This window comes from Ceratotherium simum, chromosome 8 (genome assembly GCF_057802395.1).
Source record: "Ceratotherium simum simum isolate JZ-2026a chromosome 8, ASM5780239v1, whole genome shotgun sequence".
NCBI classification, from domain to species: domain Eukaryota; kingdom Metazoa; phylum Chordata; class Mammalia; order Perissodactyla; family Rhinocerotidae; genus Ceratotherium; species Ceratotherium simum.
Window position 1 is genome coordinate 63,193,979 of NC_141907.1, and position 1,153,433 is coordinate 64,347,411.

Sequence of the window (1,153,433 nt, forward strand, 5' to 3'; positions counted from 1 at the left end):
TAAAATCATTTTTCAACTGAATGTCCCTAACCATAGTTTTCAGAATTCCTAATTATTTCACTATGTGCCCTTTCCCTCTCCCCTTCCAAGATCCTAAGATTTAAGATATCTTTACTCTAAAACACTTCTGCATTTTCTCCTGTCATAAATAGAATTCTGACAGTTTGGAATGTGAATTCTTGGAGGATGGAGAGCCTATCCATCTAAATATCCTCCAAAACACCCTGTTCATAGCAGATACTTGAATATTTGCTGAATGAATTTACTCTAGGTCTTGGCAAGTCCACCTGTTGAGATTGGTCAATACTGGGAACTCAGCAGATCTGTTTGATGGCTGTTTATCAGTCAGGATGAGCTAGATTATACCTTAATAACAAACTTTCATTGTATTAAGACACTGAGATTTGGCGGTTGCTTCTCACTCACATTACATGTCCTTTGTAAGACAGCAGGGGATCTCTGTTCATCAACGTTCCTCAAGGATCTAAGATGAGAGGTATGATCTCAAAACATGCTTCCATAATCACCAAGGCAAGAAAAAGGAATATGGCAAAATGCACACTGGCTCCTAAAGCCCTACTCAGAAGTGACACATGTCCCTCTGCTCAGATTTCTTCAGCCAAAGCAAGTCTCATAACTATGACTAACTTCCAAATCTATTCTAAACAAAGTATTGTTTAAACAGTAATGTAGTTTTTACCAGATGAAAAAATATAGCATGAATTTGTAATTTTTTGCCTGAATTATCTTGGCTCCCTACTTCCCTATACAAGAGATGTACTGACCTAAAAGCAGACACTTATACTGCAAACATAAGGAGTAAAAAACCAAGACAAAGGTATGCAGTTGCAAAATGGCCATTTATTGCCTACAGGGGAAGGAAAGGGAGGGAGAGAAGGGGAAGTACACAGGTGCAAGGAAACAAGCATATATTTAGCCCTATACATCATGTGTGAGCAGTACCCAATCTCCAAAATGGAAAAAGTATTTTGTCATCTGACATAGTAGTTAAGGTTCTTAAGCACCTCCCTTCTGAGCTGCCACAAGATTTAAAAGGCAGGACTGCTTTGTTTAGTCAATGTTCACATTAATGAAAAAATACTACCACCCAACTGTGTCCTTTTGCACGCACATTTTGTACAGTGTCTATAGTGAAAAACATCTCAGCTGAGCAGTTTGGTCAAGGTTCAGACCTCATCAACTGTTTAACTGTAATAAATAGAAAAATAAAGCAGCTGGTGATTTTGTCAGAGAGAATGTGTTCAGTAAGAGTAGAACCACTTTCTCCAGGGATGACAGAGTGTTAAATGATTAGAACACCACAGAACCAGTCTATTAAACATTAAACACTAGGTAAGCTATAATTACATGGCACTTCATTAAACCTTCTAATATTAAAAAAAAAAAGAAAATCTTAGATTTTAAACTGATTATTAGAACACAATAACAAATTGATTTAGAGCTTGGCTTTTTCTTAGGACAAAAGCAAAGTAAATATACAATCTAAAACAGTAGAATTTGTTTTGGAATAGTATCAATAGAAACTACCAAGTATTCAGGGAAAAAATTACCAAAACATCTTGCTCAGATTTAAACTCATGTGCTTTGCTTTCCAACCATTAAATTAGTTACAAAAACACTTCATAGGCCACAGAATAACTCAAATGTATGCAAAACAATGAATGATTAATTTAACGCCAACTAATGAAAATAAATGAACCCTCTCCTATTCAAATGGTTAAACTGAGTGGAAGAGTAGATCGTCTCACGGACAATTAGTTGGCACTTGTTTTATGGTTGAAAGAAATCACAACAGAAGATATAAATTAATCCATGGTGAATCTGACCAACACCCTGGCCCTTTCAGAGAGAAAAAGTACATTCACACTCTCTTAAAAAAAAAAAAAAAACTCCCTCCATACCACCTGACTCCAGAGACAACAAAAACCAAAGCTGAAATGTTCATCCTCCTTGAAATATTCCAAGTACTCCAACGAATTCTATTCCTGTTTCTCCTAGACGAAAGAATTGCTTGCATTTGGACAACTGTATGAATGCCCATAGTGCACTTCTCAGTGCTGCTGGTGTTTAAGAAATTTGCCACTCACAACACTGAACAATTCCAGATCCAGTGTGCAGTAACACAGCCATCCAAACTCCTCCCCCTCAAAAGTTGGCAGAGCACCGCTCAGGAATTTCACAGGTAAGGAAATATATTTTTAGCAAGTTAAGCACAGAGAAAGGACAGTACAGTTTCTGAATAAATACACACCCAGACTACTGCATCACTTACTGCATCAAGATTGAAACAAGTAGCAGGAAACTAAGCCTGTTCATAAGAAGCAAAGCAATTGTTTGACATATCAATGCTAAGCCAATTGTGTTAAGATAACCAATTAAACAAATGTGGTACATATAACCATTGAAAGCTTGAAAGAAAATACAGTCATATCTCAGTAATTAGAAATAAACACAAAACTGAAATGAGCAAGAAAGGACCACTTCTGAGAGGGCTACTTTGACTCTTATGCTTTCGAGTTAAAAGTGACAGACATACAAACAGAAAAGTTATCTAAATTCAGGGAGATTGTTATAACAAAAATAACTACTAATAGGCGCCAAACTATGCCTTCTGAAAGTTTCTGAAAGCTGAATGTACCCCATGCTACTGTGCCAAGAGTCATATCACTTGGCATTTGTATACCCTTTTCATAACGTGATTTCTGACGACACAACTTCTAATTTCAGTACGATGCTACTGAGTTTATGCTATGTGCCATAAAAAGTTAACATTTAATAGGCAGAAATGTCCTCATTTCATAGGCTTTGAAAGTGAAAGCTATTTTACTTAAAAACATTCCATTAGTTAGATGTCATAATGTTTATTGACTAAAACCTCAACATGCTTGTTTTCGTTTGGTTCCAAGAATAACCCAAGTCTAACCAAACTAACTTATGCCAAAAGAAATAACTAACTAGGTTAATAAAGCTTGCTTTTCCTGGTATCTCTATATTTCTTGCTGTAGGACTTGTGATTTAACAGAGAAACTTACATAAAGAAGGTATTTGGTTAAAACAAGAAACATGCATGCTCTCCCTTATCACCTTCCTGAAAACTGTTTTTTTTTTCCTTTCTTTCTGAGGATCCTGTTCAGATCACCCTGAAGTATTGATATAAAGGCTTTCTTTTTTCTTTTTACTCTTAAGCTTTAGGGTGACACTTACACAATAAAGATTTGCTTGTAATTCTGTAAAATGAGAGATGCTTGTGGCATCTTGTTCTTAAACAGATTACAACTTTGGTAAATATGCCAGGTTAAAGATGTACTAATTTAGTTATGTTTGAACTCAAATTTGGTGATCAAGATGCTGTTAGAAAATTAAAATCACCCAAAGCCACCACAAGTATAAAAGTTCTCATCTGTCTACAAATTCAAAACCATAGCTGAAGTTCCTGGCTTAGAAAAATATTCTAATTTCCCTAATTTGTCTACCTATAATTCACCGAGTTCTACAAACATGATACAATTCAGAAGAAAAAACTTAAACAAATCTACATATTAGAAAGGTGACTTTTTTTTTTTTTAAAGGTGAGGGCAGGTGGGAGAGAAAGAGAATACCTTACAAATGTGAGAATTCACATTTCTGTCAAAATATAAGTATATATGAGTGCTATTTTGAAAACATGCCAAAAAAGTCTTTGCTTGCTATAAAACCATTAGTAAGCCAAATGTGTCAGAAACTGATGATGTTTTCAGTGACCGAAGCTACTGATCAGTCAGTACATTTTGCAGAGCTATTAAAATCCCTCAGAAACTCAGAATATAAGACCTTAGAAACAAATAAGTTAAGTGTGCTTTCTCAACTCCTTGCTATTTGATTTGAAACTAGAGATGGCATTAGTGACTTTTAGAAACTCCTGGAAAAGCAAATACAAACTTAATTTTTCACCCATTTAACAATATATGCTTAGGAGATACAATTTTAAAATGGAACACAATATGTTTACCCATGTTCCAGTTTTAATGTGCCACATCCTCAATTCTAATATAACCCACCATAGAATCAAGTGATATGAGCCTTAGATATCTTTCAACTTTCTCCCTTGCTACTCTGTGATTTAATACAGAACTTTAAAACACCAAGGAATAAGGACAAATAAGAAATGAAGCTTTATATTTCTGCAAACTACAACACTAAAACACAGTGGCTTCTTTAATACATTCACACAGGATGCTTATTAGTAAAATTAAATATTTGCCTATGAATATCAGCAAAGTAATGTGAAAAGAAAGAGCTTGAAACAAGGCAAATGGGAGGGAGGAAAAGCTGGTCTCAGAACCCATTGTGCCATACCTGACTTTAACATGTGATATTCAAACGAACGTTCACACGCCTTACATCAAAGAAATGAAACAAAAATATTCAGCTACGTTGTACAAAATTTTTTTTTTTTTACATAAAACATCATAAATCTTGAACAGATTTACTATATCTGAATTCTAAAAAGTTGCCTATAGAATGGTGCTGGGATTCTGTTCTCTGCTTGCTTTTAGGCAGTGCTGTTGCTTAAAAGTTGACACCAGGCACAATATTTTAAAACAAAGTCAACAAGCAAGGAGCAGTAAGTGGATTTGAGCCTTTCCCAGATGTCAGTCCTGAGGATGCTGCAATATTCCCCATCAAAATGTGTAAAGCTATGAGGCGGATACTGATGCCTGAGAGAGTGGGTGACTTGACATGCACTTGTATGACTCTTGTAATAGCAAACAGTGCAGTTTTCTCTTCCTCAAACAACACTGTTTTAATAAATTTAAAGAACACTCCAGTTCTTAGACAAATATCAGAAATCATATTTAACAGTTAAAAAAAAACCATATTATCACAATCTAAAAATGCCCAAATTTTCTTTTATCTTCAGATAAAATATGCAGCAGCCCCTTGGCATAAAGCTTATTTAACTTATTCTGAGAACTAGAAAGTATATGAGCATAAATATTTTACTTTCATTGAACATACACCATATGTCATTCACCTCTTCCTTTTGGCTTCTCACTGCCAAACTTCAAAATGACATGCGTTTTAACAAGACAATACTGAGGAGAGCAGCATTTCTGATCATCTGAATTGGCAGCTCAAAACAGATACTACTCCTTTTACAAAGGGAACAAAGGGTGAAGGATGTGTGAAATTTGGGCAGTGGGCTAAAGGGAAACCGTGCACATGAAATTTGGGTTACCATGCCCCAAGTGTGTGTGCCACCCAAAACATAACACAATTACCTACTTCAACAGCGCTAATACCAACATTTACTAAAACCACATTAAAAATACACAGGATAATGAATGGTCTGAAAGAGTGCATTTGGAAGCAGAGAGAACCCAATTACACACCTTCCTGCAACAGAGTGCCTCGATCATACACAAAATAAACTTAAGCTGTTTACAATGTTTCCCAATTTTTTTTTTATTTTTTTCCCTCTACATTTAACTATTAAAAAAGTTTTTTATTAATAAATGGGCTTCTCTGTGGTTCATATACAATCATAAGTGAACTTTAAATTCCATTTTATACAAACATCTCAAAAAATATTGGGAGTGAAGTATGGTAGGAAATATTGCTCACATTGCTAATTAACATGCGTATATGAAAGGAGGAAAATGTTTTGTTAGTGCATATACCTCCAGAGCAGAAAACCCACCCAAAACAAAAGATTTAAAATAAAACATACAGTAGCTGATTACAAAAAAAGGTAATGTCCACAAAATTAAGTTTTTCATGCTATTCTACTTTCCAGTACTATGCTTCAGGTAATCAGTTTGCATGGCTAGATGTTGAATGCTTGAGGTATATAAGAAGGGATACCTGCACATTGAGGAAAATCTGTCATCTTAAGGGTTGTCTCTTTGTTTATTCTGATACTTTTAACATTTTTAAAATAATATTTTATTTACATTAAACTTCACTCAACTACAATGACATTCCAATTATAATAGATGACAAACAACGCCTCTATCACTAGGCACTTTTAAAAGGGAGTTTAGGCTTTATAGAATCCTTCTGATGCAATCTCATATATGATATTACATCATCCCACCACTCTTGTCCCACTAAAATTACCCTTCAGGGGAAATATTATCTTATATAGCCTGATTAATTTACTATGGGAGAAATTAGTATAAAATGACCAAAGAAAACGCATCATTTAAGACTAATAAAACAGCCTAAGATGTCAGGTTTGAAAGAAGAGACGAATTGTATATGTTTAAAACTAATTAAATAATTTAAATTTGACCTGTACTTTATATATTAGTGAGACACAAATATAGGCTATTTTCTTTTAAAATTTCATTCACATAATGGAAAATTTGTTTATTAAAAATATCACATTTTGAGACTAGAAACAGTAAAGTGCATGAAAAGTTTAAAATATAAATTTCAGAAAACTCTTATAGCAGCAAAAAAGCAGAATAAAGAAAAACTTAAAAACACAGACACAACCTTTTCCTGTTCCTGTGCCATAATTAACATCAAGTAGCCAACCAATTTTTCCCCTAGAAAACGATACTACGTTCACTGCCTCTTGAGTCACAGATTTTCAACTGGCCCCTCCTGGGCAAAAAAAGGATTCCAACATATCTAAAGAGCATCAACAGTTGGGAATAAACCAGTAGCTTCTTAATTCAACCCTGACAGACAACGGAAACAAAGATTAAAAGCATATAATGGCCATTTGGCAACTAGAGCCAGGAAAAATGATCCAAGGTTTTCAACTACTCCCTGTTCTCTCTCCTCCAAATTCTTTCCATTGTCACCTCCAAAAGCCAAAACCAACAGCCACTTGACCTACTTTGGGAAACACGAAATATTTGTATAGCCTTCTCCTTCTAAAATTTTGATCAGGGCCTTTTCATTCAGTAGTTATTTTTTAACATTTGACTATAAGAGCAAAAATTATACAGATCATATAATATTTGTTTTTCCAGCACAATCGGGCAGAATAGTGTAGATGCGAATAAAGAAAAATACTGGACACTAATTTGTGGGCATCCTAAATATACAAAATTCTATTTTCAAGATGTGTGGTAGTTGAAATTACCCACTATTTCCCTATACATAAACTGGAGAGACAGGCTTAGAATTTATACTTCTAATAAGGTTATAACTAATGGGGGAACAAAATACAGAGTGATTCCTCAAAAACAACAACCAGCATTTGCCCAACAAACTGTCATGTACTGTTAAATGCTTGATTTTGAAAGCATATTGTGCAACCATCTTTAATTTCTTAATTTTTCTTATTACGGCTAAAGGCTATATCATAGTTTATGTACAGATCTGGCAAATTTAAGTGCTTTATTAATGTGCAAGTGACTTGGGGAGCCAAAAATCAGTTTGTTATAATGGAAAACAGAAATTCAAGAAAGTTTCCCCTGCAAGGCATGCCATCATTCACTTTAAAATCTTATAGTTTTTAAAAATTGCCTTTTACAAAAACGGTTGGCTCATTTGAAACCATTCAAAAGAAAGCATTTGTTTTGGAAAAACAAATACACTGTTGTTGGGCCTCGAAACGTTGATTTATGAATTATGAATGCTGACTCCTATGAAGTCCAATTTAAAAACACATTAAACTAAAAATCTGGAAAGAGAATAATACTTTGGTTCCAGCCCTAGTGCCAAATGATACCAATATGCACAAAAATGTACAGAATTTCATAGCAAACACATAATGAAAGAAACCTGAAGAAGCAGCTTAAGAATGGCCATACTTCACTCCTACATACTTTGATTTACAACTGTACAGGTCCATAGCAACAGATCCCCGTCTTTGCGGGGCAGTACTCCACTACCTCCGATTAGGCAAGTGAACACCATTAACAAGAGGCAGGAGTGGAGGGTGGAGTTCAAGTTGTGTTAACAGTGAGAAGTGGTCTGAAGGGATGTGAGGGTGTGGACACCCAGTGATGTTGTTCTCAACCAGCCATTGAGGATCTAAAGGCCCCAGGACACCAAGCACGTTCATATGAGTCTTGGAATAGAAAATGTAGTCAATCACGCCCTGGAAAGAGATTGGGGGTTGGGGAAAAAAGAAAAATATATGCTTAGAAAATAGAAAAACTCAAGATATATAAAGAACAATCCGTAATTCATTAAAGCCAAATAACTGAGGAACCTGTACTTCTGGTACCTGTTGTGTTGACAGTGGGTCAAATAAGGTTCAAGTCTTCAATGGGTATTACAGGAAATAAAGGCGGCTCAATAGGGAAACACAGTACTGGATTGGAATCATAAAGCCTTGCATTTGTGCATAAGTGGTAAGCAAACCAAATTATGCCTAGGCATCTTTAGAATTGGTTTGCTTGTGTTAGTGAAATCTAATATATCAGTATATACATTATGGAAACTGCACTAACTCTATCACTTACAATAAGCAGAAAATAAGGATATTTATATAAATACATAACAGTTAATAAAAAAGTATGACAAATTAATTCTTTTAATGGTAATTGGCATTATTTTCAATTATTTGCCCATTAAGCTATCCAAACACATCTGAACAAAGCCATGGTAAAGCATGTTTTCAGTTTTGCTAATTCTAGTTCAGCTTTCCCAGATTTGCTACATACAGTAATCCCCTCTTATCCACGGTTTTACTTTGCTTGGTTACAGCTATCTATGGTCAACTGTGCCCACAAATGTTAAATGGAAAATTCCAGACATAAACAATTTATAAGTTTTAAATTGCATGCTGTTCTGAGTAGCATGCTGAAATCTCACACCATGCTGCTCCAACCCACCTGGGAGGTGAATCATCCCTCTGTCCAGTGGATCCACACTTTATATGCTACCCGCCCGTTGGTCACTTAGCTGTCTCGCTTATCAGATCGACTGTCATAGTATCAGGTTTGGTATAGGGTTGGGTACTATCCGTGGTTTCAGGCATCCACTGGGGGTCTTAGAACATATGCCCCGCAAATAAGGGGAGATTACTGTACATACAAAATACTACAAAATATAGTTAATTGTTCCAATCTATTCTTTAATTTGGAATATTCATTTTCACAAACCCTGGTATACTGTAAATTCTGGATTCCTTGCTGTATAATGATACCTTAGCAAAAAACGTTGGGGAAGGACCCATATATGTATCACTTGTATCTCTCAGAACCTGATGAATCAGTAAGTTTCAAAACTAGTGTGCTTTTGTTGCCCCAGGCTGTGCATGCAAGAGAGTAAAGTCAAATTTCTTCCTATTCACATCAAGAGAGCCTGAGCCCAAGTATGGAGAGGTATTTTTAGACCTGGAAGTATCTGTTTACAAATACTATACATAATGAGTTCCAGTTACTATTTTAAATGGTATTACAGAGAAATGGGCTACTTTAAAAAAAAAATTTTAATGACAAAAAGGCCTTATTCAACATTAGATACCTTTACTTTACCACAAATTAAGGTAGCTACTTAAATTCAGGGGAGGACTTTCTGCCATTAATACTCCAAGTCCAAACAGTCAAGAAATGATATTAGTACAAGGTATTATCCCTTCATTTTGGCTAATGCCTAGTTTTTAGGAAAAAGGTTAACAAGGGTCAGAGTAGTTTACTTTCCTTTGTGAGATCACCTTTTGTTTCAACTATAAAGTAAACAAAATACAAATGAAATATTCTCAATTACTTAGGTTCAATAAAACCTCCTATATCTTATCACTTCGTTAGAATGTCATTATGCATATCAGCTGCTAGAGTTATAGAATCTTTGCACACATAGGCCCCAAGAAAGATGTTAAACACTCCAGAAAGCAACACGTATTTAACTGAAAGCATCACTTGTAACTATTTTCTTGGTTCCAAACACCCAGAGTAAAAAACTTATCAAAAACCTTAGCAAGGTCCTGTCTGTGAGCTCACCCAAATATGTGTACATATGTATGTATATTTGTACATTGTATCATATACACAAAGGAGGTTACAGGCTAATGATTCTTAACCTTTTTTGATTCAAACTGTTTCTTTTTAAAAAGACTACAATGTTGGAAATAGTTTTTATATTAGTAAAGACTACAGTCTATATGTCTATAGAACTGTATTTGAGAAAAAAGTGAAAATAGTTTGAGCTAGCATTACGCTAAGCTTTGTTTTCTATATGTGAGAAAACTATATAATATAAATTTCATAATGTAGAACAGAAAGATTTACTACTTGACATAATAGGAAAACTGTCCCTCCTCTTTTCATTAAATGGTTCAAGCACATCCTTAGATTGAGGAGGTGGGGGGAAGCAGAAGCAGGAGAAAGTGTTTGAATTAAGCTGTTTCTTCAACTTATCTGGTGATATGGACTGAATGTATATCCCCAAAATTCATATGTTGAAATCCTAACCCCTAATGCAATGGTATCAGGAATTGGGGCCTTTGGGAGGTGATTGGCTCATGAAGGTGAAGCCCTCATGAATGGGATCAGCACTCTTGAAAAAGAGACCCCAGAAAGCAAACTTGCCTTCTCTGCCATGTGAGGATACAAAGAGAAACCAGCTGTCTGCAACCTGGAGGAGGGCTCTCATCAGAACCCGACCATGCTGGCACCCTGATCTTGGACTTCCAGCCTCCCGAACTGTGAGAAACAAATTTCTGTCGTTTATAAGCCACACAATCTATGGCATTCTGTTATAGCAGCCTGCACTCACTAAGACACCTGGTCTGCAAGTAATTCTCCTAATTGCTTATCCTTCAGTTCCCTCCAAATCAATATCGATTAAATGAATCTGAGTTCTAAATACCACTTTTCTACATTTCTAAGTTATTCAAGGACCAAGAAAGTAAACAAATGCTAAGGCAAGTAAACAAAATTTAACCACCACCATTGATGCAATGGCAGGATATTGTATTTAGATCTGTATTTAATGCTGGTCACACGACATTTTAATATTTGATGTTACCTATCCTTTATTATCGATTGCCTTCAATATTAGTAAAGCACTAATTACATAAAATGCTTTTAGGTTTTATGGGCTGTGCTGGTAGAGATGTTGTGCTACACCGATGTAGTCACATACAGAGATGTGACTGTATATCACTATAGTCACAAAGATAGGATTTAACCTCTAGTAAACCGTGTATCATTAAATCTAGAGATTTTCCTTTAAGCTTACACAAGAGCAGTGGTGTGCTCCAGTCAGCTAGTACCAGCTTTCTTAGCACTTCATCCCAACTATGTGTTCAATGGTATTATGTTGAGAGCTTGAAATCAGTAGGAGTGCTTATTCTACAGAAATCAGCAAAAACTACAAAGTAGAGCTTCTTTTTCCCAAAAAGGTGGTTACTAAATATTTATCAGCACATCACTGCATACAAGTGACATGAACGAAATCAACTATCACTATAGAGTTATTTACTCTAACAGCAAACATACTAAAATTAGATTCAACTTCTTCTAAGCAAATTTTTTTCCAGTTCATGATTACAAAAAGCTAATAACATCAGCACCCAAATTTCCTTTCTTCTTCCTACTATTTGTTTCTTGGAAGAGGCTAACGAGCACTGAAAATGGAAAAACGTTATTGGAGATATGGAAAGGCCCATTTCATAAATTTCCTTTGGTATTTTATTAAATTCCCTCTAGGCTTCTTCCACCAAATGACTAACACCTGCATTTTTTCAGGATAGTATAAGATTTTAGTATAGATGCCTGAAATGCCAAAAAGTCAAAGAAAGGTACAACAGAAGAGCTACAGGTAGATAGAGTGATCAGAAAACTGGCAAAGGGAAAGTAATTACCTACAGAAAACTGCTAGAATCAATCTTTCTAGAGAACAACTGGTCTTGTACAACGGGCCCTCTAAATTTTTTTTTCTTATTTTGCAAAAATATCTTTCTTTTCCTTTTATTAAGCTGGAGTGTTCCACTGCTTGGGAATATATTAGTACGACTACATGGATGTAAAACAGAGCCTAAGTACAACCCTCTCTAACCCCTTCTCCCAAAGAAACCTGGAAAATTCAAAGATAAATAAGGATCAATGCAAAGTACTAAGAAAATTTTCAGAGAATACTATATAAATTCATTCAAGGTGAGTTTAGCTATATCAGGTTCTTATTATTTAAATACTTACTGAAAGTTAGGGATGGTATGAACAGGTGAGGATTAACTATATTAATAAATATAAAGTGCTTTAAACAATGCCTGGCACATAGTAAGCATTTTAAAGTTTTTGCTAACATCAACACTAATTTGAAATTTGAACAAATGAGGGTTCAAAAAGAATTCTCAAGTCAACAATAACCACCACAAAACCTAACAAAACTCCCTACATTTAGGTGCATACGTAGTCATTTTGAGAATCTAAAAATTCCTGGAGATTATACATTTAAGCATAAATAATTTATACCTTGTTTGTATTTGAAATAATTTCTATACCAGCCCAGAGGCTGTCACTCACTTTGAAATCAAAGGTGTAATTGGTGTAAGGCATCAAGTTATTTTCATAGGCGCTCTTCAGTTGGAAGCCATGTGTGATTCTCCCTTCTGAGCTTCCATTCTTTCCATTGCAGCTGAAGTTCATAAGACACTCATTGTACCTTAGTTCCTTGAAGTCTTTATGGTTGTCAGCTACTCCTCCATTGCTCAAATATTCCACAACACCTAGTAGAATAAAAAAGGAAGAAACACTACTATTTAGCATTTAGACCTTACATAGGACTTCATGGCCAAAATCCATTCCCAGGTAGATGCACCATGTCCAGAGTGGTTTTATTAGGTTGAGCCATATGAAACTGTCTTTTTGTTGTTGTTAAAAAAAAAAAAATCAAATATTAGCAATTGCATACAGTTCGATCAAACGAAAGGCTATTTGCCTATTTCACAGCCAAGTATCAGGATCATCCAGAAATATTCTGTTTTCTTAATGGTTCTCCAGGCTAAAGAAGATTCATTCCCAGGGCCTAGGGTAGTATTCACCAGGAAGATATTGAGCCTAAAAGTTTTTAGAATATTATCCCAAACCACTAATCTCTTTAGTATTTCACCATTTGATGCAGTCAATCAACAACTTTGGGATTAGGTAAAATATAGCATACATAACAAAAAGTAAATCACTTACAACAGAAATAGACTTTGCATCTTCAACACTTCAATGTCTAGCTTCAGCTAGGCAACATCATTCTTTATTTTGAGCTAGAGTGAGTTTTTTCGTATGCTAGAAGTATACCACTTAGTCAGAAATATTAGATGTGTCTAAAAAGCTGAAGAGAGTAGAAGCATTCAAAAAAGTACACTGCTTCCCTTGAATAGGTAAACATGAAAAGAATATCACAACCATTCTTATGATGATGATGATTAGTGAACAACGTTGGTCATCTCTTTCTATTTGTGATAAGGAATGACGACGGCAACATATAATGAGTGTGATGAGTACAACATCAGTATTGTGAATATGAAAAGGAGCTATCATTTATTTAGCATTTACTACATGCCAGGCACTGTTCTAAGTGCTTTACACACTTAAACCTCACAAACAACTCTATGAGGTGGATAAAATGATTATCCCCTAATTAAAAATCAGAAACCTAGTCATACATTGCATAGCTTATAAGTGGTAGAACTGAGATCCCACCCTGACAGTCTGGCTCCAGATTCAGCTCACTATGCTATGCTGCCAAATGACAGCTCACTGGCTTAAATCAAATGAGATAGGGGGAAACTTGTCCTTGAGAGCAATTCAACTGAAAAAAAAAAAGGATTAAGAAAGGAGGACATGGTTAAGGTGCCAATGGGGCTACGGGCTGAAGACAAATGTTTGTGAAAGGATGATTTCAGCATTTTATTTGCTAAGGAGAAAAAGTAAAGATGTTTTCTAGTTTTGTGACTTTTATGAATATTCCAAATGTTGGCATTTGAGTTATTTTATATTTATTGTTGAGTGATTAAACAATTTACAACAGCTTATTGAAAATACACAAAATTTAGACTATGTTTTGGTAATAACAAAAGAGTAATACTTTATGTTTTACATTTGAAATTTAATATCTCAAATGCAGAACTGAGTTTTTACAAAGATCTAAAATAATATAAGTCAGGACATAAAGTAGTTTAGTGGAACTCAAGAAGTAATGTGAAATCCTAAGATAATTTTGATCACTCTTCTGCACCTGATATCAGCATTCAAATATCATTTAATGAATTCACTTAAAAGTTGCCAACGTTATTAAACCAGATAGCTACCTGTGCTGAATATTTTCTGGTTCCTTCTTCAGATCACCCTTCTAAAATGCGCTTTGTGCCTCAGGAGGCTGACCTTCACTTGCATCAGCTGCAAACCCCTCCTCTTCTAAGCTTCTAGTTGGATTTGGCAAATAGGCAGCACTGGCAGATCAGAGGGCAGGAGGCGAGTGAGGTAGGGATATATATTCCCCTAGCTCCTTTTTTGTTGGTTTGCCTGGGATTGATTGCACCACTAATTCAAAGGCCTCACTCCTATTACATGGCCCTCTCCTTATAACTACTTTTTCCAAGTTCTGATAACAGGTTCCACCACTTTTCTCTTGAGGTATAGGGGTGGTAAAGGGTCCCTAACTCCTCTAGTGGCAGAGTACTGCATCATTCATTGTTTTGTGTCCCTTAACCCTGCACGCACGTTTGGAAATAGCTTCTTTACTAAACTCGCAATTACCCTATGTCCCATCCCTAGGATTCTTACTGATACACTCTGTAATTTAGAAGAGAAATTCTCTACTCAAAAGTTAGGAGTTAGCTAGCCTTTCAACTAGAAGTAAAAGCAAAATTGAAAGCAATGAGGAAATGATGTCATAAATACCTGAATCTGGCAATGAGTTAAGATCTGCACATAGCACCAGCGGGATGGAATTAGGATCTGCGGTTGGGCTGCCAGGCCTACTAGAGGCTTTCTCCAGAATGTTTTTAACCTCTGACACAAACATCATGGTCTGGATGAGTTTCACATCAGAATACTCTGGGTCCCAATGCATGTGGGCATTTGCCACTATAAGCAGCTGTTTGTCTGCAGCATGAATAGGCTTCATACCTAAATTTAAACATTAGAAAGAGGAGGATACAGTTATGCTTTATGTATCAAAAAAAGCAGTAACTTAAGGTTTTCTCCCAAAAACCCATAGCCGCTTCTCTACTCTTTTCCATTAATTTATATCTTCCCATTTATCTCTTAGTAGTTCTTAGAAGCTAAGGTGCTGAGATTCTGGTAATCCAAAAATGGGAAATACTCCTCTAGATTGGGGTTGACAAACTGCAGCCATGAGCTAAATCTGGCCCACCACCTGTTTTTGTACAGCCTGTATGAGCTACGGCTGGTTTTACGTTTTTGAAGATTTCTACATAAAATTTTTTCAAGGCTGGGACAGAGACCATATGTGGCCCACAGGGCCTAAAATATTAACCACCTGGCCCTTTAGAGAAAAAGTTTGCTGACTCCTACTCTATATGCCCAAGTTAAGAATTATACCATGATATAATCAACATTTGATTATAGTACCTTGATTTGCTGAGTTCTTAGTGTAAACAAGCACTTTAAATATTTCTGTCATTTAAATACCACAAAAACCCAGTGAGGCAGGTTCTCAGTTATTTGAGTTACCTAAACCTTAATTTAAGTTCTTCCCATTGCCCAGTACTCTTTCAACCTTACAACTCCTAAGCACATCAGTGATAGGTCAGTAATAAAAGGCAGTAATATTATATTAACTCATACAAAATAGAATGAGATAGTGAATTTCCTATCAAAATAAATTCATACCATATACCCAAATAAAGTAATTTTAAAAATGATAATTAGGGAGTAGTGTGCTTTCAAAGTCTGGACACTTGGTTTTAGACCTGGCTTTATTACTAATTATTTTGTGTGGTCTTGAGTCAGTCACTTAACTTTTTTGGTGCTCAGGTTCATTTGGACAATGAGATAGTCAACTAGAAAATCTCTAAGGTTCTTTTTACCCCTAAAATTATGTTTTTTAAATTCTGTCAAAATAAATATTAACACAGTACATTCAAAATGGCAGACAGTATAATACATTAAAAATTGTTAAACTTAGTTAACATGTACTGACAGAGAAAGATGTCCATAAAATATTCAAGGCACAAAGCTCAAAATGCACAGAAGGATGCCATTTAAATAAAACTATATACATATATTCTATAAGTTAATAATGTGTAAAGAAATGAACAAGAGCTACTCCTAGAGTATGAGTGAGATGGGGGGCCTCTCACTTGTTACTTTACATATTTTGTACTGTTGGAATATTGATGAACATACAAAATTAATTTTTCTATTGACATTTCTATAGAAATGTCTTAAATTTTTCTACTGAAAATATAAACTCTGCAGAAAAATACCTAATTTTCTAAGTCTACTATTTTGGTAAAGTTAAGTCTCCTTCTGTCTTACCAAGCTATAATTATCTTCGATGTTGAGTAAACAAGTAACTGAAGTATCTGTTATACGTGACAGAAACAGTCATTTTTAAAGTAATTTAATTATAAAATAAAAAATTGCAGCCAAAATTCTCTAAGCTCTCTTCTTTTCCTAAAAGTTTTATAGTGTCACTTATGGCTGTAGATTAAATGTTCACCGTATTAAATACTAAAAATTTGTCCCTTCAAAGTGGCCATAGGCACCTTCTATAATATTATAGTATTATAGTATAGAAGTACAAGACAGACATATTTCCGAATCTGAGAGTGTCTACTGTATAATTTATAATTACTTTTCTGCAAATTAAAAGAAGAGTAAAACTAACAGAAATTCAATTTTCACATTATCAGAAAAAAAGGTACCAAACTTTTGAGGAGAAAGACTGGAAAGAACATAAAAATAGGTAAAACTGAAGAGGCTAAAAAAGAAGAAAGAATTTAAAATCTCATATCAAAGACTGATTGCCTTAATGATGGATAAAATGAAGAACAATGAGAAAAGGAGGTCTGACAGATAAGCATGGTCTGAATAATTCAAATCAATTCTCAAGGCAAAATCTTTTTTTCTTCTAGTAAGCACAGAAAAAAAATTTAAAAATAAAAGCCCTGATGCGGTTCCTTGCTCTTGCCTAAAACAGAGTTAAGTGAACAATCAAATGCTCAAAGGCAGCAGCTGAAAGGGGGGAAAAAGGTCTGGATATGCAAAGTACATAATGAGTTTCTGACTTTGAAGGAAGCTATAAATAATCTAAAATGCAAAAGAAAAGTACCAGGTAGACAAAAGATCTGCTCTTATCCTGACAATGACTGAGATATAACAAAGAAATTAGAGAAAACGTGCCAAGTACTAAACCTTAAAGACAAAAGATCTCACACTCAAGAAGCTAAAAAATACGGCTAAAAAGAGAACCAACTCATCATAATTGCCAAATTCAGCCTAACTACCACATTTCCTACTTCAAATAACCTTTTGGAATTAATGGCATATTAAAGATTCTCCTTTTTACAGATTAACTGGTAACATTCCAAAAAAACATGATGCGTTACACAATTAGTGCTATTTTCATGCCCATCTCTCTTAACTTTCCTCAAAGACAAGAAAATAACCATGCAATAAATATTCTGCACTTGTTTGACACAGGAAAACTTTGGATGGTGTTTATTTTTAGTAAGAATATTTTAAACTGCACTCACCTGCTCCAAATAGTTCTTTGTGGACCTCTAATACCACAGCAACGCCAATATTATCTTTTGTCATCACTCTGTTCAGCATAGCTTCGGATCCATCTGAATTAGCCATTGCCACTTGGTTAAATTCCACTGTATGCTTCTGCACCAATGTAAATCTAAAAGGTACAATGCAGTATTATTATGATATCGGGTACTTGGACTATCATGCTAAAAAGACATTAAATGGGGGCCGCCAGCCCGGTGGCAGAGCAGTTAAGTGTGCGTGCTCTGCCTGGGTGGCTCGGGGTTCGAAACTTCAGATTGCAGGCGCACAACAACGCACTGCTTGTCGAGCCACGCTGCAGCGGCGTTCCATATACAGTAGAGGAAGATGGGCAAGGATGTTAGCCCAGGGCCAGTCTTCCACAGCACAAAGAGGAGGAGTGGCATTGGATGTTAGCTCAAGGCTAATCTTCCTCACAAAACAAACAAAAAAAGACATTAAATGAAGGGAGTATAGGATGCAGACACTATTCACTGTCTCCCTAGTCATGTTTTAGCTGCAAGGGGCCATACGATACAGTTCTCGCCAATAAGACGTAAGAAGTCTGATTACTGTAAAAACTTTCTTGGAAGCACCACCTAGCAAAGATGGTGTATATATCCCTTTGCCCTTTTACATGTTTGTCCATGTGGTAAGAAGCAGGAGGGTAAAAGCCAACCGACTATGGATGGGGAAGAAGCCAAATCCAGTTCTGGTCTGCCAATTCTGGACTTGTGTGAAAAAATTACCCTTCTCCCGTTTTTTTAAGCTACTGTTGGGATTTTCTGGTATTTAATGTTGAACACAATCTTAACTGAGACAGCAAGTTAATGAGAAAGAATAGAATAAAATCTACCTACCCTGTTTGCAATTTTATTCTTACTGTATCAAGAGATTTGTTAGGAAAATTCAGGGACATACCCTTATCTCAGCTAAGGAGAAGCCAATTTTTCCATTTGGCTTTTACTAGAAAGCTGGAATTGGGTATATGCAAGTGTTAAGAGGAACAGACTCTGTAAGATGAAGAATGGCTTTCTCTATGATTATACCTTCTGCACTAATAGTATTTTCTTTCCTAAGTGCCAAATTAAGTATAGTAGAGCAGTAGGATTTAACAGAATTGAGTCTAGTACTAACATTTAATAGCAGTATGACCTTGGTCAAGCCATTTAACCTCTTTCAGCCTAGTTTTCTTAAGTTTGTGAAATATTTATAAACAACCAAAACTTACTAAATATACTGTCTACTTTTCATTAGGTGTTAAGTGGAAAGAAGATACCTTTGTTCTTATAACAGGCCCCCACCCCATCTTCTTCCTAGCTTTGAAACAGAAGCATGCACACACACATCCCTTCAAAAACACTGACTAAAATCTTACTGTGCCATAGGACACTGTGCTAGATGAAACAATACTCCTCTCCCTGCTCCAATTCTGAATGTCTCAGATACACTGAGAAAAATATAAGGTCGAGTCACATGTCTATTTCAAACCAGAGTGATTAAAGACAGTATAATTTCCACCGTCTACTCTAAAGAGGACAGAAACTGAAACATGAAGGATGAGGAGTTACCAAGGTGAAGAACGGGATGAAGAGTATTCCCACTTCTAATAGAGGAAGAAGTGAAAGGTTCTGAGCTAGCAAAGAGCTTTGTACATTTACAGGGTAAAAAAGAATGGAAGGGTATGAAACGATGTTGGAGATGAGAGTAAGAGGAATGACTGAAGGTTCCAAGTAAGGACATGATATTACTTGATTTATATTTTTTAAGATCACTCCAGCTGCTTTGTAAAGAATGGATTATAGGACCCAAAGTGGGAATTGTGAGACCAATTAGAAAGTTTCTGAGGTTGTTTGGATGTCAGATGACAGTGGCTTACACTAAGGCAAGAGAAATAAAGAGAAGTAGGCAGACTCAAAATATGTTCTATAGATATAATTGACCATCCTAAATAGCAGACCTTTTCAAACATATTTAAGCAGTGGAATACTTTTTTCAAACAACTTCTGGTAAGATTCCCCTATATAAAACAGATAAAAGCAGTATTATGTTTGAATAAATCAATCAGTGAAAACAATGAATCTGTTTTGGTGATGATAAAAATTTGAAATCAGAGGGTATAAATAATAATTATAGTCTTATATCAGTCTCAGTATCCAATTTATTTCTGAATTTTGTTTTGTTTACACAGTATCAATAAAAATCCTGATTCACATAGACACACAAATACAAGTGGTAAATAACTGGCCTTGAACTCAGAAAAAGCAAGCAAGTAGGCAAAAACTCAATTTAGATGTCTGCACCAAAACAAGTTAACTAAGCAGTACATCAGGAAAATGTTATTGATTTCCAGTGTTAAAATTTGGTATTTGAAACACTTTAGTGAACATTTTTAAATTATAGTTCAATTATCTATAGGAACCTAGAATTACGTGGGAAAGTCTGAAAATCCTACTTTATAGTAATATTTTTAGTATTGGAATATTTTACTTTTACCAAAGTCAGGCCATTAATCGGGGAGGGGTCTAATTATTAGAAATGTCTTTCTTAACTAAAATTTGTTTCCCTTTATCTTTCTTCCATTAAACCTAGATCTAGATCTTTTCTTTAAAGGAATACATAATAAATCTAATTTCTCTTCCACTTGACACCACTTTAAATATCCCCCCAAGTCTTTTCTAGAAAAAAAAATGATCAATTCCTTACACGATAAATGGTGTAAGACAGTTGTTCACTTGAATAACTCAAGTTTACCCAAAGGTACAGTGCCTAGAATTGGGCATAAGTGAACTACTGCCTTCTTCATTTTGGACTGTACTTTTGTTAATAAAGACTAAAATTGCACTTTGGGTACAGCCACATTAATTATAAGCCAAATAAGAACTAATATATCTCTAAAACTTTTTGGGTCTTCTTCACTCTTCAGCCAGGTTCCTTCAGTCCTGCATTTATAGATGCTTAAAAACAAACACGTAAAAAAAATAATTAAGTTACATATATTTATTGTAGAGATTTGGGAATGAGGAAAAAATATAAAGAAAATTTAAAGTCACCTGCAACCCAACATTCATGTTAACAAGTTAATATATTTCCCCAGACTTTTCTCCATGCATATGCACACAAATATTTTTTATACAATTAGGATAATACTCTTTAAGTATATATTTTGGCTTATTAATAAACATTCTATCAGGGATATTTCCCTATGAAATTAAATATTCCTCAAAATCCATTTTTATGATGGCATTATAGTCCGCTATACAGATTCGCCATAATTTATTTAACTCTTCTGTGTTGGACATTTAAGTCACTTCTGATTTGAGCTATTATTACTAATGCCATTACGAACATTTTTGCAATAAATATTTTTCTGTACTCTCAAACGATTTTATCCCTCCCTCTTTTTCTTCCTTTAATAATCTAAGAACAGCAGACTTTATCTACTTCTGCTGAGTATCATTTCATGAGATTCTGCTCAGTAGTTCATCCATTCAGATATTAAGGGCACTTTGAAATTTCGTTCTCTTTTTCCAAAAGATTAAATATCATTGCCAGCTTTTTTTTTTTTTTTTGGTGAGGAAGATCGGCCCCTGAGCTAACATCCATTGCCAACCTTCCTCTTTTTGCTGAGGAAGATTAATCTGTGCCCATCTTCCTCTATTTTGTATGTGTGACGCCACCACAGCATGGTCTGATGAGCGGTGCATAGGTCCACACCTGGGATCCAAACCTGCGAACCCTGGACTGCCAAAGCGACGTGTGCAAACTCAACCACTGTGCCACTGGGCTGGCCCCCCCCCACCAGCTTTTTGGTTTTTACAAATCTTATGTGTATACATCTATCTTCTCTGAAGTAATCAAAATTCTCAGTAGAACAGGACAAATAAAAGAATAAAAGCTACCCATTATTGAAGATCTAGTCTGTATCAAGATCTGTGATAGGTACTTCACACATATTAGTCCTAAAATTTGCAAAAACTTTGCAAAGGGGTGGACGTGAAGATATACTGTCCAGATTCCTCATCAATCCTTCAGGAATTGCTCCAGTTACAGAGAGCTGCCTTACCCAAGGTCAAGTTCTTCTGAAAGTGGCCCACCTCCAATTACAGATCAAAAGCAAAAGATAAAGGTCTGGGGATTTTGGTCCTTCCCATGTTAACTCTGACATGCCATTTTAGCTCCACAGCTACAGGTGGGGTCAGTTGAGGCTGTCAGGCCTGCAACACAGCTCTACTCTCTCTGCCCAATTCTGCTTCTTCCCCCTTCCATTCTACAGGTATTGACCCCTAATAAACTCCTGAACATCAAACTAACTCAGTCTTCTCTCTGGAGAACTCAAATTGCAACAGGTAGCATTACTATTCCCATTTCAAAGATGAGAAAAACTGAGGCTTGGAAAGTCTTTTTGAAAAATGAGATAGTTGGTTCATTCATCTCCAATATCCTATAACTTCTCCTATTCTCCAATATTCATAATAGATTACCTTTGTCAGTACCCTAATCATACTTTTGCAAGATCTTTTGGTACCATGGGATATAATTATCTTGATTTGGAAACCTAACTAGTTAAGGCAGTTTAGTGACTCTCTTGGCTTACCAATCTCATCTTGGTTTGCCAATCTCCTCTTCACCTGCTCTTCCTTAGTCTTTCCACTGTGAAAATAATTCTCCTCAATAGAGATCATGAAAGCAAAATAGAAGTTGTATAGCTCTGTTTTTAACTCGATTATCAATTAGTGATTACACAATCCGCAATGAGTATATCCCTTCTTTACAGTGCAAACTATTATTTAAAATGTCCTCCCTGTTGCCTTAGCATTTTCACCAAACCTTTGCTTTTTCTTAATTTTATTGGCAAAGATCACAGGTTCATAAATTCCTTTTTAAAATATATGCTTGGTTATTGACTTTTCTTCATTAAAAAAAATACATCCTTTTAAAATGAATCCTAACAATAAACAAACACATAGGGACAGAGATTGGATTGGTGGTTACCAGAGGGGAAGGGGGGAGGGAGGAGGGTGAAAGGGATAATTGGGTACATGTGTGTGGTGATGGGTTGTAATTAGTATTTTGGTGGTGAACATGATGTAATCTATGCAGAAATAGAAGTACAATGATGTACACCTGAAATTTTTACAATGTTATAAACCAATGTTACTGCAATAAACAAAAAATTAAAAAAAAAAAAAAAAATCACCGCTAAAAAAAAAAATAAATAAAAAAAATAAAATGAATCCTGAACAATTATTCTGCTTAACTCCAACTACCCCTCCAACTTTCTTCCTCATTGGTATAATTTAGAAATGTATTGTCCTACCTTTGACTTTTAGAACTTCCCAATATTCTCAAGGTAGCCACTGTTTAAGGTCTTTGGGTTCAAAAGTTCAGAAAAATAAAGCCAGTTTTCCTAAACAGAGTACGTATGTCATTATATCTAACACTTCCTTCCTTGGTGTTTAGAAATACTAAAGGGGACCAAGTCACACTCTCGAGTTTTATCATTTCAGTTTCACCAAAAGCTGAAGAACCAAAGAGACAGTTAAGAACTAAGGAACCAAAGAAAGTTCCCTCTTTCCAACGAGAAGTAAATAAGAGCATAAAGATGATTCCTGAACCTTGAGAACTTTTCAGGTACTCTGCTTTCAGAAAATGAGATTCCCAGCAGCAGTGCAGATAGTTGTAATCTCCTACAACTTATCTTGTTTGTGTTTATTTTATACTATAATTCATTTATAATAGAGCAAGAAATAATTATCTATATTCTATCCATACTAACTTAACAATACTATTTCTTACTTTCCCCTCCCACACACAACCAAATGCACTCCACTCTGCTTCTACTTTCTGTCTCAAAGATTTCCAGACAGGTGATATTTTGACATACAGAAGTTTTCCTCCATTCCTTCCATTAGATGTTTCTTCTGAATAAGACATACTGGTTTATAGTTACTTTCCACTCATTAAACCAAGTCATCAAGCCTTGATAATATGTAAAATCTTAAACTTGACTCTCTATTTCAATTTATTTTATTATTCCTACTCTGTAGCTAGTACACAGATACCATACGAATTATTCCTAATGCTATTTTCTTTTACTTAGTCTAAGAATTCTTCTGTATATTCACCTTTTTAGAAATCTTATTTCACAAAAGGTCAAATGGGTACGAGAGAGATCATATAAAATGAAGATTGCTATGACCAAAAAACAAACAAAAAAGACTGCACCCTTCTTACATGATCTGAGAAAGATTAGTAGGTTGAATGTTTCAAAAACAGGAAGAACATATCTAAAACAGCCTTTCAAATAGAACAAAGAACTCAATTTCTTACTAACTTGTGATCTAGAAGTAATTTTATGGGCTCTGATGTGATTAACTTAATGCTAGAGAGAGGACAGTGAATACCAACTATGAACAAGCAAAACAATCTAAAAGACTTACGGAATATTCCCTTCCCAAATTCATTTATGAGCCAAAAGGAACAATGTAGTACATAGTCAAGAAGAGAATATAACTACACAAAAGTTAACTATGACCCTTTCTGGATCACACCCAGCACTCTTAAACCTAAACCAAATGCAAGTTTTTATTGTATATTCAGTATAAGACGCTATGAAATGTGTTCTTGGTTCCCTTTTAGTAATCATGGGAGTGCCAGAAAATAATTTACTGGAAAAGTAAGCTTAGAGACTGGGATAAATAGAGAAGAAAAGTGGATATACACCATCCTACCTATATTTGTACAACTCTTTTAACCACTGAAAGCACTTTCACATCCTTGATAATCTTAGCCCCATAAGAAACCTCTGAAGTTAGGTGGAACAGTTATTATTATCCATATTGGAAAGGTAAGGAAACTGTGGTATGAAGCAATAAGTTTATGTTAACTTAATGGGAAAGTTAACATTAGAAACCAGAGATCATAATCGGTTTTTAAAAACTCACGTAGACAGGGCCGGCCCCGTGGCTTAGCGGTTAAGTGCGTGCGCTCCGCTGCCGGCGGCCCGGGTTCGGATCCCGGGTGCGCACCGAGGCACCACTCCTCCAGCCATGCTGAGGCCGCGTCCCACATACAACAACTAGAAGGATGTGCAGCTATGACAGACAACTATGTACTGGGGCTTTGGGGGAAAAATAAATAAATAAAATCTTTAAAAAAAAAAAAAAAAAACTCACGTAGACAAATTCTAAATGCAATCACCACCTATGATGGAAGAAATTAATAACTGAGAAACCAGTGAGATAGGATTATCCTAATAGTCATTTTGGAATGATACTATACTCTCTAAATGCCCTCTTTTCAAGCACAAAACTACCTGTCATAATATAGGAAGAAAAAGCAAGGACGTGGCCTTACCTGGTACCTCTGAGACTGGAAGCAGGTTAGAAAGCAGAGGCAATATGAGAAGGACTAAGCACCACGGCAACCTAGTTCCAAATCACACTGGAAGAGACTGCCTTTTCACAGTGTAACGGTCACACTGTTCTAAAACTGCTATTCTCATCTTTCCCTTTCTCATTGATTTGAAACAGAGCATCATCAGATCATAACTGCTAACCTCAGGAACAGCAAGTAAGTCTAGTATCTAGGTCTGGTTTCATCTCCATTTTGGATTTCTGTATATCTGGCTCCAAGACCCCACTTCTCCTGCTAAGTCCATAGGACAAAACATGACAAAAGAAATTTAAATTTCTGTGTCCAAAAAACTTATCTATAATAACAGTCTCTCCATACACACATACATACAAAATACATACATACATGTATATATGTATTTTTATAAAATACTTCGGTCTAAAGACAATACTTATTGAGATAAAGGAAAAAGCAAAAGCTGGATTTCTGGGAGCCGGCCCAGTGGCTTAGTGGTTAGGTGCGTGCGCTCTGCTTCTGCGGCCCAAGGGTTCGCAGGTGCGGATCCTGGGTGTGCACCGATGCACCGCTTGTCAAGCCATGCTGTGGCGGTGTCCCATATAAAGTAGAGAAAGATGGGCACGGATGTTAGCCCAGAGCCAATCTTCCTTGGCAAAAAGAGGAGGGTTGGCATCGGATGTTAGCTCAGGACTGATCTTCCTCACAAAAAAAAAAAAAGGTGATTTCTGGCATTTCATCCATCAAAATTTCTATTTTCTGGTATCTCTACACATCTAACTACCCGAAAAATGATATTCATAATAATGACCAAAAGGTGCTACCAAATCTTTAAGGGCCTTCTGAATGACCAAAGATTAAATTAAACTAGAATGAATGTGATGCAAGGAATATTTTATTGTATTCTAATTCTCTGAATCTTGGTAATCTGTGTCCTAGCCTTTACTAAGCAACATCCTATCCTTTCATCATGATGGATAAGAGATTTTTATTATAGTATTTTGCTAAAAATAGTAATTATTATGATTTCCACTTATTGTTACCTACTCTGTACCACTGTTTTCTACAAAGGGAAAAAACTGTCATCAATGAACATTAGGAATTATCAGATACTCTGGTTTTAGTGAGAATGAGTACAGAGAGTTGAAGTACTCTTCTACAGCAACCTTTTGACTTTGTCAGTTTTGTAAATCATATAAAGAAATTATCTTACAATGTAATACACAAATATATACAAATGAGGAAATAAGCCCAGAAAGGGTAAGTGACTCGTTCAAAATTATACAGCTATATAAGTAAGAGAACCATCTGGCTTCAAAACTGTCTTTTCTTTGCATTGTATTTATTATCTCTCCAATCTGAAGAAAGAATAGAATAAAGGCAAGGTAGTATACTGTGTGTTAAATTCCAAATAGTTTGGCATTGGATAGTTAGCTAATATGACATCAACAAGTACTTGGTACTGTTCAGAAGAGGCAGAATGTAATAATGTATCACACTCAAACTCAATCTTCATCCATTGCTGTATCAACATTACTATTTAGACAAAAAGAGTTGAGTAAGGGAAGAAATATAAATGACGCATCTAAGGATTTCCTATATATTCATTTCTTAACTAAATTCACAACATTTTTAATAATTTAAGCATCGACTTCCAAATACTCAGTTGTTTAAAGTTTCCTAGACAACACTTATAATTGTTAGTTCAAAATCTTAACCACCTCTAGTAAATTATCAAGGCATTTTAGATTTTCCTCTCAAAACTGTGAAGGGAATGATAAAAATTGTATTATCTTCCTTCAGAAAGAAACAACGGGGGCTGGCCCCGTGGCTTAGCGGTTAAGTGCACGCGCTCCGCTGCTGGCGGCCCAGGTTCGGATCCCGGGCGCGCACCGACGCACCACTTCTCCGGCCATGCTGAGGCCGCGTCCCACATACAGCAACTAGAAGGATGTGCAGCTATGACATACGACTATCTACTGGGGCTTTGGGGGAAAAAATAAATAAATAAATAAAATTAAAAAAAAAAAAGAAACAACGGGAAACAAAAAGAGCTTACTTAATGTTAGATGTCTCCATGTTATCGGTACTTTTCGTAAGTTATGGAGTTTCAAGGAAATTTGTATATGAATATAGGTAACATATATCAAATTCAAGGCAATTTTTCAGAATGAGGTAACCTTATGAGGCACAAGTAATATCGAAAGCTCAAACAAGAAGCCTTAAGATTCAGTTTAGTTCAGGTTAAAAGCACTGACTATAAAAGCCAGACTACTCTCTGTGCCTTGGTTTCTTCATCTATAAAAATGAGGAAATAGCTCTATTCCTACCTCTGAGGGTTGCTTTACAAATTAACTAAGATAATCCATATAAATAAAAGGCCTGACACGTAAACACTATGGAAGTAACAGGTATTGTTATTCTAAAATGCATTAAAAAAATCACCAACCCACTAGAAGAATTTAGTATATTCTGACCTCAAATACTACAGAACTGTGTACTAGTTATTAACCAAAATGAGAATATCTCTATTAAAAATTCAAAGACAGGAAAGTAGTACAATAAATGAGAACAAGTAAGCCAAATATCTTTCAAATATACTTATTCACATTTACTTAAAATAACATGCCATGCTGGTAATATGTCTGTATCAATAAAAATATTTAACTGGCTTTGTTATAATAGGTATTAAACAGGGAAATATTGGAAAATAGTCACAAGCATATACATGCTTATTCTATAAGTAGATGATTCCCTATCTAATGTATCAAACCCAAATTATTAACCATGGGATTCAATCTCTATCATACTTCACACATTCCAGTCTTCTTTTGGAGGTTCCCTCAAATTTTCCACTCTAAAACTTTATGAGGCAAAAATATGCTTCTCTCTTTTCCTCAAGACAATAACCAAAAGAATTTGCCTCTAACCATCTAGTCATTCAGCCAGCACTCAAGAGATAGCCTTCTGAGCATGCTATGGCTCCGCATCCTCAAGTAGGAAATGCAGTTCCCAAATCCAATGCATACAACATAAACCCAGGAAGAGAGAAACACTAAAATTACAAAGGACTACAGATACAGAGAAATATGACAATAATAAAAATATTTCCAGGACACTTTATGGTTTACCAAGTACCTACCCATTCATTACCTCATTTAATTCTTGTTAACTATCTTTGAGGTAAGTAGGCTGAACAGATACCGTTTTCCATTTTAAACTCAAGAATATTAAAGCACAGAGGCCTCTACAAGATCCTTTATATGTTTTAATAAGTAGATTCATAATATTCTCATCTTTGATAATACTTTAATCAACTACATTAATAGCCCTGAAAAAACACAGGTCATGTTTTCTGGATGTTTGATAATGACTGCTTTCCATCGTCCTGTCTCAATCAATCCTTTACCTCCCCACCTCCATAAACTCTGTGCCTCTCTTTTGTCCCCCCTTATCTATCTATGCATATCTCTATCTTACATATACCATATTACACTGTGATTTTCTTATATGCTTACCTTTTCCTACTAGACAGAGGAATTAGGAACTATGTCTTGTCTACCTTTGTGTCCACCGTGACTTAGCATAGCACTTGTCACAAAGCAAAAGCTCAGTAAACATTTAGTGAATAAATGATTAAATAAATGTATGAAATACTAATTGAAAAAAATGAAAAAGTTGATAAAGTGAATGATTCTGAAAAAGGCCAACTACCAGAAAAAAAAAAAAAAAAAATCACAGAAAGAAACTCAGATCACTTATTTCTAATCTTAAAAGGTACTACTTTCTCTTTCTACACCAAAACTAACACTTTAATTCATGAAAATACATTAGGGGGCCGCCCGGTGGCACAAGCAGTTAAATGCACGTGCTCCGCTGCAGCAGCCTGGGGTTCACCGGTTCAGATCCCGGGCGCGCACCGACGCACCACTTGTCAAGCCATGCTGTGGCAGCGTCCCATATAAAGTGGAGGAAGATGGGCATGGATGTTATCCCAGGGCCAGTCTTCCTCAGCAAAAAGAAAAAGAAAAAAGAGGAGGATTGGCAGATGTTAGCACAGGGCTGATCTTCCTCAGAAGAAAAAAAAAAAAGAAAATACATTTGATTACAACACTATATTCAAGTATACACCTCTTAAAATTTTCAATGTAATTTGGCAATAAAAGCATAAAAAATATTCTTATTTTCAATACACAGTCTAAAAAATAAAACATTACCAACAGTTTTAATTATATTTATACCACTTGATTTATACTTTTTGTTTATTTTATAGGGTCAAACCAAAGACAATTTGAAATATTTGATAATTAAAGAAGTAGGTTTACACTATTATACTTTGTTTCCTTAACTCACTTTTCTGTTTTGAAGAATATTGCACAACCGTCCACATGCTTTCTCTCCTGCTCAGACATGATTTTGGCACGTGACTTTGGAGAAAAAAATCCATCATATCCACGCTCCTTCAATGCTGGCAGAAAGAGAGTGAAGTATTGCTCTGTTTCCACTTCCTGAGATGAAAGAAAAGTTAGCATTGACATACAAAGGGAAACTCTGATTAAGATATAAAAATATTAAGCATTATAATTAAGATGTGACTAAGTTAAAATAATTCACACAGCAAATATTATCTATGTTACCTTACTGCTAGCAGCCACCATTTGACAATGGCAGCTTTCTAAACATGAAAGAACCAGAAATGTCACATGATTTTCTCATGCTCTCACAGCTAGTTGGCCCAAGTCTCTTGACTCCCAAATTAGAGTTTATTCCACTATACTTCACTTCCTCAAGACTGGTAATTAAACAAAGAAAGTGGGTCATACTATAAATTAAGTGGTAGGAAATAGTAAATTTTATATATGAAGAGGTAATTTTCAAAATTATTTATTTTTCTCAAGTGTGGTGGAAAGGAATGATACCCAAGAGTGAGCAGCTTAAGATCTATCAACAAAAAATTCTACTTTAAGGAATTTTTAGGTACCTGAATACCCATGATCCAATGGTCTCTGTTAATTTCGAAATTAAGTTAGACTATTTTATTCTTTGACCCGTTAAATACTTTTAACAAATCTTTCCAAATGAAATAACCAAGCGTGAATGATTTATGTATGTTAATGCTCATAACAATATGATTTTATAACAGAAAAAACTCATAAACAGCCTAAATGTCCAACAGTAGGGAAAATGCTAAATCATTTAATATATATATATACACATAATTAATTAGCTTTGAAGAATTTTATTAATATGGAAAGTACATTAAGTGTAATAAACAAGAAACAAAATATGTCAATAGTGTGATCTCAATTTTATTTCGAAAACATATCTGTAAATAAATAGGTGAGTAAAAAAAAATGTGTACAAGAAATACTTCAGAAGTTTTAACACAGCAACTCTCTTTGGGATATGAGATTACATGTTTTCCTCCAATATTCTGTATATTTTTTCAAAATTTTCACTTCTCTAGAATGAACACTTTAGAATATAGTATTACTTTTATAAGAAAATATATTTGTTAATTATGATGTTTTTATCCTTCAAATTATATTTTACTTAGAAGACTGGGAGGCTGTTATTACTATAAATACAAAATCAAAAGAAAGACGATTAAGTAACTACAACAAGCCTAATTTTGTTTGCCTCCTCCTCCTCCGAATTGTGTCAGTTCTCAGTGTTTAGAAGAAAATCTAATTTTTGAAGATTTTTACTTATTATTATTTCCCAGGAAGTCATATGAAACATGGACAACATAAAAAAATTTCATACAAGTTACTCTAGTATGAAAAAAATTATTTAAAAAGTAATAACTTTCTTCTTAGGCTATGCTGAAAAGAAGATGTGAAATTATAACATTTAAATTTTAAAATATGTTTATAGGCATTTAATACACTTTGAAAAGTTGCTAAGGAAAAACCTACTAAAAACTTCCTATAAACCTTCTCGGCTATTCATTAGCTGAGTGCTAAAAAGAAGTGATTAAACACATATTTCAATGGAAAGGTGCTTCTTCGGTTAAATTCATTAAAATAAAGTGTTGTAAAACAGAGGAGTCTAAATTTCAGAAATGACTTTTAAAATAAGGCAAAAATACATGAATGATAGTAAAATACTTTTAAATGTTTATCATTAAGGAACAACAGTGGGCAAGCAATTTTTTTAACAGATTCCATTATAAGTTAAATTTATATTCCTGAAAGACCCAATCTTCTGTAGTTTTCTCTTTCAGCAATACCAATGATTTGTTCATGAGATGAACTGTTAACATGAATAATGGGTGAGACTATTTTCACTTAAGAAAATAGTAGATGAGAAGTGGATGGCTGAACTTAGCAAAATAGTTTCACTGTGGAAATGTCTTATGGGCTTATTAAAATTGTCCGTTTTTTTTTTGTGAGGAAGATCAGCCCTGAGCTAACATCTGTGGCCAATCCTCCTCTTTTTTGCCGAGCAAGACTGGCTCTGAGCTAACATTCGTGCCCATCTTCCTCCATTTTATATGGGACACCGCCACAGCATGGCTTGACAGGCGGTGCGCGTCGGTGCGCACCCAGGATCCGAACCTCTGAACCCCGGGCCACCAAAGCAGAGCGTGTGCACTTAACCGCTATGCCACCGGTTTGGGGCCGGCCCCAAAACTGTCCTTTTGTTAAAAAGAGAGAAAATAATTCCTTTTGAGTTTTGCTTTGAACACAAGATCTCTCCCAAAAGTAAGATCTCCTACTATTATGTGTAAGTTCACCTTTAAGTTAAAGACAATTTAATTTCTGTAGCGTTACCTGAAGACTAATGATATCTGCGTCACAGTTAACAATTTCTTCCATAATTCCCTTTTTCCTGTATTCCCAGTTTAATGCCCAGGATGGGCAATAGCCATATAGCTGCCGGGTGGCATATTTATCACATAACACATTGTAACACATAACCGTGAATGATGCTAAGAAGTGGGAGAAAAAAACAACAGACAAAAGGGAGAAAATTAGGCAACTTTTTCTAAAGTAGTATCATGTATATATCTGCACAAGCACACATGGCACACAAATATACCCTAAATATCATCATTGTGAAATGCCTCGGGCAAGATTCTGTTAAACTACATCTACTAAACCTTCACTGGAGACCATCACACCAAAGTTCTTTTACTAGATTTAGACTAACAGTTCATATTTAAGATTTTCAGGCAATTTACTTTGATAAATAAAAATTCAAGTTTTAAATCAGAATGCTAATTTTTTACACATAATTTCTTGAGCAAAGCCTCTCTGTATAAAGGGAACAAAAGTAAATTTTAGTTTCATTTTCATTAAAAGGCTCCAATTTCATTAATTTTTATTAACAAAATATCCATACTTAATACTTTTTTGGACCTCGTACTGTTCTCACTGCTCTGAGCCAGAAGAATATGGACTAACAACCTGCTTAAGAAAGATGAAGTATCTGAGTAGTTTAAAATTTTTCAGAAGAAAATTCATTATTACTCATTTTTCTTAAATCACCCAATATCCTGTGTGAAGATGTCACTTGGAAGGCTCTATTACAAGGATTAATTTTACAACCAAGAGTTGCATCATTGTGAAAGATACAAGATTCTTGTACATAAGCCACAGTGTAATTTTTTTTTTAAAAGTCTTTCCATCAGTATTTTTAAACTCATCTACTGAGGGGAGATAAAAATGAAGGCCTGTTAATTATATCACAAAGCCCAAATGATATTTCAAGTTATTTCTGGAAAAAGTCAAGGAAGAATAAGAAAAACTATTTACCTGATGGCAGAATTTGGTCTCGTTCTTTTAATGTAATCCATGGCCTCGGAGGAAGCTGCTCTGGATGAACTGGAAAAAAAAAATTTTTTTTAAACATAAATTAATTTCATGTGCTTCTAAAATCAGTATCATTTACTTCATAATGTTAAACCAACTTTTGTTTTCTCTTCAGCTATAATGGCCCACAAACTGACTTAAAAATCTAATATTGAAATATAATGAAAATTTATAAGACAAAGGAAGTTTAAGAAGAGCTATGCAGAAAACACGTAACCAATATATGAAAAGAATATTAGAAAATTCATTAATGGCATTTCCATTTACATAGTTTTTATGAAAGTACCTCTTTAAAACCTTAAGTAAGATCTCATGTCTTAATTACACATGTAAATTGGGTTGACTCAGCCTTGTTCCCTGCTAGGAAATCAAAGCTATGTGAAGTTCCAACATACTGATGAACTAAAACACTCAAATATCTTTAAAACAGAAAAAACACATATGAATGTATAATAAAAATTAATGAATTTTCTAATGGGGCTTTCATTTCCTAATTTTAATCTTTCTCCCTTTTATAATGCCCATGCAAAGCAAGAGATTAGAACTACATTGTACAGGAAAAAGGAAGGCACTGGTTAAACATTAATTGCTCAGATATAATTATCAATACCATGGAACTAAATGCTACCCAAGTATCCAATGAAAGAAAATTCACTAAGTTAAGATTTAACTACCCCTTTTTCTTCTTCTCTTTAAAAGCATTTGCAATTACAGGACAATTTGATTCAAGTTTGCAGATTTGCTCAGCATAGTGGCTGAGAAATACATTGGTTTAAAACAGAAACACTCCATCGTCATCCAGCCACAGAAATTTTAACCAAAGTATCCAAGATCTTAAAAACTGTCACTTTACTCCCTGGCATTCCAGAAGTCTACCTAAAGGATGCCTGGTTTTAGCTTCCATGTTTTTCACAAAGTGGAATGAACATTATTTTGCATATTCCATATGTAGCCAGGACAGAAATGAAGGTTATCATAAGATGACAAACAAATCATCCAGCTGCTTCAACATACTGAATCCTGAAATATAATCATACTTTCTAGGAGTGCCATGCCTGAATCATGGCAACTATCTCAAAAACAGAAAGCTCAATATACAAATACAATGAAGAGTAAACAAGGAACTTTCTAGCTGTAGGGATCCTTTTTAGCATATGGTTAAAAATTCAGAAATCAAGAAAATTCTCAAAATAAAACAAGTATGGTGATGTCAACATTTTGGTGCTTGCCAAATATTAACTAATATATTTTAACTAATAAATAACAATATATCAGGTATAAGTAAAATGCATAGTATGCACCAACAATACCCAAAGAGCCAACAACATAGGAAACACACTCTTTCTCACCAGTAACCAGGAAAAATAAAAAGCTGAGATAGTATGTTTTTATCCAGGTTGACAAAAAAATTCTGTTGACAAAAAAAATTTAAGTTTACTAATATCCAGGGTCAGTAAAGAAACAGATACTTGCATGTACAGCTGGTGGGAATATAAATTGGTACAGCTCTCTGGGAGGACAAATTGGATCATATTTTAAATTTTAAAACATCCATGTCCCTGTGACCCAGCAACCGTATTTCCTGGAATCAGCCCTATCTGCTTAAAGCAGCATTCAAATAGATATTCATTACACCATTGTTCATAATAGCAAAAACAATGGTAAATGGCTAATATCCATTTTACAGAAGTCTATGCTACAGTTTAAAAGAAAAAGGATAGATTACATGGGTGCTAAATTGGAAAGAAAAACAAGAAATACTGAACAAAAGTAGAAAAATATGTAATGATAAAATATGACATTTTATTAGAAAAAATTTTAAAAACACACATGAAAAGAAATACCATAAAATTTCTGCTGGTATTATTTTTGTATGTAAATGTCTAAAAATATCTACAAGGATACACACTCAACTTACAGGTGCGTATACTTACATGTAAGGGACTGAAATTAAAGGAAGTGGTCAAAGAAAATTCTAGTCTTAGGAATTTTAACATTTTTTACAAGAATAATATATATTCATGTGTAACATACACTTAAAATCAATTGCTTTAAAGATGAAACTGCAATGCCAATGATACAACAAAGGACAAAAATAGAGAGTTATATGGGCTACCATCAAATAAAATAAAACAACACATGTATGGATGGCTAATCTTTTGCAAAGGAGTCAAGAACATACAATGGAGAAAGGAAAGTCTCGTCAATAAGTGGTGCTGGGAAAACTGGATAGCCACATGCAAAAGAATGAAAGTAGACCATTATCTTACACTATACACAAAAATTAACTCAAAATGGATTAAAGACTTGAATGTAACATCTGAAACCATAAAACTCTTAGAAGAAAATATAGGCAGTACACTCTTGGACAGTCTTAGCGGTATCTTTTCAAATACCATGTCTACTCAGGCAAGGGAAACAAAAAAATAATAAACAAATAGGACTACATCAGACTAAAAAGCTTCTGCACAGCAAAGGAAAGGATCGACACAACGATGACAACACACCAACTGGGAGAAAATATTTGTAAATCATATAGATGACAAGGGGTTAATTTCAAAAATATATAAAGAACTCATACAACTCAACAACAAAAAAATGAACAAGCAGATCAAAAAATAGGCAGAGGATCTGAAGAGACATTTTTCCAAAGAAGATATACAGATGGCCAACAGGCACATGAAAAGATGTTCAACATCGCTAATTATTAGGGAAATGCAAATCAAAACTACAATGAGGTTTCACCTCACACCCATCGCAACAGCTATAATTAGACAAGAAATAACAAGTCTTGGAGAAAATGTGGAGGAAAAGGAACGCTCATACACTGCTGGTGGGAAGGCAAACTGGTGCAGCCACTATGGAAAACAGTATGGAGATTTCCCCAACAATTAAAAACAGAAATACCATATGATCCTGCTATTCCACTACTGGATATTTATCCAAAGAACATGAAATCAACAATTCAAAAAGATTTATGCATCCCTATGTCCATCACAGCATTATTCACAATAGCCGACACGTGGAAGCAACCTAAGTGTCCATCAATGCCATGAATGGGTAAAAAAAATGTGGTATGTATACACAATGGAATACTACTCAGCCATAAAAGAAAAGACAAAATCGTGCCATTTACGGCAACATGGATGGATCCTGAGGGTATTATGCTAAGCGAAATAAGTCAGACAGAGAAAGACAAATATCGTATGATTTAATGCATATGTGGAAGATAAACAAACACATAAATAAGGAGAACAGATTAATGGTTACCAGAGGAGAAAGGGGTGGGAGGGCAAAAGGGACAAAGGGGCACGCACATACTATGGTGACGGATAAAAACTAGACTATTGGTGGTAGTCTATACAGAAACTGAAATATAACAATGTACACCTTAAATTTACACAATGTTATAAGCCAATATGACCTCATTAAAATTTTTAAAAAGTTAAAAAAAATACTGTTTAATAGATAAATATGTATGGTCCTAGACACAGTACTAGAATTTGAATCAAAACCAAAGATAAATCTCTCCCCTTTATGAATAGAAAAGAAGAAACAGCAGTTAACATCTTAATAATCTCACAGCATCATACCCAAAATGTAATAAAACAATAATTCTCCCATTTTTATCTCCCATACATGCCACACTAGGTGCTTGACAGCCCTGCAACCAGCCCTGGAGCCACTAGGAATAGACAGGGGAAAAAAATAGAAACCAAGAAAAGCCTGATTTCTCTGGCCAATGGAGTGGAAAAGGAGGCGGCCCAGTGGGGACTAGGTGGGAAACTCACACTCAGCAGCAGCGATGAATCAATGTTGCTGATGGCAACCTCTTCAGCAGAGCCCGAGAGCCAACGCATCCCACACCTCACAGTGGCCAGCAGCACTGAGCCTGGACTGCCCACAGCGGAGGTATCAGGTAAGCCTTGGAAGGGCTGACAGAACCCAACATGCTAAACCTAAACTAGGCAATTGCCTGCTAAAACTAAGATTTAAAAAGAATAAAAAATCTCCTAATATAATATTCAAAATATCCAGGGTACAAGTGAAAATTACTGGTCATACCAAAGACCATGAAAATCACAACTTAAGTGAGAAAAGACTATCAAGAGACATCAGCATAGAGATGATTCAGATGTTGAAATTATCTGACAGAGATCTTTAGAGCAGTCATCATAAAGCTGCTCTAAAAGCATAAAGTAATTTGTAATCATAAAGTAATTACAAATCCTCTTGAAACAAATGAAAAAATAGAAAACTCATGCAAAAAAAGGTTATATTTTTAAAAAAGGACCAAACAGAAATTACCAAAAAATACAATAGCCAAAATAACAAAGCTTACTGGAAGGGCACAATAATAGAGTAAAGATAACAAAAGATAAAATGAGTGACTATGAGAACAAATCAACAGAATTCATTCAATACAAACAATAAAAAGAAAATAAACTGAAAAAAAATGAACAAAGCTTGAGAGACCTGTGGGACTATATAATAAAAACTCTAAGACTCATACAATCAGAGTCAAGAAGGAAAAGAGAAAGAACGTGGGTGTAAAAAGTATTGTAACAGATAATGACTAAAAATTCCCAAATTTAGTAAATGACATAAACCAACAAATTCAAGAAGGTGAGTAAACTTCAAGTAGAATAAGCCCAAAGAAATACACACCAAGACACATCATAATTAAACTGCTGAAAACTAAGGACAAAGAATCTCAAAATCATCTGGGAGAAGTGACCCATTACCCATATGGGAACAAAGGGTTTCTTTTCTGAAACCATGACAGCCAGAGGAAGTAGCACAACATTTTTTAAGTGCTGAAATAAAAGAACTGCTAATTGCAAATTCTGTATCCAGCAAAACTATCCATCAGAAATCAAGGGAAATGAAAACGTTATTAAAGGAAAACTAAAAGACTTTGTTGCTAGCAGACCCGCCCTTAAAGAAGGGCTAAAGGAAGCTCTCTAAACAGAAAGGAAATGATAACAGAAGAACTGGAACAAAAAGGAAAGAACAAGGAATGAGTAAAATTAGCAGTAAATAATAGATTATCTTTCCCCAATGAGCTGCTTAAATCATATCTGATGGCTGAAGCAAAAATTTTAACAAGATCTGTGTGGTCCTCAATGGAAGTAGAGGAAATACTATAGAATTATATTTTAAAAGTAGAGAGGGTGAAGGGACATAAATGGAAGTAGGCATCAATAATTCACTTGAAGTGACAAAACAACCACTAAGAAATCTATAGAAGGTAATATACTCAAAAACAGCATAAATAAAACAAGATGGAATCTTAAAAAATGTTTAAGTAACCCCCAGGTAACCAAGAAAATAAAGGAGAAACAGAGAAAACAAACAGAAAACAGGTAATAAAATGGCAGACTTAAGTTCTATATATCAATAATTACTTTAAATGTATAGTCTAAATACACAAAACAGTGGAATCTTGGTAGAGTAGATAAAAAACATGATACATGACTCAACTGTATGCTGTCTACAAGAAACTCACTTCAAATACAACATAGTAAAGCTGAAAGTAAGAGAATGAAAAAAGATATACGATGCTAACATTAAACCAAAAAAGCAGAGTGGTTATATTAATATCAGATAAAGCAGACTTAACAGCAAAGAAAATACTAGAAACAAAGTCATTACATGATGATAAAAGGATCAATCAAACCAAGAAGATGTAGCAATCCTAAGTATGTATACACCAAACAACACAGCCTCAAAATACATGAAGCAAAAACTAACAGAGCTGAAAAGAGAAATAGACAAATCCACAATTATGGTTGGGGATTTCAACCCTAAAATGTCAGCATTTGATAGGACTACTAGATAGAAAATTACAAATGACAGAGAAGAACTGAACACCACCAACAACAAAAATGATCTAATTTACATTTATAGAACACTCCACCCAACAACTATGGCATATACACTTTTTCAAGCACCCATGGAACACTCACCAAGACAGACAATAAAACAAACAAATTTGAAGAAACTGAAATAATACAGAATAGGTTTTCTAACTGGTCCCAGACTGGAATCAAACAAGAATAACAGAAATACAATAGGAAATTAAACAACACATTTCTAAATAATCCATGAGTCAAAGAGGAAGTCTGAAAGGAAATTTTAAAAAATACATTAAACAATGAAAATACAACACACCAAAATTTGAGGGATGCTGCTCAAGTAGTTCTGAAAGGGAGATTTATAATGCTACATGCTTACATCAAAAAAGAGGAAAGATCTCAAATCAACAACCTCAGTTTTTACTTCAAACAAGAAAAAGAACAAAATAAAACCAAAGCAAGCAGACAGAAGGAAATACTAAGATATAGAGAAACAGAAAAGTTAAACATAAAAGAACACAAAAAGATACACAGTGCAAATTCTAACCAGAAGAGAACTCGTATAGCTATAATTTTTCATGTAACTATATTAATATCAAAGTAATAAGAACATAACGATAAAAGCTTCAAATAACCAGAATGATGGAACCCATGAAAACAGACACTCAAAATCTACAATTAAAAGGCTATAAGAGCAGCCGGCCCCGTGGCATAGCGGTTAAGTGCACGCGCTCCTCTGCTGGCGGCCTGGGTTCGGATCCTGGGCGCACACTGATGCACCGCTTGTCAGGCCATGCTGTGGTGGCATCCCACATAAAGTGAAGGAAGATGGGCACAGATGTTAGCCCAGGGCCAGTCTTCCTCAGCAAAATAAGAGGAGGATTGGTGTGGATATTAGCTCAGGGCTGATCTTCCTCACAAAAAAAAAAAAGAAAGAAAGAAAAAGGCTACAAGAGCTACAAGAAGAAATAAACATCTACAATCAAAGTGGGAGATTTTAACATAGCTCTATCAGTAATGAATAAAAACAAAGTAATCACTAAGCATATACAACACATTCAAATAACTAATGAACTTTAACATATATAGACTGCAGCACCAAGTAACTACAGAATGCACATTCTTTTTAAACGCATACTTAACATTTACGAAAATTAACCTTGTACTAGGTAATAAATAACACATTTTAAAAATTTAAATCAATCAGAGTACATTCCCTGGCCACAATGGAATTCAAAAGCTAGGAATCAATGACAAAGAAAACTACAACTCCCCTAGAAATAAAGAAAAAAACTTCTAAATGACTCATTAGTCAAAGAAGAAATGATAAGGGCTATTAGAAAATACGCTGACCTGAAGATAATGGAAAATAATACAAATTAAAACTTGTGGGATGCAGCTAAAACCCATGTTTAGAGAGAGATTTATAAATGAAGGCTTTGGAAAAAAAAAAGAAAGTCTAAGACTTAATGATTTAAATGTTAAGAAGGTAGAAAAAGAACACAAATGAAATCCGAAGAAATAAAGATAAATTACTGATATCAAAAATATATCTATATATATAATAGGGGACAACAAAGCTAAAAATTGGCTCTTTTCTTCAAAGAAAATACTGATAAATCTGTGGGCAAGACTATGCATGAAGTAAATAGAGGCAAAATAAATAACTAATATCTGGAATGGAAAAGAGACATTATTATACATCAAATGGACATTAAAACATCATAAAAAGATATTCTGAATAACTTCGTGTCAAAAAACTTGAAGATTTAGATAAAAGGGGCAAAATACCAAAGAACACAACTTTCAGAAATTGATAAAAAGAGAAATGGAAAATCAGAACAGTACTATAGTCATTAAAGAAATTAAATCAATAATTGAAAACTTCCTAAAAAGAAACCCCAGGTTCAGATGTATTCTACCAAACATTAAGAAAGAAGGGATACCAAGCTTAAATAAACTCTTAAATGATATAAAATGAAAAACTACTTCCCAATAAATTTTATGAGGCCAGTTTAACCTTTATATCAAAACTTGACAGGGATATTAAGGAAAGGTAAAATTACTGGCCAATCTCACTCAAACTCACATGCAAAAAAATCCTGAGTAAAATATTAACAAACTGGATACAAGGATATATAAAAAGGATAATAATATATTACAACCTACTTGGGTTTATTCCAGTAATACAAAGGTGGTATAATATGAAAAACAACTGGTACATTTACCAAATTAACAGAATAAAGGACAAAATTATATATTCATCTCAATAGAGGAAAGACATTTGATAAAATTCAACATTTATTCATATTAAAAAATAAAAACTCTCCTAGCAAACTAAGAATAGAAGAAAATTTCCTTAATCTGATAAAAGTTATCTATACAAAAACTACACAGAACATCATACTTAATCATAAATTATTAAAAGCTAATAAATTATGAAATTCGACAAAGATGTCCATTATCACCATTTTTAGTTAGCATTTTACTGGCTGTCTTAGCAACTGCAATAAGGCAAGAAAAAGCAATAAAAGATACAAAAATTAGAGAGTAATAAAAGTGTTATTATTTGCAGATGATATGAACATATAAATTGAAATAAAAAATGCATTAGGATTAAAAAGAGTTTAGCAAAGTGCTGAATATGTATTTACCAAAGGCATTTAGCAAGTATTTAGCAAGGTGGCTGAATATCAATAAATATACAAAACTCAACTGTATTTCATAAATCAGCAATAATCATTAACATTTCAAAAAGACTCTAAGAGCATCAAGAAAAATCAATACCTAGAACAAATGTTAATAAAAAAAGACATGTAAGACCACTACAGAAACCTAAAACTCAACATTGAGATAAATTAGAGAAGGCACAATAAATTAAAGAATATTATACATTGTTAGATTAGAAGACCCAGTGTTCATCAGTTTTTCCCAAAGCAATCTACAGATTCAATATATTCCCTACATTTTGGGTAAGGGAGAAATTTGAAAAGCTGATTCTAACAATTTTAATGAAAACACAAGGTAAAAGAAGTATGGGGGCCAAAACTAGCCAAGACTTTCGAATCAAATCAAGGAAGGAGACATACTCTACTGAATCTTAAGACCTTTTATAAAGCTACCATAATTAAAGACTGCTATATTGCTATAAAGACTAGTGGAAGAGACTAGACAATACAGAATCCAGAAACAGACCCATATATACATTAATGATTTATGACAAAGATGGTACTAAAAATCAGTAATGAAAGGACAGTCTTTTCAATAAATGGCTCAGGATCAATTTAATACACACATGAAAAGTTATGAAAATTGACTCCTCTGTTACACAAACTTCAATTCCAGGAAGATTATAGCTCTTAATGTTACAAGTAAAAAATGGACTTTTTAGATAATAACATAGGAGAATACATTCATGAGCTTGAGGTAGAGGGAAATTCTGAAATGACACAAAAGCAGTTCCATGATAGAAAAGAACAATAAATTCAATTATATTAAAATTTTTCTGTTCATCAAAAAACAAATTGAGAGAGTGAAAAAGCAAACAGCATGGGAGAAGGTATTGGCAACATATATACCAACAAATGGCTTATATCTAAAACATATGAAGAACTCCTTAAAAATTACACAGATATACACACCACACACACATGACATACGTCTGGGTCAACTGACTACATCTATACAGACAAGAGAGATATTTAATTTTAAAGCAAGAAGGAAATAGTATACACACATTACATATACAGCTTAAACTGCCACATATTCTTAATTTGTTACTAAAAGAACCTCTCTAATAAGTTTCTCTCTCTCCTATCAATCAATTTTAGTCTTTTTTAGATAAAAATTTTTTAGATAATATTACTTTGGTTTTACCTTATTGTAAATCTTACTATTTTTTTTAAATTTTGTATGTAGGTGTCTTCTATGATGGAGAGAATTAAAGAGTATATAACCAAAATATTATGATGATGGCTTCTATGCTGGAATCTAGACTTCTCTAGCTCTGTTTCAGGGTTCTGTATATTAGAAAGACATTCTTCTAAGAAAAATATCTGAATGTAGTAGCATCTCCACACTTGAACCCTTATTTTGAGTGCTTAAGCAAAAAAAAATGTTTTAAGTCAAATACTTAATAGCTTTCTTATATAAAAAAATTTTCATTTGGAATACAACTATTTTAGTCAGATAAATCCGGTGTTCTTAATTAAAATGTGTACAATGTGTGGGTTCCACATAATCTGCATCAAATTCAAACAATTGCTAACTATGTATCTTTGTGATTAAGAGTAAGAAAATCTTGGGTTCACAGCTCTGGCATTAATCAGCTGTGTAACTTGGGTAAATTACTTTATTCTCTGAATCTCAGAATTTGCATTTATACAATGCCAGTAAAAATTCCTACCTCGTAGGTTCTTAGAAAGATTAAACAAGATAATGTAACTACAGCTCCTAATGTATTGCTTGGTAAATAAAAAGCACTCAGTATATGAAAAGAACAATGTCCCACTACCATGAGATATACTAATGGCAGAAATCCAAACTTATAAGCAGTTATAAAAAATAAGTCAGATCCTCTTAAGCAACATGTGACATATGAGCTAGCAGTAATATCTGTAGAGTTCACTACTTTGTCAATAATAGTTACCTGCAAGATTGTCAAGCATGAAGTTCAGTAGCTTTCGGGTTCCATCTGGGTCCTGGTATAAATTGAGAATATCCTGTGATAAAGGATTGCCTAAAACAGAAGATAAAAATAAAATCTGTAAGACTTAGAACTGCAAGACCAGACAAATGTACACAATAAAAAATACTAATTTTCTAAATTGAATTTACTGTATTTAATCTGTTATATAAGTTTAAAGAAATTACATAAATTTAAAGAAATACTCTCTTTGTTAAGATAGTCATAAGAAAAACTTTAAAAGAGTTATACTGTATACCTATAATTTACGTTTGTCAAAATCACATATATGCATCAACATACATAAATTAATCCTGGTCGCTTCTAAAGTAATACCACAACTCAGCACCTTGAAGTAACCCTTATAGGTTCTATATTTATCTTTGAAGACAATATTCTAATTGAGGGACAAAAAGCCTTGTATGAGAAAGAATGAGTGATAGCATAAAAAAGAGGGAGGGTCTTCCTAATTAGAATACTTATATTACATAAGGAGGGAAGGAGGATATTTCAAATGAAAAGAAAATCTATTACACGAAGATGAGTTAGTGCAATGTGAGAGGAAAATACGAATTTTTTTATGATAGTGATCAGGGATATCTGAGAACTAGGAGTACAGATTTATTAACTATCAAAAAATAAGCTATTGTTAACAGTCTATATATTCCCTTAAGAAATAAAGACGACAAGCACGCAACAAGTCTAGCAAATATAGATTTAAAAAAACAAAAACCATGGAACTTCCAGAAATGAAGGTTCTAACTATTAAACAGACAAAAATCTTCAATGTAACGCACACCCACCAGAATGGCTAAAATTAAAAACTATTGAGCAACAAAGTGTTAGAAAAAATGTAGAGTACTGGGAACTCTCATAAATTGTTGGTGGAAGTATAGAAGGGTATAACTATGGTGAAAATCTGGTTGGCAGTTTCCAATTGACTTGATAGTAGGAAAAGGAAACTTCCTGGGGTGACAGAAGTGCTCAATATCTTGAACCAGGCAGTGGTTACATATGCATACTTTTGTCAAAATTAGTCAAGCTGCATACTTCAGTATTTGAGTATCTTAGTGTATGTAACTGTAACTCAATAAAGTACTAGGAAAAAAAACCATGATGAATGAGTTAGGCAGTAGATTAGAACAGTTGAAAATGAAGTTAGTGAACAGAAAAAATAAATTAAAAGAGATTACCCAAAATGCATCACTGAGTGTTAAAAAGATGTAAAACATGAGACAGTAAAAGATAACGGAGTTAAAATAAGAAATCTTAATATACATTAAATCAGAGCTCTAGAAAGAGAGCATAAGACTTCCATTTCTAGTCCAACATGTAAAGAGCTTGGAAGTTGTCACTCTTGCCCTAACAACTGAGGTCATAGGGCAAACTGATGCCCTGAACACAAACAGGCAGACACAGAGAATTACAGCCTACTGTGAAGAGAAGCCCAGATGCAGAAGCCCAGAACTGGAACTATTATCGGTTAGAACACTTTGAATCATAATTGACAAATTGCTGGAGGCTCAGAGGTTAGCTTGAGAGTTAAAAACTTGAGGGGACTCAGTCTTCGGAGCCGCCACACTTTCCTGGAGGTAAAAGTCAGGACTGGAGAAAAATCCCCTCATGTTTCCGGCAGGGGAGGAGAAAAGTAACGTCCTCCTTAACAAGTCCTGCCCACAAGGGAAACTATTTTACCAGAATAAAAGCAAGTAGGGTTTTACCAAAGCCTCACCAAGCTAGGGTAAGAGAAATAACCCCATACTCTAGCCCCCTCTAGCCTGAGGGGGGGGAAGGCAATACCAAACTCAGGCTCATTAAAAGACTGAGACCTAATCATTGAACTACAGGACTCTTCCTCTCCTTCCACACCTTACCACCACATCAGTAGAGCTCCTGTACAACAAGAGAGGACTGCAGCTAAAAGAACTGCAGGAAAACCCAAATATAACAGAGGAGATAAAAACAAGGACACTAGAGGAGATTTTAGATTCTGACACACAGCTATAGCAAATAATAAACAAAGACTAACTCCTAGCCAGAAAGAGAGATTACAGAGAGAAGTGAGAAAAGGCAATAATATTTGAAAAGAAAAAGGCTGCAAACTCTCAAAAGCTAATTTCTAAAAAAATAAACTGACACAAGAAGCACAATGTATACAAAGAAGTTTATGAAAGGATTTCATTTTACATTGTACTGAAAACTAGAGAATGCCAATAGCAAACAGAAGATTTTAAAACCAGACAGGGAAAAAGGACCAATTACTTCAAAAGAAAAAAACATGAGAATGGCAACAAAATTCATTAGCAACAATGGAAGCTACAATACAGTGGAATAATAGCTCCAAAAATTGCAAGAAGGTATGTAAGCCTTCAACACTCCTCCACTAGTTATTGACAGAGAAAGTAAAGAGAAAATTAATAAAGATGGAGAAGACCAGAAGGACACTGTCAACTAACTTGACCTAACTGATATTTATACAATATTCTACTCAAAAACAGGAAAATATACATTCTTTTCAAGTGCACATGAACACTGACCAAGAAGGACCATATTTCGGGCCAGAAACAAACTATAACATATTTAAAAGAAATGAAATCATACAAAGCATACTATCTGACCATAACAAAATACAACTAGAAATCAATAAGAGACAGACATCTGGAAAAGTCCCAAGTACTTTAAAATTAAATGTCACACTTCTAAATAATCCATGGGTCACAGACGAAGTCACAGGGAATTTTAAAATGTTTTAATTGAATTAAAATGAAAACACATCATCAAAATTTGTAGGATGCAGCCAATCAGTGTTTAGAGGGAAATTTACAGTGTTAAATGCTTATATTAGAAAAGAAAGATCTAAAATCTATGATCTAACTTCCATTTTTAAGAATCTAAAAAAAAAAGAGCAAATGAACCCCAAAGAAACCAGAAGGAAGGAATTAATAAGCATAAGAGCAGAAATTAATAAAATTTAAAACAGAAACACAACAGATTACTACTGAACCTAAAAGATGGTACTTCGAAAAAGAGGAAATAAAATTGATAAACCTATCTTTGACAAGGACAAAAAGACACAACTTATAAATATCAAGAATGAAAAAGGGAACAGCCCTTGAGACATTAGAAGGATAGGGAATATTAAGAAAATTTCAGGGGCTGCCCCAGTGGCGCAAGCGGCTAAGTGTGTGCACTCCGCTGCGGCGGCCCAGGGTTTGCTGGTTCGGCTCCCAGGCGTGCGCACTGATGCACCACTTGTCAAGCCATGTTATGGCAGCATCCCATATAAAGTGGAGGAAGACGGGCATGGATGTTAGCCCAGGGCCAGTCTTCCTCAGCAAAAAAAGAGGAGGATTGGCAGATGTTAGCTCAGGGCCAATCTTCCTCAAAAAAAAAAAAAAGAAAGAAAGAAAATTTTATGTCCATAAATTCAACAACTTAGAAGAATTCCTTAAAAGACAGAAACTACCACAGCTCACTCAAAAGAAAGAAAACTCAGCCAAAATGGCACAGTAAGGACCTCCAAAAATTTGCCCCTCCATAAAAACAGTAACAACAACAACAAAAAAAACCTAGTAAAAATTGTCAGAATGAACTATTTCAGACCTCTGAAAATTAACCAAATGATTACAGCAACTCAGGAGCGTTTATTCAAGTAAAAAGGCAGCATATGTGTAATGAAAGCAATTTATGGAGTTTTAGCTTTTCCTGGTTCCTCACTGCCAGGGCTGGAGCAACCAAAACTGAGCTAGAGATCTTTCAAAGCCTCATTCTCAAAGACAGGTCATTGTCTGACCTTTGTGGTGGTTCCTTCACTCTTGCATAGCGCTAAAAGACTTCTACCTGGAGGACAAGGGAGTGGGTTAGGGGCAAGTCTGAGGAAATCATCACCGGCAAATGTTTTAACTTCATGGCTGCCTGAGGTCACGGAAACAGTTGAAGCAAACGGTAGACCAACCCAAAAGGTTAAAAGGAAAAGCTTGGGAATAAGATGTCAATAGGGGCTTTGAAAAGCTCTGATGTATTACTAGGAATCTAGAAGGTTATACGTACGTGGAGGGCTAAGCACAAACTTAGGAAAGACCTAAAACCAGACTAAACTCTCACCTCTGTCTGACCTTGAGGCTTTGCACAAGTAGGAAGTGAAGGCTAAGACAGAATTATAAACTTCCTGGCTGAGTAATACAGATGAGCCCCAAAACACACACAGAGCCACTTGGCCAAGAGTGGGAGATTTATTGGTTCCAGGCATTTAAGGAAATCTCTGTTCAAGCATTAGCAGACCACTAAACTGAACGGAGACTTCAATGGCCATACATGACGAAGAATATGAACTTTACAGAATTAGTTCTGAAAAGTCACTAAAGCAACAAACAATAAATACAACAACAAATACAACAAACAACCTTGGGAAGGGTAGAGATTCTGATTTCAGAGTTGCCCCATTATTTAAAATGTCCAGTTCTTAACAAAAAAATTATGAAGCATGCAAAGAAACAAGACAGTATATGTCCCATACACGGGGAAAACAAAGCAATCAATAGAAACCCAAGGACAATAAAAACTGTACCTGAGGCATGACCAGAAAAGACTTTAAAAATCCACTATTTTAATATGTTCAAAGAGATAGAGAACACCACATCTAAAGAATTAAAAGTATGAGAATGATGTCTCACCAAAAAGAAAATCTTGAAAAAGAAATCAAAATTATAAAAAGGAACCAAATAGAAATTATAAAGTTGAAAAGCAGAATGAAAAAAATCACCAGAAGGGCTCAAGAGCAGTATTAGACAGGTAGAAGAAAGGAACTGTGAATTTGAAGATAGATCAGTTGAGGTTATATAGCCTGAGGAAGATAAAGAAAAAAGAATGAAGAAAAATTAACAAAGCTCAGAGATCTATCAGACAACATCAAGTGCATGAAGACTTGCATAATGGGAGTCCCAGAGGAGAAGAGAAAAGAACAGGAAAAAAATATTTGAAGAAATAATGGCCAAAAGCATCCCCAATTTGATGAAGACCATTAATATACACAAACAAGAAGCTCAGTGAACTCCAAGAAGGATAAAATGAAAGCGATCTGCACCCAGAAAAATTATAACAAAACTGTGGAAAGACAAAGAGAAAATGTTGAAAGTAACAGCAGAGTAGTGACTCATCATGTACTGATTCTCAATAAAATTAACAGCTGATTTCTCATCAGAAACCATGGAGGCCAAAACGCAGTAGAATGACATATTCAAAGTACTGGAAGAGAAAGTGAACTAAGAATTCTATATCTAGCAGAACTATCCTTCAAAATTAAGGAGAAATTAAGACATTCCTAAATAAAACAAAACTGAGTGAGTTTGTTGCTAAGAGACCAGCCCTGGAGGAAATACTCAAGGGATTCCTTCAGGCTGAAATGAAAGAGTAGTGGAGAGTGACTTGAATCCACATGAAAAACTAAAGAGTACTAGTAAAGATAACTATATAAGGTACATATAAAAGACAGTATAAATGTAATTTTTGTTTTTAACTCTTTTTTCCTCCTATCTGAGACAACTGCATACAGCAATAATTATAAATCTGTGTTAATGGGGACACAATGTATAAAGATGATATTCGTAACAATAACAGCATAAAAGATAAGTGAATTGGAGCTATAGGTGCAAAGTTTTCTTATATTATTGAAATTGATATTAATCCAAATTACACTTCTATAAACTAAGATGCTAATTGTAATCCCCAGGATAGCCAACTAAGAAAATAATTCAAAATAATATAGCAAAAGAAACAAGGTAATTAAATTGGTACACTGGAAAATATCCATTTAACACAAAAAAAGTCATTAATTGAGGAACAGAGGAACAAAAAGGACATAAGACATACAAAAAAATAGCAAAACGGCAGACATAAATCCTACCTTATCAGCAGATACATTAAATCTAAGTGGATTAAACTCTGGTTAAAAAGCAACAATTAGCAGAATGAATAAAACATGACAATTATATGCTGTCCACAAGAGACACACTATAGATTCAAAGACACAAATAGGTTGAAAGTAAAAGAAGAGAAAAAGGTATGCCACGCAAACAGTAACCAAAAGAGAATAGCTATTCTAAGAAAAAAAGTCCTGTACCAATGAAACTGAATTAGTAGTTAAAAACCTTTCAACAAAGAAAATTCCAGGCCCATTGGTACTATTGGAAAAGTCTAACAATCATTTAAGAAAACAATAATACAAATGTTATGCAAACTCTTTCAGGAAAAAAAAAGCGTTAGTAACACTTTCCAATTCATTTTATGAGGTCAGCAGTATTCTGATATCAAACCAAAGACATTGTAAGAAAAACACTACAGAACAATATGTCTTATGATCATAAATGTATAAATCCTCAACAAAATACTAGCAAATCAAATCCAACAATGTATTAAAGAGAATATATAATGACCAAGTGGTATTTAAAATGGGAATAAAAGGCTGGTTCAACATTTGAAAATCCATCAATGTAATACAGCATATAAAGAGACAAAAGAAGAAAAGTTATATTATCATCTGAACAGTTGCAGAGAAAGTATTTGACCAAACTCAACTTGCATCAATGACAAAAATCCTCAGTAAATGTGAAATAAAAGGAAATTTATTTAACCTGAAAAGGCATCTACCAAGAAACTTGCAGCTGATATAATTAATAGTGAAAGACTGAGTGCTTTTCCCCTAAAATCAAGAACAAGGCAAGGATGGACACTGTCATCACTTCTATTGTCCTAGCCAGTGTGATAAGGCAACAAATTAAAAGAACACATATTGGAAAGGAGGAAACGAAACAGTCTTTATTCACAGATTAAAAGTTTGTAAAAATCTCCTAGAAGTAATAAGTTTACAAATATGGCAAAAGATAATGCCAAAATATTTAAAAATCAATTGCATTTTAAATCTATACAATATCAATGAATAATTGGAAATTTAAAAAGCAGCATCATTTACAATAGCATCAAAAATATCAAATAAATATAAATCTAGCAAAATATATGCAAGATCTGCATGCTGAAAACTACAAAACATTAAAGAAATAAAAGTAAAGAAGAGCTGCATAAATGGGGAGAGAGACTGTACGCATAGATTGGAAGACGCAATATTAAGTCACAAGATTAAGATACTGAATATCCCCAAACTGACGCACATATTCAACACAATCCCAATAAAAATTCCAGCGGTATATTTCGCAGAAATCATAAGCTGGTTCTAAAATTTATATGGAAATGCAAAGCATCTAGAGATGTCAAAGCAACTGTGAAAAATAACCACAAAGTTGGAGAACTCATACTACATAATCTTAAGGCTTATCATAAAGCTACAGTAATCAAACATTTTGGTATCGGTATTGATCAGTGGGACGGAATAGAATATCTAGCAGTAGACCCACATATATTTCAGTCAATTGAATTTTGACAAAGTTGCAATCCATGTAGAAAGTATAATCTTTGCAACAAATAGTGCTGGACTGGATGTACATATGCAAAAGAACAGACCTTTCACCATATACAAAAATTAACTCAAAATACACCATAGATCTAAATGTAAAACTTAACTTCAAAATTTCTAGAAGGAAATTTTCATGTACGTGGGCAAGGCAAAGATTTCTTAGGTGTTATTACATCAAAGACATAATCCATAGAAGAAAACAAATGATAAACTGGACTTCATCAAAATGGAAAATTGCTCTTTGAAAGGCCCTGTAAACAAGATAGACATACAAGCCACAGAGTGGGAGAAAATAGGTGCTAAATACTTATCTAAAAAGGACTTGAATCCAGAATATATAATAAACTCTCAAATCTCAGTAATTAGAAAGATGCAACTCAATAACAAAACTAGACAAAAGATGGCAAATAAACACATGAAAATATACACTGTATCATTATTCATTAGAGAAATGATAATTAAAACCACAAGATACTACTACATCCTATTAGAATGGCAAAAGTAAAAAATATTGATAACACCAAGTGCTGACAAAGATGCATAGCAACTAAAACTCTCTCATATTTTTGGTGGGAATGCAAAATGATACAGCCACTACAGAAAACAGTCTGGCAGTTCCTTATGAAGTTTACTGTACACCTATCATACAACCTGGCAATCCCACGACTAGGTATTTGCCCAAGGAAAATAGAAACTTACTTCATGCAGAAACCTATATTCAAATGTTTATAGTGCCTACATTTCTAATCACCCATAACTGGAAACAACCCAAATGTCCTTCAACTTGTGAACAAATAAAAATCTGTGGTATATTCTCAGCAACAGAAATAAATTACTGATATACACAACCACACGGATCAACCTCAAATGCATTATGCTAAACGAAAGAATCCAGACTCAAAAGGCTACATACTGTATGTTTCCATACACGACATTCTGGAAAAGTAGCCGCCAAGGGCTAAGAGTTGGAGAAGGTGTTGACTTCAACAGACACAAATGAATTTTGAGTGGTGATAGAACAGTTCTATTTCTCAATTGTAGTGGTTGTTATGCAACTGCATATGTCTATTAACATTCACCAAGGGGGTGAATTTCACTATATATAAACTATAGCTTAGTAAAAAAGTTGCTAAAAATGTAATTTTTTCAAAAGTATATTCAAGGTACAATCTTAAGAGTAACCACTAAGAGTCCAGAAAAAGAATGTACAAATTCCAAACCAAGAGAAACAAACAAGGGGAAAATAACCCGTTTTTAGAAAGGCAAAAAAGAAGAGAAAAATCACACAAAAAGTGGAATGAAAAGATAGGATGGCAATAACACAAAAATATCAAAAATTAAAAAATAGGTAAGGCAAGCGAACTCATGCATTAAAAACAAAATAAAGTCTGACTGGATTAAAAACAAAGTCCAGCTAGGGGCCGGCCCCATGGCGTAGTGGTTAAGTGCACGCAATCCGCTGCTGGCGGCCCGCATTCAGATCCCAGGCGCGCACCGATGCACTGCTTGTCAGGCCATGCTGTGGCAGCGTCCCACATAAAGTGGAGGAAGATGGGCATGTATGTTAGCTTAGGGCCAGTCTTCCTCAGCAAAAAGAGGAGGATTGGCATGGATGTTAGCTCAGGGCTGATCTTCCTCACAAAAAAAAAAAAAAAATTATAAGTCCAGCTATATACTATTTGTAAGAGATACACCTAAGCATAAGTACACAGAAAGGTTTAAAGTAAACGGACAAAAAAAGATACATTAGACAAACATTAACCAAAAGAAAACTTGCATAGCTATAATATTAGACTACAAAGACTATGAGACAAAAACCCTAAGAAGGGAGAAAGAGGCTCACAACCTAATATCAGGTTCAACAAAGGTATAGCAATATACACAATACACAGCAATATATAGGTATAGTTCGTATATCTCATAAAATAACCTGAAAGCATATAAATCAAAAGCTGACTGAACTACATGGGGAATGAGTAAATACACCATTTTAATGGAAATTTTAGCATAAATATCTTAATTATCAAAAAAGCAAACAGTCAAAAAATTCTAAAGATACAGAAAATCTGAGCAATATAACTAACAAACTTGATCTAATGGACAAATATATAGACCTGAGCCCAGCAATTAGAGAAACAATATTCTTTTCAGATACAGTAAAACATGTACAAAAACTGATCATGTACGGGGCCATAAAGCAAGAATCAACAAATGTCAAAGAACTGGTTCATACAGACTACCTTAACTTCCTAAACTGCAATGGAGTTTAAAGTTAACAATAAGAAAGCTAAATTTAAAATCACACATGCATGGAAATTTTAAATAACTGAAGAGTCAAAGAAGACATGATAAGCTGTATTAAAAATACTCAGTGTTTTCCATAGTGGCTGTACCAATTTACATTCCCACCAGCAGTGTACAAGGGTTCCCTTTTCTGCACATGCTCTCTAACACTCATTATTTCTTGTCTTTTTAACAACAGCCATTCTGATAGGCATGAGGTGATATATCATCACAGTTTTGATTTGCATTTCCCTAATAATTAGGGATGTTGAACTGGTACAAGACCATGGAAAATAGTATGGAGATTGCTCAAAAAATTAAAAGTAGAACTACCATATGATCCAGCTATTCCACTGCTGGGTATTTATCCAAAGAACAGAAAAACACTAATTTGAAAAGATATATGCATCCCGATGTTCACTGCAGCATTATTCATAATAGCTAAGACTTAGAAGCAACCTAAGTGCCCATCAATGGATGAATGGATAAAGAAGATGTAGTGTACACACACACACATGCATGCACGCATGCACGCACACACACTGGAATACTATCCAGCCATAAAAAGATGAAATCTTGCCATTTGCGACAACACAGATGGACCTTGAGAGCAAAATAAGCCAGATGAAGAAAGACAATTACCATGATTTCACTCATATATGAAAGATAAACACACAGATACAGAGAAGAGACTGGTGGTTACCAGAGGGGGAGGAGGGGGGAGGGTGAAAGGGGTAAGTAAAGGGGCACACGTGTATGGTGACAGATGGCAACTAGACTTTTGGTGATGAACACGATGTAGTCTACAAAGAATTTGAAATATAATGATGTATACCTGAAATTTATATAACGTTATAAATCAATGTTACCTCAATAAAAAACATAAAAATAGATGAAAATATATCAAGAGAATATTATGAACTTCTTATGAAAATAAATTTGAAAAGTTAAAAAGCTGACAAATTCCAATAGTTCAGATATGGTCCAACAAAAGTGACTCATTAACAATTAGAAAATCTCAATAGTTCTAAAAACTGGGGCCGGCCCCATGGCTTGGCGGTTAAGTGCGCGCACTGTGCTGCCGGCGGCCCGGGTTCGGATCCTGGGTGCGCACCGATGCACCGCTCCTCTGGCCATGCTGAGGCCGCGTCCCACATACGGCAACTAGAAGGATGTGCAGCTATGACAGACAACTATCTGCTGGGGCTTTGGGGGAAAAATAAATAAATAAAATCTTTAAAAAATAATAATAATAATAAATAAATAAATAAAAACTACAAATATATTGAGGTGGTAGTTAAATATCTTCCACAAAAAAAAAAAAAAACACCAGGCAATGATAGTTTTATAGAATTGTTCCAACAAAATTTCAAGGAACAGATTAGTTCAATCTTACACAACTCTTTCAGAGAACCGAGTAAGAACAACAAAAACAGAAGTCTATCTTACTCATGAATGTATGTGAAAAATTCCTAAAAAATTTTGTTAGGTGAGGCAGTCCACCAGGGACCCTGTGCTTCCCTCCTCATTCTTGGTGTGACAGATTCTGAGGCTTATCTGTCTCCTGATACAGAGGAGTGTCTATAGCTAGTTATATAGGCAACAGGTCAGGGCAACCATGGCAATACTTCCAAGTAACTCATGTCCCCTTGGGGAAGCAAGACTCACTTTTTGCTGTTTGCTACAATATTTGCTGCTTGCTTGAAAAGTGCTGGACGCTTGGATCTGGATTACTCAATTGCAATGCAAACTCTGTGTACATAGAGTTTGTCTGGGCCCATGTTGTTGCTTGAGTGATAATGTTTTTTGTCTCTGACCCAGGAATCTCATGTCTTCTGCCACTATCCATGAAACAATAGTTGGTTAACTTATTAGCTTGTAAGTAGAGTAAAATCTCTGAGCCTTCACAGTTCTTGATAAATATTAAAATAAATCCAGCAGTATGCAAAAGCACCAAGTTGGCTTTATCTCAGGAATGTAAGTGTGGTTTAAATTGGGAAAAATGTATACATGTAATTTACCACCTCAATCTAGGAAATGAGAAAAATAATATAATCATCTCAATGATGCAGAAAAGCACTTAATAAAATTCAGCACTTGAATAAGGATTAGCAAAGTAAGAATAGAAGGAAACTTCTAAAAACTGAAAATTTTTTCACTAAAAACATAGAGCAAGTATCATTCTTAAGGAAAAAATATTAGAAGTATTTCCTTTAAAATTGGAAATAGAAGTATACCCACAGTATTAATGCTTCTATTCAACATTGTACTAAATATCCTAGTCAGTATATTAAAAGAAATTAAATATACAGGAATTTGAAAGGAAGAAACAAAACTGTCATTATAATTATCTGCATACAAAACCCAAAAGAATTTGCAGACAAATTTTTAGAAAGAATGAGAATTTAGCCAAGAAGGCTGATCTAAGATCAACTTTTAAAAAAATTTTATTTCTATACTCCACCAGCAAATAGGCAGAAAAAGCAACTTTAAAAATAAAAAAGACAAGGTTTACAATAGGAACAAAAAACATATAAGGTACCTAGAAACAAATGCAACAAAAGATGTGCTTGACCAGTGTGCAGAAAGTTATAAAATTTTATGCAAAGACAAATAAGAGCCAAATAGGGCCGGCCCCGTGGCATAGCGGTTAAGTGCACGCGCTCCGCTGCTGGTGGCCCGGGGTTCAGATCCCGGGTGCATACCAAGACACCGCTTGTCAGGCCATGCTGTGGCGGCGTCCCATACAAAGTGGAGTAATATGGGCACAGATGTGAGCCCAGGGCCAGTCTTCCTCAGCAAAAAAAGAGGAGGATTGGCATGGATGTTAGCTCAGGGCTGATCTACTGCACAAAAAAAAAGAACTAAAATTGAGAAAGCATACAAATTCATAGACAGGAAGACTCAATATAAATTAAGATGTCTATTCTTCCTAAATTAATCTAGAAATTCAATGCAATTTCCAAGTCCCAACAGCACTTTTTAGGAAACTTAACAAGCTGTTTCTGAGTATGAGGAAGATCCAAGACACCCAAACTGCCAAGATACTGTGAAAGAAAAACGTTAAGGGGACTTGCCAAACCAGATATCAAGTCTTAATATAAAGCCATAATAACAAAATTATGATAATGTAGTAATTAGTACAAGATTAGACAAACTGACTACTGGATATACAGAATGGAGATCCCAAAAACAGACTGAGACATAGCTGATATATGAGAGAGGTGACTTTGCTTACCAGTGGGAAAAGAGAAAACTATTCAATGAATGGTGTTGAGACAACTGGTTATTCACAGGGAAAAACAAGATTAGATCCCTCCCAAAATTAGACCCCTCATACCACATTAAAAAATCAATTCCAAATGAATGAAAGAACTGTGAAGAGCAAAACTTTACAACTTTTAGGAGATAATATAGGAAAACGTATTTCTGACCGGAGCAGGGTATGGTTTCTTAAACTAGACATAACATGCACTAATCAGAAAAGAAAACAATAAAAATATCAAATCTATTCATTAAAAGATATCAAAAAAGAAAAGCCACAGAGTGAAATAAGGTATTTACAATAAAAAATAGACAAAAGTTAAGAATTCCTACAAATCAATAAGAAACAACTGAGTGAAAATGAGCAAAAGACATCAATAACAATTTCCCAGAAGACACACAGCCAATAAATATATGAAAAGATGCTCAATCTCACTAGCAATTAGGAAAATGCAGATTAAGAGTACAACTAAAAGCTAATTCATACTCAATAATGAGCAAAATTTTAAAAATATGACAATACTAAGTGTTGGGAAGAAGACAAAAATAGAAACTGTATTATTTTGAGGAGTCTATTTCAGTACAACTACTTTGTAAAACATTATGGCATTACCTAATAAAGCTAAGGATATACAGGCCTCTACAACCCAACAATTCCACTCCTAGGGACTCTAATCAAGAGATATGTACAAAAATGTTCATAGCTGCATTAATTATAGTAGCCAAAAAAAGGAGAAACAATCTAAATATCTATAGCAGAATGAATCAATTACAGTATATTCATAGATCAGAATACAACACAGCAACAAAACTACAATTACATGCATGCATGAACATGGCTGAATCGTAAAAACATAAAGTTGGAAAAAAGCAAGTCAGAAAATTACATTCAGTAGGATTCCATCTATATAGAAGTTAAAACACTCATAACAGATACATACATAAGCCCAGTATCTGGTACATAACAGGTGCTCATCGCTACCTGTTGAATGACTGAAAGAAAAGTAAAGAATATCTAACACAAAATTCAGGACAGTGATAACCTCTGGGAAAAGGGATGAAGAGGTAATCATGAAAAGGCACACAGGAAACTTACAAGGTGAGCTACAGGGGATCTACACCAACAAGGTGTGATTGTGCCTATTTCCCAATAATCTCACCAACAGTTATTTTATCAAATTTTTGGAATTCTTCCAATCTGGTAGGTGAAAATTGAGTATAGTTTCAATTTGCATTGTTATTATTCTGCATAAAGTTGATCAACTTACTATAACTTTAGAGCCATCTGAATATCCTCTTATATAAACTATTAATATGCTCTCTACTAGAGTACTGTTTTCCTTATTGGTTTCCAGAAGCTCATTACATAACACAGAAATAAGTACTCTGCCTCCTACATGAATGACAATTAGATTTTCGAAGTGTATTTTTTAAAAAGGTACTGAGAAGGTTGGGTAATGGATGCATAGTTATTCATTTTATTTTCTTTAAAATGTATGTTGTTATTCTTACATACTATATTTCATGAACAAAAAATTCTACAAGTAAAAGAATCTTCTACTGTCATGGTCCATTTTATTTTAAGGGAGATAAGTAATTCTTGGAAGAAAGCTAGAAATGTTCACAATTATTGAAGTTCTAAATTTTTTATGACTTGAGACCATCAGTGTTTAATGCCTGAGGACAACTCTTTGGCCCATATGTCAGAGAAGGTATTGCCTTACACCTTAGGACATGAATTCTATATCATTTAAAAGTAACTGTATGAGAATTGCTTTTACTAATGCCCTTTCTTTCATAAAATTAATACACTTTGGATTTTTCTATTAAGTGACTTAAGAAAACATTTCCAACTTACTGGACTGGCCATGTCTATAGTTTTTAAATTGGCCTTCTTATTCTAACTCCTCAAATACCCTACGCTTCATACATACCCCTCAATCTCAAAATAGAATTTCTAAAAGTTAGCTTGCTGGGCCAGAATGATCAAAATTATTATCAAAATTTCAGTATCTGTGTTTCAGAGGAAGACAAGGAAATATAAAAGAGGCACTCCTTTTCTCAATTTCAAGACAAAATGGATTCTCAGAAGCAGTCCATTCTCATTGTTTCTTTTAAACACATCACAGTGCTATTTTAAACGCTCCATTCCACTCCCTCCCCTTTCTTTGGACATGAAGTATCACTATGTGGCTATTAAAACTGATTAAAAATTATTTCATGTTTTGCCTTCCTAAGAATATAAAGCTACCATTCATTAGGGGCGTTTTATTCCTTCAATCGCTTCATAAAACCAATCCTGTTTTTACCATCTTAAACTTTTGAAAGAAGGTAAAAAGGGCTCTAGTTTTCTTTCATTTCTGAAAGGTCCTTTCTCTTCTGTACTGGATCATCTGAAGAGAAAGTGGCACTGCCAGAAAAACAGATCTTCACAAAAGAGAAAAGGACTGCATATAGGTATTTACCATAGAACAAACTGAAGTTTAATGAAAAGGAATTTACCCATAGGCAAGAACAAAACATTACAGTTGGCAAGGCAGAGCTGGTGTCTAATATGAAAGAGCAGAGGTCTAAGAAGAGATTTTAACAAATGTGACTCAGTAGACAAAAGGACACTAGGATCGAACGCCAGGCAAAGACAGTTGTTTGGAAGACTAACATTTTTAACTAGTAAAATAGAATGAAGGACTGAGGAGGATAACAGATATTCAGAATGATTCCTTCAATTGATACTCAGTATAAGTTTTCTGGGAACATGTCTCTATATGAGATATCATGGAATAGAGTTATGACAAACAGTAAGATATATAATATTTGCTTTTTCCCAAATGTTATGTGGTACACAGGGCAAGTCAACTGGGTTCAATAATAAATTATTCATTTGTCATTGATGCACTTTCCATCAATATTAGGAGGAGAAAAACAGCTGTTCTGATTGATGTTAAAAGTAAGAAAAATAGTATTCTTAGAGACAAAAAATATTTTATTATAATCAGTATGAAATTGTGAATTTCATATTTCATGAATCTAAAATTATAAAAAATGACAACCATTCTACATTTTTTTTAATAAAAAGGAACAGACCTACACCCACTCCAACTCGAGCTACATGGCTGTTTCAACTATATTTATAAGAATAACATTTAGCATATAGAGAATAAGATGAAATGTCCCAACAGTTAAATTTTAAATGCCTTAGGTTAACCCTCAAGAAAATACTTTAGATATAAGTATCCCCTGTTCACTTCATACATGATTAAAAAATATCAATAAAATCTTGCAGAGAACCTAAAAACACAAGACTTAGATCATTCATATAATTATCCAATTTACAAAGGGTTAATTGCATAAGGAAGCCTAATACCACATTTCTGTCATTTCAACCAATGTCAGCATTCTTTACATTCTTATTCAGGCTTCATTCTTAACGTTCCATGAAATGATATAAGCAAATGCAAACAGAACATGTTCACAAAGACTCAGTCTTTGAAGAAGGAAAATAAGATATATGAAAGTGTGTATTTTATAAGGCTTTGATTAATGTTCATTCTTTATGAACACAGAGTAAAATGTTTAACCAATACAGTAGATTTGTATTTAGTCCTCTGAATTCAAAATAAACCCTTCTTCCTATGCCGTAAGAGGAAATTATACAAATTTCAGTATTTATATGAATTGAGTACGACTTTCATCTCAAACTGACTAAGATGAGATTGTCAGAGGAGCCTGCATTTTGGATTAATACATTTTATTTAGAATACAGGCATACCTGGTTTTATCACACTTCGCAGATATTGTGGTTTTTTACAAGACCCTCCACCAGCAAAAAGATTACAACTTGCTGAAGACTCAGAGGATGGTTAGCATTTTTTTAGCAATGAAGTATTTTTAAATTAAGGTATGTACACTGTTTTTTAGACATAATGCTATTGTACACTTATTAAACTACAGTATGGTGTAAACATAACTTTTACGTGCACTGGGAAACCAAAATATTCATATGACTCACTTTATTGTGATATTCGCTTTATTGCAGTGGTCTGGAACTGAACTTGCAATATCTCCAATATGCCCATAATTATACTTATTTGGTATAGTTCATTTTTACTGTTATAATGTTTTCCCTCTTATAATCATATAATATGTCAATGCTATTTTATCTACTCTATCAAAATCTGACATGGGACGTTCTGGCTAAAGTTAAGGTTTATTCTATTAAATCACTCATAAAAAAAAAAAAAGGACAATGGGAAAAAACTACAGTGTTAATTTAAAATACCTCCTCTAAGGAATTTCAGAGTTTTATAGAAAATTAAGGTAAAATATAAAAAACAAAACACAAAAATCTCTTCATACAAGTTTGTTAAAATGATGGCAGCAGGCCGGCCCCACGGCTTAGCGGTTAAGTGCGCGCGCTGTGCTACGGGCAGCCCGGGTTCAGATCCCGGGCACGCACCAACACACTGCTTCTCTGGCCATGCTGAGGCTGCATCCCACATACAGCAACTAGAAGGATGTGCAACTATGACATACAACTATCTACTGGGGCTTTGGAGGAAAAAAAGGAGGAGGATTGGCAATAGATGTTAGCTCAGCGTCGGTCTTCCTCAGCAAAAAAAAAAAAAAAGAGGAGGATTAGCATGGATGTTAGCTCAGGGCTGATCTTGCTCACAAAAAAAAAAAAAAAAAAATGATGGTAGCATGTTGAAATCCTGAAGTTCGATTTGATACTGAAGAATCACATTTCTTTCGAGAGAAAACACAGTCACATTCTCAAAATTATACTAAAACCAGACCTATAATTGCAACCAAAATGGCCTTTAAAAGGCTCAAAACACTTCAATACTGAGTGTTAATGCTATCATTTTTTAAAAATCACTCACCTTTCAAACCTAGAGTTTGTAGCTGGAAGAGCCGACCAAGTTCATAAGGCAAAACCCGTAACAGATTGTTATTTAAAAGCAATTCCCTGTTAAAAAAAAATTTGTTTTAGTTTAATGTAGCAAACTTTATTAATATTTACAATTGTTCTCTTGACATTCCCTCTAACATATCATGAGTGATGTTTACATTCAAGGCACATTTCTATACACTCATCCAAAAATGTTGTGAAATATTGAAGTACTACAAAATATGTGATTGCCACAATTGTTAACAGTGTTGCTATGATTTACTCATCCTGTAGCACAGATTATTAAAGCTGTAGGAATTGCATATCATTCTCAGGCTAAACTCACCCCGTTTTCTCTCTCACTAAAAATGCCTATCAGATGCAAATCAGAGTGACAGATATTCTTAATATCCAAAGATAACAGATACTCTTGAACCTAGTCTAATTCATAGAAAAAATTAAATTTTTTAAAAAAATTTCAGGATTTAACTATAATAGCCAATTGCCTGTATCAATTTTTATAACTGATCACACCTATAATCTCATCAAGATACCATATGATGAACAACCACTAACAGAGAACATAAACATTAAAAATTAAGCATAGGATAGTATAGATAATACAACAGCATAGATACAATCTGAGTTTATGACAATGAAATTTGGACAGACTATAGAAAAAATAAACAGCCCTCTTATTAGACAACTAAAATGTACTTTTAAAAAAAAGGAAACCAACAGAAACACAGTAAGGGGATGGTGAGGAACAAGATTCTAAAACAATATAAATGTTTAATTTTAAACATATGATAGCAATTTTTTTAAATTACTACTCAGCAGATCAACAACATAGAATAGCAATCCTTGTTTCTACCGGAAAAATTTATACGAGGTCTTAAGATTCCACGAAATCTTCTCCTATGAAGAAATCCTTAAAGAATCCTGAGGGACTAGAAATAAATCCATTTATTATCAGGTTTTAAGGTTTCCTTAAGGAGTTGTAATATATAAGGATACCTTGCCTTATAAAATACAGATATGCCCCTAAAAGTTTTACTTATAAGCAAATCATATTTTCCCAATTATTTCTGATTAGTCTTATCATACACTTGAGCCTAAAGCGAAACTTAGTATTTTAGTCCCACCCCACCTCAAGTCTGTCAAAAGAAATTGGTAATACAAGCACACTTCTAGCCAGAAATCTCCAGATTTAAAGGATGGAAAAGAAATGTTCAATGGAGGCCAACTCAAGCACTGCGCCTAGACAGGTTATATCATTTAATCTTCAAACACATATGGAAATCCTACTGTAAGATGAGTAACATCTCATAATTTTCTTACTTAGTAAATTTATAATTTTATACAGTAAGTCATATCTATAATATTTCCTCACCTGAGAGACACCATGTTTCCTAGTTCTGCTGGTAAACTTCTGAGTTTATTGGATGACAGATCCAGGTAAACCAGATTATGAAGCTTGGCAATATCAGGTGGAATGCGACTAAGGTAATTGTCATTTAGGTGCAGCGCTGTCAAGTGTGTCAATGACCAAAGTGATGTACTTAAGCTCCGCACTCTACCTAAAAGGCAAAATACCGAAGCATTAAACTCTAAGCTCAAGACAAAAGCTGAACTACAAGGACTAAAAAGTGGTAGAAGAGCCTACAAATATATGCAGATATTGTATCTTTGACTTTTTAATTTTGTATTTAACGCCATTTGATTGCTCCCAAATACATCTGGACGTTCTTTAACTTCATGCCACTTTTGCCTGACAATCTTTCTTTCTCACAGACCTTCCATGTATTAAATGAGATGTGGCATAATGAGGAGACTTTTGGAGTCAGGGTGATCATACAGTCTCAAGGACAAAGCGCAGGGCTGAATTGAGCTTTTGCGGGACAACAGTCCTGAATTTTTTTTTAAGTCATAGTCCTAATAAAAGTATTTCTCACATACTCCATGAAAATTAATAGTGCAAGGTTTATCCATATCTAGGGCCTGGATTAGTCCACAAACTTTTAAAAAGACAAGAGGAATTACTATGATTTAGAACCAACCTTAGATTAGCCACCAGGAAAACCATTTTACCCCCAACCAACCATTTCCCTGGCTTTCTGATGTTACAATTATAGATTAACAATTGTGGTTTAAGATTTTTGCATTAAGTGCATACTCAAGGAAACAGTCACACATTAAAGCTTTATCAACCACTCAGCATCTGACAGCTATGGTGGAACATGTACTAGAAAAAGTCAGAAGACCCGGTTCAGAGTCCTAACTTTTACCATTTATTAGCTATATAAGCCTGGGCAAATCACCCAGCCTCAGCTTCTATAAAATGTGATATTATCTTAATAATCAATTTATATGAAGACCATTTTATAAACTTTACAAAAGTAAAATGGTATTTTTATTATATATCACTTTCCAAACAAAAGATTTTGATTAAAAGAGCAGTGGAAGGTAGAGAGGGCACAAAATCTCAAAGGGGAAATGTTACTTTTCATATAGCTATTAAGCAGCAAACTCAAACTTAGATCTTCTGTCCAGGGTTCTTTCCACCACAGTGTTCTTTCATGCTGTCTGTAATCAGTCTTAAAGTGCCCACTAGGATTTTTGCATTTTACCAGGAAACAAAGTTTTCAAGTAAAGAGAGGCTCTGGTAAAAGAGAAACTTATTTCAGTTTTACCCAGGGTTTAACTGAGTGGTTCTCAACTAGGGGCAATTTTGCTCACCAAGGGACTCGGGCAACCTGGAGCCATTTTTGGTTGTCAAAACCAGAAGAGTGCTACTAGCATCTAGCGGGTAGAGGCCAGGGATGCTGCTAAACATCCTATAGTGCACACAACAGCCCCCAAGCACACAGAATTGTCTGGCCCTAAGTGTCAGCAGTACCAAGTTGAGAAACCCCGAGTTAACCGAATAGGATTTGCTCATATTCATTCTTTTAATTACCAATCACCTATCCACCCAGTTACCTTTTAGCTAAACGTATAGGTAATTCTTGCTATTGACACTATAATGTGGGTTTAACTCTTCCAAATGAAAGCCTATGGGGGAAAAAACTACGTTCTATATATAATCTGTATTGTATCAATTCATAAAAGAAAAACATACTTGTATTCTATTTTAAATAAACTTTTAACTTTGTAATAATTTTAGACTTACAGAAAAGTTACCAAGATAATACGAGTTCCTGTATACCCCTCATCCAGTTTCCCCTAATATTAGCAACTTATATTATCACGGCACATTTGTCAAAACTAGGAAACCAACACTGGTACATTACTATTAACTAATTTACAGACTTTATTTGGATTTCACCAGTTTTTACACCTTTTTGTTGGAAGATTCAATTCAAGATACCATTTTGCATTTAGTCATCATTGTCTCCTTAGTCTCCTCTGGTCTGTGACACTTTCTCAGTCTTTCCTTGTTTTTCATGACCTTGACAATTTTGAGGATTACTAGTTAGGTATTTTGTAGAACGTCCTTCAGTTTGAGTTTGTCTGATGTTTTTCTCACTATTAGACTGGAGTTATGAGTTTTTAGGAATCATCTTCTATTTTAACAAATCCTAAACATGTAAGATCATGTAACAGTTATTACTTATTTGTGGAATAAACAAATAGCTTCTAGGTTTCCCACTCTGCCAACAACGGGATGATAGGAGGGTGGCAAATAATTCAATGTGCAAAAATGATTACTCTGCAATAGTCAAAACAAAATCTATTATATCAAAGAACGTGGTTTTACTTAGAAACTGAACTCCCAACATCCTCAATTCCAGATGCCAACTCTGGCTTGAGGTAACAATCTCAAAAGAAATGATAGAAATAAAGATATTTAATCACAGGTAAAACAGAAAAATTAAATACTAGTACCTCAGCATCTTATATTTCCTCAATTAGTTCATCTAAGTAAAAAAGTACAACAAAGAAATAACTATAACAATACTCAACGCTTGTTCATTATTGCTACTATATCCTAAATTAAATGTTTCAGATTCCACTCACCCGAGATTTCTAATTCGGCCCAGTGAGATTTTTTCCCATTGGCTACCTCCTCTGCTGACATGATGGTATAAATTCTGCGAGGATCTGGAGGATCATATTTTTCCTTTGGCATCCCTATTAGTCTGTAGAAAAAAAAAATGATGATGAACAATTATTACAGTCTCATAGAAAAAGAATGGGAGTAAATTTTCTTTTTCTCTCCCCTTGCCAGGCTACTAAGTAATTTTATGTTACAAATTCTCACTAGAAGGAAAACACATCTGCAGTACACTAGGCTCTTGCAGGAACTCAGCAACAGATGCCTAAGGGAAAATGCAAACAAGCAATGACACTGGACTTCACAGTGAACATATGGTTGCTTCTCGAACATCCAATTCTACCCCTTCCCCTTCATTGAGCTGCCTTGCTTTCCAAGATAGATTGACCCTACACCAGTTTTCTGAAAGGACTCTGACTAGTCTAAGAGAATTAAGGTAATTCTATCGTCCTTGCCTCAGTGATATTCAGGTATCCCATATCTAAGACAATCAGCACATGACATTCCCCTTGTCACAAAGATTAGTTCAGAAGTATCTAATAATCACGAGGCTTAAGACTCATTCTGCGTTTATGGGAGGAGCAGGCTTCTCTCTCCCGCCGGTCATAAATGAAGAAGAATATAGCCTAGATTGTTGTTGGCAGCCATCCAACAACTATAAGGCGAGCCATCCATAGAAGTCAGAGTCTAGAAAATAGAGAAACAAAGCCAGAGTCACCAAACCATGCTTGTAGCACTCCCAAAGACTGGGCTTTTGGGATACAGAAGCCAATATATTTCGCTTTTTTCTTCAACTAGTCTGAGTTGTGTTTTCTGTTACTTGCAATCCAAAGCATTCTAATTAGGATGATGATATATCTTGGTTTGCATGGGCCCATCTTGGTTCATATCTGTTGTTCTTAGCTAATTATTAATATCATTCCTTTTCACTCTCAAAAGTGTCTAATTTGGATGATGAGTTATATGGTCATCCTAATTGAAACTAATATTATACAGTCTTCTTCATGTAACTGCCAAAATAATCACTGAACAATCATCAGTGATGACCAACTAGACATAAAACTCCTCAAGTGTACAATGTATGAAGCAGATGACAAATGGCCTTAAGAGTAACCATTCAAGAAGTCCAGTATAAGAATTACTGTTTGGTAACTGGTAGAAAATAAAATCCAGTTCAGACCTAACAAGAACAGCAAATGACAAAGTCCTAAACCTAATTAAACTCCTGCATGTGATCAGTAAATTGCCTTGTAGTATTTATAGTTGATTCTTTGCTCATATTTTTACATATAAACATATATATACATACACACACACACCCCACCCCACCCCAAAACCAAGTGTCTAAATCTGGGAGTGTTTCTAATTAGAGTTCAGAACTTACAACTCAATGGAAGAATTACTTTCAGGTGGTCTGAAATTTGTTACATATAGACAATAAAGAAAAATTAGAGGTATTCGATCATGTATCAAGAAATCAAAGCTAGTTTATAAGAGGACAATCAAAAATTCCCATACCATAATTTGCCCTCATATTTCTGAAGATAAAATAGTCATTCCTTCCCCCTTACTAAATGGGGTAAAGAGAAAGTTTTCCAGATTCGTTCATCTGCTACCAGTAATTAGCTTCCAAGTTTCCAGGTTAAGCCCTTCTGCTTTCACCTTATCATAGAATGTGGGGGATACCAAACCATATTTTATTTCCCATAAATGTTCCAGATCTCCACACAGCACAAACAATATGATCATTTTCCACAGGGGAAAAACTTGATTTCTACCACATTCAGCCTACGTAAAATACTTCTGAAAATAAAATGCTAAGCCAATAAAATGCTTAGCTTTCTGAATTTCTACTGTGCATCATAAGGCACATGTGTCTCTATGGGTACTTCTGCATACTAACATAAGATTCTACAAAAACACAAAATTAAGTAAAGGCAAATCAAACAGATCCAGATTCCAAGACATGCTACAAATCTATTATACACAATGAGGATGGGTAAAAAAAACAAAGACTATGAAATTTGCAAAAACATGTTTCATTAATTGTAGACTATTTTTATAAAACAGAGCATAGGATTAGAGGTTAACTTAATTTTGCAGTTTTAATCATGGCTCTCACTCGCTGCTATGTTAAGAAATAACTCGACTGTGAGTTATTTCTGTGTGGAGGCATATCCTTTTTATATCTCTATACAGTTCCTACACATAGTAGGCACTTAACACGTATCTGAGGAATGATCATATGCTTTATAATCCTAAAATCTACCACTGCCCTCCCATCCTTCCCATCACATAGCCAATTAATAGTCAACGTTTTCTAAAAATTAATCTCAAGAAATAGTAATTAATCCATACGTTCAATTTCCTAAATATTTTAAAAATCTAGACAGATTAATAATTGCCATCTCTTCTGGCCCTCTAGTTCTAATCTTAAAATAGCTACTACACAAAATTATACTTCTTTTTTTGTTAATTTTTCACAAGTTTCCATCTTTGTAAGTCCATTAAAATTTACGAAATCTCTTCCTGCAAAACAGATCCATAAAATGTTTACCAATGTCTATAATATGTAAAAACCAAAGTATTTTTTTTTTTTTGGTAAGGAAGATTGGTCCTGAGCTAACATCTATTGCCAATCTTCCTCTTTTTGCTTGAGGAAGATTGTCCCTGAGCTAACATCTGTGCCCATCTTCTTCTGTTTTGTATGTGGGACGCTGCCACAGCATGGCATGACGAGCACCATGTAGGTCTGCATCCGGGGTTCTGAACCTGTGAACCCCAGACCACCAAAGCAGAGTGTGCGAACTTCACTACACCACTGGGGCCGGCCCCGAAACCAAAGTATTATTAATACTGTCATATTAGGGGTCAGAGGTCTCTTTTAGATTTGATTAGGAAGCCAATAAAAATACAAGTGACTTAATTTTTCAAAATCAATCTAGATTTGGATAATCTGACTGAAACTAACACATTTTTCATTTGAGTTAACTAAGTAATTTAGCAGAGTCTACAGTTCTGGTGATCACCACTGTCCCAAACATCAAATTTTCAAATGTGCTACTAAAAACATAGAGAACTCAAATTTAGTAAATTGGTATTATTGAATCTTCCTATTCAGCTTTATTCTCCCTCTCAGTTCCTCGGCATCAGCTTTCCCTTGGAGACATACCAGAAACACCTATTTAAAATACAAAATAACAATTCAAATGTAATTTAAATTTCTAAATGTGACACTGATAACGTGGTTTCTAATAGACTCACATATAAGTCATTCCAATGCTTAAATACTGAACAACGGACACTTTTTATCCAAGAAATAGAAATGTTTTACTTTGGAAAGCCTAACAGCTAATTCTTTTTCCTGTCTTCTTTTTCATATTGATGAAAGAGGTGGGTTTTTGAATTGGTTTTTCCAAGAGTTTCTAATTTCTACAACATCTTACATCAATTCCCAAAGGATCCTCCCTTTACAGCAACCTAATTTATACTGGGGATCCTGATCACAAGGTAACAAAGTAAACTTCAGTAACAAAGTAAACAAAAAGGCCCTTCACAACACAACCTCTTTAACTTCCCAGTCTTCAATTCCATTTAGACACTATGAAAAATACCCCACATAGTTCCCCAAATACTAGCTACATAAGCTTCTTTGAACCTGCCATCACTCTCCATTCCTTGGACCAAACCATATCACCTATGCAGCCCTCTCAGACTCGAATGCAAAATTTCAGAGAGTAACCATCAGTCCTGGACAAAACATCTGATTACCTCCTACTTCTTAGTTCCTACATAAACTATCCTGAAAGTAAAGAAGTTTTACTCTCCATCACTGAAGGCTGATTAATCACTACCACGTAGTGAAGATTTTCATTAGTTTATTTCTCAGACAGTTTCAGGTAAACTTGTAAAATACTGACTTCATGGAAAATATATTCCAATTTTTTTTTTAATTTTAAAAAATTTACAAGCAATATCATACCTAACACTAGGGCTACTTTGCCCTAGAAAAATTTATATTGGAGTTTCCAAAATTGTAAATAAAATACAAGACACCTACATAACATGCTGTTTCAATGAACAGCATATTACAAAATATGTACGAAATACACCCAAATATACTATTGCTAAGGAATCCCAAATCTCAGGTTTCCTGGGGCTAGGAAAATAATGTAGCATAACTTCCCCCCACACACATACTAAAAGAAAAAAAAAATCTCAGCCAAATCAGAGCAAACTGTTAAAGGCTAGAACTAAACTTCTGTTAATATTGGTCATCTGGAACAGCTTTAAAAAAACAGCAGGCTCCACAGTGCACATAAAGATGTAAGTCCTTATGGTGTTCAACAACAGCTTCCCTCTCGCCTCCCTGTCTAAGGTCATTTTTATCTCAGTCTATAGTTCAGCACGATCATTATTTCATTTAGAATTCAGACTAAGCAAGAGAGAATGCTACAACCACCAAAGAGTGCTTCGTAATGAATCAGAGACTTCTAACTCAATGAATCCAACACTAAAATACAAATCATTAGACATGCACTTATTTCCATAGAAATATTAAGTGATCCTCTCGACAATAGTTTGGAAAGCAATCTTAGGCAGAGATGCAGACGCTGGCAGAGTTCCCAAAGGTGGAAGAAGACAAAACTAAGCTTACATTAGTATTTCTTTTTTTAATTTTTTTTTATTTATTTTTTTTCCCCCAAAGCCCCAGTAGATAGCTGCATGTCATAGCTGCACATTCTTCCAGTTGCTGTACGTGGGACATGGCCTCAGCATGGCCAGAGAAGCAGTGCGTCGGTGCGCACCCGGGATCTGAACCCGGGCCGCCAGCATCGGAGCGTGCGCACCTAACAGCTAAGCCACGGGGCCGGCCCCTACATTAGTATTTCTGCTTACATTTTAGAGCAAGATGTTAATTATTTATTATATTTTACACATTCTCAGATAAATCTCTCTTAAACTGGCATTTATTCCCAAAAGTTATGGAACACATTATATATTATTTATTGTGTATACCCACCTTGACTAACATCCAGCCTTCCCATCTGGTCTTAACCATTAAGACCATTTTCCTTTCTGATAAAATGTCTAAGTTTACCTTCTTTAAAAAAGCAAAATAACCCTTGAGCTGCAGCATTTCTGAAGTTTCTATTTCTTCAGCACTATGTATTCTTAACTATACACAACTGTTAATCATTACAACTGTAATATAGAATTTATACCTTCCCTGAATGGGCTCACCAGCTGATACTAAAAAACAGCACCTTGCAAATCACACTGCTTATAGTAGGATTATATTGATAAAAATAATGATTGATGACAATCACAAGAGCTTAGAAGACACCCTGAGACAAATGATATCATTTCAAATGATAATTATCATGAGCATTCTCACTCCACTTCTATACCAAGGGCCTCTGGATGGCATTTGTCTTCAATGACATATTCAACTAAAGTCCACAGATGATGATAATGCAAACATTCAAAATGAATCTCATTCAAAGTTTTCATGATATCTCCCGCTCTGTCACCTTCTAAACAAACAAAACAGAACCTATGTTTTATGACGGTAAAGTCATGCATCATTATGAAAAAAATAACCTTCAGACTTTTGGAATTTCCTGTTTTGACCAGTTTAAGATTTATTCAACAAATATTTCTTGCAGGCCTACTATTATTTGTTGCAGGCCTACTATTATTATGTATTATACCAAGCACCAGAACTTCAGTAGTGATGAACAACATCCTCACCCTCATGTAGCTTTACACCATTTTCATGGCACTACTTGAAAAATAAAGTTATAGAATATTTTACTTTCAAATAATTCTATAAAGAATTTGGCATTTCTCCTTGTTACTGTTTTTCCCCCCTCATCAGGTGGTTGCATTGCTCCCTATTGTCACTATTCAGAAATGAGTACAACAACTAAAGGAAATGAGTACAACTACTAAAGGAAAAGTTAAATAGCAGCCGCAATAACACAAAACCTAAGTAAATACTGAAATGAAAAATGGAGACCTAGGATTATAAAGCTACCAATCACTTCAAAATTCCAAAATAAAGCTACTATTAGAAGGGCCGGCCCCCGCTGCTTAGCGGTTAAGTGCGCGCGCTCTGCTGCCAGCGGCCCGGGTTCAGATCCCGGGCGCGTACCGACGCACTGCTTCTCCGGCCATGCTGAAGCCGCGTCCCACATACAGAAACTAGAAGGATGTGCAACTCTGACATACAACTATCTACTGGGGCTTGGGGTGGGGGGGATTTAAAAAAATTAAAAAAAAAAAACAAAATAAAATGAAACTTATCTAATAGTAGCTTTATTTCACTAGCAATCAATTTGGACAAGAAAGCTTAGGGTTCTTCTTCTATCATTCCAAATTAGGTCTTAGTCTCTATCTAACAACCACTATGTTTTAAAATGCCTCCTACATGTAATGCCTTCCACTTATCTAAAGATATTGAATACAACCTAATTATCCTACAGAAAATGGGAGGTAATTAGACTAGATTAAAATTTTCAACATCAATTTTTCCTGGACTATGATTTCCTCTCCCTACCCCTATCTTTCCACTGTTTTGGTGTAGCCCATGTTTTATATTTCCTCTGAGATATACATTGTCACCTCTTCAAATTGATGTCAAATTCCTATTCATCCTTCTTGGCTTAAGTCATCTTTCATCTCCTCTTCAGAATATTTTCCATATGAAACTCAACAAGCTAATTCTAAAATTTTTAAGGAAGGATCTAGAATAGCCAAACACTTTTGAAAAAGAAATAGAAACTAGGATGCACCTACTACTGAAGTCAAGGCTTACTATGAAGCTACGGTAATCCAGACAGTTTGGTACTGATAAAAGGACAGACATATATAGTTCAAAGGAATAGAACTGGGAAACTAGAAATAGACCCATACATATACGGTCAATAGATTTTCCACAAAGCTAATTCAACAGAGAAAGGATAGACACTTCAACAAATGGTGCTGGAACAACTGGACATTCATAAGCAAAAATAAATAAATAAGCATTCATCCATACCTTGCACAATTAAAAAAAAAAACTTAGAAGGATCATAAACTTAAATATAAAACCAAAAACTATAAAGAGGCCGGCCCAGTGGCACAGTGGTTAAGTTTGCGCACTCCACTTCAGTGGCCCAGGGCTTGTGGGTTCAGATCCCAGGCGCAGACCTAGACACCGCTCATCAAGCTATGCTGTGGCGGCATCCCACATACAAACAGAAGAAGACTGGCACAGATGTTAGCTCAGCAACAATCATGCTCAAGCAAAAAGTGGAAGGTTGGCAACAGATGCTAGCTCAGGGCCAATCTTCCTCACCAAAAAAAGAACCATCTATAAAACTTATAGAAGAAAACGTAAGAGAAAAATCTTGTGACCTTGGATTAGGCAAACATTTCTGAGACAAAACACAAAAAACACGATCCATAAAAGAAAAATATTGATAAAACGGATTTCATGAAAATTTAAAACTTCTGCTCTTTGAAAGATGAATAAAAAGACATGCTTAGAATTGAGAATAAATATTTTCAAAACACATATCTGAAAAAGCACTTCAGAATATATAAAGAACTCTCAAAACAAGATCATAAGAAAAATAGCCTAATAAAAAAAATTAGCAAAAGATTTCAACAGATACTTCAGCAAAGAAGATACACAGATAGAAACTAAGCACATGAAAAGATGCCCAAGAAATAGGTATTAGGGAAATGGAACCATAATGAAATATCACTACAGACCTATTAGAATGATGAAATTAAAAACTTAGCATATGTAGGGCTGAGAAGGATGCGGCATACACACACCACCCCCCACATCGTGTGCGTATGTTTATATGCATATATAACACACACACACCCCCTCATATTCTGCTGGTAGGAAAGCAAAATGGTACCACCACTTTGGAAAACAGCTTGGTAGTTTCTCATAAAGTTAAACATACACTTATACAACCCAGCAATCCCATCCTTAGGAATTTACCGAAGCAAAATAAAAACTTATGTTCACACAAAAACCTATACATAAATGTTTGCAGCAACTTTATTCATCATCACCCCAAACTGGAAATAATCCAATGTCTTCAACTGATGATTACATAAACTGTGGTACAGCCATACATTAAAATACTACTCAGCAATAAAAAGGATTGAACTACTGATACATACAACATAGATAAATGTCAAATTCATTATGGTAAATTAAAGACGCCATACTCAAAAGACTAGATACAATGTACCTCAATATAATAAAGAATATATATGACAAGCCCATAGTGAACATCATACTCAATGGTGAAAAGCTGAAAGCTTTTCCACTATAATAGAAACAAGACAAGGATGCCCACTCTTACCACTTTATTTAACAAAGTACTGAAAGTCCTAGCCAGACCAATTAGGCAAGAAAAATAAAAGGTATCCAAATCATAAAGAAGTAAAACTGTCTCTGTTTGCAAGTGACATAATATTATATATAGAAAACCCTAAAGACTCTACCAAAAATTGTTAGAATAAACAAATTTAGTAAAGTTGCAGGATACAAAATAAATATACAAAAATCTGTTGCGATTCTATACATTAATAATGAACTATGAGAAACAGAAGTTAAGAAAACAATCCCACTTACAACTGCATCAAAAAGAATAAAATACCTAGGAATTTAACCAAAGAGGTGAAAGACCTGTACACTGTAAACTGTAAGACACTGATGAAAGAAATTGAAGAAGACACAAATAAATGTAAAGTCATTCCATGCTCACAGATTGGAAAAATTGATATTGTTAAAATGTCCATACTACCCAAAGCAATCTACAGATTCAATGCAATCCTTATCAAAATTCCAATGGCATTTTTCACAGAAATAAAATAAACAATCCTAAAATTTGTATGGAACCACAAAAGACCCTGAATAATGAAAGCAATCTTGAGAAAGAAGTACAAAGCTTGAGGCATCACACTTCCTGATTTTAAATTATATTACAAAGCTATAGCAATCAAAACAGCATGGTATTGGCACAAAAACAGACATAAATCAGTGGAACAGAACAGAGAGCCCAGAAATAAACCCATGCATAAATGATCGTTTAATTTATGACAAAGGGGCCAAGAATATACAATAAGAATAGTCTCTTCAATAACTGGTGTTGGGAAAACTGGACAGCCACATGCAAAAGAATGAAACTGGACCCTATATTACACCATACACAAAAATCAACTCAAAATGGATTAAAGACTGGAATGTAATACCTGAAATCATAAAACTCTCGGAAGAAAACATCAGGGTAAGCTCCTTGGCACTGGTCTCAGCAATGATTTTTTTGGATTTGACACCAAAAGCAACAGCAACAAAAGCAAAAATAAACAAGTGGGATTATATCAAACTAAAAAGCTTCTGCACAGCAAAGGAAATCATCGATGAAATGAAAAGGCAACCTAAAGAATGGGAGAAAATATTTGCAAGCCATATATCTGAAAATATATAAAGAACTCATACGACTCAACAGAAAAACCAAACAATCCAATTAAAACATGGGCAAAGGATCTGAATACACATTTTTCCAAAGACATATAGATGGCCCACAGGCACAGGAAAAGATGTTCAACATCACTAATCAGGGAAATGCAAATCAAAACCACAATGAAAAATCACCTCACACCTGTCAAAATGGCTGCTATCAAAAAGACAAGAGATAACAAGTGTTGGCAAGGATGTGGAGAAAAGGGAACCCTTATGCACCGTTGGTGAGAGTGTAAATTGATGCAGCCACTATAGAAAATAGTATGGAGGTTCCTCAAAAAATTAAGAATAGAACTACCATATGATTCAGCAATTCCACTTCTGGGTATTTATCTTAACAAAACAAAATCACTATCTCAAAAAGATATCTGCACCCCCATGTTCACTGCAGCAATATTTACAATAGCCAAGACATGGAAACAATCTGTGTCTATCAAGAGACGAATGAATAAAGAAAATGTGGTATACACACACACACACACAGGAATATTATTCAGCCACAAAAAAAGAAGGCAATTCTGTCATTTACAACATCATAGACGAACCTTAAAGACATTGTGCTAAGTGAAATAAGTCAGACAGAGAAAGACAAATATTGTATGATCCTACTTATATGTAGAATCTAAAAAAACTCAAACTCATAGATACAGAGAACAGACTGGTGGTTGTCTGAAGCAGTGGGTGGGGAGTGGGCGAAATGGGTGAAAGGGGTCAAAAGGTACAAACTTCCAGTGATAAGATAAATAAGCCCTGGGGATGTAATGTACAACATGGTGACTACAGTTAACAATACTGTACTGTATATTTGAAAGTTACTAAGAGACTAGCCTAAAAGTTCTCATTACAAGAAAAAAAATTTGTAACTATGTGAGGTGATGGATGTTAACTAGACTCACTGTGGTAATCATTTCACAATATATACACATATCAAATCATTCATTATGCTGTACACCTAAAACTAATACAATGTTATATGTCACATATCTCATTTTTTTAAAAAAGGCTATATACCGTATGAATCCATATACTGAAATTCCAGAATAATCAAAACTATGGGGACAGAAAACTGGTTACGTAGTTGCCAGTGGCTAGGGGTAGAGGGAAGGATAAACTATAAAGGGGCTGAAGGAAATTTTTTGTGATGATGTGAACTAGACATACTGGTTAATCTATAATTATTCACAATGTTATCATCAGAAATACACTGAGGAAATAAAATAATTTAAGCCTTCCTATTTCTTGGTAAAGCAGAACAATTTGGGGAAAAATTACTTTACCATCCAAAAAACCACTTGAGAGTAAAAAGGAAAATAAACAGAATGTATGATTTCCCTATTTCTATCTTCACCTCAGGCGTTTTTAAATATGTTAGCCTAAAAACAGTATCAATTGACTTGAGGAAGTAAAATCACAAAAGTTAAATCCATAGCATTTTGCAGACTCTTAGTAACTTAACGTCAAAAAGTCACAACAAGTCAACTTTATTATTGACTAATACATGCTATGTGACCCAGGCCATTTGAAAAGTAAAAAAATTCCCCTCTCTCCTTCCCCACCCCCACCCCCCCAATACACACAAGAGAGAAGAAGTACAAACAGTTCAGGGTTGCTATAAAATATCACCATGGGCATGGAGAGATGGTGGTGGTGTGTGTACAGGTGGGTGGAGGAAAAATCACAAAAAGTTCAATAATCTGTTTATGCTTTCCAGACTCTTTCCTATAAATCATTTTTCTAATATGAAAAACTGCCAGCCATAAGAGAGTCTAAAAACAAACATGATACTATCAATCCTAGTTGCCTCCTTCCTTCAATCCGTTTTACTTTCTTCTGCTCAACAGCACTTCTAGTCACACTTCCAAGCGACTATTCTCTGATTCAGCTGTCACTTCTTAAAGAAGTTATAAATGCCTTAAAAACCCTGTACTTGGTATGAAATATAGAAATATTCTCGTCACTGCCCATCATAAAAGCAGACTCGACAGCAAAGCATTTGACTGTCATCACATTTAACCCAAGTTTTTCAGCATGCACAATTATAAGCACAAGGCTAGTAACAGATTCAGTTAGCATAAGACCCAAGTCTAAAATGGGTACTCATACTCTTCTTTGAAATTGAAAGAATCAACTTAAAGCAGACTATCACTAAATTTGGGATTCTTTAGGGTCAGTCTACCTTTCAGTTCTAAAATAAATCCTTTCAGATTTTGAAAATAAACACATAAGGTAGAAATCTAGATTTATATTACTCCATCTAAAAGAATAATTTTATACCCCAGAAGAAATACAACAAAATCCCATGTATATGCCCCCAAGAGTTAATTAAATATTCCCACTCAGTGACACTTGGCTGAGTACTTGGTTGAGTACAGTGATACTTATATTTATTAGGCTATCCCAGCAAATTTTTATTCAAAAGCTTCAGAATTAAAATGTATTTAATGAAAAATACTATAATTTAATATATACATAAATAGCTGCATTAAAAACACCATAAAATTTCTAAATTAATACTTAATGAAAGATACTGTAATTTAATTGTATGCATAGGTATGTCAAATACAGCAAGAAAAGAAGCCACAGCAATCCAGCTCCATAATACAAAGGCAGACAAATGAATTGCCTCAGGGAAAAAATTTTTCTAAAATTCAGTTTCCTCATGATTCTCTTTGAAGAGGGAAATTAGAGTACAAGAAACATACCAAATAATATATCCCCATGTTCTCAGGAGACAATTGTGAAGTGAATAAATGAAAAAGAACTCTCCAATGATGGTTAGGAAGTGATGCCAGTCATTCCAAAATGGTGACAAAAACATGTATCATAGTAACTAAATGGCCATATAGTCTACACAGTCTTATTAGTGAAATTAACTTTAACCAACTTTTATTACTGTTTATTATCCTTACTCTAAAGACAAAAACTAGCCTCCAATAAAACTAGTAACTCTTTTACATTGACAACAGCCTACTATTTTTCCTTTGATAACTCCCTTAATATTCTATGATTTACTTAAACACATGGGATTCAAATAACGAGTTTTTCAAAGCTGCAGAAAATATTAAATACTATAGAAATTGGTATACCCAAAATTCTATCATTTAGTCCTCTCTAATACCCAACATTTGTGCCATCTACAGTTCTGCAATTTGTTGTTACTGCCATCGAGTCAATTCTGACTCCTAGCAACTCTGTTTAGAGTAGAGTGGAACCCCGCCCAGTCTTTTTGCACCATCCTCTCACCTTCGGGCGCTCTATCAGACAATGCTCCACTGCCATTCATAGGGTTTTCACGGCCAATTTTTTCGGAAGTGGGTGGCCATGTCCTTCCTCCTGGTCTGTTTAGTCCGAAAGCTTCGTTGAAACCTGTGCACCATGGGTGACCCTGCTGGTATTTGAAATTCTGGTGGCACAGCTTTCAGCATCACTGCAACACTAAGCTGCCACAGTGTGACAACTGACCGACAGGTGGTGTGGTTCCCTGACGGAAACAAACCTGGATCGCCTCAGTGAGAGCTCTGAATCTTAACCACTAGACCACCCCGGCTGCAATAAATAATCCCAAAGAAAAACATTAAATTATGATCAGTACAGAGTGGATATTTATTTTTTCGTGGCCTAACCTGAAAGTTGGTAATCTACATTTAGCACAAAGCATCTCTCTAAAAATCAGACCAGTCCATTCTGCAATTGTGGACAGGCGCTAATTCAATTTTTAAAAATTGCTGAACATTTAAGTATGTGGGAAAGCATTCAACATGTATTGCTAACTGAAAACGAAAACTGATTACATCCAGTATAATCGCATTTTTGTAACAAAACAATGTGTGTATACAAAATGTATACTAATGTGTACAAAAAAGGTCTGAAAGAATAAGAGGATTACAGGTAATTTTTATTTTTCTTGTTTAGCTATATTCTCTAACTTTTCTACATTAATAATATATTGTTCTTATAATATGAAGAAAGGACTTTTTTATTAGTAGTAAGTTTTATTTTTTTAGAGCAGTTTTAGGTTCAAAGCAAAATTGAGCAGAAAGCACCGAGTTCCCACATACTTCCTGTCCCTACCCAGTACAACCTCCCTACTATCAACATCCAGCACCAGAGTGGTACATTTGTTACAATCAATGAACCTACACTGACACATCATCACCTAAAGTTCACCGTTTACAACAGGGTTCACTCTTGCTGTTTTAAAATTCTATGAATTTTGACAAACCTATAATGACAAGTATCTAATTGCAGCATCGTACAGAATAGTTTCATTGCCCTAAAAATCCCCTGTGCTCTGCCTATTCATCCCTCCCTCCCCTCTAAACCCTGGCAACCTCTAATCTTTTTACTGTCTCCATAGTTTTGTCTTTTTCCAGCATGTCATATAGTTGGAATCAAACAGCTTATAACCTTTTCAGATTGGCTTCTTTCACTTAGTAATAAGCATTTAAGGTTCCTCCATGTCTTTTCATGGCTTGATAACTCATTTCTTTTTAGTGCTGAATGATATTTCATTGCCTAGATGTGCCACAGTTTATTTATCTATTCACCTACTGAAAGACATCTTGGTTGCTTCCAAGTTTTGGTAATTATGAATAAAGTTGCTATAAACATCCGTGTGCAAGTATTTGTGTGGACATAAGTTTCCAATTCATTTCAGAAAATACCACGGAGCATGACTGCTGGCTGGATCATACGGTAAGAGTATGTTTAGTTTTACAAGAAACTGCCAAATAGTCTTCCAAAGTGGCTGTACCATTTTGCATTCCCACCAGCAATGAAAGAGGTCCTGTTGCTCCATCCACTTTCTTGCCAGCATTTGGTGTTGTCAATGTTTTACATTTTTGGCTAATCACTGTGTAGTATTTTGTTATTAGTTTACAGAGAGCTTTTTAAGTTAAAAGGCATTTGATATATATTTGAAGATATATGTAAAACTTTCACATTTTTAAAAATAATCTTTGTCATAATTATTGATTCATAATAATCTAGCATGTTATCAATACTGAGAAAGTTATATATTACCTACAGGCATCTGCAAAATATCAAGATAAATAACAATCTTGGACTGTAAAAAATACAAAGATTAATAAAACAAGAAATAAAATTCTGCCAAGAAAGGTAATTTAAGAAAACTTAGGTTCACAAAATTAATGAGTTATGTAAAGAGATCATTGTCCATTTAAACATCCATATTTTCTTTGATCAAAGGCAGTATGTTTAACCATTTTGTGATATGTTTAGTGATTATAAGCCTAACATCACAGAAGTACACTACTGGCATATAATTTCTCTAAAGTTTATTCATCTGTTGCATCCATAATATTTTTCTAAAGTTTCTTCCATATTCTGATTGACAAAATTAACCTGATTTTGCTTGGGTATTATTTAACCTATGAATGTAGGATATTTTTCTCTTATAAATCATTCATATACACATAAGACAATATTTAAAGAATCATTTGGTATTATGAAAAATACCAAAATATTCTGATAAGGTAAACCAAGTCTAAAAGAAACAATAGATGTTTTTAATTTATAGATTCAAAACCATATTTTTCCCACAAAATATACATACACACATATACATCTGAAGTATAAAGATTATATTCAAAAGCATGTTTTAAAAACTTACTACCAATAATACTTACACTGTATTTCTTCTTCAGTTGTTCAATAATTTTAATTCAAATAAAATACCCTCAGTTACTCTTTCTTTTTTTTTGAGGAGCCTAAAGGTCACTTACGAATGCCCAAGGACAACAGACTACCTCCAAGCAATAATTTCCTTTCTTGGGGTAAGAACTCTTTGTTTTCCCAACCACCTCTGAGCATAACATAAGAAGTGAAATCATCACTAGTATGTGTGATTCCCTGTCTCTTCTTTTTGAAACCAAAGTGCAACTACATACAAAAAAGTTTAGGCCTGGGTATTGTTATTCATTGAGAACTTCCCTAAATGCCTAAATCCATGGCATCTATAAGGGCAAGAAAGGATTTCTTTAAGCCATCAGTTTGAGCAGTCACCAAAAAAAAGAGATGCCCTACTGACCAATCCCAGCAGCAGCAATTAAATCAAGTAGCTACACTAAAGTGAAAATATGCGAGTAAAACTAATGGCAGTCAAAAAAATAAGTATTGATTAACAAAACTGTCATGGGTCTCTCCAAGAAATATACAAAAATAACAAATCACAGTCTCGTATCACAGCACACAATGAAGGCCCCTCTAAAAAAGTGGTTCTAAACCAGGTGTGATTTTGCCCATCAGGAGACATTTAGCAATGTCTGGGGACATTTTTGATTGTCACAACTTACGGAAATACTAATGGCATCTAGTAAGTACAGGTCATGGATGCTGCTAACCATCCTACAATGTTCTGGACAGGCCCTCACAATAAGAAATATCTGGCTCAAAATGTCAATAGTGCCAAGGTTGAGAATCCCCTCACAAAAATCACCTCTAAGCATGAGTCCACAGTATAGTGTATGTTAAATAAGTGTTTAGAAAATCAAGTACTACTGCAAAAAAATCATGATATGATTTATATGATAGAGAGAAAGGGAAAAGTCAAAGGTTATGAGTTCTACTTATTCATAAGTTCTTGACCAAAGAAGACATCCTAGCCAATTAAAATTGTCTCTAGGTGCTAAGAGAAGCAGACAGTTATTCCACCAGAGGCTGAGCAGGTCAGCAATTTCCAAGTGGAGACAAATGACAGGTTATAACTACCATCCAATGAGCACTAACCATGTGAAAACACTATCCATAGTGTTTTACACGTATTGATTCACCTAGTAATCATAACCAGTCTAAGTTGTACATGTTTTAATTATCTCTATTTTAGAGACGCACAGGGAACTTGCCTCTGGTTACACAGCTAGCGGGTGGCAGAGCTGTGATTTAACCCAAGCAGTCTGGTTCTACAGTCCCAGTCTTATCCGGTAATACACCCAACTGCTTCATATGCTGGACCTAGTAAAGTCTGAGGACAGAGCAAGAGAACAGAGAGAAACTTCACAGGAACTCTGGGCCTTTTCCTGAGTACTAAGCAGCAGCCATCAACTGCCAGGCATTGGACAGGGGAGCCAAAAAAGACAGCTAATAAAACTAACTATAGAAACTGCTCAACTTCAGAAGACAGATAAGCTCTCTGCGGGAGAAGTGTGTGTGGGGTGTAGGTGTGCGAGATTTGTTATGAATTTCAGCTAAAGTGTGTGTACCACAAAATTAACAAATAATAACAAAATATACAATACTCATTATTGTAAATTCCAAACAACCAGTTGACTCTCACAGAATGTTTTAGTTGATTTGTTGCCAACTTACAGTTGCAACTGACAAATAAGTACAATTCCAACATGAATGATGGTTGATAATTCCATTTACATTAAAAAGATAAAAGTGAAGCAACAAAGACTTACTTCAGAACTCTACTTGTTTGTCAATGACATGAGCAATTTCTTTGCTGATAAGGGTTGTCTTATACTGAAAGAATGTTTCCTTAATTTTTTGTGCTGTTCCCAACAGACTTAGAATATACTACAGTTTAATATGGATTATTAATATTTCCTCTATCACTTTCTTAATACTATACAATCAACAAATTAAGCTCTATTTGTAGCATCTGCCTATTTCTGTAGTACAAATAGTCCCACATGCAGTTGTGGTACAAATTCTCCCATATGAATGGACATTTCAAGCTATCAACAGGATGCACAATAACACAGCATTATATTGTATTTCACATGTAAATAACCTCAAGAGCATAGATAATAGTAAAATAATTAGGAAGTGATAAGTTTTGAGTATTTATTATCTTTGTTTCTAATATGATTTAATTTTATATTATATAATTTTTAATGAGCTGTATTTAATAACTAGAGTTTGCAAAATTCCTGAAAAATTAATAACTGCCTCTCTCAAACCAGCACAAGCCAACTCTAGCATACCACTGTAAGTATATGAAATCTTGCCTTCCCTTCTCCTTTAAATCCTCAGTTCCCTGAAAAATTCAAATCAAACATTGACTTGCTTTGTGCTGTACCTTGCAAAACTTATTTACTTTTCCCACTCTACCTCCAAATAGGCTCGTTCATTAAGTAATAAAACACACAAGTTGTCCTTTATTTGTAAGAATGTACATATCCTATAATATGAAAAGAAGAGAATTAAAATTTTAGAAATAGAAGGAAACAAAGATCATACGCGGGCCAATAGTTCTCAACCCTGCTTTGCCTTTAAGGAAGAAACAATACAAATTCTACACAAACTCTTCCATGAAGTTGAGGTGAACGTTACCCTAATACCAACACCAGACAGAGCACATAAAATGTTTTTAAAAATTTTGGCAAATTGAACCCAGTAATACATAAAATGGATGATACATCATGCCAAGTGGTGATTATCCCAGGAACACCAGGTTGTTTAACATTCAAAAAAATCAATATAATCCCTGTGATCCACCTATATCCAGACTAAAAACATATATATGATCATGTCAATAGATGCATAAAATGCATTTGAAAAAATCCAACAGCCACCCCTATTCAAAAAGCAAAACTATCGGGGCCCACCCAGTGGCATAGTGGTTAAGTTCGCACACTCCGCTTCAGCAGCCCCGGCTTCACTGATTCGGATCTGGGATGCGGACCTATGCACCGCTTATCATGCCATGCTGTGGTAGGCGTCCCACATATAAAGTAGAGGAAGATGGGCACGGATGTTAGCTGAGGGCCAATCATCCTCAGCAAAAAAGAGGAGGATTGGCAACAGAGGTTAGCTCAGAGCTAATCTTCCTCACCAAAAAAGAAAAAAAAAAAGACAAACTCTCATTTTAAAAATAAAAGGGAATGTACTCAGCCTGATAAATGGCATCTATGAAAAACCTATAGCTAATACCATACTTAACAGTGAAATTCTGAATGCTTTCCTGCTAAGATCAGGAACAAGGCAAGGATGTCTGCTTTTACATCTCTTCAACTTTGTACTGAAGGTTCTAGCCCATGCAATCTCACAAGAAAAAGATACAAAAGGCATTAAGACTGAAAGGAAGAATTAAATCCATCTTTATACTCAGACAACATGATTGTGTATATGTAGAAAATTCTACAGAATTGACAAAAAAGCTACTAGAACCAATGAATAAGGTTGCAGAATACAAGATAAATATACCCAAAAAAATCTACTGTATTTCTATATACAAGTAACAAAATATACAAGTATCAAAAATTATACAATACTTAGGGATTAATATGAAAATAGATGTGCAAGACCCATACATTGAAAACTGTAACATATTGCTAAGAAAAATTAAAGAGCTAAATAAATGGAGACATACATCATGTTCATAGAACAGAAGACTCAATATTGTTAAAATTTTAATTGTCCCCAAATTGATCTATAGATTTAATGCAATCCCAATCCAATCCCAGCCAGTAGTTTTGATAGAAATTTGACAAGCTTATTCTAAAATTTATATGGAAATACAAAGGACCTGGAACAGCCAAAACAACTTCTAAAAAGAAAAATAAAATTAGAAGATTTACGATACCTAATTTCAAAAGTTATTATAAAGCTATAGTAATCATGGTAATGAAGTATTGGCATAAACAAATAGACCAAGAGAACAGAATAGAGTCTACAAGTAAATTCACACATATATGGTCAATTAATCTCAACAAGGGTGCCAAGGCAATTCAGTAGGGAAAGGATAGTCTTTAACAACTGCTGGAGCAATTAGATTGCTATATTCAAACAAATGAACTTCATCCTTTACCTTGCACCATATACAAAAATTAACTCAAAATCAGTAACATTAATTTACAGGTATTATTAATTGACTTAGTAATCACAACTACTCTAAACTGTAAGAGTTTTCATTATTTTAGAGAGGCACAGGAAACTGTAAATGTAGAAGCTAAAATTATAAAACATCTAGAAGAAAATCTTAGTGATCATGAGTTTGGCAAAGATTTCTTAAATAACGGAAAAAAAACATGATCCATAAAACAAAAAATTGATAAGTTGAACTTCATCAAAATCAAGAACTTTTGTTCTCTGAAAGACATTGTTAAGAAAACAAAAAAACAATCCACAGACTGGGAGAAAATACTTGCAAATCATATATATAATACAGAATGTGTATCCAGCATAAACAAAGAACTCTCAAAACTCAGTAAGAAAATGTTAATGGACAAAACATTTTTTAACGTATACTTCATGAAAGAAGATATATGGATGGCAAATAAGCACATTATAAGATGGTAATGTCATTAGTGATCAGGAAAATGAAAATTAAACCACAATGAGATACCACTACACACCTACTAGAATGGCTAAAATTAAAAAGACTGACCAGGTGAGAATGTGGAACAACTGGAACTCTCAGACACTGCAGATAAAAATTAAAAACAGAACAACTTTGGAAAACAGTCTTGTAGTTTCTTAAGAAGTTAAAATATACCTATCATATGACTCAGCCATCCACTCCCAGATATTTTCCCATGAAAAACAAAAAACATATGTCCACTCAAAGACTCAACTGATCCCAAATTTCTTACTTTCATCTGTAATAGCCAAAAACTGGAAACAACCCAAATGTCTATCAACAGGCTAATAGATAAATAAAACGTGGTAAGTACAAACAACAAAATATTACTCAGCAATAAAAAGGAATGACCTGATTAAGACGTTAAACCATAAAACTCCTAGAAGACAATATACACAGTACACTCTTTGACATCCATCTTAGAAGGATCTTTTCAAATATCATGTCCACTCAGGCAAGGGAAACAAAAGAAAAAATAAACAAATGGAACTTCATCAGACTAAAGAGCTTCTGCAAGGCAAAGGAAATCAGGAACAAAACAAAAAGACAATCTGCCAACTGGGAGAAAATATTTGCAGATCATATACCTGACAAGGTTAATCTCCAAAATATATAAAGAACTCATACAACTCAACAACAAAAAAATGAACCACCTAATCAAAAAACGGGCAGAGGATATAAACAGACATTTTTCCAAAGAAGATATACAGATAGCCAACAGGCACATGAAAAGATGTTCAACATCACTAATCATTAGAGAAATGCAAATCAAAACTACAATGAGATTTCACCTTACACCCGTTAGAATGGCTATAATTACCAAGACACAAAACAACAAATGTTGGAGAGGATGTGGAGAAAACACAATCCTCATACACTGCTGGTGGGAATGAAAAATGGTGCAGCCACTATGGAAAACAGTATGGAGATTTCTCAAAAAATTAAGAATAGAAATACCATACAACCCGGCTATCCCACTACTGGGTATTTATACAAAGAACTTGAAATCAACAATTCAAAGAGACTTATATACCCCTATGTTCATTGAAGCATTATTCACAATAGCCAAGACATGCAAGTGCCCATCGACTGATGAATGGATAAAGAAGATGTGGTATATGTACAATGGAATACTACTCAGCCATAAAAAAAAAAAAGACAAAATCATCCCATTTGCAACAACACGGATGGACCTTGAGGGTATTATGTTAAGCAAAATAAGCCAGACAGAGAAAGACAAACACCATATGATTTCACTCATATGTGGAAGATAACCACATGAACAAAGAGAACAGATTAGTGGTCACCACAGAAGAAGGGGCTTGGGGGGTGGGTATAAGGGGTAAAGGGGCACATATATATGGTGACTGACAAATAATATTGTACAACTGAAATTTCACAATGTTATAAACTATTATGACCTCAATAAAAAAAAATGAATGACCTACTGATACACAGGACAACATGGATAAATTTGAAAATAATTTTGCTGAATGAAAGAAAACAATTTTGATAATTTCAGCAAATTGATTCGTAGGCAAATTGATTTTCAAAAAATTGACCTAGAAGTAGAGGAGTTGAGGAGTAGGAGGTCCATGTAAGTCTTGATTTTAAAATAGCCCAGCACAAAGTCCTATGTATTAATCAGTTGGTAATTCAATTCTCATTTTTCTTCATATATACAGCCCCTTGAGAAACTCCAAGGAGACAAGTACAAGATGATTGTATGTCTAGAGACCCAGGAATACCCAAATCCTACTACTATCAGACCCCTAACACCCTGAATCCAAGAAACCTGAATGGACTACAGAAACAGTTCATTTTTCTGACAAAGGAACAATATAACATTACAGTGCAGCTTACTCTTAAACAAACTTAGAAATAACACAAGGAAAACCATGTTCTCATTTCTCTAATGAATTCTCAAATTAGCAGTTCCTTTCTTTCATTTCCTACTTTAGTCACTAATACGGACACTGACAAAATAAATAAGAAAATCATTTGGGATTTTTTTATTTGTACTCTTGTCCTCCTAATTCTCTGTCAGCCTAACTCCAATAGAGCTCACATCCCTTTTTAGAAGGACAGTTGTAACATATCCAGGTAAGCAAGAAAAAAGCCACAGAATGAGCACAAGGTTTCCACCCGTCTTATGTAGTCAAGATGCAATTACGTAGAAAAGAAGAAAAGACAGATCTATCCAATACATCTGGCATGTGTTCAAGGATAAACTTGCAAAGTTATTTGTCTATTCTCCAGCATTCTCCTTTAACATACTGATGATCAAAGGTCTGACTACTGCAAACTCTCATTTGAATGCCTCTGTTTTCCACTGTAGTTAACCTACTAAAGTTAAGTGGGAGGGGAAAAAATAAAAGCAAGAGTAGTCTATTCACAAGATGTCTACAATTTAAAATCACAAAGTTTACTGCAAGTATTCTCCTAAAACTGCTAATCAATAACAAGTACTGCCCAAAGAAAAGTATTCTCCTAGATCAATTGGCTGTGCAATCTGAGGGTTGAGTAAACAAAAATCCACAGCACAGTCTGTTTCTTCAAACTTACCAGAAATGAAAACATCTTTGCTGCTATAAACAAAGTCAAGAGTAAATATGTTCAGACCCAAACTGAGACAAGTTGCAAGAGCAGCTGTAATAGGATCACAGATCACCTAGATAAGCCACATTGTTAAAAAGCAAGCATATCAAGAGTATGAGAGTTCTTATCATTCAAAGTAACAAATTCACTAGAAAAACTGGACTCAGTCTAACATGTTTAAATGTGAAAAAACTGAAGTAACATTCTAACACTTTACACAAAACAAAATACTTCGTTTTTTTCCTTCTCCTAGCTTCCAATTTCAGGCTCTGCCTCTCAAGTGATATATAAAATCAAAGAACTGAGTAATATTTCACAAATATAATGCCTTAAGTTTGTTTACTTATGCAAAAAATCATCTATGTATAAACTAAGAATGTTGTACTGCATCAAGAAAATATAAATACTAATTCAATAAATCATTAGGTTTCTGTTACTAGAAAACTAAACTTGATCATGTCAAAAAGGAAGGATTTAACTAATGAATCCTTTTTGGAATGAATAGCTTTTCTAATTATTTCAGCTTTTCTATTTTTTTAAAATAATTTAATTACATCTTGAATACAAAGTTGACTAATATGAAAGTCTGAGAGTAACCACAATAGCTGTCTCATACTTTTGACCAAATAATACACTGCTTCAGCATTAGATATACACAGTGAAATATACATAAAAAGGTGTTAAAACTAGTTTTACTTATCTGAGAACCAGTGTTTAGAATTTGGAAAAGCCATATCTAAATCTACAAGTCTCCATTAAAAACAGTGGAGTGAAACAGAAAAACCTTAATAACCAAACTCTGTATGGGATAAAACTTGATAATGCACAAAGAAAAGCTCCATCCAGGAAGGGTTCCAAGGTGCCAGCATATTAATTACGAAAGAATTTAAAATGCAAGGCCAATGCTGACTCACATTGATCCAAAACAGATAGCACTAAACAACAGAGCTAATCCTTAACTTTTTGGCATGAATAAATGCCTAACGAGAGTACCCACTCTACTCATACAAATGACTGCCAAGAAGGTGGTGCTTTGTACTGAGCGGAAAAGGTTTGAAGGGAAGGGGTGTCAGCTTTAAAACAGTTCCTAAAATAGTTGCTTAAAAGGATAAAGAATAAGAGAACTTACAAAGGCTTTGAGTCAAGCTTGGTTCCAGGAAAAGGATACTTTGGCCCTAAGTGAAAGCAAAAACCAGCCATTGTAAAATACAGATACTCAGATTTTGTCAGCAGAAGGAAGAGTATTGTTCATCATTTCCCACAAAGGTAGCCGAGCCTTAAACTTGGATTCCTATTTTTTCCTGGCAGGTAGATATTCTGCAAAAGCAACAAAGCAAACTAAATATAAAACTCTTCTGAATTTCAATCTTGCCGTCAAAATGCCAACTTCACAAACTTATCAAAGGTCACAGAGGAACAAATTTCCTGTTTTGTTACTTAAACTCATTACCTTCCTCCTGAGCTAACCAATACAGAATTTCCTTCTTCTTGTTTTGAGGCTGACAAAAAGAGGACGGTATACTTACAACATACTAGGTAAAACAAGCAGTTACCTAGAGTCAAGGAATAGAATCTGATATCATTTTCCAAAACCTAGTTGCACATAATCCATATCTATTATTTCTCCATTTGAGGAAGAGCTAAATATACATTTTTTATTAACAATTTTTTAAAACTTTATTTTGAGGTTGTTTTACAAAAAGAGGGAAAAAAATGAATGCTTTATAAACATTTATCAAAAATCCATTATTTTTAATAATTAGAACTGTGTTCCTTACCCTAAAAACCTTATAGTCTAGGAAAGATGAGAAAAACGTAAACAATGATTACTATGTTCTAAACATTTACATATTTTCCATTTCCTTCTAAAATACATTTAAAGTTGCTTTTCACAAAGGATATATAACGCTGCTTACAAATAATCATATTTTAATGAAGAAATGTGTGTAAATCCCATAAAAGAGCTACTAAGAACAAAATTCGACTGGAGTAGTTCTTGACCAGGTTGACGACTGTGAAATGTGCTACAAGTACTATAATTCGTAACTAATAACAGTAAAAGTGACCTAAATTTGTATACAACTCATACACACAATATAAATATATTATATATTTATTAGTATTGCTATCCCTATCCTCTTACTGACATTCTAACAATGAGAGAAAAAGGAATAGAGTTACAACTATTTCTCAAAGATATTATAAATAATGATGGATACATGTTGCATATGCACATATCACCTTCCTATAGGTTGTATGGCTTTATTTAGTGCTCATCCTATTAAAATATAGCAGTCTCTCATCACTCTAATGAAAAATGTTCTCATTAAACATAAATGACTTTCAAATTACTAAATTGATTTTCAATCCCCTTTTCAGTTAGTACTCATCCTATATGGCTTCTCTGGTTTTGAAAACTGAGGACCACCCTCTATTTCTTGAAACTTGCCCCTCCCTTATCTTCTGAATCAGATTTTAAATTGGCTGAAGGAAGACAGAGTTTATGAGTGGAAGAGAGAAGAAAACATGCACTGAATGCTCAGTCTATGTCCAGATACTGTGCTAGACAATTTGCGTGCATTATCACATTTAATTTCACTAAAATTAAAACTACATATTATTAATTACCATTTTACTAATGAGAAGCTGAAGTACAGAGAAGCTGTGAAACATCCAACACTTCACAGCTAATAAGTGACTGGACTGGAATTTGAACACAGGCAAGTCCAAATACAAAATCCAAGCTTCTTCTACTAAACAATGACAAGTTTAATTTTAGACATTTCTAGAAGAAAATGTAGAATAATAATCTCACAATCTTGGAGTGCAGAAAACTTTTCTAAGCAAGGTAAAAGATTATAAAGAAAAAGAATGAGGGCCAGCCCCGTGGCTTAGCGGTTAGGTGCAGGCGCTCCGCTACTGGCGGCCCGGGTTCGGATCCCGGGCGCGCACCGACGCACCGCTTCTCCGGCCATGCTGAGGCTTCGTCCCACATACAGCAACTAGAAGGATGTGCAGCTATGACATACAACTATCTACTGGGGCTTTGGGGGAAAATTAAATAAATTAAAAAAAAAAATTTTTAAAAAAATAAATAAAAAAAAAAAAAAAGAAAAAGAATGACAGATTGAACAATATAAAAAAAATTTTAATGTCCATAAGGCAAAGAGCAAAGTCATAAAATCAAAAGACAAAGAGGAAATTGGAGCAAAAAGTCTCTGTAATATTTATAATGGACAATGAGGTAATGTTTCTAAAATATAAACAGCTCTTACAAATCAATAAGAAAGAAATGTAAACACCTCAATAGAAAAATTTTGGGTAAAAGTCATAATCAGGCAAATCACAAAACACATGCAGTGGACAAAAAAAGTGTGAAAAAATATAACCCCACTATTAATCAAATAACTGCAAATTTTTAAAAACATGTGACTATTATCAGAATGGCATAGATTAATAATGTGAATAAGAGTTTGGAGAAATAACCATCCATTACGCAACTGGTAGGAATATAATTTTATACATTTCTAAAGGGCAACCTGACAAAATGTATCAAAATTTTTAAATGTGCCGTCATTTTAATCCAGCAAGTCCACTTCTAGAAATTTATTCTTTAAAAAAGTGTGCAAAAGTGTATATACAAGTCTTTTTACTATATTAGTGTTGATAATTGCCAAAAATCAGGAAATCAACTGCAAATCAATAGGGGACTGAATTACAGTATATCAACAAAACGGATTACAATTCAGCCATTAAAAGGCATGACATTTGGAAATGTAAAGTGATGTAGCTGCTGTGGAAAAGTTTGTCAATTTCTCAAAATTTAAACACAGAATTGCCATATGATCCCGTAATTCCACTCCTAGCTATCTACCCAAGAGAAGTGAAAACATATGTCCACACAAAAACCTGTACATGAATGTTCACAGCAGATTTATAAAAGACAAAAAGTAGAAACAACCCAAATGTCCATCAGCTGACAAATGAACAAAATATTACATATCCATACAATGGCATATTATTCAGCCATAAAAAGGAATGAAGTATTGTTACACACTACAACATGTAATAATCTTGAAAACATATGCTAAGTGAAAGAAGTAGGACACAAAAGGTATGATTCCATTTACATTAAATGCCTAGAATAGGCAAATCCATAGAGACAGAAAGTAGATAGGTGGCTGCCAGGAGATGGAGAAATGGGCAAATTGGAACTGCTAATAGGTATGAGGTTTCTTTTGAGGGTGACAGAAATGTTCTGGAATTAGATAGTAGTGGTAGTTCACAACACAGTGAAAATACTAAAACCACTGAACTGTACACTTTAAAATGGTGAATTTTGTGTTATGTAATATACATCTCAATTTTTTAAAATGCTATAAAATTTTTAAAAGCATGAGGCATATTTATTAACGAAAAATGGCCATAATATGTTGTTAAATGAAAAACGAAGTTTAAAAAACAGTATCTACAGTATGATTCTATTTATGTATGTTTTTGTGGTTATATAAGTACACATTGCCCAGAAACAAATAATGGTGCTATATATATTACACTACTAACAGTCTTGATCTCCATGAGTTAACATAACCAGAAAATTATGCTCTTCAGGATCATTTTATTTATTTATTTATTTTTACAAAGAGCACATATTTCCAGAAGCAGACATGAAAAAATACTGCCATCTGCAAAGAAAAGTATAGTACTATGACAAAAATACACAGAATAAATTGCAACAAGGAGATAACACAAGCAGAGTGTTAACCTGGGGTCCATAAACCTAAGGGAATCTGTAAATTTGTATAGGAAAAACATTATCACTATTTTCATTAACCTCTAATTAAAATTTAGTACTTCTTTCAATTACACCTAAACAACCTACCATAATAATATTAGCAGTACTTGTGATCTGTCCCTAACACAAGTTATATTTTCATATATTATAGTTGTTATAGCTATCTCAAAATATCATCTATGGGCCGGCCCCGTGGCTTAGCAGTTAAGTGTGCGCGCTCTGCTGCTGGCGGCCCGGGTTCGGATCCTGGGCGCGCACCGACGCACCACTTCTCCAGCCATGCTGAGGCCGCGTCCCACGTACAGCAACTAGAACGATGTGCGGCTATGACATACAACTATCTACTGGGGCTTTGGGGGAAAAAAAATCAATAAATAAATAAAAATTATAAAAAAATAAAATAAAATAAAAAATATCATCTATATATATCACCACTTGGAAATCATGGTAGTTAGACTCACTGCTTGATCTTCTTATTTAAATGCATTGACAGAGAAGCATATATATTAATATATCACAAATTTGCTTCTAAATATTTTAAAATTTAAATTTTTAAATATTTTAGTATTTCAATATTACAGGTTCTTTTTTAATCTTATTTTCCTTCATTCACTTAAAATCATTATTCTAAAAAGGCTTCACAGCCTTCTCCAGACTGCCAAAGGGTCTATACCACCAAACATCCACCCACATCCAAACATAGAACTCATTCAATCAGGAGGATACTCTAATTACTCAGGCATAAAGTAAACAGGGCCTAAATTCAGACACAAATAGAAATCATTTCAATTTTAATCAATTTGTCTAATACAAAATTTTCTTCCCCAAATTGTCTCCTCCTTCTAATTTCTCAGTCATCTCTGACTTCTTTCTTCATATTCACCAGTGTCACTTATGAGCTTCCTTTCCTATCCTAATTGACATGGATCTATTTCTTGACTTATCGCTTCATATTTTAATTTTATCTCTTTAAAAAAGAGCCTCCCTCTTCCCATTCTAATCTCAACTGATTCTGCATACCTCAACCAGATTAACCTTCTTAAATAATTATTTTCAAACTATCAACCTGCTCAAAATCAATGATTCTAATGTCTTTAATGGTAATATTGATAATTATGAGATTCTAGAGCCATATTTGCAATAACTATTAATCAAAACTATTATATAGCTATGTCCTATAAAATATCATCTAAATCAATATTACAACATAAAATTCAGGTATTAATAAGAGAACTTCAATTTATAGATGTAAAAGCCACTTGCTGCTCTAGAGTTGAACCTAGAATAAAATTAGAATTCCTTACTCAGGCATTCAAACCCCTCCATAATAATCAATCTCCAATTTGCCTTACCAGCCTCCTTGTTCCCACTGAAGCTCTGGAAGTTAACCAGAAATAACTCAATTTCCCTCCCATCCTCGAATGTGGACTCATGCTTTTTTGTGTGTGTGACGAAGATCAGCCCTGAGCTAACATCCACGCCAATCCTCCTCTTTTTGCTGAGGAAGACCAGCTCTGAGCTAACATCTATTGCCAATCCTCCTCCCTTTTTTTCCCCAAAGCCCCAATAGACAGTTGCATGTCATAGTTGCACATCCTTCTAGTTGCTGTATGTGGGATGCCACCTCAGCATGGCCAGAGAAGCGGTGCGTCCGTGCACGCCCGGATCCAAACTCGGGCCGCCAACAGTGGAGCGCATGCACTTAACCACTAAGCCATGGGGCCGGCCCCGACTCATGCCTTTCTACTACCACATAAATGTAGTAGAATTTATGTTATGTAAATTATGTATGTAATTTCTAGCATTTCTAATGCCATTTGATCATTCATTCATATAATAAACAGTTACTAAGCCCCTAATATACACCAAACTCTTAGTACACAGTAGAGGTTAAGCCGCTGCTATGTATCAAACACTTGAACTACAAAGGTAAGGTATCTCTGCCCTTAAAAACTCATAGTCTAATGGAAAAGCAGAGACATAAACCAGGTAAACACAAGACAATGTGGTAAATACTATGCAAGACGAATGCATAGGATGCTAGGGGAGCACAGAGAAAGAGCATAAAGCAAAGACTGGAAGTGTCAGGCAAGGTTTCCCAGAGTAGGGAGCACCCAAGGTGAATTATTAAAGAAGTAAGTAAGGTCATAAAGTATAAGGTATTGTAGTAGGCACATAGAAAGCATAAACTAGGCTATATAAAGTCACTCAGTATGGCTAGGCTGCAGAATATCTTCGAGAGAGGAGTCATAAATGATAAAACTGGAGAGGTACACAAGGCCAAGATCATGACAGGCTTACACATAATGCAATGAAATCTCCATTTTATTCTAAAAGCAATAAGCAGCAGCAGGATATCCTGGAAAGTACACAGGTTTAGGAATTCCAATGACCTAAATCCAAATTCGAGCTCTGTCATTTACTTGCTATGTGACTTTCATCAAATCTCCCTCTCTAAGCTTCAGTTTCCTCAACTATAAAAAGGGATTAATAATATCAATTTTGCCAGGATTCTAACAAGAAGTTAATTCACATAAATCTTCCAGCACAGGAGTCAGCAAACTACAGCTTGGTCTGCCAGTAATGAATGGTTTTCCATTTTTAAAGGACTGTCAAAAGACCAAAAAAATTACAACAACAAAAAAGAAGAGTATAGGACAAAGACCTTATGCCACCCACAAAGCCAAAATATTTACTATATATACCCCTTTACATAAAAAACTTGCCAACTCCTGCCCTTAGCACATAGTAGGCAACCAAAAAGTAGGAACTATTCTTATTATTGAAGGATTTAAGCAGGGAATTTAAGTAACATGGAATGAAGTTTACAAGGATCTCTCTGGTAACAATACATACAAAAGAACAGAAGTTACAGGAGCAATAACGCTTGTTGGGAGACAAGCAAGGAGAATGTTGCAGTAATCCATTAACTTTTCCTTTCCTTCCTTCTCCTGAAGATAAAGGTGAGATCAACTTCTACCTCCTCTCTTTATCCCCGTAGGTCACACAACCATATGTACTCTGTACATTATAGCACTTAATGTTATTTTTCACTTAGCATATTCTGCCTTCGTTTCCTATTTATCCAGGCTTAAATTCTCTATAAGTAGTATAAGAGTAAGTATTTTGGTCAATCAGATCCTGTTTTAAATACTGGTTTTACCAACATTTAAGACTTGTTATTTAACCGTATGTCTCCTAATAATGAGAAACAGTAATAGCTAACATATACTGAATTTTTTAGTTTAGTTTTGTTTTTTTACTACAAATGTACCACATACTGTTCTCAGCACTTTATAGGTATTACTTCATTTAATCCCCAAAACAACCCTCTAAGATAAGGATGTTTATTATCTCTCTATTACAGATGAGGAAACCGAAGCATGGAGAAGTTAAATGAGTTTTCCAAGAGCTAGAAAGTGAACGATCCAAGGCTCACATTCTTAACCAACGACAGAATGAGAATATACTGCCTAATTCACAAGATTTTCATGAGACTAGTTTTGATTACATATTTAAAGGGAAGGAGATGACTTTTCACAGTTCTTAGTACTCAGTAGTCCAATAAATATTAGTTCTACTTCCTGGTAGAAAAGACTATACTCTAAACTTTTTATTCCTCAGACCCTGAATACAACAGCATATAGCGAGTAGAAGCTTAATAAATATTTATTAATGGATTAGATACACTTTTAGTGATTAAAATTCTTGTACTGTTTAAAGGTTATCTTTCTGTACATAATTCACAATGTATTACTTCATAAATTTATATGTAGATGTTACAAAAGATGGCACTAAATATGAACCTATAGCAGAACATACCTTGTTGGATTTTTGGTTTGGTTTTGTTTTAAATATAAACATTATGATCAGATACCAATGGATATATATGTAAAGATCCAAACAAAATCTTTGTATAGAGAGACACTAAGGTTGGTATATCCTAAATTTAGTTCTATTCTCTTAGCAGTATTGTAACTGGTATTATATAACTCTGATCTATGTTACTCATTTAGGGAATCTATTTAAGTAATTTGGGAAGAGAAAAATAAAAAGATTCTAAACTATAAAGTTACAGAGAGAGAGGTGCTCTCCGCAGATGACTATAAGGAAGACAAAGTGTTATAACTTCTATTTCGTCTCTCCAATTTGTGTCACCAATTTCTATTGTTAATAAATGAAAACAATATGAAAGCCCAAAATTACCAGGCGTCTCTTCAGTATGAATGATGAGTCTCTCATACAGCAAAGTGAACTACTTGTTTCTTCAAAAGATTAGAAATAAATTTTATCTGTAATGTTTTAAAGTGGATTAAAAAATTAATGAAAAGTAATAATCCTGCTACAAAAGAACAATACAAAACAAAAATTCTATTACCACTTTCCAATTCTGCCTTGTGAACAGGAAGATTCTTAGCTAAACCCAAAGTTATTTAACTTCTGAGACTTATAACATGAAGGAAAGAAAGAAAATTTTTAAGAATATTTATCTAGGGGCCGGCCCCATGGCATAGTGGCTAAGTGCGCCTGCTCCGCTGCTGGCGGCCAGGGTTCAGATCCCGGGCACACACTGATGCACCACTTGTCAGGCCATGCTGTGGCGGCGTCCCACATAAAGTGGAGGAAGATGGGCACGGATGTTAGCTCAGGGCCAGTCTTCCTCAGCAAAAAGAGGAGGATTGGCATGGATGTTAGCTCAGGGCTGATCTTCCTCACAAAAAAAAAAAAAAGAAGAAAGAAATATTGTCTAACCAGAATGTAGCTCCATGGAAACACAAAGTTTCAAAAATTAAACACAGGGCAATCACCACATCAAGTGAAATATAACCTTACCTTGTAGAGCAAAATTTCCTAAGAAAGCTATTAAAATTTTTAGAAAACTATAAAAAAAAACTTACAAAAACAAAACCAGTGATGCTCAAACGTTTTGAGAAAAAAGTCAGGTGACAGCCAGTTCAAAGTAAACATGGTAAGATGTGGTACACACACACACATACAGACACACAATGGAATACTACTCAGCCATAAAAAAAAAAAAGACGAAATCATGCCATTTGCGACAAGGTGGATGGACTTTGAGGGTATTATGCTAAGCAAAATAAGTCAGAGAAAGACAAATACCATATGAAATATAGACAAGGAAAACAGATTGGTGGTTACCAGAGAGGAAAGAGGTAGGGGGAGGACGAAAAGGGTAAAGGGGCACATATGTATGGTGACAGATGGAAAGTAGACTTTTGGTGGTGAACATGCAGTATATACAGAAGCTGAAATATAATGATGTACACCAAAAATTTACAGTTATATACCAATGTGACCTCAATAAAAAAAACAACAGCAAAAAGATTGTTTGGTTTGGAAAGTAAAACAGAACAGATTAAGTAAATTTAGGACTTCATTAAAAAATTAAATAGTAACTAATTAGAAACAACTAGCAACAATAATAACTAAAATTCAAAATATGCAGATTTTTGGCAAATTAAAATAGTTGAAATACAGAAACCCAAAGCTATTATTATAGTAAAATTAAGAGAATTTTTTCATTCATAATCCTTGTTAACTTGATAATTAAACTATCTCATTATGGTTTTAATTTGCATCTCTGATCACTACTTGATCAGGTTTTTCACATTTATTTTTTCAGGCTATGTCCTCTTTTGGGAACTGTCTGTATCCTTTGTCCATATATCTATAGAAGTCTTAGTATTATTTTTCTAATCAATTTACCATCTCTGTTGCAAAGACGTATTTCATCGTCTAGCACTACCTAGCACATTTATAAGTGTTCAATAAATATTGATTTCATTGAAAAAGTTTTTAAAAATTTTAAAAAGTAAACACGGAATTCTTCATTAACCATATCCTTAATGTCACACAGTTTTGTTTCTTTCTTTTTAATTCTATGGTTATCACTTCATTTATGATTTAGTATTCTCTCTGCTTCCTGTGTCCCCCTCCCACATAGCTACCAAATTAATCAGAAAAAAACTCTCCACATTGTTTTTATTGCATGTTTTTCAAAAGAAACAATATTCTCCACTGCTCAAGAAATCTGAGTTATTTAGAAAAATCTTCAGTAAACGATTAAGGGCCCTCCAAAATATGTATATGAATTGATGGGAAAACAATTAGAGAATGTTAAAGGAGAAGGCAGCAGCCCTGATGGTCTAGTGGATTTGGGGCTCTTACTGCTGCGGCCCAGGCTCGTTTCCTGGTCAGGGAACCACACCACCCATCTGTCGGTTGCCTTACTGGGGCAGTGCATGCTACTGTGATGCTGAAAGCTACACCACTGCTATTTCAAATACCAGCAAGGTCACCCATGGTGGACAGGTTTCAGAAGAACTTCCATACTAGTCAGACTAGGAAGAAGGATCTGACTACCCACTTCTGAAAAAAGTGGCCATGAAAACCCTATGGATACCAGTGGAGCATTGTCTGATACAGCGCCCGAAGGAGAGAGGATGGTGCGACAAGACGAGGTAGGGTTCTGTTCTACTGTACAGAGGGTTGCTAGGAGTAGGAATCAACCTTAGGGCTCTAACAATAACAAAAAAAAAAAGTAGGGAGGGGAGAGGAGGAAAGAAGGGAGAGGGGAAAAGAGGAGAAAAAAGCTACCCCTCTTTCCCAAACAAGTTAAGCATTATTATCTGCCACTCATTACTGGACACAGCATCTTCACCTTTCTAATGTATATTTCATACTTCCCTCAAACCTCAACCTTTATACCCCTTCATGATAAAAACAATCAACAAACTAGGAATAGAAGGGAACTTCCTCATCCTGATAAAGGCTATCGATGAAAACCCCACAGTTAATATCATACTTAATAGAGAAAGACTGAACACTTCCCCCCCCCCAAGATCAGGAACAAGACAAGGACATCTGCTCTTGACACTTCTTTTCAACAATGTACTGAAGGTTTTAGCCAGGGCAATTAGGCAAGAAAATGAAATAAAATGCATCCAGATTGGAAAAGAAGTAAAACTACATCTATTTACAGGTGACATGATCCTTGTTATACAGAAAATCCTACAGAATCCACTAAAAAACTGTCAGAACTAATAAACAAGTTCAGCAAATTTGCAGGATACAAGATCAATACAAAAAAATCAATTGTATTTTTATACACTTGGAATGAACAACCCAAAAATGAAATTAAGAAAATAATTCCATTTACAATAGTATCTAAAAGAATAAAATATTTAGGAACAAATGCAACAAGTGTAAAATTTATACTCTGAAAACCTCAAAACACTGTTGAAAGAAATCAAAGATCTAAATAAGTGGAAAGATCCCATGTTCATGAATAGGAAAACTTAATATTACTAAGACAGCAATGCTCCCCAAATTGATCTACAGATTTAACACAATTCCTATCAAAATCCAAGCTGGCTTCACTGCAGAAATTGACGAGCTGATCCTAAAATTCATATGGAAATACAATAGACCCCAAATAGCGGAAACAATCTTGAAAAAGAAGAACAAAGTTGGAAGACTCACACTTCTCAATTACCAAGCTACAGTAGTCAAGACAATACTGGTGTAAGAAAAATTATACAGAACAGAATAAAATTGAAAGTCCAGAAATAAACCCTCACATTTAAGGTTAAGTGATTTTCTCAAGAGAGACAAGACAATTCAAGGCGGAAGGAATAGTCTTTTCAACAAATGGTACTGAGACAACCATATATCCACATGCAAAGGAATAAAGTTAGACTCCCTACATCAGGCTGTATATGGAAATTAACTCAAAATGGATCAAAGATCTAAAGGTAAGAGCTAAAACTAAAAACCTCTTAGGACAAAACAGAAGGCTAAATCTTTGTGAACTTAGATTAGTAAATGGTGTCTTAGATATGACACCAAAAGCATAAGCAACAAAAGAAAAAATAAACTAGATTTCATCAAAATTAAAAACTTTTGTTCCTCAAAGGACACCATCAGGAAAGTGAAAAGACAACTCACTGAATGGGGGAAAATATTTGCAAATCGTATATGTGATACAGCACATATCTAAAATATACAAAAGACTCTTACAACTCAATAATAAAAAGATAAATAACAACTGAAAACTGAGCAAAGGATCTGAATACACATTTGTCAAAAAAAGATATATGAATGGCCAATAAGCAAATGAAAAGACACTCAACATCATTAGGGAAATGCAAATCAAAACCACAATGACACTACTTAACACTCACTAGGAGAGCTATGATCAAAAAGACTGATAATAATGATGTTGGCAAGAATGTGGAAAAACTGGTGCCCTCATACACTGCTGGTGGGGATGTGAAATGGTGAGGTTGTTCAGAAAAAACAGTCTGAAAGTTCCTCAAAAGTTTAAACATAAAGGCACTACATGATTCAGCAATTCCACTCCTAGGTACATACCCTAGAGAACTGAAAACTATGTACACAAAAACTTATATGCGAATGTTCAAGGCAGAATTATTTATAATAGCCAAAAAGTACAAACAACCCAAATGTCCATCAGATGACAGATAAACAAAATATGGTATATCCATATAATGGCATATTATGCAGCCATAAAAAGAACAAAGTACTATTACACAATATAACATGGATGAACCTTAAAACAAGGTAAACGAAAGATGCCCATGATAAAAGACCACATATTATATCAAGATTCCATTAGTGGGGCCAGCCCAGTGGTATAGCGGTTAAGTACTCGTGCTCCACTTCGGCAGACCAGGGTTCACAGGTTCAGATCCCGGGTGCCCACCAATGCACAACTTGTCAAGCCATGCTGTGGCGGTGTCCCATATAAAGTAGAGGAAGATGGGCAGGGCCATTAGCTCAGGGCCAATCTTTCTCAGCAAAAAGAGGAGGATTGGCAACAGATGTTAGCTCAGGGCTAATCTTCCTCACACACAAAAAGAAAAAAAAAGATTCCATTCGTATAAAATGTCCGGAATAGGCAAATATATACTCAGAAAGTAGATCAGTGATTGTCCAGAACTAAGGGTATGGGAGAATGAGGGGTAACTCATAGAATATACGATTTGTATTTCGGGTGATTAAAACGTCATAAACTTGTGGTGACAGCTGCACGACTCTGAATATACTAAACACTACTGAGTTATATATTTTAAATGGGCTACTTCTATGGTAAGTGAATTAATTATATCTCAAAAAAGCTGTTACAAAAAAACAAAAAACCCTCTCAACTCTTTCTTTAAGTAGTCCCTACCCCCCCACCATTCCATTTAATGTCACTCCCTCTCAGAATGTCTGTAAACAGTTTATACTGTAGTGACTTGCCCTTGTTCATTTATTGTTTTGAAATAACTAAATTATATGTTTTATCTCCCTCACTCACAAGCTACAAGCTTTGCAAGGTTTTCTTCTACTTCTTTCATACTTCTCTTTAGAACCGAGTATAATAGTGGGTACAGAATGGGCCCTCAAATAAGGTTTTCAATTTTCAAAATGCAAAATATTAGAAATATTTACCATGGAGAAGTTAACCAAATTACTCAAAAATCTTCCTTTGGGGGAATACAGATATATATAACTCCCCAGATCCCTAGCCAAACTCTTCAGAATAAAATAAGTAAATGTAAACATAGAACTGAGGTTTCACATTACAATAATCCTAGGCAACGAAAGAATAAGTTGTGATTCAGTTAAAATTAAAATTGTCCCAAGATAAAATTCCTTTAATGTGTTAGAGGTTCAGTGTTAGAGCAGTTAGTCAAAGAAAGTTGTAGTATTTTCATCATGAAACATGAGCACAAGTTAATAATTAAGCCTTTGTTGTTTACTTGATGATTTTATTGTTCTTTCTGGGTTAAGGCTCACATATATTAATTACAATGACTTTAGAATTACAAAAACAGCAATAGCAAACAATAAAACATAGTAAGGTCAATTTCTTTAAAGTATAAAGTAATAATAATAATAATGCTCTATCTCAACAACAGAAAAAGAAAATTCAAAAAATGTGTTTCCCATGAAACTATACTCCAGAAACTGAAATGCAAAGTCAACTGATTTCAAAGCACAAAGAGAAATAACTCAAACAGCCAGAACCCAGTAAACCACAACGACAATTAGTAACTGGATAGTAAAGGAGAGATCTTCTAAAGGTTATAAAATCCAATTGTAATGTTCTCTGTAAAACTTGTATCTTTAAATAGCTGAAGTTCACTTGTCATTCAAACCCCTCAGAGAAGAGAGCTCCTTCTTGCCTCCTCCTCCTCCTTCTCCTCCCCCTCCCCCTCTTCTGGCTCTTACTCCTTCCCTTCTCTTCCTCCCCCATCCCCAATTTTACTCTTTGAAGATGGAAAGCAATTTTTAACTATTATAATTCACTTTTTAGACATAATTTCTTAAATATATGCTACCATCTAAAATAACATCATGAAATGTCCCAAGCTGTCCACCATCCAGGGACTACATTCCCATCCCCCTCGCATTCAAATAAAGCTCTGTGACAAATTCTCACCATAAAATGTGGGCAGATGTTTGTCACTTTAAGTCTGGCAGTTCTTAAGAAATGGTCTGTGAGTAATAGGCAGGGCTCCAAGACCCTAAGGAATGGTGGAGCCATAAGATGTAAGAAGTCTGGGTCCCTCAATTACCACATGGAGGAAAGCCACAAGCCTGCTAACCAGGAGCACCTGCACTAGACTGTTATGCGAGCAAAATATAAACTTACATATGTTAAGCCACTAAAATTTTGGAGTGTATTTATTACCCTAATTAGCATTACTCAAAGTAATACATACACAAAGTCTTAAGTATTTCAATTCCCCCTAACTAAAGACATGTATAAGAAATATTTTGGAAAGATTGTTTAAAAGCCCATTTAAGTAACACAATTTTAAAACCTAAACAATTTGCCACCTTGATTTTGTTATAACATAATTCCTTTAAACAATGATAGCATGAGCAGTGCCAATGTTAATAATAAATTTCACAGTCCAATAATCCACATATTAATATATTAGTTCAGTATCATCTATTTTCATGATTCTTACAGAAAAATGTTTTCCTCAATTCTCCCAAATTAAAAAAAAGTTATGAAGTGTTTTAAAATACTATAATTCATAATGTCTAATGAAAATTACCAAATACCTAGTTAAGGGCAAAATTCATTTCTATTTTACTGTTTTAAAGTATTAAGAATTATCATTTATAATTTTTAAGGTACAAATTTTTCCTTTAAATATAACCATATGGCAGATAATTCTGTTCACTGTAAATGCACATACCCATAACACACATGCTTTAATAAAACCATTACATTTTTCATTCTAATAAAGTTGTCCCTACTACCCTTGACAAAAATCCTTCACAAATGTGTTGAAATTTTAGTGCTTTACTAGGTTTTCTTTTAACATTGCTGATATAAATAATAATGATATAGGGCCTAACTGGGAAACCTGGCATTAGTAAACAGAGACATTATAAAGTGAAACCAATCAAACTCCTCCCACATACTCTTCACCCTGCCTTCACCAAAAAAAAAGTCCTTTATTTAACCTCTCTGTTGCCTTTACCTTAAATTCCATACCATTATTTTTTCCACCACAATACAGTTAAAATTAAATGAGCAGCACATTTACAGCTCTAAATAGAATAATAAAAACAGAAAATTATCAAAAGTTGATAAAGGATTTTTGCTTCCATCAGGAAAATATTCCAAGAGGTTTTGTTTACCAGAATCAGCCAACATGAATTACATAAATAATAAAAGAATTACGTAGCAATTTTTGTAGCACTTATACTTTCTGAATCTATACAGATAAAGTAAACTCTAGTTCTCTGAGTTCTTTTTTAATGCTTGATTGCACTGGAACATATATGTGATACATATAGCTTAAAATTTTTTTCCCAGGCTACACAGCAAGAACTCATAAAGAGTAACGAAACTGAGAGATGGCCTATTCGAAAACATGAAAAAAAAATTAAGTATGACTATATAGTCTCTATAAACTAATACAACAGGCTATTTTAATGAGTCTTATTTCTGAAAAAAGACTTCTAAAATACATCAGAAGTTGTTTATTTATACCTTATGTACATCAAAGGACTGTGAAATGTTCTATTGTCTTGATTTTTGACTTAGTTACATAATATTTCAATAATTAAATGAGTATTTATACTTGTTTTTCAATGCCCGCAGTCAAGGCTGCAGGAGAAGGAACTAATGCTTAACTAAGCATCTACTATGCGCCAAACATTTGTTTTCTCCTTCTATCCTCAGACAACCTTACTACAAATGTATTATCTCTGTTACAGAGAAGAAAACAGAGGCTTATAAATATTAGATACCTTGCCTCAGGTCAAAAAGCTAAGAAAAATGGCACAGCGAGAGTTCTGAGGTCTGTAAAACAAGTCCTTTCTCCACTAAACGACATGTGTTGTTTTTCCAGTAGTGGTCACAGAAAACAGTTCTCCACCCATCCTATTCTTCCCCCTACTTCCCGGTGAACAGCATGGAACATTTCTTTGTGAGACCAGGTTCAGAAAAAAGCAATCTCTGGCCACCGTGACAGAGCATGGCCTCCAAAGATAGAACCTATATCTTGACTTGATCCACAGGGTTTTCTAGATGGGCTAACTAGATGCGAATGGAAGAGGGAAGAGTAGATCAAGTAAATGAGCACAGAATTATCCAAATACCATTTCTATTGGGTTCTGAAGTGCACTGTATACCTAATACCTACTGGCCGATTTATCTTTACAGTTGCGTTTTACTTAGACTACTCTCAAAATAGCTCTCCAGGAGCACACACTGAGTAGACAATAGAAGCTGCTTGATCTAGGTTTTGGAGACTGTGAGGGAAAACGTGTTTGTTTGTGTTATGCATGACTATCTTGACTGGCAATTAAGATAACTAACTACAAGCAATAAGCTAGTGTCTCCCAAAATGTAGTACTGTGCTTCCAATGTGGACAAACGGCTCAGCCCAACTCCTGAACACAATCCATCTCAAGAGCCTAGGCTAACTAGTCGGCCGAGTTCAGGATGACAGCTCCAGCAACTTCCTCTTCCTCACCGACCCCCTCAGCTCGGCGCGTACACGCCTTTCCCCCTAGGAGGCAGGATAAAACAATTTCGAATGCCCCAAATGGATCCAATCCCACCAACACCACAGGACACGGAAGCCAGCTTCCATTTCTTCCCCGGCCTCTCCAAGAAAATCTTTTATCTTTAAAAAAAAAAAAAAAAAAAAAAAAAGGCGTACATCTTACCAAGGAGAAAGTACGTGCAACGAAAAATGAAAATATGGATGTAGTCCCTCCACACAGCCGTCAGGGAAGTATTTAAGGAAGGGATCCCGCCAGCGCGTATCCCCGAGATTTACTGCTTTGATTCACTTTCCCTCGGGTTCCACCGCCGGCCGGGGAGAGCTCGCAGTTCGAACGCCGAGCTACGCCTTCGCCTCTCCTCAGGCGAGCCGGCGGCCGGGGCGACGGCAATCGGCGCGTCCCGCCTCCGACCCTCACCTGCCCGGGCCCGCGGCGGCGCCCTGGGCCCGCGCGGCCCGGGAGGCGGCCCGGGAGGCGGGCGGGCGCCGAGGCGGTTAGGCCGCGCTGCAGGCCGGCGCGCTTCCTGCCGCGGCTCCGGGAACGGCAGCCCCGCGGAACGGCGGCGCGGCCCGACCGCAGCGCGCGTGCCGCACACACACTCGCCCTCCCGGCCCGGCCCCGAGCAGCTCTCACCTGCGAGGCTCCGGAGCCTCGGCTACAGAGCGGGAGGGACACGCCGCTCGGGGGTCCCGGACACACGGAACCCGCCCCCAGAGTCCCGGGCCCTGGGCGCGGACACCCCCACCACACACACACACCCCGGAACCTTCGCCGCGTCCGACCGCGGCGCGGGTCAGCCCCACACCCGACACACACCCACTCGCCGTGGGTCCTCAGGCCGCCTCTCCGCCCGCCAAAGTCCCAACTCGCGCACCCACACGAACATTTGTCCCTCTCCCACCTCATCTCCCCGGGGACGCGCTCCTCTTCCCCACACTCTCGATCCTACTCGCAGGCACACACACACTCTACCTCATTCTCTTCCTCCGGCCCAGAAGGAGCGACAGCAGCCATTTCCCCGCGGCAGGGGAAACACACACACAAACACGCGCGCGCGCGCACCAGGCCCCCACAGATGCTTCCCCTCCCGAGCGGCCGCCGCAGACGCAAACACAAACACCCACGGGCGGCCCGCGCTCCCGCCCGCCCCGAAGGGAAGCCGCCGCCACAGGCAAGGCCCGGACCCCGGCTCTCCGGCGGGCGGGCGCGTACGGCGCCCGGGCCTGGGTCGCGGAGGGCCTGCGCCCCCTCCTCACCTGCATTCAGCGCGCCGGGGTCCGGGCGGCGGCGGCGGCGGCGGCGGCGGCGGGGCGGCTGGTGCTGGTGTTGCGGCGGCGGGGGAGGCGGCGGCGGCGGTGGCGGCGGGGCTGAGGGCAGCAAAGACATGCAGGCAGCCCGCCGGGGGGAGAGGCACCGGCCGGAGGGGACGCGGGGCGGGCGGGCCGGGCCGGGCCGCCTGAGGAACGGCAGAGGCGGTGGCGAGGAGGGAGGCTGAAGGGAGCGAGAAGGAGACGGATGGGGGGCGGGGAGGGGACGAGGGCCGCGCCGCCGGGCTTCGGGGACGGTGACCCTGGGCGCGCAGGAGAGGCCCCGCGGCCGCCGACGCGAAGGCCCCCGCCGGAGGAAGCTTCGCCCCCGCAGCCGCCGGAGCCGCGGCTATTACTCCGAGAGCCGCGCAGAGCCTGGCCTTGGCCTTGGCCTCCTGGCGCCTGGGCTGCCGCCGCTGTGGGGGTTACTGCTGCGCCTGCTGCTGCCGCGGCCGAGGCTGCTGCACAGAGACGCCAGCTTTCGGTGCCTTTGCTCTCGCTCACACACGTTCACACCCCCGAGGGCTGGGGGAGAGGCGTCCGCGCGATATCGGTATTGAGATTAATAACAAGGTGCAGAGAGTGCGAGGAGGAGGGTTGATTGACGTGGAGGGGCTGGCGGGAGTCACTCACTCCCCTGCGCGGAGGGGTGGGGTGAGGGCAAGGAGGCGGAGCTCCAGCGCCGCGCTTTGGCCCCGCCCCCTGGCGCCGCGTTTGGTCGTGGTGCGCGTGCGCGCGCGGCTGCCAGGGGGTCTTGCCTGTTTTCTCCTTTACCCTTGCTGTTTTCTTACTCTCTTTTCGTGGCTTGAGTGACGAGCAGAGCTGGGAAGGCTGGTAGGGTATCAGAAATCCACATCCACTAAGCCATGGTGGGGGAAGGGGAGAGAGAGGCGAAGCCGCCTCACCCGGTGTTCGTGCCTGTACTCGGTGCTGTTTACTGCTCGCTCGCCCGAGGCGGCGTGACGGCGAAGCCGAGCGCCGGTCTGGGTAGCTAACGAGACGCCAGGTGAGGTGAAGTAACCGAAGGAAATGTTTCCGGACCTCTTCGGTGGGTTTTTTTTTAACGTGTGCCACCTGTGTAAGTTGTATCGCGAAAGTAAATAAAAGAACCCGTGACGCCATGCGATAACCCGGTCCTGTTTATTTTCTAATTCTCCTTTCTCGCGATAGAATTACGTTTGTTTGCAACCGCCAGCTACAGAGTGAAAACATCAAAATGTAAACTGGAAATATTAATATTTACTTGGTGAATGTGGCCTTGACATTTTAAGTTTCTGGGGTTTAATTTTGTTTTTGTGAGTCAGTTTCAGCAGTCCCAAAACAAATCATACCAGCTCTAGAGGCAGAATACTGCTGTTGCAGTTGTGCACAATCTCTTTCTCAATGCATGCTCCGGGCTTGTGTACTTACCAGTATTGGTCAAGGGTTTATTAGTAGTGTTCAGTAGTTTTTTCCCACAGGGATAGTTTTTAGCACACTAAGCACGTTGTGTTGGTTGCAATTAATCTTAGACCCTATTGTCGGATGTAAAAGACCTTCCTCTCCTGGGGAAAAAGGTGCGGTAAAAATGCAAATCATCATTTAGCCAGAGCTGATCAGCTATTAAAAGACCCCACGATTGCAGAAGAACAACTGCACCACTTTTCGTCTTTGTTACCAGGAAGTGTGAGTGAGTGACTGAAGAAGCCTTTCAGGACATTCGTGGCTACTTTGTTTTCCACCTGTGTTAAGTTTCTATCTCCCTCCCTAGCAACCAGCTAGGTTTCCGTTTCCCACCCCCATACCAGCTTTTGTAATAGGTGTCCAAATGGTCTTCATCCTGGAAGAAGTCCCACTGATTCCCAACTATCTTGAGCCTAGGATGACATATAATGAATAATTATCTTTGGCTTTGTACAAAGCCAAACAAGTCACTTCAGGAGCCCAGAATAGTAAGCCTGCCTCAGTGGCATCTTGCCACAGCGTTTTTCCTTGGCACACAAACATCTTCCCCAAGGAGAAATGCTACCAAATGTGAAGAAAAGAGGGAAATAGGCACCTGAAAAATATAAATCAGATGATGGGAAATCCTCACAGATTTAAGCTTCTTCAAACACCTGTAGATATATAGATTCCTAGCTATTCATTCATATACAATAAAAAAACGTCTGTGGAGGGTGTTTTATGTTCCAGACATTGTATGTAGCGTCAGAGATAGATAAGCATATGTAGTCTCGATTTTTAAGTAGCTCACAGTCGTGGTAGGAGAAGCAGACACATAAACAGGAAATTCTCACAGAAGAAACCAGAAATGAAAGTATGAAAGGTGACACAAAATTAATAGTCACCACAGTGCCCAGGAGGATAAGGCTGATGGCACTGGCATTTTCACTTGAGCTATATGATACCTGCCACTCTCACAGGCTTACTAGCGGTAGTGACTGGGGTAAGGAAAGAGGGGAGCCTTTGTGGATGTTCAAGAAGCATTAATAATGGTGGGGTTTGCTGGTCCTGAAACTCAGATTTATATAGGAAATGTTCATCGTTGGCCTTTAAATTTTAAATACTAAACGCGTCACAATCCATGGAATAATTGTAATTGTGTCATTCAGAGTTAAGAATAGTGAATTTAAAAAAAAGAGTGGATTTTATTATAAAATATCAATTGAATGAAGGTTAAGTTGAAATAATCTCTACTCTAGGGATGTTCTCTTGATACCATAGCAAATAAATTGACTCACTAGAAACAAAAGGAAAGCAATACTTTTATATATTACCCAGTATAACTGTATCATCCAAAAAATAGATTGTTGTTTTTCTCATTTGCAGTGAGATCGAAATTAGAGAAATAATAATTTTCATATAGTTGGCACTGTACAAATGCTGAGAAATTAAATCTTCACTGATATAAAAAATATCCCTCATAAGACTCCAATTCAAAAAACATTCCAACAACAAAAGAGTAGCACTTAAGCCATTTTTAAAAAGCAGTTTTATAGTACATCAAAGTTTGCAACAGAATAGTAACCTACTTTTGATGTCTCATTTCATGGGAATTTTTCATGTTTGACAGATACTGCAATTTTTTAATTAAGATTAAAAATAAGAACATAGTAAGAAAATATCACTTTTAAGAAGTGATTTATCCAAGTGAAAGCTTTTGGCTTAAGTAAGCCTTTTTGACCAAGTTGGTGTAACAGTAACACTATGTAGGTACAATTTGTTCTGAAACAACACTTAATGTTTATTTGTATTATTGTATTATTACGGAATTGTTTCATTTCTTCTCAATAAAAAAAAAGTACTTGATGTTCTAGCGACTACCTGTGTCTTTTCCAAATTAGTAATTAATATTTGATGTGAGTAAATCTGATCTCTCCATGTTTTTTCTGTTGGTAGCACAGGTAGCTGAACCTCTTAGATCCCTTATAACTATGTTTCTTTGTCTGTTTTCTGAAATTCTGTTGAGCAGCTTGCTCAGAAGGCAAAGATTTAAAATTTTTTATTTAAGAACATTATTACTATTTGATAAAGAACCAATTAAATTTCATTTTACTGATTTCAATACATACCTTTATACTAACTACATAACTTTTCAAGAAAACGGTCACATTTCAATTATTCAGTAAGGTATAATTAGTAAGATAATTAAATGTAATCTACCTGATATTCATTAGTACAACTTTTAAAGAAGTATTAATCAAGGTGATCTTGAATTTTTACTTCCCAGACCTACTGACAGGGCTTGCAAACTATATTCCAGTGATATATTCTACCTTTTACTGAACTACTCTCCATCTTCTCATCTTTTACTCATCTTGTTACTCTTCCTCTCTCTCTCTCTATCCTCATAACTTTATTTCTAATGTTTTTTGAGGTACCATCTACCATGGGTATATTCATCGAAGAAAGGTGGCATTACTCATTGCCTCTACCCCTCTTTGGGTCCATCAACTCTCTCTTTCCATCAAACTCCCCTTTGTTCCTTTCTCTAGAATGACTGTTGATGACGCCAAGGACCCATCCCAGTATCTTAGCCAAAGATGAATATTTTCCATGATTATTAATAGTGTGCCATATATATATTAGTCCTAGGTAAAATGAAAAGTAGGCAGAGTTCATCTTGGTACCCTCCTGCCTCCTCTTTCTACACTCCCTGTCTCAAGTCCCTTGATCCCTGAATATTCAAAATCTCCACCCCAATCCCATCAACATCAGCACCACTCTTTCTAGTACTTCCCTATTGCAGAAATTTTGTACTAGGTAAGCACCACCACCATCAATAAATATCTAGTGCTTAAGTTTTTCAAGGACTTGGAGGCATGCTATGCAATTAGCATGCTATCCAATCAATAAAATCAATTATTTTAATGCTCTACTCCGTGGATCCTCATGAGGTCTTCAAAGGTATGCTTCAGAAGCCATCTAGGGTACACAGAGGGGACCAGATAGGTGGGACCTCAACTAGAAAGCCTCTGTTTTATCTGTTTTACATATTGACCATTTAATTGTCTGCCTGCTAACTTTCCTTTTTCTACAAACAATGCTCCTTTCCTTTGGGGAAAATATTCTTTCCAATACTGAAAACAGGTGATTCTAATGGCAGCTGCAGCTCAAGAGAGTCCCCCAACTTCTTGGCTAAAGGGTGGGCATATGCCTCAAGCCAAAGCAAGCAGAGTTCGTCCTGAGAATGTTTCAGGTGGGACTAAGGGAAGAAGGGCTATTTCACTGTACTAGTAGTCTAAGACAAGAAGGAAGGAAGGAAGAAGGAAGTCTTGAGAGTGGCCAGTGGCCACATACTGCCTTGAATAGAATGAAGTCATCACACAGAGATGAGAAGCGTAAAGAGCAAGTCCTGTTGGTGCACCAGTCTCAGGTTCCAGTCATCCATGGGGTCCAGCTCCACCTTTTCACATAGTTTAGTTAAATTAACTAAGAAATTCTCTTCTACACCTAAACTAACTTGAGTTAGACCTTTGCAACCAAAACATCCTGACTAATCCGTTGTATTTCCACGTGAAAATTCTTTCAAAGAAGGCTAACTGGTGCTAAATAAGTTTGAAAATCACTGAACTAAACTACAATAAGACATTATTATTGGTGGAATCATAGTCTACCAAATGTTGTAGGTCACTTGGTCTTACTTCCTCATTTTCCACATGAGGAACCTAAAGCAAAGTGACTTGCTGAATATCACCCAGGCAGTCAATGGCAAAGTCAGTGTTAGAAACTGATCTTTAGATACCTAGTTCAGTTGTTCTCTTCATTACACTACTGTGTTGTCTGTTTAATTCCTCCCAACGGTACTTTTAAGAGGCAATTACTTAGAGATACGACCTTAACCGAAAAGAATAAATCACAACAATGGCAATTGCAGACACTGCTTAGTGGGAAGATATTTGGCAGCATGGAGGCCATAACAGACCCCTTTTCCTCTTTGAGACTTGCACTTGTTTTTCATATTGGACCCAAGCACACTCTTTGAGTCTTAGGTGGTCAGATCTACAAGTTTTAACTACCATCTTTATGCTTATAACTCCCAAATCTACATCTCCAATCCAGAGTTCTCGCCACATATGCAGATCTACATTATCAGTTTCCTCCTGGGTATCTCCACCTGGACAGTCTGCACATATTTTGAGATTAGTATGTCTAAAGCTGAACTCATTGTCTTTCTTCCAAAATCCATTCCTGGCCTTGTATGACCCTCTCTCATTAAAAGTGGTACCACCTAATGGTCATGTTATCATATGAATGGTCACCCAATGCAGAATCCTAGGAATTATCCTTAACTTTTCTCTCCCATCCTCACCATGATCTACCAATTTGACCTACTAAATATTTTCATTACTCTATTCCCTCCATCCCAATGCCCTTCTAATGTCTTAAGTCAGCCTGTTACCTCTTGCCTGAGCTTTACATTTTGTCTATTAATGAATCACTACTAAATATAATCCCAACATCCTCCTAAAACATTCTATTCATATTACTCTGCTATTTAAACTCTTTCAATGACTTCTCATAATTTATAAACTAAAACCTAACTTCCCAAGCATAATGTCCCTTAATGATCTGCCTCTCTCTTACCACCACCACCTGCAGCCACTCTAACCATCAGCCTCTCTTTCTCACCCCTGCCTTTAGTGAACTACTTGTCATTTCTGAAACAGGACGTACTCTCTTAGATATCTTTGCACATGCTATTTCATCAGCATGGTATGCTCTTTCTCATTTTGTCCTCCTCTTGAAATCATCCTTCAATATTTAGCCCAAGCACTACTTCCTTTGTGAAGCCTTCTCTAAAAGCCCTAGTGTATTTCCTGTTCCCACCTCTGTTACAATAAGTGTGGTTAGATTAACTAGTAAATTCTCTTCTACATCTAAACTAACTTGAGTTAGACCTCCACAACCAAGACATCTGGACTAATACTTTGTATTTCTGCATGAAGGTTCTTTCAAAAAAGGCTAACAGCTGCTAAAATAAGTTTGGAAATCACTGAACTAAACTACAAGAAGACATTATTATTGGTTGAATCATACTCCTTAAAAAGAGGTATCCCATTTGTGGACATGAACTAGAAAAGGTTCCCCCTCTGGGTGAATGCAGTCTATCAAAATACAGCCCCCACTTACCTCTTGGCCGGATGTTTTTGTGCAATATGCAAAATGAACAACCCTATCACAGTATGCTAGAATTATCTATGTAAGTACACATCTGTCTTTCACATCCTAGATTGTGAGCTCTGTCTTTAACCCTAGAACGGCACAGTGTCTGACACATAATGCTCAAGAAACATTTGTTTATTTAATTAATTAATGTTAGTACTTCTCAAATCATACCATGTGGTCTTAATTTACCAGCAATTAGCTGCTAGTAAAAGAAATCAGAAATAACAGTAACAAACAAAATAAATTTTATTTTTCTCTCACATAAAAGAAGTCTGGAAGTAGTAGGTTCAGGGCTGATATGGCATATCCATGGTCAGCAGGAAACTAGCTCCTTCTCTCTTTGGTTTTGCTGTTTTTAAAACATGGATTCCTTTCCTGTTCGGAGTCCAGTATGGCTGGCAGGGCCACCTCATATGGTTGTGCAGTTTGTTTACTACAAAGGCACCTGACCAAAAAGCAAGTGAGGTTATGTACTGTGAGGAATTGCATCTACTCAGAAGAGGAACTTTTTCTAATTTATCTGCAAGGATAAGTGCTTCTTTCTGTTCTGTTCAAAGTCACCAAAGAGATTATCAGAGATATTATGGCCATTGGGATTGCAGCTATCCCATCCATTTTCCTGGCAGGACAAAAATTACTTCCACCCCTAAGCCCTGTCCTAGAAGGCCCACCCTAAAAATATTTGCTTAGATTTCATTGACCAAAACTTAATGACAGGACATAACCAGCTGAAAGGAAAGCTGGAAAACAGTGTTTCAGTTAAACACACTGCCACCAGAAATAAACTACTGGGCAGCCTCAGTATAGGTGCAGCATACATACAATCCATCACTTCAACATTGGATGTTGATGAGTCCAAAGAAATAGAGTTAAAGCATTGTATTGAGTTCCATAACTAAAACTTTTAACTATAGCAAAACTAACTTACAACTATGTTTATCTAAATTAAAGCAAAACACTTTCAATAAAACTTTCATGGTCTATTTTTAGAAACCAATAATTTCTCTCTCTCCCTTTGTTTTTGGTATCCCAAACACCATCCACATTTAAATTCTGAGTTGTCGAGTAGAAGGAATCCCTTATTCTTTATAAATTAAAAAACCTCTTCTTAAGAAGAGGGTGTTTCTCCTAACTCAGATCCATTGAAACTTCAGGACTCTGTGTTTTACATTCATACCTATATTTCTTTTTTTTTTTTTATAATTTTATTTATTTATTTTTCCCCCCAAAGCCCCAGTAGATAGTTGTATGTCATAGCTGCACATCCTTCTAGTTGCTGGACATGGGACCCGGCCTCAGCATGGCCGGAGAAGCGGTGCATGGATGCCCGCCGGGGATCCCAACCGGGCTGCCAGCAGCAGAAATCGCGCACTTAACTGCTAAGCCACGGGGCCGCTCGATACCTATATTTCCAAGCCAATGGTATTTAGTAAAGGCTCCTCACTGCCTTTTTTTCAAGTATCTTTTTTTTTTTCTTTCTTTTTTTTTTTTGTGAGGAAGATCAGCCCTGAGCTAACATCCACGCTAATCCTCCTCTTTTTTTGCTGAGGAAGATCGGCTCTGAGCTAACATCTATTGCCAATCCTCCTCCTTTTTTTTTTCCCCCAAAGCCCCAGTGGATAGCTGTATGTCACAGTTGCACATCCTTCCAGCCACTGCACGTGGGACACGGCCCCAGCACTGCCAGAGAAGCGGCGCATGGGCGCGCCCCCGGGATCCGAACCCCGGGCTGCCAGTAGCCGAGCGCGCGCACTCAACCGCTAAGCCACAGGGCCTGCCCTCGAGTATCTTTATAACCTGAACTCAAACACCTTTTCAAACTTAGCACATTTCTCCTTTACTCACTCAAGGTTCTATCCAAACTTGTTTCCTACATATGCCCTAACTTACTCACTCTGTACTTCTGTTCTTGACTGTCACGTCTCAACTTTCTATTTCCACACAATCAAAACAAGCACGTTTTTCAAGCACTAGCTCCAATGCTGCTTCTTTCATAAAGCCTTATTCGATGCCCCCCAACCAGATATTTCTTCCTCCCCCTCTGAACACCCACAGCACTTTGAGAGAAGGGACTCGGACGTGTAAACTTGGTTTAGTATAAAGCCTATGGTTTTTGGAGTAAGACAGATCTTGGTACAAATTCTGGCTCTGCCACTCACTGGGATCCCAGGCAAATTGTTTAACTTCATCTGAAACATAGATATAATATGGGCTTGCAGGGTTGGCATGAAAACAAACAAAATAGTAAATGTTAAGCCTCACAATAGTAGACACTCAATGTTTCCTGACTAAATTAATAAAGATAGTGTATAGGCTGATGCTGAGTTATATTAATATTGGGAATTTTTCAAAGATGCCTTCAAGGACCAGCTACTGTGCTTGCTTCTGTAAGATTTTATCAGAAGTAAAAATCATAAAAACAAAACACACTGACATAATTAAAAGACAGAATCCCAAGTAGAAAATACTTAAAGCATGTGTTTAATTCAAGAAATCTCTTCACAAGTAATCTTTAGGTAAGCATAGCCTGAAAAAATTGTGGAAATACACAGATCTGTTTGCACTGGATTGGGAGGCGAGAGTGATGTATTCTACTTCCAATTCTGTCATTAAATAATTTTGCTACCTTTGGTAATTTACCAGGATTTTCATTTCAGAGCTTTCTTGTCTATCAAAAACAGAGGAATAAAAACAGGATATTACATAGCCTAAACAACATGAAGGTGAAGATAACCAAGTGAAAATATTATGAGAAATAATAAATAACAAAAATTCTATATATTATCATAAGTCTTGTAATTATGTTATTACAAAAGACAACTAAGTGGTTAAAAGAAGCATGTCTCTTTGGCTCTCTTCCTGTAAAGTTTTCTTCACTATCAGCTATAATGCCTTGTTTTCTGATAGCACACCCTAATCAGTTCCCCAGAACCAACCTATCCACCTACCTTTCTTTTTTCTTCCTTTCTTCCTTTAATAGTGCAGGATTTACAATTGATCAAATAAATTAATATTTTTACCTGACCAACTCATTTGGTGGATAGAAGAGGATTATATGCTAATGCACGCGTTGGCCCACATAACTGTTTTACAAAAAATACCAAATGTCACTGTGTTCTCATGCTAAAAGCATTGAGGAAGAATATGCTTCTCTGTTTTTCTTGTTCTTGTTTTTCAGGACAACCTGCAATTCTGTGTAGCAAGCATGAGCTATAGATTGAAATCATAGAAAGATTATATGACATCAACTCAGGCCTCACAGTGATATGTGAATATGTTAATAAAGTTATAATCAGTTATCAAAGGAATGATTTTTCAGATGAGAAATTTCCATGAAATTCCAAATTTCCAAAAGAATGTAGATGTTCAACCTTTGGATTTATTTTTGTTTTTATTTTTATTATATGCTTTTTAGTTAAAATATCAGCACATTCAATAGAGAAGTAGAAAGAGTGCATAAAGAAACAAAGAGGTGGAAAGATATTGTTCATTTTATCAAGATTTTACTACCTGGCATGTTATTCGGAGAGCATGCATAATACCATAATTTTCCTAAAATATCGTGAGGAATGGATAGTTTGTGTGCTCTAAATTTTCTGTTTGAGCATTTTCATATTTCTTTCAGATGCCAGGTACATTTTTCTTGGATTTTTCCTGTCAACAAAGGACATTTAGTATAGCCTCAAAAAACATGTCCTATACTGTGCTGAAGAGATTGTTGAACTAGCTACACCATTGGGCTGAGGCCAAAGTGAGGGATTCCTTCCCACAGAAATGAAGATGGCTGGTTGTCTGACTTACCCCATCGCACGGGAGAAACTGGATCAGCAAGAGAGAGAACAGTGGACAGGCAGCTACAGGTGGAACAGAGAGAAGATGGCAGGCCTCGTGGTGGGAGGTGCCAAGGAAGCTCTGCCCAAATGTCCAGCTAACTTATTGGAGCTAGAAACACAGCCAACTCCATCTGATGTGAAAAAGAAAGTGCATAGTTGCACTTTCGACTCAGCGACCCTACCCATAAGTAAACTGTGCTCTAGTGAACATCAAGCTCTGACCCATCTGGTTTGCCACTCCTCCTTCCTTGGGGTTCTAGTGAGTAAGGGGCGCAACAGAAAGAGGGTCCATCCAACATTTCCTAGAATGGAGAGAGGACCTGAAGTCTTCTTCTCTGTGAGTCTTTAGGAGACAAGGAGAAGAGTTTACTCTTAGCAACTTTGTGAAAGACTCCCAGAAATATTTGACTGATAAGAGGAATAGGGGGATAAGAGTGGGGTGGAGCGGAAGCATTTTGCAGGAGACTGGAGGTCCCCCATTCACTCGTAGAATCAAGATGCAGAAAAACCTGACTTTTGTCATATTCCCTTCCTGATATACAGCCTGGTAAGTCATGGAGAAACTGTCATTTCCTTGAGGGCCATATATTTTTGTTGTTGTTGTTGTTAATAGCCCTTTATTAATGAATTTGCATTGTAGAAAATACAGATAAGCAAAAATAAAAATATTACATTTTCACTACATTTAACACCTTAGTGGGTGTATATCTTTCCAATTCTCTCTATTTTTTTAAAACTAAATGAACTCATACCATATATGCTGTTTTGTAACCTGCTTTTATCAGCTGATGATGTCCACCTATCTATTTTAGTAATTGTTTGTTTTATTTTATTTTTTGTTTTTTTTGGTGAGGAAGATCAGACCTGAGCTAACATCCAATGCCAATCCTCCTTTTTTTTTTTTGCTGAGGAAGACTGGCCCTAGGCTAACATCCATGCCCATCTTCCTCTACTTTATATGGGACGCCACCACAGCATGACTTGACAAGCAGTGTGTCGGTGCATGCCGGGGATCCGAACCTGCAAACTCTCGGGCTGCCGAAGTGGAGCACGTGCACTTAACCCTTGCGCCATCAGGCCGGCCCAGTAATTGTTTGTTGTATCTAATACACAGAATATAATTTTTAAAATTCCTTAATGACAAAAATATCCTTTAGAGCTGGTTTGTCCAAGCCAGTCTCCAATCCAGGACCATACATTGCTTCCAGTTAATATGGCTAAGTCTCTCTTCATCTAACACTATCCCTCTTTTATGACCCTGACTTGTTCAAGGAACCAGGACAATTGATCTGGAGAACGTCACACTTTCTGGTTTGTCTGATTGCTTCCTTGTGTTGTCTTTTGGTTTGTGCCACCATCTCCTGTGTTTTCTGTAAACTGGATATTTATATCTAAAGGTTTAATGGATTCAAATTAAACATTTTTGGCTAGAATACATCATAGGTACATTCTGTACATCATGTTACCTCCTGTCAGAAGACACATAATATCTGGTTGACTCACAATAAATGATACTGAATTTGGACCCTGGATTAGAGTGATTACAGGCCGCCCCCCACCCCAAATCTAGCTCAATGGCTTGTGCATGTGGAGACTTAATAACTGGTAAAATACAGATTTCACTATTGTTTTTTCCCTTAAATTAGTTAAGCCTTAATTTGGTTTTAGAATCCATTATCTGACTGTTTGGTTTTTTGGTTTTGTTCTTTCTTTTTGATTATAAACTTACCTTCATGCTTAAGTTTTACTTGATATATTATTGTAATTAGTTTTCATGCACCATCTTGTGCAGGAAACTGTGGCCCAGAAGTGCACTATATGGCAGGGCAAATAAACTAGATGCTAAAATTTCACAATAGATATTCCACTCATTAAATAATTTACATTTTGAAATTTGAGACTTTTATAATCTAGAATAACTCTTTAAATGTCAAATATTAGGTTTTTGTTTTTGTTTTTCTAACTAATACCAACTGCTGATACACCTACACAAAACAAACTCAATGAACTTCCACCAGCTGACCTTCAAAGTAATCATTAGTTAAAGGAATTATGCTGTTTGCTGCAGCAAGGATAATCTTGTTGTTTGTGTATATTTCCAGAATTATATTCCACTTTTTTATTTAGCTTATCTATATGGGTGGCCCAATCCCCCAAATAACTAGGAAAACACAATATTTCAAATCATCTAATTTCTTCCTGTTTATTTTCCACATATATTATATTCTTTCTATATCTACAGTGTGCTCTGTATCTACACTGTGCTGTTTTTCTATAAACAACTTTCAGATTTAACTACTTTAACTGAATAGACCAAACCAGTTTTTTTGACAGAATTTATGAAACAGAGCAATCTTTTGATGTGAAGAGAGCCTCTATTTCACTCTAGCTCTAAAATGACTCATGCTCATCGCACATTTTAATTTGTGTTCTTTTGTTAACCATTTCAGTTCCTCCTTTCTGTCGATCTGAACTTACAAGTTAGGATTCCAACATATGATGTGATTTAAGAGAATCACTACACAAAACTGTTTCCTCCATCACTTGTTATAATGCCTGAAAATTAACCATAGGGATTCAGTCCTTTGAAAATAAAAACTTTTCTAAAATACCATATTAAAATGCACATCATCTTAAATTAGCGTGTCCCAACACCTGCTGTGCATACTGTTACTTCCATGAGATTCTCAGGGTATAGGGAGAGGGGACATTCTGTGGTCAAATATATACAGGAAAGGCTACACACTGCACTTATCTCGAAAATTCACAATACTCTTAAGTTTAACAAGAAAACTGAAAACTCTTACCTAAAGAAACATGTTTAACTTCAACCTAGTATTTTCTCAAATATATTGACCACAGAACTCTATTTACTTAATATCCATAAATGTCCTATTGTATCAGTGTTCTATGGAGCATACTTGGGGAAACACTACCTAAACCTGTAATCAGCAAAGTCATGCTTTAGAATCATAGAACCAGAAAGCTGGAAATCTCGTGTTATTGATAATGTATCTTAAGACTCAGGTTTTTCAGATAAAGAAATACACTCATAAAAGTTAAATAACTTGGCGTAAATAATAAAGCCAAGATTAGAACCCATATTTAATTTCCCATCTGATTCCTGGGAACTCAAACCATACACTTCTATAATTCTCCATTTGAAACGAACCACACAAATTATTTGATCAAAATGCTACAGAACTATAAAGCACATAAAAAGAGGCCTCTTCAGTTGGGGTATTGGCTGTCTTATTTCTGTGATCCCATAACATATGACGGGGGAAGGAATGTGAGTTCTTGTGGTGTTCGTTTGTTTATAAAAATGGGATTAACTCAATAGGTAATGTTTTGAAATTTACTTTTTAAATAACTTCTTTTTTTTTGCTGAGGAAGATTTGCCCTGAGCTAACATCCATGCCAATTTTCCTCTAGTTTTTTCTTTTTCTAGTATATGGGCTGCCAGCACAGCAAGGCTGCCAACAGGGTGGTATAGGTCCACGCCCAGGAACCGAACCTGGGCCACCAAATCAGAGCTTGCTGAACTTAACCACTAGGCCACTGGGGCTGGCTCTTGAAATTTACTTTTTTATTTGGCCTTATATTGTTAATGTATTTTTTGCCATTAAATATAATCCTAGAGCACAGTTCACAACCCTATCAGACCCAACACTCCCTTTTAATGACAAATATTTTGTAATGACTTCTTTATTATCCTGAGATGAAATATACAATTTTACAATATTATGTTGTATACAATATTATATTGTATGATAATATATTATATGCACATAAACAATTTACCAAAAGGTAATAGCTATAATATATAGGATAATTAAAAGCAAAGCAATTTATAATGAAATGCTAAGGTATGACTTCATTAGAAGGCAGAGGGAAGAAGTTAGATGCCTATATGTAGCTTTAATGTGAATGCCATGGCTACAAAAGCAAACTGATACACATATGTGTCGATTTGTCATAGGAGTGACACTGTCACAAGTGAAACGATTTTTCTGAAATGGTAAACTATTCTGATAACATTCCAAGTACAACAAAGTACATTCTTTCCTCTATTTATGCCATAGCTGCATGCCCAGAAAATTCATATTAAAACCATGAAAAAGAAACCCTTTTACGTTTTAAGTAAACTGGAGTTGAGTTTTTGGTTCAGATCATTATACACAGGTTTTTTACCAACATGAATGTCTAGGGAGATATGTGAAAATCATGTAGGATGCATGGGCATGCATCCTTTTACGTGCAGGATTTTCCTGAGAATTCTAGAACATCTAGCATTCCCAGCCTCTGTCCACTAATCCCAAGTATTACTTCTCGCTCCCACCCGCATGATTGTGATGTCCAACAAACTCTCAAAATGCCCCCACCCATGAGTGGGAACACACTAGTTAAGAACCGCTGTTGTAGAATATATTTTAATTCCATTGAATTAATGTCACTAAGAGATTACCAACTATTCACTAAATTCAAGGACACAATCTCCTTAAATCACTGAATAATCATAATAGGAACCACTTACCAAGAGCTCACAATGTCCCAGACATTTTTTTGTGTGTGTGAGGAAGATCAGTCCTGAGCTAGCATCCATGCCAATCCTCCTCTTTTTGCCGAGGAAGACCGGCCCCGAGCTAACATCTATTGCCAATCCTCCTTTTTTTTTTTTTTTCTTTTTTTTGCATTTTCTCCCCAAAGCCCCAGTAGATAGTTGTACGTCATAGATGCACATCCCTCTAGTTGCTGTATGTGGGACGCGGCTTCAGCATGGCCCAACAAGCTGTGCGTTGGTGCGCGCTCAGGATCCGAACCCCGGCCGCCAATAGCAGAGTGCGCGCACTTAACCGCTAAGCCACGGGCGGGCACCCTGTCCCAGACATTTTATTTGCATTTCCTTATTTAACCTTTACAATCACCATAAAAGGTAAGTAGTAGTGTTATTTCCCTCCCATTTTACATATGAGAAACCTGAGACTCAAAGATGTCGAACAACTCTCTTCAAGAGAGTCAGGATCCAAATCCAGGTCTTTGTGACGTTGAGGTCCATGTGCTTAGCTACAACAATATATTGCCAGATGTAGTTTTTATTATTCTCAGAGCAGCCATTCTCTTTCTGTTCAGTACTTTTCTTACCTTCTGAAGCAGCTTCCCTTCATAATTGCCTTTCCTTTTTGATCTTTCTGAAACAATTCTTTTCTGGAAACACGAGGCTGTTCCCTCCCCCCCCCCACCCCCAGCCTTTTAAAGTGGAGATCTGTGTTAGATTTGGATCTGCTACAATTGGTTCTAATTAATGTCCCTACCCTCAGGCTGTCTCTGAATGAATGACTCAATATTACTGAGCAAATTCAATTTTTAAAGGAGCTTGAGAATTTTTAACCTGAACCAACATGTCCAGGGAGTACACTAGTACATGTTCATTGCCTCTTTCTCCTCACTGGTCATTCACTTTTTAAACGACCGGCCGGTTGCTTTCCCTCCCACTATTGTCATCTGAAAATATTATTTCAGTAGTTATGAATGACCTCCTCATTAGCGGAGTGTTTCTTTCCCTCCTTTAGTAGAGTGGAAGTAATTTGAGGACAGAGAATGTATGCCGCTTTGTTTCCTCTATGATATATTGCAATGCTTGTACATAGTAAATTCACAGTAAATATCTGTTGAGTGACTACATGAAGCCAAGTTCAATCTAATTTAGCACAATAATTATAAGCTAAACATGAACAGACTTCTTCACTGGGATCCTTTGTATTTTGTTTTCCACACCTATAAAATGAGCTGAATTCACAGGGTTGTTGTGAAGACACAATGAGATACTTGTGAGTGTTGCTAGGAGGAGAATAGCACATAGGAGACATTTGAAAAGAGGAGCTTCTCTTCCCTCTCCATTCCCTCCCCACACCGCCTCCCCTTCACAGAGTGCTTTGAGGCCAAGTATTGAGGGTTCAAATTTTGAACCTGTGTATGTACAGGGTTTTTTTCTTTTTATATGACATGCCTATGGAATTTGGTGAGATATCTGGGCAAAATCAACAAACTTTTAGTTTTATATTATTCTTATTATTTTAATAGGTACAGAGCCCATTTCCCTAATTAGGAATGAAAAAGGAAACCAGAGTGTAGTAGCCTCATGGTTCAGACTAACTTCTTCACCTATACTGTGACTATATGTGTGTATTTCTTGAGAGAATGTTCATCTCATTGTGTTGTGATGCATTCTGAAGAGCTAGGTCTTTCTTGTTGATAATTGCTGAGGAAAGAGGCTAGTCCTCAGACAGGAAAGTCTTACTGGGTGGGTAGGCCCAAAATTGATATGAAGTGAGATTTGATGTCCAAAGGTCAAGGAGTCAGAATGTTTGGAAGTGTACTCTTGAGTAATTACTATTAAAGATGGCTCCCATGATCTAACATATGGTAGCAAATGGGGGGGCCAAGAAGGAAGGACACAGATAAGATTTGTTTGGGTTTTTATTTTGGTGAGGAAGACTGGCCCCGAGCTAACATCTGTTGCCAATCTTTCCTCTTTTTGCTGAGAAAGATTGGCCCTGAGCTAACATCTGTGCCCATCTTTCTCTATTTTGTATGTAGGACACTGCCACAGTGTGGTATGTTGAGCGGTGCTCGGTCTGAGTCCGGGATTCGAACCTGCAAACCCCAGGCCGCCGAAGCAGAGCACTCGAACTTAACCACTATGCCACTGGGCCGGCCCCTATTTGGGTTTTTTTAATTGTCTTTTTTTCCCCTCCAGGGTAGCACATGAGCTCTGGAGGAAAGATATAACTTTCACCCAGATTATCCAAATTCTTGCTACTAATTAGGTTGATTTACCTTTTTTTAATTCCCCCAATATTTAATAAACTATTTTAGCTGCATTACAGGAAACCAGGAGAGGGTCATTTGTCCATGTTTGGGCCAAAGTACCAAAAGGGGGATCTGCACTCCTACCCCCCACCCCCAGTACGGTTGTCTCAATGGCAAACAGTTTAAAGACTCCAATGGCAAGGGAAAACCAGAGGAAACAGGTGGGCCATGTGGTCCAACTGTCTCCTGACCATCTGTAAATTCTTCTAATGCTAAACTTGGAAGATCTGGGTTATATTTTTGTAAAGAAAAAGAGAATCCTAACACATATGATTCACTGCTCTATCCTCAGAGCCTTCCTAGCACATGGTGCTCACTAAGAATTTGTAGAATGAATAAATAAGCCAGTATATACTTACTGAGCTTTGTCTTGCTTTGTTCCTCTCACTGAGTTTCACAGCCAACATCTAAGTTACAGTAGAAGCAACTTTTATTCAGTTTCAACTCAGTACCCATTGAGTATCTTCTATGAACAAGGAACTGAGCTAGTTGCTCTGGGAGACGCAGGTATGAATAAGATATGGCATCTTGCTTTCAGGAGCTAAAAATCTAGTGGCAGAGATAGACAGACAAAAATAACTCTTTAATGTGTAACCTCAGGGAGTCTGAAGTTCCCTACCTCATTACCTGTCTCTCTTTTTATAATCGTTTTTCAATTTCTCTCTCAAGAACACTTGTGCTTTTGTACTTCATCTTCCTGGCCCGATTGGCTCCTTTGCCACCATTCTTATGTTCTTTCATATCAACAGTTCTTATTGTTCTAATAGGTCTTTCCTCTCTCTTTCAAGTAAGCTTTGAGTACATCCTTCTTCACTGGAGAAAAGTCTTCCTTGGAGGCTTTTCCTTGATTATTTTTCAAGTTTTTTTTCTTTTCATTTTTTTCTTTAAGTTTTTCTGTACTTCAATTTGGCCATTCTTTTTTTTTTTTTTTTTTTCAGTTAATTCTTACTTTATTTGGTTTACAAATATTTAAGTTTCCTTCATAAGTATGTATTTGGTCTCCCAAATTAAATTGTTGTAGTTGGCCATTCTTAACTTTTGGTACTATATTTTCCCCAGAAGATATTTAGTAAATATTTTATTAGTGAAGTGAAAAATCTGTGCCTAATGTGCTTCTTTCTTTTTTTTCCCTGTAACACATAATATATTATAGACGCTGGTTAAAATTCTTAATGGTGGATACATGCACACTGTGTTATAAACAATATTGCCTCATTAAAATCAGATGAGATGTTAAGTATAGTTATCTGAAATCTGAGTTGTATAGCAAAGGACCAATAAAATGAATTAAGGCAAACAAGTATAATGCCATTCTAAACCTCTCCAGTTTTGGTGAAAGAAAGAAAATAAATATTACCTTGCATTCTTTAACAAATATTTTATTACCATATTTCAGATTTTGTATAGCATGTTACAATTTACAAAACTTTTTGATGTACAGTCAGCTCATTTGATCTTTACAACAACGTTGTTTTGAAGAAATCAGAGATATCATAACTGTCATTTTTAGCAGATAAGAAAACTCAGAGATGCCAAATGACATCTCCATATTCACAAGATCTGTTTGTATGTGGCAGATCCAGGTCTCAAATTCAGGAATTCTTACCTTTAAGACATGATCTTTCTGCCTCTAATAATAATAATGCTATATGTTATTTCATCAGGCCCTTTATATTTACATTTAAATGTGGTTTTATATATTCAGGTTTCATCCTGAAATTCTGAGCCACAACTTCTATTGTAGAAATATTTTTCATTAAACTCTTGTATAGAAAATTAGTATAGATTATTTATATGGTTATCCAGTAGGACTAAACTTTTCACCATATAGAATCTAGACCTTAGCAACTACTAATGCAGATTGTGCTGCTTGAAGTATAGGAGTTGGAGAAACCCAGGAGATGGGCTCCATACACCAAAAAATTGTATTGGATCCAAAGACAGCTCTCTAATGAGGTCTATTTCAAAGACTGCATTAAAGTGAGAACACTCACACAAATGTCTATATCAGTGAATTAACACCAATTATCAAAATATTGGCGAGTTAAGGGGTATTATATTATTAAAGGAATATAACAACAATCTGACTCTTCATTCAAATGAAATTTTGTGGAATAAAAGATTTGTCTCAGTGAAACAACACGGGGCAGCCTGACAATTTCTTGAAGTCAAGACAAACAAATAGAAATCATCAGAGAGTTTTCTTTTCTTTCTTTCTTTTTTTTTTTTGTGAGGAAGATCAGCCCTCAGCTCACATCCACGCCAATCCTCCTCTTTTTGCTGAGGAAGACTGGCCCTGGGCTAACATCTGTGCTTATCTTCCTCCACTTTTATATGGGACACTGCCACAGCATGGCCTGACAAGCAGTGCAGCGGTTCATGCCCCGGATCCGAACCCGGGCTTCCAGCAGCAGAGCATGTGTACTTAACTGCTACGCCACGGGGCCAGCCCCAGAGAATTTTCTATTAGAAAGATTAGATGGAAATGACAAACTAACAATGAAGTAAAAATGAAAAACTTTATAATGTATTTCCTCCAGAAGTCGTCACTAGTCTCACATATGTCTAACTCACGTAGACTGTCTCATGAGTCTCATAAGTGCGTAAGTCTCATGCACTTAGCTGCCTGCCATGCTGAAAGGCAAACTGGAAATCCGTCAACTGGAAACACGTTAAAAAAAATCCTTTCTTTCCCATGCCTTTCACAAAAGACCAGACCCCAACTAACAAAAATATTTCTTTCCAAAATTTTATTTTTTTTAACAAGTTTTTGTTTGTTTTGTCTTCTCTTTGAGGAAGATTGGCCCTGCACTAACATCTATTGTCAATCTTCCTCTTTTTTTTCCCTCCCCAAAGCCCCAGTAGATAGTTGTGTATCATAGTCATAGAGTTGTAGGTCTTCTATGTGGGACGCTGCCTCAGCATGGCTTGATGAGAAGTGAGTAGGTCCACACCCAGGATCCGAACCAGTGAACCCTGGGCCACCAATCAGAGCGTGCAAACTTAACTGCTATGCCATGAGGCCAGCCCCCCAAAATTTTATTTTAAGATAGTTGTATAACAGCCTAATTTGCATCCAGATGTTTGTGAATTGGATGTTTGTCACTTAGGGAGTATGACAGTGTCAAAATCAGGTAAGAAAATTCAGTAAGGTCATTTAAGATGTGGATTAAAATCTCTATCAGCTCTTATTTCTTTCATATTTTTATTCCTAAGATTATATATTTGTAGACTAAGATGTGGCATAAAGCAAAGAGAGCATTAGAATAGAAATATGACAGCATCAATTTATTTTATTTTATTTATTTATTTTTTGTGAGGAAGATCAGCCCTGAGCTAACATCTGCCAATCCTCCTCCTTTTGCTGAGGAAGACTGGCCCTGGGCTAACATCCGTGCCCATCTTCCTCCACTTTATATGGGACGCTGCCACAGCATGGCTCAACAAGTGGTGCATTGGTGCCCGCCTGGGATCTGAACTGGTGAACCCTGGGCCGCTGCAGTGGAGCTGGCGCACTTAACCACTTGCACCACCAGGCTGGCCCCGATAGCACCAATTTAATCCTTCATATAATTTAAAAGAGAACCTGATCCAGGTTGCTAAATAGATGCAACAGGCTCTTCACGTACTCTTAGAATTTAGCGTTGGGTTTTGTTCCGGCTGTTGGAAAGTCTTTTGATCCAAAACATCTTATAAGCAGTTTACATGGGGCATACAGAGTGTTTTACTCAGAAAGGAGACTAAATTGCTAGTCTTGCCTTTGATGTTGCTCATACGTTGCTATATTTTTCTGCTCTCAGAAGCAATTTCTAGGAAGTCATAAAGGATTGTTAAACACATAATCATGCTATATTTTTGTTTATTTATCTTAAAATATTGACTTTTTCCCCAAACTTTGTTTTATTTTCTTGGGGAGGTTACACTTCCTGGAAGCTTCTTTCTCCACTGTAGTACCCTAACCTGGATGCAGACTCAGGTCTTGAGTTGACCCTGCTTAACCAGCCAGCTGTGTAATTTTGGCAAAATCTCTTCACCTTTTAGATGTCAATTTTCTTATCTATAAAATGAAAAATTTGGCCTTGATGTCCTCTCAAGGTATTCCTTCTTAAATATTCATTGACATAAAACAGGTGTTCAAAAATACTCATTAAAGGAAAAAACATTAGCCTGTTTTTCACATGTATGTTTGGTCAGAATTATAAGGGTCTCTTAGACATCAATGGAATGAGAGGACTGGCTGGGAAAGGGGACATATTAAAGGCTTCTTTGCTGGAAATATCCAACATATAGTGTCATGAAGTTCAAGTCTAGGAATCATTAACAGAATGAGGTGATAACCAGATTTTGATGCTGTAATTGTTTTAAAGTTTTCAACTCTTACTTTATGGACATCAATAGGACTAGGAAGGGGATGAAGAGATATGTTCTCTGTACCCTGCGACTCACACACTAGTGTGGCAAAGAAGCACAACAGATCACTGATCAACTGGGAGAGGCATGCAACATTGGCAATTCACTGTTGGCAATCTTTGGGTAACAAGATTCTCTTGGGTTCTCATCAATTATAGAAGAGGTTTGACTGCCAAGTTTCCCAGTACTTTGGAAATTTCTACTTTCTCGGGTCACCTGTTATAATTCTGTGCATTAAAAAAAAGTCTGGATGAATAAACATGTTAACAGTGGTTACTCCTGGGGAATGGGATTACTGGGGAGAGACTTCCGTTTTTACTTTACACTCTTTGGAATTATTTGTATTACTTTTGTCATAAAAAATTTTTTAATGTGATATATTAACAATCCAAAACTGAAAATAGGCTTGTCATCCAGACCTTTCAGGCAATAGGTGTGATTCTCAGGCTGAAAAGAAAGAATTATTCTCAACTTTCTAAGGTAGATTTTATTAATATGGTTTAAGTTTGTAGGCATTTGAAAGAACACTATTTTCATTTGCTTCTCTCCCTTCACAAGTATTTGATTATTTTATTGTATTCAGAGATTTTTTTGTGTGCCTAATTTTCCAACGGATAGACTGTATTCTGGGTACATAGTAGATGATCAATAAATGTTTGTTGAAAGACTACATTAAATAAACGTTTAGCTTATTCTATTTTGAAATCAGAATAACTTTTCTAATAGAAGGATACCAGTTTGGGCTCTGAAACAGTTCTTTTTTCTTACTAACCAAAAAGATTTTATAGTATCTCTAAAAGTTATCTTAAAAAATTCTCTACTTATTCTCAGGGAATAGTCTACATAATCAAAAATCTGATTTAACAAATAAGCTGTATATACTTCAATTTCTAAAGGAATTATTAAATAAAGCATTTTATATTGGCAAAGCTTTTTCATATTATTTAATAAGCTATTCCTCACAACTATTCCTCTGGTGATATTACCTGAGTTCAAAGGGAGTGATTAAAGGAATGAATGGATGGATGAATAAATGCTTTGCTTAAGATCCCAAAGGCAAGGAATGGCAAAGACAGGTTAGTGTTCACAGACCCTGTCTCCCCTGACTACTGTTTGGCCCCCTGAGCACTGCTGTCTCCCCAGAACAAAGAGGTAGCACTGCAATGCCTTTTTTCCATGGCAGTAAATAAGTGGGTCATCTGTTGTAGTAAATGCTTGGCAGGGAAAGATGAAAGACTAAGCCAGATAAGAAATGCCTGCTTACTGCAGGTACAGTTTAGCATCTTGGTTTATAATTTATCTATAGTAAATGTTATGATCACCATTAGCAATTCTTCACAGTCTTTACCTGTACAAACTCACATTTCTTCTCCAGCGCCAAAATATAATTTCCCTCTGTTCTATACCTGGCAAGAGAGAGACAGAGAGAGAGAGAGAAAGAGGGAGAGAATATGAACAAAGTTTAAATGGATCTGAATTATGAGATTTCTTTGCTATATTTTATTGAATTTCACATTTAAAAATTGATGGAATGGTTCTTACTGAAAGAAATATTGGTATTGATAAATATACTTTGAAGGAAGGAAGAGAAAATTAAGTTTTTGGCAGTAGGTCAGCTATTACTAAATCTATTTCTCTTTCTTTTCCTTTCCTTTGAATGGATAGCTGAGCATTGTTTCACAGAGAGCGTTGTTTCCTACTTGATCAAGTGTTTTAAAACCTTTTGATATTTTTGACAAGCTCCCCAAAATTCATATCCTAAATAAAGTCTTTCTTTTGAATTTTTCTTTGAGAATTTTCAAAGGGCCCTGGGACTTCTCAAAGAAATTCTCTCTTCGTATAAAGAGGGAGACACTAAATTAATTAGGTTTGTTTGGTAAGCTAAATTGCATGGGAAGCATTGTCAAGTAAATGATAAACTTTCTTAGGTTATATTGCATAGGTAAATATTATTCACTATTTTAACCCTGCTACCTTGCTTCCAACATTACAACAAGACAAGACCATGTCTGCATTCTATTTAATTTGGTTTACAGATGGGTCTTACTTAAATAAGCAAGACATTATCAATCTGGATATGCTGTCCAGCCTCGAGAATGCCTGCTACTTTCTATTAACTCTGCTAACCCAGTAAAAGATTTCCTTCTACAGGCTCAAGAAATCACCATGGAAGAAGAGAAACAAATAATGTCAGTCAAAAGGGGAAATTTTTGACACCCCTCTCACAGATGTGGTTCAGGCCCAATAAGCAACCCATAGTACCTATTGGAGCACAATTGCCACTGCTCCAGGATATACACCAATTAACCCATTGGACAACTGAAAAGGTAATTTTGTGGGGAAAGCAATACTTTTGAAAACTTTATCCCACAGCAGCCCATATAGCCTACGCTCATTGTGTTATATGCCCAAAATATAATCTAGGGAAACTATTTCATGAGTCACAAGGCCACTTTTCCCTTCGTAAGGTACCCTTTGAGGTATGGCAATTGGACTTTGTCCAAATGTCACCATCTTAAGGATATAAATATATCTTGTGATGATCTGTGTGTTCTCACATTGGGTTGAGGGTTTTCCTTGCAGAAGAGCGATGGCTTTAGACAAATTATTATTGGAGAGAATAATTCCTGTTTGGGGAAGTTCCTACTGAGTTACATAGTGACCAAGGAACTCATTTCACTGGACAAATAATTAAATCTATTTGTAATATTTGGCCAATGATGCAACATTTCCACTGCGCTTACCATCCCCCGTCCTCAGGATTGGTGGAAAGAACAAATGGCACAATAAAAACTCAATTGGCAAAGCTTTCAGAAGCATTTAATCTCTCATGGCCAAAAGCTCTTCCGCTAGTGCTCCTCAAACTTAGATCTACACCCTTTGGTAAACATCAGCTGTCTCCTTTCAAGATAGTAACTGGACTTAGAGGAAGAAATGTATGAACCAACTTTGCCTAAAGGAAGTATCTTAATTATCGTCAAGGTCTTACTGTGGCACTTCAAAAAGAAAAAAAAGAGAGGTTGGGAGCTGATTCTTTTCAGAGAGAGCTCCCAGACCTTAAGGATCATGGACCTGGAGATTTTATTTATCAAAAGAGGCATCAAATAAAAGACTCTTTGCAGCCCTGTTGGAAAGGACCATACCAGATACTTTTAACCAGTTCATGCGCTGCAGAATCAAAAGGCATAGACTCATGGATTCACATTTCTCGTTTTAAAAAGAGGCTTTTCTACCTGAGTGGGTTTCAGTTCCTATTTCTGATGCCCGACGTCAACTGACCAATGCAAATATCTCCAAACCTGGATGAGAAGAAGACGGCATCTGTTGTAGACAGCTGTCCCAAGACTCCGGACTGGGCCTGTATTCCCAACCTTAAATCTCCTCATTTAAACCTTTGTTATGCTTAAACTGTATACCTATTTTATAATTGTTCCATTTAAGGTTTTCAGAATACTCTCAAACTTAAAGAAAGTAATTGATTTGGAACAGACTGGTGGAAGGCCAGGCATTTATCGGGTAGCTCCTAACGGAACTCAGTGGTTATGTGGAACAAATCTCTGGCCTTGGCTACTGCCTGGATGGCTAAAACACTACACCCCGAGCTTCCCTTGGATGCAGGGAAGGATTCACTGAGCTAACATCTGTTGCCAATCTCTCTCTCTTTAAGGCCAGATGGGCTCATTCAGAGTTCCACGGGTATGACCACCGAGCAGCTAGCTATATTTGTTCCTTCTTTGGGCCTAGAGGGGTGTCATATCGCATACAGAAGCCCTTAACAGTTGTCAAGCAGGAATAGTCTTTTTAAATACTAAAATGTCTTTAATGAGGAAGGCTGTCCTTCAAAATAGAATGGCCTTAGATATTCTTACAGCATCCCAAGGTGGTACATATATAGCATTCAAACTGAACGATGTGTTTTTATACCTGATGAGTTTTCCAGTGCATCATCTCTGAAAGCCTTGAGTGATCCTACCTGGTCTTTTTTTTTTTTTTTTTTTAATTTTATTTATTTATTTATTTTTCCCCCAAAGCCCCTATTTATTTTTTCCCCAAAGCCCCAGTAGATAGTTGTATGTCATAGTTGCACATCCTTCTAGTTGCTGTATGTGGGATGCAGCCTCAGCATGGCCGGAGAAGCGGTGCCTCGGTGCGCGCCCGGGATCTGAACCTGGGCCGCCAGCAGCGGAGCACGCGCACTTAACTGCTAAGCCACAGGGCCAGCCCATACCTGGTCTTGATTTGTTTAGTCGGCTCCCTTCCAGTATTGGCTTCCATTTGCGGCCCAATTGAAATTCCTATTTCTATTACTCCTTGGAATTCTTGTATTAGTCATAATATTCACACTAATTACTGTTTTCTTTACTCATTGTTGTAAGACTAGCATGCTAGCTAGAGTAACGATTGCTCAGTGATGTGAGATGGTTGATCGATCTTACAACCCAGGATGAATCTCCTTGTCTTATTAAGGCTATGCCTAAGAATTCATTTTTAAGCTAATCTTTTCAAGTATTGGATTACTTGTTCTATAATTGTTATAAACAATGTAACTATAGGAAGTCATGTAAAAGCACATGTGCAATGTTTGTGTGATAATCTAAAAATAATTGACAAATTACATAACATATGAAACATTTCCCTTGTTAATATATACCTCTATGCTTGTCCACTATATCCGACTATTTCCCCCCAATGTGGATAACTGGGCAAATTGATGAAACAAAAGCCTAGCACCGAGGGACATGATGGACCCAGGGCAGGCAGCAACCACCCTGGCACAGAGGGACAATATTTTGATCAGCAATGCCTTCTATTGAAAGATTATTGATCAAAAGGGGGAAATGACAAGAAATTCTCACCTATTGAGGTATACCTCAATACCAAATAGGTAACTATTTGGGTTCAAAACTGATTCAGCTTGAACTAAAAAGCCTGACTTACAGCCTATCAAACATACATTGTACATCTGCTTAACCATTAAAGAATACACTTTTTTTTTTTACTTTTTAATTTTTTTGTATGTGAGGAAGATCAGCCCTGACCTAACATCTGCCAATCCTCCTCTTTTTGCTGAGGAAGACTGGCCCCAGGCTAACATCCGTGCCCATCTTCCTCCACTTTATATGGGACCCCACCACAGCATGGCTTGACAAGCGGTGCGTCAGTGCGCGCCCGGGACCAGGATCCAGTGCCCATCTTCCTCTACTTTATATGGGACCCCACCACAGCATGGCTTGACAAGCGGTGCGTCGGTGCGCGCCCAGGACCAGGATCCGAACCAGCGAACCCAGGGCCGCCGCAGCAGAGCGCGTGCACTTAACCGCTTGCGCCACGGGGCTGGCCCCAAGAATATGCTCTCTTAAAATAAGAATACATACTTCCTCTTCTATGCCCTATTGGTAACGCCCGGATTAGTCCCTTCCCTGACATCATGGTCATGTTGACCTGATAATTTGCAGCTGAATACCTCTTTGAAATTTTGATGAAAATGTATCCTGGGTGTGTTTAATGTATGTAGTTTGTTCTAAAAAGATATGACTGCACTGAAAACCATGCTGCTCCGGAATGCTTTCTAAGGCCTTCTCGGGTTATACTCCTCACTCTAGCTCAAGTAAACTCACTTTATTTCTCTTATCTATAGAATGGTTATTGGTTATTTTGTGTTGACACCTTATTACATTTCTATTGAGTCGTTTCCCATAGTTTTTTGGAATTAAGCTAGTTGCTGTGGGGGGAAACTTGTTTGTCTGCAGAAATGAGTTTTTCCTCCACTTTATTTAGTGTTCACATGAATTTTTATTCAATTTCTTTGGCTTTGGATATTTACTTCATCTTTTGTGTTCCGAACAGCATTTTTCCTTCCACCTATTGTTCATGTGAATTAGGCATTCACAGTCACATTTACAAACTGTTCTGGAAATTAAAAGTTTCCTTTGTGGCATGTAACTCCTAGAACACAATCCACCCTTAGTGGGTGCCCGTTATGCCTGGTACCTCTCCCAGTCTAAGCACCAGTACAGGTGCTTGGCTGACACCAATGTTGAAGGGCAGCTTTTGACTAATAGGCAGAAAATCCCTCTTGTTTCATAGTTCTATTTAGAACATGAATGTTCTTTAAAGGATTTCTGTTTTGTTTTGTTTTTTTCCATTTCAAACTCTTGTTCTTAGTTTTATCTGCCTCTTTGAAGTATTGACCAGCGTCATGTCTCAGTATAATCACTGATAAATGTACGTTATTATTGTGCTGGCTTTAATTCTCTACTAAAATTTAAATATATTTCAGGTATTATTTTTTTTTTTTAAAGATTTTATTTATTCATTTTTTCCCCCCAAAGCCCCAGTAGACAGTTGTATGTCATAGGTTCACATCCTTCTAGTTGCTGTACGTGGGACTCGGCCTCGCGTTGGACGGAGAAGTGGTGCCTTGGGGCGCGCCCGGGACCCGAACCCGGGCCGCCAGCATCAGAGCGCGCGCACTTAACCGCTAAGCCACGGAGCCGGCCCTCAGGTATTATTAATATCCATTTACAATGTTCTTTTGATTCTTAATATGGAACAAATCCTGCTGGATAACATTACACAAAACAGCAATTTGATTTACTGACAGTAAACCTAAGTAATTTCTACCCCTTGGATTTTGCATTTTTTTTAAATGTCAAAATCTCCCATGTAGTTAGTTACAACCAGAAATGACGCAAAAATTGAAATGCTTTTATTTAAATATTGTTACAGCATTAAAAAATTTTGCCTGACTTTCTAATATAAAATGTCTAATGGAATGGGCTGGCCCCGTGGCTTAGCGGTTAAGTGCGTGCGCTCCGCTGCTGGTGACCCGGGTTCGGATCCCGGGCGCACACTGACGCACTGCTTCTCTGGCCATGCTGAGGCCGCGTCCCACATACAGCAACTAGAAGGATGTGCAGCTATGACATGCAACTATGTACTGGGGCTTTGGGGGGGAAAATAAATAAATAAATAAAACTAAAAAAAAAAAAAAAAATGTTTAATGGAAGTCCCTCTGTACTGAAGATGCAACCCACTTCCAGACTTTTATTTAGGAAAAGATCACTTAGAAATAATTGCTTTTATTACTGTTGCATTTTCTCATTTTTTAAAGAATGCAGCAGGTATCACTAACTTTTATGGGTGTCAAAGGAGCTTTGTGATGAAATTATTACTGTTTCTCCCTTGTCTTTATCAAAACCCTTCAATCTCCAAGGAATGCAGTGATAAATCAAGCTCCTTAGGTTAGCAAGCAAGGGCTGCTTTTTCTGCCAGTCTCCCACAATTCTTTCCCAGTTCGCAAACATCCTAAACCATTTGCTTTCCCAGAACCCCCTCTGACAGTCCCTGCTTTTGGAAATGCCAAACCCCACCCACAATCCCCTTGCCCCTGGCCTTATTACAAAATCCTTCCATTACAAACTCAGCTGTGAAGGCCTCATTGTGAATACCAACATCCTTCTGAGTTAGTTTGTGATTCCTCTAAGTAGCAGTGATTTTCTAAGTGTGGTCCCCTACAGGCAGCATCAGCATCACCTCATCACCTGGGAATTTGTTAGAAATAGAAATTCTCTGGTCACACCCTAGACCTAGTGAATTAGAAATCTGGGAGTAATGTCTACTGTGGGTTTTAACAGGCCCTTTTCTGGTGATTCTCACCCACAGCCCCAAGGGCAGAAATCAACTAATAGCCATCTCACTATCTTCAGACTCTCACTGGTTTTCATAGTAGGTGCTCAATAAAGCTGTTATATAAAATCAATCCTTCTAAACAAACAAAAACAGTCAGCTAAAATCACTTAATTAAAATAAATTAATCTGAAGTCAATTTTCCCAAAGCTTATTTACCTAATGATCAGAGTTATTTTTGTGTGTGAGGAAGATTAGCCCTGGGCTAACGTGTGTTGCCAATCCTCCTCTTTTTGCTGAGGAAGACTGGCCTTGGGCTAACATCCATGCCCATCCTCTTCTACTTTATATGAGACACCGCCACAGCTCGGCTTGACAAGCAGCACGGCTGTCCACACTCAGGATCCGAACCTGCGAACCCCGGGCCTCTGAAGCAGAGCGTGCAAACTTAACCGCTACACCACCAGGCCGGGCCCAATGATCAGGCTTGTTAATGATCAATTCACCTAAGATTCAGCCTCCTTTGAGTGTTTTTTACATCCTTACCAGTTTCCATAGCTACACATTCTTCAAGCCACTAATGAAATCTCTACTCATTTGAAAATCTGAGATTTCCCCCACCTGGGCAATGTCGTTGTCTCTTATTTGTTCCCAAGGTGAGTTAGCTGCAGGTTTCTCTCCTAACATGAATTTCTTGTGAGAAGAACTCTTTTTTTTCTTTTTCTGTCTTATACAATGCCTTGTGTATAGCAGACATTTGAGAAATGCTTGTTGATTTCCATGAAAGTGTAGTACAATAGTTGAGAGTATAGACTGGAGCCAAACCTTGTGTTCAAACGCCACCTCTTTACTTGCTAGCTGTACGATTTTGGGCAAGTTTTTTAAAAATGACTCTATGCCTCAATCTCCTTATCTATAAAATGGGCATAATATAATAGTACTCACCTCATAGAGTTGTCATAGAATAAAATGAGTTTATGTGTATGGAGTGCCTAGAATAGTGCCAGGCATGTAGTAAGCATTATCTAAGGATTAGTTATTATTATTTCTTTAGTTTTCAAATCCTATTTCTGCCTTTATTCATCTATCTGTTTATGTTTCTTCATTCCTTTTTCAATGTTCCTTGTTCTTACTTGATTCCCTCTGTCTCATTTGGATTTAATAGAATAATTTTATCACAAAAAATAAAATATTATCACTTTTTAAAAGTTACGATGCATGCTACAAATAGTTCATGTTCTCTGACCTAGTAATTGTCCTTCTAGAACACCAGCTTATTATTATTATTTTTGTTTTTGCTGAGGAAGATTCACCCTGAGCTAACATCTGTTGCCAATCTTCCTCTTTTTGCTTGAGGAAGATCTGCCCTGAGCTAACATCCGTGTCAATCTTCCTCTACTTTGTATGTGAGTCACTGCCACAAGCGGTGTAAGTCTGTGCCCAGGAACTGGACCCGGGCCCCTGAAGTGGAGCATGCCGAACTTGACCACTAGGCCACGGGGCTGGCCCCCATCTTATTTTTTTAATGGTCAAAAACTTAACCAAAATTTATGGACAAAAATCTTCATTTTAGCATTATTAACAATAGTTGAGTTCTATACATATTTTGGATACATCTTTTATCAAATATGTGGCTTGCAAATATTTTCTCTCAGTGTGTCGCTTGTCTTCTCATTCTGTTAACATGTCTTTCACAGAATAAAACTTTTTAATTTTAATAAAGTCCAATTTATCAATTTTTTTCTTTCATAGATTGTGCCTTTGGTGTTATATCTAACATCTCATGGCCAAACCTAAGGTCACCTAGATTTTCTCCTATGTTTTCTTCTAGAAGTCTTATAGTTTTGTGTTGTACATTTAGGTCTATGATCCATTTTGAGGTAATTTGCGTCGTGTAAGGTATGTGTCGCGATTCATTTTTTCTGCATATAGATGTTCAATTTTCCCAGCACCATTTGCTTAAAAGACTATTCCGGGGTTTTTTTTCCTGCTCATTTTTAAATTTGCATTTATTTACTTTTAAATTTTTATCTATCTATTTATTTTTATTGAGGACATTATATTAATTTCAGGTGTACATCATTATATTTCAACTTCCGAAAAATATGGAACACTTCACAAATTTGCATGTCATCCTTTCACAGGGGCCATGCTGATCTTCTCTGTATTATTCCAATTATTGTATATGTGCTGCCAAAGTGAGCACTATTCTGTTGTTTTTATTTATTTTTTATTTATTTTTATTTTTTTTGTGAGGAAGATCAGCCCTGAGCTAACATCCATGCCAATCCTCCTCTTTTTGCTGAGGAAGACATGCCCCGAGCTAACATCCATTGCCAATCCTCCTCCTTTTTTCCCTTTTTCTCCCCAAACCCCCAGTAGATAGTTGTATGTCATAGTTGCACATCCTTCTAGTTACTGTATGTGGGACGCAGCCTCAGCACGGCCAGACAAGCGGTGCCTTGCTGCGCAGCCAGGATCCAAACCCAGGCCGCCAGTAGCGGAGTGTGCACACTTAATGGACAAGCCACGGGGCTGGCCCCTATTCCGTTGTTTTTAATGTCAAATTCTATCCTTTCTCTTATGAGAAAACACAATCTCTTTATAGTGTGATTCAATGTTTTACTTCTTTTGACGGAAGAAAACTTTTCTTTTTTTTTTAATTTTATTTATTTATTTATTTTTTTTCCCCAAAGCCCCAGTAGATAGTTGTATGTTATAGCTGCACATCCTTCTAGTTGCTGTGTGTGGGACGCGGACTCAGCATGGCCAGAGAAGCAGTGTGTGGGTACGTACCCGGGATCCGAACCCAGGCCGCCAGCAGCGGAGCACGCATACCTAACCACTAAGCCAACAGGCCGGCCCAGAAAACTTCTTTTCTAACTCGATTGGAATTAGTGGTTGGTTAGTTAATCATATAAAATAATAACCTCATACTTAAAACATTTTTTTCACTTAAAATCTATAAAACTCATTGATTTGCTAAAATCTTCTTTGAATATGGATCTGCTGATTGTTGTTCTGAATTGTCTTTTTTTTTTTTTAATAAAACACACACATAATGCATTGCCCATGATTATGCAGTGTTTTCAGCTACAACTGAGACTTCTTAGCTTTAAAACTGGGCTCCACCATGTAATTATTTAGAGTATCTTAACCTCTCTGAGCTTTAATTTTCTCATCTGTAAAATGAGAGTAATAATAGTACCTATATCATAAAAGAATAAAATGAGTTAATATATGTTAATCACTTGGAACATTTGTCCGGCACAGAGTAAGGGTGATATAGGGATTCGCATTAAAGTGGAACAAGCATGTGTGAAGCACTCTGAAGGAAGAATCCTTTTAAATTTTTATTCTTGGGCCAGCCCTGTGGCTTAGTGGTTAAGTGAGCACACTCCACTACTGGCGGCCCGGGTTTCGGATCCTGGGCGCGCACGGACACACCGCTTCTCCCGCCATGCTGCGGCTGCGTACCACGTACAGCAACTAGAAGGATGTGCAACTATGACATACAACTATCTACTGTGCCTTTGGAGGAAAAAAAGGAGGAGGATTGGCAATAGATGTTAGCTCAGAGCCGGTCTTCCTCAGCAAAAAGAGGAGGATTAGCATGGATGTTAGCTCAGGGCTGATCTTCCTCACAAAAATAAATAAATAAATAAATAAATAAATAAATAAATAAATAAATAAATAAATAAATAAAGCTATCTAAATTTTTATTCTTTTTTCTATATTTTTACAGTTGCCTTGTTACCCCAAATTTGGCAACAATGGTTTCTAACAGCTTGCCTTTATCAAGTCTTTCCAAAGCTCTTAGATTAATTTTCGTATTAAAAAAAAAACACTTTTTTCTTTCTTGTACACATAGTTCATCAACAAATATAAACAGATTTGGGAAAATAAACTCTTGAGTATAAAACTCTACTAGTGGAAGAATTGGTGGGGATTACTAGCCAAGTTTGCAAGGTACTGTCGGAATCAGTCAATATTTTTACCAAAACACTGGAAAGGTTCAGTTAATTTGATTAATTGATTACATTAAAGTTGGTTAATAGAGTGTGTACTACAAATGCAACAAAATCATGTTTCTTTTTTTTTGTGTGTGAGGAAGATTAGCCCTGAGCTAATATCCGTTGCCAATCCTCCTCTTCTTGCTGAGGAATATTGGCCCTGGGCTAACATCCATGCCCATCTTCCTCTACTTTATATGTGGGACGCCTGCCACAAGCTTGATAAGCAGTGCATAGGTTCGTGCCTAGGATCCGAACCTGTGAACCCTGGGCTGCTGAAGCTGAGCACGCAAACTTAACCACTATGCCACTGGACCATCTTCCCTTATCACTATTTTTAAGCCAACAGTGACTAGACTGTGGCAAATTTTAAATTGGCACTGAGATGCTCCAATACACAAACCAGTATAAAAAGTTTTAGCACTTTCAAAATCAGTATAAAGTTTCTCTCAGCAATGAAGATTCCATTTAGTGCATTATGACCTCAGTATAATAACACTTTAATAAATTAAGTAGGGCCAGCCCCATGGCCTAGTGGTTAACTTCGGTGTGCTCCACTTTGGCTGCCCGGGTTCTGTTCCTGGGCACAGACCTATGCCACTTGTCTGTTAGTGGCCATGCTGTGGTGGCAGCTCACATACAAAATAGAGGCAGACTGGCAGCGGATGTTAGCTCAGGGTGAATCTTCCTCAGCAAATTAATTAATAAATTAATTAAATAAAGTGTTCCATTTATTTTCATATGTAATGCAGGAGGTCAAGTTTAAAAAATCGGTTGGAATGGTAGTAGATGGGCTTCAAATAAGAATTCTGGACTGAGGATAAAAAAAAGTCTCAGCTAGCACTATACTACATTCTGCAGCATATAAAACTAATTCAAACTGGACAAAACACACTACAGAATTCAAACAAAAAATTTTCAATAATTCATTCATTTAAAAAGCATAATTGAGCTGAGATAAAGTTACCGAAAGCTAGTCTACCTAAACCAGTTTGACTAAGAGTTTCTAATGTGTTCAAAAGTATATAAAATAAAAATACAAATAGACAATCAGGATGCAAAACATCCACCCACTTACAAAAAGTAGCAAATTGTATAAATAATTATTAAACATACAAGGTTGAGATGGAAAGACCCTTAATAAATTGCTTAAAATATGAAAGGCACATGGACCTTATCTAAGATTTTAGTCAGACCCTTACAAGTGGTAGTTTCAAAGCTTTGGCCTGGTGTTTTTCCTAATGAAACAACCATTAAGAGGTTTATTTTTCAGCACTAGGCCTATTTCTCACTCTGACAGACTCCAGAGGACATAATTTGAAGAGGAGTGGGAGTAGAGGTTGCAAACTCAAGCATCTGCTGGGTCTTGGCAGACACTGTGAATGAGTGAAATGCCTAGAAAGGTGATACAGTGATGATGATTGTGGTGTAGAAGAGTTGATGCCCTATCTAAAAAGGGCAATGTCTATGCAGCTCCAATGGGTCAAGGCCATGTAGAAATATGGGCCCAGTATGGCTTGGTCCGCTGATTATTTTCAAAAGAAGATAGAAAGCCAGATTTTTAGCTTAATTAGTTGTCAATTCAATTAAAAAAATATTTGTGAGCAATACTGTATTAAAGCATACTGTCTCTGAGAATTCATATTTCTCCTTAGGAGATGTGTGTCTGTGTTTGAGTGTGTGCATGCATACATCTGTGTGTGTATGTATGATCTAATAATTATCTGCTAGATAATTGAAAGAATAAAGAGGCATTTTTGCAACTCACACTTGAGAGAAAAGTTAAAGAAGATCGGACTGTAGTGCATATGTCCTTGGGGACTGTTCTACAGTCCTCGGAGAGTACTAATGGACATAAAGAACTGTCCTGTTGGAATCTCTTATTCTTGACTAAACGACTCCAAATATTGGACGTGTATTGTTAGAAGGATTGTAAATCATGGAGTAAGGCCATCCCTTTTACCTATGGAAGGGCTTTCAGCAAAGATGAATGTGTAGCATTGCACAGTGGAAGTACAATGAAGGTGGTGATCGTACAGTAAGACACAGACCTCAGGACAGAGTTAAGAACTAAAGTCAGCCATAAGAGGACCTGCTGTGAATGGTTTGACGTCTTGCCTTTGTTTCCTTTTCTACTACGGAAATTGTTATTATTAGCATAGTGTTAAAATTTTTTCAATAACATATATAATTCTCTTTGTTTATCCCATCCCTTCAGTTAAAGTCTGATCTAGCAATATATTGACTAGGTGTTTGTATTAGTCAAAGGCTTGGCAGGAAATAAATGGTAAATTCAGAGTTTAACTGAAGAGGGTTTAACAAGGGGGACTATTTACAGAGGTGTGAGCAGGGTTAAGGGCACCAACAAAGGATGTTGATATAAATACGGACTAGCAAGGCTGGCAGCTACCACCGCATCTAGGTCTGAAGGAGTAAGGGGACACGTAGTGTTATGAGAACTGGGTGAGAGCCGGAGCTACGGAAGAAGGGCTACCTGGAAGAAGCAGGGGCCATGGAGGAATGCAGCCACCTCAGGACCACAGCCAGACAGGAGGGAGCAGGGTGACACCCTGGCCTCTTTCTTCCTGCACTCTATCTCTTGCTGGCCCTTCCCACCACCAAACCCAGTGAGAAGCCAGAGGGGAAGGGAGCCCCAGTGGTTCAGTTCAAAAGGGTCAGTCTCCAAGGGTACACAAAGCAAGGTGGACAAGGGTGCAGAATGGACATGGTCGGGGGAAAATGAAGTATAACCAGTACAGTATTCTTTTAAAATAAGAAATTACAAGTAATTTACCAGATTATAGCACGGAAAAAAAATCTGCTGGGAAAAAATGACTAAAGATAATGAAGCACTTCTGTAGCAGGTGGATTACGGCAACTGTCTGATGAGGCCAGACAGTTTTGTAAAAATAGTTTCCTTCTAATCTACTCAATTATTTGAAAGAGGTAACATAAACAACAAACGAGGGTTAGCCAGTGAATATAATTTATTCAGATTCTGCAATGAATTGTGATAATGCCTTCTTGTACCTATGAAACATACATAATTCTCATGGAATAAGGAATACGGTAAATAGTCAGAGGTAACTTGATAAGATTTAGCAAATTAGACAAGGATTTCATATTAATTCAACTAATAGTAAGTTAAGATACAGGGTATAGTATGTCATATTTTAATTCGTAATCTGGAATTAGATATTTTATAAAAAGGTGCAAGGAAAAAAAAATCTGCCGATCTTGGCCAAAAGAAATTAAACATTAAATAAGAGCTAACAAACTTCATAATCAGGCAACATTATTGTAAAAACCATAATCATACTTGCTTGTCTTACTCTCAGATGGCTCTCTGCATGCAGCTGGTGTTTTCCAGACCAGGATGAACCAGAGTCTCAGTATTTCTTTCCCTTTATAATTACTGGCTCTACACATCACCCTAAACTGCCCTGGTTCTCTGGATGGATGTAAAGGTTCTACTAAGAGAGTGTCTCGTTGACTGCTCCAAACACATTTGCTACTGCATGGCATCAGGCCCTTTTTTCCTCTTCTGCTGCTTTTGGTTACATTCTGCCTGTAAGAAAGATGCCAAAGCCATTGACACCATCACTGTCCCAAGTGTGTCACAAGGCTGCAGCACGCTGCGTTTGAGAACTTCTCTCATGTCCTCTTTGTTACCTGGTTCCCATAAACAAGAAGTCCTGTGCTCACAGGTCCCTCAGAGGTTTCAGTAAAATGACTCTTCTAAATATTTTTCTTTTGCCTCCCTCCCCAGGTTCTAACACTCATCCTTGGAAGGCACTGGTGGAAGCAGAACCCTGAGGAACACTCTCAGAATTGCCTTCTCTGTCACTCTGGTCCTGTGCCCTTCAAACGCTCTCACCTTCCTTAGGATGAACCTCTCCTCAGAGCCATGCAAAGACACCCTGCAGGTCCTCTTTACGTCCACCATGTATCTGAATCTAAGGGTGAACTCAGCTCGGGTTTAATGGAGCCCTCCTGTTACACAGCTGCTACTTCCTGAATCCGTTCTGTGAGCTGTATAAATGGTAAGCTGTGGCAACACTGCAAACATCACAACCCTCACTGTCAACCATGGAAGGAGTCAGGCCTCTTCCCATAGCGGAGCCTTGAGAACTAGGGCGTCTTACTCTCCCTAAACTTCTATAGCCCTCCTTCTAGACAGGGGTAAGGAGAGCAATGCATTCTGGTGTTTTCTTGAAGAATTACATGTTTTATACTGTCAAAACAAATTTCTAGGCCCAAGATGGAGCAGCTCCTGCCCGGGGTGCCAGGTCAGCACACCAAAACTTAGATTTAACTTTCCTGTCCTTGTAAATGCTCCACTTGATCAGAAACTGACCAGAAAGGCAATATATTCAGTCAGCCAACCCCCAAACGCTAAGCCAACTCTGGGCCTTCTCACCCCAAACAAGGGGTGATGTGGCCCAGCCAATCAGATATTTTCTATTTTTCCCTTCCTTGTTCTTTATTCTTTATCCTATAAAAGCTTCCTGGCTTCTGCCCCATTTTGCAGTTCTCCAAAGGAGACTGTTTGCTTCATGAAGTGGCAAATAAAATTTTTGTTTGTATCACCTAAACTGTCTTCTTTAATCATTTTTAACAATACTATTTATGGTGGTACAAACTAAGGAAAGATAAGCAATTACCACTACATATTTTAGAACCTAGATTATTACAGTTGAAAGGAAATTTTAGTTACTAACTTTTCTATCCTTATTTCTATGCCCAGCCATTATTATTTTCCATTGACCTTTGGAGAAATCTATTAATTTTTCTAAATACAATCTATTTTTCCTGATGGCTCAGGATGCTAGTTACTCTCTATCCTTGGGCTCCTGCGTATGACTTTGACTTTTTTTTTCTTGGGTTAGAGCTCTGTCATCTCTCCCAGAGGAAAGCATCTTTTATTTATCCATTAAAAATTAACCCTTAACAATTATCCATAGTTGTTTATCATAAATTAACAAGATGTCACTGAATCTGAGGAAGTGTAATGGAGAATCATGTGCCACAAAAATGTTGCCATCCCTATTTTCAGATGGAAAAACTGAGGCACTGAGTGGGGACATAACTTAGCTGGAGTTGGCTATGCCAGGAAAGCCTGACCTGAACGTTTGGCTTCTTGATTATCAAAGGCCCCTCCACCCTGAGTCTCTTTTCTCTCCATCTCTCCCCCCATTCCCTCCAACACTACCACTATTCTACCTCTACTACTTGATAACTTTGGGAAGAAGAAAAATGCTAACCCAGTAGCAACGATAAAAAATTGTTTAATGGAATAAAATCATTTAGACAAAGATGAGATGCTACTACACGTGGATGAATATTGGAGTATTTGGACTCAATATTTTTCAGATAAAAATGACTAAGAAATAATTTCCAAGATTCCCTGAAAATCTTGGGCTCATTTCCTGAAGCAGTAAAAAGGAGACATCCAGAGATAGAGAAAGAACTTACTCACCCCAAGGCTGGAGCTTGGTGAGGAACTTAGCCTCAGTTTGACCTAATCTAAAAGAAAGACAGGACCTAAAAGAAGTCCAACAAAATGTCAAGTTCTCTTCTAAGTCTACAAAACACAAAGCCACACAGTACAAAAGGGAGGAAGACAGTCACATCCACACAGTACAAAAGGGAGGAAGACAGTCACAACCTTTCAATTTCAATTACTTACAGTATCCTCTTATGAGTTGTGCGCCCTCTTCTACAAAAATAAAACATCTTCCTGAGAAGTGCTTTGTTGGTATTGTTAATTTTCTCAGATCTAGACAACTTTTTAAAAATGCATCTCCATATTTTAGATAAATATTTCAAACAAGTTTTACTTCTGCATGCATTAGAGATAAAAAATTAACTCTAATAAGTGTTTTGTTGGTGCTTGTAATTTACATGCTTGCCTTTGAAGACCAAAAAATAATGTATATGTGCTTACATGTTATTTACTTTCTCCCACACACTCTGATATTATCTGGCCATTTTCTAATTTAAAACATCAGCATCAAAAATACTGAGTCATGGGTGTATGTACGTATGAACACCAGAGTTTCAGGGTGGCAGTGAAGCAGGAGGGGGGGTGTAGGGGTCAGATGCACTGGCTGTGATGTTAGGTTCTAACATTAGTTGCATGGCCTTGGGCAAGTTACTAACTTTTTGGATCTTCAGTTTCTTCATCTATAAAATGGGAATTAAGCAAGATACTATATGTACAGTGCTTAGCACAGTGTCCAGCATGAAATAGCTGTACGATACAGGTATAACAGTGGTTAAGAACATAAGTTTCTGGAGCCAGGCATCCTGCATTAAAATCCCAACTCAACTATGTTTTTTTTGTGTGTGTGTGAGGAAGATCGGCCCTGAGCTAACATCTGCCAACCCTCCTCTTTTTGCTGAGGAAGATTGGCTCTGGGCTAACATCTATGCCCATCTTCCTCCACTTTATATGGGACATGGCCACAGCATGACCTGACAAGTGGTGCGTCAGTGCGCGCCTGGGATCCGAACCGGCGACCCCCAGGCTGCCGCAGCGGAGCACGCGCACTAAACCGCCTGTGCTACCGGGCAGGCCCCTCAACTATGTTTTAATTGGGCAAGTTACTTAACTTCTCAGTGCCTCTGGTCCTTCACCTGTAAAACGAGAATAATTATAGTGCCTATCTTACAGGATCGTTGTGAAGATTTAAACAGTTAAAACATGTAAACCCCTTAGAAAAGTGCCTGACACACAGTAAGTATTCAATAAGCATTAGCTATTACTATTAATCTAAAATTGTGCTGTCCAATAGGGTAGCCACATGTGGCTATTGAGCATTCAAAATGCAGTGAGTCCTAATTGTGATGTGTAATGTAAATTATCTCAATAATTTTTTATATTACATGTTGAACTGATAATATTATGGATACATTGAGTTAATTAAAATTAATTTTACTTGTTTCTTTTTACTGTTTTAATGCAGCTGCTAGAAAACTTAAAAGTACATCTGTCACTCGCATTATATTTGTATTGGACAGAGTTATTCTAGAATACAGAAATCTTAAAGCAAGAAGTTCATCAAGAAGAACTTTACCTTTCAGTTTAGTTCAAAATCCAGGATACTTGTGGTATACTTTTTGTCAAAAAGAAAGAAGCATTGAGGAAAAGCAAGGGAATCACAAAGTACTAAGTGAAGCCATTAGAACTGCCAAAGAGGGGCCGGCCCTGTGGAGTAGCGGTTAAGTGCACGTGCTCTGCTGCTGGCAGCCTGGGTTCGGAGCCTGGGTTCGGATCCTGGGCGCGCACCTACACGCCCCTTGTCAGGCCATGCTGTGGCGGCCTCCCACATAAAGTGGAGGAAGATTGGCACACATGTTAGCTCAGGGCCAGGCTTCCTCAGCAAAAAAAGAGGAGGATTGGCAGATGTTAGCTCAGGGCTGATCTTCTGCACACACACACACAAAAAAAACTGCCAAAGAAGTTGCTGCAATTTTTGGTTGCATTAATTTTTCCAGGAAAAATTAACTATTCTTTTCTCCTCTAGAGTGTTTTGTTCAGTTTTGGGATCACATTCTAAGAGAGACAGGCAATCTAGAGCATATCCTTGGTAAGGCTCCTAGAAGATGAGAGGCTCCCATCACCACGCCACGGAAGGAAGGAACTGAGGGTGGGGAAGGACATGGACACACTCAGCCAAGTGAGGAGAAGACTTAAGAGGCATGATAGCTGTTGGCAGGACCAGGAAGTTTGCCATGTGGAAATGGAATTGGCCCAAAGGATTTAATTAGGTCTAAGTTACAGGGAAGGTGATTTCAACTTTAATATAGGGAATAACTAACAATTAGAGTTGTCCAAAAATGCAATGAACTACCTTATAGAATATTCAAGACTTTGTCACCAGAAATTTAAGCGAGAATTATAGAGAGGGTTTATACATCAGGTAGCTAGAAGACCTTCAAAAGCCTCTCAAACTCTGAGATTCCATGATTAAGGCTTTGCTACTAATTCAGGAAGAGAGCTGGCCAGTTCATGCATTACGACTAGAATAACTAGAGACCCATGGTCTTAATTAGATATTTGTTTGTTTGTTTAAAAGATATAGAAATTCACTGGTGCTAGCTCAAGAAAACAGGGGTTATTGCAGGGATATATATGGTAGATAGGCATCTCCCAAGAACTCAGGGAGAGGGACAGTGATACAGCAGACTTCACGGAAACTAACAGGAACTGAGGCAGCATTTGCTATCTTCCTCTCAGGGGCCAGTTGATCTCTTTTTCATGATATCTCTGCTTTTCTCGGTATCCTTGCTCCATTCTATTCTTGAAACTGACTAGCTTCATGTAACTACTCATGCATCATTTCTGTTTGCTAATAATTTTAGCTTGCCTTTCGAGGCTTTGCCAGCCTTGAGTCTACTTCACGACCTTACAGCTTGAGTTCTCCCACCTAAATATTTCAGTCTTTTGTTTTCCCAAGCCTAGCCTCATGAGAGGAACCACTGGCCTAGCTTTTCTTTTCAAGCCAGATCACTGGCTACAGTCTGGATGGACCTTTCTTGAGTCAGATGGCTTCCACTGACCCAAATAGCTGGGGCTGGGGAATTTTACTTATATGGGAGGGGGAAGTTTCCACCAGAAGCAGATGTGAGTGGGGCAGGAAGTTACTGATGTTTGTAGTATCTCCACTGAAAGATGAAGGTCACGGAGCTTAAACCCAGAAATTTTGGGATCCACTTAAGTTTATTCTCTGTATTAGGAAGAGAGAGCCTATTCAAAAGGTTCTGGTTTGGGACTAATGACAGAAATGTGAATTTTGCTCTAGGATGTGTTCTAGGACCCTGCTACTCAAAGTGTGGTCCATGGACCAGCACCATCATCAACATCACTTAGGAGCCTGTTAGAAATCAGAATCTCAGGCTCCAGCCCAGGCCTACTAAAGTAGAATCTACATTTTTCATAAGATTCCCAGGTAATCTGTATTCACATTCAAGTTTGAGAAGTGTGGCTCTAGGATGAATTGGTTTGGTTTAGGCCTTCTAAAAGTTACCAAAGGCTTTTATTAGGAAACTTCCAGTAGTGTGCTGTAGCCATACTAGAACCAGTTGCTAAGTTGTTAGAAATTTTGTAAGTTGGTTGATGTAACGTTTGGTAGCTTAAAATCAGCTGTTGTGAGAATATTTACACCATGGAGATGGGTGAACGCTACAAATCCGTTTCTTTTGTACTGGTGAGCCAGTTAAACATTTACCGCATTCACTGGACAGTTCTAAATCTCCTAACTCAATCTGGAATTAAGATAGTCTCCTAGGGGTTTTTGGACAGAGAAGCTCCCATATATGGGAGGGCAAGACAAAATGAGTTCCAATTCCTCACTAAACTTTCAACCTTATGACTGAGAAATCATTATTATAGATAGTCATTTCTTTATGAAAAAATAATCAGTTTGAAGTAAGCACAAGGAGGGAAGGGAATCAGGAGTTGGTAATACCTAAAATCCAGCTAGGAAATCGTCCCACCTGACAGCTGGACAGTTTTGGAGCTAAAATCCGGATGTGGAATAGCAGTTTCTGTTTAGAGGAAAAGATAAGAGTGGGTCAATTCTGGTCCTAGAGACATAACACATGGGGAAATTCATACTTTTATTGCCTATATTATATTGAGCATAAACTCGTTAAATAAGACATCTCCTCCCCAAGTTAATGGTAGTTATGGATGCAAATATTTCACGGTACTACATAGGGAGTGGTTTTTAAAGGGTGGTCTCTGGACGAAGCACATCAGCATCACCTGAGAGCCTATTATAAATGCAAACTCACGGGCCTGCCCCAGGCCTATTGGATCAGAAACTCTGGGGGGTGGAGCCCAGAGAGCTGAGTTTTAACAAGCCTCTGGGTGATTCTGATGCACACTACTGAAATAGAAAATGTCATGCAGTTCCTTATTTTTGTTCAATAAGAGAATCCATTTTCCACTTGAACCCCAAATGCGAAGTGACTCTTCTTGCAAAGGAGTTTCTAGCTCAACTGGAAGATGGTTGAGGAAGGCAGAGAACACAGATCAAGAGAACTACAGGGCTAAACAAACATTTAAAAGCTTTTCTCAGGGAAATTAGCCAAGCAGACAGGCAGCTGGCATGTTGCCAAGACTCCTGGAGAGTATAAACCTTCCTAGAAATCAACTGGGGAAAGTTGAATTTATTTAATTATTTTTAAAGATTTTATTTATTTATTTATATTCCCCCCCAAACCCCCGGTAGATAGTTGTATGTCATAGCTGCACATCCTTCTAGTTGCTGTATGTGGGACACGGCCTCAGCATGGCCGGAGAAGCCGTGAGTCGGTGCGCGCCTGGGATCTGAACCCGGGCCGCCAGTAGCGGAGCACGCGCACTTAACCGCTAAGCCACGGGGCCGGCCCAGGAAAGTTGAATTTAAAGTGAACTTTGAGGGCCGGCCCCGTGGCTTGGTGGTTAAGTGTGCGCGCTGCGATGCTGGTGGCCCGGGTTCGGATCCCGGGTGCGCATCGAGGCACCACTTCTCCGTTCATCCTGAGGCCGAGTCCCGCATACAGCAACTAGAAGGATGTGCAGCTACGACATACAACTATCCACTGGGGCTTTGGGGGGAAAAAATAAAATAAATAAAGTGAACTTTGAGAAAGTGCATAAACACAGCCTAAAGACTTTCTGCAAATACTAATAAAAGTTCTGATATAAAGAAAGCAACGTCCTAGCACACATAGGGACGAGAACAGCAAGTATCATATTAAGAAATAAGCAGATACTGGAAGAAGGGGTACTAGAACAGCTTATTCGTGTTGCCTCTCTGGTTAAGAGCTCTCACTGGTTCCACACTAATGATGACATTGAACATTTAATGAGTGTTTATTCTGTGCCAGGTACTGTAGTAAGTACCTCAGTAAATTATCTCATTATTAGCCCCTTTTCACAGATGGGGAAACTGAGGCCTAGAGAAGTATAGTAACCTGCCCCCGGGTCACACAGGTAGTTAACAATGATACTGGGATTCAAACCCAGGAAGCTTGGCTCCAAAGCACCGCTGCTTCACCAAAATACTCTGCTGCCTCTCTTTAGTGAGAACCTCATCATGTATTAAATATTTAGAGGCTTGGAGTTCCCATTTCAGTGCGGATTTTTGTAGTTTTTATAAGTCTCAAGCTAAAGAACCTCTTTCTTTTTTTTTTTTTTTTGAGGACGATTGGCCCTGCATTAACATCTGTTGCCAATCTTCCTCTTTCTTTTTTCTCCCCAAAGCCCCAGTAGATAGCTGTATATCATAGTTATAGAGTTGTAGCTCTTCGATGTGGGACACCACCTCAGCATGGCTTGATGAGCAGTGAGTAGGTCCGCACCCAGGATCCGAACTGTGAACCCAGGGCCACCAAAGTGGAGCGCGAGAACTTAACTGCTACGCCACCGGGCCGGCCCCAAATACCTCTTTCTGTATTGTTACATACAGATAACTGGACTCTGGATCCAGCCTGACTAATGCCATCAAGTTCTGATGCTCAAAGTGGGCACTCAGGTAAGCTGCACCTCTACAGACACTACTTTAATAAGGCTACTACTACAAGCAAACTACATGTCACTCTGAGTCCCAACAGCGAATGTGTAAATTCTGTTGTTCTAATAGGAGACATAAAGAAGTGTACAGTTGGTGGCCAAATGACCCCAGCTGTGGAAAGGGAGGGATGTAGAGTCTAAGGACCAGCACCTTTAACCTAGGTGTTTGTTTTTGTCTGAAATGGATCTGGTGAACCTATTCCAATTCTGGCATTTACCCTCAAATGAAATTCATTTTTAAGTATCACAGTGCAACAGCTGTGTTGGTTTTATTCACATCAAGCACACCGCTTGACACACGGCAGGCACTCACATATTTGTGAAAAGAAGGGAGAAAGGGAAAGAAGGAAGGAGAAAGGGAAGAAAGTTATAGTGGTAGATTCAAGTTCTTTGAATTGTTTTGAATTAACAGCCATAAATGAATGTGGAACCTTTGAAGTAACTGCTTAGGTTTTAACACAACAGGACAATACATTAGAAATCTTATTCTTCATGTAGATGAGTACGATACATAAATATGAAGTAAAGCATTTGTGAAATTCCTACTTTGATCTAGTCCAACTTCCTATGGGCAGCTTCATGGAAGCAAGTTAATTTTGCAGGCTTGCTATTCTAATTAAGTCACTAATTCATGCATGCATCTATTCATTTATTCAACAAACTGAGTGCCTCCTATGTGCCAGGTATTGTAGTATGTGCTGAGGTTACAAAAATGAATAAGACATGGTTTCTGCCCACAAACAGCTCAGACAGCTGCGACCTAACAGAAAAGATACTGATTCTTTTTTTTTTCAGCCAGAATAACCTATGCGTAGGTCTCAGATCTGCCATTTTAAAACTAGAAGTGTTATATAAATTTGTCAAATATTATTCAGTTGATCCTAATGGCACAGCTTGCCAGCAGGGGTAACATGTAGAGCTGATTAAGGAGATTAACTTAAAACCACGCTGCTCCTGTGCTGAGTTAAAAGGAAAGTCTGTGAGTGAGCGGGACACCCACCTTGCGGCGCAGTGGAAAGCCTGGAGAATTAAGTCTCTACAGGGCTGGAAATGCGGCGGTGGAAGCTGGTGACATTCTTCGGATTTTCTGTTTTTCATGCTTTCCTGGTTACTCTCAGAATCTATTAAAATGAGTTCTATGTGCATTTGCAGAATCAAAAAAAAAAAAAAAACAGAGCACCGCCACCACGACCGTATTTCCAGGAAGGGCAGATTTCTCTGAAGATTGTAGAGCTGTTGTACCGGAACCACGAAACACAGGGTCCTAGGCAGCACGGCAGACTGACGGTAACACCGCCATGGGGCACCGGCGCCGTACGCCCTCTCCAGTCGGCGTATTTTGGTTCCCGCCCCTTTCCTTTTGCTACTTCTAAACCCTTCCCCCTCCGCTCATTCCGGAAAGGAACCCTTCTAAAATTTCTTCCAAGTTGAAGCGTAGGAGCAATTTCGTCAACACAATCCAGAATGGTCAACATGGCGGCGGCCGTAAGATGCCTCGGTAGAGGTAAAGCGAGGGGGTGTCCGGGCTTGCGGGGAAAATAGCTGTAGCGCGGTGTCTCTTGTTGCAGCTGAGTGTAAGCTGGGCTGTCCTAGGCATGGATCTGCACGGGGGCTCGAAAAACCTCCTGCTCTTTCTGGGCTCCAGGTTCTCCAGAGGGTCATTACTGCTTGAAAGAGACCTTAGTAGAGGTTTCACGCCTTTTAGAGCGTCCACCCTAGGGGTGAGGTGGGAGTGGGAAGGGAGTGTACATTGACACCTCTCCAGCACCCGTAGGGTCAGAGGCAAGGACACGTTCTATCTCCAGTACTGGGGGTGTGGACTGCAGAGGAAAGACGTTTGATACCTGAAGTAAGTTCTGGTATGGAAAAGGTGGTATATTTTAGTGGCTTACGTTTGTGAACTTTAATAGTTTACAAAATGCTTGTTGGTGCTTTCAGAGTACATCGTGGTAGGCGATTCCAATTCTTAAATTTCCAAACGTTGTCTAATTTGGATCAACATTGATCATTTGGAGGCTAATTCTGTAGTACTTCTTGGTAGCAACTCTTTTCAGCAGTTAATAAGGTCCAGTTTGTTGGCTAGGATGACAGCCCTTTTTTGGTACAAAGCTTATTTATTTTTGTTTTGTTTTGTGTTTTTGAAGCACAATGATATGTATTAATAATCAAGGTAGATCTTTAGGTGGAGGCAGCAGCCTAATCAAGATAGATCTTTACGTGGAGGCAGCAGCCAGCATCTCCCCCATGTTACAGGGGAAGAAACTGATCCTGTTAAGTATGTGGCCAAGTTCATATATAACTAGTAAGTGGCAGAGAAAGAACTGAAGCTTCACTCCTAGGCCAGTGGTTTTTTTGCTTTTTTTTTTAAAATGCATCGTAGTTTTTCTCTTTGAGCTTCTCACAGGAAAGCTCAGTGTCAAGATCAGCATTCTCTATTTGGGATAGTTGTTGCTTAAAAGATAGGGATGGCAAGAGATCACGACAGACTCTGCTGACTACTAAGTGAGTAAACCAAAAAGTATATCTTTACTGAAAAGAGATTGATGGCATTTTCTTTATGTATGATAGAAATAATGTTATATTAGACAAACCAAAGAAACCAAAAAGAGAACCAAAGGTTATCATTCTCTCCTTGCCACATTTTCTTCTCTTGGCTTCCAGGATACCTCACTCTCTTAATTTTCTTTTTATCTCACCTGTGACTCCTCACATTACTTTGCTGGTTCCTTTTCTTCTCTCCAGTTTCTTACCTTGGAAAGTCTCAGGAGCCAGGATTCCATCCTTGATCCTCTAAATTCTAAATTTTTGTATCTAAATTTACTCCTTTGGTGAACTCATCCAAGTCTTGTGGCTTTGACTATTGTCTGTATCTTAATGGCACTCAAATTTATGTCTACAATTGGACTTCTCTTCTGAATTTTAGATTCTTAAACTCATCTACCATTTCTAGGTCTGCACTTTATCTTCTTTTTTTTGCTGAGGAAGATTCACCCTGAGCTAGCATGCATGCCAGTCTTCCTCTATTTTTTAGTATGTGGGCCACCAGCACAACATGACCTCCAACAGAGCAGTGTAGGTCCGCACCTGGGAACTGAACCCCGGGCTGCTGAAGTGGAGCGTGCAGAACTTAACAACTAGGCCACCCAGGCTGGCCCTCCACTTGTATATCTTGTCAGCACCTAACACTTTTCTAAATCGAACTCATTATTATAGCCTGCCACCTTCCCCTTCTCATTTCATGGTAACTCCATCATTTTAGTTGTCTAGGCCAAAAACTCAGAATATCCTCAACTACCCCTCTTTTTCTCACACTTCACAGTTGGCATATCCTGTTAGCTTTACCCTCAAAATAAATCCAGAATCTTACTTCTTTTCGTTACTCCACTGCAACTACCTTTCAAGCCACTACCACCCCTCACCTGGATTTCTCTACAATCGACCCTCAACAGGTAGTGAAATTGGTCCTTTAAGAACTTAAATCATGTTACTCCTATGCTCACAACTCTGCGGTCTCCGCATTTTTCTAAATCCAAAGTCTTTAGAAAGAATGGCCTACAGCTGTGCTGTCCATTTTGTTATCCACTGTTGAGCACTTCAGATGTGGCTAATCTGAATTGAATGTGTCAAAGACGTAGATTTTGATAACTTAGTATCAAAAAATGTAAAATATCTCAATAAATTTTTTATATTGATAACATGTTGAAATGATAATATTTGAGGTTATTAGCTGTAATAAAATATGTTAATTTTTGTTATTAATTAATTTCACTTTTTTTTTTTTACCTTTTTTATTGTGGCTATTAGAAAATTCAAAATTATACATGTGGCTTACCTTATACTTCTATTGGACGGCACTGGCCTGGGGTCTTCCATATCACCTGGTGCCTGCCTTCTCCCAGCCCCATGCACCCAGCTTACCTCTTTGACCTCTTCTCTAGCTACCCTCTTGTTCACTCACTGTGCTATAGCCACAATGGCTTCCTTGTTCCTTAACACCAAGAACATTTCTGCCTTGGGAGAACTTTTTCTCCCAAGTGGAGTGGGCCTGGAACACTTTTTCTAGATATTTGCAGGATGAGCTTTCTCATTTCTTTTAAATCTTTGCTTAAACATCACTTTTTTAATGAGGCCTGCCTTAAGCATCTTACTTAAAATTGCAACCCACTTTTCCCTTGACTCTCAATCCCTTTTATCCAGTGGGTCCCCCTACCACTACCATTTTACGTTTCTTACTATTGTCTCCCCCTAACTAGGATGTAAGCTCCATGGTGACAGGGATTTCTGTCTGTTTTGTTCACTAAATGCTTAAAATAGTGCTAGCACATGTTTCGTTGGCATATTTATTGTTGAATAAATGAATGAATGAATAAATGGCTCTTCAACAAAATGCCACCCCTTTTCCATGTGTTATAATGAGTAATATTTAAAGTGATTTGAATCCAGTTTTTGCTCTCATTTGTTCAGATTTCTTTGCTTCATTCAACAGATGTTTATTATGTCTTCATTTGCCAAACACTGTGCTATGTGTTGGGGACAGAATAGTGAATAAGCTACACACATTCCCTGCCTAGGGTGCTTATCATCTACTCAGGAGCAGTCATTAATTGGATAATTATTTCTTTAATTACAATTGTCCTAAATGCTGTAAGAGTGTATATGACAGACCTAATCTATTCTGAGTCTTCAGTGAAGGCTTTTCTGAAGAAGTAGTTTCTGTAGAGTCCCTGAAGGATCATTGGATAACTATGAGTTAGCTATTGGGAAGGGGGAGTGGAAAGTGGTAGGCGAGAATGTCACAGATGGAGGGAAGATTATGTTTGAAAATCCTAAGATGGTAAAAAACTGTGTGTTCAGATAACTGAAAGGAGGCCAGAGTATTTGAAGCATGGCAAGTGTGAGAGAGAGTGGTGTTAGATGAAGCTCACTAGATGGGTTAGAAGTAGAGCGTGGAGAACCTTCTTAAGAATTTGCTGTATTCAAAGAGCAAGGGGAAGCCATCCAGATATTTTAAGGATATGATAAGATTTCCAGTTTTAAATCATCCCTCTATTAGTAGGTAGAAAAGAAATGGAGAGGGCCAAGAGTAGATGAGACAATAGTTTGGAGTCTGTTGCAGTAATCCATTTGGTAGATGATGAACTATGGTGGTTATAGTGGGAAGGCAAAGACTAGAGGGATAAGATCTAGGGAGAGTGAGGATTATAGAGTCAGTTGAGAAGTCCTGGGGAACTCTAACCTTTCAGGATCAGATATAAGAGAATAAGCTAGCAAAGGAGATGAGTAATTTCCATCTCATTGTCAAGGGGTGGGGGTGGGGGTGACTTTTGAGAATGAATGCACATTTGGGTAGGTTCATAAGTAGTTGAGGCAATTCTGAGGGCTTGTATTTTCTCTGAAGTAGCAAGTGAGGTTATCTGCCAAGAGTGAGGGGAGAAGAAATACATTAAAGGAATGTAATAAAATAATACAGATAGACAGGTTGACTACAGGGGGATTGAAAATACAGATATCATGGTCTAACAGTGCTGTTTAAATAGTGATATTTTTGTAATTTGGTTTTTCTTAGTCTGTAGCAATTTGATAGATTTTCTGTGAAAATTTTATTTCTGGTTGTCATGACTGGGAATTCTAAATAGTAGTGGTTGGTTGTTTTATAGCAGCTTCCAATTGATGTATTCAAGAGAATTATTACTTTGAGGATTTTGCCAACGTTGTTGGGTTCTTGTTTAGTACAATTAGAATTATTGTTTGGAAGTGTTCGCCTAACATTGAATAGATAATTGTTGTTCCTTCGTTTACCATATGTGATTTTTCAAGATAACTGGCTTCTTTAAAAATGTGGAGGATCTTTTCTTAGACTGTTGCATACCAGCATAGCCCACTCAATTTGAGATTCTGTATCTTGTTCGTCTATTTCCCTTTTTCTTCCTAGCATTAAAGCCTGTTTTGGCTTTTGTACCACAAAGAATTCCCAACAATAACGAGGTCTCCTACGCTGCCCCAAATGTCATTCCTATTTGTTCGTAGAATTCACAGTTTTGGTGGTTATCTTTTACTTCAACTTTCTCTTGGAAGATTAGAAATGAAATTGAGTTGTTAGGCATGTGGCTTTGATGACATTTGAGCTGATGGTAAGGAGTAGGCCATGGGAGGATATGGAGATGGTGCATCCCAGTCAAACGTAGTAACATTAAATGCAAAGGCCCTGAGGTAGGAATTAACTTGAGGGATTCAACGATCAGAAAGAAGGATCACGGTGAGTAGGTAGGAGAGTGGTATTGAGTGATAGGCAAGGGCCAGCTCGCATAGGGCCTTGTAGACCACAGTAAGGACTTTGTAGCTATTCTGCATGCACAGTGCTGTCTATGCACTTGGAATGAATTCACTTGGTGTATAGACAAGTCTTAAAAGTTCCATACTATTGGTTGTTGCACGATTTTACATAATAAATGGATTTTAAGATATCAGATTTTAATAGTCATTTTACATGAAAGTCTAGTTGTAGAGTACTAATATAAAAAATTGAATTTAAGCCAATTAAACAGAAAAGAAAATTTAGATGGCCAGACATATGAAAACATACTCAGCCTAACTCATAAGAAAAATGCAAATTAAGACAACTCTATATAACATCTTTCATCTACTAGCTTTGCGAAGACCAGAATGTTTGGTAACATACTATGTTGGCATGAGTGTGTGGAAACAAGCAACCTTTTAATTGCTGGGGGAAATGTATATGGCACTGTTATTATAGAGAGAAGTATTTATCAAAATTACAAATGTTCATATCCTTTGACCCAGAACATTCCTATCTTGAAATTTATTCTATAAATATACTTGTAGGTGTGCAAAATGATGTTTGTGCAAGATTTTTCACTGCAGCACTGTTTATAATAGCAAAATATTATAAAAGACCTAATGCTTGGTCACTGATTAAGTAAATTATGGTACAACCACACAGTGAAGTACTTTACAGACCTAAAAAAAAGTCTTTATGAACTGATATGAAATGATTGCTGTAATATATACATATACATACACTTTTATGAAAGGCATACATGCAATTATATATATATATATACACACACATCTCGTATAAATATGTGTGTGTAAATCTATTTATATGTGTGAAAATGGGCTCTAATACCTTTAAGTGAAAAAGCAAGGTGTAGAACAGTGAGTAAAATGTGCTACCATTTTATAAAAGATGAGGGAAATAGTATTTCTAGAAAGATGCACAAAAAATTGCTAACATGGGAGGGAAACTGAGGGTTAGGGATGGGAGGAAGACTTTACTTTTGTATGTTCTTCTGTAATCCTTAAATAAAAACATTTTCCTAGTATTTCTGCATGCAAAAGAATATTTATAATGTATATAAAGAATAACTTAAAATTCTGAATACTCACTATTAAGCTTAAAATAATAGAACATTATCAATACCTTCAAAGGCTCCAATGCCTTTTTCTTATTTCATCTGTTTCTTTCCCAGAGGTAAGCACTTTTCCTGAATTTCTGTTTTATCACTCCTTTGTTTTCTGTATAGTTTTAACACACACACACAAATGCACATATATATCCCTAAATATAATATTGATTAGTTATGGATGTTTTTGAACTTTAAAATAATACCAGATAATTCTTCTGCCACTTACTTTTTTGTTCAAAATTATGTTTGTGAGATTCATCTGTGTAGCACATAGTTTATTCATTTTTATAGTCCTATAACTTTCCACTATAGGAATATACCACAATTTATCTATTCTACTTTAGATAAATGTTTGGATTCTTTTCTGCAGTTTTGCCATTGCAATGTTATCATTCTTGTGCGTATCTCTTAGTACACATGTTGCAGGAGTTCCTCTAGGGTACATGCCTAGAAGTAGAATTGCTGCATCATTGAGATGTGCATGCCTAGCTTCATTGGGTGATGCCATATTGTTTTCCGAAGTGGTATTCCAAGTCATACTCTTACTGCTATGTGTAAAATTTAGCAACTCCAGACTTTTTAAAAAAGTTTTGCCAATCTGACGTGTATAATCTGTAGCCAATCTGGTGCTACTTAAATTATCTCATTTACAAACTGTTACCTATCCACAATAAGATCAGAGCACTGCGTTCTTCATTGAGAAAGTCTTGTGAAAAAAATATTGTCAGTTGCACTAAATATACTTAGTGATGTGGTTGATTTACATGCTGGTATAATTTTAATTTGGTTGCAGGCCTGTTGCAGGCCTGTAACAGACAGGCCCACTGACTACCCTTTAAGTAGCACTGTAGAATGATATTTTATTGTGGTTTAAATTAATATTTACCTGATTACTAATGAGATTGTACATTTTTCCATATACTTATGCACCATTTGTTTCCTTTTCAGTTTGAAACCTGTTCATCTCTTTTGTTCATTTTTTAATTGGGTTGATCTTACATATTCTGGATATTAATCCTTTGTCCATTATATATGTTGCTATTATATTCTTCCAGTTTTTGGCTTGTTTTCACTTTCTTTATCTTTTTTTTTTTTTTTTTTGTGAGGAAGATCAGCCCTGAGCTAACATCTGTTGCTAGTCCTCCTCTTTTTTTTTTTTTTTTTTTTGCTGAGGAGGATTGGCCCTGAGCTAACATCCGTGCCTGTCTTCCTCTACTTTATATGGGACACCGCCACAGTGTGGCTTGACAAGCGGTGCGTCGATGCGCTCCTGGGATCCGAACCTGCGAACCCCGGGCCACTGAAGCACAGCGTGCGCACTTAACCGCTTGTGCCACTGGGCCGGCCCCTAAAGTATCTTTTGATAAAGAGATATTCTTAACACTAATGTAGTCACTTTTTTGTTAGTGCTTTTGGGTTTTGTTTGTGAAATTGTTCCTTCCTCAAAGGTCATTAAGATACTTTCTTATATTCTGAAATACTTTTAAGTTTTGCCTTTCACATTATAAGTGTTTAGTCCATCTAGATTTGATTTGTGTGTGTGTGTGTGTGTGGTATGAGATAGGGATCTAAATACACTCTTCCCTATGGATAATCACTTGTCTTAGCACCACTTATTGAATTCTTTGCACAGTAATTTGCAATAGCATCTCTGTCATATTTCACATATCCATATGTGTATGGATATGTTGCTAGGCTGTTTATTGTTTTATTAGTCTGTCTTTCTGTACTTGTGCCAGAACCAAAGTGTCTTAATTACCATAGCTTTATAACCAATCTTGGTCTCTGGTAAGGCAATTCCCTCCACTTTATTCTTATTCTTCAGAAGTAGGGCATCTACTTCGGGCAACTCCGTGAATGTCTTATCTATAAAAAAAAAGAATAAAATTTAAATTATTAAAAAAGTTCAGGATACATATGCATATTCCATAATAATAGAGCTAACATACTCTGTTGAGCCTGAACTAGGTTAAGTTAAAAATAAATGAAGACAAAATTGTTCAATTAGATGTGTTTACTTGGCTTGAGTTTCAAGAAATGCAGTTTTTGTTATTACACTTTTTGAAGAATGGTTAAAAATCACAAAATATTGAATATTTTTATTTTGGAAAACATTAAGAATGTAAAGGTTATGAATGTAATGGTTAATATTTTATATATTTTTTCTTTCTAGTCTTGATACATCAGCAAAGGCATAGTCTTTCCAAGATACCTTATCAGACACCTCTTTATCCTTGTTCTATATATGTTCAGATCCCCGACAGACATTTTGCTGCTGCTACAAAGTAAGTATTTTTTTAAGTTATTTCATTTGCTGTCATTTAAATTTTTGATTAAAAAAGATTATGCTTGGTTCTATAAAGATATACAGGGACATATAGTTACAAAAGTTTATCATCTCTGCTTCTTTGACCTTATAGTCCTGGAGGAAAGATATGACTTATTATAATATTACTTAACATTTATTGAACACTGATATTCAGTAACTAATTTAATCCCTACAGCAATGTTATATGGAAGCTTTTTATTTGTTTATTTATTTTGCTGAGGAAGACTCACCCTGAGCTAACATCTGTGCCAATCTTGCTCTACTTTCTATGTGTTCGCCACCGCAGCATGGCTGACGAGTGGTGTAGGTCCGTGCCTGGGATCCGAAGCTGCGAACCCGGGCCGCCAAAGCGGAGCGCACTGAACCTTTAACCACTTGGCCAAGGGACTGGCCCCTGGAATCTATTTTTATTATGCTCTTTTTTTGAGAGGAAAAGTAAGGCACTGATAGATTACGTAACTTGCCCAAGGTCACAGAGCTAGTAAGTGTTGGAGCTAGGATTTTGTGACATAAGAAATATATTGTACAATGTTATAAACCAATGTTACTGCAATAAACAAAAAATTAAAAAAAAAAAAAAAAAAAAGAAATATATTGGTCTCTGCCGCCAGTTCCTGACACAGAGCTCCTAAAACCTTTGTAATCTCCGAGTGATAGAAGTGTCTTTTGTTCTAATGAGGCAACTCTTGGTGGGCTCCTAGATGGGAGCTGGTCACCAGAGAGACCAAGCCGTGATTAGAAGCTTAGAACTTTCAGCGTCACCTTCCATCCTCCAGGGAGGAATGGGAGAGGAGCTCGAGATTGGCTTCATAATTGATCATGTTAGGAGAGCTTCTGGATTGGTGAACACATCCACCTGCTGGAAGGGTGGCACACCCAAACCCAATGGGGCAGAAGCTCCTGTGCTCCAGACCCTTCTGGACCTTACCGTATGTACCTATTCATCTGGCTGTTCATCTGTATCCCTTATCATGTCCTTTATTATATAATAAACCAGTAAATGTTAAGTAAATGTTTCTCTGAGTTCTGTGAACCATTCTAGCAAATTATGGAGCCTGAGGAGGGGGTTGTCGGACCTCCTGATTTATAGCCTGTTGGCCAGAAGTACCCAGAGGCACGGACTTGGAATTGGCATCTGAAGTGGGGGCAGTCTTGTGGGAATGAGCACTTAACTTGTGGGATCTGATGCTAAATTCAGGTAGATAGTGTCAGAATTGTAAGATACCCAGCTGGTGTCAGATAATTGGTCGTAGTGGAGAAAAAACCCACGCATTTAGCGTCAGAATTGTGAGTAGAGGAAAATACTTTCCTATTTAATTGTATGCCCTGTTCTACATCTTGCTTGCTTTTAGCCTAATAATATATCTTGGAAATTGTTTTAGATAGAGCTGTCTAGTCTTTCTTTAATTGAGATATAATTGACATATAACATTATGTTAGTTTCATTTGTACAACATAATGATTCAATATTTGTATGTATTGGGAAATGCTCACCACAGACAGTAAGTCTAGTTAACATCTATCACCATACAGAGTTACAATTTTTTTTCTTATGGTGAGAACTTTTAAGATTTATTCTCTTAGCAACTTTCAGATACGCAGTACGTATTAACTATATTCACCATGCTGTACATTACATCCCCATCCCCATAACTTATTTATTTTATAATTGGAAGTTTGTACCTTTTGACTACCTTTACCCATTTCACCTACTCCCTACCCCTGCCTCTGGCAGCCACCAATCTGTTCTCTGCATATTGTGAGTTCAGTTTTTTTTTTTTTAGATTCCACATGCAAGTGAGATCATATGGTATTTGTCTTTCTCTGTCTGACTTATTTCACTTACCATAATGCCCTCAAGGTCCAGCCATGTTTCACAAATGGCAATATTTCATTTTTTATGGCTGAATAATATTCCATTGTATATTTATACACCACATGTTCTTTATCCATTCATTGATCGATGGAGGTTTAGGTTGCTTCCATGTCTTGGCTATTATAAATAATTCTGTAGTGAACATGGGTATAATATTTCCTTGTGTGAATATACCATAATTTATTTAATCATTCCCCTATTGAGGCATATTTATCGTTCCAATCTTCTGCTATTACAAATGATCCTTCAGTGAATAATCATGTACATACATCTTGTCAAGTAATATGAATGTGTTTGTAATATAAACTCAGAGAAATAGAATTATTGAGTCAAAAAATACGTGCATTTATAATTTTGATAGGTAAAACCAAATTGCCTTCATAGAGATCTTGCCAATATATGTCCTTACAGCAAGTATTATTAGAATGCCTATTTTTTTTTTTTTTCTCCTTTTCTCCCCAAAGCCCCAGTAGATAGTTGTATGGCGTAGTCTCACATCCTGCTAGTTGCTGTACGTGGGATGTCGCCACAGCATGGCCGGACAAGCAGTGCGTCGGTGCACGCCCGGGATCCAAACTTGGGCCGCCAGTAGCAGAGTGTGCGCACTTAACTGCTAAGCCACGGGGCCAGCCCCCAGAATGCCTATTTTTCCATATACAGTGTAGTCAAAATTTTTGAACTTTCCCTTTTTGGTAGGTAATAAATTATATCATCATGGTTTTAATTTCTATTTCTTTTATTATTATTATTGAGTATATTATTATTATTATATATTATTATTATATGAGTATATTATTTGTATATTTTTCTATATGTTTAAGAGCCATATATGTTTTCTATACTGTGAATTTTCTGTTTGTGTCCTGTTCCCCTTTTTTGTTGTTGCTTAGTAGGAGTTCTTTATATATTATAATTTAGCACATATCTGCACTGTAACTTTACTTTAATATGTTTTAACTGTTATGATAGAGGAATGGACCAAGTGCTATGGGATCACAGATGAAAGGCCAGTTAATTCTATCTGGAGGAGAGTGTGGCAAGACTTATTTGAGCTGGGTCCTGAAAGATAGATAAAATTTTGCAGGGGAATTGAGAGAAAGGTATTTCAGTGGTGCAGAGGCATGAAAGTGAATGATATGGATGTAACACAGTCTGATATGGCTTGAATATAGGATGAAGAGGGAGGTGGCAGAAATGTAACTAGAAAGGAGGCTTCCTTTGAGTGTGACTAGTACCTGGATTCTTTTTTGTTGTTGAGAAGTTGGAGGAGTATTGGTTGTACCAGTTTACATCCCCACCCAGCAGAGAGTGCGAGTGCCCACATTTCTAACAACTCTGGAGATATCAATCTTTATTTGTGTTTTTTCATTGTATTTCTAATTTACATCTTTTGCCCATTTTTCTATTGGACTGTTTGTGTTTTTCTTTTTGCTTTGTGAAAGTCTTTATTAGAGATATTAATTATTTTGAGAATATTTTATCTTTAAATGTTGTTTTCTTCTATCCTATAGAAATTTTTCATTTTATCTCTTCCCCATAGTCTATTCCAGTACAACTTTAAAAGCGATTTTCACTCACCTAAAAAGCATAGCATAAGAAATATATATACTTCAAAAAACCCATGGAAAATTATTAGCAGATGATTTTTTTCATGCCTGACAATGAGAGTTATTCAGTAGCTTGATGACAATCATAGTATTCATAATTTTAGTTGTGCTTTTAATTTTTTAATGTACTCACTTTGTTGCTGTTGTTAGTGCTGTCGAGTGGATTCTGACTCCTAGCGACCCTGTGTATAGCAGTGGAACCCTGCCTGGTCTTTTTGCGCCGTGGTCTCACCTTCCAGCGCTATATCAGACAGTGCTCTGCTGCTATTCATAGGGTTTTCATGGCCAGTCTTTTCAGAAGTGGGTGGTCAGGTCCTTCTTCCTAGTCTGTCTAGTCTGGAAGCTCCACTGAAACCTGCCTACCATGGGTGACCCTGCTGGTATTTGAAATACTGGTGGCATAGCTTTCAGCATCACAGCAACACGCAGCCACCACAGTGTGACAACCAACAGATGGGTGGTGGGGTTCCCTGACCGGGAAACGACCCTGGACTGCAGTGGTGGTGAGAGCACCGACTCTTAACCACTAGACCACCAGGGCTGGCTATACTGAGTTTATAATATACTAAAACATAGTTTTTTCATGACCAATTTTTTCTTAATCAGGATCTGAGACATGATAGAGGGGCTTGTGCTTGTTTCTTTCTTATTTTGAGTCTCCTCACTCCTCCATGTATGTTCCTATACCCGTGGTTTGCCAATGACAGATCCTGATAAAAAAGGCCACTAGGTCACCTCTGACTCTGGTTCTGTTTCTCTCTTGACAATAGGTTCTTTTCTTGCTTCTTCTCTATCTCACAATTTTTTATTGATTGCTGGACGTCTTGTGTAAAGCATCTGAGACTGAAGTACGTAGTATTTATGCCTGGAAATGCTCATGCCTCTTTTGTCACAACGTTGAGTCAATTCAGTCAGAAGTTAAGCTAGGTTTTGGTTTCGTTGTTGCTATGGTTACCACCTGCTTCAAATTTCTGTACTTTTACCTTGTGCTTAGGGTGGGGACTGGGTTGCTGGAAGGTTTTTCTCTGTGTTCCTGTTCCGTGCTCACTTTTCTGCCTTCCCTGTGCAGCTGTGCCTCAGGGGAGGGTGGGGAGGGTCTCTCTCCATACTCTTGCTCCTCCACTAGTAGAAGACTGCTGTTGCTTGTTAGTTTGGTGATGGGTGCAGGAGGGATTCTCTGTTTTCCAAATCCAGCCTTCTTCTTAAGTAGGCCCAGTGTGGCTGGACCTTGGGGATGAGGTTTTCTCAGTATTTTTGTCCCTTCTCCTTGGTATGTATCTATTGCAGGTTTTCACCAAGAGTGTCTGGGCCCTTCCCCAGTTTTATTGGTAGAGGGTACTGCACTCAGAACTATTACCTGCCCTACCCCTAAGGGTAGAAGTTTTAGTGTTTTTTTCCTTCTTTCTTTTCTCTACACACAATGAGTGTTTACCTGTGCCCTGGAGTGTTTCAGGGTTACATGCCTTTCTGGCAGCAGTGGCTAAATCTCCTCCATGCCTACACCTTGGAGGGAGGCTTTCTAGTCTCCTGGCCTGCTCCAGTCTTTCCCGGGGGCATCTAGTGGAAGTCTGTGGAAAGGGTCTACGAATTGAGTGTGAACTCGCCTTGTGTCTGGATCTCCCAGGGGGTTATACTGTCATGCTAGCCCTAAAATTTTAGCTGATTTTTTTCCTTATCTGCTTGCCTTCTCATATTCTGCTACAAGTGAGACCATCCTGGTGCTCTGCATGTGGAATGGGGGTGGGGAGTGTGGACTGACTCTCCTTAGATTTCAGGCTACTTGGTTGCCCTGAGATCTCAGCTCTGTGATGCTTCAAGAAAAGTTGTGATTTTATCTGACTCTTTCTCATTGTTAATGCTCTTTACAGCTTTTATTTTTTTATTTTCATTTATTTGTATTATTGTTGACTGTTTTATTCTATCAGCTTTTACACTGTAAGTGTAAGCAGAACTGCATTTAGTTTAATGAATAAACCAGCATCATAGATGTTAGTGAATTTATTTATGTGATTACACTGAGAAATAAGAATTCCAGATATTTGCATTTCCTTAATAGTTAGATGCCTAGGCATTTTCTCTTTAGTTGGTTTATTTCAGTTTAGTTTGGCGGTACCCGTGTGTTGTGTTGTTGTGTCTGCCTCCCCATACCCCCATGTTTCTCTCTTGACAGTAGGTTCTTTTCTTGCTTCTTCTGTGTCTCAGAATTTTTTATTGATTGGGTTCAGTGTAAAGGGTTCTCCAGCCTTGAAAAGACTAGGATCTCTGGGGTCACAGATCTTCAGAGGTCTTGAAGTGAACTTTTTTATAGCATTGATTTTTTTCTTATCTTGTTTTATTTGAGTATGATCCAAGTGTAATTATTTTTCCTTTCATGCTTCTGGAGTTAGAAGACAGATGAGGCAGGGAGAAAGTTATTACCTGAGTACAATCTCTTATTACTCATTTAATCTATGGTTTAGTTACCCAGGTAACTGCAGTTAAATTCTGTTCTCTTAGATTCAGACTGCCAGATGTTTCTCCCTCACCTTCCCAAAAATCTTTCTAGTATGATTTATTTTATTCCCTGAGAATTACAGTATTTAAGCTCTCCTGATAGGGCCTTACATAATTGCATGAACAACAAAGTTCTTCTGGGTGTGATTCTTCTGAGTCAAGATAGACATTTTTTGGAGGTTCATGGAAAACAGGCAGGGTCTATAAAATTAGTTATTATTGACAGATTTTCTTCTGTTTTGTTTTTTTTATTTTTGAAGAAAATGTTTTCCTTAGAGTCCTATTTGATCTGAGTTACGATGTTATACTTTTTTTTTTAACTAAAGCACTGTTCCATCTTTAACTTAAAAATATTTTCACTGAACCACCTCAAATATTTTGTAAAACAAGGTCCAAAGAATGAAGTAAATTGCTGTATACCCAACTCAGTCTCTTTATTGGGTTTTGCAAATATTTATTAATTTAATAATCATATTTCAGCCCCTGGGAATTTTATATTAATTGAAAATTAATTGGACAGGTTCAGCCATGATTAAAAATTTAGTGGAGAAATCAGCATTGTGTAAAGTAAGTCTGTAGGTTCTAGCTAGGACACTTATTCATTTTATTTTAGGTAGAGAGTTTATTACTAAAACAGGCTCTCTAGGCTCCTTCCTTGTTGGCCTCACTTGCTCTTTTATTAAACATAAAATAAAAATGTGGTTTCTCCAGTTTGGAAGGTTTCAGGATTTTGAAGAGTACTTCCAAGGTAGCTGTTGAGGCGTGTTGCATCCATCCACTTGGGTACCTGCTTAGACTTGTCATCAGTCCAGAAGGACACCTGTGTCCCATTAAAAATGAGCATTGTCATTATCTGCTGTTCTGTTGAATTGCTCATTAGGTGGGAGGATATGGTTATTAGTTGTGATAATAAGGATTCATGGAGTGCTAAAAGTGAGAATGGAATTATGCATTGGCTTGGTTTTTGAGATTCTTTTTTTAAAGTTATTTTACTGTCATTCATTTCTTTCACATGAATTTTCCAAGACCTCATGGTAGTTTTCTATTGCTGTCATAACAAATTACCACAGACTTCATGGCTTAAGACAACACAAGTTTATTATTTTGTAGTTCTATAGGTCAGAAGTCTGACATGGATCTCACTGGGCTAAAATCAAGGTGTCAGCAGGGCTTTGTTGCTGTCTAGAGGCTCTAGTGGAGAATCTGTTTCCTCCCCATTCCCAGCTTCGAGAGGCCACCCACATTCCTTGGCTCATATTTCCCCCTTCCTCCATCATCAAAGCCAGGAACAGCAGATTGACTATCTGTCATGCTCAGATTTCTCCTGTCTCTTCCCATCTCTGTCAGATTAAAGGTGGGAAAGGGGAAAGTTTCTCTGCTTTCAAGGACTCGTGTGATTAGATTGGGCCCACCTGGATAATCCAGGCTAATCTCCCCATTTTAAAGTCTTTAACCTTAAACACATCTGCAAAGTCCTTTTTGCTATGTAGATATGGATGTCTTTGGGAAGCCATTATTCTGCCTACCACAGAACCTAAATTTCTTTCTAGAATATTATTTCACTAATTTAAAGCTTTTATGGTTAAAAGATTATAGGTGTGATTTGAATTGATGCTGAGAAAATGTATCACCTCTAATTCTGTCGTCTTAGTTTCAAACTCGTACCTGCAATTACCTGTTGAGTATTTTTTCTTATTTTGTAAGCACCTTGTTAGCTTTTACTATGTAACAAACCACTCCACAATTATTTATCATTGCTAACACATCTGTGGGTCAGCTGATCTAAGCTAGTTTTGGATGGATGTCTCTGATGACCTTGGCTGGGCTTGCTGCGCATCTCTTGAGTCTGCACGTCAGCTGAGAATTGTCTAATCTAGCCTGGGGCTCTGTGGAGGCAGCTCTCTTTCACATGTCTTTCATCCTCCCACCTTTGGGCTAGCCCAGGCATGTTCTTATGAAAATGGCAGAAATACAAACATACAAGTGGAAACATATTAAGCCTCTTATGGCCTAAGCTTTTGGTCACTTTTGCTTTGTTCTATTGGCCAGACTAGTCACATGGCCAAATCAAGGTGCTCGGAAATATACTCCATCCTTTTAAGTGGGAAGAACTGCAAAGTCACTTAGTGAAGGGACTTAAATGGAGAGAGGAGTTAAAGAATTGGGGCAATGATGCAGCTAACCCCACACTCAAACTCTATCTTCCCCCGCAAACTGAACTCACCTCTGTGACTATCTCCCTCCCAAGAAATCTGTTTTCTTTCTTTATTTCTGATCTTAATTAATGATACTACTCTATGTTTAGTCACCCAAGCCAGAAACTTAAGTATTCTGGAGTCTTCTCTTTTGCTGTTCCCTGTCTTTAGTATTTACCTTGTAAATACCTTTCTAATCTCTCGTCTTCTCCAGCCTGTTACCATCACTGCTCTGGTTCAGGCTGTCATACCTCCTTGATAAGGAAGGGAGGGAATAGTCTCTTATCTCCAATCCAGCTTCCTGGCTATGATAGCCATCTCTTATATTGCAGCTAGAATACTCTATTGAAATACAGATGTCACTCTCATTCAGTGACTTCTTATTGCCTCTAGAGGAGGCCCTCTGTGATCTAGATTCCCCAATCTCACCTTCTGCTGTTTCCCGCCTTTTACTTTACCGTTTAGTTCAGGAGTCAGCAAAATATGGCCAGTGGGGCAAAAAAGTCTTATCTGCTACCAATTTTTTGTGGGGTTCATAAGCTGAGAATGGTTTTGACATTTTTGAATGATTGGAAAAAGAAAAAAAAAACAGTATTTTGTGACACATGAAAATTAGGAAACTTAAACCAGTGTTCATAAATAAAGTTTTGTTGGAACACAGCTACACTCATTTTTGTATTGTCTATGGCTGCTTTTACATTACAATGGCAGAGTCGAGTGATTGAGACAAGAGACCATAAAATATTTGCTGCCTGGTCCCTTATAGAAAAAGTTTGCCAACCCTTGCTGTAGTCAGAACTTATAATAGCTCCCCTGTGTACCATTCTATTTGATGCCTCAGTACTTTCGTTATGTTGTTTCTTTGCCTGGCTAACTATTTCTTTAAATAATAGCCTTATTGAGATATAATTTACATACTATACAATTCACCCATTTAAAGTGTACATTTCAGTGGTTTTTAGTATATTCACAGAGTTGTGCAACCATCACCACAGTCAGTTTTAGAACATTTTCATTATCTTCCCCCCAAACCCCATGCCAGTTAGTAATCACTCCCCATTTCCCTAACCACCCCCCAGCCCTAGACAACCATTAAATCTACTTTGTCTCTATAGATTTGCCCATTCTTGATATTTCATATAAATGGAACCATACAATATGTAGTCTTTTGTGATTGGCTTCTTTCACTTAGCATAATGTTTTTGAGGTTCATACATGTTATAGCATGTATCAGTGCTTCATTCCTTTTCATTGCTGATTAATATTCCATTGTATGGATATACCACATTGTACGTATTCATTTGTCAGTTGATGAACATTTAGGTTGTTTTTACTTTTTGGCTACTATGAGTAAAGCTGCTATGAACATTTGTGTACAACTTTTTGTGTGGTCATATGTTTTCATTTTTCTTTGTTGTATTCCTGGGCTAATTCTCTATCCTACAAGAATTAACTTTGGGGTCATCTCTTCCAGAACTCTTCCCTAACCTTAAATGTCTTTTCCCTACAGCTGCAATAACACTCTCATAGTACTTACCACGTTATATTGAAATTATCTGTTTGTGTGTCTGTCTCTTCTACTCCTCTAAGTTTCTGGAGAGCAGCATCAATGCCTTATCCAACTTTGTATCAACTGCAGACAGTGCAAAAGTTCACTTAATATTTGTTGAACTAGAAAAACTGTAAAGCAGTCTATGCTTTTGAATTAAAATAAACTTTATTTTTTATTATTTTTTCTGTCTTATATATATTGGCTTTTTTTTAAGTCTGTTGGAATACATATTGAGATAACTGATCTTGAATTTATGTTTTTTTAAGGCCTGCAAAGAAAACAAAAAAAGGTGCCAAAGAAAAAGCATCAGAAGAGAAAAAAGATGAGATAGAAAAAATAAAGTCATACCCCTTTATGGAAGGTGAACCTGAGGATGATGTCTACTTAAAACGCTTATATCCAAGGCAGATATACGAGGTGGAAAAAGCTATTCACTTACTTAAGAAATTTCAAATTCTGGACTTTACTAATCCGAAGCAAGGTGTTTATCTTGATTTGACATTGGATATGGCACTGGGGAAGAAGGTATGTACACTCAATTAAAATAAGTTTATTTGTGAACATTGGCTATATGAATTGCTGTTTCTTAATTTTTAAAATTCTTGTCTCCTATAATAATTTGTAGAAAATCTTATACTCTTTCTGTACTTTAGGATGAAAAATATCTTTTTTTGGTTTTTAATTTTCCAAATATAAAATATAATGTTTGTTGACATAAAATAACCAATAACCATTCTATAGATAAGAGAGATAAGGTGAGTTTTACTTGAGCCAGGGTGAGGATTATAACCTGGGAAGACAGTTTCCACAAAGGAAGAAAGCATTCCAGAGAAGCATGGTTTTCAGCACAGTCTTATACCTTTTTAGAACAAAGAACATACATTAAACATGCCCCAGATATGTATTTCAAAGAGGAATTCAGTTGCAAATTGGCAGTTCAACGTGATCCTGATGTCCAGAAAGGGACTAATATGAGCCTTACTGATAGGCATTACTGATATTGACATAGGAGGGGAAGTAGGCATTCTTATCTTGAGAGTGCATTGTTTACTTTAATGGTTAAAGCAGGTGTACAGTGTGTGTTTGTACAATAAATCAGGCTTCTTTAGTTCAAGCTGAATCCATTTTGAACCAGAATAGCTACCCCATCCATATACCCCAATATGTGAAAATCTCTTGTCATGTTGAACATACTCTGTAGAGTTGATGAATATATATCTCCTATTCACATGAAAATCACTGGTATAAATTTCAACAAAAGTAGTGTTAAAATTAGCTGAGGTATTACTGTAACTTTGAAAAATGACTTAAGCTGCCTGGGTGTCATGTTCCTTCTCTGTAAATGAGGGTTTGGGATCAGCTCAGTGGCCTTCAGATGGGTTCCTTAGAGTCTTGGGTTGAGACTAAATTTTCATAGGTGGGGCCAAGCCCCTCACTCTGGCTTGGACCAGAGCCTTTCTGCTCTATCTGTTTAAATGTTGCAGTTCCTCGGAAGACTTTTGTTTATAAAACTCTGAAAGTAGGAAAAACACTAGATTAGAATTGAGGTCCATTACAGCTCTAAATTTTGTAGGCATCTCATTTAAGAAATCTAATTTTCTTGGAAATGATATTTTAATTTTTATTCTGAGGATGTCTTTTTTTAGTCAAACTAGAAACATAAGTGTTTGAATACAATTTAACAACGTCAGCAACGACAACAATAATTGAGCACGTAGGAGGAGGCAGTGCAGTGTAGTGCTTAAGAGCATGGGCTCTGGAGTCAGATTACCACGCAGGCTAGAATCCTGGCATCACCACTTACTTGTTCTTTTACCTTGGGCTTCTGATTTAACCTCTTCAAATTTCAGTTTTTTCATCCCTTTATAAAGGGAGATAAAATGCTTAGTTCTCATGGTGATAGCGAGGATTAAATGAGGTAATGAATGTAAAGGACTTGGTTAAGTGTTTAATAATAATAATCAGCATTTACTGAAACTTTCTATGTACCAACCACAGTGCTAAATGCTTTGCATGCATTTTTTCATTTAATCCTATAATCTCAGAAGAGGAAGCTGAGACACAGAAACTGAAGTAACTTGCTCAAAGTCACAGAGCAGGGGGTAGAGTTAGGATTTGAACCAAGGTCTCTCTCAATTCTTAGTTCCTATTTATTAGAAACAGTTTATACCAGCTGTGTTGCAGTTTTATTTTATACCATAGTGTTACTGTTAGTTCTTTTATTTTAAAAATGTTGTTGTATCCAAGATGATTACTTTCTCAGTCAACCATTAATGTAGTTCATAATGAAGTCTTGTAGGACCACAGGCTTCATTTCATAAATGGAAGGCACTTGTAAACTGATAACATTGAAATGGTACTGTTGTCCTCCTAAGACGTTTTTTGTTTTTGATAGAGTGTTTGTACAGCAAGCCAGTATCCCCTAGGGAATGCTATTATTGGGATTGCTTTCCATTGAAAAATTTGCTGAAACCAGTTGTGACATTAATGCAAAGGAATTCCAGTCAATAAAACTGAGTTGCATGCCTGGTATAAAGTGTGCTTAAGAGTTTGTGCTGCCTTGTCTGAAAAGAAATCCTCAGGAGGTTATCTCTACTGAAAATAAAGTTTTTCTAAAAATATAATCTCTCAGTCGGTTTTAATTAGGGAACAACCCCTTTTCTTTTTCTTCCAGACCTTAAGGCTGCACCAAAATTATGGGCCTAGAACTTGGTTCCATGTGAAGTCTCCTTAAGAGATCTGAGCCACAGGCATAGACAGGTCCTTGACCAAATGATTGAACAAATTAGTTCTGAGGCCTGGTAGAATATACATCTGTGTTAGGATGCCACTAAGGCGTGCCATTATTTATTTTGGATTTTCCAACTGCCCAAAGATATCTGAAAGTGGTGGGTGGTCCAGATTGTTTCAAAATAGACCTGCTCAGAAGAGCCTTTCAGGCTTGGCATTCTGTCTTGGATTTAGGGTTAATATCATCTGATTGTTTAAAGCCAACAATGGAGATTAGGAGTGACCTACTGAGCAGATCAGCTGGATATCGTCTGTTCTGTATGTATAGCTATATTCATGTCCTGTTTGATGGTCAAAAATTACATGTTCTTTTGAATTTAATTCAAGATAGCAAATATTTATTGACATCCATTATGTGGAAAGCATTGTACTAGGTGCTGGGGAAGATATGGATATGCAAACACATCTCTTAATATGAGAGACTGTGATGAATGATATAGAGATAGAAGCCAAGTGCCGTGGGATTATGGAGCTGGGAAGAGAGATTTAGATTTTCATTATGGTTTCTTAAAAAAGATATATAATCTCTTATGCCTTAAATTATAATCAGTGAATAGTTATGGATTAATGAGAGGACATTAAACATTAAAAAATTAAAAACAAAACATGTGAGTTCTGTTTTTTATAAATGTGAGAGATATAGAAAAGATAAATGAATTTTTCATAATTATTTTTTTCATTGTTGTGTATTTAGAAAAAAGTGGAGCCATTTGCCAGTGTTCTTAGTTTTCCATACCCATTCATTTCAGAAATCAATAAAGTTGCTGTATTTACAGGGGTGAGTAACCTTTGTCAACTTTTTATATCATTTAACTTTTTTTACATATCACATTAATCAATGATTAGAATGACTGAATGAGTGGAGTCAGAGAAAATCCTAGCATTCAGCTAGACTTATTTTCCCCATTTGAAGCTCAAAGCAGTTAGATGGCTTATTTGAGATTATGTCATTAGTTTGAGAAAGAGCTAAACCACAACATTAACTTCATCATTATTAGTCTACCACATTATGTTTCTCACAAGAAACTGAAGAGCAATATAGAATTTATCCTATTAGCTCCTGCTTCCTACTCAAACTGCTCTCCTCAAACAACAACAATAAAATTATTTTAAAGCAATGGGCCACTTAGTGCTGTGAAGACACAGAAACCACACTTGTAAATATATCTAGTCTGGAAAGTCAAGGAAGACAAGGCTATAACAAATATAGTAATACATCTCTTTGTCACTCTTTGTATTATAAACATTTTTTATAATGTGTTTATGAATTCGTTTTGTAAAGTATTTTGATTCTTCTCCATATACCTCACTTTCAAGGAAGAAGTTCTTTTACTTTTTTTCCATAAAAGTGGAGAATATAACTGTTGGAATGCCACAAAATTTGAGGAAAAAAGGAAGTGATACATTTTCAAAGTGGAGCCAAATGGCATAAATGGAACATATAGAAAGAAAATAATTAATACTGTGTGTTTTTCTTTTGAATTTTCAGACAACAGACTAAATTTTGGCTCTATCATTTCTTAAATTAAAAAACTTTTCCTCTTCGATATTGGTTTGATAAAATGTCTCCATTTAAGTTAGCAAAACTAAATATATACTTAATCTTTTACTTTTGGAAGATGTATTGATGACATTGGAGACTTGGGTTAAACCACTTGGTAGGTTCCTAATATGCCATTTTGATGTATTTCCTCATATGTTAGTCAAGAAGCACCTTAATGGGCCGGCCTCGTGGCTTAGCGGTTAAGTGTGCGTGCTCCACTACTGGCGGCCCGGGTTTGGATCCCGGGCGCGCACCGACGCACCACTTCTCCGGCCATGCTGAGGCTGCGTCCCACATACAGCAACTAGAAGGCTGTGCAACTATGACATAGAACTATCTCCTGGGGCTTTGGGGGGAAAAAATAAATAAGTAAAAATTATGAAGAAGCACCTTAATCCCCTACAAACTAAACTTAATCTGGATGTAATATCTCTGATGCATCTAATTGAAAAGTGACGCATTTTCAATTAAAAGTTAAAACCACATTTTTATTTTGAACTGTGATATTTCTGACAAAATACTTGAGAGCAGATTGAATTTGTTTAAAGATTGATGTCCAAACTATTGTATTTTGGTAGAATACATCTGAGATTAAAATAGCAGAAGCAAATGGAGCTGCGATTGCAGGAGGAACTAATCTGATTCAGAAGGTACAGTTTTGTCTTCATGTTCATTAGTTATAGAAATCGTTCTGTTATCTTTGCTGTCCATTGATTTATTACATGTGGAACATAACCACTATGCTTACATCTTTTGATAAATGGTTACAGAGCTTTATAGAACAGGGAAAAATTTTCCTACTCTTTTGAGTCTCAAAATCAAGCTAAGAAAAAGCTATCCTGATAGTCTGATATTAGTTATGCTTGATTTATAGTGTGATTTTTTTTTTCCTTGCTTCCTATATGTTTGTGAAAGTTTTGTGGGTAGACTGGAAAGGGCAATATGACTCTTTGTAGTTTTGAATGTGTTATTTTAAAGTGAAATCCAAAAGGTAGCACACATGGATCTCTCTATTCATGTTTTTTTTTTTTTGTGAGGAAGATCAGCCCTGAGCTAACATCTAATGCCAATCCTCCTCTTTTTGCTGAGGAAGATTGGCCCTGGGCTAACATCCGTGCCCATCCTCCTCTACTTTATATGGGATGCTGCCGAAACATGACTTGACAAGCAGTGCATCGGGTGGAAACATGACTTGACAAGCAGTACGTCGGTGCGTGCCCTGGATCCGAACCTGTGAACCCCGGGCTGCCGCAGCGGAGCAGGCACACTTAACCGCTACGCACCCAGGCCGGCCCCTCTGTTCATGTTTTGAAGATCGAATATTTGTTTTGCTTTCTTGGAGTGAAAAGAGTGGTTAATTTTAGTAGATCACAAAGGATAGTATCTGATTTCTATAATATGGTACTTTTAGTTACTTTTAACTTTTACCCTTCCAGTCATTTCAGAGTGGCATAGGTTCAGGATGCAGGCAACAATGATTAGCCTGCCTTGAGAAAATAAATAATTTCTGGAGCCTGTTTGAAACAAGGACATTTTTTTTTTTAAAGAGGTGGGAAGAAGAGGCACGTCTGTTGAATTTTGAGAGTTATTTCTGAAAATACAAAAGATTTTCCTTAATATTTTCTAAGATCTCTTCTATACTTAATCATTTAGATGATAGAATATTTTTCTTTTTGTTTTTAGAGCAGGAAAAAGTGATTTGAAAATTTGTCTTGTGTTCCATGTCCAGATTTTGATTTGAGGGAAGTTTTAACTGGGTCCTTCCTCTGGGGTGTACAGCAGTGCTTCTAGTTTGTTTTCCTACTCCAGTAGTACTCTAAATTTGAAGTGGATTCTGAATTTTTAAGGAGTTTCCAGAATGATTTTTAGTCTTCATAACTAATGGAAAATATGAAGAGATTATGCTTTCATACAGATTCTAGGACAAAGTCAGAGAGTGGTACCCAATTCTTTCTAATTTTCATGAATTTTAATTTAATAAAATTATTAAAATTCTTTTAATTATTAAAAAATAATACCACAAATTCTTCAGAATTTGAGAGTAGAGCTTGGTCTCTGGAGTCAGAAACTAACTATTCTTATTAAACTTGTGTATTGCCTTCCATCTGTTTTCTTCCTGCAAGCATAGAGTATTTTGTAGAACTGTCATAGCAACAATGGAGTTTAAATAGATACCTCCATTCCTTCAATGTTAAGTAAGAAGTTACTTCTCAATGGTGAGGGAGCAGAAAGTGTTCTGCAGCGTTAAAATCATTAAATAAAACATATTTGAAAAAGTAATCCAAATAAGGAAACCTGATACATTTTGAAATTATTTGGTAAATAAAATATTATGGGTACAGAATTTCTCTTGAGGTGCCCCAGTGATGACCTATTATTAGAGGGGAAAATGCTACCTATATAAGGCATCATAACTAGTATATTCTTTCACATTACCCCTGCTATCTTTTAAAACTCATCCGTGTTATTTTTGAAGGTATTCGGGTTAGGAAGTAAATTCAGTACAATTTTGTAAATAAATAGTATCATGGCTGCAATTTTTTTTTCACATTCCTATATTTTTTTGTGTGTGTGTGAGGAGGACTAGCCCTGAGCTAACGTCCGATGCCAATCCTCCCCTTTTTTCTTGAGCAAGATTGGCCCTGAGCTAACATCCGTGCCCATCTTCCTCTACTTTATATGGGATGCCGCCACCGCTTGGCTTGACAAGCGGTGCGTCGGTGCGCGCCCAGGATCCGAACCTGCAAAGCCCGGGCCACCAAAGCCGAGTGTGCGCACTTAACCGCTTGCGCCACCGGGCCAGCCCCTCCTGTATTTTTTAATTAGCTTAAATACTATTTTATTTAGTATTTGTAATAGGTGAATGTAGGATAAATTTACTTAACTTTTAGTCACTTCTTAGGTAAGCCCTTTATTTACTAAATTCATTTTACTTTATTTTGAAATATCACAAGTATGCTTGGTTCTGAGGGATTTTAAAATAATTTCATTTGTACTTGCCTCTAAGGCTTGATTTCCATCAGTATAGTTTTGTGTTATTCCATGATGTGATCTTAAGGTTAACTATAGCATAACTTTCAAACATAATTTTAAGTTTAATTCAAAGGAACATGTTTTAGAATCAGTATTGGAAGGTCTTGGAGTAGAAATTTCACATACAGTTCTTTGATGTTTCAAAATTGCCTCTGCTTTCGTATTTCTAGAAATGAGAGTTCTCGTTCTGGAAACACAGTGCCTGTGTTTGAATTCTGGGTCTGCCTCTTACAAGTGCACAGACTGACTCATCCTCCTTAAGTTCTCAGTTTCCTTATCTGGAATGTATGGTCAATATTAGTACTTGCCTTGTAGAGTTATTGTAAAGACTGGATGAACTAAACCATGTGAAATATTTAGCAGAATGCTTGGCACATGATAAGTGCTCGTTTAATGTAAGCTATTATTGTTAAGGGGAGTACAATATGTTATTTAGGGAGTAAAGAATTTGTAAAAGGAAAGAATGGTAACAGGAAGATAAAATACAAGGATCACTGCTTAATTTTGCCAGAGTTCAAGTTTTTAGGGTTCACTGTATAACCCCAAACCAAGGCTTTGAATGATGTATTGTGGTAAGATTTCACTCAAAAAGAATCATTGGTAAAATATTTGTTGCCCACGGAGTATTGTTCTAAAAAGTTGCTTCATTTTATAATCAACTAAATTTTTAAATGGAGTATATTGTAGTAGTATAATAATTATTTTGGGTGCTTGCCTGAGTTAATTTAAAATGTCTTTTAAAAATTGAAGTTATTCCCTTTGCTCTTAGAATGGAATTAGAGTATGGATAATAAACTATAAAGAACTTGTCTTTGACCATCCCACTCCTCTTGTATTTTTAGTTATTGGAGGCAAAGAGAATTTTAATTTCATTTCTTTGTGAAAATAATTATAGATTCAGTTCTCTTGATACTCTAAATGTAGGAAGGTAGTGTAGTTGCTAGTGATTTGGCAGTTTTGTGTTATTCCATGCCAAAAAAATTTGGCAATTTTACATGTGATCTATTACAAAATTACAAAATTTTCAGCATATTTCTTCAGTTTTAATGGACATATGAATTTAACTTTGTGGGACTGTATGAGCCATGTAGGCATCAGTGCTATGTTCTAGCTTATAATACTTTTGCCTAACGTAACTCCATGTAAGAATTAAACCCACTAAATGTTTTTTTAAGAAATAGATGTTGCTATTTTTAAAAGAAAACATCAGAAAATATTTTGCTTCTGATGGTTTTCATAATTGGTAAGTGTGTTCATATGATTCTTGTGTTTGGAGAAAAGAATTGTGCTTAATGTCTGTTTTCTAAATTATAAGGGAAATTACTACGTTATGCTTTGTTTATTTTCAGAAGGGTAAAGCTTTTCATATAATCTAAGGCTATCTTTTTTCCCTGATTTTTAGATTTTGGATGATGAAATTCAATTAGACTTTTATGTAGCTGTTCCAGAAATAATGCCCGAGCTTAATCCATTAAAGAAGAAACTGAAAAAAAGATTTCCAAAGCTTACTCGAAGTAAGGGAGAATACTTTTTATTATTTCAATATGCTGAAATTTATCAATTTCAATATGTTTAGTTAGAAAACAAAATTGCTAATATATATGTAGAATAAATAATATGTCCTGGTATTTGAATTTTGTGTTATATAAGCACATGTGGATTTGATTCTTCTTCCTTTGGTATTAATATTGGTAATCTAATATAATTTGAAAACCTAGCTACTTTATAATACCAGTTCTTTAAATTTAGGCCATGTGCTAGCTTGAAATTAATAGAATGTATCACCCACTAGGTATGTTGTCATCATATTTTATGCCTTGTTATCAATATAATATATATAATTTGTATATTATGTGTTATATATCATATTCTCATTTATGTCAGTATTCAACATATATATGAATGCTTACTGTGTGCATGGCTCTGTAGATATTTCCCTTAAGGAACTTTCCCCTTTTGAATATTCCCCCTTATGAAATCTAGTAAGAGAGGTAAGGTTGCTACATAAATAGCCATGTTATGAAGTATATGTGATAAATTCACAAGGTGCTGTAGGTATTAAGTAGAGGAGGAATTTACACGTAGGTAGGGAAATCAGAGACGGCATCCTCAAGGAGGTGATATTTAAACTGTACTTGAATAATTAGATGAGTAGATTAAGGGCAATATTATTTTAAGTAGAAAGAATCTGTTAATCATGGACACTGAAGTAAGTCAGACATTATAGGCCACGTACAAGAAATATCAGTTAGTTCTCTTTGGCTGTAGTGAATGGTACCCCTACATTGAAATGAAAGAGAATAATGGAAAATTATGTTGGAAAGGTAGATTGATGCCATATTGGAAAGGATCTTGAATAAGACCCTAATAAGCTTGAAATTTATTCTATATTCTGCATGAATCTCTTACATGTTTTTAAGGTGGGGAGTTCTTTAGAGCTTTAATCTAGCAAGAGTTTGTAAGATGTATTGGCATGAATCAAAACTAGAGGTGGGGAGACTAGTGTGGGTGCAGTCGCCAGAGACTAATAAAGGTAGTGTTTAAAGTCTTTATAATGAGAGTGGAGGGAAGAGGACAGATGTCAAAGGTACTAGGACTTTGCGCTAAGTAGTTAGGAATGGACGGATTGAGAGAGAAGGGAAGAGTCAAATGATGCTGAGATTTTTAAGCCTAGGGATCTCTCCTAAAAAGCTGATATCATTAATGGAAACAGGGAGTAGATTTGAGAGGAAAAATAAGTTCATTTGCAGGCATAGTTTCTTTTAGGTGGTGCTGGATATCTGCTGTAGATAGGTGTTATTTTGAATAAAATTTTATAGTGTAAGCAGAACAAACATTTTTAAATTGTTTTAGTAGATTGGTCTTTAGAGTTCAACTCTAGTTGAGCTAAAAAAATCCTGCTAAAATTTTTCATACATGGTAGCCACTAACACTTATCTGAATTACAGATCATGTTCTGTACTTAAAGCAAATTCAGATGTACTCTCCAATTCTTTTGTTGTGGTAGAGTTTTGTTTGTTTGTTTTTGATAGCCTACATCGAATAACACATCCTTATTAGATATTGCACTGAGGTTTGGCACTTTTTATTAGGGCTTTCCATTACAGTAGTGTTTGTTGCCATGCAATCAGACTTATATTCTTTTCGCAGTAAGACCTGAAATTGAACATTATTTTAAAAATTAAACCAGACTTATAGTTAAATTTCATGAAAATATTTCTCATAATTTTTTTCTAATTCAAGCTCAACAAAACCAAACAACACTAAATATAGTCAATTAAAACTGAAACTGAGGGCCGGCCCCGTGGCTTAGCAGTTAAGTGCGTGTGCTCCGCTGCTGGTGGCCCGGGTTCGGATCCCGGGTGCGCACCGACACACCGCTTCTCCGGCCATGCTGAGGCCGCGTCCCACATACAGCAACTAGAAGGATGTGCAACTATGACATACAACTGTCTACTGGGGCTTTGGGGGAAAAATAAATAAATAAATAAAATTTAAAAAAAAATCTAAAAAAAAACCTGAAACTGAATACTGATTATCTCTGTATTCAGTTAGCTCTTTGCTTTGCATGGTGAACTGGTTTTTCAGAAATTGATTTTTGTCACCTTTGCTACTTTATCCATTCTCTGAATAACCCTTCTGGCCTCTATTTTCTTTAGCATTGAGGTTTTTTTTGATTACCATTTTCATCACAAAATTTGGGACTACTGTTTTTAGTCTGAAAGGTTTTCAAGTAACTTATTTTTGTATTTCAAATAAGAAAAATTTTCTTTTGAAATGTTTATTTTTGTTAATGGCCTTTACTTTATTTCTAGTTTCATAATGAATCATAGCTTCTGTATACCATGGTCAAGTTACCTAGGTGTGTCCCCCCGTCATTTGCTTAACAAAGCATCTTGAAAAAACAGACAGACCTTTTCTCTAACTTTTTCTTTTCACCCCCCCACGATCTGTTTAACAGCACTAGCAAAACGTTTGTGTTCTTTAAACATGAAGACAAACGATTAACCTGTCAAAAATGTTAAAACAGAATACACCAGATGTGCATTAGAACAAATGAAGCTTGTATTATGCATTTTCAGAGCTTATCCAGATTCTTGTTTAGTCCCCTTATATCCAACAAAAGACTTTAGGGTAAAATAGAAATCACGTTTTGAGCAAATGGGTGAAATTAAAAAACAAACAAACAAGCCCCTGCAGCTGAGCTCATTAGTTCCCCATTTTGTCTTACACTTTGTTTTACTAACGGGAGTGAGTGTAACCATCTTGGCTAGTTTGAATATGCACATTTTGCAGGTGTTTAATGCTGCAGTTTTATTCATTTTATTTTAATTGCTTATGTAACTGTAGGCAAGTTCTCTATTTTTCAGATGCACGTTTGGCTTGTTTTGTTAACATTTCCTTTTTATAAAAAAAGACATGTAAAATTTTAAAATTTCTTGGAAGAAATTGGGCTTCCTTTTGTTTGTCAACTAGCTTTTTTTCACCCAATATAAGTGCCATCTGAAATTCTTTCATCTCTAATATAGATATATCTTGTCGATGTATATATTTTTATTCCAAATCTTATCTATTATTTAGCATTTATTAAACAAAAAATACTAAATAAAAATATCTTCACTTAATGGATTCAGTTTTCTATGGTACATATTAACCCCTGGTGGGTACTATAGCATATATGGAAACAATTGAATTCTTTTAAATCATGCTAAGTTATTGGCAGGTAGGAAAAAAAGAACATGATTACAAAATTGGACCCACTGATGTGTATTCCTCTTAACACATAGTTCTTAGAATTGCTCTTAACACATAGTTCTTAGAATTGAACGTCAGTGCCCCAGTTGGAGTCTTGTCAAAAGGATATTCTAGCAGGCTTGTCTGAAGAATATTCACATCTGCTGAGTAGGACACTGCTTGCTGTAAGGAGGTTGGTGTTATATCATATTTGCATTATTGAAACAATTAGAACTCTTTGGTTATAGAAAGAAAAATGCTAAAACATATGGAGGTTTTGCAGAGTAATCAATTTGAAATTTTTCTAAATCCTCCCCACCATGTATTAGTTTAAAATCTATTTATGTGTGAAAGACTCTGTTGATGAGTAGGCATGATTATAATTATTATAGATGAATTATGGATATATTACAGCTGGTTCTGGCACCCTTTCTCCATATCCTTTACTCTAGCTGTAGTGGCCTCCATGCCCTTCCTCATACACACTAAGTGTTCTCCCTTCTCAAGTCTTTGGACTTCCTATCCCATCTGTCTGTAATGCTATTTGCTTATTTGCCTGGCTCATTTTCTCATTCAAATATCACTTAAACAGGACGGCTTTCCATGACCATGCTGTTTCAGATATTACCCCCCACTTCTCATTATCAGTGGATTTCTCGTTATTGTGTTTTTATATTCTTTTTAGGGCTTATCACTCCCGGCATCTCACATTTTTTGTTTGTGGGTGTGTGTTCAGTTCCTCCCATTAGAGTAAGGGCATTTTTGATTTTGTTCACTACTGTACTCCCATGGCCTAGAATGGTACCTGGCACATAGTAGGCATTCAACAAATACTTGTACAGTGAATGCACATTTAATGCAGCATGTAGTTGATAGAAGATTTGTATTAAATATTGCCACTGAAGAATGGATTATCTATAATTTATGGATTTTTCTGGATTAGAATAATTGTATTTTTAGTTATTGAGTATCTGTTGTGTGCCAAGGCTTGAGTGTGATGGCTATGAACAAGACAAACAAGGTCCTTGCTGTCTCAGAGCTAACAGTTTTGTTTTCTGTGATAGACAAACTGGTTTAACTGAGCATTTAGTCATGCTCAGGTTTCTCTAGTTAAACAAATAAACACATACCCCTAAAACCTTTGATTGACTATCCTTTCTAGCTACGATCTTAGTCCTTAAGTTGTTTCATACTGAAGTTTTCAAACAAGTGGTCTTTAGTGGTTGGCTGTCTCCATTTCCTTACTGAGTGTTATTCTTCCTTACATCCTTCTCTTCCATAATTCAGCTAAAATGTTGCTCTCAGTAATAATCACTGATCTTTCTTTTGCCACATTTAAAGATATGTTCCTAGTTTTCTCTTTCTTGAAACTTTCTTTTATACTGTACAATCTTAACTCATCTCCTTTCTTACTAACTGTTCCTTCTTTGTCTTTCCTAGCTTCTTTTATTCTACTTGCTTCTTCCCTGTAACGTTCCCTGGTAAAGAAGAAGAGAGAAGGTACATCAGGGTGAAATACCTGACCATATAGTTGAGTACAGGTTATGTCATGGAAATTGAATAGAGAGAATTAGAGGAAGAGAAAGGGAAAGGAAGAAAGAAAAAGGAGAAAAGTGGAAGAACATAAAAGCACAGAGAAAAGAGAAAATGGAGAAAGAGGAAAGCAATTACATAGCAATAAGGGATGGTAAAGCCCTAGAAATGGTGAAGATTTAACGTTGGGCGATATTGAAAAGCTGAATAGAGCAGTGGTTAACATAAACCTCTCTCAGTCTTGGCTTTATCACTTACCGTGAACTTGAACAAATTTTTTAACAATTTTTTGCCTCTGTTTATTCATCTACGAAATGGGTTTCATGATAACATCTCCTCATACTGTTTTTATTATAATGTATGCAAGAGCTTAGCATAGGCTGGGTACATAACAAGTACATAATATGTATGAGCCTCTATTATTATTGACTCCCTACAGTTCCTAAAGTAGCTATTCATGCTCCAGAATTACTTTAGGAGAACTTATTCTTTTTCATGTCTTCATATATCATTTCTCCCTTCATAACTCATTTACTGAATAAGCAGATAATTATTGAGGGCCTACTATGTGTCAGGCAGTGCACTTAGTACTAAGGACTGAAAGATGAAAAGATAGTCATTAAGGAGATAAAAATTGAAAGGCGAGAGAGATGAAAACAAACTGCTACAATAAAATGTGGAAAGTGTACTAGTGGAAAATGTACAAAGGCTTACAGGAATGAGGTACTACTTTGTAGAATCAGATTAAATAAAGAAGGTAGCAGTAAGTTGAGAATTTAAGCGTGAATAGGCATTTTCTTTCCTGACATGCATTAGGAGAATATTCCAGGTAGAGGAAATGGCTGGTACTAATACATAAAAGTATGAGAAAGCCAGTTGTGTGCTGGAAATTATAAGTACCTTTCTATTGTTTGGTACATAAAATGTTATCAGATAGTGGCGGTCAGTGGAGTTAGACAGTGGTAGGCAGTGGGCCAGTTCACGGAGGGCTTTGTGTGCCATACCCTGGAGATTAGATTTTATCTGCTGTGTAGATAGGAGCCATTGAAAAATATCGCTCAGAAGAATGATATAAGATTTGCTTATTAGAATGACCATATGTGAGAGCTGTGTAAGTGATAGCGTGGTGATATGAGGATGATGAAACTTTAAGAACAGAGACAGTGAGGAGGCTAATGCCGTAGGCTAGGTAAAAGATGAATAAGGACAGAATCTGAGCAGTGGCAATGAAGACAGAGAAGAGAAAGGCTGTTGTGGGATATTGAGGAGGTAGAATTAACGGGAGTTATTGTTTGGATGTTGGAGGTAAGGGAGAAAGAGGAATCTAGAATGAATCCCTAATTTCTGTCTTGAGTAACCCAGTGAATATTATTTTATAAATAGATATACAGGAGATGAAGCAGGTTTGGGCATGACAATGAAATGATGAGGTGAGAAAGGGAGGATGAAGATAGGCTGGCACAAATTTATTATTTTCCTGAAAGTAAGTCAGTATTAAGATGAAGTAGGTTGTGATAAATAAATGTGCGCAATGTAATCTTTAGAGCAAGTAAAAAACTCATAGGCAGGGCCGGCCCGGTGGCTTAGCGGTTGGGTGCGCGCGCTCTGCTGCTGGTGGCCTGGGTTCGGATCCTGGGCGTGTACCGACTCACTGCTTCTCCGGCCATGCTGAGGCTGTGTCCCACGTGCAGCAACTGGAAGGATGTGCGGCAATGACATACAGCTATCTACTGGGACTTTGGGGGAAAAAAATAAATAAATAAAATTAAAAAAAAAAAACTCATAGACAAAAAGAGATATAGCTTAAAACTAAATAGAGAAATAAAAATGATATATTAAAAATTTTTTGTTTAAAACAAAAGAAAGCAGGGGCTGGCCCCGTGGCCTAGTGGTTAAGTTCGGTGTGCTTCACTTGGGCAGCCTGGGTTCAGTTCCTGGGTACAGACCTGTGCCACTCGTTGGCGGCCATGCTGTGGCAGCAACCCACATACAAAATAGAGTGAGATTGGCACAGATGTTAGTTCAAGGCGAATCTTCCTCAACAAAAAACAAAAGAAAAAAAAAAAAGACAGTAAAGAAAGAATAGAGGAACAAACGAGATGAGACAAAATAGAAAACACATAACAAAATAAAGACCTAAATCCAGCCATATCAATACTTAGATTAATTGGAAATGGAATAAACACTTCAACCAAAAGGCAGAGATTATAAGATGATGAAAAAGAAATCCAGTTATCTGCTGTCTACAGGAGACACACTTTATGTTGAAACACAAATTAGCTGAAAGTAAAGTGAAGAGTAAAGATATGCGATGAAAACAGTAAGCATGAGAGAGTTGGTTTGACTATATTAATATCAGACAAAATAGACTTTTAAAATAAGGAATTTACTAGAGAAAAAGGCTGATATTCTATAATAATAAAAGGGCATGCTTATCTAAAACAGAGCCAAAAAATACATGAAGCAAAAACTGACAGAACTGAAAGGAGAAACAGACTAATCATCAAGTACAGTTGGAGATTTTAATATTCTCTCAGTAACTGATAGAACTTACAGACAGAAAATCAGTAAGAATATAAAAGACTTGAACAATACTGTCAACCAGCGTGGCCTAGTTGATGTCTGTAGAACACTTCACTCAACAACAGGAAGTGTTATTTGGTGTGTACTTTTTACGTGTACAGGGAACATTCACCAGTTAGACCATTTGCTGGGTTATAGGGCAAGTCTTAATAGATTTAAAAAGATTGAAATCATGCAGAGTATGTTTTCTAATCACAACAGTTAAATCAGAAATCAGTTACCAAAAGAAATATGAGAAATCTCCAAATGCATTAAAATTAAACAACCCATTTCTAAATAACCCATAGATCAAAGAAGAAATCACAAGAGAAATTCGAGAATGTTTTGAACTGAATGACAATGAAAATACAACATATCAAAACTTGTGGGATACAGCTAAAAGCAGTACTTAGAGGGCAATCTTTAGCTTTAAAGGCTAAATTAGAAAAGAAAGGTTTAAAATCATTGTTCTAGGTTTTTACCTTAAGAACCTAGAAAAAAAGAAGCAAATTAAACCCAAAGTAAGTAGACAGAGGAAAATAATAAATATCAGAGTGGAAGTTAATGAACTAGGAAAAGGACAAATGACAGAGAAAAGCAGAAAGGAAAACTGATTCCTTGAAAAGATCAATAAAATTGATAAAACTTGAGCTGTACTGATTTTAAAAAAAGAGAGAACATAGATTATCAAGATCTGGAATGAAAGGGGGACATCAATACATGTCCCGTAGATGTTAAAAGATAATAAGGCAATATTAGGAACAACTTTATGCCAGTAAATGTGACAACTTATATGAAATGGGCAAATTTCTTAAAAGACACAAAGTACCAGAAGTGTCCAGAAGAAATAGAAAATCTAAATAGATCTGTATCAAGTAAATAATTGAATTAGTAATTTACAAATCCCCACAATGAAAAGTTCGGGCCCACATGAATTCTCACTGGTGAATTCTATCCAACATTTAAGGCAGAAATAATGCCAATCCTTCCCAACCTCATTTAGAAAATAGTGGGGAAGGAACACTTGCCATCTCATTTATGAGCTCAGCATTACCCTGACATCAAAGCTAGACAAGGACATCACGAGAAAAGAAAACTGCAGACTAATATCCCTCGTGAGCATAGAAGCAAAATTCCTTAACAAAATATTAGCAAATTGAATCCAGCAGTATGTTATGTATGTATATATGTATGTATGTATGTGTGTATGTATATGTGTATGTATATAAAGGTTAGTAAAGCTTAACCAAGGAGATTTATTCCAGGGATACGAAGTTGATTTACATCTAAATGTCAATATAATATACCATGTTAATAGAATAAAGGATAAAGACCTTAAGATTATCTCAGTAGATGCAGAGAAAGCATTTGACAAAATCTAACACCCGTTCATGATAAGAACTCTCAGAATACTAGGAATAGAAGTGAACATCCTCACCTTGACAGACCACATCTATGAAAAATCACAGGTAATATCCTTCTTAATGATGAGACCATTAAGACTGAATGCTTTATACCTAAGATCAGGAACAATGCAGAGATCTCTGCTCTCACCACTTTATAACATGGTAACAGGTCAGAGAAATATAGGGCATACTTATGGAAAAGGAAGAAATAAAAACTGTCTTGATTCCTAGAGGGTATGATCCTAAGATATTCTAGTAAGTGAATTCTAATAAATGAATTTAATAGGGGTACAGGATATAAGAGCAACACACAAAATCAACTGAATTTCTATGCACTAGCAATAGACAATCAAAATGAAATTTATGAAACAGCTTCATTTACGAGAGCATAAAAAACCAAAATACTAATGAATAAATTTACCAAAAGGTGTGCAAGACCTGCTCAAAGGAAACTACTAAATGTTGCTGAAAGTTTAGAGAATACCTAAATAAATAAAGGGATATACCGTGGCTATGGATTTGAAGTATAATATTGTTATGATGGAATTCTTCCCACATTTTTCCATAGATTTAACGTAATCCCAATTAAACTTCCAGAAGTCTTAAAATTTTTTTTTTTCTTTTTTAGAAATTGACAAGCATATTCTAATATTTAAGTGGAAAGACAAAGGACTTGGAATAGAAAAATGATTTTAAAAAGGGAAAACAAAGTTCTTCGAACAAAGTTGCATTACCTCATTTAAGACTTTACTATAGAGCTACAGTAATCACGGCAGTGTGGTGTGGCGTAAGGATAAGTGAATATAGGTCACACATTGAGAGTTCAGAAATGGACCCAAACCTAAGGGTCAACTGGTTTTTGACAAAGGTACCAAGATTATATTGAGAAACAATAGTTTTTTCAATGAATGATGCTGAAATAACTGGGAATCCCTTTCCTCACATCAAACACAAAAATTAATTCAAAATGGGTCATAGACCCAATTTTAAGGGCTAAAGTCATGAAATTTTAGAAGAAAATTTTCAGGAGAAAATCTTTACAGCCTTGGATTAGGCAAAGATTTCTTAGGATGCAAAAAGCATTAGCCATAGAAGAAAAAGTTGCTAAATTAGACTCATCAAAATTAAAAACTTTGCTCATGGGAAGATGCCACCATGGGGGAAATACTTGGCACACATATATCTAATGAAGGACTTGTATCCAGAATGTATAAAGAACTCTTATAACTCAGTAAGCAGACTGTCAACCCAATTTTTTTTAAAGGGGGCAAAGGAATTGAACAGGCACTTACAAAAGAAAATATACAATTGCCGTTAAGCACATGAAATGGTGCTTGACATCTTGATCATTAGGGAAATGCAAATTCACATCAACATGCTTTGGTTAGTAGACAAAGAGATAGAAAAGGAAATATATAAGGTCAAAAGAAGGAAGTTTTGTGTTTGTTTTAGGATGGAACTGGCTTAAAAACTCAAATCTATGTCATTACCCTCCATCTATCACTTTTTTCCAGTTTCTTGTTTCTAACTTTATACAGTATTCAGTATTCTCTCAGCACCTTCACTTCAGTATGTTTTAATGCAGAACATACTGTTTACTATTTCTCTTCTTAAGCTCGGTTCTTTCCCACTTCGTTATCATTACAACATCATCATTATGATATCAAACTCAAAATTATGAAGTCGTTCATTTGTTCATTCTTTCAGCAAACATTTGTCATATTGCACTCCTTACTAATTACCTACCTGCATCTAGGTGGAGATATTAAACTCAAGAGAGTTTGTGGCTAGAGGTATAAATTTGGCAGTTATCAGTGGATAAATGGTGTTTAAAGCCATGTGTCTGCATGAGATCACTTAGGGAGGTGTGTGTGGATAGAAAAAGATAGGCCTAGTGACTTAGCCCTGAGGTAGTTCAACATTTGGAAGTCAGCTAAGTGAGGGTGGCTCAGCCGACAAGAATAGAATGTAACAGCTAGTGAGAGTAGTGTTTCAGAGGACAAGTCAAGATACTATAGGAAGAGAAGCGATTTATACTCTGTGAACTACTGTTGATAGGTCAAGTTAGAGGAACACTGAGAAATAAATGACTATTGGATTTGCCAATGTGAAGGTTGTTGGTGACCTTGACAAGATTATTTTCAGTGGAGTAATGGGGATGATAACCTGATTAAAGTAGGTCTAAGAGAAAATGGAAGGAGAAGAAGCAGAGGCAGAAAGATTACACAGCTTTTTTGGAGAACTCATGCTCTTAAGAGGAGTATTGGATGGTCGCTGGAAGGCAATATGAAGTCAGTATTTAAAGATGGGAGATTTTATAGCAAATTTTTAAGCTGGTGACGATGATCTAGGAAAGCAGGAAAAATTGATAATGTAGAGGAGAGAAGGGAGGAGTGGTGTCCCTCTATAGGTGAGGAGGAGTGGGATCCAGTGCACAAATGAAAAGGGATGGCCTTCGTAAGAGCATAGACAGTTCATCCCTAGTGATAGGGAGGGAGGCTGTGACACAAAGTGTTGTGGATATAGATTCAGGTCAGTCAGCAGATAATTCTTGAGTTCTCACTGTGTACAAGGTGCTATTCTTAAGAAAACATAACGTAAAGAAAAAAATCTAAGTTGAAGTTTAAATAGCGATAGAGATAGTTTAATCAGGTGCCTGTTTTTTGTATATCACTATTAGCATCTTACTGTTTATTATTATACTATGTGTCATACTGTTTAGTACTCAATTACATAAGAATGTGATACTAAAAACTCAGTATTTTTCAGTATCATGGGTTTATTTTGGATTATTTATACATTTATATGATGGATTATTTTATAGATTTTATTTTAATTTGTTGTCCATGTTTCTAAAGTATGATAAGCATCATCACTGCATGTAGTTATTAGTTATCTATTATTGTGCAACAATAGTACCACAAGTTTAGTGGCTTAAAACAACACACCTTTACTATGTCAGCTTCTGTATGTCAGGAATACGTGTATAGCTAAGCTGGGTTCTCTGCTTCAGGGTCTGAGAAAACTCTAATCAAGGAATCGGCTGGGGCTGTGGTCTCATCTGAGACTTGTCTAGGGAAAGATTCACTTCCCACCTCATGTGGCTTTTTGTTAGAATTCAGTTCCTTGTAGGCTACTGGACTGAGGGCCTCAGTTTCTTGCTCTGTGGCCCTCTCCGTGTGGCACCTCACAACATTGTAGCTTGCTTCCTCAGATCCAGTAGGAAGAGGGTCTCTTCCAAGATAGGCATTACAGCTTTGTGTAATGTAATCATGTACACATAAGCATTCTGTTTCTTGGTTAGAAGCAAGTCGCAGGTCTCATCCACACTCAAGTGGAGGGGATCACACAAGGGTATGAACACTAGGAAGTGGGGCCACCCTAAAGTCTGTCTGTCGCAACTTATTTGCTATATTTTAACATGAGATGGATGTTTCTCTTATTCAGTAATTTTTGCTCCTTGTTTAGAAGTAGTGATAACTTTGGATTTTTTTATTTTTCTAACCAGATTCCATTGGCCGTGACATCCCCAAAATGCTTGAATTATTTAAAACTGGACATGAAATTAAGGTAGATGAAGAAAGGGAGAACTTCCTCGAGACCAAAATAGCAACAGTAAGTTACAGTGGAAATTATTCAGCAACCCTCTTTCTTTTTTGCCTAAGTGATTCGTTAATAATTATAATATACCAGTCCTTTGAACTTGTTCTTGTCACTAGCATTAGGAGTGGCACTAAATATACACATAGATAACTTTTTTAATAGCTTGGACTCATAAATTTTAATGGTACTATAGAATTCTTTCCTTGCAGAGTTATGTGCCAGTCACTGGCATTTGCTTGTACTTTGCCTTATTTGACTATTCTGTGTATGTTATTTTTGCCTTCTAATATTTTAAGCTTATTGAGAGCAGGGTCTTGATATTTTATATTCCCTACAGAACATTGCATAATGCTGAGCCCATAGCAGGTATTTAATACTCTATTCAAGGAATCGACTGGGGCTTGGAATTGAGTAATTTACTTTATTTTATGAATTGTTTCTGATTATCCCTGCTTTTGTTTTAAAAATTGTTTGCCTACTTACAAAAGGTGCTGGAAATCAATTTCCAAAGCCATTTTTAGGACACTAATATAGATATGTCAGATTTTTATAGGACTGTGTTTTTAAATATATAGTTATTTGCTAATATCTTTTTTATACTAAAGAATCTCTAAAGTGCCTATTTAATGTATGTAATTTTTTTCCTGTGCAATGACTATAGGAATAATAGTAGTATTGATGGCAAAATTTAAATGCCTACCAAGTCCCAGGCACTATTCTAAACCCTTTTCATATAGTCTATCTTTTAATCCTCAACCCTATGAGAGAGAAATTATCGTCCCCATTTTATAGATGAAGGCTTGGAAGCCTGGAGGGATTAAATAATTTCTCCAAGGTCTCACAGCTATTATAAGGCAGAATAGATATTTAAACTTTGGCAGTCTCCTCAGGAGTCCAGGCTCTTTACTGCTATACCATCTTGCCTCATGGCTGGAATTATTTGAATAGCTATTATTCCTCCTCCCATCTTCCCCTTAAGAGTAATTCTACATTATAGCCAACAGCTAGTGGTCCAAGCTAATTGAGCTATGCCCACTGTAGATCATCAGAAATATAGAAAATCAGCTAGTTTTATGGAAGGAAAACCTGCTTTAGAAAGGGGGCAAAGCAGATTTAATCCAGTCAGGGATTGAGAAACCCTTCATTGTCATCATTATCATCAAAGCTCATCTCTAGTCCATTTGGCCTTGAGCTCTGCTAGAATCTGATGTTGGGATTCCTTGTTTCCAAAAGGGCCTTAGCAGTGCTTATTGTTTCTTAGGGATGACAACATTGTAATGTAAAAAACAAAAAAAGCAAAACCCAAATGCAAATTTTAAGAGAATGTTCTAGAGCTCTAGAGACTTGGGTTGAATACCTGTTTTGCTACTTAAGGGATGGCAGACTTTAAACAAGTTTCTTAATGTTGTTGAGTCTCAAATTTCCTCATCTATAAAGTTTATATAGTAATATCTATTTCACAATGTAGTTTTGAAGATTAAATAAAATTTTAAAATGGTAGCAGCTATTGCCGTTACTGTTTCAGTTGGACTGTTTGGGACTACAGAATGTCTTTCTTCCCAGCTGGATCTTTTCTTTTTCTTAAGTAATGTTTTCAGTATATTCAGTAGTTAATAGTTTATATAGATCCTGACTCAGAGTATAGGAAACCATGGCATCTCATTCATTCTTTTCAAGAAATACCATAGTGATTAAGATATGGGCTCCAGATCAGACTACCTGTATCTTTTAGAGATATAATGCTTTTTTGTAATGAAAAAGAAATTAGTCTGTGTTTAAAGAGAATCTTTTTGAATACTACTTAAATATTATAGTATAGTAGGAGGTTAAAGAGGTGGGTTTTAGATTCATATTGTCTGGATTCAAATCCTAGTTTTAGATTAGAACTGTGCCTTCTTTGAGCACCTTCTTTGAGCCTCAGTTTTCCCACTTCGCCTATATGTAAAATGAGGTTAATAATGATACGTAATTTCCAGGGTAGGAAGGAGTAGATGAGATGGTGCATAGTAACTGTTAAGCAGACTTCTGCTTCTGGCTAAGATGGAGTAACAGGGACCTGATTTACTGTCCCAACTAAAACAATAAGCATTACGTTGATACCAAAACCACACAAAGAAAATGGCAGTCTAGTATCATTCATGAATGTAGATGCTAAAATTATAAACTAAATTTTAGCAAATAGAATCCAGCAATGTATAAAAGGATAACATATCATGACCAAGTAGGATTTATTCTGGGAGCGCAAGGTTAGTTTAACATTCCACAATCAGTCATTATAATTCACCATATTTACAAACTAAAAACCATAAGCCATGGGGTCATCTCAATAGATACAGACAAAGCATTTGACAGAATCCAACATTCATTCCTGATTAAAAAGTCTCAGCAAGCTAGGAATAGATGTTAATGTCCTCAACTGATAAAGGGCATCTAAGAAAAGCCAACAGCTGACATCATACTTAGTAGTGCAAGACTGAATGCTTTCCTCCTAAGATCAGGAACAAGATAAGGTTATCCACTCTCACCACTTTTCAACATTGATCTAGGGATTCTAGGCAGTGCAATTGGGCAAAAAAAGAGGCATCTAGATTAGAAAGGAAGAAATAAAACTGGCATTAGTCACAGATGACATGATCTATCTACTAGAATGAAGAAGCAAGTTAAGTAAGGTTGCAGGATACAAGATCAATATACAAAAATCAGTTTTGCTTTTATATAACAGCAATGAACAATTAGAAATTAAAATTAAAAAATAATAAATGTCATTTATAGTAATATCAAAAATATGAAATACTTAGAAATAAATCTGACAAAAGATGTGAAAGAGCCATACACTGAAAACTTCAAAACATAGTTGAGAGAAATTAAAGATCTAAATAATGAGATGTGCCATGTTCAAGGATCAGTAAACTCAATATTGTTAAGATGTCTGTCGTCCCCAAAGTAATGTATAGACACGGCACATTCTCAATCAAAAAACTCATTAGCTTTTTTGTGGAAATTGACAAGCTGATTCTAAAATTCATACAGAAATACAAAGAATCTAGAATAGCCAAGACAACTTTGACAAAGAACAAAGTTGGAGGTCTACCTGATTTCAAGATTTATAAAGCTACAGTAATTAAGACAGTGTGGTATTGACATCAAAAGAGACAAACCATCAATGGAATAGAATAGAGTCCAAAAAAAAAAGGAGAGAACATACATGGACAATTGTTTTAAAACAAAGCGTAAATGCATTTTTAATGGAGAAATGAGAGCCTTTCAACAAATGGTACTGAAACAATTGGATATCTATATGCAATAAAATCAACTTTGACCCATACTTCATACCATATATAATTAACTTAAAATGTATCAAAGAACTAAATGTAAAATCTAAAATGATAAAACTTCTGGAAGAAAAAGTTGGGTTACAGAATGATTTCTTAGATATGACATCAAAAACGATCCACAAAAGAACAAATTGTTAAATTGCACATTATACAAATTAAAATATTTTGCTCTTTAAAAGACACTGGTAAGAGAGTGAAAAGATAAATCACAGGCTGGAATAAAATGTTTGCAAATTATATATCCACAATATATATCCACAATATATAAAGAACTTGCAAAACTCAGTAATAAAACAACCCAGTTTTAAAAATCAGCAAAAGATTTGAACCCACCTTACCAAGGTGTGACAAACACATGGCAAACAGATGACAGACACATTGAAAGACACTCAACATTTTTAGTCAATCGGGAAATACAAATTAAAACCGCAATCAGATATCACTACACATCTACTGGAATGACTAATATTAAGAAGACTGACCATACCAAGTGTTGGTGAGGGTGTGGAGGGACTGGAGTGCTCATACGCTGATGTGGGAATGTAAAATGATGCAACCTCTTTGGCAAACAGTTTGACAGTTTAAGAAGTTTAACATTCACCTACTATATGATCCCACCATTCCACCTTTAGATGTTTACCCAGGAGAAATGAAAACATATGTCCGTACAAAGACTTGTAAACAAATGTTTAGGTCAGATTTATTTGAAATAGCCAAAAACTGGCAACATTTCACATGTCTATCAACAGGTGAATGTATAAACAAACTTTGTTATATCTATACAATAGAATATTCTTAGTTATAAAAAGAAACTATTGATACATGCTTTAACATGGATGAATTTAAAAATAATTATGCTGAGTGAAAGAAGCCATACAAAAAGGAGTACATACTGTATGATTCTATGTATATAAAATTCTGGCAAATGCAAAGTAATGTATAGTGGCAGAAAGCAGACAGGTAGTTGCCTTGGGGACAGGGGTGGGTGAGGAGGGTTGAGAAGGAGGGATTACAAAGGAGCACAAGGAATTTGGGGGATGATTGACATGTTTGTTATCCTTACTGGTGATGGTTTCACAAGTGTATACTGTACATATGTCAAAACTTAATAAATTAACATCTTAAAAATATGCAGCATATCCCATGGAATACTATTTAGTAATGAAAAGGAACAAACTACAGATACATGCTGCGATATAGATGAACCTCAAAACATTATGCTCAGTGAAAGAAACCAGACACAGAAACTACATACTGTATGATACCGTTTATATGAAATATCCAGAAGAGGCAAAGCTATAAAGACAAAAAGTAGATTAGTGGTTGGTGAAGGCAGGAAGAAACAGGAATTAACAGTAAATGTACATGAGGGATCATATTGGGGTGATGAAGATATTTTAAAACCTTTATGGTGATGGTTGCACAACTTGATAAATATACTAAAAAATCATTGAATTGTAAATTAGAAAATGGTGAATAATATGGTATGCAAAATATGCCTCAATAAAGTGATTAAAAATGTGCAGTATGTCAATTATACCTCAAAGTTGTTTAGAAAGGAATAAAAATCTGTTTATAATTGTATCTAATACAATATAACTATTCGATAAAAATATTTCTTGTAAATATCAGAGAGAACAGATTTTTAAAAAAGATTTCAAAGCAAACTATCTTCCTTAAAAAGTTTGAGATTTCCATGAGTGATGTCTTATACAATTGGGAATACTGAAGATGTGTCTTTGTTGCTGTTTTTGCCACCTGTGTGAAATAAGAATTGGATTTAGGGGGCTGACTTGGTGGCACAAGCGGTTGGGTGCACGCGTTCTGCTTCAGCGGCCCGGGGTTCGCAGGTTCAGATCCCGGGCACGCACCATCGCACCGCTTGTTAGGCCATGCTGTGGCGGAGTCCCCTATAAAAAGTGGAGGAAGATGGGCACGAATGTTAGCTCAGGGCCAGTCTTCCTCAAGAAAAAAGGGAAGGATTGGCATTGGATGTTAGCTCAGGGCTAGTCCTCCTCACAAAAAAAAAAAAAAAAAAAAATTTAAGAATTGGATTTAGAATGAGTGTGCAGGAAATGGCACTGACAGGATTACGTGCCTGTTAGGGGTCCTCCTCACTTTGGATAAAAGGAGGGTATCCAGAGCAGGGTCAACAAACTACGGCCTATGGGCCAAATCCAGTTGTGGCCTGTTTTGTACAGTCTGTGAGCTAAGAATAAAGTTTTAAATGGTTGTAAAAAACAAAACAAAATAAAGAATTTGCTACAGAAATCATATGTGGCCTACCAAGCCTCAAATATTTACTGTCTGGCTCTTTAGAGAAAAGGTTTGCTGACTCCTAATCTAGGAAGATGGTTTTTGGGAGAGTGAGGTGTGTTAATTTTGTGTTTCCATTTGCCTGTACGAGAGAGACTATCTTACTTTAGTCAAATCATCTCGATGTCCCTTATTATGATTCTGCAGAGTCTGTTCTGTCGTATTGCTTCAAGATCCAGTTCTGGTATTGATGTAATGTGAAAGTGGTCTTGAGTAGTTTAAGCTAGTTTTCCTTCTGTATCAAAGTGATAAGTACAGTCAGTTGAATGATCTTTCTTAATTATCTGACTTGAGGTTTAGCATCTTGGGTACTAGAACTCAGCTACATAATGCCTTTGTATATCAGAACTGTACTAATGCTCTTATACACAGCCAGTATCCAACATTTCTCAGCAGTAGTTAAAGGTAAATTAGTTTTGCTCTTAATCTTTCCTACCATTTGCACCTACAATTTACATTTTTATGAAATTGATTATGTCTACACGCTATCAGATCAAATGCTCATATCAGTGAAACATGTCATTCAGATGATATGTTGAACATCATGTAAAAAACAGGTTATGATTGAAATATTTTATTTTGCAATCAGTTTTATTGCTGTTATGTAGTCACCATTTATCTTCTCTCTTGGCATGAAGAATAAGTTGGTTGGGACAAAAATAAGTTGCTAAGTGATCAGATTTAGGGAAAGACCTTAAAGCATAAAACTAAAAATAAAGGTTTTAGGGGAAGAAAAGGCACATTCCTTCAACTGGACCCTAACTTTTTTCTTTTTTAAATTATGGCTCTTTCCCTGAAATAGAAACGAAACTAAGGCAGATTCTCAAAAAATCAAAAAATGAAGTTGAGGCATAATATGTACCTCTCCAGTATATAGCAGCAGTTTAATTTCAGAAATTTTAAAACAATTTATCTGAATTTAAAATGTAGAAACCAATATCACAGTCATAATTCTGCTGCCCAAATAATTCTGTTGACATTTAAAATTTTTCAGATTAATACATGTACTTGGTTAAATTCAAGTAGTTTACAAAAATACGTAAGGAAACACTAACGCTCCTCTCCCTGCATTTGTTTTCTCTTGGGACTTCTATTAATAGTTTTATTTTGTCCTTCCAGAAATGTTAAGGCATAAACATAAACATCCTTACAAAAATTTATTTATGTACAAGATATTATGCCACATATGCTGTTTTGTACCTTTCTTTTCCACTGAATGTAGCATGGATGTCTTCAGAGATGCAAAGAGATCTGCCATGCTCTTGTTAATGGCTGCATAGAGTTGTATTCCATCTTGTGCATGTTCTATAATCAGTTCCCTATTGATGGACATTTAGTTTGTGTCCAGTGTTATGCTTTACAAATGATACTTTAATGATGTTCTTATGAATATATATTGCCAGTTTTTTCCAAGTATACTTATAAAGTAAATTTCCAGAAATAGAATTATGTATATGTTGAAAATTTTAACTATTGCCAAATTACTCTCTAAAATGTTTGCACTAATTTATAATTCATCCAATAGTGTGTTATAGTGCCTCACACACTCACCAGCATTAGATATTATCAAATGTAGTCATTTTTGTCAGTTTGTTAGGTTGTATATTACTGGTATGTGTGTGTGTGTGTGTGTGTGTGTGTGTGTGTGTGTGTGAGTGCCTGTGCACTTTCAGCAGCTTAAAAATTGTGAGGTGAATGTTACCATTGTTTTCTCGTTTGGTTATGATCTTCTTCTGTTCTGCTTCTTAAGATCCTGAGTTTCCCCCTCTGTGCCCCCTTTCCTATTCCTTTTCTTCTCATATTCCTAGGCCTGCCCTGATTCTCCACCACTCTCTTTCTTTTCTCTGCGGGCTCCTGTGATTCCTTTTATTGTGGACCCCGTCTGACTTACCTCTACCATGACTTGCTCTGTTTACTAGTGCCTACTAAATGGAATTGACAAGAGCTGTGGTCATTGAGGGTAACTGTTTGTAAAATTGCAGTGTTCACAACCACTGAGATGGCCTGGCATCTGCTAACTACTGAAAATAAAGCCTTTTCACCCAGTGTTTGGGACTGATTTTTCTGACCCGTGATGTATTAGATTTTCACTGTATCCTATATATTTTAAAAGTTATCCTAATTTATTGACTTTTCTTAAACTTTATTCTCTGAATAGGAAAAATTATTATTAGCTTATATACTCTCACTGAAAAAAGAAAAAACAAAACAAAAAACAACCAACTTAATGTGTAAGTTCTGTTTAACAAATATTTATTAAGTACTGACTCTGTGTCAGGCACAATATAATACAAAAAAGAATAAGACCTTTTTTCTTAAGCAAGACATATCTAATAGGGGAGATAGATATGGAAATAAATTATGGAAAAGTGTGATAAGTGTAGTAATAGAATTGCATATAAGATGTAAGGAAGTTGCAGACAAGAAGCAATGATTGAGGTAATCATGGCATGGAGTGGGTCAAGGACTGCTTCTAGGAGGAGTTTGAAAATATACTCCAGGTAAATTAAGGGTCATTATTCAGATTTTAAAATAATATATAAGATGCTGAATGGTCTATTACACATCTGTATTGGTTCAGGTGTTTTAAAGGGACCAAATAACAGTGACTTAACCATGATAGAAAGTTGTTTTTCTCCCAAGTTTGAGCTGGTGGGCACCTCAGGGCTACTTTGCTCCACATGGTTATCCGGGGATCAAGGTTCCTTCCCTTTTGTTTTTTTTGCCATCTCCTAGAGTCTTTTGTTCTGTGTGTTTGAATCTTGGTAATAGCATGTCTGACTTGTAGCCTGTATAAAGGAGGCAAGACTTGCTGGAGAAAAGCAGCTTTCTTTCATGCTTGTGAACCATTGCCCTTATCACTTCTGCCCTCGTCCCATAGTCCTGAGTTTAGTCACATGGCTTAGCTGAAGGTCTGTGGTATGTAGTATCTAGCTGGGTGACCATGTGCCCAGCTAAAATTTTAATTATTTAAAAGAAGAGGGGATGCCCTAACTCATTCTACGAAGCTGACATTACCCTGATACCAAAACCAGACAAGGACAACACAAAAAAAGAAAACTACAGGCCAATATCATTGATGAACATCGATGTAAAAATCCTCAACAAAATACTAGCAAATTGCGTACAACAATACATTAAAAAGATTATACACCATGATCAAGTGGGATTTATTCCAGGTATGCAGGGAGGGTTTAACATTTGCAAATCAATCAACGTAATACACCACATTAATAAAATGAAGAATAAAAATCACATGATCATCTCAGTAGATGCAGAGAAAGCATTTGACAAGATACAGCGTCCATTTATGATAAAAACTCTGAATAAAATGGGTGTAGAAGGAAAGTACCTCAACATAATAAAGACCATATATGAGAAACCCACAGCTAATATCATCCTCAATGGTGAAAAACTGAAAGCTATCCCTCTAAGTAAAGGAACCAGACAAGGGTGCCCACTGTCACCACACCTATTTAACATAGTACTGGAAGTCCTAGCCAGAGCAATCAGGCAAGAAAAAGAAATAAAAGGGATCCAAATTGGAAAGGAAGAAGTGAAACTCTCACTATTTGCAGATGACATGATTTTATATATAGAAAACCCTAAAGAATCCACCAGAAAACTTTTAGAAGTAATAAACGAATATGGTAAAGTTGCAGGATACAAAATCCACATACAAAAATAGTTGCATTTCTATACACTAACAACGAAGTAGCAGAAAGAGAAATTAAGAATACCATCCCATTTACAATGGCAACAAAAAGAATAAAATACCTAGGAATAAACTTAACCAAAGAGGTGAAAGAGCTGTACACTGAAAACTATAAAACATTGCTGAAAGAAATTGAAGAACACACAAAGAAATGGAAAGATATTCAGTGCTCTTCGATTGGAAGAATTAACATAGTTAAGATGTCAATACTTCCTAAAGCCATTATAGATTCAATGCAATCCCTATCAAAGTTCCAACAACATTTTTCACAGAAATAGAACAAAGAATCCTAAAATTTATTTGGAACAACAAAAGACCCCGAATAAGTAAAGGAATCCTGAGAAAAAAGAATAAAGCTGGAGGTATCACACTCCCTGATTTCAAAATATACTACAAAGCTATAGTAACCGAAACAGCATGGTACTGGCACAAAAACGGACACACAGATCAATGGAATAGAATCGAAAGCCCAGAAATAAACCCACACATCTATGGACAGCTAATCTTTGACAAAGGAGCCAAGAACATACAATGGAGAAAAGAAAGTCTCTTCAACAAATGGTGTTTGGAAAACTGGATAGCCGCATGCAAAAAAAATGAAAATAGACCCTTACCTTACACCATACACAAAAATTAACTCCAAATGGATTAAAGACTTGAATGTAAGACCTGAAACTATGAAACTTCTAGAAGAAAACATAGGCAGTACGCTCTTTGACATCGGTCTTAGCAACATATTTACAAGCACCATGTCTGACCGGGCAAGAGAAACAATAGAAAAAATAAACAAATGGGACTACATCAAACTAAAAAGCTTCTGCACAGCAAAGGAAACCATCAACAAAACGAAAAGACAACCTAACAATTGGGAGAAGATATTTGCAAACCATACATCTGATAAGGGCTTAATCTCCAAAATATACAAAGAACTGATGCATCTCAACAACAAAACAACTAACAACCCAATTAAAAAATGGGCAAAAGACCTGAACACACATTTCTCCAAAGAAGATATACAGATGGCCAACAAGCACATGAAAAGATGTTCAAAATCATTAACTATCAGGGAAATGCAAATCAAAACTACAATGAGATATCACCTGACGCCCGTCAGAATGGCTATAATTAACAAGACAGGAAACAACATGTGTTGGAGAGGATGTGGAGAGAAGGGAACTCTCATACACTGCTGGTTGGAGTGCAAACTGGTGCAGCCACTATGGAAAACAGTATCGAGATTCCTCAAAAAATCAAGGATAGAACTACCATATGATTCAGCTATTCCACTGCTGGGTATTTATCCAAAGAACTTGAAAACACCAATGCTTAAAGATACATGCACCCCTGTGTTCATTGCAGCGTTATTCACAATAGCCAAGACTTGGAAGCAACCTAAGTGCCCATCAAGGGACGAATGGATAAAGATGTGGTATATATACACAATGGAATACTACTCAGCCATAAGAAACGATGAAATCCAGCCATTTGTGACAACCTGGATGGACATTGAGGGTATTATGCAAAGTGAAATAAGTCAGAGGGAGAAGGTCAAATACGGTATGATTTCCTTCATTAAGTAGTAGATAACAACAACAATAAACAAACACATAGAGACAGAGATTGGATTGGTGGTTACCAGAGGGGAAGGGGGGAGGGAGGAGGGCGAAAGGGATAATTCGACACAGGTGTGTGGTGATGGGTTGTAATTAGTATTTGGGTGGTGAACATGATGTAATCTATGCAGAAATAGAAGTATAATGATATACACCTGAAATTTATACAATGTTATAAACCAATGTTACTGCAGTAAACAAAAAATTTAAAAAATGAAAAAAAATAAAACAGCTAGATTTATCCTAAAAAAAAAAAAGATAAAAGAAGAGGGGATGGATTTGGGAGACAGTTAAGGTTTTGCCACAGCTGAGGAGGAGTCAAGAAACCTAAATGAATAAGAAAATAAAAGGTAGGAATTTTTGTTCATTTTGTTTATTGCTGTATCCCAATTCCTAGAATAGTGCTTGGCAAATAGAAGGTGCTCAATAAATAATTGTTGAATAAGTGAATATACAAATGTATGAATAAACAAATCTACTGCCAATTGAAGATTAGTTAGAAATTATTCAAAGACATTATTATATATAATATATAGTGAATCAATGTTTTATTTTACAAAAATTTGATTTACACTGAACTTTTCAAATAGTTCTTATGCTGTAATATTGAAAGTGAAATTTTTAATTCCTGATATTTCACAAAATGAGCGTCAGAATTAAGAATCCTGTCCTTTATTCATTATAGGAATGCTTAGCCAGGGATATGTTTTGACATTACAGAAGAAAATTAAACTCTGTCCAGATATTATAGCATAAACCTGCCAGAATAAAGACTTTGAAGTAATTTTTGAAGGGTGCCTGTTAGTATTTTATAACATATCACAAATCCATTTTATGTTAACTGTGAGGCTCTCAGAACGTGCTTTGTTTTTTCCACTGATAGATTCCTTGTGTGGTTTAAGATATGTGGCCTCTAGCCTACTTTTCCAAAACACTGAGTGTAATTGCAAGCCAGTTGCATTGTTGATTAGTTGTCTTAACTTGTCCTTTATTATAAGGTACAAGTTCTAATTTTCTATCAATATTGACTTTCCCAGTTTATAGAGGCACACATAATACCTTTATATTTGTCGAAAACTAAAATGTTCTCTCTCTCTCTTTCTCCTTTTACTTTTGTTAATGTTGACTGCCTCACATATTTCAAAAACAAGCAGATGTGATAGCGTTGTAGTTAGGTTTCATTTGCCAACAGTGGTAGAGATCAAGGGCTAGAACTTTTCACTAGGAAAAAAATTACTAGAGCTGCAAAATATGGCACATTAATGCTTGTAGTAGGAAGCATTTATCAAGAAGAGAGGGCATGAACTGTAGTTTAAAGGAAAATTTGGAATGTGGTTATTTGGTGTGTTTAACCTTCATGGTATTTAATACCACAATAAATTATATGACTCTCATGGCCTATTATGTATACTCCTAAAAGAGCCTATAAAATCAGACCCATGTTTCTGTATATATGTTTTCAAGTAGCAACTAGCTAACTTTTATGTCTGAATCGGTTCTGTAGAATCTCACATATGTAGAAGTACTCATTGTAGTTTTCGTGGGTTTTAGACTTTGATTTTCAAATTGTTTCTAACTGAAAAATCTTTGGGGATTAATAAAGTTAGATAAAGTTTGAGGATAAAAACATAGATTTGTATTATAGTGCACACTGGACCTTTTACAGTGTACAATGTACTATGAAATCTACTTTGTTTCAAATCATTTTTTGTAGTTTTGGCCCGTTTATAAGTGCTTTGCTGTCAGCACAGGAACTTGGTAGAATTTTTCACACTTTATAAAAAGTGTTTGGCTTTCAAAAGAATGTTTAGTGAGGACCTACTGTATTTCCAATCAACTTTCTCTGTTTTTATTTTTCACTTCAAAGTAATTCTTTCCAAGTATACATGTACATACAAATGAGGCTTTTTAAAATGACTTTCACTACATTTTCTGAAAAACTATAAAATCAGGAATCTTGATGTTTTATCCTCATTTTATGTTAAAACATTGGGGACTCCTTGCATTCATAGCACTTTAGAAAAGAAAATCTAAAGGGAAATTAAACCTTTTTCATAACATTTTAGAGAAGAAAGTAATGAAATACCACACATTTTCTTGGAATTTATTGCTTTATAAAGCCTTACCTCTAGTTAAGCTCTTATTTGTAAATACCCTCGATGTCTGAATATCTTTCTCCTCAGTTTTTTGTTTTGAAAAATTTTAAATGAATGGAAAAATTGAAAGAATAGTACAATGAACACCTGTATACTCATCACTTAGATTCACCAATTTTGTCACATTTACTTAGAAAAAACAGTAAAAGTAGTTTGCTTAGAGAAAATGATATATTCTTTTTTATTTTCTGAACCACTTAAAATTAAGTTGCAGATATCATAATACTTCACCGCTAAATATTTTTGCATGCATAGCCTAAGAATAGGACATTCTCCTGTATATGCTTTTCAAAGTACTTTTATTTTATTTTTTTCTTTTGGTGAGGAAGATTGTCCCTGAGCTAACATCTGTGCCAGTCCCCCTCCATTTTTTGTATGTGGGACGCCATCACAACATGGCTGACGAGTGATGTGTAGGTCCGCACCTGGGATCCGAACCCGCGAACCCTGGGCTGCTGAAGCGGAGCGCGCAAGCCCAATCACTATGCTACTGGGCTGGCCCCAAAGTACTTTTATGTTTTAGTATAGCTTTTAGAATTGATTTATTGCCACTTTTTTCTATTTATAGTTTATTGATTTGCTCTTTTAATCCTATTATCCTGAGATTTGTTTTGTTGTTGTTTTTCTGATTTTCTAAGTTTTATATGAGATTTGTGAGTTTTCATTATTTTTTTAAATAATGAGTTCAAATCCATGAATTTGCCTCTAATTACATGTTTTGATATTTCGTTTTCTTGTCATTATTTTCTAAATAATCTGTCATGGTACTTTTTGTTCTTTTTGGGGAGAGTATTTAAAACCTTTTTTGGCTTGTTTAAATTTTTGTTTTATTCTAGTTTGACTGCCTTATGGTTGAAGAATGCATCCTTTGTAGCTCCTGCTTTTTTGTGTGTGAGGAAGATTAGCCCTGAGCTGACATCCAATGCCAATCCTCTTTTTTCTGAGGAAGATGGGCCCTGGGCTAACATCCGTGCCCATCTTCCTCTACTTTATATGGGACGCTGCCACAGCATAGCTTGACAAGGGGTGCATTGGTGCGCGCCTGGGATCAGAACCTGCGAACCCCAGGCCGCCAAAGCGGAGTGCATGCACTTAACCGCTACACCACTGGGCCGGCCCCTATAGCTTCTACTTTTTAAAAATTTCTTGAGACTTTCATTGTGGCTTATAGCGTAAGACTGACATTCTTTTTCTAAATATTCCATGAACACTTGGAAATAACGTATTCTGAGGCTTCCAGGTAAAGATAGTGGATTGAACACCACAGTGATAACTGATTAGAAAATGCCAAATTCTAAGTCAGCAATAGAGAAAGCCAAAAAATTAATATGATCTAAATTTCAGGATCTTTAAAAAGGCTCAGGATCTAGCTCTAGATATCTCTGGAACTGGGTGTTATGGTGTGTGTGGGGATGGGGCAAGAGCCCTCTGAAATAGGGAAGATCAGTTAAAAACTATTGAAGATTTTTACATACTTCACTGGGTATGTATGTAAACTGGGTAACTGCCCTTTCCCATGCTGGCAGATGGCTGGAAACGTTAAAACAGAAGGTCTCTAAACTGGGGGAGATCTGAAGTTGAGAAAATTGAAAACAGGGAGATAAAGTGAATATGTGTTAGACTGAATGCTGAGAAACCCTTTCCTCTACCCTGCCCGTCTTCCCTGATTTGGCTCCCACAGCTCTGGCCACCAGGTCTCACCCTCTAGGCAGGAGGAGATTAGATGAGACTTAGTAATAGGTAAGACTTTTGAGCAGCTTTACAGTATTTTCCTTCCCTTTTAAACATTCCTGGTGGTTTTACTGTCTCTTTCAATCTCTGGATAGAGAGAGAGTTGTTCATTTCTGGTACTTTGATGAGAATTATTTGATGTGATTTAAAAATAATTGTTACAATTTGTAGCTTGTTGGTTTTTGATACTTGTTTTCAGGTTCCTCTTTCCCTTCTTTCTTCCTTCTTCCCTCTTTCTCCTTCCTTTTTTTTCTTTTAATAGTGCTCTAAAGTTTTTCTTTTCTGTTTTCTTCCTCCTCCTTTTTGTCTGTTTTTTCTTTCTTAAAATTTTTTTCCTCTTTTCTACTCTTCCTTCCCTCCTTGGTCATCCACCTACGTGTTGGAAAGACATGAAACATATAATTAAATTTATGGGAAAATTAATATGAATTAGTGGGAAGTGAATACCACAGAATAGTTTTTCAGTGATGTGCAACTTAATTTTGATTACATAGTGTAGCTAATCAAAACATGTTGCTTGCTGGATGCTGCCTGAGTTAATAATGCTATATAATTAACAAATCAGTTGTTTATATTAAAAATGTTTTTAACATAAAAGTTTGTTCTCTAAAGATGTTTAAATGTTTTCCTGTGGTCTTATTTATATTATTGATTCATTATGTCATAAAACTTTTTTAACATATTTGACAGTCTCTGAATTATTACTGATTGCAAATTAGTGGCATCAGTAAGTTTATTATGAAACATTGATTCCTCCTGTGAGTGAGTGGAGTCCTACTCTTCCTCTTTATTTTCTTATATCACAGGACAGTTTCCCACTAGTATACTCTAAAATCAAGTTAAGTAAATGAAAGAGAGTAAAGCAGTGTAAAGAAACTATGTACTTTTAAAATATGTGTGCCACTTGTTCTGTTTTAGTTTAGAAACGTTTACTATTTTTATTCTTTTATTAATATATAATTAGAACATAAAATCTTGAATAGTTTAGAATGAGGAAGACTTCTAAAAACTTCACTAAATATGATTGAAATTTTGAAGAACATCTTTTAAAAATACATTGTATAATAACCTAGCTTTGACATGAACAGTTATCATAGCATTAAAGGCAATATAACTGTAGCCCTTTTACAATCAGGTAAATGTCCAGATTTTGAGGACTTATAAATAATAATGGTATTGGCAAATCAAATCTAAACTCATTTTCTAAAAAGAAAAAACACAAGGTAGGACAGCTCAGATTTATGTTTATACCAAATTGTGCCAAGACCTGATTTAACTAGTGTTTCTTGTCTGGATTTCAAATATACTTGGATCTTTGATGTACTTAATAGAAAGGCAGTGTCTTTGATGTGCTTTTTTTCCCCCTCCTTTTAAAGTTGTAGACATGGTCCATTCATAGGCGTGTATCACTGTATTTTGCTTGTGTAATAGTGAATTGTTTTGTGGCAAGAATATTGTCAGACTGGCAGCTGATAAAAGATGAAGTATATTGTAACAAAAATAAACAAGTTCAGGCCAAGGGAGTATAAACATACTAAAGTCTGGTATTGAAATCAGAGCTTTCAGTTTCAGCGAACATGTTAGAGCAGGAAAAGTGCATGTGTTGGAGTTCTTTTAAACAAGGTGTGGGTATTATAGTACATGGAAATTGAAAGCTTATTTGGAAGCAACTAGGTCCATAAGTTAAAAAGTGGCAAGCAAGGCATACTGCTGAGGGCAATTAGATACAAACAATAGTTGGATAAAAGGCGGCAGCCCGTTGACTCATGGCTCACTGCCATTTCTCTTCCTCCTTTTTCTTCATTCCTTCCAGTTGATGATTAACTTTTCTTTTGTTGCAGTATTTTTGGTATACTACAGTGTGCTGTGTCATAGATAAGGGAATTATAAAGAGGAAAATAAACTGTTGAATGTAGAAATCAAATTCTGTACTTTTTAGTTCTCGTTAAAAATAAAGGAAGTAGATTGGCAATAGATCTTACATCTTCAAGAGTATGGGGCTAAGAAAGAGGAAAGACTAATATTTATCTAGAACCCAATATGTGCCGGCATTTTGCTCGATGCTTTATCGTGAGAGATGTATATTTAACTGGGATGAATAATCCTTGTAATATTTTAGGTTACATCCTTTGGATGGATTTTTATCAGTGTTCTTACCCGTAGGAATATTAGAATAAAAAATAGTTTATTATCATTTCCAGTTTTCTTACCTATGCTATCATTAAATCAGATAATTTCCTAGAACTTTTGGGAATTGAAAGTGTGACTCTCCTCTTCTATCAGATATAAATAATAGCATACAAAAAACCACACCATTTGAGATAAAGAGCTAACTTCTGTAATTCACTGCATTATCTCAATCATGCGTGCTCTTTGATCAATAGAATAACACACGATGAAAAATATAAATGTGGCATAACATGTAAAAGAGGAGTAAACTGACTTGCTTTCCTTTGTTTGCCAATCTATTTGTTAATAAGCAGTTGTCAATATACTGCACACAACTTTCTTTTGTTAGCTTTATTTCAAAAACCAGTGATAAGTATGATACTTGTACTGAATTCTTTCTTTATCTGAATAGTGGGAGAAGAAATTAAATGGATCTGAAAGATAATTCCTTATGAGTTTCATTAGTGTTACTTGTAAACAAATAATAACATTCACTAATATAGTATTTACAGTAAACAGTAAAATATCTTTTAGACCCTATTATGGATTATTAAATATATTAAATAGAAACACAAATTAAGCATTTTCCCAACATCTTTATCATAAGCAATGATGAAAGCTGCATCTGCTTAAGAGCACCCTCCTTCCCCCATTTAGATTTTGGTAAAGATATTAATTTGTTAAAGCGATGTAAAGCATAACTCATACCACAACTTGTCTTTGCATGAATTTTCATATATTTGGAGACAAATAATGTATTCTGATACAGGAGTTGGCAAACAGTGGCTCTGTGTTCTGTTTTTGTACCACCTGTGAGCTTAGAATGGTTTTTTAAAGGGTTGTATAAAAAAAATAACATGCACAGCAGCGATCATATGTGGTCCTGAAAGCCTAACATATTTGCTATCTGGTTCTTTACAGAAAAAGTTTGCCAACCCTAAAATATAAATACATAACACACAGTTCCAGTTCCAGATGAGATGGTGCAATCATGTGACACTCTGTCTCTCCCACTGAATGCATATTATAAAACCTGGACAGAATACACGCAGTAGTTATTTGAAGACTCTGAAAAGTAAATGGTAGCAGGTGAATTAGGGAAGAACTAATTTGAAGTGCCACCAAACTGGCAATGAGTTTGCCATTTTCCCTGTGTTGTCACATGGTCTCAACATAGCCTGAAAGCAGGAAGTGGGCATCAGTGCAGGAAGGGAGAGCTCCAGGTGAAGTGCTCTATTTCAGGCTTGAGAAGTAGAGATCTTGGCTCCTCTCAGTGACAGTGGGTGCAGAGGAGGACACAGGTGTCTAAGACTTTGAGGAAAGGGAGCCTGCCTTTCTTAGTAGAGGACCTATGGTCACAAGAGTGTTGGGCACACTGCCTTTGCTTTTTTTCTCTGTCCTCCACTGCAGGACGGGTTGTAGAAAGTAAGCGGCAAAATGGGGTAAATAAAGCTCCCAGCTTTCTGGGCAGAGTGCCAAAAAGGAGAGCCCCAGGGAATGAGAAAGTATGGGGGACGTCAAGGAGAGGGGAGAACTTGGGAAAGAGACCTCATAAAAATTATTTATGAACTTCTGGAGATGAAATTAATGGAGATGAAGAGTTAAGAGTCAGAGAACTTGAAGATAGTTGATAGAAATGATCCAATCTGAAAAACAGAGACAAAAGATTGGAAAAAAAAGAGAAAGGCTTTAGGGTCCTATGGGACAATAACAAAGATCTAACTTCATATCATTGGCATCCCTGAAGGAGAGGAGGAAGTGTTGTGCAGAAGATTACTTAAAGAAATACTGGCAAGAATACAGAGAAACTCTCATACATTGCTGATAGGAATACGAAATAGTATAGCCACTCTAGAAAACAATTTGGGGTTTGTTTGTTTTTTTTGGCACTACCTGATTTATTTATTTATTTTTTTCCTTTTTTTTATTGTGGTAACATTGGTTTATAACATTATATAAATTTCAGGTGTACGTCGTTCTATTTTGATTTCTGTGTAGATTGCATCATGTTCACCACCCAAAGACTAATTACAAGCCATCACCACCCACATGTGCCTAATCACCCATTTTGCCCTCCTCCCTCCCTTCTTCCCCTCTGGTAACCACCAGTTCAATCTCTGTCTCTATGTGTTTGTTTATTGTTGTTTTTATCTTCTATTTATAAGTGAGATCATACAGTATTTGACTTCCTCTGTCTGACTTATTCCGTTTAGTATAATACCCTCAAGGTCCATCCATGTTGTCACAAATGGCTGGATTTCATCGTTTCTTATGGCTGAGTAGTATTCCATTGTGTATATATACCACATCTTCTTTATCCATTCGTCCTTTGATGGGCACCTAGGTTGCTTCCAGGTCTTGGCTGTTGTGAATAATGCTGCAGTGAACATAGGGGTGCATATATCTTTACGCATTCGTGTTTTCATGTTCTTTGGATAAATACCCAGCAGTGGAATAGCTGGATCGTATGATAGTTCTATGCTTAATTTTTTGAGGAATCACCATACTGTTTTCCATAGTGGCTGCACCAGTTTACCTTCCCCCCAGCAGTGTATGAGAGTTCCCTTCTCTCCACATCCTCTCTAACACTTATTTCCTATCTTGTTAATTATAGCAATTCTGAGGGGTGTGAGGTGATATCTCATTGTAGTTTTGATTTACATTTCCCTGATAATTAGTGATGTTGAACATCTTTTCATGTGCCTCTTGGCTGTCTGTTTATCTTCTTTGGAGAATGTCTGTTCAGGTTTTTTGCCCATTTTTAAATTGGGTTGTTAGTTTTTTTGTTGTTGGGATGTGTGAGTTCTTTATATATTTTGGATATTAGCTCCTTATCAGGTATATGGTTGGAAATATTTTCTCCCAATTGTTAGGTTGTCTTTTCATTTTGTTGATGATTTCCTTTGCTGCGCAGAAGCTTTTTAGTTTGATATAGTCCCCATTTTAGTCCCATTTTACTTTTTCTGTTGTTTCCCTTGCCCAGTCAGACATGGTACTTGAAAATATGCTGCTAAAATCGATGTCGAAGAGCATACTGCCTATGTTTTAATCCATAGATGTGTGGGTTTATTTCTGGGCTCTCGATTCTGTATCATTGATCTGTGTGTCTGTTTTTGTGCCAGTACCATGCTGTTTTGATTACTAGGGCTTTGTCTGTATTTTGAAATCAGGGAGTGTGATACCTCCAGCTTTATTCGTTTTTCTCAGGATTGCTTTGGCTATTGGGGGTCTTTTGTTGTTCCATATCAATTTTAGGATTCTTTGTCCTATTTCTGTGAAAAATGTCATTGGAACTTTGATAGGGATGACATTGAATTTGTAGATTGCTTTAAGTATGGACATTTTAACTATGTTAATTCTTCCATTTCAAGAGTACGGAATATCTTTCCATTTCTTTGTCTTGTTCAATTTCTTTCAACATTTTATAGTTTTCAGTGTACAGATCTTTCACCTCTTTGGTTAAGTTTATTCCTAGGAGTTTTTTTGTTGTTGTTGCAATTGTAAATGGGATTGTATTCTTAATGTCTCTTTCTGTTACTTCGTTGTTAGTGTATAGAAATGCAACTGATTTTTGTATGTTGATTTTGTATCCTGCAACTTTACCATATTCATTTAATATTTCTAAAAGTTTCTTGGTGGATTCTTTAGGGTTTTCTATATATAAAATCATGTCATATGCAAATACTTACGGCTTTACTTCTTCCTTTCCAATTTGGATCCCTTTTATTTCTTTTTCTTGCCTGATTGCTCTGGCTAGGACTTCCAATACTATGTTAAATAGAAGTGGTGAAAGTGGGTATCCTTGTCTAGTTCCTGTTCTTAGAGGGATAGTTTTCAGTTTTTCTCCATTGAGAATGATATTAGCTGTGGGTTTGTCATATATGGCCTTTATTATGTTTAGGCACTTTTCTTCTGTACCCATTTTCTTCAGAGTTTTAATCACAAATGGATGGTGTATCTTGTCAAATGCTTTCTCTGCATCTATTGAGATGATCAGGTGATTTTTATTCTTCATTTTGTTAATGTGGTATATCACGTTGATTGATTTGCAGATGTTGAACCATCCCTACATCCCTGAAATAAATCCCACTAGATCATGGTGTATGATCTTTTTAATATATTGTATTTGATTTGCTATTATTTTGTCGAGGATTTTTGCATCAATGTTCGTCAGTGATATTGGCCTGTAATTTTCTTTTTTTGTATTGTCCTTGTCCGATTTTGGCATCAGGGTGATGTTGGCTTCGTAGAATGAGTTAGGAAGCTTCCCCTCCTCTTCAACTTTTTGGAAGAGTTTGAGAAGGATAGGTATTAAGTCTTCTTTGAATGTTTGGTAGAATTTACCAGGAAAGCCATCTGGTCCTGGGCTTTTATTTTTTGGGAGGTTTTTGATTGCCGTTTCGATCTCCTTACTGGTGATTGGTCTATTCAGATTCTCTGTTTCTTCTTGATTCAGTTTTGGAAGGTTGTATGATTCTAAGAATTTATGCATTTCTCCTAGATTATCCAGTTTGTTGGCATGTACCTTTTCATAGTATTCTCTTATAATCTTTTGTATTTCTGAGGTGTCTGTTGTAATTTCTCCTCTTTCATTTCTGATTTTATTTCTTTGAGCCTTCTCTTATTTTTTCTTGATGAGTCTAGCCAAAGGTTTGTCAATTTTGTTTATCTTTTCGAAGAACCAGCTCTTGGTTTCATTGATTTTTTTTTTTTCTATTTTTTTGTTTCTTTCATTTATTTCTGCTCTGATTTTTATTATTTCCCTCCTTCTACTATTTTGGACTTTGTTTGTTCTTCTTTTTCCAGTTCCTTTAGGTACACTGCTAGATTGTTTATATGAGATTTTTCTTGTTTGTTAAGGTAGGCCTGTATTGCTATAAACTTCCCTCTTAGAACTGTTTTTGCTGTATCTCATAAATTCTGGCATGTCGTATTTTCATTTTCATTTGTCTCCAGGTATTTTTTTATTTCTCCTGTGATTTCTTCATTGACCCAATTGTTGTTCAGTAGCGTTTTGTTTAATCTCCACATATTTGTGACTCTTCTGATTTTCTTCCTATAGTTGATTTCTAGTTTCATACTGTTGTGGTCAGAAAAGATGCTTGATATTATTACAGTCTCCTTAAATTTATTGAGACTTGTTTTGTGGCCTAATATGTGATCAATCCTGGAAAATGTTCCATATGCATTTGAAAAAAATGTGTGTTTTGCGGTTTTTGGTTGGAATGTTCTGTATATATCTACTAAGTCCAACTGGCCTAGTGTGTCATTTAAGGCCAGTGTTTCCTTATTGATCTTCTTTTTGGATGATCTATCCATTGGTGTAAGTGGAGTGTTCACATTCCCTACTGTTATTGTGTTACTTTCTATTTCTCCTTTTATGTCTGTTAATAATTGCTTTTTATATTTAGATGCTGCTATGTTGGATGCATGGATATTTACTAGTGTTATATCCTCTTGTTGGATTGTTCCCTTGATCATTATGTAGTGCCTTTCTTTGTCTCTTGTTACAGTTTTTGTTTTAAAGTCTATTTTGTCTGATATAAGTATTGCTACCCCAGCTTTTGTTTCATTGCCATTGGCATGCAGTATCTTTTTCCATCCCTTTACTTTCAGTATGTGAGTGTCTTTAGGTCTGATGTGTGTCTCTTGTATGCAGCATGTATATGGGTCCTGTTTTTTTAAGCCAGTCAGCCACCCTATGCCTTTTTTTTTTTGAGAAAGATTAGCTCTGAGCTAACATCTGTTGCCAATCCTCCTCTTTTTTGCTGAGGAACCTTGGCCCTGGGCTATCATCCATGCCTATCTTCCTCTACTTTATGTGGGATGCCACCACAGCTTGGCTTGATAAGTGTTGCGTAGGTCCGCGCCTGGAATCTGAACCTGCGAACCCTGGGCTGCTGAAGCAGAGCACGCAAACTTAAGCACTATGCCACGGGGCTGGCCCTGACCCTATGCCTTTTGATTGCAGCATTAGTCCATTGATATTTAAAGTAGTTATTGATAAGTATATACTTATTGCCATTTTTTAACTTGTTTTCTGGATGTTTTAGTAGTTCTTCTCTATTCCTTTCTTCTTCTCTTGCTCTCTTCCCTTGTGGTTTGATGGCTTTCTTTAGTATTGTTTGGGTTCCTTTCTCTTAGTTTTTTGTGTATTTATTATAGGTTTCTGGTTTGTGATTACCATGAGGCTTGTATATAATAATCTACGTATATAGCAATCTGTATTAAGCTGATGGTCTCTTTAGTTTGACCTCTTGCTAAAAGCTCTACTCTTTACTCCCATCCTCACACATTTTATGTTTTTGATATCATATCTAACCTCTTTTTTTGTGTGTGTATCTGTTACCGTCTTATCATGGAAATAGATAATTTTTTCCTATTGTCTTCTGTTTCCCCCTTAAATAAGTCTCTTTGGCATTTCTTGTAGGACTGGTTTCTTGGTGATAAACTCTTAATTTTTGCTTGTCTGGGAAACTCTTTACCTCTCCTTCCATTCTGAATGATAACCTTGCCAGGTAGAGGATTCTCAGCTGTAGGTTTTTTCCTTTTAGCACTTTAAATATATCGTGCCACTCTCTTCTAGCCTGTAAGATTTCTGCTGAGAAGTCAGCTGATAGCCTTAGGGGGTTTCCTTTGTATGCAACTTGTTGCCTTTCTCTTGCGGCTTTTAGGATTCTCTCTTTATCTTTAGTTCTGGACAGTTTAATTACGATGTGTCTTGGTGTGGGCCTCTTTGGGTTTATCTTTTTTGGTGTTCTCTGTGCTTTCTGTACCTAGATGTCTGTTTCCTTCATTAGGTTAGGAAAGTTTTCAGCTATTATTTCTTCAAATAGATTCTTTGCCCCTTTCTCTCTCTCTTCTCCTTTCGGGACATCTATAACATGGATGTTAGTGCACTTGATGTCCCAGAGGTCCCTTAGACTGTCCTCAGTCTTTTTAATTCTTTCTTCTTTTATCTGTTCTGCTTGGGTGATTTCCTCTAGTCTTTCTTCCTGCTTGCTGATCCATTCTTCTGTATTCTCTACTCTGCTTTTGAGTCCCTCTATTATTGTGTTCTTCATTGCTGATTGGGTCTTTTTTATATTTTCCATTTCTTTGTTGACGTTCTCACTGAGTTCCTCCATTATTCTCCCAAGATCATTGAGCATCCTTATGACTCTTAGTTTGTACTCTTTGTCAGGTAGATTGTTTATCTCTGTTTCATTTAGTTCTTTTTCTGAAGTTTTGTCCTGTTCCCTTACTTGGAATGTATTCCTTTGTCTCCCATTTTGCCTCTTTCTCTTTGCTTATATCTATGTATTAGGTAGGTCAGCTATGTCTTCTGATCTTGAAGAGGTGGCCTTATGTAAGAGATGCCTTATGAGGCCCAGCAGTGTGGTTCCCTCTTGTCACCAGTTGCAAATGTTCCAGGAGTGACCCCTGTGTGGGCTATGTGTATCCTTCTGTTGAGGTAGGGTTGCTCCTGGGGAGGCTAGGCTGTCCTCCTGGCTGGCTGGTTGTAATGCTCAGCTGCATGTGGCTGCTAAGGACCCGTCAGTCACTTTGTCAGGCTTGGGGAGCCCCAGCACAGTTGGCTGCAAGGTGTAATAGCACATTCCTGTTGCAGTTTTTCTGTTAAGTGAGTAGGCCCCCAGTGTGGGTGGTTGCTGGGCTCAGGGGCTTACAATTACTGTAGGCCTCTGGCCTGTAAAGTTGTTGTCAGGTGTCTCAGGATTGCAGCTGAGTGGGGCCGGCCCCAGGTGTGGGAGCACCCAATTGTTTCAGGCTTTGGAAGGTGGGGCCAATCCCCTTTGTGGGTATTTGAGAAGTACAAGTCTGCTACAGCTGACAAGCCCCACCACCCACAGGGCCACACACCCTGTCAACACAGTCTTGCCCCGTCCATTTGCCCTAACCCACTAAAGCAGACCCGGTTGCCCCACTGCAGTGGCTCCACACACTCCACCAGCAGGCCCACCCTTCATGCACACCCTGCCCCACAGAGGGGGACACACTCGACTGACTGCAGAGTTTCCAGGCACCCTGCTTATGTGAGCCCACAGGTTGCCTGAGGGCTTGCCATTGGGTGGGGCCAGTCCCTTTGGTGGGCTGCCTGCCCTGGCTGAGCTGGATTAAATCAGTGCTCTAGTGGGTGGGGCAGACCCCTTGGCTAACAGGCCAGGGGAAGAACTCCAATGATGTCTGCCAGCATTGGTGTCAGCACACCTGTACTAGGTCACAACAGCGGTTGCTGCCAGTGTCTCAGTCCCTGGGGAGGTCTCACTTCTCACTGACATGCGTGCAGAGCCTATCAGGTGAGTCACTTTTCACCAAAGGACTGTGCACCTTTCTTTCTGGTGATTTCATGTTGCTTTCTGAAACAGGTGAATTTGTGTGTGGGCCCTTTAAAAGCAGTCTCTGTCTCACTTATGTCCTTTGGCTCTTCTGGGGGCATTCCCTGTTGTAGTTAATAGCCAGAAAAGCCAGATATTATGACGCTCGTTTCAGCTGTGCTGAGTCCAAAAGCTGCTTATTTTGGTAATGCTCCCCTGCTCAGATCCCCTGCTTCTCCAGGGAAGGCTTCATACCTTAAGGTTGCTGCCTGCCGGCTGTAAAGCGTCACGGCTAGAAGGTGGCTTTCTTCTCTCCAGAGAGGAATTTCTGCCTCTTCCATCTCAGTCAGCACCATCCTTGTTGCGGGGCTTCCTTTTATCCAGTTTTCAGCTCTCTCTCAGGGGTAATTGTTCCAAGAGTAATTGTAAATTTGTTATGTCCATGGGAGGAGGTGAGTTCAGAGTCCGCCTACGCCGCTATCTTGACACTGTCTCTAGAACACAGTTTGGTAGTATCTTATAAAGCTAAACATCCATTTACTGTATGACCCAGCAGTTCTACTCTGGAGTTTTACCCCACAGAGTTGAAACATTTAAAGTGAAATGAAAATTTATGTTCACACAAATATCTGAACACTAATATTTATATAAACTGTATTGATAATCACCAAGAACTGGAAAAAACCCACTTGTCCTTCTGGGTGTGAATGAATTAAAAAAAAAAACCCTGGTACATCCATACAATGGAATACTACTCAGTGATAAAAAGGGTGTGAACTATTGATAGACAGCAACTTAGATGAATCTCCAAAGGTTACATACTGTAACCTCAGTGAAAGTAGTCTCAAAAGATTACATACTGACACTAAGAGCACAGGCAACAAAAGAGATAAATTGAACTTCATCAAAACTTAAGGCTTTTGTGCATCAAAGGACACTATCAATAGAGTGAAAAGGCAACCCACTGAATGGCAGAAAATATTTGCAAATTGAATATCTGATAAGAGACTTGTATCTAGAATATATAAAGAACTCTCTTCAACATCCACTGATGATAAAAAGAGAGTGTAGATGGAATGTACCTCAATATAATAAAGGCCATATATGACAAACCCACAGCTAATATCATACTCAATGGCAAAAAGCTGAAAGCTTTTCCTTTAAGATTAGGAACAAGACAAGGATGCCCACTCTTGCCACTTTTATTCAACATAGTATTGGAAGTCCTAGCCAGAGCAGTTAGGCAGAAAGGCATCCAAATTGGAAAGGAAGAAGTAAAACTGTCACTTTCGGTGGATGATGTGATTTTACGTATAGAAAACCCTAAAGACTCTACCAAAAACTGTTAGAACTCATAAATAAATACAGTAAAATTGCAAGGTACAAAATCACTGTACACAAATCTGTTACGTTTTTATATACTAACAGCAAACTATCAGAAAGAGAAATTAAGAAAGCAGTTCATTTATAATTGCATTAAAAAAATACCTAGGAATAAATTTTACCAAGGAAATGAAAGACCTGTACACTGAAAACTATAAGACATTGATGAAAGAAATTGAAGAAGATACAAATAAATGGAAAAATATTTTGTACTTATGGATTGGAAGAATTAATATTGTTAAAATATCCATATTACCCGAAGGAGTCTACATATTCAATGCAATCTCTATCAAAATTCCAATGGCATTTTTCACAGAATTAGAACAAACAATCCTAGAATTTGTATGGAACCACAAAAGATCCCAAATAGCCAAAGCATTCTTGAGAAAGAAGAACTAAGCTGGAGGTATCACACTCCCTGTTTTCAAACTGTATTCCAAGCTATAATAATCAAAATAGTATGGTATTCCCCTAAAAGCAGACACATGGAAGAGAATAGAGAGCCTGGAAATAAACCTACGTATATACAGTCAATTAATTTATGACAAAGGAAGCAAGAATATACAGTGGGGGAAGGACAGTCTCTTCAGTAAGTGGTGCTGGGGAAACTGAATAGCCATATGCAAAAGAATGAAATCAGGACCACTATCTTACACCATAGACAAAAAATAACTCAAAATGGATTAAAGACTTGAATGTAAGACCTGAAACCATAAAACTCTGGAAGAAAACATAGGCAGCACGCTCTTTTGCGTCACTCTTGGGATATTTTTATGGATCTGACTCCAAAGAAAATGGCAACAAAACCAAAAATAAACAAATGGGACTACATCAAACTAAAAAGATTCTGCACAGCGAAGGAAACCATCAACAAAATAAAAAGGTAGCCTACTAAATGGGAGAAGATATTTGCAAATCATGTATCTGATAAGGGGTTAATATCCAAAATATATAAAGAACTCATATATCCCAACAACAAAAAAACTAACAACCCAATTAAAAAATGAGCAGAGGATCTGAATAGACCTCCAAAGAAGGTCTATTCAGGTTTTTTCCAAAGAAGACAATACAGGTAGCTAACAGGCACATGAAAAGATGTTCAGTATCACTAATCATCAGGGAAATGCAACGTAAAACCACAATGAGATATCACCTCATACTTGTCAGAATGGTTATTATCAAAAGTACAAGAAATAACAAATGTTGGCAAGGATGTGGAGAAAAGAAAACCATCATATACTGTTAGTGGGAATGTAGATTGGTACAGCCACTATGGAAAACAATATGGAGGTTCCTCAGAAAGTTAAAACTAGAACTACCATATGATTCAGAATTTTACTTCTGGGTATTTATCCGAAGAAAATGAAAACTCTAATTCGAAAAGATATATGCACCCCTGTGTTCATTGTGGCATTATTTATGATAGCCAAAATATGGAAACAACCTAAGTGTCCATCAGTAGCTGAGTGGATAAATAAGATGTGGTGTATATATACAATGAAATACTACTCAATCATAAAAAAAAAAATGAAAGCTTGCCATTTGCGACAACATGGATGGACCTAGAGGGTATTATGCTAAGTAAAATAAGTCAGACAGAGAAAGACAGTGTATGATTTCACTTACATGTGGAATCTGAAAAACAACACAATGAACAAAACAAAACTCATAGATACGTAGAGCAGATTGGTGGTTGCCAGAGGGGAGGGCATTTGGGGGGGTGGGTGAAATGGGTGAAGGGGATTGAATGGTACAAACTTCCACTTATAAAATAAATAAGTCACGGGGATGTAATGTACATCATGGTGACTGTAGTCAGTAATATTGTATTGCAAATTTGAAAGATGCTAAGAAAGTAAATCTTAAAAGTTCCCATCACAAAGAAAAGAATTTATGACTTGGCATGGTGACAGATGGTAACTAGACTTATAATGATCATTTCACAACATATACAAATGTCCAATCATTATGTTGTCCACTTGAAATGAATATGATGTTGTATGTCAATTATACTTCAATAAAAAATAAAAAAATTTTAAAAAGAACTCTTATAACTCAATAATAAAAAGATAAGTAACAATTAAAAAATGAGCAAAGAATCTGAGTACACATTTCTCCCAATAAGATATACAAATGGTCAATAAACACATGAAAAGATACTCAGTATCATTAGCTGTCAGTAAAATGCAAATTAAAACCAAAATGAGATACTGCTTCACACTTATTTGGATGGCTATTATCAGAAAAACAGAAATTGGTGTTGGCGAAGATATGGAGAAGTTGGAACCATTGTGCATTGCTAATGGGGATGTAAAAGGTGCAGCTGCTGTGGAAAATGATATGGTGGTTCCTCAAAAAATTAAACATAGAATTACCGTGAGATCCATCAATTCCACTTATAGATATATACCCAAAGGAATTGAAAGCAGGGACTCAAACAGATATATGTACACCCATTTTTCATAGCATTATTCACAATAGCCAAAAGGTGGAAACAACCCAAGTGTCCATTGATGGATGACTGAATAAACAAAATGTGGTACATACATACAATGGAATATCACTCACCCTTAAAGAGGAAGGAAGTTCTGACACTTGCTACAACATGTATGAACTTGAAAACATTATGCTAAATGAAATAAACCAGTCACAAAAGGACAAATGTTATATGATTCCACTTATATGAGGTACCTAGAGCAGTCAAATTCATAAAGACAGAAAATAGAATTGTGGTTTCCAGAGGCTGAAGGGAGGAGAAAATGGGGAGCTAGTGTTTAATGGGTTCAGAGTTTTAGATGGGGAAGATGGAAAAAACTCTGGAAACAGATGGTGGTCTGAATTGCACCACAATGTGAATATACTTCATGCCGCTGAACTGTACACTTTAAAATGGTTAAAATGGTAAATTTTTTGTTATGTATATTTTATCACAATTTAAGTAATTATGGAGGAAAGAAAACAAAGGTTATATATTATTCCTTTGTATGACATTTCGAAAAGACAAAACTGTTGTGGTAGATCAATGGTTGCCAGGGGTTAGGCATAACTAAGGGAGATCACATGAGGGAGTTTTTTGGGTTCTGTATCCTGTATTGTGGTGGTGGTTACTCAGATGTACGCATGAGTTAAAATCCATAGGACTCTACAGGCCAAAAAGGTCAATTTTATTGCCTTTCAATTAAAAAAAATATAATAAAAAATATGTACGCCTATAACAACATAGTTAGCCTGTTAGGAGCCATGGTGGTAGGTGGGGGCAGAGGTTTGGGGCTGTCTTCCAGTACCAGCAGTGAGAATGATTCTTATTTTGTTTCAAGAAAACATGAAAAGAAATAAAGTATGTCTTGTAATTTATAACATCTAATAGGACTGGTTGCGTAATTTTAAATGCTAAGCTAAAACTAATTTTTTTTGTTAACAAGTAATACATGCTCGTAATAAAATATTTAAAAAATACCGTATAGCATGTCAGAATATAAAAAGTCATTCAAAAATTGCAATTTGTAACATTTTAGTACTTTTCGTTACTGCTCTTTCTCTGTGCATGTATTTTTTATGTAATTGCTATCATACTATATATTGAGTTTTGTATTCTCCTTTTCCTTAAATACTGTCTCTTGAATATTTTCTCAAATCATTAAAATTCTTGCAAGGTATCATTTTAATAGCTGTTTCATAATGTCATATGGATATATCATAATTTATTCAAACTTGTTCCTTTTATTGGACATTTAAATTTTCTAATATCTCTCATTATTAGAATATCATTCCTATGAACATAAATTTACATCTCTCACGTGCACAGAATACAGTCTGTGTACAAATGTGTAACTCTTTATTGAAAAGTCTTAATTTAGTGAGATTCAAACATGAAATAGTTTTCTCCATTCCCTGATTCCAGCTGTGCCATGTACCACTTCTATTCTGTGTTATGCATGGGCATGTTAGATAGATCTCATAATTTCAGTGACTCTCAGTAATTAGAAGTGCAGTCTGATCAGATCAAAACTCTAATCTCATATCCAAAGATTTTCCTTGCCCAATTTGGAACCTGGCTTTTATGGTTCCTGTGATCAGAAGTGGGAAGGGCTTATTAAGTTTCCATTCACACTTTTTCCCATTCTGGACCTTACAGTGCTGCAGTGACTTGATTCAGTTCCAAAATACCTTGCTCCAATCCCTTTTCCAGGCCTAACTCCTCTGGGGAAGAGGCCTAATGAAGAGAATAAGAGAGAAAAGGCAAATGCCTCCACTTACCTGCCTGTATTTGTGGTCCCCACTTTGGTTGTTGCTGCTTCTATGGCCAGCTGTTATTGGTTTGATGTCCTTCAAGCACATGTTCAACCAGCCAACCTCCACTTCTGGCAGGTGCCCCTTGATCTCTATACAGGAGCCTCTTGGAGCCTTGTCTCCTCACTTAGCTTGCTTCTGCTTAGGAAGGGTGTTGATTTATGGTAAGACCTTTTTGGTGGCTTTAATTGTTGGCATCTTTCATTAGAATATAGGATAGTAAATTCCTCTTTTGCTTTCAGCTTTAGGACCTGGTCATGGTCCTGAAAAAACTTCCAGAAAAGCCTCGTACCACATCTTGTTTCAAGTGCATATATAAAATTTACTACAGCTATTGAAACATTGCTAAGTGTTTTTCCTACTGTTATTTTAAATGTCAGTGCAATTCTTAGCCTGACAACATTTTTTGCCTCACCTGCATAGTATGTGCATAGTAGGATATCAAAGATCTGTCAGCACCCAACAAAGGTTTCTGTTAAAAAACACAACAAAGATCTTTTCTGCTCTAGCAAAAATTAATGGTTGCTTTTGCCCATTCACTTCCTCGAATATCCTTCAGTCTGTCTTCCACCTCAGGATACTGCAAACTATGGCCTGTGGGTCACTTCAGCTCTCTACCTGTTTTTGTAAGTAAAATTTTATTGGAACACAGCCACAGTCATTCATTTATGTGTTGTCTATGGCTTCTTTCATGCTACAGCAGCAGAATTGAGTAGTTGCAACAGAGACCATTGGCCTACAAAGTCTAAAATATTTACTATCTGACCGTTTACAGAGAAAGTTTGCCCACTCCTGTTTTACACCCTTCCTCTAAAATTCTTTCTAAAACATAGACCAAATAAACCATTTGTCTGCTTAGAAACATTAAATAGCTTCTCATTGCTGATATATTCTAAAATCTTTAGCTTTACTTTCAGATCTTTTTTGCAGTGTGGTCTCAAATCACTATGTTAGGTTCAAATTCAGTATTTCCTGTTATTTTTAGTGATGCAACCTGAAGTCTAGAGTTATTACAAATTGTCAGCTGACAGGCTGAATTTGGCTCCCAGACTTATTTTGTTGGGCCCAAATAGTGGTTTTGTTTTCTTTTATTGAATCAACATTTAAAAACTGGACGAGATCACGTAGAAATCCAGATTTGTAGTTGTTCTTGAAAAGTCAGGAGTTCTCATAACACTGGCCTCACAGCCCTCAATGTAACAGTCTGTTAGCGCCGAGTAGCTAATGCCTCCTTCTTACGGATCAATGCTCTCCAGCTCTGCACAGCCTGTGTCATGCAGGTGCTGTTTGCATATACATGCAAACCCAGTCCTCTTCAATCATGCATGTTACCTCCTCTGGCCACTGTAGGCATTTGAGTCGTCAACCGTGGGCCTAGATATGGTGATCTACCTCCTGGTCACCTGATCCACCTTGTTCTCACATGACCTCATCCTGCTCCCTCTGCCTAGAAGATCCCTTGTCCTTCAAAAATCTTCATCCTTTAAAATTCAGTTTAAATATCGCTTTCTTTGTGAAATGTCAATACTTCTTCCTCTGTGCCCTTGGAGCACTTTGTTCATATAGTTAGAGTGGCACCTGTGATGTTATAGTTTAGTGACCAGATGGTAAGCTCCTTGAGGGCAAGATTTGTATCTTACTCATCTTTCTGTCTTCAGCATGTTGCTTGACAAAGAGTGGGGGCCAAGTATATGTTGCTAAATTGTACGGTGTTAACATCTAAAAACTGGGAAAGAGTAAAGGATTCCTTAGGCAGAAAGAAAAATTCATGTTTTCCCACTTAAATGCCTATTCTTTTCCTTTCAGTAATTCACTTAGTTTCCTCTTTTTCTCTCCTTAATTTATAACAAACTCATTTGTGTTTTCCAGGCAACAGATATTTTACTTTTCGTTAAGGATAAGCAACACTTACTAGCTGTGTCCAGGGTCACAAGCTGATAAGCAGTGGAAGTGGGGTTCAAACCCACATTTCTCTCCCTTTAGAGCTCGTGCACGTGGCTGATGGGCCGCTCCTTACTGTGTGTGTGCCCTTGGATAAGTTACAGTTTTCTGAGTCTCAGTTTCTAATTGTAAAAGAGGAATAATAATAGTACCCATCTTTAGCATTCTTGGGTGGAATGAATAAAAATATCTGTATAATGGTTAGAACAGAGCTTGGCTTAGAGTAATAAGTAATACTTACTCAATAAGTAGAGATGCTCAATCGATTATTATTATTACTACTTTCCTTAATATTGTATAGAGGATACACAGATTATCTTCCTTTTCTTGGTTTAGACTGTTAAGAGTCATGGGGATTAATAGTACTGGCCCATCTGCAGAAACCATATGCCAGGTCACCCTTTATATAATCTTTGAACATTGCATTTGGAAGGGATTTTGGAGGTCAAATGTTCTAACACGTGCCTTATCCAAAGCAGCAGTCCCTCTGTAGTTTCCAGATAGAGATGATCAGTCATCTGGAGGCTGTCAGAACATTTACAGTGACAAAAGTCGGCCACTTTAGGAGGAATGTGTGATTGTTTAAAAATTATGCATACATACTTCGCTTTTTTCTTTTTTTTAGTTCTATCCTGTGTAAAATGTAAAAAATTAAGTTGAATCCTTTCCCACACTCTTGTCCTTAGTCCTTCAAAATGTTTGAACGGACTTACCTCTACACTGGCAGTTCTCAAAGTGTGGTCCAGGGATCCCTTTTAACTGAGACATTTTCCTCAGGAGCCTTTCTTCTCTCTTCCTCTTTCTTTTAATCAGAAATCCTTGAAGACCCTAAAAGCTCAGGCTAAATTTTTGGTGTGCCTGTGTGTATTTTTCTGAAGCAAGGTTTGATAACCTGGAAAAAGTTTAAGAATTACTACCTTAGACACTCTCATGACTACGGTTTGCTCTGCATACATCTGCATCTCAAAAGGGCAAAAAATGGTTAAGAACCACTGTTTTTTAGTTTTCTCATAATGGTAGAAAATGATTGAAGACAAAGATTAGGAATTGCATGGAACGAGGAAAATGTGCAAGTCAAAGCAAAGAGATAGAGTTCACCTGTATCCACTGAGCCACTACCCTGACGTCTTTGGTAAGTCTTTCATCTCGTCTGCTCAGGGAATTATTTCTGACATAATCAGGGAGGTTAAGCAGAAGGTAGGATTCAGTAAAGCAGTCTTTTCTTGAAAACATCTATGCTACAGAACGAGGAGTAACTATTTTGCCCTGTAGTGGACAATACTTTAGCTAAACATAGTATTTTGCCTGTTATGTATTCAAATACACACGTATGTGCACACACAAATACAGTGCTTAACATAGTTCAGTATCCCCTTCAAGGTCAAACTATCCGTTTTTTTCCCCTGCTGTACAAAGTCTTATGCTCTGCCATTGAGAATCTAACAGATAATATCATCTCCTCAAAATGGTCATCCTTGCCTTCGTAAGACCACAAAATGTTATTGCATGGGAAAGTACTGTGGGAAGTACAGAGTAACTGAGATGTAGGTACAGAAGCTTGCAGATGTTGCTTTCCTGAGTTATCTCTGGATCATTGTCAGCCCAAATAAATTTCCTGTGCAAGTTTTGGTAAAACTCATGATGCACTTCCCATAGTGTTTTCCCATGCAATAGCGTTTTGTGGTCTTATGAAGGCAAGGATGACCATTTTGAGGAGATGATATTATCTATCAGATTCTCAATGGCAGAGCATAAGACTTTGTACAGCAGGGAAAAAAGGGGATGGTTTGACCTTGAAGGGGATACGGAAATATGTTAAGCACTATATTTGTGTGTGTGCATACGTGTGTATTTGAATACATAACAGGCACAATACTATCTAAGTTTAGCTAAAATATTGTCCACTACAGGGCAAAATAGTTACTCCTCGTTCTGTAGCATGATGTTTTTGTACGTAGCTATCTTGTCATCATTAGCCAATTAAGTAATTACAGTTATGCCCATAAATATATAATTTTTTCATAATTTTGTGCAATATCTAAAAGAAAAAGTCAAATGCAGGATTTAGGCTATAAATATAATTTAAAATTCAGTAGAGGACATAGTACTAAAGATTAGACATGCTAAAATTTGGACAAAAGTATAAACTTTAAAAACATTTTTATATATTTTAAAATTTAATGAAATCATTGTGAAGGCATCCTAATAATGAAAGTTGCAGGAGAAGTAATTGTTTTGCATGTCTAAAGCATATTTTGTTATTTTAGCTTACTGTAGAAATGGCAATATAAGTCTGCAGAAAGTATAGTTGCAAAAATCTAAGTTTAATGTATATAGTATAATGGTATAGATCATAACAAGAAAGATATGTTGGACATCTTGCCTTTTCTTGTATCTATTACTTTCCCAAATTTAAGATAAGTATAGGTCTTTAACAAAGAGTAAAGGAACTTATTTAGAGCTGTGGTGGTTACTTCAGTTGATAATAGAAAAAAGGACAATTTCAGGTAAAGTGGAGAATTAGAGAGGAATGAAAGGAGACAGGGACGCATGTCCAAACCCTTAGTGTTTTGTTTTGTTTGCTTTTGTTTGTTTTCTTCTCTTTTTTAACATAGCAAATGTAAGGTGCCTGGTCTGCTGGTGAACTTGATTCAATGCAAATTAAAGTCTAAAGTCTGTAGACTTAATAAGGTGAACTAAGAATTGCTTGATTTTCCTCTCAGAACTCCCACTTATGGATTGGCACAAAGTGAAAATTCTTCCAGTAATGTCCAAACCTTCTCATTTAAGGTTGGGTACTGCATTGTGCCCAAGTGAGTGCCAAATAAATGTTGTCTGATGATGATGAGAATCATTTTTTTCAGGAGGAATTCTCATTATGCTTATGCAGCACATTTCTCACAAAAGTCTCAGAGTCATTTGCAAATAGAAATCTTGTTTGAACTTGAACTCTTACTGCATGATTTTTGCCAGTTATACAATTATAAGTTTTATATGAATTTTAAAAAATTGATTCATTTGTCAAAGTGCAAAATCCTCTAAACATTGGAATGTAATTGAACTGATTTTAACTGGTATATTTAAGAAGAATAACATGCATTGAAATTGAATGGTAAATGCAAAGGCTTTCCAAAGATGTGAGCCAGGCTTAGGAGTTTTATGAATAGGGCTTGTTCACTATATATTTACTTACTGTAGTTTTTGCTAAGTAGCAGGATAATTATTATTGCGTAGTTAGAGTGTTAGCATAGTATCTTGAAAATGTCTCTGTGTGAGATATGTGTTGTCTGAATGTGTCATCAAGTAGTTTTATTTTGGACTCATGAAAGCATTAATTTCTACATGTTTTCTTAGTTTCTTCTAAAAGTAAATGAACAAATAACTGCAAGAGAAACTATCACTAATTCCTTGAGGATAGGGGTGGGGGGGATGGTGTTTTCTGCCCCAGGATATCCTTTGGGGAAATTACTTGGAAGTCAGGGGATCTCAAGTGGAACAACTTCAAAACACTTTGCTATAATATGTTATATATGGTAATTAAGTCTTCACATGTAAAGACATGCAAATGTAGCATTCTGAAAGAAGAGTTCTGGAAGCTTTTTCTTTTTCATAGTAGGGTCACAGTAGGATAATTTGCATTAGTTGAATATTTGAAAAACACTATCTAGAATAAATAGTGATACAGTTACCAAAAATTGTATTATTTTTTCACTTTCACATCATTAATGTTATATATCCTTTTCTTTCAGCTGGATATGTCAAGTGACCAGATAGCTGCCAATCTGCAAGCAGTTATCAATGAAGTTTGTAGGCACAGACCGCTGAGTTTGGGTAAGTGGTTTGCTGGGGTAGACTTCCTTGTAGCCCTGCGATGCGATACTTTAAAAATGTAAAATGTTATGTTAAGAGAACAGTCAAGTTAATATGCAACTACAGTAGCAACAGTATTTCCAGGGATTAGAGAAAAAGAATTTAATTCTCCAAAAGATCCCTAATTACCTTTTTAACAAGTTGTAGTTGTTTAGAGGGGAGACCTCTTTAACATTAATAAGGAATATATCCTGGGCCGGCCCCATGGCTTAGCGGTTAAGTGTGCACGCTCTGCTACTGGCGACCTGGGTTCGATCCCGGGCTCGCACCGACGCACCGCTTCTCCAACCATGCTGAGGCCGCGTCCCACATACAGCAACTAGAGGGATGTGCAACTATGACACACAACTATCTACTGGAGCTTTGGGGTGGGGGGGGAGGATTGGCAATAGATGTTAGCTCAGAGCCGGTCTTCCTCAGCAAAAAGAGGAGGATTAGCATGGATGTTAGCTCAGGGCTGATCTTCCTCACACACACACAAAAAAAATAAGGAATATATTCTGAAACCTTTGTAAATTCCCACATTTATTTCTATCATTAAATGTAGTAAAATTTGAAAGAAAAATGTTAACTGATTGCCTTAAACTTACAATGGTGTTAAATAGAAACTGAAATCATTTATGAAGTGATATTTTGAAGCCAGACCATTTACTTTGTCATTGGCACCAGCAATTGGCTTTCTTAATCTTATTTATTTTAGAAAAGAAACAAGGTTTTTAATCCTGTCATGAGAGTCACTTCTTATAAACGAGATAATTCATGGAGAGCAGTGAAACTTGATGGAGATGTGGAAGCTGTGTTGTAGGCTGGGAACACGTCCAGTGCCCTTATCTTCGCATTACATGCCATTCACATTCCTTCCTCAGACAAATTGCACTCACGGCTGGTTGAAGCCAAGCCAGGGTCCATTACACTGAATTGACTATTCACTTGTAGGCTTACCATTATAGGAATCTGTCAGGTTTAGTTTTATGACCAAGCGTATAATTAAACACAATCTTAAGCTGTTTTTCCTCTTCTTTGGGAGTTAGACACACTGGTGAATAAATACCTCATTTGTTAATTCTTTTGTTCTAGATATGGCCGTGGTCCTTAGTAATTGTATGTGTGTGTATTCTTTTATTCCATGGAGAACTTTGATTTCAGTATAGGATCCTCAGAGACTATAGCAGGAGTAGAATGGAGGACAGTAAATCTCTAAAAACAACGTAGTTATCCTCTTTTTGCCGTTTTAAATGAAGTCCCTTAACATTGTTCTTGTGAAAAGCTTTTTAATTTTTAGGGAATTTTACTCAATGTTTGGTAACACAGAGGTAGCATCTGTGCTGTTTTAAATAAATATTTAGAATGTTACCATCAAATGTAAATATCACCGTCTGCTCCCTTCACTGTTGACTTTACAATAAAACAAATTCTAGGTGATCATTTCTGGAAGAGAGAAATGAATTATTAGTGAATACACGTAGTTTCAAGGATAAATCTCTAATATTCTAGAGTACGGCTAGTTTGTCTTCTACTCTAGAAATGACACAATCTTCCCTTTCTTACAATTCACTGTATTAGTTCAGTAATATCAGTACTTCTCAAGTGAAAATATAACATGAGCCCTGTAAAGTTTCTTGTTGTATGTTGTATTTGCTCATTAGGTATCTATGAAATAAAATGAAAATTGATCCTTATCTTTGTTTCCAGGACCCTTTGTGGTGCGTGCTTTCCTTCGTAGTTCAACAAGTGAAGGTTTGTTACTAAAGATCGAGCCATTGTTGCCGAAAGAAGTAGAAACCAAAGAAAGTAACAAAGAAGCTGCCTAAAAGTGTTGCATTGTGAAATTATTTTCAGTGGATTAAGAAGTAACAGAGAAAATTATAAAACTATAATTTTTACATTTGCTGTCTTGTTATTTCTTAATCATAATCCTTGAAAGTGAATTTTAACTCTGGAAAATCTTACAACACTTTCAAAAGTAAGAAAATAAAATTTTCTCTGTGTCTGAACCTACCTTTTATTTATTTTTTATTTTTTTTAAAGATTTATTTATTTTATTTTTTCCCCCCAAAGCCCCAGTGGATAGTTGTATGTCGTAGCTGCACATCCTTCTAGTTGCTGTATGTGGGACTCGGCCTCAGGATGAACGGAGAAGTGGTGCCTCGATGCGCACCCGGGATCCGAACCCAGGCCACCAGCATCGCAGCGCACGCACTTAACCACCAAGCCACAGGGCCGGCCCTGAACCTACCTTTTAGATCCTGTTAAATTTTCTTCCTTAGAATTTAAGTTCTACGTGCTGGTAATTATAGCAGCAATTTCTAGCTTAATAACTTTCCCTTGAGAACCGTACCATCTGAGGGAAAAGTAACATCCTCAGTTCCCATAAGACTGAATGGCAGAGTCATGAGCTGTGTCACAAATATGACTATTTGCTAAAGAAAAACTATGGAAAATGTTCATTCTAAAAAATTCTGAATGTGATTTGTGATAGCATGAATATAGAAAATGACTAAGCCATTAAAACACGTGGGTGGGAAATTTTTTTTTTCCTCTTAGGAATTAATTTATAATCGTGTTTTTTTTGTAATAACAGTGCTGTATATTTTTATGGTGCTTTGTAATGTACAAGGCACTATATGTAGTATTTTCATATACTTAACATCATTTGATCCTGAGTTCCTCTGCTTAATAGCAAGTAATAGGTTTGGTTAGTGTTTGTTGAATGAACATCCCATGAGGTAGATAGAACAACTTCATTTATGGATGAGGAATTAGGCTAAGAAATTCTTTTATCAAGTGCCAGTTTGCAAACTGGTGTTGGTCCTTAAGTGTTTACTGGTATGTGACAAAATGAAAAAAATCTGGATAATTTGGTATGCATTTGCCAACTGTCCTTTCTTGGGAGTGATTTCCTTTACTCTGAGACTTCTTTCACTTTTTTTAGGAGATGTTCAAATGCTCTTTTTTTTTTTTTTTTGAGGAAGATGGGCCCTGAGCTAACATCTGCCAATCCTCTCCTTTATTTTTATTTATTTATTTTTTGCTGAGGAAGACTGACCCTGGGCTAACATCCATGCCCATCTTCCTCTACTTTATATGGGACGCCACCACAGCATGGCTTGACAAGCAGTGCGTTGGTGTGCGCCCAGGATCCGAACCAGTGAACCCCAGGCGGCTGCAGCGGAGCATGCGCGCTTAACCACTTGCGCCACGGGGCCAGTCCCCAAATGCTCTTTTTAAATGAAATAATAGTGCTGATAAATTTGTTGGTGAGTTTTAATAACACTTATATTTGTAAAGAATATTTTGACAGCTCTCTGTAGGCGTCCCAAATTGTTCTTGAAATTTTAGTGGTCTGAGAAGTCCAAGTGACTGTAAACAACCACTGTACCGCCTTAAGCTTTTTTCCCACAGGAAAATTAAAATTTAAAGGCTATTTACTAAAAACAACTGTAACATTAATTATAAAACAGTAACAGCCGTTGCCTTCTATTGAGTGCCTACTGCTACTTACTTTATACGCATCCTCTGATTTCATCCTCACAGGAGTTCAGTTTGAAGGGTGCTGCTCCCATTTTGCAGATAAGGAAATTGAAACTTCTGTGAGGGCCCCTAAGAGGCAAACTAAGATTCAAACCTAAATCTGTCTGATTTTTTTTTTTTCCTGGTGAGGAAGATCAGCCCTGAGGTAACATCTGATGCCAATCCTCCTCTTTTTGTTTTGCTGAGGAATATTGGCCTTGAGCTAATATCTGTGCCCATCTTCCTCTGCTTTATATGGGACGCCGCCACAGCATGGCTTGATCAGTGGTGTGTCGGTGCGCACCCAGCATCCGAACCTGTGAACCCCGGGCCGCCGAAGCAGAGCGCGAGCACTTAACTGCTGTGCCACCGGGCTGGGCCCTAAATCTGTCTAATTTTGAAGTCTGTTCTCTTAACCATTAGGCTATTTTACCTCCTTTTTATATATTCTAAGATAAGATAAACTATTTAACTGAACAGTTTTAAATTTTTAAAATACTGAATAATTACCCTTCAGTTTCTTGGTATCTCTAGTTATGGGATTATGTCAGAACTGATTGTGAAGAATGTAGAGGTAAAAGAATTGGAAGGATGGGATGAGAAAAGAGTAGTGCAGATGGAGAAAAAAGATATCCACTTCTTCCCCACGGTTACCATCTTTTGAAAGCTTACTCGTTATTTGAAGATCCTAATTCACTGAGTAGAAGCTTTGTTATTGTATTTGTAGATTTTCTTCGATTAAGAGAGTAAGTATACTCTTATTGAAAATTTTAGAAACGCTAATAAATATAAAAAAATAAATCACTCATAATTCTGCTACTCAGGGATAACCAGCATTAATATTTTGGTGCTTTCCATTGTCTTTATCTATTGACAGAGAGAGAGAGACAGAGAGAAAGAAAGAGAGAGAACAGGCACACACGTGATTTTATAAAGTAAGCATTTCCCCATATATTTAAAATCTTATATGAAAAACGTCGTTTTAATGGTTGAGCAATATTCTACCCCGTTGATGCTCTAATCATTTCCCAATTGTTGGGTATTTAACTTTTTTCAGGTCCCCTTGAAAATTATTTACAATGCTTTGGAGAAAATCTTTGAGCATAATTTATTTTCCTCTAAATTTCTAGAAGTGACATTCCTGGGTTAAAAGGTATGATATGGCTAAAGGTCTTAATTATATCTTAGAAAGATGCCTTTTTGGTCAGAACAAACCAGAACAAGGAAATACGGTTGGAAAACTTGCTCTGGGCAAGAACATTCCAGGGCCTTATTAACTGGCCTATGAATAAATTATTCCCTACCCTTCCATTAAAGTATTTTTCCTTTTGGCTAACTAGAACTAATGTTGAGTGTTTATAATGGTATGCTTCTGGAAAAGAAACACTAGATTATAAGTGAAAAAGAATTGCACTAGATTACTCTTAATATAAATCTCTTTCTCTTTTGTCTTATTATTATTTGTAATCTTCTTAGAGAACAGTAAATTAATTCATATTTAAAAAGAGTAAAAACTTAAAAATTTTTTAGTAAATACTAGTAATGCTCAAACTTGAGCCTGTATACAAATCACCTGGAGGCCTGCAAGCACGAATTGCTGGGCTCCACTCAGCGATCTGGGATGGACCTTGAAAATTTAATGTTTCTAACAAGTTCCCAGGTGATGATGATGTTGCTGGGCCAGGGACCACACTTTGAGAACCACTGGTCTCTACTAATAGCTCTTTTAACCCTAACTGGATAAAAATCTCTGGCTTCATACCAGCATCAGTTTATTTAAAAATTCCACAGGTAATTCTAATGCACAGGGTTGAGAATCACTGGTATATGTGGTTAGCCACATTATAAAAGATATAAAATGTGTAATAAAAGTCAAGATTTTAAAAGACCAAGATGAAAAAAAAAGATAATGGACTGAATTTAAGAGCCAGGACTAGTTTCTAGCTTTCTGGTCTGTCCCTATGTGTAAATACTTTAAATTCTGGGTTCTAATCCTGTGGGAAAACAATTCAAAATCTGAGGTCTGTAAGACAAGGACATCATAAGATGATCACCAATGTACTTTCTAACAAAAATTTTATGATACACCTTTTACAGGTGGCATTTCACATTGTTAGAAGTGATGTTATATAACATAATTAATTAACATTATGAATATGAACACACATGGAAACGTAAATCTAGTGGTTTTATTTAGCATTGTCTTGTTAAAGACCAGATGCTTGGAGAGGGATGGGGGGACCTATTCCATAGCAATTGGGCTTTTATAGCAAGTGATCACAGTGTCCAGTAGGTGGCGATAATAACCTTTCATACAACTTAAATAGTGTGCTTACTGGTAAATACTTCTTTTTTCATTTGACTATACAAATAAAAGACTAAAAATACTTTATAGACCACTTGCAGCTTTGTTTTGGAATAGATCATTTTCGTTTGTACATTTTGTTCTATTTTGGGCATATTACAGAGGTTGCTTTAGGCGTCACTCGGTAATAATGCATATTTAGGTTTTTTTATTTGTTTCTGTTTAACTTTCTTTATAGAGTTTTTCAAATATACTGGAAAAAAAAGAACATCCATTTCCTCATCCTCCAGCTTCAACAGTTATCAACATTATGCTACTGTTCTAGTTACATCTATCCCTTCCATCTGTCCACCCCCACTCCCAGCTTGTCCTCATCTCTGCTAGAGTAATTAAAAGCAAATCCCATGTATCATATCACTTAACCTACAGAATTTTAAGAATAATCAAGCCATAGTTACAAGAAGATTTTAGGTCCATTTTTCAGAATTCATTGTTTTTGTGTTCCACTCTGGCCATTGAGGGCATTTAGTTTTCTTGGATTATATTTTTCATATAATAATGGGCAAAATACCTATTTCTAGTGTTTTGAGATCATAGAGTAACATAATTAGTCACAAAAGATTGTATGTAAATATCAGTACTTTAAAAAATAAGAAGGAAAGAATTGATATCTTTGCTTAAATTTTTATTTTATTTATTTATTTATTATTTTTTGGTGAGGAAGATTGGCCCTGAGCTAGCATCTGTGTGCATCTTCCTCTACTTTGTATATGGGATGCTGCCACAGCATGGCTTGATGAGCGATGTGTAGGTCCGTGCCCGGATCCAAACCTGCGAACCCCAGGCCGCCAAGGCAGAGCACGCAGACTTAACCGCTACCCCACTGGGCTGGTCCCTGCTCAAATTTTTATTTTTGAATCAAAATATAAAATTATAAATTTAACTATTATAAGGAATAGGTTGAAATAATATTCAGTTTTCATCTGAAGGTATCCAAAGGAACAAAAAGTTTTACTGTATTTTGTTTAAAAGAATAGAAGCACATTAAGTAAATTTGGCAAGTAGAGAAAAGAAGAACACAATGAGGAATTTAAAGAGAACACTGACCCATAATTCCTTAAATAACCGCTTAACATTTTGTTATACTTCATTTTTTTTTTGTCTCCCTATGTGGAGGTCTCCATTTTCCTGAAATAACATGGCTGTGATCATGTTGGGTATAGAGTAGGAAGGGAGACATCTTGGCTCTGGAGGTTTCCCACATCTCCAGCTCTTTAGTCACTTTCATTTGAAAAAAGCCAACGAAAGCAATTTCCAAGTATTTGCTAAATGAAAGGTCTAACACTTTCTGTATCTCATTGTTAAAACTTTATATTATTGTTTCGTAAGTTGGTAATTGTTTTAGTGAAAATTAATTTATACAAATTTTTAATTAAATGGAATAACCCAGTGTTTCCCAAAGGGCAATAAATATACCATTAGTGGCACCAGAAATGAATTTCGATGGTAAGTGAACCACATTTTAAATTAATAGTTAAAGGGGCCAGCCCGGTGGCATAGCAGTTAAGTGATTTGCGTGTTCTGCTTCAGTGGCCCAGGGTTCGCCGGTTCGGATCCCGGGCACAGACCTACGCACCGCTCATCAAGCTATGCTGAGGTGATGTCCCATATAGAAAAGCTACAACTCTACAACTATGCTACACAACTATGTACTGGGGCTTTGGGGAGAAAAAGGAAGAAAGAAGAAGATTGGCAACAGATGTTAGCACAGGGCCAATCTTCCCCAAAAAAAGAAAAAAGGAGGAGCTCTGGACCTTACTTCCCTCTTTAAAAAAGAAAATTAATGAATTCATAGTTAAATATGTCTTTAATGTAGTACAGGAGAATATGACTAACACATAAAGACCACGATTTCATGGGTATCATTGCCTAGGATGACATTACAGTAGGTGATTATTTGTAAAGTCCATTTAAAATTATTAAATAAATTATATAAATATATAAATTATATAAACTACTGTCCAAAGTGGCTATACTATTTTACATTCCCTCCAGCAATGCATACATAAGGGTTCCAGGTTCTCCCCATCCTTGCCAAAGCTTGGAATTCTCCTTCTTCTTATAGCCATTCTAGTTAGTATTTAGAAGTCGTACACATTTTAATTGAGAAAGTGAGTATTTGGTGAGAAAGTGTTTGTGGATAAATGATAGTTTTTAAATATGTGCCATTTGGAAGGTGGAGTGTATTTACACTGTGAAGCTCCAGAAGTAGAGCTAGGACTAATGTAAACTTTATAGGGAAGCAAATTCTGGCAAAAAGTTAAGCAAAACTTAAATGCTGTGTACTTTCTTGCCAAGTTGTCATGACCTTTTTATTGAATGTATTTACATACAGCTGTGTCAGTTAGCATTCTTCAGTTACGGTCAACAGAAATTGACTGACTTAACTAGAGAAGGAATGTATTCTAACAATGTACAGTGATTCACAGAATCAAAGGAAAAGCCAAACAAGTGGGACTTGGAAAGGATAGGAAGCAGCGCAGCTCAAGGGATCTGAGGAGCAGGAAGCAGTGGACAGTTTCCTCAGAGAGCTGCTGTCAAGGTGAGTCAGCTCTGTTTTCTGGCCTTGTGTCACTCCACTCCACTCAAGATTTACATTCTCAGGGGAGAGAGTCTGCTTGGCCTACTTGGTCAGGAGAAGGCAGAATTGATAATCTCACCAAAAGTGCATACAGGGTAGGACGTGATTCCCCAGGGGAATACTGAAGTACCTTTACCAAAAGAAGGGGCTTATCTCTAAGGCCCATTCATTGCTTGAATGTTTATTAAATGTCTCCTGTGATTTCTCAGAAACCAATAACTATGTTTCTTTGAACTCAAAATATTTACTTTGTTACTCTCAAAGTATTTTTACATACATAGCAAATATTCTTTGAATGCCAAAAAAATGTTGCCCATTTATTTTTTGGAAGCGAGAAATGTCAATTTCATTTTATTAAACATAAATACAAACACATGAACAGATTCACGTGGTAAAAAAGATTGAATCAGATAGAGCAAAACTTCTGTGATTCTCCCACTCAGCCTTCCGTGTGGGTCAATGTGGATCATCTATACTTGTAGAAATTATGTTTCTGCATCTACACAGTTAATTGCCTGTCGGAATATGTAGGTTTTTCATGTGTAAGAATAGATAGTATTACTGTGTATATTGTTTTGCAATTGAATATTTTTTACTCAACAATATCTGGAGCATTATTTCCATGACTACTACATTTTAAAGAATGCTTTAAGTACTCCATAATATGAATGTACCCTGATGTACGTTACCAGTTCCCTAATAACAGACATTATGTTCTTTCCAATATATCATTTTGATGAACGTAATTATGTGTCTCTGTGTAAGTATGAGCAAGTACCTCTTTAAGGTAGATTGTTGAGATAGTATAGTGATTAAGAGCACAGACCTTCAGGTCAATCTATAAAGATTCAAGATCCCACTCTGCTATGTAGCTGTACATTGTTGTTCTTACCCAGTAGTTTTTTTTTTTTTTTTTGAGGGGTGATACAGAGTTTATTGAATTAAGAGTTTTCTGTTTACAACTGAGATCACATCTACATACGATTTTGCTAGTCTACATGGGTACATTATTTCTAATGAATTTAGACTTATGATGAATGGGCTCAGTCATACAAAAACACACACACGCACTCACACTAATTGTTTTAAAACAGTAGTGCATACATTATACTCCTCGTATAAAGCCAGCTTTGATTAAAAATCACTAGTTTCAAAGACCAGTCTGATTTTGAAGGTGAACCAAGATACACACTGTATGATTCTAAAATCTATTTTAGCCATTTTGTGCAGTTGCTATCTTATTGGACTACAGTATATATTTTTTAAAAGGACACTGAATGAGGGGCACCATCTGGCATTAACTTTAACCAGACAGCTGGCTTCCTTCCTCTTCCCCCAAAAACCTTTGGCCAAGAGTTCTCCATTGTGAAGACTGAAAGGACCGGGTGATACCTCAGCAGCAGTCCCATCACTACTTGGAGGTAACAGAAGCAGGCCCACGCCGTCCTTTAATTCTACCACACTACGCAACTCACAAATGGTTCTGAAATTAGAACATTTACCGCCGTACTTAAAAACTTAGGGACACGGAGAGTCAGCTAGAACAGGAGAAAAGAAAGTCATAGGTGGGTAGGTAAGTAGGTGGGCACATGAAGAGCCAAGCCGCTCTGTCCAACACGTGTGTGCGTGTGCTTGAACTAAATGAACTCAGGAGGCCAACAGCAGTAGACCTGCTCAATTCACCCTCCAACTCAGAACACGACTAAAAAGCTCAGGCTTGAGTGTCTGCTACGCGTAGGCTCCGCCGGTGAGGAGCTCATAAGCAGGATCTCGACTCCTGCACAATAGGATGCATGCACGCAGCATGCCCAGCGCTGCCTAGATAACATGCATCGTGATTTCTTGCAGCTTCTTCACAACTAGAGCCTCACACCCCTCAGCACAGAGGTCGGAGGGGTGGGCCAGACTGCCATTAAAGCTGCTGACGGTCTCTCTGCAGCTGCTAAGAGGGACACTCTGGTTTTTGGTTTCTTTGAACCAGTCTGTATTTTCCCAGTCTGAATAGCTGTGAATTCCACAACAGTGCAGCTGTCTCTGTACATAATCAATAGCCCGGCTAGCAGCATCAGGGTTGGTTCCGTTGTAGGTCTTAGCCACTTTCTGAATGCTGCGATCAACCTCATCTTCCACCTTTGCTCTGTAAACGTATCCCAAAACCACTACAACAACTTCTGGGACAAAAACCAAGAGTAGGATGATGACAAATGTGGCGAGTCCGCAGCGGCTTTCCCGGATTGTGGCGCAGCAGCCAATTAGCCCAATAATGAAAAGCAGGGCTCCCACAGCTATGATCACGACAGCAGGGATGAGTGTGAACATCTTCAAAGAAGTGGTCATAGTCATCGTAAGTGATGAAGACATAGGCTCCCACATGGCATAAAATGCCAGCTTTTCCCCAGAAGATGAGGTTGAGAAACACCAGCACGGTCTTCGAGGAGGTGATGCCGCACTGGCCCACAGTGCCGGCGGCCGCTGGGGCCCTGCTCGGCGAGCCGGACGCGCTCACCGGGCGAGGCGGCAACGGCGACGGCGCCTCCCCACCGGGAACTGCTGGGCCTGCGCGGCGCTTCCGGCAGTTCCCGGCGCACCTCGCTCCTCCGCGCAGCCGCCGCAGCCCCCCCCACCCCCCGGGGCCCCCGCGCTTCTCCTTACCCAGTAGTTTTAAGGAAACTTCATTGACTTACAACATAAATTCAGAAATATGAACAGCTTGATGAATTTTCCCAAAGTCAACATGTACCTAGCACATAAATCAAGAAATAGATAATTCCAGCACTCCATTAGCCCCTTTGCTCCCCCTTTGAAAACTGCTCCCGTTCAAAATAACCACTATCATAACTTCTAAGATCACATATTTGTTTTTGAACAATTATGTATATGGAATAATAATTACCATAGGTATTTTGGGGGGGAAGTCTGGATTCATTCACTCAACATTATGTTTATTGAAATTCATCTGTATTGTGTGTATTTGTATTTTGTTCATTTTCATTGCTGTATAATATTCCATTGTGTGACTACATCACAGTTTATCTACTGTTGATGGACATGTGGATTGTTTACAGATTGGGGTATTATAAATAATGCTGATATGAACATTCTTATGCATTTCTGGTGAAGTTTTAGGGCTATTACAAATAATGCTACTTATTAACATTCTTGTCCACTTTTTTTGGTGAACAAATATATGCATTTCTGTTGGATATATACCTAAGAGTGGAATTGCTGGATCATAAGTTAGGTATATGTTTATTTATAGTAGATAATGCTCAGTAGTTTTCTGAAGTAGTTGTGCCAATATACACTTCCAACAGTGTATAAGAGTTCCAACTACTCCTTATCCTTGCCAATAATTGGTTTATCTTTTTCATTTTAACCATTATGCTGAATGTGACATTGTCCAGTAGTTTTTGAAGAATTAAAAATCTCTTTAGTTGGGGAGACAGAATTTAGGATATCACTCCCCATTGATTAAAGTTGGCTCTGAGGATGGGCAGGGGCTGGGCTGGGCAGGCCTACCCTAGGAATGAGGGAATGCTGGTGTGTCAGTTCTGGAGTTTTCGTCTAGGGCTGTTCCTGGGCCTGGCTCTTAACAGGCTCTCCCCTGCCCAAGCCCAGGCTTGCCCTTCTTCACTAGTCCCTCCCTGTATCTGGTCCAGTACCCTTTGGGAAGGGGAAGCACTGAAGAAGCGTAATACAGGGGCTGGTCCCTTGGTTCTGGGCTGATGGTCTCGGCAGAGGCTGGGACAGGAGCCACAAGAGTTGCAGATAGTTGACTCAGGAAGGCCTCCTGACTCCTCTCCCGAGGAGAGGCCCAGTGCCTGACTCCCTCCCAGGGTCCAGACCTCTGCCTTCCTGGCTCCTTCTGCCCTGTGCTCCCTCCCCCCCACCCCCAGCCCCTGCACCTTCATTGCTATTCCGGGTAAACCCTCTGTTTTGTACCTGTCAAAAAAAAAAAAAAAAGATCACATGGTGATCTAGAGTTTTATGGGATTTATAAAATAATTTTTTCTTTAAAAATTAGATGGAAAAAATAGTTATTCTCTGACTCCAACAAGTTACTGTCTTCCTGGGGAGGGATTAATTTTGTTTGGATTATCCTAATATAATAAAGGGCCGTCTGTCAGACGCTAGAACCTGGGTTTAAACATTACCCTCTCTTTGTATTTAAATCCCAATATTCAGTAAAATTAGGTCTATAAGGTTTTAAAATTATTGTTTCTGGTACATTATGCAATTTCAAATATTACTACTCTTAACCTAGAACGGGGACTGCAAATTCATGGCTCACATTCCCCCATCTCCAACCAGGCAGATTATGACAGATGGTTTGAACTGCAGAACTCTTTCCCACTGATTTCTATGTGGTCTCAGATTTTTTTTCTCAATACAGTGCTCCACACAGTCACACTGTAGATTAGAAATGTGATGGAAGATTAAAACACTCTTTTTATCCTGTACCTCAAGGTACAAGATAATTTGCCGAGTCTTAAAATTTCTCAAGTATTGCCATTATTGGTTGGTCCTATATTAGACTGACAGAAATGTGACTCATTCTTAGAAAGATATCATTTAAACATGAAAACAGGAATGCTTAAAGACACATGCACCCCTATGTTCATTGCAGCGTTATTCACAATAGCCAAGACTTGGAAGCAACCTAGGTGCCCATCAAAGGACAAATGGATAAAGAAGATGTGGTATATATACACAATGGAATGCTACTCAGCCATAAAAAAAAAGATGAAATCTGGCCATTTGTGACAACGTGGATGGACCTTGAGGGTATTATGCTAAGCGAAATAAGTCAGAGGGAGAAAGTCAAATACTGTATGATCTCACTCATAAATAGAAGATAAAAACAACAACAAACAATCACATGGAGACAGAGATTGGATTGGTGGTTACTGAAGTGGAAGGGGGGAGGGAAGCGGGTGGAAGGGGTGATTAGGCACATGTGTGTGGTGATGGATTGTAATTAGTCTTTGGGTGGTGAACATGATGTAATCTACATAGAAATTGAAATATGATGTACACCTGAAATTTATATAATGTTGGAAACCAATGTCACTGCAATAAAAAAATAATTTAAAAAATACATTAAAACAAACTCTATCTTAAAAAAAAGCTGTCATTTAGATCTATTACTTAGTTATACTACTGAGGAGCTGGCTTACTTTAGTCTTGTTTAGTTTTTTAATTTTGGTTTTCCTTTCTATTTTAATATTTAATTTTTTGTTTTCATTTGGACTAGGGAAAATTCTGAGAAGGTTGCTGCAGCTTCATAGGTCAAAGTAAGTTAGGGGAAGTGACTTGGAAGAGGAGGAAAGATGATACAGATACAGGGTTAAGCATAGATCCTGACAGTTTTGGAGTTTGGGGGACCTTTAAAAGTCTGTGTGGTTCTGGAGTATATTGGTTACAGTGTGATATATATTAATAATAGCTTTTCATTTGAAATTCAAATTAAAAATAATTTATAGTAGTGAATTACAAATAGCACTTTTCAAAGTGAAAAGTTAAAGAATGAGTTACTTTAAAAAATTTTGGCCATGCTAAGGTGATAAAACTGATTAAAACCCAAAATAAAAGATAAATAGAACCTGAGGGGAATAAAGAAGGAAGGAGGGATGGACAGAAAATAAAAGAGTTTGGTGATATGGATGAAACCATGGATCTAAGGAAAAGTAAGCCAGGATAGAAGTTGTAGCATTAGTTGTGTATGCTAATGTCATATTCCCAACTCCAGCCCCTACTAAGTGTGTTACTTTGAGCATTTACTTGCCTTGTAAGCCTCAATCTTTTGGGCTATAAAATAATCATTAAAAAGGTCATCTTTATTAACTTCACAGTACTGTGAAGACCAATCAGGTAATGTAAGTGAAATAACTTTATAAAATTAAGGTGGTATTATTGTATTGTAAATATTGCTGTTATTGTAAATATGAGGACAATATATGAGCCTCAACATGTAAATAGCTCAAATTAGATTGAAAGAAGAATTCTACTTTCCATTTTCTGCCCATAATGGAGTAACTTACACCAGTCCTGCCCTCTACCTGTAAACAAGTAGAAAACTGGACAAAAGTATGAGTATTTCAGACACTGGAAAACGTGCTGTATGGGAGTGTGCTCTCTGAATGGGTGGAAACAAATGAGCTGAGTTCTACAACAGCCTCAGCATTCTGCCTGGAGTCACTTTCCAGACGACGCACAGAAGGGGGGAAGCCAAAGAAAGCATGGCAGTCTCTATAGAGAAGACAGTGAGATCAGATTTGGGGAAGGCTGTGGCAGTTTCAGTTTGTGGGGCACAGCACCAGAGATGTAGGAGCTATGCAGAGAAGCTCCAGCGATCTGCAGAGGGATTTCATTGAACCTTTTGCTGTGTGCTAAAGTGCACATGCATGGAGTGCAATGCCACAAGGCCAGACAAGAAGCAATTACTGGGGAACTGCAAGTTGAACAAGTCCCAGAGCTTGCATGTGGTTGAGAGACATTTGAGTTTTGACCACCATTTGAGTGGCAAGACCTCATTGAAAATGTTGGGTGTTCAGTAGATGCTCCAGAGCCGTGCATTAGAATAGAGCTAAAAGAGCTCTAGAGTAAAGGCTACTGTGGACCACCAATAACTGAGTTTAAAAACAACCTCAAAAGAATCAAGTTGATTTGTGAGTGACTTAACTCCCAGCCAGATTCAACGTTCCTTAAATGCAGAAAACAAAATCCAAAACCTTAAGAACATAATATTTATGGTGTCTGGTACGCAATAAAAATAAGCAGGAAAATGCAAAGAAGAAAATCAATAGGAACCGATCGAGAAATTACAGAGATGAATGACATAGTAGACAGGACTTTAAAACAGCTATTATAAATATGTTCAAGTATGTAATGGAAAATATGAACATAATAAGGAGAGATCAACTGATTAGCCACTGAAGAAGAAAAGAAGCATGAACTTGAAGATACTTCCAACTATCCAAATTGAGGTACACAAAGAATATAATAGTAGTAATAAAAAGAACAGCTCCTCAGTGACCTGAGGAATATTCCAGGTGATCTAACATATGTGTAATTGGAGTACCTGAAGAGGCAGGAGAGAGGAGCCAGAAAATATATATATTGAGGGAATAATGGCTCAGGTTTTCCAAATAGGATGAAAGGTATGATTCCTAAATCTAAGAAGCGCAACTAATTCCAAGCAGAATAATTGAAAGGAAAACCATTCTACGGTATATCATATTCAAATTGTTGAGAACCAGTGATAAAGTGAAATTCTTAAAAGCAGCCAGAGAAAAAAGAAATATTAAATAAAGGGGAACCAAGATAAGAACTACTACTAAAAAAAAAAAAAAAAAAGAAGAACTACTACTGATTTCTTGCCAGAAATAACACAAGCCAAAACAAGGAATGGAATAACTTTAACATGCTGAAAAAAGAAAGTTAATTTATGATTCTATGTCAAGTGAAAATATCCTTCAAAAATGAGAACAACACAAACACTTTTCTGGACAAATAAAAGCACAGAGAATTTACTTCCAGCAGACCTGAATTACAAGAAATATTAAAGGAAGTTCTAGAGGAAGAAAAATGATACCAGATACAAACCAGTTCTGTGCAAATGAATGGAAAATGCCAGAAATGATAAATATGTGCAAAAATACAAAAGGTGCTTTTTTCATTTTTATCTTTTCTTTAAAAGAATCATCTTTTAAAAGCAAAAGTTATAATAGTGTATTGTGAGGTTTATAATGTTTTGAAGTAAAATAAATGAAAATAGTGGCACAAAGGTTGGCAAAGTATACATTTATACATGGTCCACTTCATCTAGGTGCAGTTTTCTTTGTTCATCTAGTCTTTTTAATGAACAAAATCTCACGTAAAATCAAAAGTCAAGTTATATTTAAAAATTTTGCTTTTGTGTTAGAGAACACATTTGTATTTTCAAAAACAAGCGCTATAGTAGAACTGACTTTATAGTTCACTGATTATGACAAAATTTTACACCCATGTGACCATGATGAAAATCAAGGTACAGAACATTTCTGTCACCCCAAAAAGTTTACTTATGTACTAATTCCTGCTGTTAGCCTCAAGCAACAATAGATTTGCATTCTGCCGGTATATTTTTGCTTGCTGTAAAATTTCACATGAATAGATCATACAGTGCAATGCATGTGTTTTATGTCTGGCTTCTTTTGCTTAGAATAATGTTTTTAGGGCCGGCCCCGTGGCTTAGTGGTTAAGTGCGTGCGCTCTGCTGCTGGCGGCCCGGGTTCGGATCCCGGGCGCGCACTGACACACCGCTTCTCCGGCCACGCTGGGGCCGTGTCCCACATACAGCAACTAGAAGAATGTGCAGCTATGACATACAACTATCTACTGGGGATTTGGGGGGAAAAAAATAAATAAATAAAATCTTTAAAAAAAATAAAAATAATAAAAAAAAAAGAATAATGTTTTTGAAATTCATCCATGTTGCTGCATGTATCAATAGATAATTATTTTTTTATTGCTGACATATTCCATTGTATAGATATACCAAATGTATCTATCTATTCACCTGTTGATGGGTATTTGTGTTGTTTCTAGTTTTGGGCTACCATAAATAAAACTTCTCTGAACATTCATGTACAAGCTCTTTTTGGTGGGCATTTGCTTTCATTTCCCTTGGATAAATAATGGAACTACTAGGTCATATGGTAAATGACAAGTGTCGTAAGAAACAACCAAATAGGTCTCCAAAGTGGCCGTGCCATTTTACACTCCCGCCAAAAATGTCTGAAAGTTGAAATTGCTTCATAACCTCAGGAACGGTTGGACTTTTAATGTTTAGTTTTAGCTATTCTAGAGGGTGTATAGTGGTATCTCATTGTGATTTTAATTTGCATTTCCCTGGTGACTAATGATGTGGAGCTTCTTTTCATGTGCTAATTAGCCATTCTTATATCTCCTTTGGTAATTAGTCAAAAGTGTCTATTCAACTCTTTGCCCTTTTAAAAAATTGGGTTGCCTTATTATTGAGTTGTGAGAGTACTTTATATAATCTAGTTTCAAGCCCTTCGTCAAATATATATGTTGTAAATATTTTCTTCCAGTTGTGGACTGACTTTTCATTTTCTTGTGTCTTTCAAAGAGCAGAATTTTATAATCATCATAAAGTCCATTTTATTAATATTGTATCGTTGGTGCTTTCTGTGTTCTAAGATATCTTTTCCCTTCCCAGAGTTGCAAAATTTTCTTCTATATTTTCCTCTATTACATTTCTTCTATAAGGTTTATAAGTTTTAACCTTTAATTTTAGGTTTAGGATTCATTTCAAATAAATTTTTTTCATGGTGTAATAATCAAAGTACATATTTTCCGTACAGATATCCAATTGTCTTAGCAACATTTGTTGAGAAGACCATCTATTCCCCCATCTTTGGCACCTTGGTCAAAAATTAATTAACCATATGTGTAGGTCTATTTGTGAACTCTCTATTTTGTCCCACTGATCTATTTGTCTATCATTATATTAATACTGCATTGTTCTAACTGTAATTTATGGTAAGTCTTGAAATCAGATAATGTGAGTACTTCAACTTTGTTCTGTTTTTAAAAATTTGTTCTGGTTATTTTAGGGCATTTGTATTTCTATGTAAATTTTAGAATCAGCTTGTCAATTTCTACCAAAAGGGCTCCTGGGATTTTGACTGAGATTTCATTAATCTATATTTTAATTTAGAGAGAACTGATACTTTCACAATCTTGAGTCTTCTAATCCATGGTTGGTATATCTCTCAACTTATTTAAATCTTCTTTAATGGTTCTCAGCAAGAGAAAGGTTAAGAAAGTTTCTTTCCGGGGCTGGTCCTGTGGCTTAGCGGTTAAGTGCACGCGCTCCGCTACTGGCAGCCCGGGTTCGGATCCTGGGTGCGCACCAACACACTGCATCTCCGGCCATGCTGAGGCCGAGTCCCACATACAGCAACTAGAAGGATGTGCAGCAATGACATACAACTATCTACTGGGGCTTTGGGGAACAAAAAGGAGGAGGATTAGCAATAGATGTTAGCTCAGTGCCGGTCTTCCTCAGCAAAAAGAGGAGGATTAGCATGGATGTTAGCTCAGGGCTGATCTTCCTCACAAAAAAAAAAAAAAGAAAGAAAAGAAAGTTTCTTTCCATTTCTAATTTGCTGAGACTTTTGTTGTTGTTGTTCATGAATAGGTGTAAAGTTTTATCAAGTGCTTTTTCTGAATCTATTTAGAGAACCATGTGGATTTTCCTTTTTAGATTGTTAGCATGGTAAATTACATTGATTATTTTTCAAAGGTTAAACCAACCTTCTCTTCCTGGGATAAATCTCACTTGGTCATGATGCATTTTCCTTTTTATATTTTGCTAATTTAGATTTGAGAATATTTTATTAGTAACTTTTCCAGCTAGGTTTAGCAGATATATTGGTCTTTAATTTTCTTTTCTTGTAATAGCTCTACTTTTGGTATCACAGTAATGCTGGACTTAAAATGAGTTGGGAAGTACTCCCTGTATTTTCTGAAACTTTCTGTAAGATAACTGTTATGTCCCCTCAAATGTTGGATAAAATTCACCAGTGACTCCACCTGGAGCTGCGGTATTTTTTGTGGGAAGATTTTAAACTATTAATTCCATTTATTCAAATGATATAGGGCTATTCAGGTTATTTTTTTAATTTCTTTTTTTGCCAGTTTTGGTTTTATATATTTTGGCTATAAAAGAATTGGTCTGTTTCAAGTTGTCAAATTTATTGCAATAAATATGTTTAAAATATTCTTTTATTATCATTTTAATATCTTTAGTATCTATGGTGATGTCCCACTCTCATTTCTATATGGTAATTTGTGTATTCTTTTTTTTTCTTTCTTGATTTTACTAACCTAGAAATTTATTATTTTATTGATCTTTTTAAAAAAGCAGTTTTGGATTCATTGATTTTTCTCTTTGCATTTTATTTTTAATTGAAAATTTTATAGCAGCTTCATTAAGATATAATTCATAGACCATAAAATTCACCCATTTAAAATGTGCACTCTTTTTTTTTAGTATATTCAGAGTTTTGCAACTATCACCATAATCAGTTTGAGAACATTTTCATAACCCCCCAAAAGAAGTTCCTATCCAGTAACTCTTCATTTTCCCAATATACCCTCCCCCAGCCCTAGGCAACCACATTCTATCTCTAAAAATTTAGAGATATTTTATATAAATGGAATCATATGTGGTCTTTTGTGACTGGCTTCTTTCACTTAGCATCATGTTTTCAAGGTTCAACCATGTTGTAGCACGTATCAGTACTTCATTTATTTCTACTGTTGAATAATATTCCATTGTATGGCTGTATCACATTTTGTTTATCCATTCGTCAGTTGAGATATTTGGATTGTTTGGCTGTTATGAACAGTGGTGCTATCAACATTTGTGTAGAAGTTTTTGTGTGGACATATGTTTTCATTTCTTCTGGGTATATACCAAACAGTGGAATTGCTGGGCCAAATGGTAGCTTTATGTTTAATCTTTGGAGGACATCCTAGGCTGGTTTCCAAAGTGGCTGCATCATATTATATTCCCAACAGCAGTGTGTGAGGGTTCCAGTTTCTCCACCTTGCCAACACTTGCTATTATCTGTGTTTTTCACTGTAGCCATCCTAGTGGGTGTGAATTGATATCTCATTGTGGTTTTGATTTGCATTTCCCTGGTAGCTAAAAATGCACTTATTGGACATTCGTATTTTTTCTCTTGAGATATGTATATTCAAATTCTTGGACCATTTTTAAATTGGGTTGTCTTTTTATTGATTTTTAAGAGTTCTTTATATATTCTAGATACAAGTTGCTTATCAGGTATGTGACTTGCAAAGTTTTTCTTTCATTCTGTGTTGGCTTTTCACTTTCTTTGTTTTTTAAATTGTTTTATTAAGGTCATATTGACTTCAAAGAATTTATTTATTTCTTCTAGGTTATTAAATTTGTTTGTGTATAGCTTTTCATAGTATTCTCTTATAATCTTTTGTATTTCTGTGGTGTCCATTGTAATTTATCCTCTTTCACTTCTGATTTTATTTATTTGAGTCTTCTCTCTTTTTTTCTTAGTGAATCTGGCTAAGGGTTTGTAATTTTGTTCATCTTCTCAAAGAACCAGCTCTTAGTTTCAATGATCCTTTCTGTTGTTTTCTTAGTCTCTAGTTTGTTTATTTCTGCTCTGATTTTTTATTATCTCCTTCCTTCTGCTAACTTTGGTGTCTTTTTGTTCTTCTTTTTCTAGTTCTTTTAGGTACAGTGTAAGAATGTCTATTTGAGATTTTTCTTGTTTTTTGAGATATGCCTGTATTGCTATAAACTTCCCTCTTAGTACTGCTTTTGCTGCATCCCATAACTTTTGGTATGTTGTGTTTTCATTTTCATTTGTCTCCAGGTAATTTTTGAATTATCCTTTGATTTCTTCATTTATCCAATAGTTGTTAAGTAGCATGTTGTTTAGTCTCCACGTATTTGTGACTTTCCCAGCTTTTTTGTTGTAGTTGATTTCTAGTTTCATAGCATTGTGGTCGGAAATGATGCTTGATATGATTTCAGTCTCCTTAAATTTATTGAGGCTTGCTTTGTTTCCCAACACATGGTCTATCTTTGAGAATGTTCCTTGTGCACTTGAGAAGAATGTGTATTCTGCTAGTTTTGGGTGGAATGTTCTATATATATGTATTAAGTCCATCTGGTCTAGTGTTTCATTTAAGGCCACTGTTTCCTTGCTGACTTTCTGTCTGGATGATCAATCCATTGATGTAAGTGGTGTGTTGAGGTTCCTACTATTGTGTTGCTGTCAGTCTCCCTTTAAGTGTGTTAATAGTTGCTTTATATACTTTGGTGCTCCTGTGTTACGTGCATGTATATTAATGTATGTCTTCTTGGTGGAATGTCCCTTTTATCATATATAATGCCCATCTTTGTCTCTTATTATCTTTTTTGTCTTAAAGTCTGTTTTGTCTGATATAAGTATGGCTACACTTGCTTTCTTTTGCTTGCCATTTGCTTGGAGTATCATCTTCCATCCATTCACTCTGAGCCTACATTTGCCTTTAGAGCTGAGATGTGTTTCCTGGAGGCAGCATATTGTTGGGTCTTGTTTTTTAATCCATCCAGCCACTCTATGTCTTTTGAGTAATGAATTCAATCCACTTACATTTAGAGTGATTATTGATATATGAGGGCTTAATACTGCCATTTTTTCTTTTGTTTTCTGGTTGTTCTATATTTTCATTGTTTCTTTTTCCTTTTATTTCTGTCTGCCATTTCATTTTTGGTGGTTTTCTGTGTTGTTTTTCTCAGTTTTCTCTTTATATATGATTTGTGACTCTGCTCTGATTTTTTGTTTTGTGGTTACCATGAGGTTTGTATAAAAGATTTCATAGATGAAAGAGTCCTTTTCTAATAGCCTCTTATCTCCATTAGCCCAGGCGAATTCCATCCCTTTCCTCTTCCTCATCTACGTTTTTGTTGTCACAAATTATTTTTTTGTGTTGTGAGTTTGTGAGCAAATTGAAGTGGTTATGGTTATTTTTGATGCTTTCTTTCCCTTTATCTTTTATGTTTTAATTGAGTTTTTACTAACCTATTCTGATAGAGAGCTGCTATTTTCTGATTCTGTCTATTTATCTCCTTGCTCCAAGCTTTGTAAAACTTTGCCTTTTTGTTTCGGGTAAGAGAGTTCTCTTCATTATTTCTTGTAATGCAGGTCTAGTGGTGATGAACTCCTTCAGATTTTGTTTATCTGGGAAAGTTTTTATTTCTCCATTGTATCTGAAGGATAGGTTTGCTGGATAGAGTATTCTTGGCTGAAAGTTTTGTCTTTCAGTATTTTGAATATATCATTCTATTCTCTCCTAGCCTGTAGGGTTTCTGCTGAGAAGTCTGCTGAAGGCCTGATGGGGGTTCCTTTGTAGGTTATTTTCTTCTGTCTTGCTGCCCTTAATATTTTTTCTATGTCATTGACTTTTGACAGTTTTAATATTGTATGCCATGGAGAAGGTCTTTTTGCACTGAGGTTATTAGGAGTTCTATTAACTTCATATACTTGCATGTCCAGTTCCTTCCCCAGTTTTGGGAAGTTCTCAGCTAGTATTTCTTCAAATAAGCTCTCTGTGTTTTTCTCCCTCTCTTCTCCTTCTGGGATACTCATAATCCTTATGTTACTTTTCCTAATTGAGTTGGATATTTATCGAAGAATTTCTTCATTTTTTAGAAATCTTAGTTCTCGCTCCTCCTTCACCTGAATCATTTCTAAGTTTCTATCTTCAAGCTCACTAGTTCTCTGCTCCATTTAGCCTCCTGTATTTTTTATGCTTTCTACATTTTTTAAATCTCATTAATTGTGTTCTTCATCTCCAAAATTTCTGTTTGGTTTTCTTTTAGAGCTTCATTCTCTTTGGCAAAGTATTCCTTATGTTCTTTAATTTTCTTCCTGAGCTCATTGAACTGTCTTTCTGAGTTTTCTTTTAACTCATTGAGTTTGTTTATGACAACTAGTTTGAATTCTCTGTCAGTTAGATTGTAATCATCTGTGACTTCAAGTTTGGTTTCTGGAGAGTTGTCATTCTCTTTCTATTCTGCCATGTTACTGTAGTTCTTCATTATGTTTGATGAATTGGTCCTCTGCTGGCCCATCTGTATTAGTAACTAACTCTGGCTTTGGTTACATTGGTTCTGAGCTACTTCTGGTTGTATTTGAGAGCCTGCACTCTCCACCCTCCACTGCCTCAGCTAGAAATGTTGTCAGTGCCCTCCTTGTGCTGTTTGTGCCTCTGAGGTGCTGGTGCCTTGCTGCTTCCGATGTCCCTGCAGTCTCAGGTGTTGCCACTGAGGTCACCAGGCTGCAAGCACTTCTGCTGCTTCTGGGGTCACCTGGGTCTTGTGTTCCTCCACTGGCTCTCTGTGGGCTCTCCATGGGCTTGGAATCTTCTGAACCATGCACCACCTGTGCTGCTGCTCCTGGGTTGTCTGGGGGTGCTGGTTGCACCACTGCCAGGGGTGCTTGGATCACAGGTGTTGCTGTTGCTGCCAGGGACCTGAGGACTTGTATGCAGCCCCTGCTACTGGTGAAGCTGGTGTTGGGGGTGCTACCATTGGGGGCTGGGACACCAGTTCTTCTGTGCTTTCTGAAGCCTCTGGTTGCAGGTTCCACCTGCCATTGCTGTAGGGGGGAGCCAGCTAAGCAGGGAGAGGTTGTTGCTGCTCCCTCATGCAGCCTCTGGTCTCTGGTGCTAGCTGGTGTGTCTTGAAAACTCAGGTCAGGGCACCCCACCCAAGCCATGAAAATTCAAGTTTTGTTTAATATCCTCACTGTTGGAAAGACCTGGACAGTGCCAGGGATGGGGATGGGGCACGCTCACTGGATCTGGTGGCAGCTGGGCAGGGAGCAAGCCACACCTCTTTTTTCTGCCCCTGCAGTGACCGCTTGCAGGTGTGTGGATCAGATCTGCTGGGAGATGGGCAAGGAGCAAGCCACACCTCTCTTTTCTGCTCCCACTGTGCCTGCTCACAGTCATGTGAGCTGTGGTGCCTGCTGTTTCCACTCCACGCCCTGGGTCATTGCTGCTGGGGGGATGGGGTCTGCTCCCCTAGTTCCACTGCCTCCCAAGGATCTAGTCCACCCACCTTCAGATGTATAGATGCATGGATCTCTTAGGCATCCTCTTTGCTGTGTAGGGAATCCTCTCTTGGTCAACGGATGTCCCACTGGTTGTAACTTAGAAGGGAAAGACAAAGGGAGCAACTCACTCTGCCATGATGCTGACTTCACCTGGCTTTTCACTTTCTTGATGCTGTCCTTTGAAGCACGAAAGTTTTTACTTTTGATGATTTCTGATTTATCTTTTTCTTTTGTTGTTTGTGTTTTTGGTGTCTTATCTAGGAAACCCTTACTTAATCCAAGGTTATGAAAATTTAACTTTTATGTTTTCCTCTAAAAGCATTAATAGTTTTAGCTTTTACATTTAGGTCTTTGATCCATTTTTAGTTAAATAGTTGTGTGGTGTGAGGTAGGGGTTCAGCTTCATCCCTTTGTATATGGATATTTGGTTGTCCCAGCACCATTTGTGGTAGAGATTATTCTTTCCCCATTGATTTGTCTTGGTACCCTTGTTGAAAATCAAGTGAGTATAAGTGTGAGGGTTTGTTTCTGAACTTGATTCTATTCCATTGATCTATATTTCCTTTTCCCAGTACCACTCTGTCCGGATTATTGTAGCTTTGTCGTAAGTTTTGAAATCAGGAAGTGTGATTCCTACAATTTTGTTCTTTCTTCTTAAGATTATTTTGGCTATTTTGAGTCCTTTAAATTTCCATACAAATTATATAATCAACTTGTCAATTTCTGCAAAGAGCCAACTGGAGTTTTTGTGTTTTTTTCTGTGGGACATTTCTTTTTTTGAGATATAATTGACATATAACATTGTATTAGTTTTAGGTATACAACATAATGATTTGATATTTGTATATATTGTGAAATGATTACCACAATACATTTAGTTAGCAACCATAATCACATATATTTGTAGTGTTTCTTCTTGTGACAAGGATTTTTAAGGTTTATTCTCTTAACTTTCAGATTTACAATACAATACTGTTAACTGTAGTCACCATGCTGTACAGTGTTTCTCCGGGACTTATTCACCTTATAATTGGAAGTTTGTACCTTTTAACCACCTTCATCTATTTAGCCCGCCCTCCACTCCCTGCCTCTGGCAACCACCAATCTGTTCTCTGTATCTATAAGTTCAGTTTTTGTTTTTTAGGTTCCACATATAAGTGAAATCGTACAGTATTTGCCTTTCTCTGTCTGAACCTATTTCTCTTAGCTTAATGCCCTGAAGATCCATCCATGTTATCACAAATTGGCAGAATTTCCTTCTTTTTATGGCTTAATAATATTCCACTGTGTATATATACCACATTTTCTTTATCCATTCATCTGTCGATGGACACTTAGGTTGTTTTCATGTCTTGGCTATTGTAAATAATGCTGCAATGAACATGTGGGTGCAGATATCTCTTCAAGTTCTTGTTTTCATTTCCTTCAGATAAATACCCAGAAATGGAATTTCTGGATCATATGCTAGTTCTATTTTTAATTTTTTTAGGAACCTCCATACCGTTTTCCATAGTGGCTGCACCAATTTACATTCCCACTAACAGTGCATAGGGTTCCTTTTCTCCTCAGCTAGAGTTTTGATAGACATTGTGTTGAATCTGTAGATCAATTTAAGGAGTATTGCTATCTTGATACTTCTAAGTTTTTCTATCTGTAAACACAGGATGCCTTTCATTTATTTAGGTCTTCTTTACTTTCTTCAATGATGTGTTGTGGTTTTCAGTGTACAAGTCTTGGCCTTTTGTTAAATTTATTCATAAATATTTCCTCTTTTTGATGTTATTGTAAGTGAAACTATTTTCTCAATTTCATTTTTGGATTAATTGCTGTAGTATATACCTACAATTGATTTTTGTATATTGCTGTTTTATACAGCAACCTTGTTAAACTCAATTATTACTCTTAATAGTGTGTGTGTGTGTACGTATTCCTCAGGACTTTCTATATACAAGATCATGTCATCTGTGAATAGACATAGTTTTACTTCTTCTTTTCCTATCTGGATGCCTCTTATTTCATTTTCTTCTGTGATCACCCTGGCAAGAACCTCCAGTAAAATGTTGAATAGAAGTGCCAAGAGGGGACATCCTTGTCTTATTTCTGACATTAGGAGGCAAACATTCAATTTTTCACTATTTAGTATGATATTAGCTGAGGGTTTTTGTAGATGCCCTTTATCATGTTGAGGAAGTTTATTTCTGTACTTAGTTTATTGAATATTTTTATCATGAAGTAGTTTTGCATTTTTTTAAATGCTTGTTCTGCATCTATTGGGATGATTGTGTGAGTTTTGTCCTTTATTCTATTGACATGATGTATTATATTAATGAATTTTTGGATGTTAAATCAACCTGGCATTTTTGAGATAAGTCCCACTTGGTTATGTTGTATAATTCTTTTTATATATTGCTGAATTCAGTTTGCTAGCATTGTGTTGAGGTTTTTTGCTTCTATATTCATAAGAGGTATTGGTATGTAGTTTTCTTTCTTGTGAAACCTTTGTGTGGTTTTCATATTGGGGTAATATTGGCCCCGTAGGATGAGTTGGGAAGTGCTCACTCTTGTAGTTTTAGGACAGTTTGTGAAGAATTGTTATTAATTTTTTTAAATATTTGGTTGAATTAACCAGTGAAGCCATCTGGGCCTGAGGTTTTCTTCTGGGGAGGTTTTGATTTCTGATTTAATATCTTTACTTGTTCTAGGTCTATTCAGATTTTCTTTTTTTCTTAACTCAGTTCCAGTTGTTGATGTGTTTCTAGAAATTTGTCCATTTCATCTAAGTTACCTAATTTTTTCATAGTATTCTCTTTTTATCCTTTTTTGTGTGGTCAGTAGTAATGTCTCCTCTTTTATTCCTGATTTTAGCAATTTGAGTATTCTCTTTTCTTTGCTTGGATAGTTTCATTTAAAGTTTGTCAATTTTATTGATCTTTTCAAAGAACCAGGTATTGGTTGTATTAGTTGTGTCTATTGTTTTTCTATTCTCTGTTTAATTGATTACCACTCTAATCTATTACGTCCTCTCTTCTACTTGCTTTAGATTTAAGTTACTCTTCTTTTTGTAGTATTTTAAGGTGGAAGTTTAGGTTATTGATTTGATCTTTTTTCTTTTCTAATGTAGGCATTTAAAACTATAAATTTTCCTTTAAGCCCTGCTTTAGTTATATCCCTTAAGTTTTGATATGTTGTATTTTTTTTCAATCATATCACAGTATTTTCCAATTTATTTTGTGATTTCTTTTCTGACCCATTGGTTATTTAGTAGTGTGTTATTTAATTTCTACATCTTTGTTAATTTCCTAAATTTACTTGTAACTAATTTATAGTTTCACTCAATTGTGGTAGTTGGAGAACATATTTTGTATGATTTCAATCCTTTTAAATTTATTGAGGTTTGTTTTATGGCCTAACATATGGTCTATCCTAGAGACTGTTCTGTGCACACTTGAGAAGAATGTATATTCTGCCATTGTTGGATAGAATGTCCTATAAATATCTGTTAGTTCTATTGTTCAATTGTGCCTCCTTTTTATTAGGTAATATCTTTTTCCTCTTCTCCTTCTTCTTCTTCTTTTTTTTTTTTTTGTGTGTTTGTGTGTCAATGACATAGGATTTTACTGTTGTTTTCCTAACCCTATTTTCCCCCTGGGCCATTTGTTTTTTGTTGAGGAAATTTGTATAACACTGTGATTTTTAGGAATACTTATGCTGACTTATAGAGGAACTGACTGTATGCTTAAAATGGGTACATTTTATTTTATGTAAATTATACCTCAGTAAAGTTGACTTAAAAAGAAATTAATAATTCTGAGGAAAAGTTACTTAAGACTATAAATTATAGATTCTTAGAGTAACAAATTATTGTATTGAACAGAAAGTTTTTGAAAATTTACTCCCTTAAAAGAGATTTTTTTTTTGTGAGGAAGATCAACCCTGTGCTAACATCTGCCAATCTTCCTCTTTTTTTTTTTTTTTTTTTGCTGAGGAAGACTGGCCCTGGGCTAACATCCGTGCCCATCTTCCTCCACTTTATATGGGACGCCAACCACAGGATGGTTTGCCAAGTGGTGCATCGGTGCACGCCTGGGATCCGAACCCGCGAACCCCGGGCTGCTGCAGTAGAGCGCACACACTTAACTGCTTGCACCCCCAGGCCGGCCCCTAAAAGAGATTTTTAAAAAATCTATCACGCCCTTTTCTAATGGGTATTTAAATCCATCTTCTCCTTCCACTAGTCATCATATAAATCCAGTTTTTTCCCACAAAAACTTGATTATTTTTTTCCTTCTAAATTGTTCACTAAAATGCTTCTGCCTTTATTATTGTTTTTTGAAGTTTAAAAAAGTTACTGATGATTGTTAGTATCTGACCTTAAAATTCTAGCTGTCAACCATGTCAGGCTAAGAGTGCATATTTACCAAGAGCTCCTCTGCTCTTAATCCAAAATACAATGTTCCCTTTCTTTGTGTTCATTTAAGAAGAAAGGGTTGATTTCAACTCAGACTCTTCTTCCAATATTGCCTGCAAGGTAGAAAGCAATTTTGCATAGATTAAAAGCCTAAACTGACCATTAAAAGCAGGTGGACTTGTCAAGTTATCTCTGTAGAATTGAATTGAGAATTCAAAGGAATAATAAATCAGAGCTTTCATTATATGTCTTTAGCTTGGACAAAATATTTTTATAAGAGAAAGCAATCATTTAACAAATATGTGTTCTCGTGGGAAAATAAGGTTTGGGTACACCAATGACAGCTCCCAACATTCTAAAAGAATAAAATTCAACACAACAAAACCCTTTGAGTGCCTACTAAAAGTAGTAAAAGGCATGGTGTAAATTTAGTTTAATGGTAGTTTATAATTTTGAAGGCGTGTTTTAAGACTTATAGCCAACTTTTAATATTAAGGTCAATAAATATCATTAAACTTCTAGTTGTGAGAACTAAAATGATAGGAATGAGTGAATAATGCTGTCATTGTTTTTCAAATTTTTATTTTAATAGATCTGTCTTGGGTGGTTAATTCTAGATAATATTGATAAGTTTCTCCTGATTTAGTGGTAGCTAGAAATAGTGATGTATAAAAATGAATGAACATTCTCAAAAAATACATGTCTTGTCAAAAGAGTGAGCTGTTTTTGTTGATAAATTTTAGCTTAGATGTTTAGTCTGGATGTAAATTAGGGAACCCTAACTCCCTGTGGTTCTCTCCTCAGATGCTTTTCTTTCTTTATAGCATTTATTACTATAAATGAACAGTTTATTTGTGTGTTCATTTGTTTAATGTCTGTGTACCATGTTTGACTCTCATGTATATATATTTTTACCACTATCTATCCAGTACCTAGCACCTGGCATATAGTATGCACTTAAAAAAAATTGTTGAATCACCAAATAAATAAAATGTTAAGAGACCTGCCTTGAAACCCAATCTTAACTCCATTCTCACTTAAGTAATAACTTGAGCACTTAGCCTCTTTGCCTTTTCCTCTCCCGTAGTTTAGTGAATAATAATGACACCTTACATGTAATACATTACATCTCTATAATATTCAAAATATTTTCATAGGATTACTATGTGCCAGGTACACTTCTGGGTATTGATGATATAGCAGTGAACCAAAAAAGAAAAAAAATCTGTGCCTTCATGGAGCTTACATTCTAGTGAAATCTGTTCTTTTGTTTTGGTCCTCACAACAACCCTGTGAGTGGGTAGAACTGATATTATTAATTTACTGATGTGGAAATAGAGACTTGAAGTTAAGTATTTACTCCAGCTCAATCAGCAAGTGAGTCCAAGAACCGGATATTTTATGTCCAGTGCTTTTCCTTCCTCCCCTAACTCTTCTATCATGTAGGAATTTTTTGAGGAAAAGTAAGATTTAATTTATTCAACAATTTCTGTAAATATACTGCATAAATACAAAGTGATAGCATGATTCAGGTTTTAAAGTGGTTTTAAAAACTTTGGCATTTCAAGATACCTGAAATCCAAAGAAATTTAAAATTTAAGTCTGAGCTCCTTTGTTTAGAAATGGCCTGTTGTTATTTATGTAACACCTGACTCTTATACCTAGACCCTTCGTTGTAGAAGTTGGGACTTCCTATTGTTAAATGTTCTAATACTATACATTAGTATGGAAATCTAGACAGTGCCCATAGTGGATGACATATTAGTTGCTAAGCAAGGGAAATTATTATGCCATCTGCTGGCTCTTATAAGGTGTGTTATTACCTAATTCATTTTCTGAATCAACACACCAAAGGCACCATAAGCAAAGTAAATTATAGTAGCTTGCACATTTTTCAACTAAATAAGCAGTTTATAAGAAAAAAACAATTTTGTGCCTCCTCAATTTTAATGGATGCCTTGGAAAATTATTTTTGTCCTTTAAACTTTGTTTTCATGGGATAATCTTTTATTAGACCATCAGATATCTGCTATTCAAACTTAAACAGGAAGTTTTCTTTGTTATGAACTTACAGCAGTTCTTTAGCATTGATAGTAAGCTACTCATAGAAAATCTGGTATTTATTTTAATTTGCGCACATCAAATTGTAGAAAGTGTAAAGTGCCCCAAAATATGCTTAGGCTTGCATAGAGGAACCTGGATATGAAAAATATGTCTATTTGACAGAAATGACGAAGTAATTTCTTTCTTTTCTTTTTTTTTTGTGAGGAAGATCAGCCCTGAGCTAACATCTGTCGCCAATCCTCCTCTTTTTGCTGAGGAAGACTAGCCCTGGGCTAACATCCGTGCCCATCTTCCTCCACTTTATATGGGATGCCGCCACAGCATGGCTTGATTAGCGGTGGGTCAGTGCAAGCCCGGGATCCCAACCCCAGGCCACCGCAGTGGAGCGCTCACACTTAACGGCTACGCCACCGGGCTGGGCCCCCAAAGTAATTTCTTTATAAATCTGCCCTAAAGGCCATACATTGATATTATAATTTGACCTTTTGTCCTACTGAAGGATTAGATTACCATAGAAAAACACTTCTCAAAGTGTGTTCCCTGAGTATGTTTCTTAAGATATTAACAAGTATTATTGGGAGAGAAGGAAGATTTCTGTAGTCAAATATGATGAAATACTAGATTAAAGAGGTTTCTTCACTATCAGACATCGCAGAGCCTTTAATATGTTAATATGTTAGCGTATATTATAATCTCTAGAGGGCAATATTTTTCCCAATGTTTTGCCACAGAATGGTTTTTTTCTTAGAGTATCTTGTGGGACTAGTGTTTTTCAAAACACAATTTGGTGAACACTACCTTAGGGTATATGTTGGCATTTGCATAATAGCCTATAAAGTCTATATTTGTTGCGGGTTGCTCCTCAGTCCTCTTCTCTTCCCTGGGCACTCCCAATTGTACCCAAGGCTTTAAATGCCACATGTAGTCTGACGATGCCCAAGTATATAAATCCACCAGCTCTGTCTCCTTAGCTCCACATCCATGTATATATCTGCCTAACCAACTTTTCCAACTGGGTATTGAGGCCCTTAAATTCAGTTATTCAAACCTGAACTCAATATCTTCCTCTTAAACCTGCTCCTCTCCTGTCTCCTTGAAAATCACTAGTATCCATGCAGTTGCCCAAGCTAGATACATGGGTGCCATCCTTAACTCTTGCCACTCATTCTCCTTTCTCATCCAACCTTTAACATGACCTGACTATCCTAATTCTTTATATCTCTTAAATAAGTCCACTTCACTCAAATTGTGTCTAACTTAGTTTAAGCCTTCATCATCTTACATAGATTGCTAAAGTAACCCTTTAACTCAGCACTATTTAATAGAAATATAATGCAAGCCACAAATCCAAGTCACGTACATAATTTTAAGTTTTCTAGTAGCCATGTAAAAAACAAGACAAAACATGAAATTAATTTTCATAATGTATTTTATTTAGCCCAATGTATCCAAAATATCATCTCAACATATAATCACTCTAAAATTATTGATATATAAAAATTATTGACATATTTTACATTATTACTTTTTGCCTCACATCTTTGAAGTCCAGTGTGTATTTTATACTTTCAGCCATCTCAATTTGTACTGACCGTATTTGAAGAACTCAATAGCCACATGTGGCTGATGGCTATATTATTGGACAGCACAGCTTACAGTGGTTTTTGTTTCTACAGATTCTCCCCTTCTTATTCATTCTCCCCATAGTAGCCAACACGGCATATCCGATTGTATCACTCCATTGTATAAGATCCTTGGTTGATTCCATGTTGCCTCAGCCTTCAAGACCCATGATAATAAGTTGTACGTATCTCTCCAGCCTCATCTCTCTCAACCCCACTCTAAATTCTACATATACTGACCTATTTGTGGTTGTTTTCCTAAAGATATCATGCTTTCTATCCTCTAGTCTTTGTACATGTTGTGACTTCTGCTTGGAATACTCCTTCCCAACCATTTTGCCAGGTAAACTCCTGTTCAGGACTTAGCCTAGATTTCACTTCTTCCAAGAAATTTTCCCTAAATGCAAAAGTCTGATTAAGTGCTACTACTATGAAATCTCATTGTACTGTCTGCTTACCTAATATTAGTACTTACTGCACTGTATTTTATCATGCTGTAATACCTTACCTCTAAGAGCTAGACTGAGCTCTGTGAAGGAGGGATTATGTCTGTTCTTAATTCTATGATTTAACTAACTAGACTGGAAGCTCCTTGAAGACCTGGTATGTGCTCACTAAATGATTTTTAAGGGAAAGAATGGAGAAATAGCATAATGTAACAGCCAAAAGACCTCTGCCCCACCTCCCATGATGACATCATCAGTCCCTAATTCCTCACATCTGGAAGTATATGCATTCACCAAGTATTCCTCGATCTGCTATATGTCAGGCACTGGGCTAAGTATTTCCTGGCATTGTGGGAAATAGCCTGACTTATTGATCAACAATAGTATGTATTCCTTTTATGTTACTTATAGTATGATAGCCCTAAATTTGTTTGTTATTGCCGTGGACTTGATTCCAACTCCTAGTGACCCTGTGTACAGCAGAGCGGAACCCTACCCAGTCTTTTTTGTGCCATTCTATCACCTTTTGGTGCTGTATCAGACAATGCTTTGCTGCTATTCATAGGGTTTTCATGGTCAATATTTTTGCAGTTTCTTCTTCCTACTCTTTCTTAGTCTGGAAGCTCCACTGAAACCTGTTCACCGTAAGTGACCCTGCTAGTATTTGAAATACTGGTGGCATAGCTTTCAGCATCACAGCAACACACAGCCACCACGGTATGACAACAAGAGACTGGTGCTGTGATTCCCTGACTGGGAAACAAATCTGGGCCGGCGCAGTGAGAGCACCAAATCTTAACCACTAGACCACCAGGGCTGGCTAGCCCTAAATTAGCATGCATCAAAAAAGTACCATCAGTTAAAAGAAACAGACCCAGTTCTTTTTTTTTTTTTTTACAACAAAAGGAGATTTATTGGAAGGACACTGGAGGTAGACTACAGAATAAAAGGAAGAACTTAACAACCAAACTTTAGGAAGCTTTGGGAAGGACAAGAACAAAAATAACTCCAGATTTCTCAGCCTCAGGAGCTCACAGATATGATTATCAAGTATGTTTCCATCAGCTGACTCAGGTAGGTCTTAGAGGTGTCTGCTCAAGAGTCAGATTCTTAGGAGAGAAAAATTGGCCCACAAGAAAAAAAAACAAACTCTGGCCTAGGACCACATATCTGCCTCTCTGGAGTAATTCTGAAAGGAGGTGGGGTAGTGGGAAAGCATTCCAGGAAGACAAAAACAATATCTGCTACAGTTGTGAAAATATCAGGGACTAAGGCTCATGGAGAAGGCATCTTAAGGACTTAGTCAACTTCTTAATAATTATCATTTTAATTGACTATTTATCATATAGAAGATCCAATAATCCAAGTAAGATTTCAATTTTTGCCTCTGATTCCCTCATTTATGATTTGCATTCTTTCGTTTATTCAAACACAGAGGACCTATCATGCCAGATACTGCTAAGCAACAGGGTTATAAAGATGAATTAAACAGAGTCCCTGCCTTCAGAGAACTTGATCTTGTATGAAAATAGTCATGGATGGATAATATGAAGAAATTGGAGTAATCTTCATAGGAGAAGTTGGACTAGGATGAATATTAATTTACCCATTGGGCAGAAGTGGCAAAGAGTTCTAGAATTCCCATAGAGGGAATAGCAGATGAGCAGTCACCAAAACAGAAAAGAGATACGTATGTTTAAGAACTACATGTAATTCAGAATTTCAAGAATGTAATATGTCCCTTTATGTGTGTGTTGGGAGAGATGGGACAGAGGGAATGGTTAGTGATGAGACTGGACAGTCAAGCAGGAGCCAGATTGTGAAGGACTTTGCATACCAAGATCAGGGATTTAAGTTTCGTCTTGTGTACGGTGGGAATACATGAAGAGTCCTGAGCAAGGAACTGTGATGATCAGATTTCTGTATTAAAATGAGCATCTGATGGCTGTGTATCAACAGGTTGAATGGAAGAGAAGTTAAAGTCAAAGAAACTTGCTCAGTACTGTATGGTAACATTAAGAAGAAAAGTGATAAGGCCTGAACGTGGACAATGACAATTGTGGAAGGAGAGAAGGCAGCAGATAAACAACATATTTAGGAGGTACTAGGCAAGACCTTATGATGAGGGGTTTTTCTTTAAGAATTTTCTTTTTGTATCCAGTAATAGAAAACTGAAATCAAATAATAAAGGAGTTCACTGGCTCACATACCTGGAAAATTCAGAGGAGGGCAGGTGTTAGGCTCACCGTGTCATTTAAAAAGTTTGTAATTCTGCCTTCCATAGTGTCAGATTATTTCAAGTCTGGTTTTCTTCCTGGTGACAAAATGACTGCAGCAATTTCAGGCCTCACCTCAGAAAAATGCAGGATCCAGAAAGAGAGAGGAAGTGTGTGGGTGGCCTTTTGGATGCTTTCTTAGAAAAGAGAGAAAATCAAAAGTTGTCTTTGCTCATTCATTACCTAATCCCTATGGCCAGGAGAATTTCAAATTTGCCTAAACTGGCTTATCTGAATCCATCACTTTAGCAAGAAGGATGAATCCACATCTGGGAATAGGGTCAACTTTGCACAAACGTAGGACTCTTGGGAATAAGATGGGTCCCAAACTGAAAGCTTAGGCAGGAGAAGATGAATGCTGGATAAGTCTACTGAGGGAGAATGTCTACTATGGAGTGTGTACACTTCCAGAATATTGAGGTTGAGAAGAAGAGGATATATATATATAGAGAGAGAGGCAGGGTGAAGGGAAGGATATTTGTCCCTTCCTTCCTTCCTTCCTTCTTTCCTTCCTTCCTTCCTTCCTCCCTCCCTCCCTCCCTCCTTCCTTCCTCCCTCCCTCCTTCCTTCCTTCCTCCCTCCCTCCCTCCCTCCCTCCTTCCTTCCTTCCTCCCTCCTTCCTTTCTTTCTTCTTTTCTTCCCTCCTTCCCTCCGTCTCTCCTTCTCTCTTTCTCTTTGTCTCTCTCCTTCTCTCTCTTCCTCTCTATGTCTCTCACTCTCTCCTTCCTTCCTTCTCTCACTGAAGATAATTAAGCGTGTTTATAGGCTCGTACTTTTGTTTAGATCTCATTGCCTAGCACTGTGTCATATGGTTGCACCTAGCTTCAAGGGAGGCTGAAAAAGGTAAGTACTGGCTATGTAGTAAAAGCGAGAGAGAAAGGAAATGGGAACACTGGTGAGTTAGCTCAACATAGCAGTTTGCTATAAGTATTTCTTTTGGAGTCTTTTTCTCCCCAACTCCCAAGATTTGGGGACTTTTTTTCTTTGTGTGTTTGAGATGTTGGAATTCTATGACAATGCTGTAGGTCTATTATGAAGTCAGAGTTCAACAATGTAGGGGGAAAGGAAATGCATTCTTTCCTTTCTACTAAGACTGCAAAGTGAATGGAACTGGAAGCACACACTTCAGATTTTACTCTGCAACATAATGCTGAGGCAGGAATTTAGTGTTCTTGGATGGACCTCCAACTAGCATGAAGTGAATGGCTCCATAGGATAAAGATGAACACTTGAGTCATAGTGCATTAAGTCCTAGCAATCAATGCATGAGACACAGTAACTCACTCTTTGATTAAGCACAATAAGAACCATTCCCTTGAAGAAGTAAAGTGTCAGCTTATATATGAAGCTCTCATACCAGTATTGTGACAGCTGATTCAGACAGCTAGGTGATCCCAAATTGCTGAGCCTTGTTTCTTCAACCAGAGATAGCTTCAGAAATGAAGATGAATAAAAATTGATCTATAATATAAAATAGATGGTCCAGCCAGAGTAGACTGCCTTCTCACTGGCAGGAGTGCTGCTCTGGCTGTGGTTCTGCTTTATAAGCCAGCCTCTTTGACAGCAGCCATCAAGTAAGAGTTTGATGCAAAAGTGTCTGTGGATCCCTCCAGCATCTATTGACCTAACCATGATTCATTCTTCATCACTCACTTCCTGATAAATAGAAACAAAGTCAGAATGATTGAGTGCCTTGAAAGGGTCAGTGTTTCCAGCTCTGGAAATACACACCGTTTTGCTTCCCCATTTATTTCTCATCAGTGGATTTGCTTCAGCAGTTATCCAGCAGCAGGGAGACCATTATTTCAAGAAACTATTCCATGACAGTGACATTCATTCAATTTTCTAAAGCTAAGCATGGACCCTGGACTTTCTGGATCCCTCTAAAAATATAAGACAGGAGCTTACATTTAAATAATGATTAGACAACTTAAAAATCTGGAAAACTCAAGCTTATGCATTTTTAGTGACAGCAATAGCTAATTTTCCATTCTTTGGGTAAAAAGGCCTGGAAGTATTAAAGACAATTAAATTCCTTGAAAATTTCCAAACATTATATTATTATGTATACCTCAGTATTACCTTCTATCAATCCCTTTCATCAGAACTGCTATGGAGTACCAACACTGATATTTGACCTCACCTTTTTGCCTCTCAGGCCCAGAAGAAGGGGGTAAATAGCAAATGGGGAAGGCTCAAGCAACATGAGGAAGAGAAGAGGGAGCAGGAAAAGTAGTGTCTAGATAACTCACAAACTTGGTAGTCTATCACTGAATTAACTAGCATTGACTATTTTCCTAAGGCATTTGTAATTGTAAACAGATCTGCCCATTTCAATCAGTCCGTCTTGGACCAGTATCTTGTATGACATGGCATTATCCTATTATGTGAACAAAGACACTGATTTTAATCACATGGAAATTGATATTTACTGTGAGCTTTTATGAAGAGTAATTGTTGCACTGAAAAAGAATCCAAAGAGTAGTTATTCATCTTTACAGGCTTTGATTTGGGTGTAAAGGCATCTGATCTCTAGGGTTCAATAGTGAGAATGAGTTTGTGCATTAGATCCACATTTATATATCATTTTTTTCAGTTATCAGATTCCTGGTGCATTTGTAGTTTTTGCCTGCACACGAATGTTGACTTCAAGGCTTTGTTTAGTTTACTTCCTTCTCAATATATTACTGCTTTTATTACTCTGTAAGTAGGCTTTGACACATTATCAAAATTTTTGCTCCCATGGCTAGACTTTGCCTTCCTTATGGTCAGAGATCCCATCTCAATCAGCCTTGCAAATCTTACAACAAAGCACAATGCCTAGCTCATAGGAGGCATTCAAATAAAAGTTGAAGGAAATGAATCTAGCCCAAATAGATGGTTTGGGACAAATGAAATAATCTGTTTGACTGCATTGCCTTATCAGAAAAAGAGGCAAATAGTTTGATATACATCACAGGTGTATGTATTTTGAGGATCAATATACAGTGGTAGGAAAGTAATCATTCAGAAGATGATTGTCATACAAAATTCAAGGAAAAAAAATCACCTTCTGGTTTTCTGCTGTGATGTGTCTGCATAAAATCCTACTCTCCTTGTTCTGCTGATGTTGCAAGTACCTGAGCAATTTGCTGTTCCCACCCTTTCCTGGATCTATATAATATTAATGCTTTACAGGTTTCTCATTTCCATTGAATAGCTGCTCTTCAGATTTAGTATAATCTCAGAATTTAATTAGGAATCAGAGCAAAGTTCAATTGGTATCTCACTGTGTGAGCTGAGAGAGGGGGGTTGAAGATGATTACATTTTTGCCTGATGCCCATTGCTCATTTTAAAGGAGAACTTGAAACCAGCAATGGTGTGAGGCCAGGTATGTTTATCTATCTGTTGTCCCTGATAACTGAAGCTACTTTATCATCATGATTAATATGCTCTGGCACGTGCAGGTCTTTAGAAATCAGTTTAATGATTGAAGGCTTTACTAACCCAGGGGTTCCTAGAATGCACCCGCCAACTTCACTTCTTACCCACGGTCAGGGGATCCTGAGGGGACTGGACAATCCTCTGTGACTCTGAGTTCTCACTCCTGTTGGCATTTGGAGGTCATTTAGACGATCTCAGCCTGCCTTAAATAGGCTTTTACTTTTTGACCCAGCAATTCCCCTTCTGGGAATTTAATAGAATGAAATTGTCAGAGATCCATTCCGATATTCATGTATAGATCATTTGTTTTACATGTTTATAATATCAAAAACCTGGAAACAATCAAAATGCTTAGGTAGGAGACTGATTAAATAACATACAATCACAGAGTGGAATCCCATGCAGCCACTGAAAATCATTTCTTTATTTGAAATATAATGATGTACACACACACAAAATAATAATAATACTAGAATAATACTAGAAATGAGGAAGCTTGATAATTTACACACATGCATACACACAAATATATCTGAAAAAATCATTTCTTTAACAAGATGGGGAAATGCTCATTATATAATATGAAGTGAAAAAAGTGGAATATAAATATAGATATGTGTAATATATCATAACTTGGTAAAACAAACTATACCAACATATAATTTTGTAAAGTGTATTTATATTTGGTTGGTGGGATTATAGGTTTTTGCAAATGTTTTCCCCATTTAAGCCTATCTGTATTTTCCAAGTAGTCTATAATTTTATTAAATGAGTTAATTTTCAATAATAAATTAGTTCAGCTGTTTGATTCTAAGTGATAACCAAAAGGCAGTGATTCACACACAAAAAGTGTGGGAACCTCCTTATGAAGCAAAGACTGTAAAGATGAGAAGCAGGGGTGACAAGCTCCGTAGGGTCAGAGTACCAGTGGGAGAGGGACTGCTCGCAGATTTGGGTCACCTTGGCCAGGGGATCTCTGAGAAAACGGTGACAATTCCATGCCAAGTCAAACACATACAGAGTTCAATACTGCTTTCAGATGATAAACTATTGACGCATGTTGATGTTAGCAAGGAGACAGCCAGGTCTGGGCTCTGTTTGCTGCAGCAGGGTGGCCAAGAAGGGAGAAGCTTGGGTCAGTAGGTTGAGCTGCCCACCTGGCTAAGGTAGGGTCTGGAAGCAAAGATGGAAGGACAGAGCTTGTTGTAAGTGGTGCAGGGGAGGAAGTGAGCCCAGCAGGCAGAGCAAGAGTAAGATTCCCCATCAGATTGGCTGAGCACAGCAATGGGAGATCTAGAGCCTAATAATATTCAGAGATCCAAACCCAGCAGAGGAAGATTTGAAGAGTTCAGTCTTCTTTGTTACTTCTCTGCTCAAAACCCTCCAGTAGCAACTCAGTTCACTCAGAGTGAAAGCCATAGTCACAAAATCTAAATTTTAAAAGTGTGCCCTTGGAAATTGGCTTGAGGTATCAGGTTGCCCTCTTCCCCTTGGTTCTTGGAGTGCACGGGGATGACAGAATCTCTGGAACACTCAAAGAGCCACAACTACTAAACCTGGAACCTTGCAACCTACAGCAGATCTGATCCAGAGGGGGCCCAGAAGGGGAAACCTTGATAAAGAGATGCAAATTGGAATCCAGGTCTTGGGGGCTCTGGGAGTGCAGTGAAACTGAGGATTTGGGTCTGGAGCATAAAGTGACATTGTGCCCTTGGGGTAATTGCCTTTGAGATCAAATCCTTTGGTTCAGACAAAAAATGTCACCAATGTGCTCAGCTGCTTCAAGCAGGTTTAAGTAATGAGACTGTGTATGTGAGACTTACTGTCTGCATTTTATTAATTTGTACCCCCTAGATCTGAAATTATACCATGGTCATTCTTGCTGTTAACCGGTTGGCTGAGTCAATATGTGATAGGGAAACATTGCAGAAAATTGGGGGAGAGAGAGAGAGGATGTGGAGGAGAAGAAAAGAGGAAAAGGCAAATCTCTCAGGTAGTGATGTCAGAAAACGGTCCCTGGAAAGTTCAGGGAACTGGTCAAGGTGGCATGTGGCTGCACCCAGACCTGTTTTATCAAAGCAGAGTAAAAAGTGCTGCTATTAGAGTTTTGAGTGAATGTTTTGATTCTGCACCTAGGAGCCCTTGGTCTAAATCTACCCCAACTTTTCTGAGGTCAAAGACTTGAGTCAGTGAGAAAGCTGAGAATAGAACCCCTGAGCACCTGACGCCCGCCTGTGACCTATCTGTTAAACCAGAGAGCAAGGTGTGTGTGCACAAAGCATTTTTTATTATTAGTGATGGGAAAGAGAACTGGCCAAGTTTAGAAACTTCTTTTGAAACCAGAGGTTCAGGCTTTGCATCCTGAGCCCTGACACCTACAGAAAACATATATTCATTTTTCTTCTTAGAAAAAAAGACTTTTTCAAATAATAAATTAAAGGATTCAAAGATGTTTTCCTAGACATGAATGGTTGTTTTAAACCAGCACTTTTTTTCTTATTTAAATGCAAATGAATCTGAAAGGGCTGGATCTAAACTGTCACATGCATTTCTAAATCACGTCCTCCTCTACTTGTCTAAGCCAAGGCAGAGAAACCCAGTAGTGAAAGTCTGTGCTCAAAGCTCATCATAAACACAACTGGAGGCACCATACAAGCTCCTTGGTTCCACCTGCCTGTTTTCACTAGGTCTTGACTTTGAGTTAAATAAAAGAAATCCTTATACAGTGCTTGGGATGGTGCGGACCCAAGCCATACTAGTTTCCCAGCTAGGCTAATAATTCTGTGCATCCATGAGCTGTTACTAAATAAATACTTCTTCAGTTGAGTGTGGCAAGGAGTAAGAGGACTTTTGTGACAACACTTGGTATTTCCTGTCCTGTGCTGTCCAATATGGTAGCTATTAGATACATGTGGCTACTTAAATTTAAATGCAAATTAATTAAAACTAAATTAAAATTTTAGTTATTTACTCACACCAGCCACATTTCAAGTGCTCAACAGCCACATATGGCTAGTGGCTACTGTATTGGACAGCGCTGACATAGAAATTTTCCATCACTGCAGAAAGTTCTACTGGACAGCACTGTTACATCCCAAGTAATTCCGGTTCCAAACATGTATGCCCCTCACAGCACAGCAAAAGCCCTGCAGTTCATCTACTGACAAGGCAATTTAATGGCAATCTATTATACTCTAACATTCACTCATTCAACAAACATTTGTTGAGCATGTACTGTATTTCCTGGCTTTGCTTGCCTGTGGGCCAAGTAGGTACTTGTGATTTCAGATTTCAAAGAAGGCCCTGAGACAGAAAATGGAAAGATTGGTGGTGGTGTTTAAGGTGAGACTATGACTTGCCACTGGAGATCAGAAGTGTGCTTAGGGTATTGGACCCAGGACACTAAAAGTGTCTGTTACCAATTCTTTGTAGCTGCAACTATTTTGCCTTTGTTTTAGCATTCACTGTTATTATGTTTTAAAATGTTTTTAGTATCCACCTGTAATACCATCTAAGCATTCATTTGAATGTGGTCCAAATGATAGTGCTGAAACAAATGGGCCTGAAAATCACTATCTTTGGAATAGAAGTTAGATGTGTTAAAATAAGTCCAAATACCCTAATACACTGGGTTATTGCTTTTGGATAAGCATACTATAAAATGTTAGAGATAAAATTTTGAGAAAATATAAAGCAAAAACAGGTGACAATGGTGGTAGATGCATGTGCTGTGAGAATTCCTCTCTCCCTAGTTTCCACCTTTTTCCTATAGGAAAATTAGTCTGGCATTGTGCGAGGCTTAAGGAACATAACCCTCACATGGGATGGCCCCAAACAACTTTCTCCATCTAGGTACATTTCCAGGGAAGGCTCCCTATAGATTGGCACCCTAGGAAATTGCCCAGGTAGCCTACCCTATTGGTCAGCTTCAGGCTGGCACATGGTAGTAAGAAACATTGTGTTTGCCTCCACAATATCCATTTCACCCTCTTACCTTGGTAGAAACCATGCCATTGGGTGGGATCAACTCCTTTCCTAACTCTAGAGATGGGTTCTCCTTAGTCTAGCCCAGGCTGTGTTACTGGTTCAGGCACGTGCTCATTCCCCAGGTCTGAAATTACTGTGGTGCATGACTTCTCTAGCCACAGTAATTTTTTTTCAGAGGTGGGAAAGTCCCAGCAGTGTGAAGCATAAGAATTTGGTTTTGTGGTGGGAAGGAAGGGAAGCCCTTCCTGCCGCCAGTGTAAATGAGAAAGCATTTAGTTCTGGGAGCTGCTGGCAGCCACCTTGCTACCATAAGGATAGCCAACCTAACTAAAAAGCCAGTACAAGAAGGAGGGCCTAGCCAAGGGAATTGCAGAAAGTGGGAAGCAATGGCCGTGATGACGTTACAAACTTTTGGCTCAAACTGACGCTAAAGTTTGCTCTCTAGTCTTTCTATTATGTGCGTCAATACATTCCCTTATTCTCTAAGTCACTTTAAATTGTGTTTGTGCTACAGAAATCTTCCCAACTGATAACTTAACAGACACTTAGAAATAAATGTTCCTTTCCCTTCCTTCCATCGGTCTTTGGAGCAATCAGGACTTAAAACAGAAAGTCATATGTGAAGCCCATAGAAGACTATGCTTTTTTTCATGACCCAAATCAAATGTTCTGGTCTTTTTCCACTCACACTTTTTTTGTACAACTTTATTATCTTACTATTAGTCCCTAATCACTGGCAATTCACTTCTAAATTGATTTACATTGCTTATAAAATGAAACATCATCTACTACTCAGTTTAATTACTGAATTCTGATTGCTTACATAAATAAACAACACCTTTCATGTGATAGTCTGGGCATTGCTGACCTCAGATTGGTCGAATTCACTTGTGGTCCCAGTGGTGGTCAACGATGTGCATGTGTAGGAGTTCTGATTATAGTAATGCTCTGGTACAACAAAGAAATGTTACATAGTTTCATATTTTACAAAGTACATAATTGCTTCCATTTGTCCTAGATATATATCTAACAATATCTATTTCAACAGATTCTGCAAATTATCTCCCAATAGAAATGGCTGAAAATATGAATGCATATATCTTTTATAGTTTACAAAAAGACATTTGTGTAAATGAAATGTATATCACTTTGGACTCTTTCTGTTGCCAGTGATGGAGGACCCCACTTAAATTGGTTTAACAGAGAAGGGGAATTTATTGGCCCATGTAACTGAAAATTCCAGGGGCTTTAGATAGGGCAGGATTTGAGGTTCAAACAATGCTATTAGAACTCGGCTTCTCTGTCTCCGCCTCTGTCTGAGCTCTACTCTCTACTGCATTGGCTCCATCCTCAGGCTCCATACCATGTCCTCCTAGCAGCTCCAGGTTCCCTCACATCTCTTAGTCAACAGAAGGGATAGTCTTCTCTTCCCCCAAAACTCAAAGAGAGGTCCCAGAATTTAGCGTTGTTGGTATGGATTGTCCTGAACCAATTATTGTGACCAAGAGATAGGACACACGGATTGGCTTAGAATAGGTCATATTCTCAACCTCTGCATTCACTGGAAGAGGTAGTTCACTGGAACCACATCCACACCTACTGAAAGTAAGGGGAATCCTAAATATGTATATATTGTATACTCTTATCTCAAAAAAGGGGGTGTGGGGGATGGGAAGTGAAGCGACTATGAACCCTCAGAAAGTGAAGCAACATAACCATTCTCGTCTTGAGACTCCAGGGAACTTACGGTGATCTAGCTGAGGCCTTTACCACTTACTATGCCTTTTCACTTGGAAGTAACCAAGTTTGCTTTTTGGTGGGGCTTCTTTTTTTTTTTTTTTAAATTTTTTGTTTATTGCAGTAACATTGGTTTATAACATTGTAAAAATTTCAGGTGTACATCATTGTACTTCTACTTCTGCATAGATTACATCATGTTCACCACCAAAATACTAATTACAACCCATCACCACACACATGAACCCAATTATCCCTTTCACCCTCCTCCCTCCCCCCTTCCCCTCTGGTAACCACCAATCCAATCTCTGTCCATATGTGTTTGTTTATTGTTGTTATTATCTACTACTTAATGAAGGAAATCATACGGTATTTGACCTTCTCCCTCTGACTTATTTCACTTTGCATCATGCCCTCAATGTCCATCCATGTTGTCACAAATGCCTGGATTTCATCGTTTCTTATGGCTGAGTAGTATTCCATTGTGTATATATTTGGTGGGGCTTCTTTGCTTTTCCTTCTGGCCCTATTTGGGTCCCATCTGAGCAATTTCTCTATGAGCTTAATTCTTGTGTTGTTGGCCAAAGTTCATGGTTGTACAAGAAACAGTTAAATCCATTAGCTGTTTGTTTTTTTCTTTTTAAAGCCATTTTCATTAGCCTCACAGTATGATTTATGAATGCCAACAATGGCTAGGAAGAGAAGGAATATTTTGCTTGATAGGTTCTGAAGCAGCTGGCTGACTAATTTTGATAAATAGAAAATAACTAACCTAAGAGAGCAAGGAGAGTACATTGGAGCCATCCAATATGACACATAGGCCTTTTAATTTTTTTTCCAGAATATAGTTGGATTGGCTCTGATAGATTTAGAAGTCTTAAAGTGATCCTGATGATCTGTCTTGGGACCAGTGTCCTGAAGAGGGGTTGGTTTCATTTTTAAAGAGGGTAGTGGAAACTCAAGGGCATTTCCAAATCTGGATAGTTAAAATTGCCCACTGAGAAATTTGCTGAGCTTCTAATTTGGCTGTTAATCAAACAATCTAAAAATAAGGGCTGCTTTAAATAAAAGACCAAAATAAATCACTCAAGAGAAAGTCCTCTATCTGTTCCTGTCCAGCAGTCCAATCATACCATCTAATCATTTATTTATTCCCCTTTAAAGCTAACATGGTTGCATTTGATCTTTTCATCTAACTAATATAAGCCACCTTTTTTAAGTTATGTAAAAACTTAAAAAACTTTAAAAAATATATATCCTTCTTTGTGCCTGTTAAGAGAGCATATTTTGTTATTTTTTTTTTTGCCAAGGAAGATGTTACTTAGAATGAATTCAAGGAGTCCCATAGAAGAAGCTGAAAAAATATGAGGCAACTGGAAAGTGTCAAGAAAAAGTAATGAAGTTGGAGTAAAAAATTTGAATTTATTTTTTTTTTAATTTTTTATTTATTGCAGTAACATTGGTTTTATAGCATTGTATAAATTTCAGGTGTACATCATTATACTTCTATTTCTGCATAGATTACATCATGTTCACCACCCAAATACTAATTACAACCCATCACCACACACCTGTGTCAAATTATCCCTTTCGCCCTCCTCCCTCCCCCCTTCCCCTCTGGTAACCACCAATCCAATCTCTGTTTCTATGTGTTTTTTTATTGTTGTTGTTATCTACTACTTAATGAAGGAAATCATACGGTATTTGACCTTCTCCCTCTGACTTATTTCACTTTGCATAATACCCTCAATGTCCATCCAGGTTGTCACAAATGGCTGGATTTCATCGTTTCTTATGGCTGAGTAGTATTCCATTGTGTATTATATACCACATCTTCTATATCCATTCGTCCCTTGATGGGCACTTAGGTTGCTTCCAAGTCTTGGCTATTGCGAATAATGCTGCAATGAACAGAGGGGTGCATGTATCTTTATGCATTGGTGTTTTCAGTTTCTTTGGATAAATACCTAGCAGTGGAATAGCTGGATCATATAGGAGATCTATCCTTGATTTTTTGAGGAATCTCCATACTGTTTTCCATAGTGGCTGCACCAGTTTGCACTCCAACCAGCAGTGTATGAGAGTTCCCTTCTCTCCACATCCTCTCCAACACATGTTGTTTCCTGTCTTGTTAATTATAGCCATTCTGACGGGCGTCAGGTGATATCTCATTGTAGTTTTGATTTGCATTTCCCTGATAGTTAATGATTTTGAACATCTTTTCATGTGCTTGTTGGCCATCTGTATATCTTCTTTGGAGAAATGTGTGTTCAGGTCTTTTGCCCATTTTTTAATTGGGTTGTTAGTTTTTTTGTTGTTGAGATGCATCAGTTCTTTGTATATTTTGGAGATTAAGCCCTTATCAGATGTATGGTTTGCAAATATCTTCTCCCAATTGTTAGGTTGTCTTTTCGTTTTGTTGATGGTTTACTTTGGTGTGCAGAAGCTTTTTAGTTTGATGTAGTCCCATTTGTTTATTTTTTCTATAGTTTCTCTTGCCCGGTCAGACATGGTGCTTGAAACTATGTTGCTAAGACTGATGTCGAAGAGCATACTGCCTATGTTTTCTTCGAGAAGTTTCATAGTTTCAGGTCTTACATTCAAGTCTTTAATCCATTTGGAGTTAATTTTTGTGTATGGTGTAAGGTAAGGGTCTACTTTCATTTTTTTGCATGTGGCTGTCCGGTTTTCCCAACACCATTTGTTGAAGAGACTTTCTTTTCTCCATTGTATGTTCTTGGCTCCTTTGTCAAAGATTAGCTGTCCATAGATGTGTGGGTTTATTTCTGGGCTTTCAATTCTATTCCATTGATCTATGTGTCTGTTTTTGTGCCAGTACCATGCTGTTTTGGTTACTACAGCTTTGTAGTATATTTTGAAATCAGGGAGTGTGATACCTCCAGCTTTGTTCTTTTTTCTCAGGATTCCTTTACTTATTCGGGGTCTTTTGTTGTTCCAAATAAATTTTAGGATTCTTTGTTCTATTTCTGTGAAAAATGTTGTTGGAACTTTGATAGGGATTGCATTCAATCTATAGATGGCTTTAGGAAGTATGGACATCTTAACTATGTTAATTCTTCCAATCCAAGAGCATGGAATATCTTTCCATTTCTTTGTGTCTTCTTCAGTTTCCTTCAGTAATGTTTTATAGTTTTCTGTGTACAGCTCTTTCACCTCTTTGGTTAAGTTTATTCCTAGGTATTTTATTTTTTTTGTTGCAATTGTAAATGGGATGGTATTCTTAATTTCTCTTTCTGCTATTTCGTTGTTAGTGTAAGAAATGCAACTATTTTTGTATGTGGATTTTGTATCCTGCAACTTTACCATATTCGTTTATTACTTCTAAAAGTTTTTTGGTGGGTTCTTTAGGGTTTTCTATATATAAAATCATGTCATCTGCAAATAGTGACAGTTTCACTTCTTCCTTTCCAATTTGGATCCCTTTTATTTCTTTCTCTTGCCTGATTGCTCTGGCTAGAACTTTAAGTACTATGTTAAATAGGAGTGGTGAGAGTCACCATCCTTGTCTGGTTCCTGTACTTAGAGGGATAGCTTTCAGTTTTTCACCATTGAGGATGATATTAGCTGTGGTTTTCTCATATATGGTCTTTATTATGTTGAGGTACTTTCCTTCTATACCCATTTTATTCAGAGTTTTTATCATAAACGGATGCTGTATCTTGTCAAATGCTTTCTCTGCATCTATTGAGATGATCATGTGATTTTTATTCTTCATTTTATTAATGTGGTGTATCACGTTGATTGATTTGCGAATGTTAAACCATCCCTGCTTACCTGGAATAAATCCCACATGATCATGGTGTATAATCTTTTTAAGGTATTGTTGTATGCGATTTGCTAGTATTTTGTTGAGGATTTTTACATCGATGTTCATCAGTGATATTGGCCTGTAGTTTTCTTTTTTTGTGTTGTCCTTGTCTGGTTTTGGTATCAGGGTAATGTCGGCTTCATAGAATGAGTTAGGGAGCTTCCCCCCCTCCTCAATTTTTTGGAAGAGTTTGAGAAGGATAGGTATTAAGTCTTCTTTGAATGTTTGGTAGAATTCACCAGGGAAGCCGTCTGGTCCTGGACTTTTATTTTTGGGGAGGTTTGTGATTACTGTTTCGATCTCCTTACTGGAGATTGGTCTATTCAAATTCTCTACTTCTTCTTGATCCAGTTTTGGAAGGTTGTATGATTCTAATAATTTATCCATTTCTTCCAGAATGTCGAATTGGTTGACATATAGCTTTTCATAGTATTTTCTTATAATCGTTTGTATTTCTGAGGTGTCTGTTGTAATTTCTCCTCTTTCATTTCTGATTTTACTTATTTGTGCCTTCTCTCTTTTTTTCTTGGTGAGTCTAGCTAAAGGTTTGTCAATTTTGTTTATCTTTTCAAAGAACCATCTCTTGGTTTTATTAATTTTTTCTATAGTTTTTTTTGGTCTCTATTTCATTTATTTCTGCTCTGATTTTTATGATTTCCCTTCTTCTACTGATTTTGGGCTTTGTTTGTTCTTCTTTTTCCAGTTCCTTTAGGTGCATTGTTAGATTGTTTATTTGAGATTTTTCTTGTTTGTTGAGATAGGCCTGTATTGCTATAAACTTCCCTCTTAGAACTGCCTTTGCTGTATCCCATAAATTCTGGCATGTCGTGTTTTCATTTTCATTTGTCTCCAGGTATTTTTTGATTTCTTATTTGATTTCTTCATTGACCCAGTCGTTGTTCAGTAGCATTTTGTTTAATCTCCACGTATTTGTGGCTTTTCTGATTTTCTTCCTATAGTTGATTTCTAGTTTCATACCCTTGTGGTCAGAAAAGATGCTTGGTATTATTTCAATCATCTTAAATTTATGGAGACTTGTTTTGTGGCCTAATATGTGATCAATCCTGGAGAATGTTCCATGTGCATTTGAAAAGAGCGTGTATTTTTCGGGTTTTGGATGGAATGCTCTGTATATATCTAGTAGGTCCACCTGTTCTAGTGTATCGTTTAAGGCCAATGTTTCCTTATTGAACTTCTGTTTGGATGATCTATCCGTTGGTGTAAGTGGGGTGTTAAAGTCCCCTAGAATTATTGTTTTACTGTCTGTATCTGTTTTTATGTCTGTTAATAATTGCTTTATATATTTAGGTGCACCTACATTGGGTGCGTAGATATTTACAAGTGTTATATCCTCTTGTTGGATTGTTCCCTTGATCATTATGTAATGCCCTTCTTTGTCTCTCTTTACAGTTTTGTTTTAAAGTCTATTTTGTCTGATATGAGTACCGCTACCCCAGCTTTCTTTTCATTGCCATTTGCATGGAGTATTTTTCCATCCCTTCACTTTCAGTTTGTGAGTGTCTTTAGGTCTGAAGTGTGTGTCTTGTATGCAGCATATATAAGGGTCTTGTTTTTTTATCCAATCAGCCACCCTATGCCTTTTAATTGGAGCATTTAGTCCATTGACGTTTAAAGTAGCTATTGATAAGTATGTACTTACTGTCATTTTTTAACTTTTTTTTTCTCAGTGTTTTAGTAGTCCTTCTCTGTTCCTTCCTTCTTCTATACAGAATTGATGGTCTCCTTAGTTTGACCTCTGTCTGAAAGCTCTACTCTTTAACTCCCCTCCTCCCTCCTTTTATGTTTTTGATATCATATCTAACCTCCTTTTTGTGCATTTATATCCATTACCCTCTTATCATGGAAATAGATAATTTTTCCTATTTGTGGTCTTCTCTTTTCCCCTTAAATAGTCCCTTTAACATTTCTTGTAGCACTGGTTTCTTGGTGACAAACTCCTTTAATTTTTACTTGTCTGGGAAATTTTTGATCTCTCCTTCCATTTTGAATGATAACCTTGCTGGGTAGAGTATTCTTGGCTGTAAGTTTTTTCCTTTTAGCACTTTAAATATATCATGCCATTCTCTTCTAGCCTGTAAGGTTTCTGCTGAGAAGTCAGCTGATAGCCTTATGGGGTTTCCTTTGGATGTAACTTGTCTTTCTCTTGCAGCTTTTAGGATTCTCTCTTTATCTTTAATTCTGGAGATTTTGATTATGATGTGTCTTGGTGTGGGCCTCTTTGGGTTTATCTTGTTTGGTGCTCTCTGTGCTTCCTGTACCTGGATGTCTGTTTCCTTCCTTAGGTTAGGGAAGTTTTCATCTATTATTTCTTGAAACAGATTCTCTGCCCCTTTGTCTCTCTCTTCTCCTTCCGGGACACCTATAACACGGATGTTAGTGCTCTTGATGTTGTCCCAGAGCTCCCTTAGACTGCCCTCACTCTTTTTAATTCTTTTCTCTTTTACCTGTTCAGCTTGGGTAATTTCTTCTAGTCTTTCGTCCAGCTCACAGATCTGTTCTTCTGTATCCTCTACTCTGCTTTTGAGTCCCTCTAGTGAAGTTTTCATTTCCAGTATTGTATTCTTCATTTCTGATTGGTTCTTTTTTATATCTTCCATTTCTTTGTTGACATTCTCACTGAGTTCATCTATTCTTCTCCCCACATCAGTGAGCATCTTTAACACTCTGTTTGAACTCTCTGTCGGGTAGGTTGCTCATTTCTGTTTCACTTAGTTCCTTTTCTGGGGTTTTGTCCTGTTCCCTTACTTTGAATGTATTCCTTTGCCTCCTCATTTTGCCTCTTTCCCTGTGCTTGTGACTACGTATTAGGTAGGTCAGCTACATCTCCTGCTCTTGGATAGGTGACCTTATGTAAGTGATGGCTTAGGAGGCCTGCTGTGTGCTTCCCTCAGTTCTCAATGTTCCAGGGGTGACCCCTATGTGGGCTACGTGTGTCCTTCTGTTGTGGCCTGTTTGCTCTCCCTGTAGGCACCCAGGGAGGCCGAGTTATGCTCCTGGCCAGCTGTTGTAATGCTCAGCTGCTTGTAGTTGTTGTGGGCCCTTCAGTCTCTTTATCAGGTGTGGGGAGCCCCAGCACAGTTGGCTGCAAGTTCTAATACCACATTTGTGTTGCAGTATTTCTTTTAAGTGAGTAGGCCCCCAGCGTGGCAGGTTGTTAGGCTCAGGGCCTTACAATTGCTATAAGGCTCCAGGCTTTAGGTCTCTTGTCAGTTCTCTGAGGATTGCAGCTGGGTGGGGCTGGCCTCAGGCATGGGAGCACCCAATTGTTTCAGGCTTTGGAAGGTGGGGCAAACCCCCTATGTGGGTCTTTGAGAAGCACAAGTCTTCTGCAGCTGACAAGCCCTGCCGCCCACAGGTCCCCACACACACAGTCAACACAGTCCTGCCCTGTGTGCGGGCCCCGACATCCTGAAGCGGACCCAGTCTCCCAGTCTCTCCACGGCGGGAGCCCCACGCACTCCACCACCGCCCTACACTCTCCACCCACTCCTTGTGCACGCCCTGCCCCACTGAAGTGGGCTCAGTTGCCAGGCTGCAGAGAATCCAGTCACCAATCTATGCAGGCCCACACGTTGCCTGAGGGCTTGTTGTTGGGTGGGGCCAGTCTCTAGGGTGGGCTGCCTGCCCTGGCTGAGCTGGATTAAATCGGTGCTCTAGCGGGTGGGGCAGACCCTGGGCTAGCAGGCCCCAGGGAGAACTCCAATGGCGTCTGTGTCAGCCCGCCCACACCAGGCCACAACAATGGCCGCCGCCAATGTCCCAGTCCCTGGAGAGGTCTCACCTCTCACCGAGATGCACTCAGGGCCTATTAGGTGAGTCTCTTGTCACCAAAGCACTGTGCACCTTTCTTTCTGGTGATTTTAGGATGCTTTCTGAAACGGGTGAGTTTGTGCATGGGCCCTTTAAGAGCCGGTTTTCATTTCTTTGTGAACCGGGTTTTCTGGGGGTGCTCCCCAATGTTTTAGTAGCAGGCAAATTCAGTTATTCTGCCACTCGTCTCGATTGTGCTGGGTCCACAAAATGCCCACAGCGGGGGCGCTCCCTGGCTCAGGGCCCCGCGCCTCCAGGGAGGGCTGCGTACCTGTGGGCTGCTCCCGGCGGCGGTGAGGTGCTGCGGCTTGTGAAGGCGGCGTTTTTCCTCTCCAGAAGGGAGTCTCTGCCTCTTCCACCTCAGTTAGGTTTGTCCATTGTTGCAGGAGTTCCTTTTATCCAGTTTTCAGTTCTGTCTCAGGGGTAATCTTTCCATGAGTAGTTGTAAATTGGCTGTGTCCCCTGGAGGAGGCAAGTTCAGAGTCTGCCTACGCCACCATCTTGACTTCACCTCAAAAATTTGACTTTAAATTTAGTCCAGTCATTGCTGTGTTACCTTGACCAATTTACCCAACTGCCCTGAGATTCAGTTTCTGAAGAAAACAGAGAACAAGTAAAAGAGGATCCAAAGCAACACAGTGGTTTGACCCTCGTTAGAGCTGGAAGTAGTCTTGGGTGTCCTTTACATCTATTCTCTAAATACTTAAACCATTGTGGGCAGATAGAAGTTAATTATATTTGAAATTATAATAATAATATCTTTGACTTATGTGAACTTTGCCCTCAAAGAACTTTTCTAAAAAAGGAATAATTTATTCTAAAATCTTTAATATGACTAGAATAAATGAGATACTTTATATTTGCCAGAGTTTTATTATCATGTTATAATGTTAAGCAGTAAATCCTGAGAACTGGATATAGGCCAAGCACCACTAAGATCAGAGGTTCTCATAGGTGCAAATCCAAGTCTAATTTGGATTACATCCAGGAATTGATGAACCTTCCACCCAGGCTTAACATGAAGATAGAGAAAAGAATGTGATGGGCTTGGGAGGAGAAAGCATTCAAAGCGCCAAGTTGAGATGTTTTGCATTCCAGGTCCCAAACTCAGCATTTAAAAATTAGCCTCTTTGTTTTAAAGAAAGGCAGGGTTTTTTTCTGGCTCCATTCTATGGTTCATGCCCCATCTATTTCTTGACTTTTTACATATCATACATAGGTATTTATATGAAAGAATATAATATTTAATAAATATTAATTTTCCCAAAGATAATTTTTTTACTTAGTCAAATTTAACCTAAGCCAATCTAAACTTCAAACCAGAATCAAACAAAGAAGAGAAAAAACAAAACCAAACCTGAAAAAATTTTCTTTGAAGCTAGTTTTCCTTTCATTAGAAAAGTAAGTTCTGATTTTGTTGGCAACCTTTCCATACCACTTTTTCAGATATAATACTCACTTCTCCTGATGATTCAGATTAAAATAATAGTTTCTAAGCCTTTTGGAGTGACAATTTATTGTGGTTAATTTTGCAACCCTTCCTTCCTCCTTGTTTCCTTCCTTACTCTATACTTTTTTGTTTTTTTAGTCACACATCACATTGATAATATTATATAACATTTTCAAGTTAAATAAAACTTATAACAGCTTTATTTAGATATAATTCACAAAGCATACAATTCGCTGTTTTAAAGTGTACAATTCAGTGGTTTTTAATATATTCACAGAATTGTGCCATCTTTACCACACTCTACTTCCAGAAGATTTTTATCACCCCAGAAAGAAACCCTGTACCCATTAGCAGTCACTCCCCATTCAGCCCTCTCCCCAGGCCCTGACAACCACTAATCTACTTTCTGTCTCTATGGATTTACCTATCCTGATAAATTTATTTACATTTCATATAAATGGAATCAAACAATTTGTGGCTTTTTGTGTCTGGCTTCCTTAATTTAGCACAAAAATTTTTTGTGTGTGTGAGGAAGATCAGCCCTGAGCTAACATCCATGCCAATCCTCCTTTTTTTTTTTGCTGAGGAAGACTAGCCTTGAGCTAACATCCATGCCTGTCTTCCTCCACTTTATGTGGGATGAGGCCACAGTATGGCCTGACAAACGGTGCGTCAGTGCGTGCCTGGGATCCGAACCCGGGCCGCCAGCAGCGGAACGTGTGCACTTAACCACTACACCATAGGGCCGGCCCCTAGCACAAAATTTTTGTGTGTGTGTGAGGAAGATCAGCCCTCTGCTAACATTTGCCAATCCTCATCTTTTTTTGCTGAGGAAGGCTGGCCCTGGGCTAACATCCGTGCCCGTCTTCCTCCACTTTATATGGGATGCCGCCACAGCATGGCTTGCCAAGCAGTGCGTTGGTGAGCGCCCAGGATCCGAACTGGTGAACCCTGGGCCACCGCAGCAGAGCGCGCGCACTTAACCACTTGCGCCACTGGGCTGGCCCCCCCAGCACAAAATTTTTAAGGTTCATCCGTGTGGTAACATGTATCAGTACTCCATTTCTTTTTATTGCCTAATAATCTTCCATTGTATGGGTATACCACGTTTTATTTGTCCATTTGTCAGTTTATGGACATTTGAGTTTTTTCCACTATTAGGCTATTACATTACTATGAATATTTGTGTACAAGTTTTTGTGGGGACATGTGTTTTCAATTCTCTTGGGTTATACCTAGGAGTGAAATTACTGGGTCATATGGTAACTCTACCCTCAGCTTTTTGAGGAACTGCAAACCCATTTTCCAAAGTGGTTGCACCATTTTACATTCTCACCAGCAGTGTATGAAGGTTCCAATTTCTCCACATCCTTGACAAAACTTGTTGTCTGTCTTTTTGAATATAGCCATCCTACTGGGTGTAAAGTGGTATCCCACTGTGGTTTTGAGTTAAATGTATTTTGATTTGAAAGCACTTTTCAGAATTTTATGATACCCTTTTTGACTAATGGCCACAGCTACTGTTTATTGAACACCTTTCTAAACAATATCTCATTTTGTAGCTATAATTTTTTTTTAATTTTAATTTTTTTTTTGTGGTAACATTGGTTTATAACATTGTATAAATTTCAGGTGTACGTCATTATACTTCTATTTCTGCATAGATTACATCATGTTCTCATGTTCACCACCCAAATACTAATTACAATCCATCACCACATACATGTGCCTAATCATCCCTTTCATCCTCCTCCCTCACCTCTTCCCTTCTGGTGACCACCAATCCAATCTCTGTCTCTATGTGTTTGTTTGTTGTTGTTTTTATGTACTACTTATGAATGAGATCATACAGTATTTGACCTTCTCCCTCTGACTTACTTCACTTTGCGTAATACCCTCAATGTCCATCCATGTTGTCACAAATGGCTGGATTTCACCGTTTCTTATGGCTGAGTAGTATTCCATTGTGTATATATACCACATTTTCTTCATCCATTTGTCCCTTCATGGGTACTTAGGTTGCTTCCAAGTCTTGGCTATTGTGAATAACGCTGCAATGAACACAGAGGTGCATGTATCACTACGAATTGGTGTTTTCATGTCCTTTGGATAAATACCCAGCAGTGGAATAGCTGGATTGTATGGTAGTTCTATCCTTAATTTTTGGAGGAATCTCGATACTGTTTTCCATAGTGGCTGCACCAGTTTGCACTCCCACCAGCAGTGTATGAGTGTTCCCTTCTCTCCACATCCTCTCCAACACTTGTTATTTCCTGTCTTGTTAACTGTAGCCATTCTGACGGGCGTGAGGTGATATCTCATTGTAGTTTTGATTTGCATTTCCCTGGTAGTTAATGATGTTGAACATCTTTTCATGTGCCTGTTGGACATCTGTATATCTTCTTTGGAGAAATGTCTGTTCAGGTCTTTTGCCCATTTTTTAATTGGGTTGTTAGTTTTTTTGTTGTTGAGATGTATGAGTTCTTTATATATTTTGGAGATTAACTCCTTATCAGATGTATGGTTGGCAAATATCTTCTCCCAATTGTTAGGTTGTCTTTTCGTTTTGTTGATGGTTTCCTTTGCTGTGCAGAAGCTTTTTAGTTTGATGTAGTCCTATTTGTTTATTTTTTCTATTGTGTCTCTTGCCTGGTCAGACATGATGCTTGAAAATATTTTGCTAAGACCAATGTCGAAGAGTGTACTACCTATATTTTCTTCTAGACGTTTCATGGTTTCAGGTCTTACATTCAAGTCTTTAATCCATTTTGAGTTAATTTTTGCATATGGTGTAAGATAATGGTCTACTTTCATTTTTTTGCATGTGGCTATCCAGTTTTCCCATCACCATTTGTTGAAGAGACTTTCCTTTCTCCATTGTATGTTCTTGGCTCCTTTGTCAAAAATTAGCTGTCCATAGATGTGTGGGTTTATTTCTGGGCTCTCAATTCTGTTCCATTGATCTGTGTGTCTGTTTTTGTGCCAGTACCATGCTGTTTTGGTTACTATAACTTTGTAGTATATTTCGAAATCAGGGAGTCTGGTACCTCCAGCTTTGTTCTTATTTCTTGAGATTCCTTTGGCTATTTGGGGTCTTTTATTGTTCCATATAAATTTTAGGATTCTTTGTTCTATTTCTGTGAAAAATGTTGTTGGAACTTTGATAGATATTGCATTGAATCTATGGATTGCTTTAAGAAGCATGGACATCTTAACTATGCTAATTCTTCCAATCCAAGAGCATGAAATATCTTTCCATTTCTTTGTGTCTTCTTCAGTTTCTTTCAGCAATGTTTTATAGTTTTCAGCGTACAGATCTTTCACCTCTTTGGCTAAGTTTATTCCTAAGTATTTTATTCTTTTTGTTGCAATTGTAAATGGGATGGTATTCTTAATTTCTCTTTCTGCTACTTCGTTGTTAGTGTGTAGAAATGCAACTGATTTTTGTGTGTGGATTTTGTATCCTGCAACTTTACCATATTCATTTATTACTTCTAAAAGTTTTTTGGTGGGTTCTTTAGGGTTTTCTATATATAAAATCATGTCATCTGCAAATAATGAGAGTTTCACTTCTCCCTTTCAATTTGGATCCCTTTTATTTCTTTTTCTTGCCTGATTGCTCTGGCTAGGACTCTCAATACTGCGTTAAATAGGAGTGGTGAGAGTTGGCATCCTTGTCTTGTTCCTGCTCTGAGAGGTATAGCTTTCAGTTTTTCACCATTGAGGATTATATTGGCTGTGAGTTTGTCATACATGGCCTTTAGTATGTTGACGTACTTTCCTTCTATATTGTGGGTATAATTATTCCCATTCTACAAAGAGACCAAAGTAAGGAATTCATGTGCTGTTCATGATTTTCGTTAAAGGTGAAGTCAGTTTTTGCACCCAGGGCTCTCTGACACCCATGTCCTTATTGTTGTGTAAACTCATTATGTGCTATGGAGACACATTCCAAGTCTGGTAGTCCTCAGACTCACAGCCTTTGAGTGTCTAATTTGAGTCACCAAAGCCCAATGATCTATTTATTTCACCACAGAGACTTTAAGGTCCTTGGGAACACCATGTTTGGGTCCTGGTCTTAAATCCTGGAGAAGGATCAAAAGAGCCTTAGTTGAGGAGCAGTTTGTCTCACTTCTTTTCTCCTTGCCCAGCCCTGTCAAATTCATTCTGACTCTCTGAATCTTCAGCTAGATGATGTAGCCCTGACTTTATCATGGATACTAAAAGTTCTTGTACTGATATAAACAATTTCCTGCCTCAAAGGAATAATTGCCTATGTTATCTGGTCAATGGTCCTTTAAAGCCAGAAAATCTTCCACTATGGGAGAAGTAACTCCAATGTCTTTCTGAAGGAGAGCCAGAGATCCTTGTAGCAACAGCTGCCCTTAAGATACTACCGTTGTTTCTATGACTTCCTCTCTTTCCAATTATCTTGATACATTAACCTTACAAACTCTGTGTTGCCTATGCCATTAAAAAAATGCATCCAGTATATCTATCTGTCTGTCTTTCAATCTATTATTCTACCTACCTATATATAATTTTTATTCAAGTAATATAGGCACATGATTAAGGGAAATGGTCCCTTGCCCTATCCATTCCACCTTCACCCATTCTCAAGAGTCAACCACTTATAACACATTTCTGGGATTACTTCCATGTCTCCAAATATGCTTTTATTTATTTTTTTATCATTGCTTGATTTATCAATTTTAAACATTATCTAAATGTGCTTCCTCTATAATAAATGAGATATTCATTCAGTGAAACCACCTACCACTTTCCTAGAAACGCTAGGAGATATTACCACACCTTAATTTTTTATTTCACCAACTATAGGTACTATCTTTGATTGCCCATCTTGCAAGATAAGGATATTAGTGCCTCTATCTTTCCATTTAGTTCATCTCCACTCCTTCCCCTCCCCAACTTCTAACATCTGTACTTTTTCATTGCATTGTCAAAGCTGACAACATTTATCGTCTATTCTGTAACCAAAATTTAGTCTTCCATACACTGCCTATAGGTTGAGTCTAAAAACTTAAAAGCGATAAAATGTTATCATTATTGTGATTTTATAAAAACTATGAATTGATACAATATTATACTATGATTACATTTTTCTTTCTCTTCCTTGAATAGCTTTTTTCCCCATGAAGTGTCTAAAAGTCCCCTTTTTCTTGCATTATTTGCCTTTAGAATAGTCTTAATTATTTCGACACATAATATCAGACATGTTATGCTATTGTGATCTCTGGAGCCTCCCCACCCTCCCTGCCCCCCCAACTCCCCCAGCTAAGACCTTCCATCTGTCTTTTCCAATTTGAACTGCTTTCAAGGCCTGATGCACAGCTGTCATCCGGGGACTTCCCTCCACTTTCTTGATTTGTTCTCGTGTTATACCGGAACACATCTTCAAAAAATTTTCTATGAAATGGTGTGTGGGAGGTAAATTTTCTAGGTTGTTGCATATCTGAAAACAGATTTAGTCTACATCACATTTGGTTGATAGTTTGGGTGGGTATAGAATTCCAGGTTCAAAATCATTTTCCATTATAAAACAATTATCCACTGTTTTCTGGCAACCCATAATATTGACAAGCTGAATGCTGTTCTGAGTAACACTACTTTGTAGGTAAGCAGTTTTGTTTTTAGGGAAGATTTTAGGATCTTCTCTTTATTCTTCGTGTTCACAATTATCTATGTGGACATAGGTCTTTTTTCATTCACTGTGCTGGGCAGTCGGGGACTTTCTTAATATGGAGACTTATGTTTTCATCTCTAGAAAATTTTCTTATTTGTTTGAAAATGTCCTTATCTCCTTTTTTCTCTGTTCTTCCTTCTTGGAACTCCTGTTAACTGATGTTGGATCTCTTGGATTGCTCTTATTCAATTTCTTTAGAAAAGAACTCTCTATGTTTTCTTTAAGATAGACACTATAGGGGGCCAGCCCCATGGCGTAGTGGTTAAGTGCGCGGGCTCCACCGCTGGTGGCCCAGGTTCGGATCCCAGGCACACACCGAGGCACCACTTGTCAGGCCGTGCTGTGGCGGCATCCCATATAGAGTGGAGGAAGATAGGCAAAGATGTTAGCCCAGGGCCAGTCTTCCTCAGCAAAAAGAGGAGGATTGGCATGGATATTAGCTCAGGGCTGATCTTCCTCACAAGAAAAAAAGAAAAGATAGACACTATAGATTCTTCAAGAGAGCTGCAGAGGTGAACTTTTCTGAAAACACGCTTTTTTTTTTTTTTTTAAAGATTTTATTTATTTATTTTTTCCCCCCAAAGCCCCAGTAGATAGTTGTATGTCATAGCTGCACATCCTTCCAGTTGCTGTATGTGGGACTCGGCCCCAGGATGAACGGAGAAGTGGTGCCTCGGTGCGCACTCGGGATCCGAACCCGGGCCGCCAGCATCGGAGCGCATGCACTTAACCACCAAGCCACGGGGCCGGCCCTGAAAACACGCTTTAATTAATCCCTCTGTTTTTAGCCCCACAGCTCAAGGCCACCATTTGTTGTACCTGGTCTCTCTGTGTCCTGTGCCTTGCTATAGTCTTCAGATGGTTTTTCTCCTTAGTTGTATTCCCTGCCCCACTCAATACTTACATACACACACACACTCTCTTCTCTCACTCTCTAGCCTGATTTTCCTTCTTGCTTCATCAGTAAACACTTTCCTATCAGCTCCCAGTCTTCCAGAAATTGGACTAATCTGTTGTTCACCAAGGGAGCCCTTCCTCTTTTTTTGTATTAAAAAGTATTCTTTTTAGGGTGCAGCAGTTAAGTGCACGTGTTCCGCTTTGGTGGCCTGGGGTTCGCGGGTTTGGATCCTGGGCATGGACCTACTCACCACTCATCAAGCCATGCTGAGGCGGCATCCCACATAGAAGAGCTACAACTCTACAACTATGGTATGCACTATGTACTGGGGCTTTGGGGAGGGGAAAAAAAAGAAAAAAAAAAGAGGGAGATTAGCAACAGATGTTAGCGCAGAGCCAATCTTTGTCAAAAAAAAAAAGAGGAGCATTGGCAATGCATGTTAGCTCAGAGACAGTCTTCCTCACACACACAAAAAATTATTCCTTTTGTATTCTGTTTCTGTAATTTTAATAGCATCTCAAGAGGAGGAGGAGATAAATGTGATTGTATCACCATACTGACCCTCTAACAAATCAAGCTCTTCATCAGAACTTGCCTGTCTTTGCTCTGCCCAGATCCTTGTCACTCCTTATCGTTAACTCAGCTTCTTTCAGATTGCCTGATTTTGCTCTACATGATCCATTGTCCTGACCCTCTAACAAATCAAGCTCTTCATCAGAACCTGCCTGTCTTTGCTCTGCCCAGATCCTTGTCACTCCTTATCGTTAACTCAGCTTCTTTCAGATTGCCTGATTTTGCTCTACATGATCCATTGTCTTGACTTGATTGCTCAGATTTGCCATTATTCTTCTTGGTAGAGAAATTCCTTGATATGTTACAAAACAGGTCTGAGAATCACTGTCTTGTGTTTAAGATTAGTGATTTTCATACTGTGAACTATAACCCAACTATAATAAGATTATTATTATTTCTTTTATTTTCTTTTAGAGAAGTTAAAGTGGTGGACTAATTAGCTGTGTGTTTGAGGTGAGGTCCAGGGGACTGAGAATGGAAGAGAAGGACCAAGTCATAATTTTCCTCAATTTCAACATCTGGAAGGTTACTAAAGAGAGTGATAAACTGTTTTCCATCCTCAGTGAAGATAGCCAAGAAGAAATAGGCTTAAGTCGCAACATGAGAGGTTTTTAGAAAAACTAGAAAACATTTCTGAGTGAGAAAGAATACTTGTAGGATATCCTGCACTTTTCTTTTCTTAAGTACCCTTAAAAATAGGAGAGGCACTCATTTTGTTTTCTGTAAGTATTTAAATATGATCCAAATTAGAAGCAGAAGAGTGGACTAGAAGACCTATCTAGCTCTTTCTCCTGCTAGGATGATGATGAGAAATGACAACAATAATGATAATAGCTCTCATTTACTGAGTGCTTATGATGTGCCAGCCTCTGGGCTGTGTACTTGACATTCCAATCTCATGTGAGTTTGTGAGGTAAGAAATGTTAACATTTCCATCTCACAGATGAAGAAACCCATTTGCCAGTTCTCTAGAGTAACACAGATGCAGATCTGGGTCTGTTTGACCACAAGATCCATGCTTTGAATTGCCACCCTAATTTGCCTCCTCTAGGATGCCATGATTTATATTTTCAAAAACAAGGCCTTTACCTAGGACCACTATGCCTTTACTGTTCCAAGTAATACTTGTAATAGGAGGTGTTTTTAGGTGTTTCATTCTTTTCCCTGAATTTTATCATCCAGTCAGAGTGAGATGATGCTTCAGTGTTATAAAAATGTGCCACCTCCAAGCTGTCTTTCAAAGTCAGGTTATTTTTCACTATCTCCTCAGAAGACCCTTGAAACTCCTTATCCAGTGTGGAGCTTAGCTACTGCCCTGAATGGACTGTTTCAGGAAATGTCTTCCTAGCCCAACCCCATGGTAGCCTGCCAACACTTAACAGCCTTGTGAGTTGCTTGTAGATCCCTAACCAAGCAGGTGAGCGTTTCTTCTTCATAAGGACAGTCTTCACATTTGTCTTTAAAAATTACTGGTTAAAGAAAAACCTTCATCCCACAGAATCTTCAGAAGGATCCTATTTCACTTTATAAGCCTCAGCTGCATGTTTATTCTTGCTCTTGTTGGCTTTATTATTCATTCAAGAGTTGTTTGCCCTTTCCCTATTTATATATCTGAGTGAATTGAAAGGTGCATACTTATTTTAAGCCCATTTAAAAGACACAAGAGCGATAGGAGAAAGAAGGAAGGAAGGGACAAAGGAAGAAAAGAAGGAAAAAGAAAAGGTCTTTTCTCTCTTGCTTTGGAGGTAAAGAGAAATCCAGTTGCAACAGATCCCTATTATAACACAAAGGGTTAATTATACCCTACCTCAAATCATGACAACTAAAACATATTCGCACAATTGCAGTTAGCCTATAACGTGATTTTTGTTACATTCTTATTCAAGGGCTCATACCTGTTTTTGTTTTTGTTTTCCTTAGTATTTATCCTGGGGATGACCAAATAGAAATCCCCCAGCTACTGCTAACTGGCATGCCACTGCCCACTGCTCTCCCTGTCATTTCCTCTCCCTCCCTCCTTCTGAATTTAGTTTGACCAGGATTGTTGAAAAGATGGTGGTAGACGCAACAGAAGTGGCTAAACAATTCTTGTCTATGGTCCTCCCTTTCCATTCACTTTTCCGTCGTAGTTATTGACCACCTCCTGCATCCGAGAATAGGTGATGCTGTTGGTCACACAGTAGCTGGGTAAACACGTTCTCTTAACTTTGCTTCATGTCTCTGTAAAGAACACACCACTGATAGGTCCTGGGATGCCACTCTCACATTCTGGACCTTGGGCCCTCTGCACTAGAGAATAGGATGAAACTGACAGCCTCCTATATAAGCTAAAGAGGGCATTCTAATCACATTTGTATCATGTTTTAAACAACGCGGCTTCACAAATTAGTTTTTCCTCCTTTATGTAGAGGCTTAATGAGAATTCTCTATATTATTACCATCATTACCACTAGCCTTAGCAATGACAAATTTTCCAATCTTGGGAGAGTAAGAGAAAGAGAAAGTGACCTTGTCTAGATGCAATCTAAAGTGCCATAACTGCATTTGGAAAAAGTACAGAAGCCTAAAAAGTTTATTGATTGAGATTCAATATAGCAGGTACCAAAACAGATTATAAAACTACAGTCATTTAGCAAGTATAGTGTATAGAAAAAAGACAAATAAATTTATGTAACAGGAAAAGAACCCAGCATGTATAAAATTTTAATAAACGATATTGGGAGACTTGACAAATCAATCAGAAGGGGTAAGATTGTCCATTAAATAAATGGTCTGGGGAGATGTGGTTTGATAGGAAAAAAATCAATTTAGATTTTCACCTCACGCCATATGTGAAAATTTATTCCATGTGGACTAAATATAAACTATTAATAAATAGGGAGAAACTATAAGTGACTGATCTCTGGAAAGGAATGTACTCTCGACATTAAAACAAAGATAAAAATTATAAAGTAATTTATTATCGTTTGACTACATAATGATGTGGAACTGCCGTACACCAAAAACTAATTATGACAAAAAGGGCTAACATCTTTTATATATAAAGAACTTATACAAACAGACAAGAAAAACACTAAGACCTCAATAGGAAAAATAAGCAAAGAACATAAATAGTCAATTCACAAAAGAGGAAATTTCAGAGCCTAATAAAGATAAATATTCAATCACATCCATAATCAAAGAAATGCAACTAAAATAGTAAGATGTCTTTTTTTTTTCTCCTATCAAATTAGCAAAGTTTCCATATTGATTGGATCCTCTGGGAAGCAGACACAGAGGTAGAGTTAGGAATACAAAGGTTTATTTGGGAGTAAGGCCTCTGAAAGATAAAAGAGGGAGGAAGCAGGGTCTGACGTTCCTGCAGTACGAATATCCTATCATACTACATGACAATCTGTCAAGAAAAATAAACTGGTAATTAGTCCTGAGATCATTCAAATATAACCCCATTTAATCCTCACAACAACCGTATAAGGTGTGTTCTTTCTTGATCCCTATATTACAGATAAGGAAACAAACGCACAGAATGAATAAAATGCCCAAGGCAGGGTTGGAACTTGAATCCACGCTCCAGAGTCTTTGGTCTTCAGTCTTACATTACACTGCCTCTTAAGTATAATGTGTAACATTAAGCAGTTTTTAAAATGATGTTAAGAAAGAATTTTAATCATGTGGAAAAATGCTTTTGATATAAAATTAATTGGAAAGAGCTGAATTCAATATTTTCTATATAATGAAATCTCAATTAACTATAATATGCATAAAGTAATGGATGAAAATGGAGTAAATTATTAATAGTAACTACTGAGTGAGCGGTGAGGTGTAGGGTAACCAACTCATCCTGGCTGCCCTGGATTTTTCCAGTTTTTCCCGTGTCCTGGGAATCCCCTCAATTCTTGGACAAACTGGAATGATTGGTCAACTCTAGTGATTTTAAATATCCTTTTATATGACTTAGATTCCCGCCTCACCCCTCCCCCCGGGATTTTCTAAAATAATCATCTATTAACTGGGTAATCAGGAAAAAATACAAAACAATAAACTCTTGGGAGAAGAAGAGGAAGCATATTGGCTGTATTTTGGTTGAGGAGAGATCAGGAACAGGGGTTTAGAAACACCCAATATAATGACACAGATCAAAGAGATTGAACAGGTAGCAGGAAATTTTAGTTCATTTTCTCATTCATTCAACCCAATACTAGGCCCTGGGGATACAGAAATGAAGATGGTGACAAGTCACTTGCTCTCAGGAGTTTACACTCTAGTAGGTTAAGGCATTCAATAAACAAATGACAATACACGTTGTGATGAATGCTGTACAGGAAAGGACTAGGGTGATGTAATAAAGAGTAATAGGATGGGTGTACTCTAGAGTGGAGGGTTAGGGAGGGCCCCTGTGGATTGGTGACATTTGATTTGGGCCTGGATGAGAAGTGGCATTCTAAACATTATTAATGCAAGTGTAAAACTGAACCATGGGGGAAAGAAACAATTTCTAGCAATTCATTCCTTCCCAGACGTGGGATTAAGCACTCATCTCTGGAGATAAAATTCCTTGGCACCATGCTACCAACTCACATGAACGATAAACTAAAAGAGTACATTCACATGTTTGGAGTCTGTGAGAAACTGGGCAAGTTTGCAAAAATGGATCTTTTTAAGGGGAAAATTCATGAAATATCAGTTATCAGAGATTTTTTCCTAAAAATATTCTGAAGCAGTAATAAAACACCTTGAATCTGTAATTATTCACCAAAATAAGTGCTTTTAAAGTTTAGACTATTGCTTGTGTTTCAATGATCTCATTTTGGCATGATACTGCTTAGAAGCAATACAAATCTTGAATGAATAAAGAATAGCATAAAGGAAGCTGCAATCTCCTTCATTTAGCAAATGTACAACTCCTTAAGAGGAAGACTGAGCATGTAGTTTGCAGGGGAGAAAAGCAAAACACCCCAGGCTTGCCAAAGTCAACAGAGCTTTTCTGGAGTCATCAGATTAGCAGAGGTAATGTCTTCACCAAACTCTCCTTAAACATTGAGAGCCTGGTTAGTAAAGAGTGATAATGGCTTCACAGGACCTCCTTGCTTTTTCTTCAAGGTAGATGACAATTAGCAGAAGAAATTATTCAGTGAAGACAAAGAAGAGTCACACTGGAGCAAGGAAGGAGATGCTAGGAACAAGAGGGCTTTTTGTTTTATTTTGTTTTGTTTTTAATTGGAAGAGCTTGGTATATTCCTAAGGTCTAGCCAGGCAATAAATTAGGACCAGAGTGTGAATAGTATATCTTAGATTATAGTGCTTATAATAAAACTAGTCCTAAAAAGACTATAGTATTTGTTTCCACATTCCTCCCATGTTTCTATCCCTCTCCTTTCTGAAAATAGTCTTTAGGACAAAATTGTTAAAAATGCTTATTAAACAATTTTTATGCTTTAAGCTGATTATGAGTTTGGACTTTAAGAAAGGAAGTAAGCAGTAGAATGGATTTTTTAAATCCTCGGAAAAATTTCTAAGGAGGAGATGCTTTTTTGGGGTAGCAGTTCAGGTTGGGTATCAGTGTCTGCGGGTAGGCTTATCGTAACTGAGAACACTGAGCTTTTCTTAAAAAAATTCCTTAGCTGCAATGAATAATTGAAAATGCTGAGCCATTAGAACTTCAAAGATTAATTTCTCCATTAATGGCACAAGGTGATAAAGAGAAACAATCAGGCTAAAGAAGAATAATCAAGCTAACCCAACTAGGGCGTTTCATCTGATATTCGAAGTTTCTGAGCCAAAACTTTGATCTCCTTCAGTTTTGTTTGAGGGAGTTTTAGGTCATTTAAAACTGCAGAAATCTTCTGTCTTTGTAACTCAGAACTGTGTTCTGATATATGGTTTTCTCTTAATCCCTTCTAGTAATAGGATACAAAGTGCTATTTTGGGGCACTGTGAGCTGCAGGATGGTTATTTAATGACCAGCGTCAGATATTCCCAAAAGGCCTTGGGTGTATTTTTAATGTGCTTACTTGATAGCCACAAGTCCATTCAGTTATATTAAACTTGGAGGCAGACCATCTTACTTTGCTAAAGAAAGAACAATGATGCCACAGGAAGTCCGATGGCAAAGACAAGACGCCTCTGTTCCAAGATGAACCAAATAAGGCAGAACCACTACCACCTGGGTTTGAATAACAGTTGGAGTGGGGTAGATTTAGCTAAAAATTTTCTTTTTAGTAGCCAATTCTGCCAGTAACATATATTCTCCAGGTTTATAGCTAAGAATACAGAGGTTACCTTATAACAATCCCAGGTAGATTGTATTCTGTTTGTCAGTGAAATGCTCATACTGTATAAATCTAACTTATAAAACGTCTTCATGAATGCTCATCAGTATTATTCCATGGTTGTAGCAACTTTCTGTTTCAGAGACTGTAAATCAGATCATTATAACTATTGTCATCAATATTATTGGCAAAATCAGCACCATAATGTTAAGAGTTATGTATTACATAGAGTTTCTGCCTACATTTGTTTAGTTCCCGTTATGTCTGAGGCACTGGTTTTGGCCTATTTAAAACATCATCTCTATTCCTTATAACAGCCCTGCAAAGTAAGTATTATTAGTCCCATTTAATACTTGAGGAAACAGTTTAATTAACTTGCCCAAGGGTTACAAATGATTAAGTGGTAGATTCATGATTCCTGTAGGAGATTCTTTGACTCTGAAAAACAAATTCCATCACAATCACCATTTCACCAATTTTTATATTACTTTTCCTTCAGGATTAATAGATGGAGTACTTTTCCTTGCCAATGTCACTTACTTGGAAGAAATTTCCTCTTTCTTTGCTGTCAGATTGTATCTACTGAATATTCACAAGTTCTTTAGTTCCACGGCTGTCTAACTGGTGGGAGTCAAAGAAGAGACCAGTCATGGTGGAGAATTCCAAAGCTTCTTCACTATTGTAGAAAACAAATCAAGTACACACCGTACCTTTAATCCTAGTACTTTGAACTTAAGTGGGATTAGTTACATGCACAAGTCCCATTTGAGTTTTTCACATCTAGGGCTGGAGAAGAACTGTTAACATGGACTAGTGATCTGGGCAAGTTACAACAATAGCCAACTCGGACTGAGTGCTTTCCAGGTGTGAGGCACTTTGTATTGATTATCTTCTCAGTCAACACTTCAACTCTATGAGTTCAGTACTATTGTCATTATCATCCTCCTATTACAGATAAAGTCAAGGTCATTCATATACTTATTGATTAAAATAAGGATTAGAACCTATGACTCCTGATATCAAAATACCATAATAGTTTGTATGATGTGTGGTAATTCCTTAGATTAGTGTTCTCAAGTATCTTGAAACCGTGATGTACTATAATTCTCAAACATCCTAAGTAATTTGTAATTAAAATATGTAGAATGTTGAAATTTGCAAATGGTTTACTCTTTTTTGTAAACTAGAGAACATTCAAGGATTTCTCTTAACTGCCATCATCCTCTACTGTTTGCATTCAAATATATTTTCTTTTGTATGAGAGAAATATGTGTAATAGCAGCCAATATTCAGGAAACTGAACACAACCCACCCATTGTTCTGCTTTATCTACTTTCTATCTTGCTTCTTCAAAAGCAGCCACCTACAGGGCCTGACACAAGTCTGTCTTTACACGTAGCAAGCACAGTAAATTCTTACTAAAGCATGGGAGTAAGGAACAGAGTGCTTAAAAGCAAAGATTGCAGGCTTGAAGACAGCCTTCCAGCACTTACCAGATCTGTAATATTGGGCATGTTATTTACCCTCCCTAAGCCTCGATTTCCTCATTAAAGAAATGGGGGTAATAATAATACCTAACTCAGAGGCTTGTTGTGAGGATTAAATAAGATAATGTAAGTAGAAGTGTTTAGCACAGTGCCTGGCTTACCATAAGTGTTCAATAATGTTAGCTGATATTATTTGCTATTCTAAAAGGGTTCTTTTTTCCCTGAATCAGTACAGTCTAGTTGGATTTGTAATAACACAAAATAAGGGGCTATATCTTTGCCTTTGGCGTGAGCGAAGGAAGTCTGGGACATAGTACTATAAATGGATATGTAACATTTGATTTATTTTATTAACAATGCCATGTAGCTATGAGGGGAGGAGGGAAAAGATCATCAATAAGTAACTCTCGGAGGCTTAATAAAATATTTACTCTTTTCCATCTAACATTGTAAACTAGTGAGCACCATTTTTAAGTCTTGTTAATAGCAACATTGCATCCAAGATGATGAAGAATTTGTATGTAGGGAGGCCTTTCATCATTTCTTGCTAGTTCATTTTTTAAAAAAACTAATCATTAACATAATGGAAATTAGTGCATTTAGAATTTTTATGGAATTTATTTTTTTCTCCATATAAGTGACTTGAAAATAGCTTACACTATCTGCACAGAGTTAAGAAAAAATCCACATAGATGCAGATGCAGACTTGGTGTTAATAGCCAATAGAAGGAACTGAGTGGGCTGTAGCCTTCATGGTAGGAAGTATCAGGACTAGGGCAAGGTCATCATTCAGAGGGGACCTTCCACAAAGGTATTGTTAGACATCACTTGCTGTGAGGTGGAAGTCAGCACTATTGCTGTCACTCATTTTCTTGATAGGTTCTTCTGTAGTGTGATAAAACACTGACAACATCTAGGTAAGCTCTGTCTTCAACAAGTGCCACACAGGTTTCTTATCTTTGATAATATTCTACAAGTGTTTTTGACTCAGGGTCACACGTTATCCCATTACAGGAGAGCAGCAAAGATTTCTGGCTTCAGAGATGAGGAATAGAGTTTCGTATTGTGCCTTTAAATGTTTTCTATATGCAGTCTTGTCTTCCGATCTCTTTTGTACCTACCTCTCTGCCACCTGAGCATCTTGCACAACCTTCCTTCTCTGTTTGAATGCCTTGTATTGCCTGTAGTTAGTTATTCTTTCCAGCAGGAGGAGTATGATAATTAAACTGGCATCAGGCTTCCTTCTTATTAAACACAAAAGGGACTTTAGCACCAGTAAAAAGATGTCAGAAGCTATAAATGATGAAAAAAAATTGGAGAAAGCATTTTGCTTTTATTGATATTAATCTTATTATGCAAATGGAGTGAATGGGAAAGCCTATTACATACATCCCATTTCTGATGAGGAAGGCAGTGTGATGAAGTAAAACAAACACACACACAAACAAACACAAAACAAACACTGAATTTAGACAGGGAAATATGAGTTCTGGTTCTAATCTTGCCCACTACCAGCTAGATAATTTTGGGTTAGTTATTGAACTTTTGTAGAACACAATTTTCTTATGAGTAAAATTAGAGGATTGGGACAGATCTTCTGAAAGGCCACTTATGACTGTATCATTTGGTGTTCTAAGATAAACAAAAGCCAACATCCCCAGTGAACAATTTTCAAGGAGATGATCATGAACCTATCTCTGTAAATTACAGCTATAGTATTAAAAAATGTTTTAATTCTACCCAGAGGATTTAAAGATGAGTAGAAGTAAAATAGCTAGAGGCATTTCAGACCAGAGAAAGGCAACAGTGGATTCTAAGTGATTATAAAAATCTAGATAACTAACTGAAGTAACTTAGCAAGAAAAGCAAGCAACAAAACAAAAATCCAAACTTCAAACCCCAAAGAATTATTGACAAAACTTTTTGAATCCTCCCAGGAGATTTTATTTGTGTTACTTTTTAACACTGGAAGTTTTTCTTTATAAAAGATAATATAGACTTCCGTTTCTGGACTTGATGGTGTAACTGGTACCAGACTTTCCTTCCCACTGTACATAGCTAAAAAACTCAACAAAATACATGAAACAGCTGTTGTTAGACATTGAGCAATAGGCAGTGCAAGAAAGTGATCCCTGAGAGAAGGGAAACAAACAAGCTGGGCCCTACAATCACCCTAAGTTTCACTTGGAAGCATTTTCTAGACCATGATGTAGGGAGAGAGAACCCAAGCAGAGCATGGGGGTCTCACTGACTTGAAGGAGTAGAGTTTGGAGGAAGCTGAGGTGGCTGGAACTTGTGGGACAGAACAGTAGAAAAAAGAGCATTATCTAACAAAGAATCCCTACAAATATGAATAGGGTCCTTGACTTAGTTGCTGAATACTACACTATGCATTTGTGAAATCCTCATGAGCCCAAATAAGAACAAGAAGGGTGCTGTAAATGAGACAATTTTCAGAGTTAACGTTGGGTGGAGACATTTGAATTCTCATCATCCAGAATGGAGAGATCTTGTTGAATTCCTGGAATATTCAAAGAGGATCCAGAGGATCATGCATTATAGCATGGCTAAACTAGTCCTAGAATAGAGATCACTCTTAACAAAGTTTAAAGACAAGCCTCAAAAGGATTCAGCAGATCTTCAAGTAACTTAATGTGCAGTAACTTAAGCGACATAATGAAATGGTACAACAAATTTCAACACTAGACAAAATATGTAGATCATCAACAATGTAATATTCACAGTGTCCAAAATCCAATCAAAGTAATTACACATAGAAAGAAGTGGTGTGGGCCGGCCCCGTGGCTTAGTGGTTAAGTGCGCGCGCTCCGCTGCTGGCGGCCCGGATTCGGATCCCGGGCGCGCACCGACATACCGCTTCTCCGGCCATGATGAGGCCATGTCCCACATACAGCAACTAGAAGGATGTGCAACTATGACATACAACTTTCTACTGGGGCTTTGGGGGAAAAAATAAATAAATAAATAAAATTATTAAAAAAAAAAAAAAGAAAGAAGTGGTGAAATGTGACCCATAACCAGAAGAAAAATTAGTCAATAGTAACAAGACAAGAAATGATAGAGAAAATGGGATTCACAGACGAGAGCTTTAAAACAGGCAATATCAATACAGGCATATTTCAGAGATATCGCGGGTTTGGTTCCAGACCACTGCAATAAAGCAAATATTGCAATACAGCAATATGTATGAATTTTTTTTCCCAGTGCATATAAAAGTTATTTTTACACTATACTGTAGTCTACTAAGTGTACAATAGCATCGTGTCTAAAAAAAACAAGGTAATACCTTAATTAAAAAAAAACTTATTGCTAAAAAATGCTAACCATCATCTCAGCCTTCAGTGAATATAATCTTTTTGCTGGTGGAGTGTCTTGTAAAAAACACAATATCTGCAAAGCACAATAAAGTGAAGCATGATAAAATGAGGTATGCCTGTACACTCAATGATTTAAAGGAAAATATGAACTTAATGAGGAATGAACTAGAATATATATATACATATACAGATTGGGAATCTGGAGCTGGAAAATGTAATATCTAAAATGAAAACATTCACTGGATGAAATTAACAGCAGATGAGGAATTGGGAAAAAAAGATCTGGAAAAATGAAGTCTTAGCAATAGAAACAACTCAAAATATAGTACAGAGAATAAAGAGATGTAAGAAATTAACAGACTCACTCACCTGCAAAACAAAAGCAAGAAGTCTAATATATACTTAATTTGAATCCCAGAAGTAGGAGGGAGTAGAAAAATTATTTCAAGAAATAATTTCCAAAAATTTCCTAAATTTGAAGTAAACTAGAAATCCACATATCCGATAAACACAAGGAGCCCCCAAAAGGATGAAAAACAGATAACACCAAGGGATATTATGATCAAATTGCTGAATAACCAATGATAAGATAAAATCTTAAAAGCAGCCAGAGCAAAAAATACACATTACATACAGAAGGAAAAAATAAGATATCTGTACAGAGATCTCATCAAAGGCAATGCAAGCCAAGAATTTTCAAAAACTATTAAATGACATCAACCCACAGATTCAAGTAACTCAGTGAAACCCAAATGGGAGAAATATATGTGTGAAAAAAGAAAAGTGTCATCATAGTCAAACTGCTAGAAACCAATGATAAAGAGAAAATCTTAAAAGCAGTCAGAAGAGGAAACATTACTACATTGAGTAATATCAAGAAGAGTGACATCAGACTTCCCATCAAGAACAATGGAAACTGGAAGATAATTAAATGATATCTTTGAAGCGCTAAGAGAAAAACTGCCAACCTAGAATTCTGTACCCAGTGAAATATTCTTTAGAAAAATTAAGGCAGAATAGATGTTTACAAACAAACAGAACTGAGGATTTAGCAGCAGAACAGCGCTACAATAAATTCTAAAGGATATTCTTTAGTCTGAAGGGAAATGATCCTAGATGGAAGCTTGGATATATGGGAAGACATAAAGAGCACTGGACAAGACAGAGGTGTGCGTAAATGTATACTTAAAAACTATTCTTAAAAGTATCTTTAAAAGACTATTAACTGTATAAAGCAAGTATAAAGATAATGAGTGTAGGGTTTTTAACATGAGAAATAAACTATAAATGACAATAGCTCAAAATTTATGTTTATAGAGTGGAAAATAATAATTCAAGGAAGATGGAAGCTAATAATTCTTGTTAAAATCTATAAAGTAGCCACTAAAAATGTATACCTAAAAAAGTAGAGACCCCCAAAAATTTAAAAAAGAGGAGATAATGGTGGAATAAAAATATTTTTAACCCAAAACTAGTTAGGAAAGGAAGAATATAGGAACAAAACTGGATAGGAAAAATAAAAAACAAATAAGATGGTAGATCTGAAGTCAGCCATATCAGTAATAATTTTAATGTAAATGAACCAAACTGCAATTAAAAGACAGATATTGAAAAACTGATTGAAAAAACAATATACAACTATTTGCTATATACAGGAAACACACTTTAAATACAAGGACACAGATTAGTTGAAAGAAAAAGGATGGAAAAACACATTATGCAAACCTTCATAATAAGAAGGTTGATGTAACCATATTAATATCAGAAAAGTAGATTTTAAAACAGGGAGTATAACTAGAGATAAAGGGGGCATTTCATAATGATAAAAGGGTCAATTCAATAGGAAATAATAAGAATCCTAAATATGTATGCATCTTTTAATATAGCCTCTAAATACATGAAGCAAAAACTATCAGAACTAAAAGAAGAAATAGACAAATCAATAATCTTGTTTAATCCACAATAATATTTGGAGATTTTAACGCCTCACTCTTAGTGCTTGAAGATTTGGACAACACTATTAACCAATTTGACCTGATTAACATTTATAGAATATCGCACCCAATAACTATGGAATATATATTCTTTTCACATGCATATGGAACGTTCACCAAAATAGACAATGTGTTGAGTCATAAAACAAGCTTCAATAAATTTCAAAGGATTGAAATTATACAAAGTATGTTTGCTGACCACAATAGCATTAGACTAGAAATGAATAACAAAAGATATCTAGAATATTACCAAATGTTGGTAAATTGAATAACATTTTTCTAAATTATCTATGGGTCAAACAAGAAATCATATTAGAAACAGAAAGTGTTTGTGCAGTAAAGCTTCAATGGCATGGACAATCCCTTGAAGATACAAATTACCAGCACGGGCACAAGAAGACACCGAAAATCTGGACAGTCCTATATCTGTTAAAGAAGTTGAATCCATATTTAAAAACCTCTCCAAAGAAAACACTTCAGGCTAGTGAATTCTAGTGGATACCACTAAGCAGTTTTCCAAAGCATTTGTGATAGTTTAGACTCCTATTAGCAGTACATGATATTCCATTTGTTCTGCATCCTCACCAACATTTGGTATTGTCAGTTTTTCATTTTAACCATTCCAATAGCTAAATAATGGTAGCTCAAGGCGGTTTCAATTTGCATTTCTATGATGACTAAAAATGTTCAACTCCTTTTCTTATGTTTATTGGGTATTTGGATATTCTATTTTGTGAAGAACTTAAGTCTTTTGGTCTTGTTTCTATTGGGTTGTCTACTTTTTGAAATAGATTTTATGAGGTTTTTAAAAATTCTGGATATGATTCATTTGTCAGGTATATTTTGTGAATATCATCTCCCACTCTGCAGGCACAATATATTTTTGAGTAAAATATCATCTTATAACCATATGTATATCTACTATGTGATATTAAAATCTAATTTACAAAAGAATCTAATGTGTTAAGTATATTGCAAACATAAGAAATTTATCATTTATTTTCTTTGTCCAGAAATTCTTGAAGAAACAGAGAAATTTCAGGCATCCACTGGGGGTCTTAGATAAGTCCACGGACAAGGGGGGACTAGTGTATTTAAACAATTCTTTATTAAGCTTTATGTCCACATTAACATTTCTTTATACTTATCTATAAGTTTATTAGTTTCTTTGCTCAATACTATTTCTTGTATCTCATGTCTTCCTATTTTTTTTAGATAATTTATTTGTAGAAATACGTGTTGGAGTTTTTCAGAAAGATTGAGTGAGCAGTAAGTTTCTGAATACTGAGTTGAATAAAAACTTCTTGTTAGTTTTCACATTTCAATGATGATTTATTTGCCTTTGTATGAAATTTTGTATAAAATTTTAGGTTCAAAATCCCTTTCTTTTAGAACTCTATGTAAGTTATTCCATTGTCTTTTTGCATCCCATGAAGAAGATGAAAAGTATAAACCCATCTGAGTCTTGATCAGTTAGGATTATTTTTAAAAAATAAATTTATTCCAGGGCTGGCCCAGTGGCATAGTGGTTAAGTTTGCACACTCTGCTTTGGCGGCCTGGGGTTCACAGGTTCAGATCCCAGGCACGGACATACACGCAGATCATCAAGTCACACTGTGGTGGCGTCTCATATACAGAATAGAGGCAGATTGGCAACAGATGTTAGCTCAGGGACAATCTTCCTCATAGATAGATAGATAGATAGATAGATAGATAGATAGATGAAAGTGTATTCCTGGAGCTGAGGAATCTTACCTGAATGATCTTAAATATTTCCTTTTTCATTATTCCTGCTTGGGACTAAATCTAAAGATTCTGCTATACTTTGGCTTAAAGAAAATTTCTTTCACTATTATTTTTTCTTTTATTATTATTTTAAAACCTGTTTTAAAATAATTTTTAAGCAATTCAAGTTATATATGAATACATACTTACTGTGTTCAATTACAGTAGTACACAGAGCAAAAGCTTAAGACTTCCTCTATAGTCCCTTTAATTTCCCTGTGGTCATGTGGAGATGTGCCACCCATACCCCCCTTTAAGGAAGAGCTTGTTGCCTAAGCAGTCAGCGGGCCGGCCTCTAGCTTCAAGGTTTGGCTCAGTAGCAGAGAGCAGCCTTACCAAAGACATGCCTTCCTAAGAGGATTCACATTTAATGACTTATTGAGTTGGGGGTATAAGGACCCAGCAATGTCCTCCCAGTGTGATTTGTCACCTCTGGAAAATTATTATGCTGCAGAAGTTCCCATGGCATTGGCCAAGGCTTTGTCCAGCCCTCATCACAATTAACTTCTCTCTCTGCCTGGTTCTGTTTTCTCTCCCTGAGATGATTCCTAATATACCCTGCCTACCAAACTTGGGCTTACCAGCTGCTTGAAGAGAATGCAACTTAGAAGAGTTGGTGGCAGAAGTGGTATGAGAAAACACATGATAAGGTGGGGTTTTGGAGATGAATAATTTGCTGGCCAACTGGTAATGAAGACCTCATCGCTGGTGGTAGGTAGATAGCCCCTGGCACAAGGTACAATCGTTAAAACTCTCATTGATGGTGAGTTGGAATGGTATATCAGTGGAAAGGTATGTACTAGATGGTGTGATTTATCAGGCATTTAGAAGCATAAGAGAAATAGTAACTCTAAAGGCAATGGAACTGGATGGCTGTTGCTAAAAGCCCTTAATACCTTAGATTAATGCTTCTCAAAGCACAGTATTTGTGAAAAATACAAATTTTGGGGCCACACCACAGACATACAGAATCAGAAACTTTGAAGATGGAGTCCAGCAATCTGAGTTTTAACAAGCCTCCCATGTTATTCTGATGCTAAAGTTTTATAACCACTCTCATAAAAGAAGATAAGGAAAAGCTACAGGCATTAACAGGCAATTGGAAGTCAAGCGTGAAAGCCAGAGGGTCTCCAAGTTTACAAAGAGGCTCCCATCTCCTGCAGAGAAAGCTGTGGAGCAGGCCCAGGAGGAGATAAGTGGTTGAGCTCTAGAGAATGTTTAACTCCCAACCAAGACAGGTCTATTATGCCAAGGTCAGGGCCTTGGGATGGGGACATCTGAAGAGATTTTGAACCCCTAGAATCCTCTGATTTTGTAGCAGTAGCTCACCTCACCATATTAAAAGTTAGCGTTTCTCCCTTGCCTGAAGACAATTAAGAGGGCTTTCCCAGGCAAGACAACATGTGCATCCATCAGGATCTACATCCACATCCCTTCTTGGCCACTCGGTCTATATCTTGAGTTACGTCCACCACAGCCAGGGATGTGCTAGGCCTGATAAGAGAGGAAAAAGACTATACCCCAGAGGAGCTGAAAATCTAGCCAACATGTACCTGCAGGAGCTGCTACTCTGAGACTGGATCTGAGAGTGCTTGATCAGGGGGCAGGGACATAAGATTGAATAGTGGAGAGTTTATTGATATGAGAGCATGCACCTGAGATACAAGACTTAATATCCTGACAACATCCCCAGGAGATGGTATGGACGTGCTACCAGGGTAGCTTCTAGAAGCATAGAAAAAGTGATGGCTCATAAATTATATGACCTTGTAATGCCAGAATCTCTGTGGGAGACAGTGGAGGAAGGGATCAAGACACCCTAGGAAGTGGGCATGCTGAAAAGGGTTAACTATATGAGGCCAGAAGACCCACTAGAGCATCATGTTTCACAGGTGCACCCAGAGGACATACCACCCACCAAGGCCATAGAGAATGTGCTGATGAGAGGGTAGAGCATCACTAAAAATGTTCAGTGGTGCCTCTCTTCTATAAGCTGGGACTGATGGGAGGAGAGACTATTATAGAACTAGGCTGATAGAAACCCAAAACAATAGAGGCCAGGTGGCAGCACTTAACTGCCAGAAGTCAGGTGGGTGCAATTATTGTCCTGAGCCACAGGGTTGGAACGAGAGCCACGGCGATCTGACCTGAAGGGGGTTATGTGGATGGTTAATTGAACAAGTGACCCGAGGGGCAAAATAGTTGAGAGCCAACATAGGTAGTTCTCAGTGTGTACCATCATAACAAATCAAAAATAAATGCCCAGAAGGCTGAGAGCAATTGCTGCAATAAAAAGCCATGATACTTTGCTCAAATCCAGATCTGATCCAGCTTTTATAATTGGAGCACATTGACTGAAGACGAGGCTGGATCCACAGGAAGAAAGCCCCTGCAACACCATGACAGTCATTACAGTAATAGTTCTCCCAGTCCTTCTCCAAAGGGGTGTGGCCATTTACTCAAGTAACTGCACTCTCAGGACGGAGGAGTTGATGTGGGCATCGTAATAGTCCTCCCAAAGATGTCCAGGTCCTAATCCTGGAACCTGTGGCTGTGTTACATTACATGTCAGAGAGAATTAGTGTTGTGGGTGGAATTAAGGTTGCTAATCAGTTCACTTTATTTTTTTTATTTATTTTTGTGTGAGGAGGACTAGCCCTGAGCTAACATCTGATGCCAATCCTCCCCTTTTTTCTTGAGGAAGACTGGCCCTGGGCTAACATCTGTGCCCATCCTCCTCTACTTTATATGGGATGCCACCACAGCATGGCCTAGCAAGCAGTGCGTCGGTGCGCATCCGGGATCCGAACCTGTGAACCCCGGGCCGCCACAGCTGAGTGCCCGCGCTTAACCGCTTACGGCACCAGCCGGCCCCTAATCAGTTCACTTTAAATGTAGAAGGGAGAGAAGAGACAAGATGTCAGAGTGATGTAACGTGAGAAAGACACAACCAGCTATTACTGGCTTTGAAGATGGAAGGGGACCACAAGCCAGGGGAATATGGGAAGCCTTAAGAAGCTGGAGAAGCCAAGGAAATGGATTCCAGAAGGAATACTAACCTTGATTTTAGTTCAGTGAGACCCATTTTAGACTTTGACCTCCAGAACTGTAAGATAATAAATTTTTGTTGTTTAAGCCACTAAGTTTGTGGTAATTTGTTACGGAAGCAATAGGAAAGACACAAACAATAGAATACGTACACTAATACTCATGCATTGTATTTACAAGTCTGGCCACTGAAGGAGCCAGATGAATCATATAGGATCCCAGTGGACTACTGCAAATTCAACCGAGTAGTAGCCCCATTTGCAGCTGCTGTGTCAAAAATGTAAATTTGCTAGCAGATTAACATGGCCTCAGGTACATGGAATGTGGCCCCTGAGTTGGCAAATGCATTCTTTTCTATTCCAGTCAGTAAAAAACATTCAAGTAGAATGAGCAACATTCACATTCACATAGAATGGACAACAATATATACTTACAGTTTTTCCCAGAACTATGTTAAATCTACTACCTTCTATCATAATATAGTCCATCATAATATAGTCTGAAGAGATCTGGACTATGTGGATATCCCCTAGAATAACACACTGATGCACTATATTAAAGATATTATTCTAAAAGGGTCAGAGGAGCAAAAAAAGTGGCTAGTACACTGGAGGCATTGGCAAGACACCTATGTGCCTGATGGTGGAAGAAAAACCCTACAAAGATTCAAGGGTCTATCACAGTGGAAAAAAATTTCGGTGGTCCAATAGTCGTGGGTATGCCAGGATATCCCTTCAAAATAAAAGACAAATTATTGCATCTTGCCACTTCTACCATGAAGAAGGAAATATAATGCCTGGTAGGCCTCTGTGGGTTTTGGAGGCAGCATATTCTGCACCTGGGAATACTGTTTCATCCCACATACGGGGCACCACAGAAGGCTGCCATCATTGAATGGGGTGCAGAATAAGAAAGCTCTGCAGCAAATCCCCGCTACAGTGCAAACAGCCCTGCTGCTTGGCCAAAATGACCTAGCAGGCTTTATTATATTAGAGGTATGAGTGGTGGGAAATGATGCTGTGTAGTATTTATGGCAAACTACTGTGGTGGAATCAAAATGCCGGCCCTCAATGTTCAGTAGCTAGAGTATGCCCTCATGGCAGATAATTATATGCCTTTTGAAAAAGGACTCCTGCTATGCTATTGGGCTCTAGTAGAGATGGAGCTCTGACCATGAGACACCAAGTTACTGTGCACTTAGAACTGGGTTCTCTCAGATCCACTAAATTGTAAACTAGGACAGACTCGGTAGCAATCCATTGTAAGCAGAAAGCATATCTGGGATCCAGCATGAGTAGGACTAAGGACACAAGCAAGCTGCATGAGCAGGTAGCCCAGATCCCCGTGCCATCTATTACTGTTGCACCAGTGCCCCTCCCTCAGCTCATCCCTGTGGACATCTGGGAGATCTCTTATAACCACACAACAGAGATTTAACATATGAGACAGCTCAGTATGTGGGTACAAACTGAAAATGGGCAGCAGCTGCACTGAATTTTACTCATGAGGGGCGTTGAAAGACAGTAAGGACAGTTTCAGGCAGAGTACCTTGTTATCCACTTTGTGTGGGAGGAGAAGTAGCTCAAGGTTAAAATATATAAAAACTCATGGGTAGTGGCAACAAAAGCATGTGGCTAGACACATGGGAGCAGACACAAAATGTGAAGATCTTTGTATCGTATGTAAACACTCATCGGAGAGCATCCATCATGGAAGAGGCATGGAAAAAACAAGTAGAAAAAGTTACTTGGCCATTTGACATCAGCTAGTCTTGATCATTGGGCACCCCAGTGCTTGCACATGGGTACATGAATGGAGTGGTCATGGTGGGAGAGACGAAGGCTATGCATGTGTTCAACAGCCTGGGCTACCACTTACTAAGGCTGAGTAGGCTACTGCTGCCACTGAATGTCGAAACTGCCAGCCAGAGAGACCAACACTGAGCCCCCAATACGGCACTATTCTTCAAGGAGACCAGCCAGCCACTTGGTGGCAAGTTGACAACATTGAGCTCTTTCTATCCTGGAAGAGCCAGAGATTTGTTCTAACAAATGTCTGGGCGTAGGTTTGCCTTTCCTGCCCACAAGCTTCAACAAGCGTTACTATCTGAGGGCTTACGAAGTATTTGATTCATCAGGATGGGATCCCAATAAGATAACATTACATTAGCCCAGGAGACCCACTTGTCAGAAAAGGAGGTATGGAAGTAGGTCCCTGACCATGAAATGTATTGATTTATTGGTTGCATCAGAGATGGCACCATGCAAAAACTTCCAGCCTAATAGTGTTGGCATGGCATACTGAAGCATTAGCTTGGAGATGGTACTCTATGAGGATGAAGCACCATCCTCTATGATCTCAATAAAAAGAAATCATGGATCTAGAAATAAAGGAGTGGAAGCAAGAGTGGTCTCACTTATCATCACTCTCACTGACCCAGTGGGGGACTAAAAATCCCAGCCTTTTCAGCCCAGCGTGGGATAGCTCTGAATAGCCATATATGCTCCAGAGCTCTCCTTAGGGTTCGGAAAGACTAGACTGACACTGCATTGCAGTTTCTTCCTTTGCACAGTTCTGCTGCTTCTCCCTCTCTTATACGAGTATAGATCCTTAATAAATCCCCTACTTGCCAAATTCTGTATCAGTGTGCTTCCAGAGAATCCAATCTTTGATAGCCCCCAATCCCACCTTCATTTACAGCCTCAGGTACTAAGATAACATACTGCATATTTTTCTAGGTCTTTCTCTAGATGTGTATTTATTTATATATGTAAATTCATAGACATTTTAAATTTTAAATTTTTCTCTACATAAATGGGATCATAGTGTATATGTGGTTTTCTATGACTAGACTTATCTTTTAAAGGCAGTTTCATTGAGGTATAATTTACATATAGTAAAATTCACACTTTAAAGTAGATCTCAATGAGTTGACAAACAATTAAAATATAGGATATTTACATTACCCAAGCAAATTCCTTCATGCTCCTTTGCAATCAATCCCTTTATCTCAGCCCTAACTCCTGATCTGACTTTGGTCCCTGTAGATTTGCTTTTCCAGAATATTATATAAATGGAATCATACAGTATGTAGCCTTTTGTGTTTGGACTCTCTTTTAGCATAATGCTTTTGAGATTTATTCACATTGTTGGATGTATCAATAGTTCATTCTTTTTTATTGTTGAGTAGTATTCCATTTATGGATGTATCACAATTTGTTTATTCATCTATCAGTTGAAGAACATTTGGATTGTTTCCAAATTGAGGCTATCGTTTATAATGTTCCCATAAACATTTGTATATAAGTCTTTGTGTGGACATATTCTTTTAATTCTCTTGGGAAACCAGGCAGTGTGATTGGTGGGTCATTCATTAAGAGTATATTTAACTTTAAAAGAAACTGTGAAACGTTTCCAAAGTGGCAGATACATTTTACATTCCCACAAGCAATATGTGTGAGGATTCTAGTGACTCTTAAGTACTTGATATTTTCAGGCTTTGATTTTAGTCATTCTAGAGCATGTAGTAAGCATATTTTATTATTTGGATTTCCCTAATGACAAATGCTGTTGAACATATTTTCATGTACTTATTTGGCATCCTTATATCATTTTTGGTGAAGTGTTTATTCAAATATTTTGCCCACTTTTTATTGGGATGTCTATTTCTTACTATTGAGGTGTAAGATTTCATTATATATTCTGGATACCATTTCTTATTCAGATATATGTTCTGCAAGCATTTTCTCCCAGTTTGTTTTTTTATTTTCTTAAACAGGGTCTTTCAAAAAGCAGAAGTTTAAATTTGATGATGTCCAATTTATCAACTTAAATAATGGTTTGTGTTTTTTGTGCCGTATCTAAAAAATCTCTGCCTAACTCAATGACGCAAAAATTTTCTCCTATGGCTTCTTCTAGAAATTTTATAACATTAATTTTTAAGTTTATGTCTATGATTCATTTCAAGTTAATTTTTGCACATAGTGTGAGTTAAGGGTCAGGGTTTATTATTTTTGCCTATGGATGTTGGACCCTGGGTGCCTAAGGAGGGGACCCAGCAGAGCCTAACAGTCTTCCTGAGTTGAGAAGAAAAAGTTGAGGGTCTTGGGAGGTCAAGCAGCCATAGTTCCTAGGGCAGAGTACAAAAGAGTAAATTATTCCAGCATCATTTGTTAGAAAGACTATTCCTTCCCCTTCTTTGTAAAAAAAAAAAAAAAAAAAAAATGACCATATATGTATAAGGTCTATTTCTGAACTCTTTATATTGTTCCAGTGATTTATACATCTATCCTTATATAAATACTGTATTAGTGAGGATTCTCCAGAGAAGCATAACCAAGAGGCTATATATAGAGAGAGATAGAGAGATATAGATTTATTATAGGAATTGGCTCACACGGTCATGGAAGCCAAGAAGTCCTACAATCTGCCGTCTATAAGCTGGAGAGCCAGGGAAGCTGGTGGTGTAATTCAATCTGAGTCCAAAGGCGTGAGAACCAGTGCCAGCGTCCGAGGGCAGGAGATGAATGTCCCAGCTCAAGCAAAGAGAGCAAATTTGCTCTTCCTCTGCTTTTTTGTTCTTTTTGGGCCCTTAAGGGATTGGATGATGCCAACTCACATTGGTGAGAATTGACTCAGTCTACCAATTCAAATGCTAATCTCTTCTGGAAATGCTCTCACAGACACATCCAGAAATAATATTCTACCAGCTATCTGGGCATCCCTTAGCCCAGTCAAGTTGACACATAAAATTAACCATCACAAACACCATATTATCTTGATTAGTGTAGCTTTACTGTATTGAGATTTACTCACATTGTTGAATGTATTAATAGTTTTTTGTTTTTTCATTGAAACCAAGTGGTAGTGTGATTCCTTAAAATATGTTCTTTTTCAAAATTATTTTGCTCTTCTAGCTCCTTTATATTTTCACATAAATTTTAAGAACTTCTATGTTTGGCAAAGATGGAGTAATAGGGATCTGATTTACCCTCATGCCTGAAAGAACTAGAAAACTGAATAAAATATATGAAACAACAGTTTTCAGATATTGCACATCAGACAATGCAGGACAGTGAGCACCAAGATGAGACACAAATAAGATGAGCCCTGTGATTGCCCATTTTACTGCCTGGAGAATGTTTCCAGGCCACAGCACAAGGAGGAGGGGACCCAGCAGAGCCTAACAGTCTTCCTGAGTTGAGAAGAAAAAGTTGAGAGTCTTGGGAGGTCAAGCAGCCATAGTTTCTAGGGCAGAGTAAAAAAGAGGACAGAGCTGTCAAGAGAGTTTTGCAGAGGGTCCTGTTTTAGTCCTTCATCAGCTGGGTACAGATAATCTCACATGTGTGAGGAAAGTACCTGAGGCTGGAGATAGAATTTCATCCCAAAGGAGCAGAAGGAACAATCCACAGTACTCACACAGGACCAGAAACACATCATGTTCTCACCAGCCAGAGTGAAAAACCTCGTAATTCAGAGGACATTGAGCAGAGAATTCAGAAAGTTATTGGAGCCAAATTAGACATTGACTAAAGTTGGTTTTGATCTCACCTAACAAAGTTTAAAAACAAGCCTTGAAAGAATAAAAGTGTTTCCAAGTAACTAAATTGTATTTAAGAACATTTAAAAACACAAGCATATCCAGCACCCAACAAGGTAAGATTTACAATGTCTAGCATAAAAAATAAAAAAGTACTTGATGTGGTAGGTTGAATAATGGCCCCCAAAGATACCTACATCCTAATCCTGGGAACCTGTGAATGTTACCTTATATAGCAAAAGGGCCTTGACAGATGTTATTAAATTAAGGATTCTGAGGGAGATTATCCTCCTGGATTATCCAGGTAGGCTCTAATGTAATCACAAATTTCATTAAAAGAGAGAGGCAGAGGGAGATTTGATTACAGATACAGAAGGTAATGTGATGACTGAAGCAAGATGCTACACAGCTGGCTTTGAAGATAGCTGAAGGAGCCATGAACCAAGGAATGCAGTTCTAGAAGGGAGAAAAGACATGCAAACAGATTCTTCCCTTGAAGAATCTGCAGACTCTGGTTTGGCACAGTGAAATGGATTTCAGACTTCTGATCTACAGAACTATAACAGAATAAGTATGTGTTGTTTTAAGCCACCAAGTAGTAGTAATTTGTTAACGGCAGCCATAGGAAACTAATACAGATTTTGGTACCAGGAGTGAGGTACTGCTGTAACAAATACCTAAAAATGTGGAGGTTGCTTTGGAATTGGCTAATAAGTAGAGGCTGGAAGAATTATGATAAGCATGATAGAAAAAGCATAGATTACTTTGAACAAACTATTGATAGAAATACAGATGTTAAAGATTCTGCTCATCAAGGGCTCAGAAGGAAGTAAGGAGGATGGTAGAGAAGGTCTATATTGTCTTAAAGAATACCTAAATTGTCATAAACCAGCTATTGGCAGAAAAATGAACATGTTGGTGAAAGCATAAAAGGGAACGAGAAACACATTTTTAAAAACTGGAGAAAAGAGGATCTTTGTTATAGAGTAGCAGAAAGCTTAGCTGAATTGTGCCCCACAGTTGAGTGGAAAACGATGCTTGTGAGTAATGAACTTGGGTGTCAACTGAGGAGATTTCCAAGCAAAGTATTGAAGGTGCAGCCTGGTTTCTTCTTGCTGATTATAGTAAAATGAGAGATGAAAGAGATAAATTAAGGGAAGAACTATTAAGCAAAAAGCAAAAACAAACCAGGACTTGATGATTTGGGAAATTCTCAGCCTATCTAGATAGCAAACACATGCTAAAATTTGGTGATTCACTGCCAGAAAAGTATGCTCTAAAGAGAAAGTCAAGGGTGTGGCTGGACAACCTTTTGCTAGTTCCTTGGAAGAATCAAAAGATCAGTATATTCATTCACACAGTGAATTGGAAGAGATGAGCCATGTGATGCATGGATCTTCTCAGCCATCTCAGCAGCAGAAGTCAGGAAAAGAGATGTGATTATCCAGGAAATATCTGTAGAAGAGCCTCTTGTTTAATGGCATAAATTCCCATGACATACACAGGAGACTCACAAGGTTTTTGAGAATGTTATTTCAGCAGAAACACTGCCAGCTTGGACTAAAAGGGACAGAGACAGGATGAAATGAAAAAAGGCTGTTGGTCCTCCTAAATTCTACAGACAGGAAACAGGCTAATAAAACCCCTCAGCTGCAAACATGTCCTACCCTTCAAGAAAAAGAAAAGATTATTTTCCTTTCTCTGTGCAAAGTCCCCCTGCTAAATGGCACAAAGTTTCTTTGGGAGTCCAGAAGGAAGATTTATGTTTACATTTACATATACATTTTGGTAGCTTAACAAGATTCTTCCTCAAGAGAACACCAGCCTCCCCTGCCTTCAAGGGGCTTTGGGTCTGGGAGTTGACTGAGGGTCCACAATTCTCTGTTGTAGTGATTTAAGCCAGACTTTTTTCGTTAAATCTAGAGCTCTTCTATTCACACAAATCAAGAAAGACTTTAGTACACTGCCCATCTATTTCAATTTTAGGGGCACTGTGATCAATTAGCAGCACAAAAGATTTAAGCAGGTCTAAGCGTTCTGATGACTACTTTGGCTCTGCTTTCATTACAGTAACCATAGCAGCCTTGGCTCTGATGATTAGGTGCTGTCACTTGCTCCCTGCCACCCTGACATCCTATCATCCTCATTGAATTCATACAGCCTGTTAGGTGACAGCTTTTCCCGTACTGGCTTGCAAAACTAGTCACTACCAATGCTTTTCAAGGATACCAGGGCTCACCTCATCAGTGAATTTGTTAATGTCTTGGAGAAGGCAGTTATACTTATCTTCTCTTTTTTTTCTCTAAGTTGCAAGATTTGGCGATTTTATTGATTTTTCAAAAAATTTATGTTTTTGGTTTTATTGATATGTACTTAGTTTTTGTTTTGTATTTGACTAATTTATGCTTTTGTGTTTGTTAACACATTTCTTTGAATTTCCTTGGACTTTATCATTTTTTCTTGATTCTAGAGTTAAAATGTTAGCTTTTGTTTTCAATCTTATATTAGTTTTAATAAATTCTCTTAAGCTATAACTATTCTTCATTTCTTGCTTCAGATACCGTATTGAACTGTATCACGTAGGCTTTGATAACCAATTTTCTTAGTTATTAATTTTTCCATAGTGTGTAATTTTGGTTTTGATATGCTTTTTAAATCAAGAGTTATTTAAAGGAGTGCTTTTACACTTCTAAGTGGACATATTAAAAATAAAAACTATTCTTTTCTTGTTAATGCCTACTTTTATTGTAGTTGTTAGAGAATACATTGTGTTTGGTCTTTTTCTTTCTGGAATTTATTGAGATTTTATTTATGGCCTAATACATGGCCAGTGTTTATAACTGTTCCCTGTGTGTCTGAAAAGCAAATATATCTTCTACTTTTTTGGGTCAAGAAGAAGGCCTAATTCTGTCCTGCTCTTCATACATCCACCGTCTTACCCCTTCCTCCCCTCACTCCCAACACTAATTTCAAAATTCTCCTCTGGGTCCCTATTTTAACATTCCCCAAATTAAAATAGATCAACAGTCTTCACCATTTTATTTCACTACTATCTCTCCTCTCTCCTTCCCATCCTATAATAAACTTTTATTTCAAAACTTCTCTTGTTTTTAACCCTAATTTTTAGGTATTATTGGAATTTAAATTCTAAACTATTGTTTACTTTTCCTTGAATTATGCCTTTTCACTTCATATAATCATTATTCAACATCTATTTTATACTTAAAAAATTGCAGTATCATCAAGTTTTCATTTTATCAGCTTTTTTTAGTTTTTAAAAAATAGGACTTTTTGCTCATCATTGTTTCTTGTACTCTCAATCTTTTACTAATTTGAGATATTTGTCATGAATTAATTTTCTCTTTGCTTCTTTGTTTCCTTCCCCCCACCCTTCCCCCCACCGCCAAAGCCCCAGTGCATAGTTGTGTATCTTAGTTGTACATCTCTCCAGCTCTTCTATGTGGGTCGCCACCTCAGCATGGCTTGATGAGTGGTGCATAGGTCCACACCCAGGATCCGAACCTACGGACCCCCGGCCACTGAAGCAGAACGTGCTAACTTAACCGCTACGCCACTGGGCCTACCCCCACTTTTTTGTTTCCTAAGAAAGGGTTCATAGGTAGTACATTTTGTGATTGTATAAAATTTGTTCTCTTGCTTTTCCATGGGGATATCTAAGCTGATACAGAATTCTTGGATCTTTCTTTTTTTCTCTGGAAAGCCTGAAAATATTTCTCCCGGTCTTCCAGAGTTGCATTGTGATTTTCTTTCCTGTCTAAGTTGATCTGTGTGTGTGTGTGTGTGTGTGTGTGTGTGTGTGTGTGTATTCATGTCTGGAAGTATGAGATTCTCTTTTTATCTTTGGTGTTCATGGTTTTACCAGATTTTGTCAAAATGTGTGTCATTTAGAAAATTATTTGTGCCTGGCACATTTCGATCTGAAAGCAGAATCTTTCTTCTGTTCTTTTTTTAAACTTCTCCTTTGTATGTTTTCTTTTTACCTCTTGGAATGCCCATTTTTTTGTATTTCAATTCTTCTGGATCTATCTTCCTTGTCTTTTTACTCATGAGTTCCCACTTTCCTATTTTTAGGCTTTGTTGTGATATAGTTTCTCTATTTGAGTCTTCATATTTTTAATTTTATTTCCAGAAGTATCCACTCTATTTTGGTGTTCCTCTAATGAATTTTAAAATTCAAATACTAGGTCTTAAAAAAATGTTTTTTAAATGAATATTTTTGGTTTTCTGATCCTTCATTTACCAGTATCTTTTTGTATTCCACTAATTTATGTCATACTTTTTCCTTGAATTATATTTCCGCTCTGTATTATTCTGCCTCGTGGGAGACATCTGTCCTGTCTTTTTTTTGCCCTGGTCTTCCTCCTTCAAGCTACTGAGCCCCTTAAACAATCTGACATCCTTCTTTGCTTTCTCATAACAGTGTCTGTGTAAGTCAGCCTGTTGGGCTCTCTCAGTCAGTGGTGGATGGGCAGGAGATGAGAGTTAAGAAAGAAACTTTCATGGTGAGCCAGCAGTGAGTGGGAATTTGACATACTGTCAGCATTCTTTAGTTTGAGGTTGTGTGGGTAGGGGAGGAGTTGGTCCTTCTTCAGCCACAAAAAGGGCAGTTCAGCCCAATGCTACAATTCATCCTGAGAATGGCCTGCAATGGTGGAACTAGAGGATTTCCTTGTGTTGGAGGCATCTATTAGGCTCAAATCGCCACGGGAATCGCCAATTCCAGGAGATGAAAAATCAATAAACTTCACTCCAGTTTCCACTAGAGTGATAAGTCTTCTCCTCAGATGCCTGGTCTTGGATCCTTCCAGTTTTATAAATGATGCTCTACAGAAGCCACCCTACCCACGCCAAACAAACTGTCTCTGTAGGACACTAAATCCTAAGTAGACCACACTTCCTTTATTCCCCTCCTCACTCCTAAGGCCCTATCCACATTAGCTGTTTATTTCACTATCCAGTTGGGAGAAGGAGGGATGTGTGCTCAGGCTCCCATCTCCCAGCATGAGTAATTATTGTTCTTTTAACTGCTTCTTTCCTTATGTTTTCTCTATTTCCTCCACTGAGAACTCTTATCACAGATATTGCGTCTCCTGGAGCTACATCATATTTTGTTGCTCTAAATTTTGAAAGTGTCCTCAGTTTTGTCTTCTAGGCTACTGAATAAAGTCTTAAACTATGTATGTTTTATTGTTCAGAACTTCTATTAAGTTTTTCTCACTTTGGAAATTATATCTTTATTTTCCAAAAACTCTTTTATGTTCTTAACTGCTCTTTTTTCATAGCAGCCAGTACTTGTTTGATAGAAATACTGTGCTTTGAAATAACTCTGAGGATATGAATTTAATCTGTTCAAAAGTTTTCTTGTGTTTCTTGCATTATGTCTTTTTACTCTGGGATCAGTTATTTTGTTTGTTCATCTTTACATTTCTGTTTCGAGCTGTGGTTCTTTTCTCAAATGTTTTTTGATTTTGGTTGTCTATTTCTATTTACGACAGGGTGACTAGTAGAGGCAGCTGATGTGTATTTCTTCAGCAACAGTAAACTTGAGTTGCTTCTTCCCTCCATGGGAATGTATATTTGGGGATGCCAGAAGGTGGCTTAACTAAAGAGCTCTGTGGATAAATCACATAGGTAGGATTCTTTCCAGTCACATGGGCACTGGTCAGGCAGGCTAGCTGGTATCCTCTGTAACTGCTTAAGTTACAAAGACGTTACTCTGGGTGTAGTATTTTATGCTGTGAATAATTCTAATTAATGTGCTTATTCATCAGAGTGTTATTTTTATTTTTAACCGATGTAGGTACTACTTACGGAATCCCCACACTTATATTGAAAATGAAAACAACTCAGGTTATTTTTGGTGGTGCATGTAAAGTAGCATGATATAAACAACTTTCAGTTCAATTCAAAGCTTATTTTAAGTCTTTTCATATACTCTGACTGTAAGAGGATTTATAAATATAGTTGTGGATGAAAATAATTGCCCTCTTTACTTTCCAATAAATTTTAGAAAATCAGAGTAGAAGACTTTTCTTTGTGTGTTTTTCCATGAGGGGAGAGCACAGAAAAATCATGATGTTCTAACCATGCTAGATCATATAGGTACATATATGCATGAACTTTGTTCTGTCCTTGGATATCTATGAAATTAATTCTATTTTTATAGCAATTCTTTCCCTTTGCTTATTTGAGTGAGCTCTCTTCTTTGCAGCAAGTCTTTCTCTGACTACAACAGCATATGTAAATTAAGACAGTACATATTTTTACATTTTATAAAAAGCTTTGGCCTGACTTCATTGCAGTTAAATTTTCTATACCGATGCCATGTTTGATGCATCATTGATTCAGATTCATATTCGTGCTGATATGCTTTGGTGAGAAGAAGCATAATGGCAGATGCTAAAGGAGGATGCTAAAGTTGATAAGAGAGCACCAACTCAAGGATATATGAACATTTCTCCCATCTCTGAGGTATTTTCAAATTCCATACACTTTTTGGTTCTAAACAAGATGTGTAGGGACACAGGGTCATGGCTCTTCACTGTCTGCTTTCCCACCTTCTTTTTGTCTTGTACCCACAGGGGAAATATTTCTCGACTCTATAACCTCTTAAAAGTGACAGCAGGTTCAGGACTGCCTGTCTGCCAGGGGACTCCCATGAGAACCCATGGCCAGTTTTTCCCTGTCTTTTCAAAGTCCACAATCATTTTAAGATTGAATCACTCTAGAGGCACCAAGGCCAAACTTATTGCAGCTCAGCTGTTACTAGATGCTCATAGGATAAGAGAGAAAAACAGCAAAATTAAATGCTAATGGATTAGTATGAGCAAACATACCAGACTCACACTGATAGTAAAAGTTGCATCTCCGATTATATCATCACTGTAAATCTTTAAAAAATAAAAACACTAAAAGTGCTTTGTTTTCTTCCATGGATCAAGGTATGAGATCATTAGCTTTGCTTCCTGTGTCTCATTCACGAGTAGAGAAATATCATCATTATCGTCATCAATATCATCATCATCAGTTTCGATTTATCTAAATAGCCTGCTGAAATAGACCTCTGGGAGTATTTACCTACCCAATTACTGCAGAATGGTTATTCATGGCCTTAAAACTGCCTCACACATAAAAATGCCTGACCTATCTGAAAGTTCTTAGTAATAATACTTTATACTTGTATAGTACTCTTTAATGTTTCAAAAGATTTTCATATCCATTTTCTTAATTTGAGCCTCAAGACAATTCAGTTTGATAAGTAGATCCCAAGTTATTATCTCCCTTTTACAGATGAGGACTTAGAAGATCTATTAAAGACTTATCTGAAGTAAGTCAACTAGTTAGTCTTAGAACTTACACTGCATTGCAGATGTTACTTCCTGGGCGCAGTGAGATAGTACAGTCTCTCTTTCCTCGGTTTGTGGAGGTCAGTATCTTTGGATCGTAGTGAAAGTAACCTCAAAGTCATGAATTTACTTCTAAGAAGGTGGAATATGTTGTTCTTTGTCATTTCTGCTCTGAGGTCTTTAGAAATCCTTGGTGATGGGGCATGGGGAGCCGGGGCATATCAGAAGGCTTGAGTTCTCTAATGTTGATTTCTAGTTGTGTTACCTTGGGAAGAATATCTTGAAAACAAGCTGGTTTCAGGAGCAAGCTTTGCACTCTGGTGAGTTTTCCCTCATAGAGAGAATATGATAATTACTTCCTCAGGGACTCTTTATTTTCTTTGTAAGTGCTACAGACTGAATGTTTGTGTCCCCCCAAAATTCATATGTTGAAACCTAATCCCCAATGTGATGATATTTGGAGTTGGGGCCTCTGGGAGGTGATTAGGTCACGAGAGTGGAGCCCTTATGAATGGGATTGCAGCTTTTAGAAAAGAGGCCCCGGAGAGCTCCCTTGCCCCTTCTGCCATGTGAGGACACAGCAAAAAGGCAACCTTCTATGAACCAGGAAGCAGGCTCTCACCAGACATTGAATCTGCCTGTGCCTTCATCTTGGACTTCTCAGCCTCCAGAACTGTAAGCAATAAATTCCTGTTGTTTATAAGCTACCTAGTCTATGGTGTTTCATTATTGCAGCCTGAATAGACTAAGACAGGTAGGTGTGTATTGGGCTAAAATATTTTTTAGACTCGTCATTGTGGTTATCTCCCCAATATCCATCCCACTGTCTTTTACTGTCAACTTTTCATTCAGGTAGCCACATATTCCCCAGGAAGCCATGTACTTTGAGAGCCCTGGTTTGTGTCTCTTATTCTGGCATAATTATTATACATTCTCTATCACTCTGGATTATCTTGGTTTGTACAACAAATTAGTCACTCTGATTTCGGGGGGATATTAAGTTTATTCCTGACGGTAGGGGTGGGGCATATCTCATGACCCACGTCTTAGCTAGTTCGTGAAATTTCATACTCTGTCAAACATGTTAATTCAGGGATGAGCATGGGAGCAAATGTAGACCAATGAAACACAAGAAAATGTTTGCTGGGGGTTCACAAGAATGTAGAGTCCTTGTTTTTTTTTGGTGAGGAAGACTAGCCCTGAGCTAACATCTGCTGCCAATCCTCCTCTTTTTTTGCTGAGGAAGATTGGCCCTGAGCTAATATCTGTGCCCATCTTCCTCTACTTTATATATGGGACACCTCCACAGCATGGCTTGATAAGCGGTGTATAGGTCTGCGACCGGGATCCAAACCTGCGAACCCCAGCCACCAAAGTGGAGTGCGCGAACTTAACCCCTATGCCATTGGGCCGACCCCTTTCTTGCTTTATTTGGACAGCTCTGGATTAACCGTCTGTAGATTGGACAAAAAAAGCATGTAGCTGTGAGAATTGCTAGCAGTTATTTTGTGTCTAAAAGCGGGATCCAAGAGCAAGGTGAAGTTGATACAGTGGAAGGCGGCATTTGTCAGAATGACATTTGGGGACGTTGCTACAGTTGCTTTGGCCCCAAAGTGTCATAGCCCATTGTCTGAAACAGTGCTGTCCAATAGAAATATAATGTGAGCCACATGTGTAATTATTTTGCCTAACGTTATTATTATCATTACTACCAAATTTGGAGGTAATGCATTTGTTTGCTAAGATTTCTTTGTTTGTTGTTTGTTTTCTATGTTTTACATTAGGGTATAATTTACATACAGTAAAATTTACCCTTTTTAGTGTACAGTTCTGTGAGTTTTGACAAACACGTGAAGTCACATAATTACCATTACAAGCAAGTTTTTGAACAGTTCCATCTCTCCCCAAAATTACTCTGTGCCCTTTGTAGTCAACCCCTCCTCCCACCTTCTGCCTCCGGCAACCACTGATCTGTCTTTTTCACCTTATGGTTTTGCCTTTCAAGAATGTCGCATAAATGAAATCATAGAGTTTATAGCTTTTTGAGTCTGGCTGCTTTCACTAGGCATAGTGCATATGAGATTCATCCATGCTGCGGTATGTATCATTAGTTGTTTCTTTTGGTTGCTGAGTAGTATTCCATTGTATAGATGTACCACAGTTTGTTTATCCATTTCTCAATTGAAGGACATTTGGGTTGTTTGCAGTTTTTGGTGACTAATAAAGCCACTCTAAACATTCACGCATAGGTTTTTGCATGAACATAGGTTTTCATTTCCTTTGGGTAAATATTTAGCAGTGGGACGGCTTGGTCATATGGTAACTTCATGGCCATGTTTAACTTTATAAGAAACTGCCAAACTGTTTTCCAAAGTGTCTGCAGCACTTTTGTGTTAATGCCAGCAATACATCTGAGAGTTCCAGTTGTTCCACATCCTTGCCAGTGCTTGATATTATCAGTTTGACTTTTTTAAACCACTCTCATAGATGTGTAGTGAACATATATAAACCTAATTTTCTAGTAGCCACATTTTAAAAAGTAAAAAGAAACAGATAAAATTAGTTTTAATAATATATTTTATTTAACACAATATATGCTAAATATTATCATTCCAACATGTGATTAATATAAAAATTAATGAGATAGTTTACATTCTTTTCTTCATGTCTACTAAGTCTTTGAAATTTGATGTATATTTTACACTTGTAGTACATCTCAATTTCGACTAGTCTCCTTTCAAGAGCTCAGTAGCCACGTGTAGATAGTGGCTGCTGTATTGGACAGTACAGGTCTATATCTCGTTACATGCCCCACCCACTTTCCCAGTGGGCTGGGAAAAATGTGATATTCCACGTATCCAGGAAATATCGGTGAGCACTAATAGTGTCTCTCATAAAGGCAGAGTGGAGAGAAAAAAAGAATTCACATCCTTTATGGCATTATTAAAGTACTAAATTGAACCCAATCTGAAGGTCTTCTAAGGTAAGCCTTAGTTTCTAGTTATGACAGACAGTAAATGCCATGTATCCTTTAAGCCAGTTTGAATTAGCTTATTCTGTTATTTGAAACTTTCTCCAATATAATTTTGCATTGTACAATTAATATGTGTTCAATATAGAAGAATGAAAAAATACAGATAAGCTAAAAAGAAAAATTAAAAGCCACTTGGATTCTCAGAGATAATATTTTGGTGTATATCCTTTGAGATATTATGTATGGATGTGTGTATAAATCTCTGAAAGTACATGTGTATATGCAAAATCATGGGAACATTATATTATTATTTTGTGACCTATGTTTTTCACCCAATATTTTAAAAACATCTTTCCATGTCAATAAATGTATGTTTAAGATAACATTTTTTTTTTTTTTTTTTTTTAGATTTTATTTATTTTATTTTTTCCCCCCAAAGCCCCAGTAGATAGTTGTATGTCATAGCTGCACATCCTTCTAGTTGCTGTATGTGGGACTCGGCCTCAGGATGGACGGAGAAGTGGTGCCTCGATGCACACCCGGGATCCGAACCCGGGCCACCAGCATCGCAGCGCGCGCACTTAACCACCAAGCCACAGGGCCGGCCCTAAGATAACATTTTTAATCTCTGTATTATTTTCCATTTTATGGAGGAATCACAATTTACTCAACACATTCTATCTTATAGCTTGCTCAGAATATTTCATTGTTTAAGTTGGGGCAGGGGCAGAAGGGGTGTCTGTTTTAGTATACCTTCTAATCTGTAGCAAAAGCAAAGAGTATTTATAAATCCTGTTTCTTTTCTCTCTCATCTCTTCTTTTTATACCTGGTCTCCTCCCAGTTCTTCCAGTAGAAATAAATATAAATGGGAACATACAGCTCAGCGTGGTGACTGGGTGATTGGTAAAATAAAAAAAATTTGTTTCCTATAAAGTTTTCAGTAATTTTCTTCTCATTACCATGACTATGTTGTACTTATTACCAGTATTGATTATATAGGTAGGTTATTCAAGGTGTTCTAGGTGTTACTAGAAGATAATACAGAGAAAAACAAATAAAGTTTAAAAAACCATCTAGAAGTAAGTATGTCATAGTAAAGTGCAGGATGAATCAGGTCCAGCTCTGTAGGATTTTTGTGTAAAACATAAAAGCCAGTGTAATCTGTGCAGGAAGAAATTGATTAAATGTGCTGAGATGATCTATCTGCTTCTCCTTTGTTGGCTGCTGCGACCATTTGGCATTTTCAGTGACCTCTGATGCTGCGCATTCTGCTGTGTGGTTATGGTAGGCCCAGGGGTGATATTAGAAATATTTAACAACTGGGGAGGCAGGGGCACTGAAAAGACCCCAGCCTGCCACAACGGCTATGACCAAACCAGTGTGTAAGGGTTGGGTGCCTGTCCCAAGTAGGGAAGACAAAACAAGGAAACAAATTTAAAAACTTAGGGTTTTTGTTTATTTTATGCCAGGAAAAGTTTCTAGATATAAAGCCTTTTTTCCTGGTTTTGGTCTTGCATGTCCTTCCAGTGATACTGCTGGGGAAATTATCATTTTCCACAAAAATAAAGAGTAGGTAGCCACTCCCTTTCTGTAAAGCAATATCCAAATGCATAGAAAAGGATTAATATCCTGAATATGTGAAGAACCCTTACAATTTTACATAGAATCAAAAACCCACTAATAGAGAAATAGAAAGAGACCTTTCAGACACACACACAAAGAAACACAATAAATATAAGAAAAAGTGTTTTACGTTACTAAAGAACAAAGAAATGCAGATTTAAAACATACCTGTATTTCACTTGGCTAACATCTGTTAAGTGGCTAACATGTGTCAGATATGGTGCTAAGCACTGCTATCTTATTTAATGCAAACAGTGGCCCTGTAAGGTGGGCACTATTCTAATGTCCATTTTGTAGACAGGGACTCTGAGGTTCAGGGATGGTAATCGGCCTGACGTGACACAGTTAATAAGTGGTATTAAGCAAAAGTCCATTTTATCTTCTGAGATTTGTAAAGATTAAATGATAGGTATCAAAATAAAAAATATGCATGCCTTTGACCCAGCACTTTCACCTACAAAAGTTTATCCTAGGGAAATAATTGGGTAGGTGCACAAAGGCCTTGTATAAGGACATTTAGTGCTGTATTATTTATAAAAGCAAAAAATTGGAAACAATGTGAATGTTCTTCAAAAGAGGGTTGTCTAAATATGTAAAGACATATCCACACAGCGTGAACCCCAGCAGCTCTTGAAAAGAATGAGGTAGATCAATATGACTTGGCTTAGAAACTTGTGGCCTAGCTATATTGTGCAGTAGGAGAAAAAAGGCAGGTTACAAAATAGCATGTAAATTCTGACTCTATTTTTGTAAAAAGAATTATGTTCAGTTAAGCAGAGAAAAATGTCTGCATGTATTTGCTGTGGTTATCTTTGTGGAGGGGTTAGATTATAGCAGAGCCCATCAATTTATACTTCTGTATTATTGGAATATTCTTTTTGATCTAACTATTTGAAGCTGGGGGAAAAAAGCAATAAATATTGTCACTTGTTGAAACTGACAAACCAAAACAAATGCACTAACACTGCAGGACTACTCCCAGGGCAGGTGAAAGAAGGAGATTAGAGAAGGCACATATAGGAGAAAGATCTGATGGAAGACTAACACAGACAGTGGGGTTGTACAGAAGGAGGACAGAGAGAAGTAGAGGGAAAGGGGACAGGAGGGAGGAAGGAAGAGCAGAGAGTAAAGTGGAAGACCAGGAAAGACCGGTTGGAGGAAGAGTAGAGCAGTTGCTACAAAGGGCAGCAAAGCCTGAGTGTTAGCAGGGGCTAACCTGGGGCTTTCTGAGAGGCAGGATAGTGTAGCTAAGGATCGTTAGGAGAGTTGAGAGCACGGGCTCTGGAGTGAATCAGCACAGTTAGTGCTAATATCTATGTGTCCCTGTGTCCCCTAAGGGCCCAGCCCCCTGGCGGTTAGGTTAGGGCCACCTGGCTCATTCTTGCCACTCAGAGAGGGAGGGCTGAGGCCCTCAGGGGTTGCAATGCCTCCTTTTGCTCTCTCTTGCTCTTATACAGAAGCAGTGCATGCCATGTGTTCCATGATGGCCTAGCAACAAGAAGTCATCAATAACCAGGAGCCACTGTGCGGAGCCGCCAATGCCCAGGGGCCAGGATGTGACTGAGACACTGTGATTTGGGAGTTTGCCTCCCAAATATTTGCCTCTTATTGCAGCTAGAATCACTTGCTCTAATGTGCTTCGTCATTTATTAGCTGTCTGACTTTAGACAGATTACTTAACTCTCTGAACATCAGTTATTTCTCCTGTAAATGGAAATAACAATAGTATTTATCTCACAAGGTTATTGGAGGATTAAATGGGAAAGTGCACAGTGTTAGCCACAAAGTAGTCAATATGTGCTGGCTACTATCGTTGTTGTTATTACTATCATTTACAGCAGGAATTGATAAGTCCATGCCCCCAAATGGGCAGCAACAAGGCCAGGGAAATGTCAATAGATGACAGCAGGGTGGATCCAAGGAGATATCCTGGGACGTATTCACAGAAGTTGTGGAATCCAGACCTGTGAATGAAGAGCAGTGAAGACATGGACCCAAACACCTCTGGCCAGTGAGCTGCCGACTCCCTGTCAGTGGAAGCATTGGTTGTTCGAATGAAGCACTCATATGTAGAGGTTAACTTATAGAGACCAGCTGGTTATGATTAGTTGCATATCCATAAAAATGCTTACTAAATTTCCCTCCTGATGAAATAGGATATGCTTATATAATTATTTTTCCAACATCTCAATTTAAGTGGCCACAGAAGAAGCTACATATGCCTAATATTACTGAATTATTGGTTGACCGTTTCAACCATTCGGTCATCCAAGGATCTTCGTGCGGGACTCTGGGCTACCAGTTCTCTACCTAATTAGGGTAGAGGGAGGGTGAGTGAGTGGACCTGTGTGTGCCCTTGTGCTGGCCAGTGGTGGAGGGAGATGTTATATATAAATACAGCATATGATGAACTTGGGGTAACTTGGTAGTGCCATTCTCCCCCACCTCTCTTTTCCCTCCTTCCTTCATTTCCTTTTCTTAAAAAAAAAAAAAGCATATTTGCATTTAGCACAGGAATAACAGATGTCTTGAGAATTGAGTGCCATGATGGTACGATTATTTTTATAAAATTAAATTGATTCTTGAGAAAACAAATTGTCTAAGTTACTCCCAGTCAGTGGTGGCTAAAAAATGTCTGTAAAGGGGGGCCTATGGGGTGGGAATGTGGCTGACAGGGTATATTCAAAGCTGAGTTTTCACAGCACTTCACAAGGAATTGAGGAAATGTCAACTTTGCAAATGAAAAAGGGGATGGGATCCTTTTTTGGGAGGAGGGGTTAAGACACCCAACCCCCCTTGATATGGCCTCTGCTCTCAGGAACTTACTATTTTGTCAGTCCATTCTTTCAACAAACCTTTTTTTTTTTTTGCTGAGGAAGATTGGCCCTGGGCTAACATCTTCGCCCATCTTCCTCTGCTTTATATGCGGCGCTGCCACAGCATAGCTCAACAAGCCCTGCATTCGTCCGTGACCAGGATCCCAACCTCCCAACCCCAGGCCACCAAAGTGGAGCACGTGAACTTAACCTCTATGCCACAGGGGCGGTCCCTCAACAAACTTTTAATAGGCACCTTCTATGTGCTTCAGATACAAAAGTAATAAATGGTCTCTGTCTCTAGGACCGCCACAGCCCAGGAGAGACTTGAGGGTGCCTTGCGCAACCCCTGGGTCTTCTAAATACTCAAAAATCAGTGCTGGGTTGTCAAAGGTTTCCTCTTTGCTCTGGCTAATAGTAATCGTCACAGAGATCTGCCAGTTACAATTCGTTGAGTTATTCCGAAAAGCGAATTGTTCCAAGTAGCACCGTTTCGGATTAGAACGTCCACCCGCTTGATGGTGGTCAAGAAGACTGGAAACAAGTGGGCCCCCCATACAATGCTTGAACAAACCCCCCTCCTTGGACAAACTCCCTTCCAACAATAGGCTCCCCCATCTCAGGTCAAGTGAGGGACCCAGGACGTCTCTTCTCTGGGCCAATCAGAACCCAGCCAGCATCTCTCTGATGCAACCATTCTCATCGTATAAAATGATTAACCCTAGACCCGCTATTTTTACTTGGTCCTATAAAAACAGCTGCCGGCGGTCAGTCCTGACCGGGAGCCAAGGCCTCCACTCTTCAAGTGCGGGCCCCAGTCTGCCCTGCCTTGACATTTACTTCCCAGTCACTGGCATTTGGGGGCGCAGCTGGAGCCACCGCGCCGAGACCGAGCAGTGTTCCACTGACAGCCTCTCTCAGGGAGAGGTAAAGGTGCATTCGCGGTGGGAGGCCCCGCCCTGGATACACACCCCAAGATCCTCCCACGCTGTTGGTAAAACCCACGATGCGCTGACCGGATGGCCCCAGAGCGAGGAAGATGGATCAGGTCCGCCTCGCGCACTTAGTTCAGCAGGAGTGGCGCGGTGTCGGGGTGAGGGGTAGCGCCAGGGCCTTTGAATGTGGGCATACCCTCTCCGGAATAGGTCCCTCCCCAAAGGAGGAGTGTGGACCCGGGTCGCGGGCCCTCGGCTGTTCCTGAGCAAGGACCACGCCATCTTCCCCCCACCCCTCCCTGGTGTGACCACTTTTGATCCCGCCCCAGACAAAGGCAATCTGAACTCCAGCATAATAAGAGGATCAGGTTGCTCTGTCGGCATCCCTACACCCCTCTCTTCGCTTCTCCCCTTCCCCACGTGACTCTCTGGAATCTTTGCCAAAGCTCCGAGTCCCTGGGTCCATTTTCACACCGAGCAAAGGAGAGAGGAAGGAGGGAAGGGAGGCAGAGGAAGGAGGGAAGAGAGGCGGAGCGTGTCCTTTAAACGCGGGGATCCAGAGAGGGCCTTATTTTGTGCGTTTCCAGGCGCTCTTGTCCGATGGCGTTGAGTTCGAGAGTCCTTTCCAGCCTCTCTAGCTCTTTGCTCTGTGCGTTTAAAATTATGGCTCCTCCTCCACTCCTGTAATCACCCTCCACCCTGCAGACCTGCCGCGGGGTGTACGGTGCGGAGGCGGCTGTTGGCGGGAGCAAGCCGCGCCCCCGCAGCCCTCCTCACCCCAGCGAGGGGCGGGCGCGAGAAAGTGGCGGCAGCGCCCCCCGCGCCGCGCCCGCGTCTTTCCTCGGAAGATTCCGAACAGTCTGCTGCAGGGAGCGCAGCTCGAGGCGGCGCCGGGCGGCTGCAGCGCCGGCGAGTCCCGGGAGCTGCCCGCAGCGCCGCACAAAGTTTCCTGCGTTGCGACCCCCCGCGGGCTGAGGTCCGCGGAGCCGGGTGGCCTGGCCAAGAAGGAGGGGTGGGTGGGTCTTTCTGGGCTCCGGGAGACCCTCTCTGCTGATGCAGCACCAACGTAGAGTGTCAAGCGAACTTTAAAAAGCTGCCTCGGAAGAACCTGCGCCGGGATCTCCACGGTTGGGGACCCCGGAAAGGACGCGTGCAGCCGGAGGGAAATACTGGGAGATCCAATCAGCCGGTGACCGGCAACTTTCGGGCGCGACTTTGCCGCGAACTGCGCTCAGGCTCCTCTTTCATTCTCCCAAGCTCAGCCCACGTTGGCGTCCTGCTTTGCTGGAGAGCTGGGCGCGCCCTCCACCCCGGCAGTGAGTGAATTGAATCCCCCGCCCGCCCTGGCGCCTCGGAGCTGATGTGAGCGGCGCTCTCGGCCTGTCCATCGCCTCATTTCCCCGGAGGTAACCGCCCGCCGACCCCCGCTCTCCGTGCGCCCCGGCCGAGGGCGCCGAAGCCAGCGTTTTGGCCGAGAGCTGGTTCTTGGATGCTGAAGGCTGGGCTCCTCCAGCGTGGGTGCCGAGGCGGCAATGGGTGTCTTCAAAGTGTGGCTCGCGGTGGCTCTAGCATTGGCGGAATTTGCAGTACTGCCTCATCATTCTGAAGGTGAGAGCGTGCTTCGTGTGTGTGTGTGTGTGTGTGTGTGTGTGTGTGTATGATCGTGCTGTTTAAAAAGCCCAGGGGGTTAATGGTGTTGTGGGTCGGGTGGAAGTTTTTTTGGGATGGGTGGGTGGGTGGGAATGGGACTGGAGTGGGCTTTTCTGCGAAGATTCCTACTCCTGATTGTTTTGCATTCAGATCACAAGCCTCCCTCTCTGCCCTAAGTGCATTTGGGTGGGTGGGGGGCCGACTGAGGTGGCATCTCTGAAATTGGATTCTATTTTTTTTTCCACTTGCCCGCTGCCTCCGAATGGAAAGCAACTATATGGAGCGTAGGTGAGGAGCGAACAATTGCTCTTACCTGCTCCTATGAAACATAAAATCCGGCACCTTAAAACCCCCATCACTCTCCTCTCCTCCTCGCCCCAGTAAGTCTCCTGGTAAAGTCCAGTTAAGATTTTATAACCAGCTGCTTAGAGTGGTTTCTGGACGTAGGCAATTCGATTGCACCAAAAGAAGTCTCCCCAGTACGGAGAGGCACGAGCCTGCCTGCTTCCCTAGAGAAAAAGTGGTTAATAAGAGTTTAGCTTCATTATCTTACTTTGCCCTCTGCCTCCCGGTTTTCCTCCGGGGCTCCAACCTACGTGTAAAACCCCGGAGGAGTTTTGGGGGGAGAAAAAGAAGGAGACTGTGGGAATTATTGTCGCCATGATAGTAAAAGCAATCTGGGCTTAGGCAAATAAATGAACCAATAAGTAAATCAAGAGTTTGGGGGTGGGATGGCGGGCCCGGGGACGCCAGGCGCTGTGAGCTCCCACCTGCTCCGAGGAGCCGGGAAAGTCGCCTGGCTAGTGCTTAGGGAGGGGGAAGGGAGCCGGCGGGCTGGGAGGAAGACAGCTTAATCCACAGCGCCGGGCTCTCGGCTTCCCCTCCCGGCTCTATTCATTATTCATCCAGCTGCGGGAAGACGAGTTCACCTGCCCGGCCGCAAATCAGAGCCGCTGCCGTGGCGGCGGCGGGCGCCGGCAGGGGCGCCCTCTCCGCCCTGGTGCCGGGTGGGGGCGACTCGTGCGTGCAGAGCCCGGGCGCCGGACCAGGGGCGGCGGGAGGCCTCGGGGAGGACAAAGCCCTGCCTTGGATCGACCTCCAGCCAACAGAACAGCTGCCTTTTCCTTGCTAGTTTCCCGGGAGAAAGTGGCGTGGCCTTGGAAGTCCACGCACAGCAGTGGGGACCTTCCTGTGGGTAAAGGTACGGCCTGCCCGCATCATCCCAGGAAGTATGTCAAGTGTGTACTATCCCGGGAAAAGCACGTCTGAGGCCTGAGCAGCCTTCTTCAAACAGGGCATAACCTGTAGAAATATGTCTTTATTGTATGTGTGCGTGTGTGCATACGTAAAAAAAAAATAAAACTTATAAGGCTTAATTATAATAGTAAACCAGATGGGAAAGTCAACCCAGGCCACCCAAATCTGAACTTGAGACTTAAGAAAAATTACCTTTTCACTTGGTGGTGGCGCTTTCTTATTTAGAATGATATCCCAGCAACGCGGAAAACGTGCTCACCAGGCGGCAGTTGGAATGATGCAGATTTTCAGAACCAAATCTCTTGAAATTGCAAAAGTCATTATTATTAGGAGCCTGCAGGGCTCGCTCTTTGGAAGACTGGTTGTTACAATGGGCAAAGTTTAAGCAAGTCCCAAGTCTCTAGATGGGGGAGGAGGAGTGCGGGGCGGGAGGGGCGCTATTCCTCCCAAGATTCTTTGGAAACTTTGCTTCTTAATGTTTCTTCCCACTTTCAGAGCATTCTAGAATCGTTTCACAAATTGGATGGATAGATGTCTGAGATTTTACATCTAAGTCATAGTGATGCTTGTCTAATAATGAGTGAATGAATGAATGAATGAATATGCACATTTATTGAGCACATATTATTTGCCTGGCACTATGCTAAGCACTTTACATACTTTTTCTCCATTAATTTAATTAAGCCATATCAATCCCACAGCCAAAAGATCGGCTGTCATCTGATGAGAACTTTGATTTGGTTCTGTCAGAGTTTTCTTTTTCTCATAAAAATAAGAGCATTGAGGTAAGGATGGCAAGCTTAAGGATCTTAGAGATTTCCTCAAGTTTTTATTATTAGCCTTGGCAAGGATTTTTAAAAATGAAAAAGAAGCATTCACATGTGTGCTTCTCTTGGTGTGACATACTCCGTGAAACTTTTGGGGCCCACGCCACGGCAGAATTTGTTGTTTCCTTCTCAGTGCTCAGAGAGCATGTCATACACTCTCCTAGCACACCAGTTAATAATCCTACAATGATAGTTGATAAAGATGTGGATTTGGTCTTCCTCATCTAGCTGTGTGCTCACTGAGGGCTTAGGATGGCTCCTGGTTGTTCTTACATCTCCAACTCAGCTCCTAGTACACAGTAGGTGCTAAAAAATATTGGTCAGATGAATGAGTATTGCCAAATCGCATCCTTTTGCAGTAAGCTTAGGCTGGCCTCTATGATAAGCTGCTCCATGACCTTGAGTGAATCACCTAACTTCTTTGGGCTGTAGTTCTTTCATTTACCAAATGCAGATGTCAGCTAGATGATAGCTCTAAAATGCTTTTGCTAATCATCCTGTGTGGGGAAAAAAAAAAAAGCTAAGTATTTGCTGCCTTATTTGTGGTCAGTTGCAACTTTCTGGTTCTGAATTTTATTTTAATTATTAAAAGAAAAAGCAATTTTTACAGCAAATCATTGGCAGTGTTATTTTACGTTGTCTTATATTGCCAAGCTGCCAAACTACGATGATTTGAGAACTTAATAAAATCAAGAAGTCATAGAGAAATTTCTAGCAAACATGGCTGCTTTCTGAATCAGACAAGCTCTGCCGTGACATTTTCTGGAGAAGCACATCTTGAGTTGTGTTGACCCATGGAAATCCTGTGAAGTTACACTAGATAGAACACATTGGCGTGGGGATAGGGAAAGATTATTGAATTAGAGGTCAAGAGAACTGAGTTCTAGTCTGCCACCCATCACGCCCCATGTGACTTTAGCCAGTCCCACAATCTTCCAGCCTTTTCCTATGAATGCCATTAAACAGAATACACTGAAAAGGGTCATTTGATAGACAATGTGTTTGATTTATGGGTGGATCAGCATATTTGGTTCCACTCTTGGCTGGAGAGTTCCTTCTGTGTAAGATTCAGTGCTTAAAACTCTTTGTTAAGGAAGAGAAGACATTGGCTGGGGAAAATAGCCTATTTCTTCATTCTTTCATTCCACAAATCTTTATTGAGAGCTTATGTGTCAGGTTATATCTGGTGGGGTGATATAGACATCAAAAAAACAATCATAATACCAGGCCTCAAGGAGTTTGCATACCCAGAAATTGTTAATATCAGTAAAGTAGTAGGGATATATGAACACTGGGCGTTGGTGGGTTTCCTAATGTTGAATAATGACAACTTGGCATCTTTTGGCTTTTGCAACTACCTGCTAGTGGAAATAATGAGGTGTTGTATTGTCATAGGCTCTTATTTCCATCATATTACATTTCTGTTCTCCTCTGGAGACTGGATTCTGGGTGTTATCCTCTGCATATACATTGTTTAGTGAGGGCACAGCCATCTGTATTCACTGTTATGGACTTGAGTGGCAATATCACTCAATTTTATTCAGACATAAATAGTCATAAAATACTCTCCACCACATGGCTCAGGAGAGGGGAGGGGACTGCCACATGGCAAAGTTGGAACCGTGTGCCAAATCTTACAATAGTTCAAAAACAGTTGGCCCATTTTCATTTTAACTACTCTATTAATTAATCTAAATCCTGGTTGACAATAATCAGAACATGAGCTGTCCTGTCAGTCCAGAAAACAATTCTATTTTAACTGTTCCACAGTGTAAAAGCCATATGCTGAATTATAACACAACATAAAGCTTGAACATTTAAATGACAACTTGTGGCTGCTTGTTCCTAATGAGTCATGTTTTTGTGATACCAGGCTTTCCAAATCTTTTCATAGCTTGTGGTCATATCTGGCACTATTTCTTTGAACTAATGGGTCTGACATTTTGTGGCTCTTGGATTTTTTTTTTTTATAATTTTATTTATTTTTTTCCCCCCAAAGCCCCAGTAGATAGTTGTGTGTCATAGCTGCACATCTTTCTAGTTGCTGTATGTGGGACTCGGCCTCAGCATGGCCGGAGAAGCAGTGCGTAGGCGCGCGCCTGGGATCCGAACCTGGGTCGCCAGCAGCGGGGCTCGCGCACTTAACCGCTAAGCCACGGGGCCTGCCTGTGGCTCTTGGATTTAACTTCTCTAATTACTTAATTTACCAGGTACAGTTTCTATAGTGAACAGATTCAGGATGTGAGTACTGGTGCAAATTATATCTCAAATTTTCTCTGAAAATTTTAGATTTTATACAAGTGTCTCATAAAGGAGTACATTATAATGTGCAAAGGGGCTTAAAAACAGACATTTACCTATTTATTTATTTATTTATTTATTTGTGAGGAAGATCAGCCCTGAGCTAACATCCGTGCTAACCCTCCTCTTTTTTTTTTGCTGAGGAAGACCGGCTCTGAGCTAACATCTATTGCCAATCCTCCTCCTTTTTGTCCCCCAAAGCCCCAGTAGATAGTTGTAGGTCGTAGTTGCACATCCTTGTAGTTGCTGTATGTGGGATGCGGCCTCAGCATGGCTGGAGAAGTGGTACGTCGGTGCGCGCCTGGGATCCGAACCCCGGGCCGCCAGCAGCGGAGCGCGCGCACTCAACCGCTAAGCCATGGGGCCGGCCCAGACATTTACTTATTTAAATGGATATGAAGGAACATTTTGCCTATGTGACCTGCAAGAAAGGAGCCAACCTCACAGGAGGAAGCTGCCAGGATCTCGGCTTCCATCTTGGCACTGTATGTGATCACTTCGCTCTACAAAGCTTCATGCATTTTCTCACAGGGTGTTGGAATTTAAATTACCCAGCATCTCCACTGTATTCTATGCCCTGAAACTAGCTAAGTTCTTGGTCAGAGAACTTGAGCTCCTGTTGTCTCTTATTTTTCCTGTTTTCCTTGAAGAAGGCCAGTTTCTCCTTCTAGATCTGTACCGTCTGTCAGAATTCACCTTGAGCTGGAGTTTCCTTTAAAGTTCAAATAAAGCCATAAATCAAAACCTTAGATAGAGCTGCAATCATTCCAGTACTCTTGAAGAAAAAAAGTGATGAGTGGAGAGAGTAACTTTGATTTCCATAGTACATGAGTTGACCTGTTGGTGAAAAGGCCTCTGCTCTAGTGCAGAACTAGAAGCTGCACCCAGCGCCCAATGCCAACAAACCTCCTGACTTCAGCTGCTGGTGGGTGTGAAAAGTGTGCTAGTGTGGGAGAAATATGCTTGCTTTGGAGGACCGCATCTGGCATTGGGTGGTGATAAATGTTTGATAGGACTGGGCATCACATTGGAAAACTTTGTTTTCTCACGAGAGTAGACATCAGGTTTTGGAAGCCGTGTTAATGGAGACTCATTTGTACAGCTGCCTTCTGGGTAGAGAGCTGTTCTGTTTTAGGAAAGCCTTCAGAGGGTAAAGCTTATTTCTTTTGGAATTGTACATCCTAGAGCAACCCAAACTGAGTTATTTCCTTTTCCTAATGATGGAATTTATCGGCAGTTGCACACCATTCTGACTTGAGTCTCTAGCAGATGTTTGGCTTAGCCAAGTGTGTTTGGGGTGACAGACTCAATGCTGCTTTATTTTTTCATGTTACAGTGAGTTTATGATGTCTATGTAAACTTTCAGAAATGGGTTTTGATATGAGTACTTGGATACTTCTTGAGATACTTGATTCCTTTTGGAGCAAGGTAATGCTAGGGAGGAGGGCAATAAGATCATTTGAGGATGGTCTTATTCTAAAGGTTAACCTTTGTTTAATCTGAAGATTAAATTTTGTTCAATTGTACCTAAGTGATGATCTTTATTTTTTAAACATCAGAAGTAATTAAATATGTCCATTTAAGTAATTTAGAAATTCAGATGTGTTGATATATATTTATTTGAGCTATATATGATTATTTTATATTTATACATATGCATATATATCATATATGATTATTATATATATGTATTTACATATACATATATATCTCAGGTATATATATTGTTTCTTGCGACATACCATAGACTGAAATAATAAGTCTTTGGAACAAGATTTCTTAAAGAAAAATATGTCAGTTAAGAAGAATTTCCTCCCAAGGTTTTATCTCAAGTTATTCTTATCTGAATGTCAAGGGCACAAAAGTCATTTCAGTAAATTTGCCCTCAGAGATCTTTGATTCAAATCCCAAGTGTAAATAGCCATCTCATTTTCTTTGAAGATTGTTCTTAATTCCAGTATTGGTGCATAAGGTAGACTAGACCTTTCCTGAGAAGTTACTGTTTTTGAAACTTCATGAATGATCTGTTAGAGGCCAGGCTCTGTAGTAAAATGTGTCCTTCCCTCTTTAGACACCAAGTGTGGCATATTATCAGATGTGCTTCTGCCTTGGTGTGTGTATGCTGTTTCAATCTGTTTTGCGCCCTCAGTTTCTGAGAGAGTAGCTGGTAGCACACTGCCCACATGTTTCTAGGTTAAATCAACACCTGTTGTGCTGCTCAAAACTTGGCTGCGAATGTGTGTGTACGTTTTTTAAAATCAGGGTTGCAATTTTACAATGTTTTCAAATATAAAACTTAGAAGAGATTTATGTTATGATATGCTAGTTATTCAGAATATATAGGCTGTCCCATTGAAATTCAGCCTTCTTTTCCATTTGGAAGCAAATCATCTGTTGTTGTTTTATTTGGTGCTTAATGAATGGAAAATATAAAGATGTATCAGTACATAACCAGCCCATTAGAAAAAAAAATTGAGTGCAAAGAGGTTGAAAAGAGTCTTAGAGGTCAGAAATTCAACAGAAGTGTTCTTTTCAAATAACTACAGTCTACACCACTCTCCTATAAAATATTTTAGTATCCCTAAGATGGAACATATTGTGTTAAAGGCATGAAATAGGTAGTCAACCCGATAACTGAGTGGATGCCCACTACGTGAAGAGTTAGGGAAAACAAAGAAGTAGAAGCAGGCCGGCCCCGTGGCTTAGCGGTTAAGTGCGCGCTCTCCGCTACTGGCGGCCCGAGTTCGGATCCCAGGCGCACACCGACGCACCGCTTCTCCGGCCGTGCTGAGGCCGCGTCCCACATACAGCAACTAGAAGGATGTGCAACTATGACATACAACTATCTACTGGGGCTTTGGGGAAAAAAAAGGAGGAGGATTGGCAATAGATGTTAGCTCAGAGCTGGTCTTCCTCAGCAAAAGGAGGAGGATTAGCATGGATGTTAGCTCAGGGCTGATATTCCTCACAAAAAATAAATAAATAAATAAATAAATAAAAGTTAAAAAAAAAAGAAGTAGAAGCAGTCCCTTTCCTAAGAGTACATATACAGCATAGAGGGGTAGATGCAACAGTTCCACATCCCTAGCAAGGGTGCCACAAGGAAGTACAAAGAATGAATTCACAAACGGATGGTGCAGGCACAAAGTGCTATGAGCTCAAAGGAGAAAGAGCATAATCCTGTGCACTGGAAAGCTTCATGAAGGAGATGGGATCAAGTTTAAGGAACTTGAATAGACCAAAGGCATCTCCTTCAGGAAACGAAAATGAGCAAAGGCATTGAGATGTGAAAGTATTATCATGGGATCCTAAGTTAGCTTCTTGGGTTGGACTGGAGAATTTGTGTAAGCACAGAGTGGCAGAGAGGCCTGGATAAATAAATTGGGTCTGGATTATGGAGACTTTTCTGATTTATCACAAAGGAAAATATACACTGTATTTATAGCATGCCATTATAAATACATTTATTTTGAAAATCAAATAATGAATTTTAATATTGCTTTCCCTTACGCATGTTCAAGAAATGTTGTTTTGGTGTACAAGGTTATTTCCCCAGGGGCAGAATGCTCAAGCTTTTAAGATTTTGGAAAAAGTCCAGTTTGCTGATTATCATGCATGTAGATGCAATTTTAGCATAAGTCTGGGTGGTGCCTATTGGTCTTTATGCATCCCTTCTAATTCTTGTTTTGTTTTTCCCCACAGGTGCTTGTGTCTATCAGGGTTCCTTGTTGGTGGTAGGTCATTCTCCATCTATTTAGTTTATTTCTTTTGAATGTGAAATGGTTGATTGAGTGAGTGAGGTGACTCTATCATTGTAAAATATGTTTATTTTCCGTCACAGTTTGAGGATTATCCCTCATCCTGGCACAATCGTGCTCAATTACTTAATACCTTTTCCAGAGTGAATTAGTTCCATTCGGATACTCAGGTATTGGAAGAGAAGTTCAAACGCCCAGTACACAATTTGCATTCCATGGCTGTCCTTTGTGTTCTTTCAATCAGAGAGAAAATTAGATCCCATTTTCTTGTCAGATATGAGCTAGGACACAATTTGTTTATCTTCATGTCGCATTTGCTTCTTCGTTTGAACCCCCCTCCAAAAAAAAGTACTATTATTAAATTGAGTAAACTATGGAGGATTCTTTTCTATTGCTTTGAATTATAAATTTAAGTTTTGGTAAACAGCAAACAAATTAAGATTTTATCTCTGAACCTTTGCCATGTAGAGTAGAATTGATTTTGAATTTAATGTCGGGATGACTTGGGGGAAAAGCTGATGCACGTCTCCTGCATTTCTTTTCATTTATAACGTACTATGGTGCATAACAGTGTGTTAAACCCTTATTGAAAAGAGTGTCTACACTCCATCAACTCTAATAAATGGTGTGACAAGTCATTCTTCACCACTTTTTTATTTTGGTTTAATAAATGCTGTAATAAAAACAGAACTGAGGTAGTTGGAAAGGGCTTGCTCATTTACATCACAACCCGCTATTGACATGTGTGATATTAATAAGTCATCTTGGATTATCCTTGTGGTATTGAAATAGATGAGAAATATGCAAAATGTCCAAGAGTCTAGACAATTGTTGATGTTCACAGTAATATTCTTGAATCTGAACTTTATGTAATATAGTTACTGCTCTGGAGATGTATGTTTTTTTTTCTTCCTTATACTTTTCTATTAAAAAATCAGGAGAAAGCCATGTTCCCTCTCTTTTTCATTCTGTGCCCTTAAAAGCCTACTTTTTCTTCTGTTTATTCTTTAATACATTTTAGGAATCACTTTAAAATCAAAGTGCTATAAAGTACATCATCAATTTGGGGAGCTATAGTAGATATATTATAGACAAGTCAGTTATCCATGTTAATACGGAGAGAATTGCTTATTGTATAGAGTGCTTCATAATTTTTCAATATATTTTCGTAGCTATTGATCCCTCTGATACTGACAGTAGACCGGGGAAATAGGTAGGCCACCTGTTATCTTATACTCTCCCCTTTCTTAATGAAGAACCAAATATGAGAGAGAGATTAAGAGATTTGCTAAAGGTAATTGACCAGTAAGTGGTGGACCAGAGCAAGACAACCTGTCTTCTTTCTGTTATTCCACCTTTATCTGAAGAAAAGTGGCTAAACTATCTTCTATATTTAATGTTGCTATGTGTTATTGTACATTTGAATATGAAAGTGTCAAGTACTTGGAGAGGTCAGTTTAATCAAGTTAAAGGAGATACTGTCTAGTTAATTTGCATTTAACAGATGATCTTGCTCCCCTCAGTTCTGTGTCCTGGCTGATCCCAGGGCTCATGGCTGCTCAGGGCTAGTAGGCTGTGCTCTAGTGCACCAGCACACTCCTGACCCCTCCAGTTGACTTCTTTGCTTATACCAAGACTCTGCTACATTTGTTCCTAAACCTCCTCAAGCCTGATGTACTTACTTATTATTGTAGTTCTGAAATTCAATCAGAAAGACAATACATTTATTACAATAATAAAGATTATTATTATTATTATTATTATTTTAATTTTTTGTTTATTGCCATAACATTGGTTTATAACATTGTAAAAATTTCAGGTGTACATCATTGTACTTCTATTTCTGCATAGATTACATCATGTTCACCACCAAAATACTAATTACAACCCATCACCACACACATGTACCGAATTATCCCTTTTACCCTCCTCCCTCCCCCCTTCCCCTCTGGTAACCACCAATCCAATCTCTGTCCCTATGTATTTGTTTATTGTTGTTATTATCTACTACTTAATGAAGGAAATCATGCGGTATTTGACCTTCTCCCTCTGACTTATTTCACTTTGCATTATACCCTCAATGTCCATCCATGATGTCACAAATGGCTGGATTTCATCATTTCTTATGGCTGAGTAGTATTCCATTGTGTATATATACCACAGCTTCTTTATCCATTCGTCCTTTGATGGGCACTTAGGTTGCTTCCAAGTCTTGGCTATTGTGAATAACGCTGCAATGAACACATGGGTGCATGTACCTTTACAAATTGGTGTTTTCAAGTTCTTTGGATAAATACCCAGCAGTGGGATGGCTGGATCATATGGTAGTTCTATCCTTGATTTTTTGAGGACTCTCCATACTGTTTTCCATAGTGGCTGCACCAGTTTGCACTCCCACCAGCAGTGTATGAGAGTTCCCTTCTCTCCACATCCTCTCCAACACATGTTGTTTCCTGTCTTGTTAATTATAGCCATTCTGACGGGCGTGAGGTGATATCTCATTGTAGTTTTGATTTGCATTTCCCTGATAGTTAATGATTTTGAACGTCTTTTCATGTGTCTGTTGGCCATCTGTATATCTTCTTTGGAGAAATGTCTGTTCAGTTCCTTTGCCCATTTTTTAATTGGGTTGGTAGTTTTTTTGTTGGTAAGATGCATGAGTTCTTTATATATTTTGGAGATTAAACCCTTATCAGAAGTATGGTTTGCAAATATCTTCTCCCAATTGTTAGGTTGTCTTTTCGTTTTGTTGATGGTTTCCTTTGCTGTGCAGAAGCTTTTTAGTTTGATGTAGTCCCATTTGTTTATTTTTTCTATTGTTTCTCTTGCCCGGTCAGACGTGGTGTTTGAGAAGATGTTGCTAAGACTGATGTCGAAGAGCATACTGCCTATGTTTTCTTCTAGAAGTTTCACAGTTTCAGGTCTTACATTCAAGTCTTTAATCCATTTGGAGTTAATTTTTGTGTATGGTGTAAGGTAAGGGTCTACTTTCATTTTTTTGCATATGGCTATCCAGTTTTCCCAACACCATTTGTTGAAGAGACTTTCTTTTCCCCATTGTATGTTCTTGGCTCCTTTGTCAAAGATTAGCTGTCCATAGATGTGTGGGTTTATTTCTGGGCTTTCGATTCTATTCCATTGATCTGTGTGTCTGTTTTTGTGCCAGTACCATGCTGTTTTGGTTACTACAGCTTTGTAGTATATTTTGAAATCAGGGAGTGTGATACCTCCAGCTTTGTTCTTTTTTCTCAGGATTCCTTTAGCTATTCGGGGTCTTTTGTTGTTCCAAATAAATTTTAGGATTCTTTGTTCTATTTCTGCGAAAAATGTTGTTGGAACTTTGATAGGGATTGCATTCAATCTATAGATGGCTTTAGGAAGTATGGACATCTTAACTATGTTAATTCTTCCAATCCAAGAGCACGGAATATCTTTCCATTTCTTTGTGTCTTCTTCAGTTTCTTTCAGAAATGTTTTATAGTTTTTGGTATACAGATCTTTCACCTCTTTGGTTAAGTTTATTCCTAGGTATTTTATTCTTTTTGTTGCAATTGTAAATGGGATGGTATTCTTAATTTCTCTTTCTGCTACTTCGTTGTTAGTGTACAGAAATGCAACTGATTTTTGTATGTTGATTTTGTATCCTGCAACTTTACCATATTCGTTTATTACTTCTAAAAGTTTTCTGGTGGATTCTTTGGGGTTTTCTATATATAAAATCATGTCATCTGCAAATAGTGACAGTTTCACTTCTTCCTTTCCAATTTGGATCCCTTTTATTTCTTTCTCTTGCCTGATTGCTCTGGCTAGGACTTCCAGTACTATGTTAAATAGGAGTGGTGAGAGTGGGCATCCTTGTCTGGTTCCTGTTCTTAGAGGGATGGCTTTCAGTTTTTCACCATTGAGGATGATATTAGCTGTGGGTTTCTCATATATGGTCTTTATTATGTTGAGGTACTTTCCTTCTATACCCATTTTATTCAGAGTTTTTATCATAAATGGATGCTGTATCTTGTCAAATGCTTTCTCTGCATCTATTGAGATGATCATGTCATTTTTATTCTTCATTTGATTAATGTGGTGTATTACATTGATTGATTTGCGAATGTTAAACCATCCCTGCATCCCTGGAATAAATCCCACTTGATCATGGTGTATAATCTTTTTAACGTATTGTTGTATGCGATTTGCTAGTATTTTATTGAGGATTTTTGCATCGATGTTCATCAGTGATATTGGCCTGTAATTTTCTTTTTTTGTGTTGTCCTTGTCTGGTTTTGGTATCAGGGTAATGTCAGCTTCATAGAATGAGTTAGGGAGCTTCCCCCCCTCCTCAATTTTTTGGAAGAGTTTGAGGAGGATAGGTATTAAGTCTTCTTTGAATGTTTGGTAGAATTCACCAGGGAAGCCGTCTGGTCCTGGACTTTTATTTTTGGGGAGGTTTGTGATTACTGTTTCGATCTCCTTACTGGAGATTGGTCTATTCAAATTCTCTACTTCTTCTTGATCCAGTTTTGGAAGGTTGTATGATTCTAAGAATTTATCCATTTCTTCCAGATTGTCGAATTGTTGATATATAGCTTTTCATAGCATTCTCTTATAATCTTTTGTATTTCTGAGGTGTCTGTTGTAACCTCTCCTCTTTCATTTCTGATTTTACTTATTTGTGCCTTCTCTCTTTTTTTCTTGGTGAGTCTAGCTAAAGGTTTGTCAGTTTTGTTGATCTTTTCAAAGAACCAGCTCTTGGTTTTATTAATTTTTTCTATTGTTTTTTTGGTCTCTATTTCATTTATTTCTGCTCTGATTTTTATTATTTCCCTTCTTCTACTGATTTTGGGCTTTGTTTGTTCTTCTTTTTCCAGTTCCTTCAGGTGCATTGTTAGATTGTTTATTTGAGATTTTTCTTGTTTGTTGAGATAGGCCTGTATTGCTATAAACTTCCCTCTTAGAACTGCTTTTGCTGTATCCCATAAATTCTGGCATGTCGTGTTTTCATTTTCATTTGTCTCCAGGTATTTTTTGATTTCTTCTTTGATTTCTTCGTTAACCCAGTCGTTGTTCAGTAGCATTTTGTTTAATCTCCACGTATTTGTGGCTTTTCTGATTTTCTTCCTATAGTTGATTTCTAGTTTCATACCCTTGTGGTCAGAAAAGATGCTTGGTATTATTTCAATCTTCTTAAATTTATGGAGACTTGTTTTGTGGCCTAATATGTGATCAATCCTGGAGAATGTTCCATGTACCTTTGAAAAGAAGGTGTATTTTTCGGTTTTTGCATGGAATGCTCTGTATATATCTACAGGTCCATCTGTTGTAGTGTGTCGTTTAAGGCCAATGTTTCCTTATTGATCTTCTGTTTGGATGATCTATCCGTTGGTGTAAGTGGAGTGTTAAAGTCCCCTACTATTATTGTGTTACTGTCTATTTCTGTTTTTATGTCTGTTAATAATTGCTTTATATATTTAGGTGCACCTACATTGGGTGCGTAGATATTTACAAGTGTTATATCCTCTTGTTGGATTGTTCCCTTGATCATTATGTAATGCCCTTCTTTGTCTCTTTTTACAGTTTTTGTTTGAAAGTCTATTTTGTCTGATATGAGTACTGCTACCCCAGCTTTCTTTTCATTGCCATTTGCGTGGAGTATCTTTTTCCATCCCTTGACTTTCAGTTTGTGAGTGTCTTTAGGTCTGAAGTGTGTCTCTTGTATGCAGCACATATATGGGTCTTGTTTTTTTATCCAGTCAGCCACCCTATGCATAAAGATTATTATTAAGCAAATATTTATTGAGTGACAACTGTGGACTTGCTAGGCTAGGCACTGAGAATACACCAGTGAAGAAACAGACAAAATCTTTGTCTTCGTGAAGCTTGAATTCTAATGAGTAAAATATATAGAATATCAGGTAAGTGCTGTGGAGAAAAACAGTATGGAGGTGGGGAGATAGAAAAGGCTGAAAAGGGGATGAGGTGGCTACTTGGAATACGGTGATAGGGAAGACCTCACTGAGAAGGTGACGTTTGAACAGAAAACTGAAAGAGGCTATTATAAGAACTAGCCCGCTGGATACCCAGGCGAAGAGAAAAGTCTGAAGCAGGAGCTTGCTTGGCCATTTGAAGAGGTGGGTGGAGGTCACAGTAGCTAGAGCGCATGATGTAGGCGGAGGATGGCAGGAGACAGGTCAGAGAGATGGACAGAGGACAGAGCTCGTGGGCCTTAGCTTGTCCTTTCAGTCAGGTGGGTGAGCCACTGGAGGAGCCAGAGCAGAGGAATGACAAAGTCTGACTTATAGTTTAATTAAACTGCTGAAATGTGAATGTGAAGAGAAATAGCATTCTTGTTTCTAGGGAAACTACGTTGAATACTTTAAAAAGACTCCATAGAGGTGAGTCACTAAAAATTTGCTGTCAAATTAAGTGTGAAAGAAACAACTATGAAAGATTGGGGAAAAACACAAAAATCTAGAGAGATTCTGCATTCAGATTTATTTGCAACCACTTTAAGTTCTCTTTTCATTTTAAGGAATTTCAAACTGGCAATGGTAGATGATGCACCGTGGACATAGTTAATTGTCTGCATAATTCATTGCTGCTCTCTCTCCACATGACCTGGTCTTGAAGAAAGGCATTGTACCTACATCAGTGTGATTGAATGAATGTACCTTTATGCACTTTGAATTAAAATAAAGGGTTTAAGAACATTTATATACTATTCTGGGGTCTCTGATTAAACAACTCTTTGAGTGAGAGAGTTTCTATGGTAAGAGGCTTCAGCAGTAAGGAGCTGGCTATGAAGATGGTGGTGTGACGTCCCTGTCCCAAATCCTGTAAATTCTACCCACGCACATTTTGGAGCTAGGAGTGACTTCAGAGATCATGTAGTCCGAACTCTCCATTTTATAGCTGAGGAAACTAGGGCAGGGATGAGAAGTTCTTGAGGTTCATTCATTTCTCAGGCTTGTGACCAGAAGTGGAGAGTGGGTTTGGTTGGAAATGGCAAAGCATCAGCTTTACCCAGAAGAATTCCGTAAAACATATCAAGCAAATGAGAACGCGGATCTAGGCACTGGCTGCTAGTTGCTAACCCTCAACCTGTCTTGTGAGGATTCCTCCCACTGATACCTTTTCAGTCTTATCACCTATTGCCTAGGGAGCTGCCAGATATGGTGGAACATTCGTGGCCCTTGTAGTGTGACAGAGCTCATTTTGGTTTTTCCTCTTCTGCTACAAACCAGCTTTGTGACCTAGAGCAAGTTACATAACCTTCCTGAATATCTATTGCCTCCTATGTGAAATGGAGTTTTTGTAAAGAAGATAAAATGGGGAAGACACTCAGATGCAGTGCCTGGCATGTGCTTTTGTGCCATAACAAAATTCCTCTTTACCAACCCAGAAGAAGAACAAGAGGAAGGGACAGTTATTAAGCACCTACTATGTATTTCATTCCTTCAACAATCTGAGGAAGTAGGTTTTGACTTGACTTTACAGAAAAGGAAACTGAGGCTCAGAAAGTATAAGTCGTGTGTCCAAAATTACACAGCTAGTCAGTGCTGGAGGAAGAGAGAGTTCAAACCAGGTTCTGACTCTAAAGCCATTTCACTGAGCATGCTGTTTCTCACATCCAGCCTGTCTGCTTGTTGTCTCTGAACACGACTGGCTTATTTCACCTTCAGTCCTATGTGCCCGCCCCCTCCTTGCTGCACCTGCCGTGCAGTTGTCTCTGCCAGTCTCTGCCCTGACCTCCTGCAAAAGCCAGCTGTCCGTGGCTGACCCCTTCCCACTTAACTGAGGCTCTCCTGCACTCGGGTGCACTAAAGTCACCACACAATGCAAGAAACGTTTAGGGGGTCATTCCATCTTAAAAAATATATAATATATGCTATATTACATATATATGCACACAAACACACATATACTCACCACAATGTGTTGTGTTTCCCAACAGCTCTATGGACTTGGGGTGACGGTCTGGGGTGCTTTGTTTCTAAGCCGCGTCTCAGTTATGTACTAACTTCAGCTGTCTCTCTTCTCCTTTCTTTAACACTGTCTTCCCTACCTTTGTCTTCTTTCCATCCTCAGATCAGAAATTACCAGAAGGGATTTACAATACTCAGGAAGGTCCTATACCTTGAGAAACACTGCATAGTCTATATTTGGGAGTGTTTCTTACACAATACCCAGGCACCCCTGGGCTCTCAGGACTTTCTCCGAAGCCAGCCCTTGTGAAGGAGAGAGAGTGAGCATGTTAAATCAGGAATCCGTCAGAGGGAAACCACCTAGTGAATATGTTTAACTGTGTAAGGGCATCGAGTGTGAGGAGGAAAATACATTTTTTATTTCAAAGTTTTCACTTATCTCTTGTTCTTTTCCAACGATATTGAGTAAAAAGAATTTTACTTTCCTTTGGCATAACCATGAGCAAACAATTCTCTTCTATTAGGTTCTTAGTGGGGGTGGATGGTTGAACTCTTCCCCTTAGTTTTTACACCTGTAGGATGGAGATGAACTATTACCTCACAGGGTTGCTGTGAAGGTTAAAGGAGGTCAACATGCAGCACTTAGCGCAGTGCGTGTGACCTACAATGCCCAGCAGAGGCTAGCTGCGGTTATTGTTGCTGTAAAGCAGTTGTGTGTGGCAGAGGTGGACACAACTACTTTGCTTCCCTAGATCAAAGTGTTAAGCGTTGGATTTTTCCTTCTTGGAATACTTTTGCTCACAAATGCTGACAAAGTAAATCACAAGGCACTAACTTTTTTGAAAGAAAGAAAAAGTTTTCAAGGATAATTAAAAATGTGGAGTGTTGGGGCCGGCCCCGTGGGGTAGTGGTTAAGTGCCCGCGCTCCGCTGCTGGCAGCCCGGGTTCAGATCCCGGGCGCCCACCTATGCACTGCTTGTCAGGCCATGCTGTGGCGGCGTCCCATATAAAGTAAAGGAAGACAGGCACAGATATTAGCTCAGGGCCAGTCTTCCTCGGCAAAAAGAGGAGGATTGACATGGATGTTAGCTCAGGGCTGATCTTCCTCACACACACACACACAAAATGTGGAGTATTTACTCTATATAGTACAACACAGTGGAAAGATCTAGGCTTTGGAGTTTGAATCTTGGTATTGCTGCACACCTGCTGTGTGGTCTCAGATATGATGTTTTATACAGCCGAGTCTCAATTTTGTCTTCTATATAATGGGGATTATATTCCTCATAGGGTTGATGTGAGGATTCACCGAGAGCAAGCTTGTGAAGGAACCCAGAAGTGTGCTTGGCAAGGAGCCGGCTCTCACATCATCTAGGGGCAACAAGATGTCGGGGTTGGAAATGACTGAGTGATAGAAGCCAGGGTGTCTTGGTTTGGGTGCTGGCTCTGTAATTACTAGCTATGTAGTGTTGAGTCAGTCACTTGAATGAAATGAGGTCTCAGTTTCTAAATTTGTGAAATGAGAGAGTTAGATTAGATCCTCTCCAAGATTCCTTAGCCAAGTGCTATCCAATAGAACTTTCTGTGTTGATGGAAATGTTCCATAGCTGCGCTGTCCAATATGGTAGCCATGAACCATATGTGCTTATTGAGTACTTGAAATGTGGCTAGTGACACTGAGGAACTGAATTTAAAATTTTTCTTATTGTTAATTAAAAAATTAAAATTTCAATAGCCACACTTGGCACATGGCTACTATATTGGGCTGTGCAGCTTTAGAGCTTTAAAATTCTTAATGTACTTGAGAACTTAAGCTTGAATTATAGTCTCATAGACGTTCTCATCCTGGGTGAAGGCTCACTCTAGTGTTGTCAGCAGTTATGAGTAAGGTCGCAAGAAATTTGTTAGAGCACCTGAGTTTGCTCTTTGTCTGTTTATATAATTTAAACAGTTTTAAAGTCATCTCTGTTACAACAGTACTCTCCCCATATTTTCCTTGAATAAAAGAAAAGGGGTGGAGTCACGGCTGAGCCCTCACCTGCAATCAATCTTGCCTATTCCATTAAAATTTTCCCAGCTTTGTTGAGGTATAATGATAAATAAAAGTTGTATGTATTTAAGGTGTACAACTTCATGGTTTGATATACATATACATTGTGAAATAGTCACCATAACCAAGCTAATAAACATAACTATCACCTCACTTCATTACCATTTTCTTTCTTTCTTTTTTTTTTTTGGTGGTAAGAACGCATGACATCTACCCTCTTAGAAAATTTCAAGTATACAATACAATGTTGTTAACTATAGTCACAATAGCTCTCCAGAACTTGTTCATTTTGCATAAGTGAAACTTTGTATCCCTTGACTAACCTCTCCCACTTTTCTGCTCTCCCCAGCTCCTGGCAACCATCATTCTAGTCTCTGCTCTATGAATATAACTATTTTAGATTCCACATAAGTGAGATCATGTAGTATTTGTCTTTCTGTATCTGGCTTATTTCACTTAGCCTAATGTCCTCCAGGTCCAATGTCCTCCAGGTCCATCCATGTTGTTGCAAATGGCAGGATTTCCTTCTTTTTTAAGGCTAAATAATATTCCATTGTATATATATACACCACATTTCCTTATCCATTCATCTGTTGGTGGATATTGAGGTTGGTTCCATATCTTGGCTATTGTAAATAATGCTGAAATGAACATGGGAGTGCAGATCTCTCTTCAAGATCCTGATTTCATTTCCTTTGGACAAATACCCAGAAGAGAGATTGCTGGATCATAAGGTAGTTCTATTTTTAATTTTTTAAGGAAGCTTTATACTGTTTTCCATAATAGCTGTACCAATTTACATTCTCATCAAGGATTTACAAGGGTTTCCTTTTCTCCACATCCTCGCCAACACTTGTTATCTTTTGTTTTTTTGATAACAGCCATTCTAACAGGTGTGAGGTGATATCTCATTGTGGTTGTGATTTGTATCCGTTAACATTTTTACAAAATATTTTTGGTGTTTGGTCAAAGTCTGATATAGTTGTGGAGTGTTATCCACTGTTTATATTGTGGCAGAAAAAAATGAAAACTTCTTGTCTAATCTGTAGGCTTTGTTTATTAGGCTTAAGGAGGATTAGGGAAGACAGCTCTTCAGTGCTAGTGTTCTTTTAAAAAATAGGTGTGCTATAGCATTACTTTCTTTTATTTGAAACTTTAAAAAAAAGAGAGAGCCCATAGAAATGAAAATGTCGCAGACTTGCACTTGTACTGGTATTCATCAACATGCTCAAGAGATTTTATGGAGAAGAGAAATGAATAAAATTTGGAAACTTTCCCTAGTAAGTGCTCAAAGTCCCCCTAAACCCTTAGTGAATCTTGGTCAGTGGCTACTATTAAACATCCTGAACTTCTCAGGAGTTGGAGGAATACCTGGCATCCTGTGGATATACTCAGAGGGGAAGCCATAAAATCAGCCGTTCCTTAATTTCCCTTAAGAGTGCTATTGGGTATTGTAGGATATCGCTGTTTTTCATTATAGCCTAAGAAGAATTCATCATTTTTTAATGCCTCTGGTCCTTCCTCATTTATTTTTAAATCCTGAGTAATATGCGTTTAAGTGGGGAGAATACTCTTCATTAAAATGTACTTATTCTGGGGTAACTTTATTTTTTTTGCTGAAAACCAGTAGCAAATCATCACTGTGCTAGGTGCTGGAATAAAGTTTGGGAAGTAATGAACTTCCTTTAACTAGAGGTATTCAAGTGGAGACTGGACAGCCAGCATCAGAAATGAGATAGTGGTGGCTTGGTCTAGATGATTTCCAAGGGCCCTTTGTATTTGGGTTCTTACTTGTGTGGATTGAAGGTTAGACCTGTGCGTTTCTGCCTAAGGAAGCCCTTAGAGAGGGTGAGAAAATCTCCCAACTCAAGCGTACGATGATGCATTTCTTCCGAGTGAGCGATTTTATACCCTTGGGTGCCAGGTGGTGGGAATTGGGCTCTAGGTGCCTCAGATGATTCTTTTTGCCTTGCTGGGTTTTTATAAATTGTCCATCATAATCAGATGTGCTAGTTTCCTCTTTGGGGATTTATATCTTCTAAGAATAATACAAGAAATTTTGTGCTTCTTTGGTGAATAATCCATATGCGTTTTCATTCTTATTCATATTCTTGTGGTAGAAACAGATGTTTTAAGTTAACAAACACATTTCTTATGCTTTGTTTTGAATTTAGAAAATGCAGCTGAGCTTGGCAGCCATATTAATTTGTTCAAACTTTAAAGTTTGTTTCGTTTTTGCTCCAAATTGCTTTACAACCTAGTACCTCATTTTGGGTTTTTTTCTCCATTTGTCTGTTTATAACTACAAAATATATACATATATATATATTTCTTTTATACATAGTACATTTATACATACAAATGTATATATTCCCCAGAAAAGAACTGTCACTCATTTATGACACCTCATGGTATTATCTTGTCATAGTTTACTTACTTTTTAAAGCCCTCTGCTTACTAAGGGAAAAGATAATATATAAATATCAAATGACAATTATGAGTTAAGCCAGCTTATGTTTGCTCAGAATTTGAATGACAAATGTCTAAAGAAAGTTGGCTTTGGAAATTTCATATGGATGGCATTTTGCTTCTGTGACAGGAAGGGACACTTAAATATAAAATTGGCACAAAATAATTTTAAAAAATCTGAGAAGTTTTATGTAAAATAAGTGCATAGCCTCTGGTATCCTAGCTAAGTTCTTTTTAGCAATGATTTTTTAGGCTTCCAGAGTTAATAAAGTAAATGAAAGAAAGGAGGAAAGGGAAAAGCTTTCATATTAAGAAACAGTTTATTGTCAGTACCCAGGAGGCCCTTGAGTTTGGGCCATGACCTATGAGTTCTTTCCTGACAGCTCCCAAGATTGGTTATTTATTAAATTTATGTCATTCCTTTCTTCCAAAGGGAAATTGAATGGGTGGCGGAGGGGCTGGAGAGAAGGAGGTGTCTACACTCGAGAGCAGATTTCATAGTTCCTTGTGCCTTACGTGCTTGAAATGGTTTTGTAATAACAGGAGAGAATTATTAACAGAAATGCATACTTATTCTTTGATGCTCTTACTGTACTGAATTTCCCTATAAGCCAGAGGGAACTTGGTCTAAGTGATGAGAGAACAGAAACAGAAGAAACCCTAGCCTGAAATTAGTGGCTATGAAGAAACCTCTCTCTCTCATATTTGCCATAGGTATATGCAGTAGTGGTGATCCAACCAGATTCCAGATGTTTATTGATCGACTTCCCTGTGCTAGAAGCTATGAGTTATATCGCCAGGTCATGTAGTAGCAGACTCTAGGTTATCTACCCAACAGCCTGTTTTCTCCTTTTCTTTGCTGGCAAAGTCCGAATTGTTTTTCCAGTCCCCACCCCCTCCCCACATGACTTGTGTTAAGTCCTAATTGTAAGCTAATTGGGAAGTTTACATTCCCTTGCCAGTATTGGTTTAGGAGTGAGTATATAACCTAGTTGTGGCTAGTGCGATATGCGTGGAAGTCTAAGTTTTTGGGTGCTCGAAAGTGCCCCCATAAATAGCACCTCTTTCCCCCTAGTTCTGAACAAGTTGAGAAATAAAACAAAGAATAAGTATAGAAGTAAAAGTATCACTTTGTTTTTTAATCAATGAAGCTAAGGTGAAAGATATAGCTTTAATTTTCTTAGCCAAATGGGCTTACTGATTCTGAAACCCCAGAATCAGGCAGGCTTATGCATTCACAGACAGAGCTTCCCTGGGGCAGCTTTCTCACATAGAAGGGCTCAGGTAAGAATTGCTTTTTGGAGAAGTAGGGGAAAACTTAAGCTCTTGGTTGATAGGTTTGTTCTCTAGAGGAGGAAGGAAGACAGAACTGAGTTAAGCATGCCCAGTTAGTCTTTTAAATTTACCAGTTAGATAAATCATGCCACCTTCCTAGGGATAAGAAAGGCCTGAAATTATATGTTGATATCCCGTCACAAGAAGGAAACCTCAGGAGAAAGAATTCTCCTCTAATGGGAGATTTTTAAACTTATTCTTTGAACATTGGCACATGTTCAGAAGATGCAATCCCTGGAGCTGTTGCAAGCTTTTTGCAACCATTAGAATACCTAGCCAGCACATGGAGGTTGGTGGAGGAGAAAGATGCAAAGAGTTTGGTTCCTAAAGGAGTTTGCTTGTTGATCTGCTGACTTAACCAGCACAGGAACTGACCTTCCTGGGGAATTGTTATATGAGCTAAGAAATTCCCTCATTGCTTAAGCCATATAAATAGGATTTTATAACCAATACGTACCCTACAATCAGATAATGAACTCAGTTCAAAGCACTTTGGGATACATGTCAGTATAGGAGTACAGCAGCACAGTTAAGGACCCGAGCTCTGGATTCAGACTTCCTGAGTTTGAGTCTGAGCTCTTCACTACTGTCTGACCTTGGGTAAGTTACTTACCTCACCTTTGAGATAGGGATAACAGTTGTGCGTATATTACAGAGCTGTTGCAAAGATAAATGAGATAATACATGAAAGCACCTGGGATATAGTAAGTAGTAAGTACGTGCTAGCTTTGAGAATACTGTTATTCAATGAGGAAACCACTTTTGATCTTGGCCTTGAAATATGTGTCAGTTTAGAACTGGGAGAGCTGAGGGAAAGGCTCTTAAGATAGAGGATCAGTATGAGTGAAAGCATAAGCAGCAGAGGTAGTCCAGTTTGATTGAAGTGTGCGAAGTGATGAGTGAAACACTGAGAAGGGATTTTTAAACTCCAGATCACCTAGGGCCTGGAATAAGGCATTTGAATTACATTCTGTAGGCAATGGAGACCCTTTGAAATGGAAATCATTTGCTCTTGAATTCTAACTCTGTCACTACAAACTGATGAGTGTATTGTTGGAAGTGAGATATCATGGCACCCTCCTCTGCTATATTCCTCCCTGTCCTCGTTCTCACCAGGTCCAGATGTAGTTTCTCTGTTAAGCTTAGGAAGGGGTGTGATGGCTCCATGTAACTGATCATCATTGCTGAAAAAAAAGATCAGTTTGCAGACATATTCTTACCGTGAGTCAGTGCTGTTATGTTCATTATTAGTGAGTTCAGCAAAAACAGGTTCATCTGGCATTATGTCAAGTGAAACTCCCTATTAATAGGCATTAATCCACTCCTTTAATATTGATGTTCATAATGATGCCCCCCAAGGTGGTGGTAATAATCTTTTTCCTTTCTCTTTAATCTAGTCGGCATTTCTCATTTCTCCTTCACAATTTGCAAAAATTAAATTATGTTCTGGATAGTATTGGGATATGTACTTTATACATTTTACTGTATTAAAAATAATTTTTTAATGGAAACCTGGTTATTTTATATGTACTACCCCAGATTTCGAAGAGTATAATTTTTCTCCCTGTTGGACAACAGAAGTTGCTATCTTTTTGTTTGCTTCTAGAGTTTTATCAGATTTATCAATTCCTACATTTAAAATGTGTTTTTTAAGGGAACGATCAAGTGTGGTAAGATAGATACTTTAAGGAATAGTAGGATCTCTTAAAAAACATGAACTGCTAGAAAAGATTCTTAATAACTTGAGGATTTAGGAGGAGAAGAGAGAGGAAGATTTTATGGGAATAAGATAACTCAAGTGCATATGAGAAGGAGAGAAACTCGTGTTAAATGGCTGCTTTCGTTACCACTTTGGTAGAATGAATTAAGCTGTTGAAGAAAAAAATGTCTTTTTCTATTTCTTGCTGTTTCCCTGATGACTTGGAGGAAAAACCTCAATAATAACAGTCAGGAGATGACTATAAAGCATAATAAATACTGTGAGCATCAAGGCATGTATATTCCTATGGGGTGTTTTTATGCAAATTTATTAAAGTCAAGGATACTCAGTAAGGAGATTGTATCTTTAAAACTAAGAATTCCTTTTTTTTTTGTACAATAAGTAAATTATTAAAAAGAAAACAATTTAAAAAGAGTAAACAATAGTGTTGTTTAAAAACCAAACTACAAAACTTGAATATCATTCCAACTTTTGGGAATGATAGCTTTCTTTTTTGTTTTTTCTGAATGAAAATGGTGATATTGTTTTATTACATTGAAAGTATCAAAAGAAAAGAACCAGACAAACATAAAAGGTAAAAAGAAGGGAAAAGTCTCCATTAATTCCAGTAACTCTACAAGCAAAAATAATTACTACTAAATATTAGATGGATTTATTGCAGAACTTTTTCTATAAGTGTTTGTTTAACAGAAACATATGTCACAGTATGCGTATCGTTTGGTCACTTGTTTCTTTATTTAATACTGTATAATGAATATCTTTCTATGTAGTTCATACAGATCTACATTGTAAATCCATCATGGATAGACTAAGTTATTTTAGCCATCCCTATTGATTGGTATTCATATTAATTGCAATATTTTGGTATCATAAGCAACACTGTGGTGAACATTCTTGCACACTTTTCAGTTATTTTTTGAGGGTAAATTACTTCTTCACGGTAAATTTCAATTATTTCCTGCGGGTAAATTCCTTAGAAATACAACTTTTGAGTCACATGATATACATTGTTTTAAAGCATATTTGTGTACACATTTAATGCATATTATCAAATTGCCCTTCAGGGAAGTTGTACCAATTTTCACTCCTATTAGCTGGTATTAGTAGAGAATTCTGATGTAAGGATAAAACCAAGGATAAAACCAACACTTGATTTTTGAATGACTGATTTTTTTGTGTGTGTGAGGAAGATTGTCCCTAAGCTAAAATCTGTTGCCAATCTTCCTCTCTTTGCTTGAGGAAGATTGTCCCTGAGCTAACATCCATGCCAATCTTCCTCTACTTTGTATGTGGGGCACCACCACAGCATGGCTTGATGAGCAATGTATAGGTCTGCGCCTGGGATCCAAACCCATGAACCCCGGGCCGCCGCAGCGAGCGTGTGAACTTAACCACTACGCCACCGGGCCAGCCGCTGAATGATTGATTTTTAAAAGTTGTTGGAATAGAAGACAATATTGATGAATTTGATAAAAATTTAGAACTGTCTAACAAGGTAAAACTAAAAAAAACCCCAGTAGAATATAGATTTTCAAAGAATTAGTGTTTTTAAAGAATTACTTAGTATTTATAAAGAATTCATGCAAATATTTAAGAATACCACCAAACTTTAGGAATTAAACTGGCTAAGAATAAAAATAGAGAGTTCACATAAGAGAAAATACAAGAGGCAAATAACCAGGTAAAAACTAAGCCAATAATGGGATATCACCTTACACCTATTAGCAAAGAATTTAAATGATCAAATCCAGTTTTGATGAAACTCCTGGGAATTTGCCCTAAGGAATTAATTTAGAAGAAAGAAAAATTATACATAAAGAAGTGTGCTTTCTAGCATTATTTATATAATAAACTAAAAAGTTATCTTACTGTCTATATGAGAGGATTAAGTAAATTATCATAGATTAAGTTGACATGGGACATTATATAGCCATTAAAATAATAGATGTGAAGACTATCTAGCCATGTAGACACATTTATGAGTTAACGTTAAGTGAAAGGCAGAGTACTCAATTCAAACCCTGTGGTTAAACTATTTTTACAAATGTGCCTTTCTGTGATTGGAGTCTGATAAGGGGGAAAAACCCATTTTATGTCAAAAGGAGGGAGAAAGCTGTAAGTAGAGGGTATGGAACCAGAGGAGAGAGAAGATAGATGTTAAGAGAATGAAGAGACAATGGATGGAGAAAATCAAGAAAGGACAAGATGGATGGAGTGGGATCAGACCAAAAGTGGCTGGGACAACCTAGACAAGGTTCTTTTTCAAAGATAGAGGCAACGCAGGAGAAGGTATGTGGAAATTACATTATTAGAACTCAGTGTGAGTGATGGAAACTCAACTCAACTGGCATAGACAAAGCCTGTAATTTATTGCTTCCTTAACCTGGAAGTCCAAGGGTTTAGCTCCAGATGCAGCTGCACTTGTGTGTTCACGTGACATCTCTCTTGGCTGTGCTTTACTCTGACTTGGCATCATTCTCAGGCAGCCTCTTTGTGGTGGCAGCGTTGGTTTACATAGTTCAAATAGCTCATGTTCACAGAGAGCCCCCTTTTGGGGTGATCTCTCCAGTCAAAGTTCTAGGAAAAATTCTGATTGGTCTGGCTTGAGTCGAGGATCATACACCCAGGTATAATCGTATCCTCATCGAGGAAGAAGAAGCCTTATGATTTACACACTACCAAGTAGAAGAGGGCAGTTCTAACAGTGCACGCATGCTGGCCAGAGAGACAGGCGCAGATGTTCTCCACAAGGATAAATAGACATTTGGAGGGAGTGTGGCTTGTTTACTAAGTCTTAAGTGAGAGCTACCATCTGCTGGATTGGCCTAATCAACAACACTGGAGAAAGCATCATCGGAACCAGGTCTCCTCTCTCTTGACTATCTCCATTGTGGTCAGCCGGAGACTAACATCCAGGTTTACTTGCTTTTATCTGAAGTTGAGAAAGAAAGTTGGGCGCATTTCACTCTACAGTAAACCTTTACTTGTTTGAAAATAATACTCAGCAAAAATATGGACATATTTGATGAATTAGGGCCATGTTGATGTCCTTTTTGGTAATTTGTGGGGGGATGGCGAAGTAAATGGGTGGCAGGTTAGATGTTAATGCATTTTGAAATGGAATGTTTTATTGTTTTCTTGAAATGCTTGCTTGGAACATTTCTTGGGTGCTTAGCTCTTTGTTTCATTTATTTTCCTTTGATAAATGACTAGTAGAAACAGAAAACAGTTTGTAATGGAGACTGAAAATATATTGACTAGAAAGATGGAGCTCAAAGTGTATGGGGCTAAACATTTTTCCAGTCCTCTGAAATGAGTCAGTGATTTGATGTATAGCTTCCATGGCAAAATCATTGTCCTACCATGAGGAGTGAGAGCGGACTAAGGTAAACTGTGGCAGTTCAGATCTTTACGAGCTTTAGACTATTATCTGAAAGAGCGATCGTTGCTAGCCTTTTTGGAGTTATAATGTCCTTTTTTCCGCCTTTGACTCCTGAAAGTGTGGAAGAAACATAGGAGTTTAGTGACATTGGAAGTAAGTTAATAAATTTGATCATTTCTCTAGCCTTAATCTAATGCCCTGTAGTGGCTGTAAATTAAGCTTTCCTTTCCCAGTGTAAGGAAACTTTCTTTGGGATATTTAACTTGCTTGTTTCTATTCATTGAGACCCTCAAAGACTGTTTTCTTTCCCTTCCTTCCATCCTTCCTCCCTCCCTCCCTCCCTCCATTCCTTCCTCCCTCCCTCCCTCCCTTCCTTCCTTCCTTTGAGATCACATTGGTTTATAACATTATATACATTTCAGGCATACATCATTGTATTTTGACTTCTCTATAGACTACATTGTGTTCACCACCAAAAGTCTAGTTTGCTATCTGTCACCATACAAATGTGCCCTTTTATTCCTTTTGCCCTCCTCCGACGCCCCCTTCCCCTCTGGTAACCACCAATCTGTTCTCTGTATTTATGTGTTTATCTTTCACATATGAGTGAAATCATATGGTATTTGTCTTTCTCCATCTGACTTATTTTGCTTAGCATAATACTCTCAAGGTCCATCCATGTTGTTGCAAATAGCAAGATTTCATATTTTTTTTTTATGGCTGAGTAGTATTCCATTGTATATGTACCATTTCTTCTTTATCCATTCATCTGTTGATGGGCACTTAGGTTGTTTCCAAGTTTAGGTTATATAATGTTGCAGTGAGCATAAGGGTGCATATATCTTTTTGAATTAGTGTTTTTGTGTTCTTTGAATAAATACCCAGAGATGGAATAGCTGGATTATATGATAGTTCTATTTTTAATTTTTTGAGAAACCACCATACTGTTTTCCATAGTGGCTGCACCAGTTTACATTCCCACCAGCAGTGTATGAGGGTTCCCTTTTCTCTACATCCTCTCCAACACTTATTATTTCCTGTCTTTTTATTAGTAGTCATTCTGATGGGCTTCAGGTGATATCTCATTGTGGTTTTGATTTGCGTTTCCCTAATAGTTAGTGATGCTGAACATCTTTTCATGTGCTTGTTGGCCATCTGTATATCTTCTTTAGAAAAATGTTCCAATCAAAGACTGCTTTTAGGGAAAGGAAATCATGACTCAGCCTTTAGAAGATTTGTCTTTAGAAGATAGAAGGTTAGCAGCTCAGTGTTTAGATGTGAGGTAGGCTGCATTTCATGCTGGTGCTGGTATTTCTCAACATGGGTTTTGTATAGTTGAGGAGCATCCTAATGGCTCAAGGATTATAGATGGCACTGATTCAAAGCAAAGAGAAACTGGAGGGGTTTTGGTATTTTAGACAAAGGAGCGTTAAGTGGGGGATGGGTAGGAAAGAATAGGATCTTGAGGATGTCCTGGGTGGAAGGACCCATGTAATTTTCTGTCAGTGTGAGTCCAAAATATGAGCATTTATGTAAGAGAATTGTATGGAAACTTTGGGGCCATGGTGCGGAGAAAGAACAAATAAACAGAAATGTGAATTAAAAGGATATTTTCGAGAAGAATTTTGGGGGCCACTGCCATAGCATGTCTTTTAATAGCTAGAAGAGTTCTTAGAAAATGTGGCTTGATGGTTTGTTTCTTATTGTTGTTGTTTTATCACACTGTAAGAATTTTGTGGATAGATGTTAGAAGTAGCCTGAGTGTTAGTGTAGAGGTTGTTCTATGTTTCTGCTTTTTGCTATGTTCTTTAAATTCTAATTTCTTCTTTTTTTGTACAGTCATGTGCCATATAATGACATTTCAGTCAAGGATGGATGTATATATGACAGTGGTCTCATAAGGTTAGTACCATATAGCCTAGGTGTGTAGTAGGCTACACTATCTAGGTTTGTGTAAGTACACTCTATGGTGTTCGCATAGCGATGAAACCACCTAATGACACATTTCTCAGCGTGTATCTCTGTCATTAAGTGACAAATGACTGTATATTCCCCAGCTTTCTCCTCTACATCCCTCTGCACTAACATTGCAGTTTTTACCTCAAAGCGATGATGAAATAAAACGTGGAAACAAATGAGGAGCCAGAACTAAGAGCTTTCATTTTCAATATTTATAATCATCTCCTTATTGTATTTGATGATTTTATTATTTATTTGTGAAACCATGAAAACTGTTCTGCCATTAGTTCCGTCTTGAAAACTGCCATTTTTTCGATCCCTGACTGGGCCCAAGCATTGAGAGGTGCGATATTATGTACAACTTATACCACACAAATAGAATGACATCTCACCATTGGTAACTCAGCTGTTTGGCAAACTGAGTTGTTTGGAATACAGCTAAGAAAGAGGAACTCATAACAAAGGTCTGTGAAGAGCCAAAACAGATACCGCGATGTATATGCTTAGAGGGGCCTGATTGATTTATTCCTCTGGGGCTGCAGAGAGCATTCTTGTCTGTACTGCTACCTGGGGTTATAGGAGGAGGCATAATTGCCGTGTGCAGCAGTGTTGCTTAGAGAAGAGGCTGGTGCACTCAGGCGTGTAAGAGAAAGAGAAGAATGCATAGGTAAGCGCTTTGGGCAAAGATTTTCAGTCTTGTTTCCTTGTCATTATATATATATAAAATCAATTTTTCTGTCATAGGCAGGATGTCAATAAAAAATCAAATCTTTTCTAAGTGGAATAGATTTTATCGTAATAAGGTACGTTCTATTGTCCAGAGTTTGTACATGTGAACAGCTGGTGATGTATCTGCTTTGGGAAATGCTGTGTGGAGTAATATTTTCTATGCTCAGTTCTGCTTTTGCTGTGAATACATAGTTTAAACTGCGCAAATCTGTTGTCCAAGCACATACACATAAGTGTTCCATGAGATGCATATTGGGATGCATTCATTGTGGGCTCACAAACACTTTACCACCTGAATTCTTTTATAGTTATGGAATATTTATTTTCATTTTACTTCTAGTCTTCTATTTGTGTGACAAGAATGCTTTTGTCCCCCCTTTTAAATTCTTCATAGTTACATTACCTTTTAAATCTGTCCTATGATGTCTTGCTGGATCAGATCTGAAACTGGGATATGCAGGCAGGTGGAGTTGGGAATTGCCTCCCTAAAATCTGTCCTCCTTCCCTGTGCTGGAAAAACAAAACCTCCCTAACTGAACTGAGAGCTTAGGTATATTAAACTGGTGTTTAGCTATGTTCTCTGATTTGTTTGGGGCCTGGGATTCCCATGGGAAAGAGCTTCCACCCTGAAAACAAGTGGAATTCAGACATGTGGTATCATGTGTTAATGACTATGAGGATGGGGTAGTGTGGGGCTGAGGATAAGAAAGCTAGGCTGTAACGAGGGACAACAGGTTTCCTGAGAGGAGAATCTCCACAAATGAGTATGGTGTTTGGCATGGTGGAACCTTCCAATAGAACTTTCTGCAACAATGGAAATGTTCTATAACTGTGCTGGTGGCCACTCACCACAGGTGGCTATTGAGCATTTGAAATGTGGCTAGTGTGAAAGAGAAGGAAGTGGACTATGAATCTTATTTCTTTTTAATTAAATGTGGCTAGTAGCTACCATATTGGAAAGCACTGGTATAGACTTGGTAGCAAAACTGATGACCAAAGAAAGCAGTGATTCTAGGCATAGCTTTGGACAACACATAAACTCACCCACCCAGCCTCTCAGAGCAATTTTGTACCTGGAAAGGAGATGGCTGTGGGGTAAGACTGAAAAAATCACATTACTTGGGATTCAGAGCCTCTTAGAAATCTGGGGGATAAATTGGCAAGAACCTTATCTTATCACTAGCTTTCCTAGCCCCGCTGTGGTGGGACCACCACCCACCCGCTCATGTCAGCTAGAGATAGATGAGCATCCAGAGTGAGGAGGAAGATGGCAGGGAACTCCAGGCCTTGGCAGTGCCTCAGGGCATTGTAGGTCAAGAATAGGAGGACAGAAATTCTAGTTACCTAAGAAGGCTTCATTCATTTTTTCCCCCTTACTCCTTCCTCAAAGAACCCTGACTATTTTCAGAGATTTTCCTTTCTCATAGCCATATCCTTTAGAAGAGCTCCTCCCCCCGACCACTGCCTGTTTAGTGATGAATTTTCTTTCACCTGAGTGAGCACACTTCTATTTTTTCCTCATTTTTACTCATATGCCCCAAAATGGTTTTGAAAACCATGTACCTCCTTACACATTTACAATTTTATATCTAAAATTTTTTATCATAAGATGCACGAGTTGCAGTGTATGTAATTTTTTTGCCTGTGACATAATTTTTTGGATGTGACTGTAACAGTTTCATCCTAAAATGTCAATGTTTCCAACAGAATCTGAATACTGTAGCAATTTGATTCCCCACTTTTGGGAATCTCACATCATGGGAAAAATGATTTCCCATTTGATTGATTCCCAATCAAATTACTGTAGCAATTTGATTTTATGTCATCCATAAAAATACACAAAAACTCATCCTCATAGGAAAAGTACATTGTTTCCTTTTCTGCTTAAACTTTCATTTCTGATCCAATTTTCCCACAAAATTTATCCTTATGTAATTTATTTTTATGCTTGAAAGTCTTTTATTGATTGCCCTATTATACTTCTCTGTGACAAAGTATGTATATAAATTTAAATTTAAAACATTTATAATTTCCTGTGAACATAAGGCTCTTAAGTGTTAAGTAATTTCTTTTGGATTGAATTATCACAGTTGATAATTATACTTCTCTGTGACAAAGTATGTATATAAATTTAAATTTAAAACATTTATAATTTCCTGTGAACATAAGGCTCTTAAGTGTTAAGTAATTTCTTTTGGATTGAATTATCACAGTTGAGCAAAACAACATAAACACATTTCAAATTTTGATAAATACTTGTTAAACATTAGAAAGTACAGTTTCACTGGAAATGCTCTCTCAATGAGATGGATGGGGCTTTTTTTTTCTTCAATTAGTTCATACAGGATGCATATTGTTTATTGTTATATGAGACAGGGTTCAACATCAATTCTATTCCTATTTTTATCTTGTCTAGATGTAGACTCTGTGAAATCTTGTTCACATAATAAGTAGATGGGAAAGGAAGGAATTTGTTGTAGCCTCTTTGAACTCCTTCTGAGTTATATGCCAAAAATCAATTGTGAACTATCATTAAATTTTTTTTAATGATCAGCTGACAGCTCCAATAGGTCCCTCTTCAATTTTGTTAAAAGCAAAGGATTGGTAACCACCGGATCTGCAGAAGGATTAGTTGTGAGTTATTAGAATAATTTGCTTTCTCAACACCTACATTGATATTCCAAAATGCCCCTGTGTTTGGTGACCCCGAGATTTTAACGTAGCAGAGCATTACACTGTATAAAAATTCAGAATGGGTGAGAAGTATGCCTTTCTTTTATAGTGTGAGAAGGAAAATAGTGAAAAGCCTAGCCTGTTCTTAGGAAAGAAAACATGGATATGGGGATCTGGAAATTACTTTAAATGATCTGTTCTCACTACACCTTTGAGGAGGCCTCATGTAGCCCAGGGGTACAGTACTCTGATACCCTCAGTGTGAAGGCTGATGCTCTAGGTGTTTCCGTGGTTCCCTCGGCCTGGCCTGTGATTGGTTGAGGCAGGGCATAAGACACAATTCTGGACAGTGACAGGCGATGGCAAGTCTGTTGCAAGATTCTGGGAAATATTTCCTTGTTCTCAAATAGAGATCCAGGAAAGAGTCGGTCTCTTGTTCCTCTGATGTGATTGTGTCTGTGCTGTGGAACAGCTGCAGAAGTACTTTGATCCTCAGGGGACCTAGCTTAAGGACAGAGTGCCACCCGCAGCGTGTCAGAGCATAAAGAAAGACCAGAATTCTGGTCCTTAATGTTGCTGTTGACTTACTGAATTAACCAAGTCTAGAAACATCCTTTGAGCTTCTTCTTAGTTAAAAAATAAATTTCCTTATTGTTTAAGCCATTTATTTTTGGCCACCACTGTATTATTATTATTATTATTATTTTATTGTTATTATTAGTGATAGCTTTATTATGATAGAATTCGTGTAACATACAATTAACTCATTTGAAATATACAATTCAGTGGTTTTTAGTATTCTTACAGAGTTGTGCAACCACCACCACAATCAATTTTAGAATGTTGTCATCACTACAAAGAAGAAGCCAATACCTTTAGCTGTCACCTCCTGCCCCCCTGTGTTTTTCTGCACTCCCCAGCCCCTCAGCCCCAGGGAACCACTGCTCTGCTTTCTGTCTGTATAGATTTGCCTATTCTGTACATTTCACATAAATAAAACAATTCACTCTGTGGTCTTTTATAACTGACTTCTTTCACTTAGCATAGTCTTTTCAAAGTTCATCCATGTTGTAGCATGTATCAATACTTTATTCCTTTGTATTGTTGAATCATATTCCCTTGTATGGATATACCACATTTTATTTATCCATTCACTAGTTGATGAAATTAGGGCTGTTTCCACTTTTTTTGGCTATTATGAATAATACTGCTATAAACATTTGTGTACAAATTTGTGTGTGAACATATGTTTTTAAATCTCTTGGGGCCGGCCTGGTGGCGCAAGCAGTTAAGTGCGCGTGCTCCGCTGCGGTGGCCCGGGGTTCGCTGGTTCGGATCTGGGTGGGCACCGACGCACTGCTTGTTAAGCCATGCTGTGGCGGCGTCCTGTATAGAGTAGAGGAAGATGGGCATGGATATTAGCTCAGGGCCAATCTTCCTCAGCAAAAAGAGGAGGATTGGCATCAGATGTTAGCTCAGTGCTGATCTTCCTCACACACACACACAAAAAATCAGTTAATCAATCTCTTGCCTATATACCTTGGAGTGAATTGCTGGTCATATTGTAACTCTGTGTTTAGTCATTTGAGGAACTTCCTGACTGTTTACCAAAGTGACTACACCATTTTACAGTCCCACCTGCAATGTATGAGGGTTCCAGTTTCTTCACATCTTCAACAACACTTGTTATTTTCTGAGTTTTTGATTGTAGCCATCCTAACGGGTATAAACTGGAATCTCATTGTAATTTTAATTTGCAGTTGCCTCATGGCAGATATTGAGCATTGTTTCACATGCTTAACTGGCTATTTGTATATCTTCTTTGGATATTGCATTATTTTTAAATCTTTTTACTTTAGAAAATTTCAAACATACACAAAAGAAGAAAGATTAGTATAATAAATCCCCATGTACCTATCATCAATTATTAGTATTATCAATTCATGACCAAACTTGTCTTATTTAGTTTCCTGCCTTCTGTTCACTAACCCAATAGATCATTACGTTCATAAATATGTAGGTATATATAACTAAATGACAGTGGCTTAAAAAGAAAACCATAACCACAATACTATTATTGTGCTTTAAAATTTGACCATATTTCTTAGTGCCATCAACTATCCTGTCATTGTTGAAATTTTCCTGATTTTCTCATGGATTGTGTTTACATTTGGATTGTTTAAATCATGATACGAATATAGTCTACACATCTCTTTTAATCTTTAAGTTTCTCCACCTTTTTTTCCCTCATAATTTACTTGTTGAAGATACTTGTTCGTGTGTCTCTGGTTAGCCTAAGGCACAATTCAGAGAGGAAAGGCAGGGTCAATTCTTGGTTGTTCTTTTTCGCTTCTATTTACCAGTTTTCAGACTAGCGATTTGGTTCTTTGGCATCCACCAAAGGGGGTCATTGAGGTTTTCTCTTTTTTACTTTTTAAAACAGTATTATGGATTCATAGATTTTAACATATTTGAGGTGTATCAATTCATTGCTGTTAATATTCTTTTTGCTGCTCAGGTTGTCCCGTCTTTGGACAGTGAGAACCTCTTTAATTTTGCTATTGAGTCCTTTAGACATGACCCCAGTAGACTGTGACAAATTCCTTGATTTCTAGCATAAAAGATGTTCTGTCCTCATCTTACACATTTCCTGCCCCAGTCCTAGAGTCAACCAGTTTTTCAAGAGCTCTGGCTCCCTTTAGTGGGAAATGGTATTTAGGGACCAAAGTCTAGGTGCTTAAAGCTGCTATTGCTACTAGATTGATCATTGTTTCTTGGCCGTTTCAGTGAACAGAGCTAGGAAATACTTATTTCCTTTTAAAGAGTAAACAAAGCATGAGTTTATACTTATTCCCATTTCAAATTTAGGAATATTTTTGTTTTTACTGTGTCTTTCCTCTTATTCTGAAAAGCTTATTTTCCAATGACACTAATATAATCATAAATACATACTGTGCTACTACATGTCTGTGATAATTTCAGATAAAGAAAATGGATATTGAATTTATCAATATGATTGCTGAAAATAGTTTAAGATTTTTTTTTGTCTTTAGAATGTACTCCACTAAGGATAGATAGTCAAATTTCTGTGTTTTAAGGTCACTTGAAATGATTCTTCTTTGCATAATTAACTATGCTGCCAAACTTTTGGATTTGCTAGGTAAGAAGTGGAATCTCAGCACAGTTTTAATTGCATTTCTGTGTTCATGTGTTTAAAGGCCATTTACGTATCTTTTATGCACTGTGTGTTTACACCTCCTGCCCATCATTGTTGGTCTTTTAATTCTATATTTTTAGAAAAATTTCAACCATTTTTACTTGGCCTTTTTGTGACTTACAGCTGAAGACATCCTGATAAGTCAAAAACACCAACTTGGAGGCCTAAGGAATCAACAGTAGCTTTAAAAGTCAAACAGCAACAGCCAGTGGTGACAGAGCTGTAGGCAGCAGTTTTGAATATTTGGAAGACCTTTCCCCACAGTGTCCCCTCAGCCCCCACCCCTGCCTCTGGGGACTCTTAGACATGAGAAGCGAGGGAGAGACTCACTTGAAATCAGTCAGGTGAGAACTGTTGATCCATGGGCTCAGTAACAGTATGTTTTTTTTTTTTTTTTTTTTAAAGATTTTTTTATTTATTTTTTTTCCCCCCAAAGCCCCAGTAGATAGTTGTATGTCACAGCTGCACATCCTTCTAGTTGCTGTATGTGGGACTCGGCCTCAGGATGGACAGAGAAGTGGTGCCTCAATGCGCACCCGGGATCCGAACCCGGGCCACCAGCATTGCAGCGCGCGCACTTAACCACCAAGCCACAGGGCCGGCCCTCAGTAACAGTATGTTAACAAAACTCACAAATTGGTGGAGCCAAAGGGGCCTTGCCTTTGTATTACGCTTGGATTACATGGGGATTCTTTATTTTGACTTTTAATTGCTTTCTTTTTGCAAATCCCAAGTTTTTAATGTTTCTCTGACTCTGGGATGCAAACTCTAGATCATTTGACTTCTCATTTTGTCTGCCTGGAGAACACATAATATGAAATTAGCCAATTGTCAGGGTTCCTTATGAAAGAATAGAAATAAATAGGAGGAAATATAAATTGGATCTAGCTCTTCAAACTTCACTTTTTTAAAAACTTATTCGAGATCAGCCATGTTGACAACGTGTAACAAATGTTGGTGAAGATCATGGCATTGCAAACTTGTAATTCAGAACCAACTGACCCTAAAACTGTGCTTCCTCCGTGTTGGAGTAGTTGCGAGTGTACGTAGACTGGACAGAGTTTATCTTGTAACCTCTAGCAAAACACAAACCTAGTGCATTTGTGACCACACAAAAGGCATTAGCCTTAAGTTCCAAATTGGAAGGAAGCTAATTCACTTGATGTAGAGAAAATTTAAATGTACTGAACAATTTCTAATTCTGAACTGTATGCTAATATAGAAAGTTCTGAACACTTCTGGAATTTGAGAGGCAATTGATTGTTCATGACAACAAGTAAGATAAAAAGCATGGTCTCAAAATTATGCCAAGTTTGAAGCTATTTTTTCTATTGAAAAAATTTTCCCCTTATTTTCAGAACTTGACTTACAAACTACCATGGTAGATAGTCAGATCTGGTTAAGTGCAAAATTGGGTTTGAGGGCCAAACGGCCCCTTCTAAGCTCTGTCACTTTCTTACTTTATTTTCGAGTTCAGCTAATGCTGTTCCTGTGGCCCTTGAACCATTGACTCATCTATGCTCAGGATCATTGAAGCTATAAATCCACGCTATTCCTAAAGTGTAGCTATGTGTTGTGAAAAATGATTTTCCCATTGACATTAAGAGAACAAATGCCATGGGAAATTTTTTCTAGAAGTCAACAACTGAAGAAAGGCCTTTTTCCTCTAGTTGATATAAAGGCTGTCACTGCATAGAATAGCCTCTCTTATCCTTTTGTGCATTAACTGAACATAATTTTCAAATGTAAAACTTCCGAGAGGAGCATAATTCTGGAAATGGCAAGATTATAATTATGTGTAGCATAAAGGATAAATTCGTAGTTTATCAATCATGGATATTAATATTCAGCAGGAGCCTAATTCACAGTAAAATGTGAAATAACTACATTGTTAAAAATAATTGAATTTGGGTTTTAGAAGAAATTTTAGCAGTTAAAGATTATTTTTATGGGGAGGGTTTTTGGCCATCTGGGGATTAAATTTGCATGTAGGTAGGGCTGTTTTCATTGTTCTTTGAAACAGAGGAATATATTTAAATTAGTTTAGACTTATTTTTCTCATTCCTACTAGCTGCCCCTCACCCCTCTAATCTGTCACAATTGCTTAGTTATTTAACTTTTCATATATTTCCAAATCTCTCTTTCCTGCTATTTCTCGTGTCACTATCTTGGTTCACACCACCATTAACTTTTAGCCTGATTCGCTTCAGTGGCCTCTACACGTCCCGCCCCGCCTCCAGTCTTGTGCCCTTCAAATCCATATTATGCAGCATCAAGAGAAGTCTAGTTCATAGGTGAATGTCATGTTGCTCCTCTGCTTAAAACTTCTTGCTGCCACCTCAGTATCTACAGAGATGGAATTTACTGTGCTCTGAAGGGCCCTGGTTGCTCTGGGTGGAGTGAATGGGCCCAAATATCTTTTACTCTTGAGTAATGGTGAACTTTTTCAGTGGGCTTTGCTTGTTGCTGATTTTCTAAAGGGCATTGCTTTTTCAAACAGATATATTTTTAAAAATCATAAATGCTTCAATTTTGGGATCCTGAAGCTTGGATGGCTCAGAGGTAAGAACTTCCCTGGCTGGTACTTCTGAAGCTTTAGGTTCTTCTGATTCCCTCAGTGTTTTGGTGGTAGAAAAAAGGGGCTTTGGGATAGACCTGAGTTCAAATCCTGCTCTACTGCTTTCTTAGGAAGTAATTTTACACATGTTATTTAACCAGCGCAAACCTCAAGTCCCTGTTCTGTGGGATGGTTTATGGTGAGGACTGGCATGTGGTAGGCACTTCATCAATGACAATCTGCTGGTCTTTGAGGTTTTCAGTGGATCTGGGCAGGGGCGGGGTGGGGGTGGGTTGCAAGGACCTCACAGTAGAGATGCTCCATGAGAAGTGTGTTATTCCTTGAGGTGAACCCTGGCACTTGGTCACCCTCAGGTGCATGCATAGATCACAGGCTAAAAGGTATGAGACTTCAGAGTAACTCCTGCAGATCCACACAAAGCTAGCAAAAGCCCTTTCTTTTATATACACAACCCAAGTGGTCTGTCTGCAGAGTGGAAGCTGCAAATCTTAAAAGGGTAGTTTATTATGAGTGGTGGTTTGAGAAAGAGAAAAACTCGACCGGCTTTAACCTTTGATTTTTGTGTAGCTGGATGTCTACAAAAGATCACAATGAGATACATGTAATTTTCATTCAAAGTCACCTTTTGTTTGAAAAACACTGGATCACCCCAGGAAAATTCCAGACCCAAGCCCGTGGTCACATTCCCATCTTGATTCAGGAGCAGCCAAAAGGAAGGAACCACTTTCAAACCAGAATGATTAGATATGCATTGAGGAGCGTTAAAGATATGGTAAAGTTATTCCAAAATGGAAAAATACCACAAGTACCAGCCTAAAACTCAAATGCCTGTGCAGAAGCCATGAAAAAATAAACATTGCAGTAATGGAAGGGAGTTAACCAGGGTTTCTAGAAGCTTAGATAGAAAGTGCTAAGTATAAATCGAAGTGAATCTCTATTTTTGCAGCTGTTATGACTAAGGCATGTTGCTTATATTGAAAAGGAAAAACAGTATTCATACCAGTGAGACAACTGATTATATTTAATATCTACTCCCATAAAAACCTTATTAAGATTTCAGAAGACCAGAAGATTAAGTTACCAGGATTAAAATTATTTTTATCTGAACAAGAATAACAGGTATTTAAAATGTGAAACTACCAGATCTGATATATCTGGCCAGATGCTCTCCAACTTTTTATTTTTATTTTTTTTATAAGGAGCCATCTGCCGTTAAGTGGAGATGCCTATTAACTTTTCTAGTAGAAAAAGAAATTAGCATCTGAAGACACAAAGCCAGTGAATTGTGAAAGAACACCGTTATGAAGACAAAATTAAAAAATCCTCTGACACCCCAAGGACCAATTTAAAAGTGTTCTATTTAGAGAAATTCTGTTTGCAAAGCATATATTTTCAGTTATTTCTGTTAAGGTTACCACTAGAAGCAATTTCAGAAGTATGTTTTAATAGATACTGTATTATGTTGCGTTTAATGAGAAAGAGTTCTGGATCACAACTCATCTGTTTATGGAGCTCACTCCCTTGTCCTTACCCCCCACCTCAAGTCTTGATGACCAGTCTGGGATGTCACAACAGGCCACCTGGAAATCACTGCGCAGTTAGAAACATAACATCAGTGTGAAAGCAATAGGTAAAATTATTTGTGGATAACCAAGTAGTTTTTGCAACTATAAAAATGGAATTAGGGAAGCTTGTTGTGATCCATATTTATATTATCTATATATTTCCAAAGCACTTCGGGTCACACAGCATCTCTCATATTAGGGAAAAGATGAAAAGTGAGGTCAGTGGATTTGGGATAATTTTCTAAAAATGAAAACCATGGCAGTGCTCTAGTTTTCATATTTGGGTTGTTTGAGATAGCATCGCTTTTTCCTGAGGCAAACTGAGTTAAAGCCACATGCAGCGTTCTTTTCTCCCCCTGTATTGTATTAAATGTATTTTTTAATCTTGAGCTTAAAAAGTTCTAAAATTAGGATTTTTCTGACTTTTATCTGTAATAGAATCTTAATAACGTGGAGTGTTCTAATATGTACTATGTGATAGAAACTCTTCTCTTTTGGTGGAAATTTTGCTGAGTTGAGATTTGACCTTGCCTTAAGAAAAAATGTGTAATTAATTATTGCATAGTCATTGCTTAACCTACTAAAACAGATCATTTTCAAGCACTTTAACAGAATCTATTTATATGCTGTCAATTTATTATTTCATTGAGTATAAAGTACCGGTTAAGAGTATAAACTCTGAAGCCAGATGATCTAAGTTCAGATTCTGCTTCTTCCATTTTGTAGCTCTTGGACCTTGGGCAAGTTACAGAATTCCTCTGCCTTGATTTCCTCATCGGTAAAATGGGGTAATAATAGTACTTAATATTTGGGCAGTTGTGGTGAATCCCATCAGTTACTATATTTAGTATAATGTTTGGTACAGAATAAGCGCTCAATAGATTATTATTTTGTAGCCTCCTTGGAGTTAATATATGACTCAAAAGAAACAAAACTGAATTGAAAATATTCTATAATCTAGTGTATTCACTAATTCTTTTTGAAGATATCCTTTATTACTTAAATGTTAATGCGTATTTCTTACTCACCAATTAATGTTAAATGGCAGACTTAAGATCAAGCAACAAAAGATAGTTACTATTCTTAATTTTCTTCATATTTTGAAATTCAAAACTTTAATTGTGACCAAACATTGTTTCTTGAAATTTTCCTGAAATATTTTTGGAAGAATGCATTGAACAACATCTTTAGGTAACATTTACCTTTATTCGAACAATTTGTTTTCCATCTGAAATTGGCAATAATTAATTCTCACAGTGAAAGCACAGCTGCTAGTTTCTTTAATGCCTACACATATCAGAGAGGTCCTTGTATGGTTTATTAGTATATATTGCTCATAGTCTACAGTTGATACAATCCATGAAGAATTTACTTATCTGTCCATGTCAGCTGTTGGAAGAAAACAGAGCTGTGAACAGCTAGTGAAAATGGGGGTGGGGGTAGGGAGCAAAGATGGTAAATACCAATTTATCTAAAAACATTTCATCAACACTTATTATTCATCTTGGTTTAATCTAAATCCCAGGGTCTGAAGTTAGAGGATGTTCTTTATTAGTTGTTTCAGTTTAGGCAAGTGACAGCTTCTCTAAATTTCAGTTTCCTCATTTTGAAAGTGGACATGATAGTTGTACCTACTTCACAGGGTTGTTATGGAGCCTATGTAATACTAATAGTAATTGTAACTGGAATTTACTGTCTATGTACATGCTAGGCATTGTGTTAAGTGCTTTACGTAAGTCATCACATCTAATCTTCTCCAAAGACCTGTAAGGTGGCTGCAGTCACCATTTCCATTTTATGGAAGTACAGGCTTGGGGAAGGTAAGGAACTTTTTCAAGACTTCTGTGAAAACAGAAGAGCCAAGACTCAACCTGGGTCTGCCTGACACCAGGGTCAGTGTGCTTTGCCTCTGTAACCTTCAAGTGCCTGGGAAAGTTTAGTTGCTACAATTCAGCATTTAAAGCATTTGCTGCAGGTAATAAAAAAAATGTATGAATTTCTGTGTATTCTTATAGTCTATAGTTGATACAAGCCATAGAGTGATTTAGCAATATACTTATAATCAAGAGCTCTCTCTCTTTCTGTATATATATAACATTTCTGTTATGTATATATAACAGAATTGTAAGGGAACTACAGAGAGATTTCTAGATAATAAACCTGCAATTACCCAGTTTAATTGAGGATCATACTTGCTGTCCCGTTGATGCCCTTGTCCACCTGAGGGGTAAAGCATCTGCAGTGACTTGCCAGAGTTTTCCAGTTGTCATATGAAATAATTTTTACTAAAGTTATATTCTAGATTTAGGAATTTTGCTTGGTTTTGTTTTTAGTTAAACATGTGCCAACTTAATCTGTGAAGCCGGAAGGAATTAAGTTAATGCTCAGCCTGCGTTCAGCAGGAGAAATTCTCTTCCCATGACTGGCCCCTTCACCAGGAAATATTTTTAAAAATCACAATCGTAAAAGCAGTGTAATAACTATAAATAAAGAAATGCTTAAAACACGTCTAATTTACCAGAAAGATCTTTATTTTGAATATAAAAATGTCAAAACTTTTTCTAAGGGAAGAAATTCTGTTCTCAGTTAGTTAGATCTTCAAACAGTGAAAACCTCATTATAGGGGGAAAAAAGCATATATCCAGATGGTCTATTAAATTGATAGTTCTAAAAGTTTACTTTTAATTTGTTTATTTGGAAGTTGGAGCATATTTTTTCCCACAAAATACTTCACAAAGGCTAGTTGGATTTATTTAATGCTTGGTGAAATCTCACCATTATATTATCTTGGTTTTGGTCTTGAGAGTAGAGGACCGTTATGGGCTGAATTGTGTCCTTCATATCTTGAAGTTCTAGCTCCCAGTACCTCAGAATTTGACTGTATTTGGAGATAGGACCTTTAAAGATGTGATTAAGGTAAACGGAGGTCATTAGGGTGGGCCGTAATCCAAAATAACTGGTGTCCTTATAAGAAGAGGAAATTAGGACACAGACACACAAGTGAGAAGCACACGTGAAGATATTGGAAGAAGACAGCCATCTACAAGACAAGGAGAGAGGCTTTAGAAGAAACCAACCCTGCCAACACCTCGATGTTGAACTTCCAACCTCCAGAACTGTGAGAAAATAAATTTGTGTTGTGTAAGCCACCCAGTCCGTGGTACTCTGTGATGGCAGCCCTGCAAACCAGTACAAGGACCGTGTGGTGTGGGAAAAGTAGACCTGGCTTTAGGCTAAAAATGCAAAAATAAAAGAAGTGTGTTTTTAGACCTCTTTCACCTTTTGTTCCCTCTCTCTCCTTTTCCCCTTGTCTTCTTGCCACTCTGAGTTCCACTATAACCTTCTTCTTTAATGTGTCGGGCTAGGATGGATCTGAATTCTCTCCAGAGCACTCCCTGTGCCTTATGTTCCAGATAAAGTTAAGAAATATATAATGTAAGTGGCTTTGACTACACATACTAAAATGTGAGTGCTTCATGGCCCCTTAATTCCCTAAATATGAGTTCCATGAGGGCATGGACTTCATTTAGTGACCATCATATTCCCAGAGCCAAGAATAGAGTCTGACGTGGTAATTATTTCAATTAATATTACTGAGTGAATGTCCTATTTTAAAAGCCAGAGATGAACCCAAATGAATCTCTTACTGGGAATTGTAGGCAGTATAAGCAAGTAGAGTAAAACATTTCCGGCACTTGGGACTGTGTTCCCTTTTTGTGGTTACTGGGCCCAGGGTGCAGGGCACAGTAACAGTAGAGCCCTAACTGAGAGCCTGCTCCTAGGATCAGCCTTTTCTACTTTTTATGGTTTCTTCTCTCCCATTCTCTACCCTTTTGAAAAATCTCCTCATTGCTTTAGTTCATGAGGGCTCCCCTGCCATTGTAAGCCAGGTCTTGGCTTTTGGGAAGGGGGAGAGGCATGGGGCCATGGCAGAGGAGACAGGTGGCCTTTGTGCATCAGGGTCATTTGTAAGTTGAGGGTGGCCTCGGTAATTTTTACCTCATCACATGTGTATGCAGTACTTGAAGTGAAATGTGGGAGTAAGAACAAGTAAATTTGGAACGCTTCTATATCTGGCCCTTCCAGACAGAAATAATGGCTGTGATGGGAGGTGTGTTATTAGAAAATGACAGCAGGCTCTGAGCACTCCTCTTGTCCTTGTCTCCTATTCCAGCCTTCCCCTCCACCTGTGGAATCCTTTTTGGTCAACCTTGTAAAAGATGGAGGTGAAGGGGCACATGAGGTAGGAGGTAAATAAAAAATTTGTTTATTTAGTTTATTTATTCAGTAAACACTTATATAGCACTTACTGTGTTCAAGGCACTGTCCCAAGTGTTTTATACCTATTCATCCACTTAATCCTTATAATAACCCTATGAGGAAACTCTGGCTGGAGAGGTTCTTGCTCCGGGTCACACAGCGAGCACGTGGAAGATTGGGGATTCAGACCCAGGTTGTGTGGTTCCAGAGTGTGAGCTCTTAACATGAAGGAACCGATGACAAGCTGGGTACTTTGTAGAGTGGGAAGAAAGGGAATTCTAGGTTTGGGAGAGAGATGTGGGATATAAATGAGGCATAATTTTGGTAGAGATGGGGGAAATAGCTTATTATCATGTTGACTTGACCTCTGATTCATCTTGTTTTACAGCCCTCTTCTCTCTTCTACTGTGGTCACATTAACACTGTAGTCAGCTTAGAGGGAGCTGGGTTTCTTGAAGAACCAGAAAAGAAATATCCCTAGAAGGAAGTATTTTCTGGAGGCTGGCGGGGAGAGACACAGCTCAGGAAGGAATCTGGTGTTGGGCTGGGAGGGCAGGGTTGGCTGGGGTCGCATTCCTAGGTAAGAGGTTGACCCTCTCTGTGTGTTCTTTGACAAATGGAGGTGATAATACCTATCCTTCGACTTTCAAAGTAGTTGTGAAGAAATAGAGTATAGAACTTAAAATGGGAAAGACTATAAGCTCAACAAATCCAGTAATTTTCACATAACTCATTTTTTCAAATGAAGGTAAGAAAGTCAAACATAGTCACTCTGTTTCCAGTAAGCGTGACCTACTTGGCTTGCCCTCTCTTCACCTGCCCTTTCTGTCCTGGAGGGCAATCCAAGGATTCTTCAGAGGATAGTTTCAAAGCATAGTTTGAAAACCACTTCTGTGAGTCAACCTCTGTTTGGAATATGAGGAAATTTAGGCCAAGAGATGTTCAGTGTCTTTCCTGCAGTTGTTCAATGATATTTCCACTCTCTGAGAGTTGTGTCCCTACTGGAAAATCCATCTCCCTGTGAAAACACTCTAAAAAGTTAAGAGGTAATATCAAAGTAAGCACTTTTGCTTTAATGATACCTGTCATTTATTGATGGTGGTCTAGTGGTTAAGATTTGAGGCTCTCACCACCGTGGCCTGGGTTCGTTTCCCAGTCGGGGAACCACACCACCCATCTGTTGGTTGTCATACTGTGGCGGTTGTATGTTGCTGTGATGCTGAAAGCTATGGCACTGGGATTTAACATACCAGCAGGTATTTGAAAGGTTTCAGCAGAGCTTCCAGACTAAGACTAGGAAGAAGGACCTGGCCACCCACTTATGAATAAATTGACCATGAAAACCCTATGGATAGCAATGGAGCATTTTCTGATATAGTACCGGAAGGTGAGAGGATGGTGCAAAAAGACAAGGCAAGGTTCTGTTTTACTGTACTCAGGGTCCCTAGGAGTCAGAATCCACTCGACCGGCACTAACAGCAGCAATCGTTTATTGAATACTTCTAATGTCTTGGGCAGCGACAGCTTCACAAGTGTGTGACCCATGCAGTTGCACAAGTCCCACACTCAGAAGGGCCTTGCTCTTGGTTTTATGCTCTGCTGTGGCCGTCTTGAAATTTTTAGTAGTTTTTGAACAAGGTGCCCTGTATTTTCATTTTGCACTGGACCCCACAAATTATGTAGCTGATCCTGGCTCCTGGTGTTTATATAGCTCATCTCATTTAATACATCTCTCTTCAAGGTGTGGATATTATTATCCCTATTGTACAATCAAGGACATTGAGGCTAAGAGAATTTCCTAAAGATTGCGTGTGTTGCGAAGGGGCAGAATAAGGAATGTAGTCAAGAAATGTTGGCTTCGAAAGCCCGCTGACTTTTCCACCTTAGGCTAGTGCTAGTCTAAAGTGAGACTGTGCTGGAGAAGAGGAGAGAAGCGAATGGTAAATCTTTGTTTTGGGGAGTGTGAGAGCTGCTAAAGTGCTTAGCCTGGCTACTGGGGACCATTTAATATGGATAAACATATTTTAATTTTTAAAGATGCTTAACTCGATTTTTTTTTTAAGATTGTTAGAAGACTGATTTATATAGGAACTTTACTGCACAGATCTGGTGGCTGACCCAAAGAGCGTGATTTTATTTTCTTTATGAAGGAGAGGCTGAGAAACATTTGTAACAGAACATGTTTTAGTTCAGGCTGTGAATTGGAGGCAGGTTTAGGGTTAGAACTCCCTTGTGCTTGCTTTTGCTTCAACATTCAGTTCATGTTTTTCTGTATTTTTTCACATATAGGCATAAGACAGCATAGTGGTTTTGGAACTGTTTTGATGATAAAAGTTGTAGGAATAGAAAATATAATTACTTGGTATTCCTGTGTTCACATCTATAAGAACCTAAAATTTTATGTTCAGTCTCTTTTTTACCCTGTAATTTTAAAGCAAGGGTACAATTTTTTAACATTTTTTCATCCAAAGTATTAGTGAATTGTTTTTATAGTTACCTGGGATAGAAAATAGGAATTTATATCTAGGGAAAATTCTTAAAGAACTGAGAATTTCTGGTCTTAATATTCTTGGACAACATTATGGCTCAAGTTGTAATAATATCTTATATTTGTGTAGTGCTTTTAGTCTGTAATGTGTTTTCATATTTGTTATAGAAAGAAGTATAAAATAGTAGAATGGAGGAAAGAAAGAAAAAAGAATATTTTCTCCTGATACTCTGACAAAACAGGAGGAACACTAAATGAAGGTTCTGTAACAGAGCAAAGCAAGCATACAGAGACGCAAGGCACACACAGAACTCAGGAGAGCAGTTTTTCATTCTGCTAGTGTCCATTGGTCTGCTTCATCCATTCAGTAACTATTCATTAAATCTCTCAAAATACTAAAGAAAACCAACTCCCCTTTAAGACTCGACATTAGACTGCAGTTGCCCTATCGAGACCTAAAATTGCAGATTTATATCAATACCATTTTTAAATTGAATGGCACACTTCCAAAATGTTCTAACCAATTGAACAACTTTGATCAAAAAATTGGTGATTTTCAAAAGAAAAAGAAGAACAAAAAATTGGAACAATTTTCTCCTTTATCTAAACTGTTGAACATACTTCCTTAGAGACTTCTCGGAAAAGAAGCCATTTTCAAAGGACCACCAGAAGCACTTGTATAGAAGAAATGGAGCACAGAATTCATCCCCATCACTAATCCTCACCTAAGTCCTTGAAAACTCAATTAGTGAAGTTCATGCCCAGAATCTGTCAGACAGGTTGTAACCAGAGAGTGCTAATGGCTCAATTCTTTAGTTATCAAAATGTCACTTCATATTAAATGTATGAACTCCAAGTAGCCATATGCTAATTGGATTTATTTCGTACATGTTGGCTGTGATCATTATCACACTGAGTATGAACTTTACTGAATGACTCTACAAATTCCCCTTAATTCTCCAGGTTAGGATGTCATTGAGTACCACCTTCACAAAGGTATTTTAACTTCTAGCTAAACAGTGTAGTTAAAGTAAAAGCTGAAAGTTGGAGAAAAGGCTGAAAGAATAGGAAAAAGGTAAAAAAAAACCTAATTGAAATAAGTGGTATAAACCAAATATATAAAGTTGTGAGGATGACTATAAAGATTTTATTACCTTGAGATTGAAGTTACCACAGTATTATAGATTTCTCTCAGTCAAACACATCTAAATTTATTACCACGTAATGAGTGTACTTACCCCTGTGTAAGATGTGAGGGAAGAGGACAAAAGAGTAAAATAGCTTCATCTACAGGAGAAATAAATACAGAAGTTGAACATTGAGTAACTCTCCTATTCTTTAAACCAAGTGAAAACATATCTAAATTTGCATCCTGTTCATAGAATAACAGAAAACTTTTGGAGATGGTGTGGTGTATGTGTGGCTTCATCTTCTACATCTGGAATATACCACTGCCCACTTCTGCTCATTCTGGGGCCCAAAGAGAGGCAGGAAAGCAGCTCTCTGCTTCCCAATGAACGTCTTTCTCTGCCTCTCCCTTTAAGACACAGAAAGGCAAATAAAAGTATCTTGAGTCCAGGGCCTATGGAAGTGGCTTTAGGGGAGATGTGAGGAAAGCCACTGAAGCGAGCCTCAAAACCGTGAAGGGACCAGTATTTAGACTTTTTCTATTAACTCCAGTAGCCACAACTATTGGATACAGAGATGGTAGTGGAAGAAGATATTTATCAAACAATTTTAACTGTTAAATAAAACATTTGGCATTCTTAGTAATTTTTTTCAATATTTTAATATACCTGGAGTCTCCAAAATTCCAAGTTTTTCAGTTTTCTCTTGCCTTCTGAGAGGCCACATTTAGCAGGTGACCTTCTAGGTCTTCGTGTGTAGATTACAACTGTTTCTCGTAAACTTTTTCCCCCTAGGATATGGGGATGTAGTGGAGGTGGGGGTTTGGGGACAGAATGGAGAGGTGGGCCTAGTAAGGGATACACGTTTATGAAGAGTAGTGTGTCATAGTTCTTCACCTTAGCTTTGCAGATCAGTAATACTGATGGGAGGAGCTAAGCTCTATACGCAAAGGGCCAGATAACAGCACCTTCCTGTACCCAGCATGTAATGGGATCAGCTAGAATGGTATACAACCACTTGTAGAAAGTAGCCTTCTCCATGCTTAAAACTCATTTAGCTCAGTGCTCTCGGCTAGAACCTCTTGTATTGCTATGGAACTGTGACTGTGTTTTTATTCAATATTTCATTCCTTTTTCTTCCCGGAGTGGTTGTGGCAACTTTGACATTAAACACAGAGCAAAAGTAAGATGTTTAGGAATAAATCTGAACAGAAGCCCCTTGTGAAGGTGCTGCATTGCACATGAACCGAGCACTAGACTCACCACAGTATTCTTGGCCACTATAATTTTACCAGCCAGCCCTAGTGGTCTAGTGGTTAAGATTTGGTGCTCTCACAGCCGTGGCCCAGGTTCGTTTCCCGGTCAGGGAATCATACCACCCATCTGTTGGACGTCATACTGTGGCTGCTGTGTGTAGCTGTGATGCTGAAATCTATGCCACAGGTATTTCTAATACCAGCAGGGTCACCCATGGTGGACAGGTTTCAGCAGAGCTTCCAGACTAAGACAGACTAGGAAGAAGGACCTGAGCATCCACTTGCAAAAAAATTGGCCATGAAACCCCTATGAATGACAGTGGAGCCTCGTCTGATACAGCGCTGGAAGGTGAGAGGGTGGTGCAAAAAAGACCAGGCAGGTTTCAGCTCTGCTGTAGACAGGGTCATTAGGAGTCAGAATCCACTCAACGGCACCAACAACTAATAATTTTAACGTTTGCTTCATAATGTGCAAAATAATTTTAGGAATCTTTAGTATAAATCTATCAAGGACCGGAGATAGTGAGAAGTCTGGAAACACAATCTTGGCAGACGTAGGAAAGAGGGAGATCCGGTGCTGCCCACCTGATTTTCTTCCTTTGAACTCTTGGGGTGTGTACACAATTGATCTCATCTGTATGTGATGCAGACCATTGTCATTATTCATTTAAATATATAGGTGTGATCTTGCTAGCAAGATTAAATGATTCACCATATGCATTTTTTTTGCTCACTTTTATGTTGTTTATTTGTTAATTCATTCTACTATACATCCTTTCGGAAAAAGAGAAAGATGAGATATAAATTTGTTCATTCATTTAGTCAATTCAGCAGAAATTCATTGCATGGCTGGTATGTCTGTCATGGCAGGTGCTGGTGGTGTAGAGACAAAAGGCCAGATGTCTGTCTTCCAGGAACTTACAGTCAAATTAGAGGACCTTTTAACTAAAAGGAGAGAAAGCAAGTACTTAATATATACTTAAAAATCTATTAGAGAAAATAAGCCTTGTTTTGGAATCATACCTTTATCCTGTATTTCACGTCCTGCAACGTTTTTCTACTAAGATTATAGAATGTTTTATATTGTCGTATTTTGTAATAAAATTGAACTAATCCTGAGTTTCAGACAAGGCGCTCAGCATAACCTTGCTTCATATCGCCTTCTTCCATTGATTGTTCTTCTGATTTAGATTGATTGGGTTTGTTTTCTCAGTAGTAGGTTGATTTCCTTTCCGGCTTTTCTTTACTTTAGATCCAAATTCTTTAGGAAATCTGCTGGTCCCCAGTCTCTCCTCCTGGCATCGGGTGGCTGGGTGTGGGTAGCTCCCACCAGTCTGAAAGAGTCTTGATCTTGTTCTGAAGCCAGAATTCAGGCGTGGCTTGGCATAATCCTCAGAAGAGCAAATGCTTAATGGTATTAGTTGCCTTCCGCATCTGATCTGGACTGTTGGTTCTACCTGACGCTGTACGTTTTTATACGATTATATAACATTCACTCATAATCCTTGTTTTGGAAGAGGGGAGAGGGGGGTGGCGTGGTTGACAGGCATCATGAAACTCTAGAAATTTGGTTATTCAAAGCATCCTAGATGTGCTTTTCTGTTCCCTTTCTCAGTATAACAAAGGGCTCAGTGACAGGAGAGACACTGATGTCCTCTCAGAGGGTGTGGGGAGGAAATGGGAAAGGTAGTGGGGAGGGAGACTCCTTGGTACTTTTAAAGACCCATCTGAAATCACTTTTTCTTTCATTTGGCTAGCGGTGAGGGGGAGAGGATGTATGCTCCTCACCCCTGTTTTCAAACATATTAGTCTTAATATCACAGAGGGAAAAATGCAACTGTTGGAAGTAGGATAAAATATGAAACAGATACAACCCGAAATCAGTACATAAATTGTGAAATGTAAGATGACGTTCTATTTTGCAACAATGGAAAAGTCAAGAATACTTAATTAATTTAGAAACTAGACACATTGGGAAGATAAAAGAGTAATATGGGGGGAGGACAGGCCTGCTGCTGCCATATTTACATCCCTAGATGGAGTTGTCTCAAGTGGTAAGAAAGGATTCTGAATTAGAAAAAAATATAAGAATGTATGTTTTTTTTTAAAATTTTTTGTTTATTGCAGTAACATTGGTTTATAACATTGTATAAATTTCAGGTGTACATTATTATACTTCTATTTCTGCATAGATTACATCATGTTCACCACCAAATACTAATTACAACCCATCACCACACACATGAGAATGTATGTTTTTAAAACACAATAAAAAGCAATTTTCAAATGTTTGACATCCCAATTTTTCACTATATTGAGAATTTCTTTGATAATCTCCTACACTTTAGTAAGTATATTGCCTTGCTTTCTATGTTTTTCACATAATAAATCTAAATTTTAGTTAAATTAAGCGTTCTTCAAAGTAGGAAGGGAAAATGTCTAATTGCATGTGGTTAGCATATTTTTGGTGCTTGATTAAAAACGGTAATAATATCATCTTATAATATATATAATGTATAGAAAAGCCATAGAAAACTAACTGAATAAATGAAACTAATGAATAATCAACAAATACATATTAAGAATCTGGCTTTTACTGTTGCTTTAAAGGAATCACACAGTCACTCCATGTACATATTTACAAACTTAACTTATCCTCTGGGATCTATAAATCTGGAGATCATGGATCTACAATTTATTTCATCATATTTTATACCTTAGCCATGTGTGAGCTTCCTATTAGGTGACTCTCTTTTCTGAAAGCTATTTCTTGAGGCCTCTGGCTTGTGAATGGCTTTGAAAACATTAACGTGCTGTACAGATAATTAAGATTCATATCATTAATATTTTGTCCTCCAGAAATGGCTTGTCAAAGTACTACGAGAATAGTAATGTGTAATTGTCCTTACCAAATAGATTCTGTGCACGGCTACTTGTTTCTTAGTTAATGCAGTTATGAAATGGCCAAACCAAAACCATCAAATGGCTATACTCAATCAATATTTCTTTCCTTTAATACTTTTATTATATTTCTAATAGTTCCTCCAAAGCTATGTTAGCAAGTTCAGGTCAGACTTTTTAAAATAGTAATTCCTAAACCTGACTTTGTGTTATAGTCAGTTAGGGTATTTATTAAAAACACAGACCCCTGACTCAATTCTGAGAATGCTGGTTCAGTGGGACAGGGATGGGGTCCTGAATCTTTACTTTTAACAAGTTTCCCAAGTAGTTTTATGACTGGTCCGTGGACCAGTGTATGAGAAACTCCGATTTCAAGAACATCACTATCAGGTAACTGAAACAAGAAACCCCTTGACTGACAGCGGGTATTGTAATTGGGTGGTTCAGATTATGCTCTCCCGAAGCAGCTAATGTTACTACGTCGAGGAGAGAGCATCTCTCGTCTGTTTTTCCTGCTTGTCTACTGAAGCAAAACAGATTTGTAAAATACATCTTTTTTTTTGTTTGCTCCTTTTCCTTTTGCCTTAATCAGACCAATGGGGAGAATTTTTTAAAGTTATAAATGGATGTATCTCAGACCCTTAACTATTTGCTGCCTAGAACATATTGGAACAAAGTATAAGTATATTGATGAATTTCTTATATTTGGCTCATTTTAGAGTTGACAGCATGTTTGGTTTCTTTAAAATGTATGCTGATTTCTTATGACCAATATATGCCAGATATCTTAAATCTGAACAAATAGTTTTCCTTATAAATAATAGAACAACAACAATAACAAACCTTATGTGATTGCAAACAACAAAATAACTCTCTTCTCTGGAATGGTGGCAGCAGGACAAGAATCATCTGCATCAGCATATGGGACTGTTCCATATGTGGGTTTATCTCTAAGATTTAGAGTTGTCTAAGAAGTTATACATATTCTTAATAAGGCTTATTTCTGCAATTATCAAAATATCTTTCATGTTTCTCTCATTCCCATCAGTTCTCTGGGTAGGAATATTGGTCCCATGGCGAGACGGTGTAAGGGGGAGAAGCCCACATTAGTTTTGATTTGTTCTCCACTGGGTCTAGGCCAGCCACATTCCAGAGGAAAGGGGTATGTGTACAGAGCTGCAGCCTCGGCCAGTTTTGTTCAAGAGGAGGCCATTTGGTACCATGTCTGACCTCAAGGTTAAGGTCAGGATTATTTTGATGCAGGATTAAGCATAGTCTTGTGAGTTACCAACTTTAGGGGTCTATTCCAGAATGATTCATGGCCTCTAAGTCTTTGAATTTTAGGACACTTAGGCCCACTTCCTAGGCTTTCTCTGACATAGTCTCAACTGATTTGAAGTCGTGCTACCAGTGGGTCAGAACCTAGGTTTGGACCAAATCTAGAGCTATGATACAGATGAGATGGATGGATTGATGGTGGTTCTGGTGTTGGCTTGGTGCCCTTTGCTACTTTGTGGGAAATTGAAATGTGGCTTCTTAATCCCAACACAAATCAAGGAAAACATCCAGGAAGACAGCCATGGACCTTTAGGTAGTACAGTCCTTGGATGCTTTGGTACTTTCCTTTTCTGGGCCACTAGGTTTCTTTGAGAATGCAATGAAAGTTCAGAAACCTCTCGCCCAGTTTTGCCACCAAATTTGCCTTCTCTGGAACCTGAGTGATCCGGTGGTGCAGCCTGGTGTGAACTTTCTCCTTGGAGCAATAGCCACATATACAAATTTTCATATAATTTCAAGAATAGGGAGAGGCCTGGTTAGGACTGCTGCTCAGTAGGGTGGGATAAAGTAAAACAAGTTCCTTTGAACAATTTGGTCCAGTGCCTCACTGACTGTAGATGCTTAATCCTTGCTGAGGTTTAAATTTCTTAAAGCAAGCTCCCCACATCTTGGGAGAGTTCTGGGGCCTCTGTAACAGAGTGGGAACCCTGGTTAGGGTGAGGGGCTTTGGCACAGTGCTGGCCTGCATTCCTTCCTTTGATTCGTCTACAGGCCCTAGTCAACAGGTAATATAATCAAGCATACTGTGCCTATGTGCCTCTTGGCACATGGTGTGAAAGAACTTAATATAGTGCAGGAATTAGCAAGCCCGGCCTGCGAGATTTATCCCCTTGCTGGATAGTAGGGAAGGGGTGTTCTATCAGACTCTCTGCCACTCTTCAGATTTATTGCATAAACAAAGACTTCTTTGGTTATGCTTGAGCTCTGTTTCAGACTGGACTGTGTATGTTTTGCAATGAAATAGCTGTGTTCTGCCTGTTTAAAGCAGCGCAGTAGACTTGGCTCTTCGTTTTTGTATCATAGCACATGTGGCAGATTTCATTCAGAATAGCCACCTATGGCAGATGGAATATGAATAGCTCTTGGATCACGAGCCTTGGGATGCCACAGTTAAAGATGTTGATGTGGCCTGGACATGTGTTGTCTATCTTAGACTCTAGAATCTAGAGTCTAGATCCATAAAGGACAAGAACTATATCTGTTTATAGCACCTGCCTCAGCAGCACAACAGGTGTATGATACAGGAAATCCTTGAGACTCTTTGTATTGAAAATTCTTGATTTTACCTATCTGCACTGTGCTAGACCAGCCCACTTTCCCTTCCTCAAATCTTATTCTATCCTTTGCTGTATTTTTGAATCTAGCACTTTTAACAACTTCAGTATTAATTCATATTTTTATTCATATCACATGTCTAATGACAGATAATGAAACAATGAATAAATAAGAGGGTAAAGGAAGAAAGTGTTATTGACATAGTGTATGATTCACCAACTTCCTGTGTGTGCATGGAGCCCTCTGGAATATATTTGTTTTGTATTAGTCAAAGCTTTTGTTCCGATTACAAGCAAGTTAATGGAATATTGAAGTTATAGCCTAAAGATAATTAAAAGTCACTCAGAATGAACCACAATATTCATTAATTCATAAAATATTTATTAAGCTCCTACTATGTGCCCAGCATTGTACTAGGCACAGGGATACAGTGAATGGACAGATGCAATCCTGTATTCATGGAACCAAGAGTCTTGATGGAGATGTGATTAAATGAACAATTATTAAAGAGAATGGGTAAGGATGGGCTAGTTTTTCAGACAGGGGAACAATATACTTGAGGGCTTTAAAAGAGAGAGAGAATAGCATAGTGGAGGAACTAAAAGAATTTCAGAATGGGCTAAATGTGGAGTGGAAGGGGGAGTGTGGTGAGAGATGAGGTTAAAGAGATAATCCTGGTTTCACCAATGAAGGGTTGGAAGCTCTTTTAAGGGGTTTGGACTTTATGTTAAGACAATAAGAATTATTGTAGGGTTTTGAGCTAGAGAGAGATGTGATCAGAATTGTAGTTTCATAAAGATATCAGTGTTCTTGGTAAGGCCTGGAGAACAGATTGGATGAGGCAAGGGTGAATGATGATGGCGTTGACCCAGGTGGTAGCCCTGGGATGGAGAGGAGTAGGGATTTAAGAGATATTTAGGAAGTAAGGTCAGTAAGACTTGGTAATTGAAGAGGAATCAAGGATGACTTCCAGGTTTCTGGGCTCAGGCCAACTGAGTGAATAGTGATGGCATTCACCGAGAGAGGGAACACTTGGGGAAGCGTGGATTTGGAGGAAGGACAATGAAGTAAATTTTGGACGAACTCACTTTGAGATATCTATGAAAAAGCCAAGGAAAGATGTTGATTAGGCAATTGCATTTTAGGGTCTGGAGTTGAGGTGAGGGGTATTGCATGCAGATACTGAATTGAGAATATTGTGGTAAATCCATGGGAAATAAAGAAACAATCTGAGAAATGGTCCATGGTTTCCTGGTATGTGAAGTTACATTAGGGAATTAAGACTTGCATACACAAAATAAGAGTAACAGTCCAAGATGGCTCAGTGGCAGCTTGAGTGATGCAATAAATATTCCCAGAGTCCGGAGAAGGAAAGTTACCCGAGGCTAATCAAGAATGTTTTCAAGCCAGTGTAAACCCTCTAAAATTGACCCCCTCATCTGCCCCTGCCTAAAACCCTCAGTGGTCCCTCATTGATCTTAGGATGAGGTCCAAATTCCTTAGCTTGGTTGCAGAGGCCCGTCCTAATCTAGTTTCTCCCCAGCTCTCAACTCTTCACCTTCTGGTCTTTTTTCTCTCTCATTTTCCAGTTTGGCACCTTCTTATTGATTCCCCTAAACACGAAGCTGCTTCTCCCTTCAGTGTCTCTGCCTATGATGCTCCTTACTGGATTCCTGGCCTGCTTTTCCATACCTTGTCTGACTGGCAACCCCACTGATCTTTCAGCCAAGCTCTGCCCAGGCTGCTCTCCTTATGATGTTTCCTTCAACCCAAAAGTTAGCATTAATCCCTCCTTGCTCCACTCCTCTCCCTTATACATCGCCGTTACTGCATATAATGCTTTTTTGCTTGTTTTTTGATTTTTGTTTATATTTCTATTTCTATCACCCCTTCCAAACTTTTAAGCTCCTTTTTGACAGTGACTAATTTTTTTGTCATTATGTACCCAGGATCTAGCATAGTGTTTGGCACATAAAAGATTCTTGTAAATTCTGACCTGGAATGATAATGTTCAGTTTCAAGTGTAAGTATAGAGTAGATGAAAGGAATATAGGAACTATATATAAGAATATATTGACTAGATTTTTGTGTGTTTAATAGTTCTAATAGTGCTGATTACAAACTCAGTGCTGCATACTTATTGCTAGCAATAACTGTATTAATCGAGTCCAGCCAAATCAGTACTTATACACTTTTTGGGCTCCATTGTCTCCAGAATAATTTTGGTTCACACCTTAGCTTTACTTCCCATTCTTCTGTCTCAAAAAGTTGAGACTGTGAAAGTCGTAACCAACTCCAGAAGCCTATTCAACTGAATATTCAGTGATTCATTAACCCCATTCATTTGTAGACAATTATTGAGTGTCTACCCTGGGTCAGGCACTGAGGATGTGGGGACAGATGTGACCCTCTCCTCAGGCAGCTTGTAGCTTCAGGGGAGAGTTTGCCAGAGGCTTTAGTGGTCATAGCCATTATTTCTGCTAGCCCTTAAGCTATAGTGTCAAATAAACCAAGTTGTCGGTTCTGATATTTTCTGACTTTCAGGTATTATTAACACATGAACTAAAACTTACATTTTTTCTTAAGGTATGCAAATTTTGAAGATTTGCTGCATTCTCATGTGCTTTCATTGGGCCTAGAGTGAAAATGTTTTTTTCAGAGGAATAATTCTTTCCAGTATTGAAATTCTGATACTGATATATGATCATATAAGATTTGATAGAGAGGTTTAAATTTATAGAAAGCTTCTTCTCGACTAGATCTATTTGATCAGGCCAGGCTTAGCTATCTTAGACTTTTCCTCTCAGTTCAGCTTTCCTTGAGGCTCCTCCACCCCATCGAGACTATTTTTCTTTATTCCATCCCCCATATTCCTGGCCCATACCTATAGCGTTATCATACTATTTCTTTTGATATAAAGTGAGGGACTTGTTTGCATCTTTAGGATTATAGAGGAATTATGTCGTCTGCTGGGAGGAATGACTATTGTGTTAAAAATGTCTATGCTAAGTCTTCATAATAAAAGCTGTGTAGGCAGAAGCCAAAACTGCTCAACATTCCTGAAACCTCAATTTGTGCCGCTTGGAGAAGAAGATGATATGTTAGTGTTAGGAAGGTGTGTTTACCTCTGAGCTGCTTTACAGGGCTGAAATCTACTGCGGTGCAAAGAACACTGGAGCACGTGAGTAGCGCGCCAGGTAGCCCAGTGGTGTTAAGTGCCTAGTAGCATAGATCCAAGTGGGAAACAAAAAAGTTAACTATTAATTACTTATTCAGGCATGTATCCCACAAGAATGGGAAAATGTGAAATTGTTTTGCCAGCATTAACTAGAGTAAATCAAGGACTATGTAATAACTTTGGCATGGATTTAAGTAGTTGCTGATAAATAGGTACCTGGGACCATCTCTATGGGGATAGTTTGTTTTATTAAATGAACTCACTAAACAGGCTATTAAAGCTCTGTATTATTTCAGTGTGGTCCCAAGCTTAGCTTGTAAAATTCCTTTGCTTTCTCTTACTGTGTGTGGTTTGGGTCTGTAAGGCTGGTGCCCTGTCAATGCTGGCTCTTGTTTCTTGGTGGTTTTTCACCCGGTCTCCTACCATTAGGTGTCCTTGTGCAGACCAGGGCCCCTCTGAAGAGGGTGTAGGGAGTCAGAAGGGGCAGCCAATTACTATTGACTTTCACTTCCGATTTGGCTGGGAAAACAACCCCATTACTATTTCATTTGAGAATTAGTTTAGTGGTTTATACACGAGATGAGGTCTTTGTTTGGTGGTCTATAATGTGCCGTTTCTTAAAACAAAAAAAGTGTCTCTGGCAATGTAAGCAATAGCACCGGCTGCTGTTCTGAATTTGGGTATTGGAGCTCTCAGTCCAGCAGTGCAGTACTCGTACGAGGCCCATAGCTAGTGTGTGTGGAATAAATGCATGATGACGATCTCAATTTAAATATTGCAGAATTGTAAGCACCTTTTTGGGCTAAGGTAAGGACACAACTAGAGGAAAAGGAGTGCCTGGAGATGCAGGAGAGAGGAGCAATTATAGATTCATTTAGATAATTCAGGTTATGGAAGGGGAAAGGTAGAGACTGCTTGGCACAGAAGGAGGGATGTCTCTTCCACTGAGAAGCTCAAAAGAAGAAGGGATGGCAGTAGGTTCAGATGAGTTTGTGGGGGTGGGTGAGAGAGTGATTTGGTATAATTGGGGTGGTTTGCACATGGTGACAAAGAGTTTGTAAAGATGTAAAGACAAAGGGTTGAGGTTGGGCAGAGCCACTGAATGGAATGGGAGGGATTCTAGCTTAGTTTGGCTCACCCAGGGCAGATGCTGGGGGTCTGCACAGAAGGAATGGTCCTGCCAGATGGTCACATGTTTGCAAGTTTAGATTTGGAGCTGTCCCCTGGTCTTACATCTCACTCTGTTCTCTGTAGCTCCTCGATTTCTGGCTTCTCAGCCCTAACCTCTATTTATAAGTCAATCTAAACCCCTCCAGTTAGACATATAATCAGCTTCTCTGCCTCTTTAACTTCAACTCTACTTCCTAACTATAGCTTTTGTCTTTTCACAACTCAGCAATTTTGCAAATAGATTTCTGGGTAAGAAATCCATGGCAGGACCCAGCCGTCAAAACCTCTTCTTTCTCAACTTTGAATGGGCAGCCCTAACTGTTTCAGCTTGCGGGTTGGACTCAGACAGAGCGAGCAGACCAAGGACAAGTAAAAGGATTAGTGACCTGGTCAAGGGTCCAGCTGCAATGTGAAATCACAGATCTTAAGTGGAGTCCATTGTAGGAGTATGTGAGGTTTGTCTAATTGTGTGCAGCAGCCCTGAGAGATCAGATTTGGGTTTGATCCATAGTTAGTGGCTTGTGGGGAATTATGTGACAAGATACATGGATAAGGAAGATAAGGAATGTTACTGAAGTAACATTCTAGGGGGTCCACAGTGGGGTTGGAGAGGTGCCAGTGATAGATAGGCTGATAGACTGAGAGCCAGAGGAGGTGTCAGTTACCAAGATCCTGGTAAGGCCCAAGATGGTGGGAGGAGGCGGAATTGGGTTTCTTACAACCATTTTATGTTTTTGTGGGCCACTCTTATATCCCATCTCAGCTCTCTCACCTTTCTTAAAACCATAGGCATGTGCTGAGGATTCACAGTCATGTTAGAAGGTTGGATTAGATGACCCAAAATATCCTTTCAAGGCCCACGATTTCATTATCTTCTAACTGGAGAAATAAAGAGCAAAATTAAGTGACTGACTTGATCAATGATGACAATAGAAACACAATGTATCTTTAGACCTTTAGCCCTCTCTTGGCCTCTTTTCTTTTTTTTTTTAGCCTTGTTCATCTTGTGCATGCATTTTCCGTACTTGACCTGGAAGATTCCTGAACTGTGCCTCAGGGAGGGCATGGTGTTCTCTGACGTGCTGATGCCAGTATTTGGGTTTTTTCTTTCTTTTTTAATGATGTGTTTTATGATTCCTCTCCTCAGAATAATTATTTCAAAGTCAAGATTCCATTATAGGTATTCATGCAGTGAGGGCTATTTGACAGGTTCCTGTAGAACATAACTAACAAGACCGTACCGTTATGGTAGGCCTGTGTTGTGATATGTATCCTGAGTTCTTGAGAGCTGCAGGATGCACTAGGGTAGCATCCCTTTCTTTGGGCCTCAGAATTCTTTATTTCTCCTCCTCTTAGCTTCTTATGGTGGAGACTTTGGCCCTAGAGGTTTTTTCCTTCGTCTGCTACTCATTTTCTCAAGTTTATTTACCTGTCACTTGTCCCTCCTTTCATGTCAGTGGGATGTCACTGTGGCTTCCAAGCGCTGGGCCTGTAATCACATCATTTTTACTTGTAGGATTAGTTTTGGTCTCTGGGAAGTCATTGATCCATTACTTAGCAATGAGAGAAGAAAAGCGGAAAGTGAGAAACTCAAAAGAAGATTGAAGTTCTCTTTTCTTGCTCCTGCCTGAATCACTTCTTTCATGATAGATAACTCCAAAGGTTGGTGCTGTGAGATGTGTTCAAAGCTGTGGTTTTACCTTCTGACTTAAAGCCCCCATGTGACCTAGATCAGTATGTGATTTATCAATTATAATATCATGTTAGTAAATGACATTTTCATATCCTAGATATGGTAATAGGTGCTTTATCTGCCTTATTTCATTTAAGTTTCAAAACAGCCTTATGTGGTAGGGGCTGTTATTATCCCCACTTTACAAATGAGGAATCTAAAGTTTAAAAGTTAAACCACTTACTGACAGCCATTTAGCTAAGTGGTGTGGGTGGGATCTGAGCCCTCATGTCTGAGTTCAGAGTCTAGGGAGAATGACCTTTTCTGTCCTAATTTTGATAGCCTCAAAGGACAAGTGTATGTTGGCAGGCTTTAATTGTATGAAATGGTGATTCCATGAGTGATATGATTGGGCTGACTATATATTTGAGACATACCGTAACAAAATATATTATAAAAGAAAAATAAAAACTAAAAACCTCCCCCCACTTGCAAATGGAAACAAATTTTGATCCACCTTGCTGAAGCCTTTCTCAAGTGGAATTTATTTCTGAAACTCTTGCTGTTATACAATCTTTCTCTTTTGTTTTTGCCTCTTTCCTTCTCTTTCTTCCTGTTTTTTCTCCTTTCATTTTCCCTTTTTCCTGCTGTTGTGTTCCTTCTCCTTCCAAAAAATCTCCTGGTATATCTTCCTAATAGGAGTTTCAGGCACATGAATGAATTATTTATTGTTATTGCCCTGTGTTTCTGCAGTGGATTTGTGGAGAACTTTCTCATGGGGGCACCATCTGCAATTATTAATGACAGTTACAAACCAATCTGAGGAAGATGCTTAGAAGTACTTGGGCTGTTTCTTGCAAAATTCAGAATACCTATGTAAGCATGAGAGGGATGGAGGAAAGGCTTCCAGGAGACACCCAGGTTCCCAGATGGGTATTCCCATGTCAGGAGCCCAGGTCATGTGAAATAATTTCAGCATGAGCACAGACTAAAGGTTCTAGAAGAGTTTTTTATTTTGGGTTTGTTAAGGATAGAAGTTTCCATTTTGGTTTTTTCAGTAGTGTCCATTCTAACTAGATCATATCTCAAGATGAGTGCTACTGCATATGATTGGGCAGGTTGTGCACTGAGCAACTCTAGGGGATGCCATTTGTATTTCTACACAACTGAATATGGAAGTCCACACTGAGGGTATATAGTCAATTCTCATTATTTGTGATAGCTACATTCTATAACGTTTCCATGAACACTGAATTAGCAAATGCTGAACCATTGCGCCTGGGGAAATTATAAGGTAGGGTGCCTGTAAGCCTCTGATCATATTTTTCATCAACTGATCGATGCATAACCTTGTTTTTTGTGTGTTTCTGTTTAAAGACACCTTATTTAATATATATTATTGATTCATTAACATTGAACTCACAGCTAGCAGCGCTATAACTCATGCCTTAACAAAGCTGATCTAACACACGTATTTTCTCTGTGAGGCACATCAGAGTCTTCCTGAGCTTAGGAACACTAGACAGCACTTCAGCACTACACTTGGGGGCCATTTTAAACAGCAAAAATCACCAATAAAAAAGTGCAAAAATATTAAAAACATGGCACCTAAGTAGACTGTTTACAGTATGGGAGCTGAAACAAGAAGGCAGAGAGTCACCTTATTTGACCTCAGCTGGGAACGTCAGGTGACTCAGATTTTTCACCACTCTGTGCATGTCCTCAAATGACCATGAGAGGACAGTAGGTATTGGTTTGGGGGTTACCAGTAAATTTTAGCCAGTAGGTGAATTCATAGATATGGAGTCCGTGAGAACTGAGGATGAACAACGATGTGTTCTTTTAACTAAGAACTGGAGGAGCCCAAGGGAGGCGTCGGGCTGAGAATGATCTTATGGAAAGTAGGATTATAGCACTTAGAGCTGGAAGCAACTTTCGACGGCACCCAGCCTAATCTCTTCAGTTCTTGGATGAAGAAGAGGCTCAAAGACATTGTGTGGCTTGTTGAAGGCCACGCAGGTAGTGAATGGCGAGTAAACATTTGAGCTGGAGTAGAAGTCCAGGGGAACCCAAGTCCTGATGTGCCACACTGCTGTCCTGCCCCTTTCTGTGTGCCATGGTGAGAGTCCCCAAAGGACTTCTGGAACTATTGTGTTGAAAGGAAAGGGCAAGAGGGATGATGTCACTAAACAGCTCTTCCAAGTGTGGGCCTCTGTCCTAGTCTGTTTGGGCTGCTGTAACAGAGTACCACAGACTGGGTAGCTTATAAACAACAGAAATTTATTTCTCACAGTTCTAGAGGCTGGGAAGTCCAAGATCAAGGTGCTGGCAGATTCCGTGTCTGGTGAGGCTTGCTTCCTAGTTCATAGATGAACATCTTCTTGCTGTGTCCTCACGTGGTGGATGGGCCAGGAATCTCTCTGGGACCTCTTTTATAAGGACACTAATCCTGTTCTTGAGGGCTCTGCCCTCATGACCTAATCACCTCCCAAAGACCCCACCTCCAAATACCATCACATTGGGGATTAGGTTTCAACATATGAATTTTCGAGGAGACACAAACATTCAGTCTAGAGCAGCATCCCACCCCATTTGTTTAATTCTTTGTTTAAGAACTGTTTTTTGCATATTTACTGTGTGCCAGTGCTGTGCTAGGTGCTGGGGCACCAGGGATGAATGGGACCCCACGAGAAGCCAACAGTCCATTGAAAGGCCTTTACAATAGTGGGCACCAGCACACGCAAGGCTCGAGGCCACTGGACTGCACCATATGGAAGAAAAATTCCTTTCCCAGCAAGAAAAACTCTCCAAGGGAACTAGACTTAATGTCACGTCTCAAAATCCTGCCCTAAGAAACCTCTCATGTCACCCACCTGGTTATGGTTTTTCTAAACCTAGACAAGGCTGGACTGTACTTCAGTGGCTTTTATAGCCTTTGGTTCATTTTTTTTTCTCAGCTAAAGAAAAGATGGGAAGCTTATGACAGAGTCTAATGGACCTCCTTACGTGGCCACAGTAAAACGTCCAAAGGCCCTTGATAGGCCCTGTTAGTTCTAGGGAATTATTTGAATCACTAATTCTTACTAATTAAATGCTAAGTAAAATAACTTCTTTAGTTATATGTGTATTTCTGTGTGTTTCTGTGTGCATATAAAAAAAATATATATATATATATATATATTTTCCCCTCAAGCATAAAGAATGAAAGGGAGAATGTTTGATTGTATAGCTTTACTTGTTGAAGAATTTAGATTTTTTATTTTATAATTTTTTAATTAAAATGTTAATTATGTTAATTCTGCTTTTACTCCAGAGAGATGACGTTCTCTTCTATTTAAGATTATTAATCTATGAGTGATAACAGTATCCTCTCCAAAATGGAGATGATTGACAAGAGAAATTTCAGGTACTCTTGGGGAGGCTGGATTGAGCCCCAAGGGAAAGAGCCCCACACCTGGCCTGTATCATTTTGGCACTGCCAGGGGTCTCTTCGCACACTCTCTGAAGGAGAGACTAGCTTCAGATCTGGATTTTGGGGTGTGGGTAACAGTGTGAGTAGTGGTTAATAGCATGTGCTTTGGAGTTCAACCTAACTTGTTAATCTTGCTTTACTCTTGTCTGCATGTCATCTTGGGCACGTTACTAAGGCTCTCTTTGTTTCCAGATTCTTATCTGTTAAATAGTGATAATAAACGACCCCCACCGAGTTGTTTTAAGAATTAATATAGGTAATTGTATAAAATGCTTAGTGCAATGCCACATAGAGAAGGCCAGATAAAGGGTATTTTTTGGTAGTAATAAGTAGCCAATGGGTCTGGTTGTTATTAGTGGCTGTATGCACTTAGTGTGCACTGGTTTAATGTAAAGTGGGAGTTTCCAACCCTGGGCTCTCCCACCAGGCGCTTGCCTTCCTTCTGCAGTTAGTCTCAGGCTGAGGGGCGGTTCTGCCTCCAGTCCCCTGCCTGACGAGAGCCTCACTTCCAGTTTCATTGAAGGCTCTGGTGCCAAACTACCCATGACGTAGCCCTCAGCTGCTCTCATTTGTGTAGCGATACTGATCATTGCATCTAATAAACACCGCTTGGTCCATGTTTTTATTTTATTCTAATGTGGAGTTTAGCTATGAAAGCTAAGGATGGCCATAGAGAGCAGTTTGGCTCCAAGGCGAAGAACTGACTTGTTTTGTTCTGGAGGGCCCCATGCCAATATCTGGTGAGGACGTGGTCAGAAGGTCAGGGAAGAGGAACCCGGGGATCAGCAGTATTACAGATAAGCTCAGATGTTTATCCAGGATGTGTGTAGAGGAATATATCCCAAGTGTTATGCAATTTCTAACTGTGTGCTCTTGTTGCCTGTTTTCATAATCAGATTGGTTTTTCAGCCTTGATAAAAAGATCACAACTGTTATATAATAATTCCCTGTCACTTGCCACTGTGTGTCCCTGGACAAGTGACTTAATCTCTCTGAGCCTCAGTTTCTCTTGCTATAAGATGGGGGGATATTTTTAGTACCTGTCTCCTAGGGTTGTTCTGAGAATTAAATGAGATAAATATGTGCATGAGAAAATGAATGTGCATGAGATAATGTGGGATCATGAACTTTGCACAGTGGCTGCCTATATTGTATCAGAGCAAGCATTTGATAAGTGTTAGCTGATATTATTTAAGTTGCTGTTGAACTGTAGTTAATAATTTAAAAAATGTTTTATCTTTCTTAGTCTTAAATAAGTAAACACTGACTGAATACTGAGGATCTCTCTAGTTTCTGGTACCTAGGATTTATAAGCAATTACCTAGTGTGTGTGCGTGCATGTGCCTGTGCACGCACATGCCTGTTCACACCCACGTGCAGGTCTGCACTTCTGTGTATTTAAATTAGAATGATCTAGCTCACTGAGGTTCACAATTTGGGGCTCACAGACTTGCCTAGTTTGGAAAAGTCTTGCAGTGTTCTTTGGAGGTGAGTCATCCCCCCAGTTCCAGGTGCCAAAATAATATGCTGTCTTATGCAGGCAGTCAGTAGAGACGGGATAGCACAGTGCCGGCCTCAGACAAGCAGGGAGCCAGGCAAGTATTGGCCCCATGGGCTGAAGAGCAGGGCCTTGGGGTGTGACAGCAAGGATGCAGGGGATAAAGGAAGAACTTAGGGCACAACCAAAAATGAACACTTAGCAGACTATTGATTGAGCAAGGAAAATTTGATAGGATGTATGATAAAATCATTTTCTGAAGGTTTTCTTTTTTCTTTTGTTTGGGGTCTCCCCTCTCCCAAGTCATGACTTTTAAGATCTATTTAAGCATAAAAAAGCGGTTGGCTGGAGACGTAGGACAACATCAGTTGGTTTTTATCTTTGGTACTCCTGTGTACCTTCCAACTCCTACTTCCACCAGTTCATCTTTTTCTGTCTAATAAGGCTTACTTGGATTCTGAAATACCCCAAATGTAGTCAACATTCCACAGTGGGATGCTTTGCTAGTGGGGAAGAGTCTGAGTTATAGAATATTAAGAATGTGCTAAACACTGAATGCTGCATTAGCATAAATAAAATAATTTCTTTTAGATTTAAAAAACTATTATAGTTGATAATACTGTATTTTGTAATATAAATTTACTAAGAGAGTAGAACTTCAATGTTCTCACAAAAAAATATGTGAGGTGGTGGATGTGTTTATTAACTAGATGGGAGGAATCCTTTCACAATGTATACACATATCAAATCACCACAATGTACACTTTAAATATCTTACAATTTCATTTGTCAATTATACCTCAATAAAGCTGAAATTAAAAAAAGATTCTGGTAACACTATTATTAGCATTTGTGTGATGAAATGTAAAAAAGGAGGTTGAGGTTGAATTATACTAAATAATGTATCCTCTTGCCTCTTGCTTAGCTTACCTAGTTGACAGAAGTTCCTACTTAAAGCATTTGTGCAGTTGGCTGAACTTTGTTATCTGGAGGTATTTGTTGAACTGTATTGTTATAACTGGATTTGACCTCTAGCCCCTCTAATTTATTCATTTGGCAACTTTTATTTTGATTAGAAAAAAAATAACTGAGATGAATATTTCACTTCCTTTTTTGTTTTATTTTCACTTTTTATTATGGAAAATTGCAAACAAATACAAAAGAATAACGTAATGAACACCTATATTCCCACCATCTGTCAATTCATGGCCAAGTTATTTAATCTATACACTCACCTACTTCCTCCCATCTTGTATTATTTTGAAGTAAATCCTAATCACGTCATTTCAACAATAAATATTTAATATGTATGTATAAATGATAGTGACTCTTTAAAAAAACATAACCAAAATAACCTTATTACACCTAACAAAATAGTTAATTGTTCCTTAATAAGCTCAGATGTTCAATTATGTTCAAATTACTAATTGTCTCTGTTTTTTCCTTGGTTTGTTTGTAAGGATCCATATTAGGTCCAGAGATGGTGATTGGTAATGTTTCATTTTATTTATTATTTAATAAAATTTTTTTTTTGAAGTTGTGCTTTTATTTTAAATATCTAGTGCAGATGCCCTCAGTGTGAACTGGATTAGTTTCCTGGCTCTTTCAGAAACTTGTGGTATGACCATGAGCAAATTACTTCACCTCTCTGAGCCTCAGTTTTGTAATTTCTAAAATGATAGTGTTGAGCTAGAAGACCTTTAAAGTCATCTATAGTTCTCAAATTTTGTAATGACATAAGCTACTAGCAAGAAAAAAAAAGGATATTTAGACTTTCTTTTTTCTTTTGAGAGAGGAAGTGGTTTCTAGAAAGGTCACAAGTCAGAGCCACAGATAAAACGTTGGGTGATGGGCTGGGAGATCTTTCTGATTTTTTTGGAAGAAATTCTACTCTCATGGAAGTTGATATTTGGCTTATTACCTCTAGAGTACACAAATTATTCTTTTTACCCTTATTTCAACTGAGCATCGTCCAGGGCTGAATTGAAGTAGGTTATGGGAAAAATACGTTTATTTGGGATTTCATTTTAAAAGCTTGTTAGGTGGAGGACTTCTCTTTTGGCAATGGTAGACTCTATTGTTTTAGGTCAACTCTTCCACTAAAAACAACCAGAAAATATGGACAAAATATGAAAAACCTTTTCTTTAAAGGCATAGGAGAGGGCCGGCCCCGTGGCTTAGTGGTTGAGTGCATGCACTCCGCTGCTGGTGGCCCAGGTTCGATCCCGGCGCGTACTGACGCACCGCTTCTCTGGCCATGCTGAGGCTGCGTCCCACATACAGCAACTAGCAGGATGTGCAAATATGACATACAACTATCTACTGGGGCTTTGGGGGAAAAAATAAATAAATAAAATTAAAAGAAAAAAAAGGCATAGGAGGGCTATTAAGATAGTAAGAAATTATAGGACCAAGATCCAGGAGAGGAAGAGTCCAAAAGCAGTGGTTGAGAGGCTACAAACCTGAGCACAGCTTCTAATACAATCGTGGGGCTGATGGAGGGACTAAGGCCTACCTGGGAGGGAGGATGGGAAATACCCCAGCTTTCATTTGAGAACTTGAAGAGCTGTATCCTAGAAGTAAGAGTGAGCAGGACATAGACTAGTCCCACAAAGACTGAAGCTGAACTGTGAATCAAGTGAGTCCCTGGTTGGATTAAGATGGTTTGGAATTACAGGTGCCCTTAGACCAGCTGCCTGCCAGAAGTAAAATTATTCCTCTCTAGAGGAAGGTAGTGTCGTCCATAGCCTCCAATAATCTCTACTATTTTTTCAAAATATAAAATGTTCTGTACTCAAGCAGTAATAGCCAGGCATATGATGAGACAGGCTATAACTGAAAACTAAAAAAAAAAAAAACATGATAGAAAAAGACCCACCAGGGTCTCAGATAATGGAATTATCAGACATGGTCTTTATAACAACTCTGATTAATATGTCCAAAGAATTAAGCGATAAGGCTGAGAATTGTGGTAGATAACTGGAAACTAAGAAAAAAACTCAAATAAAATTATATAATTAAAAAAATACAGCACTGAAATTAAGAACCCAGTGAATAGCTTTAGCAGTAGACTTGACACAGTTGAAGAGTGAAGTAGTGAACTGAAAGATAAAGCAGAAGAAAATATTCAGTCTGAAGCATAAAGAGCAAAAAGAAAGGAAAATTCAGAAAACAGTGTGAGAGACAAATGAGATCTGGTGAAAGGTTTAAGCATTAGTGTAATTGGTGTCCTAGAAGGAAAGGAGAGATGAAAAGGGAAGACAAATTTGGAAGAGTAGCTAATGAGAGACATCAGTCAAGTACTTTGAACCCTACACAAGAAAAAGGGCAAAAAGAAGCCTTAGGACAGAGATTGGATTGGTGGGTACCAGAGGGGAAGGGGGGAGGGAGGAGGGTGAAAGGGATAATTCGGTACATGTGTGTGGTGATGGGTTGTAATTAGTATTTTGGTGGTGAACATGATGTAGTCCATGCAGAAATAGAAGTACAAGGATGTACACCTGAAATTTTTACAATGTTATAAACCAATGTTACTGCAATAAACAAAAAATTAAAAAAAAAAAAAAAAAAAAAAAAAAAGAAGCCTTAGTATAAATACTGAGAACCAAGACAAGAAGAAAATCATAAAAGAAGTCAGAGAGTAAAGATGCATTACCTTGAAAGGAGAAACAAGTAACTAAGATGATTTTCCAATAGAAACAATGAAAGCCAGAAAACAGTGGAAAGATATTTTCAAAGCAGTGTAGGAAAACAACTGTCCCTGTGGAATTCTATACCTAGCAAAAAAGTCCTTCAAACATAAAGGTGAAAAAAGACATTTACAGGCAAAGAAAGACTGAGAGAATTTATTGTCAGCAGATCTACACTAAACCAAATACTGAAGCGTGTTCTTCAGGCAGTAGGAAAATTATCCAACAGGGAAGCTCAGAGATACAGGAAGAAATGAAGAGTGACAAAAAGGGAAAATATGTGGGTAAATCTAAATGATTATTGACTATTCAAAAAATAATTTAAAATACATGTAAGATTAAAATACATAGTACATAGTTTGGGAGGAGATTGAATGAAGAAAAAGAGTCTTAAGGTCCTTGCATGATCTAGGAAGTAGTAAAAATACTAATTTAGATTAGACTTTAATAGGTCAAGGATGTATGTTGTAATCTCTAGAGTATCAACTCAAAGAATAGTAAGGAATGCATAACAAGCAAATAAAGGGGAGAAATAGAATAATAAAAAAGTTTGATAAAGCAAGAAGAGAAAAAGGAACAAATATAAAGCAAATAGTAAGATGGAAGATTTAAACAGAAATATATCTTTAATTCCATTAAATGTAAAATATTAAAGCCTCCCATCAAAAGATAAAGATTATCAGAGTGGAAAAACAAACTAACAAAACCCAACTATATGATGCTTTCAGGAAACACATCTTATATATAAAGATTCAGGCACATTGAAAGTAAAAGTTTGGAAAATGAAATACCATACGAACCATAAATAAAAGAAAGCCTGTATAGCTATGATATCTTAAGGCAAGGAGAATTACTAAGAGTAGCATTTCATAATGATAAAAGGGTCAATCAGCCAGGAATATTTGCTACTTTTAAATATGTATATACCTATTAATATCACTGCAAAATCTATACAACAAAAACTGACAGAATTGCGAGGAGAAATAGACAAACCCACAATAACAATGGGAGATTTTAACATGCCTTTCCCGGTAATTGATAGATAAGTGGACCAAAAAAATCAAAGATGTAGAATATTTGAACAAATTAATCAACCTGACCTAATTGATATATAGTATATAGAACAATGCACACAATTGCAAAATATACGTTTCTTTCCAGTGCACATTACATTTGCCAAAAATGAACATAGGCCAGGCATAAAGCAAAGTCTTAATTTCCAAAAAATTAAACTCTAAAGAGTATACCTCAGAGCACTGAGAAATTAAGCTAGAAATTAATATCAAAAACAACTTAGAAAGTTCCCAAGTATTTTGGAAAAAGTCATTATTTTTCTAAAGAATAGGTCAAAGAAGAAATCACAAGAGAAATTAGATGAAAATACTATATATTACAGCTAAAGCATTGAATAGAGAGAAATTTATAACCTTAAAGATAAATATATAAACAAAATTCAAAAAAGAAAAGCTGAAAAATCTCAAGAAGTTGGAGAAAATAACAATAAATGAAATCCAAATAAAGTAGAAAGAAGAAAATAATGAATACAGGAACAGATATTAATGAAATAGAAACAAACATACAATAAAGAGAATCAACAGTGTCAAAACTTGGTATTTTGGAAAGACAAGAAAAATTGATAAACCTCTGATGAGATTGCATTCTCTGACTTTGGAGAATTATTTTTTAGGCCAAAAAATATATTCCAAAATTACTGCTTAACCATCATCTTTTCTTTTTCCTCCTTCTCCTTCTTATTTTAAAAAGTTAACATATATGTGTTTTTAAAAAAATGCTAATACTTTTGTAGTCCCCTGTGTATCTTTGCTTAATTAGCTTTAAAAAGAATTTTTTTTCATTGTAAAGTGATATGTATTCATTTAACAAAGTATAAACATCAAAAAGAAGATTTACTGGAGAATTTTAAATCCCAGATAACAATTGCTTTTGAGGTATATTCTTTGAAGCTCATTTCTTTGCTTAGAGAATCACATATATTTACAAAAAATGTGATCAGTGTGTATTCTGTTCTACAATCTTTTTTTTCCACTTAATACTGTATGATGACTATTTTTCCATGTCATTAGATATCTTTTTACTGAATAATTTTAATGACCACATGACCTAATTTATTCAAGTGTACCAATGACCTGTGTTTGGATATTTAGGTTGTTTGCAATATTTTTACTATTCTAAACAGTGCTATGATAAACATTCTTGTAACTAAATCTTTGTGCAAATCACTGATTATTTCCTTTGGATAAAGACCTGAAAGTGAAATTGCTGGGAGGAAAAAAATTCATTTTTAAGGCTTCCTGTATTTATTGTTCAATTACTTTCCAGAAAGATTGCGCCAAGTTATAATCTCATCAACATCAACAGTGTATGAGTATCCATTTCCAATATTGTCTCCAGCACTAGGCATAATCTTTTAAAATAAGCTTTACCTAATTATCGTATCCTATTCTGAAAGTGCTGAGTCAGAGTTTCCAAAAGGATGACAGTTGTGGGCAGTGAAGCAAGAGAACTTTGCAATATGCCTTGCTCTGGGTGGATAGCTCACGGAAGGGGCAGTGATTGGAGTAAGGGCGTTCATGATCGATGATTTTCACAGTTAATTTCTAAGAGGCCTTCTTCAGGGGCCAGGAGCCATATACAAGCCAAGAGAGATCAAAGCATGGTTGTTTTTTATTCTCTACTTTTATTTCCATTGCTAATATTATTATTTTATTGTATTGTATTTTTTAATATGTTCGCATAGATACCTCAAAGTCACTCACTTGAGGAAACCATCCTGAGGTGGGTGTAGTGGGGTGGGGGGAAGCCTAGAGAACCTCATGGAGCTACTGGAAGCCCAGAAGTCACATTGTGGCAATGTGCAGGTCTGTTTTGGAAGTCAGCAGTCTCCATGAGCTCAAGAATCTCGATTTATAAAGTACTTTAAAGTTGACAAAGCTTTTTATATTTTTCTTATTGAAAAAGCTATATAAGACCTACATTAAAAAAGATGTAAAAAAGCATTCCAGAACCCAAACACTGTAGCACAACTATTTTTTAATTGCTATGTTCATTTTTTATCAAAGTAATAATGTGCATAGTCTTAAAATTCAAATAGTTAAACAAGACTTGTAGTGAAAAACAGCAGTCCTCTGGACAAGTTCTCCCACTTTCTAGAAGCAGCTGCTTTGAACAATTTACCTGTGTCTTCCACATAGCAAAATGACATGCTTATACTGCTATTTCTTGATTTTTTTACTTATAGATAATATCTATTGATTTTGATAAACGATTAGAATGTAGTGCTCTTACATACACAAATACCCCATGCATCCTACTTCTCTTCCTTCATATTCCATAATACCTTCCACCTTCTCTTTCTCATCCTTCTAATATTATTTTGAAAAACTTTTTATTATGGAAAATTACACACAAAAAAGCAGTGAGAACTAATAAGGTGAATCCCAATGTGCTCATCATCTAGCTTCAACAATTATTAAGTTGTGGTCAAACTTAATTTATCCATAAGCATTACCTTTCGGCCCTACTCATTCCCCTATAGTGAATATTTGAAGCAATTCCCAGTCATCCTATCATTTCATCTATAAATATTTCAGTATTTTTGGCCCCAGTATAGTTACATCACAATTTTTTGTTAAATTAATTTTTGGTGCTGACTTTATTATAACCATGTAAATATTGATCATGAGTATGCCACATTGTGTACAATAATTTCATTGATTTTTCATGTGACTTTGGGGTGGTTTTTTTTTTTTTTGCAATTGATAATTGCATCTTTTTGTTTGTTTAGGTTTTTATGTGACTATCATAATTTATTCCTAAATGCTCTGACCAAGCTCTAATGTTGCTCTCCATATGGTTAAAAACATCAGGTCTTCTGTCAGTTCCATTTTTTTGTTTTTTTATGGGAGACATCTATCCAGCAGTCATCCAAAAGCCTGCCTCATTCTTCCTTGGATGTTTTCTAGCCTTATGACAGTAGTCATTCTCAGTCTTCCCTTAAGTGCTCTTCTGTATTAAATCAACAGAGTTTGGGATCCCTGGTTTTCCTCTTTCTTGGTTTACTCTCTAATTTTAGTGGAGCCAAATTTTTCTGTTGCCTTCTGAGAAAAGGTACAATGGACATAAATTCTTTTAGACTTTGGTATCTGAAAACACCTCCATCCTGCCTTTACTCTGAAGTAATAATAAGGTTGGCTATAGAATTCCAGGTTGTAAATGATTTCCCTCGGAATTTCAAAGACGTTTTTCCATTATCTCCTATCTTCCAGTGTTATTGGGAAGACTTAAGCCATTGTGATTCCCAGTCATTTTTTCGTGACTGAGTTTTTACCCCCTTCTGGAATATTTTAGGAGCTTCTCTTTATCTCTGGTGTTCTGAAATTTCATGATGATGTACTATGGTGTATTTTTTGTTTTTGTTTTTTAATCCATTGTGCTAAATGCACAGTACATGCTTTCATTATGGGATCTCATGCCCTTCAGTTCTGGACAATATTCTTAAATTATTGCATTGATAATTTCCTTCTGCCCTCCATTTTCTCTGCTCTCTCCTTCAGAACCATCCACATTCTCTCCCCGCCCCTCCCCTCCTCTTCCCTTCCCTCCCTTCCTCTTCTCTTCTATCCCCTCCCATCTTATCCCCTCCCCTTCTCTCTCTCTCTCCTCTCTCCTTCTCTCTCTCTCTGTCATTTGATTTTGGATCTTTCTGCAAAGGGAACCTGGAAGTCAGCATTTCTGGGAAACAAGTGGGGATGGGAGCTGGTGGTCTCCTGAGTGTACAGACTTTCACTTGTCTCTCTGCTTTCGGTAAGATGCTTCACTCAGCTGTGCTTGGTAGTCCCTGGTTCACAGCATGTCTGGTTCAGCCTTTTCACAGGGTAAATCTTCAGTCTTCCACCAGGGTTGTGTGTGTGTGTGGGGTGGTTAGAGATATCTGATTGCTCTCATTTTCAACTTCTCAGGGTTCTGCAATATTGGGCACCCCTTCAAGGCACTTAAAGTTGAGAAACCTGAAATGTTAGTCACTGTTTGTCCACCTGCTTTCTGTCTTTAAAAGTTGTGATCTGTCATCCACTGTTATTGCCTCCTCTTCTCTCTGAAATGCATTTGTATACTTTTATCTCTTTTCTTTCATTTTAGTAGGGCTTTAGGAAAAAGTGGAGATGAACAATTGTTCCATCCACTGTGTTTCACTAGATGTCTTAGCACAGTAATTTTTATTTCTGCAGGTCACCTTTCTAAAGTACTTGATACACAAGGAGGCAAAATGAGAAAGGAGCAGAAAGGAAGAGAAGGAAGAAGAGGGAGAAATGAGAGGGTGTGGTTATCATGCGGGAGTGCTGCTGATCCTTGTGCCATAGATTTCCCACAGGGAGTAAAACCAGGGAGTAAAACCAGAACTAAATCACGGCTTGAGTTTTATTCCTAGGGTGACGTGTGGTCATAGGTGGGTCTTCGTCTGGAGAATAAGAATAATGATATGTGCCAAAAAAGATGTTAGTGATTTTTGGCTCAATACAGCAAATATTTATTACAAAACTAACCCCAAAGTCATTTTTCACTTTTTTGGCAGAATTAATTTCTTCATCTGGTTCTGGTTTATCAAATAGAGGATTAGATTTCTTTTGAAATAAATGGAGAGAGAATGAAAGTATTTCCATCTCCATTATGATTTATTCTGTCCTTCAACTAAGTTTCTGTTCAATCACCAACTAAAATTTGGGTTCCACAAAATATTTCATTTATTCATTCATCCATTCATTCATCCACTCACTCATTATTTATTCCTTTTAATTCCCAGAGCAGGATAACTTTTTTAGTAGAAGATTGTGATTTAGGGCTTAAGGTGGTATAGGCCTCTTTTCACTGTTAACCAAATATTTCAGCACAGATTAGTTGACTACTATTATGTGGCATTGTTTTGAGTCCTTTGGACCAAAAGATGAATGAAGTATGATTTTTATCACCTTGCAGAGTTTACAGCCTTGTAAAAATCTGACCCCCATTTTAAAGAAAGAAATGTATTGTGAGTTGACAAAGTAATTTTGCACGTACAGTGAATGAACACTTATGGACCCGGGCTCCTGACAGGGAGGCCATATTCCATAATGATAAATCTCATAGACTTTGGAATCAGTTAGGCTTGGCTTTCATTCCGGCTTTGCCATTATTTCTGGAGGAAAGTCATGTATCCTCTCTGAGTCTCAGTTTCCCCATCTATAAAATAGAGGGAATATTACCACTTATCACACGTTGGTTTAAATGTGGTAACAGTATAAAAGGCCTTAGGCCTGGCTCTGAGGAAGAAGTCAATTAATGGCAAATAGGAGCTTGGAAGGAGAGCGGAGAATGTCAAACAAGGATCTCGAGCTCATGTTGCACTTCTGCTGCTTTCTAGATATGTAATGTTTGATAACATGTTGTCTCTCAGCTTCAGTTTCCTTATGTTTAAAATTGGGATATGATGTCCATCTTATAGAGTTGCTATGAGGATTGTGTTAAATGGGATAATGTGAGCCACTCTTGGCTGTATGTAAGTGTGTTGTGTAAGGTGTATTATTAAGATGTTAGGGATCGGGGGTACTAGATTTTGTGGTGAGACTATGTCTAAGGAAAGCTGAACATTTACTTGCTACACTGTTTGGTAACCTGACCTTTGTGGTGCTTTCCCGGGTTGGGGTTTTCCTGAAAACTTAAGTTAAATCTAATTGTTCATTGTGAGAATTTTCCTGACATGTTCTGTGGCGATAGTCCAATCTGGAGGTTGGAAATAATTAAAAGTGAAAAGCAGTTGACTTGTGTGGCATAGTATGTGATGATGTTATTACTTCACTCTAAATCCCAAGACCTTCTCTTCTACAAAACATATGAACAACTTCTAGAAATTGAGTTATTTGGGATTTTTGGTTTCTTTCTTTAAGAGTAGAGAAATGATTTCCTTTCTTGATGGTGAGTAATATACTAATGGGGACTCATAGAATCATAGACTTTTAGAGCTGAAAAGTAGCTTAGCAACCACCTGATTAAAAATTTAGTTTTATTGATAAAGAAATTAAGCTCGAGAAAGGCTGTTACTTGTCCAAAACCACAGAGCTATTAACTAGTGAGGCCTAAGAAAAAAGCCAGTTCTCTGCTTAAATTTTAGCTCAAACAACGTTGTGTAATAAAATAACTAAGTGTAAAATTGTAATTGAATGCTTTAAATGCTTTCTAGTCAGTATGAACCTGGAATAGAAAAGGTAGAATCCCAAAAGGTTTTCTAAACAAGTTTGTTGAAATTATGGAAGAAAAAAAAAAAATTAAATTCATCAGTGACTTGAGATTGAGTAAGCGTTCTTGAGTTTCTAAATGAACACTCCAATTTTCATATGCTACATGGCTATTAATTATGTGTTTGTGTTCTTCATTATTTATGTCAAAATGTATCCAGAGCATCGAGTTCCCGTGTGTTGAGAACTCTGGTGATCGTTGCTGCTTGTTTGTGGACCACAGTCACTGACGCTCAATAAATTGACCAGGCACCCAGCCTCTTTAGATCTCATCTTTAATGAGATCCATCCTTGTTTTCTCATAGTGCTTATTGTTACAAATTAGAGTGACTGTGAATACACAGTGTTTCTGGAGATATCTATAGGAACATACACACCAGCAAAATCCATGTGATTTGTGTTTCATTAAGTGAAAATGAGGCATTTTCATGATTGACAGAAGAAGGGGCCTAACTCTCCCGTGAATAATACCTTCTCAGTTTGAAGTATGGGCTGAAGAAATAGTCTTCTTTTAAAACCGCTCAGACAAAGAATGTAATTCACACTCTTTCTTTGGGGAGAGCTGTATCAATACTGCTTTTTCTTTGTGTTGCTGAATAAAGCTCCAGATTTGGAATTCTGTTTCCTTTTTGTATTTTGGCTTCCCCTGCAATCTTTTGAGGAGGCAGTGACTGGGAACAGCGTGATCCTGGAAATGGCGGAGGTAGGGCAGTGCCCACAGAGGGAAAGGCCCACAGCCAGTGCCGTGTTTTGGTTAATTGACCTAAAGGCCTGAGTGTCCTTGGCAGCAAATATGCAGTTGGCTTTTGAATATCTGGCTTTGGGTTTGTGTTACTGCTTCCTTCTCCTTCTTAAATGCTGTTTCTGAAGAGTTAGCTTTTCTCAATCTTCTATATCCTCCAGGTATATTAAAAAATTATTATGAGGCCAATATATACTTGCAGTAAAAAAATTCAAACAGAACAAAAAGGTTATAAAATGCACCATTGACCCCTTCCAGTCTCACTCTTTACAGGAAACATCACCTTGGATTCTTGGGTCTCCTTGTAGACATTTTCTGTGTGAACACACCCATACATGTATACATATATATTTTTCTTGAATAGGAGTATAGTATACATATAGCTCTCTGCTTTGCCTTTTCACTTAATAATATATTTTGGAGAACTTTTTGCATCACCACATACAGCTAACTCATTCTTTTAAATGGCCAGGTAGTTCTCCATGTTAGAGATGCTCCATTATTTATTGATTTTCTCATATCCTTTCCTCTCTTCCTCAGACAACATACCTCAAGACAGGCGTTTAGTTGATCTCACACTTATGGCATATGTCGCCTGGAGAAGGCTCAATTTTCCGACCTCGAGAAAGCAAGCTGGAGGCAGCCTGGGAACGCCATTAGCTATCCCCACCTGCACTTCTCTTTCACCTCTTGGAGCCTGAAGGCTGGTGTGCATTTTTGTGTTTCCCACAGTCAGAGCTGCTGTGGTAGCTCCAAGGGGCAGCAGAGCGTGGACAAGTGAGTGGGACATTGGGTACATCATTGGCAAGTCCTTAGATTGGATATAATGAAGCAGAAAATCAAGGTACTGTGCTGTCAGAATTTTAAGGTCAATAATGCTGCTCACTCTCTTTTCAAGTCAAGTTAGCACAGGGGTCTATTCCAGCAGCTTCGCATGTTTTCCCAGACAGCAGGAAGTTGTCAGAGCTTGTAAAGCCCATCTCGGGAAGAGCCCGCAGACTCCTAAAGGAAATGGAAATGTCAGTTTTAGCCTGCCTTCAAGCAAGAGTGCTAAAACTGTGGGCAAGAGAAGTAGTTTTCACACTTCTTTTAGAAGGGGAACCTATTTTTCAAATGAAATCTCTTTTACAATTCCCGGTATATAAAAGAGAGAGGAGTGGAGCCTGCAGGGTTTGGGGTTCGGCTGGGGATCTGGTTGGTCTTCTCCCAACAATTCCCATATCCTGGCATTTTCGCAGAACACAGACTGAAAAACAGTGGACTGGATAGCATTTCGTTTCAACCAAGGTGTTATGATTTTATCTTTCTTTGTCTTTAAATAGTATTTAGACAGAGTTGCTTATAGTATTTAGAAGGGTTTGTGATTTGCATATAATTTCCAAGAAGAAACATCTTCTCTTTGTCCTTTTCTAAAGGGCCTGTTTTTACCTTGCTGGATCGAAGGGCAGCCTGGTGGTTGAAGATCGGATATATCACTTCGGTTAACTTTTAGCTACTAAAGGAAAAGTCAGAAGTACCCAGACTGGAGAAACTAGCTTTTAAGGGCAGCAAATCTTTATACAAATTCCAAGCCTGTGAGATGGATTGCTTTCAATGTTTACTGCAGCCAAATGATTAACTAGGACCCTGAAACTGAGCCTGCCCAAGAAGTGATTTATGCTGTGAACGCAGAAAGGATGTTTGCATATGACCATCAGATTTCTTGTTGAAGCCTTTCAAACATTGTTTATCTTGGGGACACCCACTGCTTAGAGCATTTTTATTTCCTTTTGTATTTTATTGTCTTATGCCAGAGGCCAAGGCCAGCCCGTGTAGTATTTGCTGAGTTTGGTTGTTCAGGGCTTTCTAGGGATGCCACCCAGTCTGTGGGAGAAAAGCATGCTTCAAACAGTCTCAAGTGTGTCGTGCTCTCACATTTTTCACCACTGCGAATGGGGTGGTTGGTTTTATGATGAATCAATTTTTCTAACTAAAGAAACACAATGCTCACAAACATTGAATTGTACTATAATTATTTGGGATTTCAAAAATGAAATGTGTGTTGATCAAAGCCAGAGCCAACTTTTATGGAACCTTCTTTTTAACACACCTCTCACACCTTAATGTTTTATTACGGATGAAAAGCTCCCATTTCCCCACATTGAAATAGCATACTTTGTTCAAATATGTTTACTGAGCACATGCTCTGTGCCAGTCAGGTTCTAGATCATTGGGATACAACAGTGAACAGAACAGACAACATTCCTGCTCTCAGAGGACCCTCACTTATTCTCATAGCTAGTCGTTAAAAGATCTGGTGAAAAGTCATCATCCCACCTTCTGCAAAAGGTGTTATTTGAGGAAGATAATGTACTTCGGGGTAGCGAAACCTGTTATTTTGTAGGTAATTACATTTTCTATGCACGTAAGGTAGGGCTAGTGGAAGATGAAGTTCATGGGCTTGTCCTGGGTACAAGATAACACACAGTCTCTTAGAATGTGTGGTACCTACCTGCGTGTGGAAGAGTAAGACATTTTCTTAAAAAATACACATTATTCTAGGTGTAATGCAGGCTTAAAAGGAAAAGCATTTAGTTGCAATTCTCTTCTAATAGGGAGCATTACGAGATCTGAAGAGTGGCTGATAGAGAGATGCTTTCCCTGGCTCCCTAGAGCTAGGCATTTCTAAAGCCTTCACCTTTCTTTTATATAACCTTTTTCTTTCTTTTATAATCAGCAGAGTGCTAAGGCCTAACAGCTGACTAGAACTTTCAAGAATTCTTACTCTTTGTTGAGAAGACATTAATTTTTAAGATAGTGACTTTGCTTTCTTTTGCAGTAGTATCTTAGTCTGGAGATGGAAGGAATCGTACTTGTTCAACTGCTGTTCTGAAAAGGACTGATTCTAAGTGACAACCCAGAAACTAAATCAATATTTGCATTGTTCTATCTCTTCTGTGTCACTTCATATGATAATTTATTGTACTAGTATGCTATGTTTTAGATAAATGAATGTCAGTGTTGTAAGAAAGTTGAAGTAAGAAAGGTTGAAATCTGTTTATTAAATTGAATTGGCATCTTTCCTTGTGAATTCGTGTGTGTTTGGAGTGCTAGCCTTTGCGTGGCTTCTGGAGAGGCAGGGTATGTTCCCCACCATGTTCACAGGAAAGGTTGAGGTGCAGAGAGGAGACTGAGTGGCTTCAGGTAACAGAGCAGGGGGTCAGGTTGAGTTTCTCACCAACATGCCTTTGTTTTGGGCTCTGGATGGCTTATTCCAGGCTCCCAGGGAAAGTAAAGGACTTGCTGATTTTAAATTGAGTACATGCTTTAATTCAGGCTTAATTGTTGTTTAAAGTTTTATACATGTATTTTCTCCCCAACTAGAGGCAAGCATTTTGAATTCAAGAAAAGACTCTGTCCTGCACTTTTTTTGTGTGTCCCTCATGTCATGTAGACTAGTTCTTTGCATATTAGCCTAAATATTTGCTGATTGATTGAGAGTGGCCCAGAGCCAATATCTCACAGAAAATGACTGTTCAATTTTGGAGAATTCATTGATTTATTCCACAGATATTTGTCCAGGTCTTACTGTGTGCTAAAGAAACAGTGGGAATAAATAATTTGCTCCTTTGGTTGGATCTAAGTCTGGTTCTCAGTGGAAATGTATTATATATTACGTGACTATACACTGATGAGACATTTCCCAGGGAAATTGGTCTCATTACTTGTAGTCATGTTCCATCAGCCTACTGGTCCTACTCACTTTACTGCCTAAATATAGCAATGAGCTCTCCTTGCCTTCTATCCTCATTGACCCTGCATAAGCTTGACCCGTCATTATTGCTCACCTCGATTGTTTCTATAGCTTAACAGCTCTCCCTATTTTATTGGTGTTTATGCCTCACTCATACCCATCTTCTAGGTTCTTCCACAGTGATGTTACCATGGTCTTTCTAACCTGGAGACTGGCCATATCCCTAAAGGATTTTGTCCGTGGCGTACAAGACCTTCTGCTAGCCTGCCAGCCTTAATTCCAACTATACCTCCCCCTCCACACTTTGTGTTCTGGGAATGTCCAGTGTCAATGTCTACTAGACCGAGAGTTCTGTGAGGATAGGGTCCGTGTCTGCATGTATCTCTTTGAATGTCTGGGATCCAGAACGGTGCCCAGAATATAGTGGGGTTCCATAAGCTTTTGTGGAATTGAACTGAATTACCTACACTCTCTGAAACTAACTAGGTTTTAGCTTGTTAGCAAACCAAATTACATTGCCTTCTGTCTAATCCCTTAAATTCTTATTTGATGAGTTCAGCATTGTTTGTTAAAGCACTTTGTGAAATGGAAAACAGATAGCTCTTTCATTGCTCAACAAAGCTCAGAAATAGATTTAGAAAATTTAGCACTTAATGAGTGCTAAAGACTATCTGCGTATTTCATCAGGTTGTCCTCCTCCTCATCTGATATGAAGAGGTGGTATTAATTTCTAAAATAATAGAAAGGAGGAGTAAAGCAATGCAAGAGACGCTTTCATACTGTGTTCTTCAAAGTATCTTTTCCCTTTGGATTATCTTGAGAACAGAACATGAAATAATTTAACAGATTTCTCCATATTTCTTGAATCTGCTTCACATTTTATAGTTCTTCCCTTTTCATATTCTGTAAACTAATTTTCTTTATAACATTGATTCTCGTATTTAACCAGCAATGTTCAAACAAAGTTTATGGATCCAGTGTTATTTCAAGATCTCTCTTGCCCAACTAGATCAAATTCTTGACTTAAGAAATCTCTGAAAATTCTTCATAGTCTTGTGTTCAGTAGAAATTTAATTACAGATTATTCACCATGATTTGCCTTCTTCACAGCCACTTTTAATTCATGGGATTTTTAATTTCTTATCCCTATTTCGTGAGGCTAAGGGATTGTATACATATGTGCCCTTTATAATCAGAGTTGAACCCACTTACCATCAGGATTGGTATCTTGAGTCGTGGTTCATGGAAACACATGGACAATAATGTCACTCACAATTTCTCTTAATCTCCTCATTATCTTAGAACTAATGGTGTACACTTTAGAGGGAATTGTTTTGTCTCTGTGCAAAGAAGAGGAAATTCAGGCTTAGTGGAGTTAAGTAACTTGCTCAAGATAACCCTAGTCCATTTGCCTAAGTATTTTTTATCGTGGGATTTTATGAAAGTTGTTAAAAGAGAAAAGAACATTATAAGGAACTCTCATGTACCCATCACTCAGCTTTAAAAGCTAGCAACATTTGTCCATTTTAGGGCCATCTTTACGCCACTGCACTTACTCCACACCTAATGTAGATTCCAAAGCAGTTCAGTTGACATTGGGAAGATCAGAAAGTATTCAATTTCTTTGTAGGCCCATTTTAATTGCATTTATGTAATTATTCTCATAACTATTTTAAATTATTCTCGTTATTATTTACAAAACTAAGAAAATCCATTTTTAATCCCTAGAGGGAAAAAAATGCAAAAATAAGCAAACTGAGACTCTTAGCAGATGGGTAATTAAAAGCAAACAAAGCAGAATTATCCTGAGAGTTTTATCACAGTTGCATATACTAAGAATGTGTACTTTATCTGGGAGATTAAATATACCCAGTCCTTGAATATCTAGCAGCAGATAATTGACTTTGTCGTTAGGCCTGCTGGACTCCGGGGTCTGATGTGCTTCCTTCTACCATCTTCCTGGCCCAGTGAGGAACAGAGGTAGTGGAGCAGCATGAGTGACATGTGTGACACTGACTTTTAATGATTTCTCTTATTTTTGGATGAGGCATGGGGTTGTTTTTGATTATTCACACCACTTCTCCATTGTATTCAGAGGGTACTAAAACATTCATTCGGGTAGCTGCATTAAACTATAAAATCCTTGAGGCCATGGCCCGTTCGTCTTGTTCCCCTGGCACCTAGAATAGGGCCTGACTTCCAGAACCTACCTGTGCACTGCTTTATTTTTCAACTAGATTGATACAATCTGAGCAAAAACTTTTTGGCATGTGTTTAATGTGGGAAAAGATCGTTATTGTTATTTTGAGAATAAACTGAAAAATGAGAAGATTAAACTGATCTAATTTTACTCTGAGCACATTGCCAAGAATAAAGTAAATACTATAAATTGTGCCGAAATGGGAGGGAAGGAAATCAAAATCTAAGGGAGGGAGAGATTATAGTTAGAAAGGAAAGTTATTTTTCAAAACCGTTATTTGTGTCGTGACCTTTTCTTTGAACTGATGATGCAGTCACTTGCTTTTTCTAATATAGAGACACGTGGCGTTCTAGGAGCTTATTTATAACCCACTGTGAAGTGCAAGCAGCGAAGAAAGCTCGATTATGCATTTTAAACACCATGCTTCATGTGGTCAGGATGAAATGTTATTCTGTTTGTACTATGGTATCTTTTACATCTGAGCAAACGTACCTGGCTTACTTTCCTTAACTTCCTCCTCTCTTTTTTCTCTGTTCAGGAAATCAATTTGGTTGAGTTTCTTGTGTAGGGCGAAACCCGTAGACTCATACAGAGCTGGTGAGTGGCCATCAATGGGATCTCTGTTAGCTCATTTTTCATCAGGGAGATACATTTCTTTCCCAAATCTGCGATCTAGGAGAGTTGCCAAGCAGCTAGAGTTTAAAAAAAATACACAAAAAACAGCAAACAACGTAATTCTTTCATGTGGCAATCTCTCCCTTGTGCCCATTGTGCTGTTGCTGGCTGACCAGCTCTAAAACAGAGTCTATAGATCCTTTGCCTTAGGCTGTTTCTGGGCTCTTGGACTCTTAGTCAAAGCTGGATTCCCAAATAATTGCCCTCAACAGCATTCAAAGTGTAGAAGTGCAAGACTTTCTTTGTGTAGGTTGGGACTAAATTGAAAAAAGTTCAGGAACAATTTCTCAGGTAGACTTCTGTGAGTTTAGCAGGTGTAAAACAATTACAAAGCTTTTATGTCCATATCTCTGTGAACCCAAAGTCCTCATTTTTTTTGATATCACTGTCTATCTCTTTGACAAGATCTATAGTGGTAGCTTAAAACTCAAGTGAATTTTCTTTTCTCTCTGGATCTTCAGCAGGGCTAGTAATGGAACAAGCCAATTGACACAATTTGCTTCCATCTGCTCTGTTTTGTGAATGCCTCTTTGGTAGCCAGAACCCGCTCTCTTGACCAGAGGAAACAATGATGCCCACCCAGCGGGGTTATTTTTTCATTGTGAGTTCTTGAATTTGGCGTATGTGTAAGGTTGTCTAAAGAAGCAGTTGCTTTCTCACTACCTAAACAAGACACTGTCCCTGGGTAGCTTCAGCATCTGAAAAATGATCTCTGTTTCAAGGGGGCCTTTCAGAAGATTGAGATGAATTGACTGATTCTGAATGTTACATCTTCAGTGAAAAATGTCTTAAAATCACTTTTGGGGCCTGGGACAAATGTGGTTTTAGCTCAACCATTTTCCCATCAGGAAACCACTGTGGTGACTCTCTCCCACTGCTTCAGTTCTAGAAGGATGGTGTGGAAGACCCATTACCAGTCTCCAACAGTGTGATGTTCATTTCCTTCTAGTGCCTTCCTTCTCTGCTGCTTCCACTAAGTCAGGACACCCACGCTCTTCCTTTTCTGACCTTTGAGTCCCAGCAGTCCCTTCTAGATTGGCCTTTCCAGCGGCTCTCTCTGCTCTGATTGCTCTGTGGAAGTTTCTCCTTTAAGCTCTGCTGAGCGAAAAGAGTAATCACCTGCTATGGTGCTCCAGCAATATTCAATGAATAAATTCTCGTGCATACATTGTAATCAACAAGCAAAATATTTCTAGTTCACCTTGAAAACATATCACGTGTTATGTTTTTAGTCTTGCTGCAATAAATAGTTTGCTCAAGACAAATGACACCTGGGTTCTTTTGATCTGGTTCTTTGTGGCGAAACTAAGTCTTTATTTTACCTCACATGACCTCTTTTGCCAAAGTAGGCTTGTTGTTGGGATTCTCTTGTCCATTTAGCTGTGCCATTACTGTTTCATTTTTAAAAATCTCTTACTGGAGAACGGCTGTTGTGTTGATATAGTGTTAAAGCTATGATCACTGTGTTTTGGCCTTGGGCACCAGTGGTGATGAAGAGTAGCCATAAACAGTGATTGGAATCAATAGACATTGTCTGGGATAGTTTAACTTTAGCCCTTAAACCAGACAGTCGCAGGAGCTCATTGATGTCTAGGGCAACGCTTCTCAATCGCATGTCATAGCATTTGGTCAGCAGTGCTGTGTGTCACACACATTCGATGCTAGTGTGATGGGGCAAAACTTAGTGTGTGGTTCTTCACAGACTCTTTGGGTGCCTACTCGCTGAAGAAAGAAAACACAAAACTCAATGGATGAATTTTTGAGAGAAAAACAATCAAGTTGGAATACAAACTAACTCCTTTGGGGCTTCACTGGAGGGGAATTTGCTGTAATGGGAGTATGAAGCATGGGCCTGAAAAGACCAGAGAGAAATGACCCAGGAAAGCAGATAGAAAAGGTGTGATGGTGTGGATAAAGTGAGAGTTTTTCTGGAGTGAGACAGTGAGTGGCTCCTGTGAGTTGCGTGTTGTTTGAGAATAATACAAGACAGGGCTTTCATGTTGCTATGGGCTCTATTCTGGAACTCCTTTAATTGATTGTGAGAGATACAAGAGAAAATGGAAATTCTTGTTTGGCTTATGAGTTTTAATTGCAACATTGTTCTGGACTGTGTGGATCATGGCTTTATAAGTTTGCAGTAATTATTAATATCCAAATTTTTGGTGTGATTTGCTTTTAAAAATAATTTAGAACTAATGATGATTATTCTGATATTATTACTCTCATTCATAATCATTTAAAGTATTTCCCCCCATGAGAGAGAAAGGATGCTCTAGGGATTGCACATAATCTCCAACCTGTCTTATGTACTCTGTCACTCAGAGTAGGTGTCTATTCCTATTAGTCAGTGCGGTGATTACCATTTACTCATAGTGCCTATGATTTGTGATTTTATAGATTTTAATTTACCCATGGGTAAATTTTTAATAAGGGGGAAGGCAAGGATAGATGAAGAAAGCCAGAGTAATGTGTCTGTATCTCCAGTGAACATGAAAAAGAAATATGTTTTAAGTACTTCCCTTAGTAAGAATACAGCAGTTCCATGGATCACAAGCTAAAGGAGTATAGGTCAAATATGTCAACTACAGCCTACAGACATGTTTTATTTGTTTCTCATGATGTTTAAAAAAAATCTTAAGTCTATTGCCAAAATATCAAATATGGAGATTCAATAGGAAAATCTGACTTTCTGACTTCTCTTAACAGTTGGAAAGTTTGGGAACACTAGGCCTGTTTCCCATGGCGAAGTCACCTGGATGTCTTGACGAGTCTGGCTCATTAGCTAAGGCCTGTGAACTTCAGTTTGCTGTTGCCCCACAATGCTATTTTCTTAGGCACTGGCTGCTTCGTTTGTTTATGTAGCCATTGGAGTATATTCCTAACGGATCACTAGATCAAAGGTAGACAAAGGATGAAGTTTAAAAAGTTTGTAATAATCCTAGTAATATTAATAATGTTAAACATCTGTACATTCTGTGTATTGTAGTGTAAAACAATAAAGTAGGGCTTATTTCTTTTAATTAGAATATTTAATTTCATTTTTTTATACAGCACCATTTCTGATGTCTTTCAATGGCTTATTTTGTTACCCACATGCGAGCATAAGCCATTTAAAGATCTGAACAAAGATGTTTTATAAGAAAAGAAATACCGTTGTTCTAATTAAAAGAAATGATCATATTTTTTCTTTTTGCTGAGAATCTATCTTTTCCAGATCTCTAATCCATAGGTTATATTAGTAAGTGAGCAAGTATACATAAGTAAACTCCACTTTATTGTTTTACATTACTATACATAGAGTGTGGGCTCTAGATGAAGACAGCCTGGTTTGAATTCAGACTCTACCACAAACCAACTGTGTGACCTGGATGAGCCAGAGCTCCTCTATGCCTTGATCCTCTCACCTGCGATTGGGAATCAGTAGAGCACCTATCTTAGAGGATTGTTTTGAGGATTAAATTGAATAATCTAGACAGGGCAGTTGGCTCAGAATAAGAACTCTAAATATTAGCTATTATTATTACTTCCAGTACTTCAGTGTTATCTTATTTACTTTATTACAACATTTTTCTTTTGGCTAAAATCTTGGTGCAATATTGGGGGTATGTCATGTCCGTATCAGCTGTCAGGAGTAAGGTTGCAAAACTCTGCCATAGAAAAAGCTCCTGTACTAAATCTCAACTTTTAAAATTTCATCTAGTACCATAGATTTTCATTTGTAAAATGAGGAGACTTTGCTGTCTACCTTGTAGAGTAAAATAAGGTAGAAATCTTGTAGTAATAATTGAGGCTATTAGTAGAAAGATGCTGGAAAGACTTTGTCTTCCATAAATGAGTTTAATAAAGATGAATTTAGTCATCCATTTTCAAATTCCCAATTCCATGCATTTTTCCAAGCTTTGGTAATCAAATATAGAAAAGCATAAGTATCAAGTTGTGGCCAAAAGGTATGTAAACTACTAATTTATTGATATGGAAATATACTTTGTCCTTAATGTGTCTCTTGTCATGTAATTCTAACATTATTTTTCTTGATGTTGACTTTGACTTCTTGCTAGAAGGAGGAAAAGCAGGTTTTACTCCTATGCCTAAAGGAATCCACAAGAAAAATGTTTTTTAATCAACATACATGGGATATAGCACTAACTTGGGAAGATGCTCTACATCAACAGAAATTTATGATTATGTCTTCCATCTTGTTCATTCTCCCAGAAAAATTTGGTTTTAAGTGGGAAGAGAAAGAAATGGTACCACAAGAACTATTTCTTGGATTCAAAATTGCTGTTTTCTTGCACCACAGGAATCCTACATTACGGATCGCCCACTGTCCTTTCCAAGGAAACGGAAAACAGTATTTCACTGTTGTAAATGAAGATTGAGTGTGATTGGTTACATTTGAAGAAAATGTCCTCTTAAATGATTGCAAAAACACTAATCTATTTCAGCCGTAGGGTTTTCAGTGTAGAGGATCTTGTAAATTTTGTCTGGCTGCCATTGTCATTGTTGTTACATTTATTCCATTTCTGTCATGGCCTGTTAGGTGAATGTTTTGCTTTTATCTGATAACTTTGGAAACCGAAGTTATTTCTCCTGAGGCTATACAGGCATACGAGTCTTTCAGGAGCTGGTTGATTCTGAAGTATGAAGCTGCTTGTTCTGAAGGGAAGGTGTATCGTCAGACATGGCTTTAGTTCCTTGCTGTGTCAGTGTAAACCATCCTGTATTGGAGAAAACAATAAAATGGAATTATCTAAGAAGGATAAGTTTCGAGTAGTTGTCCAGTTGTGTTTATAGCTAACTGCTAGAAAACAGTTTGTGGGATGCGCTCTTCTCTCTAACCTTTCCTAGGACTAAACATGGGCTAAGAAGCCCCAGTACTTGAAGTGGTATTAAACCAGAAGCAACAGGCAGATGACACACAATTGTCACCATTTCACTTACTGCTTGTCTATAGAAAAACTCCCCCAAACCTCAGATGATAGAAAAGATAGTAAAGACAACACTTTTTTTGATTTACCTGTTTATTATGAAAAGATATCATAAAGGTGCAGATAAACATCCAGATGGAAGAGATCCATAGGACTAAGTATGTAGGAAGGGCTGCAGAGCTTCCATGCTCCCTCTGGGCACATCGCTCTCCCAGCACCTCCGTGTGTTTACCATCTCGGAAGCCCTCTGAACCCCCTACTTTTTGCATTTGTTTTACTGAGGGTATAATAGTTTAGAACATTGTGAAATTTCAGTTGTCCATTATTATTTGTCAGTCACCATATAAATGCGCCCTTTCACCCCTTGTGCCCACCCTCCCAACCCCCTTCCCCCTGGAAACCACTGAACTGTTCTATCTGTCTCTGTGTTAGTTTAGCTTCCCCATATGAGTGAAATCATACGGTGTTTGTTTTTCTCTAAGTCACCACTCTTTTAATGGAAACTCTTGGAACATTTCCCAAATCTTCTAAAAATTATTTTATTCATATTTTCTCTTTCTGTTTTTATTCATCTTTTTATGAGTAAATTTATGTACCTAGTCCCTTATTTATATAGATGTAAACCTTCACAAGTAATTTATTTCTCATCCTTTGAAAAGTTTGTCTTTTTCTCTGTATTATTAGAAAAATTTGTATAGTTTTTCTCACTATTTTTAAAAAAAAACCATTTTAATTAAATTTTAGGGTCAAGGATTTCACATATTCCAGGACCAGTTAATTGAGTTACCTAATTATTCCAAGAGTGTGTAATATTTATGATGGTTTTATTAGCAGAGATCATAACTTAGGGACTGGTTTCTTTCTAAGTTGTGGGCACTTTCTGAAAGTTGTTTGGTACTCAGCATGTAAACCTTTCTTCCCTGCCATTTGCCCTTGCCAAGGGAACAATATTTTAAATTATGATAAATGAAGATTAGGTTTCCAGTCTAACCTACAAATCTTTGTAACCGTACTGGGGCTGATCTATATTGCTGCAGTTTCTTATTGCTTCTTTAGAAAAATTAGTCCCAAGTCACAAGGTGACATATGACTTCCTCCATAGCTCCAGTATTGACAAAAATAATATTTTGCCTTTCCCTTTGCACTTGGACTGTTAGAGGAGGGTTTTTTTTTTTTTTTTTTTGTCTCCCAGCTGGGTAGTGTGAAGAGTTCTAATTCATTTTCTTCCTTTCAGTGCAGAGACATGAAAGGAGTTGTGCATGGTCATATGTGACAAAGATGGCAGCGGGAAGAGGTTTTTGCTCTGCTTGTCCAGCCTCCCTTGCCCCCTGTCCGAATGGTGGGGATTGCATTGGTCGCCTGGCTGGAACAAGAGTTGAGTTCCAAGAGGCTGGGGACAGATGTAGTTTCCCGCACTGGACATGGAAAGCAAGAGGGACAATTTGAGTCAGGGTTCCTGAGGACAAACATTAAATCTATGGTCTGCGATAGGAGGTTGCTGAGCAAATAGCTTGGTTTTAGGCAGAAATGGGGTCCCAGACAGGGCAGGCAGGAACACCTTTGTATGGCATGCTCAGTGCTTTCCGTTGGAGACGGTGGGACAGTACGTGATGCTTGAAACACTATAAAAGGGATATTTTTAAAGTGCTGTGTTTGTAATTCCAGAACCACTCATAAATGCTTTAGAGTAGTACAATTTTTGAATCAGTACAGATTAAAGAATATAACATAAGGAATGGAAATCGCATTTATGACCAATTAATAAGATTAATCATTTCTAAATTTCATGAAATGTTAAGAATGATGTAAGAAGAGATTTAGAAAAATTTTGATTTTATTAAAATGCTAGCGTAAATTTAGTACTTATGTAAAACGCTAAAATTGTTCTAAAAGGGAAAAAAATCTTACCTGAGATAATGCCTTATATAAATGTAAGTTATTACTATATAACAACTTTTCTACAGAAGTAATCTAAAGGCTATTTAAAATCTCAGTTTTTATTATGAGCAAGTTGAGTATTTTAATGAAGTTATATTTAAACGTGGGCACAACATGGTTGTTATCTTCTTCCTTTTAAAAGCTTTAAAATATTTTCCTCATTCTTTTTGTCCTCTATTTTTATGCAGGTCTTTTTAAAAGTAACATCTTATTTTCCTGCTTCATCAGCCTAAAACTAGTCTAAACTTCTTTCTCAAACTCTGATCTTCTTGAGTCTGTTCCTAAAGCTCTCCTGAAGATCAGACAGTGCTTAGGGGTCATTCAGTTATTCATTCATTCAGCTCCAATGCTAGGCCATGGGAATATACTAATTAAAAAAACTCAAGGTTTCTGCCCTTCTAGCCTTCAGTCCTTTAAGTCAGAATACAAATTAAAAAGACAAATTCCAGACTAATTCTCTTGGTGCTCTAAAAACTGGTGAGCATTAATCATGCTGGAATTTCCCCCTACCCCCCTTTTTTTTGAAGAATGGTTAATGTCCAGGTAAAAATCAGAGCTTTTTGAGCTTGTAAAGGTATGATAAAGCTGACCCAGTGACCTTTCTTTTGACAAAATAAAAGTTTATAAAATACTTTCACCAATGTCTCTGGCATATAGTAGGACATCTTGCCTTTTTATCGTATTTTACCGTTTACAGTATGTTTCAAACAATCTTATCATGTGAAACGGTGGCATCTTCAGTGTTTAGCCCTACTGGACCCTGATGATTATGTTGACTTGAGAAACTCCAAAGATCTTGGAAGTGAAGCAAAATGATTTCAGGGAAAGCACGTCAGACTGCTAAATTAGAAGACCTGAGTTGTAATCCTAGCTTTATTAGTATCCGCTTTTATAACTTTCCTGCTCAAGACTTCTGTTTACTCACCTGCAAAATGAAGAGCTGTGGTTGACAACAGTTAAGGGTCTGTATTAGGTTGTTATTGGTGTGTAACAGACCACCCCAAAACATCAATGTCTTCAAACAATAAGCATGTATTATTACTCAGGTGGCATCTACGGGTCATCTGGGCAGTCCTGCTAACACAGGCCAGGCTTGCTTGATCTTGATTGGACTTGCTTGTGCTTCTGCAGTCAGCTAGCCAGTTGGCTAGGGGAAGGGTCCTCTGGAATGGCCTCTCGCTGGTGGCTGGCTGTTGACTGGGCAACAAGATGAGAGTGTCATGTATTTCTCATCATCCAGCAGGCTAGCCTGGGCTTATCCTCTCCGCCAAAGCCTATGTCACAAGAGTTTGAGCAGACACATACAAGGCCTCTGGAAGCCTGTTAATTCTACCGCACTCTGTTGGCTGAAGCAAATCTCAAGGCTAGCCCAGATTCAAGAGATGGGGAAATAGACTCCAAAGTCTCATTGAAAGGGCATGGAAACACGGAGGGGTGAAGAATTATAGCCTGTTTTGCAATTAATTGACTTACAGGCCCCTTGGAGCTCTAATTTTTTGTTAAACTTGGTGAGTGATCTAATTGATTATTTAAATCCTTAGCATTGTGCTTAGGCACTGAAAGAAATAGAAAAGAAAAAAATAATGCTTGACTATATCAAAGGCACTTTATATTTTATAAAACCATTTTCACTTCCCAGAGAAACATAAAATAAAAGATACCCTTGAGGATCTGGCAATGTGGTTAAGCAAACAAGGCTTATATATTAAAACAGAAACATCTTAAGACCATCTGTTTTTCTTTTGGATGGAGACTTGTAAGAGCTACAGGACACAGAAAAGCAAGAGGCAAATGTAGGCTAGACTTGTTTACTAAGCCTCGAAGGATGAGGTGTCAGTGGTTAGATCCAGACTAACTGGGCTTTTTTCCTTTTGAACATCCCTTATATTTATACACACAAAGGGAGCAAAAGGTATTTTAATTAAGCAAGGGAAACAAACAGTTTGCTAATGAATAATTAATCTCAAAACTTATTTCCTGCTATTTTAAGGAAGAGGTTATATCTTTACTATAGATTTTTAGCAAACAAAAACCATTCTCACAAGAATTTTTAGTTTGTCAATACTCACTAAATATTTTTAGGTAGTGGTTCCTTTGAATAAACCAAATGGGATTAATTTCAACCACTGGCAGAGGTTTCTAGCTGTTCGCTAAAATCCACTTCCCCCTCCTGCATCTCCCAGCCTCTCTTGCAGTTAGGTGTATTATTTGATTAAGTTCTATCTCAGGGAATGTGTGTAGAAAAACATGTGCCACGTCCTGGCTTGTTCCATAAAAACTCCAAAAGGTGCTTCTCCATGCTGTCCCTTTTCTGGCTGTCTGGGTTGGCCACACCAAGGGTGACTTTGGAAGCCATAGACTGACATTGTAAGAGTTGCCTTCAACCTGTGTTCCTAAATGGTTGCCTGGAGCAGAGCCCCTCTTTCAAACAGGAACATCTGCCCTGGATTATTGACTGAGCAAGATGTGAAATTCTATTGTGTTTAACACAACACATAGTGGCTCTATTTGTTTTATCAGCATAGTCTACTTCAACTAATACAACGAATAATACATTTATTTGTAAAATCAAGGTAGCTAAAGCATAATTAAAGAATTTTCTAGGTTATCTTCTCTGTCCACAGATGTTAATCTTGATACAAAGCTGAGTTTCAGCAAACACTTATTGACTCTCTTCTATCTACAAAAGCCTGAGGTCATTGCTGAAGCCAGAGCTGAATAAGACTCTTCCTGCTTCAGGGAGCACACAGCCTCGTAGGATAAACACATATGTAAACAGATGATTATTATACAATGTAGGAAACCTGTTTTGGGGTACAGGCTAAATTAACGTATAATAGTTGTTATTAGTGCCCTTGATTCCAACTCCTAGCAACCGTGTGTACAACAGAGAAGAACCTTGCCCAGTCTTTTTGCGACATCCTCTCACCTTCTGGCACTATATCAGACAGTGCTCCGCTGCTATTCATAGGCCTTTGCCCACACTAACTGATAAGTGGCTTCTTGCGGAGCAGATATCGAATAATACACTATGTAGAGTTCATCTCTCCAACTCCCATGAGTAGCATACCGTGCTGGTCTTCTTGTCCTCTCTGCTTGCCCTGCAGTGCTCACTCAGACAGACCACAGTGTCTGAACGTTCCTTTCCCCCAGCCACTCTTTAAAGATTTAAGGCTGGGTTTCCAGAGAGGATGAAAATGATTTTTACGTAGGATTTTTGTTTTTTTCCCCTGTAATATTCACACAAGATGGTTTGGAAATATATGTAAACCTAATATGAAACCTCAAATTCTCTTTTCTTTGAGTAGGCACAGTCAAAATGTGCAAAGTGCCATTTCTATTACTGTCCACTACATTTTTTCATTTTATCAGAGTGTCGGATTTTTTGTCTGAGACTTAGACCATATCGGCTTTCTAGTGGGGATAATTTTAGTTTTCCTTAAAATGTTGTGGCTGCTGTCCTACTTTTTTCGTTCACCTGTGATCATTTTCTCTTGTAGGGGATGGTGGATGGGAGTGGATCCAGACCATCCCATCTGTTTCATCCTGAATTCCTCTGGCGATTGAGCCAGCTCTTGATAAAGAGGCTAGGCAGGTGCTAACAGATTCTTGGAGATGCTCTCTCCCTGGGGCCATTGTGTCTGGTTAATTCTGAACCTTGTTGGATTTTTGTGAGGTTGCTTTGTGTGCAAGAGGTCTGAAAAGACAGAATAAAAGAAGGAACTGGGCAGTGTCAGTTTACTAAATTGGCAGCTCTTCACTGGGAAATTTAGATGTAAATTATGATCCAGGTTGGGACTGCTGCATGTACTACAAGGAGGGTTTTGAAAGTCCAACAAGCCAAACAAGAGAGTTGTAAACTCTCTTGTAAACTGCAGTTGTAAACTGCAGGCTGCCCTTTTATTCCTTGAGTACAGTTCACTTGAGCCATTCTGGAATGAATTAAGTAATTTTTTTCAATCAGCACGCATTTATCATCTTTGCCCAAACAATGTTATTAGGTTGGGAAGTGAATGGGGAGCCGGGGATTCTAATTTCCCTGACTGAGTCCACTTTTCACTGGCCACGTTACCTTTGGCAAATTGTTTTGTCTCTGTTCTTTCTCCCTACAACAAAGCTAATTATGGCTCGTGGAATTTATGGGCTGGTGCAAGGGATGACAGTGTTAGTGTACTGTGTTGGAGTTTGAATCTCTACTCTGTCACTTACCTAGTGTAACCTTGGTCAAGTTGCTTAATCTCTCCACTTTAGATGCCATCTCTCAAATGGGGAGAGTAATGTCCACTTCACAGGGTTGTTACAAGGACTAAATAAGGCTATGCCTGGACATTACCAAGTACAATGTCTAGCATATAGTAGGTGCCCATTTAATTCTAGTTATTGTATTTAATTATTATTATTAGCTATTATCAATTTCTCAAACTGAATGAGATGCTGGCAAAATAGCAACAGAAGTGCAAGGAATGTTCTTTTATGAAAAGATTATGCCTATTGCTATGTAAAGGCACTATTTTTCAATGCTATAGTAATTTTTATATTACCATTAAAAAGTTTTTCTTCAGAGACTTCTTTCCACAAATAAAAGAGTAACTTCGGACACCATCTGAGTTGAGAGTCAGTGTGGCATAGTGGAAGGAGCATGCATCTCAGGAGTTGCACAGACCTCACCTTGAATTCTGGCACTACCATTTACTAGCTGTGACCTTGGAAAAGTTAGTTAACTTCTCCAAGCCTCGGTTTACTTGTTCGGAATATGGAGATGAGATGATAATGTTGATTTCGACAAGACTCATTTTGAGAATTAGAGCTAATATATAGAGTTAGTAAAGTCTTGCACATACTATGTGATAATTAATAGAACACAACAGAATGTTGCCATGTGCTTTCTTAAGGTGTTCTATAATGCCATCTTGAGCTTCCAAGATCCCCCAATTGTGTGTTCTGTTATTCTGTTTTTAAAGCATCCCACTCTTTTTCTTCATAGCAGTTAATCACAATGTGCATTTCTCCATTTATTTGTCTGTTTGTTTACTATCTCTCTCTTCCTTCTAGGCTGAGGGCTCGGCCTGTGTCAGTTTATTCACCACTCTATAGCCAGCACAGCACTGGGCATATAGTTAGTACTCAATAAATCTTTGTTAAGTGGATGAAAGGATAGCCAACGACCAACAGTGATATTTTTCCTCTGTAAGCACATCATTTATTTGTCACTTCATTTCATATTGCCTTGTAACATCACCTGTTGTCTTGTTAATTAGCTCTTGTAAAATTGTTAATTATTTTCTTATACTCTCTGATAGGTTGTAAACCCCTTAAGTGCTGGAGCCATAGATTAGATGTGCATCCCCCACAGATAGTACAGTGCTTTGCCTAGTAATTATTTGTTGAATAAATGAACCAGAAAAAGAAAGAAAAAACTCATTCTGGGGATTTCACTGAAGATTAAACTTTTGGGAAATGTCATGGGGTCAGTTTGCATTCAGCCCTCTTTCTCTATTGTTCCTATCTATTGTATTGTAATAGTGATAACTGAGAGAGTTTAGAGAGATAAGAAAAGTCATAATGATCAACTCTCTGACACTCTGTCGTAACCATTCTTATACAGTTATGCTTCACTTAATGATGTGGATACATTCTGAGAAATGTGTCATTAGGTGATTTCGTCGTTGTAGGAACATCATAGAGTATACTGAAGGGGAACGAAATTTACCACTCCAAAAAGTGTCTCTTTAACATGAGGATTATTTTAGGCTGATTATTTTATTTGTTTATTTATTTTTTGTGAGGAAGATCAGCCCTGAGCTAACATCCATGCCAATCCTCCTCTTTTTGCTGAGGAAGACTGGCCCTGAGCTAACATCTATTGCCAATCCTCCTCCTTTTTTTCTCTTTTTCTCCCCAAAGCTCCAGTAGATAGTTGTACGTCATAGTTGCACATCCTTCTAGTTGCTGTACGTGGGACGCCACCTCAGCATGGCCAGACAAGCGGTGCATAGGTGCGCGCCTGGTATCTGAACCCGGGCCGCCAGTAGCGGAGCACGTGCATTTAACCGCTAAGCCACGGGGCCGGCCCCTAGGCTGGTTATTTTTAAGAAACAAAAGTCTCAGAAAGTTTTTCTTGTTATCTCCCCTTTAACTGCCTGAAAGAATAAATTAAAAAATCTGTCTCAGGAAGCGAGCTATCACCTTAGCATAACATGAACTAGGAGGAACCTAGAAAAGCCTGTTTGCTGGGCTCCCCTCTGTGTTCTTCTGTTTCTGTGTGGCCAAACACACACTTGTTTCCCAAAGTTGGCTCCTTTTCACCTACCTGTAAATTGCCTTTCTTCCCTCTGAAGTCCCTGACTCTCCCCACCCCCAACATCTTGTTTTGTCTTTAGCTAAGGATGGTACTTAAAGTGAGGGTTTTGGCCATTTTGGTGAGTTACTTGGTTTTCCTGGGTTTCTCCCGTGTATACACATTATTAAACTATTGTTTGTTATTCTCCTGTTAATCTGTCTCATGTCAATTTAATTCTTATACCAGTCAGAACAACCTAGAAGAGTAAAGGAAAATTTCTTCCTCCCCTACATTACTTATACAAACCTAGATAGTATAGCCTCTACACTCCTAGGCTATATGGTACTAATCTTATGGGACCACCATTGTATATGCGGTCCGTTGTTGACCAAAACGTTGTTATGTGGCACATGGCTGTATACTCATCTCTTTGATCTCTTTCTTCACTCCACTAGTGGCTCCACTCTATGGCCACAATGCATCATTAGTTAAAATTGCTCTGCTTTTGAATTCTTTCTCTGGTCTCCTCCCTCCCTCTCATGTTGAACTACTCTTTGTCTTCCTTTTGGCTTCCGGTAACCAGTCTAATCTCTTTCTCTTTTTCATTTTTAATATTTCTTTACTTTCCTGTCTACCAGCCTTAGTAACTTTCAAGTTCAAGGTGAACCAGCTACCACTTTAGGGATCAGGAATCTTCCTGTGGGCCTTTACTTGCCTACCATCAGCTTGAACCTACTTTGCCCTCTTTCTGTTCTGATTTGGTACTTTGAAAGCCATGAAATCTAACCTTAGCTGGACCCTCACCATTGATAAAAAATATTTTATTACTTAAAAAAAAATCCCTACACACCTGCAATCCACATCTCTGCTTTCCTTAAACTCTCCTGCCTTCCTCCTCCTAGGGAGGTTAAGTGATTTGCCTCAAAGCTGGTAATTGCCAGAACTGGGATTTGAACCCAGGCACTCTGGCTCCAGAGTCACTTAATCACTATTCACTACTGTCTCCTTATGTGTTCTATATGTGCCCATACAACCCATGCCAAATATATGATATGATGTTTTAATGATTTTTTTTAACATAAATATAATATACTATGCTTAGAATCGGGCAACTTGCTCTTTTTCACTCAACAAAATATTTTGGAGTTGAAGTTATTTTTCACTCCCCTAGCTTTTTGCCATGTTCAATGCTTTGTCAGATTCCACGGGGACTCCCTTTGTAGTTTCTCTTACCACCCTATTCATTCCCAGGATCACCACTGTGCTCAAGCCATTTTGCCTAGCATATCGATGTCACCTTCTGGCTAGAGAAAAAAAAATAAGCATACAGCTGTGAAACTACCATCTCCTGTCTGCTAGTGGTTGCTCTCTCCAGCACATTACCATAGCCTTTTAAGTTTTCCCAAGGTCTAACTTCGACCTTGCTCCTTCCCTCTTCACATACTCTATGGCTGTTTCCTACCAAATTAATCCAGACTCCTCAACCTGGCCCTTAAAGGTCTCTATAATGCAGCCCTACCCCATCTTTCTAGTTGTGTCTATACTTACCCTACAAAATTCTCTAAGCTTTCCCATGGCCATTCCTTTTTCATGTCATTTCCTAAGTCAAGAGTAACCTCTTTCCATATTTACGTATTAAAACCTTCCTCAGCATTCAAGGCACATCTTAAATGCTGCTTCTCAATCATTTAAGATGGGCCTTGACTTATGGACTCCTCATTTAGGTGCTCTCGTGTTCCCTTCCTCCTTCTCTCTCTTCCCTCCAGCTCATCCTCCATTGCATTTCATCCCTCACTATTTTCCCTTGTACTATCTTCATCTGCATGCTTGCATTAGGCCCGTTCCAGACTGTACATTCCTTGCCCTTCTATTTACAGTTTTCATCTCCTGGCTCAGTGCCTTGATAGTAAAAGTCCTACATGTAGTTATTTGTTTTAATTGAATAGAATTATCCAAGAAAAGTTAAATTATATTTAACACTACCAATTTTAAACCCCCTGCTTCCATTAGTTTTATTAGCCTGAAGAACATTAGTCTATTGAGATTCTTTTGTGAAGTTCTTGATTGAAAAGCTCTTTGTGGTCCCTTTTCATTTTAAAACTGTACTTTTCCTCAGAGGGTCATCATTTTGGATTGACTTTAGAGGTGACCGTATGATAAAGATAATGCCTTTGTGGTCTCTGTGTTGGCGGCAGTATTTTATCCATGACGCCCAACCAAAAGAAGTGCATTTTGAAATGTTAGTTTAGAAGATGGGTGCACACCTTGCTCCACAACTTAGGAGTGCTAGAAACACCTACGTTATGTTCTATAACTAATCAATTTCTGATGTTGAGTCTCCATGCTGTCAGGTGGGTGGAACAACAATACCCTCAGTTTTTCTGATGTGTTCTTTTGTCTTCCTGGGATTTTGTCACAATCTGAGGTCTGACATGCTGCCAGTCCTTCCCAGGTCTTCAAGGAAGTGGTTCATCTGTGTCTTGAGTCCGAACCAGTTGCCAGGAGATATCTCCACTCCCTTCCTCGCTGCCACCCATGCTTGTCGGAGTTAGGAGTCTTCTGCTGCTTCTGCTCCACCCTTGAAACATGGGCATCTATCCTGGGACTGCCCGTGGTTTCCTCTGCCTAGGGCACCATGAATATGAAGCCATTCCTCTCTAGAGGAGTCTTGTCACCTCACAGAGGGGCTGTGGGGAAGTGGGGTCCAGACTCTCTTTATTCCCAGGACTCCTCCCTCTCTTTCAATCTCTTTGCCCTTGACATCTGCCATCCTTTATAATCACTGGGAAGCCCCCACACTCCCGTCCCCAAGAGCTATCATGTCTTTTGAACACAGGAGGCATCTTAGAATTGAAACTGAGAAGTAATATAGCTCTTGCAATTGTACCTTTAGTAAGGGTACTTTGACTCTAGTTGCATACTTCACTACCACTCCTTCTTACTCAGCCCACATCTTTATATAAAGTGCAGAAAGTTGAGACTGTATTTACTGGTTAATGATAAGAAACAATAAATCCTAGTGGGAGAAACTATTAGATTTTTCAAAACCATTTTCATTTCTTATTGAGAAGCTATGGAAAAAGTGTTCCTCACTTAAAACATTGCTTTGGAGAGCCATCATGGATAAAAATGACAGGCCGGTTCAAGTAAAAAACATTTCTATTTGCATTACACTCTTATTGTCAACGTGCCTAATAATTCTTACTGCTGCTTATCATTGATTACTGTGTACATTCAGCTTCGTTGTACAGATGGTGTAACTAGGCACTATGTGACTAACTCTTGATTACTGTGTCCCTCAGTGTCTGCTGTGTCTCCCATGTTTCAGATGAACACACAACTACATCTGTGAGATCAGAATAGCAGCTTCTTTTATTTTTAGGACCAATCTCTGAGGCTTAGCCTCTCTGAATGAGCCTCGTGTGTCCCAGGAGCTCTCTGTAGATTGAATTTTGCTGTGTTCACTGCTTCCACTTGGAAATGTTTGGCTCATGTTCTCAACTACAAGAAATCATGGTCCACTTAGGTCACATAAAATGCCTTATTGTTAATTTAGGGTAGCAAACATACCAGTGTCAATGCATCTCTTCTATATTTAGTGTGATTGTAGGACCTGCTTACAGAGACTTGACTATCATTGGAATATACAAGAGAATTATGTGTCTGAAGAGAAGATATTGAGGAGACAGCTTGATGGATAGTAATGCTTCCTGCCGATGATGGTGGTGTAGGCACAGGCCCCGTGCCCACCTCACCCCACCCCACAAGACCCTTTGTTTTTCTGTAACCAAGAGTGATTGTCTATCTTGGATATAACCAGTACAGAAGGGAGGGAAAAGATAGAGGGGGTGTATTTACTCAACTATCTCAAAATGCTGGGCATACCAGTTGTCTAACAATTAAGATAAGCTAAGTATTTGGCTGACTAGTACTGTTCGTCTTCGGGCATTAAAGTAGACTGGAATATAATTTGTCTTGGGGATAAAATGACAGGATTATAAATCTTTAACCAGGCTCTCTTAAATCCCATAAGATGGAAAGCTGAATTAGGTCAGAAGTCTCAGGCAAGAGAACACAGTCTAAATCTTGAGCCATTTGCTTAAAGTGGGAATACCTGTGTAGGAATTGTTGTCTGGATGGATGTTTTCATTTGGAAACAAAACATAAACCCTAAATGTAAATCACTGAATTTTCTCCTAGCCTCATACGAATAATGCATTCCATTTATGCACAGTCTGTGATATTATTGAGGCAGAAAGGCATTACTGTATTCAGTAATGTGCTGTGAAGATTTTCATTATTGGATCTCAGCAGGCTTGGTTCTAGCCAGAAAGATGAAGTAGGTGAAATCAGCCTTTGCTACTTCCTGCAAATGCAGGCTGTCTCCTTTCTGTTGCCCAGCAGGCACCTAACCCCTTATCCCATGGCATGGGGGCTATTTTTAGGGGGAGGAGTAGGATCTCCCTTTGGGCACTTTTAGTACTAATACTCCTGGCTCCCATTAATTAAGCTCCTACTATGTACCTGCCCCTGGATGAGGTGCTTTCCATACATCTGTCTCTAATGTTTGCCCCCTTGGTGATAAGCACTTCCGTCTACATTGTTCTGTCCTTGGGCTCTGCTTTCCCATGTTCTTTCTTCCTTGGTATTACACTGTTTTCTCCTCTCTTCTCTGACATCCCTCACATGGACAAACTTACTTCTCAGGTACCACATTTCCACAAATTCAAGCTCTTTGAACCTTCAAGGGGAAAACTAAGCCAATACATTTGTCTGTGATAATACTTAATCTTCATTAAACACTGTGTGTCAGACCCTCTGCTAAACATTCTATCCCATTTAATATTTACAACGACCTCTCAAGGTGGGAATACTCATCTCTGTTTTACAGATGAGGAAACTGAGGCTGGAATGGCTAAGTAATGTCTCCAAGGTCATTGGCTAGTAAGTGCTCGAACTAGGATTTGAGCTTGGGGCTGCCTGTGCTCTTATCCGCTCTGCCGTTCTAACAGAGAGCTAATGGGAGAAAGAAAGTGGGATTTGCTCTCCACTGTATCCTCTCCCTAAATACACACCCTTTTCCTTCTCTGGTTCTTTTCAGCATTGTGATGTTGTAAAATTGGCTTTCTTGAGGCCACACCAGTCTTTGATGCCTGTCACAAAGGAATTTTAGGCCCAATAGGCACCAAGAAGAAATGGCAGATTGGATATTGGATGTATCAAACTAGGAAGACAGGTCCCTGTAGCTTAAACCTTAAGTGATCCAAACTTGAAGCTTGAAAAGATGGAGGCATTTCTATCAGTCAGAAAATAATGCCATCCTTCTTTTCATGCCACATGGCTTCTTGTCCAAATCTCATCAGATGGAATGAAGATTATTTTTCTCTGAAATTGAAAAAAGACTAACGTTGGGGCCGGCCCTGTGGCGTAGTGGTTAAGTGCACGCGCTCCGCTGCCTGTGGCCCGGGTTCGGATCCCGGGCGTGCACCAACGCACCGCTTGTCAGGCCATGCTGTGGCCGCGTCCCATATAAAGTAGAGGAAGATAGGCACGGATGGTAGCCCAGGGCCAGTCTTCCTCAGCAAAAAGAGGAGGATTGGCATGGATGTTAGCTCAGGGCTGATCTTCCTCACCAAAAAAAAAACAAAAAAAAAGAAAAGAAAAAAGACTAACGTCTGTCTTTTTAAAAAAAGTTAACGTTTTTTTAAAAAAAAAAACCATCTTTTCTAATGGATTGACTGTAATCTCCAGTGCTACTGTCTGGATGCCACTGCTGCTCCTTCTATGTTAGACTAGCACTGCTGGGGAGACTCCAGGAGACTCTTGGGTAGTGTGGGGGTGGCAGCACCTCCTGCTGTGTGCCCTGGAGGAGGGGCATATTGCTCTGCTGTGGGACCCCCTTCCCGCCTTCAGTGTGTTGGTCTTGACTAGTGTCTGCCTGTGTCAGTCAGGGCTTCAGCAGGACACAGACTAAACACCTAAATTAGGTAATTTGAGGAGAGACTAAGGGACTCTTTTTTTACAGGTGAGAGCAGAGCATTGTATAAGGAGACCACAAGGATGGTGCAGTGCCCCAGGACTAGTTAACCATGGAGAGCCAATATTAGTCTTATGTCTGAAAGGGCCAGGGGGTGGAGCATGATTAGAACCTGAGGCAGAGCTGGCTTGTGGAGAGGGTTGCCTTAAGGAGCTGTGATTTCAGATGAGGGACATGGCCAGACGTTGTTGTGCAGGAGTGAGGGAGGGAGGGGAATAAATAACCTCACTCTCCACCCTTCCTCTAATCTTCTGCTCGGCCTCACTTTTGGCCAAATCCTACTGGAAGCCAGGGGACACAAGAACCTCCTGATGTGGTTCATACAGACCACCTGCCTTGGCTGAGAGCAGAGCTAAATGGAAGACATCCGGCACATGGGCTCTCAAGCATGCCGACATAATTACACCCCTGAGGGATGCTAGGTTACTGTCTTGTGGTGGGTGTCATTTTGCAAATCAATAAGAATAAGACCTCAGCCACTCAGATGTTAGTGAATTGAATGTCAAATGCTGCATTGGCCATCAGGGGAATTTTTGACTCCAGCCAAGTTAAGGGTAATAACTATAGTTCAGTTGTACCCTAGTTCAGAAACAAAGTAATTTTTCTTTTACAGGTATCTTTATATTATACGTGAAATACTATTACTTTATGTATAAACATTTATGAAAATTGGTAATTCAAGAAAAAAGATTGAAAACTAGGAAGCCTAGAATATCATAAAATCTTGGACTTGGAGGAGAGTGTCCAATTTATCTTCTACTTAGAGCAGGAATCCTTTCTAAAGTGCCCTCTGTAATCATCAGTGGGAGGACTTGAAACTCACCCCATCCCCTTTGCCATCAGATGTAATTGTTAGAAAGAGCTTCCTTACCCTAGGCAGAAATCAGCTCACTGTTCCTTTCACCAGTTGTTCTAATTTTTCTCTCCAGAGCTACATAGCTTAAATATTATCATTCTTCAAATATGTGAAGACAGCTGTCATTTGTCCCTGACACCTTCTCATTTCCAGGCTGCACATTCCCAGTTTCTGCAACCTGTCCTCATGTGATACAATTTAATTCAACAAACATTTATTGAACCCCCAGCTATATGCAAGGCACTTGGTCCAGGTTCCAGGAAGTACACCTACTAAGCTTACAATATAGTGGGGAAGAGGAATATAAACACTTACCAAATACGAGACAGAATGAAATATATTGAGTAGAAGTTTAACTCACATACTTCTAAGTCTTCATCCAAGTTGTGGGGAAAAATGTTAAACAGGACAAGAACAAGCTAAGGGCCCTTAGCATGTCAATAAAGAGCCTTCTCCAGATTGAGACCAATCAGTTAACTCACATCAATGGGTACAGTCATTCGACGTGCTCTTAGCTCTGGTCTTCTTGTCTACCCCATCAAGACATCATGGGTGACCTTTGTCATGCTTTACTGAAACAAGGTTAATTATGTCTGTTCCCACAATTTTTAGTCAGGGGCCTACCAACCTCCATAGTGGGAGTAGATTAGAACCTCAAAGGGGAGGGGGAGACAAAGAGTGATGTGAAATTTTTTTATATTCATCAAAAGAGAAGACATGGTTTAAAATAAAAACTGAGAAACAAATAACTGTGCCCAAATGTTAAAAATTGTTGAAGCTGAGTGATGGTACATCGGTATTTATATTATCCTACATACTTTTCAGTGTATTTGAAATACTTTAACATTTATAAAAAGAAGAATAAACACTGCCAATGGCCTATAGTGAAACCTTAAAGGTTGCGTGTGGCCATGGCTGATCATGAGCCACTAGGGATAAGAACCAACAAATGTTTGGGGATACCAGTTTATGCTTAGTATTCTCTTGCTCTACCTGTTTAGTTGCATTGCTAAAATTGTTCTTTGTGTTAAAGTAAAAACAAACAGCTATCCAGAGGTGAGGTCAGTTGGGGGCTTCTGGGTCCTGAACCATAGCACTTGTGGGCTGTGTGCTTCAGGAGCGGCTGTCAGGGAATGAAGATCTGCCAACCATACTGGAGATGATGCTTCAGGCACCTCTGACTCCTGGTCCATTATCACTAAAGGCTAAGGAATTCAGCCTTCTCTCCATCCCTTATACTTTCTTCCTGTGAGGTGTCTCCCCTACCTTTTAACCTTTTCCCCATGTGGACGGACTAGGCATCACTTGTTCTTCCTGTGTGAAAGTTACCCAACGTCCTTAATCCTCAATTTCTGCATTAGTAAAATGGCAATAATGATACCTACTATTTAGGATTTGTATTAGTTTCCCAGCGCTGCCTTAACAGATTTTCCACAAACTGGATGGCTAATAACAACAGAAATTTATTCTCTCACAGTTCTGGAGGCCGGAAATCTGAAATCAAGGAATTGGCAGGACCGTCCTCCCTCTGAAGGCCCTAAGGGAGCCCTCCTTGCCTCTTCCAGCTTCTGGTGGCTCCAGGCATACCTTGGTTTGTGGCAGCGTAACTTTAATCTCTGCCTCCATCTTCACATGGCTATCTTCTCTCTGTGTGTCTGTGTGTCCTTGTCTCTTCTTATGAGGATACCAGTCATTGGATTTAGGGTCCACTTTAATCCAGTATGACCTCATCTTAACATAACTAATTACATTTACAAAGACCTTATTTCCAAATAAGGTCACATTCTGAGGTTCCAGGTCCACATGAATTTTAGGAGGACACTATTCAACCCACTAGAGGATTATTCTGGGGCTTAAATGGGCTGCTCTATGTGGAATACCTACATAGGGTGTGGTACACAGTAGGTACTCACTAAAAAGTAGTCTGCATCCCCTAACCCCTGCTGATACACAGATGCTTGAGGGGAGTGGAGGCTGCAGTATTGACTACATATTTCCCTGGGAATTGCCCGGGATTTGATCTTCAAGACATTTTCCAGTACCTCATTTTTCCCATCTACCAAATGGGACTGATCATTTATCTGTAAAGTGTATAAAAATATAGAGAATGGTAAAGTATGATTTTTAAATTCTTGTTCTGGTTCCAGTTATGAACACAGCAAAGGAAAACTTCTTGAGAATGTAACTTAGCATCAGGATACAGAACGGCGTTGGGAAAATACAGTTATTTGCACTATCTCACAATGTATCATCAGTTCAGGCCCCCTTTGGGTCATTTGCATTCTTCTCATTCTTTCAGCCTTGGGGCCTTTTCTTGACATCTGGCTCTCCACAGAAAAAGCACCTGTGGTGGCCTCTTCTTTTTAATATCAAGTGCCAGCAGGTAGTGAGGCGTGTTATGCTGAGACATTGCTCACAGTCTCCTCAGGCTTTGGATGAAACAATATGGAATTCCCCTGAATGCGCGGAGAGTGTTTCATTAAAAATCTTAGCTGCATAAAACTCTCTGTAATGTGGAGCTTTGAAAAGCTACTCTTTCCCTGCTCCAAAAAATATATTTAAAATGATATCTCTATAAACTTTGAACGTGTTGTGTGTACAGAAGTCCAGAGAAGGTAAATAAAGGAGAGATTCCAGATATTCATTTAGTCCAAATAACTTATCTCAGGGAATTTACTTTCATCTAAAGGTGGAATAAAGCCTGATGCTATTAAGGGACACCTTTTGTATGTCTTTAGGCATTTAAGGTGCTAAATAGCAATCACTTGTGAGACAAATGGATATAGCCGTCATCACTGATGGCCCTGTAAATGGTAATAGTACCCCAGAGAGGCACAGAGAGTTAGGTGGCTGGTGCAAGGATGCTGCAACAATTGGTGGGATCCATGGATAGATGTGGCTGAAAAGATTTGATTAACAAACACTCTTGCATATATGAAGCTTGCTCTTTGACTACTGGTGATACCACTATACTTACATTAATTTATTCAACCAACCAACATTTATCAATGCTTACTATGCATTAGGCACTAGGGATATAGAAATAAAAGTCAGTTCCTATTCTTCAGGGGTTACAAGTCTAGTGGAGGAGATACAGAGGTAAACATTCATTCATTCAACAACTACTTGAGCATATACAATGTCTCAGGCCTTGGGTGTGCTGGTGGGTGTGTTGAACAAGATAGATGTTTCCTAGTGTTATTAAATCTTCTGTCTAGTGGGGGAGCTGGACATTTAATAATTACACAAACAATCATAGAGTCATATGCATAAGAAGTGCTATGAAGTAAAAGCTCAGGGTGCTGTAAGAATATATGACAGGGCTGACCAAGTTGTTGGTTTTTTCCAATTATAATACTATGCTATGGTGCTGCAGTGGAAGTGTATATAGGGAGCACTCAGGAGTGGAACTTTACCCAGACTGGGGCAAGTTAAGGAAGGGTTCCTAAGAGAGGCAGCATCCGGATCTTGTAAGATGATTAAGAGGTATCCAGGCAGGGAAGATGGATGGAGTCCCTCCCAGGTCTCCAACGTTTTTCCCTGGGTGGATGATGATGCTATTCAGGAAAATGGAAGTCAGGAGGAAAGTAAGTTTAGAGAGAGTGACCATAAATTTGACTTGGGTCCCTTTGAGTCTGAGATATTTGTAGATGTCTAAATTAAGATGCCCAGAAGGCAGAGAGCTACAGGGTCTGGAGCTCAGTATGGGATGACTTGGGAATCACCAGCAGCAATTAAAAGCTTGAGAATGGATTAGAGAGGGAGTAAAATAAGGACTCAGTTTGGCAGAGGTGCACAGAAGAAGAGGAGGAGCTGGAAAAGGAGACAGAAAGAGCAGCTGGAGACATAGGAGAGAAACCAGAATAGAGTAATGGCACAGAAGTCACAGAAGTTGAGACAGGTGTCAATAGTGTCCAGAGATGTAGAGAGGTCAAGCCAGATATGGACTTACTTGGTCACTGGGTTTGGCATAGAGAGGCTATTGACATCTTCAGTAGGTGTTATTTCATGGGCTGATGAGAGCAGTGGATTGAATGATGGGTGTGGACATGGGTACAAACTTCAGTTTCTGAAGTTCACATCTCTATTTTTTCCCCAAGGGTATTTTTATTCCCAAGGGAGAAAAGCTTAAATCACAAGAACAAAGCTGTTATATAGTATATTAACAGTCACCAGATGAGGGAGAGTGGGCAGTGTTAGGCTCTGCACGGGAGTTGTTTTGGCTTCCCCTGAAATCGTACCACATTCAGATGAGTGGTCCACCTTCCAACAAGACTGGTCAGGAATGTGCTCACTGCGCCCAGAGAATGTATTGTATTGTTTCTCTGTTGGTATTTGACTGTGTTCTGTTTTGGACCCTGTAAATAGTGACCTAGCTTTACTCTACTATCAAACGATCTCCTTAGTCTTGGTGTTAAAGTGTGTCATCTACCAATTGGGTTGTAATGGTACAGGCTTCTGTGAGTGGTCTTTAGTTCTGGGCATGGAGTAAGGGAGGGCATCATTATCTTTTTTTTTCTGTTTTCACTCTCCATGTGGCTCCTTACATTATAGCCATCCTGAGCTCTAGAGAGTGGTCAGTGCGTTATATATTTCAAATGCATTAATTAATTAAAAAGTAAAAGCAAACCAACAGAAACCTGAAAATTGCGAAAGCAAAGAGGTAGTGTAGGGCAAACTAACTAGCGTTTATTTAGTGTGTATTATGTTCTAGGATGGCTCTTGCTGGTCAACCTGTGTCCATTGACCAGCGGTGCTGGCATCAACTGGGAGATTGTTGAAATGTAGGCTTTTGGACCCCACCCAGACCTGCTGACTCAGAATCCGAATCCCAGGTGATTTGTGCTCACAGTAGAGTTTGGGAAGTATTGCTCTAGGCACTTTATAAACTATCACATTTAATTCTCTTAGCAAACCTGTGGAGTACAGATAGTTGTACTGTGCCCAGTCAGGGTTGACTGGAGAAACAGAACCAGTAGGAGATAATATTAAGAGATTTATTACAATGAATTGGCTTACACGATTGTGGGGCTGGCTAAGCAAGTCTGTATCCATAGTACAGGCAGTCAGGAAAGGAAGATCATGGGCAGTCTGGACCCCTGGGCATAGGCTGAAGCTGTTGTCCGCAGGCAGTCCAGAAGGGAGACTCCAAAGAAAGGAGAGCACTTGTAGACCTAGCTGCTATTTGGAGTCTCATTGGCCAGGAAGAGCCCAGTCCTTTTACAGGGCTCACTTGATTAGGTCAGGCTCACAGGGGATGATGTCCCTAGCTTAAAGTCAACTGATTAGGGACTTTAAATACATCTGCCAAATCCCCTCACAGCAACACTTAGATTAGCGTTTGATTAAGTGACTGGGAAAAAGTCTGAGTGTGCTACAAATGGCCTTGCCCTCCCTCCCATCCTCATAGTTTAGCTTAGCCAAATTGACATCGAAAGCCCTCACATCTTCATTTTTCAGCAAACAGAGCTTAAGTAATTTGTCTTGGATTGTATAGCTGGTAAAGGGTGCCTTGGCTTTCAGTCATAGGACTGTCTACCATGTTGCCTCTAGAAGAATTATCACTTTTCAAAATGTGTTGACCAGACCAGTACTGGTGGAGTTAACCCCTCGCGTCAATTGATGAACAATTATTTGCAGAGCTCCTGGTGCGTCTTGTGTCCGTGCATCTTGTAGAGGCCGGTGGTAGTTGCTGTGTCAGTGAGTGTCATTTAGCAGAGTGTAAGTAAAGTGAAACACAGTTAGCTGATCGAAGTGGTTTATAGTATGTAGTTCTTTTATTGGCTGGAGCTTTGTTAAAGTAAACTTGATTTATCAAGATTATTGTCTTGCAGAATCTAGACGGAAAGTATTTGTGCCAGAGTTTATAGATTGCAAGTTGGTGGCTAGCCTTTTCGAATAAACTTGCAGATAGTGTTTGAGTCCCTATGTTCCTGTTTTTTTTTTCAATTTAGAAGTTTTTGTTTTTTAACCTCAGGGTGTTAGTTTTAGACGAGACTTACAGGCGAGTGTGTGTTTTTTTAATCCAACAAAGTTATTTGCTTTTCTTGATTGTTAGAAAATGTGCTCCAACAAGTTGTGATCAGGTGCCTGGCTGGCTGGTTGATTGTCATATAGTTCTAATTTTAGAACATGTATTATTTTGGTTAGCATTTAAAAATATCTACACTTGAAGCAGATCAGGACAAGCAAAATCTGTGAACCATACGTTGCTAAATAAGTGTAATTTTTCCATTTCTTCAAAATCATCAACTCTTGGTTCCGACTCTTATCTGTTTTACCATTTCCATCTCTTGGTTCTTGGATGCCCTTCTTCTGTCTTAAGGACCCACATTTCAAGTCAAGGCTTAATTTGACATTTTCTATTCAAAATATATTTGTGATTCCGTTTGAGGCTGTCCCCTTTGCTGACCCTGTCCTATAAACCTGCTGATCCTAGTTGCTTTCTTGGGCCTCATGGCTCCAAAGGGGTCTTAACCCCAAAGTTGAACATTCTACAGCAGCCCGTGGGAAAAGGTGATATGTGTAAGACATATAGCTCTTCGGTAACATTGGAAACTTGGAGTTTTCAAAATAAATAGACAAGAAATGAGTAACCTATGGTTCAACTTGCAGAAAATTCAAATATATGTTTAATTTTACCTTTCCTAAAAAACAGCTTTGATGAATGGCTGATTTTATAGAGTGGTGAGAAACAGCTGTTTGACAGACTGCTTGGGAAATTAAGATCTTGCTCATCCTTTTTTTTTTTTTCTTCTAGAATCATGAAACCTTGCTATGAGCCTGAGCCAGAGAATACTAAATGGTGATCAGTTATCAAGGATATCTATTATAAATGCCATCTGTTCATGGCTTCACATATATTTAATAGCATTTTTACTGAAGTACTCTATTTATCATAAAACCTGTCACTTGTGAACTATGTGGAAGTCTATATTACTTTGGAGCCAGCATGCTAGGTTTGAATCACTTGAAGCTTATTAGCATTTGCCAGGTCAGGACCTCCTTGGCCTCTTGCCCTGTGTCTTTATATAAATATGGTTTTTAAAAACAAACATTTTTTTCATCCAAAGTTTGTCAGCCAGACCAGAGCAGCAATGTGCGAAGCGACAAAATTACTATACAAACTGTGTCACAGTCCTATTCTTGGGTGATTTCCCTGTAGACCATATCAAAATTGTGTTCTGATTAATTACTTTTCTAGTGGCAACTAAACATATAAATAACAAGAAGATCTTAGTTTGGTGGCAATCTCCCAGGGGTAAAAGCTCTCAATGTATCATGCCATTACTTTTCTGTTTTCCCCTTCTTTTCATCCTATCACTCCACTATGTCTGACTATGTGTAAACTCCTGTAGAATTTTTATTTGTATATTTTATGCTAGCTTATATTACGATAATATACGTACTTAGCTTCTCTCCAAATCCTTGAGCCTAAAATATGGTCTGATTTATTTTAGTTTCTTCCAAAGCACTCAATAAATATTTTTGAGTGAATGAATGCACGAATGAAAATCTTGGTTCATTTAAAGAGAAACTGTGGTCAACTCTCTAAACAAAAAGTGGAGAGGAGAGCTGGAAGGGACACATTCTTGAGTCCAGCTTCCCTCCTTGGTGTTGGAGGTCCAAACAGCTGCAAAGCTACTTGTGTGTTCTTCACTGTGTTCTTCACTGTGTTCTACTAGAAAAATGATCCTTTAACTGAGCCTGATGTTTTAGAAGGGACATATATGGAGTGGTGAGAGGGGAGGGAGCCCCTAGTCTTGTTATCCTGATCACCTGGGCAGCCAGAGGATGACATCACCCTCACACCTGCCCTCCCCATTGGGAAGGATGGTGATTCATAGACCTCACTTAGGAAGGTGAGGATGGGTGGTAGGCAGGAAACTGAGCTAGCTGAGGTTTGCTCTTTGGAGAAGGAATTACTCAATCAAACTTTGTCCCCGCAGTTTGTCGCCCCAGATGCCTCACCTTCTGCCCAGGAATTTCTGGAGAAGAGCTCAAGGGACTAAACTCATGGAACTAAAACTAAGCTTTAAAGGCGGCATCAGCATTAGATTTTAAGCCTCTGTTTCTGTACATTGGATTTATTTATTTATTTATTTATTTATTTATTTATTTATTTATTTATTTATTTATTTTGTGAGGGAGATCAGCCCTGAGCTAACATCCGTGCTAATCCTCCTCTTTTTGCTGAGGAAGACCGGCTCTGAGCTAACATCTATTGCCAATCATCCTCCTTTTTTTTTTTCCCCAAAGCCCCAGTAGATAGTTGTATGTCATAGCTGCACATCCTTCTAGTTGCTGTATGTGGGACGCCGCCATGAGGCCGGAGAAGCGGTGCGTCGTTGTGCGCCTGGGATCTGAACCCGGGCCGCCAGTAGCGGAGCGTGAGCACTTAACCGCTAAGCCATGGGGCCGGCCCCTGTACATTGGATTTAACAGGAAGGTGCTTTTGGCTTTACAATTAAATAAGATCTTAAGAACTTGATACTGAATTTTAGATTTGCCAAGTACGTGGAGCATGTGATTAATGAGAGGTAGAAGTTTTCTGACTGGGGTCTTCATCACCTGTCAACAGCTGTGCTGCCCTTTGTCTCCCAGATGAGAAGGGAGTAACTTTTTCTACTTTACTTCCTTGGAAACAAACACTCTTTAGCTGTACTAGTGTGAATTTACATAAGCTTGATTTCTTTCTCTATGGAGAAAAGGAAGGTATATGACTCAGAGTTAACCAGAGAAGCAGAACAAATAGGAGATATATATATATATATATGTATATATATATACACATTTATACACACACACACACATTTATTTATTTATTTATTTATGCAAGGAATTAGCTTATACAATTGTGGGATCTGGCTAGGGCACTGGACTCTGCAGTCCACCATGGAATTTCTTCTTTCTCAGAGAAACCTTAGGTCTTCTCTTAAGGCCTTTCAACTGTTTGGATCAGGTCCACCCAGATTATTGAGCATAATCTACTTTACTTAAAGTCAACTGATTGTAGATATCAATCACCTCTACAAAATATCTTCACAGTGACACCCAGATTAGTGTTTGAATGAATAACTGGGAACTACAGCCTGGCCAAGTTGACACATAAAACTGACCATCAGAGAAGGATTTCACACATTGACCTTCTAGACTATGTATCAATTCTGTAACTTGGAATTTTCTGCATTGAAGGGTCACTGATACCATGGTCATGGGTTCAGTCTCTGCATGGGCAGTTGACATTACTCTGCCCCCTATCCTCATGCTGTAAGTGGCTATAAAAGGGCAGCAATATGAATGAACAATTGTAAAAGCACCATCACAGGTGGAAAATAGCTCAAAGTGCTTGTCTTACAGATGTGATTTTATTTCCAGCTGTTAACTAATTAGTTCTGTCCAGGTGAAGAGGCATTGTGACTTTACCACTGAATTGCAGGTGAGCACAGAGAGAGGTCAAGGGCTTGACCATGCTAAAGAATACATTACGTCATTGGGGGCTTGCCTTGGGATATTCGTCATCAGCTTACAGTTCTGATGTACTTAGCTATAAGCTTTTCTTCTCCTGATTTATCTGACCGCATGTGTGATTATATCATGTCTTATTAAAACGTACAATTGTGACAGTATTTTCATTTTCATGGTACTTAGGTTTGACCTTCAAAACTAAAGGATAAAAGTTTCATGCCTCACTTAATTATGTTGGGAAATAGTGGACAAGTAAGTGCATCCCTCTTGGTTTTCTTCAGTTCAGATTGGACGGCCTTAATCATTTCCTTTAATATCCCTACGACAGACTGTCACTCTCTGTATCATTTTTCTTGCTCTTCTCTGAGTCTTCTCACATTGTTCTTGGAGTACAGAGGTTGGAAATATGCTTTCAGCTCTCCAGGGTCAGAACATGGTGTGAGGAGAAGGTAACGATGTGATTTTTATCATCCCAAGGACAATTTTGCTGGCTCCATCTTCTCTAACTTGGGTGTGCCGTGGGTGCTGTCCCAGACCTACCTCCCTAGCGATAGGCTCTTCTTATTTCCCATTCAGCTCTGTGACTCAGATATGTCATCTCTATACTGACCTGCATATATACCCCTTCAGCTCTGATGATGTCACCCATGGCAGACACAGATGGCATATCTCTATTCTTCGTTTGCATGTCTAATGAAGCCTCCATCTCCACAAGTTCAAAACAGAGCCTTTGATTCCATACCCTCTTCCCAACCTTTTTCTTCCAGTTCTCCATCTCATATAATTTTTGGCTTAAGCCAAATATTTCAGAGTTGTTTATAATTCTACCCTCCACATCCAATCCGTGACCATGTCTTATGATTCTACTCCCTCAAATAGACCCTAAGTCCTTCTCTCTAATTCCGTTACCTCACCCTATTCCAAAAATCCATCATCTTTTGCCTAAACTGATGCACTAGCCTTCTAACTTGGTTTTGCTGTTTCTACTGTTGCCTGGCTACATCTTTTCTTGACCACAGAAAACCCCAACTGACTGCAATGTAGTCAGATCATGCCCTTTCCCTGTTTAAAGCCCTCTGATGCCTTTCTGTAGCAATTTGTCTGAATGCAAACTCTTTACCATGGTCTGCATCTTTCGGCCTCCTTCTCAGACCTCATCTCGTACTGTTTGCCCCATGACTTACTGTGGTCCATCCACTCTGACCTCTTTTCCTCACATGTGCCAAGCTTGTTACTAGCCCAGGCTTTTGTGTTGTCTGTTTTTGGTCCTTGGAACACTCTCTCAGAACCTTCATGTCACTGGCTCCTTCTCCTCCTTCAGATCTCAGTGTAAAATCACTTCCTGAGGGAGGCGTTCCCTGTCCATGCTGTCTAAATTGGTCACCTCTCGCAGCTCCCTTCCCCATCACCCCCACCCCTTGCTGGTTATTCTTTATTTAGTTGTTTGGTTATTTATTGTTTATCATTATCTACTAGAATGTACTGTTATGAAGGCAGGGTCTTTAACCCCTCCCTCTCTCCCTTCCTTCTTACAGCATACGATAGTGCCTGCCACGGAGTATTTTCTTAATAAATATTATTTTAATGGTTGAATAAACATTATTTTTTGTGCTTTTGGTCTGTAGCAATGTACTAGGTTGACAGCTTCAAGGGGTGTTACGGAATGAATTGTGTTCCCCACCCCCAAATTCATATGTAGAAGCACTAACCCCCAGTGTGACTTTATTTGGAGGTGGGGCTTTTTTGGAAGTAATTAAGGTTAAATGAGGTCATAAGAGTAGCCCTCATCCACTTGGATTAGTGCCCTTATAAGAAGAGGAAGAGAGACCAGAGAGCTCTCTCTCTCCACATGAGCACACTGAGGAAAGGCAATGTGAGCACACAGTGAGAAGGCAGCCTCCACAATCCAGGAAGAGGGCTCTCACCAGAAACCCTGTCAGCCGGCATCTTGATCTCCGACTTCCCAGACTCCAAGACTGTGAGAAATAAATGTCTGTTATTAAAGCCACCCAGTCTGTGGTATTTTGTTACGGCAGCCCAGGCAGACTTAGACAAGGGGGAGTCCACAGTGACTGTCAGGTTGCTTTTGTAGGTCTTAACACATCATCTTCCACATGTAGTTTGGGTTGAATTTTCCTAAAGGCACTAAATTACACTCCCTCTCATTATTGCTTATCTACCAATTGTCTGCCTTATCACCTGGCTTCTGAGATCTTCTGTTAGTCTGCCATTTTATTACTCAGGGGAGTTAGTGTTAGCTGATAAATTAGAAAATTCATAAAAATATTAAAATATGTTAAAGTAACATTTTAAAATGTTGAAAGCAAACAGTTCCCACTACCAGGTCCTGGAGATCTGTGCATTATTTTCATTTAGAGAAAAGCTCATTTAGTCTTAATTTTTTTTTTTTAATCTCAAGGCCAGGTCCTTATTTATAACGATCATGTCTTATTGATCAGAGTGTCTTTAGTATCTAGGGCAGTGAAGCATCTCTTCTAGAACATAGTATCAACTCAAAAAGTTTATTGAATGAATAAGGAAAGTTTTCTGGACCCATGATAATTTGTTCTTAGTCTTTGGTGTAAAACCTTGTTAGAAGTCTTTAGAAAGATTAAATAATTATATACTTTAGAATAATCAGTATGTACTCTTATTATACCTTTTGTCTTCATCCTTCATCTTGGTGTTCAAAGTTAAAATCCTGAGCCAAATTTAGAGGATTTCCTTTTCTTCCTGAATTGGTTTCTCTACCTCTATCTTTTTTTTTTTTTTTGTAGGGAAAGATTCATCCTGAGCTAACATCTGTTGCCAATCTTCCTCTTTTTTTCCCTCCCCAAAGCCCTGGTGCATGGTTGTATATCCTGGTTTTAAGTCCTTCTAGTTCTTCGATGTGAGCCACTGCCACAGCATGGCAACTGACAGACGGGTGGTATAGTTCCGCAACTGAAAAGTGAACCCGGGCCACCGAAGTGGTGAGAGTGCTTAACTTTAACCACTAGACCATCAGGGCTGGCTCTCTACCTCTATCTTAATGGTGTCTGTGGGCATATATTCTATAGTAATACTGGTGATGATTGCATATTGCTTTCACTCCAAGATTTCATATATTCTCTGTTCCTCAAAAGGGGTAGAGGAGAAGAAAAAGGTAGATGAAGAATTTGAAATAATGATCTCTTTACCATATATGAGACTTGGGAAACTCCAACATCAATTCTTAGGGCTTGAATGAGATTTTTTTTCTCAGTAGAGTTTAAATGAAAATCATGGAATTCCATAAGTAGTGTTGTTTATAGACCTTTTGAAACTGAATTAAAAAATGAGTAAAATTTGTTGCAATGAAGGGGGGTATGGAAAACAGAGAGTGGGGTGGAGGATGATTGGGACAAAGTAGAGCAGAAATGTGGGTGAGATTCTAGGGATAGTATGTGCTGGATATTCTAGATCAAGTTTTGCAAAAGTTCCCCTTGTCCTTTTGCTTCTGTAGGCAACTCATTGTTTTTACCTTGTTATTCATACTTATTACTTAACTATGCTTATTTTGTCTCTCCTCCCACCCCACGCTTCCTGCAAAGTTAGTTTGGGCTCTTGAAGTGAGATTGCCTGGGTTCAAATCCTGGCTCCTCCACTTAATATTTATGTGATCCTGGGCAAGTTACTGAATTTCACTATGCCTCAATGAAGTGAAGAGACATTTCTAAAATGGGGCAAATAGTTCAAAGAATTGTCATGAGGGTTAAATGTGTTCATACATGTAAAGGACTGGCATATAATAAGATTTCAATAAAGAGTAGTAGTTGTTTTATCATCATCATCATCTTTATTTCTCCCAGGAAGCCTAGCAAGCATATTACCATTTTATTAATTGAATAAATTTTTTAAATGATTTATGGCATTGTGAAAGAATTTTAAAATGATGAAGCTCAGAAGTCAGGCAATTTGTTGGATAGAAAATGTAGCTTGTTTCAGATACATAGAGAAGGTTGGACAAAGAAGAAGGACTGAGACAAGGGAAAAAGTTGAAAGTAAAGAGTGGACTGAATACTATACACACAGGTGAGCAGAGAAGTCGTACAACACTTTTAGAGCAGTATGTATAGCAGGTGCTTTGATGCCCACCTCTGATTTCAGCCGCTTCAGTTGGGGTTGGGTGGGTGGCGGTTCCATGGGAGCTCAGACTCACATTGACAGTGGCCTACCTTAACCACTAGGCAGCCTCTTCACTTTCTATCTCAGGACCTTCTCAGACACCACTGGAATCAGTTTGGCCAGTGGGCAGGTGCAGCCTGCAAGTGTGGGGAGTTAATGCCCCCTGATAACAATAACCCCAGCCTCTAGCCCTGCAGATGAACATTGTGGGAGGCATTCTTTTTGCCTCTTAGGGGTCCCATTGGCATACAGCCCAAAATGAGTCTGATCTTTATAACACAGCCTCCTATTGGCTTTTCCTCTGTCTTTGTCTCACTCTTCCCTCCCACTCACTCATGCTTTCTGGAACATCTTCGAAATGAATTATATTTTCCCTGAGTCTTTGACCTTGTCTCAGGCCCTGCTTTGGGAAAAACCCAAACAAAGAAGAAAATGAGTGAGTGTGGGAAATTGATAGGCCAGTGTTCATTTGGGATGCCTTTGCCATTCTCTCTGGTACATAGCTTGCTGCTAAAATACCTTAGAAATATTGCAGTATCTTAACTTCTTTCAACTATATTGAAAGTTTCTTGAGGACAAGGACAATTTTTAAAATGCATTTTGTGTACCCCACCTTCCGTCACTCAGTGGTAGGCATATTTGTCGATGGATTGGTTTTCTGTTGAATCTCACAATTCCTCTTGGGACTGTCATTCAGAGTAATCTAGTTTTACCAGTGGGGAATCAGTGGCAAATGACAAATGAGTTCTATTAGTTTGGGGATTTTAGTTTTTAAGAGCAGTGGCTCATGTGTTCTTCCTAGCTGAAAAACAACCTTGGCTTCTGTGAGTAATTATCTCTCCAGAGATGAACACCTCTGTGGGCTGCTTCTTAGCTCGATGTCCCTACATGTAATGGTGAAGTGTCTGCGCTTTCTGTTTTCAATCTGTTTGTGTGAGAAAGAAGTGAATTCTTTGGGGAAGATACTACTGCAGGGCATTTGTCTACAGAGCATGAAAGCAATTTTTCCAAATTAATGACTGAACAAATTAGTAAAATGGTGACAATAATGTAAAACTAATCAGTATTCTGAAATATTTAGCACTTGTAAAATGCAAATTTATCTTCTTCGGCCTTAACTCATATTCTCTTAAGAAGAGATCCAGGAGAAGACCTGTGCACTGGCATGATATCCAGGCTTCCACCTCCTAGAGAACTATGATAGCATTGATTTGATTAAGAAAGGAGAGTCCATTAGGATCAATGACGGTGCCAGGTGTAACCAGGCCTGTGAAATTGGAAAGACAGAAACTGTTTCAATGATTTAATGCATGTAAAGTGCTTGGAATTTCACCTGGCACATGATGAGTACTCAGTAAATGTTACCTCTGATGATGATGTCTGTGTAACAGCTGCAGAAACAGTGAGGAAAGAGCCCTGAGGCCTTCAACATGTACTTTTCGCTTGTGATTTGAGATTATAGATTTGAGATTATAGAGCAGAGGATACCCAAAGAATAGGCAGCGAGACCGCCCTGTGTATCTTAGTCTGTTCCAGCTGCTATGACATAATACCATAGACTGGGTGGCTTATAAACAGCAGAATTTATTTCTCGGAGTTCTGGAGGCTGAGCAGTCCAAGATCAAGGTGCCAGCAGATTCAGTGTCTGGTGAGGACCTGCTGCCTGATTCATAGATGGCCGTCTTCTTGCTGTGTCCTTACATGGTGCAAGGGGTGAGGGAGCTCTCTGAGGTTCTTTTTATTATAAGGGGACTAATTCCATTCATGAGGGCTTCAATCTCATGACCTAATCACCTGCCAGAGGCCCCACCCCACATTGGGGGTTAGATTTCAACATATGAATTTTGAGGAGATGCAAACATTCAGTCTCTAGCACCGCATTTGTAAATGTAACTCCTTTATAGAAATACGGGTGGTAAGAACCAACACTGCTGTAGCTGTCTTCTCGTTCATTGGGAAGAAGTTGAAAGCAGGTCTTATCTTATGGCTGATGTCACGTGACTTTGACATGGGATGATGTGGCAGTAGGTTTCTAGCCCTTGTCAGAACCTTATTTTTGTTGTGATTCTTACTACTCTAAATAGATGTCAAGTTAATCAAAAAGGAACAGGGCTGCTTTCTTGGACACAGCATGTGTGTAACCACAAATAATTCACTAGAAGCTTCTGGGAGACGTGAGTCTGCGCCTCATATTTTAACACACAGAGATATGGAGCTACTGACAGATAAGGCCACACCCCGTCATGTGTTATTGCTGTCATATTTCTTCCAAAACAGCACTGCTGATTATTATGAAAGCAAGGCAGGTTTGAGTGGAGAAAGAATATGCTGCAGTTGAAAGAAAATAGAGTAACTTCTAACACATACTTGGAGGCTATCTTTCCATTTTCTTCTCTGTGTTGTTTTAAAGCAAATAAAGGGATTGCTGCAATACTGATGTGATCAATCTACTCAAGAAAGTAATATATACAGGTTTGTTATGGCCTCTGAATTACATATTTTTTCATACAAGTGGCTGCCAAAGAAGTCAGTGAGGCATCAGTTTGATGAAACCTCTTCCAGCAAATTGCCATTTCTAATTATTCAGTCTATTTGCCTCTATAGTCATATCTTTCATCACTCAAAGTGCCTACTTTCATCGAGAAAGAGATGGGAATGTTGTAACTTGAAGTTTCCAGCATGCCTTGAATTTATCTTTGTCTTGTTTGTCCCCAAGTCTAGAAGGCCAAATGAAAATCTTTTTCTTTCTTTCCCAATGGTTCTGTTTTCAACCATTCCTTTCTCTGAGACATAATGAGTTCTCAGTAACTATTTGAAGTTTTGTTCATCTTTTTCTGATCCCAGATTTATTCTTATTGCTTTTGCACAGAGTGCATATTTCATGTTGGTTTTCATTTGGTTTTTGGCTTATGTGTCTGCCTCTCCTCCTTAGGGTCAGAGACCATGTCTTATCATTTTTTGGTGTTAGTGGAGAGACTGTGGCTTTTCACAAAGTAAACACTCAAGAACTGTTACTTCAATGAAATGTTTATTGAGTAAATGTTATATTATGGTTATCTTATTAAGTATTAATCCTAAAAGTGTGAAATTATTGATGACTTAGCAGCTAGGTAAATAAACAAAGTATTAGGAGTTAATTGGAATCATAGAATTTTTAAAAGTATGTGGAATTTTAGAGGAACTTGAGACTTTAGTCCAATCTCTTTGTTTCACAGATGGAGAATCTTGACTTGCTTTCGATGAGACTCCGTAGGCCATGCACTCCAATCTTTTAGTGCTTTGACTAGAGAGCTGGAGAATTGGCCTGTGAAAGCCTTGTTGTTAAATTAATTCCCAGTGTGTTATGAGGGCTCTGAGCTCTCACCCCATATCCATCCCTCTGCATATGATGTGCAGGAATTCTAAAGTTAAGACTCAGCCAATTGCTTCTGAAAATTTGTGATATTAAGAACAAAATCAAGTTAACTTTGTAGTCTAATGCCTGCTCATTTTAGCTGACTACAAAACCAGGATTTAAGGTGTCGCTAATGAGAAACAAAGGAGGTGTCAAAAATACAAAGACCATTGAGGGCCTTCTTAAAAACTGTTGGAGCCTCTCTTCTTAGAAGATTCACTGTGAGTTGAGGGAGAAGAGAGAAAATAAACATTTATCAATAGCCTATCATGTGTCAGGCCCTGTCACATTTATTAGGTCCAACAATCCTTTAAACCAGTGGGTCTCAACCAGCAATGACTTTGCCTTCCCCATCCTGTGAGACAGTTGGCAATGTGTGGAAACAATTTTGATTGTCACTGCTGGGGTGTTGCTATTGGCCTCTAGTGGGTAGAGGCTGTGGATGCTACCAAACATCCTATCATACGCAGGACAACACTCACTAAAAACAGTTACCAGCCCAAAATGTCAATGGTGTCACGATAGAGCAACTCTGTAAAGTAAGTATTGTATTGTCCTCATATTTACAGATGAGAAAATGGAGGCTAGGTGTTCTCTGGCTAGTAAGTGGATTGGGCCTATAGACCCAGATTTCTCAGCAACCAAAACTTGTGCGTTTTTCACTACACTCACTCTCCAGATGGAGCAGTGGCTCCCAAACATGGGTTTGCATAAGCATCAACAGGGAGCTTGTTGAGAATTCAGCTTTCTGGATCCACCCTTAGAGATCTCTTTGGTCTGGTGTAGAACATGGGGAAATGGGGAAATCTACCTATTTTAACAAGCACTCCAGATCCTCAGATGCACATTTTGAGAAACACTGCCCCAGCCACGGGTACCACTAAATGGGCAATGCTGCTTTTATTGTCCCTGTGGCTGCACCTAGTGATTTGGCTGCTTTTGCTTTGCTCTGGTTTCTCACCTCTCTAACATCACACCTTCCCCTCCTTTGACTGTGCCTTGGGTAACGATGGGGGCTTTCTCAGTAGTGTGTATGAATGTTCCAGAAGTTACTGGGTGAATTGAGAGTCGGAGGCAGATGTCATTTTCTTTCATCAGGGGTACATTATTTCTTTATTCTAAGCTACCATTCTTTTAGATTAATGATGTTGTTTGGTACTTTGGATATTGGAAATAATATAGAACTGTTTATAACACCGATTTCAAGGAAGAATGACTAAAGCTTCCTTTAGGGTCAGTCAGACTGGTGTGATTTATTTAACAAACATTAACTGAGTGCTTCCTCTGTGGCTGCTAGGAACTATACCAGATGATTGCCAGGCAATAATATGTGGCAAAACAGAGTCAGTGTTGCTGGACCTTAGAAATGGGGAGACCTCACAGTGGGTCAGTGAGTGACTTGGAGGTGACTAAGGGATAAAGAAGTTGGAGGTGTTGCTTTCAAGATATAGTGCAGTTGATTCTCATTATTCATGGATCCCGTATTTGCTAATTCACCTCCTTGCTAAAATTTATTTGTAACCCCCAAATCAATACTTACAGCACTTTTGTGGTTATTACAGACACGTGCAGAGTGATGATAAATTTGAGTTGTTTGATGAGCAGGTTCCTGACTGAGGTCAAACAAGGAGATGCTCTGCCTTCTTGTTTTACTTCTCATGGTGTAAATAAGTATCCTTATTGTGGTCTATTTAGTACCATGTTTTTCACAATTTGTGCTTTTTGGTGGTGATTTCACTGTTTAAAAATAGTCTCCAAGCATAGTGCTGAAGTGCTGTCTAGTGTTCCTAAGTAAGAAGGCTGTGCTGTGCCTTACAGAGAAAATATCTGTGTTATATAAGCTTTGTTCAGGCATGGATTGTAGTGCTGTTGTCCAGGGGTTCAGTGTTAGTGAATGAACAGTACATATTAAATAAGGTGTCTTTATACAGAAACACAAAAAATAAGGTTATTATTGATCTGTTAATGAAAATGTTGTGACCAGAGGCTTGCAGGAACCCTACCCTGTGTTTCCTCTAGGAGCCTGAGTTCAGTATTTGCTAATTCAGTGTTCCTGGAGACTTTATAGAACATAACTGCCATGAATAATAAGAATCCATTGTATATAGATTACCTAAACATCCATACAATGGAGTACTATGCAGCCGTGCTGTGGAACTGTCTGGAAAAGACTTTCATTTTGTCTGAGATAAAACGAGTGATGTTTTTCTGAAGTAAATGGGGCTAATCTCCATTCTTGTAGAAATTGCAGTTGTAGATTAAGAAAGCTCACTAAAGGAACAAAGTAAACTAAAATAACGCTGTCCCTTTTAAAGGCAAAATTATCAAAGAGAATTTAACGACCATTTGATTCATTTTCAAGAGCCAATGTAGCATCTGGACTGATTTCTGGGACCATTATCATGCAGTTTTATAAATCCTGCACTGGCTTTTAGCACTGATTTTTAAAAATTTATTTTCACCTGCAGTTCACAGAGTGCTCTGTATGAAGAAGACCCTTTGAGTTGCCTACCTATTTAGACTGTTTTTTTTAAAATTCAGAAAGAAAAGTTCTATCTAATTTAGAGTTTTTAAGTGAAAAGAATGAAAGTCGTCTCTACAATGAAAGCAAATTATGGGAAGCCTCTAAACACAGATTGATATATTTTGAACTACATCTTCTTCAGCAAATTTTTCATCCTTTTCTGTGTTTGAGGATCTGTGACAGCAGTTTTCGGCAGAGCGTACATGTTGAGGAGACCCTGCTGAGGAGACCCTCCAAGTGCACAGTTTGCAGTTTGCTTTGCACCTAAGCTCCAGAGGCCTTTTTGGGTGTGGATCTTGAGGTAGGGGATAGGAGTCCCTGAGGATATTCGGATACACTGTTAATTCCATGAGCAGGAAGGAGTTGGGTGCCTCTGAAATAAAAAGAGCATTTAAAAGGGTGGTCTTGAAAGTTTCCAGCTAATTAGATTCTTTTGGAATAAGACACCTCTATGAAAATGAAAAGTTCTTTCAAATATGGATATGAATTACTTGAATCAGCAACTCTAATCCACATGTAACCTAATTGCTTCTCAAGTGTCTGGTTGGGAGAAGAAAAGAGAAATTTTAAATTAGTGCAGAGAGCTGGCGCCGGTGGCGTGGAGAACTTCTGGCTGTTGTAACCTAAACTTCCTCCAAGAGAATGCTCTGGAGAGAAGCAGCAGGAAGAGGATGGCAGTTCAAAGAGGGGAGGGTAAGGGTAAAAAAAAGGCACAATTTGGTGACTTTGCTGTTGTAGGTCCAAACCAGGCTGCTAAGACTAAATGCCTGCCGTCCAACCTCTTCAGTTGAACTGGAAGCCTCTTGTTTCCCCAGTTCATTCCCTGCCCCTCCTCTGCTTGAGAGGGAGCCAAGGGAAGGAAAAGAAAGAGGGCAGGTTGGGCCCTTGGACTTTCAGTTCACTGTATACAAAATTCCAACTTAATGTTTTAAAAATGATAATCACAAATATACTATCTGTGATAGGCTGAGTAATATAGCCACCCAAGTTGTTCACATCCTGATCCCCTACCATGCCATACAATCCTTATATGGCAGAAGGGACTTTGTAGATGTCATTATGTTAGGGATTTTTGAGATGAAAGATAGATTACCTTGGATTATCCAGGTGGGCTCAATCATGTAATCACTAGGGTCCTTATAGGAGGCAGAGGGAGATACTACTGCAGAAGGGGAGATGATGATGGAAGCAGCAGTTGGAGCAAGGTGCTTTGAAGATGGAGAAAGGGGCTACAAGCCAAGGAACACAGGTGGCCACTAGAAAATGAAAAAGATTTCTCTCCTAGAGGCTTGAGAAAGAACCAGTCTTGCCAATACCTTGACTTTAGCTCGTGAAACTGATTTCATTCTTCTGACCTCCTGAACTGTAAAAGAATACATTTGTGGTGTTGTAAGTCACTAAATTTGTCATGATTTGTGGCAGCAGCCATGGGGAACTAATATACTACCCAAAGGGCATTTTTATGGTACTGTTATTTTATTTCCTTTTAGAAAAGTACATTCTTTTAATTTTTTTTAGGAATATACCTCTTGTGTAAATGTTCCCTCACATTTCGTCTTTATCAGAGTAACTAAAATTTGTTTAAGCATTTTGAAAGGTGTTTCTTGGAAGAATCATAAAATTATGGCATTCAAGGGGGTCTAGGGAAAATTTAGTCTGTTTTACAGATGAATTAACTGAGACTAAAGTCCAGGTCTCCTGACTTCCAGTCTAATGGGAGTAGAAGATAGAGCAAGGGAGCCACTGTCCCTCTCTTTCTCTGGCCGCCTGGGAACTTCCTGCCTCCTTTGTGAAAATGGTCCATCTCTGTCAGTTGCTGCCATATGTGATTGTGATATTGCTGAGAACTTTGAAGCCAGGAACAGCTCTGACTTTGTCAAGAATAGGAAGGGTGTGTGAGGAAATAGGCATCAGTTGGAATAAAATTATTTTTTAAAAATTTCCCAAATATGTAGTTATCACTAAAGAACTGCAATATATACTCTGATGTTTTAAGCTTTCATTAAGAAATGGAAGGAGTTTTCTCCAAACTCATCCATTAAGCCTTGAAATCCAATCCTTGCTCGTCAAGTTGAAAGTCTGGAAATGAAATGGAATGCCAGAAATTACCTCAATTAAAACTTTTCCTTTTCTTTTGTTGTGTTCTTTTGGAGACTAATCCAGGGAGAACAAGAATGCAGCAGAAATCAAATTGACAAAATGATTATAATACTCCCAAATCTGAGCCTAATTAGAACCTCTGTTTACCTTTTAGACTGCTGTCTCGGATAAGTAAATGTTCATAATGAATATTTAGGGCTACAGATACAGGGAAGCTTTTAAAGTAAATTTTTTTTCATTTAGTTGGGAGAAAGTGTAATCCTGATACATCTACATATTTCAAACATAATGTAGAAATACTAACCTAAAGTTTCTGATGTTTTTAAAGGGGAGGAGGGAGATATAGTACTGTTAGATACTTGCTTCTGGTAGCTTCTATAATCCTGGCAACAATCTATGAGGCAAATATTGTTCTTTTATTTTACTCGTCAGGAAACTAGCTCAGTGAGCTAAAGTAATTAACAAAGTTACAGTGAGCAATTTGAAAAGAATTCAGGTCTCAAGACGCCAGATTGAGATACCAGGTGGTTATAATTTCTCTCAAACTGGTGCTGTTTCCTCCACATTCCAGGGCCTGTGCAGGGTATGTGAGTGCAGGGGGAAAGCACAGAGTCCATCCTTCCCAATTCAGGTTTATAGATAGGTCTTCATTGATGAAAATTTTTATTTGTGGAACTGTCTTTATTTTTATTCTGAGGAAGATTTGCCTGAGTTAACATCCACTGCCAATCTTCCTCTTTTTGTACGTGAGCTGCCACCACAGCGTGGCCACTGACAGGAGTGGTGTAGGTCTGTGCCTGGGCACTAAACCTGGGCCACTGAAGTGGACAGTGCCAAACTTAACCACTAGGCCACCGGTGCTGGCCCAGAACTGTCTTTTTAAAAAAAATTCATTGCTTATTTATTAAACTTTTCTATGTTTATAATTTATTACAAAACTAATACATGCTCATTGTAACAAGTCTTCAAGGTAAACAAGGTTTAAAAGTGTGGATATTCTCCCGTAACTTTTCCCAGGTTCATACAATGTAGAACTGTCATTTTAAGGAAAAGCATTGCCTAGTTTTGGTCCTACTGAACATAGAAAAATGAATTGTAATTTGAATACCTGTCATTCACATGAACATCGGTATCCTTAAAGCATTGCATAGAGTTTGTTCTCTTCAGTAGTTAAAAACATTTCCCTGCAGTTTTATTTATCCTCAGCCTAGTCTGGGACACCTCAAATTCGAATGCAGTCACTCATGAATGAATGAGATTTTGCTGTATTACTAGATGTCTCCACTGCACATCAGGTATATGTAACTCCACTCACCTGAAGATTCACACCCTCAAAACAGCTGAGTAGCAGAGTCCCTGAGGAAGAAGCTCTTTGGGCTCTTGGGAAGACGTCTCATAGTGACATTAGGGACAAGCAGGCCCACAAAAGCTTGTTAAAACAAGTGCTAACCCATTTATTGGAGTTTACCTTATACAATACTTGACTTCCCAGGTGGTTCATGGCTTGTCTGTCGGGAGTTTGGTTTTCAGGCAACCCCTTGGAATTGCCCTCAGCCTTCTATGAGTTTCCAGTTCTCACCGTCTTCCCCTCTTTTACTCTTCCTCTGGAACTACAGGGAACAAGCCCACTGTTGCTCCAACATTCTCGATACTGACCCAGCTTGTTCCCCACCTTATCACAGCATCGATCACTTCCATGGAAGTCTGGCAGTGATCTACTTGTAATTATAATGCATCACCTCTGGCTATTTTCAAGAATAGGGTGACAGAGATCAAAATGTGTAGTAGACACAGTATTTTGGTTGATATTTTCCATTTGCCCTTCCAAACCTGCTACTGTCTCTGTTCTGCAGCCCTGGAGGCTGCATGCATGGATGGGCCCTTTCCCCTAGTTGGCAGTAAGCAGTGGGAGACCCATTACTCCCAGGCAGGAGATGGAGGGCTGCGCAGAGTGAGGTGGGGATACTTGTTCCCCCAGCTCCCACCTGGTGAGTTGCCTGTGGTTGGTTGGGTTCATGTCCCTTCGGGTCCAGTGGTGGTAATGGCTCCTGGCTCCCTGCTTTTGCCTGGGGTTCCCTGTACGCTGCTCACACCGTTGTCAGAGTCTCTGTCTTGCTTTCCTCGCTGCCCCTGTTGGAGCGAGCCATCTGTTTTCTGCCAGGACCAGAGTTTCTGGTCTCCTCTCCCTATGTCTTCCCACCACCCCTTGCCCATGCGTGGCTCCTCTTCCCCCTTTGTGTGTTAGTGCTCTCATCACGATGCCTCTTTCCTCAGTCTCCATGATTTGGGCAACTATCTGTCATCAGTAATTTCCAATTTAGTAGGAAATTACATCAGAGAGCAGTGTCAGAACCAGAAGGCATTTGAGAAATCATATGGTCTAATGGGTTTTTTATTCAAAAATGAAGAAAATAGGGCCAGAGAAGATAAGTGTCTTACCCAAGGTCCACTAGATACTACCTCAAGGCTGCTCCACCGTTCTTTGCTCTGTATAACACATAGACTGGGAATAAATGTCCCAAATCCTAGACATCTTCATAAATGAAGGTCAGAATATGCCACCTTCTGAAATTGAAGCCAGTAAGATCCAACATCAAATAGATGGAATCATCCCTCTGCAGAAATAAAACGCATTCTAAGAGGAGATATTGGTTTTTAAAATGTATTGCTGACAAGTCGAGTAGGTTTCAGCGTCTTCAACTAGAAAACTTAGGGAGATTTTCAAGAAATTAAGGTAAGATTTAATCCGGTGGATTTTACATGCACAAAGGAATGCCTCATCACAGAAGGAGGGTTATTTGTCTGGAGAAGAGAGAAATGTATAAGCGTTATCTGTGTGTCTCAGGTACTGATTAATTACCTTAAGTGTCATCCCAACTGACTGATCCAAATGTTCTGATTCAATTCACATATCGCTTTAATGATATAGTCTGTTAAATTCAACAAACATTGACCATCTCCTATGAGCTTCTCTCTGTACCAGGAATTGGACATATAAAGATGATCTAGATGCAGATCCTGCATTCAAGTAGACTACGATGGGGAGAGAGACACAAAAACAGATCATTTTAATATAGACTATATTGACTCTCTCTGTCATGCGTTCCTATAGGCTCCTTTTTTTTTTGTTTTTTAAAAACACGTAGACTCTAGGAAACTCCTGGAAAATCACCTCTTGTGGTCTTTTTGTTTTCAACTCCCTTTTGGTGGTACCAGCCGCTCTGTGACGAGCCAGACTGGGGTGGGTTGGGTTGGGGAGCGCCCGACCTCTTGACTGGTTCAAGAGAAGGTGTCCAGGGTCAACTGTGAGATTCAGCTTTTGGGTGAGACTGAGCCTCATAAGGGAGGAGATAGATCACACCCAGGGCTGACACAGAGTATGTGCTCAGCAAATTAATTCATTCAACAGTTATTTAATGAGCATCTACTAAGAGCTGGGGACAGGCACCGGAGACTCAGGATTCCCTAAGACCAAGTCCTTACCTTCCTAGAGCTTACACATGTCCTAGGAAATGTCTTGAAAGAGTGTTTCCTGGAGAGAGTGGTGGGTCTGAGAGGAGAGAAAGACAGGTAAACCGAGAGCTCAAATCTGGAGCAGAAGTGAAAGCACGGGAGTTCAGGATACTTAATGTGGTCTGGGGGCGGAGGGTAGAGTTGAGGGATGAAGGGGTTGGAGGAGACTTGATAAAGGTTCAAATCTCTGGCCAGCTTCTGGGTTACTTTTCCATAAGGTTTGTGCATTTCTCTGTGTCTGAGGACAGAACCTTAAACTGTCAGGATCCCCCTGGATACTTATTTGTTACTGCGAGGTCAAGGCAGCAGGACTCATTGAAACTGACCTTTAAAAATAACTGCTCTTAATTAAGAGGAGTATTTGATTCTGGGTAAGTTGTCAAGGAGGCTAATTTCAATTGTGTTCTTTGCTGCTGGACTGCCTCCCAACTGAGCTGACCAAAGGCCAGTGTTTTCCAGAACAGCTCATTGACTCTGCACCCTTAGCTCCCTGTGCCATGGCTCCCAGTGGTCTCTGACTGTGTCCTATTCACATAGCAGTGTCACCTAAGCTCTTTACCATCGTTGACCTGGCCTCTGCTGAGCTCGCCCACCTCGTGTCTTGCTAGTCCTGGCCTCACCCTGTATGTGACTCACCCTCCTGCCACTTCACCTCTATCTCCATGTTCCCACACTTCCCTCTTCCTGGAACTGCCTCTTCTGCATCCTTCCCTGCTCCCCAGCCTCCACATTAAGCTGGTCCAAGACTCAATCTCCAGCATCCCCACCTTGAGCAGAATGCTCTGTTCCCCCAAGCTGGGCTAGGGCCCTCGTCTTTGGTTCCCATTCTGAGCCATGCATACTTCTGTCACAGCACTCATCGCCTTGTATGTAAATTACCCACTGTGATAAGTTTTGTATTTAAATTTGCTGTTTATTCTCCCACTGGGCTCCTTGAGGCCTGGATCTAGGTCACTTTGGAGTCTCAGCAACAAATACAGTGCCTGGCGCATAGTAAGTAGACACTCATCTTGAAAGAAGGTATTCTGATTTGTAAGTACGTTTTGGGGCTTTCCTGACTTCCATAGAGTCTCTCAGCTTTTTGCTTTGCCTTTTTCCACCCCAAGCTCTTCATATCTCAGGGATACTTGCATGCCCTGAGAAATTGGGGCCATGGTGATGGTTCATGTGCCATTGTCCTGTCTTTGCCAATGAGAAGGATGACACAATTATGGGCAATAGCTTTGTCTGGTGTGGCAGCATCTGAGAGAGAGAGAATGGAAGTGAGTGACCTACATCCACACAATCATTGCAGAGCAGGGGGATCGTAGGTGTTGGAGCTCTTGGCAGAAATCAGTGGTTGTTTGGTTATAAAATCATAGGATCTGTTAGGTGGCAGTGCCTCAGGGAAAGCAGTAAATTGTTTTCTTCCTGGGCATGCAATGTGGAGAGTCTATGGGCATTCCATGCCCACATCCTCTGAGGACCACAGCTTTGAATGCACACAGCAATTTCCTTTCACTGAGATGGAAGCATTCCCCTCCCGCTGTGCATATGGCGGTGGGCACTATGGCCTCTCTGTAGGTAAGATGGGCCTTGTTGGCAAAGAAGAAGGCAGCTCTGGATGTTTAGGTGCTTATGTTATAGTGAGAAGTTTCATCTTGAAAGTAATTGCTTGACACAGCTAACTGATATTTATAGAAGTCAGAATAGAAGTTATTTCAGGAGGGGGTGGGTTATAGACAGGGAAGGGGCATGAAGGAAACTTCTGGGGTGCTGGAAAGGTTCTCTATCTAGACCTGCATGGTGGTTATGTAAAATTGTCATTGAGCCGCACAATGAAGGCTCGTGCACTGCAGGCACCCTACTGAACGGATGTTATTCTTCAAGAAATTTTTTAAAAGAAGCCGCATGCAAAAGTTTATATACTCTCATTGAAAAAAATAGAGAGGCAGGAGGCTGATTCTGACACTTAAAAAAAGTGACTACAACGCTGCCTTCAAATTTATGCTATCATTAGCCTGTGACCACAGCTGCCTTGAAAGGTACATGCTCATTAGGATCATGGTCTGTGGAGAAAGTGCAGGGAATTGCAGGGGGCACGTATTTGCCCCTTTCCCTTCCAGCTGCCCTCCAATTTCTCTCCATTTCCATCACTCAGCATGAGGATCCCAGGGGCTCGGGTGGTTGTTTCACTTCATCAAATTGTTTCTTGGACTCGGATTGAAGTAACGCTCTGACATTAAGTAATATATATATATATATATATATATATATATATATACACACACACACACACACACACATTTTTTTCTTTTTGGAAATTTTGTGTGTGTTTGTGGTAAAATATATATAACATAAAATTTGTCATTTTAACCATATTTAGTGTACAATTCAGTGGCGTTAATTACATCCACAATGTGCAACTATCACCGTTATCTATTTCCAAAACTTTTTCATCACTCTGAAGAGAACCTCTGTAACCATTAACCAGTCACTCCACTCTCCCCCAGCCCCTGGTCACCTCTAATTTACTGTCTCTATGAATTTACCCATTCTAGATATTTCATATAAGTGGAATCATACAATGTTTGTCCTTTTGTGTCTGGCTTATTTGCCTTAGCATAATGTCTTCAAGGTTCATCCATGTTGTAGCATGTATCAGAACTTCATTTCTTTTTATGGCCAAGTAATATTCCACTGCATGGATAAACCACGTTTTGTTTATTCATTCATCTGCTGATGGACACTTGAGTTGTTTCCACATTTTGGCTATTGTGAATAATTCTGCAATGAACATTAGCTAAGTAATTCTTTTTAAAATTATGTAAAATTCGATAAATTGTCACCTCAAATTCTTATCCATCCTTCAAGTCTTGACAAAAATGTTACCTTCTCTGTGAAAAAGTCTTCCTCTCACAGTCAGTACATTTGTGCTCATGTCTTCCCTTCTTCTTGGCCTGGGGTTGTGCCTCTAATCTGGGGCTGTGGGCTATACATGTGGGCTATCTCCCCAAACCAAGAGAGAGCTTAAGTCAGAGGAGCTTGAGATAGAGCAAGGCTGGTAAATCAAGGAATGATGTCTGAGCAGATCATCCGAAGAAAAGAATTAGAGGCCTGTCCTAAGGCAACCAGAGAATGAGAGTGCGAGGATGTTGAGACTTGGGAACAAGACTGACTTTTTCTTCCTTGAAAGTGGTGTGAGGTAAGTCTGGTGGTATTTATAAGACCAAGGATAGTCAAGTCTCTGTAGCCATACTTATTTATTTTTTTATTTGCATGCTTTTCACTATGCCACATTTTACGTGCTCATGAGGTCAAAGATTTGGTGTCTTAGCTTAGAATTTCCAGCACTGAGCTCAGCATGTAATAGGTACTTGAATTAGTTGAAATATAGAAACCACTTGCTCTGACAGAGCAAATAACAGTGGCTTATTGGCTAAGGTTGGTTTCCCTGAGAAATAGACTCTGGAATGGAAATTGGTGTGCAGGTGTTCTACTGGGGAGTGGTCTTGGGGAAAACACCTGTGAGGGTGAGGGAAGCAAAATTGAAAAGAGGGAGAAGTTGCACTGTGATGCAGTTACCGACGGAGACCTCAGCTGATCTCATGGGGAGCTCTGGAGTTGGGATGGCTCTTCAGAGTTGGTCGTGAAGCTGGGCAAGGGGGCCAGGGGTTTGCACCTCCTTATGGATCAGTCACTGGTTGCAGGCTACCCTCAGGGAGGGCATAATATTGCAGGAGGCAGCTCCCTTCAGCCAAATGCAATTTCCAGCACACTTCTGGCAGCTGGGGAAATGAGCACTTCCATCCTGAAGGGTGATATCCAAGTGGCCTACCAAGACTAGAGTGTGGCTCCACAGTTTTGGGAACCCAGGCTCCTTTTATCATGTTGATCTGTTGTCCCTCAAGTTGTATAGTCACAAAGTCTTACCCCCACATCTGCATTCCAGGGGAAAGGACAGAATGGGACGTGTTTCTGTTCCTTCAATCAAGCACTTTCCACTTGGACATGACCCCTAAGTTATATGCATTATTCCATTGACTTGCCATTGCCTAAAACATAGTCAGATGAATACTCCTAGCTGCAAAAGAGGCTGGACATTATTTCTCCCCCCCTCAACTTTATTGAGGTATAATTGACAAACAGAATTGTATATATGTAAAGTGTATGATGTGATGATTTGATATATGTATACGTTGTGAAATGGTTACCATAATCAAGTTAATTAATATATCCATCACTTCACCTAGTTACCAATGCTTTTGTGTGTGTGGTGGGAATGCTTCAAGTCTACTCTCTTAGCAAATTTCAAGTATATAATACAGTATTATTAACTATAGTCACCATGCTGTACATTAGATCCCCAGAACTTACTCATCTTTAACTGAAAGTTTGTACCCTTTGACCAACATCTCATCTTGTTACATTATTTCTTTTGTCTGTCTCTATAAGGCATGACTAAAGGAAACTAAAATGATGACAGTGGTTATTGTGGGTCTTTTTTTTCATGTCTTATTTCCCAAGTTTTCTGGAGTAAGCATGTAGAGCTTTTATAATCAGGATAAGTATTATTAAAGTGTATAACAGATGTAATTGATTGCTGGAAGAAGTTTCAAAGAATGAATTTTTAACTGGTTTCTTTATCAAGTATAAGAAACGTAGGAAGAAGTTAGTGGATAGTTGCCTCAAATGGCTTCAAATAATTAGTTATTTAATTCGTTAACTCAACCAACACTTATTGAGCATTCTTCTTGGCCAGGGGAAAATTTCCTTCTACTACTTTTCTTCAGTTTCCGTTGGTCATCACCTCTGTGACCTCCCAAGGTTGAAAGTTAATCAACCAAAAAGTGGGTTGCTTTTTCAAGTTAGAAATACTCATGTGTATAATTCTTGGGAATCAAATGTGCATGCACAGCTTTAATAGGTGTTGGGTTCATTATTTATGGTTGCCACTGGATTTGGAATGGAGCTAGAACACTAGACAATAAAGTCTCTGCATCTTCAGGAAAGCAGTTGGCTGTGGGGAATTTGGTGGAGGGAGCTGACTTCACTGCTATGGCTCCCCTAGTAGGTGGGTTGATGTAGCTGAAAAAGGCAGGGGCTAACAAGGCAAAGGCTAGTAAGCTCCTTTCTTATCTCTTGCTCCCTTTCCCAGCCTGCACACTTGTGTTCTGTGACTCAATTGAGCAAAGGCACCATAACATTCTATCAGTAATAAATTTTCCTGCTTAATTTTATAGTATCTTGATGGGTTAGGAATAATCTAAATTCTGTGTCTGTCTTGAAGTCGTCTACAAGCCTCTTATAAATTGTTCTGCCACATATACATTTAAAAAATAAACTTTTATTACAGAAAATTTCAAGTAAACACAAAAGTAGAGGGAATAACATAACAAACCCCATGTAACCTTCATTTAGCTTCAAAAAATTATTAATATTTGGCCAATCTTGTTTCATCTGCCTTCCCCATTTTTAATTTTTGTACTGAAGAATTTGAAAGCAAATTCTTCATTGTGTCTTAACATCCCACAGACATCTTGATAAAGCAGCACCCTTCATGGATACCTCTCAGACTTCACTGAGGACTGCCTGTGAAAAGTGTTTTTGATTTTACAGCAGATATTTTCCTCGAGCCAATAAGTTGCTTGTGCCAAGTCCAATTAATTGACTCATTCATAACCGAGAGAAACAGTATGTGTTGTGTGCAGGTGGGTTCGGGAGCCCTTACCTGGCTTTTGCTTGCAGTTTATTTTAATTTGTTTGCCCTCACACAACACTACTAGCCAGTCCCATTTTGACAGTCTTGAATGAGCTGAGGGGCCCTTGTCACAGAATTAGGGGACAAAGAGTCTTCTTTGCACAAAGGCTGTCCTCTCAGCTGTTATGATCTCAGTACAAAGTCTGTGTTCCCTGAGATTAATGATCATCCCAGAGGTGCCTTCGCCCCCCACCCCCACCCCACTTTCTCTAAAGCAGTCAATCACTAGCCAGTTTGTAAACCTAGCTTTCTGGATGTTGGGCATCAAGGTAGGTGCAGAAAGAACTGAGTTTGGAGCACACCCAATGGCTATCTCAACCTTGCTGTTTAATTTCACCCTGGTCTATAAAATGTTTTGTTTTTAATTGTGGTGAAATAGATATAACATAAAATTTACCATCTTAACCATTTTTAAGTGTTCAGTTCAGTAGAGTTAAGTATATTCACATTTTTGTTCAACCAATCCACAAAACTCTTTTCATCTTGCAAAACTGAAACTCTGGGGGCTGGCCCAGTGGCATAGCGGTTAAGTTCACACGCTCTGCTTTGGTAGCCTGGGATTTGCGGTTTCTGATCCCACTTGCAGACCTACGCCATCATCAAGCCATGCTGTGGCGGCATCCCACATGCAAAATAGAGGAAGATGGGCACAGACGTTAGCTCAGGGCCAATCTTCCTCACCAAAAACAAAGAAACAAACAAACAACAAACAAAAAAAATAACTGAAACTCTGTACCCATTAAACACTAACTGCACATTCCCCCTTCACCCCAGCCCCGGAAACAACCATTCTCCTTTCTGTCTCTGTGAATTTGACCACTCTAGGCACCTCATATAGGCGGAATTATACAGTATTTGTCTTTTGTGACTGGCTTATTAACATAATGTCCTCAAGGTTTATCCATGTTGTAGCAAGTGTCAGAATTTGCTTCCTTTTTAAGGCTAAATAATATTCCATTGAATATGTATACAACACATTATCTTTATCCTTTCATCTGTTTATGGACACTGGGTTGCTTCCACATTTTGGCTATTGTGAATAATGCTACCATGATCATAGGTGTGTATAAATTTTCTTTTTTTTTTTTCGGTGAGGAAGATTAGCCCTGAGCTAACATCTGTTGCCAATCCTCCTCTTTTTGCTGAGGAAGATTGGCCCTGGGCTAACATCTATGCCCATCTTCCTCTATTATATGTGGGATGCCTGCCACAGCATGGCTTGATGTGTGGTGAGTAGGTCCATGCCCAGGATCCGAACCTTCGAACCCTGGGCCGCCAAAGCAGAGCGCGTGAACTCAACCACTATGCCACCAGGCCAGCCCCTATAAAATGTTTTTTTAGGTGAAAAGTTCTTTTCTCATTCTGGAATTTGTTGCTTCCTTATATTTTTGGTGTCCACCATTGGTTAAGTACTTTCCTTGCCTGAGGTCATTGCAGGACCTATAATGCCATATCATCACTTCTTTCAAATCCTGGGCAATTTCTCTCCCTGACCTGCTGTGCGGGTTGACATCTGTATGCCCACCACTTGGCACAGTGCTTGGGACATAGTGTAGATATTTGTTAAGCAAGTGAATGAATAAATGAATGAATGCAGTAAAATTAAATTGAAGAGAAGCAAAAAGTTGTTTTTCCCCATAAAATGGTTGGGACCACAGGCCTGTCTAGGTATATCCCAGAAAAATTCTCTTTCAAACATCTGGTCCACATTCCTCTTTAAATTAATTCAATATAGATTAACATAGCTACTCTTATCTATAGTTTTAGTCAAAACACACGAGCACAACCCATACCTCTTTTCCTGCCTTTCTTCCCATGATTTGAACATAGTAGGACTCAATTTATATTCACTAGATATGAGTAAATCTGTGAATGAATGCATGTGTGGGGGAATGATTTCATGAATGAGCCAACAAAAGAATATATTCTTTGGTGGGTGGTATATTTCTTGGAGACCTTCACTGTGGTAGGAGAGAGGAAGGGAAGGAAGAAGGATTGGGACGTTGTTTATTCTCTCATTCTACAGATATCCACAGTTCTGGGCTCTGGGGTCCAGCGGTAACAAAACAGGCATGGTTCCTGTTCTCTTGGCCTTACCTTTTAGGGAGTGAAACAGACTGAAACAGAATAATTTCCAGTTGTTTTTCATACCAGGAAGGGCAACAGGAAGGTGGGGTAGAGAATAATAGGGGCTATCAGGGAGTTCATGGATGAGGAGGTGAAACCTTAGGAGTGAGAAGGAGCCGGGTGAGGAGAAGAAGGAGGAGACTGTGCCGGGGAAAGGAAACACCTGGCTGGAGGAAAGCATTTCAAGGAGCTGATGGAAAGGCGATGTGATTAGAGTGGAGAGAGGAGAGTATCAGGGCGAGGCTGGAGCAGTCACTAGGGAAGCCATGCAAGGAATTTGGATTTTTAGTTAAAAGCAGCGAGAAGACCTTGACATATTTGAACTCGAGAATGGTATGAACTAATTTGTGCTTTTAAAAGCTCACTCTGGTTGCCATGGGGAACATTGTTGAGGAGTGTGCTGGAAGAGGAGTGCACTGTGGGGGCTTCTAGAGGCGCAGCCAAGGTGAGAGATGAAGGTGGCCTGGACCAGAGGTGGCAGTGGAGCCAGGGAGATAGGGACAGATGGAAGACTCAGTTTGGAGTCAAGAGATTGTTTTCCCAATCGCCCGCGTTTAGTCTGCTTGTCCCTATGTTTATTTTGTTCTCTGAAGGCAATTCCTCAATGTCTGCTGAATCCATTGCTGCTGTTGTCACTGCCGTTTTTATGAGTAATTTTCCCTGGTACTGTTTGGATTCTCAGCATCAGTTCATTGGACAATAGCTACTGCAATCTCCTATCGTCTGTCACTCGAGAACCTGAAAGATCTCTCTCTCTCACACACCACACACATACACATGTCAAAACAAAAATAGTTGTATTTACTATTTCACAGAATGAAATATGATAATTCTGTCCATCTTGGTTATTTCCCTTTGACTTCTAAGAAACTTTATTTTGGAGAATATACACAGGAGAAGGGCACAGTCTTAGAAGGATCTCTATTTAAAATACAGCACACTCTGCTGCCCCTAAACTTACTTTTTGTTCATAGAGAGTGGTGAGTTTTGAGTATATCTGGAAATAAGCTCATATGTGCTATAATTTGTTCAACCTATTGTGAATTGGAGAAGAGTAGACTATAATTTTTCCTAGTGTAGTATCCAGTTCGTTATTTGAATATTGCAGCTCCAAGCCAGGGATGGACAGTTTCAGGAGTGATATGGAGGAGATTATGTGGGGACTGACAGCCAAGTGCATGTTTTTGCCTTATGACACCTAGTTGAAACCCTAGTTCTGACTTAACTCTTGGATCTTGTCTAAGGGCAGATCTAAGAGAATTACTCTGTAGAATCTTTGGACCCACCATCGTTTTGATCCTGCACTTTAAATTATAGAAAGTTAGCCCCAGAATCAGTCAAACCAGTTTTCCCAGAGATCTTGAAACAAATGATGTTCCTGCACCCATCCAGACCCAGAGCAACCCACTTGCCACCCTTGTCCTGTGGAAAGCAGTGGGAATCCAGTTGGCTGTTGGAATTGAAGACAAGGATGAGACATGTAGGTTACTTGCCTGAAAATATTCTGAATTCTGCCTTCTCTCTGTGTGATTTTCCAAATATAAAATGTGAAATTTCTTAGGAAATGGTAATTAAAATGAATTCTTTACCTTTTCAATTCACGAAATAGAACTTGCAAATTACGAAAGACACATTCCTTTCTATCCTTACAGAGAAAACATTGTCTATTTCAGGATTCATTTTCCTTAATATGGGATTTCAGCTCCAGATATAATTCAGGAGGTGCTTGCATGGTAATTGCATTCTTTTGCTGATTTTTCTCTTTCTCATCTTGAAGATGATTTTATTTTTTCATGCTATAAACCAAATGCTATTTAATGTTCTTATTAGGGAAGAACAATTAATGTATCTGTGAATTGTGGCCCTATTTATACATCTAGTATCAGAGTGAATTACTTGTTTGTTTAACCATGAAGTTCTACCTCATTTAAGACCATTTTTGTCTATTAGCAAATGAATTCTATTTGAATTTTTATGAGTATGTTTTACTTCACACTAAAGAGCCATTATTTTAGAAAATCAGAACATTAAAACTTTTTTAAACAAACAAACAAAAATGTATCATCTGCTTATAAATAGTGGAAGTAGAAACACAAATAATATATTTCCTAATTGCTTTTTCTTTTAGATCTAGCAACAATTGATCATGGGTAATGTTGATATTGGCCATTGTCTAGGTAAATAATATATACAGTACTACTAAACAAAAATGTACTTAAAAAAGCTTTTAAAAGAGCCACCTACCAGGTCACATTGATTAAGCATCTAAATAACATGTTGGATTTAAAATATATTTGTGTGAGATATCTGTTTCATCCTTGAGGAACAATAATAAACTTTGTTGAGATGGTTGAGCTTTCTCCAGAGTTTACTTGAGACGTCAGGATAAGTAATTGCCTTGTTGCTACAAATTTGCAACAACATTTTGTTGGGCCTATGTTTTGCTGCCGCTCCATAGATAATATATTTCATGAAGAGATCTTTCCATTGGCAGAAGTTGATTCCTTTTGTTTTCTCTGCAGAAAATGAGTTGCTTTGCTCTATGATAGGCAGGTATCCAAGCACTAATACTTTTCTTTTCAGTCTGGAATCAGGTAATGACAGCCCATCATTCTCACTGAAAGTGGGGATGACAAACTTGCTTGTCCCATATCTTCTAGTACAGCTCAAGGACAGGAAACAGTGGCTAGAATTTTATCAGCAGGCTCAAGAGTCAAGGGATGGGAGTGATTTGGATTGGAGTAGATGATTAAACTCTTTGAAGATTTCTCTCATGTTATCCACTCCAAATTGACCAGAAGGTGCTATTCTACTGTAGAGCAGTGAAGGCCTTCCCCTGCTTATCCCTCTGGAATGATACAAACACAATCTATTTTGTTGATCAATTCTTTCCTTCTCTTTTTTGTTGATGCAGTAGATCAGGTGTTGGACAACTGTAGCTTGCAGGACAAATCCACTCTATGGCTGGCAAGCTAAGAATGGGTTTTGCATTTTTAAATGGTTGAAAAAATCAGAAGAAAAATATTTCGTGAACATGAAAATGATATGTCAGTGCCCATAATTAAAGTTTTGTTGGAACACAGCCTGCTAATTCACTTACATGTTGTCTATGGCTATTTCTCTGCTATGTTGACCAAGTCGAATTGAGCTTAGGACAGATATCGAATGGCCCACAAAATCCAAATTGGGGCAAGTCTAGACAGTTCTCAAAAAATATATTATTTACTATATACATAACTATGATCCTGTTCTTAACTACAGTGGTGATTTTTTCTGTATTGTGGAAAAGGGACTTTTTTCAGGAGCCAAATGGAAAAAATTTTAGTACATTTCTCATGTTTGGTATAGTCTAAATGTATTAAGGAAAGAGCCAAAGCAACGAGATATCTGAACCAGTTCAGATGGTAAATCATCTAATCTGAAGGTATGAGGTTAGTGCATCCGTTGATTTTAGCTACTTCCTATTTTTCCAGCCGTTTTATTGAGGAGCTCATTTCAACTTGTTAGAAATGCAAACTATTCAGAAATTTTAGGAATACTAGTAGCATTTTTTTCCTTTTTTAAAAGAAATAACACGTTTATCATAAAAAAAATATGTGACCAGCTATACTTTTTTAACTAAAAAAGTAGGAATATAGAGTTTATTATAAAGATTAAAAATATCAAATTTCTTTAGTGGTTTCCCTTAGTGTTTTAAGATTTTTCTCCTCTCTGTAAAAAATCCTTGTATGCACACAAAGTTAATCTGATGGTAAACAACTTCTGGGTTGATTAATTGATAGTTGAGTGAAATTACCCAAGGGTATTTTGCATATATATTAGAAACTTAAAAAAGTTTGCATACATTCTGTCTTCACTTATGCAGATCAGCTAAATAGGATGCTATTTACTGCATTTGTAAGAGTTGCCTCTTAGCTCTAAATAAACAATTTGGTATACCTTGGAAAGGACCTTTATCCCCAAAATAGTGTTATCATTTTCTACAGATATGCACTTATCCTTACCAAGCCTCAATTCATTCTTTGCATTGCCTGGCTTACCATCCTTCCACCTTTAGAATGGAGCCCACGTTGAAGCACCCAGTGTGCATTGAACAATGTGGTTCATGGACGTACGTTCTACAGTTATGAGACTCTGAGCCACTAAGGAGAGGATGGCAAACCCTGATTTGCAAATGAACGCTTCCTCTTTCCTACATTTGACATTCAGCTTTAGGATAAGATCACAAAACCCCTTCAGTCTGTATTAAATGTCAATCATAGGGCCAATAGTGGATAAAGGCTGAAATAGTATATTTTGGATGAAGCCCAGGAAACAAATTATAATGTATGCTCTGTCGTTAATGGAATCATTTCCCTGAGGGTGCTGGAAATCTCAGGCTCATCCACAGTGCAGCCAGATAGAACTCTCCCAGGCTTTTTACAAGGGCTGTAATTAGCCCCTTATCAGCTCTGGAAGAATATGGACTATAGGAGAGCAAGGCAGTGCTGTGGAGGCTTGCCCAGGTCCAATCTGGACTGTTACTGGGCCTGAGACACTGGTTGATTCTGCTCAGCTCCGGAAGAGTTATTGGAGTTATCCAGCCAGAACTTGTGAGGACTCCAGTGGCATTGACTAGAACTCCTCTGTGGGACTCACCTGGGTTGATTCAGGCACTGGTCAGCAGATTCTAATGGGTCAGTTGTTCAAAGTTACTGCCCCCCACCCCCCTACTGTGCACTGTATGGTCTTGTTTCCTGTATGCGTTTCATCTCACTGACAAGGCTGTGAAACTCGTCTTCTATTTCTTTAACAGCCCCTAAGCACTAGCTGCACTTTCCACTCAGTTCAGTAACTTCTCTGTAAATGTTGACTGCGTGGCAGGACGGGCGAGGCTAGAAGTTCTCAGGAGAGTGTGTGCTTTTGCATGTCTGTGCTGTGCGATGTTCGTAAGTCTCAGCCAGGCCCTGCATGGGGCAGCAATTTAATTCTCCTGCCATTAGTCAAACAAGCAGTAGGCGGGATGGGTGTTAAGCTTAAATCTCTCTGGTGCACCGTTTAAACCATACATCCAGCCTGTGGGTTGTCTACAGCCTGCCCTTTTGCTGCGGTGGGTCCCCTAATTCTCTTTTCAGTCCCTTCCATCTCATCATTGTTCTCCAAGGCACAGCTCTGTAAACCACATAGAGGCCTTTCAACTTCCCCTGCATTTTGTTTTATTCAGGCAATTGACTAGTACTGTCAGCTAATTGGAGTGGAAATGTAAAATGAAAGCTGTATTATTCAGCTGCCAAGTCTCCTCGTTTGGCAGGGAGTGGGCGATGCTGGTAATTGTACCACAAGTGTAATTGCTTTGGGTTCTGCCTCTGGATTTAACAGCGAACCTGGGAGGGTCTTCCTCGGAGGCACTAGATACCTGCTTCTCTTCAGTGGCTTCCTGGCAAACGGGCTTGAAGCAAATCTAATCAAGCATTCTTGTGTTGTTAAAGAATACAACCACTGTGTATTTTGCTGACTGCAGGAGTGGTTTGCTTGGTCTAAGTACTTAGTCAATATGTCATTCCTATCAGAACTGGAAGTTAATTTCCTCTTGGTTTGGAATGGGGGTGGGATTCACGTTCCTGGGGGTGGAGATGCTAACCTCACATGCCAGTTGTGGCCTGTGCCAGAGCGTTCTTGGGAACAGTAGCTGATGCAGAACAGAAGCCCATTTTGTAAACTAGTTATAATTGAGGAAATGTTTACACATCTGGAAAGAGCTGAATAGCTTAATGGAAAAATAAGGAAAGTAAAATGTAGTTGATTAGTTTGTCATTGAAGTTGATCATCTTGGTGGTTTTGGCCTAGCCAGCTTGCTTTCCTTTTTTTTCCACTTTAATTTATGAATCAAGTGGCAGTGGTGAACAGTATTTTAGGGTAGGTTATGTTGGCTCTAGCATGTGGGAACATATGACACAGGTAACTTCCATTCCTCCCACGTTTCCCCACAACTTAACCCTGAGCCGTGTCAGACAATAGTAATCTTTCTCACTTAACCTACCTGGACAGAGCTTCAGAATCCTCCTCAACACAGCATTTTAAATAGCTACTTCCAGACTGGCATGTGTGATAAAATCTGTTTCTTGTCTCTGACTTAGAAATTTAGGAGAATATTTCCACCATGAACCCAGGAAATGGAAATAGCAGCAGCTAAGTAATTACTAAACTTTTCCTATTTGCCAAGATTAAGAAGGTTGATTTAAGTGGTGTTGTCTAGTGCAGTTTTGTTACTATATTATTATTATTTCTTTATGCCATGTGACTTTATAGAAAGCCAGAGGAGAAACTGTTTTTGTTTCCCTAGAAGCTTAAGGTCTTGAGTAAGATATTGAGAGTAAGATCGCCCAGACAGAGCTAGTGCCCTTGTTGGTCCTTAATGCCCTCCCTCCCAGAAACCCTTGTGGCTACAACAAGACGGGGTGGAGGAGGCAACAGCAGCCAAAGTCAACTAGGTCTATTGATCAGTTACGCTCAAACCTGTTGAGAGCTGTTTTCTTTAGAACTATCCTTTTTCCATTGGAAGAGCACAGTTCTTGAAACCAAGCAGTCCTGGCTTCAAATCCTGGCTTCACCAATTATATGATAACTGACCAAATAATTTCTTTAAGTTTCTATTTCTTTTTTTTTGTAAAACAGAATAACTAATTCGTAGGATTTTTGTGAGGATTAAATGTCACATATAAGCACACACATATATATGTAATATAGATGTATGTAATATTTATATTATAGATGTACATATATGCATACATGCACCTATAATATACACATGTATGTGTATATATATATATATACATCCTCAAATATGTAATGTCTTTGTATATATATATATATACATCCTCAAATATGTAATGTATTTGTGTAATAGTTGCTTAGTAAATAGTAGCTATGAGTATTGTATGGACATACAAATTGTGTAATAGACATTTTAAAATGCGTTTGGGAAGTGGTGTATTTGATATTTTAAAAAAGCAATCTCTACAGTATCATATTTTGAAAAGTAAGCTTTCTAACTTGCTTGCACATTAGGAGTGGTTGTGTACTGAGGAACGTGGTCATGAAATGCACTCAGGAGAAAAAGTCCAGCAGATGATGAACTGCTTTATAAATTCCACACAGGGGTGTACAGTGATGATCCCTCTGAGTAACAGAGGTTATACAGAGATTTGTCTGGGTACAGGAGAGATCTGAGGATGGAGAACTGAGAGCCTCTGCTCTACCCTTTGAGCGCTGGGCACTGTGCTGAGGAATTGCAAATGTGTTATCTAATTTATTCTCCTCATATTCCTCCAGGGTAGGTTTTATTATCTTTATTTATTTATTTTTTTACATAAAAGGAAACTGAGGTGAGTCAGGATAATTATCCTGCTTAAGGTTCTATAATTATTAAGGCAGGAAGCTAGATTCCAACCCAGAGTTGTTTGATTTTAAAATTCATGTCTAGGTTATGGTCAATGTGGTCTGATCTCTGAATTTTATGGGAGGGGAATCTGAGGCCCAGGCAAGTGACTTGTCTAGTGTGCCCAGCTTGGTAAAAGCAGGTTCTGACTCTCAGTCCAGTGCTCTTTTTCCATGCTGTATTCTCTCTCCGATTATTTTCTTTTGCTTTGTTCCCTAATTGTTTCAAAAGTCTTCTTCTTCAACTATATTTCAAGTTCAAGGGCAAATGTAAGGGACTGGGTTGTATTCTTCTGTATCTGGTTTAAGTTGTTTAGGTTCTGTATCTTCCACATTGTTTAGCACAATGATAAATCCTCAAGAAATTCTTGGTACGTTGATTTTTTAAAGGAATCAGTCTCTGAAATCCTATTTTGGATGAGGCAGAGGTATAAATACACGCAAATATACAGATATACATTTTGGGGTTTTATCTTTGAGACCTTCAGTTGATACTTTATAATAATGACTCTCAATATTATTGGATCCACTGCCCTGTTTTCATCCAGTCTGACAATCTTTAACATTTTCTTTTTTTTTTTTTTTTTAAAGATTTTATTTATTCATTTTTTTCCCCCCAAAGCCCCAGTAGACAGTTGTATGTCGTAGGTTCACATCCTTCTAGTTGCTGTACGTGGGACTCGGCCTCGCGTTGGACGGAGAAGTGGTGCCTTGGGGCGCGCCCGGGATCCGAACCCGGGCCGCCAGCATCAGAGCGCACGCCCTTAACCGCTAAGCCACGGAGCCGGCCCTTTAACATTTTCATTCAGTGTAATTACTCATATTTTAAGGTTTATATTTACTATCTTACTGTTTCTTTTCTATTTGTTATTCCTGTTCTACATTTCTTTTTTCTCTCTTTTCTTCTTTTGGATCAATGCAATGTTTTTTTTATATTTCATTTCCCCGTCTATTAGCTTGTTATGCGTGCTTTTACTATTCCTTTAGAAATTACAACATGTATTAATCATTTTATTTACCTCTTCCTACCAGTGCTAGAACGTTGAGACATTTTAACTTTATTTACCCCTCTTCCATCTTGTGTGTTATTTTTGTTATGTATTTTATATTTACATATATTTAAAATCTCATAAGATGTTATTATTTTTGTTTTGTACAGTTATTTAAATTTACCTGCATATTTGCCCTTTCCATTGCTTTAAATTCCTTTCTACACACTGTGTTTGCATTTGAATCATTTTTTTTTTTTTTGCCTGAGGACCTACTTTTAGTATTGGGTTTTTTTTTTGGTTTGGGTCTGCAGGTGACAAATTCTCACAGGTTTTATTAATTTAAAACATCTATTCCACTTTCATTTTTGAAGGATATTTTTGCTGAAGGATATTGAGAATATAGAGATATAGAATTCAAAGTTGGTGATTGTTTTCGTTTATCTAAAGATGTGTTTTCTGACTTCCATCGTTTTTTGGTGGAGAAATTAGCTGTCAGGTTTGGTGTTCTTATTTGAAGACAATTCTCCACCACTCTACAGCTTTTAAGTTTTTTCTCTATGGAAACCATCTAAATGTCTGTCAATGGATAAATATATAAAGAAAATGTGGTGTATATATAATATATATATAAAATGGAGTATTATTTAGCCTTTAAAAAGAAGGCAATCCTGTTATTTGTGACAACATGGATGAACTTGGAGAGCATTATGCTAAGTGAAATAAGCCAGAGAAGGACAAATACTATATGATATCACTTATATGTGGGAAAAAAAGAAAAGTCGAAGTCATAGAAACAGAGTAGAAAAGTGGTTGCCAGAGACTGGGGGGTAGGGGGAATAGAGAGAGGTTGGAAGAAAAATTTCTTTTTCTCTTTGCTCTTGGTTTTTAGTAGCCTTACTCTGATGTGCTTAGATATTGTTTTCTTTATATTTATATTTATTTTGCTTTATATTCATAGCACTTCTTGAATCTGTGGCTTGATGTTTTTCTTCCATTTTGCAAAATTCTTGTCTGTTACTTCTTCAAAAATTTGTTTTTGCCCATTTTCTGTCATCTCTTTCTCAGAACTCAATTGCCCATATGTTAAATCTTGCAACATGTTCCATATGTCTCCCATGCTCTTTTCTATGTTTTCTATACTTTTTGTTCTTTATCCTTCAGTTTGGATATTTTCTACTGACCTATCTTCCTGTTTACTAATATTCTTTAGAGCTTTATCCAGTATGCAGTTAAACAAAATTAACCTCATTTGTTTGTATTTTTCTGTTCTAGAATTTCAAATTAATTATGTTTATAGACACTGATTATCTCATGAAATATTTGTAGTTACTTTAAAATCTCCAATATATGTTTTTATTGACTTCTGTTATCTTTGTAAATTTCTAAGCTAAATAAACTATGATCCTTCTTTGAGTTACATAGTCATTAAGTTCCTGGATATTATTACAGTGTATATGATTAACACTCCATAAGTTCTTTGTGTTTATATGTAAAACAGAGTTAGGATATATAATCTGACAATTGTAAACAGGTTTTTCACTGACATGAATGTTTGGTGGGACATTTGAAAGTCATGCGGAAGTGAAGCAATGATTTCATGTGTAGGAGTGTCTTGCTCGTTACATGACATCTAGAATTTATGATCCCTGTCCATTAAATGCCAGCAGCACCCCAGCATTCAGTCTTCAAAACAAATTTTCAAATGCCTCTTGGGGTGGTATAGCCCCTGTTTAGGAGCCTGCTCTACATTAAATAGTGAGGCTGGGCCACCAGTAATGAAGTCCTTGACTCAGGGCCTCGACTAGGCCTGAAAACATTCATAGTAGAATGTGGCTTTACCTGGCTGAATGTGAGTGTCAGTACAACTCTCAACCATTTACTGGATGGCCAATTTAGCTAGGCCAACTACTGAGAGGCTGACTAGAGGAAAAAGTTAGAGATTAGGGGCATGCGGCAGAGTGTCAAATGACATGGCAGCTTTGGCACACTGAAACACAATAGCATCAGGCAGAAGAGCCTGCTTTCAGTCAGAAATAGAAGGGCCCTTTTAGAGCAGAAGTCTTGACTGAGACAGAAGTCTAAGAGGCAGGGTCTCGAACAGTACATGTTGAAAATGGCTACTGCAGCTGCAAGGCTTCTATATAGCAGCATGGAAAGTGAAGTACTGTTGTCTGTGTATTTGACTTTTCAGCATTTACATCACAAAATAGCTAGAATTATTTGTTTGAGAATATCTATCTACCCTTCCTTCCATCCATCCATCCATCCATCCATCCATCCATCCATCCATGTATCCATTCATTAACTCAGTCAAAAACATGGTAAGTGCCTGCTATGTTTCAGTCACTATGGGAACACAAAGCTGCCTATATATAAAGAAATTGTCTCTACTCTTGTGAAGGGAGAGAGACAAGTAAACAACTAATTATAAAATGAATGATAATGATCTAGTGGAGACAGAAGACAAGAAAATAAATAATTTTAATATGAGAGATAATAGCATAGCTACAATTTAATTTCATGTGCAAACATTTTGGATGTTTAATTTTTTTTTCTCCATTTGCCTTAGGAATATGAAATGAGGTCATTGAGAGCTGAATTATTAGAGAAAAAAAGTAATTACAAGCTTAAGCTATACTAGAGTTTCCCTAGTATCTGGATTACTTAAAGTGGAAATATGAGACAGACGTTTTATTCATTATAGAATTTTTTCTGTGGTTAACATCTCTAGGAATTTCTAAGGGTTATTTTGTCATTGGGGTGCTCTTAGGTTGTTCTTTCACTATAACAGGATTGTGTTAGAACAAATGGAAGCTGGGTGTAAAAAATAGAAGAGTTACAGAGCTAAGCCTGTGTTTCCATTGCTTCAGAATTTGGAATGCGAAGCATATTCCCTGGGGATTTTAATTTTATTTTATAGATTCTATCTTTTTTTTTTGTATATTCCTCTAGAAATATAGTTTCCACAGCACTCTATATTTTGTAACATTTTGTAATATTTTGTAAACATTTAAGCTGTGGGAAAGTTAATTTCCTCTTATCTTGGAAGCTGGAGATTTCAGGAGGGGTTTTGTAAAGCTCTAAATACTACAACTACTCCCTCTGTCACAGAAAATACCATGATCAGCTGGTTAGGATTGTGGCAGGTGACCAGACTCATACCTAACATTTATCGAGTGCTTCCCAGACACCAGTCCCTGTGCTAAGGACATTAGTTTATTTCATTTTTACTGTCACCCTATTGGATCCTATCTTATCCTTAGTTTATATATTAGGAAATGGAGACTCAGAAAAGCTAAGAGATTTGTCCAAGGTCCCAAAGCTAGGAATTGAATTGGTATTTGAAGCCAAGTTTTCTCACTCTACCATATTGGCATTGCTACTTGAGTTAGTGGTAGATAACCTTGTGTTCGTAGAACAAGGCTGTGGTACAGAGGTGGGTGTTGTGGGAAAAACATAAGCTTCAGAATCAAATGGACACTGGTTCAAATATAGGTACCACCACTTACAAACTTTGAGCATATTATCTAACCTGTCTGAACCTTGATTTACTCATCTATAAAATGGGGATGATGATAATTCCTATCTCAAAATAGTTTAGGAAGAAATATAAAAGATGTGAATGTACCAAAGAATCTGAAACCCAGATGGTGCCCTCTTTCTCCTTTTTCTTTTCTGTGCAAAACAGAACTTGGAGGACTAAGTCTGGCTTTGCGGAAGCAAGCGGAGCTTTGAGAACATGAGGCAGGGAAATATGGACTTAGCCAAGGAGGCAGAGAAGGCCTTCCTGAGGAAGTGATATTTCAACTGAGACCTGGAGGATGTGTGGAAGTTAGATTAAGAGGGGTGGGAGTGTGTCGTTGCGGGCACTGGGAACATGTTAAGCAGGTAAGTCACTTAACCTCACAGTCCCTTCCTCTGTAAATAGCAGCACTACCCTAGTGTGCCTCACCTTGTTGGCCTGTTAAAGTGATAAAGTAGAAGTAAGAGTGGTTTGAAATGGTAACACTGTTGTGCAATGTAAGGCATTCATTGTTACTGATACAGGATAACAGCATAGCACAGAAGAAAAGGGATGGGTTTGAATCCCAGATCTACCCATTACTAGATGAGCTCTGGACAATTCACTCAGCCTTTTCACACCCTATTCCCTCATTTATAAAATAAGGGTAGTGATGCCTTGTTCACAGGGTGCTGGGAGGAGCAGCAAGATGGTGAGTGTGTGGAGAACCTGGAGAAGTACTGGCGTTGGCAGTAGCTGGTTCCCTTTCCTTTTCCAGCCTCCACCCTTGGTACCACACTATTCTAAGAAGACATATACAAGAACATGATGTTAACTTGCCATGCTGTTCAGGGTCTCTTGTCAGCCAACTGAACAAAGACATTTTCAGTTATATATAGCAGCTATCTTTTCATCTGTGATTCATGCTGTTGTTTCTATATCCAAGCTGATATTCTTATAGCTGATGCCTTCAGGTTTATCATTTTAAGACAGCAGGAGGAGGAGATCGGTGTGAGCTAATCACTCCAGAATGCTGAAATGGGAAACTACTTAGGTCCTCGGTGTGGAAAACAAGAACCTCCATAACAGATGTTAATATGGAGCGAGCCTTTGAGATAGGTCTCAAACAGGAAGCGGTTTGCTATTTTTTCTTTTATTTGGCATTAACTTGTATTTGCTCCTCCTGAAAGGAGAGAATTTAATGTAAATACAAGGATTCATATCTTTTCTTAACAATAAGTGTCCTCTGCTTCTTTTTATTTGGGGCTGGTTGAGGAGCTTTACGTGAACTTTAAGATGAGAACAGCTGAAAAAGGAATTGTTTATCTAAGCTGTCTGAGGAAGAGCACTTGGGAAAAGCACTGAACTCTAAAATAACCTTATGAAAGTTATTGATTCGTTTCTTTATGGTTCCTTGACAAACAACAACCATTATTTCTGTGCCCGAACTGGAGCTGGGTCAAAGAACCCTTTTTTATGGATTATCTTTCCTGAAAGCCAGACTCGTCAGGAAAATGAGCCTCCAGAAATGAAGACATGAGGCCCAGTTGAATATTGTGGCCCTTTCATTGCTTTGAAGGACAAATAGGGAACATAGTTAATTTTTAAAAATCTTACTGAGTGCAAGACGGTTTAGGAATAACTCAGTGAGGGAAGTTTAGACAAATGGCTCACTGTTATGTATTTGGTAGGTGTTTTTATTTACCTCCACACCCCTAGGGCAGTTCAACCCCAAAGCCCAGATTCTACCTCCCTGTGGTTGGCAGGAAAAAGGGCACAACGTTTTTTGTTCTTTTACCTTATATTTTATTTATTTATTTATTTATTTTTTTATTTTTTGTGAGGAAGATCAGCCCTGAGCTAACATCCATGCTAATCCTCCTCTTTTTGCTGAGGAAGACCGGCTCTGAGCTAACATCTCTTGCCAATCCTCCTCCCTTTTTTTCCCCAAAGCCCCAGTAGATAGTTGTATGTCATAGTTGCACATCCTTCTAGTTGCTGTATGTGGGACGTGGCCTCAGCATGGCTGGAGAAGCGGTGTGTCGATGCACGCCTGGTATCCGAACCCGGGCCGCCAGTAGCGGACCGCGCGCACTTAACTGCTAAGTCAGGGGGCCAGCCCCCTTATATTTTAAAATAGCATTAAAGGGGACGTGTCACCTACTATGTGCAAGCACTATTCTAGACATGGGTGACACAGCAATGAACAAATTAAGCAAAATTTCTGCTCTCCTAGAGCTTATGTTCTAGTGAGGAAGAGAAAGACCATGAATAAGCAACTATACAGTATAATGTCAGGTGGTGAGAGCTGGGAAGAAAACAGTAGAGGAACAGATAGATGGCAAAATACTGTCTGAGGGGGAGGTGTTTGAGCAGCCACTTGAATGAAGTGAAAGAATAAGCCATGTTGGGATTTGGGGGAAGAACACTCCAAGCAAAGGAAATGGCATGTTCCAAAGCCCTGAGCTGGGAAGGTAGTTGGTAGTTTCAAGAACAGCAAGAAAACCAGAGTAGCTAGAGCCGTGTAAAAGTGGTTTGGGAGAGAGGGTAGGAAATGAGGTCAGAGAGAGAAATAAGTAGACAGTGGAACTGTTTAAGCGGGAGAGAAGCATGACCAGGTGCCATCAAGCTATGACAATCCTGTCCCGAAGCCATTGCTGCATTCTGACCCTTATGAGCCTAGCTTGCTCTAAGTAGCGAGCTCTGCTCCTCAGAAGGTGCTTGGAGGGACTCTTAGCACTCACCTCCTCCAAGGCAGTTCCAACAGCTCTCATTTGTCAGCCCCAAACTTGTACCCTCACCATGGTCTCCAGCTAGGTCCTTCCATTTGACTCAAGGGAGCTTTCAGTCTCCTAAGGGCCCAGCATAAGAACAGAAGAATCAGTAATTCTTGATGCCAGGAGATCCATCAGAACTAGGAAAAGAAACTCAAGAAAGGGAGAGCTTTATACCCTTTTCCAGGATATGAGTGTACAGGGACCAGAGGCCTAAAGCTGCCCATAGTCATCGCCCCCAGGGAAGCCAGCAGTCCAGGCCCCCTTCTTCCTACCTGGGAGGTTCTCATAAGCTCTATATCCCATCATTGAGTTACCTACAGATGGCTTTGAGAATCTGAGATTTTTGTGAAAATACTTCTTTTAAAGAAACATGTTTTGTTGAATAAATGGGACATACACATGACCGTTATACTGGTCAAGGTTTTCTAGAAAATTTTAATATGCTAAAAAAATCACTTGTTATATATTTTTGTTATTGAAAAAATAGATAATATGGATAAGGATACAGGAAAAAACAAAAACATCACCTAGAATCCACACCCAGGAATGACCACCCTTCCCTTACTGGTTTATATAATTCTATACTTTCTTTCAATGCACGTAAGTATATTTTGATTACAAAAAGGCATTATAGTCTACATATTCTTTCATAACTTGAAAGCACAGCTTTGGGAGAGCTTTATTCCTTCTTTCTCATTTTTGGTTTAAGAAACCAAGGAGATTTAAAATGTAATGAATTAATCAATAATTAAAGCAGGATTATTATACCATTCAGATGAAAGAAAATTTATGTTGACAGTTGATATGCTACTCTCATAGAATACTATAAATAATTTCCCCCCAGAAATTTGAGTACTGATGAGGGATATATTCATTGTTTATTTTTAGTACCAATCAAATGTTCAGTAAATACTTAACCAAGTGAAATAAGTTTTTTTTTTTTTCTTGAGGCACCTCGCTATTACTTTAAGATATTTGGGGAAGGAGGCACTATATGATCTACAAGAACATTTTGTTCACGTATTATTAAAAATATTAGAAGCTGTTGAAACAGATCATATTTTGATTACTTTTTAGGTTTGTCATAATCTAATCCTTTAATCTCTATATATATCTAGAGTATATATAGAGAGATTATATAGAGAATATATCTAGAGAAAGACTATTTTAAGACTATTTCTCTTGCAGAGTGTGTTAGATTGGAAGAGAGGATTATAAAGCGACAGAATTGCAATAGTAACATGGAATATCCGTAAAACTTCCTTTACAATGTTATTTCTTTGGCCTTTATGGCTTTATCCAAAGCTTTAGCTATTGAGGAACTCTAGTATCCCCACCTTCATAAAGCAATTTTATAGGACCATAGAAATTGATTCGTAAAGTTTCAGACCTGAAAAATATATGGCCATCTATCCAGGCCTCATTTTGTTTTAAAATTAATCATAAATCATTTACTCTATGAGGACATTAATATAAGGACTTTTTAGACAGTCCGATGTCTAGATGAAGAAAATTTTTCTTCAAACATAGTTTGATCCCCGTGCAGTAATAACCTTCAACATTATGGGGATTTTGTAGTGATGTCACTTAAACATTGTTTTGTCCAGATCTTGCATTCTACCTGGGATATCTCAATTTGCATGGGTAGATATTTTCTTGAGGGTAAGCAAGTACTCAGGGCTGTTCATGAATGAATTCAGCCAACACTCAGGAACTGTGCTAGGTAATGGAGATGTACAAAGAGGAATAAAACAAGCTCTCCTTCCTTGAAGAGTCATAGTCTGGTGGGAAGACAGATATGTAAACGAATTCAGGAAGGCTTCCTCACCCACATAAATTTAACTTTGAAATAACATGAAGAAAACTTATGGTTCTATGAATGAAAGTGAAAAATTATTCCATGTTTTTAGAAGATCCTGTTTAGAGTTCTTATAAGCCAAGTCCAGTGATTGAGAGCTGGTAAAAAGTATAATGGACTGTTTTGGAGTCTGTGGTCACTGAGGAAATAATTGAGGTGTAGAGAAGAACTCGACACCTGGTGTAAGAATGCCACACCTGGAGAGAGTGATGATGACTGGCGCCTTAGAGCCATGCTGAGCTGAAGGGAGTACATGGAGTGGGTGTGGCCATCTGATGTCTTTGTGAAAGGAAGACACGGGTTCATGGTTATGTCAGCTTAGTGAGACAGAGGCTTTTCCAATTACCTAGTAGTCTTGAAAATGCAATCTATGGATCCATTCTTCGCTTCTACTGCAGTGTCCTGGATCTTTTCAGTGCTAGGGTCCTAACTAAGTAATACAGTCACCCACCTCATAAAGACATTTCAGTCAACAGTGGACTGCATATACGACGGTGGTCCCATAAGATTAGTACCATATAGCCTAGGCGTGTAGAAGGCTATACCATCTAGGTTTGTGTAAGTGCACTCTATGATGTTCATACAGTGATGAAATCACCTGACGATGCATTTCTCAGAATGTATCCCCATTGTTAAGCAGTGCACGACTGTAATTTCACTCTGTTTTACCTGTGTAGGCTTGACCGGGAAGATGGGAAAATCAAGGTTCTGATAGGACAGTTTTCACTCTGAGAAGAGGAAATGTTCGGAAGATATTTACTAAATGCCTGTGACATCGTAGAAAGCATTTAGATTAAAATAAATGACATTTAATAGGCCCTCAGTAAGTTTCAGGCACTGTTCAGATCTCTTTAAATACATCATCTCATTTGATCCTTTCAATAACCTTATGAGTTACATATTTTATCATCCCTACTTTACAGATGAGGAACCTGGGACACAGACACCTTAACTTGATGACAGACTCACCGTTAATAAATGGTGATACCAGGATTCAAGTCCAGGCAGCCCGGCTCCAGAGCCTGAGTGCTTAGATCGCACAGAGCTTTGTGAACTTGGGCAAATTGCTCAATCTCTCGAATCCTCTTTCCTCCTCTGTAAAATGGGAATAGTCATACTAAGAATAGTGCCAGCTCCGTAGGGTAGTCATGCACGTAAGTGCTTTGCATAGCACTGATGTGCAGTTACTTCCCTCTCTGCTGGGCCCAGCCCCCCTGGATGATGGCAGAGGTTGGGACAGCAAACTCAGCCACCCTCCTCCAGTACCACAAATGCCTCCTTCTTTTAGCACTTCTTGCTCCGAAAGTAGTCAGCATAAGTGGTCAATAAATGTTAGCCACTGGCTTTATGAAGTTGTCATTTTTATTTAATTTGTATCCTGAAACTGATATTGTTTTCTTGAAATCAGCAGGGAACATATATTGCACCATGCTTGAGAATGAAATTTGTTTTTTCTCACCTACTTGTCTTCACTCTTTGGGTTAAGAGTAGACTGTAGTTGGCACATTATTGCCAATTTTAGAGGAAGGTGCTATAACAATAAAGAGAAAGAAATTCGGAGGTATTCCAAGTCAGATTCTAGTACTCATTTGCTTTGACTCAGATTTTTTGTGAGATAGCCGCTGGGAATGTAATCTCAACTTAGATGTATTTTATATTTCTTAAATGACTTTAGGTTTGAAGCACATTCCCTAAGAGGTTATGTGTTTAACATTTCTCAGCCCAAAAGGATGACTTCATTTTTGCTTGGAAATGTTGTGCACATCCATGTAAATCTGTACCAGTGTTGGTATGTGAGACATGGTCCTCCAGAGAAACAGAACCAGTAGGAGACATATGTGTGTCTTTATATATATATATCAGGAGAGGTTTATTTTAAGGTATTGGCTCAGGCAATTGGGGGGACTGGCAAGTTTGAAATCTAAAGGGCAGGTGGGTAGGCTGGAAATTCAGGCAAGAGTTCAAGTTGTAGTCTTAAGTCTGAAATTTTGAAATTTGTGGGGCAGGCTGGTAGCCTAGAAACTCAGGCAGAATTTCTATGTTACAGTCTTGAGGCTGAAGTCCTTCTCTAGGAAACCTCAATGTTTGCTCTTAAGGCTTTTAACTTCATCCATATTATCTAGAGTAATCTCCTTTACTTAATCAAGTGATTGTAAATGTTAATCACATCTGCAAAATACCTTTACAGCAACATCTAGGCTGGTGTTTGATCAAACAGCTGGGCACCATAGCCTGGCCAAGTTGACACATAACATTAACCATTACATATGGTTTCTGCCTTTTGTGTGAAAGCATCTGTGGCTAGCATCCACCAGTTTCCCAGCTCATCCCAGTTCAAGTCAAACGCTAATGTTCTGAGGACTCCATTGGGAACTTCGAAACTTCTCTTACTCCCCACTAAAGTATTTCAGTAGCACTTCAAATGAGAAAGTTTAGAAAGAAGGAAAAAGCTTTCACTAGGCAACTTATGAAATGTGAATGCTTGGTTTATGAAGGACGTACAGTGAAGGACATACTCGGCCAAGGTCAGTGCCTACTTTGAGGAGCTTACAGTCTGGTCCAGCAAGGCTAGCAGAAATGTAAATGAGTGCAATAAAGCGTGACAGTGTGTGCGGGAAACAGTGGGGTCACAGAGAAGTGGTGAAGAGTGCACCTGAGTTGGGGGTGCAGTGCGCAGGGTTAAGGATTAGGAAATAATTCAACCTTGAGGTAGAGGTTTGAAAGAAGCATGTTGATTTACAACTGTCTCTGGAGGAGTCAGGGAAGAATGGGGATGTCAGGAGGAGGGTGACTTGTGAGACCAGATAAGGGAGGGTGGGGCTGTCCAATGGTTTGACCAACTTGAGTGGAGGGATGGAAGTCTCAGGACTGTGGAATTTGCCGAGGATAGGGAGAGAGACGAGTGCCAGATTTTGGGGCATCTTTCCATGAAAGGTAAAAATGAGCCACAGAATAGTTTTAAACCAAAGAATAACATGAACAATACTCTAAAAAGAAGCTTAGTGTTTAAAACTCAACCAAACAGTATGGCTGTTTTCAACCCATATAAAATAGGAATTTGGGTTAGGAAGTCTCTGGGAAAATGGATTTCAGTACAGTCTATGGTGTCTTTACCGCTGCAATTCGAAGTCAACAGAGCAGCTTTTCAAAGGACAGAAATAGGTCTCTGTGGGATCTATGTGATAGTTGCGTTCAAAGTTACTTCAAAATGGGGCACGATTGAAATACGGATTCAATATGATGGACGGTGGGAAATAGGAAAAAAATTTCTAAGACCTTTCTGTGCTGATCCCAGTTTCACTTTTCTGTTTATGACCATTACTTTCCTTTCCAATTTACTGAGAACTAACATAGTGTCATCAATTTATGTTTAATTAATACCCTCGTGTTAATGATCCAAAATAATTTGTGAGATCCTTATGGATGGTGCCCGTATGTATGCTTCCTTTGTACCCAGTATGCCTAGCATACATCTGGACACATAATAGCCACTCAATGTGTTGGTTGATCTGCCTTAAAAATATTGAATTACTTACTCAAGCCCTTCTTGTTTCTGATGACCGTTAGAGTACGGGGTTAGTATCAAAGTGCTGGAAAGTGAAGTCTGAGGTGCTGATACTATCTACTGGTAAATGCTGCTTGTAGGATGCTGGTTAGTGCTAGTCCAAGTGTCATTTTCCTTGCAACATGCTCCGATGCTTTCTGCTAGTTAACAGCAAAGAGAAACTTCAAGTCAGGGAGCAGCTTGTCCTCCTGAGGTTTCAGGCCGATCCATGGTTTTTACTCTGGGTATTGACAACTCTCTGCTGCGTGCCCTTATCTTTGGCTACGCAGGTTGACTGTGGTGAAATGGATTATACTGCTTTTATTGCCCCTCGAGGTTTAATCAGTGCCCAGCAAGCACTGTGTGTGTCTGTGACTTTCCTTTGCCTTTTAATTGTCCAGGCTGTGGGGCTGTTGATGGTGCTGCTTTTGTGTGCTCATACCTTGACTGATCAGTTTTTAACTCAGAGCTTATGCTTCTTTGCAGGATGCCACAATTTGGAAGCCCGATTCATGCCAGAACTGCCGTTGCCATGGCAATATTGTTATCTGCAAACCTGCTGTTTGCAGGAACCCTCAGTGTGCCTTTGAGAAGGTATGGTATCCTGATTGTATCCTACGTGTATTGGTAAAGTCAGTGAAGGGTAGGGTTTTTGCATCTTTTCATTTGTCTGGCTTTGACATTTATCTCAATCTCTAATTGAAAGCTTTATGAAATGCGGGAGAGAATTTTAACATATCATATCTAAGAATATCTTAATTTGTTTATTGAGAATTTACTCTAGACTAGGCACTCAGTTAAAGGTTTACAAATGTTATCCCATTCAATATTATGTTGGGTAGGTATCTTTATCCCCACTTTACAGATGAAGTGAAAGTGAAGCCTGGAAATTTTAAGCAACTTAACCATAATTATGCAATTAATAAACCGTTGCCCAGAGGTTTTCCCCAGGTCTAACAGGTGCCAAAGCTACTGATACTAACCACAACATTTACAAGCCATTGAATGCATTGAAAGCAAAGATTCACTTCTTGAAGATGATTTTCTAAAAACATTGTTCATTCTGCCACTGATTGTAGTATTGTGCTGCCATTGGGCTCCTGGGGAAAAAAGAAATCTTGTGGTTGACCAAGTGTATGAGGGATACTTCCTCCATTCTGCTTTGTTAAAAATTTTCAGTTTTCTCTGACTACACCTCTATTCTGTTAGAATATTTTTTTTCCAGGTGCTGACTCTTTTCTTTTTAAAGTGAATCTATTAAAGAAAAAAAGCTTAAGCTTCAAATTTGAACATTTGAAATTCCCTGGAGAAGACCAATTATTTCCTTTAAAAAGCATTCTGTCAATTTCACAAGCACAGTTTCTTTTTCTAGTTTTCTCCCTCCCCCTATAATGATTAATCTTGAGCCTTTATGCCTTCTAATGCTAATAAGTTTTTGGTTGTTTCTGACATTGGAGTGAGGGTTCTGTATAAGTATACTTCTCAATTTCTGCATAGGTATATTTCTGAGAAGCTGGATGTACATCAACTGTTGGTAAATTTGATAATATTTTATTGTATTTTATGGGGCTTTCTATTTTATGGAGTAAATATTCCTAAAAGATCTCTATTTAGCTTGCTGAGTAATTCATGTCAGAATCTGAGCCTGTCATGTACGGGCCACGAAGACATGCCCTCCTCCAATTCTCATGAATACTTGTGGTATTGTAGAAGAAGCCCTGAGTTAAATGTTAAAAGACAGATTGTGTTGCTGGAAACTGAATGTTCTATACTAGGGGTCAGCAGACTAAATCTGACCTTCTACTTGTTTTTTGTATGACCTATGAACAAAGAATGGTTTTTACATTTTTAAATAGTTGAAAAAAATCAGGAGAGAACAATATTTCTTGACATGAAAATTATATGAAATCAAATTTCATTGCCCCTAAATAAAGTTTTATTGAAACATAGGCATACTCATTTGTTTATGTATTGTCTATGGCTGCTTTTGCGCTACAATGGCAGAGTTGTAGAGTTGAGATGTAGACCTTATGTGGCCCCCAGAGGCTCAAATATTTACTATCTGGCCTTTTACAGAAAAAGTTTCTCACTCTTGTTCTATATCAAATGTGATTTTCTTCCTTCCTAATTTGTTCATCTCTTAATTTTTTTCATCTTAGTACATAGCAACTCCCTTCTTCCAGTTGCTCAGGCCAGAAAACTTAGCATCATCCTCAACTCTCCACCTTCTCTCACATCCCACATCTAGGACATTAGCAAATCCCCAGCTCTTCGTAAAACAGTACATTCCATATGCAGCTTCTCTGCTCCTACTCTGTTTCTGCCTATTACCATCTTTTGCCTGCATTCTCAGTCACCTCTTAACTTCTTTCACTGTTTCTGTACCTGCCTTTTTCACTGTAATCTTATTACAGCAGCCAGGGTGATCCTATTAAAATTTAAGGCAGATCGTATTGCTTCTCTATTTAAATCCCTATAGTGGCTTCCAATGGATTCTCTTCTCGCTTAGAGTAATTCCTCACAATGTCCTTTAAGGTATAACTGTGCTCCTCTAGTTAATTGACTATTCTCTCCCTTCCTTGCTCTGCTTCAGACACCAAGCCTGCTTGCTCTTCCCTGGGTATGCCAGACACACTTCTGCCATTAGGGCCTTTTTGCTCTGCTGCTCCCACTGAAATTTGTTTTTTCTCCATATATATATATATATATATATATATATGGCTTAATCCTTTACTTCTTTAAAGTTTTTCCTGAATGCCCGTCTATTTAAAATTGCAAATCTTCACCCCTTACTACACATTTCCTATCCCTCTTCCATGCTTTATTTTTCTTCTTGGCACTAACTGCTGTGTGACATACTCTATATTTTACTGATATTTCTTGTTTACCGTCTCTTTTATTCACTGTGTATCCTTAGCACCTACAATAGCACCTGACACATGGTAGGCACTCAATAAATATTTTTTGACAGACTGAATGAATGAATGAGAGATGAGGCTAGAGAGATGGTAAGTTCAAGGTTATGGAAAGCTTTGTATGCTGTACTATGGAGCTTGGAATTTTGTTTTTAAGATGATAGAATACTAATCGAGTTTTCAGGCCTGTGGGTAGAATGGCCAGCTTTTCATTTAGAAAGATCTCTCTGACTTTTCAAAGATAATGCATAATGTTAGAAATGAGTGGATCAGTTCAGAGGCTGCGAGAATAATCCAGATGAGAGGATGAGTAACTAAATCACAGCACCGATAGCGTAGGGATCAAGAGGAAAGGGCAGGCTCCAGAAATATTTAGGGGATAAATCAGCAGAACTGGATGAAGGTAGGAGGGTGAGGGAGAGGACAAGAAGAGATGACTGTTCATATTTATGGCTCGAGCCACAAACTGATATTGAGAATATAGGAGAATGAGGAAAAGCATCCCATCTGGGAGGAAAATGATGATTTCACTTTGAGGAATGTTGAGTTTGAATGGAAGAGCCAGGTGGATATGTCAAAAAGCAGCTGGATATATGAGTCTAAAACTCAGAGGAGAAGACAAGGTTGGAGATGTAATGTGGGTATCATTAGCATACAGCTGGTAGTGCAAACCTTTAGAATTAATGAGCTCATCCAAGGAGATGTTGTGAAGAAAGAGTACAAGATCAAGGACGGAATTCGGGGAACACAGTCATTTACAGGAGGTGTACATAAGAGAGGGACCTTAGGAAGATTAAGATGACATACATGGTCAGAGACGTAAGAGGTAAGAAATGGTCAGAGAAGAGAGCAGCATTATGGTAGCCAGGAAAGTAGAGAGTTTCCAGGAGTTTGTAGCAAAAATGATCACAGGTGAAGGTGTAAGAGGGAGCATGATTTAATATGATCTGCTGGATTTGACAACATGTAGGCCACTGGTGGCCGCACTGAAGTTGGTGTCAGTGGAGTGGCGGGAGTGGAAGCTGTATTGCAGAGGTTTGAGAAGTGAATAGAAAGTGTGGAAAGGAAGCCAAGTAAAGACTACTCTGAGAATGGAAGGAGAGAAAGGGGACATTAGGCAGATACCACTACATCTGTGAAGTTTCTTTGAACCTCCCATCCCCAACCATCGCGCCTCCTGTGTGCTGCCACGGCGCTGTGTGCTTACCCTTGTTATAGCCCTGACCAGACTGCAATGCCTGTTTGTCTGCTTCTTCCTCCAGACGCTTAGCTTTTTGAGAGCAGGAACCCTGTCTTCTTCACTATTGCAGTCCATCAAACAGCATAGTGTGCGGCACATAGAAGACGCTCAGTCCATATTTGTAGAATGGCCAAATAAGGGAAGGGGGAAGATTTTGTTTTGGTTTTGGTTTTTGATATTAGCATGAGAGAGACATTCCCTTAGGAGGGAAAGGGGAATGACCTAGAAGAGAGAGAGAAGTTGAAGATATGGGGGGTGGGATAGGAGGAGTGACAGAGAGAGAGAATGAACAAATTAGAAGGAGTGGTTTTTGGAGAACAGAGTGTATGAGATCCAGAGCAGAGGGTGGGGAGGACAACCTCATTCTCAAGAGTGGAAAGAAAGAGCCGTGGATGGATATAGTTAAATTTGTGAGTAAGAAAAGGGACAGGATACTCAAGTAATTCATACCTAATGAGCTTACTTTATGAAGACTTTGAGGTTCAGTTGGGGGCTGGAAGAAAGTAGTGAGTGTTAGGAGATGTCACTGAGGGGAGAAAGGGATTGACTAAGGTCAAGGTAAAAAATTTGTGGGTGGTGTTAAGGGCCCATGAGAAGAAGAGACCATGAACCTGTGGGAGTACCATGCTGCATGGTGGAATGATTTTCTCAGCAGTGCTTACTAACCAGGTATAAAAGAAGATAAGGCAAATTGTGGAATAGATCCAAGATTGGGATTCTGCCATATTAACAGAGAGAAAGAATAGAGTTGCAGGAAGTGTTGGGCATTGAGGCTAACATGAATAGGAAAACACAGCCAACTAGGGGCTAAATGACTGCAAGGAAAAGAAGTGCTCAAGGATCTCTGAAGGAGATGAGAAGATGAGTGGGAGTGAGGGTGAGAGAGAGCTAAAGGCTAGAAGGCTCAGATTCATAGAGGACATAGACAACAATGCATAGAGGACAAATGCATAGAGGACAATGCCATGCCAACAAACACTGTATTACATGGTGGCATTTCGGCTGCAAGCCTCAATGCGGATAATAATAGTTCTTAACTGAGAAGTTGTGAGAATTAAATTACATATATTTATACACATGTATATACATATATATATATACACATATATACATAGATACACACAGAGAAGAGTACCTGGCTATTATAAGTACTTAATAAGTGTTAGGTATAATTATCAAATTATCATCATAATTATTGTTAGTTGGTTCTTCTAGATCCTAGGCAAGTAATCTTGCCCAGCTCCCCCGTCTTCATTGATGTCTCTTGCGCATGTGGCCACTTCTCAATGCTCCCCAATGCAAAGCCTGTAGGGACAATAGTCTTATGTGTTTCATGTAGCTCACAGCTCACAAAGCTATGCAAGGTTACATGGTTAGGTAGCAAGAGCTCCCTGTCACTCCCTTTCTAAGCACCCACGTTCAAATTCTTTGCTCTTCCTTTAGCCTCAAATCACCTCTTTCATGTTCTACCGTAAGTTCAATGGATAGACTCAAGATGAGGGCCCCCCACCCCACTGCCACTGCCACTCACAGATAAAGAATATTATGTTTATGAAATGAGCTTTGAAGACCAAATCTGAAAATTAGTTTTTATATAAAACGAAGAAAACTAATTTGGGAGCATAAAATATCCCTTGAAGTCTTCCATTTTACCTGCCTTTCTCTCTCGCTCTCTGCTTCCATGTTAGAATATAAACAACATTTGGATTATCTCATTTTCTATCTGTGTGAAATTCTTAGTGGAAAATTAGGCTAGTGTAGTTTCTACATTTACTATCTTAGTGGAAATTAGACAAGAATAGTTCCCTCTTGGGATTCAGAGGGCATTTTTCTGAAAAATCGTTAATCTTGCTTAATATGTACAATTTTATAAAATCCCATCTCATGTTTTATTCTTTACCAAGCAAATAGGAAGAATTTGGTGATCACTGTTACTGGTATGTTTATCTGTTTAGTGGGCTAACAATTGTAAAATCTTAGTCCTATTTCTCGCCCACTTTTGTGGATGCAGTTACATAAAATTAAAATTCTCTTATAGGTATAATTTTTTTTTAATGGAAGCAGCCCAAAATAACAAAGAAACATTAATACACACAGGATTTTTTTTTTCATTCTATTGGCTGAATTCTTTGGCGACTGTTATTCTGTGGACAAGTTGTGGTTTCCTGGCTAATGTGGAGTCTCCTACCATTTTGGTGAAAATACTCATTGCCCATTCTGAACACATCTCTAGACTTAAGGAAATGCTAAGATATCTAGTGGAGGAGCAAGATGAGTCAGAGGATCTAAGAGGAGAATCTCTGGGCACCAAAGACAAACGTATGCTCTTTGCTCCATAGTTTTAATCTCTTAGATAAATGGGTTCTTCACAGTGGCAAATGGATGGTTAGTTAATGTGACAGCTTCCCAATAAATCCTGGGTTTCACATTCCCTTGATAGGAAACACATTTGCAATTACAGAAGCCTTGAAAAACAATGTGGGTCTTTACAGGAGCCCGGGCCTTCTACCAGCTCCCCACAGTACATGAGATTCCTCCACAACAATGCTGTTTCCTCTCCTGCTTTGTCCTTTAGTCTGCTGCCCCATGTGCCTTGCTACTCTTTGTCCAGGTAAAAGTGAGCATCAGCTCTCCCCCACTGGCTGTAGGTATAGCTATCTATAGGATAGCTGGAGACCTACCAGCTCTGGGGCCACCCCCCACTCAAATCTTCTCAGATGGAGCATTTCTAGTGAATAAAATTCTTCACTTCATTATGTGTGAAAAGATGTAGACAATTTTCAAGGAAATTACTTTCACAGTGGGGTTCATTTACCATTGAGAGAAGTTCATCTTGACAGAAGGAATCCTTTTTGTTAGTTTATTTGGTTTATCCTGTCTATTGTTGTCACCTGTGGAAACTCATGAGCCTTAGTGCCTCCGAGATGACTTGGGATCCGATGAACCATTGTGGCTGTGTTTGCTGCTGCTGTTTTACACTGAGCTGTCTTTAAATGCTCAGGGAGGGCCGGCTCCGTGGCTTAGCGGTTAAGTGCGTGCGCTCTGATGCTGGCAGCCCGGGTTCGGATCCCGGGAGCGCCCCGAGGCACCACTTCTCCGTCCAACGCGAGGCCGAGTCCCACGTACAGCAACTAGAAGGATGTGAACCTATGACATACAACTATCTACTGGGGCTTTGGGGGGAAAAAAAATGAATAAATAAAATCTTTAAATGCTCAGGGAGAAGTGCTTCAAATAGCCGCCAACCAGTGCTGCCCTGAGTGTGTGTCGAGGACTCCCGGATCTTGCCGTGATGAAGGGAAAATCCATGCGGTAAGTGTTTTCTGACCCACGGTTGATTCTGCGCCTGTAGATCATTGACAGGGGAAAGCTGAATGCTAAACTTGTGTTGACAAGAGAGGTTTTTTTTTCCCTTTTTCGGGGCTGTGGAGGAGCTGAAGCTCATTTGACTTTCTGTGGGCATTTAGGTTTCCCGAATAAGATTAAAACTGTCCTATTTATTCCATAGGCCCTACATAAATATTTGTAGGTTGAATTTGTGTGTGTATAAAGGGTAGTCTAAGAATGTTGATGATGAGGACGTTGTGCTGAATAATAAAAGTACCACCTTGCCTTTGTATACCACATCCTTCTTTTCACTTGATAGTCGCAAACAACCCTGAGTGGGTGAGTAGAGCAGATGTTATTACTTCTGTGTTAAAGATGAAAAAGTTGAATTGCAAAGAGCTTAAGGCACTTGCCCAATGTCATATTACTAATAAGTGGTACACCTTGACCTAGAACCCTGGTCTTACTTCTGATTCAGGGCTCTTTCCGTTAGGATTGAGTTTCTAAATTTCAGCACTTGACATTGTAGGCTTTGTTGTAGGGGCCGTCCTATGCATTGTAGGATATTTAGCAGCATCCTTGGCTTCTACTCACTAATGCTAGTAGCACTCCCCAGTCCTGACAACCAGAAATGTCTGCAGACATGGTGAAATTTCCCCCAAGGGGCAAAATGCTCACCTGCTCCCAGTTAGAACCACTGTACTAGAAATTAATCCTAAAGTTCTTTATTATATTTTCTCATTCCAGATCCTTTAGGATTAATTTAGAGATATTAAGTACTGATTAAAAAGTACCATTGCAAGGTTTATAATAGAAATTATGAATATAAAATTGATACAGTTCATCTCCACTCATACATAAATGTTATCTTGAGGCAGCAGGAGAAATTGAATGTAATGGAAAGAGGCTCTTTGCTTTAATCCTCATCTTCCACCTGATACAAAACTTTCCCCAAGTTAGTGTCTCTACCCATTCAAGAGAGAGCATAGGTTAGCAGGATTTGATATATCCACTCCAGGCTGCTATTCAGTGTGTGTACCTAAAACTCAGTGAGTACAGTGCGCTTTCCCCATGGGACAGGATCATCTCACTTGAGCCACTGTCTCCTAATTACCCGAGGAAGCCTTCTTTCACTTCTGCACAATGTGTTGCTGAAAGACACCCAAGCAGGATCTATGTTGAGAATGTCTTCATACCACGAATCACTCTGTGCTGCTCAATTCAATCTGTGTTATGTAGGGTGGTGTAAACTTTGCATCCACAAAAGAGAGTCCCCTGTGAAATGGAAAGTGCTGCAGGGCAGATTGGTGATGGAAAGAATGCCAGTTCATAATGATTGGACTGGGTGTATGTTTCAAGGTCAAAAACACCAAGCTGGATCTGTCAAGTGAAGGAGCACCTAGGATCCAAAATAAAGTCAGGATCTGGGGAAAAACAGACATCTCAAGTAAGAGGTGGTACCAGGGACATGGGAAATCAGAGTTCAGTAAATCTTGGCATAGATCACTCTAATGACACTTATCATTTGCTCTCTCATGCTATATTTGTGCACATGTGCAGTCTTCTCATCTTGCTGTAAGATGCCTGAGAACATCGATAATATTTTCTGTCTTTATAGTGATTTTCCTTGCCTCCCACCTAACCCGGCACTTAACACTGAACTTTTCCCAGAGTAAATAATCAATAAACATCAGTGACTGAAGGACTCAAACAATAAGTAGATCCCCTCTCCAAGCAATCCATGTCCTTGTCCGAAGGGCGTGTTGTTTACTGACCAATTACCTGTGTGGCTGGGTGGTTCTAGGACCAACATGTGCTAATGGGTTAGTTAGAAATCTACTTGGCCTCCTACTTTTTCTGGGGAAGTTCAGAAAGTCCTCCTTCTCCCCACCTCCCTTGCAGTTCACCCTTCTGCTGTACTATATCACACGGAAAGCTCTAAACTGGGTAAGAATATATCCATGCATCGTTTTCCCATATGCAACTTTCAAAATGTACTCCCTCAAAATGTTAAAATTATATTTCTGGTACTTGATGTAACTGAGAAAAAGGCTGAATTTCAGGAACTATAGTTTGAAGGGAAAAGTCTCTAATGGTCTGCTTCTTCAAATAGAGATAGAAGAATGATTTTTTTTTTTGTCAAGACAAAATCTTCTAATTTTAGTCTTAGTAAAGTTAAAATGATCATTTCTTGTCTTCCTGTCCTTTCCTCCCTTTGTTTCTTCACTTCCCCTAGATTCTTGCCAAATCCTTCTGAATATTCTTTTTTTTGTTAATTTCTTTTATTTTTTTTTTAATTTTTTGTTTATTGCAGTAACATTGGTTTATAACATTGTATAAATTTCAGGTGTACATCATTATACTTCTATTTCTGCATAGATTACATCATGTTCACCACCCAAATACTAATTACAACCCATCACCACACACATGTGCTGAATTATCCCTTTCACCCTCCTCCTCCCCCCTTCCCCTCTGGTAACCACCAATCCAATCTCTGTCTCTATGTGTTTGTTTATTGTTGTTATTATCTACTACTTAATGAAGGAAATCATACGGTATTGTCTTAAGTGGGTTAACTCTTGTCTGGGTTTGGTCTGAGTCTCACCTTGTCACTCGCATCACTAGGTTTTTTCCTGAATCTTGGAGCCTTTCTTTTTTTGCCCTTCCGGCTTGCCTGGGAAGCAGTTTCCAGAGCACTTGCCTCTCCCACTGAACAGCAGTAATCCTCTCTCTTTAGCCCCTGGCTTGCATCCCATAGGGCAGGTTATGGAGACTCTCTCCCAGTAGCTATAAAATAGCCTGATGTTTTAAGGACTTTGGAACGGTGATCTGAAGTGAAAGCTTTCCCCTACGAGAGAGATTTAAAAGAGGCTTTAGCGTAGAGTGAATGTGGCAGGAGGGGAATCAGCTAAAGTGACACTGTCCCCGGAGAATAGGGTTGAAACAAAGGAAAGTCAAGGATGGGTTGAGCTCAGGCAGCGGGAGGAGACCACCATTAGGAAACAGCCTGGCCTCGCTAGAGGACCTCCTTTGCTAGCAGAGTAGGCATACACAACTGGCATTCCAGCAAGTCAGGACAAGTCCTGACATCTTTCCCGGAGTGAGGAAAACTCTTGAGCCTATTGGCTGACTCCAGGTTATTTGAGAGTTTACATGTGCTGATTACAGCCAGCGTTTGGGGGACTATTTCATCCATGACCTCCCCAAAGCTATCCCTTCAAATTAGCATTTGGATCTCTGCCGAGCCTTGCCAACCAGTCAGGGAGACAAGCCTGAAATATGTTTTCCTAAAGAGTGTTGGAATGCTTTTCTCCTGTTCTTTTCCCCACAAATTAGCTTGTGAAAGTGAGGGGAGAGGACCATTAATCCACTTTCTTTTCCTCAGTACTAATTTAATCCCAGCACCAGATAATGTCGTGTCTGAGAAGATAGTGCTTGAAGATTCACTGGAAGAGAAAGTGGCAGGTGGTAATGCCCTGGTGCCCACATCCAATTGAATAGAGGGGCGCAGAGGGAGAGGTCTGCTTGGCTTGCCCGTCTGTGAGGCTAAAAGGAGAACTAATTTATGTGTGTGAGGGAGGAAATGAATATTGAATTTAGCAGCCTTGTTCTCCTCGAAGTAGAGGGTGTAATTATAATAAGCACTGAACATTCCCAGGTATTTAGTATTCTGTATCTATAACTTCATAACAGGAACAATTTATATGAAGAAAAATTATATTTTTTGTTTTGTCAGTAAGCCCGGCAAATACTTTATGACCTTATCTTTCCTTTGGACTTACTGTCAACAGCCAAGCTGACTTGTTAGTTGGCTATGCAGAAGAATATATTGAAGATCCCTGCAGAATGCGCTTTTGCCCAGTGTCAAAATCTCATGTTTCCAACTGGTATTTATGAGGTTAAGATGGCACAGCTAAAACTGGGTCTTGTGGGAGCGTTGTTTTGTATGGCTATTATTCTTTGATTTTACAAAGCTCTCTTTGCTGCTACAGTGTTTATAAAAAATAAGGCTTTTGTAAATGAGTATAGAGAACACTGTGAAGTAACATATATGTTATAATATATACAATTGTATGTATCTATATTGGCATGTGCTGAACCCCTTGATCTCTAGGCTCCCTCTGGTGAGAGGGGCATCTTTGTTTTAGGAATAGGAGTAGGAGATAAAAATGGAGAGGACTGGGGCCGGCCTGGTGGCTTAGTTGTTAAGTTTGCACGCTCTGCTTTGGCAGCCTGGTGTTCGGATCCCAGGCATGGACCTACGCACCGCTCATCAGCCATGCTGTGGTGGCATCCCATATACAAAACAGAGGAAGATGGGCACAGATGTTAGCTCAGGGATAATCTTCCTCAGCAGAAGAGGAAGTTTGGCAACAGATGTTAGCTCAGGGCCAATCTTCCTTACCAAAAAAAAAGAAGAAGAAAAGAAAATGGAGAGGACTCATGTGACTTTTGCCTGAGAAAGAGGTGGGAGTAATTCCTCTCCATAACTCTGTGCACTTTTGCCCACCATCTGGAGCTTCTTCTGTGGCTCTGACGTCAAGCAGTGGTCTCCCCACCCGGTGTTCTTTGTTGTTCCCATAATTCTCAAGCTTACTGTGAAGGGAGAATCCCTGCTTCATTTATGTCTCTTGAGTTAGATAATAGATTCACATCATTAGAGAGCTTGAAGGTACCGAAGAGATTAGCAAATACAGCCCTCTCATTTTACAGATGAAAAAACGTTGGTGATTGACAGATTGTTGTTATAATTAATTTTTGTGGTCTGTCTGAAAGGTGGTGTGATTGTGAAAGTTTAAGAAATGACAGTTAATGTTCTAGCGGTAACAAAGACAAACTCTTGTTTTAATGAAATAAAACGTCTAGATGTTTAGAAGCAATCTGCTAACTTTTAATAGAATAAAGAAGTTCACTTCAAGATGTTTTATATACAGCCTTCATATTTTACTTTAAGATATATAAATGATTCATTCAATATTTTAAAGAATAATTTGCCCTCTAATGATGAAAGTAAAAATATGTTTATTGGTGAAAATTTGGAAAATAGAAAAGTATACAAGCAGAAAAACTACCCTCTAGAAATCCCCAAACTCTGAAAACCACTGTTACTGTTCTCTCAATTTAGGGGGGAAGGGGTGGCAGTGGCGATAGATGGATGAATAGATAAATAATAGATAGACATAGATATATGTTTTTACATAATTGTAATTATACTGTGTATACAGTTTATATATTGCTTTTTCACATAGCATTATGTTGTGAATAGTTCCTAGCATACTCTTGGAGAACGTGATTTCCTATTGTTAGGCATTTGGGTAGCTTCCAATTTTCTCTAAAATATTTCAATTTCACTATAAAGAACAGTGAGATGAAATTCCTTGTATTTAAACTTTTTTGTGTATCATTGATCATTTTCTTCAGATAACTTCTTAAAAGTGAAATTAACAGGTCAAAGCATCTAAAGATTTTGAATATTGAAGCAGTGACATCTGTGGTTATTAAAATTCAATTTTACGTTGTCTGTGTCTAATGATAAATCCAGTGGGAATATCACGGATGGTACGGCCTCTTTTCAAGTATGGTTACCTTGGGTAGCCCCACTGGGCTGTTGTTCCAGGTGCCAGCGTGAGGGAAGGCTTTGTGAAGGAGGATCCCACTCCACTGTGGCTTCACCAGCACCAGCACTATGAATTCTACATTCTTCCCATATTTGATATTAAGAAATATTATCCAATTTTATTTTAATTAATATTTCTTTGCAATTAATAAATTTGAATATTCTATAAGTTTATTGCTATTTTCTCCATTGGGATTCTTTTTCCTTATTGCTTGTAAATGCTTTTATATATTATTAGGGTTTAGTTCTGATTAATATAATTTGCAGTTTTTTAAATCAGTTTGTCATTTGCCTTTTAATTTTGTTTATAATGTATTTTTGACAGACTTTAAAAATTTTAACTCATCAGAAGCTATCAATTTTTCTCTTATACTTTCTTCACTTGCTTTTATGCTTAGGCTTTTCAAAGCATTTGCCCCCTGTCTTTTATTAGCCAGCAGTTTATTAGCAAGTTGTGGACTTGCCCATCTATATGCTGTACTAAATTTGAAATTTTATATTTAGTTAGAGCAGAAGTAAACATTGATAGGAGAGGACTTGGCCTTGGCAACCACGTCCATTCCTACCATCGCAGTTGGCGCATAAGTGTGAAAATGAGGAAGGCCATGAGCTCATGCAGTGGAAAGAGGGGAGAGGACTGAGCATCTCCTACCTGCCACTCTCCTTGCTGGTTCTTTAGCTACCTCATTTAACCTTTTAATAACCCAGTGAAGGAGATGTTGTCATATCATTCAGTTTGTTAGACCAGGAAGCTGAAATTTAGAAAGATTAGTCCCTCACCCATAGTCCCCAAGGCAGGGAAGGCTGAGCTGGGATCTGAGAATGTGCATGTGTCCAAGGAAATCCTTGGTTTGTCCAACTCAGTGCATACTCGCATTATTGCCCTCTTGTGCTCCCAATGAGTCCATCTAAGGAAAGTGATCATGATAGTAAGATGAAGACTTGGTTCCCACATAATTGGATGATGTGACTACCTATTACTATCGTTGTTACAATAATAGCACGGGTTATTAGTAATTCCAAAATGTCAGACTTGGCGTGCTTGTAACCTGGCAGCAATTTGCAGAATAAAGGGGTACTGACCTGCTTAGGTAAGACAGAGTTCTTTTGTGTTTGAGAGAGAGGAATAATTATTCTGGATGCTGGCTTGAGGAGAAGCAAGAGGATGTTTATTTTCTATGCTTCTCAATGACACAGTTGTAATCTCCAGATTATGTTTAGCTGATTGAGCACTTGGAATGTGTGATGTTTTTAATAGAAGTCTATATATGATTCGTGCTGAATCAGATATCATCATATGCCACATTTAATAGAGGCAAAAGAAAGCAGGTTTCAATATTGAAGCAAATGTTATAGCAGGAAAACTTTATTCATTAAGATAATTTTTTTCCTACATCTTTTAAAAGGCCACCATTATTCCATTCTGCAATTGAGAACATATTTTGACAGCTATTTCCTAAGCAATCAGCATATTTTTAGCTTTTTACATTCAGGGTTCATCCCCCTCTCACTCTGCATCACAGCTGAGACTGGTTCATTTAGATACTTTGGTACTCAGTAAATCATATAACTCAAAACATGAATCTGTTATATCACTGATACAATGCTAGCTTTGGGGACATTGTAAGGAACATTCTGTGTGTGTGGATGGGCACCCTCACCGGGAATGAGTTGGCTCTGCAGTTTGTGGGAGAACTGGATGGAGCAGGTGCCTCCTGCTGGCTGTCACCCTTTCCCCAGGACCATGAGATCATTTAAACAGGAGAGAGATTTAGAGAGAAAGAGAGAGAGAGAGAGAGAGAGGGAGGGAGGGAGGGAGAGAGAGGGCCAGCTCGTGAATAGGGGAACTAAACAGGGTAAAAAGTAAAGGCACAAACAAACAAACAAACAGGATCAGAGTGAGAACTATTGAAAATAATATAACCATTAGAAAGAATTCAGTAGATATATGTGTATGTGTGTGGATTTTACTTTGGGCTTTATAGAATTTTTTAAATAATGAGATTGTGTTAATTTTTATTTTCTTTTTGTGTTTTTATGAAATTTTCAAATATAAATCTTAGGAATAATAAAAAGAAAAGTCAATTTTTTTAAATTGAGGTCACACTGGTTTATAAAATTATATAAATTTCAGGTGAACATCATTGTATTTTGACTTCTGTGTAGATTACATCATGTTCACCACCAAAAGTCTAGTTTCCATATGTCACCATACACATGAGCCCCTTCACCCTTTTCACCCTCTCCCCACCCCACTTCCTCTCTGGTAACCACCAATCTGTTCTCCGTATCTATGTGTTTGTTTATCTTCCACATATGAGTGAAATCATACAGTATTTGTCTTTCTCCAGCTGACGTATTTTACTTAGCATAATACCCTCAAGCTCCATCCATGTTGTTGCAAATGGCGAGGTTTCATCTTTTTTATGGCTGAGTAGTATTCCATTGTATGTATGTATATATACATAATACACACACACACACACACACACACCCCACATCTTAAAAGTCAATTTTTCAATTTTTTTAATTTATTTGTTTTTTTTGTAAGGAAGATTAGCCCTGAGCTAACATCTATTGCCAATCCTTCTCTTTTTGCTGAGAAAGATTGGCCCGGGGCTAACATCCGTGCCCATCTTCCTCTACTTTGTATGGGACGCTGCCACAGCATGCCTTGATAAGCGGTGTGTAGGTCCGCGCCTGGGATCCAAACCTGTGAACCCTGGGCCACCCAAGTGGAGCGCGCAAACTTAATTGCTATGCCACTGCGCCAGCCCTAAAAGTCAATTTTTTAATTGGTCTCTGACTTGGAACATTGCAAACCCTGGTCTCAGCCTTGCAAGCCTAGAACCTTCTTCCACCTTTCCTGAGCTCCATCTTTCATTTGTTTCAGAGAAGGTTTGTTTCTGTTTGGTCAAGTGAAAGCCTATATTCTGGAAATAACCTTCTTTTTCTTTTTTTTTCCTAACACACAGCATGGGACAGCGTGGGTCTCATCCCCGTGTAGTGTGTGCTCTTGCACTCATGGGGAAGTCCGATGCACTCCGCAACAGTGCCCACCACTGTTGTGTGGACACCAGGAGCTGGAATTCATCCCTGAAGGAAGCTGCTGCCCAGTCTGTGTGGGCCCTGGGAGTGAGTACGGGCTTGTAGAAAGACACCCTCTTTGCCTTTGAGGTTTACCTTGTGACATCCCAACTCTTCTCTTTCTTGCTGAGTGTGGCTCAAAGATCCCTAATCCCATTCCTTACTGGAACCAAGATGTAGCTTTGCGCTTGGCAGAAAGCAGTGTTGCAGAGTGAGGCTGGAACAAACCTTTAAGCTCCATTCCAAACTTGGGATTCTGCGACTCTCTGATTTATTTATTTTGCCTTGGCCAGATGCATCCCTCTGCATTCATAGCTCCTGAGAAGGAAAGGGAGGAGGGACAAGATTCTTTGATATGATTCCATAAGGTCAAGGTAGTTCCTCGTGCCTCTTGGCAGAGAGAAGAATGAACAAGTCACTTCTCCATGTCGTATCGCTGGCACTAATTCTGCCGGCTGGTCTTTGAGATGACATAACGTCTTTCTCCAAGAGACGTGGAGCAGGAAGCATGTATTTCACTTATTTTTATTGTGTCTTCCCTGTGGAGATTATGCCTGCCTACAGACCGAGGCAAAGTTCAGCAAGCCAGGGGCACACTTCTGGCCCTCTCCTTGGAATCCACACTTGGTGCAAGTACTCCTCTTATTACATTTTAGGGATATATGTCCCCTTCCGTTTTTATAACTAAGTAGTATATACTTCATGATAAAAACAAATTATTGTCATTGCTGCATTATGTTCTCTCTTGGCATATAATAGCTAAAATTCTTCTTTTATTTAATGGCACCTAGAAGCTATAATCTGTTCTTGCCGTTTCCCTTTAAAAAGCCTCCTGGTTTCTTTCTGATCCCCAGTTATCCTGGAGAATGGCCATCCTTTACCCTGGAGAACCATTCCAGGGATTAAAAAGTATGCGTAGGAAATGATGAGAGTGGAATGCTTGCCTTGTGCATTTCAGATGTCAGCCACCAGAAAGGGACTGACAGCTACTTTGGGCTGCATAACCCTGCAAGTAAAAATATTTGAACAACAGAGGCTAAGAGTGGGTGTCTGAGTTTGTGGGATCCTCTCCTACGTTTTAGGAAGCTTTCTTGTTGGCCCTCCATGAGGAAGACATTAGGAGCATTTTGCCTGGAGAGATTGGAGGATCAAGCCAGGGCCTGCTCCATAATTTGCTGGGTGCAAAATTAAAATGCAGGGCCCCTTGTGCAAAAAAAAGGGAGGAAAAAAAGCTTCTTTTCTTCTGTGGTCTTTCTCAACCTGTCATGTTTTTAATTTGCTATTTAATGTCACACGCCCTCAGGCAGGGGGATACTTGCAGGGTGGGTGGAGACCCCCACAGGCACCCAGAGCACATGCATCTGCTGGCATCCGCATCCAGGTTCCTGCTGTGGGTGGAGGGTAGCAGTGCTCACCTGGTGCAGATTGGGGAGCAGGAGGCTGAGAACCCATCTGAGGGAGGCAAGGAGGCAGCGGGAGGTGGGACCCTGCGTGAGCCAAGACTCGAAACCCCCACCACACGCTACATTGTGTCACTCAACTTCACTTACAGAACTCAGAGAGAAAGTCTCTAAGAACTCCATGCAACGACTGCAGGGTATTAACTCGCAAGCATGGGCCCCCTACTCTGCGCTAGACCCCCAATCACGAGGCCCTGTGTAACTGCTCTGGCCACACATCCGTGCAGTCAGCTCTGGGATCGGCAAGTGCCTTCCCCCAGTAATCCTTATTTCTCTCACTTTCCAGAACCCTGTTCCTACGAAGGCCGTGTGTTTCAGGATGGGGAGGACTGGCCCTTGAGTCGGTGTGCCAAATGTGTGTGTAGAAATGGGATCGCCCAGTGCTTCACAGCCCAGTGTCAGCCTCTGTTTTGTAACCAGGTAAGGAAGACAGCCTCAGAGTGGATCCTTCATAGACTGTTGACTTCACTGTTCAGGAACTTGGAGTCCCTTCTGAGACTATGTCAGGCAGGCCTCGGAAGTACTATGAACAGGATGCAAAGGCTGTTTTGTTTTCCTTATACTTTTGAAGACCACCCCTGAGACGTTTCTTTTACCCTTAGAAGCTACAGATAGGTCTAATTACCAGCCGTTTAGGCTAATTGTTACATAATGAAACGGAGCCTTGAGGGTATACACAGAGAAGCCGCCAGCTCCAATTGCAGATGTTCCAAAGGTGTCAAGCGAAACATCTGGAAAATTTAGTAATATAATCAGGCTTGTTATTGTTTTTCAAAGTTTAGCTATAGTCTGGTTTTTAAAGACATATACATGTCTTTGAACATGATTATCCAGATGTTCACTATTTAATTCTTGTAAGATAAGGACTCAAATTATTGAAGGATTTTCTCTGAGGAGGATTAAAGTAGTAGAATCTTGTTCTTCCCTTAAAGCTGGTCTGATTTTCAAACACTAGGCTTTTCATGAAAATTGAGAAGAGAAACTCAATTGCAAATACATGTGATATACATGGTATTTCATAGTTTTTTGCTCTTCCAGAGGCTCCTATGGATGTTCCTTGGCAGTTGACAGATAACTATGAAAGAAGTTTGCCTCCAGTGGAAAAATAGCTCATTTTTGATCTAAGGAAAAGCTGGAAGCCAGCATTCAGTTGATACAGAGCAGTACTTTGTGTCAAATAAAACAAAATCAATAACATGGCATATTGTGACAATTGGGCAATATTTCTAAAGGCAGACAAAAGGCAATTAGACAAGAAATGCTAAATGCCAAATAAAGGGAAAATGTATCTAACTGAAAGACTAGATTGTATTACCCACACTACAGCAACTACTGCGCTCCTGTCACACTTCCCAATTCATCACAGTCTTGTCCTGGCTTTAAGATTACAAATGAACTTCTGGGTAGAGCTGTACAATATCTCACATTTGCAGGACACTGTGGTGTTGGGGCATTTTGATTTACACATTCCAGGATTTAGTCCCCTTGTGTGTGAAGGGTAATTAAGCAGTGTGCCACCATTCTGGTAAGGGAGGTGGGAGGAGGAATGGAGGAAACACCTCATTGTGAACCTTCTGCTTTAAATCTTTAGAAACTTAACCACGGACTGCATATTAGGGGGTTAGATATTAGAATAATTGAAAGTACTAGTTCCTAATTATATAATTAAAACATTAAATATAAATTCTAGCTTCAAACAGTATTCACTTATACAGTCACACATTGCTTAACAATGGAGATAAATTTTGAGATATGTGTCGTTAGGCGGTTTTGTTCTTGTGCAAACATCACAGGGTATACTTACACAAACCTAGATGGTAGAGCCTACTACACACCTAGGCTGTGTGGTATAGCCCATTGGTCCTAGGCTACAAACCTGTACAGCATGTTACTGTACTGAATACTTTAGGCAATTGTAATACAATGGTAAGTATTTGTGTATCTAAACATATCTAATCATAGAAAAGGTACAGTAAAAATATGGTATAAAAGATAAAAAATGGTACCCCTGTATCGGGCACTTACATGAATGGAGCTTGCTGGACTGGAAGTTGCTCTGGGTGAGTCAGTGAGTGAGTGGTGAGTGAATGTGAAGGCCTAGGACATTACTGGACACTAGAGTAGACTTTATAAACACTGTACGCTTAGGCTACACTAAATTCATAAAAAATATTTTTCTTTCTTCAAAATAAATTAACCTTAGCTTACTGTAACTTTTTTACTTCATAAACTTTTAAGTTGTTTTTAACTTTTTGATTCTTTTGTGCTAACACTTAGCTTAAAACACACACGTTGTACAGCTATGTAGAAATATTTTCTTTCTTTATATCCTTATTCTATAAGCTTTTATCTATTTTTAAATATATATGTATATTTTTACTTTTTAAACTTTTTTGTTAAAAATGAAGACACAAACACACACATTAGCCTAGGCCCACACAGGGTCGGGGTCATCAATGTCACGGTCTTCCACCTTCACATCTTGTCCCACTGGAAGGTCTTCAGGGGCAATAACATGCATGGAGCTGTTATCTCCTATGATAACAAAGCCTTCTTCTGGAATACCTTCTGGAGGACCTGACTGAGGCTCTTCATGAGGAGGTGTCACTCTTTTCAGAAATGTCCATGGTGGTTTGCTTGTAAGCAGATAATCCACCATGAACATTCCTCCCTATTAATGAAAACCTTTTGGTGTTGGGGTCCATGTTTTCAGACTTTTTAAGGAGCTTCTTGAGGTCTGCAAAAGCTTCTGCTAAACCCTTCACTGTGAATTTTCTTGGAGTTTTTTTTTCCTTCTCTTGCTATTTCGTTTTCTCTTGCCTCTTCTTCGGCTGTGTGATGTTACAACGGCTACAACATCATTGATGATAGGAATTTTTCAGCTCCATTACAGTCTTATGGGACCACTGTTGTTTATGCAGTCTGTAGTTGACCAAAAATCATTGTGTGGTGCATGACTGTAGTTTGCATTGATTAATTAAAAAGATGAAATTTGATACTGTACTATGTAAGCATTCTGAAGTCTTGGAAACAGATTGATTTTAAATCACTCTTACATCAAGTCTACATTTTTGCCCTGACATATTTTAACAAAACCAACTGTCAGATTATTTAGAACCATTTTTCTTGATTTAATATCACTGTTAAATATTGGATGTTCTGATGATGTAAAGGGTGCTATAGAATTAGCACTTTTGATGGAAACATTATCACTATCACCACATTTTAGGCATTTATTATGGGCCAGTTATTAATTTTAATTTTGTAATTTGTAATTCTTTGTAATTTATAATTCTTGTAATGCTTTGTAATTCTCATAACCACCCTATGAAGTAGGAGCTATTATTATCATCCTCATTTTACGGAAAATAAAACTGAGGTACAGAGGGTTAAGTAACTTGCTCAAGGTACCACGGTTAGGAAGTGTCAGTGCCTCTAACCTAGGCAATTCTATATCAGAACCTAAACAGACCACACCTGAGTCATATTTTTAACCATTATGTTATATTGCCTCCCAAAATGATGAGTTACATAGCATTTACGTATAATAATAATCACAATAACAATAGTTGCTAACATTATTGAGCATGATTGCAAGTATTTTATATGCATCCATTCATTAAATATTAAAAAAACACAGGTTCATCAGAAGAAATATGTTTCCAGGTTTTGAGCTCCAGAAAAATTTGATTTTTAGTATAAAGGTTTTTTAATTGTGAAAGGAATCTATACTCATTATGGAAAGTTTGGATAAGGCAGAAAAGCAGAAAAGAAAATGATTATCTGTATTTCTACCATTCAAAAAGACCACGAGGGGCCGGCCCGGTGGTATAGTGGTCAAGTTCACGTGCTCTGCTTCAGTGGCCTGGGGTTTGCAGGTTCAGATCCCAGGCGCAGACCTACGCAACACTCCTCAAGCCATGCTGTGGCGGCATCCCATATACAAAATAGAGGAAGATGGGCACAGATGTTAGCTCAGGGCTGATCTTCCTCACCAAAAAAAAGAAAAAAGACCACGAAAGAATTTATTTTTTTTTGTAGTTCATTCCAGTTTTTTGGGAGGCAAATGTAGATATATTTGTTTGTTTGCATAGTTGTAATCACATTTTAGAAGTTGGTGATAATCTCTGACAAAAGGAGAAATTCCTTATGTTTAAATAAGGGGTTGTTCCCTTAATGAGGGATGTAAATTCATACTGAAATTTCTTGCTTTCAACTTTTGTCCAGATGTGTTGTGAACAGAGCCCTAACCCATCTACATTTTTTATAGGCTTATTAAAATGATCTGTTCAGTCTGATGAGGGTTGTTCCTGATATTACCAGCAGTTTTTTTAAGTACTACAAATTTCCCATATCCAATATTGATTAATCTGAGTAGGTTGAACTGCATCTTTGGATGTTTGTTCAAGAAAGATAGAAGATTGGTATGTATTCTGAGCCACTAAGTGTTTGAGAATTATTTTTATGTTACCATATACATGAAAGATAATTTAGAGGGGTCTAAAACTTGGGGCAATTATACTCTCTTCCCATCCCAATGCTAAAGACTCCTTTCCATTGAATTCCAGAATTTAGTGCCATGGAGGAGAAGTGTGAGGTCTGTCTGCTTTGTATTCCATTATATTTAGCTAGTTTTACTTTGTTGGATTCTTGCAGGATGTTTCTTTATCTTTATAATTCAAACATTTTCCAGGAAATTTCTAGGTGAGGTATCTTTTTGCATATTTTGCCTAGAATACTGTGAAGCCCTTTCAGCCTGTATTCCAGTTTTTGAAATGTTTTCTTCACTTATGGCTTTGATTAATCATATTCGTTCCAATTATCCTCATTTCTCCAGAAACACCTATGATTCCTAGATTGCTCCCCTCTCTTACCCCTCGTTATGAATCATGTTCTCTCTCATCATTTTTCGGTTTGTGTCTTTCCTCTGCATTATGGAGAGAGCTTCTTGAGTTTGGATTTACTACCACTAGTATTGATTTTAATTTGACAATTTCATTTTAATTTTCTTTTCATTCTTCTTTATTTCTCCTATCATTGGTTCATCTACTTTCTAATCCTAATGCTTATGCTTTCTTTATTGCTTCTTGCTTCTATTTAATAAAGACTGCATTTTCTTGCATGTTGCTGAATTTGCAAAATGGCTTTTAAATCTTTTCTTTTAGATCCCGTAGTGCATAGTATTCAGAAATCTGCTTTTTCTCTGAATCTTCAGAACATTGTTAGTTTTGCTTGCTCTTCAGGGTTTTTCCCCAAGTTCCTTTCTTTCTAGTTACTCATCCTTGGTCAAGAGAAGTCTGTCCATACCCGCTGCTTGAAAGCTGCAAGGGTAAGTGGCCTGCCCTTGGCTAATTCCCCTTATTGGATCCATGGTCAGATGCTAAGAAATGTGCATGTTTCCTCATCCAAGGGTCCAGTAGATTTTCTTTTAGTGTAGCTCTATTGTACTGAGATCAGATCTTTTCCTATTTCCACTGCCCAACCCTCTTACATTCTGAATATATGAAACAAAAAACTATAAGGCCCAGTTTGCACCGCTGCAAGGGCTCTTGTCATCTCTCTCAGTGACTGTGTGCTTTATATTTGGGGCATCCTCCTTCCCCACAGCTTTTTATCACTCCCTCTACCTCCCCCAACACACATACTTTTTTTTTACATTATGAACTCTGACTAGATATAGAAAGAAAGACATTGAGGGAGGTGAACAGCTAGGGCTGGCACTCTGACTGCCTCAAACAGCAGCCGCCACACACTGGAGGGATAAAGGCAATGCTGTGATTGATATAGGAAGGCAGAGAGTTGGGAAAAAATGATGGTTCTTATTTTTATTTAGGTTTACACAGCAAAGAAAGGCCACAGAATGTCTTATGGTCAGTGGGACTTCCTCTTGGCAATGGCAAGAGTTTGGCTGTTCTACTTTTTGGTGGTATAATTTTTATCTCTTTATATGTCTTCAGAGGTATCATAGTGGGAAAATATTTTATCAAGAGCTGTTAGCCATAATTCACCGTACACTTCTTTATCACAAGTATTTTTATTTAAGGAATATGAAAAACCATAATTAAATATATCCTTAATGGTAGTCCTACCCAAAATTATAATGACGGTAATCATATTTTTTTGTACTGAACTCCTGTGATTAATGAGGGTACCATATTAGACCTGGGGTTGGCAGATTTTTCTGTAAAGAGCCAGATTGTCAATATTTTCAGCTTTGTGTGCGATATAGTTGGAATAACTACTCAACTCTGCTGTTGTAGCACAAAAACAGCCATAGATAAAATGTAAATGGATGGTTGTGGCTGTGTTCCTATAAAAGTTTATAAAACAGGTGGTGGGCTGAATTTGGTCCACGGTCCATAGTTTTCTGGCCCTGTATAGACTATACATTTGGAAGGGTAAATCTACATAGACCAGAATGATAGGATTTAGTGTATGATAGCAACAAAAATGCACTGTTAGTCTTTCCCATTTCTCTGACCCACCTCGCTGCTTGCTTTTTTTTACCTGTCTCGCAAGTCCTGCTTACAGAGCACCAGTCCAGCTGGGATCTGAACTCTTAATCATGGGGTTAGTTCTCTCATATCCTGGATATTTTCTCTTTAAATGCTTTTCCTTCCTGCCCTTATTTGTCTATATTTGTGAATAAAGATTCTGTTTCTGTCAAAATAAAATATATTAATTAGGTATTGCCAATAAGAAGGTGATTTCCTTGTACCAACCTCCATACCAGTAATGCCTCCCTCTTCCACACTCTCGAGTTGACTCTGCTACTGTACTTGGGTCTAGTCCATGCTGGTTAAGAAAGATTGACACTAACTCTATATTTCTATTCAAGATTTGTGATCATGACATTTGTTCCCTGTTTACTTAACATTGTATAAGTGCATTTGTTTACTTTAATAACCTTACCAAATAGTGTGACATCAAATATACCTTTGTTTTACTTCCTCACTGAAATTTCACTAAGCTGAAAAGTTTTGAGGTCAAGAAATGCTCAATGATTTCAATGCATGTCAAATTTTTATACATCAATTAAACATCACTGGTCATAATATTTTGCATATAGAATCATAAAGAAATAAAATAACCTAAAGCAGAGAAAACAGTTTTCAGTTTAGTTCCAGTGATTCAGGTGTTTGAAATAAATCCCTATTAGATAGTTGCACATTAATCTAACTGATCATATATAATTGGATTAAAGAATGACTGAAGTATGACTGGAACTTTCCATGAAAATCCCCCTACCCCAAGTACATTGGCCTTCTTTTTCTTGCAGAATCAATACCAGAGCAACTGTGATAATAAAATCTATTTTCTGCTTCTCATAAAAGAAAGGGAAGAGAGCTGTTTGGGAGATATCTTCTATGTAAGATCTACTACTTCTTAGTCATTGAAACTTGGTTTATTCTTTTTTTTTTTTTTATTTTTTATTTATTTATGTTTCCCCCCAAAGCCCCAGCAGATAGTTGTATGTCACAGCTGCGCATCCTTGCTGTATGTGGGACGCGGCCTCAGCATGGCCAGAGAAGCGGTGCATCGGTGCGCGCCCGGGATCCGAACCCCGGCCGCCAGCAGCAAAGCGCACGCACTTAACCGCTCAGCCATGGCGCTGGCCCCGATACTTGGTTTATTCTAACCCTCCTTCTCCTGGCTTTAATTCGTCCACCTGCCTGCCATTCAAAAGGCTGTAGGGATAAGTCAAAGTGAGAGGTTGACTCTGGCATTAATGAGGAGACATTGCTGTGAGAATTCTTGAGGCAGCAGAGACAAATGGTCTGATGTCCTGGGGGTAGGAGTGGGGTGGTAGAGGTGAGAATGTAGAGACAGAGCAGTGGGGGGGGCTCTTTGGGCATTTGGTCTCTGTCACCTACATTTCTCTGCACTGGCTTATTCCCAGATATCTAGGGGTGTGATTGATCTTTTTTCATGTTAAGGACCTCCCCAATGCGTATATAGTCATGCGCCGCATAACGACGTTTCAGTCAATGACGGACCATGTGTACAACAGTGGTCCCATAAGATTAGTACCATATAGCCCCTAGATGTATAGTAACCTATACCATCTAGCTTTGTGTAACTACGCTCTATGACGTTTGCACAATGACGAAATCGCCTAATGACCCATTTCTTAGAACATATGTCCATTGTTAAGCAACACATGATGATATATAAATGTTCGTATTCACATAAAGATGCAAAAGAATAGTGAAGTAGCTTATCAGGGGAAGGTTACCTTCACTTTGAGTTTAGCATAACTCAGCAGGAGTATAAATATTCTTAATTGTTGGTGTGGTTGGTGCTCTGAAGTCCCATTGCCAACCATTTACCATTACCAGGTCAGCTGTATGACCTTGGGCAAGTCACACAATCTCTCTGGTCTTTAATTTTCTTGTTTGTAAAGCAGGATAAGAGCATCTACTTCATAAGGTCATGTAAAGCACTTAAAATAGTGCCTGGCAAACACTAAGTACTATTGTTATTATTATTGTTATGATTTGTGCTTTGTTCTTAGAAGACTATGGGACTTGAGGAATGTGCAAACTTCTTTAAGAGTCACACTGACTTTGGAAGTGCTAATTCTTATCAAAGCACCAGGTGACTAATAGATACTAAATAAGAGGAAATTGCTGTTTATGGATGCTTGAGGCATGTGATTGAGTTGGCTGTGAATGAAATTTTCCTACTGTTGTGGATTTTATTAATATCTCCTTTCGATACATTGTTCCTTTTGTGGGTGTTAAGGATGAAACTATAGTCCGAGTCCCTGGAAAGTGTTGCCCGCAGTGCTCTTCCCGATCCTGCTCTGCAGCTGGCCAAGTCTACGAGGTAACCTTTGATGTACCCCATAGAGGTGTCTCGACATCTGTTCTCACACATCTGCCCTCTGCCATTGCAACCACCATACCTCCCCACCCTCATGGCTAGGTCTTTGCCAGGATTAGTAACTGAGTACATAAATGGCTTCTTTCTTCTCTTCATAGAAAGTCTTTATGAAAAAATTAAATAAGAGGGGATTAGAAGTATAAAGGAATGTGTTGGCAAGCAGCGCCTGGTTCACAAACCTTGGTGAACTTACAGTTTACACATCTTGAAGGGAAAAAAGGACTATCATTGGTTACTCTCAGTTTATACTTAGGTTGGAGGCTCTGGGAATGTCTGTCTGCTTTAGTGGGATTTTATGCACTGACATCCTGCTGGGGGGAGACTTGAGAGAAGCTGGGGGTGGTGGAACCGCCAGACTTGAAAGTACTATTGAAGCAATCTAGATAACTGCCTAACACATAGTAGGCACCAAATAAAAACGAGTTCAACAAATTGAATGAATGAATATTCTGTCTTAGGAATGCCCAGCTGAGCCAAAAGAAGGTTGGTTACATTATTCAAAAGCAAAGAACATAAATAAATATAAAAAAAACCCCAACTGCTTTCCTTGCTTGCCAGCCACTCTAAGGAAGACTAAATGGAAATTGGGATTATGACTCTCAGTAGAGAATCTGGAACTGAGTGTTAGAGATGAGTGTCACAAATTCTAGATGAGTCACTTGAAGTCCTAATGAAAATAATTAATTGGGAAGGGATTTTTGTATATACCAAATCTGTGCTGTCCATTACAATAGCTGCATAGGTGCTAGATTAATTTCTCCTGGAAAAGATAGCCTCTATATCTATTATGGTGTTTTTGGCTCCAAGTAACAGAAATGTTCCTCTGAAAATGGCTAAAATGAAAACATTTATTATGTCATAAAACAAGAAGCCCAGAAGTAGGGCAGTTGCAGGGTTGATCAATTCAGGTCTCGATGTCATCAAGGATCTAAGCTTTTTTTGGATCTTTCCACCCTGCCATCGTTAGCATGTTGGCATTTGCTTTCTGTCTTGTCCTCTCAGGTCCCCAAGGTGGCTTCCTCAGCTCCAGGCAGCTCATCCTCACACAATCATTACTGAAGGCTGGTGGAAGAAAGGGGTGGGCTTTTCTGCTCTTATGGGGGAGAAGAGTCTTTTCCTTGACCTCTGCTGCTCTAGCAAACTTCCCAAGGTCTCCTTGGTTAAGATTGAGACACTGTCCATGCCCTAGCTGCAAGGGAAGCTGGGAAAGTGAGTATGTGGCAGTGATTGATGGGTCTCCTGACAAGGAAGAAGAATCAAATAATGGCCATTGATGAGCCAGCAAACAGGGTCTTCCTAGTCGTCTCGATGTTCCAGACCCTCTATGTGCCTGGCAAGGAGCAGGCTCTCAACACTTCTGTGGAGTGAATATAATTGAATTAAAATGAATCCAAATTTCCCTTTGGACATTTATTGACTTTTTTCTTAGAGGCTGTTGCTGCCTAGATGATTTTTCTCAGGAGTACGTTCAATATGGCTCCATTAATAATGTAATAAAAAATTGTGTGTCTTATGTGCCTGTGTTTCTATCTGAAGTATGTGACATTTGATTTTCTGCTTTTTTTCCTTTCTTTACTCAGCATGGTGAACAGTGGACCGAAAATGCCTGCACCATGTGTGTATGTGACCGGGGTGAGGTCAGGTGCCACAAACAGGCCTGCCCTCCATTAAGATGCGAAAAGGTATTTGAGAGCGAATAGCTTGATTTTTCGAAGCTTCATTCTGAGTCCATTAAGAAATGCATTTCTTAGTCCAGTGTGTCCTTTGAAGGAATCAAAAGTTTTATGATGTTCATGGGGCCAGCCCGGTGGCGCAAGCGGTTAAGTGCGCGCGCTCTGCTGCGGCGGCCCGGGGTTCGCTGGTTCGGATCCCGGGCGCGCACCGACGCACTGCTTGGCAAGCCATGCTGTGGCGGCATCCCATATAAAGTGGAGGAAGATGGGCACAGATGTTAGCCCAGGGCCGTCTTCCTCAGCAAAAAAAAGAGGAGGATTGGCGGATGTTAGCACAGGGCTGATCTCCTCACAAAAAAAAAAAAAAAGTTTTATGATGTTCAGAATATTGGATGAAGATATTGAAAGATCTGCTTCCAGGGAAAGGGGGTTGGGGTGGAGGGGAACTTGCCTCAGCTTGGTTAGGTGGGGGGCAAGAAGCAGCATACAATGTTGGCGTTTGACGTCCTTCTGCACCATTGGCTCGGATGTTTTCGCACTCTTCTGAGCACTGCCCTTCACCCACCGTTCTCTGTGTTTCCTCAGGGTCAGAGAAGGGCTCAGCATCATGGGGAATGCTGTGAGGAATGTGTGTCTTCTGCCGGAAGCTGCTTGCACAATGGGATTGTACGGTACCAGGATGAAATGTGGAAGGGCTCGGCCTGTGAGTTCTGCGTGTGTGACCGTGGCCAAGTGACCTGCAAGACTGCAGAGTGTGCCAAAGTGGAGTGTGCACAGGTACGAAGCAAAGGCGTTTCCTCACAGACTGTACCGCTCTCTCCAATGGGATCAGTGGTCCCTCACCTGTTCTTACTTCTTGGCAGCAGAGGGGATGGCCTGGTTGACGGCTCACATTTCAAGAAGCCTTTCAGCACAAAGATTCTATGGTGTAGAGTAAATGTCACTATTTGTTCAGACTGGCTTGGAACAGGCCTCTGGAGCTTTTAGCTCTCAGTGCATCTGGTCAGATTGGAAGCCTTGAGCCAGAGTCATGAAAGGGAAGGACATGATATGGGACATTAGCCTATCGGTCAGCACAGCTGGACCTCATTGCTGGTGGCCTGCCCAGCTCACTGGGGTTGTGAACCAGAGGTCCACAGGTGCTCCAGTGGCCTGGCTTCTGTAGCAGGCCCCACTGGCAGAGTTTAGCAGAAAGGAGAGCCAGCACCTAGGGGCTGCTCCTGTGGATTAGGAAAGAAAATAAAATGCTTTTTTTTGTTTTTATTTTTGTTTTTATTTTAAAGAGAGAGGGAGGGGGATCTCATAAATAATTAACTCTGTTGACTTCCGCTGTCTTCAGAATTTCTAGAGGCTTCTAACAAAGCAGCCTGTGTTTGAACTATAGACATATATTGTAGGGAAATTGCCTTTCTCTTCTTTGAACTCAGTTTTGAGCCATTGCAAAACAAATTGCTTTTGAAGTTTTCTCCTTCTCCCTCGCAGCTCCCGCCGCTCCCGTCCGCCCCACCAGTTTCCCTCAGGGTAGTGAACTTGAGTAGATGAGGGAGACTTGGACGATCTGAAGCACGAGGTGTCTGTGAAGGCATTTTTCTTTCTGGTTCTTCTCCCCCACATCTCAGCTCCTCTTCACACTGAGCCTACGGAGGAACAATCTTTCAAACAACGCTGTCAACGAAAGGGTTATTTTTCATTCTGTCTCCTACTTCTAAGTCTTGGCAGAGCTGAGACATATTTAGGTAAAGAGGGTCTTGCTTTTTGCAGATTTATTTCCCCCCACACACCTTTCCATTTCTTTTCTTTCTTTGTGTCAGGGGAGTCAGAATGGTTGGATGAAGATGAGAGAAACCCTCATCAGGGCCCTTTTCTTTCTCCCTCTCTCTTAGGTTGAGGCTGGGCTTCCTGACCTTGGCAGTCTGTTCAGAAGATGTTGGGTTATTTTCCAAGGTTTTAATTTGTCTAATATCCCAGGGTTTATGGAAAATGTGGCAGAGGTGATTCTGGTAGTGTGAGTCCTTTAGCCACTTACTTTCAATCAGGTCTAAACAAAGAGTCTCACACACAGAAAATAATTTGACCCACTATCCACAATGTTGATGTATTTCTAAGTCCTGCCTGTCTTCCATGACACCTACCTGTGGTGGCGTAAGCCAGGTCTTCTCTGTTCTCAGGAAAATGGGGAGAAACTGCTGAAGTCAGGGGAGAAGGCCTCGCTATTCTTCAAGTCACCCCATAGCACTTTCTCATCCCATTCTGGTTCTTCCTCCCACCCCCACCCAATCTTCTCTCTTATGCATTGAGGAGTTCTAATGCCTTTAGCCTATTTCTCCAGATCTTTAATCAACCAAATTGTTTTCTTCCAGATGACCTCCACATACCCAAATTTTGTTTTAAGGTACTGGGTTCTAAACTGGAAACACTACCAGAAGTGAAATTTTAACCAAAATTGAATCTTACATAAAATATCCCTTAGCCTTCTTTCTATGCCATACTTCTGTAAATAGCTCTGGTTAATGACCTTGTGAGAGCCTGGAGTACTAATTTCCTAACTTCTGCTTAGCTTGGAGATAAAAAGATAAATAAGACACAGTCTAATCTCAAGAGTTCCCAGGCTTTGGGGGAAGTCAGATCCATAAACAGAAATTATAATAGGCAGTGGCACCGATGACTATGGAAATATGAATGAAGTGCATTAGGAGCACCTGGAGAAAATGGCCAAGTGGAGTGGTGAAAATACGTTCTTGGTATTTTTATTCAGTTTGACCCTACTTTCTGTCTTTTCTAAAGTATCAAGGTCAATTGATTTCTAATCTTGGGTACCAAAGATGGATTAAAATGGTGCAACTTCACCATTGGAATAATGATCACATTGGTTGTTGACAGCAGTGTGCTGAATAGCATTGAAACCACCATACAAGTTTTCTTTGTTAAAAAAAAGGAGTAAATGACATGACCGTTGGCTTTGACATTTCAAAACAAATCCATAGACATTGAAACATAAATAAATCAACAGTAGAATAGCACAATATAATGATTTCCCTGTTTCTATATTTAGTGTTATCTTTGAACATGAATTCAGTTGAAGAAGTCAATTTACCTTTTTTTTTAAACCGACCTTGCGTTCACATATGAGGCATAAAATGGTGGGGGGATTAAAACTTGTAGCAAAATGCAGGGAGGAGGGTAGGCATGCCGTAAACATGAAGTGCCTTTCCCTTCTCCAGTAGAGGAAAATTCCCTCAGAAGAGTGTTTCCTTTTCAGATGGGCAGGTTAGCGGAATCATAGTCTTTGGTCTGGTGGAGGGATGCTGGTGTGATTCAGTGGGGAGGGGTTAGCAGATTCCACCTGGCCTAGGCAGCACAATCCTCTTAAAAAGGAAAGAGTTAGTTTTGTTTTATAAAGCAGTTTTTCTCAAAGCAAAAGTCAAATGCTAATTGGAGCAAGCTCCCCGCCGCAGCGCACTGATGCAGTTTGGGGCATCCAGACCTCTTCTGTAAATAGCAGATCTATTTAGAACTTCCTACCTCACCAAAACTGGATCCTTGTTCCCCAGGAGCAGGGCTCACTGGTATTTCCAGTAGCATTTGAAGACTCAGAACAGCCGCCTTCTTTGTCTTATCAGGCTGAGGCAGGCTCCTTGTTGGGTTTTGTCTGTAGGTGTTGTAGTGGGCATTCCAGCATCTCTCATGCATTCTGTCTTTAACAGAAGTACAAATACTCTGTCATGTTTCAAAACATTGTTTTAAGTGACTTGGAGTACATGTATATAAACCCCTTTATATGCTTTGAGAGCAAATTGCACTGTTTCTGGGTTAGGCCTTCACTTCGAGCTGATGTCACATTTCTGCAAAACAATTTATATGTAAATACGTCTGCTCTCTATAGCACCCACTGCTCCCTATTGGTCTCTGGTTGGCATTAAATTTTGTTGGATAGTGATCTATGTAACTCCCTTCTTTTTGAGATAACTTTTTAGACACTATAAAAAGTTACAATTGGTTGTATATTTTTGTGTTTCTTTTAAAAGTTTGTATTTTCCTTCATGAAAATAATACATATTCACTTTAGAAAATTGAAAACTCAAGTAGAAGAGAGACTTTAAAATCCATCCCCAATGCTGCAATTCAGAGACAACCAATGCTTGTATTTTATATTTTTCTTTAGTGCACAGTGTTTTTAAACATAAAATATCATTGTGATTATTCTTTTTATTCAAATTTACATTATTCAATTTTTGCCTAATGTGGTTTCTGCAATTTACATGTAATATAGATCCCAAATTAAATAATGTCTTCATTTAAAGACACATCACCATTCTTTAGAAAATAGATATACCTTTAGAAAGTAGCAAGTGCTATAAAGGATACTCTTTAACCTAAAGATTTTAGATGTTAGTATATGCATATGAAGAATTGTAAATAGAGATGGTGTTTTTAACAGCAGAGTCCCTGAGAGGTAAGACTGCAGTGAAGCTATACTTTCTAATTTATAGAACTCAGACTTCTTTAATCTTTTTATAGTAAGTGTTTATTATTTTGTAATAAAAATTTTGAAATTATTGATATTGGGGAGTTAAAATGATAAGACTTTGAAAGTTAAACATCTCCCTTCCTAGTGTGACATTTCTTTCCTTCCTCTTATAATTTTCAAAATAGTGATTATGTGAGTTGGACAACAGTTTCAGAATATTGAATAGAAATTAGTTTCCTGCTGTTTAATTTATGCCTGAGACTACATTTGTGCATAGGGGGGTGTGTCTGATTTTGTATTTGTGAAAAAATGTTGATTTGATTTGAGCACAGTTAGTGAAACTAAATCACAAGTTCAAACCTTGTATATTTAGGATAGCCTGATTCTTTTCTGAAACTCCTACCTTTCCAAGACTACAACATTAATCTCAGCCATCCTTCTTATTCATGTGAGCTCCTGGTCGTGGGGAGGAAATTAGGGAGGGATCTGTGCACAAGTATCATCAGAACTGCAAAGAAAACACCCTTGGAGGGGAGAGCTGCACTGACTAGACCTCCCTGAGAAGACAGCACAGAGGGAGAGGAAATAAGCAGTGGGCCAAAACTAAGGTTTTCATTCCAGTCAGGGAATCCAGCTGCTTCGCAATTTAGCTCTGCTACCTGGAGATGTTAATTTGATATGTGCCACTGCAACCCTTTCTTCTACAGGGTGAAGAATTAATTCACTTAGATGGAAAATGCTGTCCTGAATGCATTTCAAGGAATGGTTATTGTGCTTATGAAGAAAATGCAGAATTTGTGAGTATCAGGCTAGTAACTGAAGACTATTAAAAATTAATCATTCAAAATTAATTTAATGAGAGAGTATTACCTTCTCATTTCTGTTACTCATTCATTTGTGCAACAAATGTGATTGTGTACCTACTACACGCCAAGTACTAGAGATACAGAAGTGAACACAGCAGGCAGAGTCCCGGCTCTTGTGGAGCCTGCATTCTAGTGTGGAGACACAGAGGACAAGCAAACACACGTGTCAGGCGGTGACGAGTACTGCCTGGAGAATCAGGCAGCTTAAGGGGGCCAGACAGTAACTGGGGGGAGGGAGGTGTCCTTTTGCATAAGAAGATCAGGGAAGTCCTCTCATACAGAGAAATTTGAGCAAAACCTGAAGGAAGTGAGGGAGCGAGAAAGGGATATCTGGGGGAAAACGTACCAGGAAAAGGGATCAGCAAATGAAAAGAGCACTGAAGCAGAAATGTGCTTGGCATGTGCGAGAAACAGCAAGGAAGTGAGTATGGCTGGAACCACATGAATGAGGGGGAAAGCAGTTGGAGACAAGGTCCAGTAGGTAGCCTGGACGCCACGGTAAAGATGATGTGTTTTACGTTGATGCAGATGGGAGTTGCTGGGGAGTTTTGAGCGGAGTGGTGCTGGGATCTGGTTTACCTGTGAAAGGATCACTTTGGCTGCTACAGGGGCCAGGGACGGAAGAGGGCGAGACCAGAAGTAGGAGGTTCGGTTAGAAGGTATTTGCAGTAGTCCAGGGAAAGGGTAATGGTAGCTTGGTCCAGGGAGGAAGTAGGGAAAGTGATCAGGCTCTAGATTTATTTTGCAGGTAGAACTGAAAGTATTTTGATGGATTAGATGTGGGGTGAAACTTCATTTGCTAAGGTTTTATTTCTCCCTATGTCTGTACATTTTTTATTATATACCCAAAGGAAAAAATATTTATCTTAATCTCTTCAAATTTGCTCTATTTACATAGCCCATATTTTCCACATGGGATTTTGGAATGTTAGTAAATTCACTGTGTTCTTAAAAATACACCAGTTGAGGGGGCTGGCCTGGTGGCGTAGTGGTTAAGTTCATGCGTTCCACTTTGGCGGCCCGGGGTTCACAGGTTCGAATCCTGGGCACGGACCATCAAGCCATGCTGTGGTGGTGTCCCACATATAAAATAGAGGAAGATGGGCACAGATGTTAGCTCAGAGCCAATCTTCCTCACCAAAGGAAAAAAAAAAATTGTGGGTTGACTGTAAAGACGACTGCTTCATTGACCAATCAGAGTAGGATTATAAGAATTGGGGTTAGGTACTTTGACTTGTGAATTGATCTGCACACTTTTTCTTCATGATTTGTGAAAATTGCATCTGTCACTCTGTATATGATGGACAGGCAGTATTGTGTAGGGTTTACAGTGCAGGTTCTAGGTTCAGATATCTACTTTGCCACAACTAACTGTAACATTGGGCAAGTTACTTTATCTTCAGCTGTAAAGTAGTGATAACAATAGCGCTCACCTCATGGGGCTATAGAGATAATACCTGTAAAACCCTTAGTACAATGCCTGGTGCATTAAAAAAAGCTAAAAATATGGCATCATTATTATCATACTGTTGGCATTGTTTGTTTCCTGGTGGTAGTTCATCATTTAATCATCCTTGTTTCCTAAAAATTTCGGAGATTAAAGCCTCCCTATAAATGTTGAATTTGTATTTTCTCACTCATATCATCAATTTTCCTACCCATTTTTGGAGGTAAATTAAGCCCAGTGGAATTACAGAAAAGCAAATTGTTTTAAATAAATACAAATTCCCATAATGCTCTGGTACTGTACAAGATTCAAGAATTTGCCCTTGCAAGTTTAGATCTCTTGACTGTGAAGTCCTTCATGTTGAGGGGAATCGAAGCCAAGCACAAAGTCAGAATAAGAATTCAAAAATATTTCCTAGGCATGTTGTCTTCATCTCATATTGGTATGCTTTTCTTTCTTATAGATTTTTTTCTATTCATAACAAATGACTGAAGTTGCATATTATTTGGGAAAGTGGATAACTCCTAATGAAAAAATAAATAGATCAGCCTAATGATGTTTTTAGTGGCATAATAAATACGTTTCTCTTTGTTCCTAGATGTCCTCAAATGCAAGTGAAGTTAAACGTATTCCAGTAAGTATAGATTTTAACTTGCACATAGATATTTATAAAATTATTTTAAGCAATGATCTGCACAAACCTGTCCTGAGGAACCTTACTGCCTTAGTTTTTTAACAGTCATGTTTGATGACACTGTGCTCTGGGATTAAGAATCTTAATGATAACTAAGACTTTGATCCATGGAACTTTCGCTCCTTTCTTTAGCTTATTTTTTCCCATAATTGATAATTAATACTTCTCCAACTGCCAGCTCCTACAGAGATCCTTTCCCTTTCTTGTGATGATTTTGTCCTCCTGATTTTTTCTGGCCTAGAAAACTGAGTTTAACCATCAATGCAATTTCATGTCCTGCAAAGCATTGAAGAGAGATCTTTGGGTTTGAGGAGCTGTTAGTTCCCCAAAGCAATACTGAGTGATCCTTCTCTCTAGGTTGTTTGCAGGGCAGCGTTGTATGGTTTCTTTTTAAGGGACAGTGCAAGCCTGTTTTTTCATACAAGCAAGCTTACAAAATTTGGATGTTACTGAATTAGGGGACCAGGAATCCAGTCTGCCTTGAAACGGAAGAAAAGCACCCTACCTTCTCAAGATATTATTCCTCATTTTTCTAACATGGTCATTCGTTGTTGCTAACTACTGTCACATTAATTGTTTGGAATGTTCAATATCAGTTGGCTTAGTAAGCATTTATCAAATATTTATTTTAAAATATGCTCTTCTGTTCTCTCCTGTGTTACCTCCTTCATCACCCCAAACATTCTGGTAGGAGGAACCCCTGTCTCTCTCCTGTCTCCAGGGTGAGTGGGATGGGGAGCAAAAGGAATCGCTCTTCGTTAATTATCCTTGGATTCTCTGTCAAAGTGCTCATGTTTGTTACCATAATTTACTTGACTGAGAAGAATATTTTAGTGTGACAAAGCCAACAGCACATCTACAGCCCACTAAAAATGGGCATGTAAGAGCTGTCATTTTAAGAATATAATGACTCACTGTTACTTTTATTGTAGTGACCATAAGGAAGTTCAGGGCTTTAACCAGCTTCCCACTGTTATTATAAAGATTGTATTTAATGTACCTGCTAATCAATAGGTACATAGTAATCCCCTCTGGTGTTTTTTTGGTAAGATAGGTTGAGAAACGTGTTATATGCTTGTTGCTTACTCTGGAAGCCCCAGAATGCTTTCAGAGTTTATCTTTCTGCCTGGGTTCTACATAAAAATACACCAATTATAAACAAAGAAGGAGAAATACTATCCTTTTAAATTTAGTACCTTTCTACCAATGTCCTATTTCAGAGTTAGGTTTGACACGGTACTGATCAGGAGCCTTCTCTTGGCCCCATATGGAAATTATATGGGGCAACATATAATTTCTACCAACAAACTGTCTTCTGAATCTTTGCACTCTGGTAACATCGTCATTCTTGACTGTTCCATGTAGGAGGGGGAGAAGTGGGCGGATGGCCCTTGCAAGGTGTGTGAGTGTCGGGGGGCTCAGGTAACTTGCTATGAGCCTTCTTGTCCACCATGTCCAGTGGCCACACTAGCCCAAGTGGTGAAGGGACGGTGCTGTCCAGATTGCACATCAGGTGGGTCCATGTCTGATTTATTTCTGTGAGATATTTTTACTGCCAAAAAATTCAGAGAGATCCTCCTTTTTCCTCCTCTTGCTTCTTTTTCTTTACCTCCCCCCTCCCCAGGCTGGTTTGTTTGTTTCTTCCTAATTTTTCTAATGAATGATGCTGATTAATCTTTGTCCATGTATTTGCCAAACGCAACTGATTATGAGTATGTGACCTTGCACGAGTCATTGACCCTGTCTAAATCTTAATTTTCTTGTTGATAAAATATGCCTTATCTACCTTGCAAAATTAAGGTAAAAATCAAATAACGTAACATTCAAAAACTTGTAAAGGCAAATGTATGTGTGATGACTGTTCCATTGTTGAAAATGTAAGAGCAGTTGCTGCAAGTTTGTTATGAATGTCCATTTTTTTAAGGCGAGCTATTAAACGGTTCCTTTTGGAGTTCTCAAATGGGTTTTTGAAGTTTAAAGACTCATTAATTTCTTCCAAAAGAAAATTTTATCTACTTGCTCTGCAACTCTGCTTTCAAATCACCTGGGGTTGAATTAGTTCCAGTTAATAATTGTTGGCAAGCACTGGCGTTGCTTTGGCTGAACAGTAATTTGCCTATAAGCTTAGTCTCTCTTGGAGAAGTGGCATTTTCTTCCATTCATAGTTCATAATTAATCGTTTTCATCTGTGGATCACAGTTTTTCGTATTGGCAGTTGCTCTTGTTGCACTCAACTTATTTTGGCTAATCACAGTTTTCCTGGGAAGAGTTTACCAGGGGAAAAGCAAAGCAACTTTGAGGTCTAATTACATTACCTTCACCAAAGTGGCTCCCTGGGCTTTCCAAAAGAGACATTTAGCAGATTATAATGTACTAGTATATCTTGAAAATCAGGTCTTTGACAACTCTTTCCAAAACAAATATTTAGCATGTTATAACATACTACTATATCTTGAAAATCAGGTCCTTGACAACTTCAAAACCTGAAAGAAGTCCTTTGCTGATGATTACCAAAATTCAGAGATAATCCCAGTTACTGGGAATGAGATTTGAAATTTTGGAGGAAAAGAAGAAAACTGGCTTTATATATATATATATTTTTAGAAAGTAATATAACTATTTTAAAAAAATTGTAGGTTTTATATGTCTTAACTTTTTATGCTTGTCAAAGCTTGAGAAGAAGATCTAAGAAATCCTAAATTATTGAATCTGTTTACATGGTATATTATGGAGCTAGTCATTCCTGTTTCTAGAGGTATTCCAGCAGGTAGAAGCAATAATAGGGCTGTTCAGTGATGTTTCTGTTGTCTTCAATTTGGGGCTACCGGAGACAGCGAAAATATTTCAGACAAGGAAAAGATCTTTGAAATCTGGCATTCAAATCATTTTCGCTACTTGGGGGCCTTTTTCGTACCTAAGTTCCAGAGTTTTCTGTTCTTCATATTCTATACAGTTCCATACACTCCATAGATTCTTTTTCGGAAAGATGTAAGAGAAATCATGTAGTCTTTACTGAGTTCTCCTCTTCTTTGCCCTTGATTGTAGTTCATTGCCACCCAGACTGCTTGACCTGCTCGCAATCTCCAGACCACTGTGACCTCTGCCAGGACCCTACAAAGCTACTGCGGAGTGGACAGTGTGTGCACAGCTGTGGTCTTGGATTTTACCAGGCTGGTGCTCTCTGTTTAGGTACGGCTCCAGGCAGACAGCCCAGAGGTGGACTGAGGCTCACTGTTATCAAGGAGGGGGTCCTGAATGCAGGAAATGCACAACTTTCAAAAACCACTAGAAAGTAGTGACATCATCCGTAGGTTACCTGGCCTCTTTACCGGCAGGTCTCTTTCTTCTAACATTTTACAGGTGTTTCGATGCTCACTGGGAGATAGATGATGGGGAGGTCAGATGCTTGCTAGGTTGTCATGGCTGGATTTTTTCGTTTTTCAAGACTTTCAAGGACAGCAATATCATCAGGGTGTTTGGTGTCATTTATTAAAACACTCAGTTAATCTGAGGTAGAACTTTAGAATTGACATGGACCTTCGAGATCACTTACCAGGACTTTCTCATTTTGCAAATTGGGAATCTGTGGCCCAGAGAATTAAGTGGCTTGTTCAACATCACACAGATAATTGGTAACAGAGCTTATCTCTGAGGGTTACCAGAGGATCCAGAGTAGGTTCATGTGCATTTCAGAATTTTTATACGTCTGAGAAGGAACTCTTACCTGGGAGAATTTGACTTGGTTGAGGCCAAATCATAGTTACTTTTTCCCCTCTCTCTGACTCGTGGGGTTAATTGTCCATTTTAGAGTGCGTAGTTTCCTACCCTGGCTGTGGGTATTTAACCTCTCTGTGCCTCAGTATTTTTACCTGTAAAGTGGGGTAACACTGATACCTTCCTCAGAGGGTTCTCGGGAGGATTAACTATTTCAATACATCTAAAATGCCTAGAATAGTGTCTAGGATATAGTCAGGGCTCAATAAAAGTTAGCTGCTTTTATTATTTTTGTAATTATTCACTTCCTACTTTCTCTCCTGATTCATAATCTTCAGCCTTTTTCAAAGTTATTTATATCTCTGCCATAGGTGGTGGAGGAAAAGAGGCAAAGGATATTCTTGTAAAATGGTTGAGTGAGAAAGACACTGGGGGCTTTGGATAAGAAGAAAAGAATACAGACCCCTGAGCCAAACTGCCTGGCTTCAAATGCCAGCTTCCTGTGACCTTGGGCAAGTTACTCTATGAGCTTGTTCCTCATCCGTAAAATTGGCATTAATATCTACCTCATAGGGTTGTTGTGAAGTTTAAATGCATTCATATATGTTAAGCACTTTGTACAGTGCCTGGCATGAAATATGTGCTATAAATGAAGCATAAATGAAGGCTGTTAAAGTTTTTTTCTTGCCTTTCTTGTCCATTATGTCTCCAGATCCTCAGAAATGGGCTGCGTAGGAATTGGCACTGGGGTGGTGTCTTGAGCTAATCAGAGGTTCTCTTTTTCTTTCTCCCAACCTTGTCTGGAGCCAGCCTGCCGGCCTCAGTGCTCCACGTGTACCAGTGGGCTGGAGTGCTCATCCTGCCAGCCTCCCCTGCTGATGCAACATGGGCAGTGTGTGTCCACCTGTGGGGACGGCTTCTACCAAAATCGCCACTCCTGTGCAGGTAATCACTGGCTGGGCCGCGGCCGGGTGGGCCACTCAGAAAACCACCCCCACCCCCAAGCGATCAGGGGCCACCAGGAGTTATGAGCAATTTTTCAAATAAGAGAAGAAACTCTGAATGAGACTCCTGATGGGATAAGGACAGTTGATGACAGAGATGACACACGTTGCTTTCATAACCGTATTAGTGCTTTCATGATGCGCGTGTGCGATATGATTTCTTTAAGTCCTTCTGCACACACCTAGGGGCACTGGAACAGTATTTAATTCATACCATATTTTTGGTTCAGGATTGTCATTATGTTGTAAGTTAGATTCCTTCGTAGTGTGAATGCACAGGGCTTGAATGAAAATGAAGGGGAAAATATAACTATATATTTTTAAACTTTATTTCCACCTGAAGAGAGAAGGAGAAATGGAAACAGGAAGGTGACATCATCACAACGAACTTGGACAAATAAAACAAAAGTTGGCATTTAAATTTACTATTACTTTAATATCTATATACTTGATTAGTTTTTTTTAAATTTTTTTTTAATTTTTTGTTTATTGCAGTAACATTGGTTTATAACATTGTAAAAATTTCAGGTGTACATCATTATACTTCTATTTCTGCATAGATTACATCACATTGACCACCAAAATACTAATTACAACCCATCACCACACACATGTACCCAATTATCCCTTTCACCCTCCTCCCTTCCCCCTTCCCCTCTGGTAACCACCAATCCAATCTCTGCCCCTATGTGTTTGTTTATTGTTGTTATTATCTACTACTTAATGAAGGAAATCATACAGTATTTGACCTTCTCCCTCTGACTTCCATGTTGTCACAAATGGCTGGATTTCATCGTTTCTTATGGCTGAGTAGTATTCCATTGTGTATATATACCACATCTTCTTTATCCATTCGTCCCTTGATGGGCACTTAGGTTGCTTCCAAGTCTTGGCTATTGTGAATAATGCTGCAATGAACACAGGGGTGCATGTACCTTTACAAATTGGTGTTTTCAAGTTCTTTGGATAAATACCTAGCAGTGGAATAGCTGGATCATATGGTAGTTCTATCCTTGATTTTTTGAGGAATCTCCATACTGTTTTCCATAGTGGCTGCACCAGTTTGCACTCCCACCAGCAGTGTATGAGAGTTCCCTTCTCTCCATATCCTCTCCAACACATGTTGTTTCCTGTCTTGTTAATTATAGCCATTCTTACAGGCATGAGGTGATATCTCATGGTAGTTTTGATTTGCATTTCCCTGATAGTTAGTGATTTTGAACATCTTTTCATGTATCTGTTGGCCATCTGTATATCTTCTTTGGAGAAATGTCTGTTCAGGTGTTTGCCCATTTTTTAGTTGGGTTGGTAGTTTTTTTGTTGTTGAGATGCATGAGTTCTTTATATATTTTGGAGATTAAGCCCTTATCAGAAGTATGGTTTGTAAATATCTTCTCCCAATTGTTAGGTTGTCTTTTCATTTTGTTGATGGTTTCCTTTGCTGTGCAGAAGCTTTTTAGTTTGATGTAGTCCCATTTGTTTATTTTTTCTATTGTTTCTCTTGCCCGGTCAGACGTGGTGTTTGAAAAGATGTTGCTAAGACCGATGTCGAAGAGCGAACTGCCTATGTTTTCTTCTAGAAGTTTCACAGTTTCAGGTCTTACATTCAAGTCTTTAATCCATTTGGAGTTAGTTTTTGTGTATGGTGTAAGGTAAGGGTCCACTTTCATTTTTTTGCATGTGGCTATCCAGTTTTCCCAACACCATTTGTTGAAGAGACTTTCTTTTCCCCATTGTATGTTCTTGGCTCCTTTGTCAAAGGTTAGCTGTCCATAGATGTGTGGGTTTATTTCTGGGCTTTCGATTCTATTCCATTGATCTGTGTGCCTGTTTTTGTGCCAGTACCATGCTGTTTTGGTTACTATAGCTTTGTAGTATATTTTGAAATCAGGGCGTGTGATACCTCCAGCTTTGTTCTTTTTTCTCAGGATTCCTTTAGCTATTCAGGGTCTTTTGTTGTTCCATATAAATTTTAGGATTCTTTGTTCTATTTCTGTGAAAAGTGTTGTTGGAACTTTGATAGGGATTGCATTCAATCTATAGATGGCTTTAGGAAGTATGGACATCTTAACTATGTTAATTCTTCCAATCCAAGAGCATGGAATATCTTTCCATTTCTTTGTGTCTTCTTCAATTTCTTTCAGAAATGTTTTATAGTTTTCGGTGTACAGATCTTTCACCTCTTTAGTTAAGTTTATTCCTAGGTATTTTATTCTTTTTGTTGCGATTGTAAATGGGATGGTATTCTTAATTTCTCTTTCTGCTACTTCGTTGTTAGTGTACAGAAAGGCAACTGATTTTTGTATGTGGATTTTGTATCCTGCAACTTTACCATATTCGTTTATTACTTCTAAAAGTTTTCTGGTGGATTCTTTAGGGTTTTCTATATATAAAATCATGTCATCTGCAAATAGTGACAGTTTCACTTCTTCCTTTCCAATTTGGATTCCATTTATTTCTTTCTCTTGCCTGATTGCTCTGGCTAGGACTTCCAGTACTATGTTAAATAGGAGTGGTGACAGTGGACATCCTTTTCTGGTTCCCGTTCTTATAGGGATAGCTTTCAGTTTTTCACCATTGAAGATGATATTAGCTGTGGGTTTCTCATATATGGTCTTTATTATGTTGAGGTACTTTCCTTCTATACCCATTTTATTCAGAGTTTTTATCATAAATGGATGCTGTATCTTGTCAAATGCTTTCTCTGCATCTATTGAGATGATCATGTGATTTTTATTCTTCATTTTATTAACGTGGTGTATTACGTTGATTGATTTGCGAATGTTAAACCATCCCTGCATACCTGGAATAAATCCCACTTGATCATGGTGTATAATCTTTTTAACGTATTGTTGTATGCGATTTGCTAGTATTTTGTTGAGGATTTTTGCATCGATGTTCATCAGTGATATTGGCCTGTAATTTTCTTTTTTGTGTTGTCCTTGTCTGGTTTTGGTATCAGGGTAATGTCAGCTTCGTAGAATGAGTTAGGGAGCTTCCCCCCCTCCTCAATTTTTTGGAAGAGTTTGAGGAGGATAGGTATTAAGTCTTCTTTGAATGTTTGGTAGAATTCACCAGGGAAGCAGTCTGGTCCTGGACTTTTATTTTTGGGGAGGTTTTTGATTACTGTTTCGATCTCCTTACTGGTGATTGGTCTATTCAAATTCTCTACTTCTTCTTGATCCAGTTTTGGAAGGTTGTATGATTCTAAGAATTTATCCATTTCTTCCAGATTGTCGAATTGGTTGGCATATAGCTTTTCATAGTATTCTCTTATAATCTTTGCATTTCTGAGGTGTCTGTTGTAACCTCTCCTCTTTCATTTCTGATTTTACTTATTTGTGCCTTCTCTCTTTTTTTCTTGGTGAGTCTAGCTAAAGGTTTGTTAATTTTGTTGATCTTTTCAAAGAACCAGCTCTTGGTTTTATTAATTTTTCTTTTGTTTTTTGGTCTCTATTTCATTTATTTCTGCTCTGATTTTTATTATTTCCCTTCTTCTACTGATTTTGGGCTTTGTTTGTTCTTCTTTTTCCAGTTCCCTTAGGTGCATCGTTAGATTGTTTATTTGAGATTTTTCTTGTTTGTTGAGATAGGCCTGTATCGCTATAAACTTCCCTCTTAGAACCGCCTTTGCTGTATCCCATAAATTCTGGCATGTCGTATTTTCATTTTCATTTGTCTCCAGGTATTTTTTGATTTCTTCTTTGATTTCTTCGTTAACCCAGTCGTTGTTCAGTAGCATTTTGTTTAATCTCCACGTATTTGTGGTTTTTCTGATTTTCTTCCTATAGTTGATTTCTAGTTTCATACCCTTGTGGTCAGAAAAGATGCTTGGTATTATTTCAATCGTCTTAAATTTATGGAGACTTGTTTTGTGGCCTAATATGTGATCAATCCTGGAGAATATTCCATGTGCATTTGAAAAGAACATGTATTCTTCGATTTTTGGATGGAATGCTCTGTATATATCCACTAGGTCCATCTGTTCTAGTGTGTCATTTAAGGCCAATGTTTCCTTATTGATCTTCTGTTTGGACGATCTATCTGTTGTTGTAAGTGGAGTGTTAAAGTCCCCTACTATTATTGTGTTACTGTCTATTTCTGTTTTTATGTCTGTTAGTAATTGCTTTGTATATTTAGGTGCACCTACATTGGGTGTGTAGATATTTACAAGTTTTATATCCTCTTGTTGGATTGTTCCCTTGATCATTATGTAATGCCCTTCTTTGTCTCTTTTTACAGTTTTTGTTTTAAAGTCTATTTTGTCTGATATAAGTACTGCTACCCCAGCTTTCTTTTCATTGCCATTTGCATGGAGTATCTTTTTCCATCCCTTCACTTTCAGTTTGTGAGTGTCTTTAGGTCTGAAGTGTGTCTCTTGTATGCAGCATATATATGGGTCTTGTTTTTTTATCCAGTCAGCCACCCTATGCCTTTTAATTGGACCATTTAGTCCATTGACGTTTAAAGTAGCTATTGATAAGTATGTACTTACTGCCATTTTTTTTTTTCTCTGTGTTGTAGTAGTCCTTCTCTGTTCCTTTCTTCTTCTATACAGAATTGATGGTCACTTTAGTTTGACCTCTGTCTGAAAGCTGTACTCTTTAACTCCCCTCCTCCCTCCTTTTATGTTTTTGATATCATATCTAACCTCTTTTTTGTGCATTTGTATCCATTACCCTCTTATCATGGATATAGATAATTTTTCCTATTTATGGTCTTCTCTTTTCCCCTTAAATCAGTCCCTTTAACATTTCTTGTAGCACTGGTTTCTTGGTGACAAACTCCTTTAATTTTTGCTTGTCTGGGAAAATTTTGATCTCTCCTTCCATTTTGAATGATAACATTGCTGGGTAGAGTATTCTTGGCTGTAAGTTTTTTCCTTTTAGCACTTTAAATATATCGTGCCATTCTCTTCTAGCCTGTAAGGTTTCTGCTGAGAAGTCAGCTGATAGCCTTATGGGATTTCCTTTGTATGTAACTTGACATTCTCTTGCGGCTTTTAGGATTCTCTCTTTATCTTTAATTCTGGACATTTTGATTATGATGTGTCTTGGTGTGGGCCTCTTTGGGTATATCTTGTTTGGGGTTCTCTGTGCTTCCTGTACCTGGATGTCTGTTTCCTTCCTTAGGTTAGGGAAGTTTTCATCTATTATTTCTTGAAATAGATTCTCTGCCCCCTTGTCTCGCTCTTCTCCTTCTGGGACACCTATAACACGGATGTTAGTGCTCTTGATGTTGTCCCATAGGTCCCTTAGACTGTCCTCACTCTTTTTAATTCTTTTCTCTTTTACCTGTTCACCTTGGGTAATTTCTTCTAGTCTTTCATCCAGCTCACAGATCCGTTCTTCTGTATCCTCTACTCTGCTTTTGAGTCCCTCTAGTGAAGTTTTCATTTCCAGTATTGTATTCTTCATTTTTGATTGGTTCTTTTTTACATCTTCCATTTCTTTGTTGACATTCTCACTGAGTTCATCTATTCTTCTCCCCAGATCAGTGAGCATCCTTAATACTCTTAGTTTGAACTCTCTGTCAGGTAGGTTGCTCATTTCTGTTTCACTTAGTTCCTTTTCTGGGGTTTTGTTCTGTTCCCTTACTTGCAATGTATTCTTTTGCCTCCTCATTTTGCCTCTTTCCCTGTGCTTGTGTCTACGTGTTACGTAGGTCAGCTACGTTTCCTGCTCTTGGATAGGTGACCTTATGTAAGTGATGCCTTGGGAGGCTTCCAGTGTGCTTCCCTCAGTTCTCAGTGTTCCAGGGGTGACCCCTATGTGGGCTATGTGTGTCCTTCTGTTGTGGCCTGTTTGCTCTCCCTGTAGGTGCCCAGGGAGGCCGAGTTATGCTCCTGGCCAGCTGTTGTAATGTTCAGCTGCTTGTAGTTGTTGTGGGCCCTTCAGTCTCTTTATCCGGTGTGGGGAGCCCCAGTACAGTTGGCTGCAAGTTCTAATACCGCATTTGTGTTGCAGTATTTCTTTTAAGTGAGTAGGCCCCCAGCGTGGCAGGTTGTTAGGCTCAGGGCCTTACAATTGCTGTAAGCCTCTAGCCTATTAGGTCTCTTGTCAGCTCTCTGAGGATTGCAGCTGGGTGAGGCTGGCCTCAGGCACAGGAGCACCCAATTGTTTCAGGCTTTGGAAGGTGAGGCAAACCCCCTATGTGGGTCTTTGAGAAGCACAAGTCTTCTGCAGCTGACAAGCCCTGCCGCCCACAGGTCCACACACACAGTCAACATAGTCCTGCCCCGTGTGAGTGCCCCAACCTCCCCAAGCGGACCCAGTCTCTCCATGGGGGGAGCCCCACACACTTTCCCACTGCCCCACACTCTCCACCCGCTCCTTGTCAACACCCTGCCCGGCTCAAGTCGGCTCAGTTGCCAGGCTGCAGAGAATCCAGTCACCAATCTATGCAGGCCCACAAGTTGCCTGAGGGCTTGTTGTTGGGTGGGGCCAGTCTCTAGGGTGGGCTGCCTGCCCTGGCTGAGCTGGATTAAATCGGTGCTCTAGCGGGTGGGGCAGACCCTGGGCTAGCAGGCCCCAGGGAGAACTCCAATGGCGTCTGTGTCAGCCCGCCCACACCAGGCCACAACAATGGCCGCCGCCAATGTCCCAGTCCCTGGAGAGGTCTCACCCCTCACCGAGATGCACTCAGGGCCTATTAGGTGAGTCTCTTGTCACCAAAGCACTGTGCACCTTTCTTTCTGGTGATTTTAGGATGCTTTCTGAAACGGGTGAGTTTGTGCGCGGGCCCTTTAAGAGCCGGTTTTAGTTTCTTTGTGAACCGGGTTTTCTGGGGGTGCTCCCCAATGCTTTAGTAGCAGGCAAAGTCAGATATTATGCCGCTGGTCTCGATTGTGCTGGGTCCACAAAATGCCCCCAGCGGGGGCGCTCCCGGCTCAGGGCCCCGCTCCTCCAGGGAGGGCTGCGTACCTGTGCGCTGCTCCCGGGAAGCCGTGAAGCTGGCGGCTTGTGAAGGCGGTGTTTTTCCTCTCCAGAAGGGAGTTTCTGCCTCTTCTGCCTCAGTTAGGATTGTCCGTTGTTGCAGGAGTTCTTCTTATCCAGTTTTCAGTTCTGTCTCAGGGGTAATTTTTCCACGAGTAGTTGTAAATTGGCTGTGTCCATGGGAGGAGGTGAGTTCAGAGTCTGCTTACGCCGCCATCTTGACTCTGCCTCTCTTTATTAGCTTTATCTGTTGAAATTCTTAATATCACAATAGTCTCTGGAGGTGGGAGTGGTCATAATATAATTTAATTTGTTTATACTTTACCATTTTTTCAATAGTGATTGTAATCATGGGTATAAGTAAAAAAGTAAATGTATAAAGAATTTTTTAAATGCAGAAATGGGAGAAGGAGGTAATGGTGAAAGCAAAGACAAGGGGCAGAGTCCTAACTTTGTCTTCAGGAGGAGACAGAATCAGATGTGCTCAGAACCTAAGGCAGGGTGTGCAGTGGCAGATAAACCTGACAGGGCAGATGGGCCAGAGGGGGGGTCTTGGGTGTCAAACCAGGGAACTGTGGTAGCTACACTCTGCAGCTGAGCAGCAGAAGGGCAGAGATCTGATGAGAATCAGAAGGTGGGCCAGTCTGAGTGTCAGCTGATATGCTGTTCTGTTTCATGCCCTTGGTTAGATTTTCAGGAAAATCATTTGGAGGGGAAATAGTAAAAGAGAATAGGTGCGAGGTATTCATCAGTGGTGCAGGCTGAATGAGCTCTAAGGCCATGTGAAGGTCCTATGTGGAGGAGGCTGCTGGCCCCCTCCCTTCCAGGTTGTGGTCAGAAGCGGAGTCCTGGGATTGTGGAAATCATCTTGAAAGGAAACACTAGTACTGCATATGTCATGCAGGTATGAGGAGAGCAGGGCCTATTCTATAGCCAGTCACGTTATAAAATATGGAACACACACTAGCTTCTGAGTCTGGCTTGGGGGCTCTTGGAGGTCTGTAAGAATATCTTCTGTATCTCTGTATCCCCAACATCAAGGGGTGCACAAAGTGTTTGGCATTTGTTGAACAAGTGTTTGATGAATGAAGGAATGTGCTACCCCTTGGTGATCCTTGAAGGACCAGTGTTTCAGTAGAACTCTCAGCCATAAAGAGAAAAGAACAATTAATGTTTATTACTTATCTTGTTCTGTTTACCTGTTATTTTAGAATAGGCTCAAAGTGGGCACATACAAATGCCTTTATATGTGTCTAATGGTTGGGCAATTTAGGTAAACTGCTGAAATTTCAATTTGATGAAATTATTTAATGTATTCTTTCTCCTTTCTTCTCTCCCATCAAAGAGACCTCCTGCTAGCACTCCTGTGACAGATTTGCCTTTAAAAGGGAATTAATTTCCCCTAGATTTTATTCTTCCCTCCATACCACCTCCACCCTCTGTCACACAACCCACATACATATTGACATTTTTCTTTTCTTTCTTTCTTTCTTTTTTTTTTTGGCTATTTTCCTTTCTCCCATGCCCAGTGTTTTAATTGGTGATGTTAATGCTGTTTTAGGGCACTTTGAAATGGGTAATGTTTCATTTGATTACTGGTTTACGTAGCTGACTGCTTCCACATTCCATCCACATACCAATACACAAATGCCTCTAGCAGAAAGTTGCTGGGAAAATTTGTTCATGCTCCCTCCAGGGAATTAAACCAATTTGCTTTAGTTCAGCCTGGTTGCATTTTTATGCATAAAATGAGAAGAAAGGAGAGGGAAGAGAGAGAGTGATCTTAAAAACTAAAGCTAAACTTGTGATTAATTTCCCTACACTGTCATGACACTGAGACTACCCAAATAATCTTTGCAAATAAGCTTTCTCATTTTTGGAATTTTTTGCCATATTTGTGTCTGTGCCATTTTAGGTGACTTTTCACCGTTGACCTTGGAACTCGGTCACTCAACCAGTGCTCTTCCAGTACATGCTAATCTTTTCAAACAGAAGCTTGCCATTTTATGGTAACAACAGGTTTTTCTGGATTGATTCCTCTTGGCAGGATCATTTATGTTATGACCGGCATAATTCGCCACTTTATTGACCCATCAAAACCAAAAGAAAGTGAACACTGTGCTGAGGAAACTAATTACCAGAAATTACCTGATTAATATTCATGCTCACTGTGTTGAATATAGGGCAGAGTGAAAAATATGGGGCAGAGCCAAGTGACACATAAGCACGTGGCTCTTCAACAAAAGAGTAGGAGCAGGTAAACCAGAAAGGGATGAACGAAGACATGGAGTCTTGCCAGAGAATCGCATTCTTAGGGGCCCTTATCACTTTCCTTTTCCCCTTGAGTTTTGTGGTATACACACACATACACACATATGCATACAAATGTGTACTTACGTGTGCATCCATTAATATTATTGTTGTATTCTTATGCTTGATTAAACTGAATGATGTTGTAAATATAGACCACATTATGCACCCACACCAGCCGCTGCTTCATTTCCTCTGTCTTCCCAACTTTGGTGTTGGATCACTTTCCCTTAAGGCTCAGCACTATCCATTTTTATACCAATCTAAAATGGAGACAGGCAATATGTAAGTTGCCTCTTCCCTGCAGCAGGTAGGGCCAAGGAGTAATCACCCTCTTAGTGCCCCAAATTTACCTTCTAGGCCTGGCCTTCAGGCTTCTGCCTTAACCCCTAGGCTTCCTTTGCCACCAGCTGGATCTGGTCCAACATCCCTGTTGCCCACCCTCTCCCACTCTTCTTGACCTCATGGACATCAGGCCCTAGGATGGGGCTTCTACTTTGGTTCCTGACACCTAATCCTGTTGTGACCCATTTCCAGGAGTTAACAGCCTGTCTCTCAATCACCCCCAGCCTGATGGTCAAGTTTCGCCCATGTATGGATGCTCCTTGCCCCACCCCCCCAACTCACCATGTGACCTTGCACCCTTCCTGCGTGGCTCTTGGGTACCACTTGTCCTAGACTTATTGTATGCTCTCTACCAGAGTGGTGGTTCCATTGCCTCTTCTTAGAAACCCTGGTATTAAGTCTAAATCTGGATCCAGACTGAGCTCGCCATGTCCCGAGAAGGTGATGTCTTGCCCCTCTTTTCAATCAACCTCTGTTCCACTCTGGTGGGACCATTGAACTGTGCACACAAATCCTAGATAAAAGAGCCCATAGGAAAAAAAGTTAAAACAACCAAACTAACCCACACCATGCAAGATTAGTTTAAAACAAGTAGCTCATAAGGCTATAGACTTTGTGTAGAGACAAAGTAGAATTTAGCCCATTTTTATATGTGTGTCAGTGTTTAGCTTGTCTACTTAAAACTTCCAGTATTCACAGAGGCCTGAGGATAGAGCCATGTGTACCCCATGGCAAGTGCTACCTTCTTTCTGCTGACCCAGAGATGGAAGGAAGTGTGACACAGTGCTTAAGACTGTAGGCTCAGGAGCCAAACCACCTGGCGTCCAATCTTGGCTCTGCCATACAAACAGCGTAGTCTTTAACTCTGTGCTTCCATTGCCTATGGGTCAAGCAGGGACTCTAATATCTGCCGTGTGGCATTGTTGTGAGGGTTAGATGAGTGATTCACATATGTTGTTTAGGATGGTGCCTGGCACCTAGTAAGCCCTCTATATATGTTAGGAGACCTGGATTTCTGCTTTGCATTGTCCTTCCCTGTTCCATTTCTCCCACCCCTCCATTCATTCTCTTTTGACCACTGCTCAAGTTCCTGAGGATATGAAGATAAGTAAGACTCCATCTTTGTTTGCAATCAAGGCAGGGTTAGCTGCTGCTTACAGAGATGCAAAAAAAAAATAAAAATACAAACACAAACACCTTTGCAGTTTATTTTCTATCTGGTTGCTGTGTGGTCTTGGATTTTGAAACTTAGAGAATCAAGCAATTGAACATTTTACAGGTTTGTATGTGGTGGGATCATTTTGAATCTCAACTCTACCACTTACTGCTACATGCTTTTGGGCAGGTCATTTAAGCACTTTGAATCTCAATTTCCGCAACTGTAAAATGGGGATAATATGATCTACTTTAAACCATTATTATGAAGATTAGGAAAGATGTTTGAAAATGTAAATATATTATGTCTGGCACATACTATGTGGACAACAAAAGACAGCTATTGTCATCATCAAATCCATTCCTTTATTTTTCAATTTATGGGAATGGAAATCAAATACCTTGCATTATGAAACAAAGAGTTTTGTGCTATTTGTGTCTGATTTAAAATAAAATCTGCTTTTATATGTTATGGAGAAGTAAATATAATATAGAGAACAGTTTACAGTATTCATCACAAATTAAAATCCTTTTATTTTCTTTAAATGCTCGGATTAAATGATGAGAATCTGGAATTATTTGTTTCTTAGCCAATATTATGGTATATTTAGAGGGGAAATTTATGAGAAGAAACCCTGTAAAATTTACATATATGATGCTGACCTAGCTGAGATTTAAAAACCATAGCTTGAACAGAGGAACTTCTATAGTTAATTACTTGGAATTTTGTTTGACTAGAGCAGTCTAAGCATTTGTGGAAATGAAGCGTCGATCCCTTGGAGCCAGGTCCACAGCAGTGAAGACTTCATGGGTCTTGGCATTATGTTCCAGCGTGTGGCTTAGCCCAGCCTGGTTGTGCCTGGGGCAGACCTCTTGGCAAAGGCATTTATGAAACTGCTATTCTGAAACCCTCAGGAAGACAGGAACCCTCCTTGTTCTGTTGGGATAGTCCTTGTCAAGCTGGTATCTTCCATGGCCCCTCCAACATCCCCCAGAGTTGGAGAGTCATTCCCAATTTCTTTGCCAGGTCGCATATTCAGTTTGATGGCCCAGCACATCCTACCACTGTCTTTCCTCATTTTGTTCTGCTCTTTAAATCCTATGCTCTATTCCAACCTTCTCTAGTATTCTACACAATTATGGTCTCTCACTTAATTGCTGAGTGTCATGTAAAGAGGACTTATTGCTTCGAGTCATATTCCTGTCTCCTCCATTCTGTTCTTGCAATGAACATTTGTCGAGCCTCTTCCACGTACCAGGCACTGAGAAACAGCGACGGAATGCTGCCCTGTGATTAAGGAACTTCCTTTCTCAATGGGAGAAGAGTGTCAGTAAATACGTAAACAAATAAGATAATTTCTGATAGTTACCGCTATATGAATTCTTTACTATCAGTGCTATAAAGACAGTTTTAAAAGCTGTATTATAGGAAGTGACTGATTGTTGAGGCAGAGACAGGTCTTATACTTCTGAATTACTCAAAATTTTAAGCACATATAAGGCCCTCTAAAGTAATTTTTGATTGAAAAACGTGTGATAAACCATTGCATGGAGGAGAAAGGATGGGAATGCACAGGCATGCTAGACTTTGGCTTACAGATGACCTGACTTCCATTTAGCTTCTGTTACTTACTCCCTGTCAGCGATTCCTGGCTAGGTGTGGCCTCAGGAAAAGTACAGAATCTCTATTTTTCCCATCCCTCTTTTTCTTTTCTTTTTTTCCCTCTGCTTCAAGATAGTTGGGTGCCTTATCAGTGCTGGAAGGGTGACTCTTGAAAAAACCTGTCATTGGGTCTTGGTTAGTATCCATGGAGTATTTTAAGCCATTCAGAAGGGAGGACAACAGGATTGGCCTCCTAGAATGTATGTTTCAGTGAAGCAGGTGCCAATGGTATTCCAAGTCCCCTTCCTCTTTGGACTGTCATGCAAAGGACAAATGGAGAGAAGAAGGAAAAAGCAGCTGGTGGTATTTTGCCTGGGACCTTTACTGTAGCAGGAGACTGGCTGGGTTTGGCATTTCTCTGTGCTGCTTATAGACCCTTGCTGTGTGTGCCAAAAGACAAATGACAGAACAGAAGTATCACATACCAGCGGAGAAAGCCTGCCACAAATGCAAGGGAGTTTATCTTCCAGACAGAGCCCATTCTTCCTGACAAGTCTGAACCCTCAAATATTTCAGCTATGGATTACAAACTAATGACAAGACTTTTGGCTCTCTGCCCAGTTCCTAGGGTTCTCAGTTATTTTAGCTAGACTGTATGGCGTACATTCTTTCTCTCTCTTCCCTATTCCCCACCCCAACACTCTCCCTGTTCTGCTCTCCTTTCCCTATTTATGCTGCCCACAGAGGGCATGGCACCTGCATAGTTATCGCTGCCGAGATCTGAGCTAGTGCAGCCATGAAGTCTGAGAACTCTCCCCATCAAAAGCTTGGTTTGGGTTGGTGGTCGCTCCTTTGGCTCCTCAGTTTCTGTAGACAAGTAGACTCAAGGTATCACTGGAGAAATCAATAGCCATTTAATTAACAGGGCTGAGGAAAAACCAGGGAGTTCCAGTAGCTGTGGGTTGCTAATGGTCACAGTGGATGAGTGGAATCTGAGAGTTCCATTGGGCTCATCCAAGTAGGCCTAGGTTTGAAAACCCTTGGGGTGCATTTGTGTTCTAGATTTAGGAGTATAGGTAGAGGGGCAGGAGATAGAAAGGATCACTTTAAGAACGTTCCTGGTGAGCTGAATGTCTGCCTTTATCCTCTGACTTGCATACCAATGAAAAGCTAGCCTGCTTGTAAATCTCTCTTGATGTGGACCTGCCAAATCCTCTGTCATCTGGGAAGTCATTCCTTCCATTCGAGCTCTGTGTCTACAGAAGACCCTGCTAAAAATTCAAATATGTTACCCAAGATAAGTAAATCATTCAGCTGTGTCATAAATGTGTGGTTAATAGGTTAACTAGCTACTTACCCAGCATGGGTCTTAGGGAAAACGACTACAGGCTTTTTTTTTGTTTCTCCATTAGTAATTTTTTCCCCTAAGTACCAAATGAATTCATGTTTATTCCCAAAAATAATTTGATAAAGTCAGTGAAATTCAAGGCACAATAAAAAATAAGTGAAAATCCCTGACCCGAGCTCTCCCCATTCGCTACTGTTAGTATTTTGGTGAAATGTCTTCCTAATTTGTGAATGTGTGTGTGTCTGTATGTGTGTTGTGTACACACACATCTGTACACACATTTATTTGTTTTTCAAAAGTAAAATCACACTTTCTATATAGTTTTATTGCTTGCTTTCCCCATGTTATTTACTACCCTTTTACAACATCTTTTTAAAGCTGTTGTGTAAATTTCCATCTGTGGCTATGCAAGAATTAACTTAGTCAATCCTTTGCTGTTTGACATTTCTTCCTAATTTTTACGTTATCATAACTAACAATGATGTAAACATTTTTAATAGAAATTGTGGTAAATCTATTTTATTAGGGTAAATTCTTAGACATGATTGTTGGGTACAATTTTTAAGCTTTTGACACATATTAATATATTACTCTCTTTTTAAAAAGTTGTAATTTGCATCCTTACTAGAAATGTATGAGAGGGCCTGCCTCCTACCACTCTTGTCAACAGTAGGTATTACAATTCTTTTTAAGTTTGTCAATTTGATTGATGTAAAATGGAATCTTGTTTAAGTTTTTTTCTTTTTACTTATTTTTGGGATTATATGATGAGAGTTGACTTAATCGTACTTACCAATTCATGACCCATTTTCATCATTGGCTTGGGCCGGGCTGTTCTCTTGCTTGTCTATCTATCTGTCCATCTGCCTGTCTATCTATTCCTTTTGTTCCCATAACCTGTTCCCTCTTCCCTTCTCCCCAGCTCCCCACTTAGGTAACTATTTTAATGCAATTTAATGTGTATTTTTTTGTGTGTGTGCTCTTATTATTTTGTATGCATGTATTTTAAATATTCATAAATATTACTAGGTGGATATGTCATTCATTTCCCTTTTTTTAAAGACTTTATTTCTTTAGAGCAGTTTTAGGTCCATGGCAAAATTAAAAGGAAAATATAGAGATTTCCCATGTTTCCCCTGCCTGCACACAGGCACAGCCTCCCCCATTATCAACATCCCCACCAGAGTGATACATTTGTTATAATTGATGAATGATTCTTTTCCTTTTTCTTCCCTCACTAAGCGCTGTTTCTAAGATGCGTACATGTTGCTGTGTGTACATCTAAGCTAATGCGTTTAGATGCTGCTCTCCTGTTTAATTTGCATCTCTATGGCTATTCATGAGGCTGAAGATTTTTTTCATGTTTGTATTCTTTCTGTTATGAGCTCCTTCAAGTACATATGGGTTTTCAGAACATATGGAGACCAGACGTTCCTATTTCAGGGCATAAGGCTTCTGTTGGCACAGGGAGGCAGCTTGGGGGCAGAGACCCCGCCTGATAGGGAACAGAAGAAGATTGGAGTGAAAGGATCAAAAATGCTGGTTACTCACATGAGCTTCTCCTTTTAAATTTGTCTGGCATTTGCACTTCTTAGGCAAGTAGCCTTGGCCTCATGTGAGACTGTGATGGGGAGAAGGGAGAGTAGTCTGCACAGCATCTGGGCTTCTCCATGTGCTTCGCCAAGCTGTTTTCAATCAATATCCAAAGCCCTTTTTTGGCATATTTTGTAGAGATTGCAAGGAAAGAGCTTTAGAGTATGAGGCTGTAGGAAAGGCTGGAGCCCCTTCATGTAAGTGCTGGAATAATCCCTGAGGGCTCTATTACTTCCCTTCACTCCCTTTCTAAGTGAACCTACCTTTCCCATCCTTTCCGTCCTTTCCTCTTCTGTCTCCTGTTGCACTTTAATTTGCTCCCTTTATAATTGCTTTTGACCCCAGTCAAAACAAGGTTTGCCAGATCTCCCAGGGTATGCCACTCACATGATCACGTACAGCATTTTCTGCTTTCTCAAGTACGTCATCTCACCATATCCCTGTGAATTAGGTACCACAAATATTATTATTCCCCCTTTACAGATTAAGAAAGCAAGGAACAGTGAAGTTGAGTTTAAGATAGAAAAATTTTTCATCCAACCGGAGCTTCTTATTGGAAATCTGCCCAGTGTCTCCTGATAATGCTTTAAAGCTTGGCATATACTTTCCAGTCATTTGTGAGATGAGAATGAAAGCTAGCAGCTGCTGCAAAATGGATATGGAACAGAAAGAAGGAATTTGACTTGTGTATGACATACCTGCTTGTGCAGGAGTTTGGGCTGTGTCTGTGTGGTTTTGGGTGAAAACTTCTTGGCAGTTTGGAAATCTGAACAGTGAGGAAATTCCTCACTGAGGAATCTCAAAGGACCTGCTGATCAGGTGTGCTAATTCTGATAATGGCAGGGAAACTTATTCCAAAAGACCATGGAAAAGGTGAGGAACCAAGGCCCTTTCTCCTTCCTGAGGGGAGGTTTGAGTTGTGGGCTGAGCCCAGGGGTATCGGTATCCACTGCCTGAGGCTGGGAAGGGTTCCTGGAAAATAAGAAGTGGCCCACAGGAAGTGCTTTTAACACATCCCTGGAAAAGGGGCTGCCTTGTATTCTTAGAGAAGCACAGGTTAAAAAAATTTTACAGCAATCTTCTATTTCAGAATTATCAAGTACAAAAAGAAATTTCTTATTTTTAAAGTAGAGTTTCAATGTAGAGTTGCCAAAAGAAAAGTAATTCGTTCCTTTTCATTTTGAGATGGATTGCTCAGCAAGCCAACACATGTCTTATTATGCTCTAGAAAAGTCAGGGGCTTTCCGAAATAAATTATCCACTGCATGTGAGACAAGAAGATGGCTTTCTCTCATTCACCCTCTTTTTTAATTTATTGCCACAATTTTCACAATATACGATTCAAACCCTGGGTGATCTGAAATGTATCACTAAGAGAAATTATGGTGAAAAGTCAGGGAGTGACCTCTTATTTTTTATAATAACCCAAATGTAATAAAAGCCATATGTAAAATAAGCCTGCAAGAAGTGATTATCTGCAGTAGTGTATGTTCAGTGCTAGAAATTAGAAATCAATTGCAAAACACAGTGGGAGTATGTCATTATAAGAAATGATAGCTCAAAAAAGAAAGAAAGAAATGACAGCTCAGCATAGTCCCATGTTGGAATAAAAATCCCTTCTGCTGTCCTGCTTGGGCATGGAACATGCCTTTTGTTCGATATGGAAGGAAGAGGAGGCCCAGCATCACATTTGTTACCCTATACAGGTGCAGCATAAGTATTCGTCATCATAAGCAGATCTGGCTTCCAGTGTTTATTAGGTAAATTTTACACCTCAAGTTTATCTATCTTAAGATATTGTATCTTCAGACTGTGACCTCATGGTTAGTTGTTTCCATGTCGAAGATAACTGATGGGATGAATCCCCCACAACCAATAAAAAAAATCTGCTGTGCATTCATTTAACATACATTTAATGAGTACTGACTTTGTCCTAGGCATCAAGCTGGACACTGGGGGTTTAAGATGACTAAAACATGGCCCCTGTTTTGGAGGATATTACGTTCCATTGAAGGGGATTGATTTGTAACTGAATAATTAGTTCAGTTGGATAAACAGTAGAAGAGAGGCATGTTCAAGGTGCCACAGGAACATAGAGGAAGGAGAAAGTAACTGTTTGGACAAGTTCAGCAAAGCTTCACAAAGGTAGTGACAACTTAGGAGGCATCTCGGGTATAAACAGGATTGCAGGGGCTATGGAAGGAGCCAGAGGCATTGCTGACTGGGTGAGTCCTGTGTGGGGCATCCAGAACCCCCGAACAGGCACATGGCATGCTTAGGGCACCCTGCTCCATAGAATTGGCATGCATGAGTTGGGTAGCAGAGGGCAGGGCTGAAATGTAAGTAGGGCTCAGTTTGCGATGGGCCTGAGGGCCGTCCCTAAGTCTGTAGCCTCTGTCTTGCTCATCTTTGGGCCCCTGTTCTGATTGGCAATATCAGGGGTAATATTAAAAATATTTAACAAGCAGTATGGCGCAGATCAGATCAGTCAGAAGGAGGGGAGGACCCAAGACCCTCTCTTGTGCCAGACCTTTCAGTTGCTGGAGCATGATCCCCAGGGTTCCCAAGGATGAAGCCGGAGTATCAGGGAGAGGCCAGGATGACAGCCGTTTACCAACCAGGTTGGAAGTATTTTTACTATTTTAACAGCCAGTGAAGCTGAGTGTCTGCACTACCATCAGCCAGTCCCTGTAGAGAACTAGGGGTTTGTGCTTTAATTTCTCATCTCCTCTACAGCCCCTGGACAAAGATGACTTCATCCTTTAAAGATGACTTAATTACCCTCTCCTCTCCCCACCGCAGAGTAAACTCTCTAAAAAGCCAAACTGATCAATTCCACTGCTCTGATTAAAACTTTTATGGGATGAAGTCCAAGGTCCTTACCCTGGCGTGCCTGACATTCGTGAACTGGCCCCTGTGGTCCTTTTAGCCTCACTTGCCATCATCCCCTTGGGCACTGACTCCTTAGCGCAGTTTGCACATTGCCACCAGTGCACTCAAGTTTTGGGGTGGTTTAGATGCTTCCTCCAGCAGGCCTTGGGGAGCATGGCTAACCCGTGGCTAGGCGGGGAGGCCCTACAGGCTAGCACAGAGTCTTGCATGCAGTAGGTGGTTCTATGGAACATTGATAGGATTAGCCTGGCATACTTTCTTAAAAATGAGATTGGGTTTTTTGTCTGTTTAGGTAACAGCTTTGAATCAACTCTGAGTCAGTAAGGCAGAGGCGTGAACAGGGATGGACGCTTCAGATGATGGCTATAGTCAGCAATTGAAGGGTAGTTGAATAAATGATTTTATGTGTGTTCAGGGCAGAATTTGTTACTGGAATCTTTGCATCCACATCTTTAGTTATAATGTAGTGTCAATGTCTTATCCTAATACAAACAATATTCTCATGTAACACTTATAAAATATAAATAAGGAGTTAAATACAGATGAAGTTTGTACAGCACCAAGCAGTGTGCTAAGCACAGAGTTAATAAAATAGAAATGGACTCTGCCCTCATGAAGCTTCTGGTCTAGTGAGGGGACAGATAATAATAAGTAAACATTCCTCCATCTCTGCTATCTACCCGCCACTGTCATCTCTTACCTGGACCAGAGCAGTAGACTCCACACTGGTCTCCCTGCCTGCATGAAAATCCTTAAACCACCAGAGAGGGCTTTTAAAAATCTAAATCAGGGCTTGTGTCTATCCTGCTTAAGCCCATTTATGACTTCACATTGCAATTAGGATAAAATCCTAATTTCTTTCAATGGTCTCCAAGGTCAAGTTTGATTGGGCCCCTCCCTACCCCTCCAGCCATGAATCAGGTCACTGTGCTCCGCTGTGCCCCTGTGTGCCCCACTGTGCCCTACTGTGCCTCACTGTTCCCCGTTATGCCCCGCTGGCCCCACTCTTCCCCACTGGCCCTGCTGTGCCCCACTATGTCCACAGCTCCAGCCACAAGAGCAGCCTTCGGTTCCTGAACCCCGAGCTCCTCTCCTTCTCAAGAACTTTGTGCTGTTCTCTGGCTCTCTTCAGGGCTGGCCACTTCTCATCCTTTAGATCTATCTAAAGTTGGTCCCTTCCACCCCCATCTCTGTTTTTCTTTATTGAAGAGCTCTTCCTAGCACTTAGTTCATAATTATCTCTAAATTTGTTGGGGAGAAAAAGTTGTTTGAAATTAAGACTCTCATGTGCAGTTTAGACCTGAGAGAAGAGTGTTGGATCTTGAGATTTGCAAAGCAGGCATCCTTTCTTCTGATTCCAAAGGGGTACCTAATTAAATTACTTAGGCATAGTTCCCAAGTCACTTGCAATCAGCAAAGTCATTCTCCCTTCCAATTTTGGTCAGAATGAATACCTCTGCAAAATAGGTTGGGCTCCATTCTAAAGCAAACATTTTGAAAATTAGGATGCATTAACAGAGGCATAGGTGGGGTTAGCCATACAGAGAGTTAACCAAATCTGAATATATTCAGTCATTCAGAACAGACCTCTCTTTATAGATGTGCTAAGCTGAAGAGCAAGCATGAATAGTAATAAAAAATCAAATGCTGAGAGAGGAGGAAATTTTCAGATCTTAAAGCAACAACTCTGCTCTAGGAACAACATATAGTTAGAAACCTAAGGTGTAAGAGGAAGTCAGGCTCCATGAGTCCTCAAGATACATGTTTAGAGCACATGCTACTGAGGGGAACCTACTGAGGGGAACCAGAGACGGAGGGAGACTGAGAGAACTGTGAGGCAGGACAGAGGACAGGGGTGGTGAGAGAGAGAGAGAGAGAGGAGAAAGACAGAAATGGAGGGAAAGAGCAATAGAAATCAAGCAGTACCAGATCCTTCAAGGTCTGACCAAGGACTAGAGAACGTGGCATCCCTCCTTGGCTGATTCTTGATGATGTTGGAGGTAGGAGCCGTTATCTTGTTGGCACTTTGTTGTGTGGTTACAAAAGGCAAAGTGGCGTGGTGATGGAGGGCCATCTGATCTCATTAGACAGCCCATCTTTGTCCAGAAAATTTGATTCCATTCCCTGTGATTCCCATTACTCAAAGCCTCTGATTTCTGGTTCCAATTCTCTTAGCGATGGTTCATTGAAGTTGTAATTCTGGCCAACATAAATAGGTTTTTTTGTTGGGGATATGTTTTTTTTTCCTCCTGCGATGTACATACATGCACAGTGGTTTAGGAATGAAGGAGCCAACATCCTCCCTATAAATTCTAAAACCTTTGAAGGAAAAATTGCATCCAGTCCTTTCTACTGTAGGTTGTTCACTGATTTTGCTGTTTGCCTGCAGCCTGCCACGAGTCCTGTGCGGCCTGTTGGGGTCCCACAGAGAAGCACTGCTTGGCCTGCAGAGACCCCTTCCAAGTGCTGAGAGAGGGCGGCTGTGAGAGCAGCTGTGGCGACGGGTTTTACAACAAGCAGGGCACCTGCAGTGGTAAGTGCCGGGGGCTTTGCTTGCCAAAGAGCTTCTCCTCTTCCAGCATCCCTTGTTTTATTCAAAACATAGCACCATAACCAACATTTCTTTTACTCAACAAATATGTGAATGGCTGCTAACATTGACTGTGTTTTAGGAGTTTATGAAACACATTTTTTTTACTGGTGGGATCCCCTATAAGACCCCCGCCCCCTGACAGGGGTGCTCATTCTAGTCTCGTCCTGCAGAGGAAGACAGCGAGGCTCAGACTGCTTGCTCCAGACCCACAGCTGTGAGGACAGGAGTGGCGCTTCCTTTCTCCAAATCCCAAACTCTTCATCAACACCAGTCTGCCTTCCAAATACGCATGGAGACAAAGACACTCTTAGGCCAGCCAAGGGCAGACCCGCCTTTGGTGTTGATGCTGCTAACTTAAAGCTGAAGCGGTTGTTGTCTGTTCTACCTTTAACACCCACTGCATAATAGTAAGAGTTAACCCAGCTAGTGCTTCCTGTGCCAGGCGCTGTTCAGTGCTTTATAAACATTCACCCTTTGAGAGGCAGGAAAGTATGGGGGGAGAAGCATGACCTTGGGCAAGTTCCTTAATCTCTCTGCGTATCAGTTTACCATTGGTAAAATGAGGATAACAGTAGTACCTGTGGTAGACAAAATAATGGCCCCTCAAAGATATCTGCATCCTGATCGCCAGAATCTGTGAATATGCTGCCTTAGATGGCAAAAGGGCCTTTGTAGGTATGATTAAGTCAAGGATCTTGCGATGAGCAGATTATCCGGGTGGGCCAGTGTAATCACAATGGTCCTGATATGAGGGAGGCAGGAGGGTCGGAGTCCGAAAAGGAGATCTGAGACAGAAGCAGAGGTCAGAGTGATGGTCAGAGTGACACCAGGAAGGGGCCGTGAGCATGCAGGCAGCCTCTAGACCCTGGAGAAAGACAAGGAAACAGATACCCCAGAGCTTGTAGAAGGAATGCGGTCCTGCTGATGCCTTCATTTCAGGACTTCTGACCTCTGAAGCTATAAGATAATAAATTTGTGTTTTTTAAGCCACTGGGTTTGTGGCAATTTGTTACAGCAGCAATGAAAAACTAACATGCACCCAACTCAGAAGGCTGCTGTGAGGATTGAGTTATCTTTGCAAGGCATTTAGCACAGCGCCTGGCACAGAGGAAGAGCTAAGTGCTTGGTGTTTAATCCTCACAACAATTTCATGGGGTAGTTATTATTATCGTCCTCATTTTCCAGTTGAAGAAACAGAGAGGTTAAGAAACTTGCCTAAGGTCGCATAGCTAATAAGGGACAAAGTTGAGATTCAAGCCCACGTCTTCTGCCTTTGGATCTTAACTGCCTTTTAACCGCTCTACTGCTTGCTGTGATGTGATGTCCTCTTTGTGCACCTCTGCGTATTTTCCCCCTCTTCTCCTTCTTGTTATCCTCTCCCTTGATTCTCTTCTAGCCCTTCCTCCCTGTCTTTCTTTCAGTCTTTAGATCAGCCAGCTGCCCCTGTGGACCTTACCAGGCCCTGACAGTGAATGAAAGGTTTGAATTGAGTTTACCATTATGGTCATACCTATAGAAAGGCCGTGATGACTTTTTTTTTTATAACTAAGTCCACTAAATCAATAAAAATGTGCACGCCATAAAACTTTCTTGAGTTATTGGTCTTATTTTGTTTACTGAGCAGGGCAACAGCAAAAATTAGATGATCTTTGGGACTTGACAAATCCACTTGTCTTAAGGAAGAGAGAGAGCCTTTGGCAGCTGCTTGCTTAAAGCTGTGCAGAGCTCCATCAGCATCACTACTGTGAAAAATCTCACTTGATATGGATGAGTGACAGGTGGCTTTTATGTGGATTCAGGAGAGAACAAGGAAAGAAAGGCCAGGCTGCCATTAGCCCGGGCATTTTCGTCTTTTTCTACCAGCATCACTTGCCTGCTCAATTAAGCCAGATGTACTCTCTAAAGGTCAGCAGATGTCAAATTTGCATTAATCCAAAGGCCTAAAGGCATTTACCCTGTAAGTCCCCAAGGAGGCTGGCTACTGTTACTGATGAGGAGCAGTGACACTGATCTGTTACTGAGTAGGTATTATCTGGATTGAGAAAGCAACTTTTGCTGGGGAAGCATGGATTTAAAAGAAGGGATGGTTAGTGTGAGCCTTGACATGGTGAGGGGTGGGAATCTACTTGGGCTCATAGGTTGAGTGCAGAAAGCCAGAGCTCCTTGCAGACTGGAATAATTAAAAAAGAAGACTACTGAGCTGGTGGCTTAGGGAGAGAGTGTACATCTGAAATGCTATCGTATACATTTTGAAACAAAGAAGCAGAAGGAAAACTTCCAGACAGGAGGATGGACCATTGCTGACATTAGTCAGCCAACCAATTGATCAACAAATAATTATTGAACGCCTGTCATGTGCTTAGCACGATGCCAGACTTTGTGATGCCACTGGCATTGACCAATGGGCCTTTTGATAGACAAGACTAGAGTGTACACTTTTCATAAAATTGTTAGAGTTCTCTAAATTTGTATCAAATGCCTTCAGAAATGTTCGTATAAATATTTTCTAAAACAATGGTGACCCAAGTCACTGATTGGTATCAGAAAGTTAAGTAAGACATCTGATGCTGATAAAGCTGACTTATTTCCAATTCATATTAGTGCTATTCAAGATAAACAACAGTTGGTGTTTGTTTAATAATTCATAACCAAGCAGCCCATATCTGTAGAAATCTCAAAGTCAAGTGCTTAGAAAAATCCAGCGTAACGTGTTATGAACGGTGGTCAACCCTGGCTGAAAGAATTTACAGCAACCAAGTTTGTCTGTGGTATGTGCTTTGAGTTTTACAAATATTAGGTATATGGGGGTGGAGAAATTCAAAGGGCAAAACTTCCTCGTTCTTTAGTCTCTTAAGTATGTGTGCTATTATGAAGGGCTTTTCTGACTCTGGCTAACATAAATCAAAGCAAGTTCAGAGGTCTCTGTTAGCTATTATCTCTCTTCCTTTCTCCTCTCCTCTCTCTCCTTTTTTCTCTTTCTCCTTCCTTCCTTTTATACTCATTTCCTCTCCTTGCCTAGGCAACTATTTTAAGTTTTTTTATCTTTTTCTTTTTATAGGCTCATTGGGTATTGTCATTTTGAGTATATATATCTATAATTTTCTTAAATGATATCGTGTTAAAAGAGTTCATGCTGTTCTCTTCTTTTTTCACTCAGCAATATGTTTTTAAGATTCACCCGTGATGCTGCATCATCTAGCCCTTTGCTTCTCACTGCTGCATAGTACTCCCTGGTCTACGTTGCCCACAGCTCACCCATCCTCTTTCCTGGTCGTGGACTCCCTCTCTCTCCTTGTCTGCACACCATCACTAGAGAGCACCAGTAAACAGCCTCGAACATGTCACTTTATGAACCTGTGTGGGAGGTTCCCTGGGATGGATAACTCAGGAGCAGAATTGTTCGTTTCTTGACTCTGCCTATTCTTTATTTGACCAAGCAGTGCTGGCTAGCTCACCAGCACCTACCCTTTTCTCATTTCCACATCCTTGCCACCATTTGGTGTAATCAAGCTTCAGGTTTTTTTCTGGCCAGTAGATATACAGGGACATTCCATTTTAATTTGCACTTTTCTGATTATTAATGAGTTTGAGAATATCTTCATCAACTCCTGCTGGACTTTTGAGTTTCCTCTTCTATAAATTGCTTTGGCCTTGTTGCCTTTCTTTTGTTGGTTTTATGGAGTTCTTGGTATGTTACAGATGTTAACTCTTGTCAGTGTAAAATTTGTAATATTTTTCCATTCTGTTACCTTTTAACTTTTATTATGGTGCCCTTTGTTGAACAGAAATCTTTAATTTATCACTTTTTACTTTAAGGTTTTGCTTTTGAATTTTTGTTTAAGAAGACCTACTCTGCCCACGTTCACAAAGAAGTTATACTACTTTTTTTTGTATTAATTTGGCAGTTTTTCTTAACTTCGGTTGTTGATCCATCTGGAGTCCACTTATGTATATGGATTTAAGTACATATCCAGTTTGATTTTTCTATACTTAGTGATCCAGTTTTCCCAACCTCATCTAGTAGTTCAATCTAACCTTCTCCCTTGATCTCTACTGAATGTTAAATTTCCATATGCACATAGGTCTGTCTCTGTGCTATCCCAGGAGTCTAAATTTCTGTTCTTGTACCACCATCACATTTTTGTTTTGTTTTGTTCATTAATTTCTATTGCTTTGCAGTCTGTCTCAATATCTGATTGGGCAAATTCTCCCTTTCTTTCCTCTTCATTTTCCAAGTTGACTTATCTTGTCATGGACTTTAGAGTATGTTTATTGAATTCCTAATAACATTCAACTGGAATTTTTATTAATATTGTATTGAAGTTATGGACTAGTTTGGGGAGAAATAACATCTTTCTAATAATTTTATTTAAATTTACAAATTACATTCTAAGTGTTACTTTAGATGTGTCTTAAAATGCTTGATTTGTAATGTTTTTATTGTTGGTCATTTCTTAATTTTTAAAAAAATTTCTGCAATTCTTCATTTCTGGGAAAATCTACTTTGCTTGCAGATTATTCGGTTCTTTTGAGATGTCAGTTCTAGAATTAGAAACTTCAGAAGTTTTTATGGATGGTGGGAAGGAAGAAAGCTTTTCAGATTCGTATTTGCTTCTTTGTTCCAGTTATGAGTTGGTGTGATTTTCCTTTTCTCTGGTATGAAGGCCATCACCTTTGCCCATTTACTGAAGATTATCTTGCATTCTATGTTTGCTTCTAGAGAGATGCTGAATCCTCTAGAATGCAGGAGGGAACATTTGGCCCCATCTCTTGCATCATTTTTCTCAAGTCTTGAAAATATTTTTCAGGAGGTTAGCATGGTATAGGTAGATTAAGACAACAGGTGGAATAAATCTCATCAGTTCTTTATTCCTAAAACACTGATTCTCCTATAGGGAGAAGAAGATTTGTTTTGTTTGTTTTTAAAGAATTTAGCCAGTGAGTGTAGAGTAGATTGAGTCATAGACTTACCACAGCTGCATGCACCCTCACCTCCCTTCTCCCACTTTCAGAAAAGGAGGGCTTTCTCTGGTCTGTTCAAGGCTACTCTCTCCATCTGTACTTTTGAATGTACATCCCCTTTTTCTCTTAGGTATTCTTTCAACGATTATTTAAAGTCTTCTCTTTTTAAAAACCTTTCCCAGGGTCTGAATTTGCCTTGAGCTTTTATAATACTGGAGAGACAAAACATCCTCTTACCCTTTTAATTATTTCCCTCTCTGTCTCCTTCCATTCACAGCCGGGAGCCTTTAAAGGAAGAGTTTGTAATCATGTCCTTCACTTTCGTTCTATCCAATGACTCCACTGAAATGGCTGTGGCACAGGTCACCCACATCTCAACTTCTAAGTGTAGTGAACCCTCTTCAGAATTTATTTGTCCTCCCTGCACTGTTAATCTTCCTTCTTGAAACTTTCCTCTCTTGGCTTCTCAGCCACTCCTCTTCTATTTTTCTCTCCTACCTTTGGATTATTTCTTCTTGGTCACCTTTGTTAGTTTTTTCTTTCTTCATTGAATGTTCGTGCTTTCTAGATCTTTGACTACTTCTGCCTTATCTTTCATGCTTTTCCTGAATAAATCAACTAATTTCTACTTTCAACAGCCACCTGTATGTGATAACCCCCAGGCCTCTCTCCTGAGCTCCAGAACTGTAGATCGGGCTGTTTACTGGACTGCACATCCCCAAAACTGAGCCCATCGTAATTCCCGACATCTACTCTCCTTGTGTTCTCTGAGTGGCGTCATTCATCCCCAAATCCAGACCCCTAGAAGCCATCTGAGACACTTTCTCCTACACAGCTTTCAAATCTCATCTCTTCCACAGTCTTGATTCAACCCCTAATCTTGTTCCATGAGCATTGCTATGGTCTTCCCACTAGGCCCCCAACTCTCCTTCCTTATCCCTCCAAAGTACCCTCCAAACTGAAGCCAAAGTGATCTTTCCTATACCCAAACATGGCCATGTTTCTACTGTGTTTAAAACTTTGCAGGGGCTCCAGCTGCTATTCACAGAATGAGAATCTAGACTATAGAGGCTGGAATACAGGTTTCTATAACCTGGTCCTTTCCACTTTTCCAGCTGAATGGAACTGCTGTTTCCCTGGATGCCCAGGCTTTCACCAGGCTCTAGGCTTCACTGCTTCAGCAGAGAATACATTCCCATCAGCCTGGCATGCTCTGACTCACTTCCCCAGACAATGCTCAAGGGTTGCTTCTTCTATGAATCCTTTCTTGACCTTTCATACCTCCTATCCCACTCACATTTTTTTGAATTTTCATTTGTGCCTATACAAACTGATCTAAGTGATAGCTTTGATATTTTTAATATTGCAAATATCTATCTCCTTCTATTAGGCTAATAAGCCTCTTAAAGCAGAGACCAAGTTGATTTATTTTTTGTGTCTCTACCACCTGGCACAGTACTTGACTCAGAGCTTAAGAAATGTTTTTGGGGGCTAAATGAATGAATAAGTGAATGAGTAGGTCCTGGAAGATTGTGTGAAGGTTAGAAATTTCAACATAATTTTTGTAGCATGACCTTACTTAGTAGAACTCTGAGTTTCTGAATTCTCTCTCCAGCTAGGGTTACCAGAGAAATAAAAGATGAAATATTTGGAGCAAATGCAAATCAAAAAATTATTAATTATTTATCTGAAATTCAAATTTAACTGGGCATCTGGTATTTTTGCTAAATCTGGCAACCCTACTTCCAAGGCCATTTTAACTTTAAATCTCATATTAAATTGAGTTCACTGATAGGTGTGCCTCAGAGTACTTGTTATGCTTATTTCAATGAATAATTCTTTGGTTCTCCTTCAACTATGAAAACACAAAGTGCAGAGTCCTTTGAAATTTTGGACTCAAGGAAACAGAACTCAGCTGAGCAACCAGACAATGCGATTACTATGTTGATACCAACTGTGCGCAGTGTAAAGAATAGACTTCTCTGCTCCTTTTGCTCACTATTGAGCAAACTTGAGAACGTTCTCTGATGGGTTTTTCTCCCCCTTAGCTTGTGACCAATCCTGTAAGAGTTGTGGCCCTAGTAGTCCCAGATGTCTTACCTGTACTGAGAAGACCGTGTTGCATGATGACAAGTGCATTTCTGAATGCCCTAGTGGGTACTATGCTGATGGCGCTGGCAAATGCAAAGGTAAGACATGGGTAGTCGTCGTCGTCGTCGTCGTTGTTGTCATCGTCATCGTCATCATCATCATCATCATCATGACCGTCGTTGACTATACTGGGTGCCATATGCTGCTCGTTTGGGAGTTTGTGTGTATGATGGGAAATCGTCAAATTAAAAGGAATAGATTTTCATGTAGAACCTATGTGTATTTGGTATGGGAGTGGGTGATAGATATGGGTGGCTGCTGGGGTACTAAGAGTGATTAAATAAAGTACTTAGGCATATCAATCGTTATTAAAGATCATTTGGTCCTTTTGAAATGCCAAGAACATCTTTAAGATCTTCATACAGTCTTTGTGTGCTTGTAAACCATCACTAACTTAGGTTGTAGATATGACGGAATCATTCCTTAGATGGCACATATAATGGCAACTATAATACACTGCAAAATAAAATAAAAAAGTAAATCAAATTTGATAGCTTGTAAAGCTGATGTCTGTATCTATTGAAAATTTGGTTTTATGTGCTGTTTATATATAGTTTCTTTCAGGTTTATACAACCTGAACTATGAAACATTCCCATTTGAGACTTTATAAGTTTCTGCTTTTATATGCTTGACTTGTGTCTTTCCTTACAAGCAACTCTAGGAACTTATTGCTACATGGGACACCTTGATTGCCCCTCCTCTTTGAAACATACACACACATTCTCAATTTTACCTAATGTCTGTTAATGGCAGGATATTTAGACCTGTCCCACTTCCTGTCAAGCTCCCCTTTGTCTGCCAACCTCTTTACTCACCAAATGTTCATCCCTTTTTCTCAGCATGCTGCCCTCAAGGGTCTCATCCTATCTCCATGCTCCCCTCTCCCAGATCCTGACCATTTCCCCCAGAGCCTGCTTCCAGTATCTCCCTGTTGTCCCATAGGACAGGCCATGGTACCATCTGTCTCTTCGAGTCAGAGATGTCCCATTGTTACCACCCAGGGCCAAAGCATAGATATATATGAAAATTGGAGCCTTTTGAAACTAGAACATATATATATATATAGTGTCGTATATGGTGGTCAGATTCTTTAATGTAATTCTTACTTAGAATCCTAGAACGTCCAAGCTGGCAGTATCTTAAATGATCATTTAGTCCAACCTCTCACTATGTATGCCAAGGAAACTAGGCCTGGAGAGATCAGGCTAAGGGCATAGATAAAGTAGTGGACAGTCAGTCAGAATTCCAGTGCTCCTAATACTCAGACCCCTGAGCTTTCCACACTTACCTACTCGGGTAGTATGAGATTTAGGTTCAGACATACATGGGGCTAAATCCTAGTCCTGCTGCTAATTAGTCCTGTGATCTTGGGTAAATTTTTTAACTTCCCAAGACCTCAGTTTCCTCATCTGTAAAATGCGGTTAATAATACCTACCTCATAATGTTGCTCTGAAGATTAAAAGTGGCCATGTGTATAAAACAGTTAATACAAACACTAAATAAAGGGTAGCTAATAAATAATAGGTAGAACGTGGATAAAAGATGAGTAAAAGGCAATGTGGGTGGTTCTGGCAATACCACCACCTCCTAACTCATCTTTTCATTGGTTTAGTGTGACAGCTGAAGGGGGATTGAGAGTGATAGAGGAGAGGGCCTCCTAGCACATAAGGCGCTCAGCCAAGAAGTGGGCTCTTTGTCACCTCGGTCCCATCGTGTTCCCCTCTCACTGTCTTCCTCAGTTTGTCATAATTCATGTGCCAGCTGCTCCGGACCCATGGCCTCTCACTGTACAGCCTGCATCCAACCCCGGGCTCTGCGCCAAGGCCACTGTCTGCCCCACTGTGGAGACGGCTTCTACCCTGACCACGGGGTCTGCACAGGTATCGTTGGGGTCATCATTCTTAAGAGACTAGCCCATCACAAAGACATAGATTTAAGTTACTTTTCAGTGCAGCTTTTCCTCTAGTGTATCTCATATGGCTATGCATACATTATATACGTATTTTTCATTACCAAGAGATAGTCTGAAAAATTAGCTTTGATTATTTGTGAAGACATCCAAACGTTCATGATTTTTCTGGCCATCCTAGAGAGGAATGTCATTTCCTTTACCATACATTAGAATAAAACCAAACTCTATTTCCTCCGTTTTCTGTTCTCCTAGCATTGCTAATATTTTTCTTAGTCTTCATTTTGTTTTTCCCTGAAGAACATCTTTCTGTTAATGATACTGCTGAGCAAACTGAGAGTTCCTAGCAGTGCCTCTGGGCTGAATAAAATGGAAAATCTTAAATGGCTATTTGCCAAAAAGGCTTTGGGCTCATCAGGAGGGCGATATCCTTGGAGCCTTTTGAAACTAGAACATTGGGCGCAAACACTTTAATTAAGTGAAATTAATTTATATTTATTTATACATAGGGCACCTTGGAAAAGAGTTGGAGAATAGTTATAAGAAAAATGTATTTAAAACAGGGCAGCTGCAATAAATATTCTGAAAAAAAATTTAGAGAATCTTTTAAAGAACGGGAGAGTTAATTATATCAAAACATGGGCATGAGGTAGTTCAAGTAATCTGTTTGGCTCTGACTTTCACCAGTAGCTGGAAAAACAAGAAACTGTGATGGATTGTCGGATTCTTGTTCCTGCTCAAAACGGGCCTCTTCCTTTTCTAGAAAAGCAGCCTTTCCTCACAAAAACTCTAAGAGGAATTTGTTGCCTGGACCCTTATGTAGTAGGTGATGGATGACATAATGGACAATAACACAACGACCATTTTTGCAAAAAATACAGTAATGGCCTTTATATGAATGCTTCTTAAAATCTTCAATAAAACCTGAGGACATAGTGTTATATCGTCATTCAGTGAGTGTGTATCTCTGGAGAACCAAGCCAATATTGTCCAGTTTGCTGTATTTTGTTTTTCATGATCTAGCCTGGCAGCCCTTATGGGACCTGAGAGATGTGACTAGTTAACATCACCCTCATTTTGCTCTCACAAATATTATTATTATCACCCTGTGCTTTGTGTAGAACACTAGAAAAACAATTTTCTGAAAAGATGTATCTGGTGAACTTTTCTAAGTGGTTTTGATTTATTTAGGGACTCCCCTTGGTTGTAACACACATATGATCCTTAGATTGTTTTCTGTGCTTTGTTCCTGTTGACAGCCTGTCATTCCTCTTGCCTGACTTGTGTGGGTCCAGAACCCTCTCACTGTACCCAGTGTAAGCCAGAGGAAGGACTGCAAGTCGAGCAGCTGACTGGGGCAAACCTCACCTCTGGCGAGTGTCAGTCCCAGTGTCGAGCTCAGTTTTACTTGGAGAACACTGGGCTATGTGAAGGTGAGTAGGCTTGATTTGAGGAAACATTAGGTAGCTTCTGGGCTTACCTCCTGAGAGATCCTGTGAGGTGAGACCAAAGCCAGAAGACCTTTGTCTTCACATAAGAATGGTTCCAGGATGCCAGTGGATGGAGCAGGAGACCAAGATGCAAAAGAGCGTCCTCCACTGATGTCCTCTTTCCCTTTGTGAATAATAGATGATCTTAAAGAGCTTGTTCCTTTTACCCCATTGTCCCCAAAGTTACACTCTCAGAAGTTCCTGCCAGGAGTTCTTTTAGAGATGGTATGAGTAGATAAGAAAGACCCAGAGCTCACTGGAGAATTCCATTTACTATTTCTTCTAATTTGCTACTCTGAATATGAATTTGTGCCTTCAGGGCAAAATCTGGACTTCTGTCAAAATTTAGAAGTGATTCCTGCCATTGCCTTGGCATATCATCTACAGAGAATTGATGCCATCCTGAATAATTTGACTCAATAGCCAGGTCATCTATGAGTGGTTCAGGAGATGAAGGGGAGATATATATAATTTCCTGGGAGATAGGGGAGGCCCTTCTCTGCTCCTACAAGAATCTGCCTTGCTGTTGGGTAAATTATTTGACTCTTAAGCTACTTGGAAATAAAGTCATAACTCATATTTTTCATTATAAACGTAACATGTTCATTAAAGGAAATTTTGAATGTAGAAAAAAGTAGAAAAATAATCTGCCCAGCATCTGTCACCTAAACCCAATTGTCTTTATCATTTTGCTATAATATATCTGAGTCTTTTTTCCTATGCGTAGCTTTGAGTTTTTATTTTTGCAACATGACTGTAAGCATGCTGTGGATTCCATTTTGTATCCTACAAGCCCATTTATTAGGGTGGCTTCAATTTTATGTTGGAATATACCCTCACATGGAAATGCTGGATTTCAAGGTTGGGTTAATTAAAAGATTTTGGACACAGTGAGTCAGATGGTGTAGTAGGAAGGATGCAGAATTGGAATATAGAGACCCCAAGCCAGACATTTAAGCTCTCTGAGCCTTTGCATTCACAGTATTAGAATAGAGATAATTATCTTTCACACATGCTTTCTGCCAGGCTCAAAGGAGGTTGGGAGTGTGAAAGTGCTTGGTAAATTGGAAAGCCGCCATGCTCTATTGGTATAAATCTCAGTCCATATACTCAGGTCTTCAGGAACATTATAGGGGTAACGCCCTGCTCTCTGGTATGCACCAGGCTCCAGGGGTTTTACATGATGCCTAGAAATTGGGTGAAGTGTCTCTACTCTCGAGATGTGCTGGTTTCCACCCATATACACGTTGCCCAAACTCTCTGTAGTCCCTTAAACTCTCCTGGCTCTGTTTCCATAACCACTTATGGAATATGAGAATCTTTGTCTCTGAGAGTCCCGTTGCCTTCTCAAGGCACATACTATGCAGGCTTCCCCTCTGATCCTGGGAAAAATCAAGAAGAAATCTTCCCAGGCTACTCAGTGTAGTTACCTTCTTCCTAAAATTTTGAGCACTATATTAAAAATGAAAAATAGGAAATTTGGAGAGGGATCAGAAAAGAGAAACAAAAATGATTAACATTTTTAAAGTTAAGTTGTAAATAAAAACTGGAGTGACCAATGTTATTCAGCCAGAAAATAACGTTACTGTTGATCTGGTACACACCATGAGCCAGACACGGTGAGAAGTGCTTTACTGGTTTTTCCCCTTAGTCCTGATACCAACCTTATGGGGTCAGAGGGACAACTGTTTTAGAGGAGAAGAAACTGAGGCTTGAGGAAGTTAATGCTGGAACTTGCTCAAAGTCATGTAGCCAGCACAGTGTAAAGTCCAATGGGAACCTAAGTCAGCCAGACTCCAGTATCCATGCTCTAGACCAGGATGCTACTGTATTATGGTCACTGAAGGGGCAGAAGCACAGCAGACTAATGCTGTGGATTGGGGCTTCTTAAATTTAAGAAAGCATCCTTGACAAAGGGGAGTTTTCTGGGAAATCCTTTATACAGACACCTTTTAAAAAGGATTAAAATCTAATCCCTCTGGAATGGTTTAATTTGTGGTCCTGTGTGAAAGCACTAGATTGACTTCTTAAGTCTCTTGTAGCCCCATGGTTTTATGCTAGTTAACATAATATTATTAGGTATCACACATATAGCTGTCTACTCACATTTATTACCAAATCCCTGTGCAATCTCTGCTAGGTAGATTGTTGTACTCAATTTATAAGTGATGAGAATGTGGCAGAAAGAGGTTAATTGAGTTGCCCAAGGTTCCATTGGGAAACTGAGTACAACCACCAATTGTTTCCAACCTACCCGAGTATTAAGTGTGTTGATTGATGTATTTCCTGTCACTCATCCCGTATCTCTGGAAACCTTTATGCCTTCCCACAATCTGTTCCATTTTCGATTCTGCTGAAGTGTTGTCTATGAAATCGGGCCTGGGAGCCCTATGAGATTGCGTTGGGCTCTCCTTCTCACACATTCCCAAACATACCCTTGCCTCTTTGCAGAACATTTCAAAGGTTGGAGTTTTTGTGTGTGTGTGTGTGCCATTGAGAGTTTATTTTATGGCACTTTTGATCTCACGTGCTTTTCTGTAAAGAGGAGGAAAACAACTATGTTCTGGAATTCTCCCTCTTCCTTTCTCTGAGACTGCAGCACAGAGTGATTAGAATATTACTGCAGCTAATGAAAGTGAAAGGCAGACGCATTATAGGAAGAAGCAATTTTCTTAAAGTCTGCAGTGGTGTCAGAATTTATCATAAAAGTTTCTACTCCAAGCTACAAGACAAACTAGGATTTGTCTAGTGGTAGATGAAGCAAAAATACTCAAGATATTTGACTAAAATCCAAGTCTGTGAGTAAAGGATGAAAAAACAAAATTAGCAAACAGTGACCAAAGAGAACATTGTTTATTAGTAGGACAGCCTGTGTTTATTCATTCCTTCTGCAAATGTGTATTGAATGTTACCCAGGTGCCAGGCATTGTCTAGGCACTGGGGGTACATGTGAATGAATCAGCCGAAATTCCTGCTCTCATGGAATTTATATTCTAGTGAGAGAAACAGGTAATAAATAAATAAATGAATAACATCAGCAGCAAGAAAACCCACAGTTCGCACTTGGCCAGTGGTCTGTGCAGGGAATCCACAGCAGGGTAATGAGGGAGAAGGAGGGGTGGGCTGAGGTGGGCTTCAAAGCAAAGTGCTCTGGCGAGATGGCAACAGCCACCCCCGTGTTTGTCCTGTGTATTTGGCTCATTCTCAGAAATGAACTTGGATACTTGATAAGATGGAGCTTTAACACTACGCTTCTTTTTCACATGGCTTCTGTTTCTAAAGTGTGGCTAGAGTTGCTGGTACAAAAGAGTCTGTTACTAATTATAAGATATTTGGAGACATTTTCAGTAGTTGACCAAAACTGAGCATGTTTATTGAATATTAACATTTAGGATTAGCTAAAAGAAGGATTTTAATGGTTTTATCTAGAGTTGATCTCACCTGGTTAACTGATTGTTCACTAGCATCGACAAATTCAGGTTTCTAAAAAAAAAAAAAAGACAACAAAACACAAGAAACACTCATCAACACCCTTGCCCAAATAAAACAAAACAAATTACAAATTAATAAAAACCCAAGCCCTCCAAAACAGCATCAAAAAACCATCCATAGCTTTTGTCTTCCCCCACTAGTTTTCCATGCCTCTGTGAGTTCCTGTGTCTAGATTAGGTGGAGCTGGGTAGGGGTCGCTATGCTGCATCACTCAGGGGCACCATTCTCATGGTAATTTATCTGACTGGTGCCTCCTGGAGTATTTAGTGACTGTGCAGCCCTGTGTACACGGCAGCCCAGGGTAGATGGACAGGACGAAGGACCTGGAGCCCTTGTCACGGGGAGACCTCTCCTTTCTCCTGTTGATGTTCCCAGGATCAGGTCAGATTGCATAATTCAGCCTCCGATTCTCCTTCCACTCTTGTTGTGGAGATTTTTTCTTTTAAAGGATTCAACTATTTTGAAGACTTAGCTTTTAGTTGAGGTCTCACTAGATCAGCGCGTCTCATAAGAATCTCCTGGGAATCTTGTTAAAATGCAGTTTCAGATTTAGTAGGTCTGGGATGGGGTCTGCAGTTCTCACATGCTCCCAGGTGAGGCTGATGCTCCTGGTCCACGGATCATAGTTTGGGTAAGCAAAGCCTCTAATTAAAGAAGGATAAGCATATCACTTTATCATTGTGGTACTTCTTTCTAACTAAAGCAGTTTTTTAAAAAAAATACCAATTTTTATTTCTTCTCCTTGTGTGCATTATACATGTTACAGAAACTTTAAAAAATACAGGTAGGAAAAAAAAGAAAACAAAAACATCTGTTACTAGGTTACCCAGACTTAGCAAGTAAAAATACAGGACTAGGAAATAAAAATATTCAGCAAATAAAAAATGAGTTTTTTAGTATAAGTATGTCCCAAATATTGCCTGAGATATTCTAAAATATTATTCATTGTTTATCTGAAATTCAAATTTAAGTAGGTGTCCTTTATTTTATCTGTAAATCCTACCTATAAGCCTTCTATCTTGAGAAAACCTCTTTTAATATTTTGGCATAGATTCTTATAGTTATTTATACACACACACATATATATTATCACTTTATAGTTTATAAATTCCTTATAACCAAGAATTTTATTGGAGATCCTGTGTGTTTACATTTACTCCCATTTTATAAATGAATAAAGTGAGGCTTAGAAGGGACCAACTAAAAAATAATTTAGCAATGGGGGATCCTGGGCTCTAATATAGGACAGTTGCTCAGGAAACATTTCTTTCTTTCCAAGTCCAGATCCCTTGTTCTTCATTTCACACTAGAGCTTGACAATTTAATTTCAGGCCGGGCCACCTCAATGAATGATGCAGCTCATTCACCACGTCAACAGTTTGACGGTGGTGACGGGACACAGTATCAACCTGCTCAGGATGATTACACTAGCCATGTAATTGCCCTGATTCCATGGCAAATTAATAATGCATTCTTTAAATTCTCACGTAGTTCAGCAAGAGGGTTCAAGGTGATATAATTTTGAGGAAATTACAAGCTTCATTTTAAAAAGGAACTGTGGGGCCGGCCCTGTGGCTTAGCGGTTAAGTGCGCGCGCTCTGATGCTGGCGGCCCGGGTTCGGATCCCGGGAGCGCCCCGAGGCACCACTTCTCCGTCCAACGCGAGGCCGAGTCCCACGTACAGCAACTAGAAGGATGTGAACCTATGACGTACAACTATCTACTGGGGCTTTGGGGGGAAAAACTGAATAAATAAAATCTTTAAAAAAAAAAATAAATAAAATAAAAATAAAAATGAACTGTGTTCTACAGTAGTGAATTTTACTTACACATCTTCTAATGTAGTATGTCAGTAGAAACCCTGTGCTTTAAAATAGAATGCAGAGGTAAGTAATAAACACCCCAGTGGCCCCATTCCTGCATCAGCATGTTACTAGTTTTCTTTATACTTAGAATAATCATGGAGCTTTGGTCAGATAAACATCAGGGAAATTTAAGCAACTAAATGTTTCCAAGCCTTCTTTTTCAGTCTTGAAGATACCATTGCCTCCTTAGGCTGGGTCTTACTGCACAGGGCAAAATTACACAAAATCAATACAAGTTTGCTATCAATTTTTTAAATTTTTTTCCAGTTTTATTGAGATATAATTGACATATACCATTGTATTAGTTTAAGGTGTGCAACATAATGATTTGATATATATATATAGTGAAATGATCACCACAGTAAGTTTAGTTAACATCCATCACTTCACATAGTTACAATTATTTTTCTTGTGATGAAAACTTTTAAGATCTATTCTCTTAGTAGCTTTCAAATATGCAATACAGTATTGTTAACCATAGCCACCATGCTGTATAAGGACTTATTTATCTTGTAACTCGAAGTTTGTACCTTTTGACTACCTTCATTTTGCCCCTCTCTCACCCCCCACCTCTGGCAACCACCAGTCTGTTTTCTGAAACTTATTCATCTGGCCCTAGCTCTTGGTTTTCTCTCAAACCTTGTGATTATCCAAGCCACTTTCTTTGTTCTTAGTGGCTCCCGGTAGTTGAGGGTGTGCCAAGACCTGTCTGTGTCCTAAAGGGGAGGGTCTCATTGAGCACTTAGATGCAGGCTGATTGGAAGCTGGACCCTCAGGCAGTAGCTTTTTAAGTATGCAAGGAGACTTCTTTCAGAGAAAGACTGGGAGCTGGACATTTCTGTCTGCTCCCTCTGCACTGAGCCCTGGAGGGATAGCCCTCCAGCCCTCCAGAACTGTTTCTCTGTTTGCTACAGTCCTGTTGAACCCACAAACTCAAGCCTGCTGGCCACCAGAACCAGGCTATCAAGGGCTGTGTCCTCTGGGCGGCAGCTGCAAACACTGGGGCATCAGACATGTGCACAGCTCTTTCCAGGGAGACACCAGTGACCTGGAGCAGGGCAGAGGTAGAGCACAGATATGGTGTCTGCCAGCCTCCCAGGTCTCCGAAGAGGATCCCAGGCAGTCGATGCTTATGTGTGTGTTAAATTAGAAGGCTGATCCTCAGGCTTTTAAGATTTGCAAATATGTCTCTTTCAGGGAAAGACTGAGAGATAGGCTTTCAGACTGCTGCCTCTGCACTGAACCCTGGGGGAATAACCGCCACAAGTCCTGGCGAGCCAGTTAGGAACTGTTTCTTCATTAGCTATAGTCTTATGGGTCTCGTGGACACAAGCCCTGTTGACTTTCAGAGCTAGAGTTTTGGGGACCCCATCCCTCAGGTGGAAGTCTTAAAAGCTGGGGTGCTAGATGTTGGTCCAAACCCTTCACTCCTCAAGGAGAAGCTGGGAGTTGTGAGTCCCCATTCCCCCCCACCTACCATTGTATGTTGCTATTCTGGGGGTGGAGTTTATGGCAAGAGTGTCTCAGCCTTTCCTATACGTTTCAATGGGGGTTTTCTCTCGTTCTCCTGATGTCTAGGAGTCGCTTAGCTAGTTTCTGGATTTCATTCAGTGAGGATTGTTCCATGTGTAGCTGTAGATCTGATATGTTCTTGGGAGGAAGTGAGTTCAGGAGCCTATGTGGCCATCTTGGACCAAATACCTTTTTTTTAAAAAAAAATAAAAACATATATGTATTTCACCAATAATTCACCAATTATTTTGGTCAATTAATTAACTTGCTTTAGGTGAATGGGAAGAAATAAAGTATATGTGAGTATTTTGATCTATTTAGTTATTGCTAAGATTCACCAAAGGCTTTAAGGCAGAGTTTTAATTAAAGAAATAAATGGGCAGGAGTCTGTCTGCTCAGCATAAGAGTATGTTACTATTTATGAAATTGGGATTCCTTTGCATTAATTGAATAAAATACATGGCATCTATATTAAGCAACACTCTTTAATGTAGTCCCTAGAGTGCTGACATAAGCTACACAAATGCATGCCTTCTGGTAATGTTAAATCTTCCTCACTTTCTCCTGCTTGCTTTTATAGCATGGGTGTGCTAGGCTTTGGGATAGAAAAATGAAAAAGCTATAGACTATGTCTTAAGGAGAGCATGATCAAGTCAGGAAGACTGACATCTGAACAAGTAATTAAAAGAACGTGATACATGCCCGAAGGGCAGCAGGCACAAGGTACAGAAAGTACACAAAGGAGACTGACTTTGTCTGGGGGAGAGGGTCTGAGGGAAGATTCATGGAGGGAAAACTTTCCATCATCAGGCTGTTGAAGGATTAATGGGAGTTCACCAGGGAAGAAGGTGGTAAAGGGCATTCTAGGCCAAGGAAACAGCAAATGCAAAGGCATGGCATATTTGGAGATGTACAATGTATTTGGTATTCCTGCACCAAAGAGGTGACTTGCGGGGAATGATACTGGAGACATGGGAGTGAGTCATGTCCTGAAGTGCCTCATGTGCTGTGCTGAGGAGTTTAAGAGTTAACACTATTGGTATGGGAGAGCCATTAAAAGATTTTAAGTAGGGGAATAATTTGGTCAACTGCATTTTATAAAGATCTATCTGTTGGTTGTGTGGCAGGTAAATGGGGAGAAACAGAGTGGAGCTGGTTAGGAAGCTGCTACACTAATCCACAGCATAAGTAATGTTGATAGTCTGGACTGAGGGGCCATGGGGATGGTTCACTTGGGATAGATTTGACAGAGATTTAAGAAGTAAAAATCAATATATCTTGGATGTATTGTATTGATGGAAAAGTAGAAGTCTAAGGTTTTCAGCATGAGTGACTTGGTGAGTAGTGGGGCTACTAAGTGAGACAAGGAATACAAAAGAAAGACCTGGGAGGGAGTAGGATGTGGGGCTGGGAGTGGATAATGAGTACAGTTTTGGACAGAAGGAACATGATGCCTTAATTTACATTGAGTAGATATGGGCTGGGCTTGGAAGTGAATGTTGAGTAGTATTTTGTAAATGAGGAGTATGAGATCTGATGAAATACCAAATAGAGATATCCCCTAAGCAGTTAGGTTTATGTGATTGGAGTTCAGAGTAAATGTCAGAGCTGTGCAAAAAAATATAGGACTCACCTGCATGGAAGTCGTTATTAAAACTATGACAAGTTTGCCCACAAGCGAGAAGAGAAAGGGCCGAGGGTGCAATTTTGGGAAGCTCCAATATTTGTGACATAAACAGAGAAAGGCTGAGAAGAAATGATCAAAGAGATAGGAGAACTAGAGGAGGTGCTGTCAGTGTCTCTGTCCACCTATCCACCCACCCACCGCCTACCTACCCACCCATTCAGTCAGCGGAAATTCACTTATTCAGAACTTATGCCATGCCAATCACAGAGATGGAAAAAGATGTGATTTTTACTCTTGAAGTGTTCCCAATCTAGTGTGTGTGTTGGGGGCGGGGGGAGTAGGTTAAATCATGTTCATTAAAAAAGGGAAAAGAAAGAGAAGAAGGAAAATGAGGATGAGGGAAAGGGAGAGATTGATTTTATTTGATCTCACTCATTTCAGTTTTCATCCCTTATCACAGCACTCCTCCTGTATATCTTAGAGGATTTTGATATTTGAATCATAATTCAAGAGAAGACTACCTTAAAAATTTTGACATAAAAGGATGTTTTATATGATATCAAAGTAGGGATGCAGGGCCACTTTTTATATCATTAAAAAGAAAAGAAAAGTAGTAGTGTTAGTTGTCTGAAATTTAAAGAAAAACCAGAATGAACAAAAATCGATATGTTTTAATTGTTTTAGGTAAAATTTTACTGGAATCAGGTCGACTGGACTTTACAGCCATCTAAGGACACTTTTAGTGCTTAAACAGCTCAGTTACGCTTCTTCAGAAACATACTCTGGAAAGCCACTCTCTAAAAATGTAGTCGTGGAGAAATTATTCATAGAACTTCTTTCAAATCTCTTCCATATATGCCCTGTAATGGAATTAGTCTTCCTTGAAGGATCTTAGACTTCAAACCAGAACTCCTGCTATGAAATCAGCTTCCATAGAACAATAGAGCCTCATAAAATCACTGAAATAGTGTAGACATTTCCAAACCCAGTACAGAATTGAAGTTTCATAAGATTCTTTTCAAGATGCAGATGCAAATGCCTGTACTTACAGAAATAGAGCATTAGAGAGAAAAAGACACTTAGAGAGGATGGCCACCCAGCACATCCTTTTCTCTCTGTGCCACACAGCAACTAACTAGCTCATTGTCTACTTGGTTCTTAAACATTTCCAATGAAGGCAGTTCTGAAGTCTGCCATGGTGATGTTCAGTGAGGCTTATTTCTGAAATCTAGGGGGTGGCAAAGGGACTTTGTCCTGGAATTCTTGGCCCATCAACCTTTTAATTCGTTTGTTCTCTTTGCTTTCCTGTTTTATATAATTCAATAATAACCTTTATTCACATTTAACCCAGTTATCACATCGACTTTGTGACCAAATGGAAAGAAATAAAATATGTTGTGTGCTCATAATGCATTAGCTCATCTTTCCCCAGTTTTCAGCTCCACAATGATATGCTTTGATTTCTTATTTATTAGGAAGATATAACAGGAAGAGCTAGGGGTTTTTGCAATCTTGTAGAGTCTAATATGAACATAGTGGTATTATCATAGTTATATTTAAATGTGTAGAAAATATTGTGTTGCTTATAGGTGCTTCCCCAGATCATCTCGGGAAGTTTTGTGTTGACAATATAATTTAGCTGGTTTTTGAAATATTTCCACCTGACTTGCCATTACGTGCTGTTTCATTTTGTGTTAAATATGTCTTAAATAATTGACCCTCCTTTTATAGTATTTGCTTAAACATCAGTTAACCTATTCTGCTTTGTTTTTTAAAGAGGAAATATTTTCTCAGTGATTCTGGAAATACTTGGGAGAAAATTCCTGACTGTGACTTGTGCTAATAGAACTATTAACAAGGCAATCTAAAAAACAAAAAGTAAATTATTTTTAAAATTGGGGCTCTATCTCTGTTTTTCATAGAGTAATAAATACTGTTGAATAGGTATGAAGCTCTACAGTGTTTACAGGGATAATAATCAAAATATTTATCAACCAGTAAAGCAAAGGTTCTGCCCAATCAGAATGGGCTCTGGCCTTAGGTCATGAGCAGGGTCTTGGAGGCCTCCTGGTGCAAGTTTTAAACTCTTAGATGCTGAGTTATGGATGAGCCAGGGTACCAGGTTGAGGCCAAGGCAGCAGGGGAGCACTAGAAGGCTTAGGACAGCAGCCATATACCAGCCTATGTGGAAGTAGTTTAATACTTTAACAATCAGTACTGTTGTGCCAGGATATTCTGGCTTATATCAGCCCCACATATATCAAAGAGAGTATGTTACATTTTCATTGAGGGTTGGTGGAATGGAGACCTCGATGGTGTAAAATCACATTTGGTTCTTCCAAGCTGCTGGTCTGTAAGTCTTCTGGGTGTTTCTTAGACGGGACAGAGGAGGCAAAGAGGAGACTCAGAGTGGTGTCTCTGCAATTGGTGGGTCTTGTCCATTGGACAGAAGGTGGCCTGAAATGCATATTGTCATCCACCTGGGTAAGAACCAGGGCTTTGTCTTCCTCACCATTATATCCCCAGCACCTAGACCTACCTGAGGCTTAATAACAAATGAATGAATGATTGGAAGTGAATGACTGACTGTTTCAGAATGTAGGTTTTATATTATTCAGGTGACAGATCAGGAGACAATTGCCATTGAAAAGATAGTTTGTTACTTACAGTTGCCAAGAGGAAGGGGCATGTCATGCCATGCAGGGCCACATGAGGAAGCACCAGGGTGGGTCAGGAGGCAGAGGGAGCAAGGGGAAAATGGGGACAAGAGCCTTTATTGTGGTTTCTGTGGGAAAGAACAAGTGAGGCAGGCTAAGAAGGCTTAGGATTCGCTAGTTTGAACAATTTCAAATTGGACTTTGGGGTGTAGGTGCTATCCCTTGTTGTCTGGTACCTGGCCCTGGAGTGATTAAGGTAGGGAGATAGTGGTCCTGAGTGTGAGTGTCCTATAGAGAAGGTGATGGGTGTATGGGCTATGGGCTGGTTAGTTTGCCTATGAAACGGATGCTCACAGGCTAGTCATTAACTGTATATTATCTCTAGGAATTTGCTAGTCCTGGGAGGGGTAGTCTCTCCAGGATCACCAAGGCCTCAGACGTCAAAGCATCAGAAATACAGACAATAAAAAGACATGATTAATACCCTGGCCACCTTTGGGAAATGATGCAAATATCCCCTTTATCCTTAAAGGTCTGGTGTAGGCAAGCAGAGATGTTTTCTTTCTCTTTGTGTCCATGTTTCTTTTTACACCTGTGGGTACTGTAACATACCACTTAATGGTAATAATTATAGCTAAGATTTATTAAGCCCTTACTGTGTGTTCACCACTATCCTAAGAACTTTACATACATCAACCCAATTAGTGTCCACGACACCCCATGCAGTATGTACAGTTTATACTCTCATTTTATACATGAGGAAGTAGGAGCCTTGAGAAATTACATAACTTAGTCAAGGTCACGTAGAGTTGCGATGTGATGCTCTCATTCTCTCTGCTATACTCGTCTCCCATACACTGTGTTCCAGTTACTTGCTCGTGTGTCTATTGATGCAGCTAGTTTGAGCAGCTCAAAATGTTAGACAATTCTTCTCACCCGTGTATATCCAGTCTCCATCAGAGAGTAGGCATTGTATAAACCTTTGTGAAATCAATACATAAACCTTCCATCACCTTTCTCTTTAATTTGATGAACCTGGTCAGCAGCCCATTGTCTAGTGATGGTGCAGGAGCTATCCTGAGGGAAGAAAACCTGTTTTATGGTTTCCTGTTCTTTACTTGACATTGTCTAAGAATGGGAACTTGGGAAGAAAGAAATGTGTGACTCTGCACCTGGTTATTTCTCTTTTGTGGCATTTGTGCCTTACTTAATCTGGGTTCCACAGATGCTTGCTTTGCAGGACATGGCCTTTAGAAAGAAGTTTGTGAGATGTGTCCTTGGGAAAACTAAGTGAATGTGCAGAACATATTCCAAACCAGGAATGTTAGCAAGAGAGACAGAACTACTGTACTTGTCATGTGGTGGCTTTCCTGATTGTCTCCTCTGCTTTATCTTTCTCCCAGCTTGCCACCAGTCTTGTTTTGGGTGTGCAGGGAAGAGCCCCCATAACTGCACAGCCTGCTGGCCTTACCATGTGCTGTTGGATGGGCGATGCCTCTCCCACTGCCCAGATGGATACTTTAACCAGGAAGGCAGTTGTACAGGTGAGTATGTAACATGCTGGGGCATATTTTCTATGTGCATCTTTTGTCTTCATAATGCAGCCAGACACTATAATTAGAAACCTTGTCATACCAAGGGTCTAGGGTTGGGCTGTAAATCCTTGTCTTAAAAGGTGTAGAGTGAGGGAAACAAGCGAAATTCTGTTCTTCCAATAAGGAGGCATGGATGAAGTGAAAATTAGAATCAGCTTTACCCTATGCATACAGCGAGGGGTGGATTTGATGGTGGTCATCATGGTGACAAGCTACTATGGGTTCTAATGCATTTGTTTAGGGTCAGGCGCTGGGTGTGAACTCTGCAGTTCTCAGCCTCACTTCTCCTGGCTACAGCTAACAGAGCAAAAGGAGAGAGAGGTGTTTATTTTCTCCTTTGACATGTCAGTCCAACATGTTTTTAAGAGCACCTTTATATTTCAGTGACAGAGATTCTAGAAATTGCTAGTTGAGATTAGTGCAGGGTTTTGCTGGAATCGACAAAATATTAAAATTTAAGCACCTTATTGTAGCACTGTGTTTTCTTCTATCTACAGAAAAAAAGACAAAACACATTCTATCATGGTTAGTATTTTATTTCTAAAAATAGACTGTTGAGGCCAGGTTTATAGGAAAAAAAGCATTATTATAAAATTGTATGATGTGTATTTCTGGAGTGAGAAAACATGTAGTAAATTTATAAAATATTTTTAAAATAAATTCATACTTGTTAGGTACATTTAGCCTCAAACTCCAAAGAGGAAATGTAATGTGAACACAAATTTAGATGACTGAAGATCAATATTATATTTCTTCCAGAGTTTTCTTTTTCCAAGCACCTTTTTAATCTCTCTAGGCCCCCCGTGGGTTGCTTTACTTTAAACACTCTATCAAGCGCAGTGGGGAGTGTTCCTGGTTTCTTTGTCCCTGGGGTTGTCCTTGAAAACTGTGGTCTGTCCTTACGTGCTTTCACCCGAGCCCAGTTGGTTTTCGTGAGTGTGAAATTGTTGAGGGGGAGCCAAGTCTGAGTAGCTCTAACTCTTCTCTGTCTATGCCTCTGCCCGCTTGAAGCCAGCAGATGGATGGTACCACAAGCAGCAGGGCAGCCAGGTCACTGGAAATGTTCTGGCAGGGAGGAAAAACGGGGAGGTGGAAATCATCCTGAGAACGCTAGTATCTTTCGGACGGGCGTTTTCAAAGTTAAGAGCCTCAGGAATGTAGTAGGGGCGATCGTTAATGCCAACCTTCTAATCAGCAATTCATTTTCTTGCTTGCTTGCTTTTTATTTTTTTAATAGCTCCTTATCTTCTCTTGGCCTCTCGCCAGAAGAAGTGAGAAACAGTCAACTTTACTCGAAATCTGTGCCTTAGCTTTCCACCAGCTCGTGCCAGAAGGGAATTCTTTGTCATCAGTTCCAGCAAGCTTTACGCAGCTCCAGCCCCTCACCTCCTCTACTCTTGGAATCAGACACGCTTAGCCCTCCTCATCCTTGGCAGAGCAATCCTTAAATCCCCTTCCATGCGCTTGCTCCTGCCACCCGCCTTGGCGCACAAATGTGGCTGCAGCTGCAACCTTTCTTTCTTCCTTGCCATTCTTATCTTTACTGCCTACACCTCCTGTGACTCACTTGTTTTTTTCAGTGTAGTACCTCTTGTTAATTTGGTAGTTTTTCTGCGGAAAACACAGCTTTGACATAATTCTGTCTGAGGAATTGAACTTCAAACCCAGCTCAAGACAACCTCCAGAAAGAGAACTTTTTCTGTTTTTTGTATTTTAATTAAGTATCACCACTAAAACAGGCATCCAAGTTGTGGCCTGAAGGGAGAGCAAGGCTGGCAGCTGACTCTAGCAAGAAGTTTTGGTGTCATTTGCTGTGTATGGTTCCCCCTTTGCCTGCCAGGAATTTCTGAGTAGCAAAATGTCTCCCTCTTCCCCTGTCTGGCTTTTTGAATCATGTTATTTTAGGGAGTGGGACTACCACTCACTTTTCTGCTTTGTGACTTTGACCTGAAATTCCTTATTTACGTAGATGGGGATGGTCCTGCTGGCCCTCTGCAACGTGCTGCCAATTACTCTAATTTTTATGATTCTAGACTCCATGTTCTTGAACGGTATTTACATTGACACCAGAAATGCAGTCTCTTGGGTTAGGCCAAAGAGTATGCCAGGTTTACTCAGGAATCTGCAAAAGATGATTAGTGTTTGAGGTCTGCTCTTAATGTAATGTGTGGAGTGCATTAAATACGTCGTATACTTACATGCCGAGTTGATAATTCCAATCCTGGTTCTTTTTTTCCCCCTAGAATGCCACCCGACCTGCAGGCAGTGCCATGGCCCATCCGAATCTGACTGCATCTCCTGTCACCCTCATGTCACTCTCACTGGTGGGAACTGCAGGACCAGCTGTAAAGAAGAGCAGTTCCTCAACCTTGTGGGGTACTGTGCTGGTGAGTGAGACCTCCACAGTCTCAGGTATCACTGGCCAAAGGCTGGGGTTCTTCATACCAGGCTTGAGAAGGCTCTTGTACTTGTGCTTTGTCGTCAGATTAAGAGCTCTTTTTCAGGAGACATTTGTCTCATATGTGGGAACTCACTTCACTGCTTCCTATCAGATATTTAGTAAATGTTTGTGGATTCAAATGGAATCTTCTAATAATACTCTTGCAATACCTGAAAAAACTTAGAACCTCATATTAATGAAGATCGAAGTGAGGATAATAGGACCTTATATGCATATGGTGCACTTCAACTTAAGATAGCAAAATGTTTCTTCAAAACAATCACTCTGAAGACTCTCTCCCTTTTGCCTACATTATCTCCTGCCTCTTAGTGGGGGGAACCTTTGCCATCAGCCCCAGGCACAAAAATTTAGGGAGGTTAGCCTACGAGTAAATCAGTTGTCTCAGGGGATGGGATTTTTCCTCCTCATTTAGAACTCAGATCTCAACAACAAATAAATTAGGAAAGTACCCTGGAATTTGGATAATGATGAAGGAGACTTCTAGTGTTTGTGTTCATCCATCCATTCATATAGCAAATATCTTTGAGTGTCTACTAATGGTCAGATGCTCAGAATACCAAAAAAAAAGAAAGAAAGAAAGATGAATAAGACAATGACCCTACCCTCAACAGTCTGGAGAGGGGAATTTACAGATCAGTGGGTTCTTACACATTTCTTGACCTGCCTCTCCAAATTGTAGGAGAAATTTGAAGAGATTTGCCTGCAGTTGTCACAGCCCTGCAGGGCTTGACCAGGTTGTATTCTGGGATTCCACTGGGCAGGGGGGAAAGGTGAGAAAGCTAGGATCTGGCTGGATGCATGCTGACCTGGCTGTAGGGCTGGTCCCTGGGCAGGGAGGGGTGTGGCCAGTTGTCTAGATCATAGTTTGAGTGGGCACATTCAGTCTGGGACAACATTTGATATCTCTATTGTCCACTTTGGTGGGTGGGGGCACAGCAAGTCAATGACAGTCCCCCAAGTGTGGCTAGTGGTGCCATGGTCCTGGGTAATCCATTCCTTTCTGTGTGTGACCTTAGCTAAAGACTAGACATTGAGGCCCAAGGTCTATACCCTAGGAAGACTGAACTGTCAAGAGCAGGGCTGCAGCCAAAAAATGCTGAGATTCATGGCAAAACCCAATTATAAAGACTGTAGACATTTTAGGGGCAATGAAAAGTAGAAGCTCAGAGAGTCCAGGCTTGAGATTAATGAGATACCCCACCAGCTGTAGGGTGTGAGCCTGTTGCCAGTACTACCAGTTGTAGTCAGGACTGACTTGGGAAGTGGGCAAATGGGAGGCGTTAGTGCCTGCCCTTGAAGAGGAACCTGGGGATGGCAGGGGCTGGCTGTTATTATAGTTTGTAAGCTTGAATTCAGCTACTGATTCTTACTTTAGGATATGAAGGAGCAGCTACCATGAGAACTAAGAGGTTCCTGACATGGTTAAAGCACATTAGTGGATATTTTCTGAGACCCCATTGGTCACAAGGTGCTGAGCTATTGTTTGAGGGGACGCAGAGATCTTCCAGGCTACTTAAGGGGGTGAACCAAAGACACAAGTGCAGTTAACAAATACTACAAAGCAATTTATGGATAATAACACCAGCGGGCAGTATGAGTTGCAGGCCTTCAAAAAATATGGAAAGTGTTATGGAGGAGGGGGAACCTAAAATTCTTCCTGAAGAACAGCTAGGATTCAGCTGGACAGAGGGAGTCATACAGGCTTTCCAGGCATGGTCTATCCGGTGACAGGACCAGAGAGTAGGACATGTGGGGCTGTCACAGCTGTTCACCACAGTGAGTAGTCCAACTTGGCTAACATGGTTTGTATTAAGGAAGATTAGATGAAACAGGTGGAAAATTTAAGCTGGAACCAGAATATAGAGAACCCAAAGTTCTAGGCCAGTAAGTTTGGACTGAATCTTGTGGGCAATAGGGTCCTGAGAGTTTTTGAGAGAGCTGTGACTTGACTAAGGGTGTGTAATAGGCAGGAAATCTGCAAGCTGTATGGAGGATGGGTTGGGGGGAAGGGGAGACTGTAGTCAGAGAGAGGGGTTAGAAGTTTGGAGCTTCATGATGGCTTTTCTATTTCCAATCTATTCTGTATGTAGACCCTGAAAATTTTATGCTGGGGCATATTTTAAAAATAAATGTTTATATATGGAGACTGGAAAATTTAACTTTTAATGAGTTCTGTTCTCTACAATGTGCAGAGCCCTCTTTGATAGTAAATTAGGTTATTAGGAGTTGCATTAATTTTTTAAGTCTAATAGGGGACCGTTAGAATAATCATGGGACTAGGCTAAATGACTCTGGAAATCCCCAGCCCAAGAAGAGCAGGTCCCACTAAAATAAGTTGGAAGGGACAAACCTTGGCTGTCCTGGGAATGAGGTATATTAAGTAAAGATTTTAAATAGGGTAGCCATTGTCTGCTGCTTGGAAATCCTTTGTTGAATAGACACTGGTGTATCAGTATTTGTTACAGAAAAATTTTACCAGTAATTTCAATTCTTGATCTTTCAGAGAAGTGCACTGACTCCAAAGGTTGCTTTTTCAATAAATATATGCCCTTTTCAAACACCTCCCACCTCCCTCTGAAGCACTGTAGTGCATTCATTCATTTACAGCTTCATCAAACATTTATTAAGTACACGCCCCATGCCAGGCACTGTGCTAGGCTCTGGGGATGCCCAGATGAATGAGATATTGTGCTTGTGTTCAAGAAACATACAGTGAAGTGAAGGAAGGGGATCTGTGTTGAATATGATATTGCCATGGATATCAGATGAGCCTATGGGATAGGCTCATCTGGGATGAGGATAGGACCCTATGGGATAGGACCCCAACCCACAGTGAAGGGTGTGTGTGTGTGTGTGTGTGCATGCGTGCGTGTGTGTGTGTGTGGAGTGGGTAGTGAAAGCTTTCTGTAGCATGTCATAACTAAGATGATTTTGAAAGATGAATAAGAAGTAGAGGGGTTTGGAGATTTGGAGGGGAGAGCATTTCAGAAAATGGGGCCAAAGAATATTATCTATTCAGGTACCAACGAAGAGTTAAGTAGAATGCCAGCCCTGAGTGTGGGAGTGGTGGGACCTGAAGCAGACAGAAGCAGGGCCAGGTCATGAAGGCCTTTGGACGTTCTGTTTAAGGAGAACGTACTTTGTCATCAAGGCTGTGGGGATCTCTTGAAGGTTTTTAAGGAGGGGAGTGTCATGGTTGCATTTCTGTGAAGAAAAAGATCTGCAGAAGATTGTGTAGAAGAAGACAAGACTGGGGGCAGAAAGACCTTTAGGAGGTAGTTGTAGGAATCCAGATGAGAGATGAAGCTCTTCAATGAGAAAATTGCTGAGGGGATGAAAAGAAGGGGGCATGGCTTCACTACGTACTGATTACATATTAGTTTGACCCGTGTGAAATACATATATATATATATTGCTGTTTTGTGGGCCCAAACGGTCAAATAATGGCAGTTTCATATAGTTCAACCTAATAGAAGCAACAGAAGTTGGCAATCTCTGAGCCCTGGGGGTTAAGGGAGAGGGAGTTTTGGGGATGATTTCCAGGTTTCTGGTCAAGTAAATTTGAGGAATGGGAATAGGAAGATAGTGAGTTTGAATTTGGAAAAGTTGAATATGGGGTGACTGTTGGACATCCAGGGGTAGCTGTCCAGGAGGAGGCTTAAGGTCTAAGTGAACATAGGTTTCTTACTGTAGCCACCAGGAGCTCATCTGCTGTCTTTATTTTACCCTGAACCTAAAGTCCTGGGACTTTTTTTTTTTAACTGAAGTGTTGCTTCAGTCAGGTCAGAGTTAACCTCATGGAACATTTCAATGACTTTTATCTAAACTCAGGAAGGTGTTAGGAGGAGCCCTGTGATGAGAGACAAGGCAGAAGATAATCCACTCCATACCGTGCTGTCAGTGGAATGTATATTCATTGTCCTTGGGACGTCCTAGCACAGTGAAGCCCTGGAGAGGGACCCTCTCTGCTCCCTCTACCGTGTGTGAGCTTTGCAGGGTGGTAGAATTTACTCACAGGATTTATTCTCCATCTGAGCTGTACCTAAGATCATCATCAGAGACCTCTTAATTGCACTCAGTTGTTTAAGAAAGAAAATTACATCTAATCTATCACACAGACAAGAATGAACACCTCCTGGGAACAGGTCCAATAACCTCCATGTGTTATCACATACGGAGCTGTCATATGTGTGGGGTTTTTTCCTCCAAGTCTATCAAAGCAAATATACAGTTTGTGAGATTTAAACCAGGGCTGAAGGTTTTCAACAAAAATGAATGAACTGGGGTGAGAGGCAAGAGTGGATAAGATTGTCACAGACATGGTTAAGTGCTATGGAAAGCCAGCACTTTTTTCTTCATAGATTTTTCTTTTTTTGCTTTATATTTTACCCACATCTCAACAACATTATCCCCCCAAATTCCAAAGCCTGGGGTGCCTTCTCCATTTGTCTTTCTCAGCTAAAACCTTTCTCCTCTTCCTAGAAGGGGGTGAGAATTAAAAAGGAAACATGAGGGAGAAATATCCAAATGCAGATGCATAAAAAATGCCTTGGGCTTTGTGGAATGCCCGATGAGATGGCTGTACTGTTGAGTTCTTATGTGGAAAAGGAGATAATACTGAGAGTAATACTGTAGAGGGGAAGACTGGAATATTTTAAACAGCTGATTTGTTAGAGTGGTAGAATTCTGGGGGATTCAAAATTTGTTTGTTTAAAATTAAAATAAAAATTAAAAATTTTTTAAATGCTGGTTCGTTTTCTTTGTAAATCTGTGCCGAAACGGAAGCAAAAGAAGACGTGTCAGTCAATAAATATTGCTCTGAGCACTTCGTATTGTATTCCCTGCTACTCAAGTTCTTAGCGATGGTTAATAGGTGTTGCATGCAAACAAGACTCCTGGCTAAATACATTTGGGAAACTCTCTGTTAAATAAAGTTAAGCACCTTTATTGCAGGATTTATCAGAACCTTAAATAAGCAGATGTGCATTGTGAATCTCTGAGATGAGGGAGGCTGGACATCATTTCCCAAACATTTAATTGCAGACCCCTCCTTTTATTGATTATAGCCTCTCACAGAGCTAACCAGTGGTTTGCAGAACAATCTTTGGGAAGCCCTGCACTAACTGATGTTAGTATATTAGACAATTTTTGGCACTCCCTGAAGGTAAAATGAAATAATCAGCCTGTACTCAGATTGTGGACTTCCTTCTGTTCCTCTGTCCCTCCCTCCCTGCTTTCTTCCTTCTTTTCTCTGTGAGCAAGCAGGGGGTCACCGAGGATGCGCAGGTTTGCCGCTCTGTTGCCTGCTGAACAGCATAGAAGAGCAATCAGTAATTGTCCCCCAGTGTTGGGTCTGAGAAGTGTTTGCTCTCGGAACCTGGGGGAAGCCGTTTGTTGACTGATTAGAAAGCCCGTTAGTTTTCTTCCAAATCATTAAAAAAAACACCTTTTGAGTCCCTTCCATGATTTTTCCTGTTTATTTTCATTATTTCTGAAAGAGGGCCCTGAAAAAAGTGGTGAAAAGTTGAAATGCACAGATTAAAATGCACAGATTATTCCTTGTTTTGGAATAAGCTGATAACGATTGCAACAGTGAGTAAGGAAAAAAACAGTTCAAGTTCAACATAATTAAAGAGCTGGGAAGGAGCCCTGTACGAGCCAGTGCACCAGCTCTGCCACCAGACACGGTGACTTGAAGCCAGGGAGGTGAGAGCCAGTTCTGTTTTACAGCAGCTTCTGCGTGTGGGGGCAGTGGGTCGGCACAGCCCCACATCTTGCTGTAGCTGCTTCCGCGGCTATAAGCTGAAAGGAAGGAAAGAGGCACACACCATAAGCGTGCAGCAGTTACTACCTTATGTTGGTCGTCAAAATCCTACCCATCCTTCCCGCACAGCCTGGCTCAGATTCCTTCCCTTCTAGGACCGGCTTCCCATTGGCGTCTCCCACATTGTGATTCTTAGTATGCTGCTTGTTGTTACCAGTTACCTAGCACTTGGCATGGACTAGCTCATGTTCCCTGTGAGTGATCTTTTCATGGTGTCTAATAATAGGTGACTCTTCTGAGGGCTTATTATGTGACAAGCACCGTGCTAATTGCTTTGAATGCATTTTGCCATGTAGTATTAACGATGATCCGCCAAGGTAGGTATTAATGCGATCTCCATCTTATATATGAAGAAACTGAAACACAAAAAAGTTAAGTAACTTGCTCAAAATGACAAGAGCCAAGATTTGAACCTAGAGAGTGTGATTCCAGAATCCACGTACTCAACCATTTTGTTGTATTCTATGATGCCAAATACAGTTGATTACAACAATAGGGACTCACTCAAGAATGATGTTTTAATTGGTGGATTAAAAGGTGGATTGTCAGGGGCCAGCCTGTTGGCATAGTGGTTAAGTTCGCGCACTTTGCTCCCGTGGCCTGGGGTTTGCAGGTTCGAATCCCGGGCCCGGACATAGGCACCGCTTATCAAGCCATGCTGTGGCGGCGTCCCATATAAAGTAGAGGAAGATGGGCACGGATGTTAGCCCAAGGCCAATCTTCCTCAGCAAAGAAGAGGAGGATTGGCAACAGATGTTAGCTCAGGGCTAATCTTCCTCACAGGAAAAAAAAAAAAAAAAGATGGATTGTCAGGGACTGGTATGATAAGATGGCTTGGAGAGGCACTGTTGGGAAAAGTTGCAAGAACTTGCTACTCTGTTTTAAATGTTAAGGAAGCTGTTTTAGATTGCTATGAGTTCTTATTATATTAAGTGAATAGACTTTAAAGAAAAACATTAATGCATACTAAATTTTAATAATTTATATCACTCCTCATTTACTTTAATCTTTTTCAATGGATATGTACATGCCTTTTTTATGGTTATAGTCTACAGCTATGTATTTCTTTGTTCATTTCTCTTAAATATCATTTCTAATTTATGTATTTCCACGTGTTGGCAAATATTAGAAGAATTCATATAATTGTCATTTTTAATGGCTAACTAGCATTCCATTATGTTTGTGTAACTTAATGTGATTTGCCATTTTCCTGTTGTGGACCTGGGTGATAACAATCAGGAGGTAGATTTACTTCCTGGTCCGTGGTAGGTTAAGTATGGCTTCCAAGGCTTCAGCTGGGACTAGGTCTGTTTTTCATGTTATTGTTAATAGCAGTAATGATGTGTTTGTGGAGTTTTCTAATTTTCAAAGCATTTTCTCACTTATCTTTTCATCTGATCATGCCAAAAACCTTCCTGTGGAAGTAGGAATAAGAGCTCAGTGTGGTGCCTAACTAGTGCATAGATGGTGATCAAGAAATGCTGGGTGAATGAATGACTCAGATCTGGCGTCCTAATGTCTGCTATAATCCCCTTCTAATGCATTGTATAGTAATGATATCAAGGATCTTTCTTAGTGTGACCCATTTTTTGCTTATCTCTTCTTTTTCATCTCCCGCTTCATTCTATCTGGTCCTATTCTATCTCTACATTTTTTCAATTTTCTTGTGTCTATTTTTTTTAACACTTGCTTCTTTATTTTCCTTATCTGTTTTTTGCAATGCACTTTCTGTTCTTATTTCTCGTCGTGTCACTCTATCTCCTATTGCTTGAACTGTGAATTGCATATCCAGTCTCTCTCCGGAAGTTTCAATGTTTGTCTCTTCCTTGTTCTCCCGATTTGTGTTTTGTTTAACAGACCACACTCTCTGCTGAAGGATGATTGAATGTTTCGAGGCGTTTCTTTTCTTTGAACTTTTCCTTTCAGAAAAAATGAACGTGACCTATGCTTACATTGAGGCCTTCCTAAATTAAAAAAAAGAACTTGTATTTTCTCCTTCATGTGACTTTTACTAAACAATATCTTACCTAGCCTTAGTAGTGCAGAAAGAACTTACTTATAAGCTTTCAGCTTGGCAGGGCTCCCAATGAAGTCAGGATTGCTGTTGTCTTCGTGAGAACTGCAGGCCAGGGCAGGAATTGCAGACAAGGCTTTTGAGGGTCTATGCTTAAAGAAAACAGCTGAATTTAGACTTGCAGGTTATCCCCCTCAGTACTAAAGTTAGCAAAATTGCTAAAGCTACACTCACCTGCTTTTCTTATACACATGTAAATTACTGTGGTTTATATGTAATAGGCAAAACCATTGACTTATATGCAAGCACGATTATCCGTATCAATGTCAGTTCCAGTTGGGCCTACTACAGATAAACAATGATAGCTAATGTTTATTGAGCACTTACTATGTGCCAGCCCCTCACAGACATTATCTTATCTAATCCTGACTGCAACCCCAGGAGGTCAGTCCTGTGATTAGTGCCATTTTATAGCCCAAGAGACTGAGATTAGAGACATTGACCAGTTTACCCAATGTTTCACAGCTAGTAAACAGCAGAGTTGGGCTTTGTAGCAGTGCCACTTCAGAGGACACGCATATGAACACTGTGTCATCGGCCTTCCTCAGCTGATCTAGTTCCAGTAAGACCTTTTCTGCTTCTTGGCAATCATATTATTTACAACTCTTTTTGATGCTTTGTCATCGTGCCCACCATGGCCTTTCCATATGCACTCTCCACACTTTCCCTCAGCTCAAATCTTAGAGCAGTTGACATCTTTCCTTTCTTTTTTGTTTAGGAGATTAACATAATCTGATAAAAACAATGACAACAAAAAACTCCCTCACTTTTCTCCTCAAATATCTCTGTATCTTCTTCTAGATACCTCTTTTTCCTCATTCCTGCCTTTGAGAAAGGAGCTCCTCACCCTGGCCCAGGGAGCCCCTCCTTCTGTGACCCAGAGCCCGTCTGCCCCGTCACCTTCGTGAGCTGATCTTCCCAGTCAGTTATTTCTTCTTCTGGTTACTCAACTCGTTTCCCTGCTTCCCTCTCTATCCTTCCCTCTTTTCTTCCTTCTCCACCCTGTTTCCTCTAGGACCTTACTGTCTTTCACAGCCTTAATCCAGTCCTCATTTCTATTTTCTCCTTAGAGTCCATTCAGGTACACACGTGCTGATCATCTCATTTCTGTCTGTCTACCCACTGAACATCTCATCCACAGAAACTCCATACTCCAAAAGCATGAGAGAAAACCCCCATCTTCATCCCCCCACCCACCAGGTCCTTTTCTTCCTTCTCCTGACTTTCTTGTGCACTTTCTCCTGAAAAATCTACCCGATTTTTCAATCAGTGTGATTCAAAACAGTTGAGTTACACCTGCTTCCTTCCTACCCCTATTCGACATTCTAATTACTGCCACGTCTTGCGAAGTTTAAGTCCCTCTTATTCCTTTTGGGTAAAATATTCTCTGGTCCTCCTTAGACGCCTATTGCATTTTGCGTGTTGTTTTCTTCTGACATTAGACCTTGTCATGAGCATCTCAAGGGAAGGGTCTGAGTCTGACTCAATGCTCTGTCTCCTGCAGTAAATTCCATGTGTCTCACACCCAACTGACGTTCCATAAATGTTAACTGAAGTGAATGTTTTTCTATTTTAGAGGTAAACCAAGAGTAAACATAAACTGATAGGAGGCTAGGTACAGAGCATCGAGATAAATGGGCAGGAGTGGTGCTCATGTCCCCTTGTTGGCAGTGAATACTGGCACCAAAACTGAGGAGAGACTTTGCTCTTACATCTGACACTGCCTCTCCCCTCTCCTTCTTCTGTCTGTCTGTCTCCTTGGGTCCTACCGCACCCTTCCCAACACATTTGTGAGTCTGTCAACACTGGGTAGAAATCATTGTCCTATAATGTTAAGGTCAGTGTACTATAGTGGTTTTTCTTTTTTGGTTGGTTGGTTTTTTCAGGGTGAAACAATAGCTACCAACTCTGAAAAAAAGCGGAAGTTTTGTGTGTTTTGTTTTGTTTGTTTTATGGTTTCATGCTAATTCAGAGCCTCGAACAAAAAGAACACATGCTTTATAAGAGCTCATGGGTGGGCCAGGACTAAAGTAATGATCAAAAGGGGAAGAGAGGATACTTCTTTCTCTTTTGCCATCCATTTGTTATTTTCTGGACTCCTTCTGTACTTATCCCACACATAGAACCCCATCAATTTTAAAACTGGCGTCAGAATTCAAATTCTATACACACTTCAAGGGCCCTGAGTTTCGGCATGAAATCCTTTCTTTTTCGCCTGATGAGGAACAGTTACAAGTGCTGATTATTTTAACCACTTCCAAATGAATTTAATGTGGTTGCATTAAGAACCTAATCGACTCACAAGACATTATTAAAAATCTCACTGTGTGTCTAAATTTGTCTTTATAGATCATTATTTATCAGCTAAGGAGTCAATACCCCAGCATCCAAAGCCATTGCTACGACAGTACACATTTACTTTAATATCTTCAAGCTTTTCTGACTTTGCTCCAAAGACATGAAATAAGTCATTTCACTGCTGTGTGCTTCCATCCATCATGATTGTGGGTAATCCTCACTGATCCTCAAAGCAGAGCCTTTGTGATTTGAAGAAAGCATCACACGATGATGACCACATGTAATTTCCTCACAGCTGCAGGGTAACATATTAGAGGATATTGCAGCTGCTGAGTCAAAATATTAATTTTTTATCTATTTAAATTTTTAGCGTGTCTGCATGCTGTGCATATTAGAAAACAAATGGAATGCTCTGCTTGCTGAAAAACAAGAAATGTATTTGTTTCAGCTTGAGCTAATATTCCATTTCCAGGCTCCCTTGTAATGTGTCATTAATTTGTTTGTTTAAAGTGCTAATTCACCGGGTTTGTTAGCAAGCAGGCACATACACAAATAACTGGAATTCCATCTGCCCTCCCCACCACCACACGCTTACTATATACCAGTAATCTGAAACAGGCTAAACATAAACGTATCCTGGGTCTCTCTTCTTTCCTTGTTGCCCTTAATGATTCTTATATTTAAAGACTCTTCACTGTAACTGAAATAGTGACAAAGATTTACTTACCTAGTAGCAATGGGAAGACTGAGAGACAGCCTTCGCAATAGGCGCTGTTTTTAAGCAATTAATGGATGCACACTCACCATTTAGACATATTTGAGGTTAGCCTCTTTTTTTGATTACAGACAGGAAGGTCAGATGTAAATGCCTTACCGCACAGATGGGGCTTTTAGGATGGGATGTTAATTCTTGCAGAGGCTGCTAGATTGGTGGGTTGGAAACTCAGTTCCCCTGTTTTGGTAAGTGCTGTCCTGGTAAAAATTAAGCAGTGACAATATAAACTTCCTCTAGTGTATCCTGTGAAATTGTTTCAAGTATCACCTGTGGGGAGGAACAGGCGTGGAAGGTGAGGTAAAGAGGATTATAGGGGGAATCACTGTATTGTGAATTTGTTTGCCTCTCTGAATATACTTCCATTTTAAAGACACAATTTCTGACAGTTGTGTTTCTATAGTGTGGGTGCAGCAAGGATCTGAATTAGGATTTGTCAGATGGTCACCACCTGCCAAGAAGAATTCAAGAGTGGCCTCCAAATCTCCTTCATTCTCGGAAAATATGCCAATAGATTTTACTGTACTTGAAGTGACTGGTGTCATAGCAGTTCCCTGGGACACATGGTCACCTCCTGCAGTGCCTGGAGACAGGGCTCATACCACCTCTTAATCATGTTTAGATTGTATAATTAATACATCTGGCTGGCCATGGCGATAGTTCTCTCTTCATTATCTCAAATTGTACTGACAGGGCAGTTGAAAGTTGTCACACACACAGCCAAGTAATGCCCTTTTCCTCTTGGCCTGGAGTGGATTTTGAAAACCAAGTGTTGCAATCCACATCGACGTTTTCATCAGCCTCCAAACTCCCCACAATTTCATGGTATTTTTACTCCAATAATTTTTTTCTTTCATTCAACAAATAGGTAGGGGCTACCTACTAGATACTACTGATTTGGTCAAATTCTACTTTGTTTTTCTTTTAAAGGCATTTTGGAAGCTGACAATTTGTGAAAAGGTCTTCCACAGTCATGCCTGGAAGACAAACCATTGGTACGTTGTTCTTCCTTTTCACGGGACACCCAAGATCTCCATTTTTAGTCATGATAGGTTTCATATACTTATGTTATAGTATTCTTAATATTTTTTAAATTGAAGAATAATTAACATACAATATCCTATTAGTTTCAGGTGTATGTCATAGTGATTTTATATTTATATACATTATAAGATGATCACTACAATAAGTCTAGTTACCATCTGTTACCATGCGAAGTTATTAGAGTATTATTGGCTATATTCCCTATGCTGTATACCACATCCCCATGACTTACTTATTTTATAACTGTAAGTTTGTACCTCTTAATCCCCTTCACCTATTTTTCCCATCCCCCCCAACTCCTCCCCAATCTGGTAACTATCAGTTTGTTTCCTGTATCTATGAATCTGTTTCTTTTTCATTTTGTTTGTTCATTGTTTTGTTTTTTAGATTCCACATATAAGTGAAATCATTTGATATTTGCCTTTTTCTGTCTGACTTATTTCACTTAGCATAATACCCTCTAGATCCCTCCATGTTGTCACAAATGGCAAGATTTCATTCTTTTTTATGGCTAATATTTCATTGTATAGGAAAACTGGACAGCTACCTGCAAAAGAATGAAACTGAACCACTATCATACACCATATACAAAAATAAATTCAAAAGGAATTTAAAGACTTGAATATAAGACTTGAAACCCTAAAACTCCTAGAAGAAAACATAGGCAGTCAGCTCTTTGACATTGGTCTTAGCAATATTTTTTGGGGGCCAGTTTCCTCAGGCGAGGGCAACAAAAGCAAAAATAAACAAATGGGATTACATCAAATTAAAAAGCTTTTGCACAGCAAAGGAAACCATCAACAAAACAAACAGGCAGCATACTGAATGGGAGAAGATATTTGCAAATCATACATCCAATAAGGGGTTAATATCTAAAATATATAAAGAACTTACAGAACTTAATATCAAAAAAAAAAAAACTCGATCAAAAAATGGGCAGAGAGGGCCGGCCCTGTGGCTTGGTGGTTAAGTGCGCGCGCTGCAATGCTGGTGGCCCGGGTTCGGATCCCGGGTGCGCATCGAGGCACCACTTCTCCCTCCATCCTGAGGCCGAGTCCCACATACAGCAACTAGAAGGATGTGCAGCTATGACATACAACTATCTACTGGGGCTTTGGGGGGAAAAAATAAAATAAATAAAATCTTTAAAAAAAAAAAAAAAAAAATGGGCAGAGGACTTGAATAAACATTTCTCTAAAGAGGACATACAGATGGCCTACAGGCACAGGAAAAGATGCTCAACATCATTAAGCATCAAATCCAAATCAAAACCACAATGAGAAACCACCTCACACCTGTCGAAATGGCTATTATCTAAGTGACAAGAAATGAGTGTTGGCGAGCATGTGGAGAAAAGGGAACCCTCATACACTGTTGGTGAGAAAGTAAACTGGTGCTGCCGCTATGGAAAACAGTATGGAAGTTTCTCAAAAAACTAAAAATAGAACTACCATATGATCCAGCAGTTCCACTTTTGGGTATTTATCTGAAGGAAACGAAAACACTAATTTGAAGAGATATATGCATCCATATGTTCATTGCAGCATTATTTACAATAGCCAAGATATGGAAGCAACCTAAGTGTCCATCAATGGATGAATGGATAAAGAAGATATAGTATTCTTAATATTCTTAATATGTGTAGTCTAGCATAAGCCCCTTGACAACACTTTAGCTGTGGGATGTTATTAACAGAGAAGGGTCTTCTACAGACATAATGGAGGGAAGGAGGGGAGAACAGTAGGGACCTCTTTCCCCTCCCCAGCAAAAGTTTCATTTTGAGAGCTGCCATATGTCAGAGTTTTCTTGGATTGTTGGTTCTCTGCTGTGGTTCTAATGTCTTCTCCCATCACCAGTTACCTTCATTTAAATCTGTAATAAAAGCACAGAGACCTCTGTGTTTAGATAGACTGGCAAAAGACATACAGACACACAAACCAATTCCCAATTGCTTTAGGGTAAAATCCATACTCCTTTTCGTAACTTACAAGGTATTTTAAAACTGGTGCAGCCAGGACCTGGGTGGCTTTTTTGTATGTTCTTCATGGTCCAGCCATATTGAACTTTTCTCAGTTCCTTAAAGGCATCCTATTCTGTTCAGCCTCTGGGTTTTTGCCCAAGTTTTCCCTTTTCTTGGGATCCTTTCCAAACCCTCCCACCACTGTCCAGCTCCTCGAGCAGCTAACTCTCACTCAGTGTTCATGTCTTGGCCTCTTCTGGGAAGCCTTCCCTGCCTCCTGGACTGAGTTGGTACCCCTGTTATAGACTTCCATGGCCCCTGTACTTACCCGATTAACATTTTATGGAATGTTTGTAACAGTCTCATGCCAGTCCTTCATCTCAGTGTGTGCCATATGCTCTCTTGTTGCTCATCTGCTATGCCACCATCTCTGTTGCTCTGTGACACAGGACTCAATTTGGAGGCAACCCTCTTTAAGGCAAGATGCACAGTCCAAGTCTGCTTTACTATTAGATTCTTGAATATTCCACTCGGCTGCCTCCAACCTGTTCCATGGGAGGGGAAGGCAGGGGAAAAGTGAATGGTCTCTCTGCTCATTCTTCCTCTCCAGCTTGGAGGTTTTTACTAGGCTGGGGTACAGAGATGGAGAGTGGAGGGGTTGTATTGGTAGTGGAGGGCCTGGGTCTGTTAGCTCCAATGCACATTCAAGTTTGTTTTGTCTTCTCTTTCACCTGTGCCCTGGGTTCTGTGAATTTGGTATCTTTGTGGGTCTAATTCTGATAACTTTCTCTGGAAGCGTGATGGCCTGTGCTTCCTGGTCCAATGGGGGGTGGTTACAGTGGTCAAGGGAAGAACTCACTGGTTGATATCTCAAATTATTGTTTGATTACATATATTTCATACTCAATTGTAATTATATATTTAGGGTCGTTTTTCCCCATCATACTGAAAGCTCCATGAGTACAGTAGACATTTGAACATTTTGTTGTTTGAAAGAAAGAATTTTTAAATGCTCAGCCTCACTTACAATGAAAGAAATACAAATTAAAACAACGATATAACACCAGTTTTCACCAACCAAATTACCCAAGATTGTTTTACTATCTGTAAATTTCTTAGTGCAGGCAAAGTTATGATGAAATAGTCTCATGAATGGCTCTTGGATATGTAAATTGATGCAAATTTTCTGGATAAAAATTTGTAATACTTATTAAGAATACATTTTTTTTCGTGCCTGTAGTGGTTAAAAGCCAGGCCTGGTGGTCTAGTGGTTAAGAATTGGCACTCTCACTGGGCGCTGCCTGGGTTAGTTTCCTGGTCAGGGAACCACACCACCTGTCTGTTGGTTGTCATACTGTGGTGGCTGCGTGTTGCTGTGATGCTGAAAGCTATGCCACCAGTATTTTAAATACCAGAAGGGTCACCCATGGTGGACAGGTTTCAGCGGATCTTTCAGACTAAGACAGAATAGGAAGAAGGACCTGGCCACCCACTTCTGAAAAAATTGGCCATGAAAACCCTATGGATAGCAGTGGAGCATGGTCTTGTATAGCGCTGAAGGAGAGAGGATGGTGCAAAAAGACCAGGCAGGGGTCCACTCTGCTGTGCACAGTGTCGCTAGGAGTTGGAATAGACTTGACGGCACCTACAATAAAGTAATGAAAAGCATATGCTCTGGAGTCAGTGTGGCTATGACATGTGTGAGCAAAGGACTTAACCTCTGAGTATGTTTCCTTATCTTTTTTTTTTTTTTTAAAGATTTTATTTATTTGTTTTTCCCCCAAAGCCCCAGTAGATAGTCGTATGTCATAGCTGCACATCCTTCTAGTTGCTGTATGTGGGACTCAGCCTCAGGATGGACGGAGAAGTGGTGCCTCGGTGCGCACCCGGGATCCGAACCCGGGCCGCCAGCATCCTTATCTTTAAAATGGGGATAATAGCACTGCCTGCTTCATCTTTTCAAAGGAGATTATGCATTTATAATAATTAGCATAGTGCTTAATATATATTCAGAGCTCAGTAAATGTAAGATATAATAATAATATGAATTATACTCTTTTGACATTGTCTTTTAGGAAATAATCTAAAATGCACAAAGGTCTTATCATGGCCTTAATTATAAAGTGGACAAATTGGAAGTAAATATTCAAGTACAAGAAAAATGGTAGATTTTTTTGTTTGTTTTTTCAATGCTGGACTATTATGCAGCCCCTAAGAATGATGTTTACAAAGAGTCACTAATGACATGTGGAAATGCAGATGGTATTGAGTAAAAAAAGATATATGACGACATTTAATATAATCTCATCTATGTAAAAATCTGTATATGTAAAATTGTATAGAAAAAGAACTATGAAAAAAGTCAATGTTAGTAGTTTTTTATTCTAAAAGGGTGATTTTTATGGTTATTTATACTTTGTAAAAATGTTTTTCATATTTTCTTCCATGGCTCACTTTGTAGTCAGAAAAATAAAACCTCATGATCCCTGTTTGAGCCCCACTGAGCCCCACTTCTGTGCTGAAGCTCACAGTGGCACCCTGGGCTTGAGCTGAAGCTTGCTTACAGGTGGTGCCCAGTGGGCCTGGCCCCTTGTAGCCTGTCATGCCTGAGTTCTGCAGTCTGTTCTCGGGAACTACACTTTTCTGATTGTAAGTCAGAACACTGGCATTAATCCTTAAGCCTTTGTTGCTCTGATTTCTGGCTTCTTTTCCTGCACATCATTACTCATTTTGAGCTCTCCCAAGGAATTCTCTTCTACAAAGAGATTTTGACTTCAAGCCTCTCAAGACAAAGGTGTTTCCTAGGTTTTAGGAATTTATTTTTCTTTTCTGGTTGGTTTAATAAAAGTCAATCAACCTTCACGTTGACTTCAGAGCAGGATTTCTGATCATATTTATTTTAAGTGGTCTTCTGTTGGGAGCTGTATATGACTGAGTTGGGAAGGGAGGTTTGCGTGGATGTGTTAACACAAGACTCATTCAGACTGTTGTTTTGGAATGAATCTATTCATAGGATTGGGTGTTCAGTATGACTTTTTAAAACATGGATGAATGAATAAGGAATGAATATAAGTGGTGAACAGAAAGAGTTAGAGAATCCAACTTTCCAGACTCGGGTAGTTGTAGTTACAGTCTCTTGTGTAAGGTAAAACTATAAACTAACTTGAATTAATATAAGACTTTGGGCAACCTGAAGTTTATTGTTTTATATTTTTAGGTGTCATTTATTGATTTCTCCTTGCCTCTGGGTTCTCACTCCATCATGCAATGGGACATATCTGGTGATTGATCTGATGCCTTCTTAAGGCTTACCATGGAGCCATGGAGAGAGCACGAGGCCTTGAGTGATTTTGGAGTCTCTGCAACTCTTGAGCCCTTTCCACTGGTTTCTGGTAGCTGTATGCCAAAATATGATGCAAACAACCAGGTCTGGTTTAAGATCTCCAGAGAATGAAACTTGGTTAGGAGGGTAGAAGAAGTTGAGGGTTGTGAGGAACCTCTACTTTTATCAGGCAATCAGAGGCAAGAACAGGGACCTGGCCAAGAGGAGCACCAGGGTAAAGCATGCAAATGGGGGTCAAGGAGGAGTGGTCCAAAATGTCATGTGTTGCAGAGATTTCAGGCAGGTCAGGAATTAGAGGAGGCCCTTAGATTTGGTCATTAAGAGGTGGTCAGAGACCTTTTCAAGGCAATACCATGGTAGAATTGTGGAGGTTGAAGGCAAATTACAGTTAGGTGAGGAGTTAAGGAGGCAAGAAAGTTGGGTGGTGAAGGGAAGGCAAGAGATGGGGTAGTTGTAGAGAAAAGCTTTTGGGGGGGTAAGTAATGCAGAACATGTTTGGAGGTTGAGGTCAAGGAGAGTGAAGACAGATGGAGGTTAATGATGCAATAATGTTGAAATAATGTTGAAAATTGGATCAAGAATGTGGGTGGAGGAATTAGCCATTTCATCCTGTGAGAGGAGAAGAAATGAAATAAAAGTGGGTAAAGAAAGATGTTTTGAGGTTGACAGAAAGGAGTCAAAGGTACTCACGCTTGATGGGCTGAATGAAGTAGAAAATGAAATAACCTGGGAGGAGATGGAAGGGTGGGCAGGGTGGGGTGGTGACTGGAGTAGAATAGTGAAGGTTTGAAAGCAGCTGCCATTACTGTCCATAATCTAGCTCTAGCTTCCTCTAGAAGTAATTAATACACATTACGCTCCTCATTTAAACAGCTTCTAGAGATCCCCAAGATCAGACAGTCCATAAATATTTATTTATTATACCCCCAAAATACTCCAGAGATCTGCTTACTTTCTCTTCAAAGCATCATTTGGTGATTATTCTTTTTCATTTCTCTAACTGTACACTAGAGAAAGCTTCAGTAAGATGCAGCTAGTTTTTAGACCACTGAACACCTGCAGATCTTGAGGCGTGCCTGAGCCCAGAACTCTTCTGTAAGCACTTGGTTTAAAGAGGATGAGGCTGTGACTTTTCAAATTATGGAGCCTTGAATCAGTAATGTTTCCCGGGTTTCCGATCCTAACATGTACCCACTCAGAAGGTGATCATAAAACACAGTCACCTCCATTTGCTCCGGCAACTTTCAAAGCTTTTTGAATCTCCCTTTTGCACATGTAAGGCCGTGCTCCTGGCAGTGTGAGGAGGGCACAGGAAAAAGAGAACAAACGGTTGTTGTTGTGTGGAAACCATACACTAAATCAGGGGGAAATAGTCTCCTTATCATATTTCTCTCAATACAGTCATCATTTCCTTTATAATTTACTAAAGAGCTGTAATGAGGATTAATTTGGCTCTTAGGATATCAAGAATTGCTGTTACTATTGGCAAAAAGCTGCCTGTAATTTGAGACTCCCAAAGTTCAGAGAAAGGTCAGGGGCTGTTATTTTGCGTGCTGCTGGGTGTCAGCATTTTTAAAGAGGACACTTTGGTTCAACTTCTGGAGTGGCTGCAAAGGTCGGAGAAAGGCTTCTCCTGCAGATGAGTGGGTGCTGGTTGTGGGACTGAGACCTGCTTCTTGTGCAGGGAACACGTCTCACATGGTCAGCAATTAAGAGAGTGTATCACTGAGGGTATAGAGAGAGAGACCTGTTTTAACAGATTTCAGGGGACAGGCAATCTTTTATTCACGAGGATTTTTTAGTGTCAACGTCGATAGAAATCACAATAGCTATCTACAAGACTTTGAGATGAAGCAGGACGTAGCGGGTCTCTGAGCGGTACATTAGCAAATGCGAACAGTGCTTTGAATCCTACAGGGGAAGATGGAAAGGCTCTATAACCAGCACTCTTTCTACTCTTTTCCTAGGTCTTTACTCCTTTTTCATTTTGGTGGGTAATTCAGGATTTGTGGTTTTTCTTCCACCTTTGGGATGGAGGATGGTAAATGGGACTTAAGGGTAATTACCACTCAAAGCAGGACAGAGGAAGTTTTCACCTGCAATGGGAGCTGAGCACAATCAAGTTCTTTAATTAAAAGACAAGTATTATATGGGAGAGAACAAAATACAGTTCTGTCTGTACCAGGTAATTTGTCTTATAGCTTTAGTCACAACTGACACAGCAGAGCTTCTGTGAACTCTGTATCAGGTCATGAAAATGACTTTTCAACTCATAACTGTTCTTCATAACTTTACCTCTGGGTAAAGGCTAAAATTGTCCACCAACTCAACCCAATTATCTACTAACCCCATTCCCTTCATACCAATGCCTAGACTGTGTCCTGACTCTGGAAGGCCAAATCTGTGAGAAGGAGCTGTGTGGAGGCCACTGAGCATCGCTCAGGAGCACTGTGAATAGGGGGCACGCTGTACTCGAGTTCTCCGAGCTCTTGGGGGAAATGTTGATAGTACTGAGGATACTGTTTCTGTTAGTCTGATAGTTCTCTCTATACCCCTAGCAAGTATTTATCACATGCTGCCCTAGTACTTGAAAGTCGTTCAATTGGAAAGGGATGGAAACTCAATTGCTGTGCTGGGCCTGGCCATTTTCTAAAAACCTCAAACACACAATTTGCACAGGTCCCCAGCTTCTACTTTACTAGCATATCCTGCCTTTGGGCTGCTCTCTGGTTGGCTGTGCTGCAGCGGTGGGAATTGCAATCCCTTCTGCCCTTTGGTGTTGTGATGAGACTTGGTGCTCATGGCATCCGTGCCTTCTCTGTGCTCGCCTGCCCTCTCCAGACTGCCATCCGCTGTGCCAGCACTGTGCAGCTGATCTCCACAACACCGGGAGCATCTGCCTGCGATGCCAGAATGCCCGGTACCTGCTGCTAGGGGACCGCTGTGTTCCTGATTGCCCTTCTGGATACTACGCAGAGAGAGGAGCTTGTAAAAGTGAGTAAGTGCTGGACACAGGAGCTGGCAGTGCCTCATGAGCTTCTCTTTGGGGCAGTAGCTGAGAAGGCTTGAACTTCCCGAGAGAGAGAGGAGGCAGGAAGCACACTGTGGGACAATGAACCAGACCAGCTAACGCTCTCAGCCTTGGGGCTTTTATTAACTGCTCTTGGGATGCTGCTTTGGAAGGGAGTTTGGCTTCATAGGTTCTCTTTGTGTCTCTTTTCCCTCTGTAGAATGTCACTCCTCCTGCAGAACCTGCCAGGGCAAAGGACCCTTCTCCTGCTCCTCATGTGACCCCGACCTCGTTCTGTCCCACCTTGGTACCTGCAGCACCATCTGCTTTCCAGGGCACTATCTCGATGACAACCGTGCTTGTCAACGTAGGTTTTTAAAAATGAACTTTCTCTCCTTTCCTGCTTTCCTGGGGTCATTGAAGAAATATGAAGTTCTTGCTACCATAGTCTCACCTGGTAGTCTTTATTTTTATAAAAGGAAGAAAATTAATCTGCAAAGGCATATGGATGCCATTAGCGATTATAAGTCAGATATCAGCCTAATTGGAAGTGCTGGGCTGGAGACTGCCTCTGCAAGTACCGGCTGTGTGATCTCGGGCCGGTCATTTAACCTCTCTGGTCTCTAGTTATCTCATTTAAAAAAATAAAAGCATTTGTCTATTTCATCTTATGGTTTCTCTCTGCAATTCAATTCTAAGCTCCTGAGCAGGGAGTGGAGCTCAAATTAGTACACAATCAGTGGCCTAAGCACTTCTCTGGATTTAATTTGTTTTTGACATGTATTTATTGAATATTGACAATGTGCGAGGCTTGACATGCTACAAAGCATTTAGTTTCTGCCCAAACAGTAGTTATTTTGTCTTGCATGAGAGTTACTTCTATACATGTCTTATTTTTCAGGCAAGTCAAAATATGATTAATTACCTGAGTCAGGCAAAACAAAGAGGATAAATTAGAGAAAGGGCAAATCTGAGCGGAAAAAAAATTAGGAAATCTTTCACAGATGAAGGAACATTTTTGAGATAGGCTGAGGGGGCTTACTTTATTTCAATCACTAAAGTGTCATTTGCAAAAAAATTTTGTTATACTTTCTCCGTTTGAAAATGACAGTTAACAAATACAGTGCTGAGATTTCAATTTGGTGTCCTAGTAAGTACCATATTGAAGGAACTATAAAGTAGTGGTTAGGAGAGTGGGCTCTAGAGGCAGATGACTGAAGTTCAAATCCTACCTGCCACTTACTAGCTTTGTGACCTTGTGCAAGTGAATTAACCATGAGACCTCAGCTTCTTTTTCTATCAAAAGGGGATTATAATAGTACCTACATCTGATGTTATTGCACTTAGCACAGACCCGAGCAGAGACTAAGCTTTCAGTATAGATTAGCTATTGTTGTGGTTGTTATCATCATCACCATCATGTGGAATGAGAGGCAAATCAAGCATTAAAAGAGATTTGTATTTTATAGATAGAAAGATAGGTCTCACTGTTAGTTTATTGAGATGCTTACAAGGATTTGCATTTGAAATGAAGTTATAGGGAACTCACTGTTTTGCATCATCTGTTGAGATACCAGAGATAAAGTCCCTTTTTTGGACCAATGAAAAGATTTCTTTACTTTTGTAACAAAAAGTTTGTTTCGTATATATCAACTGTCTGCCAGATCTATAGATTCCATAACACAAGAGACATGAGTGAAATACTTACGTGTTCTATTCAAGAGCAAGAGAGTGTTGGTAGAGAGAGAGTGATTTAGATTTATGAAGCTCTTCGCGGCAGTGGAATCACAGAAATAAAAGTTCGAAAGAAAAAATATAGAATCCCTTATGTGGAGTTTAGGTGACAAAAATATGTTGCATTGAAATATTTTTCTTCTGAGAAGCTTTTGCCTTGGTGCAGGGAGATCTCTGCACAAATGCGTTTGCTATGCTACCATGTAAATAGGATTTTAGAGACTATATCAGTTAAATAAGAATCTTCTGACTTTAGTCCTTTGCTAAAGCTTAAGTTTCATTCTTTCAAAGATTGAATAAAGCATGCCCCTAAGTTGGGGTATTTGAGTTTCTAGTAGGTGAAAAAAATCAAAAACGTCCCTTTCTGATGCTCATCATTATGGACAATTATAGGCCTGACAGTTTTAGAAATTGCGCAGTAAAAGGCTTTTAAGGAAATATAATCAGTATTAAGGGGAGGCATTAATAACCATATTATAGAAGAAAGTAAGAGCTGGAGAGCTGTCTAGATTCTGGTTATAGAAACCTTTGTAAATTACCTACTGAGCTCTAAAATTTAAGGATGACCAGTTGAGGCAGGAACTGTAAACAAGAGATGATAAATGAGGTTCTCAGTGCTTGAACCGTAGTGCTTTAGGGTGGGAGGGCAACTCCAGAGCCACCCCAGCCAGCCTTGTACCCAGTGCAGAGATGCTTTCTCACTGCCCTTCAGACTCTGCAGATGAGGAAGGAAGCCAAGTCCATTATTGGGGGGCAGTTGTTGTTTGACAGTTCTTTCTCAATGGCCCTAGAACTTCCCTCTAGAGCAATATAGACTGTCTCCTCTTTCATTCACATGATTACCTTCAAAAGTTTGAAAGTAACTGTCATCTCTCACTTGGACTTCTCTGCTGCTGGCAGAACTGGAGCCAATGGAGTATTTAAGCGGAAATGGATGATCATCTCTCAGAGCTTTCGTAGAAAACAGGCCTATTTAAGAGGGAGTATGGACTTCACGAGCTATGAGGTCCCTTCATCCTCGATGAATGATACTTATAGTACATCCCCGCTTCCCTCACTGGTTTCCGGTCTAGTCACCACCTTCTTCGTTGTCCTCTTGGCACTTTCTATGGGGTCAGTGACCTCAGAGAACTGCACCTGGTACTCCAGATGTGGTCACACCAACATGACTGCAGTCGGACTAATACCCTGGGTGGTCGGAATATAATAAGATGGAGAAAACATTCCTTTGGAGATGGAGGCTGAGAACCCAAGGGACATTGGTATGTGCATTCCTGCTCTGAGTGAGACAAGGTCATTTGTAGACTGCCTTGGAGGGGATGAGGAGTTCGATGAGAGAGGAAGAAGAGTTCAGATAGAAATGGTGGAAGCCCCCTGCTCCTTAGTGTCACACTACTGCATCCCTCCAAATCCTCCATACAGTCTTCTAACATGTTAAGATGCTCGGCATGAACCCATTTCTTTTGGAAGTCAGTGAAGGGGCTGAGTTACACTTCGAGGTACCGAGGGGAAATGAAAGACTGCCTAGAAGGACTCAAGGACATGGAGGCAGGCAGAAGCTTGAGTAAGTGAACTGCAGGGAACTCTCAGCTGTCAGGTCAGGGCGTTGACCTGTCTCCCAAGCTGAGGAACTGGCGTTTGGGCCTCGTTTTGCAGCTTCATGTCAAGCAGGAGGTTCCAGCTGACATTTAGGTTACAGGAAGGCTCTTCAGCTTAAGATTGTGTTAGTTTCTCTAGTGATCATATCACACTTTCAGTAAGCTTTTAATCAACTAAAATTCTTAGATCATTTTTTATAGGAACTGCTGTCTAAACAGGTCTTCTGTATCCTTTATTTGTGCAATTGGTCATAGAACATAAATGAAAGACTTTACTTCTGGTTTTGCTTGTTTCATCTGATTACTTTTAGTCTATTGTTTCATCCGGCTAAAATAAGTTTGAGTTGTTCTTTTAGCTGGTGAAACTTAGCCATACATGTGTTCTGTATAGGAGTATGTGGCATATTTAAATATCATTAGCATGATTTTTTTGTTTTCATTAAAGTCTTTAATAAAAATATTGATCAAGTAAAAAACTAAGACTTCATCATAATGCTCTACTAAAGACGTTTATTTTACCAATTACAAAGATTTACTGATGACTTTTTGAGTGTGCATTTCAGCCATCTTTAAATCCACCTAAATGCTAGACCCCACTTCATTTTTGTATTCACAAGTTTATCTTTGGAATTTTTGTCAAACCCTTTGCCAAAATTAAGATACACCATGTGTAGAAATTTTAGCCAAAAAAAGGAAAAAGTTTAGTTTCATACAAGTTTCCAACAATTAAAATATTCTTTTCTAATTATTCTCAAACTATCTGTTTGAAAATCCAACCTAGAATTTTCCTAGGACTTTTAATTACCAATTTACATATTCTAATGAATGTTTTAAACTAATGGCATTTCTTGTAGGTGAAACAAGAGGACTTTCTTTTTTTTTCATTTTACAGGAAGGTGCTTTTCCTGAACTGTGCCACACACTTTGATGTCCATGAGATCATTAACTCACAAGATCACTCTCTAGACTTTTCCTCTGGCACATACTTAGAGAAGATTTCCGAATGAGGCAGAGCTGCTAGTGCTTGAGTATACATAATTACAATATCTGGCTTCTCTCATTTATGTAGCAAGTGTTTATTGAATGCCTACAATATGCTAGATAACCAGCTAGCGCTGGGGGCTATTGCAAGGAACAAACAAACCTGGTCTTTGTTTTCATGAAGCTTATAGCTTAAAGGATACAAATGTTAAATACTCACTTAAATGAAAATTGTTATGTACAAGATGAATGCAATGCTTAGGGTGCTGTAAGAGCAGCAGCTGAGAGATCTGTTCTATTCTGGAGAGTCAGGGAAGGCCTTCTTGAAGGAGACTAAAGAGTGGTTAAGAGTGAAAGCCAAGAGACTTGGACAGTATATTGAGAGGATTAAGAGTTCTAGGTAGAAAGAATGGAGGTAATAGTGGAGGAACAGTATTTGTGGAAATAATGGTTGGAAATTTTCCAGGATTGAAGAAAGATATGAGTTTGTAGATGAAAACCTGGGCAGTATGAGTAAAAAAATCACTCTTATGGGTACTTGGAAAGTAGAATGCAAAGGGGTCAAACTGGATGTGGGGAAACCAAGAGGCTGTGATAGTAATCCAGTAGGAGATGATGATGATGGCTTGGATGTATTGGCATTTGTGGATACAGAGAAAAGCAAAACGTCCTGAGAATTATATAGGAGAGTTTGAATAAATAAGATCCAATGAGTGATTGGATTAGGAGTGAGAGAAAGGGAGGTGTCAAGATAGATTCCAAGGTTTCTAGCATGAAACTGAGTAGATGGAGAAGTGCCAGTTGTTAAATTAGGGAGGATGGAAGCAAGACCAGATTTGAGGATCATCCCTGAATGCCTGAATTAAGTGGCTGCTAAGAATTACAGCTGAGCAAATCAATTAGCCAGGTCACCTTTAAGTCCTTTGTATCTTAAAATATGAGATTTCCTGAGCTCCAAAATAAAGTTGATGCCTAATTCTTATCTTGACATCTCACAAAAGTCTAAATCTACGTCATCAACTATAGGGGGCTTGATTCCTTAAGAAGTAAGATTCAAATAAAACTCTGGACTATTATTTCAGAGATCTTGGAGTAAGTATAAATTCTCTTGCTGAATCACAGGGCAATTTGGATGTGGGATTTCCATTCTTGAGTTTATAATTTATTTTCTCTGGAAAATAGGATTTTATTTTGGAAAATAAGACTGCATTTTCTGTTTCTGCTGATCACAGGGGAGGGTTATGAGCCATAATTAAAGAACAGGTTGGAGCAGGGCTGTGTTCCTTTGCAGCGTCTGTCTGGGTTTGATCAGTGCTTCAGTATTTGCAATTGTAATGATCTGGTCATTTTCTTTTCCTGTCTGCTCAGCATGCAACACACATTGTGGAAGCTGTGATTCACAGGCCAGCTGTACCTCTTGCCGCGATCCGAACAAGGTCCTGCTCTTTGGGGAATGTCAGTATGAGAGCTGTGCCCCGCAATACTATCTTGACTTCCCCACCAAGACGTGCAAAGGTAAAGCTCTTCTAGAATTGTGCAAGGATTCTTTTACTCAGTGATGCTCCTTTGCTATAGATGTCCAATCTCCCACATTGGGAAAATACCATCATCATATGTTTAGACTTTCTCTGATGATAGCAAGAAGTCATGTATGTATTCATTAGTTGATTTATTGAGCAAATATTTTTGAGCACCTCCTATGTGCCAGGCATTGCACAAGGTATTGGTAACTAGACCAGAGGTGGCAAACTGGAAACCCCTAGCTTGTATTTGGCCCAAGACATATTTTTCTTGGCCTACCTAATATTCCAGTGTTTTAAAATTTTTAATTATTTGCCTTTTAAAAATCAGAAAACTTCACATATTAAAGTTGAGATTTTCAATTTCTTTTGAAAAAGTCAGAAGATCTGGCAATATTGGATTTGCATTCCCAAAATGCAACAGTAGGTTGGAGATGAGTAGCTGTTATCTCTGTTGGATGGAGCATGATCTCTTTAGGTCACCACAGTCCCCACCATTCCCTCTTCTATCACACCAGGCCTATTTCAAAGATTTACATTACCTTCCTGGGCCCTGTAGGCACTTGCATTACAACTCCAGATTGCTAGACTCTGCACTTAATGAGCTCAGGAGTTGTGTCTGATTTATTCATCTCTGCTTAACATACTTAAATGAGTGAAGACACAGTCCCTGTCCTCAAGAAGTTGATAAGGAGGTAATGTCAAAAACTAGGCACCTTTTTCCTTGTTTTCCAGTGGTTGGAATTCTTGGAACTTATGCTTTTTGCATGACAGTGCTCAGCAAGGGGAAAAACAGTGTTAAGGATGGCTTTTCCTTGCTCCCGTTCCATTTTCCTTCTCCATTCCTCCATTCCACGTTTCCCCCATCTCTCTGGTTCTGCCAGAGGAGCTAGGGCTCAGATATAGAGGTCAAACATCTGTCAAGTAAACTTGGGATGCTTTAAAGCTTTGCAAAATTGCACACTTTCCATTCCAAGAAAGTCTACTTTGTTGTCAACTTAGGTGGTCCGCTGTGCTCAAGACCACAGAAGCTTTTCTGTTTTTTCCCTTCCAACCAGTGGTTGTCAGTTTGTGGTGAAAAACAAGATTATCACAAATCCTTCCATTGTAAATGATTTCATAACTATGCTGGCAGTTTTCAAGGCTCTGTTTTAGTCATTTTTTCTTAGGCTGACAGGTTTATAAACCTTCTTGGAAGCACGTGTACTATCTTGCACATTTACATTCTAATTGTTTGGGATTCAGAAATATTGCATCAAGGAAGAGAGAAAGGTGACTAATGAGACATTTCCCCAGCTTCTTAGTGGGGAGGGATGGTAGAGTGAGGCAGTACTGAGTTTCTCCAAGAAAAACAGTTCAGCAGTGAACACTTTTGAACCTGTTACTATGTGCCAGGCACTGTGCTAACGTCTTTACATTCATTATTTCCTTTAATCTCCACAATAGCCTTATGAAATAGGTATTATTCTTACCCCTGTTTTGCAGATAAGGAAACTGAAGTTCAAAAAAATTAAGGAAGGCATGTAAGATATGCAGATAAAAAGTGGCAAAACCGTGACTTGAACACAGACTTGCCTGACTTCAAAACCCCAGTCCTTAACTGTACTATCTTGTCCTGTCTTCCATGCATGAAGGACTTACCTTACCAGCTAGAACTGTGGCTTTCAAACCTGAGTTTTCTCAGGTATCAGAATTGCCTGGGCCATTAAAAATCACAGCAACAGTAACAACTATAATAAGCATAATAACAAAAACAACAATAGCAGCAGCGACATGCTTTCCTGTGCCCCAATCCCTGAGACTGACTCAGTAGTTCTGACGTTGAGCCTCAGGATCTGGAGTTCTAACAAGCCCCCTGGATTATTTGGGTGCACATCCGAGGTTGGAACCCATGAGAACATAAGCTCCTTGAAGGCAGAGTTTACCCACTTTATCCCCACTGTTCAGTGCTGTGCATCTCGTAGGTGCACAGCATCAGGTAGGTGCTTGATGAGCATGTAAGTGCATGTAAATGAGTCAGTTCTACTGCTCTAAATGAGATCTTCTGTGATTTCAGTAAACCTTCTTTCTGGACAGTTCCTTTAATCCCCATTTAGTTCTGACATCATTGGTTCTTTCCGTCGTGTTCGTCAACACCTGATTGCTGAGAGGTAGCGAGTTGTGTGGCTGGTGTCAGTGGGGGCAGCAGATGCATTCTTGGTCAAGTCTCTGACATCCTTATCGAGCTTCTTGGAGGAGGTCCAGATTAGGTTTGTGGAGGCCACGTCCTATAGCAGGCTTTGCATGAAGACACCATGGCTCAGGGATAAAGAACTGTGGGGTCCGTGGAATAAGATCAAGTTGATCTGGCTCCTCGGCAGTCCCACTGACAAGCAGGCTCTGCACAAGTGTGGAGTGATCCTTGTACATGCCTGTGTCTAATATAATTAGAAAACACTAAAGCTCAGAGAGGCATTCAGGCTGCTACAAGCAGAGCCTTGTTAGAGCTCATGTATCTGACATCTCTTAGATTTTCCTCACTTCACCCTGTGCAACTGCAAACAGCATCCTCATAAATTAGTCGCAGATACTGAGGTGGACAGAAAGGAAGCTGCTGTAACATGAACTTTCTTTCTAGAGTGTGACTGGAGTTGCAATGCATGCAGCGGGCCTCTGAGGACAGACTGCCTGCAGTGCATGGATGGCTACGTTCTCCAGGACGGGGCCTGTGTGGAGCAATGCTCCCCATCATTTTACCGGGACTTGGGCCTCTGCAAGAGTAAGTGTCTAGAGCCCCTGCTCTGTGCTCATCCAAGCTTCAGCCTCCTCTGACTTTTACTGTTCTGAGAAGGAACCTGTGGCAGGTTTCCTTTCTGGCTTTCTTTCCAATTTCTGGTTTCTTTCCCAAGAACTTCTCTTTATTAAAATGAAAATGTGCCCCTTTCCTTCTCCCAAGCCCAAATATAATGTTTGCTAAAATCTGAGGTCAGTATAAGAATTGTGGCGGTATATGGCCACACAAACAGATATGTTTTGACCGTTACTTTTGGATTTCCTTAAAAACTGAACAGTCCTAGGGCTGGCCCCGTGGCCTGGTGGTTGGGTTCAGTGCACTCCACTTTGGCAGCCTGGGTTCGCGGGTTCGGTTCCCAGGTGCAGACCTACACCACTTGTCAGCCATGCTGTGGTGGCGACCCACATACAAAAGAGAGGAAGATTGGCACAGATGTTAGCTCGGCGAATCTTCCTCAAGCAAAAAAAGAGGAAGATTGGCAATGGATATTAGCTCAGGGCAAATCTTCTTCAGCAGAAAAAAAAAAAAAAATTGAACAGTCCTATCCTCCAAATGGGGAGGTCTGTGTACTCTGGTCATTTGAGCACATAGAAAGACCATATTATTCCACCATCTTCTTCCCATAACCCTCTGTATACCATATATCTCACCATCACCTTTCTCTGGCCCAGTACCCCTTTCAGCCTCAATTTAATACCACACAATCTTCCAACCCTGAATTGCCCACCTGAAGTACATGCTATTCCTGAGAGCTTTCTTGGGAGACTCTGATAACTGAGTGGGTGAGTCAGGAAATATTGTCACTTCAGTGAAGCAGTACACAGAGCCAAGGACTAGTTAATAATAACAGTAATGGCTAATATCTGTCCATTTATAGTTTGCTTTGTATTTTCCATTATTTAATTTGATCTTCACCCAGGGAACTGGGTGGGACAGTATGTCCATTTTATAGGAGAAAACACTGAGGCTCAGAGAAGTGGCGTGACTAGTTCTAAATCACCCAGCTGGTAAGTACAGCAGTCACAACCAGAAGCCTGGCTCCTTGACTGCTAGTCTGCTGCTTTGCTCAACACACCAGGTTGTATTGCTGATTGCCATCTAATACTGCCTCACCGTGAGGTCCAGGAGCCTCTTGGAAAGCCATATACATTCCTGTTGACTTGACTTTTGTCTTTCAGGCTGTGACAGCCACTGTCTCCAGTGCCAAGGTCCCCATGAGTGTACCCGCTGTGAAGGGCCATTTCTCCTCTTGGAAGCCCAGTGTGTCCAGGAATGTGGGAAGGGGTACTTTGTAGATCATGCAAATCGCAAATGCACAGGTAACTTGGAGATTGTGCTGAGTTCTCTGGAGAGAAGTGAGGGCAGCCAGTAAGTCAGGTGTGCTGATTCTCGGGTAACCAAGGAGAATCTGAATTAGAAGCGGAATGAAAACCAAGGGAGCTTGGCCTAAGTAATTGATGGCTTCCCATGCACATCTGCCAATTGCTGGTTCAATAGAACATGGAAGTGCAGGCCAGTAATTCTCTTGCACAAATCAATATGGTCCCTAAACGTGTTTATGGAAACGAAGCCAATATTTTATGGAATATAAGGCTTCTTTTGAACTAAGGTGAGGTATCCATTAAGAGTGGATCAGCCCTGTTGATATGGGCACAGGATTTTCAGTGTGTAGGCTAAATTACTGGTGACCCTGATAGTGGCATAATATCCTTGAAGAATAGGATTTCTGGGAGCAATTTAGTGAGACACACTGAACTTTTATTATTAAACTAAAATTAAAGTCTTAATCTCCTTGTCTATTGAGTTATCCATGAGAGAGTCTTCAGTTTGTTCTCAACATTTCTATCAAAACTTGGTACCATGTGCCCCACTTTAAAAAATACCTGACAGTTAATAAAAATGCTATTACCCAGGTGTGGCATTTTACATTTCACCAAATTACCTCCATCTGGGTTGTCTCATTTGATATTCACAGGGACTTGGTCAAATATCGCAGAAACTATGACTCCTGTTTTACAAGTAAAAAAAAAAAAAACAGGCTTAAGAGTATTAACCAGGGCAACATAAAATCAGATATTAAACCTAAGTTTTCTGATTTCAATCCAGGGCCCTTTAAACTATACAATACCACCTCTCTATAATAAAATCTCAACTAAGGAAGCAGAAAAATTAGGCTGTAAACACTCGATTTATAGAATATTATTAGCTTGACCCAAATAAATAATCCTATGGTCCTTTAAGTAGCTTGCTCCTTCATGCATTTAAAGTAATAATAGTGATAATAATAGTACTACTAATAATATAAGAGTAGCAGTGGTAGTAGTAGTGCAATTGAGTCCCTTTGTGTGCCAGGCACTGTTCTCGTCACGTTACATTATAACCCATGTAATCCTCCCGACAGTTATTTGCGTTAGCTGCTAGAACTGTCCCTACTTTTAAGAGGAGGAAATTGTAGCACAGATTGTTAAAGGAACTTGCGCAAGGTCGACAGCTGGTAAGTGATAGAAGAGGAACAGTACCCAGAAAGGGTGTCTGCTCTTAATCACTATAAACTGCCTCCCTTACAAGTCAATATGGTTAAGTTTTTAAACAATCCATCTAGGCGCAGCATTTATCAGATCACAGCGTATAAGCAGAGTGCTCCTCTGTATTCACTTTCCTTCTGAGGGTAGATCAGCTTTCTCTGAAATTCCATAGGCAAGGGTTGGAATTCTCTTTTGCTAGTTGGGGGTCATGTGTTGCTGTGCTGTCACTCTTTGTTTCTCTATTACTGGTGGCCCGAGCTGGTGCCTGTGCCTTTGGTGTGCCTCACTTAGTGTGTCCTCTCTTTGGTAGCCTGCCCTCGGGCATGCTTGCAGTGCAGCCACAGGGACTGGTGTCACCTCTGTGACCATGGGTTCTTTCTGAAGAATGGCCTCTGTGTTTCCAACTGTGTTCCTGGCTTCTCTGCCCCCTCTAATGACACATGTACTGGTAAGTGCTTCTCCTCTCCTGGCCTGCTGAATTCACCTGTAATTTCTCCATGCAAAGGCTGAGTTTGCAGACACAATTGGCTCACATGATATAAAATGCAGGATCCCCGTTCTGGGAAAACTCCTGGTGCTGCTAAGGAATAGGGACTGTTAATAGAACATGGAAAATTGAGCAAACTCAACTTCTAAGATTTTTGGAAGGGAAAAAGAAGCAATCTGTGCTTTAAAAGTCACAACTATCAGATCAGAAATTTGGCGTTATGTTCCCGAACTACAGTCATGTTGTGGAAAATTACATATATACATATATATATACACACATATAATTTATTCATATTTATATAGACTTGTAGAGCTAATTATGCCAGGGTGCGATGGTACATCATTTGTGTACATGCTGGAGATAAATGATAAATAAATAAAGAATAGTGAGAGGAGCCTGCCCCATTAGGGTCACACGTTTGAAGTGAATGGATTTCAAGCCACACTGTTTGCCATTAAGAATAACGTAACATGTTAAAGGAATGGAGCTAGTCTTGTCCAACCTATCAATGGACACTTCACCTTAAGCAACAAGGAGAAGCAAATTTAAATTCAGTCTTAATTTTGAACTCAAAAGTTTTACAGGTGAATGAAGCTTGGGCGTTATATTATAGCTGAGCATTCCTTGGCTTTTGAATATCCTTCATCAATAACATGAGGCATATTTTACCACCCACAGTCAATCATTTTCTGTCTCTATATTTCTGGCCTCTAAAGATATTAAGACTTCCTGTGGGAAAAGGTATCTTTGGCTTAGTTTATTGGGATCCTTCTGGAAACCCCAAATACTTGAGAGTCAGCTTGCTCCTCTTGGGATGTAACACAAGTCAACTTGTGAAAATGCATTTCACTTTCATTAGAGTAATCTTACAGCAGAAGTAGTCCTCCTGAAACTTGGCATTCCCAAACTGTCCTGTCTGACCTACTTGTAGAAGGAAACACTACCAATTAAAGTCCAGGCAAAATAATTTGCAGGAGACAGCATGAATTCCACATCATGGTTGGAAATCCTAATTCATCCATCAGATGTTTCCTATAGACAGAGATTGTAAAATTTTAAAACAAAGTATATATATTTCACATGAATTCTGAATATAAGCCACTGATAATCCTACTTCACTGTAGATTAACTGGTACTGTTCTAGCAAATGGTGTCAGACACTTGCCTCTTTTCCTGCCCTTGATGTGTCTGATGGTCAGATATGACAGATGTATTAGATAAGACTGTGGTTCTCAACCCTGGCAGACCATTAGGATTCCCTGGAGAGCTTGTAAGATCTGAGGTCCCACCCTAGAACATCTAAGTCAGACTCTCTGGTGGTGGAGCCCAAGTATCAGTATTGTTTTAAAAGATCCCTATATGATTCTTTATTGTTATTATCATTGAGATATAATTCACATACCATAGCATTCACCCTTTAAAGTATACATTTCAATGGTTTTTAGTATGTTCACATGAAGTTATACAACCTTCACCACTGTCTAATTCCAGCACATTTTAATCACCCTAAAAAGAAACCCAATAACCATTAGCAGTTTCTCCCCATTGCCCCCTTGTCCCAGCCCCAGGCAACCACTGATCTATTTCCTGTCTCTATGGATTTACCTATTCTAGACATTTCACATAAATGGAATTATATAATATGTAGCCTTTTAGGTTTGGCTTCTTTCACTTGGCATAATATTTTCAAGATTCATCCATGTTGGAACATGTATCAATACATCATTTCTTTTTATGGTTGAATAATATTCCATTGTATGGATATACCACATTTTGTTTATCCGTTCATTACTTGATGGACATTTGGGTTGTTTGCACTTTTTGGCTATTATCAATGATGCTGTTATGAATATTCATGTACAAGTTTTTGTGTGGACATATGTTTCAGTTCTCTTGGGTATATGCCTAGAAGTAGAATTGCAGGATCATATGGTATCTCTATGTTTAATTGTTTGAGGAACTGCCGGACTGTTTTTCCCAAGCAGCTGCACATTTTGCATTCCCACCAGCAATGGGGGTTCCAATTTCTCCACATCCTCAGGAACACTTTTTATTGTCCTTCCTAGTGGGTGTGAAGTGGTATTACATTGTGGTTTTAATTCACATTTCCCTGATGACTAATGATGTTGAGTGCCTTTTCATGTGCTTATTGGCCTTTTATATATCTTCTTGGGAGAAATGCTTATTCACATTCTTTGCTTATTTTAAAATTGGGTTATTTGTCTTTTATTGAGTTAGAAGAGTTCTTTATATATTCTGGATACAGGTCTTTTTTCAGATATATGATATGCAAATATTTTCTCCCATTCTGCATGTTGTCTTTTCACTTTCCTGCTGGTGTCCTTTGAAGCACAAAAGTTTTTAATTTTAAAGATGTCCAATTTATCTATTTTTTTTTCTTTTGTCACTTGTGCTTTTTGTGTCATGTCTAAGAAAGCATTGCCTAATTCAAGATCAAAGATTTTCTCCTCTATTTTCTCCTAGGTGTTTTATGGTTACATCGAGATCCTGTGTTATTCTCATGTGCATCCAGGGTGAGAACCGCTGGATCAGAAGGAGGCTTATGGTGTACAGTAGCCTAGAGTCTCAACTTTGTAGCTCTGAATGAACATTACAAGCCTATTTCTGTAAATAAAAATAAATAACCTAATTAGTGAGTGTACCAAGCCTGACCTTTGGATTCATATGTTTTCCAGGCAAAATACACACCCCCAGTCTTCATGTGAATGGGTCCCTCACCCTTGCGATTGGTTCAATGAAGCCACTGGATTTTTCCCTCTTGAATGTTCAAGACCAGGATGGCGGGATTGAAGACCTCCTGTTCCATGTTGTCAGCACCCCCACCAACGGTCAGCTAGTGCTCTCAAGGAATGGAAAAGAGGTTCAGCTCGACAAGGCTGGCCATTTTAGCTGGAAAGATGTGAATGAGAAAAAAGTGCGTTTTGTGCACAGCAAAGAAAAACCCAGGTGACTCAAGTGTTCTGTCGTTTTCCTCCTGCCTCCTTTCCATGAGTGCTTCGTGCCCCTTCCTCTTCTCCATAGCTGTCCCTTCTCTTCTGGGGAAGTTCGATACTCTACAAATGGCAAACGCTTTCAGTTGCCTGTCATCATTTCACTGTAATTGCTCAGAGTGTGCTTCTGTTAGAGGCATTTTCATTCTATGACATAATTATAGGTAATTCTCTGATGTGACAGAAAAGTTCCTAGTACAATTATCTAGTTTTTTGGCCCAGCAGAAACAAAACATGTTAGATACCCAGATGTTACAGCTGCTTCTTCAACATTAAGGTAATATACTGGAAGTAAGGAGTGGCTAGAGGATGGAGACCATACTTTTCAAGATGTTGTATGGTTCCTAGAATTTCAGAGTTGGAAAGAAACTAAGGGTCATAGTTAACTTTTTATTACCCACTTAATGGGATTAATTGTGGTTAATTTTTAAGCCTGATCTAGTTTTCCCCTGATGCCTAACAGACTTCTGGCTATCTTCCCCACTCCAGCTGACATATGCTTCAGGAATGCAGTTGAATGTTAACACTAACCCAAGCCAATACAGCCATATAATTAGCAGAGTAAATCTACTAAACAGAAATCGGAGAATGCACCCCAAAGATTAGCCTTTTGGATTATCCTCCACCCTGCTCTGCCTCATTAGTGCAGATAATTCGAAGCAGCCTATATGTGCAAACAAGACATTGAAATCCATGGAACAGTGATAAGGACACAGTGAATGCTTTTTATTGCCACCAGTAAACTTCAGATTTTTTTAAGGTTTGGTCAAGGAGATAGGTGGGAAGAAAAGTAGATGGCCCTTTCCCTATTGCAGTTCAGAGCTGGCGATGCCAGTAAGCTCAAAAGACCGTGTTATAGGAATAAGAACAACTAACATGTACTGAGTGCTAACTATGACCCAGGCGTTGTGTTAAGTACTTTACGTGAATTGTGTATACTTATGTTCCCAGCCTACAGATAGGGAAACGGAGGCCTTGGGAGTGTAAATAATCTTGCCCAAGGCCTCACAGACTGTGAGTGCAGAGCAGGGGCTCCAACCACAGGCTCTCTGATTCCACAATCCATGCCTTTAGCCACTATGATTTCTGCCTCCTTAAAACCACTAGGAGTAATGGGTATGTTTCCATCCTCAAGGGGCAAAAGTTAATTGCCTAGAGAAGTGTTGCTACAGAGATGGATCTTGAAACTCTGGTGTCTGATGCCATAGTATTGCTCTTCAAATTTGTGCTCCGTCTCCTACATTCATTTTGCTTCAAGCATAGTTCTTAGGTGTTTGCACCACACAGACACACACACACACACACACACACACACACACACACACACACACACACAGCTCTGCACCTGTAGTCATTTGTCTTGGAATCACTTGTGAAAAGTGTGTAAAATATATAAAGCTCCATAGACAAAGTTAACCCTCTTGTCTCTTTAACTTCTTTAATCTCTCATCACCTGTTTTCTTGCAGAGTCAGTTTTGCACCCCTAAATGGGACAAAGAATGGCAACTATTTTGCAGGGAATTCTTTCAAGACTCTTCTTTTTTTGTATCCATTTTAATACTGGATTTTTTTTAATTTAAAAATTTAAACAAAAGAAACAATAAAAGGAATAGTAAAACAAAGCTGGTAGAAACTCCTGAAAAAAAGGAAACTATATAAGTCTCTGAATGATATAAAAACAAAAGGGCAACCTGTCACAGACCAGGATTCTTTAGGATTAGATTCCTTTGGGATTGGAATGCCCCTGTGGAGTACAAGACAACTGGTAAATATAGTCGTAGTGGCCATGATAAGCTGAGATGCTGAACACAGTTATTGGAACCTCAGTGCCACCAAAAATTGTTTTTCCCCAGTAGGTTGGGAGTAACCACGCCTTCATTGTTCATTCTGTTGCTCCCATCAATTGCATTCTCTTGAAGTATGGAGGTGGGAGTAGAGAGCAAAAGGATTTAAATAGGGCAGAAAGTGAAGGGGAGCATAGAATGGGAGGGAAGACAGGAATATTAAAAAAAAATCGGGTTTATTGAGGTATAATTTGCATTCAATAAAATTCCCCATTTTAAAGTGTACTGTTCTGTTAGTGTTAACAAATACATACGGTCTTACAGTCTTGAGACCACAACCACATTCAAGATATAGAACCGTTCCATTACCCAAAAAAGTCTCCATTTTACAGCCGCTCCCTTCCTCCCAGTCTCTGGCAACCACTGATCTGTTTTTTGCCCTTATAGTTTTGCCCTGAAATGTCATAGGAATAGAATCATACAGTATGTAATCTTTTGTTTCTGGCTTTTGCCATAATGCTTTTGAGACCCATCCACAGTCTTTCATGTATCAGTAGTTAGTTCCAAGAATACCTTTTAAAGAACGTTTAAAACAATGCTCCTTATCATAGACAGGAATCCAAAACCTCCCATGATGCATTAATCTCACATCTTACCAGCCCACAGTGAGTTCTGTGCTTGTTTTGGCTTTGAAGGTGGGCAACTCTGAATTCCCTTCTAGTAGTCTCTGAAGCTGCTGGAACAACACTCTTTTACAGGAAGTAAAAACCACAGCAAAGAGTGAGTCTTATTTTGTTCTACTAATTAGGACTCTCTGGTTAGAAGAGTAATGGAAGTCAATTTGAACTAGATGAAGCAAAATAATAAGGCTTTTATAGAATTGCAGGGGCGGCTTAGATCTCAAAGGCTTCAAGAGCAGGATTCAATTCTACCTCTTGTCTCTGTGTCTCTTTGCTCATAGGCTTCATTCACTTCTCTCCTACAGACAGGCCTGCTCCATATTTTCATTGACTCTATAGACTATGGTTCCTGCATAGTCAAATGGAGGTTCAGGCCAGTTCCAAATTTCCAGAGAATAAGCCATCCTTCCCTAGTCAAGTCCACATTTAATGTGTGTGAGGCAGGTGGGGTGGGAAAGAGGGGGATAGATAGATGCATGTAATAAAAATATAGCAGACATTGTTAATGGGAGTCCACTCACATGAATTGGGCAGGCTTTGGGGATAGGGTTTGCAGGGGAGAGGGAATCATTGAGAACTAGTCAGGGACTATGAAAGATTCCTTTCCATTCTCCAATTTAACCGTTAGCCTACAATATAACTAACTATAATAATATATAACTAACCTGTTTTGGCCTGACAACTGATTTTCAATCTTTTATACATATAACTTAGAAAAGCAAGAAACAAAACGTTTGCATAATTGTTGTATGATAATGAGATCTAAGAATGCATAGTAGTTTTACCTGCATCTCACTATGTTCATCTTTAGCTGGTCATTTTTATTTTATTTACAGTATGAATATGATATTACTGTAATGGTTTGATCCAAATTCTTACATCTACATAACCTGAAAATATTTTTAATCCTTGTCTTTCTAAAGAATAATTTAATGATTGTATTTTCTCATTCCTTTCTTGGGGACTTGTTTTAGGAAAGGTTACTTTTCCCTGAAGATTAGTGACCAGCAGTTCTTCTCTGAGCCACAGCTGATCAATATACAAGCATTTTCAACACAGGTAATAAAAGTGCCACTCAATTAATAATTTCACATGCCTACTAATTCTCAAGCATAAATCAAGGTTCCTTGTAGTTTTAGCAAAAATAATTGAGCTAAATTAATCTTGTCTCACTTTCCTCATGAAATGCCACTGGAGTAATTTTTAGTACTTGTGGGTAATAACAGCAACAACAATTACTAATAGGTCTATAGTACTCTTCTTAGTGTTTCTCATTTAATCTTCATGCCAGCCCTATGAGGTATTATTATCCCCAATTTACAGATGAGGAAACTAAGTCATAAGGAGATTCAGTAACTTGTCCATGGTGATATAGCTAATAAATAAAGAGCTGGGATTTGTGTCCAGTATATCTGGCTACAGAGTCCATGTTTTTGACTGTTACATTACAGTGCCTTACTTTACTATTCTGAATCTGATACTAACCCTTCAGAATAATTTGAAGCTGTTCCAGTTGTTAAGACTTTCCTAGTCTTGTTTAAATGAGTTTGTTTTGTCTAAATATTTCTCTCTAGGGGTGTGGAATTATGTTTGGCTACTTTTGCCTGTCATGTAGCTGCCCTGCATTTAACTCAGTTTGCAGTAGTCAGAGGATCTTATTAAGGATCTACTTAAGTGAGGTGCCAGTGTGATCATCAGCCAAACATAAGTCTGAGGAAATCATGGTAGATGCTATAAAACTCAGTGTAATGGCTCTTCTGTTCTCATCACTCATCTCTGTCAAGTTGTACTTATGTGTCCGGAATGCATACGGTAGTAGATGCTCTGAGTAACTGGGCTTGTGGGATTGAACCACTGAAACATGAAAAGAGAGTAGGAAGATGGATATAGTCTTAAGTTGTGAACTACAAGTGAGTGGATATCAGCATGGGGAACCAAGACGACCTAAATATCCAGAGCTCAGCAGTGTGTTAGTCATGCTCCCAGGCAGGACATGAGATCATTGTTTTTTAACTGGTATTCTTATATTTTGGGTCCAAAAATGAAAAGACCATGAACGATGGATCATATAGACTTGAACCAGAAGTGACTGCCAAATGGTACTCACAGCCCAGCTCAGCTCTTCTGATGGCATTCTCACTTCAGGGATGACTAAAGTCGAGGAATGATTAGAAATTGACCTAAGTTAATTTGACCTCAGGGTTGGGCTAAGAGTATGAATTTTGTTTTAATTAAAGGTAAAACATGTGATTTCTGTAAATATAGGCCTGAGGGCCACATCAAGACTCAGGACTTCCTGGCTTAGATGTTTCTCAGTACTTACGCTCAGAAGTTTTATTTTGTTCTTTTTGTTTGTGCTAAAATAGTTCCTCTAATTAGGTGAATAAAAGATGTAGGGTAGGTGTTGGCAAGTAACTTCGTAATCTGAGGTGGTGAGTTCCCATGGTTTCCTGATTTTTGTTTGTTTATTTTCCCCAAATCAAGTGAGTAGATAGTGAGGGCACACTTTTTTGTTTTTTATTATATGAGAAACCTTTATGATTTTAACTCTGTAAAAATGGAATTTTAGAAATGAATTTTAATTTATTTTTGTTCCTTTACATTTCTATGATATTTCAATATGGCCTTGAGCCTCCCTGAGATTTTCTCAAGTAAGTTAATTTGATCTTTTCCATTTATGGATTTTGACATCACCTTTGACCTCTCCTCTTTCAAAATCCAAGGGGCCATTCATTCCCATATATAGAATCACAGCTTTGGAATTCTCACTTGGGAACTCGGAGGAGTAACTATCATCTTGTTTCCTGCTATGTGAATAGGATAATGTTGCATTAGTTAGACATTACTTTAATAGATATTAAAATTTCCAGGAGGCCAGGAAGTGAAGTGTTAAAAGAAAGCCATTTTGATTAAAGAAAGCAATGTGCTGAGAAAAGTCCTAGATGGTTCTACTTCAAACGATATAAAAAACTAAGATAATGTTTTCTTTGGCTTCTGGCCTCCATTTTTTTTTTTTTTTTTTTTTTTTGGGTGAGTTATTTCTCTTGTGGTTCATTAACTTTTATCTTTATGAAAGAACATTTTATCTGCTTACTTAAGTTGGTGGAGGGAAGCCTGATAATCCTCAGGAAAACATTAAAATTTGCCACATGAATTAACCAGGTGGTTGCCTTACTCAGACCACAATCTTATCAGGCTTTATCACCTGAGTTGGGGTGGGCTCCTTCAAGATATGGATGAGACAGCTTGAAGAAAATTCCTGGGAGGGACCAAAAATAGCATGAATTCAGAATGCAGAAGTATCTTATTCCGAGTGAGCATGCTGCAGCATAGCCTGGAGGGAAGTGCTTGACTCTCAACACAAGTGCAAAAATTCCATACCTCTTATTAGTCTCTCTTGGATGCAGACAACTGGTTGGGTTCCCTGACGCTGAGCTGACTGAGTTGCAACACAGAGGATATAATGTAAATCAAGACAGCAGAGGCTTCAGAGATTCAGAAGCAAGCAGCTCACCTGAATTGCCTCTAACAAATACTTTGGTCTCAAAAGTGGCTTGAGAAACCTCCAGAACCAGAGGTGTGAAGTAACCTCATTTGCTGTGGTTACTGTGACTAACTGCCCTCTGACAAATACTTTGTCTATGCAACAGTTTGGCACTTTGCTGGAGAGTCTAGAGTTCCTTAAAAAGCATAGAAACATCAATTAGTTTGCATACAACTGGTATCTAGTCCACTGGGTTATTCTCCCTTTTCCTCCTAAATGACTTCTCTTCTCCTCCTTCCTTTCAACTCCACAGGCCCCCTATGTGCTGAGAAATGAGGCCCTCCATATTAGCAGAGGAGAGAGGGGAACCATCACCACCCAGCTGCTTGACATCCGAGATGATGACAACCCACAGGATGTGGTAGTCGAAGTGCTCGATCCTCCACTTCATGGCCAATTGCTCCAAACACTTCAGTCCCCTGCAAGCCCCATCTATCAATTCCGGCTGGATGAACTCTCCAGGGGCCTTCTCCACTATGCTCACGACGGCTCCGATAGCACATCCGATGTTGCAGTCTTGCAGGCCAATGATGGACACTCCTTCCAAAATATACTGTTCCATGTGAAGACCGTGCCCAAGGTAGGTGTCACTCCTAGAGCAAAATTTCCTTGCACCTAGATGTGAAGTTTTGCTGAGGATAATATTTTGCAAGTTAAGATATATGAGTACTTATTTATTTATCCAAACATTTATTGAACTCGATGGTGGAGATAGCACATTCAAAGAAGATTGATAGATCTTAGGGGGCATTTTATGTTTTGTTAGAAGCACCCTTGATCTGAAAGACCTGTCCCCATGTTCTCTACAAAAGGGAAACTTTTGAACTTTTGTGTTGACTTTCTGCCATAAAAATGCCTCATTGTCCACTGATCCTTTTGTCTCCAGCCTGAAGGCGATCATACGCATCAGGTGCACCTCTGTTCTGGTCTGCGCTTCTAAAACGGCTCATGCACTGTGAAGCTCATAGTCGGGTTATCACAAAGGATGAGCTCAGCCATTCTGTTAGCCCAACTGGAGTAGGATGAGGGAACTCTCCCTTTCAGTAATCACAGGAATCCTTGGCCTAGCGGGTAGGAGCCCAGTAAAGAGCAGTATTTCACAGCCTGAGTCATTCCCTTGCCACTTCCATATGCTTTTGCCGTATCCATGAGCACCTGTCCTATTATTTACTTAATATTTTTCTTTGAATCAACTTACTTTTTTATTCTGGCCTCATCCTAATAAATAACACTTGTGAAATCATGAGCTTAATGTTGAATTATACTTTTTTCTAAAATATGAAAATTAGTACATAACCATTTTTTAAAAATTTACCCATGTGCTACATAAAACGTTCTTGGATACTCCTAATGGGATGGCTATCACATTTTGGGAAATACTGGGCTAACCCATGCTAGATTAAAGAGACCTATTGAAAAACATTTTCAAAACCATTTATTACTTGATATTTCACAAGAAGCTCTTTTCTCTGTTACAGCAAGAATGGCTCTGTCCCACGGTGGTAGATTGGGAGACTTATCATTTCTTTTGCACTTTTCATTCCAAATATCAGTACCTACTGAAGTGTCATTAATCATTAGCTAGAGAGATTGATTTGCTGAGGACAGTTTAGAAATCACTTGTCACTTTCTCACCAATGATCACTCAAAATTTGCAATTGATCCTCGAGAAGGTGAGCAGCTGAATCTAATATGATGTGCTAGCTAGTTTCTCAGGCTCTTGTCTCATTATTTTCAGCGGCTGAAAACAGTGATGGTGGCATGAGATAGATGAGAGTAAGTGGAGGCTTATTATGAGATAGAGTTGGCAGATAGCCACCTTGTAGCTAATCCTAATTATCACCCTCTTGCAATAGCCCTGGGAGATGAGGTTTAGTTCTGAAGAGATGAAGTCTAGACCGACACAGATACTTTTCTTCCTTCTTGGTTTCTTTCCAAAGACTATTAGAGGATTTCAGTGCAGCCCCAGCAGCCACCTTTCCCATCATGGTTTCAATCTCCACGTTTGGAGCTCAGTTCAGTGTATCGCACAATCATTTTGTGTGGTATGGCCGAAGGTTGAAGGATATTTCTAGGATTCTAGCTGCTTTGACTTCCAAAACAAAACATAAAAATAGAATTTTAATTTATAAATAAGGCATAAGCATGGAACTTGAGAATCCTTGTAGTGCTTATAACTTGGGAGTAATGTTGGTATTTACTGTGTCTGTCCCTCCTTCTCCCTCCCATCCCTCCATCTCCTATAGTGCTGTGCTTACCTGTCTATCACCTGAGCTAATGGCTTCTTAGCCAATGAATTAGTGAAACCAGTGACCAGAGTCCCAGCATGCACCAGGATGTACTAATGATAAATTTAACACTATAATACTGATAATATTTTACAGATATATTTCCTTTTGGGAATTCAAAGTACTTTTCCTCATATCTATTCTACTGATCTTTACAATGTCTTAGTGAAGAAGGTTAGAATAGAGGCTCTATGACCTTATTTCTTCTAAAGGAAATTCTACTCTGGGTGGGAGGTGTTTTTGTTTGTTTTGTTTTTAACCTTTATTGGGCACTAATGCTTGATGTGAATTATTCCATTTGATCTTCATAATCATTCTAGGATGATTGTACAATTATTATCTCTAATTTTCCAAAAGAGGAAACAAAAGAAAGATGATTTAAAAATATTTAAAGAGGTTTAAAAATGTTTATTTTTCATAGAGGTATATTTGGTGCTGGATCTGTGATTTCAACTCAGGTACATTCTGGCTCCTCACACTTAGCCACATAGCTCTTTTCATTCTAGCCCATATTTTTCAATGTTTTGGTCACATATATTCTTATCCCTTAATGGACAGAATGGAGACAGTAATTTAGTCATTTTCTCAATGTCCTTTCCAAGTAGTCTGGGCCCCAAACCTCTTGGAGTCTTCCCTCTGGACTCACCACATCTTGTTACAAGTGAAGCTATTTATAATCATAAGTCTACTGGAGCCCAAGAAGAAAAAAATGCCTCAACTGTTAACGGTTTCTAGTAGGTGTGTAGTCCGACATGACTGATTTTGTTCTGATAGCCATTTCTGAAGATGAGCATCCAAGTCCTTACCCTGAGGTTACCCGTGTATTAAATTTGGAGTGAGGCCGATTACTGCTAATGTCTAGCTGGTGGCTTAAATGGAATGGCCAAGGAGTTTAGGGCTAATTCCTAGTGAATGAATGTACAAATTAATCCCAATGTTGTTCAATAGAAAACTTAACCTGGTAAGATGGATGGAAAGAAAGGGAGGGATAGAAAAATGAAGTTTGTGAGAGCAGGAACTGTTTTAGTCTTACTCTCTTAAGACACATCGTCGGAGTTCAGTTTATTTTTGCTGGGTGGATAGATAGATGGATGGATGCAACAGCTTGAGTGAGGCTGGTGCCCACGTTCCTGCCTTTGAATCAATGTCTGCGTCAGATGAGAAGCCTTCAAGGCACCTCTGCTGATGCTGGGTGGCCCATCTGGGACTGAGGGTAGGAGCTGTCAGTTTCACTCTTGTTTCTCAAGTTCTACATGACTTCTCCCAAACTTATGTTTTCACCCTTGGCCTAGCAGTAAGTAAACTTGACTGCCACCCTCCAGGCTTATACCGGGTCACTGAGGAGAAAATAGACCCAGGACTGATGTTGAAATACGTTCTGTTGGGAGGAGGGGGCAAAAGAAATAAGATTAAAAGGTAAAGAATGCTCTGCTGAGCAGGCTTTCATGAACTGCGTGGATTACCAAACCCAAGCCTGCTAGCGATATGATTCTAAAGTAATTCCGCATCTAATAAGGGCTAAAATGTGAGCAGGGAAAAGTCATGCTTATTGGTGGATTTCTCTCCACTTCTGGACTTTCAAGGAATTGCCTTCTTTTTTGTTAATTAAGACGTCTCTGGAAATCATGCTCCTTTTTCCACTTTGGCAATAAATCTGATGATCTTTCTGACCTTGTTTGTTGTTGCTTGAGCAGTTATTTTCTGCAACTGGGTAATGCTTTGATGTTAAAAGCCCCAAAGGGTCATGCTATGAACTGGATGGAAAATTCTATTGCTGAGAGTCCTCTTGGGTTGTTTGACCTTGGTAAGACCCGTATGCAGTTAAAAACCCTGTTGTGCTTTCCCTCAGTTTTCTTAAAACCTGCCTCCCATTGCTTGTCTTGCAAGGACACAGTTTGATAATAAGGATGTTAGTGAGAATTATAAATATCAATGGCACAAAAATGTTTATTTTTCTGAATAAGAGTCTATCTCATAGATAAATCCTCACCACGTGTCAGGGTTTCACTTCTTTTGGACTTGCTTAGCTTATTCAATTTAGTGTCTTGTAAGATGGATCACTCAGAGTGTACACTCAAAAAATGTTTGTTGATTTCAAAAAGTTTATTTATTTATTTATTTATTTATTTATAAAGAAGTTGAAAGCCACATAGAGAGAAAGTTATATATTCTTGACCTGAAGGAGGTACATACACACATTGACAAACAAAAAAACAGTCCAATTATCTTTCCATCGTTCCTCATCCTGGTGAATAGCATCTAAGTTTCACCTTATATGCGCCACACCACATGATCCTTTCCTAAAATCCACAATGTCCTACAAGTTTAAATTTTAAAAGCTATGGTATAAATGAGCCTTTTCAAATTATGGTATATATTTACAGAGTAAATAAAATGTTAGGATTGCTATTATATCTAATTATAGTCATTTTCTATTTAATTAAGTTTTAAAATTTTTTATCTTGAATGTTTTGGCCTGGAGTTGGGGTACACTATCATTTGAGCTCATCATTTATGTCTCAACTTTTAATTTTGTGGGGGGAGTTTCATTTTGTTTGTGTGATTTTTCCTCCAAATGGTAGAGGCTTGGGCCTTTACTTCTGGTTTATGACATTAATATTTTTATTTGTAATACAATATATAATGGCTAAACTTTATTACCAACATTTCTGTATGCCTATTGTTCTATGAAATGAATTAGAAGAACTGTTTAATTTAAAGCCCTGTTTTAATTATGCCCCCATAATCCTTTGTTGGGATTTCATTGCCTCCTAATGTGGTACCCTGAAGGATATATAAAACATCACTAGGCAGGAAATTATTCAACTGATATTATGGCTAATTTCTTAAGCTTACAGGGATATATGCACATTGTGCAGAAAAAAAACTGCAAGGACATAAAGAAATTGCAAAATGTCAGAACCGTTGGGGAAATTAAGTTAACATTTGTTTGGCTTTTTGGACACTTTAGCTGTAAAAACGATGATGTATCGCCTTCTATTCATCTCTTCTTGAATATTCCCTGGACCTTCTCCCAAAGCAAGCAACTGGAAAAGCCATCTTCATCATAATGAGTGGGAAGAATACTTCTTTTCCTTAGACAGTTGTCTGTTTCTTCTTGAGTACTGTAAACACATAATTCAGAAACAGAGGCATATGTATTATTCTGTTATAAACGTGAATATTCTAAAAGGCCTGTCTGTGGAGTTTGGGGGAACCACTCTAGACCCGTCGCGATCTCGATCCTGTGTCGTGCTTCTCTTGCTTTAGCACGACTCCGCATCTCCTGGGCTCTTGCTGAAATACATGTGTGCATGCATCAAACTAAAGAGCTGCACAGCAAAGGAGACCATCAACAGAATGAAACGGCCACCTACAGCACGGGAGAAAATGCTTGAAACCATGTGTCTGAAAAGGGGCTAATATCTAAAATACATAAGGAACTCAAACAACTCAATGGCAAAAAACAAATAATTTAAAAAATGGGCAAAGGATCTGCGTAGACATTTCTCAAAAGAAGATATACAGATGGCCAACAGGGACATGAAAAGGTGCTCAACATCACTAATCATCAGGGAAATGCAAATCAAAACCACTATGAGAGGGGCCGGCCCCGTGGCTTAGTGGTTAAGTGCCCACCCTCTGCTACTGGCGGCCCGGGTTCGGATCCCGGGCGCGCACCGACGCACCGCTTGTCCGGCCATGCTGAGGCTGCGTCCCACATACAGCAACTAGAAGGATGTGCAACTATGACATACAACTATCTACTGGGGCTTTGGGGAGAAAAAAGGAGGAGGATTGGCAATAGATGTTAGCTCAGAGCCAGTCTTCCTCAGCAAAAAGAGGAGGATTAGCATGGATGTTACCTCAGGGCTGATCTTCCTCACAAAAAAAAAAAAAAACCACTATGAGATATCACCTCACGCCTGTTACAATGGGTCTTATCAAAAAGACAAAAGATAACAGGTATTGGTGAGGGTGTGGAGAAAAGGGAACCTTTATACACTGTTGGTGGGAATGTAAATTGGTGCAGCCACTATGGAAAACAGTATGGAGATTCTTCAAAAAATTAAAAATAGAACTAGCATATGATCTAGCAACCCCACTTCTGGGTGTGTATCCGAAGAAAATGAAATTAGTATCTTGAAGAGATAGCGGCACTCCCATGTTTATTGCAGCATTATTCACAATAGCCAAGATATGGAAACAACCTAAGTGTTTCTCTATGGATGAATGGATAAAGAAAATGTAGTATATATATACAATGGAATGTTATTCAGCCTTTAAAAAGGAAGGAAATCCTACCATTTGTGACAGCATGAATAAGCCTGGAGGACGTTATGCTAAGTAAAATAAGCAAGGTACAGAAAGACAAATACTGCATGATCTCACTTATATTTGGAACCTCAAAAAGTTGAACTCATAAAGGCAGAGTAGGATGGTGGTTGCTAGGAGTCTAGGAGTCAGGGAAGTGGGGAGATGCTGGTCAAAGGGTACAAAGGTTCAAGTTATGAGGGATGAATAAGTTCTGGATATAACATACAGCATGGTGACTATATTTAATAATACTGTATTGTATACTTGAAATTTGCTAAGAAAGTTGATCTTAAGTGTCTTCGCCACACACACAAAACATTGTAACTATGTGAGGTGATAGATACTTTAATTAGCTTGATTGTGGTAATCATTTCACAATGTATACATACATCAAAATGTCACATTGTATGCCTTAAATATATACAATTTTTATTTGTTACGAATACTTCAATAAAGCTGGTGAAAAAAATAAAACGCTAAGATTCTAATTCCGAAGGTCTGATTCCCAAGGTCTAGGGTGGGTCCCCAGATTCTGAATTCTGAACTTCTAATAAGCTTCCAGATGTTGCTGATCTCTGAACACTGACTTGCAAGGAGAACTGTCTCCTAAAAATATACACTCACACAGGAATTACAGAGAATTGTATTGATAAGGTATAGTCAAGATAGAGATCTAGTGGGAGAGACATCTGGGGAGGTACATTCGGGTCACAGTTCTTACTTGCTTGGAATATGAAAAAGCACATTGCCTCCTTAGTCCAAGAATGTGGTTGTTGGTGTGTGACTGATTTCTGTTACCTAATTAAAGTTGACGAGGCTGCTACTATTAGAAAGATTTCTAGCAGTTAAGACACCTGGGTCCAAGTGTATTATGTTGTATAAAACTCTGCCGGAGTTAATAAGGCCTTTTCCCCCGGAATTCTAGTAGATAACATGCAAAGTTCTTGGCATGCCTTGATGTTTTTGTAAATAATATGCTATTATCAATTGTGAAAGGAGAAAATTCTCTGGGATTTTGCCCCTGAGCACCAATCACTGTAGAAGGTGCCTTTGCTGCTGTTCTCCTGGCCACTGTCTGACTCAGTTTCCTGGGGATTGTGGTGAAAATAGCCATGATTGCCTCCTGAGAGGGGCAAATGCTCTCATGTCAAAGGAGTATTTGTTGTCTTTTTTTTTTTTTAAAGATTTTATTTATTTTATTTTTTCCCCCCAAAGCCCCAGTAGATAGTTGTATGTCATAGCTGCACATCCTTCTAGTTGCTGTATGTGGGACTCGGCCTCAGGATGGACGGAGAAGTGGTGCCTCGATGCGCACCCGGGATCCGAACCCGGGCCACCAGCATCGCAGCGCGCGCACTTAACCACCAAGCCACAGGGCCGGCCCGTATTTGTTGTCTTCTGTTCTGAATATTCCCTTCCTGAGAGTGCAGTTTGCTCTGGTCTGTTTATTGGCACATTTGAAAGTAATAACAATAATTTAGAAAAAAATCCCTTCTGAAATGCTGTATTTTAAAATATCAGATTTACTGATTTTTAAAGTCTGAAAACTGAACACTGGCAGCCTCCCTAATATCATTCTGTGGAAAGTGTCAATGATGAGGCCTTGGAAGAGGTGGGCACCTTGCAAATCAGGGATGGAAGCTCTTGTTGCAAATCAGGGATGGAAGCTCTTGTTAACAGCATTAGCTTTAGCAATTGAAATGGTTGCCTTCTCAGGAGTGCTAAATAGGTGATTTCTGCCAGCCAGCTACTCCCAACTGTTGTTTCTAAGGCTTCACTTTCAATCAGTCATCAAGGCCTGTCAATTCGGCCTCTGTGGTGTTCCTGGAATCTGTTTGTAACTATCCATTCCCATTGCAGTTGTCTTCTCATCTTCTCTCGCCTGAGCCCTGACAAGAACTTGTTAAATGGTTTCTACAGCTCAAGATCATCCCAGCTGCAGTCCCCTCCATCTTTTGCTGCTGGAGTCTTTCTAAAACCCAGATCTGATCATCCCATTTCCTTCCCTGAAGACTCGCTGTTGACTTTATAGTGCCTACAAGATAAATTGAGACTTCTAGCATAGCTTCTACCTTCTACTAACCAACCTTAAGGGACTGTCACTTTTTCTTCATTCTCTCCTCCGGCTCCCTAAACTCTGCTGGCCCCAGACACTTGGATATTTTATTGAGCACACAGTACATTGTCTCATGTCTTTGCCTTTGCTCAGGCTGGGCCCTCTGCCTAGAATCTGTTTCACCACTTCTCTCCTGAGAAAGCCCATTTTTCTGTCATTCAAGAATAAATGATATTTCCATAGGAAAGCCTTCCTGAACATTCCTTACCCGAAGAGGAACTCTCTTTTTCTTTTATTGTTCCACGGCCCTCTATTCAGGCTTCTTATAGAACATCACTTGTGATGCATCCTAATTATTTATGTGTCTGTTTCTCCCACTAGACTGTAAGTTCTGAAATTGAGGTCTTGTTTCACCCATCTTTATATAGCTCAGGCTTCTAGTGAAAGAGCTGGCATATAATAGGTGTTTAATGAGTAGTTGCTGAATGTGGGTGCATGGGGAGGATGGGAGGACAGGGAGATGGACAAATGAAAGAAAGAAATGGAGAGACTTAAGCCTTCTTGAATGAAATAAGTCATTTGCTCATGAAAAATTAAAAGAAAGAGCAATATATACTCATACATACATATGCATGTATCTACACATAGTATACACAAATTGATCGTCATGTGACTCTAAAGCTATGAATCTCTCTTATTAGATGACCTTTATCAGCAATAGAACCCAATAATTTATGTTTTTAAGGACTGGTATTTTCTTATTTTGCTTGGACCTAATTCTGTATTCTTTCCTTATTCTAGAATAATGGAGGTCTTCGGCTTGTGGCTAATTCAATGGTGTGGGTTCCAGAAGGGGGGATGCTGCAGATTACCAACAGAATCTTACAGGCTGAAGCTCCAGGTGCCAGCGCCTCAGAAATCATCTACAAAATTACACAGGACCACCTCCACTTTGGTAACTCCTTTTTCCTTTATGATTTCATCAGCGTTTTCAGCAGTCTTGGACTTGATTTGTAGGATGCCATACAGCAAGGCTGTGCTTCCAATGAGCTTGACTTTCTAATGCCTCACACATCCCCTTTAAAAACAGAAAAATCATAATAGCTATCACACTGTACACGTATTATATACGAGGTAGTATGCTAAGTAATGTAAACATTATATATAACAGCTAAACTTTAAGTTTCAAAACAGCTTCATTTTACAGAGAAAGTAACTTGCTAAAAGTCACCTAGCTAATATATGTCACTTTAATTTCAAAGCTCAGGCTCTCAAACTCCACCTTGTGTCCTTACCAGAACATCACCAGCCTTCTTGTTGGGACTTTTTTAGAAAAACACTTTACATAGGAACATTTTTCAAGATCTCCATTGTTACTTCCACTTCTAGCAAGATAGTAGAGTATGATAATCTGAACAATTTCCCATCATCATCACCTAGAAATTCTGGATAAAAGAATAAGAATTATAAGCTGTTCATAGCCAACCTCCCAAGAATAGAGAGAACTCTCCGGATGCCAAAAACAAAGAAGGAACTGAAAGCCAGTTTGTGCATGAGCTTAATGGCATAGCTTCCCTGAAAAGAGTTGTGTGTGTCTTATCACCCAGGAGCTTGGGATTTAGTGCCCATGCAGAAACAGAAAGTTGGAATTAAGGTCCTGCATAAGACCAGACTCTGGAAAGACTTACCTTCAGTTAGAAGGACAGAATAGAAAATAAGAAGCTCACCTGCACAGAGAGATGGCAAAGAAACTCATCTATCTTTCCCAGGGCTCAGAGTAAAGCAGAATGTCTGCTGAAAATTCAGCACTTGAGGCCTATTTCTCCCGCAGATCTAAGGTTAAGTTACACTATGTGCGTTGTCTGAGAAACCCAAAGCTGACACATTAACGTGAAAATTAATCTCAGGCCAATGATATTTCTTGGATCTCTTGCAGAAACTAGTAGAAACTTCTATAGAATGTCCACCCTTAACTCTAGGCCACAGGGGATTCTCACGGATAAAACCACTGAAGATTAGCTCAGAATTCAAAATTACAGAACATACAAGGAAACAATCTATAATACCATAACCAAAACAAACAAGAAGATTAAAACTCTAAGGATTTCAAATAAAGGAATAATCTTATAAAAACTATGAAATAAGCATATTTAAAATGATTTAGACATAAACAGGCAGGTAGATTTTTAAAAAGAACTAAATAGATCACCTAAAAATGAAAATTATATTCATTAAAAGTAAACTCATTTGGCATGTTAAATAGCAGAGTGATAATAATCTGTTTTTCCTCTGGGTTTTCAGATTTTAAAAATTATATATTTTATGTAGTGTGGAAAAATTAATTTTTATACAATTTAAAAATAATTCCAATATATACAAAGACATTGAAAAGCACAACCTAATCAAGAATTGATGTTATAATTATAAAACAGTCAGTCTATCTGAGGTGTCATTTATTACAGTTATGTGACCTTGAGGAAGGCAAGTGTACGCCTTGAGCCATAGGTTTCTGTGAAAGGTTAGGCTTGCTAAATTTTTTTTCTTTTTCTTTTTTTTTTTTTTGGTGAGAAAGAGTGGCCCTGAGCTCACATCTGTTGCCAATCTTCCTATTTTTGCTGAGGAAAATTAGCCCTGAGCTAACATCTCTGCCCATCTTTCTCTATTTTGTATGTGGGATGCAGCCACAGCATGGCTTGATGAGTGGGGCATAGGTCCACTCCCAGGATCCAAACCTCCGAGCCCCGGGCAGCCGAAGTGGAGTGTGTGAACTATGCCACCAGGCCAGCCCCAAGTCTTGCTAAATTTTTTTAATTTTTATTTTAAAATAGTTTTAGATGTACTGAAAAGTTGCAAAATTAGTACAAAGAACTCTTGGATACCCTTTACCCAGCTTCCCTCCATGTTTACATCTTACATAACCGTAGGACAATTATCAAAACCAGGAAGTTAACATTGAGACAGTGCTATTAATTAATCCACAGACCCTGATATTAAACTTTGCCATACTTTCACTCCCTAATTTTAAGCTAGATAATAATGTTTACATCCTTTTCAGATCTAAAAATCTTTGACTCTTTTGATGTATTACATTCTCTACCTTTATCTTGATCATTAAAAGCCAAAAAATTAAACCCCCAAATTTCCTAGATACAGCCCAATATTCCAATATTCTGTTTAAGTATTAAATAAAACAATGCTGAATTAAATGGTTTTTAAGCCATTTCAGCTTGATAAATGCCATGTAGTCTTCATTGTGACCCTTCCTTGCTATAACTCTCTTAATTAAATTCTTCCATGAACATAATCCTCTTTCTATGTGTTCAGAGCCCCCTATTAGTAATAATCAAATCACGTTACCCTTGGGAACCATTCAAAAGTGAAAAGGTGGTAGGAACTAAAAGCCCACTTAATATAAATCCGCTTACATCCATCTATCCCAATGATGTGAATTATGGAGCTCTCACCTCATTGCCACCCTAGCTACTATGTACTCCCTCATCACTTTAGAATGTTCTAGTTAAACTTCAAGCTTTTTGTGAACTGGAACTGGACCAACTGTAAATTGCTTGTGTAGCATGTGCATAAAAGACCTAAGTTCAACCACTTGCAGACCCATCATTCTTTTCAAGTGTGAGTTTAGACAAGTTGATTTATACTTGTACCTTTAACTACTTTGCAGGTTTGAAAGTAAATTTAATGAGATGGTTTTAATGAAGTACCTCGAGTATCATTTAAGTGAGAATCTGACTTAATCCAACACACTGCCAACTCTAAATTATTTAGCATTGGGTAAGAGAGCTTTAATGCAAACTATCTCAATCCCCAAATAATTTATGGAGATTCCATTGAGATTCCAATTCTTAATACCTATTAATAAATTTTCCCTTCAAAATTCTTGGTTAAAATGTTGTCTTCAGTATAAAGAAAATCACAAGCAGAGATTATTTTCTGGCTTTTAAACCTGGATCTTCACATATTTAAAGGGTCATCTCTTTGTCATATTATGATAAAAGTGGTGGTGAGGTACTACACAAAAGCTCTCACCTCACTGGGGTGAACCCCACAAAGTACTGATTTTTCTCTCTGTCTACTCATGGGCTTGTCACAAAGGCACCTTGTATTCAAGATATCCAGTGCTGAACTCTTCATCTTCCCTCCAACCTGCTCAACCCATCAGTGGCGTCACTTCCCCTCCTGTCACCCAACCTAGTAGGTGATTCTGATTCCTCCCTCTCTCTCCTTCACAGCCACATTTGTCAAGTTCTGTTGCTTCCACTTCCTCAGTGACTCTTGTATCTGTTTATTTCTTTCCGATCTTGCCTCTGTTGCTTAGCTCTTAGTTCAGGTCTCCATCTATCGTCTGAATTTTGCAGTAGCCTCATAATTGGTCAAACTGTCCACATAAATGTTAACTACTATTGTTATCATTTTTATATAATAGAGTTCAGACTCTTTAACAGGAATTTGAAGTCTCATAGGCTCTACGTATTCTGATCACATGCATTCTGTGTTCTAAATCAGTTCATGCCATTCACCTACTGAAAATCTCACAGTGGCTCCCAGTTGCTAATGGGGGCTGATCTTCAGGGGAAAGAACTGCATCTTGCTTATCTTTGAATCCACCACCCTGAAGGGCCTACTACAGTAGATAGCACCTAGCAGGTACTCATTGACTATTTACTGAGTTGAAATTAATGGAATTAGCCAATATCCTGTGATTCCTGTTAATCTGCATAGCATGGCAATGATTTTTTTTCTTGAAAAATAGGCTTGTTTCATGAGGACTTGTTAGGAAGATTCTGCTTAGCTTTTCTATTATTAAGCAGAATAGCTAGGCAATTTACATTTAAATATTTTCTAGCCTTCTACTCTTCGCATTTTCATTGTGGAAATCTCCTTTCAGAATATTTTGCAGCTGTACTCACATTCATAAACAGTCCGCATCCTGGAAAAGCATGTTTCTTAGTAGTATCTTATGAGCAGAAGTTGAACCAGGGAGAGATGGGTAATGGAATTTGTGACTTAGATACAAATGAGAAATAATACAAGAAAGAAACTAGAGTGAGTTGATTTTCCACATGATTATATAAAGAAGAGTATTGATGTTTTTTCTCTTACTTCAGTATTTTATCACCATCCAGGATATTATGCTCATTTTTAACTTGGATTTAGTACATATAAATATTAGAATAAGTATTTCCTTTGAGTAACAAAACAAATTTCTCTAGAGTAATCAAAATGTGCTATCACTGGCCGACTATGTCTCATGTACTAAGATCTGCGTATCCTCCTACAGAACACTTTAAAAATACAGTCTCTCTCTCTCTCTCTCTCTCACACACACACACACACACACACACACACACACACAGAGTCTTCTATCCCTCTTGCTATCTGAGTGGTAGGGTAGGCTTCTTTCAGATTTACTGTTAAATGCACTTTCATGAGAACACGGCTTCTGTTTTCAGCAGTTCATCCACTCTTCTGTTTGGTCTGCACTTGAAGGTGTATTCTCCTTGTGAAATTTTAATTGTTTCTGTAACACCTCTATTTGCAATCTCACTTTAAGAAGATAGTAGCTTCCAGTAAAGAATAAGCAATAGAAACAGATTGGTGTTATTGGTGGTTTTGTTGATTTAGATTTCCTTGCTTCAATTCTAATAAAGTTTAGAGAATGAAGGAGGAGAAAACATGACCAGTTATTCAGCAGGGTAAATAGGGGTCTGTGAACACAAATAATCCTGATTGGTAACAGAGGTTCACAAGCAAGAATATGAGCTTCAGAGTCAAATCCCAGCTCCTTCCCTTACTATTTGCGTGACCTTTATCAAGTTATTAAACTTCTCGGAGCCTAAAGAACTTTGTCTTGAAAATGGAGATGATAGAAGCATCTTCAGAAGGATTAAATAACATAACGATAAGGATGACTAACATTCTTTTTAAAAACCTATGGAGCATGTACTGTTATTCTCATTTTACCAATGAGGAAAAGAGATTTATAGAGCCTAAGTGAGCTCACACGGCTGGATGTGGTGGAGCTGGGTTTGAATCACTACATGACGTGCTTCATGCAGTGCCTGCTGTATGCATTCCAGTGTTAGCTATTATTATTTTTATTGTACAGAATTCTCCCAAGAATAACTTTCTATGAATTTTTTCTAGTTTTCCATTATGTTTACACCAAAAACTGGTTGGAAAGCATTTTCTGTTACATGGAAAGTTGTGGGTAGAAATGAATCCATTCACTGCCCAGAATTTGAATGTTTGTTTGCAATGTTCATGATTGTTTGGGTCTCCTTATGTAATTTTAATAGATACAAGTCAGTAACTTGATACATGAATTGTCCTTGAATGACTTTTAGTTGTTTTAGCTGAAAGTAGGAATTCTGTGTCTAAAGGTGAATTTGATGATGTCAATTGAATTCTGTGTTAATGTCTTTTCCTTCCCCTTAGATAAAAAATGAAGAAGTACCTCATTTCTCTTTTGTTAAAAAAAAAAGTGGTGGGAAAAGAGACAAGAGCTCTGACTGACCTTTCACAGGGATGCTCACTACCTATGTGGCTTTCCTAGGGGAAGTGGTCCTTCTGGTTAACATGCCTGCAGACAGCCCCGCAGACGAAGGGCAGCACCTGCCTGATGGGAGGACAGCAGCCCCCACCAGCACCTTCACCCAGCAAGACATCGATGACGGCGTCGTGTGGTACAGGCACTCGGGGGTCCCAGCCCAGAGCGACTCCTTCCGCTTTCAGGTTCCCTCTGCTTCCTGGCTTTTCTGATGTCTCGATGGTCTGATGACAACCATCACCCTTATTTATAAACAGCTCAGTTCATTTTCTGTGGTTGCCTAGAAATCATGTGTGGGGGAAGGAAAAAATGCAGTTAATAGCCTTGAGAGATTTTTTTAATCTGTCAATTTAGTCTTATGGATATCTAAAACTGGAGTCATTCCACAGCAAAGAGGTTTATAATAGATAATGGCTAAAATGTTTTCAAAATATTCAAATGCCATATAGAGAAAAAAAATCTTTTTTTCTTTTTTCAAATATTTTTGGAACATTTACCATCTTATGGTAAGATCATAGGCTTAGCAGCCAAACCCAGTAGGTTCATATTTCAGTTCTGCCGTGTACTAGCTACACAACTTTGGGCAAATTACTTGGGCAAAATCCTTGTGTCTCAGTTTCCTCATCTGTAAAGTATAATTATTATGAGGATTTAATGAGTTAAGACATATAAAGTATTTAGAATACTGCCTATCACGTAATAAGCACTATGTAAAAATTTGTTACTACCATTTGCAAAGATTGGTCAAATACCAGTGCAATAGACTGAAAGTTTATGTCTCCCCCAAAATTCATATGTTGAAATCCCACACACCACCCCCCCACCACCACATGGTGGTATAGAGATGAGGCCTTTGGTTGGTGATTAGGATTAGATGAGGTCATGAGGGCTGTGCCCTCGTGAATGGGATTAGTGCACTTGGAGGAGTCATGAGAGAGCTTGCTCCCCATCTCTGCTCCCCACCAAGGAGATACAATGAGAAGTCAGCAATCTACAACCCGGAAGAGGGTTCTCACCAGAACCCGACTATGCTGGCACCCTGCTCCCACACTTCTAGCCTCCAGAACTGTGAGAAATAAATTTCTGTCATTTATAAGCTACCTAGTCTCTGATATTTTTTTTTTTATAGTACCTGGGGCTAACTAAGACAACCAGACCATAAGAAGGCCCTCAATAAATTACAGAACAAGAAATTATACTGGGTACATTCTCTGGCTATTATGAAATATAATTAGAAATTAATAATGAAAGGGTAGAGGAAAAATTCAAACGATTTGGAATTTTTTAAATAGTCTCCTAAATAATTACTAGTTCTAAAAGGAAATCAAAGCAGAAAACTATTAAGAAATATTGATGAGGAGGAAATAACTTATCAAAACTTAAATGATGTGGACAAAATAGTACTCAGAAGAAAATTGTGGCCTTACTCTCTTATTATTGAGCAGAAAAGCATGAAAATAAATGGACTAAATGTTTAACTCAGGAAGCTAAAGAACCACTAAAGGAAACCTAAGGAAAGCAAAAAGAAGGAATTAATAGAGATACACAGAAGAATTGATTAACTATAAAATGCTAGAACTGATAAATGAGTACAGAACCTGATTCTTTGGAAAGACCAAAAAAATTAGACAAAGCTCTGTCAAGATAATTTGGAAATAAAGAATTGAACAGTTGGGCCGGCCCCGTGGCTTAGTGGTTAAGTGTGCACGCTCTGCTGCTGGCGGCCCGGGTTCAGATCCCGGGTGCGCACTGACGCACAGCTTCTCCAGGCATGCTGAGGCCACATCCCACATACAGCAAGTAGAAGGATGTGCAGCTATGACATACAACTATCTACTGGGGCTTTGGGGGAGAAATAAATAAATAAATAAAGTTGTAAAAAAAAAAGAACAGAAATTCAAAGGAATGAGAAAGTATGAATGAGGAAGAGCATTTAAGCATAGATACAGAATAGAATGTGGATAATTGTCAGAGAAAATATAAAGAAGCATTCATGGTGATCAGTCCCTCCAAGTCTGAGGCTTTTCCTTTGTCTAGGAATGCAGGGGGGATTAACTACTATAATATCTCACCTTGTTAAAATGAGCGTCCACTCTGCTTCTACTGCCTGGTGTGCACATCTTCATTGCCTGACTAATTTATATTGTGTAAAAGATGTGGTTTTCCAGAGAGCAGGTTGAAATAAACTTGGAAACCATTACAAAGACACTATACTGAGCATACTGAATGTCCAATGAATGAGCAAACATTTGTGCCTTTTGCCCAAGTTAACTTTTCATTTTTAGCACCTGGGGACTCAGCTGTCCTCAAAGAATGAGTCAGAATGGAGGCAAAGACCTCAATCAAAAGAAGTCACCTTGGGCTGGCCCAGTGGCTTAGCGGTTAAGTGCACGCGCTCCGCTGCTGGCGGCCCGGGTTTGGATCCTGGGCGCGCACTGACGCACCGCTTCTCCGGCCATGCTGAGGCCGTGTCCCACATACAGCAACTAGAAGGATGTGCAACTATGACGTACAACTATCTACTGGGGCTTTGGGGGAAAAAAAAAAGGAGGAGGATTGGCAATAGATGTTAGCTCAGAGCCGGTCTTCCTCAGCAAAAAGAAGAGGATTAGCATGGATGTTAGCTCAGGGCTGATCTTCCTCACAAAAAAGAAAAAAAAAGTCACCTCAGCAAACTAGAATCCTCAGATCTGCTTTTGCCTTCATAGGCATCAGGATGAAGAACATTATCAATATGGAGCATTTCCCTGGAAAGGGATTCTCAGCACCTGCTCAAAATGATAATTGATTGCTTTTGCAAGTTAGTTACTAAGTGGGTAATTATAAAATAGCAAAAGTTACTGATTTTTTTTTAACTAACTCACTAGACTTGAAGACATCCAGTTGAACATTATTACTTAGAACATGATTCCCTTTGGAGAGTCTTCACACATTTTGTTCAATATGTGTTTAGAACTCCTACTTGAAATCTTCAAACCGTATGGGGTATTCTTTAGAATACTCTCAATAGTGACAGGATTTTATCCTTTGGAAGTGGATTTTAAAATATAGCCGAATAGCTAAAAGTCCTTCAGAATCATGTCTGGTAAGAAGAATGGCAATTATTTTTGGTTAAAAACAGGGAGTAATTATGAAGTAACAAGCTCAGTTTTCTTATATGATTTGTGAACTCCCTCTGAAGGCATTCCAAAAAGTGCATTTTGAAAACTGACAGCATCTTTATTGCAAGTATGAAACAACTCTCTGAGATTATGTTCTCCTGAATGTAAAAGTTTTGGTGCATTTGTTTTTAAAGTCTCCTTGTTTTATAATCTTACCTCATATTTTGACTTGAAATGGCACAGACACTATAGCTATATGCTAAAATAAGTGGTTAGCAACTTTTCTCATTCATCATTTTAGCGTCCTTAAAGGATTTTAAACTAAAAAAGATGCTGTTCTAATGATTATTCTCTTTCTTCCCTTCTTTTATTTCTTTAAAACAGAAAATGCAATACAATGAGTTACATGGATTTAATTCCATTTTAATGTTGATGTGCTGTCATGAGCCATCGATGCATCACACCTGTTACTTTGCGTGTAAACCCTGGGATTTATGTAATGCAAATGGTGTTAAAAAATAGAGAGTGGCACAGTGAGAAGAAAGTATGCACATTCATTTCATTTTTGGCATGGGAAGGAGCCCTGGTTTTGGTGTATTCAGATCACGTTGACACAACCTCAGGGGATGTAGTTGGAAAAAGACCAACACATTTCCCACCCAGTATCCTTACTAAGGAAGCTAGAACTGCTTCTCCTGCTTGATAATATGCCCGCATTTCACTACCTGCACGGGGTTCCATTCTTTTTCATCAAGAGATGGGAGAACATATTTTCCCCTTTTCTAATTTCCTAAAGCTTCCAAATTGAGTCATCTTGGTCAGTAGAAAGATCATGAACTCGCTGACCTGGTTAAGTACTGACCCTTATTGACTATGTGACTTTGACACTTTGCTTAACTTTTTTGACCTTCAGTTTCCTCATCTGTAAAAGAGGAGATAACAATATCTATTTAGTGGATGTTAAGTAAGATAACCTTTGAAAAGTAGCTAGTACAGTACTGAGCCCATGATAGATGTTCAGTGAATTATGGCTATTGTTATTATTATTATTTATAATAACCCCATAAGATGTCTCCTTGAAAACATGTAGATATTCTGAAACTCGAGTTTCAGGCATCTGGTGTGATCAAGATACTGAGAAGACGGTTTTTCTGTTGGACAAACTTTAGAAGACGTAGAGAAAGAGCTGCTCTTCCTACCTTTTTCTCAGAATTTACAGAACCTTGACCCCTCTCATATGGAATTAGTGCAGCTACACATGGCACACAGGCCATTGCAGTTCTTGTAACAAACCTAAGTTGGAGCAGACAACAGGGAGGAGAGTTTAAGGGAGCAGCTCAGTAGCACTGAGGGAGGGGAAAAGCATCCTGCATAGGAAAAGCATCATTTTTAGCATTTTTGAAGGAGGAAAAAGTTGATTTGGGGACCACTACCTTAATTGTCAATGCATTGTAATGTAAATTGCATTGCAATGATGAGGCTGAGATTTGTCATTTGTAGTCTAGGTATAGATATCTGTGCTGTGTAAAGATGAAAGAAATGGAACATCTTTAACATATGTTCATATATGCTCATAAAGCTCATAATGAGATGTTATGTAGCTATCAAAATTTTTTTTCAAGAATGTTTAATGATACAGAAAAATGGCATAGTATTATGTTAAGTAAAAAGTTAGAATACACAATTGTATATAAAGTTTGACATTTATGGATAGAAAAAAGATTAAACTGAAATGCCTCAATATGCTGATAACCAGGATTAACAGGTAGTGAAATTCTAGATGATTTTTTATTTCTTATTTATACTTTCTTGCATTTCCAGAATTGCCTTAAATGATTGAGTATCTTTTTTTGTAATCAGTAAAACGTTAATATTAAAATATGAAGAGCAGAGTGAAAATTAAAATGCAGGAGCATATAGAATTCAAAACCAGATGGTTTGGGGGTGGGATAAACACGTACAAACACGCTCTGCCCAGCAGAGGAGAGGCTCACCTGTGTGACGTTTCTTTTCAGGTATCCAGTGCCGCCGACGCCCACGCCCAACTGGAGAGCCGCTTGTTCAACATCGCGATCTTACCACAGACGCCTGAAGCGCCTAAACTCTCTCTGGGGGCATCTCTCCATATGACCGTGAGTTGGGTGGGAGAGCTCGTGGTTTCCGCTTGCAGGAGGCATGCTGATGGGATTTGATGGAGTGTCCTGTTTTTGTATCCGGTGAAAGCCTTGCTCAGAATGCAGACAATACCAGCGCTGTAAACATATTTGTCATTGACTTGAAAAAGAAACTTAAAATTCCCGGAGTGAAAGGAAAGTTAGATGGAATCCACCTCGACCTCCCATCTATTGCTGCTGTTCTTTTTATAGCATCTCAGACAGTCACAGGCCTCTCCTTGAGTAGTTGGAAGGAATTTCAGACTTCTGTCCATTTAATCAATACCATTTGGGTATAATTGTTCAGCCAGTTCTAGCTGCACCTCGCTGGAGAAAATGTTATTCCATGTTTTAGAAGCCCTATTAGAAGTTTCCTTTCTATTATAAAAGTTTGCTGGAGAAGGTGATATCTATGCTGAATCCAGAGAGATAAGTAGCAATTATCCAAGTGACAGTTCTGGGGGGCAGGTTGGAAGGAATGGAGAGGTGATGGCAAAAGGCCCTACCAGCCATCAAAATAGCACGTGCAAAGACCCAGAGGTGAAGTATGATCACTGGGAAAATTGCAATAGTTCAATAAGACTGGAGAAATTAGGAAGGCAGAGAAGGCGTGGTGAACATGTGGAGGTCAGTGAGTTAGATCACAGAAGGTCTTGCATAGTGTATGGGAAGGGGTGTGGGCACATGGAAAGGTTTGAAGCAAGGTGACAGTTAAATTGATACATGAAGCTTAGTTCAGACAATTAATAACTCCACTGTAACCCTATATGGATGGGTATGTAATGCCAAAACCCTTCTTCTAGACAGAGCCACAAGCATATAAGACCTTGTAAATTAATCATCATGGATCCACATTTTAGTTAGCACCCACATAATTAAACTCCAATGTAGTGTATCAGCCTTGAGCCACAACAAAGAGAGCAGCTATAGTTTTAGAAATTATGGGTCTGGAGCATGACAGAGACATAAAGAGGGAAACAGAAAGTTTTTAATGAATAGCTGGTATTGGCATTTCCACCATAAACCGTAATTTAAAGAAATCATAATTCAGCAGCACTATAAAGTCTATAATTCATCATTCTGACTGGAGGAGCTTGGATCAGAATTTTCTCTAAAGTGTAAAGAAAAATGTGCATACACTTTTCTTGCCAAATGCTAACGCAGTGTTATTTTGAGTTTTAGAGGGAAAAAATGGGCCGGGAGCCTTGAAGATGGTACAATTCTCCCTCTGTTGCTGTGGATCTCTAGAGACCTTTTACGTTACTTTACCTTTAGAGTCTCAGGTTGCTTGTTTGCAAATTAGGTCTGTCCTCTGTTATTTAGGATATCAAAAAAGGTTGGTTTACCATAAAGTGTGATTAGCCTACTCTTTCATTCCTTAAAATATACACAGTTTATATTTCCTTGGACATTAATTAGGGCCATTACTGTAGGATATACTTGTAAACTGTGACAAAAACACATTCTCAATTCAGTGATTTGGACTCACCTAAGCACACAAGTTTTGCACATATTTGGTAAATGCATTATGAATAAGTATCCTAAATGCATATATGGCATCTACCTCTCCATTCATTCAGTCATTCAATCATAAATACTTCTGAGGCACTAATTTATGCTGTGGAAGACGTTGGAGATTAAATGACCATGAAACATAGTCTCTGTTCTCAAAGAATTTAGAGTCTAAAAGGAGAGACAAGCAAATAAGTAAGCAATGACAATACAATGATAAATGCCATGATATGGAAGCAATAGGAGGACACCTACTCCAATGGGGCATTGGGGAGGGTCATGGAAGGCTTCCTCTAGGAGGTGCACTGAGCTAGCTGAAGGGTAAATTATCTCTAGAGCAGGGTCTCACACTTCAGCTTGCATTAGGATCTCCTATAGGGTTTGTTAAATAACAGATTGCTAGAGCCCACTCCAGAGTTTTCTAATTCAGTAGGTCTGGTGTAGGGCTGAGAATTTGCATTTCTTTTTTTTTTTTTTTTTTTGTGAGGAATATCAGCCCTGAGCTAACATCTGTCACCAATCCTCCTGTTTTTGCTGAGGAAGACTGGCCCTGGGCTAACATTTGTGCCCATCTTCCTCCACTTTATATGGGACGCTGCCACAGCATGGCTTGACCAGCAGTGCGTCTGGGATCTGAACCCCAGGCCCTCGCAACAGAGTGTGTGCACTTAACCGCTATTCCACTGGGCCGGACCCGAGAATTTGCATTTCTAACAAGTTCCCAGGTGATACTGTTCCTGCTGCTCTGCTCACCACTTGAAGAACCACTTATCTAGACTAGAAATAAGGGGAAATTTATTCCAGGTAGATGAGCAGCAAGTGAAAAAACATGGAGACACAGGAGAACATGATATGTTTGAGGAAGTACAGAGAATTCCACTGGCTGCAGCATAAATCTCTAGGTGAAGAAGAGACAAGAAATGAGAGATCGTGGAGGACCTTAAAGATAAGATGAAGGAGTTTCCATTTGTTCTGAAAGTCTGTTGGGGCAAGTAGGATGTTGAAGGATTTGTAGCAGAGAAGTGGCATGATCAGATTTTAAATTAGGAAGATCGTTCTGGCTGCAGGGTAGAGAACACCTTCAACAGGGGCCAGACAGAGAGCAAGGAGGCCAAGAAATAATCTATTACAGTCATCTAGAACAGGAAAGGTTAGTGGCCTGATCCCCATGCAGTGGCAATAAGGATTAGGAGTTAGTGAGATCTCAAAGAGATACTTGCACGCCCATGTTCGTTGCAACATTATTCACAACAGCCAAGAGGTGGAAGCAGCCTAAATGTCCTTCAACGAATAGATGGATAAAGAAAATGTGATGTATACAACAATGGACTATTATTCAACCTTAAAAAAGAAGGAAATCCTGTCACATGCTACAATATGGATGAACCTTAAGGACATTATCCTAAGTGAAATAAGCCAGTCACGAAAAGACAAATACTGCATGATTCCACTTATATGAGCTATCTAAAGTAGTCAGACTCTTAGAACAGAAAGTAGAATGGTGGTTGCCACTGTGGGGGTCGGGGGGTAGAGATGGAGAGAGGGCAAAGGGGAATTTTTTTTGTTTAATGGGTATAGAGTTTCAGTTTCGCAAGATAAAGAAATTCTAGAAATCTGTTGCACAAAGTTAACACTTTGTGTTAACACTGCTATACTCTACACTTAAAAGTGTTTAAGATGGTTAAAAAAAAAAAAAACAGGGAGAGATTAAGAGACATTTAGAGACATAATGTTCAATTAGATATGGGAAGAGGGTAAAACACCCAGTTTCTGAGTATGTGGAGATGCCATCATGAGATAGGAATGTATGAGGACTTTAGGGGTAGGGGTAGGGGTAGAAGACATGATGAGTTCAGTTTGGGATGTGCTTGTAAAGGGTGTGCCTATTAAGGGCAGGTAGAAGATCAGTAGATATTCTGGGTGGGAGATAAACTTTTGAGAATCATTAATGGCAGGTAGTGGTTAAATCCTCAAGCATAACTGAGATTCCCCAGGAAAATTTTGTAGACTGAAAACCAACGTAATCAAATACCTGCCTAAATGATAATTTGTTCTGTGGCCTTTCTGTAATTCTGTTGTTCATCAAATCTAAGCTCCTTGCATACATACATATATAAGATGTATACACATGTATAATATTATAAGATACAGATATAAACATATGTGAGATGTATGCATTTAGAATATATATCAAATTTGGGCAAGGAGATCTGAAAACATGCATATTTACCAACAAATACCATAGTATATGTAGTGTAAGATTATGCAAATAAATTAATAGATTCACATCAACTCAAGTTTTCCAAGTATCCATCCACTATTTGACTTAGAAGATCTTTAAGGGCAAAAGCTTTAATTAATTAATCATGGTATCTTCCTCAGCATCTAGCACAGTGCCTTATATAAAGTAGTATCTCTTAATGTGAAAGATCGAATATTTATTATTTCATTTTTCAGATGGTTGTGGTACTCAGGATTGGGTGGCCCAAGGTTACCACTTGAAGGAAAGGCCTTGAATAAGCCTTTCTTTCCTGGTTTCTTTTTTGTGAGGAAGATCAGCCCTGAGCTAACATCCATGCCAATCCTTCTCTTTTTGCTGAGGAAGACCGGCCCTGACAACATCTATTACCAATCCTCCTTTTTTTTTGTTTCCCCAAAGCCCCAGTGGATAGTTGTATGTTATAGTTGCACATCCTTCTAGTTGCTGTATGTGGGACACCGCCTCAGCATGGCCAGAGAAGCGGTGCGTCGGTGCGCACCCGGGATCCGAACCTGGGCCGCCAGTAGCGGAGCGCGCGCACTTAACTGCTAAGCCACAGGGCCAGCCTGCACTTAACAAATTTTTATTGAGCACTTCCATGTGCCACGTGTTTGGTGCTTGGGATCCATCCATGAACAAACAAAAATCCATGTTCTCATGGAGTTTACATTCTCTTGGGGGGACGTAGACGATAAGTAATAAACAAGATAAATAACTCACATATAGCAGGTTAGTGAGAAGTATTGTAGAGCAGGGCCAAGGGGATGGGAAATGTAGCGGTGGGGGCAAGTTTGCAAATTTAAATAAGGTGGTCAGGGTGGGCTTTATTAACACAATCACATTTAAAGAAAGACTTGCAGGGGGTGAGGAAGATAGCCATGCAGATGCCTGAGGAAAGAGCATTCCAGGCCCAGGCAACCATGCGTTTAGAGGCATCGATTTGGGAGTGAGCATGCTAAGATGTTCAAGGAATAGCAAGGAAGCCAGTTTGGCTGGAGCAGAGTGAGTGAAAGCAAGAGTAATTGACATGAACTCACAGATGTGCTAAGCATGCGGTGGGGGGCAGGGGCAGAGCATGTCTAGCCTCACAGGCCATTGTAGAGACTTAGTTTTTATTCTGAGTAAAATAGCCATTGCTGGGTGTTGAGCGGAGGTCTCATGTCCTTTTTAAAGGGATCACGCTGGCTGCTGTGCTGAAATAGACTGTGGGGGAGGGGTGGAGCAGGGAGCAAGAGAGCAGTTGAGAGGCCATCGCGGTAATCCAGGGGAGAGGTTGTGGCTTCCAGCAGGGCGGTGGCAATGGTGGTGGGGAGAAGCATTTGGAGTCTGGATATATTCAGAGGTAAGATGGGTATTATGAAAGCCATTATTCTGTAATCTTCTCTTGTTGACAGTTATTTTAATAAAAAAGTGCCTTCTGTAATGATTTCTATGAAATTTAATCTCATTTCTTACTATGTTTAATTGATAAATATTGAACATTTTAAATAGCCAATATTAAAATTGATTATACTTTCATATAGCTCAACCTCAATATTGCTGTCTTCAGAGAATCAAGTCCTTACTTTTTTTACCTAGTGTCTATTTCTATTAGTAGAGAAATAGTATCCATAGATTACACAATAAAATATCTGTTATCTTGGCTGGAACATATTTCCCTTTTCCATAGTCCTGTGTCTGTGATGATTCTCTCATCGCTTTATTGCTAGGGACATCTAGATTTTCAAAAATATCTCATAATACTCTGAGAATTTTCAACTATTCTGATGGTTTTGAGATTAAAAGGTGGCAAACAGTACTAGACAATGTACTGAGCATGCACTTTTTTGTCTGTGTGTTTGTGCCCCTACGTGTACATGTTTATAGATGTGTACACACATTCCTTGGCTGTAAACACTTTATGTAGGGCATATATTTTTAATTTGTTGCCCTTACTTGTTTTATTTTAGGGTGAGAAACCAGCTACTCTTTGCAATTCTGATATTTCTTGCTCATTACATTCCACACCTGAGCAATGGCCTGAAATATGAGTCTTTACTATAGGGGGGTTGTCCTAACCTGCAAATGCTGCCTCTCCCCAGGACCGGCCTTGGGGACAATTACAAAGCAACTGCAAGCTTCAATCTTTTCATGGTTAAAAGGGAGAACACCACACCCTCCTCTATGAGAATTACTGAGCCCTACTTAATCCTTTTCTAAATGGGGAAATGCCTTCTGAAAGAAGCAGAACTTCAAAGAGTGGGAGATCATGTCAAACTGCAACCCTTCAGGGGTCAGTTAGGAAGAGCAGGCAGTGAGTCGGGTATTTTTGTTCTGTTTTACTAATAGCATGTGTGACCCTTGCTCCCACTACTTTTCCCTATTCTCCACTGCACTCTGTTTTTGCTGCTGTCCCCAACTCACTGTTATGACTTGTCATGGGATTCGGAATCTCTCCTTTTTCTTTTGAGTGTTGTCACTATTAGTGGGTTATGGATGTACACAGGTGAATGGATAGTAAAAGCTACATACACATTGGCCTTCTGATTAATTTAGCTTGACTTATTTATTGGGTCTTGAAAGCTAGAAGAAAAAATCAATATCTAGGTCTTTTGAATTGTACAATGGAGACAGAGGAATACTGACTATTTTTATGTGCTTCAGTAAACATATAGTTTTTAAACCTCTGAATTCAAATGGTGAGCCTCTTTTGGTGTTTGAGGTGAGTTCATCTTTAGCCCTTTGAAATCATCAAAGTTAAAAAAAAAAAAAAGAAAAGAAAGAAAACATCATAGTTCCCATTAGCAAGCAAGGGTGGGGGGGGGTGGGAGGTGTGGATTAGGGAGGAATTCTTACAGAATCCAACCTTAGCCCAGTAAGTTAGAGGAATAGAGATGTAGCAATCCAGCTGTGAATAGTAGACTAGCCAGCTGTGATGGCTCATTTTCATACATATTCCACCTAGGGAAAAGTGAGCATAGTGGGACTCCCATAGCTTGCACCAACACAAACCTGGGGGCAGAGGGTAGGGGAGAGGAGTCAGGTGCAAGAAGAGCTGAAGAGGACTCTCTAAAGTTGTGAGGGTCCTAAGGCTGGGACAAATCTGCAGTGCAAGAGACCAGAGTTCTTTTGAACTCTCAGAGAAAATTTTGCTATGTGTGACTAATTTAAAAAACCAGAGTGAGTTTTTTTTGTTTTTTTAATAAGGTTTGTTTTTGCCTCTGGCTTTTGTTTGCATCACACCATTTTTACTTCTTCCTTCTTAAACTTTGTTTAGGCTCGGGAAGACGGCCTGACTGTGATTCAGCCTCATTCCCTCTCGTTTGTAAACTCGGAGAGGCCAAGTGGGAAGATTATATACAATATCACTCTCCCTCTGCATCCAAATCAAGGTAAGATGTGCAGTAAATGATCTTTTGAGTGATACTGTTTCTTCTAGTTGTTGACCAGTCTTGAAAGCTCTGGAGTTTTGTCTGCTTCTACTTCTTGAGGATTTAAGGAATAACAAATATTCATACCTTTTGTTCCTGTCTTCTGAGTTTAGAATCAATTGAGAGAGAGACACTATGGTCAGACAGAGATGAACATCGGTCTTGGTACTGACAGAGCTGTCCTGGAGAACATCGTGTGCATGTAACTTCAATCACTGGGTTGAGCTCCCCCTGCCATGCACAGGCAGAACTCAGTAGATACAGGCACTGTCTGTAGGGTGCCCTGCTGAGGTTGATAGGGGAGCAGACCAGCATGAGCATGTGCTAAGGACAAGGAACTGCCAGAGAGCCCAGAGGGGGCTGAGCCACACATACTCAGTTCCTTTCCCAAATGGATAAGTCACTCGTCTTATCGGAAACAAGAAAATGTGGAACTACAGCCAGAGGAGAGGTGGGACCCTGCCATCAGTCCCCAGCCTTTAGATCTCTTAATTTTGGGCTTACTAATAAGCCTATGCCCAACAGAGGTGTGGTTGTTCCTTGCGGAAAGGAGATCAGCTTCTAAGACAGTTCTGCTCCTGAATTTGAGGCTGCTCTCCCAAGCCCAACCACTGCCCTAGATGTAAGCCTTTCACATTATCAAATCCCCTGGAAGAAATAAAAGTCTAAAAATTAAATTCCATTACCCTTTTGATAAAGTCCAAAGAAATTAAACGTCTGCAAGTCATCCTTCCCTTTTTTTAATCAGCTAAGTCATAGCTAGAGTCGTTCTCCCTACATTGCCAGGATGGAGATGAAGTTCTTTCAGACCAGCAGCCTGGGCTGTCTTCTAGATAATGGCCGTCGGTCTCTCAGCCCCTCAGAACTTGAATTAGTTCGACACCAAGCCTCACATGTGTCCTTGTTTTAAAGAGTTTATAGGACATGAAAGATGATCACAGTTCTGTACCTGCAAAATTTAGAAATAACAGGCAAATCTGTAGCCCCTAAAGCATTTATCACAAGCAGAGTGATAATTGCAAATCCAGTTCTTGGAATAATCAAAATCCATGGCACTGTTGCCAAAGATCGTTACAGAGACTAAGGAGTTTCTGAAGAAAAGAGGGTAGATTGAGAAAAATCTCTTTACAGCCTCACCAGCAGACCAGTCTGTGCCATTTTCTCCACAACCTTGACATTTGAACTTAATTAAGAAGATCTCATAATTATGGTACAGTGTCTATGATTTCTGGAGAATTACCTGGTCTGAGCTACATTAGGGGCAGTAGTTTACATCTTACTATTGTCTATAGTCAATGAATCCTAGTCCAGAGTCTATTTGGGTTTCAGATTTGCCCTTTTCTTGAATAACTGGAGAATAGTATACCAAGAACAACCTGAGAGCAATTGTTCCTGAAGGATAAGAGACTCCCACAAGTGGGCAAGGCAGCTTTACGGATCTGGTCGTTCAGTCAGCCATCAGAATTACTGTTGATGCTCACGCCAAGTCTCTTCCTCCCCAGGCATCATTGAACACAGGGACCAGCCTCACTCTCCCATCCGGTATTTCACACAAGAAGATATTAACCAGGGCAAAATCATGTACCGTCCTCCCACTGCAGCCCCCCATCTCCAGGAGATCATGGCCTTCTCCTTTGCTGGTAATGCTTTCTTCTTTATTATGAGGCATTCAACCTGCTCTCTGTGGATCTTCATGGCAGTCTGTCTCCAACTCTTCCTGTAGTCCTTCTGGACAGTTTGGTTAGCACTGTTTTATAGCTATTCAAAATAGCTTGAGGGGCCGGCCTGGTGGCATAGCCATTGAATTCATGCCTTCTGCTTTGGCAGCCTGGGGTTCACCGGTTCGGATCCTGGGCGTGGACCTATTCACCACTCACCAAGCCATACTGAGGCGGCATCCCACGTAGAAGAGCTACAACTCTACAACTGTGATACACAACGATGTACTGGGGCTTTGAGGAGAAAAAGAAAAAGAGGAAGATTGGCAACAGATGTTAGTGCAGGGCCAATCTTCCCACCCAAAAAAAGAAGCTGCAGCCTTGTTGGCATCTGGCACTTTATTAAAAAAAAAAATAGCTTGAGACTTGTGGGCCAATATGTAGTTTGGGCTCAGTTCATCATTTTTTCATTTATTCATGCATGCAGGCATACTTTCAATAAATCTTTACTTTGTGCTTCCTATGTGGCAATCACTGAGTGAGGTCTTGAAGACGTAGTGATGAACAAAAAGAGGCATGAATCCTGTTCCTGGAGAGTTTTAGGATCCTAGGTGTAGAGGCAGAAGTTGATAAATAATCCCAGTAGTGAATGTTTAATTTCAGACTGAGATAAGAGCTCTGAAAAGAAAGAAGAATGTTCAGTGGTAGAATTAGACTTAACAAGACTGACCTAGACTGGGAGTTCAGTGGAGGCTGCCCCAGGGAGGTATTGACAGTGGAGGGATGGGTAGAAGCTAACCAGGCTAAGTGTGCACGTTGAGATAGTCAGGAGAACATTCCTGAAAGAAGGGCACATGCCCCCATGTGAGGCCCTGGGGTGGGAGAGAATGTAGCATTCTGGGGTTTGAAAACAAGTCAGTGTGTCTGGAATGTGGAGGGTGGAGCAGAGCAAGGATGAGCCTGGAGGGAGAGAGAGAGGCCAGACTTTAGAGGGCCTGTAAGCCTGTAGGGATTTGGATTTTTATCCCAAGAACAGTAAGAACCTTGTGGAGGTTTTAAGATATGGGGAGATGCCTTTTCCAGGGATCTCGCTGACTGCAGTAATGTGAATGGATTTGAGGAGAAGGCCAGAGTGGATGGATGTGTGGGTGAAGGGAATCCAGTGAGGAGGATCCTGCAGTACCTCAGGGAAGATTCTATGTAGGAATGAAGAATGCAGGTGACCTTTTGGGATTAAAACCAGGATTTGAGGGAAGGCACGTTTTTAAAGGAAGAGAAGACTGAGCAAAAGAATTACTGAGTTTCTAATTCAAGCCAATGTGTGCCCTTCCACTAAGCCAAGATAGCCTTCATGCTTACCACCTCTTGTTTCCCCCCCGACCCAGTAATCAAAGCTGCTGACTGCAAAGCAGGAGTTTTGAGTCCCTACCCTAAATATTTCTGTGCCTTGAATGACTCTAAGAATCTTGAAGCCTGTTTCTTTGTGATCTTTAAGATGTATGGACCGCATAACACGATTAATATAGAGTATTATTTTTACGTAGTAGCTTTATTCATACAGAACAGCTGATGATTTCTTATGGTGAGTTGAACATGGGTTAAATAATTTTAGAGTTACATTTTAAATTATGGCAAATATTTAAAGTAATATTTGCCATTATTTATATAAATGCAATTGTCTAGAAAATGATTAACTCTTCAATTAGAATGAAAATCTCTAAGGGTGAGGGTAGGCCTCTTCTCTAAGGACTATCCCCAGTGCTTAGTTACTGGGTGACTAATAGCCATTGAAAATGTTCATGGTTCTCCAACCATGAAACTTACAAGAAACTTACAAGAAACTCAGGACATCCTGAGATTAGAGGGGAAGAAAACATGTCAACCATGGTTGAAGTAATTTCCGTATCCACAATACTCGCCTGAGTTCCTAGAGCCTTTTTAGAGAGAGAACAGAGTCCTGTCCTGTATAATCTATGGGATGAATGCCACGAGATAAATCTCCCACACCGTTACAGTGTGTAAATCAATGTCCCAGGCATCACTCAATTCTACAATGGAATTGACCCACCAGAGAGCCTGTCAGTGATATACAACCTCACCTACATTCACCCATTTGTGGGATTTTATATACTGATAAAATTGGATCTGAATGAATGTATTATAAATCGTTCTAACTGCTGTGGTATACAATTATTCCACTGTGTGTTTCTTTTTGTTACTTAAAATTAGTGCTGGGACTATTAAATTCGACATAATATTAGCAAATGAACTGATGATCTTTCCTTAAACCATAACAGTTTAGATTAAAACATCATTTACTTTTCTATCCTCTGCCCCATATTTTGTACCTTCCCCATCTATTTCTGACCCAAAAATACTTAGTATACTGATTTTCTCTCTTCTCTTCTTTCAGGTCTCTCAGAATCGGTGAAATTCCACTTCACAGGTGAATATTTTAATCTCAATTTTAGTAGAAAATGGAAATTTTCCTTTCCTTATTCGTCCTTTCTTTTTGTTTCCTTCATCCTTCCTTTCAGCTGTTTTCTAAGAATTACTTAAAAGTTATGTAAGACAAGTTTCTTCTAAAATAATCGCGTGGCTAGTTAAATAGTAATAGCTTAACTTTGTATTCAGAGGAAAAAATAATCCACCAAGGATACTAAGGATTAGTGTTGTTTAAGCCCAATTTCAACTTGTACTAATATCTATTAAAAAGAAGTAATAGTGGTTAAGATCTTAGACTCTGGATCCAGACTGCCTGGGGTTCAGCATGCTCTGGGAAAGTTTCTTAACCTCTCTGTGCCTGAATGCCTCATCTTCCAATGGGGATAATAAATAACAATTACATACAGTCATGCATCGCTTAACAATGGGTATACGTGCTGAAAAATGCATCATTAGGCGATTTCATCATTGTGCGAACATCATAGAGTGTACTTACACAAACCTAGATGGTATAGCCTACTACATCTAGGCTACAGAGTACTAATCTTATGGGACCACCGTCACATATGCAATCCGTCATTGACCAAAACGTTGTTATGCAGCACATGACTGTATATGTGAAGCTCCTAGAACAATGATTGGCACATAATATCCCCATGACATTTATTTTATAACTGGAAGTTTGTATCTTTTGACCTCCTTCACCCATTTCACCCACTCCCCAACCCCACCTCTGGCAACCACCAATCTGTTCTCTGTATCTATAAGCTCGGGGTTTTTTTTTTTTTTTTAATTCCACGTATAAGTGAGATCATGTCTTATTTGTCTTTGTCTGACTTATTTCCCTTAGCATGATGCCCTCAGTGTCCATCCAGGTTGTCACAAATGGCAAGATTGCATTCTTTTTTATGGCTGAATAATATTCCATTATATACTATATTCCATAATAGTATTTCATTGTGTGCATATATATATTTATATTAATATAATTTATATTTATATATAGATATATATTTCTTTGTCCATTCATCCATCAGTGGACACTTAGGTTGTTTCCATATCTTGGTGTTTGTAAATAAGGCTGCAATGAACATGGCATGCAGATATCTTTTTAAGTTAGTGTTGTTGTTTTCTTTAAATAAATACCCAGAAGTGGGATTGCGGGATCACATGGTAGTTCAATTTTTAATTTTTTGAGAAATCGCCACACTGTGTTCCATAGTGGTTGCACTAATTTACATTCCCACCAACAGTGCACAAGAGTTCCCTTTTCTCCACATCCTCTCCAACAGTGATTTCTTGTCTTTTTGATAATAGTCATTCTAACAGGTGTGAGATGATATCTCATTGTGGTTTTGATTTGCATGTCCCTGATGGTTAGTGATGTGAGCAACATTTTATGTACCTCTTGGCCATCTGTATATCTTCTTTGGAAAAATATCTATTCAGATCTTCTGTCCATTTTTTAATCAGATTGTTTGGTTTTGCTATTGAGTCGTATGAGTCCTTTATATATTTTTTGTTAACCCGTTATCAGATACACAATTTGCAAATATTTTCTCCCTTTCGGTAGGTGGCCTTTTCACTTTGTTGATGGTTTCCTTTGCTGTGCAGAAGCTTTTTAGTTTGATGCAGTCCCACTTGTTTATTTTTGCTTTTGTTGCCTTTGCTTTTGGTGTCAAATCCAAAAAATCATTGCCAAGGCCAATGTCAAGGAGATTACCACCTATGTTTTCCTCTAGGAGTTTCATGGTTTCAGGTCTTACATTCAAGTCTTTCACCCATTTTGAGTTAATTTTTGTGTATGGTGTAAGATAGACGTCCAGGTTTCTTCTTTTGCATGTGGCTATCCAGTTTTCTCAGCACCATTTGTGAAGAGGCTGTCCTTTATCCATTGTATATTCTTGGCTCCTTTGTAGTAAATTAATTGACCATATATGCGTGGGTTTATTTCTGGGCTCTCTATTCTGTTCCATTGATCTATGTGTCTGTTTTTAAGCCAATGTCAAACTGTTTTGATTACTGTAGCTTTGTAATGTAGTTTGAAATCTGGGAGCATGATGCCTACAGCTTTGTTCTTCTGTGTCAACATTGCTTTGGCTATCTGGGGTCTTTTGCGGTTCCATACAAATTTTAGGATTGTGTGTTCTATTTCTGTGAAAAATGCTATTGGAATTTTTGTGTGTGTGTGTGAGGAAGATCAGCCCTGAGCTAACATCCATGCCAATCCTCCTCTTTTTGCTGAGGAATACTGGCCCTAAGCTAACATCTATTGCCAATCCTCCTCCTTTTTTTCCCCCTTTGTCTCCCCAAAGCCCCAGTAGATAGTTGTACGTCATAGTTGCACATCCTCCTAGTTGCTGTATGTGGGATGCTGCCTCAGCATGGCCGGACAAGCAGTGCGTCAGTGTGCACCTGGGATCCGAACCCAGGCCGCCAGTAGCGGAGCATGTGCACTTAACTGCTAAGCCATGGGGCCGGCCCCGCTAGTGGAATTTTGATAGAGATTTTATTGAATCTGTAGATTGCTTTGGGTAATATGGACATTTTGACAATATTAATTCCTCCAATCCATTAGCATGGAATATCTATTTATTTGTGTCTTCTTCAATTTCTTTCATCAGTGTTATATAGTTTTCAGCGTATAGGTCTTTCACCTCCTTTGTTAAATTTATTCCTAGGTATTTTATTCTTTTTAATGCAATTGTAAAGGGGATTTTTTGTGTGTGTGTGTGAGGAAGATCAGCCCTGAGCTAACATCTGCCAATCCTCCTCTTTTTTTTTTTTTTTTTGCTGAGGAAGACCTGCCCTGAGCTAACATCCATGCCCATCTTCCTCCATTTTATATGGGACATCGCCACAACATGGCTTGACAAGTGGTGCATCGATGCACGCCTGGGATCCGAACCGGCAAACCCCGGGCCGCCGCAGCAGAGCACGTGCACTTAACTGCTTGCGCCACTAGGCCGGCCCCGGGGATTATTTTTTAAATTTTTCTTTCTAAAAGCTTGTTTTTAGTGTATAGAAATGCAACAGGTTTCTGTATATTGATTTTGTATCCTGCAACTCTACTGAATTCATTTATTAGTTCTAACAGTTTTTTGGTGGAGTCTTTAGAGTTTTCTAGATATAATATCATGTCATCTGCAAATACTGACAGTTTTACTTCTTCTTTTCTGATTTGGATGTCTTTTATTTCTTTTTCTAGTGTTGTGTCGTTGTTGATATTAACCCAGTATCAACTCACTTCTAGTGACAGACTTCTAAATAATTCGTACAATCAGTAATAATATAAACAGATTATAATATTTTACATTTACAAAACATTTTACAATAGTTGTCTTATTTAATCCTTATAGTAATATTTTTAGCCTTTTAAACCTGAGGAAATTAAGGGTCATTAGAGTAAGCAGTTCTCCCAGGTTTCCACACCTGGAAACAGTAGAACCAGGATTTTAATGCAAGTTTCAGACTGAGTATGGGATATTTAGTTTAGCGTGGTCTGTGTTTGTGTTGGTCATGAAAAACAAGTGTCATGGTGGTGTGCCAGTTTGGTTTCCAAGCCTCAACTTTTACCTGAAAACTTGAATAGGTGAAGGGGTTAACTATTAACTTCTCCAGAATTTTAAGTTAAGTGATCCTTGAACATATTATACAGAGTAAAAGAAATAGACCTTGGGCTGACCTTAAATTAATTTATCTTGTTTCTGCCTGAGGTTTCTTTTTTTTATTGTTGAGTGATTTTTTAAGAATTTATTTTAAAGACTTCATGTTTTTAGAGCACTTTTAGGTTTAGAACAAACTTGAGAGGAAGGTACAGAGATTTTCCTTATACCCTCTGCCCCCACACCTGCAAAGCCTCCCCCATTATCAACATCACTCACCAGAATGAACCTACATTGGCACATCATAATTACCCAAAGTCCATAGTTTACCTTAGGGTTCACTCTTGGTGTTGTATGTTCTATGAGTTTGGACCAATGTATAATGACATATATCCATTATTTATATATCATAAAATATTTTAACTGCCCTGAAAATCCTTTGTGCTCTGCCTATTCATTGCCTCCACCGCCCAACTCTGGCAACCACTGATCTTTTTACTGTCTCCATAGTTTTGCCTATTCCAGAATGTCATATAGTTGGAATTATATAGTATGTAGCCTTTTCAGATTGGCTTATTTCACTTAGTAATATGTATTTCAGGTTTCTCTGTGTCTTTTCATGGCTTGATAGCCTATTTCTTCTTAGCGCTGAATAATATTCCATTATCTGGATGTACTACAGTTTATTATTTATTCACCTACTGGGGGACATCTTGGTTGCTTCCCAGTTTTGGCAATTATGAATAAAGCTGCTGTAAACATCCATGTGCAGGTTTTTGTGTGGACATAAATTTTCAACTTCTTTGGATAAATAAATTCCAAGGAGTGTGATTGCTGGATCACATGGTAAGAATATGTTTAGTTTTATAAGAAACAGCCAAACTGTCTTCCAAAGTGGCTGTACCATTTGCTTTCCCGTTAGCAATGTATGAGAATTCCTGTTGCTCCACGTCCTCGCCAGTATTTGGTGTTGTCAGTGTTCCAGATTTTGGCCATTCTAATAGGTGTGTAGTGATATCTCATTGTTTTAATTTGCATTTCCCTGCTGACATAGGATGTGGAGCTTCTTTTCATATGCTTATTTGCCATCTGTATATTTTCTCTGGTGAAGTACCTGTTATGGTCTTTGGCCCATTTTTTAAATTGAGTTTATTTTCTTATGTTTAGTTTTAAGAGTTCTTTGTACATTTTGGAAAACAGTCCTTTATCAGATGTGTCTTTCGCAAGTATTTTCTCCCAGCCTGTGGCTTGTCTTCTCATTCTCTTGACATTGTCTTCCACAGAGCAGAAGTTTTTAATTTTAATGAAGTCCAGCTTATCAATTATTTCTTTCATGGATTGTGTCTTTGGTGTTGTATCTAAAAGGCATCACCATACTCAAGGTCATCTAGATTTTCTCCTACGTTATCTTTAGGTCTGTGATCCATTTTGAGTTAATTGTTGTGAAGGGTGTAAGAGGTTGTTTTTTTTTTTAAGGAGAAAAAAATTTGGAATCTGGTGGGAAGGAAGTCATCTCCTTTAGGAGAGTTTTGAGAGACAGAACTTTCAGTTGGGCAGATAATGAACTAAAGCAACAATAAACCCAAGCCCTGACATTAACCCATAGAGTGAGGGAGAACAGCTCATTTGGTTAATCAGCCAAGATGAGAAGGAAAGCTAATATGCCTGACCTGGCTGCTTCAAGACAAGCACAGATGCTCTGAAGAGCTGTCCTGAGCAAGGAAAACGCATGTGGTGAGTGGTGCCCACAGGAAGCATATGACCCAAAGAGGTAGTTTGACCCTTTCTCAGAGAAATCAGAAACATTGCTTAAAGAGAGAGCTAGACATGTAATTGCAAACATTTTGATTGTAAGTTCTTAATATTTGCTTGAAAAACCCTGAACCCGTGTGATGTATTTTCTTGATATGTAGTATGTACCAGAAAATAGCTTTCTTCCGTTTACTTACAAAGGCAAGGATATACCTTGGTCGCACTGACAGCTGTGTCATATGACCAAAGCTCTTTAAGTTTTAGGGCGCTTTCTTTCCTCTTCTGTAAAGTAATGATATTGAAGGCTCCCTGAGGCAACCCCCCCGACTTAAAAATAAAATCAATGTAAAACAAAAAAAAATAAAATTATTGTTATTATTATTTTTTTTTTCGCTGAGGAAGGTTAGCCCTGAGCTAACATCTGTGCCAGTCTTCCTCTGGTTTTTATATATGGGTGGCCACCACACTGTGGCTGATGAGTGGTGTAGGTCTGCACCTGGGATCTGAACCCGTGAATCTGGGTTCCAAAGAGGGACGCGCTGAACTTAACCACTACGCCACAGGGCCGGCCCCATAAAATTATTTATTTGCAATTATTTTATTTTTATTTGACATAGGGCTTCTTCACTTAGATTCCAGGGACTTCAGAGAATCTTGAATCCACTGAAATTTATGGAAAAGTTTGTATATTTGTCCCCAAACTCCCAAAAGCTAAGAATCATCTGCCTCTATCTTTGATGATCCAGAGAGGAGAAAATTGAGCCTAAACAAAGAAGCAGTGGCGATAATTCTGACATTTGACCAGATGACCAGAGCTATAAAACCTTTATTCTCACGGGCATAATGTCTTCTCTCCTTCAGTCGGCTATTTTGGGACTTCTCTAGGACATGGAGTATACCTTGTAAAATCCAGCCATATCTTTTAGATCTATTCTGAGGGAAAAGGCAAATGTAAAACTTGAGTGGACTCATTTCTAGGAGTCACTGAGCAATGCTTTATTTTGCTTAAGTAGAGGTCAGATTTCTAGTGACTTGTTACTAAGTCCAGAAGAAAGTGAAGAAGGTAGCTACTTTCTTATAACCAGCCCATATGCAAGCATATCACACATTTTAAATAATCAACAGTACGGATTTCTCAAAGCCCCTACAAATGAACACATTGATGTGTTGGTGGTACAAGTATTCTTCCAAACCAGGCTGTTAGAGAAGGGAGGGTATATTAAGGTAGGAAAGTGGAAAGAAGAGTCAAGGGCCAGGCAATTCTGCTTTCATTTCCCTCAGGTGATCAGTGTTCACTTGGATGTCAGACAATCCGGGGAAATAAAATCTCAAGGTCACTGTTTTGTTCACAAAGGTGTCTTCCATTTATTGCCTTGTGCATAATGACCAGGTAAAAATGGGTCTGCTTACTTCCAAACATCTGTCATTAGGCTTATTTGTATGTGTATTTTCTGTCCTTTTAAAAAATTATTATCTAATGAGACACAGACATGTCATTTCTAAGACATTTCTTGAAAGAAAATATTTCTCTGGAACATTGGAAGAACGCATTGAATCAAAAAATAATTCCATAAATAAAAACGTTTACCAGCATCATCTAAGAGTGCATGTTTTGTATTATTTTCCTTTCCACTTACATTTATCAGTATCACATTTTTGTGAAACTTGCTCCTTAGGATGACTTATTATGATCCTTTAGCCTTTTTGTAACTCGGTAGAAAAATCTTTATTAGAGTAGCTCACAGTATCTCGCTTGCTTACTTTTTCCATTTCTAAGCATCTCTTCACAGTGTTAAGGTAATCTAAAAAAGCTACATATTTATGGAAATAGCCTGAAGGTGACCAGACTACAAGTTGATTTGTGTGTGTGTGTGTGGGTGTGGGTGTTTACCCTTTCTAGTTTCGGATGGAGAGCACACAAGTCCGGAGACGGCCCTCACCATTCACTTACTTCCCACTGATCGGCCGGCAGCGTTCCAGGTCACAGCTCCACTGCTTGCGGTCAGCCCAGGGGGCAGCGCTTCTGTAGGTAAGTACTGGGAGCCTGAAAGAAACATGACTTTGGAAATGGGACCATATTTCAGCAACAGTCCCTGTTCAAACCTCTTAACGGTTACCAAAAGGTAGTGACCTCTTCTTCCAGAAGTTTCTGGCATTGTCATCTATATCCTTCCCTCTGCCCATTTCCATGCAAATAGAAGTAGCACAGAGAGAAGGAAATAAGCCCGTCAGAGGCCAATGCTCAGTGATGGAATACAACCCAGAATTTATTTTCCAGCCTCCAGGAGTTTGATTTGTTGCCATCACTAAAATATAAAGTATCAGAGAGCAGAGGGGAGAATAGACGGGAGCAGTTTCAATGACTGCTTTTGTTTTCTATTGAGAAAGTAAAGAGTAACAGAAAGAATGACAAATAACAATAAGCTTCAGAAGTTGTGAAGAGTTACAGTTGGCCCAGTTATTTTGTATGTGATTTTACTTACCTATTAACATACTTACTCTTTAGAAGTTTATTCTTTTACCAAGAATATCTTAAGAACAAACAGTGGATATTATGATTTTTGTTAGGTATGCTAACAGATTCTTAACCAGTTTCTACATGTGGGTATTGGCCTAAAATTAATTATCATCCAACTTATAAACCAGCCACCTATACAAAGACAACTGTCACTTTTATCCTTCTTCATCACTTCAGTGATGGCCAGAGCAGCCATTGTTAACACAACTTGGCCCTTCTGTAGATTCAGAGAAAGAAGAAGGGAAAAAACAACCAAAAGCAAAAACAGTTTCTGGGAGTATTTTCTGGAAGAAAACCTAACCTTACCAGTCAGGAGTGAACATTTTATGGTCTTCCATTCCCTCATCTGTATGGAAGGAAAAAGGTGTTCTGAAGTCAGAACTACCCACTTGTAAGTTAACTTTTGGAAGACCCTACTTGTAATTTGGGAATTGACTATATTTAATCAGTTTTCACTCTTTTGTAGTTGACTGGAATTAAACAGTGCTTTCTTATAACCAGCAGGTTACCCACAACATGCCTTCCAGCCTGGCCTGTGGCTTTAATGTATAGAGTATACAGTCCGTTTTTAATGTGTGTATCTTCTCACCATGCTTTATTCTCCTACCTGCAGAACTGCAGTTGGTAGTGAGAGATACTGAGACAGCACCTGAAGAGCTCTTCTTTGAGCTTCGGAAACCTCCACAGCATGGCATGCTACTCAAGTACTCGGCTGAGTTCCAAGGGCCCATGGCCACAGGTAGCTGCTCACTCTGTCCTTGGCCTGCTCAGAGGATTTCTTGCTCTACAGTCAGTGTTATGTGTCTCAGACAAGAAGTAAAGCAACTTTGTGAGACAAACTATGAGGAGATACTTAGAAAGGAAAAACCTTTAGTGTTTAGTCCATTGGCTGAAATATTTGGGACTTCTTTCTCTTCGCCACCACCTGTGCCCCAAAACTATGAAGCTGTTTCCTCAAGTTGTAGGTGACATTGGTTGGTTTCTGAAATCTGGAGTAAATTCGTTGAGAACAACCTCATATGCATAGTCAGCTGCCACTTTCCTATGGTGTGTTAGTGGAGATGAACTTGTCTTCCTTAATTTGGTATGTGAATCTTCACAATATTTTTAGCACTGCAACTCTGATAGTGTAAACTACATGTATCTTCGTCTGTAGAAAAAGGAACCACGGGGGCTGGCCCGGTGATGTAGTGGCTGTGTTTGTGAGCTCCGCTTCAGTGGCCCAGGGTTTGCGGGTTCAGGTCCTGTGCGCGGACCTACATACCGCACATCAAGCCACGCAGCATCCCATATGCAAAATAGAGGAAGATGGGCATGGATGTTGGCTCATGGCCAATCTTCCTCACCACCCCCCCCAAAAAAAATGGAGCACATTTTTTAAGTATTATCTATGTGGTGTAACAGTGTGGTACTGTGACCAGCTTTCCAAAATATTTATTGCGCTGTCTCTGATTATAAAAAATAATACATGTTGATGTTTAAAAAGTACAAAAAAGCACAAAGAACACCACTAAATCTAATTTTTAATAGTCAACCCTTATATATCAAAGTGAATATTAGCCCTTTCAAAGTATTCACTTTGGGGTGATATGTGCTTATTCTGACAATCTGCACCTTCTTAAACCTTTATATAGTTCCTAATAGGCATGTAATAATGCATTCTTCTGAATATCCTTGCAGAGGGAAGGGGGACAAGTCTTTGACCTTGAAGGTACATTGAATTTGTAAAAATAACCAATGAGCATTTGGGAGTCACATAGGCAGATTTTTAAAAATTTACTGAACAAAAGAAAAGTCATTGGAATAGAATTCTAGCATCCTGAGGGAACTACTTTAGGAACATAACAGTCATAGCCCAGTTTCTTTAACATTATGTTTAACCTATATTTGTGTAATTAATATATGAGATCCAAAGATGTTTGTAAAATAGTTTTTTACTTTTTTTAGGCACAATGCCACTAGCACCAGTAAATCACAGTAAGACAACGCTGAAAGAGAAGGTTTAGAAGACGAATACAGAGAATGAATAATTTCTTTAGTTTCATTATATAACAACAATTATAAGAGTCAGTAATCTATCAGGAAATAGAGTTGAATATAACATCCAAGAAAACCAATCCCCCAGCTGTGCTCTGTAGAATCGTGGGGGCCCATGGCACTAAGTGGCATTTCTCGTAAAAAGTGTTCCATGACCAACCAATTTTGAGAAGCTTTAATATTGTGTATTAAAGATTCTAAAATTCTAATAAATCCTGCAGTTTAAAAAATTTTAATTTTAAACTTTGTTTAAACCCATTTTTCCCGAACTTATATGACCTTGAAACTTTTTACACACAACACCTATCAAATCTATCATGGATCAGTACTCTAGACTTACACAGTTTGAGTTTCTAACTTCGTCTGTTTTTCAATTTTTAGATATTTTTAAATTAAAAACAACCTTATACTCTCACTTAAAGAACTCTTACAGGTTCATCAAACATAATCTATTTCCTTAACTTTTTCAAAAATATTTCAGTATCAAGATTAAATTCTAGAAGGGCTACCATAAAGAATAAAGGTTTGTCTTTTATTCTCTAGAACTAAGAGTGATGAATGGATCTGATAGAGGCAGATTTTGGCTCAATATGATTAAGAACTTAAAAAAAAATTAGAGCTATCTCCAGCAGAATTAGCTATCTTGTAAAACAGTAAGCCTCCCACCTTGAGAAGTGTTGAAGGGCAGGCTAAATCACCCTTTTTCAAGGGTAATGTAAAGGGAATCCTATAATGGGTAGGTAGTTGGACTAATTAGCTTACAACTCCCCAAGTTTATGACCCTATGTGTACTTTGAAATCCTGAGAACAAAGGTGTTATATAAATGAAAAGCATTATTCCCAGAAGTAATTGGTTTGCAATTTGTTTTATTCTGGAAAGGTGACACTTTCACATATGAGGATATTGAGAAAAATGTTCTGCAGTATCTACACGATGGCTCCTATGCCCGGGAAGACAGCATGGAGATCTCAGTCACAGATGGCACCTCGGCCACAACGGTGGAAGTGAGAGTGGAGGTGTCACTGTCAGAGGACCGAGGGCCTCGGCTGGCTGCTGGTGCCTCTCTGAGCATTACTGTTGCGAGTAAAACCACAGCTGTCATCACGAGGTCACACCTTGCTTATGTTGTAAGTTCTTACATTTGTCTTCTTGTTCTCCATCACAGCCTCCAACAGGCTGACTAAAAAGCAATGGTATGGCTGAGTATTTGGAGCATCAGGTATATGACCGTGTAAAGAATTCTTTTCTTGGGGCCGGCCCAGGGGTGCAGGTGGTTAGGTGTGAGTGCTCCACTGTGGCGGCCCGGGGTTCACCGGTTCGGATCCTGGGCGTGCAGTGACGCACTGCTTGTTAAGCCATGCTGTGGCAGTGTCCCATATAAAGTAGAGGAAGATGGGCACGGATGTTAGCCCAGGGCCAGTCTTCCTCAGCAAAAAGGAGGAGGACTGGCATCGGATGTTAGCTCAGGGCTGGTCTTCCTCACAAAAAAAAGAAAGAATTTTTTTCTCAACTTCTCCATAATTCTACTCTTAGGAATAGTTACACTCTATTCCAGCTGCTTCAGTGTCTCATGAGCAGACAAGTGAATGAGCAAAACTTTGACGAAAACACAATGAGTATGTGTAGAGATGGGTGATTGTCAATCATAGGAAACAGTGCCAATGTCAGAAAAGCCCAAGTCCCCATATTTTAAGCTCTGTTCGTAATATTTCAAATGGGAATTTTAGGGAAAGATCATTTTAGAAGAACTTACCAGGTCAATGACTAATAGGTGATGGTATTTCATGGCCCACTTTTCTGAGAGAAACCCACTTTTTGTCAGCTTTTGTCTCAGGCCCAGCTCTAGAGGGAATACGGGCACACTGCTTTGGCAGTGCCTCTCTGCCAGGTTTCCTAGGCAAGATCACTGACCCCCCCATCCCATACCCCAAGAGAAGCATATGGTTACGGGACCAAGGGTAGGTTCAGGAACTCCCGGGGTGGGGGGGGGGGGGGAGGTTTCTCATCTGGCCCTATCTTAATAAGTGATCCTGGTTAAACTCATCTTCTTTCTTTGATTTTACGTCTGGAGCTAAGGATAATGAGGATAATTAATTTTATTTTTCAGTTATGTGTGTTGTAAACAAATATAAATTCTCTATGTAAACATAATGATGAGTAGTTTTGATAAATGCCTTGAAAATAAGAATGATTATCTGAGTGGTAATCATTCTTAGTATTGAATTTTTCCTTTAATAGTCTTAAAATTCCAACCAATGACCCGGCCTTTTTTTAAACCTTATATAGTTTTAAGTAATTCTTTTCTGGGCTGAAGAGTCTGGCTATAAAGCGTAGTCCTGAATAGTAGCCAGCATGTAAGATAAAGCATTGGCCTGGGCTTCAATTGCTTTTGCATAAATTTTCCCCTCAAATTGTCTTTTCTTAAATTATGGGAAACTGCATTTCGCCCTGATTCTTCTCATGGGCCTACTATAGTTTCAGAACAGTTTTGATTTTTTTTTTTTTTAATTGACAGGTGATTTTTACCATAGGTTATGGTCTTTTGAATCTTATGAAACTCATGAATTCATAAAAATGTGTGAATACAGATTTAATCAATAGATCACCAAGGCTTGAAAAATGTTTGACAGACCAAAATAGCTCTCCAGGAGCAGTTCCTGCCCATTAACTGCATATTATAAGCTGCATATCAAAATGCAAGCCCATTGGCAACTGAACATGTATTTTCAGAAATTGATTGAATATGAATTTACCCACTAGAGCAGAAAGACTCCAAAAGAACTATTCTAGCCTGCTGAAAGCATAGCATATTTTAAAGACTTAGCTAAGTTATATACTAACTTTCTCTGGGGGTTGTAGAAGAATTTTGTACTTAGTGTCATGGGGAAAATTTTTCCAGATATGCATAGTTAGTGAGTCTGCAGTGAATATCCAGAAAGGTTGGAAAAGCCATCAGAAATCCTGGTCACAAATGGAGCAGAATCTAAAGGGATAGGAGCAGGTGAGCCTGTTCTTAATTACAGTATCATGAACTACAAGAGGGTGACATCATGTCGGGAGAAACAAAAGGCAAAAATGGGGTCTGTGTGATTTCCTTCTTAATGGTGGTTTCCTATACACAGTTTGCTATGCGCTGCAAGTAAACAAGTAGGGAAGGGATGGTGTGGGTTTTGTAGTTATAATGGGTGGGTTTTAATCCACGTTCACCACTTACTAACGTAGTAACCCTTGGCAAGTTGCTTAACTCTCTAGGGCTCAGTTTTCTCATCTGTAATATGGGGAGGATGATATAAGATTAATCTTAAAAAGCTAATAGCATTTCTCTACACCAGCCAAAAATACAATAATTCAAAATATGATACTATCTACAATAACATTACAGAACACATATCTAGGAATAAATGTAAGAAAAGATGTGTAACTTCTAAGGAAAATTGATGCTATGACTGACTATAAAGAAAATCCAAAAGAATCTCTTGACAAAGTATTAGAAATAAAAGGAAAATTTACCAAGGGGCCAGACAGAAGATCAACAAAACAATAGCATGGCTATACATAAGCAAAAAATAGCAGTAAATGTAACTAGAAGATGATACCAGTTATAATAGCATTACAAAAATCATGTCTATTGGACTAAATCTAACAAAAACCAGGCAGTACTTCTGCAGGGAAAATTATAACACCTCATTGACACATTTTAAAAAGCACTAAATAAATGATGAGATAATGCCATGTTCATGAATGGGAAGATTTAATATCAAAAAGATATCAATTCTCCCACAAATTGATCTTTCCATTCAATTGAGTTCCGATCAAAAACCCAATGGACTTCTCATGGATCTTGATAAGCTGATTCTGCAATACATAAGGAAGAACAAAGGGCCAAAATTCTGAAAAAGAATGATAAGAGGGCAGGGACTTTGTTCTATCAGATATCAGGATTTATTATAAACCTGCACTATAGAAGCAGTGTAGCACAGGAATATACTAGAAAGTCCAGAAACAGACCCACACATGGGACTGTAATATAAAACAGATATAACAAACCAGATCAGTGGAAACAGGAGGAACTAGTTAAAACATAAATCTGTCCAAAATGATTATTTATATGGAAAAAAAGAAAACTTGTACCACTACCTCACACCCTGCACAGATATTAACTATAGGCAAATGAAGCACTTGAATGTCATAAGTAAAATCTTACAATTCTTTGTAGGATATAGGTGAATTTTTTTTGATATTGGGAAAGGGAAGAATTTCTTAAACTAGAAACAAAGTGCTAACTATAAAGAAAGTATTAGTAAATTCGACTATATTAAAATTAAACTTATGTTCCCCAAAACACATCATAAATACAGAAAACAGACAAGTTAGAAATTAGAAAGAGATATTTGCAACACGTATAACCAAAAATAACAAAGAAAATATAAAGAACATCTGCAGATCAAGAAGGAAAAGATAATCCAGTGGAAAAATGAGCAGGAGACATTAACAGGAATTTCAGAAGAGGAACCCAGAGGGCCAATAAATATAAGAAGAGATATTCACCTTTTCAGTCTTCAGGGAAAGCAAATTAAGACTATATACCATTTTGGGGCTGGCCCCTTGGCTTAGCGGTTAAGTGTGCGTGCTCCGCTACTGGCGGCCTGGGTTCGGATCCCTGGTGTGCACCGACGCACTGCTTGTCCGGCCATGTTGAGGCGGCGTCCCACATACAGCAACTAGAAGGATGTGCAACTATGACATACAACTATCCACTGGGGCTTTGGGGAGAAAAAGGGAAAAAAAGGAGGAGGATTGGCAATAGAGGTTAGCTCAGGGCCGGTCTTCCTCAGCAGAAGGAGGATTGGCATGGATGTTAGCTCAGGGCTGATCTTCCTCACACACACAAAAAAAGACTATATACCATCTTATACCAATTCAATTGACAGAAATTAAAAGGTCTGAAAACACCAAATGTTGAAGAGGAAATTATTCTACAGGAGGTTCTTTGCTGATGGAAGTGTAAACTAGACAACCACCTTGGGAAAGAATTTGTCATTGTCTTCTGAGGATGGAATGTTCATATACCCTAATGGTTCCATTCCTAGATTCCTATCCAGGAGAAGATTTCATATATACACCAAAGGATACACACAAGAATGTTCATAGCAATGCTCTTTGTAATAGCAAATATATTGAAGCCAGCCACGTGCCCATCAACAGGATAACAGATAACTTGTGGTATACTTATTCTATGGAATATGAAAGAACACTCAAAACAGATGGACTGTAGCTACACAAAACAATATTGATGGATCTTAGCAGTACACTATTGAGTAAAAAGAAAAATAAATCCCACAAGAGGAAAGTCTAACTGCCTTTTCATAAGTTAAAAAAAAAACAACTAAAAATACTTTGTAGTAATATATCAAACTATATCAAGAAATTCAAGGAAATGAGAGACAAAATCCAGGGTGATGACAGGCCCAAGGCAGGATAAAGGAGGAGCACACAGGTAAATATTAATTGTCATAGTTCTAATCCTTGTGTTGAATGGTGGGTCAGCAGATGTATAAATAATAAAAAGAAAATGAAAAACTGAATTAATACAAAAGTAAGAAGTTCTTTGAGTAGGAAAATTACATGACAACAATGTCCATATTCTTATGAATTTTTTACACCCACAATATCTTGGATATCCCAAAATAGTAATTTTCTTTAACTTATGATAGCATTTTCAAAAAATATATATATATAACTGATTTCACACTTTTTCAAACTGAGCAGTTATTTAAGATTTGAAACATTATGATAAATATGCCTGATGTGAAATAAGTTTTTCTTTGCCAAATTTGCCAATGTGGAATTTCAAAGCTACTCATTTTAATCAAGAGCCAAGTGTTCTGTCCTTGTAGTTTATTACCATCTCAGAAGACAATACCTTAGAACTCTCAGCTGTCTTTTTAAAATTCTCTCTCAGAGGGTACTCATAGTAATATTAGGAAGTAGTCTTTTGAAAGCCTGCATATTGTATTTGATAACCCATGTGAAAAAACAGAGAAACTTTTAAATTATAAATTTAGGGGAAATTTCTGAAGTTTTGCAGCTTTGATGAATTTGAGTTTACTTCCTTGCTAGTGTCAAGTGATGTGAGGAACTAAGGAAAATTCTGTGATCTTGCATTGAGGCTCTGAACTACCAACTTGAAAGGCCCCTGGGGATAGAATTGAGAGCTGACTAAAACCTGCTGGCCCAGATCACCAGGTATCCACTCACATTCCTGATCCTGTACCTCAAGTAACTGTACAACAGAGCCATGAAAATTTGCCTCTGAAAGTACACTTGGCCATGCGATATTTATTTTCATTGTTGCTGTGGTAAAGTGTAAAGGAACCCCGTGTTCACAGCCAACTGCTCTAAAAGATGAATGACTCAGGGAAACTTGCCAAAAAGATGTTGCCTACCTCCTAGATATTTCCAAAAATATCCTTGAAGAAAGAGGAAATTGTTCATTAAGACATTCAATTATCATCCACTCGGAAACATAGAAAGCCAATTTTATTTCTCAATAAACGATGCGGGAGGAAAGGAAAATGGTTATTGTTAAGACTGGGCATCTTGGGGGTTGAGCATCCATAGGTTCAGTCCTGATATAATGAAATCTGTAAGATTCGCTAAATTCTTCTGTTAAACTAAAATTTTATCAGGGGACAGCCCCGTGGCATAGTGGTTAAGTTCAGCATGCTCCACTTTGGCGGGCCAGGTTTGTGGGTTCAGATCCTGGGCATGGACCTACACCACTTGTCAGCCATGCTGTGGCAGCGACCCACATATAAAAAAATAGAGGAAGATTGGCACAGATGTTAGATTAGGGCTAATCTTCCTCAAGCAAAAAAGGAGGAGCATTGGCAGCAGATGTTTAGCTCAGGGCGAATCTTCCTCAGCAAAAAAAAAAGAAAAGAAAAGAAAAATTTTCAGTTGAATATTACTTAAAGTGAGCCATTGGTTAAGCCAAATAATTTCCATTCTTTCTGTTTCACAGAATTTTCTTTATCATTGTGGTATATAAGGGAATTTTACCTGTTTCTAAAAAGCAAACCATCCTTAGAAACTCCAGAAGAAGCCTACAATTGTGTTTATAGAAAGATGACTTATATCTCTGACCATGTTTTGTTCTTCACTGGATGCTTGTAATAAAAACAAAACCTTGTGCCCTGGAGTAATGATAGGACATCTCTTTGTTTTATGCCCCGTACTTTTTTTTTTTTTTTGTGAGGAAGATCAGCCCTGAGCTAAGATCCATGCTAATCCTCCTCCTTTTGCTGAGGAAGACCGGCTCTGAGCTAACATCTATTGCCAATCTTCCTCCTTTTTTTTTTTTGCCCCCCAAAGCCCCGGTAGATAGTTGTGTGTCATAGTTGCACATCCTTCTAGTTGCTGTATGTGGGACGCGGCCTCAGCATGGCCAGAGAAGCTGTGCATTGGTGCGCGCCTGGGATCCAAACTGGGGCCACCAGTAGCGGAGCGTGCGCACTTAACCGCTAAGCCACGGGGCCGGCCCTTTATGCCCCATACTTAAAGTGCGTTTCCCACTCTTATCTTGAGCCATTCTTGAAAGAAGACATTATCAAAGAAGCTTTTGAGGAGGAATAAATACTGGGATTTTCATGCAGTTTGAAATGGTATTGCTTTATCACAGAGGGAAAGAGACTTTTCCAATTAGCAGAGAAGGAAGCACCCATGATCTTTAACTACTGGAAGTATTTTTTCCTGCAAATGTGTATTCATGCCTTGCCTCGTATTTGCCTGATTAGGATGATTCTTCCCCCGACCCAGAGATCTGGATTCAGTTAAGTTCTCTGCCCATGTATGGTGCTCTCTTAAAAACCTCAGGACCTGAGGTGGAAGAACTCTCAGAGGTTTCCAATTTCACGATGGAAGACATCAACAACAAGAAAATTAGGTATATAACCACTTTGTATGACTTGACAGAATTTTTTTTAAATTGTATTAAAATATTTAAGCAACTAACCAGTAGCTCCCTTGAAAGATTATACTGCTTCTGGCCCCACTTTTAAACAAAGATGCAGTGATCTTACCTGGCTTGTCAGGTATACTTGGCTTGTGTAGCTCATTTATTTGATTCTTCTCTTGGCCTCTATAGGTACTCGGCTGTGTTTGAGACCAGTGGTCCTCTGGTTACTGATAGCTTCCATTTCTCTGTCTCTGATATGGACCACAACCATCTGCACAATCAGATATTTACCATCAAGATCACTCCTGTCGAGAATCCTCCTCCAGTCTTAGCTTTTGCTGACCTTATCACGGTAAACAGTTCTCAGATCAATAAACAGGGAGTGCTATAGACAGCTGGAGATCTGTGACGATGTAAATACGGAATTTCTACCTAAATTGGTTGCCAAGTTCTTCCCCAAAGTGTCTAGGCAATAGTATCAAAATATGCATGGTTTTCAATCATGAGTTTTTCAAAAAGTATGAAAATAATTATATGCTGAAGAGCAAATCATTATATCCACGTTATTACCTTAGTCAACAAATATTTATGTGCTAGACATAAATGATAAATGTGTATTGTATTTTTTATACTATGCTAGATGTGTATAGTAGTGGGTCTAAAATTGGAAATGGAATATATCTTTGAAGAGTTTACAATCTGTTTACAACAACTCTAACACGGGGATATGGAGAGTGTCTCCAAGTCACTCCTCAGATCAAGTCAGTACTTACCACTGTAAACAATATTGACAGTTCCTTGGGGTGGGGGGTAGGGACTATGTAATGTATCCTGATCATGAAGTTACCCAGACCTGAGTTCAAGTGCCGGTTATGTTACCTACTAGTTGAGTGACCTTCGACCAATTATGTAATCTTAGCCTTGCTTTCCTCATCTTTAAAATATTGCTATTCCTGTTACATAGAGGATTGCTCTGATGATTAATAAAATAGCATTTAAAACCCCAGCACGATACCGGCACATGGTAGGGATTCCATAAGGGTTAATTCACTTTCCTCGTCCTGCTCGATATACACACCATAATGCCAAAAACTCAGGAGTTTTCTGATTTTGTCGAGCAACTGAAAATTCATGCAACTGAGTTGTTTCTAAATGATTCTGATATTCCACCCATTTTCCCATTTCCACACCTTGGGGAAGCCACTTAGACCTTCCCCATTCCCAGAGTCAGGATGACCTTCCACTGTGTAACTTGTAGATCTTCCTACGTTTAGCCAAGAGTTGCTCCGAGTGAGATGGCTTGGCCATATCCAAAAAAACACCACGCTCAGGTGGCAGAGTTAGCGTGTAAAATACAGCCCCAAAGGAAAAAGTTAGTTCAAGCAACTACTTTTACGTATACTGATGTATTTTCCTCCTTGACGTTAAGATAAACACTAGCTTTCAGGTATTGTGAGCCCTTTCTTCCTGCACACCTATAAACATAGAATAAACAGGACTTTCATTTGGGTGGGAACACCTAAAGGACAGCGCTGCCCTCAGTGTCTGAGGGAGGACTGGATGGATCATTCTCTAGCTGCAGGCTTTTGAATGTTGATATGGAAGGAAGGCAGCCATCCTGTCATACAACTGTGCCGAGGTGGGTGATTAGAATGGGCCAGTGCTGCTTTATAACCAGATGCATCACTGAAGGCAGCACAACTTTGAAGGGAGACACGGAAGTCATCATGTCTGAGTGTAGCTTTGAGAGGTGCTGAAAGACTGCCTGGCTTCAGCCACATGCACATTCCTCATCTCGTCTGTAGAGGGTCTGCCTCCTCAGAGAAGTGGAATTGGTGCTGGAAGGTCACCCCAGGCAGCACTTTTCAATTCAGTTCTTTTTATTGCAGTTTTGTGCAACCGCCCAAGGACTCTCTACCGTCTTTTCTTTCTTAGGTTGACGAGGGGGGGAGAGCCCCACTCTCATTTCACCATTTCTTTGCTGCTGATGATCATGACAACCTCCAGGGAGATGCTGTCATTAAACTAAGTGCTCTGCCCAAATACGGCTGCATTGAGAACACAGGAACAGGTACCAACAGTAGCTTTGCTGTAGAATTATTCTGGACCTGGAAAGAAGGGAGAGTGGAGGGGGGTAACTGCCTTCAATTAAACATGGGGATGGATAACTAGAGAGGAATGGAACCATTCTAAAGAAATGGAAGGAAGGAAGGTTCCATTCACTCAACAAAAATTTCCTGAGCATTTTCTGTGTGCCAGACACTTTTTTAAGCACTCGGGATATAGCAGTAAACAAAGCAGACAGAAACCCCTATCTTCATGGCACCTTAGATCCTGTTGGGGGAGACAGACAAGAAACCTAATAAATGAGAAAATTGTGTAAGATGTTAGGAGGTAAATCAGTGCTATGGAAAAAAATAGAGCAGCGTAAGAGGATTTGGAGTGCCAGCAATGGGGGTGGATGGGCTTGTGGACTGCACTCGGAATTGAGTTTCAAGAAAATAAAATGCCCGTCCTTTTATTGTGAGGTAGCTGTAGTTTAGCCAAACCATAGCTTATGTCTCAGCTCCTTTTAAGGATATGACTTGAATTGAAATGTGTGGTTGTGTATCTGTGACCCTCTCCTCACTATCCCTCCCCCATCCACCATCTGCCGTGGACCCACTGCCCTTGATGATTATAACAGAGAAGGAGAGACGAGAAGGCGTGCACCAGGCACAGGCCCCCTGAGACCACAGTGACTGGCAGTTGAGACAGCTCCTGGCAGGTTACTGTGCTGCTGCCTCTGCAATGAGATGCCTGAGTGCCAGCACTTGGCTCTAATTGGCGTGCAGCTAGCAGCTCCAACAGAGAGGCCATTGACTGAAGGTGTCTGTGGCCAGCGTGGTGCCTGGGAGTTGAGCCTGGTTACCGGAAACTCATTTAGCAGTGCTCATGTTTTCCTATAGAAAACCTTGGGTCTTTTCCCCATCTTACCTTTCAGGGTGTGCACTTAGATTTGTTTTTTGCTGAATTAGATTTATTTCCACAAGTGTTTGGGCTGGATACAATGGATGTAAAGATAAATAAGACACAGCCTCTATCCGAGTGGGAGACAGTTGTGAAACTGATAGGTTATAATAAATGAAATGCTAGGGCAGGGAAAGGAGCAAAGTGCTGAGAGAATACGTAGGACAAAACACTTACTTTTTCCTGGGAAGTTAGGAAAGTCTGAGGAAGTGACATTTGAATTGGAACTTGAAGAGTTAGTGGGAGTTCCTGTGGGCAGAGGGAAAATGGCATTTCTCACAGAGGGAAGAGCATGAGCCAAGGTCGGAAATCATGAAAGGATGGTTGCCCTGGCCTTCTCTTCTCTCCAGGTGGTTTCTTATTAAGCCCTCCTAACACGGTTTTACGTCAACCTGGAATGCATGCAGAGGAGTATTTCACTGGTCCAGAAGTCAAATTTCTGGCAAGCCTCAGCCTCTCTAAGGAGTGGCTCTCAAGCTTTAATGTGCATATAAGACTCACCTGGAGGGCATGTGAAAACACAGTTTCCTGGGCGGAAGCTCCAGAATTCCTCTTGGAGGAGGTTGGTGTGGTTGATTTCTCACCGGCTCACAGGCAATGTTATTGCTGCTGGTCCAAGGACCACACTTGGAAAACCGCTGCTCTACATTAGTACTAACCTGGAAGTAAGGAAAAGACATTCAAAGGAGCAAATAACTGTCCCAAGGCACATCATTTTAGGACCCCACCCTTTGCTCCTGGGGTGTTCAGAACTGAGTCTGTTTTATTTACATGAGAGTAGCTACCTAGATTCAGAATCCAGCTGATCAGAAGAACGTCTTTTTACAAACTCATTAGAAGAAGCAGCTTTAACTTCTCACTAGCAAGATGGGAAGAACCAGAATAATGATATTATTAGGACTAAAATCTAACAATGTGGAATCTACATTCATTTAGTGCCAGCACAAGCAGGACAGGACCCACCTGGATCACCTCTAGAGCATCACTGTGTTCCAGCACAATGGAGTAATCGATGTTCATAATGATAGCCTACATGCATCCAGAACTATTTAATTTGCACATAGTATATTCTGTGTAAGAAGGCAAGGAAGCACATTAATAAGAATGATTTGCGTGAAAAAACAGGAGGTGCAGTTTTAAAAATTGGAAAGATTTGGTGCATAAAGCCTCAGTGACAGATTCACTTGTTGAATAGCTTGTTTTCCTGTGACAGCAAATAAGGCATTATTCTATTTGAGTATATTTTTAGACATCATTTACTTTACTTAGGCTATTTTTGACCCAAATAAAGAAGCCACATTTCTCATATTTATAGTGATCAATGGAAAGAGAAAATAAAAATTTGAAGGAAGCTTAGCAGTTCCTTCTGGAAACCCTCAGCTGTGTGTTCTGGGGGTTATTGGGTCACTGGTCACTTAGACCCCTCTATGCTTCTGGTGTCAAGAAGAATAAAATCTGAGGGTAAAATTTAAGAAAATGTCATTGAAGAAAAAATATTTGTCTTGAGTTCTTATTTCAAACAAATTATAAATAAAATTTTTTCATTCCTAATCTTTCTGTTGGGAGTTCAACAAAAAAATGACACTGTCTACAATTCAGGAAGTCAATGGCCCTTTAATTTACCGTCTGATCTTTACAAAGGGCCATGGAAGAGAAAAAGAGGAAGGCTTGTTGCTTTCAGATCTTCTGTCTGCACTTTTCTTTGTTTATATATATCCGGGGAATGTTTGAAGACACAGGGGTTCTTTTTTCTCCTTTCTTTAGAAGAAAATTGTGGTAACAATTTAAAATCAATCAATTAGAGAGACTCAGACTGGAACCAAGTAAGAGACAAGTCATCCATCACTTAGACATTGCTCACTCTGCCCCTTGGCCTTTTCCCGTGTTTGGGGTTGGGAGTAGAAGAAGAGTTAACCGGACCCAGCACTTTCTGTGGAGCTCTGGATGTACTTGAGCATCTCAGTACCTGAATGGCACAGGAGCTCTGGGTGGTCCCTGAGCATCTCAGTAGCCCTGGTGTACCATCCCAAGGGCTGAGCTCTGACTTATGCAGAGGTTTCCTTAAGGAACTGAGAAGTCGCATGAAAATATGCTTAAGAGGATGTTTCTTAGATAAAAAGTTATACAGTTAACTTTTTCCTATGCAGAGAAAGAGCATTCCTCTTGCAGGATGTGCCAGGTAGGGTGGTTTTGAAATTGGCTGAAGCTTAAGGTAGAACCTCTGCTATTGTGTCTTTACTTGCCCCGGGTCTTATATTATCAAAGATATCTAACAAAATAGCCACTGATTCTATGCTATATAAAATAATAGCATTGTGAGAGCTTTTGTGCATATTACCTTGTTAGATTCTTCATGGAAAGAGCAGGGCAGGTATATCCATTTAAAGATGAGAAATAGTCAGTGGGGAAACTGGGATCCAACTCCATGTCTTTTAATTCCTGGTCTGCGTTTTTCCATGCTCCTACCTTTACCCTGAAGCATATTTTCATCTTTTGTTTATAATGCTGTCGTGTTTTCTAGGTCAGCCTAGTAAGGAGGAATTGATGGATCAAGGTAAAAGTTCTCTCTTGATGTTGATGCAGGTGATCGTTTTGGCCCTGGAATGACCAGTGACCTAGAGGCGTCATTCCCTATTCAAGATGTCCTGGAAAATTACATTTACTACTTTCAGAGTGTTCATGAAAGTGTTGAGCCAACCCATGATATTTTTAGTTTCTATGTAAGCAATGGAAACAGTCGTTCAGAAATCCACAGCATCAACATCACCATTGAGGTAAAGACTTTGGAAGTTGGAAAAGTTGGGCCTGTGACCACAATATGCCACCATTAGATAGCTTTATATGACCTCAAAAGCAAACAAGATGGGAGTTGACTTTCCATTTTAGAGGTCAATTTAAAAATATAACCCTGACCTTTAGGGAACTTACAGAATTAAGGCTGGCATTTGGGGATGGTCTGACTTGAAAATGTGAATTTCCATTTCAGGGTAAAATCTATTTGTTCTGTGTGAAAACAGTTTGTGAGGGTCAGACAGAGAAACCTTGCCAGTCTCATATTTAGATGAAAACTAACGTATGCCTATTTTTCCCTGAAATTATTGTGTGTGGTTCTGTGTGCATACTTGCCTTTTCTTATATTTTTAATGCATTTATTCATTAAATTATAACACTAAGTAAATGTGTTCCTTGATGCTATATTTATTCTCATTTGAGCAACTACCTAGGCTTGCTCTACCACCCCACGGAGAGAGGGAGATAAAAGATAAAACTCAAAATGGAATACCCTCTGCCTTGGGAAGATAAAATATGCAGTACCCTCAGCACCCTTCAGGGACAGTGGTGGAGGGAAGCTGGCACAGGGGCAGGAGACAGCTTTGAAAACCCATGCTTGATGGTGTCCTTTTATAGGTACCATGATATGCATAGGGTTTTCTAAAACAGTTCAAATTTCAAATACTGTGCCCCTTTATCCCCAGAATATACTTGTGCTTGTCTACCACATGTCCATATTTTTGGTCTGGGAGATATGATCATTGAACCTATGGAAGACGTCGGAAAAGATTTCTGTAGAATGTCCATCAGCCTCTCTTCAAAGGGACATTGTGTTTGTGTGACTTGCTCTCCTTCAAACTAATCATGTTTATGGGGAATTAAAGACGGTGTCACATTAAATGCTATTTTGATAGTGAAAGTTGTTGTGACAATGTTACTTTCTCTGAATAATGTACATTTTCTTTCTCTTAAACCAATATCTATGTGAGAGCTAATATTTTGTGCTTTAATCAGAGGAAGAACGATGAGCCTCCCAAGATGACCTTGCAGCCCCTCAGAGTGCAGCTCGGCTCAGGAGTGGTGATAAGCAATGCTTCTTTGAACCTGAGAGACCTGGACACTCCAGAAAATGAGCTGATTTTTGTACTGACAAAAAAGCCTGACCACGGTAGGACACAACTGCTGTGGAAAGCTTCCTCATTGAGGTGCCGGATGGCTTATTTGAATAAACACATTGATTTCAGTTGATTATGCCCCTGCTTTGCCTGTATATAGTCCCTTCTTTGCATCAAAGTATAATCAGATTCTCAGCTAGCTAATATTCTTTGAGGTCACAGTAGACACCAGTTGCTCTAAAAGCCTGAATCCTAGGTAATTGGTGTCTCTGAAATTCAATTTCAGCTGTTTTCTTGCTTTCTTATGTAACCTCAGGCAAAATAGGTTTCAGAATCTGGACATCCTCTTCTCAGGAGTAGGCATCGTTGCTTGATAACCCTGGGCCACCTCATGCAAAGAACAACGTTACAGCCTTGTTATTAATTGCAAAAGGTGTTCACTTCAGCTTAGAGGCATGCTAGACATATTTATGAGCTTGCTCCTTTTGCAAAGAAAGCACTTTTCCTGATTGAACCAGACATAAAAACCACCATGGGAATCTTCTACCTACTTCTTTTCTAAGTGTCATCCCTCTGGTATTAGCTAAAGCTCTGGGAACTTTCATCTCCCAAGTGGCGTCTTCTCCATTGTAATGCCCATTGCTCTTCTAAAGATAAAGTTGCTGCTGTTGATGGAGGGTTAATAGAAGAGGCTTTTGATCATTGCATTTTAGCTTGCCTTCATTCACTTTCAGTTTCTTTAATGAAGCACTGTAACTGTCCCGTTGCGATACACATGACCCTTGAAAACAGAAAAATATGCCTCAACCCAAAGATGCTTAGTGTCTTTCTAAATTTAAAAGCAATTTAAAACTTATTCCCATCTCCCATCCCAGATTCCCTAGGAGGAAGGCAGCAAATGAAGAGTGCTATTTTCACTTTGCAGAAGGGAAAAATAAGGTTTAGATAATGAAGTGAGTGTGAATTCATGAAGGGAGATTTGATTTCTAAGCTGCTATATTACCACATCCATCTGTTTCTCCTTAAGAGATTTTTAACTAGGACAAGTGGGACTTTATCTTCTTTATTTGTAGATGAGGCCCCAGGGCAGCACCCTGTGTTTATGTGTAAAATAAGCTGTTGGACATTTATGTGTGTGTGTCACCAAGAGCCTCTGAGGCGCTTGGTATTCTACCCAGGCTCATACTAGATGACAAAATCAGACAATGTTTTGGTGCCATATATATTCTACCATTGTTTCTTTGTTTTTCTTTGCTTCCTTCCTCAGGCCATCTATTCCAGAGGCAAACTGCTTCTGAGCCTCTGAAGAATGGAAGGGTTTTAGCCCAGGGCTCCTCCTTCACCTACCAAGATGTCCTGGCTGGGCTGGTCGGGTACATGCCTGGTGGTCCTGGTGTGGCGGTGGATGAGTTCCGGTTCTCCCTCACTGATGGCCTCCACACGGACACAGGGAGGATGGAGATATACATAGAGCTGCCTACAGGTGACGCCCCCCACGTGGCTATAAACCGAGGCCTACAGCTCTCAGCAGGTACCACGGGAATGGAAGAGAGTAGCTATGGTTCTTCTGTCCTTATTTCTTCTTTGTCGGTGTGCAGTACTTCTTTCCACATTGGCTCTGTGGGAGGGTCTTAAACTAGATGTTCAGAACCCTAGGAGACTGGAGCTGAGGAGAAATATTGTTTTAGGGACACTAAGAGTTGTGAGTGACAACGTGAATCTCTGAAATTCTTTGGGCCAGAAGCCTTTGTCTGTGAATTTGAGAAAAGATTGAGAAGAGTTTATAGTATTTCCAGGGTCCTCAAAAATCTTAATTTATCCAACTACTTATAGGCCCAGGTTTCTTAGAGCATTGCCACTGCCCAACCAACCCCTCAGAAACAAAGAACAAAAGAAATCTAGCAGGATTTTCAAGATGCTTATTTTTTTAAAAAGGCACGGAAGGCCTTTGAGAAGCCATTATGCACTAAAAGAGATTACACACAAAAAGAGATAATTGAGAATCATTAGATATGGTATTCTAGGGTCTAGGACTCACAGTTTTGCCCAGGTGTAAGCAACTGAAGGACCTGTGACAAGTGTCAGTCTTGGAGTCAGTTTGCAGCAGGGAGTTACTTAATTAGGCCCTTTTGCCCAAAAAGCATCTACATCCCACTGGGGTTCTGTTTGTCTATTTTTAGTATCACATGTATTTTGTAGTGAAAAAAATATAGTATAATAGTATTTGAAAATTTGGAAATTCACAAAAGTCCCAAGTGTTAGGTCTGTGATTTAACTTTACCCTATTTACAAGCTAATAAGTCAGCCTGTTACTGTTTCATGGATGGTGATAGAAGACACGAGATTCCTCGGTCAGAGACAAAGTACTTTGTTACTCACAGCACAGCATGCAGCATTGCCATCAGCAAGTTTGCATTGGTTCCCTCTGCCCTCCAAGTCTCATGGGGGTGATGAGAAGGCCCAGATGGATGCCTTCACATGTGGTGGGATGCATTACAGAAGAAGAACACTGAGCTTGGGGAACACTCCATGTTATAGTAAGCAATAAGCAAGCCTGGTCTTTGTCCCCGAGGAAGAGATCACCTCATCCCTCAAGGTTGCTCACTGAGAATGGCCTGGGGAAGGAGCAGTCAGGGGGCCTTGCATTGTTGGCATTACCCAGCAAGAACATGCAGGGATACTCAGGTGCCATGGTGGATTACCATTCCAAACACCAAGATGTATTACACATGAATGACTAAGATCTGCTTTACCAGAATTTACTGTTTTTAGTATGAGAAAATGGCTGGATAGGAAAGCAAAGGACAAGGCCCTGAGAAGAGATGTTGCTAGTAGCCAGTGCCTTGCCTCCATCCCAACACCTGTGCAGCCTTACAGGGCCCAGCACTCAGGTCTCCCTGCTCTGTAACCCTCACCATACCCTCTGTTTTGAGGAACACTGATTTTGACTACTCGGTCTAAGATGGCAACCAGATACATTTGTGAGTTTATGTGAAGCTGTTTTTTATGATTTGGTGATCCTCAAGGCAGTAAATAAATTAGATCCAAGCAGGTTTCATCATAGATCTAGGAGTTATTTACATCACAGAACTAGGAGGTATTACATAGGTCTAGGTACTAACCATAGGTCATGAGAGTCCAGCGAGCATAGGGAGAGAGTGAAAGTGGATCAGAAGAGGAAAAGGGCTTAGATCAAAACCCAAGGGATGATTAGCAAATTAGGAAGTTGGGACTATTTCATTTATTTTTATTTTTTTGCGAGGAAAATCAGCCCTGAGCTAACATCCATACCAATCCTCCTGTTTTTGCTGAGGAATACTGGCCTTGGGCTAACATCTGTGCCCATCTTCCTCCACTTTATATGGACGCCGCCACAGCATGGCCTGACAAGTGGAGCATCGGTGCACACCCGGGATCCAAACCCCTGGCTGCTAGCAGCAGAGTGCGAGCACTTAACCGCTATGCCACGGGCCGGCCCCGGGACTATTTCGTTTAGAGAAATTAAAATTTATTCAACTGGAAACAGAAGGGCAAGCACTTGGTACTTGCTTGGACCCAGGGAATGCGTGATAATTTAGTCTCCAGTCTCCTAAAATCATCTGACATTCTATTCAAAGGAAATGGTGGAGAATGACCTATTCTCCCATTCTCTTCCAGGATCTGTAGCACGCATCACAGAACAGCACTTGAAAGTAACAGATACTGACTCAGATGACCATCAGGTGATATACATCATGAAGGAAGATCCTAGTGCAGGGCGCCTGCAGATGGTAAAGCATGACAACTTGGAGAAAATCACTGTTCAAGGCCCCATCCGAAGTTTCACCCAGGTTGACATTAGCCAAGGTCAGCCAGTTCTCTTCTGCCTACACACACTTCCACGGACTCCACCCACACTAGTAAAATGGCAGTTAAATGCCTGGTAGCCTATGGCAGTAAACTGTACACTCTTTGAATAAGAGCTGCATTATAGCTTCATTCATTCTTTCTTGTCTCCTTAATTTTTTGTTTTAAAAAAAACTATCCTTTGCTAAAATGTATGCATGCTTTGATGTAGCATTAATGAAATTTGGGGCTATTATGGAAGAAAAAAATCATTTTGACTTGCTATGATGCTAAAAAGTGTGTGAGAGAGAAAGAAGAAAGGAGTGAATTGGGATAGATTATAGTGAAAATTATGCCTGCCTTAGGTGAACAATTTATATCTCTTTTCAGCTCCCCAAAGAGCACAAGTTAATGAACTAAGCAAAATGGAAGGGCATAAATCGGAGCTGCCTGGGGGAGATTACATAGCTCATCCCTCCTCCAGGAAATGCTGATGTAATGGAAAAGCATAAATGTTAAATGCTACGTAGTTACCGTATGGTGCTTTCAGGGTAAAAAAGGGGGGGAAAGTCACATATGGGGGAAACGTAATCCAAAGTCATGTGATAATGTGCAATTCCGTTTAGAGGTGGAAATATGCCCCCGAGGAGCAGAAAAAAGGGTCCTGTCCATGCATAATACCTAAAGATGGTAGCAGCTGAATTCTCATTGGAAAGGGATAGAATAGGCAAAGGGACAGTAATTCCTTAACTATTCCTTGCCTCATTGTCTCTTTCTAAAAAATGAGACCAGGCACCTCTTCCCAGATGTTTGGTTATATTTCACTGAGAGATACCAAGAAGTGATGTTGTGTGGGTTAACAACAATGTAATACATTGCACTTCTCCCCTTGAATCCTTTTGACTTCTATGTAGAGTTTATTTATTTTGTTTATCTATTTATTTGCTGGTTGGTTATATCTCACGTTATTCCAAAAGTGATTTAAGGCTGTACTGGGAAATGGGAGTGACGAGTCCTGGGAGAATGTGGCTGTGTCCTCTTGCCCTGTGACGTGGATATATAACAGAGTCTGTGGGTGCGGTCAGTGCACATTTTCCATGTGGGCAGTTTTTCTGATCTAGTTATTCGTGAGATTTCCTTAGAATCTTTCACAAAAGCTGAGCTACAACCGTAAGCAGTGCTCCCTGGGATGATTTTAGTATGAAGGGGGTCTTTGATTATGAGGAATTCAATAATGGGAGAGGAAAGGGAGGAAACGAAACTTTAGATTAAAATGTCTAAAGCAACATCAACGTGAGGAAGGTGTTAACTGATTCATTGGTGTGAATACCAATTGAATTCCCACCTCAGAGTTCAGAAATAAGGGCAGAAAGCACTGATAGCAAATCTTGCTTTTTTTGTCCTTTTTACAGGCCGGGTAGAATACAGTCATGGAAAAGGAGAATCTAGAGGGAACTTTGCTTTTAAATTTGATGTGGTTGATGAAGAAGGCAACAAATTGACTGACCAGTCATTTTCCATCAGCGTTTTGGGTAAGGGGGCATTGGGTTTCTGAAAATACTCCAGCAGTTCTGAGATTATGTAGTCTACACTGTGCTCACCTTGAGGCTAGAGGCTTTCCTTTACCCAGCTGGAATGGAAATCTGGAAATCATATCCCCTCTATTGTGCAAAGCTCTGGCTCCTTGGTGCACTCTCTGAGGGACAGGCCTAAGAACTATTCTGATCTTACCCCTGGGCACCAGGTCTAGAATTGAAGAAAGGATGCTGAAAAGATCCCATTTCAAAACACTGTTTCTGATATTTTCAGAAGACAAATCCCCACCAGTCATCACCATCAACAAAGGGCTGGTCTTGGATGAAAACTCAGTGAAGAAAATCACTACTCTGCAGCTTTCTGCCACTGACCAGGAGAGTGAGCCTGCGGAATTGATCTACAGAATCACCAGACAGCCCCAGCTGGGCCACCTGGAACACGCAGCATCACCGGGTAAGCCTGTCATCTCTTGCTTCATCAAACCAAAAGTTGGGATTTAGTAAGTGTGGTGGGGAAGCCACATCATGTGTACACGTACACCTAGAATCTGCCATTTTTAGTATTTATTTTCTGCATCACTAATTTTGACCACCTTATACTGCCTTGCATTATACTTCTAGCATACAGTAGATGCTCAATAATTACTTGCAGAAGGTTGAATAAAAAATTGCAATTTTATGTAAGCAATCTTGTCTCCATAACTAAAGTGTCAATTCCTTTAGGGCAAACACTGCACTCTGTTCTTCTTCTGAAGTCTTTGAACACCTGGCATAGTGCAATGAACTGTGCTTAAAAATTCACTTCAACAAATAGCAAGTGAGCCTGTGTATTCAGCAAGGTTCCAGTTTAGCTGCTGCTAGGGGAAAAAAAAGATAAACAAGATACAATCCTCACCCTCCAGAATTCTCTACTGGATGAGATAAGGAAACTCTGCAGATAACCATAGCTCAGGGAAGAAGATGGCAGGTGTTTTAAGAACTGTACAAACCGGGTGTCATAGGAGTTCAAAGTGGGAGAGGCTACCTTGGGTGGGAATGTGCACTGCAGTGGCATTTATGAGTGCCCTTGGAAGACAAAGTTCGAGCAGACAGAAATTGTATTATTTCCAGAGATGAGAACAGCCTGTGGGCACATTCAAAAAATAGTGAGTGGGCCAGTTAAGCTAAAGCATATATTCTGAAAATAGTAGTAGATGGGGCTCATGGGTAGATTGAGATTTTATGGGGGGCGGTCTTCAAATTTGGGATAAGTAATCGCTATTTAATTCAATAGGCAATAAGGAGTCATTGCAGAATTTTGAGCAGGGAAGGGAAATGAAATTCATCTAGTGTCCCACAGGGTGAACTGAAAGAAGGAAAATGGAGACAGTGACAGTGGTTAGGAAGTTTCACGTTTGGCCAGGTAGAAGGTGGTGAGGCTTCACCTAGAGGGGCAGTAGTGGGAATAGTAAGATGAGAATAATGTAAGACATCATACCTGGTACCTAGTAAGTATTCAATCAACAATAGTGGTGGGAGGAAGGGAGGGAGGAAGGAAAGGAGAGGGCGGGAGGAAAGAAGGAAGGAAGGAATTTCAGAGGGAGAGCCTGTAGAATCTAGCAGCTGAATAGATGTGAAGGACAAGAGATACTTGCTTAGTAAATAATCTAAAGGGAGAATTGTCTTTATTTTGTATGTCATAGAGGCAGTCACAGCTTGCAGGAGACTTAGATCTTCATTGCTTTACTTTGAATTTTAGGTTACAGATTCTTCATTCATTCAACTAGGGAAATAGCAAAACAGGGGAAATACCTGCCCTGATGGTACTCACTTTCTAATGCAGGCAGTCAGGAAGCAGACAGGTGAGCAAATATATCAGATGTCAATGGTGATGAGTGTTGGGGGAGAACAAGGGCATTCCCAAGGTGCAGGGAGCAAGGGTGTGGGGGAAGGCTTCCCTAATAACAAGATGACATTTGAGCAGAGATCTGAAGAAAGTGAGAGAGCCAGCCAAGCTGATATATGAGGAAAGAGCTTTCCAGACAGAGGGATCAGCCAGGCACATCACGTTTCGGATGCAGCAAAGAGGCCAGTGTGGCTGCTTCAGAGCAAATCAGGGAGAGAGCAGTGGGGATGAGCTTGGAGAGGTGGAAGGTGATCAGCGGAGGAGGTGAGGAAGGCAGATCATGTCTGGGTCCAGGGTGATGGTGGAGGAGGGAGTGTTGTGCTCAAATGATGGGAGGGTGTAGGGAAGGATGGACAGATTGGCCAAACTCTCTAATGCAAATTAAAGCAGGCGGCCTACCGTTTTGTCCCGAAGTTCCTGGGAGAAGTATGCAGATCAGCACTCCCAAGACCAGCACTCTTGGCTGCATGAGATATTTGATAACTAATTCATGAGCTAATTGCTTCTGCCAGAATTCTGTCAGGTTGCTGATTGTATCTCTCCAAAGATGAAAGGGCCAACTCTTGGCTGATGTATTAGGCAACTGCATCCACACTGCACAGAGCTTTGACAGGCTTTGAGCTTCACGCAAGGCACTGCTGGTTGCAGACCTGCTGCTAAGTCCCAGCCCTCGGTGTTCTCTGACCCAGGCGGTGTCGAGTCCCGTGTGAGGCTGCTCCAAATTTGCCTTTTCTGTTTTTACAGGCACAGCCTTCACTGGGCTTAAATTCTGGTTGCCAAGACCAGGCCAGTGCTGTTTAGGGAGCGATCCATTGGTGATCACACTTCTCCCTCCTCTTGGGAAAATAGCCTCTCAAAATAGAGGGAGGGCTCCCCTTATCTGGGACACTTCCTTCACCTGAACTTTTCCACCAGGCTTGACTCCCTAATCCATGTCATCTCCTGCCCCCACCAGTTTTTCTTGATACGCCTGTTTCTAGTAATGCTAAGTAGATCAGATACAAGATCCAGTCCCTTCCCCATTATTCTTGGGGGTCCCTTCCCATTGCTAATAGGACAGGGCTTCCCTGCTCCTCCCTCACCACCAACCCCACTCTGAGTCCTTTTCGTAGCATTTAATCAGCATTCTCTCCTTCCCCGTCTCCCCTAAGTGAGAAAATATTCATGAATTTGATTCTTTTTAAATGTCAAAGATCTCCCTTCAGAGGAGCTACATATTGGTTACTTATCATCCTCTCTTAAGGCAGCTGGCTACAGCTTAGAGAAATGCAGCAGCATCTCATCCCAGTTGTCTCAGTGGGTGAGGATGGCTCTACCAGGAGTTGGGGTTGGGCTGGGGCCTGTTCTTTCTGAGAAGAGCAGAGCAACTTCTAGGCCAGTGTCTGTAGTGCAGGCACTGAGCTATTTTGGGACCAGATGCCTCTTGGAATTATCATTTGCCACCAGGGCTTGCAGACACCCTCTTGATGGTTAACTATGAAGTGGACTTATTCTCATGCTGTCTTCCTTGGTCAGCTGGTTGTAATTGATTGTTCTTTTTAGATAGACAGAAAATGTGTGAGGATCCTCTTTTCTTCCTCTGAGGAGATATAGGGAGCCGTATGCCTATGCAAACCATGCAGAAGACTGACAGGAGCCTCCTACCATTGAGGAGAGTCTAGTGTGAGGGTCTGATCCCGTGTGTGCTCTTTTCAAGGTTAAGGGGCTACACCCTCATGTCAGGGACCCTAAGGCTCTCTTTTTCTTGGGAAATCAGAGTAAGGAGTTATGTTATTAGGATAGAAGCTAAGCTGTTGGAATAAAGAGACTCCAAAGTATGGTGCCTTTAACAAAAAGTTTATTTTCCCTAACAGAAAAGTCCAGAGGCAGGTGGCCCAGAGGGCCTGACGTGTTTCAGTGATCTTCAATATGAGGCTCCCATTTGTGGTCCAACCACTACTGGAGATGCTGTCAGCCCCTGGCCAGCAGTAAGGGAGGCAAGGCCAGTGGAGCCCACATCCATTTCCTTTTTAGGAGTACTGTTAGAGGAACACACATCCCTTTTGATCATACCCAGTGGCAAGAACATAGTCACACCAAGCTGTGAGGTGGCTGGACATGCAGTCCCTAACTGAGCATCCAGTTCTGAGCTAATAGTCAGGAGCTACATTTTTTAAGTAGGGGAGGAGTAATATTGGGCTATAGCAGTCTCCAGCACAGCACTGGTTCTCACCTTCACCAAACATTTGAGTAGCTGTTGCAGGAGAAGACTTAGGTTTTGGAAGTGGGAGACATGTAAACAAATAGGGAAAATATGTGTCAGTAGCTGTGACAGCAACATGACAGAGGACAGTGGAGCCAAAGGAAAGCGAGCTTTACTTAAGAAAGGGGTAGGGATGAGTCAAGAAAGAAGCCCCAGAGGGGGTGCTTTAGCACAAGTGTTCTTTGGCTTCATCTTTATCTCTGCCTCTCTCAGTAAGACACCTGCTGTCTTAGTTTGGGTTCTCCCTGAGAGCAGAGGTAAATTAGTCTGCTAGGACTGCCGTAACGAAGTACCAGACTGTGTAGCTTAAACAGCAGAAATTTATCGTCTCGCAAATCTGGGGGCTGGAAGTCCGAGATCATAGTGTCGGCAGGGTTGGTTCCTTCTGAGTGAAGGATCTGTTCGGGGCCTCTCTCCTTGGCTCATAGATGGCCATCTTCGTGTTCACATGACGTTCTCCCTGTACGTGTGTGCCTGTGTCGAAATTTCCCCTTTTATAAGGACATTAGTCATGTTGGATTAGGGCCCACCATAATGACCTCATCTTAACTAATTACATCTGCCGGGATCCTATTTCCGAATGAGGTCCCATTGGGAGGTACTGAGGGTTAGGACTTCAACATATGAATTTGGTCGGGGGAGGGCACAATTCAACCCGTAACAGAAAGCTGTGAAGAAAATCTGAACAGAAAAGCTGAGTCTCCCACAGCATGAGCTTGAGGTGGGACACAGGCGACATAGAGCCATCCACAGCTGTGCTGAAAGCAGGCAGGGCAAGGCCATCACCTAACATCCTATTAGGAAGGCAATTTCTTTAAAGATGCTTTATTCCCGCAACATTTCGCTGACCTGGACTGAACTTTCTCTAACATGTTAGCCCTCCAGGGAAATTGGAAAAACTGACAGGGTTAATGTGGGTCTCCGTAACACTGCCAGATACATAGTTTAGCCAGCAGGTTGGTGACTGAAAACACCTTCGATGGGATTAAAACCCTTCTAGATATTTCAAACAGTAACTACCTACTGTGACAGCCAGTAGAGACAATATGTTATTAGAAACATCATCTTGCTGGCGAGTGAGTAGCTGAAGTCTAATACCCAATTAGCAGAAGCTAAAATTAAAAAAAAGCATATAGAAATTGAAAATCTGTGCTCAATAGGACCTCTTAGATATTGATTATAGTAAGGGAACTAAATTCATTCACCAAAAATGTTTTGAATACCCACTGTGTGCCAGGCACTATTCTAAATGCACATTAATGAAGAAACAACAAAAATCTTTGTCCTCTTGAAGCTTACATTCTAGATGCAGCTTGTTACCCTCTGGCACTTAAATATGGATAGCACTTACATGATAAAATTAAATACCCCATCAAAATCAATATTTTAGACAAGAAAAAGGTTATAGGCAATAAAGTATTCTAGAAGAAACAATTCAATTCAAAAATATTACAATATAACATTTCAGATCTGAGTTGTTTTGTGATTCTTTACTACTTTTCTGTATTTTTCACATTTTTTTTAGTAAGTATGTATTAATTTTATATTGAAAAAAAATTAAAGGATAAGAATGAAATCCAAGAGGCTCCTTGTCTGGCCTGAAAAGGCTAGATGAGTTTTACAAATGTACTACTAGCAGGCATAAACTCTGGGATTAGACAGTCTTGAGTCCAGTCTCAGCTCTGCCCTCTTCTTAGCTGTGTGACCTTGGATAGGTTACATTGCTTTTCTGATTTTATTCCAGTGTCATAATCTATACAAATGAAGATAATATGCAATTCCCAGAGTTGTTAAACAATAAAACTCGATAAATATAAGCAAGCCTGAAATAGTGTTTTGCACATGGTAGGTGTTCTTTGTTTGCTTGGCTGAATTGGGAAAGGCCCACTACGATCAAGCCTAGAGCTCTCATGCACTGCTGGTGGGAATGGAAAATGGTGCTACCACTTTGGAAAATAGTTTGACAGTTTCCTAAAAAGTTAAGTATACACCTAACATATATTCCAGCCATTCCACTCTTAGAGATTTACCCAAGAAGAGTGAAAACTTATGTCCACACAAAGACTTGTGCACAAATGACTGTAGCATCTTTATTTGTAATAGCCCCAAACTGGAAATAACCCAAATGTCCATCAACAGGTGAATGGATAAATTAGGATATATCCACACAATGGAATACTACTCAGCAATAAAAAGGAATGAGCTATTAATACATGTTACAATGTGGGTGAATCTCAAAATAATTATACTAAGTGAAAGAAATCATGCATGAAATAGTACATACTGCATGATTCTATTTATAAAAAATTAGAGAAAATGCAAAGCAATCTATAGTGACAGAAAGCAGTTCATTTATTGCTTTGGGATAGGGTAGGGAATAGGAAAGGGAAAGATGGAAAGATTACGGTGTCAGTTGGAAACTTTTGGGATGATGGATATGTTCACTATTTTGATTGAGGTGATGGTTTCATGGATGTGCCAAAGCTTACGTGAAATTATACGTTTTAAACGTGCAATTTATTATATGTAAGTTTCCTCTTAATAAAAATATTTAAGAAAAGATCAATCCCAGAGCTTCCTTCCCAAGAGGAAGGAAAAAATCTATCACCTTTCTTAGTCAGTCTTAGACTTTCATAAAGGGAACAGTGAATTTGGTGACCGGTTGATTGTGAGAATCCAGACAAGTATTTCCCCATGAGCCGTGAGGATGGATTCACAGCAGGGGAAGAGATTTAAATTTCTCAGTTCGGCCAGTCTGAAGTTATTAAATTCTTAAAAAATGGTATGGATTTCTGTCGAGAGCCACAAGACAAAGCAATAAAACAGGGGGCTACATTTCTTGCCTGTCAAGAGCTGATGTAGCAAGCACAGAAATATAAAATGCCTCATCAAAAAATTAATGCCCCAATATTCAGGAGGCTATTGTATCTGGGTGACAATTTTCAGATGATAAAGAGAGATGCAAATGTAAACGATGCGGGTTGATTCTTTTAAAAAAGGTAAAGCAGTTATATTGATGTCACAGTTGAATATGAAAGAGTCCAAGTAGAATCTCTTTGTTGTTTTACGGAAAAGCCGAACTGGTTTTGCCAGGATTAACAATGACAAATAATAAATCCCAGGGAGCAGCAAGTGAATTTCAGGACCAAACCAAAGGGCTAGATTAGATGGATTAATACCCCAACACCCAGAATCAGAAGGAAGGAATTTGTGCTGAGAGACTAAAAGATGTGATTTTTGTTTCAGTCTTGGCTGAGGATGGGTCAGAGGATGAGTCACAGAAGCCCTAAGAAAGAAGCAAGAATTCTGGTCTGTTTTGCTAAATGTTGTTGGACATTTAAAAACATAGAAATTATTCATTTATGGGATAACTTAGCATTATTTAAAATCACTAGATTTTTTTTGTTTTAAAATGACTGAAAAAAAAATAACATTTTCTCTATATCATGTTATTAAAGGACACTGGTTTTCTAGGTTGTTTTAAAGTTGCTGTAGAATGATTGCTCAAACCCCAAAGTCAGGCAGTAAGTTTTGTTACTGCCAGCCTGACTGAAGTGGAATACAGGAGAAGCTAGAATCATAGGCCTGAGAGTTGAAAGGGACCTTGAAGAGTATCCGACAAAATTAGGTACACCAGGGATGGCTCACCAATCACAGAAACAAGGCCATGTTTAGCCAAGCCCTGTGACTCTAACGTTCAAAAGCTAAACCATTGCACAGTATTAAAAATTAGGGCAGGTTTTCAGAGAGGACTATGAGGCTATGGAGGAATATAAAACTTGAGAGAGGAGTCTGGAGACTAAAGCAATGGCTGTACCTTTCACAGATTTGACCTGTGTATGTAAACCCCAAGAGAAAGGAGAGTAACATTTACTGAGCACCTGCTGTTGGCTTGGCATATAGCAGCCTAGATAATTATGTTAACATATGCTACCACAGAACATATGCTGTTGTAGGAAAAAAATATGCCAACAACTCTAATACAAGGTCCTAGACAAAAACACATAAATGCCATAATGAAAATACAAAAGACTATCTGGTGAGAGTATGACGTTTCCCTAGCCTTGGAAATATGGCTAGCATTTTGACATCCTTTCCCTGTTTCTGTATTCTCCTTTTGCTAGGTATCCAGATTAGTTCCTTTACTCAAGCTGACCTGACTTCACGTAATGTTCAGTATATCCATTCCAGTGAGGCCGAGAGACATTCAGATGCCTTCACCTTTACGCTCTCTGATGGAGCCAATGAGGTAGGTGAGGAACTTGATTCCCTCCTTGAATGGGTATTGATTCAGCAGAGTCTTCTTTGAATGGAGTTTGCAGAGAGACTGTGCTATGAGAGCTTCATTTCCCTCTACTCTCGGCCAACCTCTGACTGCTCCTGGGGCTCTTGCCAAAGAGAACTCACTTTTGGGTTCCTGGTCAGTCCATCATGCCAGGAATGGTGTAAAAGGGAAAGTAGAGAGCCCCTACCTTTATTCGGGGCAAGTGTTCCACCTGCGCTTTCTGCCATTCTAGGTGACTCAGACTTTCCATATTACTATTCGCCCTGTGGATGATTCGCTGCCCGTTGTACAGAACTTGGGGATGCGGGTACAGGAGGGTGTGAGGAAGACCATCACAGAGTTTGAGCTCAAGGCTGTGGATGCGGATACAGAGGTAAGAACACTCCCCTGGCTTCTCTGACTGAATGAGAGGCTGATCTACTAGCATCTGTTGCTTTATGACTGTGCATCCTGAGGGTAGGGCAGAGTGGTGAGGTTAGTGCAAGCATCCTCGAAGGAGTAAAAACCAGAAGATACCATGGCCTTCTGGAAAAGAGAAACTAACACATTTGAGATCAAATTGGTTTAAAAACAATTTCTGAAACCCTAAATACATTCATCCTCTCCCCTGATGACATGTGACAATCCTTTTAACATGCTGACTTTTTATCATGATTCATAGAAAATTAAGTAGATGACATTTTATCCAATGTTTTTATTACTCCTTACTAGAAGGAGCAAGGATTTTCTGCACCTATACACATTTCCATCTATTTTCCCTCCTTCATCTAAACTTCTCTGGATGATAACTAATTATTACAATTTGAGCATCCTCAAACAACTAGGCTTTATACAGTAAAACAGGGTGTGTAGAGACTAAACTCTTATTCTTTTTCATGATGCTTTCAGATTGAAGTATCTAACGTGCTGACATGATTTAGCTCCCATGAAAGAGTACAGCACTTATTAATTAGTTCTGTATACCCTTGCCTGGGCCAGCACTCATTCACTCATTTACTCATTCTTTCAGCAAGTATTTATTTCGTACTAAGGGCCAGGCCCTAATCTATATGCTAAAGACAGATCTGTGAACAAAACAGATAAAGTTCCAGCCTTAGGGAGTTTTCAACCTTTGGTTAGGGGGACAGACAATAAAGAAAGAAGGAACATAGAATATCATGTCAGATATGATAAGTTCTATGAATAAAAATAAAGCGAGATGAGAGATGGACGTGCTGTTTTAGACAGTGGTCAGGGAAGGCCTCTCTGAGAAGCTGGTATTTGGGCAGAGGTGTCATGAAGCGGAAGAGCAAGCCATGCAGTTATCTGGGAGAATCACTCTGTGGGCAGAAGAGTCAGAAGTGCAAAGGCCCTGTGGTCAAGTTTGTTTGGAACTTTGAGCTGCAACAAAAGCCAAGAGGCTAGAACTCAGTGAACAAGCAGGAGAGGAGAAGAATTAGGCCAGAGAGGACCCCTGGGACTAGGTCACAGAGGGCCTTGTTGGCCCAGGTCAGGCTTTTGCATTTTATTCTAAGTTGGTGGGAAATCATTGGAAAGTCTTCAGTGGGTTTTCTACCTCTTTGTTTTTCCTTCTACATGTCATTTTAGACTCTCCTATTAGAAATGGGAAATTACCTTCTGTTCTGATGCATTTGGGATTCTGTATATAAGAGTTTTAGAAAAGTGAGGGGAAATGGATGGAAAGGAAATAAATACTTTTAAAAGGTGCAGTTCCTATCATCCTGGTGGAGGTTAAAAATTCATGTTTTCCACATGGACAGAGAGAACAGTTTGGTGGTTATCAGGAGGAAGGGAATTGGGGGGTGGGCACAAGGGATGAAGGGGCGCATTTATATGGTGACTGACAAATAATAATGTACAACTGGAACCTCACAATGTTATAAACTATTCTGACATCAATAAAAAAAATTCGGATTTTCCCTTATGGCCCTTAAAGGAAAAATTTAAATGTCTGAGTTGTACAACTGAAGGCACCAGAATATAACTTCAATTGTGGTAACCAATATAGTTTCTCTCCTTAGCTCTATTTTGGGTATCTATAAATTATAGAAAATGCGATCCTTATTTTATAAATGTCTTTAGGTTTGGCTGCCCTTGACCACCCGTTGGCCATCACTCACACATCTGGTTTCTGTTATGAACTTCCCTTCTCCTCTTGCTTTTTACCTCCTTGACAGGCTGAGTCTGTCACATTCACCATTGTGCAGCCCCCACGCCATGGCGCCATTGAGCGCACCACCAGTGGGCAGCATTTCCAGCACACCTCGATTTTCACCATGGAAGATGTGTACCAGAACCGAGTCAGCTACAGCCACGATGGCAGCAACTCCCTCAAAGACCGGTTCACCTTCACCATTGCTGATGGGACAAATCCCTTCTTTATAATTGAAGAAGGAGGAAAAGAGGTGAGGGGCAAAGACGATGGAGAAGGAGGCACAGCAAAGCATGCCAGAGGTTGTCTGGAAGCAGAACATGGCATTTTTAGGCCAAGGATAGCATTGTTTGAGGTCTTGTTCTGTCACTTACTAATTGGCCTTGGGCGAGTTGCTTAACTTCTCTAAACCTCAGCTTTTCATCTATAAAATGGGTACAATAGTCATCACCAGCTTCAATTAGTCTAAGGATCAAAGGAGGTAATCCACATGAAGTGGTTAACACTGTTGGCTAATAGTGAGCACTCACAATCACAGCTGATAGTTATTGTTTTATTACTGGTATTATTTCTCCTTTCCTTTTCACCCACTCTTTATTCCTTTAATTTTTCTCTCATCTGGTTTTTCAGTAATATCATATGGTTCTAGGTTGTCTTTCTCTTTTATACGTCCTCTCTGCCACCCAGAGTTTCTCAGGGTCGTGAAGAATAACAGTGGTTAAGAATATGGCTTTTGCATCCAAAGACACTGATTTAAATTCTGGCTCTGTCACTTACTAGCTGAGTGTCTTTCTAAGTCATTTAACCTTTCTAAGCCTTAGCTTCCCTATCTGTAAATCGGGGATGGTATCTACCCTCATGACGTGCATAAAGCACTTAGCCCAGTGCCTTACACAGGAAACATCCCATAAACTGTGGCTGTAATCATCATCATGGTCATCATTTTAGCGCCAGCTTGTGGAACTGGTAAAGATGCTTTTCTCTTGAGGTCATGCAGCTGTCAAGCTTTACTTCCTTGAGAGAATTGCTCCCTTCTAACATCTAGATGTGGGGAAGAAACTTTAAGATAGCCTTCCACAACCTTCCCTGCCATTTTCACTGCTTCCTTCATTCCTTAGCCAAGTCTCCTGCAGTCCCCTAACCCTCCCCTGGACATAAATGCAACTCTGCTGACAGGTGGGCCCATGGAAACGCCCACACCTCACGCACCCGTGTCTGGTGGCAGAATCAGTTTCAGTGAGCAACATGACCACACCCTACTTTATTTCCAGGATAACAAAGGGTCAGCTCCTCCATCCTGCAGAGATCCTTTTCTACTTTGATGATGAAGGGAAGTGATCCGTTTCTTGGAAGAAAGATCCTCCTGCATCCTTTAGAGACAAATGGCCTGTGAGAAGGTCATTCTCAGTTGGCTGAGGTGTCAGTGGGATGGCTCTGGGGGTTTCTCTGCCTTTTCAGTGTCTGCACTGCATCACCACCTGGCTGGTCACCGCTTTCATTTTTATTCCCTGAAACTGTAGCTGCTCCCCAGTTAGTTTGACTTTCAGAAGAGAAAAAAGATTTCGGGATGAATCAGCAAGGCGGCTACCTCTCCAACAAGCATAAAAGGTCACAGCAGGTCTCCAGAGCGACTGTGTTATTTTAAAAATGGAAATTATTTAGAAGGAGCGTTGTAGAACATTGAAAAGCCAGCATCTTGCTGCCCTGTATGCTGGCTTGCTTTGCCCTCTCAGAAACAGTGCTTGGTCGGACTCACCGTGTATGTGTCGTGGGTACATGTGTGTGTATCTGTGTAAGAATGAAATTATAAACCAAAATTTCTTTTCACTATTCCCCCAAATGCTTTTATTCTGGATTTCTTCTGCCCCTTTCCCCCATGTGGACAGTTCTTTCTCAAAAAAAAGGAAAGAAAAAAAGAAGAGTTTTCTTCCCGTGAAACCTCTTTTCACATCTGGCAGAATCCCACCTGGAGACTTTGACATTAACATTTTAATGATGATTTTCATCTGCCTCTCATGAAAAGTTTAGCAAGAGTTATTGAAAGGAAAATATTTTGTTTATTGCTCTACCTCAGGGCAACATTGAACTCAACTAAAGAACGCATAAGTGTGTGATAGGCAACATCCACAGCAGGTGTTAATACCAGCAAGAATGCCACTTGTGTCTTGCTTTTCTTCTCATGTTGTTCCCACTTGATCAATCAGCATTCTCACTTAAACCTTATGCTAAGTGGTGATAAACGATGGAAATTGGCTCAGTTGCCCATTCTGAAGTGTCAACAGATTTCAAGTGTTCCAGCTTTGTAGGTCCTGGACCTAACGTATTTCAGATGTCTGTGAATGGTGAGTTCTCTTTTTTGGCTCCCCCACAGATGATGACTGCAGCACCTCAGCAGTTTCTAGTAGACATCCTCCCAGTAGATGATGGCACCCCTAGAATTGTTACCAACCTGGGGCTACAATGGCTGGAGTATATGGATGGCAAGGTAAGGCCTTTCCATCTGCCATAGTCACACTAACCAACTTGGGCTGTATCCTCATTCATGACAATAACTTATGAATAGAACTCCATTCAATTCATGTTTATCCCTCCCTAAGTGAGTTGATTTTCCTAAGGTTGACAAGCTCCATGAGTTTAGTTAGGATTGTTTATAGTTTAAGGTGTTCTTACAAAATGACCCCCAAAATACAGTAGCTCAAACAGGGTATAAGGTTTTTTTTTTTTCCTCACATGTAGGGTGGAAGTAAGTGGGCAGTCTAGGGCTCTACATGACCATTCAGAGATGCAGATTCCTTCTTTCTTGTTGTTCTGCCATCACTGGGTTGTTGCTGTTGATGGCACAGCCAAACCTCTTCAGCTCTTCATCAATATTCCAGCCCATGGGAAGAGGAAACAGAGAAAGAGAGGGCAGGGAACTTCTTTTTAAGCAAGTGATACAGAAATTAATGTCACTTGCACTCATATTCTTTTGGCAAGAAATTGGTCATATGGCCCCATCTGTTGCGTGGGAGGCTGGGAAAGAGAGTTTCTAGGTGGGAAGCTAGGTACTCAGCTAAAAACTTGTTAACTTGAAGAAGGGAAGGATGGATTTTGGGAAACATCTGGAATATGCCATAGATGAGAAGGAAGTGAGTATTTTCATAGGTGAGCGTCCTCAGAGGAATTCTACTTTAGAAATTTCTTTCTCTTCCTAAATCGCAATTTGGTCGTTATAAGATATGCCATAATTCTCACTTGGTAACATGTCAAGCATTAAATCCCCATCCCCAACCAAAGACACACAGTTCTTCAGTTCAGTTTTGGAACTGATTTCTCACTTTTGTGTGTGGTATTCCCTCTAGGATGTGGATTTTCTCATCTTCGTGGAGCTGATTAGTTGGCTGTATATGTAGCTGTTGTGTATTGCTGTCCACTGAATTGGTTGGGATTTGTAAAATATATGAAACAAAATTGGGACAAATGCCTCTCATGTCCTCTTTAATTTTTTTCTCCACATTCAGAACCATCACATTCTCTTCTCAACACTCTGCAATTGGTTTTCTACCTCCTACTTCTATCCCGCTGCAGTGACTCTTATCAAAGTCACCAGTGACCTCTATTTTGCCAAATCGAAAGGTTACTTACAAGTCCTTATTTTACTAAATCTAGCAATATTTAATACTGTTGACAACCACCTTTTTTCTCTCAAAGTTTTGCCTCAGTAAATATTTGTTGAATGAATGAATGAGTGAATTAAAGTTTAGCCATATATTTGAGCAATATTAGGGTATAATATATTTATCTTACTCAATTTCAAGCATTGTAATTGACCCCTGTAAGGTATACAGTGGTCATCTTCCCTGTATTGTATCATTCTTTCAAAGTTCCAGCCTTCTTTCAAGGCCAAACTCAAGCCCCACCACCTCAAATCCCTCCTTCCCCAAACTAGATCGAATTAATCTCTCCCGTTCCCAAAAAGTGTATAGCACTCTTTTTGTATCTCCCATTATAGCTTTTGCCACAGTTACCTTGCTCATGAGCCTTTCTTTCCCAATAAAGTGTGACCACCTCAAGGGCAGAGGCTGGGATGGTTTCTATCTTCATAGCCTTTCCAATCCTGACAGTTTTCCATGAAGCAAATGCACTCAGTAAATCATTGTTGAACTGAATTAAATATGAGTCAGAGGGTCTTGTTCCTGCTTTATTCCCACCTCAGGAATTAAATTTAATGGGTTTCTATTCCAGGCAACCAACTTGATTACCAAGAAGGAACTGCTGACCATGGACCCGGACACGGAGGACCCACAGCTTGTCTATGAGATAACGACGGGCCCCAAGCATGGCTATGTGGAGAAGAAGCTGCAGCCTGGCAGAGCTGCTGCTACTTTCACACAGGGTGGGACTCAGGGAACTGCGAAATGGGAGAAATCTAATGCCCCTCTTCCTGCCTCCTCCATCTTTCTCACAACCACTTAGTGCTACTTACCCCCAAGTAACCTATTTGCAAACAAATAGATCTTTTAGTCTCTAACCATCCAACTTTTGAATTTTACTTCTTCTGAATTGTTTCCCTATTACTCTGAATTATGGCAACAAAAAATTCATCTTTATAGTAGTCCCCCCTTATCCATGGGGAATACATTCCAAGACCCCCAGTGGATGCCTGAAACCACAGATAGTATGGAACCCTTTATATGCTATGTTTTTTCCTATACACACATACCTATGATAAAGTTTAATTTATAAATTAGGCAGAGTAAGAAATTAACAACAGGGCCGGCCCTGTGGCTTAGCGGTTAAGTGCACACGCTCCGCTACTGGCGGCCCGGGTTCGGATCCTGGGTGCGCACCGATGCACCGCTTCTCCGGCCATGCTGAGGCCGCGTCCCACATACAGCAACTAGAAGGACGTGCAGCTATGACATACAACTATCTACTGGGGCTTTGGGGGAAAAAAACTAAATAAATAAAATTATAAAAAAAAAATGTTCCTGGGATTTAAAAAAAAAGAAATTAACAATAACTAATAATAAAATAGAACAATTATAATAATATACTGTAATAAAAGTTATGCAAATGTGGTCTCCCTCTCTCTCTCTCACAATATTTTGTTGGACTGCACTCACCCTTCTTGTGAGGCTATGAGATGATAAAATGCCTATGTGATGAGATGAAGTAAGGTGAATGACGTAGGCATTGTGATGTAGCGTCAGGCTGGAGTCGAACTTCTGACAATATGCCAGAGGGAGGCTTGTCTGCTTCTGTACCGCGGTTGACCACGGGTAACTGAAACTGTGGAAAGTAAAACCATGAATAAGGGGGACTGGTGTTCCATGTTTCCTCACTCCCAAATTGCTTTAGGTTTTGGCCAGGTTTTCTGGAAAGGATCACATGATGCTGCTTGGTTTTCTTAAAAAACAAAAACTGAAAACAACTACCAGACTTTATGAAAGATCTGTGATCCTGTGTGATTTATTTTTGGTCTCTAACGGTTATGGACTGGTTTCTAAAGCTTCAACAAAGAAATTAAAATCAACATGGGTAGGTTGCTCAACAGAAATATTTTCCTGTTTTGAATCACATCAAGCAGACCATTTTATATTTCAGTTTCTTATACGCTTAGCAGACTCTTCTAGACTTCTTTTGAGGATGGACCTGATTAGGAGCAGTCATTGCAAAACTGCATCTTACAATTCATGCACCACATTTCCCTTTTTCTCCCTGTCCTCAGTCTTGTGCTCCCTCCCAGCCCCATTTTATCTGTGCCTCGTGTGGGGGCTGTTTTAATCCAACCCCAGCTTTTCTTGTTAGTGCTCGACTTTCAAAGAACCTTATTTAGAAGGAAGCAGGGGTGGGTATGAGCAGATATACACAGAGGATGGGGTCAAAGACTTCTCTCTGTCAGCCCTCAGATTTGCCTCTAACGTTCCGTAGACGTTTATTAAAGTGCTTTTTCGCTAAGACCCTGGGATTCTCATTTTATGACATCATAAGGGTACTTCATGTACATAAAGACAGGTCTTTTGTTTTGTAGAGCTACAGGATCTTATTTTAAAATCTGGCAGAAACATTTGTTTTTAAGACTATTATTTCTTTTTGTTTGGGGGAAAATAAGCTATGTCTGTAATCCATTAGACAAATAAACTGGGTGTGTTGATGTGGGAATCTGTGAGGCTGTCTTGACATCCCTGGGTTAATTCACAGTGTCTTTGTTCTCTCAGAGGATGTGAACTTGGGGTTGATTCGTTACGTGTTGCATGAGGAGAAGATCCATGAGATGATGGATAGTTTTCAGTTTCTGGTGAAAGACAGTAAACCCAATGTGGTCCACGACAATGTCTTCCATATCCAGTGGTCCCTCATCAGCTTTAAATATACCAGGTACGAGTGTTATTCTGTGTTCATTCTTGAGAAATCAATCAGGTAAGTAGAGGAAATCAAGACGCACCCTGGGGGTCAGGTCTAGTCATTTGATGATGATGGTGGAGTGATAACAATAATAAAAATAATAATCACACGAAATATTTCTTGAATACTGTATGTACCGGGCACTGTACTAGGTACTTGACGTACATCGTCTTAATACTTGCAATTATGAGATGAGTCCTATTGTCGCCACAATAACAAAGCAATAGATACAGAAAGAGCTTGAGTAACCTACCCAACGTCACACAGCTAATAAGCCGTAAAACCAGGATTTAAGCCCAATGATCTTAACCATTATATTTTACTGCCTCTCCTGCAAGTATTCCTGCTTCTGTCTTCAAGTGTTAGAAGATGATCTAGTGGCACTGATAGGAAAAAAATACACGTTCAAGTTCTGAAAATAATCACTGGCCCACAATAACAATATCTTTGTCTTCCATCTACATTCTCTCTGTTCTCAAACTTGAATTCTCCCATAGCTCCTGTGGTGTTCATGGGATCGTATATCATTAGGGACAAATTCATAGCTTAATGTAGACAGCTCTTTACGATGCTTTCGTAGTCCGTTGGGGAGTTAGAGAGGCAAACAGACACCACTTGGTAAATGTGGGCAAGCACGGTGCTGATTTTATAGGTTAAATTGTAACTGGGATTATAAATTTTGTGGGGGAAATAATCTTTAAATCTACATTTCAGAGACTCACTGTTCTAAGAAATCGACTTCATGATAATTCAGATGAAAATTGGAACTTGAGGGGAGAAAAGGGAAACGTACAAACTTGGTTTCATGTGCCCCAGGTATAGGCTATTCCACTGTTACTCACACACACTTGGAGAATTAGTGGAAAATTAGAATCAGCTCTTATATATGTAATGTTTTAATGTTATTTACCTCTTGTTTGTATCTCTTTCAAAATTAAATAAACTGAATAACACTGATCACTTTTTCTGGCCAACCCTCTAACGTTTAATGAACTAAATAGAACAGAGGGTTCCAAAGCTGGCCGTGAGCACTAACCTCTCAGAGGCACTTCGCAGCAGCAAGACACAGCACCTTCCAGAGCCCATCCTCAGTGGTGAGAAACAAAGCCCAGCTCAGGCCCCACTCACCAATGGCTTTTCTCAACCTAGATATTTAGTGTGAATTAATAGCACGAGGATAGTTTGCCTCCTACTTTGCAAAAGCAGTACAAATTCCCAGCAGCAAGCTAAGTTAACCCTGTGTCTTAGTCCGTTTGGGGTGTTATAACAAAATACCATAGTCTGTGTGGCTTACAAACAACAGAAATTTATTTCTCACAGTTCTGGAGTCTGGGAAGTCCTAGATCAAGGTGCTGACAGATTCAGTGTCTAGTGAGGCTCCAATTCCAGGTTCAGAGATGGTTGTCTTCTCGCTGTGTCTTCACATGGAGGGAGGACAAGGGAGCTCTCTGGGGCCTCATTTATAAGGGCACTAATCCCATTCGTGAGGGCTCCACCTTCATGACCGGATCACCTCCCAAAGGCCCCCCCTCTAATATCACATTGGGGTTAGGATTTCAAGGTTTGAATTGTAGGGGGAAACATTTAGTCTATAGCACCCCATCACTCCCCCATTGTCATAGAGCCCCATTTGTCTAAACACCTTTGTTACCTAGGCCCACTTCTCGTTTTCTTTCCTCTGGCACTGCCGTGGCTCCTTTACACACTTCCTGAGTCTGGTCCAGTCAGTTCCCACCTGGGCTAAGTCATTAATTGCCTTCCAAGCCACTTTCTTCCTAAGAACCCACTGACCTCTTCTGATTACTCTGCCACATTAGGGGGAGATTGTCATCTCCCTGTGTTCTGAAATACGAAGTGCATAGCTCCTATGTGCTGTCCATCTTCTGACTGACTTGCAGCTCTTTCTGAAGACGAGGCAGGTAGATTCTGCATCCACAGCTTCCTTGGTCCCTTGGTGCTGTGACTGTCCCAGGTGAACATATTCCCTCAATTTACAACTTGGCTTCTGAAAGGAACCAAACTTCCTTTTCTCTGAACTGCCTGACACCAATAACCAACCAGAAGAGATAGGCATAAACAAATCGATTCTTCACAGCCCTGGGGCGGAATTTCAGAGACTGCCTTTTTGTGTGCTTTTAGCTACAATGTCAGTGAGAAGGTGGGATCTGTCAGCGTCACAGTGCAGAGGACAGGGAACCTGAACCAGTATGCCATCGTCCTGTGTCGCACCGAGCAAGGCACCGCCAGCTCCAGCTCCGGGGTCAGCTCCCAACCTGGGCAGCAGGACTATGTGGAGTATGCTGGCCAGGTAGGTGTGGGTGGGGAGGCCCTCTGATTCCCGAACTGCCGGCCAGGGCTGTGATGTGGTTGTAGGCTACTGCGGCACCTTCCCACTTCTTTTTACCCCATCTCCGTTTCCATTGGCATCCTTCCTCAAGTAGTTTCCCTATGTTCTCTTCCCATGGTGCTTTGTTCTTCACAGTCTGTCTAATCTCCATTGAAGTTTTAACTGCCAAAGGTTAAGTTGTTGTCTAGCTTCTCAGAAGTTCTTTACATTTTGCTTCATGACCAAAAAATAGTCTCCAAGGCATCATGTTCTACACTCGGCCTCTGACATCCTAACTCTTCCTTTCTCCTCACCTTCTTTACCTGAAGGGAGGGAAGAGAAAGTGTAGGGAGACAAGTTGGGAAGCTCTTGGTATAGGCTGGGTGAGAGATGATGGGAGCTTGGGCTTCAAGTATAAAGTGAATGTGGAGACAAGTAGATGGATTCAACAGATGAGTAAGAATTGATAGGATTTCTCAGTGGATTAGATAGTGGGGCAGAAAGGTGAGGATGGTGATGCCCCTTGCTAGGAGGGGACACCATAGGAGGAGGAGGTTTGATAAGGGGGTGATCTTGACTCTGCTTTGGACATGTTGAGTGTGAGTTGCCTTAGAGATAATGAGTTGACAGCTATATAGGGTGGTAGGGAGGGCAGAGAGTTCTGGAGCAGAGAAATAAATTTACATGTCTCTATGTTACAGTGGTGGTAGTTAGTGCCGGGGTGTGAGAGAGAGAGAGGAAAAAGACAAGTGAAAGCAAAAGAGAAAGGAGGGGGACTTAGAGAAAACTCCTTGATGGCAGGATGCCCGGTATTTGTCCTCTTTTATGTATGGCACAATGCCTGACGCTTATTAGGTATTTATTAAATGTTTTTTCACAGTAATTTCATTATTCTTATAGCAACATAAATCTCTGTAAAGAAGAGTGGGCTCTACAGCAACTAGAAGGATGTGCAGCTATGACAGACAACTATGTACTGGGGCTTTGGGGGAAAAATAAATAAATAAAACCTTTAAAAAAAAAAAAAAAAAGAAGAGTGGGCTCTCTCTTTGAGGCATTTCAGCTAGACTAAGCTAAGGTCTCTTATGTCAAATTTAAAGGAGGAATTAGAAAAGAACAGATAAGCTAAGAAGTCTTTTAGCAAAGATAAGAAAGAGCATGTACTTGTGTTTTTCAAGGAGAGACAAAAGGCAGTGTGTTCTAGATCTTAAATAGAGATCTGTCGAGTGTTTCATTTAGTTGGGAGTGTTTTGAAATGTGGAGCTTAGTAAAACTTAATTTGATTTGTTTATTAGATATGCAATAGTAATTTTCTGTTGGTGAAAATTATGTGTTTTTCAGATTTGTGTGTCCCTACAGGTTTATGACTATTTTTACATGTTTTAGCTGTCTCCATTTACGCAGACTGCAATCCGGGCCCATTTCCTGCCTTTTCAGTTTTGGACAAGTCCATAGCCCTGGTTCCATTTGAAAATTTTATCTTTATCTTTTTTTTTTAGGCAAAGTAAAACCAGAGTAAATCCCTGTAAGTTCACAATTGTATGCATATAAAATAATTCCTCTGTTTTGTACCAGGCTAAATTCACTCACATTGTAGATCTAGCCCATCTTACTGAGAAAGGATTTAGTCAAATATAAAGTTAAATTCAGTCTGACTTGTTCATAATGTAACTTTCTCTGAATTCAAACTCCACTATTTAGTACACTAAGATTCTATGTCAGTTTTGATTCTACAAGTAATATGGTGATGGTAATAAGGATAATATCTTGCATTTGTTCAGTGCTTTAAAATATGCTTAGCACTTTCATTTTATCTCCTTAAGTCCTCCCAATAAATATGTGAACGAGGAGTATTCTTATTGTTATTTAGCTGATGAGGAATCTGATGTTTGTAAAGTTTCATAGCCTAACCCAGCTTGGAAGTAACAGAACCAAGACTTGAGGCCAGAACTTCACACGCCAAGTTCAAAGATCTTTCCAATTGAACTTGCCACAAATAGAAGGGGAACTGAGTAATCAAATGACTCTTGCTATCCCAAGTGAATTAACAAAACAGAATATGAATAATTACCTATATGTTTTTCTACAGTCAACAAATGGTAGGAGATGTCTTTGCCCTCCATGTCTCTATACAGTAAATCAGCCCCAATGTACAGATGAAGAATGGGAAGAGGTAGCCAGGTGTTCCAGGTGATACAGCAGGATGTTGGGGCTAGAAAAACCAGCTGTTTCATTCAGTGCTCTACCCACTGGATGTGGGTCCTCTTTTCCCAGGATGCTCTGGGGGAGCTGAAGCACAGCTTAATTCCTTGTTGTCTCCTTTGTGACAGGTGCAGTTTGATGAGCGAGAAGACACCAAATCCTGCACCATTGTCATCAATGATGATGACGTATTTGAGAATGTCGAGAGTTTCACCGTGGAGCTCAGCATGCCAGCATACGCCCTATTAGGAGAGTTCACCCAGGCGAAGGTCATTATCAATGACACTGAGGACGAACCCACATTAGAGTTTGATAAGAAGACCTACCGGGTCAACGAGAGCGCTGGTTTTCTGTTTGCACCTATTGAAAGAAAAGGTCTGTTGGCGCCAAAGATGACAAGGAGCTATAATAATAGCTAGTATTTACTAAGTTCTTTTTATGTGCCAAGTGCTCATGTACCATATTAACTCATGTGTGTAAGTACTTTACGTGAATTAACTCATTTAAATCCCCAGCACAACCCTAATAACAATCCTACCTATAGTGAATACTATCAGAAGGCTTCTCTTCCTAGTTCAAGTTGTTAGCACTCCCGTTTATTCTTTAATGGGGCTAGAAGACTGGTTATACTTGGCCTTGCAAATTACTCATGAATCAACTCAGGATTCTTAATCAATCACCCAATCCATGAAATATTTATTAGCCTTGGCCAAGGAGGGAAGTTACAGTTTGTAAGAACTGGCTGTCCATCTTCGTTCTTGGAGGCAGAAAATATGTTTAAAAATTTCCCTTTGTGAATGTCACGTATAGAGCTCAGATGAGAAATAAACTGTGTGTGAGAAATAACGGGCAGTTCTTGAGGCGTTGAAAATCAAAACAAAGATTGTATGGATTTATGCACAGTATTGAGACTTTAAAACACATGGAAATTAAATCCCCATTCAAAGCCACAACATGACTGTAAGTGATGATGTCAGGTTTTTTACTGAATCTGCTGACTGAGTATGAGTGTAACAGACACTGTAGACAGCGCAAACCCTTGGCGATGCCACTTGGAAAACAAGCAAGCCCCATTGATTGCACTGGGCCAGCAAGCCGGGCCCAGCGCAGGCTGTCACCCAGGGACGCAGCAGCACTAATAAGTAAGTCATTTTTACAGAGAGGCGGGTTTTATTTTATTTTGTCTTTCTTTTTTTAAACAAGCTTGTTTCTCCCTGAGAATTAACGTGCAGAAGTTTATTCAGAAAGGCAGTGAACTGTGTTCCTCATACTACCTTCAGGACACAATTACTTTGCTGCTTAAAGTACCAAATATGTCTCTTATCTTTCCACCTACTGTGGTCTTAGATGGTGGGCAATGAGTCTTGTGAATTAACAGAGCAGAAAATTTACAGAACAGGAAATCCGTTGTAAGTTGTTTGGTGAAGTATCTGGGGTATATTAAATCATCATGAGGTTTATGCCACAGGCTTAAGAAACTGCAATGTGGGAAGGTTTCTTGTCAGAGCTTCAACAGAAATAGTAATAGAATGTGTCATAAGGAACCAAATATTAAATTACCAGAGATTTTAAAATTTGAGAAGCGCTCATTCAAGTGCTGTGGTTTTCTTGCCATTTGCATTTCAGGGGATTCCAGCAGCATTGTATCTGCAATTTGTTACACAATCTCTAAGTCAGCTATGGGCAGTAGCCTCTATGCTCTAGAATCGGGCTCTGATTTTAAATCTAGAGGGATGTCTGCTGAAAGTCGTGTGATATTTGGGCCTGGTGTCACCACGTCCACCTGTGATGTCATGCTCATTGATGACAGCGAATATGAAGAGGAGGAAGAATTTGAGATTGCCCTGGCAGATGCTTCTGACAATGCCTGCATCGGAAGGGTGGCGTCGGCCAAGGTGCTCATTAGTGGTCCCAATGATGCCTCCACTGTGTCCCTGGGCAACACAGCTTTCACTGTCAGCGAGGATGCAGGTAATGGAGAGCGTCTCTGGGGTTCCATCACCCATCTCCTGATCCCTTTCTTGAACAATTTCCTCTTAGGTTTGAGAATGTCCTTAAGATATTAAGAATGCCATTCTTCAGTGACACCATTGTCGGTCTGAGGGGCTATATAATACTAGGCATCAAGACCAAGAATGAGGAGAGAAGAATAGGGAGTTCCATCCTCTTTTCTTGCTCTGGTTAGTGATGGCATGCAGGGATCTGGCTTAGAGCTTCATTGGCTGACCTCTGTGGTCCAGAGAGAGGGCATGGTGTTGAGCATTTTAGTTTGTGAGGGAGGGAAATGTGATCTGTTGAGGATGGTGGAAAGTTATTTTGTGTACTGCTAGGTGCTAAAACAAATAAATTCCTAAGTTTCAGTATCTTAACTAATGGAATTTTCTCATTCATATAATAGCCGAAAGCAGTCAGTGGGCAGATTTCTTCCATGTGGTATTTCAGAGACCCAGGTGCCTTCCCTCTTTTGGCCCCACAAGGGTTTCAAAGTCTTCTGCATGCTGCTGGCAGACATACTGCCAGAAGGGGCAGCAGCTATGCTGAGTATCTATGGTTTGAGCCACCTGAGCAAGGCCTTTCACCTCTTTGAAAGTGATATTCTGAGACATAGTGGGAAATAATATTTTTGAGCACTTACTGCATGCCAGGCACCATGCCATGTGCATTCCATGCATTCTCATTTAATCTTCTGTGGAGGAGATAACATTATATAGAAGAGCAAACGGAGGCCCAGAGAGGTTAAATAAATCATCAAGATTAGCAGCTAATGTGGCAGAGCTGGGATTAGAACCCAGACCTTTCTACTATACCACATTGCCTTTCCCCTACACCCAATTCCTAGCCATGATGACTTGTCACCTCGCAGCTTATTGGCTAGAAAAATATGATTGATGGGCTTTTCATGTAGGTTTTCTCTGACCTTGATTGTAAAAATAGCTAAAAGTCTACATGTATATCATTAAGACCCTACAAAGTATGATGTCACAGTGGACCAAAATTTGAGCTTCATTCCTAAGTTAAGCAATATGCACATATGGCTTTAAGTAATAATGTGTGCACCACTCAGATAAAATAAGGAAATCAACCCAGTTAGGAACATTTAATTAGGAACATTCAGCTTCAGGCCCCATAGAGTCCCTTAGCTAGTTCTTCCTTAATTGACTATTTTCTAGCTCGTCCCTGAGGCCCTAGCTCTGAGTTTCTTCTCCCTAAATAGACTTGAGATGTTTTTCAATGGATCCTTGCCCCTTAAGTTCATTGTTCTTCTCCTGTGAACAGTCTCCTTCTGAAGCCACAAAATCACTTTCTCCTAAGGGCTGTCTCTCCAGCACCACCTCCGTGAGGCCCTCCTCCAGGTCTGCTCTTAATCTTAGGGACAGTAAAAAGAATGGTAGTGACACCTGTCAGCCTTTCTCAGAGGGAGCACAGGCATATCACTGAAGTTAGATTAGACTAGCTAGCAGGATAAAGCTACTGCTGTGACGGAGAACGTTGTTGTAAAAACCCCACTGATTTTCTGGCTCAAGGTTGACCATTGAAATCTCTGTGAATCTCACTTCAGGCACAATGAAGATTCCAGTGATCCGCCATGGGACTGACCTTTCTACCTTCACATCTGTCTGGTGTGCAACGCGGCCCTCGGACCCTGCTTCCGCCACTCCGGGAGTTGACTATGTCCCCAGCTCTAGGAAGGTGGAGTTCGGGCCAGGTGTCACTGAGCAGGTGAGCATGCAACAGTCAAAGGCCGATGGATCTGTTCATGTTGTCTCTGGTCTGCTCTCCAGACTCACTGGAGGACTCAAAAGTCCCCTTGCAATATTACAATTTGCCCTTTCTTCAAAAACACAAACGTGCAAACAAGAGAACACGCTTAGAGGGATCTTCTACAAACTCTCCATTGACATTTTCAGCATCTAATATCCAGCACCACCGATTTAGGATAGAAACCGCACTTGTTCGGTGTAAATATCTAGAAACAAAACACCTAGGGTGTGTGATAGAGATTATTGTTTTATAGATTAAACAATTTACTTGAACACCACCAAAGAAAGGCAAGTTGTCACCTTTGTCCTAATCTCCCAAAGGCAAATAGATGTTGGGTGTTGTGCGTTCTGTAAGGTTTGTTCTGATTTTTCTTCTCTTTTTTGGTTTCTTTAAATTGTTTTTATTGAGATATAATTGACATATAACATTATATTAGTTTCGGGTGCACAACATAATGATTCAATATTTGTGTATATTGTGAAATGATCACCACAATAAGTCTACTTAACACCCTGATTTTTCTTCTAGTATTGTGCCTTGACTATCTTGGATGACACTCAGTATCCAGTTATTGAAGGGCTGGAGACATTTGTGGTTTTCCTCAGCTCAGCACAAGGGGCCGAACTGACCAAACCCTTCCAGGCTGTCATTGCAATTAACGACACATTCCAGGATGGTAAGAGATTGGGGATGGCAGCTTGTGGCTCACACTATATTTCTATTTTTTCCTTAACTTCCATGTATATGACATTAGAACTAATTCACATTCTCATTCAAGAAATGTGTGTTTGTGTGTGAGTGTATATGAGCACGTGCATATACACAGTTTTACATATAGAAATATGTGAGAGAAATAATCATTCATGTTTCTGGACTCTATTAGGGACAAAAAGATGTATAAGCCTTAGTTGGGCCATGTCCTCAAGAAGTTCAATGTTTAGTTGGGAGAGCAGATCCTAAACAGAAATTTTAGAGTATATTATGATAAATTACCTAATAGCACTATAAATCCAGTACTATGGGAGCAGAGGGGACTGAACAGTAACTGTGTGTGGAAGAATCATAGGAGCTTTCACAAATGAGGTAATATTTAAGCAGAGTCTTCAGGTGTGATGGGAGTTTATCTAATGGATAATAAAATAAAGCTTTGTCAAATGGAGAGATATAGTATACATGAGGTATATAATTTTGAAAGGCACATATTTGGAAAACAGTGAGATGCTTACTTTTGCTTTGAACCTGGCAGTAGGTGAACAGAAGGAAATGAAATGGAAAGACAGGTTGGAGTCAAGTTCTAAGAGGTCTTAATGTTCCAGCCTAAGGAATTTGTAAACAGAGGGGAGCAACAGATGCTTATAAGCGGAAGAGTGGTGTGATTTTTGTTTTAGGAAACTAATACTGGCAGTCCTGTAGATGATGTGCAGGAATGAATACACACAGATATATGAACAAAATATCAGTCACCACTGAAGATCTAACCTAAGTAACATGAGGATGAACAGGAAAGGACAGTTGCTTCTCAAGAAGAATTGATGTAATTCAGAATTGTCAGATTCTAGAGTCAAGTGGAGAAGATCAAGTCAAACCTTCCATCTCAAGAAGGAGAACCCTCATCAGCATCCCTGGTGGTTGGTGATAGAGCCCATGATTAAACTCTTCCAGAGATGGAAAAGTCACCAAAAAAGGAACAGGCAGCCCAACAGGATGATCTTTAATATTTTTATTTATTTTTAAATAATTTATTTATATAGTAAAAAAAAAATCAAATGACTGAAAAGGTTACTATGAAAATTAAGTCTTCCTTCTACCCCCATCTCCCAATCCTCCGGGTGTCCTCCCGAGAGACAACCATTTTAACCAAGTTTTATGTTGTGTGTATCCTTCAAGAGGAAAAAAAAAAAAAAAAATATATATATATATATATATATATATATATGTATATGTATATGTATGCATATGTCCAAAATGGTATCTTATTTTAGATAAGATACCATTATTGAGGTCTAACTCACATAAATTAAAATTCACCCTTTTTAGTATACGGTTCTATGAGTTTTTGACACTGCATACAGCAGTGTGCCCACCACCAGAATCAAGATGTTGAGCAGTTCCAGCACTCTACAAAATTCTCCTGTGCCCCTTTATAGTCCACCTCTCCCCCATCCTGAGCCCTGACAGCCACTGATCTGTTTTCTGTCCCTAAAGTTTTGCCATTTTCAGAATGTCATATAAATAGAATCATGTAATACATAGCCTCTTGAGTCTGGCTTCTTTCACTTAGAATACTGCATTTGAGAGTCACCCATGTTTTGCATATTTGAGTATTTCGTTCCTTTCATTGCTGAGCAGTTTCCCATTGTATGGATGTACCACTGTTTGTTTATCCATTCACCTGTTGAATGACACTTGGGTTGTTTCCAGGTTTTGGCAATTGTGATTGGAGTAGCTATAAACATTTTCATATAGGTTTTTGTGTGAATCTAGGTTTTCATTTCTCTGGAGTAAGTACTTAGGAGTGGGGTTACTGGGTCATATGGTAAGTGTTTGTTTAACATTGTAAGAATCTGCTAGCCTGTTTTCCAAAATAGTTGTACCTGTTTTGCATTACCAGCAGCAGTGTAGGAGAATTCCAGTTGCTCTACATTCTCACCAACATTTGGTATTGTCAGGGTTGTGTGAGGTTTTTTAGTTACTCCAGTAGGTGTGTAGTGAATGACTAATGACATTGAGATCTTTTCAAGTGCTTACTTGCTATCCATATATCTTCTTTGACTAAGTATCATTCAAATATTTTCCCCATTTTTTAATTGGGTTGTTTTCTGCATCTGTTATTGCATTATTGTAGATTCTGGACGAAGATTTGTGTTTTGCAAGTATTTTATCCCAATCTGTTGCTTGTTTTGTTCGTTTAACAATGCCTTTCAAAGAGCAATTGTTTTTCATTTCATTTCATTTCAGTAGTCCCATTGATTGGTATTTCTATTACAGATCATGCTTTTAGTGTTATATCTAAGAAATCTTTGCCTAACCCAAGGTTACAAAGATTTTCTCCTGTGTTTTCTTCTGGAAGTTTTATGTTTTATATTTAGATTTGTGATTCATAAAATGGCAATGTTTTAACCACGAACAAGATTATAACAATTATACTATTTGACAGTATATGTCTGAGGTCAGAGTTTACAGAGTGATCTATTAAACATTATCTCATTTGCTCATAATCCCATGGTTTTACTTTTGTTTCTAAGTTGTAGATAAGGAGACTGAGAAGTAAACATGTCACCCAAAGTCTAGTATGTGGAGGAACCAGCATGCATTCTAGGGCTTTAGGCTCCAAGTCCACACTAGATTAAATAGTCCTATTTGGTGCAGTAGTAGTATCTGTGGGATATTTTTTTCCTTAGTGAAAAAGGAAAAGAAGAAGAAAGAAGGAAATTCAGATATTCTTTTTATTTGCCAAAAGGCTTCTTATTCTTTTGCATAAAAGGATAGTTAATTTCCCTCTGATGATGTGGAAAGTGAATGCAAAATCAGAAGTCCTAAAATATAATCTTAGCGCCACCACTTCCTTGCTCTTTGGCCTTAGGCCAGTGGCTTAAGGTTACTGAGGCTCATTTTGTTCATCTACAAATAATGAAAATTCTATCTTACAAGACTGTTAGAAGCATTATATTAGATAAAATATGTGAAAGTACCTACCATGTTACCTGGCACATAGTAGATTTCATTATGTGTTAATTTTTTTCTTCCTAACACATCTGTAATGTATCACACTTGCCAATGAGACCCCAGTAACACCATGAGCTTCATTGCACTCTGATCAACACAGAAGATTCCCTTTAGATTGTCCTCCATATTTTATTGATGGGCATTATGGTTGCAAACTTAGAAAATGAATATGTTAAACCAAATATAATCTTTCAGGAAAGCTACAACAATATATATTCAGTCAAGAATTTATTCCAGAGAGAGAAATCACAAAACCTGTTTCAATAACCCATTGTAATGTTCACAGGTTGCTTCTATTGTCCTTCTTCTTAGTAATCACTAACTTTTCTTGAGTCCCTTCAAATGCACCTTCTGGGGTAGAAAATCATACATTACCTCTAACCCTTACAAGCTCTTCAACTTGTGAAACTGAGGTTGAATAATTTGTTTAAGATCACATGGTGAGGAGGTAATGGAGCCAGAGTTAAAACCCAGGGTCTAGTCTATCCAAGTCCAATCTTCTGGTTTTATACCCTACCATGCTGACTTTTCATATGGCCGTTTTAGCTGGTGACTGTCCTCTGCATAACCATGTTAAATGTCTCTCAAGATCCTTGTAAAGTTAACTTGCAGCTTTCCCAAGTCATCTCAGCTCCTTTCATCTTTTTCCTCCAGGCTGATTTCAGGCCCTTAAATCATCCAGGTAGCTCATCTCAGAACATTTTCCTGTTTTCACCTTCCTCTTCTGCTCTAGTACCTGGAATTAGACTGAAGAATGCCAAGCAAGGCAAGAAAGGCCTTGTAGCCTCTACTGCACCACACCCCAGTGTATGCAGCTACGTCCTACCTACTCATTAACTCAAAAGAACCAGAGGCTGGATTTCTCCTAAATCGCTGACTTAACCATTGCCCATAAGGAGGCCGCGACATTCCAGGCAGTGGCATTTGCACTTACTTTGTCAGTTACTAAGAAGATTAGCGGGTAATAGTGTTCAGTGAACTTTTTCCATGTCTAAGACTGGTGCTCAGCACTGAGTGAGTTACAGAGCAGTGGAGAGCAGAGTCCCACAATCTATTTCGCGACACACGTCTTACACATATAAGAAGATAACTACAAATTGGGTCATGTATGATGAATGTTCTCAGAGTAATGTTGGCAATAAGTACATTATACCCAGTGTGAGCCTGTGGGCCTTCAGGGAGTGATCTCCATTTAGTGTTCATGCACCCCATTGGTGTGGAAAGAGAAGGAGCTCTACAGTCAAGCATACTGACCCCCAGGGCCAGTGCCCCTGCTTCCTGTAAGGATTGTCATGCTTTGTGGGTGGTTGAGAGGATGACATGCAATGACATATATGGAAGCCCTAACACAGTGCGTGACCTGGACTGGGCCTTTTCTTTGTTTGCTGTAAACCCCATGCATAAACCTATTCCTGAACTCACTTGTTGTCTTTGCATCATCTCTTGCCTCAGTCTCCCACTGGACTGGGGGCTCCTCAAAGGCAGCGACTTTTTCCTGCCAGGCATCAGAGAAGTCTTCACCTTTCTGTCTCTCTCTCTTTTTTTTTTGCAGATAGGAATGAGTGAGGGTTAATATCTTGTTAAAGAAGAAAAACGGAGTCTTTTACAGCTCACAAGGAATTTGGGGTTCATTAATACATAACAAAACCCAAACATCACCAGTTTTCATTTTGAAGTCTCACCTGACTTGATGCCTGTTGGGCCAGCAAGAAGAATCAACCCAAAGTGTCAATCTGCCATGAGCAGAAAAGCTTCCTTGCTTGTGTTGCTGTTTACTTGGCAACAAGCTTCTTTCTTGTCCTCCTACACTAGGTCGTCATTGCCACCCACCTTCTAACAGCACACACCATTTTGCTGGATGACAGAGCCCTAAATGGTTAATGTGCAGGGCCTAATGCCAACTTGCCAATTTTTGCCTAAATCGCGTAATGCCAATTTTCCTTTAGGTGTGGTGTTCTTCTAAGAGGTATCTTCTGGGTTTTTCTTTAGTAGTAAATGGTAGCTGTTAGGTTAGGTCAGATAATGGGTTTGTTTTGTTTTTGCTATTGCCAACAGTTCTGAGTCACGGGCAAGTTGGAGGTTCTTTCTACATACTGACTTGAAGAATTCTTGGGTACTTACCTTTCCTGTTCCTTCCTTTCAGGTTTGGCAGGACACAGACAGGAAATAGGTGACACAGCTTTAGCGTCAGCTTCCTGCAGCCCCAAAGACTAATTCTGCCACAGGAGGCTTTGACATATGACTGGAAGGACTACCTCTTTGTATTGTTCATTAAGAAATTAATAACCAGCAATCAACAAAGTGTTGGTCTTGGAAGGGGCCACATCATAATGCAGAGCATTACCATAGGCGTTGTAGGAAGTAAGGAGAGAAAAATGATCCTTCATATTGAGAAACCTGGAAATAGGGGGCGATACAAGCCATAAAATAATAATTCCTACTAATATTTGAGTGCCTGCTGTGTGTCAGATACTGTATTGAGTACCATGCATACATAATCTTGTTAAATTCAATCCTCCCAACAATTCTATGAGTTAGATATTAACATTTCCAATTTATATTAAAAAAAAAAAACTCCAAGTCTCAGAAAATCTATGTAACATGCCCTATTTCATACAGCTAAGTAGCAGGGCTGGGATGGAAATTCAAGCTTGTTTACTCCAAAGCCCTTGTTTTTAATCGCAATTTGGCTACGATTCCTCCCTTGAGGCCATGTGGATTATAAAAGGAAAGGTAACTCTACAGCAGTAGTCATAGACCGGGGCCCTCTGGCCAAATTCAGCATGTAGATGTGTTTTGTTTGGCCCCAATAGTTTGGGCCTATATGGAATTTCTTTTTACTATTTTAATTGGTTGCTATTTTAAAATTTAGGAGATATGACATAAAAATCCAGATCTCTGGCTTCGTTTGAAAATAGGAAGATCTGCCAACGAAAGACTAGAGCTGAGGAGCAACCCCCCTTTAAATAGGGCCTGCTCTTTCCTCTTTACCAAGGTCCCCACCCTTCCCTCTTGTCTCCTTGGCCCAGGACCAATGTGAGTGACCATTTATCATCAGACTTACGCTGCTGTTTTCCTTCTTGTAGCTTTAGAAGGAAGGTGAACTTTTTTGAGTACTCAAGTCTCTATCAAAATTTTTCTTACACTTGGCCCATTTCTTTACTTGCATTACCTGTCTGCATTTGAGATGGTGACAGTATCCTGAAGCTGAGCAAAAACAGGCGTGAAATTGATTTATTCTATTTTTTTGGAACCACACTCACAGTGGAAGCAGTTTCCTTGTCCCGAAAACAGCAACTATGCCTTGAAATCTGCTTATCATCTCTAATTTGCCAGCCTGTGGTCGCCCTTAGTGGAGCCCTCCTGCCAAGTGGCTGTTGAGGGCTGATGAGGGCTACGGCCACTTCCCTCTGTCTGCCACTAACGATGCCTCCATCCTTCCTTCTGCTCACCCAGTGCCCAGCATGCAGTTTGCCAAGGATTTGCTCCTAGTGAAGGAGAAGGAGGGTGTCGTGTACGTGCCTATCATTCGAAGTGGAGACCTGAGCTATGAATCATCAGTGAGGTGCTATACTCAGGGCCATTCAGCTCAGGTCATGGAGGACTTTGAGGAGAGAAGAAATGCAGACTCTTCGCGGATTACATTTCTGAAAGGGGAGAAAGTAAGTGGATTCATGATGGCTGAAAGATGTGATTCTCTTCGTCCTTGATGCCTTTATGTATCCTAATGAAGTAATTTAGACAAATTCTGAACATCCTAGGAATTTTTTTACTAATTGATACTATTTTTAATACTATTGTCTGTTTTATGTGGCTGTCTTCTTTGTATCCCACTTACAACCAAATACATATATCATTGGTTGAGCTGGGAAATTTAAATGATATGTAACATTTTTGGAATTTAGCACAATCAAATGAATGAGGCTCCTCTTAATTTGAAACTACGTTAGAGATGAACATACTCCATCAATGTTACCCAGAGGAAGAAGAGACAATTCTCTAATACTGGGCCCCTGTCCCAGGGCAAAATACATCCTAGTATAGGACCAATAGTATAGGACCAAACAGGCAAGCCTTGAGCAGATTCATTAGCGGAGTATTCTCTTCTTGGCAATGTACATGAAAAGTGATGCATATGAGCACAGGAACTCCTGAGAAACTCCAGTCACTGAGAATGGCTGCATTAGAATCAAAGGCTGCAACCTCAGCGTATGTCAAAAGTGTATACTGAATGAGAATGACGTTTCCACATTTTTGGATCTCAGATGATGTGGTTTCAAATGGTGAGTCAATTGTACCCCTTGATTCAAGGCACATGGTTCTCCTGGGTCAGTTCAAGGCCCTTTTCTTGTTTGTTTATTCTTTTTATTTTACCCATATTCTCCAGCCACATTCCCTTCTCCACCTCAGAGTTCATCAATCTGTTGTGTTTAACATGTATCTCTTAGTTTGTATTTGTTCTTAAAAAATGCTTGTTGTTTTGTGCATAATTTTTAATTTATAAAACTGCTGTTGCATTATATCTTTTTCAAACTTTTACTGTGTTTATTCAGCAATATGTTTTATTTGTCAATGTCATTATGTGTACATATAATCTGTTGCTTCAGACTGTTGCATAACATTTCATGATGTGCATCTGCTACATTTTACCCATCCACTCTCAGGAGTAGACAATGAAGAACCTCAGCGATAGCGTCCAGTCACCTTCTAACACTCTGCCACCACTAATAATGCTGCAATGCACATGCTCACACATGTCCACTTACAGATCTGAGAGGGAATTTCTGTGGGTACACGCTCAGCAGCAAAATTGCCAGACCACAGGGCATGCATGTGCTTAATATGAAAAACTAGTGTTAGAATACTTTCCAAAATGTCACTAGCAGTACATCAGGGCTGCTATAACCCTTGGGGGTTATAGTTTCAGCAATCAGCAGCTCTCTGATACTTAGCATTACTCATCTTTTGAATTTTTGCTAGTCTAATACATATAAAGTTATATCTCATTTTAATTTGCATTTCTCTAGTTAACACTGTTTATAAGCTTGTTAGCTTATTGAGTTTCCACTTGTGGAAATTTATTATTTAATCCTTTCTTCCTTATTTTATTGCATTGCTGTCTTTTTCTTATTGATTTACAGTATTTTCTTATATATTCTAAAGATTAATTCCTTGCCAGTTTTTAGACATTTCTAGATATTGTAAACATGTTTTCCTTTTCTGTCACTTAGCTATTACCTTTGACCATGGTGTTCTTAGTTGAACAAAAGTCTTCAATTTTGATATAATCAAATGGATATCAGATTTATTTATTTATTTATTTATTTATTTATTTATTTATTTATTTATTTTGGTGAGGAAGATTGGCTTTGAGCTAACTTCTGTTGCCAATCCTCCTCCTTTTGCTGAGGAAGACCAGCCCTGAGCTAACATCTATGCCCATCTTCCTCCACTTTGTATGTTGGATGGCGCCACATGTGACTTGATGAGTGGTGCGTAGGTCTGCTCCTGAGATTCAAACCTCTGAACCCCAGGCCACCAAAGCAGAGTGCACAAACTTAACTACTACGCCACCAGGCCAGCCCCTAAATGTAACAGATTTTTGTTTTAGGATTAGTCCTTTTAAAGTGTAACATAAGAAGACCTTACTCATCCCAGGTCACCAGATTCTTCCTCTGTTCATCTTTACTACCAAAAAAAAAAAGATAGCTTCCTTCTTTGGGACACTCAGTCTTTTACATGTTCGTGATTCATAAAAGCCCTGTCTTAGTTATATATTTTATGGGAATTTTACTGGTGGCAAGTTGAAACACGTGTTTAAAGACACACACAAATACTACAGATACAATCTTCAGCTCTGAGTCTACATGTCTGTATTTGTTTTAAATTCAAAAGAGGGTTCTCTGCCTATCCAAGAGACAGTTTATAATTTAGTAGAATTGTAAAGAAAATACAGTCTAATAGTCTATATGTTACCACATGACAATCTATCTATTATTATTCATAAGCATGCTTTGGAATCTTCATTTTCTTTAGCTTGCCCAGCAATATGTCTTTGAAACTTGTCCTTCACTAGAATATCTTTTTTTTTTTAAGATATCCTGAAGAGTCACTACTAAATTTATGCTATCCATAAAGAAATTCTTATTGTAAGAAAGATATGGCAGGAAAAAAAAAAGGAACATTCTTCAGGGCTTAAAACCAGGTTAGCAAGCTACATATAAATGTTCACAGAGATGTTCTCCTTCCATTTAGTATGACTTAGGAAGTTTGACAGAAACTTCTCTACACCCACATATCCATTGCAATGCAGCAGTAGAGTGGATTTAAAATGGTTCAACTAAAAATAATCCCACTTCATGTCACATGACTCTACTATCAAGGCTGCTCTGTCATCGAAAATGTTGTGACCTTATTTTATGTTTTTTTAAAGAACACAATCCTCAGTAGAGAATATTCAGTTTGGGAAGCACTTGATTTCTTTCCATCAAACGGGGATTTCGATTGTGTCCTCAGACTTTCAGTACTCAGCAGTTTTCAGATGAGACACCATTTGGCAACACATTTGCGAGTCCCGCAGCATTTAAACGTGTCTTTAGCCTAACAGGAGGCCTTTCTGAGTTCCTTATGAGACTATTCAATTTTTACAAAGGAAAAAGGACATTATCCAGCTCTCCAGGAAGTCTAATCCATATGTTAAACTCCCTCATCAGAAATCTACCTTTCATAACGTGTGCAAATGTATTGATCAGGCCCGGCAAAACATGGGAAAGCAAATAAATGTCTTACAGGTGCTTTTGAGGGTTGTTTCATTGGTCTTGTTTTTCATAACTCATGACCCATAATTCAAAGTGGTTTGGAATGTTCTAACACAAGACTCCATATATAAGTAAGTCCCACTTAGGCATGAGCTATTAGATTTAAGCATTCTATTTTATAAATGAAACTATTTGGATCTTTTTGTATTTGTGTTGACTCTTTGATACTGCAAAGAAGAAAAATCATTTTCCAGGAAAACCAAGCAAGTTATTAATATATCACTACAAATTTTCATCTATTTTGTGCCATTGACTCTAGATGAAGAACTGTACTGTCTTTATCCACGATGACTCCATGTTTGAGCCTGAGGAACAGTTCAGGGTCTACCTTGGCCATCCTCTTGGAAACCACTGGAGTGGAGCCAGAGTTGGAAAGAATAATATGGCCACTATCACCATATCCAATGATGAAGATGGTAACAAAAGAAATTGCCTTTAGTTACTCTCAGGTTGATGGGACATGAACTGATGTTTTACTAATAACATAATTATAGATGTCTTAAAAAATGAAAGTGCTATAAACGTGCCTACTGATAACAATCTCAGAATATTTATATAAAATGTTAGCAGTAAGTGATCACCCTCTACAGAGCACCAATAAATTTATAGGTATTTTTAATCTCATTATTCCCTACCGCATTGCCAAGACATGAGGAATGAGTACGGTTAAAAGCTAGGACAGAGATGCTAAACAGAGAATAAAAGCTACTTAAGTCATAGCAGTTCAGGAGCAGGATTGGAAATACCATCCGAATCAGTTGAATCCAGTGAACTGATTTAAACACTGCCACCTTCCTGGAAAAGACTAATTTCTGTCTTCATCTCTAACTGATTTGGCCTACTAACCTAAAAAAACTTAAACTCTTTAGTCAGTTGTTAGCAAAGAGTGACCCAGGCACCAGGGAAAACAAAACAAAATCTGTTTCAAATTGAGATATAATTGTTTTATTAAAATAGATATTTTAGTGAGTGAATGGATAATAATATTACAAATGGTAATAGCTATTTTTATTGAATATTTACTGTATACCAAGAACCCTGCTAGGCATATTATATTATCTTATTTCATTTAATCCTGACAGTAACCCCTTGAGGGAGGTGTTATTATCCCTATATTATAGGTGAAGAAATTGAACCTCAGCAGAGTTATATAATTTATGCTCTTAGTTACACAGCTGTAAGCACCTGAACTGGATGTGAACCTTATTTTATCAGATTCTAGAATCTATACAAGAGTGAGACTCGCAGGGTTTCTAATGCAAAATCAGGGACTAACTTGGACATTGGGTAAAATAAGAAAAGCCAGCCTTGAAGTTGAATTAGTACTTTACCCAAAGAGCCTCAAGTTCAGATCCTGAAGTGAAGCTCTCCTGGTCACACAGGAAACCCACTGATTGAGGCTCAGAGAGTTCACAAAGTCACACTGTTACAGTGACACTCCTAAGATTCAAAAGCATTCGTATTCAAAACTATGAAGTATCAAATAAGGCTTATCTTCTACAACTAGGAAGAATTGACTCTCTGAGAGGGAAAGAGGGAAATGAACATAGGCACTCTAGAAATTCTGCAAAATTCTGTAATGTATTAAAAATGGTATAAAATTTGTAATTGCTCTCAATTTGCCTATCTTTTTATTTCACGCTCTCCACCTTGCCCTTCCCCATGAGAATATAACAGAAAAGAAGGCATAATCTGAACTTTTTAATAAAAGTCAACATATGAAGCATTTCATAGCAATGAGAATAGTACCTCAAAACAGACTGTGTTAGGAAGTCCTGTGTTCCTGAATTATCATTGTAGCCAGTCACTAAAACTACTCATTCTTAGCTAAATAACCTGTGAGAAGTTAAGAAGAGGTGAGAGCACTGGGAGGGAGGATCCAAAAGACCAGAGATGAGGGATGGATTTTTTAAGTTTAAGTAGTGTGTAAATGAGATAAATTATAAACCTTAGAAATTCATATCATAAATTAAAAGGAGTTGATTTCTGCAGTCAGTCGACAGATATTTATCAAGGGCTTACTACGTCTCAGTCCCTTGATAAATTGTGTGAATTTAAAAACATTCTGTGAGCTGTAATGCCAAGATGGAAACCTGGCCGTCATGCATTTCAAAGTGCTTAAAAATATTTCCCCCACTATATTGTTTTTAATAAGAAACATGTGGGAAACAACTCCTACAGAATCACAAATAAATTCCTTTTTCCAAAGCATAGCTTGGGGGTAAATACTGATTGATTTTTATGACTGCAAGCCATTTTGCCTTTGTATTGTTAACTAATGTGAAAAGTTCCCTCTTGTCATTATAAGGTGTTTTTATGGGAGTCTGAATCTTTTGGGCTTTTCTGACTTGCTCTTGTTTTCCTAACCATTTTTCCTTAGCCCCCACCATCGAGTTTGAAGAGGCTGCATACCAAGTCCGGGAACCCTCGGGGCCAGATGCCACGGCCATTCTGAACATCAAGGTGATCCGCAGAGGGGATCAGAACAGGACATCCAAGATCCGCTGCAGCACGCGGGATGGGTCCGCCCAGTCTGGTGTGGATTATTACCCAAAGAGCAGAGTCTTGAAGTTCAGTCCCGGTAATGAATGCCAATCCCAGTCTGTGGGTTTTACTTGATAGAGAGGCAAATATCTTGTATTTGAAGAAAGGACTGAGCAGAGAAATGAAAGAGGAAAACAGTAGTTCCAATAGCATAAATTATTTATTAAGCACACAATTGAGATTGCAGGAGTCTTGAAAATTTGTAATTAGTAAAAATGGCATGGAAAAAGAAAAAAAATAGGTTCCTTACTTCAGAACATCCTTGGCATTTTGGTTCACTTAATCGGATTTTTTTGTTAGCCTATGATTTGGTTGAGTGGTAGGAGTAGTTGATTTTTAAAAAATTTACATGACTGCCATCATTCAATAAACATTGCTACAAACCACTGTGCTGGGCCCTTAAGGGATTACTAAAATCCAGAAGGTACAATCTCTGTGCTCAAGTGGTTTAACATGTACTAGGAGACGAGACACCCTGTTATGGTTTCCAAAAAAGTTTTATCCTAGAGAGAGCTATGGAGATGAGTCAGGGAAGAGAGAAAGATGGGATTCAGGTCACAACCAGCAGTTTAACTGTCTGATGTATTAATCTGATGGGAGGAATGAGACAGAGAAGGAGTTGAATTGTATGCTAGGTTTTTTTCACAGAATGCTCTGGAGAGTATAAGGTGAAAAGTTTAGTGTAGATCCTGGCACCATTTGTGATATAGCCAGAAGTTGGCAGCAGTGGTAGAAGGCCGTCTCAGAGATGTCTGGGCAAGTGGAGGGAGAAAATGATTCACCCAGAAATGGAGTTGGGGGTCTCTGTATGTTTCTCTCACCCCACCGGAGCTTTAAGGGGCTTTTGGCTCCATCCCATGTGCATCTGGTTGGTGTTTGCTGGGAAGGTCGATGCCCTTCCTCCACATCTGCACAAGGACGTCTCTTCCAAGTGTCTTTACTTTTTCCTTTTCTGCATAAGAATCTGGGGAAAAGATAGGTCTTAGAAGTAACCTAGCCCAGATGTCTGTAGGAGAGGAAGAAGGGAGCCTTAAGTAGCACCAGGGGTATTTGCACCTTCAGAGAATCATTTTACAGAAAAGGAAGGGGGTTTCTAAGGCTCTAGCCCCCCAACCCCATTCTAGGCCGCCAAACCTTCACATTATTGTCTTTGCGGAGATGGTCTGAGAGGTAGACTTTGAGGTATTGCTTCTCAGGAGACAGCTTGACAGGTGTCTGTGTGCTAGTGCTCACAGCCATGCAGGAGCTCAGGCCTAAGTGCAAAGGGGAAAGGAAAATTAAGCAAAAAAACTCGTAACCAGGGTGGAGTGTATTTTGGATCATAGATTTTTATTACTGCCAGCTAGTGACAGGCAGGGGCCATTAATCCTCATACAGTGTTGAATAGTAAATCTGCAATGCCGAGCCTCTACCACAGGTGGAATTTGGTCTATAAAACAGAATCCTCACTTGAGATGGGGCTGAAGTGATTAGCAGCCGCTGCATTGATAGAAAACCTCTCAAAGGAAAAGGCATATTTTAACATGAAGTCTCGATGGTTCCAACCTGCACTGTCTTGGGTATGTCACCTAACGAGGACCTTTGCTCTCCTTTTTTTCTGTCCTTGGCAAAGGTGTGGATCATATCTTTTTTAAAGTCGAGATCCTGTCCAATGAAGATCGGGAATGGCATGAATCTTTCTCCCTAGTCCTTGGCCCAGATGACCCAGTGGAAGCAGTTCTTGGCGATGTGACCACTGCCACGGTGACAATTCTAGACCAGGAGGCAGCAGGCAGTCTCATTTTGCCAGCACCACCCATCGTGAGTTGCTTGACCCAAAGGATCGCTGCTTTTATGTCTTAGTGACTAGTAGATGGGAACTTGAGGGAAGTAGGACATCCGGTGCTGTACTTCATTCTTCTAACACAGTGGTTCTCAACCAGGAGCCATCTCGTCCCCTCCCCCCCCAACCCTCTCACCCTCCACCATCACCTCCGGGGGACATTTGGCAATGTCTGGTGACATTTTTGGTTGTCAAGACAGTCACACTAGATGCCATTAGCATCTAGTTGGTAAAAGCCAGAGATGCTGCTAAACATCCTACAATGCACAGGACAGCCCCAACAATAAAGAACTATTTGGCACAACTGTCTGTAGTGCTAAGGATGAGAAACCCTGTTCTGACATAAGACTAAGACCAAACTATGTTGATACCTTAGCCTGGTAAAGACAGAAAGTACAATTGATCTTTTCATTTCTTTGGTGGGACCTAGAAGACTAGAAAAAAGTAATAATACCCCATATCTATTATCCTACATACTTGCCACATGCATAGAATTAAGCATCTGCAGAAATGTAGTACCGTGTTTCCCAATTTGGGGATGTATGGAGTGAATGCACTGACTTTACAATTAGGAGGCGTACTCTGGCTTCTCTTCAGATCGTATAAATCTTTCTTTCACCTTTTACAATTAAGAGGAAAATGCCTGGAGATCGCCAAGGGAAATTTAACCCACAATAATGAAGCAGTCAGACTAAGTCTTCTAACCTCCTCTGACTAGTCTCATATAGTAGAGGATCATTTCAAAATATGTCTCTTATTTGACCATGAAGAAATATACTACCTTTATTTACTCTTATCTTGCCAAATGTGCTACCACTTGCATACCATTAACAATTTAATGCAACTTTAAACTAGTTACTGCCAATCATGATATAGCTTTGGTTACAGTGTGCAGGAAAATAAAAGTATTTTTCACATCAGTGCTAGAGTTCTGATTTAGGAATAAGATTAATAAGATAATAAAGCTTTTAGCTCAGGCAGTAGGAGGATCTTCTCCACCACTAAAGATCTGCAGTATCGTGCTCGCTTCGGCAGCACATATACTAAAATTGGAACGATACAGAGAAGATTAGCATGGCCCCTGCGCAAGGATGACACGCAAATTCGTGAAGCGTTCCATATTTTTAAATTTTTACAATGTTATAAACCAATGTTACTGCAATAAACAAAAAATTAAAAAAAAAAAAAAAAAAAGATCTGCAGTATCTTTTAGGGATGCTCAGCAAAGCGTTGTGAAATCTTCTGTTATGTTTTAAAGAATCCCTAGATGTTAAGTGATCTCGTGGATCTCTGGGGAGGGGATCCTTAGTTCTCTGACCTTCCTGATACCCAACCTGGACTGAAGCTTAGTGGCTCTTTTGCAGGTTGTCACACTTGCTGACTATGACCATGTGGAAGAGGTTACCAAGGAAGGATTCAAGAAATCCCCCTCCCCGGGCTACCCGCTGGTCTGTGTCACCCCCTGCGACCCTCATTTCCCCAAGTATGCCATCATGAAGGAGCGCTGCAGCGAGGCTGGCATCAACCAGACGTCCGTGCAGTTCAGCTGGGAAGTGGCCACCCCCACTGATGGCAACGGGGCCCGGTCTCCCTTTGAGACCATCACCGACAACACACCATTCACCAGTGTCAACAACATGGTACGCCTGGGGGTTGGGGCCTGGTTGTGTGGGGAGAGAACTGGTATTTCTCTTTATTACTCAGACTCTATCAAGTTCCTTAAGGTTCCTGCATGGCATTTGGAATAAAATAAACAAATAAGCAGGTACTCACAGTACACACCCAGTCTTTTTATTCCTATATGTAAAAAAAGTTATCATGGGGGCCGGCCCCGTGGCTTAGCAGTTAAGTGCGCGTGCTGTGTTTGGATCCCGGGCGTGCACCGACGCACCGCTTGTCCGGTCGTGCTGAGGCGGCGTCCCACATACAGCAACAAGCAGGGTGTGCAACTATGACATACAACTATCTACTGGGGCTTTGGGGAGAAAAAGGGGAAAAAAGGTGGAGGATTGGCAATAGATGTTAGCTCAGAGCCGGTCTTCCTCAGCAAAAAAGAGGAAGATTGGCATGGATGTTAGCTCAGGGCTGATCTTCCTCACAAAAAAAAAAAGAGGTAATATGATGTAGTAGAAAGAGAACTAAGCTAGTACTTAGACAACCTGTTTACAAGTCTTGATTCTGCCTGTTTTTAACTATGTGCTATTAAAGGGTTACTTAACCTCTCTGAGTCTGTTTCCTGATCTGCAAAATAATACCTCTTCCACTTAGCCACTTGACAAGGTCCTTGACAAATCAGATATGAAGGTGATCTATAAGTGGTAAAATAAGTCAAAGATTCTAGGTAGGTACAATTGATAATTACACTTTTTTTACATCTCTTCAATCATTCCATAGGTAATAGGATATAAACTCCTTAATCACTTGGACCAAGGGTTCTGCCACATTTGTATATCCCAAGTGGCCAGCACACTGATGGCACATAGTAGGGACCAGTTATTAAACAAAAGGAGAGAATGCTTTTACTGAGTGATCAGCATTTTACAAAGCCCTATGGGAGGACATGAAAAGTTCACAACGCAGTTGCTGTCCTCAAAGAGTAGGAAGACCAAACCAACACCTCTGCCACCATCAGAGAGCAATGCACAGTGATGGTTTTTCCCACCTTAAGAAATAGCGCACTCCAGTAACTGCTCATCACACCAACAAAGCCAGTTCTCTTCGGAGAGAGAGCTGAAAGCAGTGGAGATTCAGGCTCAGCACAGTATGTGGCACATAGTAAGCACTTAACAATTTTTGACTAAAATTAGTTCACTTAATAATTTTGGAAATCAGAGATTTCTTTCAGACTAAATTTCTCTAGATTGTTCCTTTTCAACCCACAGTTTGTTCTCACTTTAATAAGTGCTTCACCTGGCTGGGATAATCTGGGAGGAAAGCTAGTAGACACAGGAGGGAGGTTCTGGATAAAGTGGGGCCTCGTGTCCATCGACTTTGGCACAGCTGATTCAGAAAGGCTAGATGGTCAATTCTTTTGCAACATAACCTAGCTTTAATTTAAATTATATTCTATAGTACTAAAAAATATAAATGGCAAGATTTAACATCTTATTGTTTCCTAAGTATCTAATTCTCTGTTCAACAAAACCATGAACAGGGTTTGGTCTGATTTGAGCCAAATATCCATTTTTAACAGGTACCAAGTTTACGATTTTACTTTATCTTTCAGTTTTCCTTCTTGCAATGAATTGGTGACTCATACGTTTACCCAGTTTCTTTCGCTTTCTTTATTTCTTCAATTATTTATTTAATACCGTTGTAGTGTATGCATTTCTGTACGATGCCTCAAATCCCTTCTGAACTAAGTCCATGTATAAATAAAGAAATAAAGTGTTGGCAGCTAATTAAAAAATTTTTAATGGAAAAATCTTCTTTAATTTTTAATAGACATCAGTGAAAACTGTTTTCATGGATAGAATTTATAAGTTTGTATGATTGCTTCGTGGGAGGTCTGTGGCACATAGAACTCCTAATTAATTTTTCTCGTTATGTACTTCCCTGTGTGTATGCCCACAAAACCTAAAGAGTTCTGGTGACCTACGTTGCCTCTGCATAGATTGAGTTAAGCACTCGTACGGTTTCTGTGTGTCTGGGAGCATGAAAGATTCTGTAGAAAGACCTTCAAAGGCCAGTAGGTGTCAGAGGCCAAGTTCTCAACTTCAAGCCTGCATGTTGTTATACCCCTTATAATGTGTGTGGTCATTAGGTGGGGGGTGAGGGAGGGAATAGCAGTAGGAAGGAAAGGAAAATAAGAACTCCTGGGAAGGAAGCATCTCTCCTCTGCATCCTGACACCATGTCCTCAGCAAAAGTGACTCGAAGGCCAACCAGTCTTGCTGGAAGGGCTGAAAACCAATTGGATGGTCCTTATGCTGAACTTAATATATAAAGAGAATGCTGTCACTGGTAATCAGTCATCTCTGGGCTTTTGCTCCACATCTGTCTACTTGCTTATTGTCTGACCCACCACCTTAAGTTATAAGTACTCACTGCTCTGTCCCTAGTGCCTGGCTCCTGGTCGAAAGTCGATACTTATTAATGTGGTGAATAAATGAATAGATGAATAGATCAATGGATAGACGGATGGATGGATGGATGATGGATGGTCTTCACAGATTACCTTGTACCAGGAACTGGTTGTATCATATCATCCAGAAGATACAGTGTAAGGAGCTGTTTAAGTATCCGCATGTCTGAAGTGTTTAATTCTTCCCGGTAGGTCCTGGATAGCATTTACTTCAGCCGGAGGTTTCATGTGCGTTGTGTGGCAAAGGCTGTGGACAAGGTGGGCCATGTGGGGACCCCCTTAAGGAGCAACATTGTTACCATCGGAACAGATAGTGCTATTTGCCACACCCCAGTGGTGGCTGGGACAGCGAGAGGCTTCCAGGCTCAGTCCTTCATCGCAACCTTGAAGTACCTGGACGTCAAACACAAGGAGCATCCGAACAGGTCAGGCAGGTGGTGCCTTCCACACTGAGAGGGCGGAGTGAATCTCAGACTCTCTTTCTGTATTTTCTAGCTGGGACAGATCAATGAGGGATGCTTCTGCAAAATAAGAATAGTGGTGATGAACGCTTCAGAAAAAGTTTAAATTCTTTGAAGGCCCCCTAAGATCTAGCCCCTTGCCTATCTTCCTAGCCTCATTTCCCTCACCTTGTCCTTTTCACCTGCCAGTCCACCCACGGAGAATCACGTGTAGCTTCCCCAGGGCTTAAGGCTCTTTCAGGTTGCGTGCCTGTGCCGTGCTGCTACTCCTGACTCCAGCTCTCCTTGCCCTCTTCCACTCAGTGTAGTTAATCCCAGCTCATGGCATCTCTTCTGGGAACTTTTCTGTCATCTCCCCCAATTTAATTTGGAAGCTCCTTCTTCCAGCTCTTCTGGAACCCATGTGTGCCACTTTCAGAGCGTTATCATTATTCATTCTCTCTCTGTCCCTGTAGTAGATGGGAAAGGCAGAGACCAGGATTTTTTATTTTGCATTCTCTCTGTCTAGTACAGTGCCTCTTGGCACCTAAGAGGCACTTGCCAAATATCTAGAGAACAAATGAGTAATAACACTGTGTAAACTGTAAGGCACTGGACGGATGTGCTTTTATTTTTTTCCTGTGCCACCATGATTTTGATGGAAGATGGATACTTTCAATTTTACATAGCAAAAAAAGAATTTATGTATGTTATACCTGTTCACTAAACCTCATAGTATTTATGTGTATGCCTTTATGAGCAACTGAGTTTGGAGAAAGGGGTTCATTTGCATGAAAAAAAACAGATATGAATATAGAGGCAAGAATATGTAAATCCTTCTTTTTTTCTAACGGAATAAAATTTATTTTTGTTAAAGAGCAATAACAGAAGTGCCCAGGGCACTACTGACCCCTTCCTAGCCAAAAAGCTGTCCTCTTCATATTCCAAGGTTCTGATTCCTTTAAAAATGTGAGTCTTTCCTCCAAGAGACAAGCTATAAAAACTCAAAACGCACCCTCAATAAACATGCTGAAAATTTAAGCTTGTGCAATGAAAATAATGCAGCCCATCAGTACAGTTCTGTTGTGTCACAGTCTTAGCCAATATTTATTAAGCTCATACTGTTTTATTCAGAATTGTATACTACATGCTCTAGAGAAACAACAGAGTGAAGGAAATGGTTCTTGTCCTCACAGTGAGGAGGCGGGATAGACAGAGTCTGAAAACACATGAGAAATAGCAGCCAATATAAATAAGTTACAGATTTCCTGGTACAAAGGCACCTAAGTGCTGAGGAATGTAGATCAAGGAAAGCAGGCTGCAGATTGAGGCCAGTGAGGGCTGGTGTGTGACATTGCTGGAACTTGAAGGAAGAGAGGAGAGACAAGTCTCTTTCATTTGGGGAGAGACAGTATGAGCAGTGGGGTATTACGATTTCTAAGATATTTTCCAAGGTAGGGATATTGGCCTTAGAGTTTAAGAGCTCAATGATGTCTTTTTGGCACAAACATTTAAAAAAATATGAATGTCCACCCTACTCAACCTCCACAGACACTCATTGTCACAGAGAAGGGGAGCAGCACCTATATCAGTCACTCGGCTTCAGCTCATCAGGAAACAAAGCTTCCATTTAAAGCAAAAGGAAGCTTTAAAGTAATTTGTGGTTGTGATGTTATCTTGTATAGAAAAAAAAAATCTATGATTCTGGATTGCTATCAGTCCTGAGTCTGGAGGATCTCTTGGGGGGAAAAACAACTCTACATGTACATCATACCCTCATGTTCAGAGAGAAATCCTACATGGAAGGCTTCAGAAAAAAAAACTTGGTAAATTCATTGGTGAAGACAAAGTGAGTTATGAGAAAGACATGTGCCATATTAACTGTTCGTAGGATACAGCTAAACACTTATTTCTGCTCTTTTTTCCCCTAGAATCCACATTTCAGTGCAGATCCCACACCAGGATGGAATGCTGCCCCTTATCTCTACCATGCCATTGCACAACTTGCATTTTCTATTATCTGAGTCCATCTACAGACACCAGCACGTCTGCTCCAATCTCGTCACCACCCGCGACCTGAGAGGCCTCTCAGGTGAGGGACAAGTTCCAGCTGGTTTTCCCCTTCCAGCCCAGCCAGTGGCCCGTAGGGATATGGCTACGTGAACTCTGCTTTTCATGTTTTCCTCAAAATCTGCATAATTAGTGGATTTCCTTCTCAGCAAGCAACCAAACATAGGCAGCTCAGACAATGGAGTGGACAGGAAAAAACAAGGACTTTGTAATCAAACTGACTTAGGTTCAAGTCCTGATTCCACTACCTCTACAACTGAACAAAAGTAGCTGGACCTCTCTGAGCCACTGCTTTCTTATCTGTAACATGAGGGTAACAATTGCTACCAATCAAGGTGGGGATGAAATGCGTGGACATTTTCAAAGCGCCTATCGTGGTAAATTTTAGTTCCTTCCCTCCCCTGTGTTTGGATCTGTGCTCTAAAATCCCATTATCACAGCATCTTTAGAAAGCTAAAGTGCAGATGTTAGATATGACAGGATGGTTCTCCGAGAGCAGGAACTGAGATGGAGTTGGGGTGGAAGATATATATTAGGGATCAACATCTGTTAAAGAGAAGGAGAGGAAGCAGGATTGGGCTGAGGGAGAAGTCAGACTGCGATATGGCTGACAGAGCTGCAAGAGCTCTTCAGGGAGCTCTGGAGAGAGCCCATCCGTCAGACTTGTCCTACTTTCAGCCCAAACTGACAGACCCTCCTCCCCACCTCACTCAGTCACTGAATGCCAACTGCCCGGGCAAGGGCATGACCTCAGCTGATCCGCTCTGCAGCTGATGCAGACCTGAAGGAGCTCACAGCTGAGGCGGCCCATCACTGCATTCACCACAGCAGACATTTTACTTTACAAAGAATCCTGTCCATTTCCATTTACCTTAGCAAGTGCACTTTAAATGCGCATTTCCTCCCTTCACAACTGATGAATCATTTAACAGTGTTTTTGAAGATAGCACAGCATTCATATGCTCTTTCATACTCATTAAGCATCACCTTGGGTAGTGATGGTCTTTATACAGTAGAAATTAGTTGAGTGTAAATTATTCATAAATCACTGAGTTGTACATGAAAGTTTAATTGGTCCACATATACAGCTAGTGAAAGAAAGATACTATATTTATAGGCTGAAAGTTTGCACCTCTTCCTACTTAAACACAATTAAATTCAACATGTCAATTGAGATCCTAGTCCTTGTGGGGCAGAGGGCTGGGTGCTGGTGTCAGACATTCTAAAAAATGCATCAACTCTTTCAGAATACTGTAGCTGCTTTTAGTACTATAAATATTTTAATCCTAATATTCTAAAATCCTAATATTCAGCTCTCTGCTGCATAAAGGTCTTCCTTAATTTAGAACAGTTCAGTTGCTTGGCAGCATTTGATCAATTATTTTTGCCTGTAGCAGGAGAGGGTTAGTCAAGCATCATTAGCAAGCTATTTACTCATTAACACAAAATTAAGACTTTTTTCCCAAAAATTCAGAAACCATAGGAGGGAGGGATGGTAGTCAGCTGTTTGTTTGTTGGCTTTCCATAAAAGCTATTTTTCTAATTGGTCTTAAAATAATAATTCATCAACAAATTATCCATGTAGTAAATCCATTTCTTCAAAGACTGATTGCAAAGCAGAGACGAGACTTGCCAGGTGTGTCAGGCAAAGCTTCAGTGTGTTTTCTTTTCCGAAATATGCAGGGCCACCGAGCTCTGACTTTGTATTTATTGTGTCATCTGTTCGCCTTTTCTTCCCACTTTCCTGCAGCCTTTTAGAGGAGTCTGTGTACCCAGTCACTCTATTGAACAGGTGGCAGCAGGCAGTTAACAATCTCCCCTTGCACGTGTGTGGGGAGCCCTGGGTTGCTCTATTAATAGTCTCAGGTGGCGGAAAAGCTCTCTGAGTGTTGAAAGGAGTGTCCTTTCTCCCCACCCAGCTTTTGGGTGGCCAGCAAGGGGCAGGTCCACAGACTGAGTGACTGTTCCTTTTCCTCCCTTCCCTGCAGAGGCAGGGTTCCTGGACGACATGGTCTACGACAGCACGGCCCTGGGGCCTGGCTACGACCGTCCCTTTCAATTTGACTCCAGTGTGCGGGAGCCGAAGACCATCCAGCTGTACAAACACCTGAACCTAAAGAGCTGTGTCTGGACCTTTGATGCCTATTATGACATGACAGAGTTAATTGACGTCTGTGGGGGGTCTGTAACTGCCGACTTCCAGGTGGGTGCTCCAGAGGCTTGTCTGAGGGCTGGTGCACCTGTGTGCCAGTATGAAACCTTATTTGTTCTTGAAACACTTCATTTAGCACTTTGCATCCAGTGGCCCCCAGAATTGGGCCAACCAACTAAGAGAGTCTTTTTTATAAGTTCCTATAAGTGAGACCTTAGCAGCATCATGGTTAGAGAGAGCCCCCCAAAGTCCTCGAAACCAATTAATTTAGAAAATTAATGTGAAAAATGTTAAAATTAATGTGGAAAAAATTACTGTCTGGCACAATCATTTTATATAAAAATCTAATATTTAATTCCCTAGGTATATATGTTTTTTCTTCTGGATATATTTTGGAAAGCCAGAAAGATTTACATTTGATGGTAGAGTTATATTACTAAACAGAGGTATTCTCTTCCCCACCTGGGGAAATGAGTCAAAGTGACAGGTGGTGCACCCTGTCTTTCAGAAGACAAGTAGAGCACTGTCATACTAAGCATTATGGAGAAATCATTGTTTAAAACACCTTAATTTTATACCTATTCCAAACTGACAACCCTTGCAAAAATAGACACTTTTTATAGTCATTAAAAATTATTAACAATAGAAAAATTTATGGCAAGAAGCCATAGTCATAGGAGGGCAGTTATATCAAAGGGACTAGGCTAATGCATCCTCATGGGAAAATTAATTCTATGGTAGGTTCTACCCAATTTTAGGCAGTTATCTCAATGACCTAAAAATAGATGTTTGTTCTTCATTTCAAATCAGATTTAAAGACACTGAAAGAGGAACTTGTAGAGGGACCTAGAGTAATCACTTTGGGAAAATGTCTTTAGATTAATATTTGTTTTGTTTCTTTGTGATGCCTCATTCTGGTTAACTCTCATTTTGTATGCACTACTGCCCTCTACTGAGTAGAATTTTAAGGCATTCTTAGGTTTTCTTTCTGTTTCTGCAGTTGCATAATCTACATTCATTAAAATGCAAAACTAAGTGATTGGTTCCTCCCCTGGCCCCTCAAAAGTTAGTATGTGTTCTCCATGATTTTACTTCAATTACATTTTGGGATATTTTTGTTCAGAATATGCTTAAAAATCTCAAAGACAAAAATTTCTTATTGTACATGTCCCATTTCTTACACAGAAAGAATATATATGCAGAAGTACAGTCATCCCTCTCAGTATCCAAGGGGGACTGGTTCCAGGACCCCCCCATGGATACCAAAATCCAAGGATGCTCAAGTCCCTTATATAAAATGGCATAGTATTTGCATGTAACCTACACACATCCTCCCGTATACTTTGTCATCTCTAGATTACTTATGATACCTAATACAGTGTAAATGCTATGTAAATAGTTGTTATACTGTATTGTTTAGGGAATAATGACAAGAAAAAAAGTCTACGTGTTCAATACAGATGCAACCATTGTAGGCCTTTTCATCCATGTTTGGTTGAATCCATGGATGCAGAACCAGCAGATACAGAGGGCTGACTGTACTGCATTGTTGTCTGTTTCTTTAAAAATAGTTGAAACAGCTGATATATGATAGAAAGAATATGGAACTTAGAACCAAGCCTAGTTCATATCTTTCCCTATCAAATATCAGCAGACTTGGGCTAGACATAACCTCTCTGAACCTCATCTGAAATTGTCAGTAAATAATCTCAACATGGGAAGGTACCTGGGCACCCAGCACAAAGTAGGTATGCAGTGAATATTTGTCAGGGTTGTCTTTTCTTTTTAAGGATTAGTAAGTAATATGAGGGTTAAAGGAGAATAAACAGAAACAGGGGAGGGAAAAGTAATTTTTCCAATCAACTAGAAAATTCATGGAAGTTGTAATATCAACAATTGTGAGATTGGGGCAAGTGTATTTAGCAAAACCTGTGTATTAAAGGGACAGAACATGGTATGAGGTCCACATAAAATCTGAAAATTTTCTAAAAAACAGAATAAGGCATTTCAAAAGAGATTTTTAAAAGAATGTGGAGTTTGAGTCTTTTGAAAAACTTGGAATCAAATTTTAAATCCTTGACAACACTGAATATGAAAAAATACTTTAGAAAAATAAAGTTTTGATGTCCTATATATTAAGGATTTTGCTCTTTCCTTTAATTACCCATGAAAACACTTTATGTTGTATTTTCAAACAAAAGAGAAATATAAGTTCCATAGTATATTATAGTATTTAGCCAATGACGAAATAAAATTGTTTTGAACTAAGCTTCTCTCTTAAAAAATAAACACATATTTAGGGAAGAAAATATGAAACACATTAAAAAGATGACTAAACCAACTCCCCCACTCATACACACATATACACAGTTAGCTTCCCCGTGAAAGCTTCTGCTCATATTTTGTTATCCTTCCATCTAGTTTTTGTTCATTGCATAGTAAAGTAAAAATTATTGAGCCAAATTAATAGCAGTAACAGTAACCCCCTTGGAAGTGTCCTCAAGGAAGTATGATATGCTCCCATTTCAAAATTATTTCAATGAAGCATCGTAAGAGATGAGATGGGAAGTTATCCAAGTGTATGCAGCTCTGAGCTGTCTGTTGATAAGTTTCCTAGATGTGATATCCACATCCCACGACCTTTGTTCCTGTTGCAGGAGACGTGAGTACTCTCTGAAATGTCCAAGTCAGCCAACACATTTATCCCAAGGATCCAGACTTGGGCATCGTCCCAGTTAGGGTTGATTTGTGCTCTCCTACAAATCACTGGAAAATACAGTCAGCAAGGGACTATGTGCTGACAGTAGATCCCAGATCCACAGATCCTTTGGGAATAACTGTGAGACTTTAAAAATCTCAGCCAAGGCTTCTAGCAATTCAGCAGTGGAGGCAAAGCTTCTCACTCTTCAAAAGTGTTTTTTTTAAAGTGTCACCTCCTCAGAAAAATCTTCCCAGATCACCCTATCTGAAGAAGCATCCTGGCCACTTCCATCCCTTTATTTATTTTATTTTTAAAAGTTATGTATCTCCCTTCCTAGATTGTAGATTCCATAAGGGCAGTGATTGTGATTTTTTTCCACTGCTAAGGACCCAGCTCCTAGCCTGGTGCCTAGCACAAGCGTAGCACTTGATTAATAGTTGTTGAATGAGTGAGTGACTAAATGAATGAGTGAAAATTGAACTGGGATGTGACGATCATATGTCTTTTCATCCCAGGGAAGAAATAACCCTCTGTGTGTGTACATCGTTTGCTTGGCAGGTGAGAGACTCTGCTCAGTCGTTCCTGACAGTACACGTGCCTCTCTATGTATCCTACATCTATGTGACGGCCCCCAGGGGCTGGGCCTCCTTGGAGCACCACACAGAGATGGAGTTTTCCTTCTTCTATGACACTGTTCTCTGGAGAACAGGTACACCCACTGACATCTTAACTACTCCTACCTTATGCTCAAGCAAGATGAAAAGAAAAAAATAAGCAGTGACTTTTAACAGTAGCTGCATTCCTCATCCTGTTGTCCTAGATACAGAAAAAGGAGGGCCGCCTGAAGTCTGGAAGGTGTACAGATCTGTGGTTCCTGAAAAAGAATGATGTCCATATATGTTGATGCTGGAAGGCCTCCAGCATCGTGAAGAATTCAGCCCAGATAGCCAGGGGCCCAGAGTAGAGGATGGCAAGTGACAGATGGGCCCTATACTGCCCATTAGGGAGTTCGGAGGAGTGTGTGTTCTTTTGGAATATCATCATGTTCATTTTCTCCTAATTAAAAATTATGTAATTCATGTTTTCAGAGCAAAAGGGTCTTTCAATCAGATGCATGGAAATGGGAAAATATATCAAGAGCAACCTGGCTGACTTGATTCAGTTGGCCTAGAGTTTGCTCTTTTGTTGCATTCTTAAAGTGGAGATTTTAACCCTATTTTTACTTCAAGGACTGCAATGCTGAATTTTTAAAATGACCTTCACCTCAGGCTTGTCTCAGTTCCTGCTCTCTTTGAGAGGACCCCCTAGGGGCTGGTTTGGTGCTGGCCTCTCAGCTAGGAGCTCACACCTCACTCGTGTCTCCCCCCACCTTCTCCCACTGCTGTCACATGAATAAAACTCCCTTAAAACTCCATGATTCTCTCCTCCATTCACTCCAATGGGTCTGAGTTGGTTTTTGCTTTTGTCCTATTTTCAATGTCCAAACTCATTTCCCCTTACTCCTGCTGTTCCCATTCTTCCTCTCTCCCTCCCTGGGGGTGATTTACTTGATCTGAGGCAGAGATACTTTATCTGAGGAGTTTTCTTTAAAGATTTTGTTTATTTATTTTTGCCCCTCAAAGCCCCAGTAGATAGTTCTATGTCAAAGTTGCACAACCTTCTAGTTGCTGTATGTGGGACACAGCCTCAGCGTGGCCAGAGAAGTGGTGCATCTGTGCGTGCCCGGGATCCGAACCCCGGGCCGCCAGCAGTGGAGCGCACGCACTTAACCGCTAAGCCACGGGGCCAGCCCTAGGAGTTTTCTTTAGATAGGACTTCTTCTCTAATAATGGAAAGTACAGTCCTTTCTTCTGTTAAATGGTTTAAGCTCAAATCATTTATTTGCTTTATATTTTTCATAGGAAAATAAGTTCAGGAAGTTTTCACACTCTGGGTCAGATAATTCCTTGAGCTTTGGGGGTTTTTTTTGTTTTTTTGTTTTTTTTGAGATTTTATTTATTTATTTTCCCCCCAAAGCCCCAGTAGATTGTTGTACGTCATAGCTGCACATCCTTCTAGTTGCTGTATGTGGGACGCGGCCTCAGCATGGCCGGAGAAGCAGTGCGTCAGTGCACGCCCGGGATCCGAACCCTGGCCGCCAGCAGCGGAGCGCGCGCACTTAACCACTAAGCCACGAGGCCAGCCCTAGGAGTTTTCTTTAGATAGGACTTCTTCTCTAATAATAGAAAGTACAGTCCTTTCTTCTGTTAAATGGTTTAAGCTCAAATCATTTATTTGCTTTATATTTTTCATAGGAAAATAAGTTCAGGAAGTTTTCACACTCTGGGTCAGATAATTCCTTGAGCTTTGGGGTTTTTTTAACTTTATTTTTTCCTCTCTTTTGGTTGCCCTTTAATTTTTGGTCATTCTGAACTCACTGGGTATCATGATTGCAATTGCCCTTATTAAAACCACAGTTGACTCATGTCATGCCATATATAGCTAGCCCTCTACAAGCTAACCTTTAATTCTCCATTGGTTTGAACACTAAATGCAGCCACCAGGACTTTGTTTATGGTCCTATTAAGTCCCGAAAGGTGTCTTGGTGAGAAAAAGAAAGTGCAGTATCGGGGCCGGCCCCATGGCTTGGCAGTTGGGTGCACACACTCCGCTACTGGCGGCCAGGGTTCGGATCCCGGGCACACGTCGATGCACTGCTTCTCTGGCCATGCTGGGGCCGCGTCCCACATACAGCAACTAGAGAGATGTGCAGCTATGACATGCAACTATCTGCTGGGGCTTGGGGGAAAAAAAAGAGGAGGATTGGCAATAGACGTTAGCTCAGAGCCGGTCTTCCTCAGCAAAAAAATAAAAAGAAAGTACAGTATGAAGCAGATGTGCTGTAACCACATCCTGGTGTAACGTTGATAGTAAGAAGTTTTAAGAACCATTTTTTTTCCAAGCTATGGGCTGGGGCCCTGCACCTGGGCTAAGCAGCATTTTCAGGTATAGAGAGACTATGTCAGAGAGAGTGGAACAGAAAAACAAAAACAAATAGAATGAGCTGTCATGCAATTTTAATTGGCAGCTGTCTCTAAGTAGACTCTGTGTTCACAGGAATATGCAAATTTTTTCTTAAGTTACATTCAAATAAATGTGTAGCTCCACTTAGAGGTGTCACTGGAATAACTTACATGTAGGTTAGTGTCTGGGAGAGCTTCTCCAGGCCCTAACTTGGATGTTGTGTGGTTGCCTGCCCAGGAATCCAGACAGACAGTGTGCTCTCTGCAAGGCTTCAGATAATAAGAATCTATATTCGAGAGGATGGTCGTCTCGTCATTGAATTCAAGACCCATGCCAAATTTAGAGGTAATATCAGTGCTGTTTTTTTGCCTCAAGTTTTTATTAAGAAACATTTCAAACAGAGAAAAATTGAAAGAATAGCACAATTAAAAAGTCAACAGTTGTTAACATTTTGCTCTATACGTGTGTACACACACACACATGCATACCCATTTTTTTTGTCACATTTGAAAACAAGTTGCAGGCTTCGTGTCATGTTACCCTAAATACTTCAGTAGACATCTCTGGAAAACAAGGACATTCTCTTACACATCACAGTAGCATTGTCATGTCTAAGATATTTAGCATTGATCCAATCACATCCAGTCCCTATTCATACTTCTTCTGTTGTCCCACAAGTGTCTTTTCCACTTGTTTCTGTACTGTTTTATATTTATTTTATATCTGCTTATATAACAGGAAGATGGATCCAATCGAGATTCATATGTTACATTTTGGTTGTTATATCTCTTTAGTCTCTTTTAGTTAGAATAGTCTCTTTACAGTTATGTATTCATGACACTATATGACTGAGATTTAAAGAACAGAGATGTCTTACTGAGTAACCTTTACCTTTAATGATGTTTACAATTGTATCCCTCCACCAAGGACTCGAGTGGCCCTAAATGAGATTTTTTGATCTGAAATTGATATTTCTATTTATAAACTACCGAGACCTTTCTACTTCCAAGAAACATGTTGGTTGGAATTCAAAGCTAAGTGTATTCGATGTTCATTGTCACATAAGGACTCCTATTATTGTGAATATGCTCATTAGCACTGTTTCTACAAGGCACATTCATATTGTTTATAAATATATATGATCGTAATGACCATCCTGTGCGCTGGGGTGACATGCCATGCTCTCCCAACCAGTGTGAAACATGTTTTAAGGGGCAAGAGGATAGATATGACCTTAGTTGTTTGATAGAAGAATAGTAATTCAGTTTTTGTAGGGGATTCACCACAAGTACAATGAAACTCACAAATAAGTGTGTGTATGTTTCCCCTTGAAATAGGACAGTTTGTGATGGAGCACCACACCCTCCCTGATGTGAAATCATTCATATTGACTCCAGACCACCTGGGAGGAATTGAATTTGACCTGCAGCTACTATGGAGTGCTCAGACCTTTGATTCTCCATATCAACTCTGGAGAGCCACAAGCTCTTATAACAGGTGAATACAGGATGGAGTTCAGGGGTAAATCTGAAATGTTTTCCATTTCTTTAAGGGCTTTTCTTTAAAGGCTGGGTGTCTAATTTAAAAGGGAGATAGGTAGAAACAACCCCTGGCAAATAGAGAAAGAAACAAATGTAGCTCAGATCAGCTTCTGATGTATACACCAGGAAGTGGTCCTCCTTATTCCAAGGGTAAGACCAGGCAGGGCACACATCACTTCTACTCATATCCCATTGGCTAGAACTTAGTTACATGTCACATTTACCTGCAAGGGAAACTGGGAAATGTGTCCAACTAAAACCTTAGTATAATAAAGAAATTTCATTCCAATTACCCCAACCAGTGCAAAATCCAGGATATCTAGTTATTAGGTCCAGATGTGACCCCTTTTGGCCTTATGTCCTATAAAATAAATAACAAGATTTATTCCTCTCCCAGATCCAACAAAGAGGTAAAATAGGAATTACATAAGCACGGTAAAATATCCTATTTGTAAAAGAGAAGAATAGGAAAAGCAAAATTAAAACTGTTACCATGAAAAGGATAATGGGGTAACCAGGAGGCTGTCATAAGTATTATGGTCCCCATTTTATAGATCATGAAAATATGGTCTATATTTAGCATGAAAATTGTGTTCCAGCTTTACAGTTAAGAAGTGGCAGACTGTCTTAATAATCATTTTCAAAAGGTTTCCTTAATTATAAATTTTTGGTCTTATATCAGGTATTTTTTTTGTATAACTATCCCTTTGAAATCAATATATAATAAAATAATCCTCAGGGGCTGTGCTTCCTAGAACCTCATGAGATTGTGCGTGTACTTTGTCCCAATTTATAGGCAAAGAAACTGTCCTCTTTAAATCCTCTGCTGACTCCCTACTGCCTAGCAGATGAAGTCCAACTCTTTACACAAGTTCCATCCTCTCTCCTCTAGCCTCATCTCCAACCTAGCCTTCTAAACACATTAAATATCTCACCAACCCCTGAACCCACCAGCCCATCCGTACCTTTGCAATTCCCTCTGCCCTTTCTGCTCCTTTTCTCTTGCAAAACTCAAATATTGACCGCTCTGTGACAGCTTCCCTGACTCCCCATGCAGTGCTAGAAGCTCATCCTTGTTCCTACTTTGTTCCAGCTTCTACTGTAACACAGCTCATTATATTATAAGGCTTCAAATAGAGTCCCATTTTCCACTAGATTGTGAGCTTCCCAAGGGTGAAAGTCCTGCCTTATTTCATCTTGAATCCCCAGAACTGCAGGTTTTAGCACAGGTCCTGAATAAGCGTCCTTTGGGAGGTTACATTTGAGATGAGGAGATAAAATACATGGATAAATGGCAAAGTGAAGAACAACACCAAGCATTCTGTGCTCTGTGTACTGTGAGAGGTACAGAACACTAAGACCATAGCTGTTCAGGGAGGAGAGAGCCCAGCATAGGTTGGGGAGCTGTACAGGCTTCTGGTGGAGGTGGGGTCATTGGTGCTCCATGTTGTGATACGAGAAATGCCTAGTTTTTAGAAAGGCGAAAAGAATTACAGGGTTAAAGACCTGTATCTAGGACTGTGTTGGACATATTTGCAGGGATAGTGAGGAAATCGACCTAAATCATCTTTAGGGATGGGGAAAAGTAGGACTACAGGCTTGGGAGTCCATGCCATTTGTCCTGAATTCATTTGTTCAACAAATATTTACTGAGCAAATACTGTGTGTCAGGGAAGGTTCTGGGCACTTGGGACACATCAGTGAACAAAGATCCCTGCCACAGCACTACAGTAAACTAAGAAGACACAAAACAGTAGACATAATAAATCACTATAATATCCCATGTTAGAAGGTGATGAGTGCTATTGGAGATATAAAAGGTAGAGAGCAGGGTAAGGGGAATCAGGAGTGGGGGACATTGTAATTTTAACTAGGATACTCGGAGTTACGTTAATCAAGAAGTTACGTCTGACCAAAGACTTGGCGGAGGTGAAAGAATTCGCCACGCAGATTATCTGGGGAAGAGGTTCCTGGCAAAGTTCCTGAGGTGGCAGCATTTCTGACATGCTCAGGGGGCAGCAAGGAGGCAGTGTGGCTGGAGTGGAGTGAGCACGGAGGAGGGTCATAGGCAATAAGGTGAAAGCAGTGAGGAGATGGGGTAGGGCCACCGTGTGCGCCTTGTCGGTGGGTGTGTGGACTCCGGCTTTCACTCCAGTGCAGCGGGGGCCGCTGCAGGGTTTGAGCAGAGGAGCAACGTGATCTGTCTGACTTTTTGAAAGCAGGGGTCAGGCGTGGACAGTTCTGCCTAATTAAGTATTTCTGTTAATTAGGGGTTACTATTCACATTGTACATGTCAATTTTCATGTAATTCAAATATGGGATACAAGGTCTCATTTCCTGCTGGTCCGAGCTTTGCAGGAAGATAGAGACCACGTAGGAAAGCTGCAGACATACAGACTTTCAGGGCACGAAGGGGCTTAGAAACTAAACCCTGAAAGTTTGCATGGTTTGTCTAAAATCATACAACCATGGCAGAGGCAAAGCAAACGCAGGGTTAGACTGTCTCCTAGTCTCCAGCCACTAAACTGACCCCAGGCTGTGTCCTAAAAGTTTTACTTATTTATTTATTTTTAGCAACTCTCTGCTATCAACTTACTACTAAATAGATAGAAATAATACTAAAGAAATGGTTGAAGAACGAACATGGCGGATGTGAGAACTGTTCACAGATCGCTCACAATAGTTATAATTAAGATTCACAGCCCTATGCTCTTCGTTTAATGGATGGCAATCTCCAAAGGCCCTTAAGGAATCTTCCTGAAGCTTCTGGATGTCTGGCTGCCTTCCAGGCAACCTGCCAGGGCTGGGCTGCTACTCGATGACAAGTGTGGAAAATGAAGTAGGTGAGGGTTACAAAGGCTCCATGCTCTCTGTGTCATGACCTGCAGAATCCTGTGCTCCCATAAACAGGGAAATGCCTGGCGAGTAGTCTCCTAGGAGAAGTGATATTGTTCTTCAACTTTGTGAAGGGATGAGTCTGTAGAGTTTGGGAGAGGAGCCCCAAAACTGAATGCTGATGAAATGCGGGTGGGGGTGTGCCCTGGAGTGGTGTCCTTTACCCCTGAGGCATTTGCTACCTCTCCCATCAGAGCCACAGCTGACATGGTCACATCTTAATAAAAGCTTTCACAGTAGAGAATGCATGGAACAGGGTGTCAGTCAACAAGAAACACTAAAGAAAAATTGTCAAATAAGTTTCATGGAAATCTAAAGGAAGGGGCCAGTTCTGTTTTGTCTTCAGGGAGTCTTTTAGGTTTTTATACACAGTGTGCCTTTCTCAGCTTTTCTCATGAAAAGGACTAGAATAAATGAAGTAGCTTTATCTAACACCTCTGAATACTATCTGAAGGTTAGAATAATCAGTGATGAATTCCTGAAAATTGTGTTTGCAGATGCGTAAAGTTTTTGGATATTGGGCACAATACCATATCTGAAAACTGTTTAATGAAGTCAATGTGTTTCTGGGTAAGTAAATAATCTATCAATTGTGCCCTCTAACCACGGTCTGCTCTGCACGCTTCCAGGAAGGACTACTCCGGGGAGTACACCATCTACTTGATCCCTTGTACGGTGCAGCCCACACAGCCATGGGTTGACCCAGGAGAGAAGCCTTTGGCCTGCACTGCACACGCCCCAGAAAGGTAGGGAAGTACAGTTGATCCTCATTATTTGTGAATTCGCCTACTCACTAAAATTTATTTGTCACTCCAAAATCAGTTCTTGTGGTACTTTCAGGGTCACTTGTGGACATGCAGGGTGGCAAAGTATTGAGTCCCCTGACACACGCACTCCCAGCTCAGGTCGAGCAAGGCAACATGCTGCCTGCTTGTTTCAGCTCTTGTACTGTAAACATATATCCTTTTCACGCTCTATTTAGTGCCATGTTTTTCAAATTTTTTTGCTTTTTATTGGTGATTTCGCTGTTTATAGTGGCTCCCGAGCATCGTGCTGATGTGCCTGCTAGTGTTCCTAAGCACAAGGAGGCTATGCTGTGCCTTATGGAGTGTTAGATAAGCTTCACTCAGGCATGGGTTTTAGTGCTGTTGCCATGAGTTCTGTGTTAATGAATCAACAATATATATTAAATAAAATGTCTTTAAATAGAAACGTGCATAAAACAGGGTTGGGGTTTGATCAGTGGATGAAAATGTGTGGCCAGAGGTTGCAAGAACTCCACCCTGTATTTCCCCTTAGGACCAATGGTTCAGTCGTCACTAATTCAGTGTTCACTGCAACTCTGTAGAACACAGCTACCACAAATAACAGGAATCAACTATACGTCCACCTGCACCCACCTCAGACTTGGGACTGTCTGCGTTGTGCCATACGATCATTCAACCAGTGTTAATTTGGCTCCAGTCCTGTGCTTTGCTCTGGCCTAGGCGTGGAGATGATAGCAGACGACTAAAAGCAACCTCTGCTCTCAGGCAGTTTTAGTCCAGGGCCACCTTTCTAGCAGCTGAGCAAAGGGAATAAACAACACTTCTGGGAGAAGATGCTGAAGACAGAATCTGACATTATCATTAAGAGAAGTCACTTTGGAATGTGACTTTCAAAGTAAGAGACTGAGAATTGCCCATTAGATTTGGCGATATGGAAGTCGTTGATGATCTTGACAAAGGAAAGATTCAGTGGACTGAGAGGGATAAAGCCTGACTGGAGTGGGTTCAAGAGAGAAGCAAGAAAGTGGAGACAACAGGGAAAAACAGTGCTTAAGGAGTTTGTTATAAAGGATGTCAGAGCAGAGGGGCAGAAGCTGGAAACAGATGAGGAGTCAAAGGAGGTTTTATTTGTGTTTCAGGGTAGAAAGTATTTCAGGATGTTTGTATGCTGGTGAGAATCACCCTATTGGTGTATTAGGGGCAATTTGATGATGCAGAGGAGAGAGGGAAAATCTGCAGGGCCAAGTCTTTGAGTAGGGCAGGGATAGATCCAGGACGTGAGGGGAGGGGCCGGCCTTAGCTAAAGGCAGAGAGCATGCATCCACCGAAAGAGGAAGGCAGGCAGAGTCTGTGGATACAGGTGAGGGGAGAATTAGTAGATTGGGAGGGTAAGGATGACAAAGTAGACACCTGATTGAGTCTGTTTTCTCCACGAAATGAGAAGTTAAGCATTAGCTGGAAGTGAGGAACATTGAGGGTTGAAAAGAGAGGAGGAAGGGAAACAGTCATCTCAGAGTGAGAAAGTAAATTTACTAGAGGGTTATAGACAGCAGCAGATCAGGCAGTGCTGAGGGATCAATTGAGTTGTTTTTAAATTACCAAATTATTGACATAAGATAAACTACACATATTTAAAGTATATACAATTTGATAAATTTTGACATATGTATATACTTGTGAAACATCACCACAATTAAGATAGTGACTATATCCACTTTCTGCAAAAGTCTCCTTGTGCCCCTTTGTAATTTCTCCCTCTCATCCCACCCAAACCTGCCCTTTTGCCCAGGTGTCCACTTATCTGCTTTCTGTCACTACAAATTAGTTTGCATTTCCTAGAAATTTATATAAATGGCATCATACAGTATGCATTCTTTTTCTCTGGCATCTTTCACTCAACATGGTTATTTTGATTCACTCATGTTGTTGTGTATATCAGTAGTTTGTTCCTGTTATTGCTGAGTTGTATTCCGTGGTATGGATGTACTACAATTTGTCTGTCAATTCATCAGTTAATGGACATTTGAGTTGTTTTTAGTTTTGGGCTATGATAAATAAGGTTGCTGTGAACATACGTATACAAATGTCTATATGGACATATACTTTGAGTTTTCTTGCGTAAATACCTAGGAATGGAGTGACTGAATCATGTGGTAGATGTATGTTTAAAGTCTTAAGAAACTGCCCAACTGTTTTCCAGAGTGTTTGTAAATATGTAACAATGTGTGTACATTCCCACCACGAGTGTGTCAGTTCCTCTTCATCCTGGTAAACGTGGTCAGGGGTCCTGGTGTGGTTGAAGAGTTAACGAGTGGAAGTAAAAGAAGAGGTGAGCTAGAAAGACAGGAGGTGGCGGCTAGAGAGTGAAGTGTTTAAAAATGGGATTTTTGGAGGTGGTGCATAGTAGGACCATGAAGCATATGTGGCTGCAGTGGCGTGGAGAACAAGCTCTTTGGAGATGAGGACTTCAAGGAATTGAGAGGCTGGGGTATTAGATGGTTCGTCCATGTGGACGTTGAAATCACCCAGACCAATTGCAGGAGCAATGCTAGAGAGCACCACAGTCAGCCAAATGAGGGAGGATGACCAGGAAAATGGTAAGTGGCTGCAATAAAGAAGAACAGAGGGGAAATCATCTGATGAGCTATGCTGGGGAATTGTTATTCATGTATTAAATTTTTTTAATTATGAAATATTTTAGATATTCAGAAGATCATATATAGTGGATGTATAAAACTTGAAGAAATAGAAAATTACCTAATAGGAATTGTAACTGCAATGAACGGCATATCCCTTGGGCTGTGATACCAATGATAAAATGAGTAATAATAACTACCATGATATTAATGACCATGTATGGAGTACAGACTGTCTGGTGGGCTCTGTACTAAGCTCTTAACATTTAATTCTCATTACAATGATTTCCCACAAGACTGGTACTGTTATCTCCATTTTATAATTAATGAAACTGGGAGCCCAAGGAAAAAAAAGAAATAGAAAGTTCCCAGTACCTTTTAAATACCCTCAGTGCCCCTTCCAATTGCCCTTCCTCCCACCACCCCCCTAAGGTGACCACCAGCCTGATATTTGTATCTATCATCCCCAGTTATGGTTGGCCTCATATTTACTTCTACACGCTTTTACATATCTTTGAATTCTATCTAAAAATTTCATACTGCATGAATTGTCTCTGCAGCCTTTTTTTTTTTTTTTTTTTTGGCTCAGTGAGTCATTTGTTGGTTCATAAGGGAATCAACACTTGTGTTGATTCATGTAGCTGTAGTTTGAGCAAAGGGTTTCACTGCTTTAAGATATTCATTGTAGGAATACTCCACAATTTATTTGACCCCTCTATTTGGCTCATAATTCTAGATTTTCTCTATTACAAAGAATACTGTAAGTGTCCTTTAGTGTATGTGTGTAAGCAGAGTTTCTCCAGGGTAGGTACTGGATGTGTTTTTTAAGAAGCAAAAGGAATAACGGTTTGAAAATGGCAAAAAGAGCAAAGAAGACACCAACTCATCTCGCTGTGCTGTGTGGGTGTGGTAGGCTGCAGGGGAAGAGTGTTGTTGAGTGTGCTGAGGCTTCAGAGTTGGATATCCCTGCCTTATATCAGGGAGATTGTTACTTGTGGATTCCTCGTTATTCCCAGGGTGACTTTCCCCTGGGCCTAACCTTGCTTTTGATAATCTGTTTGGCTCCACATGGATGCAGTAGAACTACAACACAAAAAATAATCCAGACCGACTCAGGGAATTCAGACTTAATTCTAAAGAATTGCATCTCATGTTATGCCTATTTTTGTGAGATCTGTCATACATTATAACCTTATAAATAATGATAATCATCAACTCAAGTGCATTATTCATTCTCTTTAATCAATAAATATTTATTGAGTCTTAAGTGCCAGCCACTATGTAGATTCTAATAACACCAGTAGCAATAAAGAAAACCTATTTCCCTGAGTCAGATAAATGAGTTCTTAGTGCAACTAATGGTTGTATCAAAGCTGTTGAAGCAGAGTCAGCCCTGGCTTGTGTGGGTTTCTCCTACACCCCAAGTTCCTCCTACACCTCAACCCTCTCAAATCTGCCCACTGGAGCACCTTCAATTAAAAGTAAGGAATGGTCAGATGGACTCTATTGGAAGAGTAAAACATTGAAATTATCACTCATGCATTATACTTTAACAAATATGCATGTCAGGAGCTTGGCTAGCATTGAAGATACAATGGTGAGCAAATAGATATGGACCATGACTCTATGGAACCGGTAAGGGGTGAAGCAGACTTCAATCAGATAGTCAGGCATACATTTAAATAAAATATCAAGCCGTGATAAGTACTATAAAAGAAATGTGGGGGCCGGCCCAGTGGCGCAAGCGGCTAAGTGCGTGCGCTCCGCTGCAGCGGCCCGGGCTTCACCAGTTCGGATCCTGGGCGCGCACCGAGGCACCGCTTGTCAAGCCATGCTGTGGCGGTGTCCCCTATAAAGCGGAGGAAGATGGGCACGGATGTTAGCCCAGGGCCAGTCTTCCTCAGCAAAAAGAGGAGGTTGGCAGATGTTAGCTCAGGGCTGATCTTCCTCACAAAAAAATAAAGAAATGTGCACGGTATAATGAGAACAAATGATAAGGGATCTGACCTAGCCTGAAAAGAAAGAGAAAGAGGGTAAGCTTCCTAGAAAAAGCAGTGTTTGAGTTGAGATCTGAAGAATAAGTGTTACCTAGGCAAAGGAGAGTGGACAGAGAAGGAGGGAGTGTTCCACTGGAATGTCCAGCAACGTCAAAGTCAGGAAACTTTAAATTCATTATCACTAATCAACAAATCAGCCCTCGGGGCTTCCCAGCAAAGTACAATGGCTCCCTAACCAATGGTTTCTCTCTCTCTCTTCTTAACTATTTTATTCCTTCTTCTTCCCACTCAAACTTGCAACATCTCCCCGTCCTCACCCTCAGCTGATTACCTTGTGCCCTATTTCACCGAAGAAACAGAATAAATCAGAATAGAACTCACAGAAGCTCCTACCATCATATCTACCCACCTTCATGCATCTGTGTATATATACCTGTTAGTGTGCATGAACAGTCCCAGTTCATATCCAAAGCCAGCCTTGTGCACTGGAACCCAAACTCACTTGTCCACTTTATAAACAACATCTCATAAGCAATTCTCCCCTCTCTAGGAATCACTCCCATCAACATAACAACATGTAAGTTCTCCCATCTTTCACAAAAAAAAAAAAAAACCTTTTTGACTCCATTTCTCCCTCTACACCCATATTTCTCTCCTTTTACTTCAAGATGTCCCTAAAGACACTTGAGTGAAATTATAACTCCAGATATTTGGTATCTTGAGTGATCACAGCCTACCTGGTCACTGCCCTGGTCAGCACCACTCACCACTATCATCACTTACCTGGACTACTGCAGTAGCCTCCTAACAGGTCACCCTGCTTCCACCTCCAGTCCACTCTCAACTTAGCAGAGCCCACTCACTTTCTCAAAACCCTCGACAGTTTAAGTAGAACCCAAAGTCCTTACAGCATGGACTGTATATGGAATTTGCCAGATTCACAATTTCAAACTTTTCTCCTTCCATCATCTCTTGAGCCCACTCCAGTCGGACTGCTGCTCACACGCATCAACCCAGCTCGCTCTTATCAAGGTCACCAATGACTGCGTCTTACTAGATCCAGGGGTGGAGTCTCAGTCTTCATTTTTGTGACAGCAGCATTTAACAGTTGTTCAGTCTCCTCTTTGAAACACTTTCTTCACTTGGCTGGAGTATCACACTCTGTAGGTCGTTTTCCTACCCCACCAGCTTTTCCTCACTGCTTGCTCTGCTCGTTCCTTTTTTGTTCCGTAGGCTTTGAATTTCGAGGGCCCTAAGTCTCATGCTTGAACAGTCTCTTCTCTGTCTACTTTTACTTGGTTATCTCACTCTTCATTCACTAAGATTTTAAATACAAATGAGCACCTCCAGCCCAGGGCTTGCCTCTCAAATACAGACTTGTGCATCACATTGACTACTCAGCACTGAGCTCTCTTATAGGCCTCTCAAGTTGAACATGCCTGTGACTGAATCTCTCATCTTCCTCCACCAAATCTATTCCTCCTGCAGTTTTCCCATCTCAGGTAAGGGCAGCTCCAACCTTCTAGGTCAGACGTTGACAAACTACAGCCCACAGGCCAACTCCAGCTCATTGCCTGATTTTGTAAGTCAGGTTTTATTTTAGAACACATTCACATCCATTCATTTATGTATTGTCTGTGATTGCTGTCATGCTACAAAAACAGAGTTGAGTAGTTGTAACAGATACCATATGGTCTACAAAGTCTAAAATATTTACTATCCGGCCATTTATAGAAAAAGTTTGTCCAACCTTGTTCTAGGTGCTTATACCCATATCCTTGAAAACCTCCTTGACTCCTCTCTTACTCTGGGATTCTTATACCCCACATCTGATCTGTCAGCCAAGCTTATAGGCTTCTCTTTAAAATATATTAGGAATCCAATCATTCTCATGGCCTACCTGGCAGCTGCCCTAGTTAGCACCACTATCATCACTCACCTGATTACTGCAGTAGCCTCCTAACAGGTCACCCTGCTTCCACCCCCCAGTCTGTTCTCAGCACAGCAGACCCCACTCACTTTCTCAAAATCCTCCCACAGTTTAAATAAAAGCCAAAGTCCTTAGAGTATGGGGTGGGGCTAGTGTGGCCTCCAGTTACCTCTCTCGTCTCATCTCCCTCACCCGCTTCATTTCAGCCACTCTAGATGATTGGCTGTTCCTCTAACATATTGGGCACACTTCTACCCCTAAACCTTTGCACTTGCTGCTTCTTCTGTCTGGAAAGCTTTCTCCCCAGAAAGGCACGTGACTTACTCCCTTGCCTTCTTCAAGCCTTTGCATGAAGGTTTTCTTCTCCCAGAGGCCTCCCATGACCACCGTATTTAAAATTTCCAACTGACCCTCTTCCTAGCACTCCTTTTCTCTGCCTAATTTTTCTACTTATCACCTTACTTTCTAGTGTGCTATATTGTTTTGAATTTATTTTATTAACTATCTCCCCATCAGAATGTAACCTCCCTGAGGGCGTATGTTTTTCTGCTTTGTTCACAGATAAATTCCCATTGCTAGAACAATGTCTATCATATAATAAAAGCTCAGTGAATATTTGTTGAATAAGTGAGTCACGAGGCAGTAGAGAATATGGAGTAGAGAACAGGTCAAGAGACCTAAAGAAGGCCAGCCTGGCTGGAGGAGCCCTTACTGCCAGAGGCAGAGAAGGAAGGAGCCCATTCAAAAGCCTGAGAAAGAAGGCCAGGGAGGTTGGAGTAAGGGGCAAGGCAAGAGAGTATTTTCTAGCAATGTTTTCAAGAGTAGGACACAGGATAAATAAGTTTTGGTCAGGTTGAAAGAGTGAAAGTCTCAGAGCATGTGGATCTGGGAAGGAGAAGTCTGGGCAGGGCACCATGGCAGCAAGCCCTTTAGCAATCAAAGAGCAACTTGGGGGACCTTCAGAATGAAAGGGCCAGAAAAAGCAGGATATTGAAGAGTTCTAAAGACAAATTAGATTATTCCTGTTCAAGAGAGCAGATTAACCTTATAATGACCTAAACTAATCAAGTCCCTCTCCTACACACATCTCTTTATTCAGTAAATATTTAGCACCTGCAACAATCCACTGTTCACAATCCTGAGAAGGGTGGGAAAGGGAGGCAGCTTGAAGGACGTAGGCAAAGTTGACCCCACTCTCAAGGAGCTCTTGTTTCTCCCACATTTAGATTCCTGATACCCATTGCATTCCAGCAGACCAACCGCCCCGTACCAGTTGTGTATTCACTCAACACTGAATTTCAGCTCTGCAATAACGAGAAGGTGTTCCTAATGGATCCCAACACATCTGATATGTCACTGGCAGAAATGGATTACAAAGGGGCCTTCTCAAAAGGTAAGCCACTTCCTTCCCTGCAGAAAGAGACTCTGGCTGGACTTGAGAAGCTTTTGGATAAGTCCCTGGACTAGCATCTCTGCTCATCAGCTTTCAGTCAGCTCTCCAGTGAAGATTCTGGGGCTTGGTTCCAGGGCAGCCAAAGTTTAGTCAAGGAACAGACCCATATTCTTCCTTCATGTTGTTTCAAAGTTAAGATCATATACTTGGCACTATAAGGATTGGCACTGTGGTAGGTGGAAAAGCACTGGTCTGAGTGGTAAGAAGACTGGAATTTCCAGTCAGATTCTAACACACTGTCTAACTTTGGATAAGTTGCTTTACATCTCAATTCCTCAGAGAGATTGCAGTATGACCCCCAGGGTCTCCCGACCTCAAAGGTATGCCATACATATATGTACTCTCCATCATATGTAGAAATGGTCCCTCTGCCCTATCCTTGCCCCAAACATCATTCCTTTGACTTTTCAAAAGGCTGGCTCTTTCTTCTCCTTCAGGTCTCTGCTTAAACGTTAACCTCCTCAAAGAGGCTTTCCATGACCACACCAGACAATCTAATGTAGGCCTTCATATTTTTCACTTTCACAGAATGCTGTTCTTATAGTACTTATCACAATTTTTATAGTACTTATCACAATTTTTAATATTATAATATACATATTATATATTTATTTACTTATTTATTGCCTGTCTCTACCGCTAGACTGTAAGTTCCATGAGAATAGAGATTGTGAGCAAATATCAAATTGGCAAACCATACCACCAGTGCCTAGGTGCTCAATAAATATTTGTTGAATGAATAAATGAATTAATCAATATCTGCCATTCCTCTCTCAATTACCTCTTCTGCATTTTTCTCCCTTTTAATCTTCTCCTCATAGCAGAATCTTTTCTCTCATCCTAAAAACACATTCAAGTCCTACCCATAACAGGAAAAAAAAAAAAAAATCCCTCAACCCTACCTCCCTCTCAAACTTGAGCCCATTTTCTCCTTTTGTTTTCTCACAGAAACTTCCTGAAGGAGTGGGGAGCACTCACTGCCCATGGCCCTTCTTCACAATAACTCTTTTGTCCATCTACTGTAGGCTGGATTTGTCCTGCCACTGCTCAGAACTTTCTCTCTCGTCAACACCAAATCCATGGATTTTGACACTTTTTCCCTGTTTGGTTTCCTTTGCACCGGCCTCACCTGACACACTCTTCCGTCTCTGATCTCTTCTCATTCTCCTACCCTGGGTCTCTGTCCTCTGCCCCTTCTGTGTTGTTGTCTCCAGGTTCCATACTTGGCTCCTGTTCTCACTTCAGCGCTGCCTCTGATCATCCTCATGGCTTGGCCCATCCCTTGACTCTGAATTTCCTGTACTCCTACTACTCCACAGTCATTCCATAAAGTCTGGCCATATCCCTGATCACTCCTGAGCTTCATTTCCACAGTTCCAGTTCCAGCAGATCTGGAACTACCGACCGTCTCCAAATGGACTATCTTTCAGATGCGTAGAGATGTCTAGAGCTGTACTTGTCTCCCTCCAAACATGCTCCACCCACATCCACTGCGCCATTGACTGCATCACCACACTCCAGGGGGCCCAGCCAGAAGCCTCAGGGTTATCCTCAACTTCTCCTTGGTCTCTCACATCCCATGTGTCATTAAAAGGAATGGAATCCGACTCCTAGACATTTCTTAAATTCATCCCCTTGCCCCGCAGCTATATTTTAGATAACCTGTCTCTCACTAAAACATTAAAATAGTCCCCTACCTGGTATCTGTGACTCTAATCTCTTTGTGTTTGCTCTGTGTTTCTGAAGCCCAGGTGTGTTGATATTACACTCCTGCTTAACATCTTCCAGTGTTCCCTATTACTTACATACTCAAGTAGAATCCTCGGCACCATTCACTGTCGTCCCAGGAGTCTCTCCTGCCAAAGCTTCTACACGTCCTCCATACTCCAGTCACAGTGGCTTTCACAGCACCACATAGTGAATACTCTGGACGAGCATTTGTAGTCAGACAGATTTGTGCTTGATCTTCTCCCCCATGTCACAGATATGAAATGTTGGACAAGTTATTTAAAATGAAGATAATTAAACCAACCTCTTGGGCTCTTGGGAGGATTAAGTAAGATAGTGTAGGTAAAGAACTTGGTGCCATAACAGGCACCAGGAAACAGTAGTCACACCAGGACTCATACCCTTCCAGCATTCAGTATTCTGTACATGGAGTTTCTTTTGCCTGGAATGCTCTCCTTGGCCTCTCCCTCCCATCTCAAATCCTCTCTTTGACAAATGCCTACTCATGTTTCAGGATACTGCTCAAATATCGTCCCTCATTAAATCCTTCCATTTCTGTGCTCAGCTCTATGCTCATTTAACATTATGTACCTTCCTCTATTGTGGTTCATAACCACATATAGTGTTGCGGTGGTTAATAGTGTGGATTTTAGAGCCCAAGTACCTTGACTTTCAATCCCACTCTCACCACTTACTAGCTTTGTGACCTTCAATAAGTCACTTAACCACTCAATGCTCTGATTTCCTCGTCTATAAAGTTATGAGCACTACATGAGTTCTTACATTGGAATGCTTAGTACAGTTTCTAGCAAATTGTATGAGTTTGATAAATATTATCTATTTTCAACAATTGCTCTGTTTTTATTTCTGTCCTCTCAACTGCATCTCAGTCACCTCTGTATCCTCTGCACATAACAAAGTGCTTAGCACACCTTAAATACCTAATTAATGCTTATTGAATAAAAGAAGCAGTAAATAAATGGATGAGCATTTTAGGAGCACATGGAATCAGAGAGCTCTCATAGAAAGGTTCTTTTGATTCTAAGAGTGCTCCCTGTTAAATCCTTTCTATCCTTGACATTTCTTTCTCTTTAATCTTAAAGTCTGACCTAATTAATGCCTCTCAATCTTTTCAGGTCAAATCCTTTATGGCCGAGTACTTTGGAATCCGGAACAAAACCTTAATTCTGCTTATAAACTCCGGCTGGAGAAAGTCTATCTTTGTACCGGCAAGGATGGCTATGTGCCTTTCTTTGATCCCACAGGGACAATCTACAACGAAGGGCCACAGTATGGATGTATTCAGCCAAACAAACACCTAAAACACAGATTCCTGCTGCTGGTATGCTACCTTTTAGTGTTAGAGAGCTGATTCTCAAGTAGATTTCCTCAGCTGTGAATTCTGCCTAAAGCAGATAGAACCCCACTTTTGATGGTTTTCTCTCTCTCTATATATATATTATTGTTGTTGTTGTTTCTCTCTGATCAGCTAAATGCTAGTACATATTACCAAATGTGGTGTTATGGTGGGTAACAAGACAAGCTCTTATTGATGTCTCAGGAAGAGGAAAGTCTAGACCAGTGTTTCTCAAAATACAGTCCATAGACCCCTGAATATCCTCAATACAGATCTGCCTCGACTTGTGATGGGGTTACATCCCAATAAATCCATCATAAGTTGAAAATATCGTTAAGTCGAAAATGGATTCAATACACTTACCTACCGAACATCATAGCTTAGCCTAGCCTACCTTAAACATACTCAGAATACTTACATTAGCCTACACTTGGCCAAAATCATCTGACACAAAGCGTATTTTATAATAAGGGATTGAATATCTCATGTAATTTATTGAATACTGTACTGAAAGTGAAAAAACAGAGTGGTTGTGTGGGTACAGAATGGTTGTAAGTGTATCGGTTGTTTACCCTCGTGATCGTGTAGCTGACTGGGAGCTGGCTCACTGCTGCTGCTCGGTATCACGAGAGAGGATCGTACCGCATATCGCTAGCCCAGTAAAAGATCAAAATCCAAAATTCGAAGCACCATTTTTACTGACTGCATATACCTGCTACATCATCGTAAAGTCAAAAAATTCTAAGTCAAACCATCATCAAAACATCGGGCACCGTCTGTTCTCTTTCAGGGAGTCCACGAGATCAAACCTACTTTCATAATAATATGATAATGCTTGCCTCTTTCACACTCATTCTCTCGTGAGTGTAGAGAGGATGAAAAGTTTATTGATATAGGTTCAGATTCCACATTGTAACTAATCTTTAAAAAATACTGCTTCTGGAGTTTTGATTTAGTCTCAGAAAAGAATATCCACAATTATCTGAAAAAGCTGTTAAAACCTTCCTCCGCTTTCCAACTACATAGCTGTGTGAGGCCAGATTTTCTTCATATACTTCAGCCAAAACAACATATCACAACTGATTGAATATAGAAGAAGTTATGAGAATCTTTTCCAGAGATTTGCAAAAACATAAAACAATGCCAGCTCTCTTTTGGGGATGTGGGGGTGAATATGGGTATTTTTGCAAAAAAATATGTTACTTATGTTCACATGTAATGGGTTTTTCATTACCATTTTAAAATGAATTAGTAAATAAGGACTTTTTAATTTTTCTGTGTTAATTTTAATACAGTAAATATTGATAGATATGAACCACATAAACAAAAGACTTTTGGGGTCCTTGATTTTTAAGTGTGTAAAGGTTGCTGAGACCAAATAGCTTGAGAATTATTGGTCTAAGCTATCCCACTTGTGTTTTGAGATCACAGAGGCCACCGGTGTCCTCCCTTGAGGAAGGGCAGTGGGTGCCCAGAGGCACGGTGGACTTTAGGAGAGAGCTTCTGCAGCACATACTCCCCCGACCCAACCCAAAGCAGGGTGGAGAGAACCTTTCTCCTCCCAGTGACCTCCACCCACCAGTTCGGTGGTTCTATCTTTCTAAATCTTGCTTTTCTTTTTTCTGAACTTCTAGGACCGCAGCCAGCCAGAGGTAACTGATAAGTACTTCCATGATGTGCCCTTTGAGGCCCACTTTGCTTCTGAGTTGCCTGACTTCCATGTGGTCAGTAGCATGCCAGGGGTGGATGGATTCACTCTGAAAGTAGATGCACTCTATAAGGTGAGTGTGGTGAGAAGGATAGAAGCAGGGCCATTTTAAAGGTTGCAAGAAGAACATCATCATCTCTGCCACATCAGTTTCTTTTTGTGGCATTTTTGCTGACTGGTCTTTTTTATTGTTGTTAAGTGTATCATTCAGCCAGAATTTTCACCATCTATCCCCAGTGGACCAAAGCAATGATAAAATTCTTTACTTTGCGTGTAGTCTCTTGTCACTGCGTGCATCAGGGGTGCATACAACACTCTAGTTTTCCCTAAATTCTTTTATAATGCCTGCCTTTTTGGCTCTATGCTGCACTGGCTGATTTCACAGGCATGTGGAAAACATTTAACAAAATCATAAATACAATACAGCAATTCTGAATGGCAAGAATTACTAGTATTTTATATGCAAAAATACTCTAAGTCCCAGTAATAAACGTGAACTTCCAAGCTCAAATTCCACTTTTTTCTGTCTCCAAATAGTAATCCATGACCTTGGATTTCAGAACTGTTATCACTCTGTGGAAGTTGTTTCAAAACCATGGAGGGTTTCAGTGGGGGCAGATAAGAGGGAAATAAAACACTTGATGACATAACTGCTCAGGGGATGATCCAGGAAGTGTTCAGATTTAGCAAATTTTTGTCAAGTATCTGTGTATTATGCACAGAGTAGGTGTTTAGTGAATGTTTATTGAATGACTCTATTTTAGCTAAAGTTCATCAATAAATAGTAAATTAGCATGACAAACAATTGAAGGTCACTAGGAATAAATGTGGTTATTAATACTATTACTTCACTGCTATCAGTCAAGACCAATAATCATAAGCATTCACTTAGCTAAAGAAACTGAAAGATAAATTCTTAGAATTATTCCATGCATAGGCAGGGAAACAGAAAAAATTGTAAATAGCTGGCCCAACATCATCCTAATTTGGAAATAAAATATAACCCATGATATTTGGTTCAGTTCTGTGTTAGTAGACACCAACCATTGCTTATGCTTTTCTTGAAACCATTTATCAAGGCTTGTGCTGGCAATTTTCTTTCCATTTCCTTTCGTCAGTGGTGGTCTGTGGGCAACAGTGACACATTCGGTTTGTCTCCCTATCTTCCTCCTCCTGCAGGTGGAAGCAGGCCACCAGTGGTATCTCCAGGTGATCTACATCATTGGCCCTGACACCATCTCAGGGCCGCGTGTCCAGCGCTCTCTCACTGCCCCTCTGAGGCGCAACCGAAGGGACCTGGTGGACCCCAGTGGCCGGCTGACCCTTGACGATTCCCTCATCTATGACAATGAAGGGGATCAAGTCAAGAATGGTACCAATATGAAGTCCCTGAATCTGGAGATGCAAGAGCCAGTTGTAGCTGCTTCTCTATCCCAAACTGGGGCGTCCATTGGCAGTGCCCTTGCTGCCATCATGCTTCTACTTTTGGTGTTTTTGGTGGCTTGTTTCATCACCAGGAAATGCCAGAAACCGAGGAAGAAGCCACCCACAGAGGACATTTTGGAAGAATACCCTCTGAATACCAAGGTGGATGTGCCCAAGAGGAGCCCAGACAGGGTGGAGAAGAACGTGAACAGACAGTACTGCACCGTGCGGAATGTCAACATACTGAGTGAGACCGAGGGGGCTTATGCCTTCAAAGGTGCTAAAGTAAAAAAATTGAATCTGGAAGTCAGAGTTCACAACAATTTACAAGACGGAACAGAAGTTTAATGGAGGAGACCCATGTGTATTTTTTTTCTAAAATCATTTTTATAAAACGGGAGAAAAGACTGGTATTTTTATAATCTTGCAGATTAAAAAGGGAAAACTATACTTTGAGTGGCGGAAGGCACACATCACATGCATCAACTCACAACTGAGCTACCTCATTAAACAGAGAACCACTGAGACCCCCAGAGTATTGGAGCAGTTCTTTCTGTGGAGCCCTTTCAGAGTCTCAGCAGCTACGATTGCTCCTTCTGTAAGGCCGGTGTTAGAAAGCGAGGGCTTTAGTGCTAGGACGGGGTCAGACTATTAGGTTAGCTGATGGAGTTCAGAGGACTGGGGAAGGTATAGTGGCAGGTCTCAGAGAGAGAGTGGGGTTCAGAGCCTTTGGTTTCCTCCCCCACCTTCAGCCTTCTTCTACTTGGGCTTTTTCTGGGCCTCTGGACCACAGAATTCAAATTGCTGACACCCAGATTCCATTCAAAATTCTGCTCATCAGCACAACCTATATATTTGCTCATTGTATCCACTCGACAGCCTGCACTCCATGGCCTCTAACGGTACTTTGCATTTCCAGAGGCCTTTTCACCTGGGGGGTTCGAAGGGCTCTAGACTAGAGCTCTTCTCCGTAACTCACAGGAGAAACCTTGGGCCTCTCCTGGGAACACCCCTTACAGAAGGGGACACCAAAACCTGGGGAAAGGAGGGGCCTGGCAAGCACCTCAGAGCACATTAGTGATGCACTGCACCTTATGCCCAGGGAGACATCCTTGTGCCCATCTGGTTTATGCTGCACTGAGGATGCATCAAGACATCCCTCCCTGATCAAGGATGCAGCAAAACAGTATTGCTGCACCTGGCCTTTTTATTCTACGTTGCCATGGATGCTTAAAAACCACCACACTGCCCGCTGCCCCAGGCTTTGCCCAGTCCAGTAATAGATAAGCCTGTGGGCTTTGCTAGCTGTGGGTTTTTTATTTTGCTAGGGTTTCAGGAAAGTAAGTGATTCATTTGAATAAAGCAAATTAGGAGAAAGCCTAGGTCAGAGTGAAATCAGAGTTAACAGATGCCTCCTAGTACTCACAGCAGATAAGGTACTACTACTCACAGCAGATAAAGCACTAGTACTCACAGCAGATAAAGTACTAGTGCTCACAGCAGATAAGGTACTAGTACAGCAGATAAAGCACTGGTGCTCAGCAGATAAAGTCACTAATACTCAGCAGATAAGGTACTGGTACTCGCAGCAGATAGGGTACTAGTACTCGGCAGATAAAGCAGTGGTACTCAAAGCAGATAAGGCACTAGTACTCACACAGATAAGGTACTAGTACTCACAGCAGATAAAGTACTAGTACTCACAACAGATAACACATTAGTGCTCACAGCAGATAAAGCACTAGTATTCGGTAGATAAGATACTAGTACTCACAGCAGATAGGGTACTAGTACTCACCACAGATAAAGCACTAGTACTCACAGCAGATAATGTACTACTACTCACAGCAGATAAGGTACTGGTACAGCAGATAAAGGCTCAGTTCCTGGTACAGTATTTCAGGGATTTCTCTTTTGGGGGTTCTTTTCTGGTAGCTCAGGCACTTATTTTACCATATCAGCACATGACAAGCCATAAACACATGGCTTTAAAATGATTTAGTGTTCAAATAGCAGCTTAATGATTTTGTATATAGCACACAGCTTGCTTTTGTTTTTCTTTTTTGTTTCTGCCTTATTGGCAAAAACAAGCATGCATGTCATGTCATTTTGAATTGGAAACACAATTCCATTATTCAGGAGTAAAAGACCTGTTCTCTTCCTGATGCATGGCACACCATCACCACTGAGCAAGTAACAGAGCATTCACACTGTGTAACATTTGTATTAGGATGATCCAGGCTCTTTGAGAACATTCCAAACTGGAAACACTTTGGTACGAAAAGCTAGAAAGAATGAACCATGAAAGGTCTTGGGCATCTCTACCAGGCTCCGAGCTCCTTGAGAAAAGGACCGGCATGAGCATGCCTTTGGTTCCTCAGCAGTGCCTGGCACATAACAAGCACTCCTGAAATATTTATTAAGTAAACAAATGAATGGTGTCATGAGTAAATGACAGAGGAATAAATTTAGGAAGGGGACGTGAGAGAGTATGGTGGCAATAGCACAAGGGCAAGTAGAGAAAAAAACCAGAGCTATCTCTTCTGCTTGGATTATTAAATAATCTTCTCATTGGAACAGAGAAGCACCACTTGACATAGGCATGAATCTGGCAGTGGCCTCAAGAAGGACTGAACAGAATAGTCATATTAATGTATTAGCAGGAGGTGAGACTGTGCAGATCAGTCTCCAGAGCAGGACGTTTAAAGGAAAGTCTGACCTAGTGTCCTGAGATGAGTGTAAAGTTTTCAGGAGAGGATGAACTGGGGTGAGTGAGCCCATAAAACTCCTGACTGGTCAGGTGCTACTTGAGGCCAGCTTGAGCAATTTGGGGCAGAACTTCTGGATCAGCCTCATGAACATCCGGAATTGGTGGCTCATGGCTGGAAAGCTCATCAGCTGAGCATGGAATCTTCTATAGAACGACCTAGAAGGTTAATGCTAATTCTGCAAGGACAGGAAGCCAACCATTTGTGGAGCAGCTTTGGATTTGCCTCATTTATAACTGCTCCTAGTGCCATTAAAGACACACCTTTCCATTTGCTCAAATATTCTTGCACATCCCTTCCGTTACTACTAAATAGGACACATGCATGGGAAAAGAGCAGACAGGTGGCAGAATGAAGCTAGTGTGGGAAGGAATGGAGACTGAGATCTCAGAGTGCTGCTGGCAGCCTCCGTGGACGTGGTCTTGAAGGACAAGGCAGCATTCTGTGAGGACCTTGAGATAGTGAATTATCTGTGTGCAAGGAAAGCCTTTGGAATATTCCTGCCTCTCTTCCTTTCTGCCCTTCCCCCCACTGCATACACTTAGTCAAATGCCAGTACTTCTCTAGAGGATACACACTTTTTAAATAGAAAGTGATAAGAGATGTGAAGTTGAGATTTACTCCTTTGATACAGAATTTTTCATTTTGCTTATGCTTTATACTTCATATTAGGGATCAGGTAATTTGGTGACTGATGTGGGATTATACTTCAGTGAAAACTCTCCTTTCAATTTCTCTCACTTGCTCACTAATGCCTTGTGTGTGTTTTACTAACCTTTTATACCATGCCTTTAGATGAGAAGGAACACAAATCCCTCAAGGGTTGCTATTTGCTAACACATGCTGGCTGTGAAGGTTAAAAGAAAGCAGGGTCTGCACCTTTTTTCTGCCTCACTGCCCTTTTATTGTATCCCAGGCCTCCTGGAGGACCCCTGCAGGTTCCTCTTGTTGGATGGGAAATAGTGTTGGAATGCGTTTGCACAGTCTTATGATATTCAATCTCAGTGTCCTATAGATATGTGTTATTATTGGTTACTACACACCTGCTCAGACTGAGTAAAACATTTGTGGTGCTGTCAACCTGATTTCTTGACTCTCAAATGATTTTTGTATTTCCAATACCAATTTGTGTGTTATGAATTTCTGATTTCTCCAATAGCATATGCCACTATATAAATTTGTATTAATAAATGACAGTCTGGTTGTGGGTTTTTTTGCTATGTTCTTTTTAGATTATTCCTCTCATTAACATAGACATTGCCATTGAGATAGCAAAATCATTCTGAAATTTGAGGCAAAGGTTTTTGGAGAAAACCCTTCTAATTGGGTTGAATCTGAGACCACATATTAACCATGCTAAGAGCAAGATGACGAATAAATTACATATCCCCAGATCACCCTAGCTCTTCTTTTGCAATCAGTTGAAACTCCAGGACAAGGAGGAATAATTAAAATTTTCATGTGCAATACAATACGATGATTATTTACACTATATTGATTATCATCAAACCTTCTTAGGATATTCGATATAGTGTGACAGTGGCTCTGTCTTTTTATGCACACCCAAAGATTTGTTAAGTGTCCAAAACTAACCCTGGAGATGACCAAAGCTCAAAATAAGAGTTGATTGGCTTGTCAAGGAGGAAATGGCAGAGTCAGAAGGGAACTGAGCTCGGCATTCTGCAAGCCTGTGCATCTGTCTGCCCTTCCCCTCTGGGGAACTCGTTTATATTAAAAAAACAAAAATACTGCCAACAACAGTGACCAGCGGGGTTCTGTTGACACCTTTTCATGGCACATTTGCAAACTCAGCAAGACTTGAGACAGTATGTTTTCATAAAATCTTGAGAAAGGACACCACAACCAAGCCTGGGATTTCCTTATGCTGCCAATGGCTTAATGTAAACTTCACTTCCTCACAATTTCCTGTGATTGTCCCTTGCGTCACAGCAGGTTCTTAGCCCTGAAGTGCATTTCTCTCTGGACCATAGAGAAGCTGTATCAGGCACCGATCTATGAATTGTTGGGATTGGCTATGAAAATGCTTCCTGAGACCTGAAATTTTTTAAATTTAGGAGACTTAGGGGTAAGTGACAGTAAGTTCTCATTTAGATTTTGCAATATCTCATAGACTTTGAAAAAACATACGGGGAGCAAGAGAGGGAGACTATACTGACAATATCTTATTAGGTTCAACCCCACAAAATTGCTGATTTTGTAGGTTAAAAATAGTCCAATATCAGTAGTTTTATATGTCTCAACCTAATATTAAGATGTCATGGTGTGTAATAAAGATTCTATCCCCAAATGAGCCTGAGAGATCTCTAACTAGGAGCCCTTTAGAATGGCAGATTGAGAGTAGCTGGTAGCCCAGCTAAAATTCTAGGGGCAATATCAGTAATATATTGGGCATATCTGGCATCAAGAGCAATGACTCCTTTACATTCTCTACCTCATTCAGTCTCATAAACAACCCTATGCAACAGTTATAGATCATTGTCCTGGATAATTTTCTTTGAAAGTTCCATATGAATGCCAGAATTTCAAGTCTTTGCTAGAAGGCCTTCACAAGCACAAATTGGTGTTGCTTAAAAATGGTCCAAAGTTCCTATAACTTGGATTTGATGCTTGTCATGAAAAATTCGGTCGCTTGACCAATACAACAAAATAGACACATGCTGCAACCCTCCCCCAAAAAACTAGCAGAATTTGATCCCTAGGCTCATTTTGGTTTAAGGCCACCAAGTTTTAAAACCAGTAAGTTACAAAAGCTTATTAGAATCCCCGTCTCTGGGAGAATTTCCCTAAATTGTTAAAAAAGCAGTCATCTTTTAAAAAATTGTCTCCCTTAAACATCTTAAGGGATGTTTCCAAAATGAACCAATGCTCAATACTAGTGACTCACAAGTCCCCGTGCTGCTCATTCTGTTTGTCTCCACACTGATTCTCTGCCCTGTTTGTGCTCCAGGAAACTGATATCTTTAAGGCTCCCTTGCCCCTGGGCCTCTGGTCCAGACTGGCCAAACGGAAACACTGACGGGAGAGAAGTTGGGGTGTGTCAATCCCTTTCACCTGCTCCACCCTGCCTTGCTGTGCTTCGGGCAGTGCCTGCATCCTTCCCTGGCCAAAGGTCCTATTGGACAGTCCCGCTTCCACAGTCCAGTTCTCATAGGCTCCGATAACACCATCCCTCCCTTGCCCATGTGGGCCTAGTGCTAGTAATGATTTCATCCTGTTTCTGGTCCTCGGGGGCTTCATCATCCCTGTGAATTCCTTTAACTTAGCCTGCCCACACTTCTGTAAATAGTCCCTTTTTTAAACTCTTTATTCAAACCCTTTGAGTATGCTGTTTCTCTTCTGCCAGAACTCTTATACAGTCCTTAAATACAGTGCCATTTGGTTATAGTTTTCTAATATAAATCAGAAATAATTAAACACTTGAACTCAAATCACGTCTTAATTTTAAATTTGCCTATTATTATAACCAGTGGCCTGCTGATAAATGTTTCACAACCGACTTTTGGAGTCGGGAGGCCTGATTTGTAGCATTTGCTGGTTTTCCTGTTGTATATGGTCCTCCATGGCCGAATTCAACCTACCAGCATAATTTTACTGAACACAGGGTTGGGAAGAGATGCACAAGGACACAACTTTATATAATATTTGATATAATAGACACAGATAACCTCAAGAGCATCAATAATAGTAAAATGTAGCAAAATAATTATAAAGTGATTAATTTTGAGTACCTTTGTTTTTAACAAAATTTATTCAATTGTGTTTATTAATAAAATTTTCGATAACAGCTGTGTTTAACAACCAGCTTGCAAATTTCCTGAAAATTTAGCAATTGGCTCTTACATACCAAGCCAACTCAGCACAGCAGCGTAAGAGAAACATATTTAACATTCACAACCACTTGGTCAATTAAACCTGCTTTTCTTAGTTCTTCCCTCACATTTTGCCACATAATTAAAATATACCTTGATAACTCTGCTCTAAAATCTTATATTTGACTCTGTAATTGCTCCGTTTAGCAGACAGAAAATACAGGAAAATTAGCTTCTTATAATACTATAAAGTAAGTTTCTGTATTCAGAATGATGAAAATTTCATCCAATATTCTTTTCTAGATTCTTTTTCTGGAAACCTGGTTTCTGGGATCCTAACAGTATCATCTAATATATCCTTCTCAGAAAATTCATCCTTTGGGGGAAAATATTAGTTTTATAATCATGCTATAGCATGGTTCTAGTCTAAATGGTAGTAACTGGGCAGTTGTTACAAGTAGAAACACTAAATTTTATTTTAAAGTTGCCATCCTGAAACCAAAGAGGTTAACCCTAAACAATTAAAATAAATCCTACATAAACACCATCTGTTACTCATTTCCTTCTGGATGTGAAGCCAGCCCTCTTACTTCCTAGTTTTGTGGAATACAACCTGTGGAAATCACTGAATTTCTCTAAGCCTGTCTCTGTATTTGCAAAATAGGGGTAATTACACCTAATTTAAGCTGGTTGGTAAGCATGAAATAAGGCCATGTATGCAGAGTACGTGACTCAATGTCTGGCATAAAAAATAGGTTCTCAATAAATATGCCCCTCCTGTCCCCATGCTAATCCCAGAATTTTCCAGGATGGGATTTAATAGTCTATTGTGGTGATCTCTGAATGGGAATCACAAACTACAGTGCAAAATGGAAGGCAGAACACCGGCATATCTTCTTTCTTGGCAGAAAGCCCATCACTTTATTTATTTATTTATTATTGAAGTATAGTTGACACATAATATTATATTAGTTTCAGGTGTACAACATAGTGATTCAACATTTATATCCATTATGAGATGACCACCACAATAAGTCTAGTAACCATCTGTCACCATACAAACTTATTACAATATTATTGACTATATTCCCTATGCTGTACATGACATCCCCGTGTTTATTTTATAACTGGAAGTCTGTACCTCGTCACTTTAGGTCTGCAAATCTGGTGGGCTCCTGCTGCGCTGGCCTTTTAAGCAGTTTTCTCCATTGCAGGTCCTCTTGCATTTAAGGAAGAAGGTCCTCTTAAATCAGTGGTTCTCAGACTCTAGGGAGTGTCAGAATCACATGCAGGGCTTATTAAAACAATGGGTCTGAGGTAGGGTCTGAGGGAATTTGCATTTCTAGTAGGTTCCCAGGTCCTGGGACCCGGCTTTGAGGACCATTGCTCTGGTCTCTTCAGCTCACACATAGCCGGTGACTTTCCTCTGAGTCCCAGCAGCTCCTGTATTGGTAAAGGGGCATCATGTATTATCCTGTTGAAAGACTAGAAAAAATGCATTCTGACAGCTTAAGTTACTATAAATAAACCAAACCAAAATTACAAACATCTAAATGACAATTCATTACCCCTAATCCTTTTCTTCAGGTTAATATTTTCACTAAAACTTTTCTCAGGATGACAGCAATGGAAGTAAGGCAACCTTATACCATGTTTGAGAAACATGGCGCACATTAATTTACAAGAAAGGAAGAATTCTTTCAAATAATAGTGCTCCAATCAGTTCAAATTGCACTGCCTCCTTCCCTGACTGTCCCAATCCTCTCAGAGTCCCTCTTCTCCTGAAGCTACAATATTTCAAGTCCTTTCCCCATGACTTAGCATTGTATACAAAAATTATAAAGCATCATGAATTACTGACTTTAGTTTCACATGAGTTTGTCTTGACTCCAATTAGATTGTAAATTCATTGATATCTGAACTACATCTCATTATTTCCTTTTAATCTTCCATAGCGTTTAGCACAGTGCCTTATAAGTAGTGTGTAGTCAATAATTACTAATGAATTATGATTGAAGTAAATCCACATCTCTGCTTTGATCAAAAAATAACTGAGGGCCAGCCCCGGTGGCCTAGTGGTTAAGTTTGGCATGCTCTGTTTTGGTGACCTGGGTTCAGTTCCCGGGTGCAGACCTACACCACTAGTCAGTGGCCATGCTGTGAAAGCAGCTGACATACAAAATAGAGGAAGATTGGCCACAGATGTTACCTCAGGGTGAATCTTCCTCAGCAAAAAAACCCAAAAAGTAATTGAGAAAAGCAAGGTACAAAACTGTAAATAATGTTCTGTCTTTTGTGTAAGAAAGGGAAGACATAAGAATGTGTATTTGTTTTCCTTGATTTTGCTTAAAGAAACAATAGAGGGGTATATGAGAAACTAAAGAAAGAAAGAGTTTATTGGCAGGGGGCAGCAGAGTGTGGAAGGGAAAGGTGGATAGGGAGGAGGTAAGAGCAAGACTTTCTGATGTACATCTTTTCAGAATTTTTTTTTTTAACTATGTGACCATTTTAAGAAAGGTTTATTAACTGACAAAGTTAAACTACCTCCTTTTTCCTTTTAGTTTTTCTTAGCAATGACCATGATATTTATTCAGTTAATGTTTGGCTCTGATAGGATGATCTAATTGCATTGCTTGGAGGACAGCAGCAGACAACACCATTGTAGGTCATGTCCAGACAAGTGTTGAATTCGTTCCCTATTGTTGCTATAACAGATTACCACAAATTTAGTGGCTTAAAAAAGACAGAAATTTATTATCTTATGGTTCTGGAGGTCAAAAGTCCAAAATGGGTCTCATTAGGCTAAAATCAAGGTCTTAGCATGCTCTGTTCCATCTAGAGGCTCCAGGGGAGGATCCATTTTGTTGCCTTTTCCAGTTTCTAGAGGCCACCTACATTCCTTGGATTGTCACCCCTTTATCTTCAAAGCCAGCAACGACCAGCTGAGCCTTTCTCACTGTGCCATCTCACTGCTCAGACTCTGCTTCCTTCTACCCCATTTAAAGACCCTTGTCATTACATTTGGCCCACCCAGATAATCCAGGATAATCTCTTTATATTAAAATGCACTGGGCCGGCCCCGTGGCTTAGCGGTTAAGTGTGCGCACTCCGCTGCTGGCGGCCCGGGTTCGGATCCCGGGTGCGCACCGACGCTCTGCTTCTCCGGCCATGCTGAGGCCGCGTCCCACATACAGCAACTAGAAGGATGTGCAACTATGACATACAACTATCTACTGGGGCTTTGGGGGTAAAATAAATAAATAAAATCTTAAAAATAAATAAATAAAATAAAATGCACTGATTAGCAACCTTAATTCCATCTGCAACCATAATTCTCCATAACATAACATATTCACAGTTTCCGAGGATTAGGGTGGACATCTTTGGGGACCGTTATTCTGCCTACCCTATATGCCCATCATAATTTGGTACAGTGTTTTGAACCACAGAAGTCAGAATACCCAACCACCTGCCCCTCCCTGAAGCTGCACATAAACCAGCAATTGCAGATGGTCTCTTTTGTTGAATAATTTACTTCCAGAAATGGAAGAGATCCACTCAGTGCAGGTACCCATTTAGTCTATATTTCTTTCTTGTCTACTGAGCTGACAGGGTACATGAATAATGCCAGTTTCTGTTGTTAGAGAATGTGACTATAACTATGGAGCTTTTGAACTTGAAAGAGGGATGGCTTCACCTAGGGCACTGGCTAGTCCTTTCTCCTCCTCCTTATTCCTGAGAGGGTCCCTTGGGTCAACCTCTTGGCTTGATGTGTAAATTTATAAAGAGCACATTGTAGTGATTAAAATAAGCTTTGGAGGGCCGGCCCTGTGGCTTGGTGGTTAAGTGTGCGCGCTGCGATGCTGGCGGCCCGGGTTCGGATCCCGGGTGCGCATCGAGGCACCACTTCTCCGTTCATCCTGAGGCCGAGTCCCACATGCAGCAACTAGAAGGATGTGCAGCTACGACACACAACTATCCACTGGGGCTTTGGGGGGAAAAAATAAAATAAATAAAATCTTTAAAATAAGCTTTGGAGCCAAGTTGCCTGGGTTTGAATCTCAACTACATGATTTACAGGCTATGTGACCTTGGGCCAGGGTCTTATTCTGTACAGTTTATGTAACTCCTAAAAAATAATATATAGGGCCAGCCCTGTGGCTTGGCGGTTGGGTGCGCGGCTCCACTGCTGGCGGCCCGGGGGTTCGGATCCCGGGTGCGCACCGACGCACCGCTTCTCCGGCCATGCTGAGGCCGTGTCCCACATACAGCAACTAGAAGCACGTGCAACTGTGACATACAACTATCTACTGGGGCTTTGGGAGGAAAAAAAGGAGGAGGATTGGCAATAGATGTTAGAGCAGAGCTGGTCTTCCTCAGCAAAAAAAAGAGGAGGATTAGCATGGATGTTAGCTCAGGGCTGATCTTCCTCACGAAAAAAAATAAATAATAATATATAGTAGGACCTACCTTATCCAGTTGGGGTGAGAATTAAATAAGATGATGTTTGCAAAGTATTTAGAACAGTGCTGGGCATATAGTGGGTATTTAAAAAAAAGTTAGCTAATATTATTGATTATTTTGTGGTTCCAAACACCAAAATAATATTTGATGGTTTATTGAGTTTTTTTCCTAGGAAACTCTTATTTCCTTGCCTAACAGTCTCCTGGGATCCTGAGACCTTCAATGTTTCTACCAGTCTCCAGGCCTGAATGTTGAATGTAGGGGTTTCTCTAGTTGTCCTTTTCCATTTGACAAAGATTGGCCACGTTGCTAGCTCATAACTCTTCCCCAACACCTCTCTGCATACTGCTGAGATGGGTTAGGTTATTGTTCAGAACTATCATCTCCCCTCCCCACCCCCAGTGGGCAGAGTATACTTCTCCCTCCTCGGCCTTTGGGCTCAGTCACATTACTTGCTTTGGCCAATAGGATGTTAGCAGCCAGGAAGCAAGCAGTGGCTTGAGAGGTGCTCGTGCAGTTGAGTGTGTCTTCCTGTACTCTGACATCACCGGGAGAAGAGCTTCCTCCAGGGAGTTATTGCCCCTTTAGCCTGGGCCCCAGGATGGACATATGGAGCAGAGCCACCTCAGCCATCCTGCAAATCTGAGAGAGTAAATGACTTGTTTTAAGGCCTTGAGTTTTGGGGTAGTTTGTTATTTAACATTATGGTGGCAATAGCTAACTGATACATTTCCATCCTCTTAAAACTGTTCACAATATAGCCCCATTTAAAAACTCATCTGTGAAGGCAATTGTACTGAATGGGAGAAGACTTTTGCAAATCATGCATCTGATAAAGGGTTAATATATAAAATATATAAATAACTTACATAATTTAATATCAAAAGAACAAATAACCCGATTAAAAAATGGGCAGAGGACTTGAATAAATATTTTTCCAAAAAAGACATACAGATGGCCAAAAGGTACATGAAGAGATGCTCAACATCACTAATCATAGGGAAAAGCAAATCAAAACCACAATGAGATATCACCTCATACCTGTCAGAGCGGCTATTATCAAAAGGACAAAGAAATAACAAGTGTTGGAGAGGATGTGGAGAAAAGGGAACCCTCGTGCACTATTGGTGGAAATATAAATTGGTGCAGCCACTATGGAAAACAGTATGGAGGTTCCTCAGAAAATTAAAAATAGAACTACTATATGATCCAGCAATTCCACTTATAGGTATTTATCTGAAGAAAATGAAAACACTAATTCAAAGATATATATGCCCCTCTGTGTTCATTGCAGCACCATTTACAATAGTCAAGATATGGAAGCAACCTAAGTGTCCATCAATAGATAAATGATAAAGAAGATGTAGTGTGTATATATACACACACAATGGAATACTACTCAGCCATAAAAAAGAATGAAATCTTGCCGTTTGGAGCAACACAGAGGGACCTAGACAGTATTAAGCTAAATAAAATAAGTCAGACAGAGAAAGACAAATACCTGATAATTTCACTTATATGTGGAATCTAAAAAAAAAAAAATGAACAAACAAAACAGAACAGAAACAGACTCATAGATATAAGAAACAAACTGGTGGTTACCAGATGGGGGAGGGTTTGGGGGATGGTTGAAATAGGTGAAAGGGATTAAGAGGTACAAACTTCCAACTATAAGTAAGTCACAGGGATGTAATGTACAGCATAGGGAATACAGTCAATAAGATTGTAATAACTTTGTATGGTGACAGATGATAAATAGACTTATTATGGTGATCATTTCATAATGTATATAAATGTTGAATCACTATGATGTACACCTGAAACTAATAGGATATTGTATGTCAATTATACTTCAATAAAAAAATAAAATAATAACTAATCTTTGAAGTAACCTAATCTGCAAGCCTTCTCCTAGTAACCAATCACTCCCTATGCCAAACATTCAACTGTTTTCTCCCTGTTCGTTCCTTATTTTATTTTCAAATGGTAATTTCATCAACACACACCTGTGAACAAGAAGCTATGTACAATAATGTTCATTGCAGCATTATTCATAGTAGAAAAATATTGAAACAATGTAATGCTCATCAGCAGAAGAATGATGAGTAAACCATGATAGAGCCATAAAATGGAATATTATAAGGCAGTTAAAATGAATGAATGGGAATAGCTAGAGTTGAACAGAAAGATCCAGTGGCAGAATATACATTATGATACCATTTACTTAAAGTTTAAAAACTTGCTAAATAGTATTATATAATATTTATGGCTACATCAATATTTTGAAACAAATATAACAGCTTGCACAAGAATAATAACATTGAATTTATTGTTGGGTTATTTCTGGACAGAGAGGGAAGGAAACAGATCAGAAAGAGCACGAAAGTAACATCGATTGTATCAGTATATATTTTAAAATATCTTGAAAATGTTCTAAATAAATAGAGTATAATATTTAAGATTTGGTCAAGCTGGATGGTGAGAACAGAGGAAGTCAATATTATTTTAATATTATCATTTATTCTTGTTGGTATCTTTAAAGTTTTTTACAATTAAAAATTTTTTAATTGCAATGTTTTCAAGGAGAGACAGTGGGAGTTGTTGTAAGCTGCTTGCTATGCTCTGAATGTTTGTGTCCCCTCAAAATTCGCATATTGAAATCCTAACCTCCAAAGTGATGGTATTAGAAGGTAGGGCCTTTGGGAGGTGATTAGGTCATGAGGGCAGAGCCCTCATAAATGGGATTAGCACCCTTATGAAAGAGGCCCCAGAGAGCTCTCTTGCCCCTTGTATGTGAGGACACAGCGAAAAGACAACTGTCTACGAACCAGGAAGAGGACTCTCACCAGACATGCAATCTGCTGGCGCCTCGATCTTGGACTGCCGGCCTCCAGGACTGTGAGAAATAAATGTCTCTTTTTTATAGCCACTCAGTCTACGGTATGCTGTGACAGCAGCGGGAGCGGACTAGAATACTGCTCTTCCTGACGTTTCTGTGTCAGTTGGTCTCTAATTTAGCCTCTTGAACAAATCCTGGACTTTGCTCCACCCTTGAGCTGCACTTTTGGGAAAGACGCCTGTTCCATCCTGACCCGCATCCTTCGCTTTTGCCTGCAGGCCTTGGTTGCGGAGTCCTGCACTTTTGGCTGCATCTGGAGAACCCACTAAGGTGAAAGGGCAAGACCAAGGACTGAAATCTGACCTGGAACAGCCTATAACTGCCACAGTTCCCCCAATTCCACTTCTAATTAGTTCTCACTTTTGAACTCCAAATGGCAGAGACTCTACAGAGTCCCCCTACAGGATTTTAACTTCTCTCTTCTAATTCTTGTTTTTTAATGGAAACTGCAGAGCTATCTTTTCAGAAGATGGATCATATCACCATGTCAGTCTCCCTCAAACACTTTCATTAATTCCCAACTAGCTGCTAAATTATGCCCCAATACCTGAAGCATGTCCCTCGAGACTCAGCCCTGCCCAGAGGTGAGGTACGTAAGGGCTGAGGCCAGTGCTGACCGAGTCCCAGTTATGACACTTTTTGCTCATGTGGCCTCGGGTAAATCACGTAACCTTTCTAAGCTTCAGTTTCCTGTGCTGCAAATTCTGATAATAATAGCACCTTCTAGAGTTGCCTTCAAGATAAAAGAGGTGATGTAACCAAGCACTTGGTTCAATGCCTGATACTCAACAAATGGTAGTTTTTTTTCTTGTTTTTTTTTTAAGATTTTATTTATTCATTTTTTTCCCCCCAAAGCCCCAGCAGATAGTTGTATGTCATAGGTTCACATCCTTCTAGTTGCTGTACGTGGGACTCGGCCTCGCGCTGGACGGAGAAGTGGTGCCTTGGGGCGCGCCCGGGATCCAAACCCGGGCCGCCAGCATCAGAGCGCGCGCACTTAACCGCTAAGCCATGGAGCCGGCCCACAAATGGTAGTTTTTATTATTTTTTACTACATCGTTAAACAAACAATTTTTCATAATTCCCTCACTACAAGTTTTTGTTGTTAGTGCCCTGGAGTCGCTTCCAACATCTAGCCACCATCTATACTGCAGAGGGAACCTTGCCCCGTCTTTTTGCCCCATCCTCTCCTCTCCTGGGGCTGCTGCTATTCATAGAGTTTTCATGGCCAATTTTTTCCAAGTGGGTGGCCAGGTCCTTCTTCCTAGTCTGTCTTAGTCTGGAAGCTTCACTGAACCCTGTCCACCATGGGTGACCCTGCTGGTATTTGAAATCCCAGTGGCATAGCTTTCAGCGTCACAGCAACACCCAGCCACCACAGTATGACAACCGACAGACAGTGGTGTGGTTCCCTGACCAGGAAAGGAACCCAGCCTCAGTGTGAAAGCCCTGAATCTTAACCACTAGCACACCAGGGCAAGTAGGGCTTTAATTCTTAGCCTCCTTTGTTGGTTTTGTTGATCCAAATGCATAGAATGCCCTTCCACCTTATTATCTCTTGGAGTCTTTGGTTCTAACCCTCAGACTAGAGAGCCAATAAGCTTAGGAGAGGGACTTCAAAACTACCTGGGTTCAAAAATCTACTTCTGCCATTTTCTCCCCGTGTGACTTTGCTAAAGTTACCTAATCTCTCTGTGTCTCGGTTTCCTCATTTATAGAATTGGGAATAATAATAGTATCTACCTTATAGGGTTGTAGCAAGATTTAAATTAGCGTATCTCTGTAAAGAATTTAGAACAGGGCCAGGCACAAAGTAAATGCCAGATGAACGCTATGGACTGTTCTTCGTGCTCGGTGTGTGCCATCTGCACCAGGCCGGGAGCTTCTTGGGAGTGGGGACTGTATAATCTCTGAAGCCACAGTGCCTAGAACAAAACAAGCACGGCAATAAATCTGAAGAATTTAACGTAAGTGAAGGAGAAATGAAAAGAGAGAAAATAAGTTTCTATGAGGATGATGGGAGACGAGGCTGGGAAAGTTTCGAGACCCGGGAGGGAGGAAAGCCGGGGGCGCGGGTGTGCAGCACTGGAGCCCAGCGGCCAAGGGGCGCGGCTTCCCTTTCCCCGGCCTCCGGCTGCGATCAGGCGGCGTCAGGAGGCCGGAGGAGGGGCAGCAGGAAGGGGCGCGGTCGCCGGCCAGGCACCGGAGCACCAGCGTCCGGGGCGCGCACCCTCGCTCGGGCCTCTCCCGCACACGCGTTCCCCGCGGCCGCACTCTGGGGTAAGTTCGGCGCGCCTCGCCCACCCCCCCGAGCGCGGCTCAGTCCCCGGGCGGGGCCGGGCTGGCGCCCACACCGCACAACAACCCAGCTGTGCGGGTCAGGGCCCGAGGGACCTCAGCGGGCATAGAATCCACGTCCCCCATTTCAGGATCGAGGAAACTGAGGCCCAGGGGAGCTAAAGTGCCGTACCCTGGAAGAGTCGCCCAGCTATGGTTGGGGGGGGGGGCCGCTGGCTGACACCCAGCTCCCCAGGAGCCCCAGACCCTCCACTTTTCATCACAGCTAGCAGCGTAGGGATCCAGCTAGCCATCTCCGCCTCCTCAATCCTAAAGGTCTATGGACAGAAAAAGAGCAGGGAGTCGGAATGGTCCACTGGGTCCCTGGCGTCTCGGGATGGGCTGGCTCCGAGCTCGGTTCTAAGGACTTGGAACCCCACCCATCCTTGTGAGCACGTTCTCCTCCTCACATCGGCAATTAATTTTATTTCACTTAATTTTTTTTAGGCGGTAGAAGAATAGTGAATTTAAATATTGGGCGTTGGGAGTCCGAGAATTTTGCTTTTCCTTGAAAAGACTCACCTTTTTCTTTGATTGCAACAGAGTCCGATTCACTAGACGTGAATCATTCCCCTGGCGTTGAGTCAGCAGGGATCTGAGTACTTGATTGCAAATGATGACCATATGTAGGAAATTGTAGTTCCCACCGTGTCTGGCCGCACGTCCACTTGGGTGAGCAGTGTGGGATAGTCTGCGGAGAGACCGAAGAAAAGACCCCGAGACAGCCAAGGAGACACAGAGGTTTATTGGGAGTTACTTACAGGGAGGTCCAATGGCGGCCGGCTGGACAGCAGCGTGCACCCGCAACCGCGGGCGGGGAGGGGGTTGCTTATATAGGCAGGAGACACAAAGGCTATATGCTTGCCAAGAAGGGCTGTCCCTGGTACAACCAGCATTCCCAGGAACCGTAGTTCACGTGGAGGGGCTGTGTCCCTTTAAGATGTGATGATCTTTAAGTGAGATAAGGTAAGATCCGGGCTGGCCGGGCCCTGGATTGTTGCAAATCCCGGCAGCCGGGCGTCCTGCCCGAAAGGGAGCCAGAAGGACACATCGTTGCAATGGGCTTGTGGGCTTTTGCTGAGCAAGTAAGGCCCAGGCCCTACACACCGGATCTAGGAGTTTCTGGAGGCCCCTCTGGCTGCTGCCAGGAAGTTACACCTCTGGAGCTAAATTCTTTCCAGGAATTTGTGTTCTACACAGACAACAAGACTCTGTCCTAAGGGAGAGCTACATTTGCAACTTTTTAAAAATCAACATCATAAAAAACGTAACTCATTAAAACGTTATTCTATAAAGATATCGCCATCGGCTTTCATGAAGGCAGAAAACTTCAAACTGATGAGAAGGGAAATTCAAAGAGGTAAAGAAAACCAGAACCTCGTTCCCAGAGCCAAGTGGTTGTATAGAGAAATCTGTTGAGAAAAGGGATGCAGGAGGAAGGAAAGGAAAGGAATTAGTCCTTTCAGAAATGGATGTTTCAAGTTCTATTGTTAGGTCATTTGGCCTCCACTGTGGAGTAATTCTTTACTTCTTAAAAATTAAATCAGTAATAATTTACAAATTATACTGGATCAACACATAGTGCACATCAGCTTTGAAGATGTGTGGCCCAGGCGTTTGGGTAAGGCAGAAGCCTGGGGGTTAAATTCATACCTTTGGAGTATGGCTGCCTAGATTTGGGAGGCGGACACTCACTCGCTGTGTGACTGGAACATTATTGTACCTCTCTGTGCCCTAGCTTCTTCATGTGCAAAGTGGAGGTGTTATTAATGATACTTAGCTCCCTAGATTATCGTGACGCTTATGTTAAATCACTCATTCTATAAGTATTTTTTTTGTACCTTCTATTCTCCAGTGAACAAACATGATAAAAATCTCTAGTCTTGTAGAACTGACCTTCTAGTGTTTTTAATACTACCTGGCACATAATAAGAACTCAAGACACTAGCTGATATTATTATACGTATTATTACATTTAATGCCAGAGACAGACCTCTTCTCCTCTTTTTACAGAGGAGGAAACTGAGGCTCAGAGAAATTGTACCTAGCTTTAAAAGGCAAAACCAGAACTAGTGATACCTTGTATCCACTGTGTATATAGAGGGATGTAGTGTTAGACTCTAACTAGAGAGCCGACTGCCCCAGGCTAGGAGAGTCTGAGAAAATCAGGGCTAAATATTTCCAGGGGCTAACAGTGTAATTTCCTGTTGAACTTTGCTCTGGGGCTATCATTGAATTTTTAGAATATTTTGTTCCCAGGGTGGGTGGGAGCAACTTGCATTTCTAAATCAAACCTGGAGATATGCCAGCATGTTTGAATAATATCTGCTTATGGAAAGTGTGCCTAGTTCCCAGTCAGGGCTCCATCAAAGAATTGCACGTTTCACCTCTGGGCCCTACCAAGGACTGGACCATCTTCCTAAAGAAGAAGCGTGTCTGTGTATAACAGGCTGCAGGCTTGGAGCCTTGTAACATGTAAGCAGAGGTTTCACAGTCAAACGCAAGGAATCAAATTGAAGCCAGCTAAAATTTCTGTTAAGGAGTGGGGGCAATTTCCTGTGTTTTGTTGTTTGTTCCCTATGATGGTAGTCTGTTCTGGTTAAAAGAAGTCAGCAATCAGCATAGTTCTACTGGATTTTCAATGAGTCAAAAATTGGCTTTCCGGGAAACGTATTTGTAAGCCCCTTACCTACTGAGACCTTTTTCTTTCTTGTTTTGAGCCTGTCACAAGTCCAGCACAGTCCCTTGTATATTGCAGGTGCTCAGCAAATATTGTTTAGCAAACGGGGTACTAGAGGTTAGAAACACATCCTCTTCCTAGGACAGTTTCTCTTTGAATGTTGACTTCTGTTTTCTACATGAAAGATTAAGGGTTGGTCTGAGATTGTTGTGTTCTGAATCACAGATATTACCGTTTGGTAATTTCTTCTTTTAGTAGGTTAGTGTGATCTCAAGTCAAGGCAAAGGTGGAACACCATGGCATCTCTCTGGGTAAGTAAAAACCAAGCCTTCATACACAAGAACATATCTGAGTCAAATCAAAATACAGAAAATCAAAATAGCAAGAAAAAATTTTTCAAAATTGATAAAAAGGTCCATCAGAAAACATTAACATGCCAAAAAAGCTAGAGGATGTCTAAAAATAATAAAAAATAAAAATGTAAAGGTACATGATTAAAGTAATTTGTGATGACACCAAAGCATAGAGGGCAATAACAGAGAATAAATTTACTATATGATTTGGGAATTTTTTATATGATGAAGATGACATTTACTATCAGAGAAGAAAAGATGGCTTATTCAACAAATAATGTTAGGAAAACTTCTAGCCGTTTGAAAAAATTAAATCTGTATTCCTTCTCCCTTCTCACATTAAAATAAATTTCAGATGCATAAAATGCTGAAAGGAAAGAGATGGAATATGGGTGAATTTTAAAAATAATCTTGGGATGGGGAAGATGCTTACAACCATGACACAAACCAAAAGCCTAAAAGAAGAATATTGATCTACTTAACTACATATAAATTTATAATTCATGACAGCAAACAATACTATTAGTAGAGTCAGAAGACAACCCACAGGGGAAAATATTTACAGCACATCAGACAAAAGACCATTCCTTAACATACAAATAACTTGAATAAATCAATAAGAAAAATGAACTTGATGGAAAAATTTGCAAGGGACATGAATAGGACATGAGAAGAATTATAAATGTTCAATAAACTTATGAAAAGATGCCGCACCTCACTGAGAATTAAAGAAATGTAACTAACACAATGAGAAACCATTTTCTACTTAAGAAATTGATAAAGATGAAAAAAATGTAGTAAGACCAGTTTTGCAGAGGATGTGTGTCAGACAGGTGCTGTCATCCTCTGTTCATGGGAGAATAAACCTGGCACACTTTTGGATGGTATTTTGGCAATATCTATCAATGTTTAATGCCCACCCCCTTATACCCACTAATTCTACTTCTGGGTATTTAGCATACAGATATACTTGCATAAAAATATGGGCCTAAGGACATTCATTTGTATTAGTGAAAATATGCAGACGGCATAAAGGCCATCCGTGGGGTATAAAATTAATAAATAACCCATTTGTAACATAATCATTTTTATGTGATCATTAAAAAGAAAGAAGCTAGGGGCTGGCTCGATGGTGTAGTGGTTCAGTTGGCGCCATCCGCTTCGGCGGCCCGGGGTTTGAGGGTTCTGATCCTGAGTGGGGACCTACGCACCGCTTGTCAAGCCATGCTGTGGCAGGCATCCCACATATGAAATAGAGGAAGATGGGCACAGATGTTAGCTCAGAGCTAATCTTCCTGCCTCCCCAAAAAAAGAATGAGGATAAAGTGGATCAGCTCTATATATACTGACATAAGAAAATGTCCAAAGATATATTAATCAATGGAAAACTCAGGATACGGAATCATGTATACAGAGTGAGTCTGTTTAAAAAAAGAAACATATATATACGTAAAGACTGTGCTCTGATTTTTTTTTAACGAGGAACATATATTATATTGTATAAGTAAGGGGCAGGGAGGTGTAAAGAACAGCTTGTATGGAGATGTGACCAGCCCTTGGTATGGGTGGTGTCGGTAGGAGGTGGCTGTTTGTAAGGCTTTGGCCCCAAATTATTCCCTTACCGCTGGCCAGGAGGCTCTTCTCCCCTCTTTCCAGGTCTGAAATTCCTGCTGCCGTTATGGACATCTAGTAGTCAGATGAAAAAAAGCATCTCTCCAAAATGCTGGTGTTAAAAAAAAAATTAGTCTCCCTCTCGCCGTTGTCCATTAGTATATTGACATGGAGTTAGTTGGTCAGGCTTACATTCCTGAAGCACTGGGAGAGAGCCAAGTGAGTGTGAGAGAGGGTGTGTTAGTTTCCCATTGCCACCATAACCAATTACCACCAATTCAGCAGCTTAAAACAACACCCATTTATTAGCTCACAGTTCTATGTGTTAGAAGCCTGAAATGGGTCTCACGCCACTAAAATCAAGGAGTTGGCTGTGTTCCTTTCTGGAGACTTTGAGAAAAATCCACCTCTGAGCATATTTAGGTTGTTGGCAAAATTTGGTTCCTTGTGTTTGTGAGACTGAGTTCCTGGCTGGCCGTCAGCGGGGACTGTGCTTGTCTCCTAGAGGCCTCTGCCAGTCCTTGTGCGTGGCCGCTCACATCTCAAACGAGCAACAGTGCATCGAATCCTCCTCACGTTTGCTGTGTCTCTGGCTTTCCCTTCTGGGGCAGCTCTCTTCTGCCAACCTCTTCTTCCTTCAGCTGGAGACAGTGCTCTGCTTTTAAGTATGTACATGATTAGATTGGGCCCACCTACATAATTCAAGATAATTTCCCTTATTTTAAGATCTGGAATTACATCTGCAAAGTCCCTTTTGTCATGTGCCATAACACATTCACAGGGTCCAAGGGTTATCTATGGACGTTTACTTGGGAGCCATTGTTCTGGCTCGGAGTATGGCGCCATCAGGGGACCGTGGCTTTCGGCATTGGGCAGCAGGAAAGAAAGGACGGGAGCAGACCAGAAAGGGGAAGCTGTACTTGAGGGGAGGAGAGGCCTCGAGTGGAGAAAGACGCCCTAGCCAGAGAGGGGCTCCAACTGCCTCGTTCTTTCTTTTTTCTTTTCCTCCTCTTCTCAAATTAAAGAACTAACATGTAGGCATGAGATCTCTGAGTGCAAATATTAAACACAACTCAGAACTACTATGGAAAACAGTATGGCAGTTCCTCAAAAAATTAAGAATAGAGCTACCATATGATCCAGCTATTCCAGTGCTGGGTAAATACTCAAAAGAATTGAAAGCAGGATCTCGAAGAGATATTTGCACACCTGTGTTCATAGCAGTATTATTCACAATAGCCAAGACGTGGAAGGAACCCAAATGTCCATCTGCAGACAAATGGATAAACAAAATGTGGTCTCTATACACAATGGAATATTATTCAACCTTAAAAAGGAAGGAAATTCTGACATATATTACAACAAAGATGAACCTTAAGGACATTATGCTAAGTGAAATAAGCCAGTCATAAAAAGACAAAATACTATGTGATTCCATTTATATGAGGTATCTAAAGTAGTCAAGTTCATAGAGACAGAAAGTAGAATTGTATTTGCCAGGGGCAAAAAAAAGGGAGGGGAGAAAAGGAGATTTGTTGCTTAATATATAGAGTTTCAGTTCTGCAGGACGAAAAAGTTCTGCAGATCTGTTGCACAACAATGTGGATATTCTCACCACTACTTAACTGTACACTTAAAAATGGTTAATGTGGTAAATTTTGTGTTATGCCTTTTTTACCACGATTAAAAAAACCCTCAGATTTGTGTGAATATTCTTATCACTAAGTTTTATCTGTTTTCTTTTTCCCTCTTATGCACAAAAGCACCTACACACCCAAACACAAATGAGCAATCAAATCCATGCTTTTCTACAAAACTGTACATCAGTTTGTGGTTGCCAGTGTGTGGTGAGTTTACTGAGTGATAAGAGAGAAGACTTGAGTTGCAGTACATTACCCTTGAAGATGAGAGAAAAGCTGGTTTCCTAGGTCGGTATGTTCTAGGGAGGAAGGAGTGTTGCAACCTCGCTACAGTGCATTGCTATTTCTTTTGTTTGGACATTTTGAATATTTCTGTTCAGGCAGGTGTTCTATACTTACCCCCAGGAAAAGGGCCTGATATCTTATCAGTTTGTACTCTTTGGACTCAGGGTCCCTTGTCGTATGTTGCCTTTCAGGTCCATAGCAAGCTCTCAGGCAACCCACAAATCAGGATGTCTTGGAACATGACTTTTTATTGAGGTACCAATGCAGTATTTTTCCGTAGTGCCTTCTACAATGCTGGCTTTCTCATGCAGATATTCTGAGCTCTTTCCTCCTTGGTCAACTCCTAACTTACTTTTACAGAATAATAATAAATGCAATTACTATTTGTTTGAACCCTCAAATTAGTGTTTTTATTATGCTACTAAAATTTTTCTAAATTAACTCATAATCATTGTAATCATCAGGAACTGTTATAACATCCTGACTTGCTGTACATTCTCCCTTCCCCACTCCAAACTCTAATTTGCAAAATGAGGAAGGGGAACATAAAGCCACTCTGGAACCAAGGGATAAAAGAAGTTTCATAAAAATATAACTTCACATAAATAGGATGTCTACTAACTTTGTCTTGAAGGGGTTCATCCAAAGGCTAGTTGAACAATGAAAGCAGCAAGTACCTTAGTGCAGGGGGCTCTGGTGGGAACAGAATGAAGACAGGCTAGCCGCAATGCCAGCGCTCCTTTTCATGACTCTCTAATTGGTTAAAAAGCAGGCTCTTGAATATGACCTTGAGCTAAGTACTTAGTCTCTTGCTACCTCAGTTACCTCATCTGTAAAATGGGTATAATAATAGTACCTACATCATTAGTGCTTGTAAGCATTAAACCACTTCATGTAAAAAGCATGTAGTTAGCACTCAGTAAATGTTAGTTGTAATCATTATCATTTCAGTATATTAATTTTTTTCTAAAAATATATTCCTTGCTAATTAATATCCCTGCAACTGTTTTAGTAAAGGACCTTCTGCCTGTTTCCTGGGCCTGATTTTATTACAAATCAACAGCATCCCCTTCCCATTGGAATGATTTTCTCTGAGCCATCTGAAACAGATGGATTTCCCCCTAATTGATTCTATCTGACCACTCTTATTTTCAATATTTTCCTGAATATATATGTATATGACTTTATTTTTTTAGAGAAATTTTAGGTTCACAGCAAAATTGAGGGGAAGGTAGAGGGATTTCCCACATAGTCCCTGACCCCACACATGCACAGCCTCCCCAGTTATCAACATCCCCTGCCAGAGTGGTACATTTGTTGCAATGAAGAACCTATATGGACACATCATTACCATCCCAGGTCCACAGTTTACATTACAGTTCACTCTGGGTGTTGTACAGTCTATGGGTTGGGATATTTATATATATTTAAAAACATGTAATCTCTGTTCCCACTCCAAGTGAGTATACTGCAATATAATTCTCCACAGGTTTAAGGGCTCAGCCCTCACTTCGGACACCAGCTGCAAGTCTCAGAGCCACCTGCTCTTCTGACCAATGGGCTATAAATTTAGGGGTTTCTGTGACCCTCTCAGGTGCAGTAATTCTCTAGAACAACCTACAGAATTCACTGAAAGTGCTGTATTTATGATTACAGTTTTGTTATAAAGCCTACACATAGAGAAAGGTCTGGAAGGGCCCTGGACACAGAACTTCCATGCCCTCTCTACTCATGGAGTCAGGGTGTGTCACCCTCCCTGCACATCAGTGTGTTCGGCAGCCAGGGAGCTCCTCCGAGCCTCAGTGTCCAGAGCTTTTACTGGGGTTTCATTATACAGGTGTGATTGATTACATCACTGGCCACATGACTGAACTCAATCTCCAGTCCCCTTCCCCTCCCAAAGTGCCAACCCTCTATCATGTTGCTGTTCTTCTTAGTCATCATCCCTGATCTTACAGCTAACGAGGGCCCACCGTGAGGCACCTCATTAGCATACTAAAGACACTGCTATCACTCAGGAAATTCCAACAGTTTTTGAAGCTCTGTGCCTGGAACCCAGGACAAAGACCAGATATATTCTTTATTATACCACACATATATAACTCACGTCAAGGCTGTATAGTTTCTAAAACATCATATTCCTTTATTTTTTTACCAAAATGATATCACCACTATGGCACTGGTTATTTTATGCCGATCAGGAGCTCTGATTAGAAGTTACATCTTTAGGGCCGGCCCCGTGGCTTAGCGGTTAAGTGCGTGCGCTTCGCTGCCGGCGGCCCGGGTTCGGATCCCGGGTGCGCACTGAGGCACCACTCCTCCAGTCATGCTGAGGCCGCGTCCCACATACAGCAACTAGAAGGATGTGCAGCTATGACAGACAACTATGTACTGGGGCTTTGGGGGAAAAATAAATAAATAAAATCTAAAAAAAAAAAAAAAAAAAAAAAAAAAGAAGTTACATCTTTAATAATAAGTATCACTGGGGAAAATGAGTTAATGTTTTGTAACAAATATAGGTTGGCAGGCAGAATCACTCAAAAAGTGGGGTCCATGGAGAAGAAATAATAAAAGGGATTCTTGATGGTGGAAACGTTGGGGAAGGGCTTATCTAGTGTGGAAAATTGCTCATAGGAAAAACTAATCCAAGATAATGTGTTCATGGTGAGAATTAGAGAGCACAGCTTCCCTTCTCCGCCTGACCCTTCCTCTCTTTCCTGGGCACAAGATTGGTGCAGTTTGACACATGAGGACACAGCATTCCCATTTATGCTGTATAACCCAGAGAAGTGACACCAGTGGTAGGGCTCTCGGGAAAAGTGCAATGTGCCTGTATGTGGGAGTGAATTAGGGAAAGATAATGCCTTTCAAATGCTGTCCCATGGATGACACTAGCCCGGAGCATTTGAATGCTCTTGGTCCTGGGTACAGGAGTTTGTGAGAGCTGTGTCCAGGTTCGTATTTCTTGTTTGGTGAGGACATCCCATTAGACCTTTCTTTCCTGGTGTGTTTGTGCTTCCTGACCGTGCAAATTTAAAATGCACGTGGGGAGAATACCTGTGTTACAAGCATGTGGATGTGCTGAATCCTCCTCTGCTCTCCCTCCAGTCTGCCGCATCTCAGGGCTGGAAGGTCTGGCTTTATAACTATTTTCATTGAAATGGAGTTTTCACATCCCAAGCAGAACAGGCATCATGCCTAATGAGATACTCCTCAACATGATTGCAACTTCCTGTCTGGTGTGTGTTTTCGACCATGTTCCCTGAAGCTTCTTTAGGTAAATATTGGCACTCAGACAGTTATGCAAGTGGTCCTCTGCAGGAAGTCACTGAAAAACTGGTTAGACCTGGATTTCAAAGCAAAACGTTAGAGCTTTGTTTCAGGACAAAGCCTGGAAAGAAATACTCTGTCATCTGAGTGAGAAGAGAATGACTTCCTGGGAATGAATGGCATGAACATTACAGAGCTGTTCTTTGCCACTCCCTGACTCAAGGTTAACCACAAAGGAGGCAGGGTCCCTCTTTCATAATTAATTATAATAAAAAAGTGTAGTTTGCCAGTCTAACGAGTAGCCATTGAAGAAGCCTGGTAAATCAGACGCAAAGAGGAAGAGAAAAAGTTTTAGATCAAGAGCAAGGAATGTAAAAGGGAGAATATATGATTTGATTCTCTTGAATGTGTATTTTTTGGTAGATGCAAAGCAGTTAGAAAAAATAAGTATTCTAGAGTACTGAGCAGTAAGATTAATACAGAGATCTCACATGAATTAAAAAAGAATAAGTCAAAAGGGCAGAAAATTCTCAAGTCTGCTCCTTACTCCATTATCAGATCTTTGCTCCTTTCATTTTCAACTATTTGTGTTTGATTAAATACCTCACCTAGGTTCTGGAGGCATGTTGAACTAAGAGTAGTGACAGCCCCATGTGAACAGGATTTACAAAAGGTGAAGAACACATTTGTCAAATTTTTGAGATATGGTGTAGAGCTCTGAAAAGTCTGGTAGTGGCATTTGAGAATTATCAAAGAATGCAAGACCCAGAACAAGAAAGCATTTTTATCCACTTTTTCAACAAGTATTTACTAAGCATCTATTATGTGCCAGACACTGTTTTAGGCTCTGGGGATACAGCAGAGAAAGGGAAACAAAAAAGCATGGAGCTTACATGCCTCTGATTTTATTGGGGATGACAGCTAGTAAACAAAGAAATAAATGTATCATATATAAAGCTAGTTTTAAGTACTCTGGAGAAAAACAGAGGTGGATAATGAGAGTGATGGGCAGTGTTATTTTCTGCTCAGATATGTGAGCAGAAGTCAACCTGGAGGGAGGTTGTGAGCTGGGAGAAGAGCTTGGGGAAGAGCATCCAGGCAGAAGATACAGCAGACATAAAGTTCTGAGGCAGATAGGCTATGTGTATTTGAAGAGCAATGAGAAGACTGCCATGAAATGATAGGAGGGGGACAAGGAGATTGATGGAGGCATTACGGTTCTCTTTTTTGTTACTTCAGGATCCTCCAAGGGCCACAAAGAATCCTGATAGTCCCAATAGCCTTTGCATGAACTGTTGGAGGAGTTTCCATCATCTAGGTTTACTTTACATCAGGAAGCATTCTTAAATCTGCAGCAACTTATTGTTAGGATTGTCATTTCCCAAACATACTCATAGAAAACCCATAAAACAACGCATTTTGCCGTCATGTCACATGAGCATTAATGACTTTGGCCATCGATGGAAGAAATGTTCTTCCTAGAATGTTACAAACAGTAAATGTCCCTGATCTTGGTCCCTCATGGGTGGATTTCCATTCCCATATAAGTGAAGTGGGAGGAGAGTAGGTGTCACCACCGCAGTCCCAACATCCTGCCAAAGCAGCTGCCATTCTCCAGCCAAGGACCCATTTAAGAAGATGTGGATGATGCCAGATTCCCTATTCAGTGAGGAAGTTCCCTATATCTTCCACAGTTAGAGTGCAGGTCCCTGAGAAGGAAGTGTCTCTCCCGGAAGATGAAGTTAGATGTGCACAGAGCTGAGGCTGTGGCCAGAATAGCCACATTAGTCTTCAACTCTTTGTGGTCCTTAGCCAAGAGGAGAATTTGGTCAAGAACTCTTAGCTAAGTGAAGTTAAACCTGACTTTGATTGTGGAACAAAAATGTAATCCTCAGATATTGGTGCTAAATGACTCAAAAGAAGATGAATATAAATGATTTATAATCTGCTTCAAATAAATAATGAAAGTTATTCTGAGAAAGAAGTTTGTGTTGATAAAGACTTTCTGAGGGCCCAATGTTTCAGGCTCTGTCCAGATAGTTGGGTTCACCGCCTTTGTTGGAGAAACCCTGAGTCCTTGGATAGACAGGAAGGAAGATATAATAAAATCACCAGAAACATCTCTGGTGCACCAGGCATCCACCTGGGCTTCTGGAACCAGCTTTGAAAGACTGGAATAGCCCGCGGTGCTGAAAGTGGTCACTGAAATATTCCTAACATCTCCCAAATCTCCCAGGATACAGTGGTCACTTTGATTTCGGGACTATTGATATTCGAAGGAATCAACTTCATCAGGCAGCCAATTGTCTAGTGGAGACATTGGAGTCATTCCACACCTTGGGACGTCACTGTCTTGCTTCCACCTACTGCCAGCAAACTCATTCACAGTTATTTATTAGGCCCCTGTCTGGAGACTAAGCCCTGGACTAGGAGCTGGATATACTGTAGTGAGTAAAACAAAAGGTCTTTGCCCTCTGGAACTTTGTTTTGGAGGAGGTGGAGACACAGGTATAAACGAGAGATATTACCGAATGTCGAGTGCCCTAAAGGGTAAAGGTTGCTGAGATGGAGACTAATCGGAGAGGACCCACTTGGGTCAAGTGGCCAGGCAGCCCTGTCAGAGAAGATGGCCTTTAAGCAGAGGACTGAAGGTGGAAAAACATTCCAGATAGAGAGAACAGCATGAACAAAGGCATTAAGATGAGAAAGAATTCAACATATATCAGCCAGCCTCAGAGAACTGAAGTGTGGTGGGCAAAGGGGAGAGTGACTCCAGGTGAGGGTGACAAGGGAGGTTGGGCCAAACCATGCAGGGCCATGGGGACCAATGCAAGGAGTTTGGACTTTGTTCACTGTCCAATGGGAGGTCAGAGAAGGGTGTTCAGTAGGGAAATGCCTTGACCTGACTTAGATCTTTCACAGATCCCTTGGCTGCTCTGTGGGAAATAGTTGGAGGTGGACAACAGAGGGAAGTGGGAGGGGAGACTACTGCATGTGTCCATGTCCAGGGGAGCAATGATGGTGACTTGGACAACAATTGGGGCAAAGAAGATGGGGAAGAGAAGTGCATGAGATTATATTTTTGAGATAATCTCAACAGGTTTTGCTGATGGATTGGATTTGGAGGGAAAGAGAGGTGAAGGAATCGAAGGAGGCTCCTGGGTTTCTGGTGGTTGGTGGTTAGAGGGAGGGGGCAGATTGAGAAGAGCAAATTGGGGACAAGCGCAGAGACTGGAGTTGGATTGCGTGGATTCGAATCCTGGCTGTGCCACAGACAAGCTGTGTGACCTTGGGCAAGTCTCTTACCTCTCTGTGCCTCAGTCTTCTCCCCTGTAAAATGGGGATCATTATGTACCAACCTCATAGGGTGGCTCTGAGGATTAAATGAGCAGATACATGTAAAACACAAGTAGGCACCATGTAAGTGTTACATGGGGGAAGAAATCAGCTTGAGAGGAAATAATGAGTTGATATGTGAGATATAAAAACAGATACATCAAGTAGACATTGAATATACAAGACCAGTGTTCAAAATATAGAAGTCTAGGCTGGAGATATAAGTGTGGGAGTTGTCTGCATACAGCAGGGGCAGTGGAGGAAATAACCCACAGCGGGATTAGAAGGAAAGAAAAGAGACAGAGACTTTCTATTTGAGAAGTACCTACTCTGTAGAGGTCAGGCAAAGGGGAGGAGCCAACAAGGGAGGATAAATGTAAGCTGGAGTGGCAGGAAGAATGCCCGGGGGTGAGGTCCAGGAGCCAAAAGAAGGCAGGGGTACGGCTGGGTTAGCCATGAGTAACTCATGGTTCTGAGGAATCAGGGTTCCTCATCATAATCTGTGTTTCATGAAAAACACAACACCAATTGCTTGTTTGTCCCTATCTTCCCCAATTTCTGAATCACGTTCATCTTTCTACTCCAGCCCAATACCCTTCTCTGTTATCACATTCCAAAGCTCTTGCTCTGACACTCCCTTGATGAAATCACTGTATTTAGAAAAGAAAAACTGGCAAGTACAAATCTTTTCTCATTTGAGTGAGCACAAGAAGAAATACAAACATCTCATTTGGACCTCTTGGTCGCATTGCAAACAAAGCCATTGTGTCAGCCTCGCTTCAGTCAGGCGTCCGTGAGACACCAATGCCTACTTTCCCCATCCTCTGCTTCTCTTTGCTGCCCCTGGGCTGGAGAGAGCCTGCAGGGGTGATGGGGAGCCTTCTGTTTGTCTAGTGATTACTGCCAGCCTGTGGGAGGAGACAAGGCCCCTAGTATTTGCCCTGCAGGACCAGAGTGGTCACTAATCCTTTTCTCTGGCATCTTACCTGCTGTATTGGATTCTTGGGGCTGCTGTAACAAAGTACCACAAACTTGGTGGTTTAAAACGAGATAAATTTATTCTCTAACCGTTCTGGAGGCTAGAAGTCCAAAATCAAGGTGTTGACAGGGCCATTCTCCCCAGAAGCCTGGAGGGGACTCTTTCTTCGCCTCTAGTGGTTGACTGGCAACCTTTGGTGCTCCTTGGCTCGCAGCTGCACAGCTCCAAGCTCTGCCTTCATAATCACATCTCTTTCTCCCTGTAAGTCTCTGGGTTCACACGGCTGTCTTCTAAGGACGCCAGTGATATTGGATTAGGGGCCCACCCTACTCCAGTATGACCTCATCTTAAGTAATTAGACATGCAATAACCTTATATCCAAATAGGGTCACATTCTGAAGTACTGTGAGTTAGGACTTCAACATATCTTTTTTTGGGGGGGACACAGTTCAACCCATAACACCCGCCTCTTTTGACCATATTTCATTTCAGGGCCCTTTACAGTAAACTTTCTTTGGTTTTGAAAACCACCTTTTACTTGAAAAATTGAGCTAGAAGTCTTACATTTTCCAAAGTTTTGATTGCTTTTATTTTTTTTAGTCTATTCCGTTTTTCCTTTTATCATAAACCTTCATGACCCAGCAGACTCTTTTGACATTGAGCAGAGAGCGATCATTTCTCTCTGGCTCTTTGCGAGTTCCTGAGTCCTGGAGGTTTATATGAGGCTTTGATTTGAAAGCTTAATTTTTGGATACGGCCTTCACGGGGCTTTATGAAGTGATGAGTGATTTGGCTTTGCCTCACCTTCCAAATGTACCTGCAGCAGCTGCTATTCTTGCTCTGGAACATTTGGCTTTAAATATGTTTCTTGTCAACAGGATTGGCACGTTGTGTTTTTCTCTTTCATTCATTCTTCTGAACATAAATGTTTAACTTCTTGCAAGCCCAGTGAGCTTTGCATGAAGAAGGAGGTATGACTGGCTTTTGTGAGTCAAGAACAGACTGGCCTCTCTCAGGGGTAGTAGCAGACAGCTCCCCAGGCCCCGCTTGGCCACACCAATGGCTTTAGGGCCTCCCATGCCATGACCGACCACCAAAGGATAATTTTACAAGATCAGGGAAAATTATATTGACATGAAGAAGGTGAATCAAGTGAGAGGCAGCCTAGCCTAGTAATTAGGAGCAAAGACTGGTGAGACTGACCACTTGCTGGCTGTGTGAGCTTGGGCAAGTTACTTAAGGGTCAGTTTCATCATCATCTGTGAAGAGCATTTATTAGATCTGCCTTGTAAGTTTGTCATGAGGATTGAATGAGCTAATGCAGGAAACGTGCTTAGCACAGTTCTTGGCACATAGTTAGTAGCAGCAATTGTTATTAATGTAAAGAACTCCTGTTGTTTTCCCCCTTTATTTAGACATTCCTTGCTTTAATTTATTTGCCAACTGGTTTCGGGATCCTTTTCCCTTTGGGGGCATCTGAAGGTCAAGTTTGAGAAAAAGAAAGCAACTAAATGTGTTTAAGGGATGTGGATGGAAATCTGATCAAACATGATTTTTTTGGGGAAAAAAAAGGCTTTGCCAAGTGTTCATGCGATGTCCTACACTAGCACTGACACTTTGTTAGGGTCGTAGGGTTAGTGGAAATAAACTAAGTCAAGTATTGATTAGTAACTAAAATGTCAAGGAATTAAGCCTGCAGTGAGGCAGGAGATGCAAGCAGTTTTGTTTGGCTGTAAAAATGCCAACATTCCTGAAACAATGAGCTCATCATCAAATTCTTCTTCCACACCCATAAAAGAATCTATGACTTGTTTGCTCATTTTTGTTTCTGTTTCTGGGCATCTAAGAATGAAACAGTGCAGTGGTTCTCAAACTTGAACATGCATTAGAATCATTTGGAGGGCTTGTTAAAACAGATCCTGAGTCTTAGCCCCAGAGTTGTTGATTCAGTAAGACAGGGGTGGGACCTGAGAATCTGCATTTCTAATAAGTTTCCGAGTGATGCTGATGCTACTGATCCGGGAACCACACTTTGAGAACCCCTAATATGGAATCCCCTGAGGCATTACCATGTGGTATAGAGCACAGGGCATTTTAGTCACAAGGAAGTGGGTTCAAATTCTGGGGCTGTCCTTAGTAGCAGGGTTATGTTAAGTAAATAATCTCTCTGAGATCAAGTTTCTTCCATTTTTAAGTGGAAATAATAAAATCCACCTTGTTAAGGTCATTGTAAGTGTTAAAAATGATGTCGGTAAATAAGTGAACTTGGTTCACTGCCTGGCATGTATTAGTTTAAAAGATTCTGTTAATTTCTTTTACGGTAAAATTTTTTTTTGTAAGTCATGTAAATATCTCTGAATGTTCTGGACAATCAAGTCTATCAAATGAATAATACTGCTCATTTAAATAACTGAAGCAGTTTGAAAGATTTCGCTAAGATTCCACTTCAGAATCCCCATGCCATTTTTCAAGTTGGTGTGTGTAGTTTTTTTCTTTCAAGAAAACGAGTAGTTTTCCATTTAATTCTTACCAGGTAGCAAGTTGTTTTAACAGATTGGAATTTCACTCTTCTCTAATTTTGCACATTGGAATTTCAGCATATTTGGATGTGTAGGTAGTAGAGGGCAGTGAAAAGGTCACAGCTAGAATGAAAACCCTGGGTTTTCGTAATTCATAAATAGTTAGAATCTGACTACAATTTTGTCCTCTTGTATTCAGAAGCAACCATGTAAATATCTGTGTGGCACAGAATTACCTGGGGAGCTTCTTAAACATGTAGCATCTACCTTAACACCTCATTCTTAGAGAGTATGATTCAGTATGTCTATGGCAGGGCTTGGGCATATGCATTTTGAAGAATCGCCCCAGGTGGTGCAGAGACTACATTTCAAGAAAGACTAGGAATGGGCTGGAATGGTCATGACTGCATTCAAATTCAGATTCTGCTGCTTAACTAGCTATGTGGACTTGAGCAAATCCTCCAATCTTCTTACACCTTGGTGTCTAGTGTGTGAAATATGTCACTGTTACTCATTCATCAGGGCTGACATGCAGGTTACAATTAACATATATAAAGTACCCTGGGCATGAAGCACTCAAATGCTCTAATATTGTAGTGGTTCCTCTGAAATGCCACACGTGGAAGGTGGACACCTAAGATAAACACTAAAGTTGGTAGGTGGATAGAACTGAAATGAAGCCAATTGGCTCTGTGAATCCATAAAATATTTATTAAGCCTTGGAGAAGAGAATTCTCCAAAGATTATGTTGAAGCGATTGATTTCTTACAGGTGTTAGATCAGGCACATTCACATCTAGTTTCTAACTCATTATAATTACTTTCTTAGAATCAAAACTCTTTATTTTGGATGTTTTAAAATTAAATGATGTTTGATTGTACTGAAACAAATTGTTCAATCTAATCAACAGACCATCATTTTTTACTGTGGAAGAACATTAATTTTCCATTCACTTTAATGTGACAAGATAATATCTTTACATGAAAATATTAAGCACTTCAGGAGAGCCGAAATGAAGCCATAGTAACACAAGATAACGGAGCCACTGTTACTCAGTAGCAGGATAGGAAAATCAGTTTAGGAAGAAAACATTATTACTGTAAAGACAGACTTTTATTCAAAGAGTTAGGAAATACCATATGCTGTAAGTACGTGTTTACTTGAATTTTTCTCAACATCTTTGTGGCTGTTCTATAGTCTCTTAAGCAATTTTAAGATATTTTATTCTGTCTGTAGGATGGTCTTTCCCAGCTTACTGTTCTGTTTCTGATTTATGTGTTTAAAATTAGTATCACGGCATTTTTCATTTCCATGCTATTCCTGAAGATTTATGTCATTGGAGCTTTCAGAAGGGAATTTATCAGCCACAGTTGCACATCCATTAAACAAAGCTTAAGAACAGACAGTCCTAATGGGGTTTTCATTTATGGATCCTTTATTGTAGGGTTCCCCAAGGACAATAGTCAACATTAATTAAAACATCTTGAAGTCTGTAAACCACAATTACTTCTGTATGAGATGCAGTAAAGAGCTTTGAATTACCACTTGAAAACAAAGAGAATGTAGGAAATTCCCTCTCCTTGCTTTCATGCAGATGCCACTTTAAACTAAATATTTTCAGAGTGACCAGGATTAACACACTTCATTTCTCTAGAGAATGAATGTTTTATATTTCTAATTTGTTTCACAAGAGAAAAAAAGGAGAGGCCTCATTGTGTATGTGGTAGCTGTCGTACTCCTGCATGTCTAGGGACAGGAGACTCGGGAACCACTCCTGAAGTGATAGGAAGGTGTGCAAGTTATGGGATTGTTATATGTTTCCAATATGCACATGGGGACATGCATGTGTAATATAAACAAAGATGTCATTTTGAAGTAGTAGGATTTTCAAATATTTCCTTCTAGGTTGGACAACGGGGGACCGTGAGAGATTATCCAGGCTTTAGCCCATCAGTGGATGCTGAAGCAATTCGTAAGGCAATCAGAGGGATTGGTGAGTAATGCTTTACAATTCCTTTCTTAATGTTGAAGCAAATCAGGAAAATTACAGTCTAAGAGTGCATAGGTTCAGTTTGACCAAGTTGGCTTACTCAATTGGAGAAATTGTAAGGGACTTTTAAACGTTGTGAAATAATGAAGAAAAGTATAGGGAACCCAGTTTTATTAAATCTTAATATTTGCCATATTTACTTAATGCTAAAACTACCATCACCATCACTGCTACCAACAACAATAATAATAGTCATAATAATAAATCGTTACATGTACATCCATGTTGATTCTTCCTGGATCTCATTCCCATCCCCTTCCCTAGAGATAAACACCTTCCTAAATTAGAGTTTATTCCCACGAAACTTTTGATTCCATAGCTACATCTGTATGTACATTTTGTTTTACATGGTCTCAAACGGTATAAAATGGAATCATACTGTGTACATTCTTCTGCAATTTTTTTTATCCCTTAACATTATGTTTTTGAGATTTATCCATGTTAATAAGTTTAGCTCTAGTTCATTAATTTTAACTGTATAGTAGTCTATTGAATTACTATATCATAAAATGGGAATATTGATGGAACATAAAATTGCCTACAATTCTTTTCTATTACAATATAAAAATGCTGCATTGAATAGTCCTGCTTATGTCCCATTGTGCACATTTGCTAGCATTTTTCTAGAATGCAACAATTGGAATCTCTAGGTCAAAGGGGATGTTTATCTTCAAATTAACTAGAAATATTGCCAAATATGGCATTCTTACCAGCAATGTATGAGACCTCTTCATATATTGCTCCATATTCTCACCAATGCTTGCTAAGGTCATACTTCTGATCTTTTCTAATTGTGTGGGTCTAAAATTATACCTCATTCTGTGTTTGTCTCCTCCCTTCTCCCCTTCCCCTGTTACTGATACTTAAGCATCCTTTCTTGTTTATTTGCTTTCTCTTCCATTAATTACTTCTTCATATCTTTTGTCCATTTTTCAGTTGAGTTGTCTTCATGATTGGCAAGATTTTTTTTAATAAATTCTGGATGCAAAACATTTTTTTTAATTACAAGCCATGAAAATATCTTCTCCTAGTCGGTGGTTTTCTTTTAACATTGACTATAGTAATTTTTTTGCATACAACTTTTAGATTTTAGTGAAATCAAGTTTAACAATATTTTTCTTTATGATTTTATTTATTGTATCTTTTCTAGAATGAGCTCATAAGGATATTCTCCTGTATTTTCTCCCCAAATTTTTGCAATCTGATTTTTCACATTGAGATCTTTAATCTACCTAGAATTAATGTCTGTGCATGGTATTTAAAGGTATCTAATTTTAGTTTATCTCATGTGGCTACTTAACAGTCCCAGCACAATTTATTGAAGAGTTCATCCTCGTCACACTGATTTGTAATGCCACCTCTGTCTTATAAGTTTCTGTATTTTTCTGTTCTCTTTTACATTCCATTGGTCTCTCCCTGTCTCAATACTACATTGTCATAATTACTATTATAATTTTATAATGACATAGTATCTAGTAGGGCAAGAGCTATTGTTGACTCTTTGCCTTCACCTATGAATTTTAGTGTCAGTTTGTCGAGTTCCGTGAAATATACTATTAGAGTTTTATATCAGTGTAATGTTATCTTATTTCTGCCTGTTTGGGGTTCATTTTTTTTTTTCCATGCAAGTTATTTCTTCATTTATCTCTGATTTCCCCATTTGTACTCAGTGTTGAGTGGACTGTTCCATGAGGTTAATGTCAAATTGAATGAATTGATGGTCTTTAAATTCTATTGCTTGTCTTTCTTTCTTAACGTTATGTTTCTTCACGAATTTTTACATTTTGGTTTACAGGCCCTCTTTGAGAAGGAGGTTTTTGTTTGTGAGCATCACTCCTGACGTGTTCTCAGCCCAGAGCCAGGTGTCATAATGGTATTTGCGTTAGGGATGTGTCAGATCCAGTCTCTGAAGCATGAGGCAGCTTGGTTTAGTTCCTGGTCTTGAGCATGCACAAAAATAAGAGATGAGAAACTGCCTGGCATACAAACTACATGTAACAGCAGGTAGTTAGTTATGTCTGGAGTCTAGGGGTATGGGGTATATAGATGCAGGGAATGCGCGGAAAATTAGAACAGAGACATGAGGCAGGAGCTAGATCTTAATGAGTTTGTATACGAGCTAGGGGGCTTAAATTTCATCCTAACGGTTACAGACAGCCATTCGGATTTCAACCAAGGGACTGACATGATCACATTGCATTTTAAAAGTATTTACTTAGGCTGTAATATACAGTATGAATTATAGGGGGGGTCAAGTTAGGAGGCTGTTGAAGTTTCTGTGTAAAAAAATGATGAGGGCACAGTGGCAAAGGGCATGCAGAGAAGATAAATTCAAGAGATGCAGATACTTGTTAAAATGTAAGGAGTAAGGAAAAGAAAGGATTCTAGGGTGACTCCCAGGATTTTTGGTTGGATGACTGTATCTATAGTGGTATCGTTGATGAGGGAACATAGAATGAAAGACAAGTTAGGAAATAGAATGGATTCAACCTGGAGCATGCTGAGTTTGAGATACTTGTGCAATTGGAGGTATCTAGTTGTGTACCAACACAGATGCCGTTACAGGTCCAAGTGACAACCAGACTCACAGGGCACAACTGCGCTGTAATCTAATTCTATGGTTACTTAACTATGTAGAAGAATACAAGACCAGAGATACAGTGGGGCAGCATCTTTCATTGGGAGGTCCAGGGGCTAGCCAAGTACACAGTTTCTTTTGCCCCATCAGTGACATAGAGTGTGTACCATTGCCACAGGCATGTGTAGCCAAAGTGTATGGGGGTCATCTCAACACAGAGAAGTTGAGCCTTGAGTTCCAATTGACCTTCTATACCATTCTAGTCATGCAGGCCCGAGGTGTGCAAACCGACACAGCTCCCCAACCCAGGTGTAGTTCTCTACTACAAAGGAGGCTGACACAACTTCCCACATTATCTTAATACTATAATTACCAACAAAATAGTGACCTTGAGGTCATTCTCAGGCAGGCCAGCATCAGCCCTTTACTTACAACATGTTGTTAAGTATGTGGATCTGGAATGCCTGGGAGAGGAATGGACCAGAGAGAGAAATATATGTTTTGGAGTCAGAGATCTGGGTTCAAGACACTAAGTGTCAGTGTCTTCATTTTTAGGACATCATAGCTACTGCCCAGGCCCCTGTGCATATTAACTATGACAATGAATAAAAGGTGCCTAGTACACGGCAGGTTCTCAATAAATGTTGGTTCCTTTTTTTCTAGAGGAAAAAAGATTCTGATATCAAGTTTGGAGATAAGAGTAAGATAAAAGGTGACAAGACAGTAATTGAACCTCATAAGGGTGAAAAAAACTAGTTCAAAAGCAATGCATTCCTTTTGCTACTTCTCCTATCATATACAGATAGGAATATTTGGACAATGATTTTCTTCTTCCCTCAAAACTATACAAATAAAGTTAATTTTTTTTCCCAAAGCCAAGCAAAGAAAGGAATAAAGATTCCAACCTGGTGAGAACCTGGAAATTAAAAATTAAAATGCCTTCCTGGGGGCCAGCTCAGTGGCGCAAGCGGTTAAGTACGCGCGCTCTGCTGCAGCGGCCCGGGGTTCACTGGTTCGGATCCCGGGCGCTCACTGATGCACTGCTTGTCAGGCCATGCTGTGGTGGCATTCCATATAAAGTGGAGGAAGATGGGCACTGACGTTAGCCCAGGGCCAGTCTTCCTCAGCAAAAAGAGGAGGATTGGCAGATGTTAGCTCAGGGCTGATCTTCCTCACAAAATAAATAAATAAATAAATAAATAAAATGTCTTCCTCTCTACATTTGTTTCAGATCATTAATAATTTTTCTTTTCTTCATGACAGGTATTAAGCATCTTTGGGTTGAGGGTGAGTAAATTATTTTTGTTTCGTTTAGGAACTGACGAGAAAACACTCATCAACGTTCTGACTGAGCGGTCGCAGGCACAGCGGCAGCTGATTGTTAAGGAATATCAGGCGGCATATGGAAAGGTACAATTTGATTAACGTAACAGGCAGTAAAGAGCTCATCACTAATGGACCAGGGATGCTCCACAAGGATTGTGCCCACAGATCTTCTGCTTCAAGCCAAGTGTAAGAGAAAGTGCCCTGTGTATCCAGTCAACAGCCTGTAATATGAGTCCTGGTTTTACCCTTAACTGGCTGAATGGACCTGGGCATGTTACTGGATCTTTATGGGCCGCAATTTCATCACCTGTCAAATAAGGAGGATTGCCGCCTTAGATCAGTGGTTCTAAACCAGCAGTGGTTTTGCTCCCCAGGGGACACTTGGCAATGTCTCGAGACATTTTGATCATCACAACTGGTGGGAGAGAGAGGGATGCTTCTGGAAACTGGTAGGTAGAGGTCAGAGATGCTGCTAAACATCCTACAATGCACAAGACAGCCCCCACGACAAAGAATTATCTGACCACTTATCTGATAAATCCTGTCTTAGATGATCTTTAATTCCTCTTCCAATTTTAAAATCTTTATGTAATTATAGGTTTAATTCATTCAGCAAATGAAAACTTCCTAAGTACCAGAAACTAACTATACAAGAACAAGTTAGACTTGGTCTTTGCCACACTGTTTGTTTGTTCAACACATGTTGTTGGGTACTACTCTGTGTCAGGAGATATCCTAGACATTGGAGACATACTGGTATAAAAAGCAGATCCTCTCTTCTTCATAGAGCTAACATACTACTTGAAAAATAATAAATAAGTAAATAAAATAAGTTTAGATATTGCTAAGTGCTATGAAAAAATTAAAATAGGATGATATGATAGAGAGCAACTGGTGAACGGCTCCTTTAGATCAGGGGTGAAGACATGTCAGTGAGGGGTTGTTACCTTACTCTCAATGAAGACTAAACAATACTAAGGATTCTGCTTTGCTTGATCTGGGGGAAGAGCATTTCACATAGAAGGTACAGCAAATGCAAAAGCCCTGAGGCAGAAGCAAGCTGGGAATATCTAAGAAACAGAAAGAGTTCCAATATGGCAGGAGTGTAGAGAGTAAAGGGATACACAGGGAAGAGATAAGGTTGGAGAGAGGTTTAGAATATGCTGGGCCTTGGGGTTTGGTACAGAATTTAGATTTTATTCTAAGAACAACAGGGAACCATTGGAGGTTTGTAAACAAGGGGATCATATAAACTAATTTATATTTTTAAAAGATTATTTCAGCTGCTGTGACTAACAAACTGTGGAGAGGAAGGAGTGGAAACAGAGACCAGTCAGGCTATTGGGTCCGGGTGAGAACTGCGAGTGTCTAGCTACCATCCAAAGGTAGCTCAGGCGTTACCTCTTGACAGTGTTCTCCAAGCCACCAGACTCCATTAAGACACCTCCTCTGTGTTCCCTTTATCAGATACTTAACATGTTATGTTGAAATTTTATCTTTGAATATGTTTATTTTTCCTATTAGGGCATAATGTTCTTAGGGTAAGGATTGTGTTTAACTCACCTTTAAGGGTCCAGCACAGAGCAGGTGCCCAATAAACATTTGTAGAATTAAATGAATTGCCAAGCTTCTAGGCAAGGCAACACACCCATGTATAGGGAACATGAATGACCCACTGGCCTTTCAGGATTTCCAAAATATGGAAGAAGGATGGAGGTGAAGGGTAACAACCATTTCTCACGGTGGGATAGAAGGAGAGCATGTGAAATAAGATTCAGTTGGAAAGTCTTGGGTTGAGGACAGATGCTGGTTGAATTTAGCATTTAGAGAGGAAACACCTGTGGCAATTAAGCAGTGCTAGTGACACTTGGCTCCATTCCACTGGTTTGGAGGAGCATGGCCCCGCTGGGCCACCCAGAGGCATGGTAGATGCTGGTCTTCACCCACATTGTCATAGTAATCTGAGAGGCTGCCAGCCTCTCTTTCATAGCTGAAAATAATCAAGAGCAGGAAAAATAATTATTCAATAACACTCCTTTGAATATTGAAAATAGAAACCATGTTACCTGCCTTCAAGCAGGGGAGATGGGCTGTACTTATGTAATGTGTGAAAACAGTGCCAAAGGCCAGTAACAGTAAGTCACGTCTGCTCCATTGCCACATTTAGGGTTCCCCCTGCTGTTGTTGCCAGAAAACTGCTTTTTGATGCCTCCTAGTTCCACAGTCTCACCAGAGCAAATGCCCAACCACTGTCTTCCCTTCCCTTTTCTCTCTTTGGCAGTCACTGAGAAGCAAGACAGGAATAGAGCACCTACCAGTGAAGCTGGGTGTGAATTATAAGGGCTTCTTCTCCTCTTCTTCTTCCCTCACCCCAACCCAAGCATTGAGAGCATCAAGGACCTGGGAAAAGCATGTTAATACACAGTTCCTGTCTCTGGCACCATGGAACCCCCTCCATTGGCTTTCCTTCAGAAAACCTTCTATAAAATAGAACATTTTGGAAGCAATCAAAAATGCGGATTAATGTCCATAGAAATATTTTCACCATTTCTGTTTATTCCTTGAGGATGGGCTTGTTTTTGTTTGAACTGATACATATGTTCATCTTTCAATAGGTGGCTCTAGAGAAGGAGAAAGGAAAAGTATTTCACACTTGCCTTTTGGGGATTTTTATTTTAGGAACTGAAAGATGACTTGAAGGGCGATCTCTCTGGCAACTTTGAGCATGTCATGGTGGCCCTCGTGACTCCCCCGGCTGTGTTTGATGCGAAGCAGCTGAAGAAATCCATGAAGGTATGAACCCACTATAAGCCATGTCTGCCCAAGATTTGACTATGTCATCAAAAATAGTGACTTTCTTCCAGTGCACACTTGAGATATGGGTGTAAATATGATAGATTTGGACGTCATTTTGATTCTATGCTCTCCAATTGGTAGAACAACCCTGAAATGGGGAGCAGTTGTGGAACCTTGAGCCCATATGTTCCTGGGCTGAAAGGATATTGTCATAGCCTAATTTTGTTTGTTTGTTTTTTGACCTGAGGTGTCAAATTCTCTATTTTGTTGTCATTGAAAGTAAATGGCACCATCATTAACTCCATTGCTTAGAACAAAACCTAGTATTGTCTTTGATCCCTCACTTTCTCTCACTCTTCAACGTTCTGAAATCTACCTGCTAGTCCATTAGCTCTAATCCAAAATCTGTCAAAAATGTGCGCACATCGCTCAGACTCCATTGCTACCATTCTAGTTCAACCACCATCATCTCTTGACTGGGCCATATCAATAGCCTCCTAATTGGTCCCTCCACCTCCGTTTTTGCCTACCTCAAATCGATTCACCACAGAACAGCCAAAATTATTCCTATAAAGTTGTTTTTAGAATCAGATTGTACTATTACCACATAAATCTCCAGTGACTTTGAATACTTAAAATCCAGTCTCCTTACCATGACCTTCATCACCCAACACCTTCTGGCTCCTGTCTGTCTCTGTGACTTTTTAAAATTCTGTCTGTATCAGTCAGGATTCCCCAGAGAAGCAGAACCAGTGAACAGGAGATATATATTAAGAGATTTATTGCAAGAAATTGGTTACATGATTATGGGACTGGCTAGGCAAATCTGAAATCTTTATGGCAGGCTGTCAGGAAGGGCGGGCTGGAACTCCCAGCATGAGCTGAAGATGCTGCCCACATGTGGAATTTCTTCTTCAGAGAAGCCTCAGCTCTTCTCATCAGGTCTTTCAACTGATTGATTCAGACCACCTAGAATATCTAGGATAATCTCCCTTAAAGTCCATTGATATTGGACTTTAATTATATCTACAAAATACCTTCACAGCAACACCTAGATTGGTGTTTGATTAAATAACTGAGGACTGTAACCTGGCCAAGTTGACACATAAAACTGACCGTTACACCCTCTCCTCCCACTACCACCACCCCAATTCAATGACATTGCTACACTGGCTTTCTCTCTGCTCCTCAAACATTCTAAGCTTGTTCCTATCTTGAGGTCTTTATGTATATGATGTTCCTTCCATCTGGAATGCTTTTCCTCCAGATATTTTCTATTAATTCACTCAGTTTTATTTTCTTAATTACACCTGTTACTGTCTAAAATTATCATGTTTATTTTTTTGTCCATTTTTTAATTATTTTTTTCCATCCAGTTGAAAGACAGACTTCCGTCATAACAGGGAACCTCATCAGTCTTAGTCTGTCTCTTCTGTTCCTAGAGGAAATACTGAAATGAAGTAGGTGCTCAACATATTTGTTGATCAGAAGCAGGGAGAGGAAGGAGTGTGGGTCTGATGCATAAGCCATATTCTGCCTTTCTGTAAGGGATAGGAGTTATTTTCTTTTCTGTGGAAGAGGTATGGGCACCCAAGAAGCAGATGGAAAGATGGAATTAGATGTCCAAGAGATTTACTAGGGGAAATGCCTGTGAAAGGTAAAGAAGAGACAGAGCAGGGTAGGTGGGGTGAACCTGCAGATTGCAATGCTGATCTGACACCTGTGAAAGGAGAGAGGGAAGGAAGTACACTCAGATATGAAGAGCCTCAGTGTATAGTGCAGCTCTGAGAAAGCCTTGGCAGGCTGATGAGGGACCCCTGAGCAAACATTGCCCTTTGGAGGAGTCCTGCATTGGGCAGAAATGGCCCAGCTCTAGTACTCCTTCCATGCTCAGTCGTTGGCGGAGAGCAGCCTGGAGAGAGCATGACCTCAGTGTGAACTGTGTGGCAGATCCAAAGGTGTGGCAGTTGGAGGCTATCAACCAACTACACTCTTGAAATAAAATCAGAGCATTGCATTTCTGTGGCTGCCACATGGGGGACAATTTAGCGGGTATAATAATAAGGGTTAGATTCACCAACAAGGTTTAGAAAAATTTCTTTCTTACACAAAGGAAATTCAGAGTAAGCAGTGCAGAGCTAGGTGTCATGGTACTACCATCATCAGAGACTCAGACTCCTTCAATCTTGAGGCTTTGCCATCTTCAGCCTATAGATTCCACTTCTAGGATAAAGATGGCAGCTCAAGATCCAGCCATTGTATTTTCTTCCGAGTCAGCTAAAAAGAGTAAGGGACAAAGAAGGATTTGTCCCCTCTCATTAAGGATTCTCAGAAATTGTACATGATAGTTCACATATATTCCATCCATCAAAATTTATTACATGGATAAACCTAGCTCTAAAAGAAGCTGAGAAATGTTGTCTTTATTTGGCTAGCCGTGTGCTAAGTTAAAAATTGGGAATTCTATTACTAAGAAAGGAAGAAAAAAGAGATATTGAGTCTTCTTAACTTGGCTGTGAACCTAAAACTGCTCTAAAAAAATAAAGTTTATTTTATTTTTTAATAGAATTTTAATAGGAGAGATATTGGGGGCAACTAGGAATCTCTGCCACAGAAAGACAGAATTCAGTCTCTGTCCTTGTGCTACATTGGCTTTATTTGTTCAAGTCCTAGTATAAATGGCTTCTCTTGGAGTCACAGTATGATTCAGTGACTTCACTATAAACCAAGGCTCAGGGTTAACTAGTCCCCAAACCAACTGAGCCCGTGACACACAGTAGTGAGGCTTTATGAGGAGGATGATGCATGCTGACCAACCCAGTGCGAGGATGAACCCATTCAAAAGAATTGCAGAGCCCTTTCTAAATGTAATGACGTGTTTGAATGCTCACTTCTGATCTGGAATGACATAGGCTTTTTTCCCTTTCTATTTTTTCTTCCTAGAATTATTTGATTGATTTTTAAATTAGAGTTGGAAATGTTATTGAAAATTTTGATGTCAGTTAACTCCAGATGATTCATTTTAATTAAATACTAAAATATATGGAAAATTAGAAAATTACATTAGAGCAGTGTAAGACCTTATGTTGATTTACTCAAAACTGTTCTTTTCATCTGTGTGAAACAAGATATTAATACTGAAATGCATGAAATTACGTTTTTTAAGTGTTCTAAAAATAGATTTCCTTTTCCTTTTTAGGGCACTGGAACGAATGAGGATGCATTGATTGAAATCTTAACCACCAGGACGGGCAGGCAGATGAAGGAGATCTCACAAGCCTACTACACAGGTAATCTTATTTTCTGCTTACCTTTATGACTGTACACACATAAATGAGCAGTGTTGCTTTTCCCAGAAATCAACCAATCTCTTCTTCACAAGGCATTTTTGAGAGGGCAAGACATAAAAAGGAGGATAGATTGTAAATAGATTTTCAGCTTTCAGATTTACAGCTCTCTGGGTTTTCAGAGAAAATTTGAATATGATCTGAGCTAGACACTGCTACAAACAATGGCATGAATGCTTTGCATATATGACATTACAGCTGTGGTGGATTTTGCTCTTGGCAATCACTGCTTAATTCAATCAACTATTTTCATTAATATGAGAGACTCAAATCATTGTATATTAATATTATGTGTTAAAAAGCACTTAGGTGAGCCTCATGATTTTTGGTGTGTGAAATTAGATGAACCATTTAGAGAATGTGTTGAGCATGTGGATTAATTAGCAAAAGTCCTAGTAGTCTGTTAGCTGTGTAAAAATTAGAAAGCCCCTGCAATGCAATTCTGACACTAGCTTCTCAGGGTTAGCGTGACTTCACAAGTTAGAGGGCAGTCCCCACAAGACTACCTTCACTTCACACACCAGCCACAAGCTCAGGTGTTCCCAGGCTGCATGCACTTCTGACCAAATGGCTACAAATTCAGGGGTTCTCCCTACTCCGTCAGGTTTAATAGCTCACTAGAATGACTCGCAGAACTCAGGAAAGCATTATACTTACAATGATAGTTGTACTTTAATATGAATCAGGACCAGTCAAATGAAGAGATGCACAAGGAGAAGTCCGGGAGCGTCCCAAATGCAAAGCTTCCGTGTCCTCGGGATGCATCACCCTCCCAGCACATGATAACCACCAGGGAAGCTCACTTGATCTTTGGTGTCCAGAGTTTTTGTTGGGGTTTCATTATGTAGCATGATTGATTGGATCCCTGACCACATGATTGAGCTCCATCTCCAGTCAGTCCCTCTCCTCTCCCTGGCAGTCAGGCTGATATCATGTGGCTCAAAGCCTCAACCCTGCAATCACATGATTGATCTTTCTGGTGTGACCAGCCTCCATCCTGAGTCGTCTTGTTAGCATAAACTCAGGTGTGATTCATGGGACCTGCCATGAATAACAAAGACATTCTCATTATTTGTGAAATTCCAAGGATTTAGAGGTTACCTCCCAGGAACCAGGGACAAAGACCAGCCAGTTCTTTATTATACAACAACCTTCTCCGAGTACCTTAAGGGAACCATGGTTTCTATGTTTGCATATCAGGGAGGTTCTGTAGTGGAAGTCCAAAGAAGGTATATACTGGCCCCATGGGTGTTAGAGAGGGTATTTTGAGAAATTCTCCTTAGAAGGTGAATACCTCAATGATAGGTAAGTGACTGTTTTTTTGTTGATGTGCTCGTCAGGCTCTAGTCAGAGAAACAAACACACTAGGTATTTTAACAGAGCACATTTAATATAGAGAATGGCTTACATAGCTTTTGGAGACCTGAAAAATCAGAAAGGGAACACAGGGGTAGCAGAGAGATCTAATCCCCTAGGCTTGGACAACAAAAGAAAGAGGTTGGGGTTTTCAGAAACGAGAAGCTCAGAGGAGGGGCACCCCCTAGCTGGTGTTGGTACCTCGGGGGCTCAGAGGCGATGCTTAAGGACCTGGAGTTGAGATCTCTAGGAAAAGGCTCCATCTGGCCGAGCTGGTACCTGCATGGGGGTGCGAAGTGACTTGTTCTGGGAGCCTGGAGCCAACTGCTGCTGTCAGGATAAAAGCCCTTCACTGGGTCGACACTGACGTGCATAGCAAGCAAATAGCATCTCCCTCTTTCCTCCTCCTCTGCCGGTCTCCCTCTAGCCCTGCCATTGGTGGAACCTAACAGGGAGTTGGGGGAAAGAGGGGTGCAAAAGAGAAATGTAATTTGCAGAGTCCCAGTCCCAGCTCCAGAAAGCGGGGTACAGAAGGGTGAATTCGGAGTAGATGGGATAATTGCTCAATAATAGACACAAATGGGTACATTGTAGGTATTTAAAATATTTGGTTCCCTCAGTTCAATAAGATTTACCTATAAAAAAAACCATCAGAGCCAGGGGCTCTGTCCCAAGGTGGTTTGACACTTCCTGGTGTTTCTTAGAGGAGGTACTGCTCTGTGAGTTGGCTGCCCTGTAATGGCTCCCTGGAGTCCAGCATTTATGTACAAACAGCCCTAGGATGTAAGCTCCACGAAGGTGGGGATATTTGTCTGTTTTGTTCACTACTGTATCTCCAGTGCCCAGAACAGTGGGTGACAAATTCAAATATTTATTGAATGAATATCCTCAAGATTGAGATTGGAGTTTTAAGAGCCAAGTGAAAATTGTAGCGTTTAGGACTGTTGTTTTGTGAATATGACAAGTGATCATAGTTCAAAGTTAGCAGACACCTGACTTCTGTGTGAGTTAAGCTCTCTAAGGCTATAAGGAATGGAACTGCATCTAGGTTACCTTGGTTAATAGGGATTAATAATACACAGAAGTAAAAGAAGGAAATAGTCTCAATCATGTAGAGCCCCAGCTTCACAGAGATTCAGGACACAGCAGTCCCCTAGGGACTCACCTGTCTTGTCGCTCTGTCAGCATCAGGCATGCATTGCTCCCTGTACTGATGTTTCCATTACAGGCGCTCTTCCCTCTCCGCTTCTGCTGTTCTTGACTCCACCAAGTAACTTCTCTCCCCTTGCCACGTATTTGTCTGCTCAAGGCTTTTTTTTGCCCCTGGTTTCTGGTTATTCTTGGCTTCTGTTTTGTGCCTTCTTTCTGGGGGTCTTTCCACTTCTTTGTTACTCTGTTATCTCTTTTTCTGTTCACTGTCTAAGAGAGAAGGTTCAATGGACTCAGGAAGGCACTGTCTAGAGGAGAGCATTATTTTGGGCAAAGTTCTTCCCCCAGATTGCCTCTTAGGCTACTGGCCTCCTGTGGTGCCAACCCTGTTGCAGTCAGCTGTAGCAAGGGTGACAGTGTCATATGATGTGAAATGGTGACCCGTGCATAAGAAACCCATCGAAGGAGGCTATCAGTTTGGCCCTCGGAAAGGGACCAGACGCCTTGGTTGGCTCATCTGGTACAATGACACAATAGAGTCTAAATAAACGGAGAGCTAAATTCTGAACTTGTTCGGGTATTCTAGTGTTAATGGTGTATGAGAGAACACCGAATCAGGGATAGAGAACTCTAAGTTCTGCTTCAGGCTCTTGCACTATGAAAATATCCCATTTGTTTTTCTATACTCTGTTGTGCCTCAAAAGGCATAAAATAGTTGTCAATTTACATTAAAATAATTTTAATTTTTTTAGTCTAATTTCCTGAAAAATATCTGAGGTAAAGGGAGGCATGGAGAAGCAGCATGAGATGACTATAAAGTCTCATCCAGATAATTCTAAAATTATAAAATACTTCCCCAAATTCTAACAAATGAGAGCTTTATTCTTTGGCTTGATATTTTTTAATTATAATTTTTTTCTAATTAGAGTGAAGGATGGATGTAACAATATCATGGCTGTTAGGTAAAATGATGTTTATTAAATGCTATTGTTACTTAGATAATTTATATTTATAGTGGATTTTGTTTATTTGAATTGCTTTAGAAAATTATAGATTTCATAAAAGAGACTTACTAAAATCATGCTGGAAGAGTTTCTGTCTCAACACAGTTCTATAATTGTCTTTTGTTGATTTAAAATGACAAGCATTCATATGACTAATTTATAGAATTCTTGATAATAATGCAGGCAGAGTTCAAATAGCCGTCTGGTGTCAGCTACATCCAGGTGTATAGTGGCTCCAAGAGAATCACTACTCCATGGATGGAGCAGAGCAGAGATTTATTTTTTTTTTTTATTTTTATTTTTTAAAGATTTTATTTATTTTATTTTTTCCCCCCAAAGCCCCAGTAGATAGTTGTATGTCATAGCTGCACATCCCTCTAGTTGCTGTATGTGGGACTCGGCCTCAGGATGGACGGAGAAGTGGTGCCTCGATGCGCACCCGGGATCCGAACCCGGTCCACCAGCATTGCAGCGCGCGCACTTAACCACCAAGCCACAGGGCCGGCCCAGAGCAGAGATTTAAAAGTCAATGGACACTGCACATCACAGTCTATGCAAAAGGAGCTACACCTAGTCCGTACTAAAATGTATGAACACACAGTTGGCATTTGTTATGGGAAAATAGTATGTTTTAGGGTATCTTTCTTACTTTTGAGAGATGTCAGATAATACAACCTAATTGTATGCATTAAGATTAGGGTTGGGTTGAATAAGACGGAAAAATAACAGTGGCTAAAATAAGGTAAAAGTGTATTTCTCTCATAGGTAGAAGAAGTCTGGAGATAGGCAATTCTAGGCCTGTCATGATAGCTCCTCAAAACTTTCGGGAACCCGGGCCCTTTCCTGCTTACTTTTATGCCATCGCTAAGATGTAGTCCTTATCTTCATAGTCCAAGACGGCTGCCCGAGCTCCAAGTATCAGTCTACATACCAGGCAGTAAGGTGGAGGAAGGGACTAAGATGGGCATGAGCCATCCCTTAAGGAGATTCCCCAGCAATATCACATATGTCTGCCTACATTTGATTGCCAAGAACTTAGTCATGGAGCTGTACCTAGCTAAGAGGAGAGCTGAGAATGTAGTCTTTAAGCTGTGTGCATTATATCTTAATCAAGGTCAGGGTTCTTTTACTATGGAAAAAGGAGGTAATAGAAATTGGAAGGCAAACTAGCAGCTTGCCCTCCCAATCTCTCCCACTATGCATTCCTTAGTGCCATTGTCAGATGAAAGGGATGGTAATTTGATCCAAAATGGCAATTCTTTCTGTTCTTGTGCATCTGCCACAACACACACAATAATACTTACCAGAAGAATGTTTCCATCTCAGAAGCGCACCAGGAAGTTAAAAAGAGGCAAGATTTATTTTATCAGATACTCATTCCTCACCAGTGTTGACATTTAAGCTTTGCTCTGTTTTATAATAATACTTTTCAGTTTGTCAAGGCTTAATTTCATTCTTATTTGGTTTCAGTATATAAGAAGAGTCTTGGAGATGACATTAGTTCTGAAACATCTGGTGACTTTCGGAAAGCTCTGTTGACTTTGGCAGACGTAAGGTTTTATTTTTTATTTTTTAACTTCCCAATAAGCTGCATGCTCAATAATAATTTTTAGGGAGTTTAAAAATAACAAAAGTGAGACAATGAGATTGCAATTTTCCTCATGAAATGATTTGTTCTTTTTACATTCGCATTGCCACCAAGCAGTATAATGTTTAACCACAATCATAAAAGCATAACATAATGATGTAACAAAAAAAATCTTGTTTTGGTCAGTATATGGATTAAAAAGTGCTTTGATCAGGTTTCACAATACATTAGAAAATGTTCTGATAATTTATCTCACATAAAATAATTGTTCATTTCCCTTATAAGTGTCTCCATTTTTAAGAACATGTTTATTTTCTTCTGGACTCCAAAGGATATATATTTCTTTTGTTAGCATTTAAATTAAGTAGGAAGCATGATACAAAAGAATGATCTTCAGAAATAGGTATATCAGTCTCAGGATTTAAAAAAAAACACTTGCTGCAACTTCATCTTTGCCACTTTTGGACGAGTTGCTGAACTATTTGTCCTCCTGTGACCAAATGGGCCACACCTAGCTGTCTCTTTTTAGAGGCTCATGACTTTATAATAAAGGTGGTAAGGTGAAGGATGAGATATGATCACAGATGTGTGTGAGAGGAAATGATTGAAGCCATGTCTCACTGGCCTCTTTCAGCTGATGTACACACCTCTTAATGTGTGAGAAAATCCTAACAATGGTTTCAGCCTCAGGGTTGAAACAGTATTTGTCAAAGTGAGGCATAATGCCACTAGGAAACAATTTATCCTAATTATGGTTTCCATTTTTTTAATGGTGAAAACCTTAATGAAGGTTGAACCTACAAAACCAAATTTATGAGGCATTGCTGCAAACATAGGCCCCCAGAGGTTTATATTCACAAGCGCACATCCATTTGAGTGTGCACGTGAGCACACACACCCACAGGGGGCACTGGAGGGTAGGGCGTCAGGGCAGGGTTTTAGAATCAAACAGACCTGGAATCTCATGCTTCTCTGCTACCTACTAGCTTTATGTATTTGAGCAAGTTACCTTAAGCCTTAAAGTCTTCGTTTTCACATCTGTAAAATTAAAATAATGATAGTACAGACCTCATGGGGCATTGTAAAGATTAGGAGAAAGAGAGAGTATGTGAAGTATTTAGCATGCAAGAAGTGATCAATACTTGGTGGTGGCGGCTTATTATTATTAATACCAATGGTAATCAGCATTTTTATTATTGGAGCAGAGTGCAGAATGAAACAGATCAAGAGGAAGGCAAACTAACAGCAGAGTGGCAGACGCACAGAAAAAAAACAAAAGAAATCATGCAAAAATCAAATGCATACAAAGATTTAATGTTTGAAAATAGGAACAAATGCATTTTAAAAATATTACAGTCAGATGTTTCATTCACCTATAATTTTCAAAATAATTCAGGCACTCCTCTTTTCCCTCTCTATCTCCTACCTTTCTATAATGTCCTGAAGTGTTTGTACACAAGCACAAACTCACACTTAGCCACAGAGTTTTCAACATTAGAGTTGGTGGTGACCTTTGAGGTTTTTGTTTTTTAATAGGCTTTATGTTTTAGAGCAGTTTTAGATTTCCGGAAAAATGGAGCAGAAAGTACAGAGAGTTCCCATATGCCCCTCCTCCTACCCCCTCACAGTTTCCCCTATTATTAACATCTTGTATTAGTGTGGTACATTTGTTGTAGTTGATGAATGAATACTGATACATTATTATTAACTAAAGTCCATAGTATACATCAGGGTTCACTCCTTGTTGCATTTTGACAAATGTATAATGTTGTGTGTCTACCATTACAGTATCATACAGAATAGTTTTTCTGCCCTAAAAGTCCTGTACTCCAACTATTCATCTCTCTGAATCCCTGGCAACCACTGATATTTTTACTGTCTCTATAGTTTTGCCTTTTCCAGAATGTCATATAGTTGGGATCATACAGTATGTAGCCTTCTCAGCATAAGTTCTTACACTTAAGCAATATGCTAAGTGTCTTTCATCGTTTGATGGCTCTTTTCTTCTTTATCTCTGAATACTATTCCATTGTATGGATATGGCACAGTTTATTTCACCTGTTGAAGGGCATCTTGGTTTCTTCAAAGTTTGGGCAATTATGAATTAAAACTTCTTTAAATATTCATGTGCAATTTTTTATGTGGACATAAGTTTTCAACTCATTTGGATAAATATCAGGGAACACAATTGCTAGATTGTGCAGTAAAAGTACGTTTGGTTTTGTAAGAAATGGCCAAACTGTCTTCCAAAGTGGCTGTGCCATTTTGCATTCCCACCAGCAAGGAGTAAGAGTTCCTGTTGCTCCAAATCCTTGTCAGCATTTGGTGGTGTTAGTGTTTTGAATTTTAGCCATTCTGATAGGTGTGTAGTGGTATCTTATTGTTTTAATTTTCAATTCCCTTATGACATATGATGTTGAACATCTTTTCACGTGCTTTCTTGCCAACTGTATATCTGATGTCTGTTCAGCTCTCTTGCCCATTTTTTAATTGGGTTGTTTGTTATTTTATAGTTGAGTGTTAAGAGTTCTTTATATATTTTGAATACGAGTCCTGTATCAGATGTATGTTTGCAAATATTTTCTCTCATTCTGCGGCTTGTCTTTTCATTCCCTTAAGATCTTTGGGTTTTAAGAGGAAGAAACTGAGGCTCAGAAAACTGTGTGATTTGCTACAAATTTCATGGCTAATCAAGTGGCAGAGCCAGAACTAGAGCCCCGAATGCCTGATTCCTCTGTGCTACGTGGCCTCTGCTGGAGAAAAACCTCTAAAATGCCCTGCTGGTTGACATACCGAGTCTTAGAATCTTCTGTCTTTAAAAGGATTGTCCCTGTTTTCGTTTTCCCTGTTTAGGGCAGAAGAGATGAAAGTCTGAAAGTGGATGAGCATCTGGCCAAAAAGGATGCCCAGGTCAGTAACAGAGCAAAGAAAACATCTGCTTTAACTGTTCTCCCCGCTGACTGCCTTTTCATTTCTGTGGCACCAGCTGGGGCTGTCCTCTCCTGTCCGGTCTGAAGGAGAAGCCTGAAGGCTGGGGATCACCCAACCCCCACTTTCTGCTTTCCCCTGTGGTGGTTACTCCCCTGGCTCCTGCCACGCCAACTCTTAGGTTGCTAGTCTGCTAAAAGTGAGAGACTTGAATAATAGCTTGTCTCACTGACCTCTAAAATAAAGTGAACCTCCCACTCTTCTCATTCCACCCGCTCAAAGAGGGAGAGAGAGAATTATGTCCATAATAACATTTAAGTCTTCCTCTCTTGTCCGATAGATTCTCTATAATGCTGGTGAGAACAGATGGGGCACGGATGAAGATAAATTCACTGAGATCCTGTGTTTAAGGAGCTTTCCTCACCTGAAACTAAGTATGGACTCACATTATACTCCTTTTTGCTTTGTGTTGTTTTTGCAAATGTTTTTGGGTTTAATATACAAAGTTCTGGAAAATGAAGTTAAAAATTGCAAAGGCTGTTCCATTTTCACTCATAAACATGTCAAAAAACAACATGGGGAAGCTGTGTTCCAACTCAAGGCAGAACCAACCCTCCTTTTTTGTTTTCCCCTAGAGGACAAGTAGATTACCTAGTAAGTGACAGATAATAGATGGAGGAGGGATGGCAGGGAGAAAAAAAGGAGCAGCCCTCTAGTGTGAGAGCAGAACGGTGTTCCCTTGGGATGGAAGAGCCTGATGGCATTGCTTCTACCCCATCTCTTCCCTAGTTAGCCACTTTCCAGGAAAACCAGCCATTGAGGGTAACTCTCTCTTAATGCATTAATACGGAATAAAATTCAGTTCTTTCTGATATGAAGGTAAATGGCAGGGGGGACAGCTCTTTTTGTCAAACCAACTGTTACATGGAACTGCTACCACCCCCTCACTCATGCATCTTCCTGAGCCATTCTGGAAGCAACAGCATCGAGAAGCCCAGAACTCCATTTACTGTGAACATCTGACTGTGGCTTCCGGGTGCTAGCCTAGAGAACAACCATAGCACATGACTAAGCTTATGCTGAGTTCATGGAAAAAGGAGGAAGCATAAGGATGTTACTGTGACGTTTTCATTCGGAGATTGCCCTTCTTTAATTTTGGCATTAAAATTTTATTTATTTTATAAGATAAGGGTAATAGTATATAATAGTTGGTTTATTAATGTCTTTATTTGAAAAAGAAAAACCGAACAATCCTAGATCTCTCTCCAAAATTTCTTTTTTCAAAATTTGCTTAGAAGAAATTTACTTGGCTCACAAAATATGCCTGCATACTTGGTGACATATGTACAGGTTTTGCTTTTGGGCAAATACTGATCAAGAAATCTGAACGCCTTCTGGTAAGTGTGAAGTAGGCCATGCTGCCTAAGGGGGTGATTTACTCAGCACAGAAAAATCTTCATAATTAAGATTTCTTGAGCAGATAAAAACTATTTGATTAATGACCACTCTATTATTTCCCACATGCTATAATTTAAAAATAGCCCACCTTACTAGATAAATTATCATTTAACCTTTCAGGCTATTTTAGATGCTAACAGCCTGGGAAGAGCGATGGGTGGTGGAGAGAGGAGAGAGAGAGATCATTGAAGAAAATGGTCTATGAAGTTCAGGTTTTATTTTAGATGATTTTATTTTTGAAAAAAAAGAAAAAAAAACTTCTATGCTCAAATTTTGATGGTTTAAAGAAGGAGTTTTTGAGTTTGCCACTTAACAACTTGATTTGCTGCATATCACGTCAAAAACAGGAATATATTCAAGTGTGGTCAATTGAGATGCTTTAAATGTTTTTGTGGTGCTGTTTTTTAGCATTTGATGAATACAAAAATATTAGCCAGAAGAACATTGAGGATAGCATAAAAGGAGAATTATCTGGGCATTTTGAAGACTTACTGCTGGCCATAGGTAAGCCCTTGAGTGCTTATAAACTGAGTTACTCTGCACTTGTTTTAAATCGATGTCAATGTTAGCTCCTTTCGTGTAAGAATCCTGACTGATCCATCTTTAAGCTCCCCACAGCCCCCAGCACAGTCTACAGTACACACAATATGCTCAACAAATATTATTAAATGGATGCATGAAAAAGTTGTCCTTTTAGGTCTTACTTTGCTTTTAACTTTGTATTTGGCTTATCACCATGCTTGGATTGTAAACTTGAGAGATGAAATTATTACATTTCTACTAACATTTTTATTGAGCCTTATTGAAAACTGAGACCCAAGCCAATTTGGTAATTCAGCATTTTTAGTTATTTTTGGAAGATGTCAGTGGCCTCTCAAAGTTGAGCCCAGGTCGGAACTATAGGTGTCCTTCTCCTTGGCCATACTAGCAGGGAGTATGTCAAAAAGAAAGTCACAGACTGAATCCATTCCTAGAGAGACACGTGGATCAACAAGCAGACAAAAACACCGTTATGCAAGCTGATCCATCTTTTCAGTGAGGTCTCAGCTGTCTGTCCTGTTAGGCACCTGGAGAACTCCTTGCAAGAAAGATGCTTTCAAAGGAATGAGACGCTATTCAAAGACAGGATTCAATGACTCTTCTAATCAGAGTCAGTCAACAAAATCTATTAAGTGCTCTTACGTACACAGGATTGTTTGGAGTCCTAAGCCACTCCAATTTAGAGTGGTTACTGGGCTTGCTCCAGGCTTCTTCTCCATTACTGCTGGTGTGGGAGTACTTGTACTCCACACATCTTGTCATTTCATCAATGAAAAATCATTTCTAACATCCATCATCATAATTAATAGCTCCTCTGGTGGGATAAAGATAGCTGATGGCTAAGGGTAACCTCCTTTGGAGTGAGCCTCTGATTCATCTTTGAAATGTTAATTACTACTTCTGGAGGTGAACTCCCAATTAGGATTCCTCATATTGTATTTTTAAACACTCATCTGCCACTTCCCATGTGGTCGGCACTATGCTAAACTCTTTACAAATATCAACCCATTTAAGCCTCATACCAATCCCACGGATTAGGGACTCTTATTACCCCCTTGACAGAGATGGTAAACCTGAGGCACAAAGAGGTGAAATTCTTCCCCAGGTTACTCAGGGACTACATGGTAGAGCTGGGCTTCTAACCCAGGCAGTGGGCTCCATGGTCTGTGATGTTCATCAGCCACCCTGATGTGCTGCAGTATAGACATAGACTGAAACACTCATATATCACACAGTGTGTGCTGAAGTATTTTAAAGTAAATTACAGAAAATATAGCAGGGAGCAAGCACTCACTAAGTTCCAGGCCCCATTCTCAGGGCGTCCTCCACATATGTTGTTTCACTTAACTTCTGATCTTCTCTTCAATGCCAAGAATAGGGTTCTTTATCCAAATGCTGCTCAAAAAAAAATACTGTTGACTCTGACTGAACTGCTAAAAGATTGGCCAAGAAAGAAAAAAAGCTTCCTTTTCAATTAAAAAAATGGAATAGAGATCAATCTCCATAATTAGTTCTGAGAATATTCCAGTGGCAATGATATAGCCAGTTAATTTTTTTTCCATTTCATATAGTTAATCTTTACATCAGTTTTGCTGCTTTTTACTTTACCTGCTGTAATATTTGAAAACTTTATTGAGATATACAAACTCTCACTCATTGAGCTAAGAAGGATTCTTGGAAATAGACGTTGAATTATGCACTAAATTTGGGCGATAATGTACATTATCTTATCAAGTAAAAGAAAGACCTTGTAATTCAACTAATTTAAAGTTCAAGATATGTCACACTTTCATTTTCTATTTCAGTCAGTAGATTTATTGGAATACATCAGTTTTTTTAAATATCTTTACTGAGGTATAACACACATACCATAAAGTTCACCTGTTCAAAGTGTGCAATTCAGTGCTTTTTAGTATATTCACAGAGTTGTACAACCATCACCACAGACTAAGTTTAGGATATTTTCGTCAGCTCCCGAAGAAACCCTGTACCCACTGGTAGTCACCCGCAGCCCCTGGTGACCACTATTCTACTTCCTGCGTCGATAGATATCTGCCTATTCTGGATACTTCATGTACAAGGAAGCTAATACAGTACGTCACCACATAGTTTTTGACATGAAAAACCGTCTGAGCTGTACCATCTTAGACGTGTAATAGGAACATTGCTAGTTGTCAAATCTGGACTTAGATAAGGAGAGTCTTTATTCAAAAAGACTATTGCAATAGGAAGGACACTTTGATCTCAGAAATGTGCAAGAGTCTCAAATCAGACAGGAAAGGCTTTTCTTTTATAGGGCGGGGTAAGCAGACCTTAGCAGATGGTTAAGGGGAAGTTGAACAAGCAAGAGGGTATGATCACTGGGGTTTGATGGGAAACGCATCTCGCTGTGTCAACTGATTCTTGGGATAAGCTGATAAGGGGGTGTGTTCTGCATTTTAGTGCTTGCTCAGGCTGGGGCCAAGCCAGAGTTCAGGGACCTGGGGGAGGAGAGAGGCCTGACTAAAGTTTGTTCAAGACAACACAGAGGGTAAACAATGGGCAACTTGAATGGACTCCCTGAGTTTCCCTACTTACAATGTTGGGGGCTAACACAAGCTTCCTGACCACCACACATACCGCCACTGCCCCAAATTTTCAGACATGAAGAACAAACCTGGTGGTTAAGAACATAAAGCAGAGGACAAGCTACAGGATTATGAAAAGAAAGAATTCTATAAGGATTTAGTTTAGGGACAGGGAGATGATTGAAAAGCCTAATAGGATTCAAGTGGGCATAATAACGTTTGATCAAATTAAGACTTGCTTAATATGAGTTTGAGAAAAAGTAGGTAAAAATGGTTGGTTTCTTCTCAGACAACTTCACATCTAACACTGTTTTCGTGTTTGTCCCAGATTCCATGTTTGAGTTTCTAGACACTTCTCCTATTTCCCTCAAGTCGCTTACACAAACTAAAAGCCTTTTAGCTTGCCTTAAGAGAGTCTGTAAGCCACTGTGATAAAGCCACTTATTCTTGTTCGGATCTCCAAAATTCATTATAAAATTCATTCACTTTAGGTCAGATTCCTACCTGAAGATCAGAATTAAGATTGTAAAAGTAATTGTGTTGCAGTGAATAGGTTTACTCTCTACAGACTTTTCTATTCTGGACTATTTTCACTTTTATTTAGAGGATAATTAATTTAAAAAAATTTTTTTTAAACTCGTGTTTTTGCCAATTTCCTTTTTCTGGTTTTGGTTCTGCTTTACTTGTTATTTCAAAATAAAGAATTGAAAGATTGTAGTATTTTTTTGGTGACTGAATTAAGATTACAGGTTCTGGTTCTGATATAATTACTCTAACCAGCCTGTAAATTCTAATCCAGTCACTTAAGAGAAAATCTTTCCATTGGAAAAATTGGTTTTAAATTTTTAATTGGTTTTAAATACCTAGTGAGTTATTTGGAGCAACATCTCTGCAGTCTTACACCCAAGTTACTCATTAGTAGTCAAAGATGCTAGAAGGGAGCAATGGTACACCCTAGCGAGTTATCAATGTAAGTGTAGGTGTTGGTGTGTCTGGGATCTGGAGATGAGTCAGCTGCTGTAGGAGTTTCTTTGGCAGGTAATTTTATTTTCCCCATGGCTACAGATAATTACTGGGCTAAAGTTCTGTGCAAATATGTCCATTATAAGGCTTTGAAATTCAGGTTAAACATCCATTCTTTCATTCTAAATAAAAGCCAGTAGTAGGGAGTGGGTAGAGTGGTATAGCTGGCCAAAGAATCTTTTTTAAAAACATATTGCTATAGATTAACTCAATTTCTATTAAATGAAACTGAACATTACTTTGCTTTTTATAACAGTTCATTGTGCAAGGAACATGCCTGCCTTTTTAGCTACAAGACTTCATCAAGCTCTGAAGGTTGGTCTGGAAATTTCATACACATTCTTAGCTTCCCTCAAGAAGAATGTAAATATTGCTTGATATGTATGGATTTTCATATTTCTTTTCAATTTTGATGAGTTCTTTTTTGTAGCCAATTTGCCTACTAATTTGTCTTACAGGTTGATAATGATCACCCTAATCATTATAGAAATAGGTACAGTGAAGTGTCGACTAAATTATTTCCCCCACTTCATGGTAAGTGTAGGCAGTAGAACCTGTTTTAGAATGCCAGACCTTAAACTTGACCCATTAGGTCCAGTGGCCTCTCAAGCTGCCTTACTTAAAATAAACCATGCTGAATCATGGTTTAATCATCTATATCATGCCTTTCATGATATAGAAACTCAGTGTTTTCCTGTCTGTTGTCGCTACAAGATGGTGAACTCCGTGAGTGCAGGAGTTTTTTCTTGCTCTTTTATTTATTTATTTATTTGTGTGTGAGGAAGATCAGCCCTGAGCTAACATCTGCCAATCCTCCTCTTTTTGCTGAGGAAGACTGGCCCTGGGCTAACATCCATGCCCATCTTCCTCCACTTTATATGGGACGCTGCCACAGCATGGCCTGACAAGCGGTGCGTCGGTGCTCTTGCTCTTTTATATCTTCAAACCCTCACATTGGTCCTGGCACATAGAAGATGCTTACTTCAGTTTCTTTACTGCACATTTCCTATGGAAGTCCACATCCACCTTCAGAGTTAAGTCCAAAGTAAACACATCATTTCACTCACCTCACCTCCCACCCCACACTGCTTCCTGTCCTGTGTTCAGTCATCTCAGTGGACAGCCCCATCAGGAATTAACCCTGTACTCTGAAGTTATACCATTCCTCCCCGTCCTTGTTCACTATGCCTCAGCCACCTCAGCCTTCTTTCTGTTCGTTGATGATGCCAAGTCTCTTCACGTCCAAGTCTTTGCATTTGTTGTCCTATCTGCCTGGAATGTACCTCCCCCAGATGGACCTATGGCTGGCTCCTTCTCATCTGTCAAGTCTCGACTCAAATGTCACCTCCTGAGAGAGGTCTTCCATGACTACACAGGTCCATTGGCTCCCTTTCAGTCACACTCCATTCCATAGTTCTTATTACTATTTACTTAAACAATTTGTTAGTTTTCTTTATTGTCCATCTCTATCCATTAGAATGTAAACTTTATGAGGATAGAGATATAATCTGAGTTGTTCACTACCATATGTACAGTACATGGAACAATGCCTGCATATAGTAGATGCTCAGTAAGCATTTGTCGAATGAATGGATAAATTAATAGTATCAATATCCACCTAACTGCTCAGCTAGAAATTTTACACTTCTCTCTCTCCTTCATTCTCCTCAAATGATACATCAAGTTTTGTCAATCTACCTTTACAACATCTTTTATTTTTTGATTTTTTTTTAATAATTTTATTTATTTATTTTTTTCCCCCAAAGCCCCAGTAGATAGTTGTATGTCATAGCTGCACATCCTTCTAGTTGCTGTATGTGGGACGCGGCCATGCAAGCAGTGCGTCGCTGCACGCCCGGGATCCGAACCCAGGCAGCCAGCAGCGGAGCGCGAGCACTTAACCGCTAAGCCACGGGGCCGGCCCTACAACATCTTTTAAATCTACCCATTTTCTCCATGCCTACTGCCATTATCCTAGGTCAGGCCATCATCATCTCTTTTTTTGTTACACAGTCTTCTCCAGATGGTCCTAAAGCTTCTAGTCTTATTCTGTTATCTTCATTCCACTGTTGCCCAGCAATCCATTCTTCATACTGCTGTCAAAGATACCTTCTGAAACCACAAATCTGATCTGATCTCAACACTCGAATGTTTAACAGATTGCAATAGTTCTCCACACATGGGAGAATGTCAGAAATTCATTTCCTGGTTTACAAGATCTAGCCTTTCCAGACACATTTCTTGCTATTCTCTCTTGTTATTTATGTATCCATGAATGTGGCATTCTTTCTTGCCTTAACCTTCATGCATGCTGTTTCTTCTGTTGGAATATTTTTTCCTCTCTATATGAACCCTACCTCTTCTTCCTCTGGCTGATTTTTTAGGCCCCAGCCTAAATACCACTTTCTCAGACAGACCTTTCCTAATTCTTGATCTCTTTTAGGGCCCCCAACATATGATCCCATAGTACCCACTATTTCCCATATGTCAGATTATATTGTAATGGCCTGTTTTCTTGCCTGTATCCTTTATAAAATTGAAAGCTTAACGGGGGTATCTCATTTCTGTTTGTAGCATTTGGCATGGTGATGGCACAGAGTAAGAAGTGCTCAGTAAATATTTCTTGAATAAGTGAATGATGACGTTTAATGATAAATGAGTGAAGAAGAGTCACTGTGGTTGAATATTTTGTGCACCATTATCTATTTCCTGTAAATATAGATCTGTATATTTTTTGTGACCAATGAGATTTGTAATGTGGACACTTGTATTTCTTAATAGGGTGCTGGAACTGATGAGTTTACTCTGAACCGAATAATGGTTTCCAGATCAGAAATTGACCTTTTGGACATTCGAGCAGAGTTTAAGAAGCATTATGGCTATTCCCTATGTTCAGCAATTAAAGTGAGTCTCCTTTTAAAAATGGCAAAACACATTTTGCCTTTCTCTACCCATCCTCTTTCCCTTATTATTCTTAAAACATGAAGATATGTGACAGATTTCTTTCTCCTTGTCAATGTGTAAATGTGTTTTCTGAGTTTAAAATAGTAGTAACAAAATGTCCCTTAAAGATAGTGATTATTTTTCAGCTCTAAAATCCCAGACACATAATAGACTCTCAACATCTTTTTTTAGGTTTAGTGGCCATTAATTTTTCTTCTTTTGTGAATTGCATATGCAAGTTGTTTACCTATTTTTCATTGCAGTATTTTTATTTATTTATTTCTTCTTTTTTTTTTTTTGTGAGGACTATCGGCCCTGAGCTAACATCTGCCAATCCTCCTGTTTTTTTTTTTGCTGAGGAAGACTGGCCCTGGGCTAACATCCATGCCCATCTTCCTCTACTTTATATGGGACGCCGCCACAGCATGGCTTGACAAGCAGTGTGTCGGTGCGCACCTGGGATCCGAACCGGCGAACCCCAGGCCGCCGCAGCGGAGCGCGTGCACTTACCTGCTTGCACCACTGGGCCAGCCCTATTTTTATTTATTTCAATTTTTCTTTATGACAATAGAATGAAAAAAGAATACATATTTTAAATTTCCTTTTTGTTTTACTCAAGATAGCATGGAGTTCTTTTCATTTCAGTATATAGGAAGCTTTCTCATTCTTTTTAACAGCTACATATCATTCCGTTATTTATATATTTGTACCCACCACATCAACAAATGTTTCCAGTATCTCACTATTACAAACAATGCTGCAAAATGCATACACAGTTTCATGAGGTACAAGTGTATCTGAGGGATAAATTCTCATAAGTAGTTAGGATTGCTGAGACAGTTGTAAATACATTTGTAATTTTGGTAAATGTTACCAATTGACTTCCATTTGCACATCAATCAGTCAACTAGATTCGGTCACCAAAATTCTTTTCTTTTTTTTTTTAACCAGAGCTTTTGTTTTTGCACTAAAGCTTTGCAGAAAGAGATGCACACCTAAGTTGAAATCAGGAACTTATTCAAAAAGGCACCTCTCAGACTGTGCCTGGGGCTTAGCACAGATTTCATCAACTGCTCACACTCAATGCAATTTGAATCGATCCTGACACATTATAATAGTTTCAATCAACAGAGGAAGATTCAATAACGTTAACCATATTGTACTTACTAAGGCAGAAAAGTAGACTCATACATCGTATAAAGATTGCCAGTAACAAGGTTGAAACACAAAGAGGGCCTTCGGTTCACCCTCAGCAAACCAGAAAATTGAATTAACCGGTAGCTCTCCCTCCCTCTGTGATCCGGGTAATTGAGGCTTATTGTATTAGGAAACATTTAAACTATGCGTATCTTTATAGAAAAGAAAAATTCATTGCTGAAGAGTTCAGTTTGTAATTTAAAATTATATAAGGTTTCTTCGTTTCTTCTGCCTAACATACATGATTAAGTAATCTCATTACGTTTTCCATACTGATGAATAGGATCTTTTCAATGGTTAAATTTCTGTGATTTAGGAGCTAGACTTCTATTTTGTATATCATCCCAGCCTTTGGTTCTGTCTTGCTCTTCCTTCTTCCTATAGTTTAGACATTTCCCTGCTCATTAACACCTTTCTCAGGTGACGAGTGGTGGGGAGGAGAAGGAGAGGAAGAAGGTAGGCAAAAAACAAATGTGTATGTCCTAGTACTGAATAATAAGATATTAATATAAAATTTGACTTAAATTACATTTTTGGTGGATTTCCTTGATCAATAAAGTACTTTTTTTTTTTTTTGAGGAAGAGTGGCCCTACATTAATATCTGTTGCCAATCTTCCTCTTTTTCTTTTTTCTCCCCAAAGCCCCAGTACATAGCTGCGTATTATAGCTGTAGAGTTGTAGCTCTTCTATTTGGGACGCCGCCTCAGCATGGCTTGATGAGCGGTGAGTAGGTCTGCGCCCAGGATCCAAACCAGCGAACCCCGGGCCACCAAAGTGGAGCCCGTGAACTTAACTGCTACTCCACCAGGCCGGCCCCAATTAAGTACTTATTTAATAAATAGCACAGTTCCAGGCTCTTTAAGGGAAAATGTAGTAGCCACCTTCAATTAATTCATCATCTATGTGGAGACTTGAGATGGGGATAAATAAAACAATTAGAAGATAATAATATGAAACAACATATAATTAGAACTAGATTGTGGGATACGGAGGATAGTAATATAAGAATTGAGAGTAAAAGAAGTTTGGGATTAGATAGGGTATATTTCTTAAGGAAATGGGTCTTGAGCATACCTTTCAGGTTAATAAGCATGTGTTGAGTGTCTCCTCTGGGCCAGGTGCTATGCTGGTCAACAGGGTCTCAAAGGTGAATGCTCTAGAAACATGTATGGTGAGAAGTAAGAAGGAAAGAAATAATAAGGCACTTGATTGATTAGGAGGTCTATCTTGGGGAATTTGAAAAATAAAATTGAGTGGCAAGATGAATTCAGTTGAAAGAGAGCTTGGAGATTATAGAATCTGCACTTCATTCATTCAATTAAAAATATTTACTGAATTCATATTATGTGCCAGCCTCAGGGTTACAATTATAAGCCAAAAAAAAAAAGGGTTTCCTCTCATTATGGAATTATAAATAAATGTAAAATTACAACTATGTTAAATGTAAGGAAGGAGATATTGTGTTATAAGATCATATACTAGGAGGATTTGACCTGTAGGAAAGGCTTAGGCATTTACAATAACAAAGCAAAGGTTATGGGGCTCGAGAGTCAGTAGAGCATTCCAACAAACATAATTGCAAGTGGAAAGACCTCCTGGTGGAAGAAACATAATGAGAAATGAGGCTGGAAGGACTGGGTCACACAGGACCTTTTCGGCAATATTTAAGGATTTTGTCATTAGCTTAATAACATTGGAAGGCCATGGAAGAGTTTTAAGTACATAGTGTCCTGATCAGAAGTACAATTTTGTAAAGATCCCTGTGACTATGGAGAATGAATTGGACATAAGGTAGGGTGATGAGTTATTATATTAGTCACATTAGAGTGGCTATGACTGTAATGCTAAGTAGCCATGAAAACCTACTGGTAATGCAAAGAGAAGAAAGAGCAAGCGCTCAAAAGATCTTTAGGAGTTAAAACTTAAGGGGCTTGGTGTGACATCTTGGTGTGAGGAGCAAGGGAAAGAAGGTGTCAAGGATGACTCCCAGGTTTCTAACTTGAGAAACAGATAGTGGTGCCATTCCCCAAAAGAGGGTCAAGTTTTAGGTGGTTTGTTTTGTTTTGTTTTGTTTTTTTCGTTTTTGGGAATGGGGGAGAAAGTTCATGAATTTGGTTTGCATGTGTTGAGTTTAAGACGTCTCTGAAACATGTAAGTGGAGATGTTGAGTCAGTAGCTAGTGGTATGAGATATATTTTCAGAATCAATTATGTTATTGAATTCTAGGACATAGATGAAAATCCTCTAGGGAGAAAATATAGATAGAGAAGAAAAGAAAATTTAGAATTGAGATTTAGACATTACTAACAATTAATGTTTGGATAGCAGAGGATGAGCCTGCAGAGAAGACAAAGGTAGAGATGCCAGAGAAGAAGGAGGAAAAGCCAGAACTACTTACAGGAAAAGTAAGGGCTACTTGCTCAATGGATATGATGGTCATTGGACTTGATTTACAAAACAATAAGAATTAACACCTTGGAGAATACAGATTGATGATCTAGAATCAAGGAAACTAGTGACAACAGATGAGAGCCTAGAGTAGATTTGTTGTGGTCAGAATGGAAAGAGGAATAACTTAAAAAAAAAAAAAAACACAAAGAAATAATTGGCAAGACAGGTTAAATGTGGAGGATAAAAGATGCAATCAAAGTTGGGAGAAGAGAAAACCACTGGTACCACTGTTAAAAATAGGCCAACAGAAACATTTAGTTTCTTAAGAACAATTAATATGACCTGATTAGGAAGGCATGAATTATGGCCAAAGGTTTTGAAAATACGTAACTTTTATGTGATAAAATTCCTAAAATGCTATATAAATAGAATAGCTAAGGCGTAAGGGTATAGAAAAGGACAAACATTTGTTTAGTGTCTACAGTGGATCAGAATTTTGTATATAGTTCTGTGTTAAGCTAGTTGGATGTGTTTTCTCGACTAACTGATAGAACTAACTTGTTTACAAGTTTGATCAGAGATGGCTAGAGGGAGCTCTTTTACTACAAAGCTAGAGCATTGTTGATTTGTCAGTAGTTTGAGAGATTATTACATATGGCAGAGCAAGACTTAGGAAAACCAACAGAGGAAGAACTGAAATCTCTATAAAACAGAAGAATGTATATTAATGCCTGTTGTGTCTTTTTATGAAAGTAATGCGTAACCTCTTCTCTAAATGACCCTTGTTCATTGTTTCCTTTACATTCCCACTTACTCTAATATTTACCCCAACATGAAACTTAAGTGATAAGAAGTGCTCACTGCTTGAGTTGCCTTGAATAAAATAAGAATAATGTGAGGTTTTAGGCAATCTAGGTTAAAAGCCAAATTTTACCTCCAATGCTATGCAAAAGTTTTACCTCTTTTGCATAGGCATCTTTTTACTTTAAGCCTCAAGCTCCCATGGTATCTTTTCTGAGCCAAGATCTTTTTTGGCTAGCCTACGTGAAAGGAACTGAGAAACAGACTTTTGGAGGATGTAGTTCATTTCACTTTCTTAAGTCAGGCAGTATAGTAAGGCATTAAGGGGCTGGGCTATCTGGGTTCGAATCCTGTGTCTTAATCTCTATATGATTTGGGGGAATTTCCTAACCTCTATTTTTCTCGTTTTGCTTATCTGTTAAATGGAGATACTTATGTTACCTACTGCATAGAGTTGTTATAAGTATTAAGGTAGTTAACCCTTAGAATAGCAAGTGTTTGATAAATGTTTGTTATTAGTAAAGCTATAATTTTGTTAACCTAAAAATAGCCAAAATGAGAGGCACAGAGGCATTTACTTTGGGATCAAAGAATTGCAATTCAGGGAGCACAGATTCAGGTAGAAACCCAAATAGTGTCCTGCTAGGGAGTAAAATTCAAGGGTTTTTAAAGGGAAAGGGGAAGTTTGCATTACAAAGAATGTTAATTGGGGTTGTCAGCAGAAAGCTAATCTTGGCTAAACATAATTGATTTAAGGCTAGCTAGAGGAGGGTAAAAGCCCATCACTGTGAGGAGTTGCAGGGTTCTCAGAATATTTTTCTTGACTCAGTTCAAAAATTCATGTTCTGCCCAAGGAGGACATACATAAGACCCATTTCCTTAATGGCTTCCCTGCTCCATTTTAAAGCCCTTAGACGTAAGCGATTCCATTCTATTTCACATTTCACCTTTTCCTCCTTTTGATTGTGATCTTTGTCTGAAAGCATCGCTGATCAACCATAGATTTGTTTAGTCCCACATCGCTGGGATGGAACTGTCCCAGAAAGTTATTTCCCACATTGTGGGGGAACATTTATTTTCTTCTTTTCTGATGGTTGTTCCAAAGAGTCAGTGTCATAAGGGTTAGATTACATTTGTGTAACAAGGAGGTGGTCAGGAAATGACTCTTGGGCAGTTTCCTCTCCCTGGAATTTCATTTTGTTACCTGGTTACCTGAAGGTTCAAGTGAATAGCCTTATCTATCATTTCAGTGCATTGAGTAACTCTAATCTTGGTGTTTGTAGAAGTTCTAGAGCAGATCTGAGTGAGTAGTAGCATAAGAAGTTTAAATACAAGTACACATAGCAAAATTCCAATAATAGTCATAACCAATATTTGAAGTCCTGATCTTATCCAAGCACCTATACCTGAAGGAAGCCAGCTGAAAACATAGGGAACCAGAGGGTGTCATTAAAAGATATTGGACTGGCCCAGTGGCATAGCAGTTAAGTCCCCACGCTCCACTTCGGCAGCCTGGGGTTTGCAGGTTCAGATTCCAGGCAGCGACCTACACACTGCTTATCAAGCCATGCTGTGGCAGCATCTCATATAAAGTAGAGGAAGATGGGCATGGATGTTAGCCCTGGGCCAATCTTCCTCAGCAAAAAAGAGGAGGATTGGCAACAGATGTTAGCTCAGGGTGAATCTTCCTCAAAAAAAAAAAAAAAAAAAAGCTATTGGACCAGATAGACCTTGTGCTGTTTTTATAATTTTTCCAAGTTCTAACTCAGCTTCACCAGAAGAGTGGATCCAGCTACAGCAGGAGCTGTTGGCTATGGCACCGTTGCCACTCTGTTCTGCAAGGAGATAGTCGAATGCTATTCGATTATCTAATACAACCCTCCCTAGGGCATCCAGGGATCATTGTTGTTGAGCCAAGGCTTGAGCAGTAGAATTTGTCAGTTTAGCTACAGTTAGGGATAAATTTTTTTTATCAACAGGTCATCATGGATTACACCAATCCAAGGGACAAAGCCTGTGGCAGTGGTAATCAATGGAAAGTAGATTGGGTGTAAAAAGGGTGTTGCTGAATGAAATCCATCTGCAGGTGCTCAAAGGACGCAGAGGGAGGAGCTGTGAGGCCTCTGAGGATGGAAATAGCTTTTCTTAATTCACTGTGGTGGGTGAAGGAATGTAAAACAAAATGAAAAATGGGGTTTCCTAGGGAGCTAGGAAGAGCCAAGTGGCCATCTTGGGTTTCCCATAGCCTCGACTGTTTAATTTACAGCCATTGTTTACCCATCTTAATCTCTCTGATTCGGGAGCCGACTGTTGTCTTGTTACAAGGACATCAGGATGGCAAAAGTCTGGCCATGAGGGGTTATTCTTTGCAGAGGCAGAATGTATTTTATTCACCTATGCCAATCTTTATAAATTCTATTGTTGCTGCCTTTACATGAAAATCAGCTAAGGCACTTTTCTGATATTAGGTTCAGTCCTTTTCCTGTGACCCTCAATTTTGATGACAGACAACATTTTATACCAGAACGTATTAGCTTTCCACATAATTTCTAGAACTCTTATGACATATACTTATAAAGACATAACATAAAGAAAGCTTAATGTTATTTCTTATTTGACATTGCTATCCGTGTAATTTAACATATCAGATAAGCCTAATTAGTTTAATGTCCCTCTTTTTATAAGGAGAGAGGATAAATTTTTTAAGATGTTTCAGGGATCCTCTGAAAAATCCCAGTTAGCTAGAGGTCAAAACAAAACAAAGCAAAAAACCAAAAAACTTCATTTAGAATCTGGTTTGGGGAAGTTTGTCAAAAATATCAAAGAATGGGGCCAGCCCAGTGGCATAGCAGTTAAGTTCATGCACTCCACTTCGGTGGCCTGGGGTTTGCCGGTTCGGATCCTGGGCACGGACCTACTCACCGCTCATCAAGCCATGCTGAGGCGGCGTCCCACATAGAAGAGCCACAACTATACAACTATGATACACAAATATGTATTAGGGCTTTGGGGAGAAAAAAGAAAAAGAGGAAGATTGGCAACAGATGTTAACGTAGGGCCAATCTTCCTCAAAAAAAAAAAATTAAAGGTTTTAAAACATCTGCCTAAGTAGGGTCACAGATCATTATGAAACTTAATATTTAATTATCTATTTAACCAAAGTAACAAAAAGATTTCAAAGATGAATACAGAAGGTTACGCAGCTGCAAAAGCTTAGCTTTTTTAAATAGAAAAGACTAAGATTTTAACATAAAGGACAGGAAATTATTCTGATAAAACGTAAAATCCCTACCTTTTAGGTAGATTACTCAGAGGTAAAGAAAAACATTTTATAATCTCTTTTTCAAGAGCAGACTAAAAGCCTAAGAAACCTTGTCTTTATAACAGAGAGAAAGTCAAATTCTAATTTGCACTAGCTCACTTCTGATATTAAAACTCATTTGCTTAGTTAAATTCATTCCAATCTTAGCCAGCTCGACCATGCACAAAACTCTTTTCTCAGAGTTCCTCTTCCACAAACCTTCTATAACTTTCTTTTTTACATTCAGAATTTGTCCTTTCTTCTTTCCCATAACCAATTTTACTTTAGGACAAATTTATTTTCTTAACCTTTTTTTAATGAAAACATGTATTTTCTCATAAATTTTTTAATGTGCCACAAGATATGTTCATTAATAGACTCAAACATCTTTTAGTTTTTCTGTAATAAGATGCCAAAAGTAGATAAACCTATGTTTAGTATTTATTTGTCTTACTATTTTATCTTATCTAGAAATTATCTAGAAATTCAATGAATTTCCTATCATTTAATTTAACTTAGTAAAACTCTAAAGTTTCAAGTTACCAAAAGGTTTTGAAGTTATTTTTAAGTACACATACCCTAAAACATAGTTATTGCATCTAAAAATGCTTATTGCATTAACATCTATATAATTCATTTGTTCTTAACAATCATACTTAGATTATTCATGAAAATTTTATGAGATAAAGCAATTAGCCATCATCTTATTTTTTGCTGACAAATTTTGTAACAGAGATAACATGAATTTATTTGATTAATAACTCAGATAGAATAAAAGTTGCATGTTTGCATTATATCCAATGTTGATAACTCTGAAGACATGCCTATTTTAATTAAACCAACAAACTTAAACAAGCTTTTATTTACCAAAGATTATTTAACTCCTGTTAACTTGAAAAACATTTGGGTTAGTTTCTATTATATTTAGACATAATTTATATAAGTGCTTATTTTAAGTTAATTAAATAGAGCCCTTTAGAAATGAATTTTGATAATACCATCCAGAGGTAGAAAAATATCACACATATATAACATACATACATACATATATATAGACAGACACAGAGATCTTATAGCTTTTATTTTTGAAATTTCACCCATGAATCAGGTACAATAAAAAACTCACTAATTCATAAATAATTGTGTCTCTGACATAAGTAACAAGTTAAGATTACCTGCTTAAAAGTTTTTTGTTGTTATTGTTAATATTTGTGGGAAAGACTTAAGATTTATATTTGCTTTAGACAAGAAGGCTATGAATTAGATTTTAGGTGAGAGCAGACTGCATTTTAAATGAAACATTTTTCCCTTTTTTTCTTTAACCTCAGGATTTACTGATTGAGCTAGCTGGGTTTATCTCCTGGGGTTTTTGCATTCTAAAGACATGGTAAAATTTACAACTTCAAAGGACAGAGAGAAAAAAACATGCAAGTTTTTTTCTTAAACGTTTCGGGGTGATTGCAATTTAAAATTTTCCTTCAATCTTAGGAATTGGGGATGGTCTAAATAAGAGTTCCCAGAGAGGTTACAAGCCTTTTAAGACAAATAAGGGAGGTTTTAGGATTGGTGAAAGGGAATGGGTGGGATCTGAACTGCCTTTAGATTTGCATTTTCAGTTTTGCAAAGGTTTGTAAAGTAAGGACATTTACTCTCCATTCCTCAGGAATTGATTTGTAACCTAAAAGATATCATAGGTTGATTTACCCATCTATTTACATTATCCCTAATTTGCTTCTTTCCCTCTGGGCACATAGTTTTATTTTAATTTAGGGAAGAAGGCCTATAAAAAATTCCTATCAGGCTCTGAATATCAGCTTTTAATTTGGCCAATTTTTTACCATAGAACTACAAAAAATCCTTCTAACTATCTTGTGAGTTTTCAGTCAGGACACATGTAAGTATTTCTGGCAGTATTAAACAACCCCATTAATTCTAACTTTAGTTTCCCCTAGGCTGTTCAAGGGAATAATGTAGCAGTTTACTAGGAAAACTCTCAGAGTCTCGTCCATTCTGGGAGGGGCCCTCCTGCAAAAGTAGATATGAGGGTGTCTGTAAGGCCATTAACTTGGTAGACTTTTGTTTACAGTTATATAGTCTTTTCTTTTAGGTACCTCTTATACCTTTAATTTTTCATAGCTTTTTGCAACAAAACTTTCAATGAAACTATTTTAGAATTTTGAAGTGTTTGCTTTTAAGTGCACCTCTTAAATGATCTTATCTAATTAGAACATTCCTACTATTGGCCATTGTAATTTTAAACCATCCTTTGTAATTTTGGTTCATCGAGATAGAAATTTACAAGAAGAAGGGAGCATAGTTCTTGAACATAAAGCCAGCTAGAGTTCCTGAGGGAGAAACTGCTTTGAAAACTTTAAAAAATGAAAGTTCCTTGTTAAAGAAAAGCATGCAAAGAAGAATGACAACAGGGCAATCCCTCAATTTAGAGTATTCACCAACCAAAGAGAAACTCCTGCTGAGGGAATCTTTCCTATGGCAGTGGTCACCAAGCCGGCACTGAGACAATCATCTCCTAGGTAGTTGCCCCCAATCCCCCAAAAAAGGCATTGACCTTGACCAAATGGAGGGAGGTCAGAACCTGAGAAGACCCATGATTGGAAGAGCAGCAATCCTTGGGAACCGTAAGCGCAAGGCAGCTCATGTAGGTAACGTACCCAGTTCCAGAAGGTGCCAGTCTGTGAAGGTGAGAGGGCTTCAGATCCCACTTCTGACACCATGTAGGTTAACCTAAAAATAAAGAGCCAAAATGAGAAGCAGAGAGGCATTTGTTTTGGGATCAAAGAATTGCTATTGGGGGAGCACAGATTCAGGCAGAAGCCCAAATAATGTCCCTCTGGGAAGTAAAGAAGTCAGGGGCTTTTACAGGCAAGAAAGGAGGTTTGCATTACAAAGAATGTTAATTGGGCTTGGCAGCAGAAAGCTAATCTTGGCTAAACATAATTGATTGCTAAGGCTAGCAAGAGGGAGGAAAAAGTGCACCACTGTGATGAGTTGCAGTGTTCTCAGAATGTTTGTATCTTGACTCAGTTCAAAAGTTCATATTTTGCCTGATGAGGACATGCATAAGACCCATTTCCTTAATGGCTTCCCAGCTCCATTTTAAAGCCCTTAGACATAAGTGACTCCATTTTGTTTCACATTTCAGTTTTTTATAAAGTTTTGTTAGAAAATTAATATTATGTAATATTATATGATTGATGCAATCTTAGTTTTTTTATCCAAGTTGAAATTTAATTACAATATATCAGGAAGAATTTAAACATTATATATTGCAAAGAAGATGCTAATGTGGAGGAAGAGGGAGAATCCCCCTCTGCCCTTTCCCTTAAGGTTCTTATGGCTGGCCAAATAATTAACAAGACAGGTTAGCAGGAGAAAATAATACCAAGTTTAATAACATGTATACATGGGAGAAAGCAGGGACACTGCGTTTCTCAACACAATAGCAGAAATGCTCTTCTATTTTTTTTTTTTAATTGATGTTTTAATGGTTTTTAACATTGTGAAATTTTGGGTTGTGCATTTTTGTTTGTCCATCACCATATATATGACTCCCTTCACCCCTTGTGCCCACCCCCCACACCCACTGCCCCTGGTAACCACAGTTACAGTTTTCTCTGTCCATGTGTTGGTTTATATTCCACATATGAGTGAGATCATACAGTGTTTGTCTTTCTCTTTCTGGCTTATTTCACTTAACATAATACGCTCCAGGCCCATCCATGTTGTTGCAAATGGGACAATTTTGTCTTTTTTTATGGCTGAGTAGTATTCCATTGTATATATATACCACATTTTCTTAATCCAGTCGTCAGTCAAGGGACACTTAGGTTGCTTCCACTTCTTGGCTATGGTGAATAATGCTGCAATTAACATAGGGGTGCATAAGCCTCTTTGGATTGTTGATTTCAGGTTCGTTGGATAGATTCCCAGTAATGGGATGGCTGGGTCATAGGGCATCTCTATTTTTAAGTCTTTGAGGAATCTCCATACCGTTTTCCGTAGAGGCTGCACCAGTTTGCATTCCCACCAGCTGTGTATGAGGGTTCCTGTTTCTCCACATCCTCTCCAACATTTGTTGTTTTTTGTCTTGGTGATTACATTCTAACGGGCGTGAGGTGGTATCTTAGTGTTGTTTTGATTTGCATTTCCCTGATGATTAGTGATGTTAAACATCTTTTCATGTGCCTATTGGCCATCTGTATATCTTCTTTGGAGAAGTGTCTGTTCATTTCCTCTGCCCATTTTTTGATCGGTTTGTTTGTTTTTTTGTTGTTCAGTTGTGTGAGTTCTTTATATATTATGGAGATCAACCCCTTGTCAGATGTATGTTTTGCAAATATTCTCTCCCAGCTGGTGGGTTGTCTGTTCATCTTGATTCTGGTTTCGTTTGTCTTATAAAAGCTCTTTAATCTGATAAAGTCCCACTTGTTTATTTTTTGTTTAGTTTCCCTAGTCTGGGTAGGCATGTCATCCGAAAAGATTCCTTTATAACCAATGTCAAATAGTGTGTTGCCTATGTTTTCTTCTATGAGTTTTATAGTTTCAGGTCTCACCTTCAGGTCTTTGATCCATTTTGAGTTAATTTTTGTGAATGGTGATAGCAGATGGTCCACTTTCATTCTTTTGCATGTGGCTGTCCAGTTTTCCCAACACCATTTATTGAAGAGACTTTCCTTTCTCCATTGTATCTTCTTAGCACCTTTGTCGAAAATTAGCTGTCCATATATGTGTGGTTTTATTTATTTCAATTCTGTTCCATTGATCTGTGTGTCTGTTTTTGTACCAGTACCATGCTGTTTTGATTACTATGGCTTTGTAGTATGTTTTGAAGTCAGGGATTGTGATGCCTCCTGCTTTGTTCTTTTTTCTTAGGATTTCTTTAGCTATTCGGGGTCTTTTGTTGCCCCATATAAATTTTAGTATTCTTTTTTCTATTTCTGTGAAGAATGTCATTGGGATTCTGATTGGGATTGCATTGAATCTGCAGATTGCTTTAGGTAATATAGACATTTTAACTATGTTTATTCTTGTAATCCACGTGCATGGGATATCTATCCATTTCTTTATGTCATCATGGATTTCTTTCAATAATGTCTTGTAGTTCTCATTGTATAGGTCCTTCACCTCCTTGGTAAGATTTATTCCTAGGTAGAAATTCTCTTCTTAAATACCATGTTCAGCCAAAGACAAAGGAGGATGTTGGGGGTGGGAGGAGTCAGTTACAGGAGATTACCACTAAAGCACTGTAAACAAGAGTAAGGTTATTATGCAGATTTAAGGCCTCACTTGCCACATTGCTAAGTTTCTAGAAATGAGGTCATCCCCCCTCTTCCCAATACAGAGGGGGAGATACCTTTACAAATGAAGATTTCCCTTATAAATGTAAATGTTTGTCTGGCAACTCCTCGCAGGGCCATCCAGAGAATGTGGCCAGAGAGACAGAACTTCTGATAAGATGGGCTTGTTGGTGTCTTTCCTATTGTAACATCTATTTTACATTATATTACAGCGATCAGATAGAAGATCTGTTCCAGGAAGGAGTTACTATGTCAAATTCTTTAGGCAGTTAGTGGGGGAGGTCAAATGTCCGTCAGAGAAAACAATCAAGGTAAAGAGATATATTTCAGGGTGGCCAAATCTTGATCTCCCACACTAGGCTGGAACATAATTACACTCAGATATGAATGAATGGTGAAATTATAGGTGCATTTTACTAAATGGTCCAGGTCATGAGTCTTACATCCCAGTGAATCCCCTAGTGCTGTGGGATTTGATTCATTTATGGTTCCCTCATTATTTATGCTGTCCTTCTCTCCATCGGTCCTGTTCTTTGCAGTCGGATACTTCTGGAAACTATGAAATCACACTCTTAAAGATCTGCGGAGGAGATGACTGAGTCAAGAACTAATCTCCAAAGATTACCTGCTGTCACGATGGGCTTTTCCAACAGCTCTGCTCACTTCTTTCTCGCAGTATTTAAAAGTACAAGCAAGTGTAAACAACAACCTGTTTTCCTAACAGAAATTTTCATTGTTCCATAACAACACAGCAACAAAGTGATTATTTTAGAGCACCTAATTCATAGTGTAATAGTTTATAAGTGAAATTTTAAAGTGGTATTAAGGATCTGCTAATCCTACTCAAATTATATTTCTGCTTAGGAAGTGAGAATCTTTGTACAGTTCTAAAACATTAAATATAAAAGCAGGATAATAAAAGTTATTGTCTTGGTTAAAGGTAATTTGTTTGTTTTTAGTGTCTACCAATGTTGTTTGGTATGTGGTGCCAACAACTAATGATATTTTAAAACACATTTTTGTTATAAAATCTGTTGCTGCTTCAATTTGTCTATTACCTGTTAATCACATTCATCTTTAAGAAAGGAATAAAAATAAAGACGTATGTAATCCTGGCCTGCCCTTTCTAGTTGTGATCAAGCTGTAGGAGGGGCAATGCATGTTAAGTTATTTCAGCCTTCAGAAAACATCTGCTGAACTATTAATCTAACCACTTCCTGTCTGAATGGCAAGCGTGAATTGTGGTTGTTTCATACTAAATATTACTTTCCCAGAATGGGTATTTAGAATCAAGTCTCTAAGGTTTCCTCTTCCTCTAAAATAAGTTTGCGAAGCTATACATTAAAAAAATCCCTCATGTTATCTTTGAAAGGGACCTGATATGAAATATTTGACTAATATGAAATATATAAGGTAAAAAATTCCAGTTGGAGTTATTAGTCTGGACTAGAATAGAAATGATCATACTGCAGTAATGATGTATGAGTCCAGAGCTTTTAGTCAATACATTCTACTAGTGACCACTTCTGAGACCTTTCAGAAAGATAGAGAAGTCATTTCTTGTTCTGGGGTTTCCAAAACGTATACGGGAATAAAACGCAAGGATTTAGAGGACAACACATCTGGTTTTGACTTCCTGCCCTACCATTTACTAGCTCTGTGACCCTGACAACTACTAAATCCTGCACAACCAAAGTTTTCTCATCTGTAAAATGGTGATAATTACAGCACTTATCTTTCCATAGAGTGTTTTTAAAGATTAAGTAAGATGATGTCTCTGAAGCACTTAGCCCTGTGCCTGGACATAGTAAGTGTTCAATTACCATGTTGTCATTATTGTTACTAAGCAACATCAAAATGATCACAGCAGCATTATAGCCATTTGTTCACCGAGCCCTGTGATAAGTAAGTTTCAAGGATGTTTCAAGGGAACTAAGACTCATTTCCTTTTGCCAGAGAGCTCAAAATCTGTTTAGGGAGAGAGAAACATAACAGATAAACACAACACAGTATGTACTATATGCATTCAAGGAAGTGACATTGTATAAGAGACAGAAGTGGTACAGAGGCAAGATCAGGAATTCAGCCTGCTGAAGGTCACAAATTCCACCAGTAAAATAGAAGAGAGCCTCTCCAGACAGGTAAGAACACTAGCAAAGTCCCAGAGTTATGAACTAGCATGGTATATACACAACTCTACCCAAAGTTTAGTGTGGTGGAGGCTTAAGGTACAAAGGGAAGTGACTGGGGATAGGCAGGGGCCAGATTATGAAGTCTCATGTACCATGCTCAAGAGTTTACAAGCAAGGGAGAGTCCTGGAAGGAGCATTCCAGGAGGATTTCAATCAAGGGAATGTTGTGGTCAAATTTTTGATCAAGAGGGAAGAATGTATGAGAGAAGAAAGCTAGAGGCTGGGAGCCCGCTTGGCAAGTTAGATATATAATCAATACTAAAATGTCAGCCTGAACTAAGAGAATGGCAAAGGGAGAATGAAGGGAAAAAAACAAAACAAACACACACTTAAATATTAAGAAGATAAAATTATAGAACATGGTAATCAAGGTAGTCATGTGTCAAGTGCGCCCCCACGATTTTGGCTTTAGTGATTCAGTGAATGAGTGTATCACAAGCAGTAAATCATTGCTAATACTCATTGAGTGCTTACGGTGTATCAGGCACTATGTTAAACAGTGTAGTATATGTTAAATCGCTACCTCAAGGAACTTGGCAATGTAGGTACTAACTCACAGAGACAGAAATGGAAGCTTAGAGAAATTAAGTAACTTGCCCATTGGAAGAGCCAAGATTTAAACCCAAGCAGCCCGACTCCAGTGTTCGGGCTCTTAATCACTATTTTGCCTTAGGATTTATCCTGTCCCAGGACCACTGTAAGCATTTGAATACAGGGATTTTTGTTGCATTCACTGCTTACCGTGGTGTTTAGAACGTGCTTGGCACATAAAAGGCACTTAATAAATCTTTGTGGAACGAATGAAGTTCTTTTTCCTCTGTGCATTTGAGTTATATAAGTGAATCTGGGTTGGCTATGTAAACATTTGTAAGTATACCTTAGCCTTAGCTTCCCATGCTTGGGAAAAGAAACTAATATCATTGCACTGTGGGCAGCGTTGGAGAAAAGTTCAGAAATTTTACCCACATGCAAAGTCCTTTTTCCAAACTACCCGTCACCATGGAGAGAAATATTTTGTGACCTGGCCAGGGCATTGGGACTTCTGGAGAAGCAAAAAGTTCAAATGCATATAGGTTCTCCTTTACGTAAATAACATCAAGCTAAGCTCCTAAGATGGTGTTACGAGATATTAATCTTGGCCACGTTCTTCAAAGTCATGGAGAAGGAATCTCTATCCTCTTTGGATTATGATATTAAGTGTTCTCTGTTCCCCTGGAAAAATAGTTTGCTCCGCTAGAGCTCTCCCACATACGTTTTTTTTCTTCTTTCCTTCCTTTCTTCCTCCCTCCTTTTGTTTCTTTCCATTGTCCTTCCTCTCATTCATTCTTCTCTTTCTTTCTTTATTACTATAACATAATTAGCACTTTTGAAACCACCCTCCAACATGAACACTAAAACTTTGACAATAGTCTACTACAACCATGTGGTCTGTCCCTCCCATCCTCCCTGCCTCTCCCCACCCAATGTAACCACCAACCCAAATAACACATTCATTGTCCCTTTGCTTTTTTTTTCTGAGGAAGATTAGCCCTGAGCTAACATCTGTGCCAGTCTTGCTCTGTTCCATATGTGGATCACTGCCACAGCATGGCTGACGAGTGGTGTAGGTCCACCCCCAGGATCTGAACCGGTAACCTGGGCTGCTGAAGTGGAGCATGCCAAACTTAACCACTATACCTTGGGGCTGGCCCCTGCTTTCTTTTTATATAGTTTTCGTTTAATTTTTTTCCTTTATTTAAGTGAGTCTTGTGCTGTATGTAATCTCTGGAACTTATTTTTTCACTTAGTATTATTTTGCTAAGTGATATCCATATCATTGCATACTAGGTATTTTATTTATTTTGGCTGCTATATATCATTCCATTGTGTAAATCATAAATATAAGTTTTGGGAAGCCACAAAATTGAAGGAAGTAGGGGAAGCATAGTTTTCTCTGGCTCCCTACCCCTTGTGCTTCTTTGAAGTTATGGTGCCCACTATGGCCACAGAAGTAGCCGTCATCTCCAGTCAGTAAGGGGCAAAGTGTAACGGGAAAAGCACAAAACTAGGAAGAACCTGGGCTTTTCTCTGGCTTTCCTAGGAACTCACTGGGTAATCTTGTTATAGAAAGGGATAGCCACTAAATCATTGTGAATGTCAATGAATATGTTATATATTTCTTAATTCCTAACCCAGTTCTCTGGTTAGGTGCAAATAAAGTCATAGTAGGTACACAATACACAAATTCACAGTACACAAGTACACAAATTGTGTATGATTTGTGTACGTAGTACATAAGTTCAAAGTTGATACAAAATAAATTTTAATGATAATGATTTGTAAAGTGGGGTCCTAAACCTTTCCTGAAAGCTGTACCAGGTTGTTGTAAAGAGCCCAGGAAATGATGATTAGAAAACTATTGAATGTCATTCAAATGTGATGTAGAATTGTAGGACTGATGTGTGTGTGAATGGAGGACTTACTATGTGCCAAGTACTATACTAGATGTTTTAGATCTCTTTTATTCTGAGATGTTATACCATATATCCATCTTAAGCACTTTGGGGAACAAAGCATGGTTATATGTGTCAATATTATCCCCATTATACAGATGAAGAAAATGAGTCTCAGATAGGTTAAACCGGTTACTAGCCCAAGGTTATGCAGTGGAGAAGCCAAGGTTTAGGATCCAGGTCAGTTGGTATTTGTGCATGGATGAGTATAAGGAAGGTGAGAAAGCAAAGGGAGTGGTGATCACTCGAGAGGACCCTGCAAAGAGATAGGAACATTGGGATAATGAAAAAGACTCCAAGGATCTCTCCTCCTCCAACCCATCTGTTCTTATCTTTCTTGCCTCCTATGTACTGGACCGGCTAGTAGCTGCTAAAAGTCTATTTCTGATGCTTCTGACGGACCACAGCTAGCTCAAGATGGAGGGTTGTTGTTAGTGATTCTTCCCAAGAACTGCAACACTTACTGAAATACTGTACCAGAATGAGAGGGGCAGGGTACGGCACAGGGCAGTGCCGTGGTTAAGTGCATGGGCCCAGGGGTCATACTGCCCAGATCTGCGACCTTAGGTAAGTTACTTTACTATGCTAAGCCACATATTCCTCACCTTTCTTTTTTTCTTCTTTTTTCTTTTTTTTGTGAGGAAGATCAGCCCTGAGCTAACATCCATGCCAATCCTCCTCTTTTTGCTGAGGAAGACCGGCTCTGAGCTAACATCTATTGCCAATCCTCCTCCTTTTTTTTTTTTTTTCCCCAAAGCCCCAGCAGATAGCTGTATGCCATAGTTGCACATCCTTCTAGTTGCTGTATGTGGGATGCGGCCTCAGCATGGCTGGAGAAGCGATGCGTCGGTGCGAGCCCAGGATCCGAACCTGGGCCACCAGTAGAGGAGCGCGCGCACCTAACCGCTAAGCCACGGGGCCGGCCCTATTCCTCACCTTTAAAATGGGGAAAATAATAGTTTCTATCTCATAAAATTATTTTGATAATTAAATGAGAAAACATTTAAAAGGTGTTCAGCATAATGCATAGCATATAATAAGCCCTCAATAAATGTTAGTCTAGATCATATTATTATTACAGTGTATGGTTCAAGGGCCATGTTTTTTATTGCCTCCAATTTCCACAAGGTGGCAGGTCAAGTTCAAAGTGGACCCCATGGCTCAGTGTCCCAGAGGCAAAACTTACTTCAATTGCTACAGAATAAGTGGGCCAAATATGAACTGTTCGGAAGCATCTTCTTTATACTGTCTATAGAATGTTTGTTATGGTCCAGGCGTCTTATTGTTGCTGTAAAATCCTTCTTAATGGAACATATAGATCATTTAATTTAATCCTCTGGTTTCTCACAATTCCCAGGACCATCTGCATTTACATGAAATGTATATTAACTCTTCCATGGATCACCCGCCTAAGTGGTTACATTCAAGTCATCTCGTTAAGCACTAAGTTTAGTCCCTGAAGACTGTGAAGGAGGACAAAATTAGCCAGCTGGAAAGAGTTCTGGCCTCTGTGATTGGGGAACTGCAGAAGGCAGGAGATTTGTACACCTCGTTCTAGAGTGACAGGATGTTTGGTCTATTCATCAGGAGCTGCAAACATGACAGACGAAGATATTGAGTAGGCGATTCTCTAGCCTATTTGTAAGGGCATATTGAAGGAAATGTTTAAATAGTATAATTCAGACTTTTCTTTTGTGGATCCTCTCCTTTTCCCATTTCCCTAATTTCATGTCATATTGATAACCTCCAATTTCTACAATTTTACTTCATTTTTAAAGCATTGGTTTTAGGGTCAGATCAAATCACGTTCAAATCCTGGCTCCACTACCTATTACGGCAGCATTTATAGCAGGAAGGATTTGACAAATCCATAACTTCTTTACACCTCAATTCTTTACCTGATAATAACAGCGCCTACCTTAAAGAGTTGTTGTGAGGATTAAATGAAAGAAAGCATGTAAAGAACTTAATTCAATCAAAAGTAGTTACTAGTAATTGCATTGGCATAGACTTGCCCAGCAAATGGCAGATAGTAGTTCAATAAGCATTGGTAAAATAAATAAACGATACTTATTTTAGTCCTGCACAGTGATAGGAACTCTAAAACTGGCCGTGGAAGTCTTCAAGGAAAACGCTCACTTAAATCAATGTTATCTTGTCAAATGTGTCCTCCAACGATGAGAGTCAATGTACACACTTCAGTGGTTAGATGTGCAGGATCTGAAGACAGGTTCCTCAGGCTTATTTCCTGCCTACTGGTTGATAACTGTGTGACATGTAACTGAGCAACTCACTGAACCTTTCGGTGCCTTAGTTCCCGTCTCTGTAAAGCCAGGATGGCAATAGCATTTATCATTCAGATCAGATAGGTGTGAGGTTTCAATAAGTCGGTTTAGGTACAGCACTTGGCACAGGACCTGCATCCTTTAAGTGCTCGATAAACATTAGCCGTTACTCTCTGGCTCGTTTCGGAAGCCTTACAAATGCTTATACTCGATTCACTTGGGGGATTTTTGGATGTTTTAAAGCTAACTCTTCTAGTTTGTAGTTAGGAGAGAAGATAAAGCAGACCTCTTGGCTGTTTCCTGCCTTTGAAACCTTGTATTTTATGAACCATGGAAAGTACCTGAGATTTCATTCAACCCCAGCAAACTGACAAACTCGGATCTCTCCCACCCCTTCTCTGTGTGTCTCCCGTGGGACTACAAAAGTGAAGCAAGTATTAGTTGCTTTGTGCTCACACAGTGTTACTCATGCTATTTCTTCCAGTTTCAACAAACTCAGCTCTATGCCCGTTTTATCTACGAGAGGGTCAGCCCTGCTCTGAGGGCAGAATTTGCCTGTTTGTGTGGATTTTACAAAGTCAAAAGTGGGAGAGAGGAGAATTTCAAGTCAGGAGGAGGGTTACAGAGTAGGAGTCTCATTGAATGGCTGCTGCAGGAAACTGAAAAGAAATCCCAGAGCCCCAAACCCAAGACACCAAACAGGCCATTCAGCTGTATGCGTCTTAAAACACAGCCATCCTTTAGAGAAAACGGGCCATCAAAACCTACATGAGTCCTCTTTCAGCAAAAGCTTTGTGGAACTGGATGTGGCAAGAAATAACGGCCCACAGTGACTTGCAGAGCTCTGAGCTTGCCCTGAAGTGACAGTTGATACAGTATCAACCACCAGGCAAAAGAGGACTTGGAAAAAGGACATTGAGATCAAATAAGCTCCTACACAAAGGAGCATGCCACAGTAGGGTAGGAGATGGCAGGAACAAAGGTCCTGGGTAGAAAGTGGGTGAGAATGAGCCAAATTCACACCTCCGTTTAGAGAACTGCAGCAAGCCAGGGCATAACTGGCCTATGTTGGTGCTCCCGGTCACATTCCTCACACAGAGTTTAGAGATGTCCAATGTATAAAACTTAAACTTTTTGTTTTGTTTTGTGCTAGAGAGCCAAGTCTACAAAGGAAAACCCAGATCACACACTGAAATTCTATTTAAATAGATGTTAACTGATGTCTTCATGCAAAATATCTTCCTTGGTTGCTCCTTCAAACATTTGTTGAATGGTAACCATGGTCCAGGAACTATGCTAGGTGCTGGGGTTATAAAGATGAATACAGCTACACGTTTCCTGACTTCAAGGAGTTGATAATCCGGGGAATGAGGAAGGGAGAGTGAAGATAGATACCTGGCTAATTAGCAAAGGCAGCATGGTGGTGGTAGCGGTGGTGATGGTGGTGATGGTGGTGGTGGAGGCGACAGTGGTGATGGAGATGGTAGTGGTGGTGGTGATGGTGGTGGTGGGGACAGTGGTGGTGACGGTGATGGTAGTGGTGACGGTACCAGTGGTGGTGGTGATAGTGATGGTGCCAGTGGTGATAGTGGTGGTGGTGGTGGATGCATTTAAGGATCAGGCAGACCTGGCTACCCCACTTCACAGCTGTTTGACTTCAGACAAGATTCTCACACTGTTGTTCCTGACTTCCAGAGTTAATGAATAAGATATTTGAAAAAACTGCTGATTACTAGGTGCACAATTAATAACTGTTAAAGTCATATAGGGCAGTGGTTATAAGTCTGAAGCCAATCTAGCTTAATTAATATAGTAATAATTAAACCAAACACCTAGCATCACACAGATTAAATGGATCAATGCTGGTAAGTACTTAGAATGGCCCAGCACACCGTAAGCACTATGTAAGTGCTAGCTATTTATCATTAACTCTACTAAAATGTGATATGCTATGTAACAATGCTATTAAAAATGCTGTGGACTACTACTCATTGTTAAAATTTATAGATATAGATAAATAGACAGACAGATATACATATAAAAAAGGCAGTCATGATATTTTGCTAGATGGTAAAAAGCATGTTGACAAAACAGTGGCAAAAAAACCCCCAGAAAAACTGGAAGAACATACATAAGAATGGTAACTGTTTATCTCTGAGTGGTAGGATTACAGGTGACTCATTTTCTTCTTTTTTCCAAGTTGCATTTTGTAAATTTTTAACAATTTTTGGTTTAATGATTTAAAAACATTTTTATATGAGGTATAAGAAAGTTTGGTTATTAAAAGGTGCCTAGAGCTCAAACAAAGGCTTGATAAGATCTGTCAGGGAAGGGTTCACTGGGAATGGAAACTTTGAGCTAGGTATTAAAGGAATTAATTGTTGGGGCTTTGAAGGCATAAAGATTGGTACAGAGATGAGAACAAGCTCCCAAGAACTGTCTAGGTTATGTGTTGTTTGATTATATTAGAAAATCATGCAGCAGTTAGTGCATGGGTTAAGTGGGCTATTAATCCTCAGTGAAGAGCCTTCTCTGGGCAAGAACTCTCCTTAATTTTCACTTGTTGTCCTGTTTCTGAGGTATCTGGTGGAAAGTTTGGCCTCTCTCTCACCCTCACTCTCACTCTCTCTCTCTTTTTCTCTCTGATTTCAGAAATATTATCATGGGATCCTGTCTGCTGAAGATAGCTAATTATATTGCCTATTTTCCAGATACTGACAGGTAATGTGGGAGCCGTGTAGAGCTCCCTATTATGGATTAGGGCCAGTGTAAGATCCATCTTGTGTACCCTCAAAGCTGAATCTTTCCTAGGAAGTGGGTGGTACAGAATGACATTCAGCTGGGAATGGTCCTACTTCTCTGACTCCTCCTGTGCCTCACCTCAGACCTCAGGACTCTAAGGAGTAGGAATTACTGGAATGTGCTACAGGCAGGGCCACCCAGCCTAGGGCCTCTAACAGGTATTTCAGTTCTTCTGTGTACCAGCCCACACCTTAGCCTTCCATCACTGTAAGGCTAACTTCAACAGCAATGACTAGAGAATGTCTCCGATTTATCCAGAGGTGTTTCTGGAGAGAAGACTTGATGACAGAGAGAGAAGCAGCTTCCTTCCTCTCTCTACCTCCCGTGTCTGCCTAAGCCCTCTGCTTTAATTTCTCACTAACTTTAGCCATGTTGACAAGACAAAGAGAAGCCTTTGCACTGTTTAGTCTACTTTTAATTATTTTGCTCTGGAGACCTTCCCTGGCCACCAGGCAATAAACTGTCCATTCTTGATTTTCTCCTCACTCTTTCTTCTGGGGATTGAGTATGTAGTTTGGCTGGGTTAGGTGCAGCCAGAAACTTCTTGGGAGGTCCAAAGTTTCCCAGAATTTATAATCCACCCAGAGAAAGCCCCTGTGGGGAAACTCCATAGATCTTTTCCTGGTTTCGCCTCTGATAATACTACAGTTGTCCTGCTTCTCCTGGGCTGCTCTTGGCTTCCTTGGTGTGATGGTCTTGACTTCTTTCTTCAGGAAAAACAGTCTCCCTGACCTTCCCCTTTCTAGGTATAAAAGAAAGACTCTACACTCTGGAGCCACACTCTGGGTTCAAATACCACCTACCTGCTGTGTAATTTTGGGCAAATTACTTAGCGAGGCTGATCTACCATTTCTTCTGTTTATAAGATGGGAGTAGTGAAATAAGTCAGAGGAGAAAACCAAATACTGTATGATCTCATTTATATGTAGACTCTAAGAAAAAATAAATTCATAGATACAGAGAACAGACTGGTGGTTGCCAGAGGCGGGGGTTGGGGGTGGGCAAAATGGGAGAAGATAGTCAAAAGGTACAAAATGCAAGTGATAAGATAAATAAGTCCTGGAGATGTAATGTACAACACTATAGTTAACTATAGTTAACTATAGGCGACTATAGTTAACAATAGTCTATGGTATATTTGAAAGTCGCTGAGAGTAGATCTTAAAAGGTCTCTTCACAAGAAAAAAATATTTGCAACTATATGTATGGTGATGGATTTTAACTAGACTTATTGTGATGATCATTTTGCAATATATACAAATATCAAATCATTATATTGTATACCTGAAACTAATATAATGTTATAGGTCAATTATCTCAATTAGAAAAAAAGATGGGAGTAATACTTTATCTGATAGTGCCAGAAAGGAGCCAAGGAAGAAATGATTAGATCTGTTATGGAAGATGTGAAGAATTAAATGAGATAACAAAAGTTACCTAACAAAAAGCCCCTAATACAACATCTGAAATATAGTGATAATTGGATATTATTTACACCTTTCCCCAATTTCCCATTCTCTTTTGCTATACCAAGTACATGCATAAGATCCTTTTGTTTCAAAGCTTTCACCAATAATAATTATAGGGAAACTGACAAGGGCCTGCATATTCTGTATAACAACCAAGAGGAAATTTCACAACTTAACAAACACCACCACATTCTTGACTCCCTTGCAGAGAGGGAGGATTCAGTTTCCCTTGGACTTGGGCTTTTTTTTTTTTTTTTTGGTGAGGAAGATCAGCCCTGAGCTAACATCCAATGCCAATCCTCCTCTTTTTTGCTGAGGAAGATTGGCCCTGGGCTAACATCTGTGCCCATCTTCCTCTACTTTATATGGGACGCCGCCACAGCATGGCTTGACAAGTGGTGCATGGGTGCGCGCCCAGGATCCGAATCTGCTAACCCCGGGCTGCCGAAACAGAGTGCACGCACTTAACCACTGAGCCACCTGGCCGGCTGCTGGACTTGGGCTTTAAGACCTCACATTCTCTTCTCAACAAACAGACCTGAAGACCCAGTAGGTGTTGGTTGCGCAGGTCCTTTCAGGTGTCCTCGTGTTTCAATAATAATAAGCACCATTTTCTTAACATTCACTACCAGCAATTTATAGATATTATTTCATTTTAATCTTACAACAACTCCAGGAGACAGGTAACATTACCCCCACTTATGCGTTAGGAAACTGAGGCTTAGATAGGTTAAATGCCACCCTAGATCATTCAACTAGGTGGTTCTGGAGGCACAACACAAACTAAGATATCTATGGCTCCAAAACCCACGTGTTTGACTCCCTCACTATGGTGCCTTGATGCAACAGGAGCAAAAATTGTAAAGTTCTTTACTTTAGAGACGTGTTTTCCAAGGGAAGAAGAGTCTAGAAACTTGGATGTCTCATGAAACCTCTGGCTTCAGGCCCCGAGCAACTTCATGATACATCACTGGCATCTAACAGTCATAAATACTGAAGTCAAAATAAGTCCCTCAGAAGATTACAGATCAATGATATAAAATCCTCTAGTATAAGACAAAAGCCGCCTTGATAAAGAGAGCAGTGATGGTATCTTTAAATCAGACGAGGTTGGTCAGGAGGCTCTCAGACCAGAAATTAGCAGTTACTGCACCTCTTCGGCTTGCTGAGCACTGTGCTGTCAAGAGTTGAGAACTCTACAACGTGCCAAGGCAGGGCACAGGGCAAAGGGCAGAGTTGGAACACTGAATAAACTTTTCACCAATACTTACATCATTTCCCTGATTTCGTGTTTCCCATACTTTTCAAGACAGAAGTATGTGACTTTTTAGTCCCCCATCTTTGAGGACTTGGTAGCTTCTAAAGGTCATGTCACCAGTGGATGCAGTTTGAGTCGAAGTGGTTGCAGACACGCAGGCAAACATACAGAGGGTCAGCAGGGCCCGGACCCGAGCCGTGGTGGAATCCACAGCTTCTGGAGCGAGAGGGGAACAGGAGTCAAGAGAGGAAAATGAATGAGGAACAGGACGATCCTGCAGAGCTCTGGAGGAGAAGCAGCAGAAGTGCCTTTATACGGGAAAGCCAACAGCAGAGATGTCTTTAAGAAGGCAGTGGTGAATGCATAGCACATATTGATGGCCTACTATGTACTCAGCACCGTGCTCCATACTTTATAGAGGCCCTCAGCCACAGTGAAGCTAGGAAAACCTCATTTATCCTAACTCTTCTACCAACTGGCTTTGAGAAATTGGGAAAATCATTCAACGTCTCTGAGTGTTTATTTTATCCGTAAAATTAGAGTAATAATATCTGTATATCCGTTGAACCCATCAATATGAATTGAAGACATGCTATGTGCTAAGAATTATTCGAAAAGCTAGATATATGTGGGTAAATTAAAATATATCAGTATCTTATAAATAAATAAGTCATGGGGATGTAACGTACAGCATGGTGACTATAGTTAACAATGCTGTATTGTATATTTGAAAGTTGCTAAGAGGGTAAATCTTAAAAGTTCTCATTCCAAGAAAAAAGTTGTAACTATGTGAGGTGAAGAATGTTAACTAAACTTATTGTGGTAATTATTTCACAATATATACATATATCAAATCATTATATTGTACACTTTAAACTTATATAATGTTACATGTCAATTGTCTCAATATCTCAGTTTATCTCAATAAAACTGGAAAAAAATTTTAAGTAAATAAAATAAATCAGTGTCTATTTTCATGGAACTTACAGTCTATGGATACCGGCAAGTGTGATAAATTATATAAAATGCTTGGGATTTGGCAGTTATTATTTCATTTAATTCTCACAGCAATCCTACGAAGAGCACTCTTTTCGCATCAATGTTATCTACCGTTGTTAAATGTTGAAAATAAATCTAGGCAGATCCAGACTAAAATAAAAATACTGAGTACTAGATTCATCTTAATTGCAGAAGTTAAATGGCCATAATTAGCTGATGGTTCCATATAATTAAAGTCAGTTTGAGAATGTGGTATATTTCATATTCAAAATTAGACCATGTCTTTCATTGACTCATGCTTTCTGTCAGTGAAGATTTGTGGTCCATCATTGCAGGCTTAGCATCTAGCCCACTGCCTGGCACATATTAGGTAACTGATACATAATTGTTCGATAAAATTGAGTACTTGTTACATTACAATACATTATTACCAAGCATTAATTATTCTGAAAACTGCATTGTATCTGATCTTTGTTCTTAAAAATTATATTAGGGCCTCTGGGTGAGAACAGCACAGTTCTGGCCTAGAAAGCTTTGGAAGCTCTGTCAATAGAAATGGAGGTAGGGAAGAGTGGTGGAAACCAGTCTTTGATGAAGAGTGTTCCTCATGACTCCAAAATAACCCCTCTACCTCTCCTCTGAGCCCATCTCTCCTCACTCCAAGATATTGCTCATAATGATGGGTGTTCTCCAAGATTCTGCCCCTGGATTTCTGCTGTACTAGAAAATGTATGCATTTTAGAGTCTTTAAATCACAGTCCCAGAACTTACTAGCTGGATGATTTTTGTGAAGTTACTTAATCTTAACCTCTTAGTTTCTTCTTATGTAAAATTGAGACAGTGACAACTTCCCTGGTCAAGAGGATTAAATAAAACGATGTATCTGAGAGTACCTAGCACACTGAATGAAAGGATGGGATAGTAGAAACAGGGATAGGTACATGTTGCTGTAAAACTAAGTCGACAAGAGGTGTGGAATGTTGTTGATGGCCCACCTATATCCCCTGACACTCAGCGTCCCATACATGCTGACTGCTTTCCGCTGCAAGTGCCTGTGGCTCTCTGCCTTCAGCCTTTATCTAGCTGTAGGAGCTTGCCCCCGCCCACATCTAGGGCAGAACAGAAGCATCGGGGGTTAACACCCCTGGGACAGCCCTCAACTAATGACAGATGGGAGGCAGTGAAGAACTCTCCCTTCTCAGATGGGACAGCTCTGACGTATGATCTACACTGCCTCCAGAGACCTTCCAGTGAGAATGAGCCCCAGTTGACCATAGTAATAACCTGCTCATAACACACCCAGTATTGGGTTCCTTCCCTTTTCTGCAGTCACCTTCCAGTGCCTCCTAGGATCCCTGGGTCCATGTTTCAGGGTCTGTTTCTGGGGGAACCCATCCTAAAATAAGAAGGATTATTTTCAGCAGTCACAGTAAAGTAGGAAGTGTGACTCTGTGTGTAACCTTGTGAGGTTTCTGGGTGGAAGAGTTGAGGGAAGAAAATGGAGGCTTACGTGGGTGGAAGTCATCTATATTGGTAAATTCTCTGTGTTGGTGTGCTAGGGAGTTACTGAGAGATTTATAGGGAAATGGAGAGGCAGGAGCCTTGGTACAGTGGAAGTTAGACAGCACTGGGTAGGAAAGGAGCCATATTCTCAGAGTTCTGCATTTTCCTCCAAAAATACAGAGCAACTTGGAAACACAAGAGAAGAAATTGAGTGAGAGAGGAGGCTGAGGGATATGAGCATTAAAAAGAGGAGGAAAAACTGCCATCTAATTATTATTTACCAAGTTACTACTACTCCCTACTACTACTACTTTACATTTATTTCCACAAGTTCTTTGAAAGTCAAGTCTAGGATGTGGGGACACAGAAAGAGTCAATGATTCTAGCACGCAAGATGGGAAGCAGTGAAGATCAATAGAATTAGTGAATGAAGTAGGATAGACTGTGTGAAGCAGGATAGATGCCCAGGAAGCTGGAGATGGACTTACTGGGTGGGGTGCAGGAGATGACAGGCTATGGCTGCCAATGTGATAATAAATCTCATAAACAGACCTGTGCCAGCCCTGAGTGTAACTCCACTGACTAAGGTGGGCCAGAGATAGAGGTCTTTTGCCCAGAAAATATGTATGGGGTCAAGGAATATGAAAGCTTAACATGGATTTTGAAGTCACTAAAGATGATGTCAAGGGACAGGATATTGGTGAAGGGACATGAGTCAGCTGACAGAGTCTCTAGAAGTGAGAACAGATCCTGCGAGTCACGGTGCTGAGAATGGTACAGGCTTCACCGGAACAGCAGATGCGAGTGGGTGAGTGTAGTGAGATGGTGAGACAGCACACTGGAGAGAGGAAAGAAAGCTGGTGCTCCACCTTACCCTCTGACTTGAGGGAGTGAGAGAAGATCAGGCCTTCGTGCTAGGAACTGTTGGGAGGATAGTGACTTCACAGGAGAGCATGTTTCAGGCAAGGAGAAGGAAGAAAGAGGTAAAAAGAGGGTTTATGTTAATAGGAACTGTAATGATTGATTTTATGTGTCCACTTGGCTAGGCCACAGCACTCAGATATTTGGTCAAACATTATTCTACATGTTTCTGTGCAAGTATTTTTAAGATGAGATTAACATTTACATCAGCAGATTTTGAGTAAAGCAGATCACACTACATAATGTGGGTGGCCTCATCCAATCAACTGAAGGCCATAACAGAAAAAGACTCCTCCTCCCTGAAGAAGGGGGAATTCTGCCAGCAGGCTGCCTTCGGACTTGAACTGCAACATCAATTCTCCCCTGAGTCTCCAGCTTGCCGGCCCACCCTGCAGATTTTGGACTTGCCTGTCACCACAATAGCATGAGCCCATTCCTTAAATCAATCTCTAGATAGATAGATAGATAGATAGATAGATAGATAGATAGATAGATGATAGATAGATGGATTAGATAGATATGTAGATGTAGAGATAGAGATAGAGATATGTGCACACTATATCTATATATCTAGATCTACACACACACACACACTCAGACACCCTAATTGGTTCTGTTTCTCTGGAGACTCCTGACTAATACAGGGACTTTGGGATTTTGGGACTTTCCCCACAATGCAATGGGAATTCCAAAGATCGTAGTGAGAGGAGAAATGGTAAAAGAGTGAAGGAGAACAGAAATGGGGTGAGAAGGGCAAGACTGACTGAATTGGGAATTTGAGGATAAGGAGCAGATTTGAAGAATTCATGAGAATAATAATATAAACACTTGTTCCATCAATTAGGTTTAATTGCAGAAAATGGAAATCATTCTGGTTATTTTTAATCCAGTTTGGATTTAACATAGTGAATTGGGTGCTTACAAAACCTTAGGAAAATCTGGGTTTTCCAGAAATGATTCCTAGAACAACACAGCAAACGAACCTTCCCAGGAGCTGCTGCCTTGCCACAATCAGGAAGATGAGCACTCAGAGGCTGCCTCTAGAAATGTTGAGTTCATTGCTTTAGCTGCAATCCAGGGAACTGAATGCCATCAGGGCCGACTTATCCATTAGGTACAGTAGGCGCAGTGCCTTGTGCCTGCAACATTTTTAGGATCCCATTAAAATATTTTAATTTCTGTTAGCATCAGAAGAAAAACATGAACTTTTAGGCTGAATTAAATGTTTTAATATATTATAATAATAATATATTCATCTTTATCCCAATGCAGTTGTAGAATATAATTTTTAATTTTTTTTTTTAATGGAGGAATGGGCCCATCAAGGCAAGAGTGCTTAGGGCCAGTGAAAGTCATAATGTGGTCCCAAAAGCCATTGCTGCTGCCACCTTTGTAACTGCCTTCTGACCCCTGTGAAACTAGTGACCGGACACTGGAATACGCTGCAGAAAAGCATGTTGGACAACAGAGACAGTGAAAGAAGCAGAAAGCCTCACTTTCACCTTCCTCACTGATACGAGTGCATCAAATCAACGCAAATGATTTCACACCCCAAACTCTAGCTCCAGAGGAGTCTGGGACATGTGGTTTTTAAATTTCCAGTCTCTGCAGGACCAGAAGACACACATGCAGGAGGTTGGAATGGACCCTAAGCACCTGACCCAGCACACTCATCACACTTATGTTGGTTAGCAGGAGTGCAACGGGGCCTCACACTATAGGAAAGGAAGGACAGAGGACCCTGATATACAATGAATTAAACTTTGCTGAAAATGAAAGAAAATGCTGCTTACTCTCCAAGGAACAACTTGTGTTGCTGGCCAGTAATGATGGCAAGTCTCAGATTCTGATCCCACCCAAATCCAAACAGATGTTACAATTAGGCTGAACAGTCTGATTCCCCCTACCCAACTTTAGTAGCAAAGGATCCAGCAGTAAGGGAATAGAGACAATTCATATTCAAGTAAACAGCAGCATCCAGCTTCTTCTGCTATTTTTCCTTCCCTCTGATCTCATCTTCTCCCACTCTTCCCTTTGCTCACTGCGCTCCAGCAACCCAGGATTCCTTGCTACTCTTAAAATATGTCAAACACACTCCCACCTCAGGGCCTTTGCATTTCCTATTCCTAGGTGGGAAATAACCTGGCTTACTCTTTCATCTCCTTTAGTTTTCTCTTCAAATGCCATCTTATCCATGGATACTGTATCTAAAAGGGCAGCCTCGAGCACTCCCTATCTCTCACTCTGCTTTACTTTCTTAAATAGCATTGTCACCTTCTGACACACTCCATTTCACATATTCATTTCATTATAATGTATCTTCAGCTGTAGAAAATAAGCTCTATGAAGACAGGGACTTTGATTTGTTCACTGCTGTATCTCAGCATCTGTAGTAGTGCCTGGGGCTTATTAAGTGCTCTAAAGCATTTGTGAGTGAATGAATGAGTGAAGAATATTACCACTAAGGCTTTCCTCTTCTCCCAGCTCAAGTCATTTTAGCTACTTTGATCATCTTCAAAGTTCTTTGAGATACATAAACAACTTTGTGTTTAGATCATGTACAGAACAGAAACTGAGAAGAATTATATCAGTAAGTGCTCAGTTTTAGTAATCCAAATTTACAGCCAGATGCTTCCTTAGCAGTTGTTCAATACCTCACTTCATACACGAGGAGAGACCCAAAGAGAAGGGACTTGCTGAGGACCACTCAGGGCCAAAGTTTGAGTCCCCTAACTCTGCGACCAGAGTATTTTCTACTATAAACCATAGCAACTTCTATTCTTTTAGTATGTTTATTTTCATGTATATTCTAGGAATATTTGAGGAAAAAATGACTAACATGGGCAATCTTCTCTTTTATTTTTGTTGAGCTTAGAAATTGACGTGGCTCTGTGTCTTTGGTCATACATGGTTTAAGTATTAGTACCACGAGTTATGCAACTTCACATGTGAAAGGGATTGGTTTATGTTTGTCTTTGATCACTTTTCTCCTTTCAGAAGATGTGATCCTTCAAGAAGCACCAGCATAACTTCACAACTTGTTAATTCCTATAAATACTGGTGACAAAAAGTTTTACCAAATCATTATCATTCACTATGTTCCTATCATCGATTGGAAGTATGACGTCCAATTAAGCAATGTTAGCTTCCTGGAAGGTTGAAACATTCATCATTTTGCAAATGAAAAGTAATTGCTGGATTCACTAACCAGGGCACAGACTAAATTCATCTTGTCCTGGTAGATATCAAACACTGAATTTTTAAAAGAAAGTCTAAAAACATCTTGTGCTGAAATCATTATTGCCAACTAAATGGTTCTGCATACTGGATCCTTCCAACCTTAAAAGAATTCCTATAGTATTTCCCCTGTTCTTATTTCTGTGGGGCTAGCAATGAGAAAAGGGAGTCATTAGTTAGACTTAACTTTTGGACAGGTATATTATTTGCGAATAGATGATACCTGGAAATTCTACTCTAAGATTAGAAAGACTTCTAGCAGGTTTTTTTCTGGGCCAGATTTGCAATGACATTTGACAGAAAGGAGGAGGATGTGGGTCTAGATAGCTAGAGGGGATTTCAACTGTGTTAAGGCCATTTAGAGCATCAAACTTCACAGGGGGAAATTCTGGAAGGCCTGCCATCTGGCAAGGTAAGAGATCAGCAATAGGGATTAAAGTCTGTCCTAAAGATGAGAGAACATGCCCTTTCGTCACTAACCTGAAGGAGAATGGCACCAAATAAAGCTTTTCGGACAATGAGTGTGCAACTAAATCCTAGTGAAGTGACTTCTCAGTTTTGTTTTGTTTTGTTTTTTGTAGCAGTCTTATTGATATATGCCATGCAATTCTGCAGGAAATTAGCTGTAACTCCACTCCTTTCTCTCCCTCTCAAGAAAGAGAATGGGAATGCAATCAAGTGAGAGTACATTATTTTAGGATATTTTAGTTAAGATCTTTCTGGATGATAAAGACAGAAAATTCTACTCAAACTGACATACTCAAGAGAAGGAATTTATTGGATTGCATAACTTAAAATCCAGGGAGAGTGTGGACTTTAGACACAGCTGGATTCAGGGTTCAAAATGTACCATTAGAGTATGATTTTTCTTCATCTCTCAGCTCTGCCTTCCACTGATTGGTTTCAGCCTCAGGTTCCATATGGGAGCAAATGACTAGAAGTTCCAGCTTCATATTGTCTCAGGTTCAAGCCCATTGAGAAAGAGTGTCTACCCCTGTCCCGAAGCCTTAGCAAAGATTTTATTGAACCTTAAAGGCTGCTATGGGCCATGTGTCATCCCTTAACTAAATCTGCAGCCTAGAGAATGATAGGCTCTCATAGGCCAGAATATCTCTGGATTGGGGATGGAAAAATTACCAGAACAATTGGGCTTGAGAATGGGGATGGAGTAAGTCCCTAACTAAAAATCAGGGAGTGTTATAAAGATTGCTGAAAATGCAAATAATCAGAAATATCCACAAAATATAGAAAATCCATAGTTTATTTGTGAGATAATATAAAAAGTATATATTGGCATCTGCCCCCGGTGCCTGGCACAGAGCTCATAAAACCCTTGTAGTTCCCTAAGTGATAAAGCACTAGGAGTATCTTGTGTTCTAATATTTGATCTTTCATTCTGATTCCTGACACCAGAGCTCCTAAATTCCATGGAATTTCCTGGGTGATAAAAGTGTCTTTTGTTCTAATGAGGTGACTATGGGTAGAGTCCTGGATGACTCCTGGATAGGGGCCAGTCATCAGAAAGACCAAGCCATTATCAGAAGCTTAGAATTTTCAGCCCCACCCCCATCCTCCAGAGAGAAGAGAGGGGTTGGAAATGGAGTTAGTGATTGATCATATCTACATGAAGACCTCCACAACAATCTCAGTAGTAGGGGGTTCAGAGAGCTTTCCAGTGGCAAATACATCCACACCAGGAGGGTGACACACTTCAGCTGCAGAGGGGACAGAAGCCCTTGTGCTCAGGACCCTCCCAGACCTCTCCCTATGTATCATTTAATCTGGCTGTTCACCTGTATCCTTTATCATGTCCTTTAATAAACTAGTAAACATAAATGTTTCCCTGAGTTCTGTTAGCCACTCTAGCAAATTAATCAAACCCAAGGAGGGAGTTGTGAGAACCTCTGATTTGAGTCAGGATGGCATTACTCTGTGTGTGACAATGCACTCAGAGTGTTGCCAACCAAGAAACTCACTTGACCCTCAGTGTCCAGAGTTTTTACTGAGGCTTGATCACCTAAACATGATTGATTGCCCACATGGCTAATCTCAGCCTCCAGCCCTTCCAGAGGTCAACTGATAGCACATGATTCAAAGTCTCCACCCTAAGTCACATTGCTGGTATGGCTCAAAGCCTCCACTCTAACTCACATTCTTACTATCTGGCTGGCCTTTGGCCCCCAGGCAAACAGAGACATTTTTATAAAGCATGATATTCCCAGGGCCTCCCAAAAGCCAAGGGCCAAGGCTGGACATCTCTTTGGGTAAGGTTAATTCTTCACTACACAAATAGACATCTCTGACAGTGGGTACCTTGCCTCCATGACAACAGTCCATGTTAGGAAGGAATCAAATCAAAGATAAGTGGAGCTAAAAGATGAATCAACTAAGCAATAAGGTCATAATTTGAGTTTCTAGAATCAGCCATGCCTGAAGTTAACTGCATATTAAGCTCCTCACTTACATGAGCTACTATATTCTCTTTTTTGCTTAAGTTTGTTTGAGTTGGTTTTTGCCAATTTTTTTTTCAAGTAGAGAGGTTCTGAAGTATGATAAAACTTGTTGATTTCAAAGATTTGAAACAAAAGCTGAAATATAATAAGAAAGGGGAAGTGATGCTAGATAAGGCTAAAGTCATAGACAGGAGCAAGATCATATGAAAGTTTGTACACTACATTAAGGATTAGGGAAGTGATCCTAAGTACAGTGGGAATCTTCTGAAGGATTTTAAGAGGAACGTGACATTATCTGGTTTATATTTTTAAGTATATAGGTGGAGAATGGAAGGGATTGTGGGGAAGAGTGGAGATGAAGAAGAATATCTACATTTGAGAAAAATTAGGACGTAAAATTGGCAGGACGTGATGACTAATTGGTTATAAATGGTGAGAAAGAAGGATACATCAAAAATTGCCCTCAGAATTCTGGCGTGAGCCACTGGGTGGATGCAAGTACCATTTATAGTATGGGAAAATGGAGGGGTAGGGGTTGAAGATCAACTTTGGATGTGATAAATTTGAAACGCCTGTGAGTCATTCACATAAGAGATTTGTTTCAAGGAATCAAGAGAAAACAAGTCATGAAGGAGAGTGTGGTCGACTGTGTTAAATCCTCAGAATTATAATGAGAACCGTAAAGTGTCTGCTGGATTTGGAAACATGGCAGTTACTGAGGACTTCAGCAAGAGAAGTTTTATTGGAGTGGTGACAAAGAAGCCATATTGATTGGGGTAAAGAGTGAATGGGAAGCAAGCAATTAAGATTGTGTGTGGACAACTTTCCTAATAAGATTGTCTATGAAAGGAGGTAATGAGAAAACTGAGCAAGAATGTGGAGGCAGAGGAAGTTTGTTGTTTTTTTAATTTTTTTTTATTGAGGTAACATTGGTTTATAACATTATATATATTTCAGGTGTATGACATTATATTTTGACTTCTGTATACATTACATCTAGTTCACTACCAAAAGTCTGGTTTCCATTCATCACCATACAAATATGCCCCTTTGCCCCTTTCACCCTGTCCCCACCACCCTTCCCCTCTGGTAACCACAAATCTGTTCTCTGTATCTATGTGTTTATTTGTTGTTGTTGTTTTATCTTCCACATATAAGTGAAATCATACAGTATTTGTCTTTCTCCCTCTGACTTATTTCATTTAGCATAATACCCTCAAGGTCCATCTGTGTTGTTGCAAATGGCAAGATTTCATCTTTTTTATGGCTAAGTAGCATTCCATTGTATATATATATATACCACATCTTCCCTGTCCATTCATCTGTCAGTGGACACTTAGGTTGTTTCCAAGTCTTGACTATTGTAAATAATGCTGCAATGAACATAGGGGTGCATATATCTTTTCAAATTAATGCTTTCATGATCTTTGGATAAATATCCAGAAGTGGAATAGCTGGATCAGGAAGTTTGATTTTTTAAGTGGAAGATGCTTGGTCATGTCTGAATGCAGACAGATAGATTCCAACAGAGAGAAATGTGGAAGATGTAAAGGAAAGAAAAATAATGTGCTAGTTAGGGTAATGATAGCTGCTATCACAAAAGGAGCCAGCAATATATAATAAGTCAAACACAACAGAAATTTATTTCTTGCTCACATAAAGTTCACAAAACTGAAGTTCTTAACAGCGGGTGGGTCTCTCCAACTGAAGATTCAGAGACCTAGGCTCCACACGTCTTGTGGATCCCTCCTCTTTAATATACGGGTTTCAACTTTGCTGGGCCCCTTGTATTAAGTGAGCAGAAGGGAAAAGATGCACTACTGCTTCTTAAGGTACTTGGTCAAGAAGTGACCCATGTCACTTCTAATCACATTGTATTGACAAGAACTAGTATCATGGTCTCATCTAAAAGCGAGAGAGGTTGGGGAACGCAGTTTCTGGCTGGGCAGCCACTTCCTAGCAACAACTATATACTACGGAAGATAGAAGCCTGGATTTAGAAGGAAAATCATTTCTGCTGCAGATAATAACCAATTAAGTACATTCTCTGAGAAGGCAGGGTGGAATGGGATCCAGAATGTATGTAGAAGAATTTGCCTTTGATAGGAGGAAGGACAAACCCTCCATTGTAAAGGAAGGAAGAAGAAGAAAATGGGGGCCTGTATTATTATCACCAAGCACTTACAGTGAGTGCCAACTAGAGGAACAGAATAAGGTAATCGGAGTTGAAACCTGGCTGTGCCCAAATTTAGAGCCCCAGCCTATCATCCAGAATTTGGCTAAGGAATAAGGACGGCTGGTCACCTACTACAGCAAGAATTTTTACTAATAAGATAAAATCAATAAGACGATAGAGCCAGGATCATTCATGCCTGAAGAAAGTTAAGATTAATTCCTTTGGGGGCTACTCCACACTATTTGTGGCCTCTGTCATGATAATCTAAAAGAAAAACTCAGAGAGAATGGGGTTTTGTATCTAAATGAAATCATCCTAAAGCAGAGCCAAAGGTTTTACCCTCCCTTGAATATAATAGCATAAAAAACACATTGAAAGCTTGCGAAAAGCAACCTGGGGGGAGGAGGCGAAAAGATGAACAATAACTTGCTCTCAACCTTGTAGAAGGCAAAGGAAAGCTGATCGGGAGCTGGGGCAAATTAGCTAGTTTTGATACCACAACTGGAGGTGAAGTCAGCAGCACAAATTCAAAAAGCCTTGCTTTACTAAGCTTCATGATCTTGGCTCTCAGACAAGAAAGAGAACTTGTGACCGAAAGGGACACTCCAGAAAGAATTTCAATGAAGCACAACTTGAGCAAAAACAATAAGTTGCCCAGATTGCTTGGATCATGGACAGAGGGCCTGGCATGTGGAATGAATGTCATCAGCTGAGAACACAGCCTTGATTGGTAGCTATGGAGCCTGCTGCCCACGTGGTACCCTCGGGCTGGCTTCCTGGTGAATACTATTTAGTGAGTGCCAATCCACTCCCCTCTGTTTGCTGTTTTTTCCTCCCTGCAAATGATTCCCACAGAAATCCTTCCCACCCTAGACCCTGTGATAAATATTCTTTACTAAGATGTCTTCATAGTTTGGCTCTGTAAAAAATTTTCCTTCAGGTTGCAGAGCAACATTGATGGTATGAATGTAAAATGGTTCAACCCTTTGGAGAATTGTTTGGCAGTTTCTTATAATGATAAACATACATCTACCTCATGACCCAACAGTTGCATTCCTAGTTATTTACCAAAGGGCAATGAAAACATATGTTCACACAAAGACTGTTATAAAAATGATCACAGCAGCCTTATTCATAGTGGTCCCAAACTAGATGTAACCTAAATGTCTACCAACAGGAGAATGGATAAACAAATTGTGGTATATCCATACCATGGAATACTGTTTGGCAATAAAATGAAATAGACTATGGACAAATGCAATGATGTGGATGAATCTCAAAAATAGTATGTTGAGTGAAAAAAGCCAGACACACATACACAAAATCATACAGTATGCTTCTGGGGTGATAAAAATGTTCTATGTCTTGTTTTGGTTAGTCGTTGCATGGGTGCATAAAGTTGTCAAAACCCATCTTACTGAACATCATCACTGCTGTTCATGAAGATAAGTTATACCTCAATAAAAATAAATGATCTTCCTGTATGAAATGCTGTTAACATGCCCTTTGCACATTCTCAGACTTCAGGTGCTTGAAAATAGGCTTCCTGTCCCATCTCATACCATAGAATGGCTTATGAGGTAAATCCTAGAGGAATTCAAAGGCAACCACCAACAGAGGTAAACAATAAACTGTAGCTAAACCAACGGAGAAACTGGGTAAGGGCTAGGGCCCAGCCAGTGGCATTGGGGTTAGACTCTGCTAGCTGTTTTTGCCAACAATACACACCTCTTCTAGTGAGGCCTGGAAGTATGTTAGTGCTAATTCCAGCTGTACTGGCTCCTGGGTTTACACAGAGAGAATTTAGCAGGAGTTGACCCCTATAGTCTTTCACGTAGTCATCCTTAACTGATCCCTGCATAGAACACCCCCTTACCTGAATTCCTATTGTATTCTTAGCTGTACCATACAACTCAGCATTTATGTTATATTTAACAGATTACTTATTAGGCAGACAGTATAGTGGAATGGTTAAAAGCATGGTCTTTGTAATTAGAGAGCTGAGTTCAAATACTATCTCTGTCACTTATTATCTGTCTAAATTTGGAGAATGCACTCAAGTTCTCTAAGGTTCAATAATCTTTTGCACTAAACAGGGGTTTTCCAAGAGGGAAAGACTGAAGAAGGATGTACTATACTTGCCAAACTTACCCATCAGTTTCACCCTTTGGGGTGGAGCAGTGGGTGGGGGAGACCAGGGCTGTCGTGCGAGTAGAAAGGTAACATCAGGACTGGGGACAAAGCATTCTACCCCTAGCAATTTGTATGCAATTTCACCATTTTCAAAGCTCTTTCACCTGTATTACCTACTGTGATGCAGGTACTATTATCCACACTTTATAAATAAGGAAAATCAGGTTCAAAATCGTTGTCTGTACCAACATAAAGCTGAAAATAAGCAGCTACACCTTTTGTAAGCAAAGGATTTTTAATAATTTGTATTAATGTCTAATACAGGCAAATTTTTTAATTGACAAATTAAATACATAAAGAAAAATGCACAAGTAATAAATATACACTTTGATATTTTATAAATTAAACATCTCGTGTAGTCATCACCCAAATTAAGAAACTGAATACTACCAGCACCTCCAAAGACCAGCCCTCCTCCCAGCCTTGTGCCCTCTTTGGTCAATAGTCCACCCCTCAAGAATAACCATATCTCGACTTCTGCTATAGACTGAATGTTTGTGTCCCCCTCCAAATTCATGTGTTGAAATCTAGTCCCCAATGTGATGGTATTTGGAAGTGGGGCCTTTGGAGCTGATTGGAATTAATGCCCTTATAAAGGAGACTCCAGAGAGCTCCCTTGCCCCTTCTGCCACGTGAGGACACAGCAACAAGACGGCTGTTTATGAACCAGGAAGTGGGCTCTTATCAGACACCGAATCTGCCAGCGCCTTAATCTTGGACTTGCCGGCCTCCAGATCTGTGAGAAATAAACTTTTGGTGTTTATAAGCCATCAGTCTAGGTTATTCTGTTATAGTAGCCAGAACAGACTAAGGCAACTTCTAACATCAAAATGAGTTTTGCCTGTTTTTGAACTGTATATAAATGGAATCATATGGAATCACACACTAGGTACTCTTGTGTCCATTGCTTTTGCTCAGTTTATGTGAGTGTCATCATCCATGTTGTGAGCCCTTCGTTTATGTGAGTGTCATCATCCATGTTGTTGTGAGCCCTTCGTTTATGTGAGTGTCATCATCCATGTTGTTGTGAGCCCTTCGTTCTCGTTGCTGTGTAGTCTTCCACCTGGAGGACATACCACAATGTGTCTGTCCATTCTCAGTGGATGGGCGTTTGGGTAGTTCCCAGTTGGGGGCTTTTATGATTAGTGCTGCTATTGGCATGAATATCTTTTGGTGACCAAATACACGCACTTCTGTCTGGTCAATACCTAGGAGTAGATTTGTGTGTATGTTCAGCTTGAGTAGTATTATCAAACAGTTGTTCAAAGGATTGGCACCAATTTGCACACCTACCAGCAGCAGTACCTTTCGTTCCAATACTTGTTCCTACTGGTCTTTTTCACTTTGTCATTCTGGTGGGGCTGAGACACATTTTATCTTTATTTTGATTTCAGTACCAATTGTTGGCAGCTTTTTTTTTCTGACTGCAGCTTGAATTTCATTTCCTTTCACACAGTGGCTGAGAGACTTTCGTTCCAGTTTCTTCTTTTTACTTAAAATTGTCCTTCCTACAGGAAATTCTGGTAAGTTCTTTTTTGTCTTCTCCAGCTCATCTTTTCTTTGTTTTCTTTCCCTGGTTGTTGCTTTCTGTCATTCATACGCATACTTCACAGCCACCCCTCAGAACAGCTCCTCCTTCGGGTGACTCCTGCAACACTCATCAGAGCTCTCAGCCACGTGGATCACGACCTTGTGCAGATTCTCAGGGACCTTGGGTTCGAATTTTCTCCCCTCTCTAGTCTAGTCTCCTTCACATCCACCCTGGGACTAGTTCTAGTCCCATTTCTTCATCCGGCCATGGGCTAAAAACTCTCAGATATCAAGAAGAGCTAACATTTATTGAGAATGTACAGTATGCCAGAAACTTCACAAAACTCCACACCCTAAACAAAAATCCTACACTTTACAGGCGAGGAGACTGAGGTACAGGTAGCTTAAGCAAATTTCCCCAGTTCAAACCATTAGTCACTGACAGAGCCAGGATTCAAACACAGCATGTCTAGCCCCAGAGCTCATGCTGTTAGGACTTGGGTGAATTTGGCGGAATTTGGAATTTTGCTGTGGGAAGTTACAAACTCCCACAGCACCTATTGTCTGTTCCACTCATCTGGCAGTTATATAGACCCTTGTGTTGTTGGTCATCTTTTTATCTTCATCACCACGATTTTGAATCTTTAGGATCTTCTGTCTGATTTTGTAGGGCATTTAAAGAGTGGCAATATTGAAAAGAAAATCAAAGTAAAAACCTAAAACTTCCATGTGAGAAAGAACACGACAAAGTGAAAAGACAGACAACAAACCAGGAGATGAGTGGGATATGTGAGAAAGATTTAATATCTTTACTATATAAAACCCTTTTACAGATCCATAAGGAAGAAAGCAAGCAACCTATTAGTTAAATAATTTTTTTTTAAAGTGTAACATAAGAGTACAGTAAGCAATTCACACTAGTGGAAATGGCAAATTCACAAAAAGTTTTACTTCACCGGTAATAAAATGGATGAAAATTAAAATGATTTTCGTATTTTCTTTATACTTTCCTTTATTACTTATGTATTTATTTTGCAAGGAGTAGGTGTTAGCTTTATCCTTTTTAAAGAAAGTTATCTCTATTTTGGGAAAATAGAAGAGTGTACATCACACATTTTGTGAGGCAGTATCAGAGTCTGAAACTCACTGGAGTCTAATGGGGTTAAACAGTTTGAGGGCAAAGAGCCACATTTCTAAGAAACCATTTATCATTCACTGAATTTTTTTTATATATACTCAATTTTCTGACTCAGTGTTTCCGGTATAAATTAGTCATGTCTGGACTCTGTCATCAGGCCCTGGCAAATCTTGCATCCCTTCCCCCCCCTTTTGTCCTGAGGATACAGCAGGCCTCCATGAATCAGACTTCTCGTCTTATCTGCAGTACATTTCCCACTCAGGTCCCAGCCAGATGGGGCTCATTTTTGACCAGTCAGATGCCCCAGTCTCTAACCTGACCTATTAAAAATCTATGTTACTTGATGATACAACATATCTTCCTGGCAGAAATCTCATCTGTTACCTCAGACCCCAGCCTGACTCCTCTTTGACTCTTCTCCCGTCTTCTCCTCTTTCAGCCATGAATTTACTATCCTTCATATGGGCATCTTAAACAATAATACTGTCTACAATTTATTGTGTTTACTTCATGCCAGGAATTGACATATATCCTCTATTTTAATCCTCTCAACAATACTCTGAGTTACACGTAATTACTCTTTTACAGATGATAAATGAAGAGTCACCAAAAAGAACACAGCCACGATTCAAAGGCACATCTGTCTGACTTTCTTCCAACTCAGGGTCTTTCTCCTTTCAGCTTTTCTTTGGCCAAGAAGAATCCCTGACTTTGTTCTCTAGTGGCTGGATTGCTACCACCCCTAGGTGACCTGCTCTTTCTCCTGATAGTGCCAGAGCAAGCACTTAACAGTTTCCTCAGGTCGTTACCTGCACTTGTATGATCAGACCTGTCCACCAGTCTCTTCCTGAATGTTTACTCTCAACACCTGTCAATCCAGCCAGCCCAACTAAGAGACCCCCCTCTGACCTGTCTCCAGGAACTGGCAGCATTAGATCTGTTTCAACTTTGAGTGGGAAGGTACTTTGTATTTCTCGTGATTGAAAGACTTGGCATTACCAGAGTGTATTTGTGTTTTAAAAGAAGAATGTATCTACCCATGTAAATCTCTAATGCAAGTCAATTCTCTAACAGGAAGAAGTTCAGAACAGGGGGTAAGAGGTGGTGACAGTTAATCCGTTTTACAAAAAAGGAAGCTGAGTCTCAGAATGTGTTTGGCTTGGCCAAAAGTAAATGGCAAAATGTGAAAATGAAGTTCTACCTTCTAATCATTGACTCTAAAGCTCGCCTTCTTTTTGCCCCCACCCAGTGCCCATCTTCATCAGCCACTAGGCTGGCACTAAACCTCTCCTTGCCCAGGTCTTCATGCTTGTAGAAGTCACTTCCTCAGGGTGTCCTGGAGAGGGGACTGGGACAGGGCTCTCCTCCTCCTCTCCAATATTTTACTGCATCCGCCTCACAGTGAGCACTCTTGATGAGTAAACGTGTTGATAAGACCACTCACTCCACTACATTTTATGTGTCATTATTATTTTAAGAGATAAAATGCTCAGCTCTTTATTACCAGTTTCCCCCCATTTTCCAGCAAGGATATGCTCCCTATATACTTTCAATTTCCATAAAGCTTTTTCACTCTTACGTTCCTTCAATAGTGTCATGGCATCAAGAATGCTGGGTCCTGGGGAGAGAAAGAAGAGCCCCTTACTCTAGAACTAGGGAGTTAATTTTACGAAATGATTTGCTTCAAATTCACTGAACTCTCCTTGACTGCCAAACTTACTATCTCTCTAACTCAAGGCTCAAAGTGAGCCTGCATTCTTGTGACAATTTTAGACAGTTGATTGTTTATAATAACAAATCACTTCATGCTCCACCCCGGATGTGCACATTTGCTTTGCTTTCTGATCGTGGCAGCCCTCACAACAGCTAGCACTGTCCGAGGGCATAGAGCCAAATCACTGCTGCCACCTTTTGCTCCCTGGCACCATCCGACTGAGCATTACTTTGCTTCCACACTCTGTGCCTTCTGCTCCTGGGCTCCTGTGTTGTCACGGTGCCCACATTTAGCACACTGCCTCATGTGGGGAGTGCCACATCCTTGTGCCCACTCACTGCTTCAGTTTGCTGTCCTGAGATCCAGCTTCCTTAGGGGCACATAGAGGGGCCAGGTACACAGACGCAAAGGACAGAGGTCATGTCCTAATCACCTTTGCATCCTAGAACAGTCTGTAGCACATGGTAGGAGTTTAGCAAATATTTGTTGAATGAAGGACCAAAATACTAAAGTGACTTGCCTAAGCTACCTAGTTTAGTAGAGAACTAGACTAGAACCCTGGCTCCTTAAGTCCTATATCAGTGCTCATTCGACTTGACCACCCTAGGTTTACATTATCTATCTGCCAGAAAGAAAAATAAGATGAATAAGAACAAGAGAAGGAGGAGAGAATATAGAAGAGAAAACATAGTAAGTAAAAATTTGGGGTTGAAGTTATAGGTGGCATAACAGCAAGACCAGGGCTGAGATTTTCCTTGGTCGGGGGTGGTCTGCTCCAAGGCAGGTAAATTGTATTTATGAATAAATGGTACTGTTGTCCAAATTCTCATGCCTAGAACATGCCTAGAAAAACACTTGACTCCAGGCATAGTGAAAGTAGATCAGAATTCATATTTATAAAATTTAAATGCAGCCATTTACCACTTATCCCATTTCCAATTGTCAAGCTTTTAATCTTATTTTAAAAATAAATATGATCTTTTCCAACTCATCCCAGCAAGGAAAATGTCTCCTAAGAATGTGTTACTGTTGTTGCTGTTACTTTAAATATCTTAAGTGAATCAAGCATATTAGATATTAATTAATTATTTTTATTTAATTAGTAGGGGTCAAATAATACCCAGAAATTCCAGTAAGAAATTTATTTTCGGAATATGACTTAGATATGTATTTTTTTCACAAGGTACGGATTAAGGAAGAGTAGGGAAGAAAAAGTATCTTAAGAGGAAATTTCTTTCCTTTAGCTGTACTGTTAACCAAGACTAAAGACCTGAAGCAGAGAAATGGAGTCATTAAACAGTGAGGACAATGCAAGATCTAGGCATGCTATCGCAGAGTCCAACAAAATGGTTTTGGAAATTATCTTTAATTTGTTTACTTAATGGGAAAAAATTTTTACAGAAAGCTATAAAGAGATCAATATTTCTTGTAATACTATCATTTGAAAATAACGATAGTTAATGCTTTAGTATGTAGTTATTCAACTTTAGCAACATAGGTGTATTCCTAAGAAATCTCAAATTATCAAAAAATATTAAGAAACAGGCAACACTGATTGAAGCCGGGGAGAGGTGGCTGGGCAGTAGGAGTGGGAGAAAAATTTTTCATTGTATAAATACTTTTAAATACCTTTTAAATTTTGTCTTTTATGAATGTATCTGCTACCAAAAATAAATCAAATTTGGGGCCAGCCCTGTGGTCTAGTGATTAAGTTCGGCACACTCCGCTTCAGCAGCCTGGGTTTGGTTCTTGGGTGTGGACTACACCACTCGGTGGCAATGGCTGTGGCAGCGACCCACATACAAAATAGAGGAAGATTGGCACAGATGTTAGCTCAGGGCGAATCTTCCTCAGCAAAAAAATAAAAGATAAAAAAATTAATCAAATTTAAATTTAAAACTAAGATTATAAACATTTTAATGGGAACAGAGAAGTTTTAGACTCACAGCGGAATGAGGATTTTTCCCACAGTAATTTCAATAATAAATGTGTTTTCATAACCATTTAAAAAATGGTGGGTCAAAAACTATAAAAATGAACAGAGGCTCTTCCTTCCTTGCCCTTTTCTCCAGTGTTCAGTGTCCTCTGATTTCCCAGCACCTCTGCTGTGCGGTTCTGCTTGCAGCACCGTCCATAACAGCCAGGGTAAGCAGCAGCTGTTTTCTATTCTGATGATGCTAATTCTCGATCAGTTCTAAGAGTGGCTCATATAAATTATGTTTCATAATTAGCTAATTGTGCTCTATCCAATTCTTGTTATGGACACTTTAACTATAGGAGAAATAAATGCCTGTATAATTTTCCAAGTGTTTTTTCCAGGTATGTGTTCTCATATTTTACATAGAAGTTATCTTTTGTTTTGTTTTTACAAAAAAATAGAATCATAGTAAAGATACAGCTTTACACTTTTTTTTTAGCCAATAATGCACTCCAAAATTCTTCCATGATAGATCCACATTATCATTTTATTTCATCACATTCCACTCGATTGATCCATAATGAAAGTTTAGCTACTCCCCTATGCATGGATACTTACTTTCTAAGAAAAAAAATGAACACTTCAAGAATTTGCTTTTCTTCATTACACAAGGCCATGCTAGTCCTTTCAGTATCTTTACAATGTTAGTATATGAAGTATTAAAATAAATGTGATTGCATCATCATTTAAAGACAGATATTAAGGCCAGTGAAGGCTGAGATTCCTATAGGTCATAGCAACTCTGGGAGATACTGCCTTTGCAGAAGCTGTAACAAACCCAGAAGTAATTGAGATCCACCCAAGGTTTCAGGTCCACCCAAGGTTTCAGGTCCACCCAGGAAGGCAGTTGTGAATGACTCAGCATTCTCAGATCTACTCTAAATCAAATCCTTTCCTTAGATTAGGATTCAGTGCCATTCAATTCAGGCATTTGTATTTAACAAGTGCCAGGCATTGTGCTAAGAAAGAGGGATGCAGACTAAACCAGGTCACTCTAATTGTCCAGGACACTTACAGTCTAGTAGAGAGGTATACACATATAAGACTCACTTAAATAAGAGTGATACAAGGAAGACTTTTAAGTAAGACCAAATAAACAAAAGTGTTATAAGAAACACAGAAGAGGAACAGATTAGGTTAGGCTGGGGAAGGTAGCATCAGAGGTGCTTCTAGAAGAGTAGGTAGGATTGCAGCCAGGAGAAGAGAGGGGAAGGGCTCTAAGAGTAACAAGAGTCTAGGCTGTTGACAGGCTTGATTCCAGCAGCTCAGAGCTATAAAGCCTTTCCACTGTTCTCACTGTGTCCTTTTGTGTTCCCTCTTCCTGAGGCTGCTACGTTTGTGGGCACGCCTGGAGGATCTTCAGACTTTACAAACCAGTTGTGCAGAGCCTGGCATTTCAACAAGAAACAAAATGCTGAGTAACACCATGAAGTCAATCTGTTGCTTGCCAAGAGCTGGGAGGCCTGGGTGGTTTCCCAATCTTAAAAGACTGAAAGATGTTAAAACCAGCCTCCCAGGGGAAAACCTGGGTGGATTTACCAATACAGAAAATGCTAGGTACTAATCCAATTTGCATGGGTGTACTACCTGCGATTACTATTGGTCACTCCCAAAACAGATGGACTAACTGTAGCTCTCAATTACTTTGCCTTTTTGCCATGACAGACTATCATATCACAAATGGCTTACCTTTGTGAAGAATCTTCCACGCCCCATAGAACAAAGATAATTTTCAGTCAGTCCTGGGTCAAAGAGGAAAAGTTGAAGAGATTTAAACAGGAAATGACTCTGCTACAAAGAATTCAGGAGCATAAATGAATGAACAATCCAGCCACAAATGATGAGTTCTAGGTGTCCTGGAAACAATCGGGCCCATTGCCAGCTCAAATGGGTGAAATCCAGTCTGCTGAAAGGCTCCGGTGTGCCAGGGAGATCACTCCTGGATCCATCACACCAATGTCACAAGTTTTCCACCAGCTCAGCTCTTACTCAACATCCTGAGCCTTTTGCCCAATCACTTGTGTTTGACCACTTGTTCTAGGAATAAGGCACCGAATATTTGGGAGACCTCTTAGAACTCATAATCGAAATGAACAGAGGAATCAGCTGCCAGACAGAGCGACCCAAGGAGGCCCGGGGCCGACTTGAGGAATTTCTTATTTTAAACTTCGCTTAAAATTTTCAATCAAAATTTTAAAATATGATTATAAAAACAATATCTGCTCCTGATGGAAAATTTGGAGAAACAGAAATATATAACGTAGAAAAAAACACAAGTACACCACTGACAAGTATTGGCTGTATTTATTTTCACTCTGTGTTCTCTGTACACATGAATGTATAAAATTGGGATCTTGTTATATATACAGGGTTTTATGTTAATTTGTATCTAACATTATTCTATAGTCATTTCCCATGTTATTAAGCACTGTTGTAAACAATGCTTTTAATGGCTGTATAATATTTCATCCTACAGGTATATGACAATTTTTTTAACCAATCCCCTTCTTAGGGCACTTAGATTTTTTCTAGTTTTTTAAAAAATTATTATAAATAACACTGTGATAAATAACTGTACATCTAAATATTTTACCACAATTAGTTTCCTGAGGATTCATGTCAAAAAGTAGAATTATTCAGTAAGAGTACTCTCTAAGCTTTTTCTTTCTTTTTTTTTTTGTGAGGAAGATAATCTATTGCTAATCCTCCTCTTTTTGCTGAGGAAGATTGGCCCTGAGCTAACATCCATGCCCATCTTCCTCTACCCTACATGTAGGATGCTGGCCACAGCATAGCTTGATAAGTGGTGCATAGGTCCAAGCCCAGGATCCAAACCCGCAAACCTCAGGCCGCTTAAGTGGAGCACGTGATCTTAACCACTATGCTACCGGGCCAGCCTCTAATCTTTTTAAAGTTATGAACAGATAAACCATGTTGTGTGAGCAATATATTATGAAGTCTGAATGTCCAACAATTCTCTTTGAATCACTCTGTGGGTGAGTCAGGGAGTCCATTTACTTACTCAGTAGCCTTATTTTGTCCATTTCACCTATAGTCCCTGGAGCTTTCTCATGCCCCTCCCAGACCCCAATCTAGTCAGTGCTGTCCCATTGCTGATCATCTTTTTCACTTGAAGGATTTTAGAACTGTTGAACTCAGTGGTTCCCTCTTCTTCTCTGAGGCACCCTACATCCAAATGATTTGAAGGAGCGAGTTCTCTGAGCCATGAGACTAAGTTCTGTATGTACCCCTCTTACCCACCTGCCTGGCTCTACACACACATATATCTGTCTTCTCTTCTTTAAATATCAGGTATAGGCTGACAACATCCAAATTTATATCTCCACCCCAGATTTCTCCTCTATACTCTGACTTGATATCCAGTTGTCTATATAACACCTGTATTTGGATGTCTAATAATCATCTCAGACTTAGCATGTCTAATACCAAACTGCTGGGACCGGCCCAGTGGCTTAGCGGTTAAGAGCGCGTGCTCCGCTACTGGCAGCTGGGCTCGGATCCTGGGCGCGAACCGACGCATCGCTTCCCCGACCATGCTGAGGCCACGTCCCACGTACAGCAACTAGAAGGATGTACAACTATGACATACAACTATCTAGTGGGGCTTTGGGGAAAAAAAGGAGGAGGATTGGCAATAGATGTTAGCTCAGAGCCGGTCTTCCTCAGCAAAAACAGGAGGATTAGCATGGATGTTAGCTCAGGGCTGATCTTCCTCACAAAAAATAAAAATAAAAAATAATACCAAACTGCTGATCTTTCCTAAACCTGTTCTTCCTGTCTTCTTCTGCACATAAATTAATGGCAACGCCATCTTTTACTTTCTCATGCCAAAAAACTTGGAGTCCTTTTTGACTCCCCTCTGTCTCTCATGCCCCACATCTGATTCATCAGCAAATATTTGCATCATTTCTCACCAGATTATTGCAATAATCTCTTTACTAGTCTCATTGCCTTTCAGTTTATTTCTCAACGCAGCAGTCAGAATGGTAAGTCAGATCATGTAACCCTTCTGCTCAAACCCACCAAAGGCTTCCATTTCACAGAGAGTAAAAGGCAAAGTCCTTATAATGGTCATACAGAATCTACCCCCTGTCTGCCTCCTTACCCATCTCACTTTATGTCCTACTGTTTTCTCCTTTGTTGTCTGTGCTGTAGCCACACTGGCCTCTTTGCTGTTCTATGTACATGCCAGGCACTTTCCTGCCTCACTGTCTATGTACTTCCCAGGCCTTCTCCACTCCCCCCAGATTTCTGCATGGCTCACTCCCTAGCTCCTTCAGGTCTTTACTGGTTCATCTTCTTATGTGACCTTTCCTGACCATTATATTTTAATTGCAAACTCTTGTCCTAACACTCTATATCTCCCTTTCTACTTTATTTTTCTCCATCATGCTTACCACTTACCAATAGACCATATTTATTTGGTTTATTGTCTGTCTCCTCCCCACTAACAGAGAGGACTTGCATCTGTTTTGCTCGTTACTATATCCTCAGCACCTCTATTAGTGCCTGGCATATATTGGTGCCTCGAACATACTTGCTGAATAAAGTAAAAGCAAACTATAAAAAGCATAAGTAAGGACTTCTGGGTCAACATCATGAGAAGGTGATAGGCACCAAAATGTCTCCACTCAATATTCTGATTCCTATTGCAGAATCTGGGCCAAAAGCACGCAAAAGAACCAGAATTATTGCAGATCAAGTGAACCAGGCCAAGTGTCTTCTAGATAGTCTTAGGAATTTTTGTAAATTTTACATATTATGGGAGTTTTTAAACTTCCTTACACTAAAGCAAATTAGAAGGTTTTGATAAAGTTGTGTTGGATTTCTCAGTGTTTCTACTTAGTCATGGATTGTAGCAAGGGTTTCTGAAAATGGAGCCAGTATCAAAGAGGGAAGGAATGAAACTAACATGGAATTGAGTGACTTCTAAATTGCTAGGCACCTTGCAACATCTCCTTTAAACCTTCAACAACTGTGAGAGTCAAGGAGTATTATTCTAATCATAAATATATTAAAATTGAGGATCAGAGAGAATAATTTCTTCAAAGTCACACAAGTAGCAAGTGACAGGCTTAGAAATTCTTCTCATTAGCTCCCTGACTAAAGTAGGACTTAGAATTTATCATTAATATCTGGATCTGGATTAGATGACTTAGTGGAGAAATCATTTAATATTTCTGTCTCAGTTATCTGCAAAACAATGTACATTCACTTTAGACACATACCTTGGAGTGAATCAGTGTGATCCTTTCAAGTCTTTCGGGGTCTTTTCCATTTCTCAGTTCTTTCAGAAGGACGAATATGTTCTAAACGTTCGAGTCCACTGTGGCTCTTTTATTTCCTAGTTCAAATCTTTAAACCCTCAAGTTAAACCACAACCGCCACCACAATGCAAAGCCTCCTAGAACATTTTCCCAAGTGAAACAAATCCTCTAGCTGCGTGAAGGTGTCAGGCAAAGCTAGATATGGAACTCCTTGCTGGCTATCCATGTGAAGGACTTTGTTTAAAGGAATCTTATGTTGCCAGCACGGTCACTTGTCAAGGACAATTCTTGTTGGCACAGCATTAATATGTGAAAATTGGGAGAGCTGCCAGTGAAAGCAAACTCTTTTGTGATGTGTGCAACGCTGTGATGGGGCATCAGTTGAAGTTCACCCTTGATGACCATCTGAACACTGCCTTTCACTGACGGTATGTCCAAATGGAGAACTCAGCAAATTGGGGAATGAATTCCTAGGGAGAGGCAACATAGTGTAATGGGAAACAAATTAGAATGGAGTGAGGAAACTCTAATTTTAATTCCAATGTTGTGACACTGCTACCTCCTTTAACTTCCCTGGGCCTCATTTTCCTTGTTCACTCACTCTCGCAGTTGCTCATCCAGGCATCCAACAAGTATTTGTTAAACACCAACTTGTTTTCAAGGCATTGGGTGAGATGAAGTGAGCATTTCATGATTCGCTTTCTGCGTATTAGGGATAATAATAGTCTCATCTACCTCAAAGTGATGTAATGAAGAGGAAAATCCAGTTACTACATTGGCAAAAATGGAAATAATTATGTTTGTGTAGCTTACTTCATGGATCTATTATGAGAATCATATGAGATAATTATATGGGTATACTTTATAAACTTAAAGCATTACGTAAGTTTGTAGGAGAAGAGATACTTTGACTAAGATGTAACTTATACCATTACTGGATATTAGCGAGAGAGAGAACCAGAAACTAATGAGATCTAGTGCCATTTTTCTTTTCTTATTTTTTTGCAAAAGCAAGACTTCCCAAACTAAAGATGGAAGTTAATTTAAATAATTACCTTTATAGTTTTTCTAAGAAAACTCACAAATTATAACCAAACCTGTGGTTCAAACTATATTCTTGTATTATACTAACTACCAGTAGTTTTAAGTGTCCAAGCTCTAAAATTCAATATTAGGACTGGGGATCGGGAGTATTTATTGCTAATATATCAGTTACAGTTAGATTTTGCTGCACATAAAAGAAAAATGTTGGTGCAGTCACTATGGGAAACAGTATGGAGGTTCCTCAAAAAATTAAAAATAGAACTACCATATGCTCCAGCAATTCCACTTCTGGGTATTTATCCAAAGAAAACAAAAACACTAATTCAAAAAGATATATGCACCCTCATGTTCAATGAAGCGTTATTTACAATAACCAAGATATGGAGGCGACCTAAGTGTCCATAGATGGATGAATGGATAAAGGAGATGTGGTATACACACACACACACACACACACACGCAATGGAATACTACTCAGCCATAAAAAAGAATGAAATCTTGCCATTTGCAACAACATGGATGGACCCTGAGGGTATTATGCTAAGTGAAATAATTCAGACAGAGAAAGACAAACACCATATGATTTCACTCAGATGTGGAATCTAAAAAACAAAACAAATGAACAAACAAAACAAAACAAAACTCATAGATACAGAGAACAGATTGGTGGTTGCCAGAGGGGAGGAGGATTGGGGTGTGGTAAAAATGGGTGAAAGTGATCTAGGGGTACAAACTTCCAGTTATAAAATAAATAAGTCTTGGGGATGTAATGCATAGCATGGTGACTATAGTCAATAATATTGTATTGTATATTTGAAAGTTACTAAGAGAGTAGATTTTGAAAGTTTTCATCACAAGAAAAAAATTTTGTAACTTTGTATGGTGACAGATGGTAACTAGACTTATTATGTGATCACTTCATAATGTATATAAATATTGAATCATTAGGTTGTACACCTGAAACAAACATAATGTTATATGTCAATTAAATTTCAATTAAAAAAATTTTTTTTAACATAAACTATTAGTACCTAAAGCAAGCCAGAATTTTGGAAGTTTTTTTCTCAGGTAAAAGAAGTCTGGAGGGAGACAGTCTAGCTATGACCATTGCAGGATGTCATCAGTGACCTGGGCTATCTTTTTTTCTCCATTATCCTAATATGTGGCTTTTATTATTAAGGCCATCTCAGAGCTGTTAAAGCTCCTGTTACTACATCTGCATTGTAGACCAAAAAAGGAGGAAAAGCAGAAAGAACCCTTCCCAGCTGAGTTGAATCCATTTAAGCAGCCTTTCTGGATCTTCCAGCTAGCAATTATACTCTCATATCTGTGACAGAAAATAGTCACTTGGCCACACTGAGCCACAAGGGAGGCTGGGAAATGTAGTTTTTGTCTTGAGAGACTGTGCCCTGCTAAAAATCGGGATTCTGTTAAAAAGGAAGGGGAGAATGGATGTTAGAGTAGGCAACTAGCAGTCTCTTTCACAGAAAATATTAAGAAAAAAGATAAGTTGATGGATAGAATTTCCTCAATTTTAAATTTTCCTCCATAAATATTTTATATTCCTTTGGTTTTAATAATATTACCATATTCTTATAATAGTACACAATAGTATCTGGTTCAATACAAAACTATATGCTTGGTTTTTCAATAATTTAAGTAATTGTATTTCATTTTATTCTGCAAAAAGTAATTTTCAGATGTTTCATCACATGAATATATTTGAGCCCCATTAATCCAAACCAAAGAAAATCTTAGAAGTCTAGTCTAGAATGGACTAAGCTGCCAGCTTCCCATTCCTCCAACAGCCTTAGCCCGGAAGCATTTACTAAAAAGCATATTGACTTGGAGCTCAGCATAAAATAAGGCATCCTTGAGTGTTTTTAAACACAGAAGAATGTCCTCACATTGTGACCACAGCATGTGTATCTTTCTACATCTGTCCTCAAAATCCTAGCAACATGATTGTGCACGAATGAAATCCCCTTGGTGTTTTGAGTTGATCTTATCCATATGGGAATCTGTGGGCCTTTCTCTTCATTTAGAATTTGCCTTCTTAAGATCTTAAATAACTCTGAGCAACAGTGCCTGAGGGGCTCATTTCCTAACCCAAGGAGCATGGCAAACCAACTAGGTTATGAAAGAGCAATGGAGCATCCAAAACTGTCCTGATTGTTTGAGGAAATGTCCTCTGCATGCCACAATACTGGGATGGCAGCCAAATGAGAAACATCAGCTCCAGACTCCAAAGCAAAGTTTTTATTTCTTTAAAAACAACCATCACTAAGTGACATAAGCTTAAATTCAATCCAATTTGGGCCTTGCTGGCAATAGTATAATTCCTGAATGAAATAAGGTTTGGAGAAATTTGAAAAGTCAAATATGTTATGTGACCTTGGACAAATCACTTAACCACACCAAACTGTTATTTTATGAATAATAATAATAATAATAGTTACATTAGATTATTAACACAGTAATCCCCCAAAAGTATTATGATACTATTAAATAAATATAAGAAGAATAACTACTGGTCATCCCCCGTGTGGTCAAGGGATGTTGTCACTGACTTACCAAGATGCTTTTAGCAAGACTTTTAATTGGAAGTCAGTAGGTTACTCACTGTAATGAGAGAACTGAACTCCAGGATCTGGAATATCCGAGCTGCCTTTAGTATTCTACCATTTCAGACCTGATTCTCTCTAGACTTCTTTTTTCTTCCTTGGTTTGCTCCTTAATTCTGGGCATTTTACTGCCCATTGTCTCTCCCTCTAAAGGTTGGCAAAGATAAATAACAGCAATTCTGCTAAACAGACCAAACATAAATGGAAATGAGCTAGAGGTAGCTCATTATGTCCAGTAGATATAGGTTCAGTAGAATATCACGTATTGATCGAATAGCACCATAACTGACCAAATGGGAGGCGAGATGGAATGGTAGCTAGAACATAGGTTCCAGAGTCATAAGTGGGAAATTCACGTCTTGAAACTATTCTATGCTGGCCATCGACACTTAACAAATCATGCAACCTCAGAGACTTCGTCTAGAAGCTGAGGGTGGTAATAGTAGATGCTTTCTAAGATTTGTGAGAATTAAATGATATTACCCATATGGTGGGCAATATACTAAACTTTACTTATTGTTATTAACCAACACCATTATAAGATATCTCTATATATCAACAACGACAGAATTCCTCTAAATTTGAAGGTCTATTTATTTCAAGCAGTATTTGATTCAATGCAAATCTAGTACCAAAAACCATTCTTGGAATGATTATAACAGGACTAAGCCTGTTTCCAGGTCATTTCAATAGGAAAACTGAGACTTCATTATCTATTTGTAAATGCGTTATTCAATCCATAGTTCACTCTGAGTCCCTCGCACGTTTATTTTGTCCTCTTACGGCGTCTTTAACAGCACTGTGGCTTTGAGGCTTTGCTCTCTTCCCGATTCACAGTGCGGTTTCATCAGCACTCCTGTTTCCTGTTTTGTCCCTGTCTAGGGTGCTTGTTTTGCAGCCTAGCTCCTTCCCCTTCCTCTTCAGAGGACATCATCATTTCCAGGAGGGATGGGCAATGCCACCAGCTTCTCCTGCTGCAGCTTTTCCTCTTCTTTCTTTTTCTTTTTTTAACCTCCTTTGAACCTTCCTAAGCTTCCTGTAACGACTATGTCTCTGTTTCAGCTATTTCAGTATTTCTGTGGCTTTTCATTTTGATCTGGATTCACGTCTTCTAGCCGAAACCATCTCAAACAAGTAGTTTGAGGTTTTTGCTGGAAGGTAATTTGAATTTGTTTACATGGCCACCAATGCCCAATTTAGATGTCATGACATTTCTGGAGTGGAGGAGTGACCTTCCCAGATTATCTTTCTCTTGTTATCACGGGGCTGTGTTATTAGCAGGGATGGACTGTTCTGTTAATGAGTCAAACTTGATTCTTATAATTCTAAATAATTACTGCTAAATCAGGAGAATTAGGAAAGTCTTTCATTCCAGGAGAGTTGATGAAGAGTTAACTGAAGTCAACCATAGACATGGCTATAGCTACATGATTTGGTATACCTACATCAATAAGAACAATCACATATACACATGTGCACATACATATGTAAAAACACATGATTATTCCGTTGTATCTTCAGACATGTTTTCTGCAAGGGAGCCACAAATACAAACTGAATATGAACAAGATAACTCAGTTGCTACAGCAGATGACCCATGATATTTTCTGCTTCTTTTCTTTCTCGTCTTTTCTTTTTTGGTCACCATGTTTAAGCGAAGAGCAAAAGAGTCCCAAATATTGCAGCCTCTATGGAAAACAGTATGGAGATCCCTCAAAAAATTAAAAATAGAAATACTTTATGATCCAGCTATCCCACTTCTGGGTCTTTATCCAAAGAACTTGAAATCAACAATCCAAAGAGGCTTATGCACCCCTATGTTCACTGCAGCATTATTCACTATAGCCAAGACACGGAAGCAACCCAAGTGTCCGTCGACAGATGATTGGATAAAGAAGATGTGGTATACATATACAATGGAATATTACTCAGCCATACAAAAAGACAAAATCATCCCATTTGCAACAACATGGATGGACCTGGAGGGTATTATGTTAAGTGAAATAAGCCAGACAGAGAAAGACAAACACTGTATGACCTCACTCATATGTGGACTATAAACTAACACACGGACAGAGAGAACAGTTTGGTGGTGACCAGGGGGAAGGAAGATGAGGGGTGGGCGCAAGGGGTGAAGGGGCACCTTTATATGGTGACTGACAAATAATAATATACAACTGGAACCTCACAATGTTATAGATTATTATGACATCGATACAAAGAAAAAAACATAAAATAAAAAAGAGCCCCAAATATTTCTCAGGCTGTTCTCAAACTCTGGCCTCTGAGATGTGCATTCAGTCATTCCACAAATAGTCACTGAGCACCTACTGGGCTCTGGGTACTCACGATACAGCTATGCACACAACAGACCAGATCTCTGCTGCCCAGAACCCTGTATTCAGGTGGAGGATCATCTTTCAGGATCAGACCATCCGCTCATTTGACAAAAACCCAGTGTGGTTCAAGATTCCAAGAGAAGATCGTTGAGGCAAGAGCAACGACGGAGTTTATCACATGCACCAACACATGGTTTCCTAACAGGCCGAATGCAACACAGATTGGAGTATTGCTCACTCATCCTTCCTGTTTCTGTCGCTCAGAACTCACAGTGATATTTCAGAAGCTAGATATTTCGTTTCCTACCAAGCTAAGATTTTAGCTGTGTTTCTTATTATTCTCATTAAGTGAGAGGGCCATTCCCTTACCTAGCAATATTTCTGCCCTGCACCCTGACAACCCACGTAGAGCTCTTATCTTGCTTTGATCTTCTCCACCAGGCAAGATAGGTCCTCAGAGGGACCTTCTCTTGCTCTGTAATATTAGTTTGACTGAGATACTTACTGGAAAATGCCCCCCTTTAAAAGCCACCGCTAAGTTCTTAATTGAATCCCTACTTTAGTCTTTTTATCCTTTTGATTTGTATGATTAAAAAAAAGTAAGCCAAGTATTTGCTATTCACGTCTTCCATTTGTTGGTGTGTGATTAGGTTTTTGTAGTGTATCTGTAGATACAAGGCACTTTCCAAGTCTTTTTAATATTATCTGGTTTGTGTGGAGTAAGGATGTAGGAGTGAATGTGTTTGGCTCTTGTTTATAGGTAGTTGTAAGTATTTCTAAAGATCCACTATTTTCTAAGATCTCTCACTGTTCTTGTTTTCAACTAACAGAAATTGGAAAATAAAGATTGTGGGAGTATAAAATGAATGCTTGCAATGTTTGTCATTTTTAAAACTCTATTTCTGTGGCTCTTGACTTTTTCTAAGATGACTTCACCTAAAAGCTAAGGCCAAGCCAGAGCCCTTGCTGTAAACAAGTGACAAGGGACACGATAGCTCATAATGAATGCAATCTGGGCTATCTGTGGCATATTGTGTAGATAAAAAGTAAAAAGCTGAGTTTGAGTACAAAGGAAATGATTAAAGCCTCTTGCCACTAAAAGAATTGAGGGAAGACCATTGGAAGGCAGAATCATTCTATGCAGCTGGAACTAGACCCTCCCCAAGATTGGTAGCAATGCCATGTGGTTAGGAAGCCTGGTTTTTACCCAAGTGGCTCATATTCAATTCTCCATTTGGGCAAGAGTTTGGAAGAAGTAGAGGTAGCAGTTAAGAGACTGCCTGGGTTCAAATTCTTGGCTCTACCTCTTCTTTGCTATGTGCTTTCTTAATAACCTGAGCACTGAATAACAGTACTTGCCTCATAGGGTTGTTATGAAGTTTAAATGAGATAATTTATGTGAGGCATAGTGCTTAGCTGGCACATAGTAATACTGTGAGATATAGTGATGATGATGACGATGAGTGTCCAGGGACACTTCAAGCTGAACACACCTGGAATGACTCAGTAGATTACTGGAAGTCGGGAATCAGAAGCGTGAACAAGGCAACAAGCTTCAGAAGGAGGTTAGAGAACTGATGGGGTAAGTTGGCAGGGTTTTTAAGAAGGAGGCAGGACAATGCCTGTAAAACCAAGGGAGTAAGGGTGCTCTTTTGTCTCCTGTGGAACAAAATACATCACTTGGTCTGAATTCAACTACACAAGGACCTGGACCTCAGTAGAACAGACATTGAACCCAACTAGCATGGTTAGGGTCAAATGGGGCAAAGCTTTTTTGGTTTTCTCTTTGTCTGGTTTGGAATATTCCTGAGGAGGAATTTTGTGGTTTTCACTCCTTTAATATCTGACTTCTGTATAATGAAAGGAAAAGTAGCACTCTAGCAATCCTCTGTAAAGCCATACACATACATAATTAAACAAAGAGATCCTGTGTAGGATGATAGGAATGACGGATATCATCCTGTCAAAGCACAAAGTTAATAAATTCCCTTCTAAATATATTACAGTTATATAAGCTACAAAATATATTACTATGCAATGAGGCATCTATTTGAAAATCCCACTACGTATAGTTTGTATAATTACCAAACTGGTAATTGAAAAATGTAAAGTTTCCAAGAATCAAGAAATAATTTTTGAGCACCTATGATGTGCAAGATACTATATGTAATGACAGAATCGTGCTATCTGTTGCTTTATGCATAGATTTGCATTGCCTAGTCGATATCTAACTAATTTCTTCAACCTTCATGAAAAATGATAATCCAGAATCTGGTATTGGGAATACGGTAGCATATATTCATAAATTCATAACGTTTTAAAGCTGGAAGGACTCCTAGAAGAGAATGAAAATCAGTGCCTTAGGCTTTCTTCAAAATCTTAGTTAATGTCCTAAGGAGCTTTCGAAATTTTAAAATATTATTTTTAAAACATGTTATAAAAGAAATTATTTAGTTAAATATATCAACTGGCTCACTGAATCCCCACTTATTATAAGAATTTATTTATCTTAGCAATGTCAATTTTAGGAAGCACAGAATAGAAATTCAGGTAACATAAGTGACTGATTCAAGGTGAATGGCATGAATCCTTCGTTAGAGTGAGATGGCAATCAGCAGAGCATCCAAAGAAATAAGGCCTAGCATTTGACCTGGTTGATTATTTCTGTTCCCAGCTGAAAAATATTTTCTGAATTCTGCCCAGCTCCTCTTGCGGTAGACAAATGTTAAAACAGAAAGAAGTGGTGATGTGCTTTTGTTCAGTATGGGCTCAGGGGAACGTCCTATAATATTTTCAGCTGGTTGCTATGGAGGCAGCCAGCAGCAAGCTCAGCTAATAAATTTCAGCTCACATTGTTGTGGGATGGTGTTACAGCGTCAGTTCACAGACGACTGAGCATTGGAATTGAGCAGCAGAGGAAAAGTAAGGCAGGAGGACAACAGCAAAGTTTGCCAAATAGAAAATCACAAGGTGCACACAAGAAAGGTATGTTTTTCAAATTTCACGATGTATTTGCAAACACTGGTGAATGAAATATGCACATTACGTTCCCATCTACCCTACCACAAGTGGGTATCCCCAGGAGAGCAATTTACCTGCAATTGTAGCCGGGGCACAAGGGGAAGCTGGTTGAACTATTTGGGGATTTAGCTGAGCTTTGAAATAACTTTGAAAAACCACGTTCCAGGCTCACTGGATTTCTAGAGTTGTTGGGTCCCCACTGTAGAACTTGGGGAAATAATCAGAAGTTCAATGGGAAAGAGTTAAAGAACTAGTTGCCTTCATTTTCTTTAAATGGACAATGGAGTAACAATGACAGTCATCGTTAGCTATTCTCTTCTCTGGCTCTGGACAGAACTTTTTTTTCCTGTTCAGAGCTTCCTGCACGGTGTTTGTCTAAGCAGGGAGGAAAGCCATCGTTCAAATCTGCAACAACAGATTGCAAGCTAAGGCTTTTTCTACACTTTGTTTCATTTTCCTGAAATGTCCTTTTTTTCAGAAATGATTTATTGGTGATCTAACGTGCTTTTCTTCTTACTCACCACTCCCCCGGGGACGGAGTTCAAATACCACTTAGCTGTAATTCTCCTGGGTGGGGAAGTGGCGGATGGTGGCAATGAAACCAAAGCCCAGATTTGAGCAACTGTGGGCTATTTACTTTATGCTAGTCTTTCATAAAGGGAACCCTCAAAACACCATGGCCATTCAGCAAACATTGCGCATTTCATCTAAGCCTGGCTGGCTTTGTGCTTGCCTTTCTTCAGGCTAGAATGATCCTAACCAGCAATGTCTTTGTGTCATGATGCAGAAAGTTGGCAAGTACGCAGGAGGATAATGCTGAAGTGTAACTTCTGAGTGGGGGAGGGACTCAGAGAGAGAAGTAAAGCTCTGCACAATGGCTAGTGGTTCTCTCTCATGGTGTTTGTTCCAACAGAGGTCAATCATTGTGTATTGTCTCTGCGGGAGTGAATACGGCATATTATTTTTGGGCAAAAGTTGAGATTTCTTTTGGTGGTAAAGTATATGGAAAAGAGAAGCTTTCTGTACTTGATTTCTTGGCTTTTATTTAAACACCTCCAAAAGCATTCTTCCCTGAGAAGGAAAATGACATAATATGTCTCTATAGATGAAACTGTTTTAATGATAGAAATGTTTAATATTAAATCCACTAGAACTACTAGGATATGTTACCAAAGTTTTTTTAAATTCTTGTATGTAGTTAGTTTTGTTTGTTGCTTACTCAACAAGATATCTTCAGCTTCTTCCTAAAAGAACCTCAATTTTGCTTTCTCATCTAGCCATGTGCCCAAAGGAGGTTGATCCTAGCTCCAGAGAGAAGTCTGATTGGTCTGAGTAATGCCATTCTTCTGTCAGTCTTCCATTCAGAAATGGGCATGTGATTCCATTCTGGCCAATAAGATGTAAGCAGAAGTTTGCTGGAGGATTCTGGGAAGTTATCGCTTGCCATTCAGAGAACCACAGGAATCCAGCCTTCTTCTCCTTGAATGGGAAGGAGTCCCAGTGGATCTTACAGTCATCCTATATCCACAAGAGAAACAAAATTGAGGGCAAAGCTGTGGATGGTCCTTATGACATCACCGAACCAGTGAATCAATCAATAAATATTTTTGTTTTTTAAATCATTCAAGCCAAGCTTATGTTACTGGCAGACAAAGGCATCCTTTTAACATAGAATGATTCTATCTGCAAAGCCTCATCTTATACATCTCTTAGTTTTTCCTCCTCTTTTCCTCTCTCTTTTTCACATATGAATCCCAACCTTGGCTCTGACTCATGTTATCCTGCTCTGACACTCCCTCTCTTGCTCTCCTTGCCTCTTCTTCCTCTTCCTTTTGCCTTTCTTCCCACCAATGGTACCCATAGATATATCTTAATCTCCTTAGTCACAGCCAGGATCAAAGAGTAGGACCACCACTAGGTATAACCCTAAATCAGGTGGAGTTTTGCTCCTCTGTCCTCCTTGTGCTTTAGCCATCAACACCTCTTACCTCCCAGCAATTCTCTCCACTGCTCCACCACACGTAATAAAAAGTCTGTGTGCTCTGAGACATCCACCCAAAAACTATATTTTCATTGAAATGCCCTTTGGAGATAATGCCTTAACCCAGTGGCTTTCAAATCTTTTTTTGACTACAACCTACATTAAGTATCAACACTCAGTATACACATAATATACACATAAAACACTGAAACAAAAGTTTCATGAAACATACTTACCTTTGTTACCTGTGATGCATTCTGACATTTTGTGTTCTATTCTATTTCATTTTCAGACTGTGTGTCTCTACTCACTAAATTGATTTCATGGATGGGTTGTGGCCATCACAAATACTGCCTTAACCCACAGCAGAAACTCTGATGAGAAATGTGATAATCTTGCAAAGAAGTCTTTGAGGGTAATTAAAGTCTTAGTTAAACTTGACTAAAATGGCAGCCAACACAAACTGGAATAATCTGCTTGATCATTCATTTGGTGGGTTTGCTACTTTTTTAAGAGCTGGGAATTTCATAATGGCAGGTTATCTGTAAGCACCATTTTTATACTATTGGATTACAGCCAAATTGTGTTGGCTTTCCTGTTGATAACTAGTCGTTATCAGCTGTAACCACTCTTACAGCCTGTACCACACAAAGGCCACACGTATCAAGTCCATAGAATGCTTGAGGATCACATAACATCTAGGAAAGCCCATAAACTGTAAAGTACTATGTAAATATAAAATATGATTATTATGAACTTTTAAAAGTAAGAAACTCTCTTTGCCTAAGAAGTAACTCATGAATTTTGATATTTCTATTAATGGTACTGAGTCCTATGCATTTTTTTCCATAACTCTAATTAATATACACACGTACACACACACACACACACACACACACACATTTGGTTTTTAAGCCTATATTCAATACAAGGCAGACTGATTATCCACAAGCCTTAAGCTCTCCCTTACAGGATATATTAGGAAATAGGTTTTCTTCTATATATAGTTGTGTTTATAATGTGATATATGTGGAATTATTAAATGCTGTAGTAGTAGTAGTAGTAGTAGTTAAGGCAAGGTTTTGAAGACAGAAAGATTTCAAATGCAGTTTTACCTCTCACTAAGTCTGTGAACTTAGGTGAGTTACTTAATCTCCTAAGATCTGATGTTTCTCATCTATAAAATGGGGATAAAATAATTCACTTCACAAGGAAGTTGGAGGATTGAATTTATCTCTACTCATTAAATTAATTTCATGATTCACTAATGGATCATGACCACCAAAAACACAGCCTTAACCCATAGCATAAACTCTGATATTAAGAATCATGGACATATGACAAATTTGCATTATGCGGGTGTTTGTGTGTGTGTGTGTCTGTAAAGCACTCAGCACAGAGATGATAACTAGCAAAAGCTCAATAAATGGTAGCTATCAACAATAATAACTAATGATAATCATGAAATTTTTATCTCATAGTTCCTTTCCGGTGAAGAAATACAGAAATATAGCGTATGGTACTTCTTACTTTCTCTTTAGTGTTGGGGGTTCTCTCCACTGCTTCCCAAATATCACCCATGTGTGTACACCTAGAGACGTATGTCATGGGTTATGGTGCTTAAATTGTGGAATAACACTGCAATGCAAATTTCTAAATCCCCGAGGGTTGTGTGTGTGTGCTGGGGGGGTGAGGAGGGACAGGGTGCTGTTCTCTCTCTTCTTGGTAAAGGAACTTCCTCAAAAATAAATATACTGAAAAGTAATGACAGGAAACTTCACAAAATCAAAAGAGGATGTCAGGAAGTACAGGATGTGAGGTTGTTTTCATTTCCTTCAGTGTTTTTTTAATTAATCATATATATTTATAACTTTAAAAAGCAGACAAGTTCACTATTCCTCTCCTTAAGATTCAGTTTATAAAATAAGAAAGGTGTGACAAAAAAAGAACCAGTTTAATACTTTCTGTATTATAAACAGCAGTTAAGTCTCTGATCCTGCATTTCTGGACATCTGGATAGGACTTGTCACACTCATTCTCATTCATTTATAAAACTGTTGCCTTCTCAGGCACTTTATGCCAACATGGAAAGGCTATAAAAGCAAAGTTGCTCGAAGTAGGAACTGATAAGGAAAGTTTTTTTTTTTTAATTCTGATAATTAATTCTTTCCCAGAACACAGCTTTCAAACACAGGGGTCTGGGCAAATAACCAAGTGCTCAAAACTGAAAACTCTCTTCTCCAAGGCTCCAGGATTATCAGCACTTTCAGTGTCTTAGCAGTCGTGAAAGGATGAGCATTCTGTGTTTTTCCATATGCATAGGAAAATGAGCATGTTGCCTGCAGATTTTTCTCCATGAAATGGGGATCTGCATTCTGTGGTAGTTACTGAGCTGCACATTTCCTCTCGGACACTGAAACACAATTTATCTACAAACAAATTTCTAGAGTTCCTATTTGGCCAGAAGCCAAAATAAACAAAAAAAATTGTTTTGCAGTTCTCCACTTTGCTGAACAGATAGATATGAAGGTTGTGAGTGTCTTTATTACTTTACTTGACTTATTAACACCTTGTGACTCAAAGAAGAAAGTGTAGTCTATCTTTTAAAAATTTATGATCTAATTCAAACGGTTCAAAAGGTCGTAATTTGGCTCCATCCGGAGAGTTTAGATTTGAGAAGCAGGAAGTTGCTTGATATTAAAAGCAGCCTCTCCTTTACTTCTTAATAAAACTCCCTATTAAAGTATAATATGGAGGACATATGTTGTTTTCATCTGCCCTGCATCACTTGCTCTGGGAAAACACCACTCCCTACTCCCACGCAGTTTTAGAGGGACTGCCAGTCACTATACCCCCCACCCCTGCAAAAGACACAGGTCTGGCCAATCCTAAAATTCTCTTTTCCTGAAATTAAAATACTGATGTTGAGATAGATATGCTTTCTTTCCCCTGGGATGCCAAAGAAGCACAGAGATCCCAGAGCTACCAGCTGCCATCCTCACCATGCACGGAGGAGGTGGAGGAGGTCCAACTGCAGGGGAGTATGACAGAGACAGAGGAACAAGACGAGGAGAAGAGGGGGAATAGGAAGATGAGGGAGGGGAAAGACGAGGAAGAGGAGAAGGGGGAGAAAGAAGAGAAGAAATTTAATCTAACCTCAATAGAACTATGATTGAAGCCAGCTGATAATTGAACTTCCTAGACACTTAAGTCAACAAATTTCCTTTTCTGTTCAAGCTAGTTTAAACGAGGAATCTGCACCTGAGAGAGTCTTACCTAATACAGTGGCTTATGTTCAGTCATCCATTCATTCAACAATTGTTTATTTCATGGCTATTATATGCCAGGCACTAAATGGGTATAGAGTGGGGGAGGGGGAGCACATGATCCTTACTCTCATAGAGCTTATACCCTGGTTAGGGAAATAAACATTATACACACATACACACACACACATTCAATTTGAATATATACATTTAATTTTTCATCTTATGGAAGAAAGGGATAGGGTACTGAGAAATAACATTAGAGGAAAGTGAGATAGAGAAGTCTACAGTGTCATTAGAATGTTGACGCAAAATCACCAATAACCATTCTATAGATAAGAGAGACAACGTGAGTTTTACTTGAGCCAGGGTGAGGATTATAACCCAGGAAGGCAGTTTCCACAAAGGAAGAAAGCATTCTAGAGAAGCATGGTTTTCAGTACAGTCTTATACCTTTTTAGAACAAAGAACATGCATTAAACACGCCCAGGACGAAGTTTCAAACAGGTATTCAGTTGCAAATTAGCAGGTCAACAGGACCCCACTGTGCGGAAAGGGACTGATAGGCTTTACCGATACTGGTGCAGGTGGTAGGAGGGGAAGTACGCATTCTTATCTTAGGAGAGTGCATTCTTTAATGGTTAAAGCAGATGTACAATGTATGTTTGATAAGCCATAAGTCAGGCTTGTTTAGTTCAAGCCAAATCTGTTTTGAACTAGAATAGTTACCCCATATCCCCCAACATGTGAAAATCTCTTGTCAAGAGTAATACTTATGGAAAATGGAGTGCATGGGTTGTGGTTTGGGAGTGCAGATGAGGCAGCATGGTGGAAACAGAGAAAACTTCATTCATAGTCAAGAGACCAGGAGCCTCATCCTAGCTCCATCAAAAACCACGAGAACTTTCCTCATCAGCAAAGAGGTAATAACTGTCTTTATTTCTCAAGGACTATAATGAAAATCAAATGAGAAAATATGGCTGATGCACAATTGAAAAGAAGAGTGTAGTGTAAAATCCAGTCTGTGCATGATAGGAAGAATAACAGGACAACTTAGTGCACCTATGAGGAAGCCTGGACCTTGTCTCATGGCCAGGAAGGTGTGGAAGAGGCCGAAGCAGAAAAAACAGGTGAAGCTTCATGGTCCACTAATGCTCGCTGAGAGCGTTATTTACACGTACAAAGGACATGAGACACAATCTTTACTTATTTATTATACACTTTGATGTGTTGACGAGTACATTTTAGTGAATAATGTCCAACATTAATTGTTCAGCAATATTCTGAAGAAACAGGTCTCAATAAAGTTTAACATAATAATGGTTTTTTAAAACCACTTAAGGGGGCCCACCCGGTGGCGCAAGTGGTTAAGTGCACGCACTACACTGTGGCGCCCAGGGTTCGCCGGTTGGGATCCCGGGCGTGCACCCTCGCACCGCTTGGCAGGCCACGCTGTGGCGGTGTCCCATATAAAGTGGAGGAAGATGGGCATGGATGTTAGCCCACGGCCAGTCTTCCTCAGCAAAAAGAGGAGGATTGGCAGATGTTAGCTCAGGGCCGATCTTCCTCACAAAAAAATAGAAAAAAAAAACCACTTAAGGTTTTTTACTTTTCATTTTCCATGTGGCTTTTGTGCTCTCCTTACAAGACATTTTTGGTCACTTTTTAAAGAAATGCAAAAAACAAAATAGCAAAGAAGGAGGCACTACCATTTCTCTAACTCTTGAGTTGACTTTTAAAAATCCAACTGCAAAAATAATACACTAGTATTGTGAAAAATTCAAGACGTACAGAAGAGCATAAAGTGAAAAGTTCCTCTCCCACCCGCCCCTACTCTCCTTGCCCAGAGGTAACTAATCTTAACAGCTTACTCTGAATCCTTCCACAACCACAACTTTCTTTATCTGCATAGTCAGCTGAGTCTTGAGGTGAATAGCAGTCTCTTGGCAGTCAACAAAAGGAAGGTTATTTCTACAAGTGGAGGAACAACATGAGGGTACACGGTCATGGATATGGTTGACTTCCAGTCCACATGTATACAGTTCTCTTCTAAATGAAGTATAATTTGGACTGAGATTACATTAGTCATCAGGTAAAATACTCCAGTATATTCATTTGAGTCACTTTCTTTCCCCCTTCCATGGGTCAAAACAAGCATCCCAGGATTATCTCAGGCCAAAAAAATAGGGTGGAGGTGTGAGGTTGCTTCTTAGGCTACTTGCTATTCTTTGACTTTGGTCCCTGCCCTCTGCCACTCAGGTACCATGCTCTGGGCAGGCTCAGTGGTCCCCTCCACTGACCACAGGCCGGCTATGCCTCCATCCACAGCAGTGGGCCATCAGGATTCTCTTCCTTCAGTCTCACAGCCTCATCCTGAACCTAGGAAGGGCCCTACCTTCATCCTTTCCCTGTCTGGAAGATCCCACAGTGCTGGCCTCTTTTGAGGAAAGATGTTAGTATGCTAGTCTTTCATTTTCTTAGTTCCTTCACAGTTCCACTTTTTGCAAAAGAGAAGGCAAAGAAGCATTAAACGGCATGACCCACTGGGAAAACTAGTACATATTTCAGCCAAGCAGAAGCATTCACTGGAGGATGGGAAGCACAGAAGGATACAGCTAGGGGGGCAGATGAGGACCTGATTAGAGGTTTATATGTATTCTAATGTGTTTGCATTTATCTAGGCATTGAGGGGAGAGGATTGTAGGAGAGGAAGACATATCCCCTGCCCACTCTGGATCCTTCCAGCTGGGGTACGAATTAAATTGACATGAGATGGAATAACAGGAGAAAATCAAACAAAGCTTTATAACAAGTATACCTGGGAGAGACCCAGGAAACTGGGTAACTCAACAAAATGGTGGAGGCTCTCATCTTAAATACCATCTTCAGCTAAAGACAAAGGAGAGTGTGAGGGGTAGTGGTTTGGGACTTCAAAGGGGAGGAAGACAATTCACATGGAGATGGAAAAGCAAATGTTTGGTAAACAGAACTTTGATAAGAATGGGCTTAGCAAGGACCCTCTCAGTCTATCTATGGTGATAGCCTGTCCTGGGGATAGGCCTTCTATGTTAAATTTCTTTTAGGCAGTTAGTGGTAGGGGTGCGTGGAGGGAGGGAGGTCAGTTATGGGAGATTACCAGAAAAGCGCAGTAAACAAGAATAAGGTTATTATGCAGATTTAAGTCCTTGCCTTCTGCAATGATAAGAGTTCTTATCAATATAAGAGATAAGGTCATCTCCCCTTCTTCCTGGTACAGAGAGGAAGATACCTTTACAGATTGAGATTTCCCTTACAAATGTAAATGTCTCTTACAAAGGGTAAATTCTACTTTTCAGAGGTTCTCCCATGTCTGCAGTTTTTAAAAGTAATAATCCTCATTAGCCCAAAATAATTCTCATGCCAAAGAGACACATTTTGGGGTGGCCAATTCTGATCCCCCACAGGATCATTGAATGCTCTAAACAGAGCTGTGGCAGAAGTTAGATTTTCCTTTAAAAAAGTAACTCTGATGCCAGCAGGGATAGTGGGTTGGAGGGGAAAAAGGCTGAAGGCAGTGATACCAGTTAGTTAGGAGACCGTGGCAATAGTCAAGAAAGAGATGTTGTGGGCCAAACATCTTAATCCCTTCTTGGGTCTGAGGGAGTTTCCATTCCATTGGCCCATGATTCAGATCATAGGACACTCTCCTACCATAAAAGACAAAAACGCCTGCTGTGTGCATTTCTAGCCTTCCTGACAGCTAGAGTTAGGACTTAGTGAGGCAATAATTCATTCTGGTAGTGCTGGTAGAAACAGTGGTGACAATGATCCTCCGCAAGCCTGATTCAGGGCCAGCAGTGATGGTGGCCAAAGGTAAAGCATTCAGAGGCCGCTGGTGGCGGGAGCAGTGTCTTTGGTGCCGTGGCTTAATGTGATGATATCGGGCTGTGGTTCTGGCTGCCTGAACTCCCTTCATTCCTGCCCATTTTCCATCCTGAGTCTTCAGATCTCTGAACAACTTTCATTTGATTTTTAAAATAATCCTCAGAGGAGGCAAGGCAGTGTTATTATTCTCATTATCTCATTAAGGTGAGGAAACTGAAATTCTGAAAGGGCAGGTGATTTGCTGAAGGTCGAAAGCTAGTAAACGGCATATCCAGGGTTGGATCCAAGGCTTTATAACGAGGCTCAGTACTCTTTCCACTAACCCCTTGCTTATCAAACTTGGTAGCTCATAATCCCTACTATATGTGGCAAAGTAAGGGGAAGTGCTAGAAACTAACGTACTCATGGCACAGCTTTCTAGAGTTACGTAGAAGTCTTACTAAAAATTAAGTTATTTAAAACAATACATAATGGAGTAAAATGCAAAATCTAGGTACAATTAGCAAATTCAAATAAATTTTACCTTTGTAGGAAGTGAGCATCTAGATTCCCCTGGGATACAGAAGCATTCATCTCTGTAGTGTGTACTCTGGTAGAAATGTATGAGAAGCCCTGAAATGAAACATTACCCAATCCCAAGGCTAGTGTTGAAATTAGCTAAATGTCCCCATTTAATTTAGTAAACACCATATTTAACCCCACATATCTGATCTATGTGCACATATATATTAACCTCATTCATGTGTGTTCTTAAAGCACAGAAGTCCAGAACATCTTAATAAATGTGCAATAAATTTATTTGACTAAAGATGGGTAGAGATATAGATGCTAACTAATGCTACTAAAGATACATGAAACACTCTGGTAAATACCCTACTGAAAAAGAGATAAAACATAAGATATCTTTTCCATATCTGCCTTGTTATGCTGAAATTACTATTTGTCATCTGGAGATAATTATGTGTGATGATTTCACACTGAAGAAACAAACTCATGTTTCAATGAAAGGGTAAGGTAGATATGAATCATAATCATTCTAAATTATAGTTATTAAAATTCTATAAATTCAAAACATTTCAATTCTATAACTTGGGGAGTGAGTCCATTCTGAGCAGAATTGACCAAATAGTATTATTTTCAGATGTTCTAAGTATACCACATTACAAATGACCATAAAATGTTTCTCTAGGTTACTATTACACACGCCAATTTATTTGTTCTACTATTTATTCAGGCACTGCAAGTTCTTGAGTCAAAGATAAATACTACAGTGACATTTAAATAAGGAATTATAATATGATGCCACGTATAATAACAGAAATATATGTAAGTCACAGTGTAAGCATCAAAAAATAAACTCTGCCTATAGGCTTTGCTGAAGGGTTGATTCTTATGCTCAGGGTTGGGTTTTAAAGGATGAATACAAGAACAACAGTGGACAACATGCTCAGAAGTGAGAAAGGTGAGCAAAGGATAGTATTTTAACAGAGAGAGTGCAAGGACATGGAAGCATGAAACAGTTTAATGAGTTCAAAGAATTGTAAATATTTTTGTGTTCATGGAACCTAACATTGAAAACCTATAGTGGAATGGTAATTAGGTAAATGGGACAGGTCATGAAGGACCTTGAACAATCATACTGTACAGGCTTTATTTAATGGACATGAGGAAGACAGTGAAGAGTTTCAGGCAAGAGCATAGCAAGAGAATATTTACCTTTAAGAAAAATGACTCGGAAAGTAGTGTAGAGAACAGCTTGAAGAAGAAAGAGACAAAAGCAGAGAGTTCAGGTGAGAAGTTATGAAGACATGTGCAAACTGAGCTGAAGAGATGAGAAAACATGTAAGAAACATCTAGCCAATAGGACTACAGAAATTGATAATAAGTTGGGTGTGAAGGGTAAAAAATGGTGAGGACTTAGACAACTGGATGATTATCAAGCCAAAAAACAAGATAGGAAATATAGAAATAATAGATTTGGCAAAAATGAAAAATAAGCTGTTTTGGCAAGAATGTGAGTTGTCTGTGAATTATGCAGATAGAGCTATAGTACAGGCAGTGGTATACACGGAAGAGGTCAGGGCTGGCTGTAATAATTTAAGTCATCAATTACACAGGTAGTAACGACAACCGTGGGAGTGAATGAGATTGCACAATAAGAGAAAGATATTCTGAAGAAATATTGTGTATATGCCTGAAGTGTTGTCAGTAGTTATCACATCTTTGTCAATAATGGTGGCTGGAGTGTATTTTCTCATTTATGCCTAGGAATGTGCATCGTGTTGTAGTAGAAGGAATGCTGGGCTGAGAGCGGGAGACTGGCTCTCAGTCCTGGCTCTCTCAGGAAGTCGTTGCGTGATGTTGGGCAAGTCATTTAACCATTCCCTTCCTTGGTTTCTTTATCCGTGAAATAAGGAGTCTGACTTAGATGAGCTCTAACACTCTGTAATTCTTTAACCAGTCCTCGAAATCTCATGATTTCCCCTGATGCGTTCTGATGAAGCTGCCAATGAAACCTGAAATAATGGAAAAATAGGCATCGAGGGAGAAATTTGGCCTAGTAAGAACCACAAACTTTATAATTTTCCCCTGAATAATGGAAAATTGGCTTTGAAAAATATTTTTGCTGTAATTTGGGAGCAGTTATTATAAACCATTATGGAAATGTAGAGCTTTTTATTGAAAGGGAATGATACTTGGTCACGAATATTTGGGTTTTGATTGAATGACCTTTTGGGTCCAAATTTTTTGGAAAATAACTATATAAGTTTGTCCCATTTAAAAGCCACCTACTTACAGCTTCATTGCATTAGGGACTATGTAATAGATCTGATAATATTTGTCCCTTCTGGCCAATTATGACTGCCTACAAGTAATACACAAATAGAAAACATGTATTGTAATTATATTGCATTAAAATTGTATGTCCTTATGATGGCAAGCAGTTCACGATTGTGCAGAAAGATCAATAGATGGGCTCATAGGTGCTAAGCTGGCACCCAAACTAATTACATGGAAAGCTTTCCCTTTGTGTTCCCAAAAATGTGAGGTACAGTAGACTATAAGCATCAAAGAAACATAGACTGTAGTTCAACCAACAAACCAAACATCTGTGAAGATATTCACTAGCTGTGTTGTAGTGTATGTGTGGAACAGCTTTCATAAAACTGTTTTGTAGTTTTGATTGAGTTGCAGTCTGGCAGTACCCTTAAACTAAGCCTCTGAATTATAATTACTCTCTGAACGTCAGAGGATTATCTCATTGTGAGGAGCCCTGAGCACACTGTGACTTGCAGCAATCACAGCACCAAAAGCCTCAGAACATAGAGCTTTGCATTGTAAAGAAGTCTGAGCCCAAAGAGCTGGATTTGTTTAACATAATCAGAGTTTGTGAAAAAGTTTAAAAATTAAAAGCAAAGTAGAAGGATAAAGAGTTAAACAAAAATTTATATAAACAGACAACAACCAATTAAAAGAAGGGGAGAGAATACAAAAGCAACCCAAAAAAGACATAATACCTCGGAATAAACACAACAAGAAATGTGCAAGACTTATACGAAAAAAACTTTAAAACACTACTGCGTGATATAAAAGAAGACTTTGGACAAATGAAAGACTTCTGTTTTGGAAAGAGATCCAAGATACATTATTAAGTGAAATAAACAAGGGGTAGAACAGTACGTAAAGTATCCTACTTTTCATATAAAAAAGAAAAAATAAGGATCTACATTTTTATTTACTTGTGTATAAAGAAACTCTGAAAAAATTCATAAGACATTACCTATGGAGAGTATAGAAAATGGGCAGATAAGAGACAAGAATGGAAGAGAGGATTTTTCATACCCATTATAGAGCACTTCCTCATTCACTTTTATAGCTGTGGAGCATTCCATTCTATGTTTGTACAATAATTTGTTTCAGTCAGACTCCTGTTGGTATTTAGGTTGTTTCCAGACATTTATTATTACAATCAATTCTGTAATTAATCATGTAAATGATTACCTTTTCAAAAAAACAAATTTTAAACCATAAATAAACCTTTCAATCAAACAAAAAATCCAGAAAAAAAAAGCAAACACTTTCAAATGAAAGCTCTGACTTCTTAAATATAAACAGTGAAGGTCAAAATGTCAAGTCTTAGAAGTGGCCAGGTCCAGGATGAATAGTTAGGCATCCTCACTCTCCTTTCCCTCTTCCCTTTCCATTCACATACCACAATCCAAGCTATACTAGCTCTCTTGCTTATATACAAAGAAGCATCGCTATGTCATATATGCACTGGAAAACTTGCCGTCCAGATGAGAAGCCAAATGACTTCACCCATGCAAGTCGGCATAGGGCTCAAAGGTTGTCCTAGTTAATCAGCTGTCATTATTCTTACAGTGTCTCCTGCCATGGTGGCTACTTTGTTAGACTGGTAGGTGTGGCAAGGTGATTTATTAAAATATTAACTTGAGTGGTTCTCTCTTTCTCTCCTACGGTTGAAGCAGATAGCTCAGAGGTTTGTAGCTGAACGGAAAACAGGAGCTTCCTGAGGAAAGGCAGTCCATTTATTTGTAAAATCCTCAACTCACAGAAGAGATGTAATAGATGCCCTGAATGGAGGAAAGAGAAAGAAGAGTGTCTTTGAAAGTGGCAAGAGGAGAAAAGGGTTGACTTTTCCATCCAAAGCAGGAATAGCAGTCTATACAGGTTTTTAGAGTAGCAGGGACCTCCTCCTGGCTTCCAGGCTGGGCCTCAGACGGGATAGCTACATGGCTTTTGAACCCTAGGTACCAGGGTCCCAGCCTACATGGTCATTACCTACATCCAATGAAAAGACCAGGAGCAGTTTGTCACTGGATTTCAAGAAGCCATTGAACAATAAGTATCTCAGCAGCAACCATGATGGACTGGAGAATAGAGTTGCTTCCCCTGTGAATCAGGTAGAAAAGGTGTAAGTTGCAAATAATGAAAAGCCCAGCATACAGTGGCTTAAACAAAGACGATGTTTCTTCTTCCTCTCACAACAAGAAGTTCTGGAAGAAAGTGGCTCCTGGAATTGCTTCACTGGCTCCATGATGTTGGGGGCACCAAGTCTGCAATTCTCCTGGCTTTCATGGTTACAATATGGCTGCTGCAATTCCAGAGATCATGTCGTATTGTCAGGAGAAAGAGAGGAAGAGAGAGCACTAGGATCTTGTATCCATTTTATCAGGAAAAGCACAGCGTTTCCTACGCGCGCAGCAGAAGTCCTCTTACATCTCGTTAGCCAGTGCTGTCACTTGACCACTTGTCTAACCCAAAGGGTTGAGGAATGTCTGTTGGGTTAGAAAAAACTGCAGTGACTGCCACATCCAATTTTCTGAGCACTACATAAGCATCCTGAGTCCTGCGTGATCTGCGGGAGATGAAACCCCCAAAATGACAAAGATTCAATTTTCCACCACCGAGTGAGACACTATGGGATTAGGATGAATTTTAAAGAAACCGATTAAGAAAAAAGAAACTAACACTTTTTTTTTAAACAACAGCAAAAAGAAGAGGTGAAAGGTGATGATTCTTGCACATCAGAGCTTGTGGTTGTAAATTAATTACCTTTTATGTAGGCATCAATAATCTTCTTCTCTTTTGATGAATCATTCTTAAAGCAAAAGAAAAAAGAAACAGCAATAGTAGACATTTCTTAGCAAGCAGTTACCAAATCTATTCACTATGGACCTGAGAACTCAACCATGGACATTTGAACACTGGCAATGAACATAAGCCCAGTTTATGAGGTACATTTGACTAAAGGTCAACATTTAAACTTAGTCATAGAATCTCTTAAATTTGTGATTTAGGTGGCTGGATATGGGCTCTTTCCAAATCTCACTTAATTGGATAATGCTTATGTTTTAAATGTCAGATGTGAATCTTTCTCTGTTAAATGTAATCATTTCCACTAAAACCCTAATTTTGTTTGGCAGTTGCCCCATATTTCTAAATTTCTATTCTGTGCTCTATGTTCTTTTGGACTTGATTTTCACTTTGTTTTTAATTGGCATTAGACTAGACAATTCTGTTGTCTCTTAACCTGGTTCTGGATTCCTCTCTCTTTTCCCCCCTACACTGCTTACTTTTTCTTTTATACTGCTATCCCAAAGTTGATGTCTCCTCATTAGCTGACTGTCTCCTCTCCTTGGAGGCAGCATAATGGTGCAGGCGTAAGGAATGGCAGCGGAACCTGGGAGAAGGCAAGTACACTGCTGCTTGTTACAGAGATAGATCATTAACTTCAGATCATTAAATGCAATTCGTCAGCTTATCTCTTTCAAACTTATATAAGGAGGCCATTTCCCAATGGTAAGCACTTGCCAGCTGGAACTTTTATGCATATGATCAGGATAGAAGAAATTGATGGAGGCCCTTTGAACTCTTCCCAAGGAATTATCTCTATAATGTGACAGTTTTCTCCATATCACAGTCATATTGTTAACATCAACAAGAATTATCTATAAGGTGTTTGGAGTTTCTAAGATGAAAGATGTCACATAAAAGGAACAAATCCATTTAGGAAGATAGAATGTGAATACCAGAAATATTACATACATCATGGATCTGAAATCTCTAAGGACTATGGACTTATTCTCAGTGACGTGTAGCTAAGGACAGTGGTCAACACTTTTTGAACGTAGTTTCTCCCAATTGAAAAGGACAGGTAATTTGTTCTCCTGCACATGTGTGCAGGTAATTTGTTCTCCTGCACATGTGTGCGGGTAATTTGTTCTCCTGCACATGTGTGCGGGTAATTTGTTCTCCTGCACATGTGTGCAGGTATGTCCTATGCAGTGCAGCTCTGCCACAAAGCCAGTGAGCTTACACTTCAGAGCCCCTCTCTTACATGAGTCCCTTCCAAAGTTCTGTACTGCCAAACTTGTAATGTCATATTATTTTTCTTAAAAAGACCCCCTAAACTGTGTAAGCTTTAAGCCTAACAAAATCTGTATCCATATCTTATCCGATACGTGACATAACTTTCCATTTTTTATTTTTAATTGTACCCAGTATTTTATTGGAAAGGAGCAAGTACATTAGGGGCGTCATTTTAAAAAATAATTCATTTTATTTGCTTCTGGCTTTATGGTTAGTTTTGTAGTTAAATCTAACCACTCTGAGGCATTTTCATATAACCCCCATTGAGGGCAATTCAGCAATAGCTTTAAAAATTGTAATTATACTTGCACAGTTATAAGTTGACATAACATCAAAACTATTCAATATCCAAAGATTACAAACACTTTAAAAGTCATCAATAAAAGACTACTTAAATAAATTATGGTACCTTCATACGAACATTGTGCAGCTGTGGAAAATTGAGGAAGTTCTCTATTTGCTGATACGGAAAGATTTACAAGATAAGTTGTTAAGTAAAGTATAGAATGGTATATATGCAAATCTTCCTCAACTTACGATGGGGTTCTGTCCCAATAAAACCATCGTAAGTTAAACACTTCATAAGTTGAAACTGCATTCAATACACCTAACCTACCAAACATCATAGTTTAGTCTAGCCTACCTCAAACATGCTCAGAACACTTACATTAGCCCACAGTTGGGCAAAATCATCTAACACAAAGCCTATTTTATAATAAAGTGTTGAATATCTCATGTAATTTATTGAATATTGTACTGAAAGTGAAAAACAGAATGGTTGTGTGGGTACAGCGTGGTTGTAAGTGTATTGGTTGTTTACTTTCTTGATCCTGTGGCTGACTGGGAGCTGCGGCTCGCTGTGGCTGCCCAGCATCACAAGAGAGAATCACATATCTCTAGCTCAGGAAAAGATCAAAATTCAAAGCACAATTTCTACTGAATGGGTGTTGCTTTGGCACTATCGTAAAGTCAAAAAATCCTAAATCGAAACATCATAAGTCAGGGACCATCTGTAGTATGCTATATAGTGCAATAAAAGGGTGGAAAGATAAGAATTTATATTTAAAGTTGCTTGTGTTTGCATAAAGTAATTTTGGAATGACATGTGAAAAACTAGTAGAGTGGGCCAGCCCAGGTGGCATAGTGGTTAAGTTCGCACGCTCCACTTCTGTGGCCTGGGATTTGCAGGTTCAGATGCCGAGTGCCGACATACACACTGCTTATCAAGCCATGCTGTGGCAGGTGTCCCACATATAAAGTAGAGGAAGATGGGCACGGATGTTAGCCCAGGGACAATCTTTCTCAGCAAAAAGAGGAGGATTGGCAATGGATGTTAGTTCAGGGCTAATCTTTCTCACAAAAAGAAAAAAAAAAATCTAATAGAGGAGATTATCTATGGTAATATAAGTTTTGAGATTTGGATTGGTAAGAAGTAGGAGTAGAAGTGAGATGTTTTACAGTTTTATGTATTATATATATATAAAAAATCAGAATGTATTACTCAAAAAGTAAAATTAAGAAAGAAACGAGAAACTGTTCAGATTCTCTTCTCCTGTCTCAGTGTATCTATATTCTTTTGGCCCTCCAAGTATAAGTGTCATTATAATGACATCACGAAGCTTCTCCTATAGTGAGAATCTCACCATTCTCTTAACTCCCATAGCAATGGCACTGTCCCGATTTCTGTTGGGACCAATCAGTCTCCATCAGTTATGACCATTATTTATAGATGTCATTTTCAAGGCTGTTCTCTGTTTACCTCCTGCCGTTCTTGCCCTCACCTCTACGTGACCTTCACTTTGCACTTCTCTCAGTTTCTTGAACAGGCTGCGTTCCCTCCCACAGAGAAGGGTTTCCTGACCCCCTTGACTTCACCAGGTGAGCTTGCTTTTCTTTCTATCCCTGTACATTCCTTTTCAAAATACTTATCTCACTTATTATTACTTGTAATATTGGTCTTCCCTGCTCAAGCGTCTGGACCAAAATCTCCACGCTAATCTAAGCTGTATTTCTATTGTTTACTTCTGTGTCCCTCATGCTTAATACAGTTCCTAGCAAGGGTTAGCAAATGTTTGTTAACTGGAAATGAATGTTTTCCCTCTCTTACCAGAGAGTGATTTCCTAATGGGTAAGAGATGCCATCCTTCTATAGCCCACATAATATAAAGAACAATAGTGCATAGTGGATAAGACATAGGGGTTCAAATATGGGCTCTGCTACTCACCAGCCCTGAGATCCTAACCTGTCAGCCTCTCTGGGCTTCAGAGGTCTCATCTACATTAACTTTCTCATTCATTCTGTCATTCAGTAATATTTACTGAGTGTCAGCCAGGTGCCAGGCACTATTCTAATCATTGTGGATACAGTGGTATGAAAGGCTGAAAAGTGCTTGCTTTCTGCAACACACCTTCTAATTGGGATAGGGAAGGAGGCGGGTGGAGAGGGGCACAATAAACCTATAAGCCAAATAAATAAAGATTTCAAGTAGTGATAAATGCTAAGATAAAGCAACTGAGGATGGCTAATTCAGAGAGGCCAGAGAAGGCCTCTATGAGGAGAAAATATTTGAACTGAGTTTTTGAGTAGATTAAATGAGATAATGTCGATCAATACCTTAAAATAATGTCTGAGATATAATAAACTTCAATTAAAGATAACTATTAGTATTATTAAAAACTTGTCAAAAGAATGAACTGGAAGTATGTGAAAATATAAACAGATTGCCTTTAATATAGAAAATGCTATAATTACAACATTTATATATATTTATAGTGTGTGTGTATGTGTGTGTAGAGTCAGCATGTTCTTTTCTGACTGAAAGAACCTACTTTTTTGATTCTGAAATAGTTAATGCCCTTCCAAAGCAATACAGTTTATACGCTGGGAGTGATTTAATTACTCATGGCATTTAATAACATACTCAGAGAGAAATCACAGAAACATATGTAACATTAGTGTTCATAAGTGGACTCAGTGTTCTTCAAGGTCTCATGAACCTATGAGTTTTTACATGTTTGTTATATCTGAGATAAATAAAGAAATGGTTTGGGGTAAAGATCTGAGAGAGAGAGACTATGGATGCGTCAATACAAACCCACTCCAAAACTATAAAAAAATCACTGACAATTCATATCTTGCCATGGTGGGAAAATTGTTGGAGTGTAGTGGGTGGTACATATCGTGGGGTGGGATTAAGAACCTGCTCTGTGCCAGGCACTTCTCATTTAACACCCCCAAAGCATAGGAGGAAGATAGCTGTCTTAGGTTGGGTTCCCAGAGTAGACCCTTAGATGAGGGAAGTGGAAGAGGGGAGTAAGGGGCTCATTTCCAGGTGAAGTCTCTACTTGGGCTGGAGGCTCCAGGGGAAAGTGGGGGTATAAAGCATGTCCCATTTGAGGTAGAGGGTGGGTGTGTACATGAATAGAAACAATAAATGGGGCCCGGGGAAACTGGGTGAAGCATTGACATTGTCCTCTACAGTATTCATATCCCTAATTACGGAAGAGGAAGTCTGGACGTTTATGTACTCAGAAAGGTTAAATTCTTTGCTCAAGGTTGCCAGCCTTTAAGTGGCAGAGCTCAGACACAAACCCAGACAGGTTTGACTCCATCATTCACACTCATTCTCCTCTACCAAATGTGCTTCCCTTTCCTGACCATCAGCCCTACAGAAACATATTCTGTATTTATGTGAATAGACATTCTTACCTAGCTTCCTGAGGCAGAAGACTATCAGGATTTGCCATGAAACATTATATTTGTGAATCTCTAGAAGAACACTATCCAACAGAAATATAATGTGAGCCACATATGTAATTTAAAATTTGCTAATGGCCACAATAAAAACGTAAAAGAAACAAGTAAAATTAAATATAATAATATACTTTATTTAGCCCAACATATTCAAAATATTATTATTTCAACATGTATTCAATATTTTAAAATTTAATGAGATATTTTACTTTTATTTCATTAAGTCTTTGTGTATATTTTACATGACAGTATATCTCACTTCAGTTGCAAAATGTTTATCAGAAATACTTTTTTTTTTTTATTTTATTTATTTATTTTTTCCCCCAAAGCCCCAGCAGATAGTTGTAGGTCACAGCTGCACATCCTTCTAGTTGCTGTATGTGGGACGCGGCCTCAGCATGGCCGAAGAAGCAGTGCGTCGGTGCGCGCCCGGGAACGAACCCGGGCCGCCAGCAGTGGAGCGCGCGCACTTAACCACTGAGCCACGGGGCCGGCCCTATCAGAAATACTTGATGTGAATTTAGATTTCATGGAATTTACAGTTGAAAAAAGTAGATCCACATAGCCAAGTTGGTCCAAACATACTTAAAAGTTTTCCATGAGGGGCCGGCCTGGTGACGCAAGTGGTTAAGTGCGCGTGCTTCGCTGCCGTGGCCCGGGGTTTGCCGGTTAGGATCCCGGTGCACACAGACGCACTGCTTGTCAAGCCATGCTGTGGCGGCCTCCCATATAAAGTGGAGGAAGATGGGCATGGATGTTAGCCTAGGGCCAGTCTTCCTCAGCAAAAAGAGGAGGATTGGCAGATGTCAGCTCAGGGCTGATCTTCCTCACACACACACAAAAAAAGTCTTCCATGACATAATCGAGTATCATTTTTTAAATTTAAATCAATTAAAATTAAATAGTAAAAATATTTTCCTTGATCACACTAGCCACATTCCAAATGCTTAGTACTTTCCTATGGCTAGTGGTTACTGTATTGAACAGTAGAGAAAATTTGTCCTATGAGAAGGTACGAGAATGTGACTCTGTAGACCATCAGGAACTGAACCAGCAAGTCTACCAACAAGTAAAGCATGTGAGTGTCTCACATGCTGCACATAGTAGACACAGTGCTGAGCAAAACACCCTTGGCCAGGAGCATGAACTACAAGGACTGTGCAATTGGAGTTGCTCAGAAGGAACAAGAATTAGCCATGTGAATAGTTTTGGATCAGAGCCACTCTTTGCCCGATCTTTGCTAAACCGCCTACATGCAATACTTTATTTTCATCTCCAGAGACCTGGTTACCTGGTTTCACTGCATTTTGTAATCTGATGAGAAGCTCTACAACAAACCCAGGAGCACTGATAAGTGGCCATTTTGACCCCATAACCCTACCTGCACATGCCGTATGGTGCTGGAAGCACAGCCAGGTGCCAACATTTGAAAGCACTAGAAAGAATCTGACATACCTTTAAATATATGTGCAGTTTTATGTTCAAAGGAAATGAGCACATTTCCAAAAGGCATGAGGAAAAATATTCTTGGTAGCACTATTCCTAATTGCCCAAAACTGGAAATTATCCACATACACATCAATGGTAGAATGACTTAATAAATAGTGGAATTTTCTGGTATATTCATGCAGTGAAATACCATACAGCAATGAGAATGAAAAACCTACAGCTATATCCAACAATATGGATGAATCTTACAAACATACTGAGTAAAAGAAGCCAGATACAAAAAAAGAACAAAATGTAGGAATCTATTTATATCAAGTTTAAAAATAGGCAAAACTAAGCTATGATTTTAGAAGTCAGCGTAATCATTAACTTTGCTGGGGGGGAGGGGTAGGATTAAAAAGTGGTATGAAGGGAGCTACTGGGATGCTGGCAAAGTTCTGTTTCTTAATTGCAAGCTGGTTACGCAAGTATGTTTATTTAATGAAAACACATGATTTGTGCACTTTTCTGTATGTATAATTTTAAATATATTTAATTAATAAATCTATTTATGTATTTTTAAATTCTTTCCTCTGAAGACTAACAGAGTTTTATTGTATATTCTAGAGTGCTAAAGACAGGTTGGGCATGTATAAGAAAGTCCAAGTTATCATCTATTCTGTGGTTCTACCTTCTTAAAATCACAAACCTCTTTTTTGGAGGCAAAGGAAAACCAAGCTGATCATAAAGCCTGGGAGCCCAGGAGGATAGTAGGTGACAAAAAAGAAAGCCTTAGTCCTTGTTGAGGGTCCTCTGCCTAACATTTCCTTTTCTTACCTCTGCCTAATGAAATCCTAACTTCCTTCAAGTTCCATTTATGACACTTCCTCCATGAAGTCATCCTTGATTGCCATAAACAAAAATTATCTCTCATTCTTCTAAATTTGTAGGGTACTTGTCAGTACTATTCTTCACACATTACCATGCATTATAGAAATTTCTAGAAGGCAGTGCAGTGTAGTGCTTAGAAGCTTGGGTGAGGAATCAACCAGGGTTTAAGACCTGGCTCTCCCACTTTCTGTGTGACCTGGAGCAAACTGCTTAATCACTATGCATTTGTTTCCTCAGTTGTAAAATGGGGATGGTAATAACAGGACCTCTCTAATAGGTTGCTGTGAAGATGAAATGAGATAATGGAAGTACAGCTGCTGGAAATCGGAAAGATCTCAGGAAATGTTAACTATTATTATTGAGTATTATCTATTCTAGCAGATAATAGATTCCTGAAGACTATGGAAAATGACTTAGATGCTTTACAATTAATAAACTCATCCCACACAACCCACATTGGCTTGCCTTATACATAGTCATGTTCTTTTCTGTTTTCCACTAGCCTAAGCTCCTCAAGAACAGGAACAACAACTTATTGTAATATCCTTCACATTGCATCACACTGGGATTTAGGCCACATAGATGCTTAGTAATGGGTTGAATCAACCAAGGGAGGCTTGCCCTTTCTCATTTGGGAATACTCAAAGCAATCAAAAGAGAATTCCCATAAACCCACACTACAAATTTTCCTACTGCTAAGGTGACCAACCATTCTTGCTTGCCTTTGGCTGTGCCAGTTTGGGCACTCAGTCTCATGACTGAGGAAACCCCTCAGTCCTAGACAAACCAAGATGGCTGATCTCCCTACCTGCGTCTGTGCCCATACACTCGGGCTAGCCTGATGTTTTTATGGATGAACGATGGTTCATGCTCCTATCTAATGCCAAGCCCTTGTTCTGTTTGGCATTTCCTCTGCCAGATCAACAACTAGGCTCTTGAAATTCTCCTCTCTCCTTCCTGCGTCATCAATCTTTTCCTCTCTACTCAGCCATTCCCATCAGCATACAAACATGACTTAATCATTTCTATTTTAAAAAAAAGACTTAAAAATTAAAAACGACAGCAAAAAGCCTTGAACCTACATCTCCCTCAAGCTACCGCTCATTTCTTGGGTCCCCTTTATAACAAAACTCCTTGAAAAAATTGCCTATACACAGTCTCCAATTCCAGTTCCTCCTTTTCCTATTCTTTGTTGAACCACTTCAATCAGGTTTTTGTCCCCAGCTTTCCATAGAAATAGGTCTTATCACAGTTTGCCAATGATCTGGAACCCTCCTAGACTGTTGAATTATGAGAAATAAACCTTTTGTATTGAGCCATTGTATTTTGTTATTCTTTTAATCAGAGAAGTTTATCCTCACTTAAGGAATAGAGCTAAGAACTTCCACATTTATATCTTTGGTTTATGTACCTCCTCTGTGCTTCACACTTGTATATCCAACTGTGTTGTCTACTCTGCAACCAACTGAATGTATAGTAAGCATCTCATACTTAATATGTCAAAACTAGACTTTTAATTTCCATCCCTAAGCATCCTCCTCTTAGAAAATAGCCCTCCTTTCTTCTTGCTGAGGCCCCAAACTATGAAGTCATCCCTGATGCCTCTCCTTCTCTTGTATCTTACATCCAGTCCACCAGGAAAGGCCATCAGCATCTCTTGCCAGATTATTGCAGTAGCTTTGTAACTGGTCTTTCTGCTTCCTCCCTGGCCCTGACCCTTCTCAACACAGGAGCCAGAACAATCCTCTAAAAACATGTCAGTGTAAGTCACTCTTCTGCTCAAAACTTCCCCCAGAGGCATCTCATCTCATTCAGAATAAAATTGAGTCCTTACTTTGACCTACAAGGCCAAATGATCTTGTTCTGTTACCTGCCTGACCTCATCTCCTACCCCTCTCCTCCTCCCTTACTCCGCCCTGGCCCATTGGCCTCCTCTCTCATCCTCAAACATACCATAGCCACTTTAGCCTCCTGGCCCAGCCATGAACTTGCTGCTCCTCCTGCCCAGAAGGCTATTCTCCCAAATAATGACGTGATTCACTCCCACACCCTCTCAGTCTCACCTCAAATTTTAAACTCTTTCCTTTGGCTTTAAAATCATTCATTTATTGATATAAGGAATATTTTCCATGCAATAGACATTGTGTTGGGAACATGAAAATGAATATGATATGGCTTCTGCCCTCAAGAATCTGCTAAATCAGATGGGAGACTGGGCTTTCCAGGAAGGTTTCCTAGGGGAAGCAGCCCCTAAGATGAATCTTGAAGAAAAGATAGGAGTGAGTTAGTGGAGGAAGGGGCGATAAGGCAGGTGCCTTTCAGGGAGAGAGTGTAGCAATTGTTAATGCATGTGGGTTTGAGAGCATATGCCATATTCAGAGGCTGCAAGATCAACCTTACCCAATCCAGATCCTGGTCATGTGCTACAATAAGAGCACTAGAAATAGCTCAGTTAACCACGGAGGATGGGAAAGAGAGAAGAGAACCAACGCAACTGGCCACTAGGGTGGTGCGGAAGAGGAATCCAAGAGCAGTGGCCAGATACAGAGACTGCAGAGCAATGCCAATGACAAGAGGGGACATTCAGACAAGCTATTAGAATGAGCAGTCCATTGGAAAGAGGGAGAGATGGACCAACACATGGGCAGAATTCAGGGACAGGGATTTCTGTGGCAGTGTTCAGAGATAATAATAACGGTGGGAGTCTGCTATGCCAATGGCCATCAACGAACGAAGTCTCCTGGTGTTCATGCCCTCTTCAGCCTCTCCCCTTGAATCTGGCCTGGACATGTGACTTGTTTTAACTAAATAGTTCTCAATCAGGGGAGATTTTGCCACCCAAGGGATGTTTGACAACATTTGGAGACAATTTTATTTGTCACAAGTTAGAGGAAGGGAGGTGCTACTGGCATCCAGTGGGTAGAGGCCAGCGAGATGTTAAACCTCCAACAGGGCACAGTACAGGCCCCCACAACAAAGAATGAGCTGGCCCAAAATGTCAATAGTGCCAAGGTTGAAAAACCAATAGAACGCAACCTAAGCCTTAAGACGTTTCGCCTTAAGGACCTGGAAGCTTCCATTTTTGCACTCTTGGAAGCAGGGAAGCCAGACTTCTTTACACGGGCAGCTCAGAGACTGCATGGAGAGAGCACATGAGCGGCCACATGGGGAGGGAGCAGTTTTAAGGCTAGACGGAGGAGAACTGAGAACCCAGCTGACTGCAAGAACCAAGGTCCCAGGTATATGACCCCAGGCAAACTCTTCCAGTTGGCCCCCAACCATTTGCGTCATCTTTGCTGAGGTGCCAGGCATGTGAGCCAAGATGCTATCATGGATGTTTAAGCACCAGCAGACATCACAGGGAGCAGAGACGAGTTGTCCCCTGTGAACCCTGTGCAAGTTACAGAATCATGAGCAAAAAAATAAAATGTTGATTTAAGTTACTAAGTTTGGTGATAGTCTGTTACACAGCAACAGACAGATGAAACAACAGCCAACATAATAGGCACTATGCTATGCACACTCTAACTACAACCCTATGAAATAAGACTTGTAATTATCAATGCCACTTTAGCTATGAGGAAATCTAAGCACGTAAGCACAAAGAAGTACCCACCCAAGGTTAACACAACTAGGAACTAAGAGAGTTGAGCTTTGAACCCAGGTAGCCTGACTCCAGAGGCTATATTGTAACCATCATGCCACAGGGCCTCTCTAGTCATTCATTCAATAAATATTTATGGAAAACCTACCGTGTGCCAGGCACTGTTCTATGCACATGGGTTACAACAGAGAGCAAAATAGACAAAAATTCTGGTCTCATAGAACTTACTTCTAGTGAAGTAAGTGTGCTATCAGATGGCTCACAGAATAGCATAGCATAGCAGTGTGCTATCAGGTAGAAAGACATTGACTGCTTTTTCAGCTGCCAGGCATCTATTCTAGCACCCACATTTCCACTGAGGAGCTACCCTTCCTTTTGGATACAGTCTGTTAAGACAGTTACTCAAGTTGGCCAGCCCTCCCCTCCCCAAACCAGGCCAAATGCTCCTGTCATGGGATTTGAATCTTTAGAAAAGTAGCAAAAAAACTGAAAATAGTTGGAACTCATTGGTTCCAGGGGTGGCTCAAAGACAAAACTATTGAGGAGCTCCTGCTACCCAGACCCCAAGATCTGCCCTGCTTCCTACCCATTATGAGCCTTGTTCTATAGATTTCTTATTATTCTGTGAGCCATCTGATATCTTCCTAGTAAATTCCTATGTTGAGTTAGAAGGAGACTGATTCTGATGCTCGTGATTAAAGGATTCTAACTACAAGTTCAGGAGAAGGTCTCTGGGCCCCAGGGGGAGACTGGTAGGAATAAAGTAACTAGTAATTATGTCCCCCAATAATCTCCATTAACTTCATCTCTGGTTCCTTCATATGGGCAACTGATGTTTCCTCAATTTTATGTAAAGTGCTAAGCAAAAAACAGTTTCAAGACTCTTTCTTCAAACCAGATTGCTATACTAAGACCTTTCTGCACAGAAACTTTGAAGCCACCATTGAAAATAGTTTTTAAAGCAGAAACTAAGACACAGAACACAGTTAATAGAAGTGTGATAAAGACACAAGACTATGTAGAAGCCCAGCTGTCAGGACTAAGCCTGAGCCACCAGAACCAGACCAGCAGCACACGCCCAGGAAAAGGGAGAGTCTAAGCCCCATCCCAGACTCCCTGAATCAAACCTCTGGAATGGGGACCAGGAATTTTCATTTTTGTCTAAATCATTCTGTCAGTGATTCTGAGGCTCACTAAAGATTGATAACCATGCTGTTCAGTGCTGGGCTAGAGCCCCTTAGAATAATGCTTGTCAAACTTGAACATGCAGATGTGATCTTGCTAAAATGCAGATTCTGGTTCAAGAGGTTTGGGATGGAGTCTGAGATTCTGCATCTCTAACAAGTGGGCAGATGATGCTTTTTGCTGTTCAGACCACATGCTGAGCAGCAAAGCCCTAGAACACCCTGGCCTCCATGCTGGGTCATAGATGGGTCATAGAGTCTGGGTGGGGCTAAGCCTGAAGCTGGGAGGCAGAAGGCACAGACCCAGGAAAGAAGCTGAGAGGTAGACAGAGCCTGACAGCTCATTCTTTGGTAAACAGAATGAAATCACAGAGCCTGCAAGGCTGACAACTAGGTTCTTAACCACCATGGTGCTGCCATCCTTCTTGCTTAACCTGAGCAGCCTCTGACGCAGCTATGAGACTCAATCCATTAATTAAATCCTCAAATAGCTACTTTACCTGACCCTTTCCTTCTGATTCCTTGTTCAGTATTACAAGATGAAACAAAAACAAAGATGTGATTGCAAAGTTCAATCTGATGTAATTGGATGCTTTGTTCTTAATTAGAGTGCAAAGTACTCTTTTTGTAGGGCATTGAGTCTATGTAGATAATAGTTCTGTGTTTACTGTTCTAATAAAAACTACTTATTATGAGAATAAAAGTGTCTAAAAAGCTGACATAGACAGTTTCCAAACGATGGATGAGACAGAATCAAATTATTCTGAAGAGCTAGTGAATATTTAACTACTAGACATGGCCTTTCCCTTTCTGTTCATTGATACATTCAATAGTAATCATGGTCCAGGTATTATGCTAAGCATTGGCATTTGTTACAGAGGTTGTGTGGTTCCAAGGGCCTGACCAAGAAACTCAGAAATTCAGCCTCTGTACGTGGTTTAGTGAAGCTCACAGGATCCACTCCGTTGTTGGATTTCTTTATTAAATGGAAGACTATGTGCAAATCCCTGTTCCATGTCCTCTGGAGGAAACTCAGAAATGAAGGTAGAGGACCAAATGGTAGGGAATAAACAATAGGTGGTCTGGGCTTCGTTCAAAATGTGAGTCACACTAAAAATGAGTGGGCGTTTTAAGAGTCATTTCCACTCCAGATTTCAATGTATGCTACTCAGCATAAAGGGGGTACTTAATAGCCGCCACAAAGCCTGTATATTAAGGCAAAGCTCTATTGAACTGATAGTTTTATGTGTAACCAACGTTTGCAGGGCTGAGTGGGAGCTAGAAAAGGTACCTCCCTCAAAGCTTTTTATCCCCTACATGCAGCAGTTCATCAAACCAAAAGTTTGAAAACCTCTGGTTTATACTAGAATTATTTCTCAAATAGCAATTTTCAAGGCATATGAATGATATTAAAATCACTTAAAATCATGTGTTAAGCGCCCACATGCAAATTCTTTGTGACAGGGCTATGCTGTTTAAGGAAACTTCTGGAAATGATTAGGGAGAGAATTTGAGACTATCAGGAAAGAGAAGTCCAGAGTGAGGGCAGGCAGAAGGAAGTAGGACAGTCATGGAAAGGGATGAAGCAAAGGATGTGTTGACATGCGGTCTAGGTAAGAAGGGTGATGTAGAATGAGAGGTATACCTTGAAAGACTTGAGAAGAAAGTAAAGGCATCAAAAGGAATGCCATCTCCTTGGAGAGGCCTTACTAGACCAATGTACCTAAAATAAATACCCTGATCCCAACACATCATTCTCCATCCGCTTACTCTGCTGTATTTTTCTTTATGATGTTTATTACTACATTATTGTCTTATTGGTTATGAATATATATTTGTTTATCTTCAGTTTTCAATTAGAATGTAAGACCCATGATGCCAGGAACCTGGTCTTGTTCACTGCATTTCTAAATCTAGAGCAGTGCCCGGCAATAGTAATTACTCAACAAAATACGTGTTGAATGAACTAATGAATGAAGCCAATAAAGAGATTTGAGGAAGGGAAAAGGCAGAATGCTAGTACAAGCCGTTAGACTAGAAATGCAACGAATAAAGACGGGAGAAAAAGAGAACAAATAAAAGTAGAACATTTTATTGCATACCTTCAAATTTAAGATAAAAAGATAGGTAAATCCTAAACCCACCCGAAATCCAATCGGAACAGCCTAGAACATTGTAAAATATTTGTGAGCTTTAGAAGAAAAGCATCAAATAATTCTAGAAGAGAAAAACTGGGCCCATGATTCTAAGTAAAAGGGCCCGAAGACTAGAAACCCTCCAACTCCTCCCACCCCCAGCTGCAGAAAAAGGCCTTGGGCAAGTTGCGTTGCCCTACAGGACTCATTGGAAAGTCACGCTAGAGGGAGCATCAAATGTCACTTGGGAGCTGTTCAAGAAAAGAGTAGAACAGAGTTAGTAAGGGGGAAAAAGCTTTATAAATCTAGTAACTAGTCAGAAGACAGAATTTGACTAACCACCCGTCCTACCGCCCCCTGGTCCCCGAAGACAGTGTCTCATTGTTGGGATTATGTTTACTTGAGAAAAGACAAAGCCTCAGCTGTGAGTCTGTGGTTGAACGCCTAGCACTTATTTTGCCAAACGTCTTGGTGCGGGCAGGAGTGACGCTGAAGGAGCTGGTTTAGGCAAAGGACAAAGGAGCACCTGTGGCTCCACCAAGAAGAGGATACATTCCAAGGCACCTTCTCCATCAGAGACTTGCATTAATATGTCCTTGCCTTGTGTGTACTGATTGCCGGCTATTAATCATCCTCAGACCAAGAGTATACACATAGAGCAGAATGTCACCTTCCTGAAAATGAAATTCAAACACAGGTTGATCTGATAATGGTGGCTACCTCTGAAGAGTGAAGGGGAAAAGTGAGGGACACTTACCTATTATTTTATGAAGTCTAAAAAAGTGGTGAAATTTGTTTTGCTTTGTTGTCTGCTTGCTCTTTTCCATTCCATTGGATATTTTTGAAACTATAGTTTTATTAAATAAAAAAGTGATGGATTATGGGTATTTTTTTACTTTTGTTTTTATTTGACATTTCTGATATACATATATTTTTAAGAAAATCAGGTTGTAGGAGAAACTAATGTTAAAACAAGTTGGCGGCCATTAGATTAAAAATGGTTTGAAAATGTAACTACCAGCCAGGTATATTTTACAGTACTGTGTAAATTTTAGCACAGGTGTGTCATAGTAATAACTAATTCTTACTTTTTATTCACTATGTCTCATGAACTGTTCTGAGTTCTTTGTTCTGTATTTATTTATTTAATCCTTACAACAACCGGATGATGAAAGTACCATTTAATCCCTATTACAGATGAGGAACTGGCACTGGTTGGGGAGGAGTAGAAGACGTAAGTAATTAGCAAATTCTTGTGGTTGTGTCATCCATAGATCCGCAACTGGTAATATAGAGATGTGATGTAAGCTATCTTGGATTCTTTTTCTTAACTTTTCAATTGAAACTTAATGTATATATAATAAAATACATTAAGTAAACCAATCTTAAGTGTGTAGCTTGAGTTTTTACATATATATCCACCAGGAAATCATCACCTGCCTGATCAAAATACAAAGTATTTCCAGCATCCCAAAAATGGGTTCCTTTGAGCCCCTTTCTAGTCAATACCTCCCCAAAAGTAACCATTATTCTGACTTTTATCATCATCAATTGGTTTTACCTGTTCTTGAATTTCACATAAATGGAATCATACAGTATGTACTTGTTTCTGGCTTCCTTCACTCAACATTATGTCTGTGAAAGTCATCCATGTTGTTCTGTGTATTAGTAATTCATTCTTTTTTACTGCTGTTTAATATTCTACTATATGACTATTCCACAATTATTTACCCATTCTCCTGTTGATGGAGTTCTTGGTTGTTTCCAGTTTTCGGTTATTATGAATAAAGCTGCTATGAATACTATTCTCTTTCGTGTCTTTTAAAAAAACAAATGCCCTTATTTCTCTTAGGAGTGGGATTGCTGGGTTATTGAGTAGATGTATATTCAGAGTTCATAGATAGTGTCTAATGGTTTTCTAAAATGGTTATGCCAATTTACACTCCCATCAGCAATGCATGAGAGTCCCAGTTTCTCCAAATCCTCTTGCCAACTCTTTGTCATTCTCGTAGGTGTGCAGTGGTATATCATTGTGGTTTTAATTTGCATTTCCCTGAGAACTAAGAATATCGGATGCTTTTCAATCTGCTTGTTAGCTATTTGGATATCCTCTTTTGTTAAGTGCCTATTTAAATCTTTTGTTTATGTTTTTTATTTACGTGGTTTGTCTTTTTCTTATTGAGTTATAGGAGCTCTTAACACATTCTTCTTAGGAATCCTTTGTCAAATACACGTAATCGGGAATAAATTCTCACAGTCCAGCTTCTCTTTTCACTCTCTGAATGGTGTTTTTAAACACTAAATCCTTTTTAGGAGTTAGGTAATAAATATATTTTATGTAACACATATAAAGGAGAAAGCTTATCTAATTAAGTTAGCAACATGTACAACGTAATAAAATCTATTTCATAACCATTTTATTCATTCAAGCATACATTTCAATATTCATCCCAAGTTAATTATGTGCAAGGCACTATGCCTTGGAGGCAAACATGGCTGAGACTCTACTTGCCCTCAAGGAACCCCATGAGACTGGCAGGCGATAAATTGCAATAATATAATGAGAGAAATGGTAATAGATATGTGTATATTTCCATGAGATCAGGTGAGAGTGAATGTACTCTGAGGGAGCCCAGTAGGAAGAGCGTTAGGGGAGTTTTACCAAGGAACTTTTGCCCAGATCCTTAAATGAAGAGGACAAGGAGTTCACCAAGCAAATTTGCGGGAAGGGGCATGGAAGGCATGGATGGGTCAAGTGCAAATACTTCACTGTCACTAAAGCAGTGACTCCAATATGTGGTTTTCAGATCATCTGCACCAGATTGACCTGGAGTACTTGTGAAAATTGCAGATTACTGCCTCTCACCGCAGAACTTAATTCAAATCTTTGGAGGTAGGACTTGATAATTTGCATTTTAAACATGCCCCTTGAGTGGTTGTGTGTGGGGGGTGTTTTTACACTCTTACATTTGAGAACCACTGAACTAGAATATAGGGGAACGAATATGACACAGGAAATGGTGCCTAGAGTCAAGTTATGAAGAGCCTTTCTTGAATTTCATGCTGAAGGGTTTGGATTAAATCTAAGTGGCAATGTAAGGCCGTTAAAGGAGCTTTTAAAGGGAAGAAATTTTTTAAATCAAAATTAATGATCTTGATAAATGTAGTTCTTTCCTTTCCCCAACTGTTAAAATCATCCAGGGGATCTATGTGATCTATTTGATAGTATTTGAATCATGCCTTGACTAAAAGTCAAAGGAGAAAGTAAATTTGTATTTCTTGTTCTAGATGAGGGGCTCTGCAAACTTATTCTGTAAAGGGCCAGATAGTAAACAATTTAGGCTTTGTGGGCGGTGCAGTCTCTGTTACACCTACTCAGCTCTGCCTTCTTAGCAGGAAAGCAGCCAAGCAGCCATAGAAAATATATAAATGAATGGATGTGGCTGAGTTCTAACAAAACATTATTTACAAAACCAGGGAGGCCAGGTTGCCCCTGGGAAGTAGTAGTTTGCCCTCCTTGGTTCTAGATAATTTCACTTAGTCTAGTTAGAAGCTTATAATGCAAGGTTTAACTTTAAGAAGTTTGGTTTGTGGTAGCTATCTTCTCCCCCACAATCATGTTTAATGACTGCAATTTTAAATAAATATAAATCTGAAACTAATTATGAAGGAAAAAAATTAGTGAAATCTAGATTGTGATCTAGTCTACAAGAAAATGCCCTAGACACTGAAAATGTGATGAGAAATGAGGAGGACAAGCAGGGAGACTGTTTTAGACTAGATTAAAAGGAATTTAAGAGTCTTTACAACCAAATATAATGCATGAAGCTTGATTGCATTTTGGATCAAAAAGAAAAAAAAAACAGGTCTAAAGAATATATATAGGACAATTGGGGAAGTTTAAATATGATCTATATATTAGATGATGTTAAATCAACGTTACATTTCTTAGCTGTGATAATGATATTGTAGATATGTAGAGAATGTCTTTGTTCTTAGAAATACATGCTTAGATTTAGGGATTAGAATGTTGTGAAAATGGTTCAACAAAAACAGAGAGAGAGACTATTGCAAAATCTTAATACTTGTTAAATCTAAAGGGTATACAAGTTGCATTGTATTATTTCAATTTTTCTGTGGCTTTGAATTTAAAAAAAATAAAATTGCTGGAAATAAGTGTTGTAGAGCTCAATACACTGTACAGTATTTTTTCCTTCTGAAATGCAGAAGAGAATTGATCTACTTCAAACGAGTCAATTCAGCATTAGAATTCTATCATAAAGTAATGGAAGGCCTCATAGAAATCTTCAATTTAGGCCTGGAGTTGACATTTATGACTTTTGGCTCCAACTTGCCACATTCTCACCCCAACCCCATCCGCTTTTTTCCTCCCTCTCTCCCCAACCCAAGTTGCCAGAGGGAGGGTGTGTGGAAAAATTCACATTCCACAAGAGTATATGACACGTCATAAAATTGTGGATTGTGGCCATGTTCCGAGCACTGTCCCACATCCTTTCTGGCGAGGGTGTCCCATATTGCGGCACTGACGTTGTTGCTGTTGACATTTTGAGTCCCTTCTGTTGGAGTGTGGGAAGTCGATCAGAATGAGGTGACAAAGGCAGAACTGCCAAAGGTGACAGAATCATCTGTTTACACAGCCCTCCTCTGTCTCTAGTTTTGAGTCCTTGGCTCTTTTATCTCCCTCCACTTTCTGGCACAGCCCAGACTCCTCTGGGGGGCACTTCCGGAGTGGAACCCTTGCTCTGTCACTCCACCTTTCTGTTTCCTTCCTCTTCCCCTGGGCAGTTACAGAACCTTGTGTTGAAAATTTCTCAAAGGCGGATGGAGTCGTTGGCAGTTCCAAATAACTAAATTTAAATCTTATGAAACGTTGCACTAATTTAGGCTGTTGTGTAAATTTTCCCTGAAAAAAAAAATATATATATATATAATATGCAGGGAAAGACAAGTAGAGTGCTGTTTAAAGAGAATATAGCTAACACTAAGAACCACAAAAGCATCACGCATGTGAAAAAGCATGAGCTTTGTCGTTTGGTAGACCCTGGCTTGAATCTCTGCTTGCCACTTACTGGCAGGATGATCTCGGATGAATTACTTAATTTCTCTAAACCCCAATTTCCTTATCTCTAAAATGGAACAAATAATACCTATTTTCTTGTTAGGATGAAATGTCACAATACAGTCTTTCCTTCTTGGCTGAGAAGCTTCTAGACAGCTGAACGTTGATCTAGTATAATTGCTGGTTCAGCCTAAGTGATCCTTTACATCCCACAAGAATGATTGAGTACACAGCCAAAATGAGAGAAAGGGGCCAGATGAATAGGTTCCCCCAGGGCAAAGTGGAAAGCCCTTCTTTGAAGTTTTTTACAATTCAAATCCATCCAGATATTATCAGTGCTTCTCAAACTTTAATATGAAGACGAATCACCTGGGGCTCTTGTTAAAATGCAGATTTTTATTCCTTAAATCTGGAGTGGGGCCTTGGAGTTCTGTACTTTTATCAAGCTCCCAGAGGATGCTGATGCTGCTCCTGCCTGAACCGCACTTTGATTAGAAGGCCCCAGGGTACATACCGAGGACCCAGAGATCGCCCAGACTGGGAAACACATAGGATTTCCAGGCTCTTTCTTAATCCGTCTTCATTCTCATTCTCATTCTGGGACAGTAACTCATTTAACATGCCCATTTTTAGTTTTCCTTCTATTGAGTGTAGTGTTTCTTTCATCATGTTTTAATGAAGCGAAACTCCTTTTTGAAACGAACTAACAGCATTGTTAGCTGCTGGTTGAAACCTCACTCAAGAATTAAATGAAACCGTGAGGTTTTCCACAAACACGAAGGAAAGAGTTCTGCTGTGGAAAGTTGGGAATGAGAGAGGATGCTTGGTGAACCAGTGCCCCTGTGTGCAACATTTACCTCCAGCCCCCGAGGGTGGGCAGGAGACCTACAATCTCTTGTAAGTGTGAAAGTGAAAAAGGGGAAAGCAAAGGTTTAGAAAGGTTTGAACGTGTACACTGAGGCTTTGTACCGCGGCCTTTTCCTTCACTTCCCTCTCCAGCCAACATGTCCCAGCTCGCAGCCCCTCCCTCGGAGAGTGCACACACTGGTCCTGTGGGAGTGACTGGGGGCACAGGACCTGCCTGGCAGGTTCTAGCCCATTCAAGGCCTCCTTCTGTGGGTTCTGGTAGCTCGCAGGGCCCAGAGATTTTGAAAGGCTTGATTTAGCATATATTTAATGTCAGTAAGGTGTTAACGTGAAAGAGTTGGCTAAATTTCTCACCTACAATCACCAAAATTGTTTTGAGGTTTTAAAAACAAATCAACCAAAGTAACAAACACTTATTGAGAGTCCATTAAAAGCCAAGAATTGAGTTAAGAGCTGTGGAAAAGCAAGTTTAATGAGACCCTCCACTGCCTTCAAGGAGTTTTCATATTATTAAAGGAGATAGACAAATTTTAAAAGCCACAAGGCAGAAATAAACGCTCTAACAGCGAAACAAGTAAGAAAGTTCAACTAATCAGAGACAGGAATGATGGAGTCGATTAAAGTATAGTCTGTATACGCCCAAGGAGTGCCACAGGGCCTGTTACATAAATGCATAAATATTGCTGAATAAATGAACTGATGGGTGAGAATGAGTAAGTGAACGAAGAACAAGACCTTAATTTCTTAAAAAATGAAACCCATTTTTCCCTATTGTTTTCCTCTTTCTGAGCTGATTATCATCTGCTAGGATCTCATCCCGCACAGCAGCACACCGCTTTCCACCCTTTTGACTGACAGCAGTTAGGCCCATAGCGAGCAAATCACCCCTCACCCTGCCTTTACTGGGCTCTTGTGGGGGGTGCTATTTGTATATTGGTAGCTATATCTGCCAGGAATTTCCCTCCACTATTAGCAGATATCCTGTGAGGATTCCTACAATCTTAGAAACAACGGTTGCCAATTCTCCTTTTTTTTTTTTTTTGCTGAGGAGGATTCACCCTGAGCTAACATCTGTTGCCAATCTTCCTCTTTTTGCTGAGGAAGATTCGCCCTGAGCTAACATCTGTGTCAATCTTCCTCTATTTTGTATGTGGGTCACAGCCACAGCATGGCCGCTGACGAGTGGTGTAGTCCACACCCAGGGCCCGAACCTGGGCTGCCAAAGTGGAATGTGCTGAATTTAACCACTAGGCCACAGGGCTGGCCCCTGTTGCCAATTTTCTAATAGAAGAAAACAAAATGAGGGGGAGGAAGAAAAAATTATACAGGAGATGGCACGGGAAGGTACAATGACAGCAAAGGACTGACTCTTTCTGGAAAAATACAGTTACCCAGCAGCCTGCAGTTGGCCACTCGTGCCTGGAACCTTGTGGGACTGAATGAGGACAAGGGCCTGTGCCCTGTTCAAGGGGGAGGGAGCTTGCCTGCAGGTCATACTCACTTTAATCATAGACTCAACTGAACAGAGTAGTATTCTGGGTGCCCAAAACTGGGAAATAAAAATGGTTAGAGTCTATATAGCTATTCCAGAGCTTAAACACTGCTCTATTCTACTAGCACTTACAGAGTGACTGTGAAGTGCCCACTCACAAAACCCACTGATTGTCTTTTATTGTGACTCTGTGTGTGTGTGTGTGTGCATGTGAGTGTATGATCAAGATCAGTCTTTGAGGAAAATTTATGAAAGACTTTGACAAGGGCAAATTGAAAAAAAGATTTCCATGTCCAGGTGTCCTCTTAACGGAATACTAGCTGTTGTCGAGTGTACATTTCAGGGTTTATCTTGTTCTGTAGTGTCTGTGCCTTTCATTGTCTTTGAGCTATTTTACAGCTCTGTAAGTTATAGAAAATTGATGGTGATGTCAGTAATTCCTGTTCATAGAAATGCAAATGAATTTTGTCAGGTGAATGTGCAGTCGGTTCCACCATATGAAAGAGGCCGGTTGTGCCTCTGTTAGCAAGTTCATTTCAGTGCTCCTGATGGCCTGTATGTGTGTCTGTTCTGTGAAGTCTCCTTTGAACTGGTTTTTACATCCTACTGGTTAACTCATTAGTTATTGAGTGAAATAAAATATTTGACACATGTCATATTTGTATGAAAGTCATGATTTTATTTCCTTTAAAAAATTATCCTTTACCATAGGAAAAACAAGCTAAACTAGGTATCAGATTTTCATACCTTACTGACAATGGAGAAAATAGATCAAATACAAGTTTGTAATTATGAAAGAGAGTGTTTTGTGTACATAATGAATATTAAAACTTTATCCACTGGAGCTGATAACTTTAAATACAGCATGTTACTATCAGTTTTCCTTTAAACATCGTACTTTTAAGTCAGAGAACAACTTGGTTTCTTTACATCTTTTTTTTTCCTCAGTGATTATGAATGGGAACTGTTTGAGATATCACTGGTGTAAGGGAAGAAAGACTTTTCCTCTATCTTGTTATGGTCAGTGACTGAGATCTGCGAATTAAACTGACAAAAGATAGATTAACAGGAAAAAAGGTTTATTTTGTAAGCACAAGTGGGTTTACAAGAAAGAAAGTGAAAACTCGAAGAAGTGGTTAGGCCTGGAAGCTCATATACCATTTTAACAAAGTATGATAGAGTATGGAGAAGTGTCCAGACAAAGAAAAGGGATTTGGGCTTCTAGGAGTGATAAATTGTGGGAAAGTAAATATATGAGGGAAACTCACGGAAGATAAGGGTTATTTTGTAAGGTTTTTTCATGTAGACTCCTTTAGTACTGACTTTTTGTCTCTGGTGACAAGGGTTGTTCTTCTCCTCCTCGTGCGGGAGAGGGGAGGGGGCACGTCTTCAAGAAGGGAAATTTATATTACCTTTACAAAGGGAAATTTATGCCTTGCTTTTAGTCAGACGGGGGGTGGATACAGAGTTCCTCTTGTGTCTGGGGTTTCTTAATTGCCTTGAGCTCAAAATAATCCTTACGCCAAAGTGGAGTATTTGGGGGTGGCGTGTTCTGATCCCCTTCCTTGACGTCATTTATACTGCTCCATTTATGCTTGCTTGCTGGTATCGGCACAATATTTAAATTATTGTCCTGATATAATCACTGAAGATCCCCTCTAAAGCTTTCAGAGCCAGGTCTGGATTTCTGCATGGCTGAGCTGCCTTCCTTTACTTTTTCATCACACTTGGTTCCCAAGACTTCTCGCCATTAGGGGTCACAAAAGAGAACCTAGATTGGATCAGAATTGTTCCTTTGGACAAAATAAAGTTATATCTGGTTCAATCTCAAAAGGACTTGGGGAATAATAGAGGAATCAACTCTATTTCATTTTTGATGTCTATACAGAGCTTGTAACATGAATGTGCAGGACCACTATTCTATACTGTCCCTCCACGTACTAATATGGAGTGAGCTGTGATACATTAAATGAAAAAAAGCAAGGTACAGAACAGGGTCTACAATGTGCTACCTTATGTGTAAAAAAAGGGAGGAGATAAGAATCTATACTAGAATTTGCTTGTGTATCATAAAAAGGAATTTGGAAGGATATATTTTAAAACTAAGAAAAGTTGGGAACAAAACTGGGCATTTAGGAGACAAGGATGGGAAGAGGATTTTTAAACTATACAGCATTTTACACTTTTTGAACCTCATGACTGTATTATTCTTTGAAAAAAAGTAAACATTTTTCAAAAAATCAAAATTTTTTTTAGTACAACATAGCCCATTAGGCTTTTCTTAGGTTCCAATTTCAACAACATGTTACAAAGATAAAATAAACATTGAAATAAAATGTGAACTGTAAAATTATTTGAGTGTGTATATATTTGCATGTGCTATGCATACCAGAATGATGCATCAGAACAAAAGCTGAGGGGGCTGTGTGCTCCAAACAGATGACCCCCAGCACACTGAGGACATAGTCACTATTTAGCAATAACAATATTATGTAGAGCCTTTAATTTGCGATGAAAACAGGTTTAAAGAATTAGAGAATTTGTGTTTGAAAAAAGGAAAAGAAAAATTGCAAGCATAGTACTAACACCTGATATTCTTCCTCCCCACTCTCCCATCCTTAAGCTCCGAAAGAAAGACCTCAGTTTCCAGGCGACCTCTGATAAGACTCATACAGATGGCTGAGAGTCCTCAAGCACTTTAGTTATAATTGGAGCTACAATGAACCATATTTTAAGATGTTTGGGAACCTATCAAGTCTTTGGTCTGCATTGGAACTGCATGGTACATGGGTCAAATTATTTGTTACACAGGGTTGCATTAAAAATCTTACAAAAAAGGATACCTACTGAGCCAGCCTTGATGACCTAGTGGTTGAAGTTCAGCTTGCTCTGCTTCAATGGCCCAGGTTCAGTTCCCAGGTGCAGAACCACACTATTCATCTGTCAGTAGCCATGCTGTGGTGGGAGCTCACATAGAAGAACTAGAAGGACCTACAACTAGAATATACAACTAAGTACCGGGGCTTTGGGGAGGGAAAAGAAAAAACAAAGAGAGGAAGATTGGCAACAGATGTTAGCTCAAGGCGAATCTTTCCCAGCAAAAAAAAAAAAAAAAAGATTCCTACCACTTTGTAATATCACTGAAATCTTTGACTCACACTGGGCTGGGTTAACACCTGTAAAGGAAGACTCTAAGCATGGAGCTTCCACTAACTCTAGGGCCCATCCTCACACACACCCCATATTAATCCAAATAAAAGCAACACTAAAACAGAAAACAAGTGTCAGAAAGCCTGGCAAAATTTTGATTTTTCCTAATAGACCACTCTAATGCCATATTAAAAATACAAAATGCCTCAAAAGTTTTTTTCTATTTTTTAAGAGGGGATCGCCCTGTTTTGTGGATGCTTTAAGCATGCTTAGTTTATTTACTGGGTAATCCAACAATAGATTTGCTCTACATTATTACCGTCAAAGCAGCATTGTATAGACGTTAAAAGCACAGACGTAGGAGTAAGATGAATTTGAATCCCAGCTCCACTATTTGCTAATTACATAACCTTGGGCAAGTTAGCTTTTCTGAGTTTCAAGTTCCTCATCTAGAAAACGTTCAAAAGAATACCCACCTGTCAGGTATCTGCGAAGAGGAAGGATAGTTAACACTTAACGCTTCCTGTACACCAAGCCCTGCTCTGACCACTCTCCATATAACAAGGTGTTTAATCATCAAAATGACTTTATGAGTTAGATACTCATGCCAAACCTGAGAGGGCTGAGAGACACTGAATGAATTCCCCGAAGTCACACAGCTGGTAAGTATTGAGCCAGGATTTACGCCTAGGCAGTCTAGATCCAGATTCCGTGCTCTTAACCACCACAGAATACTGATAATGCTTATGATGTTCAAGTATCACTTACCACAGAGCTTTCCTGTTCTAACAGAGACTAAAGTAACCGTGGATTACATAAGATAGAATTTTTTTTCTTTCTCAACCAACAGTCTGTGTATGACCGTTGAAGTCAGGGACCCAGTCTCCTCTATTTTTGTTCTTCTATCCTGATGGAATTGCCTTCATCCACCTGGTCCAGGATGGCTCATCATTATATATACATTCCAGCCCGCAGGAGGGCTGAAAGGTGGCAGGCAGGCATGTCTTCCCTTTAACAGTGTCACTCTAAATCTGCACATCCCACTTTCACTTACTTCCTGTTGGCTAGTTCATGGTCCTATGGACACATCCAACTGCAAGAGGCTACAAATGTAGTTTTTATTCTGAGAGAGAGAGGAGAATAAAGCAAATGAGGCAAAATGTTTAAAACTTAGAGAATCTAAGTAAAGGGTATACAGGTGTTATCTATACTGTTTTTGTAATTTTTCTGTAGGTTTAGTATTAAAGTACAAGTTTGGTGGTTTTTTTGCAGGGAAAGAGTCGCCTTGAGATAACATCTGTTGCCAATCTTCCTTGTTTTTTTTTTCCCCTCCCCAAAGCCCCAGTACATGTTGCATATCCTAGTTGTAAATCATTCTAGATCTTTTTTGCGAGCCACCACCACAGCATGGCTCTTGACAGATGGGTGGCGTGGTTCTGAGACCGGGAAGTGAACCCGGGCTGCCGAAGCGGTAAGCGCAGAACTTTAACCACTAAGCCATCAGGGTTGGCTCAGTAAAAGTTTTTTAAAAGTCTATTTTTTTCAATTGAAGTAATATGATGTGCAATATCATATTACTTTCAAGTGTACATTATAGTGATTCAATATTTATATATGTTATGAAATAATCACCACAATAAGTCTACTTACCATCTGTCACCATACAAAGTTATTATAATATTATTCACTATACTCCCTATGCTGTACATTACATCCCTATGACTTATTACTTTGTAACTACAAGTTTGTACCTCTTCATCTCCTTTACTTGTTTCGCCTGCCCCCAACTCTGCCCCTCTGGCAACCACCAGTTTGTTTCCTGTATCTAGGAGTCTGTTTCTGTTTTATTTGTTCATTTGTTTTGTTTTTTGAGATTCCACATATAAGTAAAGTTATGTGGTATTTGTCTTTCTCTGTCTGATTTATTTCACTTAGCATAATGCCCTCTAGGTCCATCCATGTTGTCACAAATGTCAAGAGTTCCTTCTTTTTTATGGCCAAATAATATTCCACTGTGTGTATACGTATACTACATCTTTTTTATCCATTCGTCTATCAGTGGACACTTAGGTTGCTTCTATGTCTTGGCTATTGTTAATAATGCTGCAATGAACTAGTGGTGCATATATCTTTTCAAATTAGTGTTTTCATTTCCTTTGGATAAATACCCAGAAGTGGAATTGCTGAGTCATATCGTAGTTCTATTCTTAATTTTTTGAGGAACCTCCATACTGGTGGCTGTACCAATTTACATTCCCACCAACAGTGCATGAGGGTTCTCTTTTCTCAACATCCTCAAAACCACTTGTTAATTTTTTGTCTTTTTGATAATAGCCATTCTGACAGGTGTGAGGTGATACCTCATTGTGGTTTTGATTTGAATTTCCCTGATGATTATCAGCGTCTTTTCACGTGCCTGTTGGCCATCTGTATGTCTTCTTTGGAAAAAGGTCTATTCAGGTCCTCTGCCCATTTTTCAATTGGGTGGTTTGTTTTTTGGATATTAAATTGTATACGTTTTTTATATATTTTGGATATTACCCCCTTACCAGATACATCATTTGCAAATATCTTCTCTCATTTGGTAGGTTGTCTTTTCATTTTGTTGATGGTTTCCTTCACTGTGCAAAAGCTTTCTAGCTTGATGTAGTCACATTATTTATTTTTTCTTTTGTTGCCCTTGCCTGAGGAGACAGGTCCAAAAAAATATTACTAAGACCAATGTCAAAGAGTGTACTGCCCATGTTTTCTTCTAGGAGTTTTATGATTTCAGGTCTTACATTGAAGTCTTTAATCCATTTTGAATTTTTTTTTTTTTTTGTATATAGTATAATATAGTGGTCCAGTTTCATTCTTTTCCATGTAGCTGTCCGGTTTTCCCAGCACCATTTATTGAAGAGACTGTCTTTGCCCCGTTGTATATTCTTGCCTCCTTTGTCATAGATTAGTTGACCATATATGCATGGGTTTATTTCTAGGCTCTCTATTCTACTCCATTGATCTATGAGTCCGTTTTGTACTACTACCACACTGTTTTGATTACTGTAGATTTGTAGTATAGTTTGAAATCAGAAAGTGTGATACCTTCAGCTGTGTTCTTCTTTCTAAAGATTGCTTTGGCTATTTGGGGTTGGCTATTGTGGTTCCATATAAATTTTAGTATTCTTTGTTCTAGTTCTATGAAAAATGCCATTGGTATTTTGATAGGTATTGCACTGAATCTGTAGATTTTTTTGAGTAGTATGGCCATTTTAACAGTATTAATTCTTCCAATCCACAAGCAAAGTATGTCTTTCCATTTATTTGTGTCATCTTCAATCTCTTTCATCAATGTCTTACAGGTTTCAGAGTACAGGTCTTTCAACTCCTTGGTTAAATTTATCCCTAGATATTTTATTCTTTTTGATGCAATTGGAAATGGGATTGTTTTCTTAATTTCTTTTTCTGATAGTTTGTTATCACTGTATAGAAATGCAACCAATTTCTATATATTAATTTTGTATCCTGCAATTTACTAAATTAATTTATTATGTCTAATAGTTTTTTGATGGAGTCCTTAGAGTTTTCTATATATAGTGTCACGTCATCTGCAAATGGTGACAGTTTTACTTCTTCCTTTCCAATTTGGGTGCCTTTTATTTCTTTTTCTTGCCTAATTGCTGCAGCTAGGACTTCAATACCATGTTGAATAAAAGTGGGGATAGTGGGCATCCCTGTCTTGTTCCTGATCTTAGAGGAAAAGCTTTCACTTTTCACCATTGAGTATGATGTTAGCTGTGGGTTTGTTATATATGGCGTTTATTATGATGACGTATGTTCCCTCTATACCCACTTTGTTGAGAGTTTTTATCATAAATCGGTGTTGGATTTTGTCAAATGCTTTTTCTGCATCTATTGAGATGATCATATGATTTTTATCCTTTGTTTTGTTAACGTGGTGTGTCACCTTGATTGATTTGTTGACCCATCCTTGCGTCCCTGGGATCAATCCCACTTGATCATGATGTATGATCCTTTTAATGTATTGTTGAATTTGGCTTGCTAATATTTTCTTGAGAATTTTTGCATCTATTTTTCATCAGAGATATTGGCCCATAGTTTTCTTTTTTTGTGGTGTCTTCGTCTGGTTTTGGTATCAGGGTATTGCTGGCCTCATAAAATGAGTTTAGAAGCATTCCTTCCTTTTCAAATTTTTGAAATAATTTGAGAAGGATAGGTATTAACTCTTCTTTAAATGTTTGGTAGAATTCATCTGTGAAGCCATCTGGTCCTGGACTTTTGTTCGTTGGGAGTTTTTAAATTACTGATTCAATTTTATTACTAGTAATTGGTCTATTCAAATTTTCTATTTATTCATGATTCAGTCTTGGAAGATTATGTTTCTAGAAATTTATCCATTTCTTCTAGGTTGTCCAATTTGCTGGTATACAATTGTTTGTAGTAGTCTCTTATGATTCTTTGTATTTCTGTGATATCATTTGTAACTTCTCTTTCATTTCTGATTTTATTTATTTGGGCTCTCTCTTTTTCTTGATGAGTCTGGCTAAAGGTTTATCAATCTGTAAAAAAAAGCAGTATCTACTGCTTAACAAGAACATAAATGCCAGGTCCTATGCTAAGCACTTGTGACAAAAACTGCTGTTTTCCCAATATCTATTCTTTCTGTCTTCTGAAAGTAATATAATCCTGATCGGGGGGGAGGGGTGGTGCAGCAAATCTTTCCACCAGTTTTTTTAAATAAAGTGTATTGGATCACAGCCATTCATTTATATATTTTCGTTATGGCTGCTTTTGTGCTACAATGACAGTTAAGTAGCTGCCGCTAAGACCATCTGGTCCACAAAGCAGAAAATACTTACTGTTGGGCGCTTTACAGAAACAGTTTGCTGACCCCTGCTCTAAACCAGTAGGTCTCAAACTTTAGTGAGCGTTAGAAAGACATAGATGCACACATATCTTTTCCGAACCATCTATATCATACTCCTTTATCCCTTAATACTTAAGTGTGTATTTCCTAAGAACAAGGATATTTCTTGTAGTAATCAAATTCAGGAAATTTAAAATAAATACAATACTTTTATTCATCCTACAGTCCACATTCTGATTTTGTCAATTGTCCCAATAATGTCCTTTATAGCATTTTTTTTCCCCTCCAATACAGAATCTGGTCCAGGATCACATATTGCACTTTTGTATCTTTTTTGTGAGTTTTTTTCACATCTTTTTCCATTTTCAATAGGATTTCTAATCTTTTTTTCAATTAAAAAAAATTCTTTCTAAATTAGAGATACTAGCCCTTTATCTCTGATATATGTACTGCAAAAATTTTCTTATAATTTGTCCTTTGACTTTGCTTATGGTATATTTCTGGCCATGCAAAAGTGTTTTTTTTTTTGATGTAGGGAAACTTACCAATATTTTTGCATCTGGATTTTGAGTCATAGTTAGAAGCTTTTTCCTACACTGAAGTTAAAGTGGAATTCACTCGTGTTCTCTCCCAGTACTTATACAGTTTCATTTTTACATTTTGATCTCTGATTCATTTGGAGTTTATTTTTATGTGAGGTGTGAGGAATGAATCTAATTTCGTGTTTTTCCAAATGACTACTCACTTGTCTCAACAGCATTTATTAAAAAGTCCATCTTTACCCAGAGATTTGAGATCCCATCGTTATCATAAATGAGATTCCCATATGCAGTTGGGTCTAATTCTCGACTGTCAATTCTCTTTCATTGGTCTGTTTGATTATGCGTGTGCCGGTATCATATGGTTTTAATTATAGGGGCCTTGCAGTATATTTTAATAGCTGGCCTGGCTAGTCCTCCTTGTATCTCTTACTTTGCCATGTTTTCCTAGATATTCTAGGATGTTTATTTTTCCATATGAACTTTATTTCATGTCAACTTGTCTAGCCGCAGAAAAAAAGTGTTGGTGTTTTTATTGGGATCACATTAAAATTTCAAATTAGGTACAGAACTGATATCTTAATGATTTTGAGACTAGAATAAGGGATGTATTTCCGTTTGTTTCAATCTTCTTTTGTGTCTTTCAGGAATGTTTTATAGCTTTCTTTGTATGGGTGTTCAATATTTTTTGTAGAGTCTATTCCTAAATATTTTATCTTTCTTTGGTGCATTAAGAGATTTGAGATTTCAGAGATTTGGATGCTGCACATTAATTTCATATCCTGCTACCCAGTTAAATTACTTTATTGTTATCTAAGTTTTATAATTAATTATCTAGGGCAGCACTGTCCAAGTGAAATATAATGTAGTCATATATGTAATTTTAAATTTTCTAGTAGCTAAACCAAAAATAGTTAAAAGAAACAGGTAAAACAAATGTTGACAGTATATTTTATTTAACTCAATATATCAAAAATATTATTTCAGCATATAATCAATAGTAAAATTATTTTTTAATAGTAAAATTATTAAGATATTTTAAGTTCTTTTTTAATACAAGATCTTCGAAATCCAGTATGTATTTTACATTTACAGCATATTTCAATTTGGATTTTAAACTTTTATCAGAAATATTTTGTGAATTTAGATTTCATAAAATTTACATTTGTAAAGTACATTCACATGTACAAATTGTTCCAAACATACTTAAAAATTTTCTTATCACTGAAATGAGTACTAAAAAATAATTTTCCTTTAATATTTATATCATATTGACAAAACTCTTCTTTTTTAGAAGAATTGATCCGACTTTGTAGTGAAAGCATCTAAGTAAATTCACTAATTCTTGTGTCAAGTTGGTATTAATAATATCAAATTCAAAAGGGTATTTCATAAATTGAAATTCAGCCTTGAAGTAAGCTATTAAAGCCTCCTGGGGTAGCTCTCAACTAATGTGGGGTAAGAACCTGGATAAATACTCCTGCGTGCCATCGTTCAGGTGGGCAATTCTGAGAGGCATTCTGTATGCTTCTCAGGAGGTCACATAAGACCTATCCTCAATGGTGACTTGGATGATGCACCCTTATGTTGGCTTTCCCTCCTTCCCCATCTCATTCCCACCTGTACCTCACTCTGGCTTCCTGTGATCGCCTCCTCCAAAAACTGCCTGCACTTAAATCCTCAATCTCAGGCTCTTTTTTCAAAAGAAATTCAAGCAAAGACAGAGATTTACCAAGCTTGGAGGATGGGGCATGTGTAAAAGTTAGAGTGCTTATGGAAAAACAAACTAGAAATATATGGTAGGTCCCTAAAATAGTGTTGTGGAGCTTGAATGAAAAGTGAGAACTGGAAATGTGGATTTAAATTTATTCCTTATTAAATTAAGTAAGGAGAAAGGCAACGTTAAAAACTATAGTCTGTATTGTGGCTATGTAAGAGAATATTCTTATCCTTGGGCAGATATGACTTACTCTTAGAAGTTCAGAAAAAATATGTTTATGTATGTTATGTATGTATATGTGTGTATATGTATCTGCATATATATGTATACATATGCATATATATGAGCATATATTATATATATAGAGAGAGAATGGGAGCAAAAGATAAAACAAATGGGACGCAATGTTAGCAATAGGTGAATCTGGGTAAAGAGTATATGGGTGTTACTTATACTATTCATGGAGCTTTTCTGTAAGTATAAAATTATTTCCAAATAAAAAGTTAAAAAAAAACTATTATGGACTTTCTTTTCAAAAACAGCATACTTTAGTCATATAGCTTCAGGGACAGCAGCCTTTTATCTTTTTACCACCTACCTATAAAAAAATTTCCTGAAGTGCTGACAAGTAAATATTTTCAAAGACTTCACATTTGGGCTCACTAAGAAAAAGAGGAAACATTCACTCGGCAGTGGTTATAAACAGTGACGCTTTACCCTACTTGAAAACAAAAGGTAATGTTGGCTATTGCCTTTAAAAAGTTGGCTGGTCCTTCCCTTATCTTTATGACCTGGTGTGCAGAGGCACTGTGAAAATTCATTGGAAAATGGTAAAATAGCTGAGATGTCAGTTCAAAGGTCGTATGCTGATATAATTTCTTCCCTGGCTTTCTTGGAAACTTTGGTCACGAAATCTCTTCCTGAGTTAGTGAGTAAAGGCAATACAGTTACGATGGGAAGAAGGTCTGTTAACGAACCAAAGGTACACCTGCTAGCAACGTGAGCAAGAGCCTGTGAGGCGGCTCTACCTCGTCAAGGCTGGAAGAACTTTTACAACTGATAATATACAATTCCTTCACTTGCTGGAGTCCTACTGTTGGTGCAGCTCACAACTGTCATCCGCTCTGACTGCTTCTCTGCAGCTTCCGTTGTCTCTAATGATACCTGCCAAGTCCTCACCCGGGCTATACTTACATATGTTCAGCAACGAGCAGCTCATTACACCTGAAACAGCACTATTAAAGTCCGTCTCCTTGTATAAGCAATGATGTCATTGCATTATTATTTTTAATAGGAATAAAAAATTAGGAAGAACTTAAATGTCAACCACTAGGAAAACTGTTAATTCATTGAAATTCTAAGTATTATTAAAAAGAATAAGTTGTATCTATACCTATTTGAAATAAAGTTTACAATATATCATTGAGCACAAAAAAGGAGAATGTAAAATAGTTTACATAATATCATTCTGATGTTTGTAGAGAAAACTGTAAGTTTGTATTCATCTGAACAAAAAAAAAAAAAACACAGTCTAGAGGATAAATTCCAGACAATTCCAAACTGTTAACAGTTGTTTTCTGTAGAGAGGATGGTGGGAAAAACTTACTCCCACTTCTTTTGTTTCACTGGGGGAAGAGTTTCCCTTATACTTCTGACCTCTTGACCCTTATTCCTTATTCCATTCCTTGGAGGTGTCTGGGCAATATGGTGGGGCATGCTTTTCACTCCAACTCTCATTTCCAGGTAAGGAGGAGGCATTAGAGAAACACCACTCCTGGGTGAAGGAGCGGATTGGTAGGTTTGTAGAAGAACAGAACAGGTGTAACTCAGTCACATTGTCTCTTTCCTTCTGTTTGGAATCAGACTCCAGCAGAAACCAGCCTTCTGCTCTCCCATTCCATGCTGTAAGTTTTATGGGGGGGGCGGAGCCTCTTAGAGGAGGCTGTGGTTTTATAGTGTTTCCAATGACTGGGGCAGACAAGTGCAGTCCTGGGGTTTGGTATTACCAAGGCCTAATACTGCCTCCCACCTGGGCTGCGTTCTGCAGTAGTTCTAGCAGTAACACAGCTGACATTTTGATGTCTATCTGCCTGACTCTTTATCTCCCATTGGTTCTGAACTTGGATGAGTAATAAGTATCATCCTTTGGAAGCCCTCAAATGTGAAAACAATATATTTTTTAAATTTTTTATGCTTGTATATTGTTTGGATTTTTTGTAATAATAAGCATGTATTACATATAGGAATATAGATAGATACTTCTAGATATAGAGATCTGAGGTCATAAAATCTATTTCCTCACAGTTTTTACCTAGTGTTAGGATTCCTGTGTCCTCTTTGGTTTGTATTGTCCTTTATACTTCAGTTGCTTAAAGCAACAATTGCCTGCCAAGCTTAGAAGGAGTGCTTTGCCTTGACCTACTCTCTACTCCCCTGGTCATTGGACACTAGTTCTCTTGTTCCATATGTACTTTTTCCCTTATGATTTAAACCATCTGATTTGGCTTCTTTCAAGGAGGCCTCTGCCTCTCCATTCTAGTAAGTCCTTACTATTCTGACTTGGGGAAAATCTCTCCCTATTTTTCTATGCACTCAGGATAATTTTGCTTTGGTGACAGCCTAAAAATTGTCTTCCATATCATGGCCTTCAAATATATAAAATATTATATCCTCTCAAATCATTTTTTTCCAGGTAAAATATTCCCAGGTTTTTCGACTATACATCACATGACATGGTTTTGATTCCCTCTAATATTTTGGCCATTCCCCTCTGAATAGTCCCCAGTTTGTTGATAAACCTCCTAAAAGGTGTTAAAGAGTGATACCCAAAGCGGGATACTGTTCTCTGCGTGTGATCTGACCAGTGCTGGATAAAAAAAAGCCACATCCTACTTGTCACAAGGATAGTAACTCTTACCACAGTAGTAAGAGTGGTGGTGTACTCTCACCATACATGCTATACTGGTGACCTTGTCATAGGATCCTCTTATATTTGGCTTACTGTGATAAATCACTTCCATCAGTGCTATTGGTAAAGTAGATTCCTTCCTCAACATATAAACATCTCAAGTCACTTCTATGCTAAATTATGAATGCCCCCATGTTTCCTACACTGATCATCCCCTCACAACCAAATATCCTCCCTTCCTTACCTTCTATTCACCCCTCAACCCAGGTGACTCTCACTCCTGATCTGAGTCGTTTAAAGTTATTCTTGCAAATAATGCTAACACAAAAAATCCAATAGTCTCTTTTCAGCCCCAGTCTTGACCTCTATAATGAATTTGACATTGATAGCCATTCCCTCTTTCTTAGGTTCCAGACACTATTGCCTTCCAACTCTCATACCACTTCTCAAGGTTCCCCTCCCATTCTAAAGAGTTTCTCTATAGGCTATCCCACCCAAATCCGACTCTGTCATTATCCTGTTTGAAATACTTCAATTTCTCTTTAGAGCAGTGGTTTACCAGCCAGTTATATATTGGGATCATCTGGGGAGCTTGTAAAACATATCTAAGCCCAGACCTCATCCCACACACATTGAATCAGAATTAATAGGGACAGGCTTAGGACCGGCCCCCGTGGCTTAGCAGTTGGGTGCGCACGCTCTGCTGCTGGCGGCCCGGGTTCGGATCCCGGGCGCACACCGACATACGGCTTCTCTGGTCATGCTGAGGCCGTGTCCCACATACAGCAACTAGAAGGATGTGCAGCTATGACATACAACTATCTACTGGGGCTTCGGGGGAAAATAAAGAAATAAATAAAATTATTAAAAAAAAAGAATTAATAGGGACAGGCTTAGATTCAAAAACCACCACGGATGGCCCTTCCCATTCTGTCCAGCCTTGTTCCTCATCCCTTACCTAGTGATCTGACCATATCAGATGGAGTTCTTCAACACTTGCTGTTTTCTCTTTCTAGATTGTACACTGTCAGTTTAAGTGTCACCTCCTCTGTGAAGCCTTCCCCAAGTCTACATCTCCAACCTCGCTCTATTTTTCCTTACTAATTCCTTCAACTTGATAAGGAGACAGGGTTTAAGTTGGCTCAAGCTGATAACGCAGCAGGTATGCCCAAATCTAGGGGCCAAGCAGAGCAGGGTGGGGTGAAAGGTAGAGTGTATGGAGGGGATGGTGCTCACATCTCTTTGAAAACCTTTGCATCCATGTACACACACACACACACACGCACACACACACACACCCTGTGAACAAAAGCTAGTTCCTCTTCAAATACCTCAGAAGGCAAAGAAGGGAAAAGAAAGCATTTGGGGAAGAGATAAAGGATGTGGGAGGATTGTTTTATAATTAATGAATCAAGAGAAAGGATGGAATAGATGGGAATAATAGCGAGAGAGAAGAGCATGTATTTTGGCAAGGGTTGTAGAGGGACTGGAATGAGATGTTTGGGGTAGACATGGGGGAGAGCTCATGGGATTTACACAGCTAGTGGGGTTAGAGTTGTGTGGTCTGACCAGCTGTCTGTAACTTCTCTTAACCAGTTCTTGATTCTGAAGTAGGATTGATGTCAAGGTCATTGCTGTCTATTGTTTGTGACCAACTTCTTTCTAGTTTTGAGTATTTCTTGTTCTTCTAATTGTTTCAAAGATTGCTGTCTTGTGATCTCATTTGCAAACTGTCTTGAAATAGAAAATAATATTGGTTTCCTATCCAACACCTATTTCCCTTTTACTCCTTAAATAACTCTTTCCCACACAGCTATTTGCTTTAAAAAAACCTGATTCCATTTCCGTCTCTTGATCATGATTAGTCTAAAGTTTAGAGCAATCTGTGCATGGAATTCCCCAGACAACTATTATTGGTTTGAGTTGTGTACCTAGCCCAAAATCTGATTGGTTAGAGGACAGAGTTTCTCTTCTGGATATACAGAAGAACATTTGTAGCCCAATGACTACTGGCAGCCATCTTCCAACAAAGACAAAAACAAAGAAATAAAACCACTCCTGAGGTCAGCAAAGCAGAGGGATGCAAACAATTTAAATCTTTGACATCATTGAGCCATTGAATCAGCCAAACTCTGATCCTGCCCTACCTCTGGACTCTTTGTTATATGAGAAAATAAATGCTGTTATCATTTAAGCCATTTCAAGTGAGGATTTCTGTTATTGTAGCCAAAGGCATCTTAACATTCGTTTGGATGTAACTTAAAATGATTAAATGCCTTAAACTCACTTAAATTAGATGATTATCTCTTCATAATTTCTTCAACCTTCTTGAATCTTGGCCTTAGTTCCCTCTTTCCAATATTTGTTCCAGAACTCAACATTCAAATATCACTGAGATATACAAACTAGGACTACCATTCAGCTCATAGACCTTCCAGGAGAGGGAGGGAAAACTAATACAGGAACTTCTTCCCATTCCCAAGGCTTGGAAGGGAGTCAAGATTGATTTTAACTTATCCAGTACAGCAAGTGAGTTATTAGGTTTTCTTCATCTTATTGTTAAAATGATATATGCATCTGAGATGGCTCTAGAATAGAACCCTCAAATGGTAGACCTGTACAATTTGGAAGAGGAAAAAAAGTTAATTTGTCATCCAGTGTGTGAATATTTTACTGTCACTGGCAAAAAAACAAAACAAACATACAAACAAAAAACCATTCATCACTCTTGGTTTGCTACTCTATATTCTTTTCTTGTTCTTTGGAGGCAAACAGAGAACAGTTTTTGTAGCTACAACTGTGGTACATATGTTAGTTCCTGAAAGTTGTATAGAACAGCAGCAGGAAAGAATCATTTCCAAATAATCTCACAATTGAAAGAAAATTTTAATTTTATCTCTCTTCCAGAAAATAGTTTTTCAGATATTGAAATTAGATGGTATTTTTTTAAAAAAAATAATAATACAGAAGTGACAAATTGGTGCTTTGTTGATGATTTATTGTCTTTCTTGCATTTTTGACAAGTCACTGGTGAAGTGGTTTTCAAAGCTATGTAAGAAAACCTAAAGAACAACTGTAAAAACTACAAATGAATTAAAACTTAGGAAAGAGAAAGTTCAAATGATCCTTCTAGTTAGGGAATATAGACTTAAATTAGAGTATTTCATACAGTCAAATTTAGTATACAAACAATCAAGGAAATATATATATATACATACATACATATATATATATATATATTTTTTTTTTTTTTTGGTGAGGAAGATTAGCCCTGAGCTAACGTCTGTTGCCAATCCTCTTGTTGCTGAGAAAGATTGACCCGGGGCTAACATCCATGTCCATCTTCCTCTACTTTATATGTGGGATGCCTGCCACAGCATGGCTTGATGAGCAGTGCGTAGATCTGCTCCCGGGATCCGAACCTGCAAACCCCAGGCCGCCAAAGCAGAGCATGCAAACTTAACCATTACACCACCAGGCCAGCCTGAGGAAACGTATATTTTGAATTATTTGCACATGTCTGCATTAAAAGATTAAAATATCTTAAAGTCTTCTTTAGATTGAAAAAATAAAAATACACTCAGAAACTGTGGCTTGTGGAATCACTATTTCTCCCTCTTCAGAGCAAGAGGACTGCAATAAGATTAGGCTGTTCCCCACCTCCCTGTGTAAATTAAACTTTCCCTAGTCACTCTCTCTATCCAAGTAATGTTTTATTTTCTTTAGAGCACTTGTTACTATCTGGAATGTTCTTATCTGTTTGTTGTCTAATTCCATTAGAATGTAAACTCCACAATAGCACCAATCTCACCTAGTTGATTTGCTCTTGTATTCCTAGTAAGGCACCTAGAACCTCTGATGCCTTTGAGGGGCTCAGTAAATATCTGTTGCATACATCGATGGATGGATAGATAAACAAATTTCAGTTAAAATATATTTTAATTTACAGAAGAAAAGATGACTCAGAGTAGATTCTAACTAATTCAATTAATTAGGAAAATTTTCACTGAGAAGTATTAATGATGTGACATTGTTAACAGATAGGCCTGTGCATTTAGGAGCTGATTATAAAAAAAGGAATGCTAAAAATATACAGATTTTTTCTTTTTTTTTTTTTTTTAATAATTTTATTTATTTACTTTTCCCCCAAAGCCCCAGTAGACAGTTGCATGTCACAGCTGCACATCCTTCCAGTTGCTGTATGTGGGACGCGGCCTCAGCATGGCCGGACAAGCGGTGCGCCGGTGCGCGCCCGGGATCCAAACCTGGGCCGCCAGCAGCGGAGCGCGCGCACTTAACCGCTAAGCCACAGGGCCAGCCCTACAGATTCTTTCTTAATACAAAAATATTCACTGTATGATTTGGATTATTTTAAACCTTTCTAAACTTAAATTTAAATCTTCCCAAGATTGGAAGATGTTTACTTACTAAGAAAGATAAATACCATCTCAAGTATACTTATGATCAGAGATTTCTAATCCAGCCTGAGACCTGGAGCAGCAATCACCAAAAGCAATTCTTCTCATTGCCACAACTACCTAACTAGTCTTTCACATGTAGTCACTCAAAATTTCTAAAGATTGTGAAAACTTGCCAAACTCATACTGTCTTAGTTTGTTCAGGCTGCTATAACAAAATACCATAAACTGGCTAGCTTATAAACAACCAAAATTTATTTCTCACAGTTATGGAGGCTGGGAAGTACAAGATTAAGGCGCTGGCAGATTCAGTGTCTGGTGAGAGCCCATTTCCTAGATGGCCGCCTTTTTGCTGTAACCTCACATGGTGGAAGGGGCCAGGGATCTCTCTGGGGCCTCTTTTATAAGGGCACTACTCCCACTCATGACGCTTTGCCCTCACAACCTAATCATCTCCCAGAGACCCCATCTCCTAATACCATCACCTTGGGGATTAGGATTTCAATATATGGATTTTGGGGGGACACAAACATTCAGACCGTAGTATAGACAGACAAAAAGTGGCAGAGCCAAGAATTGAAACTTTAGGTATCTAGCTAACTTCAAAGCCTGTATTTTTTTCAATATAAGATGTTTTCCAGTAGATCAGAGTTTGATGACATGTCAGACATGAAAAGTGAGATGGAGAGAAGGAAGAGTTTAGAATTTTTTGGAAAGAAGAAACCTGGCATTTACAAAATCATCTGCTTTAATGGGTCTTAAAATTTTTGAGGTTAATCAAAAAGTTAAGGTCACATTAATAAGGGGCTAGATGCTGTCAGACAAAAGTCAGTATCAGGTAATGCCTACAAACAGCATGCATGACATTCCATACAGGGAGGGCACCATCTCCACCATCATCACCATCAAACAATTCTTATTGAAGAACCCACTGGTTAACATATCAGGTGTTATACTAAGGAATTAACTCAACGAATTTTTTTTTTTTTTTTAAAGATTTTATTTATTTATTTTTTCCCCCCAAATCCCCAGTAGATAGTTGTATGTCATAGCTGCACATTCTTCTAGTTGCTGTATGTGGGACACGGCCTCAGCGTGGCCGGAGAAGCGGTGTGTCAGTGCGCGCCCGGGATCCGAACCCGGGCCGCCAGCAGCAGAGCGCACGCACTTAACCACTAAGCCACGGGGCCGGCCCATAACTCAAGGATTTGAAGCAATAAATTTGATACTCAAAAGATCTCATTTCTTGAGTTAACCACAATTAACCAGAAAGCTCATGTGTGTTGACAATATGTTAGCATGAAACAACTAAGATATGAATCTTTGCCAAGGAAATTTCTTTCTCCTCATTTCCATGTATTGGAAACCAAATGTGTGATTGGCAAGGATTTGTTCAAGGTGTAAAAAGTAGCAAAAATGCTGAACTAGTAACTGTATATATTGAAATTAAATGACAAATACTTGCTATCTCACCTTGAACATTTACAGTAATATTTTGTTTGTGAGATTCTTACTGCATGTAATATAAATGAACACAAAAATATCTTGAAATACAAGAGAGTCTATAAGGTCATTTGTAACATTTGTGGAAGCTTTGAAATGTGGTATTAAAAATATGCAAATTTTTTAAATTTAGTCTGTCGATGTTCATTTCAAACATTTTCCAGCACAGACCAACGCCTGATAGAATTACTAATTTATTTTTCTCAATGCAAATGTAAAGAAGGGCTTTGGTTAAAACAAGCCCTATAGTCCAAAATTGAGGTCCTCGTAATTTTTGGCAAGTTCTACTATAAAGTCTAAAAGTTTTGTTTGGACTTCTAGCAGGCCTAAGAGTATAGACGACTTTGCATTTATGCACAATGTTTCTTGTTACCTTTTTGGCCAAAGCTAAGATTATCCCTTTCCTGATGAATATTAATACTTCCTGTAAGGCAATCTGCTTTACCACCTGTTGTTGAAAATAGTCTATTTTCTTTCGCAGTTGCTAGATTACTCTGTTTACATTTTGATTTCACACAGCTTCTGTGAGCCTTGCATTAGAAGGAAATCAATTCTGTAGCTAAATTACTAGAAAATATTTGCTTAAATTCTAAACAATTTGATTGCTAGTGGTTGAAGGGAGCGCTGAGTGACCCAAAAGAGGGAAATAGAATGTGAAGTTTCTGAGCTACCACTGGCCAAAAGCCATACATATCCCAGGGCTGCTCAGTGGCCTGAAAGACATAAATTGATCTGGGTTATAGTCACAGAGAGGAGGCAAGTGTTTTCGGCCCCAAACGGTTGCATTTCTTGGCCTCCTCTGTTCTGGCAGCATCAGCTGTAAGACCAGGGAGCAAAGGAGCCTATAGGACTAAATTCTTTACTGAAACTGACTTGATTCATCTGCTGAAGGAAGCTGGCCCTGTCTTGGATTTAAGCAAACAATTGCTGTGGCGCCATCATAAGCATTACGCTCCAGTAAAATACATATTAAATTTTGAAAGCTGTTCTTGGGTCTTTAATCTTCACACTTTTCTTTGAAAATCATGCTTTCCATAAATATAATTGAGCATCATGAGAAGTTAAATAATATAAATACTAAATTATAAGTTCTTATTAGGAAACGAAATGATGTGGCTAATTTTTTAGTTCTGAAAAGTATTTTCTATTTTAGCAGAAAAAAAATATGTACATTTAGGAAACAGATATAGAATAGACCCCATCTCAAAATCTGTACTGGTTTTTAGGAGATGCAGAGAAATTAAAACCCATGGCTATGCCTACATAATTACAAATACCCATTTAATTACATGAATTCAGCCGACAAAGTAAATTCTATATAAATTAATAAAAGCCTCTTTATTTTTCTTTTCAATCACATAGGTGAGATAAACAGTTAATTAGTTGAGAATATTTAAAAATTCTTAATACAACCTTTTAAATAAAAATTTATTTTATTTAATCACAAAAAATAATCACACAAAAAAATACAGGCTCTTTATGGAAAATTTGGAAAATATGAAGAAAATCCAAAAAAACAAAATAAAATTATCCATAAATCCATCTTTCAAGTATAATCATCATCAATTTTTTTATGTCTTTTAGACTTTTCTATACATAAATTATGTATATGTTTAAACAAAATTGAGCTAAAATTGTATGCATTGTCTTGTCACTTGATTTTTCCCCCTCAATATTATGCACAGTTTTCTTTTATTCTACTACATTTAATCTCTTATTATTGATATACAAATTGTTGAAAAATTGATATATAATTGATATATAAATTTGTTATTATAAATACAGCTGCAGTAAATATCTTTGTAAATAAATTTGTATATCTACTTTGCGTTATTTCATTAGGGAAATACTAGCACTGGAATTCTAAGATAAACATTTAGCCTCTTAGAGATATCGAAATAAATTATACTCTCACAAATAGTGAGAAGAAGGCTAGTTTGGCTATGCCTTAGCTAACACTGGGTGTTATCAACCACCCGTTTTCATAGGTGGACAGAGCATAATCTAACAAGTGTAGAAGGTGGACAAGTACATATATTTCCTTCTAAATGGTCCATAGATTTCCCCAGAATTTCCTTTATGCTCGAATATGATGAGTCAAAACCAAGTCTTCAAAAGCAGGACAGAGGGACTAAACTGACCCAATAATTTTGGCCGCCATGTCCATAACTTCCCTTGACTGACTCGTTTGTTCCTTGTGCACTCATGTGTCTTAGCTCTGAGGCTGCCTTTGTTTCAAGGTACTCAGTAAATTACAAAAGTCAGATCAGCAGCAAAAGTAGTGAGTTGGAACACAGCACAAGGAAGGGCCCTTTTATGCCTACAAATTCAATGTTTTATTAAAGAATATTTATCTATTTATCCATGAGACTAAAAGGCTGTGATTTGATCAATCTTTTATCACCCACAGCAAAACAAGTATATTTAAAGCAAACAAAAACAAATTAGTTTCCTGAGAAAATTCCAAAGGAATTATATTATCACAGGCATCAGCAAATATTTTCTGTAAAGGACCAGATAGTAAATACTTTAGACCATGCAGGCCATATGGTCTCTGGCACGATTATTTAACTCTGCCCTTCTAGCATGAAAACAGTAATAGACAATATTTAAGCAAACGAGCATGGCTGTGTTTCGATAAAACTTTATTTACAAAAATAGGCAGCTGGCTGGATTTGACCCTCAGGCTACAGTTTGCCAGTACCTGCTCTATCTTACTGTTTGATTATAAAGAAAAATACACTGAAGAATGTTTGTATAATTATCTCCCTGAAATGAAATCATTATTTACATGAAGTGAAATCATTCTTTACATTAAGATATAATTTTTATTAAACATCTGTTAAGTGAGAGGGATCACATGGAGGCACTGACATTCTCAGAAAGGGTCATTACTTTTGCCAAAGGAGCACAGAAGGGAAGAGACAAAGAAAAAGACTGAAACTGAAAGGGTCTCTGCAGAGCTCCCTTTGCCTCACCCAAATGAAACTGAATCCTGAAAGTCTTCTAAAGTACTTTGAAGTTTATAAATCTTCATAGATAAGAACAAAGGCCTCAAACCAAAAAAGAAGCTCTACTCAGTGCAAAGACACAATTCTACCATCACCAGTGAGTGAAGAGCAGCTATGATCATGTTGATGGTTGTGTAAATAGTATTTGCAGGTTTGTTGTACGTTATTGCTTATTTTGGTACTTATTTGGCACTTATTTGAAGATATTTTTCGAATATTAGCGATCATGGCTAGTAAGAGTAAAACAGCAAAAGAGTGACAGAACTGCTTGAAAGTGCTTGCAAGAGGTATGAGATGACAAAAGAAAAGTTCAAACGGAAAGTCAGAACCAACATGTAGTCCTTTCATAAAACAACTTTATGTAGATGTGTCATATTGTATACATTTTTATAGTGTCACTTTGGTTTTATAAATAAAAGGACTTATGTACTAAAGGGGTGCCCTGTTCAGAAGATCAGAAGAGCATTTGTGTTCTTTTCCTTCGTGACACAAACCTTTCTTTTGGCCTATGGTGCAGATTAATGATGGCCACAAATCCTTGGATACTCCTCCTAAGAGTTGGGCTCTACACCCTCTCAGATTCTCTGACTAATAGAATATAGTGGAAGCAATCTTGTGCCAGTTTCAAAGCCCAGGCCTTAAGAGCCCAAACATTTTCGTTTTCTTTTCCTTGTAACACTTGCTCCCAGAGCCCTGAGCTGCTGAGTAAGAAGTCTAACTACCCTGGAACACAGAAAGTCCCTAAGACTACATGAAGAGGAAAAGGGGCCCAGCAGAGCCCAGCCCTTCCAGCCATCCCAACAAGGCACGAGGCATGTAGGCAAAGCAATCTTGGACCCTTAAGACCAGCTCAGTTACCAGTACACTGAGCAGAAGAATCGCTGTGCTAAACCCTTCCCAAAGGGTTTGTTTTCATCCACTAAATTTTGGTGTGGTTTGTAATACAGCAATAGGCAACTTGAACAGCATATATGAATGACAAACAGCAAGCGATATTTACACGCATTCTATAGCAATTAATTACTTTCTATTTCTCCCTCTTGTTTTCTGGTTACTTTCAATAAAATACTTTTGCCATTTTTGCCAGCTATACTCTGTAGGCATACTCTGAAAGTTATGATATTTCACTTCCTAAACAATGAACTTCACCAAGAAATTCCTAAGATTCTTGTTGACTCATGATTATCAATTAAAAAACTACTTTTTTAAAATTTTTGAAGCCTGCCATAGAACTGATGTGAATTGGCAGACAGATCTTAAAAATAAGAAATGGACCAAACAGGAATTAATCTCATAGCCAAACCCAACTTAATGACCTTGTTCGGTGATTTCCAATCCTAGTTTTAAAACATACCAGGCATCGTTAATGGATTCAAACAATCACAAAATTCTCCATAATATCTCAAAAAAGCCTTTTCTTTCATTCACATTAGAATAGAAATATAAAGCATGTCAAACAACAGAAATTGGGGGAAGGAGTAAATGGTACATTCCATTCATAAATAAACTCCTTCAGAATGTAGAATATGTACTGTAAGAATAGCTAATACTTGTTTATAAGCTTTCTTTGTATTCCCATGTGGTATTCTCATTTATGTAATTCCATAGCAATATTCTATTCTTTCAGACAAGAGCCAGGATGTTTGTTGAATCGCTATAATCATCTGGTTTATGGTCTCAAGAGATCTACTAGTTAACTCATGAGAAAATATATTTTTTTAACATGAAGAGAAAGGATAGTTTATAATGACAATCTTTTTCTATGGAAATTACTTTCTAACATAGACTGGCATGTTGCAGTATTTCTCAAAAAGAGTTACACAGGATTCAATTCCTCAGGATATTAACATGTGCTAATTAGATTTAAAAGTGCCTTTGCAAATAAGTTTAGGACAATTTAGGAAGGAAATTGTTAAACATACCTCCTTTCCAGAATTTTCTGGGAACCTTGAATCTGCTAAGCTCTATGGACCTCTAAGGGATCCCACAGTGTGCTGAAACATAGTTGACTGTGGCATCCTTTTTCGGAAAAGCATTTTGGGGAGGAGTGTGGACTGAAACACACTTTGGGAAATACTGGCAGAGTGGAAAGTGTCTAGAACTTGGAGCCCAGAGGCCTTGGTTATAATCCTGATCTTCCACTAACTAGCTGAGCAAGTCATTTATCCACTATTAGTGTCAACCTCATCTCATGTAAAAGGAGGATAATTATACATGCACTAACTGGTACTCCACAGAGTTCTTGTGAGAAAAATGACTAATTCAATGCCTAGCACACAACAGGCCCTAGTGACCAAATGCTGGAGGAGTGATCATCTTCATATAACACTGTGTTTAGTTTTTTTAAGATCCTGGTGAGAGGCTCACATGCTCATGAATTCTGGTGCTGATTTCTCATCAACTTCCAAATCTTTCCCCTGCTTGGAGGATCCTAGGCCCAGTTCTCCAAAACGGAACTCCTGCAGCCTTGCAGCATCTCACGTGGCATTGACCACAGAACGTGCCATATTGTTTGCTGAATTGAAGGTCAACTTGGTTTTGTTGTTAAACCCATTTTACAGTCCAGGAATTTTAAAGTTAATTTTTCAAGAAAATATAAGATGGAAGTGAAACCTATCTTAGAGCAAACGGCTAGTACCAGAAACTCAGGGCATGGTTTACTTAAGCTTTGTGACCCTTTGTTTCCTTACTTATAAATAAAAATAATAATTGCCCCATAGGAATATTATGGGGATTAAATTTGATATTAGGTATGGTAAGTATGTTCACATTTCATAGTGTAGGATATAGTATATAGTTAATACGCCATTCCATATTAGCATCAAAAGAGATTTTTTCATGAAATTATTTAATATTAAAATTAAAGGATCTGTTATAGATCACCTAGTTCAATTCTCTCCTTTTCTAGAATTAAAAAAAAGCTCAGGGGGCCAGCCTGGTGGCACAGCAATTAAGTGTGCGTGCTCCACTTTGGCAGACCGGGGTTCACAGGTTCGGATCCCAGGCGCGCACCGAGGCACTGCTTGTGAAGTCATGCTGTGGCGGCATCCCATATAAAGTAGAGGAAGATGGGCACGGATGTCAGCCCAGGGCCAATCTTCCTCAGCAAAAAAAGAAGAGGATTGGCATCAGATTTTAGCTCAGGGCTGATCTTCCTCACACACAAAAAGAATGCTCAGAGGAACAAAGGAATTTAGCTAGGGTCAGATAGTTGTTAGTAACAATGCCAGGCAGGATATAATGGCCTTCTCCAAATATTCGAAGAAAGAGAATAGATTTGTCCTGTATGACCCCAAAGGGTAAATCAGTGGTGAAAGCTAGAGGAGACTATGTGAAGAAGATGTGTCTAACAATCTTAGTGTTCCACTGCTGAAACAGGCTGTCTCAGGCTGCCACTTTCCCGGCTATTTATGTATTGAAGCTGGTTTTAGGATGATGAAGCAGACCAGATGTATTGTTATCACTCTCTGGGTTGTGTACATTGGAGGTTAATCATATGCATCATGGCTTGGCCACATGGTTGACACATTGCCTGAGCTAAGCAAAGACCTATGACAGAGCTAGCTCTGGAATTTGTATTTTACAGGAATATAGGAGCCACAATTTCATTGGAAGAAAGGACTCAAAGCTGTAATTTCTTAGCACTTTACATAAGATTGAGAAAATGTCAAGTATGCATATCAAAGAATAGGGTTTCAAGGAGATTACTGGGAAGCTAAATTCTTTTAACCCAGTTGGCATTGTCACTGGGTGTATATATAGAAGCTTGACTCAACTCTGCTGGATGGTTAACCCCAATTTTAGAATCTGTAATTTTCTGTTACTTGTACCGATGGCCTTTTATATTTATATCAATAATTGAAAATTGACTGTAATTATTAAATCTAACAACCTCAAGACAAACTCATCGAGCATCACTCTTTAGAAACAATGTGAATTGAGATGTTCCACCCACTAGACAACGCAAGTAATGTTTGCTCATGGTTAAAGAATGTGCTATCAATCACAATACCCCAAACGAAAAAAAACAACAAAATTCTCTCTTAGAAACAATCTGAGTGAGACAGGACTGATATTAGCAACAAAAGAGAAGTGAGAAGTGATTTGAGGAAGTTCAGTAAAGGCTGGGATATTTCTGTGGAAACTTATGAAAGGGGAACTCCAAGATATGCCTTGCATTTGCTCAGATCTGGACCTGAGTTTGCATATTTTGTGATTTCAGAGTATGTTCTGACTAAAACAGCAAATATACTTAGCATAAGTGTAATGAAGCTAGCAGTAAAGTGGGCACATCCTGTTACAGTGCACATAATAATAAAGCTAATATTAACCGAGTGCTCACCATGGGCAGGCGCTGTGCTAAGACGTTTCACATGAGTTAACTTGTTGAATCCTCATAACAAGCCTGTGATGTGGGTACTATTCTTAACCCCATTTTCAGGAAACTGAAATTTAGAGAGATTAACTACTTTCCACAGCAGATAAGTGTCTAACCTCAGGTTTGAATCAAGGTCTTCTGACCCCAGACCCATACTCATCACTATTGCACTATAGTACGCTGTATGCCATGCTGTCCATTTACCACTACAATATCTGAAATGAAATCCAGTCTTGCTGCGTTAGTACTCTTGCCACTGTCCCTGGAGAAGCCCATTATTTACCACCAGAGTGGCCAGCTCTCTGCAGGCCAGCCTTTGGGGCATGGTGTGCCTCTTTCATGTTAATCCTTGGAAGAAACCTACTCAAATAAGTTCTTTTTCCATTAAGGTCATGACAGGTGATCTACTATGGATGATAGGCTTTAATCAGGAGAAGTGGCATAAATTGAAGCAATCAGGAAAACCTGACCATTATTTCATTTACAATGACACTCAAAGTTAAATGTGGCTCGCAGGTGCTGCTGAGGAAACCATTCAGAGGCCCAGCATATCTGTGGCAGGTCTAACTTTCCTGAACCTAAGAAAGGTTGGGAGCAGGGCCAGCATATGCATGTATAAAGCAGGTGGACATTCAGGATGCTGGAAAGGGCACCTGAACCCAAATCGTTTTCCCCCGGAATTGCCCACTGGTCTGAGATTCTCACCATTACTATCACTTATTTGGATAAAGCCCCCTATGTTAAAACATAAATATGCTCTTGAAAAGATGAATACATTTATCCTTCAGCGTTCACTATAGACCAGTGAGCTGTAACGTTAGAAAACAGAACCGAGCTTCAAAGGAATGAGACCAGGGTAGGTAAATTTTGATGGAAAAGAGAATTGGAAAGGTCACTGCAGTGGTTTCCAAACACATGTCTGCAGATTAAAGTTGGTTCAAGATGAAGTTTTCATTAATTTATGGTGAAATATGAGCAACAAGGACAACGCAGTAAATTTTTAAATTAAAATTGTAAATTCTTGGCTCAAGTCCTCCTTTTTGGATGGTACCATGTCATTTCTTTTGTGAAATGATGGTGATGGTAGATGGAGGTTGTGTTTTTTCTTTAATGTCTTTACTTGGCAAAATAAAAAGCTAGCAACTTTTTGTTAATCTTTAATGCGTACACGCTCATGGGCTAAGTGCCTCACATTCAGTCTTTTATTTAATCTTCACAATGACTGTATGAGGAGTGCACTGTGGTAATCCCTATTTTATGGATGAGGAATCTCAGGCCTAGAGGATAAATAACTTACCCAAGGTTGTGTAGTTACTGAGTGGCAGAACTGTAATTTGTCCTCTTTACGCCTCCCATTTAGGGCAGGGATATTGGGGACTTTGTGGGAGAGATGGGTGCTAAAAATAGAGAAATGTTAGAGGAACTGAAGCACAGAAGACAAATTTCACCTACTTAATTTTACCAAAGGCTCCCTAGAACTTTGCTTGTTTTAGGGAAAAAATATTTCCCCCATAGTCAGCATTTATAAACTAACATTATAAAATCCTAGAAGGCTAAGGGCAAAAAGAGTCTTTTACAGTTTTTCTTCTTAACAAATAAGAAAACTTAGAGGTAGTGTCTGACTTAAAATTCTAAATACCAGCTTATCACTAGCACTCAGAAGTGTTTACTTAAAGCAAAAGACATAACATAGCCATTATTGCTAACATAGAGAAAGAAAATAGACAAAGGAAAATGCAGTCTGATTAAACAGTGAAGTATCTGCATATGATAAACTCCAGTTCAGCCAATTCAATCATCCTTGACAAGTGAAAAACAATAAATAGGAAAAAAGATTCCAAAAAAAAGTTAATTTCAACTCAGTGCTTTATACCACTCAGTGTGTATAGTAAACACTCAACAGTCAATAACTAAAAGAATGAACGAACCCCTAATTTTATATTGATCATCATAACATGAGCAACATGCATCTTTTCTTGTTCTAGAAATAAACATTGAAGACTTGTGAAGATACTTAACCATGATTTAACTCTTACAAGGCTATACTTTGATTGACTGAGTGTGCTTGCCATTAAATATAGATGTGAAATGAAAATATACAAAGACAAAATTTAGACATAATACATGTAGTGATTGTCTTAAGTATTAGTATCATTTGACATTTTTCCAAATTCTCAGCATTTGAAAATATTCTATGTTACTGAACCTTTTTGCCACGAGGGAGCCCAGCTAAATCCAGAATTATGCTTTCTTCAGGGAGGGAGGGGGAGTTCTCATCAGCCACAATGACCTTGGCAGATAGCTCTCTTGTGCTTGCTCTGAGAGTAACACATCCAAGAATTAGAATAAAGACTAAAGGATACGCTCAGCATTTCCAAGTCCTTATGGGCCCCCAATTGGCATCTCCTGTTGACTAGAAGGAAAATGGCTGAACAGTCAATTAAATTACTTTTGGGAGTGATTAAGGGGGACAGAAACAGAATGGTGTTCTGTGGCCTCGGCCCTAAGCTTCAGGAAATCCCATTGTAACTCTTATATCTCTAAGCCAAAGAGCTAAGGAATTCCATTTGATGCTTTTGAAAGCCAGGCATTGAGGTGGGGACCTCAGAGAACCCCTCATCTACCCTGTAGACCTACCTAAATGCAACCCATCACAGTGGAACTCAGAAACCGCATTGAGGAGTTTCCCATCATGGGTTTGCATGAGAAACATGGTCAAACTGAATTTGATTCCTCAAAATGGATAGAGGGACAGGTAATTTTCAAGATGCCTCTTCATTAATCAGGGATCCAAGATCATGCTCAACTTCCCTCACTCATGGAGTGGAAAGTTGAAACATGACAATGTTTGAGCCTGTTGCTGACTTTCAAAACCCATTTCACGCACAAAGTTGAGCTCCCAAGGCCGAAAGGAGATGGAAGAAGTAGAGTTCAAGCTTTTCTTTTATTTTCTTTCAGACCTGACCATTTAACAGTGGCTACATCTCTGCCAAGTAGCTAAATTATCTGCAGAAGTTCTAGTGGTTATCAAACTCAAATTCCTGCTTCGGGCATCACATTCTGAAATGGGGGTTTCCTGGAGTTCTCTGAAGAAGTGGTGTACCTCCGAGGCCACAAGCTTGAACATGTAGCTCCTATGGTTGTCTGTGCAGGGCCAGCAGCCATTTTAGGAGATTCCGGAAGTTAGACTCAGGCAGATTTTGAACTTGGGTTATAGGATCTTGAGGAATTGCCTTCCAGTTGGGATGCTAGACTCATTCCTTCATTTGTTAAGCAAAAATGTATTAAGCAGCTGTTTTGTGACACTAGAAAGGATGAGATCACTGACAGTTTGAGGATCATTTTATAGAAGCTGTGAAGCGAACCTAGGACTTGGGATTGCAAATGATGATCAGCATAGTTCCACAGGCCTCACTGAGTATGGGGCCAAGAGATTCCTCACTTAAACCCCTGTCCCACACTTCACTCGTCTCCTCAAATGGAAATGGTCTATTTGGCATCATCACTCATTTTATCAGAGATTTGCCCTCCTGAAAATTTCTAAGCCAAAATCTAATTACATAGTCTCATGATAGATCTGCATATAGGAGATATCAAGGCTAACACTGTTGGGCTGTATATTAATCAATAAAAACTAGATCTATTTTAAATCAGTAAAAAGCAAAGATCGTGTCTTAATTTTCTCTTTGGCCTCCAGTATATAGCACAGTGCTTAGCCTATAGTGGACATTCCATAAACATTTATTGCATTGAAAAGAATTCCTATGGTGAGGATTGTTACCCTGGGCTTTTCTTGGCTGGATGCAGTTATTTGCTTGTTATTTTCTCATTTGAAACGTTTTCGAACTAGTGAATAGTAACACCGAGTAGCAACAGAATAACAATTGATTTATTTAACTTTCAAGCCAGGAAAACTTGCCCACTCAGACAGCAAATTCAGTCAGCTAGTCTACTGAGTACTTGCTTATTAATGCCAAAATTTCAGCTTCTGTTGAAGTATTTGTGTTCGTCTGAAACTATTCTAAAACTATTGACTCTATAATTTTCGCCCTTTGTCTCAACTTTCCTGTTTGTAAGATGGATATTATAATTGCCTGTTCTCTAGGAATAGGTAAAAGGTTTGTGAGCTACCAATTAGATTTTACTATACACATGCAATTACTGTTACTCTCAATGTGATGATTCAATATGCAGATGTCTTAAAATCAGTTGTATATTGCAAGCAATAAAGTACTGAATTTTTAAAATGATGTATTTTAAACACATATTCAGATTTAAGACTATCACAATAACATACCTTCTTAATCGTTCTCATTGACATTTGAGTTGATACTCCTGAGTAAGACAGAACAGCGCAGAATTATAGCCAGGTATCAGAAATTACACATTGCACACAAGAAGTCTCACCGGTCACTGGTCAACTTATGGGAGTGTGGGACACATGGAAATGTCATTAATCACAGGGATCACAATGAAGAAAAAGTTTGCAAATTCCTGTTCTGTAGTTGTAGTCTCTGTTACTGTGAATTCTAATCACCTTTGTAAAATTTACACTTAAACACGCTACAGTATGATTATTCACTGATAGAAATAAGACAAGAGTTTCCCTGTTGACACTATTTAATAATGTACCTAACTACCTACATCCCTTAGTCCCTTCTTCTGCCTTTATTTTCCTCTATAGCACTTATCTCCATCTCACATACTACATATTTTAACTATCTGTGTATATCTTCCTTCGAGAATGTAAACACGCCATGAGGACAGGGATATTTGTCTTGTTTTCTATTATTTCCCCAACCTCTAGAATAGTGCCTGACACATAATAGGCACTCAGTAGATACTTGTTGAATGAATGAATAAATAGTATGGAAAGATTTGTTCTGCTGAGCAACTCTTATAAAGAAACTAGTAATTTTTTCTATTCAGACTGTCAGTTGCATTTATTAAAAGAAAATCTGGATACTGAATGAAGTAAAGACACCAAACAATCTAAAACACAATACTTAGTCCAAAAGTAAAAATAGAGTAGTGATGAAAGCGTAACTATCTAATATAGTAGTTCTTTTCTCTGCTTGACAAATTAGAGAGGAATATATTTTTCAAAAGCTTGAATAATATATACATTCTAAGAGGTTCTGAAGAAAGGAGCACTTCTCAAATCAACATCTTCTAAAGGAAAACTAATCATCAACTGTCAGATTAGAAAGGAGTATTATTAAACAATAGAGTAGTAATTCTACTAAATTAGAGTAACAAAACATTCTTCTGAACTACAGTTGGCCCTCTGTATCCACAGGTTCCCCATGTGGATTCAACCAACCCGGAATTGAAAGCCGTATGATAGTGGCATCTGTACTGAACAGGTACAGACTTTTCTTTCTTGTCATGATTCCTTAAACAATACAGTGTAACAACTATTTACATAGCATTTACATTGTATTAGGTATTATACGTAATCTAGAGAAGATTTAAAGTACACGAGAGGATGTGTGTGGGTCATATGCAAATACAACACCATTTTATATGAGAGACTTGAGCACCCTTGGTTTTGGTATCCACAGGGTTCCTGGAATCAGTTCCTCGCAGATACAGAGGGATGGCTGTGCAGTATTAAGAAGAACAGTGAAACTAAGATGAATCCATTTTTAATTGCCAGTTAGAAGTGAAAAGATTATAAAGTCCCACTTTATTTCACTAAAAAAAATCCCACCCTTGAATAATGCTAATGCTGAACATGAATTGGCTCATGAAATGTATATTTATTTTTTTCATTTACACTTTTTATTTTGAAATAATTGTCGATTCACATGCAGTTGTAAGAAATAATACGGAGAGATCCATGTATCCTCTACCCAGTTCCGCCCAGTGGTAACACCTTGCAAAACTATAGTGCTATATCACTGCCAGGATATTGACATTGGTACAGTCAATATATATAACATTTCCATCACCACAAGGAACCCTCATGTTGCCCTTTTATAGACACACCTACTTCCCTCCTGCCCCCACCCCTCCCTAACCCCTGAGAACCACTAATACGTTCTACATTTCTATAATTTGTCATTTCAAGAATGTTATAGGGCCACCCCGTGGCTTAGCAGTTAAGTGCGCGTGATCCGCTACTGGCTGCCCGGGTTCAGATCCCGGGTATACACCAACGCACCGCTTCTCCGGCCATGCTGAGGCCGTGTCCCACATATAGCAACTAGCAGGATGTGCAACTACGACACACAACTATCTACTGGGGCTTTGGGGCGAAAAAGGGAAAAAAAGGTGGAGGATTGGCAATAGATGTTAGCTCAGAGCCGGTCTTCCTCAGCAAAAAGAGGAGGATTAGCATGGATGTTAGCTCAGGGCTGATCTTCCTCACACACGAAAAAAAGAATGTTATATAAACGAAATAATTTGTTCTAAGGTTACAGTATGTAATCTTTTGGGACTGGCTTTTTATCACTCAGCATAGTTCTCTAGAGATTCATATAGGTTGTTGAGTGTATCAATAGTACCTTCCTTTTTATTAAGTAGTAGTTCATGATGGATGTACCGCACTTTGTTTAACCACTCACGTGTTAAAGGACATCTGGTTGTTTCTAATTTTGGGCTATTGTGAATAAACCTGTTACAAATATTCATGTACAAGTTTTCATATGAACATCAGTCTACAGATCTCTTGGATAAGTGCTCAGGAGAGCAATTGCTGGGTTGAATGTTTAGCTTTTAAAGAAACTGCCAAACTGTTTCCCAAGTGGCTATACCATTTTATATTCCCACCAGCAATGTATGAGTAATCCACTTTCTCTGCATTCTTGCCAGCATTTGGTGTTGTCACTATTTTTTTATTTTAGCCATTCTGATAGGTATGTATTGATATCTCATTGTGGTTTAAATGTGCATTTCCCTCATGGCTGATGATATTGTACATCTTTTCATGTGCATCTTTATATCCTTTTGGTGAAATGTCTGTTCCTATCTTTTGCCCATTTTCCAATTAGACTGTTTGGTTTTCACTATTGAATTTAAAAATTTCTATATGTATTTTAGATGCTACTTCTTTGTCGCATGTGTGGTTTACAAAGATTTTCTTCCAGTCTGAAGCTTGTCTTTTCATACTCTTAATAGGCTTTTTCACCAGCAAAAGTTTTCAATTTTGATGAAGTCCAACACCTCAAATTTTCTTTTCTTTGATTGATCGTGCTTTTGGTGTCAAATCTAAGACCTCTTTGCCTATCTCTACATCCCAAATATTTTCTCCCACTTTTTTTCTAAAAGTTTTATAGTTTTAAGTTTTACATTTGAATCCCCAAGATCCATTTTGAGTTAATTTTTGTATATGGTGTGAGACTTACCTCCCTGTATGTCCTTTTGTCCTCCCTTATTTACAATATAAATGTATTAAATATTTCCAACTAGAACTACATCAGACAGTGTTAAGATTTTTGGCTTCAACCATCAATCTTAATTTAGAAAATTCAAGAGGAGAAGGACAGCCTATTGTGTTTACCTATATTTTTGCTTACCATGTTCTTCTGATGCTCAAAGTTTCCTTCTTTTATCGTTCCCCTTCTGTTTAGAGAACTTCCTTTAGCCATTCTATTAGAGTAGGTTTTATTGGTGACAAATTCTCTGTTTTCCTTCATCTAAGAATTTCTTGATTTCCCCTTAATTCCTCAAAGATATTTTTGCTGGGTATAGGACTCTGGATTGACAATTCTTTTCTTTCAGCACTTGAAAGATAGTGTGTCACTTCCTTCTGGCCTCTCTGGTTTCTCATGAGAAATTTGCAGTCATTTGAATTATTTTTTCCCTATAGGTAAAGTATCATTTTTCTCTGGATACCTTCAAAATTCTTTTGTTTTTAGTTTTCAGAAGTTTAATTTTAATGTTTTGCAGTGTGGATTTCTTTGGGCTCATTCTGTTTGGGGTTTGCTCAGTTTCTTGAATCTGTGGGTTTTTGCTTCTTCCAAATTTGGGAAGTTTTCAGTAATTATTTCTTCAGATCCTTTTTCAGTCCCTACTCTCTTTCTCCTCACCTTCTGGGACTCTGATGACACAAATGTTAGATCTCTTGTTGTGGTCCTGCTGGTCTCTGAGACTCTGTTCCATTTGTTTTTTGTTTTTTTCAGTTGATTTTTTCTGTGTTGTTCAGATTGAGTAATTTTTATTGTTTTATCTTTCAGTTCACTGATTTTTTCCTGTGTCCCCTACATTAAGCCCATCCACCAAGTTTTTTATTTTGGTGATTGTATTTTTCCACAATTTTCTAAAATTACCAATTGGTTCTTCTTTATATCATCTATTTAATTTTCAAGGCTTTCCATTTTTTCATTTGTTTGAAGTGTGTTTATAATTCCTCATTAAAGCTTTTTATCACAGCTGCTTTAAAATTTCTGTTAGAGAAACAGACACACGAACACTATATGATCTCACTCATGTGGAATATAAACCAACACATGGACAGAGAAAACTGTACTGTGGTTACCAGGGGCAGTGGAGGTGGGGGGTGGAGGGTGGGCACAAGGGGTGAAGGGAGTCATATATATGGTGCTGGACAAACAAAAATGCACAACCCAAAATTTCACAATGTTAAAAACCATTAAAACATCAATAAAAAAAAATTTCTGTTAGATAATTCTTACATCTCTGCCATCTCAGGGTTGGCATCTATTGCCTGTGTTTTTTTTGTTTGAGTTGAAGGTTCACTCTTTCAATTGAGGTTCTTCATTATTGAACCTCTGAAAGAACAATATCAGTTTGAGTTCTTCCTGTTTCTTGGTATGACAAGTGATTTTTTAAAGGAAACCTGAGTATTTTTGTGTTATAAGATTTTGGATCTTATTTAAACCTGCTGTTTTAACAGGCTTTCTTTGAAACCACTCTGGCGGGAAAAGGGTGGGCACTGCCTCCTTACAGTCAGGTGGAGGTAGAAGTTAACATTCCCTCTGTACCCTCTGTTGTCATCTGATGGAGACAGACTCCTCATTACTGCTGGCAGGAGTAGGAGTTCATGTCCCCACCTGGTCTCCATGGGCATCACAGGTGGTAGCCTTGTTACTGCTGAGTGCTCATAAAAGTCTTGACTTTCCAATAGCCTTCTTCTGACACAACCTCAGTGGGGAGGTTGTTACTACCAGATGGGGTTGGAAGTCTAGGCTCCCCATGTCATCTCCATCAACACTGTAGGGGGACTCATTACAGGCCAGCAGGGATAAAAGTCCTGACTCCCTACTTGGCGCTCCCTGACACCACCTTGGGGGTTGGGGTGCCTCCTTATAGCCTAGAGAGGATGGAAGTCTTGGTCCTCACTCAGCCTTTGCTAGTCTGGGTGGGGGAGTGACTACAGTTTTTTTCTGTGGTGTTTGGCACCACAGAAATGTAGAGAAGTTTGGAAGTAGAGAGCTTAATGTCTGACTTTTTTTTGTCTTGCTAGGGTGCCCATTTCCTGGTCTTTTGGTTTGAGAGAGTAGGCTTTTGCTGAAGTTTTTTTGTCTGCACCCATTGGTGTTCTGTATGCTTGCTTCTTCAGCTCCAAGTCTAGGACATATAAGGCAAAAAGAAAACCCAGGTTACTCACTACCGTGTTGCTCCTCAGGTCCCAAAGTCTCTAGCTGGTCTGCCTTCTCTCCACTTTTCAGAGTCTTCTCATCTATGTTTTATATGTAAAGTCCAGGGAGAAACAGGGAAATAGGAATAGAGAAAAATATCTCTACTTTATCTACCTGGATGTGGAAGCCCTGCAATATATTTTGTTCTATAAAATTTGTCAAATAAATAAGCAGATATTCTTTATTGAATCTTCTAAAAGAGTAATATCTAGATCTGTGCTGTCCAATACAGCAGCCACTGTAAATATGGGAGTATTTAAATTTAAATTAATTAAATTAAACAATAAAATCCAGTCCCTCAGTTGCACTAGAAATATTTTGAGTGCTCAATAATAGTCACATGTGTCTAGTGGCCACCATTTTGGAATGTGCAGGTACAGAACATTTTGAACATCTCAGAAAGTCTATTGGATAAGGGTGAACTAGACATTGAACCAAATGGTTCATGACACTGATAAATGTTGATTCAAAAAACAGAAGAAGGAAGAAAAATACGAGACAGATGGGTGAATAAATGACCCTGTGAATTATAGGGATAGAAAGGATGTGGATTTATTCACAAGGCAAATTTGCATAATGGACACCAACCTACTACCAGACCATGGACTGAATTTTTAGTGATTCTAGCTGCATGGGTCTGTCCCTAAGACAGTCCCTTTTTCTAGCAGTTGATGAAATTTGGAACAGTAAAATCTAATTGATGTGACAGTTGAGATTCTCATGTCTTTACCCTGACATTGCACGTTATGTTACATTCAGATATCATCTGACTTTAGCAAATGTTGGACATATTCATTCAACATCATGTTATTTGATAGAGGGGATACATCTATGTTATAGAATTCAGTTTTTTAAAACGATAAATTGAAAGGTATAGAGGCAACTTTAGCAAGAGAGTACAATTTCAGGGCAGCAAATCCCAAATAAAGATAAAATATATACAAATAAAATGTAAAGTGGCTAAAAGTCATAAAGATTTCAAAACTAGAGCTTCTTGTTATTTAATTTATTCAACAACTATTTATAAAATGCTTGTTATTACAGTTCAACCATCAATTTCTCAGATGAGAAATTGAGCTACAGAGAAATAGGCTTTATTACTTAACGGAAATACAAGGAAAAAAACTTAGGCCATTTCATTCTGCATCTAGTTCCCTTCCTATTTATATCATATAGCAATCAAATGTCTTTCATAGTCATACCAGCCACATTGGACCCCTTATTATTTGAAAAAAACACCTTACACTTTCTGCCTCCATGGTTAACTTATATTTTTCCCTCACTAATTCATTCCACATATATTTATCAAGCACCTACAATGAGCCAGAAAATTCTAGGCACCAAAGTACATCAGTGAACAAAATTGATGAGAAAGGGGGATGAGATAGGAAGTATCAGGCAGATTAAGCCACTCTTACAGGATCCATCATCACCTTCTGTTGAAATCTCAGCTCTTTTCTAATATCCATCTCAAATGCCACCTCTTCTATGAAGCCCTCCCTAATACATGATTAAAATTTACCTCTCCCGCTGTGCTCTTTTAGTACTTCCTACGTCTATTACAGCACTTAGCATTCTGCCTTCTGTTAGATTTGCATGCATCTGTCTTTTCTTGAGACTGTAATTCCTTAATAAAGAGAATGTGCCTTATTAATCATTTTATCCTTTGCAGAGTCACACATAGTGGTTGGCTTAATAAGTGTTTGTTGAATAACGAACCCTAAATTGAACATGAATTGACAAAGACCCAGATTGTTTATAAAAGCTAATCCTGAAATTAGGATTCAAAAATATAAATTCAGCATGTGGATATTGGGTGCCAATTCTCTGTTCACACTTACTTTGTTCCCTTTTCCTAACATTTATAGGGCTAGAAAGATAGTAAATGTTTTGTTGCAGAAAGTTTTTATTTTCTGCTCTTGCTGTATTTCTGGTAAAAAATATCACATATTAATATGCTCAACAAATCAAGCAAAATAGTGGCATGATCAAGAACTTAAATTTATCTTCAGAGCTGCCGTGCATTATCTATACAGCCTACTAAATTAAGTGTTATATGTTAGAATTTAGGCAACTTAACCAACACTATTGTCTTTATGTAATATCATGCTTTTATCTGAGAAAACATGATCTATGTGAAACTGTCGATCTTTATTTTTCTTTTTGCCAATGAATAAAAAATACAGAAATCATCAAGCTATATTCTTCTCCATTTCTTTTACAAAATATTCTGCTTTACATGCCCAAGGACCAGTAGAACTTGTTGGTTAAGAAACTGTATTTCTGATAACATAATAGCACACTATCTTAAAGTGCTTTTATAAACAATATTTACTACGTTCATAAGTACTGAATAAAACATAACCATGAGGTTGATTTTGATTACACATTCTGTAGGTATCCTAATTGGTAGGTATGAATAAAGACTTTCCCTAAGCAATCATATAACTAAAAGTACATGTAGTTTTTGCGTTTTATGTCTTTTTAAAAATCAGCTTTAGAATTTAAAGATTTAGTTGGTGCTTAATTAGAAAGCGTTTACGAATTCTTAGTAATTCAGATAGATTGGATTGGTTGACAGTGATTAGTGTTGCTTTTTCAAATAGAGATGAGACAACATGATATATTGAAAAGTTCTACTGGAATTGCTAATGGTGGATTCTTCTGATGAGGAAGAATTTAAAACAAACCTCTTAAATAAAGGAATGTGTTTATATTCTTAACATTTTTATTAAACTGAAACATTGATGTTTCTCTTAAAGGTACTTACTTTTACCAAAATGCACATATGGTATACATTTCTATTAAATTTTATCCCTGATGTGCAGGGAATTACTAGCGAGGATAATCAGAGTTCTCATTATTAAAGAAACAGGGACTATTCATTACGATTTTTTTTTAATAATTTTATTTTATTTATTTTTTCCCCCCAAAGCCCCAGTAGATAGTGGTATGTCATAGCTGCACATCCTTCTAGTTGCTGTATGTGGGATGCGGCCTCAGTGTGGCCGGAGAAGCAGTGCCTCAGTGTGCGCCCGGGGTTCCAAACCCGGGCCGCCAGCAGTGGAGCGCACGCACTTAACCGCTAAGCCACTGGGCCGGCCCTATTCATTATGATTATTATAGGAAAGTAGATGGGTCATAAGTGAGAAAGGTAACAGCGGTGAGTGGAAGAGAAAATGTGCTGGTCAGAAGCAGAACAAATGTAAAGAATGTACAGGATGATCACGAACAAGAGAAACCATACCTGTACCCACCAGATTCAGCATTTGTTTGGCTTAGAGTTTGAATCTTATATCTTATTTCTATTTTCCCATGTGACTAGTACAATGCTGTGTGCATGTGTATGTATATATACTTGGTCTGCAATAAGTGCCTATTTAATTACTTACATAGGGCCAGCCAAGTTGCTAAAGTTACTCTTTGAGGCTATGTGTAAATGCTATCAAAACAAGAGATAAATTCAACAATAACAGAAATTGTTATGTGAAATTATTTGAGACAATTGTAGTTGTTTGACTTAAGTTTTTAAGGTTTTGATCATCCATTTGTTGTCATTGTATTATAAGAAAGTTTAAAGTTCAAGTGGGCCAAATCTATAATTGGTTAATCCTCTTTGGTACAAAATATCAGCATTAATATCTCTCATAATAGTTATTTTGATTAAAACGTATTGTTAGACACATTTTCAAAGACCAAGTATGTTTAGGTATGTGTGCAAAATTTGAATTTAGTGTCTGTCAACACAGTATAAACATTTTAGTGCATAGCTAGCTAAATACACACACACGCACACATTAAGTTTATAAGTTTAGAGCTTATAATAAATGTGCTTGTCTGTAAAAAGGATACAACATGGGAACTCAACAGAGGATATTTCCTTTGCATAAAAATGACAAGAATTTTAATAAAATGTTAACAATATATGAATTTCTTTTAGCTATACAGTTTCTTTCATTCTTGAGTTAAAGCTCTTACTCAGGAATGCGTAACTTGTAGATGCTCTGACTTGCTACTAGGTTATCAGTAAACATTAGCTGGGTGTTGTCATAGTAAATGGAAAAATGTTTTTAATCTATCCATATAAGTAGGCCCACTGCCATCAGCAGATAAGAGAGAGAAAAGAAACAAGGTATAGTGTTGAAGGTTAAGAAACTAAAAGGTTAAAAAATAGCATATTTATCCTTTAAGAATGATTTCCTTGAATGCTATTTTTAGAGCAACATGCAAATAATATAATTGAATAAGGTCAACAAAAAGCAATTTTCAAATATAATTTAAGAAGTGGGTACATAAATATAATTTTCATTTTAGCTTGAAATACGCACTAAGGTGGTGGTTGATCTTCACCAAGATGAAAACAAATGATAAAAACCACTTTTCTATAACATCCGGTCACACTTCATAAAGATTTTTCTGAGGAAAGATCTATAATAGGAACTTCTCTTTTACCTTTAAACAACAGTACAATCAAATTTGTCTTTGCTTATCTAGACTCTGATCAATTGAACTCATCCCTCAAAGCATCTGTCTTTAATTCCTTTCTGTGAATCCAAAATGCAATCTAAAAAAACACATTTCAAAACATCAATTCAAAGTGGCATTTATTATTCAGGCACTTTGTTTAATTCAATAAGTATTTAGCATCTCTAATGTGCCTAATATTGAGCTATGTACGCAATGGAATTTCTTAAATACGAAAACCACACACTGTGTATTTTGTTTGACAGTTAAGTCTAATGAAAGAACACAGTATGCTAGGCTTTGCGTGCAGGCAAAAGTGCTGTGGTGGTTCAGAGAAATGATGGATTATTATGAGGTGAGGAAGCTGGGAAAAAACTACCCGGAGGAGGCAAGTTAAGTTGAGAAGGCTGTATATGTCTAACATGGATGAGGAGAGGGGAAAGATGGTATTCAGGGGTAGGGAAACAGCAAGAGCAAAAGGAAACGGATATTTTAATATTTCAGCCAGCGGAAAATAAATCAGCTTCCTAGAGCAGATTTGTTTGGAGTGGTGGGGACCAGGCTTTCCTTGTAGCCTCAGGCTTTGCTTTCAGATTTACTTCAAGTTTCAGAGTTCTCATCTCTCACCTATCTTTGTCTTGTTGATGATATTACTCACGGCACTCGCTTGTTTATACTGTCCTGATTTTACCTTCGTCTTTTTTTAACTTTTCCACTCCAGATTCAGAATATTCTTTCTTATAGTTCCATACACTGAGCAGTTTCCCATTTCCTCCTTTTTTTTTTCCAGTTACCTGCATTTCTTCCCTTAAGACTGTCCGCAAAGATCCAGGAAACCATCTTGGTTTAAGTTGGTCAGCACACTTGAGTTCCATAAACGATTATTTAGCACTTATTAGGGGACAGGCATATACAGAGATGATGCAGCCATAGTTCCTACCCTCCTGAAGCTTTCAGCCAGTTAAAGGCTCTTTCCTGCCCCACATCTGCCTATATTGTCCTCTACTACAATTGCAGCTAAATGTCTACCGAAATAGAAAAAAAAAAATGATAAACACTAAGAAGCCTAAAATTCACCCCAAATAAGAATCAATAGATTATACCTGTGAAGCACCTGTGATGAAAGGGTAGCATGGTAGAGTAGCTTGGATCCTACCTCTGTCACATTTAGTACAACTTTGAACAAGATGGTATAGGGAAAGGAAAGGGGAATTGGCATTTGTTGCTTGCCTCCTATGTGTCCAGCACTGTGACTGGTACTGATGGTGTATTATTAATACTATAGACCACATTACCTTCCAGCTCCCACTTCGAAAAAAATAAAACCCACACAACCACCAAAAACAAAATAAAAAAAATTCTTCCTATTTTAAAGATGACCAAAACTCAGGTATAGATAAGGTAAGAAGGTTGGGGTTTCAGACACATCTGAGATTTGAGCCTGGTCTCAACCCCCCAACTCTACCGCTTACTAGATTTTTGGCCAACTTATTCATTCATTTATTCAATACTCACCCTACGTCAAGAACATTGCTTGGCACTGGCTTTTAAGAAAGCAATGGCACATGGTCCCTTCCCTTAAACCTCTTACAATGCAGTAGAGGGAGACAGGCATGTAAGAAAGCCCTTGTAATCAAGTGGTAGGTGTAGTTCTGGAAGTCCGTAAAAAGTAGCGTGGGTTACAAACGAGTCCATTCTTCCGGGGACTGGCAGACAGCAGAGGTCAGGAAAGCTTTCACAGGGGAGGTGTCCCTGGACTTCCACATAGTCATCCACTAAGTCAGGTGATTGTGAGAAAGAACAAGACATTTTAACTTGAGGGAGCATTGGGGCCTGAAATAGCTTGGTAAGAAATGAAAATGGTTCAGGGTGGCTTGGAGTGACAGCTGCAAGTTGGGAGTAATAATATCCACTTCCCTTGTTAGAGGCTTAAGTAGATAACCTACACACGGTGTCAAGCGTAATGCCTGAGACATACTAGGTGCTCAAATGCTCCTGTTCTTCTTTCAACTGCTCCATTTGATTACATCACCTTCCAGCTCTGAAATGCCATGATTCCTAACATACTGCATGGGTTCTTACTGTATATTGGTTCATACACTGTTTAGCACATCATACATGTTCAATAAATAGTCTACCACAGTTGGCAGAAGTCTGGCTAAAATCAGATGTGAGTTTTGATAAAGGACTGAAACAAAAGCTGAACTTAGCTTCAATCTTTTCTCTCTCTGTCCCTCAGTAGTAACTTGAATAGAGTTTTGTTTGTGTATATGTTTTATGTTGTGGAAGTACAGAGATTCAGAATCAGTTCGACAGATTGGGACAGAATTCAATATTTTTCCACAGGAACTGCTCACCTGCTTCCAAACCCAGAAGTGCTGCTTTTCTGTCCCCAGAAGTTTCTAAGATGATAACATCAACCATACTGCCAGGAGATTTGAAGGCAACATACCATAATAGCACGACCTTAGAGCGCATCATTTCTGTACAGACCTTACAGTGAACTCAATCTCCATTCCCAATCTTCCCCTTCTCTTTTATATGGTTGTGTGCATACGTGTATCCCTCCCCCCACAAAAGAGCATAAACTTTGAAATCCTGACTTGTCTTATGCAACTTTGCCTCCCCTAGTTACCCCCAATCCACAGTGCTTTACCCATTGTAGATATTCAATAAGTATTTACGAAAGTTAAAAAATACCTGATTAATTAGAAATTAAAGAAAATCTCACTTTTCATAGTGGGGTTCCCTGAGCTCAGGCAGCATACTCATGTGAGGTAAGTGATGTGGCCAGAGGGCATAAGAGGGCACCTTACCACCTCAGCCCATAGCTATCATACCATTTATTGTATGTTTTCACAGAAAGTCTGCATGGCGTAGTGGTTAAGAGCATGAGATATCAAGCCATACTACCTGGTTTTGAACCTTGGGCATGTATCCTAATCTCTCTGTGCATCAGTATTTTCATCTGCAAAGTAGGAATAATAATCCAAAATGCTATTTCATAGTGTTTTCATGAAGATTTACTGAGTTAATACACGTAATGCACTTTAGAATAGCATTGGTACGTTCCAAGTGCCCAATGAGAATTAGTTCTTATTTTACCACTCTGCTAAAGTTTTATATAAATGTAACTGGCCATAGTAGGGAAATGCAAAGGCTATCAAGAAGAAGGAGGGCAGGAACATATCCAGAAATGTGACTGTAGTCCTGTTCTAGGACAAATAACTCTTTAGGTGGGAAGATATCCTTGCCATGAGGTGTGAGGCTGAGGTGCTATATATCTGGTGGCACCCCCCCAACCCCCAATTCAGCTGAGTAGGGGATCGAAGCGCTTCTCTTGGTGGTGAAGTTGCATACCTCTTGCATTCCTTCTCAAAAGCATGGTCAAATTGTAGGAAAAATTCTATCATGGAAAAGTATTTCATGTCAAATGAGTCATTTTTCCTATGAAGAATATTTGTGGGGGCCAGCCGGATGGTGCAGTGGTTATATTTGCACATTCCACTTCGGTGGCCTAGGGTTTGCCGGTTTGGATCCTGGGTGCAGACCTACTCACTGCTCATCAAGCCATGCTGAGGTGGCATCCCACATAGAAGAAGTAGAATGACCTACAACTGGGATATACAACTATGTACTAATGGGCTTTGTACTAACGGGCTTCGGGGAGGAAAAAAGAAGAAAAAAAAAGAAAGATGGGCAACAGATGTTAGCTCAGGACCAATCTTCCTCAAAAAAAAAAGTAAAAAAAAATAAAATAAAGCACAAAAATTATTTTAAAAAAAGAGAATATTTGTGAACAGCTTGGTATTTTACACTGTACTATCAGATGGATTTTTCATAGACATATATAAATTTTTATAACGTATAGTGATGATGTTTAGTAGTTTTAACAGAGGATTTAAATATTGGTGATATTAAAAAACCACTTGTTTTAATAATGGAGACATGAATATTTTCTTTTATTGGACTTCAGGACCTTTACTTTCTTGGAAAGCAATGATATGGTCATTTAACTGGGTATAAAGTAATACTATTAGGCAGGGAGAATAATTATTCCTAAGAGTATAACATAATAAGGTTAATAATGACACATCATCAAAGGAAAACACTGACTTGTGAGGAAAAATGAATATCAAAAATGAATAATCAGGCATTGGAAGAGATGACATATAAAAGTAATTATGGCATAAGCCTTTTGGGATAAACATATTTTGTTTGATCCGTGTCAGTCTTTCTCACTTCACATATGACTTTGAGAGCCACCTTAGTGCAAAATAGATGAGGGTAAAAGTAACAAGAAGGGTTATAGTTTTCTAGTAGAAGACAAATGTATAACAATAATCTCCCCTCTCCACATTGTCAAAATCCTTCCTGTTTAAGGATCTCAGAATCCTTTAGTTGGCTACAATGATCTGTTGACCTTATCAGGATATTGTAACATGAAACCTTACAAACTGAAGCTATCTGTTTTTTTAAAAAAGTCTTCATTATGTGGCTAGTTCCCAACTATTTTTACAGATATAAACATTTGAAAGGTTGAGATATGTATAAAAAACTAAAATGTAATTTTAACTTTTTACCTTTATGAAACTATTCTATATCTGTGTTCTTTTTTTTTTTTTTTTAAGATTTTATTTATTTATTTATTTCCCCCCAAAGCCCCAGTAGATAGTTGTATGTCATAGCTGCACATCCTTCTAGTTGCTGTACGTGGACGTGGCCTCAGAGAAGGGGTGTGTCGGTGCGCACCTGGACCCGAACCCGGGCTGCCAGCAGTGGAGCGTGCGCACCCAACCGCTAAGCCACGGGGCCGGCCCTATGGTTTTATTTTATTTTATTTTATTTTATTTTAATTTTTTTTTAAAGATTTTATTTATTTTATTTTTTCCCCCCAAAGCCCCAGTGGGTAGTTGTATGTCGTAGCTGCACATCCTTCTAGTTGCTGTATGTGGGACTCGGCCTCAGGATGAACGGAGAAGTGGTGCCTCGAGGCGCACCCGGGATCCGAACCCGGGCCACCAGCATCACAGCACGCGCACTTAACCACCAAGCCACAGGGCCGGCCCTATATCTGTGTTCTTAATGTAAGTCACCTTAATGACAGTGTTTAAGATGGTCAGAGTCTACATTATTGATACATTTTTTTTATTGAGGTAAAACTGACATATAACATCATATTAGTTTCAGGTGTACAATATAATAATTTGATATTTGTACAGCAAAGTGATCACCACAGTAAGTCTAGTTACCATCACACATTTTCTTTTTTCCAGAAATTTTATTTTCTGACAGGAAGCCAAGTTGGATGTTCTTCCATAGCCATGGTCTAATAATGAGGGCAGAACTAAATGACTAGAATTCTCAATATAGTTTTTCCATTGATTAGTATCTCAATTTCTGCCTACAAATTGGTTTAAAAGGATACTCATTCTTAACTCACAAAATTGCTAGGAGGATACAATCTGACAGTTAATATCAACGGATTGTAGTAAAAGTGTTTGTAAATGCTTGGCATTCCTGTTATTAGTAATACAATGTTTTTGCATTCTTATTAGTAATGTGTTTGTTATTGGTTCTCATAGAACATTGTGGAGTTAACATTTCTGTGAAGATCAAAGGCTATTCAAATTTTATTACATGCTTGGTTAAAACTTAAAGGACACATTGCGCGTTGTTATCCATAATTTTTGAGAGGGGGGCCTATGCCTTAAACTAATTATCAACTTCCCTATCAGAAGACAGGTTATATGGGTACCTAGAAGTGATTTTCTGTAGGACAACAACTGTGGTAAATTGGCTCCCAAACTGATCATAGGAGATTTATTTATTCTTGTGTTGTGATCAGCTGAAGCTGTATTAGGCCCAAACTTTGTGTGCTAGGCTGATTCCAGTTTTGAATTGTATGAAATGACTAAATTTTTCCATTATTCTGCTTGAAAAAATATAATTCAAATGTTGTAGGAATGAGACTCCACAGTGAATCCCCACAGTAAGGAAAATGGTCAGCTTATTTCTAAATGGAAATCCCCAATTGTCACACCCCATCAATCATCTGACATATAATCTGACTTCCATTGAGCTGGAATGTGCTTTAAAGGTCAAGTCCCTGGATGAAGAATTTTAGCTTAGTGGGTTATGCAGCAAAAATGCCCAAATCCAGAGCACTGTTTTAGTGTTGGCAGAAATAGCTTCTCTTCAAATAGCAGATGGGAAGAAAAAATAGAAATTTTAAGCTCAAAGTCTTTTGCCTAAGCACATTTTCTAACGTTTCTGCCTGTATCTCATTAAAAAGCTGGATACAGAAATAGGGGTGGGGATAGAACCACATTCATCTACTTTCATAGAAGGTGCATACTGGAGTCCTGCAGGCACAATTTGGCCTGCATGTAATAAATTTGGTAAACGCCATATTAGAAAAAAATCCAGATTTCTGGCTTAAGAAATTGGAACCTCTGGCCACAGCGCGCCTGTATTCATACGGGGGAAAAGCAGGCTGGAGCTGAGAATCGGCTGCTCTCTTTACACATGCTCTATAATTTGCCATTCCTTAACACTGTGTAACATCTCACACCCATGTTCTTTTTGCCTGCCTCACTCCGCAGGCACTGAGATTCCTGCAGTTTATGAAATGGATGCAATGGAGCTTTTTTTCTTGTTTCTTTTTTTAATGGGCAAATCTCTTTGTTAAAGGAGGAGGGGGAAACCCAATGGCTGGTTTTGCTTCCAAACAGTCTGAAATCTGCCGTTTTTCAACGATCTGACCTCAAGCTACTTTTTCAGAATGGCCCAAAGTACGAAACTAAGTATCAAAGGATGGACCTTGTAGTCCCAGCTCTACCACAAGCCAGCTGTGTGACCTTGGGCGAGTCCGTTAAGTTCTCTAGGCCAAAGGCAATGAATGGTCTGCAAACGGACTTAATACCTGTTCTGAATATCTCACACGGCTGTTGCATAGCACACATGAGATTCTGAAAGTACTCCTAAGTAATTTATAAACCGCAAAACGCTTCCCAGCACCAGCGTCTGTTACAGAGTGCGACACTGTGGCTTTGCAAGTCGGGTTACTGGAATCCGCTCTAGCTCGGAGCTGCTCCCACCTCCCACGCTCAGGGTGGGCGAGCGGAAGAAGATTCTCAGGGGAGAAGGAGGTCTGGAAAAGTGGCTTACAAATGCAGTGAGAAGTTGTTGGAGGCATATTTAAGCTTCCAAAGTGACATACCAACCCCTAGCCAAGATGACAGACCCCGCTGCGGGGCCAGCGCGGGAACCGGTACCCCGGCCAGCTCCCTGCTCGAAGCCGGGGCCCTACAGGCCTGGCCTGAACCCTCCTGGCGGGTCCTCAGACCCGGGACCCCGGACCTTCCCCTCGTCCCCAACCCCCACAATGACCTCGCCCGTCCCCCCTCCACGTGACAAGAGCCGGAACCGTCACTTCCGGCGGCGCGGACAGCGCGCCTGCGCGGGGTGCCGGGCCTCAGCGATCAGTTGGCAGCGGCGCCGCGCCGCCAACGGCCGCGAGTGGCGGGCGGCGCGGGTCCCACTCGGGCGGCAGCAGCGCCGCGCCCTGCGATCCGGACGGTGTGCGGTCTGAGAGGTCCAGCCCAATCCCCGGAGAGGCCGGCCGCCCCGCCCCCTGCCGTAGCTCCCTCCCTCGCGCCCTCCCGTTGGGCTCGCGCCCTCGGCGCTGAGTGAGGCGGCGAGGGCGCTCGGGGCACTGGAGGAGGCGGTGGCGTCGCCCCCGCACTCGGGCCCGCCCCCTCGCGCCGCGCCCCGCCCCGTCCCCGCCCTCCCCGCCGCCCTCTGCGGGAGCCGGGCAGCTGCAGCGGAGCCGCGGAGCGGGCGGCGGGGCCGGGGCGGTGCGCTCGGGGCGCGCGGAATGTGAGGCTCAGCGGGCCACAGCGCGCGCGGACGCTCAGAGGGGCGAGGGGCGGCGACCCCTCGCGGACGCCCGGCCGCGCGCCCGACCGGGGACTCGTCCTCTCGCTCGCCCGTGCGCGCGCCCCGCGCCCTCCAGCGCGCCGGCGGGACCATGAAGAAGTTCTCTCGAATGCCCAAGTCGGAGGGCGGTGGCGGCGGCGGAGCGGCGGGTGGCGGGGCCGGGGCCGGGGCCGGCCCTGGCTCCGGGAGCTCGTCTCTGGGGGTCCGGGTGTTCGCGGTCGGCCGCTACCAGGTCACCCTGGAGGAGACGCTGGCCGAAGGTACGGGCGCCCAGGGAGGCTCGGGCAGGCAGGTGAGGGAGGGCTGGGGTGTGGCGGTGGCTTCTCCCGGTCCTCGCCCGCTTTTCCCCTCGCCTTCTCGGCTTCCTCTTCTTCCCCCTTCTGCCTCGTCTGCTGGGCCAGCGGGGACTCTTACTTAAAGAGGAGCTCCGGCTTTCGTTCTTAAGCCGGCTTTTCTCGCCGCTGGCAGCTCTGAGCAGTGCACGGTTCTCTCATTACGAGTTTAAGTCATTTTCAGTCCTTCTTGACGCGAGGAAATAAATAGAAAACGTCCTAGCGAGTGATGTGGTGTCATGATTGGGCCACTGACTCATTAGAGGGTCAGATCAAGCAAGATTGAGGCTCTGCTCTGCCAGCTGTGGCTCAGGCGGTGTCATGCGTTGGCTTCTTCATCCGAGTGTCCACCCGCGCCGCGGGGCACAGGACCCTGCAGCCCTTGGTGTCGAGCTTGGGTTTGCTGCTGCTCAGTCTTCAGGTGAAAAACAATATATTTCTGTGTATGCGCGTGTTGGTGATGATACTTTGCCCCAGATTCAGTTAGGTTGCTTTGGGGGAGCAGGTAAACTTGAAGTCCGTTTATCTTTGTTATTTAGAATCTTGTCTATCAGACAAGGCGCTATTCATACCATTTCAGTGTGTCTCTTTGGTAGTACTCTAAAAGGTGATATGAAGGCAGGTTAACTTTCACTTGCAAAGTTTTGTGTTTGGTCCTTCATTATCTTTCCCAGGCTTTGTCAGCAGTTGCAAGTCTGCTTACAAAAAGTTTACTCCATTAAAAAAACATCCTACGCTTTAGTTTTGTATGTGTTGTACAATTGGCTTGTAGAAAATACTCTCTCTTGTTTATTGCATGCCTTTGAGTTTTTAATTGCAGAGTATTACAAAATAAATACTTATTAAAATTCACAAGACAATTTGTTGATAAGTTGTTCTCTTAAGCTCCAAGGTTAAGAGAAAAGAAATCGAAGAGAGTGGTTTTGGTTCTCTGAAAGTCAGACGTTGTGGTTTGAAGACAGTAGACTGAGATTCCACTTGTTTTTTGAAATGCTGCAAACACCCAAAGCTAATTAATGCAAGAGAAAAATCTGAAGGTTTTTGTCTATAAAATATTCTAAAGAGAAAGAGATCTTGAATTATTCAGGGATAGATGTCATCATTTTGCAAGCCATTGCTCCTAGTAATGAGCCTAGCCCAACCTTGGAGAGGTGGGAGGAGAATCCTTAGCTTCCCGAAAGAATGAATGTGTGGTGATTGGTCTTGATAGACAGCTTTACTGTGCTGTAAAATTTCCTAGCTCTCTATTACATATGAATTTCAAGTGTTGGTCTAGATCGAGTTGTAGGTTTTAAGAAGACATGGCTATTGACTCACATGCTATACTTCTGTCTTTGAGTTGTTGTAGTAACTGAAGTGTGGCTTGAGTAGTATTAACACTCACTTCATTTCACGAAATCCCAGATGAGTCTTTTTTTTTTTGAGGAAGATTAGCCCTGAGCTAACATCTGTTGCCAGTCCTCCTCTTTTTTGCTGAGGAAGATTGGCCTGGGCTAACATCTGTGCCCATCTTCCTCTACTTTATATGGGACGCCCTCACAGCATGGCTTGATGAGCCGTGTGTTGATCCGTGCCTGGGATCCGAACCTTTGAACCCTGGGCCGCCAATGCGGAGTGTGCGAACTTAACTGCTCTGCCACCGGGCTGGCCCCCAAGATGGATCTTTTGTTTAATAGAAAGAAAACATTGATATTTCATCAAACTAGACTGGATTTGTAGCTTGTATCACTGCTTTAAGCATATCCTGTTATTATCCTAAGCAAGTCATTTTCAGTAAAAGATAAGTAATTTTGGGAAATGCCGATAAAAATGAATTTCAAATGGAGAGTGCTCACTCAACCACAAAAAAAATTTAAAAATATCTTTTCAAGCACTAATGTCACTGTTAGAGTGTTCCACTGACTTTTGCCATAAATTTGTCATTTCTCTTGGAAAAATTTGTAATCAAGTGCTAGGAGGAAGCAAGGATTGAAGAAACCCTTATTGGAAGATGGAACTTCCCCACCCAACACCCGGCTCCTGGGACTAGGCTTTTAGTCTTCTCTGGAGGGGAGGCCAAGGCGTAGGCTTTCTTCCATTGTGTATTTCTCTTCAGCACACACACAACTGAATTTATCTATCCTCAGTTTACTTTTTGATCCTGACAGTTCTTATTTCAGATGCTTAATATCTTCTCTCCTTTACCGATAAGTGATGCCACGATTTAGACAACATGTTTAAGCACAAGTCTGGTTCACATTCAATAATTGACAGATATATTTGCCTCATTATAAGATTAGGGCAAGTGCTTGTGAAAAGGTGTTGGAGTTTAGAGTACCTGAACTGGGGAGAGGTATACCATTGAGTAGGAAAAGGGTAGAAGCAAAGACAGACCAAAAAACAAACTTGGTAGATTTTACATTTTTTGCTTTTGGTCACTGTTGTTTAAACAGGGCCAAGACCCTGTAGATGCTGTGCCCTGAGGTGTTTTTGCCAGGCTCCTGCAAAAGGTCATCTGCAGATGACCTTCAAAGTGCCATTGTATTGATTTTGGGATATTGTATTGATTTTGTGGATACAAATACATTTTAACAAGTAGGTGAATTCACAAATATGGAATCCTCAAATAATGAGGATCAGTGTATGTGTGTGTATATATGTATGTATTTGTGTATATATACATGCACATACATATTTATATATTATATATATTTAGTTAAAAAACAGATTCCCAGAGGTATACTTATGTTGTATGTATAACTAAACTGTTGGAGTAGTTTCCTCTCTGAAATAATATATGCTTTTTATTATAATTTCTAGTTATATGTTTGAAAATGCTGACAAGTTGCACCTTTTTAGTTCTTGCTTAAAGTTTAGAGGACTGATAGCATAGTGGGGCATTTTCATGGTTTCTTTCAAAAACAATTTAGTTTCAGAAGTGCATCCTAACCAAATCCAACTTTGGGCTGTAGAAATGAGGTAGAGCCGTATGTAAATTTTAGCTTGAAACAGTGTCAGATTGTCAAGCACATATAATTCAATGTAACTTTCCATGTTTTTATTAAAACATAAGACTGGCTTTTTGATCACATGCCTCCACAGGCCTTCAGTGCTAGTCAGAGGCATTTAATATTGATTGATAATGGGAAGACGTTGGTTCTCAAGTAGGGGACATCTTTTTCTAAATGTCTTTGGTACAAAGTGGCCTTAAATAAATGGGGAGCATAGAGACTGGGACACCATTCATAGTGTGTTGAGATAATCTAATCATGAGTTTTTGGGACTGGCTAGGAATGGTATTTTAAATGATTGGGTGGGTAAGACTTTCTGACATGGGTGTGGGAGTTGTTGGCACTGTCAGTAATTGGAGGCCAGGAATTTACTACAGAGTTCTGTAAAAGTAGCTCAGTAGTTCTCTCAAAGTTTACTGCTTAGACTGGGGTGAGTGGATTTAGGCTAAGTGTTAACCAATTCTCATTGTTAATTTTACAGGAAGGTAGTAAAATACATCTGATTTTGCAATGTAAATCCATAGGAAAATGATGGATTTAAGCATGATATCTCATTTGCAGAAATCGTCCTTGGCTACCCAGTAACTTGTGAGTTAAAGCTTCTGAGAGAGGACAGAGAGCAGAAGAAGGGGAGGATTTAACAAAAATATCAACAGCTGTTACTACTACATAACTATTTATTAAATGCATTTTGTGTGCCAGGCTCTGTACTAGGTGCTGTCTACACAGTGGAGAGCAAAACAGATCTTTCTCTGGCGTCATGGAACTTATAGTCTAGTATGGAAGATAAGTGTTAAACAAACAAAAATTATCAAGTTAATGTAGTTTACAATTTTGGTAAGTGTCATGAGAAGAAAGCACAGCATTTTATGAGAGAATAACTGATTCAGTTTATACTGGAGGATCAAGGAAGGCCTTTTCTGATATTTTAGTAGAAACCTGAAGTATGAGAAAAGTTAGGTAAAGGCAGAAGTGAGAAGGTGGGGGTGGTGTGTATGTCATGAAGAGAGAAGTCCCTGTGTGAGGAAGAGTTTCAGGAACTGAAATATGCCTAGAGCTGTGGACTATAGTCAATGAAGCACATGATAGAAGGACCCAAGATGATATTGTAGAGGTGACTAGGATCCAGATCTTTGTATGCCACTTTTGGTTTTTAGATTTTATCTGAAAATGCAATGGGAAGCTACTGAAGGTTTTAAATTAGGGCAGTGACATGCTCTGATTTGTATTTTCACAAGATCGTTGTGATTGCTATATAGAGACTAGTTGAGAGGTATATAAATTGGATGATGGTGTTAAGATGGTGGCAGTGGGATGGAGACGAATGTTATAATGCTTGAATGGGAAGACCTGGTGGGAGATTGGATGGGGGGTGTGTGTGTGTGTTGTAGGAAGTGTGAAGAATGACTTTCTTATGCAACTCTTGGATGGAGGTACCATTTGCTGAGATGGAGAAGAGTAGAGAAGGAACACATTTTTGTGGAGGAGTTGGGAGGATATCCAGTAGTTCCAGACATGTTTAGTTGAGATATCTGAGAGAAAATAAATGTCAAATGGGAAGTTGAGTGTATGGTCTCGTACTCAGGAGTAGTGTCTGGGCTTAGAGACAGGTACTTCTGATTAGTGAGCATTTGGCTGTAATGACAAAGCCCTAGGAGAGGATGGATGTAGGGAGAGAGTGTAGAATGAGAAGGGGAAGACTCTCACTGAAGGACTCCTGGACTGAAACATTAGTGTTCATCAGAATCATTTGGAGGGCTTGGTAAACCACAGATTGCTGAGCCTGACCCCCAGAATTTGATTCTGTATGTCTAGCTGGGGCCCGTAATTTGCATTTCTGGCAACTTGCTCACTGATGCTGATGGGTGCTGGTCCAGGAACCATACCTTGAGAACCACTAATTTACATTAGGCAAAGATTAAAAAGGACCTGCCAGAGAGGTATGAGGATACCAGGAGAATCTGATGCCTTGAAACTCAAGAGTGAAGGAGAAGGAGTGAACAGTTGTGTTGCCCAGAAGTCGTCTTACTTGATCACATTTTTTGGCCAGGTGTTCACGATTATACATGCTCAGTCCTTAACCTAGCTTTTAAATCTTAGCTCTGGTTATTTCCCGGTGATACTCTTTGCTCCAGCCACAATGTGCTTCACTCCCTGTTGTTCTGTGACTGAATCTGGTATTTGCCTTTTGCCTGTGTAATCCTAGCTCCCTAACTGCTTCTTATGATCACTCCCTTCTTCCTGTGGACATTTGTAGCCATTTGCTTTTTTCTCCCTTATCACATTTAATCTTTTGTCTTGAGATGCAATTAGGTAAGCACTTGGAAACACTAAGGTGGTTATTATTGCTCCTGACTCATCTACCCTAGCAGATAGTAAAATTCTTGAGGCTAGAAGGACTCGGTATTAGTTGCTTTTGTATTAGACAAATTGCCTCGCCATGTCGTGGACATTGAAATACTTTTCAAAGAAGTAATTTTTGACCTTTTTTTTGAAACCAGATGGAGTTCTTCAATAGAATTTAAGACCTAATTTGCAAATTGAAAAGCACTACTGGAGGGCTCTTTAGTTCTTGTCCCATCAAAGGTCTTCTTACACCAGGGGACCCTGAATCTTCTACTCTGGTGAAGACAGAGTTTGAAGACAAAGTGGATTTAATGCAAAGTGGAATTTCAGTTAGCCTCCTTGACACAGCAACGAAAAAAACTCCTGGATGCACCCTGATAGTCATCTTTCTCTATTGACATTATATTTTTCTTTATTGGGCAAAAGTGGCTGAGTTAAAAGAAGTATTGTTACGTGCAATTATGAAATTATTTTATATTCTACAGTAGATTTTGACAGGCTTTTTGGATGGTGAGCCTTTTGAGGGCAGGGCCTTTTTTATCTCTGTTCCTGTCCAGCATTGTTTTTGTTGTTGTTGAATTAAACTCTCAGGAAACATTGTTTCCTTTTTTGTAACATGGGGTTAATATCTGTTATGAAGATTAATAAATAATGTATGATATCAAAAGATAATGTGTGACAGTACCTAACAGTGCATGCCAAATCTCTCAGTAAATATGGGTCAGTTTTAAGTTCAGATTTGGTTATAAGCTTTCAGTGAAATCTGATTCTGGAATAGTATTAACTTGCTTTTAGATTAGGTGTTACATTTATCCTGAATTAAGTATAACATTTATGTTTGTAAAAAAAATCTGAATCATTTTACTTAGATAATTATCATATGGCATTCAGCCATATATGGTTTTTAAGTTTCAATCAGCTATATAGGATTTTGACCTTGATAGCAGCATATGCTTTCACAATAAAATGAAAGTAATTTGCAGCAAAGGACATTACATAGAATCTTATTAACACATGCTCCTCTTTTGGGTTGTTTATGTTATCATTGTAGGGATAGCTCCTAGGGCGTAATTTTGATTGTCCACTGATGTATTTTCTCTAGACATGGCAGTTTTATTCAAGAACAAGGTGCGAACACTAAAACAATTCCCAATTTTCAATATTTCAAGAAAACGTAGTAGAAATTATGCATTTATCTCCAAATAAAGGTGCTAAATTGCACTAACGTCAGATTTCTTTTAGCTGTAGTCAACTTTGTGTGGTTAATACTGATATTCTCATGCTGAGCAGATTGGAAAGGTTGTCTTTGATTATTTTAAAAATAATGGAAATAAATTAATATTTGTAAGTATCTTTCCATCATTGGGTCCGCAGGAGGGAAAAATAGGAAAGGTCCTTGATGTTGTTAATATTAAGGAACATACTAGAAGGTAGAATTGATGTCCATCTTTACATTGATTCTGCATCTTCTTTAGTGTTCTTTACTAACCTTGTATATTATCTTGGTTCTTTTTCACTCCTTCTCTCCCATTTTTTTGGTCAAAACTTGAAGTAGAACATAAGCATTTATTAGAACACATTTGGTAGCTATCCAAATGATTAAAGCCTTAACTTGGAGTTCTGAAATTGAGAGTCCTGAACAGCAGTTTCAAAGCTGCATAGAGCTTCATCTGCAAGAGGTTGAGACTGCTTATTTCTTGGTTTGTCCTGCATCCATTTGGTGAACCATTCATCTACCCACAAGCTTACTGTTTTACGGAACTGAGTTGGGAAGTTGAGTGGTTAATGACTGAGCTGTTTTAAATAGTTGGACACTTAGTTAGTTTGGAGATTCTCTGTCTGTGTGTATCATCTTTACAAATGCGATCAGTCAGCACATTTCTGCTAACAGTTTCAAGTTTCTCTGCAGGAAAGTGGTTGTTGGCCTTGCCGCAGAGAGGCTTTGTTTTTGGAATTTTTGGTCTGTCTTAGTCTTACAAGAATTCCAGTAACAGTAAGGGCATATTTGGGATGTAGCCTTTAGAGACTCATTTTGCAATGGATATTATCTTAAAATACAAAACAATTGTTGCTGTTAGTTTGCCCATTTTAACATTTTATTAAATCTTTGAAATAGTGCCTTCTTGGAGACAATTATTAAAAAAAAGAAAAAGGCAAAACTTGGAGTCAGGCCAGTTGCTAATCCCAGTTATGCCACTAACTTGCATTGTGACATTTTGACCTCAGTTTCCTCAAGAAAAAAATGAAGTGGATAAAGATGAATCTGTAACATCTTTTTCCATTTTAGCATTCTCTGATTCTGTCTATATAACTGATTCTTACTGCTCTCTCTGATAAGAGAGGGGCATGGGAAAGGAGGGATAACAATGAACAGTTTTAGGATTAAGACCGTAAGGAGAGGACTGTGTTTGATTATCATGCATTTGAGTGCTTTGGCAAGCTTCAATATAGGTTAGCAATTTATTTTTTATCCCACAGTATAAAATTATTTCTTAATCATTGGGAAAAAGTCTTTTCTAAGAAGTTGCCTTTTGTGGTACCCCTTGAGATAAGGGGATGGGTGCTCAAATAAAGTTCTGTAGCATTTCAGAGTACTATTTAGTTTCAAAGGATATGCCACCTTAATTGCTTCTTTTGTCATTTTAATAATTTGTGTTCTCTGAGTGACTCATTTATAATATATGTATTTTGAAGGGTATCTGGAAGTAAAGAAACTTTCTTGTTTTTCAAGTTTTATTTGGAAAGAATTTATGAGGAAGGGTTATGGCAGTACTTTCTCTGAGTGAGTGTTAGAAAGTTTACCCATGATATGTGTGAAAAATTAGTTACTTTTTTTTTCCAGTGCTGTCAGCTCTAGTTTGGGTCCCTAATACCTCTCAGAGAATTACGTTCAACTCTTATATTCCTTCCAGTTTATTCTTTCTGAAATGGACTTCTGATCACGTCATCCTCTTTTTTTGCCTAACCCAATGAAGTACGAACTCATTACTCTGGGATTCTGGGCCCTCTGCAGTGTGACCCCAACCCACTCTCCAGCCTTACTCTCTCACTCTAATCCTAGGCTGTGTTACTGCAGGTGTACTTGATGTTTCCTGCACTTCTGTCATGCTTTCTATTCCTATTTTTCAGCTTATGTTGTTACATTTGTGTAGAATGCAGACACCTGCCTCCCCCACTCTGTTGAAATTGGATCTTGCAGGATACATTTAAAATATAGTTACTTTCTTGCAATCTATTTTTCCGTGAAACCCTGTTCACAAGCCAATAGGTGTAATTATGCCTTCCTTTGATGCCCTGTGTAGCAACTGTTATTTTACACAGCTTTGTTCTATTCCAATAAAATATCCAATAAAAAGTTTCCTCTACAGCAAGATTAAAAGCTCCTATAAGGTATGGCTTGTACTAATCTTTTATCTCTTACAGTGCTGTACTCATGATAGGTATTCAGTACATTTGTAAGAGATTGAGTTTTTGAATTGAAAAGCAGTTACAAGGCCTGTAAAAATTTACTGTAAAACAATTGGATAGCAACCGTATTTGACAGATCCAACTGTTCAGTTGATATAGGAGCAGGTTGGTCCTGTTCTTCAAGTTATGTCCCTTTATAGAAACTAAATAGAGATATTTGGTGATAATGTAAGTGCTGCATTATCTAGATGGATGAAAAAAATACTACCAAATTTATTTTTGGATTCCTAGCCTGTTTCATTTCTCTTATTATTACACAAATAGTACATCTTTGTTTTGTGGGTATAGCATTGCTTTTCTTATTAGATATGACTCTCAAAAATGTTCTAGCCTGAGTTCTCTTGACCCATGTCATTTTAAAAGAAAGCCACTACTGTGGGACAGAGAGAACAAGCTGAACAGGCCTAAAGTATGTGCTTCGAGTACCTAATCTTAAGTAACAATATTGGAAATGGTCAACTGGCTATGGCTTTCTCTTGAGTGGCTAATAGTACCCAGGCTTAATGGGATAATCATTATCTAAGAGAATGAGAGATTAGGAAGAAGGGGATCTCATCTCCTTTTGCTCTGGGGGAAGGAAACACGTGATCATTACTTTGGGGGAACCCTCTAACTAGTCTGTATGATATTGGAGGTGCTCATTTTCTGGGTAGAGAGACACTGAATTTTCTTTTGTATTAGGAAATTTGTAAGCCTGGCATAACAGATCAGAGGGTAGCACAGTAAGTCTTTATGTGGTATTGTTAATAACTAATCATTATCACCCTCAACATTCTTCTGTTCCTTCTTTGGTTTCCTGGAACAGAGGTTTCCAGCACACCACTTCCCCTGCCTAATTGATATGTTTACTTATTATTTTCCTTAATTTTTTTGGCTGGGTCATTGTTAGGGCTGGCTGGAGCTTTTTACACACTTAAGTATTCTCTTTTGAATGAGATTGTCAGTGGTTACTTTAAATTTTACTATTCATTTTGGAATCATAGATATCAGTACTAAAATGACTTACATATAGTACAGTAAAATATTTTACTTAATGAATGTTGTCAGGACTATTTTTCTAGGGAGTGGGATTATGCATCACTGGCCATGACCCACTTTTTCATTTTCTGGCCTGCATAACAGAATCTCTCCTACTGAATGTTAATGGTCTATTCTTTGTGTACAAAAAAATGATGCTACTGACTCATGATTAGTAGGACATGTGTTTTGAGTTATTTTTCCAGAAGTAGGATGTGTATATGCTTAGCTGTGCATAGGCTTTTAGTGGTCTCTTCTGTGATCAGTAACAGAAGTTTGTAAGATAGTTAACTGGTGTTGTATGCAGTAAGAGTTTTTTTGTTTACCAACTAGCCTAGTTCAAATCCTAGTGAATAGTGAACCAGATTGTTAAATCTTTGTTAATTTTTCATCTTTTAGCAAAATATTGTTTATATAATCCAAAGGAGAATTCTAAGGATCTCACTGCAAATTGATATATTTTTAAAAAATCCAGTGAAACTAGCTGTTAAGGATTTTATGTTTTTCATGTCACTGAAGTGGAAACTTAAGAAATGTTGCAGTCCATGGGTTTTTAAAAAAAAATATGTGTTTTTGTATGGCACTTTGCCGATAATACCCTGTTCATAAGGAATGTTGGAAGTGAGTTTGCAAGGTTCTTTATGAATCCATAGTGCTCAAAGTTGAATGTAACTAATTTAATGTCCCATAAATTTCTAGCTTGAGTAACTCCTACTTAACAGATTCAAGTTTCAAATTTGTTCTCACCTTAGAGTAGCGGCTATCTTTCTTAATAAAGGCTACATGTACTTTAAAAAGTTGTGGTGGGCCATTATGGATATTGTGAGGTCAATTCTATTCATTTTTGCTTTTTGGAAGACTAAATACAGGGATGGGGATGGTGGGTGGCATACAAGAATCTGAATTAAAGGTAAGACCTTCTCATATTCCTTCAGAAAATATCCTAAATATTATATTAACTGGAGTTGGTGTTGTTGGACTAACAGTCTTTCTTTTAAAAGGCTAGTGTGTCATGAAATCTCCCATAATTGTAGCAGTTATCCAATTTTAGTTCCTTTATTTAACTATGAGAAAGTACAGTAAGGGATGAACCCAAAGTCACACTGTTAGTATTGCTTGTGGAGGGCAGCATTTAGGTCTTGTGAGTTTAATCGAGCACTCTTTCCACTACACATGGCCTCCTTAATTGACTCCTGTGCACATATTGGCGTTGGCCTTTGATTGGAGTGAGGACTTTGAGCAGACTTAAGGGCCTAGGGGACTTTGAATATTCTGAAGGCAGCTGGAGTATTAATGGGTATCTGAGGAGTCTGAGGTGGAACGAGGTCATCCCTCAAATTTTTGAGTTAAAGTTTTCCCACTTGGCTCTTTCCTCAAGCCATCAAACCATGTGCTGCAGTTGTTTAAAATGAATATTAAAAAGTTTAATATTGCAGCTTCCCCCAAATTAGTCTGTTGTCTCAGTCTAGAAAGTTTCAGTACTAAATGAAGTAATGTATTTGTGAACTGTAAAGTAAGTAGCATAAAATCACATTACTTGAGCTTCTTCGGTTGAATCTAGCATAGCAATATCTAAGACCTCCTCTAGGGAAGAAGGAAAGTGAAAAGAAGAAGAGAAGTAGCTAAATTCTTATCCCCCACTTCCTTTTATCCCTGGTTCAAGGTTATGGGAACTTTAAGGCTTGGAGTCTGATCAGCTGTAATAACAGATCCTTTTTTGCATTTCATTTAACAAATTTATGCTACATTTATTCAAAATAAAAAGAAAAGAAATAAGATTCTTTCAGATTTTTATTTTATTGTAGCACAAATGCATTTGACTTAAACCTAGATTACTAAACTTCTGAGCAAAGGCAGTGAAATAAATTCCTATGGCATCATAAAACAATTTTCTTAAAAATGACATGACATCTGTGATACATGTGGCATATTTTATATACATGCAAGTGAAAAGTTAGAAAGGTGCTTGATCTATGATTTAAAAATATTAAAAGAGAAAATTTCTTAATATTTTTCATTAAACTATGGAATTATCACCATTATCAAGAAGCATTTATCTAGTGTCTGTATTTTTTTTAAGTAGACAGAGGCTTTTGTTTATTTTTATTGAGCTAACATTGGTTTATGACATTATATAAATTTCAGGTATACATAATTATGTTTGGATTTCTGTATAGACTGCATCGTGTTCACCACCAAAAGTCTAGTTGCAATCCATCACTGTACACATGTGCCCCTTTACCCCTTTTTCCCTCCTCCTACCCCCCCCTTCCTCTCTGGTAACCACCATTCTGTTCTCTGTATCTATGTGTTTGTTTGTTTATCTTCCACATATGAATGAAGTCATATGGTATTTGTCTTTCTTTGTCTGACTTATTTCACGTAGCATAATACCCTCAAGGCCCATCTATATTGTCGCAAATGACAAGATTTCATCTTTTTTATGGCTGAATAGTATTCCATTGTATATATATACCACATCTTCTTTATCCATTCATTCACTGATGGGCACTTAGGTTGTTTCCAAATCTTGGCTATTGTGAATAATGCTGCAGTGAACATAGGGGTGCATATATCTTTTTGAATTAGTATTTTCATGTTTTTTGGATAAATACCCAGAAGTAGAATAGCTGGATCATATGATAGTTCTGTTGTTAATTTTTTGAGGAGTCTCTATACTGTTTTCCATAGTGGCTGCACCAGTTTACATTCCCACCAGCAGTGTATGAGAGTTCCCTTTTCTCCACATCCTCTCCAACACTTGTTATTTCTTGTCTTGTTAATTATAACCGTTCTGACAGGTGAGAGGTGATGTTTCATTGTGCTTTCGATTCGCATTTCCCTAATAGTTAGTGATGTTGGACATCTTTTCATGTGCCTGTTGGCCATCTGTATATCTTTGGAAAAATGTCCGTTCAGATCCTCTGCCCATTTTTTAATCAGGTTGCTTTTATTTGTTATTGTTGAGTTGTATTGAGTTCTTTACGTATTTTGGATATTAACCCCTTATCGTATATATGATTTGCAAATCTCTTCTTCCATTGGGTAAGTTTGGGAGAAAGTCTTTTCATTTTGTTGATGGTTTCCTTTGCTGTGCAGAAGCTTTTTAGTTTGATGTAGTCCCATTTGTTTATTTTTCTTTTGTTTCCCTTGCCTGAGGAGACATATTAAAAAAAGATACTGCTAAGACCCATGTCAAAGGGCATACTGCCTATGTTTTCTTCTAGGAGTTTTATGGTTTCAGGTCTTACATTCAAGTCTTTAATCCATTTTGAGTTAATTTTTGTGTATAGTGTAAGATAATGGTCTACTTTCAGTCTTTTGCATGTGGCTGTCCCCTTTTCCCCAACACCATTTATCGAAGAGAGTTTCCTTTCTCCATTGTATGTTCTTGGCTCCCTTGTTGAAAATTAGCTGTCCCTAGATGTGTGGGTTTATTTCTGGGCCGAGAGAGCTTTATTTTTTTAATTGAGATATAATTGATATATAACATTATATTAGTTTCAGGTGTACAACATAATGATCCCATATCTGTATATATTGTGAAATGATCACCACACTAAGTCTAGTCAACATCTATTACCACACAGTTACAATTTTTTTTCTTGTCCTGAGAACTTTTAAGGTCTGCTCTCTCAGCAATTTTCAAATATACAATACAGTATTATTAACTATAGTCACCATGCTGTATATTACATCCCCAGGAGTTAGAGGTTTTTTATAAGTCAAAGTGTGCCCTCCTAGTCTATCTCTAATGTCTGTCTCTCCTTTACTTCCCACCTTTAGAAGCTGTGCCCCTGATTTTCTCCTCCCTTCCATTCCCTTGTCTGTCAGTTATCTGATTTTTCTTCTGTTTTCTTGCTCCTTAATACTTACTATATCTGATTCCTGCTCAGCGTATAATAAACCTGTTTGTTTTTCTGATCTTAAAAGATAAAACAGGCAAAAACAAAAATAAAACTGTTCTGTGATCTTTTGTGTCTCTTTCCTTTTGTCATTAATTGACTTTTCTGAAAGAATAGGCTTCATTAATGGTTCTTAAAGTGTAGTTTGTGGGCCCCAGGTGGAGGGATCCCTGAGACTCTTTGAGGGAATTCATCAGGTCAGAATTATTTTTATAATACTACTGAGACATAATTGCCTTTTACACTATATTGGCATTTGCACTGATGATTCAAAAGCAGTGGTCGTAACTGCTGTTACCTTATTAACACAAATCAAGGCACCAAATTGTATTAGTACTAATTGTATTCTTCACCATGTGTACTCAGTTTTTTTTTTTTTTAAAGCCAGTTTCTCTTGAGAATGTCCTTGATGAAGGAATAAAAATGTCAATCCTGGCCTTTGAGTATGTTTCTTTTTTTTTTATTGTGGTAAAATGTACATCCCGTAAAATTTACCATTTTAACGATTTTTAAGTTGACTGCATTCACATTGTTAAGTAGCCATCGCCGTCATCCATCTCGAGAACTTTTTCGTTTTCTCAAATTGAAACTCTGTATCCATTAACTACTAACTCCCCATTCCCTCATTTCCCCAGCCCTTGGTAACCACTATTTTACTTTCTGTCTCTATGAATTTGACTGTTCTAAGTACCTCACATAAGTGGAGACTCATACAATGTTTGTTCTTTTGTGTTTGACCTATTTCACTTAGCACAGTGTCTTCAAGGTTCATCTATGTTGAAGCATGTGTCAGAATTTCTTTTTCAAGTCTGAATAATGTTGCGTTGTGTGTGTATATTACATTTTGTTTATTTGTCCGTCAGTGGATGCATTTGGGTTGTTTCCGCTTTTTGGCTATTGTGAATAGTGCTGCTACGAATATGAGTGTACAGATATCTGTTCAAGTCCCTGTTTTTATTTCTTTTTGGTATATACCCAGAAGTGGATTGCTGGATTATATGATACCTCTGTGTTTAATATTTATAGGAACTGCCATAGTGTTTTCCATAGTGGCTGCAGCATTTTAAATTCCCACCAGCAATGTACAAGCATTCCAATTTGTCCACATCCTCACCAGCACTTGGTATTTTTTGTTTTTGTTTTAAATTTTATAATAGCCATCCTAATGAGGGTGAAGTGGTATATCGTTGTGGTTTTGATTTACATTTTCCTAAAGATAAATGATGTTGAACATCTTTTCATGTCTTTAGTATTGGCCATTTGTAAGTACATATCTTTTTAATATGTGAAGAAATGGGAAGTATGCATAAAGCACTTGCTGCGTAATGAAGTATGGTGGTGTAATTGAGGAAAAGCACATGGGTGATTGAGTTGTGTCCTGAACTAGTTGCTTTTTTTTCATGGAACACCATTTTTATTTGAAAGAATGACTGACAAACTATGGTTATTCATTTAGACTTGGGTATTTGGCAGACATTTTCTCAATTAAGTGAGCCCATCACTTCAAGGAAAACAACTGACAGGTGTTGTTAATAATGGAATTTGAGCTTTCAAAAGAAAATTAGAATTTTGGAAAACTTGTATCTGCCGTTGTGAACTTGACAGCTTCTCATTACTTAAAGGCTTTTCTGAGGAGATAGGTGATAATATTAACAGATGTGATTTTTTTCTTAAATTGTGTGATAGAAGATCTCTTTAACTCAGTGAACTATTTTCCAAATGCATGGTGTTACAAATAAAAAGTACAAGATCGATTAGATTTTAATGTAACAGTGCGTAAAATTTAGTGATGTGGTTTTAGATACCATATTGTAACTAATCTTTAAGAAGCTACTAATTGTCATGTTTTGCTATAATAGCAGAGAGTAATATCCCTAGTTATCTGAAAAGACTATTAAGATAGTCTTCATCTTTTCCTCTCCATATACTTGTGAGGCTAGATTTTCTTCATATGCTTCGTTCAGCCCAAACAACATATCACAAGAGATTTACTGCAAAAGCAGATATGAGAATCTAGCAGTCTTCTACTAAGGCAAATATTAAAGAGCTTTGCAAAAAATGTAAAACATTGCCATTCTTTCTAAATTTTTGTTTTGAAAAATACAGCTATTTTTCATAAAAATGTTATTTATATTGAAATGTAATGTATTTATTATTATTTTAATTGAGTTAATATAGATTTTAAAAAATTCTCAGTTTTAATTTCTAATATGGCAAATATGGATTGATATAATCCACATAAACAAAAGTTCTCTGGGGTCTTCAATAATTTTTTTTTTTTTTTTTTTTTTTTTTATTTATTTTTTTATTTTTTCCCCCCAAAGCCCCAGTAGATAGTTGTGTGTCATAGCTGCACATCCTTCTAGTTGCTGTATGTGGGATGTGGCCTCAGCATGGCCGGAGAAGCAGCGCGTTGGTGCGAGCCCGGGATCCGAACCCGGGTCGCCAGCAGTGGAGCGCGCTCACTTAACCACCAAGCCACAGGGCCGGCCCCTTCAATAATTTTTATTTTTTATTTTAATTTTAATTTTTTTGTTGTGGAAGATTCATCCTGAGCTAACATCTATGCCAGTCTTCCTCTATTTTGTATGTGGGTCGCTGCCACAGCATGGCTTGATGAGTGGCCCGGGATCTGAACCTGGGCCACCGAAGCGGAGCGTGCCATACTTAACCCTTAGGCCATGGGGCTGGCCCCTTCAATAATTTTTAAGACTGTAAAGGGATCCTGAGCCCAAAGGGGTGGAGAATTGCTGGTAATACACTGTATAGTCTAGCAAAACTGTCTAATAGAATAGTCACTGGCCACATGTGGCTACTACTACTTGAAATGTGGCTAGTTTGAATTGAAATATACTGTAAATGTAAAATATGCGTGGGATTTCAACACATTATATGAAAGAACGTAAAAGACCTCATTAATATTTTTGTAATATTGATTACATGTTGAAATAATAGTATTTTGGATGTATTGGGTTAAATAAAATGCATTATTAAAATTCACTGGTTTTTACCATTTGAATGTAGCTACCATAAAATTTTTTTTTTTTTTTAAAGATTTTATTTATTTATTTTCCCCCCAAAGCCCCAGTAGATTGTTGTATGTCATAGCTGCACATCCTTCTAGTTGCTGTATGTGGGACGCGGCCTCAGCATGGCCGGAGAAGCAGTGCGTCGGTGCGCGCCCGGGATCCGAACCCAGGCCGCCAGCAGCGGAGTGCGCGCACTTAACCGCTAAGCCACGGGGCCAGCCCAAGCTACCATAAAATTTAAAATTACATATGTGGCTCACATTATATTGGACAGATATTGGACAGTACTGGTCTGTAGTGTACAGTTTATTGTGTGGACCCTACACTTTGCTGTTGGGGTTGTTCACGTGGGGTTCATAGACATCTGTGTACATTTTTCTTAGGAAAGGGCTTATGGCTTTCATTGTATTCTCAAAGGGCCGCATGACCAAAGAAGAGTCAGGAACTGCTGTGGAATTGGTAGACAACTTGCCTGAGTTGCTGCTTGTAGTTACTTGGGCAGTGCTAGTGGCCTGGATCCGGGGGAATCCCTTTCTCACGGTTTGGTAGGCTGGGCAGAACCTGTGGTGTTAGTGATGTAGTGAGATACATTCTTGGCTTCTCAGGTTGGAACCCTGAGTGAATGTTCCCACAGATCTGTTTTTATAGAGAGACATTAGGTATTACAGTGCTATTAGTATTAGACTGCAGGTTGACCGGAGAACCTAATTATCACATGTAGAATTGTTTCTGTGGGAAAATATTCTGAATGCCAAAGAGTAGACTTAGAAGCTGTCAGGGCACAATCCACTATTAAATCAGGGATTACATACATTTCATGCTGGGAACTGATCAAATTACTGAATTTTTTAACTTGAGCATTCATAGAGGTTAAAAATAAAATATTGAGCGTGTGTTAAAAGGTAATTTTTCTAAAGATGAAGTTATGGGATGCTTGGTTACTATCTACCTGTAATCATAAGTGGTAATATATAAATAAGCCACTGAGTTGGAGGATGTGTGAATTAAGTGGTTGCATGTTTAGTTTGAGTTAGGTCCGTGATGCTGTTTATGTAATAGATTCTTGGCCTATGTTGTCAGTTCTCATCAAGAAAGGCTTCCTAAAACAATGAAATTTCAGGGCCTGCCTAAGTGAAAAGAGAATGCTGGATTGAGGATATTCCAAACATAATTATTTAATTACAGCCCTTTATGCTTCAGTTATACTGCCCGTAGTGTTCATCACAATGTGCCATAATAACTTATTTTTGTCTTTCTCCTCCCATAGACTATAAACTCACACATACAGTGTCCTACTTAAAATGTGTTTGAGAGGCTAGCACAACGACTCATTAAAATTTGTTGAAAGAAAGAACATAGGAAGAGCCCCCATCTGATGGTTAGTTGAGATGTGTGAGTGTGGTAATCCGGTGAAGAGGGCATTGAAGGCGGTCTGAGAAGGCAGGTGATGGGTTGTAGAGTTGCAGAGTACAAGTTGCTGTTGAGGGGAACTTGGACATGTTGAAGCTGTAGGTTTTTGTACTGAATAGTTGTAAGGCCAACAAGTCCCAAGGAGAAGTTAGTGTAATGCTGAATTTGGGAAGAAAACACAAATTTAAAAGCAATTTGTAAGAATTGGCTAAAATTTGATGCTTTTGAAGTCCAATATTCTGGTGAGAAGGAAGTTGTGAAATGAGTGAGAGATGACTGATACCTAATACCCAGGCTTTTTTTGAGATGTAAGAAAGTGAGAAAAAAGTAGTAGAGAACTAAGTTTATATGTAGTCTTTTTCAGTTCTGCAAAAAAAAAAAAAACCCCAAAAACATTAATTCTAAAATCTGACTTTTTCACTGTAGGAAAGAAAATAGGGATAAGGGAGGGGGAAAGGTGCTGTGACTGGAAGGAAAGGAAGGGAAAGTTAAAAGATAGAGCTTTTGTTCCAGTCTCATGAATGGGAGTTGTGATGAGGGGGTCTAGGAACTGGTGATGGAGCAGGAAAGTTCAAGAGGAATATGAATGCTCCTTTACTTAGATAGCTGGTTTGTTTTAGATGTATTATTATTTTTTTTGCTGAGGAAGATTCACCTTGAGCTGACATCTGTGCCAATCTTCCTCTGTATGTGGGTCACCACCATAGCATGGCTGCCGACGAGTGGTGTAGGTCTGTGCCCGGGAACTGAACCCGGGCTGCTGCAGTGGAGTGCGTCGAACTTAAGCACTAGGCCATGGGGCCAGCCCTGTATTAATTTTTTTAAACGTTGTGATTTTGGGGAGTCTTATTCTTTAACACACTGCTTCTCAAACTCTACTAAATATGTGAATCACCTGGGGGTTTATTAAAATATAGTTTCTGGGAGGGAAGGGGGGTAATAAACACTTGAGAAAAAAAAAATGTAGTTTCTGATTCAGTACATCTGGGTGGGGCCTGAGGTTCTGTATTACTAGCAAGCTTTCAGGTGATGCCAGTGCTGGTGTTTCCACAGGTCACATTCTCCTTTAGCCAGTCTCCTAAGAGAGAGAGAAAAAAGTACCCCGAAAAGTGATCAGAGCAGTTCATGACGAATATCTGCTTTTTTTTTTTTTTTTTTTTGTGAGGAACATTAACCCTGAACTAACATCCAATGTCAATCCTCCTCTTTTTGCTGAGGAAGATTGGCCCTGGGCTAACCTCCATGCCGATCTTCCTCCACTTTGTGTGAGACGCCGCCACAGCATGGCCAGCAGCGGAGCACACGCATTTAACTGCTACGCCACGGGGCCAGCCCCAGAATTTGTTCTTAAAAAAGCTATGATTATGTTCTTTCAAAGGTGTGGCTGTTTCTTACAGTAATCTCTGAACAGATCACTTCAGGTGGGCAATATTTTTAGGGAAGTTCCTGTGGGTACCTGGAATTCTCTTACCCAAGAGTTTCACTGTAGTCATTATTAACTAGAAAGTGCACATAACTGCTATTCTGCTCTTTTGAGTAAAATTCATTCTAATATAAACCTACATGTCTTGAAGATCCACAAGCTGAATGAGAGAACTAAAGTCTGGGTGTCCTTTTACAGAGAAGGAATCTGAGGCCAACAAAGGTCAGATTCCCTTAGAAGCCAGTTACATAGACAATTTAAGGAAGGGGATTTATATAGAGGACCAGAATTTGGGAAAAGTTCTGTATGTTGCATATTCCAATAAAAGTAGTAAAAAAACTTTTTGAATTGCATATTTCTTCAAGAATCTAATGGAAGTTATATAGATCCTTTCCTCAGGAAAGTTTGCATACACACAAATCTTGCAGAAGTTTTCAGAGAGTGCATAGGCATTATGTAAATTACCCTTAGAGAATACTCCTTGATTTCCTGTGATGTGTACAATTTAAAAATGATATTCAGGGCCTGGCCTGATGGTGTAGTGGTTAAGTTTGTGCCCTCCGCTTCGGTGGTCTGGAGTTCACAGGTTCAGATCCCAGGCGCAGACCTACACACTACTCATCAAGCCATGCCGTGGTGGCATCCCATATACAAAATAGAGGACGACTGGCACAGATGTTAGCTCAGGGCTAATCTTCCTCACCAGAAAAAAAAAAAGTGATGTTCAAGGTTTTGTATTTTAGTACCTTAGATAATACTGACTATAGGTACTTACAATATGCATGAAAATATTGGGAAGTAAAAGTGTATGGAGAATTTATGTTTCTAACCTGTATACAAATGCTTGTTTTTTTTGGTGGAGATTCTGGTACTGATTGAGATATTTGTGCATGTGTGTATGTGTATTTAAAGATTTTTTTTGTTTTTTTGTGAGGAAGATCAGCCCTGAGGTAACATCCAATGCCAATCCTCCTCTTTTTTGCTGAGGAAGATTGGCCCTGGGCTAACATCCGTGCTCATCTTCCTCTACTTTATATGGGATGCCGCCACAGCGTGGCTTGCAGTGTGTCTGTGTGCGCCTGGAATCCGAACCAGCGAACCCTGGGCCGCGGAAGCGGAGGGTGTGCACTTAACTGCTGTGCCACCAGGCCGGCCCCTTAAAGAGTTTTATGTACAATTTTTCTCTCAGTATGATTGCCTTTTGTATCAAAAGTACATAAAATGTGGGGGTCGGCCCCGTGGCTTAGCGGTTAAGTGCGCGCGCTACGCTACTGGCGGTCTGGGTTCAGATCCCGGGCGCGAACCGACGCACTGCTTGTCCGGCCATGCTGAGGCCGCGTCCCACATACAGCAACTAGAGGGCTGTGCAACTATGATGTACAACTATCTACTGGAGCTTTGGGGAGAAAAGGGGGAAAAAAAAAGGGAGGGAGGAGGATTGGTAATAGATGTTAGCTCAGGGCCGATCTTCCTCAGCAAAAAGAGGAAGATTGGCATGGATGTTAGCTCAGGGCTGATCTTCCTCACACACACACAGAAAAGTACATAAAACATTTATAAGCCTGTGTCTAGTCTTATGTCTGAGTATTAGAAGAGTTTGGCGAAATTCTTCCCTACTGATGTGCTGTGGTCATACCAGTGTGCCACGGATGGGTTATAGATGTGCCAAGATTTCCTCTCAGCCCTCATAGTGGCTCTGTGGTGGTTGGAGGTCCCTGCCGGTCAACTCAGGCTGAAAGCAGACTCCATCATTTACCCAGGGGACTGGCCAAGTATAGTCATGCATCACTTAACGACAGGATACGTTCTGTGCGCTATGTCCTTAGGCGATTTCGTCATTGTCCAAGCATCATAGAGTGTAATTGCACAAACCTAGATGTTATAGCCTACTACACACCTAGGCTGTGTTACTAATCTTATGGGACCACTGTTGTAAATGCGGTCTGTTGTTGACTGAAACATTGTGTGGCACATGACTGTAGTTGGAAAGCACTGAGTTGGATAATACTGTATGGTTTTCCATTAGTAGGATAAATATAGATTTAGTCAATGGAATATTAAGCCCGGAGAATGGTAGAGATTGATGAGAAGGATATGCTCTACTCTGCCTGACAGGCCTAATTAATCAGGAAATAAACTTGGGCTGTCTTTGAAAAGGAAGAATTATACAAGCTATTCTTTCAGTTTGAGTCTTGTTTGTGTTGAGTAATGTCAGGATAAACCGATTTGAAACATTGTAGAGTGTGCTTTTCTTAGGCTTACACAGAATGTTTAAATATGTATCTGTTTTCTGAGCCAAGGTTTTGGTATCAGGCCTTAAAGTAATAGATACTGGCTCTCTGCTAATACTTTGGCTCTGTGCTGTGATTTTTCACAGTAGTCCCCTCCTCCCCCTTCTGAAGTAATTACACAGAAGGCACTGTGTTTACTTGGCACACGAGATTGTTATAAAAAGTACATGCATAAGCATCAACATGTTAGGGCCAGTATAGTGATAAAGGATAGTGCCAGGAAGAGTAAACATATCCCGTACAGTACATTCTATGTATCTTCTGTGACTTAAAAAAAAAGTTCATCTTGGATTGGATGATGTGGAGTTACCATGCTTCCTAACTTCCTTGTGCACTTTCAGTGATAGAATTTTTAGTGGTTTTTGTTTCCTAACCGTAGGCTGTTATGTATGATTTTAATTCTACTTTAATGAACTAAATACTAGAATGTAGTTATGTGTGCAAGTTGTTTAGTGTCAAGCTAGCTTAATTTCCGGGTGTTCTGAAAAATGGATTTTGCCTTCTTTGATCATGTTAATATTTTAAATTGGAATGGCTTGAACTACAGCTGTATTCAAAACTTTGAAATAGAGCTGTTTTTATTTAATAAAAATATAATTTATATTATAAAGTGAATATCTAAAATAAAAAATGGCAAGCTCCATTTATTAATGGACTTTAGATTGAATTGCCTTGCTTATATACAAGAAGTATCTAAATGTAATACATACTAAAATTGTAAACAAGTTTTTGGAGGATGAATCTATTTTAAAAACTTAGTAAATTTTTCAGTGTATTTCAAAACAGTTTTTTAAAAAGAATTTTCTTTTAGTGTTTTTTTTTCTAATAGCAGTTGTCCAAAATATTTTAAGATGGAGTTAGAACATTCCATAGTGCTCAGTGAGCTCGTCGTCTTTTGCCTAGTGTTGGTGTTTTACCTGCCCTTTGCTCCCTCACAGTTTCTTTGAGTGATGAATCTATTCACAGACACAAATTCCCCAAATCTCTATCTCTGTAGTCCAGGCTTCCTTGCCTTTGTTGTAGACATGATATCAAACTATTAAAATATATGTTAAAACTTTTAAAAACCTGAACTTCTCACCAAATCAACAACTTATCTGTCTTGGTTTAAAGGGGAGCCCACACGTAATCACCCAAGTGAGAAATTAGAGATTCATTTGTCATCTCCTTTCTCAGAATACGTTTATTATCTATTGCCTGGACTACTGAAGTAGCTTTGTGTGTGTGTGTGTGTGTGTGTGTGTGTGTGAGAGACAAGTAATAGCCTAATAACTTTTCATTATAAATAATCCAACAGTATGCATAAGGCAGAAATTCTCCACCCTTACCTACTCCCACTCTCTTTACAGTCTTCATGTATCCTTTGGAGACCTTTTTCTTCACACTGAGTACCTTTCTAATTTGTCTCCTGCTTCTGCCCTTGACTCTTCTTCAAACAACGCTTGCTAATTATCTTTTTTTTTTCTTTTCTTGCTTTGTTTTGGACTGATTAAGGTTCTCTTTCCTTCATTTCGTTTTTTCTCCCCTAATAATTGGAAGTTATATACTTCTCCCTGTTCTTTTAGCGGTCGTTTAACACAAGACTAAAGTTAATATCTATATGCCTCGTAAATACTATAAAGAACCCTAGAATGCTCTAATTCCTATCACCACCATTCCCTCCTCCTGATTTATGACCTTATTGTCCAGGATTTTGCATCTATCTTCACTTTTCTTTAGTTCACAAGTTAGATATTATGCTTATTGTTTTACAAGTCAGTGTTTAATAGTTATCGTCTTTGTTCATCATTCTTTCTTGTATGTCAGACCTTTCATGTAGGTTCAGTTGCCTTTACTCTGATACCTTCTTCCTTTAAAGTTCCTTTAGTGAAGGTCATTTCGTTAGCCTAAAAAAGTCTTTATTTCATCTTCATTCTGGAAAGAGTTTTGCTTGATAGAGAATTCTAGGCAGATAGTTATTTTCTTTCAGCATTTTGAAGGTATCAATTCTTGCTGCTTTCTTACTTCCTTTTACTGTTGAGAAGTTGGTAGTCACTCTCATTGTCTTTGTGGGTAATCTGCCTTTTCGCACTGGTGGCTTTGATGTCTTCTCTTTGGTGCTGTACTTTAAAATATACTTTGTTTATTGTGTGCTCACATTCCAAAGAATCTTAGCAGTTGGAGTTTTTTGAGATCTGAGTGCCTTCTTGTAGAGAAAATTTGAGTTTATCTCTACTAGACTCGTGAGTATACCCACCTGGGGCTACTTTAAATTGTTGGCTTAGATTTTTTTTTTTTTTTTGGTCATACAGGTAGTTGAATTCCAAATCTTCATGAATTAGGATCATGCTTAGAAAGTCTCAGGAGACTCTCTCACTTCATCCAGAGCCAAAGCCCGTATCTCTTTAGTGTCATCTGTAGGGTGGATTGGTTTCTGTTTCACATTGAGGGTCAAGTGCTTTGTGAGTCAAGAATTATGTGGTGGCCCCATTGTGACCTTCTACCCTTCTTCACTGTTGGCCTTTGGCTCCAATACAGCTTATGGAATCATGCTTTCTTCTTGTTTCTGTCCCCAAGGAATTCTCTTGATCTATCCCCATGATTTTTTTATCCAGCATTTTAAGGACTGCTGTACCAGGAAAGAGTTTTTCTGAATCTAGTTTACCTTGTTGTTAGAAACGGAAATTGTAGTTTAAATTTTAACTTGGTCAAATTTATTAGTTTTCATCTTTTTGAGTGGAGTTTTTTTATATCTAATGTAAGGAATTCTTTCCTACCTCAAAGTCATACAAACGTTTTCCTAAATTTTCCTTTAAAATTTTTAATGTTTAATTTCTTCTTATTTATGTCTTTAAGCCATCACATTTATGTTTGATGTGTTATTAGGTAAAGATCAAATTTCCTTATCCACCCCACTTCACGCAAAATGTAATTGACTGATCCTTTTCCTAGTGATATGCAATGTCTCTGTCCTGTACCCATTTTTTTTAATAGTTTTCTTATATAAATAGCTCTATTTTCTGAGTTTGCTTTCTTATTCTGTGGTCCTTTGTTTATGTCTATGCCATTGTCATATAATTTTATCAGAGTTTATAATCTTGATAATTGGTAAAGTGACTAACCCCACTCCTTCATCTTATTTTTTTTTAAAATGGTTAGCTATTCTTAATTCTTTGTTCTTCCATGTGAATCTTAGAATTAGCATATCCAGTTCCATGAAAAACTATTAGGATTTTTATTTGAATTACATTGAATTTATCAAATAATCTGTGAGAAATTGAAAACTTTATAATATGGAGCCTTCTTTTCCATAAATATATATATATAATTTCATTTAAGTTTTCTTTGTCTTTTATTAATGTTTTATGATTTCTCTCATAAAGCCCTCATGTATCTTTTTTTAAATTTATTACTAGGAGCTTTTATTTTTTTATTGCTATCATAAATGTTGTCTTTATTTTTTCCCCCATTTTTCTCTTGATTGCTTCTGTATAAGAATTCAATTACTAGAAAATTACTTTCTAGTGGAAATCTGATGAACATAAACTTTTGCTTAGAATCCTTCTGTGGTTTCCTCATCTCCTGCGGGACAAAGTTCAAACATCTTAACGTAATGGATGATCTTTCATATTAGAACCATACCTGACTCTTTACCATGCCTCATCTCCCATAACTTCATATTTTGGGACCTGTGCTTCAGCTATATGGAGCTAGTTGTAATTCTTTGGACATACTCTGATTTTTTTAAAAATAAGAGCTTTATTTAGATATAATTTACATATCATAGGATTCAATTTAACGTGTACAATTCAGTGATTTTTAGTATATTTGAACCACCACCACCATGTAATTCTAGAACATTTTCATCAACCCAAAAAGAAGCCCTGTACTTATTAGCAGTCACTTCCCGTTCTTTCTTCCCTGCACTAAACCCTTGCAATTGGTAATCTATTTTCTTTCTTTATGGACTTGTCTATTTTGGGCATTTCATATAAATGGAATTGTATGATATGTGCCCTTTGTGTCTGGCCTCTTTCACTTAGCATGTTTTCAAGTTTCTTCCATGTTTGAACATGTTTTCCTATGTTGTTCATTGTTATGGTTGAATAATATTACATTATATGGGTAGTACTACATTTTGTTTATCCATTCATCATGGACATATGGGTTGTTTGTACTTTTTGGCTATTATGAATGTTACTACTAGGAACATTTGTGTACAAGTTTTTGCGTGAATATATATTTTCAGTTTTTCTGGGTATATTTTTAGGAATAGAATTACCGGGCCATATGATAACTCCAGGTTTAACTTTTTGAGGAGCTGCCAAAGCTTTCCACAGTGACTGCACCATTTTATATTCTCACTAACAGTTTATGAGGGTTCCAGTTTCCCCACATCCTTGCCAACACATTGTCTGTCTTTGTGTTCAAAAAGACACACACATGGGGCCAGCCTGGTGGTGTAGTGGTTAAGTTAGTGTGTTCTGCTTCAGTGGCACGGGGTTCGCGGGTTCGGATCCTGGACGCGGACCTACACACCGCTCTTCAAGCCAGCTGTGGCAGCGTCCCACATGCAAAATAGAGAAGGATTGGCATGGATGTTGGCTCAGAGCCACTCTTCCTCAAGCAGAAAGAGGAGGATTGGGGATGGATGTTAGCTCAGGGCCAGTATTCCTCACACACACACAAAAAAAGACATACACATAGTCATTCTAGTGGGTTTGAAGAAGTGTCTCATTCCAGTTTTGATTTGTATTTCTCAAATAACTAATGATGTCAAACATCTTTTCATGTGCTTATTGTCATTTCTATATCTTCCTTGGAGAAATTTTTATTAAAATCTTTTGCCCTTTTAAAAATTGGGTTTTTTTTAAATTGTTCAGTGGTAAGAGTTCTTCATAGATTCATAGATATTAAATCTTTAGCAGATATAGGATTTGTAAATACCTTCTCCCATTCTTTGGATTATATTTTCACCTTCTTAATAGTGTTCTTTAAAGCACAAAAGTTTTCAATTTTGATGAATTCCAATTTATTTTTTCTTTGGTTGCTTGTACTTTTGGTATCATGTTTAAAAAACTGTTGCCTAATCCAGGGTCACAAAGATTTATACCTATGTTTTCTTCTAAGAGTTTATAATTTAGCTCTTATGTTTAGGTCTTTCATCCATTTTGAGTTAATTTTTGTATATGGTGTGAGGTACAGTTCCAACTTCATTCATTTACATGTGAATACCCAGTTGTCCTAGCACCATTTGTTGAAGAGACCATTCTTTCCTCATTGAATTGTGTTGTCACTCTTGTTGGAAATCAATTGACCGTAAATGTATGGGCTTATTTCTAATAATGTATGGGCTTTCAATTCTGTTCCATTGATCTGTATGTCTTATGCCAGTACCACCCTGTCTTGATTGCTGTAGCTTTATAGGTAGTTTTGAAATCAGGAAGTGTTAAGTCCTCCAACTTTGTTCTTTTCAAGATTGTTTAAGCTATTTTTGGTCCCTTGTGTTTCTGTATAAATTGTGGGACCAGCTTGTCCTGTTCTGCAAAAGAAGAGATTTGAAAGGGCTATTGGGAATGTATTTTTTTTTTTTTTCTTTGATGGGAATTTTGGAAGTATTTGAGGAGTATTACCATCTTAACAATTTGTTATTCCAGTCCATGAGTGAGGGATACCTTTCCATTTATTTGGGTCTTTAATTTCTTTCAATGATGTTTTGTAGTTTTCAGGATACAAATCTTTCACCTTTTTTGGTGAATTTATTATGGTTTTATTATTTTTGATGCTGTTGTCAATGGAATTGTTTTCTTAACTTCTTTCTCAGATTATTCATTGCTAGTGTATAGAAATACAATTGATTTTAGCAGTAATGATCTTGTATCCTGTAACCTGGTAAACTTAATATATTAGCTCTGATAATTGTTTTGGTATGGATTTTTCAGGCTTTTCAATGTACAAGATCATGTCATCTACAAATAAAGGTAATTTTACTTCTTCTTTTTCAATCTGAATGGCCTTTTATTTATTTTTCTTATCTAAATTACCCTGGCTAGAATCTCCTGCACAGTATTGAATAGAAGTGGTGAGAGCAGACATCCTGTCTTGTTTCTGTTTGCAGGGGGAAATCTTTCAGTTTTTCACCATTTAAATATGATGTTAGCTGTGGGTTTTTGGTAGATGTCCTTTATCACGTTTATAAAGTTCCCTTCCATTCCTAGTTTGTTGAGTCTTGTCATCATGAAAGTGCTGGATTTTTTCAAATGTTTTTTCTGTATTTAGTGAGGTGATCATGTATTTTTTTTCCTTTATTGTGTTAATATGTTTTTCCTTTTTCAATGCAGTTGTTTACAGCTATAAATTTCCCTTCAAGAACTGCTTTAACTACATCTCATAAGTTTTGGTATGCTGGTTTTTTATTTTCATTCATCTTGAAGTATTTTCTCATTTCCTTTGTGATTTTTTCTTTGATCTGTTGGTTATTTATGAATGTGTTCTTTAATTTTCACATATCTGAATTTCTCAAATTTCCTTTTGTATTTGATTTCTAATTTCATTCCATTGTGGTTGGAGAACATACTTCGTATGATTTCAGTCTTTTAAAATGTACTGAGGCTTGTTTTGTGTTCTAACATATGGTCTATCCTGGAGAATGTTCCATACGTACTTGATAAATGTGCATTCTGCCATTGTTGTGGGGAGCGTTCTGTAAATGTCTTTGAGGTCTAATTGGTTGATAGTGTTCAAGTCTTAGTTTCTTGTTGACCTTCTGCCTGCTTGTTCTATCCATTACTGAAAGAGAAGTATTTAATTCTCCAACTATTGTTGTTTGTCTATTTCTCTATTCAATTCTGTCAGTTTTCGCTTCATGTATTTTGGGACCTTGTTTTTAAGTGTAAATATGTTTATAGTTATTATATTTTTTTGATAGATTGACCTTTTCATCATTATAAAATGCCCTTCCTTTACTAATTTTGTCTTAGAGCCTAATTTATCTGATATTAGAATAGCCATTATGGCTCTTTCCCTGGTTACTATTTGTATGGTGTATATTTTAACATCTTTTTACTTTCAACCTATTTGTGTCTTTGAATATAAAGTTTTTGTTTTTTTAAAAATAATTTCTGGCATTAATTGATATTTTCTACTTGGTGAGACAACATTTTCATACATTTCTTTAGTTCTTTAGATATGGTTTTCATCAGTTCTTTGAACATATTTGTAATAGCTGATTTATAGTTTTTGTCTGGTATGTCCAACATCTGGGTTTCCTCAGGGACAGTATCTTTTCTTCCTGTCTATAGGGGCCATAATTTTCCATTTATTTTCATGGCTCATAATTTTTTGTTGAAAACTGGACGTTTTAAGTAATGTGTCAACTCTGGAAATCAGATTTCTCTACTCTCCAGGATTTGTTGTCATTTTTATTTGTGACTTTCCTGGACTCATTTTGTAAAGTCTGAATTTTTTTTTAATGAGTTGCTACTGAAGTTTCTGCTCAGTTAGGTTAGTGGTCAGCTAATCATAAGACAGGTAAGGACAGATAGGACAGTGGTCAGCTAAGGATAGATATTTCCTTAAGCACCTGGAACCGGTAAGTCTTCCAGCTTTTGCTAAGGGGCGTTTTGTGTGTGTTGGCATGACTTCAATGCTCTGATGCAGTTTACAACTCTGCTTTAGCCTTCGCTTCCTTCTTGTGCAGAGCCTCAGTGTCAGCCAGAGATGAGAGGCTAGGGCCTTCTCAGATCTTTCCTGGGCGTGCATTCTGCCCTGTACATGTGTGTGGCCTTCTAGATTTCCAGGACTGTGTCAGAGCTTTTCAAAGCCCCCTATAGACATCTCATTCCCAGTTTTTCTATGTAAGTGTTTTGGTCAACATCTTGTTATCCCCAACTTGTATCACTGCCTAAGACAGCTGCAGTGTTACACAGTTGCTGCTGATTGTTTTCAACAAGGACTCTGGTGATAGAGCTTTTTGCACAGTCTGAGTTCCTAGTCAGGTCAAATAAAGACAAACCCTGAAAATGGATCTTTTTGGGGAGCTGCCTGACAGGTCTAATAGTGATGAGTCTTGGCCTGTTTTGTTTCTTTCAGTATCTGCTAGGTTTTTTGCAGTTACTGTGGTTGTGAGCTGTCTCTTTTCAAGACTACTATGGAGTTGGGAGTGAATGAATGGAATAGGACAAGTTAAAATGTCGCAGAGCTCACTGTTTTTACTGAAATTCAGTCATTTTTCTTGAATAAAAGCTCCTCAAGTTGTTGCTAGCCTTTGGGTAATTTCCAGAGTTGTGAAAAAATTGATTTTCACAGTTTTTGCCAGGGTTCTCATTGCTTTTATGGAGGAAGAGATTTTTGGAGATCCTTAATTTTCTATTTTGGAGTGCCCCACCTCTGATATTTTTACATCTGTTTTTATCCCATGCTTTACTTTACCTCTTTGGAAACTACTATACATTCTTCTAAGATTCAGCTCATATATTACTTCTTTAGTGATACCTTTTCTGATTTTCCTCTAATTACTACAACTTCTTTTGGTTTCCATATGTGTTGAACATAACTCTTTTACTCCACTTGTTATGATATTTATTTATTTATTCATGTCTCCTACTAGGTTTTGGGTATTTGAGACTACTTTTTATCTCTAGTTCCTAAGAGTGGAAGAATCACTGGAGATTATCTGTAGTTGTTAACATAATTTTACAAATGAGACCGAGAGAGTAAGACAGTAAATACTTGACTAAGTATTTAGTGGCAGATATGTTTCTAAAACTCACTTTCTGCTAATTGTGCAGTACATAATCATTATGCACTTAATTATTTATTTTTATTTGTGAGAAAGATCAGCCCTGAGCTAACACCCATGCCAATCTTCCTCTTTTTTTTTTTTTTTTGCTGAGGAAGACTGGCTCTGAGCTAACATCTATTACCAATCCTCCTCCTTTTGTTTTCCCCAAAGCCCCAGTAGATAGTTGTATGTCATAGTTGTACATACTTCTAGTTGCTGTACGTGGGACGCTGCCTCAGCATGGCCGGAGAAGTGGTGTGTCAGCGTGCGCCCGGGATCTGAACCCAGGCTGCCAGTAGCGGAGCACGCGCAGTTAACCGCTAAGCCATGGGGCCAGCCCCTTAATTATTAATTTTATATAGAATTGTAAAGCTGTGGTTATATATATTGCTAGATATTTACAAGTGAAAACAAATCTATCTTTTTAGAATTTCATATATACATATGAAATAAGATCAGGAGATTACAGATGCTAGGCTAGTTAATTTTAAACATAATAAAAACTTCTTTTTCTTTCCTTTTTTTTTTTTTTTTTGTGAGGAAGATCAGCCCTGAGCTAACATTCATGCTAATCCTCCTCTTTTTGCTGAGGAAGACTGGCTCTGAGCTAACATCTGTTGCCAATCCTCCTCCTTTTTTTCCCCCCAAAGCCCCAGTAGATAGTTGTATGTCATAGTTGCACATCCTTCTAGTTGATGTATGTGGGACGCGGCCCCAGCATGGCCAGAGAAGCGGTGCGCCAGTGTGCGCCCGGGATCCGAACCCGGGCTGCCAGTAGCAGAGCGCGCGCACCCAACCGCTAAGCCACGGGGCCGGCCCAAAACTTCTTTTTCTTTCTGAATTTTATAAAAATAATTTTAAAAGTTGGTATATATGTGTATATAAGGTAATGAATTTGATCTTTTTGTTAAATCTACACGAGTGTTATTTTACCAAATCCTCTCTATCAAGAAGCTCTATTTTTGTCCATTGATAGACTTTCGTAATACATTTTAGAAGTCATTTAAGAAATTTCAAGACCCTTTTATAAAATGCAGGTTAATTTATTGACCTCTCATGTACTGGCTTCCACATACTCTTTTGTTTTTTCCCCAAAAACTTTGAAACCCATCAAAAACTTTGTTATCTCTCTTCATTTAGTTGACTTGGTTAGGGACAACTTATAATTGTTTTTGAAATTCTGTCCAGCCTCAATAAGTAGGAAATTTCCCACATCGTAGTTATTGAAAAGTATGATGGTCTCTGAAGTCTCTTTCAAACAGAAGTGTTGAAGAGAACTGTGTTAAATTATGTCAATTATGTGAAAAATCAATGTGAATAACTTTGGTGACAATATTCATATTTGAATCTCTGGGCATATAATATGTACATATGCAAGTGTATAATTTCTTTTGTTTAGTATAAACTGGATACTAAGGTGGTATTTTAAGCATTTTGGGAAACTATCTGTGTGGTATTAGCCCACTTTATCTTACTGTTACCTAATACCCAAAACACAAGAGTATTATAATACTAAATTGTTGATTTTTGTTTGGAAGCTTCTGCCCTGGAAACATTTTATATACATAGTTGTCAGTTAATGTGAAATACTTGATATTTGCATTCCTATGGAAATAAGTTTACAAATGATGGCTAGCTTCCAGGGTGGGCGTGCTTGATACCTGTTGAGGCCTCTGTTAACTGCAAACAAAAGGAAGCCATCTCAAATTAGTTTGCCAAAAAAAGAATTTTGTTGGCTGGAAGATGGAAACCTGGTGTCCTGAATTCAGCTGTATCTGAAGCCAACTGATATTATCTGTGTATAGTCTATTATCTATTTACAATTATGTTAGCATTTTGTTAAGCATTTTTGATGCCTACACAAAATGCCCATCCTATGTGACGTTATTTACATGTTGCTGAAGGTTTCCACATCTTCACCAATAATTTCCTTATGGTAGAATTCTATAAACAAAATCACGAGACAAAGGATATGAATATTTTTAAGGCTCTTGATATGTGATATATAATCTTGAGATATGATTATGGTGGAAATATTTTACTAATTGCCACATTTACTGAGAGTGTATGAAAGATTATAAAAGATTATTGATTTTAGAACATCCTTGCTAATAAATATAATGATGCTTTACTATTAAATAATGATCTTTTTTGGGGAAAATTCTTTTTTTTAGGATGCAGGAACACAACTATCCTCTCCTTGTGGCTATAAATAATGACAGATGATAAAAGTTAAGGTATAAATAAGGATATCTCTTAAATATGTATCTCTTGCTTTGATCTCTTCTCTGGATTTTACACTTGGAAATCTAATTGCCGATTCCATATCCCCAACTGAATGTCTAAAAGGCATCTCTCACTTAACATGTTCAAAATGGTGCTCTTGATATTCTGCCCCAAACCTTCCCTGTTGCCTATCAAGAACTGTTAAGAGTTTGAGATTTTACCTACTTATAAGATGACAAGTTAGCTTTCCATAGTTTCATGGATGCTGACAGAAGACATGAGACAAAGGATTTTATTACTCACAGCAATAGCTGTAGCCAGAGTATCAGCGTTTGCTCCAGTTCCCAGAGCCTCACTTCCCATAGGGTTATGTCAAAGGGCCAGTGACACCTGCATATGCAGTGGATCGCATTACAGGAAAGGAACCCTGAGCTTAGGGAACCAGAATCTTTTATAATGGGCAGTAAGTCGGCCCCAGGGGAGCTGGCGGGGAGGCATTATCTTTATTATGCTGGGCACTAAACAAAACTGCTCTTTGTTCCTGAGGGATACACTGGCTCTATCTTCTAAGGCTGTTCACTATGCAGACAATCTTGAAAAGATAGTCCAGAACAAAGGCAGTCACTGCCTCTGCTTGCAAGACATTCAGAAATGTGAGAGGCCCATGTTAAATTGTCTTCTAGCACAGTCTTCTCCATCTCAATTAATAGTGACCTCATCCTTCCACTTCTTTAGTCCAAAAACCTTGAAGTCATTTTTAACTCTTGCTTTCCTCTCACATCTCACATCGAGTCTCTCCTGAATTCCTGTCAGCTCTACCTTCAAAATATGTCTAGAACTTTTTCATTTCTCAGTATCATCTTTCAATGTAATTATTGCAGTAACTTACTACCTGGCTTCACTACTCTGATCTTGCCTAGCTTCACTTTATTCCCCACACAGTAAGTAGCCAGAGCGGTCATATTAAAATATGAGTCCAGTCACGTCAGTCTTCTGCTCAGAACTCTCCGGTTGCTTCCCGTTTTACTTGGAGCAAAAGCCAAAGTCTTTACTCTCATCCGTACATAAGACCCCGCATGATCTGGCTCCCTTTTAACTCTCTGACTTCTGTTCCTATTATACTCCCTTTTGTTCACTCTGCTGCAAGCTTTCTGGTCCCTTTCCTATTCTTCAAACATATCAGCCAGCCTCCTGCCTTAGGACCTTTGTGCATCCTATTTTCTCTATCTGGAATGTACTTGCCCTGGTATCTACATGGTTCATTCCCTCACTTTCTGTCTTTACTCTAAGTCACACCAGGCCTTCCCTACGCATCTAGATTAAACATTTCAACCTCACCCCTCCCCCAACCCCAACACAATTTTCCAGTCTACTGTCTGTCCCCACTTCAATTTTTTTCTCCTCAGAACGGATCACTGTCTCGTATATGGTGTATATTTTACTTCTTTATCTTGTTTCAGTCACTCTAGAATGTAAGCTCACAAAGAGCAAGGGGGTTTCTCTGTTTTCCTCATAGTTGATTTTGTTCCTAGCACCTAGAACAGTGATTGGCAACTTATGAGCAGTTAACATACATTGTTGAATGAATGAATGAATGATTTACATGGTAAAGAAGTGAAATTCTATTTTCAGAATTTGTATTTTGTATTAGAAGTATGTAGTCAATGCCAAGGGAAAATGATAACTCAGATTAATTGCTTTTTATTCACGGAAGATCAATGTAGCAATTGTAGCTTATCTGTTAGAACTGCTTCCAGCAGAACCAGTATATTAATGTTAAGTCATTCACTCAACAAATATTTGAGTGCCAGGCAAGGTGGGGTAGGCATTGAATAAGTATACTTCAATGATGATACTGTGATAAATGAGGTGTACATAGTCTCTGTCTTATGGAACTTACAACCCAGTTGTGAGAGGCATTGAATAAGTATAATAAGTATAAATATTGTGGTGGATAAATTTTTAGAAGTTCCTGTTGTAGGGGTTGCAAACTCAGATGCCTGCACAGGCCAGGCAGGGAATGTAAAAGAGTGAAGTGGGCCAGTGAGTGCATTGAAACAGCTGAGAGGAGATGGAGCTGTGATGAACTGCAGAGCACATGCCATGTGTAAACGGTACAACTGACAGTTCCATCTGACGTAAGAACCCACTGGTTCCTTATTTCCAAGTTTTTCAAGAGAAACTGAATAATCTAGATTGTCCTCTGAAATATCCCAATCTTCTAAGGCACTGTGCAGTCCAAATCAAACATGGTTTTGACCTGCAGGCCTCTTCTGTACTGCAATACTGCCTATTAAGTAAGGTTCTATCAAGAAGAAAACTCTGGGGGTCGCAGGGGGACGTTGTTCTCTTGATTGTCTCATTTTTCTTTTGTTCCTCCTAAATTTTAATGTTATTCCCAGATCCTTCCACTTGTAATTATATACCTAGATTTTTCTTCTGACATAACTGACAAAGACAGGTGTGGATGTAAAAATCATTAGAACATGAGATTTATTTATGGGGAAAAAAAGATCTCTGGTTCCATCTTAGCAGCTTTCTTCCATCTTATCAGCTTTGTGTTATTGGACTAGCTGCTTACCTTCTTAGTATTTAGTTTATTCCTCATCTGTAGAATAGGAATAACAGTTAAATTGCCTCATGATGTGATGAGAACTAAAAAAGCTAATGTACTTAGAAGTGCATTGTATATTGTCAGGGCTGTGTGAATGTTGTGCTCTTGCCTTTTCTTCTCTTTTTAACTCTCCCGCCTCCCGTTCCGTGCCCAACCAAGTGTACCTGACTCATTCTTTCATTGCCTTGTACTAGATAGCACTTACTGGTACAGTAACTTTGGCAAGAATTTAAGTTAGTAATCCTCTTCAGGGATATTTTCACTTTTAAAAGAAACTTCTGGAGTTATTGCCTTAACTTAAGGTAACGAAACTCTGATGTATCACAGGCCATTGGGTAGGAGGATCTTTTCTCTGGCTCAAATTCCACAACCAAATAAGTGACTGTTCCACTTATCTTGAGGATAGTTTTCAAATGACATTGTTTTCTTTGGCAGTGGTTGAAACCAGAAGTTGCTGACAGCTTGGTATTTCCTCTCTCTTGTTGATTTGCATGATGTCTGGTGATATACACAATACAGAAACACCACGTGTAATTTTATCCTTTCCTTCCATCTCTTCTTCCATTCCCTAAGAAAACAAACTTGATAGGAGTAAACACTACTAAACCTCAGTCTTTCATAAACATGAAGTGCTGTGTGTGTCAGGATGTTGGAGCTGTAGGTAACTAGGATACCATAAACATTTTATGTGGCAAGAGACTTATGGTGCCTTTGGGAAAGCTGTGAGTCTGGATAATCAGCAGCAGTGTCTTTCTTGTAAAATAATAATTCTCAGTGGTGGTGGGGTTGTTGGATGGCAAGGGAGAGAGGAATTACCTGGGGGAAAAACATCCTGTGTCTCTTGTTCTTTTTCTTTCAACTTTATTATAAAAAATTTCAAAATAGAAAACTTGGAAGAGTAGTGCAGTGAATAACCATAGGCCCATCATCTAGATTCAACTACTACTAATATTTTACCATAGTTTCTTTATAGATTTTTTTAAAACACATGGGTAATTTTGAATAAGGACTCTGCATTAGAAGAATTATTATTCATTTTATTAGGTGGGACAGAGGTACTGTGGTTATATAGGATAATACACGCATTTTAAGAATGTGTATGTGTTTAAAGTACCCATTAAGTATTAATGAGTAAAATGACATGATACTTACAACTTACTTTCAAATAGTTCACCACTAACAAAAAACATGTTTTATAGTTTATTTCAAATTAGAATTTAATCAAGGATTATGTATTGCATTTGATATTAATGTCTTTTTTTTTTTAGGGATTTAAAAGTAATTTATTATGAAATTTTTGTTGTACATTATTGTTTGTCAGTCACCATGTGAGTGCATCCCTCCACCCCTTGTGCCCACCCCCCACTCCGCTAGCCGCTGGTAACCACGAAACAGTTTTATCTGTCCGTGTGTTGGTTTATCTTCCACATATGAGTGAAATCATGCATTGTTTGTCTTTCTTTTTCTTGCTTATTTTGCTTAACATAATACCCTCCAGGTCCATCCATGTTGTTGCAAATGGGGCGATTTTGTCTTTTTTTATGGCTGAGTAGTATTCCATGGTATTTATATACCACATCTTCTTTATCCAATCATCAGTCGAGGGACACTTGGGTTGCTTCCATGTCTTGGCTATAGTGAACAATGCTGCAATGAACGTTAAGGGTGCATAAGCCTCCTTGGATTGTTGATTTCAGGTTCGTTGGGTGGATACCCAGTAGTGGGATAGCTGGATCATAAGGTATTTCTGTTTTTAATTTCTTTGGGAATATCCGTACTGTTTTCAATAGAGGCTGCACCAGTTTGCATTCCTACCAGCAGTGGATTAGGGTTCCCATTTCTCCACACCCTCTCAAGCATTTGTTGTTTTTTGTCTTGGTGATTATAGCCATTCTGACGGGTATAAGATGATATCTTAGTGTGGTTTTGATTTGCATTTCCCTGATGATTAGTGATGTTGAGCGTCTTTTCACATGCCTATTGGCCATCTGTATATCTTCTTTGGAGGAGTATCTGTTCATTTCCTCTGCCCATTTTTTGGTTGGATCGCTTTTTTTTTGGTTGTTCGGTTGTGTGAGTTCTTTATGTATTATGGAGATTAATCCCTTGTTTGATATATGGTTTGCAAATATTTTTCCCCAGTTGGTGGGTTCCCTATTCATTTTGATCCTGATTTCATTTGCCTTGTAGAAGCTCTTTAATCTGATGAAGTCCCACTTGTTTATGTTTTCTTTTGTTTCCCTTGTCTGAGTAGACATGGAATTTGAAAAGATCCCCTTATGGCTGATGACAAGTAGTGTACTACCTATATTTTCCTCCAGGAGTTTTATAGTTTCAGGTCTCACCTTCAGGTCTTCGATCCATTTTGAGTTAATTTTTGTGTGTGGTGAAAGAAGATGGTCTACTTTCATTCTTTTGCAAGTGGCTGTCCAGTTTTCCCAGCACCATTTATTGAAGAGACTTTCCCTTCTCTACCGTTATGTCCTTAGCTCCTTTGTCAAAGATTAGCTGCCCATAGATGTGAGGTTTTATTTCTGGACTTTCAATTCTATTCCATTGATCTGTGTGTCTGTTTTTGTACCAGTACCACGCTGTTTTAATTACTGTTGCTTTGTAGTATGTTTGTTTGTTTTTTTAATAATTTTATTTATTTATTTATTTTGCCCAAAGCCCCAGTAGATAGTTGTATGTCATAGCTGCACATCCTTCTAGTCGCTGTATGTGGGACGCGGCCTCAGCATGGCCGGAGAAGCGGTGCGTCGGTGCACGCCCAGGATCCGAACCCGGGCCGCCAGTAGCGGAGCGCACGCACTCAACCGCTAAGCCACGGGGCCGGCCCGCTTTGTAGTATGTTTTGAAGTCAGGGATTGTGATGCCTCCAGCTTTGTTCTTCTTTCTCAGGATTGCTTTAGCTTTTCGGGGTCTTCTCTTGCCCCATATGAATGTTAGTATTCTTTGTTCTATTTCTGTGAAGAATGTCCTTGGGATTCTGATTGGGATTGCACTGAATCTGTAGATTGCTTTAGGTAGTACAGACATTTTAACTATGTTTATTCTTCCAATCCAAGTGCATGGAATATTTTTCCATTTCTTTATGTCATCATGGATTTCACTCAATAATGTCTTATAGTTTTCATTGTACAGGTGTTTCACTTCCTTGGTTAAATTTATTCCTAGATATTTTATTCTTTTTGTTGCAGTTGTAAATGGGATTGTCTTCTTGAGTTCTCTTTCTATTAGTTCGTTGTTGGTATATAGAAATGCAACTGATTTTTGCAAGTTGATTTTGTACCCTGCAACTTGGCTGTAGTTGTTGATTATTTCGAATAGTTTTCCAATGGATTCTTTAGGGTTTCCTATATATAAGATCACGTCATCTGCAAACTGCGAGAGTTTCACTTCTTCATTGCCTATTTGGATTCCTTTTATTCCTTTTTCTTGCCTAATTGCTCTGGGCAGAATCTTCAGTACGGTGTTGAATAAGAGTGGTGAGAGTGGGCACCCTTGTCTTGTTCCTGTTTTCACAGGGATGGCTTTCAGTTTTTCCCCATTGAGTATGATGTTGGCTGTGGGTTTGTCATATATGGCCTTTATTATGTTAAGGTACTTTCCTTCTATACCCATTTTGTTGAGAGTTTTTATCATGAATTGATGTTGGATCTTGTCAAAAGCCTTCTCTGCATCTATTGAGATGATTATATGGTTTTTATTCCTTGTTTTGTTAATGTGTTGTATCACACTGATTGATTTGCAGATGTTGAACCATCCCTGTGTCCCTGGTGTAAATCCCACTTGATCATGGTGTATGATCTTTTTAATGTATTGCTGTATTCGGTTTGCCAGTATTTTGTTGAGGATTTTTGCATCTATGTTCATCAGGGATATTGGTTTGTAGTTTTCCTTCTTAGTATTGTCTTTGTCTGGCTTTGGTATCAGGGTAGTGTTGGCTTTGTAGAATGTGTTGGGACGTGTTCCATCTTCCTCTTTTTTGGAATAGTTTGAGAAGGATAGGTATTAAGTCTTCTTTGAATGTTTGGTAAAATTCTCCAGAGAAGCCATCTGCTCCTGGACTTTTATTTTTTGGGAGGTTTTTGATTCTGTTCAATCTCTTTACTTGTGATTGGTCTATTCAGGTTCTCTATTTCTTCTTGATTCAGTTTTGGGAGGTTACATGAGTCTAAGAATTTATCCATTTCTTCTAGATTGTCCAATTTGTTGGCATATAGTTTTTCATAGTATTCCCTCATAATCTTTTGTATTTCTGTGGTATCTGTTGTAATTTCTCCTTTTTCATTTCTAATTTTATTTATTTGAGGCTTGTCTCTTTTTTTCTTGGTGAGTCTGGCTAAGGGTTTGTCAATTTTGTTTATCTTCTCAAAGAACCAGCTCTTTGTTTCATTGATCCTTTCTACTGTTTTTTTTTAATTTCAATTTCATTTATTTTTGCTCTGGTTTTTATTATTTCCCTCCTTCTGCTGACGTTAGGCTTTGTTCTTCTTTTTCTTTTTTTCTTTTTTTTTTTTTTTTTAAAGATTTTATTTATTTTATTTTTCCCCCCAAAGCCCCAGTGGATAGTTGCATGTCGTAGCTGCACATCCTTCCAGCCGCTGTATGCGGGACTCGGCCTCAGGATGAACGGAGAAGTGGTGCCTCAATGTGCACCCGGGATCCGAACCCGGGCCACCAGCATCGCAGCGCGCGCACTTAACCACCAAGCCACAGGGCCGGCCCTGTTCTTCTTTTTCTAATTCTGTTAGGCGTAGTTTGAGGATGCTTATTTGGGCTTTTTCTTGTTTGTTAAGGTGGGCCTGTATTGCTATGAGTTTCCCTCTCAGGACTGCTTTTGAGGCATCCCATATGGGTTGGTACAGTGTATTTTCATTTTCATTTGTCTCTAGATGTGATTTGATTTCTCCTTTAATTTCATCAATGATTGATTGGTTGTTTAGTAGCATGTTGTTGAGTCTCCACAGCTTTGTCACTTTCCCGGTTTTTTTCTTGTAGTTGATTTCTAGCTTCATGGCATTATGGTCAGAAAAGATGCTTGTTATGATTTCAATCTTCTTAAATTTATATAAGCATGCCTTGTTTCCCAACATATGGTCTATTCTTGAGAATGTTCCATGTGTGCTTGAGAAGAATGTGTAATCTGCTGGGTTTGGATGGAGTGCTCTATATATATATCTGTTAAGTCCATCTCATCAAGTTTTTCATTTAAGTCCATTATTTCCTTATTTATTTTCTGTCTGGATGATCTGTCCATTGATGAGAGTGGGGTGTTAAGATCCCCTACTATTATTGTGTTGTTGTTAATATCTCCTTTTAGATTTGTTAATAGTTGCTTTATGTACCTCAGTGCTCCTGTATTGGGTGCATATATATTTAAAAGTGATATGTCTTCTTGGTGGAGTGTCCCTTTTATCATTATATATTGCCCCTCTTTGTCTTTCATTACCTGTTTTATCTTGAAGTCAACTTTGTGTAATATAAGTATGGCAACACCTGCTTTCTTTTGTTTGCCATTAGCTTGGAGTATTGTCTTCCATCCTTTCACTCTGAGCCTGTGTTTGTCTTTAGAGCTGAGATATGTTTCCTGGAGGCAGCATATTGTTGGGTCTTGTTTTTTAATCCATCCCACCGCTCTGTGTCTTTTGATTAGAGAGTTCAGTCCATTTACATTTAGGGTGATTATTGATATATGGGGGCTTGTTGTTGTTATTTTATCGCTCTTTTTCTGGTTCTTTTGCATTTCTTCCATTTCTTGTACCATGTCTTTTGGGCTACCAATTCAGTTTGGTAGTTCTGTGTGAGGGTTCTCTTAGTTTTCTCTTTCTTTATTGTGTGTGATTCTGTTCTGATTATTTGGTTAGTGGTTACCATGAGGTTTGTATAAAAAATCTCGTGGATGTGATAGTCCATTTTTTGATGGCCTCTTATTCCCTTAGACTAAGTCGATTTGATCCCTTTCCTCTTCCCCTTCTAAGTTATTGTTGTCAATTCTTATTCCTTCTTGTATTGTGAGTTCGTGTTTAACATGATGAGGTTATATTTCTTCTTGGTGCTTTCCTTCCCTTGATCTTTGGTTTTATAATTGTTTGCTAATCTATTTTGATAGAGGATTGCAATTTTTATGGTTTTGTCGACCTATTTTCCTCCTTGTTCAAAACTTTGAATCCCCTGTCTCTTTTTTTTCTCAGGGATGAGGGCCTTCTTGAGCACTTCTTGTAGTGGGGGTCTTGTGGCAATGAACTCCCTTAGCTTTTGTTTATCTTGGATAGTTATTATTTCTCCATCATATCTGGAGGATATTTTCACTGGATAGAGTATTCTTTGCTGAAAGTTTTTGTCCTTCAGAATTTTGAATGTATCGTTCCACTCTCTCCTAGCCTTTAAAGTTTCTGTCGAGAAATCGGCTGAGAGTCTGATAGGAAGTCCTTTGTATGTTATTTTTTTTTTTGTCTAGCTGCCCTTAATATTTTTTCTTTGTCATTGACTCTTGCCAGCTTTACTACTATATGCCTTGGAGAGGGTCTTTTCATGTTGATATGTTTAGGAGATCTATTTATTTCATTCACTGGTATTTCCAACTCCTTCCCCAGGTTTGGAAAGTTCTCAGCTATTATTTCTTTGAACAAGTTCTCTGCTCCTTTTTCCCTCTCTTCGCCCTCTGAAATACCTATAATCCTTATGTTGGATTTCCTAATTGAGTCAGATATTTCTCGGAGAGTTTCTTCATTTCATTTCTTCAGTTCTCTTTCCTCCTCCATCGGGAGCATTTCTGCATTGCTATCTTCAGTATTGCTAATTCTTTCTTCTTTATTGTCAGCTCTGATGCTTAAGGCTTCCAGATTTGTCTTTATCTCCTCTATCTCCTCTATTGTGGTTTTCATCTCTAAGATTTCTGATTTTTTTTTTATAATTTCAATCTCTTTTGTGAAGAAACTCGTGATTTCATTGAATTGTCTGTCTGTGTTTTCTTGTATTTCATTAAGCTTATTTATGATGGCTATTTTGAATTCTCTGTCACTAAGGTTATACATTTCTGTGCTTTCCGGGTTGACGTCTGGGTACTTGTCATTTTCCTTTTGGTCTAGAGATTGAATATATTTTTGCATAGTGGCTGTCTGTGTTGGCTTACTTTTCCTCATGGTGAAAATATATGGTCACAGTTTCCTCTTGCTGCCGCTGGGTGGGAGTCAAGGGCTGTGTATTCTGGCCTGCCTCAATCCATGGGCACTCTTCTCAGCTCCTTGCTGATCTGAAGCGCAGCTGAGCAGAGGCTGTTGGGGGTGAAGCGTGGGAACAGCGGGGACTGGAGTGCAGCTAGGCTGAAGCAGCTGGGGCTGGGGTGCAGGTGGGTTGAAGCAGCTGCAGCTGAAGTGCCACTGGGCCAAAGAAGCAGGAGCTGGAGCACCGCAGGGCCAAAGAAGCTGGAACTGGATTGCGCTGGGCCGAAGAAAGAGGAGCTGGAGCGCTGCTGGGGTGAAGAAGGAGGAGCTGGAGTGCCGCTGGGCCAAAGAAGCTGGAGCTGGAGCACCGCTGGGCCAAAGAAGCTGGAGCTGGAGCGCCGCTGGGCCAAAGAAGCTGGAACTGGAGTGTGGTGGGCCAAAGTTGCTAGCTGCAAGTCAGCCGGAGCCTGAGCACAGGCCAAGGCGAAGCAGCTGGAGCCGGTGGGGGGGGGGCAGTCAAGCCAAAGGAGCTGGGGCCGTGGCACAGTGGAGCTGGGGCATCTGGGGCCATGGCTTAGTCCAGCTGGAGCTGCTGGGGCTCTGGCGCGGTGGGGCCTGAACTGCCGCTGCCTCTGGTGCTGGGGCGCAGGCTCACCCCGCTGCTGGTGGGGCCCGGGCACCTGGGGGCTGCTACCTGTGGGGGTGGGGCGTGGTCATACTGCCCTTGCTGGTGGGGCCCAGGCGCCTGGGGGCCGCTGCCTCTGGAGATGGGGCTGAGGTAAAGTGCTGCTATGCTGAAGTGCTGGTCAGGCAGGCTTGGTGGGGGAGGGGCACTTATTTTCACCTCCCTGATCTCAGAGGTTTCTCACCTCACTGTTGCTCCCTGCTTTCCTGAGGGGCTAGCTTGTTGAAAGTACCCTCGAAACAGTTATGCTCCCTCTGTAGGGGGATCCCTATGGGCTGTGAGGGTTCTTGGAGAGTGCCGGTTTTCACGTGGCATGCTACCCCTCCCCCTCCTCTGAGAGCCGAGTGGTCTCAGTCTCTGGGTCGCAGTACTCGGGGAAGGAAAGGAACTCCTCTTACCTCCTTCCACTTCCTCTGGGGATTCCAGCACCTCAGTCCTCGGGTGTATGGCTGCCTGGGTGCCTCAGACGTCCCCTGTGTCATGTGAATAGCTTCTGTTGGAATATGAATGTCCTTTTTGTTGTGTCTTAGAGGGGGAGAGTTCAATGCGGGAAGTGCACTCCACCATGATGCTGACGTCACCCACCTGTAATGTCTTGTTTTTTTTCTTCTGTGAGGAAGATCAGCCCTGAGCTAACATCCATGCCAATCTTCCTCTTTTTGCTGAGGAAGACTGGCCCTGAGCTAACCTCTATTGCCAATCATCCTCCTTATTTTTCCCCCTTTTTCTCCCCAAATCCCCGGTAGATAGTTATATGTCATAGTTGCACATCCTTCTAGTTGCTGTATGTGGGACGCTGCCTCAGCATGGCCAGACAAGCGGTGCGTTGGCGCACGCCTGGGATCCGAACCCGGGCCGCCAGTAGCGGAGCGCGCACACTTAACCACTAAGCCACGGGGCCGGTGCCTGTAATGTTTTTTAAAATCCAGAATAACCCTACCCCCATCATTTTCTTACTCTGCACATGGAACACTGTACCAGACAACTAGCCAAAGAGTCAATATCTCAGATTTTGTCTGATTGTTTCTTTGTGTTACCATTTTCCTTATTCTTCTAGCCTCTGTTTTCTCTAAACTGGAAGTTAGGCCTTAAGATTTATTAGGTCAAAGGTTTTTAACAAAGGTACTTCATAGATGATGCTGTTTAGTTTGTATTGCATCACATCAGGAAGCACATAATGTCAATATTAATGCCAATATTAGTGACCCCTAGATTTCTCCCTTGTAAAGGAATGTTTTTCCTTTTGATACTGTGGCACCATGTGAAGCTGCTATTTCTCATCAACCTTTCATCTAGGATTTTGGCATACACTGATGATCCTTGCTGAATCAGTTTCTTAATATCATACTTCTCAATTTTGGTACTTTTTTCTCCTAATCCCATTGACATTCTCTATCATTTTTGGGAATAGTAGTGTCCCAAAAATGGAGTAGTGTCCCTCCATGTGTTGGGCAAGAAAATGGGTTGAGAACTGGTTACAGGAAACATTTAATGGTATCTAATTTTATATAACTTATTCCAAGTTGGATTTTCAGTTCTTTGAAAAGAAAGTACTGATTAGGAGCTGAGAGACATTTATTGAATGCAAATTATGCTTGACAAAATTAATTTTTTGTAGTGACTAGGAAACTTTTTTACTTGTAGTCAGGTTATGTGAAAGAAGCTAGTGTATGTTACTTTTAACAATGTGTTTAAAAAATACCTTTTTTTTTCTTTTCAGAACAGTTTGCTTAATTCAAAAGTGATTGAACAGTTATATTCTAACCACATTGATTATTCATTTCGCATTTACTATTGTGTGAGACCCTCATCAAGTTGTGTAACACCCAGTGGAACATAGATTGATAAGCAGATAGGATCAAGTATGCTGTATGGTATAGACAGGAAGCTGTGAGAGTTTTAAAGAAGTGCTGTGCAACCTGTAAGGAAGTCTGATTGTATCAACAAATATTTATTAAGTGCTCAATTCAGTATTGCATGTCTCCAAAATATCTGGTACCGTCTTTCAGACTTTTTTGGATCATTGCAAATCCATTCTGAATTGTAGTTAGATTTAAAGTTTCTTAATTGTGCTCTATGGGATACTTTTCATCTTCCTAAGCAGAAGATAAAATACGTCCATAACTACTACTTCTAGATAAGTAGTTGTATTCCAACAATTCTCCGACACCAAACGAGTGTCCAACAATTCAATTCAATTCTGACACTACCCAGAGTAAGTGCAGACCCCACAAGTTAAAGAGCTTAATCCCACAAAATTGCCCCCATTTCAGAGGCCAGGGGGCCACCAGCACTTCTGATGGACTGGCTTGACTGCAAATTTGGGGCTTCCCATGACCCTTCTTCAGATTTGATAAGTTTACTTGAATGACTCACAGAACTTAGGAAAGTGCTACACTTATGATTACCATTTTATTATAAAGGATACAAATGAGCAATCCAGATGAACCGGTATGTAAGGCAAGGTCTGCAAAGGTCTCTAGCAAAGGAGCTTCTGTCCCCATGGAGTCAGGGTCCACCACTCTGTCAATACATCAGTATGTTCACCAACCAGGAAGCTCTCTGAACCTTGTTCTTCAGAGTTTTTGTTGTGGCTGCTTTACATAGGCATGATTGGTTAAATCATTGGCCACAGGATTGAACTCAACCTCTAACCCTCCTTTCCCTTCAGAGTTCAAGAGGTGGTGTGGGAGTGAGGCTGAAAAGTTCCAACCCTCTAATCATGTAATTGGTTTTTCTGGGACAACCCTCCATCCTGAAGCTATCTGGGGGCCCCACCACTGAAGAGTCAGAGTAATGCTTTTAATAAACATAATCAACTTATAGGACATTTCTACCCTAAAATGAATGGGGGGAGGATTCATTTAGACATCATTTTGAGTGACTCTAGTGGATTGCTTTCCATTAGACACAGACTTTAAGAAGCCAAACATAGAGGTGGTTTATAGTGTTAAAAAGAAAAGATTATTTTAGCCTTCATTTAACTACCTCAAATTTCCGAGTCTTTAAACCGAAGTATTATTTTTAAAGCTGATTTTGGGTTTGAATTATGCATGACATTTTATTTATATTTGGAGTTACAAATGATTTGGGACATGTAGGTAAATATAGTCTCTTTGAATATTACTGTGTTTATATTAGTTTGTTTATCAAGTCATGTGTTTATTTTCATGCTTTGTATTATTTAAAATGTGTAGTCTAAATCTAATCTTTGCAAGATGGAGTAGTATTAATAACAACAGCATAATAGTAATAGTAGTAGTAATTATAATAGCTACTATTTATTAAATGGGCTATATTAGGTACTGTACATACATAATCTCATTCACTCTTCAGAACAGTCCTATGAGATCTTACACTGTCTGCCAAAATGTATGAGGAAACCAGGGCTTAGAAGTTAACTTGCTTATGTTTATACAATTAGTAATGGTGGAGTTAGTATTTAATTCCATGCCTGACCCCATAAGCCTTGCTCCCCCCTCGCCCTTGCTATACTGAGTTTCAAGAAGAAAATTAATGGAGCTTTTTGTCATCATTCATTGATTCATTCATTCATGCATTCAATAAATGATAGTTGTGTTCCTACTAACTTACCAGGCATTACTTTGTCTTCCATTTTTACCTAGCAGTGCTTGTTGCTTCAAAACCTCCAACCCTCATAATGTCCATTATTAATGTAAAGGACTAAATCCTATCATTTCATTTCTCTTGTTGGTCTCTTCTTTAAAACGATGATTTTGGAATACTCAGCCTTGCTCACTATATAGTATTTAAGTTTTTTGGGTCATCTAATAGTAAGATGTGGATTCTAGCATATCTTCTGGACATTTTTTTTTTTAATTGATGTTTTAGTGGTTTCTAACATTGTGAAATTTTGGGTTGTACATTTTTGTTTGTCCATCACCACATATATGACTCCCTTCACCCCTTGTGCCCACCCCCCCACCCCCACTGCCCTGGTAACCACAGTCCAGTTTTCTCTGTCCATGTGTTGGTTTATATTCCACATATGAGTGAGATCATACAGTGTTTGTCTTTCTCTTTCTGGCTTATTTCACTTAACATAATACGCTCCAGGCCCATCCATGTTGTTGCAAATGGGACGATTTTGTCTTTTTTTATGGCTGAGTAGTATTCCATTGTATATATATACCACATTTTCTTAATCCAGTCGTCAGTCGAGGGACACTTAGGTTGCTTCCACTTCTTGGCTATGGTGAATAATGCTGCAATGAACATAGGGGTGCATAAGCCTCTTTGGATTGTTGATTTCAGGTGCATTGGATAGATTCCCAGTAGTGGGATGGCTGGATCATAGGGCATCTCTATTTTTAATTCTTTGAGGAATCTCCATACCGTTTTCCATAGAGGCTGCACCAATTTGCATTCCCACCAGCTGTGTATGAGGGTTCCTGTTTCTCCACATCCTCTCCAACATTTGTTGTTTTTTGTCTTGGTGATTATAGCCATTCTAACAGGCGTGTGGTGGTATCTTAGTGTTGTTTTGATTTGCATTTCCCTGATGATTAGTGATGTTGAGCATCTTTTCATGTGTCTTCTGGACATTTTTACTATTATTTACTGGCATTATTCTTAATATTACTATACAGTTACCTTACAATGATTATCTTACTATGATGACTTTGGAAATGGAAAAATATTGAAGCAACTGTAAAAGTTTCCTGTCTAATTTCAGTTAGAGAATGAAGTATTTGGTAAAATGATGCCATCAATATATAATATGCCCTTTTAAGAATAGTATTAGCATAATTGTGCTCACATAATCACTCCTTGCTTTGTGAGATGACTGGATAAGGATATAGGGCTAACGCCATCCCTAACTAAGGCAAATTTGCGATCAATTTTTCTTGTAGCTTTTAGGATCTTCTCTTTATCCTGAACCTTCTGAAATTTCTTGATGATGAACCTTGATACAGATCCCTTTTTGTTTATTGTGCTTGGTGTTTACTCGCTGAACCCTTTACTTATGGAAACTCATGTACTTCAAGTTTGGGATTTGTGTCTGTTAGTATCTTTGATATATTTTTTTCCTTCATTTTCTCTCTCTTCTCTTTCTGGATCTTCTGTTATTGTGATACTGGATCTGCTGGACTGGTCGTTTTATGTTCCTGTTTTTTTCTCTATTATTTCTTTTATCCTCTGGAAAATTTTCTTGATTTCATCTTCTAGCTTCTATGTAGAAGTTTTTAGTTTTGATCTCTTAGTTTTAATTTGCAGAAGTCATTTCTCATTCTCTGTGTGTCTCTTTTATAGGACCCTGCTCTTATTTCATGACTGCAATATTTTTCCTTAACTCTGAAGATATTTATAGGTTCTTTGGATGATTTCTTTGTAATTTTTTAAAATAATTTTTATTTATTTATTTTCCCCCAAAGCCCCAGTAGATAGTTGTATGTCATAGCTGCACATCCTTCCAGTTGCTGTATGTGGGACGCGGCCCCAGCATGGCCGGAGAAGTGGTGCGTCGTTGCGCGCCCGGGATCTGAACCCGGGCCGCCAGCAGCGGAGTGAGCGCACCCAACCGCTAAGCCACGGCGCCGGCCCATTGGATGATTTCTTTGGCTCCCAGCATCTCTTCAAAGTTCCTTTTTTCATCTTTGCTTGTTTTTCATCTCTTATTCATATTAGAAGCTTTCTGTGAATGACTGATCAACCTTTGATGTCTGTTTTTGAAAGAGCGAGGCACTAAAGTGATGATTGGAAAGGCTTTGTGCAAATGGGGAGAGTTTCTTGATTCAGGGCTTCACTTGAGTGTGATGAGTCAGAAAGCCACTTTTTTCATTGTGTGACTCCCAAATTTCAGAATCTATATATTTTTTTAATCCAGTTTCCCAGCAGAGAAATTCTGTAATCTCCTGTTGTGATTAGGATGTGCTGTATGTCTAGTTCTTGTAGCCGAACAGTCGTCTAGGGTTGAGGTGGGAGATTCTCTTTTTAATAATTTTATTTATTTATTTATTTTTCCCCCAAAGCCCCAGTAGATAGTTGTATGTCATAGCTGCACATCCTTCTAGTTGCTGTATGTGGGACACGGCCTCAGCATGCCGGGCTAAGCCACTGGGCCGGCCCCAGATTCTCTTTTTAGTATGTAAACTTTTACTTAATCCTTTTGTTTTCAGGACTACACCCTTCCCTCCCTTCTCTTGCCTTCCTGGCTCCAAATGGTGCCTGGTGTCACAGATTACTGCTGGTTTAACTAATCCTGACTGTGGGGAATGGGGTAGGGAATCTAGAGGTGTGACTGCTTTTATGAAGACTTTAAGCCGGTCTTCCTATTTTCCCATTGCTATCTCTGCCTTCAGATGGCCCCTGTAATTCTTCAGTGTCTCCAGGTTTATGCCATTAGAATGGGCTTGCTTCTGGCTCATCCTTGCTTGCCCCCTCCCCCAATCAGATGCTTGGTGTGGCCTTTCTCTGTTTTGTTTAATCCTTTACCATGTGTCCGTAAGTTCTCCGATTTCCAAAATTTTGTTGACATCTCTTGCCTCTTTCATTCTCTTTGATGTTTTGGGTTTATGCCTTAAAAAATCCTTTCTGTTATTTTTGTTATGGCGGGTGCAGAGGTAAATGCTAGTGTTGAGACGGCCATATGTTAATTGGAAATCTCTTGACTTTGTGTGACTGCTTTTTGTATGCTGCTTTTACTCTGCAGCAATTCTGCCTGCTAAGATTCTGAACATTTATCTTCTTGCTTTCCTTGATATGTTTTTTAAGGTGATGAGTACTTTTCTCATTCATTTAAAAGAAATTTTCTACATTATTTCTTTAAAAATTACCAATAAAACATAGACCTCTTAAAACATCCAACACTATGATGGCATGTAAAGAAAAAATTAAGTTCCTCTTCCCCCAGTTATGTGATTCCGAGTCAAGCTTTGATGTGTGTCCTCGCATGCTGTTTTTTATGTTCATAGAAATATTAAACGTGTTTTTTAATTTGCAAAAGACGCCATCCGTATACCAAGTGGAACAAATGACAGACCAGGAGAAAATATTTGTAGTTGCTTATTAACAGAGTTCTATAATGCTCTCCTACCAAACGAAAGAAAGAAATAACCTGTTAGTGAAAGACACCAATAATATGAAGGCAAGTCACAGAAGGGGAGTATAAGTGGCCAACAAAAAGAGGTAAAGATGCTCAATATCACTGGTAATCAGAGGAATGCAGATAGAAATAACAGTGTGAGAATCTTTCTCTATCAAATTGGCAAAATTTAAAATGTCTTAGTAAGCTCTGGTGAGCATGTGAGAAAACTGGCTCTTACATTGCTAGTGGAAATTGCTACAGCCTTTCCAGGTATTAATTTAGCAGTATCAAATTTGAAAGGTGTTTTTCCTTTGGTAGATTTACCTTGGGAATCTGCTACAGGAACAAAAGCACCAGTCCTTAAGAATGTTTGTACAGAGTGTTTATTGTGCAACATTTGTTGTTGGTAATGGCAAGAAACAGGCAAATAAAATACCAGACCAACCTGAATGACCACCACTTTGGAGATTATTAAATTATGGTATTTATATGTATGGTATACTATACAACTATTAAAAAGAATAAGTTAAGCAATGTGTTATTGCAGTCTGTATTGTAAGATTCTATTTTTGTTGAAAAAAGGTGGGGAGGAGAGGGTGAACCCTATATAGAGGTATCAATTTTTAAAAACTAGACATTTTTATAAACATTATCTGATAAAACCTGTATAAAAATTACCTTAAAAACAAACTTTATCAGTATAAAGTAATTGGAGGATTTCCTGGGTGGCTGGCCCTTGAGTTTGGATGGAGGATTGTTCATTATGATTTATCCCAGGCTGACTACAGTCTAAAACTAATGTCCTAATCCAGGTTTTGGTTTCTTGTCCACTTAACCCAGTGGACCACTTAGCCCTGCTGTAACGATTGTTTTGTTATTGATGAATTTCTGCTCCTTTGGATACCTTTAATTGGTAAAATAATATCCTTGCCAGTGGAAGTACAAGGAAGATAAGAAAGAAAGAAATTGATTCTATAATTTTTTACTTTTTCATGTTTTCTTTCTAAACAAATTTGAGGGGAGTAACAAGTATATATATACAATTAATAAATTAAAAATAAGACAAAATGGAAAAATAATGGCTTAATAGGAGGAAGAAATAATGATTTATCAGGAGGAAAAGTTAGTCTGTAGAAATACATGCTGTACGTTCATACACAGTCACTGAAGGTGCCTGGCATCTCTAGAGCAGTGCCTTCCAAGATGGTTTTCAGTCAGGTGCGAGCTGCATTGTCGTTATTTTAATACTACTAATTGAAGCAAGTTTAGGTTGGCTTAAAGCCACTCCTTTATTTAAATGTGATTACTTTTTGTGGAGCATGGGAGAAAAAAGGTGAGATTTGTTAGGCAGCCTATGGAATTGTTTCACATGTGAACTGTATGTCCTGCCTATATTGTATAATTTACAGATAACAAAATATATCCATAATTTCCCTTTTCATGTTAACTTTCATAAATACATATTATTTCCCATTTTGCTCTGTCAGACCATTATCTGTCACTAGTTCTTTTATTTTCATGGGATTTTGAAAACCTTTGGAATGCTTTATAGTACTCTTTTAATCCCATATTGGAATTATAAGTTTATTTATAATAATTTAAAAACTGTGCCTTGAATTGGACTTGAATTGAACTATGTATTGAATTAGATATAGAAGTATATAATAAGTGTAATTTGTGGTTACTTCCAGTAATCTTTTGATTTGTGTATGAAATGAGCTGAGAGTTCAAGTATATCATAATATAGTCAAAACTCTAGGTACAGGTGCCTGAGGGAGTGATGAGCATGAATTGGGTCATGAAAGACTTCTCTGAAGAAATATATGTGTTGAAGAATTTGGTAGATATGGATTGGTGGCAAGCAGGTTGATGATACTTCTCTTTTGGTTTACTATATCTTAACTAGTTACCTCCCACTAAATGCATTCTTCGAACAGAGATAATATTAGCTAACTAATACTTAATCAGAAAGTTCTGGAAAATATAGTATTTAGAGAAATATAAACATGTTATTCCATTTCATTCTCAAAGCAGGCACTATTAATGACCATTATTTACCATGTTTAGATATAAATCATAGTTGATGAACACATTATCTCTCTATTTAGAAAACTTAACATTTGGCCATATCTGTGTCTAATTTAGGATTAGTGGAATTGGCAAACTTTAACTTCTGGAACAGGGGTTTTATCAAGAAAACTTAGTTAACATTTTTTCCCCAATTTCCCTAATTCATAGGGATAAAATTACTTTATTCTGTGGGTGGTTGAGAATGGATATATAGGATCCATGTTTCCTCCAGGAACTTTTACTCTGGTTCAGTGGATACTTAACTAGGTTGTACATGAGAACCATCTGGGGGACAGCCCCCTCTGAAAAACCAATTTACATTATTATATATTCATAAAAACATACAAAAGTAGAATAATAAACTAAGTAGGGATTTTTAGCAATGTATATACTAAGCCTGATTGAGACTTTCTGATTCAGACTTAGGGTCAGAACTCGGAAATTATTTAAGATAAATTCCTGCACACATAGACATGCGCGCGCGCGCACACACTCAAACATAAACATACAAACATACACACCCACCAGCTCACCAGGCAATTCTGGTGCATAGCTATGTCTGGGAAGCATTGTTCTAGGGGAATTGCTAGATAAATGTATCAAAACAAATGCTATTTAAGTGATTTATCTTGACCTATACTTATACTACCTCCATATCTAGAGATATTCTAACTTTTAGCATTTTCCTTAATTTTTAATCAAATAAAATTTGAGTAAAGTAGCACTGTATTAATGCTACTCATTTGTTAATGTTTGCATATGAAATTAATGCTAAGTGAACTTCTTTTTAAAAAATGCCCTGCATTATTAGAGCTTTTAATTAAAGTACTTTTCCCAAACATTATCTTCTTCTCTCCTGGTAACTGCCTTGTGAGGGGGTTGATTTGATTTCCCCTACAGTATATACATGGAAATTCAAATGTACAAGTGGGGAGTTGTGCAGTTTCTTGTAACTGCAATTGAAAGATATGGAGACTCTGGACTCTGATTCTGGAGTGTCCTAGGAGCTCTTTTCCCCTCTTGTTATTTTGACTGCTTTGCACTGAGCTGGAGTGCAAATGCTTTATCATTGCTCAGGATGCTGCTTTATAAGGGCTATCTAATTGATAAAAGTGACACACCGTTTTTTGGTTTAAACTATAAGTAAACTACAAAATATCTATGCCAAGATGAGTTTTAAAAATCTCAAGTGCAAATGTTTGTTCAGATGTGACAGGAGTAATTGTTCTCTAGAATACCTAGCTATATGTTTCAGTTATGATGCTTTCTCAGGTGAATTGTCCAAACACACTGTCCAAACAAGTGTGGCATAAATGGTGAGGACATTTACCATCTCACATCTCATAAGAGTTCTGGAAGGAGGTGGTTCCAGAGTTGTCTAATTCAGTAGCCTAACTATGTCAGTGTTCTGGGTCATTTTCTCTGATTCTTTTTCTCAGCATGGCCACAGATGGCTGCCCTAGGTCTAAACATCATATTCTTATACAACAGAATCCAAAAGCCGGGAGGAATAGCAGGGCTTTCTTCATAAGTCTCTCTCTTTTTTTCTTGGTGAAAAATCTTTCCCTGTAACCCCCAGCAGACTTTCCCTTAAGTCCCGTTAGCCAAAATTGGTTACACATCCAATGCTAAATCAGTTACTGACAAGAGGAAATGGGATTCCCATTATCACCTTAGAACCATGTTGGTTCATCGCCTGGAACTGAAGGAGGGGCCCCAAGAACTGGAGGAGAGATCTATTGATGTCTCATATTAAATAACATCAGTGTTTTGTCATCACAAGAGGGGGAGGCTGATTGGTAGGCAATTACTAGTATATGCCAAACTATAGTAATATAATTATGTTCTGACATTTTCCACATACTATATAGGAGGTATTCCCATTCAAAATGAAATTTTAGTGTTTTAACCTTTAAAAGAAAGGCATGTTCATTTGAGAAGCGTGTTATCCCCTATGTGCTATCTCATGATTGGCCTTGGAATCCAATGTTTTGGCTTTTAATCTAATATGTTAGTTGCTTACTGTTCTTATTTTTGTCTTGGCTACAGTCAGTTTATTTCCCTCTGAGATTAAGCTCCTCAGTGATATTATATGATTTTGGAAGTAGTTTCTGATTCTTTTTAATTAACTGGTACTTGTTCTTCTAGGTGGATTCTCCACGGTTTTCCTCGTGCGGACACATGGTGGAGTTCGCCATGCATTGAAGCGAATGTATGTCAATAACATGCCAGACCTCAATGTTTGTAAAAGGGAAATTACAATTATGGTAAGTGAAAGAGTAATTCCATTTTAAAGATTTGGTGTATTTTCTTTTGGTTTTGCACTATAATATTAACCAGCTTTTTGGCAAGTTACTTATTGGTTTATGCACGTCTAGAAAACCTTTGAAGATCATTCAATTAACTTGGAAAATTATCTGGGAATTTATAGTATATTCCTTATAGCCATACGTAGGGCTAAGTGCAGCCAATTCCTTCCTCTCTTCTTTCCTGCCTTCCCTACTGTATTCAGTGGGCAAGCTACCCTTCTTTATTCTTTTATTAAATACATTTTAATTATGGAATATTTTGAGGATAGAAAAATTTAGAGAATTATATAATGAACACCATTTTGCCCACGACCCAGCTTAAGAAGCAAAACCTTACAGATACAGTTGAAGGCTTCTGTGTATTCTTCCCCAGCCATATCCCTATACTGTCTTCCTCATCCAGAAAGAAACCACTGTCCTGAATTTGGTGTTTACCATTCCAATGGGTGTTTAATACATTCACTGTATGTGTTTGTATTCACAAACAATAATTAGTTTTGCTTTTCATTTTTAAAATCATTCTGTAAAGTTGATCCGGCTTTTTTTTTTTTTGGTATGCTCTGCAATATATGGTAAGGTATCCTTCAGCAAGGGAAAAATTCTTTGTAAATATTAGGAAAAGTGAAAAATATTTTAGTAGACCATTAAAGAAAATTTCAGTGACTCAATTAACTAGACTAAATAGTTAAAAAACATTACAAAATAAAATTTTCTTTTTTTTTCAAGGGTTGCTTATTCTCAGTGCTCTGGATGGCTTCTTGTTCTTGTTATCCCCTTTCTCCCCTGACTTTCCCTCTTTCTCCTCTTCGCTTTTCTTCTTTTCTCTTCCTCTCCTCATCCACTGTTTATCAAGTGCTAACATATATATTTAACATTTTTGTTTTATTGAGGTAAAATTCACATCATATAAAATTAACCATTTTCAAGTGAAAAATTCAGTGGCGTTTAGTACATTCACAGGGTTATGCAACCACCATCTCTAGTTCTAAAACCTTTCATCACTCCAAAAGGAACCACCCTGCCCATTAAGCAGTTGCTTTCCATTACCCGCTTGTTCCAGCCCCTGGCAACCACCCATCTACGTTGTATCTCTGTGGATTTACCTGTTCTGGATATTTCATATAAATAGAGTCATGCAATATGTGACCCTTTGTGTCTGCCTTCTTTCACTTAGCATGTTTTGAGGTTCATCCACATTTTAAAATGTATCAGTACTTCATTCCTTTTTATGGTGTAATAATATTCCTCTGTGTGTATGTGTGTTTGTGTGTGTGTGAGAATCACAATTTGTTTATCTATTCCTCTGCTGATGAACATTTGTTTAAAACCATTGATGGACATTTGCTCTGTTTCTACCTTTTGGCTATTGTGAATAGTGCTGCTATGAATATGGGTGTATATGTATTTGTTTGAGTACCTGTTTTCAGTTCTTTTGAGTATACATCTAGGAGTGGAATTGCTGGATCATGTGGTAATTCTGTGTTTAACTTTTTAGGAACCACTAAACTGTTTTCCATAGCAGCTGAACCATTTTATGTTCACACCAGCAGTGTATCAGACTTCCAGTTTTTCCACATCCTTGTAAACACCTGTTATTGTCAGTCCTACTTATCCAGCTGTTAAAAGGGGGATTTCTTATTTTGTATCAACATCTTTATCAACATATGTTTTGACCCCTTTTGTTTGAAGATAGGCACATTTATACAATCTGACTTATCGGAATTCTGCTCTTTTGTCCTATTTCTTAGCTAGACTAGAGTTGATTAGACTTTGAGTCTTGCTTTTTTTAAGGTAAGGCTATTAGCTAAAAGGGTCAAAAGATTTACCCTAAGATAATGAGGAATCTTAGACTAAGTTCTCTAACTAACTTGAGCCCAGATATGGTACTATTGCACCATAATTCTTCCTTTCAATAGAATTTGTATAATTTGAGACATATAAAAGAAAGTCATCAACAGCAGCAACACTCAAATACTATGCTTTTGAACAAGATGTTCTAGGGAGATTAGCTCTTTAGAGCAGTGGTCTTCCAGCTTTGTTTGATGACCCATCCCCCCTTATATATATATATTTTTGAATTATTCACATTTTCAGCTGCCATTAGCCAATATCTCAAATTATATTACACAGTTAAAACTAGGTTTATTATTAATAATAGTGGATGTAAATTCATTTTAAATAGTATTCTTGATAATTGTTTTTTAATTTCCAGACAGACCTAATTAGATCATTGTTATTTTTAAACTCATTATATGCTGCTGATTATCGTGCACTAGGAGCAAAAGTGCTGGATTTGCTATTTTTTTCTCATTTCCTTGTACTTGTATTATTAGGATTATCTTTATCCTATAGTTTCTTTACAGAAATCTTTTGTAGCCTGTTGTTCATTTTTTAGGTTATTTAGTTAAATGTATATCCATTCATAAATCCACTTAACTAGGTACACATAAGTTGCAGCATGTTGCAGGCAAAACAAACAAATGAGAGCATAGTTGTTAGTTCGTAAATATTAGAGCTTAATTTATTTTTTTGGAGATAAAAGTAAATATAAATAGAAGTTCTGATATTTTATTCTTGAGTCCCAAAGGCCTGTCTTGCACACTCACTTTTGGAGACTTACTTTTGAGTGAACCGTCTCTTTCTTCCTCTCTGAATTTAAAAATAGTATTCATTGAAAATTTGCCTGTTAGAAAATGATGATCACATGTAAGTAAACTTTCCATTGAAACTGTAGCAACTTTTTTGAAATATGTCAGATTATGTACTTATGCCTAATTCTTACTTTTTGAAATTCTTTAAATATATTAATGTAGACTTCAAAACCATTGCTAATAATAGAGCTTTAAAATGTACATTTTCCAGTTTTTAAAATTTTTTTTCTTTTTTACAGAAAGAGCTGTCTGGTCACAAAAATATCGTGGGTTATTTGGACTGTGCTGTTAATTCAATTAGTGATAATGTATGGGAAGTGCTTATCTTAATGGAATATTGTCGAGGTAAGTATTTTTTGCATTTGTTTTATACTAAAAAAAATTGCCCTTAAAATGGATTACTAGGTGTTTTGGTTTCTCCCAGGGCAGCTGTCACCTAATTCTAGACACTTCTTGCAATCTCAGCTTTAATTATCTGTCTAATTAAGGAATGCTGTTAAAAAATATTTAAAACCTAGTCATAGTTGCTGCAGTGATGATATGAGCGTGTAAAAGGACAATCAGAAGAATGCTGTTGGGTTTAAAGTGGGTAATCTAAGCAGCTCAAGAGCAGTTACACCTCACGCTCCCTATACATTTCTTTATAATCCAACCAAGAAGAGCTTAATGTGTCAATATTAGTGGTGTAAGATTTTTTTCCAGCACTCTACCATGTTATCTTTTAACATATTAAATGTAATAAATGTAGAGGATACATTTTGATCTATAATTTTTGTAAACTTTTGTTATGTGGTCTTTTGGAGTTCTTTTATAAATATTAGAAGATAGAACACCGCATTTTATTTGGACCTAATGTGGTATTTTCAAAGAAATATTTACTTGTAAAGTATGCCTTCAGAATAATAATAATTTTTTAAAAATACCTGAAATTTTTTTTTTTTACTTTACTGTGTGTGTGAAGGGGGCAATTAATCCATTTCCTGCAAACTTGCTTTTTCGTTTTGATCAGACTGCATCTGACAATTTGGGTTCTAGGGAGCCCTGGTTTATATTTAGATTTTTTAGAGATAGTTATGATTGTTAATTATGATACCAGGAACTCCTGTCATTTCCTGAAGATTGGAGGAGGAAGAGGAGGGTGGTGGTGATGGAGAAAATATGGTCTCATTTACTCCAGTCTTTTTTTTTTTCTTGTGTGAGGAAGATCAGCCCTGAGCTAACATCCATGCTAATCCTCCTCTTTTTGCTGAGGAAGACCGGCTCTGAGCTAACATCTATTGCCAGTCCTCCTTTTTTTCCCCAAAGCCCAAGTAGATAGTTGTATGTCATAAGTTGCACATCCTTCTAGTTGCTATATGTGGGACACGGCCTCAGCATGGCCGGAGAAGTGGTGCATCGGTGCGCACCCGGGATCCGAACCCAGGCCGTCAGTAGTGGAGTGTGTGCACTTAACTGCTAAGCCATGGGGCCAGCCCTACTCCAGTCTTGTAAGGAGGGAAGGACAGAGGAAAATGAAGTGAATTAATATTATAATGTCTATTGTGATATATTTGTTCTTATTTCCATATATAATATTAAAAAATTAGATGTTTTCCTGATTGTTTTATATGTTTCTCATTTTCTCTACAGCATTGTGATCTTTTTAAGGAGAAGATATTGATTTTCCCTACTCCACTTTCCTGAATTCTAGCTTTTATGATGCTAATTATTAACTGGATTAGAGTTGACTAATAGCCCTTGGTTACTTGTAACTCCTTGTAATTGAATCAGGCATAATCATAACCCTGGATGAGTTTAATTAATTGTCATCCAGAAGATATTTTAAAAGGGGAACCAAATGAACTTCAATTTTTAGGGGACTGATTTTATTTTAAAGTAGAAGTATAACCTGAGCTATGTTTTGAGGAAGGCATTCTTTTGCTTTTTAAAATTTTTTTGAAAATTTTATCTGGTTGAATCAGCAAGCTTTGTTTTACATGAAATTTTAATTTTTATCAAAGTAGTTCATGCACATGTTTTAAAAAGTCAAATAGTTCTGTTAAGCTGTGGCTAAATCTGTATCCTTCTGCTCCCTCCCTCTCCTCAGAGGCATTCACTTTAAAATCCTGGAGATGTTTCTTCTCATATTGACTTCCATATTTCTACACTGCATTATGTAGGAGAATCTGTAGTTTTAGTGAGATATTTAGAGTATGAAAGAGAAGGAACTAGAAAAGCAGGGGAAGTATGTGATTCTGGGCTTGAGGAAGCTCTTGAAAGAAAGTTTGCTAGTGCTATTTCTGATTTTGTTTTAGATACTGTCTCCAAGAAAAGATGAGGATTTTACTGTCAGTGTGGTATGGTCTTAGTTTTTGGAATAAATCAATAATTAGTGTTTAAATTATTTTGTTTTTCATTTAACTGTGATGTGTAATATTCTATAATTGCATTTTCTTTCTTGTACTTCTTTTTATTTTTCCTGGAGTTAATAATTACCCCATTTTTCGTTTGCCTAATTTCCTTCGTATACATTAGTATTTTAGCCCCACATTCCCCAATAGAAGTGTAAATCTTTATGCAGTATGTGTAAACATTTTAATATTTGTGTCAGTTTCATATTTTTTTCCCTTAGAAAGTCTCCTTTGGGGAGAGTTCAGTTCTGCTTAATTTTGAACAGCATTTAGCTGTCATTCCGAGAATTCCCTTTTCCTCCCTCCTATCTTAGACTCCCTGCTACTCATGTCTCCCCCTTGTTTTTACTACCTCCTTTGGTAGAGCACAATTTTCAGTAGCTTTCTCATAATGGGTTTATGGAAGGAAACATTTTTGAAACCTTGCACATATATTGGCTGGCTAAAGAGTTATAGGTTAGCAATAATTTTGATCTAGAATTTTGAAGGCATTATTCTTTTTTCCCCTAGTGTTACTATTGAGAAGTGTGATGCATTATGATGCCTCAATTTTTTATGTGACCTCTTTTTCATGGACACTTGTAGAATCTTTTCTTTATTCCCAGCATTCTAAAATTCAAGATATATGTGCCTTGGTTATGGGTCATTTTGGTATCCTTTTTGCTGGGCCCCCAGTATTTTCCCCTTTATTTTTTCTGTTCTCTTTTTCTGGACTTTCCATTTTTAGGATATTATCTTCCTAGATTGATTGATCCTCTGATTTTATTTTTTAAAATTTTTCTTCTTTTTCTTTTTATTCTACTTGTGTTGGGAGTATTCCTTAAATGTATCTTTGAGCTCCTCTATATAATTTTGTATTTCTGTTATGTTATTTTTAATTTTCAGGAACTCCTCCTTGTTCTCTCACTGTTGTTATTCTTTGTTAAAATACACCTTGCTCTTGTTTTGGATGCAAATCTTTTGTTGTCTGCAGTTATTAATTACAGTTTTTAAAGACTTTTTCAGTTTCTTGTGTTTTTGTTTTTTTTGAATTCTTTTGTATTTTTTATTATGCCTTTTCTTGTATGTTAGAAGTTTTCTTCAAATGTTTCACCAGCTAACTGTATGTATTACAGATCTGAATGTACCCTCTCAGTGGGCAATTATATCTTAAGAGAAGGAATCCAGAGGATCTGAATAGAGCATGCTCAGTTCCTTTTCTCAGATGAATCAATTAGATAACTTCCTTTTTCCTCCTAGGGGAGAGGAGTAAGTTGGAGGGGTAGAGAATAGGAGAATAAATACTCTCTCCTTACTACCTCTATAAAAGCTAATTGTATTACATAAAATTGTTTAAAAATGAAGGTACTTTAGCAAGGGAATCAGTGTTATGTGTATAGTTCAGGTACATTGGTTTTGATTATGCAGGGGTAAAACTGTATAGAAAGTAAAAGAATGTGTTGTGTAGCTGGTATGCCTCATCATGGTTTTGGGTATCAAATGTTTACAGTCATCTTTTGTCAGATGTTATATCTCTCTAGGTTCATAGTTTGGCTCTGATTAATTTGCTAATGTTCTGATGTATAGGTTAAAGAGAAATTATGTGCTTTAGGTATCAGACTTCCAGAAATCAGAGTTAGTATTTTGAGTTTACTTTTATTATTTTATGAAAAGAGCTTTCATTTCTAGGAGGTCTCCTACAGAAATTCCCATGGATAATATATCCGTTAGTTTTTGTTTAATAACAAAACATCCTAAAAGTCAATAGCATGAAACACTGTTTGTTTATTATTGCTCGTGTATTAGTGGGTCAGCTGTTCTAAACTGAACTTGATGAGGTGACACTGCTCATTTTGGCTGGGTTTGCTCACATGCCAGTGGGTTTGCTGGGATTAGTTGGAGTGGCTCTGTTTCACATGTTCCTCATCCTCTTCCTGGCACTAACAAGCTATGCTGGGCTTATTTTTCTCATGGAGATGGTAGAAATTCAAGTGAGCAAGTGGGAGATGTGAGGCCTCTTAAAGCCTAGGCTTGGGACTGGCACACCACACCTCTGCCTTATTTTTTTTGGACAAGGCAAGTCACATGGCTGAACCCAAATGGAAGAGCAGAACATTCTCTCTGCCCCATTTATTGGGAGGACCTGCAATTACAAGGCAAAGGGCATGGATAAAGCAAGGGTTGAAGATTTGGGGCCAGTGATGCAATGTAGCAGATAAAATTTAATTATCTTGTAAAGAAAAAAGAACAAAACAAGTCGTATCAAAATTTAAATGGAGTGATAGGTTTCACTTTATGGCTCTTTTAATTAAATGGTGATAAGTGTAATCTCAGAGATATGAAAATTGTTGGATGACTACTTCAAGAGATCAGAAGAATGTTTTTAAATTTTAGTGATGAAATTGGGCAGAGTGTAAAAGCTTTTGTTTAGGAGGTGATGCCTGTTTGAAAAATATAGAAAGATTTGAGAGTTATATGCATCCTGTTTTAAAAGACCTTCAGTATACATTGTTTGATTTCTGAATCTGATTTTTAAATTTTTCATTGGAATATTCTTTAATTTTCAGAAGACTTTGATTTTGGGTAATGAAACTTTGTTTCTACATTTGAAATGTAGGTCAAATACAGCTTTTAGCTTTTTCTGGGGATTTGGATTTTGTGATTCAAAGTTTCTAGCCCAAAGATCTCTGAATAGAAGAAAGAGGTTTAATATTTTAAAATTTATTCAACTCATTACAACATTGAAAGTTTGGAAGAGGTAGAATTAGTTCAAGGTTATGATTTCTTTAGCTGTGAAATTATATTTCAAGAATGTGAATGAATACCAATAAAACACTTTTCATCCTGTTTAATTTTGGGTTTAAATGAGTCAGCATGTCCGACATGCTGGAGGATGGAAGAAATTGCTGCCTGGTCAGGTGCCTCAGTCTTGTGAGATACCCTGAACAAATTACATCCCAATAGACTTGTTTTCTGAAAGTTGAGGATTGATAGGTAAAATTTAATGTTTTTTCTGCTTTAAAATTCTAAGGAAAAAACCAACTATTTCTATTTCAGAAAATACTTGAGAATGCTGTTTAGACAGTAATAATAAAAGTAGCAGGTGTATATGCACTTTCATACAGATTAGAAAGTAGCAATCATTTATTTATCCAATCTTGTTAAAGTTTCAAGTTAACATAAGCTTGCCTTTTTAAATTCCCAAACTTGATTTTTATTATAATGCTTTCTGAATGAATCATGTGTTTACTTGTGTTCTTAGAATGTAATGATAGTTAACTTTTTCTTAATAATTAAGAATTGTCATTATTAGGCTATCAATTGTAGTATATTGTAATACATAGTAATCCTCTCAGGGCTCATTCGTATATGTGTGGCTATTGATGTTAGTAAGTTACTCTGCCCATTGTCTCTTACCTGGGTTAGAGCATTAGCCTCTTAACCCATCTCACCATTTCCACTCTTGTGATCCCCCCCATCCCCCAATCAAGGAGATCTTTTCAAAAGTCAAGTTGGGAAGTTTCCTTGGTTCTCAAGATAAAATCTAAAGTACGGCTGATCACTGTCTACATTGTCAGTGTCATCTCACCTTACTCTCTTATCTCTTTCCTAGACCATATCCACACTGGCTTTCTTTAAGTTGTTCAAAGTCATTAAGCTCTTTCCCAAATTGGAGGCCTTTGTACATGTCACTCACTTTTGCTAGCATGCTCTTCTCCCAAATCTCTGCCTGGTTAATTCCTAATTATCCTTCAGTCTCAACATAAATATCACTTCCTTAGACAGGTCTTAGCTGACATTCTCTCCTCCCCATCTTCCTTCACCAATTTAAATTTAAGTTTCTCTCATATTACCCTTATTATATGTAATTATGATATGCATTTATTTGTGTGATTAATGTTTATCTCTGCCTTTAGACTATAAGTTCCATGAAAATAGAAACTTATTTTTGTTCACCATTGTTTACCCAGTAACTAGCACAGTGTGGAATAACTGTTTCTTCAAATTTGTGATGCCATCAATTATAAGGTATGCTCTGGCTTCAGAGATGTCAAAATGTTAAAAAATGGCCACTAGCGTTAGTAGGACATCATCTATCTTAAGATGTTTTCATCTCAGAGATGTAAAATGTGAAAAAATGTATGTCATTGAATCAATACAATGTGGTATAATAAGTATCCTTACGTGAGAATTATGAAAAAGCCAATTCCCCATTACCTGAGACCATAAAGGCATTCTTAATTTCTTTATTTGTGATAAACTTCATTTATTAAAAATATGTCCTCTCAAAATTACTTTTTTGGTTAGCTGGGCAGGTAGTGAATCAGATGAATAAGAAGCTGCAGACAGGTTTTACAGAATCAGAAGTGTTGCAGATCTTCTGTGATACCTGTGAAGCTGTTGCAAGGTTGCATCAATGTAAGACTCCAATAATTCACCGGGATCTGAAGGTACGAACTTTAGACTACTTATGGATAATACATCTTAAACTTTGGAGTTAAAATGTTTTTGGATTCTCTTTATCTAAACCAGTTTTTATTACTAGCACTGAGATTGGTCTCTGTCCCCTGCTACGTTTCCTGAGGCCATCTAAAGACTGACTGTAGAATGGAAATTGTGCTTTCTGTGACCCTGAAGGTTTCTAGCATAGCTGTAGAGGTGGATTTTGTGCCCTCTACTCTGCTTCTGTTTTACATAGTAGGCTTCTTTAAAAGCTTTCATTTGAACAAAAGTGTGAACATCACTGACATAGGTTGAATGTTCCTTCACACTATTCTCTCCCAGTTTGGCACCCCTCCTGTTTCCTCTAATCCACATTAAGCATCGGAGTGTTTTCCAGAGATGCTGGAGGGAATGGTAAATGGGTCTCTTTACTCATTTATTTATAATTTACTATAGTTTGGTGGTGATTGTCTTTAAATTCTCTTTATTACCTTTTTGTGAACCTGACCACTTGTATATGGTACCAACTTGTTACACTGAAAAAAGTCTCCGAAGGGGATTGAACATTCCTGGTATCATATAGCTAGGGATATCATTACACATATCATTTAGAAACATAGGTGTCCTCTTTGATGCCCACAAACACTAATATTACAAAAATTCCTCTTCCTGAAATACTTTATGCCCAGATATCCTATGGCTAACCTTTCCCCACCTTCAGGTCTGCTCAGGTTCACCCTCTCAGTGAGGCTTGTCTTGAGCCACCTTATTTATAATTATAGCCTAGCATTCTCACTCTGTACTTGCTCTACCTTTTATTAACACTCGTCACCTTCTAAAATACTATATAATTTGCTTGTGTATTATGCCTGTTGTTTATTTTCTGTCCTCTTCCACTAGATTGTAAGCTCTCTGTGGGCAGGGATTTTTCTCTTGTAGTGATGTATCCAAGCATTTAGAATGGTGCCTGCCACATAGCAGGGTCTCATTAAATATTTAATAAATGAATGAATCCCATTTCTGACCGGTTATGTAAAATTTATGAAAGGTTATTATAAAATGCTCTTAAGATATGAGAGAATATAAGATGTCACTTAGAATATAGGTTGTTAACCATGAAAGCATCATCTAGGGAAACCTATGGCAAAGGATACAAGTTAAGGCAAGACTGAAATACCTGACTGCAGACCTCTGTCCCTTAATTTGGATAACCAGTATAGTGCATTTCAGTTCTTTTGAATGTGTAACTTTTATATTTTCCCTAATGATTTGGTATGATTTTTTTGTGCTGTTAAAGCTCATTAACTCTTTTCATATAAAGTTGATGTTTCAGCTGAATCTTCTTGATTTAATTAAAACCAGAAAAGACATTGAACTGCATAATTTGGCATAGGCCATATATCATATGCTTAGTTTTTTTTTTTACATGTGTAAATTTATGCAAACCCACTTTGGTTTTAAGTTGATTTTTTTGGTACAAATGTTTATTATGTGCAAATCTTTTAAAAAAGTAGACTAAAATGAAATATGGAAGAAAAATTATAAAGAAGCTGTAATGTGAGTATTTTGGTAGAGTGGAGAGAAATTGAATTACTCATCCAAGATTGTATCATAAAAATAAAAAATATTGTGAAAAAAACATGTAATAATAATTCTATCATTTGAGTGCTTACTTTATTCCAGTGCTGTTCTAAGTACTTTATATATTTTCATTTAATTTTTATAATAATCTCATGTAATAGATATTATTATCTTCACCATTTTATAGATAAGGAAACTAAAGCTCAAGAGTGGTTAAGGAAATTGTGCAAGGGTATGCATGCTAGTAAGAAGCAAGAGTTGGGCTGTGAATCCATACTCCCCTGTATTAGAAACTGTGTATGTAATTTGTTTATTTAAGTTACTACAACTCTGATCTCCAAGTTAAGGCATAAAGTCAAATCTCTGTTTTTCAGTGTAATATTTTAGACAAAAATGGTATTAAGAGTCAATCAGGGGTAGAATTTTAATGGTTTTTGTTGTTACTTGTCTATAGATAAGCCGAAGTGTCAGAAAAGGAGAAAAATGGAGGTATAGTATAGATTCTGACTGCTACTAGTTCTCTTTCATTGAAGCAGTTTAGAGAGGAGTTAGAGTTTCTTGGCCCCTACAAAAATCATCCTGGGACGGGAGAAGCACTTCTCTGTTCTTAGTAAGAGAAGTAGTAGACATAGTAAAGTATATTTTTGGTCTGATTCATTTGTCCTTTCTCATAATTTGAAGTATCTTAGGTCTCTCTCTCTATATATAATATGGCACAAACTTTTCATGTTTATTGTGTAAAAACATGATTGTAAGAAGATAATTTTCACTTTGGAATACTACTAATTATTGATTTTCTTTTCTTAAGGTAGAAAATATTTTGTTGAATGATGGTGGAAACTATGTACTTTGTGACTTTGGCAGTGCCACTAATAAATTTCTTAATCCTCAAAAAGATGGAGTTAATGTAGTAGAAGAAGAAATTAAAAAGTAAGTGTCCATCTTTATTGTACTTTGTCTTATGGGAATTTTTAGTTAACTTGAATCTGCAAATAAAAATGTTAGATATTTTACTTGTAGATTCTTCAAAATATTTCTATGCCATAGACATTGGTTAACTAAGTCTGCTCTAGCTCAATAGAAAATATATTTTGCCGTGGATACAAGTTTTTTATCTATATTGTCAACAAATTTATCAAGAAATTTGTTAAATAAGCTATAATGATTAGTGGAATTATTAAAAGGAGTTTTAAATGATTGTTGAGTTCAGTTAAACATCTTTGTTTTCACTGATACTGAAGATTTATGCTTGTTAGGAAAAAATTAAACTACTTGAAGACATTTGAGCTTTTACTTCATATTTAATATTAAGATTGACTTCTGTATGCATTGAAAACTATGTGGAAGACGTGTTACTTTGTAATAGTGTATTGGAAAGCTCTCTGGTAGCAATATAAGTCAAATCTGCTTCATATATATAAAGCGTATCTGTTTTCTTAATCTTGTACTTTCCATGTTTGCTAGAGTACCCGTAAGGACCCTTCCCTGACTTTTCTGTTTTCTAGTTTTAGAAAATAGAACTGTTTTTATATCTTAAATTACCTTAATAAAATGACACAGAATGCAGAAAGATCTGTCAGAATAGGAATTTCTAAGTAATTGCCTTTTCTAAGTTGCCTTTCTTCACTTCCTCAGAAATTCTCAATTGTTTAATAAGACTATCTAGGAGCTATCATTTGAACTGCAATATATATTTCGAAATAGCTCAAGTAGAGCTGATACTACTCTGGTCCATTTGTGGATTAACATTGTGGATTTCTAGACTAGGTATTTCTACTCAGGAAACTTAGCCTATGATGATTATGTTAGGTTCCATAAAAACAGACACTGTAGTAAACATATAAATGTCCTGAAGAACACAAGAACAATAAATTATTAAATTGGCTTCTTGGGGATATATGTATATACATATAATTTTAAAAAAATTATTGGATTATGATATATCATGGCTGTTATAGGATTCTGCTCAAGAATTCTGACTTGATGGAAGTTTCATTTCTTGCTGTTGAGATCCGAAGTATAAAGTTCAGTAGAATTTTGCATTAATGATGAACACAAGCTCATAAGGGGTTCTTATGCTTTGTGACTCAATTGAGGAGTTAGTGGGCTCACCATTTATTCAGTTAACAGATATTTTTCAGGGCCTACAATGTAGTAGACATGTTCATGGTGCTGCAGTATAGCAGTGAGCAAAAGTCGTGCTCTCAGGCAGTTCGTATTCTGGTTTCTTAGGTGCTCCTCTGTAGTAGTATCACTCAGAATGTCTTACCAATCAGAGTAATTCGGAAAAAGTAAGATGGTAGAATGTTGAGCTTTAAGATACTTCATGTAAAATAAAACATATAAACACTCAAAATGAATCTTAAATTATGTCATGATATAGGAAGTCCTTCCATATTTTGATAATTTTTGCTGTGAAATTGAGCGCTACTTCATTAAAATATTCTGTTCATGATGGATTTGGGATTTTTATATTGGTAAATATTTATTCATAGTATCTTTTAATTCCAAATAGCTTATGATGGCAGTCAGCATTAGAAGTGTACTTAATTAGTGTAGTTAGAATTATGGCAACTAGATTACTTTTAAAACAGCAATTATAAAAATAAACCTAAAGGAGATTTACCACCATGTGCAATGAAGTATGTTAGAGTCCATAAAAACAAACTCCTTATCAAACACATAAGTTAATTTTTTGAGAGGGTAGAAGTTTTACTCTTAAATTAATAGACTAAAATATTTTGATAAGGATATTTTTGTAGTCAAATTATATTATTTCAAATGGGAAATTCAAGGAAAACTATGTTTCCAATACATTGTCTTTATTTAAGATTTTTCTATTAAAGAAAATAAGTTTTTATATTAGTAGAGATGCTGTTGCACTTGTTGAATAAAAATGTGTATAGATGCTTTGTATTGTTTAATCCTTGATGGACTTTTAATGAGCTTTTAAAAATATAATTATTTCTATATAACATTATAGAACCTAAGAGTTTTTGTAGTATTTTATGTAGAAACAATGCAGTATCTGTCTTTTTTTTTTATATCTCCACTCCATTTCACTTATTTACTGCCAGGTATACAACTCTGTCATACAGAGCCCCTGAAATGATCAACCTTTATGGAGGGAAACCCATCACCACCAAGGCTGATATCTGGGTAAGGCCAAGGAAGGCTGGCATTTTCTCTAACCAAATAAAAAAAATCTGAATTCAGTTGATTATTTTCCTTCTGTCCCTCAAAAGGTATTTCCTAATAAGTTGAAGAGAATGGTGTACAGTAGAGCTTCTTATTCAGGAGAAGAAAAATATTAGAACATTTTATCTTCTTAGTCCTGAAATGGAAAGCTTAGGTATAAAAAAGCAAATAAAGGACTCCCATATAATGTAACTTTTTACCACAATATTTTTTAGAATTTAGATTATATATGAGTGTTAACATCTTTTTGATTGAGTGGAATTTTGGTTGATGACAGTATGAAACAGATGGACATAACTCTTAAGTAATTAACAGTGATAATTTTCTGGAGTATTTTAGGATCTTTTAAATGGAAACGAACATGAGTAAAATTTTTTCTAATTATAAACATACCAATGACTAACTTCTATATATTGAAGTTCTTTTTCATTTAGCATGTATGTCTGGATTGAGTTATTGAGATAGATCATGTTTCTGTTAGTTGAACTTTATGTTAGAATGTCAGTACTTCTTTAGAGCTTATTTTTTATGAGTAAACTATGTTTTGGCTGTATTTAATAAACTAGCAGGAAACTATTTTAAATGTGAATTTGTTTAAATTCAACAAGTATTTAGCCATATCTACTACTAGTGAACACATTAGGGATGGAGGAAATAATTCCTTTGAAAATAGTTCTCGAGTTTATAAGAAAAGTCATATTATTTTGTTTTTAAAACATAATGTTAGAAAGTAGTTGAGCATAATGTGTGAAATCAAATGAATATCTCCTTGGTTCTCTTGCCCTGGCCTCCTCTTATAGGGGTTGGGATACCAAATATTTTTGTAAGGTAGTAAAAAAGGAATATCTTTGATATCTTTTCTTCTGTCTATATAATATACACTTTTTCACCAAATAGTGATTCTTAAATCTTGTGGTAGTTGAATTTTTAACCATACACATAATTGAATCAAGCCATAAATAATTTATTTGTTAATAAATAATTTGATTTAGTAAATTTGATACTGCTTATATATCACTAGCTTATATAACTCAAATTCAGTTTGCTTTCCTCAGCATTAACATTTGACTCATTAAATGGCTTATAGTACAGTGTAGAAAGCAAACTCAGTTGGGTCTTAATTTATAAAATGAAGGTTTTAGGAGAGGTGATGGTGGAAGTCATTTCTGGCTTAATTTTGTGACTGCTGTTGAAATCTATATTACATAAAAGAGTATTTCAATGACAAAGGAAACAACAGACATCATAGCTTGACTACTGTTTTGAAATCAAGAGTTGATTAAAAAAAATAATTTAATCTCTAAGCACATGATTGTTACCTAATATCTTAACAAAAAGGAAGGAATCTTTTTTTCTGTTCATTTTTCACCAGATTTAGTATGCATGCCAGACAGCATACTAAGTTGTCAATGATAAGTTTAAAATTTATACCATTTGTAATTAGTGTATGGAGTAGTAGTTCCATAGTGGATAAATGGTAAAGCTGTGGGATTACAAATAGATAAAGATAGAAAGAACAATATGAAAAATAATCAGAAAACAGAATCTATGTTTGTATGCTTGACAGAGATAGAATTTTAATTTCCATGATGCCATTTTTATGCTTGTCTTAGCTCAGGTAAAACAGAAGTATACTACATTTTAGGTGTGAATTCAAGAATATCCAGAAAAAATATTCAGTCCATATTGGTCGAGAATTCTATTTCTGATCCTGTTTCAGGATAGTACTGATTCAGACAGTTATGATATTTGCATAAAAGTATTTATTTAGCACTTTATATTTTGGTGAAAAAAATTTTTTTCACCCGGAAGTTTCCATTGTAGGTAATTTTTATCCTGAGATCTCGGATGCTGATTTGTTAAGCATTAGGAAATTCAGTAAGAGATTCTTCATGTTACCGTTTAATGAGAAAAATTGAAGATGGTGATACTCAGCATTCAAAATTAGGTCATTTGTTCCCTCCTGTTTCCTGAACAATTCTCATTCTATCAAATTTGATAAAGAGGGAAATGCTTTTGGTGTGAAAAAATTGGGACACCTCATTGTGTTCACACTATGTGAAGCGAGAATTTTAGATTTATGTTAAGTATACTGGCAGTGCTATCTAAAATTGTTATCTGGGAACTCTTACATTTACTCTAACACAGGACACATTACTAAAGGTTTGATTGATAAGATAAAATTGGCTAAAATGCAGATTTCCTTTGTTTAGATTGTCATCTGGGCAGTAGAAAGGTATAATTGAATGCGGATGTTCCACCATTAATAGTATTTTTTTTTAATGCTGTTAGGGAGCCTTATGCTCAATTTGCTGCATAAATGCTGAAAATATCTTCCTTATAGAAAAAAGCATCATAAATATTTTTTAAGCCACATTGAACTGGTTATTTCTATTCAGAATCTTTACAGTTTTTTAAATCATATAATACATAACCCAATAATGTTTTGAACTAATATATTGAAATTTCTGGAACCTTTAAACTTTTTTCATTGGATGGCTGTTATAATATTGAAAATAATGTTTTGTAAATTAATATTGTTGAACTTACAAAGGTATTTCTGCATGTTGTGATCTTCATAGTATTAATAAAACTTAGTGTATTTGTTAGTTGCATTTGCTAAGTTGATGTGTGCAGAAAATACAACAAAGGAAAGGTGATCTGCTAATTTTTAGAGTGAGGCCAAATTTTAGTATTGCTGATATAATTGTATACTAACTATTGGATAATTTTATACAATCTGTTTAGAATGAGAAAAGCCCTTTACACTCTTAAGGCTTATAGGTGCCACTTCTTGTGATAACATAGTGATTTCTTGAGCCAAAAATCACATTTTATTACTGCTTCTCAGGTTTGAGCTGTTAGCAGTTTAGCTAGAAATTTCTTATGTTACTTTTCCAGATGTAATTTGTGTTTTAGGGTGTTTTGTCTTCATTGTCCGCAAGTAGCTTTATTAGTGCCGTGATGTTTATGGAGGCATGAAAGTGAAGCAGGCAGAGCCCTTCCTTTTTGAATTTTAATATAGATTACCCAGGTACAAATATGATTAGTATGATGTAGAATAAAAATTATAGGATTATACACAGAAAGAGAGAAGTTATTTTTATAAAATGAAACGTGCTTAGTGAATAATCGGTTAAAAGGTATTGATGGTTGTCTGCTAAATTTAACTGTGATGGCTAACTCATATTAGGAATCCCAGGATTTTAAAACATGTTTTACAGTGAATGTTTTAAAAGTGCTGCTAGGAGAAGCCTTGTGCTTATTTTGCTGGTTATATGCTAGTTATGTACTAAATACAGTCGTGCACTGCATAACGACATTTTGGTCAACGATGGACCACATATACGACAGTGACCCCGTAAGATTAGTACCATATAGCCTACAGATGTAATAGGCTGTACCATCTAGGTTTGTGTAGGTATACTCTGTGATCGCACAATGCTGAAATCGCCTAATGACGCATTCCTCAGAACATATCCCTGTTGTTCAGGGACACATTACTGTATATATTTTCCTTGTGGAAGAAATAAAAGTATAATTTTTTTCCCAAAAGGAACCAGTCTCTTCTAATCTTTGTTATGTCATTCATGATCTAGAGTTTTATGATAGCATTAATTCAGCCATATTGCCACAGATGTGATAGAAAAAAATGGAAATGATACAGTTAAATGTCCTTTCAAAAATTAAGCACATGAATTTGTTTAAGCAGTGATTTGTGAAAAGATTCATCCAGTATAGAAACAGGATTTTTTTTTTAATAACGTATTTAGTTTTTGGTTTGGGGCGATTTTTATGTCTCGTGGTTAAGTTGATGACTTGAGCTCTGACAATATTCATGCTTTTTTGTTTTACAGGCACTGGGATGTTTACTATATAAACTTTGTTTCTTCACTCTTCCTTTTGGTGAGAGTCAGGTTGCTATCTGTGACGGCAACTTCACCATCCCAGACAATTCTCGTTACTCCCATAATATACATTGCTTGATAAGTAAGTACTCGGAAAAATTTATGAGAAAATTATAAGATATTGTACTTATGTCCTGCTATTTATATTCCTTTACCCAAACCTAGTCTTCTAATTTCATATAGTATAATTTTGTGAAACTATAGTAAAGAAAAACATTTAAAAAGATGTTTATAAGACTTTTAGAGGAGTAAAAGCAGCCTAATTACTGATTAGTACATGGATATTTTTAAGGCCCTGGATAAGCTTTTGTAGAACACAGCAGTTATGTAATTAAGGAAACTGGAATTTCTGGAAAAACTTACAGCATAACATTTAATTGTTTGGTCTTTGTACTCTTGAAATTCAAATATCCAGATCTGTTGCTTCTTTGGATCAAAATATTGCTAATCTTAAATTGTGGCTTTTTTGGCCATCCTTTTTAATATCTATTCTTTATTGTTTATAAAATGGTTATCGCAAAGCAACTTAAGTGTAGTGTTAGAAGGAGTAGTCCTGTAGGCCATTGATTCCAAAAGAATACCTCTATTTTCCTTCCAGGCTTCTTCAAGATTTTTTTCTTCCTTTTGATAAGATACTGTAATTTAATTTTTATATATATGTACATGGTAAAAATTTCTGGGAAAGATGATTTGGGGCCTGGGGGAGGACCGTCAGATATTAAAATATATTGGGAAGCTGCAGCATTTAAACAGTACCTCTCAGCACTGTTTATATTAAAGTGTTTCTAGCATTTCTTTTCTGTTTTTTTCATTTTAGATATCTCCTGTCATAGCCTTCAGCCATGTAGGTCAATGCAATAGAAAAGAGGGTCAATCTAAACATATTTGATGTTTTGTATGATAAAGATGGAAGTTCACCTCAGTGGGGAAAAAGTGAAATACAAAAATGTATTAGCTATCTATGGACAGAAAATCAGCTGAATCTCTACCTCAAACTTTTTGCTAAAATTTCAGATAAAGGAACGACTTAAATGTAAAAAATAAAGCAAATGTACTTGAAGAAAATAGGTCTGAATTTATTTATAACACTGGAATGGGTAATCTGTAAGTTAGGCATTAAATCTCAGGAACTAGAAAAGAAAAGATGAAATCTATTAACATATAAATTTAAACCATTAAAAGTCCCCCTAATCCCATGAGCCCTAGCATAAAGTCAATATAAGTTGGAAAAAAACTATTTGTTACACATTTGACGGTGGCTAACTTTTGTAATTTCTGAGGCTCATGTAAATCAAAAAGAAAAGAGCAAGCACTCCAAAAGAAAAATGGTCAAAAGAAAAGGGAGCATAAAAGGATATATAGCCTCGCTTTGCAAACTTATTTAAAGCACAGTCTTTTTATTTCTATAACGTGGATTTGTTGATACATGTTGGAAATTGGAGAAATATGTCACTTGAACTCAAAAATTACATTGCTTTGTGTGGAATGTTTTTCCTAGACAAGGGGAATCAGAGTGATGGGATGGGGGAGATGGTGTTAAACTTCACAGAGGAAAGGAAATAACCTAAGCTGGGCTGCACTGCCATCATGAGCACTGTTAGCTCTAATTGGAGAACATTAAATATGAGTGCTTGTACTGGGGTTTTCTTCCTAGAAAGAGAAATCTACCTCTCTCTCAGTTTTGTGTGGCTCTCTATTAATGGATGGCCCCCTGAATAGCACCCCCACTGGCTCAGAGTCCCACTTTTATCTTAATTGATGGAGCACCTCCCAGCCTTGTTTTGATATGTTTTTATATCCTTGTGGCAGCTTTCAGCCAAATTAAGCTGCCTATCTGGGCAGTCCAAGTTACCTTCCCAGGTACCAATTAACGTTTTTGTTAGTGCGCTGGTAACAGAGTTATATAGTTTTTCAATGGTCTGTCCCAACTCTGTTTTTCCCGTCAGCCCTGTTATTTTTAGCCTGCCATTTTGCAGAATGTAAATTTTTTTTAAAGAGCAAACATACCTTTAGGGTATATTTGAATGAACATTAGACTCATAATCCACTCTGTCTTATCCAATTGCTTTCCTCCTTCATTGTCCAAAAATTTGGGCACCAAAAGGATGAAAGAACTCTGATTAACTGGGATGCTCAAAGAATAGATTGAGGAATTTACTTTGGCTCTTGTGTGTTCTGGCTAATTGAAGTTTAACTTTTTATTGAAGCCCTTGTAAATCATTGTAACTGTGACACTCTTGTTGCTAAGTAAAAGGTTTTAATCACAATCAAACTGAGGATTTCATTGAAGATCTTGCAATGTCTTAGAAACTCTGAATATTCTCATTGAACGATACTGAATGAGAGACTGGACAGGATTTACCCTGACTTGTGATTTAATTTGCTTATAGTAATAAGATCTTTATTTCTTGTGTTAAGCACTGGTTTTTTTCCCTCTCAGTGTATGCATGCACGGGTATGTGTGTGTAACGTAAAGGTGGAAGAGCTAAACACTGTCGATAGTTTTAGGATCTAATGGGGCTCTAGGTCTTTGATGCATGTGTTCATCATATGCTTCCTTCATTTGTCAATAAATGTACAGATTTTAGTTTTATCAATGTCAGTATAAATTTGACCATGTGTTAAATGTCTTTGAACTTATTTTTAAGAGTTAGGGAGAAATTTTTTAAAAAGGTTGAGTGAAATAAAAGCATTTAAGTAAATGTTGGTATTTTGTCTCCTGTCAAACGGTTTTTATGGATTTTACTTTTTAAATATTGTCTTGAGTAATAAAAGCTTAACAAAGTAGAGTTTTTTAAAACTAGAACATACTTACAATGTGATGTTTTATAGAAAACATTTAGATTCTTTGCGATTTTATTCTTTACATTTTTCATATGTAATCTTGCCTGTTTCCTACCATCCTATTTAGGTTCCTCTGTCTGCTTTTATAATATATAATTAGTGATTTACATTGCTTTCAAATAAATCCTACGTTCAGAAAACCAAGAATTGCCTAGCTGTGCTCACAGTTTCTGAAAGTGAGACTTTTTATTGCCAATTGTCTATGCATGCAGTGTAGTTGCTCCAACATATTAATATAAGATAAAGCATTAAAAAGACATATATCTTTTTAGTATTAACACTTTTACTAATGCTGCTTGCATCTATTTTTATGACTCAGGATTTTTGAAAATGAAATAGCTGTGCCTTATCTTTGTTAAAACTGTATGATTTATGGTTACATAAGTATTTGAATATACTTTTGATTATCACTAATTTGGTCAAGGGTAATTATTACCTACTGTCCATAAAGCTCAGTTTAACTATTAATTTCATCATACTTCCCTGCGGACTTTCCTTCTTAAAAGTAGCAGAGTCAATTATTTAGAATTTTTGTTCTTAGCCTCTGTTAATTTTTCCAAGTAATGGAGGTGGATTGAGGGGTGAGGAAAGAAGCACTTTCCATTTTTGGATCTAAGAGTTGAAAAGAACTTAGAGAACTTTTAGAGGAGAATGAGAAGCATAATTAGGAGGATTTGGATTACTACATAGTTACAATGAGTGAACAGAAGGCTGGTGGCCTCGCCTTTCTTTCAGCTTCTGTGTTGTAAGGTGGTTAAGGATGTACATTGTAGAGATTAAGAACAAGGCCTCTGGAGCCAAAGGGCCTGGGCTTGCATCCGCTCTGTCACTAATTTGGTACCAAACATTGGGTACCTCTGTTTATCTCAATATACTCATTTCTGAAGTAAGCATGTTGAAAGTAACTACATCTTAGGATTATTGTGAAAATTAAATGAAGTATGATAAGTGCTTAGCATGTGTAGGTGCTCAGTAAGAGACGGCCTTTAATACTACCACCATTACTACTATAATAACTACCACTACTAATGATATCATTATTGTAATTCTTCCTGAGCTAATCTAGCTTCTGATTTTCTGGGTAAGAGGTAGGGCATCCAGATATTTATTAGGATGTACTTTCCCTGCAGAGATTTCTTTGGATGCTTTGAAGCAGAACTTGTTTTTGTGGACTGATAGTGGCTCTGTCAAAGGCTTACCATTATATGTTCCAGAATATACTTTATGTAACTACTAAGATTATTTTTCTCACCTCTTTGTGCAGTGATGTAGTGATTCATAATGAACAGCAGGGGAAGCTTTATTTTTCTTGCTTTTGGGTCTGCTCACTTAATGTTGCTTTTATGGTTCTGTATCTTAGCTCTTAGCAGCTCATCTGTTGGGTTTAGATTTATTTATTTTTATTTTTTTTGCTGAGGAAGATTCACCCTGAGCTAACATCTGTCGCCAGTCCTCCTCTTTTTTTTTTTTTGCTTGAGGGAGATTCGCCCTGAGCTAACATCTGTGGCAAATCTTCCTCTATTTTGTACGTGGGCTGCCACCACAGCATGGCCCCTGACCAGCGGTGTAGGTCTGTGCCTGGGAACAGAACCAGGGCTGCCAAAGCAGAGTGTGCCAAACTTAACCACTAGACCACAGGAGCTGGTCCTATTTATTTGTTTTTTTAATGAAATATAATTGACATATTACGTTATATTAGTTCCAGGTGTATAACATAACGTATGTGTATATTGTGAAATGATCACCCCAATAAGTCTAGTTAACATCCATCACCTCACATAGTTACACATTTCTTTTTTCTTGTAATGAGAGCTTTTAAGATCTCCTCTCTTAGTGATTTCCAAATATACAATATAATATTATTAACTGTTACTGTGCTGTATGTACATCCCCAGGACTTATTTATTTATTTACTTATTTGAGGAAGATTGGCCTTGAGCTAACACCTGTTGCCAATCTTCCTCTTTTTCTTTTTTTGCTCCCCAAAGCCTCAGTACATAGTCGTATATCCTGGTTTGTAGGTCCTTCTAGTTCTTCTCTGTGGGACACTGCCCCAGCATGGCTTGATGAGTGATGAGTAGGTCCGCGCCCAGGATCCAAACCAGTGAACCCCGGGCTGCTGAAGCAGAACGTGTGAACTTAACCACTACACCACTGGGCCAGCCCCAGGACTTATTTATTTTATAACTGGGAATTTGTACCTTTTGACCACCTTCACCCATTTTGACCACCCTCCACCCCCTATCTCTGGCAGCCACCAGTCTATTCTGTGTATCTATGAGTTCATTTTTTTTTCTTTCTTAAATAGCCTCCACATAAAAGTGAGATCGTACGGTATTTGTCTTTCTCTTCTCACTTATTTCACTTAGCACAATGCTCTCATGTCCATCCATGTTGTTGCACATGGCAAGATCTTCTTCTTTATGGCTGAATAATATTACATTGTGTGTGTGAGTGTGAGTGTGTGATTATCTATCTGTCTACCTACCTACCTGTCTGTCTGTCTATCGATCGATCTATCATCTATCTATCACTCTATCACATTTTCTTTATCCATTCATTGATGGACACTTATGTTGCTTCCATTGTCTGGGCTATTGTAAATAATGCTGCAGTAAACATGGAGGTGCAGATATCTTTTCGAGTGCATGTTTTCATTTCCTTTGGATAAATGCCCAAAAGTGGAATTGGTGGATTATATGGTAGTTATATTTTTAACTTTTTTTTTTTTTTAAATTTTTGTTTATTGCAGTAACATTGGTTTATAACATTGTATAAATTTCAGGTGTACATCGTTATACTTCTATTTCTGCATAGATTACATCATGTTCACCACTCAAATACCAATTACAACCCATCACCACACATTGGGGGAACTCCATACTGTTTTCTGTAGTGGCTGCACCAGTTTACATTCCCACCAACAGAGCACAAGCGTTTCCATTTTTCCACATCCTTAGCATCTCTTGTTATTTCATGTCTTTTTTTATAATAAATAAACTTATTTTACTATTTAGTTTTTGTGGGAAACCAGGAATTTGCTTGCTTATTTTAAATACACTTAAAATTTACTATGGAAATTAAAAACATATACAAATACAGGCAGAACTGTGCAGTGAATTATCATGTACCTGTTACCTAGCTTCAGTGACTATAACTCATGGCCAATCTTTGTTCATCCACACCGTTCCCCACTCTCTTCTATATTATTTTTGAAAAAAAATCTGGCATTTTAATGTACCTTGGAAAAGAAATAAAAAATTAAGATAGGATTTTGTTGGAGGTTTTTAGTTAGTGGTCTGGGTTACCACTTGGGGAGATGTAGAGAGAAGGCTCTGGTCAATAACTTCTAGAGACAGCTACCAGGACTATCTCAAGTATATTATCCTGGCATACTTATAGTGCCATTTAGTGTTTTAGTTATGATTGAACACATTTATTATTAGCTTTTAAATTTGGTTTCATTTCAACAGTCCACAGAATAAGGTATGAAGGACATATATACCTAACATGTAAGTTTCTAATGATAGTCTTCATGGGTTAAACAGATAAAAATAACAAGTTAATGCTTGAAATATTTATGGTTACAAAATTAGAGTGGGTATTTCTCTTTTCAGGTAAATTACTGTAAGTTTAATAATTAGAAGTCTGTGGGAGAGAAAACATTCTTTATGAAAGGAAAAAAATTTAACAGAATTTTAAGCAGGAAAATTCTTTTGAGATTTCTATTCAAAGTATTTTCCCATAAAATTTTTTGAGCTGTTAGATTAAAGATGCTGGTTTAACTCTTACTTAGGCCCAGGCATGGAGTCGTCATTTTGTGTAACTTGAATGGGAACTACTTTATTTAATTTTTGGCTTGAGTCTTTGATGAAACCATAATGTAACTTGGCCACTGCTACAGCAGCAGTAGCTCCTTTAGCTGCTCTTTTTGTTAGACTATGCACTGATGTTGTGCTTTCCTATTCTAAATTGGCATAAACATAATTAATTCAGGTGTCTTGGACAGTGTTTTTTAATCAGGTATGTCTGATACATCAGTTGGAGATGTGGTGGTTTAATTGTACACCACCTTCAATTCTGAGACTATTTTGTGTTCTGAGGTTGTTTTTAGTGGTGTTTGTGTCAATAGAAAGATTCACACAATAAAGAGGAGCAGAGAAATATCCTTTCATTTCTATGTGGCTAACTTTTTTTAAAAGTTTATTTTATATTTGCAGTGGAATCAGGGTCAATGGGAATGGTCTCGTGATGATTTACATGATCATTTTAAGTTGAGTAAACAAGGGTGTGTTCTAGCTTTCTACCTTCTCTGTCTTTTTTTTTTTTTAACTTAATCATTTGATTCATTTTTGGATGAACTGGACGTATATATTCCTTAATCCACTTCTTCCCCTCAAGAGCATTTTTTTAGATGATATGGTTTTGTTGTCATGAAATAGGAGTTAATAAAACACTAGACTTGAGGTTTAATTATTGTGAGAGAAAATGGCTTTGGACCAACTACCTAAAAACTGAAATTGTCATTCTTGGTAGATAGCCTCACGGTTGGAGCTAGATTAGAGCCTATACCTCTGCACTCCAGATTACATTATTCAGTAATCTAGGAGCGCATTTTGCAACCCGTGCTCTTGGAGGGTTTGGGAAATTATATTATTTAAATTAAATTCTTAAAGATGCCCTACTAAGTTTTTTTTCTTTTTTACTGGCTGATAATATCCAATATAAAAATATTCAGTGATAAAAATGTAGCCGTGTTCTACCTGTGGGTTTCAGCTTCTTCATACTTTGAATTTAGAATCAAATCAGAGACAGGGCACAGGAGCTCATCAGATAAAACTGTCAGCATTAGTACTGATAAAGCAGAATAAAATTTAGATCTGAAGCCAAATGGGCATATTATTCTGTATTCAATCCCCAAATTTATTCACACTCAGTCATTGGCAATGCTGGAAAACCATAGACTTCGTCTGCAGAAGCAGGCCACTTACACAACATGGTTTCACAGAGAACATATATGTCCTGTGAATAAATGGTTCTGTATGAAAGAGCATCAGAGATTGATGTGTGTGGGGGCTGATTTCTTTTTTTCTAGTCTAACAATTAGACAAATCACTGTCTTTCCCTTGGAGAGGAATGAGTTATAGTAGTTAGAGAGAGGTTACTAGCACAGTGGTTTTCAAACTGTTTGACTGTGATTTATAGTAAAAAATATGTTTTAGTTATGACCTGGTGGCGCACGCACGCACACACACACGCACACGTGAAACAAGTTTCATGAAATATGGCTTATACTTACCACATTAATGCTCTCTAATATTTTCTATTCTATTTTATTAAAATAAGTGCTAGTCATGACCTTTTAGACTGATTTTATGTTACAGAAATGGGATCAGGACAGTTAGACAAACTAAACTGGCTCCAGCAGATGTGTCCTCACATGGAAACATGAACCAGAGGAGTTGGAGGTCCTTTTGTTTGCTTATAAGATATTGGTTCTACCCACAGCCTGGCTCCCTAATCATTGGAGGATGTTGTGCTGTGCTTAACTTGAGAGAATTACTTACACAGATACTGGTTAAAGAACATACAATCTCAAATTTATCCATTTTCCCTCAATGCTTTTCTTCTACCAACAAAGAAAAAGTATATAGGTTGCCTGAAGGATCATTCTGTTCTTCTCTAGATATGTAAAAAGCTTTTCCCAGATTAAGCCAGACCAGAGAAGGACGGCTCTCATGTATGAGCCGTCTTTAGAAAAACTCAAAGGAGAATGTACATGTTGCTTTCAGTATCAAGAATAGTGCTTTTTCTTAGCACCTGGTTTGTTTTTGTGTTAAGAACACTGTGATTCATGTAATGGATCATGTTGCCTTATTTGTTTTGACAGCTCAAGAGTAGAGAGCTAAATTTTTGGCCTACGTTTATAGGACCAAATCATATACGGTTTCTTTACTGACATCATTATCCTGTTTTTTTTTTTTTTGGTGGAGGGAGGCTTTTCCATTAGTCCTAATTTCTCATATATTTAAAAAGTCTTATAGTTTTGTATGCTACTTCAAGTCCTTTATAGGAATAAATATTTATAATTAATTACTGTTGAAATTAGATTTTAAAAGCCACATAAACTTGTTAAAATAGAAAAATAGAATCATGTTTATAACTTTGATCAGTTTCTTGTGATTGGTTTTTAAAAATTATATGAATAAATATTTATTGTTAAAAGTCTGTTTAAATTTATCCCCATATCATGCACTGTTACTTTTAGAACATTTAATATCTGTTGGTATTAAGATACAATATAATTTAGGAGGATAAAATAAACCTTGTAGATTCCTCAAATCTTTTCTGGAATGAGGTTGAATATAAAGTAATAAATATTAGAATTACATGTTTTTACTTATTTCCATCTAACAATCGTGATAAAATAATAAAACATCAATTTTATAAGTGATATATATTAGTTTTCATAAGTATATAAAATCAAGTTACATGTAGAGTATTTTTAAAACTGAGTTCAGAATCTCCTGAATAAATTTCTAAGTTTGTCATTTGCCAAACAACTGTGTTTTAAACCAAAATGAGGTTGTCATGCTGTTGGAGATGTATTACACTGCTTGTTCAAATATTATTTAAATTTGGAAGGAAGATTGAATTCAATTTGATTAATAATTTTAATTTAGTTATTTGTATACTTTGATCTCTCTAAACATAATTTTATTAGCAAATTTCAGAATATTATCTAATTATTGCTGTAATTTTACATTTTAAATAGGTTTAAAAGTGATTTGAACATTACTATAAGAACTTAGAGTTAATCAAGAAAGCAGAGTTAGAACATGATGTCTTAACAAAATATGCATTTTCAAGTTATAGAATTGAGTTTAAATGTCAGCCTTCTTGTGAAATTGTAAATTAACAAGTCACCCAAGAAATAGACAAGTGGTAGTGGTCATTTTGGTTAGAAAAAAGGTCAGGCATTTCAAGCAGTGCTGTAAGGTTGGTGTGAAATCTGCTTTTAATAGAACCATACAACTGTGCTCATACTTCTGAGCGTGGTATGGATGACATGTTGAAGTACAGAACTATGGTGACTATTGTTAGCCTCAGTATGAGAAGAAAGCATATTTTTGGAAAACTCTAGTGTCAACCGTGTACTACTTTGTTGAATAGATTATAAGGCACACAACTTAGTCTTTTCTCAATGATTCAGGATCATTTAAAAATTAGTAGAGGTACTTTAGATAATAGTGAAAATAAGGACCCCTACTGTGGCCCTGGAACTTTCCTTAATAATTCCCCAGTGTTCACTAAACTCAGTTTTTGTTTTGTGTCACTTTCTCAGAAGACTATTCATATTTGTCATTCATATTTCTGGTGCAGAGCTGTTCTGTGAGTGACTTGTCTTTAACTCTGGATAATGCTTTAAGTTCATGTATAAAATAACAATTTCTATATTTTCTATAAACGTCAACAAAGTTTACTAGAATCATCACTAATCTTAGAATTGAAAAAAGTGTGTGTGTGTGTGTGTGTATATATATATATATATTTTTTTTTTTCGTCCTTTTAATGTGCCCCTAAATAGATTCTGTGTTCAGCGAAACTTCTTAACATTTTGATCTATTCTTGTAGGGTTCATGCTTGAACCAGATCCAGAGCGTAGACCTGATATATTTCAAGTGTCCTATTTCGCATTTAAATTTGCCAAAAAGGATTGTCCAGTCTCCAACATCAATGTAAGTAGTTTTTCAAGTAGGATATGAATTTAAAATCCATGTCATCATGTGTGATATGTATACTTTCAGAGTTACTTGTTTCATGACTTAATAGTGTGTTTATGATTAGTATTTTTGATATAAAGCCACAGTTGCCAACTAAGGTGTCCTGGGGAGCTACAGCAGACTTGGGGGCACTGCAGGATATTTTGCATTTTTGAGGGAAACAGTGACATCTGTCTAACACAGCACAAACTAATATTATTAAGTTGTTTAGGCCTATTAAACAAACAGGACTGTTATATTTTTGGGGAGGAAGGCCTGTTAGTGTCATGAAAAATTACTGAGACACTAAGCAGACTATAAAGTGAAAAAGCCTGGTCACCTTTGGTGTAAAGTGCATAGGCATTGTAAATGGAGAGACCTGGGTTCAGCTCTGCCTTGATGTGACTGATTCTGTATATTTTGGGAAGATACTTAATGTCTGTTTCTTTTTCTGTAAAACAGGGATAGTAGTTATGAAGATTACAAATAATAAGTGTAAAACCCATGCCTAGTCCATGGAAGGTGCTGAGTTGGTGTGGCTAGTCTTATTCAAAGGCTTTGAATTATATTCAGTATCTACACATTGCACTTAACTACATCAGATTAACCGTGTACGGCAAGTCTGCTAATTTTAATAAAGGTCTAGAATCATCACTTTTTTAAAGCCGTTCTCAACTTTGTAAAGATCATTCTGACCTGACTTGTTCTAACAAGTTTTCCTTTGTGTATAACTTGTTGGTAACCTTTCCTTTTTGTTTTTTAAAGTCCTGACTAGGTCAATGTAATATTCAGTTCTCTGTTAAAGTTGAAAGTCAGGCAGTTCTAACATTCTAGTAATGAAAGTAGCTTTTGTGTATTTTTAGCTTTTCATTCAGCAAACATTTGTTGAGTACCTACTACAAGCCAAACATTATATAGAGCATAAACAACTGAGTAAGGTCGTCTGCTCTTGTTTTTTAGACTACAAGCAGTGTCATGAAAATATCTGCAGTATGTAGAAATGACACTTAACTCATATGCTTCGTGTTTGCTTCTTTTTCCAAACTGTGAAATAGTCATTGATTTACAAGTGTAATATTCTACCCAAGATTTACCCATTTGTAGAGTGGATATAATGACATTGTTCTGTTTATTTTCCAAAGATTTCTGTGGAACATGAATATGAAAGTGACATTTGTATAACATGCAGTGATATTTGCAGATTAGATCTGGCAAATATATGTGAACAATTTGTAGGTATCTGAGGTGAAGCTTTCTGTGATTAAAATGAAAACTAAAATGCGTTTTACTTTTTCTTCCAAGAATTCTTCTATTCCTTCAGCTCTTCCTGAACCGATGACTGCTAGTGAGGCAGCTTCTAGGAAAAGCCAAATAAAAACCAGGTAGGCAAAGCTATGCTGAAATTTTTTAAAAAGAAATTTTTTTTTTTGAAATTTTTTCTTATTTTTAATCCTAGCAAATGTCATTGATTAAGTATCATCTTCCCCCCTAAAATGTGATGTTCCTTATTGCGTGTGGGGTAGAGTTTAGATAGCAAGTACAAACTAAACTTTTTTGTATTAGGTACAGATTTGACATCAATCTCACTTGAACTGCTCACTCTCAGCAATCGAGAAATAATTGTGTAACTGGTGATGTTACATTGGGTCATTTTGGGGGGAGTTTTATTGTTTCATCACATGGCAGCTCTAATTTATGAAATTTTATATTTTGAATTTATAGTTAGTATGCTTTTTCTTTAAGGAAATAAATAGCTCATAGGCAACTATTTAGAGTATTCTAAATTCATGAACTATTTTATGTATTCTAATACATATTTAGAATATGTATTATTGTGTATAATTTATAGTGAATGGTTATAATGATAATACTTTGAGTGGTAAAGAAATATTATAATGTTTTAAATCATTTTTCATAGTGCATTAATAAGTTTGACATGTGTTATGTAGGTAAAGACCTGAATCTGATTAATGATTGAATTAATGATTGATTTTTTTTTCTCATGCTTTTTTAATTTAAAAATTAATAAGCAGGACTATATTATAGATTATCAGACAAGTATAATATTGCATTTGGGGAGATTTCTTGGTCACAGCTTTTTTGTATTGTACTTTGCTTATGCAAAGTATTTTGTTTGATATAAAATACATAAAATATATGTCATGTACCTGTTATATGCAAGATATAGATACTGGAAACGCAAAGAAAAAGAAGCAGTGCTTAGTCCCAAGGAGTTCTAATGAAGATAGACAAGTAAACAGTTATAACCTGATGGATATCAGGCAATTCTGAGAGTGGAGGAAGGGAAAGACTTGGGGGCAGAGAAAACAGGAGCACAGAAAGAATCCTTTTCCTGGGCCTGGGAGCTGCTCAGCTCTTCCTTGAAGGATGAATAGTCAGTCACCTGGAATGACAGGGATTGAAACTATAGCAGGCAGGCACTTCAGGCAAGAAGAATGGCCTTTGTGAGACTGTGGGACTGGAGCATAAGGGGCCATAGCCCGGGAGTGGTGGGAAGTGAACTGAAGAGGCAGGTAAATGCTAGTCATGAGCAACTTGGTTTCTATGTCATACTGAGAAATTTGGACTTTGGCCTTTAGGCCAGTGAATTTTCAACCTTGCAGTCAGTTCTTCTATTTGGGACTTGGTTGTGAGATGTGTTATAAATAATCTGTTATTCATAAAGTGTTAAAATATCGTTTGTGAATGACTTAGTTTTTAAAAAAAATATGGCATCTCTCTAAAAATATTATCTTCATTCACTTGAATTTTAAAATACTCTCAAGTAAGAGACGAAGGAGTAAAGTTACGTCTAACTTGCAGGAATCCACCGTGACCAATAGTCTGTCTTATCTATGACAGTTGTAGTTAGCAACTGCTGTTTTAGTTGAGAGGTAATTATGAATTATTATAGGACTTGTCAATCGAATTTTATTGTTACTTGTGTTTTTTTTAATAATTTTGTCAATGAGTAAATCTTGAAGAAAGTAGATACAGATTTAAAAAAAGCATGAGTCAACTGAACAAGAATGATGCTTTGAATATCTTTTCACTATGACACGAGTTATAACTATACAATTATAAGCAAATGGAATAGTTAATGCAACTAAAATTCATAGAGCTATTCATAGTATGTTAAATCTGTACATTATGTATATTGAAAAAATAAGGTTTGTTGGTGCTTATTGTTCAATAATATAAATTTACTTTTTATTGATAGTATCAGAAAAGAACTTGAAAAAATCTAAATGTCTATAAGACTTAATATTAAAAATTTAGTTTTTTTTTTTTCATGTAAAGGGCATATTTCTGAGGGGGAAGATTGGAGAAATCTTTAAATAGCTAGTATCATTATTTACAAGATTTAAAGCTTTTATGAATAGTATCCATCTGCCCTGCCCTGAATCTTTTGCACTCTTTGCTTTACTTCTTAAAAGCCCTCTTCTACCTCCCCAAAATCTGCATCTGCTCTTAGGGCTGTTAAACATGTGCAAGTTATGTGACTTATATCTTAAAGATGGAAGGGTTGAGAATCACCGTCCTGGCAGATGGAAATGCTGAAGGATTTTAAGAGGAGAGAGAGTCTGTGTTTTAGGAAGATTATTCAGGTGATAGTGAGAAAGAAAGAAAAGAAACTAAGTAGGGAAAACAGCTCTGTTGTAATAGTGCAAACGAGGCTGCATAGCAGCACTGATACCAGTAATTACTCAGTCTTTCGTTTTAGTCAAGTTTGTAACTTCACTTTGCCTAATCTGTCTGGACGTTTTCTTTCCATTTCTTCACACAGAATGCTTAGTTTCTTTTTCACTGTCTAATGAAATCATATTTGTTTTTTATCTCCGGTTCCTACCTGAAGCCTTCTCTAGCCAGATTAGGTTAAAGGTACAATTACTCTTCCATGAAATTCGTGACAGCACTAGCTTGGCACTAATTATTTTTACTGTCTTATATTTCATTATATTTTCATGAACGTGTGCCATATCTTCCTAGATATACTGTAAATTCTTTGAAGACAGGGTATTGTGCTGGATGTCAGTAATTGTATAATAGATATTGGTACATTGGTGAAATAAATTAGGAAACACTAGACTAAACAAAGTCTGCAGAACTTTTAATATGCTTTTTAGAGGTTTCTTAAGCTCATGTGTATCGTGAGTCTCTCTATATAGAGCAGTTTAGAACAGGAACAAGGCAGAGTGAGGTCTGGCCTGTCCTACCCACTTAATAAAGAATGAATGGACAAATAGAAAGATTATATACAATATTTCCCCCAAAGTACTTGAGCTTAGGGAGTACAGCATTGGTTTTAGTGCCACATCCATAATTTGAACTCAATAAATATTTGATTATCATTAAAATGAGATATAATTGATCATGTTTACATAATCTTTTATTGCCTTTTAGTTCAATCTTCATGTAACTTGGACCATCCTCATCCCATCTGAAACATTAATGTTATTTTTCGAAAATGGCACACATACAATATATTTCTACGATTTTCTAAAATCTTTTGATTCAATTTCACTTTTCTTTTTTAGAAAGATAGTTGTAACAGGGCTCCCTCCTGTGGTACATACAGACGTAGGAAAGAAGCATAGATCTGTGCAGTTATGGTAGACGACGGGACTTTCTCCAAATGCAGCACATGTGTGCTTGATAAATCATATGTATGCAAAATTTTCAGTATCAAATTGTTTGAAAATGTGCTAAGGGAACTTGGTAAGGAAATTTTATTGCAATCCTTTTGAAAAGTGAACATATGACCCTATTAAGTATTTGAGTTTTTGTACTGAATTTATAGAAAGCCAAGTTGATGAACAAGTAAGTTAATATTTTTCCTGGCTTTATTTGAAAGAGAAAAGCAAATGTCTATATGTCTTCTCAAATTATATTTAGTGTCTCTAACTTTGAAAACTATGCTTACCACTTGACCACCCACACCTGTGGCCTGAACTAAGTCGTAGTAGGAAAGGTTTTATCTAATTTCCATTCAGTGTTCTAAGTAAAGCCAAGTTAAAGATTCAAGAAGTTGAATGTGAGCAGGTAGTTCCACCTGTTAAAAGTTTTGGCTTCTTTTGTTTTACATGCCCTAGGGTGCAGTCTTTTCTTTTTTAGGCCTAGTCTCCAAGCTAAGGGAGACTGTTGTTTGTTGTTTCTTATTTTTATTTCTCTGACTGGTTCAGAGAGTTGGCTCTCAATTTTGTCCAAAACCTTATGAGAAGTTCTGTTTGTTTCCTTTATTTCATCTCCTTAAGAGCATTCCTATACTCTTTTTGCCAGCTTCAGTGGCAGACTATGAGTGGTAGCATACTGGTTTAAGGAAAATGGTTATGTTTATTTTTTTACTTTCCTGTCTTCAGTAAACATTTACTACGTGAGAATGAGACTTAGGAAGAAGCCAAGAAGACTAACATGATCCCCAATACTAATTAAAATGCATCTGTTGAAATAGATGCTTCATAGAACAAATAGTAAATTAGAAATAATCCAAATATTTAGAATGAAATGTATTCTTCTCTTATAGAATAACAGATACCATTGGACCAACAGAAACCTCAATTGCACCAAGACAAAGACCAAAGGCCAACTCTGCTACTGCCACTCCCAGTGTGCTGACCATTCAGAGTTCAACGACACCTGTTAAAGTCCCTGCTCCTGGTGAATTCAGTAACCACAGACCAAAAGGTAACACAGCCCTGTCAGTCTCGTCCCCTTCGTAGTTAACTTAAAGAAACCTTTTGTGACTTGATTTCCTAGGAGTATAAATTTACTGTTGTGAAGCAAACACACTATTGTGTGTTTTGTTTTGATGTTAAAATGTTTTCAGTTAGGATACTCTAATGGTTAAGAGCCCCCACTTTGAGTCTCATGCACCTGGATTTGAGTCCTATTTCTCCGATTTTTAGTAATATATACTATGAAAATACTAGTAGCGCTTTTACAGGATTGTTGTGAAGACTAAGTTACTGCTTAATATAATGCCTGCCACATACTATGTCCTTAAGAATGTTAACTATTAACCACTATTATTACTATTAGGTAAAGTGTATACTAAGGGGAGATAATGTTTATGTTACCTGGCATGTTGCTGCATACCTCTGTGGTGATCAGATATACCAGATGGAAGATTATTCCATGGAAAAGGGAAAATAGGGGAATTTGAAGTCTTTGTGTCCAGTTCCCATTTTACTATTTCTTAGCCTCATTGTTCTTTTCTGTAAAATGAGAATAACAACTACTTTTTGTGTTATAAGGAGTAAATGACAAGATGTGTGGTATCTAGGAAAATTCTGTTTCATAGTAAGCATTCAATGTTAGTTTCTCTATTTTCTGCCTTTCTGGGTTGGAGATCCTATTAGTGTTATCTATCATGTGTCAATGCCCTCCAGCCAAAGACCACTAGGAACACACGTGTATTTGAGCAAATTGAGTTTATTACTCATGTACCATGGGAATCTGTGGGAGTGTCTTAGTAAGATGATGTTTGAAAAAACTTATTAAAGGATTTGGGCTTGTTTCAGGTAATTTTGGGCGGCTTTAAGGAAGTGGGGCTTTGCTCTGGTTTGCTGTCAGGGTCATGTAGTATCTTAATAAATCATATCTAGAAGGAGGGAAGCAAAAGCCTCAATTGGTAAAGCAGCAGCAGTCAGTCATATTAGAGGAGAGGGAGAGGCTTCGTCCTTTTTGTGGTTTGGACAATGTTCCTGATTTTGTCAGTGTTCAGACATGATTATGGAGTGCTCTTCTTGTCCTGATCCGTCACAGTCACAGGACGGCTTTGTCTGATGTTGGTGTTCTGTGGAACTGTTTATGTTTATCAGGAGAACACCAGGACCTAGCTGTGAGTGTCAGGCCTGCTCCCCATGTCAGGGACCGTGTTTCACTTCCTTACATGCTTCCAGCTTAAGTTGGAAAAATAATACTCTATTTTTTTCCCGTATGTGCATCTTTTAACATTTCTCACCCTATTAAATATTATATGAAAAGTAACACTTGAATATATTCTTCTAAAATATTCAGACAGTACAGTAGTATTTAGAGAAAAATGTAAAAATCTCCATTCTTTTTCTTCCCAGAGTAAAAACCAGCAGCAGTTTGGTGTGTGTCCTCCAGTCTTTTTTTATGTTCTTGCATGTTTATAGATACAAATAATTCATGTTATGTTTAACATAAATGAATTCAAACTATACATAGTTCTCTGCAACTTGATTTTTTTTCTTTTTACTTAATGTATTTTGCAGAGCTTTGCACATCAGTGCATATAGATCTACCATGTAGTTTTTAACAGGTATATGATATTCCATAGCATGAATGTACCATAGCTTATATAATCATTTAGTTTCTTTCCAGTATTTGCTATTATTAATAGGGTTGTGGTGAACATCCTTATAACAGACTCAGATTTCTATGTCAGAACATTTTTCTGAGGAAGATATTAAAAAGTATACTCATTTAAAATTTGTCAGATACTGCCAAATTGCCATCTAAAAAGATTGCAGAAATGTACACTACCAACAACAGTGTGAGTGTCCTTTCATTCCAGTCCTTTGCCAACACTTGATAGTATTGGTTTTTAAAAATGTTTCCCTATTGATAAGTGAAACATTTTTGTTTTTATTTTAATATTCCTGATTAATAGTACTGTTGCATGTTTACTGGCCATTTGTTCTATGAATTATCTCTTGCAATTTTCTATGAGATTGTTTGTCTTTCATTTATTTTTTAGTGCTCTGAAGATTTTATTTTTAAGTATTCTGAATATTAGTTCTTTGCCAAATATATTGTAAATATTTTCTTTTAGTTTACCATTTGTCTTTAACTTTACTTGTGAATTCCCTTAACTTCTCTGAGCCTTAGTTTCATTATTTGCAAAGTGGGTAATAATAGTTTGAGGATTTCATGATGTACCTGAAGGCATTGTTTTCAGATAGGATTGTTGTGCTGTTGTTTGGGAGTTCTCTGGTGCTCTGTGGCCTTGGCTTAAGAACTTGGATGACACTAGAGAAAAGTTAACAGTTTGTAAAGTGAGAGGTGATTCTCATGAGTTACTGTGTGATGATCATTGGTTGTGTTGGGGCTGCACCAGCCACGAGTGTTCTCCAGTTAGACATCAGGGCCCTCAAAGATGAAGGTATACCTGAGGAGCTGAACTTTTTAATACTCTTCCAGCTGGAAAGAAGGACACTTAAAAGGCTAATGGTGGTTATGTCTGTGTGATGTAATTATGGTTTTAATTTTATTTTATTTTTATAATATTTCAAGAATAATTAAAACAAGCATGCATTTTCTTATAATTAGAACAATTAGAAATAGTTATAAAACTATTTTCAGAGATGTGTTGTACCTAAGGCCTGGGGAGGCTTGAGGATGTTAATATTGATGAAAAAGATCCTTCTCTCCCTCCTTGCACTCTCCCTCCTTTTTCCCCTTAGGATTAAATAGTTGCATTTGAATTTATGGTAACTCTGTGGAAGAGAATATAGAAATGATAGTATATTGCATTTCCTCTTTTTGATATTGTGCGTCTCTTACTTTTTCATTAATTTCGAAAGTTTATTCATAGGATTTTGATTTTCCTAGGGTAAAATTTATGAAGCTGATGAATAAGTATCTATTTAGGAGACAGTGTTAATAGATTTACTACAGTAGCATTTATTGAGCATCTGTTATATAAAAGGTTCTTTGGGCCACTAACAGATAAATGAGTCATCACCACATCCCTCAGGGGCCCTTGTTAGGAATTAGCCATGTAAACAATTAATATGTGCAAAGCAGAATAAAATGTTATAAAACTGAGTGGAAGTATTAGATGAAGGAACAAGGGAGAGAGATTTGAGCTAAACTGTAAAGGATAAGAAGAATTGCAGTAGGTGGAAAGCGGCATTCTAGGTGGAGAGGATCATATCCGCAAGGACACAGACTCATGACAGTGCATGATATAGCTGAGAAATGTGGCACAAATTGACATGGCTGGTGTGTTCATGGAGAGATGAAGCGTTTCTAAGACGTTGACTTATTCAGAGTTGTAGCTGACAAAATAACTTTCGTGGGTATTTATAATTATAGTAAATAGTCCCTTTAGACTATATGCATGTGGGAGTTTCTGTATTACAAAATAAGGATATAAATGCCTTGGTTAAATGATTATTGAAATAAATGTTTTGAAATGCAACCATTTTATTGAAACATGAGAATGTTAATGTAAGTTTTTGGAAACCTCTTTTAGGAGCAGTGAGAGCTGGAAATGGCTCTGAGATTTTATTGGGTCAGGGGCCCCCTCAGCAGCCTCCACAGCAGCATAGAGTACTTCAGCAACTACAACAAGGAGATTGGAGATTGCAGCAGCTTCATTTACAGCATCGTCATTCTCACCAGCAGCAACAGCAGCATCAGCTACATCAGGATGCTTATATGCAGCAGGTAATTCTTTTGTTACTTTAGATATGGAAGTAGTGCCTTGAAATTCATGCTGCTATTAAATATCAGGGAATTCCCTTTGTATCATGGCACCTTGAATTCTAGAATCAATTAAACATTTTGCTCAATTTCCTGATTATTAACGACTATGACTTTTATTTGCATTCTGTGAGGTAATTAAGAATACTCTATTGAAATAGGTTGCATCATAGCTTTATGAAGCAAAGAATATTCATCCAGTCATTTGGCATCATGAATAAGCACTGCGATTTATGATGAATGTTACGGTTTTCAGGTTACATTTTGAGTTCAGATACATAGACTAATAATGTTATTTTTGGAAGGGTGATATTAGGCTTTCAGAAGTAAAATTGTCTTGGGTTTTTGTTCCTTTTTTATTTTTTTGCCTGGGTTGGGTGGGTGTGTGTGTAGGGGTGGCATTTAGAGTTGGAAGGGACATAAACAAAAATGACCTTAAGTTCTGTTCTGTCCTTTGCCTCATCAGAACCTGCAAATTTCTAGTTTCACTAAACTATTTTAAATTTAATGACTGTCACCATCATCCTTGCATCATTTCCTGAAATATTTTTGAGCCAATTATATGCATGACAGTTCTCATGGGTGTCTTCCTCCTCTAGTCTTGACTGATAGACCGAGTGGAGGGTAGTTAAGTAGGTGGTGCCATTGGATGGCCAGGAGATCTCATTGAAGGAGAGATCGAGGAGACTGGCAATTTACTACACTGAGTGCTGGACACAGGTCACTTCAGGGGTCTTCATCAACTGGTAAATGTGTTTAGGTTTAGGTTTCTTCCAAACATCCTTAAACTGCACTGGAAATGGTTTTAGTTGAATCTTTTGTGTTTCATTTATAATTTTGAAACCAATTCCAATAGGCATATATAAGTTATAGTCACTTACTGACTATAGCTATTTTACATTGGTGTTTGGACTATTGAGTACCCAAATCATTGTTATGGTAAGATCAATATTTAAAAACCATAAGACTATGGCACAAAAAGAGATGAGTAATATTGATGAATTTGTTTTTCTCATTGTAGTATCAACATGCAGTGCAGCAGCAACAGATACTTCAACAACAGTTTTTAATGCATTCAGTATATCAGCCACAACCTTCCGCATCACAGTATCCTGCAATGGTAAGTGTTATATAATTTCTAGAGATTTCTCTCTGAGTATACATTCCACTGTTGGAATTCACCGTGTGAATGGTATCATTCAGAATTTAAAAATTCAAAATCAATTCAAGTTAGTTAACACGTATTTTATTAAAGCCAGTCATATATTCTCAAGCAGTGTTAAATTGGGCTGAATATAGCAGCTGAATTTGGCACATTGTAACTGACTGATAGTATTTCTCTTATCTCATAGTATAGGGGAAATGATCTATTACTCATGATCTTTTGTCATATGTCTCTTTCATCAAGCAAATGTCTATTGAATAAAAAAAGAAACCCAAAGGAAAATTGCATTTGCTTCAGAGAATAGTTTGAGCTTTTTTATAGCAACCACCATGCTAGTGCCTTTAAGCTACTCTATTGTCTTAAACTATTTAAAGGAGGATTTTTGAATCCTATCAAGTGAGCCTAGCCTCACAACTTTTTAAAATTGAGTTGTAATTGTGATAATATTATATTAGTTTCACGTGTACAACGTAATGATTTGATATTTGTATATATCGCAAAATGATCACAAGTCTAGTTAAACAAGTTTTTATTTTTTTTTTATAATTTTTATTTATTTATTTTTTCCCCCAAAGCCCCAGTAGATAGTTGTATGTCATAGCTGCACATCCTTCTAGTTGCTGTATGTGGGATGCGGCCTCAGCGTGGCCAGAGAAGCGGTGCGTCGGTGTACGCCCGGGATCCGAACCCCGGGCTGCCAGCAACGGAGCGTGCGCACTTAACCGCTAAGCCACGGAGCCGGCCCTAAACAACTTTTTAAATAGATTTATTTCATCTTGCTGTAGTTTTCTAGTAGCAAGCTGCTCCTTCAGATATAAATTGTTTTTTGGGTTTCTGAATTGTTGCCAATGTAAAAAGGAAGAACATAGTAAATAGATGCGAGGCTGACAGTGCTTTAGTGACTTTGAGCATTGTTTGGTATAATGGCATTTCTCGTTTCAGATGCAGCAGTATCAGCAGGCTTTCTTGCAGCAGCAAATGCTAGCTCAGCATCAGCAGTCTCAACAACAGGCGTCACCTGAATATCTTACCTCCCCTCAAGAGTTCTCACCGGCTTTAGTTTCTTACACTTCATCACTTCCAGCGCAGGTTGGAACCATAATGGACTCCTCTTATAGTGCCAATAGGCAAGTATTTTTCCATGAATGTAAAGGGAATTATTGTGGAAGTGGGTATGATGTGAAGTAGAGTCACTAAGTGGCTTCTGAACTAATTTAGAGTCCATCTTTCTGTAGAGTCCCCTTTTTTCTGTTACTAGTCCTCTCTCTGGTCCCTGTGTATCCTCATCCTTCCTTGCATTTCCATCAGTTAATTGTGCTAACTGCTATTTGCAGATAAGGCTTAGCAACATGTAGCAGCATTTAAGGCTAAGGAAATTATTGGCTTATATGTTAAGACAGTCTTTGTAATTTAAGTAGAAACAAAACCCTAATAAGCTACTTTAGTAGTTTTAAAAAAAATCCTTTAGACAAGTGAATTTAACTTTTTCTGCTTCCATGTTATTACTTTCAATTAATTTGATAATATTTACTCCTAAAGATTGTCTAATTTGGTTTAATTTAAACAGGTACAAAAATTTTAATGTGTCATTTGGTTATTTTTTAAGATGATAATGATACAGCAAGCTTATTGTTACCATAGCATAGTGTATTTTGGTTATTCAGATACATTGGTTAGTAGGGTTATTTTTCATGGATAATTCATATTGAAAACATTACAATAAATTAAAGAATTGTGATACAAATTTTCTCAAACTTAGATTTGATATGGGGAGTGCTTTAGGATTTTGTAATTAAGAATTGACCATTATGAATACTTCCTAATATTTTTAGATATGAAGGAGGAAGTAGCTGTTAGAACTTACTGAAACACTAAAGAAGTTCTCGTACAACGCTATTTCAGGATATGAAACATTAGCTGGGAAAAGGTGTTTTACAAACTTTGGCTAGGAGTTGGGCATGAGAACCAGCAACATCGGTAGCATACTTGTTCACTGAGCATGTCATGAGATGGTTAAATTATACAATTTGGTGCAGTACACCTCCCAACTTGTGTGTGTGTGTGTGTGTGTGTGTGTGTGTGAGAGAGAGAGAGAGGAAGGGAGAGAGAAAACAAATGAGTTTATTGAAGTGCTTTCCTAAATCAAAAATTGAGGTGCATAAATGATGACAAGTATGTCTAAGTGGAGAGCAGGCCATAAGATGAAAGGTTGGTTTCAAGATCCAGATCAGAATTTGCCAAATTCTTTCTTATTTGCCTACTCCAGTTACAGTTTTTTGATTTACCCATACAGCACCTTTTTCTTTAGTAAATTAATAGCATTATTGTAAATAATATTAAAACAAATATTATACATTTCAAACAAAATTAAAGCCCCTAAAATATAATCTATGAAATATAAGTAGCAATCTATTAAATTTACGAAAAAAACATACCTGAAAATAAACCCCTAGAGATAAGAATGGAATAGTTTTAATCTTCATTAAAAATATGATATTCTGCTCGATGTTGTTTAGTTTAAGGTACCAATGAGGCTGTTTTGTTAGTTAGATATATTCTTTTACTTTTGATGTTAACTAACGTCAAAAATGTCAGTTATATCTAGTATATGTAGTTGGAAAATACAAAGAATCAAACTGTCTTCTCTGATACAGCATATATACTTATGTATACTTTGTATTCTAAAGGATACCAACCTTTGGAAGCCAAGTTGTGTCATTGATGAGAATGAGTCATGAATTGGAAATCCTATATGAGACAATTCATATTAGTGTTTTATAGCATATGTACTATCTAAACTTCTGATTAGTTATAAAAGAAGATGAGTATCTAAAGATTTGAGGCACATGTAGGCATACAAGGTGCTGATACCTGTAACTCGTGTGAATTACCAGAGCACTGCCTACTTAAATCTCATGGCTGGTGATACTGTTCATGAAATCACAGGTGTGATATGTTAGATAAGTATTTTTTCCTAATTTCTGTGTAACTTTAAAATAAAAAATTAGTTTATCATCAAAATCATCTTGCATACCCCAGTTTGGGAAATATTGGGTTGGGTATCTGTGAAAGGGTATAAGACTTGTTTTACTCCACTCCTGTGAAATTATGTATTGAGGGAGATGGGAGGCTAGAGCAGGAAAGAATAATGGTTAGATGGGTAGAAACAATTCTATACTCCGCAAATAAAAGTTAGGAACACATGGGGCCAGCCAGATTGCATAGTGGTTAAGTTTGCGCGCTCCGCATTGGCGGCCTGGGGTTCATGGGTTCGGATCCCAGGTGTGGACCTACGCACCACTTATCAAGCCATTCTGTGGTGGTGTCCCATATAAAGTAGAGGAAGATGGGCATGGATGTTAGCCCAGGGCCAGTCTTCCTCAGCAGAAAAGTGGAGGATTGGCAACAGATGTTAGCTCAGGGCTAATCTTCCTCAAAAAAAAAAGGGAACACAGAACATCCCCCAGGAACACTGCTCCAGCCACATTTGGTGCCTCAATGCTGCTTCACTAATATTATTCCTATTTAATATCAGTCTTCACCAAGGATTATATATTGAGCATAATATCTTCTATGACAATTAAAAAGGTGATCTGTAAGCAAATATTCTTGCTTATGACTAAGTCAGTGGAAGATGAAAATTGGGATTAAATGTTTGGCTCTAAGTGTATAAGAGGTATTTGAGTAGAAATTAAGAAGCGAAGTAGTTACTTAGAGGGAAATGGTAACTATTTGGTTAACATGATTATTTCCTTTTCTTTCCCACTCACTCTTCTACTAAAATTTCTACCCTTCCACTCTGTTAATATATTGTTAGTATGAATATTAGAGAGTATTACCATGTAGTATTCAAATAATAGTTAAATAAATAAACATCTTCTATGCATATATTATCTTATTTCCTATGATATAAACTGCCCTGTTGTATTAGTTATTTGTTGCTGCATAATAAATTACCCCAAAACTTAGTGGTTTAAAACAATGATAAACATTTATTATCTCACACACTTTCTTTGGATTGGGAATTTAGGAGTGGCTTAGCTGTATAGGTATGTCCAGGGAAGGGTCTCTCATGAGGTTATAGTTAAGATGTTGGCTGGTGCTGGAAGATCTATTTATAAAATGGCTCACTCACATGCCTTTGGGCAGGAGGCCTCAGTTCTCTGTCATGTGGATCTCTCCAAAAGGCTGCTTGAGTATTTTCTTTGGCAAAGCCAAAGACTGTTTTGAACAAGGAATTGTTTATTCTGGGTTCTCGAAGGAGTGGTCCAAAAGAGAGGGCAAGAAGGAACCTGTGATGCCTTTTATGACCTAGTCTCAGAAGTCACATGCTGGCACTCTGCCATATTTCATTTGTTAGAATCAAGTCACTAGATCTAGCCCACATTCAAGGGCAGGGGAATTCACTTCCACCCTTTGAAGGGCGGAGTTTCAAAGAACTTGGTAGACATATTTTAACACCTGTTTAAACTGTAGGTTAAGGTGACCCCTCCCCCCCCATCCCCGGATTGAGTTACAGTCTACCAAGAAGAATTCATAAATTCATCTCAGGAACAGGAAGAGGATGATTCAGATAGGGAATCAAAAAGTACTGACAGGCAGGAGGGGGAATGGCCATTTCTCTTTGAGTTTTAGTCTCTCTGATCAGTGTTTCAAGGACTCCGAAAGTCTTTGATAGTTTTGGAATTAGAGATGGGATTCTGTCCTATGGAGACAGGCTTAGACCTTGATGCATTCCCAGAATGAGTTCTAAACTGAATAATGTTTATTATCAAGATACCTACATTATATTTACTAAGAAAGGCTATCTACTTGTTGGTCAATTACTGTGTTTATTTTCCTCCAGCTTTCAATAACTGTTTAAACATTCCATTCTTGGCTCAGCTATACTGAGGGGTCTTGGACTAGGGGATTAAATGGGCAGCTTTTGCCCTCTCTGTCCTTTCAAGACCTGTGTAGTGGCAATGGAAGTGTGCTCCCAAGGGGAAGAGGATGAGTCAGGGTTTGAAAAATTTGAGATACTTCTTTAAAAGCAAATAGAGATTCTCCCTCCATTACCAATGTTAGAAGATCTGGATCTGAATTATGAAATGAACTTGACAACTTTGTTACAATGCTTCGTGCCTATGCTATATTTCCTGGCTAGGCTGAAGGAGAGGTACCCAGAGATTCTTAGGCTAAGAAGTCTTGAGACTCTCATCTTCTCTTAAAAGCCAAGAGGCCTATTGGATAATTTGCGTAGAACCAGTGGTCCCAGCCTCCAGAATATAGATACTTTAAACACCATGAATGATTTATTATGTAGAAAATAACCCTCATCTAGTTTTAGCTAATTCATAAAGCAGTCCTAGCAGTTCATCTTTTGTTGGTAGTTACATGAGAATGCCTTTGTCAAAAGGAAAATTATTGTGTCTCTAGCAGGACATAAGATCACCTTACTCAATAGTGATTTTAGAGTGATACTGTTTGATAGGGCAACTGGTTGTCATTTTAAGGCTCATTCACTATGATAATAATAGTTAATATTTATTGAGTGCTTATTTTATTTTATTTTTTTACCAGACACTGTTCTCTTTGCTTTACATGTATTAAATCATTTAATCTCCTCAGTAACTGTATGAGGTAGATACCATTCCTCCTGTTTTCCAGGTGAGGAAGCTGAGACACAGATAGGTTAAGGAACTTGCCCAAGGGTACACAGTTAGTGATTCAAATCCCAGGTGGCCTCCCTCTCAATCCATGCCCTTATTTGCCATCTCCATCATAATAAAATGATCTGCTTTTATAAGCATTTATAAAGTATGAACTAGGGCACTTTAAAATTTTCAATCCTAATGTTTTTTTCTTCTTTTTCCTCTCTTAATTATTATTCTAGGTCAATTGCTGATAAAGAGGCAGTTGCAAATATTGCAAATCAGAAGAACATCAGTAACCCACCTGATATGTCAGGGTGGAATCCTTTTGGAGAGGATAATTTCTCCAAGTTAACAGAAGAGGAACTGTTGGACAGAGAATTTGACCTTCTGAGATCAAGTAAGGGACACTTGAAGGCTTATTTTGCTTCACAGTAAAATAACAGGTCTATAATTATTCAGCAAGGCCAAAGACTGTTTTGAAGTGGTAAAAAGAAAATTCTTTTTGTGCATTTGAGGGCAAAAATCAGGCCGTCTTCTTTTACATATACTGTCAAACTATGTTGTGTGCATTAGAACTCAATTGCTTGATAGTAGCTATTAAACCCAAGATTGCTGATAATACGCTGATTCCTAACACTTAGATACTGCATATCTTTGAATGTTAAATTCAGCATATCTCCAAAACATGGAATATTAATGTTCAAATAAAAAGGGAGATATTAGTATCTTGCCTTACTAATCGTTTTGCAGCTCTGTTTTCTTGCACACTTAGTAGAAGATATTGTGGGTCTGAGATGCCCTGTGAAAGTGCCTGAAAGAAAACATGGGCTCCTACATTATGTTAATGTTTTGTAATGCCCTTTTAACGAGTGGTGACGTAAAAGGGCTGCTTTGTTGTCCTGATATGGCAAAAGTTAAATAAATTCTTTTCCACTTTAAATCAGATATCTCAATGTTTTTACTTGAAATCATTGCCTTTTCTTAAACTACCTAAAATATATGTCAAACCTCACCATACATATTTTAGAGAAGTTATTTTTTGGAAAAGGGATGCGTGGAGTGTTTTGAGGAGGTTGCAAAACAGGAGCAAAAAGCTCGCTTCTGGAGTATGTAGATAATTTTCAGGTTTCTGAGGCTTGTGTGTGTGTGCGTGCACGCACGTGCATGTGCACGCACATCAAAGTGTGTTTTCCCATTTTGCGTGTGAAAAGAAGGTCTTAATGGTCCCTAGTTATAGTTTCTAGTCTCTATTTTGTTTTAGGTAACTGGCCTTATGAGAACATTTACTAGATGAAATGCTTTGTTCCAACTGATATATATTTTATGTAAAATTTATAAATGCCCTGAATTCATGTAAGAATAGTTGTTTGGGATTTAAATTTGTATTTTACATATTGGTTATATGACTATGAAAAATTGATGATTAAATGCAGATATAAAAATGAGTTCTGAGCCTTTAATAAAGGTTTGTTAACTTTGGTGAAACCAACCTTATATCTTTTTATTAAAAAAATTTTATTTTAAACCAACTTTTTTGTTTGGCATTTTTCCTACAATTTATGTTGAGTGGCACCAAAAGCAAGGTTTTAAAAAAGGAAATAAAGTATCTCTTTCTTTTGTTGGGAATGGCAGGGAGACACAGTGGGTAATCAAATCATTATAATTTATAGGATTATTTTTAAAGCAAAAGGTAAAATTAAAATATCCATTTTAACGTGTTCTGAACAGGATAGTAACTAATGGTTTGCTAAATCAGTATTTTCTACTCCTTGGGTAAAAACTCCTTTTTTTTTTAAATCAGTTTATGGAATACGTAAAGTATTCACATTATTTTGTACCTTATAAAAATGTGTTATTCTAAGTTCCCTAGAATTTGTAATGACAGCCAGTTGTATTTACTTTGCATAGGCAAGAATGGTATATAAATATTCATGTATACATAACTTCATGGGTTTAGCATATAAAACTCTTAACCAGCTATTTGCTTTCCAACTTCAAAGTCGGATAACATGTGTAATTTGTGTTTGTATTTGTGCACACCTGTGTGTGCCAAAGAGAGTTCAGACTTCATCGAGGTGTTAATTATGGAAAGATATTGAATTCTAAATGAAAGTGCAGGAGGAACTTTATCTGAAGGTCAGCCTTGGAGCAACTCAGCCATTTGGAAAACTGCCTAGATGGTCTCTGAGCCACTGAAATCACTGTCACAAGGCTGATGCACTTAAATTGGCACATGGCACTAGGAAACATGAATTCTGATCTCTGACAATGCCATGTAACTAGGTTGTAATCTCAGTAAAGTCACTTAACTGCTGTCTCACTTCCTCATTTATAAACTGGCTGTAATGATGCTTATCTCATAGGGTTGTCAAAAATTTAATGAGATAATGTGTTTAAAGAGTCTGGGCACTCCATAAATGCTACTTCCCCTTTCCTCACCTTCTGTATAAGTCTTTAGGCTCTGACTTCTGAGGTTATTGCCCTTTAACCAGCATTTAAAAATTATATCTAAACTATAAGTTTCTCAGCTGATAATTAAAAAACCAAAGTAGAAGGGGCTTTCTGGGCAAACACATCAACAGCAGAAGTGACATACGACAGCAAGGAAGGAGATGGAAAAATGTCTGTTTTTCCCTTAATAACTGATAGTCATAAGGGGGTTCAAAAAAAGGTGAAATGTCTTTAATAAAGTTTATAAAGAAATCAATAATGTATAGAGTATAGTTTAGAAAGATTTCCTCCCAAAGTTTTACTTAACTGTAATATTGAATCATCTTTAGCACATCTTTAGCAATAGGTATCTAATATTTGGCCTACTTGATAGGGTTTAAATTACACTGATGGGTAAAAGACCTCTTCTGAAACCTTAAGTTTCAGTAGAAGACTAACAGTGTAGTGAAAATTGATTGTTGGTCATTACTAGTTGGTTCCTCTGTCCTCACAACTTTTCCCAAAATGAATAAGTAAATTATTGATGCATTTGAAATATCAAATTTACTTTTTTTCTCAGTACAGATATTTATCAACAATTTTCCAAAGTCCTTTCTAAAATAATTTGTATTTGGTTTATGAAATGCTTTCCAGTGAGAAACTGAGTACTTTTATTTTGGGTCCTTAAAAATATAGGCAGTGCCCATGTAATGATTGTTCAGAATAATATATTGCCATTTGAGGTTTTATTTTCAAAATGGTATATGGTTATTTATTTTTTTAAAAAAAAGAAAAAGGATATGCTGTTTAGGAGATAGTTTACTTATGTGTATTATCCAGAAAGTAATTTTAAAATCTTAATATATTTTGAGACACTAAAATTCCAAAATATTTGACATTGGTAACAAAAAGTGTTTTTTAAATGATCTTTAAGAAAACAGTTGATTCATATTCCAGTTGGCAAGGGATTTAACATATAAAATAAACCAGATTCTTCTTGCTTTTGCTTTCAGTGTAACCGAATATTATTTATAGTTCAGAATTTTTTAGCTGCTCCTATTTAAGACCAAAACACTCAATGAAAATTAAGCATTATTAATAAAGCTGTTCTCAATGATATTTTTTTCTTTTCATTTCTTTTCTCTTTTCTCTTTTTTCTTTCTTTCTTTCTTTTTTTTTTTTTTGTGCGAGGAAGATCAGCCCTGAGCTAACATCCATGCTAATCCTCTTCTTTTTGCTGAGGAAGACCAGCCCTGAGCTAACATCTATTGCCAATCCTCCTCCTTTTTTCCCCTTTTTCTCCCCAAAGCCCCAGAAGATAGTCGTATGTTATAGTTGCACATCCTTCTAGTTGCTGTATGTGGGATGCCGCCTCAGCATGGCCGGACAAGTGGTGCATCGGTGCGCGCCCGGGATCCGAACCCGGGCTGCCAGTAGCGGAGCACGCGCACTTAACTGCTAAGCCATGGCGCTGGCCCCTCAATGATATTTTTTAAAGTTTAAGCTTGTATTTTTCATTGTCTTTTGTACAAAACATCCGGATTAGTATATAAATTTTAGAAGTCTGTCATAATATTTAATCCATTAAACACTAATTAGAAGACAGGTATTTGCTTTGGAAAGATTTTTAACTTGCATTTGTTCAGATAGCTGTGTAGCTCTACATGTTAATTAAAAGTAATACTTAATGGAATATTATTTTTCTTGTTGATGGTGGATTTATTGTTTGTTTAAAATTGCATGAAAATAACTAAAAGGGAGAATAGAAGAAACTAAAGACTGTGGCTGCTTTGCAAATTCTACTGAATATGTTGTTTTCTTCTCTGAAGCCGCAAAGTGAAATAGATATAAACGTGTACATATAACTAGTTTGTTGTAAAACATTAACTCTTACTATTTTAAGCTAATTCAGGTCTATTATTGTTCCTTCAGCGCAGAATAACAGAATTTTTCAAGTATGATAGAACAGTTTCAGAAGTATCAGATGAAGACTGTACTTTTAATGCTTATTTATTACCTTTTTGGCTATTCAAGCCATTATCCATATAAGCTGCTGAACTAACTTTTTAGAGTATATTAATTTTCTGATGATATTATGGAGCATACTTTGATTCTAGGATTTTTAAAACCTGTATTTTTTGCCATCTGTATCTATTAAAATTCTTGAAAAGATATTGTCTTTATTCACCAACACAATTCTTTTGGGAAGGCAGGAGGAGGTAAGTTTCTTATATTGGATAAATCAAGTTCAAGTTTTGCTCTAATGTAAAGAAAACCAGTTATTTGAAAATGGAACTTAAATACATTTTAGGGGTGACTTTGTATTTGAAAAGTAACTCTGCACACAATTTCATTAGTTTTTATTTTTATAGATAGTTGATAATTTGAAAAATTAATATGTGTACTTATTTTGTATTTTCTGCCCTGGGACCCACATTATCATGTGAAGTTTAGAAATCTAAATGATTTTTTAATAATCCTCCATGGGAAAATTGATTCTGTGTTTTGTGGAACAATGAGAACATGATTTATTTTATGAGTTTATTCTGATTCCTGTTTTGAGATAATTGGAGAAATGAACTTTGCATAGAACAGTCTCTCCATATTTTTAATTATGGGGACCCACTATATAAAAAATGCTAGTTTACCCCTACATGATAATGCTTGTGCTCTTGTCATAACTACATGGTGCTGTTGATACATTTACCGTGAATTTGCCGTAGATTGATGGAGATAAGACACCAGTGCATGAGAATTCAAAGAACCTTCGCGGTAACTTTTCATTTTTATATGCTAGGAATCATTGGTACAGTAGTGATTTATAAACCTGGAAAGTATGTTAAAATGTAGATTCCCAAGCTCCTACTCAGATAATCTGATTCATTAGGTCAGTGGTAGGGCCCAGGTGACTACATTTTATACAGGAATCCTGGCAATTAGGATGCAGATTGTTTAGAAAAGAGTTTTGTCCTAATTTAGACCTAAGTACCTATATTTTTCTTGTTGTGATTTTTGAGAATGAGGGCTCTTGGATATTGATATGCTGTGGCTATCACTCTTAGACAGTCTCTCCCATTTGTCCTTCCCCACTCCCTCTTTCCTTTGTCCTCACTCTTGTACACCAGAATTTGGGAGATGGAGATAGGATGGGGAAGTCTAGGAGGACTCTGATACAAGGAATAATCCCTCGTTTTACAGTTACTCTATATATGTTTTTAGGGCCTGATAAAACTGGTAGCCACAGGTACCTTCACTGACTCAGTGAATCTTAGGCCTCTTCTTAAGGTTTGCTTATGGCTTCTCACCACGATAGATTAAAGACTCTCTGTTATGATAAAGTATCCCCCAACCTTATTTTTTCAGAAAGATGCTATGGGACTAACTTCTTTTTAATAGGCGTTGGACAGTAAAATACGAAAAAACGTTTCTCATGGTACAATCAGCATTTGTTACTGATTTCCTGAGTTACGTGTACAGTTAATATTTTGAAAAAGAACACCTAAAATAAACTTTCATTGTTATCCATTGCAGTATGAGATTTGAAAAGTGGCTCTTAGGTTTTGGAAGTTCTGTTTGTGCGTAAATCAATCGTCAGATGTGTTGCCTTAGCAAAATATTTATTAATCCTTCAAGAAAATTTTAAGTAAAATTTTAAACAACCCAAAGTTTCACATGGGTATTGCAGAGTTAGTTTTAGCCATAAAAGCTGATGATTGTATCCATTATCATAAAGGCATTTAAAGAATTAGTTGTCCATAGCAGTAATTAAGTGTATTCAGGATATTGTAGACTCTAGGGCCTCGCCTTCTCAAGAGTTTGTTCCCTGGACCAGCACTATCACATAACCTGGGAGCTTGTTGAAGTGCAGAATCTCAGGATCCATCCCAGAATCATCCAGTCAGAATCTTCATTTTAACAAATCCCCAGGTGATTGGAATGCACATTAAATTTGAGAAGCGCTGTCCTAGGAGATTGCTGCTTTAACTTGGGGCTTTTTGCTTCACTCTGAAGTTATAAGTGATTTTTAGAGAATTCTAATTATATTTGGATTCTTCCCCCCACCCCGCAATCCTTTAGAACTCAAATGAAACCAGCATAATTTACCCATAGAATTCCTTAAATATGAAAGGTGTAGTCCTGGGAATGCTTAAAATATCTGGAAAAGCATCCCTGATGGTATGCATTTGATTGCTAAGAATCAGGATAGAGAGACAACTCACAAAAATCCGGAAGTTCTCAACTGATGAAGTGCCTGCAATGTGCAGAGTTTAAGAGCAGAGGAAAGATAATTACTACTAGGTAATTCAGATACATCAGCTCTTCTTCAGACACACCAGGCCTGCTCCTGCCTCAGGACATTGGCTCCAGCTCTTCTCTGCCTGGTGTGTTCATCCCCACATGTCCACTCCCTGCCTCCTGGAAGTCTTTTCTCACCTGGTCCCTATTAGAATCACTCTATTTATTACTGCAGCCTGTGCCCACTCCCTTCATTCCTTTTACCCTGCACTACATTTTTCTCTGTAGCTTGTTTTTAACATATTGCATATATTTCTCATTATGTTCATTGCTTATTATTTGTTTTTCCATGCCAGCATATAAACTCCATGAGGGCAGAGTCTTCGTTTTGTTTGATGTTGCATGCGCATTGCCTAGAGCAGTGCCTGGCACATCCTAGATGCTCAAATATTTGTTGGATGAAATAATAAATTCTGTTGTTAAGGGTTTTAATTTAGTAGAGAAATATCTGTATCTTTGTATCTGTGTATGTGAATGGTTTAATAATTACAAAGTAAAAAGAGAAATGTACAATAACATAAAATATAGTGAATTACTTTTTATTGCTATTGAGACATAGGATTTACCTATTTTATGAACGACTGACCATTTGCAATATTTTTTCCATATGTATTTTTGGAGAAAGTCTGCCAAATATGTCTTTCTTTAGTAAGCTGGGTGTAAGTTCAGGTCCAATATGTTACAAGTTGAAGACAACTGGTATTTAAATAGAACAAACCAAGTTATTTATTAGGTTAATTGTATTTAGTGAAATCTAGCCCTGGGATTATATAGTTAAACTTGCTTTTGTAGCAACAAATATGTATTAAACTCAGGACTGCCCCCTAATACTTATAAAAATGAATTCTGAATCTAATATTTTTCAAAAAGGCTGTTGCTTTAATTTTTACTTTTGTTTATACTGTATACTACTTTTTGTTTTTAATTTAAAGACCGTTTTGTTTTTATTTTATTTTTTGTTTTGTTTCATCTTATTTTTGCAGACAGGCTCGAGGAGAGAGCATCCTCAGATAAGAATGTAGACCCACTTTCTGCTCCACATAACCATCCTCCAGAAGATCCCTTTGGTTCTGTTCCTTTCATATCTCACTCAGGCAAGTTACATATGTAACATCATCACTACCATTAAAAATACACACGACAACAATAAAAACAACAAAAAACCTTATTAAATATAAAGCCAAAGTAAGAATTGGGTGTTTGTTACAGAAAATAGAATAGAAAATTATTTTAACCTTTACCCATCCTAGTCTTCCTAATGTTGTTCTTTCCATCGGATTATTCAAGTGTGCCTTTTGCCAGCATAGAAAATGCTGATTTACATAATAGAACTGTAACCATTTCTTTTTACTTTTATTGTTGGATACTATTGAAAAAAATTCATGCATGAAAATATTTCTCCCTTTTATATATTTAAAATACATTTAAGACATTTTTATACCTAGATTTTGCTTAAAAATCCTATATTTTTCTAGTTTATGCATACTCTCTTGTAGCTGCATTTAAAAAATATTAATGATTTTGTATTTGTCACAGTCTTTTTGTGACAGATTACCTACTCTTTTCTTCTTACATCCTTGTTTTGATTTCAATCTATAATTTAAATATTGTTGTTATTCACCACTTAAAAATATTTGTAGTATTATTTTCAAAGTAATTACTCAGTTAACACTGTTGAAGATACTAGGATGGACTAGGATGCCACTTTGGCATAATGGATTTGTGTATGTATGGTAATAATGGAAAAAATGAGTTTAATCTTAGAAAAGGGAAATATATTGAAAGAAATCCTGCTTCATTAGAAGGTAAGGGTTTTGTTTAATATATTCAGGGTAACTATCAGCCATGTTCTTTGGTTCTGTCCTTTTTATTTCTCACTCAGGCAAGTTACATATGTAACATCATCACTACCATTTAGAAAAATATATGCAAGAGGGAACAACAACAAAAGAAAAACTTATGAATGTAAAACCAAAATAAGGAATAGGCGTTCGGGATTTCTGATGAATACATTGAGGCAATGTTATAGCTTTTCAACTTTCGGATTTGGTTATCCAGAACATACGGCACAGTGATTAAGGGTGTTTCTACATACTGTCACATTCCATGTTTTACTCTTTGCCATTTATTGAAAACAGTCCATATTCTTGTCATTTTCTGCTTGCTTCCCTGCAATCATCTTTTTCATGAGTGACCTGATGTCATTAACTGGGGAAGACAGTTTACTGTGTCTATTTACTTAATCTGCATAGATGTACTCCCTCATACCTCAATACCATAGTCATAAAAATGTTATTGCTTTTTTTAAAAATTATAATATCTCGAAATGGCCTTTATAAGCTCTCAAGAACATAGTATTCATTGACTTCAGATACTTATCTATTTGTGGCAGAAAGTGGTTCAGTATTACTTCTTTTTCCTACTGTAGAAGGAGTTGCATAATCCTTTGCAGGTTTGCGCTATCTATGCAGCTTCTTCTCTGTTCTTTAAGAGCTTCTGAAAGAACCCTGGGGAATGAATAATGGAATTATTACCTATTATTATTACTACTCTATTATTACTAGAGTAAGCTGCAGTGATTTGCCTTTTCCCTGGGCACCCTTATTTTGGGGTAGGCCTAGGATTTTTGTAGTTAGAAATATGCTCACAGATTTGAGCTTGATTGCTGCTGTTGTTATTTTGTTTTTCTTTTTACTGTGGGTATTTAACTTCTCTATTAGATTATAAGCTTTTTGAGGGTTGGAAACGTGAATTGTCTGTCTTTGAATCCTGCCCAGTAGCCAACCCAGTAAGTACCTAATAATATTCATTGGATGTATGAAAAAATTATGACTATTCCTAAAAATTCATACTCCTTTGTGTTAGGACAGTGACCTCTGATATAATTGCTGCCCCTCCAAAAAATCTTCTTAGATTTAGTGTGAACATGAGCATTATGGAATGGTTTGGTTATGAAAAATTGAGTTCCTAGACTGGAATAAAGAAGGGAGTGGTCACAGGAGAAATGTGCGTCCAGAGAAAGCAGAAAAGGTGGTCACTTTGCTCTACTAGCATTGTTAGTTTATATTTATCAGCACCCAAATACATAATTAAAATAAAAAATTTAAAAATAACTTATTGCCACTGATGTATTCATTATTACGCTTAGAAATACTTATATATAATTTTTTGGTAAAAATAAAGTATTTGAGGGCATTCATTTTCCTATAATAGTAAAATAATTGAATCTACTAAGACAGAAATTAAGTTCTCCATAAGCTTGAGGAAGAAATTGGAAAAATAAAAAGGAATTGTATCCAGTGAAAGTATACTCCACCTAGCATTGTGAGCATCTGGAAATCTGTAGGACTAGGACAGAAGAAAGGCAAAAAACTACTAAATATGTGTGTGTGTGTGTGTGTGTGTGTGTGTGTGTACGATACAGAATGATATGTATATATGATAAACCATCTTACTTGAATCTGAGAGTTGACAATTACTGAACATAATTTAATCTTAGGTAAACCATATAGAAAATGATACTTGAGAACAAAATTAATTCAATCATGAGGCAGAAAGCTATAAGAATTTAGCAAACTTTAAGTCTACTGGTAAAGTACATTTAAGAAGAAGGGCTACTGTCCTGAATCTAATGTTCCTTACACTGGTTTTATTAGGAATTATGCTCTTTTTATTTTGAAAGAAAAAATTTCTGTTAAAACTTTTAATCTTTGAAATTGTAAGCGATTAGTTTTTACTTTGTTTTATTCAGTTTTCATAATTTTACAAAATTATTTCTAAACTAATTTTTTAAATTAAAATAATAAATATATGTACCTTAAAAAGTTGAATTTAACAGGTTTATAGAAAAAACATCACTTCTCTGCCTGCTGCTTCCGTGTCCCCTTTCAAACTACTCAGAGCTAATTTTTCTCTTCTGGCATTTTAATATATCATGCTTATTCTGCTATTCCCCCCCCCCCCCAATTTTAGATAATATCTGTGGGCTTCCTTTTGTGGAAAATGAGGATTTAGATTAGATACACCATTAGCCCTCTCATACACACACACAACCTTCCAGTTGTCCTTCCCCTATCCTTCCAGTACAGTTTTGATGCAATTGTTGGTTGTCATCATTCAATGTGTATATTTTTTGAATATGTAAATATTTGTTACAACTGAGGTCCATTATATCATGATTATAATTCGTTTTATTTTTCCTGGAGTTAATTATAATTATGTTTATAAAAATGACTATGTTTTTCTTTCCTTTGTTTTTTATGTACCCTGTCATTGATTGATCTCCATTTAGAAGTAAATTTCCTCCCAATTTAAGGTGGCTGTCATTTTCATTTTTACTTGGTTACATGTCTCATGGAGTTCTGCAATTGGAATTAGTTACTTTCTGTGCCTTCCACACACTTATCTTTCTAGTATTTTATTTTACCATTAGTCTTCCTGAGAATTCCTGGGTCTCCTTTCTTCCTCTGTCTTGGTTTGTTAATAGAGCAACTCCTCTAGTAGTTTCTTGAGAAAGTATGCATGGGAGGAAAAATTTTTTTTTTTTTTTTTTCTTTTTTTTTATTGCAGTAACATTGGTTTATAACATTGCAAAAATTTCAGGTGTACATCATTGTACTTCTATTTCTGCATGGACTACATCATGTTCACCACCAAAATACTAATTACAACCCATCACCACACACATGTACCGAATTATCCCTTTCACCCTCCCCCCTCCCGCCTTCCCCTCTGGTAACCACCAATCCAATCTCTGTCCCTATGTGTTTGTTTATTGTTGTTATTATCTACTACTTAATGAAGGAAATCATACGGTATTTGGCCTTCTCCCTCTGACTTATTTCACTTTGCATTATACCCTCAATGTCCATCCATGTTGTCACAAATGGCTGGATTTCGTCATTTCTTATGGCTGAGTAGTATTCCATTGTGTATATATACCACAGCTTCTTTATCCATTCGTCCCTTGATGGGCACTTAGGTTGCTTCCAAGTCTTGGCTATTGTGAATAAGGCTGCAATGAACACAGGGGTGCATGTACCTTTGCAAATTGGTGTTTTCAAGTTCTTTGGATAAATACCCAACAGTGGAATAGCTGGATCATATGGTAGTTCTATCCTTGATTTTTGAGGAACCTCCATACTGTTTTCCATAGTGGCTGCACCAGTTTGCACTCCCACCAGCAGTGTATGAGAGTTCCCTTCTCTCCACATCCTCTCCAACACATGTTGTTTCCTGTCTTGTTAATTATAGCCATTCTGACAGGCGTGAGGTGATATCTCATTGTAGTTTTGATTTGCATTTCCCTGATAGTTAGTGATTTTGAACATCTTTTCATGTGTCTGTTGGCCATCTGTATATCTTCTTTGGAGAAATGTCTGTTCAGGTCTTTTGCCCATTTTTAATTGGGTTGGTAGTTTTTGTTGTTGAGATGCATGAGTTCTTTATATATTTTGGAGATTAAGCCCTTATCAGATGTATGGTTTGCAAATATCTTCTCCCAATTGTTAGGTTGTCTTTTCGTTTTGTTGATGGTTTCCTTTGCTGTGCAGAAGCTTTTTAGTTTGATGTAGTCCCATTTGTTTATTTTTTCTATTGTTTCTCTTGCCCGGTCAGATGTGGTGTTTGAAAAGATGTTGCTAAGACCGATGTCGAAGAGCGTACTGCCTATGTTTTCTTCTAGAACTTTCACAGTTTCAGGTCTTACATTCAAGTCTTTGATCCATTTGGAGTTAATTTTTGTGTATGGTGTAAGGTAAGGATCTACTTTCATTTTTTTGCATATGGCTATCCAGTTTTCCCAACACCATTTGTTGAAGAGACTTTCTTTTCCCCATTGTATGTTCTTGGCTCCTTTGTCAAAGATTAGCTGTCCATAGATGTGTGGGTTTATTTCTGGGCTTTCGATTCTATTCCATTGATCTGTGTGTGTTTTTGTGCCAGTACCATGCTGTTTTGGTTACTATAGCTTTGTAGTATATTTTGATATCAGGGAGTGTGATACCTCCAGCTTTGTTCTTTTTTCTCAGGATTCCTTTAGCTATTCGGGGTCTTTTGTTGTTCCATATGAATTTTAGGATTCTTTGTTCTATTTCTGTGAAAAATGTTGTTGGAACTTTGATAGGGATTGCATTGAATCTATAGATGGCTTTAGGAAGTATGGACATCTTAACTATGTTAATTCTTCCAATCCAAGAGCACGGAATATCTTTCCATTTCTTTGTGTCTTCTTCAATTTCTTTCAGAAATGTTTTATAGTTTTCGGTGTACAGATCTTTTACCTCTTTGGTTAAATTTATTCCTAGGTATTTTATTCTTTTTGTTGCAATTGTAAATGGGATGGTATTCTTAATTTCTCTTTCTGCTACTTCATTGTTAGTGTACAGAAATGCAACTGATTTTTGTATGTTGATTTTGTATCCTGCAACTTTACCATATTCGTTTATTACTTCTAAAAGTTTTCTGGTGGATTCTTTAGGGTTTTCTATATATAAAATCATGTCATCTGCAAATAGTGACAGTTTCACTTCTTCCTTTCCAATTTGGATCCCTTTTATTTCTTTCTCTTGCCTGATTGCTCTGGCTAGGACTTCCAATACTATGTTAAATAGGAGTGGTGACAGTGGGCATCCTTGTCTGGTTCCTGTTCTTAGAGGGATAGCTTTCAGTTTTTCACCATTGAGGATGATATTAGCTGTGGGTTTCTCATATATGGTCTTTATTATGTTGAGGTACTTTCCTTCTATACCCATTTTATTCAGAGTTTTTATCATAAATGGATGCTGGATCTTGTCAAATGCTTTCTCTGCATCTATTGAGATGATCATGTGATTTTTGTTCTTCATTTTATTAATGTGGTGTATTACGTTGATTGATTTGCGAATGTTAAACCATCCCTGCATCCCTGGAATAAATCCCACTTGATCATGGTGTATAATCTTTTAACGTATTGTTGTATGCGATTTGCTAGTATTTTGTTGAGGATTTTTGCATCGATGTTCATCAGTGATATTGGCCTGTAATTTTCTTTTTGTGTTGTCCTTGTCTGGTTTTGGTATCAGGGTAATGTCAGCTTCGTAGAATGAGTTAGGGAGCTTCCCCCCCTCCTCAATTTTTTGGAAGAGTTTGAGAAGGATAGGTATTAAGTCTTCTTTGAATGTTTGGTAGAATTCACCAGGGAAGCCGTCTGGTCCTGGACTTTTATTTTTGGGGAGGTTTTTGATTACTGTTTCGATCTCCTTACTGGTGATTGGTCTATTCAAATTCTCCACTTCTTCTTGATCCAGTTTTGGAAGGTTGTATGATTCTAAGAATTTATCCATTTCTTCCAGATTGTCGAATTGGTTGGCATATAGTTTTTCATAGTATTCTCTTATAATCTTTTGTATTTCTGAGGTGTCTGTTGTAACCTCTCCTCTTTCATTTCTGATTTTACTTATTTGTGCCTTCTCTCTTTTTTTCTTGGTGAGTCTAGCTAAAGGTTTGTCAATGTTGTTGATCTTTTCAAAGAACCAGCTCTTGGTTTTATTAATTTTTTCTATTGTGTTTTTGGTCTCCATTTCATTTATTTCTGCCCTGATTTTTATTATTTCCCTTCTTCTACTGATTTTGGGCTTTGTTTGTTCTTCTTTTTCCAGTTCCTTTAGGTGCATTTTTAGATTGTTTATTTGAGATTTTTCTTGTTTGTTGAGATAGGCCTGTATCGCTATAAACTTCCCTCTTAGAACCGCTTTTGCTGTATCCCATAAATTCTGGCATGTCGTATTTTCATTTTCATTTGTCTCCAGGTATTTTTTTATTTCTTCTTTGATTTCTTCATTAACCCAGTCGTTGTTCAGTAGCATTTTGTTTAATCTCCATGTATTTGTGGCTTTTCTGATTTTCTTCCTATAGTTGATTTCTAGTTTCATACCGTTGTGGTCAGAAAAGATGCTTGGTATTATTTCAATCTTCTTAAATTTATGGAGACTTGTTTTGTGGCCTAATATGTGATCAATCTTGGAGAATGTTCCATGTGCATTTGAAAAGAACGTGTATTCTTCGGTTTTTGGATGGAATGCTCTGTATATATCTACTAGGTCCATCTGTTCTAAGGTGTCGTTTAAGGCCAATGTTTCCTTATTGATCTTCTGTTTGGATGATCTATCTGTTGGTGTAAGTGGAGTGTTAAAGTCCCCTACTATTATTGTGTTACTGTCTATTTCTGTTTTTATGTCTGTTAATTGCTTTATATATTTAGGTGCACCTACATTGGGTGCGTAGATATTTACAAGTGTTATATCCTCTTGTTGGATTGTTCCCTTGATCATTATGTAATGCCCTTCTTTGTCTCTTTTTACAGTTTTTGTTTTAAAGTCTATTTTGTCTGATGTGAGTACTGCTACCCCAGCTTTCTTTTCATTGCCATTTGCATGGAGTATCTTTTTCCATCCCTTCACTTTCAGTTTGTGAGTGTCTTTAGGTCTGAAGTGTGTCTCTTGTATGCAGCATATATATGGGTCTTGTTTTTTTATCCAGTCAGCCACCCTATGCCTTTTAATTGGGGCATTTAGTCCATTGACGTTTAAAGTAGCTATTGATAAGTATGTACTTACTGCCATTTTTTAACTTTTTTTTTTTTTTTTTCCTCAGTGTTTAAGTAGTCCTTCTCTGTTCCTTACTTCTTCTATACAGAATTGATGGTCACTTTAGTTTGACCTCTGTCTGAAAGCTGTACTCTTTAACTACCCTCCTCCCTCCTTTTATGTTTTTGATATCATATCTAACCTCTTTTTTGTGCATTTGTATCCATTACGTTCTAATCATTGAAATAGATAATTTTTCCTATTTGTGGTCTTCTCTTTTCCCCTTAAATCAGTCCCTTTAACATTTCTTGTAACACTGGTTTCTTGGTGACAAACTCCTTTAATTTTTGCTTATCTGGGAAAATTTTGATCTCTCCTTCCATTTTGAACGATAACCTTGCTGGGTAGAGTATTCTTGGCTGTAAGTTTTTTCCTTTTAGCACTTTAAATATATCGTGCCATTCTCTTCTAGCCTGTAAGGTTTCTGCTGAGAAGTCAGCTGATAGCCTTATGGGGTTTCCTTTGTATGTAACTTGACATTCTCTTGTGGCTTTTAGGATTCTCTCTTTATCTTTAATTCTGGACATTTTGATTATGATGTGTCTTGGTGTGGGCCTCTTTGGGTTTATCTTGTTTGGGGCTCTCTGTGCCTCCTGTACCTGGATGTCTGTTTCCTTCCTTAGGTTAGGGAAGTTTTCATCTATTATTTCTTGAAATAGATTCTCTGCCCCCTTGTCTCGCTCTTCTCCTTCCGGGACACCTATAACACGGATGTTAGTGCGCTTGATGTTGTCCCAGAGGTCCCTTAGACTGTCCTCACTCTTTTTAATTCTTTTCTCTTTTACCTGTTCACCTTGGGTAATTTCTTCTAGTCTTTCTTCCAGCTCACTGATCCGTTCTTCTGTATCCTCTACTCTGCTTTTGAGTCCCTCTAATGAGTTTTTCATTTCCAGTATTGTATTCTTCATTTCTGATTGGTTCTTTTTATATCTTCCATTTCTTTGTTGACATTCTCACTGAGTTCATCTATTCTTCTCCCCAGATCAGTGAGCATCCTTAACACTCTTAGTTTGAACTCTCTGTCAGGTAGGTTGCTCATTTCTGTTTCACTTAGTTCCTTTTCTGGGGTTTTGTCCTGTTCCCTTACTTGGAATGTATTCTTTTGCCTCCTCATTTTGCCTCTTTCCCTGTGCTTGTGTCTACGTATTAGGTAGGTCAGCCACGTCTCCTGCTCTTGGATAGGTGACCTTATGTAAGTGATGGCTTAGGAGGCTTCCAGTGTGCTTCCCTCAGTTCTCAATGTTCCAGGCTGGCCCCTATGTGGGCTACGTGTGTCCTTCTATTGTGGCCTGTTAGCTCTCCCTATAGGCGCCCAGGGAGGCTGAGTTATGCTCCTGGCCAGCTGTTGTAATGCTCAGCTGCTTGTAGTTGTTGTGGGCCCTTCAGTCTCTTTATCAGGTGTGGGGAGCCCCAGCACAGTTGGCTGTAAGTTCTAATACCACATTTGTGTTTCAGTATTTCTTTTAAGTGAGTAGGCCCCCAGTGTGGCAGGTTGTTAGGCTCAGGGCCTTAGAATTGCTGTAAACCTCTAGCCTATTAGGTCTCTTGTCAGCTCTCTGAGGATTGCAGCTGGGTGGGGCTGGCCTCAGGCACAGGAGCACCCAATTGTTTCAGGCTTTGGAAGGTGGGGCAAACCTCCTATGTGGGTCTTTGAGAAGCACAAGTCTTCTGCAGCTGACAAGCCCTGCCGCCCAGAGGTCCACACACACAGTCAACACAGTCCTGCCCCGTGTGAGCGCCCCAACCTCCCCAAGCGGACCCAGTCTCTCCACGGCGGGAGCCCCACACACTCCGCCACCACCCCACACTCTCCACCCGCTCCTTGTGTACACCCTGCCCCGCTCAAGTCAGCTCAGTTGCCAGGCTGCAGAAAATCCAGTCACCAATCTATGCAGGCCCACACGTTGCCTGAGGGCTTGTTGTTAGGTGGGGCCAGTCTCTAGGGTGGGCTGCCTGCCTTGGCTGAGCTGGATTAAATCGGTGCTCTAGCGGGTGGAGCAGACCCTGGGCTAGCAGGTCTCAGGGAGAACTCCAATGGCGTCTGTGTCAGCACGCTCACACCAGGCCACAACAATGGCCGCCGCCAATGTCCCAGTCCCTGGAGAGGTCTCACCCCTCACCGAGATGCACTCAGGGCCTATTAGGTGAGTCTCTTGTCACCAAAGCAGTGTGCACCTTTCTTTCTGGTGATTTTAGGATGCTTTCTGGAACGGGTGAGTTTGTGCGCGGGCCCTTTAAGAGCCAGTTTTAGTTTCTTTGTGAACCGGGTTTTCTGGGGGTGCTCCCCAATGCTTTAGTAGCAGGCAAGGTCAGATATTATGCCACTGGTGTCGATTGTGCTGGGTCCACAAAATGCCCACAGCGGGGGTGCTCCCCGGCTCAGGGCCCCGCGCCTCCAGGGAGGCTGCGTACCTGTGAGCTGCTCCCGGGCGGCCGTGACGCTGGCAGCTTGTGAAGGCGGCGTTTTTCTCTCCGGAAGGGAGTCTCTGCCTCTTCCACCCCAGTTAGGATTGTCCGTTGTTGCAGGAGTTCCTCTCATCCAGTTTTCAGTTCTGTCTCAGGGGTAATTTTTCCATGAGTAGTTGTAAATTGGCTGTGTCCACGGGAGGAGGTGAGTTCAGAGTCTGCCTACGCCGCCATCTTGACTCCGCCTCCATGGGAGGAAAAATTTTAAACTTCGCTGCTTAAAAATATCTTTTTTTCCTAAACTGAACACTTGATTGGTAATTTGGCTGGGTAAATAATTCTATGTTGGACATAATTTTCCTTGTGAATTTTTGAGCCACTGCTTCGTTGTAGTCTAGCTTAAAAAAAAAAAAAAGGCCTCAACTAGAGGAATAGCTACTCCTTAGGCCCCTAACCCTAGGTCCCATATCCTCCACCATTTACAATCCAAAATACCATTTTCTTCAATCTCTTTAATAGTTGCATGTACTCCAGATGGGTACAACCTGCTGGCCTACCTTAGTTTGTTCATATAGATGCATCTTTCTGATTTGCTTGATGCCTTAGCTGTGATCTCACTTTCAGACTTTTAGGAAGCTTAGCTGAATTTAACATTTAGGTAGATCATGTCTTAAAATGAATCAAATTTAGCTTTTCCTCTTCCTATTTTTAAACATTATTTTATCGGCAAAATTAAATTTTGTAATTATCCATTTATGCAAAAAATCAAATAATTGTATCAAGAATCTGTTTGGTGTTGTATGTAAAGGTAATATCTTATTCCATAAGTATATATTTTACTAATCATAGAATTATATTTACCTTTTATGTCAGGTTACTAAACTGATATTAGTAGTGTGGTATATCATAAAGAACGCTGACTTTGGGATTTTAAAGCCCTGGGTGTAAATCTTAGTTCTGTCACAGATTAATCATGTTAATTAGGGTGTTGCCTAATTTCTTGGAGTGTTTCTTTGTCTTAAATTTAGGATAATATCAGCTACTTGATGAGATTATTGAAAGGACTGAATGAGAGAATATTATACAAAGCACACACATCCTCAGTGTTGGTTGCTATTGTGGCTGCTATTGTTGGTAGTGTTATTAAATAATATTTTTACTACTTACTACTAAATTCCAAAATCTTAGTGTTAAATAAGTTTTGCAGCTGCTATCCAACTAGTAGTAGTACAAAGTTCCAGTAATAGTAAGCTAGTATTCTCGTAACCACTGAATGAAACTGTTAAAGTGTAGAACCTGTTTATGAAGCCTTGCAATAGCAAGAACTGTTTTAATAGTGTCACTTCTATTTTTATTAAAGCATTAATTACTAGTATTCACTACAGTTTATACATAAAAATCATATTAAAAGCATGATATTCATTCCCTGCCCTGAAACCCACACACCCTTCCTTCTCCCTAAGGCATCTTTTTACAGGTAGTCTATATACCAACATATGATGTGTGGCTCTGTGAATTTTAGTGTGGGCTACCTAATTTTAATAAACACTCACAACTTCTGAAACATATAGTATTTGAAGAATTTTGTTGACATATAGGCCATATTAATTAGGTCACTGAAGTTTTATATTTCTTACATTGCATTTCATTTTTAATTGGGTTTGGTGAATTTACCCTACTTTCTCAAACCCCAGACCTACCTCATGGGTCTCGTTACCTAATAGGAAGTTAAATTGAGTTTAGGGTTGGGAAAGGTCACTTTATATATAGGAAATATTTGTTGGAACGTAAACTATTACAGATTGTCAGTCCAAATGCTGGGTCATTATATAAGCCATGGTGAGGTATAGTGTTTATACCTTTATATCTTGTATGTAATTCTTGAACATCAAGAATTTCTCTATTCCAGGATGTCAGCAGTAATGTTTACCAGTTATTGAATTCTACTGTATACATATACTAGAAACTGAGGCTCAGAGAGGGTCAATGACTTGCTTAAGGTCAGATCGTTTATATGTGGGAATCCAATTCTCTCTGATTCTAAACTCTGTTCTATAAATAGTAGCAAAACAAAAGTGTTAAGTGGCCTGTTTTAAATAAAAATCTACCATAATATGAGTAACAATAGAAATGTCGGTTTTACAGCATTTTTAATCTGTCTGGGGAAGACTTTTCACAAGTATGATTCTCTTATATTCAGGCCTTGTCCACTTGGCCTGTCTTCAGAGAAATAGTACAGATTTTGATAAAACCTTCTAATCCACTAATCCCTGGGCCTAGCATGGTAAATTGCTGGGAAATGACAGCTACCAATTCAAAGTGAGCTCTCAAGTCATACAGCCCCTCCCTTATACCCTAAATGATCAGACAACAGAAGGCATGTAATTACAATAGTAGTTTCAAGCCATTCATCCTCTATAATCTGATAGTGAAGAAAAGAACATCAAAATTTCCTTGAAACTGGAAGCTTCTTATATGATTAAAAATGTACTACCTGTTTTATAACTAAAAGAACTGTCCTCTAAAAGATGGAAACCCGATTAGAAGAGTGGTAATATGAATAGTGTGATGCAAACATGCACTTCCCCCCACATTTTTTTGATGTTTTCTAAATATTTTGAATCTTTTGATATTGTTTATGAAGGTTCATTTATGTGATTTAAGAATACGTCATTTGTAATATTTATTTAAAATATTGTGGTATTAACCAGGATCTCATTCTTTTCATGAAGTATTTGTTTAAAAGAATACTGTAATAAATATGTGAAATTGACTACAAATTTTAGCTTTTGAGTTTGGAATCCTCTTTTGGACTGTGCAAGACTATGATGTCTTTGAAATTTTAACATCTAGAAGTTTCCTTTTATGAAAACTCAAGCACGGAATGGACAAATTCATGTTCTTATATTCATTTGGTGGATTCGTGTTCTTAAATTCATTTGGTTAGGTAAGCTTGTGCTTTAGAACCTGTCAGTTGTTTTTACCTTGGTCAGTCATTTTCCGGATCACTAGAATCAGGATTAGTCCATGGGTTTCACAACTGTTAAAGTGAATGATAAGCTTCTTGAAGTCAGTTCAGGAATTGTCATTCATCTTTGTATGCCATATAATACCTTGATGAAGGAATTCATTATCAAAGTATACTTTGGTAATCTAATATATTCTTTCTCTCTCTATTTATATTGAATATATTTGTTCTCTCTCTCTCTCACACACACACCCTAGTATTTAATGAGCTTGCACTAACTAAAGTGAATATTATTTAATGTTAGGCACTATCAGGTAAGTTCCATTATTGTCCTTATTTTATAGATGAGGAAACAGGCTTTTTTGGTTATTTATCTTCTGTGGATTTTGTACAGTTGAGTATTCTTTCATTTGTTGATAAAGCCTTACAGTATTTCTAGAGCTTAACCTTACAGAGTATAAAATACTCAACACAAGGTATTTATCGTACAGTTCAACAAAACACTATTTGCTGAAATAAAAACCATACAGTGCTCATTCTATTAGTATTTTTTTTTTTTTTTTTTTTACTTTTCAGGCATAGCTTTGTAAAGGGGAAACAAAAGAAATGCAACACAAGTCTGTGGTTGTATTTTGTAGGGAGTTGATGATAAGCTATATTGAATGTTTGCTGGTGATGGTATTCTATTGGTAGTTTAGTTATAGAACTTACAGATGAGAGTTTTAAACTAGTGTCATCAGCAGAGAAGTCACTATGGCCTGAATGTATGGCCTTAAACTTGGGCAAGTCATTCAACTTTTCCCTAGTTTCAAATTCTTTATTTATAGACAGATTGGATTATATCTCTAAAAGTCCCTTCTTGTTTTTTGCTTTCAAGATATGGTTGAAGCTATAAAACAAGATTAAGGTCACCAAAGGAAAGAAATGGAAAGAGAAAAGAGAAAGCCGAGGAATGAGCATTGGGGGTAACTTGCATATCTTTGAAGTGGTAGGAAGTCATGACAGTGATCTGACATGGAAAGCAAGGGAAACATTTTTGAAGATGTGGTTAATAACATTGAAGAGAAAAGATCATAGCAAACCTTACAGAGCATTTTCACCTTAATGTTGTCGTGGGAGTCTAATGGTGGGGAATTAGAAGAGAATGTATGAAAAACTCTTGGCACTGCATTTGTGCACTTGACGATATTAGTTACGATACCCTTGGATTCATTTTTCAATACCGTTAGAAGTATATAGTAGGTACTCCATAAATATCATGAAATGATACTATAATACATTAGTAATAATAATATACCCTTTTACTGAGTACTTAAGACATGGCAGCTTACAGTGTTGTAAGCACTTTCCTTGTATTCTCACCTTAATCCCTGCTACTACTCTCTGAGGCAGATACTATTGCTATCCCTACTTCACAGACGAGGCAAGTGAGACACTAAGTAATGCATGACTCCAAATGAGAACACAGGTCATCAAAGGACACTTTCATTTAGTATCCTCTGCTGATGAAGGAGGGGAAGTATGCTGTATGTTTTTATGTAGACAGTAAATGGTTAATTTGGTATTTCCCTTATTTAGTAAATGCTTGTTATTTTACTGACAGTACTGAATAATTGAAGGATTACTTTAGTTAGCTTTGAACTACTATCTAGAAATTCTATATATGAGATATATTAAGCCATAAAGCAGTGAGAAAAACTTCAATCAGTGGAGTTTATATGTTTAAATAAGTACTAGCTCTGTTGATACTTACTTTAGTGACTTCCATTGCTCTTTTTTTTCAATACTTAACCTGGAATTTCCCTGAGAGACAGTTTACATGCCACACAAGAGAATTTGAGATTTCATAACCTCATTGCTGTTCTTAATAATTGACCCAAATCTGCATTGTCTATCTTAGTCACTCATCTTATTCTCAGGATTTTGGCTATTTTCAGCAATCAAACCCAACCTCAAAAGATGAGGATTACTCAAAAAGCTGAAATTTTCAACAGTTTGTAGTTCTAAGGCACAAACAGAAACAAAGAATATCCTGACTGGAAGCCATCAAAATATTCTAGGGGCCGGCCTGGTGGCGTAGCAGTTAAGTTTGCGTGCACCGCTGCGGCGGCCCAGGGTTCTTGGGTTCAGATCCCGGCACGCACCAACACACTGCTTGTCAAGCCATGCTGTGGCGGTGTCCCATATAAAGTAGAGGAAGATGGGCATGGATGTTAGCCCAGGGCCAATCTTCCTCAGCAAAAAGAGGAGGATTGGCATCGGATGTTAGCTCAGGGCTAATCTTCCTTAAACACACACAAAAAAATCATTCTACTGTATTTAGTTTAAGGAAAGGAGAAGGCCCTACTTAGCCAAAAATAAAAACTGCTCAATATATGAAATTTTATATAATGTTTTACCAAAATCAATTAATAGAAGATGTAATTGAGGTGTGACCCTGGGCACATTCTAGACGTTTGATGATGCTTTAAAACGTGTTCCTAGTGCTTGTTATAGCTCCCTTTCCACCTACTTGAAAAACAGCCATTTTTATGTTAATACTACAAATCTCAGTAAATATAGGGATTATTAGGATTTAGGATATATTGAATTATAAGGCAACATATTTAAGCTATACTTCGGGGAAATTAACTTAGGCAGTGAAATAATCCTGATTTAAATTTCATAGTAAATCAAATGTGTAATATTTACTCTAAACAGCTTGAAGAAGCAATCTGGCACCAGGAGCAAATACTAGGAATATCTGAATTCTTTTTTTTTTGTATTACAGGAATATGTTTAGGCAAAGAAATAGATTATAAAGTTGATGGCACTCTTAGCTATGAAGTCACATTTTAAAGTACTATACATTGTACAGTTGGTAACCAACTTCATAACTTGTAAGTAATACTTATTTTGGCAGTCTTTTGTGTCTATGGAACAGGACTAAAAGCCTTAGAATATAATGAAATCATTTTTATTTTTGTATAATTCCCATTTCTTTCTCAGTTCTATAGTTTCACCATGAAGAGCGGACGATTAAGTAGATTGCTGTTACTACAGAAAGTGAAACCTTATCTACTAGGATCGTTGTAACTCGAAGCTTGGAGCTTAACTTTTCCTCTGCAGGAGGTGCTAGAGGAGATGACTGCGTGTGCTTAAACGGTGCTTAGTGGTGCTTAACATTTAAGTTGCTCTTAGTCTGCTCTCAGAGACGCTCATTGCTGCTCTTGACTCTACAACAGTTTATGAAGGAGTAGAAGGATGAAGAAATAGAGAAACATTTAAACAGTGTCAGGGTGGGTTGTGAGAATGTGGGAGAAAAAAGGAATTTGGGTAAATTTTTTTGATTGCTTGATTTAATTTTATGAAGAGGAGACAATAAAAGAAATAAAGCCAATCTGTGTACACCAACAGAAAATTTCCCCAGTTGCCCACACTTTTCAGGGACGTAATCTGAAACCACAAAGATGGCATAGATGGTTGTATGTCTTCTCTTGCTCTTTTTGAAAATAGTCCTTTTCAATTTCTTATACTGTACTCTCAACCATAGCTTTTTAAAAATCACAGATATGGTTTCCGGGATCCAAAATGTACCCTTGTGGTATGTGCATATACATTTGTTTGCCTACTTATTTCTGGCCAGTTCTAAAGTGGACCTGAACTACTCTTGAATTAGCTATAGAATTGCACCCTCCTCCCTACTCTTTCCTCTCATTTAGATTCACCTTGAACCACTGAGTCCAGAAAAGTTGCTAAAAGGTTGGAGTATGATGTATGAGATAACTGAGTTTGGCCTTGCCCTGGAGATGATGATGATAGTTAACTTTGAGTGCTTATTATGTGTCAGGCACTATTTTAAGTGCTTTCTTTACAACAATCCTAGGAAGTAGAACCTGTTGTTATATTATTTCCTCACAATATGATTATTTCCTCATAATACGGTAATATACATATTCCTTCATATTATGTATGAAGGAACAGAATAGTATTTAGCTGTGATCTTGTCAGAGATTTTTACTGAGTTAACTTTACTAGCGTTGTATTAATTATGCATAAGGAGAGAATAACAGTAAATTGATAAAGTGAAATTGATATTAAAGAAGGAGAGTTTTCTTTTTCTTTTTTCCTCTCAAAGAAAAGGAACATGATCATGGTTCTATTTAAAATGTTGAAAAACTGGAAATAACCTAGAGGTTCTATAGGTTAAAATAGTTAAATGCTATATATACAATGTTTTATCATGTTTCTATCAGCATTAATAATGGACTGTATTGATACCTGTAAAGACACATTAAAAATGGTAAGTGAAAAAAACCCCACAAATTTATATCCACAGTGACAATTAACAAGAGAGATCTGTATAGCACTTTATAACAAAGAAATATATGTGTCTATTAATACAATTTTGAGAAGCTGACAAAGGGCAGACAGAATGAGAAGTAGAAAGTGACAAATGTGTTTTGGAAAGCATTGTTGGCCAGTTGGGTAAAGGAAAGAGTTAATTTGGAAGACTGGGATTAAAATATAAGAATAACAAAAAGCAGGTCAATGGGAGGACTCTGTACTATGTTAAATGTTCCAGAAGACAGTTAGGAATAAAACTCTGCCCTAGAAATGGAAATTTTCCCAAAGAAGTTGTAGAGCAGCACTTTCCCAAAGTGCTCTTTTACAAAATTGTTTATAAAGGTTACATATAATTAAAAGTGTTTGTAGTGAGGCAAATTTTGGAAATCCTAGGTTTCATAAAATTAACCAGATTCTTTTGTGTAGAACTTGTCAGCCCCATTAATAGAATAAACATTTTCCAGGTGAGTAGGGGTGGAGGAAGCACACCTCATTTCATAAAGCTACCTGCGACCCCAGAACTGTTTGGTTCTTGTGGGAATAGTGTTCTGCAGAATACACTTTGGGAAATGTATTGGAATGTTCCTGGAGGTGTCCATCAGCAAGCATGAGGGGTGCACATTGTGGTTCTCTGTGGGTAGGTAAGTAGTTTGAGGGGGTAATAGGTTAAAATATATCTTAGAGGACATATCCAAAGTGAAGGATGATCGCAAGTCTCAGCCATTACATTTTTTGCGTTTGAATAAAAATTTATGAAAATAAATTCTACAGCTAATCTAAAAGTAATCTTTGTTTTTAAAATCAGAATTATGCTGTATGGAGAAGTCAAACTTGAAAATCTGCATTTGATTTGGTTTTAATCTGCTGGGATTTAAGATAAGCCTATTATAAATTTGTAAGGATACAGCATGTAGCTCTTGGCTGGTTTGAAGGAACTGGCAGATGAATAATGGATGAAGGTTATATTTGTATTTAAGTGTAACCTGATGAAATTCTCTACATCTTCTCTCCCCCTCAGCACTCAGCCCCACTAGATTTCCTCCCCACTCCTCACTTTAATGTTGCCAACAAATGGCATGAGCATGACCAGGGCCATTTTCTGTCCTCAGTTCATTGGCCCTCTTTGCATCACCCAGCTGAGTTGTCTCCTCCTTCCCCTGGAAACACTCTCCTCCCTTGGCTTCTGTGATATTGCACTCCCCTGGTTTTGGCCCTTCTCTGTGGCACCTTCAGTTTGCTTTGCAGGTTCCTCTGCTGACTTCTGAATGTTTTATACCTGAGGGCTCGGTGTTGGATCCCCTCTTCCTCTTCTGTACTCTCTTCAGGTGATTTCCTTCAGACTTGTGACTGTCTACATACCCTCTGCATGGTGATGACTCCAAATCTGTTTTCTGCAGCCAAAAACCAACCATTGTGCTCAAGCCACAGATATCTGCTTGCACTTAATGCCTCACAGATACCTCAAGCTTTGTGTCCAAAACCAAATTCTTGATAATCTATACTTCCTGATTTATTCTTCACTCTCTTCTGTCTGTGTTAATGGCACTACCATGCATCCAGAGTTTTCCTCTTCAGTCTCTAATTCTTCCACTTGTCTATTTACCCTGCCACCATCATCTCTAACTTGAATTCCTACAGTTTCCTCTTCCCTGATCTCCCCACTTTTGCACCCCTCTTCAGTCTTTTTTCTACATGACTGTGAGTTATCTTTTTGAAATCTAAATCTGACCATGACACCCATTTTAAATAAAGCTTTGTAATGGCCTCCCACTACACACTGAATTTAGAACAAAATCCACACTCCTTATCTTGGCCTTAAAGGGACCTTCACAGCCGGGTCCTTTCCCATTTCCTGCCTCATCTTGTACAGTATTCCCCTTGCTCACCGTGCTCCAGGCACACTGGCCTACTTTCAGTCCCTCAAACATGCCAAGCTCTTTCTTGAATTGGCCTTTCACATGCCGTAGCTTTTATTAGAGCAGCTTTCTGCCTGTCGTCTGCATGGCTGGCTCCCTCTCACGGTTCAGTCTTAGCTGTCATCTCCTTAGGGAGGCCTTCGCTGACTGTCCAGAGCAGGTTTATGCACCCACTGGCCCTGGCCTGGGGACTTGCACCACGGCTCTGTTACTCCAGAGCGCCAGTCACAGTTTATGTTTACCCACACTTGATTGTAAACTCCTGAAGGCTGAGACTGTGTTTGTTTATTCACCAGTGTATGATCAGTATTTAGCATGGAGTAAAGTACCCTATAAAATGTTTTACTGAATCAAATAAAACAACGCAAGTGACTGAATTCTGAGCTAAAAACATCTCCAAATGTAAAGGGTTTATTTTTCTATGTAACTTTCTTTATTGTATTCTGAGTATATTGAATATGTATTTGTCCATAGCGGTGAGCCTAGAGTAGTGTACTTATCGATTGTTTCATTCAACAAATATTGATGGAGCACAGTGCTAGTGAAGAGATGAATGATATATGAGGTAAATGATAAATAGGCCTTTGTCTAAGAGCTCATAATCAAGTAGGGAAAACGGATAAGTAAACAAATAACTGTAATATAGTCCATTAGGTGCTACAATTAAGGCTTGTACTAGATTCATCAGGAGCACCAAATATGGGTATTTTTCGAGGCGTGCCTCCGAAGGGCTATGACATGGGCTGGGTCTTGAAATACAGCCAGGTGCGCTAGGCAAGTCAGGTGGGAGTGGGATTTCATACTGAGGCACAGTATTACAATGGTAGAGACACGTTGAAACAGCAAAGTGCCCCTTGATACCCAAATCTATTAGGTTCCTGTTTCTGATAGGAAACATTAAGAGGTTGGATAGCAATACAGCTCAAAAAAAAAAACTTTATCCAAATCTAGTCAGTTTCTGAGTTTGAGTAGGGAGGGTTGGGGTGTGGCTATAAAGAAGAATAGCCATGGGAGACATCAGGGTCTGAGGGTAAAGATGTGGTTGGACAGAATCCAGGTAGAGAAGGCACCCTGTGCTGGGCTAAGGGCTGGGCTTTGGAGAGCCACTGAAAGGTTTTAAGCAGTAGCCACATGATTAGTGTTTCAGAAAAGTCATTCTGGTATGGTGTAGCGGAGCAGTTTGAGGGATATGGGACTGGAGGCAGACAGGCAAGTGTAGAAGCTAAAGAGTTGCTAGATGAGAGATAAGGAGGGAATGAAATAGACAACTGGCAGAGGGAGAGGAGGGAGCAGATTCAAGAGATTTGAAAAACACTCTTCGGTGGGAAGAGGGAAGATGATTTCTAGATTTCTGCTGGTTTGCAGAACTAGGTAGATGGAATTGTTCACTGATTTAGAAGGAACTGGTCAGGAGCACGTTTTAAGAGGAAAGATGATCTCTTGAAATTTCTGTATTTGAAGTAATGTTAGGATACATATTCATGATAAATATTAGATGAATAAGATAGATAAGTATTCATGATAAGTATTAGAGATCCAGTCACGGTATATGTAGCAGATAACATGCAAGTAGTTACGACTCAGGGGAAGACATGCAGAGGGAGAAAGACAGCCAAGGATAGAAGCCTGGGGAACATACATTAAGGAGATGTTAGTGAAAGAGAAGTCTCTACAAATATGACCAAGAAGGAATAGTCAGAGAGGTGAGAAGACAACAGTGCTGACTTTCAAAGAGAAGGAAGTAACTCAGAGATGTCATCTGCCAGAGGGACCACCATGTTAATAATAGGAAAGTAATGGTCTTTCCAACATAAGCTAATTAGTTTTCACAACTACAGACTATACTCCCGGTCCTGGCTAGTTGTTTTGAAAATAGTTGATCTTAGTCAAAGAAGGGGAAGGGATCAATGGATATGTGGTTGGATCCATTCAAATTGATCCCTGCCTCTGGAAAGTCAATTCAGTACACCAGTGTATTGGGAGGGCAGTATATTTTCATGTAAATTAATGTACTATCTTTCTTTATTATATACCATACAGTGAAATTGTAAAGCACTATATTTGTTTGATGCAATTTTATTACCTATCACACAGTGAACACACTGATAGTTTAAAGGTAGCATGCTTTTAATGTACTGTCTAGTAGCATAGACATGATAGTTAAAGGAAGATGTGTCGTCTAGAGAAGGCAGATATCATTGGTACAGTCCCAGTTCAGTACCTAGTCCTTAGCATTGATCAGGCTATGGGGATGCACTCAAGTTAACCCAACTCATAAGATACTAGCTTACAAAAAAAACAGAATGCCAATTAAAAAAATTACAATGAAACATATAACTAAGCAGACAAGCTATTCATGCTTGTTATCTCTGTGGGAAAACTGTATACAAGAGTTGACATAAGCAGAAGGCTGTTTGGTAAACGTGGGATCTCAGTAGGGGCAATTAGCTGAATAATCTTATTTTTTGAAGGTGGAAGAAGAAAATTTGCTCGTGTACTATATTCAGAGTCCTGGTCTGGGTTCTATAAATAAAACTTAGCTGTCACTGAGGGCCTATGATGAGGAGGTGGTGTGTAGGGTACAGAGACAAGTAAGTGTCTACACTAAAGGACCTAACCATCTAGTTGAGGACAAGTGCATTCCCTAAGCCTAATGACAAAGAACTGACATTATTTCTTCCACTAAGGGAACTGGCATGAGGGATTGGTAATGCTTTGTGTTGGTACATGTTATTTAGTGCAAATTGTTTTTGAAATGCATTGGAAAGCTATAATAATTTTTCTTTCAACCTGCAGGTTCTCCTGCAAAGCAAATTGAACGTTCATCCATGAATCAAGAAAACAGCACTGCAAACCCTATCAAGAATAGAAAAGTAAGTCCTGTATCTAAAGACCACCGGACAGGAAAGAAAGCCTCAGAGAATTCATCAGTACAGGGTCAAGTGCAAAAGGGGAATGATGAATCTGAAAGTGATTTTGAATCTGATCCTCCTTCTCCTAAGAGCAGTGAAGAGGAAGAGCAGGAGGATGAAGAAGTTCTTCAGGGAGAACAAGGAGATTTTAATGATGATGATACGGAACCGGAAAATCTGGGTCATAGGCCTCTCCTCATGGATTCTGAAGATGAGGAAGAAGAAGAGAAACATAGCTCTGATTCTGATTATGAGCAGGCCAAAGCAAAGTACAGCGACGTGAGCCCTGTCTACAGAGACAAGCCTGGCAGTGGACCAATCCAAGATCCCAATATCGCACTCCTCACCCCAACCCAATTACCCTCTGATGTTGGAGTGGAGACTCCCAAACAGGAGTTTGATGTATTTGGTGCCGTCCCCTTCTTTGCAGTGCGTGCTCAACAGCCCCAACAAGGAGAGAATGAAAAGAATCTCTTTCAGCAGACCCATTTTCCTACTGTGGGACTAGAGCAAGAGGAATTTGATGTATTCACAAAGGCACCCTTTAGCAAGAAGGTGAATGTACAAGACTGCCGTGCAGTGGAGCTTGAAGCACATACTCTCCCTGGTTGTCCCAAAAGTGTAGATATATTTGGCTCCACTCCATTTCAGCCCTTTCCCACATCAGCAAGTAAAAGTGGCAGCAATGAGGACCTTTTTGGGCTTGTGCCCTTTGAGGAAATAACTGGGAGCCAGCAGCAGAAAGTTAAACAGCGTAGCTTACAGAAATTGTCTTCTCGCCAAAGGCGCACCAAGCAGGATATGTCCAAAAGTAATGGGAAACGGCATCACGGCACGCCAACTAGCACAAAGAAGACTGTGAAGCCCACCTACCGCACTCCAGAGAGGGCTCGCAGGCACAAAAAAGTGGGCCGCCGAGACTCGCAGAGCAGCAATGAATTTTTAACCATCTCAGACTCCAAGGAGAACATTAGTGTTGCTCTGACTGATGGGAAAGACAGAGGGAATGTCCTGCAACCCGAGGAGAGTCTGTTGGACCCCTTTGGTGCCAAGCCCTTCCATCCTCCAGACCTGCCATGGCACCCTTCACATCAGGGCCTGAGCGACATCCGTGCTGAGCACAATCCTGTCCTGCCTGGGCGGCCAAGACCGAATTCACTACATGGGTCATTCCACAGTGCAGATGCGTTGAAAATGGATGATTTTGGTGCCGTGCCCTTTACAGAACTTGTGGTGCAAAGCATCACTTCACATCAGTCCCAACAGTCCCAATCAGTTGAATTAGACCCATTTGGTGCTGCTCCATTTCCTTCTAAACAGTAGATACTTCTGATGGACTCTTAGCGTTAACTCCTGTTTCAAAAAAGTATGAATAATTTTATGAATTTGAAAGAAAATTTATTTGTATAGCTCTTTATATCATTCATTCTTACAGGTCAATCAGAATAGGTGATTTTTAAATAAACCAAATGGAAAAGGAAGTATCTCCACAGGGTAGTGACCTGCTATCTCTTCCACACGGGAGAAAATGGAGCTGAATTGCAAGCTCTAAGCCAGGGTTTCAGCTACTGACATGACTGCACAGAAATCCGGGAAGAGCACATGGCCCCTTTCCAGTTGTGTAGCCACCGAAAAGGGACTGGAAAGCTGCGTCGTGGTTTTTATAACAGAACGTCACTTTTGTGTGCATATCCCAGGCTCATTCCAGAATCCAGCATCTAAGACTAAGCTTATTTGTACATACACAGGTTGCATTTGTGGATTTTTTAAGGTCTCTTCTAATTTCCACCACGTTAAAAAAAATCTAGTTCTGATCAAGAATTAGAAAGTTATTCTCTGGAGAGCACAGAGGTTTTAGTCCTTAGACCGTTGTCTACAGAGCAGAGCCAGAAGTAACTGACTATCGTGCCTAAAGCTGTTCCATTTTAAAAAACAAGTGCCATTAATGTGGAATATCTACATAGAAGCCTAGAACAAAACCTAAGACAAATATCTGATGTGTGGAAAATACAAAAGAAAAAAAAAAGAAGAGAAAAAAACAGTACTTTAGAAACACTTTATATTGTTTTTGAATGGCTTCATGCTGAAAACTTTTATTATCATTGTCCCTAATAAAGCAGATTATTGGAAAAATTGGGAGTGAGGACAAGGGTTACATAGAAATTTTATTTCAGGAAAAAGATATGTAGCTGAAACCCTGAGTTTTTAAGACGTTTACAATGTGAAATCATGTTGCATTTAATAATGTACTTTATTAAATTACCACCTTCACTAAATATTCCCCAACAACTTTTTAGCTAGGTTTGGAGGGTGGAGTAGGTTTAATAAAGTGCACAGAGCAATGAAACCCACAAAGCCTTATAGGCAGGACTCACGCATCCTGCTGCAAGTACCTCTGCACTAACATAAGATCTTAAAGTGGCTGGAAGGTGTTAGATGATGAGGGACTAGCATCTTAACTCTGCTAGTCGACTGTGTCTTCAGTGAAAAGAACCCAGCTACCAAATTGCCTTTTTTTACACCACAAATCCTAATTAGAAACTTGAGATTTTATAGAAATTGTTTAATAAGATAGAAATTACATATATGAATTAATGTGAATACAGTATCTGTGCTTCCTGTGTCTCCAACTATTTTAAGTTATAATTAACTGTCCTTCCCTATCAAATTGACATGTAGAAGTTTGTAGAACTGTTAAAGCTATTTACAAAAAGGGGTGGAAACTCTTATCAACTGGCACTCTCCTTGATGGCTATATTTTAAATTAACTCTGAACCCAATTAAAGTGTATTGTATGAGTAATCGTATGAGAATCTCTTAATTATAGTGCCCCAACTGGGACGAGCTGTTTGCTTGTCTTCATAGTTCTAAACTTGGAAAGAAGGAAAGTATATGTAACTAAACCATATATTCACTTTTTATTGCTTCTCTTTTCTCTTTTATGTTTGAAATCAGATACAAATTTGTGAACAGGGAAGCAATATGTGAATCACAGTGTAGCAGAGGCAGACCAAGCATTACAGTACTGCTTAAGAGCTATACTTTTAGAGCCCGACTGCACCAATTACCTGTCCTTGTGCCAAAGGCAAATATTATGTTTGCACCTTTTTTTTTTCTGATTCTCAGGTTAATACTGCTAATGCAAATGCTCAAGTAGATGTTCTTTAAAACTTTACAAAATAGATTCAAGTGATACTTTCTTTTAAAAGTGAAGAGTTGATTACACCTAGTAAATTCATGAACTACAGTAGGTTTGTATCAAACAGAATTTTTTTTTTAATGAAAATCTCTTGGTTGACATGTACACAGTATGCTTCTTTGACTATTTTAGTCCTTGGCCTTGGTCTCTGCTAGACCTCATGGGTTCCATAATTTAGAAGGGGTAGTGGATGAATTAGTGTGCTCTCCTTGGGATGGATACATGAAATTCCTAGAGTCTATCTGATACCAAGTCCTCGCTTATACTTTCTTTTCAATACATTGAATAATTTTAAATGATTTAGACACTGATGTAGACACTTGGGCTTACAATACTGGATAAATTCTAAGGAAACAACTTTGACATCGTTTAAAATATTTACATTCTTATGTTTATTACATCACAGCCCCGTGACTTTCCTCTTTTGAGATTATAACTCAGAGGAAACATTTAGGATTCAATAGGGGACCCAATGGGACAGAAATGAGGAGATGCCTTTGTGCTGAAATAGAGGCATTTTCCCAAGGAGGACGTGATTTAGAGTTGCTTTCCGTTTTCCATCATCTCCTCCCACTACTGTTAGGATGGAGGTCACTCCACACAGCTGATGCCCATATGAGAATTATGAGAATAAAGCTCCCAAGGCATGTGAAAGAGCTTAACACAGCTTAATACTTGGCACACAGCACTCAGTAAAAGTATGGCTCTATTATGGGATGGTCCAATTCCTGTTTAAGGAAGGAATGTTGAAAAGTTATTTTCTTATTATTAATCAGGTGTCCTCTGTGCTGCTTTAGCATGTAAAGTAGTCATAACTCTAAACCTGTAATACTTGAACATCACTAAGGAAAGTAAAATATTATGAAGCTAGCAAAAATCTGAGGCCAAAGTTATTTCTGTCCTAACAGCTTTAATAATGCTTGTTGATTTTGAATAATCTTTTCAAAAGTGGACCATTTGCTTAATTATTTTAGTATTATCACTTCAGCAAAAATGTTGGTGTTAAAAAGATCAGCTTTTATAGCATTGAAGAATGTATCTGTTAAGACCCGAAAGTTGCTTGGTACATATATTAGGTAGAGGAGGAAAGGCTGTAGGCTGGATGAAAATTTGACTAGAAAGTGAGTTCAGAAGCGATTAAGCAGTATGGATTGGGAAATAGTGTAATTCTTCCACTGACCCGCCCCTTCCCTGTGTGTGTATTTGGGCACAGTTATGACATTATTTGGAATTGTAGATAGATGCACCTTCTACCTTGTTTATTGTTTAACAGTGACAGATTGTTGTCCTCATCTTGCTAGTGGAAAATACTAAGATGGAGCCCACTCTTCTACTCTCGATGTTCATCAGGCAGAGCAGATTTCCTACTGTTCAGCTACTCTGCTTGGTTTATTTTAGGTTTTGGTACTTCACATAAGCATTGCTAGAAGGTACATGTGTATTAATATCGCTAGTTCTGAGGAGTTTGGGTACATTTGTTTTCATATATGTAGAATCTGCAGTAAACTTTTTCTTCTCCTTTCTTTTTAGCAAAATTACTCAACATTTTAGGTCCAGTATTGAGCTGACAGATCTACTGTGAGAATGAGATGACATATCTACTGTGAGAATAACATAAATGATAGTTTATTTGAAAACTTTTATACATACTTGTGTTTATATGTTAAGATAAATATATAAACACACACATGCATGCACATGTCACATCTCTTTACTGCAGAGTTAATGTGAATTTTTAAATTTTAAATGGAATTGCAACCACAATCATTACTAAAAGAACATTCACTCCTAGTGAAGGTTTACAAAAGCCACTAAAAGAATAAGGTAGACAGATGAAAATGCAAAGGGTCATCATTTGGGGTTATTTTTATTTAAAAATTTATTGTGCTACTTTTGAAAGAGAATTGTTTTTATTACTATGTTCTTTTTGTGATTGAAAAGTCATCTAATAGTAACCAGTATAGTAATAGTAAGCTACTTTTTAATTGCTGGCAAACAGCTTTAAGTGCACTTTCTTTGATTACACTTCCATTTTTTGTTAAACTTGAATTTTCTGAAGCCTTTTATGTACCACTAAGCAAATAACTTTTAATAAACCTGATTTACATCTTTATTATATTTCTAATTGTTATAAAACATACTTTCTGAAGTAACTTCAATCCTCAGATATAGCTGGGAAACTGTTGGGATAGAATCAGTTGCTTTTGTTTTTCTTCTTTTATCTAATTAAGCACTAAGTGATTTTACTACTTTATTGCCTTTACATTGCTTATTCTTATTGACTGAATTCTGTCCTTCATTCACTTTGTTTTGTTTGAAATTTAAAGTTATTTTCTTACTGTATTTATCATACCTACTGTTTTAATAATCTGCTTTCTTTAAATGCAATAAATCCCAAATGGATTGCATATTCTTTATAATCAGTGAGTTCGGAGTTTTTCATTATTTGTCTCATTAAAAGTTTTGGATGTAAACTTCTGTTCAGTTCTTTCGTTCACACCAAAGACTTTAAGCATCTATTATGCACCAGCCAGTGGAATAGAAAAATGAATAAGATTAGATCTTTCTTCTTAAGAAGCTCAAAGTTTAGGATGTAAGTAAGAAAACCCATTTTGACCTAGCATTTTTGCAACAACAACACTTAATAGCACAGTTTGTTCACGTACTACAGTTACTGATACTTATAACGATGAAGGTAAGGCAAAAACATAAGACTTTGAAGTAACTTTTGAACGTTTGGCATAGTTTTTGCATTATGTATAATTTATTTTTTAAACTCTTTAAAAACTGGTAACAGAACTGTTAAAAAATAGTTGCATAAATATTATAATCCTTGATTATGTCAGAAAAGAAGCTTTGGCATGTTAAAGAGAAAACCCATTTATTGGATTGATAGACTAAGTTTAGCATCAAGATTACAATGTTTTATCTTATGAATTATTCCACAAACTGGAGTGTTAGATTGTTGGCTTGTGGAGAGATTCATCTTACTTGTTATGAATGAGCTTTTTTTTTGAAGTAGTAACATTTATCTAAAGTTTTGTGGAAAAATAAGGGCTTTTAATAAATAGTACAAACAAAATATCACAAATGATTAGAAAAGTTATATGAAAACAGAACAGTGTGGAATGTGCCACTGTTCAAATTCAGTTAGTTAACTTCTTTAGAGAAGAATAGATGCTGCAATTAGAGCTACTGATTTGAAAAGCAAATCCCTTTTTAAGGAAGTCCAGCTCTAGCATCACAGGTAAGGTGTCATTAATATTCTCATAGCGAAGGCATGAGCTTTTGAAGTTTTATTTGTTGCACATTTAAAGAGATAGTTCACTTTTGCTTCAGATGGTTGGCACTACTGAAATTACATGTACATTCTGTAGTGTTTTTCATCCCAGACTTATAGAGCAGGACTAGAACCTTGGCAGTTATCATTCCTACCCTTGAAGGATGGAAGTTTTACTTTTCACAAGACCCCTAATGCCATAACCTCTCCCTTCTGAAAATGTTTTCTCAAAGGCAGTTTCAGTTTTGGATCATTATCTTGCTACCCTCCCTCAGGAAGTATGGTACAGAATTTCAGGAGACCTGAGTACTCAATAGCATCTGTACCTCTTTTCAAGATAAACACAGTTACTGTGACAATGCATGTAAAAGACACTTCTGCCCCTCCCCCAACAGCTGAGCTGATTCTGCACCTCACACACCTGGCTGAGGTGGAATTACTGGGGCTGATGGTTTCGGGAGGATACGGGCCTACTGGACCTACTCAGCTCAGCAACCGGCAGGAATCCAGAAGTGCAGCCTTTGCCTCTTGACATTTAACACTGGGCAAAGGTCATCTCTAGGAAGGTACCTGCCAAATGGAGAGTTGTACAGCTTATGCCAGTCAATCACAATCTTCAGCCCGGTTACTCTGTCCACGTGGGATGCCATAAGATGTGACAGATATTCCCTGAATCTTCATTCCTGATTCTAAAACATGATGTTGAAGCTGTTATGTATTATAAAGAATGACAAGCAGCACTTAATGTACATAGTAAACCCAGTTTATTTACAGAATACGTATTCTGCCATGCAGCTTACCGAATTGCACTCCGTGTAATAACAAAAAAGACAAGCACTATCTTGCTATTTGAAAATGGCTTTATATAGAAAAAGATAATTGTCTCTTCAACGAGTTAACTACAACCTTATAAGTCCCTATAGACAATTTAAAACAGCCATGGATAATTTTAAAACGTACTTGTAAAGTCTGTAGGTAAACAGCTTTCATCGTTTACACATTTGTAAAATTAAACCCAGTCTTGTTAGTACTGTAGCTGAATAATGTACTTTTAATCTTATTTTAATAAATCTATAAAACAAAAATAAATATACATTATTATAAGGCTCAGATTTGTAGGCAATTTTTAAATAGTTATTCTTTCATGTTAACAATGTCTTAAAAATTTTGTCAGTAGTGATGTACACACAGTAGGTGGTCAATAAATGCTGATATACAGAGGTGTTTATAGTTGACAGCAATACACATTCATTCATTCCCTACTTTATAATAAATACATCATAGTAAAGATAAAAATGAGAGGATAGCTTTCTTACAATATTTAACATTTTCATAAAAAGATGAAATGTTTACATGGTTTAATTCTTCTTACAGTTAGACTTGTATGCCTTTTAAATTCAAAAGATAGTCTTAAACACAGCATGCTCTTTTAATCTATTAATTCAGATGGCAAGTATTAAATAATTCATATACTGTAACAATAAAATAGGAATATTTTTAAAAATTAAAAGAAAATGAAACTTAAGGTTCAATATGTGTTTATTTTGAGACGATTTTATAATAAAATGGTGCTAGACCTAAATTAACTAGACTTCTTCACTTTTAAATTAATTATAACTATTCAGTTATTCTGTTTGGCCAAAATGACAAAACATCTATTTAAAAGCAATAATATCAGGTAAGTCAATAAGGGATATTTTAGAGAAAATATATCCTATATCATTACACCAAAATCTTCTATCACTTAGCATATGGATCCAATTTGTGGCCTTATGAGGTAAAACAGCCATTTTCAAAGTAGTAGTCCATCATATTAATGGGCATAATTCAGTGAGCCCTTAGCCTACTGGGGAAAATTCTCCTTGCTGAGATACTAGCATGGGGAATTTATATTCCAAAAACACTACACTGAAAAAAAATACAAAAATTTTACAGATGCATAAACTGAGGCACGTTAAAGTAATATTCCTAATATCAGATGTACAAGTGGCATTTTGGGAATAAGTTTCACCATCAATCAACACTTCTGATATTTAGTAATTCCAATGTTATGAGGATATACAAGTATTTAAAGCAGCTCATGGCAACCCATTAAGAAATTTGGGTAATATTTTATATTCCAATAAATGACACATGCTTTTATGAATGATTGCTTTAAGGTATTTAATTTATGCAAAGTGTTATGTTGTACGACAGGGCAGTAAGATCTATTTTTTAAGTATATACAATGAAGAGCAAATTTAATGTTTCAGGCCCAAATATCAGATAGTATATATCAATACTTTGGGTTATCAATACAATGCTAACACGTGCATAAACAGAGAGAGACTCGAGCACAGGTGAATAATCACGTCATCAAATGGGGCATTTATATGACTTTGTTCTAAGGCTTAAGGTTCATTTCAGGGTCAAGAATGGGCCATCTGGATTCTATGGCCTTGAAAGTAGCACCCATATAGCTGGAAACCCCCATCATCAGGAAATTTAGGACTGCAAATTCAGAGAAGCAGAAGCTCTTCTGCTACAGGAATTTTGGAACCAAAAATCTGTAATCCACTGGCAAGAGTTCAATTATTATATGGAATTAAATAATATTATTTGAAATTTAAAATCTTAAATGGCTAATAACTTGGTTATTAGACCACAGAATTTGTCGCCTGATCATGTAAACAGTTTTAAAGTGGTTCTTATCTGATGGGAAATGACAATGCAAGTTCTTTTCCTCTTCTCAATGCCTCTCTCAACTTAAAGGAGAAATGGTTTAAAGTTTTTGTTCTAGCAAACTAACAAATCCAGTGTTCTTAGGGACAAGAGAACCTACAGCTAAAGAAAATAATATCTTAAGTGCCAGTTTCTCAAAAACCATGTATTTAAAGGCTAGTGATTATTCAAAATCACTATCCTAGCTTGTGTGAAGCGTAGGCTATCGCAACCTCTTGCCTTGATTAGGCACTTAAACTTGATCATCTACTGTAAATATCTTCTATTAAAGTACTCCCAGGATGACTCCACTTTGCAATGGAGGTGAGCCCTTCCTAAGGAAATTAAGCTGGTGTTAAGTAAAATGAATACTACTTCTACAATGGTTTCACATTCATTGTTATTCAGATGTTTCTTATGAATGCCAACTAATCTTCACTTTCTGTACAAGCAGCAAATTAGTAGTTTTAAGCAGTTACTATTACAGATCCCCAAGTATATTTTTCCATTTTTATAAAGTATTACTCATGATATATTAAACAAAAGGAAAAAGGAAAAATGAATGGGAATCTTAGAAATAGTGGGGTATACAACTCCCCATTATATATTGCTCAACAACTGAATACACCAGGTGGCCATACCTGAATTCACAAATGTGAAACATAGTCAGGACAAGGCTTGCTATGTCTGTACTGCATGACATACACTGTTGACTGATGCCACCAATATAACATCACTACTGCAAGGATATGCCATATTTGATGGCTTGATCCGAGGTAGTTTAGTTGTCCTGGAAGGGAAGGTAGAAAGAAAAGAATATTGATTATAAGATTTTGATATTAAAATAAAAATATATTTCCATCTCTGGCCTTGGAAATAAGCTTAGCAGCAAAAAGATTTTGGCAATCTCAGAGCACCTTGAGACTGACTGGAGATTAATTCAGACCCAAACATTTTAAAAAAAGGATGAATTCATATTTGAGTCTAATTTTAAGGTTTGATTCATTAAGTACACTGGTGAATTTTAGAAATAGTATTCCAAGTGTGTTTTCAAAATCTAACTTGGTTAATTTCAGGAATTTGACCTTTTGTCTCCCATGTCTCAACTTAAATTGTAGTGAAGAAACGACATTACATGAGAGAAGCAAAGGGAATTAGTGCTACAAATCATGGAGTGAGTTAGATATGAAGCAGATACACTGTCGTGTTTGGATACATGTCTGCTAGAGGCACTTTTTATTTCAAGCAGGTGTGTAAGGAGACAGCTCAGACCTGAATCTTGTGCTATCAGACTAATGGAATAATGTGCAAAATGTAAATTGTAATGGGTTAATTAACTAAGGTTGATTAGTTCATATACAACTAAGAGAACTATTTAATTTCTCTTTGTGGTAAAGGTTAAATTCCAAGGAGATTAAATAATTAACACGTGGGAAGCTTCCTGAAAAATAACAAAATAACAAAATACAGAGCTATAGAAATTTAGATGTAAATAACTGCTTATTCATGGTGCTTCTCTGGTCATGTGATGTAAATATTCTCTAATCTTCTCTGTCTTTTCTTACCAAGAATAATAATCAGTACAGTTATGTAGATTTTAAAGTGTAAGTCAACGGAATCCTTTCTGTAGGGGTTCTTAGCCTTTTTCTGGTGCCACGAAACCCTTTGACTGCCTAGTGAAGCCCACACACTCATTTTTAAAAGCATAAAATAGAGGATTACAAAGAAAATTGATTATATTGTAATACAAGTATCACAGATCCACTTCATTGTGTCCATGGACACCTTGGGAAATCTTGGACCCATCAAATACCATTGCGATGTTCACATATTTTTAAAAATTTAACCTGAGCTGAAAGTAAGTTCTTAGGTTTAAGTTTTTTGATTTCACAGTATTCACCCACCTTCTCACCACCACTGCTCATGCTTCTCTTTAAAACCAGGTCATAAATGAGGACTGGCCACACAAAGTGTCTAAGCCATTCACTCGTGAACATCTGAGACTCACTTTTATCTATGAAGACTTTTCGTTTTTTATGGTCTCCATAATTCCACTACTCAAATGTACCTGTACTCCACCACACATTCAGTACATGGGGCATGTTTTATGTCACATTGATCTTGGAGAAAAGTTGTTACATACCATTTGATCTTTTATAGGTGTCCTATATTAGACAACTGGGAACTGCTGATCTGAATATTTTAAGGCCTAAAAACACTCTGGCCATAATCATATAGTGTAGAGAATTTGCATGGTTCATTTTCTAAATGTATCTGTGATGAAGGAGAAATTAATAATAAAAGAATTATTAATAAAGGGATATAAAATCTATTTTACCAGAACTGTTTTCTGAGGAAAATTCTGGCCTTGCCTGGAGGATGGGTGGTCTTCATTCAGGGGCATGTCCTAGTTACGTTCCTGAATCCTAATGTTTAGACGCAGGTTCTTCTTTGTATTCTATTCTTATTTAAAACTCAGTGGTGAAAAACCCAGTGCACAGAGGAATGCCCGAGGTTCTGTGGTCTATTCATTCTCCAGACCAGGGTTTCTCATCCCTTCTTCTTCCTAGCGCACATGACAGTGGCACAATCCTACCTTCGATTCACTGTGGAAGAGATTCTTAACCCAGGAGAAAGGGGGGGTAAGTGTGCCATTTAAATTTTTTTTTTTTAATAATTTTATTTATTTATTTTTTCCCCCAAAGCCCCAGTAGATAGTTGTTATGTCACAGTTGCACATCCTTCTAGTTGCTGTATGTGGGACGGCCTCAGCATGGCCGGAGAAGCGGTGTGTTGGTGCGCGCCCAGGATCCGAACCCGGGCCGCCAGCAGCAGAGCACGGGCACTTAACCGCTAAGCCACGGGGCCGGCCCTGTGCCGTTTAAATTTAAACTACTCCCCTACTTCTAGTCCCCCAAACTGAAAAATCACTTTTTATGTACTCTGTTATTCTTGACTCAAGCCACAGGTCACCCGGACTTGCATCATCCTGTCCCTTAGTAAACCACGTTTCATTTACGGGACTGGGGTTGAAGGACATCATCAAGATAACAATTGCTAACAATTATTGAGTGCTTCCTACTTGTGAGGAACTGTGCTACATGTTTCATGTGCATTTTCTCATCTTATCCTCACAATGATCCCATGAGAGAAAGTGTTGTCTCCATGTTTCAGATGAGGATACTAGAGCTGAGAAAGCTTAGGTAACTTATTTATGAGCTTATTTAGCTCCTGCAGCTAGTAAGTGGTCAATGTAGGATTTGAACCCAAGCAGTCTCAGTCCAGAGGTGAAGTTCCTAAACAAGCAAATACATGTTTTGGAGAACATTATTCATTCTACCAGTGTCCTCTTAATTATTTTCTATCAGAAAATTTTTTCTCTGGACTGAAGAACCAGGGAAATCTGTCCTTCTTTTGAGTTACTGGCTTGTGTATATCTTGGGGACATGAAGACCCTTAACTTATATTACTTTCCTCTTAGTCTGGGTGCCAGGAAGCCAAAAGCTAGATTGGTGGCCTTTATCTATTTTATAGAACCTTATGATGGATATATTTAGCAGTGATCCTAAACCTGGCTTCTTTTCATTATCCTCTTATTTTCTTTTGTCTCTTTTCTTATTTCTTGTTTCATGGATCTCTTCATATATAAGTTAATTTTTAAGAATAAATCTCTTCATATATAAATTAATTTTTAAGAATAAGTTGGTATATAAAAAGTAAATGGTAATTGATAATAAGTGCTCCACGAAAAAGCAGCGGCTGGGCGTCAGAAGACTCCCCGCTTTGTCACTAGTTCATAATCGTGAAATGGTGGGAACCCCGTCTACGGGGCTCAATTCATATTGTGAGGATGAAAGGAAAAGTTTGTGAAAGCCTTTTGAAAGTTAAAGTTTTAGATAACATTTGACAATAGGAGAGCTGTTCTATAATCAATAATACTGAAAAAATAAATCTAAGTTTTGATGCTCTGAAACATTTATTGCCACCATATATTTAGAATAAAGTTACAAAATCACTATAAAAGCAATACCTACCTGGAAAGTACCGTTCTGGAACTTTGGAAATGTAGAATAGGAAAGCAAGAAGAGCAATCACATACATCACAATCACTCGGGGTGCAAAGTCCTGAAAAGCAAAACGTATTTTTTTCACAGATCTTCCTACTCTGACAGAATTCCCAATTTATTATGAATTTAATTCACAGATTAGGTAGAATTCATAGATGGAATTTAAGTCTGTTAAATCTGAATTGCTTTTGCAGACAGCCTCCAGTAATAGAAAGCTTGCTCTCAGTACTTCAGGCAGCAGTCCATGAGAGTGTAGCATACACAGTGCTCCAAAGCTTAGGGTTCTAAAGGAGCTAGAGCCTGAACATGGCTGAAGGTCCTAAGGGCACCCAGCTCCATCTACAGTTTAGGTGCATGTGTGGAGTACATATGGGAATGGAGTTACCAGCTGAATAAGCAGAGACTAAAGACCAGGGACTTGTGGCTGGAAAAGACCCAAGAGGTTCGGGGCAACAAGAAATCTGTTCCACCATCCCTGATAAATGTCCTCTTGAATACTACTATATGAAGCAGCCCATCTCATAGCTCTATTGGAAAGCTTTTCCTTGCCCTAAGAAAATCAGCCAGTTATAATTTACATATATTGTTCCTAATTCTGGTTATAAACCTAATTCACCAAGAAGCCATTTAAGAAATAAAGACAAATTACTTCTCCTCCCTCTACAAATATTTGAGAATCATCATGGCCCTCCCTAAATCGTATATTCTTAGACTAATCAACCTCAGATTTCTCAAACATTCTAGAACACAATTCTACCCTACCTCCCAGGCTTAGCCCTTCTGAAAATTTTCAACTTTGGTTAAGTGCCTCAGTCTCCACTTTTTTAAAATTAGAGCTTATTAGAGAATTTCTCTGGAAGTCTCCCTTTGCTTCTTCACTGGAATGATCTGTGATATTGGATTTCCATCTTTGAGAACCACTGTCTTCCTAAGCCATATTTCTATTTTAAGATTTCTAAACACAGGGAAGTTCCCATTTTTTTCTGAATTTCTCTGAAATGCACTTAAGGTACCTGGTTCTCTTTGTTATTATAAACTTAAAAGGGATGTGTTTATCTTGTCCCAAAATTTTGGTCACTTTTATGTCAATAACCAGTTATTTCTGGTTAGAATTAAATTTAGAGTAGCAGTTCTTCATTCTGTTTTCTTTACTTATTTTCAGGGAATCAAAAGTGTCAGAAAAATGCTGTTTTCACCGACATCAGGATCACTGAAGTTCCCTATCAGTACTGTCTCACTTTTCTCACAATTTCCTAATCTTATGAAAAAAGCATCGCCTTTGTCCTCAAGTTAGCGAAGTGGCCAGATCATATCACTCAATTCACCATATCACAGAACTTCCCATCTTTTTAGTCTTATACCCTTTTATACCCAAATGCTTTCCACCACGCTGTTGCCAACTTCATGCAAGTATATGTAAGCCTACTATTAGTCCCCCTCTTCTAAAACAATATGATTCTTTTGAATAAAACCGGCATTTAAATTCTCATATTCCTGACAAGGTCCCATTGCAACAAGTGTATATGATTTCTGCCAGATTTCTTGGTATATTTACTTATGTTAAAAATTCTCAAGTTTACTCTCTAGTATATACTTAAAGCATTTTACATGGATCTCTAAGAACTTAAGTCTTATATGTAATCCTCGTCTCAAGAACATCGAGGAGTTCTCACTGAGGTTCTTCCTGATGCACTCCAACTGTTCCCGCAGAATACCTAAACTAATAGCTCCTCTTTTTTTCTTAATATATTTTCCTTGGTAGGACCCTATTTCTACCTTTACATTCCACAGGTACATCAAACTCAATAGTCCAAGAAAAAATCCTTCCCAATTCCTCCTCCTCCAATCAATCCATCCATCAATCAAATAAATCAACTGCTCCTACTTCCGTATTTGTGTTATCACCGGCATTATCCCTGCCCCAGCTGACAAAGCTGGAAACTTCAGAGTGCTCCATAGATAAGGACTTGGGTATTTAAACACTAAGGGTAACAGAAAGAGAATTAAGAATGTATCATTTCACAGAGACACATCTCAGAAAAAAACAGTAGTCAGACTTCCATTTCTGCACGGTATGCTTATTTATTTAGATGTTAAAATTATGGCATCATTATGCAATTATAAATATGTTCTCAAATGACAAAGACCCACCCACTTGGCCTGATTATACCAAAAGGAATAAAATTGAACAAGCAAAAGGATGAGAAAAATATTGACTACACTCAACTTACCTGCACAATAGGAGCACCGATTCCTCCATTGAGCCAAACCCAGTGAAGAGTAGGGATCACTCCATATCCCGAAACAGAACAAAAGATGATAGAACGGAGCCTCTGCCACTGCTGTGTGAGGTAATTGGGATGAATCTGCGCAAAGAACACTGCCAGGATCATAGCAAGCACTGTGATCAGGTATACTTGACGCCAATACTAGAATGAAAGGAAATAAAATTTTCTTATTAACCATAAGGAAAGAAAAAGAATAATTTTGGCCCCTACATTACATATTCCAAACTCTATTTACTTGGTATTTCCATTTCCAAACATGATTATCTTCCTTCCTCAAAACAATGCATGTTCCATACAACTGTTAGGTTTCTTAGGATGACAAAACAAATTCCAAAGTGAGCTAGTAGGGACCACATTTATTCTTGCAAAAGCATTTTCTGAGTACCTATTATATGCCAGGGACAATTTAAGTCCTGTAGAAACAAAGATGACTATGACATGGACTCTCCCAGTGGGTGAGCTCATAGACTATGGGAGGGGCAGACATATAAACAAATGATTATAATCTAATGGTAAGTACTGTAACTGAGTTATGAACAAAATGTTGTAGAATCACAGAAGAGGGAGCAATTAATGTTACCTGGAGTAGCTAAAAAATGCTTCACCGAGATGACAGCTTAAGCTGGGTCTTGAAGAATATATAAGATTTTGTGGGAAGAGGGAACTCGCAAGGAAAAGAAACAGCACATGCGGCAGGAAAGTTCTGAGAACGGAGGCTGAAAGGCAAGCGCACTGTCAGGCTAAGTATTTGGAGCTTTACCGTTTGGCACTGGGGGAACAGCAGAGTTCTTTAAGAATGAGATGAGACAGTTGTTCTTCAAATTGACTTATTAGAAAGATAACTGACATCAGTGAAAAAAAGAAAGAGGTGACAGGAAGCCAGCTGGAAGATATTAGAATATTTGACTCAAAGAGGGAATGGGGGCTTAGACTCTTGAACAAGGAAGACCGATGTAAGTACCAGATTCAGGAGACACTTCTGAAATAAACTAAAGTCCTAATGGTTGACTGGATGTGTGAGATGGCAGTAGAGGATGGCTTGACTATGTCTAGCAGGAAAGGCCACACAATGGCTTCTACTAATGGAGCAAACGAACAAAGATGATCCAGGTGTGGTGTGTGTGCTGGAAGGAGAGAACAAGGAAGCACGAACAAATGTTCATTTTAACTTTTTTTTTTGGTGAGGAAGATTGGCTCTGAGCTAACATCTGTGGCCAGTCTTCCAATTTTTGCTTGAGGAAAACTGGATGAGCTAACACGTGCGCCAATCTTCCTCCATTTTCTATGTGGGATGCTGCCACAGCACAGCTTGATGAGTAGTGCGTAGGTCCGAGCCAGGGATCCGAACCCGTGAACCCCAGGTCGCTGAAGCAGAGCACATGAACTTAACCACTACGCCAATGGGCTGGCCCCTCATTTTATTTATTAATTTATTTTTTGTTGTTTTTTTTTGTGAGGAAGATCAGCCCTGAGCTAACATCCGTGCTAATCCTCTTTTTGCTGAGGAAGACCGGCTCTGAGCTAACATCTATTGCCAATCCTCCTCCTTTTTTTTCCCCAAAGCCCCAGTAGATAGTTGTATGTCATAGTTGCACATCCTTCTAGTTGCTGTATGTGGGACGCGGCCTCAGCATGGCCGGAGAAGCGGTGCCTCAGTGCGCGCCCGGGGTTCCGCACCCGGGCTGCCAGTAGCGGAGCGCGCGCACTTAACCGCTAAGCCACGGGGCTGGCTCTGGCCCCTCATTTTAAAATATATTAAGTTTGAAGGGCTTACAGAATATTTAGGTATCTAAATGAGCAGTTGAAGAGCTGGTCTTGAAGCTCAAAGCTAGCATCATAAGGGACAGAGCTCTTAACCTGCACTCCAAGGACTTCTGTGGGGCTATCAGTTTCCTGAAATCACATGTCCAGTTGTTTGGTTAGTTTGTGGCCAAACGCACATTCTCCTAGTTGGAGGGTCCATAGTTTTCGATCTCATTCTCAAAGCAGCCTGTGTTCCTTAAAACGTAAAGAGTCACCATAGCAACTGAATATTTGGAAATTATTAAATATCAGAAGAAAACAATTTTTCCTTTAAATGATCACGGACTGTATTAGCTCCAGTAGTTCTCTTTTCCTTTTAATCTATCTTAGACTTCTAGTTTAAGTGTCCCACTAGTCTTTTTGATTATCAGATATGTTTAGGAAGAGGTAAACAGAAAACAGGCTTCAGAGAAATAGAGAACAAGATAAGCAAAACAATGCAAATATTACATGAACGCATGCACAAGCTCCTTGTTATCAGCATGTGCCCTGTAATTTTTTTAAAGATGTAAACAGTTTTACACAAAATGAACAAGTTGTGAAAGCTGAGCAGACATAAATAGAGTTTACTACTAAAATCAAATCAATGTACAACAAGGTTAATTGCATACGTATTCAATTATATGCTTATGTTCCAAAGTAATTAGGCTTGAAAAGCAAATGGCTCACGTGTAAGTGGCTACAATTAATAATGCTCTTACATTCAAACCAAATTTATGATTTTTCTCTTTGGTAGTTTTACACTCCAGCTAGGCTGACAGTTTTCTCTGTAACTACGTAGAGACAAAGGTCCTACTTAAGAATTCCCAATAGTCCGAGAATCCCGCACTGCAGGAAGTGAAAGCTGGGGCCTGGAGCACCTGCCACATGGAGAGGGCGCGGGCAGGACAGCCTCCAGTCCCTGCGAACAGGACTAGAAGTAACCAGTAGGCATACCAGTAGTTCCTGAGAGAGCAGCTCACTCTTGGCTCTGAAAGGTTTGGACAACAGAAAAAAAAAAAAAGCGTATGGCAGAAGAGCAGGAGGAAAAGAGAGCAGGGTCGATGGAGACTTTCTGAATGGGAGAGCTTGCGATGTATGCAGCCCACGGGAAGATTCAGTTTGCCTTCTTGGCTGAGACATGAGGTGATGAAGTAGGCAGTTATATTCCATAGTGTGGTTGGCCAACATTTTTAGGTCAGGTGCTGTATAATCTGATCACATGGTTTCAAATGCTGCTTTGTACACGGTAAAAACCGACTTTTGTGACGCTAGGGTCAGAAAGCAGAGTTGATTTAGAACTCAGAATAGACACATATTTGTTAAAGATACTCACTGCCCATCTGGTCTGTCTCTAGCCCTACCTCCAAAGACTAAGGAAAGGAAAACATCTTTCTTATAGAAGAATAGAGGTCAACATGCTCAAAGATATATCTTCCTTAATTTTTTTTCACTGAGAGTGCAGTAAAAGATAAGAAGGGAAAACGGAAAGCAGCAGACAGCAACGTAAGTTCTAACTTTAACTCCAACTTTATAAACACAAAAATAAAAGATATGTAATGTGCATCTGAGGAACCATGTAGCCATATGAATTTAGTGGAGGTATTAATAATTTAATGTTTACATTTTCAGAAAATAACTACATATATATTTCAATGGAAAATTAGTAAAATGAGTGTGGAACTGATAATAGATGTCAGAGATCACAGGGCCTTTTTGAAAAATGAGTTTATGCCTACACAACTCTTCTGTTTCTTCTGTAAGTTAATGATGTGCTTATTCAGAAGTTCAAAGGAAACATGGCAAGAAAATCCAAGACCTGAAAGGCAGAATATAAAAGATTTTAAGTCACTTACGTTATTACAATAAAATGCATAAAATACTCCAGAGACATAGCAGCCCAGTATTCCAATAGAAATTCCTGCATAATCTAATGCCATCCATCTTCGACAAGTTTTTTCTGATCGATGGCAGGAAAAAAGATGATATCCCACAGAGCAAAGCATACAGACCTATGGAAAATAAAACAGATCTTAGCAAAGTGAAACAAAAAGAAATGAAAGCAACTCGTGTGTGATGTTCAGGGAAGTGCTTAGGTCAAGCCCAGGCTTTTCAGCCAAACAGACCCGGGCTTGGAGTCTAGCTTTGTGCTTTTTAGTCAGGCAAGCTGTGTCATTTCTCTCAGCCTCAGTTTCCTCAGGGGTAAAATGGTGATATAATCATAAAAAAAGAAATTTAAAGTGATAGCTATTTTATAACATAAAAATTTTAAATGAATAGCATAGTACTGGGAAAATTATATAATACAAATGTTTTAAAAATATCAACTGAGGCTTATTTTGATCCATGAATAAATTTCCTTTTTAAAAAGTACTTACTATAGAAGTAATGCATGTCCTTAAAAAAAAAATCAAAGAACACAGAATTGTATGATGTAAAAAAAAAATAAGCCCCTCCCACTCAATCTATTCCCTAGCACTAGCCACTAAAAACATTTGTGTGTCCTTCCAGATATTTTCAATGACTATATAAAACACCTATGATACAGAAGTCTACACACACACACAATTACATGCACAAAATATATACTTTTTTTTTGTATTTTTGCTGGGAAAGAGTCACCCTGAGCTAACATCTGTTGCCAATCGTCCCCCCACTTTTTTTTCCCTCCCCAAAGCCCCAATGCATAGTTGTATATTCTAGTTGTAAGTCCTTCTAGTTCTTCTATATGAGCCGCCACCGCAGCATGGCTACTGACAGAGGAGTGGTGTGGTTCTGTGCCAGGATCTGGGCCCAGGCCACTGAAGTGAAGTGTGCCGAACTTAACCACTAGGCCGTCACGGCTGGCTTGATACCCTTTTTTAAATTAGTCAAATGGAATCACATTTTATATTCTGTTCTGCAATTTGCTTTTTTCACTTAAGACTCTTTCATGTCTGTATGAGATTTCATTGTACAGAGTTTTTTAAGTTATAAGTTAAACATGGCTTTGTTGTGCCTAAGAAAAAATAATTATGACTTATGCCAACTTTATATATTGCCAAATTGAGAGCAAAGCTAATCTGATTCATCAGCTGCTCTGAAGATTGATAAGGTTTCTATAGCTAACTCCCTCCAGTCATTAAATACCCACTGTGTGCCATGCACTGGGGATACAAAGATGAAACTTCTACTCTCAAAAAGATTTTTCTGAAACAAGTGAACAAGTGGTGATGTAAGAAGTCCTATAAGAAAAGTTAGTGCAGAGCACAATTAGAAAATAGACGAGGAAGCGTCCTGGGTCTATGAGTGTACGTGTGCATTTGGAGGTGGGAGTGGCAGGAGGAAAGGAGCTTCATAGAAAGGTTATACCTGAGCTGGATCTTAAAAGGTTGATCTGGCATTCATCAAGGACATAAAAAAAGGTGTGCCCATGTTTATTGGATGGTCCACAGGAAAAGGAGCACATTGAGAAAGAGAACCATCAAGGAATGTCATGGGGCCTTCTTCACGATATGACTATGACAAGTCCTACACGTCAAAGAGTTTTAACTCCAATATTATGGGCTAGGTGTGATACTAGTGAAGAGTCTAAGGGACCCTTAGAGAAAGCTGAGACGGAGGTTACAGGAGTAGCCCTGGGGAGCAAGGACAAGAGCCTATACTAAGCCAGTGATAGTGGGGGTGGAAAAAATGGAACAGACAGATGATATGAAGTAGGTCAAATTGATAAACATCTTGTAAGCAACTGCTAAGGCAGAAAAATGGTCATCTAGCTATTCTATAGTCTGGTCATCAAACAAGCCTCATCAGTCCCCACAGCCTCAATATCAATATTCAAAACAATGTACCTAGGCACAATCCCATTTCTACATCCACTAAAATCCTTACTGGTCTGTGGCTTTGGCTACTAAAATACCAGTCAGAGTTTACTGACCCAATTAAACATAACTCTAAGAAGCCTGGTTATCTGTTTTCTCAGATTATCCTTGAGATTAAACACAGTAAATCTAGAGAACATCAAGGTGTATATTCTCATTGACAGAGAAAGATCTCATTGTCATAATGCTGAGTGACAGAAACAGCAAGCAGAGATGATCATAGCTCAGACGCAGGCAGACAGGTGTGAGGCAGCTGTGCATACACAAATATCTAGAGGAATTTTAACCCAAATGTCAGATGTGGTAACCTCTGGGAAGTGGAATTTCAAATGACTTTTACTTTCTTCCATATGCTTTTTTGTTTACTTGAATTTCTACACAAGTATATCTTATAGTAATAACAACAAACAACAATAAAGCTAATTTCATTGTAAAAAGGAAAATAAAACAGGAAAGAGAAAAACTACAGTATCAAAAGGAAAGTAAAATATATAGTATTAACAGAGTACACTGAGTTTTTACAAAGTTAACCTATACTTGGTATGTTCTGTTTTAAAAGGCATGTGTTATTGCTAGAGTTCCTTAAAAAACTGACCGAAAAAGTATCTGGCAAATTGAGTATGTTTCAGTTTTCTGGAAAGTTTCCTTCTGTGGAATATCTCACTCCATCAAGGTAGACAGATAATTATCACGTGACATCCTACTCCTTGGCATGATAACCAAACATCTCAGGATCTGGCTCCTGCCTATCTCCCCAGCTGATCTTTCTCCATTCTCCTAGGATCCAACCACAAAGACCTACAAGTCCAGAAAGTGCTAAGCTGTCTCTTGCTTCTGGGCCTTAACACAAACTATTTTTTCTGCAGTACCTCACTCTCCCTTCTGCCCTCTTACCTGGGTGACCTGACCTTTATGAAGATTGGTTTTGTTCAGCACTGTATTCTCGATGCCTAGGACACTTAGTGCCCGGATGTAGACAGCAGGCATTCAATAAATATTTGTTGAACTGAATGTAAATGAACTGAATCTAGGGAAAGGCGTTCTCAGGTTCTACTCTTCTCTAAGACAGAAAGACCTCTGGAAAAGTTCAAATCCCCTGAAATTACATTCTACTATTCAGAGTGTACTCTATTAATCTGGTTGGTAAGAAAGCACTGAACAATAATGGGTAGAAATGAAAAAGAGAAAAAATGTTGTCTTTTAAAAATTAATATTAATATATATATTTATGGTTTACCATGCTGCCTGCTGACTCTAAGAATTTGGGAAAATTGGGTGAACAAGTTATAAATATAATTTCATAAAAATAAAAATGGTATTGCTAAGTAGAGAAGATATGCTCATTTGTCTTTAGCAAGTTGTACAACGTGTAACAGAAAGAGCACTGAGCTGGCAGTGAGGAGAAGGGGGTTTTACTGTCCTGCTGAATAATCCTGGGCTAGTTACTGTAACACTTTGGGTGTTTCTTCATTGGCAGTTGTTTTAACTATTTCATCTTTTCAGTTTTGCAATGTACTTTTTTCTTAGGCCAATATGAAAATTAATATGCGTTTCCTGAACGAACATCAGTTGTAGCCGGGTGGTGAAGGGATGAAGGGCAGGCCTCTAGGTAGAGGAAAACACGTGGGACTCTCAAAATAGATAACATCCATATAACTCACAGTAGAGTATAAACCAGCTTTGCTTATTAATGATTATTAAGAGCATTTTAGTCTATGATAAGATATATCTAAATATTTGACTATAAAGAGATTGAGTCATTTCCATTTTAAAACTGGAGACAGATTCTAAGAGATGTTTAAGCTCCAATCAGGACAAAAATTAAACCTGAGGAAGAGTATACTTTAAAAATACTTAAGGAAAAAATAATTTTCTAATAATAACACAAAAACACAGAGTATTCTTTCCTTCAAAGAAATTTAAAATATTATTCCAGAAACTGGAATTAGAAAAAAACGGGAGGGGAGATGTTCCTGATGTGTTTCTTGGTCATTTAACTCCAAAGTTTTAACTTAAGTCAAATGATGGTCTGAAATTAGATGATACATAATGAAAGCAACACACATGCAGCTGACTCCTGGCTCTGCCTCTCAAACAGAGGAGCCACAGCTTAACTGCAGGGAGTGCCCACCTGGTTTGCAGGAAGGGGGATGATAGCTTTTTCTTTTCGTTTTTATATTTTTCTGTACTATCTGCATTTTTTTTTTAATTTTAAAAACGTTAACAGGATTTTGTTCCACACTTGTTTTCTTCTTTAGAATTACTTGTTTGAAAAACTATGAAATGTAACTTTTAGAGGCACTTTTACAGGTCCTTGAAGGAAAATGAAAGTGCTAAGGAACTAACAAATACAAGAGGTAGAGAGGAGGAGAAACTGAAAGTATTTGAAACCAGGCAAGTGTGAAAGGACCAAAGGCAATTAACATTAAAGCAATAGAAAACATCAATATCAGCAAAATAAGACATTAAAATTAAGACAGTATGGAAACAACAAATACAAAAATCACAGACATATAAATATGAAAAAGATGAGAAATCTTCCCAAATAAGTTTTAAGCAGAAACCAGTGTTTCACTTCAGCCAGAAAACAGAGTGCAATCAGAGATTCCTATCCTGGTAATAATCTTAAAGCAGAGATGTCTAAAAAGGGAAAGAGAAAAGCAAAGAAAGAAATTTTCTCAATCTTTAAACCTTACTGGATTTCAAATACACTCTAATAATAATATCCAAATATAAAAACATACTTTTTTGCTTACATTATGAAAGAGAATAAGCTAACCTATACGCTATTTTGGGGCTCTTTAAATCAAGTGTTGGGTGTGAAGTAAGGTCACTTGACCAAGCTTCTCTGACTAAAGGTCTCTTTACCAATAATAATGTTTGTGAAATGACTTACCTGGAAGCAGAAAAGACAAATAGAACAAATTACAAAATCCTCTCTGGATGCACTTGCCGAAGGTAACACAGATGTCATGTCATATATTCCCAGTGTGAAGAAGAGAAAGAAACCCAGCAAATGACTCCAGATGTTTACCGTCTCATTAGATAAAATAAACAAACTGGAAAACAAACAAACACGCAGTTCAGATTCAATTGGCTCGCTCACTGTCTGCATTTAAAAGGTTAAGGACAGGGGCCACCCCCATGGCGCAAGCGGTTAAGTGCGCGTGCTCCGCTGCAGTGGCCAGGGGTTCCCCGGTTCGCATCCCGGTCACGCACCGACGCACTGCTTGGCAAGCCATGCTGTGGCGGCGTCCCATGTAAAGTGGAGGAAGATGGGCACGGATGTTAGCTCAGGGCCAGTCTTCCTCAGCAAAAAAAAAGAGGAGGATTGGCACATGTTACCACAGGGCTGATCTCCTCATGGGGAAAAAAAAAAAAGGTTAAGGACAATTTTGGGGGGTTATCTAATACTCGCTACTTTAAGCCCTTAACTCTGTATTTGCCTTTCTAAATTTGATATACCATTTAATTAATCTTTCCTTAAGTTTTTCCACATCTCCACCAATCCTGGGATCTTAGAGCTTTTTTGGTGCTCACCTCTGTTATTATATTTACCATTTCCTTCCTTGTAGCAGAGTTATTTATGTATAAATTTCATCTCATCCTCCAGCCTATCAACTCCCTGATGGCTGGCACCATTCATCTTTATGACACTACTGTTCCAAGCACAGTTCCTTGTTCAGATTAGATGCTAAATGTCTACAGAAATGAATGTGCAGAATAAAACTGGATGTTAGCTAGCAAACTTTGATATTTGATAATAGGTATCTGAAAATCTGCTAAGTATAAGGTTAGGCACAAACTTAAAATACCTTTTCAGTACTCATTAAATGCCAATGCAAACGCAAAGTTAAATGGACTTGAAAGAAGCAGAATAAACACAAATTGATCCACTGGAAATATCCTTTAAGATAGGCATGCTGGAACAACTTTGCTGTGGTGGCTTTGAAACCAAACTAGTTTCTGGGTGGCATGAGTTTATCCTTTTTAGGAACAATAGGAGTTACTTTTAATATCAGGACTATTTGTCCTCTTTCAAAATGCCCTAACTGATTTGAGTTGAAATAGTCTTGGCAGCATAGAGGTCAGGCAGTACCACCCTGACCAGAAGTCAAGAAGCTTACTGTCCCTCCACCCCCGCCCTCAGCTCTGTGATCACAAGCAAGTCACTTAACCTCTCTAGCTTCAGTTTCTTCAGTTATGAAATAAGGGAGGGGGGGTACTTGCCCGGTGGCGTAGTGGTTAAGTTCTTGCACTCTGCTTTGGCAGCCCGGGGTTCGCGGGTTCGTATCCCACACACGGCCTACGTACCGCTTATCAAGCCATGCTGTGGCAGCGTTCCATATAGAAAGTAGAGGAAGGGGGGCACAGATGTTAGCCCAGGGCCAATCTTCCTCAGCAACAAGAGAAGGATTGGCAATGGATGTTAGCTCAGGACTAATCTTCCTCACCAAAAAATAAATAAATAAATAAATAAGGGAGCTGGATTAGATGCTGCTGCAAGTCCCTTCCAGCTCCTTCCTTAATTTTGTGAAATGTTTCTCTAGCTGGGGATAGGACTCATCTGATTATTTATTGAGAGGTGATATCATGACTAAAGATTAAAATTTTCTTGCATTTCTCTTGCAAAATCTCATCTTTTTGTTTAACCTAAGGTCTTTGACTGTCACTGATTCAGAATCCTTAATAGTAAGCATTAATGTACAACTCTAACCTACTGAATCTGCAGCAGTCACCATGGTTCTCATTTTCCCATGTCATAAACACAGCAGGGTCTCACATTATCAAACGATCATCAAGAATAAAGTGAATCTTGTATCATAAATTTCAGGCTTTATCCTGTACAACCATCAAATATAAAGACTACTTATACTGGGGCGGGGGTGGGAAGCAGGAATGTGAGGGAACAAAACTAACTACAGGACTGTTTTGATAATCAATACTGTGCTCTGCCTACTGCCTCAGAATTTTTCACTTTGTGAAACCCAGTATAACCTGATTTATTGAACTCAGAGGCACAATCTTGGGAAGTTCCTTCCAACTAAGAGAGTATTGGCAGAACAGTTGTGACATACAAAACCTCTCCTTATATCCAAAATCTGTCCTGGTCACTCTTGACAGCTAAAAAAAGAGAGGGCAAAAGCCGAACCTGGAAAAGACCAAGCTGGTGGGAAGAGCACTTGGAAGAATATCCCCATAGAGGATCTGTTCTTATTCTATGAGAATTTAGGCCTACACTCTGTTCAACTTCAAAATTAATCATCATCTTCATCATCATCATCTGTTCAGCTTCGAAATCAATGATCACAATGATAACAAGTCACCATTTGGTGCTTATTAGGCACCAGGCCCTGCAGCATTTTACATACATAATCTCATTTAATCCTTACGACTTTCTGAAGCAGATACTGTGATTACCCTCATTTTTGGGGTAATAACAAATGGAGAAAATAAGGTTCAGAGAGGTTAACTTTTGTTTGAGGTCCCCCAGCTGTTAAGTGGCAGATCTAGATACACAAACCTTTCTGACTCAACAGCTCAAGATCTAAAGCACTATATTTCATTTCTTGATCCACGAGATTTGGACCCTACCATCAGAATGTCGGGGACCACTGCTAGGTGGGTATAAAATATTTAAGGCAATTCACTACCTGCTCTATCCTTGTGGAACTCCACCTCCACAGCAGGGCCCAGCCCTGATTTCCTGTGTAATAACTTATGCACAGAAGGCACTGGGGAAGGAAAACAGTACTTAGGATTCAAATTGTGAAGTTTTATGGGCCATGCACTGAAGCCAAGTAGGGACTGACAGCGATGTCATCTTGTGACTGTGAGCTCACAGAAACACTTTCAAGGTAGGGCCAAAGGAACTGGGGAAAGACCATGTTGATAAAGAACCAGACCTGTGGTTGCTGCTTGAGCAATTCAATAGCCCACATTCCAGCACTGTGGTTTGTCACTACAGTAACCAGAAGCTAACGAACACCTGTATCTTAATTCTCTTGAAGTGAGATCCTCTATTTAAGTACATACAGTGAGTTTTAACAGAAAGCTATTCTAAGAACTACAACACTAATTTTTCAGTTTTGTTTTTTTAAACCCAGGCTTTCAAGGGATTCTTGGTTTTAAAGGTTTGGATAATGAAAAAAATCCTTTCTTAGAGATGCTTCTATAGTGCTCTGCTGGAGAGTGGTGCCCATTATGGGCTATCTTTGCTTTAGTGCTTTTCCTACACAGCGTTTTTCACAATGGTTATTAAATAATAGTGTAATTATCTCTTTAATGTGTGTCACCCAGGCTAGACCTTAGTAGCTTCATGAGAACAAGGGCCATGTCTGCTGTCCTCTGCACAACCTGGTATAGCGCGTTGCCCCTAGCAGGGGCTCCATACTATCTGCTGAATGAATGAATCAGGGGTTTCTAAATATATATACATAACAATGTCAACTTGTTTCCTATTATACAGGCATTTATTTGGCCCCACACATTTGAATTTTGATAGGGCTGCTCTAAAAATAAACAAAGCTTAGGTATACACAGGGGCAAGTATGGCTCAGCCATTGTCAGCGGGGTGGATTCCAACCTGTACCCCAACAGGCACCAAATGGAATTAAGGATGTAAAAGCCCTTTGTAAACAGCAAAGCGCCACAGGAGAGTTGGTAATTATGATCACTGTTACTACCATTATTATGCCGTGGATCAAGTACCCCGGAGGGGTGGGGTGAGGTGGGGGAGATAACAAGAAAGGAGAGGAGGCAGAGAGGGATGAAAAGGATAGGGCAGCTTGGAAATGATGGGCATGGAGAAAAGCGGAGAAAGCAGCAGGGAGACAGGACAAAAAGAGTGCAGGGGAGGAAGAGGGGCCGCTGGCGCGCCCCCAGGCACGCCCCGCGGAAGCGGCCAGATTGTACCTTTTGATACACAGCCTGGAGGGCAGGTAGGCCCGGTAGCCGTCGGTGATGTACGGGTTGTCCTTGAGGGACACGGGGATCTGCTCGTAGGTGTAGAGGCGGATGCCGCGGGGCACCAGGACCGGCCAGTACTGGTAGCTGCCCAGCTCGATGTAATGCGCGCTCTTCAGCAGCTTCTGATGCATCCTTCCCGGCCGCCGCCGCTCCCCCGCTGGGAAGCTCCCCCAGGCCCCGCCTCCCCGGGGAGGGGGCTTCGCCGCCGCAGCCCCCGCCCCGGAGCCCGCGAACGCGGCGCGAGGTCCTACGGGCCCTCGCTGCCCAGGCCCGGCGCCGTGCACCGACCGGCCACCGCCGTCAGCGCCGCGGCGGACCCGGCGGCGTCGCAGCCCTCTCTGACGTCAGCACGCCGCGGCAGGCCCCGCCCCTCGGCCCTCGCCGCGGGAGCGGAGCTGGGGCTCGGGCTGGGGCTCGGGCTGGGGCTGTGTCGGGGGCTCCGAGCCGGGCACCTGAGGCCCTCCAGCGCCGCGGGGCGGCGGCGGCCGGCGTCTCCCCTGGTCGGTGAGAAGAGCGCGGGACGTGCAGGCGAATACAAGTGGTTTTTTTCTTTTTCTGTCTTTAATTAGAAGCAATATTTGTTTCATTTTGAAAAATCAAAGGGAAAAGAATAACTGGAAGAAAAATGAGAATTAGAGCTAACCCTTCACCGGTTACTTTATGCTTGGAATCTCACACCCTTGGGGTCAGAAGGGGCCTTCAAGGTTTTCTAAACTAAGGTCAGTTCTTTGAAGTAGTTGGAAATACTAGAGAAAACCTGTGCGCATGGAACATTTACCAAAATCGAGCATACGCTGAGCCATAAGGAAAGCAAGCCCCACCCCATTCAAAACACTGAAACCATTCAGACTATGTTCTCTGACCACAATAGAAGTAAACTAGAAACAAACAAGAGAACTAAAAATCCCCAAATGTCTGGAATTGAAAGAAAACACTTCTAAATATTTCGTGGGTTGATGAAGAAATCACAATGGAAAAGAGAAAATCTACTGAACTGAATGATAAAGTTAGAACATACCCAAACTTGGGGTGTAGCTAGTACAGTGCTTAGAGGAAAAGTTGTAGCTTTGTTGTTTCTGGCTATGAATTATGATGCAAATGCTTATTCATAATAGGAACAGGGCACAACATCAGTTTTGCATCCATACATGTGGAACCCTCAGCCCGTTGTCTGGCATACAGTAATCACTCGTGATACCTATTATTTATTTATTGTTATTACGTTAGTTATATTAGTTGATGTTTGAGAGGCAGTATGACTTAGTGATTAAATTCTGGCCTTTGAAGCCATACTACCTGGGTTTGAATTCTTGTTCGGTCATTTACCAGCTATATGTCATTGTGCAAGTACTTAACCTCTTCGTGTCTCAGTTTTCTTATTGGTAAAATAGGGATGATAACAGTACTTCGTGTTATGAGGATTAAATGAGTGAATCCATGTAAAAGTTTTAGAAAGTACCAGGCAGGTTGTTAGTACCCAACAAATGTTAGCTATTATTAGAATTCAAGGGAAGATATATTAATAGATAAAACTGGAAAGATAAATTGAGATATATCCTAAATGGACTTAAATGTCAGGTAAAAGAATTGAGACTTTTTCTTTAAGCTATGGAGCTAAAACTAATATTTGAGAACTTACTGTGTGCCCAATATATTATCTCTGCTGAAGGTTAACTGTGTACAGGAGTTCTCGTTTCCTAGTGGAGGACGATCATGCTGGAGAATGCCGGCCACTCCCACAGAACCCTTCTGGGAGGCTCCTTCTGCGTGTATTCCTACTGGTACCACATGAAACTACCTTGTGGCTGCTGCTGACCCAAGGTGGAGATGAGTGGCCCATGAGATGTCCTGACACAAATGTCCATACAAGAGCGATGGTAACTGACCAATCAGTTTCTTTCTTGGAAATTTGGCCTGGAGATGTGGAAAGAGAGCCTGTAGCCTGGTATTTGAAAGAGAAGTAGGAAGATGCCCAGAGGTTATCATAGACAGAGAAAGTAGCTGAGTTATGGTAATGGTGGGACACTGGAGTGAAGAACTAAGAATGGCAGCTGCTTTGATTGTCAACAACATACCCATCAAACCTGCTGCAAAATAACTTCCAGACTGGCTTCAATAATTTATAACCCATTTCAGTTCTAATTCATTCATGTGGTTTAATTGTTAAATTAAGCACTCTTTAATATCAAGCACTTAAAAAACCCCACTTATGAAATGATTGAACAAATATGAACAGATAGATATAGCAACAATCCGTGTCTGAAGCCTAGAGAGAAAAAGAGGTCTATGAATAAAAAAATGGAAAAAGCTCTTCCAGTCAGGTCTCTAAGACAATGGAAGCGGGAGCAGCACAGCTTGGGGCACCTCTAATAGGTGATAACACAAAGGGGAGAGGGCACAATTCCCACAGATAGCCATGGAATTATGGCACTATGAGGGCTCTGGCTGTTTAGCCATGATGCTTGACAGAAGGCTTCAGCAGCATGCCTGGTAGAGGAATAACACCAGGTGGGGTCTCCAGCACCTCGTGATAGGTGGGGGGTCAATAGCTGCATCTAGCAGGAGACTTCAGTGCCCTTGAAGTGACAGGATAGGGAACTGAACCGCCCAGTAAGAGAGAGTGGGAAAATGGCAGCGCCCCATCATGAGCACCTGTGAGACACAGCTTGCATTTTAGAGACACTTGTGGTGGTGGGTGGGGAGGGAGTTCTTAAGGAACTGGAAGTCCTGCATTCTCATTTGGGCCTAAGAGCTAGGAAACTTTGAATTTTTACTGTTGGTATGAGTCAGACTGTATCCTACAGGCATATGCGGTTTGGGAAAATTTAGCTTGTGCCTTGTTTTATAGGATGATTTTCAGTGAGTTGGGGTAAAGAGATGTGAGGGCTGCATGGAGCATCTGAGGTGAGTGAGATATTTTTTTCATTTCATTTTCTTTTTCCTTCCCCTCCCCTCCCCCTCCCCTTCCTTTCCCTCCTTCTTGTATATCTTTTCTGCATTTTTCACAACCCTAGCAATGTTGGCATAAGCCTTGCAGTTATTGGAATGGACGCACCATAGAAATTTACGTTTATTGAATTCCGGTTATGTGCCACACATTTTCCTAAACACTAAGAAAACAAAGATGAATAAGACATCTTTTAGATAGTCATCTTTGCAAATCTCTACAGCATTGACATTTTGACCACTTTCCCCGTTAAACTCTCTTTTCTGGACTTTTGTAACAACTCTCACCTGGATGTTTTCCTTACCTCTCTGGCCTGTCCACCCAGGGGCCCTTGATAGCTGTTATTTCTCTACCTGACATTTAAACCGGGGTGTTGATGAGGATTCTTTCTTCATTTTTTTTTATGAGGATTCTTTCTTCTTTTTTTATATTCTATTTTTACTCTATATGTTTTCATGGCTCCGGTTACTATCTTTAAGCTGATGACTCACAAAGCTGTAGTTTCAGGCCAGATCTTCTTTCTGTGCATCTAGATTCACATATAGAACTGGACACAGAAACCTGAAATATTAAAAATGAACTCATCATCTTTCCTCCTAGATCTGTTTTTATCCCTAAATCCCTATTCACTCAGTCTCTTAAGGCTTGGAGTTCTCTCCCCCCTTGGCCCCATTTTATCAGTACTCTCCTTTCCTTCCTTCCCCATCACCTCGACCAGTTCCTCCCCAGTGATTTCAGCTCCCCTGCCTAATTAGGCTGATCTGAAAAAAAAAAAAAAAGAACAACAAACAGTTCATCAATTTAACTTTAATTTAATTTAATTTCTTTAACTCTACATCCAAGTTGTTGAAGAAAATGACAAAATGGCATGGGTTGGTATCTCTACAAATTCAGTTTTCAGTCTCTATGGAACTTTCAACACCACTTTGGACATTTTAAACATTCTCTGGCTACCTTGTGCTCCCCATCCACCACCTGCGTTAGCAGATCACCTTTTTCCTATTTTGCAGAGAAAATAGAGATCAGAGTGGGAACTTTCTCCACTTTCTGCTGCTAGCCCTGCATCCCTAAGCTCACCCCAATTTAAAGCTCATTCTTTGTTCCCTTTCTACTGTCTCAAGGACAAATGACCACTTGAAGCTTCCTACTTAAGGTCAGCCTGCTCCCCATTTTCTGGATCATATTCCCTTTTGTCTCCTCATGGATCTTGTTCTTTCAGTTGTCTTTCTGTCACATGATTCTCCAACATTCTCCTCTCTGTTTTTTCTTTCCCTTTGGCACATAAAGATGTTCAAGTCTTGTTCACTTTAAAGCAAACACACAAAAAGAAAAGAGAAAACCTCTTTTTGCTCTATGCATTCTAAAACTAGAGCTCTCTCTCTCCTTCCATTCTCAGCCACACTTCTAGAAGCAGTAGTCTACATTTATCGTCTCCATTTCTAACTTTCCTTTTGTTCCTTATCTGAACTGAAATCGGGCTTTTGTTCTACAGCTCTATTGAGATTTCTTTTGTCAGTACTGCTAAACTCAACGGACACTTTAAAAAAAAAAAATCTCTTCATTGCAGAATAAAAATACAGGTACAAACAAGTAAACCACAGCAAAATAGGACTTTGCCAGCCATTCTTCATGTTAATCACAGTCCCCACCCTTCTTCCAAAAGTAACCAGTGTCTTGACTTTTAATTATAAAAGCCACCCCCCTGGGTTTCTTGATGGTTTTGTAATTTAAGTGTGCATCCCTGGACATGGTCGTTTTAGTCTGCTCATTTCTTAAAAACTTGATATATTTTTAAGTCTTTTTTTTTAATGTACAGATTCTCCTTCATTCCTTTGATTGCTTACAAATTTATCTGTGATAGAACTCATAGAGTTTCTCACAGTCTGGATTCTGCTGTTTGCAGAATCATGATATAGTTCAGTATGTCACTCTGTCCTCTGTATTTTCTGCAAATTGGCAATGGGATCCAGAGGCTGGATCAGACCCTTCTTTTATTGCTTTGGCAAAATTATAGGGGGTAAGGTGTTCTTTCATCTGGAAGCACATAACGTCTGGTTTTTGTTCTTTCTTACTGTTAACAGCCATTGATGTTCAATGCCTTGATCTGTTAATTTATAGCGGTTGCAAAATAGTAATAATAAAATTCTGTCATTTTGTTTCCATATGTTAACTGGAATAATTTTCATGAGATACTCTTTATCTACTATTTGGTTACCCAGTAGTACAGTTCATATAGGAAAGGCAAGATAAAGGCTCGATTCTTTCATTTTATTTGCTTGGGTTTCAAGATAGCAAGTTGGTTTTCTGTTATCTTCACGAGGGAACTAATTCAATTTTTTAAAAAACTACTTTGAACGCATGAATTTAAAGATATTTGATCTTTTCCAATTCATTGTAGTTCTCTTCTTCCTTGATGCTCAAATTGTTCTATCTTTGGTCATTGGGAGCCTCTTCAAGTTGGCTCCTGAGTTCTTATGACATGACCTTGGTAGTCTTTGGTAGCTTCTTTCTGCCTGGTGTGTCAAGGTGTTCCTGGCTCATTGTCTGCATTTACTGCTCCAGATTTGTAATCAATCATTTCCCCAAAAAGCCTTTGTAGTGGGATGAATTGTAGCCTTCAAAAAGATATGTCCAAGTCTTAAACCCCCAGTACCTCTAAATGTGACTTTATTTGGAAATAGGGTCTTTGCATATATAATTAAGTTTAAGACCTCCAGTCATCCTGGATTTAGGGTGGGCCTAATCCAATGACTGGTGTTCTTATAAGAGGAAGGAGAGGAAGTTTTGTGACATGCAGGTGCAGAAGAAGGCCATGTGAAGACAGATGCAGAGATTAGAGTAATGCTACCACAAGCCACAGAACCCATAAAGCCACCATAAGCTGAGAGAGGCAAGGAAGGATTCTCCCCCAAAGCCTTCAGCATGAGAGTGGCCTACCCTACAGACTTAGGATTTCTGACCTCCAGAAGTCTAAGAGAATAAATTTCTGTTGTTTTAGGCCACCAAGTTTTTGGCAACCCTAAGCACTAATATAGATTTCGGTATTGGGAAGAGGGATGCTGCTTTAACAGAAGCTAAAAATGTGGAAGTGGCTTTGGAATTGGATAATAGAGGCTGGAAGAATTTTGAGGTGCGTGAGAGAAAAAGCCGAGATTGTCTTGAAGAGGTGGTTGGTAGAAATCTGAATGTTAAAGGCAATTCTGATGCGAGCTCAGAAGGAAGTAAAGAGCTCAGTAGAGAGCTTCTGTCATCTTAGAGAATACATATATTGTCATCAAAAGAATATTGGTAGAAATATGAATGTTAAAGCTTCTTATGGTGATGTCTCAGAAGGAAATGAGGAACGTATTATTAGAAACTGAAGGAAAAGGCAATCTTTATTATAAAGTAGCAGAAAAGACCTCCATGACGTACACTGGAGGCCACAAAGTTTTTGAGAATGCCGTATGAACAGAAGCACTGACAGCTTGCACTGAAGGGGACAGAGACAAGACAAAATGAAGAAAGGTTTTTGGACTTCTGAGATTCTACAGGCAGAAAACTGGCTAATAAAGCTACTTGGCTGCAAACATGTATTACCTTTCAAGAAGAAGGAAGAGTGTCTCCAAGGGCAGAGCCCTGGTGGCACAGAGGCTGGCAGCGTCCCATTACAGGCCCAGAGGGCACAGCATCAGGCCACAAAGGATTATTTTCAGGCCTTGAAACCTAAAGGAATTTGTCTTGCTGGATTTGGAACTTGCTTGGGGTTGGTGACCCCTTTATTCCTTCCGCTCTCTCTTTCACAATGAGAATGTCTATCCTAAGCATGTCCCACCACTGTATTTGGGAAGCAGATACCTTGTTTTCTAGTTTCATAGGTCTACAGATAGAGAAGAATTTTGTCACAGAATGGATCATACCCAAAGTCTCACCCATACCTGATTTAGATGAGAATCGGGACTTCTGAGCTAAGATTTAGATAAGATTTTAGAGTTGGTGCTATAATGGGTTGAGACTTTTGGGAATGTTGGCGTGGGGTGAATGCATTTTGCATGTTAGATAGACATGAATTTTAGGGGACCAGTGGTCAAACTGTGTTGAGTTGAATGGTGGCTCATCAAAAGATATGTCCTCCTGGAACCTGTGAATGTGACCTTATTTGCAAAAATGGTCTTTGCAGATGCAGTTAAATTAAAGATTTCAAGATGAGATGAGCCTGGATTGGGTGACATGTGTCCAATGACATGTGTCCTTATAAGGGATAGAAGAGGATAAGACAGACAGACACACAGAGAAGGCCATATGAAGACGGAGGCAGAGATTGGAGTTATGCTACGAGAAACCAAGGAACACCTGAATGCACCAGAAGCTTGGAAGAGACCCCTAGAGCTTTCGGAGGAAGTGTGGCCCTGCTGACACTTTGATTTCAGACGTCTCCCTTCCAGAACTGTGAGAGAATAAATTTCTGTTGTTTTAAGCCACCAAGTTAGTGGTAATTTGTTACAGCCACCCTAGGAATCTAGTTTTCGCTAATAAAAAATAGTATTTCAAGACCACAATCTGGGTGGCTAGGTAAACTCACTGAAATATTTATTTTTAAAGATTAGATACCATGCGAGTTCAGAGTGATATTTCCAGCTACAATTCCCCACTACAGGGTTTTCACTGAGAATCCTGGTTATCAAGGATGCATGGCATGATCAAATTAGAACATCACAAATTACTTATTTGTTTCATCCACATCCTGTACACAATAGCAGATTACAGTACTGTTGTTACCACCACCAATTATGATTACTGAAAACAGTTAATTTTTTTTGCATATCCTATGCCCATTCTCCCCTCCCTCCCATTCTGTTTTTATAGTTGTACTGTATCCACACTATTAGATCATATAGCCATTATATACTATACACTCTCTCTTTACAAGTAACCGTATATTTAATACTCACTACTGGTCCTTATGTTCAAGTCTTCCAGTTGTTTTAGTTGTCTGCAGCTTGTTCTCTAAGAAATTCCTTGGAAAGGGCTTTTGGGAACAATATTTTCTGAGTTCTTGTATGTTGATAAAAGTTTGTATGGGTCCTTCCTACTTAAAGGTTAGTTTTGTGGATTTAATATCCTTGACTTATATATTCTTTCCTTGAGTATCTTAAATATGTCAATCCATTTTCAACAACATGAAGCATTGTTGTAGAGTCTGATGATGATCTAGTTGTCTTTTCCCCATAAATCATATGCTCTTTTGATTAGATGCTGGAAAGATTTTTTTTTTTTTTGTGAGGAAGATCGGCCCTGAGCTAACATCTGCCAATCCTCCTCTTTTTGCTGAGGAAGACTGGCCCTGGGCTAACATCCATGCCCATCTTCCTCCACTTTATATGTGACACCGCCACAGCATGGCTTGACAAGCGATGTGTTGGTATGCGCCTGGGATCCGAACCGGCGAACCCCGGGCTGCCACAGTGGAGTGCGCGCACTTAACCACTTGAACCACCGGGCTGGCCCCGGAAAGATTTTTTTTAATTTAAAGTTCATTAATTTTGTTAGAATGTCTTGTGGTTGATTGTTCTAGATTCATATGCTCAGGTACATGGTTGCTCTTTCAATATGTGGTTTTAAATCTTTTTTATTTCAGGAAAGTTTTCTTGAATTACAGGCTTCGTATTTGTTCAGGTCTTTTTCTTTGGTTTTCTTCTTGAGACACTCCTGGTATTCATATATTGGCTCTTCTTTGCTTATCTTCAATATTTGTCACCGTCTTAGTCCTTTTGGGCTCCTGTTAACAGAATACTGTAGTCTGGGTGGCTTATAAACAACAGAAATTTATTTCTCACGGTTCTGGACGCTGGGAAGTCCAAGATCAAGGTGCTGGCAGATTTGGTGTCTGGTGAGAACCCACTTCCTAGTTCATTGACGACTGTCTTCTCACTGTATCTCACACGGCTCGGCGTTCTGGGGTCTCTTTTATAAGGGCACTAATCCTATTCGTGGGGCACTGCCCTCATGACCTAATCACCTCCCAAAGTCCCCACCTCCAGATACCATCACATTTGGGGAATAGGTTTCAACATATGAATTTGAAACAAATTTTAAATATTCAAATATTTTTTATCTTTAGTCTCTTTTAAAATTTTTCTTCCTTTTCACTTTTTTGTTTCCTTTTAATTTCTTATTCATTTCTAAAGTAATTTTTTCTTTTTCTTTAATTCTTTCATACCTCATTTCTGAGTTTTAAGATTTTTATTTATGTTGTCCTTTCATATCTTATATTGTTTTCTTTTGAAGTTACACATTACAGTTTTGATCTGTTGTTTGAGAATGCATTGTTTAGTATGCTCTCATGGTCTGTAGGAAAGGTACTTTGCCCCTTCTTCTCTTTTTTATTATAGTAACTTTGATTGGGATTTGACTTCTATACTTTTCTATTGTTCATTTTTATTGGAATTTATTTTTCCTGAACTTTATAAGGGCGCTTGTTTTAGATAACTTTCCTCACTTCTTGGAACTCCCTCTGCTGTTGCTTTTGTATACAAAAAATGATAGCTTTGTTTCTGAGATTTCTGGACTCAGTTCATCTTTTGCACTTCTCTCTGCACCTTTCTTTTCCTTTGTCTTATGGCGTCTGCCCTGCTTAATTTTTATTGCATTCATGGCAGTTTCTCCTCATCTTGGGGTGGGGCTTTGTCCTGGAAGAGGGTCTTGGAAGGTCAGTTTTTTTTTTTCTTTGTGAGTAAGACTAGCCCTGAGCTAACATCCAATGGCAAACCTCCTCTTTTTGCTGAGGAAGGTTGGCCCTGGGCTAACATCCGTGCCCATCTTCCTCTGCTTTATATGGGATGCTGCCACAGCATGGCTTGACGAGTGGAGCATCGGTGCATGCCTGGGATCCCAACCTGCGAACCCCGGGCCGCTGAAGCGGAGTGCGCTCACTTAACTGCTACGCCACTGGGCTGGCCCCTCAGAAGGTCAGTTTTGAATGTTCATAGGGGCTAGAGTGCCCCAGTCCTTCTCTTTCATGTGCCAACCCTCTGATATTCACTGATCACCGGATTGGACAAAACCCCTCCCAGTTTCAGTTGTGGTTCTCAATTTGTCCTGCATGCTTTCCAGTGAATACTTGTTGGCTATTTTGAAGTTCTTCTGTTCTCAGTCTGTCAAGTGCCCAGTTGCTTCCCTCTGCTTTCTCCTGCACATATACTAGTAAAAGTACACACGTCTTATGACTTGTTTTTTCTCTACTCGCTCATATTTTGAGATTTGTAGGGCTAGCATGTTACCTATTTATTTTTGTAAATTTTTTTTCATGGGTTTTAGGTTTCACCATTTAGCTCTACTGTCTTTTTTTGTGTAAGGATCCAGGAAAACCCCAAATCTGTGATGCCACCACCATCACCATCTTCCCTGAGTCCCTGTTAATAGGTACTTTTTAGTCCTATTTTACTGACTTATCTGCAGTACTTATTTGCCGACCACTTTCCTTTTCTTTCCTTTCTTGGTTTCAGTAACCGTGCTCTCCTGATTTTCTTATTTTTCTTAACATGTTACCTGAGTCTCTTCTGTGGTCACCTCTTCTTTTGTCTATCTCATAAATATCCACATTCCTAAGGGTTCTGCTCTTGATCCCTTTTTTCTTCTCCTTTTACATACTGTAATTAGACTATAAACTTCTTGATTCCGATGGTTTAATTTTCATATATATCTGCTACTGATTCTCAAATTTCTATCCTGACCTATACACCTAAATATCCATTTTCTATCAGATATTTCCACTTGAATTTCTCTCACAACCTTCAAACTTGGGAACATATCAAACCAGGGTCAAAATTTTTCTCTTCTATTGCTGTTTCACCTATTTTTATGGATAGCACCAGCATCCCCCATCTAGAAATTAAGAAATCAACTAAGGTAAGAGGTGAAAATAAATTACTACTCACTAACTCTGATAGATAAGTAGTGGCTCCTGGGAGAGCTGATTTGAGATGTAAAGAGTATAATTATTGATTAGTGACATCTGCTCTGGCCTGGTGAACAGCATCCTGGTTCTGTGCATTTCCAATCATGCCCTAGATTCTTCCCTCATCTTCCCTTCTCACATTCTGCCAATTATTAGACACTGCTGGATTCTGTCTCTCTTAAGTCTCAGATCCACCCCCTTTTTTTCTTTCCTGTTGTCACTGCTGTCGTTTAAATCCTTATCATATCTCACTAGCTAGTTCTGGTCCCCATCTTCAACTCACAATCCCATCTCCACCACCCTTTAAAACCTAAATCTTATTTATTGCCATAAACAAACAGACAGGGAGACAGACAAACCTGTAATCTCCGGCCATACCCTATAGGATATTCTTCAAGCCTTTAAAATAATATACCTTCAAGACCTAGATGCTGCCTTAAGATTGAGATGAGCCTTGTCTTTCTAAGCCCCCTTACCCACTCCACACATGACATACCAAACTACTCAGAGTTTCCTCAATGCACCATATTATTTCCAATCTCCTTGCCTTCGCACATGCTGCCCCCTTTCCCTGGAATGCCCGCCATCCTTTTCTCTCCTCTCTTTGCCAAAATAACTCCTACTAATCCTTGAAGTCTCTGCTGCAGCATCACCTTTTCTGGGAAACTTTCCATATCCTCTTATTCCAGGTATGGGTTCGGTGCTTTTCCTCTGTGTCCCCTTGGCACCTATGGAAACTGTAGAGTTGAATTTACCACACTACAGTGGAATTACCTTCTTTCTTGTAGGTATTTAGTTTCCTTTAAGGTGTCTTTATTTTGTTTGTAGTTCCAATGCCTTTGGTGTTCAATATCTTTTTTTTTAAATTAAACTTTTTATTTTGAAGTCATTGTAGACTGACATGGATGCAACTGTAAGAAATAACAGAGAGAGCTCCCATATACCCTTTACCCAGCTGCCCCCAGTGGTAACGCTGTAGTACAATATCACAGCCATGATATTGACACTGATATGGTCAAGATACAGAAGTTTCCATCACTACAAGGATCTCTCCTGTTGTCCTTTTATAGCCACACCTACTTCACTCTTGCTCCCACTCCCTGCTTAACCCCTGGCAGCCACTAACCTGTTCTCCATTTCTGTAACTTTGTCATTTCAAGAATGTTATATAAATGGACTCATACAGTATGTAACTTTTGGAATGGGGTTTTTTCACTCAGGATAATTCCCTGGAAATTTGTATGTATAAATAGTTCATTCCCTTCTATTGCTGAATAGTATTCCATGGTATGGATTTACCACCATTTGTTTAACCAGGCTCCTGTTGAAGGACTTCTGGGTTATTTCCAGTTTGGTGCTATTGCAAATGTGGCTGCTATGAACACTAGTGTGTAGTTTTTTGTGCAAACATGATTTTTTATTTATTTGGGATAAATGCACCCAAATGCAGTTGTTGGGTCATGGTCATCTGGCAGTTGCATGCTTAGTTTTATAGGGAATGGCAAACTGTTTTACAATAAATTTTTAATGAATAAAGGAATGAGCAAATAGTGTTACATCAAATTTAGAGTGAATATTAGGATCAAATAAATCTGTTTTTACTAATTGCACAGCTAATCATATTAGCCGCAAGAATGATATTCTGAATACGGTGAAACATACTACGGACAGAGCAGAAATCGATTAAGCTTCAATGTGATAAGCTTCTTCATTATTCTAGGCGTTATGGTTTTTTTCAGCCTAAACTGTATTTATAGTAATAAGAAGTCTGATTCTTCACAAATGATGTACAGACGCTGCACTATAAAATTTAATCTCCAAATGGCTGCACTTTGAAAATTACACTTAAAAGCCCTCACAGATGATAAACATAGTTTTTTAATCACTAATGTACATTAAATATGTAATCACAAGTCCTTTCAAATTTTTTTTCTGTTTTTATGGTGCTCCATTGGAGTGCTTGCCTTGGTAGCATTGTCTTATTTCAATACTAAGACTATCTTTTCATTTGAAATTCATGCCCAGCTCTTAGAATAAAGTTCTTCAGGTATCACAGGAGCATGTGCTCTGGATCTAGATGGACTTGAGGCTGAATCTGAACAGTATCACTTACTGGCCAGTTACGGGGTCTCACCTGGCCTTGATTTTCTCCTCATTCTAAACAACCTAAATGACTTGACAGGGCTATCGAGAGGACCAAATGAAACAACATATACCAAGTGCCTGCCGTAGAAAAGACATCGATAATGTTCAATTCTTTTCTCCTATGGCATTTTTAATTTCCTGAGGAATAAATTCCCAAGGCTTATTTATACATTTTGTTCATGTTTGTAGGGGGTTATTATAGATCATTTATTGGCCAGGAGACTTGAAAGAGTAAGTAAAAAAATAATCAGATCCAAGGGAAATTCAAGTGTCATTGGTGCAGTCTTCCGAAAGACCTTCTTAAGATTAGAGATAGGTATTAATATAAAGAAAAACAACTTATGCTCCCTTGAAAGTATTAGGATCTTACGACACAAACCCTATTTTCTTATTTCTTGACTTCTTTCTTGGCAATGTATATACATCCACTACAGTTCAGTTTAACTAAATGAAGGAATTGTGTTTCTTAATTTGGACTAATGAATTTTCATTTTTAATAATTAAGTGCTATCAGAAACAAGATCACCACCAACAGAGCCCAGAATCCTAAACAAACACTCCCTTGGAGAAGGGCTAAGAACACAGGTCAAGAAATGCTTGGAGAGATCACCTCTTAAAACAAGCAGAAATAGTAGCTTAGTAATCACCTTGTATCTGATTTGAACTTACAAAATTGAGAAAGAGAAGTGGTAGCTTTATCACCTGTCTATTTGCTGTGTAAAATTTAAGAAAATATGCACAATAGATGAAAAATGCAAGTTGACATAATTTTGCGTTTTTCATTGGCAGTTTTGGATAACTATAGAGAGCTCTTTGTGTCAGAGAGAATGAGAAGAGACATTTATCAGGAATTTAAAGGTGCTACTCTGCAGTAAAAGGTGATTGGGTATATGTTCTTCAACTCTATTGAGGCCAATTAGGAAATAAATAGTGACATAAAAAACATAAAACCAAAAGGTCAATGGCTGTGCTCTCTGGAGGCCTTTCTACCACATGGGTGAAGTAGGGCTGCACCACGAGTCCCTGCCTAACTCAGAATATCGTCTGCATCAGTCCAACCCAAAGGTCTAAGTGATTATTGTGTCTTCAGAAACACTCTATCAAAGTATGTTCAAGTTACCTTGTGATGTGGTCTATTAGCAATTGGCATGGAATAGTTTACCGGATTAGCTAGTTGCTGCCTAGATTGGAACTCTGATAAAATAAGCATAGGCAGTTTAGTTTGTTGGGAGTGGGGAAGATTATGGGAAGTGCCTAGCGTAAACTATTTATAAGGAAGAACGAGTGAGAAGCTGAAAAAGAAGATGGGAGACAGTGAGGGAAGAGGAAGTGAGAGCACCCTGGAGTGTTGCAGGAGCAGCAGACTGTAAACTCCTCAAGGACAGGAATGTGTCTGGTCCGCCACTGCAGACAGGTGAAATCACACAGTACCTGCAACACAGTAGGTGCTCAACAAGTGTCTATGGAGCAGATGAGGGAATGTGTGTTCTAAAGCGGGAGGTGGTGTCTATTCTGAAAGGAGAGGAGAGCTCCCCAAACTAAATTTACATGCTTAACTAAGTGTGCCTAAGCCTGGCCGTGCTGACGACTGTAGATAGGGCTGTGTAGATTATCGGTATGGATGTGGGAGGTTGTGGAATTTCTTTCTATAAGGTCTTTAAAAACAAGATAGAGTCTTATCTGTCTGGAAGAGAATGATCTGAATAATCTGAATAGCCTCTGGCCCCTTTCTTTCTTGGGCTATTTTTTTTTATTTCAAGAAATGCATTGCAAAAGCATATACCAACACCATCACCATCACACAGGCAACAGTAATCATTTGTTGTGAGTTTACTGTATGTCAGGCAACTTGCCGAGTGTGTAATCTGAGCACTGACGGATTGTTTGATTTTTGAGAATTCCTGTGGATTTTACCATGTAGCAACACAGTGCTCCTGCAGGTGTCACTCTTCTCCTGCAGAATGTTACCCCCTGAGCCCTTGACTTGATGAGAGAGGGCTGAGAAACGAGTGATTTTAAAGTTGGTATGGTATACTAAGGTTAAAACAAAAAATCAATTTATTATCTATATCTGAATTGAAATTTCTAAACATGAATCAGCCTGCCTGTGAGAAAGTTAGATTTTAAAACTTTTTTAAAAATTGAAAACTTGGTGATTTTCACATACTTTTTGAACCGTTTTGCAGCTTTACCTTTATCTTTAGCATAAAAGAATATAATCTGTTTTCCAGTTTTGCTCAGAAAAACTGAGAAATTTTTGAAAGGCAAGCTTTGGATCAGAAGATGGATCAAAGCTGCTCCCCTCCCCAAGCTTCATTTTGAACCGCCCTCTCTACCTCGTTTCTGGCTTACCTTCCCTCTTTCAGAGCAGGTAGGGGGATGGTTTGAGCTTGGGGAAATGACCATATGATTGGTTCCTGGGTGGAGACACAGTTCATCATGGGCCTTACTTCCACCTGGGCCTCAGCTTTTCTTTCTTTTTTGGAGGGAGGGTCCTGAGAGAGGAGTCACATGATCTGACTTAACACTACCACTCTGTGTCACCGATGGGGAAGCAGAGGCACAGAGAGGGTAATTTATCTGCAGGAATTCCACAGCTAGTGAGTGGGACGACCTCCAGAAGGCCCTAGGTGTGTCTGGCACCAAAGTCCGTGCATTTCCGTTTCTCCACAGTGTTTTGGAGAGACACCTGGGGTCTGCTGGAATGGGTCAGAGGCTGAGCTGAGGCTGTGAGGCTGGCCCCACAGACAGCTCCAGGAACCAGGGTCTGGACCTGGGGTTTACCCCGTGCTGTCTCTGTCACACTGGGCACTGTTCATGAGCATTGATAGGGTACTGCATCTCAGTTCACAAAACACCCTCCTGTCCGTTCTCGTTTGCTTCTCACCACCATCGCCTCAGCTTTTCCTTCCAGCGTGTGGCCATAGCCAGCACTGAGTACAGCCCTTCAAAAACATGCAGGACAGGATGGAAGAGTAAAGCAGAGTTAACATGCTCAGCAGTTTCTTTATTACCATCCTGTGGTATTTACAAAAACACCTTCTAGGCTTGCATCACTTTCTTGGTGCTTCTGGGTAAATGTGCAAAATATTTTAGCTCTGCAACTCTGTTTGTGGCTCTGGTGAGTCAGTATGTCACATCCAGTGACAGCATCTAATTTTCTGGTACACATTTGAAACATTTAGGGTTTCATATCTCAGAGCTCTGGAATTTTTACCTCTTTCATCAGACTCCTTGGTACAGCTGTAAGGCAGTGTTTCTTAGCGTGTGGTCTATTGATCTGCATCCGAATTGTGGGGGTGTTTGTTAAGAAAAAAAAAAAGCAAAATCTTAAACGGACCTCTCTTCACAACTACAGAACCATACTCTCTGGAGAATTTACAAGACACCACGTTGACTCTTTCACTTGGTAAAGTTTGAGAACTACTGAAAAACAGTGCTCTGAGGAACTAGCAGTTCCTTGAGCAGAGATTGGAAGTCTGATTTGGGTCTTAGCCTCCAGCTGCTATCCCTTTTCACTTGGGGATGTCTTTAGGGCTCTCCTACATTCTTTATTCTCACTTAATTAAGTTTGTCCCCAGAGCTTTTATTCACTAGAGGTGATCAGAAACCCCCAGAGTTCAGTGCATTTTAATAAAGTCCCCACTGCTACCTTCAGAGGGCCCTAAATTCCAGCATGTTTCTCCTGGATGAAGCCTGGCACAGTCCGGACCTCCTGTTTACCTTTGTCTTTTTCTCCCCCATCTGTCTGGTGATATCTCCTGGCCATCCCCTTTCTCTTCTACTCTTAACATAGCAAGAAATGACCTTTAAGATCTGATCCAGTGTCCTTCCTCTGGGAAGCACTCCTTAAATCCTCCAGGAAGAGTGGTTGGCCAGTCACAGAGCCGAGCACTTCCTGCCTCGCTCTCTAATTTGTTTGTTTCCCATCAGCTTCTTGGAAGTAGTTTTCATCTTCTTTGTATCCCTGACATTGACCCTAGTGACCAGGACATAGTAAATGCTTAATAAATGTGTGTTGACTCACTAAAGGATTTTTAAAAATCCCACCTCCTACTTCTGTTCCTGTAAATCAGTATAAACCAAATATTAATAAGTAAGCTCCTTGAGGATAAGGCCATGGCTTCTTCATCTGTTAATGTGAAGAAATGAACCTATGAATGAAAATGTATATCTTTTGCTTCTATTTCCGTACACCAATTTGAGACACTAGCTGTTATGTGGAACACTGAGGGTAGAGACCATATCTCATTCATGTCCAGCTCTTGATGCAGTATCTAGTGCATAAGGGCACTTGCTAAATATTTGCTGAAATAAAATTCAGGAAGCTACCCACAAATCACTCTATGTGAACTCACGTAGTACAGCAAGAAAAGATAGCCTCACTTTTACATATGAGCCTGGAATGTTCTTCCAAACAGAGTTAAAGGATTTGTCCTGGGTGCTGCACTATTTAGAGGTGGATGCATGGATAGAACGCAGGGCTGCTCAGGTCTAGAGGCATCCTTCAGCAGTGGACAGAGAAACAGACGCTATCCTGGGCACTGGCTGGGGAACCAACCCACTGGGAGGTTGTAGGTAGTTCTCACTGTCCAGAGACTGACAATTCAATACACCCATGCCATCTTCCACCAAGCAGTTTTGCTTGCCCATCCTCTAGCTGTAGTCTAGGGGAAGAATCTAGGAGGACTTTGTAAAGATTAAAGCCCATTATATGATATTTTTAGTATGTGCATTACTCTATCACAAGTGGAAGAAACCTCTTTTTGAGCAGGCTGTAATGCAACATATGATGGGTAGGGGGCAGTGCTGGAATATAATATATATGACAGAGGCAAAATTCCAGAAGAGGGGAGTTGGGCAAATTTAAAGGGTCTTTTGGAGTCAGTTGATTGAACCTTGTTGCTATAACAGCAACCACCCCCAGCACCAGCATCAACATTAAGGACCATCTATTTCATGGCTGGGGAATGGCAGCACTGATTTTTTGAACCTAAGTCTACTGATTTTTAGCTCAATATGTTTTGTGTTACACCGTAATATGATTTCTTGCAATAGAGTATTTTTTTGTTTGTTAAAAATATTACGTATTTTTCCTGATTATAAGAATAGTAAATTGTCCTTATAAAATTTAAACTTAGAGACATGGATGTTTAAGAAAGTGCAAGTTTCCCTTATTCCAGCCCCCTCCCATTTACAAGTAATGTTAACAGCTTAGTATATATTCTTATGGTTTTTCCTGTGTATAAACTTAGGTCAATTTTTTTTAATAGAAATAGAAACATATACTTTTTTTCCATTTAAAGCTTTATGCAGAGTACACTTAGAGTTGTTCAATGCACTATCTGGACTAATATGTTATCTAATTTTATGCACAGCTTTTTTGAGCTAACCTCTGTGGGTTACTTTTAAATCTTGGTCCTGTAGCTCCTAACAATTGTTTTTCTCCTATTCTTTTCCGGATTAGCATTATTGTGATTTTAGCCCTTTTAATTTGTAACACATGGTGTGATTCCAACCACTGAGTCTTAGCATCTGTCAATGATAAGATCATTCCTTTTAGTGATATAAGGATGGTTGCCAATAATGTGGCAGAATTTGGCTTTTCATTGTTATTAATGACTGCAAAAAGGAACTTGTGGGTAATATGGTTTTTTCTACTTAAGCTTCAGTCAGTATCCTGAAGTCTCTTTTAAATTTCCACACAAAATTAAAACTAAGGTGGTCTTGGGATTTGCCAAAGCAAAACTATTTTTCTCTATCCCCAAAGTTTGTATTCTAAATCATTTATGTAGGACTAGCTGACATTACTCTCTCACACCTCGAAATATTGTATGCTGCAGTCGTGATGGAATAGGGCAGGCTGGGGTAAGTAGTAGATGGGACCACAACGAGACCACTGGCATGCTAGTAGAGCTCCTGTTAGGAGTACCCTCGCAAAAGGGCAGTGACCTGTTTTCTTAATACTGTCCGTGATGTTACTGACTTAAGGGTCTGGTTCTTTCCTTTGAATTCTTTCTCTTACTTTCCTTTTTTTTTTTTTGGTGAGGAAGATCAGCCCTGAGCTAACATCTGTGCTAATCCTCCTCTTTTTGCTGAGGAAGACCGGCTCTGAGCTAACATCTATTGCTAATCCTCCTCCTTTTTTTTTTTTTCTTCCCCAAAGCCCCAGTAGATAGTTGTATGTCATAGTTGCACATCCTTCTAGTTGCTGTATGTGGGACGCGGCCTCAGCATGGCCGGAGAAGCGGTGCGTCGGTGAGTGCCCGGGATCCGAACCCGGGCCGCCAGTAGCAGAGTGCATGCACTTAACTGCTAAGCCGTGGGTCCGGCCCTCTCTTACTCTCTTTAGAACTACTTATTTTTCATTTCATTCCTTTTAACTTCAATTTTTTGTGTATTTTTTCTTATATAATTTATCTCTATATAAATATATACTATATGAATATAGTAGTATTGTTATATATATGTATACACACACTTTATTAGTTTAGTATTACTTACTTATAATTTGTAAATAAGGAAATATAGATTTGTGGTATTGGCTGCATGTGCTCAAAATTTTTTCCTTATGGTGGTATACAATAAAAAATATTTGAGACTATTGTACAATCTTATGAATTTTTTGAGTACAGGGATCATTTCTTTTCTTCTTGGTATCCCTAATTGCTTAGCACAATGTCTAGCCTCTAATATGTAGGTAATAAGGATTGTTGGCTGGCTGGCTGGCTGGCTGGCTAGATAGACAGATATAAATCATGTGATTATGTTTCTCCTTGTAAGTGAGAGGTTATCTTAAGTTACTGTTTAGTAAATACTTCAGTGTACTAAGGACACATCTGGGTGATCAAACAACTAGACTGTGGCAATTGATCTTGATGCTATGTTTGGATGTATTAAAAACTGATGTGGCTTGCCACATTTTTCAGCAATCCACCAGATTGATGGATTACCACAAAATAAATGGTGAATGTGATTGAGAAATTTTATGTAACTCTGTTTCCCATGATTCATTTGTTTTAAATATTATCAGAATCCTATCTAGGGTTTAGCAAATGACATGTCCACAAACCTCAATGTTTAGATTACTTTATATCTCTTCTCCCTTTGGTGAAAAGGTCATGTGACTAGAACAATACAATGAGTTGATCAGGGATGAAGTAAGGGGAGAAGGGAAGTCCTAAAAGGTTTGTGGGGTTCATATTCAACTGAAATGTTAACCCCACTAAGATTAGTCTTCTCCTCACCAGCTCATTAAGGTAAGGTAACAGTGAGGGGGCTGAGGGTCACTGCCCAGTAACAGTGACCCCAGCACAGTCTGCATATCACCTCTCCTTGGCTGATTCTTTCCCACATCACTGCTATTCTGGATATCCATTTTTACCACTATGTGAAACAGGGCCTAGTATGTAGAAGGTACTCAAAAGATATTTATCGACTAACCATATCCCCTGTATATGATTTGTGCTCGTGTACATGCAAACTCACACGTCTTTGGTGGTGGAGGTGGTGGTCATGTGCTGGCCAGGGCAGAGTAGGGAGGGCAGCTTTACCGTACTTCTCCCCAGGAGTGGATTGATCAGGCAATTCTGCTCAGCACCACCCAGTCTGAGGGGCTGAGGAGAATCAGCCCCTGTTGGTGGGGCAATGGCGATTTTGTCTTCTTCAGTTTTATCTTCTTTATGCTTCTCCTCCCCTATGCAAATAGATAAATAGACAAAAAGACAGGTTGAACACTATAATAAACTCTATGCTCTTTCCATCAGAATTTCCCACATCAAATTCAGCGTGGTGCATTGCTAATGTTCTCTTGTTTTGCATGATTGTTTTAATGATATGGATAAAAATAGAAGGAAATATGAATTGCTATAAATGTGGGCATATTTTGGAGTTCATCTATGAGTTATATCAGTGTGTAGTTTTTGTTGATAAGACCATTTTCTGCCTCTTGCTTTTCTCCTTTTTTTTTGCCTCTCTTAAAATCACATATTAAACAAGAATGCTCTCTCTTAGTATTAGTACTGTGATATACCTGACCAATTTTGTAAGAGAAGAAAAGCACATGGAGGCAGAACAGTTTCTACTAGGAAGTGAGGTGAAAGTTATTCATACTCTCTTCTGTTTATTTTAACTCAAGTTTGTTAATTTTCCAAAAAAGATTTTAAGTACCAATTATATGTGTCAGTGATTTTCCTGTATAGTGGATGGTTTAGCACGTGTTATGATATAGCTGTCTTTTATGCTGGAAGAAGAATCTAAATCTCCTCAGAACCATAGTAGAGAAATGGTTTATTACTCAAGATTTAAAATATGTAATTTTTAGCCATTACTGGTATAGTTAGACTTTTTTTCTTTATTGCCTGTGGTTGGTACAAACTGTAAGCCACAGACTCAGGCAGGCAAAAGATATAATTTTATTTTTCTAAAGCTTGCTTAACTTCTATTATAACCTTCTATTCTAAATTTGTGGGGGGAATAGTGTCCCCCCACAAATTCATGTCTGCTTGGAATCTGTGAATGTGACCTTATTTGAAAATAGGATCTTTGCAAATATAATCAACTTAAGATGAAGTCATACTGGATTAGGGTGAGCCCTAATAACAAGAGGGAAACGTGGACACAGACATGCAGGGGAGAAATGTGAAGGCGGAGGCAGAGATTGGAGAGATGCATCTTCAAGTTGAGGATGGACAAGGATTGCTGGCAACCATCGGAAGTTGGTTCCCTAGAGTCTTCGGCCCTGCTGACATCTTAATTTCAGACTGTTAGCCTCCAGAACTGTGAGAGAATGAATTTCTGTTGTTTTAAGCTACGTAGTTTGTGGTAATTTGTTATGGCAGCCCTAGGAAACTATTATACACCCTCTTTTAAAATTGGAGTAGCATAAAATTAATCTGATATAGTTTGGAGAATCTCTCCTCTTTCTGTGGAGTTGCCTTAAGTAGCTGCAAGATGTTATGTCAAGGTGGGGATGGGACCCTCATATCCTTAACATCATGAGCCACACTGGTGTCCCTGAGCTGTCTCCCATTTGGCTTGGTCCACCATCAGTGCTGCTCTCTGGTTGCTGCAAAGATAACCTCTGCTCCCATCTACGTGGCCCCTTCTGATCTGCCATTTTCTCCACTATTTCCAGGCCACTCTTGAGTGACCAGGAATTATTCTACTGCTTCCATGCCATGCTGTGGTTTATGTAGATATATTCTGCAGTTGTTTCTTCCCTGGGATATTGGCACCTCCCAGGACTTTACTAGGACAACAGATTGCAAATCTCCTCTGCTTTGTACCCCATAAACCTATCTGGGAGTGTTGCCACCTCGCCAGGACTTGGCCCAAGGAATGGCTCAGAGTTCGTTACTGATGCATGTTCTCTTTGCTTTCTCTCTGGCTCTGTCCCTGTCACTCAGACTGGAGAAATTTTTCTAGCCTCATTTTGAAGGTGGGAGTGGGGCAAATTCTTGCTTACTCATACTGCTTATTCTGAGATCTTCTGTCTATGTCTTGATTCTTTTCTGTTTCCCTAACAGCCTAAATCAGTGATTCTGAACTGGAGGTAATTTTGCTCCCCAGGGGTCATTAAGCAATGTCTGGAGACATTTTTGGTTGTCACAACTGGGGAGCAGGAGGAGTGCTACTGGCATCTAGTGTGTAGAGGCCAAGGATGCTGCTAAACATCTGTAATGCACAGGATAGCCCCCAAACCAAAGAATTATTGGCCCCAAATGTCAATAGTACTGCTATTGAGAAACCTAGGCCTAGATCCTTGAAACAAAAGGAAACAGAAAGATATGTTTCTTCCCACTTCGCTTTCTGCCATTATATCCCTCTCTTGAGGCAGTGAATACAGAATGTCCTGCTTTTGAACAGAGAAAGAGCAAACAGTGAACAGGAAATACTGGGTGGGGAAAATTGATCATTTCATAAAAATTATTCTGCCTTTCCTAGGGAAGGGTATTTAAAAATCCTTCCCAATTCCTCTTACACATAAATTATTTATATTGAAATATAAAATAGAGCATTAGCAGTTATTGGGACTTCTGAATTGGCTAGAAAGCCAAACCACCTAATTTAGGAGGGGAAGAAATCGACTTTGGAGCCCAGACTTTCTTGATTGACTATCTAGAATGCTCAGATGACTTAGGCAAGTGAATATTTTAGCTATTTATGCCAGGCGGTGAAGGATATTGGGCTGATGATGTGTACATGTGGATTCCAGTCTTGTTTCTCTTACCAGCTGCTGGAGCAGGCAGCTTCACTTCTCCAGGCCTCAGGTTTCTCATGTGTTGGAGACTTAAACTAGATAATCTCTGAAATTCCTTCCATTGAATTTTTTCCTATGATTTAGGACTAGACTGTGAACAGAAATAATTTTTCATATATAGACTCTTAAAACTGGTATAAAAATCATCTTTTTTCATGCCATTCTTTGGAAATATGGAGGAGATTGCTGTTGTCCAACAAAATTTATTCTCTTCTTCTATGTGTCTGTTAATTAGAGTAAAAGGATAAGCTGCTATACTAAACAGACCCACCAATTCAGCGATTTAAAAAAAATGAGGCTAGACCACATTTCCCACATTCCCTTGCATTTGAGTGTGATTAAGTTCTCACTGATAGAATGTGAAGAAAAGGGAGGTGTCTAAACTCTGATCCTAGTCCTGAAGGCGGTGGGCGTGCCTCTTTCAGGCTTTCCCTTTTCCTCCAGTTGGAATCCCTCGTGATCCAGCTTCAACCGTGCAGATGACAAACGTACCCTAGGAGATGGTGGAACAACTGGATGAAAGAAGTCTGGAACCTCAAATGATGGAATGGAGCAGAACTGCCCCACGAAATTGGATTGCTCGCCTCAGAGCTGTTTGATGAGAGAGACAAACTTTTTTTTTTTCAAGTCACTGTATTGTTAGGTGTTTTTGTTATAGCAGCATAGTCTTTTACTGTAGTAAGTAGAGGAATTCTTCACATGATGACTAAAACAGCAAACTTGAAAAAAAAGTGCATTCTGTTGTACTCAGTATGAGGTTCCGGTGTTGACTCTCTGTCAGAGAATTATCAGTTTCTCTATCTGCAATTGCTCAGATTTTAGACTTAATGTGTTCTCTTTCCTGCTGTATTATTTGTCTTATAGCTCTTTCTCTTTCTGGTCTTATTGCATTGCTGGAACATTGGGCATGTGGCTATCTTCCCATGTGTCTATGCACAGTTGTCTACTGCAGCCATTTGAAAAGAACACCTGAGAAACATTTCTTCCCTTTATGCTACGGGAAGGTAGAAGCAGTGGTAGAGGGGAATGGTGGTTTAGATCATCTTGGCTTTTATTAGAAAGGCAACAACTTCTTGCTAGCGTTCTGCTCAAAAAATCACTACTTTCTAGCAAATGTTCTCTCTGGCTATTGTTATTGCCACGCATCTGTAAGTTACTATAGTAGTGATTATTAAGTATTAAGTATTAGTTCAGATATTAACTTAATTCTAACTCTGAACTGTTTTCATGTTAAATGGAAATTTCATTTGTTTAAACTATGCAAATAGGAACTATTTCATTGAGATAGATATTTAATTACAAGATCATGAATAAGAGAAAGACTATAAATTGAATATTCAATTTTATATATGTTCAAATGTGAACAACTAGGTTAATCTTTCACCTATTGGTATTTTTCTGTCTTAAAAGGCAAAGTTGATTAGCTGAACTGTGATCTGAATGGAAATGGCTTTGATCATCTTATCAACCTTACCTTTTAGCTTTCTTTTGTTTTTTATTTTTTTATTTTGGTGAGGAAGATTGTCCCTGAGCTAACATCTGTGCCAGTCTTCCTCTATTTTGTATAGGGGACGCCACCACAGCATGGCTTGGTGAGCAGTGTGTATGTTCGTGCCTGGGATCCCAACCTGTGAACCCTGGGCTGCGAAGCACAGTGTTCGAACTTAACCACTACGCCACCAGGCTGGCTCCTCCTTTTAGCTTTCTTTAAATGGACCCATCTTATATACTTGGCATAGGACAGCTTGCAGTACAATGCTATTTGAAATTAAAATCCTTCCCAGGAGACTAAGGAGATTTGGGGTAAGCATGTTAATTTAATGACTTTTGTTTTTAATGAACCTGGGATATAGCTTTCCCTAGTGATTTTAAATTGGTCCTTTGGAAAGAAAACTTGTTTTCAAGTTTTTAATCTTGATATTAGTTCATGCAGGCCTAAATAATAGATTTTCATTTTTCAAGAGACAAGATGAGAGTTTAAATCCATACTTGCTTGTTGTGACTTCATTTGGCTTTGAGTAGGAGACCCACCTTTCTTCTGATGTTCTGAGTAGGCAGCTGTGGATAGTTTCACAGGAAGAAAATCCCCAAGAGGGAACTTTTTGGAGTTGTTGCATTTGCTCTGTGTGCTCTCTGTGTTTTGATACACTGAGCAAGGAATGTTGATGAGACATGAGGCAGAACAGCTTGTTCCTCCACAGCTATTTTGACTTTGCAATGCTGGCAGTAGTGAAAAAAAAAAAAGTTAGTGTGTTAACTAAGCAAACACATGGGGTTTGGAAGAAGGCTAGGGAACAGCAAGGCTATTCTTGGTATCAAGAACCCTATTGCTTAGGAACTTTTAATTCCAGTTCATGAATGCATAGTACTTGGAGTTCTGCATTTCTCTAGATGTCCTTTGTCTCTGGGGGTGTTAATAGGAACAAATGGTGTTGCTAATGAAGTAAAATCCAAGTTGTGTTCAATAATCAAATTTCAGTACAAGGAAGTTGACTTGAAGAGATCCCTCAAAGGATTTAGAATGTGATCATGAAAAACAAATTCATTAAAATAAATACCCATGCTACTTTGTATAAATAAAGGTCCTAATCAATACAGATTATTCTGAAGAATTGGAAAATATTGATGATGGGGTTTGGTTATACTAGGGGCACTGCTCGGGATTTTAGGAGAAGAATGTGGATTATAAGCTTGAGTTTTTTTGAATTATTGTTGCTGTTTTTCACAGAAGTGACAGTGTGCCAGCTTTGAGTCAAGGCTTTAAGAGTCATGGCAATTTTCCATCGGTCTTTCCTCTGCTCCTGCCATCTGCCATGAGAATAACATGCCGTAGGTAGCCATAGCTCCTTTTGCTTAGGTCCCAGAATCAGAGATACAAGGAACCAACTGAACATGAGCCAAGCTGAACCTAATTGTTTAACCCAGACAATCCACTGCTGACCTACAGACCTGTGAGGGAGAAATAAATGTTTTCTGTTTTAAATCACTGAAATTTGGCCATTGCTTGTTATGCAGCATCATTACAGCAGAACCTGACTTATACATCTTTATCAGAGGTCTCTAATTTCAGGCTGTTGGTGTGTGAGAACCAGAGATCTGTATCTGACACAGATCTTATGTCCTGCCTCAGGTTCCCTCAGCATGCTCGTTTCCCAGACCATGCTATTAATGGTTTGACAGTGACACATGCTATCACTTTCTGTGGTTGCTGTAGTGAAGTAAGGTTTACTGGCTACAACTCAGAGTTTCTGACCTCTTTCATCACTTTTAGACTTGAATGAAATCCCATAGGGCTGGGTGTAGTATCTGGCATCTTAAGTGGCCACCCAAAGAGCTGGATAACACAACCCAGAAATGTGGTAGTGCTAATTCCCAAGGAGCAAACTTTGACCAATGGGTCAAAGAAACTGAAGATGGGAGGGAGAAAGTAAATACCCCTACCCCTTTCTTCTCTTTTCTGTGGGCTATTCCAACCACACAGCCACACGACTCATCTGAAGAGGTCCTGTATGGCCAAGGAGATACTTCTGCTGAAGGATCTGCTTTGTGTTTTTATAACTCATTATGAAACAGTGGCCAGCAGGGTAACGAGTCATTTTGCATGGCTTTCTATCCTTCCTTGCCTCATTTCTTTTTTCCTCACTTTCACTGCCCTGGTTTGTACATCCCAAAGAAAGCACCAACACTTAATCTTGATTTAGGCTCTGTTTTCTGGAGAACCCAAGCTAAGACATCGACCTAGACCATCATGGCAAGATGAAGATGATAAAAATTGTGGTTATGATGATGTCAAACAATGCCTGTTGATGACTGCTTACGATATATCAAGCAGTGTGATGAGTGCTTTGAATTCATTTAATATTCACTACAACTCATAAACTGGGTAATATTATTACTTCATTTTATAGAAGAGGAAATCAAAGCTTAAAGAGATTCGATTATTTGGCCAAGATCACATAGCAAGTAAGTGGAGCCAGAATATAAATCTAGATGTCATAGCTTGAGTTAAACCGCTAAGTAACACAAATAAACTGAGGAGTAGGTAATGGTACCAAACTGCAATGTCTTCTGTGCCCTAGTATGCTCCAGAGTGCCTAATATAGTGTATTGCAGATAGTGTACATTCAATATGTAATTTGTTGATTTTATAAATGATTTATTAAGCTTCCATTTATTAATAATATTTTGGTAAGTCTAGAGTTTTTCTACATAGCATTCATAGATCATTAATTTTTTAAAATAAGGCTTAAAAAGCCGTGTTTAACAATAAAACGTAATCTGAATCAGAAGACCTTTAGAATTTTATAGGACTAGAGAGACACCATAAAAATTACCTTTGTATCTTGTTTGAAAATAGTATTATGTATTTGAACCTGATGTATTTGGGATAAAATGATATTTGTTACAGTAGGAGTGCCCTTTTTTTTTTTTTTTTTAACCCTCCTTGTTGCTTCCTGGAGGCAGCTCATTGTAGTAGAAAAATAGTGGACTAGAAGTAAGTGGACCTGAATTCTGCCCTAGAATTTTTCACTAACAAGCTTATGATTTTGGGAGTCAGTCTGGGCTTGTGCTTCAGATGCATCATCTGTCAAATGCAAAATAGGCTGAAGAATATTTCCAGCTCTGACTAACAGCCATGATTTTCCTGAAGATACTAGGGAACCTATATCCAGATGGCATCCAAAGGGAGAGTTGTGGCCACCCTTTTGATATGTTATGCTGTTTCCCTCTTCCAAGACTTTTCCCTCTCTCTCTCTTTCTGTTTGGGAGATTACTTGTTCTTTCAGATTCAGTTCAAATACCTTTCTTTTGAACCTCCCTTGACTTTCTTAATTTCCTACTTTTTACTCCTGAGTAACTTCACATACCTATACTGTAGTTCTTATTCCGTCATTATGTGATTCTTTGTATATACATCTCTCTCATTAAACTGTGGGCGTTTTCAAAACCACAACTAAGCATTTATTATACTTTAAGAAGGGAATCAGTTGCAGTGGTATTACAGAAACTTTCTCTCTCTCTTTCTCTTTCTTTTCTTGATGCCTTACGTGCTCATAGACTCTAATTAGGTACAGGCACTTTGAGGGCAATTTTTGTGATCATCAAATTCCACTCTTCTCTAAAGATACACTAGCTCATGTGCACAAGGGGACATGTACAGGCTCTTCATTGTAGCATTGTTTGCAACAATGAGAAACTGGAATTATTCATATTTGTCTTTTAGAGCAGGAATAGCTAAATTCTCCTCCTCCTGCTTTTCTTTCTTTTTCTTCCTTCTCTCACTCCTCCTCTACCTGGTCTCTACTAGTGCTTCTTTTTCCTCTACCACTACTTCTCCCACCACCTCCACAATAACGCAGTATCCACACCACCACCAGCAGCAATAAGACAATATTGACACCACCACCAACAATTACTTATAAAGAGCTTACTGTATTGGAGAAGGGAGTGGGGAGACAGTGTTGTGGATGGTGGTAAAGGGACTTTTATATTTTAAAAGGACAAGATATTCTTTTTGAGGGTTAGCGATTTGATTCTCTGTGAAATCTTTACCATGTCTAAGGTATGAAAATATTGTCCTATGCTTTCTTCTAGAAACTTTATGGTTCTAGCATTTGTGTGGAGGTCTATGTTACATGTCACGTTAATTTTTGTGCGTGGAGTGAGGTAGGAGTTGAAGTTTACTTTTTTTCTGCACAGACATCCAATCATACCACTACCGTTTGCAAAAAGATTTTCTTTTCCCAATAAATTTACATGGCACCTTGGTTGATAATTGACCATATATGTGGGTGTATTTCTGAGCCATCTATTTTATTCTATTTATCTATGTTATCCTTTAGCCAGTACCACACTGTCTTGATAGCTTTATCAACTAGTTTAAGTCCTCCAACTTTGTTTTTTTAAAGTACTATTTTGTATAATCAGGGTCATTTGCATTTCCATATAAATTTTAGAATCAATCTGTCAATTTCTTCAAAAAAGACTGCTGGGATTTTAATAGATTTTGCACTGAATGTATATATCAATTTGGGCATAATGGATAATAACAATGTTGAAAATTCAAATCTACGCATATGATAAATCTCTCTGTTTATTCAAATCTTTAATTTTTATCAGAAATGTTTGGTAGTTTTCAGGGTAGAGGTCTTGCATAGCTTAAGTACTTTAGATTTGTTTGATGCTATTGTAAATGATACTGCTTTCTAATTTTTACTTTTCAATTATTTGTTGCTCATATGTAGAAATACATTGTCCCCAAAAGTTTTCCATTGCCCCTTCCTTTAACCTCTCCATACTCTCCTCAATAGTATGCAGTCATTGATCTGCTTTTGGTCACTGTACTTTAGTTTGCACTTTCTAGAATTTTATATACATGGAATCGTATAAATAATACTCATTTGTCATTTAGCATAATTATTTTGAGATTCAGCCCTGATGTAACAGTATCAATGGTTTATCCATTTTTGTTGCTGAGTAGTATTCCATTGTGTGAATAAACCATAGTGTGTTTGTCCATTCACCCATTGATGGACATTTAGATTCCTTCCAGTTTGGGCCATTAAAAGTAAAGCTACTGTGAACATTTGTGTACAAATCTTTATGTGGCTATATTCTTTCATTTATCTTAGGTAAGTACCTAAAAGTGAAATAGCTGGATTTTGTGGTAACGTTTAAAAAACCCTGCCGAGTGTTTTTCATAATTGTACTATTTTATAGTTCTTCTATCAATGTATGAGAGTTCTGTTCCTCCATATCTTCACCAGTAGTTGGCATGGCCAATCTCTATTTATTTATTTATTTTATTTTATTTTTAAATTTAATTTTATTTATTTTTTCCCCCAAAGCCCCAGTAGACAGTTGTATGTCATAGCCGCACTTCCTTCTAGTTGCTGTATGTGGGACGCGGCCTCAGCATGGCCGGAGAATTGGTGCCTCGGTGTGTGCCCGGGATCCGAACCCGGGCCGCCAGCAGCGGAGCACGCGCACCTAACCGCTAAGCCACGGGGCCGGCCCTATTTATTTATTTTTAATCTTTAATTTTAGCCATTCAAATAGGTGCATAGGAGTATCTTATTGTGATTTTAATTGGAATTTTCCTAATTACTGACAATGTTAAGCATATTTTCAGTGTTTATTTGCCATTCATGTATCTTTTTGCTGAAGTGTATGTTCAAATCATTAGTCCTTTTAAAAATTGAGGTATTTGTTTTCTTATGAATTTTGAGGATCTTTATATATTCTGGATACAAGTTTTTTTTTAATCATATATATCATTTGGAGATATATTCTCCCAGCCTGTGGCTTATCTTCTCATTCTCTTAACAATATCTTTTGAAGAGCAGAAAATTTTAATTTTGATAAAGTCTAATTTATCAATTTGTTCTTTCATAGATTGTGCTTTTGTTGTATCTAAATAATCTTTGCCTATCACAAGGTCACAAAAGTTATTGTCCTATGTTTTCTTCTAGAAGTTTTATAATTTTAGGTTTTAGCAGTTATGTCAGTGATCCATTTTGAGTTAATTTTTGCATGTGGTACAAGGTATAGATTGAAGTTTATTTTTTGCACATGGATAGCCAATTGTTCCAGCATTGTTATTGAAAAGGCTATCCTTTCTTCATTAGATTTCCTTTGCACCATTGTGGAAAATAGTTGTCTATATATTTCCTTAATGCGCTAGCTGGACTCTCCAGTACAAGGTTGAATAGAAGTTGCAAGAGTGGATATTGTTGTCTTGTTCCAGTCTTCAATTTTTTTTTTTTTTGAGGAAGATTGGCCCTGTGCTAACATCTGTTGCCAATCTTCCTCTTTTTCTTTCTCCCTAAAGCCCCAGTACATAGTTGTATATCATATATGTAGAGTTGTAGCTCTTCTATGTGGAATGCTGCCTCAGCATGACTTGATGAGTGGTGAATAGGTCGGTGTCCAGGATCCAAACTGGCAAACCCTGCTGCTGAAGCGGAACACACGCACTTAACTGCTACGCCACCGGGCCAGCCACCTCTAGTCGTTTATCTTTAAGTATCATGTTAGCTATAAGTTTTTCATAGGTGCCTTTTATTAGGTTGAGGAAATTCCCTTCAATTACTTCTTTGCTGAGTGATTTCATCAGGAATGGCTGTTGAATTTTGTCAAATGCTTTATGTGCCTCTCTTGCAAATATTGTATAGTTTTTTTTTTAGTTTGCTAATATGGTGAATTACATAGATAGATTTCAGATGTTTAAGAAACCAGGTTTATTCCTGGAATAAACCTCACTTGGTCATGGTATATTATCTTTTTTTATATATTACTGGATTCAATTTGCAAAAATTTTGCTAGAATTTTTACATCTATTTTCATGACAAATATTGGTCTGTGATTTTCTTGTAATGGCTTTGATTTTGGTATTAGGGTAATGCTGCTCTCATAGTGTAAGTTGGGAAGTATTCCCTCCTTTTCAATTTTCTGTAAGAGATTATGTAGGATTGGCATTATTTCTTTCTTAACTGCCTGATAGAATTCCCCAATGAAATCATCTGGGCTTGAAGTTTTCTTGGACAAAAGGTTTTTAACTGCAAGTTTAATTTCTTTAGTAGATGTAGGGCTATCCATGTTATCTATTTCTTTTTGAGTGAGTTTTGGTAGTTTGTATCTTTCAAAATTTTTATTTATTTCATCTAAAATGACAAATTTGTTGACATAAAGTTGTTCAGAATTTTTCCCAAGTATTATTTTAATATATATAGCATCATTGATAATTTCATCTCTTGACATTTAGTATTTCTCTTGTCTGTTTAAATTACTCTTAATTTTAACTCTTGTTTTTTTAGATTCTTATGGTGGAAACTGAGATCGTTGATTTGAGATCTTTATTTCTAGTATATGCATTTAGTACTTTCAATTTCCCCCAAGTTCTGCTTTAACAAAATCATAGTTTATACTTTTTTTATGTGTGGCTTCTTTCATATGGTATAATTATTTTGAGATTCATCCATGATCAAACCTCCTCTATCTTCATCCTGATTTTCTGTCATTTTTCTCGCTACTATTGAGAGTATTTAAATATCTATAAATGTGTATTTGTCTAATTCTCCTTGTAGTTCTATCAGTTTTGCTTTATGTATTTTGGAGCTTTGTTACTAGGTCAATAAAGATTAGGATTATTATGTCCTTTTGAAGATTTGACCCTTTTCTCATTACAAAATGACCTTCTTTAATCCTGGTAATATTCTTTACTCTCAGAATTATTTTATCTGATATAAATATATCTACTCTAGTTTTATTTTTATTAGTAAGTTTTATCTTTTTACACTTTGACTTTCAGTTTATTTATATTTTCATATTTAACAAATATTTCTTGTAGGTGACATTTTAGTTGGGACTTGCTTTTTTTTTAATCCAGTTTGCCAAATTCTGGGGTTTTTAGACCATTTATATTCAGTATGATTGTTGATATGGTTAGGTTTAAGCCTGTCATTTTGATATTTATTTTCTCTTTGTCCCACTTGTTGTTTTTTCTCTCTTTTTCTGCCTTTTTTTGGATTAATTGAACATTTTTTCATGATTTTATTTTATCTCCTTTTTTTGGCTTAAGCCTATAACTTCTTGTTTTGTTGTGTTAGTTTTGCTTTAGGGTTTATAGTATACATCTTTAGCTTACAACAGTCTACCCTCAAGTGATATTATACCATTTCACATATAGTATAAGAACCTGAAAGAGTATATTTCCATTTCTTTACCCCAATCTTTATGTTATTATCATACATTTTGCTTTCATATATGCTATAAACTGTACAATACATTGCTATTATTTTCGTCTGTTATCTTTTAAAGAGATTTAAATAAGAAAAATATCTAATATATTTAATCAAGTACTTACCCTTTCTGGTGCTTTTCATTCCCTTATGTAGATCCGTATTTCCAACTGGTATCATTTTCCTTCTGCCTGGAGGACTTTCTTTAACATTTCTTGTGGTGTGGGTTTGTTGGTGATGGATTCTTTCAGCTTTTCGGTGTCTGAAAAAGGCTATTTCACCCTTGTTTTTGAAAGATATTTTCACTGGTTATAGAATTCTAGATTGACAGTATTGTTTCATACTTTAAAGTTGTTGCTTCACTGTCTTCTTGCTTGCATTGTTTCCCATGGAAAATCTGCCATCAACCTTGTTTTATTACCTCTCTTTGTAGTGTGTGTGTGTGTGTGTGTGTGTGTGTGTATGTGTGTGTCTGAGTTTACTCTGGTTGTTTTTAATATTTTCTCTATGTAATTGATTTTGAGCAGCAAGATTATGATGTGCCTTGGTGTGGTTTTTCATGTTTCTTATTCTTGGTTTTGTTCATGTTCCTTGAGCTTCTTGGATCTGTAAGATTATAGTTTTTATCAAATTTGGAAGTTTTTTGCCATAATTTCTTCAAAGTTTTTCTCTGTCTCATGCCTCTCTCCTCCCCTTTGTAAACTACAATTTCACATATACTAGGCTGCATGAAGTTGTCCTACAGCTCACTGAGCTCTATTCATATTTTTAAAATTCTATTTTATCTCTGTGTTTCCATTTTGGATAGTATCTAAAGCTTCAAATTCACTAGTCTTTTTCTCCCACTATGTTTAATCTGCAATTAATCCTATCCATTATGTTTTTTATCCCACATATTGTGTTTTTCATCTCTAAAACTTTGAATCTTTTCTATATTTTCCATGTCTCTATTCAACTTTTTCAACGTATAGAATATATTTATAATAACTCTTGTAGTGTTCTTCTCTGCTAATTGTATAATATGTGCCATTTTTGATTGGGATTTAATTAACTATTTCCTCATTATGGGTTATATTTTCCCACTTTTTTATATGCCTGGAAAATTTTGATTTCTTGCCAGATGTGAGTTTTACTTTGTTACTTCCTGGATATTTTTACATTCCTCTAAACATAGTTGAGTGCTGTTCTGGGATGCCATTAAGTTACTTGGAAACAATTTGATCCTTTGGATTTGATATTTTTCATCAATTTTGAAAGATTCTTGGCTGTCATGTCTTCGGTATTTCTTCTGACCCATTTTCTATCCCTCATAGATGCAATTAAATGTTGAATAGGCAGTTTATTATTGTCCTACAGATTACGGACTCTATTAGAATTTTTCCACTCTTTTTTCCCCTTTTAGTTTCATTTTGGATAGTGACTTGTCTTCCAGTCTACTGCTTCTTTTCTCTGCTGTTAATAGTCTACTGTTAAGCTTGTAAATGTATTCTGCATTGCTGATACTGATATTATTTGTTTCATTTGTGGCATTTCAGTTTGGTTCCTTTTTATAGTTTCCTTTCTCCAGTCCCTTGATTCATGCATGTTGTGCACCAAATTCTTTGATATATTTATCATAATTATGCTAGATTTATTCCCTGAAAATTTTAACATCCAAAATCTCTAGAGTCTGATTTTATTGATTTTCTCATTTGGTTATTGCTCACATTTTCTTGCTTTTTTGTGTGTCTCATAATTTTTTATTGTATGTTGGCCGTTGTGAGTAAAAAATATAAGTATGGTTTGAGGTAATTAATATTTACCCCCAAAAGTTCATACCCTTTCTTCTGTCAGGCCTTAATTTGGGTGTTGAGTGAATCTAATGTATATTTGAAGTGTGTGGGTATTGTTTCAGTTAGATTAGTTTACCACTGACTTCAACTGTTTTCAGGACAGAATCAGGACTTTCCCATCATTAGGGTTTGTAATCTGAGCACTGGCAAGATTTCAGAGATCTCGTTATGCTCCCAGCCTGTTTTGGTTGCTTGGAAGTTCTCTTTGTTTTTCTGATTCTGACTTCATTCACCTCAGGAAGTCTTTCTTCTTCCTGCTGCTCTGCTTCCAGACTTCGGCATCCAGTGCCTTGCACTTAATGAAAGTCCACAGTGCCCTGAGGAATTCCTCTCAGTTCTCTTGCCTCATTTCTGGCTTCAGTTGCAACTGTCTTGACCTAGGTGAAAGCCCAGACTTTCTCAGACAGATTTCTTTCAGCTCTTCTGCCCTGACCGCAGCCTTCATTGGGATGCCACCTTTACTTAGGGAAGTTCTCACATGCCTCAGGGATATCTCTCTGATTTCCCAACTTTTCCCCAAGCTTCAGCGTAGTACTCCTGTGTACTTGATGAAGGCCTACAGTAAAGTGTTGGCAGGTATCCTCACTCTGTGGATAGGGTTCCTTGGAATTCCACCATATCAAGCCAGTCCATACACAGGTGCTAATAGTTCTTTAAGATTCATATAGTTTCTCCTTTTTCCTCTCTGTAGTGCATTTTGCCTCCTGCTACTTCACCAGGGATGAAAGCATTCATTGGTCTCTTCTCTCCTAGAGTGGGATCATAACTGTATAGATTTTAATTAATTTAGCTTTGTGTCCTCAGCTCTCTTAACGGGTTAAAAAAGCTATGTTTTTGTGGATTATCTGGCGTTTCCCTTAAGTTTGAGCAGTCATCTCTGTGATTTCTAAATTCCAGCCTTCTTGAATAATTAAAATTTCTTTTTAAAAGGAAGCCTTATACTAGTGTCAGAAGAAGGGTTTTTTCTTTGGCAGAGTTCTACTTTTTATTGTCTGCGTAGCCTTGGATAAACTACTTCTCTGAACCTGCTTTGTTTTGCCCACTTCACAAGGTAGACTTTTAGCTCCATGTGGGCAGAGACCAGAGGCAGAGGCAGGTCTATATTTAATTATCATCGCGTCCTCAGTGCCTAACAAAGTATCTAGTGTGTACTAGGCACTAAGTGGATAATTGCTGAGCCAAAGAAAGAGACTTGAAAGAGAAAATTGGATCTGGTTTTATAAATTTTGATAAGCTCTAATTTTTAACATCAGTTATCTTTTTCATAAGTTTAAAGATTGGAATATGCTCTTAAACAGGAGTCCTTAGAACTCTGTAGATCTGCACATGTATTCAAGTTTCATAGATACTGGCTTAGAAGATGGATAGAAGATTGGTGTTTTTGTGCTTATCAGAAAATTTGAATAGAAAGCTCCTTTTCTCATAGGAAAGCTTCAAGTGAGAAGGAAAGCCTCAGCTACAAAGATGGTACTGATGCTGGCTTGATACAAGCTGCTTGCCTTAACAAGGTTAGTAGTCACATCAGGGGTAGAGCAACAGGCGGAACTCTTGGATTTATACCAGGGCACCAGGAAAATGACTGAGAAAGTGTGCACTTACTGCCTCAAAGTGTAGTGATAATGTGAGGTATTGGTGGGGATTGTGATATGTGTGTACGTAGGTTTGTATACAACATATGCACGGAGGGCTCTCTTCACTGGTCCTTTGAGATAATTTTTGTGAAAACTCTTTGTCCAGAGTTTAGCTAAGCTACTCCATGGTGTTGCCGCCTTGGCATCTGTTTTGTTTGGCCAAGTGACCTGTGGGGGCCTTAAACTGACACGAGCCCCCTCATTGCAAGCCCATGTCCTAGATAACAGCCTGCAGAGTCACAAGCACATGTAAGTTCCTGATTTGACTTCCCCAACAGCCTTTGTGATGAACAGTTTCCCCCACCTCCCAGGGCCTTGTGCACCTGTGAAATATGACCCCCATGGAGTTTACCAAAACCTCACTCTTTTTGGTTTGAATTGACCAATCTGGCCTTAGCCCGGGAACCCCAAAGCACTATGCCCCTGGACCCTAATAAAGCCTTGTGGTTCAGATCCTGTTGCTCCCTCTCTGCCTGTCCCCTGCCTTGACCTCCTTCTGTGGCCCCTCCAGGGATGTTGTGTACTTCCTCTAGGACCTGTGAGTAATAAACTTCTCTATTTCAATTTCTATGTGGTCTTTTGTTGAACTATGGCTCACGGCAGGCACCCAGTGCTCCACTTAACAAATGTTAATTTAACAAAGTCACAACCTTCTTTGAATTAACCAACATTTATTGAATGCTTTTTATGTGCCATTCACTGTTCCAAGTTCTTCACCAAAAGTAATTTGTTTAATCCTTATAGTGACACTAGGAGACTGGTTCTATTTTTATCCTCATTTTTCAGATGGGGAACCTGAAACACAGTAAAAGTTAAGAAACTCGCTCAGCATTTTACAGTTAGTAAATGACAGAGCTGGGCTTGGGACCCGGAAAGTCAGGATCTAGATCTTGTGCTCATACATCTCTGCTATGGTGCCTCCCTAGAAGGCATCTTAGTACTTTCATTGTGGTTTCTATGTTGTTGTTCTTATTATCTTGTACCATGTTGGTGGATACTGCCAGTGAATTTGTACTTGTTGGATTTCTGTGGTCTTTGCTCCTTACCAAGCATCAACTCCTGCCTTCTTTGTTGTCACTGAAGCTTAGCCAGTGCTTTTTGTTACCTTTGAAATGAAAGCTGAATCAACAAAACATCTGTTAAAGTGTTTCTTCTAGAATCACTGTATTTTAGAGCTACCACTCTTTCTTCTGAGTCTGGTGCCGTAGCCATTTGAACTAAAGGTGTTTGAAAGTATCAGTAAAGGAGCTGGGGCAGCAGTGGTGACAACAGTGAATGTGGCTGAGTCCGTGAATG

At 38.6% G+C, this 1,153,433-nt stretch overlaps 6 protein-coding genes, 2 long non-coding RNA genes, 3 other non-coding genes and 1 pseudogene across 26 annotated transcripts; 6 read left to right on the plus strand and 6 right to left on the minus strand.

Annotated features, from left to right (window-relative positions):
- Positions 1-841: 841 nt before the first annotated feature.
- Positions 842-108,041, minus strand: CNOT6L (CCR4-NOT transcription complex subunit 6 like). 3 transcript variants are annotated; one of them, XM_087434470.1, is made up of 12 exons: positions 107,763-108,041; positions 65,308-65,429; positions 62,681-62,867; positions 61,280-61,365; positions 43,349-43,438; positions 32,786-32,854; positions 31,802-31,959; positions 29,379-29,533; positions 17,633-17,784; positions 14,811-15,038; positions 12,438-12,640; positions 842-8,062 (listed from the first exon to the last, which is right to left on the minus strand). In XM_087434470.1, the coding sequence occupies exons 1-12, from the start codon at positions 107,825-107,827 to the stop codon at positions 7,850-7,852; spliced, it is 1,728 nt and encodes a 575-aa protein (XP_087290596.1). In that variant the 5' UTR covers positions 107,828-108,041; the 3' UTR covers positions 842-7,849. The 3 variants fall into 3 exon arrangements, with proteins under 3 accessions (XP_087290596.1, XP_087290598.1, XP_087290597.1); XM_087434472.1 differs by lacking the exon at positions 107,763-108,041 and adding an exon at positions 106,921-107,396; XM_087434471.1 differs by lacking the exon at positions 107,763-108,041 and adding an exon at positions 106,637-106,743.
- A 16,599-nt stretch (positions 108,042-124,640) lies between these two features.
- Positions 124,641-153,226, minus strand: LOC147916485 (uncharacterized). Of its 2 annotated transcripts, XR_015552938.1 has the most exons (4): positions 152,944-153,226; positions 149,851-149,929; positions 130,084-130,141; positions 124,641-124,874 (listed from the first exon to the last, which is right to left on the minus strand). It is a non-coding gene; the product is annotated as an uncharacterized LOC147916485 (long non-coding RNA). The 2 variants fall into 2 exon arrangements; XR_015552939.1 differs by lacking the exon at positions 149,851-149,929 and having other exon boundaries at positions 152,944-153,225.
- Positions 138,464-138,570, minus strand: LOC147916486 (U6 spliceosomal RNA). Its single transcript, XR_015553061.1, has one exon. It is a non-coding gene; the product is annotated as a U6 spliceosomal RNA (small nuclear RNA).
- An 85-nt stretch (positions 153,227-153,311) lies between the features above and the next one.
- MRPL1 (mitochondrial ribosomal protein L1) lies at positions 153,312-231,454 on the plus strand. Its single transcript, XM_004430866.3, has 9 exons — positions 153,312-153,447; positions 161,544-161,655; positions 171,689-171,947; positions 174,907-174,990; positions 176,334-176,405; positions 180,191-180,302; positions 192,532-192,638; positions 229,340-229,421; positions 231,153-231,454. Exons 1-9 carry the CDS (start codon positions 153,408-153,410, stop codon positions 231,269-231,271), a joined length of 987 nt encoding a protein of 328 aa, XP_004430923.2. The 5' UTR covers positions 153,312-153,407; the 3' UTR covers positions 231,272-231,454.
- An 8,190-nt stretch (positions 231,455-239,644) lies between these two features.
- LOC106801867 (tetraspanin-3 pseudogene) lies at positions 239,645-329,286 on the minus strand (annotated as a pseudogene).
- A 68-nt stretch (positions 329,287-329,354) lies between these two features.
- FRAS1 (Fraser extracellular matrix complex subunit 1) lies at positions 329,355-755,253 on the plus strand. 7 transcript variants are annotated; one of them, XM_087434473.1, is made up of 74 exons: positions 329,355-330,612; positions 338,742-338,773; positions 487,977-488,084; positions 494,865-494,957; positions 503,568-503,727; positions 505,426-505,559; positions 513,885-513,968; positions 515,606-515,707; positions 516,284-516,475; positions 520,874-520,963; positions 523,078-523,113; positions 524,539-524,686; positions 526,219-526,362; positions 527,698-527,832; positions 548,462-548,605; positions 555,676-555,816; positions 557,520-557,660; positions 558,949-559,122; positions 571,736-571,876; positions 574,171-574,314; positions 594,545-594,697; positions 594,934-595,080; positions 600,395-600,541; positions 603,164-603,304; positions 604,498-604,638; positions 606,155-606,292; positions 609,031-609,301; positions 612,784-612,868; positions 615,607-615,933; positions 624,816-624,969; positions 630,586-630,764; positions 635,696-635,812; positions 642,862-642,976; positions 644,518-644,655; positions 647,087-647,119; positions 654,376-654,504; positions 655,607-655,732; positions 657,911-658,158; positions 664,828-664,976; positions 665,178-665,340; positions 666,924-667,059; positions 670,581-670,771; positions 671,784-671,937; positions 673,152-673,415; positions 675,542-675,730; positions 677,122-677,241; positions 677,522-677,698; positions 685,496-685,620; positions 685,889-686,029; positions 687,834-688,061; positions 690,180-690,293; positions 692,033-692,183; positions 694,009-694,168; positions 696,335-696,503; positions 698,852-699,098; positions 700,350-700,694; positions 702,283-702,443; positions 703,014-703,161; positions 709,668-709,873; positions 713,289-713,445; positions 715,410-715,610; positions 717,186-717,373; positions 718,760-719,035; positions 721,671-721,903; positions 723,850-724,010; positions 725,977-726,191; positions 729,400-729,550; positions 732,082-732,189; positions 733,182-733,341; positions 736,911-737,027; positions 744,838-745,004; positions 747,929-748,134; positions 749,784-749,930; positions 751,037-755,253. In XM_087434473.1, exons 1-74 carry the CDS (start codon positions 330,537-330,539, stop codon positions 751,628-751,630), a joined length of 12,027 nt encoding a protein of 4,008 aa, XP_087290599.1. In that variant the 5' UTR covers positions 329,355-330,536; the 3' UTR covers positions 751,631-755,253. The 7 variants fall into 7 exon arrangements, with proteins under 7 accessions (XP_087290599.1, XP_087290600.1, XP_014643314.2 ...); XM_087434474.1 differs by having other exon boundaries at positions 673,152-673,367; positions 677,519-677,698; XM_014787828.2 differs by having other exon boundaries at positions 329,356-330,612; positions 677,519-677,698.
- On the plus strand, positions 718,415-718,521 carry LOC147916487 (U6 spliceosomal RNA). The gene has a single exon (XR_015553082.1). It is a non-coding gene; the product is annotated as a U6 spliceosomal RNA (small nuclear RNA).
- Positions 755,254-767,419: 12,166 nt separating the features above from the next.
- ANXA3 (annexin A3) lies at positions 767,420-827,030 on the plus strand. Of its 2 annotated transcripts, none has more exons than XM_004430868.3 (13): positions 767,420-767,523; positions 770,516-770,571; positions 786,159-786,246; positions 790,197-790,291; positions 792,887-793,000; positions 796,203-796,293; positions 801,330-801,409; positions 804,301-804,357; positions 804,716-804,809; positions 806,242-806,337; positions 810,220-810,278; positions 812,745-812,867; positions 826,455-827,030. In XM_004430868.3, the coding sequence occupies exons 2-13, from the start codon at positions 770,557-770,559 to the stop codon at positions 826,512-826,514; spliced, it is 972 nt and encodes a 323-aa protein (XP_004430925.1). In that variant the 5' UTR covers positions 767,420-767,523; positions 770,516-770,556; the 3' UTR covers positions 826,515-827,030. The 2 variants fall into 2 exon arrangements, with proteins under 2 accessions (XP_004430925.1, XP_087290605.1); XM_087434479.1 differs by having other exon boundaries at positions 767,443-767,523; positions 770,519-770,571.
- A 31,791-nt stretch (positions 827,031-858,821) lies between these two features.
- On the minus strand, positions 858,822-858,923 carry LOC147916488 (U6 spliceosomal RNA). The gene has a single exon (XR_015553074.1). It is a non-coding gene; the product is annotated as a U6 spliceosomal RNA (small nuclear RNA).
- A 98,191-nt stretch (positions 858,924-957,114) lies between these two features.
- On the plus strand, positions 957,115-1,093,107 carry BMP2K (BMP2 inducible kinase). 2 transcript variants are annotated; one of them, XM_004430869.3, is made up of 16 exons: positions 957,115-957,775; positions 1,012,448-1,012,566; positions 1,015,499-1,015,604; positions 1,021,937-1,022,079; positions 1,024,461-1,024,582; positions 1,026,730-1,026,811; positions 1,030,708-1,030,840; positions 1,041,238-1,041,341; positions 1,042,668-1,042,747; positions 1,046,890-1,047,050; positions 1,050,592-1,050,785; positions 1,051,843-1,051,941; positions 1,052,929-1,053,113; positions 1,057,862-1,058,019; positions 1,065,332-1,065,442; positions 1,087,385-1,093,107. In XM_004430869.3, exons 1-16 carry the CDS (start codon positions 957,607-957,609, stop codon positions 1,088,821-1,088,823), a joined length of 3,405 nt encoding a protein of 1,134 aa, XP_004430926.1. In that variant the 5' UTR covers positions 957,115-957,606; the 3' UTR covers positions 1,088,824-1,093,107. The 2 variants fall into 2 exon arrangements, with proteins under 2 accessions (XP_004430926.1, XP_087290606.1); XM_087434480.1 differs by lacking the exon at positions 1,065,332-1,065,442.
- On the minus strand, positions 1,087,879-1,115,872 carry PAQR3 (progestin and adipoQ receptor family member 3). Of its 5 annotated transcripts, XR_015552940.1 has the most exons (8): positions 1,115,592-1,115,872; positions 1,111,573-1,111,735; positions 1,106,673-1,106,828; positions 1,102,978-1,103,175; positions 1,100,714-1,100,804; positions 1,097,321-1,097,469; positions 1,094,550-1,094,668; positions 1,087,879-1,088,853 (listed from the first exon to the last, which is right to left on the minus strand). XR_015552940.1 is itself a non-coding variant. In XM_014787832.2 (7 exons), exons 1-6 carry the CDS (start codon positions 1,115,774-1,115,776, stop codon positions 1,097,327-1,097,329), a joined length of 936 nt encoding a protein of 311 aa, XP_014643318.1. In that variant the 5' UTR covers positions 1,115,777-1,115,872; the 3' UTR covers positions 1,087,879-1,088,853; positions 1,097,321-1,097,326. The 5 variants fall into 5 exon arrangements, 3 of the variants coding, with proteins under 3 accessions (XP_014643318.1, XP_004430927.1, XP_087290607.1); XM_014787832.2 differs by lacking the exon at positions 1,094,550-1,094,668; XR_015552941.1 differs by lacking the exons at positions 1,087,879-1,088,853; positions 1,094,550-1,094,668 and adding an exon at positions 1,098,823-1,098,953 and having other exon boundaries at positions 1,097,403-1,097,469.
- A 275-nt stretch (positions 1,115,873-1,116,147) lies between these two features.
- LOC147916489 (uncharacterized) lies at positions 1,116,148-1,118,549 on the plus strand. Its single transcript, XR_015553009.1, has 3 exons — positions 1,116,148-1,116,364; positions 1,117,315-1,117,522; positions 1,118,494-1,118,549. It is a non-coding gene; the product is annotated as an uncharacterized LOC147916489 (long non-coding RNA).
- Positions 1,118,550-1,153,433: the final 34,884 nt, after the last annotated feature.

What these genes read in the sequence shown, in the direction of transcription:
- CNOT6L (XM_087434470.1), bottom strand. Translation starts at nt 107,827, where the DNA reads ATGTGGATTTCTGATACCCTACCAGCCTTCCCAGCTCTGCTCGTCACT. An exon ending in AGACCAAATTCTGCCATCAG is followed by an intron (nt 31,960 to 32,785) that starts GTAAATAGTTTT and finishes CCCACTTCTTAG; the next exon opens with CATCATTCACGGTTATGTGT. An exon ending in CAAAGAACTATTTGGAGCAG is followed by an intron (nt 15,039 to 17,632) that starts GTGAGTGCAGTT and finishes GTTTAAATTTAG; the next exon opens with GTATGAAGCCTATTCATGCT.
- MRPL1 (XM_004430866.3), top strand. Translation starts at nt 153,408, where the DNA reads ATGGTCAACATGGCGGCGGCCGTAAGATGCCTCGGTAGAG. An exon ending in ATTTCCAAAGCTTACTCGAA is followed by an intron (nt 180,303 to 192,531) that starts GTAAGGGAGAAT and finishes TTTTCTAACCAG; the next exon opens with ATTCCATTGGCCGTGACATC. An exon ending in TCGAGACCAAAATAGCAACA is followed by an intron (nt 192,639 to 229,339) that starts GTAAGTTACAGT and finishes CTTTTCTTTCAG; the next exon opens with CTGGATATGTCAAGTGACCA.
- FRAS1 (XM_014787828.2), top strand. Translation starts at nt 330,537, where the DNA reads ATGGGTGTCTTCAAAGTGTGGCTCGCGGTGGCTCTAGCATTGGCGGAA. An exon ending in CCAAGGGCCCATGGCCACAG is followed by an intron (nt 655,733 to 657,910) that starts GTAGCTGCTCAC and finishes TATTCTGGAAAG; the next exon opens with GTGACACTTTCACATATGAG. An exon ending in TCACCAGTGTCAACAACATG is followed by an intron (nt 719,036 to 721,670) that starts GTACGCCTGGGG and finishes TCTTCCCGGTAG; the next exon opens with GTCCTGGATAGCATTTACTT.
- ANXA3 (XM_004430868.3), top strand. An exon ending in CTCACAAGCCTACTACACAG is followed by an intron (nt 796,294 to 801,329) that starts GTAATCTTATTT and finishes ATTTGGTTTCAG; the next exon opens with TATATAAGAAGAGTCTTGGA. An exon ending in CTTTCCTCACCTGAAACTAA is followed by an intron (nt 804,810 to 806,241) that starts GTATGGACTCAC and finishes GCTGTTTTTTAG; the next exon opens with CATTTGATGAATACAAAAAT.
- BMP2K (XM_004430869.3), top strand. Translation starts at nt 957,607, where the DNA reads ATGAAGAAGTTCTCTCGAATGCCCAAGTCGGAGGGCGGTGGCGGCGGC. An exon ending in CTTAATGGAATATTGTCGAG is followed by an intron (nt 1,015,605 to 1,021,936) that starts GTAAGTATTTTT and finishes TTTTTTGGTTAG; the next exon opens with CTGGGCAGGTAGTGAATCAG. An exon ending in TAATTCACCGGGATCTGAAG is followed by an intron (nt 1,022,080 to 1,024,460) that starts GTACGAACTTTA and finishes TCTTTTCTTAAG; the next exon opens with GTAGAAAATATTTTGTTGAA.
- PAQR3 (XM_014787832.2), bottom strand. Translation starts at nt 1,115,776, where the DNA reads ATGCATCAGAAGCTGCTGAAGAGCGCGCATTACATCGAGCTGGGCAGC. An exon ending in TCGGTGCTCCTATTGTGCAG is followed by an intron (nt 1,100,805 to 1,102,977) that starts GTAAGTTGAGTG and finishes TTTGCTTTTCAG; the next exon opens with GACTTTGCACCCCGAGTGAT. An exon ending in TCCAGAACGGTACTTTCCAG is followed by an intron (nt 1,097,470 to 1,100,713) that starts GTAGGTATTGCT and finishes CTTCCCTTCCAG; the next exon opens with GACAACTAAACTACCTCGGA.